The sequence below is a fragment of the Bombus terrestris genome, chromosome 11, assembly GCF_910591885.1.
Source record: "Bombus terrestris chromosome 11, iyBomTerr1.2, whole genome shotgun sequence".
Taxonomy (NCBI): domain Eukaryota; kingdom Metazoa; phylum Arthropoda; class Insecta; order Hymenoptera; family Apidae; genus Bombus; species Bombus terrestris.
The window spans coordinates 8,943,902-10,000,000 of NC_063279.1; the positions used below are offsets into that span (position 1 = coordinate 8,943,902).

The 1,056,099-nt window shown below is 36.4% G+C and overlaps 34 protein-coding genes, 8 long non-coding RNA genes and 1 other non-coding gene across 101 annotated transcripts in view; 20 read left to right on the top strand and 23 right to left on the bottom strand.

The window, feature by feature from the left end:
* Positions 1 to 51,690: 51,690 nt before the first annotated feature.
* On the bottom strand, positions 51,691 to 55,237 carry LOC125385939. The gene is made up of 2 exons (XR_007225699.1): positions 52,406 to 55,237; positions 51,691 to 52,305 (listed from the first exon to the last, which is right to left on the bottom strand). It is a non-coding gene; the product is annotated as an uncharacterized LOC125385939 (long non-coding RNA).
* Positions 55,238 to 63,140: 7,903 nt separating this feature from the next.
* Positions 63,141 to 188,241, bottom strand: LOC105666247. Of its 4 annotated transcripts, XR_007225693.1 has the most exons (7): positions 186,198 to 188,241; positions 185,824 to 185,921; positions 184,744 to 185,050; positions 180,328 to 180,585; positions 66,813 to 67,047; positions 63,569 to 63,926; positions 63,141 to 63,330 (listed from the first exon to the last, which is right to left on the bottom strand). It is a non-coding gene; the product is annotated as an uncharacterized LOC105666247 (long non-coding RNA). The 4 variants fall into 4 exon arrangements; XR_007225694.1 differs by lacking the exon at positions 63,569 to 63,926; XR_007225691.1 differs by lacking the exons at positions 63,141 to 63,330; positions 63,569 to 63,926 and having other exon boundaries at positions 66,072 to 67,047.
* On the top strand, positions 69,306 to 121,559 carry LOC110119692. Of its 2 annotated transcripts, XR_007225697.1 has the most exons (4): positions 69,306 to 70,084; positions 76,536 to 76,689; positions 115,193 to 115,586; positions 116,122 to 121,559. It is a non-coding gene; the product is annotated as an uncharacterized LOC110119692 (long non-coding RNA). The 2 variants fall into 2 exon arrangements; XR_007225698.1 differs by lacking the exons at positions 115,193 to 115,586; positions 116,122 to 121,559 and having other exon boundaries at positions 76,536 to 77,142.
* LOC125385940 lies at positions 79,065 to 82,886 on the top strand. Of its 3 annotated transcripts, none has more exons than XR_007225701.1 (3): positions 79,070 to 82,308; positions 82,527 to 82,623; positions 82,688 to 82,886. It is a non-coding gene; the product is annotated as an uncharacterized LOC125385940 (long non-coding RNA). The 3 variants fall into 3 exon arrangements; XR_007225702.1 differs by having other exon boundaries at positions 79,072 to 81,558; positions 81,624 to 82,623; XR_007225700.1 differs by having other exon boundaries at positions 79,065 to 82,623.
* TRNAV-CAC lies at positions 112,452 to 112,524 on the top strand. The gene has a single exon. It is a non-coding gene; the product is annotated as a tRNA-Val (tRNA).
* A 596-nt stretch (positions 188,242 to 188,837) lies between the features above and the next one.
* On the top strand, positions 188,838 to 200,304 carry LOC100643496. Of its 2 annotated transcripts, XM_048410023.1 has the most exons (7): positions 188,838 to 188,996; positions 189,118 to 189,416; positions 197,356 to 197,473; positions 197,763 to 198,119; positions 198,202 to 198,480; positions 198,570 to 198,868; positions 198,944 to 200,304. In XM_048410023.1, the coding sequence occupies exons 2-7, from the start codon at positions 189,130 to 189,132 to the stop codon at positions 199,761 to 199,763; spliced, it is 2,160 nt and encodes a 719-aa protein (XP_048265980.1). In that variant the 5' UTR covers positions 188,838 to 188,996; positions 189,118 to 189,129; the 3' UTR covers positions 199,764 to 200,304. The 2 variants fall into 2 exon arrangements, with proteins under 2 accessions (XP_048265980.1, XP_003398984.1); XM_003398936.4 differs by lacking the exons at positions 188,838 to 188,996; positions 189,118 to 189,416 and adding an exon at positions 196,823 to 197,294.
* On the bottom strand, positions 189,567 to 193,016 carry LOC100643619 (pre-rRNA 2'-O-ribose RNA methyltransferase FTSJ3). The gene is made up of 6 exons (XM_012313755.3): positions 192,838 to 193,016; positions 192,198 to 192,661; positions 191,190 to 192,126; positions 190,669 to 191,118; positions 190,203 to 190,587; positions 189,567 to 190,125 (listed from the first exon to the last, which is right to left on the bottom strand). Exons 1-6 carry the CDS (start codon positions 192,905 to 192,907, stop codon positions 189,873 to 189,875), a joined length of 2,559 nt encoding a protein of 852 aa, XP_012169145.2. The 5' UTR covers positions 192,908 to 193,016; the 3' UTR covers positions 189,567 to 189,872.
* On the bottom strand, positions 193,888 to 196,384 carry LOC100643819 (26S proteasome regulatory subunit 8). The gene is made up of 6 exons (XM_003398939.4): positions 196,178 to 196,384; positions 195,962 to 196,106; positions 195,462 to 195,872; positions 195,143 to 195,369; positions 194,331 to 194,606; positions 193,888 to 194,252 (listed from the first exon to the last, which is right to left on the bottom strand). Exons 1-6 carry the CDS (start codon positions 196,193 to 196,195, stop codon positions 194,112 to 194,114), a joined length of 1,218 nt encoding a protein of 405 aa, XP_003398987.1. The 5' UTR covers positions 196,196 to 196,384; the 3' UTR covers positions 193,888 to 194,111.
* A 205-nt stretch (positions 200,305 to 200,509) lies between the features above and the next one.
* LOC100646120 lies at positions 200,510 to 201,122 on the bottom strand. The gene is made up of 2 exons (XM_020865434.2): positions 200,738 to 201,122; positions 200,510 to 200,667 (listed from the first exon to the last, which is right to left on the bottom strand). Exons 1-2 carry the CDS (start codon positions 200,971 to 200,973, stop codon positions 200,544 to 200,546), a joined length of 360 nt encoding a protein of 119 aa, XP_020721093.1. The 5' UTR covers positions 200,974 to 201,122; the 3' UTR covers positions 200,510 to 200,543.
* Positions 201,123 to 202,094: 972 nt separating this feature from the next.
* Positions 202,095 to 212,642, bottom strand: LOC100643251 (kinesin heavy chain). 3 transcript variants are annotated; one of them, XR_002308168.2, is made up of 15 exons: positions 212,016 to 212,642; positions 208,958 to 209,099; positions 208,672 to 208,845; positions 208,318 to 208,586; positions 207,982 to 208,228; positions 207,668 to 207,904; positions 207,248 to 207,594; positions 206,959 to 207,162; positions 206,734 to 206,877; positions 206,368 to 206,652; positions 206,056 to 206,241; positions 205,777 to 205,980; positions 205,375 to 205,669; positions 205,107 to 205,277; positions 202,095 to 205,006 (listed from the first exon to the last, which is right to left on the bottom strand). XR_002308168.2 is itself a non-coding variant. In XM_003398934.4 (14 exons), exons 1-14 carry the CDS (start codon positions 212,172 to 212,174, stop codon positions 204,984 to 204,986), a joined length of 2,916 nt encoding a protein of 971 aa, XP_003398982.1. In that variant the 5' UTR covers positions 212,175 to 212,642; the 3' UTR covers positions 202,095 to 204,983. The 3 variants fall into 3 exon arrangements, 2 of the variants coding, with proteins under 2 accessions (XP_003398982.1, XP_012169143.1); XM_003398934.4 differs by lacking the exon at positions 205,107 to 205,277; XM_012313753.3 differs by lacking the exon at positions 205,107 to 205,277 and having other exon boundaries at positions 202,095 to 204,948; positions 212,016 to 212,641.
* Positions 212,643 to 213,867: 1,225 nt separating this feature from the next.
* On the top strand, positions 213,868 to 214,219 carry LOC125385941. Its single transcript, XR_007225703.1, has 2 exons — positions 213,868 to 214,072; positions 214,158 to 214,219. It is a non-coding gene; the product is annotated as an uncharacterized LOC125385941 (long non-coding RNA).
* A 299-nt stretch (positions 214,220 to 214,518) lies between these two features.
* Positions 214,519 to 221,983, bottom strand: LOC100642855 (E3 ubiquitin-protein ligase HECW2). Of its 4 annotated transcripts, none has more exons than XM_048410019.1 (10): positions 221,813 to 221,982; positions 221,549 to 221,639; positions 219,978 to 221,270; positions 219,349 to 219,639; positions 218,976 to 219,174; positions 218,359 to 218,894; positions 217,947 to 218,284; positions 217,674 to 217,874; positions 216,641 to 217,600; positions 214,519 to 216,495 (listed from the first exon to the last, which is right to left on the bottom strand). In XM_048410019.1, exons 3-10 carry the CDS (start codon positions 221,226 to 221,228, stop codon positions 216,384 to 216,386), a joined length of 3,888 nt encoding a protein of 1,295 aa, XP_048265976.1. In that variant the 5' UTR covers positions 221,229 to 221,270; positions 221,549 to 221,639; positions 221,813 to 221,982; the 3' UTR covers positions 214,519 to 216,383. The 4 variants fall into 4 exon arrangements, with proteins under 4 accessions (XP_048265976.1, XP_048265975.1, XP_048265977.1 ...); XM_048410018.1 differs by having other exon boundaries at positions 221,549 to 221,721; XM_048410020.1 differs by lacking the exon at positions 219,349 to 219,639 and having other exon boundaries at positions 221,549 to 221,721; positions 221,813 to 221,983.
* Positions 221,984 to 222,189: 206 nt separating this feature from the next.
* LOC100642733 (60S ribosomal protein L32) lies at positions 222,190 to 223,293 on the top strand. Its single transcript, XM_003398930.4, has 4 exons — positions 222,190 to 222,342; positions 222,575 to 222,676; positions 222,760 to 222,912; positions 223,093 to 223,293. Exons 2-4 carry the CDS (start codon positions 222,584 to 222,586, stop codon positions 223,249 to 223,251), a joined length of 405 nt encoding a protein of 134 aa, XP_003398978.1. The 5' UTR covers positions 222,190 to 222,342; positions 222,575 to 222,583; the 3' UTR covers positions 223,252 to 223,293.
* A 649-nt stretch (positions 223,294 to 223,942) lies between these two features.
* On the bottom strand, positions 223,943 to 236,947 carry LOC100642530 (sodium-independent sulfate anion transporter). 3 transcript variants are annotated; one of them, XM_003398928.3, is made up of 11 exons: positions 236,032 to 236,947; positions 228,317 to 228,495; positions 227,256 to 227,509; positions 226,633 to 226,834; positions 226,279 to 226,499; positions 225,717 to 225,888; positions 225,463 to 225,630; positions 225,194 to 225,355; positions 224,896 to 225,036; positions 224,672 to 224,817; positions 223,943 to 224,496 (listed from the first exon to the last, which is right to left on the bottom strand). In XM_003398928.3, exons 2-11 carry the CDS (start codon positions 228,492 to 228,494, stop codon positions 224,140 to 224,142), a joined length of 2,001 nt encoding a protein of 666 aa, XP_003398976.1. In that variant the 5' UTR covers position 228,495; positions 236,032 to 236,947; the 3' UTR covers positions 223,943 to 224,139. The 3 variants fall into 3 exon arrangements, with proteins under 3 accessions (XP_003398976.1, XP_012169136.1, XP_012169135.1); XM_012313746.3 differs by lacking the exon at positions 236,032 to 236,947 and adding an exon at positions 230,734 to 230,762 and having other exon boundaries at positions 228,335 to 228,495; XM_012313745.3 differs by lacking the exon at positions 236,032 to 236,947 and adding an exon at positions 230,734 to 230,762.
* Positions 228,872 to 230,614, top strand: LOC110119672. Its single transcript, XR_002308166.2, has 2 exons — positions 228,872 to 229,301; positions 229,380 to 230,614. It is a non-coding gene; the product is annotated as an uncharacterized LOC110119672 (long non-coding RNA).
* Positions 236,948 to 239,729: 2,782 nt separating the features above from the next.
* Positions 239,730 to 271,920, bottom strand: LOC100642412 (axin). Of its 7 annotated transcripts, none has more exons than XM_012313743.3 (8): positions 271,492 to 271,920; positions 245,375 to 245,530; positions 244,400 to 245,195; positions 243,869 to 244,033; positions 242,786 to 243,465; positions 242,360 to 242,670; positions 241,917 to 242,215; positions 239,730 to 241,828 (listed from the first exon to the last, which is right to left on the bottom strand). In XM_012313743.3, exons 2-8 carry the CDS (start codon positions 245,460 to 245,462, stop codon positions 241,702 to 241,704), a joined length of 2,466 nt encoding a protein of 821 aa, XP_012169133.1. In that variant the 5' UTR covers positions 245,463 to 245,530; positions 271,492 to 271,920; the 3' UTR covers positions 239,730 to 241,701. The 7 variants fall into 7 exon arrangements, with proteins under 7 accessions (XP_012169133.1, XP_003398975.2, XP_012169131.1 ...); XM_003398927.4 differs by having other exon boundaries at positions 244,391 to 245,195; XM_012313741.3 differs by lacking the exon at positions 271,492 to 271,920 and adding an exon at positions 255,943 to 257,246 and having other exon boundaries at positions 244,391 to 245,195.
* Positions 271,921 to 273,219: 1,299 nt separating this feature from the next.
* On the top strand, positions 273,220 to 278,033 carry LOC100642292 (heparan sulfate glucosamine 3-O-sulfotransferase 6). Of its 2 annotated transcripts, none has more exons than XM_003398926.4 (4): positions 273,220 to 273,630; positions 274,622 to 275,236; positions 275,589 to 276,079; positions 276,428 to 278,033. In XM_003398926.4, the coding sequence occupies exons 2-4, from the start codon at positions 274,740 to 274,742 to the stop codon at positions 276,550 to 276,552; spliced, it is 1,113 nt and encodes a 370-aa protein (XP_003398974.1). In that variant the 5' UTR covers positions 273,220 to 273,630; positions 274,622 to 274,739; the 3' UTR covers positions 276,553 to 278,033. The 2 variants fall into 2 exon arrangements, with proteins under 2 accessions (XP_003398974.1, XP_020721102.1); XM_020865443.2 differs by having other exon boundaries at positions 273,220 to 273,394.
* A 275-nt stretch (positions 278,034 to 278,308) lies between these two features.
* Positions 278,309 to 333,645, bottom strand: LOC100652202 (UNC93-like protein). 3 transcript variants are annotated; one of them, XM_003398924.4, is made up of 6 exons: positions 332,881 to 333,645; positions 318,304 to 319,034; positions 312,312 to 312,528; positions 290,643 to 290,805; positions 284,547 to 284,814; positions 278,309 to 282,021 (listed from the first exon to the last, which is right to left on the bottom strand). In XM_003398924.4, the coding sequence occupies exons 2-6, from the start codon at positions 319,016 to 319,018 to the stop codon at positions 281,702 to 281,704; spliced, it is 1,683 nt and encodes a 560-aa protein (XP_003398972.1). In that variant the 5' UTR covers positions 319,019 to 319,034; positions 332,881 to 333,645; the 3' UTR covers positions 278,309 to 281,701. The 3 variants fall into 3 exon arrangements, with proteins under 3 accessions (XP_003398972.1, XP_048266309.1, XP_012169129.1); XM_048410352.1 differs by lacking the exon at positions 332,881 to 333,645 and adding an exon at positions 332,189 to 332,344; XM_012313739.3 differs by lacking the exon at positions 332,881 to 333,645 and adding an exon at positions 331,825 to 332,147.
* A 2,592-nt stretch (positions 333,646 to 336,237) lies between these two features.
* On the bottom strand, positions 336,238 to 340,529 carry LOC100652319 (lipase 3). 6 transcript variants are annotated; one of them, XM_048410356.1, is made up of 9 exons: positions 340,427 to 340,529; positions 339,040 to 339,281; positions 338,823 to 338,946; positions 337,803 to 337,983; positions 337,606 to 337,720; positions 337,119 to 337,359; positions 336,861 to 337,019; positions 336,557 to 336,784; positions 336,238 to 336,474 (listed from the first exon to the last, which is right to left on the bottom strand). In XM_048410356.1, exons 3-9 carry the CDS (start codon positions 338,943 to 338,945, stop codon positions 336,331 to 336,333), a joined length of 1,191 nt encoding a protein of 396 aa, XP_048266313.1. In that variant the 5' UTR covers position 338,946; positions 339,040 to 339,281; positions 340,427 to 340,529; the 3' UTR covers positions 336,238 to 336,330. The 6 variants fall into 6 exon arrangements, with proteins under 6 accessions (XP_048266313.1, XP_048266315.1, XP_048266312.1 ...); XM_048410358.1 differs by lacking the exon at positions 340,427 to 340,529 and adding an exon at positions 340,184 to 340,292; XM_048410355.1 differs by lacking the exon at positions 340,427 to 340,529 and adding an exon at positions 339,869 to 339,994.
* LOC100646000 (gem-associated protein 5) lies at positions 339,559 to 346,518 on the top strand. 4 transcript variants are annotated; one of them, XM_012313738.3, is made up of 16 exons: positions 339,559 to 339,582; positions 341,266 to 341,583; positions 341,667 to 342,025; positions 342,099 to 342,422; positions 342,487 to 342,748; positions 342,840 to 343,068; positions 343,154 to 343,238; positions 343,297 to 343,669; positions 343,794 to 344,079; positions 344,180 to 344,416; positions 344,496 to 344,643; positions 344,722 to 344,979; positions 345,071 to 345,281; positions 345,369 to 345,575; positions 345,649 to 346,084; positions 346,201 to 346,518. In XM_012313738.3, exons 2-16 carry the CDS (start codon positions 341,275 to 341,277, stop codon positions 346,428 to 346,430), a joined length of 3,954 nt encoding a protein of 1,317 aa, XP_012169128.2. In that variant the 5' UTR covers positions 339,559 to 339,582; positions 341,266 to 341,274; the 3' UTR covers positions 346,431 to 346,518. The 4 variants fall into 4 exon arrangements, with proteins under 4 accessions (XP_012169128.2, XP_048266307.1, XP_048266308.1 ...); XM_048410350.1 differs by lacking the exon at positions 339,559 to 339,582 and adding an exon at positions 339,616 to 339,744; XM_048410351.1 differs by lacking the exon at positions 339,559 to 339,582 and adding an exon at positions 339,992 to 340,116.
* Positions 346,519 to 347,009: 491 nt separating this feature from the next.
* Positions 347,010 to 349,745, bottom strand: LOC100652084 (nucleoporin Nup37). Its single transcript, XM_003398923.4, has 4 exons — positions 349,223 to 349,745; positions 348,664 to 348,861; positions 348,225 to 348,589; positions 347,010 to 348,136 (listed from the first exon to the last, which is right to left on the bottom strand). Exons 1-4 carry the CDS (start codon positions 349,370 to 349,372, stop codon positions 347,884 to 347,886), a joined length of 966 nt encoding a protein of 321 aa, XP_003398971.1. The 5' UTR covers positions 349,373 to 349,745; the 3' UTR covers positions 347,010 to 347,883.
* Positions 349,746 to 349,770: 25 nt separating this feature from the next.
* On the top strand, positions 349,771 to 356,841 carry LOC100651377 (exportin-5). 2 transcript variants are annotated; one of them, XM_003398917.4, is made up of 9 exons: positions 349,771 to 349,908; positions 350,584 to 351,284; positions 351,366 to 351,674; positions 351,750 to 353,153; positions 353,252 to 353,512; positions 353,604 to 353,727; positions 353,814 to 354,150; positions 354,225 to 354,594; positions 355,220 to 356,841. In XM_003398917.4, the coding sequence occupies exons 2-9, from the start codon at positions 350,598 to 350,600 to the stop codon at positions 355,379 to 355,381; spliced, it is 3,654 nt and encodes a 1,217-aa protein (XP_003398965.1). In that variant the 5' UTR covers positions 349,771 to 349,908; positions 350,584 to 350,597; the 3' UTR covers positions 355,382 to 356,841. The 2 variants fall into 2 exon arrangements, with proteins under 2 accessions (XP_003398965.1, XP_012169115.1); XM_012313725.2 differs by lacking the exon at positions 349,771 to 349,908 and adding an exon at positions 349,969 to 349,992.
* LOC100651494 (adenylate cyclase type 9) lies at positions 355,982 to 364,267 on the bottom strand. 5 transcript variants are annotated; one of them, XM_048410347.1, is made up of 9 exons: positions 363,941 to 364,266; positions 363,137 to 363,436; positions 362,942 to 363,068; positions 361,648 to 362,497; positions 361,316 to 361,570; positions 360,757 to 361,208; positions 360,519 to 360,674; positions 360,207 to 360,406; positions 355,982 to 360,134 (listed from the first exon to the last, which is right to left on the bottom strand). In XM_048410347.1, exons 2-9 carry the CDS (start codon positions 363,424 to 363,426, stop codon positions 358,454 to 358,456), a joined length of 4,011 nt encoding a protein of 1,336 aa, XP_048266304.1. In that variant the 5' UTR covers positions 363,427 to 363,436; positions 363,941 to 364,266; the 3' UTR covers positions 355,982 to 358,453. The 5 variants fall into 5 exon arrangements, with proteins under 5 accessions (XP_048266304.1, XP_048266305.1, XP_048266303.1 ...); XM_048410348.1 differs by having other exon boundaries at positions 361,648 to 362,095; positions 363,941 to 364,265; XM_048410346.1 differs by having other exon boundaries at positions 360,207 to 360,335; positions 360,761 to 361,208; positions 361,648 to 363,068; positions 363,941 to 364,267.
* Positions 364,268 to 364,992: 725 nt separating this feature from the next.
* On the top strand, positions 364,993 to 366,116 carry LOC100651724 (transcription initiation factor TFIID subunit 12). The gene is made up of 3 exons (XM_012313719.3): positions 364,993 to 365,331; positions 365,401 to 365,593; positions 365,683 to 366,116. Exons 1-3 carry the CDS (start codon positions 365,095 to 365,097, stop codon positions 365,808 to 365,810), a joined length of 558 nt encoding a protein of 185 aa, XP_012169109.1. The 5' UTR covers positions 364,993 to 365,094; the 3' UTR covers positions 365,811 to 366,116.
* Positions 366,117 to 366,478: 362 nt separating this feature from the next.
* Positions 366,479 to 370,691, top strand: LOC100651609 (E3 ubiquitin-protein ligase ZNF598). 2 transcript variants are annotated; one of them, XM_012313718.3, is made up of 4 exons: positions 366,479 to 366,638; positions 366,708 to 366,722; positions 367,031 to 367,570; positions 367,693 to 370,691. In XM_012313718.3, the coding sequence occupies exons 3-4, from the start codon at positions 367,157 to 367,159 to the stop codon at positions 370,009 to 370,011; spliced, it is 2,733 nt and encodes a 910-aa protein (XP_012169108.2). In that variant the 5' UTR covers positions 366,479 to 366,638; positions 366,708 to 366,722; positions 367,031 to 367,156; the 3' UTR covers positions 370,012 to 370,691. The 2 variants fall into 2 exon arrangements, with proteins under 2 accessions (XP_012169108.2, XP_012169107.2); XM_012313717.3 differs by lacking the exon at positions 366,708 to 366,722.
* Positions 370,692 to 371,179: 488 nt separating this feature from the next.
* On the bottom strand, positions 371,180 to 372,502 carry LOC100651961 (ADP-ribosylation factor 2). The gene has a single exon (XM_003398922.4). It carries the CDS (start codon positions 372,134 to 372,136, stop codon positions 371,594 to 371,596), a length of 543 nt encoding a protein of 180 aa, XP_003398970.1. The 5' UTR covers positions 372,137 to 372,502; the 3' UTR covers positions 371,180 to 371,593.
* Positions 372,503 to 375,555: 3,053 nt separating this feature from the next.
* Positions 375,556 to 380,045, top strand: LOC100651255 (cytochrome P450 4C1). The gene is made up of 12 exons (XM_003398916.4): positions 375,556 to 375,855; positions 376,000 to 376,109; positions 376,359 to 376,449; positions 376,664 to 376,849; positions 377,137 to 377,230; positions 377,306 to 377,408; positions 377,986 to 378,097; positions 378,178 to 378,284; positions 378,412 to 378,480; positions 378,798 to 378,966; positions 379,060 to 379,239; positions 379,708 to 380,045. The coding sequence occupies exons 1-12, from the start codon at positions 375,702 to 375,704 to the stop codon at positions 379,875 to 379,877; spliced, it is 1,545 nt and encodes a 514-aa protein (XP_003398964.2). The 5' UTR covers positions 375,556 to 375,701; the 3' UTR covers positions 379,878 to 380,045.
* Positions 380,046 to 380,456: 411 nt separating this feature from the next.
* On the bottom strand, positions 380,457 to 865,348 carry LOC100650970 (nephrin). Of its 4 annotated transcripts, XR_002308146.2 has the most exons (19): positions 863,896 to 865,347; positions 483,598 to 483,741; positions 477,720 to 477,893; positions 409,393 to 409,581; positions 398,711 to 398,890; positions 397,724 to 398,014; positions 396,896 to 397,195; positions 396,313 to 396,449; positions 395,633 to 395,786; positions 394,857 to 395,159; positions 393,781 to 394,056; positions 393,274 to 393,564; positions 393,013 to 393,191; positions 392,087 to 392,507; positions 390,501 to 390,659; positions 390,081 to 390,208; positions 389,090 to 389,276; positions 384,272 to 388,859; positions 380,457 to 384,186 (listed from the first exon to the last, which is right to left on the bottom strand). XR_002308146.2 is itself a non-coding variant. In XM_003398914.4 (18 exons), the coding sequence occupies exons 1-18, from the start codon at positions 863,975 to 863,977 to the stop codon at positions 388,432 to 388,434; spliced, it is 4,017 nt and encodes a 1,338-aa protein (XP_003398962.1). In that variant the 5' UTR covers positions 863,978 to 865,348; the 3' UTR covers positions 380,457 to 388,431. The 4 variants fall into 4 exon arrangements, 3 of the variants coding, with proteins under 3 accessions (XP_003398962.1, XP_012169104.1, XP_012169106.1); XM_003398914.4 differs by lacking the exon at positions 390,501 to 390,659 and adding an exon at positions 390,714 to 390,866 and having other exon boundaries at positions 380,457 to 388,859; positions 863,896 to 865,348; XM_012313714.3 differs by having other exon boundaries at positions 380,457 to 388,859.
* LOC125386007 lies at positions 388,748 to 389,889 on the top strand. The gene is made up of 2 exons (XR_007225819.1): positions 388,748 to 388,884; positions 388,989 to 389,889. It is a non-coding gene; the product is annotated as an uncharacterized LOC125386007 (long non-coding RNA).
* A 3,003-nt stretch (positions 865,349 to 868,351) lies between the features above and the next one.
* Positions 868,352 to 877,696, bottom strand: LOC100650452 (angiomotin-like protein 1). 4 transcript variants are annotated; one of them, XM_012313705.3, is made up of 14 exons: positions 877,559 to 877,696; positions 876,565 to 876,679; positions 876,258 to 876,439; positions 875,702 to 875,964; positions 875,423 to 875,618; positions 874,999 to 875,288; positions 874,517 to 874,917; positions 874,295 to 874,440; positions 873,892 to 874,226; positions 873,685 to 873,819; positions 873,414 to 873,595; positions 873,179 to 873,333; positions 871,349 to 872,125; positions 868,352 to 870,980 (listed from the first exon to the last, which is right to left on the bottom strand). In XM_012313705.3, the coding sequence occupies exons 2-14, from the start codon at positions 876,641 to 876,643 to the stop codon at positions 870,942 to 870,944; spliced, it is 3,180 nt and encodes a 1,059-aa protein (XP_012169095.2). In that variant the 5' UTR covers positions 876,644 to 876,679; positions 877,559 to 877,696; the 3' UTR covers positions 868,352 to 870,941. The 4 variants fall into 4 exon arrangements, with proteins under 4 accessions (XP_012169095.2, XP_048266410.1, XP_003398957.2 ...); XM_048410453.1 differs by adding an exon at positions 876,951 to 877,443 and having other exon boundaries at positions 868,352 to 872,125; positions 877,559 to 877,677; XM_003398909.4 differs by having other exon boundaries at positions 868,352 to 872,125.
* LOC100650694 (thiosulfate sulfurtransferase/rhodanese-like domain-containing protein 3) lies at positions 877,666 to 879,372 on the top strand. 8 transcript variants are annotated; one of them, XM_048410458.1, is made up of 4 exons: positions 877,666 to 877,820; positions 878,698 to 878,901; positions 878,972 to 879,134; positions 879,210 to 879,372. In XM_048410458.1, the coding sequence occupies exons 1-4, from the start codon at positions 877,802 to 877,804 to the stop codon at positions 879,262 to 879,264; spliced, it is 441 nt and encodes a 146-aa protein (XP_048266415.1). In that variant the 5' UTR covers positions 877,666 to 877,801; the 3' UTR covers positions 879,265 to 879,372. The 8 variants fall into 8 exon arrangements, with proteins under 8 accessions (XP_048266415.1, XP_003398961.1, XP_012169096.1 ...); XM_003398913.4 differs by having other exon boundaries at positions 877,683 to 877,820; positions 878,715 to 878,901; XM_012313706.3 differs by lacking the exon at positions 877,666 to 877,820 and adding an exon at positions 878,140 to 878,356.
* LOC100650570 (NKAP family protein CG6066) lies at positions 878,726 to 881,894 on the bottom strand. 3 transcript variants are annotated; one of them, XM_048410456.1, is made up of 5 exons: positions 881,103 to 881,894; positions 880,578 to 880,792; positions 880,392 to 880,476; positions 879,841 to 880,220; positions 878,726 to 879,765 (listed from the first exon to the last, which is right to left on the bottom strand). In XM_048410456.1, the coding sequence occupies exons 2-5, from the start codon at positions 880,661 to 880,663 to the stop codon at positions 879,588 to 879,590; spliced, it is 729 nt and encodes a 242-aa protein (XP_048266413.1). In that variant the 5' UTR covers positions 880,664 to 880,792; positions 881,103 to 881,894; the 3' UTR covers positions 878,726 to 879,587. The 3 variants fall into 3 exon arrangements, with proteins under 3 accessions (XP_048266413.1, XP_048266411.1, XP_048266412.1); XM_048410454.1 differs by having other exon boundaries at positions 881,028 to 881,894; XM_048410455.1 differs by having other exon boundaries at positions 880,964 to 881,894.
* Positions 881,895 to 883,458: 1,564 nt separating this feature from the next.
* Positions 883,459 to 897,014, bottom strand: LOC100650213. The gene is made up of 5 exons (XM_003398907.4): positions 895,663 to 897,014; positions 889,510 to 889,715; positions 888,559 to 888,966; positions 887,696 to 887,997; positions 883,459 to 887,267 (listed from the first exon to the last, which is right to left on the bottom strand). The coding sequence occupies exons 1-5, from the start codon at positions 895,739 to 895,741 to the stop codon at positions 886,616 to 886,618; spliced, it is 1,647 nt and encodes a 548-aa protein (XP_003398955.1). The 5' UTR covers positions 895,742 to 897,014; the 3' UTR covers positions 883,459 to 886,615.
* Positions 897,015 to 903,265: 6,251 nt separating this feature from the next.
* On the bottom strand, positions 903,266 to 911,131 carry LOC100650091. Of its 2 annotated transcripts, none has more exons than XM_012313700.3 (7): positions 910,833 to 911,131; positions 909,806 to 910,283; positions 909,094 to 909,556; positions 908,747 to 908,904; positions 908,469 to 908,636; positions 907,757 to 908,221; positions 903,266 to 907,659 (listed from the first exon to the last, which is right to left on the bottom strand). In XM_012313700.3, exons 2-7 carry the CDS (start codon positions 910,257 to 910,259, stop codon positions 907,535 to 907,537), a joined length of 1,833 nt encoding a protein of 610 aa, XP_012169090.2. In that variant the 5' UTR covers positions 910,260 to 910,283; positions 910,833 to 911,131; the 3' UTR covers positions 903,266 to 907,534. The 2 variants fall into 2 exon arrangements, with proteins under 2 accessions (XP_012169090.2, XP_003398954.2); XM_003398906.4 differs by having other exon boundaries at positions 909,806 to 910,290; positions 910,833 to 911,130.
* A 1,123-nt stretch (positions 911,132 to 912,254) lies between these two features.
* On the top strand, positions 912,255 to 913,905 carry LOC100649969 (electron transfer flavoprotein subunit beta). The gene is made up of 3 exons (XM_003398905.4): positions 912,255 to 912,590; positions 912,843 to 913,241; positions 913,319 to 913,905. Exons 1-3 carry the CDS (start codon positions 912,540 to 912,542, stop codon positions 913,628 to 913,630), a joined length of 762 nt encoding a protein of 253 aa, XP_003398953.2. The 5' UTR covers positions 912,255 to 912,539; the 3' UTR covers positions 913,631 to 913,905.
* On the bottom strand, positions 913,845 to 917,081 carry LOC100649853 (protein UBASH3A homolog). Its single transcript, XM_003398904.3, has 4 exons — positions 916,940 to 917,081; positions 916,354 to 916,591; positions 915,585 to 916,286; positions 913,845 to 915,503 (listed from the first exon to the last, which is right to left on the bottom strand). Exons 1-4 carry the CDS (start codon positions 917,044 to 917,046, stop codon positions 914,712 to 914,714), a joined length of 1,839 nt encoding a protein of 612 aa, XP_003398952.1. The 5' UTR covers positions 917,047 to 917,081; the 3' UTR covers positions 913,845 to 914,711.
* An 828-nt stretch (positions 917,082 to 917,909) lies between these two features.
* On the bottom strand, positions 917,910 to 939,461 carry LOC100649663 (serum response factor homolog). Of its 2 annotated transcripts, XM_003398903.4 has the most exons (5): positions 938,711 to 939,461; positions 935,731 to 935,982; positions 925,639 to 925,744; positions 923,247 to 923,351; positions 917,910 to 923,032 (listed from the first exon to the last, which is right to left on the bottom strand). In XM_003398903.4, the coding sequence occupies exons 1-5, from the start codon at positions 939,185 to 939,187 to the stop codon at positions 922,836 to 922,838; spliced, it is 1,137 nt and encodes a 378-aa protein (XP_003398951.1). In that variant the 5' UTR covers positions 939,188 to 939,461; the 3' UTR covers positions 917,910 to 922,835. The 2 variants fall into 2 exon arrangements, with proteins under 2 accessions (XP_003398951.1, XP_048266520.1); XM_048410563.1 differs by lacking the exons at positions 917,910 to 923,032; positions 923,247 to 923,351 and adding an exon at positions 924,416 to 925,547.
* A 201-nt stretch (positions 939,462 to 939,662) lies between these two features.
* LOC100645884 (structural maintenance of chromosomes protein 2) lies at positions 939,663 to 946,328 on the top strand. 2 transcript variants are annotated; one of them, XM_048410562.1, is made up of 8 exons: positions 939,663 to 939,794; positions 942,409 to 942,831; positions 942,905 to 943,183; positions 943,254 to 944,027; positions 944,143 to 944,730; positions 944,790 to 945,411; positions 945,498 to 945,751; positions 945,834 to 946,328. In XM_048410562.1, the coding sequence occupies exons 1-8, from the start codon at positions 939,678 to 939,680 to the stop codon at positions 946,257 to 946,259; spliced, it is 3,483 nt and encodes a 1,160-aa protein (XP_048266519.1). In that variant the 5' UTR covers positions 939,663 to 939,677; the 3' UTR covers positions 946,260 to 946,328. The 2 variants fall into 2 exon arrangements, with proteins under 2 accessions (XP_048266519.1, XP_003399244.3); XM_003399196.4 differs by lacking the exon at positions 939,663 to 939,794 and adding an exon at positions 941,841 to 942,192.
* LOC105665634 (mediator of RNA polymerase II transcription subunit 29) lies at positions 940,538 to 941,650 on the bottom strand. The gene is made up of 2 exons (XM_012313699.3): positions 941,479 to 941,650; positions 940,538 to 941,288 (listed from the first exon to the last, which is right to left on the bottom strand). Exon 2 carries the CDS (start codon positions 941,279 to 941,281, stop codon positions 940,700 to 940,702), a length of 582 nt encoding a protein of 193 aa, XP_012169089.1. The 5' UTR covers positions 941,282 to 941,288; positions 941,479 to 941,650; the 3' UTR covers positions 940,538 to 940,699.
* Positions 946,329 to 946,630: 302 nt separating the features above from the next.
* Positions 946,631 to 950,862, bottom strand: LOC100649545 (ribosomal protein S6 kinase delta-1). Its single transcript, XM_012313696.2, has 6 exons — positions 949,931 to 950,862; positions 948,547 to 949,680; positions 948,316 to 948,449; positions 947,139 to 948,255; positions 946,964 to 947,059; positions 946,631 to 946,889 (listed from the first exon to the last, which is right to left on the bottom strand). Exons 1-6 carry the CDS (start codon positions 950,024 to 950,026, stop codon positions 946,788 to 946,790), a joined length of 2,679 nt encoding a protein of 892 aa, XP_012169086.2. The 5' UTR covers positions 950,027 to 950,862; the 3' UTR covers positions 946,631 to 946,787.
* Positions 950,863 to 952,785: 1,923 nt separating this feature from the next.
* Positions 952,786 to 956,084, top strand: LOC105666245. Of its 2 annotated transcripts, none has more exons than XR_007225876.1 (5): positions 952,786 to 953,058; positions 953,254 to 953,433; positions 954,204 to 954,270; positions 954,534 to 954,601; positions 954,844 to 956,084. It is a non-coding gene; the product is annotated as an uncharacterized LOC105666245 (long non-coding RNA). The 2 variants fall into 2 exon arrangements; XR_001099136.3 differs by having other exon boundaries at positions 952,788 to 953,058; positions 953,254 to 953,348.
* A 40,003-nt stretch (positions 956,085 to 996,087) lies between these two features.
* LOC100645768 lies at positions 996,088 to 1,009,722 on the top strand. The gene is made up of 17 exons (XM_003399195.4): positions 996,088 to 996,338; positions 999,384 to 999,447; positions 999,687 to 999,792; positions 999,928 to 1,000,026; positions 1,000,111 to 1,000,294; positions 1,000,675 to 1,000,861; positions 1,001,443 to 1,001,531; positions 1,001,807 to 1,002,080; positions 1,002,689 to 1,002,770; positions 1,002,858 to 1,003,010; positions 1,003,095 to 1,003,290; positions 1,003,783 to 1,003,961; positions 1,005,461 to 1,005,827; positions 1,006,276 to 1,006,619; positions 1,007,137 to 1,007,454; positions 1,008,265 to 1,008,378; positions 1,008,450 to 1,009,722. Exons 1-17 carry the CDS (start codon positions 996,305 to 996,307, stop codon positions 1,008,588 to 1,008,590), a joined length of 2,931 nt encoding a protein of 976 aa, XP_003399243.2. The 5' UTR covers positions 996,088 to 996,304; the 3' UTR covers positions 1,008,591 to 1,009,722.
* Positions 1,009,723 to 1,052,094: 42,372 nt separating this feature from the next.
* Positions 1,052,095 to 1,056,099, top strand: part of LOC100649304 (carbonic anhydrase-related protein 10) — a 230,806-nt gene continuing 226,801 nt past the window's right edge. For 2 of the 3 annotated variants that reach the window (XM_012313694.3, XM_012313693.3), the window contains exon 1: positions 1,052,095 to 1,053,379. In XM_012313694.3, coding sequence (XP_012169084.1) covers positions 1,053,325 to 1,053,379 — 55 coding nt within the window. In that variant the 5' untranslated portion in view covers positions 1,052,095 to 1,053,324. The remainder of the gene's footprint in view (positions 1,053,380 to 1,056,099) is intronic. The other variant, XM_012313695.3, reaches the window with a different exon arrangement.

Below are 1,056,099 nucleotides of genomic sequence, written 5' to 3' on the forward strand. Positions count from 1 at the left end.
TCGATGAAAGTTATTTGACAGCTTAATACATTAAAAAGAAGAACGATACTTAAGAGAATGTTGTGCAAATTTCTAGGAAAATTTACGATCGCTAAATTCTCGTAGTGTAAACGCATTAACTAAATTTCTATATTTTATAAATATTTTGTATAAGTAATAAAAATTACTTCTACTTTAATTTCTCTGTCATAAAGCATCGATCTTTTATTTTTCTTTCTCTAAATCGTATTTGTCAAGTTAAAATCATGGTACATGGCATTAAAATTATTTATTTATTCTCAAACCGGGAAAAACAAAGAGGATTATTGGGAACGATTTGCTGAGAAATGATAATAAAATCGATTTCATAAGACGCAGAAAGTACACCAGTTAAAAGGAGAATTTTCTTCTTCTCGATCTTCGTCGTCCAGGAAAACAAAGTATCGTCTATTAATTGTTCCATTATCTTTTTCTCTTTCTGGAACAGGATTTAAAATTGAAGTCATGCTCTTAAAATGATTTAAGCGTCGTTTTAAAAATGTCCTCGTATCACGTAGCTCGTTTCTCGCCTCGAAGTTACAAGACACATTTGTGAATTCCAAATTCAGAAATATTTTACGCAAGCGACGTTACTCCTTAAGTGCCCGTTTTCTTACAACTTAGTTTTTAGTGCCGTGCAATATCACCCCTGAATATTTCAATACATTTCAGAAACAGGCTCTGCTTACCAGAAAAAAAAAATAAAAAAATAGAAACGTTGGATACATGTAAGTTGTATTCTAACCATATTTACAATATTTAAGAAATAAAACAATTATTATCCACCGATGTTCCACCTTTTGAATTCTACTAATAAAAATACGAATTTACATAAATAATAAATATTCGCAGTCTATCGCTGTATTAAATATTTTTAGCAGTATCAGCTTATTTTATTCATTTCGACTTATTAGCCCAGCAATTGAACTCGGTGACATGGATTACAATATCCGCATTATTTTTGTCCCACGTCTCTATGAAATATTGTAATTACATCTACGCTGTTTAATAAGCAAAACAATTACCATTTACTTTTAGCTGCTCCACTTTTTAATCCTTCGTATCTCTATCATTCGTTCAGTCATAAAATTATGAATTTGCATAAATAGCCGCAGTGTGCTGCAGCCAAAAATAAAAGGCAAGAAGGAGAAACCGAATAAAATGGAAAAAGGAAGAAGAAAGCAATAAACCTGTTTAACAGTTGAAAGCCGGTAGTAAACACGGGGTGAATCAGGAGGATTAATCGTTGCGCGAGCTGTGTTGCATAATTGGCCGGGGTTTCGAAGCATGGTAAAGGAATAGGGTTGGTGTAGGATTCTTCGAGGAATCGAACGGGGCAATGATACGAAGTAGCAGCGAATTCCCATAGCGGGTCACGGCGCGTGGCACTTCGTGGGCGTCGGTTGCCACGCAACCTATCTCACCTCTTCGCGTCCTATCGCTAACTTTCCCCTTTGCTTCCTGCACTTTCCACTTACCCTCTTTTTCCCCCTTTGGTCGTTTTCCTAACTCCGCCTACCTAACGTTGCATTATACGAGCACGGAGTGCATCTACTGGTATTAAAGCACGCGCACCCCCGCTTTCAAACCGCTCTGATTGCCACGGGACGAGAAAGCCGTGGGTGGAACGAACGTCAGAACTCGTAACGACGGAATTATCCGGGTGCGTCGCCTCGTTTTCACCTTTGTTCCGCTTGATCTCTTCTCTTAGCTTTTTATTTGTTTTACTCTATCACCTGGTTCATTCCTTTCCTTGATTCGTGCTGTTGTTTGTGTAATTATATTTTGCATAATAGCTGCAAGAATGGTATCAGTACTTACAGTGAGCGGAAGACAATTTATGAAATCAGATGCGTACAAAGACACCATAATATAATTACAAGATGGGTTTGTATTTTGTTGAGGTTGAGGTTGACCGATTGAAGAACGAGTGGATGAATTTGTAATAGAAAAGTATATTGAAATAATTAAAGGTAGAAGTATCATGTGTAAGTATATGCTGATTCATATCCTTACTCTCTTAGTGTTACTAGACAATGGAATGATAAGGAGCACGTTCATATATTTATAGCAAAAGGACATTACCAAAAAAGTTAACTTTATAGCTTGGGCTAGAGGCTACAGGGAACATAAATAGAAATCTGTTTATTAGTTCTTTTGTTCCTAGACCTTGCAATCCAAAACATAATGTATATTCAAGGATACAATAATATGCACCGCTCCTTATTTAGAGTATTTCTGCGTAATAGTCTCCAGGTCATGGATATACGTAAATAAAGATGTAGAATTGTTCTTAAAGTAGTTATTTCAACATATTTAATAAGAGCAACGAATAAATATGACGTATGTACACGGGATATTATATGTAATATATGGAATACGACTGTTACCAATAATATAAAAAGCTTTTAGTATTAAAATTATAACAGACGAAGAATGTGGAAAATTCATAGTGTACCACTACAGCTTCCTTTTATCTTCTATTGTAAACACATGAAGGTATGTAAAGACACCGTAATTCTATGATACGAATTTATATTTAACAAGAGTAATCGATAAACACACCACATGCCACAGAATACACGATTTTATGCAACTTTTAGTACAAACTTTTAGCATAAAAGTTGCCAAAATTCATCGAGTTTCAACTTTGAACCTTTTCCTATTCGCTGTATATCAGCTTCGTTTTCCATTGAAGTATATCCTTTTATCAGATTTTCTCATTTCACTTTTATGGCACTGCTATGAAAGTGCCACTAAGTGATACGAAATTTAACACGCTTAGATCTAATTGATCAGCGTGTGAATGTCGTAGTAAATACATACATCGTATCAACATCTTTCGTAGTCCTCGCAGATGAGGTAATATCGTATAGAAATGACTAATTTAGATTTTGGAGTATCATACGAGACGGTGGAATAGGTGGGTTGAAATTGGATGGGAGTAGAAATGAGTAGAATGGCAAACTAAGTTGCGAATGACATTTATTTAATTGTAGGTTTAGATGAAACGTTGCTGCTTGTTGCGCAGTACGACTTTAATTTTGGTTGTTACGTATATTACTTTCAAACTAGGATTCGTTTTTGTCCGACGAATAGTCACTCAGAAGCCGTGTGAAATGAAAATGGGTTTTAACAAATCTACAAAGTTCAATTCACCACTCTTCGTTACACGCAACAAATTCTCCGTAGGACTGATTTTTGATAATATTTATACACCTTGCACTATCAGCACTAATTTTCCTATACAACGTAAGCTTCTCGCAACATTTACGAAGCTGCAAAAATTCTAATCAAAAAAGAGATCCTATAACGTACAAAGCATTAGGTTGTCCGACAAGTTTCCTTCGTTTTATGAGGAAATAATAGACGCACAAGGTTTTTTGTTTTATATTATTTTGTCGAATTACGTACGATCCATTTTGTTCCGTTGAGATAAACACCGCAACATTTCACAGACTTGATTTCACCTTTGCATGAAGCTGCACTGTTGCAAAGAACACGTTTGCGAAAGAAAGACACTTTTCGGGCAACCTAATATAGTTGTAGACGTATCCTTTCAACAGGATACTTGTAAATTATCCTGAAATGTTTTATTTTTCAATTTCTTTTCTTTCTTTGTCCGTCGTTAACTAGTTTCCTTTTACGAATGTAATTAATACATCGGATTCAGATTCTGAACAGAGATAGGATACTATTTCAGGACACTTAAAAAGAAAACAGAAAATTCAGCCTTACATACGATCGAAGATTTTCTCATTTCTGTTGCTCGTCTTTCGAGTTCTTCGAAAACACGTAATTCGTATCATCGCGTTTGAATCGATCGAACGCGGACGAACGAAATTGTCCATTCGATCGTGTCTCGATCCACAGCGTGGAAAGGGGAGATCGAGAGCCGCGAGAAACGGCATAAAGCTGCACATGAAGCTCGTTCATACTCGGAATTCAATTATCGGCCGGACCGATGTCGGGCATTGTCTTCTCAAAGGAGTCGTTCCAGCGGACGTAGCCGACTCGAGGCCACCCTTGACTGCCACTCTTGGCCGTGTGTGCTGTCCCTGGGCAAACGCACTACATTCCCAGACTGGGATTTAGCCTCCAGGACGTCCTCATGGACGCACACACCACGATTCGTCCGGTATCCAGCCCTCCTCCTCCCTATTTTAACCGCTGACTGAGCGTTTTAAGCTCGATTCATGCGTCTCTTAATCGTGGACAAACCACTTTATTCGTTTACTATTGTGAAACGAGAAAAAGTGCTCTTTATGCAGATTATATTTTTCTGTTTTTTAAGTACAGTGTACTGTTTAGCTTCTTTACATCCGAAGTATAGTTAACGATATTTAGCGAGCGAAGAAACCTTTGTTTCTTTCATTTCTTTAGTTTGGTGCTCTTAAAAATTTGAATTTGCATAAACATCCACGGATTAATAATTATTACACCCACCGTCAAAGTTCTTTCAAAACATAAGTCAAAGTTCATTATGCAGTCTATATTCTTCTCACGTCCTTCGACTCTAGAAATTATTTATATTAATAATTAAGTTGAAATACATATGTATTCGGAGTGAGTCGCTTGATATTAAAAGCTTGGCCTACATCAACGCTATTGCTCTCGTTAAAAAATCTTCCAAATAAAAGCAGAGTGAGTAGCCTCGTGGATACATTTTATTAACGACGTTATTAACGTCGATCAGTCCGGTGAAGATCGAATTCGTCTGTTCAGATGGCCTCGTATGTTTTCCAACGCGCTTATCGGAGCAGCCCGACGTTCCTTATCAAGAAGCATTAACGCAGCGGTTTTCACCCTTTTTCATCTCCCTCATAAACTAATTACTAAAATTCTGCGACACGCCAAAAAATATGTTGTAATTTAATTCAAAACGGGGTGTTCACAGCGGATGGCTATTGTTACTTTTATCAGAAAATCTACGAGAAAAATCAATGTCGCAGACTAAATATGCTTGAAAAAATCTTGCCTCATACCGGTCGAAAATCGCGGGGTTAACCCAGTACAAACTCGTTCCTGTAGCGTCCAGACTGTTCAAACAGTAGGGTCGACGTGTGAATCTGGCTTAATAAAAGCGGCCGGCTCTGCTCGGCTTAAGGAGCGCGTTCAAGGTCCGAGCGAGGTCGCAGACACATTCGAGAACGGTCAGAGCATCCCCCCTTGCGCGAGAGAAACCCTCCCCCCTTATCAATGCGCGAGACAACGAGGCGGCGGATGTGGATCTCAATGAGACTTTGCATCGTCCGCTCTTTCCGCTTCGAGCGCAAACCGCGCCTCCTACGGGATGCAAGTGCGAGACACTTTGTCCTCCCCCTTGCTTTTTCTATCTTCCCTCCCGCCTTCCCTCTCCAACCCCCTTTTTGTCGCTGTCTCGCTATCTTTCCCTTGTTTCTTGCTTTTCTTTTTGTTCGTTTCTTTTGCCTCGCTAACTCGCGGTGGAACGACAAGCGACGAGAAACGTGGATGCACGTGATTTTTCACCGCAATATTCATTTTTTACTTTTAATTCTTTGCTTTTTTATGCCTCTTGCTTCCGTTGTTTATTTTTGTTTTCGCCTTGTTCGTTCGTTCGTTTTTCTTTGCCTTTTAACGCGATCGCGAAAGAACAGATTTCTCTTTCTCTTCAGATAACTTGTCTGGGTGTTTTGTAATAATTTTTATTCTTCCTCCACTTTCGCCTTTATTTCGGATCTTTTCTTTTTTTGCTCTTCGTTCGTTGATTTCTGTAGGCGGATGATTTTAATCGAAAAGGTTTCTCGTGTAATCCGAAAAGCGCGAACGAATGGATTTTTCTTTCTTTATCGACAACGTGTCCGAATGTTTTATAATAATTTTTATCCTTCTAGTTTCGTCTTTCTTTCTGTTCTTTTCTCTTCCGCGCTTTGTTCGTTGTCCTTTATAGACGGATGATTTTTTATTGTTTTTAGTTAAGTCTTTCGGCTGGCTTGTCTGGGCATCTCGTGATAATTTCTTTTCTTTTTCTATCTTGGTTTTTCCGTTCCTGTTTTCTTCTGCTTCTTTATCGTTTTCGCGTGGATGGCAATTGCGGATATTTTTCATCTCTTATCACCCGTGTTTCATTCGTATAATTTCGTTAATATGATTTTATTCTTATCCCGAGAGGGTGAACAGGTATTTTTAAACAGAAAGATCAAGTTGTTATTTGTTAAGTAAGTTCGATAAAGATGAGAAAGGAAAAACGAAGTAAACCACGTTTTCTGCTCTTTTAAAAGGGAGCAATTTAAAGATTCATTATGCTGTCAGCAAATTCTATTTCGTGGGGCCTATATTTTTATTCTGATTTCCAATTAAATATGTATATTTGCCACTCTCAAATATTTCATAAACATTGCTGTAACTTCAGTCGCTAACGTTTGGCTTTCAAAAAAACCTCGCGGATTTATCACGTGTTTTTAAAAGCCTTGTATTTTGAATTTGACAGGTTATTCTGGTTTTTAGCTGTTCGATGGTGAAGTATCTCTGTTAGCTACTAGATGACATAAAAGTCAGAAAATCGACAGAAATTGACGATATCGTGCTTTTCTCTCGTTCAAATGTTTCAGCGGGCGTTCTTTAAAAATCCAACAATCAAAAAATCGAATAGATGTCGATCGATGATAACGTGATGCTACTTTGTTAATGCGTGATAATTCTCGGATTACGAGGAATCACCTCCCGATGATTTCAAAATCGTCTTCTATATCTTTTGCTACATTTTTTAATAGAGAAATACTACCACTCTGTAATAAATTCCGACGTCAAATTTTGCTGTTGTTGTATTTTATTATTTATCGAAGGAAAAAAAAGAAATTTCCCATTTCTATTCAACTTTTGGAAATTTCTGTTTTAGATTCGTTTCCAGTCGTCCTTCTTCGAAGATGTATCTTTAAACGTTTATTTCCAATCGATCTCTTACGAATTCTTTTGGAATTTATTATCTACTTTTGGAACAAAAATTTGTAAAAGTTACAACGAGCTAGGGAAAAAATATCCTTAGAAGAATCGGACACGAAACCAAAACGAGTTTATTAGATGGGGTGTAGAAAGGAGAGGAGAGAAAAGGGTTTGACAAAAAGGACTCTCGAGCAGACATCAACGTAGGCAGTTGCCGAGCAAAGAAATCGCTACCAACGACACTCATTTACATGACTATAGCTGAGATCAAAGAATTACGTATTAGAATATAATCACAGTAATGTATCTGGTCCCTTTTTCGTTTGAAAATTTTTACCTATTCCTATTCGCTGATCTAATTATTACCTTATTTCTAATTTACATCTTTATGTAATATAATCTCACCAAAGTATTCTCCTCTTATTACCTTTCATATCAAATATCGACTCGTAAATAAATTACCAATTAGTCTAACGAACTACGTAAATAAATTAATTACCTTACCTTATATTAATTATACCGTAAATAAATTGCCAGTTAGTCTAAGTGACCTTTTCACAGAGGCTTAAATTGGCTTAGTAAAAACAAAAAAATAAATGTCCATAGTTAAATGTACAAATACAAATGTAATAGTATAGTGCAATAATGTTCGTTCTACGAAAAAAATTTTTTGCTTAAGGTCCATATTCTTTTTTTTTTAACTTATATCCACTAAGATATGAATTGCCATATACATTCACAGTTTAGAAATAAGGAATGCTATATGTATAACACTTAATCTTCTTTCGAACTAAACCTACTTTTAGTCACAGTCAAACATAGTACAGTGTAATAATACGCGTGTACACAGTTCAGTGTAAATTCAACAGTGTAACTGTTCGAATCGCGACAAGTCATAACGAAACGAGTGCTAAGTGTACGACTTACGAAAGTTAAGAACGATAATTAGCGCAACTTAAATAGCTGTAAAGAAAGTCACTGAGAAGGGATTTAATAGTGCTATAGTGAAATAACAGTAATATATCGGTGCGACGTTTAGCTGGATAAATTGGATCAAAAGAGAATTTCTTATCGTCATTCACGAACCCAACTCGTGTGTGCAATAGTACGCGAAGGCTGATAGAAAATCGAGATTATACGCGGCATTGATACTATTTGTGAAAGCAAATAGGCGTAGTACGGTCTACGAGCTCGAAGCGAGGGATTTTATATAAAAATTTATATTAAATTACCTTTCTATCGTCGTACGTTCGTGATACTTGTTCAAGCTTCTGCGTAAAACCGTACGATAGTTTAATATTTTAACTCACAAACAGTTAATAGAATTTATCGAGACAAATTATGCTACCGTGTTATTTGTAAAATAAATTTGTAAAACTTTGGAATGTTTTCACGTGAAATTTATATTAAATCATATTTCTGTTGTTGCATGTTTTTGGAACCATTGTCGAGCTTTTGCGTATCAATCGCAATTTAATAATTTAAATTACAGTTAGGTATTTAATAGGATTTATTGAGATAAATCATGCTATTATGCCGTTTGTAAAACAAATTTCATAATTTTGAAATGTTTTCATATAAACTACCCTCCAACAGAAATCTGAAATTTATGAACCTAACTTGTTCGAAGTTTTCATCTCCTCTAGCGCTCGAACGATCCTTTTTCTCCACTGGAAACGATTTTCTTGGTTGTTGATTTAATACGACTCGACCAACAGGAATCAGAGGATTCGTCCGTGGAGGAACGTTATCGAAGCGTCACATCGATTTTCCTTGTAATTTTCCCTTAAAAGAAGTCCTTGCACAACATACGTTAAAGTGAATACGTTTTTTAATATAGTAACATAGTCAATCGTATCTGATCATACTGTCCCTTGTCCTTCGTTCTTATATTTTAATAAACATCCTAATCTTATTATAAACAATTTGCGACAGTAAAAATCACAGTGGTCTTCTTAACTGCCATTAATAATTACAATCTCCATTCTACAAGAGTTTGAAAATAATCTTATTCGCAAATAAATCTGGCAAGTGAAAATTTCAAGCATCGAACCGACATGACCGGACGAATTTATTTCATTTCGTGAAGCAACGAATCTCGTTTTTCTTATGTGAGTAGTCAAGTGACCATTTTATGAGTGTAATTTAATTCAAACTATATTTACATGCTTTATGCGGTAAATTTCTTTCCCCCTCTAAAAATTATATATTTCAAAATTTATTTCCGATGTATAATGCATTAGGATACAGCATATGGGAAATAGATTTAGGAAAATTTGCAGTCCGATTTGGTACGTTGAAAACAGAAACAGCGAGGAATTTCCTCGAGACGAAGCTCATAAAACTTTCAACGTTTCACGTACTTCGCTTGTTCGTTCTTGCATCGTTCTTGTACATTTTAATTTCCCGTAAACATCGTTCACAGCTTAGCAATACTTAACGGATCGTAAAACCTGTAATTAAGAACGTGCGAAGGAAAATCTCAACTCCCTTCGGGCAATACAATTTCAATCAGCGAAATCAAATTTACAAACTCTCGACTCTCGGACCATTCTGTTTGTTATGTTTCCTTGCCGTGCTTCCTCTTAACAGCTTACCTACGCACCACAACTGCTTTTTTTCGAGGACGTACAGTTTCGACGAGATTATCCAGGATTTACCACTGCTCCCAGCTCTCGTTCTCTCTCTTTTCTTTCTTCCTTTTTTTTTTTTTCTTTTCTTTACATTCGCGAGCCCGTGGATGGATGGTCATGATCGAAGGGTGTCGGAGAGATCGACGCTCCCCTTTATTAGGCTCGTGACGTTCTTCCGGGTGAACGTTCCCTCGTCCTTCGAGGCCTCCCACTGTGGCTCGTGCGCGAGCCTCCACGTGGCAAGGTCACGACCCGCGCGAGAAAGCAACCTTGCCCGGATCTTTCTACCCCTCGTCGAAGGGAGGATTTACGAGCGTACGCCTACCCGGCGAGGCACGCGCGCACCCCGACACTCCGATACGACCGATACGACCGTTCACGCGTTGTTGCTCCTGTGCCTGCCCTCGTCACGGCGAATAAAGGGACGATTGAGTTGCTTATCGATAACTTCGCTTCCTTTGCATCTTCTTACATTTCTCTTTTTCTGTTCTATCTTTTAATATCTCAGACCGTTGTAATTACGAAATTCGGTAGAAACGTACAGTGCGAGAGCGCAGTCTATTTTTGTTGTTTCTAACGAAGGGAAATGTTCGTGCAAAATTGGATTTATGTAACAAAAGTTTTATATTAATCTATGAATTACTAGTGCTGCTCCGTTTCAATTATTTTCTTCGAATAGAAAAAGAGATCCCTGTTTCAAGTGGAAAACGAGAAAATCTAATAGCTACCTTAGGGAAACGTGTTTTCAATATTTCAATATGCAATATGATCGTATTATAATGAAGAGAATTCGTTGGTGTTACGCAAGTAATTAATCGACGCTGATACCTGGTAGTTTGTGGCTTGTTGAATTTTATTGTTAATATTAATAATTCAATGGCGTGCAAAAAGTTGCAGATCCTTGTAATTTATATCTGCGATTAAAGAGCAATTCGTGACACCATTTTGGATATTTATTGGACGCAACAGCGACCAGAATATACTCTGCCACCCTAGAACACTTATTCCACCCTCCCTATTCGGTTTCAATAGTATCGTTCCTGGCCATCCGCTTCCCCATATTTTTTCATCGTAGCCACTTCTTGGAAAGGGGATGAAATCTCAAAGAGGAACTTCCGTGTCTATTTTCGCTTGATATCGTCCCGTTCTCGTTGGATTTTATGGCCATAAGAATAAATTCTCCACGCACCTCGTCCTTTCAGTTCCTAAGATTATAACTCGCCAGCGGATGTTTATGTATTTATGGAAATTTTATATGTACAAAGAATAAAAAGGATGCTGAAATAAAAGCGGTTGATATAACATTTACTGTAACAAATTTCTATTTAGTTTTTACCTTCTTCGTTGCGTTCACGTGAAATAAATAAAAATATGAATTCGATGGCTGAGAAAATCTGCATACCATTGCAAGCGATTAGGAATCTCTTAACAAAAATTCGATCCTTAATTCCGCCGATCCTCGATCTAATATTACCTGATATAAAAATATTGGTAGCCGAGAAGGTTGAGAAAATCTCTTAATTGTGTTCACGTGAAATAAATAAAAATATGAATTCGATGGCTGAGAAAATCTGTATACCAATGCAAGCAATCAGGAATCTCTTAACAAAAATTCGATCCTTAATTCCGCCGATCCTCGATCTAATATTGCGCAACATAAAAATATTGGTAGTTGAGAAAGTTGGGAAAATCACTACAACATCCGAAAGAAGGTCGACCGTACCGAAGATCCACAAGGGACGAACAAAAGTCAGCAAACATCGGCCCCTTTGTCATTTATTTCCTCTACGTTCGATACGTGGCGCGATAAGACGATTGTACGCGTCTTCCGCGTTCTCTCGCCGATTAATGACACCTGCCTACCGTCATTTTCTCGGAAAAGTAGAAGGGAGACGCTATACTTTTTTCCCCTCCCTATTTTTCTCTCTCTCTTTCTCTTTCTCTGATCCGAGATAATAAATTCAGGCTGTCCAAGTTACCGGTGACACGGGTCGTTTATCATCTGCTACTACGCAGGATCAGTTGGCTGAAATAAATCTCCTTACCGAGTTACGGATTTTATTCTCCACCCTATACTTGCCTGATGCAATTGCCGAAGAACGGAGGCCGCAAATGGGCGGGATTCAAAGTCAATGGGGACGAAAACGAGATCAATGCTGCGTATATTTTTTCATGTTTCTCGTATTACGACCTTCTGCTGAATATCTTATAAGATGAAGAATTTTTAAGGATATTATTTAACGATATTATTGTCATGGAATTATTGTGTCGTTATTAAATATTAATAGTAATTGTTACGTGTACATTGATGTTGATTATTTCAACGAATTAAACCGTGCTACTTATCGTACAGTGAATTATTTATTATACAGAAATTAATATTTATAAATAATTCGTAAATTAGCCAAATTTACGATAACCGGTATCGTGTCGTTCCAGCATAGTGTTGAAATTTACATTATTATTTAATTGCTTAGCTATGTACCTTGTTTTTTACAAATTGTCAAAATCAGTTTTAACGATCAATTGTTTGAATTTCGATTAAAAAATACAGATCAATAAAAGTGGAACATAGAAGAAGCGAAAAGGGGTATCTTCAGAACTAGCTTCTTATCAGCGCGATATCTTTTATGTAACTTTAAATCCGAGAAAATAAATCAACCGTGTTTACTAAAAACACATATCGATTCTCGTTTACACTCGAGGACGTTGTAGCTTTCGACGGCGGAACAGCTCTGTTCGTTTCTTCCGCTTTGCCGTCGCGTTCGCCTCATTAGAAAGATTTCACTCGACTTTAAAAAAACCAGACGGTTCTTTATTTTTGTCGTTCAAGAGAAAGAGAAGCTCGTTTGGTAAAATTACTTCGCGCAAAAATCATCTACGTTTCAGTGTTATATTTGAACGTTCCTCGAGCCATAAGTCTGCGCGTTTGGAAAGTATGTCTGATCAAAGACGATCCGTTTCCACTTAATCGTTTGTAGTTTCACCGTATCGAGTTTCGTGTTACTTACTTGTAATATTTTGCTTGTGTCTTGCCAAATTAATCATATTTCTAACAATTTGTGATAATTATAATTACAAATAACATTAGTGTCTTTGGAATAAGGAAAATTTTCGTATTTCCACAAATATGCGAAAATTTATAAAATATTCGTTTATGGTTGACTACGTGCGACGAACACGTAGAAATTTAATATATTTTTTGGGGGGGGCTAGTTTTATAAAGAACGAAAATAAATTACAGCCAGTCCACGAAACAGAATATTATTAATTAAATTAAAGTTAAATCGCTAATAATCAAATCTCTGATCAGAATATTAACGTTAAAGACTGTTTGGAAGTTTTGGAATTTGATTCAGGGATTTTTTAAGGAATTTCCAGAGTTCTTTCCTGAAAGGATTTGTGTCTTTCCTTTGTTGCTGAAAGACTTTCTGTTGTTAAATGATTTTTTGTCTCCTCTTGAAATTTCCGACTCTTTCTTCTTAGAAATTCTCGAGTTCGTAAAAATTTAGACAAAATCACTCTAATACTAACAATGTTATTTTCCCATATAATAATGAAAGTATTACCAACACTTTCAATGAAACAAAGATTATTCAATACATTTACAACGTATCACGAAGAGACATACATATATACATGCGTACATGTATTCGCCATAAAATATAGTGAATATTCTATGAACTCTCGAGATGATCGATCTACTAGACACAATGAAGCCATACGATAAAAAGAGGTGACAGAACAGAGCGAAAGAGTCTCGAGACTCTGTCCCTTATCGTCAAGCCTGGAGTTCTCGAGTTCTCGAAATCTAGATGTAAAAATAAACGACGACGTGACCTTGACACCCGATCGAACCTGATCCGAGAGTGTCGTTGAGCAATCTGCGCAGAAAACGCCAGCGTCCCGACGCTCCTTCGTCGCCGCTGTTTTCAACATCACGTATACCGATTTAGAAGACATAAATATATTGTATATACACATGTATGTATAAACGACGATGTCATACTCCTCTTTCTTTTTTTCTTTTCTCTTCTTTTTCTCGTCGTTTTTTCTAGGTTCAAAGAAGAAGATGTTTCATTGACAGCAAGATAATTTGTTTTCCCGATATGAACGTAAAGAGATAAATACGTATAACTATAACGTATACGTATAAGAAACAGAAGGAGAATAAATATAAGAAAATCTTTCGTTTCGATGTTTTCTGTCAATTTCTATGAAACCTGCGATATCTAAGAAACCTAACGCCAATGCACACACCTGAGAAATTTTGTCAATAATTGGAATAAAGTTTTAAATTTCGTTGACTGGAAGGTAATTTGTTTTTCCAATATGAACGTAAAGAGATAAATACGTATATCTATGGTATAGAAGCAGAAAGAGAATAAATATAAGAAAATCTTTCGTTTCGACGTTTTCTGTGAATTTCTATGAAACCTGCGATATCTAAGAAACCTAACGCCAATGCACACACCTGAGAAATTTTGTCAATAATTGGAATAAAGTTTTAAATTTCGTTGACTGGAAGGTAATTTGTTTTTCCAATATGAACGTAAAGAGATAAATACGTATATCTATGGTATAGAAGCAGAAAGAGAATAAATATAAGAAAATCTTTCGTTTCGATGTTTTCTGTTAGTTTCAATGGAACTTGCGATATCTAAGAAACCTAACGCCAATGCACACACCTAAGAAATTTTGTCAATAATTGGAATAAAGCTTTAAATTCATATTTCAATATTTGAACTACGTTCTAATGTCTGGCAAACTAAAATTGGTCCCATTTCGTGAATTATCGCGTTATTGAGCTGTCAATTTATTTCCTTCGTGGTCTATTTATTCCCCCTGAAATCAGTTCTCTTATTCTCCACGCCAATATACCAGTTCATCACAAATCAAATTAGTATAATTACAGAAATATTTTATTCCATAATAACCGGATATCTTGACGAGACCAAATCCTACCTCTACTCGTCTTTTGCTCTTCGAAATAGAAACCAGACTTTTTGATCTATATTTATGTACGAGCCATTTATCATATATCATCTATAAAATCATAAATCAATAGATTCATCGACGAATGGAAACGAAATGGACGAAAAGGACAAAGGAAAAAAATGAGGGAGAGAAAATTAATGAAATATTGGATTACACCGTTAAACGTGAATATGGCGTACAGTTTCGTGACAATTTATCGGGGATACAACACGATCGACAAGGACAATAAAGGGGCAAGACGTTCGAATCGTTTCAATCCAGCTGACTGATCTAGACCGAGCAGATAGAGTGTTGAGGTAAGCCGGAATGGAATATCGCGATCAGGGTTACGGTAAAAGTATGCCGGGAGAGCCTAGAAGTTGAGGTCGTGTTGAGGCCCAAGGGTGCGAAGCTCGAACGAGACCTTCGCGAATCGACAACGATCGCGTTTCATTGGACGAATCGGCGTGACGTAGAACCTGCTTCGATCACCACGTTGGTTGCCAACGTTGGTGGTCATCGGTGACCCGTGTTTCAGTGAATCGTTTAGGATAATTAAATAAAGTAAGACGAGTTTCGTGGACTAAAAAGATGTTCAACGATGACCCGGACAACTTTGTTGTAGGAAAAGTACGCAAATTCGATGTAATATTTCGCAAGACTTAAGCGTTATGATGTGGTATATTTCGTTCTGCTGTGAGGTGGAACAAAGTGTATAAAATTATCGATAAGGACGAACGACTGCCATTTCTTTGGTAATTTGTAATTCGTTAAGTATGAATCTAAGTAAACGCGCACGGTCAATTGATTTATTTATCGTCGGTATTTATCGTCGATCACCAAGCGTTGATTTTATAATGTTATATTCCTAGAAACGATATTATTCGTTATTATTTGCCGAAGTTAATTGAGTAATTTTTAGTATACGTAGAAAAGTGAAACAGAAGCTACACAGGCCCATCAAAGTATTCGAACGTTTGTAGATACGTATTATGAACGTACTATGCGTATTTAAATAAATTGGTAAATTTAATACTTTCGTCATTTTTAAGATATATATGTAATTGTACAAAATATACGTGTAATATATATTGTTGTTTGTTTTATTAATTTTTGTTGAGAATTTTGGATCTTAATAGCGGAAATAATGGTATAGGAACATTAAATTTACACTTAGGATTTATATTAGAATAATTATTTATTTATTTGATAAACGATTTCAAAGATATTCATCGATACACATTTGCACGCGTCTCAGCATTTTCTTCCATACCAGACTCTGTTAACACTTTAACCTACAACTACGGGCATAGCCCGTAGTACGTACTACACAAGTCGTGCGAATGGCTCGAAGACTGCGCGAGCTTGCTTACGTTTTCAGCCCAAAATTCTCGAACGTAAATCGTAGGTTAAGGGGTTAACCGACTGAACAGGTTATATTCCTTTGTTTCTGAGACGCCACGCACACACATACTTCCACACATTGATATTCGCAGTCACGTGCATGTCTAGCACATAAAATTATACATATCTCAATAATTTTCATATATTAGGTTGTCCGAAAAGTTTCTTTCGTTCTATGAGGAAATAATAGACACATTTTGTTCTGTCGAGGTAAACACCGCGACATTTCACAGACTTGCTTCCACTTTTGCGAAAGAAAGACATTTTTCGGACAACCCAATACCTCCTTGCTGACCACGTCGATTTTGATCACTTTTGCGTCTCCGATATTATCTCTCGTTGAACCTGGAATACACCACATTCGCTCATCATTTCGTTATTATACTAAACAACTTCGATCATTCCATGCGAAGATGGCCATTGAATTTCAAGAAACTTATATTGTTTAAATAAGCCTATTTTATTACGAATAACGAATAGCTATATCAAGATACAATTGTTTCGATAGTTAGTTACATTTATTATTTATTCGATAGATATATCAGATAGAATAGAATTCACAAGAAACACGGATACACGTTACTGAATTGACTGGAAAACAGACTCCCGAAATATTCGTGGATTTCGAGCGCAAAAAGCTGGCCATCCGGTTTCCGGCCAGGTTTCAATTCGCCCTCGTTCTCCGCCTGTCGACCGTCGATGAAAGAGAAAAATAAGTGTCATATGTTCACGATATCGCGGCGAAATAGCACACGTGTAACGCAGCCGAACGAAAAGGACGAATTTTTGTTGTGTCCGTGTTGTGTAAAGGGAAAAGTTTCGCGCGTGCCACTTCAATTTCACCGGTTTCGAGCACGACTCGGTTTTACACACGAAATTCGCCTTAGTTTCTCGAACAAATCTCCCAGGGGATGGGATTCTCGGTAAACGTTCTCGATGTTGGAACCGAACCGCTCAAGGGTGGAAATTGCATCGGGTAGTTCGGATCGTTTCACCGCTGACTTTTAAGGTTACAGTACAAACCAATATACAGGGTGATAAGTAAATAGGGTTCAACATTTTCAGTCTGATTCCAATCTCATCGTAGTTTCAATAAGCGAAAAGTGTAATATTAGCTTGTAATATTTGAACGAAATTATTAATAAATATGTACATGGATTATCGTGTGTATATAGCGATTATTTGATTTGTTTAATTTAACACTGCACAAAGTGTATATTCTATGATAAGACTTCAAACTTGCTTTGAATACCATGGAAAAATTCATCAAAAATTCATTCCTTTGTCCAATCATTACAATGCCCATTTTGACGACAAAAATTCGGAATGTCCATCGAAACGATGAATTTAATTTAATTTTTCTATTTACTTCGAACACTTTCATTTAAACGGCATACCGTACCGTCTCCCACGCGGCACTTTGTGTGTTGACCGGGAATCTCCCGATCTACATAAAGATAAAGATGCTCGGAGAGACCTACGAGAGGAACAAGAACCATGGGACCAGGATTGGCACGGATGACGGCTCCAAGCTGAAGGAGGAACTGGAGGCGATTCGCAAGAAGGCCCAAGAGGATTGGCAGAAGGAGTGGAACAACTACAAAAAAGAAAATATCACAAAGAAGCTAATACCGAGTGCGTTGCTATTTACCAAAAAGAAGATGGACATCGATCACCACACCATGCAGCTGCTAACCGGGCATGGGAGCTTCGGTGTCTATAGGAAAAGGATTGGCAGGGACAGCGACAGCAACTGCCTCGACTGCGGAGACCCGAACGACGATGCAGAGCACGCCCTATTCGCGTGCCCGAAGTGGACGGACAGAAGGATCGAGCTGGAGAACGCTTTGGGCGGGAAGATAGACGTGGGCAATCTGATCGCCACGGTGACCGCCAAGGACGAGAGCTGGAATAAATTCAGGCAATTCTGCAAGACCGTCATGTGTCACAGGAGGGTGACAGTGAGGGCCTGGGAAGAGGCAAGGAGGAGAACGAGCGAAACAACAACTACGCGGAGCAATGAGGGCAAGATCATGAAACAACGGCAAACCGTAGAAGGAGACCAGCCCAGTATTCTGAACTGGCTGAGAGGACGACATGAGCAGTAACTGCCCGAAGAAGTAGACACAACGGGGCACGAAAGGACAACTCTGATGACTGCCGACAGGTTTTACCGGGGTTGTCTGCCCCCTAAGCGGAGGAAGAAGGAGGAGGGGTTTTTAGTGGGTATGGCAACGACATCCGACCGACTCCCACATAACCCAGTGATGCGGGTCACTGGGCATGCGTAATAGCATTTTCCCCTCCCCACGCAAAAAAAAAAAAAAAAAAAAAAACTTTCATTTAAAAATGCTCCGACTTGGCCGGTTCCATTTACTTTAGACTTCCCTGTATTAATTGCAAATATTTCAACATTAAACGTTTCACATTTCTATTTGAACATTTAGGGTCTAAGCTTTGGAACTTGAAGAATAGTCAAAAATCCTAATTCTCTTGTCTCATACTCCTCTACACTAATCTCTAATAAAACGTTTGGACGTTTATTGTCTGAGCTTTGGAACTTGAAGAATAGTCAAAAATCCTAATCCTCTTGCCTCGTACTCCTCTACACTAATCTCTAATAAAACGTTTGGACGTTTATTGTCTGAGCTTTGGAACTTGAAGAATAGTCAAAAATCCTAATCCTCTTGCCTCGTACTCCTCTACACTAATTTCTAATTGAATGTTTGGACGTTTAGGATCTGAGTTATGGAACTTGAAGAATAGTCAAAAATCCTAATTCTCTCGTCTCGTACTCATTTACGCTAATCTCTAATGAAATGTTTGGACGTTTATTGTCTGAGTTTTGGAACTTGAAGAATAGTCAAAAATCCTAATTCTCTTGTCTCGTACTCATTTATGCTAATCTCTAATTAAACGTTTGGACGTTTATTGTCTGAGCTTTGGAACTTGAAGAATAGTCAAAAATCTTAATTCTCTTGCCTCGTACTCCTCTGCACTGATTTCTAATTGAACGTTTGGACGTTTAGGGTCTGAGCTATGGAACTTCGGCAATAGTTAAGGATGCTAATTCTCGTTTTGTCTCATCGTCTTTCGATCGCAAAGAAGGGAAAACAGTTTGAAAACAGGGATAGTCGACGACGACCAAGGACGAAACGGGGCGATAAGGCGATCGGCTTTATCGCGAAACGCTATCGGCTCTTACTTCGATCGATTTCACGGCTGCTGAATGTTTGTTTCGCGATTCGAAACGACACATGGCGAAACGTCGTTTTCCATTCGCATGCGTCCAATACAGCTTTATCGTACGTCGAATCTGTTATCTGAGTTCAACAGCGTACGAATCTATTCTCGTAGAACGTTTCTGCGGAATGTAATCGATGATTCGTTAAGTTTCAATAATTCGAAATATTACTCACGCTACGATCGCTGCTCATCGTTCGGAACTCGTTCGCGCATCAATCACGACATTGTTCGCGACTGCGGAAAGATTCGCGGAATTTTCGATTGCCAATTGCGTTTCCATGGATTAGATTTGGGATTTTCCACTCCCGGGTGGATTGTTCACAGCCGCGTTTGAAATTTTCGACTGGAAAGCGCGTTTTCATGGACCTGGCATGAAACTTTCGAATCCCAAGTGCGTTTACTCGGGTTATGGCCAGGATTTTTGACTCGTAAGCGCATTTTCAACGCTTCGAATGTTCGACCTCCAAGTTTCCACGCGTTAGGTTTCGCGATATCATAAAAATATTTCCGATAAAAATTTCATTTAAAGTTTATTATGCAAACATCGCAAGAGCCTAAGGTGAAAGACGACTGCCTTCTCTCTCTTTTCTCTTTGTACAATTATAGGAGAGTTTTTATAGCTAAGACAACAGCTACTAGCTTCATCGAACGAAAAGTGAGAGGAGAGGAATTCGCTTGACATTGCTGCTGATAATGAGTGTTTGCTGTTTGTCGACTCAAGGTCTACCCCCTCTCCTCTCATCATCATCTCTTTATTATTCTCTTAACTAGCTAGTAAACGTTTGTTACTTCTTCCTTTGTTACGGAATATTTGTGAATATTCGAGATTCTCAAGTTCATTTAACGAATGCCTTGCACGCTCGTAGAAACCACTTTAATATCCTATAATATCGAATACAAAAGAACGTTCCGTTTGTAAAATAGGTTGCAGTACGTTTATTCGAAAATTTACGCTGCTGTTCGATACGAACGTCTGATAAGAATTGTACCTAATATGAAATATGCAAAAATACAGGAAAAATTGAATTATACGAATAGCGCGTGTAATGGCTAATTTAAACGTATAGATAGATAGTCAAGGTTCAACTCTATTATATTACTAAATGGAATATTCGAAAAATTGTAACGTGTATTCGAAGAATATGTAAAGCGTTTTAGATGAAAATACATTTGGAATCTTTTTTTCATTTTTTATATCCTCTTTATTTATCCTCACCGCTGTGTATCTAATTTATTTGCCACGGGTTTGATATACATTTTTTTTTTCTTTTTTGTTTTTTTAATTGTATCCAGGGGTGTGGAGTTTGCGGAGAGATAAGCCTCTCTGATATGGAAAATGCCATTTTACCTGATGAGGTCAAGAGAAATGGTTCGATCCGACGAGAGGAAAATAATACGATGTATGCAGTAAAAATATACGGATAGGATAAATATTGAAATGTTAAATGACCAGCGACCGCTTCTTTATGAATCATTATGCTCATAGAGATAAAGCAACTTTATCAATTGCATTTCCGAGGTCGTTATTCATCGGTCTATTTTCCGTCTCAAAGTCTAGCTCGCAATTACGTTCGATGGTGAACACTATTCTAATCGTAAAACTGATACTTACAATTTACTATTTTTCAACTATTTGCGTCGCTATAGAAGCTCAACGTTAAAAACATCAAAGGAATTCAAAATATTCCTTCTCAACTTTTAACCAGCTTAAACAATTTCCTGGTTCATGCAAACTATTCGATTTCGTTAGACAAGTTTCTTTCCATCCGTTGGCTCTTAAGGGTTCGAATTTTCGAGGGTAGTTTCGTCCCACAAACTCGTGTTACCGCGGCTAACAACGAAATGCGTATCTAATATTTCTTGTTCTTCGTTTTAGCGATTTTTTCTTTTCACCATGCTACAATGTTTCTCCTCTATGGAGAAACAAATGTATCGAAATTAACACGCTGACTGTGACAACAGTCGTCAAACATCTACTTTGCTGGATCCTTCTTACGTCACGTTGTATTTCTCACGGCGAGCAACGTGCAAATATTCCTACAAACTTAACGAAGAATTCACTGATTTCCATTCTGTAAGAATCGTAGATTCGATCGAACGTAGTGGAAGAAACAGGGGAAAAGCCTTAAGACCACGAAACGAAACTTTCCACAGGCGGACTCGGTCTATTCCGTGTTTATCCTGCGAAGCTACATGCCCGCCTGCCGTGTGAATCGCGATAAGGGTTATCGTTTCGCCTGGCAGATCAAATATTTAGCCATACAGAACGCACGGCGACGAGAGTGGTCCGCATTAACTGAAGGATCAGCTAGAAACGAGGCCGCCATTCTATCGACGGATTATCGGTCGATCGATTTTCAACGCACTCGTATATCGTCCGCGTTCCTCTTTCTCTCTGCTCGCGTCTCGATTTCGTGTCAGTATGTCACGAGGGTATTTTTCTCGTTCTACGAGTTCTCGAGTTTTACTTTTCGCGATGAAACGCCACACAAGCGAGAGAATGTCTCGGGTTCTAGAATCGATCGCAACTGAAACTTCTTTCTTTGTTATTTAAACGATTTTATCTTGTCGTTGGACGATTGTCTATAACTATATCAGCCGCTATAGTTGTAAATATAACGTAACGCGTGTAAAATCAGCGGCTTGATTAAAATCGTGGTTGAATCATCGGCTCGGTTTTATAGGGTTGATTCGTTTGAAAAATCTTGCCGATTATAGAGAGGAAATATTAATTTCGTTGTTATTGATAAAGAGTTTCTAAAGTTCAAAGTATGCCATACAAGTGTAACACGCGCAGCATCCTGTAGAACAGAAAGTCATGAGAATTCTTGGAAGAATTTTATTTAGATTTAATTTAGATTAAAATAGAACTCCACTTTGACCAAAGGCTTTTGAAATCCATGATACATTGTGTTGTCAGTGCAGTAGGCAAGATTAGTCTTTGATATTATAATAACATAAAATATATATGGAAAAGATAGAATTACCAAAATAGAATATTCTGAAGAAAAGCTTGACGAAGATAAAATAAAGAAAAAAATAGAGAATAATCTAACAACATTTATAATACTTACTGTGCCAACTTTTAAGGAAATCTGGAATCGGGAACTTGGAAAACATCTGGTCAAAAGCTGTTATCCGCTATTCACTTTGCACTACCATACGCGCGTATATGTCTCTCGTACAAAGGACGGCGCTAGACGAAAGGGTTAGGCGAAAAAAATTAATGGAAAAGCGCGAGAGTGAAATGGTAGCGCGGCACGAAAGAAAGCGGCATTAATGCGCGTGCAACCAGGTTAAAAAGGTCGTCGACCGCGACGCCGTGCCGCCAGGAACACAGATAGAAAGGAAAATCGCTACTTTCCACGATTAACGATCTACTCCCCGGGCTGCTTTTCCACGATTCTCTGCAGTTACGTAACAGACAATTACAAAGCAGTTGCTCTTTAATTTCAACTATAAAGCAAATTGAAATTTTCTACTTCCTCCATTGAAATTGGCATTGGTAATGTACAGGGTGTTTCAGAACGTGTGATATTAGGTCGTCTGAAAAGTTTCTTTCGTCTTATAAGGAAGTAATAGACGATAATAATGTTTCTTGTTTTATATTAATTTATTGAATTATGCACGGACATAATAATAGAAATATAACGAAATGGATCGTGCCTAATTCAATGAAATAATATAAAATAGAAATTGTTCTTCATCTATTATCACCTTATGAAACGAAAGAAACATTTCGGACAACCTAATAACGTGGAGCAAGGGACAAAATTTCGTGGTATTCACGGAAACAAGAAGCGAACGCGTTCGAGCAGCAGTTAGGCGAGTACACGTGCGAGTATCAGACAACCAAATTTCAAACTCGATTTTCTCGAAAACGAAACGTCAATGGAAAAATGTTGTTCGTTTTTTTTCTTTCTTTTTTTACTTATTTTTGCATATAGAATCGTTTTATGCCCGACTACACCAGCCTGACTGTCCTGAGAAGTCCTGTACACAGTGGTATAGTTAGGCTGGTATTGGTAGCAAATAATATCAGTAATTATTGAGATTGTTAGATGTATAAAGAATAAAGTGTAGGGTACAAAATATATATATATGTTTAATAGAGAAGTGTAATAATAAATAGGAATACAATTTGAGCTGGTCCAGATCCACACGCTAGCAGTGTTACCTTATAATTGAAAAAACCCCGAAGCCAACGTCGCCTGTCTATCGTTTATGGTCTGCCTTCATGCTAGTCTTTTGTCTATATGCTGTCGATGGCTTCAGCGCTTGAGAAAACTAAAAAGACCAGATGTAGAGTTTTCGTAGAAGTGGTGACCCCTTCAACAGTAATAATCTTTAATGGGTGAGAATTTTTAAACTACAACCAATTATAAAGATCTATATATATATTATACCTCTTGGAAATTGGAATATCATATAACAAACGCATTAACTTTAAAAGAAATCGAGAAATTACATTTGTACTTGAATACTATATTCACATTCCAGAAAGGTCTAGTCTCATGTAACTAGTAATTAGTCTAAAAGAAACACATAAAAGTCACTTGCTTTCACTATTGTTACACGAGGATACTGCAACTTGGAATATCATATAACAAACGCATTAACTCTTAAAAGAAATAGAGAAATTACATTTGTACTTGAATACTATATTCACATTCCAGAAAGGTCTAGTTTCATGTAACTAGTAATTAGTCTAAAAGAAACACATAAAAGTCACTTGCTTTCATTGTTGTTACACGAGGATACTGCAACTCGAACGTTGGATAAGAAGTCAGCATCATCGAAAGCATTACCAAAGTACGACATTGGCCGCCTGTTTTCCTGATAGAATGTCATCGACCGAGCTGCTCGTTATCGTCGAGCGACGCGTCCACGAGAGTGAAAGCAATAAAAAGAAAAAAGAAAAAAAAGGAAAAAGAAGAGTGAAACCGCTCAGCATGCTCGTTTATTCCGTTGAACGCGTGCTGCGATCATGCGAACAGTACGTTTTCGAAAGTTTTTGGCACACTGATCGCGAGTACACCGATTCACCGAGTCCTGTGGCGAATATGTTTAATTCGCGTCGACGATACCTCCTCGCGTTTTTACGACCTCGTTTCCCCGTCCCGTTATCGTTTTCAACCTGCTCGATTCATCCTCCGACGAATTGGAGCATTTTATTTGTTTCGATAAACCAATACTATTTTCTTCCATGTTTATTTTTTGATTTAACATTCTTTTTTATTATGTGTGTTTCTAGATTTAGATGTTTGAGTTTATAGATTAGCCAAGCTAGATTTATTAGGCGTATTTACACGTGTGTGACTCGCTTAATCTGGTAGAACGTTGTGAACGCATTGATATAGTTGAATTCGAACGTTCTTGCTGAATGAAGATGAACGTCGTCTATAAATCACTGGATACTTGTTGTAACAACGATGTACACTGACGACCAGACTATTCACCGATACAGGTAAACCTTGCAATTCCCTCGTAATTTTATGATAATTCTTTCATTCGTCCACGTGTACTTTGTCTATGACGTGTTCTCGAGAATAGAACGATTTGAATGAGATTATAAGCTTAAAAGAATTTTTTAATTACAACTATAATCATTAAGAATTTTCTCAAGTTTCATTATTCATTTGCGTAATTTCTCCTTCGAATTTTATGCTAAATATTATTTACAAATATTACAGGTTTTCCTATTTACCTCGACGAGATGATTCGAACGATAATGTCCGAACAATTATAATTGGAAAATGAAATATTTGTCGATTATTCTTGTCAGCCTTAAAAATGTTTCTCAAGAGGTGAACAATTTATCGTTAGAACGCGTTCCAGGAAATGTATCGTATACATTTCCTGAGTTTCAAGAAACGAATCACGTAATCGGAAGAACGAATCGAATAAGCGACGGTCTTCCTGTCGCGACATCCGAGATACGCGATCACAAAGCCGATTACACCTTTCGATTTTATGTTAAATATCGTCTGAAAAGATTAAAAGTTTATCGAAACGAGAATCAGGCGGGGACAACCTTTAACTCAGATTACCACATCTTTCGAAATGAATAAAATAAGATAAATTGCATGGACCAAGTAACTCGAATCTGGATAACAATTTCAGAAAAAAAAAACGCAAATGCAATGTAATGCATTTTGAAAAAATTAAACGTTACGATGTGGTGCATTGGAATTTATTGCAACTTGCAAAGCAAAATTCACTTGCCAATCGACGCGTCAAACAATTACGTTTGCTAGATAAAACACTTTTGCCACTTGTCTTTTGCCACTGTTGAAAAATTTGTTTCTCCAGAGGTTAACGATCTATCGTGGCCATTTCCTGGATTTCAGAATATGAATCACGCGATCGGAAGAGGTTGGCGAAGTGGAGGAAGAGCGACAGTCTTCCCGTCCCGATATCTGGATTCAGATACGTAGCTGCACCTTGGCGGCAAGAGTCGATTACTCACGATCCCGTTAAAACCCGTTGATATCAGCTCGGAGTGGCCCCGACTAGTCTGAATCAGCGACCCACTTACCTCGAACCACCTCTTTGCGTAAGAATTTCTCACGTTTCCCGTGTACCGCTGAAGTTTCGCGTGTCATTACGGGTAAACGCCTTCTTCCTCTCCGCCTGGCTCTCTTGCCTTTCCGCCATCCACCACGATCAACGTCCGTCCCCGCTGACCACAGACAGGTCGCCGACCTTTCCGGCTCTTGCCGTTCGTTTACCGCACCGAGGAATCCTCTTTTCCATATCGCCTTTTCTTTACCTATTTTCTTTCCTCAAACGTTTCATGGCCATTAGCGTCTGTATCTTTTCAGGGAGATTTATTTATCAGGGCACTCGTACGCGTTTCGTAAGGATTACATAAGCGGAGTAATTAACGAAAGTCGGCCATTCGCAGTGGAGCAACGTTCGTCGCGTGTGATTCGAATTTCGAGACAAAATTGAATTGCGCGTCATCCATTGGTGACGAAACACAATTTTGAAAGTTCGCCTCGAATAGACATCGACGGTATCATCGATTTTCTCGACTTTTCCCACTTGTTTTTAGCGTCCTATTCATAACTTTCACTCTGTTCATTCGGTTTAGTGGAATTTCCATTTGTATAAAATAAATAACAATCGTTGGAATTTATTTTAATATCTCGTACTTTAATATTTGTATCGTTTCTATGCAACGTTATTGATCAAATTTAAGGCAAATTCGACAGGCAATTCCAAGAAGAAAAGAGTCCAAATCCAACTAGCGCAGGCGTCTATATCATGCATAGGAATAGACGTTGAAATTAATAATACAGCGGTATATTTTTCTTCAAATTCAACGTTTCACCGTTATTCCGGATTTTCGGTATAAACTCATATTTCTGAGAATATAAATTAAGAGAATATGATACCTTAAATTTTATTTCGCGTGTCGCGTATTATATGCATTCCGTGGAATTTCGCGTTTTCAAATTTCCCACGAACGCATAGAAACGCGCGATCTAAACGCAAGAAATGTTATTCAAACGGGAAGCTAAAAGAGAAAAAGAAAAGCAGAGCCGCAGGAGTGGCATCGATCGATGCAACGAGAGTTGCCCGGCCGCGTGAGCCGCCGCTTTCCAGACAATCGGAGTCACCTTTGCCAGGTCGTCGAACCGCAGGGATTTCCTCCGCGCCTCGGTGACGAGGTGACCATACGGTATTTCCTTCTGCTCGGACGGCAGCGCGGGAGTGCGGTCGAGGCACGAGCTCATTGTCAGAAACGAGAGGAGAGGAAGAAGAAGAAGAAGAAGAAAAAGAGGAGGAGGAGCAGGAGGTTGGAGAGAATCAATCGTGTGAAGAGGAGTGAGAGAAAGAGGTTGGAAAGGTCGAAAGTGGAAGGAAGACAGCGGACGAACGAAAGAGGGAGGAGAAGAACGAAGAAGGAGAAGGAGGTTGAAAAGAGGAAAGAGGCAGGTGGAGGAAGAGAGCATAACTGTACTGTCTATCCCTGGGGCCTGGCAGAGCTCTTTTCAGGGTTCACGAACCCCGTTGACCGGGCCGAATTCGAAGGTCGTTGCTCCAGTTTCGTACGAACGGCGACCTCGACGATTCCACAAATGACATAATTATCGCGCCGTCATCGCTGACGTTACGTCGGTATTTATCGTGCCGCGGCACCGACCACGCTTTTAGCAACGATCGATAGCATTTATTCTCCGTCTTCCTATTTCGGTGATTCGAAGCAGAAACGTATCTGATAGGCGACCGTGTTTCGTTGAACTTTTCGTCAAATCTTTTCGAATCTTTTTACGGATATTAACGGAGATACGAAGCTCGAAGAGATCGTTGTTTTCTGAATCGAAGTTCAGTGGTTGGTGTGGTGCGGCTTAAATTGTTGATATAACGTGCTCTTATTTCACTTATTTTCCCCACAAGAGTGTTGCACTTGTATTACTACACAGTCTTTTTTTTTTTTTTTTTTTAAATTGACGTAGGTAAGTGGTATGATGCGTGGTGCACGTTAATACGTTCTTTGTTTCTCCCACAAGAGTGTTGCGTTTATTGTTACACGGTTTTTTGAATTAAGATAGGCAATTGGTGCCAAATATATTTTCTTTCGTGCGTTTTCTTGTTTGTCCTACAAGAACGAAGTACTTTTTATTACATGATCGTCTTTCGTATAATCAGCTATTGGCTTAGTATTTTTCTTATGTCGCTGTTTATTAGCGATCAGTCGTACGCAACAACACAGCTCCGGTTAACTATTAATCGGTAGTGTAATTAACTGGTCATTTGGATTGTCGATCATCGAGATATAATATCGTTCTATACCTCTTACGATATATAGGTTGGAGAAATTCATAGTAGCGTGTTAATAGTTTCATTAGAATATAATTTCAAGCCGAATAGTTTCATTTCATGACACAAATACATTTATGTAATTCTTAGAACACTATCGTATATATTTCATCAACGAACGATACACACGCGTACTTAACAATTTCGTTAACTGTAAAATACTGCAGTTACGAATAATCACAATGTAAAGGAACGAAATATCGGAAGTGTTGGATAATATCGAGTCGTTATCATCGTAGTTACGTGACAATAGAGATTATAAGTTCGCGTGGAGTTCAGTGAACCGCATCTGGGTCAGATTTTATCGCGGCTAACGAAACTAGGGAAAACGATACCGTGAATTTCCGACCACGATTTTTGACCGCTGGTTTGCTCGCAGCCTCGCGTGTACCAGGCGTCCGTGAGCTTACTGTTAAATCAAGGACGATGACTGCTGGCGGTCATCGAGAGAGAAAAATGTGTCGTCTTCGAGAGCGGCGCTCTCTGTGCGCCGCGCTTTGTTCGCGAATCGTTCGTGACTCGCATCGTGATGATAGTAATTGACGAGTTGGAATGATATCCATAAACGTCAAAAAGATGGAAAACGAATTTTTCTAGAACGCAATGATATATATTACGCATGGTAATAAAATTCTCAGAATTCTGTGATTTTGCTGGAACATCGAAACCCTGTGATGTTCCATTCATCTCGATTATCGCAATCGCACAAAGCAACGTATCATAGCCACGACGCTAAATACGCTGTAACAATGAAATTCCATATGTAACTAAAAAATACGATTAAAGGATCAAAGGGAAAAAAGGAATACGATAATACCATAATCGTATGCATTATGAACACAGCATTTCAAATATAATTAAAAGATAGGGTTAAAAAATAGGACGAGAGGAAAATAAGGAAAGTCCACAATTTAGGGAAATCTTTGCACGAATTGTTCACGATGCTTCGTGAACACAAAATTCCACGTGTAATTGAAGTTAGGATTAAAAGATATCACGAAAAGGAAATAAGGAAACGAATTTACCATTACTTTACACGTACGCGATTTAGAGAGATCTTTGTACGAGTTGTTTACGAAGCATTAGAACGTCGAACGAACGTTTCACCTTGGTTTCGTCACGTTGATACGCGAGAACCGACCATCGTGGTAATTAGCAGCGGAGAGATAATGTTGGGGGCGTAATTCTATCGGGCGTTTCGCTAAAACGATAAGAGGCCAGCCACGGTTGGAGTGGCCGAGGGCACCGAGAAGGCGAGTTAAGCGACCCTGAAAGTTCAAGAACGCCGGGTGAACGTCCGCTCGCCAGCGATTTCGCCCTTCGCGGTTTACCGCTGCTCCTTCGGATATATCGCCATTCCGTGCCGTGGATCGCAACGCCAATCAGCTGTCTGATCGAAGTTTAGGAAATTATTCGTACAATTACTATAGGAAACTTTTATACATTGCGTTATGTGTTATATAAAATATTTTGAAACTTCAGTAACGTTGAAGTGGGATACGATTGTCACTGCTATATTGGTAAAATTTGAAACCAGTCTAAAAATGCGCATGAAAGATATAAGAAAACTTTTATCTACATGTTGTCCGTGTTATATAAAATACATTGAAATTTCATTGGCACTACGACGAGACACGACAGTCTTAATTATGTTAATAAATTCGGAAGCAATATGGAAGCTATATATTTAGAAACTACAAGATATTTATTAAAAAATATATGTAATACATAATCAATAAATAATATGAATCAAACAGCAATAATGATGCAATAATAATAATAATAATAACAATAATAATGATATGAAATTTCAAGCATAGGTGTTAGAAATATATTGTATGAAAAATGACAAATTAAAATTAAATTCGGATCAATACGTACAAGCAAACAGTACGTAATAAACGTGCTATAGGAGTCAACGAAAAAGGTTAATAAATGAAACAAATTTTTATTTAGATTTTACTCCTTTCAACTTTTCATACATAAAAATTGTATAAGCGTAAATTAATCGGAACAACTTGAGTTAAGTTACTTAATTTTATATTATCTAATCACAATCTTTATTCTACATATATAATACGAGATATAAAATACGAATTAAAATGAAGTTTCTTAAAATTAAGTAACTTCGATTGTCGTAAAGGCAATTATACGGAATTATCCATTCTCTGTATGGGGATCAGAGAATTGCAGTTATGTATTTCGTCACAACTGGAATTCAAGGTGTGCGGTAGCTGTCTAACGAAGTCCGTTGTATTCGAAATGCAAATGGGCCACAGCTTGGCTACTTTTCTGACACTCCGTGAGCCGGGTTCAACGCTCGCCTTTATTTATGCTCGTGAATGAAGAGTGACGCGGCCAGCTCGCTGGCAAACGCGCGTGTCGAAGGTGAAGCAGGTTACTTTTCACTCTTCCCTTAAAACGTCTCCTTGTAACCGAAATACACTGGACTTTCATGTAAATCCATATTTTCATGGATACAATCAAGAGAGAGACCTAGTCAGAGATCTGTTTTGACAATGAAATGTTAAAAATATTTTACGTTTATACGCATATCATACGCGTTTTTGCATTTTTCAATTTCTCATAATTGTAGAAAGATCCGCTGTCTATGTACCACGAATAAAATAACTCTTATTTATGACCAACGTTTGCTAACGACGAGATTCTGCATATTTCTGCAAATATTACTTTATTTATATTCTAAATATTTTCAAGATATTTTACATGCAGCGATAAAGACGCGAGGGTTGGACGAAAGTATGTATTTTTGCATTTGCAGTTACCTTTGTACAATTCTGTAAGTTTATACTTGTTGAAAATGCACAAATCTTCACGATTTAGTAACGAAATATTAACTTTGTCTTTATTCTTATCTATTAACTTTGACAAGAACAAACCATTTCTTTTTTATTCTAATTTTTCCATCACATTGATAATAATAATAAAGTAGTAAAGATAATTATTTTGTAAGATAAACTGGAGCGAAAGGAAATGAAAAATATTTCAGAATGTATTATAGCCATTAGTGGAAATGTAAATTGAGATTTTGCGGATTAAATTTTGCAGACATAATAGATAGGTGTTTTAAACGAAATAACTTTTCCATATTATAAGATTCCTTTTTATACAGAAATAGGAATATAATTCTATGCTGCTATACGTTCTTTTATTTTATATTCGTCAAGCATTTGGTCGCTTATAGCCAACCGGTCATTAAGCTTGTCGATCACATAAAATTACAGATTCTCCGGTAATTATATCAGTCTTTCGTTTCTGATATCATTGAAATAGACTGACAGATAGAAGGACCGTGAATGTTTTACGAAAGTTTATAATCGAGTTTAATTAAGTAAGTCCGATCGAATTTAGACAGGAAGCGAATATATTTTCGGTGGGGATCGAAACAGACTTATCGAAAATTCGACGAAATTTTGAAACAAGTTTCTCTCTTATCGGGATTCGTTCGTGAAGCAATTTACGTTCTTTTTTTTTTTTGTCACTGTGGCCAACAAATTTACTCAGGTTGTTCGACTTCTCAGAATAATTAATATAAGATGTATGATCATGAACCAAAAACATTTTTAATAATACGAATGATTTTGATAACACTAGTACAGTTTATCATGGCTCTCAAAATATATAAAATTCGTCTGCCAGTCAACGTGTGAAACTAAAACTAAAATCATACATTTCTCGTTACCCTAACTCAACTTTCCAGCTTCTATCCTCTTAAACTGTTTCTCAACATTTTGGAACACCTTTAACTACAACCTGATACATTATTAAATGATCGTAATTGGCGTACTCGACATTGTTTCCTGAAGAGGTAAGTAGATTCATACTCGTTTTATCCGGAAAGTTTATGTCGCTTGGAATGACGTAATGATGATGAAGTGGTATTTTACAAGGAAGATGCGATCGAGGCGGAATTGGGTTTATTCGGAGGAGGAAACAGCATGTTGTGAGAATATTAATGAGTGTTTGATTGGATCCTCCTCATTTCCACGACTGCAGTATTCTTGATGTACGTTTTGTATTACGATGATTTCTTAGGATTTATGGAGATGATAAATATAAGAGCAACGTGTCCTGTACTAAACATAAAAATATACATAGAATATCACAAGTACAGTACTCTCTATAATATTTAATTTAATATTAATAAATAAAATAATTCGCTACATAAATTCCATTTTTTAAATAATTTTAATTTATTGATAAAAGTGTGAATTTGTATAAATATCCGCAGTCTGTGTATGAGTATCTAACGGGCGAGACATATGAAAACATAGTAAATGAGTATATTGTACAATGACCAAGCCATAAGAAGATAAAAAGAAATGGAGTAGGATATTCAATGCGATCGATATCTGGACACTGAAAGAGAAGCGAAACGTATGTCCGTTTTATTCCAACGGAATTTCGTAGAAATTGAACAATGGTAAGCAACAATGGTGATCGTTTCACCGTGGAATATCCAAGGTCGAGCGTAACCCATGACCTCGAAGTGGAAAAGGTAAGAAAAGGGTTAACGGCCAGGCGGAGGAAGCGTAACTCGATAACCATCGACATAATGCCTAATTTTCGAGGGTCACTCGCATTGAAATCGATGATTCGGCCGACAACTGAACGTAATCGGGGTTGTCGATTAAAAATCGTGAAGGCGAAAGGCACGAGGTCATGAAACGATCGCGTATGGCGATCGTCCTGAACGATCGAACTCCTAAATAAATTAGTTACGTAAAAAGTAAAAAAATAAAAAGTAAAAAGTTAATGTAAAAGGCAGATTTCAGTGAATCTTAATATGAGAGGTCGGTGTCGGGAACCAGGGTCGGGTGAATATTAATTAAAACGTTTCAGTGCGACGACGTTCGTTTTTTAATTGCTCCTTCTAACGAAAGTGACAAAGTTGAGAAAGTGGGTCGTTCTTTAGGTTTTCTTTGCGATCGTAAATTAAAAATGACGAGATTTTTATTTCCATTCGGATAAACGCACTCCGAAAATTGAAAGTGCGAAATTGCACAGAATGCACGTAATATGGAAAAATATATAAAATATCCAAAGTATAGATAACGTTTTGTATAATGCTTGGTAGGCAATTCTCTACCAGGATACCAGTTGTTTTTTTATTATATTCTGAAAAATATTAGTTTGTACAAAAATCCGTAGTTTATCGATGATTATTATCAACATAAAAAATGGCCAGCACAATGTTACTAATATTAATGTAGCGTAGTTATCAGACACAAGTATGAATTTTAAACTTTTCTTCATCGACCATCGTATCCGCTCTTAACTCTCACATTTTACAGAACTGTATTTAGAATTTTGGTCGAATCATTTTGAAAGAATAACAGATTAATGTAATATATTTAAAAATTCTATAGTAAATATATTATATATTTATATTCGTTGAGATCCTCGTTTTTCAATTTTATAAAATAAAAGACGTACGACAAAATAGATTGAATAAGGACAACAAGTATTTATTAGTCGTAATGCATTAAAAACGATTCTTTCTCAAATCTCCAAAAATGAAAATGTAAAATCTATCAAATTTCCATCGATAATTATTAATTGATCATTTTGTCTGTTGCGCATAAAATGAAGATTAATTAGATACGCTATTAAAAGCAAGGTTCGACAAACAATATCGATTGTGTGCACGATTCGCAGCAGCTTTAATTTAGGTCGAATAAACAAAAAAGAGAAGAAAAGAAGGAAGTAAAAAGATGGAATCATAGCGAAAAAATATGAGCAAGCATAACGCAAGAACGGGTTATCCAGAGGAGATAATCGAGGGCGTTAGTCTTTCTATTTCGCGGACGGTTTTAAATGACGTGGCACGCGACGCGATTTACGAGACGAAGGAAGAGAATTATCGAGAGTAAGGTGGCCTAATTTATGGAGTAATCTGCCGTCTAATTAATCGGCCTCGGGGTTCCCGGAAACACATCAGCAAGGCGTTACGTCGAGTAGCATAGGAAGAAGCCAGTAGGGTCGTTGACCGTGCTCCTTAACTGGTATATTTTCGTCATCCCGAAACGCGTAGTCTCGATGGGACTTTGAGTCGCTTTCGTACTCCGTTTCGAATTACGATCACCAGGATGGGTCATATTCTTTAAAATTTTTCACACAGATGCTAATATTGTATAGAAATGGTAAAATAAATTTATCGATCTATTATTCAACTAAATAATAAGATGCATAAAATGCACGCAGTATATAAAAATATATAAGATACAGAAAACATAGTACTTCAATCATTTGTTTCATTTATTTTAATCATTTCTTAAAATGATCTCCATACAAATTCGAATTTTTACAAATCTACATATCTTTTCAAAAAATTTACATTATTGATCTCCGCTCGATCCACATTGCCGTGACGAAGAGGAATTTCAAGAATTTGCTCGATATCCTTTTCGCTATTATTTCTTCTCTCAATGAAATCCTACGATTTTATGGATCCTAAAGAAATTCAAGTATCTTATATCACTATGAGAAACTATTTTCTTTTTCAAATGATAGAAATCCTGTTTCTAACTCTTCCTAATGTATCTTTCGTTACTCAACAAAGGAACAATCAATGAACTAATTAAAGTGTCAATTGCAAGATCCTGGAAAGGGATAGGATACGTCAAACTTGGGCGTTAAAATCTTTCGACGATATCTCGAACGTGAAACAAATTCGAGCACGAAGAGTGCAGCTCGCTCTCTAGCGGTAACAAACAAACAGACGTATAAAAGGAAAAAAGCAGACGAGGTAAAAACGAGTGAAAAAAACGAAGTGAAGAGTCGCACAGCATGAACTAGATTCGCGCGACATTTCTTTTTTTTTTTTTTCCATAAACATCGCGAGGGGCGGGTTTCACGCGTGGAACGCGTTGGATAAAATTCATAGGAGAGAAAGAGGAATGGAAAAAAGAGGAGAAAGAGGAGAGAGAAAGAGAGGGAGTACTCTCACCATGAAGCGTCGATGGATACCGAAGCGTAGTTTACATCGCGTCGGTGCGGACCGGTTCAACGACCGACACGGTTTCGCTTGCGTTCGAATACGAGCTACGTAGCGTCATGCGCCTCGCGATTACGCTCGCGATACTACGCGAGAAATTCCGTGTCGTTACCGTGGTTCAATTTCCGGCCGACCGACCACGAGTGAAAAGACGTTTCCTCCGGAGTCGAATGATATTTGGATCACTGCATCGGGTTAATGATGGATGAATTTATGGATTTATGGATCGTATGGATTTTGATCGTAAGGATAATGTGCGTGTGGGTGTATCATGGTAAATGTGCGATTTTAGAGATTTTCTGTACATTTTATATTATTAATACTATGTTGTTATATTCTACGGTATCAGGCTGGTTTAACGATAAACTAAACTTATTACATGAAAATGATTTTATAATAAAGTAATTGGTAGTAAACAGTAATATCAGATATCACAGAAATTTTGTAATTAACCGACTGATCGTAATGTTGATTGTATTTAATTATGGTAAAACGTGAAATTGAGGATCGTATAGATTTAATATATTGATTGTAAGTTTTGTTTACTGACAAATATGTGTATTTACTTTATTACAGTACGTGAGAATCGTTTCATGATAAATTACGTGTGATTATAATGTCGGATATTCTAATTATTTGTGGTTGATTGCGATACATCGTGAAATTGCTATGACGTTCCAACGTTAACAGAAATTGAACGATATACCGGGTGAGTGTCTTTCTATATACTCGTTTTCTATACAACTCTTTTTGTGTTAACGTTATTATACTTTTTCCATATTTTTTATGTCTGACAAGTACTTGATTCGCATGGATCTGCCGCGATTGATACATGTGCCTGAAAACGCGATATAGAAACTTCGTATTAATTAAGCGTAACATTGAAAAAATACGTTCAAGTAATTATATATGTTCGCGCGATTTTTCATTTGTGGTATCCCTCGGACAGGAAATAGAATATGGTTTAATATGATTTCACTTTTCCTGCAACTTTCTCGAATTAGTTTATATAAGTATCTCAGGTGTATGTAAATATCCTTGGCGTTTTAAACTTTACCATTCAAATTTCATTCTATTTATCGTCGCCGCATCGTAAGTTATCGCTGTACTATCCAGACAATATCAATGGATATAGGTCTCAATCGTATAAAAAAGAGCTATAATAAATCACAATTCATTTTCTCATACTTAAACAATACTTCCCATAACACAATAACAACTCTTCCCATAAAATTCGACAATTTACTGTATCGATCATCCATCCATTCTCCTATCATCGTTAATCCTTAAATTGTTCAACTTCTCAACATCTCGAAAGATGATACTATACAATTTGATCAGAAAATCGCCGGACCTCTTCGACTATCGCATCATAGTTTTCCTATCAGTGGTTAATACTGTACATATTTACAGAACATTATTATTAATTTCAACTCTTCTACTATGAAATATAATTGTCAAAAAAATCTGCTCATCTAACAAATTCCCAAAAACCTACCTTTTGCCCCTTTTTAATACACTGTACGTACGTATCGCGTACGGTAAGTGGACGCGCGAAACTCGCAGAGTTCCTTGCTCGGAATCTGCGGACTGGCGCGGTCGTTGCTCCCTTGTACACGCTTCTACACACGTTCTCGCTGTCGGCTCACTCTCTTTTTCTCTCTCTTCTTTTCTCTCGTGACATTATTCCTTCTCCGTGCAGCAGCCGCGATTTTATTTATCCCCCGTCTCGGTCGTGCTTTTAATCCGTCTAATTGCGCCACCCTGTATCTCGTAAATTCACGGCAGGAACGTAAATTCGCGATGATGGCGCCCTCGTTATCGTTCGCCTTTCTCGCTGCTCTCCGGAAACCACGCGCTCGAGGTATTTTGACACGTGCGAGCCGAGTTCAGGGTTTGTTAGGCTATACGCTCCTTTTCTTTTTCCTTCTTCTCTTTTTTTTTATTTTGTTTTGTCTATACTTCCTTTCAATCCAGATGAATCGGTTCATAGGATTTGATGGCTCTTTTGAAGAATTTTTTAAGAAAGCTCTTTTTCTCTGTTTGAGTACTGTTTGGGCGTTTCGCTTCTTCAAAGTCACTTTCGTTTTTTTCGGAGGGAGGGGGGTGGTGGTAATGGAAGTGGAACAGGCCTCTGGGCATATTTGTATTAGATAACGCTCGTAAATCACGCAACTGCGTAGATTTCAAAACAGAAAGACAATGTTAGAAGAATGTATTTACATATTCATTTTAGAATTTATAATTATTTACCTCGTCTGATTATTACGACACTAGCGAACTGTAGCTTTGCGATAAATAGAATATAAAGAGAATATGATAAATATTCTAGCAGAATAAAATACCCTGCTATTCATAGTTAGCTAGCGTGAAAATACTTAAACGATATAAACAACGCAGTACGTTAATCTCGTTCTTTCTCGTTATGATATCAACATAAGAGAGAGATTGCAAATTATATCTCACATTCGTTCGTAAATCATTTTCCACTCTCCGAAGATGTATGATCTTCTAAAACCTAGATATACCGTAAATAACACATCACCAAGTTCAAACAGCTACATATCGTACGGTCGAATTGCAAAACACAAATATCAAGGAAAGTGACACTCGAAATGGATCATTCCTTGCTTTCGCGGTTTCCAAGCAATTTCTTCAACCTGACTTCGATGGGGCGCGCGATTCGCAAAAAGCCGATCACTTTCGATCGCCGAATACCATTTCCTTCGCTGGTACCAATGATCGATAGTTCGTTGAGGAGAGCGAAGATAAAAGAAATTCGCAGCGAACGAAGGATCGAAAAACGCGTGTGGCTGGCGCATGCTACGTGTCCGCCCCTTCATGCTCGTTCGTTCGTCGTAAAATACGTTTGAGAGCACGCCTAAAAATGTATCGGGAGCAGTATGTTAAGTACTCCAGCGTGGCCAGGGTGGGACAAGGAAGAAGGAAGAGGAGAAAGAGAGAGAGAGAGAGAGAGTTCCTGTGAGAGGAAATAGAGGGCCATAGAACGTACGGTGAACGAACTGGCAACTCGTTTTCGAACGGTAGACCGTATAATTGCGAGTGTTCGTCGCGGTTCAATCGACAAATGGGTCTCGACAAAAATCACGTGATATCTGTAATCGTGTCACGAACGACTTCCACGATAGCCTCTTTGCCTATCCACGTTAATTGAAACCACAAGTGTATCGAATGCCGGAGCTGATCGCCTGAAAATCGACGTCACATCGCCAACTCCACGCACACGCGTTCTACGTTCTACTTACGACAGACGACCATATTCTTTCTACTGCATCTATCAAGCTGGTCCATTTTATATGATACGTACGAACAGTATTTGTACATACCGTACTTATTTTCCAACGGAGCGTTTCATTTTTCTTTTTTTGTTTTTCTTTTTTCTAGCGGGTCCTACATTTCGTTTTCACAGTATCAATTTTTCGTAGTTATACGAACGTACTAATGGCACGGAATTTATTATACTTGTCTGATCAGATAGTACGTAAATAGTGGTTATAACGAATAAGACGTATAAATAATTTTTGTAGCTAGTGAACATTTTTTGGTTCAGGTCATTGAAATATCGTCGATGTTTGAATATAAAGGAAATATTGGCTTGGTCATGTTATTGTTTGTTTGTTCGTTTCGCATTTAGAAGAACTTTATATTGTATTGTACTGGTTATGGGAATTGGAATTAACGAAATAAATAATGATGTTCGATCTGAAACGATTCTTTAGACAAGCAATTATTACAGGCAAAATTGCCTGAGAAAGAAGAAATGAAACTGCCTTCCCTACGAAACATGTGACACGTGTTAATTTGATTTGCAATAGTCGTTGCTCGTCAATTATTAAACTTGACCCTTTTCAAGTACCGGAATACCACTAATAAGTTACATATCGATATGAATCTAATTAAATCTGATTTAATTCCTCTTATTATGTTCGAACAGTTTTATCACGCAGTAGTATGTTAGAAAAATAGAATTGACAGAATGAGACGAAATAACGAACAACGAAAGTTTCAGGCAGACACGAAATACGTTGGAAACGATAGTCCGAATAGATAGAATACCGTCTTATTCGCATGAGTGCCGATTCGCGACTGACAGAATTCGTGCTGCCCCCTCCTAAGATGATTCCCTCACCCCAAACAGGCATCTCTACAGATATAATGAATAATCCTAAATATTAAATTTCCTTTTTTTTTTTCTAATAAATAATAATTCTTCGAAGCAACGCGTTTCTCGCCAGTCGCATAAAAATACACTTTTCTATGTCGTCGTATTGTTATATTCGGACTGCGAATGTTTACCGCATTATGAGAATAAGAAAAGGTATGAAAATATGGAAAATTCCACGTATTGTATTTAAAGCTCATTTTTCCATTTATGTTTGTAAAAATATGAATCGCACTCGCAGTTCAATTATGTGAATATAAGATATTTCATTTTAATTTCAAATCGAAATATAAGAATTTTACATTTAAATGAAACGTACTAAATGACGATTAAGCAAAGGAGCTTAAAATAAATGTATTTTTTCGCAATCACCGCGAGATACGTCAAATGTTAATTGTTCGATTTACACAGAATGCGTGAAGAGCTTCTATTAATAAGAAAAAAGAAAAAAAAAGAAATCCAATGACAGAAGATCGAAGTTCATGATAAATGGTTCTGCGATGTCGTCGAAACGGCTGTTCGGAAGTAACGAGATACAAATAGAACCCTCTCGCAAACGTGCCACTATGGAGCAAGCAGAGGTGACTGCCCCCGTATTAGGTCACATTTGCGCCTGCTCGAACACCGCCGCCCGCTTGCCGGCAGACGATTATGCCGCGTTCACAGGACCGTCGAACCTTTGACCCGTGACCAGCGATCGGTGATCCGTATTAACTGGCCCGCCTGTCGGCCTCGATGATACATCGATCGAGTATATCGATATCGGTATGCTCTTCGTGTAAAGTACAACCGATAGAAAAACGTAGTAGTTAATTAGTGCCTGGACTGCGGACATTTATGGAAATCAAAATTTTTACTGAATAATAATAAGCATTAACTAAACAAACAGAGTTTATGCATAGATATTTATGCATATAAATAAAGAGAGCCTATGCGGAGATTTTGTTTCACCTACTAAATATTATGTACCATATTCGATGAGCTGATTCACGCGATCCACATGGCTCGAGTCTCCCATGGGAGACAAAAGTGTTAAAGACTGCGTCTACGATTGTACTGATAGTTGAATTGATAGAAAATATTACGTTATTATAAAAAGCAGTAAATCATTCGAGATAAGATCAAAAAATAATGAATAATACATTCTATTTCTTTTTCAATTCTGTACCACTGCTTATATTGTTGTTCGTAGTTAATTTATTTCAACAGGAATGTAATTAATATTAACAAATTACGTGTGATTCGTGAACACGAGATTATATATGTATCTTTTCTACTACTTGAATTAGCAATGATCGATAATAATATATGGAAAATAATTTAATATTTCATTATATCGTTCATGGAGAAATGCTTAATGTATCGAGCAATGTCACAAGATCTTGGCATTATTTTTTTATCCGATCTTACTTTTAGAACACACTACGGAAACATTATTCCTCGTGGCTATAAATCTATAGATCTAATTCGTAGGATATCTAAATTTCTAAAAGATAAAAACACCTTTGAAATTCTTTATTCTTCTCTTATTGTCAACTGACCGGATATCTTAGAATATGATAGTATACCTGATTCCCTTATTGTAAATCTCGCACGAGAGACATAGAGGGTGTTCGATACAAATTTTCAAGATTGCCTGGCAGATGTTGTGGGCACCCTATACCATTTACTTTCCGCAATAACGATGATTTTACTAGGAGCTTGGATCTTCAACCCTTGCTCTATAGACGAATCATACGCGATATTACGTTCGTATATAAAATTCTTAGAGGTTCTGTAACATGTCCTTCAATCGCATATTTAGCTTCCATAAATGTAGCTACCAGAAAAATGTGAAATTACTTGCTCTTGTTCGAGCAACATCGAACCGCGTACGGATACTGTAGCTGTGTTAATAACACGACGAATTTCGTTGACTCCATCCATCGCAAAATCGATATACGATATTTAGCGAACCTATGGGATCTCCAAGATCCTCCTTAAGCCAGATTTTATACCTTTTCTATTTTAATTCTTAGTGTATATCCTTCTTCCTGCTTCTTACTTATTATCTTTTATTCTCTTGTCTTATGTTTTATTATCTTACCTATCCTCTCAGCTTCATATATTTTCTCGCTCGCTAAACGAGTTAACAAACTAATAATAAATAAATAGATGAAGAAATAAATATCATAAACCGATCATTAATTTCGTCGTCGATCTAAAGCATCACACGAGCGGACACACGCGTGGACTTACCTATAAATACATTTGGTTTCCGAGTCGAACGCGATAGTCGGTGACGCAATTCTCACGTTCGCGTTATTAACGGTGAGCAGCGGCCGTGGAGAAAAATCTCGCGTCCCCGTAACTCGTTCGCGGTGAAAAAGCGCGAGAGTTGCCGGAGGTCGTTGCCACGCGGCGCCCAGAGCCCGTTTCGTCCCTCTTCCACTCTCTTCAGCCCCTTTCGCCGTTTCTCGCTCGCTCCAGCTGCAACCAGCCATCGCTTTTTCCTCCACCCGTAGCCTTTTTCACGAATTGATTAAACGTTTTCTTTATCCCGGGTTGTGTTTCAATTTCGCCACTTTCTAAACAGAAACGCGACTATTCGCCGCGCTCCAAGAAAGAAACCGAATAATCCCGGGAGAAAGTAAATGCAGATCGGGCAAATGAAACTCTAACTTTGGTTTTCGCGATTGGAAAATCCCGTGTATATAGTTTCTCGAGGATTAGACGTTTGTAGGCTTGCTTTAAGGGTAATCGAATGGAAATTATAGGCTGTACGTGTATCGTATGTGATTTCTACACGTTTTCGTAGAAGAATGATATTCTTGGAATTTTAGCTACTTTTCAGGAATTTAGCACATCGAAGACCGAAGATGTAAAGCATCATCATCGTTTGAACGATTTTAAAGCATGATGCGTTTCTTGAGAATTTCGTTTTCTGAAACCGAAGAATTATTCCAAATGCGAAACAATTTCTACATTAATCTACCACGTCGATGTATTTACTCCTTTTAAGTTAGTTCCTCTATAGCGTAAAGCAGTTTTCGATTTAGTTTTTAGATCGATCGAATAGCAGCTGTAATTATCCCATGGTTGAGTTATCGATAAAATGATTTCTATATCATCTTCAAAATTAGACAGAAAATAGGGCGCAGAATAAAAACTTCAAGAAACGACGTTTATCGCGTACCTCGTACGATAACCAAAATGTATGCTCCTAATATATTAACAATTTCATTAAGATCCGCATTCAAATTTGCAACTTACGATCCACACGAAATACCAAACTCTCTGCAATGTGTTCAAGTAACGTTCACGCGATATACTCGTATATTCTCAAGACTTTACACACAAGTACATCCTTCGTACAATTCACTAAAATTATAAATGATCAAAAAATCAGAAATTCCATATACTACGATCTACTGTTTGTAAATCAGCCACCTAACACCGAGGCTCAAACACTTAGTATCATCGATCAACGATCACTGAATCGATTACTCGGTACTACCATTTACGGATGGCGATGATCGAAGAAACGATGTCATCGATGTTGGTGCAAGGACCAAGACCGCGAGTTCACCGCGTCAAGTTCAAGCGACGAACGACAAGGGGTTAGAGGAACGCTTGGCGAACGCTCGAAAGAACGCGAAACAATACGTTATCAAGTCGGGTGTGAGGCTCGGACGAGAGGGGGACGAGCTCGGAAGAAGAGGCTCGGGCGCCGTGGCAACGACCTCTGCCACTCTCTCGTCGCGACGCCCGCGCCAGCGGCTGACCAACGGCCCGCACTTGCGCTGAATAGTGGCCAGGCCGTTGACACAGGCCGTGCTCTCGTGCTGGCTGCTGAAACGGCGACGAGAGAAAGAGAAAGAGGGAGAGAACAGCGTGCACCCGCCACTGAAAAAAAGTTCGTTCTCGGTTCGCCAAAGGAGACGACCGTGATTACTCAGGGACCGGCCATCGAGGTCAATCCTTTCTTACGCCGAACGAGGGCCGAAGATTCTGCACGAACGATTCATCGCGTACACGTGTTCGCTGATCGTGTTTGCTTCGCGAGTAATCAAATGTCTCGTAATCGTGGAAACGGGAAGGAAATTGTACGTTGGAGGTTGTCGAAGGAAGATGCATCGTAGAGAGAGAGAGAGAGATTCGTGGATGTTGAATTTTTGCTGAACGAGTAATTCTATAACGATTAGAAAATAAGAATGATTTTTGAAGTATAGATCTTTTCAGGCCTGCACATTTTTTGGCGAATCGAGATTTCGTTGAACTTTGATATAGCAGAATGGGATATTATTTCACGGTCGAATTATTTGATCATTTAATGACGATATTATATAAAATTTGTATTATATAGTTATCTGTGTCTCTATTGAATTATACAGCTGTTTCATTGTAAGTCTGATTTGCGAGCTGTAAGTCAGCTATAAGACAGAAAGAAGTTGGAAGGTGAGATTTTGGTTAGATTATCGATCTGATCCGATTTGCTGAAAGAGGTTTAAAACTCAGTCGTCAGTCCGAAGGAAAATTTTCACTCGAGAGTTTGTGCACGCCGATGGTTCGCAGGTGATCGAAAAACATCGACGGTGTCATACCGCAAACAACGGATGTGTAAAGACACCTGATATTCGTAATCACCTGTCGACGGCGTTATCGTCCGGCTGGTGTCGCAATTACTAAACTGAAGCTTGGTAACATCGACGCCGTGTTCGTCAGTGTCTGATTTCCTGTTATTCCGACAGCCACCGTTTCGCCTGACGATGTATGACACCGGCGACGATATCCAACGGCGAGCATAAGTCCACGAGTACACGAGCCCATCGATGTTGTTTAGTTATATCGATCGAATGAATCGATTGCACGCGTTGTTATAGCGTCATGCGATGAACATCTAGTTGATCGACCAACAATACCAGAACGTGCCACGTGTTTCGTGTACGAACAGACCGTTAACTCTTCGTAGGCAACCTGAATCATTAGTGTCGAGCAAAATCTCGCTCATAAATTTCTCTGAATCGAATTTTGATCTTCCTTGAAAATTTTTTCGAACGTTTAACTTAAAAACTGACTGTATATCGTAGCGAAGATATCGTTAGATATTCCGGAATTTCATTGAGTTTTTTGCAAGTTTAGAACAGCCAAAAAATTAAACGTGGATATGAATGATTGAGAAAATATACTTGGCCACGGGTGATTGAAAAAGATAAACGATATTTATATGGCGTAATTCTAGACGCCATTATCTAATGAAGGCAATTGATGTAGAAAGATGTCGTTTGAAGATTACTTCTTCAAGTTCTAAACAATTTAACTTAACGATTTCCGACATTTTTCGATCTGTACAGAAGCTAGCGAAGTTTGATGACAATGCTCGATAACTCGTTTCTAGTTGGTTGTCCTTGTATTTTTTATGCTAATTTGGAATAATTTAAAGGATTGATTGTATAATGTTCCAGTCAAGGATTTCAAAGAACGCGTGTATCGCATGCTTATGCTTGATAAGTTCAACTAATTGTAAGTGCTTTTACATTATCATTGTATAATGAGGAACAACCATGAATGATTCAAATATACATATTACTGAAATCGGAGTTAAGCGAATTGAGTGTCATTGAATAATTAAACGAGTATCAAATTGATTACTTTAGACATTGTTCTTTACTATTATCATCAGTGATCTAAGGCTACATAGGTTTCATACTAACTTAAAAGCAGTAGCTCATATTGTCTATTACCTAACAGTTACCTAACGACTATTACCTTATCTATAATCGATTATTTTTTATTGTCAGCTGTAATGATTACGCACGATTGTAAAACGTAACCATATCCGAATGATTGTAAATATATAATCACTGGTAATTACTAACTAACGTAATTATTCCAATCTGAACTTTATTACTATTCCATTATACCATATCGCTATATATAAGTTTCAGAAGAGAATTACATGCTTACCTAACGACTATTATCAATTACTATTTATTACCATCGATAATGACTAGTTCGTGTGACTACAAACGTGAAAATTACCGAAATTGCTGCCTAACCGTGACTGTTCGAATCTAAATCCAAATATTACCTAAGTTTTATTTCACATTTTCGTTACATACGATAAACATTATCATAGATATTCTCGCGACAACTTATCCATGATTTATGAAAGTTTGAGAATACAAAAAACGTGATTACGCTCGAATGACCACAAGCAAAATTGATAATTATTGAAAATTGCTAGGTAACCGGGATTGTTTGAATCTAAATCAAAATATTACCATCTTACTCTATATTTTCGTCACTTACCATAGACATTAAGATAAGTCGTAAATATTCTCACGAATACTTATTCACGATTTATGAAAGTTCAAAAATGCTAAAGACGCACACGTGATAATTACATTTTCATGAGAACCATGTCTATGCAGATCTCAATCTGAATATTCTTAATATTACCATTTTATCACTTTGTTATACACTAAATTTTGGAAGATAAGATAAAAAAGAAAAACGTCACTCATCGTTTCCAGAAATGTTGAGAGCAGAAACAAGAATATCTCATTTTTATATTGCCATGAAAATGGTTGTTTCGATCTAAACGAACAAATACCATTAACAGTACGATCGTATCACACCCCTTTATTGTTCACAAAATTTTACAGGACAGTTTCACCGTTTGCGTTGCTAGTAGAAAGCTTCGAAACAAACCAAAAAAAAAAAAAAAAAAAAAAAAAAGGAAGAAAGCAAAATATCATCCACTTTTCATTTTCAAATATCATCCAAAATCAATCAACTTTTAAATCGCCCACGAAAACGTACAGCGTCCATTAACCGCACTCGCCTGAAAATAACCTGAGGTCAAGAACTTCTCGTAATAATATCGTAAACTAGCGTAAACAAGAATTTTAATCAAACGCAAAGAAACTGTTAGACGGACGTATAAATGATGTCGATTTCATAACGGAATCTAAAAAATCCAAGGTCCACCCTATGGACCGACGAAATCAGCAAAATATTCTTTTACTTCCACGTGTCCGCGCAAGCCGCGCAAAGATGACGAACACGAGACTGGAGAAGAAGAGCAGAAGCTTCAAACGTTCGGAGTAACCTGGCCTAGGTTTTCCAATTTAGGATGAATTAACACTAAAATTACCGAAGGTTAAAGTATGATTTAGAAACTTAACAAAATGGAAATTGTATGATTAAAAAATGATGCAAATTGTGGCCTTTTCCTGATCAAACAACGAAGACATCTAATTATAATTTACATCAATAAGGTGGTAGTTCCACTTGCCAGTAATTTGTGTAAATGAACAGTAACCAAATATTTTTTCAAAATTGCTAGGAATTCGCAGTCAACCAACAGTTTCTACCAATGAACTGCTGTACCTTGTTTCTTTTCCGATAAATATTAGAGCTTTCGTAAGAGCTTCGACGTAAATATTAGAGCTTTCCAAAATGTTTCTCATGGCTACAGATTGCTCGATTAAACGCTGTATCAAATGAAAATTCAGCAAACCGTGACCGTTCAGCAAACGCGTGAACATTTTCGAGGAGAAGGAAACGAGAGCAGGACAAAGAAAACGCGAGAATAAGCCAAAGGAAGTCACGTTGACAGGGCCCGGTTCAAGGCCAAGTCGTCCGGTCACAGTTTCACGTGGGAGCCACGCAATACGTGATTCGATTAATTATTTTTCAGGTTCGTCTGGCCGAGCATCGCGTCTCTTTCCGTCTTTTCTGACTTCCTCTTTCTTTTATCGTCTCCTATCTTTTTCTATCCGAGGCCACCACCACGTAATCGTCTTACAGCTCGAGCCTCGAACGCGGAACGCGGCAAAAATAACGTAATTTATATGCCGTGCGGATAAGACCGGCTTTGCAGTGTCCGAGCTGAAGCTGACCGGGTCGCCCATACGAAGTTCAAGGTCGCTGGATATCGGAGATACCGGGATTTTTACGAGCGGGAAACCTATCGTGATGGATGAGCATTAGTAGAGAGAAGAGCTTCGTTGGTGGATAATTTTCGTGGGATGGCCTTCGATGGCGCCTGGTCGGGCCGAGAATTTACAGTCCAACCTCCGAATTAATCTTAGAATATAAACGATATTCGATATTCCTCTAGAACAAACGTTCGTAAAATTTATGATTTATGACTTCTCTCGGATTTTTATTTTTACGACACGATATTCAATATTTTATCTAGGTTAATAGAATAATACGTGCTATTCGATATTGCCCTAATCGTAGATGCTGAAATTTATGGTTCTCTTCTCAGTTTTTCTTTTATCGTGTAATTAACGAAATAATTTACAGTGGGATCTCCGTTATTCAAATTAATTCTGCAACACACATTGATGTTCTTCTAAAACTATAACTAAGCTTACGAGTGTATTGTAACGAAGTAATCTATAAGACGGTAATAGAACGAACAGTATTAAAGTTTACGATTTCTCTTCGGATATTTGTTTCTACGATACGATCTTGCATATTTCATGGTTAATATGGTAATTTTTCTACGCGTCGAATCTTGCAATTAATATTTCTAATTATTACAGCTATAACGCGATTACAATTTTTAAGAGGCGAGTTTCAAGTATCGTTTTCGTTTGTTTCGACCCACCTTTGAGGAAGTTTCATCGGATGTTGTAAGGTGCGAGATGAACACAGGCAATCAGATATTACTCGAATGGAAAGAACCACGTTGTGTTTTCAAAACATCAGATATCAAACTACGCTACTACGCATATCAATGGTCGTAACGGCATAGATAATCGCGTAGCATCGCTGTTTTGCAACATAACGCCTTATCAAAAGCTAATTACAGCTGACGACACGTCGAGTTTGTCCCTGACTGATAGAAAGGTTGAAGGAGTAAAACACGGAAGAACGAGAGATACAGTTACGACAATCAGATACAACGTGACTCGCAAATTCGTTTCGAGCCTGTTACTTTCAGACGACAGATTCTAATTAATCGAAAATTACAATTAATCGCCGCATTTATCCGTTCGAACGTTAGAACCTCGGATCTAAGATCGATCTGATTATTTTAATTCTGCTACTCTTACAAGTAATTCTAGGATTACATAATTCGTAAAATTCACGTTATACTTACGTCTACAATACTGCTATACTATCTCTACACTATGCTATATTCTAAACTCCCGAAAAATCTGAGAATATTTTTCAGAACGAATTTTCAAGCTGTTCTTTCAGTAAAAATAAAGATTCAGAAGAAAGATACTCCATTCTTGAATTTCTTGTGCAAGATTAATTATCCGCCTCTGATATACATACAATAGCGATTATGCATAAAATACGGTGATAAATAAAGAAAAGCAGCAAGATATTATTAAATTTAAAAAACCGATAATAAAGCAACAACAAATAATAACACAGTTCCAATGGATAACAAAGAGAAATAATCGAATTAATCAAAATCCAATAAGCGACAAAGGCAAGTAATAAATATAGCAAAAGGAGGCACGTGATACGGTGCAAGGACAAAGGAATTTTTGCTCGACGAAATTAAAACAGCGGCGGGAAACGAAACTCTGAGAATCGCGTGTCCGGGATGTTCGTTTTTATTGTGTTGGCAAATAGATGTTTGTATTAAAACGAGTTGTTGGCAGGAAGCTGAGCGTAATGGATTTACAGGTGATCGTTTTTTATCTGCCGAACGAGATAACCTATGGCTAGATGCTCGCGCCTTTACACCAGTGGGAAGAGAACGCGATTACGAGCCAATTAAGAAATGAGATTTACGTGGGAAAAGCTTAGGCGAGCGATCGCGCCCTCATGAATATGCAGATGACCCGTAGAAATTAATCGGTCGAGTGCACATGACACCGCGTACTTGCAGTAGTAAAATTGCAACAAGTACGAAATTTTTACAATTTCCAGTGATCCCGTTATCTTGTCCTCTGAAACTTATATGCACAAAGGTGATACATTTCTATGTTTACTATGTGGTTTCATGAATAAATGTATCGTGTTATATAGAGTATAATATGTGACCATGATACAGTTATGGTTACGATTATGAAGATTAAAATTCTTGACAAAAGTGTTAGGAAGATATAGTGGAAGCAGTGGTGGTTTCATTTCTTTCCTTTTAGTCACATTCATTTCACTCGGCTTTCAGATACAGATAAATGTTGGTGTTTTAAAAGAGGTTTCAGACGTTGATAAATCCGCGTGGTTTTTATAGTTCAGCAACATTATTAAATCGTCGTAGCAACTCGATGTGGAATATTACGTTATGTAATAATTTTGTTCAACTTGTACACAAGGAGAGTGGGAATTCCAACGAATCTAAAATATTTTTTACTATTTTTTCTACTATTCGCATTTACTATATATAATATTTATTGTATTTTATTATTGTTTTGTACTATTGAAAAACTTTGCTCAAAATCCTCATTCAGAATATTCTTCATGGTCAAACCTCTTCAAACACGTTCAAACAATGGGCATTCCAAATCTCAATTCTGTTTTAAATATATTCAGACAATAATTCGATTGAGAAATTTTTCCCCTTGACATTGTACACGAGAAATTTACGTGATCTGACAAATTTGATAAAACGTCACGCAATATCATTCTTCCGGTTGTAGTACGTTTTCAATCCGTGTGTCTACTGTTACAATCTCTGAATCTTTCTAAACGCGATTCAGCGGCCATTCTCCGGAGAGACGTTATTAATAAACGTCATTACGACCGTGACGTAACGTGTTGGCCGCTGCAACAGGTTAGCACAGCCGAGTCCTTTACAGTTACTCGGCGCAGTTCGTTGCATCCTAACGGAACCGCCGCTGTTCCGGAAACGTCGCGAAGGATCCACATCCGATCGCCTCGATTGCGTCACTCGCCTCTGTTGCGGTACTCGATCAAATTTTATCCCACGTTTCTGATTTTTCAATGTTATATTTCTAGCTTTATATTGGAAAACCATTTTATCGTTGATTCGCAGGTTCGTGATTGAAGAAACACGTTTTAAATTCATTTTTTATATTAAAGCTTGATGATACGCGTCGTATCAAATTTCTGTATAACAATATAATACTAATTTTAGAATAGAAATATGCAACGAAACATACGTGCAATTAATTAACGTCCAAAAGTTAAACATCGACAATTACATATTTCATAACGATGAAAACATGTAGCAAAAGAGCATGTTTTTCTTTCAATTGAATCAAATGCATCGAAATAAAAGAAATTACACGTTGATGATGTGTAACGTTAATTGGAAGAAATAAACGAATAATAAAATTCGATATAATTCCTACAATTTGAAAAGTGGTGCGAAATTTTGGCTTCTGGTGTATAATAAATCATATTCAGGCCCGAAATGTTTGGATCATTGCGAACGTAACACGGTTTCTATCGTGGTTTTTAAACAAAGTTTACGATTACGAGCGTAAAAATAGAGAGACTGACCGGTTGATTGCTGGCATTCGGCAAAGCAACGCAGAATCCTTTTCCGATGGTTGTCGGCAGAACGTTGATTCTACGAAGAAAATCGATAAAACCGGTCACCTCGGGACGAGCTGTGATCTCGAAGCAAACTGCGCCCGTTATCAGCGATACCCCCCGTGTTCTAGGAAGCGAAATCGCTATCACCGTCCTTGGACGGCAAAATGGTCGACGCAACCGACACGTGCGTCGTAAAATCAACATTCCGACTGTAACCATTGTAACCGTTTTCGAACCTTAGCAAGGTGTATAACAAGGTTTACGATTTCCATGATTTAGTTTTGATGAATGTTCTTCGCCCAAAGAAACTTTACTATTCCTATGACTATTTTATTTTACTGTGTTTATACGATCAAGATTTATCTTATATATCGTAATCCTCGTTTTCAGTTTCACAAGTCATAATTTCTGTTTATTTTTCTATTATTGTTTTCATTCGTCGCGGTAATAGTTTTCCAAAAGCAAAGTTCGCGAGGAAGATGTAATTTCGACAACGCAAGAATGTTTCCTTTCGGCCAAAAGAATACTATCGCCTCTATTATTGTTATTTTATCCTCTTTATTAGCTTAAAGACTATTTTGTAAATTACTAATCGTTGTTCTAGTAAACTTAATAAATTCCGTTCATTCTCTTTGAAACGTAACAACCTTTACGGTCCCAACTTGCCTGCGAGCAAAAATGATCAGTTGGAATATCACAAACCACTTACGAACATATAATATGAAATCTTTATATCGCAATTTAATTCGATTATTCATCACGCTCGTATGTAAATTACTAGAAAACTTTTGCCAAAGTATAATATTATATTCTCAAGTTATAATTGTACGCAAAATTAATTTCGCGATGACTGTTTCTACATCTGTAATTAACAATAAAAATTCTTAAAGAGTGAACAAAAAGTAATAAATGGAAATTCGATATTAAAAGATGTTTTCCCTTTGGAACGATTAAACGATCGAAACTCTAAAACTATAATTCTTCGGTAAATACAAAGAAAAAGAAGAGAAGACAGGCACCGACACTCGAAGTGAAAAAGGAAAGATATGCACAGACTGTGGAGCAACGTGAGCCGCGAAATAAGCGAATAGACGTGAAAATGGATTCTGGCGTTAAGTGGAAACGGCCGGGAATGTACAGACGGAAAAAAGAATGGAACGCGCTAGCAAAGTGCACGAACGGTGGCTATCGTCGAAGCAGCACACCACCTTCGACCTCGTAATTGCTTCCTGTTACAAAATCTTGGCTTTGAATCAAACCTTTCGAAAATGTGAGCAATGCAACGAGAACACACAAGATATCATCGAGTTTACGACAAGAGCAATAATCCTTTTGATTGGATCTTCAAGGATAAGTAAAATATCTGGTTGGCTATTCAATTTATTAATGAAACAGATTCAACACCATCAGAATTTTGGAAAACTTGTACATAATATGCTTGGAAAAATGTTCTTATCGATGTACATGTTACAGCCTATCTCATTCCTCAGCCTGTAAATTATATGATTCTCAAAACTTCCAAAGAATATAAAATAATTATCACAGGCCTAATTGTCCAATTAATATCGTCATTTTCCTCTCCGTCTGAAATTCTTGCTAATGTAAAATATTCAAGTTTCTTCTAATCCTGCCTAAACGCAAAGAAGTTACAAAATTAATCGTTCGATTAAATAATACGCTATTTGCCGATAACAGAATTGCCATTTGATATTTTTACCCCATTCGACTCACAGCAAATATTTCCAAGACCACGTAGTAACTATCAAACCATATCGTCGTCCATAATAATACGGTCCTTGTGTTACATCGAATGTCTGGACACTTAATCTGTCGCGATAATCCCAATGGGAATTTGGTAGGTGGCCTTGGTAGAACGCGAGGGAGCTTCGCGTCGTGTATTCTTATCTTCTGTCGTTTCGATCCGCGACACGTTTCGATCCGTGATCGATCTAATCGCACGTGGTCGATGTTCGCGCGACACGAGGAGGTCGATCTACACGCGCCGAATTTTCAATCTCGGGCGTTCGTCATCGCCTTTTTAGCGCCGACCCGGTGAAAAGGACGTTCCACGTTCGCTTCCACGGGCCTGCGTTTACGATCGTGACTACGACGATACAAGGGAAGGAGGCACAGAGAAAGAGAGAGAGAGAGAGAGAGAGAGAAAGAAAGAGAGCCGCGAAGGGGCAGGAGACGAGGTGACGCGACCTTGCGCGATTCCAACGATTCGACTAATAATAATACCAAATCGTTTCGCAAATGCCGCAACACGCGCCACGGAGTTCCATCGTTTTCTTCGCATTTTGCTCCTCCTTCCGCTTCTCTTCCGCGTGGCTTCCTTTTGCACGTCTACCTTCTCGCGCTCTTATCTGCTGTAATATATTTCGTGGATTTCTGAAATTGCTTGAAATTTTATTAACACGTTGTCTGGCAACTTCAAATATTTCATCCTGCAAATAATTTTATCATTGGTAGCTGATAAAATGAAATTTCTCCTATAGTCCAGAGAAGTTCGATCTGAAACGAATTAAATTAACGACGATCGATAAATAAAATTATATCATACTATAGCACCGTTATACAGTCTATCTCCACTGTTCGTCGAATATCTTTCTACAAACTTTGTCAACAATGAGAACGCGAACAATGATCACGAAACCAGCGCTGGATTTCCATTTACGGACGAGATACGAGAGAATCTCATGGTCGTTCGTTGAAAAATCGTAAACAAAAGTCGGTGGACTCCCATGTGGCGATAAAAATCGCCAGAAACCACGGTCACATGATAATAGAGGCTTATTACGCAGCACCAGAAGCTTGTGACTAAGGCGATAAGCTAGAGAGTATTTTTAGGACAGATAGATGAGACGTTTATACGATACACATCGTTTCGACTCACCAAGTGGGCAAAGAAAGAGCAACCGCAGTCAGTGTTAGAGACAAAATGGATGGAGCTATGCCTTTGTTGACGTTTCTATTGGATTTTTTTAATGAATTATGTAGTATATATATTATTGAATCACGCTGTAAGATTATCGTTGGAAAAGTAGGCTGTTGTAAAGCAAGTGCTGTAAAACTGAATAAAACATACTACATAGTACATATACATAGTAATGAATTATTCTAATGAAAAATAAAGAACGTGACAGGAGATTATTCCGCAAGTGGGCAGCGTAGAATAAAATCTGTTCGTTCGAAGCATCTTCTTCTTCGACGAAGAAAATATAAATGAAAAGTTTACTTTACGATGTAGCTTTTTTAAATAGAAGATGCATCGATAAGAGAACGAATAAAAAATCGACAAATTCGAGGCTGTTTCATCGTATGAACGGAACAAACGATGAAAAGCTATTGAAAGCCAGAGGACGCTCGCTTGCTAGACGATAATTGGTGACCGTTTAGGGCTCGTACTCATGGAAGGCCTTGGCGTGCCCGAGTGGATTACGTGGCTGACTTCCGGCGTTTTTTCGTGGGTCAATCCTCGCGAGATCACTCCATAGGGTCACCTCCAGGCTTGACCGATGGAACGAATGGAGAACGATGACTCACCTGGCAGACGATGATGGGCTATTAGCAGTCGACGATTAAAAAGGCTTCGAGGATATCCAGTCCGCGGAATTCGCTTGTTTCCAACCAAAACGATTTCTTTTTCTCTTCTTTTTTAACGTTCGCTCGGTTTACGAAAAGGAGAAAGGACGCTGTTGCGACACACGATATTTCTTTCTTTCTATGCTCTCCGATTTTTTACACCTTCTTCGTTTCCTCTCTGGTTTCTATGCTTTCCTCTTTTTGTCAAGACTTTTGAATGCCTCGAGTTCTCGGAATATTTGCTTTAATATCGAACGTTTAACTCGAAGGTTACGCGGTTGTCTGTGTCATCAATAATCCAGAAACCGATAAATATGCTTATGACAGGGAACGAGGAAAGGGAAACTCATGGAAGGAGTGATGTAAACGATAAAGTTCAGTTTGAGAAAATTGTGACTGGAGTTTAACTTCGACAAAGAAAAGTGTCATATAATAAAGCTCATTAAATAAATATGGGTGATACGAATTTTACTGTAAACTTTCTTTCCTTCTTCCATGGAAAGAATGCGCGTGTATTACTTTTTCATTGAATTTCTCCACTAATAATTTCATTAAAAACCATACCATCGTTATCGATAAATAATCGTTAGTAAGTTTTTCCGCAGAATCATTCCGCAATTCGATATCTCATAAAAATAAAACAACTCTTACAGAATCTTTTTCTTTCCCTTTCCATTGCAAAGATTGTTGCTTATTGGAAGACTATTATTAATTTTCCACGTCAACTACACGATATCAACAAGCACCAAATCTCTCAAGTACTTAAGGTTTTTTATTTCTCGAATTCATAAGAAAGGGAGATCTCGAAGATAACGTTCGTGAAAGATAATGTCAATACTTTACACTCATTTTATGTTCGTTTGGTATCCCCAGTCGATCTGAGCGTCAGTTGATAACGGAGATCCTCGCCATTTCGATTGCATAATCTACGTGGCATTATTTTTTGCTGGATACGCGCAATAATGTCTGCAACGTAATAGCCAATAAATACGTTGACGTCAGGAAAGTGTTGCGTATTTTGATCCTCGCCGATATACCATCGATATATCGAGTGGTTATCTGTCGCGATATTTCCTGTCTATGTGTATATAGATCACAAGGTGAGGCTGAAGTTTGGACCGTCATATTAATTCCAAGATCGAAATGATGCAATGACATGCAATTCAGCGCATATTCTTTCAACGTTAGACAGTCGAACAGACTGTGTGCGGGATGTTACACGTAAAATATCCGCGAAATTTAATCGTTTCGTTAACGTAATGATTTAATAAACAGATGCAGAGAATTCGGACCCTATAAAGCGTTTCAGCGTCAGACGAATAAGAAGGATGGCATTACGTCAGAAATAATTAAGAGTATTACGGTTCTCGCGAGTGTTCGTTCTTTTTGAAAAAAATATATGTAATACCTGTCGATCGATATCATCTTGAACATTTATGGCATAAGTAATATAGTTTACGACGTGTACATTTATTTTTCAATCGTCAGAATTATGTCGTGAAAGTACGATAATAGAAAGGATGTTTTTACGAGAAAATAGAAATTATCTACAGCAATGGGCTTAATGAATAACGACGAATCGAGGATTAATTAATAAGAATTTTAAATTGATTAAAAAGTCGATTAAAATTAATTAATACAAGCTTTTAGTCGAAAAGTTTGGGGAAAAAAACGAATGCCTTTTTAATAAAAAGATCTAATAATTGTAATATGCCTAATGTTAATTTGCTAACTGTTAAGTTAATTAATAAATTGAATTTAACATCGACTTAAGTTTCATTTAAGAGTCTCTCAATCGAAGAAGCTGGTAGGATAATAGTTAGAGCAAATGTTATAAAAAACGATCTACGATACAAACTGGTTATCCAATGTAAGTATTAATTAGTAAGGCATACAATCGCGTCAAACGAATCCAAGAAAATCAGAGGAAACCGTGTTATTACCAACGATTACTCCATCACTTAGAGCTTCTCGTCGGTTATGTCAATTCTGGCCAGTTTTTGTCGAACACGTTCGTCAAACGAGATGAATATGAAATTCGAAACAAGGACGATCACGAGAAATAGCTGCTCTTTATATCAAAGAGTATCAATTTTACATTTTTTTCAACATACATGTGCACACTATATATCCATATATTTTACATGAAAATTGGCATAAATTACTCGTTTCGCGATTAAAATTTTTATCCTTATTTAGTTTATCGTTTACCATATAAAAAAAGAAAGCTTTGCATGAAATAAAATTTATATTTCTATTATATAAGAAGAATAAGTATCATAAAGTATATTAAAAAGCAATTACTTTCAAAACATTAATAAGAATTAGCTTATATCAAAATATTTGTAAAAGTAGTTCGATGCGATATTTTGTAATATAAACCTCCTACGTAATGATTTCGTCATTATACAATTTGTTAAGAAAAATGGTGTGCAACATACGCAATGGCGAGACATGTTATTCGACAAACAACCAAACAACCGATGTGCTCCCTTTAATTTTCCTTCGAATATTCAATACTTAAACATCCGGAGCGTTGATTGCAAAATGGAAGGAAAACAACCTCGAAGTCGTTCGTAGAATCAGTCCTTGATTCAATAACCTCTGTTTTTTCTCTGCTTCTCTTTGGCGTCCGAGGGAAACGAAATTCGATTAAATGCATAACGAAACGTCAGCCGATGTGATTACATTAAAAACAAAAGCAGACGAAAACAACGTGAAAATAATTTGTGGTATATCGAAATAACATTGATCTCGATTCAACAGGTTTCATCATCTTCTTCATTTTTTTGCCAATTTTACATGAAACGAAGCAAAGAGATTAGAATTATTTAAATGCGATAAATGAAATAGTGCCTACAATTTTGTAGAAAATAATCAAATTTGTTGTACATCATAAGACACTATTAGCCTTTAATGCAGTAACTGAAAATTTAGAAAAGCGGAAATAATATGAAAAAGGAGAAAATGATCCAAATAAATAGTTTCAGGTTTGAATGAAAGAAAACTGTCGTAGAAATGGAAAAATAAAAAATATAACTCTACTGGAACAATAGAAATAATAAAATAACGTACTCTGTACATGTACGTACTCTGAAATTATTGACAAGGTGAAAGCAAATATTAATAAATAATTCTCGTATCGCACTTTTTATGAGAAAATAATAATCTCTGAGATTAGCCTTTTTTTCATTCTTTGATATCTCTTTTTTCTTTTTCTTTTTACCGATAGTGGGATAATAGATACAATTAACCAAAAAACAACATTTGACGAACGTGTTTTGCTTCATTCATGTTTGCGTCATGGTTTCTTGTTATTTTAATATTTTTCTTGTTATCGATAAAATGAAAAAATTGGCTAATACATGGACAATTTCCACTTGTTTGAGCGACCAAACGTCACCTAAAACAAAGTCAACTTCGCTATTCTTTCTTCGCATTTCGATCTTGCTTTTTAATCTTTGCCAAATGTTCACACAGCTTTAGAAATCGCGAACAATTTTCTTGAAAACTGCACATTCAACGAATAAATAAAAAATAACGTCATTGAAAATATGTGTATATATATATATTTAAAAAAAAAGAAATGTCTCTAAATCGAATCTAACGCCGCAACTTAAAAAAAAAAAAAGTAAATCCTTCAAACAATATGTCTTCTTCTATCCACAGTACAAAAGGTCGTCGTTTCCGATCTACAAAATGATCTTTGTCGGAAGTATAACGATTTATCGGCAGAATAACAATTTATGGAACCGAAGGGGCCGAGGAGTGGAACACTCGCATGGCCATGTCGAAAGAAACAAACGGTCGAGCGTATCATTATTCACGAATGTAAAAGGAAGGCTGACGCACGCGAAGCGGGAGTCGCGCTAATCGCTGGTAGCCCGACGCGACCGCAGCCTCGACGTCGTCCGATAACGAGGAAAGATTATGCCCAAGGACAAGGCCACGCCGACTCCGCGCTACGAACGCGCGGACGTTCGCTACGAAGAGACATTGCAACGAATCCGCGAGAAACATCGCCAGATATGCGCTTCGCAATTGTACGTTTGCTGCAACAGACACACAGTGACTGCGGAAAATATTTCTATATACCATTCGTATACTAATTAAAGGAAGTTTCAAATTGACACACTATAAGTTTTAGTAATTTTTTTGATTTTCATATCAGTACCAAATCATCTATTCCTTGATAAACGTATCATATTTATTGGTTACTCTTGTTAAATATAGATCGATTTTCTAGAATTCTGCCGTCGTTTTATACTTTTCAGTTTACAAACCTTCTTTTCTTCGCCATTGCAATTAGGTTCGGGTATATAAAATTTCGTATCATTCGAGCGATCTAAAGGACAAAGTGGTTATAAAATTCCAATTTTTGAAATTTTCGAAAATTTTATTACCCAAGCGCTTGATCGGTGGTTGTCTTGGAAAAATAAAATTTGTTGTTTCATCGAGTTAACCGATTCGGCAAATGTACACGCATATAAATTTTAACATCTAAACAATTATTGAGATAACGAGATAACATCAACAATACGATCACCGTGATTCTAACACGCGTACCTACTGTCCTTGCCACGCTACCATGTCAGCTGTCAACAAGAACAAAGTGTTAGCTGCTCCGGTGAGTCCGCCTGCTTTATCGATCATCTCGATTCTACATGGAAGATCGACGAATTGATAGATCCTTTCCTTTTAGCGTTATGAATCTTTACGACCTCGATAGGTATCGCAAAAGTGGTATGTTTAATTGGCGATTGGCGTGGTTTGAGTAGGTTTGTTGTGTTGTTCGATGTTATTGATCAGGAGATCAGTGAACCTTGATGATTTTAACAAGTGTCGAAAATTTTCTGTAATTGGAAAGTGACGTGGTTTGAGTAAGTTTGCCCTGTTGTTTGAAGATGTTGATCAAGAGACCATCGATGTCTTAACTTAAATTATGTAGTGTAGCGTCTATAGACGCTGTATATTAAGTTTGTACATGTGTAGAACAACATCCTGTCGATTATCTAATCCTATCGGCGATTGTCCGAGTTCAAGTATGTTTGACAAATTTTCAAATTCGATTTTCTCAAGAACGAAGCGTCGTATGATAAAGTTTTCTTCGGTATCTTCTTATCTCTTAGCGGAGTAACATAACGGTTCAGTTATTACGTGTCAAAAGAATAGAATAATTCATTCGCATAACGTTTTCAAATTTTCTACAAACAATGGACGCACTTGCGTATGCTCTGTAAAAGCCTGGCTTGTCCTCTTGCGAGCTTATTTTATGCGAAAATAAATTGTTATTCAAACGCGTATAATCCGCAGAACGGAACGGGTGGTTGGCTGTTCGTCCCTTTCGCGGCCGAAACGCGGTCGAAACGCGGCGTAACGCGGTCGCCGGTTACAAAAGCGTCCGTTCTGCTTGTTTTCACGTCCTTTATATTTGGGAAATACGGAAACGTAACAGACGTCCGTTTCCTTCTGCTTCCACGTCTCGTCCCGTTACGTCACGACACGCTCTCAGTTTCCGCCAATTTGCGTCATATGTACGTGTAATATAAACCATGATGCACACATACATAAGTACCACGACTACGAAAAGTATCTGCTCGCCGTCGTATCTATCGTAGCATTTACATACTAATCAATCAGATCCAAGTATATTAAATTTCGTACGAGTCGGTGGTGCTTTCGAACGACTAGAAAAAATTTGATACGCTCCATGGGAATGAAACGTATAGAATCTGATAGAAAAATATTTGATTGGAAAATAACGGTACATGCGAATATTTTCTGTAGTCATTGCATAGAGTGGCTACGTACGATACAATATAGAAGAGTATTGCATCGTATCAAGTAAATTAATTTGACGATCGAATCGATCGTTTGTACCGATGGACAGTTCGTGACACGCGTTTCGTCGATGATATCGTAAGTGGAATGGGCCATCCATGGTCAGACATGGTTTCGATATCGATACGTTGATGAATGATCGCGATGAGATAGTGTTGAATGTGGAAACGATGTTAGGACATTCGAACCACTTTTTACTTTAAATATTATATAAATATCAAACAGATGATAAAATGTGATGTTAATAAATAACATCATTTACTGTACTTCTATATATATATATATATATATATATATTAAAAATTGCTACACACGAAGTTTTATTTTAGAAAATGTTATTTTATATGCGGTAACCTAATTCAGTAGCTTTGTCTCATATGTAACATTTCATATGCAACGATCTAATTTGGTAGTTCTGAGTAATAGATATCTTTAGAACCGATCTTTTTGGACATTGATGAAATTAAAATAACAGGGAATTACTAAACTTAGTAGAGATAATTATTATTAAATATTACTAAATACATAAAATATAGAGATAGATAAATATAGAGGTAAATAATAATAAAACTTACTAGAGTTTATATTATTCGAACCTATTATTATTATTTATCTTGTCATTAGTATTTATTATCTATTTTAATCGTTTACCATCGACGTCTTTGTTGTATTAATATGTAACCTACATAGGATATATTATTGCAAGGTTTTGTTCGAACGTACTTGGCAAAGTATTGCAGATGATTTAGATTTGGTACAATGGATACGATATACGTGATCTTAAAAATGATTCAAAAGGACAAAGAATTAACACCGGCGACAACAGAGGCAAGTTATTTCGTAAGTGTAAGCAAATCGTCGACAGAATACGATACGAATGACGACGCGAATGATTTACAACAAAGCAAACAAGGGATAACGAGCTTTCCGAGCTTTTGAAACGCTTCCAATCCTATGTTTCTGTTTACGATAAAACATCAGATTCTTTTCGAGAAAGGGACCTTGAGAAATCTTTCTTACGATATATTTCATTTTGAACCATCTTCTTCCTTCAATTCCTTTCGGATGGTTGCAAAAGTCCTGCGATATAAAGATCGAAAGTCGTTGAAAAATTGAAAGAGAAAGAAGATTGGTTCGAAGAACGCTACCTACAGAAATTCGTACCAGTTGGTACATCTCGATTATCCAGTTGAAATCCCCAAAACAATTCCGCCAAGTTCGAAGGATCTCCTGTAACTAACAAAGAAAATACCGAGAAAAGAGCGAAAGTGAATCAGAAGTGTGGATTTTAAATTTATCGGCTATCACGCAACGCTTGCTCTCACGTGACAAGGTGATCGACGCCAAAGATGGTTCAAGGATCGTCGACGAGGGCGATGAATTTCAAAGATGCCTGGAGGAATATAGAATATCAACGCGGAAGACGAAGATTTCAGAGAAGTTGCTTCGCGAATATTCTATCTTGTTTTCGAAAACGTCGGGCACGTAGAGTGCCACGGTTTCTTTGTAGTTCGAGGAAACGTGAGTCAAAAGAACAACGCGTGGACATCGAAGTCCACCATTCGCATCTTCCTGGAAAGACATTAGACGCGATCTATTCTATCAAACGTCGGCCTTGGCGTAACACGACCCCTTCCACGAACAGATATATCGTTTCATCGTGGAATTCGAAGGAGTTCTGACTGTGGTCTAACCTCGTCATTGATTTATCGCCGCTTCGAGGTGTTGTCGTGCAATTTCGAAGGAATTTCGTTGTTGACATTTGGAATTAATTTCGGCCATGTTCGATGGACATCGAAGCTCAGCATTCGCGTTACTATCTTAACCCTCGACTGGTATCGTTGAAACAAGATAGATCGTTGGAATAATTTCAATTGCGACGTATAATGTTTAAGCGTACAATTTTATTTATTTCCCTGTGTCTTTATCAAATCGCGTAGAATATGAAGTATTAAATAAAATTAAACGCATCGAAACCGACGGTCCTAAACCGCATTCTAAACCAACGGTATCAGTGGATGATCAAACTGCGAAATTCGTAGAAATTTGTTGACTCGTTGGTAAAATTAACTGTATTAATAATACTCTCAAGTAGTAAGATAATTATCTTTCCAAAAACTGAATTATTTTTCAACACTATCTCAAGAAATCTTTTTTCCTATTGATTATGAATAACGCATTTATATAGAAACCATAAAGTAATTAAAATTTGAGATTAGTCCCGCCGAAAATAAATATATTTATGATTGAATTAATTAGTAACTTATTAAGATACAGTGTACCTTATACGTAAAAGGATTATAAAAAATTCATTCGATTTTCTTCTCCATTGGAAATAATGTCCCCTTTATTCGATTTATTATTACGTAGTTTCAAGTTGAAATATTGATTTTATCCAACGAATCAATTTCACGCGACCAGCTATGTATTCGGATCGAAAAACCTTCGGCTGTATAAGAAGTAGCGATAAGTACTATATATACGAAGAGCGGCGTGTTTCTACCGATCCTCTGTTTACTGCGCCATTTAAACACACCGAACGTTATATCCAGATCTCTGATAAGCACACGTTGCCGTGTTATCGCGATAAACGCCGGAGTTCAAGTACGGATCCGGCTGGTCGTACGATCATAACCTCGAACAACGCCATCGTCTACACGCGTGTGCTTCCCTCGCGAGTAGGTACATACATATCTGAATGAACCAGAGGAAACGAAAGGAACAGAGAGAAAAGAAGAAAATTGAAGGACAAAAGCGGAATTGTGGAACTGCTAGCTCGAATATCTCTGTTATTTCGTGTAATAAGCGAAAATGTTACTTATAATCGTTGCATGATCGCAAGAAAAACGTAACATGGCAATAATAGTTTCTCTGAGTCTAAAGGTTAATTTTTTTTTCATTCTTTTAGCCGTTAACTAAGTTTAACTTATGCGTATAATTGGATTAATATGACTCGAGAAACTGTACGAGTTACGAATTACAAGTTACATTTCTTTATTGATTAGTAACGATAAAAGGTTTAGTAACAAAACAAATGAAATTCTACGAGGAAATTTTATTTCGACGACTTAAAGTATTTTATGCAAATTATAATTAATTAATTTCTCCATTTAGCATAATCCAGCTGGCATCCAATCATCCATAGTCCAACGATACGAGTAGAAAATTACCAATCTTTATCCTTCCAAGTATAATATACAAATCAAAATGAAATACGTATTACCTTCGTCCTGTAAAATACAGAATGTGCGAGTTAAACTCGAGTACCTTAAAATCAAGTACCCTAAGACAAATACGCGTATCACTTGCGAGCCAACGATGCTATTTAACGATAGATTTGAACATCGAATTTATTACGATAAATTATCAGAAAAACTATGGCTCTGAGTAATCGTATAAAATAAATAAGGAGGACAAAAGGTGTTCGAGCGATCTCGATCGTTCTAAACGATTCTACATTGACGCTACCTGTCGAAGATACTAATCTCTTCTCGATATCTGTGTCTGATTATCTACGGCCACTGATACGTCTGTTCCTAAATCCGCACGGCCAGCCGTTCCAGCAGGATTCTTTGTACTCGCGAAGGCCACCGAGGCCATGGAATTTTATTTTTTACCGTGGCCAGCCGGAATATTATGTCAGCATTATGTATAGACGCGATACCGCGGACGATGCTTCGATCTTTTCGGGCAGAAGTCAAACTGAAGGCCAGCCACGCACGAGAAACGCCTCGTAGCGAACCCGAACGAACCGTTCGACGTCCTTGCGACAGTTTTAGTCTACGTTTTAGCGAGTTTTATACTCGCGTCGGCGAGCAAGTCTCACCTACAACATATGAAATTTGATTTACATTAACTGTTCGGAGATAGAACGGGTACTGCACTCGTTTGGTCTGAATGAAGACACTTGGTGTTTATACTAGCGGTTTGTGTCTGATACGCCAAGATATAAAAATCATGTTTATTCGTATTACGGAATGGCTCTCGTTTGACGTCTTCTCGTGAATTTTTTTAAAGATTCTGTATCGTTATGGAAAGAAGATGATGATAAAAATTCAATTTAGTCGCTGTATCATCGGTGTATAATATGTAATATAGCAAACTGCGGATTTTTATTCATTTATTAAAAATTTCAATGTGCAAAAATGCGCACAATATAATAAAAATATCCCAAATATCCAAAATATAGTATCTCTTATAATATTCATTAAATAAGACAATTGTCTATCTAGGTTCCATTTATTTCTTAACTACTATTTGGAAAAATATGAATATCTATAAATATCTGTGATCCAATTATTACAAATAATCTGTAAATCGATTTTAAAAGAATCGCCAGTGAGATGTAGTCTATTTTGAAAATTCAACGTGCCTAAACGTCACAACAGCAAATTTGTCCAAGTGGTAGATACAACTTACGTCACTATATTCAATAAAATCGCGCACTATGAAAATGATCGTACACCTATTTGCACGAGACTAAGGCAGAAGGTTTTGATACATCAGAATCGATTGTTTAATGTCTATGCAGAATCCATGTTTGGTTTCTCTACGAGAAATTCAGGGCTATATCATTTTTCTAACTGGGGCAAGTAGTGCTTTTAGGAAATCGTGTTTGTATATATTGTTGTTGATTTATTTGGCCGTGTAATTCGGAGATGAATCTTTATGAGAGTGGGAATTGGAACGTGAAGCTCGTTAATGGGAGAATATCGGCCAGTATTGGATAGCCAGCCTTCTGGCATCAGGTTGATAAGTTTTATACGCATTTGCTACATCACGAGTCGTTTGAAGCATCTGCCAAATAAGTTAAAAAGCAATTACTAAAAATACAAATAAAAATTGTTTTTCTTAACTCCAATAAATTAATAGGAACTAACAAATTAATGGAAACATCGTGATCTAATTCCTTTACATCGGTCCATTTTCTCCTTAAAAGCACACGAATAAATAAAAATACGTAATTGATAATGTTCTCGAAAGAAATATTACCGCTTATAGATATTGTATTTGATTCACCTCACTATTTTAATAGAAATTGTATCACGAAGTATTATCAAGACATAAACTGTTGAAGGTTAAAAAGCAGAAGCTCGACCACCTAGAGAGACCGAAGAATCCACGAGCGAGAGCTATAGAAACTTAACGATCGGTGTCAATAAGAAACGAAACGTCTGTACGATAACCATGCGAAAATCAGCAATCAAAGCGTTCACGAGTTGAAATAGCGGCGAAGCTCAAGGCCAGGAAGTCCGCAGATAAAGTTTCCGCGAAGCGGTCGAACAATCAAATCGATCGTGACGTTACTCGAGGTTAAGATCTGTCGACGCTCTGGATCCGTACTTGAACTCGTCCCCGCTGAATCATGCTGATATCGCGCTCGATAACAAAATCACACGCGCGCGTACAACACACGTTGCTACCATATACATTATCGTTCAAAAGTATTTGAGTATCTGCTTATTTCTAACAAGACGTGTAGTAGCTGTGTCGCGATTCTCGAATTTTTATGTTTCAATCTAATTTTAGCAATCAGCAAGGATCTGTAGCGGTTTAGAGGAAGAGACGTTTAACACGATATTAAAAGGAGAAATCACGCGTACGAATAATAATCTTTGTATATTTCGTCCAAGCTTGAGATATTTTTTAACGTGAGAAAGAGGTATAGTTGGATCGAAAATGAGTGGGAAAAATCGGCCGGATTAATTAGAAGATTATCAATAGGATTTTGTTCCCTAGGATCGTCATTGGTACGTAACGGAATATTTCGACAGGATTAAGCTGATTTTGAGAAGCATCGCGCATTAACGAAATTAATGTTTGTAATTGATAAAACTGGTCGAGTTATTTCGTCGTTTGCAGATAAACTCTTCGCGTCTGGATTCCGCAATTTCTCAATTAAATTTCAGTCGCGTTAATACACGAATTACGATGGTGATTTCGTAAGAAGGTAAAAAATGCAAATTCATCGTTAATTTGTAACACTTTAATGAAATTCGAATACCGTTGCTAGAAATTGAGTAAACTGTACAGTGCTTACGAACGATAGTGTACGTGTACATAAAGACACTCGGCCAGATAACCTTCCACGCTGGCCGCCAAAGAATCCGTTTAGAGGCGTGCGGTCGCGGTAATCCGCGGCCAGAAAACGCGAGACCAATCGATCATTCCAGAGGGGACAAGGGCAGAACCGTTTTATGTAATCACCGGACACGTCAGAGATCGTACGTGAAAACGTTAAAGCGAGCGTGGCGCAGCTCGATTAGCGATGCGAGCCGGCCGTTCTGAAACCTCGGTGTTGTCGCGTTTGCTACATGTTGTTATTGGAACTGGCAACTATTTTATTTTTATCTTGCATTTATTTCACTTTCTATATTTTATTTTATTTTAAGGAGGAGTTAGGAAACTTTAGGCGTAATTTATACAGAGATATTATGCAAATTGGGATTAATTAAATAATCAAGTAATCGATGATTCAAAGAGGCTGAAATTCCTCAAAATATTATTTCATCGCGATCTAAGCATAACTTTCTCACATTTAATTGCGATTAATTTATCGTCGATGAAAGAGAAAAATATTTCAAAGGATACACTTCCTCAAAAATAAATATCAAGAGGAGCATCTCGTATATGGAATGCTATTTGTGAAATCGACTGTACACCAGTACACTCTCGCCTCGCTATGTCATAAAATCGACGAAACTCCACGTACTATCCATTTTTCATCTTCGTTCACGATTTGGCCAATAAATCGTCGAAACTGATAAGAAACACCAACTTAACGTGTCTTCTTGTTTTTCCTTTCTCAAAACCATGATTTCTGCCGTTTCGCCGTCTCGAATACATCTTTGATCCACGAGGATACGTGGAAGATGACGCAATCAGCGTCTCATAGCAAAGACTCGAGTCAGTGAAAAGTGCATTGTTATCGGCCGCTCCAGCAGCTCCTGTAAGCAAAGATTATCTCTGTATGAACGTAGACGCTGGTAACCGCGCGGCAAGGGGCCACCACGAAACTTGTCGATCCGTACAAATTTCAAGGCCGATGCGAGACGTCGCGCGGGTACACGTGCGTCGTCTCTCAAGGCCGTGACAATAGTATGATCTTCGTCGTGTTCCTTGCCCGGGTCCTTGAGCGGTATAGGTGCGAGAAACGCGACTTTTGCGCGCTGATACGGTCTGTCGACGTCTCGCAGTTGTCAGGAAGTTGCATTCAGTTTACTCGAGAAAGGAAGAAATGTAAAAGCACGGATGCATGGAAAATGGAACAATCTCCATGTGGAGATCATTTTCCAACACATTTTACGTTACACGTTGCCGAATAAAATTATTTCTATGAGACAACTTTTAAGAAACAAATAAGTAGAATTACATATATACCGTCGCGATACGTTGAAAGGGAGAGTATTCTGATTTGATTTCATTGAATTTTATATTTCAATGAACTTAATCGATAGAAATATTGTTTGAAAACTGGAATTAAGTACCGATAAAAATATGATTTATTTCGTTGTTATTGCGTGTTTTCGGAAATACTGGCGAGGAAATTATTGGAATTATTAAAAATCGGCAATTGATTCTATTAAAATGGTAAAATGATAAAGAAAATTCCATTAAAATGATCCTGTTGTACCGAGTAATGTATCAGAGGCGAACATGTTTTGTGCGCGTGATAAATTGATAACGTTAACACGAAGTCAACATTCGTACGATATTACAGGGAAGATCGACTTTAAGACAATCGTTAAATAAAAAGTACACGAACGATACAATTAACCAATAAAAATTTCGCTTGGAACGAGCTCGTTTGACCAACCGAGATACATTCAACTTTGAAACACGACTATTCGTAATACAATTAATAAAAGCGTAAGAATCATCGAGAACTTTAAACAGTACGGACGTTTGTCTCTCGATTAAAGGTGAAGTTACAAAAGGATAGAGCAGCATAGACTCGTAAGAAACTTCCATTACGCCTGATAAAACAAATCTCAAATGATGAAACATTTAAATTTAAAGCATGAAATGCAAGAAGATGACTCTGTGTTTCCTATTGTTTGGCACATAATTAAATCGTATTGTACGTATCACTGTGGCACTATACGTGAAACTGTGTTGCAGTGGGATAGTATCGATTACCTGGGCGCAGGATATTTATGGATGTTCTATTATAGCACCGAACGTTAGAATTACGTATGGAACGTTCACGTGTAGTATATAGTTCACGTGTAGTATATAGTTTACGTGTAGTATACACCATTCTACGTTGGTGAAAAAAAGAGTGTTCTCTACTAGTGTCATATTTATTTTTATCGTCCTTTTCTGCGATAACACGTGACAGATATTTGAAGCGCGTCGGTGACCGTGTAATTCAGCCGTAAGTGAAATAGGTTCGTAAAGATCAGACACGACGGCAACTGTACGTAATTCGGTAACCAAGTCGTAGTATCTTTATTATACAATGATTGTGTACACAGCCGTTGCGATTACTAATTTTGTGAAATTCACAGACAGTTGCGCTACGACCTTTCATAATATAAACAAACTGCTAAGCTAAAAAATAGAATATATAACAGTGTGTCTATCGAAAACACCAGTCATTTTCCTAAATATAATTCTCCTTTCGTCTTCTAACTTGCAATATATCTATTACCATGTAACGAAATCTCGGTCCGTTTCTCGCTAACGCTTATAAACTAATATAGGGGAGACAATTATTTAACGGGAGATACTAAACGAGTTAATTGACACCAATTAAGACTTCGCCGAAATAAGTGGGATTCTACAACAGTTCGCTCTTCTTCTACGTGTCAAATTGTCTCAAGTAAGTAACACAAATAACTTTCAAACAGCTGCTCCAATTTCCAGTAAAAAAAAAAATAACAAAGCTCGACGATATTCAGTAGCTTCGTCGATAAAATTCTTCTGTAATATGAAACACAGGTAATTCTCGAAAACTTGAAAGAAATTCAGTTTCCATCGAAAATAACGAAACTCCTTATGGTTAGAGTTTCTTCTTAAGTATCACGAAACTCAGGCGATTTGTCGAAAAAAGTTCTTTCGTAATATACAACGCGCGATGCTCAAAAACTTCCTAATAAGAATTACGTAATTCAAAAGATTCATCGATAAAATTCTTTGCGAATATAAAACGGATATGACCGTCAGGAAATTTCATCCACAAAAACAACAAAGTTCATCGTTCTTAGAAGCCGTAGCAACATGTTTTCCTTTTGTACATACAACACGAATAACTCTAGCAAATTGATACAATTTCGTCTAAGAACACTAAAGATCGACTACGAATAACCAAGTTCGAACGATTTGTCAACAAAACTTCTTTCTTCGCGTAAAACACGAATAATCCTGGGAAAATTGATCCAGTCTCTGAAAATAACAAGGCTTATCCCTGTGATTTCGATTGCTTTGGATCGACACGATGGGTAGCGTCCGCGGAGAGGTCAGCGATGGTAAACGGTGTCGATTATAGGCGAGCCTGTTGTGGTGGTGGCAGTGTAGCATGACTGGTAGCCGATATATCTGTATACGTGTCCGTCCCAGCCGCCCGTGACCACGTGGCCTTGTCCTTGTACGACGTCGACGTCGAGCGTTCCGTGCCACCGACACCCGTCGTCGGTCGCCGTGGAACCTTCCTACGACGAGCCGCGGCGGAGAGAAGAGAGATGTCCCAGCTCAGCTCGCGTGTGCGCCCGAGCTTCTCGCTCTCTACATATAAATGCACACGGCCAATACATGTAGAGACAGGAATGTGTGCTCGTGAACGCGTTTACGTGGAGCAAAGGCGCCGTTTAACGCGGAATTACGAGGTAATTCGTCTCTTGCCAACCGGCAACTGCGTCACCCGTAACTGTAAATCTTCTACCTATCGATTCGATGCAACCTTGGACAGCGGCTAATTGAGAGGTTTAGAGGAAACGTGGTGCGAGTGATCGAATCTTTAACTCGAGCATGACGTGAGTAAAGGTGCGTTTTTATGGAAGAATCTGTATGTTTCTGGACGGTAAGCAATTAGGCGTAGAAACTTGTTACGTGTAGATTAGGTGTAATTTTGAACAGTAGATATTCGAGAAGCTTAATGGAAACGTAAAACGAGCGATAAAACACCTTCATTCGAGAAGATCGCGGGTAAAGTTGCGTTTTAATAGGGAAACCCGGGAACACGTTTTTGGAGAGTAAAGTAATCCGATGCTTTGCGCTGTATCAGTTACAACATTAGATATTTTCTGACTATTTTGGAATTTTACAAAGCACGACTTACACGTACAACGTCATCCGTAAAGCGAAGCATGGAAACTCGCACGAAACACAGATCCCCGTAAATTGAGCAGGAAATCTCTATATCAAATAACGCGTCACGTTTTTCTTAACGGCAGCTTGCAGTTGGAATCACCTTTTGCTCGCATTAATCACACAGTGCAAAGGAACTGTTAACTTTAACCTCGGTAGAAGATTAAATTGTAACTGACGTTTTCCTTAAAAGAAAGAGCACCAGTCTTATAGCTGCTAAAATACAAGCTTCAAAATTACCAAGGATTTTATACTTACACGTGTGTTTTATCAGAAGATACCCAGAACAGGTAAAACACGCGTTCTGCAATACATACAAATTTACAATTGCGATTCAACCGCATATGTGAAGCTTGTGTGCAACTGTAATTAGTAGCCTGGTAACTTCGCGAGTTTCGTATAGCGATTTAATCAACCACAAGAAATATATTGCTGAAAATAATTGACACGCGTAATCGTGTTTATCATTATCGATCGCGTTCTCGATTGGCTAGCCCTCGCCTTTCGATTGCATTTCAAAATCTAACATTATTCTTATTTTTATACGATGAACATGTTAAAACGAGATTATGAAATTTTTAATTCAAAGCTGACACGGAATAAATGGTTCAGGGTTACTCTTCTCTGATAGATTCTCTCTTAAACAATAAACGAAGGAGAATAACGTGACTTAATACAAGTTATATTCTCTGTTTTTCACGAAGAGACAATTTTTTAATCGCGGACGCTAACGTCAATCGATTCTGTATTATGGAAATTTTTATTCCAATCTTATTTGATTTTTCGAATTGGATGATTCGATAGATTCAATATAAATTTCCGTGGATTTATTAATTACTTCTGAAAGATTTATATCTTCCTATCTCTACCATCGGAGGACTCGTATATGAATTATAATAATTATATGAAATTGAATATACGTAATACTTTATTGGCACTTTACTTCCTTAGAATACAATTAATCCGAAACATATGCATCTAGAAATAACTCGATGATTCTAAAGCAAATTTTATCTGAAACAGTCGACGCGTTATGAATTTATTCTTTTACGAGCTTTGCTTCCACGTGTACGTACGTACATATGAGAGGAACATGTATATATTCTGATAGAAAAAAAAATGTTGTAAAAACTATATAAGAATAAAAATAAAAAAACAGAGTCGATCCTGAGAGTTTTATATTTCACGTAAATTAAAATCATATATCTCCCGTAACATCCCTTATATCAGATTTCCCTCGGTATAGGTTAACTTTCGTTTGAAATACTCTTTTCATTGGCCATCAATCTTGAAGATATCGTGGAAAGATTGAAATAAAAGCCCCTGTATACCGTTTCTATTCATGAATCTGGAATGTAAACGTCGGTATTGCGTTGGCATTTTGTGCAAAATTATCCGGAAGAACTGATACCGCGTGTCGCGAATAGGAGAAGATTGCTATCGCGTCATCGCATCTCGCATAACATTATGCAATTTGATTAAAGACTCTTCGAAAACGAGGACGGGACGATTCTCGACGAGAAGTAGAGTAGTAGAGATCTTCTGCTGATCCGTGGATTTTCGCTGACGGTTTACGATGATCCAGCAGTCGTGTGTTGCGACGCTGATCAGGCAAAATACTACGAGGCAGATTAGTTTCATAACTGTAATTTCTGGTCGAAGAGAGGGGAAATAGGAATTATCAGAATTACTGGTTATTACTACTGTTTATTCCTTGCTGTTTTTCATAATTATTCTACGATACTTGTTACTTTTTATATTTATTAAAATACTCGCTACTTGTTTATTGTTACTTACTAATATATTATAATGTAGCTTTTTATACTTTGACTCTTTTATTCTTCGTGTCATTACATTGAAAGATCAACAACGAAATTGTAAAATTGTATATAATTGTATAAGTATTTAATTTTTTTAATGAAACAAAAACTAACTAAAATATGCAATTTCCTTTGATTCCAAGATTATGTAATACCAAACAGTTTTGTATTATTTAAATACAGGTATGATTAAATAAAATTTTCTAATCTCCTAGAGAATTACTTCTTTCGCGGTTATGTCACTATTCTTCCGGGACAACAGTTTGTGAATAATATAATCACGTTACATAAAACTAAGCTAAAACGGGAATAGAATATTTTCGATTCGTTGTTTCCACTTCGTCGCAGGATCACTGAAAATACTACGCTACTCGCAAGCCAAATCTGAAGAAATCAACGCCAAATTATTCTTGACCTACGCCACGGCACACCTATACAATAAATCCAAATATAGAATAGGAGCAAGATACAGTGATCGATCCAATGAACAACAATCGATCGTGACTCGATCCATGAAACTCCTAAGAAGAGTTTAACCTTTATCCTGTGTGTCAATTTCATGGTTCGATCAATTTCATGTACGATAGCTTCATCATTTGTAACGCGATACGAACAATTTAACACCGAATGTACAGAAATGTCATTCCTTCTGTTTCTGATTGAATAATTCGTAACTATCTGTCGTTCTATCGCATTAACTTTCATCAGGAAAGTAAATTATTGTTTTATCGAGTTACAGAACACGCGTAAGGATAATAGACACATCACGGAACCCCATTACATAAACCGGAGGCACAAGAATAATTTTTATAATTTGAAAAAGATCATTTGTCACGGTATCGTCGAATACTGCAGTTCTTCTTTCTTTTCATGGAATTGCAAGATCCGCACGGAGGAAACTAAACCGTAACAGATATTGACCAAATTTCTGAAATTCCTCTTCGCAATTACGATGCAAACCCAATGGCAAACTGTAAATTGTCCGAACGAAACGAGGAATCGAAGATTTGCGTTAGCGCGACGGAAATCTACCATCTAATTAAATCTAACAGCTAATTAAGAAACGTACCTACAACTATTCCCACGATAAAAGGAGCTCCCTTAATCTTCTAAACCTGACCCAACCATCCAGCAAAAAAGCTACCGACGCAATTGTCCCGATCGGAAATAATAAATTCCCCATGTCTTGGCGTCTGTCTTGGTATCGTTGAGTCACCGCACTTGCACAAAGCTTCGAAACCGACGCTACGTTTCATCTTCTCTCGATATAAGAAACTATCTCTAAAGAAAGAACCTAAGAAGCAGACGGAAACAACAAGAAGCCTTGAGAGGGGGCAAAGAAAACGGAACTGGTCTCCGCCACCGTGTTGGACACGTGACACGGATTTCGAGATCGGAGGATGGCCGGTCGACGTGGCATATACGACGAAAGCACGCGATGCATCTAAACCGGGAACACGTGAGAACCAGTTCGGATCCAGTTCCCCCGGCTGCAGTTGCACCGGCTGGCGGTGGCGGTCGCATCGATCGCCCGGTCGCCAAGGCTGCGTCTTATTCGGGCAAGGCCAAGGTCGTTGGCTGGCATTGCCGTCGAGCGAAGGTGAGATCGCAATTTCCCGCACGGGGGTTGCACGCGGAAAGTGCAGCCGGGGTCACGGGCGATCCGCGAGATCGAACCAGCCGTTCTTGGCATTCGTCGGGATCGATGCGAAAACAGGGAGCAAAGGATACAGAAGTCGCGGCAAGGAGAAGGGGACAGGCATTGGTCCGACGTGCCAACAAATTTTGTGTAGGTGCGTTTCAAGCAGGTTAAAGTTAAAAGTAGTGGTACGAGACAGATGGAAGAGGTTCCGATTGCTCTTGATGTCTTTTAAAGGGGATCGAGCGAGGTTTAGAGGAATATTTTTGGTTAGTTTTGTGCACGACTTTGGAACAGATTGGAATTGTTGGGAAGTGTTTCGTAAGAAGTACATTATATATTTTTAAAGTAGAACAACGAGTCGACGTGCCAATAGATGCGCTTTCTACACAAGTTAAATATGAGACGAGTAGCGAAATTAATGTTGACATAAGCTTCTAAGGGCGACTAAAAGGATTGTAGCAAATTTTCTCATGAAATTTATGAACATTGTAATTTGTTGATGTAGATTAGTTCGCTAGTATTAGTAGGTAGTTGGCAGATGGTTGACGTGAGCTTCCTAAAGGAGGAAATTAAAATCTACCGAAGTTATCGTAGAGTTTAGTCATTGATTGTTCATGTTTAAATTATTATAATCCGAGGGTTTATGAGTACAACACTCGTAGATTGATTTCCTTGTTGAACGTCTCTGTGTTGAATATATTTTCTGAACAAGAAATTTCCTAGTATTTCGGTAGTATCTCGTATCTATGGTATAAATAATTTATTTTAGAGGAAAAGTCTGGCAGGAAAGTGGACTGAATTCTCTCATTCTTACTCGGAAGCTCGCATACCTCATCGATGATCCACATTCTTCTCGAAAACGAACCTTCGTTTATTTTAATTCCTGTCTATGTGACTATTCATTTCGCTTTTATTTCTAAGAAACTAAATGGATCATAAATCTATTCGAAATTAAAATGATAATCCAAAGTCACACAACTAGAAATGAAGTAACTAAAAAGTGAAAAGGATAACTTTTATTTTAATTTTCTCTCCCTCCTCTCTCTCTCTCTTTCTCTCTCTTGTGAGCAATATTATATATTTGCAAAAGTGAGCGATAAAAACAAATAGAACGACGTTAAACGAGCAATAAAACTCTGATAAAGATTGTGGTATATCGTTCAGGTATCAGCAACAGCAAAGTTGCGCAATAATGACCACCTCAGCGATGATATAATAATGGTATTGCAAACAATATTAGTCAATAGGACGTTTCCTGGTTAGATAATGGCAGCAAGGTTACGTGAAAAGAAGCAACGTGTGCGCGAAGGTGTTGTTAAAGCTGTTCGAAGCTGACTTCTACCTAATCGGCCTATAATACGAGACAAGACTGGTTGCGGTCGGTTCATCTCGTGGCTAGGCGGCTTATTTAATTGACTCGAGTTTCGTGCGTTGCTCAATTTTCCACCGAGACACGTATTTTTATCCGTGATATCGCTTTCAATCTCGATGTTGCTACCTGACAAACAAACTACAAATTAAAATAAACAAACGAAAATTCCAGCGTGAGCTGGAAAGATTGCCTCCTGTATCATTTACTTTGCCACAGGGAAATTTCATTCTAATTCTCATAATTAGTAAAAAAAAAAACAAACAAATGATTCTATTATCATTCACTCGCCGAAACATCCTACAACATTTATTACCACGAAATGGCATTCCATTTTAACTGCCCGATGTTCCTACAAATTTATATTTTCTTTATATTCAATTATTAGACGTCTGGTATTATTTACGCCAACGAATCGAAATTCCATTACGATTCTCTAATTAGCAAAAAGCTGATGCCCCGTGTACCACGTATTTCGACAAAAGCAGACCACCTCGTTCTCCTTCCACCCCGTAGACTATTCTTCCGTTCAATGTTTCGAAATCTGTTTCTCCTTCGACGTTCTATAAATTCTTGTGTGTGTCGTAAAAATCGAAGGTCTTGACATTGTTCCTCTATTCAGCCATCGCATCGATATCACGACTTTAAATACGCCGATGCTCGTTTAAGCGGTACATCACCCTTTAAAGGAGGTAGAGCCAGCGTGGAATAGAAGACCTGTGGCGATATTCTACGTACGGTAGTGGCTCACGGAAGTATTTCAACGTCACAGAAAACTTTGATGCGTGCGTGTTACGTAAAACATATCGAGACTTTATTAGCGCTTTAACGAAACGCTTTGCACAATTTGGATGCGACCTGGAAATGTACACGAAAGTTACGAGGTATTTACCGCAACGATACATTTAGTAGTAAATTAGTATGTCTATAGTATAGATAGCCGTAAACATGTCATTGGTACCAAAGATAAACATACACCGTGGCTTATTATTAGCGAGTAACTGAGTGCGTTCAGACACTGTGTTGATCTTTCCAAAGTATACGCGATAATCATCGTGAAACTTACATCTTGAGATTTCTTTCAAATTTTGCCAGTCTGGCCGCGATAGACGAGCCTCGTTGCGGCGCTATTCAAATTCCACATTATGGAAGTATAATAACGCGTGTTGAAATACTTTCGGCAGCGAGCGTATATCGAGGCTCGTCTGGCACACAGTCAATAATGCACCCAGTCGATTGTATACGAATCGTGTACGGCTCAAGCATACTGAAATATTTTAGTCTTATGTTTCGTAGTTTCTGTTGGCACTCCGGTATCAAGGACAGCCTTCATTCTTGACTCGAGGCGGAAACGCGCGATCTTTCGCCGTTTCGATCGTTCCAACGTCCTAACCAAACAACATCGGAGCAGGACGGAGAAGAGAAGCGAAGTAGGAAGGGAGTTGTTTTGGTGAGTCAAACTTAATTGTTTCTTCATCTGTACGATGATTACGAAGGATTGCAGTTGGAAATGAATCGCAATTATTGTTATCGTTTGCTAATTATTGACGTAGAATCCGATTCTATTTGCATTGAAATATATTGATGCATTGTTAACCGGGCACGTGTATAAAAGCGATTGCATATGCATCAAGTTATGTAATTATTAATATATGAAATTGTTTATGTCGTTGTCAGAGCGTCGTTTACTGTATCGAGCGATGACTGTTTTCTCTTGATAAATATTTCATAGAATTTCTAAGATATTTCCGATGAACGTTGATATGATTAAGTTTTTATAAAATAACACGTCGCAAATTTTGTTAATCGCCTATACACAAGGTGGTCACTTCAAATAGTTTTAAGAAGATTTCCTATTAATATATTTAAAGATAGTATGTTTTATAAATAAAAGATACGAAAAGATCAATATCTATTTTCTTTAATTCACCTGCAACATGAAGCTACTTTTATTAGAAAAAGTCTATAGAACGTTGCTATTTATAACGTTATTTACTAAATATATTGATCGCATATACTGTTAACACATATAGTCTACAATAGAACCTAGCGAAATTCGAGGAGAGACCGAGATATGCTAATTATCCGTGTCGAAAGGAATGGACAAGTTCTTTCAAGGGAAACTTGAATCCAAGACCACTCAACTGGCGATTATTTTACAATTTTTACCAAGTTCATCCGCTATCTTTTCGTTAAAATTTCGTTACCACACATCCTAATATTATTCCTACTGTTTCTCCATCAAAACAAAATTGATTCTATCGTGTTGATTACGCGGGTTATGTAAAAAATGTTTTTCAATATCGATGTAAACTTAGAATCGCTTGTGGATAATCTAAAGAAAAAGTCGACTAATATCGGCAGATATCGATGCCAGATGATATAAGTTCGCTGATCTACATCAGAATCACATAAAAAGTTTATTAGCTCAACGTAGAAATTCTCTAGCGTTTACCTTGCTTGATATTTCTTCGTACACGCGCGTAAAAGAGCGTGTGTATCATTAAGAAGCAGATTTAATTACTTCCGGCTTGAAAATTCCGGATCGTTCGATCACGAGAAACATTAAACGGCCACCTTCCAGCAAAACGCGTTTATATTCCAAGGCCTTGAGAATCATTTCAAAAATGAAATTTTGCAGTCAAACACACAGCTCGCGTATCTCTTCGTCGTTAATAATCTTTTCACAATGTGTATCCATTTCGAAATGAAATCCATCAGAAGATATACTTCACTGTAAACAATTAGGTCATATTCGTCATTCAACATGAACGAGCAATTTTCTAATCGAATAGAATGTACGAAATAATATACAAGGAGATTGTTAATAGCGAAACATTGAATTAATTTCAATTATTTATAGTAATTTTAATATCTAAATTTTGAAACTTTGTCAGAGAATCAACGCTGCTCTACCAGATGTATATCGTGAACGCTAAGTTACTGCTAGACACGATATCAAACACACACATAATCGAGTTCGACATAGTTTAATGTCATATTACGTTCCACGAACATGACTCCTCAGATCGATATTAATTCCTTGACAGTCTTTTATCACTGAAATCATCAACCTAGATTATTAAAAACCTGTATCAAGCTGATTCTAATCTCGTGCGAATAACCTGTGTATACAATTTAAGGAAATAAGAATTTGAAATTGAGGAATAATTTCTAGCTCTTACTTGTCATGTTTGACGACATCCAACAATTGCAATATATATATATATATATTCGACATAGTTTGATTCTATATCACATCCCACGAATATATCTTTTCAAATCTCAACTATTGCTTATTATCCAAACCATCATTTTGTATCAGTGGAAGTTTTCGTTAATTTTTTAAAACAGAAAAAGAAAGAAATAAGAATTTGTAATCTAGAAAGAATATTCAGCCATTATCTGCTACGATATTAAAAACTCGAAAAACTGTGCTCGATACAACGCCGAATAAACTTCTTATATTCCAAATCTTCACAATTTTTTCCCCTGAAACCATCGATTAATATAGCAATATGTAAATAATATCAAACTAATAAAATCTCATACAAATCTTATTAGCAACCAACGCGAAATAAAAAATCGCAAGAAATAGTAAGAAAATAAATATTAGACACCAAAAAAGAACTTTCAGCTTTCCCTATTTTGCCTTTGCTGTGGATAATTTTGGACAAGCTACGTAGTTGTTAAGCTCGAATATCGAGTTTGATTAAATTTGTCATTGTCGGAATTTCGATGTGGGAGGCTCGGAGGATAAGCGAATTTTTTCGTCGAGCTACGTCGCCGAATATTCGCGGTCAATTGACGTCATGTAATTCGAGCAAACAACGATCGATGGCTAGTCGCGCGGCAGCCGGCAGAGCAACGATTTATCGATTCCATTTCACGTCATCGCACCACGTGTCACTAGATAATGCAATTTGCCGCAAATAGAATCCATCGCGGTAGTCCATTACACTATCGAGAATCACTTTGTCCGAGTGTATTAATTCGAGAGCTTTGCACGGTGCAAGCTCGTTCGCGGAATTTTCACCGATATCTTGGAATTATATGTGACGAGCTTGCGTATGATCACCGGACAAAACGAGTGATGTAGGAGGATGTCAAATAAGTTAAACGTTTGTCGTGACATTTCGAGTAAATGAAAACATTGCTTGGTGAGCATTTGTAGCTTCAAATGGAATTCTAATATTTCTGGAATATGTTAATACTTTTTAATATTTACTTCTTAACAAATATAGACACGCGCAAAGGATTACGAAATAACGAATTACAAATAATTTCGATCTTTTCGATCCTTCGTCAAATTAACGGGCTGCTTCGTTTTCCAGTGATTCGTGTAAACCGACGGAAATCAACCGAAAATCGATCAGATTCGATCGATAATTTGTTAAGGTTTGTCTGCTTTTTGATGATTCGTAAATGAAAGAAAATTCGATCTTTCGAATGGAATGGAATTAAACTTCGAACGTATAAAGCTTCTTCGATTTATCGTTCAGAAAATTAGTCGAAACGGGTGAAAATTCGGTTCTCAAGTCACGTACTTGCGTACGTGTGTATGTGTAACAGAAGCAAAGTTTTGCAAGCGCCTCCAATTGAACTTGCGCACGTCCTCGACTGTCGTTTATCTGTCCAACTATCTACATTTAATATTTTTGACGGAATTTTTTCAAGCACCGTATTTTATCCGTGCACGAGGTTTCTTTTTTACTCTCATTGGAGATAAATTAGTATTGAGAAATGGGTTATCACTTACGGTCACAACGTCAGCAAGGACTGTGCGGCCTGACGAGTCAAGGAGCAGAAACCTTGCAAAGTTCACGTTAAACGTTACCTTCTATAGTAAGTAGCATGCAGACCGCGAAATCAAGCTATCATTGCGTCGCTGGCGAATCGTATGAACGGCTTCTTCGCTGACGAGAACGCTTCCAATCGAAAGATTACCACAAATACGACACTTACGTTTCTTCTTCTGCATCTTTCATCCCTTTCAGCGTTTCGCTCTTCTTTACTGATAAAATTTATCGATAATTATTAGCCGAACTTTGACATTCGCGTTTATTCATTTGCACCTTTCAAACCTTCGACAATTTCATTCTTGTTTATTAATAAAATTTCATAACAATCAATTCAATAATAAAACGACGGAGAATTCAGGACGAACGATTTGGGAAACAATTATCATTTTATCGTTAGAAGTTTCCAACATTTCTCATACGAAACTTTCAATTCTTTCTACAATTCCTAACGTTATATTTGATAACGTGTTCTAAAGATCAATACTTGCCGATCGCTCGATTTCGAATTGAATTTTTACCGCCACCGTGAAGAATGTAGAATCGACATTTCAAAAGTTTCGTCTGCTTTTACCCGAATCTATTCAGCTTTATCTGACCACGGACACGCATGGCAAACTTCCTTCACCTTGCAACTTCTCTTTAGCCTTTTCACGACGTCAAATGAAACGGAGCCTATTCCGATAAGATGGAACTCTATAGATAGAAAACAACACGACGTCCTCTGCGACGGTTAATAAGCGAGGGTATTTAGATGCAGTCATCGAAGATGAACCGGCTTTTCGTACCCTGACCGAAAGTTCGTATCCTTGACACAGAAAACGGCAGTAGTCTAAACCGAGGAAAGCGGCCGTTCCATTTGCGATTCAAATACCAGAAGCAGCGAGGACGAGAATGCCAGAGCAGCGAGGCGAACTAGGGGGTTCAAGATCGCGACGCGACATTTCCTCTTCGACAATCGACCATCCACTGTCTCTTCCTTCGGTTTTTCGCAGCCACTTTTTCATTCTTTCTTCATTTGCTTCGTTCTCCTTTCGATATTCGCTCGTCATTGACCTAATTTCCTCGTTACGCTTCTATCTACGATTACACGCGATTTTTTTACCTACACGTTTCACACAGCGTGTGCTTGTCCTTCCGTGGAAGGATTTAGAGTTTATTTATGTTGAAGGTATGTCTAATACATCGTCCATTTGGTTTCATTAAGCGTAGCTTTTCTCAGAATAATGAAACAGAGTTGTTATAACCTTCGATATTGTACTACATCTGCATGATAATGGCCCAGTTATTTTTTATGTGCATGTATATACAATATGTGTATATATATATATATTGACATCGAATACATTATTATTATTATTATCATTGTTATTGTTATTATGTACTGTTACGTGTGGATAAACAAGACACTTTATTTATAAAAGAATGTTTCAAAAGTGTGGCAACTCAGGATATTTGTAAACTCAGTCCAGTGTTAGAAGAACGTGGAAACTGTCAAGAGAAAATTTTAAGGACCCAATGTAAGAACGAAGAATTATAAAAATTAAAAATTGTTTCCTAGAATCTATTCGTTGTGTGTTTACAGCGAACGTCTATTTCTTCTGTACGAAATAGCTTTTCGTTAATCGTCAAATTAAGATAATTCTTCGAACCTGTAAAACAAGTTTGCGAAACGACGAACATTCTGAATCCTTCCTTATTCCATCGCACCATCAAAGGATTACAAATATTGAAGTTATCGTAGTTTCGCTCGTAGAAACCTATTCAACCAGCGATCAAAGAATTACTGTCAGCTTATCACTTACCTCCTTTTCTCTATGGATGTTCGCAACTGAACTGGGCGAAATTCTCGCGTAAACGTTCGTTCAGGGAATAATTTTCTCTCTCGGCCCCTACCGCACGATCCTCGTGAACAAACACTAGCAATGATTTATCATAAAAGGAAAAAGGGGTTCGTGCGGTGGCGTAAGCGGTCGAAATCGAAATGTTAATTCGCTGCTATGGCAGAACGCGGCTCGATAAACTGAGATTTCCACAGTACCTAACCGATAACTGTAAACACGCGGCTGAAAGTCGTCGCGAGCCGCGAACACGCGCATGTATGCGGATCAACCTTGATCCTTACAGACGTACAACCTCGGCCGCACGCGCTCAGACATCGTATTTGCATTCGGTAAAAACTGTGGATGATCGTCGATCAGCGAGAAAAAGAGACAGGAAAAAGAGAGGAACGGAAAAGTCAGCAAAAACACGGAGAGAAGAAAAAAGAGGTGGGACATGTTTTCATTCGTTTTTTCTCGATCGACGATGATTGTGTTCTTTCGGAATAATCTCAATTTAACTCTCGCGCGCGCGCGTGTGTGTGTGTGTTAAAGCACAAATTCAAACTTTATAAATGAGTTGTGAATTTTTTAAAAATCAACTCTACTGTTCTATGTGACCCGAATTGTTATTCAAATGTAGACAGCGTTTAATGATTTTGTTTCAGTACACGATATGTGTGTTGAAATTGGATTATTTTCGTGTAACTAGAAAATCTGAACAAAAGATATCTTTGATGAGGCGAAAACTCGAAGGGGAAAAAGGTAACAACAGGATTAACGAAGATGTTTTAAATCGAAATATTTGAAATGGTTTTTGATCTTTTAGCGATCGTGAAGGATGATCGAGGATTGGAAATTCTTGTGGGACGTTAAAAAAGAAGGTGCTAGAGAATTTTGAAAGAATTTGGAAGGGACGTTTTCTCTAGCGATTTTTCGATTAGGAACGAAAAATTTAGAAAGTTAAGGGCCACGACATTTTTGTCGAATGTCATAGAATCAAATATATTTTTCTACGTAAATTGTAATTCGTATGCATCTTCTTCCTGACTCCTTTCCTATAGATTCTTCATATTCCTTTACGTACAATAGTAGCATTTCTTTGTTTCAAGAATTTCTTTACCGAAATAGAGGAAAATCATCTCCTTTTCATTAACATTGTCAGTTGTTCTATTTTTGTTATAAAAGTCATAACGCAGTATCAATGTTCTTGATCTTCAGCTATCATTTTTTCATTGCCCTTTATATTAATCCTCTTCAAATTTTGATTAGGTCGTCCGAAAAGTTTCTTTCGTTTTATAAGGAAATGATGGATGCACAACATTTTCCATTTTATATTATTTTATCGAATTACGTATAATCCATTCTGTTCTATCGAAATAAAGATCACAACGTTCGACAGATTACGTTTCATGTTTGTATAAAGATTCATCGTTGTAAAAGACGTGTCTGTAAAAGAAAGACACTTTTCTGACAACTTAATACATACTTAATAAAGATGAATAATTAATTTAAAAAATAGACGAATAAAATGCTATACGATTAATTTAAAACATAGACAAATGAAATGCTATACGATTAATTTAAAAAATAGACAAATAAAATGCCATACGATTTCGACAAGTGAAGAAGAATGTTTCATTAAAAATCACAAGAGAACCTACGTAACTCAATACATTGTAGACTTAATATATATCGTAGAAGGTTAAAGGAACGCTAGACGAATTCATTTATACAGACGAACGTATAATTTGATTAAGCAGCATTTATTCGCATGTATCGCATACTTGATAGACGAACTTTCAGCTAGGGCCAACGACATGGACCAGTCACGTTCCCGTGTCTAATCTATTGTTAAAAACAATTATGCGAATTAGTCCGGAGGAGTCGAGACACGATCCGGGGCAAGGTTGGCTATAACGGGAATTAGGCGAATCAACGAATTGCTCTCGTCAGCGTCAGCAGTGTCGTTAAATTCTCGTTGTGAATTTTTGTTTAGACTTACTCTCTGGGATTTTTCGACGAGAAAAAGCCGTACACGTGTCTGGACTTAATTTTATTCTCCTTGAGAATACATTCGACGATGGACATTTTGAACGTTAAACAGTTTAAGCTAGGCTACCTAACCTCATTATCGTGTTTAAACGTTTTCATTTTATCTAAACCTTTTGTGCTCTATCATTCCCACGACACGAGAAGCCTGGCTTTTCAAATGTCATTTCATATCACCAGCGTGGCTTTTTATTAACCGCTGTCTCGCCAAGTACGAATTTTGTCTCCTTTTCAACGAGCAAGAGCATAACATTGAAATTGGATATCGCATACGAAAAGCTGGAAAAATCATAGTGATGTTTGTCGGATTACTTCTACTATTCTTGTAAAACAGAGAACGCGCTGTGTTTATTACGATATATTTCCCAGTCGTGTAAACGTATCGCGGCGTAAGATAGAGTCGTAACTATACATTGATTATGAAATTAAAAGTGATATATGGAGACGCTCATGTACAACCGAATTCAAAGTCTTAGAAGCTCAAAGTCTTCACGTACACCAGCGTGGTTTTCAATGGATCTAAAAAACAACGATTACTTCGTATTTTCTTTAAATACATCTTTATGGCCTTTATCGTGCAAGATATATTACACAAAATAAGATCAGATACCTAAAATTATCATTAATCAAATATCTAAAATTAAGCGATTAATCTAATCTAAACGTAATTCATACTGTTGAGAATCACGTATGACCCAAAAATATCAATTGAAGGTTAACATGCTACCGCCATTGCGTTGCATTTTCGATAGAATCAGCATTCCTAGAAAGCATTCTTTTTTCTCCTTTCGCCGCGTAATTTCCCTCGACGTTGGAATTTCATGTTTATTATAACACTTGCCGTTCCTTAAGATCAGGAAAATTTTTATAAAATCTTTCTAAATATCCAGGACTACGGGAAGGACCCACAAAAAAGAAATAGGGAAAAAATGGACAAAGTATCATGTCGAAAAGATCGAATGAAAATTCGACACGGCTTCGCTTATGATTCAAACTATATTCGATCGTAAACGTTCGACCGATTATTTCTTTCGCTGTGTGTCCCAATGAGACCGGGAAACGACCAGGAACTATTGGATCAGCGATCGAAGAGAGTGAAGGGGACGCGAATACAAGACGGCCCTGAGAATGACGAATTCCAGAATGTTTAAACCGTCCGCCCTTGCTCTATCCGCGTCAGTATCCCGAAATTCGACGTTCTTTAAAATCATCGAATCGCTCGCCTCAACTTCTTTCTCCCATCTTGTCCTTCGAATAGACCAGACGTAAAGGCGATTTTACGGGCCAGTATTGTCCGAAGATCGTTTAACTCCTGAAGGGAGCCATAATTCAGCTCTGTTTTGATGTTCTTGCCGATTAGTCAATCAAGGACGCTGTTACATTATATTTTACTATATTTTCTTACGCGAAGATTATAGATCTTCTGCATAAAAGAAATAACGAAAAAGTAATAGTAAAGCGAGAGAGAGGATGAAAATAATTTTACAAGGAAACTATCGAATAAGAAGAATAAATTGCGTAATTTAATTATCGTGATTCGATAGAATAATTTGTATTTTAAAGAAAATTTGAATTTTTATTCTGACTTCGGATCTCGTGCCATTCGATCGTTATCTTCAAGTTTCTTGACTCGAGTTGAAAACAAGAAAACAACGGTGAAACGACGGATAGAATGGAAAGATTAGAATTACAGAGAGTATTAAATGATCGTCGACCTCGGTCGAGGAAATTCAACGAGGCTACCGTCAGCGTTAGGCGCTCGTTCAATCGCGTTATCTGACCAATTAAAATCAACCGTTTGACGTTTGTTGCCCTAATAATTCAGAGAACGAAGGCGGATCCAAGGTCTCGCGGACTGCTTACTCGAACGAACAATGCGACTCGCATTGATTTCAAGCCTCCAAGGTTAGCTGAAGTGAATACATCGTGCGTCCACCTTCTGCCAGAACGATTGTGCAGCTAATAGAATGGCATTCTTGTGAAAAATCAGTGAATTTATTGCCAATAAAATGAACACACGTAATGGATACGTTCAGACGAACGCGTTAAAAAGAACACGCTAGGCGAACATGTTAATAAGAACGCATGATATAAACACGTTGGAACGAACATGATAGAATAGTGAAATTCAAACTTGCTTAATCACGAACTAAACTTAATTAACAACCTGCAAGTTAGTACGTGTATTTCGTACATTATTCAATTTGTTAAGGTATACCAATGTAATTTTCTGTATCGTGGCTATCAATTTCCAAAACTTGGCGTAATATTATTAACTTTCTATAGCAATATTTAATTGATAATTAATAGAAAATTTCTCACGGTTTACGATGTATTAGAAACTTAGTTTCAAGAGTAACAAATAGCGTTGGAACAGCTAATTGTAAGTGTAGAAATGATATTTCTCATACGCGAGGAAAAATGTGTAATAATTAAATCAGTGTAAATACAAAACTGACAAAGATATCGTACCTGTACTATCAAAACTAGTCAAAAACACGACATTCGTAGAATTGTAAAAAATCGCTGTATCGGAAGTACAATTTGGATGTATGACGAGACAGCGGAAACGGAAGGGAAAACAGGAAAGTAAGTGAATACACGATCCATGACGAACGACGAAAACCTGCGGCAAGTGTTTCGATCGATTAGTATAAATTCTATTCTGCTTTGATCGTCGATCGATTCGTCAGACTGGAATTCCTATAGACGAGAAAGGGAGGTAGATAGACAACTGCAAACGCTGACTCACTCGATTATCCGCGGCAAGAGTTGAATCTCAATTAAAGAGCAGTCTTGTCGTCGGTCAAAAGCCCCATTGCAGTGCACTGTACTCTTTGTTTTCCTGATGAGGGCGTCGTTTGCCGTTTTCCATCCAAAACTATAATAACGCTATACGTTTAATTCACAGTAACTTTGAAGGAAATTTACCGTGAAATCTGTAATTAATTATAATATTAGAAATTAAATATTCTACAATTAACATCTATTTATCCCACGTTTTTCGTAATTTACGTAACTCGTCTTTTAGTATAAAATCGACATAATGCTAAAAAAAACGAACAATCAAATTAAATAGGTTCTCTTATCGAAAACAAGAAAGAAGTCGATCGATCTTGCTGGAATCTGATAAACACGAAACAAGTAAAATCTAATTTAAACTATTATGGTCAGCTGTGACTCGAACGTAGCGAGGATTAAAACCACAAAATCCCAACGAAACAAAAATGTAAGGAATTTATTGTTCCATGAAAGAAATTCGATATACATGAATACATAGAAAATTTCACTCGATAAACGAGAAGGTATAAACTGTAGTTCTCAGTTTAGTGTTCTATCGTTCTGGTTGAAGTGGGAGGATCGTTAGGACGGCAATTAAACACATGTTTCGAGGTAAATTCGGTGATGACTAAATGAACCGACGATAGCACGTACGACGAAACAAGAGGCAGAAATAGCGTCGTTACGATCAGAGACACGTGCGCTGAAGCGAACTCGATTGTCGGTAATGAAGCTAGGTTCAACGAACCCTGTGATACTTTAACACGTGGTTATATTAGGACTTTGTTTATAGTCGTTGCACCGCGTGCACTTTACGCCGCCTGTTCAACAAGTGATTCAGTCTCGTGACGACCAACGCGATGAAAACAATTTCACCGTTGCATCTTTTTCAATGGCAATCCAGAAATATCCACAGGAAAACGGCCGCCGCGAAAAAATGCCGATTTTAACCCCCTGACGATGGATTCATCGGATACGCGAATGTTTGTCCTGAATTGAGCTTCTCGGAAGCCAAACCGATCGATTATCTTTACAATTAATTTCTTCGTTTCATTACGTCAATTTATTTAAGTAGATGACATATACAATGTTCAATTTTAAGGTAACATTTAAAGAACAGTATTTGTAATATCATTCTGCTACTCTGCTCGGGTATAAACGATCCTAAATAGATGTCTTATATCGATAGATATTAATGAAACATAAATATTTCTGAGATATTTGTTTTCAGCATTCTATATAATTTTACTATCTCGTATATTCCATTGCCTTTTACGAATAAAATATTCCAGGGAAGGAAAAGATACAAACACGAAGAACATATTCGAAGAGCTAAACACTCTTCTACTCTTTCATGCCACTCTCACTATGACGTTTATGCTGTACCTTTCTCTATAAAATAAATATTTGCATTTATATATGAGCGTGTGTGTTAAATACAGGAATTGATAAAACCTTGTATCTCGAAATGACGTTCGCTTATTGACATAAATCCTATCGATAATGATATTGCATTTAGCCTTGTCATTTTTTCTTCCCCTACGCCCTCCTCCCACCCGTTTGAAGGGAACATTTTTGCTTTTGGATTTATGAAAACGTACTCGTATTCGATGGATTAAACACTGTTCCATTTTTCTCTGGCTCGTTGTAACGCATCGTCCGCGAACCGTGCAACCGTCTGTCCATCAATAATTTCGCGATACGTCGACGAATCGTTCGGCCACATTCGTCTTCGCGCAACCGTGCGTTCGAACAGACAGGTCAAGGTTGCCTCGTTGTCTCGCCACAGGTGGGTCAAGGTTTCTTCTTTGCTTCGTAATCAGCATTTTTTCTTCAAGAGTCGCGACATCGCCCTTTACACGAACGCCTGACGAATCGAGGAAGGTTGTATTTGCCAACAGTTCGAGCTTATGAAGCAATCACGCGGACCCTTTACAGAGGAATGAAAAGGCGATCTGATATTAAGGCGACGACGCTTCAACAGCGACTAATAACTCTGTCGCCAGCAAGTTTTCAGCAAGGTCTTCTCACCCATAACCTTACCTACAGCCAAGTATGACAAGGTCATCGACACGGTTCCAAAATTACGCAAAATCTTGCCCATTGCGGAATACTGGCGTAAAGTGGGCACGTTGTTTACACACCGTCTTGCATTGCGCAATAATATTTGATCGATCGAGTTGTTTAATTTCGAGATTAAAAGCGCGCGTGTAAGGCAAATTTTGCTAAAATAGAAATCGGATTTCTTCGATCGTCCGATCGGAAATTTTCTATATTCTCGTTATTTGGATAATTTGAGATCGGTGAATTTACATTGCGTGAATAACGCGAGATCGTGATTTATAGATCACTGAAACGGTACTTTACATTGGATCTAATCTTTATGATGTAGCCTCTACTAAACTTAATTCGTGTACTTGAATAGTTGAAATTTTGCCTAAACGATCGAGAGCATGGAAATATTATCTGACTTAAACGCAACGTTTGACCATGTAACTGTACAGACTCTGGTATTTTACGTACGAAGGTTTTCATGATTTAAATTTGGCACTGTTAAATCTGTTTGTATCAGAATTTATGAAATGAGAAAAAAGGATTGTAAAAAATGTCGAGAATGTTGAGAGGGCATGGTTCTGTATGCACGAGATTTTCTTACGAGTATTTTCTTTTTCATCGTGCGCCTGTTCTTCTTCTCATAACTATAATGTTACGATGATTTTGAGATAAGCTTCACCACACTCGTTATGTAAAATCGAATGTTTTAACGATAGAAACTAATGTTTTCGAAGAAAGATCTCTTGTAGGCGTGGACCAAGTGATGACACGGTTCAGAAGGATATTACGCAATATTCCAGGCTACTGTATCTTCCCTTGGACTTTTTATATCCGCTACAGATCGTTCAGTCAGACTGTTGCCGACTGAAACGATTCAATGACACGCGTTCTAGAAGATCGTATAGACAGACTTCAGGAGAGGATCGTATAATTTAACAGTTTAATAGTCCGTGTACCCTTGTAGCCAGTTATTTTTACGATACACGATGCCATTCACGTCGATTTCAGCTATCAGAAGGTGGCTGTAACGAGTCTGTAAAATGTTACTCGTGTCGTATGATCTGGAAATCGAAATAAAATTTTATAATATCTTAACGATTTACATTGTATCGGTTAGGAGAAAAGATTTTACTGTCTGAGCCTGATTTTTTCCAATAGATGCCCCGAATTTCTTCCAAGTCTTTCACGATCTCGTTATTATTATCTTATTATTTTTTATTGAATCTATCTACGATGAACTTGAAATATTTTATAATATTCCATAGAAAAACTACCTAATGCCAAGTGCTAATTTTCTAACTAACCAAAAACTAATACCATCCATCCTATAATTTTTCGCACCAAAGTCAAACGCTTAAAATATCACCATTATCTACTACCATATTATTTTTCTTTTTTCTTTCGAAAAATTATTTCCCTATATCCGAGCAGCACTATCCAGTTAAACTTCAAATCAATTACGTTCCAGTTTTCCAAGCAAGTCTGCAATACCGGTATTCCAATGCCGGTATTACTCTCGTCTCGTTGTATCTGGTTATGACAGATATCAAAATATCGTCACGACACCTTCCGATTAATATCGTTTACGCTCCAATTTTCCAAACAACCAATTACATTCCGCTATTTCCAACCGATGCTGTAAGCACAGTACCACGTAACTAACAGTGCAATACTATTTTTACGATAATACCGAACCTGTTATATCCACGTTCTAAGTGACTCTCTTCCGAATACCACGCAGTATCATCAGGTCGTATGAAAGAAAGATGAGAAGCAAAAGGAAGAACACGAAAAAAAGTATCTACGAAACAAAGGCCATAAAACGCTCCGTCATCGTATATCATCGAGGTACATCATCCTACATAACTGAATCTCGCGTCAGTCACACGGTGTCAAGGTCATTGGTACAAATGGATCCTTGATCGTAGAACCATTCTCGCTAGCGTTTCGGTATATCCGGAGTGAGGAACGAGACTCGTACACTCTCTCGCCGGCCTATTTTTAGACGTCATTGACATTTGCACGTAGACAGACCGAGTCGCGTGTACACTCCACGCACTCACGCACTCCGCGTGCACGCCCACGCGTGCCCTTCAACGCGTACGGTCCTCCTCCTCCTACGGGACGATAATAACAAAGCGGGGCGAGGAATGGAACACGGTGTGTTCATTGTTCGCTGGTCGGGTGCGCGGACGTGATTTCTTTTTTTTTTTTTTTTTTTTGCGGTATTTTTAGTGTCGCCACACGGAGAGAACCACGAGATACGTGGAAAGGGAAATGAAATGATCTGCTGAGCGAAGAAGTTAGAGCAGCGATCGGATGTTCTGGACTATGCAGACGCAAAAGGAAGGGACGTGTGCTGATTCGATGAACGAGTGCTGTTTCCCTGATTCACCATGATCATCCTACAGCCACCTTTTTTGGTAGCTGTTGATGCTACGGCTACGAAATGATCTCATGGAACAGTCATAGGTGAGGATGGTGATAATTTAATTGCAGGATTGTATATTAGCGAGCATTAATCGTACGTCGTTTGAGGGTATTCGATAATCGAGTATCGAGTATGTCGATAGTGGTATAGTAACAGCAAGGATTACTGTACTATAATTACTGTTATACATATACGGCGTCATGTACGTAACTACACTGATCCCTAGACTGCGGATAATTGCGCGTTTATGGGAAATTTGAAGGTGCGAGAATACAGAACGCACGATAATGTAGAAGGATATATAGATAATGTAGTATCGTAAACTATTATGATTAGTTTATTAATAATAAATGGATTAAACAGATGTTAATTAAACAGGAAACGATAGTTATTTAACATGAACTACGCACAACAACGTATTATAATTAAGACAACTAGATAATTAATTAGCAACTCTCGTCACCACGGATTCAACTCTCTCCCGACAACGCTAACAACACTATCTCAACAACGCAATTCGCACTCTTTGGCTTCTCAACTTATACTGCTGTTAATTCGTTTATGTCCGATAGCAACCCCTTGTCTTCTGTCTTAGCGCCACCGAGTACATGCTAAGCAACCGCTTGTTTATAATTCACACGATACCCCCCAGGCCTCTCGTCCACGATACTACAATATAAAATATGTAAAGCACTGTCCATATTCGTATAAAACAGTAATACAGAGACTACGTACGAAACACAGAAAAATTCACCGTATTGATCTTAATTAACATATTAATACAGTAATTACTACTTCTGTCTAAGAACGAAATTCACTTAAAACACAAAACTGTATGTATATAATTTTAATAAAATGAGATAGTTTAATAAAAATTCGTCGATCAGAACCGTCGGTAATGAACCTTGAAAAAGAACGCGTATGCCTATGTAACGCGAAATTTCGCTGGAAATACGAAATTCCTCGCGTCTATATTGACCGGATAATAACGTGCGAATAACGTAGCTTAAAAAGCAATAAACGAGAAATATCTGCGTGCGTCATACTTGACTCGAGGTCCGAGGGTTAACGCAAAAAATCCCAGGGAACAGATGGACGAACCACGTCCTGTGGAAACAATCGAAAACAACACGCTCCTCGAATGGAACGTTGGAAACGATAAAAGAGCTCCGAGAATCGGCCAAGTCGTCATCGATGGACGTCGGTGGAGAACAAAACGACACGAACCCCGGCCCCTCAGCCCGCCACGGACGTCGCGTTGTAAACCCGCGAACTTGATTGTCCTGTTTGGCCGAACGGTGGCCGCGTAATTTCGCCGAAAGTATGGCTCTTTTGTGGGTGGTTTACGATGGCTGATCGAACGCCAGCGAAGAATACGCCTGGCAAGATGCTAACGTAAAAAAAAAAAGGCTGAAAAAAAGCGCGTAATCGCGAACGATCGTCGTCCGCGCGGTGAAAGTTCAGAAAATATCGAGCAGCCTAATTTCGGCTTCTCGAGAGCCGCCCCCGCCTTCGATTCGATATTCGTGATCCGGTTTTATCGTCGCCGAGCTTTTCGACTAACTGTAAACACGCGGCGAGCCTCTCGACGTTTCTGATAACTTTATCGAAGCTTAAGAGGAAGAGACAATGGTCCCTCCTCGGTTCTCTGATTCTTCTGTATCATATGTATATATATAAAGAGAGAGAGAGAGAGAAAGAGAGAGAGTAGAGAGGAAGTCAGAGGGGAAGAATATAGCTTTCTTTCTTTGGTTTTTGTCGGTTTGCCTCGTCTCTTGGTTTTTTGGAGAATTGATGACGAGGCACGACAAAGACTTGGCTGCTTGAAGAGGCGGTTGTGTGTTGGGATGATTCCGCTGTTAAAAGAGATTGGTGGAGGGCTTATTAATGGAGAAGATAAAGGAGTGGATGATTTTGCTGAAGTTGATGTTATGGTAGGATGTGGTTTAATATGAGTTCAAAATAAATTTTTGCACAAGAAGCGTATACGTTTGGTTGAGAAGCTTTGTATTTGCTTAGTCATTGTAGGAAATTTCGTAGGGGATTATTATATTGTAACGAAGTTTTCGTGAATTTCTCTGCGACATCGTTGAAGGGAATTTTTGTTTAAAGATCGAGAACGATGGGTTTGATCGAGGCGAAAAATAGGAAAAATAAATAGATAGCTTATGGATGGTTCGTGAGAATATCACGGTTAATAATTTCTTTGGAAGTTAATCGGATGAATGATTAAAACAAACATCAGTTTAACAATTGCTTACTTCGCTTGGTTAAAAATAGGAAAATTATAAAATGTATTACAAATAGTTTCTTGCGTTAAATTAGCCGTGGTAGACTTCCAATAAAAAATCCTAAAACCTTCAGTATCTTCTTACGAAGACAAATACAAAAATAGCTAGTCGAGTCTAAATCTCGTCAGATATACTAACCTGACGAACTTCAATATACAATGTGCAATTTAAGCTACAATGACGAATTTTCTTGGCTCGCGTGCTGTCTCAAGAAACGTCGTTGCTCTTGATCCACTTACACGTCCACGAAAAATAGATTTATCGGTCAAGTTAAATACGCGAGTGGTGAAAAGACACCTGTGCACGTTCGATGCGATTAATTGATTAAAGAAAAAAAAAAATCCAAAGAAGAGGTAATTTAACATTTACCATTTAAATATTATATTTCATATATATATATATAATAATTATAATATAACAATTTTTATATTAATTACAAAAAGACACATAATTATTCTTATAACAACTATCAATTAATATTAAATTCTAAATAATAGAAATCTTACGTCGAACGATATTAATTTAAATAATACATTTTAATTAATCCTTATTGGCGTTCGATGCTGTGAAAATATCAAAGTTCATTCGCATTTCTTCGTAAAACGACGCGTGTCAAGATTGTACGTCGCAGCAGATCATTATTTGCCAGTGCAACGTAATTATCGTTAATTTTTATACGATTAGAAAGTCTGTTGCATGACTGATATACCTATGGTATATACTTTGTACCTATTGTTAATGACAACGACTATTCCGTCTGTTTTCAATCATCGCCTCTCAATTTGATCGACGACAGTAAAGGATTTCAGGCGCGAATAGGCGAGAAATCGACTCGTCGTTCCTCTACACGTCTTCCCTATTTTCTACCCTCTTCAGCTTAGTGACAATAAGACAGCATCCACTGCCTCGAACCATTCATCTCTCTTCCCTTATTCTATCCGTTTATTTCTTCGGCAATCGCTCGAGTCCTGACAATGAACTTCCGCTCCCTCTTTCAGGATTACCATCATTCGCTTTCTACCAATTTTCTATGAACGTCTTTGTCAGACTTAGATCGCCATTGCGAGACGATGATACGAAATATTGTAGAATAAGCGCGATTATTACGTATACGTATGTTATAGTTAGATAAGCGTGTAATACTTGAGATCAGAACTGCGTGAAATTTATTTAAAATAATTTCTAAATATTTCAACAACGTCGATCACCACGTGTTGTGTTCTTCATTCGGTCGATTTAGATTTAAAGGTAGAAAGTGGTTGTAAGATTTCAGCGCGTCGAAATCAATCAATCTCGCATTAACGAAATGATACATTTGCTTTCGCAGCTAAATTACGTTTCCTGGCCCAAAATTTTGGAAATATGGGAATATTACGAATATTACGACTAGGAAGCGTTAATAATTCTATAGTCAATTTCCACGAAACTTCGTCGACTTATCACGTGTTCTTACAAAACTTGCGTCTTTCCACCTAACAAGTTCATTTTCAATTCTGTCGTATCGAAATTCTCCTGTATAGAATCATAAACCGAAATGAAAGAAATTAAGCAATTAAAGAAATTTAGAGGACAGAACTTTCAACTATATTCCCATTGTATTGGAATTAAATGACAACGTGGAAATTTGAATTACGTTTGCGTTATAAGGCAGAATTTGTTTAGAATCAAGATAAAATCGGAACATCGACAAAAATGTAACTCTCACATTTCTCTCCTGTGATCTTCTCTATTATTTTACTGCCTCTTTCTAAACAAGTTTCAACGTTTTCAGTCGAGCTAGTATCGTCCACGATTCTAAATCCTTAACGACGATCGAAAGCAAGATAAAAGGAGCATGTTAAAGACCTGTAAAAGCGTGGGCGCTTGTGAATGGTTTTCTATCTCGGTTTCGCTCTATAGAAATCGGGCCAGTAAACTCGGATAAAGGTATCGGTTCCCGCATTTTCCCCACGAGGTACTTTACTCGCGTACCTACGCGAACAGGTCTCCGCCAGTTAACCTTCTCTATACCCAAGAGAGATTCATCGTTCTCGTCGGACAGAAGGAAAGTTCTTCCGGCGCATTGTCGACATCGTCCAACCGATATCGTGAAGTCTCTCGGGCAAGAAGCTGGCTTCGCGGAGGCGGTTTAAGTGGCGGCGGCAAAAATAATCTCTTTACTTTCACCGAGTGCAGACAGTGAGAGTGGACTGTCTCCTCTGGAACGTGCTGATCTTCCTTCGAGGATAATCACAGTTCTTTCCTTTCCCGCTGTGAATCGTGTACAGTCTGTATCGCAAGATTACGAACGTAAATACGAATTACTATGGAGAAAATTAGTTGTTTGCATGAAATGAATTTACCTGAATTTCCTTGAATCTTAGAGTAAGGTATAAAATTTATCGAACTTCCTTCATGTATTTTGTTTAAAGAATAGACGTACACGTATGTAAAGTTAACGTTAAATCGTATTATTATTATCTGATATCATTTCGCTGTATGTAATTGAAAATACGCTAAACATTGAATTGCGATATAGAAATTTAAATGACAGAATTTTCAACTATACTCCCGTTGTATTAGAATTAAATCGCAACATGGAAATTTAAATTACGTTTGCATTCTAAGGCGGAATTTGTTTAGAATCAAGATAAAATTAAACTATACTTGAAATTCACCGAATTAAGATTAATTATACTTTCGAGTCGATTTTACACGAAGTTAGAATTACAAAAGAAATTCATTTCTCGTGTTGCAGACTATACATTGTACATTGTACATACATATAGTGGCTATAGGTAGCACGGTCGAGCGACCTCGTTTGTATCCGCTGGAAAAGAGCGGCTTAAGACGATGTTAAGATTAGGATCGTTGGATCATGATCGATAAGATGCTAGGTGCCTTGGGATGTTGGCTATATCGTTGGCTATAGGTTGACTGAGTTAGATCGACGCGTGACTCTTGATTTTTCCTCGTTCGAAAGTTGAACAACACGCTGTTGCTCTATTTTGCGATACTCGAACGGCGGCCTGTGAAAACGGAGCGAGAAAGTTTTCGATTTCTCGTCCTCGAGTGTCTTGGTACTTGATACATATCTTTCGACGAACAGGGAAGAATATTAGAGAAAGTCAAGTGTATGAATATTTGTTTAAACTGCGGAAGACTACGAATATTGCGTAGATTATAAAACCAAGTTATTAAAATATATTTTGTTTAAATGGACACTGCAGAATGGGAAGAATATTTCTGACAAATTGGATAGGTTGGTAGGTCTATTTGAACATTGCAAAAATTGAGAGAGATCTAATAGAATAGAAAGAACGTTCGAAAAGGGTTTCATAGAATGGGATTAACATTCGAAAATTTAGATATCTACCTAAAATGGATAGTAAAATGGAATAGTTTCGATACTCGAAAAGGATTCGATAAACTAGAAACAAATATTCGGAAAGCGAGTTTAAACCTATTCAAGTGGCTTAAAACTAATATTCGTACAAATTCTCAAACAACGTAATAACTTCGAGTCTACTATACCAATTAGAAATGCTGAAGAATCGAAACGATTCAAACGATATTCAGCAATAATTTTCGATCTTTCGGGGGCCATTGATCGCTCAGGATGCGAAATCTTATGCATTTCAATATGAAAAATCCTATGAGTCACAATAAAATTCACAAAGGAAGAAAAGCAGACGTCGAGAGGCAACGTTTCAAAGGAAATGTGTCAGAAAATACTAGTCAGTTTGAAGCAAAGGGTCAACTGGTTCACCTCATTAATTGGAGCAAGGCCCATGAAGCTAATTAAAGTCAATTCCACGTCCAACGTGCTCGGCTGCTTCTATTTTTCATCTCGCTTCGCAGCGTCGTCCACGCGTTTATTTCGAACTCGATTATGGAACGTGAAAAAAGCACGTAAGGAGCCTAAAAGCGGCGCATGTAACCGTAATTAATGCGTGTCCTTGGCATGTCCGATTATTCGTAGTTAGCCAATGCCAGAAAAATTACAGGCAGGAAGCTACGTGAACGTAAACGACTTCGCGTGTAACGATTTCACTGAACCGCTCCTTCTGTCCAACTGCGAAAAATGGTAGCAGAGAGTTACAGGTGTGACGTTTGAATCGCTACTCACTTTACAATTTGCATTTTAGTATCTCTATCGAGATAAAGGTAACGTAGAAGCAACTTGAATTCCATATGGCAACAGTAACATTTTATTTACTCTGAAACATTTTTATTTTTGTATTTTTCTATTTTATTGAAATAAATAAAGATAACCTAGATTAAAATTCCATTCGTGAATATGCATATAATAATATTTTATTTATTCCATGATTTGTACTTTTGTATTTTGTTGGAGTAAAGACGTTTGTAAAAAATTAGAACGAGAAATAGGATGAGCAGAATTTTCGAAAAAGATTTATCAGAATGGGAAAAAGGATCGAATAGAACGATATAAATTTCTTCTTTTACTTTTTGTTTAAAAGCGATAAATGTATTATTTGCTTCGTTTTATTTTACGTTCGATTGTTATCAGCGTGCAAAAGATATCAACAATGAATATTCGACAAAGAAAGTCGTTTTATACTTTTGTTTGTTGTTACCCTTTTATTTAATGATCAATGTTGTCTGTATCTCCTTTGACCGACAAACGAGAAAATAATCGAAGTGATGGAAAGTTCGTCGCACCGAGAGCAAAAGTGCTGTTCACTGGCGACTGAAAGCAATTTAATCGATTGCAGAATTTCACTAACTGCGGAAAGAAACTTTCGATTTCGTTTCATGAAGCAGAACAGTTCGGTACGGTATTTAAATAACGTTTATCACGAGCAAATTGAGCTATGTCGATGAAAGACGGAAATGAAATCGACTTCGATGCACCGTAATAGGAGAGACAATCGTTTCGTCGTTACTTGGCGAAATTATTTTAGAAATCGTCCAGTGTTTCGTCGATCATCGAAAATTCCAGTTGTCTTATTTAACTCTCAGAGGACGAAATCTGCGAACACCGAATTTTTACGTTTCAATCTTCTCCTCGCTTTAGCGGACAAAAAGAGATCTCCGATTTAGTTGAAATATCGAACATAAGATTGAAAGAAAAAATTATACGTACGAGCGAGAGAGATACTTTTGAACGTTTTCAGAAAAATACAATTGATTCTTCAAATTTCTTTTTGTTACGATCGTCTGTTAATCACGTCTCTACCGTCGAATAAAAGCTTAGTATAAATCATAGCTAATCTCTTCTTCCACTGCTGTCTGCGTTCCAATTACGTTCCAAAGGGAACGTAAAAAGCTCTCATGATGAAATATGGAATATGAAGTCCTCGAATATCCGAGAAAAGGTTCCTCGAGCGGCGATAAATCTTCTCATTAATTTTTATCAAGGATTCCGATGCTGGATCAAACTTTCGAGGAAAATAATACTCCGTTCCTTTCGCATGGTCAATTGCAACACTAAAGAGCGAACGAAGTGATGATTCTTAGTATGTGGGTGGTTTGGTCGTGCCAAGTTACTGTCAGAATAATTACTATGATTTGAGAGTAACTAGAATGCAATACGTTTCTCTTGTACATCTCTTGTCCACAAACGAACGATACGTTCAGTACAAATGTTGTCTTATTTGAAGTATGAATATTTATATACCTGTATCGTTCATTATATGTTAATGACTTACAGCATCTTTAAATAACAATTTTTAAGTTTCTTTCTTTTTTTTTCAATGAGTTTATTCGAATTATTTAGATGATTTATATATTTAAATAAGATTTTTAAAAGAACAATGTATACGAACTGTTGCGATAGATAAACATCAGAAACGTAATTAGCAAACGATAAAAGTGTACGAAGAAGTCTATAAATTTCTTTAGATTGTCATGATACTCTGTACTTCTTCCTTGTCAGTTTCCGCATTTTTCATTTTTATTACGTGATTATCCTCGATCGATGGCTATTTTTTCACCTACATCACGCTTTATTTCTGCGTAATTAATCTCGTTAGAATATTTCAATGCAATGCTACAGCAAGTCCGTGAGATTATTTATTAGATAAATGTTACGTATGAAAGAAGCAAAGACCAGGAAAACAAAGATTTGTTATAGATCCATGAGAATTTTACTAGAATCTACTATAATATTTTACAACTTCGTAATAAAAACACATTAATTAACTTACGATTCCTAAAGGAAAATAGCCACAGTGAAAAACTTATATTTATATAAGTTAATAGCTTAATAGTCAAAAGAATGTTCAACGTCTATTTTCTCTATCTGGAATTACAGATTCCATGAGATATCTAGAAATAATATGAAACGTATAAAATAAAATACTCCCGTTAATTGTTCATGAATAATAACTAAACCTATATTCAAATTCAAAACATTAATCTATTAATTTATTAATAAATTGTATGTACCTGGACGATGAAATTATAAAGCGCATAGAAAATAGAGTTGATCGGTTTGTCGTGTGTTCCGATTTGAACCAAATACATACAATAAACCAACCAAATATAACAATAAAACCAAAACCAAACCAAATATATAATTTACCAAAAAGGAACGAGGTCTACGAAAAGAATATTGAAAAGTCAGAAGCACAGTTACATACGGACGACTAAAACCCGATTACGTAACGAAGGCGAATTCCCTCGGAGCTTCGCGGTATATAAATCGGTTTATCGGACGTCGGCCGGCGATTGAACGACCTCGAAACAGTGACAGTGGATACTCCCTGTCAGACAATTTGAGAGACGCTGGTGTGAACGACGCTTCACGTGGTCCACGTGGTCTCGGCACACGCTTTCACAACATGGCGACGAAAGCGGGCGTTGAACCTTCCGCAGGTTGTGTAACATGGTCGAAACAATATGTAGGTCGCGTCTAGTTATCCCGGTTTGTCGACGCGAGACTGATTACGTCAACAGTCGTCTGACGCCGGCTAATGCCCGAAAGAAAAAAAAGAAGAAAAACAGCGTTTAACGGTACACTTAGGTGAATTAAGTCATACACCGTGTTACGCCAGCGGCCAAATTCTTCGACCTTTTCAACTCTAAACTTCTTTCCCTTTTCTTTCGATGCTTCTGCTTTTCGTCGTATTTCGAGTTTTGGTATCTTTCAGTAAAATTCGCTTGTTTGTCGAATTGAATCTTTCGAAAGATTCGAACCACTTTACAGAATCGAGTGTTTCGTCGATTTTGGAAAAGAAAGAGAAAGTTGTTGGTACATAACGTTCCGAAAGGACTTTAATTCTGTCGTTGTCCTGCTTTACCTTCACGTTCGTGTCGCTTCGTATATTTTCTTTCCAAATTTTGAAACACTTTACAAACCTGGAGTGATCAATTGTAAAACGTGCTACACGTAATTTATTAAATACGATGATAATTTATAATTGTACTACTAATCTGTTGTTTTGCTCATCAATCCATGGAATGCTAATTTGCTTGCCAAAGTTCTTCCATTTGTTATTGTAATATATCTCTCTTGTACAGTTAGTATGTTCTCGAAGCTATTTATATTACTATCGAAGGTTTCCCCGACCCTTCCTCAAGTTTTCTGCTTTTCTTCGTTTTCTAACAACCCAACTATTTTAAGTGAAACGTTGTTTAAATACTTGAACATATGCAATACTATACTTTAGCCAAGCTGTCGAACACCCGTCAATTACGTCTAATTGTAATGCATGATATATACTTTTAAAAATATATCAAACTCTTTATGAATAAACAAACACCTGTATTAAAAATTGGAAAATGTTTTCCACGAACTCTCATCGTCTGTAAAATTCGATCTTGATAAACACGAACGAATTTCCATCTTAACTATTTAGATTATCTTTCCCCTTTACGCTTTTGTGATTATTTTCTGCCGTTATGAATTACCAGCGGCAATTTTACTGCCGCAATAAATACCGATCTTGGTAGAACCAATATACTTAGGGTACACAAAATTCGCGTTACTTATCAGACGACAAATGTATTTTCGTTTTCCGAACGTAAAAGCATTTCCAGGTGGAGGGGCCAGGGAATATATAGTCGTTGATAATAAATGGACGACCTTGCCGTGCGTAGAATTGATAAGAATTGTAACTCGCGTATCATGGCCTTGTGCATATTTACAGCTGCCAGGGACCTTGACGCGATTAACCGACCAGCAATTATTCCTCAAAATTGCCTCGTGATTCATTTCGAATCGATTATTCAGCAAGCGTATTCGCCGATTTGCTCGTGTTTTCTCGTGGCCCTCGAATCTATCGTAACAGCCGTTTTTCTTCCTCCGTTTTGATAAACATCTGCCACGTTAATAAAACGGAAATGATAACGTTCGATCTACATAGAACGCTACGTTGATTAAAAGGTAGGATAGGCTGACATTGGAAATTTTGCAAAAAGGGAAATTGATTAGATAGGCGTATCAATTTTCATTATTCTCTTATTTCTATGTATGAGATTTCTTATGTAAAGTCGTAGTAAACGAAAGGAGAAATTTTATATAACTAAATGTTGCAACGTTTCTATATTTTCGAAGCAAATAAAATTCAATAATCTCATAATCGAGTAACTAAAGCCAACTTCCGATATCCAGTTCGGCCCGATATACTAAGAAAGAAAGGCTTGAAATCAATCAGCAACTGTCGATTAGTTTCTCGCCAATCTGAAAAACAATCCCGCTATTTCAAACCTTGAAACTTTCAAATTCTAAAAACATCGATTATTCTCATTAAAACCGACGATCACGACGATCTATCGTTAGAGACCCGTAAACTTTCAAACTGTAAAAAAAGCTATCTACCAGTTGCCCTCATTAAAATCAATAATAGCAAGCCGATAATCGTTGGATCGTCCGTAAACCGAGATCGTTTCACTTTATAAAAAAGAAATTTCACTATCTGGAAAGACACTGCCTGGTCGAGATCCAGGAAGATGAGGATCGTCTAGAGAGCTTAGGCAGTTTCACAGGCCACTCTCTCTCGGTTAGCTCGGGTCAATAGGTCACCCACGCCTCGATTACTCGACTTCAATCGAGGCAAAGCGAACCACGTTGGAATTGCGACACCTTCCCTTTTGCCTTTGTAAATGCATCGCAGATGCCACTGGATCGAGACATGGTGGTTGTCGTCGACGACGTCTTCGTCGTGACTCGTGCGCTTTCTTCCATGTATATACTCTTACTTTTCTTCGGTCGAACAACGCCAGCGAGTCGTGGATCAACGACACCAAGTGCTCGATCCAGGAAGATGAGGCGGCCACCGGTTAACTTTCTCCGCTCGAACGAGGCTTGTAACGAGTTCTACTTTATTGTAACCAGTCTCTTTTGAGCAGGGTGAAATCAAACCGTTGTTTATAGGCCTCTGTCCCGGCAATCTAAATAATAGACGTGATTTGTATCGCGCCTCGGAGAGAGTTTATTTATCTCTTTAACGCTTTAGTTCGATCAGTCGCTTTTTTCCAGGTTTTGCGGTTTCATGGGTCTGTGGAAAGTGTTCTTCTATATTTCTGTTTTCAAGTTTATGCATACGTCAAGTGGATATTACACGTTTCAAATAAATGATGTCTATAAATTTGGTCTAGGAATTCCTCGAGGCTTTATAGCACGTGTGCTAGGTCTTCTTATTTCTTCTCTGTTTTTAAAAATATAAATGTTAATCGGATGTTACGTGTAATTTAAATTAAAAAATTTAATTTCATAATTCCCTTTTCCCAGGTTTTATAATTTGTTGGATGTTGTGCTCTCTGATCTCTGCTCTCAAATTTACATATATATATATTACACGTATATTTCAATGTTGTGTATTTTAACGTATATTTTTAGATAAAATCGAAGAATCCGAAATAAACAAAAAGCGATCGTATCCGTATTCTTAACCAGTACGTCCTTAGAGAAGCGAAGAAGAAGCTTCGATAAGGTGTTCTTGTCGATGGAACAGAAGAAAGTTATCGCGACGGACGCCGGTAACGAGTCGTTGTTTTACGAGCGCGACGAAATCAGGCGAACGGCAAACGATATCACACGCGAATCGATTTCTCGGGATTCGTGTGACACGGTGTAATGTTCGACGTGTGTATTAACCCGTGTAATTTAACGCGAAATTTTATGATCACGTTTGCGCGAGGAATTCATGCCCAAGGTAAGGTTCGCGGTTAAAATTCTTTGTCACGTGTTTATTTCCCCGCGAATCGAAACGGTATTTACAGCTGTCCACGTGTTATAATTGCCATTTGTATCGCTGTATTTGACTAGCACCGTGTTCTTTCGATCAACTAATTTCGTCTTTGCTTGCTGTTATCACGAGAAGGTTGCAATTTGCATCTGGAGAATTTTTATCTTTAGGAGAAAAATAGATATTTTACGAGGAATTTTATAAAGGAGAATACACGCCAAGTTTCCACTTAACAGTTTATCTAATTTGACTTACAATCGTTTTTAGTTTAATTAGCTTAATTAGTTTAGTCTAGATTCATCGATTACTCGAATTTTAAGTTTACCCATCGATTTCCCTTAAAAACAATTTTTACAAGCTTCCGCTGTATTTATTATGATCTTTATCTTAATTAATTGTATCTTTGATAATCTGAGTCAATTATCACACTTTGTGTGGCACCCATTACTCATCGACACCGATAAACGTGCCAATATCTCTGAAGAAATTAAAACATAAAACTATTTCATAAAAATTGTACATAAAATATAAAAACCGAAAGTTGTATATAATAGAGAAATTCTTGAAGTGTTCTCTTACAAGAAATATCATAATTGGATGTAGGCAAAATAGAAATATCTCGAGCTACGTAGTAGCTGGAATATTTCCTTTTAAAGAAAGTTCAACTTACACCCGGAAGGCCTCAATTTTGACGAACGTGCGATACCGATATCAGGCTGTGAAAGTGTTGAATCTCAGGGAAACAATATCTAATAATCGACTGTGTCGAGACGAAAGTTTCCTTCCTCGATGCTTTTGTTCTCTCGTTCTGATTCGTCGGTTCGATGAGATTCCAGGTGAAAATCGCAACAATGCCAACGAAAGTTTCGATGTCCGCGTTAGATCTGTCAGAAAGGAACGCACGAAACCGACCATGTTCGAATGGAGGTTACCGAGTGAAAGACAACACCAGCGAAACCGAAAGTTCTGCCATTCGTTCTACTTTCCAGCGTGAGCGTGCGAGCAATTGGGTCATTCCATTTTTTTTACGAGTCACGCTCGCAATTTTGTGAATGTACCGATCTTCTTCTGATCTCGTCTCCTCTATGAAAATTTCAATTCTCTTGCGAACAACAGAATTATGATTTTTGAATTATGATTTTCGCTATGCAGAGTCAATTCGATCAAAAGAAATATAGAACAATATCTTTTCGTATGATCGTTCGTTTTCGTGAAAATTGAACATTTCTAAAGTATATACTCGACTTTGGCCGATTTCCAAATGTGACGGAGAAGTAGGCTGAGACTTTGAGGTCTCGTTTTGGAGAAAGTGAAATTTAAAAATCCAGATTTCGACAAATTTGCAAATTCGTTTCTTTCGAGAAACCAAGCGTAGTTAAAAAATCTTGCGTTTCCGTATTTTCGACTCGTCTTTTACGTGGACCGGTTGGTGTCTTTCACGATCGTATCGCAATTTCAAAATCGCTCTGCGTAATTAGTTCGATGAAAATATGAAAGTTGCAGCTATTCAATGGCCGAGAGTCTGCTTCTTATTAGAATTTCCGTGTTTTCCTACACTTCTTCTATTATTATATAGTAAATAGCTGTGGCGTACGAAATGACCAGCCGCGAATAATTCCATACTGTTACATATGCTACTTTCGATTCCGATCCCACGGATCAAGCAGACGCGAGTGAAAGTTTTTCCTGTCTTTTGAGAACGAACTTTTTATGGAAATATCTCGTAGTGCTGTACATTGTGCTAGCTTATAATAAGGTATAAAATGTTCGTGACAGCAGAAAATTTATTAATATTTTACTGCTGCATATAAGAGTGTGTTGCGATGCTACTTTTTCTCTACTGGCAGAAAAATAACCGGTGTTGAGTAACAGGAAGATTCTTGCCGTTCTTGATTACAGCATTACGATAGCACAACTTCGAGATTACCTCGAATCGTATTGTACTCGTTGTGCTTCCTAGGTTTGATGTCATAAATTATTTTCCTCTATGTTCTGATAATTTTATGGAAAACGTAAACACCGATATTCTATGTTCCATTCTAAATTTATATACAGTTAGTTTTGAAAATATAATGAACACACACCCAATTAACACCTTCTTCTTGAAGCGTTTCATAAATTTTCATAAATTTTAAGAAGTTAGAAACAATAACATTTGAATTTCATAAATGTTCAGTTTTGCTTCCTCCTTTCCAGACTTTCGATAGAAAAATCTTATACGCTTTCCTTTTGATTATATTCGAAGGCAAACTATACGAAAATTATTTCCGCGTGATTTTCTTCGCGATTCTTTATTACCATTGTACCATGACTTTTGAATCTCCTTGTATTTTTCATGATTAGAGAACAACCGTCTCGATCTAAATTCAATAATTTCGCAGAATATTTCTCTATCTACGCACAAGAAGTAACCACTCGAGATTATTTCCATTTCATTCTCCTTCAAAGCCTCTATCTCTGCTCTCGATCTCTCGTCCGTATTTTAAAGCTTCTCACATTTTTCAAACCGCCCATAAATCATTGCCAACCAAATTTCAACCCCAAAAATTCCACATGAATAATATTTGACACGTCTGAAGCTTTTCTAAAAAAAAAAAAGAAAACTTAGGGTTGCGGAGTCGATAATCGAAATTTCCCACTTCGACGCCAGCTCCGATTTCTCTTTCTCTTTATCACCGTCACCCAGTCCAATTCCATTTACGACAGATTGTTAACGTACTCCTTATATGTATTTTTACGTACTAATACTAATTTAAGCAGCATAAAAGGTAAAATTTATCATCGTGATGATGACATCGACGTACAAAGAATGAAAAGAGTATTCCCCGAATGTGATACAGTGAACTCTTTATTATAATTTTGTGTGTTAGACTAGATTGGCCGCGTAGTAGTGACACACGTGTGTCAATATGAGTGTGTGGAAGTATATGTGTGCGCAGCGTCTGGAAAAACAGATGGATGTAACTGTTCCGTTGGCTGTGTGGTATGCAAGATGATGAGACAAAGAGAGTGCTGAGACGCGTGCAAATGTATATCGACAAAGATCCTGGAAATCTATTTTAAAACTATTTTAATATGAATTCTAAGTGTAACCTTAGTGTTCATTTATTTTTATTTCGGCAATTGAGATCCACAATTCTCAACACTCTTTATTCGTTAACCCCTTAACCTACGATTTGCGCTCGAGAATTTTGGACCGAAAACGTAAACGAGCTCGCGTAGCCATTCTCACGACTTGTGTAGTACGTACTACGAGCTATGCCCGTAATATTTACGTATGGCCCGATCATCGTACTACGAGCTATGCCCGTAGTTGTAGGTTAAGGGGTTAAGGATGTATCGCTACAATTGTAACACTTGCGCGCCTGCTTCAAAATTCATCAGTTTCTCTCTGTAACACGAAAAACGATGAAGTTCGATATTTAAAATACGGTTTCGTGCCACGCGAGATATCATGGAAATGTAACTGCCGTTTCGTACGAGAGTTGGCCGTATTTTGTGCTTTTGCAATTTGATAAAAGCGTAGTATTTTTAATATACAAATAGTCTCGTTGCAACAAAAGCTGTAGAATTCGCTTTTATCGGACAGAAGATTTACGTTATGTTTCTTTACGTATCTTTAACATGCAGAAGGTTGTGCAATTTATAATTCCATCGGCTTGACGTCAGAGGGCAAAATTATTACTCGTGCCGCTATCAAATTGCCCTTAGTTTTGCAACGACTCTGGCTCAGCTTCTGTGGTCTTGTAACGCTACAGATGCAAGTTTGTACTATCTTCGCGAGTCGTGGCATGTCTCGCCTTACGATGTCGTCGAAACGAGTCGCGAAGATTTCTCCGCAGATTTTAGAAAAATCTCCCCCGCGAAATTTATATTTTTCCAGTTGCGCAACTATCGATACCAAGCTGCGCTATTTGCTCCCGATTCCAGCCCCGACTGCAATGATCTGAAATTCCCTCCGATCTCCTATTCCAACTACGACTTCGCTGTGCCGAGAAAAATCGTCGACTGAAAGAGCAAACACACCGAGCCATAAATCGAGCCAGTTTATGCCACGATAGAAGACATTTCACGTGTTACGACAACCTGTTACTCGAACGGCGTGTTCGAGACAAGGAAATGTTCACGGGGTCCCCCTTTCTACGTAAAAATTGGTTTGGTTACGAGACGAACGACTGTCTCGGCTCGCGGCTTTCCTACGTTTCGGCGTGATCGCTGGGCCAGACAATCGGACGATGCAATGTGCAATAGCGTGTACGGCACGGTGCAACGTGCCGCGGCTAACGACCGGCCAGATCGTTGCTCCAACCAGGAAATGAAATGAACCGGCGTGGAATTGCACGGTTTCTCGCGATCGTGGCTCGCGGAAAGTGTGTCAGCCCTTAAATGGGAAAAGCACAATGCGCCGAGCAACGAGTACGGGGCTCATTAACGTCGGCCCGACAACTGACTCGAGAACGATGAACGTCGATTAACAGGCCACTCGAACGAGAATTTTATCGGCAGCGATCTACGTATGGAACGTCGATCTAGCGTACTGTTCTCTGTGACAGGTGAATTTTACATTAATTACGGAAATATTAATCATTAACCGTGGACGAAAGCGAAATTGCGGTCTACTTAATTAATTACTCAGGTTAATTTCGACCGACCATGCTATCGTCAGGATGCGGTTTTTGTATCGCATTTCTTACGATAAAACAAGATATAGAACAAATTATAGAAGAAGATACAAACAAGACATAGAATCGCCCGTGGCTAGAAAGTTGAAGGCGAGCATAAGTGGATGTATCTGATGAGGATTTCAAGCTAATTATACTGTTTAGCGACTTTTCCCAATTATGATTACTCGACTGCAGTCTCCATTTACGAAGGTACAACTTTTTCAATTTAATGTCTTTCTTTGAAACTCGATAGATGCATGTGTCCTTACAGTGGAGTAAGAGCATAAGAATTCTTTAGAGTTGTACAAATTTTGCACGCCGGTGAAACTTGTAAATTTATTACAAATATATTTATACTTTCTACGAAACGAAGTTGCACGCTTCGGCTTGTACCGTAAGAACGGGTGGACGTTGTACTTTTAGGAAACTTCAACGAATCGTGCCAAATATTTTCCATCTATAGTCTTAAATCCATCATCGATCAAATCGACACCGGTTTCTTCGAAATGCCGACAAACAAAATTAAACTTTACATTTATCTTGCGAGTATGTCGATATTACTCATCCAAAAAAAAACAAAAAAAGTACTGGTGATTAAGGAATCACGCGCGTGGATATTTTGTCGATCGAAACAGCCTCGGCATCGCGAGGATGAAAGGAACGAAAGAAAATACATTTTCGTTTTGCGATCTCGAGACAAGAGCGAATTACGCGTTCTAGGCGGAATCGCGAGAGTTGCAGCAGCGGTGCACTTTCTCCGTAGTAAAAGTAAAAGTTTCGCCGAGCGACCATGTTGAGACACGGTGCACAAGCAGCGCATTTAACCAACCAACGGAATCGTAGCTTTCTATTATTGCAAGATCGTCAACCTTACTCGCGCAGCTTTTCATTTCACGCAGATCTCTCTCGATTATGCTAAAATCGACATCGTTTTGCAAGGCTGACATTATCCGTACCAGTCTGAAACCAGCTCGTCTTATTCTACTTGGTCGTTTCTCGTTGTAGCGAGTTTAGGGTATTCTACAGAAGAATTATAACTCGGAGATCGTTCAGTGATCAATCGTGGGTAGACTGTATTTGAAACAAAATAATGGGATTATTTAAAAACAACACATCTTTCCAATAAAACGAGAGATAACTTGAGTTTGACCAGTTTTATCGTAGAAATGAGATATGTATGTAAAATTAATCGAAATTAAGATTCTGTTATTGTATTGGTGTATTAATTGGAATATTATTCGTGGCATCGACTTGATTCCACAAATGTATTACGGTTATTTCAATTACATATTTTCAGCGCGGATTTCAAACAGTCAATTGAAACGAATGTTTCTCCTCGTTATATATGCAACGAAATATTTGCATATATTATTTTCATGAAATTTTGCCGTAGATTCGTGTATCATTGCATACATTTCTTCCCTATCGTAGCTTTGTTCATTATCGTACACGAATGGAATCCTCATCGTCGGACAAGTACCGTTACGAATTAAAATGAATTAATGTGAAGATAAGGGTATCATTTTGAATGATCCTCAAGTGCGAAAATTATTTTTTGCATTTAATACACTAATACACGTAATTCCTTTATCGATTCTAGGAAAGACTGTTTGCAGAGCTCGTTGCGAAACGTGCACATGATTGAAAACAAATAGCCGAAGCAAACCTCCCGAAATAATTTCTCAAATAATCTCTGATGCTATTATGTCAATCGTATTAATAATAGAAATGTATATAATAAGGCAAATGTGTGGAAGACGCGTTATTTAGAAATCAAAATTACCAGTTGTTCCATATAACAATTTAATCGTTCATCGAGAACATCGATCTTAATGTATAATATCAGAAAATTTCCGCAATTCGTAACTACGAACTTCTGTCTGTGTAGCAAAATTCTCGAAAGATCGGATCTGTTGTTTCGTTTAAGAGAACTGAACTAAAATAAAAAAGAAATCATTTAAAACACGTTCCTGCAATAAAGCTGTCGAGAGTATTTAAACACGAACCAACGTTGTTCTATTTCTATAAGAAAGTCAGTAAAACAATTTAGCTGTTTCAAATCGTTACTTTGCATCTTCGTTCCAAAATAAAATTTCCCTAAATCCAGCCTGTATCAACAATTCAAGCTACTAGCATGATTCGTACTGGCATATTCACGGGTCGACAATCGCCTCCACATTTTCGCGTTTCGCTCGACAAAGACGACGCGACGCGTACAGTAGCTTACAAAAGTGTTGAAACGCCTGTAGAAACCTTTTGCGCGCCATACGGAACACTCATAGACGCGGTAAGTGGGAAAATACTTTCGCGAGCTGCTGTAGCTTTTATTCAATCAGTGAGAGAAATTCCACTGTAAAGTGGGTTCCTTGTTGAATGGAACAAAAGCGTGGAAAGGTGAGAAAGAAAGGACGCGAGAAGAGGTCGATCCATTACCTGAAATCGCGTAGTTTCAGGCGCAACGTTCGGAAAATGCAAAGAGCGTTCGAGGGGAAATCGGTTTCACGTGGTTGAAACGTAAAAGGATCTGTGACGTATATTATAATGCCACGAGAATGCGATTTTCGCGTACATTCTAAACGTCGAGGAGGACGATCGATCAATATTCCAAAGAGAAACAGCGACCAAGAGTTCTCAGAAATGAGCTCGGTACGGACAAAGGAGCACGCGTTGGACCTGGTAGCGCAGGTCAGTTCTATTTATGTATACGAATTCTTGCGTTTTCCGTGAAACTGCGTCCGCAGGATCTACCAGGTCCCTCCCTCTCGCGAAACCATCGCACAAAGTTTTACGATCGATATGCGCAGGTATAATCACAACGTTTCATGCTCTTCGATCAATTTCTAATTTTATCGAATTCTCGTTCTTTAGCCTGTTTCTTGAGATTATGAAAAAGGATTTCAAAGATTCGCTCGATATTAGTTCCGCCGTTGTTTCTTCGTTCGCCAAGATCCTACAATTTCTATAATACCATCAATTTCTACGATTGTACAATATTCGAAGTTTATGATCGTGCTCTTCTATTTCATTGTTTGCAAATCTGTATTATTGACCGTTTGACATTCGTTATTATAATCATTGACGTAACGTTACTACTATTAATACGACTGTAAAGCCATATTAATTAAAGAATTAAACGTTAAAACGGTACTAAAAATATTTGCGGGGATCAGCGAGTGCAAGAGAATTTCGAATATTTTAGTACGTTTATGCATTTGCACAAAATTATCGGACGTGAAATATCAAGATTGATGAAAGTTATAAATATTGAAAATAATCGAAGGACGACTGAGAACGAGTGGAATATTTGACATCGGAAAAATTCCACGTGTTGTATAAGAAATTTGGAGGTCAGTACGCAGAAACAATAAAAAAAATGTTTATATACACGTTTGCCCTAGCTGACCTTGTTTACACGGTACGGCTGATTTTGTGTTTTACCAGTTGTTCGTCTGTCTTCTTCACAGAATACTACCAAAAAATGTTCCATACAAACTGACTCTCGTAAAGAGGATATTTCGATACGACGCATAGGATATAATTAACGATATAATTAAATAATTTGTAACGAAAAATGAAAGAGTGCTTGTAAATATAATAATATTGCGTAGACATTATTCGAACGATTCAAGAATGAAATCAAATTGTTTGCATCATGTCCTCTTCTTTTATTAGTATTATTTTTATTTATAGCGAAAAATGAAAAAGTGCTTGTAAATATAATAATATTGCATAGAAATTATTCGAACGATTCAAGAATGAAATCAAATTGTTTGCATCTACGTCCTCTTCTTTTATTAGTATTATTTTTATTTATAACGAAAAATGTGCTTATAAATAAAAAATATTTTTATAAATATAAAAAAGTGCTTATAAATATAATAATATTGCATAGAAATTATTGAAACGATTCAAGATTAAAATCAAATTATCTGCATCTATGTCCTCTTCTTTTTTGCTTCATAGCAGTACGATATACTGTATTTTACGTAAAGTATTTTAAACTGTGTATTAAAAAACATTTGAGAAGGAATATTTCACTCTGCTAAACGAGCAACGTTCATATCAAAATTCTCCCTGTCTCTTTTATCCCTTAAGCTGCGACAAATATAATGTTTTAATTATCTTTAACATATCGAGGTAAGAATTGGGGTTGTTAATCAAACAGAAGGGGGTTGCTATCAACGTTTCCGTGGTGTAGTGGTTATCACATGTGTTTCACACGCACAAGGTCCCCGGTTCGATCCCGGGCGGAAACATAATTGCACCCTTTTTTTTTTCATTCATTAACAATCGAAAAGTCAAGACAGTCGACGATTGTGCAACTACCAAGAGGACAAAGATTTTCAAAGTAAAAGTTCGACATATGTGTCCTAGATTATTTTGCTACACCATCGAATCTTAAATTTATTTTACGAGAACATCAATAACTAAAAAAATGAACGATCAGGCATCGAGCTTCTTTCAATCTCCGATCGTTGTCTTCAATTGCAATCTAAGAATTCTCAGACGAATGTAACTTGAAAATATGTCAATTCTAAGAAACTAACGAATCCACTGTACGTACGATACCTTCGAGTTTCTTCAACTTCTGGCCAATATAGTCGACTCCGATGTAACAACCGTTGAATGAACGAAACTTCGAAATATGTAAAAGTTAAAAAATCGACCGACACACGCCCTAACATCGCGTCGTTTGTCTGAACGAGTAACATCGAGCGAAACATTGAGAAGAGAGAAAAAAGAAGAAGGAGAATCCGGTGGACGCTGAACACCTGTTTGAAAGATTCTTGTGGACGATGTTCCCAAAACGGCGAGATTCCATTTGCAAAATTCCACGTACGGCATGGAGGTGATTCCCAGCGATGAGGACAGTTCTTTGTGTTACGAGCGGAGGATGCGTTCGTGGTATGGGGCCGGTGGAGTCAGACTATGGCAAAACGGGCTGTCTCAAGGTCGGTTAGGCACAAGGGCAGCTTCAGTCTAGCCTGAACTCGACCGCGCCCTTCGAGGTCGTGCCATCTCGTTCTCACACGGCCAGTTTGCTCTTTTTTCCTCTGTCCTTTCTTTTTTTAATCTTTATCCTTCTCGCTCTCTTCGTTCTATTAATTGCCAGTTAAATGTCGTTGCGTTCTTATGTATGGACCACAGCCTCAATTTCAATCGACGAATACATATCTCGAGACGTGAATCTCCAACCCTTTGTTTCGTGACTGGATTTTAGCAACAGCAAGACTGACGCAGGAAACAGTAATACGAATCATTATGATTGTCATCATACACGGCAACGATATTTACACGTGATAAATTTATATTTAAAAGTTTGTGAACTACCTGTTATAATCTTTCACGTTTCAAACAAACAAGTTTCGTATAACGTGTATTCGATACAGAGAAAATAGGTTAATTTTGTTAAACTCTCTTTATGCAATGCGTTTTTGTATACTACTGCAAAAATTGGCAAATATGTTGCTACCTACCAGTCATCCTACCTACCTACCTTTGGACAGAATGATAGACGTATCTGGGTTAAGTTTAGAGAAAATACGAATTACGTGGAAATATCAAAAGTTGATACAAACGAAGGCTGTGCGCTATAAATTTAAATTAACACTAGAACTACCGGCATTTGAGACGTAGCTATCTCTATCAAAGCCGATCAAAATGACTGGTCTTTAAAAAATACGTAATAGTAGAATATTTTTATATTTATTGATCTATTATTATCTTACAAAAGAAACTCCATGTTCTGAGATCATAAAAACTATATAATAACAATAAGTACAACAATGAAGAATATTCAGTACCAAAATCCTTGCTAACAAGAATATTAAAAAGAGATTAAAAAATATTTCATTCGAGTTCTACGATTACTTAGGCGTACAGGATATTCGCTATTCTGAAAAATATAACATAATATTGAACTGGTCTGTTTCTTTCCGAATTTTTATTTTTACTATGTAGTAGAACTTTGATTAACGAAAATTTCAACGACAAAGAAGAACAGCGATCCGATGGATCGAGCCCATTGCGTGAACGTTATTCGCAAACTGAAAATAGCCAGCTCTCGAAGCAATCTCGTTTTTCTTAATCGACAGAACCTTGATCCGTTCGTCGTTCCCTATCGCGTGCCGGACGATTATGAAGCGATTCGAAGCTCTTGGGGGGTATATACCCGTGGGCTTATCTGACCTGGCCGACGCGACGGGCAATTAATTGAACGACAATGGTCGCCGAGCTTCTCGCACTAATTAAGTTCAACCTCTAGAATCGGTGGCGCACGATCTTCAACAAGGTCACTAGGTCATCCCTTTCACTCAGGATTTTCAAGATAAATGTTCTCCGTCTCGATCAACAATGGTGTACGATGAACGCAATGAATGTTCCTTTTTGATACAGGATATATCTTCCAAATTGGTTTCAATATATCGGTGAAATATTGGAGAAATATTGTATTAAATTCGATCGTTATGATTGAATATGCGAGAATTGTCTAAATTCGATCACGCAGAAAATCGTACGTCAATTTTCTAGAGATCATTATAAACGCAGACTTCGCTTTTGTCAAGCGTAAAAAGGAGAAAAAGCAACTTCGACGAAAGATTGAGCGATCCCTTAATTCTATGGAACTTTATGGAATTTCATGGAGTTCAGTGTGCGATATAACATCGCCTGCTTGATACCAAGTAATTTATAAACTTTTTAGAGTCCCCAACCGTTCCCAACCGTATAAACGCTTTAAAAGTTTCTGACAATCATATCTCAACTCCAAAAACTCCAACTACGAAAAAGGAGACAGATTTACGGAATCAGATTATTTGGCAAATAAAAAGGCAAAATCTTACGCGAAAGACATCGAGTCCTGCGCGTTTCTCTCTCGGGTTTCGGAAGACGCGCTCGCGTACAGAATTATTATTGTCGTTTCAGGCAACAACGGAAACTTCCTACGTAGAAGACGGTAACTGACGAGAAACAGAATGTATCGTTGCGTTTCACGAGACACAGAAGGAGAAAGAGGGACAGAGGTTGATACGGGGACTACGTGGAAAGCATCCTTAATTAAACGCAGCGGCGTTTATCGAGTTTCCCTATCTCTTGTCTCGTGACCGCGTAAATCGGCTGGTCTCAAGTACCGATCCTTTCATGGCTACCACCAAGGTCACGACCTCCACTACGTGCAGAGAGCGATGCACGCACTATTAGGCACACGCCACGCGCGTGCATGTTGCGTACGTGCAGCCTAATCTGTGGGATGCATCGACTCGCCAGGGCTGGCTCGTGGTCACCACGTGCCACCTCTGACTCTAACGGAATTACGAAGGTACGTTGACAGGGAAATTTTGATCGAATAAAAATAGTTTGATACGCTAGAAATATATTAGAGTTATTTCTGAATTAGAAAATCGGTGCAATTAGCGAGGGGTTTAATTGGGTTTACATACAGTGGCTAATGAAAGGAACATTTACCATAAAAAACTTGTATAACATACATGTATAATAGTATGTGAAAGATATAAAAGATCTCGGAATTTCATTAGCACTGTATCGGGACACTGATCGATTAGATCGATAAAATTTTTAACGAATCTAGAGACTTGTATAGAAATTACGAGACACTTAACGCAAACTTTAACGGAGATAAAATTTAGAGTGGGAATTTCAATGGAATTATATAGAATACCTTCAACTGGTGATATTTATCGATTTCGTACAGAAGAATTTATGGAACAGGTGAGCTTTATTTTCCACCAAATAATATACGCTCTATCAGCATAATATTCTCAGAAGTCTATTTACTGCAAATTTCAAGGTAAGTCCACTTCCTACTTTCCAACTTACCGAATTAATCAATACAGATTCCGAGCGACTCGCGTATCCTACACAAAAGAGAACAATGTGGAACCTATCCGAACAACTTCATACAGCCTCCTATCAATACAAAATCATCTCTGAAAAACAGCTATACGCTCCAAGCGCAAGAACCTGCAAAGAAGAACCAGCAGAAGATTTCGGAAACTTGTTCCAAAACGAATCTCACGGAACTCTTTCAACCGGAGGAGCAAGCATCGGTCTATTGTCTGTGCTGTCGCAGACGGCGGCGCAAAAATTCCGCCCCTGGAGCGTCGCTTGGAGAGGGCTTCGAGGGTGAGGCGGCCGATTCCCGGCGAGTTTCAGCCTCGAGTAAGCCTGGAACGAAGACTGTAGAAAAAAAGGGCCTGGTACAGAAGTAGGGAGAGGGGCGGAAGGGCCGGGGAAGCGAAGGGGGAGACAAAGAGGCCGAGAAAGAGGGAGTCGCGTTTCTGAACGCGCGCGAGTACGTTCGCTCCGCTGCTGACGGGGTGAACGTACGACGGTAGACGCAAAAATCCCTCCAAGGTCGGTGCATCCCTATCGGTACCCCGTACGTTCGTCTGTTCGTGCCACGGTTCACCGTCTCCCGTCCCCGCCCTGTTTCTACCACCACTCCTGGCCAAACAACCGACAGTTATCCCCACCAACTGCCCCAAATCACCCACGCGACCGGGCTGACTCGATTCAGGGACGCGCGAGCTATACCTGCGTCTCCTGCAGGATCAACCGAGTGGGAAAACAATCGGACCGCAAAAGCGCGGCACTCTTTGCCAACTCCTATGTCGTTGTAAGAGTTAAGCTGCGTTCTCGCTCAAGCAACAACCAGCAACTTTCTGTCGGTGTTTGTGGTCGATGTACGCATATTCTTCCGTGTACGTCGTCTTCGCGTTTTTATCGCCAGTAACAGAAATTGCTACTTGTAGCATGCTTTAGCTCGGAGCGGTGAAATAAAGAGAAGTAAGAGGTGCGTAAGAACACATCGCGACGGAACAAATGTTTGTTCGGCGTGTAGTCGTCGCTAGGAACAGACGTTTTAAAATAGAGACAAAGCAAAAAAATATTCCTCCGATTACGTTGCTTCAGCGTGGACGAAACGTTGGTACAAGTCGGTGTTCGTTGAAAATGCCTTGGAATACGCTTCAACAATAGACGATAAAAGTTGTTACTTCGATAGATGCAGAGTTTTAGGTATTCGTTGAAACATGCAGCAACGACAGACAACAAAAGAATAGTTCTTAACGTAGATTCGTATTTAACTCAAAAAACAAATGAAAGGAGTTTTGGTGTAAGTTTGATTGACAAAGTGACTAAAATTTAAAAATTGCTGTCCTAAAAAGTATGGTCGTCTTGAAATAGAAAAGTACAACGTGAACTACGTAAACCCGATATCGAGGCCTTCTCGAGTAACCTCGAAAAACAAGAAAACTAGCCCTTTTTGTATCGAAGGGGTACCATATATTTCCTGGCCTTTTTTCCGCTCAGATGGCTCGTGAAACGGCAGGTTTAACTCGCACGTCCCTACTTTCGTTGATCAGGGTCGCGTGGGTGATTTTACCTGATCTGGTGGGGCTGCGTCCTTTATTCGGATGCATCGACCGTTCATTTCGATATTATGCTAATAACGTTTTAAACAACGAGCCGGCAGAACTCTTGGTGGTTCGGATAAGATTCTTGGACGCATCGGGTTCAAGAAAGCCATTTACGTGAAAATAGAATATAAATATATCGTTCAATTACTGGTTTGCACGCAAGTGGCTGGCAAATGTACAGGGTGCGTTTGTAGAACGCATATAATTTCGATCGTTTCAATAACGAACTGATATTTTTATTATGTCGTAGTCCAATCTTCTCGTTCTTTTTCCGAGGCGACTTTTCTTACTTGTCTTTTGTACCAAATGGTGCAAACTATAATATAGTTTCGAATTATTTCAATAACGAGGTCATATTTTTATTATTTTTCTTTTTTCATTTTTCTTCTTTAACGTTCTTCCACTTTTTGGAACTTTTTTGAATTTGTTTAACAAATCGTAAAAGGCAGTGTGAAAAAAGTTATGGGGGTTAAAGAAAAACAAGATAAATAATGAAAGTTTATGACAAACGGCTCACAATGTATCAAAATGATAGTCGGAATAGATAGAGTGCTGATTTGCGGCAGCTGGAATCCGCTGTGCCCCCATATTTACCCCCACCTCCAACATGACTATGCTACAAACGATCGTAATAACAGTATTCGAATCTTAAAATAGCTAAATAAAAGGTGTCCGCCAAGAATCCTTGTAACCCTCTTTTGTAACACTCTGTATAATCTATAGACCATCGTCAAAACCAAAATACCCAAATTTCATTTCATTTTGCTCGCCGCTCGCAACCATTAACAAATCTATCAATACCGTTATTAGCTACCATTAACCACTACTAAACCATTATTACGCCAATGACGGCTACAAATTATACTGTGCGATCATGAAGACCTGCTGCCATTACACATTCAAGCAATGCAATTACGAAGGATAAAGAAATATAACGCGTGACAAAATAGTAATTGGTTGTGTACCGAACGTAGCGTTTGCAAAGGTAGATGATTTTACCTCTTTAAAAGTCAAAAGACTTCACACTTGTATTCTACGTTTGTCTATAGAAAACGAAAAGTTCTCCAGTAGAAGAATTTCGATTTGTTTAAAAAGTTCCACAGAACGAAAAAAGAAGGAGAAGAAAATATTCCGAATGTTAAAAATTTAAGACGTGTTTTAGTATAGCTCGTGTACCTGAGGTTAGAGAGTTAAGCGTCAACCTGTGTTCGTAAATCTCGCGCGAAGGCGTGATGTGACAGCGGGACACGAAATTACTTGGCTCGAGAATTCGAAATCACCGGGAGAAATTGTCAGCCGCCTTGTGCGCGTATCTCGGCCTCCGGGGGCTGTTGGGAAACCGGCCGTTGGAAGAAGAAAACGCGTGTCGGATTTATTCCGGCGCAGTAATTTGCGGTTTCACGAACAGCACGTGGACGCGAGCTGTCGGCGGTAAATTAAAATTTCACGTGCCTCTTCGAATCTGACGGCACCCCGAGACGGAATTTTTCGAATGGAAAACGACCTATAACTCTTCCAGCGATTGCAATTAACTCGTAATTCTCACTTGCTACGTCTGTGTTGTGTAAGGGGTGTGACAATTCAATGGCACAAGTGCTTAAATATTTACTTAACGTCCACGATGATGGATGTTTTCTTTGGTTTTATCGCGTGAAAGATATATGATCGAAATAATGAGAAAAGAAATAAAGAGAAAAACAACGTGCGTTTAAAATTAACTTTAAAGTATACGTTTAAAATACACTATCACGATCTTATTATTATTGTTATTATTAATCTTTTGTAATCAAATTTGATTATGAAACGGTGAATAAATTAGCAGGGTGTGTTTAAAACAGTAGAAAGCTTTCGGCCTTCATAAAAATTAAATCATTAATTGTTCATCGTCGATTGATCATCTTCGTCACTTATCAACCCCATCGATTCTTACGCTTCTACGCGGCTAAGTACGAGAACCAACTTTTACCATTGAATTGTCAAATTTTCTAATTTCGAAGATTAGGATACAATTACAAACATATTTAACATATAAAAGCTACTTTTGCTCAAGAAGTGTAAGAATAAAACTCAACTTCGACTATTGAACTTTGTCTACGTACGTTCGTACACGTACCAACGAAATATGTCAAAGTACCAGCAGATATCGCAGATCCAAACTCATCGAATTACAAGATAGCTCGTTCAATTTCTCAATCGAGAAGAACTCGAGGAAAGATTCAACTAGAAGAAGAAAATAACGGAATGAAAGGAGCGCGGAGCTCATTAAACGCACACTAGAATTCATGAACTACTACTGCAGTGGTTCGTAAACTCCTGCAACGCACACTACAACGTACATAGTCGAAGAGAATGGATTTTGTCGTTCATAGGGTCGAAAGGGTTAATAAGAGCTTAAGGCGGTGCAGCGAAGATGCTTTTCGGTAAGTGACCGTCCGTCAATTCGCGAAGAATGCGTCGCTGGCTAACGAGCAACGCTCCCAACGGTTATCCAACAATAAAAATAATTTGGCGATGAATGAGGGTAGACGGTGTTTAGGAGAGTGAGGCCGACGTAAGATATTTTTATTGGACGTCTGCAGTCTGGATGCACGGCCGGCCGTTAACCCGATGCACTCATTGCTCCGTGCCAATCCATATGGAATCCTTGCTCTCGATTCCTCTTCAAGCGTCTTCCATCTTCTTCGGCTACTCTGCACGCCCTCGCGCTTTTCAACGTTTACGTCCGATCTGTGTGCCTCGTTCAACTTAGATCGAGCGCTGTTTGCTAATCGTCTTATGGGTTCCTTTTAAGTTATGGTAAATTTAAAAGCCCAGATATACTGTATAATATATAAAAGTATATCGAATATCCAGAAAGGAATATTTGTTATAATTTTTTAACAGGCGAAACAAATTATCATGTCGGTTTAATTTTTTTAATTCTCTTCACAAAGATATTGGAATTGTACAAGGATACACAGTCTATCGATAATTTTACAGGAAGTGAGCTTTTTAAAATTGCAAAAGTGGAAGAACTCGTAGCGTGCAAAGATATACGGTGTATCGAAGATATAGTATTCGTTATAGTATCCAGTGGAATAAGTTTCTACTCACATTCCATTTGTTTAATTAGGTTTATAAAAAATACGAATTTCTATAAAAATCCACAGTCCAATTGTCGATAACATTCTTCGCTATTATTATATATCATTGTTGCATACTACATGTATATTATATACATACGTATTTGCCAATAAAACTGTCGTTACGAAAATCGTTCGTATTCACGAGGACTGTCATCGAGCGCGTTAATCTTCAAGCTCGACGATCTTGAAACGCACTCATCGAGATTCCGTGACGAAGATGGAGGCACGCCAGCTGTTGAGAATTGGTCGTAGAGCAAAGTTCCTTGCTCTCATCGACTTTCAATGCCAAAGCAACGAATGCGGTTCGGGAAAGGGTAGCATACGCGAAGAAGAGGAAGAAGATGAAGAAAAGATGCGGTTTTACGCGAGCGTTCAATGGTACTTCGCTATATGGCTGCATAACGTTTATGGTACTCGTTCGCCACTATTTCTGGAGGATCAACATCTAGATGAATCACATACGTGGCGCTTTCCTGTATTTCCATCTTCAGTACGTGTTATTTCAAAATGCTTCGACGATGGTTCGCTTTAAACGCTTCGAGAATGGGAATTTATACTTTTTTCGCCCTTCTTGTTACCCTTCCTTTAAGAAATACAAACAGACTTGCCATTTCTTTGGGCTTCTATTTTTCGTAGCCCATTTAAAACGCGCGAATAAAAAATAATCGCGATTTATATATTGTTTTATTACAAAAAAAAAGTATTAAAATAACAGAATATTTGTAAAATCTCGAGACACAAAATTTCATATTAGGTTGTCCGAAAAGTGTCTTTCTTTGCACCTTCGTACAAACGTGAAACCAGGTCTGTGAAATGTCGAGGTGCTTATCTCAACAAAACAAAATGGACCGTACGTAATTCGACAAAATAATATTTATAAAACAAAAAAAGGTTGTGCGTCTATTATTTCCTCATAAAAACTTTTCGGAAAACCTAATACAACAGCACATATAGCGCCACAAGTAGATTTGCCATACATTAATTCTATCCACGAAATTATAGGACTTAAATGGAAGAAGAAATGGTATGAATTACGATAAAGTATAAAGAGATCTTAAATTCAATACCCTTTGCGAACTCGTATTAAAGTCAAATTATTACTTTCGACCACGGTCTACTCTACACTTGTTATATAGTGTAGGTTGCTATACGCTTCTTTAATTAAAGAAGCTTCTACAGGGAAGTCTCTTTGTCAGTGTTCCCGGAACAGCACGATTTCTTCGATCCTGTGGGCGTTATCGTTTGTCAAGTTGATTTCACAAAGAGCAAAGTTTGATTCTTCTTTATACCAAAATTATCTTGATTTGTTCATGGAAATGGTTTACAACTTTTGCCTAACTCTGTTTTATGATGAAAAAATATTAATGAATTGAGATAATGATATGCACAGTTAATAAATATATTAGAGGATATATTAGAGGATGTAATAATTATTTAAATATCATTGAAATAGAAATTTATCTTTCCATTATACCTCTTACGTTCTATAGAAAAATTACCATTTTTAATATCTTCATTATTTACTCATTCATTTATTTGTTTATTTGTTTATTTATATACTGTTTTAATTCGTAGAAGCTAGTAAATAAGAAATAAATAATTTTCTACTTGGACACGCCCAAATTCTTTCGTTTTATGTATTATGAAGAGGATCGAAGAGCTCGATCAAAAAATGAGTCGATCAGCATGGCGACCTCTAAAAATATCAGAAGGCTCGAGGAGCACGTGTGAATCATCTCGATCGAATGCGAGCAGTTTGTTGTATCGAGCAAGGCCAAGGTCGTGAGAGGTTATCAATAGCTAAATTAATGTTCCCCTACGCCACGACGCCTACGTACATTGTTATAAAAAACACACTCATATCTGGAACTGTGCGTAGGACATCTAAAATAACAGCGTCGTTATACTTTTTTCCCGATCGACATCAATCCCATGCTAAATCTCTTCGTTACGAAAAAAAAAATCTCATTTAGTCGTTACGAAAAAAAAAATCTCATTTAGTCGTTACGAAAAAGCTCTTTGTCATTTAGAAAGTTTTTAATTTATCAAACTTCTCGATCGAATATCTCGCGATGTTCCTTTTTCTTTCAATTTAACATCACGATTTCGTCAGCGTTTTTATTTTTATTCTCGAGCCAATGGAACGTAAGCTTGCGCAATATTTCCGATCGTTTGTCGTAGAATTTTATACGAAACGACGCGCTTCGTCGCTTTGTTATCGAACATTTGCATCAAACATCTTCGACAGCACGCGACGAAGGAGTAGAGAGCGGAGAAAAGGGGTGAATTTTTTGCTTGTCGACGGGAATGTTCTATTATCTGTTCGGAACGTTTCGTCTACACGGTTTCACGAGTTTCTTTCTAGCATCCTTGAAAAGGAGACTCTCCCCTGACCTTAAACAACGATAGGTTAACCTTGGCACGTGTTCGCGCGATTGCCATGCAGCATGTTGCATCCCCTCGAAACCACTTCTGTATCCCCGTAACGTAGCCTTCCATCCATTAAAATGATAAATACGAAAGCGTAAGTGAATCTTCGATAAAGGCGTCACCGGACCAGAGAAATTGCTGGATCATCGAATCTCACGAGTTTCCATTTTCAAAACGATCTCGTATTCTCGTATGATGAAACTTCTACGGTCAATACCATTAACCACTAAGAACTATCCGATGATAGCGGTAAATATACTACATTCAGTGACAATAATAATAATAGCAAACAATTCTTATGAATAAACACGATGTGAATTTGTAAGGAAATATTGTAACGATCAACGAAAGTAATGAGAATATTCACAAAATCATACGTTTTGATATTTTAAAATTCTTATAGAATTAGAATATAGAATCCTTTATCTGTCTATCCCTTATCATATATACAATATTGTTAGTATCGTTGTACATTAATATTGCTATGTAAGAACGATGTGAATTATTTGTAAGGAAATATTGTAACTATCAACGAAAGTAATAAAAATATTAATGTATTAGCAAAATCATACGCTTTGATATTTCAAAATTCTCACAGATAAAGGATTCTATATTTTAATTCTATAAGAATTTTGAAATATCAAAGCGATGATTTTATTGATTGATTATTGATACATTAATACATTAATATTGTTATGTAAAAATGCTGTGAATTTGTGAGGAAATATTGTAACGCCCAACGAAATTAATAAGAATATTAATGTATTAACAAAATCATGCGCTTTGATATTTCAGAATCCTTACAGAGAAGGGATTCTATATTTTAATTCTATAAGAATTTTGAAATATCAAACCGTATGATTTTGTTAATACATTAATATTCTTATTACTTTCGTTGATAGTTACAATATTTCCTTACAGATTCACATTGTGTTTATTCACAAGAATTGTTTGCTATTATTATTATTGTCACTGAATGTACATTAAGAAAATGCATATACAGAGAAAGGATTCTATATTCTAATTCCATAAGAATTTTGAAATATCAAACCGTATGATTTTGTTAATACATTAATATCCTTATTACTTTCGTTGATAGTTACAATATTTTCTTACAAATTCACATTGTGTTTATTCACAAGAATTATTTGCTATTATTATTATTGTCACTGAATGTATATTAAGAGAATGCATATACAGAGAAATGATTCTATATTCTAATTCTATATCTTTCCTTTCTAGTTATTTTCCCCAATATCTACGTTAAATTCAGAATAATAACGGACGCTATAATAGGCTTATGGTCCGATTATAATTACCAGCGTTATTCATTAGTAGCTCCCGTTTCGAAGATTTCGTAGTAAAATCTAGGCTATTTAATAATAGCACAAGCGTGTTTCCGTGCGGCGAGTAATATGCATCACTCATGTTAGCGACCTTATAAATACAACATGGAAATACCCTGACTATAAAATATCTAGCCATGTATATCCATCCGCATATTTATATTGTTCGAGTATGAATGACCAAACGATGGGTTTAATTATTTAACGTATCGTAAAAGAAACATTTCGATAGACCTCGAATTAAATCGTAAATAAAGAAGATTCTACTTTTACTCGACGATGACAAATATATATTAAGAAAAGCTATGGAAAAATCCATTAACGTAATTAGATGCACATAAAATTAACGTTGCTTTACGCATTAATAAAATCAACATGCGGCGTGGCAAAGAGAGCCTTGAACTCGATGCTGATTCCTTCAAAAGGGGAGAGAGAGAGAGAGAATCATTGGAACCAAAATAAAACAGTCGGTCAGACACGAAATAATTAGCAATATTCTAAGGTTGAAGGGGTTTGAAAAACCGGCTAATGAATTTTTTATGCGGAATCGTATATTTGCCAAGGGTAGCATCAGCAGGTATTATAAGCTCGGTATTAACGAGTTAGGGGCGCAAATTAGACGTGCCTCGTTTCGTTCGAGCTATTTACCCTCGACATTAACGGTGTGGACCTTCTAAATACAATCGGCCGTTTTATATTCTCGTTACTGGCGTCAACGAATCGATCGGTGTTCCTATAATAGAATCAAGAAGGTAAATCATTCTAGAAGTTACTAACAATACGCAAGGAATTTTCACGCTTCTTCGCTCTCAACAGTCACAGAGGAAATAACTCTTTCAGATGAATTTCTCGTATCGATCTTCGAAAATCTAATCGTAAATATTAACAGACGTAAGGTGGATTATTCTCCTTCAAGATATATCTAACATTCATATTAACCCAAATTACATGTTAACGTATGCATCTACTTCAAGTAAAATTTGTCAAAATTCTCTCGCAATAAAATCCTTTTTTCCCAGGAACCGATATCGCTAATAAAATTTATTCTCTTCTAAAGTATACCCTTTAACGCTAAAAGTCTGTCTTTCATAGACCCATGGATCAATACCCACGAATCACCTGCAAGCTGCACACCAACTCGTCACGCTCTGAATCAACAAACTGTCCGCTCGTGACTTCGCGAGAATCTGCTTCCAATTCCATCCGGTTCTTGACCATTGCCAGTCCATCGATTCCATATAAACGTCGATCTAGCCTTATCAATCGTGTTGATTTGACGCTCTCTCGCGGAACCATCGTCGAATCGATAGCGTTCCGCTTAATAGGACCGAGGAGGTAAATCACTTCGATGACCTCCGATGGAACAACGCCGGTGAAACGGTCGCGGTGACCCTCGCCAGCCTCGGCTCTCACCTCGTTCGAGGACAGATCGATGCTCGAGCAGTGTCAATGTCAGTCGTAGGGCGGAGATGCGCGACGAGGCGAGAGGGGTTGCACCGGCATTGCGTCATCCTGACGTCAGGGCAACCCCTTTCGCTTTACGCCACCCTCCAACCTGTATGTTTGCCCTTGTACGAGGCGGCTTACAACCCTCCCTCCTTTTCGCGCCGCCTCTGCACACGGCTGACACGAGGTATAGGCCACGTTGGCCTTTTCCAACTACGCGATCTAGCCGCCGCCGCCGCCACCGCCAACGTCTGTCTCTCTGCGTCTCACAAGCGGCCCAACCTGTTGATCGACCACGAGAATAAACTGCAACCCTCATTATGGAAAATACCGGGGATCCCTTGCCACCAGTATAGCAGATAGTGCATCAGGATCGATCAATATCGAGTGATTTGGAACATTCGGATGACAGCTTTAAACTAAAGGGGCGAGAGGACGATCACTAGATTGCGGATTTTTATGCAAATTCGTGTTTTTATGTTCTTATTTGAAAAGATTGAAATTACCCGAGGATTTAATTTGTTTGGTAAATGTTAAAGACGAGTAGTATAGGAATGAGCGAATGAGTTAGCAGTATGTAAATATATATATATATATGTATGTGTATATACATATATGCATATATAATGTTGCGACGAGTATTATACTTTAGATATTTTGTATATTTCGTTGGCGTACATTCTACTGATTTCTGTATCTTTAAGTCTGACTTGAGTCCATAAAAATTATTCTTACTTTGATAACGTTTATATCCAGGATCAGTTACCAGGTTTTTCTCAACTAATTAATTCTTCATTTATCGATAAATTATCACCACGCCTGTTGAAGAGTTACTATCAAATGTACTCGATAAAAGTACGTAAGTAACGAAAAATCAGTTGTAGCGCTATAATGCGAGTGTTTGGCTTGCGGAGAGCAAAAGTTAAAAAAGTGTAACTGAAATGTTTTTCCATTATTACGTAAACATTAAATACGTAGATATATTTCTCAGTTAACGGTAATACACGTGTCGCTGTTTTATGTTAGCGCAGAAACGTTAGAAACAAATTAATAATTGCGTAAATACTTATTTCTCAACGGCGTCAGTGACGTACGAAAGATTCAAAGTTATAAAACGTAGAACTCTTGGGTTAATAGCTGAGTTGAAGAAATGAATTATGTTTAAAAAGAAATTGCTTTTATTCAAACGGTTGTATAAAAAGAATTCGAATATATAATAAAAAAAAAAATAAAATTATACAGGCAAATTGATGTTTACGATTAAATTGTTCTTCGTTTCGAAGCGATACGACTCACTTTGTTTGTTTTACAGTAAATCGGATAATTATCCGATTCGCTTGTTTTCCTGTGAAACTTTGTATCGTTATAGTAGAGAAACAAAGAAAAAAAAATACATTTGCACTCGGTGCATTCATTTTAATGTTTGTTATATAATAACAAGAGATCACGAAGTTCTGCCAGTCTGTACGACACGTGGCAGAATACGTATGTAGGTTAAATCTCGCTCGTGATCATTTAGATGATCAACAGGATATCGTCGGTATTTGGCTATCAGCAACAAATACGTGAAATGTTTTCGTTAAATGGTATTCAAAATAGAGAATCCAATTATCAATTGAAGCTTTCATCCACCGATTAATCAGTACGTTGTATCAGTACGTCCATACGCTAGTTATAATATCAATTAATATTAAATATTAAGAGAAAAATTAGGATTTCTATAAAATTCCTGGTACTTCGAGTTGTTTACTTTTAAAGAAAAATATAGACATGCCAAAAATGAATATTTTCTTTTAAAATAGAGATAAGTATGTTTCGTTATTGGAATATATGTAAACATAGATACAAGATGCATACGACAAATAAATAAATAAATAATCCGCAAGCGGAGACAGAAATAGTTAAGGCAATTGAGGCGACGAGATCACTGATCGAAGTTCAAAACGACGACATTATTTTTCTCGGAACACGAGGGAAGCAACGCCATTGAAAACGTTCTAATCGTATCTGGCCAAGGGACGTTCCGATCGACTATGTATTCATGCAGCCAAGGTCAGAGCCGAAGGAGCACCGTGGAAACTCTTCCGATAATTGGCTCCGTGCACCGAATACAGAACAGAGACTCATCAGTCGGCGTCGCCTTTGAATCGTCCTCGAATCGTCGAGCAACTCGTTTATGGAAATTCAACGACACGAAAAAGAAAGTGGACGCGTCGAATAATTGGCCGTGGAACACGCGCAACCGCGGTAATTTTACTCGACCGCTTTGACACTCGCAGTTGCTCTTCCGAGAGAATCTTCGAAGACTTCGAAAGGTCGAGCGGACATAAACAACGAAACCAGGCTAAATAACAAAAGGCGAAACTTTCATCGAGGATAAAAGAAAAATATAACGAGAAAACGATAAAAGAAATTTGTTGGATATCGTGGGATGAAATATAAAAGATATTAGCTCGGAGAAATCATAGATGTTGAAGTAACTACTTCAAGAAAAGCTCTACATCTTTATTTATGTATATCCGTGATCTAGGCACTGGTATTACGCAGAAAATAAAATTTAGTGAAACAAAAATATTCTTAATAAGGAGAGGTCCGTATTATTGCACCCTTGAATATACATTATGTCTTGGGTTATAAGGTCTAGGAACAAAGGAACTAATAAACAGATTTCTATTTATGTTCCTTGTAGCCTTTAGCTAAGGCTATAAGGTTAACTTTTTTGATAATGTCCTTTTGCTATAAATATATGAACGTGCTCCCTATCGATCTCATCGTATTGTAACACTAAGAGAGTAAGGATCTGGATCAGCATAAGCTTATACATTATACTTATACCTTTATTTATTTCAATATATTTTTCTAGTACAAATTCATTCACTCGTTCTTCTATCAGTCGATCTCAACAATAGTTTCGAAAGATACAACTTGAAGATACAACTAATTTTTATACGAAATAATTTTAGCTTCGTATGTGATCCTTTTCATCATTGGCAGGTTAACAAACACAGATAATATATTATAATAATGTATTTGCTAATATAAATATTCATAATAATAATAACATTCATAATATTCTGCTCCTTTTTTGGCTAAAGTATGATTACGAATTCTTTGAATATCAATAACACGCTAATTAATAATATTAATGAAGTATTCCATATACCTTGAATATTCTAAAGAAATCTGTCTGATCGAAGGTTCATCTGAGAAACAAAGAGGAACGAAAGACCCCTGACATTGAGTACCAGCATGAACACCTCAGGATCTCGAGTTACCCTTGCCTACCCGGATGGATGCACCTCTTTCGGGTGGTCCTATGGCGAAAAAAAAAAACAAGAATTCAAAATGGTGGAGTGCCATAAGGGTGCAACGAACGGCTAATCGAACAAGGTCACGATCGATGATCGAGTCTCCTTATGAGATCTATTCCATATTTGTGGAGGATGAAATATCGTTGATATTTCTCCATTAACCCAACAATGGGCAAGCTGGTTCATTTATATCTGCGTGAAATTTCATTTTTTAATGTGTTCAAAGGAAAAGGAAGGGAGAAGAAATGCCGACTCTGTTCCCTAAAGAAAAGTAAGCACTGATGAATCCTTGGAACTGATTTTTGTTGAGAAGCTTTCTGAGATTCGCCTTGCTCTACTGCTGTAATGCAAATGAAATGCTATAGCAGAGCGTGAGTGCATATTAATATAACGTAAGGCAACCAACACTGACGCATACGCTGCCACGGACGTGTGATTATGTTCAGAACTCACGGAATCAGTAGCGACAGTTTTTCGCAAATATCTGGGAAACCAAGATTAATCTCTGGTAACTCGTATAGGAAAAAATAATCGAAATCGGCGAGATTGCTCTCGTTTCTTTTCTCCTTCGATTCTCGTCCTTTTTAAACTTTCTTCCGAATTCGTATTTTTCCTAATTAATCCTTAAAACATTCGACTGAAAAATATATCATACACTGAAATAGAGACTTTGATAAATATCTCGGAATTTTGTCAGATCTTTCGAAAGCCAAGGGCGATACAAAAATTAGTCGTGAACGTAAACAACTCCGATTGCGAAAAGTGGAAAATATGTGACTGGCCACGGAAGGTTAAATTTATCGTCAATTTAAAGGTAATTGACATAATTATCCTTTAAACAAATTACCCTTGATTAAAGAATAATTGGTATTTTTATTCCAATCCAAACGAAGGATATATTCTTCACATTTCAAGAGAGCAATTAAAATCTAAAAAAGATCCTTTATCAGGACTGAAAAAAATAAAAAAATAAAAAAAAAGCAATAGCAAAGTTTACAGAAGTGTAACAATTGCTATTTCGAAAAGTATAATATAAATTTCTTCTCCTTAATGAAAATCTTTATTATTGCCAGTTATATCGTTTGACATTGTAACTTCTCAATTTGCTGCAACTTTCATCGACTCTGTTACGTGTACCTAAAAGAACCTGGTGGATGGCGATCGGGATTTTCGATTTCGACCCAGAATCCCGATTCGATGTTTTCGCAATCACGATGGCGACTGTTGGAGAGTCGAAAGCGAGAGTCTCGACCAGGTCGAACCCAATACCACCGCCCAAGGTAGTGATTGGACATCTTCGTTTTTCGGAACACCACAGGTCGGCCACCTGCCTGATCATCCTGTTCGTTCGAGGTCGTTGCTCGATTTCCAAGATACTCGTGGAATTTCAGGAGAAATTCATCAAGTATTTTTATATGTAGACAGCGGAATTTTATGCACTCGAGGGAAACTCACAGATGGAGAAAAAATCATAGAATGCAAAACCGTATAAAATATGCAGAGTAAATTACTCATTATAATATTCAATAGATGAAACGTGTCTCTGTTTATGATTCATTTCTTTAGTTACGTTGAGAAAAACATGAATCGATAAGAATTTTCAAAGCGACAATTTTCCGGTAAGAAACTCTCAGCGTGACGAAAGTGAAGGTGCAAAACGTTGAAGGGTTGATGTTCTTCGTCAGAAAACGAATAAATAATTTTCAAAATAAAACGAGATATAGAACTGTTAGACGTAATTGACTGGATTGAGACAAAGTTCGCGTCTATCTTCGTAAACATCAAACACATGTTAAATTCTAATACCAAGTGACTCATAGAGAGTACAAGGTGAAGGTTGTAAATCTCAATCTGTCTGTGACATTAATATCTCAACGTCGATTGGCCATTCATAAACCTAAACTTTGAAAACATTAAAGTTCATTCGATAACATTATCGAGAAATTCAATGGGAAATGCGAGTACAATATTTCCCCATTACTTGTATCAATGTTCCTGCGAATATTCTCACGAATTTCCACTTGGATATCTGAGACTCACAGTGATATAATTCGGGAAAACGAATAAGGTTATAACGTGACTAAATCGAAATTCTCAGTATCCTGACTTACGCCAGTATGATTTTTAGCCTGCCATTTATCTAGCTCGAATCGCTCGTGTCAAAGCAATTTCCCCGCTCAAAAAAAAAGGAAGGTCCTCGTATTATACGGAAATAAATCCATCCAATCGTACCTGCCGTCTTTAATGATAAAAATAAACGTCCTCTAAAAAGAGAAGGAAAGTCAACGAAGGAAAAGTGGAGCCCCACGTCGGAAACGGATAATTGGATCGGCAGCTAAGGGAAAGACAATTTCCGAAACGGATATGCCAGGCCGTTATTATCAGCCAGGCAGATTAAATGTTTCATTTTTAATAATTCGTATATTTGGTCAAGGCCTAGTCGACTGTCGAGGGTCATCGTAAAACGCACGCAGCGTCAGGAAGGCGGCCAGGTGTTTCATGAGCGACGCAACAACGAGTCGATTTTCTGGGTCGTCACGCCAGACGGACACCCCGAATCCTGCGTTTGGCACATGACTGTCGGGAACACATTTTACTGCCGTCTATGTAGGTCACACGCGCCATGCGTGAACCTATGATATATTGTTTGATTGATGCCTCATGCTGATTTCTGCTCTACCTAAAACCAACGAATGTTATTCTTCAATCGTGGCATTAAAAACGAGCTGCGAGGTATTTAGAGACGTAGTATTAGCTTGTCCGAAATGTTTCTTTCGCTTTATAAGGAAATAATAGACGCACAATGTTTTTTGTTTTATATTAGTTTATTGAATTATGCACGAACGTAATAATAGAAATAGAACGAAATGGATCGTACCTAATTCAATAAAATGATATAAAAGAGAAATTGTTGTTCATCTGTTATCACCTTATGAAACGAAAGGAGCTTTTCGAACAACCTGATAGGTTCTATGGATTATTGGTAAAAGCATAATAAATAGAGGGCGGATATTGAGACATTTTTGAGAAACTCAAGATTCGAAAAATCTTCTATAATATAGGAAAATGTATATGATTACCACGTTTAGCAGACAAATCTCTGGTTAGATTGCGTTTCTTTAATTTTGTTCGTAGAAATATAAGAGCGCGCGAACGTCCACAGTTTAGTAACAAAAATAGTTAGCGAAGCTTTGTTAAATTTTCTTTGGTTTCTAATCTTTCGAATTTTTGAAATTTTCAAAATTTCCGATTTTCCAACATTCGAATTTTAGAACTTTTGAGTTTCTAGATATAGAGATGTTCAAATACTTTAGTATTCAAATATTCAAGTTTCCAAATCTTTGAATCCGTTAATATCAAAATTTCTTAATTCTCAAGTTCGATATGTTGAAATTTTGAACTTTGCGAATCTTTTCGAATGAAAGATAAAGTAAATAATTATTTGTAAGTAACTTGCAATTTTGATAAATCTCGCTCGTTTAATCCAAGCCAAGAACTATCCTATAAATCGTTTGCACAATTAAAAAATCATTTATGAATAATGGATAGATTATTCGAGTTCAATATCGTTTGATATTCAAGTTTCTGAATTTCCAACTGTTTGAAAATTAAATGGATCATTATCGACAAGTAACTTTGCAATTTTAATGAAGGTCGCTTGATTCAAATAAAGATTATTTTCCAAACCGTTTGGGCAAAATATTCTGTGATTGCAAATAAATCGTGAACAATGGATAAATGAAAAATGTGACGATAAAGAGAGCGGACAACCTGCGTGACTTCCAGGACGATGCAACAGCATCACGCTCGAGTTATCGAGTCAAGCATTTAACTCGAAATTCTGTGTTTGGCGCATGACTGGCACGTAATTAAATTTCTTGTTAATTGCTCGACCAAAATCGACACTTTTCGGATTGGAATTTTGCCTGAAACAAGGCACTGACGATTGAAACGATCGACTATGGCAAACTAAAGAAGAAAAGTGAAATATCAAAAAATAAAACGCAATAATTCGAACGGTACGCGAGTACATTTCACCTCGGCAAATATTAAAAATTTTTCAAACGAAAAGTTTATCCTCTTCCGATCTCGCGAGCTTATTGCAATTTTCATATATTTCCAACAGAATTTCTCCCGAATAGAAATATGAAATCTCTGAAAAAGCATATATAAACTTAAATTTCTTTCTTCTTTGCTTCGTCATAGAATCAAGGTCTGTTTCACCGTTTAATTCCGTTTCTCGTAATCGTATCGTTTCTCCGAATGTTCCGTACACGTTATTTCATTGAATCAATTGAAGTATCTAATCTAATCTGGTACATCTTCTATATTTGCAATAAATTTTTTGTTACTTCTATATACATTTTGTCCTCAAATCACATCGATATAATCACGATAGTCGTGTCTCATCGCAGTGTTAATGAAAGTTCGAAACGTTTTACGTAACACGCATAACACATATATACAATACATGTATATATTATATAAATATAAATTTGTCGAGATAAACGTTCGAAGTATTTAATATACTTCGTGAGCCACTGTATAAACTAGAAACTTAGAAAAGTCCATTTCCTCAAGTGTATTTGCTATTATATACTTGATATAATATTAATTATATATTTGAAAGAAATAAAATAAAAAACAGTGTAGGTGGCTGTTGGATACGGTTGAGAATAAAATATCTTATTCGGAATGGGTTAACGGGCACGAAGCATTGACAACGATGGTATCTTTCTTGAAAAATATATTTCACTTAATTGGCCTACTTTGAGTTACGTTTTCGTCGCAAAACAGGGATAAGGTGGATCGATCCTGACCGAGATCCCGCAAAAGGCAAGATGTCAGGCACGAGTTTGATATCTCGTAAAAAGCATTTCGCTGTGGCAGGTGTTACGAGACTGGGCAACCGCTGTTGTCCGTGTCCGAACCACCTGCTCGTTTTTTATTCGATGTATACCACGCGTTGTATTCACACTTCGCCGTCCCGTTCGCCCTGTTCGACGCCAAACGAGGCGGCCAGCCCTCCACGCACCCAAAAAACAGCCACGAGCCACCTTATTTCATCTGATGTTGAAACGCGTAGTCCTCTGGACCAAAAGGATCAAAGAAAAATAACTTTTCGACCAAGAGAAATCTAACGTAATACCATGAGATTGCAAAGTAACCTGTAACCTCTGACTTTCTTTTAATCTTATTGGAAGATGCAAACTAACATGCAAATTGTGGACATACAGGAGAAAAACGAGAAAAGTTACTGTTGAGATATGTGTAATTTTTGTGTGCTACGCTAAATTAGCCGCGAAGTAGTGATACACATATATGAGTATGAGTGTGTTGGAGTATGTGCGTGCACAAAGTCTCGTAAAACAGATAAATTCAACTGTTTCGTTGGTAGTGTGGTATAGAAGATGACGAGACAAAGAGAATGCTGAGACGCGTGCAAACGTATATCGATGAAGATCTTGTAAATCGCATTTATATACATAACGCATAAATACGTTTATTTCGACGATTAAGATCCACAATTTTTAAGTTACATTTTCTTACTTTTATTTCTTTACATGCAAACAGTTTCAAGATTCAGTGTGTTGTTGTCGATCAATCCCATATTATTAAAACTGTCTTTTATTTTATTTCATTTTATCTGTGGTTATCGACTATTGATGGTTCATATCGCAGAAAATATAGAATACTAAGCAAAATTGAATATCCTGAAATTAAATGATCCGATTGAAAATCTAGCAGGAACCTTCAAGCATCACCTACGACCATACAATTGAGATTTATTCAGATTGGAAACCATGCACATTAATTTAACTAGTTACTGAAGAAAGCATAGCGCAAGTGAGAATGCTGCGATCTCACGGATTCGTCAAATTCTCGCGAGTTATGCCACATCGAAGAAATTTTATTTTACGAATTCACGAGACTCGAGAAGCATCAACCATCGTTTTAAAATTTACTGTCTCTTGAACGCACAGGATCGTGTTTCCTATACCCGTACCCATATTTCGTGTCTTAACGCAGACACCATTACCCTTCGTTTGCGAGCATTATTTCTGGCTGAACAGCGATTGAAAAAATATGACAGTAAAGAAGACGATGTGAAACTTATCGTACACCTTGAGCGTTTAAAAAGCATGTCTCTAACAAATCATTCTTAACACGAAGCGAACCTGTTTCTCGGAGCAGGTGGAACATCGTCAAGCAGAATACCCAAAATCCTAATATTAATAAATCTTTACGAGTTCTTTTTCTCTATCACTATGTAAGTATTCGACAAAGGAAACATTTTTGGATAAGAATCAGCTTCTTACGCTTATCGAGTTACACGACTTTCCAGGTCTGTCTATTTGAAGTGGAAAGCATCGAAATACCCCGAGGAACGGTGGGATGCAGGTGCGACCCCCTTTTCAAGGTCCTGATACTTCCCGCGCCCAGACTCTTTTACAAGGTGACGAAAAGAAGAGAAATCGTCCTTCGTCGATTTGAAGCGAACCACATTGTATCTGTCGCATACCAGATGATCGTCATCCAACAAAACAAACAGGTGATCTCCCGTTTGATGGAATACAGATCGGTTATCTTGCAGCTTGCGGGAAACATGGAACAACTTTGTTCGTTACGCGTTAGCCCTTTCACTCGTTAACATTCCTCTGACCCATTAAGCTGCGTTCCATTGAAGAATATTATAACATATTTTTCTCACACGTCGATGCACGATAAAACGGAGAAAATTCTTTCGATGGTATTCAGGGCTATTAACGAAGCTGAGTAAAATTTTTGTGAAATTTTCAATTAATTTTTTCATTAATTTCTGCGAATAATAATTTTTGCGGTCATAAAAATATATCGCAGCTAGACTATTCTTGTAAAATAAATTCTAACGTAACTAACATGAAGCGAATTGAACAAATCAATTTAACTTAATAAATTTAGATTTTTTTATAAGGAAAAAGGGCTTTGGCATAAACTAAAGGGTTGTAAGGTCTTTCCAATGTTATCTTACAGTTTGGAAAAAAATTGTTGTCACGTAGAAACCATATGTTGATGGAAAAAAAATATTACGATGAAAATACAGTCTTTAAGAGAAAATTGGAAGATTTAACAGATTTTATTAGGAATGATCATTGGATCAAATTTTTCCTCCCAGTTGTTTCTTCGTACCAGGCGTCATTTAGTCGAGCAAGACGGAAGTGCCGTGGTTAATTGACTTAGAGGGGGCGAAAGCAGCGCAAAATTAATTAAACCATTAACCCTTCCAGCTAGCCAGCCAGCCAGCGAATATTCCTAAAAGCTGTACCGCATTGAACGGTAATTCCCAGTCAAGGGTGCACTTTATGGGGGATAGAATACCCTCTAAAACCATTTGCAATGAATTACGACACGGATGGCAATCGATAATCGTCTCTCTGTTTACGATCCATCCTTGTCAAGGCTTGTCCAGTGATCGAAACTTCTGTACATGGCATGCGCCAACGTCGATTATATCAGTTCCGACAATAACGAAATTATGAAAAATAAAAGAATCTGTCTGTTGGCTAACATTAATCCTAAAATATTAATCGAAATATCTTCAAATATTTTTATTGTATAAATTTCAAAACATCACTGAAGATACAGCAATAGTCAATAACCAGACGTCAGCGTCATTCATTTTTAAAAACCACTAAAAATCATTGCACAAAATGTATTAAGTTGTCCGAAAAGTGTCTTTCTTTTACAAACACGAAACCTAATCTATCGAACGTTATGGTCTTTATTCTGATAGAACAAAATGCATCATACGTAATTTGATAAAATAATATAAAACGGAAGAAACTTCTCGGACGACCTAATACGTTGTATTGTATATATAAAATGTATATTGTATTGTACGTCAAATTTATATCGTGTAACAGTAGGAAATTTTAGTAAGAGAAATTCAATTCTATTTACTGTGAATTACTAGCCGATTGATCGCTCCGTTCGATATGGATTTATAAAATTGTAAACATTTTAACGTTTACTAACGTTGACACTAGGAAAAGAGTTACGACTTGAAACAATTGCACAGATCGTTGTGTATATTTGTCAGAGCGAAAACGTCCTCTGAAAAGATTAACAGCGCTCTCTGGGCACGGAAAGTCCATCGAACCAATGCTGAATACCGAGAGCAAAGGTAACAAGAGCGAAGAGACGGAGTAACGACCAGGACAAAAGAATCGAATAGACAATACAATCGGCAATCGTAAATACATATTTCCATTTGGACGACGGCAATTGACGCGAGCTCGTTGCATTTTGATGCTTGTAGTTAGAAATGGAACGCACGTAACAAGAGAGCCGTCTTTTTGTTTCGATCCGGTCCATTTAATTAGCCGCCGTGGCATGTTCGTGTTAACGCGAAATTAAGGACGACCGGGAATTATTAAATAATTGTTAAGGTCTTACGCGACATTCTTGTCGGCCGCTGCTTCACCTAGCCACCCTGACCAACCGAAGAACGGTGCCAAGGTCTGCTTGCTGGACTAAACTTCGATATTATATACACAAAGCATACACTGGCACACGGACGATCTAGAACGAAGCGTGGGCTAATGGACGAGACAAAGGTGACGAAGGGTGATCATCGGCGCGGAAAGATCAATTTTTCATGACGAATTTGATGACATACTTGTACGCTTATTTTTCTTTTTCTTTCTTCTCTTAGTATGGTGGAAGAGAGGACAAGAAGCCTTAAAAACCTGAAACTGGCAATTCGATAGTTCTCTTTGGAATATCAAGGGAAGAGAATATCATTAACAGATGATAATAATAGCACAAAGGTTTATTATTAATAGCACAGATAAATTAGAGTATAACACAATGAATTCGTGCTGCAAACGTAGATGTTTTATTCGACATTCTATAAATAGTATTAAACATGTGATAAGTTATTAAAATCGCTAATTAGAAAGCCTGGAAAGTCACTTGAAAATGTGACAAGCTAGCAAAATGACGATAAGAATAAACGAGCAATAAGCCAATGGCAAAGTCACAGTAATTTCACTAAGATGAAAGGGAATATTCTAAGTTTTGTGTATCCAAGTACTTAACTAGAAGAGGTTTGGTCGCCTGTAGCTAGTTCATGCTCAATTATGAGAAGTAGAAGAATCGTGTCAAGGTTCAACCGCGCTAGTATTAAACTAGCATTAAGTTCGCGTAGGATGCAGTCTTGTAAAGACACAGGTGCCGCACGCTCAACGCTGCTTCATCATAAATAAGAGAGGCAGCGTGATCATCGGCGGAATTAGTTGGATCGTCCCAGTTTTGTGAACAAATGACATCTATACGATATAGCATAAAACGTCCAATTTGGACTTTCGAATATTCGATCTATATTTTGTATGGACAACCTGAAGTATTTTTATGAGATATTTTTCATATATTAGAATGAACCACTGAAATCAGATTAATCCACTCCATTGTGATTAATTGTTTGGTTTTCAAGCAATTGAATATATCAATCTACGATAAAATTAAAAAATGTCGAGAAAGTGAATAAAAAAGTAACTTTGATAATACGAAATTGATCGACGTATTCTTATTTATTCTCATATTATTTAGAAGCAGTTTACTGTTTATATCATTAAGAAACAAATTATTTATTAGAATAATAAGATATTGTGAAATTTGATAATATTTACATTTCTTTCATTTTGCACGGTTGACGGATATTTTGATCGACTCGATATGTTAGTCTCACCGGAAGTTGAATATTAACCTCGATTAACACCGATATTCCTATACCGTGGCTCCTTGGTATGAATAATGTGCGGGTGACTAAGATTTCTTCCTCTTCTTTCTACTACTAATTCCCGGGTGATTTCATCGTGACGACCTCGCAAGACCTCGAACTCATTCCTCGCATCATGTCGTCCTATTTACTCGACTAATCCAGCTACGCTAATTTCAACTTTGAATCGAAATCGTTGCAGCCTCTTTTTCTTCAAATTCGAAGGCTAATTTTTAAGCAGAAATAATTGCTATCTTTTATTACAACTTGGAACATTATAATGTCGTTTAAAAATCGATACTAGAACTATTAGAATAGCCAAAGTAACTGGTAACTTGATTTACAAAACATTTTTAAGGATTCGTGTAATTTTTGGCAAACTACATCAACAAAAGTTTGCGACAGTTTGTATTCTCCTTTGAATTACGCTTCTGTTCACATATTTCTCATTTTGTCTTCTTTCGTATACCTTTCGTATTCTTTTTCATTTTTCCTAAATCGATACATAGTTTTAACGTTAGATACAATAGATAGCTATTTGAATTTATCGTAACCTTGAGTATTTGATATAAAATTCCTCTTTGATGTATCTCAGCACGTGCTAGCAACTCGGAATACCCTCTCGTTATCAAAGGAATTCCTAGACAAGTTACATAAAGGCTTTGAATGAACATCACTACCACAGGATCCTTCGAGATACCAAATTCTTTAGAAAGGACCCTTCTGCGCTATACTGTACTATATTAAACGGTCAAACATTCCAAGTTAAGAGATACAATTTTCTCGGAACAAAATTCTTCTATATAGTAAAACGTATCCTTAAAAGTGTATTAAAAAAGATCTTGCTTTTATCAGGTTTTACGTTTCATTTTCATTATTTTACACATGTATAGTTGTACGAAAGTACTATTAAACGTAATATACTCGAAGCCAATTTAAGTATAGTACGTAAACGCGGTAATATTAGATACGTTGATAAATGAAATAGCATTTTAATTGATTGTATATAATTTACTTTAGACATGTTGCCTCTCATCTTTCGTTTACATGATCAATTTCAATATATTTACATATTTCGATCGAAGTTCAATTTTTAAAACAAGTTATTGACTAGACTTTTGCATATCATCGGATCATTTTCCATATCCTTCGCATTTAATATAATATAACTTTTCACATATTCGAGAGTTTATTATACAAGTGTCACATACTCGATAACAGCAGGTCAAATTTGATCAAAATAAGCTTTAGCTCGCCAGAATGACGAAAGCAGCTGTTCTCTCGCTGTCAATGTTCCTTAATTGCACATTCGTTATCGATCGTTTAGATCGAATGTATTTATAATCGCGTCTAGTTGAAGCTGTTAGTTTCTCCCGAGGGGGCTACATTCTCTTCGTGAGAAGTTCGTCTTTTGTATTTTCTTATCGCAAAGGATAACTAACCCGTGAAACAATTACAAATTTCATTCGCTTTTAAAAATATTTTCTATGGTTGGTTTCGTGAGCTCCAAGAATGAAATATGTATTTATACTCATTAGCGTTATATAGTTCGCGTATCGGTGCTCGAATGGTAAGCGTTTCTACTAAGAACGCGAATCGATAGTTGTCGAACAATCGGAACGATAACTGTTATCGTGAGCTTGCGAGCATAAAACTCGAAGTTCGTAGGAATCAATCGGGAAAAAATGTATATTAAATACAGTAGTATAAAAGATGGTAAACAAATAAAATCCAATTTATTAAAAACACGATCACAAATAGATATTAAACATAAATTAGTAGATATTAAAGAAGGCTTCAAGAAATATACACAAATTATCAAAATATTTCATTTAATACAGAAGACAAAAAATTTGTTAATCAAACAAAGAAAATTTTTTCGATGTAAGGGCAAGAAAAATATCAGGTCGTCGTTTACCCAATAAATTGTCACCCTAAGGACTTTTATTGCGGTAGATATCCGGCTGTGGTACCGGTATCAGCGATAATCGAGCTCCGACGAAGCGAGAAAATGTCGAGGTTCAAAAACACCATATCCTAGCGATCCTTCCGCGAACTACAAGGACGTATGGGGTCAGTATGCGTGGGTTGTTGCACCGGCTAGAGCGACGGATCGATGCAGCTTGCAGAGCAGGGTGCACAACCCGGCTAGCAACGACCTACCACGTTTCCATTCTCTCGAACACAGCAACAGGCAGCTATTTACGCGGCTCTCGTTAACGGATTATTATCAACATTGTTTTTTCCAAATCGAATTATGTCGTGTAATCGTATTTTGAGGGGATCGTGCAATAAGTTTGATCCTCCTAGAGATCAGAGAACAAGAAATAAAAATCTGCGAAACGTGTAATTTTTATCAGAATATGAAGGTGGACGAAGAGAAGTTTAATAAGGAGAAGGATAATATAAAAAATCGATGAAGTTCCTTGCGAAAAATGCATAAATGTACGTACTTATATTTCGAAATTATTCAGATAACGGTTAATTATTGCGAAAAAATTAAGATGGATTACATAGAAAATTCTGTGAACTCGTAATATCATTTACGATAGATACGAATGATAACAGATACAATGAAAGACAATATAGCGAAAAAAATGTTTGATTGAGAAAAGAAAGAAGAAACTATCTAATTACTGAATTAACGTTATCATAATGCTACTTAATTGTCCGTATCATCTACTAGACAAAAGATTTATTATAGTTATAGAATGTAAAATTTGAACGATAGCGACAATAATTTTTATTATACCATAATGTGTTTTTTTTTCTATAGCGTAGAATTTCAAATAAAATAATAATTTTCTAATCATTTTCCAAATGTATTCGTTTCGTTATTCTAATACTTATGAACGAGAATGCGTGTTATTAATTTACATTCTCTGTCAAAACATCTAAATACAGCGGCTTTGAAACATTGATTCTCTAGTTGCACATAGCACGAACGGCTTCAAGGGTGTCGCAGCGAAAGTAATTAATGTGTCGCATAAACTTGCGTCGTTGTTAATAATTTCAAATTGCATTGCTCAAAACGAGGGCAATGTGTATAGTGTATCACTCTATACGAGGACACGTGTTTCCCTTTGTTTCAGAATATGGAAAATTAATGCTCGATGCTTAATGTAAAACAGCCGAGTTATGAAAGCAAACTAATTTGCCAGGTTCTTTTCCAACTCGTAACGCTTTCATCCTCGAGAAGTTAATTACGTTTTTACTTCAATCTTAAATTCGCCTTCTTCCATTCCTTCTCGTTGAGTAATTGAGTTTAAGTGTAACTGAGGGAAAATGCGTGCTTAATATAATCCCTAAATCGATGAGTCTCTGCCAGAGGTTGAGTTCAGACGTCGACCAAGGGTAATTAAAAGATTGAAATGAGAAAGAAAAGGATGTTCGAACGTTCGATGCCAGTCGAGGCTTTCCCCTTTAACGAGAGACGCTTTTCTTTTTAATTTCTCGTTTCGTCGGCAAGTGGCGTCAGTCGCCAGCCAGACACTCCACTTGTCTTTTCGTTAAATGAATCGCACCTGAGCACAGACCTCGTCAGGTTTAATCCTCTGAACGTAACATTTGTTAACGTAAATTGAAGAACGCTTACACGAATTTTAAAGCTAAGTGTGGCATTTTAAATTTTCAAAAATCTGTATACACATTGTCTTGTATTTTAAGAGTTTTATTTATTTATTATTTTGCAAAGACACATATTATTTGCGAGAGTTTGATCAATCGAGTAATTATGATTCAATTATTTAGTATTTTAATTTCACGATTTGCGTGTCTTTGATCTTTTGAGAGAAAATCCTCTGAATTTTTAGATTTTTAATTTACGAATGTCCGATTTTTGGACGCACAAATATTCTGATTGCCATGTTCTCTGAGCTTAGAGTATTTAAATAATCGAATTTCCAATCTTTGAAACTTCTAACTTCCTAAATTCTCAAATTACCAAAGGCAAAGAATGTTCAGGAAATTGGTGGTATCCTGGAGGAAGGGCAATTGGAAATAAATGTCGCTGTTTAAATTCCTCGGGATCCTCTGATACACAATCTTTGACGTTCGTGTTGACCTTTGCGGGTTTTCACGTGTGGAACGCTAGCGCAGCCGAAATGAATGCAAGTTTCCAACAAGAATAGATTAGTGAAGAATAAATCAAAGGTTAAAAGTGGAAAGTCACGGGAGACGTTTCTATTCGATGCTATTTCTTCGTTACGAATACACTTCGATTTCAACAAAAGACTAGAAATGTGTTGCACGATCCTTTCATTAGAAACGTTAATATTTACCTAAACATAACGGTAGGTACTTCTTTCTAAAAATTATTCGTGTTTCACTTTTATAAAAAAACTCTATTCGCACGTAACATGTATAAATCCAAAATTTATTTATTTATAATAAAGTGAACCACAGAAAGTTTTTTTACCGTTCATAACGTTGTTTATAAAATTGCATAATATTCTGCATAATTAATCGATTTTAATGTAATATAACAACAAAGGCAGACGAACGTTATATTCAATAGACAGAATGATAGGGTCGTCATTTAGAAGTTCATGACCGTGAAAATGGTGGTCTACGATGACATCGAGAACACCCCTTCATTGAACAGAAACTACGCGATGACCTAACAGGGGCGCTTCCATTGAAATAGAAGACTGGTGTCTTAAAAATTTTCAAGGTCTGGGTGGACAAAAATATCTCAACAGGTTCGTACGTCACTCGTAGATCTGACCTTTCGATTGTACCCTTCACGAGAAAGACTTATCTCTTACGCTATAGATATGCGTACAAGTAATTGTTATTTTTAAATGATACACTAAAAGCTTAATTATCCTCAATGCGATTTTACTGGCAGCTAAGATCAAACGGCAACGAATAAATAACCAAGTTGAAGAATCTTTTTTAAATTTTCACAGTTCATTTTATTTCTTTTAGCTTGATCGTATAAGATTATTAATTAATCCATGCAATTTATAGTAACTACTCTAGAGATGAATTGATTACGCCAAACAGGATGATAATTACGTATCTTTCTCCACTGAAAATTTTTTTTAAAATGTGTCTACGTATATCGAACCAAACAAAAATTTTCTAAGATTCCTGAAACAATCGAAGACGTGAAGTAAGTATATTATACTAAAAAATTGGTCAATTTAATAACGAAAAAAAAGGACGTTGTATCTGAAAAATCACAAGGCACGCGAACGGACTGCAAGATCAGCCCTACGAAGAGAAAGTGGAGAAGTCAAGGTCGTCCCTTGGTTTAAAGAGGAAACTTTCCTTCTACAAACGAGGAGACGATGCCCCCGAGAAATTTCTAAAAATACAGTCGCGATGTATCTTCATCAGCCTTCATCCCGAAACATCCTCGGTTGAACCACCCTCGCAATACATTATTAAACGAGCCTGTTCCCTTACTCTTTTCTTCTGCTTCTTCTCCACTCTCCATCGCTTAACGTGACGAGAAAATCAACCGTCCCAGCAATTTACTTTCGCGATAAAAATTAAAGGGCTCTTTCTCTCGAGCTAACTTTCCTACGTGAACAGAATGATTCGTCGCAATTGTGCAAAATAAAGGGAGAGAGAGAGAGAGAGAGAGAGAGAGAAGAGACGAGATCCTAAGCAAAGTCTACTTTAACTCTTTCAATATTAAGTATACGTAATATATGTATGTATGTATATATAATGAGCTATGTAATTAGTTAATACGAACATTTATGCAAATTCACGTTATTGCGAATATAATTAAAGATGTGGAATCCAGCAGAGATTTGCTTAAGTTACCAAATATAATGAATACTATACTTTTAATATTCACTATATTGGAAGAGTCATAGCGATTAATAAATACTAGTTTTTGTAAAATAGAATTCCCTAATTGTTACAAAAACAAAAAATCGTTATTCTTTCGTCGTTTCAAGTTAATTGAATTGACAAATTTGAGCAATTATGAAAATTAAAGGTACGATACTTCTAAGAATTGAGGTGCGTGAAGAAATCCCAATTCTCAAAATCTTCATTCACACCGCCTACGATCCGTGACCTGTCGTTTATCGACAAAAGGAATATTTTTCCAGAGAACTCGCAGCTCCAGAAAGATAGGAATGCCGAATGGCTTGACACTGATAAAATTCGTTTTCGAAACATCTACTACGCTTAATCAGCTCTCAGCCTCGATTTAAATCGTTCAGGCGAAACCAAGGGGTTGCTTTGCATGCGAAAATTCTCTCTGGGGGAAAATGGACGACAAATGGGGAGGAAGCCAAGGCCCCGAAAATTCACGGACCAAAGTTTTCCAAGCTGTGGAACAGAGAGGTGGCAGCCGAAGCGAATATATAGGAAAGGGATGAAGATACGAGGGAAAGAAAGACCCGGAGTAGGGTAGCGGTATCATTCTCGCTACACGGCCGACCTCCAAATTCCCCAAGAACACGCACGTGGCCCTTGTACGCTCGTGCTTCTTCCTTTCCAAGGACGAAACATTTTCACCAGGCTGAAATGGTAGCGTGGCCGTTCGAGGAGGGTTAGAGAGATAGAAATCTGAAGTCTCTGCCGTGTGGTAGGGTAAGAAGGTTCATTAATCACGGTCGGCTTGAAAACAAAATCCAGCAATTCGATCGACTGGCAATCGTCGAAACGATGTTCAAGGAAAGTTTAATTATGTTTGTTAGGGAAATTAATCGCGCGATTTACAAGATACGACGTTTCAGCTTTTATCGTTTCATATGACGCAATGTATTATTGGTATTATTGATCTGTTATATGGTCTATTGTATACAAAATGACTCAGTGTAATCAGTAGATATTTTAATTAAATTAATTATTAATTACTAGCGGCTCTTTGGTATATAAATAAATTGATACCTTTTGCGGTGATTGCTCAGCTGCATCGACTAATGTTATAAAAAATGTACGGTGTCACTTAGAAAACTCTAAGACGCCTTGATATCTCACAAAATATAACATGTTAAAAAGTTAAACTATATTTGCCTGATCAGATCTCCCTAATCGATCCTAATACGATCAATTTAATTTCGAACATTTTTTCGATAAAGTCGATAGGTAACGAGTTGTTTCAGCTGGTCGTTCTTACCTGCTCAGCCTGTACGAAATAATTTCGAATTCTATGATTTTATATCCTATGATCCTGTAATTCGTTTCAAAATAAAGAAAATCCAATAAAAATCTGCAAATGAACTTACTGCATAAGCGGATTCACGACCTTACGTTTTAATTGAAATTCTATCGTAACGAGCCTGCAAGAAGATAAAATCTCGTCAGCTAATTATTTCGTTTTTCTTCTACCCCGTTAACAGAACTTCTTGTTGCGAGGGAAACACGGACATTCCTTTTGAATTTAATTACCAAATATTCAAAGGAGAGGAAGAAGTAAAATGCTTCAACTTTCAACGAACGTCGGTGTTTCCTAACTTTTTCATCGCAGAGAAGTTTTTGTCCATTCGGAAAATCGTATTTGCCATTGAACAGAGGAAGAAAGAAACGAGAAAAGACAGCCGCGAATTAGAAGCAAAGAAAACGTGCCTCTGATAAGCTAAGGGCCAAGGCCAAACGAACTCGACGACAAAGTGGAATTTACCCGTTCAAAATCATTCTTCCGCTGTTTTTCCTCGATTTCTTAATACGTCTGTTGTCACTTGGAAATCCTGCATAATCCGCTTTTAACTCGCCTTTTAAATACAAAACATCCATTCTTCGCGCATTTGCATTACGAAAATAAGCCACTTGCAAAAATTTGAAAAACGAACCCTCACATGGTATAGTTAACTTGAGACGCTTGATTTTAAGGTCTTCTTGTAACGTTACTCCGCTAAAACTCCTCGACGCCATACATTTTTATAAACATATTATATGTACTGTACGCAGTCGCTATAGTGATTATCACAGTCAAATTTTAATCCAATTTGAAAATATACTTATTGAACAAATTTTTTTTTTTTTTACTAAATTTACTTCTTACTTACTTTTTTTTTACTTTTACTTTTATTAAATACTTTTTTTTACTAAAACTTGGAAAAACAGTATGAATAGTTTTGCTCTAAACATACAATTAAAAGGTTCTCGTAAATGTTGAAATACTTTGGTGAGTCATCGTATGTTTTATAATTTCTTGGAATACGTTTATACAGGTTGAATTTTGATATCGTTGGAAGAAGTTTATCGCAGTGAAAATTCTTGTCTGATAATAATGCGATTTAAGAGCGAGAAACTTAGCCACTCTGCTTATTCTTCCCCGAGGGTAGCCTCTTTTTTTTGTTACATCGTTGTAGAGCCCATCAAGGGGCTAGAAATTGCCTCGAGACCCACCGAGGGAATTTTTGTAGAAATTGGATAAAATCGTTTCTCGCGACGTCTTGGACCCTTTCGTTTCCATTGTAATCTGACTTGATTTTTACAAACCTTTTTTTATCTGCATACAACCGCGTAAAAAGCAATCTTCAGGCTTTTATTATATCGTATTTCGTGCAATTCTATTTTCAATTAACCCTTTTCTCGCAACCTATCGCTTACGTTCATCAAGATAAAAAAGCTGAAACGTCATGTACGAATGTTCGTGCTACTTCCAAACATTATTAATGACTGTAATTGGTGTCGCCGGATCGTCGATGATTCACAATGGTTCCACTTAAATTACCTAATGATTGCGTAATTTGCTTTAACATGTAGCCTGTATTTTGCAAAATACTCGAACACTTATCAAACCTTGGATGGTAGGATTTTTCTAGGGACTGAATTTGGAGCAATGGGTAATTAATGAAAGAAGAATAAAATATTTAATAAAAACGATGGCAAACTGTAATAAAAACAACGGAAAATAAGTAACTAAGTAACTACTAACAGATAATTATTTATTTTCATGTAGCATATGTTCTGAGTAACCGAAGCTGATCTAAATGATCGTCTAATGATACCGGTTAAAAATTAAATTTATTAAATATAAATACCATTAAGAAAAATTACGTTAATATAATTACTCGTTGTATTACAAATTATTCATAAAATAACACAGAGGAGAATGAGCAATCTGCTTATGCGTTTTATAGAAAGAAAACCTGAATAATTTTTTCGCTACTCCCGTATCAAACAGTGCGCAATTTGTCCACCTCTAAACACGTCGATTGCTCGTCCAAAACGAAACCCACTAAGCATGTAAATATTGTATCCATATCGTGGCCACTAATAACCATAAGATGGATTGATGGATGGGAGATAAATCGATAAAACAAGTAAATAAGGAAGGACGAAAGCCAAAGCGAAGAACAGAAACGCGAACAGTTGGTAAAAGCTTCGAGCTGAGCTTTTCTATTCTGCCTTTTCTTGATGTGTCTCTCCACGTGGCTCGATAAAGTCAAGCCGTGCACGCGTGCGGTTTGTTTCCAATTCTTCGACGACAATGCGCGTTTATCTTTTATTGATTTTCATTTCCCCTTGCCGACCTTTCGTCAAACTGCGAAACAATCGGTCTGTTTTCCACGAGAACGCGTAACCTGCTTCGTTATCGCGGATGACGAACGTCCTTGCCACTGTCAGATATCTGCTCTATACGCACCTTCGTTTAATTCATGTAATCAACAGAACTGTCTCGTTCCTCGTCGACCGACTCGCTTAATTGTTGCAAATTATCACGAATTCGCCAAGCGTAAGGAACTCACACCCCTCGATCGCGAATCGTACGATCTAATTAATTTCTATCGCCCCACTGCACACCCTCCTATTTGAAATCGTGTCTCAAACAAGTCAGCGTTGTATTACGCTCGTAAATCATTTCGATGATATTCGTTTCGACCTATTATTTAGGCGTGCAGATGATGTATTTTAATGAGAACCAGAGAAGGCATTAATTTTCACCATTTGACATTTTTCTCCTTTTTTCTTTTTTTTTTTTTTTTGGCGGTGCGAATTCATTGGTACAATTGTTTGTAACGTAATTATTCATAATGTAATTATTCATGGAATAGATAAAATACAGATACAGATACTGGTAAAACAGAATTTAGAGGAAGATAATAAGGCAATGAGGTGATAACGTTTCGATTTTAAAGGACTTTTCAGGATCGATGGAATCAAAAAAATGTTCAGAATGCAAACAGTTAATTCATTAAACGCGTTAAACGGCCACGAGATATAAATCCAAGCGCGCCACCCTCTTGTATCTTAAATTATGCCAGGACCAGTGGTAGCAATGCGATAAAACCTTGAGAAAGATTGCATATCAGTCTCCAAAGAATTGTTTTAAAGGAAAAGATTTTTAATTTATAAATTCATAGTGATTTCTATCGCTAAGAAGAATTTATTGCACTTTCTAGAGTTATCTGATTCTGTAAAATGTTGAAGAAAAAAGAAACAATCTCAACTTTCTCTCGCTTTGCTCCCTGATATAAAAGTATCTCGAAGGGAAAAATCAACTTATGCAAGGAAAGATAAAGTTCATTGTTCACGAATGGTAATTATCACAATAACGGTTATTAATAATAATTTACAAGAGTTGAAAAATCGATCCTCAGTTTCAATGCCAAGCCGTATTTTACACTCGTTCGTCCATGTATACGCCGGAAAAATCCGCTTCCGCTTAATAGGTAGATATACAAATTAGTTAGAATTCCGATGATTGTTCACACGCTCGTGGCTTCGCTTATGTTCCCGCCACCGTCTTCCACGTGCAACATTTACGCTGTGCAAACGTTTAACGTAGAATAGAAAAAGTAATGATATAGATTCACGGGTGAAGGCCAAAGGAAAACGGCACGTGAATGACAATCGTGCGTTATCAGCCGCGTGGCGCAAATAGTCGTATTAGCGTTAGGAAACGGTGCGTCAGCGCCACCAAGTTCAAGGACAACTCTCCACGTGATCATGTATCTTGCCTCTTGAATTATTCAGACAGCCGAAAATTTTACGGGAAACAAATTCGTAAATAGAAATTCCACTCACCTGATTATATAGACGTTTAAGAACGATCTTTCGTCAATTTTCTTGTACGTTTCAAAGTCAGACGTAAAATTTATAACGCACCATCGCCGTTGTATCATTCGCGTACAAATTATTTATAACGATCGTGGAAATCCAACTAATTTGTTCGTGAAAATGCAATCATTCGTTTGGTTCGTGCGATCCTTTGGCAGTTGCGTTAAGATATGCAGAGTTAAAATGCCAGGACAAATTGTTAGAAGCTTAATAGTTCATAATTTCAAAACGAGGTACTTAGTCGATGCAACGTAGTTTGTAGATTATGATAACGAAACGCGGACTGCGCGGCGCCTTATGCTTGAAATCGAGCTGCGAAGCAAAGTAATCTTATTTATTGTTTACTTCAAGGGCATTGTCAGTGGAAAATCGACGCAAGTGGAATTCTCCCGAGAAATTCAAAATCGTATCACCCGTACCATTAGAAAGGGACGCGTTGATTCGTTAATTTCATCAGTTATACATTGCGCAACAATTTTTAATCGGTCACAAGATTAAAATTTCAACAAAAGTAGGATGGATCGCGTTAAATTATATTTATGCGTTCCTCGCGCGTTATTTATATAACTTATCGATTCTAATTCTATCGGCTTCTAATCATTCGCGGCAGCAAAGATTACAAGAAAAATCGCAATGAACAAAGAATCGAACATTGATACATCGATACATTGAGTCATATTACGTTTACGCAAAAATAATAGCGCCTATATATATATATATGGAGCACGCATTACTCAGCGATTGATATCATCCTTTCCGTGAAATCGTAAACGCGGCCGTATATCTAAGACGATTGAAAGAAAATCGAGATGAAAAACCGGCGCGGCGCCTAGATGAGTATCACGTTTAATCTGACAGAAAAGCCGACGATAACGATAAGAGGATTCCGTAGTGTTCGAGTTAAGATCGATACTACGATCGGTTTCTCTGTGCCGAGAAAAAAGGAAAATATTAAAAGGGAAGTAGAATGAAGAACGATAAGATCGATATAAAGAAACGTGACTTTTTTAACCTACTACTTGTGTAGTTTCATCATTGAACGATATTTCAATGGCGTCAAGAAAAATAATTGAACGAATCGATTTTAATGATTTAATCTTGTTTTGCGACGTTTTTAATTACTGCCGATCCCATTATTCTAATATGATATAACATACACGCATGCTTCGAACGAAACACGACATAATTGTAAAATACAAATGCAACGATGCATGAACTAATAGAAAATTTGTGGTAAAATTAGTAGAACACTCCTATCTACCGAACTATCGAAAATTATTCTTCAAGATAATGTTGAATAATTGATGAAAATAAATATAACATTTTATTTGGAATTTCGCGAAGAAAAGATACAAATATAATTACATGCATGACGTGAAAATAAATTTTCTGTAATATAAAAATGATTCGCTAGAATCAGTCGTATGACTACGTCTTTAGAATTACGAAGTAGAATATTACAGTCGACAAAAAGCTAATCGTAAAGTTCACGATAAGTTTTATTCCATTAGTAAACAATGCTTGCGCGTTTCTAAATTTCAAAATCGCTTATGCGTGATACGCTAAACAGAAAAATGCCGAACCATTGATAAAAATTTAACGAGTTCTATCGATAAAGAGCTAACGAGAGTATCGAATAACACAAAAAACGAGTAAGGGTTCGAACGTAGTAACGTGGCTGGTAAATTGTGAACTTGTTTAAAACGTGCAGACTAGTCGAGAGAATCAGCAACGTTTCGTCCTCTTTCCTATCGTCGTGCAACAGATCAACGCGAAATTTTTCAAGTTCCATCGGCAAGGCCGTGAATATTTTCTAGCCAATCGGAAACTCTGTCGTATTTCCATCGCGATGTTTCGCTTACGACACACAGATGAAGCTACTCCGGTCACATGTTGGTCGTGCACGTGAATCTTATTGAACACTCAACTTGTCGGCGACGTGTATACACGGACGTATTATTCACGTAACGCGAGTACCAAAGTTCTTGGTAACGTAAGGTCAATCGTTTCTGGTAGCAAACACATAAGCCGTGTAACGCAAGCCTATTCAAATGCAACGAAACAGACTACCTTGGCAGTGAGAAAATGCATTATGCAAGCTGGCGCGTAGCAAAGAAGCGTCGTTCGATTGGCCTATAATGACATGCAATTAAAGTACGTTGTTACCGTCGTCCACGGTAAGGGTATGGCTTTGCATCCTAACGTTCCACGTTCAATTGTCCTACGTTCATGGAAATGATGTTATTTTAAGGTTCAACCTGAAGCCTCCTTCGGATTAGTTGAATTCTCCACACGATGAAAATCGTCAATTAAGATGATGAAAGGAGACAGTCGACGACGATTCACATCTCTACGATCGTATATTTTACAAGGATCGACGGAAACGTTAAAAATATTGGCAACTTTTGTTTAGAAGAACTTGGTTTAGATTAGTTGGATTATACTGCTGAAAATAATTGAAGGATTATAATATGAATGCTTCTTGCCTATTAGATCAGTTGAAAAAACGAAAGTGAAGAATTACGTCAGATGGAACGAAAAAATGAGCAAGTCCTGTAGGCCTAACAGATTGACATGTTAGACGATAAAAATCTCAGGCGTAAGTAGAATAGGACGTCACATTACAGCGTCTCATTTAATTACTTCCGTTTAGAATCATCTGGCCAAACTTTTCGTGTTATTACGAAACGTGATTGGCAATGGTTCACTGAAGATCTTGTAACAATTTCTCCGTTAAATTCGATTTCATTCGAAGTCAAATAACAAATTGTTAAATAAAATCCGTTTGAAACGTGTACGTTTCTAAAATTATCGCTTGTTAATACAGAACAAATAGTATATAGATATAGCTAAAAGATTTTCAGATTTATGATACCGATAGAATATTCATAACACAATCTGGATGGTGAGGGAAAAATGTTTGCATGATATAGCTCGATTATGGAAATAATCACTATGAGAAACTGCCGGTAAATTTCCATCTGATAATTAACAGTTTTAAAAACCTTTATGTTATGAACTACGAAAAAAATGTATAACACCAAGAAAATACTAACAACGCAATATTTATCAAAAAATTCTTGAATAAATCGTTAACAATTTATGAAACTGAACTCTTCGTTAATACCCTGTTTAACATTGCCCCGTAATTTATACGTGTATTATAACGACTTCTATCAACTACAACAACATCGAAAGCAAGCACGAAAGATTGTGAAATGATCGTATTATAAAATAAAACGAAGGTTAATGACAAAGCATACATAGAACGACAATCGACTAACGATAGGACGATGGAAAAATAAGTATTTTTATAGAGGAATATTCATGGAATTGGTTATCAGGAGGAGACGGCAATATAGTGGCATCGACCGTGCGATATGATAAGAGACGGGCATTGTCTTCTCTTTAACCCTGAACTCGAGTACAGCAATGGAGAAGTAAGAATGCGAATAACGAACGACGGCAAATTACATTCTCACGCGTTCGCAACGCACATAACGATCCCAGGATATCCTGTCATCGAGCCTGACCCTCTTCGATTTCCAGTAGACACAGACGCGAAAGTAGGTCGAGGGGATTGCCATGGGCACACCCTATAGGACGAAGCTCATGAATGGTGTACTCACTGTCGCTTTTCAACGGATAACGACCCATATAAATAGAGGAAAGTTTCGTTGTCACAAAGGAACAAGTCTCCCCTTATTGACCCACAAGATCGCGTTTTTTTGATACTTCGCTCGATATAATTGGATTACACCGTGCCATGAAAGTGAATCATGCTTGGACAAACTTGGGAAATATCGGTGGAACTTTTCTGTCTATGGTTCTTGATCATTTCGATACATTTTGGCTTAAACTTTTGTATCTATGTTTCCCTCTTAATAATTTTCGCAACATTTAGATACCTAGACAATTTATCGATATTTAAATCCACGTATATGTTGTAAAAGTGTCGTTGTAATTGAAAGGCTTTTCTCAATGTTGATATATTTAACTGTTTCCAATAGCATACTCCATCGTGTTTAAAATCCTTCGCATCTGCGGATGCAATATCTCGAAACGCAATCTTAGTCGTACATTCTTGTTTACAAATTTTTCTTGCAAGAGGCTGTTCCGAATTAATCAACGTTCCAATAATGATCGATTGTTCCCTTAATCAAGCTTCCACTCGTACGTATCAATTGGCATACCAAAAGGTTTACGAAACGATCAGAAACATGTGTTTACGAGCTCGTCCTTGCCACGACGTCGGGAAAGGCGTTTTCTATCGAGAGGATGAAAGTTAACCGTAGGAAACGTAATCAGCAGATGACGATACGTGGTAGTCTACGACAAACATCAAACTAGAAGTTAGTCGAAGGTCGAAAAATTCGGCCTTCGCCAATACTAGTCAATTGCTACTTAAAAATGATCGTTCTAGAGACTCGCGGCATACACTCTAATATATGTACCACAAATATGTCCTTCGACCGTGTTCTTCCAACGTTCTATACACACACGTATTTACAATAGTTAGTTCAGGGAAGAATTCGAATACTTGCAGAAACCTACTGTAAATATTTTACCTAGTATGTGTGTTGTACGAAACATTTTCAAATTTAATCAGCACTGTAACGAGTTTCATAATCATATTGTCACGACTATACTAGTAAAATTTGAAGCAAACGTAAGAATGTTTATACATCCGTAGCTGTTCACTGCAAACTTACGATATATTTATAATAATGGTTAAGCATTTTATATTTATATAAAATATAGTATAAAGTATAGTAGTAAAATATAGTAACAGTAGCGGCATAATTCACTTTCAGTCTTTCGGCTACGCACTTATTTTACCCTTATTTTACCTTTATTTTACTATTACATAAGTATTGTCTATCATCTACATAGCTAATTGCATATTAAATATTACATATGTCAAATGTACAAAATACTATTAAATAATACTTATTAAATAAATAGTAATAATATTATTGAACAATATTTGAAACTTTATCAATATCGTGATAGTTGGCCCTCATTACAATGTTAATGCAATTTCAAAATCTTTTATATAACATGCTATGTACATAATAGCTGTTTGTGATAATTGTTCAAATACTTTCGCAAGCCATTGTACATCACGTTCGTGCTGGTTCAATCACACGCATGGACACGAGTCCGTGTCTGCATGCAAGATGTTCTTCGTTCATATAATATGTATATGCACGTGACCGTGATTGCATATTTGACTCTCGCGACTACGAACACGCGATCGACGTTTAATCGCGAGCTTTGTTCGATTAGCTGGGTCACTAAGCACTGATTCTTCCATACAATTGTTCTCTCGTTATAATTTACAGAGAGTAAAGATTATGATCCTCCTCTCTTATTGGTTTTTCTGTTAAATCGGATTATATCGATCGATGGATTATATTTAAATGCCGGGTTCAACGTTGAAACATATTAATTTTTATCTCTGAATTTTTTTCTTATTAGTATCACCAGTATCGGTACAGGTTATATTTAAATGTCAGGTTTATTTGTCTGTCGTGTGTGCAAATAGGAAGCATCTCTGATAACCTTCGTTATCGAGTTTTATACAGAATGCTCGTTCGTCAGATCAGTTCGCTTAATCTATCGCTAAGATAGTTGAGAAATTGCGGATGTTTATGGAGTAGGAGTGCCTGACTTAATCGAAAATAGATATTTTCCAGCGGTAATTAATATTGCGACGCTCGTGTTTTGACAGAAAGTGTGTAAGTAGCATGATTTTTTCAAATCATAAGGAAAAGTCGAGTGATCTGCTGCTGGTGACAAGCGATAACGGTGAATCCGTTTTCCGCTGCGTTTAACTAAAATGTATAAGTTAAAGTATCTAAATAAAGCTAACTAAACTTAAAATAACGATTTCTTGATTGGGGTAAATACCGCATTTAAATTCATTTCTTTAGCTTTATTCATAGAAATTTGCACAAAAATTTATAATCTATTGATAACAGCATTTCAATTTCGAATTTAAATAGACTTTAAAGCATCGCTGGGTATTTTACAGCAATAAAAGTAAAAATAAAAAGCACATCAATTTGCAACCTATCTGTAATGTTGACTATCTCGTTACAAATAAACGATCAAAGTCCATGACTGACCTTTCTCAGGGGGCGATATCATCCTGATAGGTGCAAAATAAAAGCTAATAGCCTGACAGGGGTGACCTCTCGGTGTCTTATCGAAACGAGTCGAGAAACCAATAATAGCTGACACGATAATTACTAAAGTCGTTGTTAACAACGGTAACTAATTAAACATTGTTCTTGATGACTTGAGCAAGGCCAAATTTCGATATCGCCATTATCATTGTCTATCGTGTTTGCACAGCGTAAATCTATTTCGTCTAGCGAATAAACATAGTCTATTTTCGATACAACCGAAAGATAAAAGAACTATAGAATTTTGATTTTGAGAACTGAAGATCGTAAACGTTGAATTAATAAAATTTTTAAATAATTACGGAATTATAAACATTTCATTAATCGACATCTCCAATGTAAATTACTACTTTTTCAAAGTTATTCTTCTCGTTAGAATATAATTTACCAGGTTTCACATACTCTTTAAGGAAGAAGAAAAAAATAAGAGGAAGAGTCTGTCTTATACTTCGATTCAAAAATCTTTAATCTTCTTCCCTGCTTCTCTTCTTATTCAGCGGTACATAAAATATATCGCTCCAGTATAATACGTTTCATTTTCACCACTAAGACCTCTAGAACCTCTTTCTTTCGACTAGATCGTAAATCTCTAATCGAACGTCGAATATCGATATTTAAATTTTAAAGACGTATCGAAAGGAATTTTTGAAGGACTCGAGATTAAACATCTCAAGGAATTTATCAAGATTTTCGCGAGTTCCTTCGAATCACGTTCGAATGAATTCCAATCCTCATAGTCTTGGAAAGCTTTGAATTGCTTCGAAGTTAAGATTCGTCGAAAGCCCATCACGGCGAACAAAATATTCCTCCACTGTCGTGTTCGTAGCCGCCGACAGGGGTCATTCCACGCTATTATCAGTAGCTTTTTTTAATTTCGCCTGAACGTCGTCAGGACGTTGGCCTCTAAGGAAGGTCAGGCTGCGGCAACGCTGTTTGCCCTTCCAGCGGGGAAAACAAGCTAAGAGACAGCGATTTATCGGAAATTCCGAGTGCATGCTTCGAATCGTTCTGCTGGGATTCCTCGTTGCACCACCATCTTCGTGTTTGCTTCTAATTGCTTGCTCGAAGCTTGCAGATAGTATCTTTCGTCTGATATTGAGAATTAGAATGACGTGAGCTGCAACTTCGTTTGTCTCCAGAAATTAACAGACGAGATGTAGCAACGGATACTTTGCGAAGATGAAGCGGCGGTGTCTTCGGTGCTGATAGGAAAGTACGATCGTTTGATTAAGAGGAATGTTTGGTACAGGAATAGCGGAAGATAAGGCTATTTGAGTCAGAAGGATATCGCAGCCAAGGTAAATGATATGTAACGATTTTTCACAGTGCGATCTACATTTGAAAACAGATTATTTGGTTCGTGTTGCCTCGTGCTATATTAGTAGAGCGATAAACAGTGACATATAGTATATCATGTACCTACAATGACAGCTCGACTGTCATAGTTTTTTACCGACATATAATTCTCAGTGGGAAAATAGTTTATTGAACTAACGTTAATATTTTTAATTTGTAATTGTCATAATTAAGCTTCTTCGCGCTTAACGTAAAGCGCATGATACATTCTCGTTCTTTCGTTCTTACATCACAGACTAATGGCATCCTATGATCTACAACAAACTGGATTATTCTATGGAAAGTGGAAGACCGAGTTTTAAGATGTCGAAGCTTAGACGACTCGGAATAACACGAGCTTACTGTACGTCGAGCATCTTCGACTCCTCCCGGTGAATACCCTGTAGCGTATAGATTGGAAGCGATTTGAAATGTTTCAGATCCCATGGCTACAGAGTTGATCGTCAGAATTTGTCGCCGTCTTACGCAAACAGTTATCAATTTCGTTGGCGCGCGAGATGAACAGTCAAGGACGTGGACCTTGTTTGAATATGAATTGCGCCAATTAGGCTCACCTTTATTCCCGGCGCGTCTGTTTGTTAGCTGATTGGCCAGGATTGCACAGCAGTGTTCGCGCCCGCTTTAAGTCCCGACGTTCAATTCCAATCCGAGGTCAGGTCAGATCTTGAAGGGTGACCGAGATCGCTCGAATCACTTCACTCGCTGATAATTCAACACCGAGATAAAGCTTCTCTGATTCTCTGCTTCTTTTCATCTTCCTGCCGCCTGTTTGCTCCGCTATACTCGGTCTCGGGTTTCTTGAACCCTCCTTCGCGATCAATAAGAGCAAATTCAATTGAGACCAACTCGAGACCATAGCACGTAACCAATGAGCAAAAATATCTTGCAATTTTGAGTTACGACTTTGAAGAATAGAGCTAAATGGTTACGAGATATATCACGAAGCTCGTAGCGTAACGTTCGTATGAGAAAGTGGGAAGGTACGGTTTCGATTCTGCTTTCTCTTCGCTCCCAATGTTTCCACCTAGCGTTTCGAAATTGAAGAAAATTATAAATCTGATCGGTTTCTTTCTTTCTTTTCGATTTCAGATATTTAATAATCGCTTCGTAACAGCTTGTAAGATATAACTTTACTCGAAAGATGAAAGAAGAAAAAAACGGTGAAAACGTCAACCAATTCAGCGTATTCTGAAAAATGGAAAAATACTAGACAAGACGATTTTAACTAAAACTTTGAACCTCTCTTAGACTTGTCGACCACCTTTATACTATTTCACGACATTCCACGAGTTTCAACAAATTATTTATTTCTAGTTCCAAGTATAAACTAACAAAATAATCCGCTGTCTTATTTTCTTCGTTCCTCATCGCGATAACGGCGACGGGAAGATAATCACGTGACTTCCGGAGCGGTTGTATTTACTCAGGGAACAAATGTTGTCGACGAATGTTTCATGGTGGCCGCAATGTCCTGTGTCACATTTCAACAACGACCGTGCCGCACTAAGATGTATCCGCGATGGGAACGACAATCGCGTTTTCAAAAAACCGCAACTTCCTTCGAGAGTAGTCAAATCAAGGATACGATATGATACGACTCGTGAAAGAAAAATTACAGTAGATGCGAAGAGTATTCGCGCGTGTCTCTTATTTTGCGACGATACGTTTTTTTAGAAAATTCTTTATATCTCATTTTCAAACTAAACTATTGTAATATCGTATGAAAGGCGAAGAAGAAACATCGATGAGAAAAAGAGAACGGATGTCTCGAAACGAGCAAACATTTAACCATTCCATAAAGCCGGTTACGTAACGAAATTGAAGCTTCGACACTTTTCGCGTGTAAATATTAAACATGTTTCCAGCAAACGTATCTCCATTATCTCACACGATCGAAGCTGATCTTTCGTGTTTGTGTTGCCGCGTGAGGATCAAGCTTCATTCAAGGATTTTAAATAGAGTCTTCGTAGTTACTTCTGTACTGGTGTTCTCGTCGCATTTTTTTTTCTTTTCTATGTAAATAAAAAACAAGCTCGTAATTTGCATAGACTCGTCAAAGTATCGAGGTCTTTCCGCGAAGGTCTTCGAATAGCAAGCGGATCGCGAATATTTATATAAGATTCGGATTTCGATAAATGCTAATTTAAGAACAAATTAGAAATAAATAAGAAATACACGGAATATGAATGAAAATGTTACATCGAATACGCTGTATACGTTCGCATGTTTTACGTACAGTAGTGAACACACTCTTAATTATTAAACAGTTGATAATAGAAAATAAACAGTTTCAGAGATGCATTTTTAAATTGTATATTTTAGAACAAGATAGAGATCAAACTTTCCATAATCAATTGAATTTACAAATAGTCGTTTGCTTATTGCATTCTCTACAAGCTTTAATGATAATAAACAATAATGATCGTTTGACATATATATGTATAAATTGTAAAAAATGTTGTCTTTTAGCACCTATGTCGAAATCGGGTTAATTCGATATTACGTATGGTTACCTTACACGCGTATTGCATATTTGCGTTTCAATAAATTCACTAATGGCATCTCGACCTCCAAACGATTAATATAGCTGAACCAACTTGAATGACAATTCTATTTGCAAACACTAAATGTATCATTGTATTCATACTATAGTTAACCCCATTTATCTGCAGATATATGGTAATTAATAAATCGTATGGCTAAAAATAGTGTTTAACGATCCTTGATCGCTGGTACCAAGTATAATGGCTTTCTTTCACGTTCACATCGACCCTGAAAGTTTGTAATGCGACACAGGACGTTGCGGCTGATAGATACCTTCCTTTTACCAGCATTTCCGTCTAGACGAATCACTTAAGACTTCCTTAAAGCTCGTGATTCTAACGTCATAAACAATCAATCATTAATATATCCTTGACACTTTGGTGTCATAAAACTATTCTATGCTATGCTTGTATCGATCGTCCTTGTTTTTATCAAACTGTTGCGTTCCTCTATCTTTTCTCTCTCTTGTCTTTTTGTTCTAGCTTCTTTGTAGGAGAAACGCGACAAGTCGCATCTTTTGCCGTTTATCATTTTTTTAACAATTTTTATTTTCTTAACAATTTCAAGTTTCACAGGCTATCAAATTCGTTTATCCAATACCTTCTTTTTCTCTTCTTTTTCTTTTTTTAGGGCAATGTATAACATCTCGCGTTACGTTTGACGAGTTCTAGGAATATTGGATAAAATATCGAACAACGAAGAACACCATCATCTTTCCAATCCTGTGACTTCGAATGGTAAATGTCACAAGGGAAATCCATCATGAAGCAAACTATCGAGCAAATATTTTTCGATTGAGATAAAAAGAATGTGACGTGACAAAGGTCAGCTTGATTGTCAGCTGGAGGTCCGTTATAGCAAACTGCATACAATGCGAAGTACAATTCCAAGATATCGATCGTGTCATTCTCTATGCTGTGTCCTTCGAGATGTAGATGGAGATAAACATTACTGAAATATCCTCGACACAGCTATTTTATCGTACTCCTACCTTTTCAACGGTCCTAGGTAGCACATACGCGTGCTTGTTCTTTTCTTCTTTTCGTTACATTGTATAACAAATTCCGTTTTCAAGACGAAGGGCCATTATTAATAAATATAAGCTGTTCCTTCTTCGCCGTGATTAACATTTGGCAATTTCAGTTACGTTAATATCGATTCTTGGCTCGGAGACCAAGTTTATGTTTATAATGAGAAATAATCAAAGGAGAATTGCATTTCTCGAAAAAACCAGGATGTTGATATTTGAAGAAAATTTGGCATTTCTAAGCTAACAAAATGCTGTCTAGAAGATCTCTGAAAAATCGAAATCCACTGTATGAAATTTGAAATAACGCGAAGATAATTCCAGCATATTAGAATACGAGAATTAGTTTGTGAATAAAAGGAATCGTTTTGTAGAGAAAGGCTTTTATTCGAACGGATAAAGGAATTATAATAAGTTTCTCGAATGACAAGGCGCCAAACTATGACAATGAGATGAGGCGAAATGGAATAGGAAACGAAAGCAATGTGGTACAATCGCGGATGAATAATTAACTTGTACTGTCATTGAGGAAAACGGACAGAACTCCAAGGACGATGAAGGACACCTCTCACGCAGGTGAGAGGATAGCGGTACTCTTGATACGTCATAACGACCTCCTGATTCCTCAATCTATATTTTTTTCTCTTGCAAAGAACTAGAACTAACACACCTTTTGAATGCCACTTTTGTTCCTGCTTACGAAGATTGAACGAAAGGATCATAGTCGATAGAAGGCTCGTAGTTTACGACTATAGTGATTTGAAACGGTGCTTTTTGTAAAAGTATGCGAACAGTTCTCGTATACTTTTTTACGGTGCTTACAATACCTGACTCTGTGTAGGGTCCTTGAAAGAAATTGAAAAATGATCGCTCGTGTCTGTTAATTGATTCGCGTAATCGAGCTGAACGTTTACTCATACGATAATAATTAATCAAATTAAATGATTCACGGAATTATGTTCGATGATAAAACGTGTAGTAAAATTAGTAACAGTCTGTTACATCTGCTTTCGAAAAAACATCTAATAATTCTTGTCCAACGAAATACAGAATATGTTAGGGTAAGTCAAGGTTCGATGGCGCTTACTAAGACGTTTAAATTCATACTGCACGTCAATCTCTATCTATACCTTTATTTCTCTAACGACAATTTCGATATACATTTTCAAATCGTTTCCAAATTTCTCTTATATAATCGCGACAGTCATGTTTGCACATTACGGTGCTAATGAAATTTCAAAATGTTTCATGCAGAGTTTTCTATGATAAACGTTCGATTACTTTCATGAGTCACTGTATGTTCCAGACGAAAAACAAGAGGAATTGATTGGGTGAAATGTAACGAAATGAGCGTTTCGTCTGAAAAGCGAGCAATCGCTTCGGAAGAATGCAGCCGTGAACGCACCGGCTTCGAATCGCTGGAAGGTCGTTGCACAAAGGCTGCATTGGCTCATTCACGCGTGCAACAGCATAACGGATCCCGCGAGAATATTTATGCGATCCGACAATCGGGATTACGTAACGAATGAGTAGAGAACTGGAATAGCGGGAACTGGTCCCCGTGCGATAATTGCGCGCCGCTTTAATCGGTCGACGCACGCGTCCTTCGGGCAAAAGCCGACTCAAACAGAAACCGGGAACGATCCTTGCCGATGGCGTGCTTCTGCACACATACCGAAGGTATAACGATAAAGACGTTTGATGGCCGTCCGCCTTTTCGAGTATTAGATTGATAATGATTTCTTCGAGGAGTCAGATAGTGTTAATAGATACCAATTACAGGTATACACACTAACATACAGTATGAAAGTATCTGAACGTATCATGTATTTCACAAGTGTTACAACTCGAAATACTCCAGTCCTGTGTCAGAAGAATATCAAAACCGTGAAACGGTGATTTAAGGGAATTTGTTTAATGCTACTATCGAACCCAATCTTGCGAAAGTGCTTACTTTTCTCTCTGTGATCGCAGCTATATATATAGTATGCATGTGTTACCAACAAACTTCCAATGTCGTCGTACACATTTGGGTTGTCGTCTAAAAGTTAGTTCGTATGAAATAAGAGAAATTATCAAATGAAAATATTCCCTTTATCCATCTAACAGTACCTACATAATTTCAAAATGCAAAAGACTCTACGACGTATCTGCGTAATAAAAATGAATTTCGATTGTCGCTCATTATCGGAGGAAGATTGAGAAGGCCATTGAATAATACTTAATCTTTTCTATTATTAATTTACAAAAATCACTAACGCACCAGTATCTGATTTTTCAGGCCAATTGACGCACCTGCAGATACTGTTATCTATCGGTGGATGATGCACGAAAATCGATAACAAACACCTGGTTGAGGAACACCGAAGTACGTATCTACCGACGAACAAGCTCGTAAATAATCCTTCTAATTAAGATATCCATCGAATCGAAGGATTGGCTTTTGCTTCGCGTAAATGAATATTTATCGTGCATAATCAATAAAGCAAATGTAAACGATTCGCGATCGGTTTCCACGTTGAGATTTGGCTCGTTCTTGCACGTACTTACCACACCTGTCTGTCTACCTGTAACAATCACCTTAATAACATCGCCATGGCCGGATCGTCGTGCGTAAAGTCGGGGATTCATCGGAAAGCTAAACTAAGCTATGCTATGCTAAGCTTAAGTGTTCGCTTCAATGCACACAATATGAAACTGTTTCCGTAGGAAACGGCGCTGAGCGTGGCTAATATCGTGCGTATCCATCCTCATCATCGTCTAAACCGTGCAAAACGTGCGGCATTGTACGTGACAAAAGGCCTCATAGGACCTTCGGCCTATACAAACGAGCAGATGTCCTCCGACAACGCAAATTGTCTTCGTCCTAGTTCACCGTGCGACACGCTGAGAACTTAGCTAACTCGTTCATTAGACCGCGTCAATTCCAATTCGAATTGTCGAGATAGATTTAATTGCGGTAGCGATAGGTCAGGAAATTTGCTAGGGATTTTATGAGATTTTCGCAAGACAGAGTGGACCAATTTGTTTCAAATATTTCGACAATTTTTTCGCAACTTTAAATTGCCAAAAGATTGTCATCGACGAAAGACGACGACGATGTACCTATTCCACCACAAGATAATAAAACAGGTCTATTATTTCTATGGGATAAAACAACGTCAGAAACGTTGGAAATACTGAAACAGTGAAATTGTCAGACAGTGAAAGTTTCCTGGAGTCTGATGTTCTGCGAACAACCATCATTTACCGGGCGATACAGCCCCAGAGAGTACGCCATGGAGGAACGATGACGTGTGGTCACTCGACCCTGACTTTATTTATGTTTCCCCATAGCATTAAAGGCAGTTACACACGTGCTACGAAGGCCTCGCTCGCGACTCCTTTGTCTACGCATTTCGTTCAACGGCTCGAGTCGTAGCCTTGTCGCCATTATACATACATCCGTATAGCATTGCTACTCTGTTTCGTTCCAATATGAGATGCGAATGTGCTTTGTTCCTTCAGCTCGACTACTCAAACGCTGCTTCTCCTCATGAATGTTTTCTTTCTCGATTAAATATGTACTTGGATAAATACAACGAAACATTTACCAATCTAATCCTCTTGTGTTCGAAATTGCACTTTATCTTTCCATGTACATTGTACTTCAATAAATTATTGATTCAATAAACGATGAACGTATTTGTTCTCGATAAAATTGCTCTGAAATTTGTGTTATATTTTCTTTGGAATATCATCTCACAAAATGTGTTTCTGCTATCAGTAATTAATAAAAAAAAAATAAATAAATAATTTTTCTCGCACACTAAAAGACAGTATATAACATTTTGAATCGTTTGGAGGAAAATTCCTTGAATTAAAGACTTGCTTTGGGGATTTTGTACTTCCTGCTTCGTTTAAAGCAAATTCAACAATTTATGTATGTGACACGAATAACGATCTATAAATCGATCTATAAATATCGGTTGCTACCGACATATAGCAACGATCCTATAATTAGTTTGAACAACGTGTATATATTTTGGTTTCAACAGAAATAAAACGACATACAAAGAAGGATACGATATAACCAAATGAAAAAATTGTTATATCCAGACGATTGGCGATCCGAGTGACAAAGTTAGCTCGTCTGGCTTGCTTAACAGGTTAAAGAGTGGTTTGCGAACCGCGATATGCCAAGTACATGGATCTGTCCTCATTGACGAGCGAATTGAAGCGCATGAGGACAGCCAGCTATCGGTTGACATCCAGTCGAACGCACATGCATAATGTGTTCCATTGAACGTAATCAACTAGGAAACGCTTCGGTAAGCCTTGAAAACTGACCTTGACTCGCGTAGGAAAGACGTTTAATGTATGGATGATCTCACGCGTACACGCCTCGTGCAAACGTACCATGAGCGTTTCCAGAAGCTCGTGTCACTGTGGGAACCGTATGAATATGGATAGTCTCGAGTCACCAGACGAAAGTGCATTCGTCACATAAGAAGTGTTCATTGGTTTGCTTGTTACATAGAGAATATTCTAATAAGAGTGATACCATCGGGAAGGGGATGATTTCTTATGCAATCGTAGGTTAAAATTGCAGAATAAAGCTTTTGCGTTTCAAGACTTCGTTCTTGAGAAAGAAGGTTCTGGGAATTCATTAAATAGTTACTCGTGTACATACTAATTGTACGTTTCGAGCAAATAAGATAATGTTAATGACAAGAAGCGACTCGTGTCGTTACATTTACCAGTACAAAATTATGCGATCAACAAAGGTATTTGCACAGACATGGTACACGATAACATTTCTTCTAGCATTTTGTGCAAATTTATCATTTTTTAAACACGGGTTTTTACTTAATTTTTGTTTGCGCGATATTATTCCCTCGATAGGAAGATTTTATAAGAAAATCTGATTCCTATCGACGTTTGTATTCATCATACGGATGGATCCGTTAAATTGAAACTTATTAATAAACGCGTGCTTATAGATTTTCAATGTTCCCTGTGTACAAAGTAAAGTTGATAAATTCTTTATTTATTTCTTCATAAAGAATCATCTTGTTGTGGATTGTACCACCGTCCTGGCACATCCTGCATATTTCAGTCACGATAACCGATGGATATTAAAGCGGCGTTCAATTATAGCTATGACTCGATGTATTGGATACGCATTGTTTAAACGAGTTCCCTAATAAACTACTTCCTCTATGACTTTCGTGCTTTCCTCTTACGACACGAACGAACCACGGTCGACCTCCGCGACAATGGAATGTCGCTTGTGATCCCTGACGTCACGGTATCTTTGCGTTTGTCATCCCGCTGAAAATACCAGCTTACGCGACACACTCTTATTCTCCGATGGGATCGGTATGTGTATTTCTGCTGTGTCCGTGCTTCGAATTCGAATCTCCTTTAAATACATCTCCTCGTTAATTGTGAACACCAGTAGGATACCTGGAAAAATAAATCGCTACTTCGACATGTTTTTTTTTTTACACAAAGAAATTACGCATAATCGAGGAATGCATGGGAAAAGCGTGGTAAGTCTATCTTTGTCGACTCTTCGATCTTTATATTATTCGGTAATTAAAGCCTAGTGCTCTCGATACGTTGATTATGAAGTAATCCTATTCTTCTGTATCTTTCTCTGTTGTTTGAACGTTTCGACACTTCTTTACGAGAATCGTTATTTCTGGGAAATTCAACCAACGTAAGCTTCAATCAGGAAAAAATGTAGTCGACGTGTTCGATTTAGTGCTCGATTAAGGGAAAATTAACATTTTATGAAGTATCGCGAAAAATGTATTTTTAACTGCTGTTCCGCGTTCAAAATAGTAAACTCTTTAGCGATTGATTGCAAATCTACAAAGTTTCATGAAAAATCAAGACTATATTCGATTTGATAAAAATATTTATATATACAAATAGAAAGATAGTTTAGATAGATAATGAAAAATTATAAAGTTGACGACGTATCGAGTTTTAAAGAACGGGAAACGTGACCTGTTATGCTGTTCAGCTGTGATCTACAATTACGAAATTATTAACTGAAATAGTTTCCTCAATTTGATCAAACTAATTTCATCATTAACGATAACTCTTTTGATCTGCGCTAAAAACAAAACTGCATCTTCTTATTAAACGCGAAATAATATGCAAACGGTCTATCAAAACAGAAAGCGGCGTGACAGAAGCTGATTTCGAATAACGAGGACAAAGCTTTCTCTGTTCTCTATCGTTCTACTAGGAAGTCGTTGGGACAGATTTATCTCCGTCGTTTCTCGAAAGTAATAATAAGTCGCTGGGACACTGATTACCGCGTTACAGCGACTCGACAAAAGCTTTCTTCCCGCCTCGCCTACGCACGGGGGATTTCACCGGTTAAAAGAAGAGAAGGTGAGGAGGAAAGATGATGAGGCGAAGAAGAGGGAGGAGAGCAGGTCTACGCGTTCACTTTCTCGTTTGATGGGGCGAACTGTGTCGCCTGAAAACCGGGTCGTCGGAAATATCGCAGAGAAAGTGAGAGTACGATCGACGAACCTCCCGTGATCGTGATGCAGCTGTTACTTAAACGATCCTGCGGATCGCGATCTACCGCGACTTTTCACTCGGGCAATATCGGCCAGAGGGCAGCACCTGTTGAACCAATTTTATCGGAACAAGAATCCAACTGCGGTCCTCTCTTTTCTCAATGAACAATTTAAATCTTCACGAAGAGATTATCGAACGTTGTACAAAAGAAAGATGAATTATTTTCTTAATCGTTGGATTAGAATTTTTTTACAAATTAATAATATAGGTTTGGTAAATAAAATAGCAAATGATAATGGAAGATAGAGATTCAAATTCAGTAATTTAGCCGAACAAGGTATCGTTTGATCAATAAAATATATAAATAATAATATAAATCCTGTAATATGACACAACTGCAGTAACTGCTGTCTGGTTTCGCGCATACCAAATTTACTTGAACAAACGAATACGTAGACTAAAGTATAAGATCAGAGTGGCTGTTTAGCATGTTTGAATTGTCGCTATAATTGTCGTCCGCTACAAATCTCGTTTCCCGATTGTAGAAACGTTTGAAACAGTCAACGTGAATCTGGTTAAGCTTTCTTTCTCTCTGTTATTAATAGTAATACTCATCTGTAAAGAGAAATATTAGTTAATATCATACTTTGAGACATTTATTACTTAATAGTAGTAATAATACTTGGCAATAACGGTAGTTTCAGGAATTGGAAAAAATGTAAGCAAAGAACTGGGAGGAAAGTGTGAAGAAGTAAATGCTGCGCAACGCTACGTAAATTGCAGTTACGGAACCTAGTTTCAAAGTTTAAACTGCTTAGAATGAATTTATAGGAAGTAGTTAAGGATAATGGGTCGACCAGTACGTTCGAAAGAGAAATAATCAAATAAAATTAGAGTAGCAACTTCTAAACGAAATCTACTGACTCGAAGCAACAGCAACGAAATCTTACGACAGGAAACTTTCCCATATGATTATCCAACTCTGTCCAAACACTGATATCAACAATTTCCAATCCCCACGCACATCATTTTTTGGCAATTATCTAATCATTACTACGCGCGTCTATACATTTATGAGAAATTTAAATGTACAAAGATGTAAAGAATCTTTGCCATAAACGTAGGATAAACAATACATAGATTTCGCGTCGAACTTAAAAAAATATTCCCATCATCGCGTTTACTCTATTTTCCAATTTACAAACTTGATCGATACTACTCTTCTCAGTGATTCATATATTAATCCGAAATCTAGTTCACAGGAGCATAATTTCAAAAACAAACACAGTCCGCTGTTTCGAAACATCGGCGAATCAGAAAGTTCCACATTCGCCAGAGTGCACATACACGCGTATGTATATCATCGGCGAAAGCGAACAACCGAGCAATCAGCGAGGAATTTCAATAACGTATCATTCCATGAGCTTTCACACGGACGAATACGAAGCTGTACATGTCGCCTTCGACTTTCGATTTAACCGGTCGCGTCCCCGCGTGGTCCATTTTGCCCGTAGAAAGACGACCAACTGCCTGCGCTTGTACCGCGTAACTCATGACCTATTCACCCACTTTGAGCTTCGCTTATTCCCCATTGTCCACGGGCAGACAATGAATCCGTAGGAATTCTTCTCGTACGTCTCCCTCGACATTCTACTTTCGTCGAATAGAAACAAGGTCGGCTGTTTTCCCGCCTTTGGCGAGCATCAAATCCCATTCGCGTGCAACGAACGCTCGCGTGTTCAACTAGCTGCGATGCTGCTCCACATTAGAAAGTGAATTGAACTTGCTCTGGCAGAATGACAAATGTGCTCATCCACATTTTACCGCGGCTTCTGTTTGAGGATTTATAAATATTTAACAGTTAACAAGTAATGTTAATGTTAACAGTAGTACTTGTGCGGAGCAAAAAGGTCGAAGAATGAATATTAATCTCTTTATTTACGAATTCCCAATCTTTTAGCGTTACGTTTCATTTCCATTATAAATAGATGGTATTTGCGTTTACAATGATTAGAATTGACCTGAATGAAATTGATTTATCTTTGTTGACTATTAATTCGGTGATTGTAGGAGTTTGTGATTAAGAGATCTCCTTTTCGCTTCTATCAAATAAATATTTTTTTCTATTTATAAAACATACTGATAGAATTTATCTAGGGCGCCTCGTTATCTATTTCGACGCAAAGATAAAGAAACATTGATTTTCAAATCTTAACAGATTATTAGCTCTATTCATAGGAACTGTATATGTATGTAATTCTGTTCTGTATAAGTAAACCTTGAAAATGAAGATATCGGAGAGAGGCAATAATCTCGATACAAGATTTTGATTGAAAGACGTTAATCGAAAAGGCGAAAGTTTGTTCGATAAACGGTAGATAGAATCGCATAGGACGAGTAACAAGTCTCCTGCTATAAATACGTTTCGTGTGAGACGTAGAAGCCGGCTGACCTTTAACCTCGAAAGGCAGACGGCCTGAAAGTTGAGTTCTATAGAACCCGTGCGAGCAGACAGTTCGGTAGCATATATTTTGGAGTCATGACCCACTTAATCGTCCAAAGTGTGTTGCCACGTCCCTATTCGATCCCTTTTCGAAGGCCATGAACCGCCAGAATAATGCAAACATACGATACCGATCCGAATATCACATGATACGCGTGCCACATTCGTCGCTTCCTGACGCCATCGGCTTAGCATAATGTCGCTCTGCCTTTGTGTTTCCATTTGGAATCTAATCGCACAACACGATAGCGATTCGGCGAATAACAGACAAAGCTGAGTGAACCTACTTTGAGAGGATTTGGATATTAGAAAGTTAAGAAGGAAGTAGTTGCTGGATGAAAGAAATTCGAATTCGAAGAGAAATTTTGAAACTTCTCTTTAATTGTAATGTGAAATTTGTTGAAATTAATTTGAATTTTCAAATATCTATTTGATCTTTTCGTATATAAATTATTACAAACTTCGTATTCGTATTTCATTAAAAAAATAGTTTTTATATAATTTCTCACTGTGCTAAGATCTTCTGCTTTCTTTCTTGCTCAACGATATTCATCGATAATCTCTCGCGTACATTATATTAAGATCCCTTACATTATTTTCTACACTATCATTTATTTACGAACCTAGTAGTATTTAGTATTCAATTTAGTTAATTTTTTCCAGTCCTTTAACAAATAAAATTCGTAAAAATAAAAGAAAGAAAAAGGAGAAATACGTAGGTTCTTCTCACGGATGATCGCTTCCTTCCTCATATGCTGAATTCTAGAGCCACGCGCAACAATTTCTCGGTCTGTGACCGTAACGATGGTAGAGAACGTTAAAACTATATCTAAAAGCGGGAACATCTGTCGCAGCCAGGTCGCCAGAACAGAATTTTACGATCGAGCCTTCGCCATCGGTAAAACTGTCAGTTTTGAGAAAGAAAAGAAGTAAGATAGTGTCGACACACGACAGAGAGGTACGCAGAGGCGTCTTCCGGTTTTACGAGGTCGTCTTCGAACGTGGCCCTCGCGTGCCTCCTCGAGCTCGTCGTTTACAGGTTTATGTATTTACAAGTATCGACGCAAACCTGTATTGCCTGCCATAATTGCGACTGTCTGTTAAGTATATTTGACTTTGTTATTGTTCCTAGAGTTAACAGGCTCGAACGGTCCGAAAAATATGTCAACAGACGTTCAGACGATTCTACCATTTTATTCCTAGCGTCATTGAGAATCTTTATGGCTAGTTAAGTAAGTTACTCGAAGGCAGATGTTCAATAATAGGGCCAGGATTATTTTAATCTCCGAATGCCAATGTTAGTTACTTGACGAACGATCGTAGTTTGCATTAAAATTCTTAATGTGAAGTTGCGTAACAAACGAAATTTCGCTCCGTTCGCTTAAAACCTTATTTTTGTTGAGGAATATTACAAAGATGTTACTTGATGAAATGTTAAGTGTTTGTTAAGAAATATTTCAAAATTTATTCACACCTTTTTAACATTAACTTTATCTTCGATATTATAACTTCTTCTCTCCAAAATTGTTCAGACAAAGAACAGCGAGTACATCCTATACGTACATTACAAACTCTTTGTCTCAACGATACAATAAGATTACCCTTTGGTCAGAGGCTGCTAACAAACCGCTGAATCCATTAAAAAGAAATCACTAGAGAATAGGTTAAACTGTGACATGAAAGAAACTTGTAGAATCCAATAACATAAATCACAAGCACCGTTAATATTCGTCCGATAAAATACGTTTGAAAAAACTCGTAAAGGCAACTTAAAAGCGTCCTTGAATGGAAGATGACGATGTCAAAGCTCAAACAACGAGAGGACAAAGGAAATTTCTTCATCGTGGCTCTTCGTGTCCCTTACTATTTAGCAGTTCACGCAACCTGTTCAAACATCCCGTATACATACAAAACGAACATTCTTCACGACATCGTACACTAATCGTTTTCAATGTCATACATCGGAGTGGAAGGGAAATTTCGATCGTCGAAAGGCTGGCATCCTTCCGTCCAACGAATTCACGAGGTCGTCGAGCGAGGACGAAGGGACAACGGGGCTTCGCTTTGTTTCCTGACCGACCCAGAAACCCGATTCTTCCTTCCTCTCAGTTCCCTTTTTTTCTCTTTCTCTCTCTCTCTCTCTCTCTCCTCTCTACCGATCTACTATCGTAGGTGCGCGCACGAGTCGTTTCGCGGAGGCCTCGTTAGTGAAAGTTACCCGCGTTAGTGGGGGAGAAAGTGAAAGCCGTTTCCGGGATAAGTAGTCGCGGTCGCCGTTGAAATTATATCAACGAGGCGGACTGATATTAATGGCTACCCGATTACACGCGATTCGCCGTCATCTGTATCGCGTATTTACGACGAACTGATAATAACGCGGCCATTAATGTACCATACCATCGCATCGTATCGCTATTTAACGATGTTGTTACGACCTAATAAAGTAAAATGATATTACATAGCGCGGTGTATATTTACATGGAGTAATTGACGGAAGTGCTGGAATATTTATAGAAACCTTTTACGAATATGTTATGGGTGTTGTACGAAACATTTTAAGCACGAGGGGAATTTTCTTTTTTCTTTTTTCTATTGGTTAAAAGAAAGATCAACCTGCAGGAAACGTACGTAGAAATTAGAAGACATTTATTGCAGACATATATTTAATAAAAGAATAGAATATGTATAGAACGAATAAATGTTAAATATGGCCCCGCCGAATACTGTGATTTATTATGTATTTAAGTAATCCGATTATCGAAATACTTTTGTCATCTATGCGAAATATATACTTGCGCTGAATAGATCGGAATTCCTATATGTATATTTTCAGACCCGTTTGAAACTTTTCTGACATAGTCATAACAGTCGAGTATCATTATAATGCTAATGAAACTTCAAGATGTTTTATATAACACATAGAACATATGCATCATACATATATAGAAGTTTTTTATCGTACGTGTTTAAATCTTTCATGAGCCAGAATAGTGATATTTAGAACTATGTTTTGAAGTGCTGACTATTGCTATAATAACTCTCTGAATATGGATAGAAATATTACTATTAATGTTGCCATTTATATGATCGACACGTGGAATCGCAATTGCTGATTATCAATTTAATGAACGACATAGCTAATTAACAGAAGATAAATTATCGCCTAAAGTGATTCGTCCGCGCGAAAATTACGGTTACAATCATTAATACCTGTCTGCCCTTTCGATGTCTAATGCCTTTTTCACTCGTGTGATTACGTAAATTCATTTCAACGATGCAACAGTCATTAAACAAGTTTACAGCCACCACTGTCACACTTTCTATCGTAATTGCTTCATCGAGTACCAGAAAGATTTATTGTCCCGCGATGCGGATATATTGTTTCCGAAATAGAACAAATCACGATAATCGAGAATCCCCTTACAATGCTAATAAATTCTCAAAATGTTTCGTATAACATTGATAATATATTTATAAAAGATATTTAAAAGTGAACGAATACTTGCGTGAGCCTGTGTATGTATTATATTATCATTATGTTAATATTATATTAATCAATTAAGGTACTGGCATTAGACGTGTTAATCAAAATTTTACAAATGTCAGAACCGTTGAACTTCATCGTAACTCTTTCATGGTGCGTTATATCTTTTAAATTACTTCGGATAGTACAGAGAAACACGCAGAGGAAACACGGGCTGACATTAATCAACATTTTTTAAATATCAACGCCACCGGATGTTTTCACAAACATCCCACGATAAATTTTCGAGATTACCTCGACCCGTACATGGAAAGAAAGAGCACGACGAAAGTAGGAAGAAGCATTAACTTTATCCTGTTAATAACGTTAATAATGTAATTAATAGATAAATAAGTTATAGAGTTAGAATGTTTTCTTTGATGATCAATTCATACTCACTAAATTTCCTAAATAATTTGGGAAAATAAAATAATCAAATAATCTAGATGATTGAAAGAAGTCTCAATGTTTTTAATAAATCATTTCATGGCCGAATGTCATTAGATTACAACGCACGAAATGAAATTACGGGATTCTCTTATCTACCTGATATCTAGCGAAACATTAAGATATAATTCTGTTAAATGTAACACACCAAAAAGAAAGAATAAAAAAAAACTCAAATAGTAGCAACTGTATAAATCGGGGCCGTGAAAGCTTAAAATCGTCGAATGCAAACAGACCAAAAAGGGAAGTAACGCGATGGAAGAGTGGCCGGTTGCGAAATCTGGCAAACGAAACACAGCGTGTAAAAGTAAGAAGGAAAAAGACGTTCCGTTTTTTCCTTTCTGTATCGATTCCCCCCTTTCACGAAACGCAAACACACGAAGAGAGCGCGGCGTGGTCCTCGATCTCGAAAAGGGAAAAGGAACTCGGAAAGTGGAACACGGCCAATAGCCCGATGACCTCCTGACACACATTTCATCGTTCAACGAAAGTGAAAAGAATCGACCGTTTTACGATCCGTTGGTCGGATTTATGGCTGCGGATACCTGACGAACTGTATTTCTTTCAATTACGTCGATGCCTTCCTCCGGCCATCATAAAACGGCCAATTTTTCTGCCCGCAGCAAACACACCTTCCAAATACGACTATTGCATGAACAAATCATAGACCCTTCGAATTTCGTTTCACTTCTTCGCTGGTGATGATCAATATATTTTCACGTTGGCGTTTATGACCCCCTCGTGGGTGATATACGTTATTGGATATGTATAGTGATTCATAAATCTGTTTAAACGAGGCTAATGTGTTCATTCAGACAGACACGGTACAGCTGTCGCGAAAATTTGTATATATGGTAATTATATGACTGGAGTAAGTGACATGTGTGTTACATTATGTGTACGAATATGTTTGGGTAGATGAAAATGAATTATATTTATATTCATAGATGTTTAAATTGTATTTAAGCTGTGCTGCAGGTTGTTCACTCCTCGATACCGTTGAGTTATAAACGATTTCCGACGATGAATTTTTGGACATTTAATTATATTCTTCATCGATGCTTGATAAAGTTCGTGTTTTCCTAAGTAACTCTTATAATCGTGGTAAATTACATATTGAGACTTTTGATCATTTAGAGATATTTTGATCCTATCGTAGAAAGTTGATAATGATAAAACTAAATGTAAAGACAATTATGTTAAAAAGGTATATAGATCCTATATAGATCCTATGTTACGCTCTATACGCTCTATAAATGTAATAAGATGCTTGTGGTAGTATAAAAATATCACAGAATCCCTCTTCGAATTTACACGCAATGACTTCCAAGAATGATTCGAGTTACATAATCTAAAGAATTCAGTGATAAGTGTTTATACAATAGATCTTATAAGAATACTTCTTTTTTATTTGGAAGAATTTTACAATCAATTCTCATTGAGAATTATAAGTAAATTCTGACGTGGTACTATAACGTGAATAATAAGTATTTATCGTATGTTTGATTCTAGCTGAATCTAATGTATCTTATAAGAATACGAACGAACTTTGACTTGTACAATACTTTAAATTGCCGTAGTACCAAGGTAGGAACATCCTTAGGGGCTAACAATGTAGGAAAGAGTTGTGGCATTCGTAAATACATGCCGATACAGTTATGTCGATAGAACAAAATAAATAATAGAACGAAAGCAAGAGAACGGTTCTGAAGATTTTGAATCGTTTGTACCGAAAAAAGTTCCCTAAGAACATGAGCCGTAATGTAAATTGTTCACAGCATGCATCGATCCGAGATTTAGGCATGAAACCGTAAAGGTTCATCAAGCGTTCCATGCCTACCTTATAACCAAGTACCTTATAACTTTCGTAAACATCTGTAGAAAGTCTCGCTTTCTCTAAGATAAAGATGATCCTTGACGAATTAAGAAGATTGCCTTGGTTAACCTTCGCCTCGACCAAGGATGCACAAATAGTAAAGCAGTCGTTATAAAGCTGGTTGAAGGTAAACGAAGAGAACGAAATAAGAAAATCTCCTTATGCCGACCTTTAGAGGCAATTACTTGGTTTTTCGGAGTTTCTTGCAAAAACGAAGAAGCAATTCGTGCTTCTAATTGACCTCTTTTCTAAATGGCACATTTTATCTTAGCTAAATTACAATTTAATCCTGATACAGACAATTGGATATCTGGATACTCATTTCTACATTTCTTTTACCCATTTCTACATTTGTTTTCTATTTCCTATTGAAAATATCATGAAACTGCTTTACATTCTTATCGTTTGAGTATTTCAAAATTTATGTAAAATATTTACACACTAGTACTGTGACCACGTGTATGTATATCTATTACTCCTATACTTTTAGTTATCAAAAATCAAAGTTACTGAATTTTCCTCTAAACGTACCCCAAACCATCATATTATAACTTCAAACTGACTTATGTACTTGTTGAATAAGGGTTGAATGCTTTATATGGCGATCGAGCGGAATCGTAGAACAAACTGGAAGAACAATTTTAGAATTGATGACAGTCCTTGGTCAACAAAGAACAGCCACGGTATTGGGCTTGGATTACCCTAGCCCTGCTTATCGTCCCGATATCCTTGGCTCCGTTTTTAGCCTGAAATCGCGGGCATAGGTGCACTTTGGCCTCTGTTTTACACACACGTGCTCACATGTTAAAGCCAGTATATCAACCACTTGAGTAAACGAGCACGTAACTTCGTTGCTCTAACAATAACCGCAGTGGCGCGCACACGGAAATCGAACCTGCTTTGGTAACTGGAATGGCACAACACGCTTCTTCGCCCACTCTACGCATCACGATCCTATTTTAAACAGCGCGAGAATGATAAATTTGCCATAAGCAAAATTATACCAACAACAAGTCGCATTATTTTTACTATACTTTTAATAGATATTCTTTGTAAATGATATTCCTTTAATTTTGATACTTTGACGAATTCCCTGTTTTCCTTTCCATAAAATCTACGAGTATACCGAATGGTACAAGAAGTGGTCAGATTTCAAAGCAACGATCGAATTTCTTGGAATCATTCTTAATAATAGACATCTTGAATAGCCTTATATACTTTTGATGTATTTAGACCGAATGGCGACTGTTCATTCAGAATGCCGACTATTTCCGAGGCAGAAGCTTGTATATGTCCTGACACAACACGGACACGAAATTTGCTCGTGACGTGGTGGTAGTCACGGTTATTAATAACAACTAAATAACAGGTTGACCTTCGTCGATACGTCTCGATGTATTTTAACATCAGAACGGGAAACGCGTTCGTGAAACAAGCGCCATCGTGAACTCCAGGATTCGCGTACCATTGAACGTGGTCCAAAATCCTTCGTTACCAGCGAACGATCGCGTGTGTCTCATCAGTCACTTTGTCATTGTCAACGTTGCGAAGTGACGGCAGTAAAGCGATCATGCGACACGAGCCTGAGGCCATCGAGTATTTTACGAGGCATTGTTCGACAGAAAAATCACGCCATACGTATAGCAGTGCACATTAGAACTCCCAGACGGTTTAAGAGCACTTTAGGGCCATGGTTTTTATTCATAGGTAAATTCGAAGGCCTCCAATGCTTTTTACGACGATCCTGTCTCCGTAAATCTCGTATACGATTTCAAAGGGCAGAATAAAAGAATCGCCGTTCTGAAGGATGTTGGAGAATATATCTGAAATGATATTAGACGGTAGAAATGACGACGATATGATTTCAAAGAGATGTAGAGCTATTTTTGTATTTGCTTGTATATTATAAGCTTGTGTAAGTTATGTATAGGATACACCAAATAATTATACAAGTCACAGATTGTAATTTGTCTCTTGTCAATCAGTAATAAAATTGATGATTTTATTAACATCAGTTCTAGTAATACAACTAATATTACGTGCTGAGTGGTATCTCTGGTATCTGTTACGAGTGATATCATTGATCACTAATGTCGAAATTAGTAACTAGTTAAAAGTTTATAATTATAGTTACGTGTACGAGTGGCTTGAAATTTGTAAAATTAACTTGTGCAACTTTATTATGTTGATTCTATCTTGTCAATAAAATGTATTAGTATTTATAACTTGTAATACTTTACTAAATACTAATTCGATTGTGTGCAAGAGTACCTGATCATCTTTTTTTCAAATGATTTAAAGAGTCTAAAGAAAGAATCGAACGATCCCGAAACTTTGTAATACATTCGATGTAACAAAGAGACGGTTCAAGGTTTCCCTTTGGCGTGTCTAAAGAAAAAATGTATATTTTTGCGACGATGTGTTTCTTTGCGAAAACAGATGAAAAGAATACGGAGTAACAAAGGTCGCAAATCATACCAACTTACTCTTCGACTCTTGAAAATCCATTACGATATTTCAGGGCCGAATACTTAAGAGTATTCAAAGCGTAAGGCGTAACGGTCCACAAGGAGCCGTAAATTTCGAACAGTCAAAAGGACAGAATGCGATGTTTCCTCAATTTCAGGTGTAGTCGATTATGAGAGAACAGTTGAGGTTGTAAATATTTGACAGAAGACTCCCCGTTGCTTTACGATGCTTTGAAAAGCTGTATACTTCAACAAGGCGTTAATAACCAAACGAAATTACAAATTATCTTCTAATAATAGCCTGTTTAACCATCCTAACTAAATCGTAGTAGATTTTACAAACGTATCATGTTACTTAAATCTCAACGAAGTCACGTTTATTAAAGAGACGTAAGTACATACGTTTAACGAAGACGCGGTTGCCATATTATAATTACAAATGAAGAAACGAATTCTATTTTTATAAGACTTCAACTACCAATGTACTCCTCGACGATCTATTTTTTGTATTCTGTTTCGCAATTTGCCTCTTTATAGGCATCATGCGATGTATAAAGTGACAAAATTTTATAAGCGCCGGTTCTGCCGCGTGCTTCTCAATTTAAACAATCCTGAAAATCGATCGACAAGTAGTATCTTTGAAATTCAAGTGATTGACAAATGATTTCCTTGCCATCACGAGCTAATACAAATGAACGATATACAATGGTTGATGATCGTTTTTTAGATACTTATCATAGAAAATTTTAATGAACGTGTTATATACATTGCATGTAACTTTCTCATATTCGAACTACCTGATATATTCAGAAAACTGAATTCTATAGGTGTTCAAATACTTTTGCGACGCACTGTATAGTTCCTCTACGTGTTACCCGGTTGTCTGCTTTATCTTTTACCATGTAGGTAGTTCCCAACGAAGGTCGAGTGCCGTCCACCATTCAACAACCGATCTTTCCGTCTTCTTCTACTTTCCGGATTCCGTTTCTCTATCCTGTTTCTCCCTCCTCTCCATTTGCAGTTCGCGGAGCATGCTTGGAACAACAATCGAATGCGGAAAAATTCTTGACAAGGACGCGGATGTCAAGGACACTGAACACACACATCGCTATATCACCTGACTTACACTTTACAATGGGCCATTACCGCAGGCTGATCATTAAAGATAGGCTTTTCAGTTGACCTAACCCCAGTCTACCTCTTACCAACGAGATCATTCTTAGTGTACGATTGAACTTTCCACATTCTTACGATCGTCGTCTAAAACGCGTGACCGCTATTATTCGTTATCTTTCCTTTGTTATCCGACCACACAAGCTAAGCTTGCACGCTCAAAGTACATCTTATGTTAATGTCGAAAACGGAATTTCCAGCGGTGGAAAAGAGGAAAAACCAATGGGTTTAATGCGATTGCTGCATTACTAGAATTATCCTCCATTATCCTCGATATCCTGATTCTTTCTAATCACGCTGTTATTTAATGTTGAGATTCGTCAGATTCGTAATCGATACATTCGTAATTGGTAATAATCATAAGCATAAAATCTCCAGTTGCGCTGTCCGTTTAAGAGGCAGAATTTAATTTCTAAATGAGCCCAACGATTTATAAAATTAATTGTACATATGATCTTTTGATTAATTCATACATCGTAAAATACAATACATGATAAATATACACGCATACTACTACATAGGACGTATATTAATGAAACGTTAGGTCAAACATGAATGTTAATGATGATCGCGAAGAGCAATTATTATACTTACCTGAATTTTGCAAGAAGCTCCATTTTTTCCGTCGTCGTGATCGTGATTTTCCATCGTGAATCCTCGCTTCTACAGTCCTGGCCTTGACGTGTCTCGATACGACGTGCATGAGCTTACACTGACGTACACTATGGGCACACAGCTGCATACAGGTCACGAGGACGTGACGTCTAGTTGGAGCACGTACGCGCGTCGACAAAAATTAATCATAACGCAATGTAGAAACTGCTCCAAATTTCGGCTACCTCGATGAATCACCTGTAATTAAACATAGTTAAGTATATGAGAGAAAATCATACACTTTAAACATTTTACATCGAGAACACATAAATATTGATAAAATATATAAATAAACGAGAACCTGACGGCTAGAAGAAATATTTATCGTGATCTCATATTATCGTACATTAATAAATTTTAATTATTTGTTTACGAACGATATATTAAAATCGAGTACGTGATTCATATTCATAGATATCGTTGTTTGAATTAATAATGATAGTCTTGTTACCAGATTAGAAAAATCTTTATTATCTCGTATGTATCTTAGAAACAAAATAGTCCAGAGATAAAGAACTTTTCCAGAAGATTTTGCTGTAAATTTTGTTGAAAGATTGTACCATAATATGAATAAGTACATGTATACAAGAAGAAGGTAATAAAGAGTTAAACTATAGCCGATGTAATTTTAGAGATTGTATCGCGGCGTTCAATCGTTCAGATTGCTCGAGAATTTTGTAGGCAAAGAAAGAAGTTTTAGCTTGCAATCTCAGAAATTACTTCGACTTTTGAAACATCGTTTTACCACTCTCCATTGATGCATATTCTCGAGGTCATCACGATCTATTAATTTTTATTAGTATATTAGTATTACATCATATGTATTAATTGATATTATATCATTCTAATTGATGTATGTAATTGATAGCGTAATAGGATGTAATCTCCACTTTCTTGCAAAACAAAAGTGGACAAAATTTTATTACAGAATTTAACTTCTTTGGATTTCTGAAATTTCTATTGATAGAAGTTATATTTTGTAACACAGAGAACCAAATTTTCTTGTAGTATCTAATTTCATAAGACTTTTGAAACAATGTCAAAGCGTAATTCTTCAGTATCATGACAATTACAATCAACGACATAGTCGTAAACAGCTATCATCCATCGTTCTATGTATTCCAGTTGAGCGACAGAATAATTAATTCTTACGAAATGAAATTGTAAATTCCATGTAAACCCTGTTAATGACAAACCGGTTTGATATCGTCCCATGGCATCGAGGATGTACTCCCCAGCAACATAACGAAAATGTGCGTGTGATTCACGCGAATCATGAGTTCGTATGCGACGAGATGCATTAAATGGTAGAGCGTATCAGAAGAAACGTACACGTGCGAATACTCCACGTGTATGCAAGTATAAACACACAGACCCAGTCTTGGGATTTCGGGTCGATAGCCGTGACGTCAGTGAATCAAACGAAAGAGAGTAGGAGAGAGGAAAACGGCGCACGTTGATAGAGAGATAAGAGAGTGGAGAAAAATAGAAAAGTTGTTTATAGAAAACCAGAGAGAAGGAGAAAGAGAGAAAGAGAGATATAGCGAAAAAGAACAGGACAGGGTAGTTAAAGAGGAGAGGGAGAGAGAGAGAGAGAGAGAGAGAGAAACGAAGAGGCGAATGAAGTTCAAGGTTGACGCGCTTGAATGCACGTCCCACGCGGAAAATAGGAAAAGAGAGCGAATGTATTTCCCAACTCTGAGGAAAAACGTGAATCGGATGGTAGACAAGCGGTACGATTGTCGGTAGGGAAATCTGCGAACAAACTTTGCCTCCTGTGAAACCAACCATGATTGATCAACCACTGTGGCTATTTTAATGGAAAGCCACTCGCGGAGCTTCCATTCACTTGTGGAATCGTAATCTGTTGAAAATGAAACGTGTCGGTTTTGTTAGATAGAAAACTGCTTGAAATCACTTTGATAAAAATCAAGAAAAAACGAAACGATAGGCAAATTAAGAAATGAAATTTCATTGACTCCCATTAGCAATAAGAGAGCCATTATCAATGACCTAAGATTGTATTAACATAATAGTATTATGAAGTTATGAATGTTACAACATTTCCTATGTAGCTACGGGAAATAACGAAAATTTTGCAATTTTAATTCAACGTTCGGATGATTCCATAGAATCGTTAATTGTTATTACGTGTCGATGGTGACATCAGCAACAATGTCGCACTGTATGAACATCTATAACGAAGCACGTGTTAGATGATAAAATTCGAGGAAGTTATAAACAAGAATATTTTCTCATTTGGTTCGCTTCTTTCCAGAAAATCGCGTGTTTGGTGGGTGTTTCATAATGAGACGTCCTAGTGACATTATTACGAGGCGATAATCCTCGTGACTAAACGCAATAACAACGTGGATAACTTGCGGCGCATTGCATCCTTTTGTATACATCACAGATGGATAGGTGCAAAATATACAAATTTTATATTATGGCATATAGTCATACAAAAAAATAGAAATTGATAAAACGGTCCAAACTACAAAAATCAGAAGATCAAATGTCACAAGAAATTGGATTTACACAATAAAAGATTCTATTTGTTTATAAGTAAAATTTAACTCGAGTCTAAACAGTTAATGAATATACGTTCAATGCTTCTCATCGATCGCGATGATTAATAATAACAACGTGTCACAATAGATGATTTTATTAATTTAGCGAGCTAAAAGACTGAAATTATATCCATAATATACAGGGACTCTATTCGTTCAAGGTAATCGACATGAAACAGTCTACAGCTACTACGTATTATTGTTCTTTCACAGGTATGATGCAACTGCATGAATCGCAATCAACCGCGAGAGCGCGTTTAAAAAGCGGTGCCAGAATTTTAATCGGCTAGTAATTTCGCTGTTAATTTCGTAATCGGGAAGATATCTGAAATGCGCGCGATAAATTGACACAGGCGCTCAAGAACGTCGGATTACATGCGAAAAACAACGCGAGCGAAAAACAAACAGGCCTTTAAAAAAAATGGATAAAATGAAGAAAAAAGAAGAGAGGAGCTATCTTTTAATAAAATATCTGAAAATAAGAAGAAGCAACGTCGAAGTTAAGAAGGTCAGGTCACAACGTACGAACGTTTCATCGGATTACGAAAACAGTCCAGTTTTCCCCACGCGATTAAAGGTTTTCGCAAAACTAATAGCATCGACGGCGACACGATACGCGATATCTTTCAAACATTCCGGAAGAACGAGGAAGCCACAGGCCCGCTGAGGAGTGTAATCCTGAAAGGGGAATTGGACTAGATCCTTGTTCCATTGGCCTAGCAAACTCCAACTGGATCTCAAGTTTGTTGTCTCGACTCTCCACTGTACTCAGACCGTAATCGTATTTGGGTTAGCATGCCCGGACGTGACCTGGACGTGGTAGCCTTGAACTTGCCGCCCCCGGACGAGCCAACATCAACTCCCAAACCCTGTTCCATCACAAGAAAAGGATGGATACCGGTAATACATTCCAAGAAGAGAAGAAAATAACCAGAAATCTAAGGACATGAAAGAGAATTTACTTTTAGTTCGCTCCACTAGGCCTTCTCTCGTCTTGCTTCTTATAGCTCGTAAAACTGAATCTTCAAAAGAGAACTTCCTGATACGACTAAATATTTATTTGCTTTAATATTTTGTATCCTGCAATATATATATATGAATTTCATCTTTAACTCTAAACATAGAGAAAATATTGATAGATTTCTGATTTTACTAACATATGTGGAAGAATATTTATCATTTAATAAGAACACGTTTGAAGTTACTCAAAGTTAAATTAAAAATTGATCATGCTCTAATTAGCTGGTAATAGAGTAGAAATATCACCTATTGAAATTGTGTCAAGAATGTAAACTTCTTTTAGTACTGAAAAAGTTTATGTGGCATTTCTTGTTCTGAAGTTAGATGCAGAATTTATTTCACTAATTAGAGTTGTTCATACACAACTTGTACTCTTGAACATAGAAGTTCGCTTATTCTTGTTAATGTATAAGACAAATTAATTATCTATTGAGGATAATGGGTCAAATAAAGCCACCTTTTATTAGGGAATCTTTCATCCTTAAACAGTAATCCGTCCTCGATTCAACTTTCAACGAGCACAACGTGTAAGATCCCATTAATAATGCTAATCAACACTAATCGAGTTGGAACCTAATGATTTGGTACAAAGAACTATTTAAGCGGCTAAAATGATTCGATATAAGAGCGCTACATTCTAAATTATTCGTTCTGGCTAAACATTTACAAAACTATTTTTCATATTCAACCAAATTTAGATGATTTACACAACCTATAAACAAATTAAATATTGTATTCACTCAATCATAATCGAACTCTCGTTTACCTTTAACGTACAAAGTTCTTCTTTTGAATGTTTTAATTCAAGGTAAAATCATTTGTATGCATGAAAATAATGTTCATCTCTGCGTTGTATATTTTCATAGCGTATTAGGTGGATCTTCCTGAAATCAACTTTTTCCAAGCCTTGGGGCGAATAAGATAGTCATGGACGACCTCGGGCAAGTGTTGGCTCCCAGCTACGTATAACGGGTTGCCCGTGACCGGGGAGAACCTTGGCCATGGATGTACGCCGGGTGTAGTGACGCAGGCGTCGCGACGCGCGCGTTTATTTCTTTCGTAATTGCTTTTCCCTACAATTTAAAAAAAAAAGAAAAACATAGACAATTCAAACTACTAAATTTTGCAAAGCAACGCATTTCCTTATAAATTTTTTGATCTTCTGATTTTTATAATTTCAATTTGGGAATTTTATTCTATTGAAATATCCTGCAAATAATGCATTTAGAAAAATATATATTAAATATGCTTCTTTCAAAAAATATATATTCCAATATATATTCCAATATATTTTCTATAAGATAAAAGAACTAAAGCAATACTCCGTTTCTTATCGATAAGAGATTTACGCAAGTTCACATTCGAGCACCATATACACTGCAGAATGTATTCTATAACGTAGATATAAGTAGGTTACATCAGAAAACAGATGGTAGCATGCTCAAGACTAATATTACCCAGAGGTGGAAGTAGTTCCCACTTCACGAGAAAACTCGTAAAAGCTTGATATGTACTTTGTCACCCTACATTATAGGTAGAAACCTACCACAAACATTTAGATCCCTTTCCTTATGTTCTTTTCTGTGACAAAAAGTTGATACAATATTTAGCTTTTCATATTCTGGGATCACCACAAGGAGTACTATTTAATTAAATACAAAAAAAGATGGATACAATAAAACATTAGTTTATTCATTATTCATTTATTTCCGTGTCCTAATGAATTGCGACATTTTTTGCGTTAATCAGTAATCAATAATTCTTAGCGATTCTAATTAGAACTTTAATCTCATGTCACAATGTAAAAAATGTTCTAGGCGTAATAGGCGTTAATAATACAGCTTACCCTGGAAAAATCATCGGCGGCTTTGCATCAGTTTCAACTGGCTACATACGACTAGCGATGGGATCGAAATCCTCGTGATCTTGTACCAAATTCAAATTCTGTAAAGTTAATTAGTGCAAATACAATACAAATTTCAAAATAACTTTACTCAGCGTGCGCAAACTTAATATTAACTTTTTATATATTTGTTTTATTATGAATTCGATTTATCGTTAGAAATATATACATTTTATTACGCTATCATACTATACATAGATGCATTAGTGATAATCAATCGATATCTGAATATCTTAATTAACAAATTCATTCATAACCTATATAACAACTCAATAGCGTCATTCGTAAAAAATCCCAAAATCATGAAATATACATACATGTACAATACAGATTCATAATTTGTCCAATCATCGAATTCAAACCAATATTCTAAAAGTATTTAATAATATATATATATTAATTATATAGTCTAAGAATTGCATTTCGGTTCGTGTCCATCGCTACTTATAACGGTTTGCCCGTGACCAGCAAAGACCTTGGCAATGACTTGCGCGACACGCTGCGACGCACGACAAGCCGGCTGGCGGCGCGCATGCGCTAATTGCGCGCGCATCTCGCTCGATGCATATCCCGGAGGTCGCATATCCCGTGCACACCGACGACAGCAACCTTGACCTTATACCTCGGCCCGCTGGCCAACGAGGTCCATCCACTCTTGATCGGTTGAAGGTCACCAACACCGTGGCTAGGAAGCCGGGACGAGAAGAGGCAGGCAAGCTGATGGTAACGGCGGCGGAGAGTAAGAGAGGACCTAGCAAAATCCAGCCGCTCGATCTCCCTCGAGGACGCGTTAACGATTCTCAATTATGTACCGCGCGTCAGCTCTTGTCTCACTGCATCTACCCTTACCATCGTAACTTTTCTCTTTTTTCCCCTATATCTCTGTCTCACTATGCGCGTCTGTCCAATTCGTTCCGGTTCATATACATATGCTCGCAATTTTTACTTTTACTATCAATCACCCCATTTCCATTTTCAGCATTTTACTCATTCGAGTTTTGGTTTTGTGATCCAGGATTACATGTGGAAATAACAAGAAAAATTGAAACAGGAATTCCAATATATCATTTATCTTTTTAAAAGGACGAATATGTGGACGATATTACTGCAATATGGGAAGTTTTAGATTCCTGACATTTGAAACCACAATCAAGCCATCTGATTGTATTTTATTGTAACAGATTTATACTATAAATAGCTAAAGCATCTGTAGTTTGATTTTTAATATTTCTTTATACTTAGCTAGATAATCTTTGCATTAAAATATTAGGCAATTTTAGGTTTTAAAGATCGAGACGATGTATATGGTAGTAAAAAGTAAAAACTTTTATATTAACAAAAATAATCATAACGATCTATCAGCTTTAATGTAAGCATAATCTGCAGAATATTTACTTTATTTTCAAAATTAGAACAGGTAAACAAATAAAACTTAATCATTAATCAAGCTTATCCCATTAAGTGCCAAAATAAATAAGAATAGAGCAATAAACTGAATGAGATTCCTATCTGATACATTTAGTGAATTCACTTCTTGTGTGAATTGACAATATAGTCGATGAGAGAGAAAATGAAGTGTTCGATGTGTTCATAAAGAGATTACAAAGTCTTAAGGTTTATATTTAGTGTTACACAGTGAAAATGAAATGCTTGTCTCGCAAACGATCCTCATACAGATTAGAGACGGTGGAAAGTCGAGGTCGCCCTTGACGTAAGCGCCAACCGCGTAAAGATACACAGACACACCGACAATCTTTCATAAAAGAGCCTAAGCCAAGAAACTTGACCTGACCGAGTAACATACGTCAATTGGTTATTGTTTATACTACTGAAAAAAAAGTAAATACCAATACCAAAAACAATATTTTATCAACACTTGATATTTCTAAAAATCGAACACGTTCCTTGTCATAATTATCATGATAAGCGATGAAACATTATTCGCCGATAGTGTTGTTGAAAAATACGTTTCAGCAAATATGTTTCTCATTCGTTACGCTATAGCCTATTTTTTAATTATAGATATTTCTGGTACAATTTCTAGTCATAATTTTAACTCGAATTAAAAGCCATAGGTTTAGTTCAAGATTTCGAAATTTACTAAGTTCAACTTATACATTCAATGTTATTAGATGATTCAATTAAAAAAGTCGATAGCCTAACCGTAATTGGAATATTGTTTTATAATATATGTACGTGAACAATTCTTCTTATACATAAATGAATTTTTACTTAACCTCTATTAACATGAAGATGCAACGAAGAGTTATAACAATTTAGCAATTGAAATAAGACTTTTGATAATATACATTTGATAATATACGAAGTGAAACATATACATATATTCCATGATAAAGACATACTTACTGATCACTTAAAAATCGAAAGTTAGAAACAGCTCTTCTAAAAGTCATCAACGTTGGCGCCAGTACATCTTTAAGATTTACGAGCATCGTTACAATGCCTACAAGTGTTTGGCGCCGAATACAAACTTGGCTCGCGCTAGGCAAGTTAGAACAAGTGGATATCACCACGCCCGAGATATATCGGTGCGTCCTTTAAAATTAAACTGATTACGATTTTCTAAAATTGTCTTCGAGGAAGTAACGAATATGAGCAGAAATTAACAAATGCAAAAGCAGTTATCACAATTGTAATTCATATTAAACGTACCTCTGCTCTAATATCGTAGATCATAAACGTGTTTTAATAAAATCCCAACGTCACAATTTCTTCGAAAAGGAAAATACGTTTTCATGATAAACGTTTTAATATAAATGATTAACCTTTATAAGTACATAATATTTAATGTTTTTTCTATCTCTTAAAATATTCATAGAAATGGAAATCGGATTTTGATACCAATAATATTTTGAAATGCTTTAAAGATTATATCTTTCAACAGGTGTAATAAGATCATATATGGAAAACCTTTTACAGAAATCTACAAACATGTAATTACAATCTATTTACTTCCAATATATTCACTATGTACCAAAGATACATTTCATCGTATTATGAAATTTATGTGTTACTAAGCTCAGCCTTGACATCGACCGCTGCAAGGGGTCGCCTCTGCGTAGTTACATCATCGTTAATATTTCCTCAATTTTCTGGTAATTAAGACAAATTCTTAAATAATAAAAACACTTTCTAACAATATCAACAACACAGAAAATAGAGAAAATTGTAGTAGCAAATCATACTGCATGTGTGTACATGTATGTATATTTCTAGAAACTAACACCAATGATGAAGCCGGAAGACGATGATGCGATTTTTGGCGGCGAGCCAAAAAAAGCCTCATCAACGCCACTTTCATTGCAACAACGTCGACGTAAAACGATCTTTCTAAATGCCATCGGCCTTGTCCTTGACATCGACCGCAGCGTCCCGACGCTACGCAGCCACGATTGCATCAGAATGTTCGATGCACGGAATACACCCAGGAAGGGTGCCGTTAGCAGTGGAAGTATAGAGAAGGGGAAATGTAATACCATGTTGATCATAGTGGGAGGCTTTACGCAGCTGGACAGGTGAGTAGTGGAATTTATCTATATCATTTAGCCTCACGCTACATCACTTTACGAATCATATTTGGCATCATTTTTCTTTCATCTCAGAATAAACGTCTGCATTTATATTATCTTCTTTTTCTTTTATTCTTTTTTAAAGAATTCTTAATATATTTCCTAAATATTGATAAATTTATTTATAAAATTTTTTCGCAATTTACGAACCTTAATTATTTACCTAACTTTGCAGGTGTGTCAATAAATGTAAATATACAATATATGTACAAAAATGGTTGTGTAAACTATATACACAATATGTATTTATGTATAAAATGCACTATTTACACTGTTACAAAAATATTGCAAAGTAATATCTGTTTTTCGGTGTTTTGTCATACTGTTGTTAAAAATTTAGAATTACAAGAAAATTAGAGATTACAAATTTATACAATCATTTTGTATTCTACATAAAATAAATTATTTTGTCTTTTTTTTCTTCTGAGCATTAAACTTCCCTCGAAATGGTTTACCACCACTATTCTTCTTTCCACGTCCCTTAGTTTTTTCTTTTGCTTTTGCTGCACGTAAATCTTTCTTCATTCTCGGATCAACCAATTTATAACGTCCTTTAACACCAGGTGGTCTTGCCGCTTTCTTTTGTGCCATATGTTTTTTCATCACTACGTAAGTAACATTCTTCTTCGGCTCTTTATGGGCTTTCTTGTATAATCTACAAGAAGAATCATAACCATATATAATACAGAAATACAAATTGAATTGGTATTATCATCAAAAACTTGCACTTACGCTTGAACTTGTTTCGCTTTCTCTCTATCACTAATATCAGTGTTATCCATTATTGTTTCCACTTTTTTCTTTGCTTTTTCTAATTTACGTAACGCTCTCCGCTTCTTTCTTGACTTTGCTTCTATTACTTTTTTGATTGGTCTAACATTTAAGTCCTCAACACGTTTTTTATACTCATCAACAAGTTCCTTAGGTACCGGCATCACATTCTTCATGTGTTTTTCTTCATCTTGTACAAACCAATCTGGTAATTTTTCATCATTAAATGCATATCTATTCCAAGCTGAATCTACTAAATCCCTTCGAGTTTTTTTACTTTGAACTAATAGTGATCCTAATGCTAAATCTTCTTCTGATAAACGTTTCCTTTTCTTTGATTTTGCACCTATATATTATACATATAATTACATCATGTTCTATATTTACTACATAAAACTATTCTTCTATGTTCATGTAATATACTTACTAGTCGCCTGAGGATTATCTTTGCCGCTAATTTTATCTTTTTTAGATTTTGTAGTTGAAACCATTTTGTCAACATCATAATCAGAGTCTGTATCATCACTATTATAGTCATTATCGTCCTCGTTATCTCCTTGTTTATTTTTTTGTATATTCTTAGATTTTTTTACTTTATTTTCTTTATCGCTATCTATGGAATCGTCTTGTCCTATTATACGACCCCCTTTCTTTTTATATTCCTCGACCATTTTATCCAATTCAAAATCTTCATCCTTTTCAACTTCTAAGTTTTTAAATATATCCTTCTCAAACCATAATTCTGCTTTGTGAATTCTTTTAGTTCTCTTGTCCCTATGATCTAAATCAGTTAATAAAGGATTCTCTGGATCTTCATCAATATTTTTTCTCTTTTTTGAAACTTTCTTTGTATCGTCGTCGTCAGATTCATTTAAACCTAAAATTCATTTGTGTAAAAATATTACGATATTTATAAATATAAAAAGAAATTATATAAACAATAAATACCTAAGCCTGACTTATTGCTGTCTGAATCATCATCTGAAGCATCACTTGAATTCTCTGGTTCAGTATCTTCTATTTTATAGTATAAATCTGAGCTATCTAAATGTCCCTCATCCTTATTATACCTAACCTTTTTTGGTTTTCTTTGTTCTACATCTGAATCTACATCACTTTCTGCTACTAGATCAGGATCCTGATCCATTATATTTTCTAACTGTCGATGTGTCTTAATGTCTTTTAAACTAAACATATCATCTCCTTCTAATACAGGACCTTCATTTCCTTTATGAATCATTTTTAGTTTCAATCGTTCATTTAATTTTTGCCTTTCTTTGTTAGCTTTCTTCTTTTTCCGTTTAAGCTCTCTAGCTTCTTCTTCTCTAAGCTCTTCTATTTGTTTTCTAATTTGTTCGTCTTCCAAATCTTCCAGTTCTTCTTGACTCATAGGTGGTGCTTCCGTTACCTCATCAGGCAAATTTTGTACATTTTCATCTGGTTCTTCCTCTTTTAATGATTCCTTTACTACCTTCCACCAATTAATTAAATTTCGTAAATCCTTTTTTCCTAATACTTTAATATCCTTACAACATTCTTTAATTTCCTTGGTCGTTTTCTCGTGATTTGCTATTGTTTCATCATCAAAAACAATTTCAGAAGCATTCTGCAATGCTTCCACAGCATTTTCATGTGCTATAAAATCTTTAACAGATAGCTTATGATATAAAGTATAATCATTTTCTGGGTAACCCTCCACTTTATCTTTCTTTTTCGCAGGATTACATACATTTAATTTATTTGTGGGCTCAATTTCTAATTCTGAGAAAACATATTTTGGATCTAAAAATTTAGGATCTAACTTATCTGGTGCAATATAATACTGACAAACAACGAAAATTTCAGCAGATTCTGCACGTGATGCTTGTGGTTTAGTTGCGTGTACCTTAAATAAAACAGAAATTCAATGTTAATATATTGAAAATTATATTTCTATGATAAAAATGTTATATATACCTTCCTAAATAATTGCTTTAACACCCAAACTAGTGCATTATAATCTTTTGAACGAAAAACTTTAGTTATAAACCAACCACCGGGTCGTAAGAAATGTGTTGCCATTTTAAGAGCAGCTAGAGTTAAGACGATTTGTTGATATGCATCATGGAGCCAGTTTTTACCAACATTCGGTGCTCCATCATGAAGTACAACATCAGCTTTCCAAGTTTTCAATTCACGTGATATTGATACACGGCATTTGTCTGTTGTTATATCTTCAACTAAACTAATACATCCTGGAATGGGCTTTATGGGAAACAAGTCTACACCTATTACTACAGAAGACACTGGCATATTTTGTCGAGCGATTTGCATCCACCCTCCAGGAGCTGCACACAAATCTATGCATACTCGGGATTTTTGTAAAAACTCAAATTTTCGATTTATTTGAATTAATTTAAAAGCAGCACGTGACCTATAACCTATAAAACATAACCTATTAAAAGAGCTACTTATAAATAATATATAATGAAATAAAACTTTAAAAGTAAATCATTCAACATTAAATATTTCACGTTAAATCATTTATTGAATAAAGAAACAGCTTAATTTTTTAAACCTTTATTTCATTTATAAAACAATATTTTTAAATTCTTACCAGTTTCTTTTGCTAATTGGTAAAATTTATCTTTCCTCTGCTTTCCAATTTTTCTTTTTTTACCACCCATTTTGAATTGCAATAAACTATACTTTTTATAGGAAAATTATTTTAATTCAAAGCTCGTAACTTATTTACGTACGAACGGATTGAAATGGACATGTAACGCAACACGTCGTTCTACAGTGCTACATGCCACCACATGCGAAAAATTTAAGAGATACACAAAAAAAAATAAGTCTCTAGTCTGTTCAACGAGATTTTTTTTTTATTTACAAATACTTTACAATCAATTCTCGCATTGAGAATTTTGAGTAAGTCTCTCTGGAGTGACGCAGTGACATTTATTTATAATAAGTGTCTAATTATTTATAATAAGTTTATTTCTAGCTGAATCTAGTGCTTAGGTCTAACGGATAGTGTTTTCTGAGCCTGCAAATCTGGTCCGACGTATTAAGTAATTTAGTAATTAGGGGGTTTCGATGTTTGTTAACTCTCATAATATATCTATTACTACATTTTGTTATTTCTTCTTTGTCTGTGGGTATCTTGAGGTTGCGACATATTGCTTTGTTGGTAACACACCAGGGTGCATCTATTAGGGATCTTAGAGTTTTCGATTGGAAGGGTTGAAGTATTTCAATGTTGGAATTACTTGCTGTCCCCCATAGTTGGATTCCGTAGGTCCAGACAGGTTTTATTATGGTCTTATAGAGCGTAATTTTGTTCTGCATGCTTAAATTGGAACGTCGGCCAATGAGCTAGTAGAATTTTTTAAGTTTAGCCTTGAGTTGCTTCGATTTGTCTATAATGTGTTGTTTCCATGTCAATCTCTTGTCCAGAGTTCAACGAGATGAGGGCGGAAATGGCGTAGATTTGGGTATGGTCGTTGTCACACAATAAACGTAAACGAAGATTGTAATACGTTTATGTTTATTTCCCCACCTCGTTGGATAGACTATAGAAAATAGTATATTTTCAAGAAAAACACCAAGTTGTTTAAAATTAAGAAAGAGAATTATCTGTATATTAATACAAACACCACTAATCTATATAATATTAATATAATATATTTAGTAATTTCATTTAATTACAATGATGCACTATGATATACTGAATTTTCTTCCATATTAATAACTCTTTTTAATGTATTTTTTCTTACAACTATAATCTTTGTTTTGTATACATTTTAATCAAAGTTATATAGAATTTACAGATGGTTTTACAAAAAGTGCGAAATGGTATAGAAAGAATGAATTGCAGGATAAAACTAATTACTTCCATAATTTCTTGATGGACATATTTTTTTCTGAATCTTTCTGCATAACTTTTGCTACAGCCATTTCAAAATCTTCTTGAGTAACATGAACACGACGTTCTCTGAGAGCATACATACCGGCTTCTGTGCATACACCCTGAAAACAAATAAATAAATAGATAATTTTAACAATAAAAATATATTTTAACATACCGCAAAACGTTATATTAATTACCTTCACTTCTGCACCTGATGCACCAGGCATGAGTTCGGCAATTTTCCTTAAATTTATACCACGTGTTAAATTCATTTTTCTCGAATGAATTTTTAAAATATCAAGTCGTGCTTCTTCATTTGGAGGTGGAAATTCAATTTTACGATCTATACGTCCTGGTCTTAATAACGCTGGATCCAATATATCAATTCTGTTTGTAGCCATAATGACTTTTATATTTTTTGTTGCTTCAAAACCATCTAATTGATTGAGTAATTCAAGCATGGTTCGTTGAACCTAAGTATCAAAAGTTGATAAAAAACATTCATTATTAAGCTAAAATTTTCAGATCTAATGCTGTTACATCGCGTGAGATTATCCGTACGCCATCCTTTGTTGTCTGGCTGCCAAAGGCCCACGTACCGTTATTCAGACTCTCAATAAATCTAAGGACTCACCATAAACTTAAGCTTTTTAACTTATTCGTTTTAATCGTAATCCTATTAACTTGAAGAAATCTCTAATCCTGTAAGTGTTTTCGGTTTATGGATGGTCCTTAGAACAATCCTTAGGTTTATTGTGTGCTCTTACAAATTACGGAGAAAGCGGGTATTTACCTTACAGTAAAAACGGGTTTTCGTCATGAACAATGTCAACCACCAACCACGTTGGTAGGAGGCTTCCTCCACCTATTCTCATTCATTAACATTGGTTATAACCAATGGGCATCGCGAATCCGCTTTCTTCGTACAAAAAACACACCCACACAAAGTTTTCCTTAGTGACAACATCGTCACCACGACTGGTCGATAAAACAAATGTGTAAAACTTACTTCACTATCTCCTCCAGAACCAGATTCAATACGAGAACTTCCAATTGAATCTATTTCATCCATGAATATTATAGATGGTGCATGTTCTCTTGCCATTACAAACAATTCACGAACCATTCGTGAACCTTCACCAATAAACTTTTGTACCAATTCAGAACCCGATACACGAATAAAAGTACATTCAGTATGATGGGCAACTGCTCTCGCTAATAATGTTTTGCCTGTACCTAAAAATAAATTGCAAATTTATCAACAATATAATTAAGTTTAATTAAAAGGAAAAAGATAGATTTTAAAAATTAGCGTCTTTATTATTTACCTGGTGGTCCATACAAGAGTACACCTTTAGGTTGAGCAATTCCAAGAGCATCAAATAATTCAGGATGTTTAACAGGCAATTCAATAACTTCTTTGATTTCTTTAATTTGTTTATCTAATCCTCCTACCATCTCATATGTAGAGTCTGGTACTTTTTCCACCATCATAAGAGAAACAAGTGGGTCAACTTTGTTTGGTAAAATTTTATGCAATGTATAACTTTCATTGCGTAACGCAACTCTTGAATTTGGAGTTACATCATTAATATCAATATTCTTATCTATATCTACTACAAACTTCCCTTCAGGATGTACTTTAACCAAAACTTTCTTCTTGTCCATTGGTTTAACAACTTCTCCAACATATGATCCTTGTTCTTGGAGAAGCTGCAATTCTTCGCGTAACATACGTACTACAAAAAAACACCAATTTTTATCGCAAAATGCATCAAACACAAATAAAAGTTAGTTAAAAAGATGAAAATATAATCGAATAATATACCTTTGGCATTGAGCTCGTTACGTTGTGCTTGTAACCTCCTTAAATTTTGACTTTTTTCAGCTACGATTAATTGAAGTTCTTCAATTTTAGTAATGTAATACGGTTTAAAACCTTCCCCCTTAATAAGTTTCTCATCTATTTCCATCTAAAATATAAGGATAAAAACTAGCTATAATAGTTCTAAATTATGCATGTTGCTTAGATTCGATCAATTACCTTATTTGTGAGCGTCATTGTTGCACTCACTATTTATAATCAATTACTAATTATAATTGTTCTTATATGGCCATTTACTTATAAAAATAAGCAAGAAAGAAAGTTTAGAACTTGACACTTCTTTGTAATATTACAAGAATTGCTTGTCATCGATACCCACTGTACGGATCACGTAGTACCGCGTACGGATACTCAATATCAACTTACGAATCGATTACTTGCTGTAGCTGTAACATTATCGAGAATCAGCTTCATATCGATTGATACATTTCCTGTACATTGTTTATAAACCATCTTTAGTAAACAAAATTATACTGTTTAAACAGATTTTTAAATTAAATTAATAAATTAAATTCCTTATATATCATTTATTAAAACAAATTATTAAACATTTAGCAAAATAAATCGATTACATTCGCTCATTGTAAATTATCCTTTACGATTATAATTTCATAAAATTTTATAATTATTATTATTATTTTGATATATACATTTTCCTTCTTTTTAGTTTTAGTTAATGTAAAATAACTATTTTTTATATTTTATTGTAATGTTAATTTAGTTTCTTATTTATTTATCAAACTTACAAATAATTTTCTAGAGTAATATTACTGAAGTAATCGAGAAATAATTAAATATTGCTTTAAATTTATTATTTAATGCCTTGTAATTTATTTTTTCAAAATTATAGTTATTTTATGTTTTTCCACATTGGTAAGACTGAATGGTAATGGTGTATAGTTGATACTTTGATACACGCTTAAAAATTTATGGAGTAAAATAGGCGGCGACGCGGAAAATGTATATACTACTATGCTACAACTTACTTAATTTATAATTTTATAAAAAATTTAGCGCGCATGACGGAAAGTGTTTTTTATGACAAGGACAAAATATACAACGTATAAGGTAGAACGTGAAAATTTAGTACGCCACGTGACTGCATAGGTTAAGGTGAAGATACTCTAACCGGTCGGCGGGAGATGAACTTTGCTCTCAGTTTTTATATGTTCTTCACATAAAACATGGAATTTGACTTATTATTCAATTTTATGTCAATATTTACCATCACTTTATTAATAGTTGTCACAATTATCACCGTCTTCCAAAAACTTAAGTAAGTATTCTGTTTCCCTCTAATTACAGTCATGATTATATCATATTTTTTTATATGTTAGATTAAGATGGCCCATAAAAGTAAACTGCTGGTTTTGCAACAAGGATACAAAGATTTGGCGACAGCAACTAGATTGGTGGATGTGTCCATATTGTGAACAATATAATGGCTTTTCTAAGGTAAGTCAATTTATTCAATTAATATTCAGTGGACCATATTATTCAAAATATATAAATTTATGATGTTGAAGATCATACATATGATATATCCAAAAATTTTAAATCAATGAAATTTTATATATAATCTATTTTGATTATTTCACCAGGTTGAATTAATTGATTTATTAAATATTTTTAAAGCTATTGGAATATCTTAACATAAGAAACAGCCTACCTATGTGATATCTTTTATAATTCCATATATGTTTTGGAATATTATTCCTATATTTTCTTCCATGTCAAATTCTAGAATGGTGATTATGCATATACTATACCAGAACAATACAAGACATCTTCACATGAAATGAAAAGATACTGTACAATCAACCAGGGTACAACAACTAATCAAGATGCAAATAATGGTCTCTGCAAACAATGTAACATGAATGAAAGTTTAAAAATATCAAAATTATCTGATTATGTACCAAAAAATGAAAGAAATTATGAATATGAAATGAAAAAGTTTAAAGATAGCTTAGAACAACAATACCCATTGTGTGCAAAATGTAAAAGTACAGTAAATAACGTATTATATAAGCAAGCATTATGGCTTGCACAATATAAAATGTTGTTATTTAAACAAAAACCATTTTGTATAATTGCTAATGTAAGTATTGTAATAAAGTATATTACAACAAATAATAAGGTTTGTATGGCATTTCTCATTGTAATTGTTTCATTCTTTGCAGAATTCAAAATATTCTGAACTAATATGTAGAATAATTTCAACTATATTAGGATCTATGGTAGTGTATAACATGGAATTCATATTCTTCCCAATTGGAGGGTTATTTTTTCAATTTTGTGCCTGTTGGATACCTACTACAAAAAAACAAAGTTCTGATATATTAGTTATGTTTTTATGGATTTGTATGATTATACTTTTACCCTTTAAAGACATAAAATTAATTACAACAGATTTTCAGAATTCGTGGTTTGTTCTGGAATATATAACTCAGTATCATATGGTAAGCTAATAAATTAAAATGAAATATACTGCATTAATAATTAAATTTTGGTACATTAAATTAATCGACATTAATTATTTTTGTTTTAGATGATATTATTTATCTCGATCATAGGCTTTATAAATGTCATGCCTAAGTCATATAAAAGTACAGTAAATAAAAATATGTCATTTAAAAAAATTGAATCTTCTCCAAAAAATACAGTATTATTTGACTCGTGTACAGCAACTTCAAATAATAAGCACAATCTTAATGTCAATGTTAAAACTGCTAATAATATAAACAAAACTGCCAGTAATTGGTTAGCACCAAATACAATGAAAGATTATATGTCTCCTTATGTGGAAAATTCAATAAATTATAAATCTACAATTTCCCAAAGTTTATTGTAAGCAATTTTAATGTTTTAATTTTTTACTAATTTTATATATAACAAAAAATAAAATAATTTTTTATGTTATAGCACAAATGCGACATCACAGTGTTCACCAATGTCTATTAACAATAATAATACAGTATTCAATTCTCCACCTGTATATAAGAAGAGTACGATAGAGAGTAATTACTCATTGAATGACAGTTTGAGGACATTAAGCATATTATCATTGGGCGAAGATAAACCAAAATATTCAACTAAAATGCCTAAGATTTTTGAAACGAAAGTGTATAGCACAAAAAGTTCCGAGCTTTTTAAAAAGGCTGGTAAAAAAAATATTCTATCACCACCAAAACTAAAATCAGTTATGCAAACATCCTGGATAGCTGGTGGTTATTGGCAGGAAGGTATAGATGCACCATCCTTGTCCAGATCATCCAGTCAAAGTTCTGGTTTTGGTTCTGTGGGTTCTAATTTTGGCCCATCTAGAGAACCATCCATACATGAGTTTGATCAATGTTCAGTTATGTCAGATGTGACGCAATCCTGTTATACACCAAGGCAAACTAATAGTCCTGTTGGGTCTTTTTCTCAATATAGTCTTCAATTTCCATTGTCGGAATCAAGAAATCAATCAATTAATAACCAAACAATGAAACTTGCATCAACCAATCTTTCTACACCACAAACATTATTATCTCAAAATAACAAAAGAAATAATTCAACTTTTATAGATCAATGTTCACAAAGACAAAACATGGATATGAATGATATTAAAAGTCCCTCTGAAATGCAGCCGTTTCCTAGTCACGCCACTATTGTAACAAATCCCGTTTGGTTACCAGTTCTTTTATGTGGTTCACTTGTATTAAATATAATAGTATTATGTACTACTTTGTTACGTTAGATAGGGTATATCATACATTTTTTACGATCTTCCTAAATTTATATTTGCCACATACATTTATACGTATTTTAGTTACAAAATAAGTTCATCACTATTTTTCAAGCAGTTGATTACTATTTTAAAAAATAGTATTTTAAATATTTCTATTTTAATGGATAGTAATCAATAATATTCTACCTATTTATAAATAAGCGATGTACTGCCAGTATAAAGTTTTCTATTGTTATCACTCACTTTTTTATTTCACATAAATAATTGTAAATAAATATTATTTTTTTTATACGCCGTTTATAAAGTATCAAATTTGAACAATAATGTTAAGTTGAACGCATAATAGTGGAAAATAGAATACTGGTTTGACGGAAAATTAATTATTGCCGTTCTAAACTGTCAACCTTGTGATAAAAAAATGTTCTCCGTGTGTGTTCACTAGTAAGATATATATGTCACTCAATAAATTTAAGAATTAATGAAATAATGTGAAATTGCGTTCACTTTGTATTGATAATATTTGATTTTTTTTTAACTTTATTATTATATTTGTGAATACGAAAAAGAATTGTTTTGAACACACAAAAAGTTATGTATATATATAAGTAATGAAATTTAAAGTGTTCTGTGTATTTGTAAAAATATATATGATGTTTATTGTGTTAAGATGTGATGTTAAAATAACTTAATAAAATAAATATTGTAATATCTTCAACCGAGATATTACATTTTTGTTAAAATTTGTAACAAATTAATTAATGGACAAATATATTTTATATTATCATATTCTCAATTTGCATGTGACACTGAATTTTTAACTTTCAATGGGTGTAAACACTGTTCAGAATCTGATAATGTACGCTCGAAATGTCTAAGATCTGGCACATTAAAATTCGCTTTTCGTCTGTGAAATCTTCAATGAAAATAAATATAAATCAAGATATATATTTGATAGGTTTAATTTAAATTAAATAATAACTTACTGAGTATTTTGTTCGATATTTAATAGCTTTAACTCCCCAATTTCTTCCCTATAAGTAGACCACCATTGACATTTAGCTATTCCTTCTTGTGAATTCTTGTACAATTCGTCTTTTAATGCTTCTCTTAAGCCAAATTGAGTTAATGTACCAAAACTTTTCATCAGATCCTGTTCAGGGACCCATTTCCTCTGTCTCCAAGTACAAAACATAAATTTTATAGAACATGAATATAACATTAAAGCACTGAGATAATTTACTTATAACTAACACAAAATGATACATACCTTGCATTATAAAATCTAATTTTTGGTCCTTTAAAACTTCTTGGTAAAATATTATAACACAAATCATAAGTTGTTGTCATATTACTACAATATTCCTTTTTATGATCAAAAAATTGTTCTTGAGGTAAACCCTTACAATGAAATTGTATTTCAAAATATTATTGTAAAAATTAAAAGTCACTTAAAAATTATATCATGTATCATTTGTTTTTTTTAATTTACTTTAGATTATATTATATATATATATTCATGTACCTCCTGAATAAGTTTATTTTCCCACTTTGCAATTTGGTTTATTTCCCAAGTTTTATTAACATGAGGCTTGTAATCTATCTCATATAAAGTTCTCCAATCATCGGGTTGGCTTATGTCACTTGCTCTGCGCTCAAACCAATTACCTACCAATGTTTTTGGTGTATATTTATTTTCACTTAATACTGGTGCACGATCAAGTTTATTCTTTGTAGGAAATAATTTTTTTCGTACATCTGTCAATGACAATGTGTTGTCTAAACATTGTTGTTCCACATTCCAGTCCATAACATTCAGACCATTCATGATATTTATCTTTGAAGAAATACCATAAGAAAACAAATAAAATAATGAAGTCTAGTTGAATGAAGCAGTTCATTATTGTTTGAACTAAAGAGTAAATTAATATATATTCATATGAGTTTTATAAAATCAATAAGGAAATTTGGATATTTATAATTTTGATATTGAATAAATGCAAATATACATGTAATATAAATTACTTTATTAAATAACTATGCTATTCAAGAACCAATATTTAAGTAGTATCTTATTAAAAAGTTAATGCAGCTATCGTCAATTATTAATCAAGTAATAATAATAAACTTCTTATTAATTTTAATTAAATATGGGTGTAAATTAAATGTAATATAATTTATGATACCTTGAAGCTACGGCCTCTCTCTAACTCTGCATACAAATCATCTAATTCTAGGAGGATTTTTCAAATTTCTATTTCATTTTATTTTCAGTTTCGAATGAGGTAGACCTGAATTTGATTGAGGGCTTTTGAAGAATGTTTATAACATGTACACAAGACATGCAATGAAAAAAGAATTTATTATTCTTTTTTATTATTCTATTTTATATAGTAAACCTACTTCGATACTTATAGGTTTCGCTATGCACCATCGAGTATCAATTATAGATCTTTTTTTTATTTTAAAACGCCGGTAATTTTGTTATGATGTAGAGGTTAATTAAATAAGCGCACGTATGGAACATATAATAATTTTTCGAATAAAGCATAGTGTAGCAAAGCAGGTGATACAACTACATGAGTTTGTCGCACTTTTTCTGTACATTTTTCGGTATGTTTCTAAAACAATGAAACGAATATCTACATCTGTCAACTTATTTATTTCCTTCACATTCGCATACTTCGTACAGTTTACAAAAAAACGGTAGCGGTTATAGACCTCCTCATTAACAGTGATCCTTGTTTTCCAGCGTGAATGTATCATTATAAGTTTAACTACTTCTCTTCTTTTTTTTTACTATAATTTTAAACATGTTTGATGTATTATGAAAATAATAATAACTCTGATTTTTTCTATTTTCTCCCATACATACATCGGAGATTTCCGATTAAAAGGATTTTTTCCGACAAGCATATGGATTTTGGAGGAGTTCTTTTTTGTACAATAAAATTCATCAAATTTTTTCAAGCTCCATTGCCCGTTTTAATTATACGAACGAATCATACGAATTACAATGTAAAAAAAGAACATAAACACGTATGTCAATTCGAAAATTACGTGGATAATTTACATTATGCTATTATGTAACAGTACTCGATTAGTCATCATCGTGTTTCATCACTTTTTGATCATAACGAAGATTTATTCGATAAGTACCGTCCAATTTCTTCCTTCATGTCGAAAAATCAATAATGCCTTTACAATACTCTATAAAAATAAATGTTATTTAATAAGGAAAAAGTGGTCGATGCCCGAAACTCACAATCAAAGAGTTGGCAAAGCTGATATTTTATTTCACGATTCACTAGCTTAAGAAAGAAATTGAATCATGATCAAAAATTCAGCGAACACATTAATACCTTAGTTGAACAGTAGAATGAAAATTATCGTATGACAATATTTCGATAATCGTTAAGGCTTTGAAACAGTAATATTAAGTGTATTTTGCATTAAATATATATACTTGTAGCCTTTTATGCGTAGGGCAATTTGCAAAAATTGTTTTATTAATTTGCCAAATAAATGTAATAGTGTAAGATTATATTTACATACATTTGACAAAAATATTTCAATAATAATTGCACTCATTATGCACCACGCACTTGTCTTTGCATATTAGCAAACACAATTTCTCCCTCGATATCACAAAAGTTAAAAAACGGAAGATGACAAAAATGATCTCATATGGAAACATGATTTCTTTCGTTGTTGTCTACAACAACGAGAGACAATGATTCATAAAGAAAATGTTAATCTTTTTTGCCTACATACCATAAGGAATCTATGCGTAATAAGATTCCAACGTATCACAAACAAATATTTAATCGCGCACAGTTTACAGAAACCTATCTTAAATTAATATTGTTTAGAATTCTCCTGCTCCGGACAATACATCAAGTACGTGTGGCTCGTACATTTTTATCAGAACCATAAATAAAACAATTACAAAAAAAAAATACATAAAAAGTACACATTGAAAAGCATTAATTATCGACAAATATGATTAAAGAATAGAGTTTTCTAAAAAATGCATGTGTATAATGTTACGTTCAATTGTTACACTGAAAAATAAAGAGATACATGTGTGAGCGAATTTTCGGCGGCCTGCAACAGGTTTTAGGAACTTAAGCAGACCTGTGCAAAAGCTCACTATTAGACGTACAGTATACATACATCTAGGTAACTTCCGAGCATAAGCTCAACATGAAGAAACGTAAACTAACACGTATATCTAAGACAAAAGATTTACCCTATAGGCCAAATTTCATTGGTCTACAGAACTTTAAATGTAGTATAAAAGCCTCTGATATAAACAAGAATAAGCGATAATAAATTAATTTAAATTAGATGAGTATATAAAGATTCATGCAATGAAAACTGTACTATAATAAAATAAATGTGAACGAGGATAGCGATGAAATTCTTCTGTCGAAAATGTTCATAAAGCCATTGGTTCTTGGACCTCAATAATATTTAGAATAGCCAACAAACTTAACACTCTCGGTTAAGCGAGCTTTCTGGTCCGAAAAATCTGTTGTCACGAGTGTATTAATAGCAATGGAGAGAATTCTTACAATTATAAATACTTATAAGCCACGATCATTCCTACAGTTTTTTTCAAAGCCGCATGTCCAATCGCATTTCATGTCAGCGATACCTACCAAATCTTAAATAGTACTGCCTCATTTGTCGGGAAATTTCAATGTCGATAGCAGATTAATTAAAACTACTGTAGACAAGTCGATCAAATTGCATTAATGTCACTTTCAGGAATTTATTTTCTATTCTATGATAATGGAATTCATTTGTCTTTTTAAAGACATAGGATATAGTATACAAAATTTTGATAGAAATAAATATTGAAACATTCTTCATAAGAGGCCTTTGCATGATTATTTGATAGACATTCACCTTTATTTATCGTGCATGATATTAAGTTAAATAATTTATAAAAATTAACTATTTACAAATCGATAGGACATGCAGCACTAATTTTATAACTTAATGCACTTATTTGCATTAATAAGCACATGCTTGTTTCGAGACAAATAAAAAGAACTGGCGGTGCTCCTTGCGGATATATTACGTCTATTACCCTTACTATATAGTTGTAACATTTATGGGTATCCACTACAAATTAGAGTCTCTGGAACTCTATTGCTTTCATTGATGAAAGCATTCTTGCATTCGTTTTCTGTAAAAGTGAAGGGTTTGGCATTATGCTCACGATCACTGTACGCTGTTACCCATATCTGAATAAAAACATGAAAAAATAAACAAACATCAAAACTAATATCACCAAAAATATTAACGCAAAATTAACGTTTTATAAATAAAATCACCCATACTCACTTATTAAAAAAGAATTGAAAATTAAAATCAAAATTCTCGTAAGGTTTGTTCTTTTAAATAATCTTTCATTCTGTATATGAAATTATATGATTTATATTTAAGTATATTAGATAATATATTCCAAAATGAATAATATTTTTATCGATTCCTTTTATGCAAAATTGAACAAACCTACGATTTGTGTGTAAAAGTAAGAATATAGATACTTAGTTATATGCATTGGAAAAAATGATATATAACAAAGATAACTGTACAAATTATTACTCACCACGATTTCCTGTTCTAATAGCATTAACATTGGTTAAATGGTGTTGACCAGCTCTAATTGGCTTAGCAATTTGCGCGCTAGGTCCACGACGAGCCAGATTCTTCTGTCTAACCGCTTCCTTGATTCTATCTACCTCATATTGATAACGTTTACGATCTCGCATTGCACCTTCTTTGGCATCTCGCAATGCTGTTTCCAGAGCTTTCACACGCTCCATCGTAGCTCGTAATCTCTTTTCAAGTTTGGGTAATTCACATCGAAGATCAGCGTTATCCCTCACAAGTTGTTTATGAACCTATTAAAAATATATAGATAATGTTTTGACGGAGAGTATAATTACGCATTAAAAATATTAAGCGATCAGATTTGGAATTTTAATTACTGAATTTTTCAATCACGTACCTTCGTAAGCTGATCTAAGTTATTCTCAAGGAAGGAAATCTTCTGTTTTTGTGTAAGTGATCCACCATCGTCTTCGTTATCTTCTGCGATCATAGTTTTCTTTATTCTAGTCTGAAGGTCCTGAACAAATAATTTGCGTAGATTGTGCAGTGTTTGAAGTTCTTTGGCTACTGTTTCCTCCAGACCTTTAAGATCTTTTCGAGCCTATAAAAATTAATTAGTAATTACAGAAATTTGGACTTTTAATTGCTCTATATCTTTTGTCAAATTTATACGTACTTGTTCACGGCGTTCATTAAGTAAAATTAATTCTTGCAATTTAACAGATTTATTTGCTTCTTCTTGTTTCAATCGTTCATAATCGGCTTGCATTTGCTGATGAGCTAATGTGAATTTCTGGTTCAAATCTTTAAGTTCACTGATCAATTCTTGCTTCTCAGACAGTTCATCCCTAAGCGCTGCGACCTACATTCAATTAATAATAATAATATTTAGTATTGATAGTATTATTTAGTAATTTAGTATTATATAGTAATATTTAGTATTCATAATAATAACAATAATATATAGTAGTGTAAAATGTATATTTACTTGTTTCTGATGAGCATCTCGCAATTGATCCATTTGTTCTTCTAATGCTACTCTCATCTTTGTTGCTGCTTCCTTTTCTTCTGCTTTTTCTTTATTTGTAACTGCTTGTACTTGTTCTGCAGCCTTCAACTTGGCACATTCTTCGCGTAAAGCATCAACATCTTCCTCCAAAGCACGTTTACGTGCTTCCGCCACTTTCATTGATTCGGTTAATGTTTGCATACGAGCTTCATGTTGAGAAATTAATAAACGACATTCAGCTAGATCTTTTTCATATTCAGCAACCTAAAATAAAATTAACCAATGAGCGTTATATTGTAAAAATCAAATATAATGAATTCAAAGAATACGAAATCGAACGCTTACTTTCTTGTTACAGTCTACTTGGGAACTTTCTAATCCTTGGCATCGTTGTACTAAATTCTTCACCTCTGATTTCATTTTGCTAATGAATAGCCTTGCCACTGTGAATTCCTCTTCAAGTTTACCATTGCTTTCTGTAGGTACAACCTATAAAATATGAGATTTGTAATACTTTATGTAATTGCATTATAAGGAATTCTTTAAACGATGTAGTAAATCAGTTTTTACCTTTAGATTTTCATCGCCACCAATAGCAACTCCAATTTCACCTAAATCTTTCAAGAAGTTTGCTAACATTTCTGCAATACGTTTCCTTTGATGTGCAGACATATCTCTCAACTGTTGTAATTCTGAAGCAGTACTGTTCAGCGTTGTTTGTTTTGCTAAAAGTTCTTCTGTCAAAGTTTCTGTTTCTTTCTTTTTAATATCACACTGTAAGAATGTATATATAATATAATAATATCCTTATATCTTTCAGTACAGATGATATAAGAAATTAGCTATTGACATAAGATACCTCTTGACATTTTTGATCATAATTAACTGCTAACTCTTCCAATGCTTGTAAAACTTCTTTTACTTCTTCCTTAGCCCGTTCATGTTCTTGCTGTGTTCGGTTCACCTCCTGTTGAAGTTTCTCGTATTCACGCCTTGCAGTCGCAATTAATTCTGCTTGTTCATGAATTTGTTCTTTTAAATTCTCGACATATTGCGATTGTTGGTTAATCTCTTCATCCTTATCATCCAATTGCTGGTAAAGTCTTTCACGTTCTTCTTCTAGTTTCTGCCGTTCTTCATTAGATAAAGATCCAGCCATCAAATTGCCGCCAGGAGTGGCCGGCATTGGACCATCGTCAAGTTTACCTGTGAAAAGCATTATAAATTATATAATATATGTCACAACGTTCTCATTCTTATAGAGTAAATTGTATAGTACCCTCAATGGACATATTAATTGGAGTTGTAACATCTGATGCTTCAACCAAATTAAATTGTTCTTCGAGTTTAACGGTTTCACCCTGTCGCCAACGAGATAATTCAGCCTCCAATTTTTCAACTTTTCCTTTCAATCTAGCTGCCTTCTCTTTCTCCCTTTCATAACGACGCTTCCATTCTTCAGCCGTTAATTCCTCATTAACGCATACAACATTCTTTATAGTCTTAGCTCGTTTACCTAAGAAAATAATTAAATATATAATCGAGAAACTTCATATATTTAATCAAGACAAAAATAAAGATCTCTTTTATTACCAAAATCTAAAGTCGATTTTGTTTCTGATTCATTGAAACTAGCTGGTGAACAACAAATAATAATCGTAGTTCTAGCATTGCCACCAAGAGATTCTTGCAAAATTCTAGTCAACTTTGAGTCACGGTAAGGAATGTGAGTTTTATTTCCATCAGCTAAAGCTGAAATTACGTTTCCAAGGGCTGATAAGGATTTATTAATATTTTTTGCTTCATCCAGTACAGTGCCTTCTGCTCCAGTTTTTGAAACCTAAAATATAATATAAATATAAAACAGGTATATTCTGAGGAGAAGGGAGTAGATGTAATGATAGATTTAATAGAGTAGATGTAAATCACCTTTTCTGAACCAGCTAAATCAACAAGATATAATTTTCCTGATAGCTTCTTCTGGTTTTCTAAGTTTTCTTGTTTTACATTTATTAAGAATACAGAATGAGAACGTGAGCTGTGCTCATTCATGTTAGTTACAGCAATGTGCCTATTTGATTTTCCTTCTTCTATTACTTCAAACACTTCTTCAGGACTAGATACAAAGCGTTCTGTTGCACCTTTTACAAATGGTACTCGATTTTTATCTTCATGCACGCTTAGATTTACCTTGGATACTGAGAATGAAAAACAATAAAATTATAAGTAACAATTTTAAGATTTTTCATGTTAAATAAGTAAAATGAATAATAAAGTTCTTACCATCAAGAAGATCTCTGATCTTATCCATATAGATTTCAAAGTACGATACTTTGATATGAAATTCCAAATTCTCTTCCATGCCATAAATATGATTGAAAATGTCATTAACGATTCTGGGAATAATACCCTGTTTATTTGGGTCTCCAATAACACCTTCCATGGTATGCGTTTTTCCTAATTTACACATAAATATTTCATTAGCAGAATCATATTAGAACTTAACTTTGATATCAATAACTAATAACACATATTTATGTATTTTACTTAATAAAATATTTCAATTTACCTGAAGATGTTTGTCCATATGCAAAAATAGTGCCATTGTAGCCTGCCAACACATCTGTGACAATTGATCTAGCTGCTTCATTGTAAACTTTGTCTTGAGTAGCATTTGGCTTAAATACTTTGTCAAAAAGATATACTTTTCCCTAAAATAATATTGCAATATTAAATTAAAGAATATACGCTATTACGCAAAAGTTTTAGAACACGAAGCCATATTTTGATAAACTTTCATATGATATTTGTACAATTTAAATCGTTCAAATTACATAGTTTTATTAATACAATTTACGGATGTATTTGTACGTATTAGTTGATTATATGACAATAAAATATTTCATTGTCCGAATAATGAAAATTTACAAAAATGAAAAATATATGTGAATTATTAGAGATACGCTCTGTTATGGTAGCCGTGAGCAGAACATTCTTTTCCGTTCCTTTAATTCACGATGGCTATGTTCGCATATTTTTTCGATTTATACAAATATTTAGAACATATTATAGAATTACAGAAACCTAAATTAGAGTTTCTAGCTAATTCAAAGCTTCAGTTGAAATCACTTCGTTTTGAATACTTTTCGTGTGCACGTCGCATATTAATAATAAGAGAAAAGACTTGAATATAGCGAAGTGTTCTGAGAGAGTCTTTTTATCAGGAGAAGAGGCTATTCTGCAAGAGAAATTTTGAAGAAAGTGAGAACTTCTTCCGTTGTCTATAGCCTGCGATACATAATTTCGCAACTACAGGTAATTTGAAATGAGAAAGGTAATAATTGAGAATCGATTTTTGTAAACGTAATAAAAGAAAAACTACTCCAAAAGCAAAAGTTGATAAATAAGAAATGAAACTAATTTCGCGATTTGTGGAAAGTAGATTTTGAAGATACGCAACTCTAAAAAACACTTTAGTACGCTAAAAATCATCAACATTAATCACTAGAAGACTATATTATGAATAAATCTAAATTTGAAATTTTTAAATCCGACCGACGGACTTTTCTTTGATTTAAGAATTAAACAATAATTAATGTATAAAAATAAAAAATGCTTCCTATATAAAAACGAATTGGAAATTGAACCGAAAACAACACAACGAGCAATTTGTTAATAATAAATAATTTTAGGAAAAAAATATTTGTGTATATTGCACAAACAAACGTAATCTCCGCTACATTAATCGAAACTATTCCATTCATGATAATGATCTTATGTATCTAGCGAAGATATGTAAAAAATGTCTAGAAGAAATAAATACTAAATAATATTAAATAATACTAAATACAACAGAAATAAATGTAATGGTAAAGTAGCTATTGCTTGATATTAACCTTATCGGAATACTATAGGGTGTGTTAGGACGAAAAGTACGAAATAAAAATGTCCACAATTGCGGACAGAAGTAAAATATTACATAAAGGGAATGAAAGATAAGAAAGAAAAATAACAATAGAGAATTTATTAAACAAATAATAATTGCTAAAATACCAAAATTAGTAAATATGATACTTAATATACACAGGGTATATATAGACGAAAAAATGACTAATTGTTATTGATTTTGGTAAAGGATAGAGTTATTATGTTTTTAAACATGTTTGTTATTATACATATAAGTAATTCTGTAAAATATAGCATTACTTGAAATATTTTATTGATTTCAATAATACTTTTAGGTTTTTATCAAATTTGATTAGGTATCCTGAGACTTTTAAACAAAATGTACTTAAATAATATTCATTTAAAAAATTAATGACACAAGACGAATGTTTGCCAATTTTAAATATGTAACAATACCTTAATTTTATTAAAATTCTATTTTTATCATACATATTTCACGAATCAGTGTGAAACACAAATAAAATATTGTAGGGATAATTATATATTACATATGTATTTGTAAGTCCCTTTGAAATATAGAAGAATATAGGAAAAAAGGGGAACAATTGCACTCAATGAAGCTTTGTATCAGGAACCTTTTAAAACAATAGCGATATCTTTACTGAGCTCCAAGATCAAAAGACTTCTATATGAAATGGTACATTCATGAACATGTATCTACTTAAAAATACATATCGGATCATTTCAAATTGCATACTACAAAAGTAAAAATATCATTAGGAATAGTTGTAATTTCTATATACAATAATAAATTTAACAAATATTCATAATATATAATTATATATCTGTCTAATATTCTTAATACAAAATTATATACAACTACAAAAATTAAATTATTTGTTTATATAGAAGCAATAAGATCATAATGCAAGAAAGAGATAGATAGCAAGACAGATATTTAAAAATACTGATGCTATCAATTAAAAAAGTCCTAATCACTTAAATGATTTGATAATCTATATATTTATCTATTTTATTATAAAGTGGTGATTTATTTATTAGTACAGCTGATAAAATCGTAATATATAAAAGATCATGAAGTGTACATATATTTCCTGCAAGGATATAATGAGGATAAGGAGGAATTAAGGCTATAGGTAGTGGAAATATTTTACAAAAATTTAATTATTATAAAATACACAGGATCGTTCATTAAATGAAGTTGTAGCGAACGCGATCTCAAACATTTCACAAAGTTGAACTTGTATTTGACGAATCTGAGGCCAACAACAATTTTTAACGCCACAAAATATATATATGTAGTTAAATTGACAATTGGCTACCATCGATGAACGAAAAAGAAGTTCGATCGTTGACAATTCGGTACTGTATCTACTTCGAAATTACGGTTTAATCATTCGCTGAAATAGATGCGTCAACGTGAGGAAATCGTTCAGCTCGACGAAGCACCGATGGAGGCGGAATGAAATCTCCATTTCGCCGAAAATAACAAAAATGAATCATCCTGTGCGTCGATCGAAGGATTCTTTTAATCGGCGTTAAATGCATAGCATGACGATTTACAGATAGAATATACTGAATATAGAGAAGGACCGAGAGAGCAGCTGTCAGCTGTGCACGATGACATCACACGTAAGCTGAACACGGTTAACTAAATGTGATAACTAAAAACGAGAATGACGCGTGTAAAATCTACGTACCCCTATAGAGATGCAGTTATCCTCGCCGCCGGATGGGAATTTTACGATGAATTTCGAGCCAGCCTTCTCCTCGGAGTCGTTCAAAGGTCGAAATCTACAGACTACCTTGATACTGTCCTCCGCGGCAATCTCACGCTCCCTCGGCGTCTCCATTGCCATATTTCGGTAGCTCGAATTCGTGACACGAGTTCCTTAGTTATTCTGATTAGTCACACTTAAAAATGATTTCCGATCTCTCGTAGGGTGCATAGGCGACGAGATGGTCGCGTGAACCGCATCAAGAACCACTACCGTCTTCTCTGTCACAAACCACAGCCCGTTTTGGAGCCAGCAAAGATGGCTGCCGTTGTTCGACGATTTTGCGGGTGGGTTGATTTGCGTGTGCAAAGGTGAGAATCAACGATCGTACTTATGTTAGACTGGTGAAGAAACATGGACGATATAAGGTGTGACACGCGGCCAGTCCTCTTCTACTAATACATTACTACTACTCTATATTGAAACACGGAAGTGATTTTTTTGAATATACTTCGGGTACTCTAAAAACCAATCGATGAGAAGTCTAGACAAAGTTTAACGCAAACGCGTCGAACTAAACGTGCGCGCGCGCCGTACGACTTGCCTGTTTGCGCACACGAAACAGCATTGTCGGCGGATATCATACATACGTTGTCAGGGCTGTAACCTGCGTGGGCGTCGGATCCTTATTCCATTTTCTAGTCAAATACTTTTTTGGTCATTTTGTAGGATGCTAATATTCCTCCTTGAAAATCAATTATAGTTTACTTATAACGTTTATAAATCATTTTGTATATCCGAAATTTGGACATAATGTCTGTAATTATTTTATATAACCTCTTTTTTTGCATAATACATTTTTCATTTAATTTAGTTTACAAATATTGCTTTTTTGTTGACTAATGCTTTAAGTTGTTCAATTTGAATCTAAATTTGTAATTATACTTTTGTAGGTTATATGACTATATTTTTTAAACAGATTTCTTAGTTTACCTAATAAAATAGTGTGAATAATCATAATCATATTATATAGCTTCCATCAAATTATTTTTAACGAAGGAAGGACAATTGGATTAAATATTTTGATTTTTAATATCGTTAAAAATTTATTTTTTATCTTTCTACTAGGTGATTCGTACTTCAATTGCATTTAATAGTCCTCGATATATAAAATTTAAATTTTGCTATTTCTACAATTTACGAATGTATATTAAATTGGTCAATTTCAAGTTTTATGCTTCCTAATATCAGGATTCACAAACACAACTTGTAAAAAAATAATGGAATATTTTGATAATGATATTGCATCATCTATTTAGATATCAATGTTTATTAAAACACAATCACAAAATAATATTATTATATTACAGTATTATATTAAAATGATATATATGTATAATAAACATTATATCTCTAGCGCACAAAAATTTTTATTTATCATTAACATATTTGTAATAACTGAAAATATAAGTATATCACCTATCAATATTCACACAATGAATTATGAATTTGTCGTAATAAAAAAATACACAAAAATTTAGTATTATAAAAAATTGTAAAAAGTAAATTAAAAAGTATATATTTTTTGGAAGTTTTTATTAGCATATCATCACTAAATTTCAAAATTTCTTTCTCTTTTGATTTTAAGAAAAGAAAATAAATATCATTTTGATACTGGTATACAAGTATATAATCTGAAATATAAAATTTATTGTATGAGAATGTATTAAAAATATATTTAAAAACCTTGGTTCTAATCCGTAATTGATTTTTTTTTTTGCACTTTACTACGGTGCTGCCTTTCTTTACCCTCATTATTTTTGTTCTTACATCCTGTCGTGACCTTCATAACCTGACATTTATTGATTCAAACATTTCAAACAGATTTTGCACTATGTTTATGCATAGACTGCAACATTATCTTCATAGAATTTTTCTACGAAGACAAATATCTTATATTTTCGCGAAACAAAGAATATTGGTATTTTATAAAATAAAACATCAAATTGATAATAAGTCGACCATAGAAAAATGCATTGGTATTGTCTTGTGTATAACCATTACATAATAATGAACATACGTGTGAAACTATTGAAAACTTTATCGACAAATTTTCTTTGTTAGGACTATGAATCACCAACTCGATTTTGCGTTATTTAAGAAATAAAATTGTCAAGCACCGCAAATTTTTTTTAATTAAAAATATTTCACATTTAATCTGATGGATAATCTTTAACTTTAGATCTCGGAACGTAAGAATGTAATTGTACATACTTTCGGGATATATTTTTAGAAAATTGTATGACATGTCACGACTAAATTAGATTTTTTAGAAGATACCATCCGTTAAGTTTAAAATTTTCACTTCCTCTGAATACCTAATTTTTCGTAAGACTGTAATTATTCTATAAATTAGAAAAGTTTGCTTATTATCATTTTCTTTATATGAAAGTAGATTGGATATTATAAGAAAGGAAGAACAATGTTTAATGTAACATAACAAAAGAGGCACATTTTATTTTCTTTAACAATAAAGTAAAGAATGCTCTCACACAGTCATGGTTCATTGTAAATGTTATGTGTTATCTAATATTACAATGCCTGTAACTTGTACAGTATGTCTAAATAGTCTATAATTTGCCATGCTATATGACTAGTTTACAGATAATATAAGGTGCAACTTATCTTCAACAATCACATAATATTAGTATTTCTATTTAATAAATATTGTTTCTATTATTACTACATTAATGTTATTATTGTTATTTATCGACGTTGTTACTACTAACATCACATAAAACCAAACAATCACTTAAACGAAATTTTAAGAGTAAATAACATATAAAAATGTTTTCAATATTTTATATCGTTACTTTTAGTTGTCATTTCTTTGCCGATTTTTATAGATATTTAATACTTCATTTTGAATTCTACTAGATAATAAATAATTTCATTAAATTTACTCTGTAATATAATTTTGCGCCAGGAGAAATATAAATAAAGTTGTGTTGTATTATCTCTTGCACATTACAGAACCCGTATATGTTTTTGTATATTATACATATTTTTTTTTCTTTTAAGATGAGGAACGATTAAATGATCAACAGATAAAAATTTTTTACATTAATGCCGCAAAAGCGAGATTAAAGTTCAAGAGGTAGACTAAATCTTGAAGTATAGGGCCATCTACATGCTCACCAATTCTTCAAGTCATATTATAACGTTTGTTTAGTATAGTTTTTTCTAAAATTAGTTTTAGAGAATTAAATAAACGAATTATAAACAATGTCCTACATATTAAATAAAATTCTATAAAACGTCTATGTTAATATTAAATGTGAAATTAATAACTGAATGATGATTGATTATTCTTATTACTTTCATTGACTGTGTATTCTTCATATACTATTCATATTTTCATTGTTTATTCATTAACTGCTTTTCTGGACATTTTAAACATTCTTGATTAATACCAAATACTTGAAATTTTTACTTAGTTTGAAGATAAATTATATAAAACACGTTGGAAGAATGTTTATATGTGAGAAGATATCACTAAATATGCAATAAAAAATTTTTGTTTTATAAACATTTTTTTTGCTTCATTGTAGAACTTCGTAAATTAATTATGAAAATATTAAATAAATTGACATGGAATGTCTGAAAATATTAGAAAAATAGCTGTAAAATTGAATATTTAAAATTACAGACTAGAAATCAGTATTATACCTACAAACTAAGTAGACAACAGAATAAATTAGCTACACAGCTGCATTATATATTTTTGTAAAATGCGATATTAAATGCTCCTCAATTTTCATAAAAAATTTATAAGAGTATTTTTACAAAATATAAAGAAAAGAAGCTTTTATAGAAATTATGCTAAATAAGTCGCTTATTTTTGTATCAATTTCAAAATCAGTTTTTTCTATACCACATATATCTACAATGTTTTCCGAACAATTTCTAGAACTATAGAAGTTTGAACAGAAATAATTGTATATATTCATACCTAAACATTTTTTCTTAATGTATTAAATCTATAATTTTTACACAAGAAATGTACTACGCGAATCGTTATTTAGTTTTAATATAAATAGATTACAGCAATATGTATACAATATTTAAAATTTTCAAAATATGCGCAACTGTTTTTGTTAGATATTTACATTTTGATACAGTTTTGATTGTAGTAATCTAAAAATCCGATCATGAATTTTTGGATAGTAGAATACATTACCAATCTTACTAATCTATTTTTAAATCTGCAATGATGCTTTATTCAAATAACACGAACCTTGATGTTTTTCTTATATCGTTACGCATTTGCTGTAATCATAGCAAATTCTCTTACTCTATTCCAAAAGTATTTGTTTCTTCTACAGCCAATAAAAGCTTTTCGTATAAAATTTCAGGCGTAGGATACGGTGGAAGATCCAAGCGATTAAAGCATGTATGAGCCCTAAAAAGTTATCTATTTTGAAGAATAGCATTATTGAATAAATAAAATGATACTATTAACAAATTTGAGAAACATTCATACCATAAATATTATAAGAATTTTAATTGTTTTGTTCATTATATTACTTTTAAGACAACTTTTATACCTGGGTAAACTATTTGGCCTTCCCCATTTTTCAATGCAAAATTTCCGTGGTCCTGTAGATCCACGTAAAGCTGCAAATCCTTCATATGGAATGCTTGATGTACCAGTAACGAATTGTAGCAGTCTCAATCGTTGTTCATTAGTAAATCGGCTTATACTGCTCCAAAACCATTCTACTACTGGATGTGCATCGTGATAACCACTTCTGTATTCTGTATGCGTTCTCCAATCGTTAAGATCAATTTCTGCCGCTCCAGCTATTACTAATTCTAACTCTCGTGCATCAAAAACTGATACTAATCGTGGATCTACGACTTCATAAAATCCACGAACTAGGGATTCCGTTTGTTCGGCAATGCCGCGCTCAAGTCTCCAACGTACAACTCTTTCAAGGTATTCCTTTTTATTTTTCTCCGTAACTGCAATGTTTCTTCCTCCTGGTTTTAGTTCACGTTCAGCTACTCGGCCCAGAAGTTCTTCCGTGACCGAAAAAGTTAATTCCAATGGTTCAATACTTATATCTCTTTCTTTAATCCACATTAAACTTTGATGGAATTCTTGATCTAAACTCTCTAAATCACTTAGACTCGCTGGTATTCTCAGAAGAGCTTTATAAAATGGTCTTGTAAAAAAGGCATCAAGCAGATATTGGTGAACTAAAGCTAAACCCAATACTCTGCCTGAAAACCTGAACCAATCATGGTAATTATCTACAAAAGCTGACATTGGCGACACTTGTACGGTATAAGTGTCGTTAGCAGAATATTCAAATAAACCGTAATAAGGATTAAAAAGTTCGCGCGACAGATGAAAGAAAAATTCACGAGATGGGCCACCATAATCTACACCTTCTTCCTCATCAAACATTATAACTAACTTGCTTTTCTGCAAGTCTTTTTTTGAAGCAGCCATAATACGAGTGAAAGCATCTTCCAGGAAATGTTCTCTTCTAATATGTAATCTAAATAAAATATATAAAAAGTATATAATATAATAAATATATTTATACATTTTTTATATTGGGATATACTTACTTTAATTTTCCTGGACCTTGTCCATATCCTTTACTTTCTAGCTTCCTATAAAATGTTCTAAGTTTAGCTTCAAAATCTCTTCTATATGGAGCTGGAGCTCTAGCAGAAGCTCTTGTTAAGCCAGGCGAAGCATGCGGACTACCTAATGGAGATCTGCCTACGTTTCCAGGTACATATGACATAATTTCTTGTTCAAATAAACTGCAACAATAAATTCAATATTTTAATATTATTTCATCCTTTACGGCCTTCAGAAATTACATTATTTTTTACCTTAATAATAATGCTAGAGGTACGTCATGTCCCAATCGTTGTAAAGCAGTCGTCCCTTCAATTCGTATCGTATTTACTTTCTCTCGAAGCGCAATATTTTGTCCTAATGCTGAATGTCTTTCTTTTAAGATATCCATTATATTTGGTTGGCGCAAAAAGGCAACAACTTTGTCGTTATAAGCTACAGGTATATCGGGTGTAGTTGTAATAGCTGACTGTTGTGGTCTAGGTGGAGGTACAGGTGCTTCATCCAATAATGTTCGTGTGTAAGTCGGTTCAGTAGGTAATCTTGGATCAATGAAAGATGTTGCTTTTCTTGCATGACAAATGAAAAATTTCTGAAAATATTAACAATTGACTATCAGAAAGATTTCTCAAATAACGGAAATAATTTAAATCGTGGCATATTTACTTTGCCTGTTCTATCAAGTTTTGATTCATAGCCTCTTGGAAGTTCTTTAGCTGGATCGGAAAAGAAATTTATTAATGCAACCAAATCTCTATTATGTTCGTATCTCGGAAAAACTGCTGTATCTCTTCTGACTTTGCTAATCATGTGTTTCAAACTGGGATTACGATTATACAATTCCACTGCTTCTGCATGACTATGTAATACTGTGAAAAAATCGGGTCTCGTTAAAAATAATACTGGAGGACTCGTATTAATATCGAATGGTTCGTTTTCAATTCTTTCGACTCGTTCATTCGGTCGTTCCATATTCTCAAAATTATTTTCATTTGCATGTTGAGAACTAGACGGCTCGCGATCAATATTGTCGGGTCGAGAAATAGTTCGACGAACGCTCTGATAACGTCTGTCTAATTGCTGCCTCCGAAGATCACAGCCAGTGTTCCGTGTTGTTAAATTGGGCCTTTGCCAAGTTGTCGTTCGATTAATATGATCTATGTAGAACACCCGACCATGACTATCGATTCTTGCTTCCCATGCTGCGATAATAATATATTCAATAAAATTTTCTTGTTTAATTACACTATAACATTATTAAAGTTATGTTAAATTTATCTTACATGGTGGCAAAGGTTCCTCAGATGGTAATGGTACATTAGATGTTTGACACATCGGTAACGGACGCAATGGCTTTGGACGATGTGTAGGTGTTGGTGGACACTCTAATGGATTTGTTAAACCAGATATTGGTCTTTCTAATGGTCTAGGGGGCCTTGGTGAACTTAACAGCGCTATACTTTTTGTGACAGCTCTCCGCGACTAAAATATTAAGGGGATTGATTATAATAATGTAAATACGAGAATCATATAAATATAAAAAATTGTAAAAACTTTATATGAGACATCAATATTCACAAAAAAACGTTAAATACAAGCTAAAATTACATTATATGCTTACCAATTAACTGCAGTGCATATATTTCATTAAATTACCTTTGAATTAGAAGCTTCATCAACATCTACAATTTCAAATCCAAAACAATCTTCAGGGTGCAAGGGTGCAGAATATTTTTGAGGATGTCTTTTGGGTAATTCTGGTGGGCCAGTTGGTAAAGCATTACTTCTATGTAAAAGTTTGTGCGTTACCCGTGGTGGTAGTGGTGGAGGATTTGGATACAATGTTTCATATAAACCTTCAGGAAATGAAAAGCCTTCTGTACTTCGCCACAATTGATAATATTCCACGCCTTCTTTTGTCACAATACCATTTGTATCACATGGTTTCTGAAGTAAAATATATTTTATAAATTGTGACTTTAAAACAATTCTACTTTCAACATGTTTTATACTAAAATTTAATTTATAAATTTGAAGGAGTGTAATATTAATCTATTAACAATTTAAAAATGAAAATCAAATTGCATGTGCATATATAAAAGTGTAAAGGAAATATACATATTTGCATATATCAAATATTGAAACTTGTTTGATTTGAGGAAAAATATGAAACATTTAGTACATAAGTAAGATTAAACATTAAAAATAACAATAGAATGCTGAATTACTTGAGTGTAATAATAATAAATATTTATCAAATTTTAATACAGTTAAAGTAACTGCACCTTTTTGGTCCCATTATGACCTAGAACTGCTTGTTGTGATTCTGTATCAGAATTACTTGCATCACTACTGTTTGAAGAACGAGGTTCTATTTCAATGCCTTGGGCTTCTTTAGTTGATGATGGTTCCAATAGTGCCACAGCATTTTCTTCCAGCTCATGCTGCTGAGCACTGGCAGTTTCAGATAAATTTTCTAAAATTGGCAGTTTAAATGGTTTTTTTGTAATATCATTACAATGTACTAAATCTGTTAACATGTTTTGTGATTTTGGCACACTTTTAGATGTGTGTGAACTACCAGCTTCATTTAATCTGCTTAAATTTTCACTTATACTCTTATTATTATTTTCTGTTATACTTAATGATTTATATGTATTAACAATATCATTGCTATGTGTTTCACTTATTGAAGTGCTCAGAAATTGTAATGGTTCATTAGAACTGCATGAAGCTATACCCTGTAATGGTAAGCTACAAGCATCTTTCATAGAATCTCTGTTGTGAGTACTAAATTGAGAACTAAATTGTTGTAAAACATTGTCATCATTATTGTTATGTTTGTCCCCTGTACTCTGTTCATATTGTGATTCTGTGCTACTAGATTGCAAATCTTTGCTAAAAAATTGTTTCTTTCTGATCATGTTTCTAGAAGATAAAGGCAGCTGTTCTACAAAACTGTTTACCTTTCCATGACTACTATCTATATTTGCCAAGAAACACTTCTTTCTTGTTAAGTTTTTATGAGACAATGATAAATGTTTTTGTCTAGAACTTTGCGCAATTTCATCATCCAATCTACTTGAAACACTAGCAATATCATCAATTTCACAACCCGATGCTAATGCAGCTGCACCAGCACTCTTGGAAATTACACTTCCTTTATTACATTTTGATTCAGAACATGCACTTAATTCTTCAAGGGCATTCGATACCTGAATATTACTTGTTTTATCAATTACTTCTTCATTAGAAGATGCTTTTTGTTGCTGTAAATCATTTTCATTTGACATACAGTTTACATCTGGTGACAAAGAAGGATTCTTATCTTGTTCTATAAAATCACTTCTAACATCAGACTTAATCACTTTTTTACTACTATTTCTTATGGAATTGGTTTCCACATGATTTACCGTAGCTGAAGATTCTTCACTTGTCACGCCGACTGTTAATAACGTAACAGATTGTTCTTCAGGTTCATTTTCTCCATTATCTTCTTCAGAACCTATATTTTTAACATTAATCTCAGATGGCATTTTTTAAAACATAGTACCAATCAATTATATTTCTTTATATTGCTGTAAATAAAAATGAAATAAAAATGTTAATAAAATAAATAATAATTAAATTATATGAATAATTTTATCATATAATAAAAGCATTGGTGCAATATTGAAGGTAGTATATTGAATAAAATTGGGACTATATATTTGACACAATTCTTTGTGAACAGTACACTAATTTTCATTGTAATAATTTTATTCTAATACTTTTATCAGGAATTCACAGATCATAGCGATATTAAAAAAAATTTGTTTAGTCCGATACAGACAAAAATATTGAAATATGTACATACCAATGTACACTATAATTGTCACAAAGCATGTAACGTATCCAGTATTTAAAGTTCGGCACTCATATTATTCAAAATCGTTATGAAAAACTAACTAAAAAAATTTATTACAATTTCCGTTAATCACATATAACGGAACAGTAAATAAGTTATAGTTCGTTTTTGTGATACGGTACCTTTAAAGGAGATAATTATTAATACTTCAAATTTTGCACACACTAGTAACATCAAATCGTATTGAAATATTAACACATTGGTGCATTTTACCTGCATATGTTACATCATTTCAAATATCTCAAATGAAAAGCCCCGGTAAAGACATTTTACGTCACATTTACATATTCATTTACTCTCCTTGATCATTATACGAATTCATCAAAGAACGCTTTGACAGAAAGATATAGCAGACTGTATCTGGTAATTTTTCGTAGCGTTACATACATAGCCTATGCTGTCACATACACCTGATTTTGATGCCCATTTGGGGAATTTGGAGTTAGATTGTTTCTATGAAGCGTTAAGGCGCTCCACTCGCCTTTTGTAAATTGAAAATTAAATAAAATTAAAAACAATTGAATTGTATGAAAAATAAAACAAAAGTTATAATTATTTTGTTAGATAATTATCTCTATGATGTAAATTGAAGAGAATATCTGATTAACTTTACTTGAACAGCAAGTGTTTATAGTTTCTTTTTGTGTGTCACTAAATAAGGTATCACTAGACGCAATATTTCATTAGACGACCGTGATCCAAGTTCAATATAACCTCTTTTGTTTGGTGTGTAGTAAGAGACGGTACGTAATCCCACAGAAAATCCGAAAATTTATTAAAAATCGTTCGTGTAACATAAAATATACACATATTAGTTTAATATGAATAAATAAAGATTGATTAAATACATCATATTTTTAAAAAATAATTTACTGTCACAATTATACGATTAAAAAATATGTGACAAAATGTGTTGTTATTAATTTACTCCTATAACTGTATATCAATTAATTTACATTTTATTTATGTTCTTAGTGCACAAAAATGGCTATTCGACCGGTATACAGGCCTAAAATTGTGAAGAAGAGGACGAAGAAGTTCATTCGTCATCAGAGTGATCGTTATAGTAAATTGAAGGTTTGTTTTTTATATTGCTTATTCAATTATCAATTATCAATGTCAATAACTGATTTAAAAATGTTAACAAAATAATTCTTCAGAGAAACTGGCGTAAACCCAAAGGTATTGACAACAGAGTTCGTAGGCGCTTTAAGGGACAATATTTGATGCCCAACATTGGTTATGGTAGCAACAAGAAAACTCGACACATGTTACCAACTGGTTTCAGAAAAGTTCTGGTACACAATGTTAAGGTAAAAAGAATTATTTTTCATTCATAATCAACAATTATTATAGACAAAAAATTGTACATTCTTATACATCAAAAAAAAAATGTAACTTGTATTTATATTTCAACTTATTTAATAAATTTTTATACTGAAGTGATTCTATATAATAATTGTAATAATATTTATTTTTTGGATTGTTTGTAGGAATTAGAAGTTTTAATGATGCAAAACAGAAAATTCTGTGCTGAGATCGCTCATGGAGTAAGTAGTAAGAAACGTAAATCCATTGTTGAACGTGCTCAGCAACTTTCAATAAGGGTAACTAATGGCAGTGCAAGATTACGTTCTCAAGAAAATGAATAAAAACATATTCTTACTTGATTTAATAATAAAATATTTAAAGTATGTTTGTTCTTTACATTTCTCTCCTAATATCTATCCATCCATAGTGCTATTACATATAAATCTAATTAAGACACACTTACTTTGAGGCACAGAAATTGAAAGAAATTTCAAAAGAATTGATGTTTCATTGTATAACTTAAAATGGTACAATATAAATATATCTATACACTTTTATAAAATAATTTTAATATGACAATGTATGCATTAATTAATTTATTTAATGCTTCTCTTAATGCTTTTTCTGTTATTATACTTATTATAATTTATTTTTATACCATAATCTACTTGTGTTCTTGTGTATTACCAAGTTCAGTCTTAAAGGATGCGTTTCCCAAGAGAATCTCACCATGACAAAAATTATTTCCCATCAAATATAGAAATTTGTTTAAAGTTTCAATTTTATTATAGTAATGTATAATGCCTAAAAGTGTCGGTATAAAATGCATTTATATCATTTATTTTTTATGAATAACGACAGTGACTAGCGAGCAATTAAAATATAATTTCCTTTTCATATAGTACATCATAAAAATGATTTATTAAAAACATGTTTGTGCTATAATACATATAATATAAATAATTACATTAATCACAATGCATTTTTAAATATAAAATGCGATGATATGCGTTTGACGTGTCTCATTGAACGTTAATGAAAAATATTTGTCTTATACTTTATTTTTGCGTAAAATCTATAATTGTAGATTTTAATTATGATGATACAATCGTGAAAAATGTTTAACAATTTTTCATAAGATGAAAGAGACTACCATTTATACAATCAATGTAAAATAATATGGTAATCCAGATTGCATTATGTTATTCTATATACGTAAATAATGTGCATTATTTAATTTGTTTGATGTATCCTCTGTCTTTAAGGAGATCATCTAACGCCTCCTGAGTATAATATACAACAAAATCAGTTGATGCGACAGCTTCAAACACGGCATAAACTGAAGGTTTTAGATTGTAGAAGAAGAGTGGTTGGCCCCTCGATGCGAAATCCTTTATTAAAGTTTCAATTACCATAGCTGCAGTAAAATCTGCTCCATAAATATGAGAACAATCGATTACAACCGGGGTTGCAATGTTTCCAGTTCTTTGACTATATTTTGTTACTAAATTTCGAACGTAATCAACAGATGGAAAAATTAAACACCGATCTGGAGTTAGCATGAGATATCGAATGCCATGTCGAGTCTGTAACATAAGATAAAGTCGAAATATATTCATCAACCTATGAATAAATAAATAATACTAAAGAAATAATACGTACAATAATAATAAAAATAACAAAAATATATACAATCAATTTTTTAAAGCCACATATATAAAATATTACAACTAAATAAGTTAAAAAGTGAAAGATACGTACAGTAAGTTTTTCTACGGATATTTTTGGTCGTGCCGCGTGGTACAAAATAAATAAAATATTTAATCCAATACCGCATAGAATACCTATTTCTAATTTTAATAACAGACATGCGATAAATGTACCCAGTCCGGGAATTAAATCTGATTCTGTAAAGATAAAATATTAAAAAACATTTTGAAAGTAGTTAGCAGTCTTTTTCAATTCATATTTTAAATTGTTATTACTTTTAGTTCTCCACATTGGCTTTACAACTTTAACTTCAACCATGAATATTACTGCAGCTATGATAATTGCTGCTAATGTACTTCTTGGAATGTAGCTGAAGTAAGGAGTGAGAAAAAAAAGGGCTAATATTACTAAGGTACCTGAAACAAATGATAATTGTGTGAGACCTATATATATGAAAAAAATTGGTAATTATATAAACAATTCTAGTAACTAATAATTAATAATTATATTATAATAATTCTAAATTAACAATTAATAATAAATAATTAATAATTCTGGTAATTACTATTCTACCTGTGTAAATGCCTCCCATTGGTGTTCTTACTCCAGAAGCATTGTTTACCGCGCTTCTACTAAGAGATCCTGTACCAGGAAACGCCTGAACAAAAGAATTACCAATGTTTGATATTCCAATCGCTATTAATTCTTGTGTTGCATCAACTGATTTTCCAGTTGCTGAAATAAATACGAAAACCTTTCCTTTTTGTCGCATATAATAAAACGGTACTATTATTCACGTAAAGAATACATTTATAATGTATAAAAATGATGTATCAACTTACAGAAGGCCTTACAAATGGCAATATCTTCCATTAACGAGATAAGAGGTAAAACGAGAATACCACTTCCCAAATTTGAAGCCATATCGATAAATGTCACCGTTGTATTGTCATCTTTCATGTAACTAAATGGTGGTAATCGTACGTTTGGCATACCATCTGGTATATATCCTGTTAAAAAATTAGTATATTTAATAATAATACAGTCAGTAATATATTTACATAATCAATAATCGATATCAACTTATTGTTCTTACCAACCAATTTGAAGGGCGAGTCTTTTCTAAAGCTGTATCCCAAAAGACCGGACAATATTACTAGAAGAGCATTTCGCGATGTACCAAATAACCATATGAGTTTATTTAACACGCGATATTTTGTACTTTGCAATTCTTTTTCTTTGGGGCCGACATTGTACGATGCTAAAAGCTATAAAAGAGAAATCGGAAAAATATCTGTTAAGAGAGTTAGATATTTTACATGCTATGTACAGCATTTAATACATATAATAAATAATACACCATTTAAAATGTCATCACATGTAAGTAGCGCAATTATTACTTCTTTCCTATAAAAATTTGTAAATATATGTGTGCATGTATTTTTGGTATATCTGATACTAGGAATGCAGGAAATTTTGAGAATAAAGAAATATATTATTTTTTTAAATTATTCGTTCTTACATTATCAAATAATAATTCTTTTAATGTTATAAATTCAATGTTAATAAATAATAAATTTAATGTTATAAATTATAAATAAATAATGTTGTTAATAATTCCTTTATACGATCGCATACATATAATAATGTATACGTACTCTAAGAAATAAAAGGAGCACAATGCAAGTTACTCCAAGAACAGCGTCCCAAGCTGAAGTTTCGTGTACATGTTCAGCAAGGTTTCTCCACATTTCAATGAACTGCGAACCTCTCACAGGGATGCCGAGTATATCTTTTATTTGCGAAGTAATGATTATCAAAGCTACCGCTGATGTGAAACCAGAGCTAACAGGCCCAGACACAAAGTCAATTAGAAATCCTGGAACACATATTATTGTACCAACTTATACGTATATTTACGAAAGGGAATAGTTATATATTCAGAATTTTCTTTTATTTCGAATATCATTATCGTAAATCGTAAGCGGACAATATATGTTGTAGATATTTACCGAGACCAAATATACCCATTATCAGTTCTATCAGCCCGGCTAAAAAGCAGAGGAGTATCGCGTGTTGCAATGGTGCATCGAGATGTGAAACTGTTTGGTACGTGAGCAGAGATATGATGGCACTAGGTCCCATCGGTGTGTCTTTACAAGATCCGAATATAACATAAATAAAGCAGCCTAGAAAGCTACCATACAGTCCATACTGTAAAACATAATTTCTTTCATTAATCATCTTATTTTTATCTCGTTTGATAATTTACACACGCGAACAGGACATCTCACGAACTAAGATAGAAATCAACAGGGAGCAAGTAGAAGTAGTGCAAACGACAAAATTTTCTAATTTGAGGAAATCGATAATTTATAATAAAAAATTGAAAAGATAGGCAACTGTAAACCCTACCACAAGATTTGTATGCTTTTAAAATATATTACTATAGGTACACAGGTACATACTCATGAAAGTTTGGAAATTTGTAATGAATTAATTAATATAATAAATAAAGAAAAATTACCTCGTAAATACGATTTTATATTATTTTCTGTACTTATCCGATGATTTGGAAAATTATGCGTTTGTACCACCTTTTCACTGAGCTTTGTAATTATCGAGCAGTACTAACTTGTGCTGGTAAACCTGCTACGTTAGCATATGCTAACGACTGTGGAATAACAGTAAGACCCACGGTAACGCCGGCAACAAGATCACCAAGTCCATCGTGACAACTATACCTTGGTAACCAATTTAAAATTGGAACCCTTTTATAAATGGTTTTCCTCGTACAAGCCGATCTACAACGTCGCTTCAACTGATATAACGTGGAATGTACAAAACTATCCTTCTGTTCCAATCTGTAGTCGTCAGACTCTTCTACCACTATAAGAAACAAAGATAGAATAATATCATTGACTATTCTTTGGTTGTTCAACTAAGAAATAATAAGAATAATTCAGGCGCCGATTGCAAACAAGTAAATCAATTGTTGATCTATGATCATTTAAAGACAGAACGAACGTTCAATCGTTCTAATTTTAGATTATAGGGATCGTTTAACATCGTATTGTTAAAGTAATAATTTGAGCGTGCTGTACATACGTATATGAAAATGCGATCGTACAATTTGTTATCGTATACTTATTAGGCGACAGTTTGATTTAGTCTAGTTTCACCCTTCTACCTTATTTTATAAGCTGTTGTTATACATCTGTTGTTAAATTACTATCAATTCGCTAACTCGCATGTATTTTTAGTTACATGTAATTAGATCGCGTATATCTAATCGTAAGTGGAAAAATTCGTGTCTTATTTTATGTACAATGAATATCTTACATTGAATATTTTGTACATTTTTGCCTATTAGGTGCATTTCGTGCATTCCTGAGGCTTTAAATTCCCTAGAAATGCATAAATATCCGTAGTCTAGATTCTATTTTCGTAAAGTAATTTCTATGAATCACCCATTTTTCATCATTTTTAAGGAACGCATCTAACTATGCGAATTGATATAATGTATCTGCTATAACAAATTATTCGTATACTTAGCGAATTGCATTATCAACGATTCATTGGAAATGATAAGAGGAAATGAAGGATTTCAGCTACTCGGTGGTTTTATATACAAGTGATCACATTAATAACGTCAGATGTAAATTAATTAGTCATTTTAGTGTTACATGTGCTTACAGATAAAATCCGAAGAACCTTGTGTTTCTTGGTGACTTTCGTACGAACTATGTAGAATTTCAGAACTGTTCGAATGATCGAGATTCAAACTATTTCCAGAGCCGGTCAAACCATGATTCACGTATACTCCGGTTTTACTGTCTTCATTCGCATCTGCCGTATCGTTTGGTTTGTTCATCCTGAAAATTCAATATTTCACGTGGATTAGTATAATTATATCAAACATCTTTCTTCTTTCTTCCACGAACATCGTCAGTTTCTACGCGAAGTTTACATGAAAATTGATAAAACTTAATAGCTTGGAATTTTATCCTTTCGCTACGATAATGATTTGCTACTGAAATCAAAAGAAGCGTAGTGATATGCAAGTAAAATAAAGAAAAAAGAAAGCTTTTTAAAATTGAACGCTTTACATAATAAATTACAACGTAACACGTTACACTTGAAAATATAACTGTTTCGGATAATTATGGGTACACAGCATGCATGTTTTAAAAAAATAATTACCCGACATTTAAGACTGATTCGTTCTCAATAAGCTGTTCATAATATTGACATGTTTCTGTAGAACTCAATTAGGTATATACGGATATCTAATCTAAACCGTGGATGTTATTGATGCATGGTCACAACTAAAGAAACGTAAACTAAAGAAACCTAAATAGAAATTTTCGAAATTTGTTTTACCCGCTAAATACTGTAAGCGCTGTAACAAGTATTAGGTTGTCCGGAAGGTGTCTTTCTTTCGCAAACGTGTTATTTACAACATTGCAGCTTCATACAAACGTGAAACCAAGTTTGTGAAATGTCGCGGTGTTTATCTCAACAGAACAAAATGGATCGTACGTAATTCGACAAAATAATACAAAACAAAAAACCTTGTGCGTCTATTATTTCCTCATAAAACGAAAGAAACTTTTCGGATAACCTAATATTTGAGATGTTTCTTACGTTACGCTCATTATGTACATTTATTTACACTTGCGTATGTATAAATTTCCTATAAATACATAAAAATCTTAATTATAGAATTGAATGGAATGTCATGCTCGTCTCGTTATAGGGCCATAAAGTTTTCATATCTTTGGCTAACTTCTGTCCAGCTGGACTAAGTATATTTAGTGCTATATCATGTACGCTAGCATGATGTTAAATTGGGACAGTATATTTAACAGTCATTGGTGATATTCGTTCAATTAGACTGAGACTAAGTGATTCGAACTAAAGTTAGTATACGTGCTTTTCTGCGCGATTCTCACTTGTCACGAGTTTTTATTGGCCTTTATTTAGTTCAACGTAACGAATCGGACCACATAACTCGAAAGAACGACAGAATGTAAACAAGTAAGATGAAGCAACGTATTAACAGATATTATTGACGGCGAAAACAAATTACATTGTACCACAACGAACAAGAAAACGTCAGATCGATTTAAGATGACTTCAACGATGTCTGACGAAAAGACACAGGCGACTTGCGTCTGGAAACCTTCTCCGGGCGTATTTCTTTAATTAGAAACATTACGAAAGTCGAGTCGTATGGATGCGTTGTTTAGTTAACGATAAATTACGTTCGTCAGGTGAATAATGATTTATGACAGTATGCCATAGTGTTTGTTTACTTTCCGCTTCTTGTTTGATCGTGACGAATATTTGGCTACGATAAACATTTGCTTAACAATTCTATAATGTGCATAATATTATGGTATTCCACGAGTATCGGAATAAATATAAATAAACGAATATAATACAGCTGCGATCGCCATTGTAATCTTATATTTCGTGTTTTATCGAATGTTTTAGCCAGTAATATTTCGTGACATTCTACGTTCTTCTGCAAGCAATTTCTATTTGAAATCAAGAATGAATAATAATCACTTAAATATCGTATAAAAGTGAAAATACAAAATTATAGACATGAATCGAGTTGTATTTTCTCGTTTACGTAACGAAATATTTGTCAAATGTTCCAGCGTAAAAATACAAAAAGAACTCTATCGTTTCGAACTATTTGAACTGTGGATGTTCATACATTTGTAAATATGTAATATAAAGATACAAGAATACATACATACATTCTACATATATAACGTATAGAGATATGTGTGAAAAAGAATTTGAATATGTAGATGAAATCTTTATTCCATGTTTTTAGTTGAATGTATCCATGAAAATATGAATTTGCATAACCATGTCCGTAGGCTGTTAATTAAATACAAAAATGTTAATCGATATACGTCTCGAACTTGCTAATATGTGTATATTTACAACCTATAAATACACGTAAGACATGTTTTATTTATTTTTTTATTTATCTTAGAAATGGCAGAGTCAATATAAAACTCCGCACTATTAACTGGCGTAAATTACCAACAAATATTGATTATCGAATTTAAAATAATTCAGAAGATACTTACGCGCATAATACCATTTCATTCATAATTTCTTTGACAAAGGATACTTAAATTTTGTCTCGATACAGCGCGATTACCATGCAACGTGGTAAATTCGATCAGGCAAAGATCTTCCGAAGAAAATGTTTTACCTATTTCCGTTTCGTATTATGAAATCTAACGGTTAAACTGCGTAAATGCCCATTGATCTCTTATCCTTGCATCTATTATTACTAGTATCTAATATCGAGCGTTTACCACAACCACAGAACGTGCCACCTGGCTTTCCTTCCCAGAATATGTTGTTCAATGAGCATCACATGACGATGACTGAATTGCGGATTTTTATGCACTTATGCAAATTAAAGATGCAGGAATGCACAGGATGTATATAGCGTAGATAAATACAAAAAATATTCAAAGTACGTAACTGGTAAACAAATCCATGGTCTATTACCTTAAATGTGCCCGTAAGAAATCATACGATATATCGACGCTAAAACCACCAGAATAATCGAAATAACCAATTGGAAACTTTTCATAAAAACGTAATAGATTCACAACGTGATGGATTTTTCGGAATTTAAATGATTTCTTACAAAATATAGACAAACCATCTGTAAAGGCCTATAAATTGTCCTAATCATTATGATTTAAATAATTTCTTATAAAATACGTACAATCATCATTCACGAAAGCCTTCGTACGCCCTGTTAATTTTAACTCGTATTTTTAAACAAATGTTACACCTTAGCTTCGAGAAGATCCGATCGAAATATTGGAATATCTTCTATCCTACGTATCTGCGTTTAAATCAAATTAAAATATCAAAGTATCTCGTATGCATCTAATTCCCATTCTGTGCTCAAGGATTCAACCAACCAATAGTCAAACGAGTCGATTCCACGAATGGCTCTTTTTAAAAACACTCGATTAAAATGTGCCGGAGAAGCGGAAGAAGAAAAATCGACGATAAAAGTCGTAAAATTGCGAACAAGTTTTGCAATTTGCAACGCTGGCCCGTTAATTCGCCCCGGTTGCATCTTGGAATCTTTGGTTGGCCGGGATATCGCGCTTTTATTTCCAATCAGCCAGGTAAAGTGCGGCCTGGTGGGGAATGAAAAAGGATAAGAGGTAGTAGGAAAAAAAAGGCATTACTACGAGAGAACGCGTGTCACATGATTCGCTCATGCAACCGGTCATTCTCTGCTATCATGTGCTTCTGAATCAACTCTGTCACGCGGCTTCTCCCCCCGATTCGTTAGCTCCCAACGCGGCTTGATATATGGTATGAACCGCGTGCCTGCAAATTAATTCAACTCGAACATTGTTTTTCATGCAAATCACGAATACTACCGGATCGAGGCTCACCGTCTCGTTTCAATCTCCGCCCGCAAATTATACGACGTATGTTAACCAGCCAGCCTCAGCTGCGAACTGTTACCGTTGCCTTGAAAGTGCAAAATATCCGTGCGCACTCACTTCGACGTTGATGTATGAAAAAACTATGCGATACGAATCTATCAAAGTGGCATTCGATTTCGAGGTACGCAGACGCGACTCGTTTCTCGATAAATTTGCTTTCTCGCCAATTAACTCGTTACGATCAACGAGACTAAACGTGTTACTCATTATTATCGGAAAATGCTAATAAGGTAACTTCGTTTCAAATTATACAATTTAAATTCTCTCGTCCTTGTCTTACATAGGTATAACTTTGTCAAGGTGTGCATGCGAAATGTAAATACTTATGGAAATTCGTTAAATAAATCGGTAAGTCATATGAGCAGGTTCATCGCTCGTTATTATTCTCGAGTACGAGCACGTACATAGAGAAAATTCTTATTCTTCGACTTACGCTTCATATAAATATTTTTAAATAATATAATCGAACGATTAACACGTTAAGTGTCGAGTTTCCTTTTACGATATCGTTACTCCATCGTATTATTTTCTACTCTAGATTCTACGTGTTTTCCTCTTTTATTTGCTCGCGAGCGAACACACTAAACCGTGTAACAAACAGACGGTAATAAAATCATCTTAGTCCCAATCCACGTAGATCCGCTTGGTTCTCTAAGGAAAAACCGTAAAGTCTACAACAAAGATCTAGATCTAAATCTAAAACAAACATCTATAATGTCGTGAAATCTACCTGCAATAACTAGTCTAGAAAAATTTCCTTCGCATCTCCATTCCCGCGCTTTGCCATGGCAGAACTCACGGACTAATTTCCGCATGTAAATTTTCCTCGCGATGGAACGAAGCGTCGCTACGCGAACCCACCATTTGTCATCGTGAAAAGAAACCGAACGTCTTAATTGTAAACGACCCTGTCAAGGAAAATATCATTATCGATGATCGACGCGCGTACAACAATAATAAGAACGTGTAACCGGCGGCTCTTCTTTCTTCTGCAGATGAGCCGCTATTTCAACGCGTCCTTTGATACAGGCATCCAACAGCCAGTACAATAGGAGTTAATGTGCGCTACTCAGCGGCACGTGCACCTCGACATCTTACTTAAACGCTTGGTTGCAGCCGATTAGAACCAGCTCTAAATACCGCGACAAAGATACACACGGCTAAGAAATTTGAGAAATGTTTGCTTCCTGTGTTTATGCGATTGCCGCTCCTCGACTCGCAAAGGAACCTTCTTCCCTCTGTTTCTTTTTCTCTCTTTCCTTCTTTTTCCTTTTTTTTTTCTTTCGCTTCTAATACCTTCGTACGTACATGCCGCTCGTTTCGTTAATTTATTAGCCCGTGAAAATTTCAACGACGTTAAATTTTGATGTTCCTGTAAATTTATGGAAATTCCTATTTTTACGAACAGATAGAATTTAAACGAAAAATCGTTTCGCCAGGTATTGTAACGATTGTCATACATGCAATATTTTATGTACTCCTGCGTGTTACGCGTTCTCTGCATTTTAGCATCTTTCAGTTTTTCATAGACGGATAACAATGATAAATTGTATGATAAACGCGAAACGATGGTATGAAATAATAACAACGATAAAAATGATATTAGGATTGCCATCTTTTCTTTTTCTTTTTTCGAATCTTTGTAATATTTTTTATTTCTACTATGATTTATTTTAGCAAACGAAATTCTATTAACTTTATTAATATTCTATTAGCTTGTCGTTCTTGGTAGAAAGCTGATAGTTGCCGATTAACATGTGAATATTTATCGAGAAAAGAATGTGATATATATCTGTTGAAACAAAGAAGAAGAACGATAATACGAATGTTAAAAAACGAAAGGAAAACATCGTATTTAGATTCAATTATGCGTTAGCTGTAACGGTAGGCTAGGATCAACGGTTCGATCGGTATCCATCGATATAGCATTAAATGGTATTAATTGCATTCACGTGACAGTTATTGTTAATACAAGCTGATAATTTATGATTTAAGAGCAATAAGAAACTGCATCGCGATAGCGAGACTATCGCGGAGACGCGATAGATCGTGAGGTCAGATACACTCGTGACTTTCGACAACGACTCTCAATCAATGGCCGTGTCGTTGAATTTTGAATTTGATCTTTTAATAGCGACGTTTATACTGAAAATTTTCAAGATTTATTTACAACTGTATAGTTCGATAAAACTCACGCTAAAAAAAAAAAAAAAAAAAAAAACTTTTTTAACGCAAAGACGTTAAAAATATAAGATTCGTACGTAACTATAGATTGGTTCTTAAAATTAATTTCAATATTCCAATTTCCTATCCGCTTCATATTTAAATTTCATTTAATCGGCCGCTCGCATCTACGTATTAGGTTGACAACTAAGTGATTGCGGATTTTGTCATTAGGCGGTAACGAAAATGTTGCAATACGTAGATGCGAGCGGGCGATTAAATGAAATTTAAATATGAAGCAGATAGGGAAATATATATTATGGAATATTGAAATTAATGTTAACAACCAATTTACAGTTACGCGCGAATTTGTCATTAGGTGATAATGAAAAAATTTATCATTTAATTGCCAATCCAATAGATTTATAATCAGACTGAACTTTTGAGTATGTAATTGTCTTTTACTTTTTGCTTGAAAGCCAATTTGATCCGCAGAATTAAATTAATTATAGAAGTATAGATGTAAGATCAGCTAATATCTTGTCTATTTAAATAATAATATTTCTCGGACTTTGGCGATTTTAATTAGATTCTGGCGAATGTACAAATGTTCGATGTAAATCTAATTTATCGTTAAATGTTTCACAAAGTAATTTCGATGAAATTTTTCAAGAATTCCTGCTGTTTAGCGGGTAAACATATATGTTGGTGAGGTTTCGACATTATTTACATGACACGAAGAGAACCGACACGAATTAAACTCGTTGCTACGAGAGCATGATCTAATAAAGATAATTAATTGATCTGATCGCGATACGGTAACGTTCAATATTTACCTTTTTACACGTAACCAACATACTTTGGCATTACAACATTACAGAACACTGGAATTGAAGAACTTCGTTCTATCTAATCTAACTGTGTCTAATCTTTTTCTCCTCTATTTACTGTTGTCCCTTAATTGTATTTGATTTAATGTCGATGTTGCTACATCTGCCTACGTTAGCTTACCTCTATTCTTGTTTATTTTTAGTTATAGAAATTGTTTGTTATCTTTTGTCGAAACGTTCGAGCAAAGTCACGTTTCGTTTTACTACAAACAAATCGAATACAAAAATGCTTGTTTCATTTTCCTGCCGTGACTTAAGCTTGTGCGCTAGTTTACCAACGACATCTCGTCAGCAATTTAATAAATACTTTCGATTCATCAACTTTCAACGAAAGAAGACCTGTAGCATAACACCAGATCGTATTTCGTAACGAAAAGTGTTCTTACATCTCCGAATTATTTAACATCGAAGCTGCGCGGAAAACAATTGAAATTCCCTGTCATTGAAACACGTGCCCGGTACACTATAGTAACCGCAACCGATAAGAACCAGTTTTTTTTATTATCCCAAGTAGATTTATATATCTGCACATAAAGAAGCGTGATATTTCGATATTTAATAAACCAACGTGATTTATTCGTTCCATGCAAAGAAAAGAAAAGAAAGAACACGCAACGACAAGTATATCTAAAAAGATGAAACGTGTCAATAGATGCCGATACAAACGATCAACATTTCGCAAAATCTGTCATTTACGACAAGACGTTATTTCTTAGCGACGATACTATTCTGTTTTGTCGTTTCCCACTGAAACCGAATCGAATCATTTATCGAAGGAGAGAAACGAAGAAACATGTCTGATTTGAAAGATACGAAAAACAACATGAAGCTCGATATAACTCACTTAAAGAGCTACGGGTTGTAGGCGACGAGATCGGTTGTTCGGTTGTCACTACGTCTTGGAACGTGGTTCGGGGGAATCGAAGGTGGATTTCTTGGCCTCGTGGTCGACCAGTTAGACGATCTAAGGATCGAGAGAGTTACTTGTTCTTACATCCACGACACATTCTACTCGCGAACAAGCGGAAAACGCGAGAACCAGAGACAACAACGACAGTGCAAACGGATAATCATATGTACGCGAGTCGTTTGGCGGAACGCTCGCTCACTTTCAGCTCGATTCCCGTTTTCCTCGCTGAAAATCTTCTCAGCGCGGTGCCGTGACACTTGTTGGGGATAGCCGGACGAAGGTCGGATACCGTGAGCGCGGTGCACGAGCGAAAAAATATACACGAAACGGAATCCGATTTCGAGAGGCCGGCGACAAAACTGAATCCACGGCAATACGCGACCGGCCATTTAAATGCGTCGTGCTTCTTCGACAGTTTCTGCCGTAACTTCTTCTCCCCTTCTCCATAGCCCGTCTTTAAAGCAATAACGTCACTGGAGAACAATCCAATGGGAGGCACAAAGCCTCTCGGGGCCTCTGTTTCACACCGAATTTCCCCGAATTTTCGAGGAAATTTCGAGAACACTTTGCCGCTAGACTGTCGATTCATACGCGTTTCTACGAACATTCAAAGATGCAAAGAACACGCATAATACGTAGGAAACGGATGAAATATCGCCGGTAGAACGTTATCGATACGCGTATTTAACGAATACGAATGTGTTCCTAAAAGGATGGATTTGGAAAAACATCCGCAACTATGACAGCCGATAGCGTTCGGTTCTTGTTTACGAATCCGGGGTTAGGTTCGACGTGAAGTTTCCACGAGAGAAATGTCGCTTGTATAGAAACGATTCCGTTTGTGTCTACGCCGATTCAACGACAGGTGACTTTTAGTTGGGGTACGCGGCAGAGAGAATAAACATAGACTGACTAGATTGTAAATTATGGACGTATATAATAACAAACATGGAATTATCGGCACATAGATCGATGAAAAATATGGCAATGATCCCTTGTAAGTATAATCGACAAACGAGACAAAGATCGAAGAAGAAAGTATTGGTTTTTCATTCAAAAGTTCTAGCTGCTGCTTAGCATTAATATTTATAAATTATACCGAACAGTGGATTTTTATGTATTTATGATAAATTCGAAGATACAAAAATTTACAAAATATGTGTAACATGGAGAAGTATATAAAATATTCAATGTGTAATATTCTCTGTAATATTCGATATTTAATAAAATAATTTTCTATCTAGGTTCCGTCTACTCAATCATATTTATAAAAATATGAATTTACGTAAATATCAGAATTAGCTCGGATAATCCAGATTTTCCTCTGTTCGAATAACATTCATAATTCGTCTTAAAAATCTTTCAGTAAATCGTTTCTTCTTTTACCTTTCTTCCATTATCTAAAGTACCAAAATCTTTTAATCGATATTAATTTCGAAATGTGTCATATTGTTTTATCTTTCTTGGAGAATAATCCTCCAGAAAGCGCCAGACAATACGTGTTTTATCTTTTATTATTCCGGCCGTAGGTTCGAGGGTAGACCGTGTATCGTGAGTAATCACGTGCGAAGACTTTTATTATTTTTCTGTTCTATTCTTTATGGCGTATATTAGCAGTTTCTAAACAATCGGTTACTCAACGCGAGGAATGTTATCTAGAAAAAATATTTTGAAAATTTGAGGTCGATAACGCAACACGTCTTCTTTGTCAACTATCTTCTTTAATGATCTCTAAGTATGTAGAATTTCTTTGCATAAAAATTACGATAGATGAATGTGGTATAGACAAAGGTATGTTTCGTTTTGATTCAAGGCTTGCGCAGTTTCGAAAAATCATTCTACATGACGCGCCTTGTTTCTCGTCGTTCTTCAGATTTACGATGTAGCTACCCACCGATAATTACGTTTGTCCATGGAATATTATAAAAATATAATTTATCTCTCACGTGAAAAATCATTAAGAAACGAATTGCTTTTCAATGAATAATTATTTTTAAAAAAAGGATTTATTTAAAGGTTATTTCGTTTCTCAAGTCAAAGATCAAAATTTTTAATAAGCGTAGAAAATGTACGACGGATGTTGCAGAATAATTTATTAAGTGTCTCAGAAAATGTATATTTTTACCTATTATTTGCTAGATGTTCGTAAAATGATTTGCTTAATTAAGAAAACACGAATATACACACGTGATAAAAGCGTTACATAATAACTGTCACTTTCGAAGACGCAAATATGCGTTATTATCATTATTTTATAACACTGATAAATCCACTTAAGTAAGCGCCTGACATAGAGGTCTGAAACCGGCAAGGTTACGTGTCCTACAAATCCACAATCCTATTTACATATTTACATAAAATTTGAAGAAAGATGGAAAGAGCTTGAAGCTGCTACAAGTTATGTTACTATTTCCATAGAATACCAGAATAGGGATTAAGAGGGAGTTAATGCTGTGTGCAAAGCTTCTCAGCCAATAGATAAAGAGATAATACTTGCATTCGCTCGAGTAAGAAGTATGAATAAATAAAGAAAGAAAAAACACTATTCTTCGGACATTTTTATGTGAAAAAAATATAAAAAATTGTAAATAATAGATTCTCATTATTAAATTTCAATTGTATATTATTTAAACGCAAAAAATATACATAAAAAAGATGATGGAGAAATTGTTGACATTTTTGATTGTAACAGTTCAAAAAATGTGAAAGAAGTGTTGAGAATTGAATATATAAAATAAATAAAACAATGGAAGGAAGTTTAAATAATATTATAAAGATATAAGTACATACTTCCATATAACGCTGTTTGTATTCATGATACAATTTCCATCGTGATACAACCGACGTGTAACACGTTATAATAGCTGAGCGGCGAATACTAAAACTCGGAAGTAGACTGTTGCTCAACATACACCACGATTTATCCGTCAGTGGTCAAAAAATAGTTTCATTGAATTTAAAAATAGACTTCTCAACTTAAATTTAAAAATAAAGATTTTGATTCCGTTGTCGGTCAAAGACACTTTCTGCCTTTTTATGTAAAGCATACTCTCAGTTAACTGACGCTCGATATTATCAAAATCAGTAAAGTACTTAATCCTGCTTAAAAAATAGGTGGTTTTATTTTGGATTAAAGGTTTTTTAACATCGTGTACCGTGATCTTTGCCTTAAAAATAGATAATACTTATTGATTAAAAAATTGAATTCTAAATATAAATAAGGTAAAAGTTCATAAATATATACTAAAGAAGTGCTAAACTAATCCATTAATTTAATCCATCTTTCTTATTTTCTTTGTGAAAATAAAGGAATATTTACATGTTTGAATAATTGAATTAAAAATATATAAAAAATGTAGAGAAATGGATTAAAAATATCAGTCAACCCGTGACCACTAATGGATTACATTATTGCTAAAAATAATATAACAAAAAAGGCAAAATAAGGGGATAAGATCTGGTCAATTATTACTTTTCATATAATCTATGCTTTTGTTCTTTTCTTTCCTTTAAACAGATACATGAAACCCCTGTTAATAACTTACTTACTATCTGTAATTAAATTTCACAACTTGATACAAAATTCCCTGATACAGATAAAGGAAATCTCTAAAATAATAGAATGCGATAGATCTCATATAATCCAGTGAAAATGGCATTATTATTCTCAATACTTTTGATATACAATAATAATCATTATTAATTAATTAGGTACAGGAACACTTTATCATTCGTAGTATTAATTAAAGATAATCAATTACATACAATAAATTGTTATCAGCCACGGTGCATCGCCTCCAGTCTCGGCGTCATCGATTTTTATTTTCAAAGTAGATACTACATTTTTGTTCTTTCTTTCTTTGCGTCTTCGTTTTGTCAAAAATTTTAAAATCAGTTGTTTTAGGAAGCGAGCGCCTACGACTATTGAGAAATCGAACCAATATGCGAAGGCTATCCGAGAAGATTTAATCACACGTTCGATTTTCTATTTTTTCTCTCTCTGGTTTTTTCTCTTTTTTTTTGTATTTGTTCTAATTCATTTTCTAACAGAATCATTTAAAGGCAGATAGAGAGAAACAAAAACAAAAAAGTAAGATTAATACGTAAAGTAAATACGTATTTATCGACGAAATATGTACGTTCGATGTTGAAAAGCAAACGTTCAGAAAGTAACGATGCTGATAATATTCTTTAGCGTTATAACGATTACTAATGATTAAGCTTGCAAAGACTACGATGAAGTTTGAAAAAAAATATATACAAAACGCTCGATGTATCAAATTTATCCTCTCGATATTAGACCCGCTGGTCTCCAATTTAATAAGTATCTCTTAACCTTTTTTCCTTAGGCTTACTTCGTCCTTACTGCACTAAAAAGGCACAATTTTTCGCACCTGATAAAACATCGTTACGGTCTAGATACTAATTAATCCTTTTCCACCAAAGTATTTTGTTTCCCCGATGCCAATTGCGTGTTGCGCGTCTATTTCCCAGTATGCGTGTTACGTTTATGCAGGAGCTTATTTTACAATGTCAAATGGGTGATAATGGTGGTACGACAAAACATGATCTGTATCTTTAATATTTTTTTTTTTCGCGGTATCTTCGAATGCGCGATATATTACGTATATTAAACAGAGCGTGTGTATTTATAATGCACGTAATATATCTCCTTAAAAACTAATTTGTAATAATGTTCTTTCCTATGTAAATCTAGGGTCTATACAGACCTTACTAAGGCGAAACTACGCGGGCCTTTGTACAGTCGTTCGGAAAACTATGGGAAGTCTTTAAGAGGAAGAAATTATTCAATCAATATACAGGCTGTTTCTGATGTTACTGCAGCTTGTCCAAAACGATTGGAGATAACCAAATTGCAATCACGATAGAGTAATCCGTTTCTCTGAAACCTCTGTTACTTGAAATGAGAATGTTGCCTTCGTGAAAATTTCATGTAATCGTATTTTTTTTTATTGCAATTCGTCCAATTTCATTAGACGTGGTCAAACTGCAATCACTTACTTTTTCTTTTAGTTGATTTCTTTTTGATTATTTTCAGCAAAACCTTTTCTATAAAAGGAAACGCCTTTTTATCAAAATCTTACATCGGACGAACCGAAATTATTTACAATCGGACGACATCATGTGTATAGCTTCCGTTGTCAAGTACACAACGGGAAGAAAGAAACAAGTATATATAAAATATTGCTGAACGTTAAAGAAATGATGTTTGTTAAAATTAAAAATAAAGTACCGAAAAAAATGCAAATCCTGTAAGAAATACTATAATTAAGGATAAATGTTCAATAAAATTTATGTATATTTATCTAAAGACGTTTTGTTTTTCTTTTTTTTTTTCTTTTACTTAATAAACATATAACGGTTTTGCTGGTTTAACAGGTTTTTTGTTTTATCGATTAAAAGCACTTGCTCGGTTAACTTAAGCGGAAGAAACCGCTTTAGCAACTCCAATAAACTAACACCGAATATCGCCTTATTGTGGTTTTCTTCTTATAGAATGCTGGTCCTCTTAAATAAAATTAGTTGCGGCACTTGTTCGAAGTTAGCACGTTCTTTTTTCAGAATAATCCTTGTTTCAGTCTATCACTCGAGCGCCTTGACTTGCGCCATAACTTTACCCTCCCATAACGGTAGAACTTCAGAATCGTCAGTTATTTCTTCTTGAATAACCTTCGTATCCAAGTCCTCACACTCGGTTTTAAAGAAATATCTAGAAGAAAAAAGAAAGAAGATATACACATCATGCTCAAAGATGTAAAATATTTCAGAAATTTTATAAATACTGTTACTTTACTCACCGATAGCTGCCTTTCTTAGGAAGGTATTCTTTAAATTGTTTTAAAGTGACATTATGACCAGGAATTTTAGTCCTATAAGGAAACTGTTCGTCACAGAAACTGAACACAACGGTGGTAAAATCTCCAATATCTTGCTTCGTCTTCTTTAACGTCGATTGGTTTGATTGGACATAAGATTGACTTTGCATTGTAGGCTCATACGACGATTGTTTAGAAATATTAGAATGACGTTGTTTACAACTCGAGCGTGCTCTATCTTCCTCTATTAATCTTCTTCTTGCTTCTTCTAACTGGGTTGCCTGTATAAAATGGGAGAATACACGTCTAGAGTTTCGATAAACACTATTAATTTAAAATATTTAAAATATCGTTGTATTATATATTGATTTATATGTAAGTAATCATAAAAAGCAAGTAACATAAAATTAGATGAAAGTATTTACTGTATGAGGTTGTGGTAAAGGTGGCATTCCTGGATCTGCAACAAAAGGCTGAGCAGGAACGCCCCATGTTTCCCTGTTTGTCCTTTCCAAAGAGCCACTGCGAGAACCATACTTCTTCCCATGGCGGCTATGTTTGGTATCCGCTTTCTTGTCAGTTTCTTTAAGCCACGATAAAAGACGAATATCTTTGCTAATTGTAGATGGTGGTACGTCACTTACAACACTAACACCACTGTCAGTTAATTCCGTCATAGACTTCTTTGTGGCTGATCTTCTAGTCATGTCTGACCTTCGGAATCTTTGATCATGACCTATAAAAATATGTAGTAGTAATATAATATTGTATAACAAATATATATACATAAATTTGTATATTTTGAATTAGTATATTATTAACGGTATTTTTATATCCATTCTAAAATATACCTTGAAGATATAGGTCTTGTTTATGGAGGGAATCGGCGTAATCTGATGGCACGGATTTAGATTTAGGCAAGTGAGATCCTAGTGAACTCATGGAGCCAGCTCCGACAAGATCGCTGCCTTCTTGAAAATCGTGAATATTACCACTATCTGCTGAAAACGTAGAGAACACGTCCTTTTCTTTTCTCTGTTTGTACGGCCGTGCATAATTGTGCGTAGAACGTCTTCTTTCAGGCGAATGCAGTCTTGGGGATGAGAGTCCAGGAGATCGAGAAGGCGTTAGATCCGACCAAACTCGTGAGACGTGTTGGTCCAAAATCGCTTGATCATTATCCTCTTCTATCATTAACTTTTCTCTCAATGCATCAGCTAGTGCTTTCGGTGCTCCACTTGACATCTCCAATGATGCATCCTTATTAATAGTATCGCTCTCCTGCAAATGCCTATCAAATTTTTCCTGAGATTCTCGTTCGCGTTTAACGTTCTCCAACTTTTCAATAAGCACTTGAGCAAATTTTTCCGGTTTCAGAGGACGCATTAAATCACGTGGTACTCGCTGTGTACGAGGGATGATAGTATGATGAGCCAGCGGATCACGATTTAAACTAGCTGAATCTTTAATAGCTCTATATTGTTTTATATACTGCTTTTTACTTCGTTGTTTACTCATTGACGCTCCATCACTGCAAAGGAAAAATGTTAAAATAATAACAAACTTCGATAATTATTAAAAAGTGATGAGGTATAAGTATATTTTCATATTCGTTTTCATTCTAAGGAGAAAAGGTAACAATTCAAGCAATGTTATTTTTATTCATGTATTATATAAAAATATTGTAAAACTCAATATCAACACACTGAATCATTATCTTAAAATAAAATAACAAAAATTCATATAAATCAATATAATATAGAATAAAACAAGATATGAATTGAACATAAAAAGATTATTAAGTAGGATCAAGCATTACTTCTTGAAATCTTGAAATATTTACGGAATTTATTTACACGAAAAATTGTAATTTTTATAATAAATAAAAGTTTAGGTTTTATATACGTATATTAGATAAAACAAAAAAAACGTACACTGATGAATCGGTGAGAGACATATTGTCTGATTCAGTTCGTGCATCACTGCTCAAGCTTTGAAGTTCTGAATCCTGTCTGGATACTGGGTTGTATGAGGAATATTGAGCGTGCAGTCTGAGTGCGAGCATATGATATGGACTAGTCCCATGTTGTAAATAAATGCTATGAGCGCCACGCAAACATCAAACCAAAATAAAAAAAACAAACAACAGATTGAAAATTGTTTTGGCAAAAATATCACAAATTTTAATATATATAATAAGAAAAGAATTATAATGTTCATATAGTACACTATGCTTTTTTATAATATGTGATATTTTTAGTTACTTTTTATACTTCAGAAATGCTGTGTATATAAAATATTATATACTACAAAACATCACAGAAATCCACACAAACAAGCTCAAGAAAAAAAAAAACAGCTAAATAAAGCGTTTAATGCAAATCTAACTTTCAGCATACTATTAATTAATAAATGTTCTAAATAAACAAATTTTAGTTATATATGATATAAATTACCCAACATACGCTTCTGGCTTCGGCCGAAGATCCATCGCCCTAGTTTGTTGAGTAGCCATAAGCATATCTTTGGTCAATCTCAGCTCACCCCTCAATTCCCCAGGCGTTTCACTAGCTGAATGTGAGCTATGTATGGAACTAACAAATTCACTGTCTTCATGGACAGTGGGCAATAAACTTGGCCCACAAGAAACAGACATCTCTCGACTGGATCCTGAACTAGGACATCCACCAGAATCCGGGTTTTGGCAGGATTGAACGTATTGAAGATACATATCGGATCGAAGAAAGTTTGGATATGTAGTCTCATTAATGAGACGCTCAACTTCCAACTGTACAGCATCAAATACTTTTTCGTCCACCCGCCCTTCTTTAACCCGACGATTAGCCTCCTTTCGTACATCTTCAGGTATAGCTAACTGCGACTTGAGGAAGAACTTTCTGTAGATAAGTTTAACCAATTGATTTATCCTTTCAGGATCATCTTGTTCCTTGAGGCCCTCACAGGCGAACCAGAAATTAAGAGGATTTGCATGAGGTCTGCCTTCTTGATCCAGATATTTTCTGAACAATTCCAAGCCCACTGGATCCTGCAGCAAAGAATGCAGGTTCCTGGCCCACCGCAAGCAAGCAGGTGGCGAATCACTTTCCATAGTTGTCGTACTACAGCAACCTTCCGGTTCAAATCCCAAAGGTGCCGAAGCATCGCAACCTGCAGCTGTTGGTGTTGTAAGAGAAGAACGCCTAGGGGTCAGAGTTGGACTCTGTGGACGGACCCTGCTGATGTAGTTTCCTGTTTCCTCTCCTAAAATGTACATAAGAAATTAATAACTTATAAAATATCACATAATATTTTTGAAATGTCAGGTACAACAAAACAATATAAAATATTTGTATTAACTTTTGGTAATTTCTGTTTATTTTATTGGTACAATATGAAACTTCAAATTTAACAATTGACAAACAATATGTATAACATGTTACCAGGCACTGGTGGCCGTGGAGAGTTTTCATTGAAGCAACGTGCTTCGTTCTGTCGAGATCCACTCATCCTATCTATTATGGCCTTCATGTATTATTTTATGCTCTATATTTAATTTAGGCCCACGACGCCTCTTAGTAGACATGGTTAAACCAAACCTAGAACAAAAATAATAATCTTTGATATTTTTCTCAACAAATAATAATTTTAGATATATATGTTTGTTAACATGTAAACATGTTTATAAACATGTTTCATAAAACTAACATTTTCAAATATATTTATATCTCATAAGAAAGAAGTTATTTAGAAATTATTGATTCAACAAGTGTTTCAATATAACTATTTTATATTAGTATAATTAGTATAAATTTCTGTATTTTGTCTGCTATATCAGATTTTGGTTTACATAAAATATTGTACATTTGGATACATAGTAATATACATTGAGGAAAGTATATTCTGGATTCAGAATATTTGAACAAAAGCCCCAAGCTACGGATGTTGGATGGATCGATGGAGCCCTGTGGTGAGTCATATACCAATTAAGCACCTAAGGATGGTTTTCCTATCCTGAAGAACTCTAAGGGCGGAGCCTGACAGAAAAACTGTAGGGTAGCTCTTGGCAGTCTGCGCATTGAGAGATACCTCTCTATATATCCCTATTGGTCGGCGCAGAACATTTGTGTGGTATTGATCGACAAAAATTATAACACAATCCATTGAACACTATAGTCAAACCCAAATCCAACTCACTTTTCAAAATAAAACTCACATTGGAGCAGAATTTTATTTTGACAAGGTGGATAGATATTAATAGCTCTATAGAATAAGGTATCCTATACAAAGAAAAGACTATTATATTCCTAAGGTTCTGGCTTTTGTTACGATGAGCTATAGAAATATGATTTCATACGTTTCCCATTACAACCACATCTATATTATGCTTGTATTTATATGAAGAGTAAGAAAGACATTACTAACTAATAATTCAAATTATTAAAACTGATAATTTTTAAAAATTTAAGCTAATAGCTACAATGGTATAATAAATAATACATAAAATTATCTCTCTTAAACATTTATATATAAAACTTTATGATATTCATAAAAGTAGGAGTTCCAACTTAACAACTCTGAACTTTTATATTTATATCTAAATCATGCACAATTTCTTTCTTTTTAGTTCTCAAAGTTGTGAAATATGAATAAACGTTTATCATAATTTTCTATATCAATTGACTAAAACTTAAATGAGGATATATTATACATCTAGCTAATGAAAAGTATAAAATATATAATATAGGAATACACATAGTGCACATAAATAAATCTATGATATAGAAAAACTCTACACACAACAATAAGAACTTGATCTCTACCTGGGTAAATGGGAAAATATGAAATGAAAAGCTGTCATAATGAATCATCACACTTCGGTGCACATTTACCTGTGTTAAGGGATGAAAAGAAATGTACATACCATTTTGCTCACACTTTTTTGGAAGTGACCTTAGAATCCCTATAGCCTTCTAAAATCTATTATGATCTGTAGAATTATATTGACCTAGACACAAGTGCCTTCTAACTTTTGTTATAGAACAGAATGAACATACGATACCACTGCTGACGTGTCTCTAGGCAAACTGAGCTAAGGCTGCGTCCTGACCAGGACTGACGCCACGGTCAGGAAGGGTGGAGTAGGGATACAATGTCTGATCTTGTCGGATTGGAAACTGCACAGTTCTAATATTTCTATTCTGAACAAAAATATAAGTAATTCTACTAGATAGGTAATACTAATATTACAAAATGATATCAGTTCTAACTGGGAAACTTCTGTTGTTTTAAGCAGATACAAATGTGTATACTTTTGAGCTATTATTTCCTTCAACAAGTAACTATGATTAATTATTATATGCAGAAATAATATATCAAACTTTTATGCTTTCTAAATAGTATGTTATTTCTTATATTATATTATACTGCCTCTTATATTAGATCATAAAAATTTGTGAAAAATATTAGTTTATCTATAAACTCACACTGCACATTTAAATATCCATATATTGGCTTTACAAAAATTAAAAAAAGAAAAAAAAGTAAAGAAATAGAAATTAAAATAACTAGAAATAGTATGTTATAATGTATATTTATCTTATCATTGTTCTATAGAACATTTCCAATTATGTAATAAATAATTAATAATTTTTTATATATAAAAGAAATAAAAAATCATAATATAAATTATAGGTACTGTTGTACTAATGTCTGATCTTGTCAGATTGGAAACTGCACAGTTCTAATATTTCTATTCTGAACAAAAATATAAGTAATTCTACTAGATAGGTAATACTAATATTACAAAATGATATCAGTTCTAACTGGGAAACTTCTGTTCTTTTAAGCAGATACAAATGTGTATACTTTTGAGCTATTATTTCCTTCAACAAGTAACTATGATTAATTATTATATGCAGAAATAATATATCAAACTTTTATACTTTCTAAATAGTATGTTATTTCTTATATTATATTACACTGCCTCTTATATTAGATCATAAAAATTTGTGAAAAATATTAGTTTATCTATAAACTCACACTGCACATTTAAATATCCATACGTTGGCTTTACAAAAATTAAAAAAAGAAAAAAAAGTAAAGAAATAGAAATTAAAATAACTAGAAATAGTATGTTATAATGTATATTTATCTTATCATTGTTCTATAGAACATTTCCAATTATGTAATAAATAATTAATAATTTTTTATATATAAAAGAAATAAAAAATCATAATATAAATTATAGGTACTGTTGTACTAATGTCTGATCTTGTCAGATTGGAAACTGCACAGTTTTAATATTTCTATTCTGAATAAAAATATAAGTAATTCTACTAGATAAGTAATACTAATATTACAAAATGATATCAGTTCTAACTGGGAAACTTCTGTTCTTTTAAGCAGATACAAATGTGTATACTTTTGAGCTATTATTTCCTTCAACAAGTAACTATGATTAATTATTATATGCAGAAATAATATATCAAACTTTTATGCTTTCTAAATAGTATGTTATTTCTTATATTATATTATACTGCCTCTTATATTAGATCATAAAAATTTGTGAAAAATATTAGTTTACCTATAAACTCACACTGCACATTTAAATATCCATACGTTGGCTTTACAAAAATTAAAAAAAGAAAAAAAAGGAAAGAAATAGAAATTAAAATAACTAGAAATAGTATGTTATAATGTATATTTATCTTATCATTGTTCTATAGAACATTTCCAATTATGTAATAAATAATTAATAATTTTTTATATATAAAAGAAATAAAAAATCATAATATAAATTATAGGTACTGTTGTACTAATGTCTGATCTTGTCAGATTGGAAACTGCACAGTTCTAATATTTCTATTCTGAACAAAAATATAAGTAATTCTACTAGATAAGTAATACTAATATTACAAAATGATATCAGTTCTAACTGGGAAACTTCTGTTCTTTTAAGCAGATACAAATGTGTATACTTTTGAGCTATTATTTCCTTCAACAAGTAACTATGATTAATTATTATATGCAGAAATAATATATCAAACTTTTATGCTTTCTAAATAGTACGTTATTTCTTATATTATATTATACTGCCTCTTATATTAGATCATAAAAATTTGTGAAAAATATTAGTTTACCTATAAACTCACATTGCACATTTAAATATCCATACGTTGGCTTTACAAAAATTAAAAAAAGAAAAAAAAGGAAAGAAATAGAAATTAAAATAACTAGAAATAGTATGTTGTAATGTATATTTATCTTATCATTGTTCTATAGAACATTTCCAATTATGTAATAAATAATTAATAATTTTTTATATATAAAAGAAATAAAAAATCATAATATAAATTATAGGTACTGTTGATTTTTATATGGTACTTACTGAAAACTAATTTAGTGTTTATATTAGTTTATACTAGAAAAATCCAGCACTTTGTTAAATTAATTTATAATAACAGCCCAAAAATATTACAAAAAAATTGCATTATCAAATAAATGAAAGCAATGTCTAAAACACAATAAGTTAACTCAACACTACACAAAAAAGAAAAATAGGATATTTCTTTCAACCACCTGTAACAGCAACCACAGGGTCGACTAAAAACCGTTACTTTATTAACGACCTTTTGTTTTTTTATTTTATAGTAGTAGATGTGATTAGTAGATAGATAGCACTAAGTTGATGTGATATAAATCATTTCAATTTTTAATAAAACTATGAAGTAAATTGCTTTTAATTCTATTTAGATATTTAAAATATACTTTATTCGAAATAAAACAATTGTTTACTTTCAAAATATTATGAATATTAAAAAAATAATCAATCACTAAAAATATTGATTGACTGATTTTTTAATTAAAATTCCTATTAGATCTCCGTAGATCTCTTCAAAATCACGTGTGACGGTATTTTCAAAAGAATATCGATTTAAGGCTAATACTTATGTACATATACAATTATCGACAAATCAGATTTCTACGAAACTAGTAATTTTTAACTTCAATAATTAACGATGTCTTTTACATATCTTCTACTTTGTGACATATTTATAAAATTGTAATAAAACAATTATAATGAAGTAAAAGTGAATTAAATTGTTAAAAAAAGGAAAGAATAATTTTGTTTTATAATCAAAGTAAAAACATAGAAAAGCCCTTGAAAACTTAATTTTCTCATTAAAGATATAATCATACAACTTTAAAAATGATAAAGTGATGCTTCATCATTGTCAATGTGACGAATTCTGGTAAGGTGAACTTGGAACTTTTCCGATCTTTTAAAGAGAAGTACTTCTTCGTTAATCACTACACGAACATTTGAAATATAAATTCAAGGGTGATTCACCATTCAATGTAGGATACTTCATTAAAATCTTCAATTTTAATAATGACCAAAGTGTGAGAATAATCATTCCAGCCTATGCCTTATATATACTTCCCTAATATCTTCTTCATTTTCTACTTGCTTAATGATGTCCGTCGTTATAATTATTCGAAGCGCAGCACCGTGAGATATAATTATATGTCGAAAGAAATGCGTCGCGTGTATGAAGAACTATTAGGGCTGTTGCCTATAACGTCGAAGATTTTTAGGCGCGGTGAAAAGGTTCGCTGAACTTTAATTTCAAATAGAGGCTAAATCTTTCTCCCTTCGGCTTTTCAATACCTTTCGAGTATCGAGACTATTGTTTCAATGTTTGAATAGATATGAGGATTTTAGCACTTGAAGTATTCACTTTTCTCCTCTTTCATTATCTTTTATTCATCAAAATCATACTAATGTTTAATTACACATCATTGTTTCAATTGTACAACTGAAATATCCAAAGTACTTACGTATAATTATAAAATATGTATATTTTTTATGCTTTTTTTTGAAAATACAACTTTTTAATAAAAATTTTTTTAAGATAATTCTTATTTTTTGAAAGTAGCACAATTGTTTGGAACAAATTTATTACATAAATATGTTTAATTAAAATTTGCATGTTTATTGTATATGTATAGCTGAATTAAATTCCCTATAAGTGAAAGTCGTCGACCCGGAGAATGTACAAAGCCATCTGGACACGATAGGAACAAGATTCATCTCCGAATGACACGCTATATACTCTTTTCGCTTGGTCGGTAAATGCTGGATCGGTGTTACCCCGCATACCAAACGGTTTGATATCGACGAACAAAACGCTATGGATCTATAGAAGAAAGTATTCCGAAGATATTGAAATTTTCTCGAGCGTACGAAGATGTATCAACCGTATGGAATTTAAATCCTGTTTCCCACTCGCATTGCATCTTATTCGTCCGAAAATATTTCTCGGTTTTCTTGAGAATGCTGAAATATTGAAACCCACAATACCGTGATTTTTGCAACGGTATTTCAATGATCTCATTCCACACGCTTCATACTTCTTTTACGCAACTTTCATATAAATCGTGAGTATCATTTCTCTGAATAAAATAAAATTTATTTATTATGTTAGTTATATGTTGTAAAACAATATATATGTTATTTTACAGTGACTATTCTGTTATTAATACTGATATTACATTATATTATCAAGACATATCGTACAAATTGCAATTGCAAATAACAATTGATTCTGTTTACAAAAAATTGTAGTTGAATCTACAAAATACGATGATAAATAAAGTCCAGCGAGTTTCCATATTACTATTAATTATCAATTTTTCAAGCTATCGGTGATCAAAATTAAACACGCGCATATCGAATTCGAATACATTGCATTGCACAGTCTTTTTACGCAGTTTACCGTGGCGTGTATACGCTTCAAACTTTTATCCAACTTTTATATACCGGGTGGTCAAAATTATCCTTCTTCTACTGCAGGTAAACTAACCAATCATTATACGTCATCATCTTTACACTTAAATTTTATGCTTCAAAATTATGTCAAATGACAATTTGCTACTCAACGCAATTTAAAAAGCATTGCAAAATTCCCATTGGATATATACATTGAACATATTATTAAATATGAATCGTAAAGGCGAATCAAAAATAAAAAGGAAATAAATAGTATCCCATAACATTTTTTGGAATGCGTTAATATTCTCTAAAGGCGGTAATATTTATTTCTCGCGGCGAAAAAGAGATCGAAGAAATGACAAGTATTTCGAAGTCACCGGTTAGATGACGAGGCGAGGGAAGGGCCCTAGCTCTCAAAGAGCGTGGCTCGCCGAGCGAGGCGTTCCGAAAACCTGTAATTACGGACCCGACGTACATCAAGCGGTGCCGCCAGCCGCCAGCCACCAGCCGGCGAGGTCTGTGTCTTCCGTCTCCCTTTTTGCCTTTTTCTCTCCTTCATCGCTTTCCTCGTCTTCCCTCTGCCTTTACCTGCGGCCGTCCCGTTCGTGCTTCTTTCTTTCTTCCTAACCTCTTCATCCTTGTCCGGTGCACGTTTACTCGTTCACTCTTTCGTTTTCTTTTCTCTTTTGTCTTCTCTTTCGTTCTTTCTGTCCACTTTGAGCGGCCTCCCGCTTCGACTCCGACAGCGGTCCACCTTATTTGACCCTTCCCCCCTATACGCGTCCAAAGGACTCTCCGATTCCTCTTTTATTTTACCCTCTTACTTTACTTACTTACTCACTCTCGGTTTCTTTCTGCCTCTCCACCGTTTCTTCATCGTCTCTTTCTTTTTATCCGCCTCTCTTCTCTGCCCTTCTCTTACTTCTCTTCTTTTTCACATCTTAGATTGCTATGTCGGCAATCGCGCGGCTCGCTACTTGGAATTATCCGAAAAACAGAGTACAGCAGGAAGGAAAGAACGAAGGGAGAGGGAGAAAGGGAGAAGAGACGATGAGCGACATTTCTCGTCTCTTCTTTCCTCGTTTCTCTTCTTTCTTTGTTTCATTTTCCTCCTCAGCCACGCTTCTTTTTCTTGCCTCCCATCCCGTCACCTTTGATTTCGTTGCAAGGTTCGTGCACCGAAATTCCACGAATTTTCTCTGGTCCTCCTTGGTACCTTGCAGTGCCTTCTGCGACTTTTCGTCGCTCCGTCGGTAACGTTGGTAGCAACGCAATACTAAAGATGTAGTATTCCATGCATTCGATCATTTCTTGAGAAAAAAGATCTGCCGCGTTTAAAAGGGGCAGAGCTTTTGAAAGATATTAGCGGAGTTTAATAAGATACCGGCAAATTGAAATGATTGGTTGGAAAAGCAGAAGCGCAAAGAAATCTGAGTACGGCACTGGGCAATCCGAAGCTCCTCAAACGAGAAAAGCACACACGGCGCCCATTCAGCTAACCCTTTCAGGTTCTCTCTCGTTCCTTCTCAGTACCTGTAAGTTTTCTACCAACCCACCCAGTCATCCTCCTCATGCGTCACCTTCTTCCTCCTTCTTCCACCTTCGGGTTTCTCTAGCTATGTGCTTCGACCTCGGGTAAAAATCTCTTTTACGCGCTCAACCGAGGAACTCTGTCTCAGACGACTCTATGCTTTTCTTACGACACCATTTAAATTTCCACATGGCTTTACAGAGTATAATTCGAATTTTTTATCTTTCTCGACATTTTCGTTCGTCCTTCCTCCGGTCGACCTTCCTTCTTTCCATGCAGCAGTTACAAAACTTTCGTTAACACGGTCGCGAACAGATTTCTCCCACCATTCCGGTGAAATTTTATGAAAACATTTCGGAAAAGACTGAGTTCGGAATATAGAATGAATTAAGAACGTATTGGGAAAGGTTTATATATTTTACTCGACTGTACGATATCTGATGCTCTACGAATTATGTTCTACTTTTTCTTTTTTTCCATCGTACTGGTTTATATTAGACGTTAAACGTGAGTGCAAAATGTGTACAATTAAAATTAAAATGTAATATAATTAATGCTTATATTGGCAAAATTACTAAAAGATTAATTTATTAAATTAAGGATTGACCAAAGGATTGTGTAATTAAAAAATTTTGACTTTTAATTTCTGATGTCTATAACACTAATTAGAAGAATTGTGATCAAAAGCGAAAAAAGACAAAGGAACGTGAAATGTAGCTTGTAATTTTTACTTTCAAAAATCATTAGCAAAATTTTTGTTATAGATAACAAGTGAGGTAGAGTACGTTGAGCGGAGTGCCTACGTTGCCACTCTAGACCCTCACGTTGATTCGTTAGCTTTTTGCCTCCACGAGCTAAGGGAAACCAGAAATTAATTTGGGAACTCGTCATTACGACTAAATAAAACGTCCGTTAGAAGTACTAACGCGTTTCAGAAATCATGTAACGTGTCTCGAACAAGATTAAGAATCAATCATGTTCAGGAAATACGAAAAGAGATTCGCGAGTTTTATGCTTATTTGCAAGTTTTTTGGCGGGTGACATTTTGCTTTCGTTTCTTTAAACTAAACCACTTTCGCTATTTAAATGACTCAAATTACTGCGAGACTTTCATAAAACGAGTAGAAATAAAAATTCATGTAAAATAAAGATAAATTCAATATGAGTATATAATTTCATTTCCAAATAAGCTTTCCCATCTATCAATCTATGAAATTCATGCCCCCGACACGTGGAAATCGAATGTCAATAGGATCGGTACGTCAGGGTTGCTCAGTAATCAACATCCAGTAAAGAAGCGAAATCTCTTTATCAACAGAATCTAGGGATATGTCTCGACAATAACACGGAAAGGTACATTCATTTCAGTTCCTATCTCATACCGACGCACATTGACTCCCTTTAAGACTAAGATTAGAAAAAAAATCATTCATGTAACCTAACCTTACATTATGCAAAGTTTCAAGAGCAAACCATAGGTACGACGCATTATAATGTTCAACGTGTATATGACTTCTCAGAAGTGTTAGGCACTGTATATCTTATTACTGAATATCTAGTCCAATTATGGATTGACAATTAAATAATGAAAGCACTGTTATCAATATTGGGACAGGAATGATCCCAATCAGTCAACGTTTCAAGAGCAGATCGTAGGACATATGATACTGTCCAATGTATATATGAGTTTCCAGAAGTGTTAGGCATTGTATATCTTAGTATCGAGTATGTATACGATTATGGATTATCAATTAAATAATGAAAGCAATGTTATCAATGTTGAAACGGAAATGATCCCGATCAGGCCATAAACACGGCTTCTAAAGTCTTTTGAAGTACCGACAAGGATTTGTTGGTGAAAGACCGAGCGGAAACGGTCAAAGGCGTGTCACCGTTATCGCCAGATGACTTTATGTAGTGGTATTATGCCTCGCGAGCTGCGAATCTTTCAAAGAAACTTCTAAGGGACCGCTCGGCCGGCAGCTACACCGACCGTCGGTCGTCGACCGTCACGACCGCTGCGACCGTCGACCGCCGACCCTCGACCATCGACTTAGGAGAATGTTCACTGACGTGTCAAGATTCCTCGTCGCCCCGCCTTTCTCTTCTCAATTCCGATTGACCTTCATTCACCTCCCCTCTCCCTCTCCTCACAATTAAGTATGTGCTTTAGATTATTCCGACCAGACAGATTATTTCGAGCCGGCAAATTTTTTAGTTTTAATTGAAGACAAAATGAAACATCCTTTTTCTAACCTTAAAATGTCCCGTTGTGAATGAGGAATTCTTTGTATCAAACGGATTGTGTATGAAATCGTAAATTATTTAAAATTTGAAAGTGATTTCCTGTTTTGAAGTAGAACAATGAAAATCAATGTCTTTTTAATAGTTAAGATTACACAAATACTCACGAAACTAATATTTAGTAGGAATACATTGTGAGAAAGAGAAAACTTGCGGTTGCATATTTAGAAAAATAAGCCAGTATTAAATTTTAGAGTAAATTTAATATGAAAAATCAAAAAATGTAGCTTTTTTCATTTAGATGCATATTTTTGATCTTTGTCTCTGAATAGTATAATAAAATCAGTTGAATAACTGGACTTTAGTAAACAAAGTACAAATGTAGTGCGCGCGTTTATAGCGGCTCGCTTGGCGCCATTTTATTGTTAACATTGTAAAGCTATTTTAAATAATAATACCTTGTTTTCGGAACGATACATAGATATATTTTCTTCAACGGATCCTCTTCGTATTCACTTTCTGTGAAATGTATCTTATACATTTTAATTAGTATGCATCCGAAACAACCACTTGTTTGTGTCACTCGAACAGTTCACGTGTTACGCGTAAACATCACCCGTGCCAAAATGAAACTGTTCATAATTGTACGTTGCATCCAATATCTTAATAAAGTGACCATGGAAAAATCATACTGAAATTTGTCACGCACAATTTCGGATTCGAAAGTTCGTTTTTATTGCGAACGACATCTGACAGGATGACGGGGAAAAGTCAGTTTCACACACCCGCTTGGAGCAATTGGACAGGAACTAGTTTTCAAATGATTACACTGTGCACAGGAAGTCTTAAGAACGGAATCGTCCAGACAAAAACATTCGAATGTCGAAGCACTCGTGTTTTTGATAGTTCGCTTTAATGTGTTTCCGCACTTATCTTCGCTTTGTTTATGCTTGCATATTTTACCGCGTAAGTAAAACGATACATGAAAACTGCCACAATATGCCACTGCCGTGTAACTAAGAACTAAACCAAATCTGCTTTATTTCTATGAAAGTTGATTAAGTTTTATCACACGTAACGTAAATCACAGCACTGAACACTATTCACAAACATCGATAAGAAATTGAAAACTGAGCCGCGTATGGTCGGTGAAAAATCACAAAGTTTCCGTTGGATGAATCGTTCGTAAGAATCGTGCCTGTGTTTCCAAAACATTTTCATCTGAATGAAACCCATAAAACGTGCCACGCATGGCTCTCGCAAAATATCGAGTTTATGTTTTGGAGCAGACTCGTAAATCGTGTCTGTGTTAACATCGTTGACATTACTAACTGTTTCGATTTTTTTTCAACGTATACGAGCCATTAAACGAATAAACCTTTATTTGAAGCGAACAACGCTTTTTACACAGACGTACATATTACTCCCATAATCCTCCTCGGATACGATATTTTTTATAATCCATACGATAAACTGCTTTTAAATTGTGTTCTTTGCATAACACAGAATTAAGAACTCTATTAAGATTATATAAAGCTTTACAGCTTCGAGAAATGGTAGCAAAACAAACGGTTAAGTACGCAAAGTTAGATTATAGATCGATGAAAAGCGTTCGAGCGATTGTATAGACGTGTACTCTTCGATCGCCGACTCAAAATTTTATTCCGTGAAATCTTTTCGTTCGTACCGAATCAGCGAAACGAGCACAAAAACAGGGGCTGAAGGAACGGCTCGGTTGAATGTGAATACGACAAAGGATGCCGAGGAAGACCTGTGCCCCATACAACGTACACGGTAAGACTGAAACTACACAGTGACCGTAGAGCCAAGGGAGAGCGAGCATTACATATCTCTCTCCCTTGGCTTTCTTCCTCGCTCTTACATCGTTCTTCTTCGTCTTCTTTTCTTCTTGCTCTGCCACACCTCCCTTACGGCCACAACTGCTTGCCGCCCTCTTTCTCTTTCTCTTACAAAGTCTCTCCCTTCTCCTTGTCCCCCTAGCCGGCCAGGCCATGGTGGACGTAGGACAAAAAAGTGGTAGGGTCCAGGTATAAGGGCAAATTCTGAGTTATATATACCTATCCATACTTTAAAACTCGCACGGAAACGCGAGAATTTTCATAAATTTAAACAAGTGGTTAGCTGTAATGATGGGGTCAAAGCATATCTAAATTGTTAGGTTTCTATCGGTGAAAAAAGCCCGAGCGAAATAAGGTTATGCTTGGGAGTCGCAGAAGTTGGTGTTATTGTTGAAATACCATTACTAGCACGATATTAGCAATTACGTTAAAATTGATGGTGAATTTGTAAGTTTGTTATAAAATAAAATGTTTCGAGTATTTCGTCATGTATGAATATGACATTTGTCTCTTAATACTTGTGGTTCTTATCGTCAATAGAGGTAATTTTGAAAGTTTATACACGTAAGAAGATGGTATTACTCATATGTCCGGCAAAGTTGTATTGTTATAATAAATATAATGTAACAAATTGCATCTTTAAACGATCTTAAATAAAGACAGAATTACTCTTTAATATCGTAAGTCTGTTATATCTTTACTGTAATAATTGTTTCATTAACAAAATTAGCGCTATATTAAAAATACAAATCGGTAATTAAACGCCATCTATCGTTATTGAGTTTTACTACTATTGATTTGATGTCATGATCATATAATTAGTCGAAGGTTAAGGTAATAAAAATATTTTATGTATCAAATCAGACTAATTGAATTAAAAATATAAATAAGATATATCAATACATGAATATAAGAAATATTTTATGATTCGTAAATATTTGTTGGGGAACTGAATAAATTAAATGTTCAGTTAAACACGTAAAGACCATGTTGGAGAAGCATAAGTAAAATCGTTTATCGTCAACCGTTGTCTAACCCAGACGATCTCTTTAACTTCGTGTTCAATGAAATTCGATTGAAGTCGTTGCCAAACGACTACTTCCCTCCAGGTAAATTACAAGCCGACGCACTGATTTATCTTATCCAGCCGCTTTAACCACAGATTCGTCGTGACGTTCCACGTTCAATATATAACGACAACTATTTTTCTATTTCCTCTTCGCGTAATGGAAGCTTCTCTAACATCATTGATAAAACTTTAACATTCTTAACCCCCTTATTTTTTACCTTTTCATCCTCATTTAATAATTCGAATAAAACAGAACGCCGAAGTCATAATCATAATTAAGCTGCGTCCCATCGATAAAAACGTCTTTCACGACTTTCTTATCTTCCCGCGAAATTCGACTTTGTACGGTACTCTAATTTATTTAAATTAGAAACAATCGCAAATTTCAGTTTGCCGACGATCCGAACGGTTTAATGGAAATAAAATCATCGACGATAACCGAAAAAAGGACGAAGAATCGGCAAGGCGAGGGAAGAAGAGGAAAGAAAAAAGCAAAAAGGAGGAAAGAAAAAATAGAAACAGAAGGAAAGCGGCGAGAAACGGTCTACCGAGCCGGCGAAAGAGAGAGACGGATTACGAAAAGACCATTTGCGAGCAAAAGTGAGGAACTATATAGTAACGCATCGGTACCACTTGCACAAGGCGAAGCGAGTGAGACGCAGCGATACGGCGTGGCGGAACAAGTGAGAGAGAAGAAACGAACGTACGTTAAAGAGAAAGAGAAAGATACAGAGAGAAAGAGAGAGAGGCAAAATGATAGAGAGGACGGCGCGTAGCGGTGGGGGAAGAAGAGGGAGAATTACGATGAGAGGGTATAAGAGAAGGAGAATCTCCGTTTGATCTTGCCGCCGCACGCGATCCCACACACATGTATGCATGTTTCTGGCCTCTCAATATGGATTCGCATGAATGCACCAACACATCGCGCCAGTTAAAATCTCTCTTCTCTCTCACCTTGCCACACAGTCCTGGGTGCTTTCGATCGACAGTGCACAGCCAGGGCACTCTGTTGCTCTTGGATGTGTATAATAAACACCGTGCGAGCCAACTCAGCCGAGTCGCCTATAATTTCTCGCGGAAAATTATATGTTAATGCGCCCTTAATGGCGTCGTTCGTTAACGGGATCGTTGTACAAGCCCGAGGGATAGAACCGTGCCGAGAGCGCAATTCGATTCGCTCGAGCATGCCGCGAGCAGCGCGCGAGTCGTCATTCAACAGCCTCGTGGTCATAGTTTCTTGTATTGCCTTTTCTTGTCGAATATACACGGGTATATACAACTATACGCATCACACGTGTACGTGTATATGTACAATTCTTAGAAAAGTCTGGGCGAATATCTTTAAAATTGATATTACAATTTAGCGCGCGCACGCGCATGCGCCTTCGTCCGGGATGTGTTTATAAGCGCCCTGCCATTACTCAATGACTGTATTTCCGACTTTGGATAGAAAGGCGACTTTTCCTTTCCTGTTTAATTATTAAACGGTATTTTTTCACGACCGTTGCGGATCTTAGGTGTAAGGTTCTTTGAACAACGATCGTCGTCGTTTCACGAGAATTATTTCTTTTAGAAGCTTTGCTACGCTTTTGCCTGTGGATTGGGTGTTTCGTAGTTTAAACGCTTCGTATCGGATTAACCTAAAAGATCAGTGACGGGTTCCGTTGCGACTAACTGCTAAATAGCACATTAAAAAAACGTGAAATTCTTATATATCTCAAAGTAGTAAGGAGGAAAATAGGGAATGTTCGCTTTTAGTGATTTCATATATGTATAGATTATTAGTGAGAACATTTTATCAGAAATAATAAAATTTCATACGTAACAAGCGGGTAAAGAAGAAAATATTTAAATATGAGTATAACGATTGCTTCTCTTATTTCAATAATAATAGAAGCGAATATTTTATTTCAGTGTATTACACTTTTTAATTTGAAACAAATTAAAACAGCATAAAACAGTTATTCTTCTTCACTCGTCTTTACTCGTCTTTTTGATACCTAACCTAATTTTTGCCTAAACCTAATTTCACTGAATCCACCTTTCTCTACCAGATGTAATCTACTATGCTATTCAGAGTTTTCAAATAGAGCATCAAAGCATTCAAAGCTCTTCGATAAATCTATTATCCTTCTTCTAACGATCCAATTGAACTCCAAATTTATTATCAGACATTCAATAGCTGAACGCGACGTGTTTCGAACATGGAACACATTGCTTCGTACGATATCACGCGTCGCGTCACGTCCCTTCTGACCATCATGATGAGGCATCTGTACCAGTAATTATGTACGATACACAAAAAGTCAGAAGGTTAATCGAATCCATGTGCGCAAAAAATCATTTTATTTCGGGAAACAGGGTGGTCGAAGGGAAGAGCTCGAACTATTCATTCGACCAATATGAACAGTTATGCAAAGTGTTTGCTCATCGGTATATCGCGGTAAGAGGATAAAACAACGATACCAGCCAGTCAGGGAAGCTTCTTTCTCGAAGTTAGTAACGCTCATGACTGTTTGATCGGCCTCTTCGGACGGGGAAAAGAATTTCCCGTGGGTCCACAGCAGTGGAACAAAGTCCTCAAAGAATGAAGATCGCCCAGCTAAAAACGTGGCAAGAGAAGTGGCGCCTTTGACCCTCATTGTCTGCGCTCTTTGCCCGTCGCATGCACGGACTTAAAGGACTCTGTTTATCTTTTTCGCTTTCTTCTCTTCCCCTCTGTCTCATTCGCGACAATACATACATACTCTCCTTCCCTCTTCGCGCCCTCAGCCAGCCCGTATACGCGTAACTACACTCCACGGAGCCCCGTCCCTTTCCCTTCTCCCGCGCTATCAATCATTTTACGTGTAATTCAATTTCCTGGAATAAAATCGATACTTGAATATTTGAGCCGTTCGATCGTGCCAGAGAAGAAATGGACGTTACCGCTTCAAAGTAATTTATTGCCGACTTATTTTTCACTTATATTTTATGTAATTTGATACTTGACTATAAAGAGGCAGTTTCTAAGAAGAACCGGAACTTTTCGCTTTATTATTACGATGTCGTAGAGAATTTTAGAAGCTGCAACATTTGAGTACATTTAATCGTAATAAAATTGGAATAAATGAATATACAACATTGAATATAATAGTTAGGTGTATTTTTATGACACGCATGTTACTTAAAATACTTATAGATATCTTATATTTACACATCATATAACGAATTACGTATAAACTATTTCACATTTGACGATGCAGACGATGCAAGCTGACACACTTGACTTGCGCATAAAACACCAACTAACATGTTCCATTGATGAAGTGTTGCAAGTAGTCGAATGAAGAAAGTAACGTTTCTTTACGATGATCATTACGATTTCTTTGTAATGATTCGCAACCCTATTTAAAAAAACGTATTCGTTAAACAGTCTGAACCTAACAGCGCAATAAGAATCTCGGATTTCCAGCTTGCCTTGCATCAAAGAAGTGCGCTCTAATTGTGTGTGACAGAAAAATAAAGAACGGGAGCGATCACGCGTTTTCATTGTTTCCCTTTTTCTTTTTTTCGCTGTCAGCCAGTCTGCACGTTAACCAATACTCGTGCTACCGATAGACTAACGAAAATCTCGAATAACTGAATCAGACGTTCGCTTCTTACATAAAAAGCCTTGTCTCATTCACTCGCCGCGATATATCTCGCCTATGCTTGTGCACGAGATGTACAATTGCATGTAGATATATTCTGTTTTAGAGTACTTGAGCCGTGATGGCACATCGTATGCACCGATGTATCACCGATGATACATTCAGGCCAGGTATACAGTAACCTCTTGGTCGCACGAGAGATTGACACACAAATTGAAATAAACGAACCGACGACACCGAGAAACTGAATGATAAAACGGCGATGGTGAAAGAATGAGAGCAGAAGTAGCAGAGATGGAAGGGGCCACAAACAGTGAGAACAGTGCTACAGACAATAGAGACAATTATTGCACACACAGACGGAGGAGATGATGGATCAAACGCGGTACCATTTCGGCGCCCCTTTATCTTCTTTCACTTATCTTTCCTTCTCTCCTCTTTCTCTACCATCCCCTCGCTACCACCCCTGCTGAACCGCTTTCCTTTTTTCCCCCGCCTCCCTCCCCCCTTATCGTAACACGTTTCGCGTTTATTTCGCCTTTTAGACTGTTTAACTTTGATACCAGGCACATGAGGAACGCGATTTCAACACGCTTATCGTACTACCCGTTCTACTCGAAATTAACGAACAGAAAACACGCCATTTATATATAACATTTAATACGTTTAACACGTTGATTGGTACGGTGGTCATCGGTGAGCCACGTTATTAAATCTTTTAGAACGTTTACAGCGAGATAAGTTTCTACGAGAATGTTCAACAATGTGAAAGATAATAGATTATACTGTTAGAAAAAGGTGCGTAAATACAATATAATATTTCGTAAAAATTAAACGTTACCGTGTAGTATATTTCTATCGCGGCTGCAGCAGCAAAATATATGAAATTCACGTGGCAGTCAATGTGTTAATGAAATACCGCGGATACCGGGAAGACGGTTCTCGGTACGTTTTAATATGTAAAAAGTAAAGTAAATAACGAAGCTGGAAGTTTTCAAAAGACGGCGCGCGTTTAATATAAATGCGTGTACGTTGACTCTTGGATATCATTAGATAAACTTGCATGAATTTTATGAGTGTTAGTAATTGGCAATTAAGTTATATTAGTTATACGATATTAACTTTATTTCTTGGTTCCGGTTCATTTTCATTTGTCAACAATGTTTAATAATATGTATTTCCTTTGCAAGTATTAATTAGCAGTAAACTGAATTCTTAAGAAGCTCGGAACGTAGTATGTAAGTACGAATTAAAATTACTCCGTAATATTTAAACGCTCGCTTATACGAGCGTCATTAGTTAATTATACTTTTAGAAATTATTCAGAAATATCGTATAGAAAAACAATGTTATGAGATAATTAAAACTACTCCAAAATGAGGAACTTCGATGAATTCTCTTACGTTACTCACAAATCATCCAGAAGCGCATATTCCATGAAATAGGAAAACTATGTTATGGAAGAACATCTCGAAAGAATTAAAATTACCGCGAAAGTATCCAAAGTGGATAATATGATCGTTCATTCGAACATTTATGGTTAGTTAGTAACGTTAATTAATATTACCGATTGTATTATTAATTTGCTATTATAGAATATCTAGAAATGTTTTGTAATGTATATAAAAGTAATGTACGTAATATATGTAAAAAGTAATGTTATACGAGAATCTCTTAAAAGAGTTAAAATTGCTGAGAACCGACGATGATTAAAATTTTCCTCTGTATAGATTTTCTTCCATTACCTTGCCACAATTCATTCGGAAACGTTCCATAGAAAGTAATATTATTAGACTGCGAATACGTATGCAAATTCCTCGAGGAAAAGAGAAAGATAGCCAAAGATTTGTTTCACCTATTAAATATTATAACAGGTAGCACATACTTTGAACATTCGCAGATCACATACCTAAATTTCACATAAATGTGTAAAGATCTTTTGATATCATAAAAGAAAATTGCTCTAAAAATGATCAACGTTGAACAATCGCTTTGTTGAACAAATTTTCCTATTGGATTACTTTAATACGAGCCATCGAGGGAGAGACCCCACGTGGTAGAAAAGCGATACGATGAAAGAATAGGATTACTCGGATGAATGGTTCCTCGAGATGAAGCAGTGGCAGACACCTCTGCGAGGATTACGATTCGCAAGATTTAAAGAGTTATTTCAGGTCATAGGGTTAAGTGAACTACACTGTATAAAAGGGAGCAACGCATGAGCCACCCTCTGTTGTCGTGGCGCATACACAGTTGTGGGAATCCCCTAGCGTGAACCGAAGATTGGAAAAGAGTGGGCGGAGACCAGTTCGTGATCGTGCCGTTTGATACCACGTGCTCGCCGGTGGTTAAAGCACAGGGGAAACTTTACGTTCTCTCATTTTGATATCAAAGCCGTCCCCCCTTTCCAAGGACCTTTAAATCGATGTTCTTTGACATTACAAAGCTTTTGCCTCCGGTAACATCCTCCTCGTCGCCCTGGCTCCTCCATCTTCTGTTATTCTTAACTCTTATTTTTGTATACTACTCTCCTTTGCGTGCGCTGAAAGTGACTGGTAAAAGCTTTCACTTTATTGCCGATAATTGCAGAAGAGGGTAGGGTCGTTGTTCAAAGAAGCTTGTTAGATGCAATAAACGAAAGGTCAGGGAGACACGATCTTTTTTTCGTTCAGACCCTACCAAGTCTCATGGCCTGTGTAGTACACGATCATTAACATTTATTCCTTCTGTTTCCCGGGAGATTGTAATCGTATTAAACGACAGCCGATACGATTGTTCTTCCTGTTCGGTGACAGCTCTTCCTGCTGGAGTGACTCATATATCAACCTATCTAACGTGTACGCTGTGACTCACTGATATAATGTACGAGTTAGAAAAGTTTATAACCCACTTGTTATATTGCAGGTATTAGTTGGGGACTTAACTTCCTACTCGTAAGCGGATTGAGAGACCTTCGTGCAAAATAATTTTGTTGAAACCTTGAACGCTGGTTGATTCTATTTGCAAAAATACTCTACCGCAGGGTAAGGTACTCAATAGTTTTCAAGGTACTCGTGGTTAGGACTGGTGTTAACTCTTTAAATGCCGAGAGTACAATGAAATTATACACGACACGTAAAAGTTGAAAAATAAAAATAAAAATGTATCACGTGAAAATATATTGCAAGTGAAATGTTATGTTAATGCAATGTTTGTTGTTAATCGGAATAAAAAGAAGGGAGTCAGGAGAATTTTCAGGAGACTAGCACAAAATGTTAACGAAGGCGATTGATAGATGTAAAGAATGGAAGAGGAAAGACGAGTATAGCGATGGTGTTAGTGAACGTAAAGTAGCACTGTGTAAAAGACTATACCTGGCACGATTATAAGCGCATACAAAGGTATCGGAGTCGTAGCAGACGTCACATTAGAATTTAAAGATCCATATGCACCATGAATTACAAGTAGTTGAATGCAATTCGCTATTCTAATAGAAAGATACCGTTGGAAATGAGATACGACGTAACAGTGAAACGTTATTCTTGTACTACTGATACTTTAACATGTACTACTGGTACTTTAACAGAGCAAACATACAATTGTAAACGAATGAAATAAAAATTTACTAAGTTCTAGACTGAACTACTTTCACACAACTCTTTGTAGTTCTAAGGCGTTAATAAACGCAAGGAAACACTGCCACATAGAACAGTTTTATTCTTAAAAACTAAAGGAGAAAATTGTTTCACCAACAGACTTCAAATAAAAGTTAAGACTGTAAAAGAGTGGACTGAGTTTCGTTTGCGAACAGTGAAAAACTGTTTTAAAATATATTATTCTTAGAAGTCATCGAAACAATCGCGTAAATTTTGCGCTGTTAACAAAATTCATTAAATTCCAAGAGTTCTCGTTACTTTCAAAATATCAATGAGATCAAAAGAGCAACCGTGACAAAGAATAGTTCCATTCTCAAAAACTAAAAGCATAAATTGTTGTCAGGTACCTACGTCTTCCCAACGAGAACGTCTCTTTGAGAAAGTGAAACGATGTAGACAAGAACTGTAGTTTCTTGGTAAACGTTCAAACATTTATTTCTATAAACTATTACCTTAAAAGTACCTTAGCTCTAATTACCCTACTATCATTATCTCAAACTTGCTAGGGAAACGAGATAAATTATGCTGAATTATGATTCTATTTACAAAAATACTCTACCGTAGGATAAGGTACTCAATAGTTTTCAAGGTACATTCAATATAAATTATGTTTAATGCTATGGGGGTCACAGGTGACCGGCACATCAAGATTAGTAGAAATACATAATTTGAACAATTGTCAATAATTATAAATTTTGTATTATTACCATCGTTACTACAATGGTGTGACGAAATTAATGCAGTATAAAACATACAAAAATAGTTTTATTTATACATGAAATATAGACCTATTATGTGCGCTCTCCACCAGTGGTTGTCAAACATAGGAAAAGCGAAAAATTGTCCTAAGGAACCTTTCGACTTGAAAGATATTTGATGGCAATTAAGGGCCTTGACAGTGAAGTAACAAATGTTAAATCTTGTAACGGTCCTTTAGGATTATTGCAGATCCGAATAAGTATGATAGAGGGACGTGACGACATAGAACAATTATTTAGTGAAATTGCACTGCAGCTGCATGGCGGTCACCGGTGACCTCAGTGAGATAAATTCATTAATGATGGTTATACACGGTAATATATCTCTTGTAGTTAATATTTCAACATTATATGTATCGCATAAATCCATCGTGGCACCATGGCCAAACTTTGTAAAACTGGCGTGGCATTCAACGTGTTAACCGAGGTTTAAATTAAACGATTTAAACTTGCCAAAAATCGTCTAAACTGCAAGTTTAAAAAACTCCCAAGATATCGATTAAAAACAAGAGAACAGCTGTAATGTGAAACGATTCCATTCCTGAATCTCAAAAGAGAGTAAATTGCCAGGTATCTATGTCTATCCAATGAAGCTTCAAAAAAGGAAATGCAAAAAAAAAAGAAAAAAGAAAAGAAAATATCAGAATCGTAGAAGTAAACCGTAGTTCCCTTGCGAGTAACAATGGGAACACAGGAGAAAGACCGAGTGAAAGAGGCAAGGGAAAGATGACAATATTAAGAAAGCTTACAGAAACGTTCGTCGTAAAGGTTTATTGGCGTGAAGGAGTTGTGGAGCGTGTCTACATCAAAGGCGACCGCTTCTGAACTCTCTATTCCCTTTCTACTTGAAACCTCGCCGTCATCTCGTCACCACCTCCACTTCTATCAACTACCACTGACGTCCATTCGCTCTGCCAAGGTTGTGCACGCAACCAGACACCCACCCCCAAATGTGTACCCTAGGCACATTCACCACGTGCGAGTTCCTGCACCGGTGGTTATTAACATCCATTACCATCTCAAACGAGACGCATTGCGACGCACGATCGAACTTCAACATCGATTTCAAACTGGTATCTAAGAAACGGATGTATTATTCTTCCATTTCTTCAAGCTACGTTTTAATTGTTCGTTTCCTCGTTCTTGTGTGCGAGTCCTTGGGCTTGGAGAAGTCTTTGAGAAGGCTAGAGGCTATTTTGAAATAACAGATGAATATGTAGGTAATCGGTGTAGGATGAAGACTAATTCTTCCGTAGTATAATTAGAATTATACGTTTTGGACGTCGGCATACGCGTCGAAATTATAAACGTTTATTTCCTCTAAGATAAAGATAAGGTAAGAAAAGATTCTGCTATGGAGATATTACACGTATAGGGTAGGAAATGAAAGTCTATGGCGATCCACTATGATGATATTCAAAGAATATATTTATCCTAATCCTAGTCTAGGTTATTATTATATTTTATCGTATTGTATTACACCATTGGTAACATTCATTGATAAGAACTATTAAGATTTATATAAGTGTGTAAGATCCAAGCAGTACTCATTCAGATCAACGTTATCATGATCAATATATAGCAATTATCAAGTACAATAAAGAAATGTAAAAAATGCTCGTGTTCTTAAACTTCTACGAGCAGTGTATACAATATAATTACAAGGCTCAAATAAATTGAAGGATTTTAAATGACCGGCGCATTAAGATTAGTAGAAATACATAATTTGAACAATTGTCAATAGTTATAAATTTTTTATTATTACCATCGTTATAACAATAGTGTGACGAAATTAATGCAGTATAAAACACACAAAAATAATTTTATTTATACATGAAATATAGATCTATCATGTGTTATCGAACATGGGAAAATCCGCTTTTACTTTAGTGAACAATAATCCTAAGGAATGTTTCGACTTGAAAGCTGTTTGATGGCAATTAAGGGCTTTGACAGTAAAGTAACAAAAGTTAAATCTCGTAACGATCCTTTAGGATTGTTGCAGGTCTGAATAAGTATGACCGAGGGATTGATTATGGTAGATCCCGGGACGTAACAACATAAAACAATTAAATAATTAAATTGCTAAATATTAAAATATTAAAATTGAGCAATATAGCAATGCGAAGAAATAATACGAGATAATTGAAAATCGCAAAAAATAAGTGAATCGAGCGAAATTGCACTACAGTGCTATGCTACAGTGAGGTCACCGGTGACCTCAGTGAGATAAATTCATTAACGATGATTATACACGGTAACATATCTCTTGTAGGTAATATTTCAACATTGTATGTATCGGATAATAAAAAATTTATGGTGGCGCCACGGTCAAACTTTGTAAAACTGGGGTGGCATTCAACACGTTATAGTTACGTCTTGTTTGAGAGTTAAATTATACCAATGTTTATAAATGTCTGTTATAATGTCGAGTCTGGCAAATTAACGATAATAGATCTGATAATTACAAGACTTGCGAATTATTTCTATTATTGTACTTGCGAAGGAATATTCGTTTTGGAGTATTTCTCATGACTGAGCTTATTGGAGTACCATATACTCCAATATATTATAATTGAATTATTCGTATTTGTTTGGTAAGTCTAACGGATAATTGTGCTTAATCTGTACGAACTACTCGGATTACCCTTTAATTATCGGTTAGCCTAATGTTTTGTAAACTTATTCAATTTGGAACGAAGTAATTAAATCAGATGATCAAGAGTTAAGCACCTACGCTCGATCGTTACGTAGCCATTAACCTCAAAGCTGAACGAATTTTCTGTGGAATAATATTTTAATCTGGTTGCATTTCCGTATCGTATAACAAATAAACACGATTAAGATAATTACTGCACGCTTGGTAAAAAATGTATAGATTGGTTGAAAAGTATTATACATTCTCGTTTCAGCCATTATACGATATAATACATTAATTAAGAGCGAGTTAAATCACGTATTTCTCATTAAACCTCTGCCACATATTCCATTAACACTAGCCAATGAAACTTGCCACTGTTTTCAGCAACAGTGATTCTCAACATGTTCCCATAATCATAATTTGTTCCTACATGCTGATAATCATTTATTTTATGACCAAATTTGTTAATGTTCTTAACGATAGAGTTTTAGATAAAAAAATAACATCAAATTGATGATCGATATTGTCAAGATATTGTATATCATTTTTATCATAGTACTTGTAGAGAAATATCTGTTTTGGAGTATTCTTCTTGATTAGAGTTATTGCGGTATTATATGCTCCAATAATTAAAATTAATGACAGCGACTTAAGTTAAATTTAACCATTGCTATATTATCGTATCATATAGTATATTATTTAACTTAAATCTCTCTTATTAATTATTAGAGCATATAGTACTTCCATAACTCTAATCACCAGCAACATTCCAAACTGAATGTTCCTGAATTACTAAAATATCCTACGATAATTCGCCAAATCTCCAAGCATCTAAATAAATAACGAGGTAGCCAAAATAACTTCGAAATCAATTGAAACTAATAATTGCAATCTCGAAAAAAAGACCGAAAGAAACAAAAATTAAAATCAACCTTCCCTTCTCCATCGGATCAAGTATCTTCCCAAACAATTTCCCAACGATACAGTAACAGAACCAGGAAGTAATGGTGTCTTAATTATTCGCCGCATTTATCGTGAACTGTCGTCAATTACGGAAAGAAGTCCAGGATAATGGGCGGGGGGAGGAATGGAAGGAGTGGGAGGTAGATCTGTAGAGGGGGAGGGAAGGACTCACGTCGACTTCAGCGGATTTTATCGGTTTTTACTGAATTATTTATAAAATCTCTGATTGATATTCACGATTATCAGGAGGAGCCCGCGCTCTCGCACACCCGTAAGCATATGTATTGTTTTGATAAAGAAAGCAGAGGTGGAAGGGATGGGAGGGGGGGAGATCGCGCGTGTAGCAGAATCATGTACCGCGAGAGAGAGCCCGCGGGAGACGAGAGGACTCGCGCGCGGCGAGGTTTCACAGGATGAAAAAGGAGCAGAGTAAATGAGAGAAAGAAATATAAAACGAGAGGAAGAGAGAGGGAGAACGAAACGGACGTGGAACCGGAACGATCGCGGAGGCTCGAGGGAAAAAAGGTAGGGCACGGAGCGAGGAACGAAACTGCGACTGGCAGAAAAGCTGGTGGAACGACTCGAGAAGAAAACGCACGGCTGCGTTCGGTGGTGGGTACTGTCAAGAAAGAGAGCTCGATTCGTGAATACACGCGCCCCGAGACGCGCAAAGCTCTCGTGGCTAGAAGCAGAGTGAAAGAGAGCGGGAAAGGGAGGGAATAGGAAAGAGGAAAGGAGAAGGCTATAGAAGGAAAAGAGAGGGATACAGTTGATCCCTGTGAAAGAAAAAGACGGAGGAGGGAAAAAGAGACAGAAACAGGGGGGCACAGCAGAGACGAGAGGACGGTAAGGAGAGGTAAACGAAAGAAGGAGAACAGGAAGGAAATAAAAATCCAGGAGCGGAAAAGGGATCGACAAAGCGATCGGAGGGAATAAAACCAAGGGATCCGGGGACGTAAACACCGTGGTGTATTTTGGAGCGGGTGATTCTCGGGTGTTACGCACGAGGAAATCTCCGTTCGTGTTATTTCTTACTTCGCTCTTCTTTTTTTTCTCTTTCTCTCTCGTTCCCCGACGTTCTGTGACTGTCGACGTTTGCGACGGCGACAGCCAAACATCGCGAGTTTTGATCTCGGGGTATATACAAAACACGGCCGAGTTGATACACGCGCCTATCGGTCCTGCCACAGGAACGGGTCACACTCATAGTATGCAGGAAAAAAGGCTGGGGAAGAAAGAGTAGAAGTTTAACGTGGTAAAGATTGGAAGGAAGAAAAGGAGCAGGAAAGAAGGCGAAATAATAAGGGGAAAGAGAGGAAGAAAAGCTGGGAAGAGAAGAGCAGAGAAAGCGAGCGGTGTAACGAATAAGAGAGACAAAGACAGGGAGAGGGATTTTAAGAAAGGAATCGCGGTGCTCTCGGAAAAGAAAAGACGGGGCCAGTGGACTTACTCGGTATATCCGACGGTGCTTGTATTTGCTAGTGCCGTGATGACGATGCGTCTCTCCGGCGAGACCTCTGTTTCATCCTCGAAAATGTCAACTATCGACGAAAAAATGGTACGGGCTGAAACGCAGACACATCGTACCTCTCTTTCTTCGTCCTTACTTTCTCGCTCTCTCCTAGCGACGACGATGATTCGGCGTGAACTCTCGACACTTCGACACGACGCACACACGCACCACACTCACGGCGAAATATATACACACCGCGCCGAACGAACGTAACAATAATGGCGTGTTGACACGGTGGAGGCATGCAAAGTGTTTCCCGATCGTATCGAGTAAACGGGGATCACAATGAATTCACGATGAATCAAACACTACACAGCTAGGCATTTCGCGGCTCGTCTCTCAGGCACATCTCGGTCGCCATCGAGATCTAACACGAGTGCGCGGGACGCGCACTCTTGCGGCCTCTGACTAAACTTGCCCCTTCAAAGACCGGCCAATCAACGGGCCGCATGGCCTATGCCCTTGCCGCGAGCAGTCCTGTATCTAGTTGACGCGCCGTCATTCATTCATCTCCAAGAATTTTCTCTTCACCTAATTCTGCGAGAACATGTTACTTTCGATAGAGTTTTAGATCGGTATAAATCATTCATTTTGTTATCGACGTGTTTTAAGGGTTGAACAAATCGATCGTCAATTTATTTCACTGTTTCACGGTATTGCTAATTAATGTTACTACCAAGAAACACGCACACAAATGCGTGTCTGCACGTAGTCAATGTATCACCGACAGTCACGTACCTAATTGATTTAGCGCCTCCTTGCTCCAAAAATTTCGTAGCAATTTTGGAGTATATATTTTTAATGATCGATTAATTAAAAAAGATACAATTTAATATTGCCTTGAACATACTTGTTCTGTTATAAAGTATTTAAACATTGTAGACAACTAATAACTTTGAATAATTTCTTTTACTAATTATGTATGTAAACAAAGTCATTCCCTGATAATTAGATATCATTATTATTTAATACACGTACATATTATGCTAATATTCTTGTTGAGTATTAAATGTCCGTATAATATTCTTTTTTATATGCTGAACATTTTTGTGGATACGTTATGTGATATAAATTTAATTCTTTAAGTAAGCAACTATATATATATATAAACACAAAAGTAAATTTTTAACATTCATATTAGATTATACTTGTTTAACGAAATGTTATACATATTTAATATAATAAAAACAATTATTTACAAAAAATATACATTTTCTGTCATGTTTGAAATCTGATATATTTCTTTTTTCGTATATTAATTATTTTATATAAAACATTTGCTACTCCAATAATTAAACATAAATTACAGTAAATTGCACTAATGAATATTATAAATTGTAACATTAAATTTTTGCTATTATACAATACTTATTTTTAACAGATATATATATACTTCATGGTTGATTTCAACTGTATCAGCAAAAAAAATATAATACATACTTAAATTTTTTTTAATTTAAATCGCCTAAAGTATTATAACATCAGTAATGCCTGTTATACAATTACATTTCACGAGTTATCGATAAAAGAATATTTTTTATTCTAGTACCTTAATCTTTTATTGATAAAACGATATTACATATTTCGATTTTTCAGCTGGGCTCGGTTGCTCGATATCATAAGATCTATATTGCTTTCTAACGAGCTTCCCAGTTGTTCCACGTTAAGAAGAGTGGAGCTAGTGTCGTACAGTTCACAACTATGTTGGCGAGCAACACGAGAGGGAAAGGATTTTAGCGCGCCATGCGATTAACAAACGTTGCAGCATTTTTACATCCGAAGAAAACGAGAAGAGCTCGACGAGGATGAAGTTTAATTCAACTTCTCGTTATCCGATTCGGTAGCTATGAAATCTCATCGATACGCTTTGTGTTATACTACCGTTTCTCCCTTCTACTTGTTCCGCGTTATCGATTGTTACGAACGCGCCGACTGATAATGCGTTAAATGTGTGCACTTCCTTTAAAACGAAATCACATATCCTCGCATCTATTTACCGGAAAGAATCGAATATCACGATAGAATTATGGATACCGTATAAAATTAACGTGCGCTTGGATACTCTGTGGCATGGAGGTATGTTGCAACAAATATGCAATCACTTTTTAATAATTTATGTTGTTTAGATAGGTTGCCTGTTTGATATTCAACATAGGTGAATTTCTAGTTTCCATTTTTATCTTACGAAAGGATGAAATTCATGTTAATATGAGGGTTTTCTCTTGTATGCAATTTGTTTTTAATTACAGCAAATATATTTGACTGTATGATATAAAAAATATATTGTAAAAATTTTCATTACGTGTAATGATAATAATAGAAGTAATTGCAATTGTTGGCAGACAGAATTTGTTATATATCACTACCGTAATGAATATGAACAAAAACGAAATACTTTTTGAAATGTATTAAATTGTAAATTTATTGGAAGATGTTGATGTATATAATTCAGTTTTGGATCAAGACAATACATCCATATGTATATACATACACCTATTATAAATAAAATATTATTTGTAATATTGAATATCTATTTATTTATATGTTTTATAAAATATTTTAATACTTTACAGTAGTGTTTTAAAATACTTTACAGTGTTTTATAAAATATTTCAACACTTTACAGTAGGTTGATTGAGCACCTTGCACATATGCAACCCTCTCATGCGAGATGCAGACGGTACATCAAGCATGATTGGGTAAACTGAGACACGTTAACGTTTTAAAGACCATACATTAAGGGATTCCTATTTTTAATATCTATTTAAATTGTTATACTATAGTCTTTATATATTATTTTTGTAAATATTTTATATAAGTTTTAATAACAAGAAGGCAATTGATGTTTGTGTATATGAATGTATGAATTATAATTATATATTAAAGAATTATATCAGTTTTACGTGTTCCTTTGACAAATAAATATTTCTTATAGATGTAATAGAACAGAAAATTTAAATGTTTATTTGAATTTATCTGTTAAGAAAGAATTAATATTAGAATTAAATTAAATGCATGTTATTTTTAAATACGGCTATGATAAATTTCACATTAATATCTTTTGTAGGCATGATAGACAGAAAAATACCTATCCTAACATATCAGCATGGAGGTAGAAGACTGAAAGCTTGATAATAGAATGGAATCCAGGATGCCAGTGAAATACGACGATTCTTAAGTTCAGGATGGAACTTAGAAAAGGGCCTTGGTCGAAAAAAATCCTGGTTCCAGCTTGTTTTCTGGTAATTCTCATCTGGATCTTTTTAATCGACAATTCCTTACTACTCGACAACCTGCCTGGTAAAGCAACCTTCCAAAAACCGAGAAATTTCGTTCCACTCGCACACGACCCGAATCTGGATCGTTTAACGATCAAGAAATCCTCTCTGATAAGCGATGTCGAATCGAAACACACGAAAGTATCGAAGCTACAAATGGTGTCGCTTTGGACAGGCAACAACAGCGTTAAAGGGAACGCAGGATCCTTGCGAAAGTATCAGATCTTGAGACAGCAAGGTTTAATGCCGAGTAAACAATTACCCACAGCTTTGATAATTGGAGTTAAAAAAGGCGGGACTAGAGCTCTGTTAGAATTTTTGAGATTGCATCCTGCTATTCGAGCAGCTGGATCCGAAGTTCACTTTTTCGATCATCATTACATCAAGGGGTTCCATTGGTATAGGTAGGTTTAGTACACTGCTTCGTGGTTTGTATTTATCTTAGTATACACAGTGACGTTCTAAGATTTTCGACGAAATAAATTTTTAACTTGATATTCGAAAGATGATGTCTAAAAGAATTTCAAATAATATTGGGTATATCAGTATGATAAGTAAAAGGAAATAATGGTAATATCACTTAAAATTCTTTATAAAGTGAAAAATTTGTATGGCTGGAAACTTTTGCACGTCACTGTACTTAAGTATTTTTATTTCTCCAATATTCCTATGCACATTCCTAAGAAGTTATTTTTATTTTGCAAAAATTACTGATAATGTGACTTAATAAAATATTTTTCTTACGGTATATTCTAGGCATAGGATGCCTCCGACATTGTCCACTCAAATCACGATGGAGAAAACCCCGTCGTATTTCGTGACGAGCGAAGTACCGAGAAGAGTTCAACGCATGAATCTTGCGATGAAATTGATTCTCGTAGTAAGGGATCCAGTTACTCGAGCGATATCCGATTATACCCAAGTGAAGAGTAAACGAGCCAACATGCCAAAGTTCGAGGATCTAGCGTTTCTTAATGGATCGAAAATCGTGGACACAACGTGGGTCCCATTGAAGATCGGAGTGTACGCGCGACACTTAGAGAGATGGCTTCAGTACTTTCCATTGTCACAATTTTTATTCGTCTCTGGAGAAAGATTGATCGTGGATCCAGTCGCTGAGATTACCAGAGTTCAGGACTTTTTGGGCCTAAAAAGAGTTATCTGCGAGAAACATTTTTATTTCAATGCCACGAAGGGGTTCCCCTGTCTGCTCAAATCTGAGGAACGTCCTACACCCCATTGCCTTGGTGAGTCGATTAAAAATAATTCCTGTTAATCCCTCAAAATACTATTGCCTCTTAAAAAATATTATAGACTTATGTAAAACGTATAATTTGTCAAATATGTTGGCAAAATTATAAAACATGTACACGTAAATTATGAAATACAATTATGTGGAGTTGGTTTCTTACAGTTGTATGTATAAACAAATTTTCTTATGATACTGAATCTTTTGTGCTCTAAGATCTGTATAATTTGAGATTCTATAATATGAAACATATTTGCTGCATTAAGGAGGAATCTAATTATATGTATTTCATAAAAGTATAATTATATTCCTAATTCTGTTTGTAACGATGATTTATAATTTCAAGGTAAGAACAAGGGTCGTAGTCATCCTTACATAGATCCTGTAGCCATACAACGATTGAGAGATTTTTATCGTCCATTCAATCAACGTTTCTACCAATTGACCGGAATGGATTTCGGCTGGTTGTGAGAATAAATGCGATAAGCGAATACATATCGAAGCTAGTCAAGTAAAAGAACATAGTCAATTTTTACTGAGATACGACACGCGCGCATGCGGACACCATTAGTTTGCACTAGTTAGTAAATAATTAGTAAAAGAACCAGATAATACTCTTCGGTTAGTTTATATTCGTTTTTACTCTAAACCAGAATATTTTTTTATGTACTGCATAAACGTGGAAAAAGAAGAGGGGGCATATCCATCGTTTCAATGTGTTGACAATACACAGAAAGAGAATTCCTGTTCTTGTTCGTGATATTAACTTTTAGACACGCGTATAGATTTATAGTGGCAGCAGAATGTTATCAATCGTATGTATCATTTTTCGCATACATATATTCCACTATATTTTTTACAGGACATTGCAAAAGAAAGAAAAGAATAGTATATTCGAATTTTAAACGATAAACGGCCATACCCGTTATTCTTTTATTTATCAGATCTATTATTTATTACAATAGAATCTTTAGAAATGTTTATTACATATTAAAATGTTGATTTGTTAATTCCATCTTCCATTAAGGTAGTCGTGCAGAATAGAAAATGTTCGAATCTGTATTAAAATACGTAGTTACTGTTATTGATTGTATAGAGTTCTGTTTAGAATTAAGAATTGTTTGCACATTTTGTTGAATTTTTGATCTTCCAATGTATCAAGCACGGAATCTACGTAATTCTAATGATATTTACCTAGTATATGTATCTTTATGTTTAAGCAAGAAAGCGATGAATATTTTCTGAATAATTTAGTTGAACTGCGTCAAAATATCTTTAAATTATAAGAAACGCTATAACAGTGTAGAAGTTCTCGTAGATGCGGAAACGGAAACTGAGTACAATTTAAAGTAATAAAAAATTACGTCTCGCGTTTAATATACGAGTACAGTTTTAACGAACGTATTTCGGTTAGAGGAAAAAGGAGCATAGAAATATTAATAACGTCAATTAGACATTTGTAATGACGAGGGTTATTAAAAAAAGTTTGTGTAATCATATCAAAATATATAATTAATTTCGATAGGTGCAAGTGGCAAGAGCTTGCACAAACTGCAATAAAAAATAACGTATTTATATTTTGCAAATGTGCACACACATACGCGCACAAATAACACACACACACACACACACACATACACACACAGATATCATATATTATAAAACAGTTTTTACAAATTCAATTATAAAGTTATGTGAACTTTGATTAAATAGTTAGAGATGGAAGAGTAGTCGCATAAATTATCAGAGTTCGTTTAGAAATTGTCTTCTATATTGATAAAAGTATTCCTGAATAGTTATTAATTACAAAAATTTGTTAGTATAAATTTACGGTATATCATTAAATGAAGACTTTAACTCGTAGCTCAGAGTTACGAAAATAATTCTCAACGATTGTATTGTTAAGTAGTTCATTATATATTAAGTTTACTTGCTCAAGTGGCCTAATTAATCTAAAAAAGAAAAAAAGAAAAAAACTAAGTTGTAAATAAACAGTGATTTACCAACTAAAAAAACAATGTGTAATCTATATGTATACTTACATTTTATCCAATATTATCCCCTCTTCGAAACGCTACAGCAATCGTTCAGGAAAAATAAAAAAATCCTCCTCGATAATCCTGTTGTATAAGTAAAAATTGTAAAAACCCCCATCAGTGAATGGATTATCAACTATTCAGTTACAGGAAAAGATGTTACAGGTACCGAAATAACAACAAGTCGGACAGTCTGTTACAAATTTTGTAATGAAATATTGCTTTCGACTTATCGAAAGGGAGGAAACCAACACGATGCACGTGCACGTTTCCTTTATACAACTGTATAGAGTATTGTTTTAATACTTTCCGCAAAAGATTCATCCTCCTTTTGTACAAATGTTACGATATTAAGAAATACGTCTCTCTAGTCTGTTTCCCTACTATCTATTGAACTATCGAGAAAAGTGAAAGTTAACGATAGAAATTTCAGCCGTACGATTTCAGTCAAACGGTTCGTCAAATTTTCCTCGACCAACGTTTATCCATAATATGCTTCTTCCATTAATCAGAAGTACAAGTTAAACGGAAACTATTTACTTTCCTGGAAATTATTAAGTACATTTTTGGTCCCATCGAAATGGCAAAATATATATGCATATTACGTAAGTATATATAAAAAGATGTAAGTGCGACATAGGTTTTATTGGTACTCTAATCTTATGTTAAAGATTCTTGAGCAATCTTATCGATTGGTGGACGGAATACATACTGTCGAGAGGGATGCTATTACAATACACAGTAGGTCAGTATGTTCATCATACGTGATCATCGAACGATCGTAATAACTAACGCATAATACAATTCGATTCGATTAACAAAATACTGATTCAACGTTACATCCGGGATAGAACAAACTATCCTTTTATATTTCTTTTTTTCCTTCCTTCATTTTGGGACTATTCTATATGGATAACAATATAATCATCTTGCCTTGGTCCTTCGTTACGAAAACAATCGATCATGAATTTTCGCGAAAAGAAGAATACATACGTATAATAATATTCGCCTTTGCCTACTTTCATGTTTTTCCTTTTGTCCTCTTTCTTTGGAATATCGAAAGAGAAGAGAAGGAAAAGAAAGAAAGATGATCTATAAAATAAATTTTTCTGAATACTTAACGTTAAATTAACGACTACAATGTTCCTTACGTCTACTACTAATACGTCATAATTTTTCGTTATTCTCTCTAACATACGTAATTAAGATCATGCTCAATTACGATATCGTTATCACGATTCTTATCATGATTTCGATTATTACTGACAATTGGAAGCATTTCGTGGTGCACGTACGAGAGAAATGCATCGGATAGAATTTTACAATCTACGCTCTTCCTCCTCGTCATCCTGTTGGCGATGGTGAACGTGAAATGTTCCTTGGAAATGTTTCTTCGTGAGTCGATTCTGTTCGACGGTTTCGGTTCCATCGATCGAATGCAGATGCACAATCCCGGCCTGTTTTTCACGACAGACTTAGCCTGCATCAATCAAACGAACAAAACGAAAATATCATCCGATTGAAATTCCTTTATCGTTTGGAAATTCCATAAAATGTGTCTCAGAATGGAGAACCTCGTCCTCATGATTTAAATTAATAAAATAAATTATCCCTTGTCGTCATAGTTTAGCAAATATTTTAGTCAGAGAATAGTTAAAATATAAATTACAGGCTCGATCCAGTGGATATTTGATCTAACAATAAGTGCATCTGTAGTCATGAATAAAAAAAGATAACAAAGACACGAAGTCGGCCAGTTTACAATTTGAAAAATCGTGGCTGCACTGAGCCAGAACAACGCATTCAAATGGAATATCCATTTCACCGCATATACAATTGCTATCCATAATCTATATACAAGATAAGCGGATTCACGATCGAATCGTTCGGCATGAGAAGATCCGATCTTTTTATCACAAAACTGGGACACAAATTCCGATAAAACTTAATGGCAAGTTGCTACGAAGCGCTTCCACATAGTGGCAATGAGGAGGTGTCTTACATCTTATGAATATGTACGATCTACGAATAGTCAACTCGTCACGAATTCGTTTAACGAATGGTCTCTTTTGCTTGTTCATCTATAAAGAGTACAATGAGCGACGAAATTATTTTTACAACCGAAAATATAACAAAAAATTTGTAGAATGATAAGACAGTATAAAGAATTTTGTAATATTACCTCGTGTATGTACTTTTAAATAAAAAGTATATTAAGAGGTTCTTTATTGTCTAATAATGATAAGATAGTTTGTAACACAGTGCACTTAGAAATACTTCTGTGATTTTCCTGTCTCAGAATCTAATAAATAATATATTTCTAATATTTTAAATTACTTTCAGTTGTATATATTTCTCACTGTATAATTTTCATTGTATAAGTAATTTTGTTACTTATCGTATACGTTCTTAGGAACGTATTTTATTATTTTTCTTGATCTTTTCCCCTTTGTACTATTTGAAAAAATCAAATTCGCTGATTTATATAATAGTTTATTTATGGCTGATACTTCAATGATACTTTTAATTTAGTTCCTATTATCATTTTCTTCTCTTTCTTTTTCTCTTTTCTGCTTTTTGAATAATTAAACTTACGCTTAAATGAAGATCTCGAATAGACTATGTAAACGCATAAGGACGAATATGGCATCGGAACGCGCTTCTAGCACCGTCAAGGCAAGCAATTCGTTTTAACGGTCGACAATGGAATCGCTGTGTGTTGAACCGTTGCAAGCGATACGTGTAACAACACGTGCACGAAGCGGGACTGATCGTCGTCTAGGTATACACCCTTCGTGCATTTTCCTTATCCCTCATTAATTTTGTATGAGTCGGTTTCTTTCTTTTATTCTTTCACGCTGTGTCTCGTGGCTGCTCGTTTCCCAGCAGAAACGCGTTTCAAGTACAGAGTCGCGAGCTTTGTCGCGTGCGCGATTTGCGTTTCCCTTTCTCCTTTTCTTTCGTTCCTCGATGCAAGAAAAGAAAAGAAACGTCGGCGCGCGTTATGCCAACACGCGCTACGTTACGTAGCGTAAAACGAACGAAGCTCGTCTAAAGTGAAATTTATAAAATCAACAAACAACGCGCGAACAATTTACAAAAAAAAAAGAGAAATTTTCGAGCGCTCTAATAAGAGTAAAACCTTTTCTCCATCTTATCATAATCCAGCGATATTCCTTACTGATAATTCATCTCCGAGATGGATTTACAATTTCATCGCAAATTCGTATAATATCAGTAACACGAGTAATCGATGAGAACATTCTTCCTCTTTATATATTCGTATCGTTCGTCCTATCGATTCCCGTTCTACGTTCTTTTAAACAAAACAAATAAAACAAAAACCACGCCTACTATCCCTTACGCTTCCTATAAACAAGCAACAATCGTGATACCACTTTTTCAGTCAGTTTACGATAGCTCGCTTATCTATGACGGATGTATCATCGTGCATCCTCGCTGACTGATAAAAGGTAGCTGCGTTCGTTATTACAGGAAAAAGCAATAAGGAAGAGTAAAAGAGAAGAGCTTGAGACACTGATGAGATTCCTCGTCGGTGCGCGAGTTCGCATCGTGATATTGCTTCAGAGGTGAGTGATAATGATATCGTCGTCTATATCGTCCTTTTCGTCGTCCGTTTCTTCCACTTGGTTCGCCTCCGCTTGGGCCGCTTTTGGATCCTCCGCGATCGCCTTCAGCCTTTTCTGTTTACGCCTGTGCAATAGTTCCACTATGATGTACCCAATTGTCCCGATAAGAAGCACTGTTAGCATCACGTACAGCTTCATACGGGCGCATAAATGGGTGCTGTATGCGTATGCTATCACGAAACCGGCACTCTCCCATAGTCTATAATTGGAGAACGCGGCTTCCTTGTTACGCCTGAATAGCGTTCCGTATAGACCTGCAAATTGAGAAGAAACAATTAGGTCAATTTTTGAACGTTCGTTAGTGGAGGAATTTAACCCCTTAACCTACAATTACGGGCATAGCCCGTAGTAGATGATCGGGCCAAACGTAAATATCACCACATAGCCCGCAGTAGATGATCGGACCAAACGTAAATATTACGGGCATAGCCCGTAGTACGTACTACACAAGTCGTGCGAATGGCTCGAAGGCTGCGCGAGCTTGTTCACGTTTCTGGCCCAAAATTCTCGAACGTAAATCGTAGGTTAAGGGATTAAGAATCGAATTAAACTTTTTCGCAATTACTAGAGATAGTTAAATTGACTTTCTTGAGTTATTTCGATTAGCAATTTATTCTTTTTCGAATTGACGTTGTCTCGAGTCATTGCTATATAATAACAATGATAATAATTTATTTCAAACTCGCGGCCAAGAAACACAACTCGCTTACGATTTTTCTAATCATACGCTTCCTCCTTCGATCTTCTCGTTTATCCTTCCATACTTTATGCTTATACTATCCTTAACCCAGTTGTTTAAACCCACACGCTAAGAGTCTACGTTAGAAGCTCTTTCTATTCTGAAACTACTATCTCGTTTTAGACAGTCAGATCGCTGGTAACCTGCTAACTTTTCTTTCCTCGGTCTTTCCATCTTCCTGAACCATTCCTCCAGCTGTTCCAATTCTTTTATCCATCATCGGTATCTATATCTTTTTTTCGGATTTATTTATTTTTCCTTAATATCGCGTAATTCTTTCGTACACAGTTCTCATTGTTTCCTATCTCCTCCTAGTCATTTTCGAGCTAATCGCGCTTTCCTTTTGTTAGAAAGTTTGATAAATTCGTGAAGAATATAAAAAAATCGTATTCGTTAATAAACGTATCGGTGATTTTTCGTTTGAACTTTAACGCCGAACTTTTTCTTCGAAACATTACGATTAAAATATCAACGATGTCGAGAAAATTACACAACCGTATCTTCTAAGAACGATTGACCTAATTGTACTGAATTTTTCTTCCTATAGCTACTTTGCGAATAATTGATATACAAGAAAAAGAAAAAGAAGTCCTTTAAGTAATCTCAACATTATTAAGTTTTTCCTTGGAATAATTCCAATCTTTTCTTTTCGTCTTTTTTATCAAACAGCATCTATCCGTTTCTCTAGACATAATTTAATTCCCCTTTAGCAGACGTTTGACAAATATTTCATCCTGCCAATAGAAAATGCCTCGATTACAAGATAAAGGAATCTAATAAACCATCGATGTGAATTGAATATTCAACTCAAAGTCTCATATAAGTATGCCATAATCAGCAAACATAATCGACAAACATACAATAAAGTTTTCCTTTTTCCAAGACGAGGCTAACCAGTTAGGACAGTTGATAATGGCATTCTTTAGACACGAATTAACAAAGAATTCTTGAAGAGGAAGAAAAGACTATACATCGAGAAGTTCCGGTTAATCGTCATGTCGAATGAAAACTGCTACTACTTGTCCATTTTCGTATGAAAAATCGGTCTTTGTACATACTTGTCATTCTGCTTGCAACTAGCTGTTTTCCATTCTTTTCAACGCTTATTTTACATATGACTCATACGTCGTATATTTTAAGATCATTGCATACAAATATATTTAAACGCATTGTATCTGTTTGTGAATTGTGTTGTTAGCTAACTGTATGCCAAATAGTTTCTGATTCATACTAATAACAGATAAAATAAGGAACTGTAGTAGTTTAACAATCCTTTATGAATCCATGTCAAGGTACTGTTCATACCTTACATTAGATATCTTTCCTCTTTTACATTTACTATTATCTATTACCTGTTATCTATTTGCTATTATCTATTACATATTCTGATTGATTTTCGCGATAAGAGAATCTAATTTCACTTGTAACGTACCATGAAACCGACACAAATATTCAGACTGGCTCGTTAAAAACAATCTATCGTTATCACCGTTCCCATCTCTTCTCATAGTTATTCAAATAGTCATAAATGAAATTGTTTTAATAGAAATCAGCGTATGTAAGAGATTCGTGATAATCGAACAGCTGATAATCGATTTTTTAGATAATAATGTATATTCTAGTAGTTAAAAGCAAGATTCGCACGACTACCACGTGAATTTCCTGCATTTTACCCTGGCAGCTACCGATGCACACTGACGTGTGCTATACAGTAACGTTTAATCATTGCGAAATATTACGTTATATTATATTTGCGCATTTTTAACCCACAAATTACTCTAATATTGTGTTGCCAACTAAATGATTATCAGTACCACCAATGACAAAATCCGCAATCACTTAGTTGCCAACCCAATAATATCAACCGCATTGTAACAAGCTAACGAATCATTCGCATCGTCGAAGATCTATTAATCCGTGAAATTTATCTTATCGTAGACGATAGCGCAGAAAAATGTAGCGACGAACGAGGGTTATCGACGACCATCGTGACAGGAACCATTGCTCCGCTGTATCCTCCAAAAGCAAAGTTATACGTACCATTGACTTGCGTCTGCCAAACAGCGTCACCAACACCCCACAGCCCGGAAACCGTGTAAAAAACGTAAGGGTTATCGGGGTGCGGTTTCCAGTGGAGTAGCACGACGATAAGACTAACGTGAACGATAGCGCCCAGCACCATAAGTGGCTGTCTTCCGACGAATTTCATCAAAGAGCCGAAGACCAAGGAGCAAATAGCGTTCACCACTCCGAAGCAGATCATAACGTAGCCAACCCGGTGTACACCCAACGCGCAGGAAATGTAGGCCTGAAAAAGAGAAGGATCGAGTACTGTTAATGTTGAAGTTATTGTATAAAGAGAGAAACGCGTGGATAAATTGTAAGGTAGAAAAATATATATTTAATAGAGAAGTGAAGTTACAAGTAAGAATACAGTTTGAGCTGGTCCAGATCCGCACGCTAGCAATGTTACCCTATAACTGAACACTCCGAAACCAATGTCACGGAGACCAGATCATGCACCGAAGGTATGATTGCATCCAGATGTCCACGCATCCTTACTGCGTACCCTTAATAATCTTAAGGATTGTTCCAAGGACCATCCATAAACCAATAGCACTTAGAAGGCCAATAGACCAAAAGTTTATGTTTATGGTGGGTCCTTGTTCCAGTCTTTTGTCTATACGCTGTCGATGGCTTCAGCGCTTGAGAAAACTAAAAAGACCAGATGTAGAGTTTTCTTAGAAGCGATGACCACTTTAACAGTTAAGATCCAGCGATGTTCGCGAAAACGTGACAGATGATCTCACATTGATTCGCGGAATGTCTGGTTACAGGTAGCGGATACATTGCACGTTCGTAACGGATCGATGAAATCAAGTTGATAGGAAAGGATCGTAATAAAAAGGTTACAGGTTCGATGGTTTTCAACAGCTGAGTTTTATGCGGCTGTCGTAAGGCAAGTGGTCGATTCTACTTTTTCCTTGTTTCTGAATTTCGTTACGTAAGTTACACGATTTAATGTTTCATTCTCGAGGACTGATCTTCTGTGAGTTCGACGACGTAAAGATAGCATAAATAATGGTAGGTTCTGCGATAAAATTGAAAACAATGCTGGTATCTTTATTAAATTATTTTTCGGAAATGTTCATTCCTTCTAAAAATTACGATGGAAGCTCATCTACGCGAACATCGTTTGTTCGAACGATGTTTCGTGGTTAACGCTCGATTAATTGAAGTTTCGCTGCTTCGACTCGTCAACCTGAACTCGAGATCCTATTATACGAACGAAAAGTGGCAGGTAGCGGGGATAATTGGCAAACTGCCATTATACGAACTCCAATTATATAAACTTTTTGTCCCGCCACTAATCCCGATAAGTAGAGTCCTACGGTATGGAGTTGATCAATGTGATCAATCGATCGTGAGCGATCTTATCCTGCATACTGAGTGTTCGTTAATGAGAGCATCTCGTTGTAGTTTTCTTACGAATGTATATTATGTGTTATAATTTTCTATGATCGAGAAATTATTATATATTTTCAACAAATAAAAGAACAGATAAGTGGAAATTTATTATTTTCGAGTATTTCTACTACTTTAAGATACCTGTACTAAATATTTCTTTTCCGTCTAATATCTAGTCCTTATTTTCACATATGAAATGTAAGTTTATATCTGATATCGCATAAAAGAATTATAATTATAATATATGATAGCGAAGTATGGAAGAACGAGTTAGAGGATCGAACGAGGATGTGTGTAATTAGAAAAGCTGTAAGTCCAAGTGGCGTTTCTTGACCGCGAGATGGAAATTGAATAAATTATTATTATTATTATATATTATAGAATCATAACATAATAGGAACTAACACACTTAGGAAGAATATTTAATATACCTGGAAACAACCGAAATATTAGAAAACAATAAATTCAGACGATAGAAGTAACGTGGAGACTAAACATTTCTTTCCTATATTTACTTCTATCATAAATTCATTCTTCGAGGAGCATCGTATCTCAAAAATCGTCTGTCGCATAAAAATAATACAATTTGACGAAATTCTCACGATAGGATGAACGCAACGTGCGAAACAATGCTGATAACGTAAATCCAAAGTAAGGAAACTTGATCACAGAATCAAAGAAATTTCGCTGACACTGTGCACGCTGCGAAGATGCGTTCGTCGTTCCTACGTGCTTTCATTTAGCCACTTGGTGTGCGTGATAGCTGCGCAGGGTCCAGCCACACCATCGCATCGATGCACCAGTAGAACGAGAAAAAAAGAAGAAATACTGGTTCACGAGATTCCAGGTATGGAAGTGGTATCGGGGAATTGCTGCAAGAATAAGATTCTGGGCTATTTATAACATGTCGAACCAGCTGATTCAATGGAAGTCAGCATCCCAACATCCCCGATGCTTTCCAGTAGCGTTTATTCTTCCAATTACTTTATTCCTTGCCCAATTTGCCCACATATTTCATCATCGAACTGGTTTCCAACAGGTTTACCTTCCAAACTGTATCATCTCCTTTTGCTCCTTTTCTTCCCCTTCTTTTTTCCCCTCGTATTTTGCATACGCATACGTCTATACTTATATCATTGCTCGTAGGTACGTGCATACTATGATCGATTGGTCAGTAATCCTGTCGCGCTGTTTTGCTCGTTTTCAAAACCGATATCCGTATCTCTGCAACGTTGGATGATATTTCAAGTGCATTGGAAATAATTTTCAATTCGTTTAAAGAGAAACGGGGAAATTCAGACGGAGAAATTTGAATACGAGATTTCTGTTCGAGCGCCTATCTGTTTCCATTTCGTTGTTTGTTAAATCAAACGTTTGGTTCGTTGAAACGAGAGCAAAGTGAACATAGAAAAATGAAGGCAAGAAAGGACGAACGCTGGTGAAATGCGTACGAGGGCGGATGGGAAAGTTTGAGGAATCGCCGCTGGGAATTGCATTAATTGTTATTGCTATTGTCATTCCGGGAACTTTCCAATCTGCCCTCGTATCTATACGAACGAATGGAAAATTACTTGCCACTGTTACTACGAAATTGCCACGAGTTTTTCTACTCGAATTTCGTAACTAAATTACATCCTGCCAAATTTAAAGGAATGTCCATTAGCAGTGTGAATTACCAGGAAAATGTACCTGGCAGACTCGAGCTTATCTTCAATAGGAATTAATCACTTAATTGCAAGGATCTACGACGATTTTATTCTTTACGATCATTGCACTTATACACATGACGCTATGTAAATAATTTTTACAAGATAATCGCAAAGAACTAAATTGACGTTCTAAGAACCTTGTAATTGTTAAATCTTGTGGAAACGTTGTTCGAGAGCCTCTTTGTACTCGAACGTGGCAAACTAGGAATTTACAGGAGACTTCTAACTCCGACTCCTAAATTCTAATCGCAAGATTAAAAGCCAAAATAAAGAATTATATCAAGCTAATACTAATTAATACTAATGATTCCTTATCTCTTTAACGGATAACTTTCAAACGTACGCTTTACCCAATTTCTCAAGGAAATAGACGATAATGTTCTTTTTTTCTCTCGCGTATGAAAATTCAGCGTTACCAAAGATCGACCGAATATATACGACCGTATATTTACGATCAATGCCGTATTTATACGCCATTCATTTTCATGCTGGCGATTTTTTAGTTGTACGCAGAGCCAATCGTATATTATACAACTTATAATTTAAAGTCATTCAGCGCTTTAAAAGCCAAAGGATGCGTGCTTCAGCCGATATTTCAGCATATCTGTGATCAGTAGCATGTATTTCCGGAGAACAATTGTACGACCTCGCATGGCCGTTACGCATCACGAACCTGCCGTTCTGTATCCGGTTAGTATCCGGGTGATCCTAGCCAGCTTTTTGTGTTGCATCTGATGAGGATAATGATTAACGATTTTAGTTTACTGTTCGCTTTTGTTACTGCGTTTCTTCTTTTATTTTTCTCTCCCTCTCATCCAATGGATTTTCATCGTCCAACATGATACCATTACGTTCATACGACGATACCACGTAAGATATTACGACCGAACCCCTGTTCGATTTCTTCTTTTTTCGCAAAAAGGCGTAGAGATATCGGCGACGAGACCAAGTTCATGTAGCTACTTGTAATAAAAATCGCGTAAATTACGTGTTCTTAGTGCGTTTATGGGAAATCGGGGGACGTAGAGGCAGAATGCGCGTAACGTGTAAAAATATGTAAACTATTTAACGCTAGAACTACCACACCAGCCGAATTGGCTGGTTTTACAAATTTATTTTCACATTCCTACTTCGTGTTATATTTTTTTTAATAATATAATGAATTTTATTTTGCTTTTTAAACTGAAAATAATTTTATATCAAGGCTACTTATACCAATACCAGTGAAAATGACCGGTACTTGTCAAAGAGTAAAAGGGTCCTGCAATCTGTTTATCGAACCCGAATTAACCAATTTCTTCGTTTTGTACAACTTGCCACGCGTTTTTCAAATTTTTACTGCGTATCATTCGATATGATATCAGTTATCAGGAAAATTCCGGATCGATCGCTAGATAGCTAGATACTAACACTAGAAATACCACGGCAGTCAAAACGACTGGTTCTACAATTTTATAAATGTGTTGACCCTCGTTTAGGGATAACATGGAATAATTGCTTCTGTAAGAAAGTAATAAATCAATAGATATAAAAATATTCTATCGTTACGCATTTTTTAAAGACCAGTTATTTCCACTGGTTGTGGTAGAAATAGCTTCGTGTTAACTATCTGTGGTTCTAGTGTTAACAGTATCCAGTTATAATATTTGACGAGTGAAACGAATCTCTGGCTAGCTCCTGATCTTTTAATTCGTTGCAAAATCAGTTCATTTATAAAAATATCAATTTTCATAAATATTCGTCATCCGTATAACTCGTACGCTCCTTTGCTATTTATCGTCGTTCGATCACGCGATACTAATAAGTGGATTTAATCGGCGAAAGTTCGGTTAATCGGCCATTAACTATTAAACCTGGTCGCGGTAAATGAAGTTGCAAGCAACGAGATGCAAATAAATGGAACGCAGACGAAGCAAGTTGTAGCGTATACCGATGATGGAAATTAATGATAAAAATTCTGCTAAAGAAATGTTACTGTTACAAAATTATTTATTTTGTTACGATATAAATGCGCTACGATAGGCTAGAGTGGAAACATTGAAATTGTGTTGCAAATTTCTGAAACGAGCAACGAAGAATTCTTGGATAATCGGTTGGATAATTCTGCGTAAACCATTATTCTAACCAATATTATTATACTTTCAAATGGTCGGTCACGTTTCACGAGATCGTCTCGATTCTTCGCTTCGGTTTCTTCGACGTGAAGAGATTCATTCTCGAATGCATAATAGTTGGTTCGTAATCGATGTCTTATCGAACCAAGCTTCCACCGACAACGGGCTCGTTCATTTTGTAACGAGCAGCGTGGGCGAAGTTATACGAATCTCATTGTTGTTCGATTGTTCTGCCTCGTGAGTCGTAAATAATTGCCCGAGTCGTTAAGCAACCGTCGGACAATATATCGTCGAACTCTTGGAAACTCGTTAACTTAATCCTTAAATGCGTGGTTTTTGTCCAAACGCAATAAAACGCGTTGAAATTGTTAGTTTATTCGTCGGAAGAATCGCGGACTGTATGTTATAAAAATCGAACAATAACAGTTCGTACGAAGATTATACAAATAATAGAATAACAAACGTGGGATAAATATACGGATATATAAAACACGATAAAACAATAAAAAATAAAAATCACGCTCACATCAACTAACTTAATATCTTATCGATCTTATATCTCGATTAAAACGAATATTCCTAAGTGTTATTATGTAAATCATTGTGTATACGTAAAATGAGTATTGGTGTAATCACGTACGACGATATCGTGCTTTCAAAAATTAATGAAATTCTCCATCGAGAGAATCTCGTTCATAGATTATTAAACAAAAATCAAGTTCTTACATCGAAGTCGAAAAGCTAATGTGTTCTTTTTTCCTTATTTTTGCTCGTAAGGCAACGTTTGATTACATCGATGTGAAATTAAAGTATCGTAGAAGTTGTCAACAATGCTAATTACTCACTTGTGTAAAGTCTGCACCGATGAACGCCTGCTCCATGCCGATCCATATTGTGATTGGTATAAGGAGCTGCTGATAAGGCTTCTTCAGTTGATAAGCAGTTGCCGAGAGCAATTGTATACCACTGAGCTCTTGACTGTCCACTTTTCTTTGTTTCTCGCCATACCTGCAACAGGGAAGAAGAGAATTCTCGTTATTCCGTCCGAATTAAGTCCAAGCTCTCGTCGCGCGACTAATTCGACAAGTTGCTTCGAGGTTGCAGACATAATCGACAAGTGGAAGCGACACAGAAATGGTAAACGACGCAAGTGTCGGAAGTGAAAATTGTCCGTGTCGCGGCAGAAACGGATGCCTGTTAATTTCGGCGATTTTCGTAAATTCCTGAACGAACGTCCTTCCAAGCACTTTCAGGCTTCGCCGTCTTTGAATTTGGAAGAAAAATAAATAAACGCCGGAGGAGGAAAAGAGTATGATAAATCCATTCTTATTTACTGTTCGATATTTACTGTTCGATAATTGAAAATACTACGCTCGATGTTTGACGAATATCTCAATGGTCCAAGTGAAAGATGAGCCACTGGATCGAAAGATGTCAATACTTAGAAGAGTAAGTGATGAATGTACGAGGTTTGGCAAGAAATCAAAGCTATAATTTGCAACGATAAATATTTTGAAATGTTGTGACAATCGGTATTTTGAAATCTTCAAACGTAATAGGAAAAGCTACAGAGGAGAAACACGATGATATGGCACGTTCTCTTACGAGAAAATAAATTCAAAAATATCTTCATACAATTTTATATTACATTACATTCGTATAATTTTATATTATAATTATAGTTTTATTTAGATTTAGGATTAAGTGTCTGGTTTAATCAGCTAAAAGAACGTTGCACATCATCGTGCTCCTTTAATCGTAGCTTAAATCCTGTAGTTTTCAAATAGCGTAACAACGCAATCAAACCGTAAGTGTATTGTTGTAGAGGCTTATCTGGCTTGGTATATTTATTCTAATACATTTGTGGTGCCGGTTTCCTATGCTAAGTAAGTAATCTCGAACGCCTGTGACAGTGGAGGCTGTCAATGGAGCCTTGATACTCCCATGATTCGAAATGTATGTATTGCGAAATGTTGACAGAAATCAGTGAGGTAGAACGCTCGTGGATTGATTAACAACCAGTTGGAATATATTAATCGTGATGGAAATACCACGATATGCAAAAAGAACTTGTCAAAGACAAACACAAGTATTTCCTGTTTTGAAATATGATTTCTGACACTTGAAGCATTAACTTGTAACTCTTCTTACGCACGACATTTCTCTCAAAACACCTGCGATAGATTATAATTGTTTAAACAGTTGCGGATAACGAGACGAAGGTAATTGGAATTCCCCTCTTTCTTTATTTAGAAATCTTTCTATTGGTAGTTTAATTTTTATCAAAAGTCAGTTAATTAGAACGCGAAGAAATGTAACTAGCTACTGGATCTAGCTACTGGATCGTTCAAGAAGCTGTCGATGGCAATTTTAATTGTCGATTTTATTATACGATTAAACGCACGAATTAACAATAAAAGTCTGAGGTAATCTATAGAAGGAGTGTTGTTTTCCAACAGAAAGGAAAGATCTTCTGTTTTGGGACAAAATAAATTATCTTATTGGTATTTTGATCTTTAGGAAACGTTGTTTTCATTACAAGAAGCTGGATATCCCAGAAGATTATAAAAATCGTTTCCAGGAACCTATTGCTAAGAAAAAAACAAGTTTTACGGAAAAGTAATGACAAACAATAAACAGTTGTTAAAGAAACGATGCTTATACTGTTTAGTAATATATGATATAAAGATATATTGTATAATTAAATTTCTGATTACACGACAGGATCAGTCATTTTTATAGGTTCAGAGCAAAGGAAGAGATTCGTTGTTAATCGTTTCATCTTCGTCAGAATCTTCAATCTACATGGTAATAAAGCAAACCAACACTTAATGAGCAATAAACTTTACATTTACAAGACGCGGGCTCATTAAAACGAACGTTCGTCTCTCGAAGACACGACCGGTTGATCGAAGGAATAATTTTACAAGTGGTACGATATAAAATTCTAGTCTCGGTATACTTCAACGTTCAGGTTTATCCAAATCAGACGTGGAAAGCTTAAGCGTAGCATTGTAATCTTGCGATACGTTCGCCTCGCAAAAACATAGTGCATAAAATAACTTCTCCTTGAAAATTCCCTCGAATGAACTCTGTACATTTATACGCAGAGGAACAGACTTAACGTGCATATACAGGATGTTTCAGGCAACTCAGTCAAGCGACCTAAAAGTGTCGTTTATCTGGAAGCCGAAGAAAATCGAAGCTTCTCGCTATCTTGTTATCTTCTCGTCGAATTTCAAATATTTAGTTGCTACTTCGTAGCAGTCAGTGTGTAATTTTGGCAGAGTATAACTTCGCATAGAAGATAAATATCGTTAAATTTAATTCCGTAAAATGTACGAAGTGGAAAACTGGGAAAGACGTAAGTCTTTCTGCGACGTATTCTCGTGTATATTTATTATCGTAGTTCTCGAATCTTTATGCATATGCCGATGTCACTGTCGTTTTAGTAAGCGTAAATTCTTGCACGAGGTATTTGACAAAAGCTTTAGTATAACATTGAGGCAAAAATTCAAATAAATCAACGATGATCCGTTTCGCGCTATTTTCAACTAAAGAAGACACGATCGAAACGAACAACGAAAGAAAACGATCCAAAGTGCGTAGCGGAATTAGAGATGCGTCGATTGCGATACGAAAAAATACGGATGACGAATAAAGAATCTTGAAAATAATTGCGTCCAATCGCCTATCATCCGAGACCACTGAATCTCGCCTAATGAAACTTTCTTCTCTATCTTCTATCTTTCCGTGGCTCTATGTTGACCCGTTCGCGTGGAACACCTTGTACGTACACCGTACACCGTACAAAGTGGTAGTACGTACTTGCTTCGTTTCGCGATGAAGGCTGGCTACGTTCGTTATATCTCGGCGAAAAACCGGTTCAAATTTTTGTCACGGTTTTTTCACCGAAAGAAAATTCCGAATTCAAGTCGAACGTGAAACGCGTGTACACGTTCGAACGCGTAACACAGCCGGAGAACGAAGGGAGAGGGTGGATTTTTACACGAGTTGCTGGATCCACGATCGGCTACGAAGGTCGATAATTTCGAGAGAGAAAGATCGCGGAAATCCTCATGGCGAGCATGTCAGGCAGAGAGGCAGGCGAACACTCGTAAAAGAGCCGTTCAACAGAATCCGGTAAATTATCCTGCTGCTAAATTTAGCCACGGATCACTTGAATACGATCTACCCTGAGGGGGCTGAGGGATCAGCGATTCAGCAGCCAGAAGAAAGTCGGTGGAACGAAGCAACCCGGCCGACGTGCGAGAGAAGCCGAGGTTTTTAGAGTCGCTGCAGCCTCGGGCGACGTTCGCCAATTCGCCAAATAAATTTTAAACGGCCTGGTGCTAAACGACCGTGGCCATCTTCTTGTGGTTAGCATTCAAAGGTACGTTTTACGACCCGAGGAATCTGTGTTGTTTGGATTTCTGGCGATTATTAACCCTTAAACCATTGAATGGTCAAGGATGGGTAAGATCTCGCAGCGGTATATCTTTTTGAGATTGTGGAATTAACGAAATTATACAAGCGGCGTTCTATGTTTTATTATCATTGAACAACGAACAAAGGATAGAAAAATGATCGTTCGTAATGCTTATAAATAATTACGTCGCGATGGTATTATTGCGACAGGACAGTATTAAAATAAAATTCGAACGGAGTGCGTTCGTGATAGATTTCAAGTGTTAAAATAAGAAAATCTGTATGTTCTTCTGAAAGTTTAGAAATCTATCGCCGAATTTACTAAACATACTTGTCTTATATATTTATATGATTTATAGTCTACTTGGTGTATTTATTATAATATATCTATAATATTCGCGTACTACTTTCCAATGAACTTGTAAATTAATTTTATTCTAACGTAAAAAGATTCGAACGAAACCTTGAATCTTAACACTTTTTTTTATCGCTGAAGTATACTTTTCTATTTACATTTTCATGCCAATTCTCAGAGTCATCGATGTCTGTTTGAAGATTTTGCAATGGCCAATCATCGGTTGAAACGAGTCTCGCTAGTTGTATCAGGGACAAACGTATTCTGGTCACTTGACAAATATATGTACGCTTTACACTGTACAGTGTACTCTGTTTTGAGAAAGTTTTAAGACTTGTTGTTGCCTTAAAACACGACGAATTTTGTGCTGTAAGTGACTTACATGGAAGATCAGAAGAAACACGAAATCGTAATGAAATATGTTTAACGGAAGCGAATAGCGTACAATTGGTTGCGTTCTTAACGCTAAATTTCCCGGACAAGAGGCTTGGCATAATCTTCTGAATTGAACTGGAGAACAGCAGTAAATTAATTACACGCTAGATACTGGATGTCTGGGTAATCGAAAGTTCGCCAGCAAGGATTTACGTAAACCTAGTTACGCGAAAATCGTTCTGTATTGTTTCTTTCCTCCTGAACTCGCGAGCATAATTTCCATTCTCAACGTCGAACGACAAACAGAGTTTTACGTGAAACTCGTCGGTCATTTTTTTACGACATTTTAATCATTCTTAAGAAACAGCTCTATTAAGAATGAAACAAACACGAAGCTGTTGTCGTAGAAAATATTACATTACTATGTATTTATCGAATTAGTTAGTGTGGATGTATCCTTCATATATTTCAGTACGTAATAAATTTACTAAATTTTTATTAACGTTAATTATAATATTAATTCGACAACATAAACGAGAAAACATAAAATAGACGATATACACGATTTAACGATACGACGTAACAAGAATATTTTCGTAGCTACTTTCATTTCGAAAGGAACCGAGTAACATCAAATTACGTAGAACAATTTTTAACAGCCTTATTAAAATGAAGATCTTCCAAGAATCAAACAGTTAGATATCGTCATTAAATACGATGCCAATCATGTTCATTAACATAGTTCCCAAGACGGTTGAGAGGAAGTGCCAGATAAAATCCTCCTGCCCCTGCGCAAAGTTTTCATCGACCGCCACGAGTCAATGTTCACGTTCGCGAACCTAATATTACGTACTATATTTCCGTTAAAGTAGCTCTAACTCGCACTGTTCTGCGAATCGATCTGCTAACAAACACGAAACTACTGTTCCAGATTATTTCATCGCTTAGATACATATGTTTGATTAACGTTTTTATGTAATTCAATTAGGAAATTCCGAACAAACGAATTTATAACGATTATGTCATTCGTGGTCGTTATTGGCGATGACGTTGATATTTAAACATTAACACAAAATTAAACACAAAAAATTCTATTCTTTCTGCGATTCCAACTGTGAACTCGTGTCGGAGTCAAACGCATGCCGAACGTAACACCGGCCTCGATCTGAAACTTACCTCCGACCTTAGCCTTAACACGCTAATGATATCTGAAAATGTTTCTTGTAACTACACCGCGGATATTTACGCAAGTTTGTCTCACTACGAAGACAAATAAAGAAACAGAGAACCTATAGAGAAATTTGTTTTATCTACTTAAGTACTGTGCTGGGTGCTACACTTTGCACGCTATATGTATCTTCGCACATAGTATGTATTTCGTGCATTTTTCCACTTTGCACTAATTATAATATTTATAAGCTTGCGTGTATATCGACGAGTCGCCGTACTCGTTATACGTCGCAACTATCTATATCGCACTTGTCAAATACAATTTAATTTCGTAAACTTATAACGATATCATTTACTTTTTAAACTGTCTTTTATCTACCACTGACCATTGTATACCTAATACAAATCATAGATCTTATTGACTCGAGATTGTCGAACGTTAAATATTATTCGATCCTGGTCTGCGATTGTGCAGTGCACGGTACGAGTGTCAACGTACGTGCAAGTCATGCACGTGAACATTCTAACTAGAATGTGTCAGCTTGTAAACATTAAACAAGCCATCGGCTAATCCAAATACATAATTCAAGAATGTCTGACTCATAGCCCGCTACCGATTGCATTTCTAGCTGCGTTAACTATACTTATCTACATGTATCTAATGAACGAAGGAGAAAGAAAGAAAAAAAAAGAAGAAGTTGAAGGAAAGGAGGAAAAAGGAGCGATCAGAAATATGTTCGCGGAATGGAATGAAGTATTAGCCGTGGACCGTTAATCGATCGTAAACGTGTGTGTGACAAACGCGAGGTGGAAAACATCGGTCGCGCGAAACCGTTCACCACGATAAAACAACGTCGAAGCGTTTAAGTAGCTTCTGTCGAATGCAAGGTCGCTCGGGTTTCCGGCCACCTTAGTATAGATAAATAGATATATATATACGGATTTAATATCGATACGTGTTCGAATTTTATGGAACGTCACGTACGAGAAACGTGAATCATCCTTTTTTTCTGGGAAAACCGAATCCTTATTGTTCTGGAAATATGAGAAAATATTCCTTGCGAAGGGGAATGATTGCGATAATCGTAGACTGGCCGATTTTTACGCATTTGTGGAAAATTTAACGGTGGATGGAAGCGGGAGAATGAAGAAAACGAGGGAAGAAAAGAGACAGAGGAAAGTAAGAGGAGACAGAAGGGGCTAAGAAGAGAAGGAACACAAGGAGCAGACGAAAAAGGAAAGAGTAGAATGGAAGACAAGCAAGAGAAGAGGAGGAAAAGGAATAAAAGGAGAGAATCGAGAGGAGACAAGATAGAAGAATGAAAAGCAAAGGAGACTAGTCATTAAGAGTAGTAACTATCTTTGTTCCTGTTTGTTCTCAAGTTCAAGCAGAAATAGCTCGATGCTTATCGAAGATAAGATTTCTCTGCTTCACCTTTCCTCTATATGTCTGTACAAATTTGTTTTATATACCACATTTCAATCAAGTCAATAATTTATAAACCTATACTTTATCTGACATCTTAGAAATTGCTACACGCGGATGTTTAAGCAAATTCATATCTTTACGGCCGCAACTAAAAAGATAGAAGCTAAGCAGAGAATTGGGTTTTCATCGATCAAATATCGGATGATATTATTAATAAGACAGAAATCTTATATCGTTTCGTGTTTTCACCTTTCGTGTACTCTGTGTATTTTCCTTTTTACATTTTTAAATTTGCACTTTAAATTTTCGCGACACAGATTACCAATCGCCATACAGACAAGCGTCAATACGCAGTAAAAATGTTTATCTTATTTGCAAGCGTTACGAGAAGATTCGAAAACTAGAACTATCGAAATTACAGTAAAAACAGGAAAAATTAACTTTTTTATTTTTCACATACACGAACGATGCAAACTATCATTACCTAATGGAAATTACATTTTTATTTGTCCGACGCTATGATTTATGTCACGGTCTCACAATACTCCATTCAATCGATGAAAGAGACGATATCATAATTGCATTCTATAAGGATAGGTAAAATGCGGCACAAGTATCGTTGATGTATGCAACAAGATACCTTCTTCGCGGCAAGTATTTCATTGTTCGAATCGTTTAATGATACAGGAAGCGTGGAATTAGAGAAATGCACGAAGAATGAACTAAAAATAAGCATGGACAAACGATATTCCAGCTACAACAATTTTCGATGATTGTCAGGTGATTTTCAATTGGTGTAATAATTAATAGTTTCAACGAAAGATAAGCTAAAATTATTAATTATATAATTATAAAATTATAAATTACAAGCGAAAGAACTCGAATTTTTCTTTTGATATTTATCGCGATACCGTGAACGAGGAAAGTAAATATGTCGTTCCATTCACAAGTACTATATTACAGAATGAATCTCACGAAAAGAATATCGTTATTTTGACTTCTCTCGTTTCTTTTTTTTTTTTTTTTTTTACAAAGATTTCCTCGGTATATTTCCGACAGTTTTTCCTCGAACAATGAGTTTTCACGCAATTAATACGTTGATAATAAGAGTCGGCATTGCGTTAAGGCAACATTGTATTTGCATTTTTTTTCCATTTAATTTACATTAGACATCGAATTCTGTTTTTTAGTATCGTGCCTATGAAAGAGAATTCCAAAGATTCGTCCGATATCTTTGTTCTTACTATCTTTCTTTTTCCACTTAGATCGCATAATTTTATGTAGCACGAAGAAATCAAAGTGTTTGTAGCAATATGATAAACTAGTTTTTCGTACCATGAAAATATTTATATTTAATGTATGTGCTTGTCACGATATTCGAAACATTTTTATGTTTCAATTTCGCTGCTATTTTATCGAACAATAAAATAATTCTGATTGAGATATCTAACTGGGAGAAGTATTCGCTCGAATATTTCATTACCTGACAGAAACTGCTAAACCTAAACCAATAAACGCATGTACGAGTAAAAGCGACAAAACTTTCCGATCTACGTAATATGCAGTTGCAACACTAGTCGCGACCACTATGCCAGTCGATAGTAGAACTCAGTCAGAATAGCGATTGCAGAATCATTGCAGAACACACGGTGTTACGAATCTTTCATTTATTCGACTTCCACCGTTGAGGAATACTGACACACTGCGTGAATGGCTGATTTTATTATGCACAACGAGTCTAGAAACTGGGCCGGGTTATAACTCTGTTCTTATTGCGGATAGAAGAAAAAGATCGTAGAGCAACAATTTGCATTCTTTATCAAGCTGTATCATCGTAAATCGATTTTTTTTATACAATTGCATTAATGCAGTTACAAAGTGCTATTGTACCTTCCTTTTCCTTTTTTTCTTTTTTTTAATAAAACCTTGCAGTTTATTGTAACGAACAAAGGATGCGTTAGAATACAATGTCAACAAAATTAATATTTCCTGAGAGAGTTTCATAAATCTTATACAATATCCATTAACGTTAAAATGGATGTTACAGTGATAATGGATATTTTGTATAATACAATAGAGCTCCCTAATACGGATACCCTAATATCTAAACGTTCTATTATTCGAACCGTTTATTATCAAAGCTTAATATTTCTCACCAAGAGATCACTTTCTTCCGTTTCAAATTGTATACATATTTGATTAATTTGATTGCTTTATTCGATCGAGTGAATTCTGATTGTATGAAACTAATAGCGTTTCAACTATGGGAATAAAACACGACGTAAGTTACAACGTAAGTGCAACAAGATTAGCAGAGATGTATAAGGTTGGAAAAGCCACGATCACAGATATTAGAAAACAACAGCATGATATTGAAAGTTATCTAAAGCACGTAGATTACTCGAATCAGCGGTAAGAAAACCTGAAATATACTCGTGTAATTAAACGGTTTCATTTCGATAGAGACGAATGAAAACAGTCAACGAAAGTGGTAACGAAGAGGTGTCCTCTCATGTCGAAGCATAAAGAACTCCAATGATTTCAAAGTACAGGAAGAATATAACCCTATGCAGTTACTTACGTTGAAAGAATTATATGACTCAACAGCGAAAATAGACACGGGATGCATAAATATTGAAAGAATCAGTCGATTAATCTTAATGCGTATTGGAATAAATGAAATTTAATAGGAGAAAAACGATAGCTCTATCATCCGAAATTGCATTATCCGAACAGGTTTTTCTCCCTGTTAGTCCGGATAAGTAAGGTTCTATCGTACATACGATATAGGCGCAAAGATTTTCTATGGTGAGCGCTGAAATACTTTCGTGTGTTGGTGTGTTGCTCTCGCCAGGTACGGAGATCGCTAACGCGCGCAAAAATAAAAAGGAGAGAAAATCCAGCGTCATTAAGCGCCATTATAACGTCATCCATGGTACCAGCGGTCGTAACAATGCGGCAAGGTCAGCAAGAATCGCTTTATCTCGAGAGGAAAGAATAAGAGGCGACTAGAGCTGATGGAAACGGGCTGGCGAGTGAATCGGAAACTCGAAGACCTCCTCGGCCAGCCTCTGTGTATCTACCGTGCAAAAGTTTCCCACTGATGATTTTGCTCTTGCAACATGCACACGGGAATGGCTTCTGAACCGTTATAACACAGTACGGTTGGCTGGTGAAGCAACTGCGCCGATTCAAGTATGGACTTGGAACGATAAGTCGAGAACTGTGCGATACGATACGACACGTTCGCTATTGGTAATGATATTGTAATAAAGAGCAGCAATAGCACGACGTAATGAATTACAATTATTACGTGTTGATTTTTCAATGTAAATCCTATCGAAAACGTTTCAGACGAATTAGATAAAAACGTGCAGGAAATCTTCTTAAGATCCGAATCTGTAGCGTGAAATTGTTTATAGGATTGTAGAAACCAAATGATGATGAATATAACAATAATATGAGCGTCAAAATTGATGCAAATAGTAATCTATAGTAACCTAAGGAAATTAAGTACTCTAGAAGGTCTTATTATTGAAAAGCATAAGGAAAAGGAGGAAAATCGTGCAAAAACATTGAGAAAAAGTATTTGAGAAATTTACAAGTTGCAACGTTAGATATTAAAAATATGTAAAAAGAGATACACTGACGTTAAGAATTGCTCGAAAAAATTGCAACGTAGAGAGATCAAAGAAAGAAATATTATCCGAAGAAAATAATTGGAAGAAAGATTCTCGTTTCTTGGAATTAACAATTGGAATTTTCTGGGATTCAAACAAGATTAAAATGATATGTATATATATATATATATTGATTTAAAAAATTATTTGAAAAAGTCGGAGGTCAATTTCTCGCGGCGTTACTTAATCGACGCTAAGAAAACTTACGACCTAAGTTAGAAGGCTTACGCTAGAAGACACGACTGCAAATTATTTGAGAAGATCGCAAATTGCTACGTTAAAAATTGCACCAAAAGAAATATGTTCTTAATGAGCGTGAAACTTCAAGTTACGTTTGTAACGAGTAGATACATTATCGGTGAAGAAACCAAAATCATCCATATGCGATTGGCGTAAGAACATGATTGCAGACGTAAAAAAGCGAAGCTAATAAACGCTTGTGTCTGTAGTACATTGTCAATGGAAAATGACAGCTGAGACATATACAGTTATTTCTCGCTAATTTCCGAAGCCGATCGCGCGGAATCGTTTACCTCGTTTCGGAATTACGAAGGATAGTGGTTGTGATCGATCGCAACTTAATCTTTCCAGGAATCGGAATTCCAGTGGAATCGCAGAATCATCAAACGTGCAATTTCACGCGCAGCACGTGGAATGCGCGTTGCGCTCTGTTATTGTGCAGGTGAATCGACCGAGGATGAATTGGATGTTCATCAAAGCGCAGACTGCCGGAAATCGAAAGTAGTCAAGTGTTTCTGGCACAAGAGATATTCCTTTCTCCTGGCAACTATGTATACCAATACTAAGGAGAGACAAAGGAGCTCCGGCTACAGCTACGTTAGAAAACTTATCGTGTTATGCAGCGTGTTTAATTTAAATAGAAATAATTCATTTGAAATTTTTGAGATCTGGCATTTTTTTAATCTGTGAAGAAAATTTTTCTTTTTTTTTTTTTTACTAATTATTAATAATGGAATTTCGGGTGATTTTACGATGAAAACGTATTCAGCTAAGATTTTAGGATAGTTTTAATGAAAACAAATACGCTTATCGTTCAATTAATTAACAATTTACTCCAGTATAATAACACACCTAACAGAGTGTGTAATATAAATTGCAACGTATATGTAATAAAAAACTGTGTCATAATATCAAGCGTAAAATGGTTACATAAAAGTAATTTTGTTTTAAACTTACACAGCTACCAAAAAAGTTCAAATAAAATGGTGATTTCATACTAACTTGATTCTGATGATGTGAAATGTTAAACGTGAATTATTACTAGAACATGATCACGAAACAGACTTAATGGAAATCGCATCTAAACCAAATCGATTTAAAGGATGATAGGATAAATAAAAATGTTTAACGTTACAATTTCGTTTGAATGATTATTATCTGTCTTTAAAATTCAGAAAACTCTATAAGCATTACTTTTTGCAATCATGCTCGATGATATAATAATTTCTGTAGAAATGTCCGATTTTACGTATTTACACGAATTAGTATGACGTATCGACGTGAATAACATGACAGAGGAAAAGAACAATTTTTCCAACCGCTCCGATATTGTGAGGTACGATCGTAAATCAGACTACAATCATGAACACGAGGCTCATATCTGAACGATTCTATGAATGAAGCATGAATCCACGGTAATACGGTATATAATGGTCTAGCCTTTACGTAATTCATAAAGAATCGTAAAATTCGCACTCGAACGATTCTTCTTATTCACGCGGCAAAATACAATCATAATGATTTATTTATGTCACTTAAAACGCGATACATATAATTATAACATAGTTTGTGTTTATAATTCATTTCTAATTGCTAAATAATAACCGCATAGAGGTTTCTGAAAATCTTACGAGATTATGAACATCGAACACGTTTTATACGTAACTATGATATTTTTTACTATTCTATCTTGCCTTCAAACTGCTTTTAGACAACTTTCGAATATCGATCGACTCATTAGCTTAATTTTATTATGCTATTTCAGGTCCGAACTACGAACGAAATAAATTTACAAATTGCCACGCAGCTTATTTTGCAAAGCGAGAATATATTCGTTAACAATGAAACTATTAGGTACGAGGATTATATAAAGATATCAGGTAGGGTATTTTATAAATTTTGCAAGTTCGTTATACGATGCAATTATCATCATTTCTTCGTAGTTTTATAATTCAATAATTCTCATTATACAAAATAGCCTGCATAATTTTCAAATACTCCGTAATTTTCTAATTCCTTTGTAACTTAGTTCTACGATTCTTCTTATGTAACATAGTCTATATAGTTTCATAATTTTCACGATCTTCTGGTTTCTCCATAGTCCGATACTAGAAGCTCATAAATTTGAAATGCAGTAATAGCGATAAATAGATGTATTATTTGAACAAGTCTCGCAACTATAACTTCTAATCTTCCTGTTTCTACGCGATGCCCAAGTTCCACGAGAAGATAAAATTCTCTACGTGTCAAAAATATACCTTTTCCTATTCACCTTTAAGATTTCCGATAAAAGCCTACCTTAAAATTGCTCTTCGGGGTCAACCGTGAACATTATCGTTGATTACAACAAAAAGCTGCCACCATGCGAATCTAAACCTAAACCGCGCTAATGCCCACTTTTTTCCTCCTCTTAACGAATCCTTCGTTTCATTCACGTAGATTGTGAGAACGGCCCGCAATAATTTATTTTTTGTTGACACGTTTAGATCACGCATGAGATTCTCCCAGCGACTGGTAAACTGTAGATGAAACGATAGAGGTGTCGTCACCGTTTTCACACTTACCATGGGAAGATATCGCTTCGATCTAAAGAGTTGGAAGGCCAGACGCATTAATTATCAATGAAAACGGTACAGACCCCATGCATATGTAAATGTTTGAAACGACATGCACGTTGGTGGTGTATCGATGATGAAGCGTCACCAATGCCAATAGAAAATCAGCATTCCCGCGTGCGCGGCTATTAATATTTTTAGCGTCGGTATATCATTAGAACGTTGCCAACGTCCGGATAAGAGGACAGACGTCCTTGGTGGACGAGGTAGTATGTACTGTTATGAAAAGGCACAAATAATATTACCCTGTGTTTACAGACAGCGCGTGATTGAAATGCAAATGACGACATCGGATGATCGGGAAAAATTCTGTGTAGCCTGTAAATCTCAGCTCGAGACGGTTTGCTGGTCACGAAATCACGAATCCTGAGATCACCGATGCTCGAAATGACAAATCTCCGACAGGCCGGCCGGCTCGCTTATATGACTCGATCACTTGCCGGAAGCTATTCGGTCGCTGCGCTGGGCCGAGTCGTTGGCGCCACAATGTAAGTACACGAGAAATGACGGCAGTAACGGGATTTATATTTTGGTAACAGGCGTACACAGATACAGTACGGTGCAAATGTCTCGTGGAATTTAGCATGATGATTTCATACTGGCAAGTGATCACGTTATATCTTCGCGATGTGTTACGTAGGAACGAATCTTCGGATATTTGTTTCACGATGTTAATTGTTCGTCATTTTTCTTGACTTGTAAGTCCTGTGAAGTTTCATTGATAAGTAGAATGGTAAGTTGGTTGTTACAAGACACGTATAAAATAAACTGCCGAAAAGAAGACAGGAAGAAACAAAATAAATAGCTTAAGATAACGAAAATAGAGATGGCAGATAGTACGAAGTGAGGTAATCGAGTTATTTGATAAAAATGGAACCTTTGATGTCAAGAGAATGAAGGATTATACAAAGTATTCATTAATTTAGGGAAAGTCTGATCGATGAAAAATAAATTATAAATTAATCCCTATTTTTTTAAATATATCCTTCGTGGTAAATTGCTAAAAAGGAAACTTCTTAATAATTATTGTTTATTTAATTTCATAGCTCGTGGGCTTCACTATATCACAAAACGTGTTGTCACGATTGTAATATGTATCACTGTACTTTTGTATAATAATATATACGTAATTCATACCATATGACACTAAGAGATAATATTATCGTATGTAATATTCTTGCGAATGCTAGTTATCGTATCATATTATATTATTCATTCTTTCGTGCAAGAATGTATGACGAAAACGAATATCTACATACATATGTATGGGCATATATTTGAGTTTTTGTTGTATCAATATTGTCAATATTGGCTGTAGATTAAGCAGTGCTTGTTGACGAATATACTACATCGATGATTAAAGTATATTTGAACATTTAGAGGTGTTAGGTATTACATTAGATTCTCCGGATGTTTACGAACATATTCATAGCTCCAATCGATCGTGTTTTGATCGAAGAAGACAACATTTTCGTAATCTATTTTACGGTGAAATTTATTTATGTAACCAAAAATACCGTTCACTTTCTTTTTCTTTCTGCAGCTCGTCTTATACGTTTTTTCCTCTTCGAAGAGATACGAATAAGGTATGGCAACCGAGTAAATAAATGTACAAGCGTGTCAAGAAACGTTGTATAATTACAACGTTGAGTAGAAATCGTCCTGAAGAAATTTCTTTACTTTCATGTTCTCGCGTTTCGTAGTGCCTTTTTATACCTGTATGTAATTCTTTTTTCTAACAGCGTGTTTTTAATAAACGTATACCACTTGCATTTAAAGTCGAGAATGTTCCAGAGTAATTTATACAAGCGCAGTCGTCTATCTTTTAAAATATCCAGTGTTTTCAAAACAATTCTATTTAAGTATTGCGCTTTGAAAAAGTGTAGGAAAGAAGATACGGGGACAGGCAGCATAATAAGTCTATATTTGTCGATTTTCCGATTTTTATATCATTTGATGGTTAAAAGAAACTAATTCTAACATAACAAATCAATTTAGTAGAAACGACGTGCTATATGCAAAGACTACGTAATTATATTAGAGAACTGCGTAATAAATCCAACAAGTTTCGTATAAAACCAATAATTAACATTGTGGCAATTAATCAACCATGAAATATTCAAAAATGGATAGATAGCAAGAACAGATATTTAATCAACTGAATCAAATAAAAAGCAATTTAGCTATTATGGAATCACTATACGTACCGGTGATTATGAAAGTGGCCCAAGTGAAGAATCAGAAAAAACAAGTTTATCGTTTATTTTGCGTCACATCTACGTACATTACGATAATCTGAAAAATATCATCTTAGCGAAGAAGTAGAAATAGAACCGCCGGATTGAGTTTGTTGTTGCGTCGTTGAGCAAAAATTCAGTTCGTTAATCGCAAAATTTTAAATATCATTGAACGAGAAATACGCATATGGCATGTATCACTTTCGTAATCACCGACACATACAGACGTCGTTACAATGAATTTTTAAACCGGTGTCCCATAAAGATAAAATAAAACATAGAGGTATAATTTATCGCACTTCCTCCCTACCATCTTCCTCCCCACGATTATCGCACGAAAAAAACGTTCTGTTTTTAATTTTCCTTAGATTCGAATCGTTTACATTTCCAAGTAATTTTAATTCGAGGCATTTTCTTGAATTTAGGTCTGCCAGTACACAATGCACGCACTATAGCGTGTATAGATGTACCTTCGCATGCGGAGACTTCAATGCTGGCAACAGCCAGAAATTTATCGGGTTTTAATAAGTACAAATTGCGGCGGGTGGTTGTGTAACCGCCGTGCTTCGATGCATCCTGCGTCGGATGTACGCTATTTTGTAATCATGAGCAGAGCAATGTTTATAGCGATTCTGAATGGGAGAAGGGGAGGGGATCTTGCACGGATCTCGCGCGATACACGCTTATTAAGGTGCGCGTTTCGTAATACTCCTGGAAAAAAACATTACTGTCTTTTTTCTCGCTCTTTTTTTTCTCTTCCGTTATGTGGGCGAGTTTTCAAGAAGCGTCCCGCTACCGGAAGCTTCTGGAAACTCGATTCAGCCACGAGACTCGTAATCAACATTCGTGGCCATTGATAAACATGCACTGTCGCATCCGAACGAGGATTTCGTTCTCGATCGATTCCATCGAACGTCATAAATTATCTTACGAAGGTGATTTTTGGTCGAGTCTACCGTACGAGGAAAACAATGTTACAGGGAAAAAGAATAATTCCCGATTGACTTGATCGAACAAATAATTGATCGAATAATTCTATTGAATAGGAAATTTTTCCTACGAGAGAAACATAATTTTCGAGCAATCTTATAGAATAAAACGACCCGTCCTGTAGAGAAAAAAATAATCCTGCGGTCAATTTGATTTAGGCAGAAAGATTACCGTGTAAAAAATTGTACCGGAAAAGCAATCTTAAAAGAAGGCATGACGATCGAATTAACAGATAAATCATCCCGTATAAAGGAATGTTCAATCGTTCGAACTGATCAAAAACAAGCTATCCCACAAAGAAGAAAAGAAAAAATCGAGGCGGAATTACGTTAAGATTTATATATATATATAAGGTACGTATTACGTATGTGTTTAAATTTGACAGATTAAAGACAAGGAAAGAGAAAAAAGTAAAATATGCATATAATTTTTTCCTGTATAATAAAATAAAACATCGATCGTTTTAACGAAGAGGCGTGTATCTCAAAACCATGAAGCACTTTTTCGTTGACACCTGCCTGTCGGAACGATATGTGTAATTTATTTGGCCGTAGGCAAACTTCCAGGGGAGTATCCGACCGCATCATCATGCTTCCATCATCTATTCGATCGAAACACCAAGCTCTCTTTTTTTTCTTTTCTTTCTTTTAATTTATTTCGGCGCCGAAGCTTTTTTTCTTTTGCTCTTTTCCCCATTCCGCTATGTCGATAGTGTTCTCAGCCATATGGATCCGCGCGTATTCGTTTCTTCGAAACGCCAATGCTCTTGACTTTCAATCTTCTTCTCTTATACAGATACCACTGTTATTATTGCCCGCCACGGAAGAATGATTTCATATTTAATCAGGTACCCGCCTACGTTTCTTTTTCTACGCAACTGTCACTTTTTCTCTCCCCTCTTTTTTCTTCTTTTTATCCGAGCGAATCCGTGCAAGTGAAACGGTTTTGACATTGATTTCTAGCGTAGCAACTTCGTTAACCTACATCCTGGCTAGAAACCAATTCGTGACGTTTCGTTTTCTCAGCGACTTTCTTAAACAATGACACCCTGAACGTTTACACGATTTGCTTCCAAATTATTGACGAGGCCGTGGAACGAACAAAGCTTACGTATTCTGACGATCATCGTACTAAATAAAAATATATAGCGCTCGATACTCCGCGCTTTTTATCTATCGAAATTATCATAATATTTACATTACGCCAGATAAAGTGAATTATGTTACGGCTATTTGGTTTATCGCCGTTGTTAAACAAAAGGATCATTTACAAAACTTATTAGAAAATTGAAAATAGGTAATACCGGGTAGGTAATTTTCATAAGGTAGACAAATTTCGAACGATCGAGGCTTCGACGGATGTGTTGATGTTAAATAAAATCGGAAAGATGGCAGTGAATGGATCAATAGAACGTCAACTATCTTGTTTTCCTTCTTTTTCTTCAGTCTGAAGGTTGCAATTTAAATGCAGATGCTACGATACGTGTGTAGCGAAAAAAAAGTCTAAAAAATTTCAATTCACCGCACAGACCAACGGAAACAAAGACTTCGCTTCTTTTTTTGGTTTAGTTTGGAATTTATAATTATATCACAGGTGTTATGAGGTATTAGTCACGATGCAGAAAATAAAATTAACAATCGAAATACAGTGATTTATAGGAGTTTGTTAAAACCACGAGGTTTCTGCTCTCGTCCATTCAGTTCGTAGTACGTTTCATAATTTCATTCTGGGCTCGACATAAATTAATAATTACAACTCATTGTCCTTATTGATTGACGTCGTTGTTCATATCACGTGGAGAAACATTTTCTTTGAGAGAAATATAAAAATACATGCAGTGGCTGAGGCAAAACACATACCGTAGAAAACTTTTACCAAATATTGTATGCGTTATATAACACATTTTCAAATGTTATTAGTACTATAATGATGCCCGACTATCATGCTTTTTACGCTAACTTTCCAAATAATTTCGTGAGTCAGTATGTGTATTTTTGTTTACAGTTTTCTCGAGGCATTTGCAAGGAAGGAAAGAAAAAAATGCTAAACAAACATAAAATAAAATTATTTCTAGTCGATCATTGTATCTATAGGCACTGAACGATCCTCAGCACTCAAACATTGATTTAAATTATACGAGCAAATACGAAATGTTAATTAAGGGAATATAAATTTCGTCTTGTGTCCACAACTTAGAACAACGTGCCGAACGTCTTAGATAAAGATATCTTTCTCTAAAGCAAATCGCGATAGAAATCTTTTTTCGGATAATTTAATCGATAGTTTAATGTTCTACGTACGTCATTGATCGTGCATGATCGACTTTATCGTTCCATTTGTTCCCTGTCTATTTACGTTTCGTATTGTGCTTATCCGAAAGGCAAGCAGCTATGAGTCGTGGCAATGACTCATGGACGGTGACAATTTTTTTCTTAAATAACAAGAGTTCAATAACATTTGCTGTGTATAAATTACACGAACCTTGTCTATTCTTTCAGTCGAATATTGAATGGTCTCTTGAGTTAGAGCCACTTAAAGTTGATGTACTAAATGGGATAAAAAGAAGAGAATAAATAAAAATTTGTCGAATGTAATGAAATTAAAATTCCTTTCAGCGTCGAAGCTACGTACCATTTTCACCCTGTGTATCTCATTGTCACTTTAAACCTCTAATCGCTTGATAAACGAAGATGTCAGAAACTGAGCTCTTATCTCATAATTTGCGAACGCGATACACGTGCAAGGCGTTTGTATAATCCTGATAAACGTAAAGTGCCGTTGAATTCCAACTGACTATGCCCTCGAGCATAAGAATATAAGCGTGTATGTGTGTGTGTATGCACGTGTATCGTACATTATTAAATTAATTTGACGTCCTAATTTCAGATAAATACTCGAATGCATACTTCAATTCGAATTTGTACTCTTATCGATACATTTTACGTGAACTGCTGTGAATTCTAAGAATAAGCGAAAACGTAATCTAAATTTTTTAAAGACTTATAACGTTTATTTATGAAACTAGTGCAGGCATCGTTAAAGGCTTGTCTTGTCCGATAATAATTTTTGCCCGGCGATACGTCAATAATTCTTCGAAAACTTGAAACTACGTTTTTACAAAATAAAAATAGAGATTTTCATAGTGTTAGCTATTTCATAAATTTTTCAAACCATTCTTTTTTCATTATTTTTTTTTTTTTTTTTTTACATTGAAAGAATACAAAATCGTACAGTATCGTTCGGAACTGAATTGAGGATACGAGCAACGACATCGAACGACGGAAACGGAAAAATACAGAGTTTCACCGGTTATTTCGTTAATCATCCATCTTAGAAGCGAGTCGATATTTGTTTAACTTGAAGTAATACTCAAGGTATACTAGCCTTGCAGAAGCTTCGAGTGTTTTCTCAACAATAAACCTAAGGCTAGCCCGTGTTAAATGATAAAGAGGATTTCATGAAGCCTGATTCACGGATATCAAATATTGACGTTAAGACAAAACCGATCCGGCAGCCAGTTTTCCCAAATGCGATTATGTCTTGACGTTGTTCACCGTTCAAGTTCGCCATGGATATACACATACCTAATGAAATCTTTTAAACGGAGGGTATCATCAGTATCGCGACGTATAATTTGCTTTGAGTCCCACACGTGATTTTAAGAAGCTGTTATATGCGTCTAAACTCTTATATGGTCGTTCGAAGACGACACAGCTTATAGCCCTGGAGGATTACGAGCCTTATCGAACTTCTAATTTAAATGCAAAATATATATTCCTACATCCTTAAAGAGTCGAGGATCGATTATAAATGCATAGAAAGTAATTCTTTCTGATGCCACACGTGTAAAAATCGTTGAACGCTTTGCATAATGAAAGTCTTATAATTATAACGAGTTCTAAAGCAAGAAAATCTAGCAAGGGATGGATATGTTGTTGGTTGATGTAATAACTAGAAAATAATTCTTCGATATTCTTAGAAATCATAAAACGTACGTTAAATAGTAATTTATCGACTATCGAGGCAAAAGGAATGAAACATACACGTGTTAAACTCGAGCCGAGTCGTGTGGTTACTAATTACAAATAATTAGTAAATGATTTTTCAAACTCGTGCCTGCATTTATATTTCGTCATACTGAATCGTTGATTCACACTACCCAATAAATCGTCAATCGTAACGACCGTGAAAAAAGCGTACAATGGCTCGCAAAAGTATACTTGAATACTCCGTCATAGAAAACTTTTATTGTGGCCTGTATTGTATGTGTTACGTGAAACATTTTCAAATTTCATCGGCATCGTAATAAGACAAGACTGTTAAGATTATATTGGTGAAATTTGAAACTAATCTGAAAACGTATAGAAAAATTAGAAAATATTTACTGCAAGCAATTACTGCAATTTATCGATGGTCCACCGAATATTGAAACTTAATAATATAACTGGCTGTTTAAATACTTTCCTGATCTCTGCGAGATATACACTTATACTGAATATGTACGTTTTTCTGATTCGTTGCAAAATTTACCAATATAACGACGATAGTCTTTATTTATGATCTTAATGAAGTTTGCAAATTTTTCGTACATAAACAAACAATGTACTCATATACTATCTCAATAAGTACGAATACTTTCGCGAGCTACTGTACATACCACATAATGAGCGTGGCTACCTATTGCACTTGAGTCATTCAGCTTTGAATTGTCAATGATAAATAACGCGAATGCAATATTTCAACATTATCATTATTATCCTGAAGAATTTCTTATTTTATATTTGCTTCTTGTGTATGGAACAGAATGTTCGAATAGCGACGATAAATTTATCATTACGACTTACTATGAGTGACAGCCGATATTTTTTATATAGCCGATATTAATTTCCAGTCGAAGCAATGGTAAAAAATTAAAGGTCGACACATAGAGAATGGAAAGTTGCATTATGATGCCTTTTGGATCAATGGCGCGTATACGACCACGTTGACACTTACCTCGACAGAGGATCGACGAACAGGGCGACGATGATCACGGCGATGATTACACAAGTTAGATAAATCGCAGAAATTTCGTAGATCTCAGATTCTGGAGGACGATCCAGAGTCTCGTGGGCTCCGTTCCCGAGGACGCAAAAGTCTGCTCCACAGAACTTGATTTTGTTCCAATTCGTGGTACGGTTCCCGCCACCGCCGAACTCTTCTCCGGTGAGTACTTGGAATTCAAACAAATAGAGAAGTTTTGATTAGAGAAAGAGATATAGATACAACAATATCGCTGAAAATGATGATAAAGTTTGATTGGGGAGCAATGGTTTGAGCAGATCTGGAGAACAAATGATATTTGCTTGTTAAATGTGATTTGATTATCAAAACGATTAAATAATTAATAATTATAATTAAATTATGAAATAAATGAATATCTATGTATATAATATGTATATATCACAAGGAAGATATAATTATATTTTATGTTCTTTATTTGTGCAACCATTTTCTTCTTTCGTGTTTTTTTTTAGAAACTTGAATAGTTTTATAATCATTTCGTTATTCATGCTTGCAAGTACTCGTACTTCTCTTAAACTGTTCTTGAGAATTCCATATATTATTGAGGATCATATTTCAAGTTTATTATTCACGTGCATAACTATTTCTCTCCTTTGTTTATTCATCTGTAATTTTGTCATCTTGTAAAAATCTAACACACACAGTTGGTCGACTAAATATTCGACAAATATTAAATGCCAGGTACGTCACATAGAATTCCTTCAGAAACATAAGCAAAGGAATGAGACCTTAAGCAAAATGCATCTTATCTCTTCAAACATAAATCTCCCAACAACTTATCAAGATCCTGTTCAACTTTGCAAGACAATCGAATGATATGTATGCTACTATTTATGCATTTGATTACAATCTATTAACGACCCGTGTCACATACATATATTCTCCAGGGTAGATAAAAAAATTGAACAAGATACGAGTGCTGTGATAAGAGCAAAAAGGTTAAAGAATAATCGAAAAGTTTCAACGAAGTCATCGTCAAATAGAAACAAATTGTACGAGTTCTACCATGTCGAAGTTAATGGCAGAAAAAGTCCAGCATTTTCTTCGCTAGTTCGTATCACGATCAACCTCGCTCATCGAACATGCAAATATCGTGTTAAGCGGCGGTTATACGACATCAGAGCGAAACGTATCCACATATTCTGGAATTTACATTGGCCAATCCATGTACGCGGTCATCGGACGGCGAACGACAGGAACTTTCACCGAAGCGTCGTTGATAATATCATAGTATGTTTACAATGTCTCCCACCTTCGTTTCCGATTGTCCGCAAGTCCTACTTATCAACTTGTAATATATTCAACTGTGACGTGTGTGCAGGCCCGTGTATGTATACGTTGTTGGAATGCAATTTTCTTGGCGAACAAAGTTCACGAATTTAAAGAGCGCTGCCATTTAAATGTTACACTAATTTTCTCGGTTACTTGAGCGACGAATACAGAGATCGAGAGTATTTGTACGTATTTATGGAGATTTGTAGACATGTGCCAGGTGTTTAATGTTCGAGTTGTTGAACCAGAGCCAAGTAAATTTGAAAGAATGTACGGCTACTATTTGGATGAAATACTAAATGGCGAGAAGATTCAGACAATCCTTTCCTAGATGTATGTGTAGGATTTAAATATGTACTAGTATCCATCCAGGAGAATAGAAAGTACTTAATCAACGTAGTAATCAAAATGTAACTTCATCTCTTGATTTGTGATTCAGAGGAGTTAAATTGTAACAATGAAAAATGAAAAATGGAAAATGTTTATGACATATTTATGATGAAAAAACGAATGAATAAAACAAATGGATTAATATTTATAATTATAAATACATATATAATATAGTATAAATCAAAGGCAGATATATCGAACGTATTTTAGTATAAATAAGAAAGCGAAATCTCTATGGTATCTTCTTATATTAGTGATACCCCCTAATTACGGTATAATATTATATTTTCTCTTGCGTTCCTATAATTAACCTATTTCCAAATCATCTTTTCTACATTTGCATTCAACCTAATGCCCTTTACTCCAAAAGAGATACATTTTGGATTGCACGTTGACTAAGCATATCTCACATCTTCCAGTAGAAACATTAAACGACTAAAGTGTAGTTTGTACGGGGAAATATATTAAGACATTAGGGAAATGTAGCGTCGTTGAAGTGTTTCGATTAATTTTCCGGAGAACTTGAGAAATGTACCTATGAACAACGTAACGATGAGAGGCTGTAAATATGTACTTGTATACATCTTCATCAAAGGCATTCCTTTAATGCACGACGATCAGAATACAAGTAATAGTTTCTGATTGAACGTAAACCATCAGAACACATAAATTAAACGTAATTAAGGAACGTGTGTTTATAAAGAATTATGTATTCGCAATAGAATGAGTCACTGTCTTGCTTTTTGTCCGGTTATACATTGTTTCACGGATATGTTCATCGCGTTTCGATTATCGTGCACGTGTCTATCATGCTTCGAAGTATAGGTTTTACTCTACTCTAGTGTTTATATACTATGTTGCAGAACATACCTGCTAGCAAAATCAAGCAATCGAGAGTTCCTATGTTCCTATCGCGAGACACCACGATCCACGGAGTACATTTTCAACAGCGCATACTCTCCAAACAGTCTCAAAGATATCGGAAGAAACTGGATGAAAACAGGTTTCAGCAACGAGGCGCGCCTATAGTTCGTTCGAAATCAATCGTCCACTCAAGGCCGTCAACACGTAATCCCCTCCTTATTCCATTCAATTACAATAGAACTCCATTTATCTGAATACCACTTAGTAGAAAGAGATGTTATTTAGTGTTCGTTGAACGTATTCGTTGCTACTGACGTATACGTCGTGTCGATCTAATTATCATTCAACCCATCAAGGGCCAACGTTGCATTAACATTTAATTTGCAATTTTTTTGCATCGATTAATTTACGCTATCCAATTGCTTCTTAACATTATGGCTATGAAGGTTAACAGATAGCAACAGTTAAGAATTAAATGATCTCTTGAAAACTGAATCCTCTGATCTATATATAAACTTCTATTAATTGAACGGAAAATAAAAGGACAGCATATAGAAATATCGATTAGAGATAGATGACACGTGATGGTAGATAAAACACGTTCTATTGTGTCTTATACATTAAACGGGAAAAAAGGATCGTTACAACTTTGTCAATAATAATACATATGTACATGTGAAATCTTGAGAAGGTTGAACGATCTTATGTAAACAAAAAATCAATATCAAAAGAAGAGAAAGGAAAAAATGGAGCGGGAAAAGAGAAGAAAGGTCAAGTGAACCATCGTTTGTTTACCTGAAACGTATCTGCCGTGAAGACAGGAGCGGGTCGCGCGTGCAGAGCTAAGCGGAGTAAACGGAAGTGCCGTTGCCCGCCGGAGAGGAAGAGCCGATCGCTCGATCGAACGGTTCGAATCATAGAAAACAGTTAAATCGCGCGCTACCGCCGCCCAAGTATCAGGGAATGCGTACGAGGTGGTACGGAAACCGACTATCACAGGTTTATACCGGATAAATCTTGTTTCTTCCCGCGTGCAAAGTGTTCTCCATCGCTGTTCCTCGAACGTTCCTATCTTTCTCGGCGAGTCTCTCGATGTTGTCAGTCAGAACCGCTCGAAACCCGAGTGTGTCCATGGAGAACGTTAGCAGTTAGCAGCAAGCGCGAGAGTTGTCGTGTCGTCGATCTCGCGCCAACCTATCGACCAGCCAGCCAGTAAACTAACCAACCAGCCAGGCAACTAGTCAGCCAGTAAGGGAAAGGACCGAATATTTGGCCCGACAAGTCTGACTACGCACGCGTTATTACTGCTACACACACCATGCGTGTATTGTGTACTGTACATTCCTATCGTACATTCCTGTTTCATAAATATTAGAACGCTTACGAAGAGTTGCAGTGGCTCACGAAAGTATTTGAATACTTGTCATAGAAAACTTGTACGTGCATATCGTGTGTGTTATACGAAAAATTTGGAAATTTCATTAACTCTGTAACTAGACACGAGTGTCTAGATTATATTTTATTTGTCAAATTTTGTTATTAGAATATATACAACGAACGTACAGTTTGTAAGAATATGAGTGAAAGAAATAGTGAGGAAAAGAGTAACGAACGAATCCTTGGCATTCCCTTTCACGGTCACAAGTTTAAAATATGGGATTTAGTAATGGAAACTGACTGAAAACAATTGCAAACGAAATGCCGCGTTTATACAATATCGATCATCATTGGATTCACTTTCGCTAATTTCACGAATTTTCTCAATAATCTAATATTTATGGACAGGAGTGTATGTGCGTGCGTCGCAATCGTGCGTTGTTTACGAAGCAGCGTGATCTCACGAGTGTTTCGCACTTGATGAGGCCATCTGTTCAGACATAGTAGATAATAATTAGGTATCAGCAGCGACAGGTAAGTTTCGTACGTTGGCAGATACGGGAAGATAGAGAATGAAGAGTCGAATGATTACCAAATTTATGAGGGACAAAATAATATTGACACCGATTTCGCGTGGCCTTGACAACCTTCTCTAAGAATCGTTCATCCGAAACGACTTCAACGACTTTGAAGGTCCTCTGATCAGATGGGCATCAACAATTTACATTTTAAATGCTTCTCAGAAAGGAACTTTTGGGCATGTATTACAAAAGATTAATTTATACCGTGAATGAATAGAAGTAGAACGAAGGTATCTATAATTCGAGATATTCGTTTTCTGGTTTTCTTTTTTTATCTTGGATAGGACATTCGGTAAACGTTCGAGGGAATTTTGAGCCGGATGAAGTTCGTGCATATTCGATGAGGAAGACTCTGTTTAACCTAACGGTACGGTTAATTAGAGCTGATTTATAGTATTGATGGGTAGCTCGTGGTATGTTTTCTACTGGATTTCCTTATGCTACTGCTTCGGTGAATCTATATGCTTTAACGCAGTCTAACAATTTTGCTATCCTATGAGTTACTACTCAACGATAATTCAGGTTTTAAAACACCTATTGACTACGTAATTCCGTTCTATTCGACTTATCGTCCTCATTTTGCACCATTAGCTTTGCAACAAATTTCTCTAATATGCTAATCGATGTGTGAGCCTGGCTTTCAAAGTAATTTTTATAGATTTATCTATGGCAGATATTCGTTATATCGATCGTTAATAAGAATATGATATTAACGATTATAATAAAGATCGTTCGATGTTGATCGTTAATAAGGATAGGAAATTTCATTTCAATAAGCTGCCTCTTATACGACTTCGTTTTAAATAAATTCCTAAATAACAATTATTATTTTATTGAGATTCGATCACCGACTATCGTCATTGAGTATGTGAATGTTGGTTATAGTAATGATAAACGACGTTGACATTGAGAACGATGGATTCCGCTATATTAACCTCTCACTATACCATGAGTTCATTCAATGTTATCCAGAAGAAAAAACTAAAATCCTTCAAACATCCTCCTTTCTTTCCATTTTTTACATACATGTGCCTTTACGTAATATAAGACAAATAAAAAAAATTTCTACATCTTCCATATAAGCTTGACGCAAGTCAAATAAAAAAAAATTCCTACAACAAATTTAGCGCAAGTCAAATAGTCGAAAATTCGAATTTCTACGCAGTACTCTTCCAAATACAAGTCGAATAGAAAATTTCCGAGCTTCCAAAATTTTAAAATGAGATAGAACGAAATAAACGAAATTCCCTGAGCTTTAAATTAAACAACATTATATTTAAACAAAAAAAAAAAAAAAAAGAAAAAAGCAAAACTTAACAACGAAAGAATAAAAAGTTGCTTGAGCTCTAAGGTTTCAGAATAAAACAGCACAATACATATTTAACCAAAGAGAAATGAAAACAAGAGAAAAAGTAAAAATAAATAAGGCCACCACTTACCAAGCGACGACACGAGGTTTCCCCAGAGTTCAGCAGTCTGCCAGGCAAGGAAGAAGAACCCGAAAAACCTGACGACGATGGCGTCAACCGGCTGATCGGTGAGTTTCGCGTAGACGCCACCGACCTGCGTGAGATAGGTAGCTTTGGCAGCCCACATGGGTGCGGCACCCAAACCAAGAAGCACGCCAGCCGGTACCAAGGTATAAAATTTTGGATAGAACTGCGAGCCGATGTACGGTGCGTAGCACAGCATCGATACGCATAACGTCCATTTCACGGTGAGCCTTTTGATAACGAAGGTTGGCACGAAGATACATGATAGTACCAAAGCCGCGTATATCGCTGATAGGGACACGGTGCCTAAACCATCACTGGCATTGATAGACGATTGTAGATTCGCTGTGCCTTGAAACGCGGTGAACTGCACCATAAATGCTACGGATACGGTGCTAATGTTCTTTAAGATCCGCCATTTCTCGCCGCGGGAGAGCTTGAACTTTCTGGACTGGGTATCGTCGTCCGTGGACGATAATTGCGGTGGTTTCTGCGGCTCAGGAGGTATACCATCGTTACCATCGTCCTTGTAACCCTCGTTCCTGTAACCGACACCACTCACGGTCACCGTGTACACGGTTTCATCGCCACCGCCACCTCCACCATCTCCACCGCCACCGCCACCAACACTTCTGGTACCGTCGTGTTGTGAGGCTACCATTCTACGTGTTTGCTACCTGCAACATTATTAATTAATTGATTGTTAATATACTTCGTCTGGGATAGATTCTAATTTGATAGAAAGTGATTTTTATATCGGAGAAAGAAGAGGGAAAATGTTGATTGTATAAGATTGGTGAGGGTACAACTGTTGGACGAAGATGAATTTATGTGTAATTTATTATTAAATATATTTAATTATTTAATGTTTGTATTAGTTGTATTAGACTGCATTCTTTTAATCCGTTATACTAACATACTTTGGTATATCCGATTTGATAGAGACAGATTCTTACATTTGAGAGACAAGATAAAGATGGTTGCATAACAGACTGATGAGCAAGCAGTTTTTTAGACGAAGATGAATTTACATGTATACGATTTATAGTATCGATATTTACATGTAATATTGACATTTGTATCGGTTGATTGTACGTGCAATATGGTAGTTTGGTGAGTATCGATACATCGGATTTACTCTATTATATTTTTACTATTTTGTATATATTTAGTGTACTCTATATATTTATACATTTCCAAAAATTGAATGTACGTGTGGAATTGTAAAAAAACGAAAATTGCTTCAAAGTTCGATATCACTGTGAAATAATATTGTGTTCGATTATTCAAATGTTTACCATTCCCTACCTAACATTTTCAAAGAAACAGACCCTCGCCAAAAAAAAAGGAAAGATTCCTTTCCCTTTCAACACGACCATAAGATACTCCTCCGGGACAACCGTAGGAATAAAATCTAAAATGCCAAGATTTATCGAGAGAAATATTTCAACCAATGTTATATATCTAAGAAAAGCATCTGAAGAAGACAAGATATTGGAGGCGCAGAACGAACGCCTCGTATATTACGAGCTGATAGTTATGGACGGTGGCGCGCGTACAACATCGCGTATTTCTGTAAAAGCGATTTATAACGGGCCGTTCATTGGTATGAAGGGGCGTGCGAAGACCTCGTCACGGATCGTGCAGTTTAAAGGGAATCCTTTCCTTTTTCCTCCTCTTTTCCCTTCGTCCTCTCCCTCCCTCTCTTTCTCTCTCTCTCCTCTCTCTCTCTCATTCTTTTTTCCATTTGGAAAGGCCTTATTGAAGCCGTTCGCGAATCACGTTCCAGTTGCGCTTGTAAATTCGTTTGTCGTCGATGTAATCGATGGGAATGCGTGACCGGCCGCACAATGCTGTGACACGTGTCGCACGGCGTGCATCGCAATTAACCGGCGCTCGCAATACCTTCACCTCGTTCGCTAACTCTTTCTGCGCCCTGTCTGCCCCCCACCTACGCCAAATCTTCGTTTCATTCGCAGCGTTTCTCAAACTTGCTTACTTTCTTCCGCGCCAGAAAACGTTCCACGACCCCGCTTGTTTACGACCAAGTGATACCGGTGGAAACCTCCAGAAGCTTAAAGAGCAATTTCACTCGCGGTTGGAGCGGAATATTCGATGATCGTGCGTGACCATTACAAATAATGGCACACAGCTCTGACGACTTTTTAAGCACGATATCGTTGGCTATATGATGTACATGCTTTAAATAGTTGCCGCAATGAATTTGAATTAGGCAAGCGGCAGCGGAATAGAGAGGATCGAGAGTGAGATTGATTAATCCTGCTGCGTTCTTTGGGTCATTCTCGAAGGCTCGGAAAAAGATCTTTTCTTCTCGTAGGAAATACGCGAAGTAATATGTTTCGATTTTATGGTAACATTTTTCTTAGCATATTACTCGGATTGATATGGCCATCTATGACCCAATGGATTATCCAACCAATTACAAATATTCATTCCAATTAAAAATCAAGAAAGATAAAAAGCTAATTTTAATGTTAAAAGATGAATATCATTGAGAGATTTTCTTAGAAGGATTGTGTCATATTATGTATATAGAAACATTATGTAAATATAATAAATTGCTTGGGAATGTCTTTATGCAGACGGTTAGAGAATTGGAACCCAAATGTAGTTTTGTTTCGCTTGTCAAATATTATAATTAACCTGTGGATCTTCGTAGTATTCTTTATATTTTCGTAGAAAAAATATCTCCTGCTATTTTATACTAATGAAGCGTATTTCTATTTCCAGATACTTTTAAGATTTACTCTCTTTAATCAAGGTTATCGTACATTAATGTATCTCGTTTTAAATCACTTGAATCGTAAATTATATCTAAAGTTTTCAGAAAAAAACTACTTCAATAAATCGTATACACTCGTCTTCGCCTGATATGTAAAGACGATGTTAATAATATGCAAAAGCTGAAAAATTTTAAAGCAATAGAATCGCGATAATCCACGCGCGGGAACATATAGAAGAATAAATAAACCTTGGTTTCATTGTGATCGTTCATCAAGATCAACGCAACGTTCGCAGAAGGCTATCGTACGTATTAATAAACGACGGAAAACCTGTCAACTATAGCAAAAACCTTTCCCGCCATTTCGAAAGGTCGCGTTTCCTTGTATCAGACGAGTAAAACGCGGATAAAACGCGAGGCTCGCGTTCCTTTCCAATCGGGAACGTTCTTTTCTTTTTCTTCCTCCTTTTTTTCATTCTTCAGCGAAAGACAAAGCCACGGAAAAGCAAGACGAAAAGACATAACTAATCTTTCTGTTGCATAACAAGAATACCGCCGTACCAAGCGAGCGCGCGATACGAGAATTCTTCGTTTCGTCCTTCGAGAAAACATGTTCCAAAGAGAAAACATATGAGAATTGTTTTTTGTTGAAATACACGGTTATCGTGCGACATACGCATTAGAAGATGAGAATATTTTGTGAATTAAAGCTGCAATAATTATCGTGTAAGGATCTATATTATTATCAGTAAATATGATTTAGATTAATTGAAGATATAAAATTTTTAATTAGAGTATTTATTTTATTCGATTAACGGCCGCCTCTGATCAACTTGATAAATTTCAATGAAGTATGGATTATTCCAGTAAATCTTATTACTATGATTACATAACGTAATTAAGTCAATAAAAATGATGCAAACTGAAGAGATCGAAAAATTGAAACACCTCTGTACCTCGTTTTATTAAATAAAATTTTAATAAGATTAATTTATTTTTACTAGAATATTATCGATGTTTAATTACCATACCAAATTGGGTAATTAATACCAAAGATTCTTAATAAATTTTATTAATTTCGATAATAAAATATTTAAGACAATTTCACTGCAAAAAAAATTCTATAAACGCAGCAAGCACGATTAAAAATCAATGTGAATTCCCAAAGAGAAACTACAATTCCTTCCGAAAGCAAAGGGGCGCCACGTGGCGTTTACACATCACGTCAAAGAATATACTTATACTCGTAAAAAAATCGGTAATTTGGTATGCGTAATTAAGCGTCGTGGTACGTGTAGTAAATACACATAACTGAATTCCCACTTTTATATCGGTAGCACAGAAACACGGTTTGTATGACCCTGACTTACTTGAACACGATTCGGCCACCAAAGTGTAGTACCACGAAAGCAGAATACCCACCCTAACCAGTTTCCAACGACCTTCAACTCTGCTTTAACCGCGAATCTTGTACCAATCTTGTTATACCATTTCTTCTTCTTGCAAACAAATGGACGCAGCACTAAGAATAGAACTTACTGACACTTTCGATCGTACTTCCCTATGCAATCTATAAATTTCGTATATTAACGACGAACGTACACGAACAAACATTATTGACAATGAGCATTAGGACTCTTACTGATATTTAATACAAATGAAGATTACGCCAGAAACGTACGATAATTTTGTTGGTTTTTTGGCTTTTATCAATACTTGTCATCTTCTTGTGCAATGAGCAAATAACAAACTTCAATTATTTGTTTAAAACCCGATAATATGTATTAGAATTTGGAATGTGATTTCCCGTTGTTTTCAAATAATATTATTTGGATTAATCACGATGTATAAGTTTAGGCAAACTTTTTTTCGCCTGATCTGTACAAGGAGGCTACGTAGATAGTGTGTGCAAATGGAATGTGTTTTTGCAAATCTGTTGAAAAATTGTATAATTTATTCCATAACTTACTGTATTTTTGTAGATGATAGTATTTCATTATCATAATAATAGAATATTGATATTTTCGAAACGTAATATGAAAATTAAATTATATCCTGTCAAACATAAGCAAACGTCTGGATACTTTCGAGCGAATAAACCGAATAAACTAGAGTCTGTTAAGATTGTTCCCATAAGTGTAAAGGATATACGTATCCGAATACTTACTGTCGATTATGTACGGTACTTTCTTCTTCGAAGATAACACAAGAGAACGACATTTCGTCACCGAATATACATATAAAGAGGAATACGTAGAAGGATCTTAGACCGTGGGATTTTAGAACGTCGCTTTCGATCATCGATCATACAGAAGTGAGAGGAAGAAAAAAGAAGAATAAAAAAAAAGAAAGAGTTATTTAAAGACGATTTCTATAAAACGTCGAATTAATCGGCATCCTTTTCGATGAATCCGGCTGATTGGGAAAGCAGAAGTCGTCCCGCTGCTAATCCAAGTTCTACACTGGGTTTTAATACCTCGACGGACGAGCTTCCTTTTTATTCCGTTGTATAAAAAGTTGCGTCTAAACGCATTCCCAGAAGTCGCAGTAAAATAAGCTAATTTCCCGTATCTTGATTTTTTTTATCATTAACCGGCTGGAAAACCAGCTGATGCTAATGATGATCGTAAAACGAATCTTCTGCAGACTTGGATTGCATTACGCATGTATAGGACGTAACAAAGTGTTATCAACTTCTAGCATATAAAGATAGCTTAAGAGAGAGAGAAGCGTGCGTAGACTTTGAAATTAATTGGAGTGCGAACTTGTACCACGACGAGGTCAAGGTTCGGTAAATTGCTTGGCCGGCATTCAAAATTTCCCTGCGTTTTCTTTTCTCGGCAAACATATCTCGTTTCTTAATCCTCCTCCTCCTCCTTCTTCTTCTTCTTCTTTTCGGCTGTTTATCTTTTCATCGCGTTGTTAAAAACTGGACATTTTATTGGTCTTACATCATTCCAGACATCGTCGCACGTGTTAAAAGTAGCTAAAATGTCTAATTTCTGCGATGTAAAGTCGATTGATCGTGTTCTTAATATTTCAACCATATTTATCAAGAAAGATATACTACCAGGAGAACTGTGAAATAAAACCTACTAAACTACTATTTGTAACTTGTCAATTCACTGATATTATTACTTAACCAATTACTGTGCAAGAGAGCCTTGATTTCTACTATGAAGTACGATGCAGAAGATATAAAAGTGGAAGAATGACAGAGAAGCTGATAAAAAGTTGAAAAGAACACGGCCATGGATGGATAAAAAAAGAAAAACCTATGAAGTATAATGTAATTAATTTAATCAGAGGGATAAAGAACATCAGTTGCGGAAGATCGTATGTTACAAAACGTGTTAACTGTATCTATTAAAGATTATTATACAGTTATCCTGATACTTTGTACCTAATCTTACTCGTTACCTTGTTCAAAGTGTGTAATCTCTCTCGACAAATGTTTTTGTCATGATTTTTTGCGGTCTCATAGGAATTAAGGAAAGAAACAAATCCGGGGACTTGAGTTCTCTAGCACAAAGTTCACCTTGATTTTTAAACAGTCAAACTTCTTTTCCTTTCTTATTTCCGCAACTCTTTTCACGCTATTTCTCAATGATGGCTCACAGATCGTTCGAACAAATCTAATAGTCATCAATCAATGAACACTTGCTGTCATTTACTATTGTATAAACGATGCGAGTTTAACTCGACTATAGTCGGCGATTTTTTATGGCTCAATCTTGCTCTCTTTTCAGCCGACAAAAAGACGACCGATGTTTTAAAAGAGATATTGCTAAAAGATTGGAACGAGAAACTTGCGAAATTGTTGAACAAGAACCTTTTTAAAAGAAAATCTTAATTATAGATTAAAAATGAATCGAAGAACGTAGGCAGATTAACAAGACGAATGTGTTAATATCTAAATGGAATGATTTTTTTGCGAGGAAAATACTGTTTTCGAAAATTCCCGCTTTTGTTTTGCAACAGTACGTGATCACCCGTATGCGCCATTGTAAATACGGATAAAGCTGACCCGAATGATGCAAGAACCCCGGCTGTGCGTTGTTATTGTTGCGTTTAAACAATATAATTCACGTTCGAAACCTTTCCTCGGATAAGAATGCGCGAATGGCTGACGATAAAGTCAACCTGTGGTCGTGAAAAGTCACTGGAAAAACGCATATTGTTTTATCTTGTTTGGTGTTGTAAAACTAAAAATATCGCAGATTCTTACAATCATCGTTTGTGGGTATTAGAGTAGTGAGAAATGGAACGTTGGATTTAATAATTTTAAAATCGTCGTTCAATTTATAATCTTCAGACCTAATTGAATTCATATTTCAAAAAAAAAAAAAAAAAAGGAACTAAATAAAAGATCATGATCTTTTACAAATTTACAAAGAATCTTACGTGAAAAGCCAATCTATGCTAATATTTGTATTTCATTGCACACATGTATAAATACGCTAAAAGAATTTTGAGAATTCAATTTCTTATTTCGTTATGCATACACCTTATAAACGCAGGTGTACGATTCGTGCAAAGTTAATCTAAATACGTAGTTTTATCTAATTAGATAATATATAGATATAAAGCCAGTAATTTCGATCATTAACTGAATACGTATTGTACCACCTTTTAAATAAATATAAACGAATTCTCGGGTTGCGAAAAATTTGGAGAACCGAACCCTTGCACGTTGAAAAATGTTTATCTGAATAGTATCCTGCGTGTACCGCATTCCTGAAGGCGTATGCAAATTCGTTTCTCACTGAACGCAGTTTTTATCGACGCATTCGAATAAATGAACACGCATACGATATCAACAAGATTATGTACGCGAAACGCTCGCGACAATATTCACGTATAGTCGCGCGTATTTCGAGTGTGCCTTAAATTTGCCAAATCGAAAAACGGGTTCATTTACAACTTAAAAAAAGGCTGTAACTTTGTCGCGCAACTTAAAAACTGCAGGACATTTCGCACCTTCGATACAAACAGTTATAATTCGCTATATTTTTAGGATCGATGATACTAATTGAAAGACGTTCGCATAAATTTTTGTACTTTACGATAAAAAATGCCTGAAGCTCGTATGATATTCGCGATAAGATTTCCATGTTGAGAAACAGATTTGTGCAATTGAACTAAAGTTATAAATCTTCCGAGTCAGAAATTTATAATCGACAATATTTGCGGGAAAATATGTAAATTGAAAGGTAGATTGGCTAATGATCGAAAAATTGCCTATTATTCGCGATAGCTGTATTCATCGTCAATTCAAAAGATTATTATCAGAGTACGGATTTTTAAGCACTTACTTTTATGCGTAAATTTAAAGGTGCAGAAATGCGCATAACCCGCGTCACACATTCCCCAGTGCTATATAAAGTATCGAAAGTGAAGTACCCCTTTTAATACTTATCACGTGAAACAATTTTCTACCCGAGTTGTGTTTCTCTTAATTATCTTCATAAAAATATGAATCTGCATAAATACCCGCAGTCTATTTACAAGTTGAAGACACACGCTATACGTAAGGTGAAACAAACCCCCATCGAGATTTCAAATGTTTAATAAAAAAAAAAAAAAAAGAAAAGAAAGAAAATATTCGCAGTCTAATTCTCACGTTTGAAAATAAATATTTCTGTGTGATTCCGCCTACATTGAGTGACTCGAGCAAAACATCCGATGATTACAGCGAAAATGAAAAAAGGAATAGGAAATGATGATGAAAAAGTAGTGCGAATTACCGGATCTCCATATCATAAACCTGTCACGTACCTGCGATATTTGTAAAGAAAAAAGTCCACGTATGTATTTCATATGCGTTGGATCGCCCAGTTGAAAAACAGGTTCGATCGCGGCTGAAAAGTGTGCGATCGTCGTGTCGCGAAAAGGCTACACGAGTCGTCGTGTTTTCGACTCAGGAATCTGTCACTCGCAGCGTTCGCGGCACACCTTGCGGGACACCCTGTACGTATATACGACGGATTAGAAAGTCCTCGTGGAACGATCGACTCGTAAATGCTTCAATCGTTTCACAACGAAATGCTTCGAGGCGTAAGCGTACCGTCTACTATGCAGCCTTTATGCTACACACCAATGTCCAGACTTGCTATTACGATCTCCCGTGTATTACGATAATGCAACGAACGATCGTCTTTCAATCGAAAGTCGTGTTACCAGACTCGTTGAAATTTCGACAGAAACGCATATATACAAATACACCTGCCTGGTCTACCGATATCTACTTAAATATTATGGAAACTACGACGAGAACTCTCCATTCATACTATGATCCTTGCTTTCTTCTTCTCTTCTTTTCATCTTTTCTTTCCTTTTTTTTTCTTTTTATTTTTTCTTGTTTTTGGTTTTTTAAAAGAATTGATTATGTTTAACGATTAAGTTTCAGTATGTTTAAGTATATCGTATGTGTAAATAAACCTACAACTTATCAGTATCTATGTGAATGTTCTAGAAGCTTCAAGAACTCTCCATTCATAAATTTATGCCAACTTTCGTTCATTTTCTGTTCCATTCTGCTTCTTTTCCTTTTTGATTAAGGCCAAGTATAGTAGAATCTCGATTATCTCGCGTACATAGAGTATTATAAAATTTAATGTTTTTATTTAAATTTAAATTAAAATTTAATTAATTCAATGATCTTTGGTCAAAATAATTGGAAAACAGAAATATAATTCTTATATTTTTGAGATAACAACTTAATTATTGATAATAGTGATTTCAGCGATAATATAGATTCTGATAAATATTGATTTAATATAAAGGCTATCAATGAGATCAACTAGTTTATAATTAATTATGAATTTCTTTACTTTTTAATTTGTTGATCAAGTCCCTCGGTGATTGTAGAAAAATTCAATCATTTTAATGATTCTATAAATAATTTCAGGCCAGTCTCATTCAATTTCTAATTAATTCATACACTCCTGAATGACTGTGTCAATTATAAATATTTTCTTAAAAGATATAAACCCCTGTTTAATATTAATATTTATGGAATCTTCCAAAGTAAATTATCTTCTCTCATACGAAGACAAGCTATTTGATTTATCTAAAAAATACAATTGCCCGAACACGTGTGATAATAAAAGTCCTTAAAGAATTGAAAAGGAAACTCGTGAAATCAGAGAATCGAAAGAAACGATATTAATTAAAAGTTTGATGTCTTAAATTGGTTTTGACCAAACTGAGCGTTTACAATGCAATTTTTTACCTGACTCGTAAATCCATTTAAACGAGCCACGGTGCGTTTTACTTTTACTGACTGCACGCTACTGTGAATGCTTTTACAAAGGTCTTCGTTCGAACAATGAGACACGAGGTTAAAATACTGACGTAAATACCGATTAACCAAAGTTGGTTAGACTTTGTACGGCCACGGGAAGGAAAATGAAGGCAGTGATCAATTAAAAAAATGTACAATGACATAAGGAAATGTATTCAATGCCAGATAGTTTTCGCTAATAAGTAATTAGTGAACTATGGATTTTTATGCATTTATATCCTGTTTAAAGATATAAAAAAATGCACAGAATATTCATGTGCAAAATTATACAAAAGATCTTCGCGATATTTAATAAGGAAAACAATTTTCTAACCGAGTCCCATTTTTTTTAATTACATTCATAATGCTTAGCTATTAATTTTCTGTAGTCTTGTGTAGTCTTAGCCATTTCAAATTGTTTCTATTTATTCCTTCGACAACTAGTTTCTTCGATATCAATTGTTGACATTATAAATTTAATTATTACGAACTAAGAGTGTACATGCCGAAAATGATACACAGCTGAAAGTTGCGTAGAAAACAAGAACATATTTGTCAAACGTCTATGACGAATGACGTTCCATGAGTAATCTGAATAAATACGAATCATATCAGTCAAAAATATCACGCGTTCTATTCAGAAGCACTTTGCGTGAACGCTTCAAGTATCATGCGTTACCATTATTGGTGGTTCAAAGCTGCCTTGTTTTTTCAACTGGGACCAAGCAAATAAGTTCCACGTGGAGTCCTTTGTATCTCAATGTCAGTATATCTCATTTTTGTATCCCAATGTTTATGGTTTCTAATAATATCTCAAACGTGTACGTAAATTTATTTAATATTTTCATCGACAAACGTGATGAATCACTTGATGTAAATCGAATTAAACAGAATCCCCCTATTAACCTTTTCGTGAAAATTTAAGAATTATTACAAAGAAAATTGGCTGTTGAAGTAAACTTAATGAAGATCACGCTTAAACCGAGTCGAAGGATGATGATATCATAGGGCAAAATTTGGAAATTCAAAATTTTATTCTAATCGTATCTTAAAAATAAAAATTATTTTTTGAATACAGATTTCTCTATTTAAAAAAAAGCACAAAGAGAAATTTCAACAGAAAATTTCACGATTATATAACTTTGTAATACAAAATATGTAATACTTCACCAATAAATTTACTTTAATACAATGCGACAAAGTGAAAGAGTTACGTTTGATTCTATCATACTGAAACCGCAAATGTTTATCGCTTATTCTATCCTTTGCTTTTCATTACATTAATTAAACGATAGGAAATGTTATAAAACTATTAACTTTCAGTGTATTTTCTTCATGTTTAAGTATATGTTTTAAGTTTAAAGTCTGTAATTGGAAGTCACCGCAAAGCTGAAAGGCAAGCGGAAATAAAGAATATACGATTGACTTTCAGTTCCTTGGAATCTCGATAGTATTCCGATTAGAATCACAAAGATAATTCAGCGTAGCTGTGTCTAACAGCGCCACAGCTCGTAACACTGTTCATTTGCATTCTTTTGTTCTGTGTCACAATTCGAAGCAATTAGACATTATATTAGGAACAAGAGAGTGAGATTTTTCCAAGTAAAATGATCGACCATAGCTCATAGTTCGACATTTACATATAAAGGATAAGACAGCGATGATTCCATGAATTATGGCAACAATTCCATAGGGATACCGTTTTGGAAAACAGCTGCATTACTTTTTACTGTCTGAAAAGTTAACGTGGTATACTACTCATAGAAATTCTGTGTATATTTTCTTATTCATAATCTAAAGAGTACAACCATGAGGACAACCTCTCCGCCGAGTAAATATAATACCTAGATGAAGTTACGTTTCAGAGATCGTGTATAACAAATCTGCCAACAACTGTGTTTTTTCAACGCATGTATACGACCGCTGAATACAGGATGTATCAGTGTTGATCGTGTTTTGCAACAACCTACCAAGTGAAATGAGGAAAACTTGTGCATGTATATTTTTCGTTATTTCTTTGATTGCTTTTTAACCATTTTAACAAGGATGACGAGTTGACTCGTCATTTAGATAGTTACCTTTTTGGAGCCAATAATTCTTTTAATTAGAAATTCCTTATCCTCTTAGTGGCGTTTTACTTTTAGTGAACATAAACTATTTATCGTTTATTTATATTTGCAAGGATTAACTGAAATTAATCTGTCTTTATCAAGCTTTTCAGATTCTGTGACTGTAAAAATTAAATTTGATTAAAAGATGATCCCGTTAAGAATGTTAATTGATTAATTTAGATTAAACATTTATAATGCTTATATATATACAAGATTCTTATGTTTTATATTTGATTTGTTACAGTAAATCTTGTTTAATTCTGTTGCGACATTCGGATCTTTAAATTTCTCATCTTAACCCGTTTTAGCAAAGCTATTTCATATTTTGTTCACATCTAGGATATTTTTTAACGTTAAAAAAATACAAATAGATGGAAAATTACCGGTACAACGCAAAAGTACCTATATCAAGTTTTGACTATTTTCGCAAGTCATTTAATAGTTATTTTTATTCTTGTTTATTCATAAACTAATTAACATTTCTTAAAATACATTCAAAATAACTTATCTCTAATGATATCCATTATTCAACAAAAAAGGTGATATCATTATTATCCTTGCTAATATGCCTCGTATGATTTTAAGCGACTTTGAACTTGAAATGTATATCGCAACTCGTGTTGTGTTCTCTTATTTCTTTTTAAATAAATCACACCTATAATAACGCATGCATTTACAAATATTTCTCATTTAGAATCTTAGCCATTAATTATTTCAAATGTCGTTAAACTTGGAATTTCAGATATCTATAACTCATTTCTATGCTGTTTTCGCTATATATGTATGTATCTTATATGATGATGATATTATATCATGATTCTATATTGATTTAAAAAAGTTCTCTTTATTTATCTTCTCCTTGTCACTCAGATTTATTCTCTATATAAATCTCATTATTTATCCTAACCTCTTTTCTACCCTAATAATTATAACCTCATATGACTCTTATCTCATTTAATACGTCAACTTGTACGTATATTAATTACACTTGAATAAATTGCGAGACAAATCAAATCAGGAAGTTGAACGTTCATTTAAAAGTCGCCAATACACGACGAATTCCAAATTTATAATTCTGTTTAATATCTACGCCAAGAATGAAATTATATATGAAATATCGTAGCAAATTATTCACCTATACGTACGTATTACAAAAAAAGGCTGTATAGTTTATTTCAGGATTACCATTAAGCCATTCATTATGTTAACATCGCAGAAAACAAAATAATCAACTACATAAAGTAAGTAAGTTTTACAGTTTCATTATTCCACAAATTTTAATTAGTTAAATAATTAGTGTACAACATCTCAAAGAAAAAATGACTTACTTCCAGAAATTTATTTGTCGTAAAAGTATCACACACAAACTATCGTGTACTCCAAGATAAATTTTAAAAGTAACATTTGCGACGTCATCTTCCTTCTATACTTTTGAGATTATAAAGTTTATCTCGAATGTCGACTAACAACAAATTCACACACAACTATCTAAACCACTAGTAAGATTATCTAACTTATTCACCTTATATGTGGATTAAGATGTCGCTATGGTTCCCGAAAATACGAAAAACGCGGCACGGAATTCAATTGCAAATTCGACTTAGGTATTCCACGAAACACAATTGACACGTTTAAATGTTGATGTTCTTGTAGTTCTAGAATATTCGTATCATTGGACAACGATATCGTTACCTTACATGATCTGCTATCAAGTCGCGACAAAACACAGATAGCCGATCGTAATGTTTCAATGAAAACTCGCCTCATGCTCCTTGAGTAGGTATTTACTGGCTGTACCATTCGTTTCGAATTACCGTTATCCGCGTTTGAATTCGGTGATCTACGCAACGAGGATCAAGTGATCGTGATAAATTTACTCTAAGTTATAGATCACGGACCGATCGAGTCACGAGATCTCGTGAACTGATTCGCCGGGACCTTTAAATTCGCTTTTATGAGCGTGTCACGTGGCGTTGTAGGTATATATCGGTGACGATTTCACGTTACACTTTCTGCATGTGGCAGGCCACTATTTTCGTTCGTATCCGATTTCTCGCATCAGCTTTTTCCATGGTTACTCCGATGGCGCGCACAGGCTTGGACTCAAGCGGAATACCGATACCCGATAACTTAAAATAAATGAGGTCGCCAGTGATAAATATTAAATAACTGTACATGTGCAGGCCACGGCTTGCACGCGTATACCTGTTCGCGATACCTTTGCTTTTGCTAACCCGATCGAAAAACGAGCAATGAGAGGATGATCGATAATAGCGAATGATCATAAAGAGAAAGGACTCGATCGATCTGATGGTAACTATTCGTACTTTTATACGATCTCAACAAGGATAGATAGATCGAAAAAGAATAAAAAGCTCGCTTACGTGTTAACGGTGTTGGATCGTCGGTTCGTCCAATCGACAAGATTTTCTTTCCTTTTTCTTCTCGAGTTTCTTCCGATTTCTTCGCCGCTCCAGCGCTCTTACTCCTTTCCTCGCTTCTCTAATCGGCTGCGCGCGATCAGAGGTGTCCGAACCGAACGAAAATACGGAAAACGAAAAAGAAACGATTCTCTAGATTTGAATGCTCCTTGGCCACGGGGCAACACTTCTCCCTCGTTTGTATGTTTCCTTCCGTGGAGAAAGGCGTGTTGTTCGTGTTCGAATTTTTCTTTCTCGTTTTCCTCTCTATCTTTTCCTTTTTGGTTCTTCAAGATCGAGCCTCACCGCACGACGACCGCACGAGACCGCGGAGAACCAGCACGCGAAGAGTAAAATCGGTTTTGAAGACGAGAGCGTATGTGTAGCAGCGAGCAACGGCGAAATCAACGAGCTTCGAAAGCGTGGAAAAACGTAAATGAATCTTATAAAGTAGCTACATCCGAACGGTTCGGGGGTTCGGAGACAACTGAGCCTACCGGCGGACTTTGGAATCGGTGAGCGGTGTGTGTCGGTTCGCCGGACTCGCGAAGACTTCTCGAGTTCGAGGCTCCGAGAGTCGTGCTCGTTGTTTTCTTCTGTCTTTCTCCTTCTTTCTATATCTGTATTTCTCTCTCTTTCTCTCTCTCTCTCTTTTGGTACACCAAGTGCACGGTACACGCGCGTTCTACCTTCGCGACGAGTTCGCTTCTGTTCCTCCTGTTTCTCCTTCTGCTCCTTTTGTTCCTTCGGCCCATGGCTTTTCTGTATTACCAGCCGCGCCTCACCGCACGCGGACCCACCGCAAAACGCAAGCGCACGACCAAACCACGCACGCACGTGCGTGTCCCGCGACTTTGCTCGTGTACAACCCGATCTTAATGGTACGATGAAAATCGTCTTGTTTGCTCGTTGTCTGCCGTCTTCCGCTCGTTTGTCCGCAACAGATTCAATATTGATTCTTTTTTTCTTCGTAGTTTCTTGCCTCTTTTTAATACCTTTTTACGGAATTCTAGGGTTCTAATGAAGTATCAGTGGAAGTTGTGAATCTGACAGTCATACAAGAAGACTGGTAAGAGTAAGTACATAAATACTTATACTCAAAGCTTATACTAAAAATTATGAAAATGACACACGATGAAAGATGCATTACATACAAGATGTCTTCTCAAACTTAATAAACGTAATAATATTCCGTCTGTGTTATTGCATACTTGGATATACAAGCAAAAGTGCAACATTTTACCAAATAATTAATGAGAAATATATTATCCATCTGTATACGTTTGAAAATTTCGCTAGTACGAATGTAAGAATTCAGTGATTTTTAAATATCTTTTACTAGATAAGTGTTAGGTTAACAGAGTTTCGTTACATCATTTCACTGACAATTCGAACGGACTTACTTTAAAATGAAATCGCAGAAAAAAGTTTCAGATAATCACTACGATCGATGCAAGAAATGAAACTATGAAGGAACAACGTGCATTTAATATATTCAAATAGGCAGGTCTGAATCTACTGAAAACGAATAAAAAATTAGATATGTATGAAAAATACATTCGCACGGCTTGTTGTATGACAATTTGTGGTTTGCGAATATTAATGACATAGGGAATTACTGATCGCGCTCAACTATCGAGAACTAGTTGAGTAGTTTCGTTTAATAAAAGTAGCTTCCTTTGATTAATCTGTTAACGTAAACAAATCCTTCTTCGGTTTATCAGTGCGAAATGATTCCATTTTTTCCGTAATAAACAATTAACAGTTCCTTTCTCCTTTCCTCTTATAATATACGTTCCTTTGTAATGTTGTAATGATGTTCCTTTTATAGTATATGTATGTATATGCATAGTAGTGTGTATTGAATTAAAAATTTAACATTAAAATCTTCTAAAAGAATTAACCTTAAAATAAATCTTCAGGAAGTCGGATTTCCCTCATTAGGATTAGGTTATTAACTCGAATAATGGTCATATAATTGGGATAAACATAAAGTTCATTGTTATCCGTTTATGGTTACCGAATCATTGGTATATTATAAACGGTGTATTGCGTTATAGTAAGCCACTTAGCACGTGCATCTGAATGCATTAAAGATCGCAGGCGGTAGGTCACAATACGGTTTTAATACGATTCTTTTGTCGTTTCTGAATCAGTATGGTCGGTATATACCAAGAATATAGCAAAGTCTTGAGTAACCGTAAAGGAGTTCCAAATTGTCCAACCCCAAGAAATCGTTCGAAGAATTTTATGGCTTTCGACCTGGAAAATCCTGTTGCGGGACAACTTTCTCAAGAAATGACCTTCTAGTTTCTTAACAGCCGAAAAACCTTTCTTCCTGCTCGTGATAAATAAACACCATCACAGGTAGTTCTCTCAACGATCTCCTGCTGATCTGAAAAAAGACACAATTACGAATGATCAAAGACATTCGTTTTTATCACATGATGCAATAAGGATGTTGTCCAGATACGCATAATAAAATCTCAAGCCCGTATGTAAAGTCGCATCCTTGGTATATCCCTGGGGGACCCTCGGATGCCACCAGTGTTTTTCCATTACACAATCATTAACAGAACCTATCGACACTAGAATTCTTGTCTAATGTACAGGTGTTCTGGGGACACCTTGAAGATGACCACTCCTCTATAAGATACTTTTTGTGAGAAAAAACGACGGAACGTAAAACAAACCAGCGATATTCGTCGATTTGAATTATAATGAATATCAATAGAATTCGCCTGAAATCAAGCAAACAGCTGAAATAATATTGCGAAATTAGTTTATTATTCGATACATTGATGTAATATTTTGTCGTGTGGAATAGAAATTTGTCTGAAATTTTCACCAAGTAGGCCATGGCTTTATGGGCCGATTTGTAGATTATGACATCAATACTTTTTACGTAACATCGGTGGACGCCAAATACCTTAGTTGGGTTAATATTCAGGATGCACCACTGAACCGATCGGCTGACCAGATTATTCACGTCCAAAGTCATTTACACGTTACAGCTATCTCGTAAAAGGAATAAAGAATATTAGGACAAACAGGTAGCTGATGGTTTCCATTGTTCCATTGTACGTAAGATTTTATTTATACATAAACACGTGTTTATGTGAAAAGAAAATCTTTTTTTTCGATCCTGAGGCTAGTTTATTGTTTAGAAAGATTTCTACAATAATACGTTAAAAATGAAATTTTAGTATTTTTGTAAAATTTAAGTTGTAATATGTGACATTTATTTTACATTAAATTTTTATTGTTTTGTAATAAATTACAAATAAAAATAATGAAAGGTATTAAAAATCGGAACACATGTAACAAGATATTCTTTATTCTATAAATGTATCCTTTGCATACATTAAATAGTAAATAATACCTAAGTCTGTCATGTTTTTAATATCTCACAGACTAGCTCAGCATATCAAGCAACTTTTTATATACTAGCTCAACAACGTCTGTAGCCCACAGAAAGTCTATGTGATTAAACTTCGCGAATGGCACTTTATAAATAATTGGTTTCTTTGGTAATTCGTTACTTAGTCTCATCACATCCTAAATCGGAAAATGTAAAATTATAATAAAAAATACCAGTATTTAAATATCTATATCCTATTAAAATTTATGAAATACATACAACAGGACTAGATAACCAATCGTTATCGCCGCAAAACAATATGATTGGCATTGTAATTTTTGATATATTGTATTTAGGTGGTTCGGTGCTCTTATAAATCTCCATATTTCGCTTTGCACCATAGTCATATTGTTTGAATTCTCCAGATTCTATTCCTTGGCCATAATGAACCACGGTCTTCGAAGACGTACCAGCTGGTGCATGGTTCAAAATCACAGGCAACAGCGTCTGCAACGATCCGAGATTTGCATAAATAATCAAAAACTAGTGTAGCAGATTTCTACATAAGTCATTGTATACTCACGTAATTAAATTGCGCTTTGTCGAACCCAGTAAGAACAAACAACGAATTAGCACAAATTTTTTCCTCCCAGGAGTCGAAGGTGCATAAATATTTTGATAAGAATTTTAAAACTTTATTTTGCGGTAACAACTCACCTTCTCCCAATAGAGAGAAAATTATCTAAAGATCAATATAAAAATATTACAATGAGAGTTTAGATATTACGTTGAGAATATCATTGGAGTTATTTATTTATTATTTATTTATTATCCTTTTTACCTTATCATATGCAAGCGGAGCTATATATCGTAAAGGACTTTTTACGTGTTTCATAAATACTACTGGTGCAAGACTGTACGTTGATTGCAACAGTCTTGCTATTTGCGGCCGTTCGCTAGCCATCACGTAGAAACATGTCGTACCCATCGAGAATCCAATATACGCTTTCAAAAAATTTTCCTTCAATTTTACGATGTAAGTGATCATTGCCGGTAGATCATATATACCTGACTCATGCCAACTAAAAAATTTGTTATTATTAATGTAATAATTATACATAATTAATATAATAATTATATACATATAATTATATAATTTATTTCTGTAATAAATATCCTTGTTAATTATCTTTTGTTATATGAGGCAAAGTTTTTTTATTTAAATTGTTACCACCGGCAATATGCCTTTATATAATTATTGATATATATAATATACCGTTCTCTTACATATTTTTAATCGTTATTAATCATTTCTTTTTTACGAGTACCTGAAGTCCCAAAACTTTAAATCTTTGTGAGATAAGGAGACATGCGCTCTTGAATATGTATTGCCACGAAAATTTCCGAGCCATACATCATAGTCGCGATCAGCTAATAAATAAGCTACAATAAAGGAGAAATATTATTATACGATATAAAAATCAATTACTATTTGTAAACCAAAAAACAATTTATGTTTTTATACCGAGAGATTTCCCTTTTCCAGATATAACCCAATCTGCAGAACTACCTAACAGACCATGTTGCAAGAAAATCGCGGGAGATCCAGGTTTCCCTGGAATCCGATGCATCGTCAATAGATAACCATCTTCCGTTAACGTTACATGTGCTTCGGCTGGATAACCGTCTTTTCTTATCATCTGCAGCTAAAATAAAATAATTCAAATTAATAATGAATAATCATTATTCACTAACTACAAAAACATAAAATACCACAATGGACGAAGAAAAATTATATTATGCATATTATACTATTGTCTACATCTTAAACAGTTAAAATTATCTTTAAAAAATCTATCCAGAATCGTAAAAATCTACACATAAATTGAATTATAATGCACTTGAAAATATTAATTATTACACTATAACGTGTTTAATTGTATCAATAACAACGACAACAATTTTTTTAGAAGAAGAGAGAGAATCGTATTTTGCTTAAAAAGAATAATATTCTTAATTATGTATGTATATAGATATTTATATGCTGGAATTGTGTTATATCATAAAAAAATTTTGCTACCATCGCATTTTATTTCACCATGCATTAAGCATGTTAATGTGATAAGTATATTCCAAATAGTTAGTTAACAGTAAATAAACATACAAGTTCATGTACTAATTAGAAAATATAACATGTTTTGCAATTTACAATTTAAAAAAATGAATATGTGTAATAGGTAGTACAGAAACTTTTCAATTTAAACCACTTTACTGTAAACTATTTTTCAATTATAATAATTACGAATGTTTGTAAAAAAGTATTTAAAAAGTACACAAAAAGTAAACATGCTTTTAGATAGCAGGTGTATTTTCTCGAACACTTTGCATGTAATTGGGTATTATTTACATTGGTAAATAAGTTAAGTACGTATGCTACTCTGTAATCAAACAATAAACGATGTGCGTATCTTTTATTTCTGTGACCAATTTTTCTTATATTTAATAGCGATAAAATTAATAAAATGAAGAATGTAATTCTACTTACTGTATTAAGTTCCTCATCTGGGTTGGGATTTTCATTATGATGAAATAATTTGCCATTAAAATTGGACAAAATCGCAGAAGAGAGAGCACATAGCGATAAAAATATGACGATCTGACCTTTCATTCTAATAATGTTGAAAAACAGCGAAACAAACACTTTATTTGAAATGTTTAACAGTAAAGAAACAAAAGAAAAAGCTCCATATAGTACACTTTACTTGAAATATTTAATAGTAAAAATGTGGTGATACTGCCGCTCAAGCTACTCTCCGTAAGGTGAAATATTATATGTACGTATTTGTCATCTTCTTTAGCGCCAATCTTTATCACTATGAATGAGTTTCAGGCATTATATGTTAATCACAGTCTGATTCACGGTCCATTTCAATGTCGAAAAATGAATTCATTAATTTGTTTTAAATTATACTAAAATTCCGTGTTTCTCCGTTGTTCGTAAGATCTGAAAACTTACGATGTAACTAAAATTTTCATATTTTGTCTTATATATAGTATATCTACCGTACTTCGCGAGTAGAGAGAAAAATAATTACATGCATACATCTACTTATCTGAAATATGTCATACATCGTACATTATATTTTATCACTTTAGATAATTTATTCATTTTTGAAATAAATTTTTTATGTGAAAATCAAAAGTCTCTTTAATATTTATTTACTTATTGTTTATATCTTTATTTACTATTTTTAACTTTGATAATTTATTCGCTATCTCTAATTTCTACAATACAAATATTTTATGTAAGTATATATTTGATATACATTTTTTTGATACAAAAAAATGTACAAATCAAACCATAATATTGTTTTAAATCATTCTTCCATTTTTGATATAAGGTTCAAAAATATAATTGAATCTCACATTAATGATCATAGTTCACGAATCATGGATAATATTTGCAGGTAATATTTATTTTCATTACTTATTAGAGAAACAAAATTATGATTAATAATAGATAGAAAATATATATTCTATAAACATAATTATGTTTATGTTTGAGGTTATATTTATGAAAATTTTTAATACATTGTATTATAATGTCTCTTGTTTTCTATTACACTAGTCTTTAAGTAATCAGATTAAATGTATGTCAAACACTTATTTTAACACTGTTAATTGTTTAAATAGTGAATAAATCCATATTAATAATAATATTACTATATGTACGATAGAATGAAACTGTGATATTCATATGCTTGTCGATATAGGATATTCGCTTTATTACTTTTTTATTGATATCATTTTTTTAATAGATTTTAGGAACGTCATTTAAGGTTTGTAAATGAAATATTGATTTAAAACAAAAGCATTAAAATAAATGTTTAATAGAATACTATATACTTTCAAATATATGTATGTTTTAAACGTTTTCTTAAAGCCGACAAATTATTTTGTCGTAATTTTATTTCGTTTGATCAACACATTTAATAGTTCATAGAAGACCTACAAATATAATACTTCTATAAAGATAGTCTAAATTGTATTACTCCCAATGTATTATGCATACGTTTATTTCAAACTACTCAATGTGAATGTCAAATAAGAACCGCATAACCTTAAAAAGCTATAAACATGTGATCTTACTTGTAATAAGAAAACTTCGGTAATCTAAAAATTCTAATTTTTTAAAAATTGTGTTAGCTGGTAGCGGACCTAAAAAAAAGATATCAGTTATTTTTTTGCCTATTTTCGGTGTTTTCTGATGAAAACACTCTTCGAATGGAGATAGATGATACCCTATTGCCCTGTGTATCTTTAAAACTATAGTAGATATAAACAAAATGGTTATAATAACAATTAAATGTTTTTTATATTTTATAAGACGATGCTATTAATGCAATAAAAATTGTTTGTTTATATAAATATAACAATGATATCTGACATTCAAACATAAATGATCCAATGCACAGATTTTGCAAATTTCTTGCTTTGATATAGCTTTTCATGTGTACTTATAAATACAATGATGTTTCAAAATTTTATATCATATAGAGCACTCATAGATTCATTCACATTATCTGATAAGTTTAAGATATTTAATATATTCATTTGCATTTATTCTACATAATTTTCGATGTGACAGAAGATTCTAAATTTTTCACAATAACGGTGGTGGTGAATTTTTTATTTAAACAGCAAATTTTTATTACTCTAATAGCATCATCTTATAAAGCATAAAAAACTGTTCAATTTTTGTTCTAACCATTTTTTTTATATCTATTATACCCCTGAAGATGTTCTGGGAAATAGAATAATACCTACTTTCATTCAAGGGCTGTTTTTACCCTAATTATTGCTAAAATTTATTAATATTATTAATTATTAATTGAAAATTATTAATAAAAAAGGAAGATCAAAATTTTCTGGTTACCAAAGTTCCCTTGTGGATATCGTGTTTGAAATTGTCTTTGTTTGTATTTCAGGTGATAAAAATGAATGAAATAACTTTACCACCCTCACCAAATTGGTATTTAAGTAATATTCTTGCTTGTTCTTTTAATGGTACAATAGCATGGGGTGCTAGAAATATAATTGTTATTGGTAAACTTAATGAAAATGATAAAATATTACAATACTCTATTATTAAGCATGGTCACAAATCAAAGGTGACATGTCTTGCATTTACTCCTCAGTTTGAAGAAGTAAATGCTAATTTAATAGCTTCCACAGGAGACGATAACACAATTAAAATATGGAATTCAGAAACATTATCTGTAACTTATACTTATCTCTTAGAAAATGTAATATAAAAATGTTTCTATATTGATATACATATATGATAAATTTATAATGATATTATATTTAAAATATTTTTTAATTTCAGGATAAACAAGCAATAGGCGTAGAATGGTCCTATAAAGATCCTTATGTTATATATGCAGCAACTTCTGATGGTTGTGTATTATCATGGAATGCTTATTTTAATACTGTTTCTTCAATTTCATTAGGAAAAGTGATACCTACTTATATTTCTTCTTGTCCTCACGATCCACATCTTGTAGCTGTAGGTTCAAAAAGTGGCTTAGTTTATATCGTTAATTTTCAAGATAAAGGCAAAGTAGTTTACAAACTTAGAGGACATGATACTGAAATAGTTAGCTTATCATGGTGTCCCTCAAAAAATAATGTACTAAAAGGAAATTTAAATAAAGATTTACTGTTAGCTTCAGGAGGGAAAGATAGGTAATTTAAAAAATATATATAAGTGCTTTTAACTATAATTTTAATGTATTCATTTTAAAATTGCAATGTGTAGATCAATTTTCATTTGGAAAGCTGGTGGAGATGGACGTTATGAAATGACAATTTCATTGCCTTCAGCACCTCTTGATTCTCAGCAGCATAGAAGTAAATTAAATGCTTCTGTAGGTAATTGGGTAGTAGTTAACTGGATAGAACCTAAACTATTGCTTACAAGTTCATGTTGGGGTGAATTAATCTCTTGGGATTTATCAACAATGATAAAAGGGAAACCTAATGCCAAAGTAATACATGCACATCACAGCAGGGGTTTATTTTGTATTGCGCATGTACCAAATACCCAAGACATTTCAGAAGAAAATTGGAGAATAAGACAAAGGTTTTTATAGATATATAATTTATGATTAAATATGATTATGAAGCAATTATAAATTTTTTATTAGTTGTAGACATACAATTTGGACTGTGGCGCAAGATCGAAGAATTATTTGTTGTGGAATAAAAGAAAATAATGTTGAAATAGATTATGATATATTTACACAAAGTGGGTTTGTTTATTGCATGGCTGCTTGCCCATTAGACACTTCACATATTGCATTTGGTGTTGGAGATGCAATGTTACGATTATGGAATTTATCAGCAGCACATGACACTACTTTTGATATAACCGTTTTATGGCAAAAAATTAAGGGAAAAATTCGCGCGGTAAGACCTGTATAATAGTTTCAAAAAATCCCTTTTTTATACATTTTCTAGATTATACTTTCTAGAAAATTGAAATTTACATAATTGATAGATAGCATGGCATCCTGAAAAAGAAAATTTATTGGCTTATGCAACTGATGAAGGTCGAGTTGGTGTATTTAATACAAATGGAAATAAATCGCCTACATTGTACAGACAATATCATAGAAGTGTAATATATACTATTGGTTGGGGCCCAAGTCCAAACAACAAATATGTTTTATACTCTTGTGGAGAGGGAGAGCTTGTGTATTATGATTCAGAAAAAGTTACAAATGAAGGTAGTATTTTTTATTTTTTAATTAATAAATGATTGCAACATTGTTATATCATATTTATTATAAAGCTATAATTTCTCTCAACTAGAACCAAAATCTGTATTGAAAAAAGAATGTACAGAATTTTCTTGGAAGCCAGATTTTTCTTGCTTGGCAGTAGGATTTGAAAATGGGTATGTTTTTAAATATGTTGTATGAATTCCATGAAAATAAAAATTTTTTTGTTTTTAGAACAATTTCATTTCTTAATCGAAAATTTGAAACACGTGGATGTGCTAAGTTTGCAACAGAAATGGTGCATTGCTTGGTCTGGCATCCTGAGAGTACAGCAACAGACTTGACATTTTCTCAGCTAAAAAATTATTTAGCTGTTGCTTTTGAATCATGTACTATACTTATTTTCGATTTATCTAATTTTATAGATCATTTTGAAAAAATGGAAGATTCAACAAATAATGAAAATTTAAAGGAAAAATGTGATATTTATAAAGTGCATGAAATTGTAGCTTCTTTAACTGGACATGTACAAAATGTTGTCTGTTTAGCATGGAGTCCACATGTAAGTGGACATCTAATATCTAGTAGTTATGATGGAACTGCACAGGTATTACAAATTATGTATATAACTATATAGATATCACCTTAGATACAAAGTAATAATATATTTAGGAATAACAAACATTTTTTGTAAAGATAAGTATTTACATACGAGTACTATTGGTTTTTAGATATGGAATGTTAGAACTCAAGAATTAATAGCTACATATACAGGACACAATGGCCCAGTATTGTGTTGCATGTGGAGTCCATTAGACCCTGATTTTATTATAACAGGCTCTGCAGATTCTACAGTACGAATATGGAGAGTTGCTTATAATTTGCCACAAAAAAAAGTATATAAAAAATTGCCAAAAAAAGCTAAAAAGAAACAAAATGAAACAAATAAAATTGTTGATACTATTGAAAATAGTTTACTAGAATTAACTAATGCTACATCACAATGTTCTATTTCAGGTATTTCTCAAACTGTACAAAGTATAACAATAATATTGATAAAAGTAATAAAAAATATGTTATTATAATACAAATAACAAATATTTATCACTTTTTTCAGAATCAAAGACAATGATGATAACAGAGACAAAAAATAAAAAAGTACGGTCATATTTTTCAAAATTCCCTAATACAGCATCTCAAAAAACACTTTTACTTCATTCTCTTTTAAATATCGTAAAAAATATGAAAAGTGAAAATTTTAATATGGAAGAGGTTCAGAAAGATACTTCGTATCATATAGTACCAATATTATTTTCATCGCAAGAAAATTTTATATCTTATTTAACTACTGAAAGTAAGTAATTTATTATTGAAACAAAATGCAAGCTACCTATATATATATTATATTTGCTTTATCTTTTATTACTATATAGAATCTGCTCATATTGAGAGAAATAACTATGATATAATCGCAGAAATGGATGTATGGTATGATAATCTCAAACAAAATTTAGAAGAAGCTGCTAAAGAGAAACGTCTCAATGACTTTCTTGTTTCACTTTCAGCTAGTCTGTCCATGAAGTATTTTTTCTTATTTATTTATTTTATAAAATACAATTAAAGTTGCCGTAAAAATAATCTAGCAATAATGTATTGCAGAATATGGAAAGATATGTGTGAACTATATGCATATCAGTTAGTAACTGAAGGCAATCCTTGTAAAGCAGTATCATATTTACTTTGTATACATAAAACCTACAAAGCTATAGAAGTATTTCAGGCTGCAAATTTGTATAAAGAAGCATATGTTCTTGCAAGATGTAGACTTGAATCTGATGATCCAGTACTAACAGAAATATTAAAAGAATGGGCAAAATATAGTGTAAATTCAGGCAATTTCGAGCAAGCAGCATGGATGTAAGTTGTATTAATTATATATATATTTTTTAATGTAAATCATATTTTTATTTAAAAATTTTAATTATGTTATATATAATTTTATTTTCAGTCATACTAAATTAGGAGAATTTTCTGATACAGTAAAATACCTTGCACGCCGTAAAGATGCAGCTACGTTAATAACGGCAGCTGAAATTGCTTTTTTATGTAATGATGAAATATCAAGTAAATCTTTAGCTGAGCAAGCAATAATTGCAACTTTGATAAATTCAGAGTATGATTTTGCACGAAATATAATAGAAAAGTTTCCATATCTCAAGGTATATTTACATATATGTTTTGTGTTCAGGTTTTTTCCGTATTTTAAATAATTATTATCTTATGAAAAATGTTTATTTTTATTTTAGTATCAAGAAATATATTTGTTAACTTATGAAGAACTTAAAAAAGTTATTAAGGGAAATGTAACTCTCGATTTGATTCAAACATGGATAGACGGAAAATCAAATTATGGTCTATTACAAACTTTAGAGGCAGTTTGCGGTGATTGTAATTCTTATTACACTGACTTGTGTCGAAATAGTTTTTGCAGTATTTCAGACAAGGAGAAAATGGTAAGATTCACGTGATCTAGTTTTTAACATTGTAAAGAATTGTATTATTACGTTTAATAACTCCTAATTTCAGTTATGGTTAACAATTGGTCATGAGGTTGCATTAGCAATAGCCTCTATTGAAAAAGAACAGAAATTAAAGCATATTGTTACTGCATTACATACAATCACTCAATTTGAACTACTACATCAAAAAGATTTAGAACATCTACATAGTTTTTTAATTGAAATTATCATAAAACTAGATATTAAAAGTCCAATGGATGAAACAAGTATTTATACAAAAGCTGATTATTCTGTATCAATTAGTTTACGAGCTTATTTATGTTATGCTCTTCTAAATTGGTTTGTATATAATATAAACGAGGAATCTATTAATAATAATATACAAAATTACACCAATTTGATTGAACATTTACTTGAAGATGCATTAAATAAACAAGCAATAAGACACTGGACAGTAACAAATGAAATTAACAAATTGGAAAATCAATTAGCTTCTGCAAAATGTGAGTTACTGAAATATTACTTAAATAAAAAATTGTTCATTAATTAGTAATAATAGATATAAAAGTTAAAAAGCTAACACTGATTCATTGTTAGGTAAATGCTTGTTTGTTTTTAGGTAAAATGCAAGAAGAAATTAAAACTGATCAAGATATAGAATCTTTTATGGAAAAATTAAATACATTAAAGAAACAGAAGAGTCAGATTCTCAATGATTTAGTTTATATCCCAAATCCTGTTATGGTATATGGCAAAGCAAATGAACTATGCAGCAAATTGTGCGATGAAACTATAAAAAATAAGTTTTTAGAAAGTATTTCCAAAATGTGGTTAGATGCTACTACATAAATAAATGTGTATTTGACTTTTTTGATATACTATATTACTCACTAATTTTTTTTGAGATACTACATTAAATACCAATGATAGTCAACAATCTTGAATTTTCTACTTTACTATTTTTATCATTCAATTATTTTTTTATATTTTTTATTTATTAACCCATTTGCATCATCGTCCTACACGTTGACGCCGGCGCCAATATTCGTGGTTTCCTCCATGGGGCGGCGCTGGGTCACTACCTATTTTGTGAAATACATGTGTGATCCATCGGCGCCCCTCGGGTCAGACACATGTGACCCGCAGATGGGACACGCCGCCTCACGGAACAGATACGTGCGACTCGCCGATGGGTCGCGCCGGCGTCAACATGTTAAGGGCTATTGGAAGGCATCAGCGGCGTTCAACTGACGACTGGTCCCCATTACCACGCGCGGTCGGTCGTAGGTGCAGTAAATGACATCCGAATTGTTCATAGAATTTATCGAAAGTTTACTATTCAAAACGATTGTTAGATAATGTTACCTCGTGAACATCGTATCTTACATTCTTTATAACAGAGAAAAAAAATAAAAATTATTTATTAAAAAAAAATTATTTAGATTAAAATGGAAATTGAATCATATTATTTCTCGTGGAATTCTTTAAAATGGTTACATAATGGTACATCACAAATATGACATTTAAAGACCGTTTCTCATCGAGTACATTTAGATAAGCATGCAACGCATCGCTTTGACGTACTGCTTTCCTTTGCTGGAGTTGGAGGTATCCGAATAGGAAAATGCCTGCCAGTATATCGCGTTATCGAATCATTAGATGCCTCACTTACTTTTATATTTGGTAAATATTCGCCAATAATTTCTTCGGTTAATTGTTATTTAAAAATATGAAAAGCTCGATCCTTTTATGATTTTTAAAAATTACATAACTACTTAGTAATATCATGTCTATGAGGTAAAAAATATTTTTTTATAGGCTTTTTTACATCTTCGCATAGTATGAAATTTATTTAACATTTGATCGCCAACATCAACTCCATCCATATTCTGATTATAGTCAATTACTACTGTTGTTTTACACATTTTTATCGGTTTGTTTTCTCCGCTTCAACAAATTCTAAGCTATGCATAGTTGTTAGTAAAACGACATCTTTTTTATCCTTCCATTTTATCGCCGCCATATCTCTTGCAGAATATCGCGTAATAATCCGCGCTTGGTGATAGAAGACAGTCGCAGCGCACGGATTAATCCATGCTTGGATGCAAATGGGTTAATGTATTGCACGTCTTATAGAATATTGTAATATGTTATATTAAACATAATTCTATGAAATACAATTTATTTAAGTGAATGTTGATAAATTAGATAATATGACTTTTTATTTATAAAAATTGTTTATAATTACAGAACATTTTTTTATCAATAAAAAAGTCGGTTTTTTGTAATAAAACTTTTTTTTTTAATTTGAAGTTATTTTCCAAAAACGAATTTCTCTATCACTTGTCGCGCAGACATACGGTAATTTATAATGACACGTTATTCCACCTATTAATTTAACTTGCCCACAAATTATTTCTTGTTCAGTTTTTATATTTGTAACCTTTAATAAATTATCTGGTCTGCCTATACTTGCTACAAAATTTTCATAGCCAAGGAAGAACTTTACTGTTAAACCTCCTTCAATGTGAAGAGGTTTTGATTCTAAAGGTGGACTGAAAGTAACAAAAATTATCAGAAAATATATTACAATTATTATTTTGTTCATTGGTTAATTTTTAAATTTATTTCGCAGTGCATTACCTAGGTTTGGATATATCCCATAAAATTAGTTTCCCAGCTGCTATAGCTGCAACTTTTAATGGGTTGGGTCCCCAGTCAATAGACATTAAGGGAGCAATATCTGTATCTAAAGACATAATTGCTTGCTGACTGCGTACATCATACATATGAATCAATCCATTTTTTTCACCAACAAGGAGCTTGCCAGATTTTTCAAGATGAAAACTTACACTCATTCCTGGAGATGTTAAGTAAAATGTAGATATACATTTTTCATCTTCTTTTACAGCCCAAAGTTTACAAGTATGGTCATCAGACACAGAAGCCAATAATTCACCTTCGGTTTCATAACAAATTGAATTTATATAATCCTTGTGTCCTTCCATCTTGTATTAAAAGAAATGTCAATAAATTGATTCATGAAAAATAAGTTGCATCTATTATAATTCTTTAATCTCACCTGGCATACAGTGTTTTCATTCAGATCACTGCTATATAATCTTATTTTAAAATCTGCTCCAGCAACACAGAACATTAAAACTTTAGGTACAACACTCAAGGAGGTTTCTGGACTCCAAGCAATAGCATGTGGTCTAGTATCATGACGAAATGTTCTAAAAGGTTTATAAGCAATATCTTCCACTGTTTCATCTTCATCCTTATTATACAATAATAATAATAATAGTTATTATTCATTTAAAAATAATGTTTTTCTTGCAATCTTATTATATTCCATAACTGTTATTTTTTGCAGTGATTAACGTTTTCATAAAACTAAAACATATATTCTGAACATCTATGACTGTTTTTCAGAGATAATAAGTAAAATTTCACTAAACTATTTTATTTTCTCATTCATGTATTTTTATATTCAATTAGAAGGTAAGTTGTAGATTATATCTTTTTTAATTCTTTGTCATAAAAAATAATTTTCATGAAATATCAAACAGGTATATTATGTAAATTTTGTAAATTAAAATACCCAATAATACACGTATAATGAAACTCAATGATTTTACCTGAAATTTAATAGTACCGATGACAATTTCTTCGGCTAATGCGACACAAATTAGATGTTGAGACCATTCGTAAGGAGATAACTCAACACAATATATCTGTTTAGAAAAATGCAACTGATATGTAGGTGGTGTAGTTAAAGCTTCGTCCATCGTGTATTCGTATTCGTATTATTTCCTTCAATATAAGAGATGAGCTTGTGTTATGATCAACAAGAGATCACCGGCATAACCTATAAAACTTCCTCGCTGAATTGTATTAATTCGGAGATTGCAACGAAGGAAATATCAACGAATATATATGAAAGGTAAATGATCATAACGAATTTGTTCCTTGGTTCATTAACATTTTTATACTATTATTATGCTATATAACATTCCATTGTAATCGGAATTGCAATTCATATAAACATAAAAAACATGCACGCGCGCTATAAGATGAGGTTAGGTCGAATTTAAACTATCTAGAGGGCAGTACGTATTTTACGTATGCTACATGTAATCGTTCAACGTGCCGCATATCCCTCAGCAAGCGAACTTATTTAACTAAATATAAGATCACCGCTTGTACACGCCGCGAGTTTTTGACTCAATAATTGACCATCAGATATGAATTGACAAGCCGTATTGACAGAACTTTTGCCAAACGTGTATCTTCGATCCGTCTCGATCTACGATCGCGTTACGAGGTAGGTACCTTCTGTCAAGGCATGCTTACCAGGGCATACTACACATACTTTACAAGCTGGTTCACCTCGTGCTTTTCTTGCATTGTAATTACACAATTTCACATTATCTAATTTCTTTCTAAAATTTTTATAGTACCTGTAACTTTCGTAGCACGTGTGAAGCTACGATATCTTTTACCAAACACGTTTCTGTTTGCTTCGTTTCCGAATTTAAATTTTCAGAATGTCATTTTACGAAATTTAACTGTTTTTCTCATGATCTTATTTTTTTTTTTTTTTATAATTTCAACATTTTGACAAAAATTTTTAGAACGTTTATGACTATCACATTTGCCGTCATTAAAAATTATTTTATCTTGATATATTGTATTTATAAAAGTGCTTCAGATGATAGAAAAAAGTATTAATGGTTTTTATCATTTGGAGTAGAAATAGATAATATATTTTACACATATGCTTCAAAGTTCAAGTATTTGATCATTAATTGTACTTTTTATATGTAGGTTCACATTAAATTTATATCATATAAAACTCATGTATATATATATTGTGTGTACATGTTGATATAAATTGAAATAAAAAAGTATGAAATGATAAAAACCTATATTATGCTTTTTCTATTTTTACATCCAAAATTTAATAAAAAATACAAATAACTATTACCTTCAATTACAGTGCAATAGGCAGGAATGGAGTTCGGGGTAGGTAATGTTGCCCAAATATCAGCAGAACTTGCTCAAGTAGTGGAGGTGATGATGTCACCAAATGTTCCACAACAGCAACGTTTGGAAGTGTATAATGCTTGTGAACGATTTAAGGAATCATCTCCTTTATGTGCACAATGTGGATTATACCTAGCTCAGAGAGCTCCAAATAGAAGTTCAGTAGTTAGGCATTTTGGATTACAGCTTATGGAACATTGTATCAAATATAGATGGACGCAAATATCTCAATCAGAAAAAATATTTATAAAGGAGAATGCAATGAAATTACTTCAAGAAGGTACAGAACCATTATTACAAGAGGAAGCTCATATTAAAGATGCATTATCTCGTGTTGTGGTAGAAATGATAAAGAGGGAATGGCCACAACAATGGCCTACATTGCTTGCTGAACTTAGTCAAGCTTGTACAAGGGGTGAAAGTCAAACTGAATTAGTTCTTCTAGTGTTTTTGAGACTCGTAGAGGATGTTGCACTTTTACAAACATTAGAATCTAATCAAAGAAGAAAGGATATATACCAAGCACTTAACACAAATATGGCTGAAATTTTTAGCTTTTTTCTAAGATTAATGGAACAACATTTTTCAGAATTTCAAAAAACGAATAGTTTAGGTTGTACTTCTGAAGCTGCAGCACATAGTAAAGTTGTACAGGTAAATTTGTTGTGAGGTTATTTATGTCTTTTCAATCAATGTTTGTAATTGTATATATTAAATCATTTTTCTGTGATATAGGTAGTACTGTCTACGTTAACTGGTTTTGTAGAGTGGATTTCAATTACTCATGTTATGGCAGAAGATGGCAGATTATTACAAATATTATGTCTTCTATTGGGAGATCCAATATTTCAATGCTCAGCAGCTGAATGTTTATTACAAATTGTAAACCGTAAAGGAAAAGCTGAAGACAGAAAACAATTAATGATTTTATTTTCTGAAGATGCTTTGAGATACATTTATACAGCAGCAACTGCAGCATCACCTGTCACTGGAACAAATGAATTTCATGAAAACCAATATTTATTCTTAAAAAAGCTGACACAGGTAAATTGCAATTTATCATAAAACATATTGTTATTTATATGTAGACGCAATGAAAAATGTCAATTTTTAATTTAGGTGCTAACTGGAATGGCAACTCAACTTTGTACACTTTGGGGTAAAGATGATAGTTCCAGCATTCGACCAACACATTTCAACATATTTTTAGATACTGTGTTGACATTTACTATGTATTCAAGTTTGACATTAACGCATATGGCAAACGTAATTTGGATAATGCTGTTTAAACATGAACAGATAAAACAAGATCAATTATTGTTAACTTACATACCAAAATATGTAGAAAATACAGCTCCAAAACTAATAAAAGTAGCATATCCACAAGGTAGACAAGCTAATGGAATGAGCGCATATTGTCTCGCGGATTATGATTCAGTGGAAGAGTTCAATGTCTTTCTTCATCGATTCAGAACCGATTTATTGGAAGGATTTCGACAAGCCACGATGGTAGCACCTCTGGTTACATTTACGTACGTACAACAGTGGTTAACAGCCAAAATAACGAAGGGAATGGCGGATCTTCGATATCAAAGTGACCAAAATGATCCACAATACCTTGAATGGGAAGCTCTTGCACAAGCCTTGGATTCTGTTGTATCCAGAATTCTATTAATCAACGAACGACCAAGTGTACAAACTGGTCTTCAATTGTTGGAATTATGCCTTGGTTATTCTCCACAAGATCCTTGGTTACTATCTGCATTACTTTCTTGCATCAGTGCTCTCTTTGTGTTCTTATCTATGTCAACTGGTTCAATGGCTATGCCAGGAGTTGCTATCCTACCCAGAGTCCTGGAGAAGATCTTTGCTGCTCTGATATTTGAAGCACCTGGTGAAACAAAAGGTACTCGATCTAGAGCAGCAAAGAATGTAAGGCGACATGCGGCGAGTCTCATGGTTAAAATTAGTCTGAAATATCCATTACTACTCCTCCCAGTTTTTGAACAAATACATACGATGGTTCGGGGTTTAGCGAGAGAACCTAGTCCTTTATCTAAGATGGAAACTACCTTGCTTTATGAAGCATTGTTGTTGATATCGAATCATTTCTGTGATTACGAAAGACAGACTAGATTCGTTGCAGAAATAATTGGTGATGCATCAGCCAAGTTTATCGCGCTCGGATCTGAATCCTTTAAAGGGCCACTTGAATTAATGAGATTCGTAGGTTTAGACAGACCACCGGTTGAGAATATTGCGGAAGACCCGGCAGGACAAAATCGGAGCGATTTAATGATATGTATTTGTACAATACTGTGCGTTGTAAAAAGGTGCTCCATCCCCGATGATCCAGATCGCGCTGCAAGAGGCAGTTTTGTAGCTGCACTCAGCGAAAGTGGGAATCCGGTATATAGAAATCCTGCTACACCACATGTAATTCCTATATTGCCAACACTTTTTGCATTGCTCAGAACAATGAATGCTCTATTCATACCTACTGCTTTAGCAGCTTTATCAGAGGTAATAAAGACACTAATAATAAATATTTTTCTTTTATTTTATTTTATTGAGTAATTTCATAGAGGAATATCTAATGTTTTTTTATATATTTTTATTAGGGATATAAAAATGCTCATGAATTATTAGAAGCAGAAAAAGCAAACCTGTTAGGTTTAAATGTAACAAATGATAATGAACGAGCTTCTGAACCTGATCAGTCTTCATTTACGGCTTTAGTTCGAATGCAATCGTTTCTTACTACTATTCATGATTTGTGCTATCATATGTTAGGAAGTGGATGTCATATGATTGGAAGAGATTTCTATCAATTATCTGGTTTAGCACCAGCTCTCATCAATTCAGTTTTTTCTAATATGGAGGTAACTTTTCTTATATTTTTTTCTTATATTATAACTAGCAATATAATTATTTATTCTGTATCCTAATGACAACTGTATGTGTTTCTTTCAGATGATTCCAGATTATAGATTGCGACCAATTATACGCGTCTTCATGAAACCGTTCATATATTCCTGTCCACCTGCATTTTACGAAAGCGTTCTTGTACCCGTATTGGCTCATGTTTCTACGCATAGTACGATCTTTTTATCTTCTTATTATCAGATGGATTTTATTAAGTTTTTATTTAAATAAATCTTAATTTAAATCATTTTTTTATAGTGTGCCAAAGGTTAAGCGCAAAATGGCAGTACATCGCACACCTCTACGAATCTGGTGGTTTGGATGAAGAAAATACAGATACACAAGAAGTTATTACTGATATGCTAAATCGAAATTTGACGAGAGATTTTGTAGACGTGTTGAAAGTAGCTCTTGTTGGTGGTGCTGCTAGTGATGCAACGCCTCCTGACACAATGGAACAAGATAGCGGTGGCATGGCTATAGATCCTCCTTCGTCACGTGGAAATAGTATAGTTGCCGAAGTTGTTAGTGAATTGGGAGCTGTTGTTCTTCGTCATCCATCTACGTGCCACAGTGTTGTCCTATGCGTTTTAGGGTAATCCAATGTCTTATTTGATATTTGATCTATAGTAGAATTAATTTTACGTAAAGTCCTATTGCTACATCTAGGGCTTTAGCTTGGAACGATTCAAATGCTAGTCTAAAGGCTACGATGTTAACTGGACCAGTTGTACGAGCACTAGCAGGTGATGGCAGTTTAACGCCTGCTATGGCTGCTCATATTATGGTAGCTATTCTTCAAGGTTTACAACTTCACGGACAACACGAAGCAAATCAAGGTTCTCTTATTACTTTGGGTGCACAAGTCTACGAATGTTTACGACCTAAATTCCCCACTATTATCGAAGTAATGCAGCAAATTCCGGGTGTTAATCCTACGGATTTGCAACGTTTCGACGAAAAGATGGCTGTAGTTAGTACTAAAGGAAATAAAGTTGAGAAAGGAAAGAAAGATCTTTTCAAGAAAATTACAAATCAGGTAAGATTTACATATTAAAAATAGAAATAGTGTACTGAAGGGTATACAGCATGCTGCATGTCCATAGAATTGGGCTGGGCTGTAGTTCTGATTTCGTTGAAGATAGAGAAAAATTAAATGCCATGATAAAATCTATGTTTGCTACTCACTTTCTTTTAGCATACAATAATGCACGGGGAAAGTGCAGTTGCATTTTTTTTAATAGGTCTCTATAATTTTTGGTTAACCATTATGAACCTCTACAAAAAGGTATTATACTTGGGTTGAAAAATGCTGAGTTTAAAAGATATTTTAATTTTAACTTGACCACATTTAGTGTATGGAAGGCAAGGAAAACATAAACACAAACCTTCCATCCTGCGCTTTTCCTTGTTTCTCATATGCAGTTTTTCACCCAAGGACCTGAATATTTTCTTATAGGGAATTAGAAAATGCATCGAATGGTTAATGAAAAATTATGGACTTTCATTTAAAAAAGGACTGCAATTGCACTTTCCTGATGCATCGTTGCATACTAAAAACAAGTGAGTATCTGCATAGCATAATATACCTGAGTATGTACTACATAAATCATATCATATCAGTTGGCTGCTTCACTCTGTATATCATACAATATTCGTTGCAGCTTATTGGTCGAAGTGTTGGTCAATTGTTTCGTAAGGAAGTTAAGATAGACAATTTACCACGTATAGAAGTTTTTGGAAAGCAACAAGCGGTACGCGTAGATGAGGTATCTGAGAATTCGACTGATAGCGGGTTTGCGGCTCTATTTGCAGGACCTACGTAGCAGAAACTCCATTTAGATGACCATACTGCATGCATATGGTCTGAATTAATAAATAGTAATAAACCATCGTGAAAACGATTTCCTACAAAAAAAGATTGAACTATATACATAAGGGAATCCTGTAATTAAAATAAGAGGACTTCATAGAATAAGTTTGTTTTAACTAGATCTTTGTTTTTAAATTATTCATAAAGTTGGACGCGCGCATACACAGTCTTGCGATGGAAGTACACTTAATTACTTTACTTATATACTGAATAATGAATAAAATGAAAAGAAAATACGCTTACGTGCGCGTTCAATGTCGATTGTGAATAGTTTGTAAAAAGGAGAGAAGAAGAAAAGTCAAAAAGACAGCAATCGGTTTTATTTGTGAAGTCCTCTTATTTTTAACTGGGGACTACAATATACACAGAAAACTTTGTGTTTCTCGAATATCCAGGGTGTGCGCGCGTGCGTGCATGTGTGTATGTATGTATTGTATGCGTGATGCGTATCCATAGGCACGTGTAATATAAGAAGATATTTGTCGTTAAAGAAGAACATTCAACACGTATGATAAGACAAATTACAAACAAATCTAAATAGATTATCGAATAATTGTATATTAAGTCTTACGCATTTATTACTATTTCTTTGGATTTACAAATTTTTTGTAATAATGTAAAACAGGATGGTTTTCCACAATCACGCAATGTAATACAGTTTTGTAAACAATATTTTGCTAATGTATAATACAAAAGTTGTTGATTTATATAAAACAATTTTACGATTTGGTACAAAAATTTGTATTCGAATTGATTATAATTGTTTTTAATCAGGAACAAAATGTGTATGTTTCTCAGCACATTTTAAAAGTGCTGTTTCATATGGATTTAGTTGTAAAAATTTTATTTGGACATTTCAAAAGCATGCATGAAGTAAGCTTGATATTTAATAATAGAATGATCTTTTGTTCAGGTCATGTTACCGTCATTAAATGCGACTTTTATTTATCCTTTGAAATTTAAAATAATGCAGCATTTCAGATACTTATATGTAAATTGAATGTAATATTTCCAGATTTCTTTGTTACTTTTTAATTATTTTAGTTAATTTTATTTTATTATTGTGAATAATGCAGCATTGTAGCTATCGCATAAAAATGGATTAGTACTTTACATGATTTCCATTACACGTCAAAAATAACGACGATATTTTACATAAAATTATAGATACTAATAATCATTTAATACGTGACAATCATATCACGGGTTCAGAAGTAACATCACGGAGATTGTTAACAAAAAATGAAGTACTATCGCGATAGAGACTATGCTATTTAAAAGATTTATAATGCTAGGCATAGACAAAATTTTAAACGACACCAGAGTTTTCCGCTGATTCGATGTATTTGAATGACAGTTAAAATACGAAAATTTAATATTAAATTATATCTTGTTATATATAAATACGGTCAATTTGCGTATCGTATCAACATCACATATGTTATGAAATAAAATTCATAAAGAATTATATTTTCCAACAAAATACTATTGAGATTAATATAAATAGAATACAAGTTTTTAATCGATTTCAAATTTTATTACTAGTTGAACTAATTATCGCTTTAGAGTTTAACAATTCTTCTCCAATATACGCGATAGTACGCACATTAAGATAACAATAAAATTAATATACTTTGCCTATCAATACTCCATTAATTTGCTTACACCTGTAATTATAATTTCGTGAAGATTGCAAGATCTGTTAACACGTTTCAACATAAGTACGAATAAGACAATGCCAGAGTCCAACACACATTTTGTAATTTTTATACATATGTATGTATGCGCCTACAAAAATGAGACATTGAAAGGGGTTCATGTATTAAATTTCTAAAAATTGTCTGAAGTACAACTGCAGTTAAATGCCGAAAATATTTCACTATTTTTATATCGTCTTATATACCTTTTTATCGATATTTAAATGAAAAGGAAAGAAAGAAAGAGAAAATAAAGTAAACTATTAGATTAAAGAATGACGGAATGATAATTTATAAAGTACGATTTTATTATTAATGCGGTAGTCCATGCAGCAAATCCTGAAACAATGTTACGACAAGAGATACCACTGAATTAATTTCTACTGTAAGTTCAACTAAATAGAATACAAAGCTTTGCATGGAATCATTGAGTACTAACAATAAGTTTTCGAGAACCATAGCAATCTTAAAACAGATTTCTTTTGAATGTACTATCTATCGTGCGAAAAATTAACGAGAAACAATATATGTATACCGAACGAGTGCTTGTAGCCAGAACAAGTATAGAAGCTGTGTTATAATGTTTAAAATGAAGAAATAAGTCTTGAAGAATGTTTTAAGATTCTCGAGATACTTCAATATAATATTCATACTTTGCAAATGATTTGACATATTTTTATGTTTAAATATAAATAGTTCTGATCTGTTATTCACGTTATGAAAGGAACCAAGTTCTATAATCTTATATGGATCAGAAGGATTAATGAAAGAAAATATTAGAAAGTTTTTTACGATGATAACTAATAGTTACCTAATAAGTCGCACATTTTATATTAGGAACTGTTGACAACGACCAAGCTCGGTCACTTCATATAACGTTCATCCGCTCATTCGCATAGTTCGTTCGTACATTCAGCACATAAACAATGAAGATGCGTACTATATTTGTCTCGATAGATTTTTCGCAACAATTGTTAAGACAAAATTTCATTTCTTCAAAACGATTTGATTTTGTACTTTTTTTTTATAAAGATAGGTTTTGGTAGATCTCGCATCTGATGCTCTTAAATTATGTAAAAAAATACAGTGAATATTTCGTTAAGAATAAATATCTTTAATGAGCGAGCAATTAAAGAGTAAGGTACGTTTTTAACGTGTGTAACGTCGACGGTACATTATACCGTAAAAATTCATACAATTCTTAACGAGATCGAAATATCGCTAGAAGCCTGATCTGGAAAAGATCATATGCTCGATATAAGTGTAACGTGCAAACAATTAAATTTATAAACAATCGACTCTTCCCATCATTAGGGATTCAAAAACTGTTAAGTGTTTGTCGTTGTATTAATATCGTCTTTTTCCCCTATTAATAAAAACACGTCCATATTATCTTTTCCTTTAACATAAACTTGGCCACGTGGTTCGAACTCGTATCGTTCCGAGAGTATATCTAAAGAGTTCTTGGCCACTTGTATTCTTCCAGCGACTCCAGTCGAATCCATTCTAGATGCTATATTTACAGCGTCACCCCAGATATCATAGTATAACTTTGTTGCCCCGATCACTCCAGCAGTTACATCGCCATAATTAAAGCCAATTCTCAATATTAATTTGAAACCTAGCAATTCTCGATTAAAATCGTTTATTACTTTATGCATTGCCATGGCAAAATCTATTAATTGGAACAGATGCATATATTCATGTTCACTTTGTTGCCTAACTTGTGGGTTTAAACCGCTTGCTGCCATAAATGTGCTACCGATAGTTTTAATCTTCTCTACGTTCGAGAATTCTGGCTTTTCTAACAACTCGTCAAAGTCACCAATAAGTTCGTTAAGCACACGCAAATATTCTTTTCCACCCAAATAAGATTCATCATAGAGTTCATTAAAGTTCACTATGCTTGCAAAAATAATTCCTACAGCTTTATGATTTTGTGAATATTTAGCAGTGGTTTTTAATTGATCAGCAACATATTTTGGTATAATGTTGTGTAAAAGCCAATCGGCTTGATTTTTCATAGATTGTACACGGCTTTTGTCTCGTGCGGCTACCGCGTTTCCGTGAAAGCTTAACCGATAACTAATTTCAAATTCACGATTTAAAAACCAAACTAACAAAAGTAAAAGTATCAGATCTAAAAAAATCTCGGAATTGTATAATCTTTTATGATATCTGGTCTCTGCCTCTTTTAATCTCATAAGTGTGAGGTTCGTTGTGGAATTTAACAACAAATCAGGAGTATTATCGAATCCTTTTTTAGCCATAATTTCGTTAAATTGATTGCTGATTAAGCCAATGGCACGTTTATTTATCATGGCTTGTGAGTAATTGAGCGAGTTATTAATTAATTGATTACCGAGATTTTCTTGATCATATAATAGATGATACATTACAAGATAAAGAAACAATACACCCATGAATGTTACCAAGAAATTTTTCATCCAACAATTGAGTTGCGTGAAATTACAAAAATGAACTATACCAACAACGATTAAGTAACCATAATAATATTCGAAATTGTTCAAATTATGAAAGTTACTGCACGTATAATTGAGAAGAATTGACGTAATCGGTAAGCCGACAAGAATTGCACCGCATATATGCCACGGGTACCATTGTGAAAAGAATTTGAAAATTCGTTGCGTCAACGTTGCATGGACCACATCCGGATATAAAAGTTGACGAACACAAAGCAATACCGCTATAATTTGAATGGTAGCAGCAGATACAAAAAAAATCATATAATATAACGTTGGATCGCAAATTAAAAAGAGCGATACTGTAACGGCAGTATAAACCAACGCCGATATCAGAATATCAAAGTATGTATTGAATCTCGAGGTAGCCAGAGTAGGTGGATTTCCACTGATACATTCGCTAACCTTATGAGCATTTTCTCTATACTCCTTTTCCATTTCTTTGTTCTTGAAAAAGAGTGTCATACTCGAAAGTGGAGGTTTCACGAAGTATGATCGTTGAGAACTTACATTATCTTGAACGCACCTTCGTGAAAAATAAAATCATACGAACTATAATATAATTTTTAAACCTATAAAGTGAAGTTGATTTACCTACCTGATTAATTGTAGGTCAGATTGTTTTCTTAATTTGTGAAAACATGCACCAAAGGTATCCGTGACTGCTGGAGGAAATGGATAGGGTGGTACTGAAGACGACGGCTCATGAACAGAGTTTAATGTCGAACTAGAAGTATAATAGCCACTCACTCTGTGTGCTAATAAATCTCCTTGAGCCATGCCGTTCATCAAAAATAACTAAAATATGAAAATTAACTGCAGGAGGAAAGGGAACATGCTGACTATTATTGAAACTTTATTGTATTGAAGTATCTCTAATATAATTTCTATCATTAATTATAAGTTATACCTGCTGCTGTATACTACTACGTCTGCTATTACTTCTAATTCCGGAATCTTTCCTACTGCACATAGAAGAGGCACGACTGAGTGGCTCTTGACCAGACAATAAAGGACTAGAAGGTACAGGATTTGGATCCATTTCAATCTCATTTTGAGACGTATTCTGTAAAGAAATACAACTTATATACGAATGAGATAATGCAGCTGAAAATTAAAGCAAAATCTTTTATCGACACGATTTTGACCTGCCTAAATCCATTGCGATCTTCGTATGATTGAGATTCAATTTTTGATTTATCGACAATAACTGCTTTGGGTTCTTCCATTTCTAAAGGTGTCATTTCCTCGGTAGTTCGTTGTCGTTGTAAATATTTCCACGGCTTGTTTCGCGCTTTTTTCTTTCCATAACTGGCAACAGATATCGGACTTTTATTTGCGTTCCCCTTTTCATCTGCGGTATCAGTATCTCCGTTTTCGGAATCCAGAATACTTGGCAAAGAATTTGCTTTCATTCTATAATTACTTGTATTAGTAACCATATGGAGGTAATGATATTTAGATTTAGATTGGCTATTACAAGAGGCCAGACGATGACGCGATTGCATCAAAGGCGATATACTTATCGGAGATGTAATATTCATTATGAACTGATTGGTGAAATCTGATTTTCGGCTTTTGATAAAATAAGTTTTAATACCTGCAATATGATACATATTTCTAGAAAGTTTTATATGATTAAGTACATTCAGACAACCTTTCTATTCATAGGAGTTTTCTACTCCTATATAATAATAATGTCAATACCATTTATTAAATCCCCTTCCTCTGTAATATATCGATCATCGAGGAAATTTAATGTTTTTTCACTTAGGTGAACTCTTCCTGGTTTTCCCGTGCTTTCTAGTTTGTTTGCTAGAGTTACATCATTAGACCAGACATCGAATTTAAATCTTTTAGTACCTACTATTCCACAGAGTACAGTTCCAGTATGCACTCCGACTCTCATATTAACGCCTTCTCTTCTCTCAATATCAAACTGTTTTATAGCTTCTATCATGGCTGTAAAAACACACATTAATTATTTTTCATATAAATGTTTCATTTCTATAATTCCGTAAAAAAGAAAGAAAATATACCTAATCCCATTTCAATGCAACATTTTGCATGATCAGGCCTTGGTTCTGGGCATCCACTTACACAGTAATAACAGTCTCCCAATGTAGAAATTTTCTCACATCCATGATGTTCACATAAATCATCGAATCTTTCAAAAAGATCATTTAAAATGCCTACCAACTCTTCTGCAGTCTTATTGGAACTCATTCGCGTAAACCCAACAATATCAGCGAATAGGATACTAACATTTTCCATTGAATGCATATTAAATGGTCGAAACAATGAGCGAATATCTGTATTATTGGACGGTATCGAACCTTTTTTTAAAGAATCCTCCCGTTCTCTCTCACGTTCACTTTCTGCCATTAACCAATCTGCGACTTTAGGCGGCATTACCGAGTGAATCATCTTCTCTTTAAGTTGTTTCTCCATTTCGAGCTGACGCCGGACCAACAGTGATTGCCCGACCTTCATAAAAGTACCACGCATCCTTACAAAAGTCATTATTAAAATATGTATACCTATCAGATGAATGCAGATCTGCATTAAGATTCTTATTCCAAGACTCGTAGAAAAATAATCGTCCGAAAATGATCGATTAGATATGTTGCTACTTAACAAATAGTTTGACATTTCACCATTTTTATGAGTTAGTACACTTTCTTCAAATATCGAAGTTGCGTTGTTTATACCTTTCGAGACTAAATCATTAGACGAAGCGTTTATGGTGGAATTAATACTAGCTATCGTTGATATTATAGTGGAATTTAAGTTCTTGAAAACATTGGTATCATTCAAAACTCCAGATATCCTTCCAACTATATTTTCTTGATTTGACTTTATTCCAAGAGCAGATAACAGTTTTGAATCCTGTGAATACGATACTAATTTCATACTTGCAGTTGTAGATTCGTTGTCACCGTGCATCACATTAGAAAATTGATTGATATTAAAGTTTTTCAGAGTGGCATCATTTTCTATCGAGGTATTTAATAAAATATATTTGCTAAAAAATTCTTCTCTTGCACTTTTTGTACCATATAGGTAAGCAGTCAAAAATTCAAATAGAAAAGAATAAACCATCGATATTCCCACACAAGCATATAGTGGCATTGGCAAGACAGTGTAAATCAATAACAAAATCTCAGAACAGAGTGCAAAATGTCCGACTAGAGTTAAGCCATCTATATAGGGTGGTACTATTGTGAGAAAAAGTAAAGACAGGATGCAAAGCATGGATGCAACTCCTAATGAAATTGGTAACACATAACTTTTATAATAATCACTATGTGTTAGATACAAGACTGCTGATACCATTGCTCCAATAGCAGTGAATACTGCTGCTATAGCTGGCCATGTTGTAGTATTGTATTCTGCTCCAATTACAACAAAATATGCCAGCCATGTCAAAGAAACCAGTAAAATATATGTTAGAGCATACCTAAAAAATAATATATATTAATATTTGCTTCTATGAATTTAACAAGTATACAACAGTGTATTATATACCGGAATCTTAATCTAATTTGTGGAAAGGCACTCCTTTTAAATTGTTCTTCAAGTATTTCTGAATCAAATCTAGGATTCCACCAAGATCTTGGGGCTGCACGTTCAAATGGTACTGGAAGGCTAATTCCACAACATCCAAGTCCTTGTCCACTGTGTGCCAAATATGTTTGTATATATGGTGCTAAAGATATATGAATTTCATCTGTAGCATCTTCGCTATCATCCTTAGCTCTTGTAAAACTAACAGATGAGCTTCGTTTTCGATTTAAAGGAGGAGTCATACTTGACATTTAAATTGCACTAAAACCATACATATTATAAATTTATATATATTATAAATTATTATATATATTATATATTATAAATTTATATATTAAAAATAAAACTAATTTCATTACAATATATGTATTAAAAAAAAGGGAAACAAACACAATTACAACATTACAATTGTAACAATACAATTTAATAAATACATTATGATTTAATTTCATAGAAAATTATTGTTACAAAATAAAACATTATCTAAGAACATATTCTACTAATGTATTATTTTCTGTATTCTACCACAAAACAATGATTTCAAGTAACAATCAAATTTTTAAATTTTTGCGTTCTTCGCGATACAAATAAGCTTATAAAAATTATATTCCATATAGGATTTATACAATTATTAAGAAAAGGTGGTTATAGATCATTTCTTTCAAATGACAGCATGCTCTTTAACTTTATAACACTATGACATGATTCTTTAATAAAAATAAAGTACATGTATAAGTATGATAACTTTAATACCAAGAAACTTACAGCCAGTCAATTCACCTTGATCACTGGCGAAATCGCCACAAAACTAAGAAAATCATCCTCCCCGCTGACATCGGAGGTTCTTCCTGAAATCAGCTCGCTTCAAAAAATGCCATTTTCATTCTTTTTGTTTGGTATTCTCAGCGTTACCGAGAAAAATTAATATTATACGTATCAGTAACAGTTCAATCGAATTTTTCTTGTAATCAATTTATTATTGTGTATAATTAAAAATTACTGTTTGAACGTTTCGAATTTTCTTTTCCGTAATGCACCATGGCCATCTTGAATCTATCGATGACAGCGCCCACGATTAGAAAGCTCATGCGTTAAAAATTAACTCGTGCTTTACGGATAATAAGCTAAACTAGGCTGAACTGAACGATATGAGAGATTCGATATTCGATATGGGGAAATATTTACCGCGAAGTTCAAGACATTGTTATGTAAGACATTGTAATGTATGTGCAACCTTAAATGATATAAAATTTATATAATAAATAAATAAATAAATATATATATATATATATAAATATACAATAAACAATAACTACACAAAGTATTTGTACATATATTTTTGTCAAGTTTATCATTTATATCAAGTTTTTGTAGACATGTAAAAGTACTACTAAATAATACGAAATTTAATATACTTGGATTTATAATTAATTGGTATTTTTATAGATACCATATATATAGTATTATATATATAGTATACATATGTATAATCTTCATAAAATACAAGAAAAGTGTAAATATAGAGAAGTTCATTTTGTGTTTTTGTCATATTCAAAAAATATTCAAATACTTTGTTTCTTTTAGGTGTAGGTGCTTGTGGTGGATTTGAGATTTTAGAAGTTCCTGTAATCCAAACTATAAAAGACTCTGAAATAAATAACATTGTTTAGGGCTGATGTAGTGTGACTAAATAGGAAGTCATGTTAAGAAAAATGTTTAAAAATCTGGTTTAGATAGAAATTTGACAAATATTCAAATACTTTCGTGGTGAATATTAGTAAGAAAGTTATAGCTAGTTTTAGCCATCTAACGGCAGTAGACTGAACTAGTTATAATAAGTTTTCTCGATTTGCAATATACATCTGAAAGACGTGACGAAGTAAACAGTTTTTGTACAAATTGCGAACAAAAACTCTGATATGACACCAGTACTTGGTAGTCTACAATCTATTGGACCTAATACTCAGGCATCGACTACTGTGCCTGATGTACAAAGTGGCAATACAGTAGTACAAATATTACAGCCTCAGACACAATCTCAACAGACGCAATTTGTATCACAACCTCCAAAACAGCAGGTGGTACAGCAACCCTCTACTCAACAACAAACACAACAATCACAACAGCAACAAAGTTCCTTCAATGATTTTCCACAGGTATGTTTATCATTGAACAAAAATGATAAAATTGTTTTTATTTAATTTTTTATATTGTGTTGATCCCAGTTTCTGACTAAAACAAGATTACAAGATCTAGTGAAAGAGGTAGATCCCACCGAACAGTTAGATGATGATGTAGAAGAAATGTTATTACAATTGGCAGATGATTTTGTTGAAACAACTGTAAATGCAGCATGCTTATTGGCTAAACATCGTCATGCGAATACTGTAGAAGTAAAGGATGTACAATTACATTTAGGTAAGTTATAAGAAATAATAAAATAAGTAACTATTCAATGCAATATGTCATTAAATGTGTTTATGCGAGCTATTGTTTAATTTTTTTAGAAAGAAATTGGAATATGTGGATTCCTGGTTTTGGCACAGATGAAGTACGACCATATAAACGTGCAACAGTTACAGAAGCACATAAACAAAGATTGGCACTTATACGAAAATCAATTAAAAAATATTAGTCCTTCTGTACATTTCATTCTGTATTGTTATTTTATCTTTAACTGATGATTCTTCTATATTTCTTACATGACAATATACTTTAAGGTAATATACATAACTAATATTTATAAAAAGAGAAGAAATTATTATTATACAATAAGTTATATATAGTTTTGCAATGTATATAATTTTAATGTTGAGAATGTCTTCAATTGTGCATTAAAATGTTATTTTTATGAAAAGAGTTAATAGAACGTTCTCATTATAATTTTCTATGTTCTTGATCAAATGTTAAATTAAATAAAATCTTTTATTTGTAAAATTTATTTGGCATCTTAAATTTATATGAAAGAAAATTTGTATATAGAAAGTAAGGATTCATTTATTTCATCTCCTTTCATTTCTGTAATAAAAATATTATAGCAACAAATAATACAAAAATTTAATTAATGGTAATTATTTGTATATATCTATATAAAACTAATGTATAAGATTTACAATTTTTAGTTTTAATTCCTTTTTTCAGTATATTTTTCAGAAAATTATATTTTTGATTTCTTACCTTTTGTGTAAAAAGAAAATGCAAATTAAGAAAATCATTCTGATATTTATTCAAATTACGTTTAATGCCAGATAGTACTAGATTTAAATCACTAGTTTATCTAGTTACTTTTTGATTTAGTAATGACTGAAACAGAAGAAACCGGAACTGCTTGCTCATTCAGCTGAATTCATCAAAGCAAGCGACGTACATATCATAGTCTAATATATAAATCGTGATAACCTTTTTCTTTCAGGGACATATTGTGAGATATTACCATCTTGCTTATTGGAACAATTTTCGGACGGTACTGTTCATTCTTTTTTACCTACTTCTTAAAATATATTTTATAATTTACTAGGTAATATTTTTATAGGTACTAGGTAATATTGTTAGTATCCGAAAAATAAACAGCCTCTTTTTTGCAAAATACTTGTTTTATCATGAATCCAATGATCTGAACGCATATATGTTTTCATTTTCTCTCTGCTAGTTAAATATAAAAATTATACTAGCCAAATTTTGTACATTCGTATATTGTATTTTATCAGTTCAAATAGGGTATTCTTTTGATAACTAATCAAAGCTTTTAAGAAAGCAATATTTGATTACAGTAGTTCTTCATACAATTCTGTATTTAGTATCTCTACTATTTATTCTCATAAATATATCGAAACAGAAATGTCAACTGTGTTGCAGATTGCGCAGAACATTATAGGAGATAATTTATTTCATTGAAATCGAATAAAATTAACACATTCTGAGTGTATAGAGCATATATAATAACAGTGTTTAATATTTCTAAAGAAGATCTAGTGAAAAAGAATGTCTGCCAATAATGAAAGTATGAATAACAACACATGCGTTGTATGTTACAAAAATGTTGATATTTATAGCATTGGTATGTGTGAACACCCTGTATGTTATGAATGTAGTACTCGGATGAGAGTGCTCTGTTGTCAAAATGAATGTCCCATTTGTCGTCAAGATTTGCCAAAAGTTGTATTCACAAAGGAGATAAAACCTTTTAGCCAATTACATAAAGGCAATTTGTTAGATACACGATATAACATCTATTTCGATACACCAGATATTCAAAGTAAATTTTATGATTTACTAGCTAATGTTTGCTATATTTGCAAGGAAAGACCTGTGTTTAGTACTTTTAATAGTTTGAAAGATCATATGAGACATCAACATGAGTTACATTACTGTGATCTTTGTGTAGAAAATTTAAAGGTAACTAAACATTATTTAATTTCAAGCTTATTTTAAAATATACATTAAGAATATTTTAAAGATTATTATGATTAATTAAATTGTTTAATTTTATTAAGTAATGCTTACTTTACTTATAATAGATATTTTCCCATGAAAGACGTTGTTATACAAGATCTGATCTTGCCCAGCATAGAAGAAAAGGAGATATTGATGACAAAAGCCATAAAGGACATCCATTATGTGAATTTTGCGATCAACGATATATGGATAATGATGAATTATTCCGACACTTACGAAGAGATCACTTATATTGCCATTTTTGTGATGCAGATGGTTTACATCAATATTACAGCTCATACGATTATCTTCGAGATCATTTTAGACAAGAACATTTCTTATGTGAAGAAGGAATGTGTGCAGAGGAAAAATTTACAAGTGTCTTCAGAACTGATATAGATCTTAAAGCACATAAGGCAAGTGTTCATAGTAAACAATTGAGCAAAGCTGCTGCAAAACAAGCAAGAATGTTAGAACTAGAATTTACATTAGCTCCACGTGGAGAAAATCGAATGAATAGGAGAGGATTGTTAGGTCCATCAACCTCTAGAAATTCAAGAGATTACAGTGGGAGAGATTATAATGTCAGGGAATATCAGCCAACAGTTACACCAAATACTTCAAATGTATTTATGTCAAACAACGAACCTACTTTTGTACAGCAACCATCTGTTGATGTACAGAGTACAGAAGAATTCCCAACGCTAGGTAACACTGCACCTATTGTACCTACCTTAAATCAAAGTAAAGGGAGAGGTAATGTGACAATTCGTAGTACCATAAGACCTCAGCCTCTTGCTGTTACAGACGAAAATTTTCCTGCGTTGGGACCGGAATCAGGAAGTACAAGTATTTCTAAAACTGTTAATTTCAGTGTATCCAGTAGTAATGCTTCAGGATTAAGCACACAGAGTCAAAAGAGTACAACTTCTAATGTATCTATTCAAGTAAATCATGAACTAAATGGAACTGTTACTACAAAAGTTTCAGGTCCTAATATCAGAATTCGTCCTGCTCAGTTTTCGATGGAATCCTTCCCGGCATTGGGTTCTGCAGAACCATCGACTAGTAATAATACAAATTTGGCTCATTGGAAGGAAGTTTTACAATGGACTTGTTCTAAATCAGCATCTACATCGGCACCAAAACCTAAAAAGGTGGCCTCACCACCATTGATACCTTCTCCACCACCTATTCAATCTGGAGAAGATTTCCCTACATTATCAAAGTCATCTAAATCAAAGAAACAATCAACTATTACAGTAGTTCCTTCCTGGAGTCAAGCACAAAGTTCTAATAATAGTAATAATGCAAAAACGACTACTGATATAACAAAAGGAAAAACGAAAAAGAAAAAAGTTAAACAAAATTGTAGTAACAATACTGCTAATGGGAATGATGGTAGTAGTTCGAAAACGAATGTAAGTACTGCTGTAGTAAAGAAAGAATGTGAGACACCTACAAGTTCACCCATTACGAATAAAACGCATGCTGTGCAATCAAGTTCTCAGTCTATATTGAAATATGCAGATATTATTAACAGTGAAAATACATCAAAAAATATAAATGTTCAGCCTCTAAAGGAAATAGAACAAATTAATAAAAAGGAAAAGAAAAAACATAAAAATGCAGACAATGAAGCAGTTGTAAATACGGATATCGATAATAATGCTACTAACGGAGTACAGAGAAAGCGTACCGAATTAAAAATAGATAGCTTAAATTCCACTAATAGAAATGCCCGTCATTTAGAAGATTTTCCTGCTTTAAGTGGCAGTAGTTCTAAACCACCAGGTTTTACGAATCCACCACCTGGATTTGGAACAACAACTCCTCCACCTCCTGGTTTTTGTGTAAAATATAATAGCATGGATGAAATAAACAATAGTAACGGATTGACTTTCACAAATAGTTCTGGAGAGAGTTATTCTATCTTACCAGACAACAGTAAGCACGACAGTGCATTTAATTATGTACATCCTCCCGAATTTCAGAAACGGAACAAATGTCTTGTAGCCAAAGTTAATGAGGTTCTAATGCAACATGATCAGATCGAGGAGTTTCGATATATAAGTGGACTGTTTCGTCAAGGAACATGTAACGCTCAAGATTATTATACGCATTGTCGTGTAGTTATGGGTCTCAGCGCTTTCGAAAACGTATTTTCAGAGCTTTTAGTCCTTTTGCCAGATATCGAAAAACAACAGGAACTATTTAAAGTTCATCAAAAGGAGAGTGGTAATAAGATTAAAGGTTTGGAAATTTGTGCAACCTGTGGTCAAGTTTTAAAAAATGGTTCTGATTTTCGAACACACATGACTAGTCATACATTAGAGAATCATTTTCCAGCATTGGGTAAAAATAATGACCTGCCACAAAAAAATTCTTGGGTACGCAAATGAGTGTAGTTGTGTTCCTTTAATTAACTTACAAATTTTGCCAAGGTTATGTAAGCTGTGAATAAAGGAACTGCCGAATAAATTATTTTTATGAATGGCATCAGTGTAAGATAATCATAATTAATTTGAAGTTACTGGTAAAATATATTCTAAGTATCAGCTTTTAGTATTAAAAAGATAGTTTGGACAAATTAATTACCATGTACTTGGCATTTGTACAATGACCTGCATGACTGCTGCCTAAAATGAAAATTTGTTATTAAATTGTTGTATGCACTAATAATTTTATGAAATGCATATAGCAAACAAAGTCAATAATTATGTGTATAACAAATTTTATGTAAATGAGTTTAAACAATTTAACACTTCTGACACATTCTGAACAAGATATTCATATACAAATCCTATACTAAAATATTTTAATTGGTGCCCTATTCTGTCATATGTTAAAACTACTGTGTATATATATATATATATATTACTCATAAGTAGGAAATATATTTCTGTAATTTATTCATTGTCTTTTATGAAGTAGAAATGGAGTAAAATTTTATGATGCGTAAAAGTAACACTGCATATTAACAAATTATTTGATACGTTATACATTATACAGTGCATGTATGGTAATGTACTGTTTCGTATTGTAATAAAGTTATTACATTAAGTTAAACAAGACTACAAAACATGCTTCTCAATTATATCTTCCTATTTTATAAAATATAGAATTTTAATTCCTATAACAAAAGAAGACAACGAAGGTAAAACACAATTGTAAATTTATAATTTATATATTTATTTCTAAATTTTTTCATTAATTTATAACTGTGATTCTTTACAATGTAAATCATATTACAAAAGAAGTGATAAAATTACGAATAAGAGAACAAAGCTAGATGTTTTAAATGTTTACTCTTATAATTTACTGTTAGTATTATTCATTTTGTAATTTATTATCTATTTGACAAACAGCATAGTAAAAACTGTATGTTAGGTAATATATATGATATTTAATTTTTAATTTACTGCATAGACGCAGAGTAAAGTGCATGAATATATAGGAATTTATCTCTATTTCTTTTTTTTCTCTTACAATAGAAACTGTTAGTAATAGATTAAACAAATGACATCTGTAATACATTTTTATCCAAATAAAAACAATACATGTGTCAAATTTAATGTAGAAATATTCCATATTTATTTCAATCTCAAGATACACTTTTTAAGTAAACTCATAACTCTACTGATGATAAGTAACATACAGATAATATATAACTAATAAATTTATACACTCATCTGATTCATGTTTTATTTTTCATTTGCAGCTTTGATTTTAAAGGAAAATTTCAGTTTGAAAATAAAACCTGTTTCAGCATATAGCACTGACTCAGACAGTCTTTAGTCCTGAGTCAATCAAGTTATATTCTATTATTTCAAGTAGTTTCCTTTCTTAAAAATTACAATCACAGTGGTATTAAATCGTACACATAGTGCGTAATCTGACAAAATGGAAATTGCAACCTGTCTTCTACGTCCATGCTCAATGAATAAATTGTTCATGAAAATTATGAATAACGACAGTGCTTTATCACTTTTTAGCTAGTTCATTACTCAACCAATCGAGTCCTTCATAAAGTCCATGTCCTTGAGTAGCACAAGTGCTTTGAATGTACCAATGACGTCCACGTAAAGAATTTAGCCCCAATTTGTCTGTAAGTTCTGCTGCAGACATGGCATTTGGTAAATCTTGTTTATTAGCAAAAACTAAGAGAACAGCATCTCTCAATTCATCTTCTTTTAGCATGTTTGCTAATTCACGTTCTGCCTCTCCAATACGTTCACGGTCATTACTGTCAACAACATAAATGAGACCTTGTGTGTTCTGGAAGTAGTGTCTCCATAGCGGTCTGATCTTATCCTGACCACCAACATCCCACACCGTAAAACATATATTTCTATACTCAACAGTCTCAACATTAAAGCCAATGGTAGGTATTGTTGTGACAATTTCACCAAGTTTCAATTTATACAATATGGTAGTTTTTCCAGCAGCATCCAAGCCCACCATTAATATTCTCATTTGCTTTTTGCCAAAGAGCCGGGTAAGTAGACTGCTAATTGTTAGGCCCATTTTTGGGAAGACACTAAATTAGCCTGAAGTTACTTAAACTAATACCCTTCCACTTGGGATAATATTATTGGAACTGCGTATTATTTTACGACGTTTATGATGCCGTTAACACACCTTACGGAGGTTATTCCGGAAATAGTTGGCAAAATTGGCCACGCACACCAACTCCTAAAGTACTGATCGAAAATGCGATGATAATATTGCAGGACTTAAAATAACCATTTCTTTTTGCAATATCTAATTGTAAGCCTTATAAGCGTAGATAGATATGGTCATAAAATACACTGAATTATTATTTCAACACCCAATTCATGAGTCACAATATACGTACCAAGAACAGAATGCAACACAACGCATATTCTGTCATGTAACCTATTAACTATATAACCAAGCGCGTAATTCAAAAACAATGTGTTCTTATTTATATTTAAGGAATTTGTAAGAATATTTTTATTGTACAATTATCGTAATAAATGACCGTTTTCTAATAATTCACGAATGATATTACACAGAAATTGTCAAATGATTCTTGTAGCTCTGCCAGCTTATAGCAATACACTTACACTGTTTTCGGGAAGAAAAAGCAAGGAACCAGAATATGGAGTTGCTTTTATTTTTATCAATATCAAGATTTCAATCAACAATTTGCACATCTGCATTAAAATAAATCTACACATTAAATTATATTTACGAATATGTAAACACAATATGAAGTTAATAATTTTTTCATTCACCGTTTGTATTTTTATTTTACCTCTCACTTGTTTGATAATGTAATATTATTTTTAATTAATATATAATTTAAGATATTTATTTGAAAATTACTTTTTGTTCCTTTCTTCGCAGGATCTATTAACATTGATAATACAAATAATTTATTATTAATTTTTTATAGCTATGACAAACTATTTTACAAGTTATTAAGAAGGCAAAAAGAAGAAAAAAATAGTGATAGAAGATTGACTTTTCTACCTACTAATATTTGAAAATTATAAGTTATTATAAAATAACAGTTTTTTGACTGAAGATAAATATCTCGGTCTCGGTCAACGGGAGTCGTAATTTCCCGTTACGATTAGACAATCAACGCCACGAAATTGATCGATCTCTTATTTCGATTAGGATAATAGAGGTAGTTTAATCAGTATAACACTTGGTAAACAGTTCAAAGATATTATATATTTCCAACAACTACTGGTGCGTAGATATGAATGAAGTAGGTGAATGATCGAAGAGTGGAAGCCCGGTAAAGAGATGTTGAAAAGAATCCGCTCGGTTTTAAACAAAAGATTCATTCCGTTTTGAAGAGCGAAGTGCGAAGAATCTAGCGTAACAGCGAAGCAAACATATTCGAGAGGCGTGATTGTTGTGATTGTTGATTGTTGACTGTTAATTGTTAAATGAACTTTATTGTTGAACATCGAGAATATTTCTTCGGCAGTTACAAACACGGGAAAAGCTTTCCCAACTCCACCCTCGAGTAACCGTTGGTGGAGAACGGTCAATACTCATCAATATTTTCGTATAAATATTGTCGTCACAGATCATATTCTTACTTGCTATTGTCTTTTCGATTAGAATACATCTCGGTTTGTTAGTCAATTAGTCGACATCTAAACTTGTTATCTCTAAAACTCAGACAGAAAGCATCTCAGAGCGTATTGTGTAAAGTTGTTACAAAAGGAAAAGTAAAGCATATCAAACTTGACAATAATTTTGTATTCCATACATGGTATTATTGTGTGATAAATATTTACCCTAGAAATGTCAAGATTTAAAAAAAAAATTATAACAAAAAAATAACATAGAAGTTAATAATAAGAAGAAATTAATTATAAGAAGTTAATTATAAGAAGAAAATAACATAAAAATGACATAGAAGAAGACTGTTCAGTGTACGATGAACAAGAAACTTCAGCAACTGAAAACGGCATGGAAACACATGAAAAGCTATTTACAATTAAATCAGAGTTGAATATTATAAATAAGCATTAACGTAAGGGTAAAAAGGAAAGAAATTATCGTTGACAGCAGAGAGTGAAACTGGACCCGATGGAACAGTTTGGAAAGAAATAGATACAAGTCCCAAACCTGTTAGGACATCAGTTCATAATATTTTTAGGGATATGCTAAACGACATATAATGAAAGGACAAGAAAAGACGGCATTTTATCTTATCATTGATCACCGTATAAGGGATCATATAATAAAATGTACGGAAGAAGAAGCATTTGGAGTATCGGGGACTAAACTAGGGGGAGTATCGGACTATCGGGGAGGGAGCTAGATGAAATAAAACTAGATGCATTTATTGCTTTGCTATATGCCCGCTGTGCATATCAGGCAAAAAATTTAGATGTCTCATATTTGTGGAATAAAATTTGGAGACTTGCATTTTTTTCAGAAACAATGAGCAGGAATGACTTTGCTGAAATTATGAGGTTTATACGATTTGATAAGAAGAGCGAAAAAAGCCAACGTTTACAAACAATAAATTTGCGATGACATCTACAGTACGAGGCCAATTTACAGAGAATTCACAAAATTGTTATAAACTTAGTGCATACGTATAAGTAATCGCGGGAGATAAACCATGCAATAAAACTACCAAGAAATTCAGATTCATTACTACAAAAAACTTATCAAGTAAAAAGTTGTAAAGGTTACAAAATTACGAAAATTTGCTTAAGATGCGGAAAATGTTTATGCGGAAAATGTACATCTGATGATAATATAATTTGTAAAAAATGCAGCAAAGTCGAATAAGATATATCTCTATATAAATAAAAGTGTAATTCTATTTAAGTCTATAATTAAAATTAAACAAAAGTAAATTTGGACGAAATTTTATGAAAGTTCATCATTTTATATACATCTATTTATAAATTAACCATTATCTAAGTTAAATCATAAAAATTACTTCTTTAATTACCGGCCACTTTGATCGCACACGGTAGAAATAGATATACACGAAGTGTCGGTAGTTTTAGTGTTAAAAATAAGTGATGAAACCAGAAAGGTTTGTAAAATATCAAAGGGGAACATGAGAGAGTTGCATGTGCTTAGTCCTATAAAAGAAAATAGATAGATATTAACAACGGGGACAAGATAATTGACAATGGGAATATCATTTAAATTGATTTATTCTTAAATTATTAAAAAGGCTTAATGACATAATTCTTTCTAAACTAAATACTTGTGGAAATTTGATGAATTCAAGTATACTATGTAAAAATGTGATTAGATTCTTTGTAGAGAGAAACAAGATAGCGTGATGTACTTACCAATAACTTGATTGAGTGCACCAATAATATTTTCTTTAATCAAAGAAGAAGATAAATCGTTTAATTCATTATATTTTTTATGTTACTTAAATTTAGATTAATATCAAGTGTCATGAAAAGTTATCATTGAGAATACTTCACAAACAACAACGACCTTTAATTCTGTGGTGCGTTTATTCCAATATCTTTAACAGTGCAGTCGAAGAGTGAGTGTGAAGAAAATCAGGATTCGAAGAAACTTAGAAAACCGTTGAACGTTGAAGTTTTGAAATTTTGCGAAAATGATTATCACGATATTATTCTCCTTGTTTCTTTTCGTCAGTTTGCACTACATTGTTTTGCATTATGGAAGATATGGAAGAATAATAAATTCGTTACCAGGGCCTCCGGTGTTACCTATTATCGGGAATATACATCATTTCCTAGTTTCATCAAGTAAGGAGAAAAAGCAATTATATTTCTAAATAAATTTTATTTCATTTGAAAATTTGAGCAATTTTATTTGACTTGAATAACAAACACGTTTGAAGTAATAGATCAACAATAATAGGCTTCGTTCATATTTGTTATGTATTATAGGTGATCTTTGGATCCTTATGAACAAACTGAGCGATCAGTATTATCCAATTTTTAAACTTTGGAGTTTCACAGCTGCACTTGTTCATATTCGTCATCCAAACGATTTTCAGGTAATTAAAAAGAATACCAGATATTTATAGTATTATTTATCATATCTGGACGCACAAGACATTATTTCATCATTGCGAGAAGTTTAATTAACTTTTTTTTACAATTATAATTAATTCCACGTAACTAAAATTTTAATAGCATTAAACAGACATTAAAAAGAGATTAAATATTCAATTTTTTGCAAGTAAGTTAACTACATACGTTTCTTAATAATAGAGATCTATTAGTTTTTCTTTTTCGTCATCTAGACACTTCTCGGAAATATGAAATTTACTCAAAAAGGTTATATGTACAATCTTCTGGGGCCTTGGTTTAGTACCGGACTTCTTACCAGTTCAGGTATTACTTTTATTTTTCGTTAACTGCGTTTCTTTTTCTAATAAAATACTAATTTTTATTTTCGTTGAACTTATTTAACTTTATTCCCTTGCTGAATTTTAAACGCCAAGTGCAATTAAGTAAATAAATAAATATAATCAGAGGGAAAAAATACACTTATGATAGGTAATAAAAATCTATAAAATTTTTGAAGAAGTAATTATCCTCTTTGCAGGACGCAAATGGCAAATTCGTAGGAAAATATTGACACCTGCTTTTCATTCCGACATGCTTAACAAATTTGTTGACGTATTTGTAAAGGAAGGAGAATATTTGGTTCAATCATTGAAGAGCGAAGAGGGAGTAGTCGTGAATGATTTATTGCATACCATTAGCAAGCATACTTTGAATATGATCTGCGGTAATTTAGGAAATATATGATAATCCAATAATTAGAACATTGAAAAATTCAGCGATTGAAAATGTATCGATTGACATATATATATGAAATGTATGCGGATGAGACGTCGAAATAAGTTCTCTTTTAAGTATATTGAAAAAGTTACGAAAAATTGTAAATTGTTAAACTGTGAGATCTAGATTTAAAAAATAGCGACAGAAAATTATACAGTTAGAATCTTTTTAGATCTTTAGGAGTTTTTTAAGTTTCTAGAAATTTACCGACAAGATCAATCGATAATTTTCCAGAAACTGCAATGGGAATTTCTCTGAAGGACGGAGATGAATTTCAGCACAAATATCTTAAAGCCGCGAGTGATATGGAAGGAGTCTTCGCGTACAAGTAAATAAAATTTGATAGATAATTTTTACATCCTATTATGTTACATAATACATGCCATTATGATGATTTTTATAGAACTGCAAGGCCGTGGTTATTTTATGATTTCTTCCTCAAATTTGACCCGAAAGGATGGAAACAGTGTAAACTACTTAAAACATTACACGGTTTCACTCGAAAGGTATAAATGTTGCTTTTAATCATATCTTTTCTTATAACAAATTCATCGTTCGTTTGTAAATAGGGACATTGTACCATTTTTATGCCAACAAAATTATCGATGATGAATTTAATATTTCGGCCCAATTTAATTCGTATTATTCGTACGATAATATAGGATTTTTTTTATTGATTATCCTATATGATAATTTTATTGATCGATGGATCTATTTACAATGGATTAAACAGGAAACGATGGTTATTTAACGTGAACTAAATACAGTAATGTGCTATAAATGAGACAACTAAATAGTTAATTCACAACTGTCGTCACCACGGTTCCAACGCTCTCTTTCACGCGGATCATCCTCCTCGACAACGCTGACAACACTCTGACTTCTCAACTCACTACTGCCTGTTAATTCGTCTTTCTCCCTTAAGCATCCCTTTATCTTTTCTCATAGCCTCACCACGTACGAAGTTTCCAAACCCTTTTGGCCTGTCGGTACTCAGGCTTTCTCGCAATATTGTTTATGGTTCACCCGATATTTCTTAGACCATTTGTCCACGATACTAATGAGTTCGATAATATGTTGTAGATAATCCAAGAGCGAAAAGAATATCACTATCAGAGCAACGGCCGATGTCCAACTGATTTTAACAAGAATTCAAGTGATGATAATGACAATGTTGAAAGTAATGACGTTGGAAGTATGTGAGATAAAAAGTTTAAATACTTTTAAGAACATGTATAGCTTAACATTTTTTGAAATGTTTTTGTTTACGCTTAGTACGTAAAAGGAGACTGGCTTTGCTTGATATACTCATAGAAGCTCATCGAAATAATCTGATAGATGATGAGGGGATTAGAGAAGAAGTTGATACATTTATGTTTGCGGTGCGTTATACATACATGCTTGTTTTTTATTTTTTACATTTAAACACGCTTGATATACATTTTTAATTCTTATATGGAAAAATAATATCGTAATGGGTGACTTATGGAACATAAACTTTTTTAATAGGGGCACGACACTACCGCAATAGCTGTTTGTTACATTATAATGCTTCTGGCTGAACATAAGGAGATTCAGGTGACTTTTAACTTTCTGTTTCAGTCTTATTTCTTATTATTAAACATTACTAATTATACTTAAACTTTCTCATTATTATTTTTTATATATGCGTGGCAACAAACGCATAGAACGCGCTTAATTTGTTAAGTACAGTACTAGTTATAATATTTAATAAGTAAAATAGATCTTTGCTCGGGTTCCATCATTCTAAGACGTGCTCTTAAAAATATGAATTTATATATATATATATATCTGCAATCTGTCTATTGTTATAAATATTATACTATTACGTAAACTTTGTTTTATACGATGGATATACAGCGATTATGTTATAGGATCGAGTTAGGGCTGAAGTAAAGGTTGTATGGAAAGAAAATGAAGGGAAATTAAATATGTCTACTCTGCAAGATCTTTCATATCTTGAGAGGTGCATTAAGGAATCACTTCGACTTTATCCAAGTGTGCCTCGTATAGGGCGTAAGACAGAAAAGGAGCTAAAATTAAGTAAATATCGAATTACTTTATATGAATCACAGAATAATTATGTTTCAGTGTTTACTTTCATGATAAAGTACAACGAAATTTTCATATTTTAAGGTAACTGTAGATTACCTTCGAATACTGAAGTTCTCGTGGACATATATAGCATTCACAGAGATCCACGATACTGGCCGAACCCGGATGTCTTCGATCCCGACAGATTTTTACCTGAAAATTCCGAAAATCGACATCCTTATGTTTATGTACCTTTTGGTGCCGGCTCAAGAAATTGTATCGGTAAGAATTTTAAGTTTAAATATTTGACAATATATAGATTTTACACGAATATAGACGACCTTCTTTGAGTTTGACTTCTTTGAGAACAATACATTTTTTGTATTGATAAATGAAGCGAATGTCTTTGCAGTTGGATTGCAAATAACGTATTGATTCGTAAGAAACGTAACGATTCTCTTTAAAAGATTTTTATGTCGCCTTTGGTAGGAGATTGACTACTTCTATTATTTTCTTTTTATGTAGATTTTCATTTCATCGAGTTCCTTTACTTCTTGTCTTTGTATTTTATTCAGAAAAGAAAACGGAATATTAACGTTCAATTAGCATCAATGAGTTATAAAGTAAACGACAATAGTTGTAGTTACGTAACTTGAATTTTAACGAAGTCCTCCGTGAAATGAACTTTTTAACGTAAAGTAAATCTTCTTTGAATAATTGAAAAAGATATAATTAATTTTTAATTCGTAGGAAAACGATTCGCCATGTTGGAGTTAAAAATTATAATGAGTTTTCTCTTAAATAATTACTTCTTTGAACCCGTGGACTATCTTAAGGATATATCCTTTCTAACGGGCATAATAATGAAACCAACACATCGGATTCGAACGAAATTCATTCCTATTAAGGATACATGTTGATGTTAGACATATGTTGACCTTGTAAACAGCAGTGTTGATGCTAGTAATTATAACAACAATGTTTGATTTATGTTGCAAATATACCTGATACAATCAGGACAAGGATGTGTACATATATACACTGCTGCTATTTTTAAAATGATATAACGGGTCATATGTTAATTCATACTTACTTTGATTAGTTTTATAATTATAATATAAGTTATTATAATAATATAATATAGTTATATTATTATAATTTATATTTTTATATATATAATTATACATAATTATTATTACGTTATATTTATTTAAGTTTATTATTTATTTAAGTTTATTATTGTTTAGTCCGTGCCTTTCGGCTTTGGACGAACTTTCGGTTTTACATTTCTTATATCTTTTATTTAAGTTATATAGTTACATTATTATATTAATATAAGAGTTCAATTAATAAAGGTACATTTTATTAAGCAATAATTAAAATTCCGTTCGAAATAAATGGTGTTCGAATAAACAGAGTCTTGTTGTTTATCGTTTATTTATTGATTAATAAAATGAGTATGGATATTTTGCGAAAGAATAAATAAGAACAACATAACGTTTAAGTTGACGATCACTTTTAATAGTTGAAATAGGAAAACAATGTACAGATACAGAATTTACATTCCTAGCCGACGAAGGTTGCTAGATAAAATTTTAATCGTGTAGTAAAAAATGAATTAAAATAAAACAGTACACTTAACGAGTGGCTTAACATTGTATCTTCTTCTTTATCTATTCGCTTATCGGTTAGTCATTTACCTAGTTACGATGACTGAATTATTTAGTTATAATTATGCCTTCTCTGTATAGACACACAGGTGTGAATACGTAATGGAGATTCTTAAAAGCTATACAATGTTTGTGTTTTATCTCTTTACTTTGGTTTTAAAGTAAGGACTAGTATGTTGAGCTTCGCTCTGTCTCTGTGTATAGAAATGAATAAGCAAATAAAAAAATGAATCGATACGACGAATTCTGGCGAAGTTCCTTCTTCTGTAGGGGAAAAAAGGGGCAAAGCTCGATAACCTTAAGCCACGAGAGGCGATGTTATCGTGTTAAGTTAACGATTAAAGATGCGTGCGAAGATTATTCAAGTATATTCGATGAGCGTTGCTCTTCGCTTTTATACGCCGTGACATTATATTCGGGGAGATACGATCACATTCGCTATGAGCATATAGCTTAAATAGAAGTTAAATTACGAGTATAAACATCGAATACATCGTAATACGACGTACACAATCGAGTATTCTTCTTGTCATCCTATATGATTTATGGTCGCGTGAGATGCACGTACGAAAATATTCGCGGATATGTTATGAACGAAAACAGCCTCTCAAGAGCTTTCAAAATATTATTTTAAACAAAATGAAATGAATTATACAATAGCGTGAATCATTCGATGTTAACCCATTAAGGACCAATGTTGCATTAACGTAACATTTTATTTTCAAATTTCAAGACATTCGAATTTTCAGAATTTCAAATTTGTTACTATGCAATAATATTGCGCTTACGCATTTTACACGCATTATTTCATTGCTTCGTACTGAATGGGTTAAACACGGTGTATTGTACAAGTTGATGGAATCATAAGAGAATCGTGAAATTCATTGAAGTATGTTCCAGAGAATGGCGAACGATATATCCCGCGAATAGTCACGTTTAGGAATATTACACGCGCGACCATAATATTACACATTCTAATTAATTTAAGTGCGATGAAGGCACGAGGCGTGTGTTATTGAATCTTGTGCAGAGGGTGCAGTGAAACAAGCACAAGGAGGGGAATAATATTTGTCGAGCATTGCCAGGTTCGCAGTTCGCGGCTTATCTATCAATATTTTTCCTTAAGGCGAATCAACGTCAGAAACGTTATCAATGATATCTACACAGACGACAAGCGAAGCTCACAGAGTAATGTTATACCGTTTAGAATTGGAAATGTAATTTAGAATTAGAATGTAAAAATACTATGTATATATACAAGTAATTAATGCGTACCAGTTGCTTGGTAGCTTAGTTTATATTACACGATTTCCTTTTTCCTCCCATTCTTTCTTCGCTTTTTTTTCTCTTTCATCGGAGAATTCCTTCTTCCCCTCTCCGGTAATTTTTTTTTTTTTTTTTTTTTAAATCGGTTGTACTTATGAACAGCGATGATTGCTCCAAAGAATGACATTGCATCGTAAATTCTGATCAGAAAAAATTAGCCGTATCGGCGGCCCGCGTAACAATAATATCGTTCTCATTAAGTTTCATATATTTATACATCAAGAATGTCGATTTTTGTTTATTGGCACACAAACGGAAGCAACATATATCTGATGATACGCTTAACGATATATCGTTTCTCAGTATCGCTCGATATACGCGATATATTTTTCTCTTTCTTTTGTTTGGACGCGCAAGAAACCTACTTTGAGATTTTTTAACCTTTAAATTTTGCATCGATTCTTATTATTCTGATTTGTAACAAAGCAAACGTTTAAATAAATTTTCGATCGAATACTTTACAGGTTCAAAGTTGTTGATTTCGTTAGTCGTTTGCTACTTATCACATAACTATGCAAATTTTGAAAAAGTACATTCGAAAAAGTTTCTCAAAGCGATCGCTCGTTTTTTGTTTCGAGCGCGTGATTTCTCGCCTGTCGATTCGCAATGAAACGCAACAATCGATTATCGAGATTGAAGAATATCGTAATTGAATATTTTCCGTGTTTCGTTCTAACGAATAAGAAATCCGAAATCGAATATAAAATCGAGTCGTCTGAACAGCATTAAAAAATGACAAAAAACGGCTCGTGTATTTTATAAACCAGTCTTCGCCTCTTGTGTGGAAATGGTAATTTGGAACGGATAAGTTCGTTACGGTAAAATTCGTCACGTCACTTTCGGCGATTTATTGTAAACTCGCGAGTTTCGTCGCAACTTCATGCCGTTTCTGCGCAGCGCCCTCGCATTATAAAATTCAACGACATGTAAGTATAATCGCAATAGCATCGTCGGCGAGAGAATCATTCTTCTTTCTTTTATATTCGTCTTTTTTCCGTTGTATGTTATATCTTTCTTTTAAAAGAGGAAAGAATAGAAAAAACGAATACGAAGAAAAAACATCAAAAGTCGATACGAACATTTACCTAGTTACGAAAGCTCTCGATCGTTTTTCTTAAATTTGATATTTTAATTCGTTTATGCATTTCATTTCTTTTTCAATTTTTTCCCTTTTGTTTTCTTGTCTATCTAAGTTTCATATATGTACATTATATACATGTAAAACGGTTAATTTATATATATATATATCCTCGTATCTTAATGATTGTATAATTAGGATTGACTATGTCTTAGAATAATCAACGGAATTATTAATTATTGTGTAAAATATCAAATATCGTACTGTTAGATGGTATGTCCATCTCCAAGGTACCATTTTGGACGAATATCGGTCCGTCTAACATGCCTAGCACTTTGATGAGCAAATACTTTGGAGATTACATAATCTAATAATATCAGGTAATATTAGGTATAGATGATTTTCGTTAATTACAAATATAAAACATGTATATGTAAATAGAATTCTTAATTATGCGCAAACATGATCTCTAATTGAGCATACGTGAATTTTATCATCAGTCTAAGCCGAACGGTGCGGCTCCATACACAACAGTAGCGGTTAACAATACACGTTTCTTTTTTATTTTCTTTAAGCTTTGTAGAATCTACCGTAACAAATCAGTGTCCTCCCCGATTAATGAAATAACAATAGCGCATGCTACGAAAACGTTATTATTTGTAAAACTTTCAAACAGTTCTCAAGCATAAAACACACATGACAACGGCGCAGAAAAGTATACAATATATCGATTCTGTGAACGACACCCTTCCGGTTTCTTTATCTTTCCTTCCTTGTTTGCTGCATGTGCAAATTCATTCTTTCGTTTTCCTTCCTATGTTACGTGTGCGTATTCAAGGATACCCCACACAGAGACACCACAGGAAACTCGAAATCGATCCAATTCACGAATCGATAGCTCGATCGATGATCGCGGTAGAACGGAGAGTGAAAATAGTGTAGGATGCGATTGATTGTCGACAACTATCGTTCACGCTGCATCTGATTTCGAGACTCCGACGTAAGTATGATTGCTCGGGATATACATGCCTTTCTACGCAGCGATTCTCGTGTTAATTTAATTTCGCGCAGTTTGGCACGAGTTTCAATTTAGCGCGTGCGCGCGAACGTGTTTATGCTTGGATATGCGAGTGGCGCCGCCGCGTCATTGCGTATCTGTAGAGCAACCTTACTTATTACGTATTCCTTAACTTACATCCATACGATACGCGAGCCAAATTAGAAGCGGAATGACAGTTACCAGGGACGTGCGTAGTTTTCTCAACGTAATCTTTCGATGATCATACACAACATAGCGAACATCGATTCACGTTCTTTTCTTTTCTCTTTTCTCTTTTCTTGCTCTCGTTATCTCACTGTTCGAATTCATTGGAAGAAATTCCGATTGGGCGCGTATCGATCGTAACGATCTTCCTTTCATGGAAATTGAACGAAACTTACACCTTATTGACCGACTTTTTAATACGAGCTTTTGTCACTCGTGGCGCTTCACGCGTCATCGTGTGTTCGCGAGACTCTCTCTCTCTCTCTCTCTCTCTTACAATAGGCCAAACATATGCAGTGTGTCTTTTTGTATCTCTTTTTTTTTCTTTCTTTTCAAAAATATATGTCGACTACTTAGGCTTTCGATAAACGGAAAGACGTTGTCTCGTCCGATAACTGGAATAATTCTTCCTCTTTTTTTTCTTTTCTTTCAGATATAATACGTGGCCTAGCGTGTAATAATCCTATACAATACTTCATTATAGCTTAGGTAAAGTGAGACCCTCATATGATCCATTTTCTTTAATTACTTGTTTTTTTTCTGGAGTGTGTGAAACGCTGAGACATATCGCACTATTTACAAGGATAATCAATTTTTAATGGAAACAAATGCAAAAATATATATATATAAACATTTAGTTGAACTACGTTTTTTCTGTCTTATAGTTTTGCATAAAGATCCCCACCTTTTTTTATGCAAAAATGCAACTTCTAACTTGGCTGTGCCAGGGAAATAGTTTACTCTTAACTAAACTCATACTCGTATAATTAAACTTATGTACTATTGTCTTTTTTGAAGATATCACTACTCCAAGACACTCACTTTTACTTCTTTGCTTTCTACCTGTTTGTCTGTCTTTCCTACTTCTTTTCTCTTTCTTTAAATTTCTGTTGTGTATAGATTTCGCTGATTATGTTGATTATATTTCCTCTCAGAATTTTTTTTTTTTTTTTTTTTAGTAATATCATATCGTTTCGTTGCGATATTATACCTTCGTCTGGATAGAATATATAGATGGCTTTTAAGTTATTACCGTCTTGGAAAAATATGTGTAGCAACATGTCTTTTTCCTTTGTGTCAATAATAAGTCAACCGTTTTCACGTGATATAATAATTGTCATACCAATTAAATATAAAAAAGTCATGTTTCTTCGCGGCATAGAAATAAAAATTTGGCAGTGACGTCGTATCGTAATATCGTAATTAAAAAGAAAGTTACTTACTAGCTATCTTTATAAATACCACTGCTAATCGATAACTAATAATATTTGTAAATATTTGGCATATTATTTTTGTAAATTCAGTCGCAAATATCATCGATCGTACCGCGTAATAATAAATCGTTAATAATCATTTATTTACTATAAAACGTGCCAGAATGATAAAACTACATATAACAAGATAGAAAACAAAATTAGCACTCGCTGGATGTCACGTGAAAACCGTTTACACCATAAATATTCTGCTTATTATTCGTTCGTATTTGTGCTGTAATTGTAATTGTAACATAACGAAAGATCAATTATTTCCATCGGAGAAAGGAAAAACTTTTCCATCGCACGCATGAAATAGAATTAACGCGTCAATTGTTTTGTAGTATTCGTCATTTTGTTTCGCGCCAATTCTCTTGACAATAGTGGCGTACAATATAGCGCCTACGTAAATGTGTTTCACGATACAATGCAATCAATTAAACTATTCGTATTAATATTGACTTTAGGAATTCGGCAGTGAGAAATCGCAATTTCTACGTACTTCAAAATTCACAATTCGAAGAAGTAAAACGATCGCTCGATAACGTTCGTAAAAATAGAACAAGTTACGAGTCGGAAATAAGATGAACGATCTAAAAAACTTACGATATGCAAAACACATTTCGTATCTACACATTTGTCTGTAGTATACAGAAAGCGATACTCGCGAAGAGAAAGAAACAGTTGTTCAAATTTCGGGTCGAGTCTGTTCTTGGAAAATTGAGTTTTATAGAAAGTTTCGTTCGCATCACTCTCTTAACCACGAGAGTCGAAAGAAGCGCGCGAATCGCGTCTCAAATGCGAGCCTCTCAAAAGCCAGACTGATCAACTCCGCGTTTTATAAATTTCTTAATTATATTATATAAGTATACGATTAACATTCAATTCTCAAGAAACAAACGATTTTCATAAGTTCATTCATCGCAAGAAAATCATATAAATAGGTAAATTTGACAAAGTAGCGTTTGTAACATCATCGCCTTTCAATTTACGGAGTACATCAACGTGGCTTCTGAACGATTCATGTGTCAAACAATATATCGATCTGCCAAAGTATAATAAGCTCGAGAAGGCCGAAGCGAAATCACTTGTACATTTCGTGCATTGTCTTAGAATTCCCTTACCTAAACGTCTCTTAGCATTGTAGTACTTATCGTGCAATTTGAGTTCGTTCCTCAAACTTACACGTTTCCATCCATCGACTATACGTAGCCTACTTCATTTCTCGTAACTAGCTTTCCTGCTTATCGCATGTATCACCATTTTTTCCTCTTCGAGTATGAAAGGGTTCACACCGTTAACACAGAGAACGCGTCTTGTAATGAGCAAGAGGGAAAGGGAAGAAGGAAATCAGTTGGACTGCTATACATCGATTGCAAACGTCAACTGTTTCCCTGTGTAAAACGATTGTCTCGCTTCCTCTTCAGAATTTCAAACAAGAATCTGTCCGCCAGTGCATCGATGTTTTGTTGGCTAATTTCAAAACGAAATTGTGGACGGTCGGACTTAATTATAAAAAATAAAAAAAAATAAAAAATGGAATAAAAGGAATCGAAGAGATTACGCGAATTACGTCGCTACACAATAATGAAGTAGCACTACTGTGTTCATTAATGCTGCGACTGATGCGAAATCTGATAGGGCCTCGATGGTATTATCGATTTAAATTGAGATTACTTTCAAAAGCGCTATTTTTCGAAAGATATCTTACTGACAAATAACTAGCATTCATCGTGTTTTGAATTTCTTTAACAAAAAGAAAAGAAGTATACAAGTGAAACTGATTATATCGTAAATACAACGTATTCTTCAAAGAAGAATCTAAAGGTCGTTATATATAATGTTGCGGCTCGTGAAGTTCCCTGATATTTCGTTTCATTAGTGCATTTCCTCTTCCTAATGTACGTATTTTAATTTACTGTTGGATCGCATGAGTATATCCAGTTGATGTACCAACGAGTAAAACGTAACTTAACCCGACTATACAGTCCGTAGCGTACCTCTGTATCCTATTCGGCGAAGAAACGAGCACTTCGAGTCGAGTTTCTTCCATCCATAAGTTCGTCGTTTTCCATTTAGTTCACGTTTAAAACGTTTTTACGTATCACTACGAAGTCGTCACAAAGAAGTAAAAAACTGCACGAACAAGCGCGACTAAAAGCCATAAAACTAAAAAAGGAAAAAAAGGAAATGGATATAGAAAAGAAGAAAATAAAGAAACCACTGACAGCATGCTAGAACTATGGTGTCACGGAGATATCTTCCGAGTCGATTGCAGCGTGCTTGTTCACCGGCCGTCGATCGTTCTTCTTAACACGTGATATGCGAAAAACGTAATTGTACGATCGATCCATAGTACGATCCAAGTTCGAGGTACGTATCTTCGATAATTGTGTCGGCGAAAAACCAACGAAACCAGCGCGTAAGGAATGCATTTACTGCGTCTTGCAACGGCGTTACCGCGTGCTTCTTAAAAATTACGTATAGAAACCGCAACATCTCGGTTCCTTTATCTCTCTCTCTTCCTATTTACATACTTCTGTTACTTTCTTTCGTGTTCAAGGAGGATAATATGTACGAGAAAAGGTCGTCGGAGCACCCACACGAAACTCATGATCGCACACAAACGTAGCCGAAAAAGATTCTGCGATTCAAGGTCCTCGCACGATATCGAACCGATATAATCATAGTACATGTAGCTCAGTGTGACGCCGGGAACGATGAACGGAGGTTGAAGATCCGCGAAGTAGTTCCATGGTCAACAGCCACAGGTCGAGATGTGTATTAGAGCCGGGTGGTTCTTTCTGTCACGGTGATAGTCTCGTCCCTTGGTACAGCACGGTATTTACCACGCACCGAACTAGGGCCGAATATCGGTGATCCTCAGACAAGATGGCCATCGATATCAGAATAAGCTGGTGTAGGGGTGAATGTTGATAATGGGTGGCCATGAGTGTGCGCGTTGCTGGATACCGACCGAGCGAAAGTGGTAGGTGGTGGAGGTACCGATGGTGGTATCGGTGATTTTGAGCCAGCGGTCATCACGGTTACATCCGGTGGCGGGACTGGACGTGGTAGAGTCCTGCTACGTGTCAGCGTGCTAGTCCCGCTGCCCATGTGGCTCGACATCATATGTCCGGTCGGACTCATGGATGTATAATAACTACCCGAGCCTGGTTCACCAACCACCGGAATCGGACTATGATTCGTTTCGTAGCCCATGTAGCGGCCATTGTCGATCTCCACACTGTAAAAGTTCACGTCGTTCGGCGGCGCTGGGCTGGGGTTTCCGATGTAACTCGATTTTGAAACTAAAACGAAGAGAAGTTGTGTTGAGTAAGCATTTTTTCGTGCGAAGAGAGGCGCAACTTCGGAGGTTTAATGCTTAACTTCCACGGTGAAATAGAAATATGTTAATTTTCTGATAAACTCTGTTACAGCTTTGAGTTCTGAAGAACTTCTGACAAGGCTGCTGAAGGAATTCTACGTTCGAAGGATAAGATCTTCTAAAATTTCTGGATGGGAACTTTAAGAAATTTACCAGAAAGTGTACCACTGGCCGTTGTTCTCTGCGGCGGTGAATCCATACTCATCGGTGGTTGAATGTGGTTGCTACGGCGACCAAGAGTTCCTTGATGATGTACCTGCATCTCCATGTTCCCTTTCCCAAAATCTTGTATAGTTTGATCTATCAAATACGTGCTAGCTGCGGTTTTTCGTCCCTCGTCCTGTTACGTCGGTGAAAGAGAAGAGAGAAAGTGTTTCGTTAAATTAAACGTATCCAGAGTTAAGGAAAACCTGAAATTTTTCTATGAAATTATTAACGAATAAATGCAACAAAACGAATCATTAATCGAACAATTTCCTGGAATTTTGTGTTCCTACTGTTCGTAGCGTATCAGTATGAATTGTAAATAAGTACTTTACCAGTTTCACATGCATTAAAGCGATACTTTGCGCTGCTGTATCGACATTAACTTCATCATTCTGATACATTACGAGTATTCTCGGTATGTTTTACGTGCATGGAAACTACCTCTAAACATCCACCCTGTAACCTGCCTATATTTAAGGGTACTGCAAGAAATGAAGTTAAGATTCTCTTAAAAATTGAAATATTATTGGTAGAGTTCTGATTCAAACAAATTCGCACTACATGGTGAAGCTTTAAAGAAAGATTCTCTAATCGTGAAACAAGCTAAGATGTAATATTAAAAGAAGAAAAAAAAAGTAGAACTACGTGTTGAAGCATAAAAAAAAATTGTCTAATAGTGAAACAAAGTAAAATATGATATTGAAGGAAAGAAAAAAAAAAAAAAGAAAGACTACCAATCTACATGATGAAATACCAATGCAAAAGATTGGAAGATTCTAAGCGCGATTTCTATGGAGAGAAGGAACGAAAAAAGAAAATAATAGAAGCGAAGGGGGTCCGAAACGGAAGCAAAACGGAACAGAAATGTGTTAATAGAACTCAAACCTACCCTCCGGCATTACTTGTTACTAAGAACATACTGACTGATCGCACTGACCACGTAATCGTTAGTGTCGAAGTTAACGTCGCTCTTCTCATCGGAAACCGAACTTAACTCGCCGGTCATGGTGTCTCCATTCACGGTTGATGGTGCGTACATATCCGCTGTTTGTGATTTGTTTATTCCTGCGCAAAGATAGGAACACATATTACAAAACATTCAAGATTGCTGTTTCCTTTGTCTTTTTATAATATTATAATATTAACACGCCTATCATAAGTATCATAACATCTTTAGAATTAAGCGAACGGGTTCGTCAAATTTTCATTAATTTGACAGCAACGATGTGTTAGATACACATTATAGAATAACTTAAATCTAAATAATCTTATTTCTCATAAAGTGTATATATATATGTATCTTTCAGACGACGAAGAAGACTGGAACAAAATGTTCACTGTACATAAATTAACTTACGAGATTTATTTCGCTTTCTCATAATGTACCACAACGCGATGATGAAGATATTAATGATTAAAAAGATGAGGGAGGTTGCTGCGAACGTATAGATATAATTCATTGTAAAATCCCCTTTTTCCGAGAGAACGTCCGGCAGGTTCTCCGCGTTATTCGGTCCTGCAGGATAAAAGCAGAAAAAAGACAAATATAGGGTTGAGTGATTATATTTACCGGAATGTTGGGCCTTCTTTTTCGATTTTAATGTAGCAAAGGCTATGGACGCAGCAATGAGTAGGCAAACAGAGGCAGAAACAGTGATGATAATGACGATCATGTAGGAAGAATTAATCTCGCTGGATGTCACGTCGGTAGGTGGAGCCTCCCCTGTAAGCCAAGCCAACGCCCCATCACCGAATTGTTATTCATGCAACGACACAGTCCACAATGGTTAGTTACAATTTTAGCATTCGGATCGATCGATTATTAAACGATTGCCGTCGCGTCCGCGACGTTTAATTAGCGCGCCTAAGTCCATCAGCAATGGTAATACTTTGTCCGAGACTTCATCGTTACAGATATTACGACTATTAATCAGCTTACGCTACGTAATAGCAGTTAAATACTGGTAATTATGATAATCGATATTTCTCGTTAGGTGAACTCTAACAAATGTTGCTTCACCGTCGTTGATTGTTAATCAGAGTTTCACGTCCGATGTCGTTAAGCTAGGCATTTCATTAGACGTCGTGCCGATTTCGTTTTATCTTCGATTTGCTTTTTTAGCAGAAGGAGATCGAGATGCGATGATTAAAGCACGAATAAGATATGATATGAATTTAATGCAAAATGCGGACATCTTTTGTTATATAAGCTACGATTCATTATTTTCTTGTGACAATTTTAATGTACATGCACAATCGTTTTTAATAGGGCGAAAGTTTGATTTGGAAGAGGAAGTATAACTGGTATAATGAAATACGAACGGAGGAATGTTCGTTGGATTTTCTGTAAAGCAATTATTTAACAAAGCAAGCAAAATCCATTATATTTCCTCCACCATACCAAGCGGTTGTATCTTTCGTCTCAACTTGAAGACAATTGCATGTAAACATTTAAATTAGAACTGTTCATGGAAATATTCTCACTTTCTCACGAATGAAATGATGATACTTTTACTTAAGCGAGCTACTTCATTACTATTATAAATGGATTAGATGCGTCCCAGTAATATTCTTACTATTTCCCTTGAACCAAGCAAATATTCTTTAAACAAAAATACGATTTATATCTCAAATTACTGTTACTTTACTTTACTTCTATTCTACTAAAAGACAATCTATATGTAATCTAATGTATTTAATAAGAAAACGTATATTTCTAAGAAGTACGACTACCATATAATATCATATGTCGTATCAATCTAAAAATTGTTAGTCGAACCGTTTTCAATGTCTCAACAGTTTTAAACGGTCCTTTATGTTAGCCTGGTTAGAATGTTCATAATCTAAAATGGCAATTTTGCCCTAATAAAGCAGCTACTACGGCATATAGTGTTAGGATTATGATATTCTAAATACGAAAAGTGAGAAAAGAAGATAACTTACGTAGCGTCTGAACTTTGACTAGGTCCGGTAGAAAGCCGCTGTCCCCCTTTTCGTTAATGGCTTTTACGCTGAACACATAGTAAGTTCCGAGGGACAATGCCGTTATCGTGGTTTTATATTCTCCCGGTGATACATCCAGATAGTGATATCGATCCTCATAGTCGAGAGCTTGTCGCCAACGTATCTGATAGGAGGTTGGCAAACCGCCTTCGAATCCTCTTTTCCACATTAGGGTGACGGAGTCATGGGTGACGTTATAGACCTCGAGGTCGGTCGGCTTGTCTGGCGGCGACGTCACGTCCAGGTGTATGATATCCGTCGACTGTCCCATTTTGTTCATCGCACGGCACTCGTATTTTCCGTAATCGTGCGACGTCACGCGGAAAATGGACAGCGACGACTCGGAAATTAATTCGCTTAGCTGCAAAAAGAGCAACACAAGCGTGTTCGTTTGGCGAGATTGCACGGCGGGACGATCAATTTTCGCCGGGGTAAATAACGTTTCGGGCTTTCTCGTGGTTTCCGGTGGGTAACGCTTTCCGAAATTGACAAAAAGGACGCTCGGTTACGTGGCTTATTCGAGCAATTTTCAAATTTCGGAATTATCCATTCGTAAATCGAGTACTTTAGGATATTTACAGTGACTTTTCACTACGTAAATTCTATTTTTATTTAAAAAAGCGCGTAGCTCTCTTTGCGTAACATACGATAAATTAAATAATGGGGAAATTTAAAGTTGCAGAAATATTTACGAATTAATTAAATCGATCGAAAACAAGGGAATGAAATTATGTTTTGCGAATGGTAGTTCACGTACAATCGAAAGATCAGTGTAGAAAGCACGTTTTCTAGTTTTAAAGTGATTTTTAGGGAGTAGAATGGAAATCTTCTAATTTCTAAAATTCTACAGTTGAGATCAAACTTACGTCAGTGTGGGTAATGCCATATTTATGCTCTGTAACATTAGGTAGTAAAGTTTTTCCATTAAATGTCCAGGAGAATCGTGGCAAAGGGGAACCTCGAGCTTTGCAGTACAAGTACACGTTTATCCCTTTATTTGCTGCTGCTCTTCTCGTCAACGGCGTGTTCATCATTTGTGGTTTAACTGTATCAATATATTATTTTATTAAAAAAGAAAGATAAATATTCAAATCGAAAGTTATTATCGACGATCAAGTTGTACGTACAGTTTGTAACGAAAAGTATAGGTTCAGAGGTAACGTTTCCGATTCCATTGTTAACTTTGCACTGATATTCTCCGACGTCTTCCTGATCAGGGTTTTCGATGTGGAGATAAGAAGTTTTGTTGATAAAAGAGGTAGAATATCGACCAGAGAGCTCCGAGTTGGAGCCAACTTTCTGCCATGTGACATACTCGTCTCCTATGGGGCTGCCATCCACTTCGCAGAACAATTTCGCTTCGATTCCAGGAGGATACACTATCCCTGACGTCGAGGTGCGTTTAATTTTTGCAGAGTCTGGAAAACGCACGGTGCAAACGGAAATATTAATTTCTCCAGCGACGAAATACGATCGTTTAAACGTTTAAAGACACAAATAACATGTAACTGCGGTGATCATCATATTGTTGTAAAATTTCAGAATTTTGAAATGCAAAAATTTGTAAATCTTCCAATTTTCAATTCTACAAATATTATATCTAATATCGTTTGATCATTCGAAATGAAACTTACATTGAACAGTTAAGTTCAATTGATAAAACGTCGTTCCCTCCTCGTTAGTTGCTTCACAAATATAAGTTCCAGCATCATGACGATCCAATTTAGTGATATTTAAGGTAGAAGCGCGAACAGATATCCTTCTGCTATTGCTGACCAATGGTAAACCATCCCTAGTCCACGTGTACCTTATCTCATTAGGATTTCCCATAGCAGAAACAGAAATCACGAAAGGTTCAGCCTCCATTCCAATCAATTCGTAAGGTTCGATCGAGGAGAATATCGGCTTGTCTATAACAAACGGTTAAAGCTATACTCTCCGTCTACAATTATTTAACTCGGATACGCCAAAAATATTAAAAGCAGCCGACCTTAACTCATAAAGGCTATCATAGGTGAAAGTTCACCCCGAGCAATAATTTTCTTATTTTTCGTCTATCATCGAATAATAATGAAATAAATGTACTTATCTCACTTCATTCGTTTCTAAAATAAAAGGAATTCACCAGGTGAAATTTCAGCCATGATAGAATTAATATGATATCCTTCGATGATAGCTTTTAACTCTGGCCACTTGCACTTTTCTAGCGTTCAAAAATATTTCAAGTGTGAGCAAACCCCGAACAAATTATTACTCGTACGCATGACTTCTCGTTTCAATTTCATGTCAAATATCTCGTCGAAGCATTAAAAATCTTTTCTCTTCGCTCAAACGAGAGCAACACCGAAACATAAAAGTTCGAGAATCATAGCAGCGTTAAGCGTCGACAAAACGAAAATATTCACATATTCTTGTCTCTCCAACAAACGCATCGGACAACAAAAAAATCGGACGACTTTAGAATCATCTTTCGATATTTTCATCCAAAAGTTCCCCAGAGCAAAGCATTCCGGTACTAGCGAACCTAGCAGTACTTTATGAAATATTTTCAACTTTCTTTTTGCGACTGTCATAAACTGTATACACCGCGATACATCGACCGTATAGCGTGAAGTATGAAATATTCATTCGGATATCGTTCTGGCTATCATGTCGATGTCCCGCTGATTTTCATCGTTGACGCACTCTTGGCTCGCTGTATAATACTTACACAATACGTCGAGGGTGGTGGCATCGTGAATAGACCTGTCCATTTGATTGTTTCTCGCCTGACACGTGTACACCTCTCCGTTCATTTCTTCCGTAACATCCAACGTGAGCTCAACGAACGACAGAAATCCACCGTGTAAGCCGGGCTTAGTGCCATTTTTGGTGCCCTGCACGGGGATACCGCCCTTCCACCACGACATCTCCGCTGCCGGATTACTGCTGCTCGATTCGCAAATGATACGGCCCTCTTGGCCCGCGTGCAGATTTTGCGGCTCGCGGCTGATCTTCACTTTCTCAGGCGGAACTAAAGCAAAAAACAATGGTAATTTCGGGTCAATTGCTTGGAAGGAATTGCCACGCTGCTTGTCAGCCCCAAATAAACTTATTCGAAGATCAGACACGGAGAAGAGCAGGGTAGGCTAATTTATGTGGTATTAAAGGTAGCAATGGCGAGGTTTTGGGGGAGTTGGCAAACACAAGATTTGTGAAATGCGATTGATTCGAGGGCTTTGAAACTTTAGGGAAGACTTTAGGATTTATAGTACAGGGACAGGAAGATTTTTTTAGAGTCTAGGGTGTATAGGGCGGGACAGTAGAAAGTAAAGGATTTATTTTCTGAGCTCCTCTGCACAATAATTTGTCGAATAACAATATTAGCAAAAGTTGTAAGTTATCAGATTTTTTTTTCTTTACTTCCATCATTAAGAGACGAATTTTTGTTTATTAAATAGAATATAGTAAGGTATTGTATTATACATATAGCGTAGTATATCTTACAGTTCACTTTGAGGACGAGCATTTTGAGGAGAGGAATTTCTGTTGCGGAATTCGCTGCTTCGCATCGTATGCGCGCGTTATTGTCGGATGCGTTTACGAGTATCGTTAGCTCACTGGAAACCGCGTGATCTCGCGTTCTCGTGGTTCCTTGTATCTAAAACAGAAAGTATATGGATAAATAAATACACTTGCTTGTGCCTTACGCTTTTATTTGTCTCGTCTCTTTGCAGGCAAAATTATTATAGTCCTTTTCATACGTGTTGCTTGAAATTGAGAAAGATAATCGAGCAATACCGCTATTATCGTCGGATCTGGCTTTTATCTTAAATCAAAATCGTAAAATATGACGTTTATATTTTATGTTTGAAATATTAGTAGTTTTTAATTTCATTGCAATGAAATTTCGTAAGTAAGTTATTCTATAAAATTTCCATTAAAAAGTACAATAAATCTAGCACATGAGGCAAGTATAAAACGATCGAATAAAGTGCATTAAAATCGAATAACGAATCAGATTAAAAGGTGATAACTTCGCTTACGAATATGACAGAAATTTAATTAAAATTTTCAGTTCTGTTCATTCCGATCGACCGTATTTACTCGTTCTTCTCCAACGCCATTAAGTCACTCATCAGCAGTGACTAAAAAATCTCAATTTCACGACCAAACAGTCCACTCACCTTTTTATCATTTTTGTACCAACTCAACGTGGCGAGTGGATTTCCGGAAGTGGCGGTGCACATCAATCTGAGCACTGTGCCAGCGTCGATCGTCGTCCCTTCTTCGTAACCCGTGATGACAAGCCTCGACGGCGGATCTGTTGCAAAACAAATAAACCAACGCTCGTATTTCCATTCTAGTATCGAGCAATATACAATATCGTGACATCAATCCACGAAGCTCTAAGACACTCTAATTGGCCAACAAAATGCATCACGAGACAAGATTGTTACGCTTGGGATTTAACAGAGGAACTTCATCACGAATCTGGATGTCCCTTGAACTAAGACGAAATTAATTGTGTCTGCAAGTTCGTATTACACGGATAGGTATCGGGATTCATGTCCGAACGTAACTGTTCTCGATCCACTTGCTCATAGATCCCGGATAAACTGACAAGACACGCGAAGTCTCGGCTAGCTTGCGGATTAGTTTCATATTAATCTCGCTGTCTAAGACCAGACTGCGTTTCTGGGATTATATTTACATTACAGTCATTCGTCTAATTGTCTATCGTCTACTTCATCAAATTGCGTTACTCACAAATCACGGTTATGGTGTGCGTTCTGACGACGTTTTCGGTCAGCTTGACATTGGACGCGTCGCATATCACCACGATATTGCGACTCGTGCGATTTATGTTGAAAGTTACGTTCGAGGTGGTGATCCAGCCGCCTTGAGGGGCTGGCTCGGTTCTAGAGGCGTTGCTTTCGAAATTGTGACCATCCACAGTCCATTTGATATCTGCCGGAGGATTCGAGTTCTCCGTGGTGCAGGTGATCACCACTTGTTCGTCCGCCTTTGCTTCTGTGGGCCCCGTGATCGTCACTCCGGATGGCGCGACTGAGGGAAAAACAATCGTCAGTGATTTAAAGCCCTCTCTGGATGTGAAACGAGTGCGAATCACGAGCTACCAGGGTGGAAACTGGTTAAAGTTATAGCATTTCGATTTTGTTGTTGTTCGTTGAAGTGTATATGGTTCTTCGAGTATTGGCTTTTTTTCGCACGATGATCTTACTTTAACTATTTTTATATTTCTCTCTGGTCATTCTAAGCCGAGAAGAAAATTTCTATTCTATTTGCTTAATGTAACGAATAATTAACTGCACTGTTAATCAATGCTACGTTATCAGAATTGTAGGACATATTTCTCTCGCTTATATTTTCAACTACAACTAACCGCACTTTTCCATCTCTAGCTATTTGATATTAAAATATTTCTTTTTACCCACAAGATGACATTAAAATCAAAGAATCGGTAAAAGGATATCTACCATGTCTTTTTCCTGTTATTTTCATATACAATAACTATTCTCTCAATATAAAAGAAAAATTCTGATAATCCAAAATTACGGTCCTCCGAGTACTTACAAAGCACAGTGAGATCCGCGTGCACCTTCATAGGCTCCACGCTCATAATGTTGGACACTTCGCATCTGTACCTCGCGTTATTGTCTTGAGCCTTCGCGATGAGCGACAACACGCTTTCAGAAAAGCTACCCTCGGTTCGATACACGGTCCTAACCTGTTCGTTGTTTCTGTACCAGACGATCTGCGCGGGCGGATTTCCGCCTCGGGATCGACAGGTTAGCTCCAATTGTTGTCCACGTTTCACAGTCTCTCCCTCGGTGTATCCTTCGATAACCGGCACGCCGGGTGGATCTGTAAAATGATGCGATCATGCAACTTCCGATTTGGACAGGGGCATTGAACATGAACAGGGATCTTCGTTGTTTTAGTAATGGAAAAAGTTTCTCAATAAAAGTTGGCCGGAAGCTGTGAGTAGAACCGCGCGACGCGTGAAATTAACACGCTATGACGGCTGTGATGGTCGTTCGATGGATTCGTTCGACGTAACGCGTTACGTTGGTACCTATACCGGATATAATTGTAATTATCACCGGTATAATTTCGTTGTAATTTTAGTAATTAATGGTCGGGCAAATGCTCGATAAACCGATCGGGTGACGCACGTCCCGTGATCGATGCAATTTAGATGATTGGTAATTAACTAATTCGTCGGGGCACTTGTTCAGGTGGTTTGGCCTGCATTATCGTTGTTTGGTTACCGTGTTATTTGCTACGTGATCGTACTTCGAGATTTAGAAATACTAACGATAATTGTCTTCGAAAATTGAAATATTTGACGAAACACGAGGGTCTCGAGAAACGTGATACGAGTAAAAAAATGTATAAAGTTTCGCATAAGGTGGAGTTTCAATGAAAAGCTCTGAAAATGTTAAAATACAGTGCTATATGTACGAATTTGTAAAGACTTGGTGTTGCATGCTACTTTTGAGATTTAAAAATAATAATGGTAATAATCGTAGCATGGGAATATTGGAAAATTGTACTTACAAAAGACGGAGAGTTTAATGGTTTCTCTTAAGGGCATGTCGATAGGTATGGCAGGATGATTTGCTTCGCATGTATAATCCATATCATTGTCGTCAGCGGTTGGTACAATGACGATGGAACCATGAGTGTCGTATTTCAGCAATTCCTTCTTGTTTTCACCGGGCTTCTGTACTTCTTTGTCTGAAACAGCAGATAAACCATAATTTTGTATTTAATTTGAAGATACATATAATAAATTTTATTATATACACGTAGTATCTGTTTCATCTTAGAAAGATTGATTAAAGCTGGTCTTCAGATCAATTGGAGTAAATACTCGCTAGTTGTCGATTATGGAATTTTTAAAATGCTTAGAATTTTATTTATAGAAAACGCTTGTATTTCTTAGAAACTTGATTTATTAATTATAGAATTTACCTCTTCAGATTTTATTTAACGTTCTATGATAGATAATAAAATGACGAAATAGTCTCTATATCCAGAAAACGTACGTGTAAAATGTATAGGTAAAAGAGAAGATAGAAAGATCAAGAATAAAATAAATAGAGCAAAAAGGAGAAAAAGCGATTCGCCTTTTTCGTAACTCACGTATTTCACCGTCTCGCGGCTCGATTTTCTCAGGCTTTCCCTTTTACTATGTCCAAATGCGAACTCTTATCCGTCTCTCACAAACACGCGGACACACATACACGTTTCCATAAAACTAAGTAGATCCTCTTAAAGCTTACCTTAAAGATACTATAGATTAAGAAAACTCTAAATTAAATTTATTTCTATAGGATCACACACTTTAAAGTCTTCTTGCTTCTAAGGCTGTAACATGGATCAATCCCGTAACGAATTTCACGATAATACGTGGCTGTTACTTGGTAAAACGCATAGGAAAAGAAGAACAATCGTTCGTTCATATTTTACGATAAAGTTTCCTGCGTTTTTAGCCGTGAACATTATTTTCTCTAAAGCAAATCTACTTCTACGTAATAGATCGATATTATGAATTAGATTTATTCAATAATACGTTTCATATTAATTATTACATCGTTAGTAATTATTATTATTCGACTTGAGAAAAGAGAAGTCTCGTTCGACCTCTCTTTACAACGTTTTATCGATAACAGTAGAATGCGAAGATACTCGAAGTTGAAAAATATTTCCTTCGAAGCGAAGTCTTCTCTTTTGATGAAAATATATTAATAAGGAAGACAAGAGAGAAATAAAAATAGAAAAGAACGTTCGAAGAGCAGATGGGAATATTTATAGAATTATAGTTTGTTAAAGAAATTTTACAAAACCCCAAAAGTGTATCTCATAGCTTTAATTCCCAAACTGATTGCTTTTAATTGCAGTTCTGTTTACACGAAATTCTTAGCATTTATTCGTCTCAATATGGTTACGTTACAATGTTCTACCAGCGCCTGTAACTAGATTTCCTCGTCGATAAGATTTTTCTTTATCACAAGTTGATAAAAATAAATAAATAGCGAATATCGACTAACAGAGTTCGCAATAACAGGATTACAACGATGTAAAAGCAAAACCCTCTCTTAAAGATACTCGATACTCGCGACATTGCGCTTCAACAATATTTACTCGGCTTACGCTCTTGATCGTTCTCGAGACACCTGTTAAAATCATCGTGAAATAAGACCGGACAGGCTTTTACCCGAAGTAACAACACCTGTTCGTTTCCAGAAGTCGCAACTTCCGCAACGCAGCTATTAAGCGCAACACGCGAAAATGCGGCTACGGTAAGCGATTTTTTTTCCTAATGTCTCTCGTCTAATTCCATACCTGTCAAGTATTTCGATCACCAACGAATTATACACGAGTTTCACCTTATTTCTTCCAATTTCTTCGTTCCATAACTTCGATCGATATTTATCGAATATTCGCGAGGATCCGCGTTTACAAATTACTCGAACTGGTGAAACGTGATGTATATATATGAAATTTAATCAACACGCAGCGAGAATTTCAATTACACGACGTTGAACGTGGCTACATGTAAATTTCTATAATATTCCGTTAAGTATTAATTATTTCTTATTGTTTGTTACTCGCAATGGATAAAGAAAGAGGCGTTTTGCTTGTTAGAAACAACGGTTATAGATGAAAAATATGGACGTTTCTATGTTTGCTAGTGTGAGTGTACGTAAGAAGATTATAGGGGAGACTGAAAATGTTCGGAGGATGTTATATGCCGTGCATTAAGGATCTTGGAACGTTCGCTTCGAAATGTACATTAATTATTTTACTAAGCACTTGACACCTCAAGTCGTCTATCTCGTATTAATTAAATTTAATGATATCGCTGTTTGGTTAATTGATACCTGTCGTCGGTGATGTACCTAGAGAGATATGAAAATTACTGTCGGCTATTTTCGATATTAATTAAACGATTGTCATGGAGTCTGTTTTTGATGTTAATTATACGACTGTTTCATTGGCTAATGGATATCATTCGCAGCATAAATTATTTCTTTTACAAAATTCACTGTGACGATTCATTTTGCTCGTGGAGAATGTACTCGGAACTCGGAATATCTTTCCTGAAAATAATTAATCAAGAAAATAAATAACACAGCTGACAACTAGATAATTATAAAATATTAATCAGAAGTCCATTAGAGTTCTATTACAATTATTATATATCGTTATATTAAATAGATCAGGTTCCCTTTGTTACTGAATTACTTTTCTACATTAATTTCAAATATACATACATAAATTTTACATTTCTATTTATACGTAAATTTGTTATTTTATATTTAAATAGATTTTGAATAGTAGAAGGGAACTGCGATACGAATTATTGGCTTTAACGAAATATATATAATTCTAATTTATTTCTCTAAATTGTAATTTCAGTTTCGTATAGTCAGTCACAGTTTTTACAATAGAGATCCAATAGAGTTAATTGAGGTACAGTAATTTAACAAAGGAAATAGATGCAACAAGGATGCAATTAACGAAAGACGTCTATTGACTTCGAAAACGATGAGTTTCGTAACTCACGACGAACGATGGAACGTGTGCGAACGACAGCGAGAATTTGCGTGGATACAGTTAGAAGTAGAGTAACTCACGGGACTTAGTTGTAAACTAGTCGTAAACCACTGAAATTTTAGTCCAAAGTGTGAAATTCGACTGGGTGACGAACATGCACGAGTCTACCCCAAGAGTTCTCGTCGTTCCTTTCCGGGTGCTAAAGGTGTTCGAATTTCCGGACGAAACAGAAACGACTCATTGATTATGAATCAATTTACAAGATATGCATTATTTGAACGAAAGAGATAAATATTAAAATTTATGAAATGTTAAAGATATTTATAACAAATTACTTTGATATATTTCATAGCCAGCTGGAATACTTTCTGATGGAAAAGGTGATTCCAGTGATTTATTTAAATTTAAACGTATCAAATTATACAGAAAATATGCAAATATATATAAATTATCCAAAGTAATGGGATATCCTTTTAATATTTAGCGACGGAAAGGATGTCTCTTCGGTCAAATTTATAAAAATATGAATTTTTATAATATTATATAAACTTGTTATATTTCATATAATTATAGAAATATATTAAGCTACGTTGCTCGAACTTATAAAATTATACAAATTCTAAAACATTTGATTTTGTTTTCGTTTGTAATCTTTTCTTGACCAGAAAGGATTTTATTGTATTTTTCACTGGTTTCTGTAATTCTTCGTTAATTTTAGAACTCATGAACCTTAATTTAAGGAGATGACTCTAAAATAAGTTCAGCCGTATTTTAACAGGGTTTTCCAAGGGAAGAAAATTCCAAATGAAATACATTGGTAACTCTTTCGAAAACCTAAGAATAAATTCAATTTCCACATTTTTTTTCCATCAACCAAAGGTACACGAAACGACCGTGCCGTATGATTTTTCATTTTCTATTCGTGTTGATTTTTAATTTTTCAAGGAACTCCAATCTCCCAGTCCTGACAGGATTTTCAGCCATCGGCCAATTCTTTTTTAAACGAAAATTATTTTTCTCGTTCTAACGGGACAAAATAATTTCTCTTGGTTGTAAAATATAACAAAGATTTACTTAAAATTTATCGTTTGATAAAATTTCTGATTCTTAATAAATCTTCTACGTAGTCACCCTTTTATGCTGAAACGTTGATAAAAATTGCTATCGTTAAGTTGAATCTCTAAATTATTACGTGCTGTTACAATATCCATTTTTTATACATATATCCTAGTAATTAAATGCATACAAAAAAATACCAGTTTCCTTGATATTCTTTACTTGTTTTAATAGATGATAAAATTGTTTGAGGATTCAACTACCCTTTGAATATTTTATCACAAAATGTCTATGCCTCGTATATTTGTTATAAATATCGTATGTTCGTGCCATCAAACCTGTAAATCATATAAAATATTAACTCTCAAATAGGGAGTTATTTAACGCTAATTTCATTTATATTTTATATTTGAGGTAACGCGAGTCAATAATAATTATTATCGTATCAAGCATAAAATACAAATTAAAATGAAATAATCAAACCAAACTTGATTTCCTATGAATTACCTACGACCCAACAATATCAATTAACACCTGTCAATCAACACCATCTGTAGTAATTACCTCAGATTCTTTCGCAAGACACACGCATACGCACTGTGAAATATTTTCTTTTCTTCTATATTTCTTTAAATTATATAATCCTGAATCCTGAAAATAACGTAATCAATATCCCTATTATCAATCAAGGCCAGGTGGAAGAGACAGAAGACATAACGGAAGAGCTAGAAGCAACAGAAGACGGAACGTCAGGGACGAAACATTATGCTCGCTGTAAGCTTGAAGGAAGGGAAGAAAAAAGGAGGAGTAACTCGAATTGATATTAATAAGTCTCTTTCAAGATCGCGCCAGAGCTATGTCGTATTCTGGAATCAACGTCGCTCTGCCGTTAATAAATAATCTGGAAGGTGCATTTTCTTCGTGTGCTCGAGTCAGTTTCTCCTCCACACCCCCTCTCTCCCTCGTACAATCTTATTACTGATTAAAACGATCAAAGAGGAAACACGTCCTTTCCTTTTCCCAAGGATTGATTCGTCGACGAACGAGTAACGACGCTAAACGTGGCGACGAGGGTGAACGAGGAAACGGAAGAGCAGAGAAACGATCGCAATTAATATCGTCGTCGCGGACCAGCCAGTAGAGTGGCCTTTATCGTTGCAGCCAGGCGAATTACGAACGAAAAATCTTCACGCAGCCTGTACGGCCGTAGATAAAACTTTCAAGCTGCTGGAACAAGTACTGCAAACCATAGTTACGACCCTAGGGATCATGAAACGTTAACTATGTTGGAGCAGCACGAAAAGAACGGGAATGTTCAGGGGTGCAAGAGGGGCGGATAGCCAAGGGGGTGGTGGTGGAAGAGAGGAAGAGGCAGGGGTGGAACGAGTGGAAGTGCATTGTTGGAAAGGATATAATGGAGCAACTAAGACACTCTATTAAGTTATCCTCTGGTGTGCTTTTAAAAAACACTAGGTAGAAGAATGGCGCAGCCCCGTTTAAATATTAAACCAAGCCCGGAAAAATGATTTGAACTGCGCCAAGGAACGGAAAGCAACTGCTGATATCTTTTACGCTAACGTTCCCGACGATATACGGGGTAAGTGTGCGTCTAGAACGATACCTGTAGTTCGAGCGATTACGCGTTGCAATTTGTCCGGGGCTTTTGAGGATACGTTTATGGCGTCCATTTTTAGCTATTTCTTTCACGTTGGTGGATAGTTGGATTTATGTTTGTTGAGCGCGTGGCAAGGCAGCATACGGTACTATCAAATAGACTGTCGATTTCTGTGTATCGCGATCTAACACACGTTATGATATTTAATGGGAGATACAGAAAATTGCAATTGAGAAATTTGAAATTTCGACACACGATGGTTTAAAGGAATGTTATGGACACGTTGTCTTCTATCGACCATTTTCTGTGTTCTTTACGCGGCCGTAGGGTCCAAATTCAGAATGGAGCTTAAGGCCACGGACTACTTTCCCGAATTAAGGCCAATGCGAGGAATTTAGAACGTCGGCTGAAATAAAAAAAGCACTCGCTAATCTTCTCGTATTACCAGCTTTATCACAGTCTGCCAAGAGGCATCCTTCGGAACAAGGAACCGCGAAAGTGTCTTTTCCAACTTTTGCAGGGCCACGTTTTAAACGCTCCAATTATTACATCTAACATCTTCGGTTCTAACAAACTTTAAACCTTCTTCAGATCATCTATCTATTAATTATACGCATCTATTTATTATCTACATCAGTCTACGAAGCTCTAAAAATATGAATTTGCCCATATCATACAATAAATTTGGGCAGATTGCCTGTGGATTTCTATGCTAACGAAACTTGAACCATCTCGAAACCATCATTTAAAACCATATGTTCACATTTATTTTCCAATCTTATCAATTATATCAATTTGCCCCGACAAAATCCTAAAAATACGAATTTCCTTGGATCATCGAACGAATTTATTCGGACAGCATCTACAAAAGGGAATTTCCGATTCCAATAAAATTTAAATCTTCTCTATAGCCAGACGCATCGATTTACTTCCCCGTCTTATCTGTTTCCCCTGACATGATCCTAAAAACAGAAATTTACTGGAATCATCCACGGGATTTATGCAAACTGGCTACGAAAGAGAATCTTAAATCCTGTACGGGAAAAAAAAGGAAGTGGAAAAAGTTTTCGAACGTAGTTCGGGACGAGTGAGTGCGGGGACGGCGTGGTTTTCCGTGCAGAAAACGTCTGGTTCCCGTTGAAAGGACGTAACAAGTGGAGGAGGGAAAACGGACGATGACACGGATCTTTTGGCCCGCAGGACATGTTCGTGTTCTTTGACAAATCCGGCAAAGCGAGTGGCCACTTTGACAAAAAATGTCCGAGGGGAGTGGAAGGGAAACTTTAAACGGCGTTTTCAAAGCTCGGCGTACGCGACGGTTCGCGACCTGAATTTCCTTCAGCCTTTTGTTCTGCTCGCGCGGATTCTCGTTCTACTGGTATTTGTTGCGAACGCAAAAATACGCGAAACACGGTCACTTCCTTTTTCGTCATAGACTGCTTGCGACGAAAATTTCCGTTTTTTGGCTTTGTCGTTACGTCTTTTCTATATGTGGACTATATGGTGAGGTCTTTTAGCTTTTGTTTAAGCTGCGTTTATGGTACCCTTCTAGTATTTTCTTCTCGTTCTAGCTCACTCGCGACGTAAGCAAACTGCGTTAATAATCGCGAGATGGATGATAGGTTACTATTTTTCTTTCAGTTGTGTCTTTGCTCTTCGAAGACTGCTATGTAACGTAATCGCATCGTTCTATGGCTTTTCTAATTATTTCGTAACGTAGCCAGCGTTTTGCGACGCTTCAAACGAATTGTTAAATGTCTTCTAAGAGAAAGTGTGTTTTTAATCATAGTGTCACGAACGATATAAAAGATATTTATTATAAAAAAAAAAGAAAAACAGTTGTCAACTGATTATCCCTTGGAATTCCTTTCTCAGCTTCTTCTCATTACCCTTAGAAACCATCATATTTAACCCACTTGTCTACATTGACAAAACATTACCTTTCTCAAAAATGCTCTCACATCAACCCGACTGGAAATTAAATTTACGCCATCAAACGCTTCATCGATACTTCATTACCTATTCCCCATGTCGAACCACAACTCTCACCAATTTAATTCCCAACCACCTTATCCAATATCCGATATTTATTCTATCCAATTCTGTGTTTGCACGCGGTTCTTGCTATTATTCGGCCGCGTTATAAACAGATCTTTAGGGTTGATTAAACGAAGACAAGGGTGCAGCAAGGGATGCTCGAAGGATTTAAATAAAGATAACGAGTGGCTTGGCTGTATCGGAGGGCCTGTGGCCGGTCTGTTTCATATTCATTAATTATTACATAAAATCGTCGCGGTCGAAGGAAGCGGGAAATAAAACTCGAGGTCTTTGCTCGTCGAACCATTATGGCCTCTTTTTCCCTCGTGTCCCGCCTATTGCTTCTGCTCCCGCAGCACTCATCTTTTGTAACCTTTTTCAACCCACCCCGGACGTCTGTTCGACGTTGTTTCTTCTTTTTATTCGGCAAGCTCGTGCGCTTCCTGTCCAAGGATCGATATAACGCTCGGCAGAAGCGATTTTGCCGTTTGGAAATTGCTCCTTCTTCTCTGCTACTATCTACCAACCAGCAACGAAACCTCTCTTCCATTTCTCTTCCCTCCACCTTTTCTTTTATTCCCTCTCATTGTTTTCTTCTTTCTACGAACGTTAGTTTCAAATTGTTATTGCACTTCGGTCGATGGTAGACGCCAGACCCGCGTCTGCTCTTCGTGGCCTTAATTGTCGGTAAAAATGGATTAAGGGAGAATCAGATTCCGCGAACGGTTCGGCCGAATCGACACGGGGAATCCACTTTAAGCGGCGCTTTTGTGCCTGATCGATTGACTGACGCCCTCGGCTCTGGATTAACGTCGTCGGAATTTATACTTTGGTTCTCATGACGACCAACTTGCAAGTTTCTTCGATAGAGAATGTATATAAACTCGTAGAGCAGAGTCGAATGCTTGGTGGTTTTAAGATAGCGGAAAGAATCTAGTGGGTTTTGCAAATATCCCTGTTTTTATGAATGACAAATCTAAGAATCATTAGAAACTGGATAAAAAAGTTTCGAGAATCTTATTCTATTTGGAATCTTGAGATACGAAAAATCTGAGCATTGTATATTGTAATATAAAAATTATATCAATTATTAATTATTAAATTTTTGTATTAGTTATTAAGATAACTAGATTTTTTCTTATATATATATATTTTTTGTTTCTTCACTGATGTATTTTAATATTTGTATCATTGAATTCTCCATTGTATATTTGTCATTTTTCGGTTTCAGTTAGATTCATTTTCTCGTAGACTCCTCTTAGTTAATTCATATAATTTTAACAAACTTTACGTATTCAGAATCGCTTTTTTCATATCGTACTATATACGTATTAATATTAACAATAGAACTACCGATAGTTAACACGAAGCTATTTCTACCAAAACCAGTGAAAATCACTGGTTTTTAAAAAATACGTAATAATGGAATATTTTTATATTTATTTATTTATTACTTTTTTACAGAAAGAATTCAATGTTATGTAGTACATTTTTGGTATTATTGATCCATCTGGGATCCTGATGATCCTTAAACAAGAGTTGACACATTTATAAAATTGTAGAACCAGTCATTTTGACCGCTGTGGTATTTCTAGTATTAGCATCTGGAATTTTCCTGATAACTGATATAATATCGAATGGTACGCAGTAAAAATTTGAAAAACGCGTGGGAAGTTGCACAAAACGAGGAAACTGGTTAATTGGGGTTCGATAAACAAATTGCAGGATCCTTTTACACATTGACAAATACCAGTCACTTTGACTGGTATTGGTATAAGTAGCCTCGATACGAAATTATTTTGAGTTTGATTACATAAAAAACAAAATAAAATTCATTATATTATTCTTTTAGTTATCATTGCGAAAGTCATTACATCATTGCAGAAAGAAAATATAACACGAAGTATGAATTTTAAAATAAAATTGTAAAACCAGTCAATTTAACCGGTGTGGTAGTTCTAGTGTTAATAATACACCTGGTATAGCATATAACGCATAACGTTATTTTCTCACATGAAAGTTACACTGTAACATAACTAACACATTATTTTTATTTTGTTTATTTTCACTCAAAATCGATAATGAACGTAACATTTATATTAACGAGTTGTATTTTCCGCATAAGCCGAAACAACGTTCGATATTCCACGGAATGAATTTTGTAATATATTAATACGATTGCATAAACTGTTAAATGAACCTGTTCGCGTTAATGAACAATTGACAATTACGATAATAGCTGTACTACATAAAAATACGTCAGCGTTTGATATTATAAGCGCTTGATAAATATTTATCGAAATGAGTGTGAAACGAGGCGAAGTAATAAAGGGGTGGCCCTTTTTTAAGGACGAGACTTCCAACTTCTAAATTTGACTAATGAGAAGAGCGATGAATTGCAAAGCTTCCCAAGGGAGAAAATGAAATTTAGCTGGTAATTCACGATTGAGTAAACAAAGATTAATCATAGCTCGAGGAGATTGTACAAGGGTTGGACTTAATTTCGGCAAGAAATCTCATTCGTCTCGGTCGTGTCTCGTCTGTCAGTACTCCGTCAATTATTTCTACCCGATCTATCTTGTCGTGACTCGAGTTTTCCCCTTTTTCGTACCCTCTTTCTTCCGTTTTATCGCAATCGTCGGCTAATTTACAAGCGCCTTCTATCTTCCGATTCTTTGTTATAAACATTTTTGATATTTCTTTTATTCCATGTAATTTCCATCATATTTCAAACAGGCCTTTCTTTGTAAAAAATTCTTCTCGGAGAAAGTTCGGAACACGTGTTTTCATGCAAATGCGTCCACAGAGTAACAAGCCCCCTCGATATAAATTCCCTTTTTAAGATAAGAAGATCGAGGCTCGTCGATTCTTCCATGAAAGATAAGAAAAGTTGGCGTCAGAGGAACGATACCCTCCTCGTCGACTTTAGAAGAGTTTCGAATAGCGAGGTAACAATGAATTTACTTACCACCCTCGATAGAAATCGGGGTAATCATCGTGTCACCTCCTTTGATCTGAACGTTTCCACGATACCAGACGATCGAGGCGGCTGGTTTCGCCGATCGAACAACGCATTCCAAACGACGGGACTCGCCAACTTTCACCTCGATCTTCTTCTTGTTCGGGTAGTTGCTGATCTCCACTTTTTGCGGTCGTGCTGTAACACAGACGATCAAATACGTTAGTCTATGAGAAAACTGTGTCCAATTTCTTTCTTTTAAAGTAATAATATAACAATAGAAATTACGACATACTCGAATTTGGAAAAGAGACAGGTTAAATATAATTTTCAAAATAGGATATCCATAGTATGATTTTAGTTTTATAATGGAAATCTACGTTTCAACGGGTGTCAGTAATGTTAGAAAAAATTGTAAAAAATAACCCAGCGGTTTTTCTCAAAATTATTTCAATATTCATACCTTCTTATATGTATGTTATTATTTATGTTACGTTATTTATTTCTATCTTTTATCCATGGATTGCATCGAGCGAAAGCGTATACGTACTTGTCGAAGCTGGCGAAAATAGCGATTTTAGTTCCACAGGGTATTTTTGCTACGAAGTAACGGAACGTTACATAAAAAGTTGGCGAGAAACGAAAAACTGTTCTTCGAGAGTCTAAAGTTAAAAACTAACTTCCACGCGTTTAAGTCCCCTTTTTTTACCAAGAATTCTATGTTGGAGCAAACATATCGTAAAGTACGAGCCAGACCTGTACCTTGGAAAACCACTTTTCACGTGTTTGAAACGTCGAAACTGACGCTAATCTACGACGACGCGACTTTCGTAAGTTGTAACGTAAATATCAAGCGATTTTTTTTCACAATCAATTAATCTTTTTACCAACGTTCCATTTTTTAAATTACGGTCGTGAGAATATGAATTTGCATAAACTTCGCCAGTATGGTAATATAATCAAATTTTTGAAACTTCCCAAGTTTCTTTGTTAAGATTAAACTTTCTCCACGGTTCTCTTAAATTACACATCTTTTTTATTTGTACCATTTTCCGCTCGAACTCATCGGTTAATCCCTTCGTTTGCATCACGAGAAGGAAGATTAAGATGAATACCAAACGATATATTCGACGACTTTATGTCGTCGTATCTAGGTGTTCAAATTCAAACAGAGAGAAAAACGATCGTGTAGCTTCACGATAAACACAATTTTTCTTCGTCGATACATCCGGTAATCGATATGGCGTTGGTAAACGGGTAAACGGACGACGACGTCTTTTTCATCATTTTGCATTATTAATACCCGTTCCAGATACGATCGCGGCTACCGAGCAGATAAATATAAACCGCCGCTTCCTTTGTGCGAACGAAAAATTAGTTTCACTCCATTTCATTTTTCTTAACGTCAAAGAAGCGAAGAAAAATTGTAATCTATGGCTTCGTTTAAGAAAATCTCCACATTGTATTATACATCTTAGACGAATCTTTTCTCTCTTTCATCGAATCGACAACACCCATTTATTCATTACAGAAACGTATTTCAACATCATTCAACGTTCGATGTCTTTCATTTCTCATCATTTTATCTCGATTCCTCTTTTCCCTTTATTTCCTATGTGGAAGAAGGTGGTCTACGAGTTGGTCGCCATATTCCAGTTGCTTCTGGTAATCTAACAAAAGTGTTTTGAACAGAAGCTCGTTGGTATCGAATAAAGGATTTATTCATGTGAAAACGATTTTCAAATGGTATCATTTAAAACAAAAAAAAAAAAAAAAAAAGAAGGAAAGAAAAAAAGAAGAAGACAGGATTTTGTACTTTTTAAATAACATCATATATTTTTCTTGCCATATTCTTATACTATGATAGAAGAATTTAGCGATGTAATAACACGTATGATCTTCATTATTCGAACTGTAATAAATTAATTTGTTTTTTGATTTTAATTCCTTTAAATTATCATTTAGAATTTTCTTACTAATATATAACATCAAAGCTACAAGTTAGAAGCAAATTAATTATCGTATCAAGTATCGTATATACACAGCTGAAGGTACCTCCTTTCAATTTTTCCACTTAAACAGTATCACCATAATCTATCTTGCACTGTGGTGCAAGAATACGACAACAAGTGTCTATATCAAAAGATACAAAATAACTCTTGTCCTTAAGACAAAATTGACACTTTTGAAACGTCGTTTACATCAGTAAATTCTTCGTCTCATATCCGATTTGTTCCTCAATACGTACTTTTCGTTAAACCATCGGAACCAACTGAAATATCCTGGACAACCCAGTAGATATTATTGTCTTTTTCTCTTTCTTCATACTTTCTTTCCTTTACAAACTGGGGCTTTTCCTTTTCATAAACCACGGATCGACCATGGTCGATGAACACCGGAGAGACTGGAAGAAAATCGTTCACAAAAATCAGGCAACGTTTCTGCTCGAGTTTCGCCACAGCAACGATCCACCAACGAAATGCGAAATACCGAGTGGAGGGGTGGGCGGATGGGGCAGAGATAGAAAGAGGAAAAGGAAACACAAACGCATTGACCAGGAAACTCCGACATAACGGTTATTTGCCACTTCATTTGGCTCGGATGCAACGTGCTTTCGATCCGTTCGATGGCAGTGCGCTTCGTCGAAGAGTTTCTATCTAGGAAGTTGGCTATCGACGGTTGAAAAATGCGTTTTCGACCAATAACCACCGCCAGGCTGATACAGGATGACGAGCAGCCCTTGATTCGCCGATTACCATCCATGGAATTCTTCATGCACGTATCCACGCCGTTCTGTTATCTATCGCGTCGACAGGACAGGAAATTAACTCCATCACAGTTCGATGTAACTTGCGAACTTTTTCCTCGTCTCTTCCTTCACCATCGTCCAAAACTATGATTCGTTTTGGCTAACGGAAGATCCTCGAAAGCTTGCTTTTTATGAGCTTGTTTGGTGAGCTATATTTTCTTTGGTTAGACAGTAGAATGGTTCGGTTTTCGACGAGGGTTGTAGTGAATTGTGTGTTTGATGAACTTGGAATTGCTACGAGAATTGTGTACGATTACTTGCTTTAGAGACTTTTGTGCTTTTTTCTACTGGACGTTATTTTTCTTCCTTTTTTTGTAATTAATTTTTTGCCTTCAGGTAGATTGACGTGACGGTAAAAGATATCGTTAGTTGTGTATTTGACGAGCAGAGGATAAAGTTGGTGAAAGGTCAGTATAGTTTATGACTATTTTTCTTTTACAACATAATTTGTATCTTCGGTCAAGCTGATATAATCGTTTCTTTTTTCTTTTTGTATGTAGCGAGGAAGGATGAGGTTGGTGGAAGAACAATGGCTATTTACTTTATGTATTTTTTGTCTGTTGTAAAGCTTGTCGCTGTCTGCGTCAAATTCGCGAGTCGTAACAAAATACACAATGAATTAAAAACTATATTTAACAACTGAAAGGTAGGAGAAGTTTCTTGATCATCGTATAAATTATGAATCATTTCAACATCGTATTCGCATATTTGCTCGTATATTTTGATATCATATATTTCTTATATTTGCATATTATATTTGCTAATTAACAGACTCGTTCTCCTCGTAAGATTGTTTCTCCAGAATCAAACAAATTACAAATTAAATCTACTATTAGACACGATGATTTAAAAAGAACGAGCTATACATCGACAAAAAAAGAAGAAAGAAAAAGAAAGACAAAAATAAATAAATAAATCGTAACGTTTTCCGGCTGACCAACAAACAAAACGACAAACATGCATCAATACCAGCAATTCTTTCTCGCCTGTTACCACCAACGTGACAAATCAGCCGGATAACACATTGAAATCATCGAGGCTCTGTCGTTTTCTTCGACACTCGTTTACCAGGGCTCGGCCGCGCGGAACCCTCTTCAATTACCGAATTTATTGTTGGCCGGTCCAGTCGTTCCGGCGAAACTTCCGGCCGGACAAACGAGGTTACGCTTTTTCAGTCGCGTCGGTCCGCTCGCTCGTGAAAATTTATCGCATTACAGTCCTAATTCCTGGACCAGGGACAGAGGTCGGGCTATCGATAACAGTCAGCCTCGATATACACACGCGCACAAACCGTCGGACAACGTCGCGTTGTAAAAAGCCTGCACCTTCTTCGTGCAGCAAGTCGTGAGGAAAAATGAAGCCTCCTTTTTCTCGAGTTGCTCCTCGATTTCTGTAATCTGCTGCTCGCTTCCAAAGACGGTGGACAATTCCAAAGGACAAAAACAACCGGTAGAAGGACGTTCTAAACTCTATTTGGTCTGGCGCAACCGAAAGAACGAGAAATGAAACACAGTGGCGGTCCTCACCGCCAGAGTTACGCGGCAAGGCAAAAGCTATTCAGCGAATAATAGCCACCATATTTCCCTTCGTTGTCCACCGCGATAACGGCATTAACGGAGACCGTGTTTTCCATCCTCCGTATCCTCTGTCGCCACTTAAACGGCCGCTTCTTTTCCCACCCCTTAATCTCTCCCCTCTTCCTTCTTCCTCCTTGCTGTTATATCTTTCTTAGCTTCTTCCTTCGGTATACTGTTATTTCTTGTCACGCGTCTAGTGTATGTACAACCGGTGGCTTCTTCCTTTCAGCGGATACGTATGTGTCTGCTCTTTTAAGATCTGGATTGACCAACTCGCATATGTGGCATTCCAAGTAAGTCTTGGCGATTATCTCTGGTTGGAAATTTTTAGCCGCTTTATTTATTTCTTACTGGATATCGTCTCATTAGGTCTTAGATTATTCCGATTAAAATAAATTGTGTTCGATGAAAATAAATTTTGTAATAATCTTTTATATTTGAGAAGGTGGAAGTCGATGTGTTGCAAGTTCAGTCCTCGTTAACTTTTCATTCTAAGGCTATAGATATCTTTGCTCGATAGATAATTTGATTGAAAGGTTGATGCGTAGTAATTATCGTAGCAGTGTCGTGTTCTATTGGTGACGTGAAATTTTTGATGGATATTTTTGACGAATGCAGGGCGACCAAGAACCACAGTTTAATAATAAACTTTAATATTTCTTTCTAATTCTCACTGTGGTAGACTTTGGTTCGTTCTTGAAGAATAAAATACAGTTAGATTGCATGACGTATCTGTATTATTCTACGCACAGTTTTCATGCTGATTGCTTGGATGCAAATGCAATACAATACAATACAAGATAATTTAAAATCATACTTCGAAATATTGATTTTTAATGTTCTTTTTATCTCGTGGGAAATATTTTTGTACGTATAAGAAGGAGGCACATGTCCTTGGTTATTAGGAAAAGCGATTCCAATGAGATTCCTGCATCTCTTTTTGGCGAAAAAAATGAACGATTCTTTTCTTAATAAAGCGTGGAGTAAATGGTTTAAGTGATTAAATTTCGAAAGTTCAAAGCGAAACGAGATGGAAATTCGGATATCCGATCACACAAAAATAACCGTCCAGATGAATTTCGAACATTTCAATTCACTTCTACATTTACGTTATTTGATCGGTGTATGTCGATGGTACTTTTTCATCATTTGAAATACGAGTCTTTTTGGTCAACTTCCGTGGTACTCTAATCGATTTCGTATTATGGAGAATGTGTTAATACACTTCACATCGCGTACAAAACACGTTTAACAATTAAATACATTTCGCGTTACGTAAACTATGATTACAATCGTATAGAATATTCATTTTTACAGTATCAAAGAAAAACGCTATGATGTGAAATAAAATCAAGTGAAATGTATCCTTTAGAAGCACAGCCCAAAAGACGTGTTATACATTACAATCTAAAAAACGTCGAGCATTTCTTCGGTTGTAATAACATTCTTTAAATGTAACTATTGAGATATGTATAATTTTATGTGCTAGACTAGATGACTAGAATATGAGTGTGTGGAAGTATGTGTGTGCGCGGTGTCTCGAAAATCAGACGAATGTAACCGTTCCGTTGGTTCCGCAGTTTGGTATGGAAGATGATGAGACGAAGAGAGTGCTGAGACGCGTGCAAATGTATGTAACTTAATGGGTCTTAGAGTAAAGACAAGTAATGATGTTTTGGTTTAACAAGTAATATTCAATAGAACGAACTGATTACAATACTGTCGTACGTCTTATTATTATACTCGGCTCTCAACTTCCCGATTCATACTCTCCGGCTCCTCCACTCACACTCCCCGGCTTCTGCACTCGCTCTCTCTGACTCCTCAACTAACACTGTACGATTTCCCAACAAACTAATACCCCCTGAGCTAGCATCCCTTTGTCTTTTCTTAGCTCTACCACGCATGTGTTCCGTGAAGGCCCGTGGCCAGGGTCACGTAGGCCTTTTCTACGAAACTATTCACTTGAAGGACCGACGACACATTGATGGATGGACCCGACGGCGTCTCAATTCTCGCGACATTGTTTATGGTTAACTAGACATTTTTCTTAGGCTCTTTTCCACGATACTACATGTATATCGACGAAGATCCTGGAAATCGTTTATTAAATAAATCTAAAACTATTTTAATATGAATCCTAAGTGTAACCTTAGTGTTCCTTTACTTTTATTTCGGCAATTAAGATGCACAATTCTCAACAGTAACTTTAAATCGACGTACGAATAAGTCGAAGTTAATTTTATACCAAATATTTTATACTACTATCAATCGAGGATATCGCCAGTTGTAACAGACGAACAGATATTTTTAAATAGAAGCATTGAATATCTACGAAAGACTTGTTCCAACTGGGTGTAGACGCATATAAAAGTGTTAGAAGAATATTTATATTTCAAGCACATCCTTAAACTTTACGCGATGAAACGATCCAACATGTACACGGATGCTCATTAAAATTCACAGGTCCTGTACGTAATCCACTTACCCGCGAACCAACGGTTTTACAATGCCGGCCTTTGTAAAACCAATATCTTTCTCTAACCCCTGGCAACGACGAAACGATCTCTGCATCGATTACGATGTTTAATCCAATCCTATTCCACTTTGTCAAACGAAAAACATTTACTAGAAGAGCTGCAGAATGTTGGGGCGTAACCATCGCGAATTACTAGGAAAAACAAATTTTCATATATAATAAGGGAAACACATTTTGTTTCGTTGGATTCTTTATTAAAACGATATAACCACCAAGCGTGCTCTAAAATATCGATGAAAGCTATTCTAAGCTATCAAAGATAATAGAGCGTACTTGAAAAAGCGGTATAAAAGTAGCGCGTAACGTGCAACACGATAAGCTCATAATTCTCTGATAAAAATAACAAAAACCGAAAACCAGCACGAAAATACAAGCGAGCAAGAGCATCGTAAAAAGAAGAAGAAAAAGAGAAAGGAAAGAACGTCGATAGAAAATGCATCGTGAATTGACCTCAGCCAGACGCCACGCGGATGAAGCAATTCGCATTCTTTTCCCTCGGAAACCACCCTCCGTCCATTCTCTCTTTCTCTTTCTCTCGTTACTTCTCTTCTTTTTCCTCGTGTTGCCTATCGGACGCGCAACAAAATTGAACGTGATTTTGCCACCGGAGAGCCGGCTGTTTTACATTTTCTAGAACAGTGAGCCGGAAGTCTAGTAATATCGCTGGGTCGGCGATGAACGCGGATGAAACGCAGACGCGGAAGAATCGCGGCTGAATTCGCACGCGTTGCGTTCCGTAGCCGAAGAATGGACCAGCCGAGGGGTTTCGACGGGAGCTTGGGTCGTTCTAGGGTTTAGTGATAATTGAATGAGCGTAGTATCGCCATGGGATTTCGAAACGGTATTGGTGTGTACAAAGCGAGACGCGGACTGAAAAGTTGCACGGGGGAAAGCGCGCGAATCGTTCGTTTCCCGGGAGGAAGAAAAGCCCGTCGAGGTGAACTTCCTGCCGATGCCGGCGGGAGGAAACTAATTATTTTCCGTCTGCCAAGAGTCACCATCTTTTTGCACTGCAGTAAAACGGCCAGCTTGTTTTCTTTGGTTGTTGATGGAGGTTCGAGTGCTCGGCGGTGGTTGGCCACATCGATTCGATCGAGTGATCGTCGATTGATTGGTTTCTGTAATCGGATCATGAGTTATGGTTTGGGCAATAAGTTTGTTCGTTTTTCATTGATGTGTGCGTATTTAAGAATGTTAAGAACGTTGTAAAGAGTCGATGAAGAAACAGGCTGAATAAATTATTTATCGGCTAGGTGAATTTTATACGAAATTAGCAACACTTGACGTGCTCTTTCGAGAAAATCTGAGGACATCTTACTGAATCATATGGTCGAATAGAATAGCCAAGGATTATAAAGGAGAGAATAGAACTCGATTTGAATATTTTTAACGATATATCTATGCATTAATTGTATTTCTTAAGCTCATAAGTTTTGTGGTATCCAGTCGATGGAATGATTGGTTTCTTAGAGTAGCTGATGGTTTATATCATATAATAAGCCAATGGCTGAACGTTATGAAAGACAAATTAGTTTGATCTTAAAATTGTTTACGATGTTCCGATGTACCAGTTGCATTTGCAAAGCAAATGTTAACAATTCAAAACCACTAAGTAAAGAGGAAAAATCCATGTCCGACTAACGATTTTTTTGCAAAAAGATGTTCATTCGTTGGATCAATGAACGTGATCGAACTTTCTATTCAAAAATATATGCGAGCACGTCAATTTGGTAATCAAGCATCGTCAAACAGACAGGAAACCAACGTCAAACAACAACAACAGCTTCAGTTCCTCTGGCTGGTTGAAGAGAACTCGAGCCAGTCCACATGGTAATCGACGCGAGTGGATGTCTCGCTAAGTAATGCAAAGTGTCTGTGAATAATGCATGCGGCCGCGTGCATTCAGGGACACAGGTGTAAGTAACGCATTAACAAGCAGCGTTAGGTAAGCGCAGTGCACGCGGTCAGATATTAAAAGGGCGGTGGTGCACGCGTGAAACCAAACAGCGAAAAATCTCCGCACCTGTTCTTCAGACTTTTCGATCTTCAACATCTGGTCGTGTGACACGTTTCTTTGTCAAATCGGTTAACAGCGTGAAACGTGCACACGCTATCAAAAGGACAAACGAAATCACACGTTTGACCGATCTTCGGCTTAGAATTTTCGCAGCATGCGTGCTCGCAACCTCAAGATGCTGTAACCAAAGAAAAAATCCACTTGTTCTTTCATCTTTTATTCTCGTTTCCCAGGCGACGTCCCTCTTTTCAATTCGTAACGACACTGAAAACAATCCATGACGTCGTTCATTGTCCGCTGGCTAAATGTTCTTGTATACACATTTAATAAAGAATAATCGTCCGAGGCTTTTTAAATAAGAAACTTGTGCGCCTCACTGAAAAATATCCGAAGGAAGGAAGTAAAAAGACGAACGCAGCATGGCCGGAGGATTTGCTCTAGAAATTCGCGGTATTATCTTCATTGTCGAGCAGAGAGTAGAGAGGAAAAAGGATTTGTCTCGGAACTCGTTTAACGTTCAGCCCATTGTCTCAGGCAATCGGGGCGGCGTTTAACGTCAATTGCTACGCGCCGGTTAATAAATATCGTTATAGTAGGATTTCTATGCAAATTCATATTTTTCAGAATGTAACTAGAAGCGAAGAAAATAGCTATATGCAGTCGTGAGAAACGTCGCTGACTGAAAATTGAAACGAGAAGAAAAACTCGGCAGAAAATTGTTTCACCTATTTACCGATTAATATGCAAAGCAGTATACTTTGAATCTCTTACATATCTTTCCATATTATGCGCGTTCTGTACAAATTTCCGCTTTCATGTCTTATATCTTTGAGAATGTAATTAAGAACGTATTACATGTTGTCTATGTGCCAATTAATATAAAAAGTAGCATATCTCCAATATTTCATATATTTCTTCGTGTTACGGACAATGTTCTTGTAAGTTTGCACTTTCAGATCTCCTAAGAAAACGCAGAAAGATTCGCAGTCTAGTTAAAAGTTAGCCGTGAGGCGTTCTCAGCGTAGAAGAGGCAACGATGATTTGCCGACATCGATATTCTTAGTCTTGTTATCATCGTGATACCGATTTGCAATTTTCCTGTCTTGTCGTTGAATCTCTTTGCCTCGAATGAGTATATTCGTGCAAGCAGGTGGAGAGCTATCCTCGGGGTAAATATTCAAAAGCAGAGTCGGCCTCAAGTCGAGTTTAATCGAGAATTCACGATACAATATGATTTATGCAACTTTACGGGGTTGATATACGTAGGTGGAATTGGATCGAACAATTTATATTACACAAATTCAGGAAACCATTTGGATTTTACAAATAAATGATACGCGTTATTTGAAACATTTTGAAATTTCACTGGCACTTAATATACAATATAATATATCATAATTATAAGAATAGAATTTAATCAATAAAAGAAGAATACAATTGTGGAAAACGATGCTCGGTTCTCAAACCCACTTGCCATATACATATTTTTATAATCATTTAAAATAACAATTTCGAACCTAGTTTGCAAATCTGTTCCATCGAATGGAAAACTTTCCATTTGTTGAGGCTGAGGTTGACTGATTGAAGAACGAGTGGATGAATTTGCAATAGAAAAGTATATTGAAATAATTAAAGATATAAGTATAAGTTTATGCTGATTCAGATCCTTACTCTCTTAGTGTTACTAGACAATGGGATGATAGCTTATGATAGTAATGGAATGAACCTTTTAGCTTGGGCTAGAGGCTACAGGCAACATAAATAGAAATCTGTTTATTAGTTCCTTTGTCCCTAAACCTTGCAACCCTAAACATAATGTATATTCAAGGGTGCAATAATATGCATCGCTCCTTCTTTAGAATATTTCTGTGTAATAGCAGTCTCTATAGTCATGGATATACATAAATAAAAATGTAGAGTTTTTCTTGAAGTAGTTACTTCAACACCATTGAAGACTTTTCTCCCGTCAGATAACTGTTCCGGCGTTAACACTATAAAAACCCGAAGAAATATCGCAGAAATAATGTATCCTTAATTTAATGTCATTTCAACTTGATTGATTGATTCAATCATTTCTATCGGTTTAGTCACTTTTATATGATACGTAGCTAATACGCAACGCCGGCAACCCTGACAAGACGAGGTTTCATGGTCGTTGAAATAAAAGTGAAGATCGATAGGGTATCGATCGATGGTGTTGTAGGGGTCAACTGAAATGCAGACGCGTCTGGCAACATCAAAAGATACAATGATCAAACACGAAGGGAAGAGTGCAGCGAACAGTTGTATAGAGTGATAGAGGCAAAGCCTGAAAAGCGAACCAAGGGGGATGAAAACGCGAGGGCCTTGCCTCTCTGCGCTAACATTCAACCATTCAACGTCGGACCTTCGGCCTCATTAACACGCTGCTCCGTCGAAAAAAACAAGATTGCACGTGCCAGAACGCAGTTTCCCTCTCTTTGCGAAAAAAGAAAAAAAAAAAAAGGAAGGAAAAGAAGAAAACGGGAGGAACACGGAGTAATAAAAATTTCTGGAATAAAGGGGGCGGTTCATTGAATCGTTGGAACTACGGGAAGAAACAACCTGCACCTTCTTTTCGCGTGGAATAATTTTTGTTGTTCTGTATATGCGTACGATACTTTGTACAGATTTTCTAGAAATCTTTCGCTTGTACAAATAAAAGTTTTGCGAATATCATAATGGAAGCCAAATTTCTAAGTCGCAACATGACTATTCCATACGTTTCTGTATTTTTAAATACACATTGTCTATACGTTTGTACTTTTTCGTTTCATAGGAACGCATCAACGTGCGCAGTTTGTTAATAAAACTGAAAATTTGTTTTATGACAGATAAATATTATCCTGATACTAAAGATTTATTCCTTCCTCTAAACATTATCACGGCTACGTAATATTACAACATTACGATGGATAATCTTCGTTTGATATTTTTCTACCCATGCATAAATTTCCTATAAATGCATAACAATCCGTGGTTTAATTACCAGCTCGCCTTTAACGTTATTCGTTATCAAATCGATAACTCGTCAGATTTTCCAGCACACAGGTTGGCACGTCTTATGAATTCTGATTAAATAGGCCTCGCGTTGCGGCTAGTAAAATTCTTCTCATCGTCGTTGAGATAGCGAACGAGTGGAGAGTCGATCGATCGAAATAGCCGCGAATTACTGGCGTTGCGGATCATGCACAGATTAAATGGTTTTTGCTGGACGTTTAATGAGCGCAGATAAATTTTTTTACAAGAGTTTCGCGATAATAAGATAAGAGGGGGGAATAATTAGATAGCTGAGATTTACGAAGACACAGCTTCCTTTTACGATGAATCGTATGGTTCGTTATAATGACCGTGGCAATTAAATTGTTTTTGCCGTCTGTATAGAACCATATAAGACGATATATTGCGTATCTTGTTTCCTTACGATGAGTAATGAGAATGGTAAAGAGCTTCGATCGGTTTCATGCAACATTAAGCTATGCTTCGTTTTTAATTCGTTTAGGGAAATCGTCTTCGATGGTTTTATCGAACAAAGCGTAACGTGGTTGGACCGATGATCGTTCAGTTAACGAGTTAAATACTTCGTTCTATTTTTAAGATCGTCGAAAACGTGGAATCTTTTGCGAAATAAAAAAGTTACGTCATTCTTTCCTTCCCTCTCTTTCTTTTTCTTCCTCTAACGAGAAATATTTTGTAAAATGCAGAGTGTAATGAAGCCAGCTTGTAATAACTTTGGTGAAATTATACCTGCTTCTCTGTAGCCTTGAAATTTTTCATCGTGCGTAGAAAAGCTTCCTGCGTTTACCTCGTTTTATGAAAAAGTTGCATTAGAGGGAAACACGTACTTAATGTTTATTTTATTTTACTATGAAGTAACGTTTGTCTGGTTGTGAAAGGAACGTTGCCCGTAGAAACGTTGACATTCAAATTGTCTCGCGTACGTGTCTTTCCATTTCCGTTGAAACATCATTTTACAACAACCAGCACATCGAACCATCAAATTTATCGATCGTGATTATGTTTCTCAATTTAAGGCGATATTAAAAATTAGCACGGTATTGTTCCGGTTTTATAATTCGGAAAGTAATTACTTTGTGCGAGGGGTACACGAAGCTGGAAATTCTCATAAAAATTGTTCACGATTATTTGTCTGGGCGCAATTAATTTCCATTAAAAATACATTAATTCATCCGCAGAATTAATTCATCCCTTTTAAAATTCTGGTAAAGACTTATATATTTTATCCACCTTTTACATCGATATATGAAATAACTTTTCTCCTTTAAGATTTTTATATAGAAATATATAGAAATATATTTTATATAGAAATATATAGAAATATATTTTGCGAAAATTATTCAGTCAAATTCGAAATTTCTCTCAGTTTGTCAATTTAATTTACCCGAAAGATCGTCTATTACACAGAATCTATCGGAGATTCTATTTTAAGTGCAAATTTAAAATTGTTCAAAGACGCGTACAATATTGCAGAGGATTAATTTCGCGCAATTTAGTATATTTTTAACGAAAGACGGACTTCACGTGAATTTTAAATATTCGGATATTAAGTTAAGGTCAGAGATGAACACTTCAAGAATTTCAATCTTCCAAACGCTTTTAAAACCAAATATAATTTTTTTAAGAGTTTTAAACTCTCGAATATTTAGAGAATCGACGAATAATAAGAGAAAAAAGAATATGTCTAGGATAATCCATCAATTATGATGCTTTCCATCTATCTATCCTTTTATTGGAAATGCCAGGGGATGCCATTATTCGAGCGTGTCGCGACGAGGACTCGTCATGACGATATCGAGAGTAATTAGTTGACATAATAACCACGGGGCGGGCCGTTTCCAAAGTTTCCCAAACGTTGGCAAACGAAATTCTTCCTTAGATTAAATGGCATCCCTTTGCTCGTTCGACTTTTCAACTACTTCCATCGCTGCTTTCGCTCCCTTCTTCGATCCTTCCACGTTAGAGTTCCGACGTTCCCCGTCAAATGGGAATTAACTGGTCACCGGTCCTATTCCCGTGAAATGGAAAATCGTAATTGAGAAAAAGAGATCGTATCGTGCGCAATCTGCATCGATAAGAGATTATTAAATGTAGCCGAGGGGATGGCGGTCAATTTAAACGGCGTCGTGAAAACGGATTATCGCGATCGCGCCTTAATTGTGGATAACTCCGTCAACAGGCATTGGAAATATTCCCCGTGAATCTTCTTTTCTTTCTTTCGTTTCATTTATTCTTCGTTTATTCCCTTTGTCCCTCTCTCCTCGTGTGTTGATCGAGTCATCGAAGAACAAGTTTTCTATTCTTCGAACAGGAGTCGAGTTGTCTCGATTCGAACGTGAAAAATGTGTATTAGAAAATATTACTCCTAGCGCACTTTCTTTTCTTTTCTCTTCTTTCGTAGTAGATAAAAATTTGTTGCGGTAGTAACAAATAAATACGAAGACTCCATAGTCTTCTAAAGAAGAACATAGTAAGTCATATTGTGTATCTTTTACAGGAAAGCAGCTTTAAAACTCAAAGTTTTTATTTGTTTCCTCTTTTTCTTCTTTTCTTTCTCCTTCTTCCTCACCTCCTCTTCTATCTTATTTTCTTCTTTCGTCGGACGTGCTTTTCCTATTTTCTCTTCTCTATATCGAAGTATATGAGGTAGGTACTGTGCGTTGCACGAAAGAAGATCAGCGGATCGACACACAGAGTCACCGTTACGCGTTGCTGTACCGTGTTCTTCGTACATGTGCCTATCTATATGATTGGTTGAGTCTGCACGAAATAAGCAACGAGACCAGCTTTCTACTCGCGAGCATTCGAACATCTTCGTTTCAAATGATACGAGGAGTATTTAAAATACGATGTTAATGGTTTTATAGGGAGATTACACGAGCCTGAATTCCTTCCCACGATCGTTCAAAAACATTCTATATGCAAAGAATATTTTAATTCTAAAAACTCATTTATCTCGCGAGATTCATAACGTGGCGGGATAGACCGGTATAAATATTACCGAACGAAATAAACATTTTCCAAATTACATACTCGTGTCCCATTACGCTTGCTATCTCATTTTTGTTTTCATCGTGCCCGATAATCTCTCGGGGAAAAAATTTCCCATGTAACGGGAGATTATTTAACGTTAAAAATCATGCAGGTGGAGGGGCGAAATAAAGTATTAAAGCTCGCTTTAGAAATTACCGAGGCCACTGAAATCGTCAAAGGATTTGTTCGTTGGGACATTCAAAGCGAAACGTCGCTTTGACAAACGAAACATTTTCCTGGCGACTCTCGCTAATTTGCATTCGATCTCCACGTGTTTCTCTCCCGTCAGTGTTGCTCGCTATACGATAAGTACGGCAGGATCAAGGGCCACTCTCGAAAAGCACGATCGATTCGCGAAAATGGACACCTTGCGAGCGAAACAAACTCTCGCGAAAGTTTCTTCGCGTCAAGTTAGAAGGAAATTAAAGCGCGTGGCTCCCGAGGTAGGGACGTGTGGAAAAACGACAACGAGACCCGCTTCGTTCAGCGTGTTTTTATTTAACCTTTCGCGTCGGCCAATTAAAATTCTGTCTGCGCTCTGTTTTCCACGAGACCACCGTGTAAACGCGAAAGTTCAACCGATCGTTGTAATTAGAGGGATGATTAACTGAAAGCATCGCGCACGCTTTGAAACGATACGCCGCGTTGTAGATGCGTTCTTGTGAGGACGATTTCGAACAGGCGTGGTTATTTAATATGTTGTCTCTTCTGTTTTGTTACTCCCGACGCGTATTTTTCCTGCATACGAATCCATGCACGCGAAATATAGCAAATATGTTTGTTAAAACGTTAGGTTGTCTGGAAGCTCGAGTTTTTAATAAAATTGTCTTGCTTCCGAAGTTTACAGTTTGGTGGAAAATAATATTTGTTAAACTGTTAATTGTGAGAGACGAGGTAAGTTCGTTATTCAGGCTGTTAGTATCTGGAATATAATAATTCTTTTGCTTAGGAATCTTCTATCTTGTTGTATGTTGCGCCAGAGTTTTTAATCTCGTTATCATAGAAGTTAATTTTAAATATATTTTATAATTATTAAACGTATTCTACATAGCCAGAATTCTTTGATTTCCTCGAATGTTCTTCCTAGTTTTTCCTAGGTTACGTTCAAGATTAAAATATATAGATTTTCTAATTCCTGGTATGCCTCGATATAGCATCTACTATTTTGTAATAAAGTAAAATATTTTCAATTTTAAGCTCGCATAAGGAAAATAGCCGAATTTCATTTTGATCAATGGCTCGCTTTGATACACAATCTGTCATTTAGCAACAGAAGAATTGACAAAACATCGATCGTACGCTGTACTCGGTTAGTTGCATGCTTTAAATTGATGTACCATAAATGTTATTCGGCGTGTACATTTAGCCAGCAGAATTCTGACGGATTTAACGCGTTTGTGCAATCGATTATTTCATATACGACAATCTATCAAATCTATGCTGTTTGAAAATAGAAAGGAAGATGAAATGGCATATAAGTTATAGATAAACGTACAAATATTTAATACACCTAATATAGAAATATTCTACATATATAATTTTACACATAGATATTACGTTCAATAGAATTATACGTCAAGAAAAATTTTATTCGTTTATATATATAATCATAATTAGAATTAATATTCCAATTACATCATTCTCAGAATTTAAACAAGAATCCATTTGTTGTTTGTAAGTTCAGAGCCACTTTTTACGGATATGCATTTTCCACGTAAACGATCGAACATCCTTTGGTTTATCAATTATTTAACATTGAACTGAAAAATCAAGATTTATCACGAATAATAATAATTATGCGTAGGCGGAATTTAACGGTTGTTGATATACCGTTTGATATTTCCACCGACAAAAATACAATCGGGCCGTTCGACTGCGCATTTTGCTTTCGTAAATATTAATTTCGATGCAATGCAGAAATTTCGTACCGACGAAATTGAGTATTCGGTGGGAACGTTCTTTGGAGATACCAATCGATATCGAAATGTCACACGACAATACAGCCTTTTGGTGGAATTAATCGTAAATTTTCGCGCGACAAATATTGGCTTGCCCTTTCCTATATTTTTCTATCAAAATCTGTATAAACCCGTATAACAATTCAGTTCAATATCTTTTATATTATCATCGCATTTTCCCGATACATAAATCGTTAACCAGGATATATCCGAAAGCCGATTATTCGAACATTTTGCAAAATTAGTTTTTAAAGTCTAAATATTTGGAAATTTCATAACTGGAAAATTTGACATTTTAGAAGCTCGAAATCTTGTTGAACAACGAAACCAGTACGTTCTATAAAATTAAAAATTCCTTTTCCCTTGAAAATTTTGCTCCTCGCAAGCTTCATTTTCATAAAACCCTGTGTGAAACATGTCTTTTTCTTTTTTTTTTTTTTTTCTTTTCAAGTTGCCTCTGCAAACCCGTTCTTTGAGACCCTTAATTAATTCTCGCTGTTATCGAGCATTTTCCACAAATTACGTTGTTTCAAGCTGTAGCTACGTATTTAAACTGACAGTGTTTTATCACAAGCGTTAATGTTTTAATTCCTCAACGTTTAGAAATTACCTCGTCTCTTTATTGGAAAAGAATTCCAATAGCTTGTTTATCTTTCAGACTGAACGAGAATATTCTAAAGGAAATTCGTTACGTCTCTTAAAATTTCTCCATAGAACGCGTGATCTTTCTACATATTAATGAATTAATTCTTCGCTTAGATGTTCACCTCTCGATCTATTTTCCATGTAATTTCGAAATAGCTTCTTTGAAGGTTAAAGAGCTTGCCCGCGGATGGAAATGTTGTTAATCGCGTCCAAGGCGCCCTTTCCTTTTGCACTCTATAATAATCGCGTATAATTATGCATAATTGCTGGTGGAACAGTGGAATGTATGCAAATGGTGCAATAATAAAACGCCTCGGCAGAGAGCAAGCCGCAAACACCGTAATCGTAATTGTGCAAACACGATCGAGCTTTTGAAAGATTAATAACAGCGCAGATGAGGCTAGATAGAGGCTAATTTTCGATTCTTCCTGTTGAGAGAATGTATATTTTCCTTCTCAGGAACTCAATTTTCATATGTAAGTAAATAATTCGCGATTCGTTTCCTTTTTTCCCCTCTAACTTTTGCTCGCGATTGTTTAAAAAAGAAAGGAGAAAATAAATGGTGAAACGCATTTGAAACGTACGAAATTTGAAAAATACACGCGGCGATATTGCGCGTTTGTATTTCTCCTTTCTATCAACTGTCGAAATTGTGTCTCGAATTATGTATGAAATAACTTTGAGTTAAAACGATTGGTCCAGAATATCGAGGAACTCCGCTGAATCAAGCCATTGCCTTGTTGAAAAGTTACAATAATAGCGTGCCGGGCCTCTCGTCACGTACGATCCATCTTCGTCAGTGACGGCAGAGAACGTACTTCCGGCGGACGACGCTGCAGGAAGCGGCGTCGTACAATCGATTTTTAATCCATTCTTATCCCGAGCTAACCAACATGTTAACGTTTCTTACACCATCAACTTGCTAACATTCTGTAGAAGCAAACATGACGTTTATCGATTAAAAGGATCCTCTTTTTACTATCTATTTACAATATTCATTTTCAAAGGTATCTAACAATACCATTTTTCTTCCATCAAATTAACATACACGTACGCAATCAATTTATTCGTGTCTTTTCGAATCGCGTTTAAACCAATCAGACGTCAAGGTATGCTCCAACAGAGTGACTCGAAAATCAAGTAAAATATCTCAACGACAAGCGATCAAATAAGAAGCTGGAATACTAAAATGAAGGGAAGCTAACGTACGCACAAGTAATTACATTTAACGTGAAAAGAGAAATGAGAATCAGAGATGTTTCACAACGCAAAATCAAAGAAGAACGAGTTTAAATTATAAAATTGCTCGGCCGAAACACGACTATTCCATGTCTCTTCCTTGCGGCTTTCATTTGTAATCACGTCAAAAAGAAGAAGAAAAATAAATAGGAAGAAAAAAAAAGCAGAAAGAGAAACGATTGCACTAGGATGTTAGCGAAAATTGAGAGGAAAATTCAAGGGTGGAAAGCATGGCGCGTACGGTTCTATGTACTATTGTTCCCCAGGACAGAGGATTAAAGATGTAACTTCCTTCTCGTGCCTTTTACAGTTCCCTCGGCAAGAAACAAAATTTCGTTTCGTGCTGCGGTTCCAACGAGAAAACGGAGAAGAAGGGAAAAAAAGGAGACGACGAATGCGAGGTTAGTAAATAATACGAAATGTCAAGTCGCTCGAAAACGACGTTATTTTTCCGGTGGCTGGTGGTGCACGCGAGCAAAGGCAAAGTGGAGAGGCAAAAGGTTGAAAGGAAAGGGGACGAAGGAGCGCACACGAAAAGGGGAGACAAAGGAAATTCATCACCGACTATATTTTCAATGTTACGTTAACGCTGCCGCGTACGGAATAATGGAGATGGTAATGACGACCTCGTGCGCTACTCCAGCTCGATTTATAGTTTCCCATTTATCTTTGCGACCACGAGGAATTATAATATTAATTGGTACGACCTAAATTTCGATTGCGAACCCTCGACTTCCGAACGTTGACACTGCATGGTTGAGTATGTTTGCTCTTAACACATCTGGAACGTTTGCGCACAGCCTTTAATGAGACCCCGGTCGAATCTTGCCTCGAGTTATTCCAGACCAAACTATCGTCCTTCTGTGACTCGTCCCTTTCTTTAAACGCGTCCTTTCGTCTTAATTTCAGATTAGAAATTTCTCGATAATTTCGCAATATCAATTATTTATACGCCAATTATGGCGTAATAAGAAAGTGGGTGAGTCTATCGTGAAAAATAACACGTGTCTTTCTTTTTGCGTGTTCTTCGATTTCAATTTGAGATTAGAAATATTTAACGAGATCGCGGTCGAATTTTCCCTCCAGCTATTCTATACGAAACCATTCTGCTTCGTCTCTCTCTTTCAACATACCCTTTGCTTTCGTTTTAAGAATAGAAAAAGCTGAAAAGCGTAAAAATATAACACGTGCCTTTCTTTTTCTGCGTCCCTTAGTTCTAATTTGAGATTGAACATATCTTGAAGGTTTAGTCATAGGCTGTACAGGTGTGCCTGTAATCGCGGTGTAATGAAACAGAGAGACTACAATGTAAAGAGATAAATCGGAAATTTCATAGGAAGCTTTGTTCTTTGGAAGATCAATTTCGAATATTCTTCGCATTTTGTACTATTGAGATATGTATAATTTTATGTGCCAGACTAGGTTAGATGCGTAGTAGAAATACTCGTATGTGAATATCAGTGTGTGGGAGTATGCGTGTGCGCGGCGTCTCGGAAACAAATGAATGTAAACTGTTCAGTCGGTGACAGTCGGGTATGGAAGAAAGTGCTGAGACGCGTGCCAGTGTGTATCGATGAATATCTTTGAAATCGTCTATCAAATAAATATATAACTATTTTAATATTAATTCCAAGTATAAATTTAGTATTCCTATACCATTATTTCGGCTATTAAGATCCAAAATTCTCAACATGTACGTAATTCCAATAAACCAAATGAAGAGGATCTTATCAGCTTATAATCAGTTTAGAATACGAATATCTTATACGAGTCTTCTTTTCGAGCAACCTGAGTGTTCCGAGTATTCTTTAATTAAATTGTTTGCCATAAAGTCTATGGAAATTTCATTTTTCCATTGTTCATTTGCAATTACTGCTTCTCGCTGAAACATGGCGATTGTAAGGAAATAATAGAGTGCGATATTTAGCGGAAGATAATTAAATGAACGAAAGAATTTCATTTGAAACGTATTGTCGTAATAAAGCAGATGAATATTAGATTATGCTTTTGGAGAATGAGAATACACGATAGAAACGAAATGTTTGAAGCCGATAGAACGAATCTTATCCTCTTTTTTATGAGTTCTCCTATCTTGTTCTCTTGTTCGTTTATGTATGTATAGCGAATGTACACGTTCGAGAGAAACTTCGTGTCTATCCGTTCGTGCGTTACCACTCGAGTATCATGAATTTTTATAAAATCCGATAAGAACAACACCGAGAACCCTGTACCATATGCGTTCTCCTTTATCCAGCTAAATTTTAATAAGATAGTCATAGAGTTCGTGAACATCTTTTTAACGAAACAAACAACAGCCAGCACGCACGTATGCACGTGCGTTGTCTTTTAAGGTAATGCACGCTTTTTGCCAAGCTAACGCCGCAGGGGAATAACGCGCAACAATCTGAATAATAAACAGCATCGGGGGCATTCCATTAGGATCGCGTGCAGCAAAGAACTTTGAATTTTTTAATGCGTTACACGCACTCAAATATCTCGGCATTGAGAAACGTCTGAAAATTCGACGATTCGAAACTTGAAACATTGAAACATCCGAGAATCTGGAAATTTGCAAGTTCATTAATTCGGGACTCATTGAATTTAAATATCTGAAGATTCGACAATTCAGAATTTTTGGAAATTCGACGCATGGCGGCGATTTCGACAATTCGAAATTCGACGATCAGAATCGAGGAAATTCGAATCTCTGAGAATTTGAAAACCCGAGCGTGCGAAATGTTGAAAATTGTAGGCGCTGGGGATTTCGAAAATTTAGAAGATCGAAGAATATTTGAAGATCGAAAAGTTTGAGAATCTGAAAATTTGCGAACGGCTAGATTTAAAACTTAGAAATATGGAAATTGAAAGGTCTGAAGGCTATAAAGTCTTGAAATTTAAAGATACGAAGTATAAATGAGAATATTTGGAGATGTGGAAACTGGTAAAGGAACGGCTGGTTAATATAATGAGATAAGTACATGGAAATTGAAAGTTTAATGAGGTAAAGCAGGAGACCATATCTTAAATACAAATTCAAATGAGGGGAGAAGAGGCAGCAGGCAGCGGCTTAATGTAGCAGAAGCAACTAAGTCCGGACAGGACTTACGTAGACAAATATGTAAGTTCCATACAACAGAAGGGGAAATCATGAAGACGTTTAATTGATTAAGAAAGAGAGAAAGAGAGTGAGAGAGTGAGAGAGAGAAGGCTAGGAAGAACGCGGAACCCCTAAGTTTAATATAAATAATAGATGGGGGATCCAAATCTCTCAAATATTAATCTTGTAAAAGTCAAGAAAAGACTTAGGTACGAAATCCTTAGCTCAACCTAACGGGAGAACTATCTGCTAAAAATGTAAATTTAATCGCGTGGAAGCTAATGAAACTACCAATGTAAATCCAAAAGCTTAATGTAGCATGATAGGATTTCGAACTGCAGATTTCACGGCCCTAATCTGAAGTTTCAACCTTTACGAACGATATATTACAAGGTAAAACCTTGCTGAAGCGATCACTATTAAAATCAAGTAGGGAAAGAAAAGGGATAGGAAACGATCATATCTTTTTGTATAGAAATAAATCTGTCAGATTATAATTTTGATGCAATTAACGCAATAATTTGATCAATTATTTTGGAAAATATTTATTCAGGTGAAATATAAGGTAAATATTTCGTGTATGTAATAGTCAAATAATTAGCTAATTTTTCTTAGAGATTTTTATTATATTGGGTTCGCAATTAAGTGATTGTTATTACCACCTAATGACAAAATTCGCAATCATTTGGTTGCCAATCTAATAGTATCTTTAAAAGAATTAAAAGGATAAACAGCAGGAAACAATTTAGCCAATATGAAATTATGGTCTGATGTATTCAAGAGAATTTCAAAAGATATTATGATAGAACGCGTGATAGAAGTCAACGATTATATGCCGCTAGATGTCTTGTCTGGCCTCGCATGGGTTATTCTACTTACAAATCGATTACTCTTCTACTCGACGCGACGTCTAGGACTGTTCATATTGAAATATGTATATGTATATCGTAATGTATATGAAAATAGGTCGATTTATGTCATCATATTGTTACTATGAAAATTATTAAAAAAAAGAAAAGAGCTTTCGCTGATTTTTACGAAAACTATCTTTTTAGAAGAATTTATATTTCTGTAAGTATTAAATCTACGAGCTCTACTCTTTTTCGTTACTATTATAATAGTAGATTGTATTTATTTTTCACAACCTAATCTGAAACATTTAATTTTTCTATAAAAGTATTTTTATCTTCGTATTTTATTTATTGAAATATCAAATGGTTTAAGATGTTATTGTTAAAATCGATTACGATAGTCTCTCAATTAATTTGGAAGATCCTTTCCTATTTTATTTGCATATAATAAATCTCTTAAATAAACAAACTACTTGGCAATGCAATTGATGCTTATAAATGTCGATTTTTTTATTATATCGTTGCTTGGCATCGATCGATTCTTAAAAAAATTTGAATTCTACGGTAGAAGTTTTTTCAAAATTTGAGTTTTTGAAAATAATAAATACAGACTTTATTAATACAATTACCCTCTGATACAATTCTAAATAAGTCGTTTCGACACGATAAAAATAAAAACCTAACGTAGACCCTGCATTCAACAAAAGCAAATTGGAAATTTGTTGACTTAGAGATCAAGCAGCGATATATTAATTTTAAAAAATCAATTTCGTCGATACGATATTCTACGATAGCTCGAACAAACAATAAAATTGTCCTGAATTCCTCCATTTGTAACTTTCTAACTAATTTATATCTTTATCGAAATAATATTATCGTGTTCTGATTATTCTACGATATCCCCAAGAATCAAATCATCCCGAGTCATCCTATTTACTAATTCTCTAACCAGTTTATATTTTATCAAAAATAATTAAGCGTCCGTATATTTTTCAGCGTTAGTGTAGACGTATTACGAATTTCAATTCTTCTCTCTACCTGCAGCACGCGTCTCAATTTCTAAATTGTCCCACCATGCGCGCTGACCTTTCAATCACAGACGGCCGGCGTCAACAGGAAGAGAATTAATTTTTCCCTGATTCTCCTTATCTTTTTCGTTTTATGCACGAGCGACGCAACGGCCGTGCCATTCAAACGTTGACCGTGTACATTCGGGGGCCATTCGAACGGCCGGTTGAAAGGCAGCCACCAAAGTCAACGCGGCATCAAAATCTGCGAATGGCATGGCCGATGGCCGGGTAAAGGGAAAACCCATGGTGGAGCGCGAACGTTTCGGTTGGTTAACGCTAACGTTCGTTAACGCCAGTCTAAAAGACAGGGAACAGATCGAACGCGTCTCATCAACGCACATCAATCGTCGGTTCGTTGCACCACGCGTCGGCTGATTGGCATAGCCGGACATTTTCTCTCATAGATCGCCAAAATGGTGTGGTTCGCCGGGTTTTACGAGCCTGTCAGACCAGCTCAACCGTCTCTGCGTTTCGTATTTTCGTTGTGTACTGAAATGTTACTTTTGGGATGCGATGTACCAAAGTTTGAGGAACAGGCCATCCTCTACAGGAAGTTAATTAAGTGCAATAATTTGTTACGGTGTTTCATGTATTTTAATCCTTTGCGGTGGCCATACTTTTCTGCTGGCACTGCTATAAATATTTATAATTCGTAGATAAATGTCGTTTTACGCCATCGTGGCAACGGCCGATCGCAAAATATTAATTTCTCCGGATTTTATAAAATCATAGAACATCGTAGTTTTTCGAGCAAAGGCGAAGTTTTCGGCAGTTAATATAGCGCGATTGCTTTCGATTGATTTACGACTGATATCAGAGAATTCTGTTTTTCTTGTGTTATGAAAGGGCGATCGTAGAATTTGCTTATTTTTCTCCTGTTCTTCTTGCAGCTGGATCCTACATTTTAAAAAGTCTGAGGAAATTTTAGCGCGATAAGTATCCTTTTTCCATATCTCTATGTTGTACAATAGCTCTCTATATCTAGTATTAGGTCATCCGAAAAGTTTCTTTCGTTTTATAAGGAAATGATGGTTACACAACATGTTCAGTTTTATATTATTTTATCGACTTACGTATGATTTATTTTGTTCTATCAAAATAAAGATCACAACATTCGACAGATTAGGTTTCATGTTTGTATAAATATGCATCGTTGTAAAAGACGTGTCTATAAAAGAAGGACACTTTTTGGACAACCTAATAGCATTCACAAGCTACTTTATCATTTTCTTTTAATAATTCCTTCAATTACGTCGCAGCTTAAATATTTTGATAACGAGCAAGCTGACCTTTTCTCCAATCCTTTCAAACGAAACATTGCAATAATTAGGAGTATCCAGGATAATACATAAAATCTATGGAACAATAATTTCAAGACTTTGCGAGAGAAGCTCAAAGAGCCTCGTGAAATGAGGGATACCAATTATATCGGCTTTAATGAAACGAATCAAGCTGTAACGAGTACTTGAAAGATTGCAAGTTACAGTAATTACGTGGAAAATAGCGTGCTTTTGCCTTGCAACTCTCTTCTTCTCGTTCGTTTGTTAATTTACAGCGGCCATTTTCTCCGAATCTTTCTTTCTCCCCGTCTCACCTACGTTTCTCTATTTTTTCCGTTGCTGCCATGTAGCTTTTTCGGCTCCTCCATACGTCTTATTGGTTGTTCCAAGCGGGCATGAACTTATCGAGGGGTTAGTTGCCAGGACGACAGTTTGAATCGTCTCCGGGGCAGGCAATTAAGCGAAATAATGTGCTTGCTCGGCTGGAGTTATCATTGAAAGCAAAGGACCGGTATATTTCTTTGAGATCGTCGTACAATCGTTCCAGACATCGATCGGTGTTGCGGAGAGATTGTTTAACTCCGGCAGTTTCATCTCTTTTGCTTTGGCAATTTTACAGTACATTTGTCAATTGGGGTCGAATAACGATCCCAAAATTTACTTCGACATTTTGCGTAATATATCCAAGTAAAATTTACTCGAGCATTTTGCGTAATAATCGAGTAAAGTAACATTAAATTGATATTAAATCGACGAGTGTCCGTGACAAAGTTGGTCGTAGACTTCTGCTGTGCGAACAAAGCTTTATAACTTTACAGTATCGTGTCGAAAAGGAAAATTAGTTGACGTGTAATTTGTAATATTTACCTGCAGAAACGTAATTGCTGTATATAAAGTTGTTACTGTTACGCGAGAAACTGTATCAGCATTGGTAAATTTAACAAACTTGAGACTCGTAAAATTCTATTGATGATATTAGTCGAACTGTGCAAGATAGGCTTGATTTTTAAATGTTATAAATGTTGCAAATATCGTGTGCAATATATTTATACTTTTTTATACAGGGTGGTTGGTAACTGGCGGTACAAGCGGAAAGGGGGTGATTCTACGCGAAAAAAGAAGTCGAAAATATAGAATAAAAATTTTTCGTTTGAGGCCTTGTTTTCGAGAAAATCGATTTTGAATTTTCGCTCGGTACGCGTGCACTTTATCACGTCTCGTTATAACGGATCTCATTGTAGATCGTTGTACCGAGCGAAAATTCAAAGTCGATTTTCTCGAAAACAAAGTCTCAAACGAAAAATTTTTATTCTACATTTTCGACTTCTTTTTTTGTGTAGAATCACCCCCTTTCCGCTTGTACAAACCACCCTGTATATCTCATATGATTCATATACTTCATAATTCCTATATACTTCATACATAAACCTACATGATTATATATACTTAATATACTGGTATATTTAATCACTGGTCACGTGACTTCAAACGAGACAAAAGTAATTTATTCTATTCTTATTATTGTTCCTTGTATTATTTAGACATCGAAAGGTAGGACAACATTACACGAAAAATATCGAGAATCCCTTCAATTTCCAATAGAGGAATCGCTCAATGCCAGGCTGTTGAGAAACTTATAAAATAGTCTCTGTATCAGGCAAGCCAGCCTAGTCGTCGAGCTATCGATTTCTCACGTGAATTCTGGTACCCTTTACTGCAGGATAAAGTAGTCCGGACGTGTTCGACACCAATAACTCAAACTCGCCAGTGCCGTCGCGATATTTTGTTGCCGCGTGCGACAAAAGGCGCAGCAGTGCGCGAAAATGAGAAAATGGAGAAGTACGAACGCGAAGAAAAGGGGAAACAGCGAATGCCACCAGGGAAATCGTCGGGGAAAAGTGCGTAAGGTAAATGATCGAAAGTTCTATACACTGTTTATCGATCGTCATTTACTCGCTGCAATATTTCCATGCGAATTTTCAAAATAATGAGCATTCTAATGAGAAAAATGGATGCAATTAAATTTGAATTAACAACGTTGCTTTATAAATTAATTTCTATGCATTTTCAGATTACAAGCTGTCTTTGTAAGGAATTTCAGGTGGCAAGAGTCCACAGAAATGCGTATAATAGATAATATCCAAAGTATAAAATGTCTAAAGTACAAAATATTCAAAGTACTTGGTGCAATATTTAGAGTAGACGAAACAAATTTTAATTCATAGAAATATGAAAATGCACATAATCCGCGATCTACTTTTAAAGCCCTGAAAATTCGTAATAAAATTTTGAAAATCTATACACTTACGTGTATCACTCTACAATTATTCGACTTCAATTAATTTCTATGTACCATGCTAAATACACTGCCTGTTTGCTAATTTCTCTATCCAAATAAGAAGTAAGATTAAAGGTAAATGACATTGAAAATAATATTACGAAGTAGAAAGCACATGAGAAAAGAATATTTCGTTCGCAATGTTGACAATAAAGAATATAAAACGGTCGTGAGGAGGTCGTTCTGTATCTTGGGATGCAGTCGCTATTAAGTCAGTTTCCACGTATTTATTTTGACTACGGTTGACTTTTGTGACGGAAGTTTGTCGAATGCGTGTGTTTGCTCGTTGCATAAAAGTATAAATGCATAAATTCCTCCATGCAGCCAAACACACTCATCCGACGTAATCTAGAATTAATTACTTGCCCGTTGCGGGAAATGTTTCTTGCAACGCTGATACTTACAATTTCTTTCGTCAAACCACGGTCTGGCATTATCAGAGCGCGAGTTAAACGTGATAATTAATGCGTAGAACAGAGAGTAAAATATTTCTTATACAATTAATGTTACATAATGAATAGTAAAAATGTGAAGGTAATAGATCCCTTTAGAAGGATATTCGCACGATTTAAACAATATTATATATTTTCTTCAATGATACTAATGCACACATAATATCAAATAGTATTAAATATAGAATAATATTAAATATTAAACGTATTGAATACATTTCGACAAACACTTTTATAAAATATAAAGAACTTCAGTTATCGGATAAAAGAATCACGGTGAATTCAAAGCATCTATTTAACATAAATATAGCAAAATTTTATTCTTTTCTATTTCTCCCATAAATTTACCATATATCGAAAAAAAAGGCATTATGGAAACTACCAGTGTGAAAACACCCTTATACCACAAAGAGTACACCATCTAACGAGTATTAAATGGAGAACCTTTATCGAAATTCATCCTTCACGAGCAACGTATCCCTATCGTATCCTCATCTGGAATCCCATCCATGCAAAACCACCCTTGTCGCATTAAAAATCAATCTAATTTCCCTATGAAATCCTCCTAAACAGGATGGATAAGGTGGAGGAGCGTGGAAGAGAGCGGCTATAACAGAACAATACCTATTTTCCAGGAAATTACGTAACAGACCATAATTAGATATTTCCAACGATCTCCATTTGGGAATCGCGTTAAAGGAGACCATTAATAACGCAGATCCGGCGGGGGGATAATCTCCAAGCGGAATTGGAGGATCGCAAGAGGGATGAAACGCGGCGACTAGTCACCCTTCAGAGATTGAACGTATGCCGGTGTTACGTGACGCAGTCTGCCCTATAGTTTCAGACAAATGGCCGTGCCAATAGACACAGAGATCTACGGATCGATTCGACAAACATACACAGCGTAACAGTCTTGATCGAGAGGCAGCCACACAGGACACAGTCGTCTTTCTTATCGTGTGTGCAACTCAGTCGCGCATATTGTACGCTACGAAACGTAAATGCAAGATCTGCATCCTTGAGACACCGACACAATAGCATTTGCGATTGGTCACAGAATTAGGGAGACTCGTTTACCTTGCAATTATACCGAAAACCTTGAGCAACCAGGCGTAATCGTAGAAATTAATCCTTCATCCCTTGTTAACGTTGGCTGTTATTTTGCGTTCTCTTCAATTTTTTAGTAGATCAACTACACTCCTTTTTGAAATTATAATCAGACTGGCTCGTCGAAGTATTCCGAACATGTCAATTACGAAACACGATCATCGATTGACCGTCAAATTTGAAACCAATGTGAAATAGTATATAGAAATTACGAGATATTTCGTGCAAACGTATATTTAATTAATATTTCGCTAAAAATGAGTATACTTTCCGGGGAGTTATTTTTCTCTCTGGCTTAATATCAGAAGAGAAGTTAGTTTGCTGTGTTGCTAGTTATCGAATGACTCCTCCCGAGGGTAGATCGGTGCCTGGTGCTAATCTAGGTTGTTTCGACCTTTTCTTTCAATAGAAATTGGTTTTATCTTGCGTGGTTGGTTTCTTTTACTTTTGATTGGTTTCTGATGCTTCGTGTATTTTGTTGATGGCTAGTTGCGGATAATTTGATTTCGTTTGGTTTGCTTTGCACCGCGATTGAATTTACTTTATTTAAAGCAATATTATAGAGTATCGTCGAACGTCTTGTGTCATGGGATTTGAATTATTATTGATCTTTGTATTATGTTTCGTTTCGTTTCGAATTATTTGTACTTTACTTTCCTAAAATTTCCATCTTGATCCTTCATGTCAGAGCGCAACGTCAAGTTTCTTGTTCGCTCATAGAAACAGTTATATCATCGTTCGTGCATTTAGCATTTCCTATTCAACCCACGAATTATCATCTCTATAATATCGGGCGATTGTTCTGACCTATCTTTGAGAACTTTAGTGTCGCGTACACAGGTATTACTTGAATTTACATACGTTTCGCATTATCTCGATGTAATACTGTATAGTTCATACCATATGGTGCATTATTGCTACAAGATACGCTTACGTCATCGTGGATCATTTGCATAGCTGCGACTATTCACTTGTTTCTTGTTATAATTACAATACGTTACATCCGTGTTTAACGTTCTTTAATCGTAATTTCATTTCTTAAAAGTAGATCCTTCTGCTCCAATACCATTTAAGACGTAACTATTTATGAAAAAAATATAAAATTGTTTTTTGTATTAATATTTTCATAATATATAATATTTCCCACCGACTAAAACACGAATGTATCTCTCTACATAGGAGAATAAATAAAATAATTTAACAGAGGTGTTTAATTTACATTACAGCGAACGTAGTCATGAAAGATCTACGACTTAATATACACGTTACATTTGCAAATAAATATAATAGTAACAAATATTCCTTTTAAGAACAAAAAGTAATTATACAATTAATAATTACGTAATAGAATTTCTCTGTGATAGCATAATTATATGTTTGCTGTGACCTCGATTTCATAATGCTATTCAAGTATTAATATCCCTATTCTTCGTCCTCTTTTGTCATATTTCATTAAACCAATCAAATTAATACTCAACCAATGTATTCCTTTTATACTTGAATTATTCATATTTCAATACAAAACGCTCCTCAAAATACCTGACCTACATGACCTACGTACACAGGTCATCAGCCAATTTTGAACGCGGGTCAACCTTTAATCACCAAGCAGCCGCTTATTCGCCGAAAGAAACTGTAAACCATCGGCCACAACTTCGCCACTCATCCATTTACACGAACAACCTTAAACCAATCACAAAAGACCGCAAGCCTCGCCAACCTCTTCGGAACAAACCGACTTTCGATCGTCCAACAACACCCTGCAAAGCCAATAATCTTCGACTGGAAATCGAGCTCTACCTGCACTTTCGACCTCTTCCATTCTTTTAGCCACAACTTTGGACCATGTTCCGGCAGCAAACAAGGAAGAAAGGAAGCAGTCGATGATTATGATTGAAATTGATCGTGTGGATCGAAAGTCGCGTCGCGTCGCACCGACTCTGAATTCCGAATTCGTCTCACGGACATCGCTCTAAGAAACTTTCCGCCGATCCTCAAACTTTCTTTGCCTCGTTGATCCCAAGCCACGCGCGATTTTCCTCAGGACGACGAGGCTTTATTAGAGGGAAACAAATATCGAGGACGTGACACCGCAGTGGCTGCGAAACGAAAAGCTCCGTCGACTTATTATTACGCTCACTAAACACTCATAGAATAGGTCAGCGCCACGTAAAGAGAACGAGATCGACAGAGAAGAATAACAAGAGGAACAACGAACATTTTAAAGATACGTTTTGTAGAAAATTATGTTAGTTGTACGCTTATAGAGTGGAGTTGTAATCATAGTAGTGTAATCATAAGCGGAGGTTGATTCTACGTGAAAATTTGAGAAAAAGGTTTGGTACAATATCTTTTCATCTGAGACTTTCAAGAAAATCGATTTTGAAGATTTGCCGAGAATATTTAAATTTGATCAATTCCGGATCGAAGAAGAGCAAGTGGTCGAAAGGGGTTTTTAAACTATTAGGTTGTCCCAAAAGTCCTTTTCGTTTTATAAGGACGTAGTAGATGTACAACATCTTTTGGTTTATATTATTTTATTGAATTATATTTCATCCATTTTATTCTATTACTACAACATGGATCATACATAAAATAATATAAAATAAAAAATGTTGTGCATCTATTATTTCATTTATGAAGCGAAAGAAACTTTTCGGACAACCTAATATACTCGAAGATAAGTAAAAAAGGCGGAAGAAAATTTTTCCATAAGACTCTTCATTTCTGAGAAACATAAATTTGAAAATGTATTATGCGCGACAGGTATCGATAGACGCGAGAATCTTTATATTTGTTACAGTTATAGACGGAAAGCTGCGATTTTCACCATTTTTAACTGCTCCTAGGTGGCAACCACGTCAATCGATTTCGATGAAATTTTCAACACGTACGTAACTGACATAAATCTGTAGAATGTATTTTCAGTGTTGCACATAACTGGCTCAGGTAAAAATGTTGTGAAAGGCGACTTTCGTTATTTTCTTCGCCATTCAAACCAATTGCCATCCGATAAACTAACAATCCATTTAACTTCCCCCAAAAAGACCTCCAGTCGTTTCATCTAACGTTAAAAATCTTATTCCATTTTGAAGCGCGTTAAATATTAATGTGATCAACTGTATACACGAAAGAATGATATACAGAGAACGAAACAACGAGAGACGAAACAGAGACAGACAGAGAGACAGAGAGAGACGAAAGGTAGGATCGTGATAATACACTTAATAAACTCGTGACACGAGAATCATACCTTGCATCAGCATACCCGCAGACACGGATTATACTCTGGTACGCGTATCCTTGGCGAATTGTGAATTATTAAAGGGCGGCAGAGGGGTGGGGCGAGAGCAACCAGAAGACTAGCACGTTCCGCCGTGTTTCGTCGAAAGGAGCGAATTAGTCGGCGAATGGGGCTGAAGGGAAAATATCGAGCTCGCGTTGCCTCGCAGCGATAGGGATGCTTCATTTGGTAGCGTGGAATTGGTAATTGTAATGGTGGTACGCGGTGAGATTTTAGGCGGCAACCGAGGGGAAAAAGGTACGTAGAGAGTTAAAATAGAGTAGATGGGAGAAGCGCGAGCAGAAAATATCGAGGTAGCAGTGACACGGACGGGGTAAAGGGGAACGTCTAATTTTACGCTGGTAATTGTGATGGTGGTTTGGTGGCGGAATAAAGTGGGTGGAGGGGATACAGAAAGACAGGGAAGTGGATTAAACAGAGACAAGGGGAAAAAGAGATATCTGTTTGAAGATGTTTCTGCAAAAATTCAGGTACATTTTCGTAAATGCCTGTACAGACTGGAAGTATATTTTGTAAAATAATGTGCTGTATATTATTTGATACGGGAGTGTCGAAGGTTTTGAGAAAAAATCAATTCCTTGTATAATAGAATTTTGTTTATATGAATTTGTCGACGGGCCAATAGCTTGCACAATAGGAATTCACTTAGTTTCTCCGGCATCTATGATTTTTCCTTCGTACAGTAGAACTTCACGTCTAGTTTCGAGGAACAGGAGTTTATTTAATCAGACAGGAACGAAAATTTCGTTCCAACAAATGGAGTTCTACTATACGGTAATGCAACATTGTCTGAACAAGTCGGAAGACAAAATAGTTCGGATAACAGAGTAGCTTTGATAATAGAACTTCGCTAGTTATCCCCTGCAGCACTTCTTATTCAAGATAACAGCAGCTGGACTCTCTTGCATAATAATATATCAGCTAATAACGGTAATAAGTTGACAAGTTATGCGTCCTGTTACGCTCAACTGCTCCTCCTTCGATACATGAAATTTATTTTGGATAAAGGCAAATCATGGCAAATAATCGTTACGGGAAACATATTCGTATAACTAAAGTTACGTTCATATATTTCGGAATAATAGACTCGGCTCTAAATTCGTAAAGGAACTTCGAATAAGCAAGATTTTATTGCATAGAAATATAGGTAAAAGAAATTTTCATTTAAGTAGAAAATAAAGGTAATCGCGTTATTTTATTCGGACGTGTGATGCATCGAGTAACAAAGTGTAGGAAAAAAGAAAAGGAATTTCATTTTTAAAAACGATCGTATACTAGTTCGTTAATTTTATTACACGTGTTATCGTTACCAGTTTATTCGTAACCTGTAACGTTTTTCTGTTTAAGTTGAACGACAGGTGAAACGCAATTTGTACGCCTCGTTAACAGGAAGCATTCACGTCACTGAATTTTCGTTACTGTTGTCTGAAGCGAATAGTTTGGTGAAATAAGAGAAACGCGAATGAATAATCGTGGTTTCAGGCATCGTGATGTAAAATTAGTTACCATAGTTCTTTGTACGTCGAGCCATCCTTTCTCTTCGTTTTGCAAATAATATGATTTTGCTGTATTTTAACAAGTATAATTTAACTTTCGTACAAACGTTACCCACATTTGACGTTACGCATCCAAATGAAATATATAGAATGATAATAACGAGAAAAATAAGGCTGAACGATAAAACGGAATTCTGTTACGAATCGAACGATCTATGATATTACGATGGATTTTCTGCGCCGCAAATTCAATAAAACGATGTTTATGAATATATCTTTCGCTAAGTAAAGCGATCAGTTATCAGACGGACAAATTAGAATGGAGAATGATAAACGAGCATCATCGTGATTACAATTTCCTATTCATCATCGTCGCCTTGCGCTCCATCAACTTCGTCAGACACGTTTCTTCGATTCGAAAAATTACCGCGTATTAAATAAAACGAGAAAATATGCAAAACAGCTGTGTACGAAAATTATTCCCGTAATAAAATTATCTTCTTAATGAAACGCGGCAAACTTATTTTCTGACGATAAACGAATGGAAATACAAACGAACGCCCCTTCGAAATTTAATGAATAATTATTAGATGGCGGATGTTGATGCATTTATAGGAAATTTTAATTTGCAAAAATGTACAGAATATGTGCAATACGTGTAGAAATTCTGCGTATAAAGTTTTATTCCATGAATGCATAAAAATCTGTTCGATAAACGCATAAAAATCTATTCAGCGAATGAAATTTATTCAGTCATCTAATTATTAAAATTTTCACGATAATTACGTGTGAGAGGAAATTACAATGAAAATACGATATTAGAACAGTGCGTGACTTATCCGATTCGACAACACAAGACAGCCTTCAAGTACCTCCCTCGCAGCGCCTTTTTGCTCACGCTGCCATGGAAAGTTTCAAGTAACATTAACAAGTCGAACAGATGCACTCGACACTCGCGTTTCGCCACTTAGAAGTTGCTCGAGCATTTATTCAATCTTTTCCAGCTTTCGCCGATCTTACGATTCTTCCATATTCTACATATGCAACATAGTTGGAAAGAATGATCACGACTTTCAACATGAGCATCTATTTTTCACATATCATTATATTTTTTCTAGCAAGAAATCTACTATTCTTCGCCTGTTCGTTTTAAATAACATCGTTTAAAATAATTCTTATTATTCCTTCTTTCACTCCATGTTTAATTAAAATCGCGAGATTCGTCGAGGTATGCATTATTTTCAAAATAATATATCAATAAATTAATAACATTTACATCACCGCAATTTTTAAAGACCACGATATAACATCTCGTTTACATTAAAGTTTCATTGAAATATTCTTTGAATTACCATCAAAGATACTGATACTTTGCGTACAATTTTCTTACGCCAGAATCAGAGGCCAATGTTAATAATTTTTAACGAAACTTGGCAACGAGCGTTCCAGTTCCAATTTCTGATCCCCGCAGTAATCGATAGAGGATAAAGTATAATATAGCCCTGAAAATAGACAGAATATCAGGGCGAAATTCCTACGCGGAAGATTTAAGATCAGCTCGTGGCTTCGTTCGAGGCGTTGGGAATTCGAGAAAGCATTTGGGAAAATGCTTTCTACGAACGTGTCGTAAGAATCGTGACAATGTATCCACACGCCTACGCCGTATATACGTATATTCGCGGACGTTGGTATTTTTTACGAGGAACATCTCTTGCAGAAAGTGTGTGCGAGAAGGAAATCAGCCAACCTAGCGTATAATATTTCCACGGTGGAAAATACGAAAATTTCGAGCCGAGCCTTGGAAAAATATTATCTTATTGCCCGGCGAGACGTAAGAATTAAGAATACTGTCGCAATAGATTCGACGAAACGCGAAAATTGGAAATTGCTGTTTCCCATGGAACTCCGACGATGAAAAAGTAATTTGCCCCGAAAACTCTGACGCGAAAAAAATGGCCATTCGAAGCGTCGCTTTGTTTCTTCCCGTATTTTTTCGTGCGCTGATTCGTCTCGTTACACGTGTAGGCTCTGAATAAGTATTGTTTAAAACAACGATACAATTGATTTTATACAATTTCGAACAGCTTTCTATTTCCACTTCTATTTTCGTCTTTATTTCCTACTTATTTTCCAGTTAAACGATCAATCCTTGTTTTATTTATTATATTCATTTTCGAATGATAATTATACGTTATGCTTATGTTATCTAAGCGAATATAATAAACTATAAAGAACTTCGAGTATAACACTACATTTCACGCGTCTTATTTTACGCTATTTACTGTATAAAATACATTTGAGCAAATTATTTACTGAAAATTTTCTTCTAATCTTAGCGTAGAATGGCCAAAGACGTTTGTTGCGAATTGTCGACTAAAGTGCAACCGGTCAGGTCAAACCGATCGGTCGATATCGCGTACCTCGAATGAACTAACGCTCAAGGTTCAATATATCGAGTGTTAAAATAATCTAGCACTGTATTTGCACTTGTTGTATTTTTTTTACTTTTGTAAAATGTGATGTTATGAACACGGCGGTGGTAGGATCTTGTTGGCAGTGAAATATTTCACCCGCACGGTACGATGTCTGATGATCAACTGTCCTCCTACGTTGCTGATTCTCCCTACCAGCCCTTGGGTTTCGTCTGTTTATCGTGCTTTTCCGGCTGGGCTTTTCCCGGGGTTTTTTACCTGAACTCGGAGTCACTAGGTTTACAGCTCGGGGAGGACATAATTCGGAATTTTCTAAAGAAGGGAATGGACCTGTTCGTGCTATAAATGGACGGCCACTCAAAATTCCGAGCAACGTTATATGGATCTTTCCCAAAATTTGTCGACGCTATTATGAACAAATACGTTTAGAGTAGGAGTTAAAAAAAGGGATACTTTTGGGATACATAGTTTACAAGGCGAGTTTTCGCGATCGCGTTTGCTCGCTGCTATTGCGCGATGCTATTGAATATTTATGTTTCATTTGTCTTTACGAACGATAAACAGGTGCAACGAGATATTGACACGAAATAACCGTTTGAAGCGCGATAATGATTGACGATGCGATTACTCAAACACCGAAAATCGGAGTACAGGGACATTCGCACACAATCGAGCCGAATTAATATATCGTTGGTGATCAAATACGTGTGTCCACGATTTTACGTGAAAAAAATCCGATACTTTATCGACTAAATTCCTTTGAAATGATTTGTTTGTTTTGTCAACGAGCCATCCCGCTTTGATACACCGTTCACCGAATGTGTTGATATTTTTCGGGAATTTCTTTGATTTAGGTTAAAAGGACTTTTTTATTTATTGTTACGCGTCGATAAAAGTTTCTTTATGTTTCGAAAATAAAATGGAACAGAAAGTGGATGGAACAGAATGGAGGATATCGCGGATTAAATCGTAGAAAAATCCGAGAATAGGGTCGAGCTTTTGTTGGTGTCCTTGGGTCATTTAAATTTCCTCCGTATCCTGTGTCTTGTACGACAAACACAGCCAATTGCATTTATTATGCGAAATATACAAAGAAGAATGAAATATTTGAAGATTCGTAGAAATAAATGTCCAATTCGAATTTGTTACGGTACCAATCGAACGTGGAATATTGTAATAACTCTGAAACTATAGTGTTCAACGTACGACGATGAATAAAGAAATTTTACCACAAAAATATAAATTTGTCCAATGCTCCATTAAAATAGAATTATCGCTCGACTCTTTAAAGCATCTTTCGCAAAAAATTCCTGCGGAGGCTAATCAATTAAAGCTACAGAAAATAACGTGTCCGTAAAACTATCGGATATCCACAAATATACAGTATAAATTAATAACTTACGAAAGTTAAACAACTTTTAGTTAAGCAACTTACAAGATAATATCTATTGTATTACTTTAAAGCGAAACGAGATCTAAATCGATTAGCGATAGCTTGAAAATTATTCGAAGCGAGGAATCGAAATTTTCGCAGGAAGATCAAGTCCTCAAAGACAGTCTTTGATAAATTCGTGGCGAAAGATTAAAGCAGAGTACGAGGTGTTCGGGGACGCGTAAACTTTCCAATGAGACTCGAGGCTTATTTGCATTGAAAAGAGAGCTGAAAATATTCCTGGCCAAACACGGTACGTAGGAACAGTGGAGATTTCACGGCGAGTATTAGTTGGATAATTCGTTCCCGATGAAGAGTCGATTCACTCTCTTAATCCACAAATAGTTATCGAAGATCACGCCGAGGAACAATTAATTCGGAATTTATTTTTCAGACCCTGTTCCCGCGTCTATTCCCCGTTAGTAAAAACGATTTTCCCTCTCCTCTCGTACGTTTGGCCCTTTCAATTAAATCTGCCAGGCCGACAAAATGAACGTGAACGTTTGCGTTGCCGGCGGTTGCTTTTATACCTTCGGATTTGCTCGAGCGGAAATGGTGAACAGGAGGAAAGCTGACATGGTAGGTTCGAAAGTAACGCGGATTTTTCTGTCAGATTGCGGTAATTAACTTGCAAAGATATATCCAATGCTTCCTCTTTCTTCCTCTTCTTTTTCTTATATTCTATGTGCATTCGTTGCAATTTCAGTTATCAATTACGATAGCAGAGATTTGTTTCAGTAGCTGAAAGATAATTCGTTACGTATCTTGCCGCGCAAATCTATGTACTGTTATTCCGAAGATTTCTCCGCACAACTTTATGTATCATCATTCTGTCAATTATTACAAGAAAATGATAAATTAATCGATGTATTATCATTGTATCGAAGATTCGTTTTAATAATTAGTTTATTATTACTTGCATCTATCATTTATGAAACTAACACAGGAACGAACAAGTTTTCTAATATTTATGTAACTTTTACTATTCAGAGAGAAGTCTAATCGAATAATAACTCTCTGCCGTACAAACGTAATCGAAAAAGGTAACTTAAAAATGCATCGTTTTATCACCACCGGAAACTCCTATTTCAAACTCGAAATACTTGCTTAGTCTGTGCAACGTCGTTTTTCCGAACTTTGAATCTGACCAATTCATTCTGAATTAGAATTGATAACCTTCAACAAACTATAGCTTTTTACAGTTTCACGTGAAAGTGACAAGAACATGTTTCACACGTACCAATCTGATATTATGCCAAATCAAGTAAAAAGTATTAAACGTAAAATCTAAATTCGATACATTGTCTCATCTGTTGTCTCATATGGTGGTTTCTTAAACCTTAAACCGACTCCGGTTTCAATCAGAAAATCGCCATTGAATAGTTCGAGCTGGTAAGAAATCTCTGGAAAATGCGTTAAAATTCTTTCAGCTGGTGTCATCAGAGGCAGTCGATCGTTCAATTGTACAGCGCATCGTGCAACGGTAATTATCAGCTGTTCTCGCGTATCATTTTAAATTTTCGCCATTTTATTCCATGTAACGATATATCTTTTTATTTTTCGCGTTTCTAACGTCATCGGATCAGACAGAACAGGAACAGAACCGGTCCGTCGAAGCAGCCGGATCACGCGTGTCTTAATACGATGAAATATCGCGTGACACTGTTTCAAAACGGCCCTGTCACGGTGTCTATAACAAATCGTTGAATATAAATCGCAAATATTTGTCCTACGTACGAAACAGTTCGAAAGGTACGCTCGTGATTAAGTTATTTACGACTGTAAGGGTATTACCGGTAGCAGGTGTGCGTGCATCAATGTTTCGTATTTGTGTCCGTGTATATTTTATATACATATAGGGTGATCCAGGGTCCGACAGTCAAATGTGTATATATTAATGTCATATTATTTATACACATGTATTTTTCTATATTTTAGAATAAAAATATAAAGTATAAAGGGGACAATAGTTTGATATGGTAATTAGATTCGAACAAAAGAGATGCAAATATAAAAGAAAATCCCATGTCATTCAGCGGTACTTTGAAACGATTACAAAAATTCGATACCATAGAAATGAAACGCCGAATTAAATTTAACGAAAACGCTGAGAAACATTTGCCGATTTGATTGAAATTTTAAATAGCGATACGCACGAACACGTTAGTCGAGTTTCGTTACGATGATAATGAAGTTTGAAAATATATCATACGGCACGCATATTACGCACGATTATACCCATTTAATATACTGAGAAAGCTGTTAAACCATTTGGAACATCCTGTATATCGTGTGTACCGATTGTATCGGTTCATATATTTCGTTACGATGCTCCTATAAAAGATAAACACTAGTGTGATTTGATAAACCCGTTACGAACAAATTTAATTGTTCCAGGGAGGAAAATCGGACGGTGGCTACATCGACGGAATTCGAATTTAATTCTCACGAACGACGCGACGGATAGAATAGAGAAGAGATGGGTACGAGTTTCGATCGCCGATCAGTCAACCTTTTTCAGTTGGAACAGAGAGATAGACGACAGAGCGCCATTCGAAATTGCACGGCCTAAAAATTCGTCGTTTTGTAAGGACCAGGGATTTACAAGGGCGTCCGCCCCATACGTAGGGAAGCTGAAATATGTGGCGCGTGAAAAACGTTTTCACGAGTCGCTGGAAGGATGATGATAAAGCTGTTGCACGACAGTGCGTGGTATTGTGTTTTGTACGAGCAATGTTCGGTTAGCGAGTGTTTGTTCTTTCGATTTAATAGTTTCGACAATTTTTGAAACGTTGTTGACGTAGCAAGTTACCTAGTTCGTTTTCGCTTCCTTTTTTTGGTTTCGTTACGAAAGTTCCGAACATCGTTTGATCGTTTTTCCCTTCATCTTTGACGTGTTATCCTTGCCTCGTTCTTAATCATTTTCTTTTAAGAAAATTGTTTTCAAATTGTTTTCTCGATCTTACCACGGCACGTGACCATTTCTCTGGATCGAAATCTACGTAAGAATTAAACAAACCGGAAGAGTCAAACATGCTAAGTTCTAATCTTTTTACATTTCTTTTAAGTTACGCTGTTTCACTCTGATTTGGAATATTCCTGTGATGGCTCTGTTACATTCGTTGCTGGGGGACGTACGATGAATCGGAATTAATCGAAAGTCTTTGCCTCGTATAAAAAAAACATCCCCTATAAGATGAAACATACTTTTCCCCTTCTTTCCTAATGGGAGGCACATTTGCTTAATCATAGCCATTCATCAGTTAGCTTCTCGCCAATGACAAATCAGTACAAAGATTAATGATGACTGAGGTACTTCTCGGCACGTCCCATTTTATCTTTTATAAATTAGATCCCCTTCTATTGTCATCGGCAAAATTGATCAAACAATTCTTCGACCGTAAATATGCAAAAATACATAGATTACATATACAGTATGCGAAATATTCAGAATTAATATTCACGATGCGAAACGTAATAATTATGTTACATTTCTTTAATTGCGTCTATCAATATGAATTTGTATAAACATGCGTCGTTAATAATTGATTAAAATTTATAAGACACGTCAGTGTGTAATTCGCGTAACAAGTTAACCGAGCCATACAGTTTAATTCGCTTTTCGTAACAGGAACTTTCAATATTCCATGAACCGGTAAAACAACTCCCTGCCGCACCCTAAACTGTCCTTCTTAATTACAACATAAATCAAAACCGGCAATCTAAAATTACCCTGTGCCCAATAATCACTTCGATGTAATTCATCCCTTGAACAAACGGCTGACTCACAAATCTCCAAACAAATCAAGCTCGAACCTCCTGGTTGGACGCACAAATAGCTTCCCTTGCGTCACGATCTCGCTTCTACCGACCGGAAGTTCCGTAACCCTTAACCAACCGAATCTGGCCATTAGCGGGAGCAACAGCGTCGACGGTGCGTCATCTATCAGCACGGTAAACAGGCCGATCGTTAAATATTCATCGGCTGGCCATCGATTGCGCCACCGGTCGTCAAAAGACATCGACGATAAAGCAACGGCGACGTCTGACCGCCACTTCATAAATAAACCCAGATGAGAATTCGTCGATCGGTAAAGTTGACCGTCGATCGAATCGTTTTCACGATTGACACGGTGTGACGTATTGGCAATTCGGTTGAGTAAAATTTCAGTTGTTCAATTTTTATGTTATATTTATCAGTTGTAATAAAGAAAATAAATGGAACGCAGTAAAAGGTATTAATAACGTAATGAAAAGTATCAATGTAATTAACAATATTCCAACATCTGTAGATACTTTTTATCCATATTGTTGGCTGTTTATTTTTCTTCAGGGAACTTTTTGGAACTTTTTTTCTAAAAAGATGAAACCGTAGAAGACGGAAGGTTCGTTCTGAATATGTTACCTGTGTTATACGAAACATTTTGAAGTTTCATTAGCATCGTTACTCGCAGATATTTATACAAATTCATATTTTTATGAAGAATAGAATGTAAGCAGAGATTTCTTTCTCTATGTACCAAATGCTATAACGAGCACTGTATTGTCGTTGTTTTATATGTTTTTACGTATTACTTAAATAGGTATGTCTGAAATGAGCAATTATTTTGAACGCGGTATAATATATAAATATTCCATTCGAACATTTTTACACAATTACGCCCTCAAGATTTCAAGATAGACATCGTTTTGTCGAATTATGCGATTATATGGAACACGCGATCTTTAAATACCACATTATTATATTTGTCAAAGGATTTCCGTTAGAAATTCTGCCTCTGAGGAAATGTTCATTAGAAACGTCCGCATGTGAGGATAATTTATGAACAAAAACACGTATACAGCAGCAGGAATCGATCTTTTCCACGCCGCTAGTTCTCGATATCCTTTCTAGCTGCTATCTATCAATATCTTCCCTCGCACGTTATAAAAGAAACGTAACGTTTGGAACTCGTGCGTGACGCATCGATCGATCGACTCGTCCATAGGAATAGAAATTCGAGAAAAAGGAATAAAGAGAGAAAAGGAGTTAATGTAGGGGTGATAGAGATAGAAAAAGAAAAAAAGGGACGATGGTCCAGGGGAAATAGGAGCAATAATCTCTCGGTCCCGATTGCCGATTCGAGACACGCCGCGGCGATCGAACGCTATTTCCAACGGTAAATCCGATTCGCCGGCTGTTCTGTCCGCAGCGGTGGTGGCGGATCATAAATAAACGCTTGCCAAGGGCCGGATACCTTCGTGTCGGTTTGTCATCCGTACGAGTCATCCACGTACGTACACGGTTTGACAAACCGTTCGTTGTCCCTTGAAATAAAAAAAAAAAAAAAAAAGAAATGGAAAAAAAGACAAACGCTCGTCACGTCGTCGACCGTCTACCCTTCTCGTGATCTGCTTAAAAAATCGTTCGACACGACGGCTTGAGACCGTGTACTTTTGTCAATTTACGCCCCTTTTGCGTAACTATTTTATGATGTTATATAATACAGGTGGCGGATCAATGAAAAATCAAACAGATTCGTGTTATTTAATACGCTGTTGGGTTCTAACAAAAATAGAAAAAACTCACGCTATGAATTTTATTGTTCGTCCAATTCAATAAATGATATTGCTTGGATGAGTATCGCGTTTTGCTCGTTCGTTATTTGTCTCTTTGCGGGTTTATGGGTTATGGATCGCGGTTGTGTATTGTGGATGATACAGGATGGGTTTAGCGGTTGTGGATTGTGGTTTAATGGCGGATACACTGACAATGAGCATTTTTTTTTAGCAAGGATTGAGAAGGTTCGAATTGGCTAAAGGATAGACTGTGGCTGTACATCGTAGATGATAAGATTGATTATTGTGGTTTAATGGCCAATTTAATGGCACAGTGTGTTCTGCATATGGTACAGTCCATATGCGATACGTACGGACATGGTTTTGAAAACAGTGGACTTGAATTAGTTTGAGAGCGATTCAATTGCACGTTTGCCAGGATCGAAAACAACGCTAATAATGTACAACTGCAACATAGCACTTATGTATAATTAGTTTATACGATTAAATTTCTTTTGCTTGTAGCGTGATCTAAATAGGCCATTATTTTGATAAACTAAAGAAAAAAACATCGAGTTAATATATAAATATTCCAGAAGCCAGACAGACTAATTCTATCTGTTGTAAAATTTGTCCAGGTATATAATTACTGTACAATTTAAAAGCAAAAAAAAAGAAAGCAAACGATATGCTTCCACAAGTTCGTCTATGTCAAAGCAATAGCATAAAACAAATAAAATAACGTTTGTATATCATTTTCCGGTATTTTCCAATTTTTTAGTCGATCGATGTGACTTTTAATTGCCTCGTACGTACGTACATGTAGTTTTGAAAAAAAGAAATATGTATTTAAATTAGTCGAATGCGAATATAATGCTGGTATAACGTTCATTCTTCGATGATCAGAAGAAAGAAGAAAAAAGAATGTCGCCTTAAGGCATTCATTTTAACAAGTAAACCGTAATTGTGCACGATGTTCCTTGCTTGTCGAACCTCGTTGGTAAATTGCACGTGTGTTATAATTAAATGCATTCAGTCGTGAGTTTCAGCCAGGGAATTTGCATTATTAACGGCAGACCAATATTCTGAACCAGCAGTTACCGCGAAACAGTTTTGTATTGTACGAAACACCGCCGACTGACTTTTCGTCGCGAGAATTATTAATAAGTGGATTAAACGTCGGTTCCAACTACTCATTACGCGGTCCATTTCTTGTTTTCCCATTATGTTTCAGCTATTTGTATTACTCCGTAATTACATCTATTGATATTGCATTTCTTCTAGCACAATTTATATGTATAATTTTCTCATATTTCCATTTTATAATATATATATGTATTATTTTCTGTTTACTATAATTATCGTTGTTTGCATTATTTCTCATTGTTTTCTGATTACTTGTTGTATTTGGTCATTATTTCAATTTCATTATTTTTTCTTAAATGTTTTCGTATCTTTGTCGATATTCCTCTCGCTTCGTTTATTATTATTTATTTCTACATCTTCCGTCAGTTTCTTTATTACTCTGTTTCTTCGATTCGCACTTACTTTAGCAGCGACAAATGAAATTTTTTGCTTTTACTGACATTCGATCCGTTTCACTTTACCCTTCCATTCATTACGCTTCTTTTCCAAGCTTTTAACTTTTTTCTCAAATTTTCACGAGACACAGTAATTTTGTTGCTCTTCGATATCACGGCAATTTATATTTAAACTACGCACTTGCCATACGTATAATTATTACATATTAACGAATTATTAATTAAACGAACCATAAACTTATCTATGGTCGATAAAGTTTGTCGCAAATTTTTGTGACTTTAAATCAATTGACCGATAAATACCCTTACAGAAAGTCGAAGAAAGTTGGAAATAGACAGTCGAGCAAGTAGTATAGTTTTGTACGTAGTCAGACATATGATTCTACGAAACGATCCTATAATTTCATAAAATTTATAAATTTATATCTGGTCTGGAAAAATTTGCTTCCATTATAAATATTCGACAAAATGGAATTCTATTCGAGCGAATTCGATTTAAACGAATTAAATCGTAACCTCCACCTTTCACGTGATATTTCCGCAATCCCCCATTTTCTTTCCAAAAGCTATTGTTCAATCAAAATCACGAAAGACAAAACAGTTAAGAAAAATACAAAATTCATAGTCGGTTCGATCTCATTAACCAAAGAGCCGAGGAAATTAACGATCGAGCGATGCTTGGAAATCTTTAAAATCCACGCTCCGCTCGAGATACCAATCGCGGTTTCGGGATCGTGTTTGTGAACCGCTGATAAAATATTCGGGGTTAATTGATCGAGAATTCGGGTCAGGCGGAAGCACGTGCTGAAGTGACTAAATATGCCAGCAACTTCTGCCTGCCTGACCTCAACGTTGTACCCTAAGACCCGGAACGAATTTCTCTGGTTTTTATTTTTCACGTGACCTCTTCTACGTGCCACGTTCGTTCGTCTCGCTGACATCCAGTTTATTGCGAGCTACGAGAACCGTTTCACGTTGATAAATAATCAGAACGATGCTCGTGCAACGAGGTTCGAGCGTAACCCTGTCTACTAGCGAAACTTTGGCTGATAGTTCGAATTAATTTTCAGCAAGTTTGACACCGTTTGCCGTTCACGCTTTAACAGAGCCCGCTTCAAAGGCCGGAGCCAACATCTCGCTACGTGTTATTTCGGTGTAATTAATTTTCAACCTGCTGCGTGATTGTTGTTATCGTTGTTGCTATTACGCGTTCTATGCATCCTGGAATGCGATCGACGTCGATAATGGTCATATACGGCAGAGACATACAATGTAAACACGTTCGTGAAATTTACATGCGGTCATTTAAATTCGACCGATTGAAATATTTTCTTCTATCGAAATATACTTGAAATCTACCTTTTTCTCTATTTATCTGAACGCAAAGGATTGAACGAATGGCTACAGTCTATATAATATCACGTGAATTGAAGATTACACAGGCTACTGTAATTTCATCTTAATTCAATAGGATCATCGTTCGATGTTTTATCGGAATTGAAATTTTTTAAACGTTTATATATTTAATATACCTTTTATAATAATAACCGCGAGTATGAGTAACCTGGAAGAGCGCAAACAATTAAATGTCTAATGGTCGATCGAAGATCGGTTTCGCAGTGCAACGTGTCTGACCATATAAGCGACTGTGCTACTTACTCGGCTGTTTCTGTCTCGTATTAACTTCCTTAAACGTTTCATGAGGATATTTATTGATTTGGTCTATTGATTTGAATTCACGTTAATTTCGTTTTCTAGATACATGTAGATGATATATTAAATGATTAAGTAAATTGAATTGGTTTGGAAATTTGATCAATAATCGATCAATTTCTAAGATATACTACTTGCTTTGTCGCTGTATTAAATTCGTCTCTTGTTCGGTATAGCATCAACGATTTAAATGCTATCAACAAATGCGTGCTCTGTTCGTGTTCTTATGAAATCGCTTCGTTCAATTCTTTTAGCCTTCGTTCTTTCTCTTCAAGATGTATTAAGCTTTTATATTCTTTTACAGTCAAGCACACTTTAGCAAATGAAACATAGTACACAAAGAAGTTTCGCAGAACAAGCTAGAGTTTCTCCATTCATAAATTTAATTTCTCAAATTCTGCGAATTCCGTCAAACAACCTTTGTTCTCGATATAAAAGGTTCTAAGTGGCTGCCTCGCCCGGAAAAGGAAACGAACTTAATATAAACCTTTTTATACGTTAACAACTATACGTCTACGCGTTAAATTCACGACAAATTTCATTTTTCATACCGAGGAAAACATAATTTCGAGTTAATTAAAGAATTTCCACCGAAGAGTGCAAGAATTACGCGTCCTTTTACCGTTAAATGCGCGTAACCATAAACTCCATCATAGATATGCTAAACACCGAACACATTAAACTTCACGACTATCATAAAACGGTATTTGCCTTTACTATAGATCTTAAATCTTGCATAGAAATTTCGCGTACAATCTTCGAAATTTCACGCAATTATCTTGAGATTTTACGGCGTTAGTAGATTTTCAAGAATATTACTATTATTATTAATATAAAAATAGAAATTTCAGAGAAGCATCGAAAGGAAAAATCTTAGGGATTTGCGATGGTATAAGAGGATATTGCATAACAAAGAAGCTAATTAATATTCAACGATATCTATGCTTTTATAACCTTTGTTGAAATCCATACGTTCAAAGAATATTTTTCAAATATACCATATATATCCTATAGGATTCTAAGACTTCCGCCATGAAAATAAAATTATTTTACAAATCCAATTTACATTAATTGAAATTATTCATTTCTATGACCGTACATCATATCCCAAAAGTGGTAAAAATCGAAAATAACGTGTATCTAAAAGATGAAACTATCGAGATATGTATAATTTTATGCGCTAGACAAGATCAGCTGCGTAATAGTGATACATTTATGTGAATATCAGTGTGTGGAAGTATGTGTGCGCGCGGCGTCTCGAAAACAAAGGAATGTAAACTGTTCAGTCGGTTAACAGTCTGGTATGGAAGAAAGTGCTGAGACGCGTGCAAGTGTGTATCGATGAATATCTTTGAAATCGTCTATCAAATAAATATATAACTATCCTAATATTAATTCCAAGAATAAATTTAGTGTTCCTATACCATTATTTCGGCTATTAAGATCCAAAATTCTCAACAGGAACCAACACCATTAACCCCTTAACCTACGATTTACTTTCGAGAATTTTGGGCCGAAAACGTGAACAACATTCGTACGACTTGTTTAGTACGTACTACGGGCTATGCCCGTAATATTTACGTTTGGTCCGATCATCTACTACGGGTTATGCTCGCAATATTTACGTTTGGCCCGATCATCGTACTGCGGGCTATGCCCGTAGTTATAGGTTAAGGGGTTAACCAGTCTAGATTAAAAAAACTCGATGTGATTTATAATCCTGATGGATAAGAATAGGCGACCAGGTTCCAAGAATATGACCGTTTCTATTCAATGGAACGGTACTGTTTTACCTTGATTTTCCCTTGTACAACGGTCAGCGCGAGGCAAAATGAAGTTTGCCGCAAGATTTCATGAGACACGAATTCCCCGTCGCGTCCCTGGCTATACTCAATATTCTGCAGGTTAACGATGGCATGGGCGAGTATTTCATCCTCTCCGTGAAATATGTGGAGCAGAATGTACCTACACGAAGGAGTTATGCCAGACACGATACGTATCGAGTATCATTAGTGTCGACGGTATTCGAAGCTACATCACGCGAATTAATTCGTTGCATTTTCTGGCACCGTGACGCGTCGGCTTTCGCGGAGACGGAAATTTTCCTCGTCGGTGACGATTATGAACGCCCTCCGTGTCTACAATATGCGTGCACGCTTTACGCGTCAAAGCAGATTCTTGATGAAATAGGCGCCGAGTTAGGGAAGAGACAGAGTTTCCAAGTCGCGTTGTATGTGCCCCTTCGAGTATAGAAATTGGATGCGTGTGACTTCGTGATTTGTTAAAGTTGTAATTCCTGAAGGGTTTCGTGATAGAACGAAGTTTTCACGTTATACAGGGTGTGCCAGAACGTGTGATAGAACTTGAAAGATGGTTGTTCTACTGGAAAAGTAGAATTTTTGTTTATGTTTCCTCTTGATTTCTAAAGGTGTAAGATCGGTTCGTTTGAAGTACTTTTGGATTCGTCGAGTTAGACAGTATATTTGTAATTTGTTTCCTTTTGTTTCACTTAATTGCAATTTCATCAATTCATGTTGTGTATTATCTTACGTAATTAATATTATAATAATAATCTTATACTCATACAATCTTCTCATATAGTCGATGCTTCATGATACCAAATGTTAAATAAAAAGAAATTGTCTGAGGCTCTGCCTCTGAAGAAATCCAGTTTTTATCCAAAATTAAATACCACTATTTATGTACTAATTGATTAACTGCAAGCATACTGAATGTCGTATTATTTCCCGGTATTTCTTTATGAATATACAAATTTAACTATGAAAATGAAATGTGCAACATTTGATAAAAAAGGACGGAAAAAATTTTCATTGGAAAATAAGTGGATGTAGAAATACTTCGAACTACTTCGTAAATATCTCACGTGTCTCGTTACAAACAATCTCTACCATAATTTTCCAACGCGAAACTGTTAATCGATTATTAAATACTTCATTTTTGCACGACTACGAACACACTTTAGCTTTAGAATCGAGCGTCTAAGATAGTGCGCCGTAACAAACCGCCTACAAATATTTACACCGAAATCACGGCTTCCGATTCCCAGACCAATTTAATCCAGCTGCCACTCAGAGAATGGAGAATGCCACAGAGACTCAAGGCTAGGATCGTCTGCGTGGAACCGCGTCGCGATATTACGAATACGCTCTTTCGGCTACCTCCATTTCATTATCACCGTCGCAATAAGAGACTTGCTGGTTGTGCAAGAACCGGAAACGGTAGATACACCGAAGACGCTTATAACTGACGTAGCCTGAGTTAAACTTTCTCTCTAATGCTCAAATTATCGTCTACTCTTACTTCGTTCCATCTGCCCCTTCTTCCTATCATTTTTATTTTGGTTTATATCCCATCCATTTTTTCTTATCAGTCTTAGCTAATTTATTCGTTGTATCGCGCAAAGTAGGTTGCTTTAACCTGTTCGTTTGCCAGTTAACTTTGACGGGTATTACGATGCTTTGCTTCGTTATGGCGCGTTTGGATTATTTAAAACGTTGCTTTGTTACGTTTCGTTTTCCAACCAGTTCGCTTTGCTACATCCCTCTTTGCCATATTCCGCTCTGCTGCGTTGCATTTTGATACGTTTCGCAGTTTAATCTTGCGACTTGCCCTGCACTGGTTTATGATATTTTGCGCTTTTGTTCACCAGTTCGCTGCATTAAATTGTTACGCTTTGTATCGCTACTGTCCGCATTCCAATGCTTTGTATCGTTAACTTCTGTTTTTTCTACGCTCTTCACATTCCTACGTATTGAATTGTTACGCTTTGTATTCTCACGCTCCGCATTCCTATATTTCGCATTGCCACGCATCGCATTTCTACTCTTTGTATCGTCGCATTTCGCCTTACTAACCTTACCCTGCTTTGTATTCCAATGCTTCGTATTCCTATATCTTAAATTGCCACGCATCGTACAGTCGTTCTTTTGTATTTCTACATTCCGCATTCTGCATTCTTTTATTTCTATATTTTGTATCGACATGCTGCGCATTCCTACATTCTCTACTGTTACATTTCGCGTTCCTGTATTTCTTATTGCTACACTTTTTATCGCTACGTTACGCTTTATATTATTCTTTTTTACATTGCTGTGCTTTATCACGCTCTGCTTAGCTTTGTTATGCTTTGTACCGAATTTTATCTTTTGCTCCGCCTTCTAACGTTTATCATCGCTACTCGCCTATTTCTTTCTAGTTCTTTCATACGAAGCAGAAGAAAAGAGCATTCTTTCCCCGTTATATAGCCTCGGTCATCAGTCAGTTTTCAATTACTTGCGGCACTTGCGCACGAAATTTCGTTTTCGTCGTGAAATAGGAGGCATGCACGTCAACGCCGGGAACCGCGTGCCCGCCTCCTGTCAGCCGTCATCGACGTGAACGACAACTTCGTCGTCGTGTATTCCTATAATGCAATCGAGTCGAATCAGCGGCGCGTGAAATCGCGAGCGTATGTGCGTTGCTCGGCTTTGGCCAGCAATAAAACACGCCACGTAGACAGACGTCCGTGTCTCGATTACCCTCCACGTAATTCGCGTATCATCCTGCCTTGTAATTGTGTTCGAATGCTTGGTGGCCAAGTGCGAGTAACGTTCGATGTCGAGGCAAGCTGCTTCGAATTATTCATTTCTCATTTTATTATTCAATTTTCATTTCGCGAATTATCAAACCACCAGCTTAATCAGCGACAACGTAATATATTATTAATCTCGATGTGTTAAGCCGAATGAAAAAGTTTGGAAAATATTCTCGCGTGAGTATTGTTTGATTTTGTTGGTGCGAGTGACAATTTTCTGAGACTATGCGAGATGACGAGGCTCTTCTGTTTGAGTGTGAATCTTTTCAGTACGTGGTGTTGAATTACTACTTATTAACACTAATACTATCGATAATTAATACGAAGTTATTTTTATCAAAATCGGTCAAAATGACTGGTCTTTGAAAAATACATAATAATAGAATATTTGTATATTTATTAATTTATTATTTTCTTACGGAAGGAATTCAATGTTATGTGGTACATTTTTAGTATTATTGATCCATCTGGGACTATGATCCCTAAACGAGGGTTGACACGTTTATAAAATTGTACAACTGGTCATGTTGATCGGTGTGCTATTTCTAGTGTCAGAATCTGGAATTTTCCTGATAACTGATATCATAATATCGAATAATACGCAGTAAAAATTTGAAAAACGTGTGGCAACTTGTACAAAACGAGGAAACTGGTTAATTGGGATTCGATAAACAGATTGCAGGAGCCTTTTACACTTTGACAAATACCAGTCAGTTCGACCGGTATTGGTATAAGTAGCCTCGATACAAAATTATTTTGATTTTGAAGACATAAAAAAGAAACTAAAATTCAATATATTATTCTTTTATTCATTACATGATTGCGGAACAAAAATATAACATGAAGTAGGAATTTTAAAATAAAATTGTAAAACCAGTCAATTTCACTGGTGCGGTAGTTCTAGTGTTAATCAGTGAAGTGTTATCCGGATACTTAATCGAGCACAGAATTATTTTTCGAATAAAACATGCTATCTTTTTTTGATATAATATTCTCGTAACTGCGAATGTTAGTATACCGAGGAAAATTGGTAAACGATCTACATTGATATCTTCGCAGTTGTATTTACATTTAGATGAAAAAGATTTTCAAAAGGACTCAAAATCTAGTAAGTTATCAGAGAAATTAAGAGTTGTATAAGTTCTATTTGAATTTGAAATATTAGAAACTTATAATTGAACGACTATAATGTATCACATTGAAATAAGCATTTTGTTCGATTTTTTAACTCAAGAACGTTGACAAAAGGCTGTTTATATTTTGCATTGCTACTCTTGTCACGATAAAAATATTGCACGAAAGAAAGCTCGAGAGATTTTTCAACATTTTACGGCAACGAAAGTAATCATTTTTTTGAAACTGTAAGTTCGTTCGATATTTTCAGTTTGCCACCTTAACAGTGTGCCAGGTGTGCGTTTTCTCTTGGTCACGTTTCGAAAATTCTCGAGGTATTTCCTTATTCAATCAACGATGTAGGTTTCTGAACTGTATACCCTGGAGAAGCTTTTTCTTCGGCAAACCGAAAGCCTTCAAAGCCCTGCATTTACCGAATTTTTCTTTCCAAACGACAAATTTAGAGTTCAGTTTTTCAACTCTATTTTATGTATTATTTCTGTTTCCCCTTCCTTCGTATTCTCTTTTGAGTTATAAATTAAAAAAAAAAAAGAAATGAAAACACCATTTAGCCAAAAATGTCTCAAAAGAACGTAGTAGCACAATTAAGTGTTCAATTTTCACATTTTTCCTTTCCTTTTTTAATATGCCGAATATGTGGTTTCGAAAATTTCTACATTCACAAATTTCCAATTTCATGACAACAAAGAACAATCGAAAACAAAAATGTTTCCCTATTTTATTTTACGCAGCTCTACCTTGTTTTGCTTCGCTCGAGTCGATTCAGCTTTGCTCGGCTTGGCTCAGATCGGTTCAACTCGGCTTAACTTGGTTCTGCTTTGCTTTGCTTTGTTTTGCTTTGCTTTGCTTCGCTCTGTTCTATCCTACTTTGCTTTGTTTCGCTCTACTTTGTCCTTTTTCCTAGTTTGTTTTATCCTGTCCTGCTTCTTCTATCCGCTTCGCACCGCTCTGCTTGGCTCTGCTTCCATCCGCTTTGCTCCGTAGCATTCCGCTCCGAAATATTTTGCTTTGCTTCCACGTGTTTCCCGTTTCTTTACTTCCTTCTACTTTGTCTCCCTTTGTTTCACCTTGTTCCCCTCCATCACGATTCGAACTCCAGTTCTCTCGAGACAAACACTTTTTCAAAAGCAAAATCTACAAAAATCAATTCGAAACGCTATCCAAATCTATTTTACATATTTGTTTAATTATAGCCTTGTTATTTGCTGAAGAATTTTCTTAAAAGTTAGTATACACATTACGTAAGTCAAACGCCTACATCCTTGTTTGATCAAACGCTGTTTCTTTACTCAAAAGAAATGCAAAGGTATTGCCTAATATTTGTGCAGATATTATCATAATGAAAGGGTAAGCAAAGAAATTAATTGTTACCTAAAATAATTCAGGTGCATGTATGAAACTGTATTTCTTTTTTAAATCCCCAGGAATACTAAAAATTTGAGGAACGTAATTTAAGATTGGAATGTGTTAACTCACATCGAGTACTGTTTAATTCACATAGGTACGCTTCGGATATACATGATATAACATAAATATCCATATTTGTAGCATTACAATGTGGAGATAAATGCAATTATTGCGCTGTTAATTAACATCGGAGATTAATAATAATGAGCGTATCATAGTCGTGAGATTTTCACGTGCTATGTCAAATATTAGACCGATTATGGCAGCCGAGTAAATATAATCGAACAACGCGATTCTATAAGAAAAACGATAAAGCGAAGAAAAACCTCTGTTCGATCAAACGCTGGCTTATACTACTGAAGTTCTCTATCGCCAAGGAAATGTTTCAGCGAAATCATCAACGCTTCTTTGTACCTGCCATTGAATATTATATTAAAAAACACGTTTATCTGAAATTATGAACATAAAAAGTTCGATTATATCGAAGTTGTAACTTTAGGGTTAAAAAAGATAAAAAGCAAAAACAATTAAACTTTTCCTTACAAAATATTATCTGACCTAAATATCCATCTCAACTCATCTGAATCATTTATTAATGATCATTCTAAAGACAGCCATTTCTGTACAATAAAAACATATAGATAACATCACAGAACTTTCTATTTCATCGAGATAATTCGCGATTTATGGGGCATGCTTTTAATATTCTACTACAGGGCCGTAGAAAAATATTTGTCTTTCATAAAAATGCTGTACACGAATCGTCGCTGCGCTAACAAATTACGCGAGTTTCCGATAAAAATTAGTCGTCGAGGTCCGTCAATATTTGCGGCTGGCCGTTTCGGGATTTAAATCAACCTGACACTCAATATCGTTGCAAGCTGTGTAACTCGGTAATAAAACGACGATAAAACGACGATAAAACAACGATCAAGATGCTGTGATATTGCGAAATTTTCTCGCCGTGACGCGCCATTCTGAAGCGAACTTGTCAAATGCAGACCAAAAAAGGTTACTTCTGCTATTTCTCTTCCTCGAGGTGCCTGTTACATCGTTGAAGCGTTATGCGAATTTCTTCACAGTAATATCGATCCACGTGCTGTCGTCTTCGCGTTGAAAATGTACATTTCTTTTTTACTTTATTTCCTCTTTGCTATGTTTTACTTTTATGCGTTTTCGACATTCTTTTAATAATATAATTAGCGATACGATGAAATGATCGGTAATACTCAACGACTGAACAGACATAATTAATTCTACAGTGTGATGAATGCAACTCATGAACGATAAATGGCCCATAAATATTTTTAAAATGGTCTAAGTACGATATATTATGCGAGAAACACCAAAGAATCCTCAGTATTAAGCTGATTATACAAATCGAGCAAATAATGAGACGGTGCGCTGCTGTAACAATGATAAACTGAAGTAAAATCTTTGCCCGATTAATTATCCGTCCATACTACTGAAATTTGATCAACGTTGGAATTATCGTTACCAGCACCACTGCACCACTATAAAATTCACATTATACTTAGAAGATAAGAAATTTCCATTCCGTACCAACCTCCTGTTAACGCTTCTATTAAAATTTCTCCACTTTGTCCATCAAATTCGCGCAAGCAATTAGTTCAAGTATATTAATCACTGCTTAACCGATACTATGAATCCGACCTCCTTTCGCCAATTACACAAATTCCGAATACCAAAGGTTAGAGATTGGCAAACACAACCACAAACAATTCACCATCGAATCGTTTTAATTTATCGTAATTTCAATGTGAACAAAGTTAATAAGCTTTGCAGCTTTTACGTTTGTAGTACATAGAGTAGTGTACGTACACGTAAGAGCAGATTCTATCGCGAGAGAAATTCCAAGGTAATGAGTTGGCGGTGAAAACGAAGCTGGAAAACGGAAATTCTCCGGCGAGTTAAACACCCTCAAAGAAATTTCCCCTTGGCAAATAACTTGTCTTGCCGGACTTAACAGTGTCGCGGTCGCGAATCGCTACTTTTAGCGGCTTCGCGAATTGTTGGTCGTCCATGAAAGCCTAGCTTGAGAGCAATTTCCATTGTTTTTGAGATTACTACAGTTTTTAAGAGTATTACGCGCGATCTTCGACCTTCGTAAATAGTTTCGCTCTTTCTAATAGTTACCTGATTTTTCGCGTGGTAACGCTACCTAAAAACGATAACACGATCGTGCAATCAAGAGTGAGTCATGGTTTTCACGTCTCGGAGACGAAGAGTCGCGTGAGTCGAGACATTCTCCAAAAATCTTCGGACAGTTAGTTGCTTATATTTGATAAGATTTTTTATAAATAATTAAAACAATCTTTTTGAACGTATCCCAGAAAGAAAATTGTTTTGTCTATGAAATATTCAAATTTTAAAATGTGCGATGCGATACTTTGAATATTTTACATAGTTTGGCGTATTATCGGCATTGTGCGAATATTTGCATCTTCTAATTAATTCGAGTTGGAGGTAGCTAATTTACAGGTAACTTCGCAGCCTAAAATTTAAATTGCTTCTATAGAAGGGAATGTAGAATTTTAGGTGTCACTTCTTGAAGCTTTAATTTATGAACATTCCACATAGTTTGCATCCGCTATAATGCTGTTCGAGTCTCGAGTACGAAATGGGTATTCTATGACATCGATTCTCCCTGTAATCTTCGAATTCGGCTAAATTATTCGATCGACGGTACAATTGGCTATACTAATTTCATTTGGTGAATGCGCAAGCTGTACAGGCTATTCTATAGATTCACGTTTCAATTTTGTCAATGTGTTCTACTAGAAATAAAATGAAAATGTTATTCAAAGCAATAAAATAAATCTGTAAATGCTTTACTAAACTATATATATATCTACACAATAAATAAAAATTGTGCCATAGATACCTAAACAAATCTGATCAATAAAATGTATTGCATAGATGAAAATAAATTGACAATGTCGTACAAAATATAAATAGGTCGAATCACGTGAGTGAAATGATAAGTTCTACCAATATTGCTACCGATATTAAACCATATATATCGTTCACAGCAAAATTCATAGAAACCACAATGGATATTGAACCCGTTCTGACGGAAATTGCACAAAACCGCTTTATTCTACCCAGTATTCCAGCAATTAAGCTCTGAGCTAATCGATTACTAATCTTCATTCGTTCGAAACCAAAATTTCAACTATTCTACGACGAAGACACCTTCGAGATTTTCAAAGAATACATCGACGTGTACCAAACGCATAGAATCATTTTCATTCGTTTCAAACTATTTCTCGATCAACTTCGATCATACTGCCAGCGAGGACTATGAAACTTTTCAAGGAACGCTTCGAAGTGTATTACTTGCAAGTGCAGTAAATCGTCCTGTACCACTCACTTACTGGTAAACCAGCGGATATCCGTGGATTCATGGGAAATTTGAAATTTTGTAAAATTGCGCAGAATACACGCATTACGAAGAAATAAATGGTACGGTAAGTACACAGTAGTTTTACGTAGAATACTTGACAGATAAAGCAATGTTCTATCTAGTTGCACTATTTTCTTAATTATATTCTCGAAAATGTGAATCTGAGCAGAAGAATTTGCAATTTATTTATTAACAAGTGTTGGCACCTGTTAGAGAGAAATCGCGTTTGACAGACACAGTATACAGTTGAATTAGAGCGAACAAATGTTGCAAAAGAAAAAAAAGAAGGAGAAATTAGAAGAAGAGAAAAAGATCTTGTAAAGAAGAAATTACGCATTTCATGGACGAATCGAGGCCGAAGATATACGGTTCCTAAATAACTGCTGATCGTATTTTTTCCCCTTTAACGTGGTCCATCCGAAATTTCCTTGGGAAGCTGTCGAAGCGGAAAAAGCCTCGGGATAACGGGTCGAGCCGGTGAGAACGAATCGATTCAGCCAGTGCACGCCGTGTCTCTATTTCCCGTTCCGAAAAGTCGTTCCCGTAGCCCGAAAATTGGATCAATTTCAATATTTCGAAACATGCCCCTGAACCATCCGTACCCGACGTGAATCCGACTAGAACGTAGCAACTTTTCTCCGCGCGTCGCGCCAAACCGATGAAAACGGTGGACGTTACTGTTTCCCTTTAATTCGCCAACTTCTCGGTTCGTTTCGAGTTTTTCTGCCGGAAGATTCGCAGGACGTCGCGGGCAAATACGATCCAAGCGTCTGATATCACGTCTGATATCTACGAATGATTGAACGTAACGAGTAACAAGAAGCAATTTGTCAATTATTAAAATAGGAAACATCGACGAAATAAGAAATGGTCAATACTCGCTTTCTATAAGTTTAGATTGTTGTTTTATCGCGTAAACTAATCAAATAAATCAAGCAATTTGAAATGATTTTTATACTGCGTTCCTGTAATCGAATATTGCGCTTTAATTTATTTATTTTTTACACTCAAAACTATGACACTACAAATTTTGTGTTTCCTTCGATGGAAAAATGGAGAGAAGACCGGTCGGTTTTCGTATTAAGAATTAAGATTTCAATTTTCCCGCGGTAGACGGTTTTTCGCCACTAGCAATGACTGCCGTCCACGTTTCCCGTGGAGCCATAAAATTCGATATCCTTGAGCTTAACAAACTGTCAGTGAAGTTCGCTCGTGATATCCCGTCGCCCACGAGATCCACTCGGCCGTGCTGAATTTTTTATATGCATACTATACGCGCGGCCTTTTGATCTTGTTCTTTGGATACCGTTCGATCAGATATTCGTTGGATATTGTGCAAGTTTATTTGACGATAGAATGTTTTAAGAAGTGAGTGAAAACTATGAAATCAATTGAGTATGTAAAATAAAAAAAAGAGAATCCCGTTTCTTAATATAATTCGAAGATACTTTGAAAATTTTGGAAAGTTTTTCCAGCATTGTCAGCAACGAACGAAGATTACTAAATCGATCGGTTGAGCGTTTAATTCTTTGAATATAAATAATCGATCATGACTATAAGAATCATCACTTCTTCGGTTATTTCTTTCTTTCTAATATCGATATGCATATCGTTAATTAAGTTGACATTAATGTTGCATTTATAAATTACAAGATTGTTATTAAAACTAGGGTACGTTAATCTAGTAAGCTCAATATATGTAGTTGCAATTTATTTTCACGAGAATTTTACAAGACTCTCATTACGCTCAAAGAATGAAAAACAGTTTGCAAGCTGAATAATCTCATCCTGATACATACTTTCTCTCCACAATTTTTCTCCTTTTCCTCCTCATCATACACGTACACGTATTTATATATTGTTTTAATAATTCACACAAATGACAGATTTTAAAATTATGCGAAAGTTACGTAACAAAGTATTTCCACGTATATAGTAAAAAATTGCCGCAGTTCTTAAGGAATTAAAGGCCTCCGGAATGGAATAACTTAATCCTAACAGGTAATTTTCCCTTTACACTTTCCTCTGTTCTTTCAGCTTTTTGCTTCCTTTCGTTTTTTTAAATTCAGATATACGCGCCGCCAGTCATAGAATAAAGCCTTAATATGACGCAAGCTTAGTCGGCCCATTTCTTCCTTCTTCTTTCTCCCTCTCTTTCTTCCTCTCGCCAACCATGGTTCTTGCGCTTTTCATTCATGGAATTCGAGCGTCGTTGGGCGAAGGCGGAAGTAATTGGTTTTGTCGCCTTTGCCGCCTTCATTTTCGCTCGGCCGCTCTTGTTTCCGGCGAAGTAACGCGAAACTGAAACAACCAAAGTCGAGAAACCGCCGCGATTGTAAATGGAGCGGTGTTCTTTAAGGAACTCCAAGCCTCGCCAATTACAACAGTTATCCTCAACTTTGCGTAGACCAACTTTTTGCAACCTCTCCTTTTTCTCTTTTCTTTTTTCTTCAAACATTAGTCGGTGTTCATGGTCTGTAAAGTTACTCCTTGATTCTGTTCGCACTCGGTATCTTGCCTCTTCTTTGTACAAAAGATATCTCAGATGCGAAGAGAGAGAAAGAGAGAGATTTATTTACGTAGTGGAATTTTTACACTAGTTTTCAGATTATATGTAGAGATGATGGTAGAGACAGGGGGATTTAAATTTTGGAACGTTGTGTCTATAAATTGCTTATCGAGAAACCGAAGGATAATTGGTAAACGAAAAATTATCGAAGCATCGAGAAGAATTTTTCCTTGTGTCTCGTAGAAGATGAAATGTCCCTCCCACGATAATAATTACATCATTGCTTTTAAATTTATTATCACAAAAGCGAAATCGAAAATTTTTGCACAATATGTAGGTAGTTTGAATGGGAAGAAACATCGTAAAGGATAATTAGTAAACGAAGAATTATCGAAGCATCGAGAAGGATTTTTCCTTGGTCTCGTAGAAGACGAAATGTCCCTCCCATGATAATAATTACATCATTGCTTTTAAATTTATTATCACAAAAATGAAGACGAAACTTTTTGTACGATATATAGGTAGTTTGAATGGGAAGAAACATCGAAAAGGATAATTAGTAAACGAAGAATTATTGAAACATCGAGAAGGATTTTTCCTTGTGTCTCGTAGAAGACGAAATGTCCCTCCCATGATAATAATTACATCATTGCTTTTAAATTTATTATCACAAAAATGAAGACGAAACTTTTTGTACGATATATAGGTAGTTTGAATGGGAAGAAACATCGAAAAGGATAATTAGTAAACGAAGAATTATCGAAACATCGAGAAGGATTTTTCCTTGTGTCTCGTAGAAGACGAAATGTCCCTCCCATGATAATAATTACATCATTGCTTTTAAATTTATTATCACAAAAGTGAAGACTAAACTTTTTGTACGATATATAGGTAGTTTGAATGGGAAGAAACATCGAAAAGGATAATTAGTAAACGAAGAATTATCGAAGCATCGAGGAGGATCTTGCCTATATCGTGACAAGGATAGATAAGTCTTTCACGATACAATTTACATTATTTTTTCATACTTGATTAGCACAAAATTGTAGGAGGGAACTTCCTTACGATGTATGGGACTAAATTATAAGACAAACAATAGGATAATTGGTAAACGAAGAATTATCGAAGAATTATCGAGAAGGATTTTCCCTTTGGGTTTCGCGGAGGATCAAATGATCCATAAGTTATTAAACTAGTGTAATTGAGGTTGAAAAGCAGACCGCCTCTGGTCGATCCTTTTTCGTTTCTCTTGTCCATTATCGTCGCCGTGGGAATACAAAAGAAATGAGAAAGTGCGAGACGTGCAACAGTGAATCTTTTTCCGAGGCTGGGCAAGTATCCCGAAAAGAGTAATAAATGCCCGGCGTGCAGGCGTTCGCTGTTCCTTTGCTGCTAGAAAATTAGACCTGAAAGAACATTGGCTGCGTAATTACATGTTTCTGAACGATGGTGAGAGGAAAAAAGGACTTGGAAAATAACAATCCAGCCGGGAACATCATTGCCTTTTCTGTCTCTCTTCTTCTGCCTCGTGGGTTGCAAGGAAAAAGAAAGAGAGAAATTTCTCGAGTGAATAAAATTTACTTTCTTCGCGTGATGCTTACCGTTCCCAATTTCTCTTGCTTACCGTGATAAATCTCATAACACTTTACTTTATCGTCGAGTTCTGAGAGTCGCGCAAATCGTTTGAGTTATTTACTGTTACTAGGGTTGCCGTACTATAGTGGTATACTTCGCCTATTTACCGTCACCCGTCATTATAATTACGTAAGTCATCATTATAATTTGTTGTAAGCTGTCAATGCAAGTAAACGATATTTCGCACATTTATCAGGCGGCTAATAACCAGCCAACTAGCCTTAAAAATTGTCCATAACCGAGTTTGGAGGAAATTATTTACTCGAATAATCTTCAAATCCAAATAGCTCTATTATTGTTAGTATTAGATTATACTACTAGGTTGCTATTAGACTCTGGTTATTATCAGAAAATTATTAATAGGTCGCGGATTTTTATGCATTTGTGTAAAAATTGAAAAACGCACAGAGTGGACATAATGTGCAAAAATATACAAAATATCAGTGACAGAAGGACTTCGCTGTCAATTGGCTGATTTTCTAGGTTGGTGGGTGAGAAAGGTAGGTGCTAACCACCCCCGAGAGAGAGTTGCTAGTGGGAAGCATCACACGTGAGAAAACTAACTTTCCCGTAGTAAACAATAAACTTTTAGAAAACGATTTAATAAACAGATGTTTGTTTGGTTTGAAGAACCTTAGCTAAAAAATTTCTGAGATTTTGTGGTAGGTCCGTAAGACTATCGAGGGTACGCAGTGAGGATGTGGGGATATCTGATTGCCATCTTGCACGCGGTTCTAATAAGTAATATTCACTTATTTATAATAATTATTTATAAATTATGCTTATCTATAAATAATTTAACTTCTTATAAATAATTAGCCATGTCACTGCGCCACGCCAGAGAAACTTACTCAAAATTCTCAAATTTTAGAGAATTGATTGCAAAATACTAGTAAATAATAATAATAATAAAAAAAAGAAATCTTTCCTGTGGTGTGTGACCTGGTCTAGGTAGAGTGTCGCCAGACCTAACAGCTAGCAACACTCTCTCGACAACGCAATTCATACTCTCTTCTCTGACTTCTCAACCCACAATGACTGTTAATTCGTTTTTGTCTCTTAGCAACCCTTTGTCTTTTGTTTTAACCTCACGTCTTAGCCCCACCACGCACATGTTCCGCAACCGCTTGTTTATAATTCGCCAGACATGCCCCAGGCCCCTCGTCCACGACACTACAATATGAATTTGTATAAATATGAACCGTCTATCGATAATAAAAGATATCCTCTAGGATACTTTAAGATGTATGGCGACCATAGGATACGTGGTTTGCTAAAGAAAAACAACGAGAAACACACACTGCGGGAGCAGAGAGAACGACGCCGGATTGAATGTCATAAAATATTTATCCGTGGAAAGGTGATATAGTTTCCCGGCCAACTTTCCATCGATCGAACTCTCTTCGTATCAGTTTTCTCGTGTCCTTACCCCTTTCACCCCCTTTGTTCACCGGTTCTACGTCGTTCACTACGTTCTTTTTCCGGACACGTACGACCCGTGGGGTCGGATACGTGGAAACCCCGTGTCGTTTACAAAGGCGCTATACAGGATCGCCGTGTGTTCATCGCGCGTGATTTCAACTGGCTCACGTAGGACAGCCACCATCGTAGATCGAACGTTCTACGTTCTACGTTCACGTAGTAAAACGTCGGCAAAGTGCACACAGGTATTCACGCTGTGAGACGGATTCGTATCACAGTTTATGACGTAGCGAACGACGTATCGGTTTTTCATGGATACCTCGAAGATAGCACGATTGTTTCCTTAGCGATGATCCGTGTAACTTCACCGCCTTTTTCCACGGTGATTCGTCTTATTGAAAGTCTCGTGGAAGAAAATTTGGCGATATTTGCTGGCTGCGATGCTACACACAAGCAAAATTGGTGGATTTTGTAAGTTCGATCTTTTTTATCGGTTACTTCTATGTCTCGTGGTAGAACAGTCTTATATCAAAGAATTGAAGGATATTCGTTGGTGGTAATGGTAGAATGGAGTAGATCGATAAGCTTTGTGATTTTCGTAGTTTATCCTTTGTTGGATATTCGTAAGTTTGGTAGTGGAAAAATTTCTTTCCCCTGCAATCTTCTGTTAAAGAATATAAGAACGTTTTTTGGTTGTAACGATCCAAGTTTCCTTTAGAGTTTTATATTAAAGAATTTTTAGGAAGAACATTTATTGGCGATTATGGCAGACCGAGGTAAGCTCGTCGATACAGAAAGTTGAAGTTTATGTTGGATATTTTCAGGTTTGGTGGTATGAGGAAAGAATGTTAATTGTTGGGTATGTTGTTCTTCTTCCGGATGATTTGCTTTCTTTGAAATTTTACCTTAGAAAAGATGACAACATTTATTGCTTATTGATCGACAATAACAAACAAGCGATAAGCTCGTTGATTTCTTAATCGTTCTTTTAATTTCTACTTTGGTTATTGTAAAAGCTTGGCAATATGAAGGAAGAAGGTTGATTGGACACGTTATTTTTCTTCGGAGCGATTTATTTTTAGAAAATTATCCATAGTATACTTAAGTTTAGTATCACAGAAAAGGAGCATCGCGTACAATATTCAACAGAATATCTTAAGCTACGTTAAGAGAGCTTCGTTTAGGAGAATTTAAAAAATTCCCGAAAGTATTCGATGATACTTATGTCTGCTATGGGAAAGTTGTTGAACGCAACGGTTGCAGCGAAGAAGGTGATAAAAAGAAATTAGAATCTCTTTTGTGAAAGTTTTTACCGTTAACGTTTGTACATTAAACTGCCGTTAGTTTTATAACGATGACAAAACAGTGTCATTATCCACACCTACGGACTCTTATCGCAGTTCCTTCTTTAAGATTTAGGTTTGCTTTACAAAGGATAACTTGGCAAGAAAGGGTGAAACGTTCATTAACCTCACGAGGGAACAAAGGACTCTCAACTTTCTCGTTAACAATTTCTTAACTCGGCCAACACGCTTCTTATTATTTCTAATCGGTTCGATCAACAAACGCTTCATGAACGTGACTTAATAAATCGTAATTCTACGCCTTTAAATTTAGAAAATCTATTTTCAGATTGCACGTTAGAAACGAACGAGAAGGAAAGATAATTTGTCTTGACTATTGCGATGTCAGAGTATGAAACGATATTTTTAATACGTATAAATATAACAATATATGATTCTTAATTAGCAAGTTATAACGTAAATTAGATTTGGACAAATTAAGAATTGTTATATTTGCGTCAAATAAATTCAACGAAAAGATACATCTGATGGCTTAAAAAATCCAGTCTCTTTGATCCAAACCGATTCAAACCGTCACATTCTAACGTTCGAATCGAATCACTCGATCCACCTTCGTTCGCATAGAAATTTGTAATAAAATATCCCATCGATCCGATGAACTCGGTTTCACCAGAAGCGGAGGATCCGATCGAAACGGCCAGGAATATTGCGTCCGTCGTTCCAACGACGTTTCTCTTTTTTGACGAGCCTTTAATATTTCACGATGAAACACGAAGACGCTGATCGTCGTCGACCAGGAGTTGCTTGCCTTCCGGTGAACCGGTCCGCGGTTTCCGCGAAGCGTGGAAACGTGTTGACCGGCGAGTGTCGTCGTTGCTTGAGCTTAGTACACGTGGCCGTAGGCATTGGAGAAGAAAAGAAGAAAAAGAAGAATAAACAGAAAATAAAAGAAAGAGGGACGAGAGGGAAAGCAGACGACGACTCGGAGAGAGAACCGTGACCACGGAAAGGCACGATTCAGGAAGATGTTTCCTTGTCGCCTTGGGACACTTCTTACGTCTTCCTCTCTCTCTCTCTCTTTCTCCTCGTTTCTTTAGCCAAAGGAAGTTTCGAACTCTACGTCCACGACTTTGTAAGCGTGCGGTTTACTGGCGTAGAATTTGTCGCGAAATAAAATTTTCCAATTTCTATGCAATTTCCTCAAAGAATCGTTCGTTACATTACAGATAAAGTTCGCCTGTTTAAAGAGCTTGAAAAATTTGGAACAAAATTATATCTGTGGAATTTATAAATGATTTTTCCCATGCAATATCTAATTCTCTTTATGCAAATAAAAAGTAATTTTATCTTTCGGAAGCGGTGAATATTTATACGGTAAAAGAGACTGAATATTTTTATGCGATTTCTGGGCTAAACTGTCTCTTAATCGGGTCTGTCGATAATCCTTTACTCGTTTAAAAAATATTTAAACTTATACGATTTTCCTCAGCAAAATAACGAAATTCGACTTCTTAGAAACGTATTGAATACTTTTTACCCCGAACTCCATTTTTCGCTGTGGTTTCTGTGTTTGGAAAATATCGAAACTCACCCGATTCTCGTTATTAAAATAAAACGATTCGAAAGATAAAGAAAATATTCACTGTTTACAATATTTTTCTGTCGGGGGGTTTCCAACCGCTTAGCTTATAACCTACGCGAAATATCAAACTTTTGCCTTCAATTTCGATACTTGGTAACATCACAAACACCTTTAACAAGAATCTGCCTTTCGAAATATCCTGCCTTGGCGAAACGACTGCACCGTGTTTTCAATCTCCTTTTCGAAACACCGTTTCGAGAAAAAGGGGAAGAAGAAGAAGAGCGAAGATAGTGCGAGGGGTGAAACAAATTCGCGAAACTTTACGTTCGATCCTCACTGAGAGGTTTCGTGTATCGGATCGGGAAAGACGTCGTTTTCTAAACTCTAACCAACTCTGGTTCCTCGACTAGGAGGCGGCCACCCGAAGATTTACGCCACGTCGTCGCTAATCACGGTTTACCACCTTCGACGTCGACTTTCCAATAAGTTGCCGGGGAATGTCTTTGTTAACGCGCCAAGTTGACCGCATCAACGAGCGCGATTGTATCGGACTTTCGTCGAGTTTCGCGCCGACTATTCGGACCGGATTCGTCGAAGCGTTCTTAATAACGCGGGAAGAGCCATTGTTCGACGAACCGGCGCGGCCGATTCGCACGGTGTCACGAAATTCGAGAATGCAACCTCCAACGACTGAGCTATAAACACGTCTTTGCTTCAGCCACTGTTTCATCAACTCTAACCTCTGTTAATTTCAGATTGGCCGAGTAGCTTCCAACTTGCGGTTCTTCTTCTTTTGTCCGTTTTTATGGCAAGGTTTGAAGGTTGCGTTTATCTATTTTATTAAGCTTGTAACTCTTTGTTTCTTCATCCTTGTTAGGGAATTGTATAATATTGTTGAATTTCTTTTTTGTTTCGGTTTTGGATCGGAAGGATGTACTAGGTTGTCCGAAAAGTTTCTTTCGTTTTATAAGGAAATAATAGAAGCACAATGTTTTATTGAATTATTCACGAACATAATAATAGAAATATAACGAGATGGATCATAACTAATTCAATAAAATAATATAGAAGAGAAATTGTTGTTCATCTATTATCACCTTATGAAACGAAAGAAACTTTTCGGACAACCCGATGCTTTAACATAACATGGTTGAAAGGAGTGGCGACCTACTCGGTCCAAAAGTATGTCTTCTAGCGATAAACCGAAGCAAGTTTTGTGAAAAAAATCTCTGCTTAATTGAGAAATTAATATTAAAGATACGTATGTACAAATTGATAAAAATCTGTTGATACAAATGTTTGATAAATTTAACCGAATAAATTAGCCAATTTGTGATAGTACGGGATACTAATATATATCATACTATACTATGTATCTGTACATACTATGTATCATACTATATAAATGAAATTTGCTATATAAATGAAACAGATTATTTCTCTTAATTTGCAAGATCTTTTTACACGTAGAAAATTTTCGTTCGGAATTTAAAAGATATTTAAATTTCGCTTCAATGGCTGAAAGCTTCCAAAATCGCGTTTCTGGACGCTAATGGACTTAATGAATAATGCTTGTATGGGCCGCATGAATTACCGCGTTTTTTTGCTTAGAGAATAACCTGGCCTTTTGTTCCTGTTGCTGGCAACCAGGGCGTCGCAAAATATCTTGTATAATTTTATAGCTATTCACGTAAAGGCGATCAACGTGTCGCTTCATTTTTCACGCGGGACAATGGCGAGGAAAATAACAGAACAAGGGTGTACTATACATTCTCGATTATTCGCTAGAAATAGCGAAAAATATCTCGCATTTAATCGAAATTTACACGTTACTTTTAAAAAGGAACAAAGTGAAGGAAAATGGAAGCTGTAAACTTCCAATGTAATTGGAAAAAGATTAATAAGTTAGATATATCTGGCTTCTAACTGCAAATAGCTTCTGCGAAATGTATAATATTTTTAATTAAACTTTATAATATTAATCTCTGTACGATAGCTTGTCAACGATTAACTTTGTTCTTTTGACGTAATTTATGTACTAAAAATGCAATTCATATAAAAAGATCGCGCGAATATTCATAATCGCGAATAATGGGATTTTGATTCTTGTTAACATTGCATGCATGTAATTCAGGATAAACTTTTTCTTCGATGCGGTGGACAAATGACGAGTAAAATAAAGTTTAGTTGTATGTTATAAGTTATACATAAAATTCGAAAAGACAACATCTCGTAAGCATCAATCTAACACAATGATTAACTCGATAACATATAAAAGCTATGAATTAGAAATGTAGTAAAATCAGAGTTAAGGTGCTTCCAGAATGTTGAATCTTCGAAGCGAAAGTCAAAAATAGAAAAGGTTCTTCTTTCGTTAAACAAAATATTATTTAAACGATGGATTATTCTCAGAAAAATGATTGTCCGGTAAGAAAGTGAGTTTTCAAAGAAGTCGGGGAAACTCTTAATCGCCTCAGAATGCTCTTCAATTTAACGCTTCTTCTCCAAGATTCAAACTTTTTTCCGGAATCATCAAAATTATATTATAGCATAAATCTCCAAACTCTAACCAACTTTTCAAGCTAAATCTTTCCAACCGTCCGCTCTCCTCCGCTTTTTTTCTTCGCTCTCTCTCTCAGCGGAATTTCATTTCTATATCGAAATCAGCGAACAGACGACTCTCTTAACGTAGACGCGAGGAAAAACACATTGAATGGTTTGTAAACGGGAGGAATTGTAACGGCCGTTAAATCGAGAATCCACCAGTGACATTTGAAACATTTAAAATCGAAAGGAAAGATGATCGTGTACTCACAGATGACGACGAGATGAGCGTTGGCACGGATCGATTTAATGCGCAAATATGGTCCAACTTGGCACTGATATTCTCCATCGTCCGTCAAAGAAGCGTCTGTGATCTTCAGATTGTAGATTCCGTTGTTTTGATCACCTATCAGTCTCAGTCGCGAGTGCCCGACGATTTCTCCACCTGTATAACAAAAAAGCCTCTTGAACTCCTCTTGAATTTACTTTTCTTCGCGTTTAATTTCATGCTTTAACGTTTTGTTATTTTTATCCGCAATTTTAAAGCGAACATAACGATTTAATTTAATTCGTAATCTTAGTAATCATCGCTCTAACAGCTTTAAGAATCTTCTCGTCTGTCATCGAGAATATTTTCATAATTTTGTTTTTCTATTTTTCAGTATCCGAATAGTTATCGTTTATAGAAGTGCCATCTATTTCTTGGCGATTGGACGCTTCACGAGTCAAATTAAAAACTATATATCTTAATCGAATTAATATTTAACATAGAGCAGGAGAATTAACTCTACCCTCGAAGGCTACATTTAAGATATTTTACAATAGAACTCGCGGAATAATTCACGAGTAAAATTAAAAACTATATGTCTTAATCGAATTAATATTTAACATAGAGCAAGAGAATTAACTCTACCGTCGAAGGCTACGTTTCAAATATTTTACAATAGAATGATACTAAATTCGCTAAAGAACTCTTGTACATTTTTAAATATTTCTTTTAGCCAGAACAGCTCACGAGTTTGAGAATGTTCTATTTATGTACATGTTTTAGGTAAAACACAAGTTACTTGAATAGAAGGGGAAATGTCAAAGGTCTCGATCAAGGAAACAAACGACGAGGAAGAATAATCGCTAGCTTTATGTTCAACCTTCCTCCCTCTTTATAGGAAAATGGGGATTGTTACAGTCCTAAAGAGCGAAATTGAAAAAGGGTATTACTGCGGCTTAAACGTTTTCACGAGGGTGTTTCATTAAAATCTTCCTGCATTACGATGGGGTGATTTTTATTTTAACTTCGTAGACCAATTATCTTCATCATCGATCGTCTCGAGATAAACGTACTTCGATTGAAAAATAGATTGATAATTTCGAAAAAGATTCTCATTAAATTAACTCTTTTCTTTTATATTGCCAAAGATACTTTAATCCAATTTCTCCCGATTAAAAAGACGAACGTTTAATAACTTTCTATCTCTTTGTCTATTATTTTGAAAATGAAGCTCTACGTACCTTATCCGTAATTTCATACTTATTATTGCAATTTTATCATTCATCTTCATATTATCTTTCTATATTCGTTATCTAAATATTATTCGTCCAATTTTATACTTTTACTCATGCTACAACCACCATATAATATTATATTACACTATTGGACGTATATTATTTTATTCGAATCCCAAGCAAAGAGACAGAAATCTCAAAATAAATAGTTCACGGTTTAACGTTCCGAGTAAAATAAGCCAATGAAAATTTTCTCTACATCCATTCCGATATATACCAGGAATATCGCCATTTTCCAATAATTATTACGCAAACGTCCACGATCGTAAGAAAAGAAAAAAAAAAAAGGATCTCAACTGCAACGCGTTAAGGCCGTATCATAACTCAACGATACGTCGTAAACTAAACGAGCAGCGTTTCTATATACAGAGTAAAGACACACGTTCGCTGGGAAATACTGGAACGTACTGCCACTTGCGTTTCGATAAAAGCGGTGATGTATGCAAAATCGATGGAACGGTACGGCTTTATGGCAGCCATTACCTTCTGTCAACCTTGCCTTTGTCGTCAAAAGTTTTGCCACGGCTAGATATTCGAAAGTCGGACAGCTCAATGTTTCTAATGCGACCTCGTACAAAAGAAACATTCTCTGCTACGATCGTCAAATTCGAAATTGGTATTTTAACTGGTAAGATCGAAACCTCGAAATTTCTTTAACCGAAACCTGCTGCCCGAGTGTTTCGTTCGATTTTTCATTTGTCACCCGAGGTACTTTGACTCGGAGATCGCTGATGAATTTGCGTGTCAGAAATTTCGTTCGTTCGCGAACAGATTTCGGAACGTGGTTATCGTTTTCGAAATAAACAACAATGAGCGTCTTGTGCTGTTGAAGAGCAAAAGAGAAAAAGAAGGACGAGCTACGTAACAGTGAAAATGAACGGTCTCCTGTCAGACACATTTTATAAGTAATACGACAGACGCTGCATCTTCTTGTAACTTGCCGCGCGTTCAACGTGTTAAAAATTATTTCCAGCAAAAATTGCTTTGAACGATAATGAATTTTTTTTTTATAAAAGAACAACAACAATTTCCTTTGAAACTGTTAAGTTACGTTTTCGTTTCATTCTCTCGTGTGACTTTTTTTCTTGATCATTTTAAATGGTTGTCTCCTATTTCAAATAATAATAATAATAATATTAAGGAAATGATACAAATGATACATAAATGTATGTTTCTGATAAATAACCTCGTAACAAAGTTGGCAATATATCCCGCTTGCGCATTTTTCCTACAATTTATTTGTGTTTTTAAATAATATTGTATCGTTGGCCTGCAGAATTTATTTTCTCTTCTTTTATTCAGATATAGAATTAATCTTGCAATATTTCAAATATCAGGATAGCAAATTTAATCCCTAGAAATCGAACGATGTCGCTGTGATTTATTTATTAGAGCTATAGTCTGTGATAACATAGTCTCGGATAATATTCTGCATCACATTAAATTACATCATTATAGCATAATCTACTAATCAGTGTTCGTTTATAGTTCAATTACATCGTATTGATAAATTTATTATTACAACGTATTGGGATATGAAACGTACCAAACGTTGTTTCCAATTTTTTAATATTTCCAATACCATAATCGTACTAGTTTAGTTACAATGCTGTGTATAATATCAAAATTATCGACGATTAAACAGCTCAATCTCAATATTTGTCAAAAATCTGTTCGATCGTTAATTTATCCACAGGTGATGCATTTACAATTTCGAAAACTACCAACGCGACACTTTCGTTTCCCTATCATTCCCAAATGATGTTTGTCGAATTTCTGTACTTTTCACCGCAATTCTAATTCCGCAATTCACCTGCTATTTTCGACCAAGCAATTCTCCTAATGACAGTTTCGTGCTTTGTCCTCTTTTTCTTTTTCCAAGCTACGCGCACATTCAAATTCGGTTGAATAATTTAGACCATCCAGCGACGAACGTGGAGAGAAAAGGGCGGCTAATAAAGGGTTTCGATAGTCGAGGCTCTAATTACTCTTTTCCCTCGCTATGCTACCGGTTCCCTACGAGATCATATCCAGCCTGAGAATCAAATAATACCAGCAGAGAGACCTGGAAACCGTGACACTGACGAGTATGTAGCTTTTGTGGCGTTCGCGACACTTTCGAAATATCACGTCGAAAATTGACGTTGCTACGCACACCAGGCGAAGATTACGTCGTTTCTGAAGATTTATTTTGCAAAAATGATGGAACGCGTAAAGACATTAAGATAGTTCTGCTCCATTTACGTCGCGGTTACTAATGGACCGTTTTAATGAACGGGCAAGATGAAGTTACCGAAACGAAGTTCCCAAAGATTTCGTAATGTAGACGATGGCGAAGAAAATTCGAGGGGTTTTCTTACTATCCGCAGAAACGCGCGCTCTACTTTTACTTTATCGCCGACCGTGCCAGCGAAAGTTAATAATTGTTGGAAATCGAGACGAACGTTCGTTCCTAAGATTCTTGCGATCGAGCAGCTTCACGTGCTAATTAAAATCGGTGACATTTCGGTCACAGTGACGCAGTGTCCTATTTCGGTCGTTATTCCAAAGAAGTTTAATCGCCCTCCAGTTATTTAGTTCTCTTTCCTACCCTAATATCTCGTTACTTTCCTTAATAACTTTATTGTTTAGTTGCGATGGAATTTCTCGACTTCCAAACCGCTTTTAAATATAATGCGCGATGCCGCCTTCTTTACTTTGCTATTTCGCTATTTAGACGTTAGGAAAGTCGATCGCTAGTATTGTAGATCCTTGAAAATTAGTAGAGACAAGAGTTTATATTTAATCTTATATTTAACCCTTTCGTTTCGAGCGCCGCATATAGACGGCGAGGACGCGACGACTCCTGACTATGGCACGCCATATATTTAGCACCCAAATGATGTATATACAAGTGCTACCTGTAGTCGATAATATATTGTAGTATCGTGGACAAAAAGGCCTAAGAGATATCGGGTAAACCATAAACAATGTTGCAAGAGCCGAGGTGTCGTCGGGTCCATCAAAGTGTGATGGACTTCAATTGAATAGTTTCGTAGAAAAGGTCTACGTGACCCTGGCCACGAGTGTTTGCGTGGTGGGCCTAAGAAAAGACAAAGGGTTGCTAGAACAGTCAGTGTCAGTGGAGAAGCCAGAGGGTGTGAATCGAGAAGTCAGAGAGAGCGTTGGATCCGTTGTGACGAGAGTTGCAAATTAACTATCTAGTTGTTTTAATTATAATACGTTATTGTATATAGTTCACGTTAAACAACCATCGTTCTTCTGTTTAATCAACATCTGTACAATCAATTTATTGTAAATAAATCATCAATATTATATTTTTTCGTTATCTGCAGAACATTTTCTGTTGATTTTATTGACATATTGGATTAATCACTTCTTAAAGTTACTCATTGTTGAAACAACATCAGAACGTTTCACGCAATATATTTCAAACATCCAAACGATCGTATACTGTTTCATGGTAAAAAATCTGTTAAATCCATTGACAGTGAAACGATATTTCATATACGGTTCATACGGTTCATATTCATAATATTAGAATAGTTATACAGGGTGGTTGGTAACTGGTGGTACAAGCGGAAAGAGGGCGATTCTACGCGAAAAAAGAAGTCAAAAATATAGAATAAAAATTTTTCGTTTGAGGCTTTGTTTTCGAGAAAATCGACTTTGAATTTTCGCTCGGTACGCGTGCACTTTATCACGTTTCGTTATAACGGATCTCACTGTAGATCGTTGTCTCGATTGACGTTATTTTGATAAACACTTCCAATGTGTTAGAATGTGTTCATAGAAATTTAATTAGAGGAGCAAAAGTATGTGCTCGGCAGAATGGGCAACATTTTCAGCAATTTTTGTAATAATAAACTTTATGATTACTTCATATTTTCATCATGTATTCCTAATTTTCCGTTACGGCAAAAACAAACTTAAACTGCGATAATATCCATCGAGATAACGATCTATAGTAAGATCCGTTATAACGAGACGTGATAGAGTGCACGCGTACCGAGCGAAAATTCAAAGTCGATTTTCTCGAAAACAAAGCCTCAAACGAAAAATTTGTATTCTATATTTTCGACTTCTTTTTTCGCGTAGAATCACCCGCTTTCCGCTTGTACCACCAGTTACCGACCACCCTGTATAACTATTCTAATATTAATTCCATGTGTAAATTTAGTGTTCCTATACTATTATTTCGGCTATTAAGATCCAAAATTCTCAACAATTTAAGACTTAGGAAAACATATATACAGCAACCACGCATACTGTGCGTATTTATGGCGCACGTTTCCGTTCAGTGACAGTACGTCGGCGGATTGGACTGCCGAAACAAAAGGGTTAAATCTCATTGATGTTGATATTTTCGACCGAAATGGAATTACGTGCTTGGTATAAATTATGAAACGTTATATTTTGTAAATGTTTAGCTTTAATATCGTATTGGCGATTTTCCATTAAGGTAGAATTACATACTTCGTAGACATTTGAACAGGATAGTAACTTTTTATGCTTGAGAGTTCAGATTCGTTTCAGAGATCGTAAAAGAAGCGTAGATAAACAGAGGGTGAGGTCGATTTACTTACTCGGTTGTATGACGTAAGCGAAGCCATCCTTTACCCACTGTACAATGCCAACTCTGTTCCCAACCTCACAGGGTATCATCACTTCACCACCTTCCAGGACAGAACTATTTCTTGGCCTCACTCGGAAATATTGTCCTCCTTCGCCTGTAACATTATTGGTAACAGCACGAACATAAGTATTGTATATCGCAAATGCAATACACATATATAACAAATATAAACGAAATAACACATGCAGGGTATCTGATACACATTTTTCATATGGTAAAAATAAAAAAGAATAATTTTATCAATAATGTACGTGTATAATAAACGAGTTTTATATTGGATCGTGTAAATAACATTTTCGAAGAAACAGAATCTTTCAATTTTCTAAATATATATTCGTCGATAATTAAAATGAATTCTAAATTCGATAACGTTATCATTATGGTCCCGCGTGTAAAACTTATCAGTGTGTATGTATACGATTCTGATAGTTTCAATAGTTTCTATATTTTGAGGCTAATTTAGTTTAGTTTAGTTGGTCCTTTGTGTATCGTATATACGTTATCTTTTATTTTATCTGGTCGATGGTAAAGTTCTCGTGTCAAAGAGATACAAATAAAAAGAAAGTCAATTTTTTAGTTGATTTATGTAAATATCTGAAAAACAAAGTCAAAATATCTTAGCTTTCTTGCTCTCGAAATGAAACTCCCTCTGAACATTAGTTTAGGAAATAATATGAAATGATTAAACGGTAAATGTAGCCTAATAAATCTAACTCCATGTTCGGTTTACGGGACAGATACAGACGCGCGCACATTTACAATTCCGAAGTCACACTGACTTTATTCCAACAACGTCGCGGCTGAGCTTAATTATCTTAGTTGACCTCGGTCGACTCCTTGTCAGTTATACACAAATTATAGTTTGCAGTTTATATATCCTGTAGCTTACATTACACACGTACCCTACACTTTCCTTCACTAATCTTCGTTTCTATCTCTTCCCATAATATTAAATAAATATTTTAAGCTCAATACGTGTGTGTGTGTGTGTGTGTGTGTGTCCATCATTTACACATAAATAATGAAAAGAATATGTATTAAATAAATATGAAAAGAAATTAGATATTAATAATGTTGAAACATGAAAATTATATGCATCAAATTTTCACAAAAGACGCGAATTATTTTATGCAGTTCCTTCTCTTCTTGCTTGTTACGTATACATCTAATGACTATTTTAAATATAGAAAATCTGTGAGCGAGTACGAGCTGTAGCTTTGGTTAATTTATAATATCACACAACTGTCGTAAAAGTGCGCATTTACGAGAGATTTGAAACAGGATCGGGGGAAGGAATCTTCTATTCTATGGCGGAAATTATTCGCGGGCGTAGCGTTACCACTTCCGTGAAAAGAGTGGAAGCCAGAAAAGCTCCGGTAAACATCGCGTTGTTGAATCCGGAGAAATACTCGCTGTGCTTCTTTTAGCTTGAACGTTTGAGTGAGACCACATTTTATAAAAAAATGAAAACGAGAAACAGAAATAGAACGTTACGAGTGATTCTTTCCTGCCGAATATTTTATGAATAACCTTCTATTTGATGAAATATTTACTTAACACATTGTGCCTGACGAAAATGGAAAGAAAGAACAGCATCTTTACTCACAAAACAAAATTAAACAACACAGTCAACCTTTAATTATAAACATCCCCGTATGGTTATCGTTATTACAGTCGATCTTGACAATTCTATTTTTTAAATTACCATCAGATTACTCGTCTATTTGACTTATCAAATCACTGCATTGTACAGATTAAACGCTGCTTTGTAGTCAGAAAATAATTATCAGATGATAGTTATAAAATAAAAATTCACAGACGATCCAACTAAAGATGGATAATCCAAAGGATTAAAAATTGCACAGAAATTTCTAACTAATGAATTTCTATCGAATTCTCTTCTCTTAGAAAGATGAATAAATAGAGAAACAGACTGGAAAAATTGATAATTTCTTTCTTCCTATATCACAATCGATCGCCCTGTCGACAAAACCAGTCCTTTCCAGTTCCCAAAACTCCACTCACGTAAATCACTACCTGTTCAACGAATGTTTCGCGATATCACTGCAAAAACGATTCCTATTTTTACCAATCAGAAACCAACAATAATCCACCATACGCTGGACAAATTCTATGATTTTTATAAAATCCAACAGTCACGGAATTAACGATAGTCGATTAGAGGAACGAAGAAGAAAGACAGAACAATATCTCGATAGAAGATCGACGTAATCCGCCAGTCCGTAATCTGTCCAGTGTCCACTCGCCATTGCGATCGATGCTCAGTTGGCTTTCCTCGACAAGGCTGCATCATCGGTTCCTGTGTACCTGCGGCTTGGTTACACGTTGCCTTTGTACACGCCGGTCACCTGCTGTTCGAATTTGCGTGCACCCGCGTCGATGAAATATACAGCCGTTACACCTCCAAACTCGGCCTCCCTTTTGCGTCCGACCTGTGCCTTTAACCAGATAAATTTCACGCGCGTCTACACGCAAAGCGATACGTCGATGAAGAATCCAGTCGACTCTTTTCGGGTTGCTCGTTCGCGATCGATCCGGACTATGCGTTTTTCCATTCTATTTCGCTGACATGTGAAGACGTTTGAGACGTTGTTCAAGATGACTTTTTAAGAAGATGAATAATGGCTTTCTTTTTGTAATCTGCGGTTTAGTTTTTACGAGAATCAAGTTTGAAGATTCGTTGCGAGTACGTTCTATTAGAGATTCAAATATTGGAAACATCATGAAATGGTTTTGTAAAACGTAAGAATTTAAAGCTGTAGAGACTAAATATTTTGGATTTATGGAATTTATGGACTCGTGCTCTACGGAATCCGAAAATTTCGAATTCCAGAGACTAAAAATTCGGGATTTATAGAATTTAAGGATTTCCGTTCTATGGAATCCAAGAATTTGAAACAATAGCTAATTAACAATAAAATGTTGGAAACATAGTGCAATTTAGTTTTCCTTGCAACACACCTTTTCTAATGAACATTCGTTTTATTTTCTAATTTGAAACGTCAAACCTACTGGGTGTCCCGTGATAAATGGTAATGCAGTACATCGAATTTGGATTGATCGCTGTAATCAGAATATTAAGGTACAACTGGATTTTAAATATCGTCTATAGGTCGGATAAAAATTGTACAGATACATAATGTCGACATTTTGTCAAAGGGAATTACGCTGAAATCCCCTAAACTCCGATTTCGGTGGGTATAACTCGGTCTATTTTAGTTGAATTGCTAAATCAAACTTTACTGCTTCTAGCCGTGAGCAATTCGATCGCAGCCACGAGCTTTTCACGTTTATAGGAGAATTTTCATCCATGCGAAAAAGCACTCGACTGTAGTCGCCAGAGAAGCTGACGATACTGGCAACATTCGTCATTTTTTAGGACAAATGAAAATTTTGTTCCGCCATTTGAGTGTTCCATCGATTGTAGTAAAACGAAGTTATTTCATCGGTAGCTACCGTTAACACGTGCATTTATCAACAAATTTGCAGAAACATTAGCGAATTGTGAATAAACAGTGACGATTATTCACCCTTTGACATGGTTTTCGCCACTGCAAAATGCTTTCACGTTACGAAATCATCGTTCAGACACCCATCTCTCTTTTATCGTACGTAATTCGCTGAAAAAACATTTTCATTGAATACGAATGATTCATCGCAAAAAGATTTTTCTGCACGTAAATGGAATTTAAATCGGAAAATTCTTTCGACATGAAGTTTCCAACTTTTCAATGTTTTACAAGTACAAAACAGCCTTTTAGATTAAACTACGTTCATTTATTTCTCTTTTCCCTTTTTTTTTTTTTATACGACATATAAATTCCTCCATTGAAAGCTATCTCGTTGGAACATTTTTTGAGATTTGTTTAAAAAAAAATTGATCTCCGTCGTTATGGAATATTTCCAAAAAAAGGAGATCATAGTCGAACGAACGGATAAAAATTTCATCGCGTGTAAAAGCAAGATCCGGAGTTTTCACCTCTTCGACATTATTTCATTTTATTACGCTTTCGCGCAACTTGTTAAAAACGAATTATCACGTCTTTCCTTTGCTTATGAATTTTAATCGATCAGTGCATTTATATCTGTAGATATTTCACAATTACCACCATCTCATCTCTTCCATAATCCTAATCTCCAATTAACAGTAAAAATTCAACAAAACTTCTTTTCCAATTTAACGTGCCATCATTTTTCACTTCTTCTTCTAACAAATTTTCAGATACGTACTTCGTATTAATTTGTATCTTTTCCTAACTTTTCCAAGTTCCTTAAATGCCATTACGATTATTTATCCAAACGTATCAAACGTTACACAACTAAAACTAAAACTTCGTACAGGTCTGTTTCCAGAAAATTCCACAATTATGAAGCTACCCAATAAATAGCAAAAAATTATCGGTGTAGGCGTATGATATTCAACGATATATCGATAATATATCAATGATATCGATAACATATTAATTCTATAACGATACACACACGGATATAATACAAGTTATATAGAAAATTACATATTTGAATTTTTGTATAGTTCCGTTATAAATTTTCCAAATAATTATATTACACAAGGACCTATAAAACTCCAGCTATAACGTACTCAGAATAATAGACACCGGATTAATGCTGCTCGTCAAAGGGCGACGAGGTGCAGGTGTAAACGGCGCGATAATTAAAACGCGTTCCGTGAAAGCTTCGCGCCGTCACAGGCTACGTATGTGATAAACAGGAAAGGGAAGAAAATAAAAATGTGAGAAAGGGGAAGGGTCGATGGAAGAAGAAATAAAAAGAAGAGAGCCAATAATCGCATAATTCATTGGAGGGATTCCCGCATCGACGGCCAGCCGTCCACGTAGGATATTTATTTCCTTCAGCTTCGTCCTCGATTAAACCTCTGACAGACCTATTGGCGCGTATCACGAAATTTCCCTACGCGTTGTTGACTTCTTCCTTTGTCGTACGATAAAACGAGAACGCAAACCAGTTGGGCTTTTCACCTTCCTTTTCGTTTCCACCTGTTTTCGTTGTCCGCTGAATGGTTACGTGATGGGAATAGGATTTTTTTCTCTTCTATGGTCTTCTGTTTGCCTTTCTCCTTCCTTCTTCTCGCGTTTTCCTTTTTTCCCCCCTTTCGTTTAATTCACCGGTGGAATTAACTTGAAATAGCGCGAGTTAATCGATTCTTTGCCACGGAAACAGGTTATGGAATGAAAGATCGATCGACTTGCGGTTTCCACGGAAATTTTTAACGAGTAATCGAGAACTTCTAACATTTTCAACAGCTATCGACATATTTCTACGATAAGAAAACCGAAATTCGAATACCTGCGCGCACTAGTTCCGAGCAACAGTCGGCAAATTTCGGCAAAAGGTATTTTCGTCGGCGCATCGCGTTCCATTGATTCGATCAATTTTAATATTTACAACAGCTCGAACAAGCTGAAACGAATTCACCGATAATAAAACCGAAATTCCGAAACTTTCCCTACGCTATTCGGCGGTGAAAATGGAACAACTTTGAGAACAGGGACGGATGTGTATCGCATTTATTGTCCCAGATGGAACAAAGTCCCGTTCGAAACTCCATTCGAATTCAACGACACCGTTCGTTGTTTCGCGGCAAACGTTAGCGGGGAAAATCGTTCGGTAACGTTCGCTGGATCGACTCATTTTTCATGTACAATGTACGGGGCTCGGGGCTTGGCCGCTTTGCATACCGGTCGAAGGTAAACGCGCACTTTATGCCACTGTTTGTCGGCCTTTTTCCTGTTAAGCGAACCCTGAAACGAGCACCGATACGGGAACCGATTGTCCTTTTCCGGCTGGAAGAGTAAAGAGAAAATTCCACTGAGTCGGGTGAAATTTGCGTTGGTACGTACGTACGTACGTACGTTCGTTTGTTCGTTCGTGTTGTGTACACTGGCTCGAGCACCGAGAGTTCCTTGAATTCCATTGATTCCGTATTCGGTGGACGACGTCGCAAAGTCTCATGAAACCAGCCATTTTCCTCTTGCTTGCGAGCTATCCGCGACGAAACATTTTACCTTGCGGCGGTCGCATCAAACTTTCTATCGATTTTATTATTGTTATTATCTTTTCTTTTATTATTCTCAGCTACCATGTTTCCTGTTTCCTTTCGTTTGTTTCTCTCTTTCTGGGCCGATGGTATCTTTGCAGCAAGGTATGCTTATAGTTGGAGATTTGTTTATGATAATACAAGCGAACCTCGGTGACTGGAACCTCCAGAGAAAAAGATCGAGTCAACTTTTCGAACCTGTAGATTCCTGGCCTGCCCTGAAGAAGTGAGCTGCATTGTTCACGAAACGTCGGGACCAAGAGCAACGTACTATTAAAAGTACGATGGAAACACGAGGAACCATAAACACGTTGTTTCGCGTTTATTTTTTTAAATTTAAAGAACGAAGGAATTTATACTTGACGCTTAACCCGATGAACGAGGCATCGTGTTCAAGTGTTTCTTGAACGATTTCAGAACGATGATATCTGACTTGTTACAAACAATCGAGATAACGATTTCTATCACGAACTACGAAGTACGTAATTAATAACGTAGAAGATCGTACGGATGAAACGAATCGATCGTGAATAGCTTTTAATAATTCTGGTAATTCCGCCAATTATGCAGCGTAATTTGCGAATGATCGCAGAGTCGTCGTGTCATTTCGTGTGATTATCCGAATACACGATGAAAACGGGCCATTGAAACGCGGCGACAATCCGTCATTGATTCCCAAAGAGTCAGATTGAAATGAACCGTGAAGTATAATTTCTACATTGTTCATTACGAGTAACGTTACCGACCTACTAGTTGCTGCAAACACAGCGTCCAATTAGCATCGTTTAATATCCCTTGTCCTATTTTTCATTTTCATTCTAATTGTCAGTTTTCTGAACCAGAAGAGGCCACGACAAAGGAGGGATAAAAAAATAAAAAGGAAACAAGAAGAACAAAAAAGAAAAAAGATAAGAGAAAGAGGATCTTGTCCGGATTATTAAAGTTAACCCGCGCAACGAGGGACCTAATAATACAACGAAAAAGAAGAAAAACGACGGAGAAGCGAAGAAAAGATAGCGAGGACGCGGACAAATTCAGCGAACCGTGCATTTTTGGTAAAAATATCGGTGGAGTGTCTTCTTCGAAATCGATCTTGAGCATCGTGTATCCTTCGAGCGGCACGCGAATGAATTTTCGAGAGCACTTCAGCTCCTCTTATGTATTCTTGCCTTTCGAGAATATGGAAGACCAGTCGACTATTCGCATTCCGTGGAGACCACGACAGAGAAACTTCGCTTTTCATTTTTTCATCTTTTCATCTTCAAGTTTGCAGCAGGTACAGACATATAGGAAAGAATTTGCTTCATCTTTTAAAGACGACAGAGGACAAGATAGTTGATAAAAGAGAATGTTCGTTTCAAAGGTAAAAGGTTACTTTTGCCTTCTATAGATTTCTGTCGATTAATTAAATCCACTGATACTATCGAGTAAGCTTTCGGTAATTAATTTTGTTTAAGCGTCTCGAAATTGGTGGAGCTTCGTTAATCGTGTAACGCCACTGACGTATACACCGGTAATTGTTACCGTTTGTGGGTAAAAATCGCGTTAATTAAATAATTTCATTACGAGGTAGAATCCTGTTTCTGTGGTCCTTTGAGATTAGCAGGCAATTTTATTGTAACAAGAACAAACCACGTACGTGTAATCGTCGAGTTTAACTACTGTGAATTTATCAAATTATCAACTTGTCTCTTATAACCCGATTTCCGTTTATGAAAATGATCGTTCGTTATAATCTTGTTCATAATAATTATACATATTATTATACATATACATAAACATTGGAAAATAATAATTACGAATAAGCAATTTAGTGGAACAAATATCCAATTAGGTTCATTCTTTTAGTTCTTTTCGTTCATAAAATCCGATATAAGATCAAATTTATCTATACATAGTCTTTTCCTTTCGGAAGCAAACAAAGCTTCCGGTTATGATTTACCTGTTCCTGAGTTATAAAAGTGGCCAGTCAATATTATGATTTTTTATTGACACGGTATAAACAGCGCTAATTTACGAAGGAAGGTAAAAATTCTCCCATCATTATTCCTTATAACGCAGAGCAGGTGTATAAAAAAACAACACTTCGGCAACGTATAAACTAAAAGACAACCATTACAGATATTTCACGCAACATTCCCCCTAGCTTTACTCGCGGAAAATAAAATCCGCACCATGGGACATCCTAAACGTCATAAAACGACGTTCGTTTTACGAACGTACTTTCCTTCAATTTCCCAGCAGCTGGCAAATAACCACGCCACGGGTTTGCCCGATTATACCTGAAAGAACGACACGTCGCGTCGCGTCACGTCGCATTCCCGTTATTTCCTTCTTGTAAATACATACGTTGTATCAATACGTGTGCATATACACGTAATATTCTGAATGACTTTCCAATATAACATTTTTTGGCTGATTTTAATGGTACGACAACACGAGTGAAAGAGAAAATAGAATAATATGTTCTAACGTAATATAATAGAAATATTATATTGTAAGTAAATAAAGGGGATCTTTTCCTTGAGCTTATTTAATTTTCTCCTTTCATCAAATCAGGCGATGTATTCTATGACAGCATAGTATATTGTAGTATCGGGGAAATTTAGCTATAAATTCTTCCTCATACTATTTATAATTTGTAATTTATTTACAATGAATTAGTTATACAGATATTAATTAGACAGGAAACGATGATTGTTTAATTTGAAATGTAACAATCTTACTCTAATTCGACCACTTTCGCAACTGGACTCTAACAACTCAATCTCTCAGCTACGCTAGTAACTCAGGCAACTCCACAACGCTAACCATTCAATCTCTCAACAACGCTAACACCTTTGGCAACACGACAACGCTAAAAACTCTACTCTTCGACTCTTCGATTAACTCTGACCTCTCGACTCACTCTCACTTCTCGATTCACACACTTTGACCTCATCAAATCTCTCGATCAACACTCAAACCCTCGATTAGCCTTATTTTTTCCTGTCTCTAATCCCATCCTGTTAACGCTCCGCAAGAACTAGGTGACTTTAGTCACATAGGCTTTTTTCTTTATGTAAATTAGCAATCGAAGGACAGACGACATTGTTTTGATCGATCTCTAATCAGGCTTTTTTTACGATATTACAATATATATATATATATCGATTTTTTTTAAGATTCTTTTTATTGAAGCAATTGCAACTCCTACATCCATTATTTTGCAGTACATTGTATATTATATGTTGTCAATGAAGCTTACATTCTTCTTTTTTTAAAATAGACATTTCATATGTGGAGATATTCTATAATAATTTTATATTCTATAAAATATATAATAAATTCATATTCTATAAAAATATATTAACAATGATGTGCTCTAATGTGGATTTACTGTGTACGAGATAATATTTCCACTTTTATAGCATCGTGGTCAATGGAACAAGTAATTGGTTATAATATAGTTACAGAGAAGGATTATAATATATGCATAATACTGTTGCACATAGTAGATTCTCTTGACAATTTGGATTTATTCGAAGAAAGTAGGACAGTATCGTGCACAATGCGTAAAATTGAAATTCTACAATTTTCTCGTGAATCAAAAAGTCTTCTCTGCTACTAAGAATTCAATAGAACTGACATCTTTGAATTATTTTATGCAATAAAATTTGTATAAATTCTGCTGTTTTCTGGGATTGAAAATTTCGTCAAAAAATTTATCATGCTGGAGGAAAAAAATGTCGACTCTGATATTGGCTGACTCATTCTGTATACATCGTTATATACATGTTATATACAGAGGAGAATTTTATTCGTGTGCTCGTCAGAACGAAAACTTATTTCGTCTCTCCAATGGTAATATAATATATGCGCGTTCAGAGGCCAACGTTACCGCACGAAACATTCGAGAGGTTGTCTAGATGCGAATTTCATAAATTCCTGATCGATGGAAAATTTTATGTGTTGCTGTTGCTCGTGTAGTCCGAAGGCGGCAGCCATGCGACGCTCGTAAAGCGATGGTTGTTTCGTTATGAAAAATTCGTTTGTAACTGTATTGAACTGGTCTGCACCGAGCAGTAACTTTACTTTTTATAAAAGTAGCTTTATGTGTCAGCCTTTTTGAACCTTTTATTCTCATTTCGAGAGATCTTTATTTTCTTTTTTTTTTTTTTTTTATTAGTATATAAATAATAATCGTTTGGAAGATTGGAAAGTTTGTTGTTGCGCGAAGATGAAGAGGAACAAGTTCATGAAGTAATTTAAATTGTCGTTTTTCTTGCATATTTCTCATCTCTGTCAGATTGTTTGACATCATTTCTTAATGAAATTTACGCAAAGCAAGTACTTTCATAAAATTCACATTTTGTCCGATAAAATACATATTGCTTCTTCTAAATAGAAGGAGGTTTTCTCCCAATTTAGGGAAAGTGCATTATTTCATAAAATCCATAAGAAATTAATTCTCTTTAAATCCTTTCAAAATCTATTCCGAAAAATATCATGTTTGTTTCGTGGAAGATTTTGAATGCTTTCTAATCCAAAAATAACAGGGAAGCATAAATCTGAAAGTTGAAATTTGGAAAAATATTTTGGTACCTTTTATTCGCTCGAGTAACGCGAAACGACACGACGCAACTTTCGATCTCTTCAATCGCGTTACGTAATTTTGATAACATAGTTTATGGTAGCGTAGGCTCTGGCCCTTTTATCGATGATTATTTCACGCTCATAAAAAATGCATGAACTCGAAGTTGACGCGATGTCAAACAAAAAGTGGACGTGCGTAAAATACAGTCGTACAGAATACGTAATGCTGTTTTCTCGCCACGCGTCGATGTAGTATCTTGTTCCTCGATGCGAATAATTCGTTGCATTTTTCACGTAACAGCCCGCGGCATATTTAGAAAATTTATATTCTACCGCATATTCCTATTTCACAGTTTGTCATGACGCGTATTCTTGTTTCATGCAACGAATGCAATCAGATTGTGTTTAAGATGTTCGTGAAAGAGCCGCGAGACGTAGAAATTTTCATCGTATCAACGATATCTAATGATAATGTTATCACCGAAATTGCGACGCGTTATCGTAGCGAAATAATAATTGCGCTTTATCGACGTGAAGTTGAACGTCTCGTCGAAACTGTTGTCACGAAAAGTTTATCGACGAACGTCGCGATAAATTACAGTTTTTTTACTGCTTATAAATTAGGCAGTCCATTCAATGAACGTCGGAACGAGAACATTTCGATCGAAAGTAATTCGAATAATTACCACGATAGTATAACGTGGAATCGATTCTTTTAATTGTATATAAAAAGATTGTATGAAAAGTAAAATATACATTTGGAGCAAAATTTAAACTTGATTATGAATTAATATGGGAACAAATTGGCAAGAGGGAGAAAAAGATCCAGTGAAAATTTAATAGGAAAAAAGTAAAGAAACAACAGATCTATTCGGATGAAACGAATGTTAAAAAAAAAAAAAAAAAAAAAAATACACGGAACGAGTTCTCTGTAAATTTGCAAAATTCTACCTACCGTAATTGAATGCAGAGATTAATCGAATAAAGTTACTCGTAAAAAAACAGGAACAAAAATAAAAAAAGGTCAAAAAGTTTAGAGTAAAAAAATAACGAATAACCGGGAAGCTTCCAACTCCAAATAATGGATTATACTAGTCAATTAATCAATCGGTATTCAGATTCGAAATACATCTGCCAATAGTTAAAAAAAAAAGGGGGGAGGTTCTAAAAATCCAACATGACAATTTATTGCAGTCATATCCGCCGCTATTAATCTATTCTGGAAATTCTGCAAATTTTTTTGATTTCGTTAGAACTACCCTAAATCTTGCCGCGTTAAGCTGGACGATAATCACGCCGCGAAGTTCCAGTAACGATCACGGTATGCTGGCTGTGGAAAGATAATCGCATTAAATCTGGAGTTCGGTAGCGCTTCCATCGTTCGAGCATTTACTTCACTTGCGGTCTACACTGAAATTAAATGAGAAATTCCATGAAAAAAAAAAAAAAAAAAAAAAAGAAGGAAACATATCATTTCAGAAACTCAGCCATCGTTTCGAATCTAAGATCGAACTCTCAACTACAAAAATTGGACGATAATCGCCTGAAGCGAGAATAGAACGATGTAATAATTCAAATGATAATGCTGCTTATTCTCCGAGCTACGATCGAAACCAAAAATCGCTCAAAATATCACGCTGTTGTAGTTAGATTACGGATTCTTTTATGTAAATTTGTATCTCTAAAGATATCGATAAAGAACGAGACTCGAATGGAAATATATTTCATTTTCAAAAATATTGACACGTGTACCTTTTCTATAAAAATCTTACGAAAGAAATCCCTCTATTAACATCTCCTAGATACGACGGTCTCACAACCAGATTAAATTCTCACTTTGAATTGCACCTAAAAACTGCCATGTAACCACCTCATTAAGCTACAAGTACAATTATCCAAAAAAGCTGGCAACCTCAAACCGCCGTCTCTTTTCGTGTAAGAGAAACTACCACTCCGATCCTTCGTCTCCATTTCCTTTGGCAGAAACTGTTCTCTACACTCTGTCGACTAAAAACAACAAGAACAGTAAATTCTGGCGCATGATAAACATATCACGCCCCCCGCTCAAACCTGTGACACCGGGCAACCCTTTCGTACCGTGGAGTGCGCGCAATTTCGAGCATTACGACGGCATCTAATACAATCCGCGCCGGCTTTTGTGCCCGCATTTATATTGCTCCTTTTGTCGACCCAAGAAACGACGAGAAGACGCTCCTTCCTTTGGAGAGGGAAAGGCATAAAGAAAGAGAGAGTGCGAGAGAGAGAGAGAGAGAGAGAGGAGAAAGAGAGGCTTTGGTCTCTCGTTCTTCGCGTCAATACCTCCCTCGTTGCCGATCCCATTCAAGACTGGTCCGCTCGTAGATAGCATATCGAGTGAGAACGCTCGTTTATACGGCGTACAAAGGGACGAACGCGACCCCCATTAGCATGCACGTACCCCGCCCCGCTTATTTGCACCGACGAGCTGGCGCACTCAACCTCTCCATACTTCTATCTCCTTCTGATAGCTTGCTTTCCCATTTTTCCATCCCCTACAGTCGTTCGATCTATCGTCGTGTAACTATCGTATCGTTCCTTTACTACGTTAACCAATCAACTTGGCTGCTACGATGGTCACCGGTGACTCACGTTGTTACGTTTTGTCTCGAGTGATCGAAATAAGATAAATTTCATGAACTGAGAAAATCGTCGACAGCAACAACAAATCGTCGGAGAAGAAGTGCGCAAAGGTAGTGTAATACTTTGCAAGAATTAAACGTCCTGGTGTATTGTAATACATTTCGATCTATCGGCCACGCGGTTGTTATTTTCTTGTTAATTTACAAATTCTATCCAGGCGATATAATTTCTCACATTGACGTAGGTATCGTAATTTCTTTAAAGTTTCGTGAAATTGTAGAATCTGTACTATCGTGCGCGAGTTCGGAAGCGCTACGAATTCCGTGACATTCAAAAATTCGACGAAAATTGCATAAAGCTTTTACGGAAAATTCGAAGAAAGGAAATTGGAAACGCTGGATGTTGCGTTAACGCGACGTTAAACTTAATGAGGTTAAACTTCCAGCCTGTTTCTCTTTCTTCCTCTTGCTTTTTACTTCCATTTTCTTGAATTGTTATTCTGATGTTCTTTTTATTTGTTCGTAAACTGTACGCTTGACTGCCGGTTATGTAAGGCTAGGTTAAAGAGATTGAAAGGAGTTCTAGGCAAGGGTAGTTAAGACATGAGCTCGGGGGATGTCGTTTGTTGGGGATTCTTGGGATCTTTTGGATAGTCGAAATGTTCGGATTGGATGATGCAGTGTACGGTGAGTCGGTTAGGATGGAGTTCCGAGTGTTTTTCGTGGCTTTCGAGGGTTGATTCAGGGACCTGGTTTAGCTTGGCAAAATTGGAAAGGGTGAGTGGAACTTTCATATGCAGATTATGCGCTCTCTTCTGTTTTCTTCTGTTTTTTACTTTTCTTTTTTGAATCTGTAAAGATCTTATTTTAATTATATTCTGTCGTTGAAGAAATTAATTCTTTATTGGAATAAATATGTATTTAAATAATTGAAATGTAAAGGGTTCATCTTTAATTTAAATCTTTCAGGATAGAATTTTTTAGGTTGTACGATAAAAATTCTTGTTCATCCTTTAATAATGATAATTCCTTTTCCCATGAAAAAAACACGATACGATAGAATTGGGACAGATTTTAAACAAAGTACGTTTGCCATTTAATTAAATATCTTGTTAGAATTATCGTAATCAAGTATTTGGATTCTATCGTGGAAGAATTAATTATAATAGTAATATTTTGTGGAGCCGACTAAAAATAGCTACTTTTCAAACACTGAGGCAATTTCCATTAAAATTAGTTGTTTATCGAAAATGGTATTGAAATTGATATTACGGCTAAACACTCGTTATGTTAATGTCACGCCAATATCATGTACGTAAATTTAATTAAACTATGAGATAGAAAAGGTCCAAATAGACTAATAAGGTTATAATAGTAGTGGGTTTCGCAATGTAATTAGTATAGATGCAAATATTGTTCCATAGAATAACCATAACCATCTTTGAATCAAATAAAATCTGTTATACAGGAAAACGGTTAGAAAAAGCCGATTAAACGGATCGTAGAATAAATAGTACGTAAAATGAAAATTTTTCGATCGGTGACGATTGGGAACAGGCTAACGAATTCGCTATGATCTATTCGAATGAATAATAACCAGATGTTGCATCGTGCACACGTGCAACCATGGCAATTTTTCTCGTGTCCGATGAGCATTTGCATTTTCCGCGCGTGTATTTGTTTTTCCATTTTTGTTTAATAACGCCTACGATTATTCATCGTGTTGCTCGCAAATATGCTAATACCACGTAACGAAAGAGAAATTATAACGCCGCTTTTTTTATACATTTCCTTGCGTATTTACAAAGGAGAGATCGAAACGAGCAGCTACATACTGAAAGTAAAATTACGAAGAATAAGTTAGCATAAGTTAGCATAGAATATCGCTCATCTTAATAATTATATTTCTGTTTTCTACAGAATTTCATCAACTTCTCAACTATTTCTAAAAGACTCACACCTTTGCACTTAAAATGTTATCTTCGTACTCGATCGTCTCATAATAAAATTCTCCTGTTTAATCGAATTTAACATTGAAGACAAACGTAACACTGAAATAACGTTACATAACGTTAAAATCAGAGAATCGACGAAATCTACTCGTTGTGCTTCTCTCTTATGATCTTCGTATTACAGTTGCCGGTAAATGTTTATAAAACAGGAAGAATAAAAGATATAAAAAAGCATCATCATTTTACAAGATGGATTTATATCTAATAAGAACGACGAATAAATATAATGTATATAGAATAGACGATTGTTACTAATATGGTAAAAAGCGTTTAATATGTTTAATACAAAAATTGATAAAATTGATAGCCTGTCGACTTTAAACTTTCTTTTATCCGCAACTGTAGTACAACAGTATACCTTAATGGTACACACTATACTAATAATACTATATATTAATACATCTTAGTGTACACCGGACATTATACCACTCACACCCGGAAATTATCCTAATTATTTATAGTCGTTAGCACAACGGTGCAACGGGCTGTCAATTAATCGCATTTTGCCAAAAATAGCTATACACTCACGCACGTTCATCGTGTTTCACTATCGCACAAACGAGCGACGAACAATTAAATTCTTCGCCACGTTTCCCCTAAATGGCGTGGACGTTTAATTTTTCGCTTCACGTCGAACACATGGCGTTTTAAGCTCGCGCTCGCGAGCGCCTGCTTATGGTAATTGCAAAAGGGAAGGTATTCATGTAACAGTGTAACAGAGCAACGTTACGTTATGCAAATGAACGAACCGTCGAACGCACATGTAAACGCACGAAACGCGTTTTTGCCAGGCCCATCACAAACTCGCGTGCGATTTTAAATCGGCCGTTGATTCGAATTTCAGATGAAAACTGCGACATAATCGCTGATCCTGTCTGCGTGAACCAGTTTTGTAACGCATCATCGTGCTGAAACTGCTTTTACCAGTTACACTTTAAACGAATTCGCCATCTCCAGTGACAGATTCTTTATCGTTCTCAAATGAATCCTTTCGTGACATTCGCGTCCGTGTTATTTTAGTCTGGTGTTTTTAATTTGTTTCTGTTTTTAATTTCTTGATGTCTGACGTCTTGCGTCTGGCTTGTGACGGATCACGGACAGTAAAGTGATTCCTTTGGAAAATATCTAGCGAGTTTTCAGTATTCAGAGAGTGATAGAATTTGTAAAAATATCCACAACATATTACATAGTATATTAATCTATCGCATAAAGTAATTTTCAATATTTACGTTTAATATTTTCCACGTAAATTCCGATTACTTTTGCTACAGAAAAGATTGGAACAATTTCATCGAATAGAAATGAGGAAAAATTCTTCAAATTGCGCACAATACGATCTTCTCGTCAAAATGATCATCTCGAGTTTCGTACTTTCCTGCTCGATTCATTGAACCGAAACAGCATCCTCGTTACGCCAAACAAAATCATTACAAAATCATCAAACCCTCACGCCAACACTTAACTCTGCTCACGGTACAACATAAATAATTAAATCCTCCCAAACGACAGCTTCCGGACATCGTTACAACACGTTAAAATTACGTTTGAACCATCCTTTCCCCCGCAGAACCATACAACGATGCTTAGACCTCGATGAAATCGCAAGAACCGACAAATTAACGTTAACGAGTCCCAATGGTAGTCTGTGATCATCGTGTTCGTGTTAATACGGCCAACTATGCAAACAAATTGAGGTACGATCACGGCTACTCCCTACTTCGAGTCACGCACTAGATTCTTGTCCACCGACTACCAACAGGATACGAGGATGGTCGTTTTGCTGTGGCTCGTTTCCTTTCTCGAGATTCTGCCCGACAGGTCGCTACTTAAACATGTTTCACCGCCTTTAATTGCGACTCTTCTCACACGCAGTCACGCCACGTCGTCATTGCTTCGTGTGAACCACGTTTGATTGTTCCCTGAACCAAAGGAACGAACCTGTACTTACACAGTACTCCATCTTCTTCAGGTTAGCTTAGTTCTTTCTTCGACCGTTGGCATGCACCAGTGGCGAACTACTAGTGGAATATATTAGATACTTATAAGGAATCTAGTGGCGCTTCTTCTGGTTCACGTTCCGAGTCCGTGTTTATCCGTAGTTTTACTTGGTTGATACGTTGCTATGCGAATTTCACGTTCTTCGCTACAGGAGCAGCGACAGATACTACACCATCATATTTGAATCTTCTGAACGTAATAATTACACAGTAATTTTTGTATATTTAACAATTTAACACGTTGGCTGCCACGACACCCGTATTCGGGTGTCAGCAAAGTTTCTGGCCGCGTAACCCATATACGGGTGTCGCTTATTTGACTACTTGCGAAGGATCGTCGTAGGTATTTGAAAAGATATTCCATAATAATAAAACTGTTGAATTGTTATAAAAGTAATACGAAAATGGTTTATTAAAAAATTATTTAGAATGTAAAACTTTAAAGCATTCTATATATAGCTGAGGTTGGTCGGGACAGTTCGGACAATAAGTTGTTGTTTTCTTCAAATTCTTTTGTGCCTTTGTTCGGTCCATTCGACGTCTTTTATTTGCATAACATAGTTTGCATGCGCGTCTAATGCTTCTTCCGGAATCATTTTTCCGAACGGCGATATTACACTGATTCCATCGAAGACAGGGATTTTTTGTATTTTCAGACAACACTAATAATTTTGCAACTAATAATTGCCTAAATATTCTAATATTTATATTCTTCCTTGTTGCAATTTTGTAAACCGTCAAGGCGTTTACAACAGAAATTCCCAGAAGGAGTTGAATGCCAAGTTTTCTGTACCATTTGATTCCTTTTCTAATTGTAGTGGCATAAGAAACCATTTGGTCGGAATAATCTATACCACACTTTGCTTCATTATATTCAACAACAGCTAGTGGTTTTAATGTTGCGAACAAACGAAACGAAAGATCATTCTTGCGACCACCACATGAGCAACTCGCATTACTAAAATATCGATGGGAACACCTAGCAGAGAACGCTTGGTACTGTTGCACGCGTGGCCTGACGGAGTATTTTTTGAAAACACGCGTGTCAATATTAAAATTTTGTATTATATTTGTACGCTTCCTTTTTGCCAATGTTTCCTAAAATATTCGAAATTATTCACATTGTTGAAGATTTTTCATTTCATGAAATTTATCTTATTTTAAACGTTCGAAAAAATTCAGTAAAACGCGAGTCATCGATGACCAGAGTTATGGAGATACCGCTATCTCAGATGTTTGTATCTATATGTGTGCGGCTTTAAAAAGGGATTACTTTAGTCGTTAGTTCTTTTGCGCTTTTTAGTCGCCTTGACGTTATTGTGTTCTGCTTCTCGGTTTGCCGGTTCAGCTCTTTGAACTTTCTATAATTATCATATTTTCTAATTTACCATGGATATTAGCATCAATGTACGTGGCTTTAAAGGAGGATTTCTTTAGTTCTCGTGTTTCCTTCATTTTCTCCTTTAGTTTTTTACATTTCTTAGAACCATTGTTTCTCCGAAATTGTTATAAGCCGATATTTGTGTTTCTTATTGGAAGACAGTGTTTTAAAAATTCTCGAGGAATTCTTTTAGTTAATAATTATTGATACAAAGAATTGAATTAAAACGAACCTACAAATGTATATGTGGTATATCGTGGAAACGAGCGAGAATCGTCGTCAAACAGATGACAGAACAGATGAGGATGATCGTAGAGAATAAAAGGTTTTCAACTCAAACGAGTTTCGTTTGTCACACTGATAAATCCTCCTACAAACACACACTTCACGAACGATACGATCGAGGGAAAAGGGACTGGCGATGCATTGAATTTTAAATTATAGCGAAGTTTATGCCTGTTCGATGTGCGAATCTCAGTGACAGCTGCATTGATAATGGTTAAAAGAAACGATTGATTTGCCGATTTTCACGTACGAGGCTCATTCGATTTCATGGAATATCGGCTGAACCGGAGACACCGAGGCAGAGAATTCATCGTCGATTCCGCGTGTCGAATATCTGAAACATTTGACGCGCTAGATAGTCAATCGCGCGTGATTAATCGAATCGATTTTTCTTAAATAAAAAGATCGAACACACGCTTATGTTCCATGCGGTAAATGCTTCTCGTCGAATGCATTGGTTGTGTTTCGATAAAACATCACAGAGCCAAGCGTGATGAGTTCATTTCTGCGAATTTTCTTCTTTTTTCGTGTCTTTTGGCGACTATCAGCAAATATCGGATACTTTGAAAAATGTCTAATATTAATTTAATATTTATTCCATTGCAAATATATATACAGTGGAATCTCGCTAACTCGATTCTCAAAAGAAGAGCTACGACCTTCGAGTTATAGAGGTTTCGACTTATCGAAACTTCCGAGTAAAAGAGCTTTAACGAAGGAAAACTCGACGTGCACGAGCTTTGTGCAACAGTTCAATTACATTCACCTTTTCAGCAAATGTCAGTATCTTGAGCTTCCTCTTGCAACTCATCTTATTCAACGTAAATGCAAAAGATTAAAGACGCCACAGATGATGGCAATTATACGTTCGACTGACGAAAAACTTCCATGATAATACACGTAGCCGATGGATGAGAAAGTAGGGTTTCTGCTTGTGTCGTTTGACGTTGTTCCAGACAATTCTAACGGCCGGAAGAAAGGGAACAATGCCGAACGATTGGCTTCTTACATCTTGCGACACATAGCATAGCTATAGATACGCTTCGAGTAACAGAGGCAGCGGCTGCGACAGCGGCAACGGTTATAGAAGTTCGATTTATAGAGGTAAAGTTCGAGTTGCAGAGGTTTGGCTATTCTAAACTCGAGTTACAGAGGTAAAATAGTGCATCTGGACAGGTGGCAAATAATTCGAGTTAAAGTAAGTTGTATTTCGACTGCTAGCGTGGGTCCTCGCAGCTGAACGGAACGAACAAAATTGTAGCCTTACAGAGATTTTCGAGTTATAGAGGTTCGAGTTACGAGAAGTTAGACTGTGTTATATATTCGATATTATTCAGGAGAATTATTTACAAAATACTACTTCCAGCGAGACATTAAATTCTGTTGGACATTAGTTAAGAACAATTTGGCTTTGGTCGATAGAAAAAGTGTCTTCCAACAAGAAAGAAAGATCGTATTTTAATAGAAAGAATTAATGAAAAGTATTAATGGAACAGGAATAAGGAATGTTAACGATAATCTTTTTTTAAATTCTATGACAAAGTCATTATAGCATAGCTTAATAGAACTAATGAAAGGGTTAACGAGAAATTATAATAGCGTCACATTAGTCCATCCACGTTCGATTACCGTGTAATTACACATAAATCTAATTTCAACTTTCAACGTTCAAGTTCATACCGTAAAGTAAGTTCGCAGTAATTTTCACGAAGGTTCAAACGTCCCAGTGGGAGATCCTCGGGTAAGGAATGGCTCGTCACGGTCCCTCCTTTTCCATGGCCAAGTTGTCGCTGTTGTCCCTTAATTTTTTATAATTAAGTCGAAACTTTAGCGGCTTTCGTTAAGAATCCTCGTCTCGTTCTTGCGGAAGGAGGGTTAAAAACCATCCAGTCTTAGAACAGTTTCTAATTGAAACACAAATAATCAGCCTGGCCAACCGGGGCTTCGAAGATTCCGTTCCGTTAGGTAAAAAAGTTTCGTTGCTTTTTAATCGCCGCGAAATCTAAATTCTCGCGGTACATCGTCCTCGACGTGGACAAAAGTGGCGAGCGGCCGAAGAAGAGGAGGCGAGAGACGGTGAATTCAGAATATAAGCGGAACACTTTAGAAAGAAGTGGCCCAGACTATAGCTTTCAACCGTTTCAATGGCGTTCTCGCAACTCTTGCCTCGGTTTCAGAAAGGAACCGAACTAATTCTAAAGACGTGCAGAGAATGAAACATCCGCGTGGTGGTGACTATTAAAAACGTCGAACGTGGAGAAGAGGGATGGCGGACTGGCAATTGCTTCGTCTCGCTAATAAAAGTAGAAAAATATCGCGTGAGTGAAAAATTAATTTAACAAGGATCTTTTCAGTCGCGTCTATTGTTCGGTCTGGAGGGAATGAAGAATATGATTGTGTTCGGTGCATTGTGTTTTCAAGACTTTAATTCGTTTCTTGTGTATTTCGGCTTCTTCGTTGGAACTCGCAGTTCGAAGAATTTTTTGGCCGAATATGTTGCACGTTTGTGGTCTGTTTTAAATCGATTCGTCCGTGTGATTTTACTTTTGCAAGATATTGTAGCTTCTTCTTTGTTAGCAATGAAAGTTGTTTTCGTATGGTATTTGTTAACGGTTGGTGGTTATTTTTTGTTCTTTTATTTCTGTTCGATGTTGTATAAATTTATTATATCATCTCGAGGAATATACTTATAACGATTTAAAGATTCTCCTTGTTTGTTTTTGCCTCTCTTCATTTTCTTCCTTCTTCTGTTGATTTTTCTCATATTACTTTTACGACTTGATATCCTGTTCGGTATACAATCTATTTCATTTATTTTCTTATCAAACATTTGTCGCGCGGATGTAATATTCTTTAGTTAAACAGATACAGAGAAATATAGTCTGCGTCGAAGGTGTTCTGAGCCGAGTCTGACCATAAAGCGTCCCATTTCACTTATTCTCTTACATGCTGCTTCATTTTACAGTTCTTAATTTTTAATTATCTACATTATTTCAGAAGCTGTTTCAATTAAACAACTAGTATTATTACTTTTATTTCATTTTCTAATAGGATTTATCTTTTCTTCCATGATCAATAACAAATACGCGGAATTAGCTAGAACTTAACTTATTATTCATTTATTTGATAAAATCAATTACTATTATCTGAATCTCTAATCTAATCCAGCGTTTAGAATAGAATCAACTATACCTATCTCAAAATCAATGACAAATATATAGAATTCCTTATAGAATTTCATTTATTATGAACGTCAGTATTAATATTCGATCAAATTACCGCACGAATCGATCAATAGCGCATATTATCTCGTAACAGGCAAACAAACAAAACAAAGATATTGATCAATTAGCAAAGTGTCGATACATCCTAGCGTCCACAAAACGGACACGCTAATCGAGTCTGAAATTCCGTTGGCAATTTACGTTCGAGAAAATTTTATCAATATCGGCGACCCAATTGCCTTGTCTTTCGATACGTTCAATAGCATCAAAAATCAGCCCGCGGGATTTCAATCCAGAGAATCAAAGTCCACAGCCCCTTTAAAAAACTAAAACAATGTCTCGCCGTTCTAATCCGATCGCGGACAGTAGGGAAAAAGAAAAAAGAAAATGCGCGGCAGGGAGAGAGGGGTAGAGGGAAAAAGAGACTCTGTTCTATGGTTGGTCGGCTGCGAGTCCCGATCGTTCGTTTTTCAGACGACTAACCAATCGAATTATTCAGTTCGTCGACGGATTTTTTCTCTGTCGAGCGTAATATCCTAATGACCGTGGTTTGCGTCATTTATCCAATAACTTCAGTAGTCCAAACGATACACAGAGTTCGCCTGGTTCGATTATATTTCGTATTTATAGATGCAATTTGCTGGCGAAATGTTCGACGACTGAAAATTCGTCGCGTATTTTTCTCGTAAACGAGGACATCTCTGTACGTTTCTTTCTTGGTAGAAGGAGGTAGTCATCGATTTCTCTTTCGACTTAATTCGACATTTGAACTTCCCACGTGCCTATTCTTCTCGTTTGAAAGATTTTCGTAAGAAACTTGCAACATTTTGCTGGAATATTTGGATGAATTCCAAACGAATGATTCGAAACAGTAGCATCCTGATTTAGTAACTGAAACGACCGATCCGCATGATTCTCCGTAAAACCAACCTATATCGGTGTATGGGATTATACCGATTAAACAAACTATTCACGAGTCATCGACCAACAAATCGTACACTCTATCCAAGCGCTCGAAAACTAGCCATTACCGATCGAACAACGTAAACTATCAAAACGATCACTTTCTATGCACGCATATACCAGTACACAACGAACCTCATTGGAGTGCACACCAGAAATAAGCAATAATTTTCGAGAATAATGGTACAACGTCTGTATCATTACTTTTACGCGTATTTCGCAATTCTTAGAAGAAAACCGATCAGCTGAGACATTAAAAAATTTCACAATTTCGTTATACGAATATGTAATTGGTAATCGATATCTTACGCTTGTAAAATTCTCAATACTAACATCGACGAAATCGTGCAAGAGTGTCGGTGGCATAAAAAGAAAAATTCAAGTTTAAATTCAAGTCCTACGTGAAAATTAACCAATGCCGATGATATTATTCGTAAAATTACAGGCCAAACCAAACTCCAGTTTAATTACATTCACCGTCCAAACTATTCCTACACCCAAAATAGTCGAACAATCATAAACATTCAAAAGCCGCTCCTACCCATCGTGGAAAAACATCTGCTCCCTTTACCCGCCAAGTAAACTCCCATAAACTCGACAATCTCCATCCACCAAACTGGCACATTGTTACGGAAAAAGTTTCCTGCTGGCGTTTAAATACGTGGTTATGCGTCGCGAAGACAAAGCACGCGACGAGGGTTGTCACAGACTATCTCGAAGGGTGGAAGGAGGTATGGAAGAGAAGTGAAACCAGGATGGACGTGCGACGGGCCAACGTATGCGTCGAATTATGTGCATCGATTCACCCGAAAATGGGAAAACTTTCGCGGCGGGCGATCGTCTGGGGCGTATCTTGTTGGCCGGCCAAGTTCGGCCGGAGGCGGTCGAGGATCAGACGAAAAGAAGGGGTGATTTGGAAAGGGAGAAAGGGGTGGCTGGTTCGAGTTGCGTTCGTCGTTACGCTCGTCTGGCCGGGCACTGGCTCCGAAGCTTTACTGCTTGGTTAACGATCTGTCCTCCTCGGACAGCTTTTGGCACCGAACTACCGCACCAACCCTCTGCGCTACCCTTCAGCCTGGTAGCCGGCTGCAGACGCGACGTTTATTATTTAAATTAAACGCGGCAACCAGCCGAGGGGGTATTCTTTGCTAGGCCCTTGGATGGAAAACTGGTCTCTCCGAGAGGGTCGTAGAGGGTGGCTCGACTGTTAGATAGGTAGCTTTCATGCGGGACTACGGCAGACTTCCCAGAGATTTTTTAGGGGTGGACGAATGCTGAGTCCGGACGACGGGTTTCTGTAGTTGATTATCGTGATATTGAGTTTTCGTACGCTGCTTTCGCATCTGTGGAGAGGAAAGAACGACGCAAGGTTGGCAAGTGTTGTTTGGATTAAGAGAAGTTAGGGTTTATATTATAATTCGAGTATAATTTTGAGGTTTGAAAGTAATTTGATAGTTGTACATTTTTGATAAGATTTTAAGGGAAATTAGGAACGCGTCGAACTATGATGATTTTATTCGTTTTAATTGGTGTAGATGAAAAAATTGTCACGTCTGACTAATGCAAAGCTGTTTCTACTGCAATGGTTCGTACCATGTTCACTGTGGTTAAACGAAACAAAGTAATTGGCTTATCTGTCCTACGCGATCTTTTCAAGTTTGTAACAATATTTTTATAGCGTTCTATAACGAAGGAAAGAATAGAGAGGAAGACGAAGATGGTTGAAAATATTATGACGCGGTTAAGATAAATCGTAGAAGTCAATGTGCGGTAATCAGATTATCGTTTCTAATTGTCGAATTCTGGATAGTTATCTTGTTACTGGTGTAACTAATTGTGTTAGTAATGAATATCTTTTAATCGTAAAATGATACATCAGAAGTTAGAAAATCGATAAAACTTTAAAGTTCTTTGTAGACCCGTGAAATTATTTTGCTATTTCTCTTGAACCTGATAGATTACTCATCTTTTAAATTATTTCGTACGAAAGTATTCTTTCTCGTTAGGTACTTAATTCTCTCTAGCAGGTAACACGAAGATAAACGAACAGAACATCGATAAACATTGACTTATGAAAATTTTCATCTCAACATGAAACGTTCGAAAAAGATTCAGTAGAAGAAAACTGTACTACTCAGACGTAGGAACTTTACGAGGATTAGGTTACGTTTCATCTCATTCCTGGAAGTTTAAATTAAAAAATTAAGCCCGAGAGAATGATGAAGGCAAAACGGCGACGCTCCAGGCTGGTAAAATCAACTGGAATTCTTGAAAAGCACGATGGGGTAGAACTCTTTATTTGCTCCAGTTCGCTAGATCGTTTCCTAGAAGGAGGTCCGTCCGGAATTAAAGGAGAAAAAGATATATTGACCGAGCACTGTGAAAGGGAGCTGTTCTTTGTGTTGTTTTGATCGACGATAGAGTATCTTTGTTGTCATTGGTAAAATGAACCTTTGGAATGCTCGAGAACATTTTCTGTGTCATGCTTGATCATTTGATGGTCAGTTACAAAGTATCGGGAACATTTCGTTTGCGATCAGTGAGATTGTAGATTGAAAATAAATAGGTTATATTTAAACGAAATATTTTCTATAATTTTTAACGTCTTGCAATTGTAATGTTCCAGTATTCTTTTTATTTCAATAAAAAAAGAAAGACTTCTACGAAATAATAAGTACATTAACATTTTTCGAGATGTTCAAGACACTAAGAAGAACGCATACTAAGCTACAAAATTAAAATTGTTTCTCTGTAAAAATGATAAAATGTATCTTATCACGTTCTTTTTCTATAACTTTGAAACGGAATAAATCAATTAAATCTTCATTTTATTCACCGTTGCACTTTCATCATATGTAAAAGCCAGATTTTGATAGAATATCAAACGTACTATAAAATTTTAAAGAAAATCGCTTCGTTATGTCTGACTAATGCAGCCTGTTTCTACTGGTAATGTTCGTATCAAGACTCGCGCTAGTATCGATTCTTACGTTTAGAAATAAATCAATTGATTTACTTGTTCTGTACGAAATTTTCAACTTTGTAACAATATTTTTCATTGTAAAGAAAGAAAAGAAGAAGAAGAAGAAGAAGAAGGAAGAAAGAAGAGAAAGAAAGATGAAAAAGAATGTCCAAGATACATTTCGTTCTGTTAATGGATTTGTAGCAACTACGACGCTAACGCCATTTTCTCGTCGTTTATAGTTTTCTACACGTTTCTTCGTGTTTTCTTCCCTATTCTTCATCTACGTTACTCACAATTTCACGCCAGCTTGGTCCAATTCTTGTAGACGTTTCACGACTTCTTCATACACTTCCTTCATATTTTTTCCATTTTGTTTCTACATGCTCGTGACTTTTCTTAACTTTGTCCATATTTCCTCTTTCTACGTCCAATGCTTCGTTTGGGACTGGCTACCCTCCGCTTACATTTGGCGATCCCCACGAACCTTTGCTTTTCCACTTTCTATCCTCCTGTATTTTCATGCTTTCTTATACTACTTCAACTGCAAGTCTCATCAACAACTATATTCTTTGTAGCCAAGCAAATGTCATTGGTCTCAAAAATCAGAGGACACCTTTTTAGTCCTAGTAAACTATCTCAATGTATTTATAAATTTTGAATAAATTATTCTTTAAATAAATGAATTATTTCATAAAGATTACGAACTTCAAGTTCCACTAATTTTTAAATAAAACCTTTTAGTCTTAGTAAACTATCTCAATGTATTTATAAATTTTGAATAAATTATTCTTTAAATAAATGAATTATTTCATAAAGATTACGAACTTCAAATTCCACTAATTTTTAAATAAAACCTTTTAGTCTTAGTAAACTATCTCAATGTATTTATAAATTTTGAATAAATTATTCTTTAAATAAATGAATTATTTCATAAAGATTACGAACTTCAAGTTCCACTAATTTTTAAATAAAACCTTTTAGTCTTAGTAAACTATCTCAATGTATTTATAAATTTTGAATAAATTATTCTTCAAATAAATGAATTATTTCATAAAGATTACGAACTTCAAGTTCCACTAATTTTTAAATAAAATTATTTGCATATTAGTATTCTATACATGCTTCGTCGTATAAAGTGATCTTATTGATCTAAAATGATCCTTTAGTGGTTATTTGTCTCCTTTCCAGTTTTTAAACAAATATAGTAAATGTTTAAGACTTCTGAATGAAAATATACATTCTTATCGAATAATTACTCAAATATTTGTGACAACGTACAAACATCCTTCACACAGAGAGGCTTAAACATTTTAGAAACAAACAACCCGAAGGAAGAACAGGACACCGAAGAACTTCGACAGAAAACGACGATACTGGCGAATACCCTTCAAAGTTTTAGTGCTATTTGTTCGTAAGTAAACACGATTTGTCATGGACAATATCCGGTGTCTTTTAATCTTCACTTCACGCGGAATAAAAATCCGGAACGATGACGGCCGTTTAAAATCGATCGATCGAAGCACGACGAAATACACAGGAGGCGATGCTCCTGAAAACGGGAGTGAAGATATTCGAAAGAGAGAAAGAAAGGAGAACTGGAGAGAGTAGAAGGAAAGAAGATGGCGGTCAATAAAATTAAGGTGGAAGTTCGAGCCGCCGTCGTCGTCGATCGGTTTGAAAAGCTTTAATTGGGTCGTATTCGAATATCGTTGCAATTAAAAAATCCCTCTCCCCTCTGGATGAGCTCGAACGGAGTTTATTATGCAGCGCCTGTTCGCAAATACTCAGATGGAAAAGCATTCAGCGAAGATTATTTGTTCCAATTGCCGGGGAATATCATTTTGTTACGCGTTGCCAAGGAAAAGAGGATCGAGACTTTTTTCACTTTACAGACCCCGTTTGTTCGAGATGTACAGTATTAAATGAGAAAGTGATACTTTTTTAAAGATGGTATAAGAGTTACGAAGTCAAGAAGGAAAGTTATTTTTACCGTTTTTCTTTATCCCTTTTCCATGCCGGTACTATTATAATTATTGATAATGACGTTCATATGTCAATGAATGTTGGAAAAGGAAATAATAGGCTGGAGGGAGTTACGGTAATGGAAAGCTTGTTATCAGAATCACGTAACTCGTCTTCGATAAAATTCGAAGTTCAGTTTAAAAGGAAACCGCAGCATCGTTTAAAAGTTTGGAAAATTTCGATTATGGAAATTAATGCAGTCCCTGACGCTAACCGAGAGAATGGAACTTTACCACTTACGAACCTCGACCAATTACCAATTCCAACTTCGATTCTAAAGAAATTTCGAAGATTTCGAAGAATTCGAAAGCACGAGAACTCGAAAACTCTAGAATCCAAAGATTAGAAAATAAAGGGGTTTGGGAGTTCGAAGGTTTGAAAATTCGGGAATTCGCAATTCTGGAAATTTGAAACTTTAGAATTGAAAGCGCCGATAATCCGAACATGCGAAAATTAACAGAATCCGAAATCCGTTTGTTTCGATTTTGTCGTTAATCGTGCACTTCGCCAGTCATTTATGCTTGGACGGTTCTCTAGTTAATCGGCCAGACGTTAAACACGGGGGTGGATCTTTTTTGCCAAAGAGACTAATTGCTGTCACTGGCTGACGTGGCCCGAAGAAACCGGAGTGCACGTGATTTGCATTAATCGTTCGAACCTTCTCGTTGTGCCAGCGATCGGAATGGAAATACGTCTTGTTAACTTTAGCTTCATCGAACCTGTACCTGCAGATTCGTTTCGTCGTTCGATATCTCGATGTTCACGCGTACCTTAATGGACGTTGAGGTTTCGAAACCGCCGAGTAAAAACTCGTCTGGTTTTAACGAGAGGAAAAGATCGCGTCAACGAGCTTTGTCGCTCGACCAACTTGATCCGTAATTCTGATTCACATTTTTTCTGGCGAGCTGGCCGACTAACGAGATTTCCTCTACTTTTAAACACGGCTACCAACTACTTCTGCAAAGTTATCGTCAGAGTGAGGTAAGGTGCAACGAATATGGCAGCAAGACACTTTCTTTTATTCTTTCCTGTAGTTCGTCGCAGGTAATGCGTCTCGTTCCCGGTTTCAGCGAACAATTCGTTGGAAAGGTGAATTTAATTGTAGACATCTGTTTCATTAAAGGAAATGAACGAAGCCGAGGTTGATCCAGCGGGAAAATTTGTATAATTGGCGCGTTGGATGGCCACTTCGCGCGAGGATGAACGAGCTTGAAATCGGACGTGCAAACCTTTGTATAATTTACCTACCGGTTTAATGTTCTAAAGTTTCCTTGCTCGAGAGGAAATGAAAATCGTATTAGATGACTTTTTCTGTTGTCTAAGCAATTATATAGAGCAACTATATAAATATGTCTGTCGGAGATGAGGGGACATCGGGGCCTCTCTTTTGGAATTTTTGGGAAGATCCCCGATACTTTAGTCTAGATTATTTATTATAGCTATACTTAAATGATAAAACTTAGAAACAGTTGTTATGATTCAATCCTATTATGTTTGCCCGAGATTTGTGACGGTGGGCTTGGGCTCGAGGTGACAAATCTGGTCGCCACTGTCAGAGAAGTGCCAATATTGTGGGACACACGTTGTATTAACAATCAAACCCGGGCAGGAGCAATGTCAGCTCTACGCGGGTCTGCCTAGCAACGGCGACTGGAATTTTGTTAATATCCCAGGGCAATATGCAACGAACAAACGCTATCGTAAGGCGAGGAAAATTCCCATCAGTCTATTATTCTCAGTCAAGGCGACATCGTCTTTTCGTGCATTATTATACCGAGCGTCACAGCAAACGTTACTTTGGGCTTCAAAATATATTCTGCGTTTAACAAAGAGTAAGCCCGTTGACCGTGAATTCGTTATTGAACCTAAGAACATTATCACTAACATCTCGAGTGTTTAATCACCACGGTTATTTGTCAAACTTTGTAAAAATCAATATTAATACCAGTAAATATAACGTCTATTGTACAACAACGATGGCTAGTCCGAATGAAGATTCGTTGCACGGCCATGAATCTAACGCTAACCCGACATATATGTACATCATTGTTTTTACGATAAAGAATGCAATCTTTTCGTACCATATGCACAGTCGCCGCATTTTATTCAAGTGAACATAATCGATGCAATTTTTGTATACATTTGTCACAACATTTCTCACTACGCGTATTCCAAACAAAATAAACGGAAAAGAAAGGAAAGTGACATCGGACGAACAGCATTGCCAACGCTATCCCAGCGTGTCGACGGTACAGCGGGGGAAGAGAATGATGCTCGCATAGAAATCTGTCCGATGAAATTGATCGATCGATCAGAATGATCAGTGGCCAGGAAACAATTAATCCACGTGGCAATCGAGGCGACGTCAAAATTTCCATTCCTTTGTCGGTGACTCGATTCGTAATGTCGCGATATCTCGCGGATACGCGCCGCTGGTTCGAAGATCAAATTTAATCGACGCCGTATGTCGATGTATAATACTACGCTGGTATACGTGAAAACGAATCGAGGAACGAATCAAGAACACATAGAAAAAAGTGGAGGGAAAAATAGGAGAGACGAACGAAAGAGAGAAGAGGGTGAAAAATCGAAGCGAAACACAACGGACGTCGGTCTTTCGTCGCTGAGCCGTGCAAACGAAATCGGCTGGCGCGGACCGATTACGCGTGAAACGCCGCTTCAATATTTTTGTCGACAGGACGAATCAATCGGCCGACGCGAATTCGTCGTCGTTCTTCTGCGAAACACGCGGTGGCTTGGATAGCCTGCCAGGTCTCCGCGATTTCCCACCGAATTCCTCTGTCATCCGTGAAAATGATAACGTCAATCGAGATAACGACGCATTGCCAAACAGAGATGAACGAATGCTTCTGCTCCGTACGCCAAGAGTTATTGTTGACGCGATTAGAAAATATTTCCCCAGGATGGATCCAGTGGCTTTGTGGCTGATCGCTTTTGTTTCAATTCGAGTATCAAAAGAACACGTAGGTTTCAACTGCCAGTTGATACGATGGAATCTGCGATTGATCCAAGATTTGAAAGTCTGGCCATTTCTGTCGGGTCGATTGCTGACTGGTTATTTACTTTATTCTTTTTTTTTTGGCAGCTGTCTATTTCTATTTCGAATTAATCGATGTTTGAACTTTGTAGTACATATAAGCTGGTAATTGTTCTTTGGAATTTTTTATATACAATTGGAATTAAAAAAAAAAAAAAAACTAAACTACCATCGAGAACGAGTAAAGCAATGCTGCGGAGTCGAGATTTATCGATATATTTAAAACGTCAGAATTGCAATCAATTCCCATTGAATTTATCAATATGGCCACGTAATTACTTAAAAAAAAAAACAAATAAAATAAACGAGAAACAAATTGGCTCACAAAAGATTTATCTCCACGATATTCCCTATAACCGCAAAATTTCCTCTATAACCACGACGATTCTTTCCTCAGAAACTCAATAACATCTCGCGCCTCGAATTTACTTGTCTGCCCCGGAACATCCTTTCTGCTCCTGTTCCGTCGCTTCCAAAAAGGATTTCCGCGCGCACCTACGTTCAACAATTCGAATCCCTCGAAGCCAGGAAGGGTCAAGGGCGTGCGTCTACCGTGAGGTTAAAGGACCGTGCCTCTCAGAGCACGGAACAGGAAACTTGCTCTAAAATGGAGGCTTGCCGCGTCGAGGAGGACACGAGGCGGAGCATCCTCGGCGTTAATATCTTTACCTTAAGTATGGGAACAGAGAGACACGGGAGGCAAGTAAAATGCCTGTCTTCCGGAAGCGTGTACGGGACGCTTTCATGGTAATTAGTGTATTCTCTGAGTGGCCTGAGTCATTAGGTTCGCTGCCGGTGCTATGTCAAAAGCACTATCTTGCCTCCCTGCCGCGCACATACATACTTCTTCCACTATATCTCCTTCCCTCTCTTTGCGTATCTCGTACCTCTGCTAACCCTTTTGCCTCGTATTCACCCAGATCTTCCACCGAGGATCCTTTGTTTGTTAATTTATAGCAATTTAACGATAAACGTCACTGATATCTTAACGCGTTAGGGACGTGACGCATGAATAAATCGTGGATTTCTTATTGGCGCTAAGGAGATTAGGACGTTCGACTTGACTGGAAGGGAAAATTTGTATTTTCAAGATCTTAGACGTTCTTCGAGAAGTACAAAAAGATAATAGAGAGATAACGTCGAGGTGATACAAATATTAACACAACTTCCACTTTTACAGTTTTATGCGTACGCGTAGCTAAACCTTCGTTGAAATAATTTTTACACAGTCGCGACATCTCCACGAAGCGAAAAACCTGCCATTGACTTCGAAAGTATGAAAACCGACGAAAATTGCCACCTGATACCTTTGAACGTGTTTCGAGCGAAATAAATATGAATCTTCGATTGCGACGAATAAAGACGATCTCGAAAGATCTTCCGCTTATCACAGAGAAATTATTGCCGACAAAATCTCGCTAAAGTAGCAAAACGTAATCCGAAGAAGCTTCCTACCGACTATAGAAAAATAACAAACAATAAAAATCGCAATATTATACAATGTAAATAAAATACTTCACCGATCACACCATAAATTTCAACGGCCAAAAATAACGGTATAGGGTTTCATAGTTATTGATACATTCGCATATCTTGTTAAGTAGCCGTAACGATGATACCAGGACAGCGTAACGCTAATTAATTGCACACAGGATAACCAATGCCGTGTGGAGCGGTTCGAATTCCACCGATTTCGCTGGCTTTGATTTACCTCGACGGGTATCGTGAAACACGGTGTAGCATCAAAGACGATTAAGGTGTCCAACTATCCGGGCGTTCGCCGCACGCGTTCGTCACGACTTTCTCCCTAGCATTCTCGTGTAAGTTTGTCCACGGGCCGGTCGGGTTCGGAACAATTTGCTTTGTACCGCGGAACGCGTGCAAACGGTCAACTATTCGAAAACACGAACAAATATGCAGACCCACAGATCCACTGTGCAAATAGAGAATCGCGTGCTTCGTTTTGGTAGACTCTTTGGCTGGTGGCTTGTTCGATGGGTGACGTAGTCTATTGGAAGGATTGATGTTTGGTGGAGTCGAGTAGGACAATGTTGGCTTGCAATGGAAACTTTGGCAGGAGAAATTGGAAGGTGGAAACTAGGAGAAAATATCGAGCAGTGAGTAGAGTAAATAGCGCACGTAAGTGCTACGAGTGGAAATTTCCAAGAGAGGGAAAGAATCCTTTTTCTTAATTTTGATAATTATACTATTTGGCACATTATAACTGTTATAAGAGAAGTTTTAAAAGTCACGGTAGAACAGTTGATAATTCAATTTAAAGATGTTGGTTACGAATAACCGTTATAAATGATTAAAATATGTTTGATTATCGGTAATAATGATCAACGACGGGTATTTTAGTTTGGTTACGAATAACCATTATCGATGATGGAAATTTAATTTTGGTTACCAGTAACCATTATCGACGACCCGAATTTTATTTTGGTTACCGATAACCAGCGGCAAACATGTTTTCTGCTTACATTCGGCTATTGTCAAATTTTATTAATTGTTATCATTGATAATTAGTACATATACATTGATAACATAGACAAAATGAATCACAAAAATCATACATATTTTGTTAAGGAAAATAAGGAGAATAGGATAAAAGATATTATAATACAATATTTTTATTAACACATGTATACTAATTATTAATCATGTTAATGACGAGAATTTTGTTATCGCCGATATTGGTTATCGGTAATGAAAATAAGATTTTGGCCATCGGCGATGATTGTTGGTAACCAAAAAAATTCATATTGGCAACTGCTAACTACAATTAAATTTTCATCATCGATAAAGGTTATTAGTAGCCAGAGAAAATTTTAATCATTCAAAGTAATATTCAATAAACAAAAATTAATTTTTCCGCAATTGTATCCTTCCAAAAAATGATGAAAATAATTGTTATTTTGGATCTCTACATTATAAATATATCACTTGAATATGTCATAGACTTGTAGCATTTATCATCACTGAAAAAAAATAAATAGATTAAATCGAAGAATTAATAGATTAGGTGAAAGATAATTAAATGCCACGAGCAAATAATTTCCAATAGGAACGAAACCTCATCTTTGCTAATTTTAATAATTACAGTATTATCGCATTATATTATTATATCATATCTTATTTATCATTTGAATTTTACGTATTTGTTTACCATTCTTAAGCTCGATTCACACCATCAGTTCGTTTAGTCAACTTATTATTCCATGATTTCGATTGTAGGTATTCACACTGTGAGTCAACGGTCTGATCTCATTGTTAGTCCGATCGCGTGCCTGCAACGATCCTTGGGAAGAATATTTTACTCAAGCGAGATCGAATTGGTCCACAACTGAACCGATGTAGTGTGAACGCGTTTATCGATTTACTGTCAATCAACGCGTGATTCAAAAACAGCGGTTCTAGCCGATAAAAGATCATTTTCTCGTCGTTTCTTATTGCTTAATTTTCAGTTTATTCAAATCCCTAAATCCCCGTAAATCTTTAAATGGAATATCATTTTTCTATGAAAAGGATATCATGTAATAATGCTAACATTAATTGTAAATTATTCTGCCTTTTATGGACTTTTGCAGTTTATGGATTTCAGAAAAGTGCCTTTTGAAAGTGCGTTGCTGGTAAGTTTGCAGTCGGCGCGACAAAGTGCAAGGGAGGTGTGTGCTGCTCTCTATCGTTCACCGTCACGTCTTTATATTTGCATATGTGACATTTCCAGCCAATACGCGTGTTTATGTGTATGATCGTGTTGAGTCTATCAGAAATAACCGACTGTAGCGGTCACACGTGTCTCCGCGAGTGTTCGCTCACGGCCCAATAAGCACGCAAATTGGCTAAATTCCATAAAGGAGTTAATTGCGAAGGGGATGTTTCTAACAAGATAGATCGAAGGATCGAAGGAAGATAGATTGAAGAATTTAACTTGCTGCGAAGTGAAGTCTGGCGAAGTTTCTCAGTTCTTGGTCTTTTATACCCGTTTTTCGCACTCTTGCTAACAAACAGGATTTTCTAGAAGTTGTTTATTACCACGTCGTAGGTCGCACTCTTTTAATGAATTTACTACAACACAGTAGAACGAACTAACGAGGTATTTTATAGTTTCACGACGTTTGACTCACCACGATATAATATCAGAATAAGGAAACTGTGTTCTTCTTTTTTCTTCAAATTAACATCGAGGTCGAAAATGTACAAATAACAAGTAGAACCAAATGCACGACAGTATCAAATGAAAATAAAAATTCTTTCATATATTTTGATGTAAAACGTATCAATTTCCTATTTAATCTAATAATAATAAAAAACATCAAAAATTGCTGCAACAACCGAATCATTCGTGGAGCATCTTTCTCCTGGCTACAGTCTTCAAATTAACTAGGCAGAGGCCACGAAATTATCGCGGAATGGCGTGTGGAGCGCGAAAGACAGAGAGGTCACGAATTCGCTGGAAATAATTTCCTCGCCGTTGCTCTGAAAGCTGAAATAACGACGTTCAGTACGTCGTTGTACTTGCGTGGTTGTGTGTTTAGCGGGAACCAGGCCGAGTTTCAAGCTAGAAAACTGGATGAGAAGCTGCTGCCTGGAGATACTACCCTCCCACTCTTCGCCATTCTTTTTCGCCGGTTTTTCTCTTCATCCCCCCATTTATCCATCGAATCGGAGTCGAATTATTTTTGTCTTATCGTTTCTGAACGCGCCTCTTCGTAGGAGCTCGTGCCTCGCGAAATAATCGAGCGAACGTACCTTTCTAAATGGATCTCTTCCAAGGTTTACGAAGTTTTGCTTTTTCTCACACTCGACTCATGATTTTTCGCGGTAAGGATTATGGTAGGTTTTATGCGTGGGTATAGCGGTGACAGGATTAAAGAGGCAAATGAGGTCTCGTTTCTTGTTATACACCGAGACAGGTCAGCTTTCAACGTGTTTCTCTTTTTTATAGTTTCTTTCAACGATGGTAGGGGGATTACCAATTAAATAAGATGGATTGGATTTTCAAAAATTCGTTTCGGGCATGTTTTCTGGGATAGAGAAAAATATAATATAAAAGAGAGATTGTTATTCGTATTTTAGTTTGTTATTTCTATTTATTGGTCGAATTAATAAAATTCAAAATTGCAGGATACTTACACAGACAGAAGAGTGTAAACGGTTTCCATCACCGTACGAATCGTTCGATTATTTCTGAAAATTTGTGATTGTTTAAACTGTTTTCTTGTGGCAAATAAAATCATGACAATAAGAAGTCTCTCGCTTTTCGAAATGTTCGATACTAATTATACAAATTGAGGTTTCATGGAAAGCGGATCAGCTTGAGCTTTAAGAGGCTCATACAACTCTTTATAAAATATTCTACGAAACACCTTACAAAATATTTTATGAAAAATACAAGCGATCGTGTGCGTGTGCAGAAAACTTGCTTTTTTTTATCAATGTTCGATCAACATAATAATAGTTAAATACCCTTTTATCTACTTTACGTTTAATAAATTCATTCCTGGAGAGGTCGAACATTGCTGGTCGTGTTAGCAAACCAGGAACTCGATATTTTCAAGACTTTCGTGACCAGCGTTTTTAAAGCAGTTAACGTTATGTCAGATTTCTTACTGACCTAAGTTATTACGACTAGCCTCGTCAGCATTCTAATCACGCATCGATGCGCAACATCGTTCGTCAAAGAACGTCGATTTATCCTCGGATGTTCTAGCCACGATTGATTACTACGCAGTAATTTCTAGAATCGATGATCCACGCGCAAGACAAGTTTAAAACGATCCATCGACCTAACCGTTCTCACTATACTATTCGTCAGTGGTATTAAAAATATTCGAAGGCTTGTCGTTCTTAAGATTCCATTCAAGTAAATTTGTTCGATTGTCAGCAGCGTCGAGGAACGAAAAGTCGATTCATCAGGAGAAAGAAACGCGACGATGATCTCCATCGACCGGATGGAATGCAAATTTCACGTTTCAACCGGCTGCTAAGTAACGAGCTTCGTGTACAAAGAATAATTGTTATCGTTAGCGACTGCGAATATTAGCGTTACGCGTGGACGTGTTAAAATCAGAAAATGAAGAGAAATATCCTTATTTCTTCTATGATCCTCGTATATTCTCGTATATTACATGTACTCGTCGTTTTTGCACCTTTAAATTATCCACTACAGCCCATCGAATTTCGTTTTATAACCAGATGCAAGTGGCAAATTTCAGAAGATAAATAGATAAATCGGACGGGGGTATCAGATGTAAATCTCGAGCCAGAAATCCAATTGGCCGGGCCTCCTGTTTGTTGCTTCAACAAATCAGCTTCAGGCTGCCACACAAAACAATCGCATAGATTGTAGCCGCGTCGAAGGCAGCAATTATCAGGATGAAACACGCCTCGTTCGGAGTCACCGTTCTCGCGTATCGCCAACAATGTACTCGGCATGCAGAGTCGCATACTAGACGACAAGCCATGTTTCATGGCACTTAATCGTTCGCTGACCAGGTCGAGATCGCGCGCGATCTTGGCATGATCCCCTGCATACCGTTTAATGAACGTTCCTGGTGAAAAACCGAGGCTCCTGCCGGCCTTGTTCAACGTGTTTCTACTTGTACGCTCCTCGTGTTTATCTTTTACGAGTATTAGGTTGTCCGAAAAGTTTCTTTCTTTTTATGAGGAAATAATAGACGCACAATGTTTTTTCTTTCATATTACTTTGTCGAATTACGTACGATCCATTTTGTTCTGTTGAGATAAACACCGTGACATTTCACGGACTTGCTTTCACGTTTGTATGAAGCTGCACTGTTTTAAAAAAACACGATTACGAAAGAAAGACAACCTAATAGTCTGTATCGAACTACGTATCGATGTGTACTTTCGAGATAGAATACAGCGACGCATAGTTAGACTGTGAATATTTTTGCAAAATCATATTACATATATATATTCATATTGTACGTTTATACTTGTGAAAAATAAGCGATTTGTGATTAATAACAGTTAGATAGATTACAAGTCTCTATCAAATCTTTTACGAGGCTTTAATAATTCTTAGGTGTTTAATCATTTTTGACGTTTTTTAGCGACAACAATATTTTCTTTCATATCCAGGGAAACCTTTTCTTTGCCATTTTCACTCCCATCATTATTTCTTGTTTTTTTATCAACTGTCCACGCACCCCATTACTTATCTCCACCTAAATATGGTAGAGCCAACGGTGGATATCCTACGTCACCAAGGGTTTTCCCAGAAGACCCGTCGAACCGTACTTTCGCTTTTATCACCTATCTTAAAAGTAATAGACACTAGGAGGGTAACAAAAGTAACGAAAGGCTATGGATTTTGTAAATAATGGAATTATTTATTTTTGCTGTATCTTCAATTTTGATTTCTTTGATACGTGTCTTGTAGTTATTAGCAGCGTCAATCTGTCTGTTTATGTATTTAAAAAGTTTGCAAATTACGCTTACTTTACAAAAGTTTCTATAAAAATTATATTCTTCCCAGAATGTTGAAATTCATGTCTCGAATTTAAATTCATTTCAGATCCATCAATTCAGATATTTTCCAAATAATTTACAAATAATCGACGTACGCTGTAGTTTACACGAGTTATTGTTCTCATAATACATATTTCGTGAATCGGTTAGGCGAAAATTTGTCGCGTGAAATGTAGCGTGTATATCGCGCGTGATTCTATGGAAAAATTCAATCGCGCCCTGAAAATGAACTTCGATTATAGTTCGTTCAACGAGGAAGAATGGAACGAAAAATAAATCTGGCGCGCAAGAACGATTAATCATTTGCCTCCGATGGAATTTTCAATTTTTCTTTTATCTTCCTTTTTTTCCACTCAATGTTGATGGCGTTGCCAATTAAAACGTTATACCGTAAGTAAACGAATACGGTTCCGATCATTAAGTTCAATTAACTCGATCGAAGAAGGTAAATCCGAGGATCTATCATTCGTCATTTTAACAAATTTACAAAAAGCGAAACGCGTTATTGTTGATTTAGTAGTTACGCGCAAAATCCTTTTAATTAAAGTGAGCCACGCAGAAAAGTTCGGAATTTCCATACCCCATCTATTCTCAGTTTCCTATATGCACAACTCGCAAACACGAATTTAATTTACAGGATTCACGATTCGAGTAACTGCTGTCAAACTTTGGATTCATAGCGCGGTATTACCAGCAACAATATACTTTTAATTAATTACGTGTAACACTCGAATCTAGCGTGTACTTTTTAGGATAACGCCGTTCCTCCAGAGATTAATTTCTATCAAAAGATATGCCAACGTTGAACGTGTATTTTTCTGTAATGACAGATCCTGAATTAATCACGTTGCAAGGATACGAGATTTAGGACATTTGTCAATAGAATTTATCGAGTACATTAGAGAATTGAAGTAAATGGAAATGAAAATATTTCGAAAAGCTGTTAGTTTCAAAGATTTAACTTGCAAATTGATACGCATCTATGTGTCCATAGATAATTTTAAGACTGTAAAAATAAACGATAAATTTGATGTTTGAATTACTATAAAAGATTAAAGCGAACAAGAGTAATAATTTTAAAGAACGCAAGATCAAAAGGTATGCATTTCGTTCGAGCTTGCAGATTAATTATTCGTTCATATATATAAATACTTTCCAAAGTATAGGAATAAAAGAAAAAAATCGAAATTCTGATACTTCATATTCTAATTAATTTCAACAGAAAGCTTAATACTCCAGAGAACGTACACATAACGGAAAATTTGATACAGCGAGTGTTCCCTTTGAAAAAAATTGTCCTTTGTTTCGTTAGTTATTTCATTGGTTGTCGTCTATTGTTCCACGTTTGAGAAACAGTAAATCCTTTTGCTAGGCGATTACATTCTCTATTTCCAGTATAAATGACAGAGCAAATAGGAAACAATGAGACAAGAATACGACAATAGAATAACTAAACCAATTCACAGTGACTATCATATTCACTGACATACATCAGTTTGCCGTCTTATACTGCGACTATTCTACTAGTATCTTCTTAAGCTTTGAGGCTTAGCTCGAACGTGAGCAGCGAGCTGAACTGCTGCGTTCATTGTCTAACCTAACATAACCTAACCTAACCTAACACGTTCGGTGGTTATGTTGGATGGATAACAAGAGACTAAAGTTTCAACGCTAAACGATTATTTTTTCATCTACTGTTCCAGTACAATAAACTGTGTACAATTTCTAAAATAAATAATAAATCGTAAAAATATCGACAAACGCGTGCCTCTTAAATTTTTTATTACACGTCTTCCATTCTTTCTATCTTTGTTAACAATAAATATAGCGGAATATTTTTGATCGTGATATACGCATACGTTGATACAAAAAATGTTTTATTTATATTCTGTACGATAAGAATGAATATTTTAACGGAGTATAGCGAAACTAATAGCTCATGAATACCTTGGTATACTTTATAGGAATGAAAGTAGAATCGAATTATAGAACAATTCGTTATACGTAAATATTGTTCTTTCGTGTTTTCCAAAAGCAGACTTTTCACTGTTAGAGTCGATTTCATATCGCGTTAGTGTCAGTGATTCGGTGCCTGAAAATCTACATTTTACCACCATACCTGCTCCATTATCGAAGTCGTAGTTATATTTCTTTATAGAATTCCCGTTTGATGCATCGTTTCTCTGTAAAATCTCTCTAAAATTCTCCGTCTCTTCGTCTCGCTAGAGAAGATATAACAATTTGTAACAAGTTATAAGCGAAACTTGCGCTAAACGTAAAAAGTCGATAGAGAAAGTTATCAAAGGTAACCCGTCTAACCGAAAACTTCACATATACACGCAGGATACACGTACGTAATGCAATCCATCACGAACAGACGTTCGCAAACTATCATGGAAGATAATAAAACTCAAGCTGATCGATAAAAAGTATTCGGATCAACTTTGCCGGCGGGAAAAAAGGTAAGAACTCTTTCATAGGACGCGATACCAACATCCTGGAGGCGCGTTAGATCCTCTCACGGCGAATTACAAGAAGCTAAAGGGCGTAAAGAGCGAAGAAAAGGGTGGGGTAAAAAGGATGTAAGCTGGAAATCATCTTTGCGAGCGAAGATGGGGTAGAAGAAGAAGAAGAAAAAATAGGGGAAAGAAAGGAGAAAAAGAAAAGAAGGGGACGACGCGACGTCGATTGGATTCCTCGAACGAAGGAGGTAGACGCGAACTATCAATAATAATGTAACAAGCTCGAAGATGTTATTGATTTCGACGTTATATGCCTCGCACTTCATCCGTCGACACCCTTTTTTCGCCTTTGCTTTATTACGATAAAAGCTTTGTTAAATTTTATCACCTCGATGGTCGTCGTCGATTTCGTTTCTTTTAATAAAAAAAAAAAAAAAAAAAGCGAAAAAGATATGTCTCGTCAACGTGGAATCCATATCGATAACTCTGTTGTCTCCAAACGGGTTTCATGGAGCTTTTTACCGCGACTAATGTCCATTCGACGTTTCCCCAGCGGATTTATTGGATCGGTTCTTCATTAGACACTTTGTCCTCGATATCGTTAAGCCAACCGTGATTCTCGCTTGTTTCACGTTTTGTGTTTAGGTTTTAACACAACGAATACGAATGTGTTCGTGTGTTTGTTAATTTTATTCTACTTACGCATCGCTACTTTATCGTTGTTCGCAATTATTCTAATCAGATTTCAAGTTAAAGCAAAACGTCGTAACGAATATTAGTAAGAGTATATCATGTGGAGTTTGCCTTGTAAAAATTCGCTGAAATAGACGATATTTTAATCTCCTCTTATATGCGGTGGTTTTAGTACTTTCAGGAAGAAACTATTGAATAACTTTTCAATAAGATGTACAGCGGACAGGAGACGTTTTATGAGTCCAAGAGGGACGAACGAAAGCCACGGGTGCTATTAAAGGAATGAACGAAGTTATGTTAATGTGTTAAACTTTGGAACATGTCAGTGTTGGTTTAAGAAGTTCACGGAAGCCAGTGTTAACTTGCCAGATGAAGATCGAAGTCGGCGGACCGTTAAATTTAACGTACGGAATGTTAGAAAATTGATATGAAATTATATACAAGACCCTGCGACTATAAAATACCAAGAACACTTCAACGAATGAATATTACAAATAATTCTCCTACGCTTAATTATATTTTTACCCTTTTTGAATCTGCAAATTATCTCATTTGAAGAGCCAATATTTAACATTAAGAGAACCAACAAATTTCCAAAATTTTCCAGTACCTAGTTTATCACAATTACAACGTACCTATATTATTAATATCTCTGAAATATCTAATAAACTAATGCAACTAATAATTAACAGAATCAATGGTACTAATCCATTGTTAATAATCATTAAATTTCTATCTATTATTACTTAATTATTATTAGTAACGATTAGGTAAAGAAATCCAACAACCTGTTATTACCTAGACATATCGCGTTCATGCCGGCAAAGTCACCGGTTGTTACGCAATATTTGTTTCACAATACTCACTTTAACTATTATTCGTGTATTTTCTCGAGGCCAGATTTACGCGAGCGCAATAAAGCGGGTGGCACGTAACGAGCGCGTTGAAAGCGCAAAATAATAGGTGTTCCGATAATCGAGATTCCGTGGCGTGCTTTCTCACTTATTGTGCTCCTTTAATTTACCGCGAATAATACGCGAACACGTGAGAAAATAATTAAACCGGTGATCCCGGAATCTTTAAATTGGTTTCATTACGTGCCCCGTGCTAGAAAAGGAGGAAAGAAGAACGGACAATGGTAACCGAGTTGTGTTTGCGTTGCAAATACCGATAATTTCGCAGAAATACCATTGAAATAAATAATGTGTGCGGGCCATAGCCCGAAATCCCTTTTGGCGAGTGAAAATCGAGCCACGTGCATCCGCGAATAGGATTAACCAACAAAAACGCGCGTCGAGATACTAATAAAATGATTAAAAAACGTGATAAATATCGATGCAATAATGAAAATATAGTCTAGTATAGATAATTAAAAAGATGAACTGGAAAATTCTTTTCTCTAGGAAATTTCCACTTGTGATTTTTTAAACAGATAGGAGAAGAAGATTTTGAAGATAAACATCTACTTTTATGGTGCCTTCGTAATTTCAAAAATATCGTTATTGAAAGACATTAAAGTTTTGTTCATTTCAACAGTTATGCTCGCTCGACCTCGCACAAAATTTAGCCGCTGCACGTAGAAACGTGAAATTTGAGCAATATATTTCTCTTATGGCATAAGCAAAAGACGAGCAACGATTTTTTTAAAGTATATGGACCCAACCGTTCTGTATGTCCACTAAAGCTAAGGATATAAAATTCGGCTTATGAATTCGTTAAAAATGAACGAACACACGTTAGAGCGTCTTTGGAAATTCAACTCCTAAAGGATACACAAATAGATGGTAATACGAATAAATTGTCATAAAAGCAAATACTGTGCGAGCGAAGCCGTGGACGGTGAACTATAATATTCCTGGATCTATGAATAATGTCATTTTGCTATATATTATATAGTATACCATGTGATAATTAATATAATAAAATTTTCAATTAAGATTAGGAAAATAGGTATCGTTATTATTGAACAGTTAAAACGTAAATCGTCCGTGAACAATGAAAGAGTGTGCAGCGTAAAGCACGAAAGCATCTATGAAAAGCGTGGCAATTGCGAAATACGCGCGCTTATAATGAAAGCTCGCGAGCATAATCTTTCTTGGTGCGACGATGTTGTGCCATGCTTGCTCGTAAATCTTGCGCAAACTGGCCTAATCCGAACGCTTATCTACCCGCGAGTTGTATAATCGCTAAAACATACTTTATGTCTAAATCCTTTGATTACAAATAGTCTAGAAATTATCTTAACCTCCGCATCTGCTTATCTCGAGTATTCGGCACAGCGATTACCCAGTTTCTTTTCCCTTTAACGTTTTTCCCCTATTTCCTTTTCTTTTAACATCGTTCGGTCGAGAGAAAATGGCGTAATAAGTAAGAAACACGCACTGGACATTTCCTTTAATTTTCCCCAGAGCCCTCGTTAAAGACCTTCAGGCCGAGATTGTAACGTTACCCTTATCACTGCATTATGCACGCGTGCATACTGTATATTAGCAACGCGTATCACGTCATACTACTTACGTAGCGATGAAATATTGAACAATCTGCTTAATATCTTACTTCGTGCTGTTAGAGAGTCGCAGTGTACACTTACGGTTGAAAGTTCGGAATAGCAAGTGCACACGAAATGAAACTCGTTGTGAATTCTCTGCGATGGAAGTTGGAAATTTGATGTAGGTACGTTCGAGGATATTTTTGCCACGAAGACTTATTGCTTCGATGGTTTGTATGTATTACGTTTGGATATTGCTTTCAAGAGTTATTTATTTTCCAGTGTTATTTATATTTTAAAAGACACGACCCATTGATTTAGAAGATACAATTTCAACGAAATCATTCGTCAATTTTGTCCATCGAGTTCAATTGCGTCTTCGAATTGTAATACCTGAATCGCAGCTACAACAGTTTCATGAAAATAATTTATCGATTCCTCGGTGAATAAAAAATCAAACTGAAATATTTAGCCTAAATAAATTAAAACCATAAAGTCAATATTTGCATCATGAACTGCAAGCTGATCGGAAAATTCGATATTCCAACAAATATGTGAGAGATTCGAAACTTTCAGTCCACGGTATACGGTATAGTACGTTCCTACGCGGAAATGTAGTGGTGTTGGCCTGTGTGGTGGGGTCGTGCGCGAATTTCATAATAATAATTTAATATTCCTACCAGTTGCGGCCATATAAATCAATGCTACGAACGATTGTATTCGCAGTTACCGGGATCCATTCGCTGTTCGAATTATCGAGCAACAAAGCGACTCCCTCGGGCTCGCGGATACTTTTCAAGAACGATACTCGCAAAATAGTATTTAAAGGAACGAAGGAATTCGCTTCAACATCGATTCGATCGATCGTAGTCGTGATAACGTAGATTCCTTGTCCGATGCAGTTATTTAGACAATTTGTAGCGGAAATTTTTTATCGATTCCAACATCACTGTATTTATTATCGCATTTATACAGCAATTAATCATATTCTAGCATATAATATCCTACCCGTGTCATTTGGTAGCAGTTTCGTACGGTTACAAATATTTGAAAAGAACCCAGTAAAAAACCTTCATCGTAAAACAAAGTAGATAACGTCTAAAACTCCCGTGGCAAAGACAGCACAGACAGTATAAACAATTTTAAACAGTACACAGTATCTGCCGTAAGCTGGGTGTTCCGAGTACAAAATTCAATTTCGCCGTGCAAACGGTGCGTTTCTTCGCGCGATCATGCCTTGTCTTTATCTCGGCCTGGCGCAGCTCCTTCACAAGCTATTAATGAGACACACGAGACGAGCCTAATCTTTTAGGTGTGTTACCCCTGGCAAGCACCGTAAGCTTCCCCTCGCCCTAAGAAAACCTCGCTCAACTGGCTTATCTCGTCGCGGGGACCACTTTCAACCCTTGGCATACCTGACTCTCCCCCTCTCTCCCTCTTTCTCACTCTCTCTCTCTCCCTTTATCGGTTCGTTCATCGTCCTGGTGGCTCGCGGCACGGGAGCGAAGAAGTTTGCTTTCCGGATAACGAAGGAACCGTCTAAGCTACGGGACGCCCGCAGCGATTCGGCCAACTATGAAAACGCTCGAATTCAGCTCGCCTCTCCCGTACCTTCCATCACCATGGAACCTCTTCTTCTTTCGTTCGAACGAAACGATGGGAAGGAGGGAGAGGGGTTGGTTCGATTGTCCGCCGGAAGAAAAGCAGGCTCGTGTGGCCCCGAGGAGGTGACTCGACTATACCAAGGAAGGAACCGAGGAAATTGTGGGGGAAGTTCGCGTATAAGAGGGTAAACGAGGACGATGTACTGGCAGTGACGTCTGGGAGAGGGCCTCTTTTCGGAGTTTGATAATTTTATACCGAAGCATTTTGTAATCGGAGCAAAGTTCGTAGTTTAATACTTGTACTTGGATCGCGTGGTTCTCGTTGGTCGTCTTATGATTCAACGTGGCGGGCATCGTTTGTGAATATTCATGGTTTTAAAGAGTTTGTGGGAAATTCTTTTTGGTTCGATTATTGGAATTTGGAAGTTGTACAGGATCGCATATCGTTATTGATTTCGGATTGTTTGAAGCGCATCGGAGATTTTATTCCAACTGATCTTTGGTCGTGTCACGTTTAATAATGAACGTAATAAGATTTGTACATTTAGAAGATTTCAAGGAATTAGTGGAAACTGATTTTGATGTTGCATAATTACTCGCTGCTTTCGATATTCTGCGAATGAAATATCACATTGCAAGGTTAAATGTTATTCTTAATACGCTCACCTTTTCATACTGTCATAATCCATTTGTATTAATACACCTTGTCAAACTAACCTTTCACACAAAAGAAATGTTTAAAGGATATCTTATGTGATAAAACGACGAATTATATGAAACAAAAGAGCACAAAAGGTTCACGTATTGTTCTTTATTGAATATAGAATGCATATCGTTAAGTTGACAAAGTTACGAATACCCTTAACGTAAATATTTATTCACTTTATCCTACATTTACATGCATTAATTCGAGAACTATTGGAAATGCTCTTTGCATCGCTGCATACAAAGTTTCGTTCAGTTGATCGGAAATGCTAATACAATATAACTCGATTGTTGGATGACTTGCAAAAGCTTCGTGTTTTTTACTTTCAACGTAAGTTTGAGCAAGAATTATGTTATAAATCTCCGATGAAAGAAATTTAGGAGACTCGAATTAAATACGTTGCATATTCAAGTAAATGTATTCATAAACGAAATTTACTAGTTCAAATAATTTTCTTCTGCTTTTGACGTTCTGTACGAGATCGATGTTCGATGATATATCCGTTATAATATTTAATACGTAATATATACAAGAACCATTATAAAAATTCAATTCTATCTAAAATCCAATGGAGGCCAAGAATTGTTTTAAAAAATAATATTTTCTGTTTCTATTTATTCTATGTGTATTATACTCCATCTTATATTAATATATGGAGAAAATATCTGAACGTAAAAATTTCCCCAGGACGTCTAATTCCAAATACGTAATCCTTATTTAACCAAATTATAAAATATACTAATCATACCACAACTTAACTGTAAACAATTTAGCGCGAACAACGTATCCTATTGTTCAGAAATATTCAACATTTACAATATCATACATCTGATATAAAAACATATCCACCAACGAAAGTTTACATAAAGTTTCATCGATGCTTACGCTTCCTCCAAATTACTCGTAAAACGAAATATTCTTCTTGTGTTTCAGTGAAAAGAGAAGTTCACTGAAAGACACGAGGGACGTCAAACTATTTAGAAACGAACGCACAACGGGGCTGGTAAAACCCGAGGGCCCGTCGAATTCCAAGCGAAATTAGGTTATCGAAAGGGGTGGAACCGAAAGAAAAACCAGAGCAGGCCGAACGGTTGGGAATTAAGAGGGATTAGCTATTCTCTTTTTCAATCTCGTACAGAAGATCGAAGAGTTTTCTCTTCGATAATTAGGTCAACTGTGAGTCGATGATAACGACGAAGGCTGGATAGTTAAGAATATTATTATAAGAGGAGAGAAAATTTCTTAAGAAATATACATTTGGGGAAATCTAATAGAATAACGTTTCATTAAGAAGCAAAGATTAATCGACTAGTTATAATACATTAATGAGCATTAACGTGTGTTACTTATCTTGCAGAAGACCATTACAAATGTTTGTTCGTATTATCCTATTTTTTAATGTTCGGGATCATACAGATTTCTCTCTTAACACGTTGACTGCCACGACACCCGTATTCAGGTGTCAGCAAAGTTTCTGGTCGGGCCGCGTAACCCATATACGGGTGTCGCTTATTTGACTACTTGCGAAGGATTGTCGTAGGTATTTGAAAAGATATTCCATAATAATAAAACTGTTGAATTGTTATAAAAGTAATACGAAAATGATTTATTAAAAAATTATTTAGAATGTAAAACTTTAAGGCATTCTATACATGACTGAGGTTGGTTGGGACAATTTGGACAATAAGTTGTTGTTTCCTTCAAATTCTTTTGTGCCTTTGTTCGGTCCATTCGACGTCTTTTATTTGCATAACATAATTTGCATGCGCGTCTAATGCTTCTTCCGGAATTATTTTTCCGAACGGCAATATTATACTGACTCCATCGAAGACAGGGATTTTTTTGTATTTTCAGACAGCCCTAATAATTTTGCAACTAATAATTGTCTAAATATTCTAATATTTATATTCTTCCTTGTTGCAATTTTGTAAGCCGTCAAAGTGTTTACAACAGAAATTCCCAGAAGGAGTTGAATGCCAAGTTTTCTGTACCACTTGATTCCTTTTCTAATTGTGGTGGCATAAAAAACCATTTGGTCGGAATAATCTATACCACGCTTTCCTTCATTATATTCAACAACAGCTAGTGGTTTTAATGTTGCGAACAAACGAAACGAAAGATCATTCTTGCGACCACCACATGAGCGACTCGCATTACTAAAATATCGATGGGAGCACGTAGCAGAGAACGCTTGGTACTGCTGCACGCGTGGCCTGACGGAGATTTCTTTGAAAACAAGCGTGGCAGTCAATGTGTTAAAGTTCAGTTGTATTCCCAAATATCTTATAAAAACTATTAATTTATTTTAGTATCTCTACACTATTAGTTACACAGTAACTGTTCGGAATTTTGAGTGGGTGTCTGTTTATGGCACGGACAGGTCCATTCCCTTCTTTAGGAAATTCCGAATTACATATCCTCCCCGAGCTGTAAACCTAATGACTCCGAGGTCAGGTAAAAAAACCCAGCCGGGAAGGCACGATGGACAGATGAAACCCAACAGCTGGTAGGGTGAATCAGCAACGTAGGAGGACAGTTCATTAACAGACTTCGTACCGTGCGGGTGAAATACTTCATTCCCAACAAGATCCTACCACCGCCGTGTTCATAACATCACACTTTACTTTTATACAACAAGATTACCCTAAAACTTGATCTATTAAACTTCCTCCACCTTGAGCGTTAAGTCATTCGAGGTACGTGATATCGACCGATCGGTTTGACCTGACCGGTTGCTCTTTAGTCAAGAATTCGCAACAGTAACGTGTTTCAAGCTTTAAATATTCCTGTCTATTTTCAATAAAGGTTCTATTTCATATGTACGTCTGTATGATAAAATAGCAACATTTACTTGTACGAAGATAAATATGTTCATCTATGGTGAACAACGTGGTAATATGAGTCACGAAAGATCTATATGTATCACTGTACGTGTTCACTTGAACTTTACTTAATAATATCTAATATACGGTACATCATGATATTCGACAATGAAAGCATTATATTCTTGTCTTTGTCTCGATTAATTGCAGAATCTTGACAAATTTCATACTTTAAAATTCTACTTTAAAATTCCAATGAAACTATTTCTATTATACTCTTACAGCTTAACGCGAACAGCAGAATTTTCGATACGTCTTCTGAATTCTAAAGGAATATAAAATGATGGATCGTGTCCTGTTACGTGCAAGATCTTAAAAAAAGATAGTGGAATATTTTAAACTCGTAGAACGTCGTACGAATTATTTCACACGATCCATCGAGTATCCACGAGCAGCAAATAGGAAGGTACCGTGAAACTTTACAATCGACGAATCGCATTACCGCGGCTGGAATGATTAATTCGGGCCAGTGTCATTTTTTTCGATGAATGTGCGGGCAGAAAATTATTCGGGCGAAAGCGGAATTTAAATTCGATGATAAATATGAAATGCAAATCTTCATGTGGAAATTTCGCTACGGCAATGACGGAATCCAAGTCCCGTGGATATAAATTGAAATATAATTCCATTCCGCGAGTGTCGTATTTAATTCGCGGAATCGCCTTCCCTGATTTATTAACGCCCGCCATTTCTTTTATTTCGACGCGTTCACCATTTTTACGATGTTCCGCGGCAAGAATATAGTACATCGAACTACTGCAACGGTTCCATGGTTATTTATCTTCTTTCTTTTTCATTCGGCAACGACAGAAAGACCCCTGGAGTGACGATTTTCATTTAGATACCGGCAAAATTTGCGTTATCTCTGTGTTCGTCGCTTTTGATCGTCTCCACGGGTCTGAGTGTAAAGGCGAAATAAATCTAATCCATTTCGTGCGAATCGTTTAACTTAGATTACGAGACCGAACTTTCCATTCTCTAGTCGAATCAAATTCATTTTCCACCTCGCATCACTCGTTTTCATTGTACTCTCGTTCAAACGAAAACGACCAACCAAATAATATCGTTCTACGGGAAAGCCTGTTTCAATCTTTAGTCATGAAATCATATTTCTCAGCAGGGAAGATTGAAACACTATGTATTTAAATGAAGCAGTCGTGATGTTAAAAACGATGATACAATTGATTTCCTCTTCGACAGATCCGTTTCCTCTTTTCACATTTTTAAACTAAATACAAATGACTATCTCTTTTCTTCATTTCTTAGTGGTCTCACTGCGAAACTATTTATTTATTTTAATTTCTCTAATAGTCATGTGTTTCAAGTTTTAAATATTTAAAATTTTCAATAAAGATTCTATTTCATATGTACGTCTGTATGATAAAATAGCAACATTTACTTGTACAAAGATAAATATGTTCATCTATGGTGAACAACGTGGTAATATGGGTCACTAAGGGTCAACTGGAATCGTTAAACTTACTTAAGAAACGCAACCGAGAGAGATAATTAGAAAAAGATCAAACACACTTGCCTACGTAAAAAACCATCAAACTGTATATAATCTAAACTTCCTTGGAAGAAGAGCAGAGGTCGAGTTGTCCTCAAACTCTTCACATCAAACGATTAAAAATTTTCTGCAGCAATTCCAGCAAACAGACACCGCTCTTCCCCGTTCTATTAATCTTTCCCGTTCTAGCTTTCGACGATCGCCCCTGTGCAACTTGGTCGAAACTTCCTCCAACGAGCGTAAGATTTTTAATTACGGCAACCGTGGAATAAAATTTAATCGATGACCCGTTCTTTCCTCTTTTCGTGAAACTTTCACGGAATCGAGGAATTTATTAATCGGGCCCCGGCACCAACAGAGACGAGACGTTCGAAGAGAAACAAAGGATTGAAACAAGGAAGACGAGAAAAATCGAATTAAATCCTTATTATGTCGTATCCTGTTATTATCTTGTCTCGTAATTATCTTCCATTTAGTATCTTCTTGTCGGTTCGTTTCGTTTCAACGTTTCTCGCAACGTTGCTTAACCGGGAGAAACGTAAGAAACGAGTTGAGCATTCTCGTATTTTCGCGATTATCGATAATAATTCCCCGAACGGTCGCCTTTCCCTCGTCATTAGTACGGTCCGCGACCGGAATGCTCCCATTTCCGGCTAGTTATCGACGATATTCCTTCAGAATTCTGCCGCTGTTTCCGTATTACGTCGTATTAGTACGAAATTGCAACCCTGTCGACGCGAGTTCGCCGTAATTCTGATTCTGATTTCGTTCAACGTGCGCCGAATGCCTGATCGTCCCCCAATCCTTTCGAATAACCATCTTTCTTACGTATCATGATTCAATGAAAGGCCATATCAGACGAGTAAACGTACCGTTGCACGTTTACTCTTCGATTGATTTTTCCTTAAAAATCGTTAGATGCTCCTTTTTCCCCCATTCACATTTTACTACGTGAAACTTATCTTCTTTCCTATAATTATTTCCACCCTATAGAAATATTTTCTTCCTGCGTAATCCATCTCCTCTCGTCATTTATATTTGTATCAATTGATCGTATGAGTTATTAGCGACGCGAAACAACGAAAACTTATAAATTATCATATCAATGTGATTCCAAGTGATGTATTAATTGTACAATGAAATTTTCCTATTCTATGAAAAATCAGCGACGTTTTATATTTGCCCCAGTTGATTGTATGGGTGTATTAGCGGTGACCTTTGATCAGTTTAACCGCGTTAAACGCATAGTAATAAACGCCAATCAATTTTGCGATTCGATAGAGTTTCTCTGTTCATAATTCTTCTCCAGATACGATGGTAGAACATTTTCAACCACGAACAGCTTGTAACCGAATTGTATGCTGAAGGTGTGCTGGTCGATATACCCATGAATAATAATAATAATAATAATAACAATAATAATAATAATAATAATAAAATGGAAACTTATAAATTATTATGCAATTTAGAGGATCATCGGCATACGTTAATTCCGCGATGAAATTTTCGCATTCTCTGAAAATTCCACAACGACGCCACGTTCTTGGAAATAGTTCGATCGGGTGATTATCGTAATTATTCGCAAAATCGAGCAACCGACAAAAGCCTGCATAATGTCAAGCTAATGGTAGACAACGATTTCCATTGTGCCAAATCAATTTTCCAGCTGGTTCGAAAAGCACCCAGCTTTTTCGTTCCTGCCCCTCTCTCTCTCTCTCTCTCTCTCTCTCTGTTTCTGTCTCTCTCCAGCGATGATAAACAGTTCCGAAGACGAGGTCGGTACATTGTAAATCGCGGATTTCGCGGGTTTCGTCGCGAATAAATTCGCACGCTGTCACATTTGTATCTGTCCGCGCGCATGCATGGATGTCGTGTGCACCCTGCATCATGTATTTTAATTCTTGATTCACTGTATCGACCGTTGTCACCGATTTGTCTCAATCGTCGCGAGCTAGTGGATTTGAACACTCCATACTCGATTGGAAAATATCATGCGTTTTGTTTGACCCTTGCTTCATTTTCGTTGGCTTTTAATACAATTTTGTTTCGATAAAAAATTAGAAACAATTGCTATGTAAGCGTCGTTTTGTATTGGAGAAAAGGATATGTTCTAAATATTATTCGGACGATTTAACACGAAATCTGTTATTGCCGAATTAATTCGTTTCAATTAGGTGAAAAATGTTGAAAACGATAGAACACACGATACAAGTAAACCGTGCAATTTCCATGTGTAAAATTTCGAATAAAGATATTTATTTATTTGCCGGGAAATTAGTTTACATTCGCTATGCGTTTTTTTCAGTTACATTTAGGTGGAAACGTTTCTAATTGAGAAACGTTCCAGTTAACGGGCGAATAAACAACTGCGGCAGCTAATGAAATTTATTGCTCCAATTTTCAATCAACAATACGCGCATCGAATTGTTTCACACTTTCCGATTCGAGAATTTTAAACGTGTCGCATTTTTTCATATAGCGGTCGGCTACTGTGCTATTTTCTTTGCATAAACAGGCGAACGATACAATGTCGCGCGACGCTCTGGCCGAAAGCCAAATTGTTTTCAAGCAGATTTTATCAGTCAAATAACAATCAAATAAAATCTCATTATCGATGCTTACTCACGGAGCTTGTTTTGGTTAAACGTATATTTGTGTTTCCAAACCAATTCTATTTAACATATGGCATGATTCTTTCACCTAAATCCTCTACAATTTCCACAATTTTATTCTTCAATCCTTTTAAAAAATCCTTTCAACAAGATTTGTATGCATCTTAAAAAACAAAATCGTATTCCCTCAGTTTTTCAATCCGAGTTCGATTTCTCCACTTAAATTTCACACAAACGTATCAACTGACAACTACCACAAATACGAATCTATTAAGCTTCGCAGAAATGAAAATTCGCCCGACAGTCATTGTCACGAAACTTATCGATCGCTTGGTTCTTCCGCTTCGAAATTAAGAAAGCGTTAAAAAGAAAAAAGGGGAAAAAAGCAGACGAAGACGAGGATATTTCGCGTCACCACATTTACTCTTGGGTCCTTGAAAGCGGCTGTGCTGGAACGACAAGCGTTGCCTGTCGATTTACGAGGCACGATGAAATCCAGAACTCTCACGAGCACGCAAAACTCTCTCTCTGTCCGAGGGTAAATTAGTTTCACCGTATACGGCGAGACCTTCGAGGAAAACGACGACCTTTTTTCTCCTTGTGTACAACCACTTACGCGTACGCAAATCCGCGCTCGTGTGTCTGTACGAGTGCCTCCGTACGAGAGCGGAGAGGAAAATTCTGGGAAAGTTTGCACGGACTGGATTGCATGGAATGTGATAGCGCGAATGGATGGCTTGGCGAACGATCATCGAATCGATGCAGTGAGTCGCGGGGAAAAGGCAAGTTGTTCTATTTTTGCAGCCACGCGGAGTCGAAAATTCGCTGGGAACACCTGGCGACCGGGAAAATTGGATTTTAATTTTTACCAAGCAAGGGAACGACAACTCGCGGAAACGTAAATTCCTGCTTCCGATGCGTTCCTGCGTTTTAATATCGATGGAGTAGGAAGTTCGTAGTTCGTGGAACGGGGTTGGATGGAAAAGTAGAGGCAGATCGCTGTTTGGATTCGTGGTCGAGGCAGCTAGTTATGGTTTCCGAATTTAGTAGTGGAATATTTTATATTTGCAACCGCTGTGCAGTTATTGCTTTAATAAATTTAGAAGATTTATTGAAACGATTTTTTTTTTTTATTTTTACATTTTAGGATTCAGAGATTGGGACTTTGGCTTTCTTTTTGTTTTTATTATCGTTTTGAAGGATTTTGTGGGAAATTTAATTCTTCCAGTGCTTTCTCGTTCGAGCTTTGTGAAAATCAAGAAATTAATAAAGACGGAGTTATCGCGTTATTCTGGCGTGTCCTTCGATCGCGTCTAATTACCTATTCCACTTAACATGATTTTACGTCCATCACTTTCGTAATACAGTTTCCACAGTTCTGCTATTTAATTTTTATAAAAGTCTTCTATAATAACATATGCCTACACGAATATCGGAATGCATTTATTGTTAAATACGAAAGATTGTAATTTTTTAGCGAAAGAATTATTTACATGGCGGAAGGGCAGGAGATATTTTTTGAACTCGATTACTCGACACTTTGAAGAAGATCGATTCGAGGACAGATAACGAGTGCATGAAATAAATTTCTAATTTTCCATGTATGTGATTTTTGTTACGCGTATACATTGGTGTACTACAACGAAAAGAGGTAGGTGTAACTGGCGAAGTGCAGCCACTGAAATTGACATAAAAGCGGATTCGATCGAGCGAAAAATGCCGGAAAAATGGGTCTCTGGAAAAACCAAATTTTCATCCGGTCACTCGATGTTCGATGGGAAAACCAATCATCGTTCAAAGCTTGTATCGCGGTTATTCGACCGTACCTTGCTATCCTGCTGTCCAATTACATTCTCTGATGGCAAACTTTCTCGTTCTTCCTTTAATTAAACAATCATGCTTTCTGCATACCTTGTTAAACAGCTTTTCTAACAACATTTTTAATAACGCGTCTTTACGCGCTGAAATTACATTTGGAGCGATGGCGAACGTTAGAAAAGGAATTTTCTTGACTTCTTTCTATTTTTGGAGAAATTTTTTTCACCCATAGGAAAGCGAGTTTCCACGTATTTCAAAGGTTTCCACGTCGCCTTTGGAACGCAACTTCCAGTTCTCTACGTAATTGCGAAACGTGTTTCGAAACTTCGTGATTGAAAAGAAGGATCCCGTCAAGGGAAAGAGTGCGAAAGATTTTTAAACGGTTCTAAGAAATTTTATATTCCTTTAGCGCAACGCATTTCATGTAAATATAACTCAAAATCGGAAAGAAATATTAATGCAATAGGAATTTTCCATTTAGATTTAAACAATTCGAATTTTAACTGCTCAAAATGCGACTTGTTTAAATGTCGTATTCCATGTACGTTATTTTAAAAAATCATTTATTAAATACGCATAGAACATTTCCAGTAAACGACTATACGTAACGACTATTCACTATACGTAATCACAAATGAAAACTCTCTTGAAAAATCTTTCGTAAGAAACGTCTAGAAATATTAACACCTTAACCTACAACTACGAGCATAGCCCGTAGTACGATGATCGGGCCAAACGTAAATATTACGGGCATAGTACGGGTCATCGTATTACACAAGTCGTGCGAATGGCTCGAAGGCTGCGCGAGCTTGTTTACGTTTTCGGTCCAAAATTCTCGAACGTAAATCGTAAATTAAGGGGTTAACATCTAACAGAAATCATTTACAGCATGTTAATTCACTGAGCATACACTCGAAAAGCTAATACCAAAATTTAGTTATGTCATTACGTAACAAACAAGGTAAAACATTCAATTAAAAAAAAATTTCAATCAAAACGCAAGGACCCTTCAAAATTCTAATCCCGTCATCCTTTCCAATCCCCCAATTTGCCAGCGCAAAGTAAAATATTTGGTTCTCCGTACAACGCGGTATATCGATCTAGAAACACAGGGTACACCCATGAAATAAATATTCGTGAACGTAAAAGCTAGACCAGCCGCGTAAGAAGCGGCCGGTTTCAACGATTCTTCGGAAACGAATCGGTATTAAAATAAACGAGCGATGAAACGCAATAAAATCGGAGCGGATGCGGCTCGGGTTCAACCGGGGTGAGAATGAATGGAGCAATGAGAAACAAACGCAGGGGCGTGCGCGTGCCGGGGACATAAATCGCAATCACGGGGGCGAGCGCGAAATAAAACGGAGGAGGTGGAGCAGAAAGGGTGTGGTGGAGGCCGCAACTGACCTCGGCAACGTAACTTTTTGGTGGCGCGCCTGGGCGTGTATACATTCGATATGTGGCGTACGTTCTCGTTCTATGAGAATCAGAACGTACCAAGGGTACCGTTAGAAAATGACCGAGGCGTCTCCATAGAACCTTCGATAACGATTATTTGTTGGTTGATCTGGTAGATTCGAGAAATTTGTTGGATTTGTAGATCGTAGCGGATGTTTGTAATACGAAGCATAGTGTGTGATATACGCAGGCTTACAGACACATAGGACCACGTATACACATCTTTTGTAAATATATTCTGTGCTTTATTGCTTTCGTATTTTCGAATTTTATTAACACTATCGTGAGATTCGATAATCGTGGTTATATTGATCAAATTTTTAACGAATCTGAGTATAGGTATACAGCGTATCTTTACAGTTTGCTCAGTTGGAATTGATATATGTATTGTATGTATATACATGTATTTTCTCATTAGGTGGTATTGACAAAATGCGCAATCACGTAGTTGCCAACCCAATAATTCAAGGTGTTTGTGTAGCGTGTGAACGCCAAGAAATTGTAGGTAAGCAAGAAAAAAAAAAAGGGATGATCGTAATAAGGAAGTTATATATATATAGCGAATAAATGACGTAATTTCCTAAACGCATTCCAGCGGGCGTACATTTCTTAAATTTGTGATGCAATTTCCTAAATCCGTGATAGGAAGCGTACACTTGCTAATTTTGTAGTAAAATCTGCGACTTGTACTTTAATTTCGAAATTTGTACATGCTGGGAATATCTGTGTACAGATACAGAAAACTATTAGATATGCAAGATAAAAGATATTAAACAAGAAATCTGCGTATTATGTAAATATATTTCCTATATTTCAAGTATAATCTGGCATTTGTAGTACGAAAAATTACACTACATGTACAGTATGTACATATGGAAGAGTATTGGGCAATGGAGAAGAGAAAAATGGATACACTCGTAACACGAGAGAATAGGTGGATATCGTGACGTATTTTCTGTAAAGGAGGACAGTTTGTAATTTCTGGTTTGATGCTTGCAAGCATATACGTAGCGTGTAAATGTAGAAAAATGCAGACTATGCAAATAATAAAAAGAGGCGCTGTAACATGAAGGGCATAAGGAGGGATGTGTAGATAGCTATAGATACGTACGTGACGTATATCTCGTAAAAGAGCAAAGTCTACAATTTCTAGTTGGATTTAGAGATCTATGTATGTATCTATAGGAGAACGTTAAGTATACGATAAATAAAGATGGATATTCATAATGTACAAGATACTGGCAAAGAAACGTCAACTATATAACATAAATTTTGCAGTATACCATCGATATTTACAACGTGAAATCTGGAATTTTCTATCGTGATTCAAAAATATATGTAGCTGCGCGTACATAAATTGTAAATATCGAAATATTGGTTATGCAAGAAATAAGTATATATGGTTGTGAAATGAACGATACCGCTGAGAAAGTATGAGTAGAGTGACATAAATCTTGCAGCTTTTTGCAAATGTAAAGTACAGTGTATATTTTCGAATATCCTGCAATCCGTAATTTGTAGCTTAATCTGAAAATTTTAACACCGCCCGTTGCTCTATAAAAATTGTCAATTTTCGCACGCGGATTATCACGGAACATTTAGTTCCATTCAAAACTCTGTTAATACGTGCAAATCTTGCGCATTTTATTGTGACAAAAATGACGGATGTTTTCAGGATATGATAGAAGAAAATAAATATTTATACCGCAGACATAATTAGCAAAGAATTACACTCGGCATAATGTCGTAAGTAGCTGTCATAAATTTACATCATAATTTCAATCAGAATTTATGATATAAACACGGAACTCGAAATTTATAGTTCAGCTTTCGTATTTCAGCCAATGTTTGAACTAGATGCATATCGTCGATTTGTTAAAAGAATTACACGTCGCATTTTCTATTCTGAAATATATGCAAAAATTAACATCATCGTCATTTTCCTATATAACGTTGTATCTACTGTTTAATAAAAAGCTATCACAATTCGAAAACTGTTTAACCTGATTTGAATTGGAAAAGCGTAATATTATTCGAAGGTTTAAAATTCGTTTAAATTTCTCTCTATTCGGTTTGCACTGGAACTATAGAAAACCTAGCTAACCGGATGGTAGCTGGAAATAATTAAGAGCGAATGTTTCGAGCAGTTAAGAACGGCAGGGCATTCCGCAAACTTTTTTACTTTCATAAAACGCCAAGCATTTTTCAACTATGTTGTAATAACGAAGATGGTTGAAGATCTTCGGAAAAGTAGAATTTCATTCGAACGGTATGTACGTAATGAAATCAAAAAATTGCGAAAGAACAGGGGAAAAGCGATATCTCTGAAAATCCTTCATTTCTCCAGTCTATGATTAAGTTTTAGTGATCAGGAAGTGTCAATCACGAGCATGATCTTATCTCGCGGGATGATCTAATGTTTCCTGACATGAGACAATTTTTCAAAATGTTAATATAACATTTCTCTGTACCATCGCGCCTGATATTAAATCCTTTACACATGTTCCGAAGTATCATAAATTAACGTGATAACCGAGAAAGACAATTTCAATCGTCACTTGTTGTCAACAGACATCCTGCATCCTAAAACTTACAAGTCCCTTAATCGTAATAATCTTTTTATTTAAAAATTCCTTTGGCTTTTTTACGTGTTCTTTTTTTATCTCTAATAACAATATTTAGATCTGGAAAGACTGAAATCAATTTAATCAACAGCTGATTTGTCTTTGTTAATACGTAATACTAAGATTATCAAACTTGTCATTTTTATAAATTTCATACCACTGTTTTAATATTTCATGTTTTAACGTTATATACGTATACTTAAATTAATTTTAATGGACTATAATTTAAGCGATCTAGCTACGACGTATTTCAGTAAATATCACGGATCGGTAGTTTTAGCGAACACAGTGGTCAAAAGAAACTGTTTTCACGAAGAAAAGTTGTACTTATCTCTGATTTCCAGCAAAAGTAATTTTTCTCCTTACTTTTACGGTCACCATATTTTTCCAATATAATTCAAGGACTTGGATCATCTCCCTTTATCGGTCGATACAAGCCCCACAGAATGTAAACGGCACGTAAAATTAGGCGATCGTGCGTGTAACGTGTTTCAATTTTGCGGAAACATCCCTCGATCGTCTGAACAAAATCCCCAAACAGACCTACGACTTGGTCCAAGAGAAGGGAATTCTGGCTGAAAATTCTCTCTGACATTAATTCCGACCGTTTCATCTCGTTTCACGGCAACCTAAACGTTTGCAAAACATCTCTCTTATAAGACACGGAACAAGATAACGGAAGAAGATAGAATTCTACGCTTCGAACGATCGCGCTATCGATTCGACGTTTGAAAGATCAAATCATTCAAATTAACTACGCATCTTTGAGTATAGTACATCGAATATTGAATCAAAGATACTCTTACGAAGTAAAGAAAGTTCTACAAAATTGTATCAGTGGTATTTAAACGCGTTTCCACGTTTTTACGGCTCTACCGATAAATTCAGTGCGATCAACGCTAGAGCTAGTAGCGCTAATATGCTAATCTGTGACACGCAGCTAAATATTTAATATACAAATCGCTATAACTCACGAGATATTAATTAAAATAAATAGATCTATTCAAGTGAAAACCAATAATAATTTTAACAAAAATACCTGTATATTTACAGTAATCGTAAAGAAGGAAATTTGAAATTCGATAATTTTGATAAATCTGGCATTAATTGGAAACATAAATGCTCTTAAAAAATCGCCGCTTACTGCACGACCCTCAAAATATCCAAGACAAATACCTTCATCCGTCACGTATCGAAAGCGACTTGAAGGAATTACGAAAATTCCCTAGAAACTACCTACACGTATTCTACCAATCAGACATAGCCAATTTCTCGATAGCACGACGCTACCTGGCAGACAAACAGCTGGAAAAGCGAGCCATCCTATAACAAAGAAAGAAGACGGAGGATCGTCCCGATGGAAACGATAACGATGACGAGTAGCGGAAATATTTCGGCCGGAGGGGAAAGTTGCAGGGGGATGGAGATAATAGAAGCGGAGAAAAGACCAGAGAGGACAATAAGAAGGAAACACGGAGGAGAAGATAATGTTGAAAGAGAAACAGGCCCGGTGGGTAATTGTGAAAGCGGCGCGACGAAAGAAAAACGAAAAAGAAACGAGACGAAAGGGGTTGAGAGAGACGGAATGAAGAGAGACGAAAAACGACGAACAAACGGAACGAAGGAGCGGAAGCATCTGACGAAAGGGAGAAACCAGCGAAGGAACCAAAACGCTAGAAAAGAGGAGAGAGAATCGAAATGCAAAAGGGGCGCTGATGGTCTGATTGAGAGGGTGAAACGCATCTTTACGAAGTCGTGATTAACCCCAGCCGTGTTTCAACCCCTTCTCTAGGGGGCGAGAAGCAATGAGTCGACCTCGGGTTTTCAGCAACTCGTTCGTTCCGGGAAACTTGCTGCGGTTCTCGCTTACAAAAAGGGAAATGAAGGGGAGCTGAGAGGGCGAGAGTAAGAAATGGAAAGGGTCGGGAAGAACGAAAGATACACCGTGCGCGGCGGAAAGCGATAATGCGCGGAATTAAAAGTTCTACCGGTCCAGGAGCCGTTCTTCGCGATTTCCGCCTGCTTTCCTTCTTCCTATCCCGTCCTTAGCTTTTTCCAGCTCGTTGCCCGAAACCGTTCATAGGACTTGGCTGTGTTTTACGCGTTCCATAGGTTTCGATCGTACCGACTGATTTGAATTCTCGCTAGCAAAAAAGCTGGGCCGAATTTTACGCGATACGATGCTCCGTTACGTATTCGCGTTTCAGTACGAGTTCAGCGGAGTAAGCTGAATCGTGAGTTGAGAAAGAGACGCGAGTCATGTTGCGGGATTTTTGGGGGATGAAGCAAGAGGGTGATTTTTCGTTTAAGATAACGACGAATGGGACTCTCGAGGGTGAAACAGGAAGGTTGGTGATTTCTACAGATAAAACGTCGACGAATACTTTGTAAGTGGTTAGAAAATTAGAACACATTGTTTGAAGAAGGCCGAGCGATTGATGGTTTTCGTTTAGGACGAATAAACACCTTTGGAAATGGAGTATCACTTGAGAATTCAGAAAAACTCACCTTTTTCAAATTTTTAAACGAATGTTTGACTAGTATAAGTAATGCAAATAGTAAGATGAAAGTGTCTTGCTAATATGAATTCTTTTACAAATTGAACGGTTAATAGAATTTCACTTTAGACGCTTTATATTCTCGCAAGATTCGACATGGAATTTTTAAAGCTCCATTCGAACAGTTATTATTTTGCCAATTTCATTGCGAGTGACATTTCACCAAGCATCCAACTTCCTCTTTTCACCGGATTCCTTGACATAATTTCCACGCTGTCACGACAATTTCGCGGATTGCTCAGCGATTTTCTATTTCAAGAATCAGATCAAAGAAGACAAAGAAACGTTCAGCGTGTATCTCAGGGAAAACGTCGTGCATCGACGATGAATATTTACCCGCTGGCAATTTTGTTCCGATGCTCGGAGCTAAGAATTGACATCGCAAGCTTCTACACAACGGAAGGCGGAAGAAGTATCGAGAGAAGTTTCAATGTTTTTCTTAAGCTTCTCTGAACGGTTCCAGTTGAATCCCCGAGCATCTCGAGAGCTTCGATCGTGGTAAACCCTAATACACGAAATATCCGTTCCTTTTCGATCGAAACGAGTCTTCTTAATGGAACAACTTCTTTCTTTTCAGAGTAATTGCTGCTTGAATCGAGACGCTCGTAGTTTATTATAAGCTGTTGCACCTCTTCCTCGATTTCATTTGCATTTCATGGTACACTGAAAGCTTGCAATCCTCAATCCTATCAGTTGCCTAGATTTTGAAACAGAGAATAGCAATTTCCCTTTCTTATAGCATTTAAGAAGAAACAGTGGAATGAATTATATTAGAATTATTGAATAGTAGCACTTGCGAGGCTTATTTATATGTATGATGGTACTTTATACTCTTGGTTTATTTTTTCTTAAGACATTCAATTGATTTGCGAAAAGTGGAAAGTTCAATTATATAAATCTATTAATTGCAGGTTATTTGTTAATGGGAGATTGCAAGCTATAAATTAAGTTTCTATGAAACTGAACCTATTGAAGAGCGAGTAACGAAACACTGCATAAAAGTTGTATAAAAGCAACACTGTTGATAGAGATATTGTCAAGGTACGATAGATACGCTAAGTACACGAAACAATTTCCATAATTCAAAAAGCGATAGTTTTCGTCATTACGCTATAAATATTTCAATCAACTTCTTCCAACTTCGTCAAACTATACGATCTTATAGGAGAACGACTTCTTCTTGTAAGGGAAGACGTAACGACCAAATTCTTGTAATTCTTCTTCGCAAGTAAAATATTAAAACACAAAATTCGCTAACGTGTAAAAATATCAAGGCTATACAAGAATTATCTCGAAAGATATCTCGTACATGCAATGTCGCATTAACCTAAATCTTAATTTTTCCATTTGGTAAACAACTAATGACGAAACAGTTCCTTTGATTTGCTAAAAAACCTGCTTATTCGAGATGCATCGCGAGTTACAGTTAACTCACCAAGCATGTCAAACACCGAAATCTTGGTGAATCTGGGTCATTTTCCTATACGGTGGGAAGCTTCTTATTGAAATTCGGCGAACGAAACTGACATTCACGATGTCGCGTCCTGACGAAGCCTCGCCGCTCGTAAAATATCCCTTTTCTTGACGGACCAGCAGTTTTCTTCGAGCCCGGCAGATGGGCTATTATTTGCGGAAAGTGTTATTCTAGTCCCAAGGCGTGATTCGAATATCGAATGTGGAACGTGCGTCATGAACAGGAGAAAAAGAAAAGAAAAGTAACAGAAGAAGAAGTAGAAGAGGAAGAAGAAGAGGACGGTCCACGTTGAGTTCGCGATGAAACAACGAATTGAACGAGTTCCCTATGCCAGAAAACTTTGCCCGTTCCACTGCCAACCATCGTCATACCCTTTTCCATCCCACGATCGTATCCTTTTACGTAGGATGATTCACGGCACCTCCATAATTCCGTTACTGCCGCTCAAGTGGACCAACGTATCCAAAAGCTGTTCGCACAAGCTTCCCATCCACGTAAAAAACATTTTTTCCGCTCCGATTTTACAGATTTTGCCGAGCGATTTATTCAACTCAGCAATAACTTACGATATGGATAACGTGGTTTTATTCCTGAGCTCTGAAGCCACGAAAAGAACATGAAATAGAAGTTCTCAACTTCTTTATCAGCGTACATCATCAAACAGAAATTTACACAGCTTAGTAGCGTGAACAGAGTAATACGTTTTGCACATAGCAGCTTAAAACTATACAGTTAATTAGATTCATTTGTCAGGATATTTCGACAAATTTTATTTTATTTAATACCTATTCGATACTATCGATCGGGTTGGAATCAATTTTTCATCTATATTCAGTTTGTTAATTTTATTATTAATCCGCACCTGTACTCTAAATATTAACGATAATATCCTTTTCTTCGATAAAATTTTATTATCAAATAATACGTAGAATTTACATATTCGATCGGTCCCTAACAAGTTTATTGAAAATTGGCACACGTGCACATTGGAAATGAACTTTTTCCTCTTCTGAAATTTTTATAACGTATCTTACACGAATCATCTAAGTATCATCCAATAATCTTTAAGCATCGAGCGAAGAAACGATCGCTTAGGTTGAAAATCACTGGTATAAGGGATGAGAAGGTTTGAAATGAAAAGTTTCGGTTTTAGACATGATTCGAATCGATGGTTTTCATGGCGTTAAGAAGCGTGAAACTCGAGGGGATAAAAGACGCAGAATTTCTTTAAGGAAAGGGCAGAAGTTACAAAAGGAGCTGTTAACTTTTTAAAGCATTAGGAACTGGCGGAAAGTCTGAACGCAATTTCGTCTGGAAGTTTCCGGATTGCCGTTCTGAATTTCATTTCGGGGGATGATTTATTCATTCGGGGCAAGATACAATCTACAACCTACGATCCTCATCCTGCGTTTAATAACTTAGATTCGTAAAATTTTAGCGAAGTCTGTTAAGAACACCGTCGTAAATATTGTTCTTAAAAATACAAAGACAATCACCAGTTCACCGGACCATCCTATTCTATTCAAAAACTAATGGACAGATGATACGTGCGATGATTATCAAAATATTAAAATATGTTTAAAATATAGTTAGATATGTACAACATTAAAATTCGCAACAATTATCGGATTACAATTCTCAACGTTTAATAATTAAAGCTTCAAATTTATCCGCAGACCTGAGAGATTTCCCTCGATATTTTTCGTATTTTCTTTCCAAACAGAATCGAGGAATTATCTCTTTTAATTATCCGTTTTATTTAAATCTAATTAACTATAAAGATATTGATGTTATCGTATTGCAACTGTAATATGGTTTATCTGGTGTCTTCCTCCTTCATTAACATTGAATCGGTCTCGGTGCAAAGAACGGTATATCGATTTAGCATTTAATAATTCCTATTCACTGTTTCGCTTAACGTGTAAAAGATTACTCTCTTACCGGCAAAAATTACTTACTGTCGCTTAATTAATTGACAGTAATAAAAACCGCGTAACGTATACACCGCGTAACTGCATTACGTATAATGCGTTACATTAATTACCAATATCGGTAACTCTTGTTATCAGTTAGCGTTATCAATGCTGTATATTATTTCTTCATTAACGCGAAAATACGATACTTTTCATGGAATCTTTTCCTTTTTAAATGCGTATTTAAGGTCACGCTCACCATTTATAGTCATCAAAAACCTTGGTGAAAACGATCAGTGGAACAGAGAGCGTATCTGAAATAGGCTGTATGCCAATATCTTTCAGAAAATCTAGAGCATTTTTGCCGCAGTCTTTTTTTCTTGTTACACGTTGAACGAATTAGATGGGTCATGCTGTACCCTGGTAGTATCGCATTTAGTATTGCATTTTGGTGATTAAGATTTGGTGATTAAGATTTACGTTCAATATAGTTTAGCACGCCGCAAGTGTGACAGATATTTGACTCAGTTTCTAGCGATAAGGTAGGTTCCCTTTTTGGTTATCTTTCTCGTTTTATTAAAAAAAGAAAAAAGATTGACGAATGCAGGGATAGTGAGTTTAAAAAATATCTCACGATATTATAAAAATACAAGATAGGATTAATGCGTTGCGCACGGAAGCATAAAATATTTTTTATCAGTTTTATCCTCGTGCAGCATGCATTTTTTGTTTCCAATTTCGTCCCTATAGCTGTTTTTCCCCCTTTTTTTTTTTTTTTTTTTTGAGAAATGAATGTCACGCGTATAACTGATACCAGGTTACGTACGCGTTTAATATTTGAAAAATACGACTCGCGAAACTGTGCCTCGATTTCCATCCAAGAAACGCGTTATACGTGAATATCTCTGCTGGTCAAATACGAAGTGACATTTATCGTTTCTCATAAAAATCTTCGAAGTACTCGCACGTTTAATCATATTCGTACATATATGAACGTTCAACTTCACTAATCTCGAAAAGTTGTTCAACCAGTTTTACGCGTAATCGTGTTTAACATCATGTTCATTTAATGTATTGCTTGTAAGAATAGAGCTTCTTCTACGAAGCGTCCCATTAATCTAAAAATTTGCATAACACTCAACAAATTTGAATTCCAATACGTTAATCTAATCATCATTGTCAAATTAAGATCAACGAATGAAATCAATATACTAATAATATTTTAATTTACCTACAAAATTACCTACAAGAATTCTATTAATATTAATTTCTTACGAAATTTCAAGTATTCGAACATTTTAATAGCGCTGTATAATTACAGCAAGACTATACAACATTTGAAAAAATGTTGAAGTTTCGTGCTTGAAAATGCTTGTTCATCTCCCTATTTTTGCCATGCTCGAGATTAGTTTTCCTTTCGACGGTGGATGGCCACGATGTTACCGGTGGAAACTGGCGATTATCCGAGAATCCACGGACCAGTCGGTAAAATGTGTTATTTACGTCTGGGATTGTAATATATCTGGCTTCGTCGCGGCGTTTTCGAGTCGCGAAATTGACACGGGGAAAAATATTCGTATCGTTGGTTGCCAGTCACTTGACGAGCAAGTAAATCTGTCGGTAAATTTTCACGGCACTCGTAAATCATTCGACCGTGATTGTTCGCGATTCCTCTGCTCTTCCCCACTTTTCCATTACAATACCCTCGACAACTTAATTCTCCTCTGAAAAGATTTATACGAAATACCTTTGCAAAGCACAAAATTAACAAAAGTGCTCATATCCTACGTATAAAACGTCTGAAAAGCAACTCGGTAATCTTTATATCATCGTTATTTATTTAATTCTCTTCTAGAAACAATTATACGAAATATGTTTGCAAGGCATAAAATTAGCAAATTTTCTACGTCAAAAGCGTCTCGAAAGTAACTTCTTTAATTTAACTTTTTAGTCGAAGATCGCTTATTTACTCCGTAATATCCTTAATAACATTATGCTCTTCTTAAAGAAGGTTTGAAGAAAATAACTCGATGAGACACGAGGCTAACAAAAACTTCACCCTTCCAAATGTCCCATTTACCACACCCAAAATGTCTGGAAAGCAACCCTTCGTTCCTATCGTATCTGCCAAATCGACGTAAAAACGTGTGGTCGATGGTCGCGAGAGAGCTCAAGGACGACCTCGCAGGTGGTTGTTCGGTTGAGACGTAAGAAACGAGCCACTTTAGTCTCGATGCTCCACCCCGATGACCCTAGGGGTGGCAAACGGAAAGGGTAAAGGTCAGGGATCTCGACTGGTCTCGACTAAGGGCCCCAGGGGCTAGCTTAGACAGAGTGAAGGAGCGTCGGTGGTAAGACAACCCTTAAGGCTGCTATCTGAGAGGATCGTACGTTACACATCGTGTGGACGAACACTCGAAACCGAGCGTATAAGCCAGCCGCCGAGCGTCGTCTAAACAACGGATGACTGGAAAACATATGAACGACGAAACGATAAATATGAAGAGAGAGGGATGGAGACTCAGCGAGATTTACTGTTGACATACTTCAGCACGTGACCTTGAAACAAGTACATGTTTCAGGATACTTTTCAGATTTAACTTCATGGTCGGAGTATGTTTGGGAATGGAGAGCGTTTCTTGATGATGAGAACTGTAGTGGACTTGTCTGATCGATGGATGGGGATTTTGGGACTTTCTGATGCAAATGCAAATGGAAATTAAATGACGCTTGAAATTAATTGGTGCTCGTGTATTGAAAGTCTGTGATTATTGAAAATTCGTCGGCGTGTAGTTTTTGATAATTAAATCGTATCTGGGCCGTTTTAATATTGGAATATGATCAGTACCATTATGATTAAGGACAGAACAGGTGTGACGTTAAACGAGACTTTGTGCCCCAGGTTCTGAGATTCCCATCTGGAACAAAATCGACAAAATTGCTACGAATTTGCCGCTAAAAAACATTATAGGCGAGTCCTGTCCGTCGCTGTGCCCGATCTGAGCCCAACCCGAGTTATTTACGCAGTCAGGAAATATTAAAATTGAAAAACATTAAGATTGTGCATGAAATCACAGCTCCAATCAATTGCATCATAATACGATCGAAGAAGTACGTATTGTTGAGGTATAGAATTCTATATTTCATTTGCAAAATGTCCTGTTCTGTATCTTATTTGTAATGTCATAGGGAAATTTAGTTTCAATTCAAACCACTACAATATTGAATCGATAATGTCGCATGCAACACGAGAGTGGTATGCGTGGACAGGTGATCCCCAAAACGTGAGACACGAGACATTGGATGTCAGGTCTGTTCTGTACCTCGTCGGTGTTAATACTCCACGATGAAACAATAATGGAATATTACTTACATTATATAAATTTATAAATTATGAGTTTCTAACTATTTACCAAGAAAATAGTTTGAAATGATACATCGTAACCTGTAGAGCGACCTACTGATTCATGCGAGGGACGCTGTCCACCTGTTTCATGCTTAGTTCAAGCACGATCCTAAAAGATGCCAGGATACCTGCAATGCCTGTTCAATATCTATAAATATTTTAAATAATTATCTTAAACAATATAAAAAAAATATTAATATTTGAAATAAATACACCTGAAATATAAAATACAACTATTCTTCCCGAGGTCTGAAACGTTAAATAATATAACAAACATTTACTTCATCCTCCTATATTCCTAATCGCAAATAGATCTTACACATTGCAAACGATACAGACAATGAAAAACTCCTCGCCAATTTCCCCTAAATCCATCAAACACGTAAAACACATTTTCATCCGCCATCTCCAGAATCAAAGGACGGTAACATGATCGTTTCAACCAGACGTTGAACCGTCCCCAAAAAGAAGCAGGCACAGTTCACTAAAAGAAACGAAACAAAGGGCGAAAGAAACCGAAGACACCTCGCACGAACGAGTATAAGGTGCATGCAAGTTTCGCAGGTGGGACGAGGGTCTCCGGTGGTTCCCCGGAAATGCTTGCAGCGAGCCTGTAAATATTTATACCGACGGAGCGTGAGAAAAGTCTGAAGTACTCGCGCGCTGCTAGAGATACCCCTTCTCTTCTCTAACCCCATACACGTCCCTGCCATACATACGTATGCAACGGGTGTAGGAAAGAAACGACCGAAAGAAGAAGAAGAAAAAAAAGAAAATACGTAAAAGAAGCAGACGTCTACCTAGCACGGATGAAGATATATCACGTGCACAGAAGTTTTCGATCCACCTAACATCCCTCCACCTAACCACCAGCCGAGTGGAACGAACCTCTTAACGCCGGACCTCGACCTCCGACACCCACAAGCACATGAATGAAATTCATCCAGCCTATTCCCGACGCGTTTATCGCGCGATCCTTTCACGTGCGACCGGAATTCATTAATTCGCCTTCTCATTCCTCCCTCTTCTTCAACATATCCACTGCATTTTTTGTTCTGTCCGGAAGACACAAAAGAACGCGCCAGGTCGTTGTTGTTGGTAAAAGCTTATAGCACGATCTAAAGATTTTTAAATCTTCAGCTTCCACGATGGGCTATGACTGGGGAAAAATGTCGATTCCGATGTGGATCTAAAGATTATATCAAAGTTTCGTTTAATTTTCAGTTGGAATCTTAGGGGAAGGTCTGTATTAATATATTCTTTGAAATTTCTCCCACACACGATAGTCGAAAACAACTACTGACTTTCATTCTGAGGCACAACGAATTCGTAACTATTTTAATAGTACATGATAGTTTTTGACGTAGACAATCCATAAATATTAGTTTTGAGTCACGCAAATGATTATTTTAGCCTGTTTGATTTTATTTTATTCGGTCATTATTTTAGTCAGTTTGATCTTCGTGTTACTTCGAAGCATAGAACTTCCCTGATTGTACCTGTAGCGAGATCACGCTGTACATTTTCAAATTTGCTTCGAGTTTTGCCAATATAACCTGATAGTGGAATCTGGCAACAGTACTAATGAAATTTCCGAATGTTCCCTACAGCACACATAATTCATATCCATATTCATAAACGTCCCTAATAGTGCTTGAATACATTCATGCCCCTGTGTATGATACATCAGTATACATCAATAATATACAAATGTCTCAAAGTACACGTCTCCTATTTCTCATTCTTCTTCTGCACTACGATCGGTGCAAATGGCGTTCTCAGCGTCCAGGCTTTGTTTTGTGGACTCGGTTTGGGATGGACGACGACCACTGTCTGACTGTGTGGTCTCGACCGATTGTTTAGTGGGACCAAGCCGTCGCGCCGCTTTCATTCTTTCCTTCTGTCTGTTTCTGGCCGCGCGTGGTCTTGCCATCCATGGAGGGTGGCAGTTTGCACGGCCAGGGAGGATTCATCGAAGGGATGAAGCGTTCGTGTGAATACCGAGAGGCGTGTGCGGTGCGTGTGGCATTGTTCCGTGGAATTGCGACATCGGACAACGTGGTGGACTGCACGGAATTTCGACGATAAGTATACCGCTCAAGAGATTGAGGTTTTCAAGGTTTTTCTTGGTACACGACTGTACTGTTTCAGGATGGATGAAATGTGTTTGTTAGCGTCGATGTTTAGGTTTGTTTATCGCCTGCGGCTGAATTTTCGGCTCTTTCGTTGATAAGCTTTTTTAAGGATTTTCAGAACGTAGAACGTTGGGATTCTAAGCGAATGAAATATCGGAGGAAGTATCCCACCTGTAATTAATTATCTTTATAAACGAAGGTTATATTTCTTGGGAAAATGAACGAGAATGTTTGCTTTGTCCGTAATGCTAAGGATGCTGCGAACTTTTCAACGAGAACAAAAATTGATCCTTTCAGCAGCTTTATTTTGCTGCTAAATCTTTCTCTTAAATGTAGGAAAATATTTTTTTATGAATTATTAGCGACAGAAGCATATCCTTGGTGTATTTGTAATAAGGATACCGTGCATTTTAAGGATAGTTTTAACGGGGACAAATACATTTAACTTTTAATTAATTAATAATTGTTTAACGTACCACGTTGCGTTAGAGCTATGAAAATATTAAAGAAATTAGGTATGTAAAGTGCAAAGCATTGTAAGCAGTAATTGTTGAACAGTAATTGTTAAATATTTCTCAATCTTTCCGTGTGGGTAATATCAAAACATACTCTCCATCTCCGATGTCTGAAATTAATTACATTTATCCCCCGAGCTCCTGTTTTTCTTAATTTTCCTAATTATAACTTCGCCTCACAGGGGATGTTCCGCATCTTCCCATGCTTCAGAAATTTCCTCGCCGTTGAAACATTTAATCGCTCTTACATATACAAAAATTAGACCAAGCAAAAAAGGAAGAAACTCCTAACCTACTACGAAACTTTCAAACACCTTTTAAATAGCGAAAAAGTAATATTCAAGTATTCTCCTTTCAACAAAATAATAAGTGTACTTTTTATATAAAAAAATGATAATGAAATTTTTAACTGTTTCATACAGTATAATACAGTGATAAAAGATATCTGCAACTGTTCGAGTAGTTTCGCTGGATACGACGTTAAAAGTTACTTAAAAGAATAATATCGTACCACATACAGTCTATTGTATTTCATAAAATGAAAAGCAGGAAAGAAAGGAACGAAAGCAAGAGAGATGAGAGAAAAATTCCGTAACCAAAGTTCTCGTGTAACATTACACAACTCGATAGGTTTGAACGCACGAATCGACGCGATCAGAAAAGAGGAAGCGGTTTCGAGGTCTCGTAATTCCTTAAAGAAGGGCGCCCCACCAAACTTGACCGAAATTTCATTCCTTCGCCTGTCGTGAATCCTTGGCGATGCGTCACTTCCGGCCACAAATCTACTTAAGGTTCCAATGGGTCGAAGAGTAGGGAACATGAAGGGAAAAATGGAAGGGGGAAGACACCGAAAGATGGTTCCGGTGCGGTGCCCCGTGTGGGACTCTCCCACGCCGCGAATCCTCACCTTTCTTTCACCTGAACGCGACGCCTTTATCTGGCCGCGAAAATCTAGCAGAGCGAGCTATCGACGCCAGGCCACGACGATAATTAGAAGCCAGACGTTGTTATTTCGCGGCGACAGGAAACGATCCGAGTTTTATGTACCTTCGTTGGTGTGTCGCCTCTTAAGCGATCCCGTAATTGCCAAGTTTCTTTTTGTGGTAAATTAATTTGCACCGTTAGCTTTTATTCCGTGTGATTTATGAGGTTACTGTGAAGCTTTTGTATATATTAGATTGCTTAAAATATTTGTAGAAAAAATCAACATCAGTAGAAGAAGGAAATTGAATCAATGAGAAGAAGCAACGTTCGTTTACAAGAAGAAATGTGACTGTGTATTTTCCACATGCACTAGCGAATGAAAACGTACAAAGTTAATTTCAGAATGTGTTTGATTCCGTAATATCTTATTTTATAGTAGAATACTGTATTGCCCCTGTTTTGCTGATTTACAAGGGAAAAAATTCTTTTAGGATTCGAGTACGACAGATATTAGAAGTTTCCTGTATAAGTTACGAGGTTTAGGAACGTGTTTTAATCTGAATATTGCCCGTGAATGTAGATATTCCACGAGGTGTTACGAAATGTTTAATATGATCATTTGATGAATGAGGGATGAAGTTATACTGCATCGAATCGATTCACGGCGTAATACATGCATTATGGATGACGTGATATTGCGTCAAATTGAAATCATGTAATCCATCATAAATTGCGTGTGCGAGGATACTTGGAAAAATTTGAAAATTCTTCCAACCTTGAGATATTAATATAAGATATTCAAATATCAATCATAAAATACCGTAGAACTTTATCAATCCAAAAGAAAGAAAAAAGAATACTTTGTAACTTTATAAGATCATAATTAAACCCTTTCAAAGAGAATCTTCCAAACGAACAGCAAATACTTCACAAATTAATTTCACTTTATTAAAAACTTGTTAACTTCTCATTCCAACGATCGTATTATTAAAAAGAATATTTAAATCTTCTCAAACTGCTGCTTGGAAAAGCTACCATTCAGCTACCTGATTTCTGTATCGAAACTCCGCATCGACCAAGAAATAAAAATATTCTCTGATATTTGCTGATAGTTTGCGTACCGTGCTTTCGTATTTGCGATACACACCAGCCATCGAGTTAGTTCTACTCTTCACCGACGTATACTACAGAAGGACGTGACTCGAAGGGACACAGACATTTATGATTCATGGTGTGCACCATATCCCCTATCGTAAGTGCTTCAAGTTCCATTCAACGTTACCTAACTATGTTTGCCTAACCCCTTGCAATACAAACACTCGTTACACTTAAACGACACATGGCAAGGGGATGTCCCTACGAAACACGTGACCCTTCGACACACATCCCTCTCCATCATTCTCTACCTTCGATTCTATCGCCGTTGTTTAACTACTCCTTTGTTTCAGCCTGGCTAAAGTGCCTAGCAAATCACAAGTATCGTTCAATCTCGATGATATTCAAACTGTGGTCGATTGTAATAATTTTCTCTTTCCAGTTTAACGATACTCGAACAATTTTATTTTTTATATAAATACAATGCATTTAAGGGGAAAACGATTGGATGGTGTATACTATCACGGAGAATATAAAAATTGGACTTAAAAACTTATTTGTTTGCATCAATCATGACGAAACATTTCTAAGCTTTTCGAGTAAATTCTTCGGTTTTTTAAACCTCGTAATTTTTAATTCACATCTCGCATTCGAGTTGATATCACACGGATCTCGTAAAAATAAGAAATCCATTAAATTTTACCTCACATTTGCCGCTTGCAGACATAAACTATAAATTACAGTTTTCATGTTAGAATCAATTTCCCAAGAACCAACATACCCACTACGATATTTATTTATAAGAATTGCATATAATTTTCCGTGACAACATCCGTGTACCCTTCTTCTTTGCTATTCGAATTATTAGCATAATCTCTGGTACAACATCGAAGTAATTCTCGAAATTGCAACCTTCTCCGCTTTCTCTATCCCTAATCATAGGCGTGTATCCATGAGCGACGCGTCGACTCGTTTTACGGTGTACCATTTAATATCCACTCGTGTTACACGTGATACATTATACAGATTATAGTATTTAAATAGACCGATCGTATTAATTTGCACAATGGTCGGTAGTCACACACGTACACGCCATACGTACAACAAACCGCTGTATAAGCGAAATATCATAATAATCCATGTTTATGATCGTTCATGTATTGATTGAGGTGAAACACACGATTCTTAAATCTATAAATCCACGTTAATAATTTCGTCGATCAAACATTTGCACGGCTCTCGTGGAATTGCCGTGAAATGTTCATACACGCAAACTGTTTAGTAGTGTTAGGATATTTAGAAAAATCTGACCGAAGCAAAGAATCATTAGATAGGAATTTATTTGAACTATTAGGAAAATTATTCGGAAATTATCACATTTGGAATGTTAAACCGTAAAGAATATTAGTATTCTTATTAATCGTTTCTCTTGTCTATATGCGGTAGATCTATGATCTACGTATACAGTAATATATTAAATCCTTTCACTTTTCTTTCAATTTTTAAACTCTGCAAGTAGTATTTTACAGTGTGCTATGTATATTTAATATTTCTGTGGTAAGTGAATAGTAGTTAGCCAAAGTAAACACATATTTGTGTAAACTTAAAATAATAAATTTATACATAGTATAATGTTTATTAACCGTTTCAGAAAAATTCTTTGGGAACTTGATAAATGTTCTAATGTTACACTAATGAAAGATTAACTGTTACAATCGATGAACGATGCACTCGACGAATAACGAGCACTGTTTCACGCCAAATATATGGCCCCTTCCTTTTAAACCCCCAAAAGGGATTGACTATTCAAACAGGCTGCTTCCAATTAACTCAATTAACCAACACCCTTTACAAAAAGCACTCAAACCACCGGTCTGCTTATCCTTTTAGAATCGTTCGATCGAAACGAGTCGAGCTTCAAAGAGGTTCGCGTATTCACCCATGAGTAGGTTCCTTTCAAATTTTACACTTTGCTGAACAGAGCTTCTGGTGGACATTGATTTTTGGTCTCATTTTTGTTTAGAAAATAATCTGCACCGAAAATCATTAAATCACATTATTGCTATTTCGTCTTTTCTTTTATTCCAATAAGAATACATAAACTTGCACGATATTAGATTATTCGATAATTCTACGTTTCCATGAGTTTCTATAATTTTCGATTATCAGAAGGCAGATTAAACATCGATTACTAGAAAGAAAGGGATGGTTTCTTGTAAAACAGATTCGGGAACAGAAATAGAAACCGAAGGAAAGTCTCCAACAAAGTAATTTGATCACCTTGGAAAGGAAATTGTAATTTTGAAAATCAGCCACGTTTCGTATATTTACCGTAGCCAAAGGCAAAATTTATGATCGTCTGAATTTGTAATAAAAAACTTCTGGATTGATAAAACATTTAAAATCTCACATATCCTGAAACGAATCGTTCAATAATATTTAAATAAAATAGAAATGGTTCCGGACTATAGAAGCTTCTCGATACCGGAGAAACAGACGAATTTAATAAAGTTACAATACAGGCAGAATATTGGTACTTCGACAAGAAGTATATTTATCCGACGAAACGCGTATCTCTGAAAATAAAAATCATTCCAAAACTTTCAAAGTATCGCATACGACTATCTCTCGCGAAAATATCGATATTATTCGCAAAATGATACTTTCAAATATCAATATACTGTCTCCCATAAGTCTCGATCGAGTGAACAAGCCCTTTCTATCCTTCCATGGCGAACAAATTCCTTGGATTCGACATGCGTATCAACGTTAATCCCGGGGATACGACCGCCTCTTACGTATTTGAAAATGCGAACTTAATGCCACCCTTTTTACTCGTGGCCATGCAAACAAACACGCGGGTCGAATGAACGAGCAAATACGCAATATAAATTTCGCATCGCCTTCGGACAGATAGGAGAGTCGAACGCGAAGGAATAATTCATTGGCGTCTGCGCGTTTCGTTCTTTTTTTCTCTTTTCCGCCTGTTGGTCTGCTACCTATTTGAAAATTCGACGTGGAAGCAATAGCAAAGTGGAGGAAGGATGAAGGGAAAAAAGCATGGCTGGAGGAGAAGGGGCGAGGATAAGGTGGAGGAAAAAGGTAGACGACGTTGAACCGGGACAAGTCGGTGAGTCACGTAAAGAACAGGATGAAAAACGTCTGGCCTCGGGGTTTCAGAGGAAGTGACGTGGCTTCTGCCGTGTCGTTTAAACTGTTTCTCCTGTTGTCTTCGTTCGTTCGTCTGGCTTCGAGCTCATTGTATCTCGTATTTGTATCCTCGTATTCATGCCTTCTCTCTGACCACGCAAACACGAAGACAATAAAAGAGACGAAGAGCCGTGACCTCTGACCCAGGCCTGTCCACGCTTCTCCCTCCGACCAGGTTATCATGTCTATGTTTAATTTCCAGTCGTTTATCTTCTTCCCTTGCGTGGCCGAGTCTTCTTACAGGGGGACCAGTCAACGTTTTTCCCTCCGTAGATCCCCTAATAAGGAGACAATGCGTTCTTTTCTTCGTGGCGGTCGCTTCCCGAGCCGCGTAATGAGCCGGCGAATGAATGGCGCGTGAATTCTCCGACAGAGTAGCTACATGAACGAATCGAGACGAGAAAGAAAAGACGACTCTGAGCGGAGCTCGCCAATGCGCGCCATTCTTTCGTTCGATGAGTTCGGTGCGAAGGATGAGTTTTTGTCACAGTGTACAGCAGATGCAGTCGGGGAACATTGTCGTGTTTGCCGTTGTTATCTGGCGAAAATAGAGGGTGTTTTAAGAATTGGATATTTTTCGCCGTCTTGGAATAAGGCTTTCTCTCGACATTGTTCCATGGTGTCTCCTTTTGAGAATCATATGTGCTACAGTTAGTCGACAGACGATGCATTCTGGCTTTTAGAATTTCACGAGATCTAAAAAGAATTGCTTGGTCCGAGCTTTTGCCAAATAATTTTTACTTTATAAGAATTGTTTTAAAAAGGTGTTTTTAAAAAGTTGCCTAATAATCGTCAAGGATTCCGCGGTACGAGTGTCGCGTGTATTATTCAACAAAATATTAGCTGCATAGAAACACGAATTATCTATAGAAATTCGTTGTCATATACGTTGCGAGATATTTCTTGAAAGTAACTCGGATATGTTTTTCAAGACCGTATTTATTTTAAAAACTTTGGGAACCTTGTTTTTGGAACAACCTGTAAAACCACTACAGGCATCAAATATTTTATTTTCTATGTTTTGTTTCACCCTCGAACGCTATATCGCTCTTTGCACTACATTCGACGTTTCCTCTCAACTGCCATTCTCAATTTGTTACCAACCCACTTCCTTTCTCCTCTCTATCACGCTTCATTTCGTTTCACGCTTTCTAAGCTGACATCTGAAGTATCCTCCACACGCGAGCCCTGCCAACTATACAGAACTATTATTTCCTATATCACACGTCCAAGCTTCGAAAACCGCTTTCTTTTGTATTTTTCGAAATCTTCAAACCGTTCTCTTTCTACGAAAAATAGCTCGAATAAACCGTTCAAACAACTCGTATATGAAAGGCAGCAGCAATTACACAGTTTCTGTTATCTCTGATAAATTGGTTAACTACAGACAGTGATCACATAATTTGAACAGTGTATTTTGCGCAGCTTTCTGCTACGGCCTTAATCTTGTATTTCCTTCTCCTATTCTACTTGTCTACTCAAGAAACAACCTAATCCCCTAACTAGGCTAAACTTCCGTAATTCCTGTTCCTCCTAAGAACCAACCGACTTGGACAAACTCGCTACCTACTATAGTTTACGAAATCCAGATTTCTTTCGAAATTGAGAAGCTGAGATGGTAAACAGATACAAATGGCAAGAAAAAACAAAAAAAAAAAGGAAAAGGAACGACCTTTTTTTAGTGAAAAAAGACTTAAATTCAAGACAACTGTTGTAACTGTTAGAATAATTTATTGTAGTTTTTAAGGGCATCGTAATTAAACAAGATGGATAATAATAACAGTCGAGAAAAGTAATTCTCGAAGAAGGAATTTTCTTAAAACCATAGAAGGTTTGAACTATAAGAAAAATAAAATATTCGCAAGGTTCTCTCGCAAATCCTGAAGATCTCCATTTTGTGGCATTTCAAATCAAACTGTTGCGTTTCCCCTTAGTAACCTGTAACTGATCTTCTTGTGTTTCTTACATACACCATCCACAATCCTACGCGAACATTGCCCGCGCAAGATATTAATATCTTCGTTAAATATTTCCTTCATCCGTATTTATCGTCCATTTGCCTAATTACAATTCCTATGTGCTGCTATATTGTTGCAAGTTTATAAATTTACAAAGTGTAGCTTGTTAGCCGCTTGCCAGAGCGAACCTTAATACGTTACAGAGTATAATGTACAACATAAAATTGTAAGTAGCGGTAGCTTCATTCTATTAATCAAAAATTAATTAACTCGCTGCCACGTAATAGGAAGAAACAATATGACGCAGTTTATGAACGAACCGTGACACATCGTGAGCACCCGTCAACACTTGCACGATAGTTATTATTAATCAACATAATAGCAATTTAAAACGTACCTCACATATCCTGACTACGGATCGTTCGACTGAACAGCCAATCCTGACAGTCACGATCTCTACCAAAAACACCCTAAAACCAAATCCTCGAGGTACCCCACAAAACACCACCTTATTAACTCTCTCATACCAACTCCCACCCTCGTGCTTGTTACCTCCCTCCGTGGTATTGCCACGACCCCGACTAATACTGCGCTTAAAACACCTCGACCCAACTACACCCTCGTCAAATCCTCCACAAACAGCAACCAACCTCGCGCCATTCACTTGTTCCATCCTATCGACGGTTGCCATTTATCTCTTTTACCTTTCCCTTGCTTAAATTACACTTATTCGTGTCTACATTCATGCATAATTTACTTTGTGTTACCACCGACTAAACGAGAGACAGATAGTCACACATACCCCCATTTACAAGTACAAGGGTTACAAAAAAGTATTTCGTACAACTTGGTAAAATGTTCACAAGTCTATAAGCATTTGGTATTACGAAAATAAAATGTAGAATCTCAGACGCTTTTTATTATCTATCCACGAAGAAGAAGACAGATGAGATCTACTCTTTCTCTCTCTACTGCAATTAGAAATGAATGTACGGCTGACATTAACGTTCTTGAAAATTTCATCGAATTTCCTAAGCAATTCATTGAAACGAATGTTTCTCCTCGATGAAATTTGGATCGAAAGATTATGAGCAAAAGATCGTGATTAGATATATGTACTCGAGTCGAAGATACATCCAGCAATTCTGCAACATACACAGAATTTATCGAGGAACGCGTAAACGTTCTAAAGGAATCATCATCAGACAAGTTTGAAAGGTTTCAGTGATTTACAATAACTGGAACAACGCGAATGGAAAATGGAAAGTGTGTGATAAATAGCCGAACATTCGCAAGGGGATCTATTCACTCGATGAACGTGAATTTACCAACATGATGCTGGTCTGTGTTTTCTCAGAATCCGAAATTCAAACACGACGATGGTAGAGGGTGGAGTGATAAAGGATCGACGAAAACACGATAAGGCTAATTAACGCCGTCGTTATCCAGGAAGGAAAATTATAGCTACAATAGATATCGCCCAATATTGCACGGTTCTTACGGGGTGATATCGCCCTCGTTCATATCCATTGCCAAGCTTTAACGAACGTCCCGATGGACGTTCTCTCGTTTCCATGTTTGGCCTTGCTAGACATTCTCTCATCCCTGAAACGATGCATGATGTTTGGTTATTCCGTGTTTAATTGAAGAGGCTTGTTGCAAGGATTGTTTGCCTTCGAAACCGAATGGTTCTAGCGAATCAAAGGAAGACGATGCGCACCATGCTGGTTTGTATTGTGCATGTCGAAGGAACTCGGTGTGTTCACCAGCTACTGCTACGTATATGGAATACTGTTCGTTGATTAACGGAGCATGTCGATGCGGTGGATGATTCGGTTTCGGGTGATTGATGAAGCTTATGATATGAAATAAATCTGTTGGCAGAAGTATCTGCCGAAATATCAAGCGAAATCAATTGGAATGTTAATCAGGCCGACGATCATTTAAATTAATAGATGTCGCTGGAAATTTAACCGAAATGTGGCCTGGTTTATCCAGTGAAATGATAATCGAGAAATATGATCTATATATTAACCAAGATATTAACCGAGACATCAATCCAAATATTAATCGAAGTTAAGTCATTAAGATATTAATTAAGATGAATCGGAAGTGTCAAAATTTTTTAACAATTATAAGATTCTTTTTCCCTTCGTTATCGACGTGCTCTTGAAATTCCGGGCAACAATTTTGGATGTAAGATTTTTTTATTGAAATTTATATAAATTGCCAATATTGATAATAAGAGAAAATGTACTAATACTAAACTAAATTACATCTCAATAAAAATTCATTTTATACATATGCATTTTTATTCACACGTTTTTCCTGTTTCGAAGCCAAGTGTAGAATATACGTACAAATTTTTTTCGCCCATTTCAAAACCATTCTATGGAATAAAAATACAAAGAAACACGGCCATGTCGGCCGATAGTATTCCAATTAGCGTGGGTAATCTGGTTTAGACAAAACGATGATTTTAAGCGACTTCCGGTGCGCGTGAATTGATCGTCAGCTATCCCAGCTTTTTTATCGTGACACAAGCATAAGTCGTCATTGACACTGGGCTTAACGAGCCGTGCAATTAAAAAGTCATCTATCTAGAAACCTCCGACGTTGATTTAGTATCATTTCTGCGCGTTTCCCAAGCCACGTTACCGTTATTCTACTCTTTTTTTCCTCATTTTTTTCACTTTTTTCTTCCTTTTTGTTTTGGTTCTCTCGCTGCTGCACAAAAACGCCCACATGGTTTGCTACGATCCGTTGATAATAAAACGTCCACAAATGGAAAAAAGAGAGACAGAGGGAGAGAAAGGGAGAGCAGCAATGATCTCGTGTTAACGTAATCCCAGGATAGCACTGGAGAACGTGGTAATTGACGCGGAAAACGAGTATTTTGAGACGATTAAAAAAAAGACTCCCCTCCAAAAAAAAAAAAGAAAAATAGAAAGAACGCGCGCGAATTTACTGGACGTTAATGGATAACGTTTCGAGCTATGAAATTGCAAACAATTTAGGTTTCCGTCCATTACGTCGATCACTTTGCGTGCAGAAAAACGACAATTCCTCGCACTGATGCATCATGCGTAATATCGGTTGAAAAATATCTGTTTTTCCTTTTGCATCGCCTCTTTATCAGTTTGCAAAAACAACTCTACTTCAGACCGGACGCGAACAGATGTTGTTGTTAACTTTGTCGGAATGTTATCACAATAATGGTAATGACACGTGACATTTGTTTATAGTTAACTGAAAAACATAGAATATCCGGTAAAGAGCGCTGCTCTTTCACCGTCGGAAATAAACATGAATCGTTCAATGATGATTTTCAATTTTGATCAAACGTTCGTTCGTAAGAATTTTATCTGTGCTACTGTAAATACGTTGAACTACGTATCGAAGAGAAAAAAATATTAAACAAGTCTAGTTCAAATTTTCCAATTTCTTCAACATTTTTTGAAGTTTGCAGTTCAAACTTTAAATTTTTAACAGTACTATTGGATCATCCCTATTTTCTGATCGGAAATTCTTTCTTTTCTCCAATTTCTACGCTTAGCTACTGATCTCTCGATCTATTTCTATAAATTTGAACCTCCATCCAACTGTCAACTTACAGAAACTATTAATTACAGAACTCAAAAAGCATGCAGGAAGATTCGTGGAAATTCGTAGAATTACTGTATAAAATTACGTATCCAAGGAACTATTCTGGAATCGTAAATTCGAGAAAGTGGGTTACCATGAATAAATTCGAAACAACTTTAGAACACGTAATGGCGTGAGAAAACGGCGAACGATCAGATTTCATTCGCAAAGAAACGTTTCCTATCCGATCCGGCGTGTCCCATTATCGAGAAAAAATTCGAAATTTACTCGAAATCGATTTGTCGTGGCTTATCACGATCGTTCGCGACTGCGTACATCGTCGCTTGAACCTCCTTTTACGTTTCTGGATTGCACGATTATCGGCGAATATAATTTACGTTGGATTACTTTCGTCTAGCGAGCAAATAAAACGAAAAATCACGACGTATAGATGGCTGTCGTGAATCGATTCAATCGGAAAGCAAAGGTTTGTTAATGTGTAAGCAAAAGGATAGAGGAAAGTCGGACAAAAGTGGCCAATAAAAGTCGTTCGCGAGCAGAGAATTGCTCTTGATGCTGGAAATAAAGCAACGATTGATAACGTCGATTATCCGCGGTTCGGTTTGTGCCTCATTTTATAGGACGTTGTTAAATTTTTGCTGATGTTTCGGGTTATTTCTTCGCTTACCTATGATTCTTCGTTTGTAATGGTTCGTTTCATTGTTTCAAGTTCGATCTCTTTGACCAATTTTTACTTCGATATTAATTCCTTGATGATAATAATGTAACTTCTATGTAAATATATTTCCGGATTTCTTTGAAACTTTACCAACATAATCATGATACTCGTGTCTCGTTATTGTATTAATTTAAATGTTTTGTGTAACATCTAAGTATAATATATTCAGAAAAAATGTTTATAGTAAATGTTCAGATATTTTCATGAATCCATTGTATTAAAAGTAATTAAAAGATCATTTATGTAAATATTTCAAGTATAACAAAGTTTTGATTAATTACTTCTCTTTTCTATTTACATAATCGGCTGTATTTAACGAACTTTATCAGTTGTAAATATCATTCTAAACATATATATCTAATAGCAGAAATAGCAACACGATCTCATAAACACATATTATTATCTCTATATAGTTATTAAAGATTCAACTTCATTAAATGTAGCATAAAACAGTGAAAAACCACTAAATAAATTATGTTCTGTGCACGTGCAACCTGTCGTATACTTTAAAAATGGTTGCCATGTATAGCGAGAAAGACTGGTTACTAGCTACACGCGTTATTAAATACGTTGGAATCTGCGCGTGTAAAAAAACACAACACACGCAAGCTTTACGGGCCAAAAAAGGGAATTTTCTTTGACGCAAAACGGCCATGCAATTTCCTTGAAAATTTCTCCATAGAATTGGCCATTCACGCGCAGAGAGCAGAGTGTGTTCAACGTACGAGGCTTTGCCGTCTGACGCAAAAATGCCGTTCAAGGACGACGTAAAACAAGAATTATGGAATCATTTATTTCCAGACATCCTGTTCGAGGCCGCTGCTACATTTCCTACGGCGAGAAGATACCATTCCACAGGGGGGATATTAAAACGAGCGATCAATTCTGTATGAGACGTGCCAAGGCGGTGCAATGGATGCCGCGGAAAAACTTGCAATACCGTCTCGCCATCTGAATTTCCGATTCCAGTCTATACGAAACTAGTCGTTTCTCTGGCAGATTTTTTATTTTCACGGCTACGAACTCGACTGTGGAATAGTTTTCCTTTTTCGAAAATCTTCCAGATGTCGCGAGACGATTGAGGTATAAAAGAAACAAACCAGACGATGATGTATCTGGCCTGAAACTACGAGTGAAACTCGTAAACTGCCAAGGTTTCTAAGAAATACGCAATGACGTAAAACGTAAAAGTATTAATTTCTACTTTTATTCGCTAGCCTGGATGGAATGAAACTAAAGAGGACTGCAAGAAAAATTGAAATTCTACATGGAGCAATGAGCTAACATCACTTGCAAGTAAATTACAGGAAAGAAGATACATATATTTTGTGTTAAACGTTTGAAGCTGCACATTTTACTTATTAACACGAGTATGAGAAGCTTTTCTTGCAGATTATTTTTATAGTTGCACAATCCTTATTTTGCGGAAAGTATCTTAATTGTAGCGAATATACAGGAGGAAATAAATATCCTTCTTTATATGAACTTTGCTAACGTTTCAACACGAGAGGATTCTGACTCAGAAACTTGTTCTCAATTACCGCTCTCATTACACAATCTTTATTACACCAGAAGAGAGAAAAACGCTAAAGTGCGAACAACGCACGGAGGAATACATATTACGGTTCTCTCGTGTGACTTTCGTGAATGAAACATACACGTTACTATACCGCCACCTGACTTTCTGAGTCATCCACAGGTTCCTGCTTGTTCTTTATTTGTACTGTACAATCTTTTACGACGTCAGGCGAGGGAAAAGAAATTAACACTGGACGATAGAATTTTTAGAATACAATAGCGTATAAAGTTTCAGAATGAATGATGAATTAATACAAAGTTAAATTATCAAGGAAATCATTTTATCCTTTCTTAGTATTATGTATAATCAGTATAATCTTCTCTTAAATCAATCCACTAAATAGAATAGTCATAGTTCTAAGTTATCGAAATATCAAGTTGTCCATTTTGCAGTAATAAAACAAAATTCATGGATAATACACAATTCGATAAAATGGTATAAAAGAAAAATGTTGTGTATCTATCATTTCCTTGTAAAACGAAAGAAACTTTTGGGACAACCTAATATTATTCAGTTTAGGCATTGCCAGCATAAAATCATAATGATGCCTGTTTAAATAAGATTTCAATCTGGGAAAGTTACATATATGTATAGTTATATATTAATAGTTATTAAAAATTTGATTAAATTTATTGACTGCTTGCACTTTAAAAATGTTTATGACGCGATAGATATAATATACATATACATATATAATTCCAGTATACATTTCCAGCGGTTTTCTGAAATTTAGTATTACCATGTCATCTTCTTGCAATTAATAAAATGACCGAAGTAAGACATTGTTTAAAAACTTTGGGTTTTATTGATTTCTAGGCCACACGGTCTTACCATAGCTTATCATAGCTAACGTGCTTTTATTTTCATGCCACTGCTGTTCCTTGAAAATCAAACGTAAATCATGTAGAAAAAAAATTGCAAAATTTACAAAAGAAGTTGATATAATATAACTTCTGATAAACTTAAACAAGTTTTCGTCGAATAAAAGTCAGTCGAAAAATATGGTAGACGCATCATATATCTTATGTAACGTGAAAACAGTGTATTATTTAAAATAAGAAGGGCGGAAGGGTGGCAAACAGGATTAAATGAAAGCATCTTCGTCAGCATGAGCTTATTTGTACCTCAACGAAAATTCCATTCTCAGCTGGGAGAAATAAGAAATCCCTTTATTCCTCTTTGTTACGGCAGTCGTCGTCATGGAAAAAAAGCAAAAAATATTAAAACATCGCGCAGAAATTTTACGCAGAGCCCCGCGACCGCTGGCAAGTGCGTTTCTCGCCTCTTCACGGTTTCATTTTCCGCCTGACGAATATCCGTTCGACCCTACTTCTGCCTCTCGACAACCGCTAAGGAGAAATGATATTTCAAATATTAAAATAGACGATGGATTTTATGAGCCGCCGTGAACACGACACGAGAAACCCTCTTCGTGTCTGAAAATGTCGCGAGAATTTTAAAATTTCTTCGCATGCTATTCTCTCTCTCTCTCTCTTTCTCTCTTTTTCTTTTCTCTCGCTTAATAAGACGATTTGAAAAAACGTTAAACACGGTAGTTTAGGTAAACCGGCCTCTTTGTTCGAATTTTAAAAACGTGCCGCAAAACCACCACGTCTCCCCCTGCAAGTTTTTCATCTCTTCAGAGCTGTTTCGAGTAGATCAAAAATATCAGGAAACAAGGAATTAAATTCTCTATTTTAAACGGTGGTTTTTAGCGCGGTTGGGTCAGCTATCGTGTAATTAACAAGCAACCACCACGGCGATATCCTTGAAAACCTTTCAAGCTGCGGCTACCGCGAAGAAAGCAAATACGAAATTTTGTTTGATGCTATTTTACGTGTAATTTATTTTGCGAGATGACTTTCTGTGATTTTATATCGCAGAATTCTTTTTTATTTTTATTTTTGTTTAGCATTAGCGGAAATTTCGTTACATTTACGCTCCCAAAAGGAAACACATTTTCCATATAACGTAATACTCTTCGCCTAATTATCCTTCATTAGTAAATGCACGGCATTATCTGCTAGATATCCGAAGCAGTTAATCGGTAATAATTTCGTAAAATAATTGATTTCGTTAACGATCACTTCGGTAAAACACTCGACGAAATGGAGATGCAGTTTCTACGCGTTTCGAGCGGATAAATCAAATAAATAAATCAAACACCGGAGGAAAACAAAATAGCGAAGAAACAAATACGTTTCGTATAGCCGTGCTTTTATCGATCGGCCAATTTATATGCACGATTTATATATACAGTACGAGGCAGCTTTAGAGTACTTTGTATCGTGCGAAACGATTCGATCATTCCAGAACTCTACTTCATATATCATTATTTTCCCTGATTACTTGCTCGGCGTACGCGTTTTATAAATTGCGACAAAATTATCTCAAAAACTTAGTTGGCAAAATAATGATTTTTATTTTCAACTACATAGATATACGCAAAAAAAAAGTTTGAAAAGACCTTGTTTCGTCGTTTGAAATCTCAGAAGGAATTACTAATTTACGTTCTATCGTTTATTTCTGAAGAGCACATTGAGAAAATAATTGATAACCTGTACGTAAATACTCACATCCCTGTACGAAATGACAAATTTTCACACTCAACCCCATAATTGCTACCAGAAAGCAACTACGTATGATACACATCCATCGGTACTTGTGTCCGCCCTTTCACACCCCTGGAGAGAAAAAAGAATTGCCGTTTTCACGCAGGAGGAACAAGACAGCGGCAAGCTCGAGGCATCCCCTCGAATGGCGCTTATCAGCCGGAAATCCGGATCCAATTTTTCCATGCCGCCGGGCGCCGTTTAAGGCCGACAGCCATGCACTCGTACCCTTCTAACGCTTCATCCCCGGATACAGGATGTTCTGTTTGTCGTCCGATTGCCGGTCCGCGAATCGGCTTCACTAAAATTGTCGGGGACACCGAGTTTCGACAGTTGTTATTTTTCAACGACGAATTCTCTCTTCTATCTGCAACGTATCTCTTGGATTATCGTGTTACATATTCCAACTATTTACGTACATAGGATGTTAGAAAGCGCGTAAAAAATGTGTGAGATCAACGTAAACATCAAAACGATGGAAAACGTTCATGTATAAAAGTGTCGTTTCGGGTTTATTTTTCATTCATTCGCGTTTCATGTGTCTCAGAATCTTCAACCATATCTTGTATAATTTTTATCACAATCTACAAATAGCTTTGTCTAGTTCCATAGCATCAGATACATCACAGGACACGTATTCTTGGCGTTCCTCGTTCGTACGGTGCCAAGTCGGTGACATCTTGGGTAATCCTTTGGGTATAATACAAGGATATAGTCACTTCGGATAGGTGTTCTGACGAATGAAACACCTGAAGAGAGTAATGGCTACGCTCGTAGGAATTTATATACGTATTTGATTGTTTTGACGTATCTTTCAAAACGTTAGTTGTTGATTGATTGTCCTAGCGAATGCAAAATTTAAAGAAAGATGTAGCTACTCTCCTAAGAAGCTATATATATATATATATATAGCTACATTTGGTTATTCCGGACGGAACGTTAGTTGCTAGTTATTCTCGTCAAATGAAACATTTGAAGTTCGAGAACCTACCTATATTTAATTATTCTGACGTATTTAATTACTGGAACATTTAATGCACAATGTAGCTTTGCTATCGTAAGAATCCACATATTTAATTGTTCCGACATATTCGTAACGTTACTCCCTCCCCTCCCCCTCAAAAAAAACATAACCACTGCAACGACGACTTTATTCAGCACAAATGTAAATTTTTATCAATTTGTGCAATCTTTCAAGATTAATCGCGAATTGCGCCAAAACTTTTAGCGCAGCTATAATAAGTTACGTAGATACTCGTTCGGACTAACGACGAAAGGGTGAACAGCAGAACGAAGAAGGAAGACGCGAAGAGACGGTTGAGAAAGAAGAGGGAAGTTTAAATCCATGTAAGAAGGAAGAAAGAGCTTGGTCGTTTCTCGCCGCTTATCCCGGAGATAAATGATTTCATGCTCAGCTTACGACATGTCATCGTCGAGGTCCTCGTTTCTCTTCCCTCTCTTCCTTCTTCTCCTCTTGTACTCTCGTCATCCCTTGTTCTCGTCCCCTTTTCGACGCTCGTCGAACCGAGGAACGTCGATGATTCTTGTTTACGGTGACAGGTATAAATTTACGTGGAGGTACACCGTAGGAGGTCCTCCTGCGAGTCTTTACACGTTTCCGATGTTTGATTGATACTTTGGTTTCTAGAGCAGTAATGCTTTCGTCGCTCATGTGTGAAAGGTTTCGACAGTGATTGTAGTTTAGCCAGGTAATGTGATTAATGTTGATCGACGTCCGGATGCCTGTGATTTAGGGCCGTTGTTTACGTTCGTCTCGTGTTCCCAACAACTAATTTCTTTCCTATTGATTAAAGAGAATTTTGAATGAAATAGAAATTCTATATGCGAAAGAAAAACACGTGAAATGCGAAAATTATGATGATAGTTGCAGAAAGAGCATTCATAGATATAAAAGTTCTATATTCAGCTCATTGCAGCTGTATTAATTAAAGGGAATGTTTAATGAAATAAAAGTTCTATGTTAGAAAGAAAAACACTCCGAATATGAAGATTATGATGGATATAACATTTGTTTCATTTTTATTCCGTCCATTTCTGTTGTTTTAATTAAAAGGATTTAATGAAAGAATGTTTAACGAAATGAAAGTTTTATCTTTGAAAGAAAAGTGCTTGTAAGTGTAAAAATTATGTTGGTACGCAATTGAAAATATAATGCTCGTAGACGTAAAATTCGTTTGATCCTTAATCTTTATCTCTTGATTAGCTACTAAATCACAAACCATGTTCCCAATACGATTCACTATATTTTTGGGAAGAACATATATTGCAATGGAAATATATGCCGCTTAGATAATTGAATCTTTAGATATTTTAAGACAACCTCTGCATTTTTAACGATCTCGAACGATGTTAAATAAGCTCGCAAGATCGATACGTCCAAGGTGAATGAACTCGTCTCGGAGAGAACAGAGCGTCTAGCTAACGAAGAATATGTAATTAAGTAAGTCATTAAGAAAAACAAAAGTCATGGTGAAATTTCTATTGAAACAAGATCCGTGTCAATCACAGATAAGTTCCATCTCAAGTATTTATACAAGACCTATTAATCTAAAAAAAAAAGAACAAAAGCGGAATTTAATTTCATATCTTAACAAATTACGATATACTTGAAACATCTTGGAGAATGCACAAAATAATCAAATACTCCGATCCAATATCGAATTTATCATATTTTCCTGCGACTCTGTCGTTTCTGCTTCGATTACCGTTATCTTCGACGAAATCCAAGAACTCGTTATAGCAATCCGAAGCTTCTAAAAGCTACTAAAATCGAGATTTATAGAAACTTGTCACTCACGATCCGCCTCGAAATAACAATAGAGATAAACAGAAGAGACAAAACTGACAATTTCGACGGATAGTCTAATTCGTTGGGACAATAGCGAGAAATAGGTAGAATTGGAAGGGCTTGAAAGATCGCCTTCTCTTTCGTCGTGGTATCATCTAACGAAATGGAACTCCATGGTCCTGGTATCGTTCGGAAGAAAAACAACGTCGCAAAAGCAATTACAAGTTTGAGGAATTTAATTTAGTCGACAGTGTTGTCCATGGTCTCTCTCTCTATCTCCCTCTCTCACTTGTATTTTACAAAGCTTCCTCAAAGTGTACGACACTTGCAATGACGACGTCGTTTCGAAACGAACATGCCGATAGTCGAGGAATCCTTGCCCCTCTTTTCTCACCACCGAGTTTGTTGCTCTTTATCACGAGTTCACCAGCAGCAGTTCGACTCCTCTATATATTATTTTTCTATCGACTTTCGAGACCGAAATACGGAGGTTTGGAGAGAAAGGTGCGAGCAAAAATTGTCAGCAGAGTTCGTACGGGGATGAAACGAGCTGAAAATTCGAGCAACGCCTCGTATTTCACTCGAGCAAGTATAAATAACGTTTGAACACTTTAAGGTTCGGTAGAAAGTATTGTTCGTAGGTTTATGAAAAAGATTGTGGCGTTTCTCAAACGAGGAGAAAATTGCTTTCCTTAAGAGATAAAAATTTAATGATCTTTTCGAAGGTTTATTTGCTAAATTGCTTGAGCTGTCGATGTCAAAGGAGAAATTTGCATAGAAGCGAGTGGTGGCTTCTTTGAAAGTACGTAGCAAGTCTTCTAATTGATTAGAAGTTAATTTGCTTTATGGGCACTCTTGCTACGTATATCTACTCTTGAATATTTAAAAATTAATCATACTAATATGGTTTTATACAAAACTTCTTGAATATATTACTTTTCCTTAAAGGAGATACGTCTTTACACATAAAAGTTCGTTCTTTGTACGAAGTCACGTTAGAAAATCGACTATTTATCATGTTTTTCCTATGTGGTTTTCACACTAAATTTAAGTAAAATATCGCAATATATTGCACTTTAAATAAAAGAAGGGATCGATGTTACTCAATTTTTGCAAATACCGACTCCTACACTTTATTGACAATCTCGTAATTGGCACATCACTTCCAAAACTCGGTGCTCGTATTGCATCGAGGAATCTATGAGAAAGAAAGAGCAGAGTCGACTAACTAACACAGACAGAAGCCGGACGAAACTGGGTGCTCGATTAGTTCGAAAATCCGAGGTTTTACCAGCTACAAGTTCGCCAACGAATAGAAAAGAGGCAGAGGGAGAAAGCAGAATACACGAAACGTAGCCTTAAATCTTCCTTGACGTCACGACGAGCGAATTCGTTGGTATAGCCATGGCCCGGAATTTTATCGGATGGAACGATAACTAAATCAGCGGGGAAAAACGTATTAAGGAGAACAGTAACGCGTGCAGTGAAATCGTGCAATTACCAGGATCGATCTCGCGACCGCGTTGCACACTCCGTAAATCCGTAGAAATAAAGTTGCAGTTCTGCGCGCGACGCTGGAAATGAAATCGAGCTTAATCGGCCAGGATTTTTATTTCGTTCGAAGGTGTCGCGAAACTTTGGCGTGCAGTTTCGCCTCAAATAAATAGTCGAATCAGGGATGTTAATGGAAATTACGAAACAATTGTAAACGAGAACGAGATAAAGGAATTTAAGAGCTTTGCGAATAGATGCGCAATGATTTGGAATTTTGTTATCTCACGAGAAGTTATTTTCATTTAGTCTGATTACATTTGCAGCAATCAAGGATTTGCGATTGAAAATCAGATTTTTATGAATTTAAAGCTCCATAAGTGAGAAGATTTAGGTAATGTTATTTACTGTAAGGAGAAAGTATCGAATAATACGGATCAGAGAGGAATTGAACGAACCTCTGAGGATTTGATGGATTTAAATGGATGTAGGTACATTAAGTGCCTTAAAATCACGTTACTGCAATGAGAATTTAGCTTGAAAACGAACTAAAATTAAGAATGAATTAAAGCTCTGACAATTGTACAAATTTCGAGATACAAGAAGCTTTAAAAGACGAATAATTGGATTTTTAAACACTCTAATCTAGAATATGGCGATGAAGAATAGGGGAAACTTAAGAAAAGCGAACCAGGAAATAGGATTTAGAATTGAGCGGTAATTTCTATAAAGCTTACATTTTCATTTTACCGAAGAGATAATCGAAACTGCCATATCACGGAGAACGTTTAGTATAATATTATAAATGCTTCGTATTTCCTATCTACACAGGGATAGTCGTCTAAAATTTGATCTGTTCGTTAATGGTTCTGGGTTAAGTCACGTCGGGATTTACTGCGCAATTAACTAAAATTTACTGCATAATTATTAATACATATTACACGGTGCAGGACGACGGTTAAAGGAGAACAAATGTCTTTGCACGTTTCGACGATATGGAAATTTCGAGAACGAGCTGCAAGTTTAATGGAACAAACACGATAACGTTGACGTTATTTCTCCTCTATAGATTACATTTCTTGCGAACTATCGCGTGATAAAATTTATATAAGGAATAACTTTAAACAAAATATGCTACATGTTGATACATTAATCTTCAAGAAGTAGTTATATTTTTCTGCCATAAATAAACCAGTTTTCATAGCATAATGAAATACGATGAAAGATTATTCGATTACGCGACGATAGATTATTTATTTATGTCCCTGTATTTATGTACTTTCCAAACATAGCTTTCATCCTAACATCTAAATAAGTGTTTCTTCTCGTTGTATTATATTTGCATTAATAAACACTGTTTTTACTGTAACATCGGTTACACGCTACATAAATCTTAAATCTGAATTAATCGAATCATTATAAATTAATATAAACCCTAAAAAATCTAAAGACTGAACTATAAATTGTAAGAGACACAAAAATGTACAGCTGAGATCTCGCATAAGATCTCAAACGTTTCATAAAGAAGGATGTGAAATTTCATTTCTAAAAAATATTCAAATAATTAACAATTCCATACTCTCTACGAGAACCAATTTCCTGAAAAAATGTATACTTTCCTTAATCCTGTCACTCATTTAACAACCGAATAATGTATCGCAGAATCTTATCAACGCATCCATCATCATCGTACCAACCCGGATCTCGTTCACGCCTACGATCAAATTAGCCATTTTCATAGCCGACCATTCGCCAATTAATCACTAGATCGTTCCGTGTGCCATTCCAAACCGACTGACGTCAAACGATCGCGACTTGTCGCGTTCACCTGGTAGGACAAGGAACGGCGGACGCATTGTTTTGGTTCACCGCCGCCACGGAGTATCCGGCACACGACCCGATTCTCCGGCTCTCCTCGATCTGTCGGCCTTTTGCGTCATCGTGCACACACGGCCGGTCCCGTGTTACAGAGCTAGTGCCCACCGTTTTAAAGGTCAGAGCCTAAGAACACGCCGATGCACGATTTTCAAACGATGAATCAGCTCCGCTTCCGTTCACCGACGATTCAACGATCCGCGTTCCCCCCGGGCCGCACCATTGTTCTCATTCGACACGGAAATACGCGTGGATTTGCTGTCGAGCGAGCCCGCGGGCGTACACCACGAGAACGGCAATTAATATCGTCGAAACTGAAGACGTCAACGGCAAAGCCTATGCCAGCCTGCTGTGCCTGATCATTTTTCTAACTGGCCCGTTTTTCAAGGAATTTTTGACGGTTCTTGCATGGACGTCCTAGATTTTTGTTTCGCTGAATTGGTTTTACTTAACGGTGCTCCCTTGGACAACGCGGAAGTTGAGACACCAACTGTTCGCGAAAATAAAAACATCCCCTTCTTATCATAAATTACTAAATTACATACATATACATGATACATACACGTTTGTATTCTACAAGTGCACGTGCGTATGTTTATACGTATACATATGTACGTACTATTATATAGGTATTAGGCAATTACATTATACAGTGAAATTGTAGCTATATACCTGGTAGACACCCACTGGTCGTATGATTTTCCCCCAAATTAGGCTGTTTGTTATGTATTTGAATTTGCGAGGAATTAGTTGGCACGAACGAATTCGCATTAGCTCGTCTCTCTTATTCGTCGCGATGAAAGAAATTGTAAAAGTATGTTGAATAAATGAAAGCCGAAATTTTTTAAGAATCCGCGTATAATCCGAAACCACGTTATTTGAGAACACGTATACCGTTTTCAGATATGGTTACAATGGATGTGTATTCGGATGGACTGGTGTTCTGACGAATGCAACTGAAGACTGGAATGCATGCCCTCGTAAAATGTATATACCTGTTTGATTACATTGACGTATTGAGTTCGTCAGAAGGTATCCATTGTAACCATAACCTAACGCGTTGCCTGTCGTGAAAAATATCAGACATATTGTGAAAATAGAAGATATTGTGAAAAAAATGACACGTAGACAAATTGTGAAAAAATAGGTTTTTCGAGAAAAGTACATTCAGTGTTATTTAAACAATCTTATCGTTATACTGTTCAAGGATAAAATAATTCAGAGGGAGCCACGCATTTGTAATTATTGTAATTACGTGTAATTATATTTGACTAGAGACTAAAGTCACTAGGTAGGTCCATGTATCGTTGAAATTCATTTATTCTCAAACCACGAAACGGAAAGAATAAATCGAGAGAATGGAGAACAGAAAACAACGAATCGGAAGATATAAGACTTTCGTAAAACGCTAACGTTCGTGCTTTTTCCAAAATTGCGACTATCGAATATACGCGATGTTTCGGAATAACGCATTAAATCGCGAATTTCACGGTGGTCAAATAATTTTTGCAATTGAAATTGGTGTTACGTACATGAATCGTTATGGGTTTGAATTGAAACATCGCGATTCTCTCGCGTTTCTCCTTCCTCGAATCCACAATCTATTTTCCAGTTAAACTTGAAAAATCGTACGTACCTGAAACAAAATGAAGAAGCTTATTAGTAACAACGGAAATATTCGCATAAATAAAACGGATAAAAAAGAAATTGAATAATTATGATTGCAATGTTAACATCTAATTCCTACATAGAATTAGACTCTTATAAGTTTTATGACATACTACAAAGTTAACATTTTTCACGAACTTTTCTACCACGATACTTTGTATTTCCACTCATATTCTAAAAATTGTTCTCAATCTTTAAACGATAATAGCACATTTAATGTCTGTTTGAAACTGAAGAACTGCAAAAGTAGGTACGAAGTGGTAGTAACGATAAGGTCGTAAAACAAGTTCTAAATGGTCACTCCCGACAGGGACGTGCACTGATTGTCACGTGCTTAATGCCATTATACTCCGGCTTCCTGTTCTGTCGTATATAGCGCTATTCGCAGGAACACTAGGAGGTTGTAAATCTCATTGGACTTGCGACGATATTCGGTGCAATGTTACGTGTCAAATTAACATCCCATGGCTGCTTCAATTGGCACGATTCACTAAGACGTATTTTATGAATAACAGAATAATGTTAAGTGTGTTTTACGACTAGACTTTCACAGAAATAGAATTCACAAACGATGTTAACCAACCTGTACTTGTTCAAGATTTTAATAAGACACATGTGTATGTAATAAATTTTCAAGCAGGTAATCGTTAAATGAAGGACGTATAATCTTCTGTAACATGTATTGAATTTTATAGAATCAATACATTTTATAGAATAAATAAAAATTGAATTCTATACAAACTTAGACTTGTGTATGACTTTCTTGATTGATTAGTGGTCAAACGATATTTTGAAATGTTTCGATGGAATTTGTAAATTTGTATTATGGCAAAACATAATTTTTCTCCTGTTAATTTTATTCTCGAGAAAATTTCAGATCTAGTTTTATTATTATATTATATAATTATTTATCATATTTACTTTATTTAATCCCTAAATTATATTCTACTAAACTCACGTCTGAGTAATTAAAGTAACAGACAAATTCGTTCAAGACTGACACACTTTAGTCTCGAAACTGGTTGGAATAAGACAGATCAGTTTTTAGAAACACCGCAAGACCGATTGTTCCGTGCTCGACGTTTTTCAAACGAAACAATCTTATACCGTTACGTTTTTCTTTAAATTTTGATCGATCTAACGGATGCATCAAGATTCAGGAAGCACGAGTCTGCTCGCGGATGACGTCTTCCTCTGCTAAAAGATAAAAATCAACAAACTCCCTCGAGGAAGCAATCATTCTCCCCGTGTAATATACTCCTCGTAAACGGCATTAGCTTGGCTAATTGCAAAGAAAACGAAGGAAAGTTTCCACGTAATTGTATGACCACCAATGTTACTAATATTACTATATATATTTCTTACAATTTTTCTTTCCAATTAAATCATTAATATTATCGATACATCCGCCATCATCTCGATATACATGTATCCTAACATCCTGTAATAAAATAAACCTGTACAACGCTAATTGTTAATATGACTCGCTTAACAATTTTTTGAATCCTATGAACTTCCATAAGACCGAAGAACATAACGGAGGCTTGTCATCGTAACGCTACGATAATCACCCCGAGTTACACCTTTAGACGATTCACAATCAGCCAATCTGAACAGAAATTTAATGTTTCATCGCATCGATCGGACTCTTTCCTTTAGCAATCTTTTTGCATCTTGATAAACATTTGTAGGATAAACCGCAGGAATTCTCATCTCCGTGCTCGCGATACACATTTTCCAGCTGGGGAAACCGAGCGCATTTCACCTTGGCCGAACAATTTCCGCACGCCGATATCGCCGATCTTGAGCGGTTCGATCGTTGCGCGGAAGCTCACGCGTCACAAATCTCCGTTCTCTCTTTGCTTATTTTTACTCCTTTTCTTCCGTCATAATCTCACAAGAACGGAAACATGGACAGGCTAAGGTAGGATTATTTAGGTCAGAATGATAGATACTGGAAGCGAGCTAAGTAATTTGTCTTGAAATTGATCGAATCCGGTTATGAACAACTTTTGATTTAGAAATATCCATTAACATCATTAAGCATGTAATAAGTATTAGATATGATACTACTGAATATTGCAATTTCTCTATTTAATAGATAATCGATTGTTCAGATATATAACAATTATATTTTATAATTATATAGTTATATCAAATATAACAATTTCTATATGTACCCATTTTCGGATTTGAAACATTACCAGTATAATCACGCAACTATAATCCAATCTCCTTACAGCGTTTAATGAAATTTCAAAATTCTTCGTATAACATATGCAATATATTTATAAAAGGTATCTACGAGTATACTACTTCCTTGAGCCTGTATACGTCCCCTAAAGCAGGAAGGTTTCAAACGTAAAAAGAAATTTAAAATTAGAAATTTTTCTGCTTCTATCTAAACGAAACTAATACGGAATATGATATAAATGCGTGTAGGAAAGCCAATATTTGAATTAAAACTGATCATACAAGTAATATGTCTACGTATATAATTATGTATTGTTCACGCCTCGACAGAAAGAGGGAGATAGATAGATGATAGATAGATAAATAGATAGATAGAGAGAGAAAGAGAGAGGAAAAGAAGCTTCGTCCTTCTGTTTGGTCGCGAGCAATTACGAGCAGCGAAACCGTCTCGAAAAAGCAATTCTGCCCGTGCATGGGGACAGCCCCCAGAGTCGGTGTAAACAGCGAACGGAGTTATTAGAGCCCCGTCATTTCCGCGACCGAACAATCGCGGTCCCACGCTCCTTACGCGCTGATTTGCGCTCTACGGGGCTCGCCCGTTCACATCCTGCGATTCAAGGCGTTCATTTCCTTCCCCTTTTTATTCCTTCTCCGGTCTCTTGCTCCTTGATCAGCGTTAAGTCCAATCACCTGTCGTCTCTTAACTGGTCCCAATCTGTAGAGCTCTAACGCGAGACAGAGAGCTTCGTTATCGTGATATGCGGTGACTGTGGTGACGATAATGATATCAAAGGGGAAGATTGAATGGAATAAGTTCCGTGGACCATGATAGGGGGTGGTTGTGATCTTTATATGCAGACGAATTATCCTGCCGTGGAATATATGTCATGGAAGGAAGGTATACATATCTGAAAAAAATTTAGTTGTACGTAAAGATCATGAAATTTACATATCGTTAGAAACATAAAAATCTGTACGACGAAAACATTCAACGTAGAATGAGGAATTAATTTCTGTAGAAATTTGTAGATTGTCAATGAGATGGTTATCGCGATTATCGAAGAAAATTGTTGCAGCTGTTACATTTAAGAAGATTAATGAGAAACCAGATATTATTTGACGTTTCGAAAGGTGTATTTTAAAAAGTAGTGTTGAAAGCACGCGCGCGAACGAGGAATCATGATAAAACAAACGAAACACACGAAACGTCAAAGTTAATAACGTTTTTGTGCGAAAGCAACGGCTATAGCTCGTTTCGAATTTTTTGCATTATATGCAAAACGACGAATTGCACCTGTCAAGGAGATTACCATTCGCGGAACGAATTTTAACTAGAATAAATTTATAACAGAAAAAAGTGTCGCGATTTTTCCACATCTGTCTCTGTGAAAAGTTGATAGTTCAACTTTTAGCCCGCAGTAAGATTTGAACGACAGTATCTGACATTTACGTGGTCCAAAAATCACCTAGTCAGAATAAGAAACTAGAAACCAGATTTTATAAATTACACAAGGCGCTCAATATAAAACTAGTATTACGCGTATGTATGAGAGCATTATATAAACGAAAATTCCTTTTACCACTATTTCCATGAAATTATTAGCGTTAATATAAGTTGCAAGTAAAATCCGCAAATTAGGTTTGTCAAAAGCTATTCCACACAAACACTACGAATCAAAATCGTGACGCTTCGAAATCCAAATCCTTCTTAAATGTTAGCCGATGCCTTTTATCAGTATTCTCATAAAATCGTTACTGTTCGTTAACTCTATTCTATCTCGAAGCGGCGCTTTCCGCTATTTCCGATACGTGTAACTTCCTCCCCCGTTCGACTGACTCTCCCACCTTCTCGCCAGTTTCCGCTCCGTCACGTGTTTCGTCGCAATTTCCGTTCCCATCTATCTCAGGTATTCCCAATTTTTCTCCGACTTGTCTCGTATTTCCTTCTGTCTGAAAATCCAATTTGATACGTCCAGTATCTAGAAATCCGATTTCACGCATTCGCCGGCTGGAACTAAACGTGTATGTCCCTTATTACGTGTCATTCGCAGCTCGGCCAGCGAACAAACGTGAGCCACCCCCATTTTCTAAGACCCGTTTCGTCCGATCGCATCTTTCTCGTCATCGTGATCCTAGACAACCTTTCCGCGATCGCCGACTCTTTCTTTCCCTATTCGAATTTATCGTCATCCGTTCCCAACACGTTCCTCCGTTCTCATTCGCGTTCCATCGATCGTCTCGTTTCCTCGAATCGGCTCCAACGATGACGATTCGATTCCTCTTCGGCGACATGGGATCGGTGTAACGTTGGTTTGGAAGGAAATGGATGGAAAGATTTGACGGTGAGTTACTAGTACGAGAAAATCATCGATGCTGTTTTAAATAACGAGACAGTTCTGCAAAATGTTAGATTCGATCATTTTGTTTAGAGCAAGCGAACGTATGAAATTGGACGAAATAAATGAAATAATAGAATTTTCAAAATGATATCCAAGTATCATGAGTATTTTACTCTATAATTATAAGATTCTTCTAAAGTTCAATTCTATTTTCGTTAGCGTGAGGTCAATAAACGGAACAATTTTTACGAACACCTTCATTTTTCCAACAATTCTCAAACAATAACTTTAAAAGTGCAGACAATCTTCGATCTAATGATATTCCTTTCGATAAAAACTTAAGCAAAACCAACGCGTCTCCGAGAAAAAACGCAAATCTGGAAACCTCTCCGGACATCTCCTCCCGTGTCAATCTTCTCGGCACGCAATCAGAAAAATCTTCAATCTTGGAAGTCGTCTGTTCGAATTCCGGCTTTCGCCTCGTCGAAACGAGTAAACCTCCAATAACTTGGAGGAAAGAGAAGTTCTAAGAAGGAACGTGCGCAGAAAGGAAGGTCGCATAGAGAAAAGAAAGAGGAGCAGATTCACGTTGTTCTTATCGTAAATCCCGGTTCATACAGCTGTCCCTAACAACTTTCCTCTCTCACCTATTCGCCGAGTCGCGTCGTCGGTCCATCAAGCGAGATCGTCCTGTTTGCCGTCTCGGTCGTTTCCCCTGTGGAAGAGTTCTCCCGTCCCGTAGAGACTCCATGAATCCTCCGAGGCGTCGCAGAGCCCAGCTGCCGTTTATCATATTGCCGCGATCGCTTCGAATCGCGTTTTCACGCGGCGTTGCCCAGGATTATTCAATCTGGCCGGGAATGGCCGCGCCAGAGAACGGCTTTCGAGGATTGAAAGCTTTCAGAAAGGCGAAACGAGACATCCAGCCCCGCCAGATCCGCTATCGAGGATTCACTGTCAGAATGAAATTCGAATTTGGAAGAGGGAACGCCAACTGGATTCCTCTTTTTTCGCCCTTCGTTGCTGAGCTCTTTTGTTCCCCTACGTTCCTTCGAACTAACTTTTCGTGTCACGGCTACACAGTTATCGCAAAGACAGGCCGGTTTGTTTGACTCGTTTTCTGGCACGAAAAGCGAAAACAGCGATAATTCACGAGATTTTTTCTACCTCTGCTGTTTGGGTAATATTTTTTCGCCGAGATCTCGCCATTTATCTGTTGCCCTGTGAAGGATTTTTCTTGCTTTGGTAGGGCCTGTGAAAAGCGATGTGTCTGTAAGGTTGAATTTTTACCGATGAATGAATACGATGGCCTTTTTCCCTGCCGTCGAGTGACATTTTGCGTGGGTGGTACGGGTTTATAATTATAGGCGTCCTGGCTTATCTGCTTCGTCATGGACGTTGAAAAGAATGATTTATTACTTCATTCGTGTATAAGAAACGTTTTGATCCTTTGGCGATAATGTTCTACCTGTTTTAACGCGTTACTATACATACCACACGTGTTAATTTTCAGATAATTCCCATGCAACGATCGAGTGAAATTTGCTATCTTGGATAAGAAATTCGAATTATAAAAATTTAATTCGCCTCTTCTTTTTTTCTTTTGAATAAGCGAAAATGTTTTACTAAAAATTCCGCTGATCTCCTAAAACGATCTATCGACCACCAAAGAGAAAATATGGAACGCGTTGAAAAATTGCCAACATTTTAGAAAACCGGAATTACCGTGTCTCGGCTAGAATCAGGGCTGGAGCAGACCGGAGCCGGTTATTTTATCATTTTCCTTCGCAACGCTCCGCCGATTCGCATTTCGTGCCGGCATCTGGAGAGAAATCCGCGATTCCGACATAAAAATTCCGGGTTCGCGCGTTCTGTCCAAGATAATCGGATTTTTCACACGTTCCTTTCGGGTGCTTGCGCGAACGGACCTTGATAAGGCGGCGGAAACAAAATAAAATTAGCTATTAATCACATTCCACGAGAATCTGTCGTGCGGATTGCTCGTCTACGTGCACCAACAAGAATAGTAGAAACGGAACAGAGAAAAGGGAGAGAGAAAAACGGAGAAGGGAGGAAGACGAGTATGGCCACGGCACGTTTCACAATTTATCCCCGCAATTTCGGCGCTACGGCAATTATGGACGGGCATTTATAAATATTAGCGGTGGAACTGCGTGTTCCCGCATGCTGGCGTTTTCCGTGACACATTTTTTTCCCGCTACGAAAAATCAACATTCGAGAAATACGCTCGTTTTAAGCGTCGAATACACCTCTCCCTCGCCCCTCCCTCGCGGCAAGATTTTTGGTATCCGATACAAATCCGATGTTCGGTTTCCTTCGCGTTTCAAAGAATCAGGGACTTCTTGATTCTCACAATTTTTATTCCTGATCCATGACCATTTTTTTGTTCTCAAAATAAACGAATTCCCTTTTTACCAGTTTTACTATTATCATCTTTTTTTATTTGAGTTTTTGATAAGGGATATTGGTGCGGTATTGGTTACAAGATGAATTTCTGTATGTACGTATGAATACCAGTTAATTCTGGAACGTTGGTTTCATTTGACGATGCTCGATTAGTATTTGTAAGATCATTGCGAAGGTACATTCAACTATGTGGAAATTACTTCGATTAAAAGTGCAATGGTTTGAAGAAGTTAGGCGTGTATAACTTAAAATTGTATTTAAAGAAAACGACACCCTATGTACAAAATGTTCTATAAAGTACAGCACTAGCGAGTAGGATATGATCCTACATGATAAAGTACGTCAAAAATAGATGGATATTTCTAAATAAGGCTTTATTTGCGAGAAAATTGGTTCGAAAGAAGAGAAAATGCTCGCGCACTTAATTCTTTACTACCTGTAATCCTATTGGTTGTTATCAATATAAGCTCTTTTATAATATTTCAGTAATTGTCGATTCACTTGGATCGTTTATATTCATTCCAGTTAATTATATAAGCTGAAACGATCCGTCTGAATATTATCGAATAGTTTCTTTTTGTATAGTACTTGTATATTTGTGCAGTATCGATATAAAATGTCGATATTTATCAGCTTATCTATTTTGAAGTTATATGCGTACTTGGTATATTGTCAAGTCGTCTTAAAAGTATTGTTTCTCTTTTTGGAATAACTTAGGAATTCGAAATTTTTCAATTGGATTTGAACCTATTTGTAATACACATAATTATACCGAGGATATTTATGCAAATTCGTCATCATATCTTTAATAGTAAAATGATATCTATTATAGCGAGTACCTACCTAGATAGGCTTAGGATATTTTACATAATTTTGCATATTGTATGCATTCCGTGGATTTTTTCAATTTTAAATTTCTCACAAGTTTATAAATATCCCTGATCTATGCATAATTTTATCTTTGAACTTTAACTTCAACGCATCTTTCATATCTAACCAGTAATTCCTAGTTCCACTTAACGTCGATGATTATAATTTTAATAGATAAGCACTTTATTTGTACTATTTTATCATTTCTTATTCTAAGTTATATATCTATTATTACTTCTATCATTCTAAATATTACTACTTTTTTATTCTAAATATTTTCTTCAATATGAAGCTTTGATTGTCGATATTATTATTTTCGTATAATACGAGTATTAAAATAAACGAAGAGGTTCTTTTTTAAAGATCTAATGATACTAAGTCCATGTGAAACGATAAAACGGTAATAAAAAACATATCGATAATAATATCATACAAACAGTAGTATGAGAATGTCTGTATAAATTTATAGCAGTACGAACATTGTTAATTTAATCCTTTGTAACTTAATCCTTATTTTATGGATGTAATTTACTTTTGAAATATCTCTGTATTAAACGGGCCGTGTTAAATAAAAACAACTTAGTACATGTCAGGATGCAGTTGCTTTCAATGATTTATACTCCAAAACAGCTGACACCAGTTTTATATCATCAAAATATTGTATAAACGCGAGTGGCGGATAGTTAAGATAAAATAAAAGTAATTGAACGACTGTTTGAGATATATAGATTTGACTGCAGTAAAATATGTGTCTAAATAAACCTTTTGGAGGTGATGTATAGAGCATAGAAAGGTATGCATATAATATAAGTGCATGATGCATGTGCAATGTGCATGAAAGAGATTAAAAGATCCAGTAAAAGCAGGTCAACATTTCAGTTTTAGCTTAGATTTTATTGCTAAAAGCATTAAGACAAAACAAACAGGGGAAAGCTAAAAGTAACAGAGGAGAAAATTACAGGATAAAAATTAATAGTAAAATTATAAAAATGTAATAATACAAAGATAGAATATACTTCAGTCGTACCTCATAAATTAGTGGACTTTCAGTTGGTTTAAATAACATTTTATGTATTCAACTTGTGTATATATTCAACCTATCTGTTCCGTATTCCTTCATTTATACCTTTGAAAGATTTCTTTGCTGAAGCAAGAAGTTTTACCTAGTTTTAAGTGTATCATTTTAATTACGTTAAATTATTATTAATTTATCTTTTCATATCTTACAAAAATCATTGTGATCATATAGGTACAATACACACGCACACACACAGCAGATATATATATATATATCATTCTCAACATTTTAATAGCCCAAGTGCTCTCTTAGATTTTCTTTCAGATTCTAGTTTATTCTTGCGAACATTTAAATGATCAATATTAGTCCTAACCTAAATAATGCTATAACATCAAGCCTAAAATTATGTTTAGAACTTACAAAGGATACGTGTTCTATCATCTTGACGAACACGAATTGAATATATATATATATATATATATATATATAGATTCTTATGAGAGTATGTATTTTATGTCTCATTCGGAAAAGATATTTCGTCAGAATACGCATTCACTGTACCTTAATCTAAAGTTAATGAATTTGCAATTGCAACATTCTATTTCTCGCGACATACAAAACATTCAATGTTTATATGAAACTCATCTTATGACGTTCTCGTTGTTCATACGTATGTGTTACTTCGGCGTCGTTCGTCTAATTTCACTCCCTATGAACCCCACGCCAGTCTTTTATACAATATCCACAGTTTTTCCTCACTTCCATCACGACACATCATTCGACACGCGATTCACGTTCCACGATTCGCGACACACATTCCAAATTGTCACCATCGACTTCAATCGCTCCTAATTAACTGCCGCTATAAGTCAATATAAATCAAAGATGGCGGCGTATCAGTTTTCAACAGAAAAACGCGGGAGCGGACGATCGACAATTCTCGAGTAACATCGTGCGTATTCACGATTGCGCAGAAAACCAGCGCGCATCTCACTTAGATTGGCTATTATAAGCAAATAATATATTATTATTATTATTATTATTATACTATTATACAAATTATTATAAATATGATATTATTAAGCATATAGTGGCTTACGAAAGTATCATATTTGAAATCCTTTATGTATATACTGTACGTGCTATGGAAAATATTTCGTTAACACTGTAACGAGATACGACTGTCATGAATATATTGGTCAAATATGAAACTAATCTGAAAATGTGTGTAAAGGTTAGAGACATTTATCTTAAACGTACATTTCACGAAAAATGAATCAATAGTCAACAGCATAAATAGTCATCTTAAACACGTAACGAGTACTAAACATGATCCCATTGAATATATCGAGGCTTGGTAATATAACGAATAATTGACTATTTAAATATTTCTCTGACTTCTAGGAAATATGCACTTGCACTAAATATCTTGTAATTTTTGTATATATTTCCAGTTTTGTTTCAAATCTAACCAATGCAGCCATGATAGTCGAATCTGATAACAGTACGAAGGAAACTTCAAAATGTTTCGTATAACGTATAATACATAGTGTATTCGTTAAATATTCGAATACTTACATGCGAAACACTGTATCGAGGAGAAAGACACGAGAACGCGAGTTCGATGGTTCTCGGGTGACATTGTGGGTATTTGCGATTGCTCGGAAAAACTGCGCGCGGATCGTTAAGATCCGAGATTAATTGCGTACGTATGCACGGGAACGCGATGGTGAATAATTTCTAGCGCGTCTATACGGCTATGCAAATCGCGGTTCGTGCACAAGCCAGGGCAAACTGTTCGAAAGTAATTCGCCAATAAGAATAACAGCTCGGAATGGCGGATATCGAAAACACGCCATCGGCGAACGTCCCGCAATTTGCATTTCTGATACGCTCGCGATACACCGCGCGATGTAGCGCGGCAAAAAAAGAGATGAGAAATTGGAAACGGTTACACCCCCGATGTCCCCCCCTGCCCCGGTGTAATATTTTACAATGCCTCGCCGGGGACAAGGTGTTCGAAGTCTATGCACGTTCGCAACGCGGAGAAGAGAAGAAAAAAAAAGCGCTTTGGTTTTAAATGAGAACAGTGCCTCTTTTCGATCGTGTTGCCCCTCTGCTCGTCTTCGCCGGTAATAGACCGTATGTATTTTAAAAAATGATTTCCATTTATCTGTTGACGCACTGGGTGCACGGAAAATGGATATCAAGTATGAAATATGAAAATTGATTTTTCGTCCGGCGTATAAGGAAGTGGAGGTTATAACATTTCGAGTAATAATTCGCCCTCTTCCTAAAAAGGAGTCGTACTTCATCGGTTCAACAACGGAATATAAAGGAAAAAGCCCGTTCTCGAATGTTGCTCGTGTTTCTTGCTGGAAACTTTTTAAAAGCTCATTTTTTACGGAGATCTCGTTCTTTATTTATTCTCCCCTCCAGTCCAGTACATTATTACTCGGTCCCAATATAGCCGTTTCGAGGCATAATAAACGGAATTTTCATACTTTCCTGTCTCTTCTGTTCCGTTCTTAGTTAAGTGCGCACGTGTGTGTTCAATTTTTACAGGATGCACCGCGGCCTCGTTCAGGCGAAATTTTTCGCGCATACATCGCCGAATATGAGGCGCGTTAACGGAGGAAGAAGTAGCTGGCAAGCTATATCATTTTGCAGTCCCAAGAAGGAAATGAAATGTGTAACGACTCCTTCTGAAACGCCGCGCCCTTAATAAGTTCGTCCCCCAACATTCTTATTTTGTTTGTTCACGAACTTTTTTACCCTGAAGGCTGTATAATAAGGTGAACTCGCATTTATATTAGTAAAATGTCGCGGTGTAACACAAAATTACGGTATACAGGATTGTATGAAGAAGCTCAATTTCACTTGAGATTTAAAATATATTTCAGATCGAATAAGATAATTCACTTGCATTGATAATTATCATCGATGTATAAAGTATCGAGAAGCTAAATAATGAAAACGAAAGAGTAAGGCAAATTCTGACGTTGCAATATTTTTCTTGAAATTATACACAAAAATAAACTAAATTATTTTTAAACATATAAACAGAAATTCGAAATAATATCGCAACAAAATTGTTAAAGCATCCATCGAAAAAGTATTATTAAAGCATCTTATAAGGTACATGTACAGCTACTAGGAATAATTTTGGCCAACGATGCCTACGATTTTTAAAGCGTCTTAAATTTCGTACGCGGCGTTTCACGGAAAAGAGCCATCGTTTCACTAAATCGTCGGCGACAAAAATTGGAAAGGTCTACGGTGTGCTTATGCTAAAGTACCCCCATTGGCACGCGGCCAAACAGTGGTGGCGACGATTGTTTTTGCATCGAAGGAATCGATTCTCGCCCTCGAACATCGTAAAACCAGAACGGCTGCGCCCGTGCCACCACGTGTCATCGTTCCAATCACCGTTTGCCCTTTGAATTTTGGAGCATTCGAAGAACAAAGGCATGGAATCGTTTAGTGTCATCAGCGAAATTGGAATGAGAGGGGCGAGCGAGCAAAAGTTTCCAAACGAAACGATATCACTCGACGTCAATAGGCTGGATATTTATCGAACGACAATTTCGAGTAGGCGTTAAAACAAAATCATTTAATACGAATAATACGATATTCGGTTATTGCGCGTATGCAACTTAATCTCTCACATTATGATTTATGATTGTTTTAATTGAAAATTTCAAGGAACGAACGTGTCGAAAATGTTAAGAATATAACAGAGGGAAAGGACAAAAGAAATGTTTGCTCTTGAGTGGAATAATTGGGCCATACGCGATCACAACAGTTTATGAATTAGATTTTATAATTTTCAGTTAATTTTAATTACATATATAATTTTAACTTAATTATAGTTTGGATTCTACGTTTTATACATCGATTGTCTTCATCGTATTTAACATAGAATATTTATTACAATGCATTATCATAAAATTGAGTAATTCAGTTTAAGTTATGGGTCATTTACGACTCGAGGATATCAGTTGTAAATGGAATATTGGCGATATTTAATTCAAACGATAATCACAATTACTAAAATATTTCCTCCTCTATATTAAACACTTCACAGAGTCAAATACTTCATTCTATTTAAAAAAAAAATATTACGTATACGTTAATTAATTGAGAAATTCCTGAATGTAAACATCTAACGCGAATTGCGATAAGGAAGAAATGTTACTCGATTTAAAATGCAGACTTCGAAGAATCTGCAAACAAATCTCGAAAACAACTTATCAGAAGCACGCCATACTTTATCTCATTTATTGCGAATACTTGCGTGCTTCTCATTGGAATCTCTAAATCTCGATATGTACTTCGCCGTTACCGGATTCCTCATGAACCAGTTACCGTGGGTATTCAACTTGACAACCAGTCGTTACAAGATAGAAACGCGTGACCAGCTTGAGAGTCATGACCAACAAAATACAGCAAGAGAATGATGAGTACAATCGTCGTTATGTCTGTCAGAATTGAATATTTCTAGAAACGCATTATGTCTCCATTTTTGCACGTCAACTGTTAGTGGTTTCTAACTTGAAAATTACGCATAATCGCTGCTTTCTGATCATCATCGACGTTCGTATAATCATTTTCTTGCAGCTGTACAATATCCGAGGATAGAAATTTTCTAAAATTACATCAACTAAATATACAGATAGCTGCATCATTCTTAGAGTAATAAGCTGAGAATTGCTTTCTGGGTAATTCGAATCATAAAGGAAACACGTTAAATAAACGAATGATAATACAACTGTTTGAGTCAATTTCATTTTAAGAAACTCATAAAACTTCGAAATTTTATACATAAAGAAATATTCAATTCACTTATTCGTCATGAATCTTCTTTCATTTCCGACCATCCCATTATAGCGCAGCGTAAATAATCATGGCATCATACCTTTAATCTTTCACGATGAATTAAGCAATACATGAATGAAACCTGGGAACAAAAACACACAGGAAAAATTGTGAAGCAGGGAAAATAACGTAAAATGAACCCTTTGTGTAGGTATTCATTTCGCAAAAATGTGTATATGTAATTCAAAGTTACAACCGACGTATAATCCAAGTTATATAAACGAACAACCATACAATTTTTCAAGCTACATTAATTTTAAAAAGCTGGAAACTGAAAAAAATTCAAAATGCAATATACAAAGAATCCTTTGATCCAGACGGGCAGAAATCCTTTTCCATGTCAAGTCACCCTTCGTAGTACACCATGAACATCCATAGAACGATGCCTTTAATCTCTCACGATGAATTTAAGCCATGAACGAAGGCGCGGAATAAAAACACGTAGGAAAAAATTGCAAAGCAGAATGAAAATAGCATCGAACGAACCCTTGCCGCGTGTCATTCATTCCACAGAAATCAGCGTGCAGGAGAACGCGCAGAATAATGCGGCAACATGTAAATAGAAAGCGTAGCCGCAGAGGCTGGGAACATTTTTAATCGCGTTAATTAAATACCCTGAGCGAGGATCGAACTCGTATTTTGGTTTTAATGCAACTGCGCCGGCCTAATGGAACGAGAGAGGCGAGGCTGACAGCAAACATTACCAGGCATTTACATTTCAATGGGAACCGACGTGGCCCGTTCCTTTAATTTTCCACCCTCGTCCGCCTGTGTGTTACCCGTGGAAGTTTGCAAGCGATACATTACACACACGTACTCTCTCTCTCTCTCTCTCTCTCACTCTCTAACCCTTTCATCCATACCCATATTCTCTTCAACAAATAACGTGTCGATACACCTTACGCGAAATTAGCAGCAACGCGGTCGTACAGTACCACAAACGATCGAAGTTTGCAAACGACACTCTGGCCGTGGATCTATGCAAACAATGCAAAGCGCACGACGATACTGGTGAACACCTTCGATATCGATGAGGCCACGTGTGCTGAGCTGGCCTCGATAAACACCAAAGGTGCTTGTTATAATGCGCTCGAACAATACTGTAAACACTGTGCTACCAAATGAGATCACCGATTCGAGTGACTGTTGCCACAGGGTGTTTTCCGAATTGTTATCAGGATTTAATGATGTAGATTTACGTGTCGATAACGGCGTGTGAATTTTGGTTCATCCGGAAAGTGAAATATTTTGTTAATACACGGTTCACTGCTCAGAAATGTGCTTAGGGAGGTTTGTTTATATCATATATATATATATAACAATTTACGTAACTAATAAAAGCTAAGATATAGAAAATTCCGCGAGAAAGACCAACTTTCTGATTTAGGGCTATGTAGGAATATTTTAATACAAAATATTTATTAAAACGAGAATATGGTAGGATTAAGTTAGAAAGTAAGAAATTTTGTGATTTTAGAATTGTATCAATAAAAATCCTTTCGAATCGAAGATTTATTTTTTTCCTTTTACGGTTCAGATTGGAAGGATTTGCTTATTTATGAAAAGATTTCCGCATTAAGTACACGTATTCCGTAACATCTCGCGTTCCGTTAAATCTCGCAATGGTAAGCATTCGTCGAAGCTTGTCCCAAAACTCGCCAAGAACTGCAGATTTCAACGGATTACGGTACACCTTCATATTCCGTTCCATTAAAGAACGAAATCCGAACGAAGTTGAATCGATTCTGTGCTGCGCCAAAATCCAACCCCCGAATTAGCCCAGATTAACGAAATTTCCAACTTACCCACTTTCTTCGACTTTTCAAATCCTCCTTTTCCATCGTTCCACTATTGGATGCCGCCTTTGTCTCGGAATAAAATCATTCCGCCAAAAAAAAAAGAAAAACAAAGAAAAAGGAAAAAACAGTTCAACAAAGAACAACTTCAACTTTTTAAATTTGTTCTCTCGGAGAGAAGTTCTGGTACATCAGCTGCTTTTAACGAAAGCCCAGTATTTGCTTTTTCAGATTACCTACTTTAAGCTACACCTGTTCATTTTCGTAGTAAAATTGCTAATATATCAGAATATTATATACGTGATCAATTAATATCGATCTTTTTATTTAATTCCTTACTCGAACTCTGTTTCGACTTCTCGACAAATACGAGTACATCTTCAACAAATTCAACTTACCACAATTTAAAGACGATAACTACAATTCTCTCAAATACTTCGTTCTTGTCGTTATTAAAATCTAACTTTTTGGACACCCCGTAGAATCGAGTAAGATTTCGCCGGAACAATGCGCACCTACGGCTAGTTAATGCATATGTAAAAGTATGCACACCCCTCGACCCCTTTTACTCGTATTAATACGCGTGGATGAGGACCCGTGCCAGTGAAGAAGCCTCTCGAATTTGAACTTTTATTTCGCGCCCCTCTAAATTAGCACGATGTCGTTTACCATAACGACAGATGGTGGCCGAGGGATCCCGTAACTCTCAATGACGCTCATTGTGGACGTCGAAATGAGAGAGGGCAGATTCAAAATTCGTCGCTTCTCGAGAAGGGTAAGGGACGTACAATTAGCTAGCCGTTAGTTGGGTCGTTTCTCACACTGGCAAACGACTTGACGATCGAACGACACGTCGTCACTGCGCTGATAAATTAATAGGAAGTCTGTCCCTACGGAACACGAAGTACAGAAATTGATAAAACAATCTCTTTCTAATTGATCGTTTACAGAGTCGCATCAATTACTGATATAAGTTAAACGATGCTTATTAGTAGTTGAAATCATAAATTACCTTTTAGAGAAGAGCAATTGATATTGAAGTATAATCTGGCAACAGAAAATTCATCACAAAATGAAATGGTCCACGGTATATAATTCGTGTACCGTATGTATCACGTGTTACCTTCCTGTTCTGTTTTGCTCTCATGAAATGTTTCACGGATGAGGTATATTTGATATTGAATTATTAAAAAAATATACTGGGTACTTAAAATATACCAAAAAATTAGCTCCTTTTCAAAAGCAAGTCGAACTAAACTAAAACATAGTCTGCACATTCGAACATCTTGGAAACGACAGCAAGAAAGAGGAAAATCACTGCATATTCGCCTCCATCCATCCACGCAACACGTTTTAACTCCATTTTCCACTCGCCGTGTTCTAAATCTAAAATCATGTACCATATGCCGGCAACCTGGTAGAAAATGGAAGAGAAAGGAAAGAAGACGAGGAAATTTAGCAGATGGAGATTCCTGTGTCCTCAGGCTGGTTGAGCGTATGGGTGCAGGTTGCATCTGGCGACACTGAGCCTCATAGAAGCACCCCTGAAGCAAGAATTCAAGGTTTCCGGCGGGCCTCAGGCACGCTAAGGCATCTTTCGCGTTCCCTACAACGCTGCAACGTCTTCTTTCCGGCTGGTTAACTGTCGCTCGGAAATACGACCAAGTCTCTTGGCACGGACGAACTTCGTCGGCATCTCTACCGGAAAACCGCTGAACTCAACTGCTTCTTCCCTTCCGTCCAGGATTTATCGTCCTTCTTTATTAATGATTTATCTTCTTCTCGTCTCCCCGAATATTATTATTTCTTATAACTTTGGCATCGAAGAAACTTATAACAAAATAGAATATTCTATACGTGTGTACTGGAGAACTCGTGAATCAGTTTGATTTCTAAAATAGAAATGGGGAGATACACTGTCGTAAGTATTGAGACGTTTATTTTATTCTGTCTTTTATATCATAAGGCTCATATACCTAGAAGGGAGGATGAAGTGGAAGGACAGAAGAATACTGGCAAGATTCAGATGTGGAAACGAGACCAAAGGAAGGAAGGGAGAGGGAGAAAAAAGATACAGATTATGTAAAAGGAAAGAAGAAGACCTGAGACATGTAATAGAAGAATGTGAAATAACGGGTGGACCAAAGGACATAGGAAATACACTAAATGAGAGGGGAGAAGGTTTAACAGAACTAAAGGCAATAATAGAGAATAGAAGGGCAAACGACAGGAAGGATGCATAGCAAGGAGACTAAAGTCCAAAGTTGCAATAGTTTTTAGTCATTAGTGGTTAATTTGTAGTTCCTAGTTTTATTTTTTAGAGATAGAATAGAGTGGAAAAGAGGGGAGGTAGACATATAAGAAGAGAAATAGACATAAGAGATGTAAAACCAAAAGTTCGTCCAAAGCCGAAAGGCACGGGCTAAGCGATAATAAATAAAATAAATAAATAATAAATAAATCATAAGGCTCATATGATACGAGTGAATTAAAAGATTTAGAATTGTTTGGAAAAAGATTTTAGAATAAAACAATTAAAAACTAAAAGCACTCGAAAGCTTCCATCTTTTCCAAATGTCACGAAATGTTCAAATGCTTATAATCGTTAGAGTATGACGAGGATACAGAAAAAGAACAAATATTATATTTTAATCTTCTACCCAGTGAAATTACTTTTTCATATAGTTGAAACGAAAGTATGTTTTAGTATAGTAGCTAGTCTCCAATTTGTGCAACATAAAAAGATCTTGAATATTATGTTACACAAGTATACGTATACCAGCGAACTAATTGCAACTTTAAGATGTACCCGGCGACTAATGTTTTGCATTTAATACCAGTTTAACATGGATCGCGTGAGTCAGAGAAACTTATTCAGGCTGATTTGTGTACTGGCATGAAGTAGTTGAATTAGTCGGACCATGTGAATTCATTTGGCTAGAGCAGTCAAACTGCGGGCAAGTTTATTTGCCTGAAGCAACCAGAAGGTTAACCTGCAGAATCCCTCGTGCACTCGTTGACCCAGCTTTTATAACTATCTTTTGTATGAATGATGTATTTTGCACAATTTTTATGAACGTCATATTGTAAATGTTGCTCGAAACATGTTTATTTACAAAAAAAAACATCGGGAAGTATTCCAATTTTTAGGCAAGTTATTTTAAGAATATTTTTATAATTACGTAATCTTTGATTCGAATATTTTCATAATATAGAGTAACAGATATAATAAAAATTAATTTGTTACTTTTATAACACACTGAATATAATTATAGATCCATTCTAAAGTTAGATATCTTCTTACTATTTTGGAGCTTCAAAGCACGGGATTAAAAAAGATTGTAATAATTTTAATAAAATACAAATTTAGAATATAATATTGGAACGCAAAAAGCTTTTTCTTTTTTATTCGGAAAACAATTGAAAACGAAGATTGTCATATTCAGTGATCCGTAATTACGGTAATGTAGTACTTTTCAAATGACGAAAATAGCAGGCAAATTATGTTTCTTTCAAAAGCGTTTGCAAAATCTTTAATTTCTCTATATTTTAACATACTGAAATTACAACGCCTACTAAAGCATAGCGCTTCATCGGTTTCGGTATTTATATTGGAGAAAATTCCAGCGCATTTTAATCATAACTATATTCCTCAACAAAAATGAGCTGTTTAACGGTCGTTTAATGCGAACGACACGCAATCACGGGTCGTTCAATTTTCCAAAAACGTGTCGATAGAATCTCACTGGCTGCCGCGAGCAAATTAATGTCTCCTCCACGCTGTGCTGCAGGTAATTAACTACCAATCAACTAATACGACCTCGAAAGTGTGACCCGTTTTCAGATAGGCCCAATGCCGCGTTGACATGTAGGTATGGCATTTAATAATGAACATTCATGATTTCGCAAAATGCGACACGTAAAACTCATTTCTGCTGTAATTTCATTATTAATAAGATCACACGATGACCTTTTATGAATAATACATTCTTTTAATAAAATTACTTCTCAATGAATATTAAACTAAATTCAACTTTATTACTTGTAAATCATCTTTCATAAGTGATAAGTTGCAAGATTGCTAAATTATATCAGGTGTTAAATTCGTTTCACGTTGAATTTAATTCTGTGGTTAAATGTATCGTGATTATTTTATTTGATCGATCATTGTTTAGTTAATTTTTTTATTTACTTTTCATATTTCTTTCACAGGAAATCATTAGGAATGGTATCTATCTTTACTTCTGCTGATTCTATCACTATTCACGACCCCTCATTTGTAGATATATTTTTCCATAATTTGATCGCAATCCTCGATTGGAAATTTTCCAATATCTCGCCTGACTTTTTTTTAAATACATTTCCTGTTATTAAAACATTTTCAATTTTGATCAATTAATAAAACGTATAATCTATGCTCAAGAGAGAATATTCAGCGAACAATTTCGTTAAGTAACAATTGCTAGAATCGTTACGCAATTTCTTTTAAGTGATTTTAATTGACTAATAGCGAGCAAAAGTGGCTATTTGTATGAAACGTCTACGAAATAACATTTAATATCTTCTAATGTTCATAATTCCAATAACGATCATGATCAGATTGTCTCATCAAACGACCTCGAACGAACCTCGATTTGAGAATTAGAGGGGCTGAGATAAGTTCGATCGTATGTTTTAATAGAACGCCTTTGGCGAGAAACGCGAATGGTGAGATAACACCGTCAGTATTAACCTCGACGTGACATTCAATTACCTTCACACGATCTTAAACGACTGCTGCACGACCTCCAATGACCTTAAATAACCTCCAACGATCGACGATCCAATTATTTCCAATAATCTCCACCGGTACAATTATCCTTGTATTTTTTATCTCGCTTTTTCAACGCTCTGATATTTCTACTACATTCTACGCTATTAGCTAAATTCTATTTTAAAAAATGTCCAAATTTAAGTACGATACTATTTCCAACTTCGCAATGTTCTACGATCTCTAGAATAACACTTTATCCTGAAAATAATCCACGAGCCAATTATTTTTGTTGAATTCCAAATTCTTCAACAGAATGTTTAGTATCGCTGAACGACTGTTTGAATTAATTGTATGGTTACTTCCAATTTTACACAACATCCGACGATTCCTAATGCAACTGCACGCTCTGAAAAACATCACATATATTAAGTAATGGATCACCAAGATCAGGCATTAGTCTCCATCCCCCGGAATTGCCATGGAATTTCTGTTTCTCGCTGGATTAATTAACCGCTATGCCAGACCGTGTTTCCACCTTTTGTTTACAATCGAAGATCGTCGCGTGGAACGATGCTGGGAACGACACCGAACCGAATAACAACACTCTTCTTTGCTAATCGATCGATGATCCACTTGCTCTCAGTGACGCTTAGTAGTACAATTACGTTTCAAGCATCTGAAAAATCAATATCAAAATTTTGATATTTCATGGCCACACAGATTTTATTAAAACATTTTTGAGATCGAGCACAGCGTGGTTCCCAATTTCGCGTTGTTCCACGATCCCTAAAACGAGTCAAACTTTATGCTAAGTCGGTTGATTTCACAAAACCAAAAGACAGAGAGAATCGATGAAATTTGATACTGATTTGAGAGTGTGAAACTTCACAGAAAGCACATAATATGTAAAAGTAATATTTGATACCTGAAACAATTTTCTACCGAGGGTCTACTTTTTCCATCGTATCATCGAAAGTACGAGCTTGCAGGAAAATCTACGGTCAATTTGTCGCGAGACAATTTCGTCGCCCTCGCTCGCATCGATCAAAACTTCATTTTCGTTTCCTTCTAATAACAAAGAAAGTCCTGCAGGCGCGTCGTCAAATGCGCGAACGTTCATATAAACGAACGTCCTTTTTGTAAGCGACGAAACTATCGCGCGTCAAATTGTCGCAAAGAAATGGCCTAGAGACGAGCATCAGTCGAGTGTTTCGGCATTAAAAATGTTTAAATGTCAAAAAATGAAATCGTCTTTGACCTGTAAACGGATCAAATGGCACTTTATTTTGAAAATAATCCACGAGGTCTCCGTGCATCTTATCCCGATGACACGGTATTATCGCCATCCCTTTCCAACCCCTACAAATACGTAGCGGTGTGTGAAAACGTGTTGTATTCTACTCGGGAAACTCGACAACTCTGATCGTCGTCGCACCCTCTCGCGAAAAAGGGGGCGCGCGATTTCGGGGCGAAGCTCCATCAGCGCCGTTTCGTTGGGACTGTTTGCACCTTGCGTCGAAAGGAGAGTCAGGGCTGATTGCGTTACGAGGAGGTAAAGTGGAAGGGACCTCTTTTTGACTTGACCTTTATTCCAGGCGAAATCGACACCCGGGAAATCCGTGACACGGTTAGCTGCTCGCGTCAGCCGGGATACGTTAAACGAGAGACCTGCTGACAATTTTCGTCGGGTTTCGTGAACAGATTTGAGAGTAGAATGCTTAGGGGAGGGGGATGAAAAAGATCTTCATCCATTCTTCTAAATTTCTTGAATGTGATCGTTTATGCGTTTATGGAAAATCTTAATGCGTACATTGTATAATATAAAAAATATTCAAAGTAGAATTGCATCGTAATATTTAAAGGGAAAAATATTTATTTAGCATCTATTTCTTTGTTCATAAAAATATGAATTTGCATAGATATCGATTGACTTTCTTGGGACTTGTATTAGAGAATATTACGTGGCTCTTGTTGATTTGTATGCTGAAGATCTAACGTGAGGATCATTTTTGTTGTATTTCTGCTTTGTGCTTTTTTCTAATCGTTATAAGAATTCCATACCTATTTGTTACGATTTGTTTACATTTCTATCAAATTTGTTTGATTATCGTAAAACACTTAACAATGAAATATTTTAAATCCTATAATAGAAAGTAATGGAACTGTTTCCCCTTTGCCGATCATGTGTTAGACTTCATAAATCTTTAAATTAACCCAGCATTTTCCAGTCATCATTAACGTTTAGTTATTGTAAAACATTTAGAAGTAAAACATTGTAAATGCAAAAATTACAACCGAATATTCTGAACTTTTATAGGAATTTAATAAAGGAATTTTAATTACCCAGATTAAAAAGAAAAGAATAAACTGTGAAACAGTTTTTTTGTACCTTCATTGCTGTTATCCGATATCCAATAAATGTTAGATCGTAAGATAGATCGGTGTTATTTTTCTAAGCTTTACAAAACGATTTGGATCGAGGATTTTGAATTAATAGAGAGAAAGACACACGTCAGTTCAGCCTCGAACTATTCGAAATTCCTATTTCGTTACGTTCTCCGGAGGACACGCTTTTATTGAGTTTTATTTAATATTTCCTATTTTCCTGGGATTCCCCGTAGAGTTTACAGCGAACGGGTTTAAACGAAAGATGAGTGGAAAACGAGCTGAAGTTTGAAAATGTTTAAATTACCGTAAAAACACGCCGTCGTCGAAATTCTTTTTTCCTCCCTTTTTTCTCTTCCTTAGAATCGTATTTGCGGAAGTTTTTCCGGTTTCTTATTTAATATATGCTACTTATTGCGCACCTAACAAGACGTTGTCGCTATTTTCCAGGGCTTTCGGAAGGGGATTTGGCGAAGAGATTTAAATTGAAGGATAGGGGAATAAAACTCGAAAATCAGATTACGAAAGAAAGACGAGATTGCAATTTTTTCTTCTCATCCTCTTAAAAAAAGCTTTTCTTTATACGTTGTAACTTTCTCTAACAACGTTTCGCAATTCTTGACTATTTTTTTTTTCAGCCAATTTTACTGATATACGATACTTAAAGTTTTATTTTTGCTACACATTTTCTGCGCCTACTATGTACGATAACAAATTAAAATCTATAGGAATAAGCTGGATTTATTGTTTCATTGTTATTTCATGTTTGCATGGAAAATCCAAATATTATTGGAAAGCGTAGGAAGGACCAGCTGGATCGTTCTACGGGAAGAAAATCAGCTTAAAGGTTTTCCATCCATAAATTGAGTAGATCCACTTTACTACACAATTTTATTAACAGAAGGGAAATCAAATCTGAGAATATAAGCGATTTTCATAATTATCCAAATTGCAATTTTAAACCTTTGTAGAATATGTTACGTAGAGGAAAAATTCACAGAAATATTTTTCTCACGATATATATATATATGTGTGTGTATGTATATATTTGCCTATTAATATTTATATATTATATATATTCTCTGAATTCTATCGACTTTCAATGGATGATAAAATAAATATTTCTTTTGCTAATAATTCTATTCGAAGAATAGTTAAACACGCAAAACGATTTTGTTCTACGAAGCTCCCGACCTTGTTTCACGAAGGTGACTACGTGACTACAACACGAGGATGAGGCTTAAAGCTTCAGGACATGGATTAGGGATAGTGGAAAGACTTCCTCGTCTGTACGAGTAATCTAGGAGAAAAAGGACAATTTGTACGAATACACGTACCCGAACAATGGAACACATTCCTCTTACAAGAGCTTATAAATTACTAATTGCGAAGAAATGTGAGATACAATTCTCCCAGCGATGCTGAACCAACGAAAAGTATCAATTTCACGTTTTAATTAACATTCTTTTCTCCGGTGGAAAAATTGTCCGATTTAAACGTCATGGGATTGGATTTCTCGTTGGAAATTTTACTTTCTGACATCGCCATTCGCGATGGTATTCGTTTACAATTTGTATATAAACAAAGAAATTCGATTTCCAATAAATAATCACGAATAAAATAGTATTCGATGATTAAAAATAAGAATCCCAATAAAATTCTAAGAGATCTCTGCGCGACCATAATTTGTGAATATTGGCTGCTGAATTTTTTCAAATGAGATCATCCGATAACGAATAAAATGATCCAATGATTAAACAAAAGAGCTTCAAACGAATTCCCAGAAATTTCAACATAATTACAAATAAAAATGATTAATTTCGAAACAAATGATCAGAGAAAAAGCTAGTATTCACAGAAGTCGTTCAACAATAATAATTTATATTTATAAATTCGATCACTGAATTAAATTAAGATACGAGCATAATTATAAAAGGTATCCTTCAGCTACCGCAATGATTTCACTTCTTTTTACAAATAACATTTGTATCATTTCGTACAAAGAATACAGCCAATATCTATGTACTATATTTCGGTGGAAAATCTGCAGCGACTATCGTGCCTCTTCCTTTTCCACTCTCCATTCGAATTTAACTTACCATGTAACTTTCGACGTTTAAAGCGCGTGAACAATGCAGTCACGTTCAGTTTAATCGTGTATCGAGAAACAACGGCTAATGGCGGATTTTTTTAGCACAAAACGCGTTCTCTTGTTCGTGCGAACAGATAAGGTAAAAATATCCTCGTGGTGGCTCGCGTCGTCGGTCAAAGGCCTGTCAGGAACAAAGCTGACAAAAGAATATTTGATCCTCCTCGTTTGTTTTCTCCCGGCGATCTTTTTGTTGAAATTCATCTAGGTTGAATAGACGATGCATACTCGACAGGGATGTTGAAAATGTTGGCATATCGGTGGCATAACGATTTTGATCGCCTATTCTATTTAGAGCATCGAGGCTCGACTGACATGGGATTTGTCTAAACGTTCACAGCGATTGTCCCTGGAACTGTATTTTAATGTAATAAATTCTTAGCACATAGTTTCAAATGTTAAGGTTGACTGATAGAATAACGAGTGGATGAATTTGTAATAGAAAAATATATTGAAATAAATGAAGGTAAAAGTATAGGTATAAGTATAGTGTATGCTGATCCATGTCCTCACTCTTATAGTGTTACAATACAATAGAAGAAGCTATGATAGGAAGTACGTTCATATTTATAGCAAAGGACATTACTAAAAAGTTAATCCTGTAGCTCTAGCTGAAGGCTACGATAGAAACGGCAATAGAAATCTACCTATAGCTCTTTCGTTTCTAAACCTTGTAAACCAAAACATAATTTATATTCAAGGGTACAATAATATGGACCTCCCCTTATTTCGAATCTTTTTCTTTTATTAAATTCTATTCTCTTCATAATAGCGGTCTCCAGGTCACAGATATAAAAAAGTAAAGATGTAAAGTTTTTCCTGAAGTAATTTCATTAACATGATATTTGTAATCCAAGGAGGATAGCGTTTTAGAGTTTTTTTTTGTTCAGATTGAGAGCTTTCTTTTTATCTCTGAGCATCTTTTATTTACAAGAGAATTTTACGTGTCTATCACAAAGGATAAATATAGGAAGGTTCTTACTTATCTATTTGTAAAAGATCAGAAATTATTGAACATACTTGACACGAAGATGATAGAAAAAATCTGCACACCAAGGTACTCTCCCTTATTATTCTTACATACAAAAATGTATCTTTCAAGACTACTCCTATCTCGGAATGTTGCTTCGAATTTCTCTAAATATTCTCCAAATAGAAAACACTAATTTCTCAACAAATAACACTCGCCAATGAAACAAACTATTTTCCACGAAATCACGAACGAGGAAAGGGTGGAATTGTTTTTTCCGGAAGAGTCGAGCAAGGTAAATGGAACGAGACGACCGCGTGAAGATTGATTAACAACGCAAAGCAAGCCTCGTTTAACTTCTTCCATTGGCCTTTTGTCACGCGTTTGCTCTGTCAAATGGAAAGTCCTCGTCTGGCCTCTCGAGCGTTCTCAGGTGTATTGCCGGCCGCGTGGATCCGTCCATTGAATCAGCTCGTCATTGCAACCGTCGCGTCGGTGACGAGCCTCGAGAGCTGTAAAGGTACGTTTCATCCCCTTCGTGTATAGGCATCCCACCAACCCTCTTGGTCATCACCTGTGACGATGTCGTTTAACACGTATGAGCCCTGTTCTATACATTACTATCCAACTGCGAGTACAGTTGCAGATTATGTATTGATAGTAGATGCCGTTTGCTGTGAGCTGTAGTGCAAATTGAAAGGAATTCTTTGGAGGGAGATGCACAGAATAGACATTTGGTAGAAATTTCACTGAATTAATCTGAAACTTGCTATATTCCATTTGAGCCATTCCATAATTAACGAGGCCATTCTTCGTATGTTGAATGAAAATAAAAGATTACTTGTTAGTACTAGATCAGTGACGAAATTTCTCCCATATTTGGAAGAGTTTCGTATCTTCTTTCGTTAAGCGTTTTATTCTAATTTTATAAAACTCTGACAGGGACAACTTTTAATGTTTTGAACTCAGCTGTCAGAGAAACTGCATTATTACACTGTAAGAGATGATTAGACTATTGTTTGTCTACAATTCTAAACGAATTTTTAGATAGTTTCGATTTCTCTGATTCCCAATGACACGATCTTAATGATGCGATATTTTTCACGCGACCTTGATCCTAAACGAGACAATTTAGATGATCAATTTTGATCTTCAAATGACTGGGGTTAGGTTCTTTGTGACCTTCGAATCGTTTGGAGCGCTATTGACACAATTTCGTCACGCGTGTCTTTTAAATGATTTTAAGTGTCGTTAACACGATTTGCGCGACTACTCGCGATCTTCATATGATCTTAACCCTTACTAACACAGATTCGATTGACCTTGCAACCTACAGGTCATCTTGGCTTCCATTGACATATCATATGTAATCTTATGACTTGCAAATGTACTTGATTCCCAATATCTCCAATGGCTTCGGTATCCTCCATCTTAGCATAATCCAATGTGTATTTTAACTTATAACTTGTCATAAGTTAAACATGATACTGTCTAAGAACTGAAAGATTACATTTGCAAAAGGGCCACTAAATTTTTCTTTGACCATCAAACTAAAATAACACTTAATTAATTTTATCAAGGTATAACACTATCAATTTGAAAATTAATCATAATCTATGCACGTTGCATCCTGATCGATAAATATTAACGACTTCGACCATAAGACTACGATTCCATACTATGGTACATTTTTCAACTTATCGTCGATGTTGATTCGTTCCACGTTCGCAATTCATCTTAATTTCCCTGATTTCGTATTCGGTTTCAATTCCAACGCCACGGTTCCCACTATCGGCATACGGTTTACAGAAAACATCAATTATGGAAACGTCTAATATGTGAGATATCGATTATTCGAAACGCTGCCTGTCTGTTACCTGCATGATTGTAGAAATTAATTCACGTGCCTCGATAAGGTTTATTCACGCGCCAAACCGGGAATAATTGCCTTCCGATATTTCGGTTTTAATATTATAAATCGGAAGGAACATAACGGTTAATTAAGGGAAGACGAAAAAGCTGGCCATATATCACTTTAAATGGCCATAAAGTCGTATCTTAATAATTTCACCAAAGCATACACACTACCACGTATACACGTACACACATACCTATTACACGCATTACATTTTCTCATCGTCGATATTTAATCGTACATTTTTATAACCAGAGTTAATTAATGCACGAGATGCAATAACTTATCCGAAATATATATATATATTTTTAATAAATAATATAATTAATAAATATAAATATAAATTAATAAATATAATAATAATATAAATATATATATATTTTTTAATAGTATTTAATACATCTTTTTCGAGATCGTTTGGGTGAAATCGAATCGAACGGAGTACAATTAACGAGAAAGAAAAAGAAATATTCGCATTTCATAAAAATGTATGAAATTAATAGTACACAGTCGAATTAATGTAGTATGTACACGAATCTGGATCGTTCTGCACGTGTGAGCGATTATGCAAAACAATATGTTCGTTGCTTGTTCCAGGAGATCCGCTACTCGACGGTGTTTAATTTACGAATAAATTTTCGACAAACGAATCCACTGCCATTTCATATCCTCATCTTCGTTAGTTCCAGCCAGCCAATATTTGCATATTTTTTGCGTTGAGAAATTGCATGAAACAAAAGTTTTAGAACAGAAACTCAGCGTTTTAGATATTTTACAATAGAGATATTGGATATGCTAATCGATTACAAAATAGGTTTCAATAGGTTTCAGAATAATCTAGAAATCGAAAAAATCTATTTAACAACTTTCTTTTTTTCCCATGAGAAAATCTAAACGCAACAGCGTGCAATTCGCATATTTCATAGAAATTTCAGAAATTACGATATCTAGTTAATTGGCAATTCTAAATTTTTTTTCATTTATTTGTAAATCTGACGCGAGCATGATTAAGAATATAGTATTTCGTGATATTTTCCTGTACGAACTATTTTTCTCCTTTTTTTTTTTCTGTAATGTCTATCAACTGTGGAGTAAAAATTTACTTTTTACAGTAAATTGAACGGAAATAAATGCAAGATCGCGCGATTTCTATAAATACGATATTTAAGTACGTCGGTATGCATCGTAGTGAATTTTCAATATTTTTCATCTGCTCTCTTTTTCTCCTCTTTTCTTCTTTTTTACCTTTTTCCGCCTCTTTTTTTAAACGTTGCAACGGTTTACCTTCACAGATCTGCTTTCAGTAAAATATTCGAAAAAATATTCGATTTTATTGCCACGCTATTTCCACAAGGTAAAATCAAATCAGCTTTGACAAGATCCTTTGATTTATTATAATATTTGCCTAATAACGAAACTGTATCCGCTTTGGCTGCCTAGTTAACGCATTCAACGCCATCATGTACACCGGTAACCGACACGGAAATTTCCGTTTACGCCTCGTCAACCATCGGCGATCATCATCCTGATAACTGTGATATATTTCTATGATATATTATTATTTACAATTGCAATTTCATGTCTATTTGAGTAACAATGGAAACGTTTAATAACGAAGGACGGGTATAATACGTCATGTATTGTATCTTGTCGAATTCAATAGCCATAAATTTTGAAATTTGTTTCATTGTTTAATATAATGTCAAACGTGCAGCGTGACGGAAAAATCCTGTGAATTATAATATTTTGTGAAACGGTTTATTCGATTCCTTTGATTTTACCGATTCTTGTAGTAATTCCATTTTCATTAGATTAAATTACTCGTTGAGTCATTAAATTCCAAACATAGTAATTCATAAAAATCTGACAGGATAAAACACATAGATTCTAACCTAAGCCCAAACAGTGGTAGCGGATAATTTACAAAATTATTTGCCATGACGGGATCTGTTTTATAGATTAAGAATTAACATATACACGCGTATTAACGATAGACACTATTTATACTATCTAATAATCAGTTAAAATGAACATGTTTTTGATGAAAACGAGATAAGTGAAAGATATGTTTTAGTAGGAAGAAACGTGTTAATCATTAGCCTCATACTCATTTTGCTAAGTATAAAATACCACAAAATATAATATCACAGGAAACAATTGCATGTTTTCCATCACGCGGGAAAATGTAGAAGACTCGCGTTTAAATTTTCGAAAGCAGCAAAAGGAAAGAATAGCGTGCAGCGTTACCCGTACACATCGAGGGTGAGCCAGCGTTGAAAAACGTGATTCGACAAGCGACACGAAATTAACCATCGAGAAGAAAGATACGAAGAAAGTTATTGCTGTTACATTGCTTCTTTGTGACTTTCCTGTCGGTGTCACACGATAACGCGTGACTTTGCGTAAAAGTTGTCTGACGCTCGAAATGCGGACGAATATGAGATAATTAGGCGAAAGAAGTTCAACTCGCGAGCTCGCAACTTTCGCATCTATCAGAAACGGCCAGGGCAGAAATGAAATTTGTAACGGTATAGACCGGCTGCTGAAACAGGATTAACAAACAAACGCACTACGGCGGAGTAAAACCACGCGAATAAACAACGAACTTTTTCTCTTTCTCCATTTCTCACCCTTTGTTCTTCCGGTTTTGTGCATTTCCTTTTGTCTCGGCCCCTTTTTCTTCTTCTTCTTTCATCCGTTTTTTCGGCGGTCAAGCTGGGTTGGAATTTTCAATTTCGAGATGTTTTATGATTCATCTTTCTCCTGTGGCTTGAATTTTGTTTAACAAAGTTGTTGTAGAGGTTGTTTAGTTGTTCGAAGTTGTTTTGGAACTTCTTTGTTTTGCACGGAGTTCCTCTAACTTCACTTCCTGCGTGAGCTTTCCTTTCAATTTTATAGCGCACTTTTATCGTTTTTATTAACATCTTTTCTCGCTTTAATCTACTTTCGCGATAAATAACAGCAATTTAATGATTTATTATTTCATTGTTTTCTAATAATTTCTATTTGTTTGATAAATTAAACTGAAGGGTATAATTTAGTTTACGACGAAGTAATGTAGCGCATATGGTGTCCTTTGTTTTAGAAACAGACATTATACTACAATTTAATCTTTTTATGCATCCCTGCTAGCTCTAAAAAGAAAAGAAAACACCGCACTCGATATTTTTCATTGGTTTTTTGTTTTCAGTGAACTTATTTACCAGTGGCCTGTGCAACCACGTTACCAATGGATTTTATATGGTAGAATTGTTATTTGTTTGTGTTCTTTTGCCATCCGTATCAGAAACCCAGTTCTTTCAACAAGATCAATAATTCATTGGCTTCTTTATCGAATAGTAGGTCTATTTCTGACTCGATGCTCATACTTTATCTATTATATCCTTAAAAGAGTTTCTTCTGCAATACTCTTCTCTTCTACTGATATCACGTCGCAAATAATGCCTACATTATCTCCATAAATCTTCTTAAAAGAAATTTATACCTATTTACGTTCGCCTTATTAAATAATCTATAACGAGTAAAAATAAATAACAAACAAGTTGGATATGAAACAGCGAAGTGACTCTTCGTTTTAATATCGAAGAATTAAATGTCATCGTGGAAGTAACCAAGTTTAAAACAGAATTATTCTATTTCATTCTAATTTTCCAATTCTATCGCCTTAACCCCTTAACCTACGACTTACGTTCGAGAATTTTGGACCAAAAACGTAAACAAGCTCGCGCAGCCTTCGAGGCATTCGCACGATTTGTGTAGTACTATACCCGTAATATTTACGTTTGGTCCGATCATCTACTACGAGCTATGCCCGTAACATTTACCTTTTGCCCGATCATCGTACTACGGGCTATGCCCGGAGTTGTGGGTCAAGGGTTTAACTAATATAAAATATATTGCTATTCCTTTGTCAAATTTCTACGAATTGTAACCATTTCTTCCGTGCCTATACCTTTGCTAAGCTTCTGTCAATTGGAATTATCATATTTTTTTAACGTTATTTTCTACTACCATATTTCCTATCATATCTATCGTATTTTCCATGAAATTATCCAGAACGCGTGAAAAGCAAATTCGAAGACCGACAAAGTAAGCAAAACATTATTAACCACCAAAGCACCACTTAAGTGACTCGCGAGTTCATCCAAGCGACTAATTCGATTACTTATACAGGGTGAATAAAAAGCGGCACGGCCCTCGAAGAAAGGCAAATTGTAGACTTTACCACCTAGTTAACTCGACTGTCGTCCTCCGACGTTCAACGAAACCGACATCACCGTTTGCTCTCCACCTGTTCTCTAATTTCAACCGAAACAAAATGCACCACGGTGTCCCGCCGCCGTCACACCGAATTGGAATCGTGAAACCAGCTCCTCCATTCCGGAAATCAAATTCTCGGACGGCGCGCCACAGCCTTTAACAATTTTCTTAGAGCTTGCGTCATTCGTGTTTCTGCGTATTTTGACGTTCGAAGAATCTCTTCCCAAAGAGAAACTCGGAAAAGGAAAAGGTAAGCAGAAAATCTCGGAAATATCACAGCTGTGTTTTTGCTAATATCAGTCGAATTCCTTTCCTTTAATTACGTATCGACACGTATAAAATACCATCGTATAATTTTGTCCCCTATTTAAAAAAATCTCGTTGCATCGCGTTAATTTAATTGTTAGGTTGTCCGAAATGTTTCTTTCGTTTCGTAAAATGATAATAGATGAACGATAATTTCTGTTTTATATTATTTTATTGAATTGGGTATGATCCATTTCCTTCTATTTCTGTTATTATGTTCGTGCATGATTCAATAAACTAATATTGTGCGTCTATTGTTTCCGTATAAAACGAAAGGAACTTTCCGGACAACCTAATATTTTATGCATCCATAGGAATTGTATTAGGACAAAATAAAATCGCACCATTTCTTTAAATATTTTCTCTGAATTAACTCGAACAAGAAGAGCGTCACCCATACTTTGGTGACGGGGCCCTCACGGAAGTATACCCGTCACACAGATATGTGTGACGTGACGACGAACATGTTGATAATGATAGTAACAACAAATCCTGGAAAGTCACTCTTATCAAGCAAGACCGTGATTATTCTTACACATCCGATACAACACGTAACTCGCGTAATTAACTTGATGATTCACACAATGCTAACTACACCAAACATTCGACATTTTCAAACTACAGCGAAGAAGTTATTCTCCTCGAGTGATGTATCAAAATTCGCTCGATTAATAATAATAATAATAACAATAATAAATCGAGAAAAGGAGCAACGAAGACAAGAGCAAACTTTCACGCTAAGAAGTTAATACGAACGGGATTGTAGCGTGACGAGCGACCGAGGGTGTCGTAAATCGCGAGCAAAGTGTGCAAGTCAAGTTGTACGAGCGGTCGTAAACCGAAGAAGGCACGAGGTTCATGTGGAATCGCGAATGAACTGACTCTTCTTCGAGCAAGTGCAAAGACGTGCCGATCGTAACGAACATGTCGAGGAAACGGTTGTTTTCGATGCGTCGCCTTTTACGCTCGCGCTTTCCACTTCCTTTTGTTCGACTTGACCCCGTGGAATAGATTAACTCTTCGAGAGGATACGTCTTCCCCAGGGAACCGTCGACGTTTCCTTACGTTACTGGCAACTTTAAAACAAAAATCTGCATCATCCTTGCCACGATTTATGACTGTTTTATCGGGCTTCGACGGATGGACCCTGTCTATGATGTATGGAAGTTTGATTTGCTGTTGGAAATGCGGTGGAGTTTCACGGTTTCACTGTGGCTAAGATTGGATGATTTATTGGCATGGAATTGGAAGAGAGAAAATTTTGAAAGCTCGCAGAGCCTTCACGGAGAGAAAGATTAACGTATTATTCGTTTACAGCTTACTAATCGTATAATATAATTATGCTTAATTTACGTTTGTTTTATTGGTTTTCGACGAGTGGACTGCGTGCGTGATGTATGGAAGTTTGGTTTATTGCTGGAAACGCGATACAGTTTCGCAGTATCAATGTAGACGAGATTAGTTAATTCACTGGAACGAAATTGCACGGAGGGATATTTTGAAAGCTTAAAAGTTTCTGCGAATTTACCACGATGCACGATATTTTTATGAAATCGTAAGAGAGAAAATTTCGGTTTCTATTTGTGCAGCTTTATTGCTTGAAATATAATATTGGATGAACTTCTAGCTTTTTTTTTTAATTACTGCGAATAAATTTAATCCTATCGTCGTTTTTCCTTTGGAATTATTTTAATTCTATCATTTACACCGCATGAAAGCTCGTTCTTCGAAAGTTGAATGTTATAATTTGAAAAGGGTTTCGTGCTACAATATAAGTTCTTAATTTTTAGCTTTATGGTGACATGAAAGTATGTTATAAAGTTTGATAGAATTTATAATTAATGCAATAAAATTTTATATAGATGCCCCATCTCATTAAATGTAATTTGTATAGTAGATCATTTTTACAGCGAGCTACGATATTCATCAATTTTTATCTTCAGAGTAAAGTACAGTTCTGTTATAAAGTTTAATAAAATATATATTTAACATATTATTCGAAACTTTCGATCTATTTCTACTAATATATTTTCCTGCTGTATATAAGTATTAAAAAATGATAAATATAACGCGACATCGATTAAAAATCTATTAAGTCCGCCAGAAGGATTTCTCTTTATATTGCTACGTTGTAATGAAAAGGTAACAGAAATCATATCGTACAGTTTCTAAAGTAAACGTAAGAGATCTCCATAGATTTGTAATGATTTCTATTTTTATTCCTTTTCCGTCCTACAAGCGGTTCAGGTGGATCGATGAACGACAGGGATTAAAAGCGAAATAATCGCGTAGAATTCCATTCGGCCAAGAACAAAGATTATAATTTACGTCCGGGGTTAAGAAGAGAAATGGATTTCAAACTCCTCCTCCTCCTCTCTTTCTCTCTCTCTGTCTTTTTCGCTCGCTGAAAATGCGGTGTGTTTGCAATTATTGAAATTTCAGTGGCGCTTATTAATCGTCGACATCTCCGCGACAGCAGCTCGCAGCTCTATGAAACGAAGAATTATATCGTCGTATCGTGTGATAAATGAATATCGTAAGTATCGAGAACGGAGTTATTTGCAACGATGTCGATCGAGAAATAAAATCGGAACAAAATGATACAAACGTAGTACTCGAGCTAAATGCTGTTATCTGTTTCCATTTATTATACTTATTTCTAGCTGTATTTATTTGTGTGTCGTGTAGAAAAAATATCTTGCAATGGCCTAATTTATACAGATAATAAATATATATATATATATATATCCACAGCGTAGCATTGAAAAATAAAATAATCAAAGTATACATCATCTTTTTACGATTCACAATCCATTTAATTCAATATTTTTTCATATCCTATACGAAGACTACGGGGAAAGAACGCGATAAGTTACGTTTCCTATTTTTTTAAAGGGAAGCAGATTTTAAATTCTCTATGTCCCCTTGTTACTAAAATTGTCTTTTTATCTAATTTGTTGCTAAACAAGTGTTCCCTCTTTTTCATTTGCTTCCAAATTTCCACAATATTGTTCGTAATATTAAAATATTGTTTGCTTGTTGGTTTCCGCAACATTCGAACTTGTCAGCTATTTTTAAAAGAATTGCCTTCTCTCAGACTGTTTCCATTTTCAATTGCGTTATATTACGATGCTTGTGTTTAATCGCGTAAAGCGAGACTAAAGCGAGACAATCGAAAATATATTTATTATATTTTTGTCTATGTGATCTTCATATTACAAGTCGTCACCTGTCAAAGTATTTAAGTCATTTTCTCGAATCGAAAAATCCGTCGAAAGTACCTAATCACAGCGTTTACACCTGTCCATTTGCTATTCATACGAGGATCAGAGTCAAACACAGTAGTTGATGATCAATAGCACGAGACACACGGATGACTTAAATAGACAACAGCCGCGAACAGATGTATTGATGTTGGTGCAGTGTGCCAGGGCCCTAATGAAGCTAGCCGCAATTGAAAGCGCCAAAATGCTCCCTCAGGAGGAAGAGAAAGAAGCAAACGGGTGACTTGCAGCCGGATGTCTGAGACAGTGTCAGCAAGAAGCGGAGGCGTGAAAGACTCGAAAATCTTAGAGCTTCCTTCGTTACGCTCGCTGAATCCATCTCGAGACTGGCGGAAAGATAAATGGAAAAGAAGACGCGAGGTTTCATTAAAAAAAAAAAGAAAAAAAAATAGAAAAGGCAAACTATATAGTGACCCGACAAGTACTTTATAAGTGTTACACAAGCAGAGCTCGCGTGTTTTGAATTATTTGGACGAAGAAACACGGTAGAATTTATCGGTGAGGGAAGATGTACATATACACGTAACCACGAAATTACACTATCAATCGTTCGACTCATACTGTACCATTATATGATAAAATCATGTTTCCTGCACGAAAATTAACGTATTATCAGAAACATCGGAACAACGTCGATTAATTTAATTACGCGATATATGATGCAACATCAAGTTATATATCATATAGAATATCATATATATAGAATAGAATATAGAATATCATATAGAATATCATATATATAGAATATCATAAAGTTGAAGATTGATACAGACAGATCAATTTCGATTATGTCTCTTCTAGTCTTTGCGAACGCGAATAAGAACAAAAATGAGACGACACGTAGAAACGGAAATAGAGGATCTTCAAGTAAAGAAATAGTTTATGAGACGAGCAGTTTAAATGGATTGTCGTTTAATATCTAAAAATTAATGTTGAAAATTTCCAGCCAATAATCACCTTCACGTGCAATCTAAAACAGTTAGAGAACAAAATGGAAAATCAGAAGAAAAGAGAAATAGGCTAGTAATCGAAACGATCGCGTGTCTACGAGTTGAATTAGCGTGTACACGGTGTGTTACAGGGAAATTCTATTGAAGAACGGAAACCGACTATTCCGGCTCATCGAAATATACATGGCCTCGATCCTGTAATCGAGAGATTAAAACACGCTATTAAGTTAATTAAGCAAGTATATTATTAATACAGTAACAACGGGACGATCATAAAGGGGATGGGTTGGGGTGGGGGAGTTGGATAGGAGGGTTGTAAATAGGAAAGGAAAAAAGGAAACACGTATAGAAGCAGAGAGCCCGAAGCACGTACATATCGGCACATGGTCGCGAAGCTTCATTAAAATTATTTCGCCGGCAAATTTCTGCTGGTCGTCGAGCCTCGAGCTACTCGCATTTCTCGTTCGATGCTTCTCCACTCGTTCGTATTATCTGCGGCGAATATAAGCTGAAAATGAAAATTAATTAAAACTTGCCGTTTTTTCATTCCCCCTTCCTTACCTACCCCTCCAGTCTCGATAGGTTATTTCGATATATCGAGCTACTGTAACCTCCGTATAAACGGCATTATGCGGCGTACACATTGATCAAAACTACTTGTTTCCCATGAAACACAAGCAAGCAATGATATATATCAATGTATTAGGTTGTTCAAAATGTGTCTGTCTTTCACAGACAAGTCTTTATACAAACATGAAACCTAATCTATCGAACGTTGTAATCTTTAACTTGATAGAACAAAATGGATCATACGTAATTCGATAAAATAATATAAAACGAAAAATGTTATGCATCCAATGTTTTCTTATAAAACGAAAGAAACTTTTCGGACGACCTAATACATGTATATTTGTAATTTTTGTACTTTTTGATATTTTTATAAAGATATTTCACAAACTAATGGTTTTTTCGGTATCATTGGTTCAATGAATTTCTTTATATGAAATAACGAGTTCGGTTAGCCAGTACGTTAAAAGACATGGATCTAATCTTTGTGTTTCGTCGTGACGAAATTACGTTGCTCTTGAAATTGCTTCATTTCTGTCTGAGATATTTCCTGGTATAATTAATAGTTTCGACGATGTTTTAGATTCTAGTCAATTAGGTTCTGGTACAATTTACACCATTCACCATGCACACGCATTAAAGTTATTGACCTTTAAGATAAATACCTTACCTTATCGGTTGTTTTCTATCAGAATGGGCTGATAGCGGCACCAGTGTGAACGCAGCATAACAGACACAGCAGAGAAGGGGCTGATTGGAGATTTTACGCGGTTAGGTCGGGCGTTTAAGGATCGCGAAGCGGAAATCGATGGCGTGTCGATTGTAACCAGTGGACTAACGCGTATTTATTGTAATTGAACGCGATTTGACCCACTCACGGAGAACGCTTACACGCACGGCACAATGCGACCAGATAATTAAAGACTGATAAATGCGAACGGCGATAATATCGTTGCGCTGGTGAAATGCCTCGGTGAATCGTGGAACCAGTGCGGTTTTTACGGATTAATGATGAATTTAACACGCTAACCCTTCTCTCTGCTCATGTTGTTTCACGCCTCTCGTTTGTGGTGGCTTGTGTACGGATGATGGCTTGTGATAGGGGAGAGTGAAAATGAACTCTTGAAAGCCGGAGTTTGGGAAAGATTCCGTAGAAGGGTGGTCGCTCGTAATCGAAATAGGATCAGTTAGCGATGCGAATGATTGGCTAGGGATTTAGTTTGGAACAGGGATGCGATAGTCTTGAAATTAGGCAAGTTTTAGGCAACTGCTTTTTCCTTTGGAACAAAGAGTAAGTTTAGAACAAAGTTACGTTTGTGGATGTTGAGGTTATTAGATGTATGAACAGAGAAACGCATGGATAAATTGTAAAGTAGAAAATATGTTTTAATACAGAAGTGTAAGTACAAGTAGGAATGTAATTTGAGCTGATCCAGATCCGCACGCTACCAGTGTTACCCTATAACTGAAAACTCTGAAGCCTGTCAATTGTCTATGGTCTGCCTTTGACACAGTCCATTGTCTATACACTGTCGATGGCTTCGGTGCTTGAGAAAACTAAAAAAACCAGATGTACAGTTTTCTTAGAAGTGGTGACAACTTCAACAGTGGAATTAGCTGCAATTAATGCGAAATATCCTTGGAATTAATTTACGTTTGTGGAATTGTGTCTGATTTATTTCTGGTAATACCACTGTATGGTTCTAAATGTTCCTTACGACTGATCAAATTGTTTAAATTTGATAACTTGTTTTCTGCTAACATTCAGGGGCGACAACCAGGATTGAGATCTCAGAATCGCTGATCTAGTATCGCATAAATGTAAAAACATGCTAAAAGCGTGCCGAATACGACAAATTACCACTAACATCGCACGAGAATAAACTACTACAAAACATTAAGCTATTTAATCAGCTCTGGAATGTAGCGAGGAAGCTGGGATATTGAGAATGCAAACGAAACGTGGCTTTTAAAAACAAGCCAGGAATTACATAAAAACCACAAAACGCCTATTCAGCCATAACCCGAGGCGTATTACCGTTAATACCACATTTAAACCAACCATCGGCCGCCCAACGTACATGCAGTGCACAAACGATACTAATAATTCAACAACAGCTCATTAAAGAGAGAGACTGCGGCTGAAATATCGAGGAAAAAATCGATCGACCACGTCTGGACGTATCATTACGCATGATAACGTTCTCTCCTTTTCCTCGCTTTTTATTCTTCTCTCTTCAACCCCCTCTCCTTTTTTTCTTGTTTTTTATTCAACTGGCCTTCAGGAACGGTCAAAGAGTCTCGAGGGTTGTGCAACACTGACGAAAGAAGATAAAATTTAAGGGGTGCGCAGCGAGCCGAAGAGCTTGACGGATAAAGGGGTTAATCGAAGGTCGTTAACTTTCCACCAGAGGAAATATTCATTAATCCTGGAACACGAAGCTTTCACGAGGTTTACGAGTGTACGAACAAATTACCGACAAACTACCGGGATGCGCATTGTGTTATTTAAAACGCCATTCGCTATCGCTAATTCCGCAGCCAGGCTCGCTCGCAATTGAATAAGGGAGATATCCACCGATCCTGGTTTTAAATAAATGATTGAAAAATCAGTTTATCGGTAGCGGTTCTTCAAGCAATACAGATAAAATTATTGAATTATACGGCCGCTATTAACAAATGGAAAAATTGGTAAGTTTTACGTTATCGATTAATTCAGAGAGAAATACATTTGGTTTTGGTAAAACAACATCTAACTTTGATGCATTACGCATACTTGGCGAAATATTTTAACGACACGTATTAAGTTGCCTGCCGTGACAGAAACCTATTGAAACTCGTAGCAGAGTTTGTTTAAAGTATATATCGCAAAGACTTTTGCAAATACGTAATATTAATAATAAGCCAACGTAGGATTAGCTCCTTTACATTATTAGCTGGAAACCTTTAAAACAAGAAAATTCTTAGAGACGATTAACGTTTTATCGCGCCGATGTAACAAACTTCCTTTCCTATTCTCCTTTTCATTAATTTATGATCGTTTAAATAGCCTGACTAAAGGACCGTTTAACTAGAATCTTGATTAAACACGAACCTTGAAGCGTTCGAGGCTAAACCCTGGCTTCGTTCAATTATCAGCCATTAAACTGGATCGAAAAAAACAGTCGTCGACCTATTTAATCCTTTGGAATATGTATACCTTTGAAACCAACGAAGCTTTTCCAGAAACCGATTAATTTTTTTATCAGAATAATAGGGAAAACGAAGAGGGGCGGGAAAAAACGAGAAGACTTTTTAAACGCGAAGATTTCGAAGAGTTCAAGGCTATGACACGTTGACGGTAATTTCCGGGGGCTGTCGCGGGGTGAGGGACGCTTTCCTCTGGAAATCTCGTTTAAACACTTTCATCAATTCACCGGCAGACTGGAAAAAGTTACACCGGTTCCCTTTCATGGTCGTAACAGCCCTCGAGAAATATTACGCCTCGATTTGGTTAACGCGATGTCTCGGTCGCTCCCGACTTTCAATTAACCAGCCTGTTTTCCCACTCTTTTCCTTTCTCGTTCGACGCTGTCTAGACTTCTCGACCGCCGATTCTCTCGTTTCTATTCGTGGTCGGTATTGATTCAATTTTGCACTTCAATTTTTGGAAAGTTCCATAGTACGATGATATTCAAACGAAATCACGAAATCATAATACGAAATCGACGTGTCTCATCTGTCGCAGAAGAACAACATTGAGATTTAATATACTGTCAATTAGTTGCACGTGAAAACTATTTCTCCATTTGACTTCCCAATTAAATATATGATTTTTGTTATCCTCTCAAACGTTCAACAGATGTTTGTAACGCTAATTATACAGACTGATACTTCTTTTTCACCACATAGTGTAGCGGCACATGTTGTTTTGGTTTGTTACGTTCAAAGGTAAACGAACTCCGGACAAAACATTATCGCCGTTATTTGTAATCGTCAACCGGAGTTACGTTTGAGCTTTTTGTAATACCACTGGTCGATACAAATAGAAGAACATGCTCTTTAGGGCAGTGATTATAGCGAGTGATACAGTCGAATAGCAAACACTATCTCTGTACCTGTATTTAAGGTGATTTTAATATACACAGACTATAGCAATTGTATCACTCGTGTATAAGAAACCACTTCAATAGAAAATAGAAAATTAACAACAATGAATTTCTCATATTTCTCTCACGTCAGATCTTCGTATGTATTTGACGGAGGAATTTTCTTAGTTACTTAGTCATTTTAAATATATTGTGATAGTGATAACTGTAAATAACGATACACTGATAAATGGTATTTAATTATGGAATTTACAGACGAATTATTTGTTATTCCTTCACCTCAGAGAATGCTTCAAATTTCAGTATATAATTGAACGTATACCTATCACTTTGCTCCACTGGCTTGCTCGAATAGCGAAACAGACATAATTCAAGTAAACCAACGTATCAGAAACAACAGTTCGTCACACAAAAAGATCCAACGATCAATTGCTGTTTCCTTCAAAACGACGCAGGAAAAACGAAGAAAACAAACGGGAAGACCACCACAGTCGAACGCATCCCTAGCCGGAAACAATCCTTCCGGCGGGCCAACAACAGCAACAGGAATCAAACAACTTCCAACCGAAAGCACTCCAGCCACTCAAACTTCGTTACTAGCCGAAACTCCTCGAGCAGTCAGTCGTTCACGAAAAACCACGTCCGTGATAAACAAGATCGCGTAAAGTGCTCTGCGAAATTTCGCGACGCGCTACCAAATTGAATACACCGTCTGCGAATTAATTACACCATGATAATTAGACAGAGACAATCAACGATGTACGCGAAACCGAGGCAAGAAAGATGAAGAAGAAAAATGAGCGAGGCCACGAGTAGATGATACGATATTCGAGGCAATTACAATACGTTTCAATCGATGCTATAGTAATCGCGAATTTCATACATTTTACAATAGATCGAAGTATAGTGTACCATGATATTTCATTTTTCCAAAATGTTATATCCTAATTGCGCCGATATTATATGTCACTCGTTTATTAAAAATTTGTTAGTTCACGAAACGTGTCTTATTCCGATCGTAATTTTAAAAGCAAATCGCGGGTCATCGATGACCAGGATGGCAATAGTGAAACCTGCTGCGTTCCTCGATTTTCCATTCTTGCTCTCATTTCTACAAATAAGAAATTACGGTAACAATTCTCGCGTTACGTGACATACTTCTCGATATTGAAAAAGGAACAATGGTTTCAGAGTTGACCGAAAGAACGCAGCGAAATTGACCGAAAGAACGGGATAAGAGCGAAGTGGAGAATCGACATGCGAACAAAAAGAGATGAAAATAAGAGAAGAATGAAAAAGCCAGCCGATAATTCAGCGTCGAAGAGTTGCACGCGCCTCGTCCATCCTTTCCAACCTCCTCTCTCATCCCCTTTGTGTCGTGTTTTTGCCAAGCTTTTATCACCACGCGTGTCCACGCGTGTTGTTCCCTTAATCGAGGCAACGAGCACGAGCTGAACAAAATTCGAAAGCCGGATAACTATGAATTACTCGGGCAAGAGTGCGCGGTGAGTTGATGTAACGGGACGTGACGCTATAATAACGCCATGAAAATAAATATAAAGCGCGAGAGAGAAGAAACAATTGAGAAAAAGCAGGAGACACGGGGACGTACAGGAGATAGAATTTGAAGAAGCGTGGACAGATTGTTGGATTCTCGTGCACGGGGGATTAAAACTGTCGAAAAAAGGGGACGAAAAAGGGTTGGATGGTTGTGTGTTAAAGGGGGGCTCGGAGATACCAACGTCCGGGAAACACAGAGAAAAATGATAACCAGGAAGGGAATGCAGATTTTTCGCTGATGTCTATGCAACGTGGAAAATGATACGCGCGGGGAAAGGGGACAGGGGGAATTTAAACGACGCTATCCAGTTGCGTTTTCGTTACTGCGGATGCGATGCGACGTATCGAGCGAACTCGCAGTTCTCTTTTCCTTTTTTCTTTTTTTTTTTTTGCGTTTCCGGTGGCAGCGGAGGCGAACTTTCTGCGTGCGATAACGCAAGCCACGCTTTTAACGAATTCCGTGTTTCCGCGGCGAAATTCGCCTTGATGGAGCGTGCTGCTAGCTCCATTATTGCTTCTGCTAATGTCAGATTGTTGCGCGTGGCTCTGAAATGGTTTGTCTCGGATGGAAGAAATTAAACGTGGTTTACGGAGAAAGATCGTCGAGTTGTAAATGCGAGTCGATGAGAGAACGGTTCTTTCGTAGATCTCTCTGTTTTATGAATTTAATAATTACGAAAGAGTTGATTTGTTCGATAAGGAGCAGTGTAAACAGAGGATAGCCTAGAGGAAAAACAATTTGTTTTACAATTATCACTTCGCCTACACATTTCGCTGCGTGTAGAATGTATAAAACAATTCGCGTAATAATTTGTCTTTAACAAGCAGATTGGAAGATTTTCTGTTATTCAAGATGTGCTGACTATTTCAAATTATTATCGATTATATTATAATCAATAATAACTACATTAAAAAACGAAGGTACAGTGTATTATATTCTGAAATTTGTACGGTTGTATTCTCAACTTGTATCCTTCCCTTTCCTCGTTCTATTGCCTTACAATCTTTCATATTGTTATTAACGGTAGAGACCAAAGTCCGGGTTGAGCGCAAATTAAATTAACATACCGAGGAAGTAGGAAAAGAAAGAGCGGCAGAGGCAGGTGGAAAGCAATTGGCTGAACGTTATAAAACAAATCATACAACCGCATACCATACGAAATTAACGAACAGAATTAATTAACGAACTTTAATGTAGCTGCTTCAATTCGCTTCCCAGCAGGTTTTCGAGAACGTTTCACGCAAAAATTATACTTTCCTCTAATTAACCTTTTCAGATCTAAACTTTTGGTGGAAAAAAAATTAAACGCCTTTTGTCTGCACCAACTCGAAGATCTGCGCGCCACTTAAAACGAGAAAATGAACAAAAGAAAGGAATAGAACAAATCTACAGAGACATTCTTTGCAGCGAAATGAACAGCGGAGCGATCACACCTGTGCCCCGCGTTTACGCGTTCTTCGTGCACGTTCAGAACGGATTCAAGCGTTTTGCAACGTCGGCCGAAATTATTTAATTGCAATTGCAGCTACGCACGTACACTCGCGTTACACACGTACCTGCCATTAATTAGGATTTAATTTCTATGTCAAACAGAGCAGGTCGATGGAACACGTCAAGCAAATTAACTCTGAATCAGCATTAGGAGACCTTTAGGGTGGTCAGCTTCGCTTGCATGCGTTTCACCTAGTTTTTGGTTAATAAAATACTCGATTTTGCTGTTAGCAGCTTGTTACGGTCATGTAATAACTTATTAACAGCGATTTTTCTTGGAAATATTTGTATCCTGTATATTATTATATTGTAACTTTGCATTTTTTGTATATATTAATTCGTTGTGGTGAATGTGTATATTCGCTTGCACGTGTTTCGCCTTGCTTTTAATAAATTACTTGATTTTTAATTTATTTTAATTAATAAACCACTCGATTTTATTGCTACAAGTTCATAAATAGTAATTTAATATCTGACGAGAGAAGACATTTCTTGGAAACATTAGGCTAAACAATTTTCTCACGGCGAACGTGCTTCTCGTTCGTTGTGGTTTTGCCAAGTCTGCTTTTTGTGCCGAATGGAGAATGGTATTGGACGTAATACACAGAATAATTTAACTTGATGTGTAATAAATAATAGAAAGGCGAGTAACGAGATATCGGATTTTTAAAACGTCGTAAAAGGCTTTTTTAACTTGTGACGTTTTGCCGGATCGGCGTGGGATATTTGCAGGAGAAAAAGTATGGGACAACCATGATTTCGACATGATATTATGCGAAGTTTAATTAAAACTTTCATAAAAATATTTGTATTGCAGCAACGTCAAACACAGACAACATATTGAACTTCAAAAGCGTGTCAAATTACAGGATAGAAATAAATTGATATTGAAAAGTGGAATAAGAACTTTGGAATAAGAACTTTGCATCTTTTGTAAGAAGTTTGGCCCAATGGTCGGCAAAACAAACTTATTTCCGACTCAAGCAAGGATTACGCAACCATAATGGGTTAACGTAGTTTACGTGTCGAGTGGTTGGCGAAAGTTACGTCATTTCTACGGATCGGAAACTTCCCCAACTACCTCTTCAACCCACGCCGGACTTCGCAATATCGATCTTATCTACGGAACCATACCGGTAGTCATTAGCATCTTGGATCATTAAGCTTGCACATATTTAATCTTCCTCCCGACGTTAGCCTCGCCATAACGTTAATCTCCCGACAACGTTAACTCCCCCTCCCTCCAAAGTTTATCTCCTTTTTTATATTTTAATCCTGCTCCTGCTTCTTCACACCGCCAGGTCCGCGTGTTCAAGCACTGCTACAGGACCGGTTGCTTCCTTCCGGAAGAGAAGCTACAAGGTTTGCGCGGATTAAGCTAAAATGCAACATGTAACAACGATAAATAAGCAAGAAACAAAATAAAATACCAACGAAACGGATAACAAATATAACAAAACGCTGGTTCAAATTATCCCACCCCGACGTTTACTTCGCACCGCTGCTCCATCATCTTCTGAACAGTTTCGCAAATTCGAAAACAACATCAGCCTCGTAACGACATTTCCGAGTGTTCGTGCAAAAGTCAATTTTCACAAAGCGTCTCGCGAAAATAATAGCTTGGCCCCGGCTCCCTTCTCCGCCTATTGAAATAGTAGAGAGGCTGAACGTACACGAACTCTTGGTGAAAGAGGGAGAAAGCAAGGGAGAAAGCTGCGACGCGTTCTCGCGATACGATTATCATCGCCTATCGTAGTTCGATCGGTGGTAGTTGCTGGGAGGATTCTCGGATTCCAGCAGGATCGCAGCCGCTTTTGAGAGGGAAAGGCGCATTGGATCGCGGAATAACAAAAGGATCGGATCGCACAGGGTTCTGTCTCGTCTGGAAAAATGGGAGAATAGGAAGAGAAAGGGTGAAGCGAGAACTGACAACGAGAACGAGGGAGAGGAGAAGAGCGTGGAGGGTCGAATCCAATATCGGTTGCCTCGAATTTGCCCGATTCTCTTTTCGCGCGCTGCGTGATCCACTTAAAGGTTCGACCTCTTATTTATTTACGAGGCGCGCGAAATCGTCGAATCGATCCGCCAATCTGTCGCCCCTTTATTATTTATCTTTCTCCTTTTGCTCGCGATCCTTCCTGGCTACTTTCCTCCTCCTTCTCTTTTTTCCCTGCCTCTTGCCGCGAAATTTAATACTCGGATACGGAAGCAGCAAAAGGAGAAGGGGGCTGTGTTTGGTCTCCGGGAACGTTTCAGCCGGAAAAACGAGCGGAATTTCGTTTAAGAAATAAAGGAAGTACCGAAGATAGAAAGGCAAATACCGGCAGAAGGTATTATGCGGCATGATATTTTCTCTTGTTCTATGGATTCGTTTTGTCGCCAGCCGAGCGCCATTCGTCGTCGATATTAAAGAGAAGGATAAAAGTTCGTAAATGCTGCTAACGTTATCATTTGCTACAGATAAGGCCAAAAATGGTCACTAGTTACCAGATAGGGTGTTTGGAAATACCATTGGTCAGATGGTATTTTATTTGTTCGGCTATATCGAGTCGAGTAATAACGATAGAAGTTTCTCTAACGAGTGCCGAGTCTGTGAGATAAAGTCTCTTAAATTAGAAGGAGAATTTTCAGAGAAGAAATTGCGTGAACGTATAACGGCCCTGTAATGTGTGAAATTAAAATGTCAGACGAATATTTGTGACAAATGATGGATAATTGATCTTACTGATTCGCGTTATACTTTAGGGGTGGTTCTGTGCGATAAGGCACAGAAACTGTTTTACGAATGATTGCGTATAATTGAGGAGCTCGAAGGAAAAGTGGATCAAGTGACAAGATTTTTAATTCGAGGAAACTGTGGGTAAAGTTGCAGTTTAATAGAAAAGCCTGTGTGCTTTCAAAGATTACAACGCATTAATATGCGTGCTCATGCGTCCTCGTCAACCCTTGCAAATTCCTAGCAATATTCTCTAAACGTGCAAATACAGATTCTTATCGATTGCATTTATTTCGTTCTTTCTTCTTCTTTTTTAAATTGCGCTGGTATTATTTCTTCAGCCGCGATGTCAGCTATGTTTATTAATTTTATAGTTCAAAATATCTATAATTTGAATGAAAATTACGTGAAAATACGCGTGACATTTACAATATCGTAATTTATAATTAATTCGTAATATTAGAAAATTTCATATTTTTCCATTAAGCTTCGAAATAATTGCTTGCAGCGACGTTCAACGCGATCCAAGACGATGTGCAGGTTATTTGCTTTTCTTCTAATTAATCAAGCCTTTCGAAACATACCTGGGCTTGCAAAACAACACTTTGTCTAATTAAAACCTGATTCTACTTACGTCAGTCCATGAGTAACTAGCGACGAAGTTATAACTCGCAAGCTCGACTTGTTGTTTTCGCTTTTCGCGCTTCGTCCGTTTCGTAACGAGAGATTACAGTTTTCCCCATAAAATTTCAATTATAAGCGATTAAACGAAAAGAACGAGAAAGATTGCCCTATAGTTTGATCACTTTAATTACATTAAGCATATTATATATCAAATGTAATTTTACGTATAATATAAATCACAATACTAATTTATTCTAAGTGTAAGCGGAAAATTTATTCCAAGATTATCAAAAAATTCCTACAGAAAATTTCAAATTTATTTTCAAATAGCCTAAATTATTTCTTCGTCAAATTGTTCAACTCTCAACTTTCGCTTTTAACAATCCACAATTTTATTAATTTAAGCTTGTGTATCTCGAATATGATTCTAATTTATATCAAAAGTGAAATTTCTACTCCCAAATTATTGAATCATTCACAAATAAAAATTTCATGTTAATTAATTACTTAAATTATGTATTTTTTTTATTCTACTGTTCCATTCATACTATATCGATCTGTCATCAGTTTCTATCTGCGGATATCCGATTTCACTTAATTGTGATGATCGAGGAAATTCATGTACAAGATGCGGGAACAAACGACACGGACGATATTCGAATCAATAACACGTCTCACCACAAAGCTGGTTCACCCTCTCAACTCATGATAGATAGGGGGCGGGCGGATCCTATGTGCAGCAGTTAACCCAACTTCCCTAATCTTCAAACTAATTTTGAGCTTAATCCGTGACCACGAATATTCAGTTTACCTAGAATGGGTAATGTTCCGCATTTTCCAACAATATATTAAAATTGCGCCAACTCGTTCGAGATCAACGAGAAGTTTTATTTCCCTAGAAATTTGCACAAAAGAAACACCACAGTCGTGTTGCTAATCCAAGAAGAATTACTGTTTACTTTGCAATTTGTTAATTTTAGTATTTAACTTTTAGTAAATTTTTAATAAAATCTTTCCGAATGTTCTAAATTATTGGAACAGAATATGTTCAAAACGAGTTTCAAGAATTGAAAAAATATAATAAATGGCACATTTAATTAATATTCTATGTTCCCTCGAATAAATCTGTCTTCGAAAATGAAATATAATGTTTTCCATTTTTGTGCGCTACCATTCTCTCATTATTTTTAACGCACACGAGTTTTAAAACGTTTTACAATATTTTATGTCTGAAAGTAATTTGTCCGAAAGAACATAGAATATTAATTAAGCATTTCATTTTTAAATTTATATTCCTTTGACCAATTTTCGTTCATTTTTCTCTTGAAAGCGTCAGTTAAACATGTAAAACGGTTTCGCTAAACAACAAATTATGTGCTTTCCTTTAGTTTTAATCTAAGCTGTTTACTAACTCTTCCTTCGTCTGCAAAGAGTGCATGATTCGAGTGTTTATTGCTTCAACCATTGATGTATCAAAGCTCTTTGAGCTCGTTAATTTTATAACTGTATCACGAAAAGTAATTACACAACATTCACGCTGAATGTCGGGGAACCTGTATTTAATAGCGAAGACTGCTTAATTAACTACTATTTATCGTGATATGAGTTATAAAAACCTGGCTGAACTTTTCTAGTGCAGGAAAGCGTGTACCCGTTGATGTTATTAAAAAAACATTCATTTATTATTCAGAAGTGAACGTTGCACGATTTAATTACGCTTTTGTAAAATTCTTAAATGGTTACGTATCTCCTGTTCAAAACCTCTTTAATGAAAATTGTTCGTGACATTTGGAATTAGACGAGGAAGTATATACAAGAGATACATATTCAGTTAAAATAATCTAAAACTGGCAAACAAGTTTCGTTGCTCCTTAGATCAATTTCAGTAACCTAATTGTCCATTACACGATTATTCATTTCGTAGGAAACAGTGAAAACCTAAATCAAACCTACGATCTAATCTCACTTTTGACAAATTTTGAGTAACTTGTTGTTAAACATAAACTTTAAACAATCGCAAGCAAAACCTTTGCTAACTTTAATTCGAATATTAAACAAAGTCGTAACAAGCTTTCTCATAAATGTTGATTTAAACGATTGAAGAAATTAAGGAACGAAAGACACAAGTTTTATGTTACAAGCATCTTCGAAAGATCCAATCTTGCCAAACAACATAAAAAACGACCGAAGTATCAGACGATCGACAAGAAGCAATTAGACCGGACCATTTGACAAACATCGGGGTAGAAGCATCGAGCAGAAGCCAGAAAGATATTTCGATCGACGTGTCGAGGATCGAAGATCAGCGCAAACCCGAGCCACGCTATAATCAGCGTGGCGGCGGTATGAAAAGGGTCGGAAGGAAAGTTAGAGAACGGCCATTTAAATTTCGCAATTCGATTTTCCAGCGTAGTTCCGATCTTTTCGATCCGCTTTATTTTTTATCTCCTCGGACAGAGAGTCGCGCTGCGCTCATCTCCCATATCGCTTTATTCTATTTTATTTCCTTTTCTTTTCGCTGTCTGTTTTCCTGATATTTCTCGCGCGTTCGCGAATTCTCCATTTCGAATTCGGCGGGCAACAAGCCGATTTCAGGGACGCAACCAGCTACGGAAGGTGCAGTAACACGCGTCGAACCTGTCTCGAGTTTAAACGAGGACAATGCGGCTGCGTCGTGCGGAAATTGTCGTGGAAACTTTTCAGATCTTCTAGAGAGAACGGACGAGACAGATAAGCGCGCGTCAGCGTATCGGTGGCCCTTTTCGAGCGGAATGCAGGCGTTTCGGAGCGCAGTTTCACGCCTTGACGAGCCGGGCTTTCGAGGATTCTGCGAAATGCATTTTGTCCCCGGCATCTTCAACGTCTCTCGTGGTTCTTTACCCTGCGATATCTTTTTTACAAGCCCATCCGAATGCTTCTCGTCCTTTTCCTCTTCCCTTCGCCCTTTCTTCTTCTTTTTAAATAAGCCACTGCATTCGAGCGTGGAAAAATTCGTCGAATATAACGTCGAGTATATTCACTGCAGACTTGTGAAAAAATATTAGAAATTATTGCGCGAATTTTTACGTTGAATTCTAAATTATTTCGCTGAAACGAAGGGATCGAATCAGACGGAAGTTTCCATTTTGTATTCTATTACGAAGCTTTCTATAAAATATCGAGTTGCTTGACAAGTTGGTTGAGTTTCAGAAAAATGTTAACACAACCAGCAGGATTGTTTACGCAAAACCTAAGTTTAAAGAATCGTGTACATGTAAAACAACATGGTCAATCGTTGTAATGCTTGTAACGATGAAATGTTATATTGCTTTGAATCCTATTTCTTGTAAATTAGTATGTCGGACTACATTAAGAAAATGTACATAATGTATATATATGTATAAGAATAAAATGGAACGAAAAAAAAATGTTCAATAAAGCTGTTTCATAAAAATAATTATTAATCGGAGACGATCTTTCTTAAATGCACTGTAGTAATCTTTTTTCCGACTTTTCTATCTTTCATCCTTTTCGACGTCTTAAAGCATACAGTTTGAAATACACAGAGGAGGTTGTGCAAATTATATCGATAAGAATGTTTTACTGACTTCATATCTTTTCCTGAGAATCATAGTGCATCTTGAAACATCTCGTGGGAGTAGGATTGGAGGGTAGCGAGCCTTTACTGCTTGAAATGTTCGCTTCGGAAGAAAAATTTATGTCCCGACAAATAGAGATCGACAAATTCTACAAAAGCCTCACTTTCCAGCAGAACATTGTTCCCTAATTTTCCACCGTTCAGCCGTTCATCCTCTTTTTCCTAAGGAATGATTTCTTATTCGAAAAGAAACGTGTTCATAAAATTCTACATTCTTTAACATTTTACGATAAAAATCACGTAACGGGAATTGCGTGAGTTACATATGCAAATAAAATATAGCAATCTTTATTCAATTCGTTTGATTGTTAAAAGTTCCTTGTTCCAGCGAAATAATTTGAAATTTTGTAGAAGAATTATTGCGAGAATTTCAAATATTTTTCAAAATTTCCTCGATAAACATTTCGGAGTTTTTGTTGAATTCAGAGACAACTTCGAAGCTAGAACAAACTATTTTATTCGTTTTGTCTAAGAGATAATCTTTACTTCGCTTCATAGCTCGCCGCTATTTTCGTACGAAGATGCACTTGCCGCGTGAAAGGAGACAGAACTGAAAAGCTTGAGTATGCATGCACATGTAGAAATTTTGTATTCAAGGAAGCAGACGGTGTTCTGAATTTTGTAAAAATTGTACAAACGGTGAAAGTATGAAGAAAATTTTGTGTCGAGAAATTTACAAGTTTATTAAGATTCTACGATATTTTCTTCGCCGCGTAATTTCTTTGCCGCTCAGTGTTCCGATTATTCTCTGTTCTAAGCCATTGAATTTCAAGCCATTCTAAGTATTTTGACTTTCAAATCGCTATATTTCTAAAACATCCGAAATTCAAGCCACCGAATGTTCAGATTATTTCTATTCCAACTCATATAATTTTTAAACAATCAAACTCTAAGACCCAACAAATGGAACTCTACAAATTTCAAAGCGTTTCATTTCTCATATATCGAGTACCTAATCCATCGAAATTCTAAGGTATCTAATTTCCAACCTATCAAATTCTAATTCCTCGAATCTTTAACCATTCAATTTGAAAGCTTCGCGAATCCTGCTCCGGCAAAATCTCATTAAAACTACTTAAACCCACGTAAAACGATCGAACATCCAAATGTCGTTCGTCAAATCCATTCACTTCCGAGTCATCCGTCTTTTTTTCTCAGAACTCTCGAACCATTCGCGGACTTAACGTATTCGCTGTTTCTCTTCAATCTCTCAATTCACTTGTTTGCCAAGCAACATGAATATTCCAGCCTCGTTCGTTTAATTCCAACGGAACGTTTCCTTGGCACAATGCAAGCGATCAGTTTCATTTCTCATTGCGCGGGAAACTGTTCGTCCAGCTCTACAACATTAACTTTCCTCTCATTTTCTTTCTGTCATTTTTTCCCTTCTTCTGCTTCTTCTTCTTCTTCTTCTTCTTCGTTTTCCTCCATCGTTATAACTTGTTCCCTATTTAGCGAAGCCAGGTTGCCGTGGAATTTTTCGCTGGTTCACGAACGAGCCAGGCTTTAATACAAATTTTATTACGCGGACAGAAGTTCGTTCAACGGACACGCGTAACTTCGAATAATCGTATCGTAAATAAACTTATTTGCAAGCGAATTCCTTTCTTCTTTCGCCGGCCAGCTTTTTTATCTTGGCCAGTATCGCGTTGTTTACCGGCCCGGCCACGCAGCCCCCTGGTAAACAACTTCATTTATCGCCCATAAAAACAGATATTAACCCCGGCTGAGAGAATCTGCTTCGTGGAATTTCACTCGGAGACTGAGACCGCGAATATTAAGGCAATGTTTTCACCTGGGTTATTTCTAATTCATTCTTTCAAGACAATAGGGCAATTTCTGTATACAGTAACGAACAGCAGAAAGTTTAAATACACACACAGAGCAGCGAACAAATCCACTATGTACTTGAGTATCGGTGACCAGCAACATGGTGAAAGATATTTAATAGAAAATTTACTGATACGTAATATACGAATCGATGAATTATTTTTGCAGATTACGTAGCTAGCTTAAACTTTCTTTTGTCCGCTGCTAATAATCAGAATAGAAATAAAAGTAGAAATACAAATATTAGGCTAGAAGATTGTAGGGAAGAACAGGGTAAGTTGTACCTTCCATTCTTTATACAGCAATTAAGAAATTTAGTATACGTTGCCAATTAATATTATGTTATTATAATAATATATTAACAAAAATGTCTCTTTCTATATTCTCCATAATATCAAAAATGTTGGAGTAAGAATAGGAATGAGAACATCTTCCACTATCCTCACTTTCTATAATAGGAATTGGAATATTTTCTATTCTATTTTTCTAATTTTCTAATTTTCTATATCGCTGGAATACGAATAAAGATAGATACAGAGATAGTTTCTAACATAAATTAAAATATATGTGGAAACAGGTGTGGAAACAGAGATAGAAATGGAAATAGAAAAAGGAATGCGGATGGGAACAGGGATATTCTCCAAAATTGAAAAGATCTGAGAGAACACAGTATAAAAATATTAATCACGTACAAAGAGCATCGATACGCTGAAGGAAAGAATGAAAAAAAAATCTACAATTGCGTTAATACTTCTGTATATCAATAAAAAGATTGGAAATTGTTCTCACGAAAATGAAAAAATTATTCTCGATGAAACTGATGCGTCAAAGGGGACAATGAAATCGATCGTCATGGGATCAAAGGTATTCTCCGCTATAGTTAAAAATGATGAAAGGAATAACGCATTGCGGGTTGTCGTTTTGGAAACACGATTTCAACGCAAACCGAACCCACCGCCACTGATAACTCGATTTTGACCCGAAACGACCTGTGTGCACCTTTGTCAAACGTTCTCTGCCACCGGATTCCAGAACTCGATTTTGACTCGAACTGTTTCACGTGTCTTCGTCAAGCGTTCTATGGTCGGCTATATTCTACTGACTACTGCAAACTAGCTGCAACGTTGGCCAAGTGCCGAAATAGCCCTTTCAGGGGAACTGAACTTGCACACGAAATCATTTCATAATAGTTTCGCGGAAGCGCTCTCGAATATTTTATTATTTATTGCTATGGGAGAAAAATAGTAGGAAATTCTTTTAGAATTGAATAACGTACGACTAAGGTATCTTTAAAAAAAAAAGTGTGGAATTTACTGTTAAAGTCAAAATTAAAGTTAAAATTAAAAGACAAGTATTTTTCTGTTAATTTATGTATTAAACACATTTGAGAATTATTGTGTCTCGATTTTATTCTCGTTTCAAAGGACGAAAAGATTTTGAAGGTTTCCAGAAAATCGAGACATCGCGTTCGTCAATCGCAATTCCTCCGTTCTATTTGCAAAACTTAAGAAATTCCTTAACGAAGAAGAAAAGAAAACAAAAGAACGATTTGATCAAGTACAAACGTGCAATATGAAATTTTAGGGTAAGATGTTGAAATTAGTTCAGCAAATTAACAGTATTAAAATGGGAAGCTTCTCATAATATGCTTTCCGCGGATAACAGAAAGAACTAAGTTAATTAAAATTTAATGTAATTCCTGCTGCGGAAATTTTAATTAGATTTTAGCTAATGAAAGTGTATGTATACGTAGGTATCGTTGCGTTAAAAATTCTGAAAAAGAAAAAGAAAACGATTGCAATCTAAAATTCAACGGTTAATGCGCTGTAAACTGTTCAACTAACATTCGAATCAATTAAAATAAGACCGAGATAGAACTTTATTACGTAATTAGCGACTGTTTAATCAGACTTCAACAAATTAAGCTATATTGCAATCATTAGATTCCGAATTACAGACAATTAGATTAGATTCTGAATTATAGACAATTACATTAGATCCTGAATTATACTTGGAACAAAGTGCACGGCACTTTCATCGGCGGATCGAGCTGGAAATATTCGGCAAGCGTGACGTTGTCGATAAACCAGGATTCAACATGGTGGCGCGGTTCACGCGTCCCGAGACGTTTGCTAAAAAGATTAATCCTTGGATTGCCTTCGGGCCAGTCCCCTTTCATTTCTCTGTTAATAACGACGGTTCGTGCTGCTGATCATCAAATGGCACGCCATCGAATGTATCCCTCGGGAACGGGTATGTACGTGCACGTACATTGATATGTGTTAGGTTGGCTAATAGATTCATGAACAACTTTGAGCTTTAATAACGTTTCGGGACGCTGGACACATCTTTTAATGAAATTTTGACGCGATTAACCGTCCTTCCGCGAACCGACAGTTGGTGATCATGTTGTAATTCAATATACAAAGTAACGATTTTCCATTTTCAAGAAAGAAATGGCGCAGTGGAATATTAAAAAAAAAAAAAAAAATTGCGAACATTTTCTTTCACGGAAATATGACGCGAAAAGTGTGAATATTTTTTGGAATATTTTTGCAACGTAGTTGAAATATCTAAATAATTATTTCAGAGATCAACGAATTAATAACATTAGGAAGAGCAATTTCGATGCAGAATTATATTGCCTGATGAGTTTCTGATATTTTACATATTAATGATTTTTACGTCGTATTAGTGGCTCTAAGGGAAATTAAACGCTTTATAACATCGTATCAAATGTGAAAAGAATAAAATTTATTAGGATTATTTATACGTATCTTGAGATATTATTTTTCACATGGGAAGAATACGGTGGCGAGTTCTTGTTTCCATCTGAACTTGACAAAAGTAGGAATCCGTGTCTTCTTTATTTTTTATTATATTTCTAGCGCCACTTTTCACCACCTATATTTCACGCACTCGATTGTACTTAAAGTTTCGATAACTTTTTACGAAGTTACTTCGGTTGTACATTCGAGGCGAAAGGTCACTTGTAGCAACTTCGAAAACTGTTTTTCAAGCGGTAGAGATTTTTAGGGATTCCGTCCACTTCGCTTTTTTCCTATTCTCTTTCTTCTTCACAACGCTATCTCTGGTTCTTACGATCTGTTTTCTATCTCCGCTAGGAATTCCATCCAATTTATTCGATGCATTTCACCTATCGTTTAGAATAACTTCGTGCAAGTATATAGATATATACTCAACGTAATTATATCTTCTATATATAGGTATTATCTATATACATTGTGTTTATTACATACGTTGCAAAAATATTCCCAAAAAAATCACACTCTTCTTCGCAATTTTTTTTTTCTTTTTAATAATCTGCTGCGCCATTTCTTTCTTAAAAATGGAAAATCGTTACTTTGTATATTAAACTACAACATGATCACCAACTGTCGGTTCGCGGAAGGACGGTTAATCGCGTAAAAATTTCATTAAAAGATGTGTCCAGCGTATTTCGACTTTAGCAAGCAACCTGTTTTTAATTATTATTTGTTCCTTTCATTAATTCCACTTACTAGAATGAAAAGTAATAATCAGCCATCCACTATCTGCTCGCTAGCAAAGAAAAATTCGACTACAAGATGTAATTACTATATCCGTACTATAGCGAAAATAAGCTGCAAATATAATTAGAGTCTGTTAAATGTTCGCCAACCAAATTCCCATATTCTTTCCAATCTTCTCTGTCTCTTTTTGAAATATTCCATCCATGTTAAAATATAAACGTGCAAATAAACAATTTTGAATTTCCAACACTCGAGTAATTTCCACAGGCTCGCACTGTTTCACTAACGAAATAAAAGGAATTTGCCCGACAATTTCGAGTATCGCATTCGCGATAACTTCGCTACCCACTTTCAATTTCTTTCGCGAAATAGAAAAAGTGGCATTTCGCTCGGTCCTCTCGCACTTCCAGAATGTCGACATGCAATTTCCAGGACGTGCGTAATCCACTCGTCAATCGTGGCTCACGAGCAGGACGGAAGCGTTAAATTTGACTCGGGTTTACCCTGTTCAATTATTCGGTGGAATGCCACCGACAGAAGTTCGCAATTCGCCGGCCAAAAATGAAATATTGATAGATCGGGCTCGATAATCCACGGTGCACCAAGTGAATATCGATCAGGTCGGTCGGTTTCCTTATTAACCCAATTAATAACGGGCTGGCCACGGTCGAAATGCAAATTTTGTCACCGTTCCAAGTGAAACGGGTCGATGATAACTCAGACCGGCTGGACGAGTTCCGATTCGTCGGTAAAAGAAATCGCCTTCTTGCGCAGATTCCTCGACTTACCTGAAACAGAAATGAAAGAGTATGATTAGGTGCATTAATCGGGACGAAGGAAGTTTCACAAGGGTGTTTTAATGAAACACGAGGGTAAATTGTTTTAATGATTTCTAATCTGAATTTTTGCTATCAAAGGAAGAAGACTATTCTCTCGCATCTCAAGGTAGTTTTAAAAAATATATTATAACACAATCCCACTTTAAATCTTTCATAGTTAGTTCATAATATGTTAACGATTTTCATACGTTTACCATTTCCCTTTTTTTCATTTTTTGACATTCTTTAAGTATTTATTGGCGGCAATTTAAAGAAGATCCCTAAGGTTCGTGAGTTTAAACAAATTCTGAGCAGGATCAAAGGCGAAAGACAAATGAAAAATTGTAACAATTTTTAAGCAAACACAGATGTAGAACGAATTCATGTATTTTATTTCTTTAATAGATCAATCTTATCAATTATCCTGAATTATTGAATTATTCCACAAGAATTTCACCTTTTTGTTAATATCTTTACGTACTTTCGACATTTTTGCATAAACTATACGTGTATGTATATTCTTTTTTATAATACAGACTTCACGTGATAATACTGAACATCAAAGTGCAAAATAAGCGGCAGCAAACACGAAGAACACTATTTTCAGAGTAAAAAGAGTAAATTGGATGGAAACGACGATTTTAGAAATCTCAACCAAGCAGCAACGTTTTCAAAGCAACACAGCAACGCCGCACCGCCTCTCTCGAACTTTTCTCGAGTGTACACAGGCAAAAAATAAGTCGACTCTCTCTCTCTCTCTCTCTCATTCTCTGTATTTTGCATGTACATCGGCTGCCAGCTCTTTACGCCATCGACGATCAAAGTTAGATGCACGCTAACGACTCGAAGCCACTCTCTGCTTGTCGTGTCCGCAAACTTTTCAAAGCTGCCTTCTGTCGCGAGCTTATCCGCCTCTTCTGTTTCTACGTGCCGTTGTGTAAGCTAACTAAACGATATTATGATAATAGACGGCCATTTCAAATTACTAAAATATTTCAATAATCATAGTCTTCGCGCGTCTAATAACAATTTCTGGATATCGAAACAAAATTATAGATGCAATTTTATAAGTTAACGCTCTATAAGTGAAATCTTTCGTATTCGTCAAAAAATCGATTAAAAGTTTTTATTCCATTTTGAAAAATAGGAATCAACTATCGATACAAATAGACTTCCTAGCGCTATTACGATGATAACGTATTCGTACGCATGACGAATAGATTAAATAAGATTTGCAGAATATAGAATGTCAATCAATGTATTTAAATAATTCTAACAAATTGTAATAACAAGCAAATGTTTAACAACGCTCCATTCGCTTAATGAAGTTTATTAGCAGGAAAAGTAAGGCAAACAAAATAGGACTAAGCAGATTGTGGTCATCTTCAATTGATAGTTCTAAAGAGCCATAAAAATCTTCCATACAGTAACAACGATGCGTGTAGAAGACTGTTGTGCATATAATTTCAGAAACCCAAAGATTCAAAGTTTGCGAAGGAAGGAAGCCCAAGAATTACATCTGCGAATAAACACACGAAGCAATTTTTTAACGACACCATCGTCTATCGCGCCAAACAATCTCACGGCCCATCCTTATTATTTTCGATTTATAATTCTGAAAAGAAAACACCAAAACGCACATTTTTCGAATTATACGAAGTTCACATTCGTACTACGGCTAAGGATACAAAGCGGAAGAACAATTCGCGAATGGAAACAAAGTGCGTGGAAATCCAACGACGAATAGACATAGGTGACAAATTTTTGAAGAAATTTTTTAACATCCCTATATTTACCTCCAACTATGGAAGCCTTCGTACTCCAAATATACTTAACGTGTTCCTGGCAGCAACGAGACTAACTAATTTCCTGCCGGAAGCGAGCTACGTCCGAGGGGAGCAAGACTCTCTTCGTTTTCACGTTAACTTCTCAAAAATTCTAGTCTTTCTATCGCCTGGCTTATCGCGGTTTAACTAACGTGGCTACGCTTTTCTCTTTTGGCCGCGTTTCGTTTTTGACTGCACGCTCCGCTTACAGATCGATACGCGGGGCCAGAGATACGCGAAGGAAAATGTCTGTTCGCAAAGCCGCGCCCACGTTTTGGCATCGCGTCCTCCTCTCGGTCTCTTGCTGAATCGTTTCACTTTCTCTCTTTTTCTCTGCTCCCCTTTCCCTCTCCTCTTCACTCTTCCGATTCTTTATTAACCCTTTGAGAAGAGATACGAACGTACAGTCACGTTCGTAAGTTTTGCAACAGCTCTCGGGTCCGTACACGTCCTGACGATGGGTTTAAATCATCGAGAAAGCGATTTTGTAATTGTCAATGGTTTTTAAAGCCTGCCAATCTTTCGACAAAATTGCGAAACTCAGCTTACGAGTCCGATCGACTAGCTATAGTATCATAATGATCGGTGGCATTGTAAAGAATTAACGAAAAAAGTAATTGATCGAACCAATCGAATCAGTGCTTTTAAAAAGATGCGAAAATTTGCAAGGATTGTTAGTAAGGTTTAGAAGAACATGAAGAATCAAGTATCGTACACGCTAGTCCTCACAACCCTTTAAACTTTGAACTTATCGAGAAGGTTTTGTTATAAATTGGTCGAAAATTTCCGAGAAGTTTACTTAAAAGCTGAAGTTTTTGAAATTGTAATTAAATAAGAAACCTTAAGAAAGGAATTGCGAGAATTAATTAAAACAATGATCTACGAACAATAGATAGAAATGAGAAAAAATGTAACTACAAAGAGATTATATATTATAACATGGAACACGTTTTGTTTTTACATAACTTTCAAACGACATAATAATTTTGAACAGTTTCAGCAAATTTCTATTTCGAAAGTTTTCCTCGCTTTCCGTAAGTATCGCGATACTTGTGAACGGAGCTGTACAATCGATTCAGTCGCCCGTTTTCAGCTGTCGCTCTAGGCTCCTCTATCGCATTCTCAAAGCTCTGTGAACCCATCTGAACCTTTTTTAACCGCCAACCTTAGTAGCTTTCTTCGCTGTACTTGCGACCCAACCATTTGCTGGTAAATACTTGGATGTGACAGATGAGAGAGCGTGCAAAGTTACTTTGGACTTTTTGGCTTGTGGTTCGATGAGGGTTGATTGGAGATGGAAAGTGATAGATTGAAAGGATCTGGTACTTGGTGCTGTTTAAAATCTTTTGTAAGAGGGAAAATTCCAAGCTTTAAACTTTTAACATATATATAGTCAGGATGGTGACATAGAACCTCAAACAAAGCGAAACCCATGGATGGCTGATATCGTAGAAAGTAGAATTCCGAGAAAGTAGATTTCCAATTGAAACAAGATCGACGTACGTGTAAAGTCTTCTTACGGCAGACCGATCACGTTCCAATTAGAACGTGCAATTAGATTGTTTCTCAAATGAGAACATATATAGGCGAACATTTGGTTTCTTTAGATATTTACTGGTGGATCAGTAAACAGAGGATGAGTGTTGAGTTTTTAGAATACTATACAACTGACGTTTCATTTATTCAATTCCTTTCTTTTTAATGGAAATGGAAACGCGAATCGTCAAGATATTTGTACGTTCTTAACGATTTTAACACTTTGACTGCCACGCTGAAATCACGTGTTTCGCTCAGGACGCCAGAGGAGTATTTTTATTATTCAAAGCATATAATGGCAAAATAATAATAAATTGATGATGTAAGACAACACTCTTCCCTAATGGGTCGTTTATCTTATTGGTGATCACGGGTGACCACAGTGACGCCTTGGTAACAGTTAATAGCGACATATTATAACAAGACTTCGTTTATTTCAACAAACCATATTTCGTTATTTTGTTGTAAGCAAAACGTGCAGAATATATTGTTGAAACGTGTAGAAGATATTAGTAAACAGTATTACGATTATTTTTATGATTTCGACGAAACATTCGCCTGAAATGGTAGAGGTAAAAAAAATGATGTTTGTGATAAAGCAATGGTAATGGTAGATTACAAGGGACGAAAATGTGCTGTAGATTTATCAGATAAAATGATAGCATATTCTACAGCACATAGAAGAACCCTCAAGTGGTACATAAAATTAGCTTTAGAGTTATTCTTAAATACATCAATTTCAAACGGGATGATACTCTATAAACAAGCAACAAAAACAAAAATCAAGGTATCAAGTTTTAGAATGGCACTGGCAATGCACCTTACACAGTGCCATTCACCAGAGCCGTGAAATATACTTATTCGATAAAGATTGCGACACGAAATGCAGAAGAAAGAAGGGCAAGCGTACCTGGGAGGAAAATTTTGCAGAGAATGCTATAAAAAAATGTTAAACAGTTAGGATCAAAAATTGCTAAGAATCGGACCAAAAAGGTGGCCACCTATTGTCCAGATTGTATCGATGAGCCACATTTATATTTAAAGCGTTTTAACACAGTGCACCGTTAGATGCAAGATTTGTTCTCATTTTTTTTTTTATTCGTGTTCTAATAAAAATGTTTAATCGTTCAATGGGGCACTTTTTGTTTCAAAGTATCTTCTATTTATCGGTTATATTGAAAATGCCCTAACTGTCAATTTTCATACAATTTTTACAATCGTAACAAGTTCAAGCGCTCCGGTCAACAATAACCACCGTGGCAGTCAAAGCGTTAAAAGAAGAATTCTGAAATCATTTTACCACGCTGTAGCGTTCTTTGCTTCGCTAATACGTGTTTCAAGATAAGAGCACAAACAAGGAGATGGAAAATGTTTGACGCGAGTCTCGTCACAGATCCATTTCCCTTATTACAAGGCTGTCGACCTGTACAGGTGGAAAACAATTCCCATCAAATACACCATAACGGGTAAGTTCACAAAGCTGCGACTATCCAGAGAACATGAACACGGGCGCGCAGACGTACGAGACACTTGGCGCAAACGTTTACGAGCGGAAATGCTGTCGGACACGTGCACGACTATTTGATGTTTAAGCAGTTGCTTGTAATTGCCCTGTGCAGCTAACGAAACGTTTGATCCTGTTCGTCTTGTTAATTCAAAAAGGCGCGCGCTCCTGCGTGCCCCGAAAGCGTATTTCACGTCCAACAAAGTTCGTTTTCTCTATCTCGCTTCACTTTGTTATTCTGTTTCCTATTTTCATTAAAGAAACGATATTAAACTACAATATACATATATATCGTTAAAATTGTAAAAGATGCTTTCAGACACAGTAACTTTAAGTGCTGCTACATTCGGACTTTTTCTACGATGAACATAAAATTTTCTGTAAAAAAAAATAGCTAGAAATAGAATGTCAAATCGCAGAATCGTTGGTATGCAGGTTGAAGATCGACACTTTTCAGAAAGAATGATTTTTCGTTAGGTTGGAGCTTATGAAATATTCTTTCTTCTCAAGGAAAACTTCGATCGTACTTTCTTCGTTTTCCATATTTTCCCAACCACTTCGTATCTATGCCAACACAAATGTTATAATATATGTAAGCTAATCTTTAACAATAACAAGTCACCAGCGCATGGTTGGATTTAAGGTGTGAGCTTAACTTTATGAGATTTGGTTAAATTTAATCTTCCCAAGTAGACGAATGAAATATCCATTGAAAAGTAAGTTTTACCCGTAAAAGAAATTTTATCTGTAAAAGTGTTTTCGCGAAACACGCGAGTCCTTAATACCAGGATCCAAGGTGCATTCGATAGGTGTAGCTGCTTGTGAAAGGTAATCTCGAAGAGACAATCACTTTCCGTGAAACAGGGGGTAAGTATAGCGTTGTGTAGTATAATAAGAGAGGACGGCAGTGGAGAACATTCAAACGATCCTGTGATCCCGTGAAGCGAAGCACGAACACGAACACGACGCTTTACAGACGATTCCTCGGGATCTATGAATCTTCGTTGACGTTCTTCGTCGGATGAGACACAGGGCGTGAAGCAAGGATTACAGTGGAAGGTTTCGCGTCCTAGTTTATCGTGATATAGATTAGAGATTTCGTAGAAACGTATGGCGAGACGTTTATTGTTTCGTTCGATTTTGTTATTGTTGCTTTACTTTTCGTGTCACATCATAGAGAAGTTTTTATTCGGAAAATCCAGTAAACGATGAAAACGTATGGGAGAAGGTATGAATTGAATGCAGAGATGAACGAAGGAAAGGATAGAGCGTGAAAAATTTGATAGAAAACTAGAGATTGATCGTTGTAGCAGATTGTGTACGTTATTTGTTGAGTGCACGTATGTTTAGAAAAACGCGTGAGTATATCGCACGTTATAATCAACGACATCGACACTCTACTTATAGTATATGAGTAAATAAATTCAAATTACGCTTCTATAATATATGTATATACATTCTTATCAATTATGTGTTTGTATATCTGGAAAAAATTCATATTAATGTATTATTATACATTATTACATATAAAATTCATATATTCTCGTATTTGATATTAGAAACGCGAGTGATATAAACGGCAAAGAAGATGATATATTTTAGAATCTTTACTACAATTAATTTATTTACTGTTGAGGTTGTTAGATGTATAAACAGAGAAACGCGTGGATAAATTGTGAAGTAGAAAATATATTTTAATACAGAAGTGTAAGTACAAGTAGGAATATAATTTGAGCTGATTCAGATCCGCACGCTACCAGTGTTACCCTATAACTGAAAACCCTGAAGCCTGTCAACTGTCTATGGTCTGCCTTCGTCCCAGTCTTTTGTCTATACGCTGTCGATGGCTTCAGTGCTTGAGAAAGCTAAAAAGACCAGATGTAGAGTTTTCTTAGAAGTGGTGACCACTTCCTCATTTACAATAAATGGATTAAACAGGTGTTGATTAAACAGGAAACGATGGTTGTTTAACGTGAACTATATACAATAACGTATTATAATTAAGACAACTAGATAGTTAATTTGCAACTGTCGTCACCACGGATCCAACGTTCTCTCTCACGCGGACCACACTCTCCCGACAACGCCAGCAACACTATTTCTCTGACTTCTCGATTCACACTCTTTGGCTTCTCAACTCACAATGAATATTAATTCGTTTATGTTCCTTAGCAACTCCTTGACTTTCGTCTTAGCCTCACGTCTCTTGTCTTAGCCTCACTACGCACACGCTCAGCAACAGCTTGTTTATAATTCGCCCGACACCCCCCAGGCACCTCGTCCACGATACTACAATATGATACTATGCAAAACTTTTCCAATGGCTGGATAGATGAATATTAGATTTATTTGAATATTCAGATAGAAAAATACATACAAGCGTCGTTGTAATCCTCAATTTTATAAGCTAAGGTTAATTTCGAAAAATTCAAGATATTTCTGAAAGTGAGAAACTTGGAGCTAATTACAGCTAGAGAAACAACGCATTACAACCACGGATACATGTGTGTTTGGAGGATTAAAAAGCAAACTGGTCGTTGTATGCTATCGGTTGCAATCTCTGCTCGTATCACGATCCACGTAAATAATTGAAGAGAACCCGGGGCACACGTCGCGTAGCCCGATGGAAATGAATTCATTGCGTTTCAGCCGCGTTTTCCTTCTGTCACGGTTTGCTTCGCTGAAACGCGGCTCCATTTTTCCTCGAGCGTCGATTCAGCGTCGGTATAAATGGTAAATTAATTCCGAGGTTGCGCGAAATTTATCGAGCTATAGTTAGCCAGGCAAATTGATTCCTCTGCGTGACTGGTCAATTAAAGACGCGTTCGCGATCAGCGAAAATTTTCCGACGTGAGATGCAAGTTTCGTTCGTTTTCGAGAATTAGTCAGGGGCGAGCGGTTTCATGGGGAAGCCATATAAACAATGATAATTAGAATGTAGCGCTTAGACCGCGAATTTTTACGCATTCGTACTTTTGAAAATATAATTACCGAAGAAAAAAAAAATAAAACCCCGGTAGATAATTGGTGGATGTTAATTAACAATTATCAAAGTGAGCAAAATATTTATAACTTCCCGGAGAAATTTTATAGATTTAAAATGGTGTATATTTTCTGATGCGTGAATGATTTTTCGTAAAATATATCGATAATTGTTTGTTCCTCCCCTGCATCGTATATTTTTGCACATACTTGAAAATACGATGGATCGAAAATATTTTTACACCAATAGGTTGCGACAACAATGTTTTATTGTTATTCGTTAAACAATATTTTCGAAACAAATATATCGTACACACTTCCCAAAGTTTTCAAAATAAATATCCTATGAACAGCAGAAGAATACTCGCCGTTGTTTATACAAATATGCACAGCAGTGCACCAAATAGCAGAAATATGAGCAACCGCAATTGAGAAATGAAGGCACGTTGTTTATGAAAATTTCCTGAATAGCGGCAAGCTAAATAACTATGCAGCGTTTGAGGACTCTGCTAAAGTAAATTGCTTGTAACAGAAATGCAAATAACTACTGAGCGATTGAAAACACAATTTGTTAAACAATAAATTTTACGCATCTTCTCTCGGTAGAGTCGAAGATATTAAGCAAGCAGCATAGAAATAACAGGTTATTAATTATTATTAATCGATTCTTATCAGACTTGTATTAGCAATTGTACTGCCAATACAAAACGAGTAATTCCCTATAATTAACAAGTTTATAGGAATCACCAATTTCAATGTAAAATGGCGTTTCGAACTGTAATTAAGTTTATATCTTCTTCGAAGCATCGATATAGGCGTTATAGACAACGATTAATGCCGTATCGACTGTTGTAGAAAGATCGAGTATCGAAATTAAACAATTCATTATGAACACCGGCTATCGATTATCGATTAACGTCACGAGTACAATGTGTACTTGTATCCAGAATTGATCGACCGCGCACACTGCTGTGGAATTGAACAAACAAGCGGAGCTAAAGGTGTTTGATTGAATTAGGTACAGGGACCTAAATAAACTTGCGTAGCTTGTAAGTCAAAATTTTACTCTCGTCAATTTCTGTCAAGCGGAGAAACACGTTTAATTGGACGTTAAACTTTTCCAACGTTCCTCTCAATCTCCCCTCCTCTCCGTCTATTAATTTCTCCCTCCATTGTTCGTATCGCCTTTGATCTTTTGTTTAGCATATTTTTTATTATAATGTATTTTTTTGTTTCGTAGTAGGTTTGTTGTTTCTACAGGGTTATATAACGTTTATAATGAACACAAACTTGTTAATTAACTAATGGAAGAGATATACATATCGTGTAACTTTCAATGACTATTTTGCACGAAGTTCTTGCGGGACTTGACGTGAATGTTCCCAATGAATGACTGAACTTCGAGTGTTAGGTAAACGAAGAACGTGTATAGTCCCTCCATCATCTCGTGTTGTGAAGTCCTACGCGAAGTCCTTCTAATAGCCAAGTATTAATAACTACATTCCATTGACAAATGAAACTAACTTTGACTTTTTCACCAAAAGCAAATGTGGTTGGCAAACAAAATTCTAGCGATATTGAAAAACCAAGACATCTTATACATCAATATCTTCAACGAGGGCACTTTCAAAAGAGCGCAACCATCTCACAGGAACCATAAGAAACTAAGAATTCAGAGATCAAAGTAAAAATTCAATATCACCACCGTCCGACTAATCCTTCCAAATTCGATGACCCCAAAACTAAAAATCATTTACAGGATGCAATAACCACCGTGGCGACGCTAAGCAACTCGAAGGAAACAGGACGACCGAGGCTCGGTGATAGCCGATAGCGTTGCGGGGAGGGCAATTTTTAATAACCCCGGGTGGAAGCGCGTTCAAAGGGACGTTCGAAACGAGGCAGGATATCGCTGGACCGATTTTTCCCCGTCCATCGAAGGGTTCGGTTCGACGCGAGCCAGGCAGCTGAAACAAACGGAGCCAAAAGCGAGCACCGATCCCTTTTTGCCGCAGGCTACCCCCTAGCCGGATCGATAACGACTGTTTTATATCGACGACGACGATGCGGCCGTCCAGGAATCGTTTGTCAACGTCCAATCAACGTCGCGTGGAGATAAGCGAGCGAAAAACCTGGAGGAAAAACGGCTGGCCCGGTTCCGTTCTACTCTCCTCTCCCGTTTTTTTTCTCTCTCTGCCTTTCCCTCTCTCACTTACGCGGTCCACTACTTTAAAAGGAACTCGCCCTCTCGTCCTTCATCCCCATTTATCGTCGCTTCTCTTTCTGTTTGTTCGTTCCCAGTCAGATTACCCTCTCTTGATCTTCCAACATCGGTGTACGCGGCTAATCTCCGCGTCGTTCCGCTTCGACGGGCCGGCTGTCACTCTTACCGAACCCTTTGCACCCCCTTTTCCAACACTTTTATCGGCCGATCTTTCTGCCCGACTTATCAACCAGCTCGATTTCTGGCGTGACTCGATCGACTTGTTACGTGTCCGCGGTCGCAAGATAAGTGGCCGCGCTTTTTTCCTCCCATTCAACCCGCTCGTGCTTTTCGCGATCGTTCACGTGGACGTTCTTCGAGTACTTTGGGCGCGCGGAACTGGCTGTCAGAGGGAAGTTTGGGTATCGGAAAGGTGTTGGATGGCGGTGATGCGAGATAGGGGTTGAAAGTAGCGACGATGAGACGGTAAGAGTGTTTCGCTGGTGTTTCCTGGGGGAGGATATAAAGTAGGGAGGAAGGAATGGGTAATGACAGAGAGGAAGCTTAGGTAATCGGTGTTAGGTATTAGGTAATTGGCGAGTGCAGGATCGAGTATCAAGTAATTGAGTCTTCTAGGGGAGTTTATTGCAATTTACTTTAGTTGTATATCTCGTGGAAGACGATGGTTGAAAGAAATGACGTTATCTAAAGAACGTTTCGACTAAGTTCTTCGAGAAGAATGTAAAGTGGAAAAGGAAGCAAATTTAGGTAATGTCCGGTGCAATTTAGTCGAAATTTAACTGCAAAAAGTGATGTAAACGAGATCCTTTTTCGTCCAATATATTTTTAAACGCGTCAATTTTGATCCTTCACGAGAAAAATTTAATTGGAATAATCTTACACCAGCGATAACTACCTCGAAACTGTTTTATTTGTACAAGTAAAAGAAAGGATTCAGAAAATAGTCTTCTCGGGTGTAAAAATTCATAGAAAAGAAATGGCATGTTCGCAACCTGATTTCAACGTTAGACATCCAGTTGAGCTTTTAGTTTAGCATAATACAATTTTCTTGGAATTTTATTTCCATTTTAACGTCGATTTAGAACGAAACTTCAACTATGTATAAAGCGTATATATTTACTTTCGTGTTTTTCTTCGGTTCTCTTTCAAAAACGAGCAGAAATTGCAAATATAAGTACATCCATCAAAATCAAGGGCCTAATGTCCTTCTCCTATCTTACTACCCCCTAAAACTTCCACCCCTCGTCTTGACAATGTCGTTAACGTAGCACGTCCTATCTTCGTTCATGTGTTATAAATTTATCGTGTATTCAGGACATTAGGACGAAAGGGGAACTTTTTCCCCGATAAATATCGATTTCCAATTAGATCGAAGGCGCCTATCAAAAATTCTCTACCAATCAAGGTCATCACAGATAATTTTTGAACACGCTTTTTACTTCAACAATAAATATCGCTTTGTATAATATATAAAAGATAACTCGAAAGATTGAATCGAGTATTACGACTGGTGAATTTTTTTTAAGGGAGACCAATTTTTTCCAAAAATTAGGGAACTCGTATAGATCGTACGATTTATTTATTTATTGTTTCAATTATTATTATTAGTTATTTATGGTTGAAATTATACACTCAGTTTTATAGTTTTTAAAGATGATAATCGATCATTTCAATCGAAGCAGTAGTGTGTTATTACAATGATGAATGCGATTGTAAAAATCAATAAATAAATAAATAAGCCACACGAGTTCTATGATTTTTTTTAATAGATCGGATTGTCCTGAATATTTTAATATTCCTTTTCCAAAATTATCAAGTTCAACCTATAATTTCCACTCAAATTGCTAGTAATCTATTATAGTAACTAATGTAGCTATCTGCAATTTATAAAAAAGAATAAAAATAAACCCTATGACCCATAAAAAGAATGTGACGAGAGAAATATCATACGCAGATATTGTAACAGCATAACCGCGTTAAAAACTTGCGGAAAAAATTTTTTCGATCATAAAATGGACTTGTTAAATATTTTTTTTCAATTCTCCTATCCCTTCGCGTTGAAATTTTATAATTTCAGCTCTCCGCGTTCAAAACGAGATCGTCAAATCTCGGCGAGTGAACACGTCACCTGCACTTGTCGCATTGTAGCAAATATTATTCGAACATCATACGTATTTTCAGTATTATAACCGTGAAACATTATTTATTGTTGCAAAAATATATTTATATTCGACCATATTTAGGGGAACGAGCATGCGTTTCGCATTTAACGTTTTTAAAGCTTCTCTTTCTGCTCGATACAAAAAAAAAAAAATATATTTGTTCGTCGTCTTTTGTGCTCGTTGTAAAATACTAAAATTGAATCATGAAAAACATCGCACTATGACGTATGCGTTAACAACGATTATGCTATAATTAACAGAATATGGTGTAAGAAAACTTAGAAGCAAATCTGTAATAGAATTATTTTACTATATCGTATGGCAAATTAATTTTGTTAAAGTTATTAAACATTGATCAATTAATAGTAAAATAATTCTATTACAAGTTACGTTATGTCGATATGATTATTATATCAAAATGAATATACTTGTCTAAAATAATCGAACAATAACGTACGTAATTATTGAAGTCTTTTAACTTGGACGTTGCAATATGTAAGCGCTCATTATCGTTAATAAACCATTCTGCCAACGTACACGCTCGTGACATATCTTTATGTTCATCATCAATTCGTCATTAATTCACGTCATTGGCTAATTGACGCATAAAAAAATTAATTATCGTAATATATTGACAGAAGTTGTCGACCGAAAGAGAATTGTAAACAGAATGTCAAAAGGTATGACTGCATATGTTAAATATGTATGACGAATTATTACCAAACATAAACATAATTAATCCAAGGCAATAAATTCTGCTTGAATTATTTGACAGCTTGTAAAACTATCTCGGCAAAGAATAATAGAATTCGAATAATTACTTTCGCAAATATAAAAAGAATTCCAATTCGTATTCAAGCTTCTTATACTCAGGATTCAAATTCAACTTCAAATTTTTGATATATCAAAATTTAAGTTCAAGTCTCAGTTAAATCCCGGTTAAAATTCTAGCAAGAAAAATCACAATGTCAACGTCACGATAAATACGATCCTCTCTAAAGGCAAATTGTTCGTCACTCGCTGATATCATCCCTAATTTCTTCCGAAAATCTACTCCTTAAATCCCATGACTAAAAGCTGGAGTGCTGCTACGAGCAACCCTAACGGATGCACGTAATCGCAGTTCCTCTTCCGTGAATTTATATAGCCGCAGTTCAGAAGACAAACCTGCTCCATTTGAATAACGGACTCCGCGGGGAGCAGAAAAAAATTTATTAGAAAAATATGTACATGAGTGGCAGTGAGCGGAATAGGAAGAGGAGGAACACAGGAAGATAACAACAGACGGTGAAATGGTTGTGCTCTTTGCGAGGAAACCGCGAGCAAAGTAGTCTGGTATCCGTGAAGCTAAAACGGAAACAGGATTCTTAGGGCTCGCGCGAGAAAATATGGCGCGATGTACTTAAATCGAGTCGAGGAACGAAAAGTCCAGGTTTTCCTTCCTGCCACGTGTCCCACGAGGTATGCTTCTCCAGCTTTGTATCCCCACTCCTTACCTATCCGTTTCTGCATCGTCGAATTTCTATTTGCTAGACCGCCTGTTATTTCACGCACGCGGAACACGGCATCACTTTCGTTTCTACTCGAATTCTACGCTTCTTGCTTTCCCGTTTCCATATTTTTATGGCGATACGAGATCAAGGTTTTCTTGAATACTAATGAGCGATATTAGTAAACTAATACTAGGTGCAATTCGTAGGTTATGGGTTTCTTTCTTGCAATTTTATCATTTCTCATCAAATTCCCTCTGTCTTTTCGTCACAATTCCATTCAAAATATTTATAATTGTATTATGAAACAGCTTTCTATAAACTTTTCTATAAATATTCAAATCGTGAGAAAAAGGATATATTGTTTTGGATATCTGTGATATTTTATGGATTCCCATGGCTTTTATCGAGGAAAAATTAAATGCACTGGATATTATAGTTGTTGAATAATTTGTACATGGTTGTGTAAATACATAAAATATGTGATAGAAATGATTCGATATCACTGCACTACTGCTACATTTATGTATTTATGGCAAGCATAAATACATATATTAAAATGTATCAGAATGAACAGAAACGTAAAAGTATAGAAAATATTAAATAATAAATATCAATACATAAAATATAAAAAATAAAAGTTATCGTTGCCCATAAAAATACAAATTTAAATAAACATCCATAGTCTGCGGATAAGATACATCAATAATTTTTTCATAATCTCAAAATATGAAACAATAATATTTCCGTACTTCCCAACGTTGTAATAAATATAATACAAATACGAGATCTATATAAAGTATATTGTAAAATACACGGTAACTGTTAATTGCTAAAGATTATTTGAAGGTCTTACCACCTCTATACAAACACGGCGAAATGTATTTACACGAATAAATCAACGAGGAAGTAGAATAGATCCTTGCTTGTTTAAATGGTTGTACAAGTAGAACAGAACCGCGCTTGGTCAGACACGCGGTCAGTTCAGGAGAATGGACCTATGTTTTCTCTAGCAGTGTTCCGAGTTTAAATGCTCTCGGATAAATTACTCACAAATTACTCTGCAATTACTAATGATCTTTACAATTACCTTATATTATGACAAACTTTTAATCTCTGCATTTTACGGTTAATTTCGCAAATTTACTCAGCGCACCTGTAACCCATGGAAATTTCTGCTGGTTATCACGAGAGAGAGAGAGAGAGAGAGAATTGTATTTTCAAGGGTGCAATCTTTTTTCGTCAGGAGTGCCCAGTAAAGATAGGAGGCAGTGGAAGAAAGAAAAATAGACAGTTACAACTACCCGCGAGAAATTGTTGGGTTAATACAGTTGAAATTAAAATACTCATTAAAAGTTGAAATTAAAACCGATGGTTCTCCAGTTTCTGATATTAAATTCTTCGAAGGTTCTTCAGTTTCTAATATTGCACCCTCCGAAATTTGGGGAAAATTCGAACTCGGCTTGTATAGTGTGTTAGTTGCAAATCTTTGAAAGTTTGCAAAATCCTTTTATGCAATTGCCGCAACTTCCGGACAGTTATTTCCTTCGAATCGTTAATAATTGTTAACTTTAATAAAATAAAGTAAACGCGTAAATAATGGACCCATAATGCCTGTAGATCTACATTTTACCAAACAAGTAAATATACACTAATAGAGGCTAATTGTAGATTTCGTTACATTCTTTACCCCTTTAAGAATATTATAAAACTCTTCAGAATTAATTTGCTTAAGGATTATCGACGAATGGTTAAATTTTATAACAAGAAACACAGATTAAAAATCTAGAAACATCACAGTAAATCAGGTTTCGATTTCAGCAGGGAAATTTTTTCAGCACCACCTTCGAAACGTCAGAAACATTCAGCAGAAATTTTAAAACATTCGAGAAAACAGAACTAATGAAAACAGAATAGGAAAGCAAAGAGAGGGAGACAGGAACATGGAAGGAGAGGAACGAAAATCAAAACGTCTGTGTCGAGAATCGAAAGAACAATTGGGGAAATCGGTAACACGATACGGATGAATGGACGCTGGTCCCAATGCTCGTTTGCCGATGCAATGCCGCTGAATTCGTTATTATTTCCTTTCAAAGCAAACCGTAAAAACACTGGCCGTCTGGGAGATAGCAGAGGAGTCAGAGATAAAGGGAGGAAGACAGAAATGCAGAGGTTACGGCGTTTTATTGTCGCCCATAAAAATTTGCGAGCGAATCGTCCGCTCGACGATGAAATCGGTCCTCCGATAAATTCGTCCTCAAATAATGTTAAATTCATATTCCTGGGATTTTAAATATGTCAATTACTGATAGTTAAATTCCGAGTGAAGACTACATCTAGCGCTAGTCCAATCTTTCCAATTCATATTCCTGGGATTTTAAATATGTCAATTACTGATAGTTAAATTCCGAGTGAAGACTACATCTAGCGCTAGTCCAATCTTTACTATAAGCGAATTACTATGTCTTAGTTGCTCGAACTTTAAGAATCCCTACCAATAGATTCTCTAAAAATTTGGCGATGTCCTGACGAAGATAAAAGTCGATAAGTATGATAATACAAGACTTGTATTAACAGGATCAATGGAAATTAGGAGAATTACGAAACTGAATAAAAGTAAATGAAATAAATAAAGACACGTATTGCAATTACTAAGAATATTATAGCGAAGAAATCACGTGCTCGTCGTGGACCGAACCCAATCTCGAATATTCCCAGCAGACAATTCCATACGATTTGCATGGCCGAGGTCGAGGTCCAATCATCTCTCAAAGAATGACGTTTCTCACGACTGGATTACGTAAACTGGCGATCGTGAATCGCGCGAGAAACCGCGGATCGATCGGATTGCATCGTAGGGATCGTCATTACCGCGCAGAAGCGAAGGCGAGAAGGAAAAATTGAACGAAGAACGAGAGAGAAAAAAAACTGATGCCTGATCGCGTTTTCTCCTCTTATTTTTTATTTCCCCCACCCTCTCTCTCTCTCTCTCTCTCTCTTTCTCTCTAGAGAATACGGTACCATGTACAAGCTGATAATGAACGACCCTATTGAAAACGTTCTTGCGCCACTTGAACCGGGTCGTATCGTATCGACCACGTTGCGAAAGAAACGTCCTTGATTTCGTTGCGTCCTATCTACTCCATCCCGGACGTTGATTTCTACTTCTAGCTTTTTCTTTCAATCTTTTTTATGTCTGCGCCGTTGTTAAGGGATTCGTGATTAAGTAATGTTCACTTATGCGAAAGGAACTGAGGACGAGACCCGTAGAAAGATACGGTTGCTATTGGGTAAACCTTTGAATGGAGGTTTAAGGGTAGTTTCACGGTGATATTTTGCGAGACAGGTTTAGAGAAGACAAGTTTGTTCAGGGTGGATGTGGTTTGATGATGCCGATGGTGTAAGGTGCTCTGTTTGTTGCGTTGAAAGTTGCTCGTGAAGTTTGCCAGAGTAGTTTCATGGGTATAGAATGTTTGCCAACTATAAGCAGAATTATAAGTATACGCTAACTGGTTGATAGCAAGTTTTCTAATTACAATCTACTAATTTCATTTTCAAGAGTAGAATACGTCTAAAGTAGATTATAGCTGTTCGTTGAATCTTTTCCAAGGTTTTTTTAATAGCATCAACAACTTTTGCCTCGGATTAGGTTCCCTCTGCGGTGAAGATTTCTGAAGGTAAAAGTTTTTTAACAAGAGAGAGATCACGTCTATCAAGTTTTATTTGGATTTTATTTCACATATATGTTGTGTACTATCAATGTGACTAAATAAACACCAGTATAAAGACTTGAGACGATAACACGATGTTCCAATACAAATGTGTGTAGTAACTAAGTGGGTCTTAGAGTAAGGACAAGTAATGATGTTTTGGTTTAACAAGTAATATTCAATACAATGAACTGATTACTATATTGTCGTACGTCTTATTATCATACTCGGTTCTCAACCTCGCGATTCATACTCTCCGGCTCCTCCACTCACACTCTCCGGCTTCTGCACTCGCTCCTCAACTCACACTGTACGATTTCCCAACTAACTAATACCCCCTGGGCTAGCATCCCTTTGTCTTTTCTTAGCCCTACCACGCATGTGTTCCATGAAGGCCCGTGACCAGGGTCACGTAGGCCTTTTCTACGAAACTATTCACTTGAAGGATCGACGACACATTGATGGACCCGACGGCGTCTCGGCTCTCGCGACATTGTTTATGGTTAACTAGACTTTTCTTTTAGGCCCTTTTCCACGATACATGTGTGATAGCTGTTAGGTTGTCCTAAAAGTTCCTTTCGTTTTATAAGGAAGTAATAGATGCACAACATCTTTTGGTTTATATTATTTTATTGAATTACGTTTGACACATTTTATTCTATTACTACAAAATGGATCATACATAAATCCATGAAATAATATAAAACACAAAATGTTGTGCACCTATTATTTCATTTATGAAACGAAAGGAACCTTTGGGACAACCTAATGTGTGAATCTTATAACATATCTTCGCGAGTGCAACATTTTTCTTCATATAAATAGAACAAATTTGAATTTACGAAGAAGAATCTACCAAACACAGAAAGTTAGAAGCGAACTGGTTAAAAAAAATGTGAAAGAATTCGGTTGTTGACTCTTCCACGTTCCACGTTACGTACACGTAATATTTGAAATTAAATAAGCTATTAATTAACTAAGAACTAATTTGTATTGTGAAAAATCGACTGCAAATAGTCCGCTGTATTTTCCTTAGACAACTAGCCGAAAAAACGAGTAAAAAGATGATTTTTCTCACAGACTAAAAGAGAATTCGGTTTTGAAAGAATTAAGTGACCAAAGGAACGTATAGTACTGAGGTTGCATGTACATAACTTCGTCAGAGAACAGAACTTTTCAAACATTGAATCACTTTGTACGACTCGATATTTGCTTCAAAAAAAAAAAAAAAAAAATCCGTTCTTTACATTTGTCGGAGTCTCGACTACGGAAGACTAGAATTTGAAACAACGAAGTGTTGCATGTCGTTTCGAGAGTACGTGCCAATCGAACGGACAGTTTATCGAGTGATTCCACCGGTGACAAGATCGACATTGAAAATAGTGACGGACAACCGCGTGAACGAATGCATTCGCGTTTTTATCATCTACTGGAAAACTAGCCGACGAATAATAATAATAGCGCGATTTGATGAAATACATGGCGGCCACCGTTGAAAATCCGTTGCCTGCAAGAAATATTGTAAAAATTGGCAATTGGACATTTTATCTCGAGAATATTTCGCGGTAAAAAAAAAAAAAAAAGAAACATGCATAGATTGCTCGAGGCGTCGTTAATCCGACGCTGGATTATATTCCGCGTTGAATTAAAAGGAAGAAGATAATACTTATATTTAGCGTTCTGCATGGAACGTTTCGCTGCAAATTAAAGGAAAGTAATGTCAAATCATCGTTCATTAAAACCGAGTGAGAAAAGATTATGATAAGCGGATTACGAATAAATAGTTTATGCGTTTATAGGAAATTTAAAGGTGGAAAAAATATAGGAAATATCCGAAATAATGTATTTGTTATAGTATTTATTGGGCGAGAGAAATCTTAATAAATATTTGCCTAATTTTCATACGTATCACAGTTATTTTTTTATTTTTATGCTGTTTCTGGCTAACGAGTATTTTATAAACATCGATAACAAGTTTACAAAGCTTTTTTTTGTAAAATACAAACGGCAGAGAATTTTATGAGAACCGATATTTTTCAAATGTTCAAACTAACAAAAACATACATATTTATATTAATCCAAAAATCCAAAGTAACTATACTTCGCTCAACGAATCGAATAGCCACAGGTAAACAGAAGATCCGTGTACCAAGCTACTGATAGATACAAAGAAGTCCAGCTATTGGCTGGCAGATGTTGACTTCAGAAGCGGATTTAGGTGGGATCATTGTTAGACCCTTCCTCGACCTCTCGGGCTTATCAGACGCACGATATACACAGTGCAGCGTTTGCACCGAAAAGCCGAACACAACTGGTTTCCAGAAATTTTATGTAAATCAAAAATCTTTTGCTACATCCGATATTTTTTTAATCTATCTAATATATATTTAATCAACACTTTTCTGTGTAGTAAGGTTGTGAATACGTTTCTATCCTAGTCACGTGCGTTCGCTTATCTCTACTGAGTCGACTCGTCAAACAAAGTATACAGTTTTGATGATGTGAGATCAACGACATACTGCGTTGTGAAATTGCTTCTCTAAACAAACAAAATATTAGATTGTCCGAAAAGTTTCTTTTATTTTACGAGGAAATAACAGACGCACAACGTTTTTTTCTTTTATTAGATCATCCCATAAGTTCGTGCCGACCTTCGTGTATACATTTCATATTTTAAAGAAAAACAAGAGAACTTCTATCGAGACGGAATAATGAAAAATGGGAAGAAGTTGTACAACGAGAGGGGGATGACATTTTTTCATGAAACTGAAACATGTATGTAAACAATCTTAACATATATAACCGCTCGAAAAACGGCACGAACTTATGGGATGACCTAATATATTATTTCGTCGAATTACGTATGATCTATTTTGTGCTGTTGAGATAAACACCGCGACAATTCACAGATTTGGTTTCTCGTTTGTATGAAGATGCACCGTTGTAAAAAACACGTTTGTGAAAGAAAGACACTTTCCGGACAACCTAACACATATGTAATTCGTCGTAACTTTTCATCTGTATTTACCGTTCGTTTATCGAGTGAGAATATTTACCGTTCATTTATCGAGTAATAATTATCGTCTGTCTATCGAGCGTATTAATTAATTACCGTTCGTTAACCGAATAATTACGATTGTCTATCGAAGAGTTAGTTATTATTTTGTTTATCGAAGAGTTGGTTATCATTTTGTCAACTGAAGAATCATCATTTTGTCAACCGAAGAATTTTATATCCGTCAGTCTGCCAGTCAATTATCAATATCGAAATCAAGTAAGATTTAAATAAATCATTACATATTGTTCATTTACTTTTGAACAACTTTAACCCCCTCCCGTGCCAGTATCCCCGCACATAGCAAGTTAGCCGAAAGTGGAGCTTATTGCCAGTTGCATTAAACGTCAGCTAACGCTACCTTCTCGTCGGTAACTAAATAAAACGTAACAATATACATAGATAAAAATTGTTGTCATTATTAACGTCATACATTTGATCACTCAAGTATTAATTAAATTCAGGTAGTTTATTTTCCTATTTAAGATCTTCGTCATTTTCGAAATGGGCATGCACGAGTCAAAAGCCATTTGCAATGTACAAATAAACACAGTTAATGTTATTATGCATCGACAAATTCACTTATTCGTATATTCAAACGAGGTCATATTCGTTTCGTATAATTCGACTAAAAATTAGGTACGAACCGGTGCCCTTTGTTTCTACGGTTAATTGTCCCTTGTTAAAAGACGCACCTATGTCATCACTCTCGAGAGCGTGAATAATTTCGTATACGATATCCCTGTGGAGAATTCCACGGACAATAGCCGCTATTTTTAAGCCGTTAATCCCACTTTCGGATTCTTACTTCTCCTGCAACCCCAACTTACTACACCACGAAGCCTCTTTTATGCTTCCCCCGATTCCACATTTATCTAATAAAAGAATCACGAACGCCTTTCTACAAATTTTTATTCCCCGCGATAAATTACTTTCGCGAGTGGCTTGAATTCCTGAAAAAACATCTGCTGAAATCGTAATATCAGTGAAAAGAAAATATGATTACGACACAATGACAGAATGAAATAAAACTATAATTGTATTATTAATTTCTTCGGAATCGAATTCGTTAAGCTGATTAGTTTTCGTACATCGGGTGTACTTCGAACGATGTAGATGACGTTAGAAAATATTTGGCAATTTTCCATACAGATAATGTGTATGATCATTATATGTTTGTATCCTTTCAATTAGAGTTATTCTTAAATGAAAGAAAGGCTAAATACTAAAAAGTTAAAGGGTTAAAAAGTATTTCATGAAGCGCGAAAAATAATGCTAATGTATAGGGTAAAATTTCACACGATGTAGATTTGGTACAACACAGCACACGTTCAGTCGCAACAAATCAAAATCTTAAGTCGAGTGTTCACCAAACGCGAGTTTCCGATAAACGTTTTCGAACACTTGCAAATATTTATTACAAATGCCCGTTTCGTCGATACTAAGCTGTTGATGTACGCTGACGTTGATCCAAGTGTTGGTCATCATTTACGATCATTTGCTGTTCATGCGCGTTTCGTGTCTCCATCAAACCTATTAGCAAACATTCAGTACGATTAGTAAATATCTGGCACTAAATAACTGCAAACTGTCCTTTTGCGACCTAATCGCATCACTAACATTCTCAACTCGATCATTTCCCGATAAACAATTACACCAAATTCTCATTGTCACACGGTGGACAAAGGATGACGAGAATCGTCAACTTTCGTGGGTGGAAAAATTGTAGTTTTTTTTTCACGGTACGTTCCATGGCAGAGAAGTTCCTTTGCGTTTTGGAAAACGAGTCGAAAATCGAACATGGCAGCGTGGGTATTTTTTTACTCTGCTCATCTTTCAAAGGCTTGTTTGGCACTCAGTCAGCCCGAATTTCGAAAAGCCGCGTCTTCGGAGGTTTAATTTTATTATACGAGCCACCTCGAACCACTTGAAAAACTAATCTCGACGCTGCCGGCAGATTCGAATCAAAGGAGGAAAGCGCGTTAGCGTCGATTTCACATCGAGAGGGAAAGAGGGGGAAAAACGCGTGGTTGGATTATTAACGCGTATTTGTAGTTAGATTAATATAGGAAAAGAGGCTTGCTGGCGTACGAACCGGTTTACCGTGCTTCTTCGTATCGAATTGCAACGATGTCAAAGGAAAACAAGCTGCGAGGTGTATCGAGTGTACCGAAACCTGTTAACAAATTTGCCTCGGTTGTTGCTTTGTGCATGGCTGGTTTCACTGTTTTCCAAGGAAGTGGGCGAAGTGTTGCCCGAGAATTTATCGTTTGTTTGTTCTTTGCAGTTTATTTCGCGAGGATACCCTTCGAGGGGGGAAATTTCGAACGATTTTTGATGAATCTGATAATTATATTTCTAATATAAATTTTAGATTGCCGAGGAGGAACGTGATAATTCAAATTTCTCCACAGAAAATTCAATTTTCTACAGCAATTTAAAAGTTCAATATACCGTCGATCAGCTCTGTACTATCAAAACTATCCTTTTATTTAATTTCAGGATAATACATGTACCTTTACTATTCTTTGGAATATTTAACAAAATTTAATTATCATAACGTTAGGTATTCTCTTAATTTGTTTTATATTTAAAAGAGTTATTTACGTTTGGACCTGAAATTTTATTTTCTTTTCAACTATGTAAATTCTCCAAGTAGCGTGAAAATCGAAGATTGAAGGAAAATAATGATGATGTTCGATTAATATAGTAAAGTTTTGTTTAAATATAACTAGGTTTTCTGGCTGTAAAATTTGTTGAATTACGCAAACGGTGCATAATAATTGCATGATTATTATAAACGCATTATTGGAAATAACGTATTTATATGTGTACATATAATTAACATATTGATTACGTGACCGTTATGTATGTTTTGTAATGAATTGTACAAAATTCTACCTGAAGTTATAAAATGTTAACTGCGCTACACTGCTAATGACCTCCGCAGTTGAAGCAACATTAAACATATGTTCGTATGTGTATGTACATGTACAACAGAAAATTATTAAATGAAACAGAAAGTTCGTGCTGACAGGTGAAACAACTGCACTATTTTTCCTTCCTTGTGATACTCGAAAATAATAGTATTCTGGACGTTCTGGAGAAGTTCTAAGACGGCGTCGCCACTTGCAGCACTTAGTAAGGGTGGCTTTTAATGATGCAACGGCAAAGAGGTCAGTGGACTATGCTCATTGAATGGAGTACGTGGTCACGTGCGGTGACAACACGGTTGTTTTCTCAAAAGAACTAGAGCATCTTTATCGGGTAAAAACTCGTCCACATAATGTCACTTAATTAACGTAATTTTCCTTCATCCGGCGCTATAATTTATTATTACGTATCTAGAAGTTCATGAATAAACTAGGACGAAACATCATTAACTTGAAATTAGAATATTATTCTCAATTAATTTCATTATTTGAAGTTTATTTGACCGAGTTTCCAGTAATTTTGAAAATTCAACAAGTTCTTAATTAAATATTTTACACCGTAACACTTCATCTCGATAACAGTTCAATTTCTACGAAGTATAATAATAGTTCGAAATTTAAGGCAGTGTTTCTGATTCAGGCTACATATGAATACAGACAGTTAGAGATATTCCCTTCAGAACCAGAATTTCATATGATCACGAACAGACAAGCTTTACTCTCTTAATCTGAAATCATAGTCGTCAAGAGATCATTTTCTGCCAATATAATACAAAAATAGGATACATAGATACGTTTCTAAATCGCATAACATTTTACAGAAGGCAAATAATTCACGGTTATAGATTCCCACGAATTGCCACAAATCGATCCCGAAATTTAATTCGATGAACATTCATCGCTTTAATCGTATCCTTTACCCATATACACCTTCGTTAACGATGAAAACGTATTTCAGTGCATCCCATTACAAATTGCCGATATCAAATCACCAGCTAAACATTTTTTCTATCGTCGCGAACAATTGCCACCGACGCAACGTTCAATTACAAATTCCCTTGCACAACGCGTGACAGCGAAGATTCAGGAATACGTGAGGAACAGGAGAGGTGAATCGTTGGCGAACAAAGAGAGGGTGATATGGCGAAAATAAGACGGTTGCCTTCCCCGGAGGCGCATCTGAATTCAGGCTCGAAGGCTTGAAATTCAGACGGGCATGACATGTGTCACACGCGTTAGCCCCGTAGCCCGCGGAAAATTCTTGATGCTCGACGAGGCGAGAATAAAGTAGACGGTTCTGTCTTTGAATTTCTTCCGGGTCGCTTGTAACGCGTCCTGCGGGAAAGGCTTGGCTTCATGTCGAATAAATTAGAACTTTCGTTCAGAACGAAAAAGGCAAGTTGTTCGCCATCCTGTTTTTTTTTCTCTTCTTTTCTTTTTTATTTTTAGAGCAATTTCTTAGGCTTACGCCGTCGACGTAGACCTCTCTGTTTTAAAAGCAACGCCCACTGGAAAAAATGAGAATTGATAGTTTCTTTTATTCTCTCGTTTCTTATCTTTTCTTCTATTTTCTTCATTCTTTCATTTTTTTGTTTGTTTGTTTGTTTGTTTTATTTTGGTTTATCTCGTTCATCTTCTGCTTCTTCTTTTTTCTTCTTTTTACGTTACGTTCGTTTTTACGTCCGCGAGGTCTGCTAGCATAGAAACTACGCTTTTCTGTAATTACTCTGTCAATCTTTCCCCTCGTAGCTTACGTTTCTCTATATTTTTCTTTCTTTTATTTATGATACTCCGCTTCTGGGAAATCGGCCGCCGAGTCGTTGCTCTTTGCGTAAGTCTCGACTCCTGTCTCTTATCCTGTTTATGTAACTGTGGAAAATCGGGAAAGGAAATATCGGCCCCGAGGAGGTGAGAATTTTTATTCAATCGTTTCCCTGATGGAAATGTTTATTGGTATAAATCGAGGTACATTATGCGGTTGGATAATGTCTGAATGTAGAGAGACGTGTGCAGAATGAAATTCTTTTGACAAAATATATTTATTTCGTTTGCCTTGTTCGTTCTTTTATAAAAATTGTTTTGGAAACTGTTTTATTTTACCCTTCCATAAAAATTGTTAAAATTCTTCTTGTGGGGAGACTAGAAAATTTGCTTCACTTAAGCGCTTCGATCAATCTTCCACTTCTACTAATTGCACTGGAAAAATAAAATGAAAAGTCATTGATATGAATAAATATTTCTAACGATCGAAAGAATCACAATACCTGAAAATAAACGTACGTTTTATTGATAAAAAAAAAGTATTCTCATCGAACTGAGATATCTTCCTTCTTTTCCGAAATCGGCACAGAAAGCGCAGAATCTTCTTCCCACAGATGAATTAAAATTATCAAAGCAAATTATCTAAGTTCTGTTATTAAATTTCCTCCGGCGATGCTTGACAAAATAACTGGAAAATATCATTTGAAACACAACTCTGTCGCAATAAAATTCTGCTTACAGGATGTCCATCAACAGCATCATAAATCTTCCAAGCACGTTTCGGAAACATCGTGACTGTTCGTCAAACGGTAGAAACGGTTCGCGTTAAAACACCAGAAAGCAAAAACAGCGGTCCTATTCATTCGCGAACACGATTTTTCAGAAGCGAAAATGGGAGGCGATGCAGGGGCCAGCGAGAGACCAGCAGATATAAATGTGATGCGACAGCCAGCTTCTAAATATCACGGCGGAAGAGGTTGCAACGGGTGCATAGTAGCGAATGAAAGCAGAGTGAAAGAAACGAATGAGTTGGCCTTTTCTATCGCGTTCGAATCCGTGTAATTTTCTTGCGCGACCCTGGTCCAAGCGGTTGCTTGCGTCCGCGTTTTCCGATTGAAAACAGTCGCGAAACGCGCCCTTCTTGTGTGTGATCCTTTGCGTTGTCCAATCCCTTTACGTTGCATGGATGGAATGAATGGCGGAAGAAATGCTATAAATTGGAAATGTGCGGGATTGGATTTAACAATTTGTCGAAGAAATTCGAGGAAATGTTGCAAGATTTGATGGTTTTTGGATCGATTTGTGAATGGTTCCGGGGTTGGATGTTGTCGAAAGGAAACGATCGGAATGACCGATTTTTATAGAAAAATTATATGTGTGTTTTATAGCGGAAGTTCCTCTGTATCGTATACGGCTGTGTGTTTGGAAAATAGCGAAAGACATTCGAGTTTTTATGCTTGAGTGACTAACAAGAATATCGAATGAAAAATTTGTCCGTGAGATATCTTATGAAATAAAATAATCAGTTTGAAGAGTTATAGACTAGTTGCGTATTCTTGCGCTAAGATCCTGAAACTTTTGTAAAATAGAGTTCGTCATTCCTGGTTTTGAGTCTGATAAATATATCGTAAGAAAATTGTGAAACGAGTTACGTAGAAAATGAATTAATCGATGCAATGAAATAGTCGATTGATTTCTAACGAGTTAAATATTAATCGTATAGCCTTGCATTGAAATTAAGGAAGCTTTAGAAAATAGAATCTTTGAGTGGAAACACGATAGAAGAATTATTATACTCATTCTTTAAGTGCACGATATCATTCTTAGAATATTAATACGGAAAATATGCGTTGCCATGTTTGTTTCCTTGAACGAAGCGTGCCCATGGGTGCAGGAAAGTCGACGTATTCTCATGAAAAGTAATTGTGTTTACCGAAATGCGTTTCTCATGTAAAACGTGGCGTCAGTCTGGTGATTGTCAGTCAACGCTAGAATCGCATGATAACTAAGACACGGTGAGAGCGGCTGTTTAATCTCTGGAGCTTAGCTTGGACAGCGTGGCATGAAATACATGGAAAATTCCGTGGAAAGGCGCAGTTAAATTATTTACGCTTTACGTAGGATAGAGCATCTTTATTTTTTGTATCAATTCAAAGAAATCTAGGGAAACGCGTTAATGACGAGTAGTCGTTCTTAATTATGAACGAATCATAATTAAATACTAAGAAGTGTATTAATTGAAAAATAAGTCAGAAGTGAAATTTCTTCTTCGATTGTCATTTAGAAGTTTATTTTCCAAAACTATCACAACGACGTTCTTAAAAATAATCTCGACACCCGAATTTATTTCTTTACAAGATGAATAATCGAAAAAGATTCAGAGAGGAAGGAAACTTTAAAAAATATAATGTTCGTAGGGATTCGTTTCTCGCAATAAAAGAATCGTAATTAAAAAGGTAAAAAGTCTGGCCAATTGAAAAATTCCAGAAGTTAAATCTCTTTCTCGATTTATCATTAAATATTTAAAGTGATATGTAATTTAGTTTGAGAAAAAAGATGCATAATGCATGTAAGAAAATAATATATCGCAACTGTGATTGTGTTGCGCTGATAATCACAATTTCTTCGATAATGTCCAACTTCCGACAAAAAATAATTTCTTCGTATCGACGATTTTAATCGTTGAAATAAAAAAGCAGTAGCCCTAATCGAAAATAAATATAATCAAAGAAAGAAACAGAAAGCCCATCTTATCGTGCGAAGCACGTCTGAAGCCTCATTAATCCTCGAAATTACACGTTGCTTAATTCACAAATGTCCTTACTTCCCGCCAATTATATCCAACTCGAAGCAACATGCTATTCCAACTCCTTACGCTTTTGGCGGGTGCCAGCATCTTCAGCAGAAATTCAACCGCGATCTATGAAAAATAAGCGCTTTGAAAGGAAAAGAAGCGAAAGAAAAGAAGAGAGATGATTTTAAATTCACGCACAGTTAAGAAGCCGGACGAGGAGTGATAAAGCGAGATTTTCTCAGGCAATTTTTAAGAACGGTTAACGATCCAAGAGTAATCGCACGGGATTGAAGCCGCGACGACATTAATCACGCTGATGATACATTTTATATTCAAGCGGATTTCAGACTCATTCTACTTGTCTCTTTCTCTCTCTCCCTTCCACACACATATACATACTCTTCTTCTAGATGCTCTCTTACGCCAGAGTTATTTTAATCATTAAGTTGCCGACCAGTAAGAAAACGTTCCGGAGGCGAAACTCGGTTCTTGCTTATTTAAAGCAAATTTTTCTCCCCCCTCTCTCCCTTTTTATTTAATCTCCCCTCAAACGGGGGAAACACTGAATGCTGGCGAGTTCGTGATACTTTTTTGCCATTCACCCGAGAGAAAGATATATTAGGGCAAAGAGCTCTGAAGACGCGAAGAGCCGGATTAAATTGAAAAAAGAAAATAAAAAATTAAAATAAAACAAAGATCGAGTGTGTTTTACTGCGATACAACGTTGTCGGATAAGTACGACAACGTTAATGAGATTTAATGCACCTCAAACGGTGAATGAAGGCTTTAGCTTGTTCGAGTACTGCGAAGGTTCGGATGCATACAGATCGCGAGGTTATCGATGGTCCTATATTTCGTATCTTAGCGACCTGAAAATTTTTGCTTTTTAACACGTTGACTGCCACGATACCCGTATTCGGGTGTCAGCAAAATTTCTGGTCAAGCCGCGTAACCCATATTCGGGTGTCGCTTATTTGACTAGTTGCGAAGGATCGTCGTAGGTATTTGAAAAGATATTCCATAATAATAAAACTGTTGAATTGTTATAAGAGTAATACAAAAATGGTTTATTAAAAAATTATTTAGAATGTAAAACTTTAAGGCATTCTATACATAACTGAGGTTGGTCGGGACAATTTGGACAATAAGTTGTTGTTTTCTTCAAATTCTTTTGTGCCTTTGTTCGGTCCATTCGACGTCTTTTATTTGCACAACATAGTTTGCATGCGCGTCTAATGCTTCTTCCGGAATCATTTTTCCGAACGGCGATATTACACTGACTCCGCCGAAGACAGGGATTTTTTGTATTTTCAGACAACCCTAATAATTTTGCAACTAATAATTGTCTAAATATTCTAATATTTATATTCTTCCTTATTGCAATTTTGTAAACCGTCAAAGCGTTTACAACAGAAATTCCCAGAAGGAGTTGAATGCCAAGTTTTCTGTACCATTTGATTCCTTTTCTGATTGTGGTGGCATAAAAAACCATTTGGTCGGAATAATTTATATCACACTTTGCTTCATTATATTCAACAACAGCTAGTGGTTTTAATGTTGCGAACAAACGAAACGAAAGATCATTCTTGAGACCACCACATGAGCGACTCGCGTTACTAAAATATCGATGGGAGCACGTAGCAGAGAAAGCTTGGTACTGCTGCACGCGTGGCCCGACGGAGATTTCTTTGAAAACACGCGTGGCAGTCAACGTGTAAAAAGGTGAACCTGGATCATAGTCTTATTTTGATATGCGTTTATGCGTGGAATGCAGATTAAAAATATCAAGAGCGTTCAAAATATTTTTGTTGATATTTCTGTATTTAAAGGAAGGATCGCAATAGCTATTATTTTATTCTTTGGATAAATCTATCACACCGTTTTGAGCCGAAAAACCTTCGTTGCACTTTCTTACATGGACTAAGGATAAAGCAGAAGGATATCTTAAACCTATCGATTATATCTACAACTATCTTCTAGTTACTATTTATTGCATCTAGCGCATCTGCATATCACGGTTGGCGAGCGCGAACTCGCGTTGTCATTTTCAACAATTTTATACAATTCAATCGAAGGATATCATAGAAGAACCATTCTTGAACAATTATAATCTTCAGTTCTGACAAATACGTCGTATAAAGAAATTAATTCAATGAAATGCTTCGAATATTTCCAAAGATATATTCCACCATCCGAGAAGATCCAAAACATTTTATACTCTTCGACGAAACGTATAATCGTTCGATAACACGAAAGAACCATGGTTGAACAATTATTGTAATATGCCATCTTTAGCTATAGAAGAGAATACCGGACGTAACACGATACAGAACGCGGAGCAGCCGCAAGACGTAGTCATCAAAAAACACAAGACCGCAAGTGGACACCATTGATCGGTGTGTCTTCTATTCGTGCAATTTCAGTGCGGTTATACTTTCTTGATGCGAAAACGCCGGAAACCCAAACCGATCCCTCGTATCCAGCCATCGATAGTGTTGGTACCGGTAGAGGTGTATTGATCGGTGGCTGGTAGAGCGGCACGCTTCTTCTCCCACCGCTGTGGTCCATTCCACCCCCGTGTAATCCTTCTTTTTACTTTGTCTCTGTCCGCGACTTTGCACTGCTTCTCACAGCCGCGTCATCTCGATGATGGCCGATGTCGTTTGGAATTAATCTTAAGCGACAATCAGGATGGTGAATACAAATAGACATTACAGTGTCACGCGAATATAGAAGATGATTTCAATAATTTTGCGTATTAAAAAGTCATTTGGATGGAACATGCGTTTAGATATTGGACTTGTTATCGTTAGACTGTGAATTTTTATGCATTTTTATTTTATATGAATATGATTAACGAAATAGAATTTAGATAGAAATTTGTTTCGTCTAGAAGATATAATAAATACTCGGTTTTCGTTATTTTATATATTTTTGCGTATTGTATGCATTGCGTGCACCTTCGCACCATCAAATTTCCCATAAATGCATAAAAATTCATAGGCTGGTTATGGAACCTTTCTTATGGAATTCCAATCTTACTATTATTATTTTTATGAAATTTTGATAAATTTTAGATTCTTTAAGAATATTATAGTGAGATTCGATGAAATTAGAGGGAAGGTGGTTTGGGTAGAAAAAATTTTTAGATATTAGCTATGATAATTGTTATCAAAATTCATGTACGATTCATGCAACTATTACTAAAATTCATAAAACAGCGATGATTTTGTTCTATATTATCGTTTACAGAATGGTGAATTTAAGTATGATTTCTATACATGTTTTCTATGCATTCGATGCAATTTTTAATATTCTTTTTATATCCTTTCGATTTTAATATTCTACCAAGGGAAATAACGATTAAGATTCTGCTAAAGATTTAATAACGATATTTTATTCTTCTGCGTAATCAAACATTCTCAAATAACTTCCTTAGAAGGATTCTTAATTCTCAGTTGCACTAAAGACGCCAAGAAACAACAAAGGAAAATAATCAATTTTTGTCGTTCGATAAAAAATTTACAATAAATAACAATCTCCATTTTCCTAGAACACAAAGGTTCGTCTATCATCAACCTGAGTAGCGAAAGAGTTGGGAACGAGTCTTTCTCAGTTGCACTAAAGACGCTAAGAAACAACAAAGGAAAATAATCAATTTTTGTCGTTCGATAAAAAATTTACAATAAATAACAATCTCCATTTTCCTAGAACGCAAAGGTTCGTCTATCATCAACCTCAGTAGCGAAAGAGTTGGGAACGAGTCTCTCTCAACAAAGCAGGAGGACGTGGAACGAGCTGATATTTCTCTCTCGAATTTTTGCTTCTCTTCTTTGGCGAGCTATCGGCAAACGTTCGTTCGATGCGTTCGGGACGCGTAGATACGGGAAACGGAAGAGGTGTTTGGCAGACGAGCTGTGAAATGGATTGGTCGGGCCGCCTACTCGTTCGCTTTCAGACGGACCTCGGTTTTTCAACTTCCAACTCGATGACGCAATGTAGAACGGGATGCCGAGAATTGGTTAACCTGGTAACCGGGAAAGCCTTAACTTAGCTTAGTTTGACGTATCGACGTTCGATACTCGCGACTCAATAATTTATTTAGGAGCTTCAGCTTTCTAAAAGGAATGATGAACTTTGGAACGTTGGGTTTGCCAAATTTTGTAATTTTCTCATTGTACATCTTTCAACTCTTAAACCTTCGAATGCTCAAATTTACGAACTTTTCCAATATTCGAATACCTTGTTACGCGTTTTGACAAATTTGTCAAACGCTCCAATGCTCAAATGCAAGAATTCTCAAATACCAAAATTTCTTCATTTCTGAACGCCGAAATCTTCGAACTGCCGAGTTTTTACACGTTCGAACGTTGAAATTCTCGAACGCAGAAATGTCCAAGCCTTTAAGACGTTGAATGCGCAAATTCTCGAACATTAAAATTCTCAAATGTCGAGATCTTCGTACGCTCGAATTCTCGAATCTTCGAATGACTTTGAAACATTCACGTTGCCGAGTTAGAACTCTATTATTTTCGTAATAATCGTCCGGTCGAGGCGCAGACCTAATGACTGGACACAAGACAACTTTACCTCGCCGTCCATGAATCAACATACATGACATGCTCTTGTGGGATTGTTCCTGGTGTGGAATCACGGCACCTACGTGTTTTACGTGTCCAAGAAATGGTGGCGAAGAATTCGTTTTCATTAAAATCTGAAAATTGTCGTCGACGTTATCGAGGGTTCCTAGGATGGTAGAACGTGTTCGTAAGTAGTGGAATCGCGGATGGCGAACGACGCTGGGAAATTATAGAGAGAAATCGCGCGACTACCGAGAGATATGTGAATGCGCAATAAAAGTCAGCATCGCCGTAAATTCACCTGTTACGTCGGCTCTGTGCCTCTGTAACACTTTAATCCGCACTCTTGCCTATCGCACGAAATTCCCTCGAATTAACACGCGAACAACCTCGTGACATATCGATATTAACGCAACATGTCCGCTCCCCTTTACAATACTCGGTGACATGTGATATGGCAGACATTTACTTAGCTATGAATTTGTGGCGCTGATATGCGAATTTATGTGTTGTTTGGCTCGTATCTTGCGATTAGATATACTTGGAAGATGGTGCAAGGGTTGCAAGGGTTGAAGAAAATATAATAATACAGGATATTAAATTAAGATATAGCGTAATTTATAGAGATTTGAAAATGTTTTACGATAGTAAAATAATGAAAATTAAACGAACGACGATGAGCGGAATTTGCTTCTCTTTTTCGTCAATACGATTTTTTTATGGCAGAGGGAAATCTTCTGGGAATTTGCTATGTTCAGAAGAAAAATGGTAATATCTTCAAGTCGATTTATAATAGAAATATTTGCGTAATTTTAAGTAATAAAATACATTGATATACGTGATAACGAAGATTCGAAAATTCATAAAGAAAATCTATAGATAAACACGTTTGTATCGTTTCCTTTTCGAAACTTAAATAACTTATATCTACAAAGATAAAAAGAGTAAATTTATTTTCAGAGACGTGGTTACACGATCAACGGTATTACTTCTATCAAAACTAATAAACGGCTCTTGAATTTTTCATTTTCTTTGTAAAATCAATAAACGGTTTATTTGTAAAAGTGGAAAATTGATTTAACTTTGACGCAGGAACAAGATTCCTCAAATATTTAGTTAGTCTTTATTGGAAATCGAACTACACAACCTCTAACGCAAAATGTTAATAAAAAAAAAAAAAAGCGAGAGTTAACCACGATCCGTCATGTTAAAATTTGTTCAAACGGAAAACTAAATTTCTCAGAATACTTTGCGTGTATTTCATTTCGATCGAATAATTTCAAAGGAATCAAATTAAAAATGCCACTTTACACTGGTTTGACTGCAATTGAAATGTATAAAATTTCCATTCTAAAGTCAATATTTTCAGATCAATAATAGAACAATTTACACTGGCACCGCTCACTGTTTATCCATTTAATACACATATTTAGATACGTACAATAAAAATCATAGACTTATAGGTATAATAAATGGTTCAAATATCGAATATTAATTTGTTCAAAAACTCACGATTCACAGAACCGTGGTAGAAACATTTTTATTTAACCTACCTCTACTTCGCACCACGACACTGTGAAAAAGAACCACAGAGCGTAAACCCAACTTCCTTTCAATTCATCTACAAATTATTTTTAACACCTAGATTGCACTGGCTGTTGATTTCTCGTTGACTTCACGAAGTTACGACGATTTAAACATCGACAGCATTTCATTGGAAATTTAATGAACCTTTAATTTTGCACGCCAGTGTGCTTCACCCTACGAGCGCAATATTGAAACATACTACGCCGTAATGATTGAATAATAATAATAACAGTCATAATTTAATTTTTGCAAAATATTATGTATTATCTGCGCACCCTTTTCCGACGATATTTCCCAAATCATTACATATTACATATTACATATTAATCGTTCTAAAGATTTATTAAAATGTGATTCTCATTAACTATAGTGACAATCAACGTGTTAACCACCAATCAATTATTCCGAAAATAGTCGAACTCCTTTCCACCCTCTTATTCTTTGTATGCGCACATGAACCACTTTAACCATTGGTGGTCAGGAAACGATACGAAACACAATGGCTCGACCCAGGCCACGTCTGTTTGCTCGTGGTCGTGTTATTTTTCCAGCTCGGCGTTGAACAAAAGGCGCGGAAAATGGGGGCGACGAATCAGCTTCGTCGCGTTCTCTGCTTCGCGAAATCGGGCCAGAGCAATAAAAACCGGCAAACCCGTGTGTCTTCGGGCTATCTTTCATCCATCGTGCGGTTCGCGCGTGGTGCGCCACGCCACGCCACGCCATGCCACGCCACCCCCTTGGTAACAGGGGTGAATCGTCTAATCCGTTTTCACCGCGAAATTGTTTCGCATAACCGGCTGCTGCTGATGCGGCAGCTCCATCGGGCAGACTGCCACTTTGTTACCCGGAAAAATATCGCTATGAGACCATCCTCACCCTCGCAGCTCCTCTTCTTCTTTTACGATTCGCTACACTCCTCTGTCGACCCTCGCTCCACAAATATTAAAGGTTCGTGAAAGAGATGTCTATCCGTAGGTTTTTTTTTCTAGAGGGTGGATATTTTTTTAGGATGCTTTGTATGCTTATTTGATGAAGCTGGAAGGGCACTATATATATTACAATTGGATGGCGAATGTTTATGCAGTGTTACATTTTTGGAAACGTACCTAACCGAAGAAATGGAAACTGATGAGATATTTGTGTCGTTTAGCAAATATTGTAGCAAACACTAATTCATTTGCTTTGTATATTCTTGCGTGTTATATGCATTTCTGAACCTTTAAGTTTCCTAGAAATGCATAATACTCTGTATTCTGATAGTAATATATTAACTAACAGCAATTCCATTTATGTCTCAGCTATTTCATAGACGTTCACGTAAAAAGTATGTTTGAATCAAATGTGTCTGTTTGATCTGTACGTTTTAGATACTTTTGGTGGAAAACTGAAATTCGCAGATTTTCCGTTTATTAAAATGAACATTTATTAAAATCCAGAAAGGCATAAAGGATACCCCAACGAGCACGGCTAAGGGTATTAAAATAATTAATAATAATAATTAAAGGAACGTAACGTGACGTATATATGCCATAAATTCTGTAATTTTTCAATTCCGCATGAGGATTCACGACCTAGTGATCATTACTCGATCATTACCAAGAGAAACTGATTTCCAAACGAAATGAAACAACAGGCGAAAAAATAAGGTGTAAAGCGTGCGAGACAACACGAAAGGACAGCGCTACACGCAAGCTTTAAGCAACAATATAATGGACAACGAAATTAATTTGTCGGCGCAATCAGGTTAACGTAATAACGCAGGACAAAGTAGACGTTAGCCCGTTAATTCAGAAGCTGGCTCAGAAGCGGGAAAATTGGGTTAGCCTTTCGCTGATATTTTTATCAAATTAACGCTTGCCCCGGTGTTCGCTACACGCCGAAACGAGCGGCTTAAATTAACGTCGCTACATGTTTTTGAAATTTTTTTTTCTCCCCCTCTCTTCTCTCAGCTGGATACGTCTGACATATTTAACTGAATTTAATAACAAGGAAAGAGATAAAATAGATCGGATTATTGACTTGTAATACCAATCCGAAACCTGACTTTCTCACTACCACGTTCCAAATTAATTAGTCGCACGTACGTGAATATTTGATTTTATTTCTTCATTTTGGCGAATTTTTTTTCCAAATAATTTCCAGTAAGAGCCGCAGTAAAGGCAGATACGTTTCGACGTGAAATGGTTTGACACCGATACAGCATCAGCGTGACTGCCCCATCATACGCTCCTAAAAGGATACGACTTGCACGTTTTACCTTAGGTCTTATCTATAATAACCTCACACAGTCTGGAAACCTTCGCTTCCATATTGGTTTGATAGGGAACTTCTAACAGGGAAGTATTTAAATATCCAGAAACATTTTCACAAAGCAGCTACCATTTGATGATCTTTCAAATTTCATCGTTACTTTTACTCGTGTTTTGCGAGTGAAAAAGTTGCCGATATTTCGGTCTGTTTTCTTAGAAAAATATCTCTGTCTCTGTGTATTTCGATGTCTTTTTACTTCAAAACTGAGGATTTTTCTTTCGCACGCCATTGGAATTTTTCCAACTTTTACGTACACAAACGAAATAAAAATGTTACAACTTAACGTAACAAACTATCATTGTAACCCTGAAATAGGTAAATGGATCCCTTGGAATTTCAAATTCCGTCGAAACAACGTTACAAACGAGACACGACATATCGAAAAATGTATTATTCTATCAAAGTCGGCAGACATTCTTTCTCGACCCTCTATTTCCCAGTTTACCTAAATTTCACTTTCGGTAAGACGAAACGAAATTGCAATGGATGATGGGTCAAATTTTATGTTGGTCAACGTTGTTATCGTCGTTGTATTGCCTATCAGCCGCCATTCCATAACTCGAAATATCGATTGTACGACAAGTGGTACCGCGTCGTCCGTATCGGTGGCACGAATCGTGTCCGATAAACATAATGTCAATTAATCAGAGACATCGAAGCACGTGAAAACGCTCGTTTGTCTCCCGAGGCTACGAAAAAACACCCTTCTGAAACGCGTCCCACTGGAACCACCGATAACGATTTCGAAGGCTGCTAGGGCTAATTAAATTGTACGCTTCTTGTTTCGCGTCTCTGTCACCGCCATAGTTTCTGCATAGCGAACGAATCAGTTAACGATATGACGAATTATCTAGTGTCTACCTGTACAATTTCATTTATCTGTATACAAAGCTGGAACATAGTTGGAGTTAGTTAGAACTGCAGTATTGCTCGCGTCTGATACATATAAATGATGATGTATTTCAGAGTGATTTTAGGGCACGTTACAGGTGTTTGTCTGCATCAGTAGAGAAGCATAAAGGGCGCATTTAGGTTTAAATGAACCGATACCAATAATAAGACCCATAAATGGATGTTGGGATTATATTAATAAATACAGGCTTTTGCTAATATCTTGAATATTATTGATTTTAGTATAAAATTTCGTTATCTTATCGTTCAATCTTGTAAAATTTATACGTTTGTTCGGTTATGAGTTTCTCATTTAATAAAAATTTGATTATCATCGCGCGAGTTATGCATCGCATTGATTTGTTGCAAACTACCATGTTTTCTGTTCATCTGTGCATTTCAATCGCTTTTGTTTCAATTGATATTGATTTCCGCGTTAAATGAAGAATTCAATTGCGTACAGAGATAAAACGAGGACAACTTGATATTCTAAGAGACTGTTTAATGTGTCTCCCTACATCTTAACTTAATTACATTAAAAATATCCTGAACGATATTCGTGCGAAATATGAGATTTCCATTTTACATGGAAGAAAGTTTTGATTACGTTCTGTAAAGAGAAATATCGAATCAATTGGTCGTACAGTTGTAAATTGAACATCGCAAAAGCGTTCGTGTCTGACTTTTATTCTCAACTTTGATCCCCAGGTTGATTTTTGTCGGTTGTATGCGCGGTATTCAACTATATCTGTTGCGAATAAAAGATAGAGAAACATCTGCCAAAAAATTACATGTTCGTCTCGGATTTTGAAAGGATACCGTTTCATAGAGAGATATTATACGTGAAATAGGCAAGTAATTCAAAAATGTGTAACGAGCGTCGAAAAACGAGAGGATCGACGAGATATCTCCGAAAAAAAAAGAAAAAAAGAAAGAGCGGATTAATCCACCATTGGGATCCCATCTGGCTATTTGCTCGACCGGAAGTAGGAATAATGCGAGTTATGGCAAGCGGAAACATGTCGAAGCGAACAATTTTCAATCGTTCGCTACGTGACCCATTAAAAACCAAAAACTAAAAATAAAAAACAAAATACACACACACACAGACACACAGACACATATATATGTACAGAAAAAAGACAAAAAAGGAAAGAAAGGACGCGTAATCCCTGAGGCTAAAAAAATACGAATTTCGTTTCATGTTCGTTGCAAAACGTACACTATGATAAATATGGTAAACGAGAGAAGAAGAGTGAGTTCTCTTTTTAGTGACCTTTTCGATGTTTTTTTTTTTCAATGATTTCGTCGATCCTATGAGCTTCAAACGTTACGTATAAAAAGAATTCGATGAATGAAAAATATGGAAAACCGTTTCTATACAGTGTGAAATTTCAGATAATTAAGTGTTTTCTATGAGGTTAATCTGACGATTCAAGACTGGTTTTCATGAAAGCCAATGAGATTAGCCAATGATAATCGAGAATTCTCGTATGATATTCGGTAAAGAAGTCTCATAAATCGACCGATACTTATAATTAATTTCATTGTGATTAATTTTTGACAAGCGTCCGAGAATGTGTAAATTATTTTCAACCAAAGGATCACATTTTATCCGGCTGATGGGAAATATTTCCTCTGCAACACTTCGATATTGTGCTGTATCAATTAATTTAAGAGCAATTGCAAGGTATCAAAGCGCTTGTTTTAATAAAGTACATTGTTCAGCTCGTAAGAGTTATCGCTCGTGGTTATTGGATATTTTTCTTGTTTACCATTCTTACAGTTTATTAACCGTTTACCTCTCGAAAATTCTTTTTGATGTTTCTCTCTATTTACCGAAATTATGGAACGGCCATACTTGCTCGTTGTTTGCCGGATCGAATAGGCGATGCAGGCCATAAAAATAAATTTCTCGCGATATTTTAAGTACACAGGGAAAAGCAATTTTAAACCATTATTAACGGAGTAACAGGGTGAACGTTAATTTTAGCGTGAAAAAGTGAAAGCATGCACCGATGAAATCGATTACCGTTAATAATCGTGTACCAAGAGCATTTTGACATCCGTTCGGCCGGATAATTGTGCAATTAAAACGGAGAAATCTCGAATTTCAGCGGATCGTAATAAATTTCGCTACAGCTCCGTCCTTCCAAATCCGACGAATTTTATCATTAAAAAACATATTATTTACGCCTCTCGATACACATTACCGTTGCCAATGATAAAATCTCCGATGACCGCTAATGGATAATACCTTAAATACATTAAACGCATTATCCCGTAAAACGCTGATCTATTTAAAAGTGTCTTCGTTTAAAAATATATAAATACAAAAACAAGAAAGTCGTTAATCTATTTAAAAATTCTTTCCAAGCTTGTATGTTCCGGTGAAAAAAAATGTTAATCCATTTAAAAGTTTCTTGGATTAAAAACACGAAGGGGGAACGGATATCGGTTACAGAAACACGTTCTGTAACGTCCGTCATTAGCAGAATATCCGATACTTTGTTCGATTGTTATTACATAATCTTTTCGCCAATTGTGGCAGAAAATTGTTTCAAACGTCCACGTAATGTTCTCTTCATTTTCTCTGTGAAATGGCTAATTGTGATAATCTTAACAATCACTGAAAAATAGGCCAACGCAATTCAGCTATTATAAAAATTGAGAAAATTTAATGATCTGTAGAAATAATAGCTGTAGATAATTTTTTAATTTAGGAAAATTAACTAATAACAAAGGTTGCTGGTATCGGTTTTAGGAACGTATACTGTTGCCGCTTCTGCGAGACTGCAAGGTTCCAATATCCACTCAGGCGTGCGTTATTCGATCTTTCGTTTATAATGGAAGATTTACAAGCTTGTTGAAACAATTGGGTAATACCTAGGGATCAACAACGCCAGGCTTTCAAACTTTGCCGAGGATTCTGTAACACAAACTGTATGTACAGCAGATATTTAAAAAATCCTGGTACACGTAGCTTAACGAGCAAATTACACATAGTTTCATAAACTAATGGATAGCAGAGTAAATAAGTTCCATGGCTCGTAAATATGTTCATTTATTCTTCGATTTATCCATTCCCTTTAAAAGAAAACTTTCGATGCACCGTATCACGAATAACAGATTCAGGAATGAAAACTGGAGAAAAGCAGAGAAAATTTGTATTCAAATCAATTTACATTTGTGATAAGACACATCATCGAAGTTGATTAGAAATTCCAATAAAATACTCTTTGCAGAATCGAAAACAAATCTGTATTTGTTTGCAGTCGTTCTACGAATTTCATAGAATCCAATGAATTCATTTGTTTGTTCTTTCATTTACTCATTCCATTTCAAAGGGAATTATCGATCGAACGGATTAGACATAATAAATGTTTGAATTTTAAATATTAAGTTTCGTAGATGAAATTATGTTAACAATTTATAAATCAATACGAATAAGGTAAACTTCTCATTTCTGTTAAGATAAATTTGCGTCGCTAAGCTAGATTTATATTTACGTGGAAAAACAATATTAAAGTTAATTAAAAATTCTAATGAACTTTGAACGATCTTTGCAAAATTCACAAATGATATTTCTTACAGTGTTCTCTATGTTCTCTAGAGGATCTTCTCAAAAACACGATGTCATTTAAATACGATCTCGACAGTCTAGAAGACCATTTTCATCTAAACAATCATCTTCCAACGAACAATACGAACCTCGGTTCCATTCAGCCGCTAACTCGACAAACATGCGAACAAGCGTTCATCCACGAACACCGAATTATAATCTTTCGAGGAAGCAGCGCACGACCCCCGGGCAACAACCTCCAGCTTGACAAACAAGCTCTTTCTTGATGTCACGATCGGCAAAAACAGCGATCCGAGCCACGGTTGTCCACGGCTTTGTGCTACACAATTCCCGTCGATAATTAATTTACCATCCGATTAAAACTTTCTTGTCGTCTCAAGCGAGAAAGTGCTATTCGGATACCTATGGAAGGAGTAAGCTTTGTAGGTGAAAGAACCACAACGAGATCATAAAGCAAACCTTCTGCTTAATAATCAACGAAATATTACTTATGTATGTAACAAATTGGAGATACACGTGATACCTTTTTGCGATATCCTGCGATACGTAAATACTCATTTCTCTTAGATAGGAATCGAGCATTTCATACCACGAGAGAAAAATATATTATTAAACCTATTCTTGTCTCTCCTCTTTATTTTCGTGCTTACGTTTGTCAAAAAATCAGCATTTTCTTGTTATCGTCTTGTTATTTATAAATAGATAGATAAAACGAACATGTTTCGATTCGACAGACGATTCAAAATATAGAACGTCGAGTATCCTAAGAATTCCCAATGGTGACATTCGTCTAATTATATCTATTAAACAACAAGTGTCCATACACCGATGTATCACAGCTTCCTCAAATGAAAAGTATCAACGTTAGCATCCTACCACTTGTTCGAAACTGTTCGCATAAAACAGATAAAAACAGTTGTCACCATCGAGGCTTGAACTTCCATCTAAATCCACCTCAGCCACGTTCCATCTAACAAGACCATACGCCGGCAACTAGCTAAAGACGCATCATCCTTCGCAAGAGCCACTTTCACCCATCAGATAGCAACCTAATCCAGGCCTAGCAGCTTAAAGTTTCACTTTAATCCGAAATTCTCGCAGTATTTGCCGATGCCCCGAGGGAAACGATGCACGAACGAAGGGATAGGCAACCGTATGGACCGGGAGAAGGGATCCTCGATTAAACGAAGGGGTGCGAAAAAGAGGCTCGTAAGCTCGCTCCGGTGAAATAGATGGAGCTGGCGTCGTGACGCGAGAAATGACGACGGTCAAGTGGAAAAGCAATCGCATCAGCCCGATAAAAGCGCACTGAAACCGGTGAAAGCTCCCCTAATTAATCGTCGCTAATACCTCGACACGGCAATGTCGAGCGTTATGACGTATCGTAGGCTGGCTTTGAAACCTTTCGCCTCTTTCGCAAGGATCAATCCCTCCTGGTTTGCTCTTTTGTCAGCCGAATCCAACCGATAGCTTTGTCTCTTCGACTCGGTTCACTGTGCTGTCGAACGACGGATGGTGACACGAAGCCATTTCGACGTTCGTACGAATTGTCGTTTTTCTGCCTTGGGACTTTGACGAGTGGTCTTACGTCGTTTCTGCGAGATGGCAAAGTGGCTTGGTACTGAGAGGATAGATGAAGTTGTTGCGGTATTCGAGGAACCGGGATTCGTACAAACGGCCGGATTACGGCTTATCAAACGAAGCTGAAGGTCTGATTAAGGTTGTTGATTAAATCCTAAGGCCCCGAGGTTGGATGTTTGTCGTCAAGAGCCGAAATTAGGAAACTTTACTTTTTTTATTTTTATTTTGCAAAGCTAAAGACGCTTTGTGTCTATGCGATAAGTAATTTGTGGATTTCTACGTGGTTTTACAGGAAGTTGAAAAACGCAAAGATTAAAGTCAAGCTCTAAAGGTGCGCGTTTAAAACTACACACGTGTAACGTGGGAAAATAAGTAAAATGTCCAAAGTAGTTTTAACATTTAGTAGGTGGAATAAATGTCTTTCAGTTGTGTTCATAAAAATGTGAAAAATATGTAAAAAGTATAATACTTAAATATCCATAGTCTAATGATAATTAGATTCATCTAAAAAATAAAATCGTTCATATACTTTGACAGGGTGTTTAGTGAATGTAAAGTATCTATTAACAGGAGTCAGAATTGATCGAAACTTTGTCGTTCGAAGAATCGAGAAATATTGTAGGAAAACGTTACGTTAGGTAATCATTAAATTATGTTTTGTATCACTCGAGATTAATTTTGTAGGGAAAACAGTTTCATCATGGGATAATCTGATATTAATTTAACGCGACTACAGTGGCGCGTTTCGAATTAACCCCACCTGCTGTAGTTATGTAACGATTCATTGTGCATGTTCTACTCTGTTAGATCAGTGAATTGTCTATATGTATACATTGTTGGCTATCACGAAGTTTGATCTTTCTTGATAATGATGCGATAACATAGCATCGCTGTTAATACATCTCAAAAACGTTATTGAAGACAAAAATATTTTACGCGATATTTAATTAATTAAGGCAGTTCTAATTAAAATAATTGTAAACCTAAGTATATGTAACAAACACTTCGTACATTTACGATACGAAGAAATTAAAATTGATAATAACTAAACGTTTTTATTACAAATGAATTCATATTATTTATTTAACAAACAATGTTTTATTATTAAACCACATCGGTACACATATTACTGAAAATTAACAAATATCAAATGTCCAATTAAATTAGCAAATATCCAATGTCTTATAATGACAAGTGAATACACTTTTCCACATGCTGTTACATGGAAACGAATGCAATTATGTTTGCAACTAACTTCTCGAAAATGTTAAAGCGAACAAATCTTGATCTAAGTTTTATAAAACATGTATGGGACCGTGTGGATCAAAGGAGATTCCAAAACGTCATTCAGTTTTGTAAAAATTTATTATATATATATATATATATATATATATATATAGACCAGAGTAGAATTATCGTAAAAACAAATATGTTGCAGGATTCTTAAAAAATAAATGTTGAAGATTGGATTAATTTATTGTGCAATAATAGTAACAGAATGGAAATGTTGGAAGATTTAGTAGGTATCCAACACGGTCTTGTTTCCAGCAGTCTTTATTCGCTATCACCTTATCGATTTCTTTCTTGGCAAGTTATAGAATTCAAAGAACGTGTGGCAAAGCGAATTATGCGACAACAATACCCAACGCACCCTCTTCTGACTCTCGACGCGTGAAGTGCAACGATCATCCGATTCCGGTTCCCTCCTTTCTACGAGAATTCCTTTGAAACGTGTCGTTCCATTTTGTTGCTCGAACAAAAACTGTTTGGCTTGAAAATCGCATGCCTCGACTATAATCGTAGAGGCGGAAATCAAAACCTCCTCCGTGGAATTTAATTTTCTTAATTGCGTTGAACAAACCTATCGAGCATTCCTTGACGCGATAACAAAGAAATAGAATTTCCAATTCAGTAAAAACGTTTTGGTAATATGGTGATAACATCATCTAGTAGTATTTTAGTAATATTTTCATAAATATATTTTTTCAAATATTTAATGGCATATTATTTTACGTTTATGTTTTCTAAATAATTGTAAGATTATTTTTTAAATAAAATATGTCGAGTGTCTGGGGGTTATACGTCTTACGGAAGAAATGATAATATAAGTAATAGGTGTTTTATTTTTGAAGGATAGAAATCTTCAGTTTTAAAGTTATCCACTCAAAGATTATCCGTCGGGGAAATTACTACGCGCGTCACTCTCTATAATTAAATGCACAATGAGAATAGTTTCATCCCCAATTCACAGGAGACTGTAATTGCGTTTCGACATAATTATTTAACGATTGCATTAGACCCGCATCAAACTTGCGCCGGGAACGTACGCCATCGCTTCAAGCTGCTCTCCTGCCTACCGCAGTATCGATCTATCGCTATTTTGCTTGATTCTTTGAACGTGCGCAAACACCTCGCTACCAAAAGTCAAAATCGTCGGCATGAGAAAGATATTTCGGCGATTATTTATCAAAAAATCGCTATCCGAACAATCACTTTTCCAAAATTTCCGACGCTTCCTAACAATTTCTATCCCGTACTGTAATTGGATTTTCATTTGTACAAGTAATCAGAATAACAAATATCGTTCCTTGTTCCAGAGTAAAAGATGAGAACTAACGATTCTGCAATTAGAATTCTCCGATTAGAATACAGAAACTTGCATATTCTCAAATGCTAAGAAGAAATATGAAAACTTGTAACAGGGTGCTCTGCATGGTAAAACGATAAGACACTCCTAGATTTCTAACATTTTTCGAAAGTAATACAATATATATAGAGGTTCTGGCTACTTCTACATAGAAGCTTAAAAGATACAACCGAATGTCCGCGTTCCTTAGAAATGAGAACCCTTTCCACAAAAATCACGTATGATAAAATAAAAAGTTGCTTGAAAGCAAGACATTCCTCTTTCGACCTCGGTATTACGCATATTGTCAGACGGAATGCTCTAATACCTTTTAGTACGTAATTTAATGTTATCGCCGAGACTACAATTTTTCTTTCGTCACAGACATTCCAGCAGCGAGAATGCATCGTACCATTCCACGATATAAAGATACGCAAACGAAGCATGCTGAAAAGCAAAGAGAAAAACTCTGCAAATATACTTCGCGACGTAACTCCCAAATTCCAGGGCGTTAGAGAAAGTTAAACGCGCGATCCTACCTAACGCCGCGCCCAAAAAATTCCTCGGGGGAAAAAGAAAGAAAACTCATCTGCGCCGTAAAACACAGCCTCGTTGACCCCGCTTCGAGTCCGCATAAAACACAGTATAATCGTCGCGAGAATCACTCGTGTGGTTCGTTCAGCGACGCTCGCCCTCTAATTCAGCGAATTACGCGGCGAACAAAGAGCAGAGCGGAAACGGGCAGAAGGGATGGAAGAGACCATGGCGCACAGCAGAATTATTAAAGATCGTTTGCGTCCCGATACCGTGAAAAGGTGGGCCACCGGTCGCCCTTTTCTTTCTCCCAGTTACAATCACACCACGGAGAGAAAGATGAAATGAGAGAGGATATACACACACACACACACACACACATGCGCGCACGCACAAAGGGTGCAGCATCCGAGAAAGGATCCACTGGCGGTGGTTGCACGACAGCCACGCCTAGTTGCCACCTATGGCGGCGTGGGGGCCGCAGTCGCACGTAAATCGCGACCTCCTCGCCGTCGTCTAATTCCAAATAATTCTCACACCCTGTGCACGATGCGCTCGCCTACGTCGTTCTACCTCGAAACCCTCCGACTCTCTAAATGCTCTTACTTCGCCGCACACCGAAATGGCTGTGACTGGCTGGCTGGTTGGGCTGCTCCGCTCGATGTGTTCTGTGCAGATGCTGCAAATCACCGGGACAAAACAGTCGTCGCTCTATAAAGTTTGCCGCGCCAAAAACGCCGCTCTCTTCCAGGACCAATGACAGTGCGTCTCTTTTGATTCTGCCTGACCGTTGCACGTTTCGCTCTTTGGGGCATTGTGTCGCAGCATACGGGCAATCTTCTTTCTCGAGTTTTTTATTTGTGTATTGGATCGTCCGAAAAGTTTCTTTCTTTTTATAAGGAAATAACGGATGCACAACATTTTTCGTTTTATATTATTTTATCGAATTAAGTATGATTTTGTTCTATCAAGATAAAGATCACAACGTTTGACAGATTAGGTTTTATGTTGTAAAAGACGTGTCTGTAAGAGAAAGACACTTTTCGGACAACCTAATATATCGCGCTTAGTAGCGGAAAAATAGATCAATTCTATGAAGGTAATTTTTCTGATTTTTAATTTTTGTAGTTTTATGTTAAAATTAAGAAATTCTCGAGAAACGAGCACGTTGATTAATTCGACTTTCGAGTGGTTCGTATGTATCGCGTGTTGGGTGATTGTAAAAGAATGGAGATAAAGCTATAACTTGCAATTAATAAAGATAAGAAGATAGTAGGAATTATGTTATGTTATTCGAAATGACTAGCCTTCGATTTGAAACTAGAAGAAATTCGACTAGTTGCTTTTGTTAAAGCTGAAATATTTACGAGAAGTTCCGTAGAAGTTTTATTACATTCTCCATAACTCAGTGTTCTATTTTACTGCAAAATTCTAGTATACCTTGTACATATTCTAGTAAAATCTTTTTACTCAGTTTTTATATTTTTGAATTTTATTAGGATATTTTATAACACCATAGACGACACCTTTTATACATCTAACACTTTTCACGGTATCTTCAAACGCCTCCACATTTATGCAGAATAATTACCGTAACCCAGTTTCCTTTTATATTCAATTCTGTATATACTTTGTGAAAGACAGAATCAGATAGTCATTCGCATAATTATCCACGCAAAGATATAAATGTTTTAAAACAATTATCATTTATTAATCTTCTGTTAAATCAACGCGTGCATAACAAAATAAATATTTATACATACATTCCTTGAATGAATATATTTATAACCAAATCAACATCTTTTTCTTGATTCGATATATCTTGAAATTGATCTGATGGTAGAACGAATTAGTTTGAAAGTAATTAATTCTAGCGTAATCAATTCGAAATATTTATTAACGAATTATTAAATGGGAAGAATGAGAAGCCATAAAAAAGCAGAGGAGACGAAAGAAGCGTTAATTTATTCACGTAAATTCACGTTAATTATCTGCGAACCAGACACCGTGTAACGTTACGATGGAGAATTTCGTGGCAGAGGATAGACGTTGATGTGTCCCAGCTAACTTCGTGTTCGAATTCGTCTGGCACGCTTCGAAGCTCCAGCTTCCGCGGGGAACACCCTTGACGACCTCTCGGCCGCAGTCGGGGGTGTTTGTTCGTGAAACGCGATAATTAACCGTTGAAAACGCGGTTAACTCCCAGCTTCGCGCCACCGTATCGCTTGGTGTGGATTTCATGTAACAGAGGCGATTGGTGATGCCTCGGTGAATGATGTTTATAACGAAACAATCCGAGCGATATTGCGATAGAAATGTCTTTCATACGCTGTAATAATCAGATATCAAATATTTTTTTCTACTCGAGGAAAAATAATTGCTACTGGTTATTACTATTAAAAATGCCACTAAATAATATTACTAAAAATGATAATTACTATCGATCACTTTTAAACAGAATGAAAAATTAAATTTCTCTTTCTAATTTTTACTTCTCTTCCATTTAATTGCTATTGCTAATTAAATTCCAACTTTGTATGCTAGTGAAAGAAATAGGAGGCAGTAGTTGTTATACAGGGTGTACCCAATATTTTCCTTTTTAACCTCAAGAGAGTAATTTTAGAAGCGAATGGAAGACAAAGACGTTCCACCTGTATGATGTTTATGTAAATAGTAGATTCAGCATTGCAAAGCACGAAATATTACCTCCAGAATCATTTATATAGCTGATCTTTCGGAAGTAGAAGTTTATTACATGTTTGTCGACGAAGGTTGGTTCGGTACTTGAAGCAACAAATTATTTCTTGCCGACTACAAAGTGATCCACTTCATTCATATTTCACATGCTATATTTCCAACCACTAGACCGAGCGTACAATGAAATTGAGGATACACTCAAGCAAATTTATTTTCAACTTGTCTGTATACGTTATACAATCTGGACACCGGATGTTGCGACAACGTTCAGGCATCGAATAACGATATTTCACACACGCGTACAGTTGTTTTATTCTTTATTTTTTTTTTCTTTTTTACTGTCATCCAAATCTCATTTTCGTTACAATCAATCATTTTGCCAATCCATTTCTACAATCGATCAAGTATTTTTTATTCGTTGTATCAAAAATTTCGAAGTTTCAAATTTTTAAATACTCGAATCGTGAAATCCCGCAATCTTCGATTCCTCGAATATTCGAGTTTTCAAGTTTTTAAATTTACGAACTAGAAATCAATAAAACTCGCTAGAACGAAATGGAATACACGTTTCCCGTGATATGTAGCTTCGCGGGATAATAATTTAGCGCTGGATGATTTAACGTAACTGCGATGAGCAATGATATACTTCTGAGAAATACTTTATATCCGAGTAACAATTTCACTATTAATTAATCCTGTCTCTGCAAATTGAAATTATGTATCTTGACAAAGTGCTACGATTAATTCAGCACTGATAGCAACTGTACAGGCGTGGTAGAGTGGTAATTTCAATTATTAATTACGCTTTACCTCGAAGAAGCGCGCTGACAATCAGATAAAATAACCAACTTAAAATTTAACAGGCCATTAATCTACGAACTACGAATAAAACTCTGGTTACTACGTGGTCTTTTCAAAATATACTTAAGTTACGGCTAGAAAATTTCATCCAATATGGGATGATACATCTTCCATTGTAGAAAATAGTTTTGCAATTCGAATCAATTTTTCATACGAAAACAAACGTACGAGTTCGGTTCAATTTGGCGTAACAGCATGAAATGGCTTTTATCAGGGAACAGGAACGCGCAGCATGCAGAAAAATTCCTTCAAATCACCTTCAAACCTAATTCCTTTCTTCGTTTCCGTTCGTGACCTAAATTTCCAAAAAGTCCAACCAACTTTCACGAACTTCTTATTCATAACGGAACGAGACCAATACGCGTAGCCACTGCGAAACTGGCGGATTGTAGCTCGCAATCTCTTTTAGGGGAGTAACGTTTCTGCGGTTAATAAAGCCCGTTACATGTAACAAATGTTCTCTGCAACAACCTTCTACCGTTATCGAACAAACTTTCGCGATATTTTCCTGTCAACGTTAATCTCCAATTAATTATTTCCAGTATCTTTTCGGTGGTCTAAACTGTGACAATTTATTATCAAACTTTAAATGCTACGGAGCCTTAAAAATCTTAGCAATAATCAATGTTGGACTTGACCATAATATTACTTGGCAACTGTATTTTTATCTCTTCTCGTGTCAGCAATAAATACACAACTTTCCACGATTCAATTTGAATAATTTTTACACTTCACGCACAATGTGCATTCTTCTTTAAAAAATGATTACGCACTTTTACCGCTAAATATCTCTGGTTAACATTAATCAGAACTCAAAACATTTCGATATTTCCAGAACTCGTAAATAATTAAATCCTCTCTGGATATTAAGCTGGCCATAGCCATTGTTTAATTGCCACGAAAAGGCTTTCTATTCGGCTCTATAGATTTCATTTTCATAGTATCCAATTTTTGCAGCCATACAAAAACACTATACAACAGACACGGGATTTAACGTAATTAATTAGTAGGCGAATGCTACGACAAACATAATAGTAACAAAATGCATTTTGTAGCTACTCGTATCAGTTACGGACACGTTTTCCCACTATCCAATTAGAAAAATTTTATCGCCGCTCCTTCAGCCCTCTCTGTTCTACCAAAAGATCATTGAACATTCCTACAATCAAACATCCAAAGCTACTTTACGCGTTAAAGTAGGAAGTAGGATCGAGCCTAGGATCGAATTAAAATTCCCCATAGCCACAAGAATCCCTACTTTCCAGCCTCCCCTTCTTTTTTTTTTTGTGGAACAGGGTCGAATGCGTCGTTGACACAGGGGCGAGCGCGTCGAGCACAGGGTGGTGGAGGGTGTAAAGCGCGCAGACAGAGGAAAAGTGACGGTCTGATGGTTCGACACGCACGAACTCATACAAATACACACACACACATAGTCATATATATTCAGAAGAGATCAGTGGAAAACAGAGAAAGATAGGAGGAGGGACGGAACGTTGGAAAGGGGTAAAGGAGAGAAACGCAAGTGGAATGCATCGACCTGGAAAAGAAATGTGCTTTTTATATCGCAGGTGGAGACAGGAACAGGTGGGCAAAGTGCGGTGAAAGGAAGCTCGCTGTTTGTATCTCCTTTGCAGCAACCCTGCCAGCTAAAGCGGCGCATACCTCCGGGGAGAATTCTGTCGTTTGATCTTCCATGTCCGACAATGGCTGCCGTCTCGACTATGGGAATGGATTCTACGCGTTATAACGCGACCAAACGACCGCCAATGCCACGTTTCGACGACGTCGGGGATAGTCTGGCGCTACTTCTGTGTTTCCTCTATGTTTCGTGATTTTTCTATCTTTCTCCCTCTTTCTCTCTTTTCATCGGTTTTTTACGAACCAAGCTGTACACACACACCTGTCTGGACGCACAGGATGCCGTATATACGGAGGATACGGTGGCCAAGCCGACAGTTTGTGTGGATTTGTACCGCGTCTGAGTTGCAATCGACGCGTCAACGAGGTACAAAACGACTGGGAGAAGGCCATCACGGAAAATGCTGCTTATCGAAACGCTGGCAAACTGGCGGATGAAGTTCGTCGGGAGAATGGACCGTTTGAAGTCTCGAAAAGTGTCGCGTTGCTATACGCCGTGTCTCGCTGGTTAAGGTGTCTAGAGAGGTTTGAAAATAATGATTTTTATTATAGCGCGCATAGCTAGTCGAGGGTGTTTGGATAAGTGAATTTTCTATTGAATGGGATTCAATGTACCATGCGTATCGTATACTAGGTGGAATAGTAGCATTATCCATTGCATTCTGGAAGTGTTGAAGTATACACTGACAAAGTTCGTGGATTATCGTTTATGAGAATTTATCTTTGTTCGCGATCGACGCTGGTCTCGCTGATAAAATAAATTTTAGAAATGTTGATTTTTAATTAACGTGCAGATCATCGATAATGCTATGTAATTAATTGCTAAGTACGTCTTAGCAGTTTCGATCTGTCGAGACATTTGTAAGTGAAGATCGGACAAAAAATCGATAAGATTATTATTAATCTCTATAGTCGTTCCAAATGAGATAATCATTCGTAGACGTTTGAATAATTTCATAAGATTGTTTGCGTTTACTCAAACCTTCGTAGGTGTCTTGCTATTTTGTGAACGAGCATGTACATAGTTTGAATGCGTTTGAAAGTTACGAAGAATCGAGAAGCAGAAAATCTGGGCTGCTGGTAGCAGCATGCTGTAAGAGTGGTATCATGCTATAAATCGGTAGAAAAACGCGGTTGGCACTGGCGAAATGAGTTTAAGGGAGATCAGTAATGGTCACATAGATTTTGGATGCCTGGGACCTTAGAATCGTCCGAGGATGGACTTGGCACACGAACTCCTCGTATGTTAATAACTGAAGGAAGGTATGAGAGCTTTTATGGCCAGAGAGCTTTCTCGTGGAGCGGTTTTCGATGCTTAAGAGGAACAGCCTGCCATCGTCAAGATTTTTACCGATAAATTAGGATCATCCAGAAGAAGGTACGCGATTAAACTTATTTACCTATGATAAATGACGATGAATCGCCACTTGTGTACGCTGTAAACCGTGCATGTAAATTCATATTTCCATGGATTATAAAATAAGAATTTACAATAACTACAAAAAGTATTTGCATGGTATTGCATTTATTGAAATATTTACATAGCAATGAATTAAGTTGAAGTAGTGAAATTTCGTGTCATTTAGATACTATGAAACGTAGATGACTTGATGAAACACTTCATTGAGAACAAAGCACTTCGTTCAGAATTATGCGAAAATAGTTTTCGTAATCGTTATAAGCAAAGACTTGTTTCATCCACTAAACATTCTTGACGCTTAAAAGGTTGAGACTTAAGCATTTTTTGAGTCTGCTACTAGAAATGCTTAAAAAACTTGAACAGAATAACTTTCTTCCAAATAATTTATTCTGCATCCTTAGTTATTTTATCACCGTTAAGGATATCGAATATGGAGATATCAGCATGAACTTAGGAAAGTAGATCAATTTTATTTCGAACGTTGTCCATAAGAGATACGCATACGATGCTTTCGTGCAGTCAAATAGAAATACTTACAAGGAATTCATTAAGAACAAAAAGAAAGCTAATCGAGAATTGGCAGACCTTGCAACGCCAACATCTGCTGGCCAGGTGACTAACTTAAAGATACGAATCTCTGAAAGCCAAGGCTCGACGATTAACCGTCTGTTATGCCTACTGTAATAGAATATTCTTTCTCGCATACTTCTTTCCGATGGCTATTTTCTAACGCACTATTCGAATACAAAGCATAATTTAATACAATACTCTCCCCTAGTAACTAGAAACTCCGCTAGCGAACCCTTAGTTCGTAAAACGTTTGATCGTCTATTCGAGATAGCACTTCAAACTTTATAAATCACGAAAATAGCGAGTAATAATTTTTCGAGTAATCATAGAATCATGATAGGGACACCGTTTCTCGATTCTTTTATATCGAACATTCATGTTCTAGTTTCAAAATCGTAACCATAAAGCACTATTCGAGTTCGAAAATTTCACACGCTGCCGAAAAGTCATTGGAACAGCATCGAAATGGCAACGTTCGCACGTCGAAGTGGATGTGAAATTAAATTCCCGACTGCGTTCGAAACGAACCGAGCGAAAAATGCGATGTCGAAGAGGCGACCGGTAATAGGAGGCGGCTCCCATAATGTCCACTCGTAAAAACGTTATAAAAAAAAAAAAAAAGAAGAAAAGAATGATTGGAAACCATTGAGTACCTTCAAAACAATGCCATCGTAGAAATATATATGTATCTCTTTCCAACTGATCTGAAAGAACATCGCGTTTCGTTCGAACGAGCAAATCTTTTTACAACCGATCGAAGGAGTATTATTTTCGAACGATCGGAGGAATATTTTTGGTTCAGATCGTAAAAGAATTCCTTTAAATCGATCGTAGAAATGTTTCGCGTAAATAAACCGTAAAAATATTCTTCCTGATATATATTTTATTTAAATCAATCAAAATGAGATATTTCTTTTCAGCAGACAAAGGAGTATTAAAGAAAGGTAATATTTTTTTGATCGAAGCAATATTCTTCTTTTCGAAAATATATTTATTATATTAATTATTACTTAGATCGATCGTAGAAAGTATTTTCTTTCGACCAAACGAAGGGATATCTGTGAAATTCGACTGAGAAGTATTTTCTTTATTTAAACAGCGAGGGCAATAAATCTTATAAATCGATCTTAAAAATATCTTCATCGTCCGATAAAACGAGTGTTCTACTTATACTGACCACAGAAGCATTGTTTTCAATCGATCGAAGACATATCCCGCCTAAATTAAAAAAATATTCCACAAAACGAAGGAATATTCCGCTTAAATCAGCCATAGAAACACAACTTCTCCACTGACTCGAAGAGTATTCTAGATTCAAGAAATATCCTTCTTTAGAAATCAGGGGAATTGAAATCGGCCACAGAAATATGTTTTTCAACCGGTCGAAGGAATATTCCACTTAGCACGATCGAAGAAACGTCCCTTTACCACCACCCAGGGGAAGATATCAAATCGATCGAATCAATATCTGTTTCGATCGATCGAACAAGTATCTCCTTTCAAGCGAAAGAATGTTCACTGTGTACCACCACGTCATTTCGTATGGCAGATATATTCCTATTCGCATCTGGCGTTCACGAACAGAAGGCACTGCTTCGAAATCAGCCTGGAGCAATTCGGTGCCATTTTGACGTGAGAAACGTACCATTGAAATCATTCGAGATCATAGGCTTGGTCATCGAGTGTGATTGAATACAAGATGTAACAAGAGCTGCGTTATTATCGGTTATTGACATAATTGAAATGTACAACAGGATAAAATAACAGGGGGAATCTTCTTGCAAGTGTCTTTTTGGAAATATAGGAACATCGTTGCTAATAAAATGGGATAATTGAAAGGAGCAATGGAAGGAAAGTAAAGAAGCAGTAGTGGTTTATTTTTAAATTGAAGATGGTAGGATCGATTGTTTGGTCATGTAATTCGATCGAGAAGATATATGAATTACTTATGTCCAATTAAAATCTATGTATCCACAGAGGACGATATTTTAAACTCTCGACAATTTATCATGCAAATACCAATATACGTATGATATAGATACGTTTGAAAATTTGTTTCCTTCCTCTGATAGTTCGTCGATAAAACAATTTTCAATAAACGTTTGAAAAAGTGTCAATACAAAACAATTTGTTGGCACAGAAATATTCAACGCTGTTCCTTTTGTCACCGACAGTTGACAACGTTTTATCTTCTACGAAGAGTAGTCATACCGATTACAAAATCAGTTTACAGTGGCGTTTGGTTTGAAGTTTGGATTCTCCGTGTTATAAAAGACAATATACTTGCGGTCGCGTCAATTTCATTGCTATAAATTTAATCCGGCAATTAAATCTATGACGGCACTATGGAAAGGACTCAATCTTTAAAAATCACAAAAATTGTATTCAAAACTATCTTAAATCACATTATACAAATGAATAGATTTGTCTTTCCAAAATTACACTGAGAAATATTCCAACTCCACTTCGAGGTAACATAAATCCAGTCGATAGAAAATTGCCACAAAAATATCTCCATTGTCCTCCAAAATATAAATTCGCTCGATCGAGCACGTTTGAAAGCGTCCCGAATTTTCATTTCGAAACAGCGAAACCGCGTCATGAAAAGTATTCCAATGTTCTTTCGAAAAATTACTATTTATTCGGATATGTATAATTTTGTGTGCTAGACTAGATCAGCCGCATGGTAGTGGCATACATATGTGAGTATGAGTGTATGGAAGTATGTGTGTGTACAGCGTCTCAAAAAACAGATGAACGCAACTGTTCGGTTGGTAGTGTGGTACAGAAGATGCTGAGACAAAGAGAGTGCTGAGATGCGTGCAAATGTATATCGACGAAGATCCTGTAAATCGTTTATTAAATAAATCTGAAACTATGTTAACATATATTCTATGTGTAACCTAAGTGTTCCTTTACTTTTATTTCGATGATTAAGATCCACAATTCTCAACAGTATTATCATATCCAAAGTCAAGTTCAGAAATATCCCAAATTTTCTTCAAAATATCGCTACAACAGGTAATCAATTTTGCAAAAAATCCTCAATTTACAGAATCAACAACTATCTTATTCGTAAACACAAATTCACTGGTGCAAAATAGACGAAGCAACAGCCGACAAAGCCTGGGGATTAGTTGGCCTTACTGATGACTCTGGTCAGCAGATCTACGTCTTAGACGCGGGAACATATGGTATTAGAACAGCTGATCTACTTAAATGGAATCGGATCGATGGTCAAGCAGGTACATTCGCGCAGACCAGGAATTTCACCACGGAAATCCCTTGTGGATAATACGCGCGATCGAGTCAGCGAGCATTGACAAAGCTGGAGCGCGCGCGCCAATTTAGTTATACGCGTTCAATTATACTCGCGCGGGTTTGAAAACTGATCTTATGCGTATTTCACGGTCCGTTGGAGGGCAAAAGCGAGCCTATGTGTTCTCGATGCAAAGAACCAACGCGCAATGACGAACAAGCATCGTTGACCGAAGGGAGAATGATCGAAGTTGGAAATTAATCGAGGTTGATAAAGACTCGATTCCATGTAGTTAATAGAGAATGGATCGGTGATATACATATTTTAATTAAAATTGCTTAATCTATTGTGGAAATATTTATGGATGATGAATAATAATTTATCGTGAATGATTATGACGAGTGACGGGGAATATAGCAATTTGATTATGATTAATTGATGCACGAATGTATAAATAGGAATGAAAAATTTAGCCGATTCCGACGATTCTCGTTTGGCTAACGATATGTTAAAATGATACGTAGGATTATTAGAAATATTAAACTACAAATACGTATGCGGCAATCCGATTTCTTTTAGAAATACTACAAAATCTCCATTTATTAACCGAATCATTTTTTAAAGAAAAATTTCAGTAGCTGCCAAGTTGAAAATTAATAGACACCATTTCATTTCAAACAGGTCGATTTACACAGAGGATTCATAAATAAAGAAATGGGAAACTAAGAAGTTTGAGAAACAAAGAAATAAATAAAGAAACCTGACTGACAAATTGACTCGCGTATTTCTGGTTAACGGATTAAAGCCAATGCATTAACTTTCTACATCAAAGGACCAAAATTAAACGGACAATTAAACCCTCGATTAAACGACCCACAGAACCACCCTGTAACAATTCCCTTTCAGAAGAATTCGTTCGAGGATCGTTCCCACCTCTACGTGACTCATAAAACGAGATCACGCCCGCACCATAGCGCGCTACTCATCTACTCAAAGTACGACGTATTTAGAAATGTTCTCTCTAGAAAGAAGTTTATGGAGCAAAGTGACCAGGCGAGTACATCGTTCGGCAAGCAAGTGGACGTTCTCGTTCTCGATTCAGCGTGATGGAATTCGCAACTTGTGCACGTAGAGAAGCATCGTCTCGAGCAATCGGGGTATTATCCCCGTATCGTGGTTTCACCTTTCCCCTCTTCAGCCTTCGCTGGAGAAACAATTTGAATGATGGAAGCGGCACTCGGGGGAAAAGTTAAACCTACAGACACACCGGATAAGGACTTGGGGTCGCTGCTAAGCTGTGGCAAGTTCTAGGGACCTGTGCTGACGTCTTCTATTAGTTGGCGAGTCCGTTGAAAAACGTTTCAGGGAGAACACACGATAAATGGCACGGTTGACGACAGACTGTTAAGCTTCCCACGTTGTTTGTGAAGACGGGTGTTCAGCGAATAAACGAACAACCTGTTTGCCAACGCTAAATATATTTAAATAATAATATCGGTTTAGGACAAAGTTTCGAGTAGACAGTTCCAGTTGTATCCGAGTAAAATTCGAATAATTTAGGGAATTGTAAAATTCTCAAGGTTGTTCATCGTATTACGTTCCTTCGGCCAATTTCATCCAATTGTATTTTTATAGGGTCAAAAGTTATCTCAAATTTTAACAAAATATCTAAACTTCCTTATTGATACGCGTGATTTGTCGATTTAATATCACGTTACATGTCCCCTATATCATAAATCGAAATATAACAATACGAGGATCGCAGAAGAATTTAATTCTTGAAATTCCAGAATCCGAGGTTAGAAATATATAAATATATAATTATTTAAAAGAAAATCCCTGACACGCATAAGAAAAAGCCGTCGGACAGCAATAGGATGAACTTTAAATATTCAAGCCTTAAAAAATAGCGAATATTTTCGTCGATGTCATAAATTTTAGAATGTCCCATACCAGAGAGAGCTTACACACGCATAGCCCCTAGCCCTAGATTTCCCGTGTTGCCTGAAGGATTATGTTCGCAACTAGTACCTTCACGACGTTAGAATTGTGCTTGTGTGGACACAAGGGGGTTCCTCTCTTTGAGCAGTGAATCTCTCGCGAGAATATGCGTCCCAAATGCGACCACAAACCCTATTTCCAGTATCTGTGCAACGATTTAGACGCACGTTTCTGGGATTATGGCGATCTGATGCGATGCCATGGTTGGAGGGTGGTTAAGCCTGTTTCGTGTGTGACAGGAATATTCGTGGAACGCCAATTTTTTTTGTATTTCTTTTTCTCTAGCTTTGGAACCTGGAATTGGATGTAATGATACAGTGGGGAATGCCTTTATTATGGCCTAAATTGTTACAAGTGTGAGAAAGAGGGAGTAAATATGGGAGGCATAAACGATTTATATTCAAAGGAGAATTGGGTTTTAAGGGCCAGAAATTGAACCTAATGCTGATAGGTGTTTACGAGCATTACTTAATGTTGATAAGTTAGGTGCAATGCCTTTATAGTTCCGAGAAAATGAGGTGAGTATGTGGATCGTTTTAAAAACAAAGATCGTATCGTGTATAAAAATATGTTAGGTGGGTTGGGTGATTAAATTTTTATGAAATTTCTATATTCAATCATAACGTAAGTTTAAATTATATCATCTATTCTGCGGGACTTTCTTAGTCTTTCAGCTTCTCAGGTTTTGATTTTGCTGTATTTTTGAAATACACTGCGATATTTATGCCGTGCGTTCCTTTATGCTAAAGTCATCCCTCCATACCTGGAATCCATTCAAATGCACATCTCACTCGCAACCTAATCTCGTATTCCAGTCAGCTGCCTGATCTCTTCCGTATTATCCTAAGCTTGACATTCACATCTAACCCTAGAAAAGTTCATTCGTCTCTATATTGTTAATACTATCTGCTGTATATTTCTATCTCCTGGTCGAGCTTCCAGTATATTCTGTATTTTCGTAAGGCATCGTTCAAATGAACATTCAAATTTGTAGATATATTATTAACGATAGACGAAGACTTCGATGGAATATTGACGGTAATTGAATCATTTTTCTGGATAAATATTCCTTTATAAATATGGTATGAGCAGGATTGAAATTTGCCTGTAATCCTTAGTTGATACTCTGATATTCATGAAAATCTGATTATAAAACGGAGAATCGAGGCAGACACGAAGAAATTGTTTATATAATAAAACTAATTTCCGTAAAATAACTGTAACATGTATATGACTTTCGGAAAGTATAAACAGGCATTAAAGTAGAGGAAACTCTGCTTCGTAAAAAGCAAATAGGTAATGAATAACTTGCCGCTTTATCGCTTTCTGCTATATTAAACCGTGTTTCTAAAAAAGAGGTAGCGTGACTGGAAACTTTTCGCCTGTAGTGTCGAATGTCGGTTTAAGCTAGGATCTGAACTACTTGAGTTTACGACCAGGTGCAAAACTCTCGATTCCGGAATTTACGATGTTGAGTCGTCGTATATAATATATTAAGTGTAATATGATATATTATATATAGAGAGAGAAATAGAGATTCGTGCGATATTCAAAGGATGTAAATGTTAAATGTTAAACATTCTAGAAAACATCCTGTCCGTTTTTGTTCCCTTTACTTTCCTTATTATTTCGAAGATACGAAACTTTCTCTATTATCTTGGTATTTTAAACTAAACAACTTGCCATTACTCTCAACAACTTCAAATATATACGCAGTGGCTGCCAAAAGTTTCCGGCCAAATTGTAATTCTATATCGGTTGAAAATATGCGCTAATAAAATTCTCCTTGGAAAAATTTAACATTTTAGAAACAGGGATATAGTTGGGCGATAGCTTTTTATTTTCAGGAACTCTTTATCTCAACAATATAATAGGATTGCACTTTTTGCCTGAAAGTTCTGCCAACTACTATAAAATACATAGGATACGCTTTTTCAAAGTTCACCGAGGAAAATTTTTCAACTACTTATTTCCCCCGTAGTTTTCCCTTTACTGTCAATATCACAAAACCACGGGGAAAACGCATGACAAGTCACATTCGGTGTTTTCCATACGAGAGCAAGTTTGAGAACCGGTGTAACTTTTCGATCAATCGTGTTACTAAAATTATCCTTCTATTAAATTTAAAAATACCATAAATGAATAAGTTATTATTGTTTAGTATCAAGAGTATCATAAATTTAATTATGCGCTTCTGATACACGCCTCACGTTTCTCACTTTGATCCACCAACTGGAACAAACGACACACAGAATAATGAATATGGATAGGATTTCGACCGTTATATTAGAATGAAAAACACCAAGTGCGAATGATATAGAGAGAAAACCTCTTCAGCTGATCTACCGAGACCAGTATATTTTTAGCGTGATATACTATTGTTTATAACTTGAAAAATAAAGCTCGAATCGCACGAACGTTTCTCGTCATTATGATATCTAAAATGGATCCTAATAAAAAAATATTTTGCAATACTCTGTAGATCTTTCAAGTCTGTTTCAAACATCGAAGTTAATCTTACCGATCCTGCGAAAGTTTCGCCAACGTATCTCTTAATCGCGATAAGCGAGCATCAAAAACAGATATACCGGGTTATAGGAAGCAAGAAGAAGAAGAAGAAGAACTTCTAAACTGGTGTCCGTAGCGCACCGTGTAAAACACCGGACGTTTTAATAAATCATAATCAGCCGGACTTGCTAGCTTGTTCGTAATTAACCGATGCAAAATTAACTGACACCAATCGTTTCACGGTGGAAGCTTAAATTCTCTGCGTCGAAAGGAAAACGAATGCAAAGGTTCGTAAACTGTTTTCTGGAGAACGAATGTCGCTCGTTCGGATAGAGTTCCTTACGATGGCCCTTGTTTTTCTTTCGACACTGCTACAAACAAAGGAAGTAAAATATATTTCCTGATGGAGGGAATATTTTCTGTTACTGCCAAATGATCTGCAGCCGGTTCCGCGGATCAGTTAATTGCATATTTCTTTCAAATTACATGGCGTATTTGGCCTGCGTGTAAAGATATGTCTGATATTTCGGGTATAGAATATTATGAATTTATTTTCTGTTGTTTAAAAGAATACAAGGGAAAATACCTCTATCTTACTGCATTAGTTACTATAAATAAACCAGTATCGAAGATGGGTGTTAGATTCATGAAATTTTATAAGACACCGAAAATAAAAAGGAGAAGATAGAGAAATTATCAATTTCTAATTTACAATTGCTTAATAATGTATTAAATTTTAAAACTCCCTTCTAAAAAGACGGTCTGACTACTCTTATGACTTCTCCAATGATCTTCATAAGATGCGAATAAAACATCCAATTTCCTTTTCAAAATGCCATTATACGCTTCGGTAATGAGAAAGCGGGAAAAAATAATTGGACAATAGTATGGCAATCAATTTGAAATTACAACCAACGAATCATATCTAATATTTAAAACTGATTATTGCCCAGTTGTGTCAGTTCGGACAGCATCTACCGCAACTTATTAAAAGGCCATGTCGTTGTTATTACCGTTCGCTTTTGTAGTTACGGAAAGGATCGCGATAAAAACCGTCCGAAATTTATGACGCTCGTTCCATGGTCGGAAAACACAATTTCGTCGTACGGGACATTTGCCCCGTCGCGTTCCACCGCGTGTTTCTGCTAAATGACACGAAATAATAACGACGACGGGATGGTGAGCCACGTACGTATGAATTTTTATCGCTTCGCGTTCTATTGTCTCGTATTTACAGACGGCATTTCTGACTGAAACAAACGTATGCCACGCGTTGCATTTATTTACGGTCTCGTTGTTCCTTTTCCGTTCCCTTTAGTACGCGTACATTGTTTCCGCGATAGAAGAAGAAGTTGAAGGTAGCGACGTTTCAGAGATACGTCACGGTATTTTGTTAAGACGAGTCTCTACAAATTACGGAATATATTTTTAGAAACTAGCGAAATTATGGAGAAAATATTGATTTGTCCGCGTTTATCGCAATAATATCGATAGTGTCGGTGAGAGTGAACCTATTAAGGAAAAATTAAGACGTCTTTTCGATCGGTTTACATCGTCGAATGTTGTTTTGTGATACTGGAGCTGCAAAAAAGAGATGTCAACGACTCGCTTATATTTCTCGTTGCTATTTCTTCCACTTGTATTCTACAATTTTTTCTCTCGCGGAAGACTGCGATATTTCCACGCTACTGTAAAACCGTGTAAACCAAATAAACAACTTTTAATCGCTAAAACCAATAAAACCTGGTTTTCTTTGCACCTCGGCCAAATATACAAATTCACGCACGCGAAAGAATTTCAGACGAGGCACGGTAAAAACTGTTTCAAACACGAGTTGACCGTCAGCCTATATACCGCGGTGCGAAAAAGAAGTGCACACGTCCGCGCGAAGAAGCACACGAAGAATAAAATAACATCCGAGTCCAGGTAGCCAGACGTAATCTATTTAAAAAATATTTTAAAAGACAGACAGCGGTGCAGACTGTTGCCCGACGAAGATTCAGTTTCGAAACCACGGGATTTCCATTTTCCAAGGGACGTTGCAGTCCCTTGGCATGGCATTACACCGCGGCAACGCTCGAGCACCTTTAATTCTAGGGATCAGAATTAAACGGAATAAACAGAAACCCGCGGCGGAAGTCGACGAAAGCAGCATAAAGTCTGTATAAAACGCGCGTGGGCCGGGCCAACGACGAAAGAGGAAGAGATAGAGGGGTAGCTTTGCACGCGTCAAATTAAACTAAACGAGTCGCAGGCTACACAAGTCTTTTCCATCTCCTTCTCTTCTCTAGCTCGCACCCTTTCCTCTCTGTCTCGTCTCGTTTCTCTTGTTTCTTTTTCTATTTCTCTCCTATCTCTCCCTTCATTTTCCCTCTCTCTCTCTCTCTCTCTCGCCGTAGTATTTCTTTTTATCCGTGCCACTCTTTTTTATTTTCTTTCTCTTCATATCCTCGCTGTCATATGGACGCGCGAGCACCACCAACATATACATGGAAAGAAGAGGCACAGACACAAGGATAACTCTGCACAGACTCCGCCAAGCCTCTCTCTATGTCGCGTTTAACGAGATTGCTTTTAATATGCAGTATACTATAATGCTGACTGCACATCCCCCCGGCGGGTTTATACGCTCCTCTTGTAGCCAAAAAGCAATTCTTTCAGCAAGCCTCTGCTATCGCTGGTACACGCGACCACGCGCGCGCGCGTAAGTGTGCTACGATCGAGCGCCGTGGCAAAAATCCTCCTGCATCGTCCCTCGGCTTGCAAATGAACCGCGCGTCATGGAAAATCCGGCAAGAAAGGTCGAGCCCCGTTCGATAGACTTCGCGGAGCGGATACACGATATTAATTCTTTTTTGTGCGCAACGTGATTTAAATATAAATTACGTTTTCCTTCGATGTAAAAGAGTACCTTCTTTGTCAACTATCTTGGAGTTATTTTTGGATTTACGTTGTTGGGTATTGTGCGCGTAGAGCGTATGGTCTTCCGATTGATGGTGAGGAAAAATTGGAAATGTAAAAACAGAGAGATGCGAAGGTTGTCATTGGTTATTTTACTTCGTAGTAAGCGACTTTAGAGTTTATTCGATAGTGATAAAATAAATGAGAGAAATGGAAGGATAAGAAAATAGCGAGGTAGTAAAGTAATAACAGCTAAATAAATAATAGATCATTTTCTTAGTGGATGTATATATAGATTCTAGAATTTTGGAATAATTTTAATTTAGCTGTTAGCGTTATCGCGAAGAAAAAAGACACTAAAACACGTTTTATCATAATTGAAAAAAATGATGATGCCAACAGTTTTTAATTACAATTAAACTGATAGACGATTTTCTATTTATTTTTCCTTGAAATTTACGAAATGGTAAATACTTCATTGGAAGTCGATTAACGCTGAAAACCTATACCGTTTAACGATATACATTAACAAACACGCGTTTTTCGTATCTATTGAAAATCATTGCATCTGTTATTTGCACTATTTACGTTTCAATTCCACGATTTATTTCCGAGTTTAATTATTTGCTACCGAAAGCAACTAAATATCGAACGGATGCAGGTTGCAGTATCAATGTAATCGGAAAGCATAAAATTAATTAGAATTTCAATAACGTCGGTGCAACTAAATATATAAATTCAGAACGATATTTTAATTCTTTTCTTTCTAAATATTTCTACGACAAATGAAGAGTAAACGGAAGAGTAAAAGATAGAAGAAACGGATAATGTAATTAGAAAAAAGTACAATTTTAAATCAGAGTTACGCGTTTCTTTTATAAATTGACCATTTCTCACTGCAAATAACCGTGTTATTAAAATTTGTTAGAGCAGGATTGGACGTCGTACAGATTAACTTCATGACGCCATTACATTTTATACGTATGATAGTATTATGGTATAGCACAATAAGGAAAACGTCTACCTCTGACCTTTCACGAGATACTAAGTTTTATCGGATTTAGTCAGTCACAGAACGAATCTCATGACTTTGCAGCTTCGGATGTTGGACGTTTTCCAAGAAGAATTGCCAGCCTGTAAGTTTCTTACCTGCAACAAAAAAAAAAAAAAAAAATGAAACATCGTTATGTATATTTGCATAAGAAGCTTCAAAAACTATTTACTGGAATTTGTATTTCTCGACAAATCGTATTACCGCGCATTTAATTATTTAAGATGCAATTAAAGGTCAAAATCAAAGATTAAACTGATAAGTTTCGTCGTGTTATTTCGAAGAATAATTCTATCAAACACAATTGTGATATGCACGTATTATACATATCAGAAATTTGAAACGAGAATACGAAAAAATATAGAAAATACCGAAGTGAGGTAAAAATAAAGTAATCGTTGTATTTATTTTTTTTTAATTTACTAAAACAATCTCTATTTCAATTCCATTCTGACAGCTGAGTTCATCAAATTGCATAAACATCGGCAATCTGATAATAAATCTCTAACGAAACTTTCGTAATTTCAACGATTCGATATCTTGCTTCTCTAAAATGATCTGTTCCAAGCAAGGGCTGAGCGGAATAAATCAAACCGGACAATTAAACTTTCATTAGCCGTGCAACTTTCATATATTTAATCTTCAAACGTTCGTACGAAAGTAACATCGAAGAACGAAAGAATACAGATGTACAGAGTAAGAAAAAAAATGGAAGAAAAGAGATTCCCTTCCTTTTTCTTTTTTTTTTTTTTTTTTCATATCTCGACCGATTTCTCAGTTCCGAGGAGTTCACCAGGAGGATCTTCCGAAGATCGTGAAATGGAACAGCGGAAGAAAGTTTCGCGCAACATTCGGCCGAAAGAAGAAGAAAGTTCGTTTCAACTGTTGCACTTAACTTGCGCGCTGCTTATGAGATTTTCATCATCTTGAATATGGAACTTTGCCCCGGTAATAGCAGCCTTTCTATCCGAAGCGCGGACCAAGTCTGCCTAAATGATGATCCAAAGTCTCTATCTAAATTTCTTGAGGAATCTCGCAAACTCGAAACTAACGTAAATGCAAAATTCAAGAAGGAAACCAACGATCTTCGCATCACGACAATCTTCTATTTCCTAGGAACAGGGGACCATTTTATTCCGAGGGATGTAAGATAGAGCGATCGGTACCGCGAAACACTGCGAAATATAATTCTTTCGGAAAGATGATTAGGCGTATGCTGTTTAAAGCTAACATAACTATATAATACAAAGAGCAGAAGCAGCGGAGAACCAACAGTTTTCGCATCGCGATAATTTCCAGTCTCCTAAGAAATTTTATCGCTCCACTGTGAAAACCCATAATCCCGCCGATTAATTTCAAATCGCGCCGATTCCCCACACGTGCCACGAGCATCATACGAAAATCAATAGCCACCACGTCGACATCGACGTTTAACTTCAGTCGATTCGACTACCCTTTTAAAAAGCCAGATTTTTCAAAAGGACGATGGTCATGAAACTTATTATAACGAGCAATCGTGGCTGCAGGAAACTGTTTTATTATTATGACATGGCGGTAATTCGTGGCTGGTATTGATCAAGCACGGAAGTCGAATAATCGCACGCGTATGTTCTTGTCTCGGAAGATAGCGAAAAGACGGGCAAAACAGCTGTATCGCCGGCGCATCGATTACGAGGCAAGAGATTAAGGAATGCACGGGACAGGGACATAGAAAAAAGGAGAGAAAGAGAAAGCGAAGGAAAGGCAGAGAGGGCTGTAATTTAGTCGAGATTGTCTCTCGTTGCATTCTCGGATCTCCGCCCTCTGGCTTTGGTCGGGGATCGTTTCACGGATACGGAACACTGTGCAAGAAATATTTATGAAAATTTACATAAGTAGATCGTCCACTCGATCGACGGTGCAAAAAAAATAGGATAGAAGGCTGAGGGTGAAGAGCAGAGGAGAAGAAAGAGAATTGCTCGAAGACGACGAAGGAAATCTTCGAGGAGAGATAGAGAGAGAGAGAGAGAGAGAGAGAGCCGTGAATAAAGGACTGTAATTTAGAAGTTGTTCGCCGTGCAGATGTATATTTTGCGAATAGTTACCGCGATCAAACGTCACGTATATGCGAGTTACGGTGCATTAAAACTGCAATCGCAGCATGGTGACGCGGCGTAAAAGTAAAAAAATACGACGAGGAAACAGTTCGATGTAATCTTGCTCTTTGTGACTTTAAAGAGAACTCGCGTACGCGTTTCCCAACATTGTTATGCATAATGCAGGATAACGCGTGGCCTTGCAGTACGAAAATTGTTTAGAATCGGTCGATCGACGGTGAAACGTTATTTTACATAGATCCGACTGATTCGACCTACTTCCGATGTACAATACCAGTTTTATGGGAAACTGAATTGTATCTCGAATAACGTCCATACTTTGACTGGTGCGCAAGTTTCCAAACAACTGAATCGTTGTTTTGCTCAGCCAGCAACGTTACGTCGAGTACACAGAGTATACTTTTGATCTTACACGTGTACAAACGTTAGGATTGGATGGATGAAGTTGGTGATAAGATTGAAGTTGAGGAGAATTAAATCGATGGAACAGCGTGTGTTTTATTTATAGATAAATACGATACGAAGACCAGGAAACAAAATTGTTTTCAAACTTTTAACTCGAATAAGATTAGTCGCGGATTAAAGATCTTAAATTGTACTAGAGCTCCAAAAATATTTTTACGACACGGCTGCTGGATTGTATCCGAACTAAAGTAAATGTTCGAAAGTATATCGAATCACGTTCGTATAATTTAGCTGCACGGCGATTCTGCGCTTTTCTATTTGATCGTGCAAGCATAAAAACGAAACGATATGAGTTAAAAATAGGAAAAATGAAACATTTGTCGGATGCAATCGGAAAGGCGACAGCATGTTAGTAACGTACAATAACGGGGCATCTGGTCCTCAGATGGATCAGTCATGGCACGTTCGCGACATAAATTCTCCATCGCTGCATGCTCTCCAAACTTTACACTCCAACCAAGCTGTAACCCACCTCCCACGATTCTTCATACGGTTAAAACTATGTATCAAATATCATCAATTCAAACCATTAAACACCTAAATCCTTCCAAACTCCCTAAATCACTTAGCTCCTACTTCAAACTTCCTTCGCTCTAAACATAAAATATATTAAAATATTCTCGAAAACTTGAACCAGCTATTGTTCGAGCAACTTCATCCCGGTAATTTTACCGCGTATTATTCTAAACCATGGCAAACGTGACTTTCTTCGCGAACTTTCTGCAAGTCTACAAAAGTTCGTACGATTTTTCATTTGGCTAAAAGTACGCATCAGGCGTCAGCGATCGAAACTATTAAACACGGGAATTCCTTAAAATTTCCTAAATCACTCGTTTCTTATTCTAACACGTTGCGAAACTCTGACCACCTATTTTTCAAGCTGCATCGTCCCCGTAATTCCATCGCAATTTATTCTAAACTATTTCTACCGTTGGAAATCTCTTTTCACAGGCTTTTTCTGGAAACCTCTGGAAACCCGACGAGATCCCGAATCCTAGTTCTCGTCCATTCCCCCGGTGCGATTCAAGAAAATCCCAAGGCTCTGTGAATGGAGACATCAAGAGGGAAAAAGAAAGGAGAACGGCAGGAGAATCAGCCAGGCAGCATCTCAGTCGAGTACCAAACAGGCATTCCGGTTGCGTGGCCACGTGGCTGGCTGGTGGGAGAAGCGAGCCCGCCACGCTTCCACATCCTTCAGGGGGGACGAGCAAAAAGCGTGGCGAGGACGCGAGCGAGAGGAACCCGGTGGCTCGCGAAGAGGGGAGAAAAGCGTGGTCGAGGAATAAAAGGAACAAGTCGAGCCGCTAACCGGAGGTAGAAAGCGAGATAAAAGAGCTGGATAAAGGAGGAAGAGCCACGCGGCGCAAGAGAGGCGATGCCAGGCTTGTTTTGGCCTACCGGACACTGTGGGAAAGTATCTGAATGTGGTTCGTCGTCTACTCTCTTCTCCTCTCGTCCTTCTCTTTCGTCTTCACCATGGATTCAACATGGACCCGGCGACCGGCACAAGTTTGCCTCCGTCCGGTATAATAATCGATCGAGTCCGGCCTAATTGGAAAACGCTGATGGCCTCCGACGTCTACCTGCTTCTCCGAGCTGATTCCTGCGTTCGTTTCAACTGCTTTTGCCTCTGCTTCGTTTATCATGCGGGCACTCTGCCAGCGGAGTTTTTACCGGATTTCGAAGGAATGTTTCGATTGTAAATAGGAAGATTTTTGGGGGAGATTGTTGTGATGGAAATGATGTTAACCGTTGGATGGTTGAACGTTTCATAAATTTTCTCTGAATCCTAAAATTTACGTTTTGACTTTTGACGGTTTTAGTAAATCTCTCGAATTTTTCTAGCAACGTTGCCGCGTAAATGATTGTTCGTAATTAAACTAGCTTCATTTCCAACGTGAAACCAACATATTGTTCTAATGAAAAAGAGACAATTTTCATGTATAGCTGATGTGTTTGGGCAACAAACGCTTATGTTTGCCGTGTACCGAACTCGTAACGAACAAAATGCGTTTATTAATAACTCGTTAACGAAATACAGCGGCCATTGTTATTAGTTTAAACGAGTTTCGTTATGAAACAGTCGACGCATGAGCGAGAGCAAGCTCCTTCTCTGTCGAGCGTCACACCCGAAGCGATAAAACTTCAAAATTGCGTGCGTAACGTTTGACACGAATTAAACGATACGCACACGGTTTTATGCGTTGCCGTACTTCGTGATTAAAAAGTAGTTCGTTCAAGGGTCTGCCCGCTCTTCGAATATTCCATATTTCTAATTTTATCATCCAAATTTTCTCTATTTCGTTATAAAGTAATTCTACCTTACGTTTCACGTATAAATACGATTAACTTCTACTTACATAAAATTATTTCATTTTTTTTTTTTTTTTTTTGCTGCAATAACTTCTCCAAAAATTTGGGAAAATTTGTATTTATGAAAATATCGAAATACACCGTTGCCGTTGAAATTTCAAACACTTCGATTTAAAAAGAAAATTGCGGCTAAGCTTCGATCTTATTTCGTCTTGCTTTTCTTTGTGGTCCAAACTTAATTTTGCAATTAGCATAGCGTCTTCTTCGAAGATTTAGATTAGACTCGATTAGATGATTCTACGATTTTACACGCGCGCGATTAACTCAAGCTGTGTATTTCACTTCCACATTCGGACTTAGCATTCGCATAAGCTTTCGAACGAGTTAGTGAAATCAAGATTTCGCAGAAAAAACGGTGCAACGAATTTTATGCGATTCTCCGACTGTTTTTGCTAGATAAATTTCGAGTAAACGTATACATTTAGAGATAATATCTTATTCCCACGATCTGTGCTACTTTCTACCTGCCACGTGATCGTTGATAGAGCAATCCACGGAATTTCTTACCTTAAACGAGTTGTTAGCCTGTAAACGATTTTTGTACTAGACTTTTAGAAAGAAGTCCTAAGTTTACCCTGTTCTGCAAGATTCTTGTCTATCATTTTCTTCTTTTCTCGGTTTTTTTTACATCGAGAATATTGATAGATCTTCTTCGCTCGGAATTTGCATGAGCTATTAAACGAAAATCATTTACTTAAGCGTAATTATCGTAAGTGATTATAATACAGCCGATACTTTATCCGATTTCTATATTCTCTATCAAAATATCTCAGGAAAATCATTATCTAACTTCCCCAATTATTTCCCTTATTTCGAATATTTCAACATTTTTGGGTATCCCGTTTAATATACCTTTTTTATGTATCTTTGCATTTTTCGATCTTCTTCTACGTTCAGACGTTTCATTTTGTATAGTTTCGCGTTTTCACACGTTTTATATACTTTCGCATACTTTATGTGTGTTCCCTACAACATTATGTTCTTAAATTTCCCACAAATGCATAAACATGCACGGTCGATGGACCTGCAGCCAGTACAAAAACTTTCGAAACCAATCTCACGAAGTGAAAAAGAAAAAAAGACACGAAAAATAAAGAAATAAGAAAGAAGAAGAAGCCAAGGGAACATTTCTTAATTTTTACGCTCCGATGCTACTTTCTCCCCTTTGGATTAATTCAACGGTTTCATTCAGTCAATTCGGCCACGATCCAAGTTCCCAAATGAATCTTATATCATCAGATCCGTGACACGTGTTACGCAATATCAAGCTGGTTCTCGAATAAGAACTTGGAGCCGGAGGTATTAATGAGACTATCGTGATGTAAATCATAAGCCAAGATTGAGTCAGGTGAACTGGATTATAAAACATAATTAGTATCCATGACCTGTTAATACGTCGCCAGTCATCGATATACAGCCAAGGACGAAAATAAGAGACAGGTGAAATGGACATCAATGAAGTTTCGTTATATTTAGCTTCATTGTTTATTATTAAAGTCCTTGTTAAGTTTGCACAAAAATGTAAATGTCAAATTCGATTATTTAATAAATAATCTGTGTACTATAGGTATATATAATGAACAGACTGTATTGATTTGTATGCATTTGTGGGAAATATGAAGATGCAAAAATGCATAAAGTGTGATATTAATCGGATGAAACAAATCATTGTTCAAAGTGAACATTTTCATTTGTCCTTATAAAAATACGAGTTTGAAGTAGAAATCTGCTGTCTGACGAATAACACGATTATACAGGGTGGTTGGTAACTGGTGGTACAAGCGGAAAGGGGGTGATTCTACGCGAAAAAAGAAGTCGAAAATATAGAATAAAAATTTTTCGTTTGAGGCTTTGTTTTCGAGAAAATCGACTTTGAATTTTCGCTCGGTACGCGTGCACTTTATCACGTCTCGTTATCGCAGTTTAAGATTGTTTTTGCCGTAACGGAAAATTAGGAATACATAATGAAATAATATGAAGTAATCATAAAGTTTATTATTACAAAAATTGCTGAAAATGTTGCCCATCCTGCCGAACACATACTTCTGCTCTTCTAATTAAATTTCTATGAACACTTTCAACGATCTATAGTGAGGTCCGTTATAACGAGACGTGATAAAGTGCACGCGTACCGAGCGAAAATTCAAAGTCGATTTTCTCGAAAACAAAGCCTCAAACGAAAAAGTTTTATTCTATATTTTCGACTTCTTTTTTCGCGTAGAATCACCCCCTTTCCGCTTGTACCACCAGTTACCAACCACCCTGTATATGTATTAGTATATATAACACTAATACTAGTTCGATTAAACTTCATTCATATCTACTTCCATTACTTGTCCATTTATTTTTATATCTGTCTACAAATACATCGCTGTAAGCACGTAACACGCTATCAAACCAGTTTCGAGTTTCCACTAAACGAGTTCCAGCGAGCATAGGAAGGAGAGTTTTTAATTGGCCAACGTCGCGACGTGCAATTTCGCCTACTTTGAATATTTAATGCTAATTGATGTAACGCGGGCTCAGAGAACGATAACTGGTGGGAAAGTTGTCGCTGACTTTGTTGATAAGTCGAGAAACCTTGAAACCTTCAAACAGGAGTCGAAGCTCGCCCGATGCATATAATTTGCAGTTCTTAAGCGCGTTTAATACGCTTCATGGAACTGAACATCGAAGAATGACCGTCTGAAGTCTAAGTGCTGCAGTAAAAAGGATTCTCTTCGTGGATTACAGATAAAAGATTCCACCTGTTTCTGCCAATCATCCGACCGCTACTTTTATCGAACACGATTAAACGCTGTTATAAAGTTGATGTGCGAATGCTGAGGATTTTGTGTCGATTACTTAAGTTCGATGTGATTTGCATTTCCTGTCGAACGACGCTATACGTATAGGGTGTTCCAAACTTTATTATATTCATCGTTACTTTAAAAATTTTGATAAAATTCACACGATATGTATTTATACTTTTTCGCAACATACGTAATTTTCAAATATTAATATCGGAGAATATTATAACGACTATAACTGTAAGGTATGTGTAACTTTAAGGTATGTGTAAAATTAATGGGAATGTGTTTTTAAGAAATTCTATCCCAAAGCCTGTATATCTGATGTCAAAGGTACAAAATGTCTCGAGAATAGGGAAATAATCATGGTTTAAATCGTTCGTTCTGGTCTTTCTCGGTTGATTATATTACCAAAGGTTTAATCGAATGACTGGACCGGATAGAATATATATGAAATGACTATAGATATAACGTTAGAGATATGGAGGGACAAGGTTGAGGTATCCAGAGTTTGGTAGTGTTAGAATTCCCTTTGGACAAGGAGTTTAATGCGTAATAAGAACTTTATCAATAGAGAGGTAATTTCCAGTAGCGCCTTAATATCTCCCGGTAACTTGTTTACTCGTGTAATATAATAAATGTGCGCTAGGAGGAATTCGTAAGAAAGTCAACAATTAAGAATGATTTATAAGGCACTCTGCGTCGGTAGGTACTTTATCATATTTGTGAAGTCCGTAAAATTGCTCATTACTATAGGAATGTTGCAGACAACTTTAATAAGCGAAGTCGCAAATAATAACGCAATAATGACTATATTTAACGCTATATACTTACATTATTTATAAATTATATATATATATATATATAACACAAGATATAAACTAAACAAGATAGTGTTAATTTTTAAGTCTTTACAGTAACTTCAAAAATGTATCTAACTCTTACGTTATTATTTGTAACTAACAGACTGTGAATTTATTTATGCAAATTTCTGTTTTCACGAATATAATTAAAAAACTAACCGTTGGATAATAAAAGTTATCGCATCTATCAAGTATCATAAACGGATACCATACTCAATGTTTTATATATTCCTGCCTATTATTCGCATTCTGTGTATTTTTCTGCGGCTCTAAACTTCCCATCTGAGTAAAAATCTGCTTGCTAATTCGATGCATCACGCGATAAGACATGAAACTTGATTCCAACAATGATGTTCACGCTTCTGGTGGACAGGACACGATGGAATTTCCATGACAGCCGGTATCACGTACTATTAGCTGTAAATGCTAGCGAGCATTGATGAAACGTTTCCCCGAGGAAGAGGCTCGAGTAGGTGGAGGCTAGCTGGCTTCCATTTTCAGAACAAAGGAAGGGAAAGGTATAGCCGGTCCGCGAGAGAAAGGATCGATTAAGTCGAGTGGATTCTGCCGGCAGTTAACGAACGGGAACCGTGGCCCTCTATCCCGGCGTTCCTGTACGTAGGAAAGGATGGAAAAGAGGGAACGAGAGCCAATCGAAGACTCCTTCAGCGCGAGCTTCTTGCTCGAATGCCTCCGCGAGTCTCTCGGCTTCGTTTTTTGCTCGCCAACTGTGCAATCCTCTTTTTCTCTTTCTCTTTCCTAACGCCGCACCATCGAGATATCGCCTATCGATAAAAATTCATTAAACGCCCGGTGATCGGAAACCAGCTCGGAGGAGCGAGATCTTTCGCCAGGAGAGTAGATGTTGAGACGACGACGGTCTGCCGGCTGTGAAAGTATGACAAACTTGAAAGGGATTCGAGATCCTTCCGTTGAGTAGATTTGGGAACAGATGTCGAGACAAGGATGTTGCTAGGGTACAATAAGTTTGATGCAGAGATAGGTAAACTGAAAGTTTAGAAGCGAAATTTAGATATCAGATTGATAGACATTTTAGAAGCGTAGGAACGTTGCATTGCAAGCATTGCATTTTACTCAAAAATATAAACGACGGAGACTGGATTCAAGATTAATATGAAAATTTTCACAATACTTGCGAATTCTCTGAAAATTCTGTCATACTAGACTCTAGAATAAATTTTAAGTCTTCGACGATTCACTTGAAAATTTATACCGCTCGTCGATCGTACAGCAGTTTCTTAAACATCTTACACGTACAATATATATTCTTGCCACGTGCAATCAATTCTCCAAGTGGAATTATGCCTGCCAAAGCACCACGTGTATTCTGTAGCATAAGCATTCATTCAGTTCTCGATATTGACACGAACTTTTACTCCGAATCTTCGTAAGTGGATCTAATAACGTAGGATTAACATTTATAGAAATCTTGATCTCATAAAATATTTGATTCTTGATTACAATCTAACGTATACACTGTTATATGATAATTTTCCATTGAGCACTTAAAGTCATTTAATTTACTCGCAATTCTCCCTGCAATCATCCAGCCTTTCAACAAGAAAGTGATTACCGCGTGAAAATGATTTCTAATCAACCCATCCATTTTTCCTCCACCCTCTCTCTCTCTCTCTCTCTCTTGATCGATTCAACGAACTAGTTCCATAGAAGGAAAGAAACGAACGATTCGTACTCGACTCGACCAATCGAAAACGTAATTGTTTCTCAGAGATTTACCAATTAAAGGATAGAACACCTTTTGAAGAGCAAATCGGTCTTCCTTTCAAATGGACATCAATTAAGGATAGAAAAGGCTCGAGAGGACTACGTCCTTACAGACAGATCCTCTTCGCAATGCGGACAAAAGCCGCGGCGAATACAGGTGTTTAGTATCCAGCCATGTTGAAAAATACCACCTGTCGAACTTCACGGCCCGTACCGCACGTACTCAGATTTCATTCGCGCGAAACGCAATATTCGATACTTCCGATATAATGAAACGTCCGAGCATAATCGCCCAGGAAATTTGTCCACGCGTGTTTTATCCTGTCTATGAACTGTTTAAGAAAAATTCCAACTAAAGATCGCGTAATAGTAGCCGTTAAAATAAGCAAAAAGGTCTTAAGACATTGAGGTTGGAATTTTTTTAATTAAAATATATTAACAGCTTTTTCGACGCTTCGATACCTTAGAACAACGAAACAATTAATCGATGAAGAGCCAAACGTTACATCGCGTTTCACGACGGAGTTGCGTTAATATCTTCAAGGATCCAAATATGATTGGTTTCAAAGTTACAAGACGTTTTCATCAATGAAACATTGCACTATCGTCTACGAGTATTTGGATAGTTTCAAACACATAAAATATACTTGTAAGTATGTGAAACATACTTGAAATGAAATTCTTTAAGCTAATTTTCCGGAATCTAATCTTGGCTCTGATCCTATCTCAAGTAACCAAATGCAGTTACATAAATATGACTGAAATCAGTAGACAATATCAATGAATGAGATTTAATGATCGAAAGTGGATAAAAATGGACCCTACACGAATACCCAAGTTAACTGACCTAAAAAGTTCAATGGTCTTACACCATGCTAGATCTTATGGTGATTGAAATATATGTTGCTGGTCATATTGTAAAGAAGGTTTACAGAGATAGCGATACCAAGATATTCCTTGTTTTAGATGAAATTTAACAAAATATTTTGTGCCAGTTATGACAAAAAGTTAGAGAAACTAGTGATATTTGAACGCATCATCGTAGGAATTCTCCGATTGTTTTAATAGGAGCTACATGCTCCTGAAGTTTAACCGCAACTTTTTGAAACACTGTATACATGTACGTCTCATGGTGCACGGCGACGATGATAATGAAAAACTCTAGATGGATTTATAAAACTCGACGTAAAATTTGTAAGATTCGTATCGCAGCACGTATTTTGTATTAGCAGCGTGCTATCTGGATTTTTCAAATTGGAAAGAGAAATAAAAGGAGGTCTGACTGGAATTCTGGTTATATTGGGGGAGTTGGTGGAGTTTAAGACGATGGCGCAAGGACTGGATTTGCAAGGGAACGTGACTTTCCTGATACTATCCAGACTTGCAGTTCCTGCAGCTATGATGGTCTTGCAAATTTTCCTTCAAGGAATTCTGACTTCTTAGACTTTCAATCGAATTACTTTTACCATCGTTTTAAAGTATCCTGTGATCTCATCGATGGCAAACTACGGTAGATTAATATGATTTAATCATTGAAATAGCACATTCGTTGAAGCAAACAAATTTTTCCAAAATCTATTTAACCACTTAACCTACAACTACGTACAAACGTAAATATTACGGACATAGCCCGTAGTACGATGATCGGACAAAACGTAAATTCTCGAACGTAAATCGTAGGTTAAGGGGTTAATGTTCGATCATTCACTTTCCACGCAGAAATTCTCTCAGAAAGATATCAATGAAAAGAATAACAAACAAATGAAAACGTTTTCTAAGATAAAAGAAACTTGCAGCTATAGCATCTGGAATATTAGAAAAAGTACTTTATCGATGAGTCTCGGATGTTTATGGAAATTCACATTTTTACGAACACAATGGAAAAGCTGGAATCCAAACAAGAATTTCAATCATCTATTAAACGTTATAACGAATACTTTCGATAAATTTTTCATAAATGTCTATTCATCAGCTTTTCTCCGTCGAAGAATCTACGTTCCGACAGTTCCCCCTGCAAATTGAAGTAATTTCATGACCCCACGATTTTCTTTAATTCCATCGACGATTCTGCGCAACATCCGCGGGTAATTCGTTTCGATTCCCTCGAACGCACGGGATCATGCGGCTTCGTGAAAACTTTATCTCGTTCTTCGTATGGTAACGCGTGACTCGGCGAATTCGCGATAAATTGTAGGTTACTTAGGACGGAAAAGGGAATTTTGAGATTGCTACCCACGACCAAACGATTATTCCTTCAGACTGCTTACCGTCTACGACTCCAAGACACGCACCATCTTCGATTACAAGTTACGAGTTCTCGCTTTAGTAATCTGAATGGACGTACAGACCAATCGAAGGTAGTAAACCGTCAGAAAAATGCGATATCGAAGGTAAGAAACTCGAGAACAGCAGCCTTTCCACTGTTAAGGGGAAGGATTCATTGGCATTCGTGCTTCCTTAGCGTATTAAATCGATTACTTAACAATCGCTTATGCAAATCCAATTGTTATTACACGATTTGTTCGACCCTGTTTCTTCGAGCAGAAAAAGAAACGAAATTACCGACGCGAATAATTTCTAAAGTATACAGCTTCGGTATATTATTACCGTTTTAATAAGCAGATTAATTCACTTAACGTCGTAGATGTGTGTTTTAAATATCCTTTATACGCATTTATATTATCATCGTTTCTATGGTTCGTTCGGTAAACGCCAAGTTCGATGAAATGAATTCACCGAAATAAATGGTTAATTCGTGAAAAAGCAAGCGAAATATTGTGATTACAGTAGCAACCGGATCACCGTCCCTTCCTCGTTATAATTTCATTCTTTCGTCATCATCATAACAATTATACCTGAACCGTTATTTAAAGCTCGGGAAAGAGGAAAAAGTGAATATTGAAATATGTGACTCGCTTAACCGATAATCAGGCATCGGAGAATATATATATTAAATCGATTTTCTGACCATCGCTATAGGCGTGTTTCGTAATGGCAAAGGAATATTCGTTTCAGGCGCTTGGTATTCAATTTACAAACATATAATTAACCTTTCAATTTATTTTACGATTTATTCCGAAAAATAATTAAACACGTGTATATGACTTCGACGCTTTCGTAGAACGCGACAACTAAAAAGACGCCAGTTTTAGTTTTCTATTAAAATTCAACGAGCGAAGAGCTCAACCTTAACTTTAACCTTTGCCTTGAGTTCAGGAAACAGCCTATTCGACAACTACTATACTTTGTATTTAAAACACAAAGACTAAGGAATTCAGCTCTTTCTTTTTAAACTATGATTAAGGTAAAAGCGAGAAACTTTAACTCTCACTTTGACTTTGATTAGAACCCAACGCTTAAAGAATTCAATTTCTATTTCTTTCTTCAATGTTCGACACGTGAAAAATTCACTTCAATCTTCGATCCTTGCGTAGGCAACAAATAATAAGAAATGTCACTTCGATCATTAACCAGTGCCTAGAAGAGAATACAGGATTCTTTGCCTAAGATCCAAAACACAAACAGTTCAATTTTCATTTTAACTAAAATTCAAGAGTAACAAATCCAAGCCTTTCTCAAAGTACAGATTTGACGAAACAAATTATACCAAATTACGCAAATGCCGAACGACAGGTGTTTCAACTATTAGGTTGTCCGAAAAGTTTCTTTCGTTTCATAAGGTGATAATAGATGAACAACAATTTCTGTTTTATATTATTTTATTCAATTATTTCGTTCTATTTCTATTATTACGTTCATGCATAATTCAATAAACTGATATAAAACAAAAAACATTGTGTGTCTCTTATTTCCTTATAAAACGAAAGGAACATTTCGGACGACCTAATATTAATCGAAATAGAAAAACTGACAAATCCAATTTCGAATTTAGTTCTTATGCAACATTCAGGAGACGAAAAATTCAGCATCGAAAAATACGAGTCTTTCGGGTTCTCGTTACAACGTTATGATGGAACGATGTATCCAGATGTACCTCGTCGCCGCGAGACGAAGCTTTCGCAGAGGTTTTCGCGACATCAATCCTAACGGGACTAGAGTGAACGTGAATGCATTCTCGGATCGATAAATATACTCGTTAAACTGGTATGCGTGCTAGCATCTCGCATAATAATTTCCGGCCGCGGCATGCCAGAACGAGCTGAACAATATTTAAAGTTTCGAGCGATCCGCTGGCGAAATTTACGGCGCTCCGCCGCCGAACCTATTCGATGTTGCACGCTTTAAACGCGAAACATTAGTGTTTCTCGAGCGCAACGGGAACATAAATACGACTGAGAAAAAAGCCGTATCGTGCTTGGATATTAAAACGTCCTGCGCGATTCGCCGTCTTTCGGAGAAAACGTCACTGTTTCTCTATCCTCAAATTCTCCGTACGTTTTTGAATTCAGAGGAAAAATATTGAAGAATGGCATATTGTTGCGTGTATGAGTGGAAGAGAAATGCGTGTGTTTTAATGTACGTAGGAAGCTATGTTACGTGTTATATGCAAGGGAAAATTCATCATGAACTACCTTATTCTATGGTGTACAAAATTTTACGTATATATTGATTTTTAATATTGGTTTCTCCTTCGTAAAAGATAACGTGAAACGTTTGACTGAAACGTTAGAATCGCTACTTAGATTTTCGTACTAAAGCAATCTTTCCTAAAAATTCTTCGATTTAATTCGATTTAATCTTAGCTGAATGTTTAATAATGCATTAAAATGGTCGATGCGAGTGCGGAAAATAAAGAGACAAAATGATATTTCGAATGTTTATTTTCAATGCTACATACATATTTACAAGGATCGTGAATCTTCAATTTAATTCTAGCAAATTATTCAGACCACGTAGGAAATATTTTTCCTCTTCTATTAATATTAACGTCAATATTATTCAAAAGAAACAGGATTGGCTTTATTTAATAATGATACGTGTTTAATGAGCGTCTATTAAATTCTGATCAAATGGGACATTTCAACTAATACGTCTGTCTAACTGTTTTCAAATCTGTTGAATATGTAAAGTCTCTTCTTAAGCGGTAAAACATAATCCGTCGCACAAGTTTCAACGCCAAAACCACTCATTAAGCCAAGTTTATTTTTAATGATAACGGAACCCTTTGAGCTTGACATCGTAACTTTTAAAAGAAACGATATCGTATAAATCTGGAAACCGAGGTTTTTTTTTAGACAGGAAAAAAGGAAGGGAAACAAACGTACAGTCTGCAAAATATTGCAAATTGTTCTCAAATCGCGTTCGTTTATTCCGTTTCTCTTGTTCCTTTCATTTTTAGATGGCAACATACACAGCAGGTTCGCGGTTGAAATGAATTCAATCGAAATGAAAGAGGCGGGAAGCGCGTCGGGGAGGAAAAAGAGAAGAAGTGGAAGGTGCAGAAGAAGATAAAGCGGCGAAATTTTAACGATAGCGACGATGCGTGGCCCGGTAAGTTGGAAATTCTCTTGTTTCGATAAATAAAATCTTTTATCCCGGTTATTCAGGATTCGCCGGTCGCCGTAAACGATTTTATTTTCCCAAACGTTTTTTACGCGCGCACATGTCTATACCTGCGTATGTGCGTGTCTTTTTTTCTACTCCTCGTTGCGCATTGTTTTTTTCTTTTTTCTTTTTTCTTTTTTTTTTTCATTCGACGTGCAGTTTTAATTTCGAGTAACTGGGAACTACGGTCAAAATGAAATTGCGTTACGATGAATATGCAGGCGATGCTCGTGATGTCATCGAACTACGAACGAAAAAAAGTCATGGGGGAAAAATCAGAGGAAAATAGGATAGGTTTTTGGGGATTGTAGGCGAGAGATTACGGCGACATTTATTTAAACCTGCGGAATACAGTCGTTCCTCTCGTTCGTTCACATTTTTTTCCGCGTTATATCTCTGCGACGATATGTGACTTGCAAGTCAGATATACATCGTCAGATATATATATTTTTCAAATCTTTCTTTTGCTGTAATTGCTTGCTGCAAGCTTCGCTTGTTGCTCCACTACTCTATCTTATTGATCTAATGTACTTAGTAGGCTATTGATATCTGTGAGAAATTAAAAAAAAAAAAAAATTGATCGAAGAGATACAGTACATAGCTTCTTTCTTTCATAGGCAAACAAAATTTTACTTATAGATGGTTAAAAGTTCAAATATCGCCTGCTCTATGGATAACATTTGGCGAATTATAATTCAACAGAGTAAAAAAAATTATCCTGAAATACAAGATAGATTTGTTGAAGAATTGAATAAAACAAGAAGTAATGATTCTCCGTGGTTTCATATCGCACGAAGCGCGACAAAGATCGATAATACTCGGGAGAACTATTCGCAACACAACCATGTCGCCGTAAATCTTCCATTAACCCTTTGCCTTATAACATCGAGTTACACTCGTGGCACAGATTACAGTTCTGATTCAATAAAGACTAGTTGTACTCGTAACAAAGTTTTGCTGCAGCTCTAACTTCATCTTCAATTCTTCAAACTGAAAATTATTAAATACAAATGATGTTACATCATTGTCTACGTCATTGTGTGTACAAGGCGCGGTTGAATAACACGTACAACCGGGAACGAGGCGATTCGCTATGAAAAAATAAGAGCAAAGTATGAAATAAAATGGTTTCATTCGAGGTCTTGGTTTGCGAGAAAATCGACTTTGAAAATTTATCAAATATACTTGAACATGGCTAATTCGGGACTAAACAAGATTAAAGAACCCATAATAAGTCATTCTACGTGTGAAAAATAAAACATTTTCTCAAGACGCTTTGTTTGTGGAAAAACAAATTCGAAAATTTATCACACGCATGTAAGTACTAGATCGGACAAATCTAAACACTTTAATTTCTCTTTACGATAAAACGAATAAAATATTGCCCATAGTACAAGCTAGAGGCTATCAATTATACTAATCTAAAAACCTAACGTTCATTTACTTATATACAAAATGTATTGGCACACACCCTTACTTTCCGATGAAGCGCCTTTTGGCCACACTCTATACCTTTCATTTCACGGTGTCAAATTTATTTAGTCATATAATACGTTGACTGCCACGACACCCGTATTCGAGTGACAGCAAAGTTAGGGTCCCGTCACCCGTATTCGGGTGACCCTTATTTGACTACTTGCGAAGGATCGTCGTAGGTATTTGAAAAGATATTCCAGAGGAAATAATAAAACAATTGAATTGTTGTAAAAGGAATACGAAAATTGTTTATTAAAAAAATTATTTACTCGCATTACTAAAATATCGATGGAAGTGCCTAGGAAACACGCGAGGCAGTCAACGTGATAAAAGTAACAAATGACGCCAAGTTTCATACACTTGAACCTGATTAATTGGTATGTAAAGGTTATAATAGATATAATGGCATGGCAATACTTTTTCAAGCCACTGTAAACAAAGAAATCAGGCGACGAGAGTCAATCACGAAAGCTCGATAACACAGTGAAACATAGCAAAAGATCGCGTGAAAGAACACAATGAGATCCGCAACGATTCGCGACCACGATACAGGGATTTTTCTCTGCGTGTTATAAAGGGAGGGAAACCGTTTAAAGACGTCTGTCATCATCGTCATCCACGACGTGGCTTGGCTATTATCATTACGGATGGCGTCCTACGCTTCGAGCGTACTCCCTGCAAAAGCTCGTGTCCTCGCACGCACGACACCCCGACCTTCTCTCTTTCTCCGCTACATCCCTCTCTCTCTCTCTCTTCTTTCTTTCTTCTCAGCCTCGCGGAAATTTTTCGCGGAAAGGAAGAAACTCCGGCAATTTGTACGTCGCGGTCATCAAAAAGGAAACCGCGTCCGGCCCCGCGTGAAAAAACAGCCGAGCGTCGTACCCGCGTCGCGTTTCACCGGAACAAAGAGGACAAGAGCGTTTCCGTTGCTCGCAATATGCGAATGGGTTAAGTTAGCCGTTTCGTGGCGCGCGAGATTGGGTTGATAGCCTCGGGGCCATCCAGATACTTCTCTTCCCCCCTGCTACTCTTTATAGATATCTGTATGTGTACGTATGTCTCCTTCTCTCTCTCACACTGTAGAAATATGTATGCGTGTGTATATATATACGCCTATATTCACCTCTCTCTTATTTATACCTGTTCCGTGTAGACGTATATATATATATTTCTCTCCTACTCGTTTGCTCCGAATACAGGTATATATGTATCTCTCTTACTCGTTCATTCAGAATCTCACATATATCTCACCTTCTCTCTCTCTCTCTCTCTCTCTCTCTCTCTCTTTCTCTCTTGTTGGTTCGTTCTGTATATCCGAACGAGCAATAGCACTAGCGATGGGCATGAATCGGTGGCTCGATTGCGATCCTCGTCGGTAGATCGATGGTGTATAATCGTCCCTGACGCATTTCGGCGTGAACGTTAATACCAGCCGCTTCGACTCGCCGGATTAATTATGCCGAATAAGGAAGAGTAGACACTCGATAGACAGAAAGATCGATAAACGGAACTTTTACGCATCTTGCGAGTGTTTGAAATTGGTTACCGCGGATCGAACAAAAATTCGAGGGTATTTAGGGCGACGAAGTGGATGAAAGTCAATTTACTAATTTATTGATGAACACGCGTTATCGATTTGTACGAAGTGTTGTTTTAGCCAGCTGTGCAGCAGGATTACGGTGTAACGAGCTGTGAATGTTTGAATCGAGCGATGTTAATCGTTTGGTCGGCTGATTAACCAGTATGACGTGTGAAGTGGCGAAGTTTTTGGCTAATACATTCATGGACACGGGCTTCATGTTTATGTATAGGAATATAGAGCGCGGGTAGACGCGCGTTAAGATGGAACAATTATTAATTTCGATAAAGAACCTTTCGATAATTAACCCTTTAACCTACGATTTACGTTCGAGAATTTTGGGCCGAAAACGTAAACAAGCTCGCGCGGCCTTCGAGCCATTCGCACGACTTGCGTACGTACTACGGGCTATGTCCGTGATATTTACGTTTGTCCCGATCATCGTACTATGGGCTATGCCCCGCTATGTAGGTTAAGGGGTTAAGAAAAGATGAAAAGCCGTTTGTGAAGAAATGTGTGTTAACACATTGCACGATGCAATTATTTCCAGCTAATTTACGATATATTATAGAATACTGTCTTTCAGTGTTGGAATCACGAAGGATTCCTTAATACTACATTTCGCTGCTTGTGCCCACAAATCTATCAAATTTGAAGATTAAAGCATCTACCTATTACAAAAATATATTTTTCTAATTCCAATACTTTCCCGATCTTCATTAAGATAGAGATCAACAAATGGGCGAACAATCTTATCCATGCCTGAAACACGCCCCTAATCACCAACCTCTATCCTCCCCAATCCCATCTCCCAGTCAATCGAATCCCCTCAAAAGAACAAGCTACTTCAGCTAGCATACACTCAAGCAGCGAGCATCCTCCAGAAAAATCCATCGTCACTCGTCATCTGGCTTAATCACCTCTAAACCCGGCCTCTTTTCGCCAATCATCCAGTGTATCCTCGGCAAAAATCCATCGAAAATCACGATCCCCTCGACTATCCTCGCACCCTCGTTCTCTCCAGCCTCATATAAATCCCTCTATATCCCATCAAATCGCTTAATTCCGTCAAACATTCGGCAAACAAGCACGAAAATTCGACGCAGGCTTACTCACATCGCTACGCGCGATCCGATCGGTTGTATCGGAGAAGACTCGTGGATGACAGGCGAGGTAGGAACGAGCGGCGCGAGTAGGCACACAAGGTACGAGGAGGCGTAGAGGGGAAGAGAGAGACGAGCTGACGAGCAACGATGAAGCACACGGGTGCAGGTGCATCGAGCTGGTCGCTCGACGTTCGCGTGGCGAGCGACAGAGACAGGTTGGGCCAGTGTTCTTCTGGTTGGACAGGGATACAGGAGTTCTGGGTTGAAGAGAGAACGAGTGAAAGCCGGTTTTATCTGGCAGCAGCCTCCTCTCCCCTACTTATCCGTGGCTGTTTTCTGCTCCTTTCTACATGCTGCCAGCCTCGGAAACCGCGACATCCTCCGCGCGTCTCCGCGCTCTTTCTGCCCGCCGCGGCTCCACGCTTTTCCCGCCGGCTGCGAGTTCCTTTTCGCTCGTGCACGCTGCACACGCTGCTCTCTCGTCCTTTATGTCTGGCCTCTCTCTGCCGGTGTATCTTGATCGTTGGGCCCTCGCCCTCTCTTTTGTGCTCGCGTTGGCAGACGCGGAGAGCGTGGTCAGCCCCGGAGCCGCGTTTACGCGATCCCTTTCAAAGCCGTGCTCCAACGACCGTGGTAGTTTTCACGGACGCGGTGTTTTTCAGCAGAACGAATCAGCTCCATAGCCCCGTCCGCTCGAGTTACACGGACGAATCTTGATGGCTGCACAGTGTATACGGTTGGGATGGGTTTAGGGTACTTTTCACGCGATTCTAGAATTTGCACAGAAATTTGTCGTATCGAGTGGTTTCAACGAATCCTAGAAACGACCATTACGATGACAATGTTACGTCGTTTTGTGTTAGTTCTGCTCGTTAGGAAAATGTAATCTATGCATTCGAGAGCATGTTGCAAATGTAAGAAAATTATGTGCGCAATTGGTAATGGACGTTTGTTTTTGTATTCTTATTTTTATTAGAGTGAGAATAATCCTGTGAGATTTAAAATGGCTGGAAAAATAGAATTTGCTGAAGTAGAATAAGTCTTCTCACATTTCTCAGAATGATTTCTATTAGGAAAGATAAAAAGACAGTGAAGTAGATATTAATATCGTGATGTCGACGTTGGTCTGTGTATGCATACGTATACGCGTTCTTGGTTCCAATGATATCTTCTATGTACGATCTTGTTATTTTAAAACGTAAAACTTTACAGGGAAAATTTATCCTGCAACCGCATGTCGAAGATCCCAACCCCTTGGTTTTCTTTTACTTTTAAAAAAGCCGTGTTAGCTTTTGTCTTTAACGAGGAGGAGGTTTAGCGCAGGATATGCAAATAGTCGATTGTTACATTTATAAAAGAATTCTAAACGTTGCATCTCGATATCAGTTGGAAACGTTTGAAGATGTCATATCCGCGAGTCGATCGAGTTTGTCGAACTCGTTCCGGATTATACATTCGACTGGAACGGCGATTAAAATGTAACTTGAGCTGCACGTGGGAGTGAACATTAAAAGTTGTCTGTGATCGACGTAAAGTGAATTGAAGATTAAGCGAAACGAGTTGAAAACACACGGCATTTTACGTAAATGCTGAATAAGCGAAAACTGATGAAATAACCGGAGCAGGATCTAAAATTGAAATAGAAAAAAAAGAAAGAAACTCAAAGTACCAGCGTTGCATTCAAGTATTTTAAAACGTTTTAAGTTCCACGAATCCACTTTCCAGAACACGTTTGGAACCTCGGCGAGAAATCTCTCGTTCACTTTCCGCGAGCTTGTAGAGAAAACAGGTGAAGTGTCCAGGATCAAGTGTCTCTCTTGCTAAGAACAGATTTTCAAGACAGAAACGGAAGAGACGACGAGATTTTCTCGATCCTCTGGATCTTCATGACACTCTTCTAGTTGTCGACTCGTCTTTTCCCTACTCTTTCGTTCGTTAGTAAAATACAAGGTATGACGGACAGAGGTAATAGAAATTTGAAAAGCTCGCTGAACAATCGAGAAGTTCTTCTCTCCTTGGCCAAAATTTTATATCCAGCGTTTTTTTAATTTTCCAAGATACGAGTCCTTCCGCAACCATATTGGTCGACTTTATAATGTTAAAAAGGTACACAAAGTGTTACAAACGTTGAGAATTGAATATTAGTCAGTTGATTAAGAAATTAACGAAAAGCAAAGTCGACCAATTTGTCTCCAAATATAGTAAGATTATATTGTAAGCACTGTTACGAAATATTTAATTGAATATTTTTAATTGTACGTGACAGACAAATATGGCACAACAAAGAAGATAATGGAACTTCGGTTTTAGATAAGGCAGCCTCTATTTTCAAATAGTAACTTTCATACAATTTATCATTGAGTTCGATTACCTTCGCTTGTTACGACGATATTCCACATTATATTTTAGTATGGTTTGCCCGAAGGAAGCAACGATATAATTCCACTTGCACCACGTAGAGATAACTACGTGCTCTTAATGCCAACGTTAATTTCTTTTTATTGGCAAGAGTCTATAAAGTGAAGGTGATTGTGCTTCAACTTAACGAGTATAATACGTACTTACACCGTCCGCAGCGTATTCTTATTTTACACGAATAAGTGAGAGTTTTAATTCTTCCATTTAAGATTCATCTAATATTTCTTGGAACCCGATTAAATAATTAAATGGCACTTAGTCTGGTCGAAATAAATATGGTTCGTGTGAAACGTTGTCCAGCAATCTTAATTTCACACGATTTCCTCTAATAAACTGATTTTTAACGCTAATGATGCATTACTTAATAACTAATATAGGAATTAAACATTTCGCATGAAACATGGAAGTTTCCTTTACAATCTCATAACTGGTATAAGAATATTAATTATTCTCCGGCTATTACTGTTCTTAACCTGTTCGAGTCATCCAATTAAAAGACAATCATATCATGAAATATAACAATTTACCTTAGAATTTCGTAATTAATATTCATATTTTTCAGTTATTATAGTTTTTAACCTATTCGAGGCTCGTAATTAAAAGACAATTACATCCTGGTGGTCCTATGGATTATTCCTTGTTTTTCTTTGTCTTGAAACCAACACCAACTTTTTACTTTCACTGGATATTCTCTACAATGCTCCTTCTATGCAATCCTATTTCTTCTACTGCTTTCGCAACAGTGACAGTTAACAGGAACATGAATTCCTTCACGTGACGCAAATAGTGCGTCATTTGTTTCGAATGGATTAAATTATTTCATTCGTCAATTATCTTCTTAATTCTTTCAATTCTATTTTTATTCAATTCTCAATCCTGCTGCATTTTTTGTTCGTTCGCAATTTTATCTTTCGAATGAGAAAAATATCTCACAAACCTGGTCAAAATATGAGAGGATTGTATTGGGTTGGCAACTAAGTGATTGCGGATTTTGTCAATACCACCTAATGACAAAATCCGCAATCACTCAGTTGCCACGGGATAGATGCTGTTCCAGCTTTGGGGTCTCGAATACAATTGTACACGTTGCGTACCTTCGAACTGTACGGGGACAATTTAAGACGCAAACTTCAGACGAGTACTTGACAAAATCCGCAATCATTTAACTGCCAATAATTAGTATACGTAACTTTTTCATTTTCGTTCCAGGTTTATGACAAAAAGATTTCTTAAAACGTCGAAATATTAACATTCTTTTTCAAAAATGTATACATCTCGTTTCATCCGATTGGATTTTCCACGTTCATGAAAATCAATTTTCAATATTCTGACCTAGCCATCGCCGCTTATATCTTTGGGATAAAAGACTCGGCGAACGAAATGATAATTTTCGTCTGAAGTTTGCGTTTTAAATTGTCCCTGTACAGTTCGAAGGTATGCAACGTGTACAATTGTATTCCAGGCCCCAAAGCTGGAACAGCGTCTATCTCGTGGCAACCGAGATCCTAAATTCGCGTCCTCTTGTAAACAATCGGATGGCTGGCCTAGATCTCGAGTTTCCAAGTTGCCGAGCAATCGTCGAGACGCTCGTGTACCTTGAAACTGACGATGATACCCAGGATGCTCGCGACTTTCCTCGCTTTCCAGTTACTCGTCGACGACGCCAACTTCAGAAATTTGGTGCTTGTTACGTTTATACAGTCGGTTCTGATCTTGTGTTTACCTCGCTGCAATATTGCAACGGTGAACGAACGCTCGATATCTTAATATGAAACTCGCTTACCAATTGTCACCAGAAATATTATTACACTTTCTCCAACAAATATTTCCTCATGAAGTTGTACATAGCGTATCGTTCTACTTGCTTATATATTATAGTAACGAATTAATTCCTTTATTATCTTTGCAAATATTTTTCTACAATTTTTTCCTCAACTTTAGGAAACTAATAATTTATTGTATTTAAGATATTTCGTAACAGCGTTGCATCGAGTTTTACTTATACCGAGACGAATCAATCGGGATCAATAAGTTTGTAGAAAAATAATTTCAAAGATTTTTTATTTAATTAGATACCAATCTATTTATTTATATTTTCGTAAAAGAGTATTACGCCTAAATTTTTCTATAGGAAATCTTCTAATTGAAAATATACATACGTTGTACTTTTGTCGTCAAAATATTGGAGGGTACATTGTTGGTTTTTATCAACAATTGCGCTTTTCCCTTTTTAAGTTATCGAAATTAAAAACAAACAAAACGTACTGATTTCTTCTAACAATAAAACTATACATCGACGTTACTTATTAAATAACACGTTAGTTTTTCTGCTAAAATATTTTCGCAACGTGCAAAAACGAAAGCGAACGTACAAACGGGCCAGAAGATTGATAAAACTCGATACGTATAGCTGTCAAAATCGGAAGTTCGATTATTTTTTGTTACAGGACGCGTTTCCTGGACGTAACAAATCAAACGTGAAAATCTTACCAACATTCGAACTAAAACGTCGGCGGTACACTATATACAAGACTTTTTCTGCTCTCAAACTGCAAGTTACACCTGATATTTTTTTCAGAATATCGGCGGAATGGTAAATAAAAATTCCTAGAAAGCGTCGATAACGGGATTTATTTCCGCGTGATAACAGGAAGCAGTGGGGTATTTCGCGATTTTTTCCAACGACCTGTACACTCGAAAAACGCGTGTTAACTTTTTTTTTGGAATCGTTCTTCTGTAGCTACAAAAACGCGCTCACACACAGAACAAACCGAATAAAACTTTATACGGTGGCACATATATCGCGAAAAATCCTCGAGCCGGGTAAAAATGACAAATTTTTTCGAACAAAAATCCTAATGGACTTCCGCAATCAAATCCTAATGCATTTTTCCAATAAACCGGAACGGCAAAGGAGTTGAACACTTACGGAAACATCCATTAACGTGGTGGCAAGAAGGAACGTCGGGGAGAGACTGATCGAACGAGAGCACAACTTTTAGAAACTATGATTCGAGTAGGTTGTTTTCGCTGTCTTCTTTCCGGCATTAGAGAAACGAGGTAAATGCCCGAGTAAGTCTTGAATTTTCCTGTCGATGGAAAACGCTCGGTTGTTGAGAAGCATGCGCCTGTGAGATCAAAGCAATTCCACAAGTATGGGAATTATCGGGACAAATGTTAAGCACCGTAGAGAAAATCTAATTAGAATGGACAATTCGTATTTTAAAGGATGTTTCAAATGATTTCTTTTTAAATGAAATTTCTAATAATTTCACCTTATCATTTTTTATTACTTAAACTTAAATTTGTAGTGTCTATAAACTGAAGAAATACTTATAAATACAAATGGCTAAATATTTTTGTTATTTATGATTGTACGAAGGAATTTCTTTAGACAAAGTTACGTTACTATATAGATCATTTCTTTATGATGTTCCAAAATCATCGATTTTTCGTGGAACCGAACAATCTTTTTCTCAGATTATTACGGAAGACGGAATAGAAAATTGAAATTACACAGAACAATAATATGAATCCGCGAGTACGAATGGAAAAAGGCTTGGCAAACTATTGTAGAAAGCACATAAATTGATCGAAGTACCTATCTATATTCAAATACGAAATTTTAATGTAGGAACTTCAACAAATTTTGCATTTCCCTCCATATATGGTAATTTGTACGATTGTTTGAAATGGTAGTCAGTGGGGCATAAATTTGTTAACTTGAATCGATTTTAATGCCTGAATTACGAAACTGTGAACGAGATTGAAAATCAGCGATGAAGAGGAAATTTTGCCAATCGATACTGAAAGGTATGTATCTTTCTAAAGTTAAAATTATTATTTTTATACAGATTAAATTTAAATCTTCCAAAACGTGCACACGCATATATATATTTATTTTAAAGCAAATTGAAGCTCCAACTTACAATTTAAATTCGATTCACATCGCGTAATGTGAGTTATATCTTGCAATCATCCTTAAGAGGAAAGATTGAAAAACAAAATTGTCATTTCAACGTAATAATCGTTCATGAAACTAAAATTAACGAAACTGGACGAAACGTGAAACAGAACATCGAAACGGCGATATTTTAATCACGACGACGTATAATGCAATAATTACAGCCAATAACTAGAATTTAACGGTTATAGTATATCCGACATTAAATATGCATCGATAATGCCAGGCAACGACTCCTGGAAACAAGCATCGCCGCGTCGACGGCACATTATAATTAAAAGCAGCACTGATTGTACACGGAAGTGAGAGAATTCGATTTTCAACGAAAATATCCCAGTTCTTGTCAGTTATCGACCAATTCGTATGACGTGTTCTATTTAAATTTCAAATGATAATCAACAAATTCGATATGGATTCGACTCTGGCCATCAAATTAGACGCCACGAGATGAAAAGTTACGTGTTTCAAGATATATGTATGTAATGTTAAGGTGTATAGATTTTCTCTATCTTTCATTTATTATATTTATTTACGGTTAATATGAAATTACTTGAATTCTTAGCATAGACAACTTTTATATTATATATATAATTATATTAAATATTATATCTTTATTATTATTAAATATAGCTTTATATATATTGTACGTGTTATATAAAACATTTTGAAATTTCATTAGCGCTATAATGAGATACGATTCGTATTCTCATGATGACGTAAAATTACAAATCAGTTTGAGAACGTACGTATGATTAACAAGCTTGATAATAAAGCAAATGAAATTTTGCGCGAATAAATTTTATAAATTACAAGTTATCCGATTATCCTATTTAACGAAAAATGATAATTACCTTAGAAGGAGATCTATGTGCCTATAATCTGTAACTCGTCAGTTTACTAATATTGTTGGTTGGTCAATTATTCCGTAAGAGGATCCTGGTTGTTACCTTTGAAATCGGTAGAGTGATCGGCGAGGAACGACCAGATTAAAATAAAAAGCATCGATCGACTGCGAAATGTTGAATAAATATTCATTTGTAGTGGAAACGCGGTATTATGAAATTCTATCCAGTACAACGATCCAACAATGAACAGATTAATCCTCCGATATCGATTATTTCGAGTTTCTTTCAGCTCTTGGAAAAGTGTATCAGTTTTCTTCTCTTTTTTTCTTTTTTTTTTTTTTGTTTCACAGCCGTTCCTTTGTGAGGATTCAATAGCATGAAAGTTTAACAAAAGGCATTTTTCTCACAAACTGATCGGAGTAACGGCACTGCTCGGTTGCTTAAAACACTGCTACAGAATGATACTTTAGCTCTTTTGTGTTTTCACTTATATCATATATTATTAGTTAATAAATAAGTAAGATTATTCGTGAAAAATAAAACGGAACTGAAACGTGTCTATCGAAGAAATGTATAAAACGGAATGGTGACAGGAAAAGAAATATCACCGACGTATATATCATTTTAAACATCTCTGCGCAACTGCAATCCAATCAATCTCCTCTCAAAAGAATTTCATCGCCGTCCCTAACCATTTTCCCCCGTTTTCATTTCAACCTGTCACTCTATACACCCTCCTACTGTTCACTCTCGTATCATTCATTTAACCGCGTCTAAAGAAATTGCACGGGACATCCGATGAATTCCCAGTATACCCGGCAACGACTAACTCTTTCCCAGAATCAGTGAAAGGATCTACGTTATACGAATCGTGGGCGAGTAAGTTTGCAGTCTGTAAACCGCAGACGACAGTTGCCAGCTAAACGATCATCTATACCTTTCAATTCGTATTTCCCGATAAAAATGACGATCGTATTAAGTTCACGTTTAGCAACAATACTGTGAACATCGCTCTACATTTATCATCGGAGAGATACGTGAATATTATAATAATCGTCGGAAGTAATATATTCGTGTGGATGGCATTTCATGTACATAAATATCTATAGAAATGTTCTATTAAAAATCAATTCTATTGGACGAAGAAATTTTAGGAGCTTGATAGATCGACGTGCCATTCGTGTAACACTGTGACGACAAAACTAATCGTTGAAAAAAGAATACGTAAAGCACGTGTGACATAACTACATAATTAATCGCTGGTATTTTAGCGTTATAGTCGTCGAAGCTTTGCCATGAAGAAAGCCACAAATTCGATACGCCTCGGCAAGAAGCTTGCGATATTCAACAGCCACAGTGTGGCACGTGAAATTCCGTATAAGATACAAGAGAGGCGAGAGACACTTCCGGAACACGTACCGAACACCTGTATTTCTGATACTATACGTTGAAAAGTACACTGTTATTATCTTAAGTAAACGTTAATTATGGACGTAGACCACCAACGATATCGTTCCATCGTTCCCTGCTCCTAACCAGCCGAACGATAAAATCTAACGTAAAACAACCTTTAGGCTAGAAATGGAAAGCCTAATGATGGAGAATCCAGTGGGCAGAGAGCTGCTTGTTAAGGATGAAATCGCGCGGGGTTGAAATGGTAGATGCGCGACGCGACTAATCGCGGTAACCTGGTCACGTCGTGGAGTCGCGAGATACGTGCACTACCTTCGAGAAGCAGATGCTTGTACATAGAAACGTGGTCTTCCTTATCCAGCGAGAACCTTGAAACACGTGCGAACCACATACCGTAACCAGCCGAATTCCCCTGTCGTAAACGGCCGAAAGCTTCGACGACGTACTTCTCTGTGTAGTTGTTCCTGCGGCTGATGCGAGAGTTGCGAATTCGATTGAGGGTTACGGGGTTGCAGGCGATGGCCGTCCACTGTAACGGAGATGCAAGTGGGTCGAGGTATCGCGTTATTACCACGGGGCATTGGGTATTTGGGATTAGAGGTTTAGTTCCCGTGGGATTACGGAAGCACGGTTCAGGTTATGAGCGAGTGGCCGGTTCCGAAGAAGTGAAAGGTATTTAGGTAATTAGCGCGTGTGTGCATGTTACGAAGGAATTTGTTGATCGATAATAGAATAAAATTTCATTCGTTAATTCGGCGAATTCGATTATTTAAACGCGAACTTGTAGTAAATGTATGAACGAGGAACTATGGACAGCGCTGAGAATCATCAAACTCTAGTTATACGAGCTGTGTGATCCCAGATGAATTCAGACAAATGGAATTGCATTACACACTGCTAATTTATAGAGATTCTCAAATGAAATTCTAAATATACATTACCCGTGTACTCTGAGTCGTAACTCGGGAAAATATGATATGCGACTAATGCGATTCAATTAATAGAATCGAATAACGAAAAACTACGTACGTGTGTGAAATTTTCTCAATATCCAGCAAGTTGAAAACAGTTTCTTTTACCAATATCACGATTCGGAATTTTTGAATCTACAAATCAGATTGAAATTTAGGTTCTGTCATTTAATCCACTGAGCCATTCAGTCCTATGAAAACTGCCTATAGGAAGAGCTCATAACGCTGCTAATTTCTCTTCCTTTCAAAAATAAACTTAAACGATAAATCTTGTTTGTTGCTACAGTAGAAATTAGATTAATCTAACAGTTTCTGTTGCAACACTTCTCTTGCAAACACGCTACCGAACAATTTGTCTCGTAGTAGGGGCACGTTCGATCGATTTTCTTCTAACAGTAAAAGATATGAAACATTAGCCGAGTTCACCTCTTCGACTGTTCGTACTCATCAAGCTGTTACAGTTAGATTATCCGTGCTCGATCTTCAACGAACCGATCCATAACGCTATATCGTGAGGCGGTTCACGGTATCAACTGGCCTCGATCGCGTGAATCACTGATACATCTACTGCTTTGCATTACAGTATCTGATCAACCTGAAATTTCGACGTTACTTGACGTCACGTTATTTACGTGTGTGAACATGATTGAAAATTTCAAAAATTTCTAAACACTGACGAATCCAACGTGTTTATTGGAAACGTGACTATTAAGCATTGCAAAACAGAAAATAATGCAAGAAACAGTAATACTTGATCGAGTATATTTTACTTGCATCAGCAATGCTCGATGTTCTCGATATTAAATTTTTACGTAAGTTAATAATGTTTGATATACTTTTGCGCGTTATTTCATTCTTAGATCGATCAAAGGAATTTGAACGAATTTATTAAATTCCTAATTTAGATACGGCTGAAGCACATACTTGCGAGTTATGGCGTTCTTTAAACATTCGACGTAATATTTTCGGTGGACATAACTCTGATACTCGTTCTTTGATACTTTGATTGTTCTTACGGTGTTCTTTTCGCATATATCGCGCTGAATTATGCAAGAAGAGTGAAAAGTCACGGTTCCATTCGGAAAAAGTACAAGCGCCTCTCGTTTCTGTAAAAAATGGAAAACTTGTAAAAAAGTTTGGACACCGGTAAACTGCGAGAGGCGAAGAACAATCAAACTTCTGTTTAAAACAGTTCCGCGAATGCAAAGGAAAGCTTTGAAATTTTCGTGACAACGCTCGCTCGAGGAGCTTTTCTGTACTACCGCATGATTATTTCGTTTTAGTTTGCATTTACAATCAGTTGTACACAGGCAACAAGGAAATATGATCGTTATTCGACATTGAATTTCGTTTGGATCATAGCATGACAATTATTATCAGCGTAATATGAAATTAAGATAATTACTTTATATCGATTAAAATATAAATAACAGAGTTGATTTTGGAAAATTTTCACGCGGGCTAAATTCTACACCGATCGATACGCTAGGTATTTAATAACAGATGAAAATGTAGAAATTTGAAGCCATTTTCAAAATTCCAACGGTAATTAACGGATAACGATTCGAGTGTGATTTCCTTTATTAAATTTCGCAACTTTAACTTATCAACGAAAACTCGTTATATTCGCGATATGTAACTCTTGAAACATGTAACAAAAATTTATGCTCGCCAAAAGATAAAGTTAGATATAACAAAACCTATTAACAGGATAAGTACATATCCCGGAGCCAACGAAATATCATCCACGCGATCAAGCACAAAGGATCAAAAAGATCGTCTCCTCTTAACTGGAACGATCGTATCGAAACGAAATCGATTCCCAGTAGCATCCCGTTTCGCTCACGGCTAAGCACCACTAAGCACTTAGGTGTGTTAATTTTTACAAGATGCCAATCGACCACGAGACAATAATTGCAAATGCACGAGAACCAGGAAGCGGGAATGCGGTTCGACCGGATTCCAACTTCTCCGGCAGTTCGGCAGCTTCGTTCTTATCGAATACACGTGACAATGGCGTTACGAGCGCGCGTCACGCTTCGGCGATCGATTCGATCCGCAATCGGCGCTTGTCGATTAAAAAATTAAAAGAAAAAAGAAGAGGGAATAAAAGAAGGGAAAAAGCGAAGAGAAAAGAAAGGAAAGGGAGAACAGCGGTGGAAAAAATTCGCCAGTTACGTATCTCGATACGCGTACATTGTGTTTCCTTTTGCGATCGATATCGATGTACAAATGGTCCGAAAGCAGTAACGCATCGAACCGCCACCAGATTCCTGCTCTGTGAAAAAAAAAAAAGAGGGAGAGAGAAATTATTGCCAACAGGGAGAGATATGAATTCGCGCGGACTTCCTTTTAGAGACGAACGTAGAAAGCTCCGGCAGACCACATAAATTTCGCAAAGGTCTTTTCGGCCAGAAATTTATAAAAGCCATGGCAATATGTTACCCCGCCATATCATAGTTTATTGAGAAAAAGGACAGGCCCGAGATATTCGGCAGGACTGAATGATAATTTACGCAAACGAGGATCGAAGCAACGGATGTAATAACACAAACGCATTATGCAAATGTTGAACATGGGTGATTCTTGTACCATGACTGATCGTGCCGGTCGCGTGCCCTTTCTTATAACGAGGAAAATTCTTTGAATGACATTCTTCCACGATTTATATTCTAACGGGTTATATAAATTGAAAGCGATCAATCATTTTTTACGTTTAACCGAAGGGTGTTTGGAATATCTTGGATAATAAAAATACAATATCCTTAACCTTTTATAGCCAGAATTATGAAGAAAGGAAAATCGTAACAGATCGCATTTTCCTTAATTTAGTATGCATAACTTAGTATATTCATATGTTATTCCAACGATGTTCCATACTGCAGTGCTTAACAAGCAAACTTAAAGTTGAAATACAAAGATGTACATGGACTTGTGACTACGAGGATTAGAAAAAGGAAATCGTAAAGAGATGCGAAGAAGAATTTTACAAAAGTCGAAATTAATAAGATGCTCTATATCTCGCAGATCTTCTACCGCGCGCGAAACGAATAAGAAATAAACAAAATGAAAGTAATTTTGCAACTTTACTGCTTTACTCTGCACCAACTACCCCTATATCGCAACTACCTCATTGATTCATACGACTTTATCCTCTACGATCATCATAGCTATGTATAATAGCGCGTTAAGATCGGATTAAATCGATTTTAATTTGATTCTCATTAATCTTATAAAAGTACTTCTTTGCTGTACAAACTCTGTACCTGCAGTTTCCATAAAAAAGCAGCGAGCATTACTAATTCTAATTACTGATTCTTCAATGGTTCGTTCACCTTGATAAAATTTGTATGTTGTGTTACAATTCGACATGTCAGCATACTTACGAACAATAGCGTATATGTGAAAGAAAATAGCGAATCACGGAGCAGAGGAGAGTGGAAAAAGATATTAAACAGCAGGGGGGTACAAAGCGATCGACTATGATGAATCCTATTCACGTCCCTTCGCTCGCTCTCTCGTAGCCGCGAATTCGAATGCTTTTACTTTCGCGCAGTGTGCGGTATATCACGTGGGCTGTCGATCGATTAAAATGAAACTCGGAGAAACCGAATCCGACGTGTGGAGATAATAAATTCCAGGCAATACAGGCTCGAAATCCGGCGATTTTCATGTAACTCACCGCTTGATACCGCCGATTTCGATGAATAACCGGAATGGCACGCGAGTTGCGCGGGTAAATGCAAAATGCAAAGGACCATTTATTTATTTATATTACAGGTGGAGCGTGAGCGTACCGTGCGATGCACAATATGGAGAAACGAGCGAAAACAAAAGTAAACGGACGAATAAAATATCTGCCAATGGCATGGAGGTGCGAATTTAAAGCAGGTCTCTGCGGCTTCTGCCTGCAGTTTTGAAACATTGCCAAACAGCCTGCTGAAATATTAATTAAACGAAGGAGCGGCGAGCTACAGAACGTCGTTCGCAGTTCTAAAGATTAGTCGAATAAATGGCGCAACGAAATTAGTTTCATTTTGAACGATTTTGAAATTTTATTACCTTCGATGCACGTTACTTTCGGGGATAGTCTTGAAATAATTTTTCTTATCTTTCTAACTGTCTGTTGTATCTCTTATTTTGTTTCGTTGAGGAGTAGCGTAATTTCATTAAAAAGAAAATCGTGTCAAGAGGTTGTGTACAGACTAAACATGAACACAATTGAGTGTAACTGGTGTATTTTTAAGTACATATGCAAAATCATATTTTTATTTACCTCTGCTTGTGACAAGTAAACGATTAAAGATTATTCTTCTTCTCTAGAATCTTCACTAAATTGCATTCTGTTATACACACACGCACGACACAACGATTTGATATGACGTGCTCGTTGAATATCACGTGCGTCTAACAATTTTTTAACTGAAAGGAATTTTAATCGAACTCCTTAATTCATCGATTAAATCAAGCTCCCCGGAATACTACTTAATCTTAAGCGAAACGAACACGTAGTCAGATGGTAAAAAAACGGCTAAAGATCAGACAGAAGCAGGCACGAATACGCTTGACTTAAAATTACAGTTATGAAACTAATCCTGGGATTTTCACGCTCTTTCTTCGCTACTTCCACCGAGAGTCTTACAGCTTAAAGATGGTCTTCGAACTCTCGAATTTTGATACCCTTTCTCAACCACGTCATCGTCTGAATCTGCAACAAATTCTTACGTAGATACAAGCATTTTGTAATTCACGCTTTGACAATGATTTCCATCAACGATATCTTCTAGGAAATCTGACACAACGTAATGATTTGCGTCTCGTAATATCCAATATTACTTGAAATATTCCCTGAAATATACAATATGTTAAGGGAGAATATTTTAAGACCATAGAAGATCTTTCTCCTATACTTGTATAGTACTTGCGCTAAACTTACCATTCAAATAAGTAGCAGAAATTTGTGATAAATAATTCTCTTCCAATCTTGCAATGGAAATCAATTTTGCAGAACGGTACTCGCAATCAAAAATTCTGCCAACTGTTTCTCTCGAGAAGTGTGCACCGCAAATCGCTAAACTCCGAAACCCTTATTTCTTACTATCGCGAATGAATCCCGGAACTGTAAGTTCGACAATAAAAAAAAAACATCGACGGAGAAAGATATTCTTTTGAAAAGTATCGACAAAGGAAGTTCCGGGACACGGAAAGTCCTCATACATGCCACATGTTGCGCTCAGAAAACCGCGACCTAAGAATATCATCCATTCAGCGTTACACAGAATCCAGCGAATCTCTCCAACTTTCACATGCTTCGCTCGATTCGCGCAACTCAAGGCCGAACCACGTGGAAAGTAATTCAATAAGAGAGGGAGAGAGAAAGAAAGAGAGAAAGAGAAAGACAACTTATCAGGAAACCGATATCATTCCGCAAACTGAACGACGATCTCGCGAGACCAGTGAATGGACGACAACACGTTCGACGATCATAGTATACACCTAACATTCCCAGGAATTCGAGACATCTAGATATTATGATCCAATGGCAGCCTCCACGAGGATCATCGATCCACGTGATCTACGGTCATACTACCGGTACGACAGTTGCCTGAACAGAAATAATATCAATAACAAACCGGTGAAGAAGGATTGTGTAACGAGGAATGGAAGACTCGCACCAGTTCGATTCTCATAACGATCGATCGGTCCAGGATCCAGTTTTCACAGGGGGGTTCCCTTTCTCACGGGTAATTCGAAACGTAACCGCGGGATCCGCGTGTACGTACGTTCATGCGTGTGCACGGGGAATACGACCGTGAAATCAATCGAATTCTACTACGTCTGACCAGCGACGTGTTTCGAGCGTTTCGCGGCCTGCAGATATTCGTGGAGTTTAATGGAATGTACATAGGCTTGAACAGAGAAACGGGTGTTCCGGGGCGAAACGCGATTAGCGTGGAACGGAAGGTGTTGGTATCTAATGTTCGTTTCCAAGCTGCATTTCGCGATGGTGTTTACGATGACACTGCTTTCGGTTTGTTTAACAAATAATTAATTCTTCTTTAGCATCGGTTACGATGGGAATCGTTTAAGGTTAATCTTGCATTTTTCTGCTTACTTCGCGCGCTTGAATATGGAAGCTCGTGAAAGTATTTCGTAGACGAATATATTTTGCGTAATGTACGAAAATTTGTTTATATCCGATTTCAAAATTTGTTCATATCTAAGATCGAATCGATGGGGTATTTCGAAAGCTACGTAAAAACGAATCACGACAGAAATATTAGGTCGTCCGGAAAGTTTCTTTCGTTTTATAAGGAAATAATGGATACACGACATTTTCCCTTTTATATTATTTTATCGAATTACGTATAATTCATTTTGTTCTATCAATATAAAGTTCTACAGATTAGGTTTCATGTTTGTATAAAAGAAAGACACTTTTCGGACAAACTGATATAAATCGAGAGAACCGACTATCTCAGCTATATTTATTGAAATTATCGAATTGCTAAAGTTATCTAAATTTTCCTTGGTAAATAATTCCCTGTATTAACTGATATCTGTGTATTTCGAGAAAATTTGGGTATTTAATAGCGAGTTATAATTACAGTCGTCGACCAATCGTCTCAAGGGCTATGGAAGGAACACTTCAATCAACAGCAGCTCAATTTAACTGCTCGCTGCTGTGCTCACAAACTGTGCTCGTTTGACAAAAGTTACCCGGAGTACTGATGCAGACCAAACCAAAGGGACACGGTCTCGCGCGAAATTCAACTTGCTCCTAAACTTCGCGTTACACGAACGAATTACGCTTAAACAGACTAACTGTGAAACGCTTGTGAATTCTTGCCTCGTTCGTCCACGGGAATTTCAACGACACGCCAGAATTTTATTTCTCTCTGCCCCTTTATCCTTCTATTCACGGATAATCCGCAAACTTTTAATTCGATATCGGAATATTCGCAGTACGCCTGATTGCCCGTCCATTTGACCGTTTCATTCGGAAAGTTTAACATCGTTGAAAGGCGCCGTTCTCTCATCTCACCGATCATTCGAAACACCTGAATCGATCTAATTCACAAATTAACTATAAATCGGCAGGTTCTTCGTTCCGGAAGGAGATAAAAAAAGCAAAGATCGAACACTACGTGTAAGTTCACGAAACTAGTCGCAATCTTTTCCGCGCTTTCTTTTCTATCCTAAAAATTACCGATCCTCGACCAAATACTCTCTCAATACATCCATAGCTTTGCTTTTAAAATCAGAATGATCTAAGAAGCAGCGCCTAAGAAACTAAAGCTCTCCACTTTTCACTTTTTCCCCTCTACTTCCCAGCCATTCATAATTGACCTATTCACAGGTCAAAGTGGTTAACTGCGTTTCTTGAAATTTTCGAAGCTGTACTGCCAAGGAACTTCATCGATGCTTATCTTATATCGTTTCATCGATTTTCTCTACTTTTTGCTTCGTCCAGTTAACCGATTTGACGAACGAACGGCTCGATCAAGGTAGAAACGTTTACAGCAAAGATCGACCGTGGCGACCATCGGCCAAGCTTTCTCTGTTACTTTTTAATCATCGTCGACGACTGTCGACCACCAAGTGGAAAAATCGGTCGCGTTACCAATACGAAAAGCCAGGATGTTTCGGACGATGGGAGAAAGTTTCTGACGGGGTTTCGTTAACGTAAATCAAAGTTTGCGAAGCTGTGGGTGGTAACAGAGTCCCTGAAGCGTCTAAACGCCTTTCCACGTTGCTCTAGTTTATTTATCAAGCGACCGGCCATCGATTCTGCCTCCTCCTCTTCTTTTTCTTCGTCGAGCAGCCGAATTCAGGCGAAAAAAACGAGGCACCGCCGTGGCATCGATCGATGAATATCGATTTCCATCGTGTTCTCTCGTCGAAGCTCGTAAGAGCGTTTCGACTCGAACGAACCCAGTGAAATTAAATCATTCCTTTAAAAAAGACAGGAGACACGATTGCACGTCGATTAAGCGAATTCGATCTTCGTACGCTCTCTACGTAATGAAACGGCAGAGGATTCGATTAATCTGATTCGAATGACTATCGGCATTAAGCGTCGACTATAGCACGACTTGGAAATAACGTCGTTCAAGATGGAGCTGCGTCGTTTACAGCAGTTGATCGTTTGGCATTCTGTCGTTGTGTTACCCGGATGGCTAATTGTCGTCGCTGAGCTTTTAATTAATTAAGGGATGGTTAATTAGGGGAAGGTTAATCAAGGGATACTACGTAAGTAAACTAAAATTCTTTAACCAATGGTATATTAGTTTTTAAATATTTCAGCGTTTCTTAAATTTATTTAGAAAAAAAAAATTGACAATTTTTATTTTCTTCAATTTTCTGTTTTTTTTTTTTTTTAGTATAAGTTCGTTTTGTTCGTGTTGTGTTTTTTGTTGTGTGTTTTGTAAAGGGAACTGCTCGTGCAAGCTGAATAATTAGTTACAATTATTTACAATTATTTAGTCACAACTATGGCCAACTTTGAGTGTACAATCGAAATTAATTATGATTCACTGCGTAATTCCATTCGATGAAATTAAAACAAATAACTTCATTCAGCGACAAACTGTTAATTAATCTTATCGATAGTATTGAGTCATCCTGAGGCAAAAATAAATTATACTCAGTAATCAATTATCATAATTGCTGTTTCTCAAGAAGACAAATAAATTCTCGCATCAAACAGCTGAAATTTTTAACTAGGAATTTTTACTAAATTTTATCGATTCCGAGACTCCAACGTGAATACTAAAATTATATAGACAAACCTCCCTTCGCAAGAGACATCGTTACAGATTGACAAAACCTTGACACTTTCTTGATTTATCCATTCTATCAAAATGAAGGAATTTTCTAATTTATTTACATTGCCAGAGCATCGTCTGGAATTTATCACTGTTACTGTTACACTTAGCTTATTCAACTTTAAATAATTAATCTTAAATATACCTTTCAAACGTATCATAAATAATCCACAGAATCACTGTTCGCTCTTTCAGTGGCGAAATCTTCCTCAACTTCTGGCAATTACATTTTCTTAATTATCAGCGATAAAAACACATCTTCCCAGATGATTTTATAAAAAAAAGACGCAGTGTACTAAATTTTCCCAGCGTTTTCACCACAAATGAATTTATCGTTCATTCGGTTAGTAACATGAAAAAGTACGTACAGAGGAAATAACAGAGACAGTTGTTCTTCTACCTAACAATAAACCTAACACGAGATAACTAAATCCATACACAAAGAACAGGATTTCGGAGAATTTCCATATAGAACGATCCCGTTCGGCGAAATCCCGTAATCAACCCTAAAGTTCATAATCTCGATTAGCTCTAATTCAATCGACAAAGCGTATCCCAGAAGCCGGCAATCGCCTCTCGTTACCTCTTTCAATTCCGAGACCACGGAAAACATTCGACATGGATGGTCTCTAGCCAGCTTACAAGCTCTCCAAGCCCATCCAGATAATCCAGTTCCAAGTTCAAAAACACCACGGACCATTCGGTTCCGTTTCTCCGTTGGACAAACCTGACCATACGGCTGTTATCTCCGTTCCATCTCTCATTGCCGATTCCGTACGGTTCTCGTATACGTGGCGGAAGAATCCTTCGAGTAATTTTATGTGGCGCTTGAACGTGACGGAAGTATCATCACGCCGCCATTTACGGATGTTGGGAAGGAAGATTGTTTACCGTCAAAAGAATCCTTAACGCGTGCACGGGGCAAAATATGTGTATACCTTTGCAATTAGGGATGGGTTTTTAGAGATCATTTCGAAGAGAATATGAAGAAAGACGTCTCAATTTATAGCGGAGTCCTCGTTGTGGGTAATTTTAATGTAAATTAGATTCAATCTAGGTAGTTTAATACATTGGCGCGAAATAAATAAATAGCAAACGCGCGTGATTGGATAGGAGTCTTTCATTTGGCGCTTGCTTTTTCCAAGAAATTTGAAAATTTATACAAAATTTTATATGTACACACCGTACGTGGAAATAAATCGAAAGTACGCGAGTAAGATCTCATTAAAAATTTGTCAGATTCCCTTAATCGAGGGTGAAATTTGTTTAACAGAGCAAAACTTGCCAGTTCCAGGCTTTTGAACTTTCGACGAAGCACACCGTTTCGCGTTTGTACGAATGAGAAAGAATGTTATCAACACGACTTCGAGTAGCAAAAATTGTACAGCTTGTGCAAAAGTTTTAAAAACGATATTTGCTAAGCTTCTCGATACTACGTGTCACTGGGATAATCGAGAACGTGAAACATGAATGAAAAGAGGCGACGAGGTAAATCCGGTTGGACCAAGAGGGACGTTATTATCGGATTTTCATAAAGTCGCTTAAAAAGAGCGAGCATACGCCCATACTTTGGAGTCCTCCAGCTCTTCCTTTATTGCATTTTTACTTATTTCTTCCTCCCCTTTCTCCTGTCTCCGTTTTTCGTCCTATTTCCTTCTTCCTTCCTTCCATTACACGATACAATCTTCGTTACCACCCATTACCCTTCCGCTCGTTCGCGAGATGTTTTAAGGTTAATAATTGAATGAACCTCACCACGATGAAACAATATAATTTCGCACACCCTTTGTATCGCTCTTCCTTCGCCGGCTTCGAGAATTTTCCGTCTCATCGTAACTGGCAATGCTTGTCGATAGTGAGTTAAACGTCTTTGCATATTTTATCCAATGTTGATATTCCCGAAATAATTTTTCATCCAACGATAGACGTGACGATATAACAGCATGAGTTTTAATACGTTGAAGCTTGAAAAGAAAGTACAAGGGCGAGCATGGACGAGTGTTTCAATGAGGATTAAATTTGAAATATTTCCCCTTTGCAGTATTTCGAGGAATTATTGACAAGTATAACGTTTAAGTAAAATTGTTGCGTTTCGTTTGCAACGAATTAACTGATAATAATTTATCCAGTTGACAGAAATATCTAACACACTTGTACAGCAGATCATTAATCTACGTGGATCTGAAAAGCCAAGAAGCATGGATCTAGCAGATAAAAAGAAATAAAAAGATTTAGGACATCGCTATCGATAAATCGATGATGAAGCACTTGGCGCACGACACGAATTTAAAGGGAAGATAGTTAAGATGTTCGAGATCCGATCTCCTAGAAGCTCAAAACGCAACTAATTGGGCCACTTGACATCTATACCGATCATTTATCTCCGCATTATCTCCACCGATGCGCACATCCGACGCGTCAAGCTCCCTTTAAACACCAAAGACATATATACGCGAGTATGAGAAAAGACGAGATGCTTCAGAAAGTAACGCTTTTCTCAGTAAGATATTTTCAGAAGAGAAAACTACGATTATTAAACAGTTAGCTGTTTTCGACGAGTATATTTTATGTTAGCCCTGTTAATAATAAAATTAAAATATAAACATTCGTTTCACTATAACTTTCATTATATTACAACAGCCACAAATACTCTGTATTTGACGAATATACTCGTCATCGGTTACCTTTTGCGACACATTTTCGCTACACATTTTTCTAAGTTTTCAAGGAGATCGCAACAGCTAACTGGTTAATTAACATTCTCAACGTTCTTACACGTTCTTTTTAACAATTTCCGACGTTCCAAGATATTTTCCTTTCGACGATCGAATTTCTTACACCGAGTTTCGGAGATATCAACGAAATGCTCGAGATAGTTTGCTTCGAATTTCGAACAAATATAAATCGAAATACGTTAGCGAGTTACTCTGATTTAAAACAACGAAGTCTTCTCGACCACTCTAACCTCGTCATATTCTACTACCTGTCTAAATCAAAAAATTGAAACACGGGTGAGCACCTTTCTCTCGAAAGTTAAATTACGTTCTTTAAATAACGTTTTTAATTAATTTCAACGTTATTTCCGCGACTGGACAAACACCGGGAGAGGGAGCAGGTTCTTTGCATACTCGCGGTCATTGAATAGAGAAAGCACAGAGGTTGGCGCGCGAGGACGCGTTCGTTCCCTTTCGCATTTTGCTCACACAAAAGACCGTGTTTTTGCGGCACGCGAATTTCGGCTCTCTCCTTCGCCGACACACCTCCGTCGTCGGCAAATTTACGAGTCGAAATTTATCTCTCTACCTGGTCAGAGAGCCGCGTTCCTCCTTTTTTCGCCGCTCCATATAGCCCACACCCTTCTTTGCTCCTTTTACCATTCTACTTTTGTTTCCCTCTCGCGTCACCCAAACACAAAGATATTTTACATCTCTGTTGAACTCGCGTCGCGTTTCAACACGATCCGTACAATTTGTCCTAATCGCGAACGTACGAATACGAAGAGGTTTCACGAAGCTGATATTTCTGCGATTAGGAAATTTTTAAGACGCAGCATAATTCGGGTAGAGATGGACCAGCATCCTCTTCCGCCATTAAATCGGCATTGTCAGAGAAATTTATGGAGTTACGAGGCAAGTACAAGTTAGCAGATCGATGCTTATGAAATATTATTTATCCAAAGTTCGAATTTGTCGAACTAATACTACCGATTAAACTTTGTTCTACTTTCACTTGGCAACTGAATTAAGTAAGAAGCTTACTGTAAATTATGCATTGTCTTGGATGATCACGAACGATGAGAATATTCGTCTTATGCATGTTCGTGTGTAATAGCGGGGAAACGACGAAACTAAAATTTCATTTATTTATTTTAGTAGTAAATTTCGATTTATGAAAATATTGTACCGCGAAACTCAAATACTGGATGACGTTCAGCATTCTCAAAATTTATATATATTTAACGCGAACGCGTTTTTACAAATGGTGTACACGTCTCTCAGAATGAACCTGTTGCGGAGTAGGAAGATTGATAAAACGCTTGTTAAAATACATCAGAGCGGAGAATTCGCGATCAGCACGGAGTTCGTCTCGACGTCGTTCGCAACTTCGAATAACAGCCATCATTTTATGAAGTACAATTGAGAAATTATCGTGGCGCCAATTAAAACCTTGGAGTACGGGGAATAAAAATAGAAGCAATCTTGCGTTCCGATATGAAAATACGAATCGTTGATTAAATTTCTAAATTTCACGGTGAAATTGATATTACGAAGGTTTCGGGATACGATGAGCTTGCGGAAAAACGTTCTCTGTAATAATGGAAACTTTTATAGGCGGATGGTTACGGCGCGGTTTGAAAGAACAGAATTTCGAGAGATCGGAATTGAACAAGCTTTGTAGAACTGCTCGAAGAACGGCGTGAAAACACGGTTGATTGAAAACGATTCCTCCGTCGATATGGAATACCTTCGATTCGTCCTGGCAAGCATTCCAGCCGCGTCGTAATTGTTTTAACGAATTCCGATATTTTTTGTATCGCGTGATATTTACAACGCACGTTTTGTCTGCCTCGTATCAGCAACAAAAACCGGCCAAGTGAATTCCATTAGCGCGAAAAATACGGAACGGTTCGATTTAACGGAGTTTACTCGATACGCTTTCAAAAATATTGCGTCTCTCCCCTTTTTTTTTTCTTCTCTCTTTCCCCTCCTACGTCTTCTGACAATTATTCAGTCGGAAGTATTTTACTTCGTTTGCATAGGTTTGTTGGAGGAATCGCGCGCGTATAAATTTCCTCGGCGAGTGGCTAGCATACTTCAAACACGCTCATAAAAACAATACAAATCTTTTCTACCTTAATTCCTGATTCTATGAATACTCAAACGTGATACGTATTCATTTTTCAAAGTCTTGTTGTTCGAGGAGGAACGTTCTCTTCCTCTTCTTTCCTAAAGAAAACAATTTTTAACCAGGAAATTTGCTTTGCAAGAAAATAAGCGCACAGGTTTCTACATTTTCAGTGATCAATTATGGTATGTTATATAATGGAGAACGCGTTTCTTCGTGATTTCTCGATATTTAACACTAGAACCACCGGCATTTGAGACGTAGCTATCTCTACCAAAGTCAGCAAAAATGACTGATCTTTAAAAAATACGTAATGGTAGAATATTTTTATATTGATTGATATTATTAAAACTATACAACAACAACTTTAATAATAACAATAAGTATAATAATGAGGAATATTCAATACCAAAATCTTCGGTAACAAGAATATTAAAATAAATTTCCATTGATATATATAAGAAGTATAATATAATAATATAATAATAAGCGTAATAGAATAAATAAAATACAAATATAACTTAAATTATTAGATACAAAATTTATCATCCGTGACCATTAACAATATAACAATTCCTAACAAGGATTCAGTCAGATATGTGGGCATGACTCTGGACAGGAGATCGACATGGAAACAACACATCATAGACAAATCGAAGCAACTCAAAGTTAAACTTAAAAAATTCTACTGGCTCATTGGCCGACGTTCCAACTTAAGCACGCAGAGCAAAATTACGCTCTATAAGACCATAATAAAACCTGTCTACGGAATCCAACTATGGGGAACAGCAAGTAATTCCAACATTGAAATACTTCAACGTTTCCACACGAAAACTCTAAGATCCTTAATAGATGCACCCTGGTATGTTACCAACGAAGCAATACATCGCGACTTTAAGATACCCACAGTCAAAGAAGAAATAACAAAATGTAGTAATAGATATATCATAAAAGTTAACAATCATCGAAACCCCCTAATTACTAAATTACTTAATACGTCGGACCAGATCCGCAGGCTAAGAAAACACTATCCTTTAGACCTAAGCACTAAATTCGGCTAGAAATAAACTTATTATAAATAATTAGACATGTCACTGCGCCACGCCAGAGAAACTTACTCAAAATTCTCAATGAGAAAATTGATTGTAAAATACTTGTAAATAAGTAAAAAAAAAAAATATTTTTTACAAAGATTGCAAATGGTGCTGGTCATAATAATAATTATTAGTACCCTAATTAGTACCCATAATTATCAGTACCCTAACTGATACCATTTGCGTGAATAAGGTGAGTTCTTTGACGTACTTTGGATCTCAGATGCTCTTTGCTCCATTCGTGATTCTTCATTGTCAGCGGCGAGTTCATCTGCTAATTGAAACATAAAATCTTTTCTGGATATCTTCTCATCTGTGGTTTCCTCATATAAAATCCAGGCATTTATGCCGGCTAAATCTAAAATATTAAAAAATACTTGAAGTCACTATCTTCTTGATCCAGACTTCACGCTGTACGTGGAATAGAAATACACGCGAAGATGCATCGTCGTCGTAATGTACGTAGATACTCAAAATGATATCATTGTACAACCATTTAGCGAAACTTGCGGAATTTGTTGCCGGACTTCAATGAACAATTTGCTTTCCTAACATAGGCGAACCTCGTTATATACAATTTTGCAATATTCTCCGGTAAAATTGGACAGACCCCGTTAAAATCACTTAGATAGATCTCTCGATTATAATTGTTCAGATACGCAATATCTCAAGTTTTCACCTAGTTTCCTCCGGTTTAACTAGCTTAATGCTGGGTAACCGGTACGGAGCCCTCGTTGATAAATCGAGGGATCATCTAATTACCTACTGCATAACGTACAGTTATACGATCACCCGACAGACGATATATGCACGTTATGCCGGAATAAACGAGATCCTCCCCTTTCCATAACTATACGTTCCTTGTCCATCGATGACGGCGGCTATTACCATCGTCGTTACAATATGAAACGACATTCGACGCGATTTCCGTCATGCGATCGATCATCGAATAAAAACTAATCGATAGCGCGCTCGTGATTGAAAAATTAACTTTTAATCGTAATTAATTTTTTCTTGTTACGTTTCACAGGTTGGTGTTGGTTAGGAAAAAGGAAATTGTCATCGAATCACGGTTAGATGTCAACGATTATTAGAAAATGAAAATTTAATCATTCTCCGATGGTGTAATAACAGAACGATTGGAAATTAAAGAAGCATCTGTAAAATGGTATATGTGAGAACGTTTCATTAGTTATACAATTATAATGAACGGAAAGTGCAGTAGGAATATTTTTGATTTTATAATTAAGTTAAAATTGTTAAGTTTGTAACGTTGAAAACAGCTTGAAATATAAATCGCGCGATGCTTTTTATGTAATAAGTAACAGAGTAAAAATTGAAATTGAACGTAAATATTGTATCCTATTGTTATCCAATAGAAGTTATAAAAATAAAATTTTCCTGCTAACTTTTCTGTATTAATTGAAATCGTATTTATTTGACGGATATTGAAACAAAAAATATATTGAAAACACGGGATGGAGCAAAAACAAAAATGAAATGTTATCTAACAATGAGGAATCGTTGTTAATGCTACATGCGTAAAAGATTGATTGTATTTCCAAAAAATATTAAAAAGATTTAAAAGTCGGTGATTTCATACGTCCCGAAGAGAAACATTTTAAATTACTGAAAAAAAAACAAGCATCGACGAATCAGATTTCGGTTTTCTTCTATTGGCAGTATGATAATTATTAGGCAAACAGCAAATCCATTAACGCGTCGGTAAAATCGTTTTTCGACGAGAAAATTTTATTCCGTCCATTTGCAGCGTCTAACGCCTCTGTTTCCCGATTATTACAACGGACATTTTTCCTCTACCCTACGAACTTTCCCGAGACCCAACCAAAATTAGAACACGCGAGAAACGTTTTGATCTTCCCGAATTGAGACGAAAATGGATTCTACTTTTTACTGAAATAGAATACGAATTATCCACTATAGCCAACAAATCATTGAAGCATAGAAATGTGAAATTTTTCCCCATCGTAGGTTAATCAAATATTAAAAAATCAATTCCAAAGAGAAAATTCTAAATATACTCAAAGAACCTTGAATATTCAAAATATCTGAATATACTTATATTCATTATAAATTATAATATTAAATTGAAAATATCCATATGCGCTAAAAATTTTGAATATTTCATTCTGAAATTTCTCTTTTTCTTTCGAACACTTCTCACTGTATTTTCGAAGACGACGTTTGTATTTTTTATTTCACAGGGCGCAACCGTTGAATTTCATTATTTTTTCGATTTTCCGTAACTCGGTCCTTGCAATTCCGTCTTACATAAAAGAAGCACAACAGAGAACGAAGTAATATTTTTTATTGTACATCATTTATGACGTATCGTTTTATTTTTATGCCATATACACTCGTCACCTGACCCGACAAAAAGCTATATTTTTATACGACCAACAGGATGCGTATTAAACGTTCAATCACAGAACACCGGGCCGGATGAACGCGTAAAAATTCAGTTATTTTCAACAAAATCCGCCTCTCGACAGAAACAAACCGACCCTATCGTTGTATTTATGCAACCGTTGCAACTTAACCGCGAAATTTACACGAAAGCATAGAAAACCATCTATATTTCACCGATCGAAAACGAATTATTATCTTTCAAATCTACCTATTGCTTTTGGCCACTGCTCTTCTGTAAAATTTCATCCAAATCAGAGCCAAACTCCGCCTAATATTTCTACTACTCTGAACTTTTATAAAATCTGGACAAACTCCGGGATACTTATCGATATCTTCGCAGCATTGTACAATCTATTCTTAAACGGAATGTTTAAAAGGTATTTCAATAGAAACAAAATTTCACTTTTAGAAGAAAGTCAGGAGTGAAGCATTGCGAACTTAACGCGTTGACTGCCACGGTGATCGTCGCTAAATTCTTTAAAATGATTAATTTTAAAACTGTCTAAGGATGTGGATGCCTTAGAAAACATTATCAGGAAATTAAGAATTAAATTGTACCGTACAATGAGAAGTATATTTCAATCTATTGCTGCTACCAGGGCACAAAATAGTGAACGTTCTGAATGAGCTCAGATCTATCAATAGATCCATCCTACTGAGGGTTAGATCTTTCCAGTAATAGTACAAAAAATTGAACAGACAAAGATTCAGAATCGAAGCTTCATCTGGATCGTGAGTAATCCTAATCCTATTTTTCTATTCGTTTTTTTTTTTTTCGTGACTTCATTTTAAACGAGTTAAATGCTCGTCTCGACATCAACTCGTAGGTACGTAACGCACTGTATTGATCGGTATCATTTTCGCGCAGCCACGGAATCGGATAAATGAATTATCGATTGTCAAGAAGCCGACCAGCGGTGTTCAGATCGTTCAACTTTGGGAGGGAAATTCGGGGAGAGACCGGGACAAATCCGAGTGGCAATTGACACGAGAAGTTAACCCCGATTGTACCGTTGGCTCGTGTCATTCACCATTTAACTCCGGTACCAATGGACGGAGCCCAGAAGAGAACTTCGAGGAGTTTGATGAGTCACGGTAACACGCCGATAGAACGGCTCTACGTGCCGTTAACACACTACTGTAACCTTTTACACGGATTTCATTCGTTCATATAATAGATAATCGTCTCGTTCATGTCTTTGTTACGACCACAAATTTTCTATGTACGAGTCTTTTGTGCAATGTAATAGAAACGTTCATAAGTACTTTTGGAAAGATTTTTTTAGAAAGTTAGAACAATAAAAATAACGAATTTGAAGGTGAACGATTGAATTTACGTATCGAATGGTAAAATACAGTGATTATAGAAAGTATTATATTTGCATAACATTGTATTCGTTATGGCATTTAATTCAAATAAGGTACCTTTACATGATTACTGATTATTTAGAAGAAAAATAAGGGTATATGCAAATATTTTTTGTACTGTAGTATATTGAGGATTAAGATAGAAGATTTGACTTTACCTTGGACTTAAATAAAATTGAAGAAAATTGTGCAATTCCAATGAAAATTTATATTATATGAAATATTGTATATATATACACATACATGTCAGCTTGTATAATTATATTAATACTGATTAGCATAAATGGTTTTAATGTAGGATTAACTGGAGGATTTCATTTATGCCATAAAATATTCAAATGATTTATCGTATCTTATTAAATCTGTTAAATCCTCTTTTCCTTGAACGATGCATTTCTTTTGAATAAATTAATAGTGATATCTAAAACTACCAATTTAATTTATAAGTATATATCGTTTGTAAAGAAAAATGTTTCGATCTAAATAAATAAGAAAAAATAGAAGACTGACTCCTTTATAACAGAGATTTTTGGCTATTCAATTTTCCATTTCCGAGGAAATTATATCTCTTAAATACTACATTAAATAGCGAAAAGAATCTCCGGAATAATATGAAATTTCATTGGAAAAATCGTGGAAGTTCTTCTCTCATTTTCTCTGGCTTTCTCTTTGTCTTTTATAAGCAACTGTACTTCCACGTTAGTCAGTGAAACGGAGTTTACGAACGAGAAATTATTTAACAGGAGCATCGTTAAGTGTTAAACACGTGTCACGATAACGTAGAAACGTAACGTGAAAAAAAATTCTGGTTTGTACCATTTGTCGTTAAATTAATTCTCATCATACATTCCGAAACGTGAAACATGCCAGTTGCTTGATATATTACCTTTGGCCGTATTTTTCTCCTTTTAATATCCACGGTAACAACATAACGAAACGAAATATACCTACTTCCAGTTGTGTTCATTCGCTCCATTCGGATTGAATATACTACATATTTCAAAAGCCAGTCAAACTATAAACGACTAAAACATGAAACCATATATTTCGATAGCTATATCTGCTGAGATTATTTTCCTTAAAAAGAATTATTTCTTTCAATGAAGTACAATTTTGGAGAAATTATTTTGCCAACAAGAATAATTCAGGGAAGCTAACCAATTCGATCTAAACATCGAAGATCTCGTATGAAAATTAAGCTTCCGATTGTACGAATCTAATAAAAATAGAAATATTCCGACAGAAATAATTCCATAAATATCCCAACAACGAAACGATACCAAGAAGTTTTATATTTTTAAGAAATAATACGATAAATGTCTGTCCTCTATTCTATCTAGAATAATAACAAATTATTCCTCGTTTCCTAGTTGTTTCCGAAGATACGATAAAAAGAATATTCAAAAAGAAAATTAGAAAAATGCCTCTCATATTTCCAATATTAATTCGAATCAATTTTACCTATTCAAGCATCCTTCAAAATTCATCAATCTCGTCGATATCTCTGCCCAGAGTAAAGAAAGAGAAATTCGCCTGTAAATCTCTCAATCTGGCGGCTGCGAAAAGGAGCCCACTGCAAGATTATCGAGTCTCCCACGTCGAATCGTATGCAAATGTTCGCGGAGGAGCTAAAAGCGGAGCAGCGATACGGAATTGGCGCGATCGTCGATTCCAGGAACTCGAGAACTCGAGTAATTTTTCTCTCGGCGATAGACGGCCTGGAGGGAAAGGGGAGTAGCCGAGGAGAAATTAGCATCCTTCTCGGGAATGACCGCGTGTGGTGGAAGATTAAACGCTCGGTCCCCATATTGGATCGTACTGATTCGATTCTACCTCGTTGAACCAGCCTCGCAATTGACCCCGATGACGTCTGCGAACGAATCTTTGTTCATACGCGTTGACTGATGTCTCTTTAAAGTGATTGACAGGTCGCACAGCCTGGAATCGTCCTCCATCCCTCGGTTGAGTTTCGCGATCTCCCATGATCCGTCCTCCTTTCCAATCTCCTCGAAAGCTTCATCGCAAACGTCATCGAGCTGGCTAGACGAACCGAATGCGATTTCTTCCTGAGACGATCGCGCGACAACGATCCGAGGAAACAAATCGAGTTTCTACTCATCGCGTCGTGGATGAACGACGCTTAATTGCCGATCGATCGAGATGATCAGAGTTTCATGCGACAGAGGATAACGTCTAACGTTTCATTAAATGAAATTTACAGTATATTTTATGGCTATAACAGTAGGAAAAATGTTATGTAAATATAGATGACTCGAAGTTTCCTTAAAACATTGAGAAATATGTTTTTATAACTAATATATGTATACCGATATGTACTAACTACTATATACATGAATTGTATAATTTAATAGCATAATCTACGTCGATAGTTACCGATTGAATCAATATAGCTTTCTCCGTATTTAAAAACGAAATACCAAAAATTGATTTCGTGGTTTGACGAACTTAGTAATTGATTAAAACTAAAAATTAAATCTTTGGGGACTGTATTTTGATAGATTCGCTGATTATGTATGTAAAAATACAGAATGCATTGAAATAAATACACAGCCATAGAAAAAATAAGATATGGGTAGGTAGGTGGAGAAATATTACGATGCTGTCTGCAGTGTCAAACAGATCGAATTACAAACTAGCGATAAACTTCCGAACGTGTAGCTAGAGTCAAGTGTCCACCCCACTGATAGACATCACGAGTTGTTTCTACGAAACTCTTCAAACTAAAGCTGCAGACGTGGGATCTTTTTTCTATAATTTCTCGTCACTCCGTATCCCTTTACACGTGTAAACGAGTGTTTACAAACTTCAAGTTTTTAGAGTTTTAAGAATTTCTACATGTTGTTTATTACTTTCCTTCCTCTTTTTCTTTCCTTTATTGCTATTGATTTCTTCCATTTCTATTTTTTTTTCATAGACTGAATATATAACTTACGATTAGTAAAGAATTACCGTTTACCACACGTGGAGATAAAACGAAATCTCGGATGAAATTGAAAAATGAAATAGTACGCGTAATTACTTATGTAATCCGCAAAGAGATGTTGCAATTTCATTCGGATAAAATTTTTACTGCCACTACATCGATCGACTTTCAAACATTTCAAATATTATTTTACGAGTTCACATTTTATAACCTTCCACTGATATTTTATCGCCGCTACTTCCCTTTTATTTTATTATATTTTTATTTTACATAGTTCCATTTTAACAGATATCAACACAGTAATCTTCCGAATGTTTCCTAAGTATGTAAAGTTGTAACGTTCCAACTTCCAGATGACACTATTGATCAAAACGCGTATCTCTTTATGATATATGAAACTACCACAAATATCTATCTATATTTTATCACTTTACATGGATATCTCTTTATATAACTGTTTATAAACGTCATCATATCACGAAATATTTAAACATATACTCACATGAAAACCACGTCCAGTCGAAGTTTAACCAAAACAGAGTTACACGTATTTCTCACTCACCTGAAACAGACAAAGAATCACGCAATGAGTACAAAATATTTCAGTTTCTACGTTAAAGCATCTCTTTCGGAACTAAATCCCACGAGAAATATTTGACATTTTCAAGGAACTATATTTACGTTAAAATTGTTTATTTAGCCAATGTCTCTCGAGTGTAAAACAAGATCCACTTGAGGAGCACTTTAATTCCCAGGAGTCCGAAGATCCAAATAAAAGGCTACTTTCTAAATGCTCTTGTGCCTTACTATGATATCCATCTTTAACCATAGTAGAAATCATCCAAACGCCTACCATTTGAAAAATACGATGTAAAAATCATATCCATTATACGAACTAACAGCTTTACGTATTTACAAACTACAATAAATTCATACGTCCATACCATAAACAGCACGATATTTGAATAGTCGTGTCATAAGCGAATATTAATGTAAGCAACAGCACATACATAGAACCAAAAACTAATCTACTACGAAAAACCCACGCGTTACAGGCCCACGTTCAAACAGACTTAGCCCACCAAGCATCTCGAATTCCACCAAAAAGACCTCCCCGGCTCGTCCTACACCGTCATAAAAATTCAGCATCGTAGCTTCGTCCTAAAAAAAGCCGAACGAGGAAAATTTCCAGTACCCGATAGCTTGGTGCACAACAGAAATACATTTGAAATTTCCTCTCTTCTGAGGAAGCTATCAACGGCGTAAAGAAGCGTTCTTCGACGACCTTCGATAAATTCCCTCGTGTAAACAAGAAAATCTGTCGGTGAATGGCAGCAATCTCGACGCGGATCGTTCGATTTTACGATCTGTGAGCCGCGTGCGGCGTTTCGCGCGCCTGATGCAGCATCTTTGACGAAAAGAACCGCAACGAAAAGGGGAGACGGCAACCGGCGGATCGTCGTCGTCATCGTTCGTCTCTTCAGGGGACGTCGAGACACGGAGATAAAAGTACTGGCTGCAGATGTTGCAACTTTGCGGGAGGGGGCGAAGCCTCCAGCGGTGGCGGACACACGCTGCGACCACATGTTCTACGCCGCGGAGGACGAATCGCCATATGTGAGCGGCGTTTTCGAAAATCACACGGTGGCCGTGTGATTTGCTGACTGGCCCGGTTCGAATGGCGTAACGACGGACACGGGAACCGGTCCAACCTCGTCGATTTTATAGGGAGAAGGATAGATGCCACTGATGGAAAAAGACAGTCACTGCGGAGAATATGTGAAACGTGATTTCTTGCAGATTTAAATGCTTCTGAACTTCTTGTGCATCGATTCGATGTCGAACAGCGACTCCATAGTTTTTCCATAGACTGTCAATGGCTGCAAACTATTTGTTGCGTATCGATTTTATGCAAAATGTAATAATTTAATACGTGAGTTAGTAATAGATGTATTTATTGCATTTATTCAAGACGTTGTGAACGAAAGTTTAGCTACGAAAGTTTATGTCAATTGTCCACTTCTCCATACTCGAACGGATAGACGTACCTACGTACTCGAGAATTGTGTTTGGTTTTTATTATGGATTTTAGCGCGAACAAACGAGTATCTTTATACCTTTGGATGGTTGTGAAGCTTTAGCGTTTTAGAGGAACGGTATAATACTCCGCTGAAAGAACCAGCGACATACAATAATTATCGCTTTTGGAGACAGGACGGAAATTACTTTTTCAGCTGCACGTTCTAAATTGTCCGTTATTTTATCACGCCGTAGAGAAGCTAATAAGTTTCAGTTATCTTGCTTACAAGTCTTCCATTATATTATGTATTTTTTATTAATCTCGTTGTTCTCTCGCATGTTGCACCCATTATTTATCAAAAATCCCATCAGCGGAACTTCTTTCATACGTAATAAACTCGAAAACCGACGAAAACTTCGCCATGAAAAATGCAGCGCGAGAAACTACGTATCTAGAAAAATGAAGCAGCGATACAGTGTATTTCGACACCGGCAAGATAAATCATACGACCGAACAAAGCAGCAAAGTATCTATCACTACGTAACTATTCCTCGCGTTACTCGATTACACGTTCAATCTGCTTTCGATGTTTTACTTTTTTTCAATTACCGTTAGCAGGTCGCGCGTGTTCGTCCGTATACCCCGTTCTCCGAAATTAATCAAACGAATCATTTGTTTATCGATAACGAAATCAAACAAAAATAGTGTGCAACAAATACGCAGCGTAGAGAGGTAAAAAACAAAACAAAAAAGGCAGGAAAGGAACCAAAAATGAACGAACCATCGCGAATGGAACGCGGCGAACGTTTTTATTGTTTTTTTCCCTTCCTTTTCCATCGTTGGAACGCAATCTCGCGATCGAGCGAAAAATCAATGACCGTTCGAAAGCAATGACGCGAACACGCGTATATCGGTTGGAATATCTGCCCTGTAAATGCAATTCAATTGTACAGTAGCGTTGTTCGCCGATTGCACGCTATTTATCCTGCCTAATGACACGCAACTCCGAAGGAATGGCGTGTACCATCCGTGTTCTCGTTCGCGATACACATATGTAGAAAAAAAAGTGCTGCTTTCGACGAGTCGAGTGGGCGTGCATCGTCGAAATATATACCACAGGACAAAAATTTAAAGTCGCTTCTCGCTTGTATCTCTACTGATTCCTCTGTTAATCCTCTTTCGTGTTTCTATTATTGACAATCGACGAAAACAACATTTTTCTCAAGGTGTAAAAGAGTTGGGGCCTGGTCAATTAAAAGATGAGGAATTTTTCATTTCTAGACAAATATTTAGAAAAGATAACGCAAGCCTAAACGTACTTTTCATTTGAAATGCATTGAAAAGTTGCGCAAAAGTTTGACCGCATAGTTTTTTTTATTATAAATACATATTTTATTTTTGTACGCCGCTATATATTTGACCAAAAAGGGAAATTAAACTTGGAGAATGTTCGGATCGATTTGATTCGTGGTACCGTTACTGTTCTCGATAAAATATACACGAACGTCGATGATTGTCACCGCAATTTGCATTTCCTTATCGCGATCCAGGCACAGGTGTAGCCACCGTTTCGAACTTGAGTCTGTTGACTAATCTTCTGCGGTTGAGTGGAACGTTAAGTGGCATTTAAAGCATTCCGATTTGTCGTCCTGCAGCTGTGAATTTATGATGTTGACAGCCAGCAAGATTTATTTCTGGCGATGCAAAGTAGGCGTTAGAAAGGTAAAACCTTATTCCAAATTCGATTTTTCAAGATTATGTGTGATATATGAATTCATCTATAGCATATACATTTAATATAATCAAATACTTCGTAACTTTCGTCTAAAACAATTTTATTTTTCTCTTATATTTCTTCAGATGTGTCATCGTATAGATTTAAACCAGATTATCTGGCATTTTTATACAAATTTCTATTTCCTTTATTAATAGCGATAAATTGGAAAAATAAATTTAAAGAATTTAGAAAAAAAGATATCAAATATTGGTTAAATATTTTATAAATCTTAAGAAAGTTAGAAATTTGATAAATCAAAGAAAACTACAATCATCTACTTTAATTACAACCAACGAAACTAATTAAATATTTAGACACGATATATTAAAACATGATAATGTTTGCTAGTTCAATGTATCATGACTCAGGATATATCGAATTTCTAATCTGATTAGCCTGCCGCTTTTTTCCGCTTCATGTATAATTTAACAGATCCTGAAGTACTTAACCCTTTGGGAACCGGCTTCCCTTTAAATTTCGTCGTGGACTATTCGCAAATCCCTTACCTCCCTGAAACCTTCTCTGCTGCACGGTTATAAGCTTCTTCGGTGTGGTTTACCGAGGATCGTTAGTATTCAACTAAGTGATATTATCGTTAAATATTCAATGATATTATTATTTTAGATCGAGTTTCTGGATAATTTTGGATAATTTCGACGAACCGTATCAAACGGAGCATGCTAAAAGGAAGCCTTTCATTTCTACTTACTGAAATTTCAATTTCATGGCTTATTTTCATCAAAGAGTTTATCAACTTTCAATGACAAGCATTTCTCACACCGAGTGCCGTTCGAAATTCTAAAGGAAACCTATTTCCTGCGAAATAAAATCGAACGAATGGATTATTTATTACTATTATTATTATTATTAAACATCAGATACTATAAATTCATTTCGATATTACTTTCGTGTAAAAATGCGTACGCCGATGATAGAACATAATCAGTGCCTAATTAGTCGACTAATATCCTTCATCATCCTATAATCACCATAAGGGGACTAATTATACGTCCAACGCTAATTGAATTACATACAAGTACAGCGTTTAGCCGACCCAATATCGACGAAGATTTCAATCTCCAATTCGATCTTGACTTTGACCTCTAACGTTAAGAACAGCAGCAGTGCAGCATTAATCTCCAACAGTTCTGCATCTCCATCATTTTTAAAGTAGACCGACCAATTTTTATCGGAATTTCTGCATTCTGCGCAATTTTCGATTTACTAAATCGACTGATTGGCCGTTACTTAGACTCGTTATTCCTGTGATTTTTCCATAAATCGCTAGACGATCCAACGTCTACTATAATTTCCACGCGACGAGCACCACTCACGCGACAATGGTCAAAGGGCAGGTTCACTGAACTCTGCTTTTCCACGTTTACTTTGCCAGACGTTTTTCCCTTGCAACGTTGTTTACCTTACGCGTTGGTCCTGCTTCGGTATTATAGCAAGGGATAAAGAAAATACTCTGAGGTGGTTCCCCTTCCTGCATCGATACGCGGGACACGTGCACCTCGAGCATCACAGCGCTAATTGCTAAACACGAGCCCCTCGCCTTATTCTGTTTATTCAACGTCGATACTAATTAAGTGAAATCAGCGTACTTGAGCGTGGCTGAACCGTCAGTTTATAACCTGTTCTCGTCAGCCCAACAACTTTCTTACGACCTCGAGCATCGCCGTGCCGGCTAGTTGAAGATTTTCCAAGCCAGCTCCTACGACGCGACAGTTCCTTCGATCTTCCGACTTATTTCTTGACGTGTAATTTATCCACGACGAATAGACTGCGGATTTTCATCCAAATGCATATCTTTACGAGCATAATTAAAAAGAAAAAATAGGACCTCGATAGAAAATTGTTTTACCTAGCAAGTACCTATTATGAGAAGAACTATACTTTGCGCGTTTTATACATTTTTTCTACACCATGTACGTTCTGTAGAATTTTGTGTTTTCAGGCTTTTTTTAATAAATGTATACAAATATTCTCACAATCAAGAAGTCGTTTTTATTTTTTCGTTTATATTATCGTTTCTTCGATTCTATGCAATTGTAAGCAGTTAGGTTGATGTATATGAAGTTTGAATTGTATAGGTCGACACACGTATCAAGCGTCACATATTCAATGCGCTTGTATTCTATTTCAACTCTGCTCTTCGTTAACTTCTTAATTGCATCAGATACACGGTGAACGTTTAATTTTCCAGAAACAAATGGCTTGTCATAAGTTCGTTCCTCGCACGAAGACGGTATCAATGATAATAAATTCTAAGGTAAATCCCAAAACCATCGTGTACGATACAACATCGCGTTCCTGTATTTTGCAACCGATGCGATTGATCGATTGTCTTCTCGTCATTTGCGGATTAAATTGTGAATAAATTGTGGATCAAGAGAGAAGATGTTTGACTTTGAGACCGATGGTATCGCGACTTCCAGATGCAAGAAATTTCTTTCGATAGAAATTTCGCAAAATCTCGATAAATGAAGCGATAAAAATGAAGAAACGAAAGGTGACTGCCTTTAAAAAGCGTGTTTACGAATCATCGTGTAATTGACGAGGTATCGTCGATACGCTTAATATTGCAGTAAATATCATTGAGATTTAACAAACAGACGAAATTACGGTTAATATCGTTCACGATTCTTCGCGCTTTGTCCTTCGATTATCGCCTATTGTGACGTTTCCTTTGGCAGCTAGATAGAAGCTAAATGGTAATCCCAGTGGCTGCCTCGTGCCGTGATGTTCACTATGATCCGCTTCAAACAGAATCTTAATGTCTTAATCCATTTCGAGTTCTGACTCTAGATTATGTAAACTTCGTTATCCATACGCTGCGAGGATACGAAGGGATGGATCTTAATAAAAGCGCGTACGCGTAGAAATTTTGCAAGGTACGAACGTACATACAGAGGTAACATGGTGTTTTACTGGAAAATTCAACGTAAACACGAGCCCCCAGGGCAGAAACTAACGAATGACTTTGGAATTAATTTATCATTCGATCATATATAACGCTATGTGATTTAGAAGCGACGTAATCTATAAATAATAATGTAGTAAATATTCTTGGCTTCCTGAGTCACGGTTTAAACATTTTTCATCTTGGCAAATTGTTAACTCTCGGTAAGCAGACATATGTTTAGTATTTTGTACACGTACAAGCCTAACCATTAGCATTTGTAAAGCATTAAAGTACTTAGTGTATCGCGTAATCATTTATCAATTGAAATGTTCGAAACTTTTCTCGATGAAGATGGAAGTCCTTTCAAGAGAAATTCAAGAACAAAATTTTACTTGAATTATCGATAATTTGGCTTTCTGTGAAGAATTGAATATGATAACTGTTAAATCGAAAAATATTTCTTCTTATTCTCAATCTACCTATATCGATGATATAAAAACGACGGTATTATAACGCATACACTGGAACAAAAGTAGCCAAAAAGTTACGTTGGAAGAATTTGATTTCTATGCCGAAGAACAAGAAAGAGATTCTTAATTTAAAAACAACAATGGAAACGAAGATAAAATAACATCATGCATGATATTTATTCGGAAAATCATTCTACATTTTCCACGAAGAAAAATCCCGAGAATTTGAACGGTTCTCTCGATATCGTACGGTAGCCAGGGTATCGTTCCGTCAAGAATATTCCGCAAAGTGCACAACCACTAACGCGGGAGTAAATTTTGCTATTCGATTACCGTGTAATTGAGTCTTCTGACGCTTAACGAGCATTAACAGACATTTCCATCGTTGCGAATCAGCTTCGCTGATCTAGAAGCAATTCTCCTTAACTCTCAGGCAATGTCTTCCTTCTGTTCAAAAACTTGTCTCGATCGGAGGATGTTGAAGAAACTTGGTCGTAGAGAACCGTAACACGAATAAATGTAAATGCTGCATGGTTTTTATCGTTACGGCGAGAAATAAAGTACTTAACGCTTAATACTTAATACTTAAATATAGTAACGCATAACGCGAGATAGAGCGCGAGATACAAAAATAAACGGGCAGGTAACGAGATTATTGGGATGGCAATTAAGCGACTGCGGATTTTGTCATTAGATTTGTCGCAAAAATTTGAAATATTGGCAAAAAATTTTGTCAATATCACCTAATGACAAAATCACTTAGTTGCCAACTCAATAGATACGAGAGAAGTTGAGTTAAATACGGCTTGTTCGCGCAAAGATGTACATATTAATTTCAATTATCTATTAAATAACTTATTACAAGGATATATAATAAATAAGACTGAAATTCGACGAAACCTCATCGATATGTGACTACTTATTTCTACCCTCTATCGTATCTGTATTTTACGATTGGAAAAACCTACTATTGGCGTTGCCACTTCTGGTCACAGACTGATATAAGTGTCGTAAAGATCGTGAAGCTCGACAGATCCGAAGAAACGTGTACAACAGCTCGATATTTTTCCAGGCTGTTTTTATCTACGGCTCGTGTCATTATCACTGTGTATAGATACTCTGACAAAAGGAAGTAAATGAAAGCGACGGGAAAAAGAAAGGGAGAAAAACTGGGGAGAAAACGGTGAACCGTAAAATCCAAAGGAAAGCTGTTTGTTGTCACGTTTTCCATTTCGTGAGTAGCCGTTTTCCCAAGGAAACCAACCGTTCACCGCGTATAATTCCGTCGTGCAAGTTAAAATGCATAAAATTACGACCGAAACTTCCAGGCATAATTTACGCGGCAGTTTTGTGGTTCAGACGTTGGTAGCGAACTTCCTCGGCGATCAGGTGTCAGGATAAGGGTTTCTTCCCCGGGGCTTCTCCGCGAGATCTATCCAACAACGAGAAAGGCTCTGATTTTCGTTCGGATAATGTAACGCAATATTGTCTTGTCCAAGAAGAATTGCAAGAGAAAGAATGGACGTCTTACCGGTTCTCTAGCTGCCAATCAAGACAGTCCTCCTTTTTCTTTCTCCAACATTTCAGGTTTTAATGAACGTCTATTTTAGTTACACATTTAGATACACGTAAACGGCTGGGAACGTTTGTTCATTTTCACATAAATAATTCGCCTATTTTACTGGTAATAAAATATTCATAGCTATGTAAATTATAGTCTTTTAGGAGAAAAGACAAAAGCACGTCGCGTTCTATAGCTTTACGATTATGAATCATTTATTAAAATGTAGTTGAAATTTTACTCGTTGAATATTCTCTATTTTTAATCTTTTATACCGCCACATTATGGTATTTATACTTTCACTTTTCAAATTGCATATTCATGGATATTTCAAATTATTAAAGTCGATAGTTCTCCAGGTGTTTTTCATTGCCGATTATGACCTGCTATACCAAATTTTTATAATTCGTGAATCTTTGATAGATACGAGTGGTTTGACGACGCAATTACCTGACAACATTTAAATGAAAATGGATACAACTCGCGGATTGATTCTGACTTTGTCCCTGTGACGTAATCGCAGTACAGTAATGACACCATACGCAATTATGGATTCTCCATATAGCAAATGAAAAGAAACGAAAAGCAGAAAAGGGGAAAAGAAAAAAGAGTATCTCTAATTATTACAAGCAACACTGTACGCGTATAAAAGTAAATTCCATTTACAGGGAACGCTAAGGAAAAAGAATTCCTGCTCTTTATTTCTCTACTTTGTTTGATTCGATTCGCTTCGAACAGGAAGCACGAGTTGCTACTTATTGTTAGAAGGAAGTTGGAAGGCAATAATCTGTCGTTACTTTGACGAAGACCGTGTAAGTCCCTCAGACATCGGGTATCGATCGTGTTAACCGTCTTTCTGATTGAATTGTGCAATTTGTGCATCGGGAATCCTCTTTACAATGCATCGAGCAAAATGGCCACGTATATATCTCGACGCGATTCACCATCGATCCGTCCCGGGTTTTTATTGTCAGCGCGATACTCGGCTCTCTCTGGATAAGTAAGTTTCTTTCTCAACTTCGAAACTTGCTCCTTTGAAAAATTATACCATCGCATTGTACGGATTCAATGAACAGCAACCGAAGGCTCGCGTGTATCTTACTGCGTACGAATGTTCGGAAAGTCCCAATTCGAGAACACGCGCTCTTCTAAAACTGTATCCTTTCGATGACTCGATTGTAAATTTAGTTGGATCCTCGAATAACGAAATCTCTCCACTGAACTATAATTAAAATAAGAAAATAGATTATACGACAAAAATTGTATTTTTTCATTATCAAAATTAGACGCGATCTTTTTCTCTTTCGCGTGATTACGTTAGACAACGATTTCCAGCTTCGATAGGAAAATCAGTAAGGCATAAAGATGGCTGTAATTCAGAAATAAAATGGATAGAACGGGTATTTGTGTAATCATCTTTCGTACATACGTTTGCGAGTGAATTGCATCCACTGATGATAAGATTAACCGTAAAGAAACTTGTACTGAAGCTACTAATTACACGGTTATTATTTCTAACAAACAAACGTCGAAGAAAATGTTCGATTATTAATTTCAGTTAATTTCAATCACTCGATTTCAGGAAGCAAAAGACACATAGTAAAGATCTGTAAGAGCTTGCGACCAAACATTTGAAAAGTTAGAGACAGAGAGTTGAGTTAACATCTTCTATGTTCGTTATGGCTCCATCGTATAACGTCCACGTAAGTATCACGCGACCTGTCTCTTTGTCTCGATACAAACAGTACAAACAGAAACGTTCGCGTGGACCAGTTTTACGATCGCTATAATAGTCGTTGCAGTACAAATACGACATAGGGTAAAAGTGGTAGCGGTCGGACTGCAAGCTAACGATCGTGCGAAAAGACAAAGCTGAAGAACCTAAAGCGACCATGATAAATATAGGTAAAATAGCTTTGAAAGTCGAGGGAACTGGAGTACCAGGAGAAACAGATAGCGCCGGGCCTGGGTCAAAAAGACGCTATATTATGCTCGGAATAATATTTAAACAGCGCGTGAAACGAAACGGACGCTGATCCAACAGGAAATGCAAATCGTTTTATCGGGAATTCCTCCACGTCGCTCGTTTCTTTGTATCTCTCCAGCCAACGGAGATTAAATGCTAACTCCTCCGACTAATCGTTATTTAAAGTCTAACATCCCCTTCTCGATCTTCCGCTTTCTTTCTCCGTTCCTACCCTCCCTTTATATGTATTTATCCTCCTGTATATCTGCCCGTCTATCTATCCGTTTTATCTACTTTCGGCGAATTCGTACATTTCCTGCGAATCCAAAGAAACATCTCAAAGATAAAACAGTATCTATGCCTTTTTATTGGTAGCTTGGACTATCTGTTAGTTTTCCAAAGTTGTAACTGTTTACAAGAAGTCTAACAAGTCAACAACAATGTCTACAAGTGCTCCGTGAGCAACTGGAATTTCGAAACGGGAATCGTCGCTTTCCTTTCGAGAAACATCGATTTCTCGACTTACTTCGCCAGACGTGACTGGTCCAATACCAATCACGGCTCGAGTCTTTGAAGTTTTTTAGTCGACGCTTCCTTTGGCTTATGTGGATTATGTGGAGAAGATGGTTAAGCCCGGTGTTTTCAGCGGATTCAATATTGGAGCTTCCTATTAGAGAACATTTTTCTCTTTGCTTGTTTATATATATATATATGAATTCGAGAAACGTAGATCGTAAGTCAATCGGTGCTGGAATCACACTCGAGGGGAATCAAATTTATTTTCGAATCGATTCGTCGATCGAATCACGTAAACGTTTACGCAGAGGTTTATTCGTTCTATGAATTATCGATCGAATCGAGTTCACGATTAAAGACGATAGCAGGATACTCGAGATCCTGTGAGGCAACAATTTGACACCGGGAAAATTATGATCGGCGAACGATTTGCATCCGGCCGGCATGGGACGGTTGGGTTACAGTAAAAGTAATTGAAAACTGGAACCAGTCGGCTGCAGCGGCGAAAAAACGTACAAGGTCCCACGGCAAAACTGGTTCTCTTTAAAGCCACGGCTACTCGATCCTCCTCTTCTTCTGCTTCAACATCGATACGCGTGTTTCTTCTTGTTCACCTATATTCTTGCCTTTTCAATGGAACTATAGCGACCGTGCCACTTATTTCAGTGGCTCGTGTGTAAGTTGGATTTGAAAAAATGATAATTACCCGAAAAAATGAAAATTACATACTTTAAAGAAATAATAATCACTTTACGCGTACTTTAATCTTCTAGACGTTAGTAGTAGTATTTAGTCTTATCGAATTGTATTTAGCGTATACTATTTTTCTAAATACTAGCTGTATCTAGTTTTATCGATGAATTATGATGACGACGACGAAAACATGCGATTAATTGTTTTTAATTTTAATATATTTCATTCTTAGTAGAATTCTCTATCACTTAGTTCAGTGTAAAAAGTTTGCACAACTGTGTAATAACTTAAGATATTCGTACGAGGGGAAACTTTGATGGAAAATTTGTAGGAAACTAAGTCACGAATCAAGTAATTCGTATAAATTGATACGACCTTCGAAATAGAAAGTTTACAGGAAAGAAGCCAAAGAACGGTCTTACGGTCTCTTTATCCACCGCTTTGCGCGTAAATCTCATCTCAGTTCATCTTTTATTTTAATCTAAACACATTATCTACTACAATTTTCATCTTACTTATTTACAATAGATTGTTGCGGCCTGTATTTTACTTCCTGAAATCGAGTAATTGAAATTAACTGAAATTAATAATCAAACATTTTCTTCGACTTTCGTTTATTAGAACTAATAACCGTGTAATTAGTTAGAGTAGTTTCAGTAAAAGTACTTATCTACAATACTAATCTTAAAACAGCAATATTGACATCTCCTAACATACGACTGTCAACTACGATCCCACTGAACATCAAGATTAATTCACCTAACGGATGATTTAAACACTTTGCTGAATTATCTGCAAGATATATACTCGCGCTAAATATTTTATAATTTTTGTACATAAATTCTCAAATTGATCTGAAACTCTACCAATATAATCATACGATGCTCGGATCTCATAACATTACCAATAAAATTACAAAATGTTTCGTACAACACACATAATATATATATAGAACATTTTGAAATTTTATTGATAATGTTATGAGATCTGAGCATCGTATGATTATATTGGTAGAGTTTCAGATCAATTTGAGAATTATATATATCCCTAAAATGTTTCTACAAGTATTCGAATATTTTCTTGAGCCGGTGTTGCTGCTTTCCTCTGAAATACAACGTGAAATAGCGGTATCGCATCACGTAGCATGGAGAAACCAAACGATGTGTCCGTCATCGTCTCCGATTTTCCGAAATGCAAGGCTGCCTCGTCTGAGAACGCGCAAATTATTCCTGTTCATCCTCCGCCGTGGCTCGTGTACTTATCCTGCCGGTTGATGGTACTAGGTCCGAGACAGCGTGCGTGATTGCTGAACGGTAGATCGGATTGCTCCTCGCTGGCGGAGCACACTCTAAGACCTGCTTGCAGCGTAGAAGCCTGCAATCCAGATCGTTCTCTTCGCTTGCTCTCGTTTCACCGTTCTACAGCTGCCTCGACTCCTGCCGTTACCCACGTTCTACGTCGATCCAGAACATTCACTCTCCCCCCTGCCGCTCCTCTCCTTCTATCATCTCTCTCTCTCTCTCGCTCTTCCTTTTCATCTTGTTCCATCGAATGCCTGGAAACGAGAACTGAATCGAAAATCGAGCGAAAACGATAGAATTGCCAAAGACAAACGGCTCTTGACGAGCATCGCTACGTGGATTAACCACCGTTCTTGAGGGCTGTTTAATGTTTTATGCGGTCCACTCGGTTAAGACGTTGGTAAATTGAAAGTAAAAGGGGGTTGAAAGGTGATTGTTAAGCGAGATAATCGATTGATTCATTCGCAGCATGATCTTCGTGTATTTGCTGTCTGTTAATATATCTTTTGCATTGCGGATTTTCGAAACGGCGAACGTCAAATGGGTTTGACGAGTACGTGTGAGGATGTTAACCGCTTTGATTATTTCAACGAGTTCTATAATCCATATACCGGGTTAACTACTTTTGAAAGATACTTGGAAGGTTTTATGCGATTCAGTTGGCTAAGATATCGATAAATCGAAGGGTGGAGAGATTGAGGAGCGATGGGAAGGAAATAATCGGCTGTTTGGCTCGTCAAACGATCGTCGAGTATTTGTTGGAAGTTACATTCTGGAAAGCTTGCAAAACGGTGGAGATTCGCAAAAAGGAATACGTAGGGAAGACAACAGAAATAATGATATAAATTATTGAATATAAATTCACCCGAGAAGCGCACGATTCTTGGCCTTTTCATGTGTTCAACGAGTTCTACAATCCATATATAGTGGTTTAAACATTCTTCAAAGATGTTTAACGTTTCATCCAGTTAATTCGGGTAAGATGGTAAATTAAAAGTAAAAGGGCTGAAAGTTGAATGGTAATGGAAGAGAAGTAATCGGCTGTTTCGTTCGCCAGACGATCTTCAGAGAAACGTATATACGTGATTATTAACTCTCTTGATTCTTTTATCGAGTTCTGCAACCTATATACAATGCATTAACTATTTTTAAAAGACGTTTTATACGATCGATTCGGGTAGGATGTTGGTAAATCGAAAGTAGAGGAGTTGAAAGGTAATGAAAATAAAATAAGCTATTGTTTCGCTCGTAATACGATCTTGTATTTGTTGGATGCTACAGGTATAAAGTAATTTTTGTAACAACGGATTATAAAAAAACATAGATATTTGTGGAAGGAAATATATAGCGAGGATACATGCAATAATAATATGAATTACTGGATAAATTCATACGAAAGGAATATGTACGTGATTGTTAACCTTCTTGATTCTTCCAACGAGTTCACCAACCTGTATACTATGCTCGCTGATATCTATAATCTTTCAACGCTGTATACCTGTGATAACGCAAAATCACCAGTTCTTCCGTTCTTCCGTATGTACGATTACAGCTGCCCCACGACAAAGTTGTAAGTATAGCTGAAACTAACTTCAACCCGACGATCCTTTATCTTAACCTCTTAAGGCACAAACTTATCGAGGCTAGCGAGAGGTAATTATATTTTATTTTATTATATTCTTCTTTGAGAAAATAATACACGTGTGCATCCATTGCAGGACAGCAAGGTTAACTATTCGCGAGAGGATTTCATATACATATTCAAGAATATTTATACGCGTTAATGTTTCCTGTTTATTTCTCGATTATTATACATGAAGAAAAGTTTACTAAAGAATAGAAGGAACCTGTTTACTAAAGAATATTTTTACACTTTCTTACTCATCAGCTTGAAGTACCTTGGACGTGTAACTCGATTAAAAATAAATATAGATTCCATATTTGCTCTAATTATGTGTATTTAAATATTTATAATGGGCTGCGTGTACACGAGAAATATCATTAAGATTAAAAGAGTCCTGGGAAAAGACCTATCATTACCCTGGAAGACTGTAATCAAGTACGTGGCGTGACAAACGCCGCGGTTTACATATCAGCTAGAACACATTAGCAGCGTGAATGATCTTCAAAGTACACGCCATTAGAGCTGGAATGTTACAACATCTGCGAACAAATTTGTCGGCGGGCAAATATTCCAGATTCTCCGTTCATCACAGCGACTTTTCATTAAGTAGTTTAATATACGCGTAATTCGTATCGAAATTAGAAAAGTAGAAGATGCAGCTGTTCCAGCGGAAAGTTCATAAAAAATCCGCCCGAGTAAAGGAAATTACTGTTAATACTTGCAGCACTAACTGCGAATTAATAAAGAAATTACCAGGATATTCGATCTGATTACAATGGAAAAAGTAATTTCAAACTTCCACCCTTATTCGATCCTTCTTTATCTTGTCTCGATGCAAAACACGAGTTGAGGGAAATTGTTTTTCCTTATATCTCTTGGAAAAGTTTGTCGCGTGCGAAAACTCCGAAACGTTATCTACGAGATGCTCCGAGCGTGGCTAAAAAAAAAAAAAAAAAGAAAAAGTACCTATACGAAAATGAAAGGCAGGCGTACTCGGTGTGAAGATACCGAAAACAGGTGCACCGCGACGGTCAAATACCAGAGTTCTTTGTTACAATAGGAAAACGTCTGAAAAGAAGATGACGAGATCCGACGAAACAAGCGTCGCGACGAACAAGAAATTTTACTCAGCGTGGCTCGCTCGGCAGCTCGCTTCTTGCCTGGCTCTTTCGCCAAATGAAACTGTATATCCGAAATAATGCAAGATCGTGTCTAAGTTCAGCACGTCGAACTCTCTCTCGAGTTTCCTCGAATACGTCTGTCTTATTAAATTTCTTTTCTTACTTTATTAAACGATCCTAAAATAAGATTTCTATCTGAATAATCCCGTGAGATCTGTCGTAACAAAATAACGAACAAACGTTTCGTTAATGGAATTTCGTACGAGTTTTCCGAATATAACGAACAAGGCGGAACGAAAATTCATGCCGATTGCTGTCTGAATTGAAGGAGAAGCCTGTCTTAATTCCAGAGCTCACGAAGAAGCGATTACATCGTTCTGGGAACACCCATCCGCGTTAATAACTTTCGAAACGCGCGCGAATTTCAAGCCTGTGCCATTCAAACTTTGACAATGTTCCATGTCGTCGGTCGACCGTTTGTCTAAAAATCGCCTAGCGGAAAGTTAGGATACCATCGCGGGGAACGACTATATTGGTAGGTGGTGTCACGTTCACCGAACTTGTGCCATTTTTGAAAAACTTTCAAACGAACGGGGCTGTTTACACCGAGCGAAAATTTTATCTTACGGCCGACTTTGGATGTTTGGATGTTTAAGGAGTCTTCGATAAAAATTTGTTCCTCCTTGGAAACCACTTTCTGAAATCTAAGGAAGCAACATTTTAAGATATTACGTGGATCGGGAAAAAATGGAAACGCGAGAAAAGGAATTTATTTTTCTCCAACTATTCGCTAATGGAAGATACAGTTCTTTCAATTTTTCTCCCAAACGCACGATTGTAAATTACAGGAAATAATATCTGTAACGATCACCTTCTATATTGCTCAATTTATAATTCATGAAGACGATCTCTCTGACTCGTATATAGTGTATAAATCTTTAATTCGATTCGATAGTGATTAAACTGCAAATATTTATAATATTATATATATATATATATGTAATATCATAATATAATACCATAATATCGTAATGAGTACCACACTTTGAATATTTTATATATTTTCGCATATTCCATTCGTTCGAGCAGTTTTCAATTTCCCACAAATACCATCTATAAAATGTTTAGTAACGACACGATAAAACAATTCCCCAACGAACCATCTTCACGTGTAGAACATTTCATCCCATAAGACTCATGCTGCTACATTACTCATCCAGCTACCCTACCATATCCATAACTCACCCACACGCATCATCCAACGCATCTCGAGATACATCGAAAGAAATAATAACCGAGGTGTCAACAATTTTCGCCGAATATTAATGTCTTCATAAACGTAGGCTCGACGATCATCAGGCGTGGGTTTACGAGTGGATTCAATAAAAAATCTTTTACAGCCAGCCTCCACAGGATCAGAGACCCTTATTTGTCTTGGTGCTGGTTTATTGGCTGGCAGCTCGATATAAGCACGTGTCGGCCGTACATAAACGAACGAAACGGGTATAACGGAACTCTCGAAATCTCGAAAACCGATTTCTTTCTCTCGAGTGTTTTCTTCTCAATTTCTCTGTAGAAGCGAAACGAACGATTTCGTAAGTGTCGAAACTGACCAATGGTCGATCCTATTTCGGCCAGGTTCGACGAAACAGTGAAATGGCGAAAGAGCAGTAGAAGAGGGAAAAGAAGAAGGGAATGAAGAAACGGTGGCAGAAAATGACGGCATTCGTCTTCTTACGGCATCCTCCACGCCCAAAGTGACGTATTCTCCACGGAGAAAAACGCAACCTGCTCATGGACAACCGGAGACGGATGATGGTCTGCTCGGATAGGCAATGAACGGAGCAATTGCCTGCAAAACCGCGGTACTATCGAGTCGAAGCAACTCTGTGCAACTAGCTTTTTCTTCGCCCGCGAAAACACATCGAAAAAGTCGCTTTCTTCGATCGCGAATAGATCGTCTGTTTTGTACATGATACTGGGGATTTTTAATCGCCGACTCTATTTGGAATCGAATCTCTCTTGTTCAGAAGGTGGATAGATAAGTTTCCTTTCTAAGTGCATTAATATCGCTTTGGTACGTCCAGATTCGGATAATTTATGTGGCGTACTTTTTATATTTAGCGGATAGCAATTCGTTACCATGTTGTAGTTAACAATTGGTGTGCACTGTGTTTGGTATGTTAAATGTTTTGGTAAATGCGTATTAAACGCGAGATAAATTTGTTTGACGTTTTAATAAGATGAAAAAGTATTGTTTTATTACTGTGGTATTTCGTTATCCAGAATATTTCTAAGTGTCGAGTTACAAAAAACGATCATGTATATAAAAAATTTAGTTTAATTAATATAATACATAAAAATGCTTCATAAAATTTATGTACTAAAAAATTAGACCAATAAGAAAACACGATATTCGTAGTACAGAAATACAATTTCAATGTTTGTTTTAATGAAAATTCGAAATAAATTCAATCTACTTTATCGAGTACAGGAATATCTCATGCCAGTAGTCGACAGTAAAGCTTCCACTCGATATTCCTTATGCGCATGAAGATTAGCGCAAAGTACTCGACTGAATGTTATTCGCGAAATATCTTCATCGATTTTAGGTAGCCATCGCCACACCGACGTTCAGCAAACTACCTTTGACAAGGTACGAACAATTAATGTACCTTCTCCAAGTACTTTATAAAGCAAGTGGCGCATTGTCCTGCTTTCGAAAGCCATGGAATGTGTAAGTAGTGTCTTAAATGCACCTTGTCTATCGTGTTACTCGCTTGACATGTCATGCAAGAACAGCTCTACTCTCTGAATAACAGCATCTTCTTTTGTGCCACGCTCAAAAGACAGGTTTTTAACACGTGGAAGGACTCGCGTGTTTCTTACACGACACATTCCTTTCTCAAACGTTGGATTAATATTGAACCTGCAGTTTTTGCATCAACAATTTTAATCGATTAATCGTGATTCAGAGAAATTGATTTGAAATTAAAACTATTTCTTGCGCCGTACATCTTTGGAATTGGAATTATTATGCTTCACACTTATTGGAAACTAAAGAATTTTCGAATTGTTATTAAATAATCAAGAAAAATAATTGGTAATTTAAAAAAAAGAAATGCAAATTTTATTCTTTACTCCGTTAAATTTTATTTTCCGTTTCTAATAAATTTCAACGTTTTTCCTGTTTTTATTCCTGTTCTTTTGTTTTTTAGATTATTCGATTTTTGTGAAACGCGAAACTATTAAAAGCAAGCATCAGGCATCGAAAATTTTCATTACAACTTCACTTTCCGCGTAACTGCAGCTTGATTATAAAGCGCAAACGTCGGCTCAAAGAGATAAATTATTTAGGTAAATCGAGTATCAAGCTTTCGGTTGCTGAATTGTTTTCCAGCTGACCACCCCTGATTTCCAAATTATGTTCAGCAAATAACAATTCTCTTGTAAACGAAATACACGCGACGCGTAGCGCGTTTAACGCGTTTAACGCGTTTTACGCTTCAACTTCAGAACAGTTCGTTGTACCCGGTGCAAGAATTGTAAACACTTTTGTGTCGTTCAATTAAGATGTCGAGAAATACTGTTCCACTAATCGTTTCTCTTTGCTGGCCGAGTTCGAACGAATGAAACACAATCAGAAGCGATATGCTGTTCCATTAGCTGGCTAATTCAAAATTTCACAATGTGCATTACAAAGTTAAATATAAAAAATATGAATGTAAACGACGCTGTTTATTACATAATATAACAGCTGTTACATTTTACATCTTTCAATACGGATATTTCAGAGAAGAAAAAAATAACAATGCTTGATATGTTATAAATGTTGATATCGAATAAACGTTGTTATTTATAACGAACGTTCGATGGATATATTCTTGTTTATCTTTGCTTGTTTAACGATGAAACGAATCCAAGTGTTGCAGGAACATCAAATGATAAACGCGTTAAAAAGTGCAACGTTAAAATCCAACAGATCCCGAGTCTTGTTCGTAAATCAGGTTATTAGAAAACGAACGTTCAAATAAAATCATAAAATCGGCCCTTAACATAATCTCAACTATTACTTAATGCAAAGTTTGCCACGGAGTGCACGGCGAACAGGTTCGAAAAGGAGAAATGAAAACGTAACCGAGACCAAACCTCAATCACAGTGATCGCCGAACAACGGCGTCCATTCACTCGATGTTGAGCAGTTCGAAACTGCTTTCCACCTGGCTACGTCACGAAATAACCCCATTATCGACGAAAGGACTATTTAAGTCTCGGCATTCAAGGGCCGAGCCCTCGATAACGATTTCCGTTGCGTGTGTACCACGGCCGGCATGAGAATCCTTCGCCTCGAATCTCGAAGACTGGCCGTGTTCAAGGCCACGGGCGTTACTACTTATTCTTCGACTTTCTATTTTTGCGCTCGCAGGTTCCCCACCCGGTTACCAGATTGTGCGAGCGCGTCTTCGTACGAGATCTTCTCGAGAAGCCGTGTATCACCATCGGATCGCATACTACATCGCCTTTGTCGACCATAAATTTTAATTTACGAGATAACAAGAGACTGTAAAAAGCAGCAAACTTCTCTCTCGTTTCGTCGCGCATTGATACGCGTTTATGGTTAATTACAATTTAACCGAGAGACGTTTTCATTGACAAAAAAGAACCGTGTTAAAACACGCGATCGAGTTCTGGCGAATGTGTTTCGAACGTGTTTACGACGGTGCCGTGGATCAGGCTCGAAGGAAATGGCTACGGTTATCGAGTTCGTTGCGACGATTTAGCTTCGACGACGATTGATTTGGGTCGACGAGTCTTGGATCAAAGGGTTTAATGAGAGAACGATGGTAGTAAGATTATAGAAAGTCGTCTGGCAGTTCGTAAGCTAGTAAATGAAGTCGACGATGCATAAAAATCGCCACGCATTTTGCCGCTCGTAAAATCCCGGGCGCTCAATCAGAGGAATTACCAGGAGTTAGAGGATGGCTATAAGAAATGTCATTTTGTCAGGACGGTATGGAGTTAATGATTGTATCCTCTGATGGTAGCAATCAGTGCCTTCCGTGTCTCGATTGTAAAATTTAACGAGCGCTTCGTTTTAATTGAACTCGACATTTTCCAATAATCAATGAGATACCATATCCTACCCTTGTACTTTCGACATATCGTCTATCGGTTGAAAAAGTTGGCATGGTATTCCGGCACGTTTCATTCCTGTCGATAAGAACTGACGAGTTGAAATGATAAATAAACATGATAAAAGTGAGCGCCGAAGCTGAAGATTTTTCATAGAAATAAAAAGCACGTGTATTTTGTTGAGGTTATTAGATGTATAAACGGAGAAACGCGTGGAGAAATTGTAAGGTAGAAAATATAGTTTAATACAAAAGTATAAGTACAAGTAGGAATATAATTTGACATGGTCCAGATCCGCACGCTAGCAGTGTTACCCTATAACTGAAAAACCCGAAGCCCTCGTCGCCTGTTTACTGTTTATGGTCTGCCTTCGTCCCAGTCTTTTGTTTATACGCTGTCGATGGCTTCAGTGCTTGAGAAAATTAAAAAGACCAGATGTAGAGTTTTCTTAGAAGTGGTGATCACTTCAACGAAATTGTATCGGGTTGTCCCAAAAGTTTCTTTCGTTTCATAAGAAAATGATAGATGCAGAAGATTTTTTGTTTTATATTATTTCATCGAATTGTGTGATCCATTTTGCTCAATTACGTTTTTGTTCTCTTTACACTTGTTTGTCGATTAGGTTTCGTATAAACATTGCCACATGAAGCAGACAGCGAAAGACACTTTCGGAGCAACCTAATACTTGAAACCTTGAAACTGTTAAAAAAGTAGCTACGATATTTATGTATCTCCTATAAAAATATTGGCATCTATATACGTAGCCTGAAATTATTCTCTCCCTTGTAACGTTTCTCAACATATTTCACACAGAATGTACACACTCCATCCTGGTGAAAAAAGATATCCTTTTTATTTTTCCCAAGTACATCTTTTACCATTTCAACTGCTCAATTCAAGAAGAAAGGTCGCTTCCAGCGAATCTTGTACAGAATCTCGAATACTCGCTATTCCCTCCGCTTCTTATACCCTTCAAAACGTGTATCCTATAAATTGACAAACGCTCGATCACACAGAAAACCAGCTGGACGACCAAACCGCAGTTCTGGCTTGAAAAGCGACTCCCTCGGCGGAGGTGGAGTAGCGACCATCAATCTGACCGGCCTGATATCGTTACTCTTCCCTCGGACGAAATCCAGGGAAATGTTATTCCGTAGATGCCGGCCGGGTCCTTTTTGCCACACGTAACCACAGGGATAACAAAGACGGTAGCGGGACGGGAGCGAGCGAAAGCAGCCAGTAGCAGCATCAGCGGCAGCAGCACCGGCAGCAGCTTCACTTTGCCGCGGCCAAGAAAAACGAAGGAAACGAAAGGCCCCGCAGGAAAGAGGTTGTGTGTGCGCGCGGTCGGTTCAACCGGAGGAGAACCAGAAGAGAGAACCAGAGGAGGATCAGAGAAGAACAAGAGGGGAAAGATTCGAGAGCACGGTCTGCGCGTGGCCTCGACGTCGTTTCCTGCCCTGATTGGACGTTGGCTCGTGGCCGGCGCTCGCCATTCACCGGAAACCCAGCAGCGCTGTTCCAACGTTCGCGTGCACCCTCGCCTCTCCATTTCTCTCCTGCTCTTTCTCACCTGCTTCCAACGATCCTCTCCTTTCTTCTCTTCCTCCTTCTCTATCTATCTACTTGTCCTCTTCGTCTCTTTCTTCTCTGCCCCATACCTGAACGCCTGGCCAGGCATCATCACCGGTTAGATCGCTCTTTTTCTTCGTTTCGATCCTCTCGTAAACTCTCCTCGCTCGTTTCACCGGTTACGAACACGAAGAGCAGTGGAGAACCTGTTCGACCGGTTCCCTAGGTGCTACCTGCGTCCCGAGCCATCCACCAGAACAGACCGGTGAACCGTGGCCTCTCTTTAGCTTCGCTGTAATTGTAACGACGTGTTTCGAGGACCCGAACCTCCGAGATTCAACCCAGTTTCAACTTCGGGGTCGAGGCACAACATTCTACCGTCCGTTTAGGCTGATCGATAATAATCGCTGAAGGGGGAAACAGGAAGCCGGCGTTTCACCTTGCTCAGAGAGTTGAACACCCGATTCCTAACTTCCAGCAAAACATTCGGATATCGTGAGAGACTAACGGGCAGGAAGCTATCCAAAATCGATTTTTCCTGTGCTCGTTCGGGTGGAAGTGGTAAATTCGGGTAATTAGAGATGGACGATGTTAGGGCGATGAAGAGGATTCGAGTCACGATTAGAGCAAACGTAATTGATTCCTGCAGCGACTGATCCTGATTGATCGCTGACTGACAGTATACTGCTGTAATAGCTACTAAGTACGGACTGCGATCTGACTACCGACTAAGTTCTTCGACGTTAACCAACTCGCGTGTTCTCGAACGTTATCCAGTTATGGGCTGAACTACTTCTAACTCTGGATGATTTGTCTGTATCGTCCATCCTGCGGATGTCGCGAGCAATTTTTTAACCCTCTCTCTTTCACTTTGTTTGTTATCTCTCTTGTTATCAGGAATGAGCGAACCCAAATTTTAAGAATTTTTATTATATTTCCCTATGGGAAATGACTCTACATATCTGCCACGTATTTTCGTGGAATCGTGTTCTCTCAGTCTTTGAAAATTTTTGAAATTTGGGAAAAATACAAAAGAATTCTTATTGATACGCGTGATTTCTCGTTCCTCAATTTTACGACCTTCCTTTGAATAAGAAAAAAAGAAGCTTTCCGCGGTCGAAATGAGAGCGAGATTGGGACATAGAAAATTCCGAGATCACAGCAAGATTACGGCTAGCCATGACATTTATCACCAATCCTGTGGAGTATTTCTTCGCCGTTTTAATAATATTCCAGATGACTTCGCGCAGACCAGTTAGAAATCAAAGATTCCATCGAGTTCTGTCTTCTAAATGAAAAAACGATCGGAACATTTTTTTTGAATCTCGTTATTTCTCCATTCTCCCCGGTTATTCCCCTGCTCTTCCGTTTTAGACGGTCGAGTAGATGGCGCACTTTATTAATGTCCTCGCCTTTAAAAAGATAATGGATTATACGGGGAGGAAATGGAGCGAGCGACGAAGAAATACGCCTTTGACTCACGGACAGGATTTAGATAAAGAGGCATGATAAATTCGGCTTGAACATAGACAACAGGGGACAACAATGTCTCCTCGGACGAGATGTAAAATTCGATTTCTCCTCTCTTTCTTTCTCTTCTCTCTCCCTCCTTGTACACAGTGTCGTTAAAGGGTACTGAAACGAAATCGCTCGCTCAAGTGAGTACGTTTTAATCGAAGCATTTACTTTCAACGGCCTCTTTATTTAACCGCTTCTGTTACATTCTCTGCCATCTCCTTTTTATCCGACCAATCGTCTTATTCACGCCCCGGAACGAGTTGCCACCGTTTTACAGGGATTTGCCGGGAAAAAATTCCCGCTTCCAACAATCCACGAGAATATTTGCGAGAGAGGAATTAGTTTTGTTAACACATTCACAGTCTCTGAGATGAAGATATACTCAGTTCTCAGTTTCTTGCCCGAGCAATCGACTAATGTTACTAGCGAAATTTTAGAAATCGCGAGTTCTATGTTAATGGTATTGATAAATTATTTTACAATATAACAATCGCAGGTAAAGTTCTAGCTAAAAATTACAAACAGTGCACCCGTTCGATATAAAGTATCATAGTGCGAGGTGGTAACAGTCCGATCGTGCAAGATGATCCATAAACTGTGCAAAATATTTTATAATTACGTATATTAAATAATATTTACAGAAAAACATATTGCGTTAGATCGAAAGATACCGAGTGTCCAATTTTGTTCTGTCTACGTTCTCAGCTTTCTTTTGTAATAAATATTTTCTATCCTGATAACTGCATCTGAGAATTTCCTATTCCATACACGATTGAAGTTTTTAATACCTCGATACGTAAACTTATGCTTCCTATAATTCAGTGAGATATGAACCGTTAAAAATCGAACGTTTTGTGTTACAATGCATATTCTCTGAAACTTACTAAAAAAAGAAAAAAATAGAAAAGAGAAAAACACGTATTACTGTTGTTTGTGTAAAAAGACACTTACGTAATTTCCGGTTTCGAACGCATCTGACCAACAGTTGGCTGAGTAAACGTCTGTGCGAAGACTACACTGATACACGAGTCAAAGGACGGTAAACGCGTTTAAAGTTTAAAGCCATCCACGCAACTTCATCGGATACAACGTGCGATTGGCCGGGTTTTAAATATCGGTATCGGCGATCGAATCGCAATAACACATGGCAGGCTGTCGCCAGGAATTTATCCAGTCGCGAAATTCCGCGACTGGATCCAAACTCGTTTCAGAATCGTAACAGGGCAGGATCATATTGCAGTAACAAGCGATATTAACGACGGTGAAACGTTTATGACCATACGTTTTTACGCAGTCTGCCGGGAAATTCCGTGAAACTCTCCACTGGCCGAACAAAAATGCCATTCTGACCAACGCAGCCGAAAAGATACGATCCTATTCGGAGATGGGGCCGAAAACTTTCGTCGTTCGCTTCGCAACCGTGAAAACCGTGTATAACTCTCGTCGGCCTGACTCACCTATTGCCTCTGTAACTTTTGAAACTTCCAAGATATACGATTATTATCTCTCTCTCTCTCTCTCCTTTCCTGACATTTCCTTAACACGCAAATTATAACGTCGCCTTTACGCTCGGCCAGTTGATATTCAATTACTGTAATCTAGGTTATTCGATCGAGCAATTCGACGAAAAGTAGCTTGCAATGTCAGTTTTGACGTCGCATCCATCGCCTCGATTATTACGCTTAACATCGTTACACCGTGCAACGTTATACCGAGTTTCAATGTATTCTTTGACACTCTGATGCAATGGTGCAATGTTCACAAAACGTTATATTATATTTTCCTGTTGGGCGCGATTCTTACTCGAAAGCCTGGAACAGTACTAGATTCGACGCTATAGAGTCAATTTCATTAACGCTCCGATACGAATCTCTCGTTTTTCGTTCGAGTCTCGTCGATGTTCCGGAATAGCGGTGCAACTCTTTTGCTTCGTCGATTACTGCTCCCATTTGCAAGCAGCCCGTGACTGCGAGCGAGCAACCGATCGTAGAATTAATCGGGTACAAATGAAATTAGTAAGTCAAGTGGTAGTCGGAGTCAGCGAGGTAAATTCGTAGCACTTCATCCTCTTAGAAGTTCGGCCTGCCTTGTTTTCGCCTGTTACACCCGGGTCTAGTAGACTTGACAAATTGCGAAACGAGACAATTACATCTTCGCGTTCCCAGGGCTAGCGGAGGAATCCTACCGAATTTCGTTTATAAAGTCTGGAAATCGGCTAAACAGATATGACTCGATTCGTTGTACGAGTACAGTGTTCTGAAGAGAACGCCTTTGCGAATAGATAGTCTGCCGTTATTGCTTTCGCAAGTGGTAGAAATTTCACGTTCGCCCTCAAATTCTCTAAAGAAGATACTTACTTTGAGTACAAATTTTCTTTCTCTGCATCTGCGTTTCACTTATCGAACCTCCCTGAACATTTAAAAATCAAGCGTCCCTCTGGAAGGATGATACCTTTTTATTTTTAACAGCACTGCTCGCATTTAGAGTTACTCGTCTATTTGGATAATTGGTATAATTAACGATAAAAATGAACCAATCTAAATATGTGCGTGCGATATGAAGATGAATATACTCGAATTAGACCAGAAGCGTAAAACGACATTATCCTGAGAAACGTGGTGGAGATAGAAAACAGGTACAGAAGGTGTAAAACAGTGTATTGGGCATAAACAATGTGATCTCGTTAAACTGTGAGAAACACCATTGCTTCTCGATTTTATCAATTTCACGTCATCGTTTTCCATTTATCATCTTCCGGTTGCTTGGTATACTACAACAAAACACCGTTTACTCCCTGTTATAATATATTGTTTTACGATATTGACTCATTATTGGCCGTAAATATTATTCCGCTGCCGACGTTGTCGATATTGGATCAATAATGGTTGCCACGTTGTGCTACGGCCTGGTGTTCCAAAGATCACGATGTAATATTGCGTGATCGATATTAATCTAACTCCTGAGATTGAATTAGTGCGCCTGGCGAGCCAGAGGCAATTTGTTTCGTGAAAATTTGACGCCATCTAATCTCGATAGTGTAAAAATTTCTAATAAATATTTTATTACGATTTCTAATCGTCCCTATTGTATCATAATATATATTTTTCCATCTATTTTTCTGTTTTCCGCGAGATTCCTTTAAGATGTTTAATTCGCATTTTGTCGGCGTTGTAATGTAAAAATTTCTAATAAATATTTTATTACGATTTCTAATCGTCCCTATCGTATCATAATTTATATTTTTCCATCTATTCTTCTGTTTTCCGCGAGATTCCTTTAAGATATTTAATTCGCATTTTGTCGGCGTTGTAATGTAAAAATTTCTAATAAATATTTTATTACGATTTCTAATCCTCCCTATCGTATCATAATTTATATTTTTTCATCTATTCTTCTGTTTTCCGCGAGATTCCTTTAAGATATTTAATTCGTGTTCTGTCGACGTTATTAAAAGATCTTAAAAATCACGTTACTTTGTTATTAACATTTCAATATGTATTTCTTTTCTTTTTTTCTTGTAATATTGGTAGGATAATTATCACGTTTCCAACGGTGTTAGAAACTTTAAAACATTTGTCTCGTTGTTTTGGAATAACCCCTTTCTTGTTAGTACTGTGCAATTCAGGTGAAACTCGGAGTCGAAGTAAGTACTAGATATTGATCGCGAGACGGGTGTTATATTAGGCAGCCTGAATAGCAATTACTTATGAGCAAACACAGGTAACTGGTAATTACAGATGGTTGTTCATTGTTGTTTCATCTGGAATTACGCCCGTTAAATGACAATTGTAATATGTAGAGTCTAAATCAGCTTTCAAGAAGGACTTCACTAGGGTAGAACAACGTAGAATAGAATGTTCTCAATATGTGAAGGGTCAAATAGTGATATGGTAATATTCTAATCTACGTGCGTAGTCGGTACACAATTTTCTCATTTTCCATCTAATCCGTTTAACCTACCCTAACTTAAATTCTACACAGAATTATTTTTTAGAATGTCGTTTGAAAAAAAATGGAATCTAACTGTGCAACTTTTAATATTTGACTTGGATCTATTTCAAGAGTTTTCTCGAATTTCTATTTAAAGTGTCGCATTTAATATCTGTTCCATTTATTTGAAGAAATTAATATTCAATCTTGCTAGAGTCTACAGATCTTTCTGAGAACTTTTCAAAATTTCAAAGAAATATTTTTGTAATATACAGTATGCAATAATATAATATATACAATATTTACTACTAATATTTATTTATTAAATAATAATATATCATGTTTTTCTATCGTAAGAATGTTTTTAACAGCAATCACAGCAAGATTCGGATTAAAACCACGCGTTCGAATTTATTAAACGAATTGAGGGAGATAAAATTCACAATTATCGTAAAACAACGAAACTCATCCCCGTATGAGTAGGATAATTTAAAAAACGCAAACTGATCGTGCGCCGCGCCTCGACTGAATGAAATTCTCGAAATTTCGTGGCAGCAGCAGCGGCATCGAAATTTTTAAATCGTTTGCCGCACGCGAACGCCACGAGGGAAATAGGGTTAGTATGGTTTCGGGGTAAAATTTACACGCACACACGCGAGCCAACGAAGCGTAGCTTCGATTATCAAAGAGGGTTAACGGTTATTTCATCGAATCATGGCAGTTCGAGGCGAGTAGAAATTGGCAACAGGTGGAACTGGATTGCCGCAGAAGCCACCGCCCTGATCAATACTTAATTACGTGATTCTGCACGACACATTTGTTCTCCGTTCTTCTATCATCGGCCAACCTCCTCTTACACCTCTGTCGGTCTCAACTTTTGTCATACCTAAACATTCAAGCGTTTCTCCATGACAATACTGTGACAGTCGTAACTTGCGGAAGTTGGATTCAAAATATCGCAGATAAAACGACGCTGGAAGTGATACCATCGACGTGGACCTTTAACCTGCCGACACGATAAACGGTCCGGTTCTTACCGAACTTCCTCTGAAACGCGAGTATCGAGCTCCGAAACGAGTTTCTTTCACTATTGCTTCTCGCGATTCGTTTAATCTTCTTGCTGTCGCGTCACCGGTATGTCGTATAAGATCGCGCTTAACGATTGCGTTATTCGAAGAATTTAAACGATTTGTTTTATATCGTCTATTCATAGCGCAGAATTTTGTGCAATTTTTAAGAGCAAAGTTAACCTAGACAGGATAGACGTCCGCATTTTTAGGTTTCTTTCATTTTTAATTGGTTTCTTCGTTCGATTTGACACGAATGAACGTTTAAAGGATACGACGCTTGTATGTGTTTATACACTGTTCTTAGACTCGTGTTCTTGAACACGAATTGGTCAACTTCAATTTTGATTAATTTCTTCAATTCTGCTGATATTCAATCTTAGCATCTCGACATGGAAAATGTTTTTAATGGAAATGTACCGCAATATTTAGACACTGTCTTGTTCTCGAAAACATCGGGAACTCTTTTACGTAATCTCATAAATCTTTGAACTTCGAAATTTCAAATTACAGGTCGCCGGGAACTTGACGCATTCTCACGATACTTGTCTCAATTCCTCGCTACACCTGCAATTGCCCTACAATTACCGTAGATAGCAATCAAGAACCAAAATGCTATATTCCGCAAAACCGAACCGCCTCTGTTGCCATAATTTCGATAAGGATATCCGGCGGGCTAATTAAGGACTGTTTGCGCGATAACCAATGGACGATCTGGAATGAAACATCCGGTTCGAAGCACATTCACAACAAAGTATCGAGCTCGTATGCACAAAGACTGATCGATTGTAACAAACAGTAACCGTCGTTTTCAGTCGAACCACCTACATAAATATAGCAAACGATCATCGTCTTTACACGCGGACCTCCCCGTGCATTTTACTCTCCATTCATTCATTATTTATGACTTGAATATTTTATACGCGATACGAATGAAAGAGAAAAAATGTTGAATTACAATAGCTTGGCAATAAATCAGTCTTTCAAATTCAACATTTCACTTTCGGATTAGTAAAATCAATATTTTTATTCAAGTTAATTCTATGCAACAATTCAAAAAGAAGATTAGCTATTTCTGTTGTTTCTAGGAAACAACAGAAGGTATATTGAAATCACAATATATATAAAAATAAACGTAGATATACAGAAAGTTATCGAATCACCCAACAGTTTAGAAACGTTGTTGAAAACTTTCAAGACGAGCAGAAGCTGTACAATAGTCCAATTGCTACGTAGCCACGGACGAAACTATTGTCGGTGTAACGTCGTTCGTGCCTCTCTTTATCTATTCCACCCTCTAAAGCAGCGTTTCTCTAATCGACTGATTCTAAAAATGAAAACCCTACGGCGCTAAAATTCTGCGCCAAACAATCTATTACGTTCGGTTCCACACAGGCCATTCACACCGGACGACTATTTTTGCCCGATCTAAAGAAAAATAGGTCAGTGACAAAATAAACAGGTATCGCAACTGGTCTAAAAATCATCGCTCGAAACATCTTCGAATCTGATTTCTATTTGCACGAAGGTAAAGCTGCTCGTTTAACCAATGGTCCAACGAAGCATTGTTCTAAACAAACGGAGAAAGAAAGGGCTAAACCGGAAGTAGAAGGAAAAAAAGAAGGTTGAAAGGGGTGGGATGAGAACCGAAAGAAAAATTGTATTCCGAATGGGCAACACAAAGGCCATTGTCCCGCGGCTATGTGTCACCGACAGGAGATTCCGACGAGCTGCAGTGAAATTAGTCGCGAGCAATTAACGTCCGCTCGTAGCACAGATATAAATCCGGCGCGTGTTGCAGCCACGCGAGCGCGCAGACGCTCATTCGCGCTCGCCACCCTCTGTTGTACCCGCGTACACCATCCATGGCACTCCGATCTGCACTCGGTCAGGTACGCATCAAAGCGAAGTAATGCAGTTGCCAGTCGAACGCACGCACAATGCCAGCTAATGAGTCAGCTCTTGATGAACCTGCCGACGATGACGCGCGCCCATAGACAGTGGATTGTCCGATCGTTTCCCAGCCAGACCGACCAGTCCATCCCGCGGGAGCGTTGTTACTCGTTTAATTCGACGATAGATGTTCATTCGGATTACCGCGGTTTCGTTTAGCGGCAATGTGCATTCTCTCGCTCTCGTTCCTCTTTCCTATGTTTCCATCTTTCTTCCATCGTTCCGCGTCCCCTAGCTCTCCGCCTATTTGTGAAACAGGGTACGGATATGCACGAAGGTTCATCGAGGAATTGCGAGACAAGCGTCGATTATGAGAGTATTTTTGAATTATTGTTCAATTTGGGATCTAAGGGCGAGATAATTTACAACGCTTGTTGCGAAAGAGATCTTTGGCGCGTCTTTTCGTTAGAACGTGGAATTCGGGTAGAAACCAGTTTGCTAGTGAGTTTTGCTTATAAAAATATAGATCCTCGTGTACGTTCGCACTTTTCTAATCGCGTGCCTTTCTGCTTTGGTATTAAAATGAAGAATTTTTCAGGAAATCTAGTTGGATATATAGCTTGGCTCCTGAACGACTCGATTAATGGCAGAATCTCGCCTTATATAAAATTTTGTATCGCTAAAAATACACGGATAAGTTGTTAATTTTACGCTTCGTAGATCTTAGCATCGGCACGAAGCTTAGTAGCTAGAATCATACAATAGCCATTTCGTTACGGCAACTTTGGTCGCTCTGTTATCAAAAGATTACGATTATGCAGTTTGTTAAGCATTCGATCGAGATAGGCGACATAAAAAAAATAAAATGAAATAAAATTGACGCTCGGGTTGGTAAAATAATGGGCAGACTATGTTCATTAAACGCACGACGACTTAATTTAGATGATGATATGGCGAAAGATACTATTTAGAGGCCGTTCTCGGTTGATGCGATGGCTAAAGTCGACGTTAGTACTTGCACGTCGTTTCGTGAATATATAAAGTCTATATTAGGAACGAGGATAATACGTAACAGAGTATGACATAATTTTTAGTCCTTATCCAATCTTTGTGTCAGTTCATTACGTCGCGATAAATCGTCCGAAAGATTAGTTCATTATATTTAAAAACGCGTTGTTTTATTATCTCGGAGAGGATCAGGTGGAAAGTGATAAAATCTTTAAGCAAAATTATTTTCTATTATAAAGACCCGTATGTTCTCAAACGTTAAGATATTTTACTACGCGTAACCATAAAGATTTGCAAATTCGTAACAAAATTTCTTCCAGACAATGTACCGAAGTTATCTCGTCCTTGAAAAAAGCGCACCCCTATCATTTCCCCGCCGAGTTTCTCCTTTCTACAAATGATAGAAGAAATCTTACGCATCTCTTCTTCGAAAGATAATTATTTTTCTAATCGCCCGTTTTGCACTGTGCATCATTTTATTACATTGACAAAGAGTTAGGCGAAACATATGGCGAAACTCTTCATTAATTGAAATCTATCAGAAGTAGATTCCAACTCCAACAAATCGCAAGCGACTAATTTCTTCGAACATGGCACATTACACGTCCCAAAAACAAGGGAACGTGCTGTGGATATCACGAGAGCTCGGTTCAATTCAACATTTCTAACACGCCACACACGGAAATCGAAATCTCCGCACTTAACGCCATTGGGAACCAGTGAATCGCTGGACCCGGGAATACACACAGTCTCTCTCTATCTCTCTCTCTTTCCATGTGTGCACCAGAAACCGATTCAACCATGCATGCACGAAACAAGTTTCGCGGGAAACGTTGCGTTAGAAGCTTCTCTACCGGTGCACGATCGTGTACACGCTGCTGAACGAAAACGCGAGCTTCGAGTTCCGCGTGGACGAGATGCGAAACCGCTCGCTGGCCTAGTTGAATTATCGGAAAAAATGATCGTCTACGATAGAAGAATTAGAGCCATGATAAACGAAGGGAACTTTGCCGATGGTTACGCGGACGTTGGTTTCGAACAGGGCAAAGTTTGCTCCACCTAGCCGATTCGTGCTTTCAGTACTTTGGTTCCGATAGTTTGATGCGGTCTGATAATTGGTAAAAGTATGCCAAATTTGAAATAAAATTATAAATAATAAAATTTTCTCAAAGCGAGAGTAAATCAATAAATGCGTGGCGAATAGTCACGGTCGACTTATGGTATGCGGAAACCTTTTCCAAGAAACAGAATCTCAGAAGTGAATTTTCTATCATTTGCGGGATATTACAATTATCATAATAACGAGATGGAAATACCTTAAAAATTACAGGCAACGTCTAACGATGGCTAATTAAACTATTTGAACTTGAGAAGATTCCATGGTTGTTGTAAAAATGAAATTATGCGTTCTAACCTCTGGACATTTAGAATTCCTATCTCGTTTCTTATCCTTATTATCGCTGTTTTAAAAATCCAGCGAATAATATCAACTAATTGTAAGTAGAACTAACAACCATTTCCCAGTATCTATTGTATTTTCTCCCTGCTCGTTGTTCGTAATTTATACCAAATTCAACGTAGCAGCAAGAGAAACAGGTCTCGTTCAGATCGCAATCTTCTGCTTACAAAGCCGACATTATGCTTCACGTTGTTCTTAATTCGCTTGCGTGACACACAGAGGCGATCGTGACCAACCGAACGAAGGGACAAGCCGATCTCTTTTAAAGTTTCCTGCGATTCGTTCGACGCGATCTGATACGACAGATACGTTTATGAGAACCACGGTCGCTGAAAACTGCCTGGTAATTGAAAATCGCTCATCACGCAAGTAGAACACGTGAAGTTTCCATCGCATTCGCGCTTTAATGACAAAAAGAACAGCGTATTAACGCAGGCTGAAACGAAAGCGAGCGCGAATGCGGCCACCAAATTACCGAGATACGTGTTCGTGGTGGATGATAGATAAAGGGAGCGAGAATGGGAAGAGGCGAGAATTCTCAGCGCTGAATTATCCTGGATCGAAGGATTTCCTGAGGAAATCATGACCGCGAGCTACGCTACCATAAATTTGTTGGGTCTGCCGCTTCCTTCGGCCATGCCAAAGTGATGCTAATTTTCTCATAAGCGAGAGTAACGAGACGACGACAAATTGAAGCTGGAAAGCTTTTAGAGACGAATAAAGCGAATCCTTTCGGCGATATTCAACGAATATTTTCTTACTTTCTCATATTTTCATGGAAAAGCATTAACAATCAAGTATCGACGTTTCTGTTCCAAGGAATTAGAGCGATCTCTCTGAATCCTGTAATTCCAATTACCTAAAAATTTGCTCCGATTTCTCTTCGCAATCCCTGGTAATCCTATCAATCGCATTAAATCGATTTCTTATACCTAATCAATTTCAGGATGGCTAATACGCTGATTGGCGAATGCAACCAGTTCCTGCTGTCGCTATCATATTCAGCGACGGTAACACCGAGACGAATTAACCAGCTATAAAAAGCGCAAGCTTCAAACTAAAAGGAAAATTCGAGGGAGGAAAAGAGAGAGGAAAAAGATAGAGGAAGCCATAATTCCGACCACTTCGATTCGAACGAAAGCGAGGAAAAAAACATCGAACCGGCTCGGCAGCTGGCTTCATTCACGAGTTGCGCTGCTCCATCAGTTTTCAAGCGACCCGTCGTAAAAATCCGTTTCGCGTTCGTCGCGGCACGGCGGACGTCGGGGAATTGCAAATCTTCTGATTATTACATCGACGACACCGACTCGACTGAAACTGGAATAAGAGGAAGACATAGAAATAGAACAGACAAAGAAAGAGAGAGAAAGAGAGAAAGGCGTTGAAGAAGAAGGGAGCAATACGGTACTACACGTTGCGCACCCGGTACCCTGCATTGGGACGATTTTTCCAGCGGAGCCTGTGAAACAGGTTGTTCCGGCGGTGCGAGCGAAAAAGAATAAAAGAAGAAGAACGGAGGAAAGATTATAGCGAGGAATGAACGGAAGGAGGAGAAGCACAGCCGGTGAATCAGCCTTTTTTATTCAAGCTTGCTCGGTTGCTTGGTTCAACGTACGGCAAACGTACGTACTCTTACAGGGCTGCTGTAATTCCCCATCTCTCTCTGTTCCATTCTCTATCTCTTTCTCTCTTTTCATCCCGTTTCCTAACTCCCTCCTCTTCCCCCTCTCTTTTTCTCTTGCACTTGATGGTTTTAGTAGCCTGTCTTCCTCTGCCGGTTAAATTTCTCGCTGATAAGTGGTCGAATTAATCCCGTCAAGTAGATTTTCAGGCATCGTTGGCTCGCTTTCACCGTACGATCGGTATTGTTTCGGAACGATACTTTTGCCGTCAACCGGGACACCTCGACAAATTGGCCGTGGTATCGACGCGCCTCGTACAACGTTCCTGGACGTCGCTGGAAAATTTCTAATTGAGAATCCGCCGCCACCCGGAAGAATCGACAAAGCGATCGAGGTCCTTTCCCAGCGGATCCGGTATCTAGCCTCGAACAGCCCTCGATGAATTGTCTCGGAAGGGGGGATGGAGATAGTAATAATTCCGATCGCTTTGTTATATGTTTAATCACTTACCTTCTGGTTTTTTGGGATGACGAATTAATAGGATCAATAATGGGAGAAGCTTCGTGATAAGGCGAATTATTATCTATTGCTTCTTGATTGACCGTATTAATATGATTTTAATTTAAGAAACGAATTTAAAGTAGCAAACGAAACTTACTTTTCCTTGACGATATTTTTGCATGAGTAAATATTTCGTATCGTATTATATAGTCAACTGTAGAAAGATTTCAATATTATAGAAACTGTATTTCAGAGGATAATCAAAGAACATTAAAACATTAAAACTTTTAAAACTATTGGCTTTATTTTATACGGATCTAACTATGTTGTATATAAATGATTATAATTAAAGTATTATGACGGGAAGAAATATAAATATATACACGCAAACACACGCACATAAAGGAAATAATATTTTTATCTGGCTAAAAATCGACGTTAATTTTGCCAAAGATACAGACTTTCGTGTTTCGAGATAACACCGGACTGTACTTCTAATTAAATCTATTTCTAATTCAAATTCTAAATTACATTCTAATGTTCCGTTTAATTAAAGATAGGTAATCTCCAAAGAGCAATTACATTACCAACATGTAATCACCTAAGCCGTCTACCTGAAATTACGCTCGAATTACAATTATTACAGCAAATAATAATCATAATACCCCGCAGTATAACGCTATTGACAATTACAAACATTCCTTTCCCATAATTCCCGTTTCTCGTGCTGGTTACCCAGCGACACGTGCGTTAACACAAATCTCTCGCGTTTCCATTGGAATTAACACGGCAATACAAAAGATAAATCTCGACTTGACAAATATGAAGCTACGTACATGATTGTACACGTATCCGACTGACAGAACTCTCTAATTGGTATGTAATCGTAACATAGACTGGCTCTGAATATCGAGGTAAATCAATCGCTAAAAACACTTTGCCCAAACCCGTGGAAAAACCACAGAAACAGGACTACCGTTGAAAAGATGCGTCGAGGAGAAAGATTCGCTAGCACTGAAACTGCTTTGCCAACATTGAAAATTATTTTATATTTTATATAAATTTCATACTATGCAAAGAATGGATCTTAAGATGTGAAAAACGATGAAGAAAAAAAAACAGCGTAGTTTGACGCACCTGACGATTTTCTAAGAGAATCGCAAATCTAAGAGAATATCAAAGAGACAGAAATTCTCACGCGACTTTGGAAAGCAATGTGAAGTGAATAATGAACTTGGAAAACAGTGACTCGATAATACGCGAATATTCTCGAGGAACGATAACGCCACGTGTAACAAGCGCTAAAAAGCCTCGTAAACGGCTGGCTCGAAGGGGGCGTGAAAAGGGCGTTTCTGATAGCCTTGGATCCAAACGTTCCTATTACTGGCGATGGAATCACGCTAATCTCGCGATGAACCTAGCGCACGCTTCTCCACCCACAAGCACTTCATTCTTGCTTCGATGCGTTTGACGAGTATGGATGATATTATCGCCATAGTTTGGGACGATCTTTGCGATTCACGCTTTCGCGAATGAATCTGCCTTTTTCTGTTTCAGTAGATTGCAGCAGATTCGTCCATTTGATAGGTTTAATATCGTTGCGAGAAAACTGTAGTCTCGGCTGTACAGTGTGAGACTACGTCTTAGTTTCAACCGAAGATGCGTAAATTTCTTTCAGCAAACTGGCACGTGGGTTAAGTTTTTTTGATTAGAAGAGCGACTGGAAGATTGACATTTTACGAGAAAACTGAATTTTTATAAATAAAACGTAATAATACGACCTTTCGAATCTCTTTCTTCCTGCAGAATTAAAGCTGTTGATTTATAAAACGAGTAACGCTGTGTAACTTGAAAATTCAGGAAGACGATTCAGAGATAATTTCACGCGAGGACTAACCAAAATTTGAGACGGTGCAAGATACTCTGCTATAGAAGATTCGCCTTTCGTAAGCTTCCAATTCGACGGAACGTTCGTAAGGGAAAAGGAAAGGAGGCAAGATGATTGATTAGAAAAAGTGGAACTGCCCGTGGCACAGAAATGAAGAAAAAACGTGGTAGATAAAACGCGACTCTTCCTAAACACACGTACGCGCTAACGTATTTTAACCGATCCATCGGTTTCCTCTCTCCACGACCGCCAATAATCGGTTGCGGTTATAATTTCATCCGATAAACAACGACTACCAGTTCGACATAGAACACCGAAGTCGTAAAGCGAACGCTGCAGCTAAAGACGCTGCTGATAAAAGTTCTTTGGCAGCAATATTACAGCCCTCGACCGCAAATGGTTAATACCGTGCGGTTAGTTAGGGCGATACTTTACTAAGCGAGACCTTCCACGTAGTCGTACCTCTTATTTGCAAGTTTACCGAGAGCGATTAACAACCATCTCGGGTAGAAGTTAGCTGAATCGATCGATTGCTCGAAGCTACAGTGAAAGAAAGAGGAAAAAAAACGAAGACTTTCGATGAAAGGTAGAACCATTGAAAAATTAGAGGCACCGGTTGATTTATTGCTCGTCTGTGTATCGTGTTTGATTAATCGAGTAGCTTGTTGTAAGCTTAAGAGATGCTGAAAAACCGACGATGCTAATTCGTGGGACACGATTGAAAGAATTTTTTCGACAATGGGGAGCTTGATTGATTGAGACGCGAGTTCAGCGAGATCATTCCCTTCTTTTTATAGGAAAACGAGGATGAGACTGAACAGATTCTTACTTGGCAAAAGGTTTAAGGAGAAACGCGATTAACTTCGCATTTTGTAACTTGTTTAAATAATTGAAATCCTGTTTAAGGAATGAAAAGTCAACGCTTTAACATCGCACATTGTATCTACCTTCACGAGACATTTACATTTTATTGGTACATAGAACAAAACTGTACTTCGTACTGTTTGAAAAGGCGTAAGTAGCTTTCTTCCTCTCGAATTTTATTTTCATTGCAATTGTTATTGGCATTCTTCTCTATGTACGATAAGTATCTTTCGAAATAGTTGCCTTAATAGATTCAACTGAGAAATTCTGTATACGTAGAATTTGTGCCTGCAACAGGTTTCTTCCTAAACTTAATCGATTTTCACCATACCTTTTTCCATAGATCTCTTAATTTATTATACAGATGCGATTTTAACAAATTTATTTCATTCGGTAAACAGAAAAAATCGTACTAGATGAAAGATGGAAGAGCAGCAACCTCGCAGTTAAAAATATCCTTACGCGTTCTTCCCACATGGAGATCTAATTCTCCGCTCGATTATTGTTACCGTATATTGTGTATTTTGTATGTATCGTTAATTATAATTATCTTCCAACTATCGAATAATTTATTCATTCCCTTGCCCTCGTATTCTTCGTCTTTATTATTCCAATACCTGCACCGCTTTTCTATCATTTATATCGCGACAGTCGAAGCTGTATATACATAATATACCCTTCAACTACACTGCAATTTATATAATAGACGCCTCCAGACGCACAAAATTGTGAATACACAAGCTGAAAAGATAACACTTCCTAGCCAATCTAAGGCAAATTAAAGTAAGGCGCAGATTTCATCGTTCGATCTACTTGCCCCGTCTGGCAGTCCGTTATCGCCATTCTCCATCGTCTTTAAACATTCTTCAGCGGCGGAAATAAGTACGCGTCAATCGATCGATTTCCATTACTGTCTCGCCGTCAGAAACGGAATGTTCCCTTAAATAATACTCCACCGTGAAGCAAATTACGGGGGCTGCTTATGTATTATTGATGCTCCCGGACAGAAGGTCGCTAATACGAAGGAAAAGACAGGCGGAGGAAAAAGGAAAAGACGGTTGATTCTCGCGAGGACTCTCGATGCTCGCGGGCTAACGAGAAACGTTCCTTCTGGTTCTTCCATATTCCGGAGAAGAATTATTGGCGCACGTTCGTTATGCCCGTTTCACAACTTCTCGATACGCGGTCGCGTCTCTCTCGTCAAATGCTCGCTGGTCCAGAGAGCTTGTACAACCCGAGAAAAGTAAGTAATAGAAACGAAAATGGGACAGGGTCGTGAAGGATGTGTAAAATGAAACAGCCAGGCTACAGCTGCGATACTTTTGTTTACGCGCTTTTAATTACATTCGTTAGGTGAACTTTGAGAAATTAGGATCTAACGACAGAGGTGGTAACAAGGAACACGAGCCTTCAGAAAATTAAAGTTTCGATAGCTTTGTTAATGTGCTGATGTTATTACGATAGAAACGTGAAGATAGAATGAATGGAATGGAGTATAGTGAGTAGAAACTACTTAGTTTGTGGTTAAACTGCAGCATATGAACTCTTCACGTTGTTGTGGAAATACCGTATCCAAGTGTTTACGAATTTGTAGAGACCTTTGTTCTTTCAATTTCTTGACTGTATACAGTGTACAGGTATAGTTGTTAATTTTTGTGTGCAACTTGAATTTGTAATTAAACGATATAAAATAGTGTATCAAGATATTAATGATTAGCATTAAACATTTCTTAAAATTCTTCGTTATACCTGTTTAAAAGTAGCCGCAACTACTTTCCATCACATCATAACTTCTTATTTACATACTCGATTAAGCGATGAAATCTTGTAAAGATCTGCCTCGCGTAAAAAAATCGATAGGAGATAAAATGCAGCGATATTGACATACTGCGATATTGAACAACGTCTTAATTATAAATCTGATGACACCGATGCTAAGAAAGGCTACCATTATTCCTTGAAAAAGAAAAAGAAAAATCAAAATTACATGTTTAACATCGACATTACCATTCTCTGTACCTACGTACACGTTTACATCCTAGTGAAGTCAACGCAGTGTAAACTAAATAATAGGTGTCCATTATTAAATACCACGAAATTACAACGTTAAGCTCGTTGAACAACCTTTCAACGTGTTCTATGCCTCTCCTCCGAAGCATAACGAGTATCACGGGAATGCCACGGTGGAGACGCGACACGATCCGCGATCTGATTTCGCGATAGGCGAAAAGAACGGCCACTAAGCTTGACGGTCACGCGCCGATTCGTTATTCATCGCGCATCGTGTAATTGCGGATCGGCGTTTAAGCGCAATTTGCCGGCACGTTGGCCGCTCGTTTCATCTTTGGACGCTCTGGCGGCGTTTCTCTTTTCTTCCCTCTCGTTCATCCTTGGAAATTAAGCGAAGAGAAACGGTGCGCGCGGCGTGTCGCAGCGACCAATATTCCCCGATAAACGACTGGACGAAATTACAGGTCTTTGCCATTCCCACGCTATGCTCCTGTGCAACGCGCGACTCTCTGTGCAGCTTATTTTTTCGAGAAAATAATAACCGCTCTGCGAGCGCTATCACAGCGAGCTGACGGGGTATTCAACGGTTGGTAAAAACACGAAACGAGCTGGCGACGTTTAAGAATTGGTCGTGTTTTCGCGGTGGAAATGCGGGGAAAAATTTTTAATCGTTCTGTTAGCAAGCAAATAAATATTTAAGTGATTCCTGGTTCCTATAAATTCACGGACCGAAATTTCGACTCGCGATGTAGTTTCTACGCGAAGTTTATTTATTACTTGTTATTATTTATTTATGGTTGAGTGTGCGGTAAAAAGGACGCATTATGTGTTTTAAGAGCAATACATTTTTTAATTTACGATGGTTTTTTAATGTATATATAACGTATGACGACTATGTTCTTGCAAGATGAAAAATTTCGAAATCTCGCTATAGCTGCTGTAATGAGACGCGGCTGTCGTGATTATATATTATTGGTAACATTTCAAAATATATAGAGGTACGCAGGATATTCGTTAGAACGACATATTTTTAGCGAAAAATTAGCATACACCATGAATAACTACGTCAAACATATCTCTACGAAATGTACTCAACTATATGTCCTGTAATTCCTATATACATTTTCAGGTTCGTTTCAAATTTTACCAACATAATCATGATACTCATAACAGTGCAGAAATTTCAAAATGTTTCGTATAACGCGCGTAATACATTCATAAAATGTGTCTACAGGCGTGTGTATCTTCGCAGGCACGCGTAATCGTGATTCTGCATAAGTTAGAGAACACAGGGACAATTATATTTTCTTTTCATCGGAATGCTTTAAAATAAAATGATTCTAGTTATACGTCTTGTTGGTCAATAATCTTGTTTTCTTGTTTCCGTATAATACGTTGCATCGTTGATAAAGGAAAACGGAGCTCGGTAAACTAATTTTTGTCGGTTCAAGTCGGACGTGGAATTTCACGGAACGACTGGGAACTTGCCCCGAAGTGGTGTATTGTGCCGAAGAGTTTTGTTTCAGAAGCGGAAACAAGGCTGGATTAAGAGTTTGACCGCTGTTATTCGTTCCCTTGAATCGAGGATCTCGAGCACTCTCTTTGTTATCGTTCCTTCGCGTTTCTTCCCTCGTTTTAAGCGTTTCTCTAATTTAGGAAAATTTTCACTTTGACGACAACCGATACTCCAATGCTCAAGACAATGCTGGCAATTTTTACTTTTACACCACCCTCTTGTTCCTCTTCCTTGTTAATATAATTTCGCTCCGCTTGCTATCTCTTGTCATTGCTTCTTGTTACTTCGCGTGTAAAACTTTATTGAAATAATCTTAGATAAAAAATTATAACGATTGCAAGAAGAAGACTCCTCGCTTTCAATTTTACGCTCTATAATTATATTACTTTCGTGAAACATTATTCTTGAAAATTGAAATGTCTCTAGTTTGCACGGATGGATGCAAGAAATAGTTGCACATACTCTTCTTTCTGAACGAAGCGTTTTCTTTTATATCAAATCCTATACCATTTTCGTGATATTAAATCTTTTTAGTCATACGAAAGCACTAGCGAATGATACTGAAATTTATGATACCTGGTGCTAATTAATTAGTACGTAACATGGTAAATTGGCAGAGAATTCTACGTATGATTTCAAACTTTGCATTGTACGTCTGAATCGCCCGACGGTCGAGGCAAGAAAGACGAGCGACGGAGTTGTGACAACGACCCGCGGCGATTATGCCACGAAACGTAACGTTTTTCTTATCATCACATGCAGCAGGTGTAGTGATTACGTCAACTTTGCGTCTCTCCTAACACGTAAAGGCTATAACAAACACAACATTGCGCAAATACTATTTATTTTCACTGTAGATATTTTTCCATACAATAAATTGGATCGTTTGTATCCAAAGCTAATATCTTAATCTCTCGAAGCTTTCGAGAAATCTGCCGGTTTCTCAGCGGTAAAATCTGCTTTTCGCAGCTACTGCACGCAGCTATTAAAAGGTGTTCGGAACCGTAATTATCCCGTAAATTTAAGTGAAACGACCTTCGGCATCGAGATATCATCGTTTCCAATTCTTCTCACGTGTTCCAATACTTAGATCGTGTAGTAGCATCGACGTGACCCAATGGACATTGGGAACGAGCTTTTACGATTTAACGTAATACCAGCCGCGAGAGCTCGTGCTCGTTGCAGTGCGCGCATCCTCGTACCCGAGCGAAACTTTCGATTCGAGCGGCAGCAGTCTCACGTCAGGTGTGGATAGTCGAGTTACCAACAAATAAAATTCAATTTTACCACCGTGCCCGACGACGCCGTCCGCAACGTGGTCGGGCGTCGTAACCGGAAAGTTATCGCGGTGAAACGCTTTAAAAAGAAGATCGGCGGCTGGCTACGGGTCTGGAAAATCGGCGTCATGCGTTCTACGTGAACGAAATGCAACGCACGGACTATACTAAGAAGGTAACTCGATTTCTTTCCTACAAACTTGGTAATTTTCGTCCGATTTAACGTTTTCAGAGCAACGTTCAATTTAGTGGCTGTCGAAAGTTCCTCGCCGCGATCATAATTTTATTATTATCGTTGAACTAAACGATCTTTGAAGAGGGCATATCGTGGAATACGTGCTGTAGGTTATAAAATACAAAATGTATTGTGGCAGCGGTGTTCCGTAACTGGTGGTGTAACTATATGAAAACTATAGGAAAGGAAACGTAGCAAGCATTTTTATTTTCTACGGGAAATTTTAAAATTCAATATCCTGTTACTAAAAATATCATTATATCTGATTTTCGAGACGAACGTGCTCTTTCATTCTCTCTGAAACTTTCGAAATCTTACTGAACATCTGATAATCTTTATCATTCTGAGTTTAATAGGTCGTCTTTACAACTTTAGATCCAGCAGAAGAGTATTTTCATTCGGAATTATATCGCGTTAAAATTCTCCTGTCCGACCATAGGATGTTATTAAAATCAGAAAATCAACAAAAATATACTTATCATCCTCTCCTGTAATCTTCGTGTACAGTTCGTAGTAAATCGCTGGAGAAATGTTATTTTTTTTAAATATTAGCGAAAATCATTTATGATAATAAATTGCATCGCAATTGCAGTTGAAGGGAGAGCTTATAGTAACTACAGGATTTCTGATCTTTGTAACAACGTTTATCGATTAAATGCCAGAAGCAGCATAAAAACCTCGAAACGCTTGAGGTTACGTAACATGCGTACATACGTGTAATGCTATGATAATAATACAGAAGTAATAATTGCAGATAGATCGTAACGGATATTAAATTCTCGTTAATTCCTGCGGCGTTAAAAACAGAAGAAAAAGTACCGTGGAATAATTTAGAGGAGAATACACTGTGGACTCAAACCTGGTTAAATTTTCAATCTCACGGAGCAACATCACATTCTCGTCGCAGAACACGAACACATGGACAAGAGGAAAAGTTGGAGAATAGTTGAGTCGTGTACCGTTAATGAGGCGAGAAAATTGCCGCACTGTTTCGATGATAGTAAATGGATTTATTTCCGCTGTTTCTATTGGTCGTCGTTCCACCTTTTTAACCCACGCTTATGACTGATATTTCAAATAGAAAGGAAGCGTTTGTAATGGAATTCGATTTCTTAAAATTTCGTTACCCGATATAGTCTCGTTTCCGGAATAAGCTTCCTTTTACGGTAGGATTTTCATGAGCTTTTCAGTTTTATAACCATGATTTTATAATTTTTATAGTTTCACGATCTATACGAATGTACGTTTTGAATAAAATTCGTAGCTACGTAGAACTGAGATTACCTTAAGATTCTATCATCATCATCCAGAAATTAAATCCTCGTCACGTAATATGAAGATTAAAATAAAACAAAGTCAGATCATACCTCTTTCGAACGTAAGGCAAATTTTCACTCCAACTTTATTTCCAACTACGCGATCTCTATGAATCTCATAAATATTTACAAGATTACTGAATCTGAATTACTGAATACAAATTGCGTGTAATATTCGAACGTATAATACATATTATTAACCCACTAAATATCCCCAGAAAGAATCATAAAACAAAGAGGTCGAGAACTTGCTGTATGAGCACGCGAGGAAAACCAGTGTACGATGCAAACGAGCCGAACAAACGACCGCTATAAAACGCATCGATCATCCGTGAAAGGAGAGTGACCGGTCGTTTCAATGAAAACGACCAAGGATCATGTAAGACACCTGTTGACAGCTAATAAACGCGATAAAAAGCCTTCTCGTTTCACGGAGATGCGGAAATCATATTGAAACTGAAGGTTCGTCGTGTCTCGTCGACCGGTCTACGGTTTCATAGCCGATTGATTAGATCGCGGAACCATTGAAAAAAACGAAATCGTCGACAACGACCGAAAGGGACAGATTAATGTCGATCTTCATCAGCGGCGCGTGAACATGCCATTCGTACGCAAATTTTATCGGTCCGCGAAGCTATGCGCCGGTTTTTGTCAGCCGACTGAGCGAACCGAATTTATTTGCCGGACAACTCCATTTTCCTGGCCGTCGAATCGGTCGACGACCACCGTTAAGCTACGTCCCCACCGAAAGAACAACGAGCAACTTTTTGCTGCCTGTTGTTACCGCTTCGCAGACAGTAGCCGACGAATATTAACTTGTTGAAACATTTCGCTGGCAATAAAACAACGTAATGGGAGGATTTGTATCTTCTTCGCTTTCAAAGCTACATTTGTCCAAGCAACAAGTTGTCAACACGCAAGTGTAGCCATCAGTCTATTCCAAGCTACGGATGTGGAATGACTGAAGAAAACTTGCTCCTTGTAGTTGCGACAGTTATCCCCATTAGTGGTACGAAAAAACGAACGAAAGACGTGAGTTCGACCAAGTTTTAAAAGATGTCAGAAATTTATCAGCGTGCAACCTTTAAACGCATCTGAGGAATTACGGCATGTGGATCTAAAGTAGGATTTATTTCTCATCGCTCGTTGTCACGTGTTTCTTTATTTTCCTTGCACACTTATCCTTCCGTGACAGAGAACAGGTATTTCTGATAGACGCAACACTATTATAAATAGAAGCAGACATATTAGCAGAAAGTGTTACGTATACAAGATAGATATAGGAACGCGGAGACGATGTACGATGGAAAGCAGTACTTCCGTTGCCACTGTAGCGGCTTATGTCACCAGCAACGCAAACAAGAGAAAGAAACACGATGAAACATTGGACAACGACCAGCAAACTTTTCAACTTCGCAAGATGAAAAAAAATATTGCTCTGTTGGAACCTTGTTGATTCAGTGAGGACGTAGCTTTATGTTGGGCGCGTCGATCACTGCCGGAAGCTCACCCTGTCATCCACCACGACGGTCTCACCGGCGAGATATCGGTGTCACGAATATAATTCCTCCGCGGAGGCTCTCCCAGTGGGAAACCAGTGGTGGAATCGCATCTCCATGTAAATAGGTCGGGGCAAGGTATGGAGAGATATAAAAGTTAAAATTTGATAAGTCTAACGAGAGATGGGTGAATGGGGAGGATAGCGCAGCTCGGTCGATCTTTCTGGAAAATAGTCGACCAGGCAAGATTGAAACGTAACGAGAAGGAACGAGCGTTGTCTTCCACTGGGTTGGGAATACGGAATGGGATGAAAACCATCGAACTGTCGAACGATATCGAGAAGATCGAGCTAAGAGTTTCCAACGGGATAATAGATAGCAGATGAAAATGGATAATTCAAGATTCCACGATTGGAGATGGGACAGGTAATAATTTTCCGTTATTCAGATGTTTTGCGACGATTGCTATTGTTTTATGTTAGATATTTCAAGGATACTTGGGTCGTTTGGGATATTTTGAGATATCGAGAATTGATTAGTTTTCGAGTAGCTTGCGAAAGGTATCGAATAAATCTGCGTCCAAAGGGGTTAGAACAATGGATACCTATACACAAGGAACATTAACATTGCATTAATTGGATTAATTAATATTGGATACAGAAATTGCACAAGATAATAGCTTAATGAACGAACGAAGAACCTAATAAATCGCAACTTATAGGCAAGTAACTTTAAGATTCAATATCTCGATTCTTTCGATAATTCGATATTTCGAGAACGCCAATTGCTGTTATATTAGCTACGCATTTGGGATTTTACAAAGTTTCAAGAATCTATCATCCATGTCCAAAAGATTTATATTTTTCAGCCTGTTCGTTCCTCTGCTTCTGTTCAAACTGACACGAAGATCAAAAGATACATCACAGATACTGCTTATCATTTTCCCCTTTCAGTTTTCCACTGCTATTTGTTATTACACATACATTTATTCATGAAACTAGCTTCTCTTTTACAACAATTCGTACTATATCCGAACTACTATATTCGTACTATGCCCGAAAAATAAGAAGACAAATTCGCACGCGTACTTTCTCATCGAGATTAATCATTCGTACTCTATTAATAAGGAATCACGGTATCGATGTAAATGGCGAACGCCACGATACAAAATAACCGGTGAAACTAAAGAGAACGAGCGAATAACACGCGCCACGGTAAATGGATTTCATCGTAAGCTAGTGAAGCTAAGCCAATGCGGCTTGGCCGTGCCAGTTCCGACATTAATAAAACAAAATGAATCTGGAACAAGTCAGTGCCCTGCGCTTGTATCAACGTACAAGATCAAATACGCCATAAATGAAAATTAGCCCTAAACTCGTACTTTACGAGCGGCTCACAGTTTCCAGGCTAACCAGATCTGCATCGTATACGATACACGGTATACACAGGGTACCGGCGTGAAAATCACCAGTCCACTCGTTCGCGGCAGCCATGATCGTGCACGCAACCGTGTACCGTGCACTTAGCGGATAACCATGATGATCAACCAGATTTTGAGGAACATGGCATGTGTCGCATCGTACCGGTGCGGCGTCTATCAGCTCGGTTTACAGGATTAAAGGGTAAAGCAAGAATCAAAGCGAGGGGTAGTCGCGGAAGAAGCGCACCACGGCCTATCGAGTCGGTCGTTAAGCAGCGTTAATTAATTTCGACTAATTGCTAATACTGCACTCCAACTTCCCGTAATTAGAGACGATTAATTCGAAAGCTATCCCTGGCCCAACCCTTGGCTGCGCCTCGATCGATATCAATCGTTTAACGTTAGAGCTCGTAGGAGGGATGCTTCGATCCTCCTAACGGCCTTATCTCCCCACTGCTCTGCGCCTCTTTCATTAAGCGCTAGACGCGTCGACTTCGATTAAAGGGACGATTCGCGCGAAACGCTCGTTAGAAGCGTACACACTTTGCCTCCGCCTGACTTTCCACGCAAGAATTTCAGAATCAACAGCGGAAGATGTTATCGAGCCGCACCACGGCTGAAAAGGTTCCGACCGCGTTTCACTAGTTCCGCTGACGGGAAACTTTCCGGACAGTTACCTCCTTAGCCTCTCTTTGGAAGGCAAATGCCCGGATAGAATTTTCGGTAACGCGGACGAGACGCAGCATGGCAATTCCGTAAATTGTAGGAAGAAAACGGTCGGTTAGGGGCTAGTCCATCTTTCGAAGTTGAATCGCTAACAATTATGTATGAAAAATGCTCGTCTTGAGATTGTAGTCAGAAACTCGGAAACGTAAATGCGTTAGACAAACTGACGATAAATCCTTAAATGTTAGTTGGAGAGTTTCATCCAACGTCTCTTTCTAAAAGATCAGATATCGCGCAGGAGTTCAAGAGGAAATTACATTAAATATAGAATAATTAATAATATAATGGTTGAATAATAATTAATAGTAGAGACAAAACTTTTAATTAGGAATAAATAAGTTAAAAAGTAATCGGGAGGAATGTTACAAGAAATTATTTAATGTTACGGAAAATAAATATAGCACGGTTGTTACGCGTATAAATATATTTTGCTAAAACTTTGTTCTTAAAGCAGGTAAAGAAGGTTGACTGTTTTTCGAACGAAATAGTAATTTAGAGTATTAAAGGTGTGTCTATCGGTAGAGTACCAAATATACGAAGCAGCATCAAGTGTATTAAAAAATTTTTAAGTAATTGAAGTTTGCGCGTCACTGTGCGTCACGTGTGTCATTTGTTACAGGCTGAAACATCGATTATCGGGAGCACACGGTGATGAAGTGTTACACAATCTACTATCACTCATTCGATGTCACCAGTGGGCGTTCGATTAGAGTAACGAGCTTCTGTTGATCATCAAACTTTAATATCGATCTAATTAAGCTTTCTAATCGTCGCAACTTTTCTACTAACTTTAAATAAATTACCCATCGTCAACTATTCGTCGCTGTTAATATTTATTACAAATCTAAACAGAACACTGAATTTTTGATAATTATTTAGAAATTTATTCGACAGTTTCAACTATTTCATCGTGGTAATTTTAATCAAACGTGACTGAGAATTTCATATCACATTACCATAAAATTTTGACGAAAATCCTCGGTCTTAATTTTTGCCCAGACGAATAAATTTTTATGCGCTCATAAAATTCAATATCAATATGTTCCTCGATGAAATATTTACGCCATTCTCATAAAATAAACCTCAATAACGTGTAGCCATCTTGCTAATCTGGAATAATGATTGTCAAGCGTAATAGCGCAATCGCTATCAACACCGTGGGATTCAAGATGAATGGACCATATGTAGTGCGATATTGATGGACGACGACACGTGATCTTTGAAGTTCAATATCTCGAGACTAGCTTGTGCAAAAGATAGATAGATAGATAGATAGTGCTTTGAAGATGTTTCAAAGGTTACGAGAATATGCGATAAAAAGTACAGGTTTTCATTAAAAAATCTAATCTTCCCATAGCTTTCACTTTTACTGCAATACTCTTTAATCCTTTCGAGATTAATCAAATTTTAAACAGAGTATGCATAGAGTTACTACTTTTCTGACATCGCTGAAATTTATTAGAGACTTACTATATTTTCTACATTATGCCAAACTCATTTTGCTTTTCAATTTCCACGTGTTATATGCCGTTACATTATCGGCTTTATCCTTAAAAGGAAAAATCTGTGTTGAAGGAACTGAGGTCAGGCAATTTTCGTTTGGAACATTTTCTCAAATCTTTATATTCTTCGAATAAAGGTAATCCGAATAAACAAAACAAACTTACCAATGCCGAACAAAGAATGACTGCGTGATTTAAACAGCAAGATCTATGCATATGTGTTCACGGATCTCGCATGAAAGAATAGCGAGATCACGAGCGTATCTCGAAACTTGGCCCGATAGCCGGAATGAATTTATCGCTTACCTGAAACAGAAAGAGGATCCTGATTAGCATTCGTGTTATTGCGCAGATGCAAATTTCGCGAAGGCAGATTACGCGGAATTCTCGTGAAATATGGTAACTTTCGAAAACTGCGAGCAGCTTGCACACCGGAACGACGTAGTCCGATTCTAAAGCTGATTTATTGAAGCGGAAGATAAAGACGACGGTTCTGACGGTAAAAAGCACGAGACGAGAAGAGAACAGCGAATATGAGAGCTTTAAAGTTTTTTATTGTTACCGCGGTAAAGTCACGGTCCTTGCGAGACTAATTTGAAAATGGATATTGATCGCGATCTCTCGTTATCGTTGATTTTAATTAAATAATGCTTGTCTCGATGAAATATTGAGTCGTAATTGTAGCGAGCAATTAAGCGTAAATATATAATGAATTAAAACATAGAAGACTTCTGTGACTAAAGTTCGTCGATAAACTGAAGATGAAACCGATGTCGAAGTTATTTATTGCTGCAGGTATAATCAAACCGAAAGAACGTATTCAAGTATCTTCTGTATATATTTACATTGTATAAATTTCACATTAATAAACTAAATTTCGTCTGCCAAAAGTGATTAAACAAGAAATTACTACCGTTAAATGTAAAAACCATTTGAATAATTATAATACGTATATTACTATATAACACTTATCAAACATTTAAACCTTCTAAATTCTGAATTTCTACAATTTTTGTGACCTAAATTTATTTTAACAATTCTAAATTTATTTCGACGAGAAGAAAACGTACAACTGTTTTGTAAAATTATTTATACAATAATTCTTTTTCCCTTTCCATTCTTCACGGACGAAGATTAATACAAGAAACAATCTGCGCATTATGAATGGTATGAATGGCAGTCAGCACAGAGATACAAAGGACTAAGGCAACGATACCAATAGCTGAAGAGCTGAAAGAAGAATACACCGGGAACCTGTTATAATTTTCCTTATCTATCCATCTATCAATTAAGCGCAACTTTTAACGTTATTAACCGCGTAATTTCGGTTAAACTATTCGCATACAGGGGAAACGGATTATGTGTCCTTTTACGCTTAACAGCCCGGATAATACCAGTTATGAACAGAAACTGGCTCTACGTACGTTGTACCGTGAATATCGCCGAGAATAAATCATCATCCTTAAACGAGGAGAGTTACGATTCCCGATCGAATGCAATGCCTTTATTTTCCCTCGGACAACCTATCGAAAATATAATTGATAATAAAAGTCCGAAAGTTAACGCATAACTACGTGCTAACTTTACAATTTATGAGCGTAACGCAATATGTGTTCCGGCAAACGGATGCGCAACAAAGAGAGAGAGAGAAAAGGATATACCCAGGATAATCCTTGCGTATTAAAAGCAGCTGTACTTTTTAAACTCGATTTAGAACTTTCAACGTCGTAAATACGAAATTTTTTCGTTTAAACGAAAAAAATTAAGGAAAAGTGTGGATGCGGCGGGTGGAGGGGGGGGGGGAGAGGAACGAACGAACTGATTTTACGGCAAACTTTCTTTCTTACCCCTCGACCTAGAAACTTTAATTTATTCTCTCGTTCGTACGTGCAACGACCGACGCAAAGCTTATTTATTCCCCCATTGTGATAGAAGAACACGCGTCTGTCCTGTTTTATGCGGTACGAGCTGGGTGGAATGTGGTTCGGTGAAGCTCCATTGAAAAACCGTGGCTCGTGCCACGGCTCCTCAACAGGTACGAAAAAGTGGTTGCCAGCTGCGTGGCAGGTGAAAGATTCACCTGCCCGCAAGCTGCCGCACAAGTCGAATATCCTTACCGATTTTCTACGAGGACCATTTGCCACCTGGATATCATCGTTTGCTTCCACAGCAACTTCTATCATTAGGGAAGTGAAATGGCATATCTAGAGACAAAGGAAGTCTCTTCCTACAGGGTTGCTCGCTCCTTTTCGAATCTATGTGTATCCTCGAGCTACTCTTAATTACAAGTGTGCGCTACCTGTCCTACCGCGTTCGATGTAATTTCGTTTTACGGCTATGGCTACGTATTGGGTTAATATTCAGACTATTGGATAATGTCACGAGCAATGTACGGTTTTTGTGACGCAGTGTCCCAAATCGAGTGCGGATTATCACGATGCTTCGTGGTAGCGGTTTTATTAAACGTGCTAACCAAGAAAGACGAGTAAACTCGTGATTAGATTGCCAGTCTGCGCGACGTAATTTAATGCTGCGTTCCATTTTCGTTACGAACCAGCTATATTATACTTACATTTGAATAGAAGATTAAAGTGTCTTTCCTCGATGAAGGAACGCGCTTTGTATCGTTACAAATTTATTCGCGTAAGTATCAACGACTATTAACGAGTTAATTAATAATGAGGAAATATTTATTTTCGGTTAATACAGAGGCATGTATCATCGAATAAATCCGTGTTATTTATATAACGCTGTGGAATTTTCTCATCTTCCATAGAAATTTATTTCCCCATTAAGCTTCCTTAATATTTTCGAACGTACTGTCCTAAGTTTTAGTGATCGTAAAAATTGGACGTTTTAGATATTCCTCGCACTACCTGCGTTTAATTCTGTCTGCCAATGTTTTACCGTATGGCGAAGAATTCAATCGGTCGATTCGAAACGTAGCATAAAAGAGCTAGGCCATAAAGGAAACGGTAAACAAGCATTCGAGGTCGGGAATTACACGCTCGTAAATCCAGAAACTCAATTTGTCCAGTGACGGGATAAATCTCATTATACATTTAAGAAACTCAATTAATCTGCATTGGACTCCGATCACGCGGCTTCGATATTATTCAAAAAAAATGGAACGACGGTGGGGAGGTGTACGGGAATCGGTTGTTTAACGCGTCGAATCTACACCCGTTTAGCAACGACGGCGTAATTAGCGCCGTTGATCGATCACGTGGCGGCCAATAAAACACAATAACCGTCCCGCGCCATTAATTATACCGACGCACCCTTTACAGCTCGAAACTGGGTCCAAGCAGAAAACCAATTCCAATTGTTTGCTTCACTCTTTAATCACGGCATCCTTTACAACCGAATAAACCAGCCGCTTCATGGACCTGCACTCGCTTCAGCCAGTGCAGCGCGGAGTATCCGAGGAGAAAAACCATGAAATGGCAACGAGATCACCGTCAACGATAATTTGTAGAGCGAAAAAAGGGTCTGCCTGCTAGAATTTTGCTGAGCCTGGATTCAAACGCGGATCTTTTAATTGCTGCTGGATCTGGTCGCCTCTGCCAATCGAGCTATCCAAGCATTTTTACCCTCTGCAGCTCGTAATCAAAGAGAGCTCGCCACCTTTCGTTAAACCAACTTGACGAATACACCTGGAATTCGGCGTTCAAAATAACGACGGAAATTTAGTGTAAAAATAGGAGAGAGGGAACTTGGAACATTTTAATCGCCGTGTAGTTCCTTTATTAATTAGACCAGTACTGTGTGGTAGGATTTAATCCTTAAATAGGTGTTACTGTTACGAGTATATTTTACCTACGATCATGTTACAAATATTTAAATGACGATATTTCAAAATGTTTTTGTATCCATTACGAAACGCAAATCTAATCTTTGTATCGTGTCGCTGTACGCTCTTCGCTGTATCGACATACTACACAAACAACTTGGCAATGCTAAAGACTTCTTTTCTAAATTAATATATTTATATACTCAGGAAACATGTAATTTATGATCCGTTCTTGAAACTTATGATCAAAAAGTAAAGCAGCTGGAGCTGCGCAAACCTGTGTGCTCGAATTAACCCAAGAACCAAAGCCGGCGCAAACGTAGCGCAGATACACGTCTTCAAGCTCACCGCCGTAGAGTATCTCGTGCGCTTTTGTAACGGCGATCTTCTCAAATAATACGAAGAAGAGAATCCACAAAGAACTAAGCAGATCTATGACTACATCCCTCTACCTCACTGTGATCTTAAAGAAGAAAGATGACACGGTGAACGACACGGTGAATCCTACACCCTTCCAACAAAGAATCCAGCCATCTTCTAAATTATCCTTCAGCATCCGTCGTTACTCGCGGAGTGACGAGACGCAACTCACCGTTGCCTCGTGGAGTCGCAAAAGTAACGAACGAGTCAGGGGTGCGTGAAATGCACTTGTGCCGCCCTCGAGAATCCGTGTGTGCACGGAATCCAGCGACCCTCGTTCCGGAGGCGGCTCACGGCGTCGGAAACAAAACGCGATACAGGGTGGCTGCGTCGCGGAGTGTAAACAGTCTCGAAGACTGCGGCGTCCGCATTGTACGGCATTCGAGCGGAACGATACGAACGAGAGACGGAACGAAGCGGAACACACACCACCGGCGCCGCGTCTGTCTCTCACGGAAGCGAGTAAGCGCTGGGGAGAGAAAGAGAAAGGAAAAGGAGAAGAGAGGAAGGTAAAAGGAGGCAGGTGGCGTGTTGCAGGTGCGCTTCGAACTCCCCGACCCTTTCAGACTTCGAATTACCGAAAGTAAACTTTCCGCGTTTAATGCGGTTAAGCCATAATCGGATCTTCCTGCCCGATACGGAGCGTTGGCTGCGCCGTCGAGCTCTTTAGGGGCTCGTGCCGAGCGCTGCAACGAGCCACGGAACGAGCCCCTATCCGCCGAGCCGTGTTCCGTTGCGTGACACCCAATGCTAAATCTAATAAAAATGTGAAAACGTCTCTTCGATTATTCTTGTGCTCTCGTTGTCGCGTTTCTGTTTGCCAGGCTGTTGTTCTTCAATGGTTTTGTTGCGCCCGCAGGAAAACGTGAGATGGTAATCGTTGGAGAGAAAAGGTGTAAACGTGTTAAACGTCGCTTCTGGTATTGTTTAATTTTCAGGGTTCGTCTTCAAGATTTATATTGAAGATATATTTTTCATAGATGCAGAGAATGTTCGTTTATTCGTTATACAGCCACCAAAGTCTCTTCTCTACGTCCTGTTAGAAGAACATTTTTATTTCAAAATCGATGAAAAATTTCACCGCGAGTTTATAATACCATAACTTTCATAGGGTTAGATAAAAATTAAATTCTTTAGAGAATTTTTTAATTGCAACATCTTGTGAAAACGTTATCGGTGACCGGTCATCTGCAACGTCAAGAGAATTCACGGTAGGACCTCGCGAAGAGCAATTAGAATTGACAGGATTCTCTTTGAAGTTGAAAGAAGTTTATATGAGCTCTGATAGAAACGATCTTCCCGTTACCAAGCAAAGGATATACCTACTGAATGCTGACTGAAAGCAGATTATGTTACTCGGTGGGTAGATTAAGAGAAATTCAAGAAGGAGATTTTGCCTCTTGAAAAAGTGGATCCTCCTTGTAATAAGTTATGGACGAGTGAAGTGCATGCTACTCTTTCGATCTACCCTCTGAATCACTGTATTTTATTAATCGCGTCTGTATATTACACCTGTAATTAATGAAAAAAAAATACAACGAAAGATTAACTTGAAGAACTTGTTGCGCACAAACGATATTACACAGATCGACGCCTCCCAATTAATCTTCCTTCCTTTGCTAAATAATTGCTAACATTTGTAAATCGACGCGAAACAAACTGAAATCTCTCGGGAAAATCTGACAAGACAACGCGATTCCCTTTATCGTTAAATGACATATCCACCGTTGTAATCGACGCCAGCGCACACTAATGAGCGCAACGACGGAGATAAAGGTGGCATTTATAAAATAACGCGGCCATAATTACACAGGCTGGCCGTGATAGCGTAATATCAATTTCATCGCATTATTAACATTTTAAACGATGATACGAGCCAACCGCTTCCGTGTAAGCAAAATTAAATATGTAATTGATATTCGTCAAGCATGTATTTGTTAACGGTCGATATCTTCCGTCCTTTAAAGCCGCATTGATCGAATATCAGCGACGCGACGGTGCTCGGCATTTTCGAGTGCAAGTTTCTCCTTTCTTCGGTAACAACGTTCGATCAACAAGCACGAGCACACAGGGAAACGCGTTTCCTAGTCTATAATAATCGCTGGAGACGGGAGGAGAAGACAAAAACGTACTGTGAAATAGAATCGCGACGACTGTTCGCCCCTCGAGGGCAATTTCCCATCGCATCTTTTTACCGTTGCAACGCGAAACGTCTTCCCGTGATGCTTCACCTCTTTGTAAAAGGAATCTTCGTGCCTCCTTATGTATCGCAATTCCGATGTACGTAGCCATTCAATTAATTCCATGTCGAGGCGTATTTGCGTAACGCGCGTATGGCGTGTAATTGCAACCACGGAATCCCTTCCAGCGACGATGATAATTCTTTAAGGGGTTTTTCTCTGGGATCACGACCATTGTCCTTTCCCCCTTTATGTTTATTTCTGTTTGCCATTGTGTGCAGATAACGCCTGGGAATAAAGCGATATCATTCTGTCTCGATATATCTAATTTCGGAAATGAACACGGTGTAATGGTACGAGAGGTGAACATCGTGGAAATGATCGTGGAAATAGAGAAAATGTCGCAGATTGCGAGATGTTCCTTTATTGAAACTTTAGATGTTTATAAGTGAAATTTCGTTTGCTCGTAAACGGGCGGGATATTCCAGCGGAAATATAGAAACAGATAAAAAGAAATTAAACACATATTGCCAAATTTAAAGGACGGAATACAATACTTTTACTACAACTTGCAAACATATAAATTTACGTAAGCAACAGTGGTTTGCTTATAACAGTAACAGACATGATAGATGAAATGACATAACAGACAGGTAAAAGTTTCCCCGTGATAATTTAGTAATTAGATCATTAATTTAAGAGATACGAGGGAAAGTGGTTAGTTAAGAAACAAAAATATTCCCAGGTCCGATATGATGGGAAAGTAGGGCAGGAAGTGATAAGCGGCGGTAAAGTTAATGTGATTCCTAATTTTCTATAATTGAACACCACGTTGGAACTTTTCGGCCTAGTTTTAAGCTCCCACCGGAAGTCTTAAACTTGGTATGACGTGGGAACTAGCCCTTCCATCGAACCTATCAAGATTGTTAACGGCTCTTCATCGTGGAATTACACGGCCTCTTTTCAATGATGGTAGCGAAACGGAACGACCTCGAGCATATGCTTGTTTATTTGTTTATGTACCCTGGGATATTGCGATTCAAGTCGTCCACGCGAACTTCATCGATATTTGTAACGAACGCATCCGTGCAAATACGATGGAAATCATTCGCTGAGAAAAATATATTTTTCTCTTGAAAACGTCTGTTTTTTTCTTTTCCCTCGATACACCGTGGCATCGGGCATATAGAAGAAAGGACGAGACGCTTGAAAAAATAAAAGTTATCCAATAATCACGTATATGAATTGTTTTGTTGAACGCGAAACATCATTTTCAATAAATGAACAAAGAGCAGCGATACTGGCATATGTGCGGCGCGACTAAAATTCAATATTCCTTGGCACATGAAACAAAACAAAAGGCGGGTATTATTCACTAGCTGCTTGGAAAATTTACGATATTTACAGTCGATGCAAGACAAAAGAGGCAAATATTATTAACAAAATTTACATTTCACTATGGCGAAAGATCGTTGAAATGTTTGAATACTAATCGCAAGCAACAAATACCGAGTAAATATTGATGCACGTGTCGCGTGGCCACGGTGCTAATGAATTTTTTAGCATTCCAAGGAAATGAATTATTCGCTGAGCTGTTGTTAACTTCAAAAATTTCATAACGCAACGCAGGGGAACAGAAGTAAAGGGATCGAGGAACGGCACGCAGGAAACTGATCTTATTCCCAGATATTCCTAACAAAAAGGAGATATTTTTCAGTGGCGCGGATACAAGTCGTGAGACTTCCAACTTTAATTACCTGAACTCCTACTAAAGAAGTCACCCTCACGGTCTCTCGTTTGACGAGGGAAGTTTTATTCCTGGTACCCAGTATCTTCGTTCTTATTCCATCCACAATTGCCCGATAAACTTATCGCTTTAATTACGACAGGTCTTCCAGGGAAGAACTACTTTCAACCGTGCGTACGTATCACCTAAAAGTTGTAATTTAAGATATCCACGTAATTTCGCTAGGAATCTGTATAGTTAACTATCTTTACTGGCTCGAACGAACATCAAACGAACCACGTAGCTTATCTTTGTTCGGTCTTAATTGTTTCAAATGGAATTGGTAATGTTTCTGAATCGAAGAGACTACGATAATATGGACTGTTCCATTTTACGCAGATATATCTTTAATTACGAATTCTACTCGATAGTTATAATCCGAATTTTAAATAATTCTTTCTGATATATCCAAGCCGCCGGACGATGGATTTGGCCCGCCGTAATTGCAATTCTTTTAATTATGCCAATTATACGCGGTGCAACATCGGTGAAAATATCGAAATTCGCGGTGTTTTTCAATTAAAAAAATCGCGACGAATATATTCTACCGTCCTAATTAGCATTTACACAGAGAGGAGTTCTTCAGATCTCACAAAAGAACCAGAAACCTTCTATATCGCCGGGAACCGCATGCTCGTCAATTAAACACGAAACTACTCTAACGCGAATTACAAATGCAAAAACGTTCTTCTATCTTAAATACCGTGAAATTCGGCCCTTGAACGCGACACAAGTGCGCGACCTCGTCCTGAACAAGCGTAATACGCGTTTAATATTCAGCTGAATTTTAGGTAAACTTAATTCCCGCTTAATATTCCACAGGATTTCCTGTCCGCCTCGAGAAACGTAAAAAAAAAAAATTTCCGCGCGAATTACATACGACCGCTTCATTTAGATTACGAAACTACGGGGAAAAAAGAGAAGTTTCGATTAATTTCACCTTTCGAAGAATTCGATCAGCCGAAGAAAGCTTCTCGATTAACTATCCATTTGCTGATGACACGGGTCGCGGTTAGCGACAGCCCGTCGATCATCTCGCTTTTTTCGCCGGCGAAACCGATCTTCTTTCTGTCTTACACGAAATTGCGACGTTAACATGTTTTGACTGCCACGTGGAAAAAGAAATTACTCGAGGATCTATTTTTCTGAACGCGTTTAAAATAAAAACCATGGCTACCGATGGCAAGCATCGCGTAACTTGCAAGAGAATAGGTAAGAAGATTGTATTGTCGCAAGGAAGGAATCAAAGATCACGATACAGTGTCAAATATACGCAAAACTTGGAAATTTCCATCCACGTGCTCACATTGTCCATACACATTTAGATGGCGTGTCTACGTGTGTACATGAGCGTTCATCAAATCGAAATCAATCGATCAAATACTTTCACGAGTAACTCGCTGACAACAACAGCAACAGTCGCATCGAGTTGCACGACTTTTATAAAAAAGAACATTCGTATCCGAAATATTCTCAAAAGATTAATAATCGAGTGATTGGAAATACTTGGAAGAAACATATCTTTTCACCGACTGTAGCCAAGTGAAATCGACAAACGTAAGCGGATGTCTAAGGTAGCACCTGAAATCCAGCGAAATCCTCGACGAACGATTCAATTTTTTCGCCGGTATCCTAAAATAAATTGAAGGGGAACGTGGAGGCTGACGAAGCTTCACCCACAAGCTCGTTCCTAAGTTAAGGCATTTGTAGTTGGCGCAACTCAATCCCCGGCATCCACGAAGTTCTCTGTTCGCGTGGCATCTACGGGCTACGAAATCCGCGGCAACTTGCCGAATTTATTTACACCGTTAAAATGTTCGCTATATGTATTTCTATGTAAATGGTTGGCGCATTAAGCGAACGTGCCACTTTTAATAATATATTAATATTAATGCAGCCACGTTTACGGTAACGCTGTTCGCTAGTCGGTACCCGGCTGAGACGCCAACTACTTCATCCGCGTTTCTGTTCGGGATGCGAATGTAATTGCGACGTTATTAATATTCATTTTGAGATTACCGTTACAGACATGACTTTCACGCGTGAATTCGAACTTCCACGGACGTTTCTGCGAGGGAAGTCGTTTCTCATCGTCGAGCTTCTTGCGACGCGACATTTCTTACGACAATCGAGCACGGAGGAGAATTAACACATCTCGTGCTGCTTACAAATAGCTACGTCTTTTTCGTTAGTTTCTTTTCGCTTAACCACCGATCACACGATAATATATCGGTCACTTTTTCGATTGTTGCAATTTCTTTAAGAAGAGAAAATGAGTTTTAAAACGGAACGTGAAAATGTATGAGTACGTGTGTGTGTATATCACTTACGTAATTATAATACGATAGAAGGTAAAAGTGGATAAACGACGTCTATCACGATAACAAGCCAGCTTTACCTAATTGATATTTTATTTATCGAATTAACTCAGTAAAGCGTTGAGTTTTTAGGCTTATACAGAGAAAAGTGGGTAATTTTCGAAATACGAAGATCTATAGATACGGATTAACATCGGGGCTGTTGAATTTATTCGACAAATGAGATCGTAACCCGGTAAATCAATTTGTATCAATACGAAATACAAATATCATTTATCTGTTTCTGCCGTGTATCGCGTTAAAAGCAAATTCATTATCGTCTCCTTTGCATTTCGCTTTTTTATTACAATATTTTAACGAGATAATTATTAACAAGGAAACTACTTAACATCGAATAATATACACAATATTCATCATACGTAGGTGTTTATTTCCATTCGTGGCAGCGCAGATTAATAAAATTTATACGGAAACCTTTTAATACACCCTGTATAAAGCCACGCTTCTCTTCAGCCATTCCAACTTTCTCACATAAATTAACAAGCTTCTGCAGCCCCCTTTTTTCCAGTTCCAACCGAGCGAACTCGTTTCAGTTGGCGAGCGTCTTCGACCATCTTTGACCCTTGTCGTTAACACTGTACTTCCTTTTCGTGGTCGATAACGTTGACAAAAGTTTCGGCCACTTTCTTTACCATGCCGCCTGCTACCCACGCTGGCGCGATTTCGGCTTGTTAACCGTAATGACAAAAATGATCCTTGACGAAATCAAGAATTTTAATTGGAACATAGACTTGCCGCGCGAGAATTTTACTGTAACGCGATGCGAACAAAAGTTTCCGCGAAACAAAAACCATTGTGCTCGTTCGTTTGGTGCATAGACGACTGATGGAAATGTAATTAACATCGATTAATAAATTGAAATTTAATTTGTGCCAGGCATCATTGAAAACGCTGGTTTCATGTACTTCCTGCTTAATTACTAACCAAACAAATGCGAATTAAAATTGATATTATAATTAATACGGAATTACCGCGTCGTACCGAGTTATTCAAGAATCGAGAAAAAGGAGATGTTTTGTAGTCTCGTGAAGACTCTACGATACTAAACGAATACGATGTAGCTATTCGTCAAAAGCAAAAGCTAATTATTCTCGATATGTCGGAATTTAACTCAGCATTATAACGAGAAACGTTGTATACCTTTTACAGAGCGTGTGTCATACACAGTGACAACTACACGAGTTTTAGATAAAAAGAGCCTGACAAATATTTAGAGCCAGTTTTATGACTTCCACACATTTCAGGATCTAACCATCCTCACGATTTTCGCAATGTTCAACTAGAAATATATTTCGTGTTATACATTACAATATTCCAACATTAACCCCTTAACCTACGATTTACGTTCGAAAATTTACGTCTAGTCGGATCATCGTACCACGAGCTATGCCCGTGATATTTACGTTTGTCCCGGTCATCGTACTACGGGCTACGCCCATAGTTGTAGGTTAAGGGGTTAGGTATCTTCATTTGCCGCAACGATAAAATTACCGTAACATTTCTAAAATACTGTAAACATTTGTTGGCGTCATCGTGGCCTGCAAGTAAGCTTCTCCGACGAATCTTAACTCATACCACTGACTCTCGACTCGCCATTTAATCCCTCGCTCGAATAAAACCGAACCGTAAAAGAAATTACAAGCTTCTGCTCCTCTACGCACAAGGACTTGGATCGTGCGAACTTTCCCCGGCATAAAAAAAAGGAAAAACCTTATTCGCGACGCCGTGTCGGCTCGAACTCGATACGGGCAAACATTAAAGAGTCTGTAGAAGGTAGCTACTAGCTGGGAAAAAGTCGAAGCGGAATAACCGCGAAAGGGTATCCGCGGCGGCGGCTAATCCTCGCGATGTAATGATTTAATGACGCCTACACGAGGCCGTTTCATAATGCGTTTCCGGTATTTATTTATGCGCGAAACGCGGCGATAATGCACACACCAGAGCGTTCTTTCTCACGGCTCGCGCGTAATTTCGTCCTTAACGCGTCTTCTCGTCCTCGTGTAACCCGCCTCGAGGATACGGCTGAAAACCGAATCGACCTTACCACCTTCCTCCAAGCTTGTCTCGCGTCGCTCCTCGTTCCACGCTCTGTAGAGTTCTATCCTACGGCAAGCTTATCGTGTCCCACGAAGAACAGGCGGCGAACTTTACCACGGAAGAAACGCGATAATTGCGCGCGGCCAATTTCGCCCGCGAGAACACGCTCCCGCTCCACGGTCGGCAACGACAGCTTTGCGACGCGTTAATTAAATTAATTCCAGTAATACGAACGCTACGACTTCCTTCGCCAGCGTTCAACACTGCCGAGTACGACGGTCGGGACGTGGGTCACGCTTTTCGTGGAAAACCTAGCGTTTTTCATTTCTACGTGCGATTTTTCCATAACCACGAGGAACGATTGTTGGATGCGATGACGATGGAACAGCGTAGCATGTCGTTGAACTTCGGTGGCTCGTTGGGTGGATAGGTTTTTGAAGCGTGCGAAGGTTCACCGATTGTTGCGAATGCCACGTGAAACTATTATTTTGCGATTTAATTGCGGCATCGTGCGCTGCGGTTGCTGACCACCTTTCTCGTGTCTGCACTGCCATAAAAATGCTTTAGACATACGTCGGATTTATAAGCGAATCGTCACTTTCATTCGAGTTTTATTAACTTTGCTCGGTGACACGATGTGTATTCGAAATGACATGTTACAGATCAATGAATCAGTCACGAAACAGACCATGCGTTCACCTAACGACACTGAAGATAATTCCATTAAAAAATACAGAGATCGTCTTAAAATTTCGTTCGTTTAAAGAGAGAAAATTTTAGATCGTAAAGAAAATTGGAAAAATTATTTCAGTTAGATCTCGAGAATTATTTTAGACAATGGAGGGGTGGAATATTCTAAGAAATATATCGTTTAATTAATATTAAGTGATTGAAGAATTTCAAACGATATAAGGCAAAGTGTTGCAGGGTAACAGGGTAACATAAGCGAAAAAAGTGTAAACGTTTCGGCGTTTTGGTACGAAAGAGAAAATTAGGTTTGAATATTTGGCCGGAGAAAAAGAGAAAGCAGGGAGTAACATGTGCGATGAGCTGTTGAAACTTTGATTTTTTTCCAGTCTACATCGCCCGAGTCTGCTACAGTCTTCCAAGTTTCTTGGACGCAATTACGCTCTTGTTTATTTCAAGAAACTTTTCGAGTAAAAGGAAATTTTAGCATTGAATTGAAACGAGAACGCATAGACGTTAATAATAAACTTCTTTGTGTTTTCTTGAAGGGAAATTTTTTAATGAAAAGGGATCACCATTGGGTTGAGAACGACCTGTAACCCGTAGCAGAGTTAATCTTTTGTCTTGTAATATCGAGGTAGATTGCTGGCTGCGGATGATGGGCGAGGTCCAACAAATACCAACTATGTTCGTAGAGAACCTATTCCATTCTTGATTAAAAGATAAGAAGAAAATAAGAAGAAGCACATGCTGTAGCTAACATTTCAATTTTCTTCTATAATAATTTCCCGATAACCAATTTTAACATCTCGAATAAGTGTCACAAATTTGCCAAAAACTAATTCTGCTAGCCATTGTATCATATCTTAAACTATCGTTGAACGTTTCATCGAGTTATAGAAAAATTATATAAGAAAATGGCTAGTGACAAGGCGAGTAACTAACCCGTAAATATTCGTTCGAAAGTATAATGTTTTTCCGAAGTTATGATCACCTGTCTCTCAAAGACTCGTCGTACCAGTACCGTCTGCTGATCGTTAGTCAGCTAATTTCACTATAGCTCGTAAGAAATTAATTAAAGCTATGAATCCATAATAAGAAGTTGCGAATATCACTACGGATAATTAGAGGCTTAAAAAGGGCGTGCCATTTTAAAAACGCGAAATGACATTCTCCGCCACTCTCTGCAACGTAACTCATCCTATCGCGATTCAAGAAGATCATTCTCCTCGCAGACTTAATTGCTGACATCCGGCCAACGCTTCGAACGTCTATCCTCCGTAACCGCAAAAAGGACGCACTTTTTATCATCGTAAAACGGCGCCTGTTATATTCTGTTTTTATCCACTGTGAGAGTCGATGCGTCTAAAATGCATGCGCTATTTAACGAGAGTTCGAGTAAATAGCGTGTTTTAATAGAAGAATAAAATCGCACGGAAATTTCTTTCCCAAAGTGTTAAACGTTCCGATTGTTTCGTCGAACTCGGCGCACAGCCTCGGCTGTAGTTCTCAGACGAGCGTGTACAGGGAAACGGCTTTGTTACAAGAGCTGAAAACATTCACGGTTCATTCCGCTTGCAGGACGATTTGATTATTGTTCGTACTCGGTGGTAGTCGAACGCGGACGAGAATCGAACGTATCTAAACAACAGAGGACACAGTCACTCACGACGAAAGCAGACAAAGACAACGCTAACCCGTTTCCAACTGTCTATCGGGGATAACTTTTTCGGCAACTTTTTCAACAAATACACCGTTAGTCGTTGGGGGGGAAAAAAAGGAACGTACACCCGAACTATGGTAACTGTTTCCAACTTCCAAATGGATCCTACGAACGGTACGATTGCAAAAATTGAATATTTTCCCGGAACACTCTCCGGTGAAACCAGACCGGTCTCCTTTCTCCATCGGAAAAGTGTTGAATATATTTAATAAAAATCGCAGAGAAATAAAATCCACCACGGTGAAACGCGATTCCGTTCTATGACTAGTACCAACATGGTATCCATCTAACTCCATCGGACAAGTGTAACGAGTCGGATCGAGAGCAGTTCGGTTCGATAAAGGAAAATGCAAATTGACGAGATACAGCGAATTATTATAAATTATATCGAACTGTCTCTGCTGGCAAAAGATTTTTATTTCGTCTTCCTTACTATCGCAAGCTACTAGACGTAGAGAGAGCTTCAGCTCTTTCAGTTTTATACTTTATGTATCTTCGCGGATAAGCTGTACCTTTGTAACATATACAAAGAGAGTGCAATATTAACGTGTACTTTATTAACGTGTACTTTATTATATCTATACGATATATCATTTAAAAGATTAAACGCATTACAGAATTTCAGTTAACGATATAGAATATGAGATCAACGTCCCAGAATCTCTGTCAACGTCTAACGTAATACGCTCGGAGATGGATTTGCAGAGTATGTTGTCGATAATGAACGGAAAATAATCGCGACGATTGATTGGCAGCGTTGTCTGTCTTTGTCGCGGGTGCACGGATAAGCCAGATAAAATTTGAAATAGCGCGAAAAGAGCAAGACGGAAGCATCGCGAACAAAAGGTGAAAGAGAGAAGACAAAAAAGAAAGAAGAAAAAAAGAAGCGAGGGAGAAAGAGAGTCGAACTCTCGGTGGATCTGTCAGAGCAGAGAGCACGAGCAGGAGATGGGTAGAATCCCTTGTTTAAACAGAGGCACTTCGTATCCGGTCCGACGAGCGGCGCTTCGGTCCATGAACAAATGCGACTGTTCTTTGGATACTTTAATCCCAGGGATTGGCTGTAATTTATATCATTTGCTTCCCCCTCAAGTTTTTCCCTCTCCGCTACATCCTTTTGCTCGGCTACCTGTCTCTGTCCGTTTGTAAACCTAACCGGAATCAACGAACGCTTCCTTCTGCTTCCATCGCTCTTCCCCTCCCTTTTTCCCTTCTTCGTTTCACTTTTTTTCCCCCCTTTCTATCATTATTTCGTCCAGTCTGTTTCCACCCGACGCGATCAGAGAAAGGGTCGTAGATCCAAAGGAAACATTAAACGTTCATGCCTTTGAGATAATCGAGAGGAAGAATTCGAATATATTTTCTCTTCTTAGATTAGACGCCTGATTTCAAGGGTTGCGTAGTTTGGAGTGTAAATAATTGCAGGCCTGAGATTAACGAGTTAAGAAAGCTGGAAGAAAAGAAGGGAGGAGGTTAAATGGGTCTGAGGTAATTACTTCTTACTTACGTAAATCTTATGAATTTAGGGCAAAAAGAGATCGTGGTTATTACGGTGTTTGTACTGTAAACTATGATATTATGTGATATAAATATCATGACGTTGATATTACATAGACAGACTTATGTTTCTAATGAGATTAAGAGATACGGCTTAATCATTTAGACGATGACGTGTAATATAGGAAGCGCAGTTTCTTCGTCGAAGAAATTAATGATATTAGAAAGACTTATTGAAAGGAAGCACAGTGTATAAGAAAGTACACGGCTGTTAACATTTCCTATTAACCTTTGTAATAATACTGATGAATTACTGTAGTTAAGAATTTTTTAATCAGAAGATTGTAAATAGTACACTAAAGTTTAATAAATTTGCTAAAATGTAACCGATTACATTTCTTCTTTCTTTTTTCCTTTTTTATTTTCTTTTTATTCTTTTTTTCTACGCTCGTGATTTTATTAAGATTGGTTTAGGCTTGGAAACATACGACAAGAATACGATATGGAAGATTAAAAACCGTTGTAGTCGTGAGAGATGGTCTCAAACAATTTCCTGCTTCGAAGGAAACGAGTTTTCGTCTATAAAAATCTGCAGTAACGTATTTCAATCGCGACACATACCCTCATCTGATATTACAGCTGAAAATATTAGATTACTCAGTGAAATGTCTTCGCCGTTCATTGAGGTACCTCGGTGCTTTAAAGGCTTCGATGTGTCATACAATGTAGAAAGCACTCTTAGTTCTAGAGTGAACGTACCTATAGGAGAGGAATATTCAATGAGAAGAACTCGCAATTTTAAGACAAAAGCCTTCCAAGTTAAGCTACGTAGAAGAAGCAACTCGTAACATCATTATACATTCTAGCCATTCTACCCACCGTTTACTATTCCTCTGTGCTATATTTTAATCTCTAACGAAATGTGAATAACTTCATTCTAGGTACATTATCGAAAATTCCCATTCTACAATTAATAATTCTCATAAATTGTCCATATCAATTAACCATTGAAAACGTTCGAATAAATCGTTAAACAAATCGCGTGAAAATTACTCTGATCAAATGTAGGATGTTCTGAGGAACCTACGACTTCAATCGAATAACATCGGCAAAGATTCGGAAATAAAATCCCTAACAGATAGCCCTCGAATGTGATATATTTACAAACAGAATGACAAAATCCATCAGTGTTTAGAGTTTCACCCCAGCCGAACGATCTTGCACACCATGCTAGTAAAACACGCGAGACACCCACGACCATACAGGTTTCCAGAGTGGTGCAGCAGAGTCAGCGAGAAGCCGCAAAAAATTCAACCCTGGAGAGCTGAGCCGCAGCTAAAAACGCTCTATAGCAAATAACGGAGTTTATTTTATGGAAATTCGTGGCATCGACTGGCCGTAAGTGCCGCTTCCTAGAATATTACCGCCTCGCAGAGAAGTACTGGTAACAGAGGAGTCGTTCGAGCCTCTTGTGAAACGAGAGACGCAGATGAGGTCGGAGCTGAATTGCGAGAACAGAGGAGGTAACCCGCGTGACATTCGAGCCTCTGTACTTGCTTGAAAGCGAAGCTTGGAAATTCGGCCTGCGCTGTCGTGTTCAACACAAACTCCTCGGCTATTAACGTGTCATATAATGAACTGGCATTAGCTCTACCCTCTCTCGCTTCATCCCCCTGGCATTTCTGGATTACATTTGAATCGAGAGAAAATAAAATGGGGCACGTACAGCCGTACGTTGTACACGGGTATGTGGGCGAGTTGTATGTTGTCTTAAGGTCCAGCAACCAGTTCCATGAAAGAGAACAGCTCACCGGACCACTCATTAGTATGCTAATAGCCGCGGTGAGAGCAGGTGTTAAATTTCAGGTTTCCAGCTTTCCCGCAAACTGTTCTACTCGCTAATGTCCGAACTCGCGGCTGTTAACTTTCCACCTTTCCGTGACCTGCTACTCGCCACCATGATCTTTCGCTACTTTTTCGGCGAGAATTCGCAGTTGCTGTGAAAAACACCGGGTAAAACCTACCCTGTCTAGCTATTCTCGTTCGAAGCAGCAGAATTTTCTGCTCTCGGTGGCTTACAAATAGTTATATCGCAGTAGTATTGCATTTGATGCAATATGTAGTATGTAGAGGTTTTAGATTGTCGTAGACATGCTTCTGAGGAAAACTGGTTCCATGGTTTTGCAATGAAATTGGTCGTTTTTAAAAATTACTACTGATTAAATTCTCTTATGAACGAACGTAAATTCTTATTATACGAACGAAGGATCATAAATAATGTTTGAAGCATGGGAGCAAAAGAAGAAGAATAGAATAGAAGAAGAGCCTCATTATATAAACAACATGACACCCGACAAATTTCATATATAGACGAAATTCTACTGTACCGTAAAAATATACCGGTGCCATTGATGTGTCAGAAAAGTTTTCTAAATATAATGGATCCAAAATTGAATCGAATATCACCGGTGCTCTATAAAAGCACTGACAGAAGCCAAAATAAAATATCGAGACCACTCTTCTGATCAACTACTCCGAGTGACAGACAAAAGTGATTTTCACTTGGAGAAGAGGCTTGCGAGCAAAGTGAAGCGGCTCGTACAGCATCTATAGGTCAGCCCCATCGGTATCTGTCAGGAAAGCAAGACACGTCTTCTGATCTTAGAGACAGGAACACAGTCGTTCTCATCGGTAAACAAACCGAAGAGCCAAAGTTTGCTGGCCGTGGATCGTGATGCTATTAAGGGATATGTCTGCGGTAAGATCTCTCACTCGAATCCACTATCGCCATCGATAACTCGCTTCTCCACCCCCTGTTCCTGAATCCTTGCATGATTCGTCTCCATCGTGGCAAAGTTATCGTTTAATGGCAATCGCTTCGAATTCCAGGCGTGACGATTCGTCGAACAGTTGCGACCTCGTATCGCTTGCTCGAAATCCAAACGACGATCTACTCAATAAAAAACAAGTATAATTGATTACACTTGCTTACGATCGATTACAACTATCCTTGTTCCAAAGGAAACACTGCCATTTAAAATCTTTCGATTTGATCAGAATATTCTAAGCATTAGATCAGGACCATCTGTTTATTTATTGATAAAAGGGAATGATGTTTATCGAGGAAGGAGTTAGAACAATGTTGAAAGAAGGAGAAGATGCTAACAGAAAGGAATTTAAGTAATTCTAGCTACGATATTTTTATTTCATTTATTTAGAAACGAGTTTAGGATCTGAAAGAAGAATTTATGTCACGAGAAATGACTGATACGTCGATAAAAATTATCCAACAGCCATAAACAAACAAAACTGACTCTTCCAGAATCCAATTGCAAAACTATGCCTACAATTTTCTATTTACCTTTCTTTCCTAATTATTTATTCGTACACTTCGATCCTAATCACGTCCAATCCTTTCAATTGCAATCTTCAACCTGCAGAACAATCTTTAGCAAATGAAAACACAAAGAAGCGTTGTGTATTTCATCATTTTAGAATTAAATTTCAGCGAAGTTTGGATGCGCCAAAACCACCGTTAGAAACCACGTACATTTCAAGTAAATTATCTTACAGCATCCTCGAATGCCGAGACCATCTCCGCCAAGGAACCGCGAACTGATTAATCCTCCCAAAGCACGGGTTCAAAACACGCGAGCAGATTAATCAGACAATAATTAACGAAGAACCGGCGTAACCCCCATCAGGCACGTAATAAGCCACTATTAACCTCCTATTTCCACGAGTATTGTGTTTCTACGCGGAGGGTAGTTCACTTATCGTATAGAGAAGATGAAGGCAGGGGGGAAATAGTTTCGTTTCAAGAAATAGGAAGTTAGCCGCAACCAGACGACTGTACCAGCCACGTCTAACGAGCCGTCGACTAAACCGGCGAGTCAAGTTGACATTATCTCGAAAGAGGATAGGAAAAGGGAACGAAGTCGTGAGGAAAGTCGAGAATCGTCTTTACAGCGACGTTCGCAACGTCCGATTCAAGAATTTTCCGTTCTGTTTCGCTCGCTAGGTGCAACGTTGTTCCCGATATCGAATTCCACGCGTGGTGCTAGGGTTTTAACAGTTCGTTTCGTATCACGTTGGTTAATTCGCCAATCTCGATCGAACCGTATTGACCTTCGCTACCGCCAACTGTAATCTAACGTGTCCTAATCACTCATTCTATTTATCGAATTCGTTGCTGTCGAACTCGTCGGCTTCTTTGATGTAATATCTTTGATTGGTTCGCTGGTCGTCGCGCGAAAAGTGATTTTCCAACGAAACCGCGAATAACGTCCCTTTCTACTTATCTTTTTCTTCTTTCTCTCTCTCTCTCTCTCTCTCTCTCTTTCTCTTTTCGCTTTTTTTTCTTTGTTCGCGCTTGCGTTTTCCGTGAAAACATCGATTTGCGGGGAAATCTTGTTGGTTTAAGTAATTAGAGAGGATTGCGTGCGCGAACGTTTTTAACTCGGTCTGCGTGCGACATTTCCCCGACACAGACAACTACTTTGTGGCAGACTTTAAACAATCGCCAGAGGATTTGTTTGAGTAAAAAGTTTAACGCTTGTTTCGCGGGCTCCCGTGTAATTAAAGCAAGTTCTTTTTCCTCTTCAAGGTGTTCTTTTTTCTTCCTCTTCTGAATTGTCGATGTTCATAGCGAGATGATTGCTTGTTTATACTATTAGATAGGATAGTTTTATTTGTGTCGTTATAGAAAGTATGTGGATTAACTTGTTTAGCTGTTTCTATTTCTTTTATTGCATTCATTCATTAATACCATTCTCTTTGTCTTGAACTTCATTGAAATCGTTTTTCTTAATTGTATTTCTTGTTGTTTTTCTTATACAGTATCGAGTATTGTGTGCGATATGTGTATGAAAGCGGGACACTGTAATCTTGTTAATAAATACAATAAAGATATGTACAAACATAATTTTATTTCTTCAAATGATCAATTTCCGTAAATATCTAAAAACATGTATAAACGAATCATCGTAAATTCTTTTGAGAGAATCAAAATAGCAATATCAATGTTTCAAACTTGACCAACACCATACATATTAATCAATCACCGAAATTCTTGTAATATTAACACCTCGTTATTATAATTCTATGAGAATGTACACACTAATGTTACATGTTTACACTTCATTAATACATTGCTTGTATTTTATTCCTATATCGCTTTTTAATCCGAAAATTAAGCCGGTTAACGATAATCAGTTAGACGATTTAACCGTAAATATACATTGGAAATATTTCTAACTCGGAACTTCCAAACAATTTCCTTTCAATTATTTCGAAGCAACTGGAAACACTTGGTAAGGTTCCATAAATCACTGGAAACAACATTGATTTTACCCGCGTAGCAGCATCGCCTGTACCCTATGAAAGATAACCCGAGCGTAAGCTTGAAAAACGAAGAAAATGAGGCGGAATAGGAGGAAAAATATGTATCAATACGTTTAAAATGTTCGAGCAGTTTCATGCGAGGGCTGGTAGTTTTTACAATTAACTGACGTTCGAGGTGGTCCACGCTAATAGAATTTCTTCGCCGATCGGGGGACAGAATAAAACAACTTTAATCCAGGGACAGAAACTTTTAAATCTTCGGTAATCTCACCTCCGACCGATTCCAGCAATATTACCGCCAGAATGAATTGTTTCTGGCGGACGTCGAGCAACGCCATGGACAACGTGGGGGAGGATATATATCCGGTGTCTCGTTCCGTGGAGTTTGCATTCTTAAGCGGAGCTTGCGCGTATATTTTCGTGTCGCTTAAACACGCGAGCATTTTCCAAGATCAATATTTACGGACGGTCAACTACGATGGCAAAGTAGTACCAACAGGGAATCGTAAATATATTACTTCTGAAAAGCTGGCTCAGGCAAGGGGATTGAACTTTTCATCTAGTTAAATGTGTATGTAAGTCGGTTTATATTTTGGGTAAACTTCTGCATTTCGTTTCGACGAATTAAAGTTATTAGTGCAATATTGCTTCAAAAGATTATTCGGTGTTTAATATCAGTCACTTGGATCAAACACGAAACGTGATCAATTTTGTAAAATAAATTTAATTAAGTTTGTTTTAATCGCGATGAATTCAAATTTGTAAATAATCAAGCTGGCTCAATCCATATCGAAATTAACTCTTTCACGGTGTATCACGAAGGAAACTCGGCCAAGCAACGAAATACAGTACAGTACTGTTTCTATATCTTCAATAAATCGAACGTAATGTAAATTGTGCGGATTTTAAAAATTTGAATTTTATATATCCAATATCAGAATGAGGAAATATACATATATAATTATTTTCCAAGTCGTTCATTCTCAATTCATTGTTACTTTATAATGTTACCCTGTCAAACTGGATGAAACGTTCTTCTAATTAACAGTCGCTATTCTTAAATATCTACAGTCGAAAATGAACATTGGACTAAATTACTTTAAATATTCACTGCAATCTAGAGAGTAACAGATATACACTTAGATTTCAGCTATATATTTCCAGCTAACGTAGATGCTGTTTCTAACGAGAGTTTAAACGATCGCTGTGCTTGAATATTGTAGAACAAACTTACCTTTAATTTTGTTTTAACCGCGTTGGATTAAAGTTTCTAAATTACCAACGTTCATAGGTATATTTATGTGGAAATCGACGTTCGTTTAAATAAGAATTTTTATCTTAATTTCTCTTTAAACGCATAAATATCTACAATTTCAGTAAATATCCGTTGCAATTTAGAGAGTAACAGATACGTAAACTTAGATTCCAGGTATATTCTCCATCGGCCAGCGTAAATGTTCAGTCTAATGAGGGTCTGTACGATCGGTGGCGCACTATACGTTTATCCTAATCCCTTGCACAACTGTCTATAGTCCGCGTATGTAGACATAGATCGTTTGCCCATGTACGAACGGAATATTTATCGGAATACAATTAAGTAACGCTGTACAAGAAGGATAAAATGGACGTGAGAAATAGTGAACAAATTGCAAGCTTATTACACTAAGATACAAAACATACCGATTACTAATTCATCTCTTGAAAAATTGTTCTTCAAGTAAATGCTCTTTTATTTCCTTTTTTTTCTCTTCTAATTATCGAATGATAAATGATAGAATAATGTAAAATTCAAACCAAATATTCGATGAAATCGCTACTGTGTCGAATAAATGATTCAATGTCGCGATCCGCTTAATTTTTCTTCGAATTTTCTTTTGGGCTGAAAAATCTCGATCGATAAACCGAATGGATTTTACAGAAGAAGAATCGTTTTTCGAAACCTTAATGCAGAGCTTGTTATTTCGAGTGAATTCGATCCCCGATAATTTTCGAACGCGGCAATCCTCGGAATTGGGTCAACGGTGTCCCGACACCCAGAATTTTCGCCGCGACTTTATCAAACTGCCCTACTCGAGCTCGTCATCCTGACAATCGAAACACTCCACCGGAGCAAAACGTCAAACGACCACGCTGATAATATCCCATACGATGGACAACAAAAAAATCCAATCGAGTGGACGTGACGCGATACATCGGCGTTGACCTTCGTAAACACGCACGACTCTATCAGAGCTTCAACCCCCAGAAGAAATATCCTACAACTTCATCAACTTCTCCACTCTCGATCTCGAAAACCTAGATAACTTACAGAATACAAACGATAGTAGATTTATCATAAATGAGCTGCAAATAAGAATCATAACAGGCATAAACACATTCGTTCAAACATACAAAAACTTGTTAAAAAAGAAAGAAAAACTTGTTAAATTGTAACCTCAGATATGAACCATAAATTGGACTTCATAAATTGGAAATCAGAGAAAATATAACAATGTCACAGATATCATTTTCTCAAACCTACTTTGGAATTTACCATTATTTATGGCACCGCCTCGCGATGATCGAATTTATAAAATGTATGTTTTGAAAATTAACTAATGAAATCTAAAATATATAAAAAGGGAAGTCCGATTAATTTAACTCCTGACTCTTTGTCTCGATGACAATATCAATGATACCGAAGAAAGGTACCAGTCCTTCAACCCTCTCGGCTATTAAATCGTAGAAATTCAGCTTACGTTCACCTACGTCCATTTATCCCTCGAATTAAGCGCCCTAATGATAGAAATTGCATCCTTTCATAACAGGTAATCAGATTGCCGATGTTTATACATTCGTGGAAGGTTGAAAGTTGCAAAATGTACAAGCTGCAAGTAATACGAGAAAATAGGATATACTGAACGCGTTACAATATTTAGCAGTTCAAACAAATCTCTCAATTTCTTGAACAGCGTTCGTAAAAATTCGATTTTGCATAAACATAACCAAGAAGGATCGAGTGGCGAAGCTCGCGTCTGTTTCGTCCTCGATCCACCCCACGACACTTGGAGCGGTTGCCTCGGTCGGTTTTGCCGCGGGAAAAGTCAGCAGAGGTTCTCGAGGCCCGCGGCGTGCTCGCAGAGCGTCAGAGAGAGGCAGTAACTGCTGGGAATCGCGTGTCCTAGGGTGGAGTCAGCCTCAAGAGCGACGTAGGAGAGCAGCGTTCTAGGTGCGGATGGCAGCGGGGGTGTAGGTGCTGCTGCGCCCTCGGGCAGACCGCGAATCCCGGATCGATCTCCCCCATAGCTATGACGTCATGGCCGACCCACTCTCGCGACGCCACCCTCGTTCACCGACAACCGCCCCCGCCGCCCCGCAATCCCGCAGTTCCGCAGCACCGCAACTCCAGCGACCTAGCCATCCAACCTTTCCCTTCTCCACTTCCGGCTGCCTCTCCCTCTCGCTCTCTCAACCCTCTCTTTTACCCTCTCTGTCTCTCTTACTGACGGCTGGACCGCCGACCCTGGAGCTACTGACGTGCACGCCAATATCGTCTACCGGCTGCACCAGCGTCCCTCATCTCCGCCGGGAAACGCTGCTTGGATTTATTCTAAACGCCTTTTTTCCCAGGGAGCCAAGCTGAAAGCTTCTTTCAACCGCGTCCAACTAGACAGGCGACACCTTCCACGATGTTGATCGAGGTGAATGTCTGTTTCCACAGAATACGATCTTGCAACGTGTATGGGCTATTGAGAGGGTCGTTGTTACACGCGGCAAATTCGATCGCGATCTTCCGCTGGGTGACTGTTGCAGAGAATCGTATTCAGTAGGAAGATGATGACAAGGTAGGACAGGGATTTTTGGGGAAGGGGGAAATCGTTAGGTAGATCGGAAGTTAACTGGTTTTGGAATGGGAGATATGAGGGATAGGAGGTGAGGATAGACTAATTGTACTTTGGTGGTTCGAAGATTTTGGACTATACGTTGAGGTACATGATTTTGGTAGAAATATGAATGTACGAATAGAGTTTTGTTGTGCGTGTGCTTAAAAGTCTTGAGGTAATTATTGTAGGTATATTATGTTATTATTATAAAATTTAAAAATCAGATATAAGTTCGTAGTTTACACTAGATAATCTATACCAAATATGAAAATCTTATTAAAAATAGGAAATATCCTGGGATTTTCAAACGAGCGTACGTATATGTATACTACGTAGACTATGTAGTCTACATAAAAGTATATGTATACATAATCTACTGTTCACGTAATATGCGCGTACATATTAGCGACTTTTCATCTAATTACCATGTGTGATTACTTTATTAAAAAATCTTTGGATATCAAACGAAATTTGATCTTCCAACGCTACGATCACATTTTCCATAAAAGTGAAAAGCTCCTTAAAGATTCGAATATCACCGTAATAACGAGTCTCATTTTTCTTTCTAAAGATTTATCAAAGGAAAGATTTAACGACATTCTCTTGTATCAGTAAAACGAATTTTGAAAAATATTTTGCCTTCATACACAAAGCTCTTGGACAATAGAGTGAATGAACGTATCGCATATGATATACGTACTTGCATAGAAGACACGTAACGTAATTACGTTACTAATTAGTCAAACTATGTATGTAACAGAAACTCCGACGTGCTGCTTTATCATTAATAAATATCACTCTCGCTCTTTATCGAATCTATTATCAAATCATCCAATATTCAGAGGAGGATCGAGACGAGTCGTCGAGAGTCTTGATTTATGGATTCACCTGGAATTTCAAACTTCAACATCCAGCGAGGGGGCGAGAACAAGGGCCGGAGAATATGGGGGTGTTTCACCTTGACCCTTTCGAACGTTGTTGCCACACAGGTCGTATTTTAACCCTTCGCGAGATAGCGGCGGTTTGAAAAGATGAAATATACTCGATGCTGTAACTTTTTCGCAGGTTATTCAGGTGTACAAAGTAGACGGACTTTCCTCGTTTCTTTCCCCCTTGTCTCTCATACTTTTCCCCTTTTCTCAAAAACGAAAGCTAGCGAAAACGTGTCATCGCTTTTCTGCCAGTGGAACGAGCGTACGAGGAAACGACGCAAGTTATCTAGTCTAACAAAGCACTCTCGTTTCGCGGTTATACGTTTCAGTTACTTGTTCATCCTTTAAATAGTGGCGCGAAGTTGCGGCTCGGTCGTTTCAAAGTGTGTCGTGTTTTCTTTTTCTTCCTTCTCCACCTTTCTTTTTCCTTGCTTTTTGTACAGCGTACAATGAAAAAAAAAATGACCCGGATGAAAATGGAGAGGATAAAAAATATAATAACGCATTCTATTACCGTTCCCTTCGTAACACTCGCTGCGGTCGCTGTAGCTCGCCGTAAAAGGAACTCATAATGAACTAGCGTGATTACTTTTTCAAACTGAACGTTTCTTTGACTTCGCGTTACGCGACTCTCGAAGACAGAATCGCATTAGAACAGCGCGTACAATCCACGTGTTGATCAAGAACGACGATACTGCTCGTATCGAAACGTCAGACGTATAAATTGGGAACGATATCGATCTATGTATTAATAATTTTTTAAATTAACCCGAGCCTCTGAAAGTTTTCCCAATAACAGAAAGAAAAATGAGAGAGAGATTCCATTTTCTCGGCGAGACCGAAAGGAAACCCATCTCGTTGGCTGGGAGGAGGTGTACGTACAAGGATATCATTCGGCCTGCTCGAAATTATTCTGAACTTCTACATAAATTATTCAAGCAACCGGGACACGGTTCGATGTTAGTCGCAAAAATAGCAGCTAATATCAACGCAAACTCCTCGTTGGTTAACTTTTTATCGAACAAGACGCTCATCTACAAATTATACTTGCATACGTTCTGGGTCTATTCGCGGATCCGATGCTCTGCCATTTATTCCACATTATTCTAGAACGACTACGAAAATTTTCAGACATCGTTGCTATGCGCTATTAACAAATATATGTTACTGTTGCATAGAAAAATGTGTGATTTCATACATAGTTGATGTGAAGTTAGTAAATGATTGACCATTTTACGTTTTCATCTTCAACTGTATATTATAATATTTATAGTTTTATAGTTTATGTGCAATTCTACAAAGTATAGTTCTTAAGCACGAAACTCAATTTCTTCTAATTTTATAATAATAATAATAATATAGTAACTTTTAATTCCTATGATGTTAAGTCATAGTATGGAAACGATTATGTAACAGAAAAGAAACACGAATTTCTATTTTAATACAGTCAAAAGCTAATGATAGAAAGTCAAAGCTGCAAATAAAGAGATAATTATTAATTAATGACTATCATAAATTATCTGAATGCCCGTAATACGCAACATGATCCTAAAGGAATGCATCTAATTTTGTAACCAAACGCTGTTGTAAGCTGCAATAATTTAACAACGCGTATTAATTCGACTTAATTGCTTCTAATAATTTGGTTTCGTTTATTCGTGACAATTTAATTTACCAAATTAAGCGACCTTTCTACTTGACGCCTGATACGGGCACCTCTCCACCTCGCACCCCTTTTACCGAATTGTAAGCCACCATTTGCTTACATTCGGGCTATTAGCGTATTCATGCTGTTACATTACTCTTCCATTAAACGAGGTGCCGCAAAAAAAAAACACGCTAAATTCGGATATTTATCTTAAATTTAGAACGAAATCGAATGTTTCAGGGGAAAGGATTAATTCGTGTTTTGCCCCCATTTTTGCGTATTGAAAATGTTGCGAGTATTTATCTGATCGTAAAGATATTTCCTTTGATGGATTATCGGGCTAGTTTTATACACGGTTTTAGTATTTGCTATTAGTTAAACCGGTTGCTTTTGTATAAATATTAGAAATATCCCAGAAAACCAATAATTTTCCTCTGAAAAGAATCTATTTGGTTTTGCTTGCATATTCTTTGCTGAGAATGTTTGCAAAAAGAATTCGTTTTATTGGGTATTGACTAGTTCGCGAAGAAAGATTTGTAATTAAAAAGTAAATACGTGTCCGGTAGCACGTTCGTACAAAAGGAATAATTGTTCTTCCAAGCGTGAAAAAAGAAATCTTATTAAATTCACATGAGTGAACGCTTCAAAGAATCTGAAAATTTTACACGAGAAAATTCGCGTAACTTTTAACGCGCATTACTTTTCATTTGACTTACTGAAAGTTTCCACTTTCACGCGCATAAAACACAAAAATTAATGATAATGCCAGCGAAATATTATATTAAACAAAGATACGGCTGGCGAATAAAATTAGCCAAATTAGTTCATTATGCAGGCTGCATTATTAAATTATGACAGGAATTCGTGCAACGAAACGAAGAAACTGTTCAGCCGTAAAAAGAACTTCATTGTCTACAATAAATGAACGTTTAACTCTCCGAATATCTTGATAAATATTAATTAATAATTCTGCGATAATCTACTTGAAAACCCATCTTCATTACCCTCATTTTCCTATAATCATAAAAACGGTGAAAAATATCTTAACCATGTGCGTAAATTATCCTCAACTATGTTGCAAACTTTTTGTATAATCCTCCATTTCGAAATCACTGCAAGATAAAAGCTATCCTATTGATATAAAAATATTACAATAACAATTTCGTATTTTCCAATTTGTTACGCAATATATCTTTTTTCACGCTGTTCCACGCTGCGTGTAATTTCTCGTTATACGTATGCACAATGTAACAAAAAAGCATGGACATCGCCGGAAATTACACAGAACTTTTTAATTATGTTTCCCGTAGCAAAACGCAATGGCTAAATTTCTTTACAATAACTCTCGGCTGAAATATATTTCCCGAAAAATTCGCCAGCCAGAAACAGAAAGAAATACGAACTTCGTGACAATATTCAATGCCTAGTTTTTCATATTTATTATTTATCTACGCGAGCGTATTTAAACCACGATTGCATCGTTCGCTGGGAATTCATTCCAATTTTCTTTCGCATAAAACTCGAGTATCGAGTATGGATTAATACCATTTTGAATGCCGAATCACAAATATCACGTTACTTCGTCGTATAATCGGTTACACGTACTAATCGATTTCATTTCAATTAATTCTCGTTCCTTTCCGACCGGTGAATCTGGTCGAGCCTTTCATCAATGCAAAATTCATCGGTGAACGTGACCTTTTTTAAGCGACATTCCGCGAAATTAAAGCGGTATATTTGAAAAAGAGAAAAAAGTATAAAATAAGGGAGAGAGAGAGAGAGAGACGTAGAGAATCAAACGAAACGTTCCGAACGAACTGTTCTCGCGTATACGCATAAACATATTTTTCACCAGCATTATACGACATTCGAGCAATTTGACCGGCGTAATGGTGGAAAAAGAATCGCGCGCCGAAAGATCGTGATTTCAACAAATAACGATATAATCCGAAAAAATGTAGTTTGCTTTTAAGCCAGGAATTTTCATCCTCGGAATCCGCGAAATATCGCGAGCTTTGTTTCCATCAAATATTTCGATTTTTTTTCATTTCCTTCTCTCTACGTGTAGAGGTGCGTGTGCGTGGACGTACGCCAGGAAAAATCTTTTTTTTAACAAAACCTTCGAATCAACGAACGTGCAATAAAGCAAGATGAAAGAAAGTACATTTTCGATGTAGATGAAATTAAGTATAATTTATAGAAATATTCCTTCCACGTTGCTTCATACCGAAATACTTCAGACGAATTTGATTGTTCCAACAGATCGATATGTTCGGCTGGAAATAATTACAAGAGAAAACGTGAGTTCTATTCGTCGATCTGTATGGTCAATCACATCTTTCGTTTCATTCGTCTTGTATATTCAACTGCACCTAACCATCATAATTATTATGCACGTGTACACCGAATCATCTTTTCACTTCTGTTCTTAAGTATCTGTAAATCTACACTCTGATAGTCATTGTAATTATAGGCATATAATTTTTGCGATTGTGAATTACAACTAATAAACTATAATCACGCACGCACATACACACACATATATACATATATACATTTCCAGTCCGATTAATAGAGAAATGTAATTATAGTATAGGCATAAAATACACATACCTAATGTTATACAACAAGAATCTATTATTTACTTCTTTATATTTAATCCTGAGATGACTCGCTCGTCAATGATTGCGACAATGACTACCATTTTGCGTTTTCAATGCGCGATATCTTCTCGCGCGATCGAAGAACGGTGCAGACGAGTCGGAACGGCTCGCTTTAATTTCGATTCAATCGACAATGCATTAAACGGCGGCTTAATACGCGGCAACGATAACGATCTGTCCATTACCTATTCGTAAATTGTGTCAATATTTATTAACAACTGCCAGAAAAGGTAATAGCTTGGTTGAACGGTGATTTAAATACAATTTACATAACTATTTCGATCGTGGCTGTTTACCTTCCTGTTCGCACAACTCCGCGGGGATGCACACGGTCTATTACACGCGCTCGTTTTAATTTCCATCTCCGCCAGCGAGAGACGAAAATATAAATCTACGTTTGGAACGCTCTACGGCGTTAATTAAAACGCGCTCAAAATTTTTATTTGCCCCGAGACAAGAATGCTCACAACAATACACCGCGGTCTCGTAGCTGTAAGTCTACCCTGAAATTCCCATTTCTTGTACACGCACATGTACCAGATACGAGATACGAAATTTGATTAATAGTATGGAAAATCGAACCTACAAGAATTATCTTTACAGTTCCATTTTATTGTATCCTGAGAATAATCAAATACCGATGTTACAGCTATGAGACAGAAATAAACTGGTTTTTCTATCGTGTTTCTTGCGCAGGGAAATGATAAACCGTTTTTCAATAACACGACATACTATGTTTCTTATTTTTTGGCTTATTTTACACGTTGAAGAGCATACGAGAAGGAACATGACAAACGTGATTTTACTAATTTCTTCACTTCGATGTTACTACTGACTATCACATACATAAGCGTGCTAAAAAAATAGCGATAAATCTATAAAATTTGACGAACAATCGAGCAAAGAATCCTTTCCGAAGAAATACATATTTAACCTCGCAAGCTAATAAAAGAACAGTTTTAGTAACGTGGAATTGATTATTGAATTTTAAAAATCGTTTATCGTGTTGCTCGCCTGTAGTTATAAGAAAGATGGAAATAAAAGGAAAGAAAAAGAGGAATAGAAAGGAGATGATTCTTGTGGAACGTTTCAACGATGGATACTGGTCAGGCTAGGCGAGACTTTATCATCGACGAGACGACGGCTTTCAAGTTCCGGGAAATCCGTCGCGGGAAACTCTGTCCACGATCGATAGCAGTTCTTCAATTACGGCGAATGATTTATACACGAGTGATAAAACAAAACGGAAGCGCGCACCATTCAATCCGATATTTATGAAGCGCATCGGAGCGGAGCCAGTTTTTTCGTACAAGTTGAGAAACCACGATACAAGTGCCAGGAACGCATATTGCCTTCCTGACGTTGACAGAAACGAAATCAGCCTTCGAACTTCTTCCACCGACGTATTCGAATAAAACTCGCTTACGAGACGTACATACGTATACGGTCCGAATCCTTGGCAATGAGCGTGTCGCGCGTTGAACTCCTCTTTCCGCGTGAAATCATCGTCGTCCGACCGTTTCCCCCTTTTATTACGTTCCCATAAAATATAATTATCGAACGTTTCAATGAGTGAAAATGTTATAGCAACTTGAAAATCGAGTTAAGTGTTTAAAAGTTTGCGCGTTCAGTTACGATTCGGTTTCAGTTTCAGTTGTGTTATGTTTCAGCGGTGAAGGGCTATCAGATCGAAAAACTCGTGGTTGCTTTTCGACTACTTCGGTTTCGGATCATTAAACACTGATACACTTATCAGAATTCACTTTGCGATAGAGGAACTAACGTAGTAATAGGTTTGGACCATTTCCACCACTTTGGCAATTTTAGCTAAAAACCTAACTCTCGATCGTGTATCAGGTTTCGATTCGCTCGTTGCAACGCAAAAAAAGACGCTGGGAACTTCCAAAAACTTCTCCAAAGCAAGACACAATCGATTTATAGTCATTGGATCGTTTAACGAATTGTACGGATAGTCCAACTTTTACAAACATACCATTTTTTAACGATCGTATCTCGGTTCGTATGAGATTTTACAAATCATTAAAGATACTCGACAGAATGAATTTTAGGCATCAGTTTAATCCTTCGGTCGCGACAGGATGTTCTTGTTACGTAATTGATAGGGCGTAGAATTTTACGTAACCGAACGCGGTGGATCGAAAACTACGTCGCCCAGGTATGAATTCTTGAAAATATCGTAAAATATAAAGCGAGCTGAGATTTCGAACACTAAATGAATGAACTTACGTGCCATAAATGAACAGGAATAACATCACTTATTTAATTTACACAAGACTCGAACGCCTCTCCGAATGTAGGTTAATTATTCTGGAGCAAGGTGCATTATTTGTAAATTTTAATCAATGTTACGCAACTGATATCTGACATTGCTGCCTTTAGAAGCAAACGTGTACAATCTCAAAGCACCTAGGACACCAGCTCGAAATATTAAATTTCAAATAACGTTTCATCGTGAAACGATATTTCCTACGCGCATGCACGATGTCGCCAACGCGAAAATTCCACTTAATGACCCTTTCTTCTTGCCTTGTATAGAAGGAAAGCGACGTTAATGATTGCCAGTCGTCGTTTCGTCACAGCCACTGTCTAATGCACTTGCGCGCATCCCACGCGACGATATATTACGGTGTTTGTAGTACACGCGAAAATGATAATGAATACACGTGTCGCCAGGGTTGTGTAACACAAAGCTATATTGGCCGACTGTATGTTGGGCTGCATACTTGCAAGCTCATGACGTTTAATATGTTAAGCAAATTGATGGATTCGCTGGAAGAAGAACGGTTCCGGGGGGCAAGAACAACAAGAGCTCAAATTTTCAGGGAATTTCGAGCGACGTAACGTGGAATTATTGAGAAGAAACGGCTGCATCGATTCGCACAAAAAGGCCCCGGTAAAGTGGACCCAGAACAGACAACACGACGCCAACGAGCAACGAAAAAACCCACGGTGAATTTATGGATAATCGTGGTGGATCGACGTGAACGGGCGCTTGTCGCTTTTTCTACGGTTTCTGATGGTTTAAAATCCGTGGAAGGTTGATCTTGTGATAGCGCAAAAATCGTTACGTCGAAACGTTAATTTCCTCGTGTAGTATACGATATTTCAATCGTATTTATTTAAACGTTTATTTAATCTCGTATTATATTTAACAGAACGAAAAGATTTTATGAAACAAGAATCATAGCGACGTGGACGTGGCAGACCACTGATATTCGTCGTAAAATGATTCTTTCTGTTCGATATATTTCTGTATATTTTGAAACCGATACGAATAATATGAAAAACACGCTTAACACAAATTCTCACGATTTCTACCTGTGCTACCTCGCGATCAGTCCATTTATTGAATCAAAAATTCAGATCTCATTATCGATACATTAGTTTATACGAATGTACAAATATTCATATACTCTGCCAATCGATGTACTAGAGTTAAGGCGAAAAGTTCGAAAGATAAAACGATAGCCCGTCCCCATCTACGATCGGCGTTTGTTAAATTCGGTAGCACGCCTCGGGCCAATAGGTCGAACCCGGCCAGCGAATCTCTTCCCTATAAAACAAAGTCATTCTTTAAAACTCGAACGTTGCATCAGCTTCCGTGATCCATCCGAAACACAAAGCTACATACACACATATATACAGTAGAAGCATACTCCAACCCTGTAGCCTGGACGATCGTCGAGAGAAACCGGCCGCTCGACATTCGTGCAAACAGACATTCCAATTCCGCTCTTCGGAACGGTTTTTTCCCTGTTTACCGGATTTCGTAACGAACTCTGTCTCCGAGAGACAGACCAGTACCTAGCCGGTAACCCGTCATCAGGCCGCGAAGCATCAAAAACCTGTTTGCTCTCGATTTCCTCTCTGTCTGGGCGAAGAAACGCACTCTCAGCGAAGAGAGTCAGAACGAGCGCGCGCTTGTTCGACCGTTGATTCTCGATGCCTGTTAGCCGACGTTTTCCAAGCGGAAACATTAAGACGACAAGCGAACCGACGAGCTGGAACACGAGAATGTTCTTTTACAGGCTACTGACTGATTCCAACAATCGAATATGTATATATATATATATGTCGAATTGTCGTTTGGATTTCGAGCGCGAGACGATTCTTCGTTAGCATTTGCCATCATGATGTTCAATAAAGGTTGTATTTACATAAAATTATATTTCTTTACAAAGTTAGTTTATCGGTTAACTAAGATATCAAATAATAAGTAAACGAATGCTTTAAATAATATTCTTGGGTTCTGTAACGAATCCACGGTCAACGGGAAACTTTCTGTACGTTTTAATATATTTTTGATAGCACACTGACACGTTCACTCTGGCACAGGGTTTCTCTAAGACTCACTCCAAGACGATGACAGTAAACTCTCCAAGGAGATTGCAAAATAAAAGACAGATACAGTTACATATATCAAATACATATCGATCGGGAATATCAACAAATTCCCAAGCGCCGTAACTAGGCAGTTCCACATAAACCAGCATTGCTCCTGATCAAGACTTGATTGTTTATACAGCGTATCCCTTAACACTGGAACCTCCTTTGTAAAACATTTCGTTCATCCCGTGACCGTGGCTACGTTCGGCGACCAGTTATGTCACCCCGAGCCCAAGTATTGAGAAATCTTCCAAAAGAAAGGCTCGATGTCTCTGCATCTCCGACACGGCCATCCTGACAATCACCCGTCCTCGGGTGCATCTAAAATATTCGGTTTTCTTAACATTAGACTCAATTTAACATCTTTTACAATTTAACAAAACATTCTAATAAGCCAAGGGTCCACCACAACAACAAAGATTCTTACTAAATATTTGTTAACAAACATAAACAACAATCTGTCATATTACAATGTCTTTCTCCAAAACTGTTATTTAGTTGCATCCTCTGATCCTCCAGTCATTAGACTTCTGAACCTCTCACCAGAACACATCACAGTACTACTCTTATACATGAATATACCAAATTATATCACAACACCACACTGGGCGTGTGTGAAACACCAAATTACTTCACAACACCACATTGGGCGTGTGTGAAACATCAAATTACTTCACAACACCACATTGGGCGTGTGTGAAACACCAAATTACTTCACAACACCACATTGGGCGTGTGTGAAACACCAAATTACTTCACAACACCACATTGGGCGTGTGTGAAACACCAAATTACTTCACAACACCACATTGGGCGTGTGTGAAACACCAAATTACTTCACAACACCACATTGGGCGTGTGTGAAACACCAAATTACTTCACAACACCACATTGGGCGTGTGTGAAATGTTATGATCAAAACATTCCTTCTCAATCACTGTACCTCAATCGTCACTGTCGTTGCCAATATCATCATTACACACATCCAATTCAGCAGGAATACAACCATCTGGCATTTTCCTTAACTTATCATGACTGTACTTATACGACCGTTTGCCATCCATCGTTTTTAAAATATATCTATCTCCTTCCAAAATCTCTGCTATTATAAATGGACCCCTGTACTTAGGATCTAATTTTGTTTGATTACTCTCTTTTACCGGAAAATTTCAAAGCCACAGATTCTTTAATCAGCGAACACTCTGCTCCAGAATCAAAATAAAATGGAAACGACTCACCCAGATGAGTTAATCTACCCATTGAAGTTTCCGTAACACAGAAGTCGACCCGACGCTCATTATTATAATCATTGCTACCCTTTGGTGTACTACTGTTATTTTTCCCCTTCCGCAATAGCGGACAATAAGGCGCAATATGTCCCTCCTCGCGACACTTAAAGCATGCCACTTTTGATGATGTAGCTGATCGCCTTTCCTCCGAGTTCTGTATGTTTTTCTGCTTTCCAAATTTTGTTCTTCTCTGACAATCCACTACTTTATGACCGTAGTTACCACAGTAATGACATTTGTTTCGGAAGAAATCAGAAATCTTATATCGTTTTGCTTCAGCACGTATCCCACTTCTGATGTCGAATTGTCGTTTGGATTTCGAGCGCGAGACGATTCTTCGTTAGCATTTGCCATCATGATGTTCAATAAAGGTTGTATTTACATAAAATTATATTTCTTTACAAAGTTAGTTTATCGGTTAACTAAGATATCAAATAATAAGTAAACGAATGCTTTAAATAATATTCTTGGGTTCTGTAACGAATCCACGGTCAACGGGAAACTTTCTGTACGTTTTAATATATTTTTGATAGCACACTGACACGTTCACTCTGGCACAGGGTTTCTCTAAGACTCACTCCAAGACGATGACAGTAAACTCTCCAAGGAGATTGCAAAATAAAAGACAGATACAGTTACATATATCAAATACATATCGATCGGGAATATCAACAAATTCCCAAGCGCCGTAACTAGGCAGTTCCACATAAACCAGCATTGCTCCTGATCAAGACTTGATTGTTTATACAGCGTATCCCTTAACACTGGAACCTCCTTTGTAAAACATTTCGTTCATCCCGTGACCGTGGCTACGTTCGGCGACCAGTTATGTCACCCCGAGCCCAAGTATTGAGAAATCTTCCAAAAGAAAGGCTCGATGTCTCTGCATCTCCGACATATACATATACATATGTACATTGCTCTCTGTCTCTTTTGCATATTCATACTAAATCCGGACGATGTAGGCGAGACCGGCAAGTTCTCGCAGATTAAGTACGCTATCAGGCCTCGTATTCCTCGCGCACCGTTTTCAGATGATCTCACACCACCGGACCAAAACTTCTTACTAGAGAGACACTTTCGGCTCCCACGGCTCGCGCGCGCTGTCTTCACAATACCGCACGTACTACCAAAGTTATCTCAACTGCTTTATCCAACCTCCCTCCTGCTCGTTGCACTACTCATTCCCTGTCTTTACCCCTTTCTCTCTTGGTCCTTCTCTCCGTACTCGCCATTTCCCAACCCACTATCCGCCCCCTTGTATTCTTCCACGGTTAGCGAGTAAAATTAGGTAAATTCGCGTTCAATAAAAGCTGCGAGGACGGAAACGATTTTCCGCGTTTCACGACGGAATGTTAAGTCGGGTTACCGTGTTTAACACAGTTATCAGCATCTTTTTATGATGAGTTTATTGTTACCCGATGATGGTAATATCGATGAAGTCTGCAGTTAATTGTAAGCTTAAGGTTTTCTGTATTTTTTCTGTGTTTCCGACGTTTTATAGTACTATTGAGATATGTGTAATTTTGTGTGCTACACTAGATTAGCCGCGTAGTAGCGAAGCACATATATGAGTATGAGTGTGTTGGAATATGTGTGTGCATAGAGTCACGTAAAACAAAAGAATACAACTGTTCCGTGGGTAGTGTGATGAGGAAGATGGTGAGACAAAGAGAGTGCTGATACGTGTGCAAATATGTATCGACGAATATCTTGTAAATCACGTATTAATTAAATCTGAAATTATTTTGATATCAATTCTAAGTGTAATCTAAATGTTCCTATACATTTATTTCGGCGATTAAGATCCACAATTCTCAACAAGTACATTAAAATGTTACAGATTTCTCCGATACTCGGAGCCTTTGCTACTGTGCACCGTTTTGAAGGTTTCTATAGTATATGTGGATATTGTAGTTTTCTTGATTTCTTACATTATTTTTTCTCAATTTGCTCCAATTTTCTAATATTTAAATAATGTTCGTGGTAATAACGTTTCTCAAATTTCTCAAATCGAAAGATGTAAGTCAGTTCGCTACTATATTTTTTCTTCCAATTGCTATAAGCAATACGCCAGCATAAATTACCATTCCTTGACACAAAACGAAATTTATAACCAAAAAAGATTAATGCGTCGTCGAATTTCCTAATTTAGGCGATCACGATTGCGTACCAATCGACTTATTGCTCTCACCCGGCTATCGGACAACTGTGGATACCGATAGCTTAATAGAATCCCCATTAAAGTGTCTCTCTTGCTATCCCATCGCGCGTAATGCAGGCAAATTGCGACAAATTGTTCCTGCTGACTTTTCCGCGCTTCGAGTGCTAATCGATTTCACAGCGTAACAGCTCATTCTATAAGATCGTGACTCATAAGAATCCAATTATTTCGAAGAATTTACAGCAACAAAAACAGTAAACACCGAAAAAGGCATAAATTTCGAACTCAAGTATGGGAAAATTTATTGCTACGAATTTACAGCACATTTCAAAAAGTGATCCGATTTCGAGTTAGTTTTTCTTGATTTACTCAAATTAATGGAATTTCAGTTCCATCGATCTCTACTTTGATTTTATTAGACCGCGAATACTTATGCAAATTCATATTTTTACCAATAATACTAAAAAGAAAAATAAGAAATGGAATTTCAGCAAATATTTGTTTTACCAACTAAATATCGTGTTCTTTCAATATTCCATATATTTTTCTAAATTACGTGCGTTCTGTGCATTTCAGTATTTTCTTAATTCCTCATAAATGCACAAAAATCTACGGTCTGCTGATTATAACGATCGCTATCGCCACCGTTATATGGTAGCTCGCTGAGAATCTTTCATTAGTCGAAACATTTCTATTCGTTGTTTAGTGAGAACGCAAATTTTCGTAGGTAGGAAAGTCGATTGGATTCCCGAACGAGCTCGATCCTACCACCCGAAACTTGTCGTGCACCGATTGCTTTTTCGATACTTGCTTCGAGCAACTGGGTTAGTGTGCTGATAGATTCCTTCTTTTGTGAAGTCGTTGCTTTAGAAACGAGAATCATTTATGTATAGAGTTTCGCGGCGGTTATATGAGACGGGTATGTGGAATCTCAGAGGTTCTACCGCTTTGGGAATTAGTTTATCGATAATATCGGCTACCGATCGTTGATCCATTGACTTCCGACATTTCGTTAGTTTCTTTGCTACCCTATACGATGGCTTTGGGGGAAGAACACGATAAATCAAACTTCCTGTTTCTTACGGGGAGTCAGCTTTAAAATTCAGTACGCTATCAATCAAGCCCATGCTAAGGGAATCTGAAAATTATCTTTTTATTCGATGTTGAAGCTCAAACACGTGTTTTCTCATATTATCCAAAGAATTGTAAGTATCGTAATAATTGTACGAATTTTGCCAATTTATCAACTACTTTTAACGCATGTACATCTTAGGACCAAAGATTAAGATCCTTCTGTTTGATCATAAAGTGATCATAAAGGGAATCTGAAAATTATCTTCTTATTTGATGTTGAAGCTCAAACACGTGTTTTCTCATATTATCCAAAGAATTGTAAGTATCGTAATAATTGTACGAATTTTGCCAATTTATCAGCTATTTTTAACGCATGTACATCTTAGGACCAAAGATTAAGATCCTTCTGTTTGATCATAAAGTGATATTAAAATAAGAAGATGGACAAAAATGTACTCTCATGTGAATCTTCGTGCGGAATGACATTTTTAGAATTTCCCTGCAATTGGAATTTCCAATTTCTGACAGCATCGTCAATGTCGAAAGGACGTTTCGTCTACTAAATATCATAACGATTTTGGGAATTTTAACATTTCCATATTTCCCACAAATGCGCCAAGAACCACGATCTAACTATAAAATATCGACGTTCGTCGAGTTAGTCACTTCTGAAGAGCAGAGATTGCGTGGAACTTAAATAATGCATCATGCTGCAACGAGAAACATCGGTTTCCCTCTTCAATTTCTTGCTGAAAAACGTGTACACTCCCCGAGAGCAATATGACGTTAGAAGCAACGTTAAAGAATATGCAAGTCTGGAAACAAGCCGCACGGTAAGATTCGTCAGTTTTATTCATTCCTTTTAGATATTCCATTAAAAAATAAGAAGAAAAAAAGCAACGAAACTGGACGTTCCCTCCATTTAAGGCTCTGTCACGAGGCTCTAAGCTTTAACAATCGTTCTCAGAAGATTTCTTCAAAGACGGACAGTTCTTATGAATAAAGAGAAAAAATAAAGCGCGAGTAAGAAGAGTAAAATAGAGAGAGGTGGATAACGGAAGAAAGGAATGGTAGGAAAAAAAAAGAAAATCTTTAATTGTCCAAAGTCTCTCGAGTCGCGTAGTCTAGACAACGTTATTCCGACGAAACTTGGATTCACCGAATGACGAGACCAGAGAAATTCCGGAGAGCGTTGTTCGCTTGTGCAGAACGAAAAGTTCTGCTTCGCCTTGGGGGGGGGGGGGGGAGAGCAAAATGGAGAAAGCATCTTTCGCGACACTCGCCCAGGATCATGTATACTTTCAAGAATGTTCCCCTGTCATTCGCCCCCGCTGATGCTTTCCCGCTGTTCCGTTGTTCATACTCACCCCCTCTTGCTGTTTTGCAATCGAGTTCCAGATTCATCCGAGTTTTTCCCTCCGAGCTCTCGTTTCGATGATCTCGTTTCACGGCACGACACTCCGAAGAAGCTCTCAAACTGCTTTTTAAATTTCGTTCGTGGTGAAAAGTCGCTGGAAAGTTCGTCTAATATATTCAACTATTGTACAATAGTTCTTCCTAATTTGCTGATTGATTGAAAGAAGTTGAAAGTGATCCTAAATGCTATTTCCAAAAGAAGTTGTAGATGTTCTTTTAACTGGGGCTCTTGTCTCAACACTGTTGGGAAGCATCACGATTAGTTAGATGAAAACGATTATTCAAATGCTTGAAACCGTGGCGTTGTTAACGTATAAAAATTGTATGGAAAATTATCAAATTAATCATTCTGGTGGTACTGGCGTTAAATTATCCCGGATGCGCTAAAAATTCGTCGTTTAAATCAAATTGAAATTTTAATTCAACGAAATCATCCATCGTGAGGGAACAGTCTACCTATCACATAGACGACTCTATACCTTTTCATACATTTTTACGACTGGATAAAAGTAACGTAGAAAAACACCAGTAAATAATGTAATACAGTTCTCCTTGTTTTCTGAGTCGATTTTAAAAGAAGAAGCAGTGCTTAATCATAGAAGAAGCCTAATTTTATCAGAATTGAACAGCATCAAATTAGGCCACGTTACGAGGTAACTATCTGACGGTAGAAAAAAGAACGTGGGACCGGTTTGACGACCGGAATCAAGCGGCTATTTACAAACTTTATCGATTACTATATTCCACCAGTGCGTCTACTAATTAGCGGAGATGTTCTCACGAGTACCTTTTCATGTCATTTAATGGTCAACCCAAGACCAAATCAAATTTGCTTTCTTTGTCAACACCATCAATTCCATTTGGATATTTGACGAGTTAGAAATAACAAATTAATGAAAAAAAAAATTCATGGGCATTAGGGAATTGTATACACAACTAGATCGCTGATTTTTATGCATTTATACGAAATTTAATAGACGAAAAATTCATAAAATTTCCAAAGTAAGGTATTTGTCATAATTTGTTCACAGATGAAACAAATCCTCGTCTAGCTTCTATTTCTTTACTTGTGCATATTCGTAAAACATAAATTTGCATGCGCTATCTATAGGTACATGACGTCGGAGGTTCCTTGGGCAGAGAATTTGATTTCGTCGAATCGATGACCACCGACGTCATCTGGCCAGTTAATTTCCAGAACGTTCACCCTCTGACCATGCTTTTAATCGAATGCTCAACCCTCTTTGCCTCCGGGCGACCTTCCCAACCCCTGTTCCTTCACCTTCGATTTCTATTCTTGGCGCAAAGGATCTGACTACACCTGAGGGACGATACTTCTCCGAAACGATCGATCGAGCGCGGTTAAATCGCGCGTAATTTCAAATTCGATCACCTACGTTGAATGGATTCTCCACGCGGACGTGGGTCGCTTTGAACGAGAGGCAAGAGAAGTTAATAAAGAACCTCGACGAAAAGGTCGATCCATGGAAATAAGCCAAGGGATGAATGACAAGTGGGAATAACAAGGATAAGAGGAACTGTAGAATGCACGAGGTACTATGAGGAATCTTAAAGGGCAAGAGAACAGAGTAACGAGGGGAAGGTAGACCAAACGAGGTTTTTAAAGGTAATCGAAACGTGGGAAGCAAATTTTGTAGGGGTGGGAGAAAGGGTGTAATAAACTATAGAAAGAGAGAGAGAAAGAGAGGGTTATATTAAAGTAGAGAAGAGCGGAACGGAAATATTAGATCGATGTGTTTGAAATGGTTGATTTTACGACCGTGTAAAATCATTCAGAATTTAACGGCTAAGAATATAAAAATATTTTATTAGACGTCGATTTAAAGCTGGCCGAACCGAATATAATTGGTATTTCGTCAATTACTTTATTTTAAGAAGACAAACTACGTATTAAAGCGATCGATGGACATAAACGTCGAATTTGAATTTTATAAAAGCGAGCAGCCTTTCAAAAGCTACATTGAAGAAACCCAAAAGCTGTCGTTGATGTGTGGTAAAAATTTAATAATTACACGAACGTCGAAAATGGGCTAAGGGAATATCAATAATAATCAACCGTAAATAATCTAATAATCGTAGCTTTCTTTTACAATAGTCAGCATGTAATGTATCTATCAAATCACGTTTTAATTAACATTATCTTCGGCGTTGAACGTTTCTAGCTATCTCGATAGATAAACTTTGAACGTTCTCTATTGCAAATTTGGCTATTTCATTTTCAATGACCTAATAATTATAAAAAAGAACCGTGCGACAAACTATGAAGGTATAAATTTGTAAAGATGTCCATGAGAATTCATGTTACTCGAACATCGTGTGCATCTGCGTGCGTATTAGAAAAAAAGCATGAAAAGAGGAAGTTTTGCGTAATCAAGTTTATTGTATCGTACGCGTTTATTGTGTGTATACGCGTGACGATCAATGCACGGCCGCATAATGTCGTATCTAATTATATACCGACAATTTCAGCGACGATTATTAGTAGCTAATGAATTGCCGGAAACGGACAATATTCGTATGCATGCGAATAATAATGGTAGCATTGTACAGGTCTCATTGAACGAAGAGTAAAAACGAAAGAAGAAAGAGAAACAATAATAACCGTGTATAGGTTATTGTACGCAATAATTAATCGTCACGAAGGTTACCGTGGGTCACATTTTAAATTGCGATCCGTGCGTTTCCACGGCTCAGGAAATGTTCTTGGTACTCTATTGAAAAATACCTTATACATCGTGGCTTTGAGAAACCTTTCTCCTCAGATTCCTAGAAAATTGCAGGAATAAAAAGATAATTTTACTCTGTATATATTTTTAGTTATATACTCTATCTTGTACAAGAAAAAAAAGAAAATATGACCTTCCATTTAGGCCAAGAAGGAAAGATAATGACGGTGTTCGTACAGCAATTGTGTAGTTACAAGACTATATAAATTATAAAATTCCAAGTCGGTCGTAAAACCATAAAAACAATATGGTTTTATAATGGGCCGAAACCAAATAATCTGACGATATACGAACCAGGCAAAGTTAGATTCGGTATAATTGTAAAACGTTGCTCATATTTTCATTGATCCCGTTAATTACCACAAACTTTTCCATACTTTGTCGATTATCATTTTCATTGCAAGCCTTTAGCATTCAATGAAGAAGTTCATTATTACCAGTTGACTACAAATTTACCACAGGTTTGCAAAGAACAACTTGATTCTTAAATGACTCCTTTTGACTTACGGAACTTGTCAAAAGAAAGACTTAACTCCTTACAACTGCAATCCTTTCGATGTACAAACAAAACCAAAAGTGTAAAAATCTTTTTTAAAGATAACGGTTAGAGAGCAAATTATATAAAACATAGTATATCTCGATAATGTTATAAATGATAAAATAGCGAAACCAAACACTTGCGATACAATTTCGATACCTTTATCGAAACAGGAACGATCCGTCATTCGAGCAGTCGCGAACGATACCCTGTACCCCGTTAAAAAGATCGCGCGCGCGCAAAAAAAAAGAACATAATTACCAGTATCGCGAGTCTCTCACTATTTTTCACCCCGCCAGGGACAGATCGATGTACATATATGTAGAACGCCACTCTCGTTCAGAATGTTGAAAAGCGAAGAGTCGCTATTGACCATAAACGATAGTCATCCGATGAAGAGATACTCGATCTCGAGCACAGCGGCGTACCGTGCACGATCTCGTCAACTTCCACTGAAATATTTCGCAATCCCGTAAAAACGTAAACCGTGTTGCACAGCGGTGCCGCCATTTCGATCGAGCATCGTTTCACGATGTGTGGAACGGGTTATGTTCCCTGGATCCGGCATGTAACAGTTCTTTACACGGTAAACGTATCTTTATGGTAATGAAAGTGGCTTCGATTAGACGATGCTTCCATTTATCTGCTTTCATCCGTGAATAAAACAAAAGCAAAATATCGAGCGAGAAACGGTTAGTTATTTAATAAAAGTTGCTTTGCGTTTGATGTTTCCGTCGCATTGCTAATGAAATTTTCTAACACACAAGTTACTATTATTACTAAAGAGCCCGGCGTAACAACATTAGCAAGTTTGACAACGGTACGAGTAGTATGTTTAAAGTGAATGTTACTAACTGTTGCGTTATTTGGTTATCCTATTTGATGTAAGAATTGTAAAATCGTAATACAATTTGCAACTTGTCGATTTACTGATATTATTAGACGGGGAATCGTCGTGCGAGAGGACCTTATCGTAGATGATGATTTGAGTAGTTGTTTTATATGTTTCCGGATCTTATAGAGGGAAGTTGGTGGTTCAGGGTGACGTTATTTTTATACTACTTTAGTTCATGGACTAGTATAGTGCAGAAGATAGAACCGACGATTGGTCGAGCTTTCATTACAATTCTTTGAATCTTCCTTAGTACTAACTTTCTTGCAATCTTCTTTACAATTAAATTTTGAAATTCGCGAGCAATTCATGAGCAACGCGCACACTACTATTTCGTACGATATGAACTGTCGGTTCTCTGAATTTCCTAAAAATCAAACACTTTTTTTTCTTTGTATAGATTAATTTTCAATTTTTAGGCCAATCCACGGGCAGCGTACAGACCAACATCGTGCGTCACTCGATCGGATCGCGACGTTCCGGATTACGAGAAATACTCGAATCGGGATGATAGCGTGGCGGGATCGCGTGTCAACGGAATAAAAATGAAACGAGGTAAACGAGCGGGCTGCCGTTACACCGCAGCCTCACTTATCCCGTGACGGTGAATGCGGTTTTTCAGTCGCGAACTGGTAATTGCCGACGAGACGTAAGAGCATCGAATTACTACCGAATGACTCGAATCTCTCTCTCTCTTTCTCTCTCTATCTACTTATCTATCTATCTTTCTATTTATCTCCTTCTCTCTCTTTCTACTTCTATCTTTTCGTTTTTATCATTAATTGAAAAATACAACTGCCGTGATTTCCGGTGAAATCAACTACCGTTAAGGGGCTCTGTATCACGACAGAAGGGAGAAAAAAAGCGTGGAGAAGAAATTCATGGAAACGAGTTATATTTATCGATGAATCGCTATGTACCCTAAGCCATTCATTGAGCCGTTCTTTCATCGGAAGCTTGGTTGTAAAGATAAAATTAATAGATACGAAGCAGGTTTTAGATTCAGTCTTGGTATTGGTATATGCAGGTAGGATATAGCAAGTTATTTTTACTTCGTGTAGAAAATGACGTATTAAGATGTAGCAGTGATATCCAGTGAATTAATTGTTACGTTTCTATGATAGTTTAATTGACGAGCGAATTTATTTCTTTCTGCAGATAATAATTAATATGTCGTGGATGGAAATAGAATATCTTGCTGATACGTTCTAAATTTGTTAAGAGGGTATTCTAGCCTAGAGACAACCAAAAGAGCCGAACGGATTCTTAATTAGTATAGACGTCACTATAGCATGAACCTTGGAAAAGTAAAAAAAAAATTTTTTTTCTATACTAATTATATCTATACTAATCTATACTAATCAGCAATTCGTTCCGCTTTTTTGTTTCAGATGATCAGAAGGGTTGAAATCATGCACGCCAGGGCACTTTTTTTTAGACCCCCCCACTTTGCCAGCTCATAACTTTGTGAATTCTGAGTTTCTTTTTTTCGGTTAATTCTTTATGTAATCATAAAATATCAATAAACAAATGATACAAAAATGGATAGTAAAAATATTTTTTGTTTCGTTTGTACAGAGTAGACTAGAATACTCTAGACTAGAATACCCCCTTAAATTATCAAAAAATGGCAAGAAAGGAACTGACTACTTTTCTAAGTTTTCTGTAGATCAATTCCTTTTATTCTTGAATTGACAAATTCGTCAAAATGAAGACAATTTAACCGAGTCAATCTTAATCGTGACAAATATTAGTAGAACGTTCCTTATTCTCTGTAGAGATCGGAAACGATGGGTTTGAAAATAAAAATCCTTAAGCACTTGCACAAATTGCTACAAGTAGAAGGTAATTCGAGTGACGATTTAGCTCATTCCATTAATTATTAACATATTCCGCGTTAAAAGAGACGCATTTTGAAACCTTCAGATTACCAAAACACGCATAAAGAACGAGATCAACCTTTTTTTAAATTCTACCTAGAATTCTTTTCTTTTCGCAGAACTTTAAATCCAAGTGAAAGAGTTACATTAAAATACATATTTAGTTGAAAGAGAACTTTCCTCGCATTGATTTCCTTTTACGTTTGTCTTGCTCGATCAACATCTATAACAAAGAATATCTTTGTTCGACTAATAAAAACTTTGACATACTTTTGCCAAACTATCGCGATACCGTGGTAGGTAGAAGTATTGACGGAAGTAATATTCAGGAAACTTAACTATTCAGGAAAATCAAGGAAGATGTTCTTCATTCGTGATGCGCGACATTTAGAAGGAATGACGATTAACGAAACATAAATTAGTAAGGAAACGTTTAACGCACGCTTGAATTAACAAGAAGACACTTAGACACTTGGGACTACCTCAGACTCTCTGAAAATCCTCTAAATCCAAATCTCTCAGAGTCGAGGAATAAAAAAGATTGTTTCAGTTTCATCGATTGACAAGGTCGATCAGTGATAAATTAAAGACTAGGCCGACTAGCGCGGTATAAATGAGACACACGTAATGTGTCATTAATCGTAGGGACGATATCGTTAATCGCTCGTTAACGAGAATTCAGAGATTGGATCGCTCGTATTCGAGATAAACATTACAACTCAGAAACATCGACATATGCAGGTAAATAAAGAGCCGATTGTCGATCGTTACATAGTAATTTGGATGCTGCAATCGTTGTAATTTTACGTAAATAATATAAATCAAACGACGTACACGTCAGCCGTAAAGGCATAATGACCTATAAAATTAATTGCAACTCGCCGTTGTTTGAAATATTAAAATATTTTCTTCGTTTTAATCTTTCGTGCTGTACGTTCCGCGTAAATCCAACAGAGGAAGTTTCATACGTTTTATCAATTAAAATGTAAATTACGTAAATGGATAATTCCTCCGAATAGAACGTAATTATACATATTTATTCCTTGAAGGGTCTACGATGCATATTGACGTCAGTATGGTACTGGTAAAGTGCAAAATTGGACGCAATTTCGAGTTGTATTATTTTCGTTACAACGGAATGGTGCGTGATTTGATCGCAAAATAAACGCAAAATCAGCCCTTCTACTGTTCGCTCGCAGTTCGAATAACATTTGAAAGGAAAGAAAAATACGCGCGGGCGCGGTAAATTACCTTTTAATTACTTCGCGCTGAAGTAATTAAATTCAACGTTCGACTACATCGGCAATCACCAAAAAAGAAATCGATACATCGCCGCATACAAATTTTTTCCTGAATAAAAAAGAAAATTTATTTACCCATTAAACGTAAAGGGGCAAATGGCAAACCGGGATATCCCAATTTCGTCGCCATCGGTGCAGTTGCAAATCCGGGAAAAGAATTATCAAGATAGAACATTAGCCTCCAACCAATGCCAAAAACGAATAGCAAGCGAAACAAGCAAAAAGCAAAAGCTTTCACGCGAAAACCTATTCAAATTTTCATCGCTCTAAGCACATATTTCTTCGTTAAAAGCTGCCTCTATCGAGCCAATATTGTCATCGATAACACGCAACAACCGAGCGCGGTCGAAGGATCCAAAAATTTCCGTCTCTGATCGCAAGTTGCGCGAAAAGAGCCATAAACTGACCGGCCTACGCTGTACATCGAACGAGCATCCAAAAATTTCCGCGCTCGACGCGACACAGCCGACAACAAGCGACGACAAACCCTCTCGAGCCAATCTACCAGGTGTTTCAAAAGAGGACATGTAGTATCATCGTAGGAGTTAAGAAACGATCGAGTTCGATTCGACCATTCGAGAACGTGTTGGATAACCGACTCACCGATTCATCGAGTGATAAGATTTTCGTCCCAAGTGGTATACAGGTATCATGAATATTTTAAATTACCGGGAAGCTAGAAAGCGGATTACGAACGAGGAAATGCCATACCACGTCGAGATTTTGTGTCATCACTGCAAGGTTTAACTGGCAATCGGCAGTCAATGCACGTGTTACGACTGAATAGCTAGGAATGTACAGTTTTCCACATAGTACCATGGCTAACAGTCCTTTCTCGGAATGCTATTCTTCGATAGTTTGTCCTGGAATTCTTGTCGATTCTTTGCAAAACTCATTTGAGGTAAAACATGCTGATTTCGATTGTCCGTGAGGCAATTACAATGAGGCGTTTACGACACGGAAAAACTTCATGCTTCGCGTAGCCTCTTATGCTGTCGCAGGCTCACAGTCGCAAACATTCATGTTATAACTTATAAATATGTTATACTACGTACTAGACTACGAATGTTCATGCGATTTTATGTTTCTACGGACATAATTAAAGAAATGGAATTTAAATAGAAATTTGTCCCGTCTAGTAAATATCATAGCAAGTGCTCTGCTGTAAATATCGTATATATTTTCGCATATTACATGCGCTCTGCAAATTTTTGGAACCTTAAATTTCCCAAAAACCCATGAATAGCCGCAGTCTACGTATAATGTTATAAAACTTTGAAACTAATGACGTTCAGGCCGACGTTTATTCAAATTTTATTACCCGTTCTGATGAGCTCGACGGGCTTCTGCTGCATTTTCTGCTGCCTCAATTTAGCAGCAACATTCTGAAGCAGCCTGTATACGTTTCGAAAGCGACGAGACCGCCAGGGAGAGATCGAGAGGCTTCTAACGGGCGTCCGTTTCCTCGTGTCCGCCTGCAATCTGTCCACTAGCCGCAACCCCCGTTTTCGTCCATCCCCCTTTTACTTCGCGCGCCGCCAGAGACAGAAGCATTTGGCGCTCGTGTACTTCTGCCATTCCATTTAGCTGCTGCTTCGCGTGGACCGAAGAGAAAGCCCCGTATACCAACGATGCACTCGGGAGAGTGTACGATGATAACGTGCAGGGAAACACGACAGAGAAATTCGTGGGACGAAAAGGGGCGAAAAAAGAAGGGGCGAGAGATGAGAGAAGAACATGGTGAAAGAGATACTCGGAGCCAAAGCGTCGCGCCAACGCAACGCAACGGTTAGCTTGCACACACCGGAACTTCCTGAGAGAAAGAGGGCCAGTCAACGCATAGGTGAGGAAGGGATGATTCAACGTATGCGTGCGGGGGTAGAATGTCTATGTAATCCAAGCCGGTTGCATTATCTCGTGTCTCTGCATGTCCCTTTCCACTGGCTGTCACGCGACCATGGTTTATGTTCTTTCGCCGCGACTTCTCATTCGTTTGCTGGCCGAACAACCAAGATTCCGTGTATCGATCTCTCCTCTAGCAAACGCGAAGCTATCCGATTTCGCGAGTACCCTGTTAGCTTTGCGTTATAGGGATGAGAGATGTCAAAGTAGAATAAAGGGGTAGGTTCTTTTATCTTTCTTTCTTCCTTGCTGTTTGGTTTTATTTTAGAGCGCGTCTAGACCAAGCTCGCTCGCTCTTCTTCCATTTTAGTAATATCTTGCAAGATAAAAGTATAAACGAGCATTTGTACGACGTTTAGCGATTGTTCGCCGAATTAAAAATACCTAGACGAGAAATTTATTATTAGAATTTCTTCGTCAAACATCGGTGTGACAAGGCCGAGCGAACATTGAAATGGGAATGAGCATTCTAGATACTCGGGCTAATCTCTACGAACATTCGCTTCGCGTTCGTCCTGATGTTCCTTCGGTGTAGGTGAATTTATGGACAAATCGCTCGATGACTATACTGTCGTTCTATATTTGCCGGCTTTTCCGAAACGCACGTTTACGTGGATGATAGCAGGATGAGTTTTGAGGAACGGTGACTATCATCGAGAAACGAAATTGAACCAATCCGTTGGATCGAATGTTTGCGCCGAGTATCGTTTTACGATGGGAATCGACGGCATATGATGGGAAACTCGCGAATGTTTGGTATACTAAGTAGCTCGTTTCCTTCCTGACCATCGTTAACCTTTCTCGTTGGGAGTGAAACTATGTCTGGTAAAAAAAGTACCTTTTAAATAGCTCTGTGATTAATTGCGAAACGAGCAAGTTAATCGTAGGGTGATTATTAATCACTGCTTTAAGCGCAGCTTTGAATAAATCTGTAGTTTGCAAAAATAATTTAGGAATAGTCGCGTAGGTATTTCTAAAAGATATTTTTCAAAATATTTGTCCATAAAATTTTAATGAAAATTGATACCTCAACCTGTGATAAGAGAATTTAATTAGAATTAACATCACTTTGTTCATAGGATATCTACACCATCGTTATAAAATAAGGTTTAGTAACGTACAATGTAATAGAACAACATAACTTCTGTCGACTTGCTGTTCATCTTACTTGTAATAATAACGAATACTAAAAATGATAGCGGTTGTTCTAGAAAATGAAAAGGTATGATATTCAGTACTTTTTAAATATTTAAATTCGGGGCCCTCTTTCCCGGAATACCTTAAACGGGAATATTTTAGGACGAATACTTTATCTACCAAAAATATAACTTGCACAAAATCCTCGATATTTCTCAATTTCCTTAAATCATCGAAAATCAAGACTTTATAAATTAAAAATTTGAGAGGAAGATAAATGGTATACTGTTCATGATTAATTGTCAGTCGCATTGAAAATAATTCGGCAAGACGAAAAGAAAAGAAGGATGGAGTTTCATTTATTTGAAGTCAGAACGAGTCTCGTAAATTGATACCGACGAAAATTCGGAGGAAATATTAAAATTTCATTGTATTCTCCGTTGAAGTTTGCGCCTCCGCTCTGATCTCGTTGCACTTTTACTTCCTTTCGGAGTCGCTCTAATATTTTATAGGGTTTCCTCCTTGCACTCTTCGAAATAAATATCTAGCCGCCAGCGCGATATTAAATTTGCGGTTTCATACTGTCTCGTTTTTATTTAACTAGACATAGCACGTCAAATCCGTTGACTCAACTGAATATTTTACTAACAAAATTTCCCTGTTTTCCCATCGAATCTTACGTTACAAAAAGCCAGCGACATTTCAAAGTAAAAGCAGACGTGTTCACATTTATTTTAACGTAAATATATTTAAATTCGAGCGGAACTAAAACCGAGGAGAATAACAAATTTAACGATGTCAAATTGAAAAATACGATATTAAATTAAAATAATTAAAAATCACACGCTTTCCCGTGTTTCACGGACATTTCAAACTAAGCGAAAACCAAAGAAAATTAAATTCAATAATGAAATTATTGAAATTTATCGTTTATAAATGTCTCGCTGACAAACGCAAACTTTTAAATCTCAAATTTAAAAGCTAATTCTTGACAAACTTGGCGGTTATAAATCAGACAGATGTTAACGAGGCAAACTGTGAAGCCAATAAAAATTGGAATATCCCGTCTGCAGATGAACGTTCGTTCTCGCACACCGATGAAACAACGTTCCGGTTGGCATGTTGCTATCACCGCGGAATTAATACGAATTTCCATAACTATTGGATGAGGTTATAGCAACTATACGCGTATCCGCATGTAATAGACGAGCGGTTAAACTATAGAAACTCGTTCGAACGGCCAGTAGTAGAACGCGTCTTTAGTTTTACCTACGAATCATTGGGAAACAGAATGCCCTGTGATTTCGATCGTGCATTGTGCAAATTCTCTTCATCAAAACAATTCTTATTTGATATTTTTTATCGCTTCTGAAATCTGAATTTTTTACAATAACTTGCCTAATACAAAATTTGTAAAATTTGTATTTTCAGAAAAGATCGATTTGTTCGAGGAATTTTAGCGACTACGATATTTTAATCGAATTGAATCTTATTTTATAGATGATAATCGATAAGATTTATTTTTAGAATTTAAAATGTTGGAAACGTAGTATTTTATTCTTGATATTTGATTCTTCTCGTTTTTAAAACAGCTTTTCTCGATATACCGCGAGTATTTTGAACGATTCTCCATATACCAACTATATTTCAACCGGTCAATGTCTTTGGGAAATTTATGGGAGTTGGAATAACTAGGAACGTGTGCAACGTTGTTATGACTTGGAGGAAGTAAAAGACAGCGAGAGAATGGAAAGAAAGACAGGAAGAAATTCGAAGCGAAGTTCAATCTCGAAGAAGAATCAAGCAGATTACGGTCGAAACTTAAAGGAAGAGGAACTTTCAGTGATAAATCACGATCAGAATTTCTCATACAGATCGCGTAACACTTCAGGGATCGTAATTTTTCTTGCACTATCGCGACGCCAAAATTTTATGGACAATTGAGTTTGATATTCTAAATTTTCGCGATCCAGCGTTTTTCAAACGTATGTATCTCGATCATAATTTTATACGCCGTATTCTGGGATACGATCGTCGAGTTGAACATCTTTTTGTCTATAAAATTTGTACGCGGCGCTTCAGCATTCTTCGAACATTTACATGCATTGCCATCACGATCGGCAACATGCGTTAATAAATTTTTTAACGTTCTCCATCTTTGATTTTTAACAATTACCATCTATACGATAATGTTGACAAAAATTTGAATTCCAAGTTATTATTCTATCTTGGTTGAGAATGAGAAACAAGCTTTGAAATGAAGAAGTCTTCGTAAATTCATAATCAAAGAAACTAAAATTTATTCCACGCAAGAGATGACTGGGAATTAACATAATCGTTTGAAACTTTCCTTTTAGTCACGAGGAACCTATTTCTTTGATTATAAAATTCTTCGAAGTTATTTCTGGAACAGTTCGATTCTTAATGATCCTCGTTCTTAGAATTACTAAAAATTCAATAATTTCGAAATTCAATAACCTTCGACTGAGATCCAAGTTAATATTTTCATGTTCAATGTTAAAATAGCTTCGAAGCAAAGCAATGACCGCATAAATCGGCATAATCAATTCAAATTGCAACTTCCTCAGTTACGTGGTCTAATTTTACAATAGCAAAGCTGCTATTCCAATTATAGAATTATCACATATTATTTCTACCAGACTCCAAGAGAAGAAGATTCCGATCGTTTAATAACCTACATTCGAGCTTCGATTTCCATCTAAAGCTTCCAATAACGAAACAAACTCGAAAACGAGTCAATCTCCGCGAATCCTCCGCCAAAGAGACGAAATTGATTTCCAACAAGAAATAAAAAGAAGCTAGACAAAAGAATGAAAAAAAAAAGGAAATCTAATGGAACGGCTTTGTTCACAATTTTTCAATTTATCAACAAAGCTTCACTGCCCCGTCGAAATTTCAATTCGCCAAAGAGCCGAACATTGGGTCAAAGTTTGATCGGGATCGAGCCGGAAACAAGGACGCATGGCGCGAAATTCGCGACTCAAGCAACAAATTTTTCAACGTGCCAACGATAAATCACGAGATCGCGACGCGACGCCGGATCCACGAATTTCGGATTGTCGTCGACGAATATTCGCGTTCGTCGAAATAATAGATGAAAATGGACGATGACGGACGGGAGAGACTATCAAAAAGTAAGAATAAGAACAAAGAGACTATAAACTTTTGTCGTCGTATTTGAATATTAAGTCACAGTTAAGGAAACTGTAGATTCGAGGATGCACTTTCAAGAAGATCGTCTGGATGATAGTATATATACTTTAATTAACGGCTATCGCTTACTTTGACCTTAAATTTCGAAGGCTCGCCGTGTCATTTCCGACGTAGACGAAAAAGAAAGTGTCCTTTTGAGGGAAGAGGAAAAAACGAGGAAACGTAACACACAGACGTAACTTTCTTAAGTCTGTTCTCTGTTCTTTGAAAGTGGAATTTCAAATCAACGGTGTTTCGATCTTTTAAATAAATTCTTGTTATCTGCGAAATGTTGTTACTTCTATTTCATTCGTCTCAAAGCGAATAGCAGTCTTAATTACTATTACATTAGTTATTATTTGCGAATATAATTGGTGAATTTTCGTGGAAAGGAAAAAGAAGAGAAATACGCTTCGGCGAATGAGAAATAAACACTCGCAGTTTGCTGCACTTTTCTAGTAATTTAGCCACGCTCTCAACGATTCTGGCCGAAAAAAAGGAGACGTTGAAACTCGATACGCTTTCGTTAATTAACCGGGAATTTTTAAAAACCTTCGCGATAAATAGAAGAGAAATGGTAACAAGAAATAACAATGATCCTGCAATTACATTTCTTTCGAAACGGTCACGCGAAAGAGAAAGTCCGTATCGAAATTAATTTTCAGATAAATTCCTCGCCTCTGTGGAGATAACGAGAGCTGGCAAATAAAACTTTCATTCCGCGACTAAACAGCGAACGAACTTCAGACAAACAAACAAACACCTTCGCCGTTCTTTCTCTACGCGCATCTCGATACACAGCCGCTATTTTTCACCGGTAGAAAACATCGGCTAAATCTACAAAAGATAAGAGCGAACACGAGATACGATTTACACCGCAATCGAAACTCGGCGGCGGCGCCATATTTTAACAAGAAAATCGATCGCTGGCAACGAAAAACCATGAAAAAGGAAGAGAAACGAACCACGTGGAAGCAACAAACGATCGACAAAGATACCTTTGATAACAACTTTTTAAAGGCTATGGACCAGATTTCTCCCTGTGGCAATCTTTTTCTGTTGATATTATTCACCTGTGATTATATGATCGTAGTTATTGTTATTTATAATTACTGCAAACGGTGACTTCCCTATTTTGCGTATAATACTGAATAACATTAAGACAATTAATTTGCATTTGTTCCACCTTTTTGTTTTATTTTTCAAATAAAGAAATCCACCGATATACAGGGTGGTTAGTAACTGGTAGTACAAGCGGAAAAGGGGTGATTCTACGCGAAAAAAGAAGTCGAAAATATGGAATAAAAATTTTTCGTCTGAGGCTTTGTTTTCGAGAAAATCGACTTTGAATTTTCGCTCGGTACGCGTGCACTTTATCACGTTTCGTTATAACGGATCTCACTGTAGATCGTTGTTTCGATGGATATTATCGCAGTTTAAGTTTGTTTTTACCGTAACAAAAAACTAGGAATACATAATGAAATAATATGAAGTAATCATAAAGTTTATTATTACAAAAATTGCTGAAAATGTTGCCCATTCTGCCGAATACATACTTCTGCTCTTCTAATTAAGTTTCTATGAACACTTTCTAACACATTGGAAATGTTTATCAACATAACGTCAATCGAGACAACGACCTACAGTGAGATCCGTTATAACGAGACATGATAAAGTGCACGCATACCGAGCGAAAATCCAAAGTCGATTTTCTCGAAAACAAAGCCTCAAACGAAAAATTTTTATTCCATATTTTCGACTTCTTTTTTCGCGTAGAATCACCCCCTTTCCGCTTGTACCGCCATTTATCAACCACCCTGTATAATAAATAGTACAGTGAGAGTGTATTTTGAGCAGTAGACTTTGAACGATTTTACACTCGTCTGTGCGATCAATTTCATACGCAACAACGTACTATAATAACAAAGCTGAAACATCGAAAACTGTAAGAGATCTCGATATTTCAATATATTTTATTCTGTTTGCCGGTTCTTTCGCAAACATTCAATTCGCATAAACTGGGGCGCTTTTTCCATTTGCCGGGACCAAGGACTTGGCTCAGTAAGAGAATCGTACAAATAACAACCGCAACCCTTTTGTGAATACGCCGTAATGATGTATAAATAGGGACCGCTTTGTAATTAATATTCTTTCCTACGAACAACTCGACTCGACCTGGCGACCATTGCGCCAGTATCTGTACGTGTAATATGCAACCAACAATGACGTCGACCTTTTTAATATTTTCTCGTACAGGCCGACCGGCTAAAGGCTGATTCTCGTTTTTCGAGCGCGGTGAAAGGAAAACGCGTGCATCGTGTCTACACGGCCAACTTCTTTTTTAATTCCGCTTGGAACGACATGGAACACGCCGGAGAGGAGTATCAACCTGTCTCGTCCGGAGCACCAACGACAAGGAACGGTTCGATCTCTTCGGCTCTCGTTCCACTCCCAACGTTTGCTTCGAATTACCAGGGGAATTATTAAACGAGACTGCCTGGTATTATCATCGGCAGTGCGCCTGTTATCGTTCTATTTTCTTGTATTTCGTCTTTATCGTTCTGTCATTCGTTACCATTTCATGTACGTTGCGTTCGCTATGTACGTTTTCGTTCCGAAGGTTTATTTGATGAGAGAAAGAAGATTTTGGGATTTGTAAGTTACGAGTTGTAACGGATACTTAAATAAGTTAGCTAACTGTTTGCTGTTCGTTGATCGTTTATTATTCTAAGAGTTTGACGTTCTTTGCCATTTAGGATTCGTGTCTATCAGTCATCGGTTTTATAGATTATAAGCTAACGATGAAAGAGCAGCGTTTATCGTTACTATATATCAACAATAAATGTATTACCTAAACGACAACTTGAAGAGTTTTGCGACAGTTTTATCGTTATACGACGAACGTAGATTTTAAACCATTGACTATACCATACTGACGTCATACTATCAATTAAAAGAAATATAAATCGATGAACGATCGTACAGGTATGGCATATGAATGAGGTAAAGTAATAATTGAGAAAATAACGGAAAGAACAAAAAGCAACGTTTTTTTTTAGGCAGGGAACAATATTTCGTGAAAATAGCATAACCGAAAAAACGACACAAAGTATAGGTAAAAGAATGTAATAAAGTGCGACCTAATATAATATCGTTAGCGAAAAATTTGACAAAGACCATTCTTGTTACGAACCATTCGATTATAAACGAAAAATGACGGTCCTGCGGTAAACTATATCCTAAATTTAAAGGTCCTCGTATCCTCTCTCGGCTCGAACTATTCGTGTAAAATATCGCGTTCGGGAATACTTAGTCAGCAATTTATCCTGAAAGGTATTTAAGTTCGATGTAATTCCCGAAACGATTTAATATACATCGAGCAAACCTATTTCAATTTTAAATCTCGTAACGCTTACATCCCTTTCCGTGGCGTTTGCTCCGTGAGTTTTAATATTTCCGGATATTCTCAGCCTCGGTGCATCCTTTCGAAATTCCCAACCGTGAAGAGGAAAATCCGCAAGGAGAAGCATCCTTCTTTTCTTCGTTTTTATTTCCACGAAACGTGGTGATCTCTTTAATTCTGCGCGACCCATCGGGTTTTCCTGCTCCGTGCCATCCGCCAAATTAGGTAATTACAACCGGCTACCCAGTAAAAATCAGATGGTAACGAAATTCAGAATCGGAATACGCTAATCCCGACCTCCAGAGAAATCGAGGGAAATATGAAAATCGTCGGACGCGGCGGCAAAAAGGGAAATGAGAAAAAATGGAGAAGGTGAGAAAGTAGAGATAGAAGACGAACCGGCTTCGAAAATCTCATCTCTAAATTACATCGTCTCCGTTGGCACGTTCGTCCTCGGTCAGGGAACCTCGCGCTGCAATTGTAATTCGTTCTGGTCGAAGATACGAGTACACTCTCTCTCAAGAGAAAGAAAAGGAGAAGGATAGGAAAAAGGAAAAATAATGGAGGAAAAAGACCGGAAAAAAATCGTGAAATTTTGTCGAGTACGTTATAGAAAATGTGAAACTGGAAAAACTTCGTGCGCCAGACACGAGGTGAAAATTCGCGATACGAACATAACTTTCCGCGTACGCCTCGTTTGTTTCCATGCAACTCCGTATATAATTGGAACGACAGCTTTCCAATGTTTAACATCATTGGGAGAACCGATCGAATGACAAACCGAGCAATTTAATGTGGATTCATGGCGATCAATTAACGAATCGATCCCCTGATTAAATGCACGTCGCGTCTTCCGGTTAATTAGCCGCTATGACGCGTTTACAGAATTATGAGGAAATAGTTCTACGGTAGATTACCTCATACCCGATCCTTGCTTAACCAATCTCCGCCTTAACTGACCACATTTTCGTTCAGAGATCGTTCCGTGTTAGTTATATCATTCGTATGGTAAAATACCATTTCTATGGTAAAAAATATTAATGGTGTATATATATTATTTTGTTGCATTTATTCAGCTGAGGTTTTACAGAAACCATTTCACTAGATATATTTTATCGTCTCTAACGAATATTGAAATATTTAAGATAATGAAGCAACAGAGTAGAGGAAGCGGTTTGTCCTAAGAAATTTGTTAAGGTGTAATTTATCATATTATTGAAGTTCACGTATGTCGGAACTATAGAGCGTACATACCTCTCGTTCACAACGGTAATAAAATATCTTTTGACGCGCGAGATTCAGGACGTGTGATAAATCATCTCTCGAATTGTCAAATCAACCTTACCCTCTGCTCGTATACAAAACGTCGTCCATCGATAGTAAAACACGCATATTTTCAGGATCAATCACAGAATCACATCCAAATCTCGCTTCCGGAAAGAAATAATATGAAATACTTCGCTCGAAAAATTTGGAGAATACAAATTGGACAGATGTATACATAGGGTACCAAGGGAAATATAATATGCAGATTTTTTACTAGAAATTATTCAAATTCCTGTGAACGATCCAATCTATAAAATCTCTACGAAAAATTACACTTTGGTAGTTCTAGCATCAAACCTTTTCTACCAATTCTCGAATTCTTAAACATCAATCATGTGTAAACGTGAGCCAAAGTACAAAGAAATATCGACACTCCTCGAGATTAGAGAAGATTAGATGGAGAAACGCGTAAGAAAAACGAACCCCTTTCGCGTTTTCCATCTTCTCTATACTCCACGTATTGCGACTGGCAAAAACAAATCGCGTTGTTCGTTTACAAGCTAACAAGTCCCGAAAGGGAGACACAGGTACGCGATAAACGAGGAAAATCCGTATAAGCTATATGCAAATAATAACGAAACGATAACGGCAACGCCAACGAGAGGAGAAGGGGCGAGAGAGAAGGGGAAAAAAGTGGGGAGAAAAACAAAAATTCGATCCACATTCGTCGTGGACACGAGGTCGTGGTTCCATTTATCGAGTGATTGGTCAGCTGAATGATTGGATGGCCGCCTTTTGGCGCAATTTTGCCAGATCCAATTCCCGCCGTGTATTTTCTTTATCGCACCCGAGCTTCAATCGGTTGAGTTTCCGTGCGCGAGAACCGTTTGCCCTGGACTTCGTCTATGCATGCTAGTTGGAAATCAGGTTCAACACCTAATTGCTGCTCAAAAAGGTTCTCATCGAAATAATTAAGCCAAAGTGGGAGCTTAATAACTTAACGAGCGCGTGGACGTTTCTTCTCTTCTCTTCCCTTTATTTCTTCCTTTCTTTCCCGTTCGACCTTTTTTTTCCCGACAGAATTTAGCGTAATTTCGAGGCAAGTATAATACAAGATTTCCACGAAGGTTCATCCCGCATCGTGATACCACCGTCGCGTGCTACAAAATAGTTTCCATTGATTCTGAAGTAGTTGCTAGTTTTCTGGTTTTTGTTCTTTTTTGTAGTCCTTATTTATATCCTTTGGAAGATAACGTTTCCACAACCTTCGACAGCGTGTCGACTTTTATGCTACGTTCTAAGTCTTCCTAGAATAGCGATGGACGCGTTCCTTTTCAAATTGATTTGAAAAATTGCCAACTTTCAATAAACGTTTAAAATGTAACTATGTGTTCCCTGGATCCTTTTGCGCGAATTAATATCCCTAGTGAAACTTTACACGTCGCAAATCGCAAGTTACCGAAGTTAATAAATTCTCTTGTATAACATTCATAAGGTTGGTAATAAAAGAGACCAAATTATGCATATAGTTTTTTACAAGTTATAAGACAGCTGATTATTTTATTCGGTGTAAAATTGTAGAATTGGAAAAATGAAGTTTGTAACTTGTAACCTCTAACTAGCTGATATTATTCACTGGTGAATTATTGTGCAATAGGATCCTGCTAAAGTATATACTCATAATTTATATTCGTAATATAAGAGAACATAAGGGAGAATTCAAGGGAGAAAAGACATAACCTATTGTAAAGAAATTCATATTTGCTTCGTAATGGTAGATATTTACGCTGATGATCGGATAATAAAGGTAAGAATATTATTTAATATGAATCTGTGGCGAAGATGATACATGTGTCAAGGCACGTGTTCAAATTGTTGAAATGTTTGTCGCAAAGTAGACTCAGCATTCGATTCAATGATAATTCGCTCAGCAGTTAACGTATTAAAAGATTCTTACTGAAGAATCGTGAAATTCATTTTCTTGGCGTATGAACGCGGATATATGATTGTAAAGAATTCGATTACTATGGACTATGAACACTTATGTTCGTTCTACAAAATTTCTGATCATTTTACTTTGTGTCTGTATCTTGTTTGCAATTGGGAAACGGAATATTTTATATTTGTATCATAATTAATACCTAAAAATAGAAGAAAAGGAGAAAGAAGCGCAGGTTTCAGTTACTTTTTTTAGACACTGCTAATTATTCCCTAGACACGACGCTTAATATACCGCCATTTTTAATTATACACGATCCGCGCCGAAAGTATTAAAAATAGTAAAAAAATGAAGAATTAAAGGAGGTAGCTTATTTTACTAAAATATCGCTAATTTCTTCTATATAGATACAACACTTAATATAACGCCATTTTCAATTTCGAAAGATTCATATCGAATGTATTAAAAGTAGTAAAAGAAGAATAAAAAAATGTAGTTTTCAGTTAATCTGTTAAAATATTGCAGATTTTTTTAATATACTATCCTACACCTTTTCAAATTTCGAAATATCTGGCAATGCGAACTTTTAGCTTTTTTCCTATCCGCGAATTTCACCGTACGTACACCGACAACGATTTCACGATTTATCGAAAATCGTTTGAGAACTGTCTACAATTGGACACTTACCTTTCACGATGGTCGCAGTGGAAAAAATGGTGAAAATCAGGATCAGCCTCATCGGTGACAGTTTCATTCCGTACTCCTTCATGGTTAGAACGAATCCGCTACAGGAACATAGATGAACACACCGAACACGATAGAACGTATGTAAACACAGAATGGTCTATCCACTCGCACACCGAACGCGTATATTTACCTCGTTCTAGAAAATAAGTCACTTCACAGTTTACACGCACAGTACACCTTCGTTATTTATCGTGAAATCGACATTCGAAAATGTTCGCTGTGGAACAACGAATATCAACATAAATCGATCGCACGCTCGATACTCGCATTTAACCTTGCATTTAAGAAGTACGTATTTCCAATGAGCACGTAACTTCTTCGACGATATCCTTGTTTCGCACAGATATCACCTGACCAGTTGTTTACCACCAAACCGAAGTGCTATCACGTATACAAAACACAAATATCGCGACAAATCGTCATCTGTTAGTATTTCTCCTTGCGTTTAGCCTTTCGTCTTTTTCACATAACACTTTTCTCGATCCGTCACTTTCTTTCAATTCGAATTCAATTCGAAATGAACGTTGAGACGTAACGCGTCACTATGTTCGAGAATCGGTAGCACTATCGCGATCGAAAAGTTTGATAATCGTGATGAAGCGTGTCTGATTGGCTGAGAGATAATCGAAAGGAAAAGATCACATCCAGAACGATCTCTCGAAAGAATCGTCTACCGTGGGATGTCAAGAAACAATGTTTCTGTAGCAACCGACGGGTACGCGCACTCTGCCGGCTTATAAATTACAAACGCCTTTGTCGCTGCTTTCTCGGTGCACTTTTTCCTTTCGACACGCTCGAGACGTAATCATATCCGACAGCAGGACGTCATACGAATAGTATGGAAGCTCGCGATCGACGCGTTCGAGAGATCGATCAATCAGGGTGGTGGGGGAGGCAGAGGAGAGTTAAACTGCACCGCGAGTCCACTTGTAACAGGTGAATTGTCAAAGGACGCGGAATCACTACGTTCAAATTCGTCGACCGTCGACAGCTCCGAAACCAGTATCGCTCGATGGAGTATCCACGCGAGAATCAGCTTTATTTCTCGGTCTCTGTCGTTCGTTTCTGAACACGAACATCGATGACACCGATCGCACCCTTATTTTTGCCGGTTTCCATTCACGCTCGTTGTTTTTCCTTCCTAATCTCGTGCTCCGTCGTTGTCAATCTTTCAACGATCTTCTATTATTTCGTTTCCCGTGCGCGTCACTTATTACACGTCGAGAAACAACGTGGCAATTCGCGTTATCACTTGTAATCTAAGGGCGGCCGCTACGAACACGTACTCATCACTGGATCGCGCGACGATGAAATAAAACTCGGCATGTACCACCGCACACCTACGCGGGAGTGTGAACACTGTGGAATTGCTCGAAAGGGAAGGAGGCCTCTGCCCCCGCAGAGATCCACGGAGATTGCCGAGCGAAGCCGAGCAGCCACGAACGAACCGACGATCAGCATCCAACTGCACCTCCCAACCCCTACTGCCTGTGAGCGCAGTGCGCACGCAAAGCACTTGACACGATGAGGATGAGAAGAACAACGCAGATGCGGAAAATCGACGGAAAACGTCGTCAAGATACCGTGGATCCTACGGGCAGAGGGTGAACCGATTGTTTAGATCCTCCGTTCGCCTTCGCTGCTCCTGCAATCTTTTCGAACTGTCTATCTGTACACAGAGAAAAGTATCGCTTTTTAAGTGAAACGTATATGCGCGCCATATAAATAACTCGACGAGTTACACGAAGAATGAAAAATTTTAATTTAACGCAGAGAATGACTACGAGTTTATCGATAATAGAAAAAACAGAGGAATAGAAATGATTAGATAGAAAATGTAATGAAGATGAATTTAAAGATCACTATCAAAAAATTACAATAGCAAGAGAAGTAATTTTAGAAAATTTTGATATAGATTTCAGTTAACGCAAAAACTATATAGACTTTCTTTCTTCTTTTTCCTTTGAAAATATTACATATTTCTGAAGTATTAATACATATAAATTTGAATATTCTCTACTATCAAGTATTTTATAACTAATATATTACGCTCTTTTTCCTTTGTACAATTAGTTGTTTATATCTAATGATTATTTACATAAAGGTACAAATTCTTTATAATAAAGATCCTCTTACACTCATGATTTTTTATTTAAATAAAATTAATTATTAATCTTTTTGAAATACAGTTTCAAGTATATTACACGCAGGACTGTTTAACAAATTCTGTAGTACAATGTAGCTTTCCAGATGAACACTGCCCAGTTGTGTCACCCGGTATAAAGTCTAATTCAACATCTGGTGTGCATACGTGCACACAAGCAGTGCAGAATTTAATAAACAAACTTCTGGTTTCAATCTATGTATATCCTAAACTTTCACAGAAAAATTATTCATTTTTTAATCAAATTATAACCAGCTACTTTTCTTTCTTCAATTTACATTCAACAACGTAATATAGGAATCGTAGAGAACTAAATTACAAAAACGTAATTGAAATTCCAACAACTTGTATCTTTTAAGGAACGTAAATTAAACTGTAACCCCAGAAGCCACAGTATAAAATAAATCCTTTATTCAACAAGATATTCGATCTTGCAATGAAAGTGTTTTCCATTTTGCAGATACAGTGATGGCATTTTAAAATACCAAAAATTTATTTTATTTAAGAACTTGGGAAAAAAAGGAAACAGAATATAATTGCATTACATTTTATATAAACGTTCTATATTTCGGAAAACAACGAATATATTCATATAATAACAATATTTCCATATTATTTTAAGCAATGCAATTTATTAATAAATGGATGCAATGCAAATAAGCATCAAATATTCGAAACAGAAATTTAATAAAGTAACATCTTCTATTAATTGCTTGATATCAATGATGTGATTAATTCGGAAAATATTAATTATCTTAAATACGCAAATACATAATCCTTTATATGCAATATATTCAATCGAGAAATAAATATTTCAGCCAGGAAGATTAAAGTTTATTTCTCCCTTTTTCTTTCTTTCTCGACAAGGATTTATCTATCTTAACTACAAATCATTCGCTGCTAGTAACTTTTCAAAAAGAACAAGATGAGAGTTTTCAAGCCACCTGCTGCAAGGTAATAATTATCAGATGCACACAAAGTGCATTGTTTCTAGAAATGAAAATGTAACAAGCCGTCCCCAGAGATTCTAATATTATATTACAAAATACTACTGTAATACTGTAAGTGATCTATGATTTTAAAAGTCTTCGTCATTTTATCACTCGATACATTTTATTATCAATCATTCCAATTTTTATTCCATGTTTTTAGAGTTATAAATAAAAATTATAGCTCTAAATAATTCATAACTTTTATCTAAAGATTTTAAATTAATTCAATTATCTTTAAGTTTAGTATTTGGTTATTAGTTAAAAGCAAAAGGTTTCCTTTTTATTTATTTTGGAGACTTTACTGCGACTCTGAAAACCTCTATTTTTATTTATAAATCGATTTTATTCGTTGTTTTAACTAAAATAATTTAGCTTAGCCTGACAATAATTGAATCTCATATTTTGTTATAAAGGAGAGACAAGTTGAAACAAACAATGGTATCTCCACTCGTCTTTAAAAGTTTATATTTTAAATAAATAAATCAATAAGAATATATTAGCGACAAAATTCAAAATGTTTCCCTTTATTGTTATCTTTATTTACAATATTCATAGAGCAATCTTTTTATGGCAAAGATCAATAAAAAGTTACAACCTACGAGAAATCATCGATAATCCAAATCGTCGATTTTTTTGTAAAATTTACATTTCACGTATTTCAACACAGATCTTTGAATATTCGTGTATAAAAGAGCAAATCTTCATTTCGAGAACAAAAAAAGACGTACGCCAGTGGCAGTTCGCATATCCTCTATGTTCTACATCACAATCAACGTGTGTTATAACTTGAACAATACAAAATCCACGCGTGATAATTATCTCCTGTGACTGGTACATCGTTATTTGGAAAGGAGGGTGATAGAACAATACGATAAGCGTATTATATAGAATATATATTACGTTTACAAATACAGGATGTTTCACAAGATCTGAAATATTCAAAAAATGAGAACATTCGATTAAAAAGATTTTCTCTACGATGACATTTTAATAGGAATAAATATTTAGATAATAAATACCATTTACAATGTCGTGGTTGCGATAAGAGTGATACAAAAAGATATTCATTATCTGAGATTACAAACTTTGTTTATAAAAAATTTTAGGAGAAAATCAATATATCCATATCGTAGAAGATAATTATTTTTGTAGGTATATATACGTAAAGATAATATTTATATACATAATCTACATAAATAAAGAAAATGTTTGTGAAAGTAACATGAAATGAAAACAATGCTTGTCGAGAGTCAATTTTTATTTCAAATTGCTACAAATTGCTATGTCCTACGTGTTTATCTTCCGTTTCGATAGAGATCTTTACAGACAGAGAAAATTTCAGGCTTGTTGAAAACCTTCGTTTTTTTAAATATTTAATATATATCGCTGCTAAAATCTCGAATTCGAAAAATATTGAATCGTATAACTCTTATTACAAACGTGCGAATTAGGTCAGAGATCTCTCATTTTCTAAACATATCCTATCTTAATGAACACCCTACGTATACAGGGTGAGTCTTTTATCAGTCGTCACTCGGTTTTAAATTCTCCTACCATTTACGTAGGGCGGCGTGCTTCAAAACGGAAGCTGCACGATAAACCTTCCCCTCTAAAACGTTCACGGGAAATAATAATTGATAGAAAATTCACCCTATACGTAAAATAGATAATTAACACAAAAACGAAAACAAATAAATACGCTAAAATTATATTAGAACATATTTGTCATTATAAATCGTAGTGTGCGGCATCCTAACTTGCTTTGGCATTCTACGCATTTTTCTTCTTTTTTCCTTTTTATCATCTTTTTTTTCTCTTTGTTTCGCGCGAGACAAAAATGAACGATTCGTCCTAAAAATTTTCGACGTCTCTGCGAAAACAACAACGTTACACACGTCCAGAGATTTTGTTCCCCTCTATTTTTTCCTTCTTTCATTCCTTTCCGTTCTTTCTGCTCTCTTTTTTTCTTTCAACAGGCTACATACCATTCGTCGAAGGGATTACAGAGAATGCTAATGAAATTTCCGCTATATTTACCACGAATATCCCTGTAGTCTTCAAGGAACTCGTATCGTGAACAATAGACGTTTTAATGCACATGAATATTCGTGAACATGCATCAACTTCAGCTATGTCTGTATACATATATTCCTGGCTGTATGTAAATGTAAATTCGTGCACACGCGCGAAGGGGAGAAAATAGGGCGAAACGGGATGAGAGAGAAAACATGTGGTAGCAAATAGCGAAGAAGAAAATTTGTTTCGTCGGTATTCACTTTTTTCAGTCTTATAAGTACCTATACTAATCACAAAGATTATGATAACTTTCCATCAGGCTGCAATTCACAATGTGACGCGTTCAACTTGCTAGTAACATAAATTATTACTGGTTTATCACTTTCATAATTCCTTTTGTGATATTTTCTTTTCTACGATTAATACACGAGAGATAAAAACACAAAACATGTACGCTATACCGGAACTTCACAATATTTTGACTATGATTTGTAATCAAACGGTTCAATTTAAATGTAGCCTGATCTTACACTGTTTAAATAACACTGTTTCTATAAAAGGAATATGCTGAAAACAAGAAATACGACGTAAAAATAATCTGCCTAAAAGGTTGAATATCATCGACCGAGATTACTATCGTCAAGAGTTTCATTGATATTAAAATCGAAATGCATTTGAAACCATGAAGCGGGACAAGGGCGAAAGTACCTTTCGACCGGCTGAACGATACTTGGGGGGCGAAATGTAAATGCTTCTGAAACTGCTCCATCGTGAAATATATTATTTCTAAATATTACGTATGATTCATCACCGTCGCTACGTTTACTATGTCACCTTAAATTAAGCGAATCACCGTTAACGATTTACGTAATTTCTCTCGGTGTAAAAGAACACTCAAAATCATCGAATCGAGACACGTACACACGAAAATGTGATTATATAAAATATATAATATGTATATATATATATTTATTTATATATATATATATACTAATCGAATTGCTTGCTGTGCATCGGGACAAATCGAATTTTCGTTCGGCTTACCATAGTTTCACTTTTCCATCGAAAAGCGAAACTGACTGGATATCTCGCGTTTTGTATCTTTATATCGTTTCCAGCAGGAAACGATCTTAAAGATACATAAAAAGAAAAGAGAAGGAAAAGAAATATGTTTTCATAAGGCACGCGCAGAAATGCGATACTCCTGGCGAAAGGGTAAAATTATAAAATACACGTTCAAAAAATAACGCGTTCACTAAAGGGTCACGCGATTGACTTTATCCAAAGGTTCCGTGTCCTTCAGAATTCCGAAAGTTATTCCGAACGTATACTCTTATTGCTAGTTGTACCGATCGTGTATTTCTTTTTCACGCAGTCTTTAACAAGGCACTTTTTCGCGTTTATTATACGAATATTATTATTGAACAAAAGGCCGCAATGTTCCTAGATGTAGTTGCGTACGAAACGAGAGGAAATCAATTCCGTTTTCATTACAGAAATTACTTTGGTAATGACTAGGTCATGCATTATCGCTACGCAACGATATATCGTGATTCTTCGCTATGTCGTTGCGATCGGCTTCGCTTCTTCGTTATTAAATGGTAATAAAGAGAACTAACGCATCGTTTAATATTATGGCTGTGTAGACGCATCGCTCGCGCATACGTATATTAGGACTTCTAAATAGGATCTGAACTGCTGAAGGGCGAAGTAAGGACGCTCTCGAAACCAGTCAACGCTTTTGATTTTTGCCTTCGTTCATTAATCCACCTCCCATTTTATTCGTCGTTCACCGCTCTTTTCCATTCGATCATCTAACCATTCGACCCTGCTGTGCTCCTCTCTGACATCCACTAGAAAGAAATTTTCCGTCGTTCGTTGAAAATGCAATAGAAAACTTAAGACAGTAGAATAAGCATCTGTATCAATGTTTGGTAAGGAAGATTCTCATAAATGGAAGATAAAGTATGGAAAATTATATCCCACGAGTTACTCTTTATACGCTACAAGGAGTTATACGCTCCTTTGAGAGAACATCTCTTTGAAAGCCAATATTTGTAACAAGGAAGACTAACTCGATTCCAAACATTATAAATTAAAACTGAATGCGGTAATTGCTCGGACGAGGTATGGATCTCGCTTTAGAAGGAGGCAACGATGACGTGGACGCCTCGCTGCTAGCAGTGCCTCCGGAGTCGCGCCCTCCGCTCTTGCTGCTCACCGTGCTTCCGGTGCTTTGTCCTCGTGAACCAGTTTGCTTTCTCAAGGTGCCATCGCTGAGACGACCGTACTCTCCAATACGACGAGACGGCGGAGGTATCAACGAACGACTCTGCATTTCCCTGTGCTTCGTTTCTGAATTGGAAGGCTGTTTCTTGCGAATATTTTCACCTTGAAGGCGCTCGTACTCGTGACTTGTCGTGGAGGATGGCTTTTTCAGCGAATTATTGACGACCAACTGTTCCGTTCCGGATGATTTCTTTCGACGCTGAGCCTTCGTGTCGAATCTGCCATACTCGATGGTGCAGTTGCTCGTATCGCGCACCTTCATGCTCACAGAGGTGTCCAAAGCTGGACCTGGATCTGATTTCTTGCGAGTCTCCGTATCGCTTAGTCTGCAGTAACGCGAGTTCGTCGACTTCAGATTCTTCGGTGGCCGCGGTAACGAGCTAGGAGGAAGACTACCCGCGCGGCGTGGTTCGCCCTCTTGCATCCTCTGCCTCTGAGAGCTTCTGCCCTGCTTCTCCAGCAACATCATATCTTCGGGCTTACCGTCTGACAATCTCGATACAGTGCCTTTCAGTCTCGAGGCTGCACTCGCAAATTCCATGATACCCGGCGAAACCTCGCCACCGGAGTCGTCTAATAGGCGACTCTTGCTCGAGGCGGTGCTCGAGGTACCTGTGCTATCTACACCCGCCAATAATGGCTTGGGTATTTTTCCTTTTCGCGACGCAGTGCCTGGATTAGAGAATCCTGGAAAACAGCAAAGTGCCCGCTGAAACAAGAGAAAAGCAGAGCCGCGTTGGAAAGGAGGCCTGGGACCTGGAAAGTGGGGGTTAGTGCTCGCTACAACAGCGCATGCACACTCCAGGATCACACGGGATGAGGATTGGGTTGGGTTAGTTTGAATTAAGAAGGATGGAGGAAATGTCTTTTCTTTTTTCTTTTTTATCGTCTAATCGAAAATATACGATTAATATATAGTTAATTATAAAACGAAAAATCAATGGCACACAAAAATTTGTATTAGTGAAAATACAGTTTACTGAGTTTTTAGATAAAAAAAATGAGCAGCAAATGCATTCTTTACACATCACCTATATAGATATTGTCTTATTTATGCGGAGTTTGCCTTTTACGAAATAGTAAATTAGTTTTCCTTCCCATTATCAATTTTTATCTTTACATCTCAAAAATCTGATAACATACGAATCTTTTGAAGGCTTGTTGTAGGTAAAAAGCTTACTCTGTATAAATTTGGCTAACAAAGCGAAATAAAAAAATATAAGAAATTCGTAAAAAAAAAAAAATGAATTAATACAACACATAGCCGAAAAATAACACAACTACAATGTACTATGCAATACTAAACACAAGAGAATAGTTGACGCATTTAATATATTTATTTAATTTATCGAATGCATCTGACAATTATTCATATGTCAAGCAGAAGATATTATAGATTCTTGATGATACATCAACTATTCTTGTCCATATTACTAACCCAAATAAAACATTAAAATACCTTTGATTGTATAATCTGTAATATTTTCATAGTCTCCTGTAGCTATAAAGCTAAAGTAAACACTAAAGAGTTTAACATTACAAAATCAAAACATTATGTTGAACGCAAAGAGTACATAGAAAAAAATAAAAATAAAATTTCATAAAATGTAATTTTGGAATGATTAAAATTAAATGATAAAACCCTACTTTTATCCTGCCCTTTACATAGTTACAGAACTATGCTGCCTACAGAAAATTAATTTTACTATCACGAAATTATTTCTACGTTTAGTAACTATACGTTTACTGGGAGCTTGCATACCTTACTAAGTAGCTGGGAGTCTAGTTCTTTTAATTGATCATCGAGACTTTTATTCGTTTGTTCGAAGCTCCCCTGCTTCCGATACTTGTAACTGTCCGTAACACCGTACGAACCAGTACTTCCATAACCACTACCACCACCCAATACACTGCTTACTGTTAAACATAAAAGTGAATAATTAAAAAGACATTATAATTACTAGTTTTCGAAAAAAGAACTGTATCAGAAATCTTACCGAGTTCTGGCGTGCTTGTTAGTGCAGTATGGTGATCCGCTGATGTGCTTGAATGAGACGAATGTGCAGCAGGGTAACTACCAACACCACTACTGCTACTACTATCCTTGTCGTACGTATGTTTTTGAAGGACTCTAATCATTGCATCCCTTTCAGCTAATTTCGATTCTAGATCCTTCATTCTATGAAACAGACGAAGGTTTGTATTACTGTAATTCTATTTAAGTGACAAAAAATATAAAAAGATTATATGAAATAAAAATAAAATTACCTAGATTCAAAATCAGCCAATTTTTTCTGTGCCGCGTGTACTTCATCCATGTGTCTCATTTTCTCAGAACGTGCCTCTGCAATTAATTTCTCAGCATCTTGACTCGTCTTCTCTAACGCAGCTATCTTGGCGTCCCTGATTGGTCAGATAAATAAATTGTAATTAATGTGCATATGACAAAAAAATTTATTAAGCGAGCAAACTTACTTTGGTAGACTGGCTGCATCAATTGCCGCTTGCCTTAGTGCACTTTCTTCGAGATAACGTTGCTCCCATTTTGCAACGTCACCCTCGAGTGACATAATTTTTTCATCTCTTTCGCGTATTCGTCGTTTTAATTCTGCGATCGTTTCTCCATTGGAGGATTGTTCATTACCATTAGCACCACCACCACCGCCACCACCGCCTTCTCTTAATTCTCGTTCTAATTGACCTCTCAACTGTCTTTCTGTTTCTTCTCTTCTGTCACTGGACGCTTGAAGAGAAGACAAAGCTCGTTGAAGTTGGCCTACCCTTTCTACGTATACTTGTTTCTTCCGACACTGTAAGAAACGAATGTAACAAACAACTTACAAACAAACAATTTACTGGAACATAACAAAAATATTACCTCTTCTTCAAGACGTACGACATTGCCTTGTGCGTTAGTGAGAGCAGTATCTAAAATATCTATGTGTGTACGTTGTTCTTGTAACGTTGCTCGCTGTGCCGCTAATTCGATTTCCTGCCTTTCTTTCGCCGCGGCTAATTCTTTATCTAGTATAAATATCAATAGGGTTAAAATAATATTTTTATCGAATTATCGAATTAACGAATAATAAAATTTACATACTTTGTGTAATCAATTGACCAATTAATAATTCTCGTTGCGTTAATTCCTTTCTCATAGATTCTACGATCGGAGGACTATCGGTACGTGCCGATAATAAATCTATTTGATCTCTCAATGCACGATTTAATTCAGTTAATCGTCTGCAGTCATTTTGTAACCTCAGTCTAGCAGCTCGTTCCAGTTTCTCTCTTCGTTCACTCGACGCAGCCAATTCCTCATGAGCCCTGTGTACCTTCGCAATCTCTTGTTCCAACTTTTGAGATTTAGCAACTTTGTTATAGCATCGTTCTAATTCTAATTTTAAGGCACTGTTTTCCTGGATTACAATTTGTATCATCTCTGATGGTGGCCAAATTTCACCCGTTGCAGATTCTGTCTCCTCTCTTCCTTTCGTTTGAGGTCTATGAAAAATAAGATATTATTTACAAAAAGCGATCATTAGAAATGAAATAACTTGAAGAAAATCGGTTTAATTAAATCACCGTGGAGAAGTTGCCCGCAAATTGTAATTATCCATATCTGGTTTGCCTATTCTAGATAAATCAGGTTGTGATCTTGATAATGTCAATTTTTCCATTGGCCCAAGAAGTCGGGATTTATTTTTTAGTGGTAGCAAAACAGACATATATGAAGGTGGTGGTCTATCTTCTGATTCGCTATCATTCTGTTTTCCTCTATCACCATCTCTCATTCTCATATCAATATTTCCTCCATTATTAGTTAGCTTGCTATAAGATGGTACTTTAACTTCTTTTGCAAGATGTTTTAATACCTGCTTAATTTAAACGAAATAAAATAACGAACATGAAGAATTAATCTCATTTAAAAAACTGTATCATAATAATATAAAAGCATTAACAATATTTATTTGTTAAATATGTACTCCAATACTACTAAAATAATCACCTGTGACTGACTAAGATAATCATCTGGTATATCTGTAATTTCTTGACATCCTCCATTATTAGGTTGCTCATAAACATGATCTTCATGAGATAAATTCGATAAAGACTGCATAGTAGGGCTATTCGAATGTCCTTTACCACCACCATCGCAATATAAGTAACCCATATCTCCATGTTCTCTTACTACACCTGACAACCTAAAATTAAGCATTGATATATGATTCATAAATATTTACCAAAGATTATAAAAATAAGAATTTTTCTTCAAAGTATATATTACCTTCCAGATGGTACCCATGAATTATCATCATTAGCATTGTGTATAATAAGTGTGTTGTAAGAGCTTGTAGACACATCTAAGCTACTTCTATTTGACCCTACACTGGTACGATTACTTAAATTATCCTTCAAACTATTTCTATTAGAACCATTAATGCTGTCTTTAAGGCTATTTCTATTAGAACCATTCAAATTCTCCTTCAAACTGTTTCTGTTTGAACCATTTAAACTATCCTTCAAACTGTTTCTGTTGAGCAGGTTACCCTAGATTGCAATAAAGTAATTTACACTTATGTGACTTAATGGTAGTGATAGCAATTTAAGATATATAAGAATAATATAGTTAGATAACAGACATTTAAAAATGGTCACATGTATCTCAAAGATAATGACAAAGAATGAAAATATGTGATATATAAAAGTAACTAATATTCTTCAAAAACTAAAATATTATAATAAACAACATAGATGTATATTATTTTAATGTGAGTTACTGTTAGAAAAATTATTAGAAACATATATTGTTTAGTAAATAATTACTAACAAACCATACTTACTTGTATATTTGGTATATTTTCTTTATGACTGGAAGATCTCGATGGACTTTGCTGCTGATTTTCTTGGCCTTGAGGTTCTTGACGAGCTGTATGTCTTATAACATATCGATCTTCATTAGTTAAGTTCTCATTTGATGTTGATACATCAGTTTCACTACCACTCAAACTTTGTGGAAGACCACCTATTAAATATATATCATATATTTTGAAAAATACAACTTTTCATAGATTAAAATTTTGTTCATTTAAAAAATCTTAGAAACAATAAAAAATATCAAGCACAAATATTATAAAACTTGTCTTGTACCTTGCATTGATAGTTGCTTCCTTTGTATATTATTATTTGAAAAAGGTAAGAATCTGCTACCTTGCTGCAGAGAACTCATTTTTCTATTTTTTCATTTACACCTGTTCTATTTAATCTGCAAATATATAGAATTAATTTTTTACAATCATTCAGAAAATATCAAAGAACAGTTTGTTTATATGTAATCTCTACATGAATGTGTTATTCTAATATGCATATCACATGGATTAATAATTCATTGCACGACTAAATAAATAGATTTTGCAAAGATTAATTTATTTTCCTTTCAACATGCTTTTTGCACACTCGTACATACAATGTTAAAAAAATTAACAATGAAAGATCTATATTCACAAGCTTTTAGGAAACATGGATTTATAACATGCCTTACTTATAATATTCTTTGATAAAACGTGTTTTTATAATGTATTTTAACCAATATTTAAAAGCACATCACATCGAAACACGTCGAAAAGGTGAATAGAGATAGATACGAACAATGCCCACAGATTAATCACTCTCACATCTCTAAAAGTTGAAAACCAGTGGGAACGTAAACCTATTCATGCATTCTTCTATTTGACACTACGCGGCACTCGAAAACGAGGAACGAAGACAGAATTATCAGAAGTCAACGTATAAGAAAGAGACAACGATGTTATAGTAATGGTAAAGCAGAGCGCTCTGACAGAGGTGTCAACACTCTGGAATGTTGATAATCCGGAGATATTGAATTTTTCGTTGATGCGTAACATCGTAGTGGGATAGTATTCGAGGTCTCACGAACGCGACTCATCGGTATATGCGTGTTTGCAACACCAAAAACGATCCTGTTGCACACGGTTTTTAATATTTTTACAAGTTGCTGAACTTGAAGGGCTGTATAAATAAACAAAAGAATATACTCGAACTAGAATCCAGCGAGGATTTTTCACATGCCGCACTACAAGAATGCAAGCAGATGGTCCTAACGAATGGACGTCCGATTACTCACATTATGCGAAAGTGCAAAAACAGGACGAGTGTCGTAATTATTTCAATAAATTAATACACTTTACTGCTCCACGCACGAGAAATAAAAATTGTTAGTTCCCGCATTCCTCATCAGGGTGCGACGTATACGAAAGCGGGATACGCTCTTCCTGACTCCTCTAAACTTTCCCAACTTTTTTCTTCATCTGCAGATGAATCACTGAAAAGCAATGTACGCAGAATATCATCTTGGTGTCTGTTTTTTATGTCATTGTATGATAAAGGTAATTTATTTTTCTTTTTTTACAGATCGAACAAAGTTTTATACTTTATTCTTAAGTAAGATATTTAAGTCAGGTTCATTGCGTTCTGACGATATAAGCAATTTAAATGCACACGACAGATTTTTGCGATAGGCTTTTATTTCATTTTCGAATAATTCTTATTTCAAATTAAACACGCTGTTGTGTACATGAAAATATATTTGATGTAAAATTCAATTAAATGAAAAGAATTTGTATCGTTTTAGTTATTTAATATATAATCTCTGATATAAGTACTTAATTAAGTCGCGTCCATTGGTATATGATAGCACGCAATAAAAATTTACATTAAGCGATATTGTTATCTTTAAGTCTTTTGAAAAATATGATTATATTACGGCCATGAATCATTTGGAAGATTTGAAGAGAATATTGTGATATTTATACAAATAATAATCTTTTTCTAGAACACAATTTGACTTACAGTATCTTTAGATGTATGTATTGTTTGATACTATGTTGCAACATAAGTTGTATAAAATTCATACTGTGTGATTGTGAGTGGATCAGGAAGTAATTATGAATTTTAATAAATTAGGACAATGCTATAAATTTATTTCTTTCAAATCATTACATCAAAGTTCATATGTTATACCAAAACCATTTATTTATGATAAATTCTTGAAAATTGCTTCATATAGCATATTTTTTCATGGTAATCTACAAAAAACATTAAAAAAGGAGCCTGTAAGCTTATTGACAATTCCGTAAAGAATATAATGCGTGATTTAACTTTTTTGTTTTCGTGATTTTTAAAGAAGTTTGTAATTAAAAATAAAGACGTTTTACTATAAATATACGATTTTATTTACGATATATGAAACATATTGTTTTTTAGTAAAACCAATTTTACAGTTTTCAACCTCAATACTTCACAATACAGATGTTAAAACCATGTCTGGAGGTGATAAAATTTGCCTTAACGTTGATTATAATGAGATTCTAAAAGCTCAAAATGATAGTAGTGTTTTAATCATCGATGTCAGGGAAAAGGAAGAAATTGATGAAACTGGAAAGCTACCTGGAAGTATTCATATACCAAGTATGTTCTAATATCGTCAAAATCATGCTTTAAAATATTAGGTAGTTATCATTGAATTTTATTATTATAGTGGGAGATGTTGCAAATACATTGTTGAGCTTTTCTGAGAAAGATTTTAAAGAAAGATTTAAGAAAGAAAAACCTACCAAAAATACGAAGATCATATTAAGTTGTAGATCTGGGAAAAGAAGTGGCATGGTTCAAGAAGAAATTCAAAAGCTTGGATATGAAAAGTATATTATATTATAAAAATATATCTACACATGTTTTACAGATGTATTAATTAAACCTATTTATTTATATTTTAGTGCATACAATTATGTTGGAGGATGGCTAGATTGGGAAAGCAAACAGAAAGTATAAGCTATTGTTATAATTATTTTTACATGAGTAGATATATTTATTTATAAATATTAGTAAACACCTATATATAATTTCCTAACTTACATAAATAAACTTATTAAATGTTTAGAATGGAAATTTATTAAGCTAATTCTCATTGATAAATAATATCTTATGATATATAGTCAATTAAGATAATATATTTACATCTATTTCCATATATGCATGTATCTACATACATATAAATAATATTTTACAATGTATTCAATTCTTATATACACTTCTTTCATACATAACTTCTTCTTATGTTAAATAAGACGAAGATTATATATCAAATAATTACATTACTTTTTTTTTTGTTCTTGAGCTAATTTCTGATTAACCATTTCTCTGAATTGCCCCAAAATAAGATTTTCTCTTTTCTGTCGTTCTTCTTTACTGAACATAGCCAATGCTCGTTTCTCATCAGCAGAATAAATTTGGTTTTCCTTACGGATACGAACAGCTTCCATCCGCCGATGTCTGAGAAAAAAATAACATCAGTGTTAGAATAAATTTATTTTCCTATACTTTGGTAATTTTCAAAGGATATCTTACCTGCTACCACTCATAACATAACCAACAGATTCATATGCGGCTATCTCTTCTGAAGTCAAACCAATTTCACCTCTTCTAGGTATACGTTTTCCTTCTGCAACGTATGCAGCCATAGCAGCACCTTCACCAGGTAAAAGAGCCTTGCCAAAATCTTTAGCAGATAATGTAACATGTGGCTTTTGAACTGGTCCCACTACTTCATCACCACTCTCATCTGAACTTGATCCCTTTTTAACCTTCGCTTTATCATTAATTCCATTCTTTTCCACCCATTCTAATTCTTCAGGTTCGCTGTCAGAGCTACTATCTGACCTTTTCTTTTTCCGTTTCTTCTTTTTGTCTTTCTTAGCTTTTTTTTCTTTCTTTAGTTTTTTACTTTTCTAAAACAATGATAAGAAACATTTATTATAACTTGCAAGAAAAGCCTGTAACAAAAAATGTTATAAAGTAATTAATTTTTACATATACAAAATATAATAAGGAAGGTATATGGAACTATGAAAATAAATTTACTTATTAAATTAATGAGAAGTTAAATTAAGTTTTCATACCTTCTTTTTCATCTCATGTTTCCTTTTTCTATCTTTTGGTATAATACTGTCTTTGTACTTGTTAGTCTCTTCATCTTCGTCAGAACTATATTAAACAAAAAACATTTAACAATTTATAAGAATAAACATATGTGTATAATATAATTGATGTATAATTTGATTACAAAATAAAATATAAATACTTACTCTTCGATTCGTGTTGGTGATTTTCCCCAAATTCTATCGACTCCACATAACCCAATTTGCTCTCTATCCCTTCTCCGTGCGTCCATTTTTTGTATCTGCTTTTATTTCTTGTTTACAAGCTATGATAGATAGGGAATGAGAGTGCTAACGGTGTGGTTTTGGTTGTTTCAGGATTAATGCTGCACCATACGGCCAAGTGCTGAACCATGAAACACCTAACATATACAAGAACGTATAAAATTAGAGATCTGCTTTGTTTGGTTGCACGCTAGCATAGACAAGAACCTATTTAATTGCACGGTTCTACGAATAACAAAATCGTGCAATAATTTATGTTGAAAAACTATTAGTATCGGACAAATTTTTGGAAGAATTGAAAAATATACATTTTTATGTAACTATATTGAAAATCTGCTATCGATATACACAGATAGTGGCAGGCAATATTACTCGATTCGATGAAATAACAATGCAACAATAAAACTTTTATTTTCGGTTGATATCACGTATCTTGAATGACTTAACGTTCAACGTAGAGGAGATTTAATAGATCGAGCGTCAGTGTAATTTGGCACTTTATTTGCACTTGTTGAATACGATCAAATCTGAACACGACGCTTGTAAGATCTCGTTGAGACTAAAATATCACACACGCACAATACGGCGGTCTGTTGGTGACTGCCTTAGTATGTCGCTAATGCTCCCCACCAGCCGTTGGGTCCATCCGCCCCTCATCCCCACCAGCCGTTGGGTCTCGTCCGTCCATCGTCCCTACCTGACTGGGCATTTCTGCCGACCTTTAAATTCTCAGATTTACAACTCGGGGAGGATAGTTATAATTCGCAATTTCAAATTCCAAAGAAGAGATAATTACTGTCATATACGGACGGTCACTCAAAATCCTGGACAGACAGATTTATTTAGAATGAATTAAACTGGAAATGATGGTTCTTTAACGTGAAGTAAATATAGTAATGTGCTATAACTAAGGCAACTAAATAAATAATTTACAACTCACAACTAATAGTTTACAACTCCTCATAACTTGACTCACCACTCACGACTCTCACAACTCGACTCCTCATCACTCGACTGTCAACTCACAACTTGACTCTTCACTCACGACTATCTCAACTCGACTTTTCATCACTCGACTCTGAACTCACAACTCCTCCGCACGAACTGTCCTGTTTTTGCGATCAGGTTTTCAGGACATAAATAGGAAGAAAAAACAATACCCTATGTAAGCACCGCTCTACAGCGACTTAAATCTAATTTATAAATTGTAATGCTAAAAAATGTAATTCCGACACACAAAATATTGTATGGCTATGTCGTACCGTCACGTATCTGTACTTTTGCCTAAACCACCCCACAACCAAAGTTCATTGTTTATTGTGAACAACAAACCAATGTAATACTTAAGTACTGGCAATAAACATTATAAAAAAAAAAAAAAAAATCACAACTCCTCCACTTGACTCTACAGGTAACGAACACCCGGTAACGACTTCGAGGTAACGGTCAGGTAAAAACTTCCGGACCTTTTTGGCTTAATGGCATTTTAACGTTTTATTGTTTATTGTTTACGCGATATTTCTTAAGTCATCTGTCCACGATATTACACTCGGCCATTCTGACAAATACATCGGACCCCAGATGTGCTTAACGTCGCTAATTTCACTATTAACTTCAACAATGTCCCACCATTTCATGTGATCAGCCGCCGTGAAGATCGTTTGGGGCCTCTATCGCTCCACCTGGCGCCTACCTAGCTCTTCATCTAAAACAAAAGTCGGTTTTCTGGCTATCCACAATTATACAGGTTCCGAATATGTTCTAACGCATTCCTAGCTTCGACGATAGACATATCACGCAGTCTACGTCAACAAACTTAAATGATCTCATCACCGATTCGAAACTGCTTCGATTTGGCTGCTACTGTATTTGCGAAATCACGCTCGAAGATACTAAGAAAACTTTCGACGTTTCACCGTCGTATCTTTCTGACGTACTCGTGCTAGCTTTTATTTTTTCGACTGTACAGTTCGCACGATATTCTGTAAATCCTACGAAATCCTTATCGCAACCGTTCGTGTTGTCTCTATCCGACGCTAGCGCGGTTATGTCCGTTGTAACCGATTCGTCTAATGAATTTTTTTCATGACGACGGTATCCTCGAGACAAGAAGGACTCGTGCCGTACATTCTTTACTACTTTCCCCGATAGGAACATTAAGAGATCCGTTTCTTTTTCCGACTATGATCGGGTTTGCAAAGTCAAATTGAGACTGATCGGTAGAGTTTATTGATCGGTAGATCTATTTACGATGGATTAAACAGAACATGATGGTTATTTAACGCGAACTAAATACTAAATGGTTAATTCACAACTCACAACTAACAGTTTACAACAATATAGTTCACCCTATATTTCTTAGACCATTTGTGCACGATACTACACTAGTGTGCAACCAAACAGGGCAGATTCCTATCTTTATTAAATACATAGGTTCTTGTCTATGCTAACGTGCAATCAAACATGGCAGATCCCTAATTTTATAGGTTCTTGTATATGCTAGCATTTGCCACCTTTATCACTTGACCGTATGGTGCAGCACCTGTACTGTGAAACAACTGAAACTACGAGCATGAGCATTCTCATTTCTCCTCTGTTATAACAATTTAAAGGGAATATTAAACCTCCCTCTGGTTTTAGTCGCAGACACTAAAGGAAAATTGGCAGCATTTACAAAGTTTATTCGCGATGCAATTAAAAGATACATTTTTATCATTCTATCATTCCATGATTTCAACCGACTTTCAAAAACCTTTCTACAAATATGAGAATAAAATATGGAGGTAGAAAAGAAGCGCACATAGAGAAGTGAAAATAATGTCGAAATTTTATTGGTTTCCTTTATGAAACACTCTGGAGTGAAAGAATTCCATAATGAATTCCGATGATGTAGTATCAAAATGTGTTTTTAATAAATATCAATAAAAAATACATTACACAAAATATCTACAATGATTACAAAGATCGATATAAAATTACATGTCGCTGGACAGCACCACCATCCAAGACTTATAAATGTACAAAGTAGCAATCGTCGTCATAGTTTAATCGTATTGTTAGTAATATCTATTGTAATTAATAAATATTATAATTATGATCCTTTTTTCCTCGAGTACTCCGATAGAAAAATATCCGTAACAATTTCAGTTGTTAGATTCTAAGCATCATGCATTTCCAAATTAGTATAAAGAAATACGTAGCTTAATAACATACTGCTAGTGAAAATTAATAATAAATGGGTCCATCGAAATTCAAGGAAACGTTTTCGTACATTGAGATTCGATAATTAATACTTGCGTAGTAACAGAGATATGACAAGGCACTCTTAACAAGTCCATTCTTTTCAGATTTAGTTTTTCTTTTTTTTTCTTTTTTTTTTGTGAAAATCTTTTGCATGTTCAATGTTACGCCTCAAAAGATACGTATAATAATTGTTGACATTAATTTTTGACATTATAATATTTTTATCACTCATACGCTTGGGTTAAATTTATTACATCAGTCGTAATCATTTCAAAAACTTTATGCGTTTTAATCAAATCCTCAATAACGAACTATTCGATAATAAAAAAAATATAAAAACTTTTGGAATACATTATTTCTTTCTCAATGAATTCACTTTATGTAATTTTTATTGTTATGTCGTACCTCAAATAATTATCAGCGATAGTCTATATAACAGAAAGATTATACAAACATAAAGATTTTGCTTGAACAAAAATTCTGTGCCACCGTATATTTTCCTACCAAGTCTTCGGTCATTTCTGAATTACAGAATTGAAACAATAATTGGAAATATAGCGTACAGAGAATTGTAAATTTCATAATTGTTTTCTTACAGTTACATTACCTTAATACTTTCTTGTATTGTCGAGAAATATTGTATAAATACAATGAAGTAATGATTAACGCCATTACGGGGCATACTATTGTATTCGTTGGAATATAGAAGCACCATCGATTTGCGATGTAATCGTTACGAGAAAAAAAACTTTTCGTAAAAATTACAACGCTGAATATCAGATCAAGGAAGATATTGAATGACTGCAAACGCTCTAATATATTCTGTAAAAGTTATTTTCTTATATATGTTTTTGGATCAATAAATTTTACTTCCTTTGTAGACATATACTTCTCTCTTCTTTTCTTTTTTTTTTTTTAATTAATTTTCTGCGTAAAATCGAATTATTAACAAAATTTAGCTGATTGATTTCAATTGATTTATAAAATGAGTCATTCATTATTTTCGATAAATATTTATCTGCTAAGTAACAAAAATTGTTACTTGCTCAAAGTTTTGCAATCAGCCAATATTCCTGACACTTTGACTAAATATTTATCTACAATTTTCTTATTTCATAGCTCAGTTAAATAAATACATTTCGTCGAATTACAGATTGTTCCAAGGAAAGTGTCCGAGAAAAGTTATTTTAAAACGCTTAACGTTCAAGATAAGATCTTGGGCATTCTCCTTGAGGCTTCGCTCATACCTTCAGCAAGAAAGCTCTAGTCAGAAAAGCACTTCGTCTCTTAAATGGGCATACCGACCCCTAGTGTTATTTTCGTATTTATTCAACGCCACGAACTTTAAAATATTTTCTAGTTCTCGTGATTTTCTACTTTGCATACGTATGGAATTTTTACAAATTCAATTCATACTCTCGCTAGGCAACTTTATTCTGTATAGTGGTTACGTTATTGTTACGCACTAATACTGTTCCGTCTAAAATGACATTATTCGTTATAAATTAATTGAGTAAATTGTTTTAAAATCATTGTTATAGTAAACAAAACAGTATGTATGTTCGTCGGATTAAAATACAATTTCTGTGTAGAACAAATCTTTACACTTTGTACTAAAATATGTAAAAGCCACGTAAATTAGAATGGAGGATGATTTTGTACGATTTTGTACGTGATTCGAGTTCGAAGGAAAACTAAAAGTATTTCCTCTTAATAAATTAAAAGTCGGTTTAAAGAATTGTATAAAATCGTCGGACTTCGTTCATATTTTACACACGATTATGTACAAAAACGAATCACTATCGTGTATGCGTATGACTATAAATATCGAGCATTACAGTAGCGAGACGTTGTAAAAATTTCAGAAATAACAACCTTCGTAATAAGCACTTCGGTATAGTAATAGATCATTGGTATCGTCTAGATTTTCATCATCTTAGATTTTCTTCGTTCACTTGTAATACTATTACAAATTGAGGAAGATACATATCCGTTGTTTTGCAAATTGAAAATGTAAACGAGGAAAGATCGTCTTATATCATACGATAAATAATTAAAATATAAACACGATTACATGTCTCAAGAATAAAACTTCTCGATACATTGCTTAGTCGATACTTGCAATGATCCAAAGCTATTCGAGTATCCATTTTTAAAAATCCGCTTTGGTTCGTTATTGATCGACTATGTTAAAATCGGGTTCGATAATACCTTCTTTCTAAAAAGAACGAAACATGGCAGTGATCTTCGTAATTTCCATTAGAATATCTCGATATTTCGGAATTAAAATTTACGCAGGAACTCAGTACATTCGAACGAATAGAAATGTACAAACCGCAATGATTGTGTAGGAATAGATCAACAAAAGTTTGGCTGTAGGTGTGTTTTTAGTTCACTGATCCTCGGAAATCATAGGATGAACGACTGAATTCGATTTCTATTCTAACTGTGAAATATTCATTTCAATCGCTACAATCATTATTGTAGGAATGTGTAAAAACAGAAGAAAACAGAATATAGTTTTAAATTTCCAACGGTCCACTCTACAGCTAAATAATAATGGATCGATCGACAGACTTTTGACAGCCGGCAATCAGAAAAAGATCTTTTAAGGAACAGCACAGATCACTCAGTCTCCACCCTATCGCTCGAGGACTAATGCAATCACCAAAGAATCTCGTTGCATTCGCGCAAAAGCTCCTCGAACGAAGAACGAATCAAACAAGCGCCTCCGTGTGGTAATGATGGTAATGATGATGAATATGTTCGTGAACGTGCTTCCTACCGGAGCTCGCAGCGGCGTTCTGCGAAAATTCTCGTTCCAACCAACGAACGACTTGGACCATAGCTCTGGCCTGATCCTGTTCCCTGGTCGCATGCTTCAGTTGATGTTTCTTGCTCGACTTACCACACTGTTGAGGCGTTTGACCAAACTGCGTCTCGTTACGCTGAACGTTATGATTGTTGGTCGGAGTTTGATTAATAGGGTGCTGATTGTTCGATATCAGATTGCCGCCATTACGATTCGCGTTAGCTGGCGCAGTGGTTTGTTGATCCGTATAGACGTTCGGGCTGATCACATTTCTCGGTAAAACTTGAGGTTGAACGTATGCTCGTGGCGGTTGCGCCGTCGTGTTATTCCTCTGAAGTCCGTAGTGTGCTCGCGTCTTCCTCAGATTCCCCCTATGCTTCGCAGGTACCTTGGAGAACGACGTGAAACCCTGAGGCTTTTCCCGAGTAGGCTTATGGTAAGCTGTCGCCGTGGGCCGAGATTCCGATGGTGAACGACAATCTTGATTGTAGTAAGGTGAAGCCTCGACATGTGGGGCTTGGGATGGAATGCGCAGTTGCTCGTTCTGATGTCGTTTCCTGGTGTGTCAGAAGAGTTATCATATTTTTATTATTTTCTTCGAGCGAACAGAAAATAACAATTTTAAATTTAGTTATTGTTATAGCATATATTCGGTTGATGATATTAATATAAAGAAATCTTACCGATGGAAAAGGAAATATTATATTTTACGTGAATATATCAAATTTTTGCGAATACTACCAAAAAAATAGATTCTAAGAAAAGATCGATTTAACTCATTAAAAATTATCTGTATTATGTATCCTATACATAACATATGCGACATATATTTACGCGAGATATCAGAAAATGTAGATAAGACTATTGAAATGGAATAATCTTGTTAGGAATTTCTATTTGAAATATGTATCTATTTGCGCTATAGTTCCTTTTCTTCAAGAGCACGCCATACGATTTTCTATGCGATTGAACGCGAAAGACGTACCTTGATGTATGAAAACTGAGATTATTCTTTTCCATGTTCGCCTGAATAATTTCCAAGAGCTGTTGCCTTTGTAGGGCACCACTGCGTTTTCGTTGATTAGTCGTGAGAAGTGGCGTCAAGGGGGAAACTGCGGGAGAAACATCACTGTCATCGCTAATATCACCCTCGGAGCTATTGGAATAGGGTGATGGTAAATGAGGCACGGGCCCCACCCTTTTGCGTAATTCCTCCTGCTTTATTCGATTTGTTCGTGCGTTTTCACCGTCATCCTCGCTGTGGGTATCCACCTCCTTCTCTTCGTTCTAAAACAGCATATAAAAATAACATATTTTTATTTATCGGATGTGTAATATTACTTATAAATAACATCATTTAAAAAATATACAAACACTCTTTGATATTTGTCGTATGCTACGTAAAACATACTTTTATCGATATGTACTTATTGTCCTGCGCATTAATCTGGCGTCGTTTAACATTAAAATATAAAAATTCCTATCACAAACTTATCTTCTTTACATTTCAAGATTCAAATAACTACCAAACAACAACGCGCAGCTGTTTCATTCAGAATTCCGAGAGTTCGAACACCCCAACAATAAAAAGGCAATCCGCGAGGACCCCTGTTACATCTGTCCAACATCAATAATAAAAATAAAAAAAAGGAGGATAGGGGAGAAAAACGGATAAAGAAAGAATCAGAAAGAACAGACCCCCTCCCATCCCGCGAACGATAAATCTCGAAAGGCAGAAATGATAAATCCGCCACTAGCTTCTAGAATTGTCGGGTTACGAAAGAAGAGACGCGGCTCCATAAAAACCCAAAGCCTCGAATCCTCGCCTCGTAGGGGCATCAATCTTACCTGGCAACGGTGTCGTGGCACCCTTCTCCTTCTAGGAACTCTACGTAAACCATGCGCGCCAGTATGGGTCCCGGCATTGTTGCAGGACGCGTGCTTTAAATGGCAGCAGGACGAATTTCCGGAAAAGCTCGTAGCAGCAGCCGGCTGCGTGGACGCGTTCAAACAACCGCCAGTCGATCGTGTCTGGCTGGTTCTCTGATCTGGCGACACAGTCAATTTCACCTTAATCGTCTTACTGCCGCACGGTGGTACCTGGATAGAAGCGCCCAGAGTATCGTAAATGGTAGTAACCAGGCCAGCTATATCGTCCTTTGTTATCTTCCCGTGGCCGTCGAAATCGTACAGGGTGAAAGAGAATTCTTGCCGTCTTCGGTCACCCTCCGCTACCGAAACGTCGCATTCGAATTCCTGCAACCGGACCAACTTGAGTAATAAAGGTTTCAAGTCAATAATAAATAGAGATAGGATGAGATATGTTATTACTTGGAATATGTAAATCGTGCAGAGTCTGCGATCTGAGCAGTATTTTATTATTGATTCTATATATTACACGTATTGTATACATTAAATTATTATTATCTTCCATTCGTATCTTATCGCGATAAGTTAGTAAGTTCGATAAGATACTTAGATACATATATTAGGTTAAATTATAGCTCAAGAGAATATATTTTATACCGAGTTTGAATCGCAAAGAATCTAATGATACGGATTTGCTGTAAAGATCGATTACGTTGTATAAGAAGAAGAGTTCAATCTCTTAGAAGATCAAAATTTGTTCTAAAAGATCTACTATCTTTATGTTTGCAATAAAAGATTAAATATGGTGTTAGAGGGTTAATCGAGGATTAATTTCGAAAAAGAGTTCTTTAAATTTAAAAACTAGTCGTTACACAACAAAAACATATGTTCTATTGTTTCCTCTTTAACAAGCAAGGCAGTTAATAATACCTCGAAACTGAGTTGCTTCGTTGTACTAGCGCTCGGCTGCTCGTCATTTCCGGTGGCCGGTGTAGGACTGGTGGAAGCGTCAACCGCGACCTGTGGTGCCTCTGTTTCTAATAGAATTGGCTGGGATTCCGGTGGCGAACCGCTACGAGGTGCCGAGACACCGCCAAGAAGTTCCTCCGAGTCGCTGCCTTCCGTATTACCAACCACTGTAACCAAACGATCGTTAACTTCTCAGTAATAAATGGATGGACCAAAGATTTAACCAATATTTAACCACCCTCTAACTATCTTAAGATAAACTACGACAAAAGCTATGGAAACCCTATGCAAATGATACTGTATGTTATATAATAATCGTCGATATTCGCACAAGTGGATTACACTGATATTTTAACGAATGAAATTTTATTTGAAAAGAGATGCTGGTTTTATGAAAACGAAGCTTAATATAATTATAAGATCAGAGTGGTTCTACTCGTTTTACGCTAGCTCGTTAAACATATTCCTCTTCATAGCTTTGTTTTACGCTGCATGAAGTTCTCATCAAAGGGAATGAAACTGTTATCTACGGTCGAGCGGCGGCATCGCTCGTAAACAAAAGTCAGAATCTCAAAGGTATCAAAGTAACATCCTCCACGGTAAAGCCTATATTTATAGTCAGTTTCTGAGTGCCACTCGGTACTTAAGTTACGGAGTGTAGGAAGTATTTTCGGACTATTTTGAAGGGGATGTAACTTTGAATCACCAGAAATAAATACAACAGATCGCCAAACCTATCTCACGGTCACGTTTTTTTCACATTAAATCGAATCCAACGAGATTGTTTTTTACGTGTCCCAATCTACTGCGACTTTTAAAAGAAGAAAAGAGGGAAGAGCCAATAAAGACCAGAAACAAAATAAATAGAAGATAGGCATGAGAATAAGATGAAAACAGAAAGAGTCGACGGCGTTAAAAAGATTTGAAAAATCGAGCAAAAAATGATAGAGGAAAAATTTTAATCGGCGGAAGCGTGTCTAGAAATTGATGGATGCGAACGCGTTTAAACGCGTAAATTACAGATCAAAGGGTTGCTGTTTCATAATTACAGAGAGACCGGATTCCCTGCATAAAAGTGCAATTATCTTTAATGCATTCGGTCTATTGCTCGGCCGAAATTATTCGCGCGGTGCGAGCGAACAAGCGAGCGAACGAATTAACGAAAGTTCCACTGAAAGGGATGGCGAGAACACATCCATTTCCAGCGTTTATTTCAGAAACGTTTTGCACACTCGCCGAAGGAAGTGTAATGTATCTTTAATGTGTCTGCATTACACTGCCGTTTACCGTTACCTAGACGCCTGTGTAAAAGCGTTCTACGAAATGAAATACTGAAAAGATATCTTTGCGCAACTACCATACATAAATGAGCATCTACGAAACACGACACGTCCGCCATGATGCGGTACATGGAGCGCCGCTTTTTACAAAATTTCTAAAGTTTTCACCGACGATAGAAGAGGAAATGAATCGTTTAAAGCAGCCGCGGCATTATATTTCCTGGACGGTTGCATCGAATAAACTATATAATTAAACATAAAATATTTTATACGCTGTGTATTCGATGGAATATTATTATAGAGTGTTTCCATATCTAATACCTGTTCTTGTAAGATATGCAAATTCTAGATCTAGAAGAATATTCGAAAATTGGCAAAATAAAATTTGGAATTTTTATAATATAATTTTTCGTACAAAGAATTTCGCCAAGTTCGCTAATAAAAATAGTTATTTATTACGTATTTAGTAAGAAGGTGTTAATTCGTATACTCGTTGGTGGTAAATGTAGAACGATAAGATTTGAATGGCAAGATCAATGTAAAGGAGTGATAGGGAGCAATAAATTTGGAACGACCTCTTTCCCACCCACAACGTAAAAGGAAAAGAGAATCTTAAGTAAAGATTTTATCTAATGGACCTCGCCACACACGTAGGGACAACTGTTCAAAGGATTTTCTATATCTAAGAATTTCGTATACACGTATCGAAAGTTGGGAAATTGAACGCCGATATAAAAAGATTTCATCTTCCTTTTTTTCTTATGAAACACATGAAAACCTATCTGTGAAAAAGATGCTTAGCTTATTATTTTTGTCAATTTAATTGTTTTATATCTTATCAAACAATGTCAATCATAATACTAATTTGTCAGTATCAATGATGATTAACAAGATCTAATGATAAAGATATAAATAAATAAGGAAACAACAGAGGTGTAATTTAACGCAGCGTTACACACATTGGTGCACACTTTTCTTATTTCGTAATGATCAGTATAACGCAATAAGCAATTCAATTAAGAGGGAAAGCTTTTAATTTCTTTTGGAATTCATGGATTGTAATAGGCGGTCGTCCTACATGCGTCCAACATCCAGCCATAGTAAAAAGAACAAGCTGTAACAACTGTCAGCAATTACTGCTCGGACTATTGATCAATGAATATTGAAGATGCATGTTAGAATTTTACGGGGGTTTTGCAATAGGTGCAAAAGTTTAGAAAATTCAGTAAATTCAGTTCAGAACATTCAGAATAAAAATTTCTTTCGGAAAAGGTAAACGTTTACAAATTTTGTACAGTTCCTGTTAGTTCTAAATTTTTATTATTTTAGTAATTAAAAATTTTTTAGTATTTCATCGTATTATAGTACTAAATTCCTTGTTATTGCTATAATATTTTTTCTCCACTCGATAAAACAATGCAAAAGGAGAAAAACATATTGCAGTTCCAATTAAAATACAACTACGCGAATGTAACATAGCTAAACGTTAGAATCATTTAAGTTGCTTGGATCGGATTCTGTTGCAAGTTGGCCGAGCAATCAACCAAAATATTAAGGGAATGCTCAATACATAATCGGGGTTCGATAAAACGAGTTCCGCGGCGATTCGAGTTCCGAGTAGCCGGAGAATGTTTCGAGTGCTTTGGCCACCGTTTACACGTTTCCCTTCTACGATGGTAGGCCGTCTCTTCGGTCTCGAGGAGGCTCCGCTTTTATCTTAATTCACGCGATACATCATTAAGCCGGTGCAGCGTGATTCCAGTAAAATATATACTTAAAAACGTCGGCATCAAAGGGACCGCGAAGCAACGATAATTAGCGATACGAAACTCGTAATAAACGAAGCCGGCCGCTAATTTCAATTACTCGAGACCAACGGGGGGAAAAAGAATGAAAAAGGAGGGAAAAAACGACGAGAAAACGCTTGCACACGCGCGCAGAAAAGAGAACGAGGAAGGAAAAAGAAATAACGAAAGTGAGACAAGGAAAACCGAAAGTAGGGCAGAGATAAAAGAAAACACGAGAGAAAAAGGAAAAAACAAAACCAAAAAATTAGAAAAAAAGAGAGAGAAAGAGAAGAAAAAGCGGGATAATCGTATCTGCATAAAGAAACGGACGCATATACGCGTATAATGATACCTGCCGTGTGGTAATTACGCCCGTAACTCTTTCGTGGGGCGAGCGTTAAAGACCCAAGACACTGAACGCACCGGGGGAGAAAAAAGGGAGACAAAGAATGGTAGAGAGCGAAAGAGAGAAACAGCGGGAAGAGCGTGACAGAGGGAAGAGGAAGAAACATAGGAAGAACAAGGGGAAACTGAGATAGAGAGCGAAGACCACGGTGGAACGGGTAGAAAGAGGGAACAGAGAGAGAGAGAGAGAGAGAGAGAGAGAATCTTTGCTTTGATATCAAAGGAATAGAGAATAGCCATGGACGCCTTTTATCTAACCACCGGACTAATGTATGTAACGAACTTGCAAGGTCTCGATAATTAAACTCCACCCTTGACGCGCGACCCTCCTCCTCGTGCAGCTACGTGTATAATCTATAGTACGTGTATATGTAGTCTGTAGTACTATATATACGCTGTGTACGAAAGAGCGCGCGAGCGCGCGCGTGTGTTTATACCGTGTGTGCCGTACCGCTTTTGCGCCCTCTTGAATGAAAAGCAGCGGGGGAGCGGGACACAAGCGGCTTCTGCTTTCTTCTTTGTATATCACCCCTTTCTGTTTGCTCGGCTCGTAACTTTTATCATTTGCCGACGCAACAGCTTTCCCTATTCCTACTCATTCGCCTCTCGACTCGTATGAAAATTTTGCCCCGCGACGCAAGAGAAAATACCCATAAAGAGGAACGCCGTAAGAGAGCCCGAGATCGGCCGATCTTCAAAAGCGGGATTCGCTGAGCCGCGCGCCTCACCCATAGACGGGTCCCAGCAATTGTTCCACGATTTTCGATCAGTTTCTCTTCCCAACGACGCGACTGTAGGACAGAGAATAGAGATAGACGACATGGAAAAATATTGCGTTAGTTCATTCTTGCTTTTACTTCTCTTTTTTGTCCCTTTCTGACTTTTGTTTTCTCTTAATACGATAATTTTTAATCAGTGAGTCTGCATGGCTTTGATTTGCAGTATGACAAACGTAAGAGACCATTCGTAGATTACGTAATACTAATATTCGGAATGAAATGAAATTTGATTTTGTCTGTAGTGAATATAAAATATGAAAGTGAAACATTACGGAAATATAATAAGTAATATTTATTATACTGACGAATAAAATGATTAATTTGAACAAATTTTCTATCGAATATCATGGAATATCTGACTTTTATTGAAATATTTACTGTTTTTAAATTGTTATTTAAACTAGCGACTCTTTATTTCTGAACGATCCACTTGCAAGATGCGAACGAAGATCTGTATCAATTAAAATTTTTCGAATTCTGGAACGCGGCTAACTAGAAGCGCGTTTTATTTTTACCCTCCATCTTACGAGTAGATGTTAGTCTTCTGGTGGAACATACATAGCTATGTTTGTTTCATTAAAGTAGGTTTACAAGTGTTAAAAATTATGGACTAATGACATGTTAAGTGTTATTTATACAACTGAGAAACTGTTATCCCTTTTGCACTGAAATTTTTTTCGAATAACTAAAAGTAAAATTAAATAAGTAAGATAGTAAATATTAAAATTTGCCACCTTTTTCTTTAGAATATCATAGTTAAAAAGTATAAAAATAATTCACCAGTGGTTTTTGATAGAATACATGGCGCATTCTTTTCATAGCATATCTTTATTTGCATTTATAAAATGACTATGTTATTTCTTATAGTATCTATACATATTATGTAAATGTTTTTTTAGTTTATTGAAAGATCGTTACCATGTAACGATAAAGTAGTTATTTGCTGATAGAGTGCCGCCTTCGATATCAATATCAATCATTCAAATATTTATCTTCACGCTTACAATATTTTACACATACGAAACTAAAAATGATAAGTGTCAATGCGTATTTCAAGCGCTATTCAACTTATTTCTATCTACTCTTTTTGAAACTAACAATAAAACAAAACATATATTTGTATTATTATTACAGTTTACAAATAAGTAACTGCACGTTCAACTATATTTCAACTAATATTTAACATTCATAAACGATTATATATACTGTTACATAAATATTATACAACTAGTATAATGACGTACTGTCTAAATAGAATCTATAACATCATCGATGAATTTATAAAATATGTACCAAATAATATCAAGTAATACCAAACTGTATAACAAACTGTAAATTTCGTCTCTGAGTCGGTAATAACCCATAAAAGTGGTTGATGCGACGTTCAATAATTAATTGAAACAGAAAAAAGGAAAATAATAAAAATATTTATCATTCAATTGCGTCAGAAAATATTCGAAAGCTCTACAAATTGTTCGAAAAATAAGAAACCAATGACAGTTAACAGACAAATTTTTAGCAGAACAAGGTTATAGATCAACGGGTAAGAAAAATGCAAGTATGACGTAACACCACGTGGGATCCACTTCTGTCATACTGCAGTAGCATCATCGAGAAACACGCACCACGCGGCTCGCAACTCGGGCAAAATATCACGCCTATAACCGGACCCTGACCGAACAAATCCGTATACGGTATATCTCGATCTATCCATGCATCGGCGATTTCGACGCACATCGATATTTTGACGTGTATATATGACAAAAAAGGAACATAAAGGGAGAAAAAGCGGGGGTCGAATGGATAAAAGTAGACGAATAGAGTTGATAGCGAGAAGGACAGAGAGGCGTCATAGTAGCTTACCAGAAAAGGGTCTATAGCCAGCGAGGAACCTTGCCCGCCACCACTTTACGAATCCAGTAGCCATGAGACCCTCATGCATCCACAAACGTTGCGCACACTTTCCTTCCAGGCTTCTTGTTCCGCCACTTTGTTTTTATTTTTCTTCCCAAACTCGTCACCGTATTAAATTCTTCCTGTTCCTTCGCGTCGCAACAGCCAGCCGTATGTCACTATGACGATCGACGAATATCGCCGTATCCGATGTTAAAAAGCACGGCTGTGTTTTCACCTGACAATCATTCGTCGTTCTCTCGTCGTGCCCGATTTCCCCCGTGCACGGTTCACCGTAGCCACTGCTAGAAATTGGAAAACAAATACACTTCCGCGAACTTCATACTCTCCTGATAACAGTCGGTCGACATCGGTTGATCACACAACGATCGACGTGCGCGACAACGCACCGAACGAACGACACGTGTTTTCGAGGGTTGGTTGCAGCGTTTGAAGTTACGACTTACGACCCAGTCGGCGCCCAGTCAACTTTCTCGTCTTTTTCTTTCTATCTTTTGTTTATCGTGCTTTCGACGCAAAGGCGAAACGTTCGTGCTCGCATGCTCGTTCCCCTGTCACTGACTTTCAGTTACACGCACGTAGGCAGCCGTGTGGCTGCGAAACGAACAACACTCGGTGTCGAATTTAATCCAGGTAAAAGCGACGAAAGAGAAAGAAACGCGGTCGCGACGAGAGAGGTCGGTCACACGACATCGCTCGACTCGTGGCCCGACTACGACTACGGACGATCGTTCTTGCCTAAACCACGTTCCCCGTAATTCCCTTTCCCCTTCCATAGGGCGCTGCGTCGTCAACAGTGCCGAGCCGTGGATACATGGGCCCTGAAGGTAGGAGGCGCGGCTCGGAACCTCCGATTCACGCTCTTTCTGTCCGTCTCTCTTTCACCTCCCTCCCTTTGCCACTTTTTCGTCAGCTTTTCTCTGTTACTCCATCGAATCCGTCTCCTTTCCTTTCTCTTCTCCTTCTAACTACACCGGCCGTCTCTCTTATTCTATTCCCTTCTTCTTCTCGTAATTCCATCTTCCTCTATTTCCCTTTCTTTCTGTTTCTCGCGTTCTTCCTTTTCTACGTTTCCTATCCTATTTTCTGTGTTCTCTCCGTCTTCCTCCTATATAACCTTCTTGCTCTACCTCCATCTCTTTCCCTCCCGTCTTCCTTTTACCTTCGTACTCGTTTTCTCGTACTAACCACGCGTATACTTTCCTTTTCTCCTGATCTTCTCTCTTTCCTTTTTGTCCAGCGAAGGTCTATGAGAGAGGCAAAGAAGGATAGCTTCGTACGGCTGGTGGGGTTTTGAAAGAAGCCGATGATGGTTCAACGTGGTCTACGACGACACTAAATGTCGACGCCGCGACGTCGAACGGCATGCGTAAAAAGGGAACCGGGGGCCTCCTAAGTATTTCGATTATCGCGGTCGCAAACAAACCTTCGCCGGATTTTTGCGTCGGTGATCGCGCGCGGACGTTGCTCCGATTCGCTCGCGGAGAAAGTTGCTTTTAAAGGATTCGGAAAAACAGGGCTCTTGTCTGAAAGGACCCGACGTCGAATCGTTCCTGCGGGCGAGATTGTCGCGTCGTCCAAGTCGTAGCTAGAATCCCGTAATTCGTTAGAATGACGCACAACCAGACTACTGTACCTTCCGTCGCGGCAAACTTCAACCGATGAGTAATGGTTTAGGGTCATCTTTGGTTTTTACTTGGTCCGCGCTTTAATCTTCCGTCCACCAGAGATAATGATAATTATTCTTAATATTTCGACGCTACGTTATAGCAGAATATTTATCGTACAACATCTTCTGTTGCTTCTGTTAACGATCTACGTAACAAAAACATTCGTTTAATTGTCGTTTTAAGGATGAATGATAATTAGGCCAAAAATTAAGATGGTTTTAATAGAATTAAAATTTGAATAACTGTTAATAACTTTCTAAATTTTAATAGGCAATACCCACTATACTTAAGGAAACTCGCAGCGTTTCCGGAGTTGAGCATAATTTGAGAAAGCCGAGATAAATGCCATGCTTCCTAAGCATTTTACTATTTGTTTTTCAATTATTCAAGGTTAAAGTGCATAAATGTAGTAGCGTAGTGGGATAAATGGGAAATACTCTTTTTGGAGACTGTACCCGCACGCTATTATCTCCTAGCGGTGTTTCAGAAGAAACATAGGCGTCACCTTTGACAATGTAATGAATGAACTTTACCGAAAAGCACTTTGTCATGTATACACGAGATCCAGTAGCGGTCTTTCGCGTCTCTTGTTAACATAATTCTGTGTCAAAATCATTATTCAATTTTCTACTTATCTATTAATATTCATTTTCCACGTTTCCATCAACTTGTATCTAATTTACACTAATCGATATATATGCACAACGATTATAACTCCCTTCTTGGAACAAAACAAATCAATAACAAACAACGTGAAACATTGAAATTTCTGTTGTATCATTCATATCGTATCGTCGATAAAGCTATTGTATTTCGTCAAGGAAGACGATAACGCCTACGTACAGAAGATATAATGAAAATTTGTTCGTACGATAACGTTCCAAAGAATCGGAATCGTTGAAATAACAATAAATCAGGAAAACGAAAAACACGGTCCCTGAGTAGCTGCGCCATTGGCTTGACAAGTACCCCCTTGCTCTCCCTGTACGGAAAGTCTCTACCCACCATGCCACGCTATGCCGTGCTGTGCTACGGTTTGCCGTGCCATCCTCAACCGCGTAGCGTGGCTAGTTGTTTCTTTTCTTTATTCCTTTGTCGGAAAGTCGGTGGCGAGTCTCGTTTTTAAGAGAAGAGTAGAGGGGAGGAGGCAAAAGGAAAACGACAACCGCTCAGCAGGGGCTGAGGAAGGAATGGTCGGGCCGGGGCTAGGGGGAGGGGCACGGGGAGGGAGGGAGGGCCACGCAGCAAGGAGAATAAAACGTACGGTTCAAAAACTCAGTACAGACTAACCTCGAAATAAAGCCGGCAACTCGCTCGGGAAAGCAAGGCATATCTATTAATAATAAACTGTTTTCAGTGAACTGTCTTCCTATCGTCTGGAGAGAAAGGAGAGCCTACGATTGCTCCTTTGCGAACGCGACACGCCGCGCCGGCTTTTGCATGGTCTCTCTCCCATTCGAAACCGACGTCGTCTGGCCTGGGCGTCCGTTTCGTTTGCGTTATTATGTAATGTTACGTGCGAATAGCCACGTGTATATGCCACGCCGGCTAAGATGCTGTTGCCACTATTAAAGAAAATTGCCGACACGCGGTGGTAAATAGGAAACGTCGTGCATTCTTCGATACGGTCATCGACGTATCGAACTGCTCGTACGATCCGTGAATGTGAACATAAATTCTGCTACATAGTATCGTTCCGTCGGGACTTACCGGTAATAAAAGAATAGGGTGAGATCGAGGGAAGTGGGATATATATTTATCGAAGCGCTTTCCCGTAGGGTGCGATATAATAGAGAAATCGCAATACTAGACAGCTTCAGATATTTTTCATGGTAATTGTCACGTTTGCCAAATGTCTAAATTACAAAATTTCATGTGGTCTTGAAATTTTTAGTATGTATGATTGATCGAACGTTTTTCGTCATTTTTTCGATTGTTTTGAATGGTTCGTTAAAAAGCAATCTTAAATGAACAGTGTAAATACCACTTATCCTAGCTACCAAGCTACTAGGCTGTGTTATCTCGATACTCGTTATCAAACGACACTTCAGCTTGGCTGCAGGCTTTATTTCTCGAACGTCAAAGATGATGATTTCGATATGATCGTCTTCTAGCGATTGCGATATCTTTCACCTTATTTGTTCCTCTCACATAATTGCACTCGTTTCGAATACAAACATATCAATTTGTATTTTTCCCGATTGTTCTGGCAGGATGACGTTAGATTGTTGATTCGAATTTTCCAGCGGGGATCTCTGCCGTTACAAAAATATCGCAAAATGCATCACGGCAAGGTCATTATCATCGCATCACTTGACACTCAACGTGCGAGGGGAAGTAGTACGCGTGAATTATAATGTTAGGCGACACTGAAATACACGCGGGAATTTTTCTTTTAAGCGACGCGATAATTAAACATCGACGAAAGAAATTATTTATCGTTGATTCAAATTTCTATAATTACCAAATTATTAAAATAATACAATCTAACGTGTTTTTAATTAAATTTCAATTTTTGTTCGAATACAACAATTTTGTACGTGTTACATAAAATCGTAATAGGCGAACAGAGAAATCTGAACAATATGATTCATCTGTTCTGAAATTGTACCGGTTCGTTTCACTATTTGTCGGAATTCCAAAGTGCAGCCTTATGCTACTTATGAGTAATCAGAAAGATTAAATTGTAGAAATCTAATGAATTTAATTTGTCATAATTTAAAGAATTTACTTTGAAATCGCGTCTTTCCATCCATATTAAAAAGAAAAAAGCGAAATATTCTTCTACTATGAATTATTAAAGATAAACAATTTTATTTTCTCAGCAAAGTCCATTAAAATTATCGTCTAAACTTTATGTTCCTTGGATTGCGTTTCAGAAGCGATCGATCTGTCTCTCTTTCTCCTCCCGACTGGACTATCGGGAGAAAAACAGGAAGGGAAAGATGAGGAGGAGAAAGGAAGAAATAAAAGAGGGAAGAAGGTCCACGACCGGATCTTATAATTACGCTAATTAGGCAGTAACGTGTAAAAAGAGCGGCGCGAGTATTTATCGCAAGGTATCGTGGAAGGTATACGGAGGTCGGCGAAGGAGGACGTCGTACGACAGAATACGACAGGAAAGGCTATAATACAGTTTTGCCGCGAGCATCAGAAGCAACAGCAGCAGTCACGGCGGTAAGCAAGCGAGCAGCAACGCCGGTGCCGAGAAACAGGCAAGTCTGACGTCGGTTTCGTTGTACGCTCTTCGCATCTGACAGATGTCTAATTTGAAGAAAATCCAAACGTAGGAATGCCTTCTTACAAGCCGACAGAGAAGCTTAAGAACAGACTTTGTAATAATAAATATATATCGAGATAGGTAGGAATAACTCAAGATTGGAACGACACTGTTTAATAATAAATATATCAACAATACAGAGAAGTCATTTATGATTATTCATAAATATGCAACTATTCGTTTAATTGTAATAAAAGATTGATGAGTTGAAACGAAATGCTTGTGTAACTGTAAATGCAACTATGCAAATATGTAATTATTTCTACGTTAGAAAACGGATATCTAGCCGGGTAAAGATGACTAGTGTTCGGTTCCTAAGTAAGCAGGTCAGACTGTGCAAATTTAGACTTTGAAATAGAAAGTAAGCGCAGCGATGAATAAAACTGAGAGATAGAAGAAGCAAGTTATCAATTAAACGCAACAGCGATTTTAAATTACGAGATTGGTCATAGCGTTAAAAATCTACGTCAACGTTAATCATATGCCTTAACGTCTCAACACAGGCCTGGACCGAGCATCCTCCAACATTTACGAATAACGAGGGATGCTCAGAACTCAGGAGAAACTTCCATCCTCCTTCATGAAAATTAGCCCGTCCCAACGTACATAAGTACATGAGACTCGTTTCCTTTGCGCGTGTTTCCCCTAGCCAGAGCGAGGGGTGGTGGTGGTGGTGGTTCATTCAAGCGGAATTATCGTTATCGCTGGTTTCCCGTTCTATTTTTCCGTGGGTGTGTAATCAGCGACCGACAAACCCGGACTGAACGTGTGTGGTTGCTACCCGTCAGAGATTTTTCTCTCATCAGGCCAGAACAGGCCGGGACTGAGCGTTTATGGGTACCTTTGCTGGATGGATTCGTCGGAAGGGGAGGGTCGTGGGATAGGGAGGTTGGGTAGCGGTGGTGGCGGCGACGTGAAGGGGAGAGAGAGAGGAAAGAGAGAGCCTCGGCTGGATTACGGGCTGGTCGAGCCGGGGCGGGGGTGGGGGGAAGGAGGAAGCGGTCGGCGCGTTTGATCTCGGCCGCGGGCGCCGACAAAGCGTTCATCCACTCTCCTACAACGGCGTGCTGTCTCGCGAGCAGGAGCGCGACAATGCTCGCCGAGCAAAGCACGCGAGAGAGACAATGGATAAAGCGAGTCAGCTGGTAAGGTAGCGTAATACAGAGCAAGAAGGAAGAGAAGCGGAAAGAGAAAGCTTGAGCAACGCCGGACGAATGGTGCGCCGCGGCACGATGGGAGAAGGGACAAAAACACAGTGAGACCGAAGAACACATGGAGGGACCGAGAGAAAGAGCTCCCTTCGGTCGGACGAAGAGGTTGCGAGTGGAAAAAGAGGGGCCTACCAGCCAAGAGAAAAGACGGAGAACGAGAGAGTGTGTAACTGTGAACGAGAGAAAAAGAGACAGATAGGAAACAGAGATGGCTCGTAGGAGAAAGAGAAAGAGCTAGAGGAAGGGAGGGAGGTTGGAAGGAAGAGAGGAACGGGGAAAAGATCCGAAGATCCGTTCCACGATCTGGTGCTGTCGCGCTCGCTTTAGCATGGCACTGCCACTCCCTTGCGCTGGCTACACCAGCTTTGCTATTAATAAATAATGCTCCGTGATCCGCATTACAACTAAAGCGATTCGTTCCGCTCTTGCCTCTTTATTCCCGATATCTTCGAACGCTTGGATATCCGCGAAATCCCCTGTCCCTTCCGTATCGTGTCGGATCGACGGTCTTTTTTAGCGGGTCTGAACTGAATGAACCCGCCTGCCCCCGGTTCGACGAAGCTCGTATACGACTTTGAGGAACCTTATGCCTCCTTCTCGGTCGAGTTGCGAGAGACGCGCCAGAGAGGTTCTAATTTAGAGTATTAGAGAAGCAACGACGTGTGAGCCGGCGAACATGGTTCACGGAAACACGGACGCGTCCATTTGATGGGTCACGAAACTGCTGTTTGTAATATTTCACGTTTATGACCCATACGCGATAATGACGACGGTCATCAAAGGATGATGATACGTTAAATTTAATGCGAATAAAACAACTTTCGGATGATTGAACGACAATTAGAATATCATTTGTGTTAACGCTATTTGTTTTAAGCGAGTCATTTAAAATTGTAGAACTTTCTTCGTATCGTTATTTTCCATTTAGAATTCGAAGAATGATTTCTTTCGATATAATTTTTCGGTCGTGGTAATTTTCCAGTTTTTAACTTCCAAAGCGATAGCGCTTGGATATCTTGGTAAACAACAATTTTAAGTACATACTTCTCAGACGCTATATACGTGAACATAATTTCAAATACGTAATTTCCTGCGTTATTTCATTTTAAAGATCCTTTGGTAACTTTCAACCGCAATCTAGTTCTGTATGGTGGTCATTCGAGCAGTACATCGACCGTAACTTACAGAAATTTTTATTCGTGAAAATGTACATACAAAGCTCCGTGTTTTCATCCTAATATCGATTTAAAAAAAAACCGCATATGCCATATATGATTTTTTAGCCTCTTTTCGAGTCGTTGCACTCGTTGTACACGCTTCGATCGCATCTAGGCGAATCTCAAGCCCTGGAAATTGTACGGGAATTTAACGCGAATAAAAACTGACTCCGATCACCAAACTCACAATATCTTTTATTATTTGTAAAACGCTGATTTCTCAAATTCTTCATGAACTTAAATCACAGGGGACATATAGATTGCACCAACCATCATCAGCTTATGATTTAATTAATCTGACAAAAATACGGAATAACGTACACAAAAGGAAACAATACACGGTACGGCAGGTAGAGGTTCCTCATTGTGATTTATAATTAATCATTTTACAATTAGATATTAGAAACTCCTTGCAAATGGTTTCCAAATGGTAGAATCGCATGTAAATTGTATAGAATAACTTCTAGAAAAATGAATCTCAAAAGGATCGAGCCAGTTTTACTTGAAACGCGCTCCTCTATACATGTACAACTTTTATTTTCTGCCATTGTGCTCCTGGTCAAATAATTCTTCGTGTTTTAGGTACTGAGTAGGCCATATGAAATATTATTAAATATGTGTCGTCGATCAATAAGAAGTATGAATCGAATTTAACTTTCCATTTAATTTCCTACTAAAAGTCATCGTAGTTACTTTATTATAATATTTAAACAAAGATCAGTTATATGCGATCTACAAAAATAAACAATCTCGAGTAGAATAAAAAAAATTATAATACAATGATACCTTGAAAAAATGAATATCTTTATGCTAAAAGATTGTCTTTATCACACTTTTCACAGTAATATATGACTTTTGAAAATTCGATTCAATTCTCGAATTGAAAACGACAACTAAATTTATACGAAATATGAAATATCGTACATTTACTATTTGCGAATATTTCCTAATGTAAATGCTAATTCACGCGACCTCGAAGCAAAAAGGCAGTCTTTAGTAACGCGTTTCGAGCATGGCTCGATATTTTCGCATGTGGGCTGTACTTTTCGACTATGTAAATATCTATTCTTACAAGAATCATAATTAGAGGTAATCGCACGATCGCTTTTATTTAATCATTTAAATGTCTATCTAAATGCGACACGCGTAATACGGTTTGTGTACTTATTACATAATTAGAATGCAATCGTGACATTCAGATTAATAAGGGACATACGCTGTAAATTGATTGAAGCAGTGCTTAGAAGTCAAGTGAGAGCCAATAATAAATTTTGTATGTTTCAGGACAAATCTTGTCGGAGGAATACTATTCAAAAAATAAAAATAATTGGCACCGCAAACTGGCCAATATTATTATTTTGAATTGTATATAATACAACATTTGATATCGTTGGACTAAAACATCCTTTTCATTTAATACAAAAATTAGAAAAATATTAAAAATTAATAAAAATATTGAACTAATCAAGATTCATTTATAAAGATAGCACAGAAATAGATAAATATAAATTTTATTTTCATATCTCTCATCTCGATGTAATATCACTTTTATATATTTAAGTATTGCACGAAAAGGACATTTTAAGTACTGACAATATCAAGTGTCATATGTTTGCATATCGTATACAAATCATAATGCAAATAAAATGAGGTCCCTCTAAATTATATGTATCTAAAATCAGAAATACAATCTTTACATTATTGTAGAAATAAGTCATATATCGAGGTAGTTGAGATCTTATTTAACGTAACACTTTAAACCGATGTTTCCTAAATTTTGGGCTAAAGATTTGATACTTTCATGACAAACTATTTGTACTTTGAATTTTACATATACTTTTTTGTAGCAAATGTATCTTTAGCTTTTAAATTTTGAACAACGATTTCTAGTCTTACTTTAAAAAACGTAATCGCGAGAAAAAACGAAATTAAGTATATGAATTATTTTTCCAATAGTAATGACAATACAAAATTTGGGATTTACTGGCTCGAATAAACAACTTTTCACATATGTATAATAAATTAATACAGATGAATACAAGTTTACAGCTCATCGTGTATAAAGTGAAAGATGATTTTCTTTACTGGTCAATTACCTAGTGTCTACATGTTTAAACTTCGGTCTTTGAAATTTAATATATTAGTTTTAGATATCCTCAACAAATATCAGCCCGCACGCAAATGTATAATTGCTTTTCGATTCAATTTCCTTCGTACTATTCTCCCGTCTTAAATTTGCAAGTGGCTCACGAGAAGAATATCGAGAGCTGTATTTATTCGAGTTATATGTTGTAATCGATTTTGCTTCACGAAATGATAAAGTGCAGCTTATCTTGAAAATTTATTATATATTACACATCATCCATCGACGCTAATGATAATATTTAGTCATAATTATTTGCACCGTCATATGAATCATCTCGATATTATACAACTAATTTTCAGAGTTGCTTTCAAAGCAAAATCGAATAACAATATAAGCAAATTCCTCGGTTTTCGTTCATTAGAATCTTTTTTCCTTCACTAAATTTATACATTACGTTTGCGTATATTTTAAATTTATACATTATGTGTGTGTATACTTTAAATACAATATGCAATGGACCAATGACAGGATTGGTATCTTATTCATCTCCTATCTCAAGAATTAAATTCAGCTTAATCATTTATTATAATAATTATATACTATTTTCAATAGAAGTCGATATGCCTATTCGTTTAAACGGCATTCTTGAGTTGTCTTTAACGTTATAAGCTTATGAATTATATGTACATCGTACATGTGTTCAATGTTTCCTGAAATAAGAGACAAAGGATTTTGCACTGTTCATTCATATTGCAACATAATAAATTGGAACACACTGTCAAATGAATAAGATACATTAGCCTTCAAAATTCCAAACGCTCGTATAGATTTTTATTCATTTTCACAATTTTGTTTACCTAATTATTATATGTACATACAGATAAAATCATGTAAATGAGAAATTATTTTCTCATTTAAATTTGTGCAATATTCAACGGCCGATGCATTAAATAAGTTCATACAATTTTGACAACCGAATTTTTAACCAAAAGAACGATACAATTTTAATTAATAAAATTCGTTTTACATTTTCCTAAAACCCAAAGACTTTTCTCGTATAAAACAATTATGTACTATATGTCCTTGTACCACTGTAATGTAAAAAACAAATACATGCCTCGATACCTTCGTTTAATGTACATACATTGTAATAAATTGATTTTCATAATTTCCCTTTTTCAATATTGATACAAAATTTGTATCCCCAATAATGTATTTTGACACAAAATATAAACTATAAACTACATTAAAATATACGAATTTAGATTTGGTGAAGAGTGTGTATAAATCATAATCATCTATCTCTTAGTAAATATACACTTTGTCCATAATCTTTGAAAAAATAAAATAATACATAGATAAAGCAAGTTTTTACACATTTAAATCCAGACTTATCAGAGTAAATAAGTGCTATTTTGTTTGTTTTTTTTTTTTCTTAAGAAAGGAATATAATGTTTAAGTGTCTAAATTATAGTTTGACACCACCATAATTAATATGATCTTCTTCATTTTTTATAACAATGAATTATACTAGAAATTCATTGACGTAAATGATTCAAAAATAAACTACAGTTAAAACGTTACATCTCCAGGCATAAGACTCTTTCTTTTATGAATCCATAGATTCAACAACAGGACAAGGATTTACAGTTGAGGGCACTTTTTTTCTCTGCCTGTCTTTAACATAGGCGCTGGACCATTTTATATGCTATTTTTTAAACAGCAAGGATTCAGCATAATGTACAGATATTGTACTTCTAAATCTACCGATCCATAACTTAGAGATCGATAATTCACGGATTGTTCTCATTCTCTCGTACTCTATTTTCTTTCGTTTCCATCTTTTTATAGAGTACGTTATAAGCCCCAGATATATATATTTGTACATAGCTATCATATCCAATGGAAAGTGTACATTAAACTCAACTGAATCACGTACAGTTCACTCACAACATCAAAAATAGACTATTGCAAGAGTGCATTAGCTTGTGACACCCTGTAGATAGTTATTACTCAACCAAGGTACCGTTCTTCATACACATTCCATGATTTTCTTCTCCTGTAGGAATCTGAAACGTAGACGATATGTACAAATTTTGTATGATATCACAATATCACTCTTATAAGTCTTTGAGTCTTTTCTTCGTTTAAATGCGACTTGCCGCGTCGTAATATAAATTGTTGATCCCACATTGTTGGACTATAATATAATGCAGCATCTGATAGATAATAAGATCATATATATTACATTATAAATCGATCGCAATTTTTAAAGAGTGTACTACGTGTACATATTGCCTACGATACAGATTCTGTTCTAGATGCAGTACAGGAAATACAAGTAAATTACGTTAATCTTATGCTCGCCCACGTGGCTTTTTTCGAGAAGCAGCTTCCTCGGTTGACGCAACACCTGTGGTTGCAGCCATGCGCTTTGGACGACCTGCTGTTTTGTTACTTTGTTGTGTGTTTTGTACAGATGCTAAAAAGTAAATTATGATAGTTTTAGAAAAAAATTATACCACTATATTGATAGATATGGAGACCACATTAATATCATATTAATGAGAACTTCTTACCACGTAATTTCGTCCTTGAAACCCCACTTGCGTTATTATTATTCTGTTGCTTTGTGCTCTTTTTATTTTCACTTTTTTTAACATCAGTATTATTTTTAATTGCATCTATTGATGTTGTGGATGTAGTTACAGTTGCAGTAGTAGTAGTGGTAGTAGTAGTTGCAGTACTATTAGTAGCGGCTGCAGTAGTTTCACTTCCAGACTTTGTATTTCTGTTCAATGCTCTTTCTGCTCTACTAGATCCCTTTGCAACGGATTTTGCAATTGCCAGAGCTTTGTTAACCGTTCGCTTTTTAGAACGATTTGATTTAGGTGATTTCTTTCCTGATTCTTCTTCGGTAGCATCATCTTCAGAGAAGCTTTCAGTTCGTTTTGATTTCTTACGTAAACTTTGTTTTTGTTTATGCAAGTTGTGACTTTTTCTTCTCTTTAATTGTGACTCATCTTTATAAAGTGAAAGGTCAACTGTGGATAAGATATTAACATTTCAATTTTATGAAATATTTTTACAAAATTCCAAAAATATAAATAAGAAACAAGTAATATCAAAGCTGAATCTCATTGACTTTGAAACAAAAAATAATAGAATAAACTAAACACTATCAATAAAATCTATTAAAACTGAACAGACACAAGATTTTAGTAACATTAATAAACGACATTTAAACATTTTTTGTAAAAGTTAATATAAATAATATATAAAAATACTAACGTCCATCTGGGTGTTCTTCTGTTACTCGAGGTTTTTCTGATATACCTGCTTCAACATCAATTGCTCTTTTCAAAATATTTTCTGTACGTAATAATTCAATCTTGGTTAACTGGAATTTATTTTTGTCAATTTTGTTTAAATTTAAATTCGTTAATATACAGTCGAAATCTGAAATTTAAAAAAAGAAAAAAATAAACATAGTCTGCATCGTATAACATAACAAATATTACAAAATATAAGCCAAGTGTACATGACATTTAATAACTATTATATATTACCTATATAATCATAAAAATCTGGTGAATATATTTCACCATTGTTTTTATCTTGAGAAAGCCAACGTATACGAATTCTCCTGCTAGATTTATATATATTTTGCATTGCTTGACATACGTAGAAGCTTCCTTCCGCATTTCTCACAGCCAAAAATTCATTTCTAATAATGAATATCAATAAAAGTTAATACATGTGAGGACATTATTAATTTTGCTTATATTTATATTCAAAATCAACGTAAATTATCATATTTGTGAACGAAAATTTGTATAGAGATTAAACTTTTTATTATTATTCATCATTGCATCATATTTTATATTTTTGGAAATGTCATATGACTCATACTTACTTATAGAATACTATAAGTTTGTCGTCAGAAGCTTTCGATGGTGGAGGCTTATTTAAATTTTTTACAAGCAATGCAATTTCCGGTAATGGACTTTGATAAGGCTGTGTTTGAATTCGATTTCTTTTTGGTTTGCTTGCTCCATCTGAATTTGCTGAAGTTCCTCTTAAATCTTTCAGTTCCCTAGACTTTCTCTTATTTGTTTTTGGTGAACCACTGACCTTTGTTTCAACCTTTGGTGGATTATTTGTTTGTGGTAATGTAGAATTATCTGCTACAAGTTTCGTACTTTGAGTTGTGGTTTTTGACTTCTGGCTATCAGATTTTACTGACCCATCTTCTGATTTGTGTGATGACAATTTTGTTTGTAAATTTGTATTAATTGGAATTCCATCAGATTCTTTTGAACCATTATTTACAGGAGTTTTCTTTTCTTCAACTTTGTTTTGTAATTGTGGACATAATGCTAAAGTAACATATATATATATGCATAGATATAGGTAAGTATATTATATTCGTACATTTTTACATGCATTATAATGTTAATAAATTTAATGTGCAATACATGTAAATAACTTGTTGAATTATTATACCTAATGATATACATATAAGTAAAAATATCTGTGATGTAACATTGAAGTACATTCAATGAACAAAATATAATATAAGATTAACTACATACTTAAATTAATAAGGAATTTATATTTTTACTAACCAGGAAAATCTAAATTGATAGGTGTCGTCTCTTGTTCTGTTTGAACTTCTCTTTGTGAATCTTGTGTAGGATTATCTGGACTTAAATTATTATTTCTGTTAGATTCACTCTGCTTTATAGAAACAGACATATTCTGTTCTGTTTCAGTTTTCATAATCTCTACTCCATTAGGGATTAATTTATCCAGGTCTGGTTCTTTTTCAGAATTGCTGCTTACATAAGGTGGCGTTTGATATACAGAAGGTCTATGATCTTGTACTAAACTCAAAGGTTGACTGGGTGGTTGTAATGTAACATAGCTTAATCCAGTTCCTGGTAAAGGCTTCATAGATCCTGGTTCTGATCCTGATACAACTTTCTGTGCCATTGCATTCATGGGAAGAATAGAATGACTGGTAGAAGTTGGGGATGTACCTACTCCAGGTATCGTTGACTTTATGGCCGATGTGCTCATTTTTCACTGATTAAATACGTCTTTCTAAATACTTATAAAAAGCCAATGTCAATTAGTTGAAATTAGCTATGCATAAATATACATTTACAAAATAGAAATATTAAGAAATGAATATATATATATATATGAATAACGTTTGTAAAACTATTAATATATAATTATTTTATATTTGGTAGTATGCTAGCATTCTTCATCAAAATATCAAAAGAATATCAAGAATAATTCAACAAAGTGGAGCTAACATTTCATCAATACAAATAGTGATTTGTATCCTAGCCACAGTTTGGTTATTGTAATCAATGTAATAACAAACATGTGATAGATACTAAATCCATATGATGATTAAGAAAAAGACAAAGAAGCAAGGCTATAAAAAAGAAAACACTTGTATAAAGCATGAAGAAAACGAGGGAGAATCTCAATAAGAATTCAGGCACAGAAGGTGGCTGAAGAGGGAGGGGGTAATTAGAGGAGTAAACATAAACACGAAGGAAACCTTCAATGGATTTAGATTTTATATATATTTGGAGAATCAACGCATATTTTCGATCTCAAAAATTAACATTTAATTACCTCGACGTTATCACGTCCTGAATATGGATATATATTCCTTTGCTAAACTCGCACGAATAGTTGACCACTGCGCGTTAACACACGGTTAACTCATTTTCCCACACACTTTCTTTAACGCGTGAACGCTTTTTTTCAGCTAACATTTCATTTGGCATACGCGTAGCATAGTCGATTTATCAAAGATATCCACTTAACTTACCGTATTCTACAAAACAAAACGATAAAGGCTTGCGCGCTATAGAAAGCCGTGATTTTACCCGCACGAAAAAAACAGGAATGCCAGACGTTAGATGGCGTCGGTTCTTGGACGCCATGTGTGGCGCAAACTTGATTTCATATTCATTCTGATTGGTGCAACAGCGATCGCTCAAAATCTCTTTTATTCTAATTCCATTGGAATATGAAAATTGTATGTAACTATTTTCATGCACTTTGAAAGTTTCATTTGTTGAAACGGATATGTGCTAAAATTTTCATTGATTCAAAAGCAGCATGTTTGTTAGTAATATTCTGTAAATGGAAAAATTGCGAAAATTTCTTTCTTTTGTTAAAAATATCATGCTTTAAAAAAAGGGTTTATCATATATTTAAAATGCTATTATACATAAAGTAGTAATAGTTAATGATTCATGACTTATTCTACAGGCACATATATGTAATTTATTGAGTCATATGAATATTCAAATCATTCAACGAAAATTTCGTTATTTTACATGATTCATGTATTAGATCAAAAGAATCGAACTGCATCGATCATTTTTTTAGCTAATACCTTAAATTATAATATTAAAGTATCTCTTAATCTGGGAATAAATTAATTTCGTAGCAGTAGTTAATATGTATATTTTATGTATTGAATGATTTATATAAAATCCTTATTATTTAATATTAGGAATAATCGATATTGTGATTTATAATTATAATGCCCATTGAAATAGTTCAAACTAATCGTTCTAAAAAAATATGTAATCATCTACATTATGTTTTTTTTGAACGATAAAACAACAGTAATTGAACTAAAATGCATGATTCATCTCCTTACTGTTTTATTTAAGAGATGCATGTAACATACATTTTATATATATATATATATGTACATTGAAAAATGGAAAATGGCCTTAACGTGTAATATACTATACGGAATAAAGCCATAAAACGAAAAGTACTGCTGTATATATTGTTTATGAATTTTATTTAGATAAAAATGTCATCACTAATTGTATATATATATATACGATTACAAATCTGGCTGTTTCATCCATCATAAATAAGTTAGGATCTATGAAAAAAGTTATCTCGAAAGCAAGCTATTTTTAAAATTAGTTTTACATTCTGGCTTACAAATTCGAGACATTATTTTTATATTTTTATTTTTTAACCAATCTTTTGATTATTTAATCTAAAATCTGAAATGATCATGTTATGACGTTCGCAGTTACATCAGCGCGAACTATATGAAAATATGTTCATGAAATCAACACAAGCATTTATAACACATCAAAGCAACAATGAACTTTAGACCGTTTACCAAGTAACGGAGTGAAGAGTGAAGAGTGTTAAGCAAGTCAATAAAATAGTCAGACTACATACACCGTATGTAGTACATGAGAGGTTAAAGTAGTTCTGTAAACACCTCGATAAATATCGTGAAAAAAAAAAATTATAACTTGTAATTGTATAATTTATTGACCTCTTTATTAATTAACAATGACACGAGCACTTGTAGGTGTAAAGAGAGTTATCGATTATGCAGTTAAGGTAATTATCAGTAATATAATAATAAATGAAAAATAGTATATCGTATAGATTACAGTAATTGTAGATCAATAGAAAGTATTATGGTTATGTACTTGTAATTCGTAGATTCATTTAAAATTTATACTACAATAAAAAATGAATATTATAAATTTAAATAATTAAAAATTATATTTCTTAAGAAATATGTACATATATTGTTTCAAATATTATCAACTATAGATAGCATTTTTATATTTTGTTATTTATTTTTAGATTCGTGTCAAATCAGATAAAACAGGTGTTGTAACAGATGGAGTGAAACATTCAATGAACCCATTTGATGAAATTGCAATTGAAGAAGCTGTACGAATGAAAGAAAAGAAATTAGTAGAGGAGGTCATTGCAGTTTCATGTGGTCCTCCACTATGTCAAGATGTGATAAGGACTGCACTTGCAATGGGTGCTGATAAAGGCATTCATGTTGAAATATCTGGATCTGAATATGAAACTTTACAACCTGTTCATGTTTCCAAAATATTAGCCAAGTTAGCTCAGGATGAGAAAGCAGATTTAATCATTGTTGGAAAACAAGCTATAGATGATGATAGTAACCAAACTGCACAAATGATTGGAGGTATTTTGGATTGGCCAACTGGGACATTTTGTAGTAAGGTAAGTTAATTGAGTAAGACCTTAAACAACATATTTTACAAGTATCTCCTAATATAGATTATGTTTTTTTGTAACAGATTGAAAAAAATGATAGTGAACTAACCGTAACACGCGAAGTTGATGGAGGTTTAGAGGTTATTAAAATGAAAATGCCAGCAGTCTTAAGTGCTGATCTTCGGCTTAATGAGCCACGATATGCCACATTACCAAATATTATGAAAGCAAAAAAAAAGCCAATTAAAAAAATTACAGCAAAAGATCTTGGTATAGATACTTCAGCAAGGATTGAAATCTTGTCAGTCGAAGAACCACCAGTCAGACAAGCTGGAGCTATTGTACCAGATGTTGATACATTAATTGCAAAATTAAAGGAAAGTGGACATGTGTAATTATATATATTGTTATTGAAATTTTTTTTAAAATTATTTCATATTGTTTTACATTAATGTTATTTATACATATATAAATATATAATTACATTTTTACTAAAATCTATCTTTATATAGAAAACTTTTTATACATTATGGTATGTTATATATTATACTTGAATAAACTTTTTCTGCAGTAAATAAAATAATAGGTCCCTTCATGATATAACTGGTATTTGTAATGAAATAACATCTTATATATTTCTTTGGTAAATAACATTATTTTTCTACATTAATTTTGTACTTCTATTTCTTCACACATTATTCATACCAACTATTGTTTCATAGACCTGTACAGTGTGTGGAAAAATTTTATTATTTACTGATTTTTGTTATTTTCGTACACATAGATTTTTTGTCAGAATAAAGTAAACCTTCACTAAACATAGTAGTAATAGATCCTAAATCTGTTTATATATTCTGCATGTATAATAATACGTTCAAAATACATGCAGATTTAAACATTTGAATAAATAATAGATTGATTCAATAACCATATGAACTTTACAAATTGTGATTAACGTTACAGCAAATCATCATATAACCAATTTTTTAATTTCATAATCTTTTAAATATATTCTTAAAAACTCTGAATAAACTCTCAATATTTGCCTGTTAAAGGTTATAAATACTATACTTCGTCTTTACTAAACATTTTCTAAACGACCAGTACGAAATCTATGAGAATATATCTTTTTCAAAATATTAATTCATACATTCATTTTAAACGTATATGCTACTTAGTATATCTCTATAGAAAAGGTAGAATTAAAAAAAATCAATACCCGTATTTATTGCCCTACAAATATTAATTGTTTTAAATATTGAATAGACGACTGGCATATTTTTTATTACGTTATAAATAACCCAACCCAGAAAATAATCTTTTTAATACTTTTTCTCTCTTTCTAATGTAGTTTATATAAATTAAAATACATATATTACAAAAAATTCATTGTATCTGCATAGTTCTTAATGATTTAAGCTTTAATATTTTAAAAGATAAAAAGAGAAAAACTGTATTTAAAATATTAATTACTTTTTATAATAATACTTTCCAATCAAATCTAGTATTACTGGTATGGGTTATAGGAGGAAAAGGAGGTGGATGAAGTTGCCAACCATCCAACCCTTCACGTGCTGTTAAACACGCTAAATATGGTACTCTCTGTGCTAATCTAGTAACTTCAGAAGCTGGTGGTACTTTCCCACCTGTTAATTGTCTGGTACAAGCGGCCAAAGAAGCAGCATGAGCTACTATTAGAATATTTCCTACTGTATTTTCAATAATTCGTTTGATTAATTCATAACTTCGTTCATAATACTGGGCTGCATTTTCTTTCAATGGAAGATCTTTTGCTTTAACAATTGGGTTATAACTTTTATCTACGTTAAAACCTGCTTTTATTAATTCTTCAGATGTCATCCAAACAGGAACACCATTTGGATACCATGCTAACCACTCTATGAGACCTGGCTCTATTTTCATTGGAATGTTTAAATCTAATCCTTTTAAAATGTGGGCCAATGTTTGTATACATCTTAATGAGGGAGATGTAAAAGCCACGTCTATTTTAATACTAGATGATTTCATAGCTTCTCCTACCAAACTTGCTTGTACTTCACCTACAGTTGTTAAAGGACTATCATTTCGAAAGTCCTGTATATTTCTCGATGGTATTTCCTTTGGCATATTCAAGTCTCTACGAACATAGGATCCATTTGATTCAAAACAATAACGAATCCATGCTCCAAATGTAAAATCTACTCTTTCTCCATGACGGCATATAAAAATTTGTCTTGAGGAACTTGAAGGTACTTCAGAAGCTTCAATCTGTGTATGTAGAAGTAAAATGAAAGATTAGAATTCGAATTTTTATATGTAAATAAATAATAGATAATTGATGTCATTTACTGATTCAGTAGTTGTTGCTACTCCATCAGGGCTGTCTATGGAATCAGTCGATAAAGATATTGGTGGTTTCCGAGTTAGGGATATTTCTTCTTTTTCTAAAATTCCGCTTCTATTGTCAGTAATTTGTATGGTCGTATGTAAAGTCCATGAATCTGATTCAGCTGTACGTTTTGTATGATTCAAAGGTAAATGCCCTGAAATACCAGTTAGCCAAGAGATACCTTCAACCCAACCATCTGTAGATACGCTACACGCCCCTTCTGGAATGTAAATGTAATCTCCCACTCTCAATTCTAATTCATCGTGTTCCCTAGGCATGTGAGGATGTGTCACTTTATGTACATGTGCATTTTGTAGCCTAGAATCTCTGGAATATAATCTGAGTTCCCAATTAGTTGGACAAATGAGTGTCAGTTTCTCCACCATCAGGCGCAATTGTTGATATAAGTTGCCGGGAAATTGATAAGCCAATGTCAAATGTAAAGATTTTATTTGGGGTTCTGCAGAAATTCCCAAACTTGAAAGTTTGTTTGCATAACAAATGGCAATGTTTTTTAGCCATTCTGTATTTACTTCTTTAACAAATAGACCCATAAAATTAGGAGAAACATAAGTTTCTAATTCAATATTCTTTGATAATTCACCTTGGTTAACTATACTTTCAAGCGCATTTACCAATTCCTCAGTAGATTCATCTGGTGCCTGCAAAAAAATGTTTTTGTACTACTTGTGACTTTTATTTACATGTATTGTTAAGATGATGTTATACCTTGAAAAATGATACAAGCGTAATATGTGGCACATAATTATGTGCTCCATTCCATATGAGTTCTTTACTCTCTGACCAAAATCTCCTAAGTTGCTCAGCTAATTCACCCGTAGGACAAGCATACAAAACATATTGTCTATGGGTATCAGAATCCAAAGTAGGATCTCTAACATGAGCTACTAGCCAATCCGATGCAAGTCGAACACCTCGATGTCCTGTAGCAGCTAATGCTTTCTCTCTAGAAGCGATAGAATATTTATTTAAATTGTTACAGATTATACAATTAGTCAAATAATTCCAGTCGCGTTATGGTTATATAATAAAAGTATAGAATTTTTTTGAAATCACGTACTTTGTACATCGATTTATTAAAATAAAAAGAAGATAACGATAAAGAAGTATATATGTTATATTTTTATGATAAGCATAGGCAATGACGAATCAACAAAAACAAGAAGAAAACAACAATGATACTTAATGTTTGACAGCTGTTTGTTTACATTGAATGTATTATAACCGCACGCAATTGTTCGTAGAATAGCAAAGAGATATCGATAGTGTTTTACAATCTTATTCTAATACTCACGCTCGATGTTTCGGGAAACCTAATTGTAATAACGTTTGCAACGGGGTTAAATGCTGTTTTAAAATCTTCGTCGGAGTTGGATTTTTCCGCGGCGGTAACGTCGCCATGACGGTCCATTACACCTTGATACTTGCTACTTGCTACCAACATTGTTCAAAGGAATGACTTACACGTTTTTATATCGAATCGAATCTTCGATTCGATTTCCTGATTTAAATTTTTGAATTTTTACTTGTTACAAATATAATTAACGTCGCCTTAAAACATCTGTTTTTAAAATCGCTTAATGTGTTCCAAAATTTTCCATTTATGTATATACATATATGAGAAAATCACATGAAGCGTTAAAGACAATCGTTAATTAACGATTCTTTCTTAAGAGAAATAAAATTTGCTGTTATAACAGTTAGACTCCGCATTTTTAGTTTGAAAATTACATTTAACGTTAATGTATTTTGATCATGGTTGCCACATAATGAGATACGATGCAGATATTGAATATAAATTAGAATTTCTTGTATTTTTAACTAATATTCAATAATTAGCGAAAAATAGAATTACGTACCTTGGTTTTATTTAAATTTTATTCATATGTTGCACTTCGAAATAAGGTGCAATACGTTTATACAGCTATAGTATATTTATTACGAATAGGGATATATACACCGTGAGTTGATTTACCATTTGTGTATGAGTTTATCGATATTGGTATACAACCATCTTATGGTCGAATTAATTGAAGTGTTATTTTAAGTAACAAGGAGGATTCAATTTCTCAGTCAATTTTTTGAATTAAAATAATTTGTCTTCAATTTTTAAATACTTTTTTAAGTATAGGTTCGAGTAACAAATTCGTGTTGATTAATTAAGTAAAGATAAGGATGTAAAAACAAATAAAATAAATAAAAGGATCGGAAATAATAATCTCTGGTTCGTACAATTGATATAAAACTCACAGTATCCACAAAAATTGTAATTCGAATAATTATATTTCATTTCTTCATATCCGACGTATTCGTCACAACAATTCTAACAATGTTATATGATCGGTACATTACGTAAAGTTAGTGTAAAAAAACAACGATATGTCTACATATGTTCATTCGTTACAAACATTCTTCATGCTGTAATATATATTACAGTAGAGAAGTAATAAAAAAACATTGCAATTCATGTATAGCCGAGGGTTGTTGGAATTTTATCTACAGCATGATTTCCATTGTTATGAATATAATTATTTGTTACATAATCGATGATTTGGTTCGATTTTTTACCATAGATATATTTTTCTGACATTTCAGGAGTTTTTTCTCTTCTTTCATGTATAACAGATTGGTTGAGTCATTGATGAATGATCTTTGTAATATTACCATTTTATGTAAATCATACACATACATGGAAATATTAAAGTTTACTATATAATATTTTCTCAACATTCTTCTATCCACTAGTAAAATTATTATGATAAGTGTACAAGTGTGACTTTTGTTATATAAGAAATCTTTAAGTTTAACGTTTATTTATCACGAATTCACGATTATGTTACGGTGAATAGAGAATAGGCAAAATATCTTTAAATTATTGACAGAGATATAAGGATTGGAAAAACTGGAATAAGTTGTAATTTACTTTAAATATTGAATAATCTCTGGCATAAATACTTGAGAAACTCAAAATTTTTTACTGATATTTGTCTTGATAAAATTATATAAAATACCTGTAATATTCTTCAAATGTCTTTATTCATAAGAAAATTATAAAATCCCAGAAAAATTTAAACAACCCTCGCAGCGTATATTACATAGATATGTATATATAAATTGTATATAAAATAGAACGCATTTAAATTTGTCATTCGTCGACGATGGTCGAGAATTTGGATTCCCAACGGACATGCTGAACATACGAATTTCTCTATTATTATACAAACATTAAGCTCGAGCCATGGCCATCGAATTTTTCGAGGTACTGCACTTTATGAGGTTCATAAGACATCATTCGCGTGTTACTCTTCATTTTATAGAAATTAATCGCTCGTCTTTACACTCGAAACATAAAGTTTCATGAAAACCAATGATTCTTATGCTATCGTAAAATTTTCTAATTTCACTGCATCGAATGTAAAGAAATACAAACGACGAAGAAAGTAAAGAACACTCGTTAAGCGTAGATAACAATAACGCAGAAAAACGAAGTAAAATTTTCGAAAGTAAAATAAATAGTTCACAGACGCATTTCTCGTGTTCCTTCATTCGAACATTATTCCATCTTCCTTTAGCACTTCGATGAAGTTCCGTCATAATTACACGTGTACACACAAGTTATGACGCTCGAATTGTTTCGTCCCATTATTATTTTACCATATTTGCCTCGTGAACGATTTATAAATACCTTAGTTGTTGTAAATATTATTTTCATATGTGATCATAAAATCACTCTCGAGTAGAATGCGTTTTACGAACTATAATTATCTTGTAATATTGCATGGTGCGGCATTAAAAAGTATGTGTGCATTTGTGCGATAACAGAGTGCAGAAATTATTATTCGAATTTTCTTGTTTTCGCTGTTTCATTTCGATTCTAATTTACATAAAGCGAGATTAAGGTGAATTCCATCCGCGTTTGAATAGGTTGATGTGCATCATGTGTATGTAGGTTTCATTTTCAGAGAGCTGTGTACCTTATCTTTTTGGATATTTCTTATTATAGGAGAAAATTGTTTACGGCAGTTATCGATGTAATTATTGCACGTGGAAGCACGAAGGTTGTAAGTAATTTCTATCATTCTCTTGGAATAACAGCAGTCGTTTTTCAATATCAGAAACTGTCCAACGAAGTTAAAATAGAACTTTTGGTTGCTGTCTTCGATTCGCAGGGTGACAAAAGATCAGTTTGGTATTGGTAAAACGGCGGGTATTTGTTTCGTGAACTTTTACTATACAAGTTTCGCGTTTATTTATTTACAACAAAACCAAAGTATTTAAGAACGAAGTTTAGCGAAACATTTTTAAAAACGAGTTACCTACTACTGTATATGAAATGTATTTATGATCAAGAATGATATAAAATGAAATGAAATCGAACTTCCACTATTTTACGTAAGATTATTTTAATCAATAACAAGATGAAATAATAAAAGAAATGCCTGAATTCTGTCATGTAATTCGTTTGAACAGGCCAGTGTCGAAAATTTGGGAAGATATAAAGTGAAATTTGATGTTTTCAAGATACTTATGATAAATGCATGATACAACGGTATTCCTTTTTGGACGAGAGTGTATGGATTTTGGCATAAGAATCTTCCACATTATCCCACGGATCGTACTATCGTTCATATTATAAATCTGTTATTCTTATGGCAATCCATACAACGTATTCACTGCTCAAAACGATGTTACGATAATTTTATACAATGTACAAAGGTGATAGAATATTTCATTTTTTATGATAGAAATTTCTATCGAAACAAGATTGTTAAAAGTTCCGCGATTGGTTCCTTCGATTTAGAGTTTCATTAAAATTTTTATCAGATTTTAGTTTCTTAATTTTCATTAAGCAATTTTATTACATTCTGCAGCTGCTTCGAGCAATGTTACGATAGAAAAATTAAATGCTTGTTTATGTTTCATTGCACGTTTCAATGACTAGGTATAATACGATCTTTTGACTAGCATTACCTAATGAGAAAAGTTAATAAAATTCCTAATACATTTGCATTAAGTTTAAAAAATTCATTCTAAGGAGCACATAGTACTTATAAGTGTAATATTTCCCAACATCTTTTAATTCTCTAAGAAGGCACTATCAAATAATATCGATTACACATAAATATATAAAATACATAAAAAATTCGATAATTTTTAAAAAAAAGTACATCATCATTTTGCTTCTTTTCTAAACTACGCTCTTCCTAATTTTTTTTTTTTTTTTTTTTTTTTCAATAAGCAGGTACCATTCCAGAATTCCAGAATAAATCTTTAAAATTGTTTAATAAAGCAAAGGAAAAAAAAGAAAGTAATTCATTTGGTAGGTTTGACAATGTTCCTCGCGCGTGTCGATAGTACTATCCGTGTAAAAATCATAGGTGCATTGTAAAAAAATACAAGCTTTTCGCGTGTTATCTATCACAAGCTGATCATTTATTTCCATATCGTGTAAAATAGAGATTACTGTGTGAGTAAAAATACTGTTGAAACAATTTGGCTGATAGTGATGCGCGCTTATCACTATTTTACGGTTAATAATTAAACATTATAATCGTATAAACGAACGGTTACGATTGCCGACATTATCACTGACCAATTGAACGGTTCGGTTAATTAACCCGATTAGCCGATCATCGATCTCGAGACACTATTATCGCCTTTTACATTCTGTGACTGATTCACGAGGAATTTGTGTAATTTCTATGTTTCAGTAACACCGCGAACACGTCGTTGTTTCTCGAGGAATCATTATCCGGGTAAGCTAATAAATAATACAATTCGAATAAACCAAAAAGGTCTTTGGTTAATCGCACTTCCGTGTTAGAAAATATATCGAATATTTTCTTCTCTATAGCTCAAAAAAACGATAACGCTAGCTTATAGATTATTTTTAGAAGCACCCTGTATGATTGAGAAGTCATCATCGCCACACGATTCATCGATCTTCGATATCTCTCTTTAGTTATCTCCCTTTTCTTTCAAATAATTCGCGAACAACCATATGAACTTGCGTTTCCTAGCATGAGAATTGCGAACAAATCGCCGCAGTCGAATGGTGGTGTACCGCTTCGAGCTATAAACCTGTAAGTTCTGTAATCGTTTCGTGATGATTTACGTTGCAAAAGAAGAGAACGTTAAAAATTACAAGCTTCAAATTGTTGATATATATACAATCATAGTATATAAGACACGTGATACATAAAATGTATCGCTAAAATTTCGATATTTTATTATTACTTGCTCATTTTTCTATTATTATCGAATTACTGTACTCGAATGCGTCTCATTCGACTCACCAATCCCACGAATCTCCAAATATCCCTATATAACGTTTAACGTTGAAAAAATATCGAATTCCTTTCCTCTCTAACAAGTAATTTACGAAACGTTAAATAATAAATCGAAAGGCAGTGAATTCTACGAAGACAGGATAAACAATTAATTCGTGGAACGGTTATTGGGTAAAACCATCGACTAGTATTGCACGAATATCGATTAAACGTCGGCTAACAAAGTCCAGTATCAATAAAAACTATACCAATGCGCATTGATAATTTCATAGCACAACCAATCATCGGTCAATGTTAATTTACGCGCATAATATCGCACGCAAAGATCCATCCAAATTTGCCACCCTTACTCTCCACGTATTCGTCGCTGCAATTTGATTCGTTCTCTGGTTTTATACAATCCTCTATAAAATACAACACAGTACCGATAATTTCGTCAAATTTCATCAAACGAATATCCTCGACCAATGACAAGCACCTGCGCGTTGCAACGCGTTACCGTCGCGACCAGCTAGATCGCGAGCGCAAAGGAGATCTCGACAAAATCCACCGTCTTGCAAAATACAAATCAGTCGATCGTACGCGATAAGCAGCAAATTCTATCCGTATGTATCGATAGCATTGCAGAGAACGCGTCCATTTCGATCGTCGGATCAATTTGGCACGGACGTACGATCGAAACAGGTCATCCCGTCGCGTCGCTGAAGAGAAAATGTTCCGCGCGAGATTTCCGAGTTTCTGTATGCGTCACGGTTCGCTCCGACCTTCTTTGGTGAACCGAAACGATCGTTGGAAAAAAGATGGCCCGTCCAATCTCGTCGGGTCAAGCCTTTTGTTGCATCGTCGAGCGACAAGCTTCGGGGAGGGTTTTTTCTTAATCGAGGCTCGATCCGCGATATATCACTCACGATCTTTGCTCAGGTCCGATGGTAGCTCGCAGCTGGACGTGGCCGATGTCGTTGGTGATCGCGGCGACGGCGACAGATTCATCCTCGATGTAACCGGAAGCGACAAGCCGGCGGCACTCATCGCGACGTTCAGCGGTATCGTGATGAACGGCTGATTACTCTGCGTCGAGTTAACCGGGGCTACCGTGCCTGCGAAACAATGCCAAAAAACCTCTACTTGGGGAAACAGGAAGAAGGACGGGCACGCGTTTCGCGTCGGGTAAACGTCTGTCGCAAGAGCAAGGTGCCAGTATCCATCTGGGTTTTCGTTTCATTTCATAACGCTCGGCTATCGGAAGGATGGCTGGATGTGTGTGTTTTTTTTAGGGGAGATCGATTCCAGGGGATGATCATGGTTTCTCACCTCCTTCTTGAGAGATTTGCACTGGCTGGCCGTTTTGTCCGATACCGAGCAGAACCCCCGGAGTCGGCGAGTAAATTACTGTCTGTGGCATCTGGTACATTATACCTGCGCAGAATCACGGTCGTTTTCATGAGAAATGACATGACGATCGATTAATCATTTTGTGGTGAATAAATGTCTATCGATAACGATAACGGTGTGATTCAACCCTTATTGCAGGCAATCCAGATTCCACGGTTATTCAACGCGCGTACAAGTAAGCTTGAAGCTTCAATATTTGAAACTTTCCTGTAAATTTCGACGTGAAGATGTTTAAAGAACGAACAATGAAAACTCTGTTAAGAGAAATATAGAAACAGGCATCCGATTGGCCGCAATAGGGTTGATATTGGACTTAATGGGTGGACGAGTGGTTAGAATTAGTAAATGTAAATAGTTTTTAAATGTACAGTTAACGATTTTTGGCATCACATACATTTTTGTTAGAGTTTATGAAGAGGAAGAGAACGGAGCGAGGCGGTGTAACGGATTCACTCATAACCGTCTGCTTTTTGGGTTTCTTTCACTACTTAAATCGATCGGTCGTAGGTCGAAAACACCGCTAAAAATATATATTTACGTAATCGACGTGATACGAAGGATGATATAAAGCAATGACATAATCATTAATGTGACATAAAATAGAGATGCACACGAAACGTTATTAGATTTTTAGAAATATAGATTAATAAACATTTATATTCAACATCTGTCTCTTCCGTATTTTACAATTACTCGTTCGAAAATCTTCAGATATCTTGTAAAAACGACACTTGTATTAAAATAAACTATAAGGTTGACGTACTGTGTACCAAGAAAACTAATACAAGAACTGTTTCAGAGGAAATTCGATAAAGCACTAACAGAGAGTAATGTTTACTCTGAAACAGTAAAATTCTGTAATTGGACCTGGTTCTTCTTATCTATTCAAATATCTACACTTTATTATACAGTAATCATTATTATTTCATACATCGATAGATAAATATATTATAGTTTTTATCTACTTTAACGAAAGTTATCTTCTCATAAGGTCTTGTAAAACGAAAACCGATCATCGTAAGTAACCTTACATCTAACAGATTCTATATCAAAGTGAATATTTTTACAGATGTACGAAAGAATCACCAATAGATGTTCCATCGAAATCTATCTTCTATCCTTCATTTCGGATCAACTAATCGGCCGATAATCTTACGCAAAGTAAATGAAAGCGAAGAATTTAGCAAAATCGTCAGAACGATGAAGAGGCAAATGAAAATTATAAAAGAGAAAGAAGTTTGAAGGAACGATCGAGTTTCGATCGGAGGGTAAAAGATCGGCGGGACGCGGATCGTGTTGGTCGGAGATATGAACGCGTGGCGAGTTATCAAAATTCCGGCGGGGAGACTGTTTGTGCCGCGGGGAACAATGGAAAGGCGAAAAAAAACGTACGTCATGCGATCGGTAAGTCGGATGGCATCCACTCCATATATTAGCATCGATATTTATGTGTACACCTGCATCGGAGCGCGGCTTTCGACCGGATCTTACTTCCCAGTTAGGCAGCGCGTCGTTGTCTTAGTTTGGTCATCGCGGCCCGTACAACTCCTTATGTACTCCCCTACACGGATAACCTCGTCATCGCTCGCACACTTTTCGCATTTTAAGTGTCCTCTTTCCTTTATCTTCTCCCTCTCTTTTCCCCTCTTTTCTCGCTCGCTCACACGCGATCGCGCGCGCGTACGCATCATATACGTTTTACCTCTTCTGTGATACCATTCTCTCGTTCTCCGACGTTTCTCTCCTCTCCTCTCCTGCTCTCTCTCTCTCTTCGTTCTATCCGTATCTATCCCTTTCTCTGTCTACCGACCTACCTGACTGATTGGATTGTACACGTTTGCCTTTGCTCGACTACCTACGGCCTGGCTCTAACGATTTTCCACGCCACGGCTTTTACCGCTTGCTACTTAGTCCGCGACTCGCGACTCCTGCTACGCCCACGGGGAAATTCGTTAATTACTCGCCACGTATGCGCAGCTGTACGATTGTCTTTCGTACTCGGCGTGGCACGGGCCGAGAATCGCGGAACGGACAGGTGAAATTGTTCTAGCAGGACGGAAGGGAGGAAACCACGCTTGGGAAGCATCCACGTTCGACTAGATAGCCATTACTTGGATGGAAAAGTTGGCGAGGATACTCCACGTACGGAACTTTTGTCGTTAATAAATCCTTTATTCGAGAGCATACATGGTGTTCTGTGTAAATTGTCTTTAGTTCCTTCTGAAAATGTACGACGAGAAAAGTTTCATTCGCTTGGGATGGAAACACGCAGGATGTTTCTAGGTAGATAGTTTTTGGTATGTACGTTTACCTGAGTGATTCTTTGAGAGATCCTTTGACACAGGAGAATCGCCATCGCTGGTGTCTCCGTCGCTTTCGTTCGCGCAAACGTCCGATCTAGGTGAAGTGCCGTCTTCCTGGAACAATGAAACGAAATTTGTTGGTACGAACGGTGCACGTACATTGATCGTATTTGAAATAAAAACGTTGTTTACGAGTCCTGAAGATAATTCTGGTTAATTCGTACGAAGATAAAATCGATGAGAGAATAACAAATAGGAAGAGAAAAAAAGACAGAAGCCAGCGTGAATCAGATTTTAATTTTGTTTGCATACATTAAAGTTCTCAAGAACGTGTCGCCCTGCTACAAAATTTATGAATCATCGTTACAAGGTTCTTGCCTCGTTCTATAAACCACTACTCCTAGAATTCTGCCTACAATTCATATACCTAACATAGGATGTACCTGCAATTTTAACCAACGCAAATTAATTAAAAAACCCGACATTCTTCTCTCTGCCCAACGTTCGAAACTTCTATTACAGTAAACGAACGAAAATCAAAGTTGAACTATCGTCAGAATCGATCGTTTCATCGACCGGTACCGGGCAAAGCTTCACGACAACGTCGTGAAAACGATATCACGATGACGTACGATCTGTATCAGGTCCGTAAATTCCGGATGCCTAACGAGCGATGCGGCGACAAGCAGAAAACAAGCCAGAAGAGAGGAGAAGCATCGCGGCTCGATTCGTAGCCTGTAAATCGTAGATAACGCCTCTGTAATAATATCGGCGAGCCAATCAAACGGGCAACTAACCAATCAATCAAGTGGAGCCTACCAAGCAACTAAGCAACCAACGAAACAACCAACGAACCAACTTACCTACCTACCTACCTAGCAGGGAGAGATGCGCGAGCTTGTTCGCGCGCCTTATATGGCCATCCGCGCGGCCTCAACTCGTACCGCGCTTCCACGGCAGATTCTCACAAATTTACGCAGGACTACGGTTTCCCCGGGTGACTTTCTCTCCCCCGGTCATACCGCCACCACCGACGGATAGCTTTTTTTCCCTAGGCTTAACCGTTTGTGCGCTGAACCTGTGCGTTTTATACATGCATTTCGACTCGTTCGTTAGGACGCATGTGTGTATACACGTGTCGACCGACGGTCGCCTTCGAGAGAAAGCAAATCGACCAGTCGAGAGTAAGGAACCGATGCTCTTCGAGAGAATTAGGAAGTGCCCGTCTTTCGACTGCCAAGGAAGCACCGATTTGGCGAACTATTCCGTTCGTGGTTGTTTGTTTCGTTCCGGAAGATAGTTTCGACGATTTCGTATTATAGTAGAATTCTATTCGGAATCTTGGTTCCTGGACTATCGAATTCTCGTTCATACGAATCTCCATACTTTAGTTTGCGAATTACCGTCCTCCTGAATCCGATGGAATCTGCTTAGTTTGGTTCATGAACTTTTGCGAGTTACGTGCATTTATTTGAGAACGTGAATTCTTATTATTATTAATGTCGGAAGTTAGAAGAAATCTCAGGCAATGGGAAGCATCGATGAATTCCATGTTTTTCGCCTGAGCTCGGACAAATCGGGTTTTACCGTAGCGATAGGAATTGAAGTTTTTATTAACGGTTTCGTCACGATGTCGTTGATCAGCTGTATTTCTTTTTGGTTAATCGTAAGTCAGTAGTAAATTTGTATTACGGTAGAATGTACTACATGAAACGATTTAGTGATACTGATTTTAAGTAATCCGGCATGGATGTCCGTGTAGTTGGGAAGATTGAAAATGTCGAAAATAATTCGAGTTAATTGAAGTACTGTACTTTCGAATCGGTAACTGATCGAGCAACTCGATCACGTCCGTTGTTTTCTAGAAGAAAACTGATATACCAAAGAAATAGATGTTTCGCAGAAACGTATACGGTCAAAAAAATGAAACGTCCTTTAGCCTCGGAAAAATAAGGAGCAAGGAAAGGGATCTCGAGTGCGCTGTAAGGGTTCAACATTCCAAAAATAGTTGAAACCGAGTCAATTAATTAGACTGCTCCACTTTCCAACCAGTCATTCACCAAAGACTTCAATTATGTCTGCGGTGAAATATATCATTTATCACTTACGAGTAGCAAAATCGAAGCTCAAAAAGCGTCTTTAAAAAATAACAAACTTTATCTTCAAAAATCACTTATTAATAAAAAAAAAAAAAAAAAAAAAAAAAAACAAAGCATATTTACAATTTGATACGAACGTACGGTATAAAATTGGAAAAGTAGTCTAAATTACTCGAATCATCGATCGAACAGCCCGCAATTGTCCTTTCGATCCACGTCGAAGCTAAAACACTCTCACGCAAAAATTCGAGAGTCAAATCACATTCCATGCATGAAACACGGAAGCTAAGAGAGTGTCTCAACTTCCGTGAAGCGTCAAATCGTTCTTAAGTCGTAAGCTCGGAAGGCTGGTGGCCGTGGCATCGTGACGGTTCGTGGAGGATTTCCAAAAGTGCCGGGAGGGCTGGTTTCGCGACCCTCGTCCGCGTGCAGCAGGCGTTGTGTCGACGATCACTTCCGAGTCGTATTTGTACCCCCCATTACCACGGGTGTGTATAGAAGGCGCGACAAAAACCGGCATTCCTGATTCTTAAGTTGGACTCTATATAAGTATCTGCCATCGCGAACATTGCCTGTATATGGCGACAACCAGGCTTTGACAAAGGTGACCGTATATGGTATTCTGCTTCCACCTTCCATACCTTCTCTCTCTTTTTCTCCCTCTTTCTTGCTCTCTCCCTCTCTTCCCCCGCCTTCTTTCTCTTTTCCCTTCCATCCGATTACTCCCCACCTGTTTCTGCCCTTCTCTTTTTCGCCCTGCCAGCCACCAGGAGAGCCGGCTGTTGTCTTCGTCGTTTCCTCGTGGCCGCGATCCACCAGGGTGCCCTCTTAGCGAAATGCATCATAATCGTTAAGTCGTTAGATCGTAAATCGTGGCTTGAAACCCCCGCCGTAAACGTGCCCCGTATCAAACCACCGTCAAGGGAGAGAGCTTTTCAACGTTCCTTTTTCTTTTCTTTTTTTCTTTTTCATTGTCATTACGGTGGACAAAGTTTCGATCCGATTTCTTTTACGTACTAATGGGGTGTTTAGCGCATCCTAGGTTTTTGCGTCTCTTTTTATTTATTAGCTTAGCGTTTTTTTCGCGCAGGCTTGCAGAAATATCGTCTTCAACTCTTTCAGACTTGTCACACTCAAGATCCAAAATGTTTCTTTTTTTTTTCTTAATCCTTGTATGGGAATTTTTGAGTGGAAGATTGTTTCAAGTCCGAGAAAGGGATGTGAAAGATGAAAGAGAATTTCATCTTTCACTTTAAGAGAATTAATTTGCTTTTTCTTTTGAAATTACGTTGGGACATTTGTGTCTGAAAGAGTGAAACATTAAAGCAATGTATAGGAAAGTTCAGGAGAAACGATTTTTAAAAAGAATCGTTAAATTTGAATAATCCGTGCGTATCGAGAAGCAGACCTACCTTGTGAGTTATGTTGAAAGGATGATTGGCAAAATGGAATACTGTTGATCGGTGTCTTATTCTCAAGCGGATCGGAATATTCTTTCTTTACAATAATGATCGCAACGTAGATAGAATTATTATTTAATCTTGTATAATTTAACGCATCTCGTTGGTTCTAATTCTTAACATAACTGTTTTTCCTCTGCATTATCTATCGCATCAAGGGCTGATTATTGTTCTTCGATAATTACATATACGAAATTTTACGTTAATTCTTTAAAACAGAGAAAATAAAAATCGTCTTAAAGTGTAACAGGAGTCTTATCGCGTTAATAATTATTCTTCATCCGTTTACGAATGATACCGCTGTTCTCTACGTTATTTACAAAACAAAAGTGATTTTTCAAACTACATAAGACAACAAGTACCATTAAGTTAAATGTAGCAACTCGTTTAGGCTAATCGCGAGAATTATATTCACGCACAGACGAAAAGTAAAAAAGCGTCGATACGATCTCGTCGATAAAGCAACAACAAAATCCAACATAAAATTAATATAAAGAAACACAATTCTAAAATATCTTACTTTTTCATTCTTCGTTTAAATAACAATGCCGCTAATCGCAAGAAACCAAGTTAAAAGTGGCTCGATCGTGTTAATACCCCTCTTTGATTGAGGCTAGTTTCTTTAATCATCTCGACGCAACTAGTTTAACGTTTCACGCGAAACTATTACCTAATCGTACAGAAATTCCTTTCTTTCGTTTTATACGTTTCTTCATCGTCTTCGTGATCGTTATCAACGTGGTGATCCGCGCGGCAAACAGGATGTAGAATTAAAGGTACGAATTATGTATCAAATGGTCGATCGAACGGTATCTTCGCTAAAACAGGCGGCTTTTTTTATACCTACCTGTTCGCAAACGACTGGCACCTTGTGCCAATAATTGTTGGCATTCGTGTGTATATCGGTTAACTGTATCGTTTGACGAAACGACGACCAACACTGTCATGGGACCGTATTATTAAGCGAAACAATATAATACGTACGTGTAATATAAATATTATCACAGTATTTTACAGTACACTATTTACACATGTGATACATAAAAACTAAGGCACGCCAGCCGTACATTTCGTGATTACCGTGTTGCGTTCAGGATTATCGTATAATCGTAAAGTTAATTATATTATTTGTACTTTGTGCGTCGACGGGAGAGACCACGGATAAATTACATTTCTATTCGGATTTGCGATTTTTCTTTCTTTTTTTCTTCTTTTTTTTTTCTTTTCTTTTCTCTCATCCATATTTTTTTCTTCTCACGTTTAATCTCCCTTACTTTTGCGCCTGCACGTAATGCTCTCGTGTGCTTATTCGTTTTGTTTCGCGTTTTCACCTTCCTTTCTTCCGACGTATAAACGTTTATCTATTTTACCTATCTACCCTCTATATTTATATATTTATATATATTTATATGTATCTGTTCTTCTTTTTTTTTTTCCAAAAATATTTTAAGCGATACAAAAAAAAAAAAAAAAAAAAGGAGAGAAGAAGAGAAAACAACACACCACACGTACACACACACGTAGACATGCATATTGTGTGAAGAGGGAGGAGAATCGAGGTTTTCTCTACTTGTGGAAGAAACTTAAGGGAAAGGGAAACGGAAGAGGGGGGAAATGGAGAACAGGCGGGGCTCGCCTGGGAATTTAAATTAACAAGGTATTTTAAATACTAGCTACTTAATCTACGAAAGAGAAAAAAAACAAACAAATACTACACATGCCACTTTCAGTACAAACACATTACGGAACAATGTACGATGCACACAACAATATCTATATATGTATATATATATAGATAGATATATATATATATATATATACATGTATGTATGATGTATATATATATATTCAATGCGCAACAATGCCAAGCGTGCACCGCCGGGTCTACTGGCTCGGACTCGCACCCACGTACTACGATTTCTCGTTTCTTCGTTGGCTTTTTTTGCGTTTCGTCCCGGGGAACGAAAGGCGAAACGTCTCGACCCGAACGACATGAGTATTTGAAAAAAATAACGGATGCCTCGATAAGGATATTTGATGGGAGGGAAAAAAGGGGGAACGCTCGGACGATTCGATTTTTCCTCTGATTCCGACCTCGCCAAATCCCATCAACTACTAGGTACGATGTTTGTTACAATATAAAAGTACGATCGAGCGATTTGGAACTGAAGGGAGCCAGCGAAACGCTAATTGGGAATCGTACTTTCTACGATGGTTTTTCTACGCCGGTAAAATGGATACCACTGCTCGAAACAATTAAGAGAATACGGCCATTCTCGGTTATGCGTTCGAATAAATCGAATGTCGAGGATGAAATAACGATACTCGCGATCATTGTTAAACTCACTCTCCGAGTTTCGTAACGTTTGGCTCCCTTTGCGAGAGGATTGTCATTCCGATGGACGATTCTTTAATTACCTTTGAGCAGATCGTGGAATACTATCGACATCGTTAAATACTATCACGGAATTAAATTACGAATGATCGAAATTTATTTTTCGATTGTCAAATCACGGTTCGCCTCAGTTCCATCTGATTCTCGTTGCTCGGCAACGATCGATCAACTTACAACGTATATACAGATCTTTAAATAAATAAGAGAGATTCTATCGTTGTAAAAGATATAAATACGATCAAAATAGAAAGAAGAGAAGATGATATATATATATATATACACGTATATATATATATATATATATATAATACACGGCTCCTCGAGTAATTCATCACATGAGTTACTATCCTAAGTGCACGATTAAGAACTGCCTCTCCATTCTCGTTTTGATAAACGAAAATTTCCATCGATACGTGTCTTTCTATGAGCTTCGTTCGTTTCGCAAAGAAGTACGACTCGAACGAACCACGTATCGTAGAAAAAAGTCTTTGGACTTTGATTAACGTATAGATCCAGCCATTAAAAATCTCTATTTTCTGAATTCTCTAATGCCTTAATTAATCTTTAATCTCGTTTTCTTATCACGAGCGTCATAAAAAAGAGAAAAAAAAAAAGAGAAAAAGGAAAATGATTGTAGCTAAAGTTTCCAGCATTTCGAATATCTCTATCGAGATCGTTGTCTTTTTATGAATCGGTCTTTTACGGTGTTTAAATTGTGAAACAAGCGAAATTATCAAACTCACGCAAATTACAAAATATCTTACTCGATACTTAATTATTAAAATTATGGAGCAAACCTTTGCTCTATGGATATTATAACGGATATTTCTATAAAACTATGTGTCAATTAACGTATTTATGAAAATCGTAAATTCCATGATTTCAATTGTTTCTTTAAACTCGAACTGTCGAGAGCAAGAGGACGGTCGATTTCGTTGACGATCGTTCGGAGAAAATTCATCGATCATCTTCGTCGTTGTTCACTCGGGTAGATTAAAACAACGTGGACGTAAATCTCGTATACATTTACAGTACGCGTCGACTGGACTAGATTTATACGTTGGAAACGGAACACCGTACGTTTTCTTGCGCTCCGATCGGTTTTCATTGAAAACACCATCACACGCCTCGGTTAACGACAAGCGTCGCTCGATCACGATTGATTTCCAAGAATATGTCGCGTCGATCAATCGCGGGACTCATAACAAAACCGACTCTTGTAAGATCTTTCAATCTTTTAGACAACAATGTATTTCTAGTAACCAGCTACGTTCACATTATGATGGAATCGATGTTATAAAAAATGATCTAAAAAGCAATCGTGACTTGTCATCGAATGAAAATTAACCGGTTCTATAAAAACTTTTATCGCACAGTCCACAACGTTATAATTTTATTGAATATCATCAGCGAGTATTACCGGTAGGCTCATAGAATACTTTATATAGCAAAAATGAAATGTATCGACCAGAAATTACAAACGTTAAACCATTCTTTCGTTTTCCTGGAGAGAGATAAACGCGTGGACAAGGGTTGCTTTTATTACGAGCCCTTAAATTTGTTAAACTTGAAGAAAGCACTGCTCCCTGAGCCTATCAATATAACATATTTATTATACCTTGAAACAACGAATAATAATCGAACGGTAATAGTTCTTAATGTATTAAGTACCGAAATGCTGCTATTTTAAGTACTGTTCGACCCTATCCTGAGGATAACAGGTGTCCTTAGAAGCCTTCTACTTGCGATACCGAGTCGAAAGAAGAGTTAATTGCCTGAAACTCTTCCCAGCGAGCCAGCCGTGGCAAAACATCGTTCTGATTGTCGTTAACAACTGTACTAGGATCTCGAAGCGCGCGCGCGAGCGCACGTTACCATAAGTAGTCTCGATTTTACCTCGTCGACTGATTTGGTTAAATCTTTTTAGTGCACCTGGCACGCAATTATGCGAGCTATTTTCTCGCTGTTAGCGTTCTACTCGGTCGTTTCATAAGCCTTAGCATTGACGTATCGCGAGAAGCGGATTTGTCGAGAGATTTATCGATAAATTAATTCAGAAACGACAGGAAATTATGCAAATATATATATAATAAACGGGCATATCGAATGCACGGAAAATCGATGATTTCATTGAAATAAAGATTTATTTGAATTGGAAAAAAGAAAGATTTATGAAACGATCCGGTAGAGACGTTTAATTTCGTTTCAAGTTTTTGCCAAGAAAATAATTAATAACTTGTAATCGATATTAAATTATATAGAAAACTATTTCTTATAGAGGATTGAACACGTTAAACACGTTCGTATCATTGAGTCAACTTTTCTAATTATTAGTCCGGCTACGATCTTCGAAGTTTTATCTTTCGAATTTCAATAAACTTTTATAAATAAAAACCTTCTTAAAGAGAATCTTCGTACAAAATTAAAACAAGAGTCAGCGCGTAAATATCAATAAACGTTATTTCATATTTTTCTCAAACAAACAATTTTTAAAGATAGAAAGATACTATCGATGATCCAAATGACGTAGCAGGGTTTTAATCAAACGAAACTTCACTTCCTTGAGATTTACGTCAAATTAATCGTGAACGTGCCGGGTGTTCGGCATATTAATCTCTAGGATCGTAACTAACGTCATTCGCGCTTCGTACGAGATGCTACTCTCCTCCCTACACGCACATACACACGAAAAGAAAATAACCGTACTTTCATTGACACCGGATGTGATGCGCCTCATCGAGAATTTCGATATTCATCGTCCGGAAAAGAAAGTCGGATGTCGTCCGGAACTTCCTTCGTCACGCTGATTCGTTATTCAGCTTGCAAACGACGTACGATTTTACGTCCATCGAACGACGCGTTCTCGATATAACGAAGCATAACACAACATAATAAATCCATCGTAACGATAATACGTCTATTCTTTAAAACGCCTCGAAAACGATCAAAGCACCGTGGAAAGAAAAGTTTAACGCGTTCCCGCGCACCTAACTTGTACGCGATGCACTCGCACCATGGACGGAATTGCAGCGACGCCGAGGCGTCTGTTCGAGGAGCCCTTTGCCGCCGTGAAAAGTAACTAGGAAACAGAAGAGAAGCTTCAGGAAACCTAGCAAGCATTTCTACAGGCTCGAAGCACGGATCGTTGAAAGAAAGACCACAACTTGGTTTTATTCTTCACCGATCCTGCTTCTTGCTAATGAAATCGCTAGAACGATTAAGTTCCCCCATGGAATCCAGTTGAGCTGTATAACGAAACCATTCGAGCCTATATACGGAAAACACAATAATCTTCGTGTTCTTCAAACCTACTGTCGTTCAACCAATTTATATCCATCCGCAGAATCTACGTATCTACTCCAACATCGAGTAAATCTCGTAGCGCGTATCGCGCGAACACGAAACGGCCGTTCGAAGTCGACAATTGTCACAGTCAATCGACGACAGACGTCGTGCGCGATAAGCGTACGCGGATAATTGCGGTTACGCCGGTGGTTCGTGACGGCGACGGTAGTCTTCTAACTGCGCGGATACCGACTCTTATCGAGCATCTCCTCTCTATATCCACGGACACGTTCAACCTTACGTTCTTTTCTCCCTGTACCTCTTCCCTGTCTCGATATTCCGTAGTCATTGATCATGGAAGATCATACGCGAATCGAACACGGTAGCCAGCGATGGATACAACGGATGCAACTGACGACGTGACGAATGCAACTGGCGATGTAACAGATGCGAGTGTGCGATGCATCGGACACGGACAGCTGGTAAGAGTCGGAGGACAAGCGATAGTTTCAAGTACTAACTAGGGTAGTACTACCGTTGGGGATGCGAATGCGACATGTGAGGATGGTAGGCGGCGTGATGGGGTGGCAGAGGCGAGGGACAGGACTGTTGATAGGGACCACCGGCTAACATGGGCCCAGGACTGGAACAGGGTACCAGGTGCGAGCTCGGCGAGGCCGCGTGCGCATGCGCAATCAAGTGCGCGTGCTGCGCGTGCGAGGGTGGCGCGTGCTGCGAACCCGGCGGCGGTGGCGGCGGCGGGGGTGGCGGATGGCCAGGAGGCCCTCCGGTCGGTCCGCCACCAGGATAACCGCCGTGCAGCGAGCCACCGTGCGGCGAGCCATACACCAGTTGCCTTACTTTCTGCTCGTCGTCGGCTATGTTGTAGGTCAGTTCGGTCTCCTCGAACCCGGTCGCGGACATCCTCTGGTCGCCGGAGGAACCGGAGGCGGGAGGGTCCGGGCTGTTCAGACAGGTCTGGATCAACGCCTTCCCGGCCTCGCTCGTTATCATCGGCTGCAGCTTTCGTGTCGCGAACGTGTACACATGCCCGGTCTCGCTGGCTACCAGCAACATCACCTGTGTACCTGTCAGTGTCGACAGCTCGTACGCCTGCAACCAGAGATAACGATTAATTAGGGATGTCCCGGGCTCCTTCTTCGGATCGTATTAACGACGCTTCGCTCCAGATTTTTTCTTCTCTTTGCACTTTTACCCTCCGTCTTTTCGGACTTTGGTTTTTCTCTCTTTTCATTGATCGAATACTGGTTTTAGCCGTTTTTAAGCGAGATGGCTTTTAATCGAAGAAAAGTTTTTTCGGGAAATTGAAGAACGATAGAAGAGTATAACAATGAGACGCTTGTGTTTCCCGTTCGATGAAACTACAAGTTTGAAGATCGAACGTATCGTAAATTTAACTCGCTGCATTGCAAATTCATATCTAATTAATTAAGATAGTATCTGCCTAAAGAATCAAAGTACGCATGTAAATAAAGTAGCAAACTTAGATTCTCGAAAGCAATGTTTTCCATTCGACTCTTGAACGATCAACGTATATTACAAATACTCGCTACTCAGCGATCTTTATAGAGCGGTGTTATGCAAATTATCACCGCCTGCACAATCATTAATATACAATTCTTTTAAATAATTAAACGAACACACACGAATAAAAAACGATACGCGCACTCAGCGCTTTATGTTCGAGAGATTATACCTTGTAATGACATAATAATTATCAAGGTTTACCGAAGCGTTTACTAGCGTGGTGCGGATGGAATTCTTTCTTTTTGTAGTGAAAACTGACGGCCCGCCATTGTATATTTAAGTTGAATCTAAATTATAAAAATTCAGCCTACTAACAAGAAACCTACCGGTCGAGGGGAAACAACGCAACCATAACATGAATAAACATAGTGGAACGTTATGAAAGCGTTGTCTTTAACTTAGATCAGAATGTTGCTACGTGTTTACGCTCAAAGAAAGTATTTTGTTTACTTAACGTTTGTAATTTATATATTTTTTAAAATCGAACCAATCTATCGATTTTCATATGTGTAACGCAAAATTCTATATTTTTTTATCTAGAACACTATGATATTGGGTGATTAATTTTCAGCTTACAAGATCCAGAAATCTACAATTTTTGTACTAAGAAAATTTTCTTATTTGTACCGTGTTTTGCGATTCATTTTCTGATTACTTTCTGTACATTATTGATTGATAAATCATTTTAAATAATGTAAACATTATCATTATAATGTAAATATCGTACAGATAAAAACTTTAGAAAAATATTTGATTCGGTGCGTTAGAATTGTACATTTTATCGTTTTAAGAACTGTTAGAAATTGGGAACTTTTTTTTTTTAGCAATACGTAATTCTTTTAACACTACCTACGAATTCAGCCTAATATTTAAATTCGTACTTTCTCTTACATAATACCCCTGTTTATTTTAAGTTTAACGTAAGTTTCCAGTTTTCCAATAATGTTATAAAGCAGTTATGTCAGTTTCGTGTCAAAACATAGCTAATTATAGAGATCCGTCTTTAGAAAAGGGGAACAATCTATCTTTGGTTTTCTATATTTGTATGAAAGATGCAATTTGCCTTAGGTTCTTCTACGGATTTAGCTACTCCGCCGTTTGGATCAGATAAACAACTGTAACATGATTAAATTAATGTTAAATTCAAAAAGTCTGACTTAAAACAACTTTAGATTATTTTCAGATTATTTACTCGAGGGATACGTTGTTAATAAAAAGTTTATAATTATAGTGAGCGATAAAAGGTAAACAAAAATAGATACGTCATTTTCGGGAAATTAAAATAATACGCTTTTTAGATGAAAGATTAAGTTTGACGTGACAAGACGTAAAAGCAATTTTTACGATATTTTGTAGTGGCTACAACGCGTTCGTTACCTGAAATATAAAATACAACGTTAATGTCAATATAGAGGTGCAACCGTTTACAGAATAGATTCTGTTGTGTACGAGGCTTTAACAAAAAGAAAAAAAGCACACATAAATTTTCTAACTTAATCGTGTAATTTATAACTTTAAACGTATATTTATTTACTGATTATCGTTAAACGACCTCGCTAACTATTTTTATGTAAATTATATATAATTAAGATTAGAGAACCAAGAAATATGTACGGTCGATTCGTAAAATGAGTCATATAACAAGTGCTTATCACAAGATCATATCATAAAATCACGACCTATGTACTATAGCTTTCTTGGGCGTATTTTGATACTAAAATTACCAAAGCTGTCAAGATGACCAATTAGTAATCTTTCGTAGTAATTTCATAGATTACAACGCTGCATTTCTAGGGATTTTTTAATGATTTTTTGTAATGCATTATGTATTCTTTCATGTACCATATGACTTTCTTATTTTACCATTTTCATCTTTCTGATACAAATTATATACTTTTGTAGTCAGCAGTTCTAACGGTAATCCAAAATACACGATTAAGTTACTGGCGTACAAATATATACGACAGCGAAAGCACAGTTGTCACTCATAAATCGCGCGCTCGCTAAACTCATCGGCTTACGTTTGATTTGCGCAATACGCGCAGCCACACAACCATAATACACTATTTACATTTGCTATTTGTGTCATGTACTTTCTTATCTCTAATCTCTCGTCAATTTTGAACGCACTTAAACACCATGTTCGATATAGGACCGATTCAATGATCACACGAAAAGAAACGATCGATCGTGACGATCGATCATCGATACCCGACGGTTCAACACACTGTTTTTGCGACAACCGTTTTAATTAACGGGAGAAATAAGGTCGACAGGTTTGTCGGATACGAACCTTCTTCATGATTCCGGTTTTCCTCTTCGAGAAGGTAGTATACCTCCGTAGTTTATTGTCGATGTACTCCATTTTAATCTTGACCCGTCCTTTGGTCTTCTTACCGTTCGAGGGGGGTGACTTTTTCGGCTGGCCCAAACTCGTAAATGACTCCTCGAGATTATCGGGGACACAGTCTGTGGACATTGACATGGCCTGCTGTTGCGAAAGTGCCTGCCGTGCGTTACTGTCATCGTAACAGACGTCCGAAGTGGTCCTCTTGATACCCCTCTGTACAGATCCCACGCCGGCATTCGGTGCGCCTGCAGCGGCCGCCGCTGCCATCATGGTGGCGCCACCGCGGCTTATTTGAGAAGTTGTAAGTTGGGAGGTGGACGGTCGGCCGTACATTTCCGAGCCAGCGTCGCTGCCTATCATCCCCATGCTGTAGCCAAGACTTGCGTACCGACTATCTCTTCCGCCGCTAGGGTTGTCCATTACGGACTCGCGCACATTTATTCCCTTTCCCTCGGCCCTTCTCCGCCACGGAATCGCGAAAACTCGGCGCAATGTTTCCCACGTGATCAACCATCTAGAGGAACACGGGACAACAACGCGCACTGTACGAGCGCTCCCCGCGAACTGAATGCGCGCAGAGTATCGTAACTTGACCTACGTGCTAGCGCGGTGCCTTCGTGCGTTCCTGCGCAGCTGCTACCCCCACCACGCGCCACGCACGCGATAAAAAACTAGTCCACTCGATCGAGATAGACTCACCTGGACGAAGATCTTTAAAAATTTCTTCGTAGAAAAATTAACGGATCAACTGTGGTCCTTGATCTGGCGTTAAATCGGTTTTGCGCGAATTTGATATCCCAAAATTTGCGGCTGAAAGATCGCGCGGAGTGGTACAGGAATCAGCGAGAGGGCGTCCCCGGCTGCCATATTTAGAAGTAGACGTTACCATATTAGGGAAAGTTTGCCAAATATGGTGAACAGAGGTGGTCCTTCCTTTTCAAATGATCACTCGGCGCGCCGCGACAAAACACCAATCCAACTGACAGTAGCGCTTCCTGCACGCCTCTCCTCCCCTCCTCTTTTACCGGTATGTCCTTCCTATTTCTACGTGCTTACTAAAACATACGGCTGATAAGCGGCTTTCTGTGTTGATCCGCTATTTCTTACTATCTTCCAGCTTTCATACTTTTTTATCTGCTTCTGTTTATGTTCAGATCGATGTATCTCATTTCTCAGTCAGTTGTGGTTTGATTGAAATAAACAGTTTGGATAAAAATAATAGGACGAGTTAACATCTTATAATATATAAAATTCTTGCAAAAGTTTCTTTGTATTGATATATTGTTTCTGCTTTATCTTAACATTAACATTAATTTGAATATCATACTTTTAATTCCAATGAATATCTAATCAATATTGTTGTACACAAGGATACATTAGGGACCACATACTGATATTTGTTTGTTTTTTATGTTTAAATATACATATGTAGAAAGCATTGCAAATTGTGCAAGAATTCTATGTCTCATACAGTTGAACTTAGTAATGAATAGAACAATTAAAATTTCATGATATTCATATTAGTACTCTTTTTTTTCATGCAAATGTCTTGACATTACTTCTTATAATTGTAAACATGTTCATCCATTGTATGTTCATCTAATAAGAGTTCATACAAATCGAATGACTACTGATTTGTTTTATTGTTCGTACATAATGTACTTGTTATGATTCACAGAACTGATATCTTATTATAGATGGAGGTATGAAGAATCTTACATATATTAATAAAGAAAAATATATAGTATAAAAAGATAAAATAAAAATCTCTTTTACATAAAATAAATTAGAATTTTATTAAAGTAGTATAACTATACATTATTGCATTATGATGTACAAGACAAGGCACAAAAAAAGACACATAAAAAATTGGACTTACAGTATTATAAATTATTATTTTTATCATAATAAATTTCCTATTAACAGAATCATTCATTCACCTGATGTTATTGATTGTACAGCAGAAAGTAAAGTATCATGAACTTCACGAAGAAATGAAACTTGAGCTCTTACAGTCATCAAAAACTGAGGATATGTTAAAGCAGGTCCTTCTTGAGCTCCAATAGTATCAGTACGTGTTGGTATAACAGATACTGGTAGGTATCTTACAGAGCTAGAATTTTGTGATAGACATTCTATAGAAGTCTTTAAGTGTAATTCTATCTGATCGCAAATTGAATAAAATTCTTCCATATTTTTATTGAATCGATGATCAGACTGATCCACACCACCCTTTAGAGATCCAACATCTACCAAACTGTTTTGATGTAATGTATGTGCTGCAGTTTTAAGAGCTATGGCTAATGATTCCCTTAATGGACCAATTAATGATTTAACTTTGGAAATATTGTCAAGCTTTTCTTGAGTTTGCTGTTGTTGTTGTTGTTGTTGCTGTTGCTGCTGAACCTGTGGCTGTTGCGTTTGTTGTGGATTTTGAGGAAGCTGAGGATTTACAGGCTGTGTCATTTGGCCTACTCCAATTGTTCCTGGTTGTTGAATTGGTGGGATATTCATAGCGGTCCTAATAATACAATAATTTAAAAAGGTCTATATATAATGTATAAACACAAATAGAATTCAAATTTGCAATTATTATTAAAAATCATTATACTGCAAATAATATAAACTTTGATTTATTGAGTTGTATTGTAATCTTATATCCGATTCTATACCTTTTACACTATTTTTAATTTCAATAATTTTCAAGATACCTTTTATTTTAGTGGTAAAGAAATTATTTTTCTTGTAGTCTCACGCCTTTCCTCTAATAAAGTATTTAAAAAATAAAATGATACTCTTTTAATATTCTAAAATGTTTCGTTGTGGTTTGAAACCGAAACTTAATTAGATCGAGATGCTAGCTCGTCATTAACATTTTATACCATAGGTTGGGTGCGTGTTAGGAAAGTCATTCTAAAATACCCTAGATCGTAAAATGACTTTTCACTTTATATTTTATAATAAATTATATTCGCTATATTTTGGAACAGAATATTAATCGAAATTATTGATAATTGTAATAACAGCCACAAAATTAAATGAGAGATTTATACATGAATTTTTGAGTGAATTTTGGAACTCAAATATGGAAGAGATGTCGGTGGCTGCAGATGGCTATTTGTTCCCAAGTTCCCACTCTATATTATCCTAAATGATGTGTTATACCGGTCAGTGTCCACAATTTGAATTTATAGTTTTCTTTAGTGCGATAAGTGCAATTGAAGTGATATTTTCAAGTACATTTACTTGACTATACAATGTATATTAAGTCTATGGTATTGGAAGGATTTAAATCATATGGAAAAAGAATCGAAATAAATGGGTTCGATAAAGAATTTAACGCGATCACAGGATTTAATGGTAGCGGGAAATCAAACATTCTCGATGCAATATGCTTTGTTCTGGGAATTTCGAATCTTGGACAGGTGACACATTATTTTTTACATTTCTTATTAATGAAATATTTTAACTGTAACCTCAGCGTACTCTTGCTTTTCAATACAATTATGGCTTTGTTGTAAGTAATGTGATGCGAATTGCGTGTAGTTACATTATAAATATGCTTTAAACAATTTTACTCAGACATTAATATTTGTATTAAATTAATAGGAAGAAACATATTTTTTATCCTTTTATGATAGGTGCGTGCAACGTCATTACAAGACTTAGTTTATAAATCTGGCCAAGCAGGTATAAAGAAAGCTAGCGTCACTATAACATTTGACAACAGAGATAGAAATTCGTCACCTATGGGATATGAACATCATGAAGAGATAACAGTTACAAGACAAGTTGTAATTGGTGGCAAAAATAAATACTTAATCAATGGATCTAATGTACAAAATAAACGTGTCCAAGATATGTTTTGTTCTGTCCAATTGAATGTAAATAATCCACATTTTTTAATAATGCAAGGAAGAATTACGAAAGTTTTGAATATGAATCCTATAGAAATTTTGTCTATGATAGAAGAAGCTGCAGGTACTCGAATGTATGAAAATAAGAAAGAAGCTGCTTTAAAAACCATAGAAAAGAAAGATAGTAAACTAAAGGAAATAAATGATGTATGAATTAATTCTAATAATTAAGTCTGTCTAATTTAATAGTACGTAATTGAATGAAAGCACTTTATTTCAGATTTTAAAAGAAGAGATAGGACCAAAACTAGCAAAACTTAAAGAAGAAAAAACACAATATGTTGAGTTTCAACGTATAGAAAGAGAATTAGATCACTGTAAGAGAATTTACTTGGCATGGAGATATGTGACAGCCTTAAGTGAATGTCAGAATGCAGAAGAGAATGTACAAAATGTCAAAAATAAAATAGAAGATAAAAAAAAAAACATTAGTGCTGGTGATGAAGAACTTAAGAATATAGAGAAAGAATTAGATGAAATGGCTAAAAAAAGGGATGCAGTATGTATTTTAAATAAAAATGTATTGTTACATTTTTTACATTTTTTATTCATCTATCTTATTTTTATAGGAAGCAGGAGGTCAATTAGAATCTTTGGAGAATGAATTAAAAGAAGCAGAAAAGAAACAATTTAAATTGACAGCTGAAGTTAATAGTAATAAAGAAGATATTAAAACTGGCAAAAAAGAAATAGAACAATTAAAAGCTAACGTAGTTGATGATGAAAATGCTTTTACATTAAAGCAGAAAGAATATGCCAAAGTTGAAGATCTTTTTAGGACATTAAAAGAGACAGATGAACAGGATTGTAAGGCAGTATTACTAGCACAAGAAAAGTACCAAAAAATTAGTTCTGGTTTGTTAGAAAGTCAAGATGGCGAAAACGCAACACTGGAACAGCAATTAATAAGTGCCAAGCAAAATGTAGCAGAAGCACAAACGCAACATAAGCAATGTGAAATGACATTAAATCATAATAGAGAACAACTAAAGAAAAAGAAAGTAGATTTAAAAAATACTGGAGATGAATACAAAAAATATACTAAAGATCTTGAAAACAAAGAAAAAGAAATAAAATATTTAGAATACGAATTAAAGAAATTAAATTACGAAGATGGATCTGTAGAACGACTTAGAGAAGAAAAACGTACATTAAGGAATGAAGTATTAACATTGGAAGAAGAAGTGGATCATTTTGAATCAAGATATCCTCAAATTAAATTTGAATATCAAAAACCAGATCCTAATTTTAAACATGATTCTGTGAAAGGAGTCGTATGTAAATTAATCACAGTAAAAGATAAAAAAGCAGCATATGCTTTAGATATAGCTGCAGGAGGGAAGGTATTTAATGATTTTTATATAAAATTTATTTTCTAAGTAATACTATTATGCTCATAAATACTTGTAATACTCGTATATTCAAATTTAATATCTTAATGAGTTTTAAAAATTTCAGTTATATAATGTAATAGTAGATACAGAAACTACTAGCAAGAAAATACTTCAACATGGTCAGTTACAAAGACGTGTAACTATTATTCCTTTGAATAAAGTAAATGGAAGACCTATGGATAATCAATTAATTAATTTAGCACAGAAGATAGGTGGTGTGGAAAATGTTCAACCAGCATTGTCTCTCATAGATTTTCCAGCAGAAACTACACCCGCTATGACATGGATTTTTGGACAAATCTTTATTTGTAAAGACATTGAAACTGCTAAAAAGATAGCATTTCATGATAATATAATGAAAAAGTGTGTTACTTTAGAAGGAGATGTTGTTGATCCTGCTGGTACGTTATCTGGCGGTGCACCGTTAAAAACTGGATCAGTTCTTTTGAAATTAAACGAATTAAAAACTATACAAAATAAATTAAACTTAAAAAAACAAGCGCTTCAAAATGTCGAGTCTACATTAATGAATATAAACAGTGTTGCTGAAAAATACACTTCATTAAAACAAACGTTCGATTTACGGAACTATGAAATCGGTATGGTGAAACAAAGATTAGAACAAACAGAATATTATAAAATAAAAGAAGAGGTATGTAGAAGAAATATAATTTACAAGAATGAATTAGCTACTTAATAAGTTCTTTACAGATTGAATCCTTGGAGAAAAGTATTGAACAACTTTTGCAAACAATGGCAGTGGCAGAAAAAAATGAGAAGGAAAGTACTACACATGCTCAAAATCTGGAGCATCAATTGAAAGATGCTGGTAATATCCGTGAAAGACAATTAAAGGAAGCCAAATCTGAATTAGAGAAATTAAAGAAAAAAGCTGAAAATAGCCGTAAAGAGTGGCAAAAACGAGAACAAGAAGCAGAAGTGCTTAAGTTGGAAATAAAAGAATTACAGAAAAGTATTGAAGCTGGGAAAGAACAGTTAGTAGCATCTGAAGAAAAATTGAATGTAGTAAAAGAAAAAGTAACTGTGTTGGAACAAGAATTAAATGAAGTGAAAGCTAATGTAAAACGTATACAATCTGGTATAAAAGAACAAAAAGACATTATTAATAAACAAAATGTTTATATGCAGAAGCTTACGACACGGAAAGAAGATATCATAAAACAAAGTAAAGAAGCAGAATTAGATATTAAAAAGCTAAACCATGAAATTAATTCAATTAAAAATATTGCTACAAGCTGTAAAGAAAAAGTTTCAGAACTTACACGGAAGTATGAATGGATTGAAGAGAATAAAATTTATTTTGGGAAAGCTGGTAATCTTCTTTTTACATTTCAAATACATATTGCATTTGTTTTTAATTTTTAAGTAGTGTATTTATAGAATATTTATGTTTTATAGGCGGTATTTATGATTTTAATGTCAATAAACCGAATGAAATGGAACAAAAAATACAACAGCTGCAATCGATCCGTGAAAATTTAAGTCGAAATATCAATACACGTGCTATTAGTCTACTTGATAAAGAGGAAGAACAATATAATGAAATGGTGAAGAAAAAGAAAATAGTTGAAAATGACAAACGAAAAATATTAGAGACAATTAACCATTTGGATGAGAAAAAGAAAGAAACATTATTGGAAGCTTGGAAACAAGTATAGTTATTTAATTTTAGTTAAGTTGAATTAACTTATATATCAAATTTATATTATATAATTATTGTATGTTAATTTTTAGGTAAACAAAGATTTTGGATCAATTTTCAGTAGTTTACTGCCAGGAGCTGATGCAAAATTGCAACCCCCTGAGAATCAAACAGTTACTGAAGGATTAGAAGTGAAAATTGCATTTTCTGGAATTTGGAAAGAATCGTTAGGAGAATTATCTGGGGGACAAAGATCTTTGGTTGCTTTGTCCCTAATCTTGGCTATGCTTTTATTCAAACCTGCTCCACTTTATATTTTGGATGAAGTTGATGCTGCATTAGATCTTTCTCATACGGAGAATATTGGTATAATGTTAAAAAAACACTTTAAACATTCACAATTTATTGTTGTGTCATTAAAGGATGGAATGTTTAACAATGCTAATGTAATATTTACAACTAGATTTATTGATGGAATGTCAACAGTGTCTAGAAGTGAAAGAATAAGAGTTAAGTAAATATATCATACATTTTGCAATCTACATAAATCTATTTGTATAAATATACATATATATAAATTAATTTTATATCTAATAAGTATTTTTTTAAAATGATGCTCCTGTACAATAGTATGTTGAGTAATTTTTATAAATTATGTCTGAAGTGCGTATATCATATTTTCATTATTAAAAAAATTCCAAATATTGGATTCCATATCGAGATATAGAAATATAATTTATATTTCTAGAATTATATCGATTATATTATATATACATATATTTACATATGAGTATAATAATAAATGATAATGATAAAAAATTAACTTTGTCTTCATAAACTACATCTTTATAAAATATACATATAATTAGTAAATTTTAATATTTTGCGAATATATAAATGCTTTTGTAAAATACTGTTCAAATATGTATATCTTACTCAAAAGAAGAATTATAAATCTCTGTTTTAAAAGGAATCCATCATTGATGGGAATTTTTTTAATATCGATATATTCTCCAAAACACAGTAAGAGTAAATTTCTTATAGCTTTAGAGTGTATTTACCAAATTTGACCAATTAATATCTTTGAAGAACGGATGTTGTTTTATCTCAGGTATTGTCATCCTTTCGTTTGGTTCATATCTTAGAATCTGCAAATTTTGCAAAAAATTTATATTTTATGTTTATAGATCATTTAAATATAAAATGTGATGTAAAAACATACATTAAGAAGCAAAGACTTTGCATTTTCAGAAAGCTTGCTAGGAATGTTAAGTATGGAATGTGACTGAAATAGACCGGGGTGCTTTGCTTGAAATTTCTGCAATAAAAAGTAATTATATAATATCTGTCTTATATCATATTTCTGTAAGGAAATTTTTATTTTTATTTTTACATACATTGCCTACTATTAATTCATATAATATAACACCAAAACTCCAAATATCTGTAGCAGATGTAAGAGGAATCATAGGTGAAAACGTGCATAATTCAGGAGATGAGTATGGATATTTGTATTTTAATAAATCTATATCGTGACGAGGTACAACATATGTTAACTGTACGTGCTCATTATCATCAAGCAATATATTATCAGGTTTTAAGTCAAACACAAGAACTTCTTGCTGATGTAATGCTTCTAGCGCTAAAAGTATTTCAGCAGACCAAAGACAAACTACATTTTCTGGTATTGTCCAAAGTACTTGTTCAGTGTCAACATTACTGTTTTTTGTTGATTCCGTTAGAAATACATTTCTTTGAATTTGCTGATTATTTGATATGCAATAGGTATTCGTTTCTAGTTGATAATTAATTTCTTTTAATTTATTTAATTCGTATTTTTTTGGAATATTATCATTTTTATTCTCTACTGCAAAATATGTACTATCTAAAGAACTTGTTGACTTTTTTCTTTCAAAATGAAGATTTTTGTAACTATTTTTTAACGATGAACTAGCACTGCTATTATTTTGTGACAAGTAATTAGAAGTTATCACATTTCTCTCAGGTATTTTTTCGTTTATAATGGATTCATTCATGCCATCAATTTTTAATGATATATCATTAATATCTACTGATACTTCGTTGCAACTTTTTGATTGGTATATACTGTTTTTAAAATTTAATAACGAAGTACTATTCTCATGATTTATGAAGCAGTCTGATTCACATAAACGATTTACAACCGAATTACTTTCCTTTAAAGTTGCATTAACCGATTGTAACAGTATTTGTGCCTTCTCTAATAATTGCGTAGTAGATACATCGGTATATTTTTCGTAATGTTCTTCTACTGTAATCGGATGTATCTCCATTTGTACTTTGGTATTTGTACTTATAAGGTTTACATTTTCCTTGAGTATAGTGCTTTCAGTTTCATTTATATCATTTTTCCTTAAAGTAATATCACTAACATCGATTGTTTTTTCAGTATCATCTTTTGCATTTTTCTTATCACAATTTTTATTATTATTGGGATTGTAATGTGATGTTATAAAATCCCACAATCTTCCATGGCTATAATGTAATTCAGTTAGTTTTTAATGAATATCAGATAATGTTATTCTTAATACATACCTCAGATGTTGTAGGATCAGGAATACACTTGTTTCTGTTTCAACACATGCATGTAAACGGACCATGTATGGTATTTCACCACGTAATATATAATTACTTATACTTTCTTTATTTGAAGATAACTTTTCTATGGCCTGAAATTATTAAGAGAAATGTTAAATGAATTTACTTTGATGTTCCATATTTTTGTTGCAATCAAATTACATCTTTAAATTATCTATATAATGTTACTTTTACAATGTTGAAGCAGTTTTGACGAATATCTTTTACAAGCATTACTGACTCTATTATTTTCAATACTTTGTAATATTGAAGTTCTGATATAGGTTTATTTAACACTGAAATATTACAATTTAGATATCTATTATAAAGCTTCTCAGCATGGTCTAAATATTTTGATATCTTTTCTTTAATTTTTTCTGCCCTTTTTTTATTTGTATCAGATTCAACACCAGATCGAAGACTAGAGATTCCCATTTTATACTGAGTAAATGCCTCTTCATACTCTGCAAGATCTTCGTGTTTGACAGCTGCACTCATATGCGCAGATGCAACTAAAATATATTGTGGTGAATCTGTCCATGATTGTGGTAGATCAGAATCTTCATGAGTATTTATTGATGTGTTTAAATCGTTACTAGTAGTATCAGTATTTATATTAGTGTCTGATGTTTGTACAATTGCGGAATTACTCCTAACATTATAATTTTTATCTTTATAGCAATTGTTATTTTTGTTACAAATTAATTGATTATCCCCTAATTCAGAGACAATTTTACTGTGATCATTATCTTCTATTAGCAATTTATTATACTTGCTTTTTGTCATAGATACTTTTTTATTTTCAGTCTCATGACTTAAATCATTTTGTGATAAAATTTGTTCTTTGGATTCGGATGCTTCCTGAGACTGCTTTACTTCATTTTTAGTAGCAGATAAATTTGTCAATGAAGTTTGAATACTTTTAGGTTGAAGAATACTTTGGGAAACATTATTTGGCAGAGAATTTATATAAGTATGACGATCCTCCTCTGCAGATGTATCAGAACTAAGAGATTGGGAGCAATCATTTAAATAATAATCTGCATGACTAGATTCAAAGAACTTTATGAAAATATCACTAGAGTATAAATACGAATGCCTTCCTATAAATTCTAGAAACTTTAATGCACATTCCCTTCTCTCTTCAATAACTTCAGCTTCAAATCTGCCAAAAAATTTTGGCTTTGGAAATGATGGAAAGCTTTCCTTAATTCGCGATTGCAAGTATAATACATTTAATTCTGAGTGGAGTTTCTTAAAGTCATTATAACGTTTCCATACAGATACTTTAGAAATTTCTTCATGAGAGCTTTTCAAAAATACCTAAAAAGATATAAATATATATAGTTATAAATTATGGCTCACAACATTTCTATAATTAAATCATAGAATATGTTAATTTATCACAACATGTATTAAAAATAAATTTTTAAAATTAATATAATATTAAAAAACCACGAGAAAAAGCAAATAAATGAATTTAAAGATATTTTCTTTGATATTTTATTGTTAATTTATCTGATTATCGAACTATTTCGCTCTATATACATCATATTGATATTTTATATCATACCACAGACGTGACTTTGTAAATAGTAAAGCCTTTCTTATGCCGTGTCGTTTCTGGAATAATAAAACGCCTCACCCATTTGTCTTTAGTGGGTGCCATTGTTTATACACTTTAACTATAAAACCAGAAGCTCAATAAATTGATCGTTTTATCGCTTTAATTTGTGTATTTCTGTCATCATACTTTCATGCATCTAGCTTTTTTCTTCGTTTACGTGGCATGTATGTCACGAATGATTGATTCTCAATTAATGTCACTCACATATATTTGCATTTATTGGTGCGATAAACTAGTTAATTATTGTAGATGATTATTTATAACATATGTGGCTTTATGTTTCTTATGAAATTCGTATATTTCCTACGCATTACAAATGAACAAGTGTGGAATTACGAGTTTTTTTTTTACTATTTTCAACAATTGTCACAATGAATTAGATTGCAATTCTCAATGCAATCTCGTCTCACTATTTACTATTTATGTATTGCAACTGAACGAAAAAGAACGATTATTTCCACTCAACCCTTTCTTTTTCGCCACCTGAGTGGTACTGCGCTTGCGATGCGATGTTATAGACTTAAGAATAGAACAACATACATAGAGTAGGAATCGGAATAGAAATTGACGTGTAGGACAATGTAAAGTGATTATCATTGACGTTTTTTAAAAGCTACCCTCTTATGAACATACATATCTGCATACTTATCTCCATTGCTAATTTTAGAACTTGTCAGATTTGTTTACATTTGAACAATCATTAATATTAAACTGGATTTACAATATGCTGTACAGAATGCTTTAATGATACAATCTTTTAAAATACAATTCTATGAAATCATGTACTTTACATTATATTATTCTTTGGTTTATGTAATTCGCAGAAGAAATAAAGGATGGACTTTATATCACGTCGTACCTTCGATGCATTTTGTGTCACGTGTTTCTACCATCCACTACTATGTGGTGTATATATGACACTTCATACCATTTTCGTGTCGCATGCGACGTTATCGATCCAATATAGTAGCGGTTTAAATTATAATTAAAGTCCTCTATGAAATTATAAATAAAATACATATAGGAAGGATATTCTATAATTGCAAATGAAATATAGAATTTTATACTTATACATACTCATATTCATGGATAACTTAATTATGTCCAATGAATAGGACGAAAAGAACAATGAAAGAATAAAAAAATCAACAGCAACTTGCTTCTATGGATAAATACATATATATACTGATCAAGTACATCATCCTTTATAAGCATACTAAAATTGAGGCTTAAGATTTGTGTAATGTCTTCCGTGATATCTTGAGTGATATCTTTTTACACAATGTTTTGCGATATCTTGAAATATTTCATGGCGTCTCATGATGTTTGTTATTATTTTATTTCTTGTCTAATGGAAGAGAAAAGAATTTTGGAAACATATCTAATAAAAGATTATATATATAGAAATATATATACATGTATGTATATGGAATATACATTACACACATAAATGCGATAGACTCTGGGCTGCAGATTGAATATTCTTAGGTTGGTATCATTCTTCGAATAGTAATATTAGGAAATATTAATGCTTGTATTCTTTTTCAAATAGTAATATTACGGAATATTAATATTTGGAAAACACGACATAAATTAATACTATTTATCGATAAGATATCTACGTTATTACAAAATCTTATGTTTTATCATTATATAATACATAATTTATATGTATATTAGAAAGAATTATGTAATTAACTTGCGTAAAAATTTCAAATTTTTTCATTTTTTGTAGAATTTCTTATGAAAATAAGTTTCGAGAAAATGCAGTATCTGGGTAATAGAATATAATACTAGAATAATACGTACCTGAGTCATCTGTGTTCTTGATGGCAGAAATAGGAACTAAATTTTAAATTACATTATTTCGCGCGGTGATCTCATATTGAAAAGTGGAAGCAACTGCAAAAAGTTTGTCATAAATATGGAAAATTTAATATACTTCGACATGTTAGATGCTTTAAAATAGTGAGAATCTTAATTTGAATCGTTCTGTATTCACAGTTATTAATATATTGCAAACGGATTTAGTGCTTGAGGTCGATCATGAAAATTCTCATATTTTTATTGTTGTCATTTAGAGAGAAACAATTTAACTAAATGCTGGGCGTAATTGGCAATAACTATTAGTCTGCTATATGTTAACACAATTTATAGTAATTTGTCATATTTCCATGTAAACATACGAATATGGAAATTTGCAGGAAAATCCGATTAGTATCTGGGTACTGATAGAACGTGATACGTTCCTGAATCAATCGTACTCTGGCGGTGAATTTTGAAATTAAAATTTGAAATTATTCCATTTCGCGCGCTGTCATATTGAAAAGAAGAAGTAACTGTCGAGAATTCGTCGTAAACGTGGAAAATTTAATATACGATACGTAGATATTGGTTTAAAATGGTGAGAATATTCATTTGGTTCGTTTTATAATAAAATTTATAGTGATTTGTCGTTTTTCGATGTGAATAGAGGATTATTAGTTTTCAATCAAAATCACCTACATCGAAAGGCGCAAATCACGTATTATTAGAATGAAATTCTATTCCTTTTTATTTCCTTTGACTTTCTTCTTTCCCTTTATTTTCCTTGATAGTCTATCCCTTATTTTTTTTACTTTCTTTTTCTTTTCTTTTATACATCAAATTATGGTAATTAACAAAATATAATTCGATAGTCATTCAATTTTATGGTAATAATAATTTTACGATATTTTATTTCAATTTTGTTCGTTTACGTTATATCAATTCGTGCGTGTTTACTTTATATGCGTATCTCCGTGTTTCAGTCTGACGTATTGTTTTTTTCTTGAAACATAATATCGGCCTGTTGGAAATATATCCTTTCCAAGAATTCGACGACTCTTGTTCGTACACGCTCGACTTATCGACGACATCCACCCCACCCCTCGCTAACCGAATTCTGTTTGGTAAATCGGCACACGGGAGTCATTCTATCGACGAAAATCGGATTGATTAGATGTATACTCTGCAACAAGTGTTCTCTTTCTACTACGTAGTATTTTTGTAGTGATTCTTCTATCAAATTCACGCTACTGCTATGTCTAATTAATGTACGTTTTATTCATTAATTTATTATAATCTATTCTTTGATCTTTTTTTTGTTATCATATTTACCGGTAGCTTGTACAATGAGCTTTCAGAAGCAACTTTAACCTTAATCGCCAAAACCCAATTAATTGCTTCACTTTGGTATAATTTGTTACTTTTATATACTTATTTTAATGTTTCGGTCTCTTTTTGTGCAGATTATTGCTCGATTGCGAGGAAAATTTGGAGGCCACGAAATTCGAAAAAACGCCACCGGTGCCTGATTAATTCGATAATTTTCTATGCAGATAGGGTAACACTTGACTTATTCTAATGAAGGCAAACGTATTTATACGTTTGCTTGTTCTTTCTATTGGACACTTGGTAATATTAATTTAGTATGTAATCGATTCTTTACAAATAATTCGCAATGTTAACACCATTAATACTTAATATAACAAAATTATAAATTACTTTATGTTTTATTAAGAATATGAAGGTGAAGTTTTTTATTTCGGATATGATACATATTAAATTATTTTTTTATTTCAATCATATTAAATGAAATACTTTATTATTTAACATTAACGTAGAATTTCCAAAGTTCTATTTAAATACGAAATTAAAATAACTTATATTTCGCTGCATTCCCGCGAATTTTCTGCAATAATATTGTCATTTCACAATTTTTTCAGTAATTCCTATTATTTTCAAGAAGAAATGCTATTCCAGGCAGGTTTGAAGACATATTTCGTTAATATAAAATGTATTTGAAACTCTAATAATGGACATTCAGAGATATAATTTGTTCAAATTGGGTGCATTATGGAATATTAATAGAGATTTGAATAATATTTTAACTAATAACTGCATATTTAATATTTCATATTCTAAAATGATATCTATTTTTCTGTGGTAAATGAATAATAATTATTTCATAGTTTTGAAAAAGCAGTATTTTCATAAATGAACACTGGATAAGAAGAAGAAGAAAAGTAGTATTTTAATAAGAATTTTTTTTTCCAGAAAATTTTTGTGACTTTCAATTCTTTTTGTTATAAAAATTTCAAGTTTGAATAGAGTTTTGTTTTTCGTTATCTTAAATTTTTTAAGAATCAAAAGTCCGTTTTCAAAGATAAATTATAGCATTTCACATGTTTTGTTATAGGTTTTTCATAATTTCCATTTTTTCCTCTTCTCTGGGAAGGATGTAGCGGTACTTCAAATTTGAGCATGTAAGAATCTTTGCACATTGTATTTTATTAATTTTATTCTTTGTATTTCGCTGTAATTATTATTGATTAGAAATTGAAGTTTGACTTTTAATTTTTTTATTCGCATTCCAATTCCTATAGTAATTAGAGTTTATTAGCAGTTTTACATTTTTGTTATTAAAGTTCTGTCTTTATAGAATTTCATATTTTATTATGTCAGATTTTTTTATTAATCATCACTGTGCTTCTCAAAATAAATTATAACAATTCGTATCTTGTTAAAGGTATGTCACTTCTTCCCGTTCTTCCTGTCCCCTGGAAAAGACTTACTGGTGCTTCAAAACCAAAGAACGTAAGTAACTATATATTTTGTACTTCATTTAATTCAATTCTTTATATTCTACGATAATTATTATTTATTAAAAAATAAAATCTGATTGAAAATTTGACAAGTTGAACATTTTTCATTCTTGAATTGAATATTATTACTAAAAATTTTTATTTAATAGAAACTGGTCTTTTACTATTTCAAACATTTAAAGTAATTAACACCATCATTACGAGTAAATTAAAATATTCTATGTTTTGTTACAGTTTTCTCCCATTGAATTCGATGATTCCAGTTTGACGAACTTCCTTGGATCAGAACAATATCGAAGACAACATTCTTCACATCTAATCGTGAGTCGCATGTATTTTTGTTCCTCCGGTCTCTCAATCATGTCGAAAGATGAAAGGTCCGAATCGACACGAGTGATTGGTTGTATGCGTAGAATTTTTGACGAGCATAATGACCGCGGGTATTTATTGTACCCGTGAATAGTAACATTTTCTTGTCTATCATACAAGATACATATTACAGAAGTGTACGATTCTGTATGTAGGTGCTTCATTTGTAAGATGTGTTCTATTCGATTTCTTATTTGTAATTTCATAGGAAACTTTTGTTTCGGTTCAGGCCACTACTATGTTGAATCGATAACGTCGCATGCGACATAAAAATGGTATAAGAGTAAAATTACCTCAAAAATGTGGGGTGTGAAAAAGCATTGCATATCAGGTCTATTCTATACCTCGTCGGTGATTAGAACCACAGTTAAAAACGACAGACGATCTCGTTCTCAGATAATAATGTGGATTTACGTACACAGGGTACGACAGTTGCATGGTGCAATCGATTGCTTTCAATGAGATACAATTTCGCTTCTAGATGGCGCAACAATGTTCTGTCTATGAGATTCGCATCTTTAATTATTCTTATATCTAACAATAAATTTATATGTTAAACAAGGGGGGGGTGCATTTGCTCTATGAAGCATATATAACTTGCAATTAATATTTTCTTAATGCAGCGATTGAATAAGATAAATACATACTTCGTATATCATTTTTTGGCTATGATCGAATTCAAAAACAGAGTAAATAATTTAACTTAAATTCTTAAAATAATTATTAAATGACAAGTTGCATAAAAGTAACGTCATATTCTGTATAAATTGTATTTAAGATTTTCATTGTTTAATGTTATTCAAGTCATCATATCTATCGAACGATAATAGTATAAAATTAAAGACTACTTAAGAAAGAAAAGGATTACTTTAGTATATAGTGATTATGCTTATACGTATACAACGTTTCATAATCTATTAATACAAGTTCGTTATATCATTATGCATTTTAGGATTTTATTAGAACTTTGGTATTCAATAAACCTTGTCTTCCACCGTGAAATTATGTATGGTATATAACCATATCTGTTCTTCAAATTGCAGTTGGTAGTCGATGCACTTTGTAGACATTATGCAAAAAAATGTACGCCTGTTAGATGAATAAATATGTATATTCCGTAACGGCCATCCCTTTGTCCTTCGTCGTACTCCCTTCGTTGTACTCGCCACCTCACTCCAGATCTTATAAATTATTTATTCTCGACGAAACCTGTGCGCTCCCACCGCTAAGACGATTACTTTAATTAATGTCGATCGTTATCGGTGACTTGAAAGCCAGAAGGGTAGGAGTCACGTCAACGAGATGCTTTTAAATTCTAATACGGCGAAGCGACGCCACGATCGCATCCCCCGTCCCATTTGCGGCATTCCTTCAGGACACGGTGTTTCCTGTCTATTTCTGTACCGTAAACGAATCGATTTTAAGGTGTCACTATTCACCTGCCTTCAAATACTCTCTTACTTTCTTTCACTTCCCTTTCTTCTACTTCACTCAAATATTTCTACGTAAAACCAATAGCTTATGTTATTTTTTCTTATTTTTCTCATTTTAATTTTACACCATCACGAAGCATTTTACTTGTGGCTTTCATAGTTTACAGAGCTACTTTCAGTCTGTTGATTACTTTCAATTTCTTGTTTAATTCTATAGGAATAAACTTTGTTGGTCGAACGAGAATTTATGTTTGATCTTCTGTTTACTATTTAAATTAATATTCCCTTTATGATGATCAAGGTAGTCGCGTACATTGAACTTTTTTTTAAGTTTATAAATTTTATCGATGAATTTTCAAAATTTTCTTCCTCATATCAAAGAGAATTCTAGCACATGAATGTAAAATAAAATAACATAAATCTTTATATTTCGTATGAATAAATGTGTACTGATAATTATAAAATCGGTTGACAAAAGTTGACAGAAGTTTCTCATTGAAAGATGGTTGTTCGTATATGAAGGCCGTGGGACACGATTTAACAGAATACCGCTTTTAATTTGATGGGGATTGAAGGATGTGTAGATGTAAGCTGCAATTTCACGTGGAGCTTTCTGCTCGAGGCTGGTCCGTCTGGAAATCTGCACTTACAATCGACCACATTTACGGTATTACGGCTTACTGCAAACGGAGAACCGTGAATGCCATTTGGAAATCATTGCCGATCGGACAGCCAGAGAACTGGTTGTAATACTCTTACGAGAACGACACAAAGTGAAAGGATCCCCTGGTTTGGTCTGTTTGAAAAGGTCCGGTTCGTCCTTTTTTCCTTCGTTTATACCGAAATATGTATTTCTGATATCATATTGAATTTGTCTCATAAAACGTACCTACAGAAACCATATTGATTTCTGTTCAACCTATTGTCCTATATGTTTGTCCAGATGAGGTTGAAACAATATTTAATAATAAAATTCATCTTTTGTAGTATCATCTTATATTTGATAAAGTGTTTTTCAATTTGTTTAACTAACTCTTTATAATATTAAATGTATGGTTGGGATTATGTCTCCAATTAAATACAGACAGATCCTATTTTTAGGGAAGTTTATTTTGATCTGCAATTTTAATTTCAATTTTTTAAACTGAGAATTATTAAATTCAAATTACAATTACGATGTATGTAGTTGTAGTAGTATTTATTTGTTTCAGTTTTTACATACTTTATAATCGTACTATACTTTAACATTCTTACATCTTAATATTGTAATTCTTCTCCCATTCATATGTATATTACTTTTGTACATATTTTTGGTTTCGTACGTTAAGTGTTTATTTACATTTCCTTCTACATTCTTATTTATTTATTTATTTCATTTTTCTTATTTGCATTCCTTACTTGTTTGCCCATGTTCCATCTCATACTTGTCCTTCTCGCTTTCTTGCACCTTCCTCCTCGCCATTTTCAAACTCCTATACCAGTCTATAACTTTTATGCGATATGTCTCTGACAATAGCTCCTGCCTCTTCCGAGCTTTGTGCATTCCTTTAATAAGTGTTTCAGTGTTCCTTGACTTTTTTTTTACCAAGTATACACCTTCTTCTCTCTTCACTCAACCAATATTTATTATATTTCTCCATATCTCTACATCTCAATCTCGCTTATCATACAATTTGTGCATTTATTCTTTTCCTATCGTATGTGGATAATCTAGCAATAAAACTGTTACGCGTCTATATATATGTATATTGCGTACGATACCTGTATATTCTTTAATTAATATGCTGAATATTTAACGTTCACTTAACACTTCATGCGAAATTTCATCCATTAAATTCATCTGCTCCGAACTTCCACTTTTATTGAAAAAAGTTTCGAACATTTAACTTAACGAATGATTATACAATTGATAAGAATCTTGGCGCTTTCTCAAAGTTTTTGAAAGCTTAGACTAGTAAAAAGGTTAGGCTTGGACATAGTTGAATCCTACTGCGTATACGTTTATTGAGGAACACGATTTAAGAATTCGAATGCACTATTAAAAATAACGATTAATACTCGTCATGAGCGTTTAAAATCTAAAAGCGTGAAAAATTAAGCCGGTAACTTATTTACATTGTGTGTTCTTCAGTCATTTTGACGGGCCTCGTATGACATCGCGTTTTCTTACGATCATCAACTTTCGCAACCGAATATTCAGCGGCGTGATAAAAAGATGATGGGGTGGAGCGACGAGGATATCGGGCGAGGAGGGTAAAAGCGTTTCCATTTAATTACAATCGATCGAAGTAGGCGAATCGCCTTCAGTGGCATTAACGTAGTCGAGACGGTGGTTTTATAGACGGTCAGCCAGGGGTAGTTCGTAGACCAACGTTAAAACCACCACTCAAATTTGCAGAACTTTTTATTTCCACCCTCCTCGAACCTTCTTACCGACTGCTACCTCAGTTCTCTCTTCGAAAGGGTTTAAAATCGCAGACGTTTCCTATCTTCTTTATTTTTTTCTTTCTGCTCTCTATACCCTTTGTACCTTTTTTCCCCTCTTCTCTTCTTCACGTCATTTGGTTAAAAGAATTTCTCCTCTTCATTCCTTTCACATGCTCTTTTGCCGGAAACCAACACAAATGTTTGATCTACTTGATGCACTGGGCGTCTTTAACCATCTCTTCTCATCGTTCTCGGTTTGGAATATTTCTTCATCTATCTCTACCACATCAGGCTGAAATCTCGTGTCCTTTTGTGCCTCTCTTTTTCTCTTCTCTTTACCAGAGGGTTAAAACGCGTATAGTTCAATATTTCGAGAATTTCTTACTCCTTCTCGAGCAAGGTTGCTCGTACTCTTTTCGCTCTGAAGCATAAGATGGTGATATTCGAAGTGATATTAATCAGTTCAAGAGAAGATCTCTATGGAATTAATGCGATTTTGTTTTGAATCTTCCGAAATATAGAAAGCTCGTACATTGTGACACATTTTTAACTCCGTAGAACAGAAAGTATAGATGGAAGAAAAGTTTAATTCTATTTGTAATTACACATTCGTTTCTTATCAGCGTTTAAAGGTATGATAGATGTCTCTCCTTTTATACAAAAATAGATGCTTAATATTTAATTTTTAAAAGACATTCATTTTTACCACACCATCTACAATAACAAAGCGTTCTCACGCCATTAAGTCATCGCAATAGTCAAGCACAATAGAAATACGTGATATCATACAAAGCGAAGCAACGCAATCGAGTGTGACAAAGCTAAAAAAGGATGTTTTTGATATCGTGAAAAGTTGTACCTCGTGGAATAATTCTTCAAATATTTCCTAACATTATTAATATCTAAAATAATATGTCACCGAGTCATTTTAGTCTATTACGATGTCGTTTCTTAATTACAAAATGTATTTGGTAAAGAAACAAATCAATTATAACGAACAAAAATTTATTCGATAATCGAAACGATCTACGAGTTGGGAGCAGGTAAATTATTAAACGGTTAGTCGACGAGCGATTCCAAAAATCTGCAAATGTAACTAGAATACAATATATTCCCACGAGAAGCGAAAGAGCACGTAAAAAGATAATGGCACGTAGAAGAAAGGTCGAAGGGATTATTCCCAAGAGTTTGGCATAAACGACGAGTTAACTCTCCCTTCTTTCTCTAACCAACGAATGATTGCAGAAATCTTAGGATATCCATGCACGATTAAAATTCAACGACTATCCACCGGATATCCCTATTATTTCTTTTTTGAAGTTTGCGATCTTACTCTGGATTCTCTCATATTTCGTAGCTCGTTCGCAATGGCCATTTGTCACTTCTCGAGTAAAGTTCAATGCTTTTCGGGCCATTTGACGTGCGCTACAAAAAATGTAAAAAAAGGAAGAGCAGAAAGGAAGGAGGAGGAAAAAGCAGGAGGATGGTGGAGGGACGAGGGAAGAGGAGGGCAGGAGAAACACTTCGAGGCAGAGCGAAAGTTTCGAGTTGGCGTTATTGATGTCTTCGGTGGATGTGTGCCGGGGTTGGAGGTGGTCGCGGGAGGTAATCCTGAGAGCAGCCTCAAAGGCCAAATGAGAAATACTTTCCGATCGGGCAGCGAGGCTTAAAGGACTTCATATAACGTCTCTGAGCCGTGAGATCTTAGACTCGCGTCGAGATTTCGACGCTTTTATTATGTAACGAATGTGCGTTCGTGTTGGTTCTCCTCGATTTTTCTTCACTTCTCGTTCCGTTACCCTCGAATTGCTGTTCTTCGTTTCTAAGCCGGCCAACTTTTGTAATTACGAGTCGCTGTCTTTAAAATGACGGTCCGAAATTAATCCCAAAGAGACGATTTCTCCTTCAAGCTACTTTCACTCGCGTTTTCCTTTTCTCTCTTCTTCGTTGTGATTTTTATCTTCATATTTATACTTTTATGTTTTGCCGTGAAAGAAAGAAAGACAATGTACGAGTATAAGTACGTATATAGAGTGTTCATGAATATGTGTTTTAAATACTTCGACTATCAAACAATGAAGGAAGTATTTATTTTACATTATTTAATTCACATTATGCTAAAAACTTTCTTACAATATTATGTTACAAACTCAAAAATAGAAGTATTGAAAAATATAAGTTTTTTTTTTATTAAATTTTCATATCTTAAATCAATTAAATAACAGTTTCTCGAAAAGACACATCGTAGAGTATACGATCTTAATTTCATTTCACCGTTTTAATCGGTTTCGTATAATCCGTAGAATCTTGCACCGGTAATGATATAATCTTCAAGGCAAAGATTCATTAAGTTTTACACAGAAGGTAGACGTGAAATGACGGAAAAAGAAAAAACGAAGGATACACGTAGCCGGTTAAACGAATTTCCTGATGAAGAAGCTAAATTGCACGTATAACGGTTGAGAATAATTGCGTTGCTCGAATAAATATGATTCACTGTTCCCTGTTTATAGTTTATACTACCGAAAAAGCTTGGCCGATCCTTATGCCTCTCGCGCGATAAACCCGACGTAACGAGAAACCACGGGGCAAAAACCGGGGAAAAGGAGTTGAAATTAATTGAAAGTACAGCCAACGAGGTGCAACGTCGTTTAACAGCGAGCCGGTGTCCTGAACACGAAGGCACACGAAAATCTCGTAGGCGGTAATAATAAAGTAGGCGATAAATAACCGCGTTTAAGTGGTAACGTAATTTCAGTTTGTACCCTTACAGGACCATTAAGGCCATTATTGCGAATCTCTTAATTTGCGAAAAACACTGTTTCCTCAAGAAGGTTGCAGGAACGCCGTTTTCACAGGCGTTAAGTGGCAACTAGAGCTCGAAATTGCGTTCTTGCACTCGTTGGAATATTATTCATTTTGGGGGTGAAAAGGTCGTTGATGCTCTCTCTCATGGACCCCCCTCCCTCCCTCCCTCCAACCTTCGTTCTTTAATTTCATTTTGCTCTGTTTGGAACGGTAAATAGAATGTCGGAGGTGCTCGAATTATGGTGCTCAGTCGCTTTAAAATATATTTCTGATGATATTTTCATAGAGAGTAAATGTACTCCAGTCCTATTAGAAGTATGAACGACGAACAGGGTTCCTTTTTTCGTGGCAAGTGTTTCGGATTGTGCGATAATTAAGTTACGCTTATTAGATATAGTTTAATGCAACAAAGTGTCGATTATTAATTAAAGTGGTGACGTGGATCGATATGTTTAGAACTCTGTATGCACTAAATTTTTAATTCGGGGTTGATGTTTAGCTAATATAGTTTGCCATGATTGGATTTCCGTCAATGATTGTATAAAAATTAACTTAAAAATAAAAAAAGAAAGAACAGCCATTCCGGTATATAAATAAAGGTTGCATTAACTCATTAAGGACAAAAATTGAGAAACATAAAAGTTATAAATAATATATTATTATTGTATTAAAAAAGTTTGTTCACTATATCGCACGATGATAAATACTTCAATTTTTTGAAATTTCACGCAAGAAGAAGTAGCGGCGAACGAAATACGAAACAGGTCCTCTCATAAGCATATTATCAAAAAAGAAACAGAACTTAATAACATAAATTGACTGGAAAAAAATTGGAAATGAAATATTGCGTTAACGCAACGTTGGTCCTTAATGGATTGATGAAATTAACTTTGAACAGAGCAATATTAATATAGGGGTGAAAAGAAAACTCTCCACGTTCAGTACTGTAATTTAAAACAGCGTAATTTACATAGCCACGTTTAATCCAGCAGCCGATGGAAATATCCATAGAAGTTCGCACGCATCTCGATCCAAAGCGGCCAAGTTATTACATTTATCTTCTGATCGTCTATTTTCCTGCTCGTAACAACTTGTTAATACCCGTGCTCGGTTCGCATGAATTTTTCATGCCCGGTTCCATTTTTTTTCGCTCCTTCGCTTAAATGATTCCGCGCGACGCGAACGCGAAACTCTCCCCTATTTTTCCCTTTACTCTTTTTTCCCATTATCCCCACCTTTTTCTATCCTCTCCGTTTCCTCTTCTATCGTTCTAGCAAGCCAACCCTGTTAATTATGATTAATCATGTCTCGGAAATTAAAGCGATTAATCTTCCACGTTGTGACGACCGCGAGCATGTTGGTTAGCCTTACGCTCGTGTAACAACAGCCACGTGTAACAGTGTGTGCTCGAACCTTATGTTTTCCACGGCGAAGTGGTTTTCTCAATTAGTTCGCCCGCTAATCGTTCCCGGTGACTTATGTGCGTTTTCATACTGGCTGCCGTGAAATCGCCGGAATTTGAAAACGCGACGATTTTAAGCTGGCGACGTTTGTTATCAAGTATCTCACGCTCCCATCTCATCTAATAAAGAAGTTGAACTCGGGCAAGTTCGTATAATCGAATATACACCGTACGATGCTGTACGAAAGCTTCAAGCGTTATTCAGATTAATAAAGTTTCTTGAAACCAAGCAGCCTGACTGATCTTAAAGTATAGAGAATATTCCGTGAAAGCGAAAACGCCAATCGATTATCTCTCGACCATCGATAAGTCAATTTTCATTAAATCTCTAATCAACCTTCACTTCTCTCACATTATTCTTCGCTCCACAATTCTTCATACTCGCATTTCACTTAGCAAGTTCAATCAAATTCACCTTTCCGTATCCGTGTACTTCCTTGTTTATCAAGAATTATCGCAACGATCACTGCTTTGGGCCGTTCGTTCGAAAGGATTTTCCAGTCAGGCGAGCTTTCTCGTCGTCGAAGGGCGAGGAATTTCTGTTTCGACACGCCAGTCGAGTAGTGTCGGGGGAGGGGGAGGCGTCGGGGGCTCGTGTTTCTTATCGGCAGATGGGAAACGAGGAGCTGGCTGGAGGGACGGCCACGAACAAAGGCCGTCGATATAGCCTCGTAAACCGTAAAAAGTAGGAACTATCGCGAATAAATAACCGATGGAAAGAGTGGCCGGGAGAGGTCTTGTGCGATGGGGTGGGTGGATGGTTGAAGAGGGGCGAAATGAATGCGTGCTACGTAGAAAACGGGGCTGGCCGTCGTTGAATAGAAGTGTCAGAATAGAAGTAGAGAAACAGAGCGTGAGTGAAAAGAAAAAGATAGAGAGAGATTGGTGGGGAGAAAGGGGTGGTTTGGTTGGAGAGCGTGAAAATGCGGGGGTTGCACCTCTTGTAAAAGAGAAATAAATAAACTCGAAAGGCCGATAAAGTCAGTACCCGCTGTTACGACAAACTCGCTTCCTTTTACCCGGATTCACCTTTTCTCTTTGTTTCTCTTGTCCCTGTTCACCTCTCGCGTCTCGGTCCAGAATTCGAAAGGAGAAGAAAAATAATGCCCGTACCGTGACCTCTGTCACGCGCAGAACTCCGTTACTAGGTCGCTCTTGGATGCACGATCAAACTCTTCTGTCTTCTACCCTCTCCCTTCTGTTTGCGTGTGGATTTTGCACGCTTCGTACTCCCTGACCCACGCAAAATTGAACGCCGCGGATTATTCCCGTGGCAGATTTTTCTTGATAAATTGATTGATAGTTTTCAATATTTACTTTCTTCTATGAAGAATGGGAAGTGCTTTATATTTGTCTCACACATCTATTACTTGTCGTTGTGTTAGATTAGTCAAAAAGTCCTGCTGTTGGGTTTTGTCTGTACGTTTGTGATTTTATTTGAAGATTTTTAAATAAAGAATATTTGAAATGCATACATGACTTATAACAAAGCAGTGTAATATTGCTGAAAAGGAATTAATTCCTTCTCCGAAAAAGTGCAATTTAGGCATTGTATTATATACGTACAATCATGTCTCTGTTTTAAATGAATTGGTAATTTGTTTAGATTTCTATGATAGTTTTTTATCGATCTAATATTAGTCAATTAGATATCAATTTACCACCTTGCATTTATATTACATTACAGAAATACTTTAAATACCAAAATGGTAATTATATTCACACTAATAGTAATTATTTAGATACATATATTTCACGTGCTATTCGATTAAACTCTCTGTCAAATTCTCTGACAAACTCCTTCTCAACTATCCAACAAACTCTCTCTCAAAAACTCTCGTTCTCAACTACCATTCTCCACAACCATTTATCCTTGCACCCGCACATTCTTTTACTCTCTATTTCTCTATCTCTGTCACTCAATTCAGGTCTTCCTACGATTCCTAAAAATCTTGGAGTCGTCTCATTTGAAAAACGTTACAACATCATTATAGTCTCTGTTCACCGAATTAAAACCGTTTGTAAAAGTTTTCTTTTCTGTGCAATAATATATATTTTTCTCGATTATTCAAATTATTACTAAATATGCAAGCAGACAATTATTTAATAAGAGCTAAGTTTTATTTTCCTGTGTATGTACTTGTAGAGATAAAACATTTGCTTTCTGAGAAGTTGTACACTAACAATGATGACCTAAGTAATAAAATTAAGAAATTTACAGAAACAAAATTGATGATTAGTAATTAATAAATTTTGCTATTCCAGTTCGTTGATGAACCTCTCAAGTGTATCAAAAAGATAAACGTTATTGAAAATTTTAAATTGAATTTGATCCTGGTTCAATGACCAGAATCTACACATACGTTCCCAAAAAATTATCTTCGTTGTTAGATTCTACCATTTTCCCAGAACATACGATAGATTGAAAGTAACTTGTGTTCATCGCGAATGGGAATATTTCGAAAGGATGTTGACGTGACTGCGAGTTTCTGCACGCAGAAACGCAGAATTCATACATCGACACCGTCGAATTCCTTTCTCGAACAGTCATAAACTACTCGCGAAATATCTTTTTTCCATTTTCCATTGCATCGTTTCGTGATACCTAGAACGGCGGAAGGGAAAGGGTAGAGAGACGGTGAACAGTTGCAAGAGGGAAGCGGAAGGCAAAGGAGAGAAGAAACACAAAAGAAAAAGCGGTGAAAAGGCGGACAAACGAGCGAAAGGCGTAAAATCGCGGGAACCGGTGCACGCTGCGAGTACATAAACTCGAAAGCGCGATAAACTTCGCAGCTACGCCTTGCAACTGCTACGTTTCCTTCTCTTTTTTCTCTTCCGCCAATTTTCTACCACCATTCGCCCCCTTTCTTTCTTTCTTTCCTCTATTTTATCCTTCTCTTTGGTAAAATTGGTCGACGGCCGCTCGTTCGTGACGCGAATCACGCGCAAATCGCTAAGTAGTAAAGTCAGACGATGGCCAGACATTGTTGCCACTCGCAGAAACGCGCGTAATGTGAAGGTTGGATTTTTTTGTGGACCTTCGTTCGTTGGGCAAAAGAATGATATGCCAGAGGAGGAGGGACGTTAGTGATCCCTTTTTGTGGAAGATTTAGATACATTTTGGATTATCGTATGTAATCTAATATGAAAGTTATATTAAAAGAAAAATATTCTGTTCTCTAAAATCCAGTACGTTAGCAACCAATTGTGAATTGCCAAGATTATCTGCTTTGGTTCTGAAATTTAACACGTGTTTTCTCATACTCTTTGAAATCTTAGAAACATTGCTCGTCATAATATTAAAATATTATTCGTCTTAATAATTATACCTTTGGCGGCCATAATATCTTGTGCATAAAATCTCTTTTGCCTTATGTTCCATTCGAGAAAGGGGAGATAAGATTGTAAGAAGAATAGTGAAACGAAATAAAATTTCTTGAATCAAAATTCGATGAAAATTCCGAAGATTTCATTGAGATTGAAATTTTAAGGAAGTTCGAACGTTGTCGATCCGATTGTTCGTGAAATCAACGACGAACGCAGCGTGAGCCATTAATTTCTAGGAAACAATGTAGCAACAACAATGGAAGGCCCTGCAGTCTGGAGATTTTGGTTAAAGTATATCTTCAATTATAGAACCAGAGCACGAGGTTGCTTTCCTCACTCATCTCTGTGTTCCAACAGACTCCGTGCTTCAAAGAAAACTTCCACGCAACGGAAACAATTAATTATTCAATCTGTTCATAGGCGTTATGAACAAAAACCGAACCGAGGTAGAAAGTTGCAAAATCGAAGTGCTTTTAACAGTACTGAATCTTTTAAAACACTTTTTTTCAACTCGTTCTTCGTGTCATTGATATCGTTAGTAAAATATATAGAATTTTTGAAGATTAATTAATATTAATTAATTTCGAAAATGAAAATAAGTAAGTAATCGTTCATAGTTAGAAGAATTATACGAAAACTGCTCTCTTGGAATTGAAACGTCATTTTATTCCGTTATTCGAGCTTCGACTGACTAATTTCCTTAATCGTGCTGTAATTTAATAAGAGTCAAAGAAAGTTCAAAATTTAAATAATAGTTCATTTTCTAAAAACATAATTTCAGTTTTAATTCACTTTTAATCGTGACTAATTTTTATTTCAACAATGATCTAAGTTTAGGAGCAGACACATCTGATTCTTAATATTAATCAGAGTACCTTCGAAATTTTTAAAAATATAAAAAAGAAAAGGAAGTGTTATAGATAGTACGAAAAGGGTATCTTTGAAGGTAAATAACAGAATCACCCTATAGATCGATTGGTCATAAGCGTGAAACATAGTGTCTAAGTAGTACGGTCTGGAATTTGATCGGGACCATAACTTTCACTATCAAATATTCATTCAATATTGACTAATAGATGTCGGTCTGTTGGAGAACCAATACGTACAGAAAAAATATATATATATGTACATGACGGACACGTTCACCGGATGGACCACTACCGTTTAAAAATGGTAAATCGATCGCGGAGTGAAATTTCAGTTACGAGACATCATTCTTGATATTCCAAATATTCTCGTAATTTTCGTAACAAGATTAACTTTCGCGGTAATTTATATTAATCAAACTATTTGGAGGCTCTTAAACTTCTTACGGAAACAAAAATAATAACAACGAAGAGATCATCTTCGCGAAGCTTCATTTTTAATTACTTTAAATAAATCATCCAAATAATAATCTACTATCAGAAGGGATAAATTTTCCATTCGTTTATTTCAACTCGGAGTTACTCTTAAAATATAATAATACATAAAAAAAGGAATCAAGATAAAATAGAGTACTGTTATAATAACACGTCAAACATTTATCTCAAATAATTGCGTTTGCCAAAAATATGGTAGCAAGAATTTAAACCGCGAGCCCTATATTTTTTATATTTTCGTAACATGACATTATCATTGTCTCGATATGTTTTAAGCCTGTAGCGCGATTCGATCGTACACGTAATGTAAACCAGAATTCAACCTCCGACGATTGTCGTCCGAACAGAAAATCGAATCGACAAGGGACCCTTGTCAAATTTTCCGTTGAAGATATTACCGTGGCTTATATTGAAGAATAAAACGAAAGCAAAGAGGGGAAAAAAAGATTAAAAGGTAGAGAGATAAAAAAAAGGATCGATCCCTTTATTTCTTTATCGTTGCCTGGGGAATTCTACGCGCATTGAACCGGTTAATACCGAATATCCGAAGGTAATTATTCAAATTGATTATCCAGTGGGCATTTGCACGTACAATTGGTTGACGACGATACGATCTTTTTTCGGCCCAGTAAGCTCCCTCTCGATTTTTCCCTCTCTCTTTTTTTTTCTGTTGCAACAATTGTAAACGATTCTACCTGTATAATATATTCAAACGTGATCGGTCGATCGACGACCTCACGCAAATGGTCTAATTGATTTTTTGAAACGGTCACGGAATTTAAATTGCCTCGAAAATGAACTTTGCACCGTGAACACGAAGAAGCTGGAATTACTAGAAATACCTCGAGTTTTAGTTTTAATTCCCATCCAAATTCTTCTTCTATTTCGTTCTTAGTTCACGATGATTTATCTGTCGATCTAATAATTCAACGTTTAGTTTTGCTTTATCACTGGACAGGATGTTCCATTTCGATTGGTGAAAAAATATGGCAAAAATGATACTTGCAGTGATAATCAAAGTGGAAACATACCGTCAAACAAATTGCGGTTTTTAGTATCAATTATCTTCAAAATTGATTAAGATATAAAAAATGGAATTGTATATAGAGTTTCTGAACAATAGGAACACCTTGCAGATTTATAATAATTTTTTCAACAAAAGAATATTCTAAGGGTGACTATATTGCTTAATCAAATTCTCTTATATGTGTATTATGTAATATTAATATAGAATCTCCCTTTGTAAGTTTCAATATTTCGAAGATATTTCGAGTTACATATATAAAAAATAATCCATCAATTCTTTGACAAAATGTTTCCATCCTTAACAAAGGAAATTTGTTTTTGCATTGCAAGCATATCTTCTGTAATATTTTCAAGTTGATTTAAAAAAATTCGTCGTCCCGCGCTCCAGTTTAACGTCATTCTTCTTGGAAATTTTTTCTAACAATGCACTTCGCGAAGGAAATCTTATTTTACGACTCGCCACTTTCCTAACGCTTTACGACATTCCAACGCGTCGTGCCTTGGCTAGCGTATTGTCACTAAGGAGAAAGAAGCGTAAGGACGAGGGGCCGATAATCGAATGGAATTTCGAGCCATCGTTCGCCGTTGGAAATAATGCCACCGAGGAGGATAAGAATGTTTAGAAGATAGAAAGAAACGTTCCCCTCATGGCACGGGGTAACTACCATGATGTAGGAGTTACTTGGGGGACAACAACGTTAAGGAAACTGATAACCAAACGATTATCGTGGAAATTCATGATTGATAAAAAAGGAATCGAACTGTGTATTCCTTGGGGAATCGTACGAGTGTCCCCTAGAAAATTATGAATGAAAATCATCTCGATCAACAATCTGTCCATACAAACGATACAATTATGGATACAATTGGCAGAAAATACTTGAAAATTCTCTTGAGATATATACGTAACATTTCTAGAGAATTTCTTTTTCTCTGAAAAAATTGATAATTAACAATAGAATAAAATTGAATTATTTGATCACGAGAGATCAATCCTACATACGAAACACACACTTCTCTCCAAACGAAAATAAAAAAGTAAAAAAAAAAAACAGAATCACTCGAAGAGAGTTCTACTGTCGCAGAGAGTAAAGAAATATCTCGAGAAGAGGTTGGTGAAAAAAGATCCAAAATTCTATCTCGCCTGTTGTCGCCAAATAACTTCTTCCTCCACCCAACTGCCACCTTCTCCTCGTAAATTTTTCCAAGTATATTAATCGTGTCCGTCCAAAGAACAGACAAGAAGAACTGCACATATACGTTCTAGGACTAGAGAGAAAGCGAGGATAGAGTTATTCCAAATGGTAACGAATTTCATCGGCACGGAACGCGCGCTGTACAAAAACGAATTCAGGGCTTTATCTCTGGCTGGCTAACGTCGAACAACTTCTCCCGCGATTCCCTATGAACCGTCAAACAATTTATTGAACGTCGCACCGGTGTATCAGTGACGTTTATTTCGAGCCAGAACGTTTTCGCTTTGCAGCCAGCAGCTCGTCCTTTTTCGTCAGTCGGTCCGATGTAGTATAACTACCCTTCCTCTTCTCGTGCGTATGTCCGCCCTTTCGTCCCGTCTCTTTCGCACTGTTTGCCTTTCCCATTTTTTCTTCCTCTTCTTTTTTCTTTTTTTTTTTTTAATTTTCGGTAACCAGTCCGGTCGCTGCGGTCTGTCGGCAGTGAAATTGTCGAAATCGATCGAGTATTTTCAACGACCAGGTCCCACGAGTGTGTCCGCGCGAAATCCACTTAAATACACTGGCCCATTTTTACTCACACCGTACACGCGAATTGAAACGCGATTCTTTGCCCGGCTGTGGTAGAGAGAGGGAGGAGGAGGAGGAGGAAAAAAAGGACATCGTCAAATGAAAAACCATTCACGGCGACTGTGAAATATTAATAAAGTTAGGTCGGTTCTTTTTTCTGCTGTGAATCCGAGTCCTGTTTGTATGGGGGTTCGCGAAGAGTTCCTCCTTATTTGGCGTCCCCTATCCGAAATGTTATGTATTCTGCGTTCAAATTACCGTTCCATATCGATTCGATGTAATTTCGTTTGCGTAGAATTCGATATTTCGTAAAAAACGGGTTCGTTCTCCTATCTTCTCTTTTAAATAAAAAGAAGAATTGATAGAAAGTCGTTCTATATTTTAATATCTGAAATATACTAATTAATCGTCTGTAACACAATCATAGAAAATAAATCAAATTAGATATACAGTAGTGACCAAACATTTGCAATCACATAATGAGAGAGAGAGAGAGAGAGAGATTCTACCTACTTTTCTGTTATTCCAAGTTAATAATGCAAATATTTACTAGTTGCAATTTTTTAACGTGTTTTCGATGTTAATGCAATTGTAAATTTTATTTCTATGAAAATTATAAAATTATGGAAAATGTTTTGCCATTCTTTCCGTCTGGGTAGATTTCTAGCTCTAAAACGCTATGTATATTACGAATATTAAATCACAGGCGTATACTTTCGAATGAGTTTCATCCTTCATTAAATGGAGAATCGTCATCAAACTGTGATCGTTTGCTTCCATCTGGGAGGCATGTGATTACACCATCGGTCCAGCAGAACGTAACATGAATTGATATTACAAGCGAATTTTCGGGACACGGCCGAAGCGATCAAGTCACAGAGAAAATGGAAAGCATCGTCGCGTGATGCCAGTGAAATAAACAGGATCGTTGTGCGTAATTATGCCAAACGCCGCCGGTCAACGCAAAATCATTCATCTCTTACTCCCTCTCTCGTTTCGCATGTTCATCGTTCTCCCTCGTGTAATGGAATTTTCTCGTCCCTTCAATGTACTGTAACGTTTTATTTCGACAAATAGCGTCCACGTCTGGCCGCGATAACAATATGAAACCAAATATATATTAGCGATTAAAAGATCCATATGGTGAATAAAATGAAAATTGAAAACTGGGACTAAATTATTACCGAATGCTTTTTAAACAGGGGGAAAAAGAACATAATCTGATATTATCCTTTATTTTCCAAATATAAATCGTATGGTATTATGTAAAATGTGGCACGAATCCATCGTCATGATATTTAAGTTGATAGTTTAACGAAAAAATATTTCAAGTAAAGGTTTATGATAGGAAGGAAATATGATAAAATAAATAATTATATATCAAATATAAAATATGATCAAGTATCTTTTTGAAAGTATCTTTTTAAGTGCGTTTAAAAATTCTGGAAATATATTTTTGCTAAACTATGAGAACCAGTTTAAATATCATAATGTAAAAAAAAGAAAATTCATGCTGCATCTCCTGTATAGGTATGTATACCTATATTCTTTTTTTTTTAAATAAAATACCAGTAAACAAGCGAACAATATTCTTTAGAAGATGTGACAGGATTTTGGCTCGAAATATTTTTTACGCATATTACGTGAAAAATTACACTCGTGGGTAATATGCATACAGCGTGTAAAACGGCTTGTCAAGGATTCGCATGTGTGAGCTTCATTTATGACAAGCCCTATTATGAAAATTTGACGTACTGGTACGTGACGCACATATATTTTAGCCTGCTTTATCGGTCACATATAAATTTGATGCTCTAACCCGTCATTCATTGCACATAAGCGACTATTTAAACGTCACGTTGGACATCAACAGGCACTGATTTATCGATGGTACTTAAATTTGACACGAAATCGGCCTGAACAGATCAAGATTAATCAGTTTTCATGCGAAACATCCTCCCGTTACCCTTTAAAACATTAATATTCCAATAAAGAAATTAAGCTTCACATAAATTTTCACGATAGTCGATTTTGTGATATTAGGTTGATTAGAAAATTCTGTCATTTTTGTCCATTGGAAGGACAGAAAAAATTGTGTAACTTGCACGATATGCAACAAATAAAATACTCTTTGTGATAGATAAATTTTAAACAACAGAAAATTTCATCAGCAATGTTACACTACTTTTTATGAGTTACGTTTGCAGTGTTAAAACATAATGGACATTTCATTTATCTACACGTGCTAGACACTTTAAAATGAAGTTGTAAATATAAAAGCAACATCTGATGGCAGAAATTTCTAAAATTTCTAGTGTAATTAGTCGATAATACGTAAAAGAGTATCATTCTTTATTATTGGGTTATTTTTCAGAACGTTGCAAGTATGAGAAAATAGTACAATAAAAAAGTAGCAAAGTTTAAAACGAAGGTAATTCTGTCAGTAATCTCACGCACCGTCTGCAACGACGCTTTTTAGTTTTTTACCCTGCACATCCGGTCGTTGTAAATAAAATTCCCTACGCGACGGCAAGTCAGAGCTGAAAAACACCCAATGCCTCTTGAAAGAACCTATTCCAAGGGCCGTAAAGCAAAGGAAGATGTTTGCGATCCGGAGGAACGAAGACGTCTTACACGAGTAACGGTTCAAAGAAACAATAAGACTATCCAACAAATGTAACCTGTCTCAAAACAGTGGGAGAGAGGCTATCCAAGCTACTTGGAAGCACCGAAGTTTCCAATTCTAACTGCATCTACATAGATCCTTGGCTAATTTTTAGGGCTTTCGGTATTTAAATGACAAAATCTGTTCGATTCGACAATTTGCATCAATTTTCTTGTTCACGTAAAGAATTAAAAATCGAGGTGGTCGATTGACCACTTTTTCCAGCTTACAAAAATACCTAATCTCACAACTTCGCGCCCTTCGATTTAATCGCATATTCACATAGACTTCGCTTAATAAAGTATTGAATTATTTCAAACTGGAACCGATAAAATCCGGAAGTTCGATAATCCTTCGCAGACGACCTAAAACTCGATCCTTCTCTTCTTGAGTTCGTCGCCGGGAATAAACCGCGAATTACCATTCCGGTGAAAAACGTCGCGAGATAGAATATTGTATTCTTTCGACGAGCCCGTTACCTCTGTTGAAAAAGAGTCGGGTGGGGGAGAGGGGTGTGATGGTGCAGGGAGAAGTAAGGTGCATGGGGGTGGTTAGAGCAGAAGTCGACAACAGTACGTAACAGCTGACGCCATCAACTTCGAGTAGAGGCACCTTCTACCGGGCCCGTATTTCTCTCCCCTGAAACGAGCGCCATCGTCCTTCGCGGTGCTTGGATGGTACTTGAATACAGAGCTTCCGCACTTCAATCCATCTGTCTACTCCTGTTAAGAGTCGGCCGTCCTATTGGTCGACGTTCCGAACACACACGAGAATGGCGTCGCTGGTCGGGGAGATTAAAACCGACGGAAAATGAAGTCGTCTTTGAATCGGTTGGCTACGGTTGCCTTTGAGATTGGGTAGCTTCTCGATCAGAAGTTCGGGATGTTCCGGAGACGTTACTGGGATTAAATACCTGATTTTCTCTGTATCATTTTTGTAGAAAAGGAGGAACGGGATGACATCGGTTTGAAGAGTGGTTTTGACGAATGGTGTAGGTATTAGTTTTATTACGAAAATCTATCGAGTTTTAATCGTTGAATTCTATCAAGGTCTACCAAAATAACGTATTTCAGAACTTTTGCTTTTGGGACTAATGGAACCGTGCAAGTACTTTTAATAAAGATATGGTTATCGACTTTTATCGAAATAGGAACTTTATTACATATAAGGGGTGTTTGGTAACAAAGTAGAACTTTCAGGAACGTTTGTATGAGCTACAATAAGAGAAACATAAAGAATATAAAAGTTAAAGGCTTTGTAGGCTTTGTTTATTAATTATTAATATTTGGAAATTGACCAAACTATTTCTGAAATTTGGCAACCTTCTTTATATGAACTAGTGTAGAACGGTTATTTTCTTAGCACAATCATCTGCATATGGATAACGTGTCTAGATATAAGTCACAAGTCAGTAGTTCTAGTATCAAACAACTGGATATTGGTTTCATTTTATTTAAGGGACTGTTTTAATTACCTGGTGGGAATTGAATTTAACTAACTGTAACTTTCTAATTGATTAAATTCTATTACGTCTCCGTTAATAAATATTTGACAGGCATTTTTACAGAAGACTGACAAATATAATTAAAAGAGACGTAAACAGAATTGCTGAGATTAACACGTTAGTTAAAATATTGGAATTCAATGAACAGTCATATTGATAGTACTGTCAATCCTAATATCAAAGTGATGATGTGAAATATTGAAATTCACGTCATAAAGCGCTGAGACAGTTTTATTTTTAATGTATATATGATTTAATCGATATTTTACAGATAACAGATATTATGTATGTCTTTTGAAGATCCCCCGGTCCTTTTGTACTTTATAAGGTTTTTCAAGATCTTTAGTGAGATATGTAACATATGAAATACAAACAATATTTTTTCCCTCAAGCGTAACTTCAGTTTCGTTAGGCGATTTTATAATATACCGCACCGAGATAAAAATAATAAAATTCACCCAACGGTCAGCACGTTAAGCTACTTTTCGATGTGAACGATAGAAATATCAAGATCAAAAAACATTCATCAATATTCCATATAATTTTTCACGCGGACCAAATGTAATATATTAGAAATTTAATGAAATCCGTAAAACGGATAAAAAGCATCAATAATTTCACGACAAATCGAGGATTTACGTGTACGTCGATTTACTTTTTTTCCCCTCGCCGTGCACTGGTCAAGAAAATCGATGAAACAAAATAACAACGAGATCGTGAATCCACCTCCACGCTGTGACGTTTTTGTCGTCGGTTTTTTCGAATCGGTCGTACAATAATTTTGCCACACAAAAACTATAACTAATTCCCAATGCAAACAGTTCCTCCTTGTTGTTATTTACCGGAGATTTTGCGACTGGGAATAACTGCATTTCGCCTGTTTGCGCAACGAGAATATTGCGGCGTTTCTCGTTGATCGGTCATTCATTCGTGATACACATCCACGTGTTATTGTAAAACAGCGGTCTTTTTAAGCGTGAACATTCAATTTCTGTTTTCCCGGGTATTTCACGTCGGGGGATTCCATCCTCCTAGTTCGCCGTATCCTCTCTTTCCTCCGCCTCTCTCCTCTCTGCACCTGTCCCCTCCCCCCTGAATTATTAAATATCGATTATGGGAAATCGTGGTCTGTTAATGGAAAAATGCAATATTCAACCACGACAAAGCGACGCGACGTAGTCGCGAGTGAATAAATTAATTACGAATCCCGATGACTTCACGCTACGCTGGGTAATCCGTCCAGAATGGGAACAAGTTTTTGTACTTCTGTCGTCGTTGTTCTTCATTGTTTTATTTTTTCGCTGATGCTTTAATATCTTTTTATTTTTGTAATGTTTATTGTAACGTTCTTCCGTAATTAGAGACACGGATAATAATTGCTGGACTGCGGATATTTATATAAATAATTAAAGAAATATCTAAAAGAAAGATATATTAAAACAGCCAGAGTATAATATTATAGTATGTATAACGTTATTGAGTTATAATATGTTATCTGAATAGTCTTCAAGCATTTATATAGGAAACAAATTACTATGTAAAAATATCGGGGACCTAAAAAGTTAAATTACACGAAAGTTTCCTCCGTACAACACTGTCGTGTCGCTTTGTCCAGTTATAATTAAACAACGTTGTTCACGAAGTGTAAAAATAGCCGACAGAAAATTAACAAAATTCAATGTGTCCTAGTGTACCATCGCGTGATTTACATTTCGCTGGATGCTCGACGTGTGAATAATTAATTATTAAATCGAGGGGGTGTTGCGTCAATTTTCATCGGTTCCACATATCGTTAAACATTGTTCCGTCAATATGGAAATGCGATGCGTCCTGAATTGTTGAAGTTGCCATAACGTTGACGAGGTACGCGTTTCGTCGTGCGATCATACTGTGGAAATTATTTATTTCACCCTTCCCGATTCCAGAGTTTCTATTAACTGGCTACATTTAATTAACGATCTCGCATCTCGTACCTTGTTTCAACGTTTCGATAGTAGAGATTTTCCCAATCAATGCGCGTGTACATTATTTAATCGAAATACGAAGATCGAACAGAAGGGATCGAGAAGTAATAGAGTTCATATGGGGAGTAACCCTTCGTTGACCCTTTGACCCTCGATAGAGTAACGAAGTTCTTGCTTTGATTTAGATATCACGTAGGAATTGTACCGATAGAATATTATTCTGTCGTTTCTACGAATCTGATCGTGTTATAGGTACCTTTGTTATCGCTAAGTATTAGTATAAATATTTCAATGTTTAGAAATTTAGGGTTGCTCTTTATCGTAATCTCTATTTTTTATCGCGATTCCATAGTATTTCGAATAACTAGAGAATTCATAAGACCTTCGTCAGTGTTTTCTTTTTTCAGAAGAGCGAAAAACTACTCCAGTGCCTTTTAATTTTTCTAAACATCTTTTTTATCTAATCGTCTTTTTTTTTAATTATTCATCAGCTTACACAACCGCTGCGAAATCATTGCATCGTAATTTAAAGTATAAAAATTGGGAGGGTTGACATGTGTTCTAGAGATCGCTGAGAAAGCTTCAAATCTTTTTGTTGACGCAAGGGATGATTTTTGGTATAGTCAGGGAATATTGATTTTAGGGAAGTTACAACGAGAGTTTTACTTTGATTTATGACGTTAATGCGTTTGTTACTCGGCGAAGCGTTTATACGAGGGTGTTACAAGAAGGTGTAAAAACGCAGTATCATCCATCCAGGTTTTGGAGTTGTGCGCCATTTACCATCTTAATTTAAAAGTTTAGGAATACACGTAATATTTAACCAAAAATATCAGAATATCTGTTATTCTTGATAAAATTTCAATAGTAGATATAAATCACAAACTTATTAACTATCATATCAGATTAATTGATCCTCTAACGATTGCTAAACATATTTCCAGTTTTTAACCGAATATAATAATCGTCGGGAAACTTTTGACCAAGAATATAAATATACTAAACCAGTCGTTACAATGTATGAGAATCCACGAACCATCAATTTGCTCATATTATAGGATAAATAAAATACACCTGTGAGATACAGCTATTATATATGCCTATATGGGTTTGCGGCTTAAGATTTTTTGGGGTGAAACGAAGAAAATTTTCGTGGATAGTAGAGGATGGACGAGTGGGCCGACGTAATAAATAAATAGAGGTCGATGGCGTTGTAAACGTCCGCCGTAAAGTGATTTAGCCACTTCATTGGCTCATAGAGAGTTAAGTGCAGACGCTGGCTACATAAACGCCGGCCAAGAGATTCACTCCGTTGCCCTCTTTTTCACTGTTAGTTTCTTTGCCCACGTCTTTACACTCTCCGCCTCTTCTCGCAGGGTGTCCATCGTCAGCCGCGTAAATCCCGGGACTACACACGAGCTTCGCGGTTTACTCTCCCACTCAAGATCCCTACGAACGTAAAATGTGCCTTTATTTTTACGCCGGATTTAACCGCGGCCAACCACTGGACTTTTCGATCCTCCTCGTGAATTCCGCTGTGTCAATAACCAACCAGCCACTTCCGAGGCCACTGGATCCTCTGCTTACCTTTGGCTCTCGTCGACGTGGCCGGATTGTTAATTTTAGAGAACGAACCGTGTGAATGAGTATGGCCTTTTTGAGGAAGATCTAGGGGATGATCAGAGGAGGAGTTCGTGGACAGGTTTTTGAAGTCAGGTTTATCCGTGTTTTCTTGTTCAACATTTGGAATTCGTTTGGTTTAATGTTCTGTCCCGGACGAGATAAAACATGGAATTTTTTTGTTTTGTGGAAACTGGGATTAAAAGCCAGCTTTGAAGTTATACTTTGGGGTACTAAATCGTTTGAAAATTGAAACATACCAAGTGTGTCGTCTGAAGAAATCTGTGTTATTCTTGTTAGTGAAATAATATCGCGTAAAAGGAGTGTTACACAGGACACTCTGTAAAATTAAAAACAGTGGTATTAGTTTTAATATGAAGCAAAGAAATCAAACCCATCAAAACTTTGAAATATTGTTAGAATTTTTCAAACATGAGGACTTAGTGTTTGGAGATTAATCGAAGAACGATGGATTTTATTTAAATATGGATTTAATCCGTATTGTGTTTAATCTAAAGTGCGATGTATATCCATATTAAGTTTGCGTTAGAAATACAGGATATCAAATATTCTGCAAGTTTTTGCATCTTAATATTTTTGTTTCGAGCGATAAAACGGTGAAATGGTCAGATGTATCTCAAGCGAAATGGTCGTCGCGACCAATAAAATTTAGGAACATATATCATAATGTATGTTCACATAATTGTTTATGTTCTAGATTTATTACGGTTGTGTCGTAAATATATCTTGTACAGCATTGGTATGAGATGAATTGGTCGTGATAGGTGTTGAAGAAAGGTTCGAGTATAATTAACAAAATATTTATTAACAATACTCTCGATGTACACTTTACGTAGAGCTCGCTATTACACTTAGCGGTTCGCACATCGCGATTACAACTCGACTTCTAGACGATGCGTTACTATAGAAATCCTAAGATGTTGAAAGTATGCTATGAAAATGTTTGGACATCTGGCAATCATCTTGTCCGAAGGATAGGGTTTTTGTGTAGCAAGCCACGGGACAGAAACCGTTGGAAGGGTGCTGTCGAGTGCTACAGGTGTACTGATATCCAACAACTTTCTTCAGAATGGCTTCTACAAATACTACTCAAAATCAATAGTTCATAAATGCTATTGATAAATTTTCTTTATTTACTTAATTGTAAACTTCTTTGATCACAGAAGATTCTATATATATTCTCGAAAAGTTTCAATTTAATCTATTCATATTTCTTTCACTCCCTCTCTCTGTCTCTTTCGTCTCCCTTCGTTGCTCCAAATTCAAAAGATCTTCCAACTTCTGAAGCTTCAAATTCTCTAACTTAACTGGCTCTGAAATTAACGTTTGTAGCTACCAAATCATCTGACAATAAAAAATACCGAGTATTTTACTCTATTATTTTTTACTCTTTTCTTAAATGTTTCCATTCCACATTAAAAAAATTGAATGTCCCTTTGCTTAGCATTTATCGAAGTAATGGTAGGTCGAAACGACCAAAGTTTATCGTAACATGACACAATCAGAATTAGAGAATCTCTTGCGACGCGATACCAAGATCACCATCCTTCGTAAAATCGAGGACCCTTTGCCTTTTAATTCCCAGGCCTGGCAACTTCCGGTCGATTTGAGAGCTCACCATGGAGAAAAATCGCCAGATAAGCGGTCAGATTACCGGTGAACGGGCGTTATCGTTCGATCGAAGTGGGTGGAACAACTTCAACGAGCCCTGCTCTCCGAAACGCGACGTCCCGGCTCTGATTGAGTCTGTTTCACGAAAAGGACCGGGCAAAAAGCGTTTCCTGATTATGCTCCTATCAGGATGGGTCTAATTGCTACTAACTTTCTCTTCTATACGACTGGTAAAAATCGACGGACAATCTCTCTCGTGCGGATTAACGAAATCGTATTAAACTGATCCTCATCTTGACGATTTCGTTGGCCAAGTCTTGTATGATAGATACTCGATCACTCTTGATGAAACGAAGCTCAACATTTAGGGTAAATAGATTTCTTTTTTATTCTGTTGGTGTTTGAGAAATAGGGACTCGTAGATTGTTACACGATTTTTGAAGACTGGAAGTGTTTGTAAATGTTGCAAGTCGAACAGTTCAAATTAATTATGAAATCATAAAATCTAGGTAAAACTTATAATTTTTATTGATTATTTGATTAAGTTAGTTTTGTAATAACAAAAACGATAATTTTATGCTACATTTTCCTCTTAAATTCCCATTGCAACTTTTGTGTCTCTATTAAAATTTGTATATTGCTCGAACGATCTCCTGTAGGAAGATATAAATTTCAATATTCACTTTACGCTACAACCTCCACGGTTGTTAAGATTTTCATCCAAGTCACAGTTATCGATCATCAACCGAGGGGAATAAGAAGAAATCTAGGATAACGAACAAGCTTTGATTATAAATTTTTCCTAAAAACTTTCTCTATCGAAGCAAAATGGCGAAAAATTCACGCGAAACGAGCAGCACAATCAAACACGGAAATAAGCACGGCAGAGTAGCTGGCATCGTCGAGAGCAACAGGAAAAACAGAAATCGTTCAGTTTATTCACGAGAGAGCTTGTTTCAGAGGGGGATGACGTGAAGGACGTCGGTACGGAGTCTCATCCGTGGAAAGAGAGAGGTTCTTAACGGTAAGAGGGCATGGAAATCGTACAAAGACGATGAAGACGTCAGACCGCATTTCCAACGAGCACGGATGCTTAATCGAGCAGATAAATCGCGCTGAGGTACACGTCGCGAAACGACTCTCTTGGAATAAGGGTCCTCCTCCGTCGAACTCGTCGAATACGAGGAGAACTAAGGAATAAATAGGAAGAAAGAAAGGGAGGGAAGTTAAGATGAAAAAGATAAAAGTAAAAGAGAAAACCTTATGTCGCTGCAAAAATATTTATTTACTCGAATCTGTGAAATTTCGTTTACGCAGAGGAGAAAATGACGAAACGACGGTATCGTAAAAATAAGAGCGATGTTCGTTTCTTTGATATCGAAAGTTGAATCGTGAGGTATCGTTCGTTCCGCAGATTTTGCAGCGTTGCTTTTTCTTGCGCGAATGTAAATAGGTTGTAAGTGCCCCTATGTATCTTTATTAATATCTTTGTTAAATGCTACGAGAGATAAATATAATTTATATACATATGTAGACGCTGAAGAAGTATGTACGTAAAACTGATGATGGATAAGGGTTACTTCTGTTGGTTGGAACAGGATTTCGATAGTAGACTGATGATTTTTAGGGTAGCTTCAAGGTGAACTTGGTTTGGAGACTTGAAAGAATTTGACTTGAGGACTTTGGGGTTAGGATGTTCTTCCAGAAGCTCAGCTTCAACTAATCTTTTGTATTTAGTATGCATGGTAGTTTCTATAATAGTAACGTTCATGTTAAGTATTGATATAATATTTTATTTGTATATTATAATGTTATATTTATATAATATTCAGTCCTAAATCATGTTTAGTGGAAAAGATTAACGCAAATACCTAGAATTGACTGAAGCTTCTCCTTTATTCCTTAAGAAATCGTCGTCGAGTCAAAAATATACCGTGTGAAATTTTCATTCCCTCTTACGTTCGTGATTTTAATTTCACCGCAAACACCGGCTAGAAAATTTATGTAGAAATATTCATCGTCGGTGTACGGCGCCTCGTCTTTAGTCTTCTCTTTTTCTCCTTCTATCTTTCTCTTCCCCTTACGAAGAAAGTTCGGTATAGTTGCTCGCGACGGTGTAATTGGAGTTCGAAAGTTTTGGATTCATTAGTGCCGAAGCGGTCTTATCTCGAAGATCTAATTCGTGATACTTCGGGGATAGGCCGAGAGGCCGCCTGTTACTTTCAAGGACTTTCAAAGAATCTCTCGTTCGCCTTCGGTCCGCGTACGTGGTTCGGTTCTTCGAACGGTTCTCGATTAATGCCACCTTTTCCGACCGCCAAAGACTGAAAAATTCCACGGGTTATATTAAGTACTGTGCTAGGAGACCGGTGGTACTTGGTGAAGGCTTCTTATGTTATTGAGGTAAAATGCGTGCACTTCGTGAATATTCATGCGCTAGAACGAGGCTAATGAGAATTAGAATGCGTTATAGAGTACGTGATGCTGAAGAACCGGGTCTAATGTTGCGAGTCTCAACCCCTTGATGTTTGCTGATTTGAACTAAACATAGATTCAGAAAAAATTATCGTATAATAGAACTGCATTTATCAGAACCTGTTGGGGGACAAACAGTCTACGTAATTGGAGTTCATGTTAGGAGAAACCTATTTTCCTCACTACCTGTCATCTTTCGTTCACATAAAACAGGTGTTCAGAGATAAGTGGATACAATCGACAAAAGTTTAGTTAATTTATTGAAACACTAATTAAAATTTTGTTCCAATAAATGGAGTTCAGACTGATGAAGTTTTACTATATTTTTATACTGATATTTACAAACTTATCTTGAACTTAGTTGTTGAAGGGTTTCGGTTTTTCGTTTCCTCTTTATTTTGATATTCTTCTTTATGATAAAGGAAGGAGGGGAGAAGACTTGTTAGTGAACTCGTAAGGGGAACTCGTAAGGTGAACCCGTAAGGTGAATTCATAAGGTGAACTTTGTAATAAAACTACTTAGCAGGCCAGTGTTTTAAACGTTGGGATGATAAAAGTTAAATCAGGGGTTGTGTGTACAGAAAAATGTATATGTATGTTTTATATGCGTATCCTTACGCCATGTACTCCTCCTATGACGTCCACAGTGTCTATAAAAATGGAAAGGATTTAATGTTTTCTTTAAATAACACAATTCGTACAATTAAAAGGAATAAGATAAAAGACATATTGTTTTCATACATTTCATCATTCCCAATTCGATGATCGATGATCGTTGTTAAAAAAGAGTGTTGTTTCGTTTACGCGTCCAACTACTTCAATAAGATAATTTGCCAATTACAAAGTAAACAAAGGACATTTACGTGAATAATCGTGTTGCCGTTCAACGGGCCGGACTAATTACCTGTTCCTCACGAGGCAAGGAACGGCATAATTCTCCGGTGAAACGACAGCCGGTAGATTGGAAACTCCTTGAATTCACCGAAACGATTCCGGTTGGCACGCATTCGCTGTGCGACCACGCGAAATGGATTAGTTTCGCAAATACACAAATACTGAGGGGAGCGTGTTTCGCGGCCGTTACGACTAATTTAGCCGGCGTGTATCCGCGTTAAGGGTTGCCGATACCGGCTCGAACTTGTGCGGATCACGTCGATTTCCCTCGGCCCCGAGATCGACAATATAGGAACGATGAAAACCAGGCGGTCATTCCGGTTATCGTTGATAGAAATTTGAACTTTGTATAATGAAGTAATTACAGTATTTGAGAACCGAAATATGATATTGATATGTAAACGTTGAGAGATATCCATTATCCATTAAAAATTTCTTCGGTAAACTGTCATATCTCCTTCTTATAATATATAATAATAACTTCTTATAATATAAAATAATATAATAATAACTGTGTTATACGTCGAAAAGAAGATCATTAGGTTGAGATATTCATGTAATTCACTAGTTTAAAATTAATTTTAAACTTATATTATATTTTATGATCTTATATCTATTTATTGTATTTATCGACAAATTATATAAATATCTATTTACATATGGAAAAATTGTTATTAGAGTTTCTTTACCTTTAGCGTGTTGTGGACGTTCACCATTTGGTCAATAGTGAACGTAGGTTGTCAAGTGTTTAAGAGCGAAGTGCTTTTGCGTTAAGTCGATATTCCATTATAATCCACATTCAATCACTTCAAGTAGATTATCGATGGCAGGAAGAGATTCGCGCCTTGTTTCCTGATACCCTTCTGCTTCTCGGCTTGCTATCAATCTTCGATAAATAAATGGCAATCAATTTCTTCGGTATTCGTGATGGATAAAACAGACTGCATAACACTAACTTTAGGCTATTTATTTCCATTAGCCATTCAAACCATTTAATTTCATTTAATTCTTATTCATTAGACGAAAAGAATATCTTTAAATGATTAGGAAAAGAAATCTATAAGAAAGACGTTCGAAGCTCATCGTTGGAACGAGCACGGAACGACGTTGATTTTTCAGAAAATTTCTTGAGAAAAGGTTCAAGAATGTTCCGTGGATTCTAAGGTTCTTCGCCAGAAATCGGATAGAAGGTTCTTTTTGCGACGGATGGAATCACGATCACTGCAAGCAGGGCTAGTCCCACTCTCGGCTGACCCTAATCGGGCCAACCCACTGCTAAGTCTGACTACAACTGGGCGTAACCACTGCGAGTAATCCAGTTATTCTCAGCGTTCGTCGGGCTATCTCTCCTCTTTTTACTGCTAACGCGTTGGATGTGTCGCGACAAGGGTTACGGTTCTTGAGATTGTTGACACACTTGCCTCGGTTCTCTGGAAAATGGCCGATCGGTCGAATTGTTAAAAATCCTTTCGAGGGATGGACATTGTAATCTCTCGAAGTTAGATGGAGCCAGAAACGTTTTGATCGAACAGTAATTTATCAGTTCCATTTTTATCGAACATTTGCGATACGATGTTAGATTAGGATTAGGGTTAGATACGAGATTAAAATGTTATGCATATAATTATATGGAAATGTATATAATCTGAAAAAAAGGAGATTTGCAGAAATTCAAAAGAAAAGAAAACGTAATTTTAACAAAAGAAATGAAAAAGTGATAACGAAAAAACTCCAGAATTTCAGAAAAGGAATTCTGATGGAAATGAACATTAACCAATATATAACGTTCCTATATCGCGAAGGCTATTGTATATGATAAAACAGCGATGGAATATTCTCGTGTCTAGAAGGAAAACATTTGCCGACAGTTTCGCCTCTCTGTCTAGTCGCGGTTCGTTTTACAGCGGGAAATTCGAACTACGCCTTTATATATCGGATTGACTTCTGAGGTGGAACAGGGAGGCTTCCGGTTACACATCAGACAAGTGATGGATAGGGAATAAATGGGGAATATCGGCTGGAAATATTAGAGATATTAAAAAGGAGCCACCCCTACTCGTCATCCGCGCCGGCATCCTTTTAGAGGCGGCCCCTCCGCCATATCCGTCATCTCGACAGATTGAAATCCGACGCCATCAAATTATTCTTATCGAGCGAAGCCTGTCGGTGAGCTTTGTCGAAGCCTAGGATTTTTCTTTCATTCGCCTCTGTTGAGATTTTTCCGTGATATCGTCAATGGAATCCACGAATGTATTTATTTCTCATTTTTTCTTTCTCAATTGTCGTTTTTTCGTAAATGAATAATGGATTTTTGACGAAGACAATAAAATTTGGGAGATTAAATCGTTATATTACATTAATTCGTGGAAGACGTTTTCGACAGACCGCTAATACGATTTCCAATTGGGTTTAAATATAAAGGCGATAAAAGAATAAATCTTCGATGATTAAATTGTGAAAATTCATTGTTAAATCGTTTTCTATTATCTTTGAGGTTTTATGCATCGCTGAGTACTGTTATCTTCATTCTCTGACTCTCAGGAATTTTCTGATTTCAACTGAGCAGAAAATGTTATTACTTTTCCCTCCATCGTTGATTCGTATATCGTATCTATGTTTTATTCATAACAATCTTTGTACGTACAGTCAATAGTGGAGACAGAATTCCGCGAACTTGAGTCTATTTCGAAAATTTCTAAATTAATGATTTCGCTTAGGAAACTAATTTTGATTCGTCAATTTTTCACCCTCGTAGTCCATCCACTTCTATGATTAAAAAACTTTTTAACAGTTTGGTCAATTAACCATAGATATTGAATCTTTTCCAAATATTTTTACAAAATTTCTATAAATACTTATCCAATTAGAGATTAATTTAATTTAATCATAATTAACATTAAAATTTTCATAGAAAAATATCGCGATAGTAAAGTCTTAAAGAGGCAAACTTTCTCTCAGCAAACGCCTTCTGAAAGTTCCTATCTCTTCGTTCTATTTTTCCCTTTAAACGCGAGAAACGCTTTCCAAGTTACAGGCAAATATTGTTTGTTCGTTTGGTTAAAATTAATCCACTGTCGCGGTCACTTATTCGGGGGTGGCAGCGGATAGGGCTGAGAAGAAGTTCCGAGGGAAAACGAGCAGAAGTTTCTTCGCGGCGCGGCGTTAGATAATTCGGAAACGTGTTTGACTTTTAAAATTTATGAAACTCGACTGACTAGATTAGACTCCTAAGCAAGTTTGCGGTTTTCATATCTAACTTTCGTTGCTGTTTACGCACGGTGACTGTTCAAACTTACCCTCTCTCAACCCTCTCTTCCCCGCGTTTCTCCCTTCTCGTCTCGTCCTTCTCCTCTGCCTCATGGTAAGTGCGCAAAGGTCTCTATTAACAAAGTTTTAATCGAATTCATCACAATGCGCCGTTTCGTTTAATACAAATTCGCCCAGTCAGAAAGCTGCCGTCCTTCCGTTACCCTGATGACGGGCGACGAGTAAATCGTGCGAATTCTCGCGAAATTCCTGATATTTTCTGCGACCATAAGCTTACTATTATATAGTTAGTAAATATAACAAACACGTAGAAATTGGTAAAATATTTCATAATCTGACGATTACAATTAGAGGAGATCGGAATAAGTTGATACAAAAGTGGATCGGTTCTAATATAACTAATAGTTTTTTTTCAAAATTTCCATACAATTGTCAGCCACGAATAAATTAACATATTAGTAACCAAATAATTTCGAACGAAAATTCTATAAATCGACAATTATAAAATACACATAAATTTTCTTCTACCTTATCTCCTCTGTTATTTCTCTTTTGGAAACAAAATAAACCAATGAATGGTAATTAAATAATTATCATAAAGGCGTTATCAGAGTTTCCAAAAGGGAGCACCGAGGACGATTCTTGAATGGTCTACGATAGAAAAGAAGATTACATGATTTCACGGCGGAGCCAATATCTGGTGGCGGCGGTGGCGTTGGGGAATCGAGGGCGACAACTATAATCAGAATCAATCGTCCCGTTAACGAGGTAGTAATTCTTCCCCTTGAACGAGAGACGACGAGAAAAACAGGAAAGTACGGGGTGAAAGTATTCTCTCGTTGCAGTACGAGCGTCACGACGCCAGCTACGTCTTCCTGACGATCGGAATCTAGACTGGAGTTCCAAGGGCTGGGGGTTGAACAAGGGGTGGTAGTGAATGCGACCATGTAAGAAACAACGTAAATTGTTAAGGCCAGGCCCTGCCTAGTTGTAAATTAGAAAACAGGCAATCTTGCACCGGTTGGCTCTTTCCCTGGTTCGTTCTTCGTCCTTCTTTCCTACACTTCCTCTCGTACCTTTTGCTTTTCTCAGCTCCGTGACTCAACTGTATCTCACTCTTCTAACACATGGTTTCCCCTTCTCGTTTCATCGTGTACGCGGAGGGTTTAGTAGGGGCCATAAAAAAAGGAGAAGCGAGGGTCTTAGAAATCCGGCCGAAATTAAGCCGAAACTTACGGGGCCAACCCTCGCGTAAGCGACAGTATCGTTCGAGCATCTGTTCCCTTGTTCGCCATTAATTAGCTCGTTTTTTGGCCCTTTACGAGCCGTTTGATCTCCGCTTTCGCGTAATAAAATTCGTCACTGTGGACCTTGTCGGAAGAGAGATTAAGACTGGACAGGATGGACGGTAATGCGCGCAAAATGGCAAAACATTGCTTTCCAATACTGTCTTATTATTTCTTTTCCTATTTAACGAAGTTATATGTCTATTCATATTTCTTTGATTGGGAAAATCCTCTTTTTCTTCATTCAAAAAAAAAAAGAAGGAAAAGGAAGAGAAATAAAAGATTAACTTGCAAACATAAAATTTCTCTCCACTAGGAAAAAATTAATTTTCAATTTTCATTAATCAGCCCTTACTCTACTTATCGACTATTACAAATTCATAAAATTTTCAATTTTGATCTTTTAATACCTTGTACGTCGATTCAGTAAAGTAAATATGACAATGAAAACAAAAATATTCTTCTTTAATCGAATATTTCACAATAATTAATCTTTCCATCTAAACTTTAAATTTCCATAGAACGCTTATTTTATTCTTGAACATGATATGTGTTGTAGAATATTAAAAACACAATTATTTGTTATTACGAATGAAGGAACAATTACTGCGATTTATCAACTTCTATCCTCGACTTATTCAGACGATACATCAACCGTATTAACAATTCGAGTTAAGAAGATTATGCTAGTATGATTTTACAAAGTTTTGTTTACGAGAATTCACCAAAAAACTGTCTTAACGCGCACATTGTGCCGGTTCCGACGAAATTTTACGCTTCTTTTCATACAAAGAACGCATCCTACGGATTCATTTGGCTAATGGAGTAACGTGTATGATTTCATTTTCATTTATTAATTTCGTTAATGGCATAATCTCCAGTTTATATCGGATTGCTGGCGGTCGGCTGGTGCGCAGCATCTCGAATTAATTTTCCAAGAACCGCGGAGCGAAAAGGGGGCGGGAACACGAGCGCGTGTTACCCCTCCAGGAGCGTCGGTAAAAAATTAATTTTCTTAATGCAACACTACCTGCAAAATGAGGTGAGTGTTGAGATTGCGAAATAATTAGTGTTTCCCAAGCTTGTCCACAGCTTAAGGAGAATATTTTCCGCGGATCGAGATATGACGTTTGCCAATCTCGGACCTCGATCATTTTTAACATATCCCCGTCCTTTCTTAGGAATTTCACAAACTCTTATCTTACGCGAAACATTAGTTTCTTTTACTAACAACTTTGTATAAGATATTTAAATCTTTGTAGTTTATATTTAAGTCATTTTATTATTATTTTAATTGATTGTCCTCAGCTGTTTGTATGAATAGAAGATTAATAAAGATCGTAAAACTGTCATAATAGGTTATTAGCGATTCGGTTGAATTTATAGATTGAGTTTGACAATATTTTGGAAAATATTCGTTTGTTTTAAAATTTTTAACAATTACAGTGACTGATTAGAAACCTTGCGCAGTTTGATCGATATTCGATTCCTCATTTTCCAGAATCCTTCTGTTAAATTAAGATTTTTAAGTCTGTAAGAGGTTTTGTGGCTTGGTAGTATTTCAAGTATATAAATTAGTTCAAGTAAAGAAACACGCAAACAATTTATTCCATATAACGATTATTAGATACGACGAAGTGCTGTAATAGAGTCTGCGTAATAAATTTTACGTAATTACTTCGTGTGCGGGTTCTCTATCTTTTTTTCTCTGCTTCCATTGAGTCCGTAGAAGCGGAACTGTAGATAGTCGATACTCGATTCGCTTGTACGATGGCTGCGAGGCAAATTTATAAGGATGAAAGCTTAGGAATTTTCCTTGGAAGTTAATGATCGGTCCTGGAAAATCATTAACGATATATCTTCTTTTCTTAAAAAATTTTTCTCCTGCAATTGCATTAAATTAGATTACATTGTTTTAAGTAGATATATCACTATATTAAATTAATTCTGATGAAAAGCGAAGGTAAAAAGATGTAATTATTTATTTGTTATCTCAATGTTTTTGAACTTATTTCGCTAGATTTACCGGGGTGAGTGTCTCGTAGACGTCTGAACACTGAACTCCGCGTTTCAATCCACGGTGCTATTAAGAAGATGAAATTTGCAATTCAGATAGGTAAGAAATGCTACTATTTCTCGCGCTCGGATTGACGTTTGCCACTTTCCCGATGAAGAAATCGAGATACACCGCGGAGAACCGATAAGCTTGCAACAAAATGCACATTCCACTTTGCTCCATTTTTCCTTAACTTTTCCATGTTTAAACAAAGTATCGAAACTCAAAGGAAATCGTAGAGACTCATAGTCGTAATTTTGCGGCCATGAATCCATTAGGCTATTGAAGTTTCTAATTATTGGAAATTTCTATCGCAAAATGCGTTTCATTTCTGTTAAAAACCATAAAAGCTCGCGAACCATTGCGAAATTTGTTAAATCCTACTTTTTATAAAAGAAGAAATTATAAAGACACACAAAGTAGAATTATAGAACTCATAATCGAAATTTTACAATCAGAATTTTGCTGAACTACATTTAATTATCGAAGTTTTTAATTATTGAAAATTTCGATAAAATATTATCCCTTTTCTCTTCACATTCATATTCGCCTATTCTTCGTACAATTTCAATAAAAGATAAAAAGACTCCAGGAAGCATTTAAAAATTTAGCGAGCCCATGTTTCAGCATTATTTAAATAAAGTATCGTATACGTGGTTATTTAAATAATATATTATCTTGTTTAAGTTAAATTAAATTTTATCTTGGCTTAAACCACGAAAGTTAAATGATCGAATAAAATGATTCGCTTAATCCTAATACAAGGAAGAAATAAACTTCCCTTATACTACTTGCGAAATAAAATAATAAACAAATTAAAATAATTCATTGGTCTACACGAATACTATGTTTTAGCATAACTTCAACTAAAATAACCTAGCCTACATTCTACGCATAAAACAACCGCCAATACCCATCTCCATCTACGCATATCTAATCACCATTCCTTCCTCCTGCTCGCAATAATTCTCACCCATACCTCAGTCTCCCTATTCCTTCCTCGCGTCATTCTACCGACGAAACCGTCAAAGTCCTAGCCGTCATCGAATTCGATGGTCTAACGAAATCATCGGTATGCGGCTATCGGTGGTCGAATAATTTTCTATCATCCTCGTGGCGGGTGGAGGGAGGGGGTAGGGAATGTATTGCCAGCGAACCGGAGCCACCCGTTTCGCAGCGACGATTCCCTTCCGCGTTCCGATCGAAATATGTACGGCACGTTCCTGCAAGGTAAACTCGAAAGGTACGGGGGCGCGGTGGTATTTGTCAGGACTCGGCAGACGTGCCCGTCGGTATCCGTCGGAGATATTATTCAAGATAGGAAGCAGAGACGGAGCCAGCCAAGACGAAAATGGCCAGTTGGACAGTTGGACAGTTGGCGGTCGAGCAACGTCCTTGTCAAATTCTCTTCCTTGTTGCACCATCGTCGTCGTTGTGTTCCATTGGCTTTGTGTGTGTGTATGTGTTCTAGTATGGTTAGCTCGAACGAGGAGGGTGACGAGCGGAAACGAAGGAGGATCGTAGCTGTTTCCGGTTGCGTTCGCTGTCACGTCGAGTTTCCACGGTGTCGCGAGGATGTCTCTATCGAGTTACGGCTTTGTTTTTGGGTCGATAGACTACTCCATCGGCACTTCGCCCGTCCCCCTAGACTTTCTTTGACCCCCTTTGACTTTGTTTCCGGCCTCTGACCGATAAGCACGATAGCCAGGCAAAATTGATTTCCCAAACATTTCGTGCACTGTGTGTACTATGATGCCCGTGGATCGAGGGGAACGGAAGTTTCCGACTTCCATAGGCCGGCGTCCGCCACCGCCTCGTAATAATACTTTGTCCGTGTAGAAATCGATTTCCGTCCCGGCTTTACATGGCAAAGCGACCTATGCCGAGTTTATTCCGTGCCTCGGCGATCATTTAGAAGACCGGAGATTTGCAATATGTATGTTTTTTCCTTCCATCGGTCCTCGGCTCGATAAGCTGATGGAAGGTTATGGTTAATTAATCGATTTCTAATTACAAAGAAGTTAGGACGAACAGCTTTGAACAATCGCGGAGATACACGCGATTAAATATCGATATATCGTGTCGATAATCTATGTCAGTGGAAAATCTTTTCGGATTTTCTATGGAACTCTGTGAACGCGTACGTATTAGGGAATTTAGAGCGATTAATTGGTTTAGTGTTTAGCGAGACGCGAATGGAGTATTTGATGATGTAGATTTAGAAAAAGGCATGTAGCTGGAATATTTAAATTGTATTTATCGAAAGAAAAAGAAAGGTCTACCATGATGGAAACATTATTTTTTATTGTGAATTTTACTTTGAAGAATCATCAATTTTGTTTTCCTTTATGATGGTATTTATAACGATTGAAATGCTCAAGAAGTCGTTAATAAAATAAAAAAGAATGATAGGGGAAGAAAACGGTGGAAAAACTGCAACGATATACTGGTGGACGTGATAGCAGTTAGTATTGGCTGAAAATCGTTCGTGATTGGAATCATGGCCAATTCTATCAAAGCACTCCTGCAGCGCTGCACGTTTCGTGTTTCCACTAAAAACAAGCATCGTTACAAAAACGCAACGCAAGGAATATCAATGCACCGAAATCATTTCACCTGGACGAAGTGATCCTGGGATCAGCTTAGGGGATCGTTTTTAAATATCACTTTCCAATCGACCAAGCAGAATAAATCGCGAATTAATCGAACTTTTATTTATGAAATTCCTGGCAATTTATTAATGAAAATATATCTGACTCTTCAACGAAGTGACAAGATCATTATACTTGTAAAATATTAATTTTATTATAAAGTTCAGGTATACACATACGAAATTGTAGCCAAGAATTTGTTCCGCTATAATTATTGATAAGGTTTCTCGTTCTAATTTCGTACCTAGAAACTAAAACTTATTGCAGATGTATAAAAATAATATAATAAAATGTTATTAAAATTTTTTTATTTATTCTATTACAAAAGATAGCCAATTTTCTATCATGTTTTGTATTTTGTAAAATCATCAATATTTGCATCCACTCGAACTTTTCGTTCGTTTAACACTTCCTTCTCACTTCAACAATGTCCTGCTTTCCTCTTGGACGTCACAAATTCTCACGGTAAAGCTGGAAGGGAGGAAATAGACGATTTTTTTCCATCGCAGAATTCGATTAGGCGTCGTTCATTGTGTAAAGGTTACTGCAGCGAGAGCATCGCCGCGTGCACCGGCTCGTTTCAGCGAAATTCCACTCCTTCTATTCTAACGTCTCTTTCTCCCTTTCCCCACCGGTTTTAGGGGAACGAACCCCTCTGGTAGCCTATAACGAGGAAGAAAGCTTTCTTTATCTGGGTTGCAAAATCGAATTGTCGTCCTTTCGTCTCGCGGGCTCTTCCTCGCAGATTCTCGCACCTTCCTTTTCTCCGTGAGTTCGTGAAAACATTTCATCCGAACGTCCGACCGTCTCTTTCTCTCTCGATCGTCCTATTCAACTACCCGCAGAAGTTAAGGACTCGTTGATGAAGCGAATCAGATATTCCTTAGAGAAAATAATCCGTCAGGAATTCAAAGGGGGAACTCTCACTGAAAACTCCCGCTTAATATTGTTAATTCATGATATGAGAAAATCCATTCGAGCTTGCTGACAAACTTCCTGTATTTAATTTACATCGCGTTTCTGTCAATTATCGGAAGCGGAGAAAGTTGGAAGGATAATTTGCTTATTCAAACTGAGCTTTGGATACGAGGTTTATTTGAGAATAGAGTTTCAGAAAAGAATGGAAAGATTTCGGGATTCGCGAACTCGTTTGTCCTTTTGCATTTATTTTATTATATTTGCAATTATATTCGGATTGTAGCAGATTTTTTTTCTGACAAAGGTACTTTAATATTATACGCATGCGTAATTTTTCACAAGTTCGTATTTCGTACTTTTCGATTGGATTGATATAATTACCATAAATTGACAAATTGCAAAGTAGAAATTGCCAATACTAAAATAGTTTTCCCGCACGATAACAGAGTTTTATTCGATACAAAATTGTAGAAACTTCTCCTGCAATACAATTCTGTAACCCATAATTTGTCATTTGTCGGTTTTCTCTAACATTGTTGATAGTTAAATCATTATATGAAAGAAGCGTCTGGTAGACAATTTTGTGCCTTCTTTGTCTTATCGACAAAAGAACATTTCCTTTCATACTGCCTTCCTCGCAACACCTCCATCCCTTAGCCGTTTCAATTTCCCATTCTTCGCGTTTTTACAAAACTCGCCATACTGTGAACGCATGTTTCTCTAGTTCAGAAAGCCAAAATTCACTTTTCTCCGTCTTTTACCTTCGCGGAAAGAAATTTCAGGCAGGCGAAAAATGTTCCACTGTTTGCACGCGGATGGAAGTGCGAATTCGCAAGGCTCGCAAAACGGAAAGTCCTCGTTTGTTTTTCTCGCCGTTTTAAGCGCCTCTTGCAGTAAACGATATCTTCCTCGACTATGGAGAACAAGCTCTATCGGTAGTAGTTAGCGCACAAAGATAGAGAGAGAGGGAGAGAGAGAGAGAGAGAGAGAGAGACAGAAGGTTGAACCTGAGGGCTGACTCGACTGACTGGAATAGCGAGAAGGGAAGGGTCGAGGCAACTTAAACAGCGGGTAACAAGAAGTAGCAAGTAATAATTGAGTCAGGCAAGTATGCCGCGGACCATGCCGGCAAGCTGGAGAACGCCGATGTGGATGTACCTGACCGGAATTCGGAAACAGTAGGAGAAGAGAAAGGGGAAGGAGAACCGGGTAATTCCGGCGACTTCGACGATAGAAGATGGTTCCTCTTCTGGCTCGTCGATCGGATAGAATTTAGGTGTTTCTTGGAATATTAATGCGACCTCACGCGCAATCGGGCCAACTGGGATTCGACTGTTCTAGAAGAAATTGAAGTGTTATCGCCTGAACACTTTCACTACCACGGTCGAGATGTGTATGAGACATCGAGTAATGGATGAACGTTGTTCATGCGACGCTATGCACCAGATATTTTGCGTGTCTTTCCATTAACTCTTAAACAATATAAACCGAGAGAAACTGGAGCAAACCGAGCATAGTACCTGCTATAAATCGAAAATAGGCGCTGAATATTATCGTACGTAATGAAATTGTTAATTTTCATTTTCTATAGAAAGTTTAAATTGTATGTTTTTCTTTTTACTTGATGTCAGAGACGTAGGAAATCTCGAGGATAAATTCATAATTGTTTTCTGACTCGTCCATTTTCAATTCTTCATCGTTTTATTGCACTGATAAACAATTAAGGATACCACGTGCATGGATTCAAGCGCAGTTTGATTCTTGAGATATCTAGCGCTCTTGTGCAGAGTGTAAATTAAAATGATCGTTGAAAGTGTAATCAAAGAGATGTAACAGCATTGGGTAAAAATATTGGGGACCTCACGATCGACTCATCCTTCTATTATGTTCCGAGTGTAGTTTTCCTGTAGAAGACAAGGCCCATTGCTAGATTTGGAGTGGGGACACGTGGCGACTATCCAGGCTCCTAAATATTTTCTTCACACCAACAGCCACTTGACTCGAGTAATGTAGAGCTGCGATCGGCTTATTTTTAAAAGGCGGATCGAGGGACCCAGTCGTGTCCTCTTGGCGAAGCTGTAAATTATCGCAAGATGCACATGTAACCCGACACACAATTCGTAAGAACTCTAAGTGTATGGTATTGTAAAATATTTAGCAGTTTTAGCATGGAGGATTGACAAGAGACATTTTCCAGTTAATTTTTTTATTAGTTTAGTTCCTTATATTAATCATGCTTATTCGTTGTCAAATCAAACAAGAGGAATATAGATGAACGATATTATTGATAAAAATGAGCTAATAAATAAATTGTTAAGAATTAAGAATCTTTTATTTGTCTTCTTGTTCGAATTAGAAGTCTTGCAATTTTAAATGTAATAATAGTATAATAATAGGTGTCAATAAAAGATGAGAAATAATTCACGATTCATTTTTCCCCATCATTAGTAACAACAGATCCAATCCTTGTGCCTTATTATTCCAAATTAGCTCAACAATAGCCAAAACTCTTAAAAAATATATAAAAGATTCTAATCCTTTTCGTCTGAGCCGAAGGAAAATTCAACGACTCGCGTGTCAAAGATTAAAAGGACCAGAAGACAGGAAGATTACGCCATTGGTTGGAAACGTTTCCGAAGTTGCCCGTTTGGTGGCGATATGCGCGAACCGATTCGGGATCGTGGCCAACGATTCCTCGTTAGCGATCGATGCGAATCAGGCTGCGAGACGACGTCCACGTGTGGAAAGTGGCTCGGTTTCGAAGGTGACACGCTCGGATGCTGAGAAATGTCTCAGAATAACCTGCTGCAAGGATACAACTGTGAGTAACACTCGAGAAAATATCAAATTGACCAATCTGGTTCCTTCACCCTTATTTTCTTCGCTGCTTCGTCTTTCTCCTTTCTAATTCCCTCTCAGACGAATTCCATCCCGTTGTAAAACTCTAAATAACGGTGGATTAACTCGTCGCGATCCGTCGTTTGTCGGCTCGTGAAAAGTGAGCTGTGATAATGGCGGCTTTCGTTTATTTGCCACCAGCCGGAAAAAAAGGCGAGGACCGACGATGTCGGACTTCTGCCGATCGCGACGCGAACCTTCAAAATTCCGTCGTTTATTGACAGTCTTTTCTCTTCTCCTCGATGCAACGGGAGAAAGTCTCGGGCTTTTAACGATGGAGGCTTCCGGCTCTCTTTCCTTTCGTCCGCGAATCGGTAAATTTTTAATGGTGGCGAAAGAAAGCGCGACCTGTGACATTACGCGGCTTTTTAACGGGATATCGGTCAAGATCGTTGGAATGATTTGGTGTCAGTGCGATGGAATCGTTAACAGAAGGATTTATGGATTATACGCTGCTTTGAATATGTACGTATAATTGTAACATATCGCGAAATGATGGAAGATGGTATAGGAGTTCATAAAGTTAATCTCTCAGTGGTAACTGTGGAAGATACGTTTGTTAATAGTTAATCGTTTTATTTAATAGTTAATAGTTTTCTATGCGAGTATAATTCTTATGCACTATGCAGTAATTCACAAAAGTCTTTGATAACATTTTGATTAAAATATAATCCTGTAAAATTTCAGTGAAACGTTAGTGTGTTCTGTGACAAAGACAGCAAATGATTTTATTATTTTCTGATGTGTTAAAAAATGAACAAGTTAGTATAACACTTGAATAAGTTGTTACTCATTTTATTTAAATAAAAGTGACCTCTTTACGAGGTGTCACAAGACTAATGTGAGCGACTGTTCGCGTTCCCCTCATATTACATATAACTCTAAAAGTATAAAATTAATTTTTTAGCTGCGTCTATTTTTATAAAAATGTCCAACTTGAAGTATTTGTTAAATAGAGATTTTGTAAGTTTTTAAGGAAATACGAAGCAGTTCATTTGTATAAAGCTATAAAGAAAATTCGCATGATTGTTTCATCGCAAAGTATTTTAATAATTAAAAGATACTCCGATAATTGTTTTAAGATAAACTCGTTCAACTATTTCTATTCTAAACTTGAAATTCGACCATAGTTTATTGATAATTCTGTTCTTTTCTTCAAAGTCTAAAAGCATGCATAAATTCGATAATACATAGTTAGAAATTAAACGAATCAGTTGTACGAGTGATACATCGTCGAATATTCCTGCGGTCGAATGCAACATTGTCTCAAACTTGTGGATGAAACGCTCGGCGAATGCGTTACATTGTTTCAAGAGGCACCTGTGTCGCTCCATTTAAATCAGTCATCAGTCACTCAACTGACGCATCATTTAGAATATCGTTTCACGATATCTTCTGATGAAAATGGGTTTCGATTTCGGTCAGCGTCAACAGTTTTATTATTCAGGCTTGCGATACAAAATATCTAAATTGAAATTATTTCATTAGTATAATTTTTAGCCTAAATAACAGCGTGATAGAAAAGTTAGATAAAATCAACGAATGATTGGTAGGTAATAGAAAAGATCTCGTTATTTTTTTACAAGATCGTTTGTTTTAATAAAGCTTAAGAGTCTTATAGCCTCTAAGACTCTTCGTAAATTATTAAAAAATGCTAAAAAATGTTAGAGAAAAGAAACCTTAGTAATAATCAGCTTCGCTGGAACTGCTGAAAACATAACCATCGTAATTTTATCGAAATAAGAAGAAGAAAGGAGTCTCGAAGCTCGAGCTTCTAGCCAATACGACATACAGTCACGAAACTATACATACACCGAGTTTTGTGTATCTGACTTACCAAAGAAAGTAAAAACGTCCTGTGTTATAAAGTTATTCATACCTACATATCAATACGGTTATTATTAATGAATTCCTAAAAAGAATTTAAGAAATTTAAACATTCGACTCACAAAGATATTGGGATAAAATTGCATAAAAAGTTACAGTATATTTTCTTCAAACGTTGCTGTGGAGATAGCTGGATATCATTGATATTTTAACATACAAGATATTAATGCAGTACTAAACCTATTATTTTTATGATTTCATATAGATACGATAGGTCTATATAATTATTATGATATTGTGTTTCGTGTTTTTTTATTTCCTTTTTCGTAATAAAGGCAAACACGAATAAATAAAAGTATAACAATATTTTAGCAATGTATGTTTTGACATGTCAGAACAAAAAGTCGCGGAGGTAATATTTTTATTATAATAATTAATTTATTATAATAATAAATTATATTTAGGGAGTGTCGGATAGATTTTTGTAACTGTCTGTAAGTAACACGATTTATTCATTGGTAGTCATTATAAATTCTTTTAGTTGGACACGATCTAATTTCACAAAGAGCATACAGAAAACGGTAAAGTAACAGCAGTTGCAGTAGGCAATGGATTATTAAATAAGAGGGAAAAAAGACAGGAAGAGAGAGGAAAAAAGGAAAGACGGAAAGAGGGGGGAAAGGATTATTTTGTCACGAGAAGTATTAGAGTACAAGAATATTGTGCTCTCCTTTTTCAGAAAGAATCTTAAAAGCTTTCTACTAAAAACATATGCACTATTCTTCTTCCTAATCCCCAACTCTCAAGAGCTTCAACGGAGAAATAGTAGCATCTCGAAAATAGCTGTTTAATAATGTTCTTTATTGTAAATCTTCCATCCCCAGTTTTGCGTAAATTTGTTCGAAACAAATATATAATGAAGAACGCTGTCTTCATTACTGGCATTTTTGGAACTTGTATCTAATATTCTACTTAACTATGAAATTAATTAAAGATTTAATATCGAATCTTATTTTTTGACATGGAGAAAACAACAACGAAGTTCTTTTTAAGTAGGCTAACTAGGCAGATTTTGAGGTAGGTTAACGCAGGTTATTATATAGCTCAAGATGTCCCTTTACAACGCTATTCAATTTTTTAGGGGATACCCAGTACGAGGATCCGCAGGTGCAGTTTACTCGTCCTATCCCGGATGAAGTCATCAGGTGAGCTTAAACAATTGTATAGTGAACATCAGCGTTGTATTGTAGGTTTATTATGTAATTTGCAAAATTAAATTACAAGCGAAGTTATTAAAAGATAATTTTATTGAAAATTTTGGAATTTATAAAATTGTATCTTTTGTATTAAAAATACTGTATAATAGAATTTAAGATAAAATTGGACGTAAAGTTGTTCGAAGATATTAAAAAGATGTATTTCATTGGTGACTTTGGGTTTACAGTGTTTATGAAGTTTATGTGAAAGAGGAAACCGCAGGTTCTGAAGGGAGGAACGATGTCACCGTTGTGCCGAGTTTGCCATCCACAAATGATCATCAATTAATTCAGGTAATTATGAGTGGTAAATTAACAATTAACTTTCCTTTATTAACTATAATTATTAATAACATTACGCGATATATGTACTGTAATTTTCTGCACCGTAAACACTTCCTACAGAGGTTCAATCTAATTTGTTTCCAGGGTGATTGCATGAACCTAAATGTAGCTATAGATTCTGAAGTAATTAACATTGATGGTGCTGTGACGAAGTTTCTCGGAAAGGATGCTTTCAAATATAAGGTAAAAATGTGAAAATTATTTTTGTTGCTTTGATTTCTAATTAAATTACGAGATAGTTGATTTCCAAACTTTTACTTTTTATAGATTCTCGATCAAAATATTAATTCATCCGAAGATAACGTTATGGTGTATTCACATCCGGTTGTCGAAGGACCTTCCTCGTCCTCCACTCGACTGATCGATAAGGATGATCCACGGTCGAAGCTTCATTTTGTGAAATATTTGAAGCGAGATGGGAAAACGTTGAAAATTTGGGAATGCGGAATTTGTTAGTAATTTATTTATCGAATTCTATACGGATTGTTGTCATACATTACACGAGGAAACTTTTGTTCTTCATCGCATTGTTTAAATATTTAAAAATTCGAAAATTTGCAAATTTGAAAATTCCAACATTTGAAGATTTGAAAATCTCAACATTTGAAGATTTGAAAATTTCAACATTTGAAGATTGGAAAGATATTCAGCGTTTGAAGATTGAAAATCCAACGATTTTTATGTCATAATATTGTATTATTATACATAATATTCTTCTTAACCGCACACAAGAATCTTACACAAAAAAAATCAATACCATTTCTTTCGCATAACGCTCGCCATTTGCGACAACATGGCTAGAATAGCCTTAAAGCTTGATATTCGATCCAGGTTCGAAGGAGTTTCGGCATCAATACACGTTGATGAGGCATTTGCCAACACACACCGACGAGAGAAACTTTAAATGCGAGGCTTGCGGCAAAGCTTTCCGCCAGTTGTCGACATTGAGCCAGCACAAGGCGATACATAGTGATGCTAGGCCATACGTTTGCGAATTTTGTAAGAAAACTTTCAACAGGTCAGTGTACTATCAAAATCATTCAACGATTTTCATCTAATTATTTCTTGATTATACCTATTTACTAATCTGGGCATTTTTCATTCGCTATATAATAATTTAAATCTCGTTTGAAATATTTTTAACGAACAGTATATTCATATAGAAATTGAAACTACAATTTACCTAGAGGAAAAAATGATGACAAGCGCCGCTTGTGAGCGCGCACGGATCATTAGCGTTTTGAATCGCTGCAAAATTGCGCGATTGTGCGCGAAAGCGGAAAGGAAATTTTAACGAGCACGGATATGCTGGTCTTTTTATAAATTAATCTCCATAGAGTATGCTTTTTAAATAAGTAAGGCTGTTCGAATGTGATATAATGCATTAATTGAGACGATTTCGATCTCGAAGCTTATAAAACTCATTGTGAATGGGCAATTGAGTCGATTACGATAATCATGATCCTACATTTTTTTTGTAGGATCATGTATTACTCTCCTCCGATTTATCCGCGTTGAAAGATGGCCTTATTTTGTGAAAAATTGGAATTTTTATACTTTTAACAATACTGTCATGTATAATTAACTATGACTTTCTAGAGTATCTACGCTGATTTCTCACCGAAAGACACATTCGGAGCACAAACCGCACAAATGTCAGGTTTGTGGAAAGGGATTTCATCAGAAGGGTAATTATCATTTATTAAGCTATTCGAAGTATGCAAGCTTTTTCAGAATCACGTTTAAGAAAATTTTGCGTTCAAAGTTAAAACGTCTAAACCTAGAATGCTAACAAATTCTTTTGCAAACAAACTCACACGGATACGCATTATGCAAATATCTGATCCGCGTTTTGTGGTGTCGATCAATTAAACGGTGCTGTAACAATTCTGAAACAGCCTGTGCAAAGTAAGTAAGCCGGAGCCAGGGAACCGGCAACAGTTAAATACCGTTCCGTTGTCAGGCAATTTGAGGAACCACGTGTTTACCCATACCAACGAGAGGCCGTACAAATGCGAGCTTTGTGGCAAAGGCTTCAATCAAATGTCGAATTTGGTCTGCCACAAGGTCAAAGCGCATGCACACGCGGAGAAAATGCAGCACGTGTGCGGAATCTGCGGCAAAGAGTTTCCGCGTCGATTCTCTTTGAGATCGCACGAGGAGTACAAGCACGGGATAAAGTATCGACATCCGGCTGGTGTGCAGCCGGGCATCGTCGATCCCAACGTCATAAGAAAGTAGGTAGACGTCACCGAATAGAACTGAACGACGCTTAATTTGCCCCTTGATAGACGGCTTCTTCTTTCGCTGAATGATGAACGCAACTTGAATGTTGATCTCTTAGTCGGTTAGAACGTAGTAGAAAGCTGACGCTCTTCTCTTCTCTTTTTCTTTCTTTCTTTCTTCCCTCCTTTCTTTCACTTCTGTAAATTGATCTTCTTTTCTAGAGTCTTCTTTCTTTAACACACATTGATGTGCTGATTAATGTTTCTAATATGCAGAAGAGTAGAGTTCTTAACACGATTTTAAATTTCAATAAAGATTATACTAGAATATTTGACGCTTTTAAGTAAGCCAACGAAATTTCAGGTTTAGATTCTCTTCAGAAGAGAATTTTTATATTTTTTAGAGATGTAGCAGAGGCGTTTGGTATACATACTAGAACATTTTTAACCTTCTTAACAGTTTGAAATAATACGTTAATAGAAATTTACGTTATAAAATAAAATATGTTAATGAAATGGTACTAAAATATTAGTGTTGAATAATAAATGATAAACGATGTAGATTGCCTACGGGCGGTTAAAAACTAATTCTGTATATAGTGATAGATATTTTGTTTCAGTAAAAACGTTAGGATCGTGCAGCTGCCAAATGGTGATCGAGATCAAACTATAGAAGTAAGAGACAAGGATCCTTTAATAGCGGTTAGTAATTCATTTAAGCAACAAGAATCATATTATAACATTTGTAGTCTTTGGAAATTAATAAATTTGTCACATATTTTTTAACAGTCCGATGTAATGGAATCTGTAGTAATAGATAAGATTGATACGAAAGCGATGGAGATGGCACTGATCGAAGGACAAACACCATTCGCGTTATTTAAACCAGCCAAAGGAATTCCTGTCCTCGTGAAAGTTTCTCCAACAGGAACTCATAAAAATGTAATAATTTTATCAACCAATTTACATTATTAATTCCTTTTGTTCTAAGCTTTATTAAAAAGTGGGCTTCATCTCTGAATTTAGATCTTGACTCCAGCTACAGCTGAAGATTTACGTATGGCAGGGAAGATGAGTCTAAGTCCAACGATTTCTGCTGACGCTGACAGGATCAAAGCAGTTCAGGTAAAAGTACCCGTGGTAGCCACAGTTATTCAGAATATAGATTCTGATGGTAAAATGAATTTCATCGTTGAACCACCGGGACCTGAGGACGAACACGGTAAGTAAATAATAGTTTTTCTTATGATCTGAACATTCTATTAGAGTAAAGAGAAGAAGGGATAAAATTTATGCAGGAAGAATGAAAATGAAAAGTATAGGAATCCAAGAGAAAAATCTTTATTCGTATATTTAATCAAAAATCGCTTCAGTTTTCAAAATGCAAATTATTTAAATTAGCGTTTTAAATTTATAAAATCGCTCTGAAAATTATCTGGTTCTAGTGCTGAGAAAAAGACAAATTTTATAATACGTTCTAAATCTATGAAGCTCCAAGTGTTAGTAAAAATGAAAATTCAACTAACAACAAATTTCATAAGTACACGTTAATTGTTTCAGTAATGGCATTGTTTTTAACCGAACGATTCCATTTCGCAATATGTTTCCAAAAGAGCTTTTTAACGCGTCGTTGTCCGTCTATAATTGGCTCGTTAAAATAGCGATGTTTTTCAAAGTGTCGCCGCAATATGGCGTTTATTTGCACTGTCGACAGAGAGCTTGGTCACGGCATTGGATTCTCAGTTCACGTACAGCGACCCGGCTAGAAACGAGCCCGATCGCCAGAATGCTCCTGTTGTGTCCTCGGCGATGGAGGATTGCAACGAACTGCTGGAACTGGCTGCCCAGGGTGGAATACAGTTCGTGCGCGCTACCGAGGATGGTCGTTACGAGGTGATGAATCATTCATCATCGATAGCAAGATTTTTCAGATTTGAGAACAGAGCTTTTGAAATTGTAAAATGAAATTCCTTTGAACGAAATATTATTTATTCGGAATGATATAGCAAAAAATTATTAGATTTAAATAGATTTATGATTGGCAGGGTTGTGATTATTACATTCGCTGAAATTATTTTCGTTTAAATTGAAAGAACGAAAAAGATGTTAATCTATTGATTTTTGGGAATAAATATGGAGAACGTAGCACGTTCATTAACACGTCCAATAATTAAAAATTGGAATATTGCCAGTCACAAAATTATTCCTTGTTGAGTTCTTTTGCATTCGTCGATCGTTTTGATGTAGTAATCCATATTATTCCTGGATGTCGAATTTCTTGTATTCAGTGGTACGTGATTTCCGAGTATTTTAATTGGGATCAAAAATCTCGTTCTGAACATCTTTGATATCGCTTTATAAAGCGTTTTATTGAGCTAGCGTGCGAAGAATATTTATCGTATCAATCTCTATTATTTTGCGACGAAATCATACATTATATGAAAAATTAAATGTTAGCGGTATAGAGGCACCAAGATACGATAAGGCACCTAAATTTGAAACAACGAAATAAACTATAAAATTAAAAGTACAGACGTTCATACCTAGTAAATGTTGGAAACGATTACAGAGTTACTATTGTGAACGGTTTTATTGTACCAATCAAGCGAACAGAAACGAAGAAGCTCTGTAAGCTTGATACATTGATATACAGCGCGATCCTCTCGCTAGTTAACTCAAAGGATATGCCGTAAATCACACATACTCGTCTTCATTTTATACGCACACATACATATAGCCGTCTCGGCCCTGATATAGCGATATCGGTCTCTGATGACAGATCACACATGATACGGCATCATCGCCACGATGGCAATGGGCGGCACTGTCTTTCAGTTAATTATATACATACCGAGAGGATCACTCTGTATTCCGATACTGTTAGAAAGATTAAATTTGCAGCTATTAACATTAACACTGCTGAGGACAAAAGCATAAAACTTGTAATAAACTTGTAAATTAAATTCTAAAAAGTCGTCATCGATTGATGTTGCGGCACGCAGAGGTGAAAGACATTCTTTTGCAGAAAATCATTTAAATCTTTTTAATTGTTTTGGACAATTTAATTACGCGCAACGATTCAATTAGAGCCCATAACAATTAAAGAATCGTTATTGTGAATAGTTTCATTGCTCCAATCATATAAATAATTAAAATATAAAGATTGGATTTACGTGGTATTCGTAAAATAAAAATTAACTTTAATATGATGATTAAACAATATATAGCTATAGACAAGTGGGTATGAAAATTAAAGTGACGTAGAAAAAGATTCTCTAAGTGTTCTGACAGTATGAAAATATTCTCTTCGATTTCCTGCTTTCCTTCATTAATTATAATTTTATTTGATGATACGTATTTCATTCTGACATTAATTATTCTTTATAATCTAGGTAATGACAAACAGCGAAGCTCGGGATCTGATGGCACAGAATTCACACGACGTGACCATTCTTGAGGGCGAGGATGCAGACGCGATCAATGTTGTGAATATGCGCGGTAACGGGGAAGTTATTATCGGAGATTCTGATAATCAGATCATGGTACTTGATTCCGCCTCCACGCAGAAATCTATGCCGATAGACGGCATTGAGATCCTAGAAGACAAAGACATTCGAATTCTCGATAGTAAAAGCCTCGACGATCGTTTTGTGGATGGCATTAGTTTCCTGTCGCAATCGAAGATCGATGATCTGATCTTAGGCCCAAAATCTTTGTCCATCGATGGTGGAGTCTCTGTTGGCGAACATGAAGATGAAGGTGAGTTTCACTACGTTATTCTTTATTTCATTCTTTATTTTATACTAAGTCCTTTATCATAAAATTGTTTTATTTTATTAGTTTCTTACACATTAAATATCGCTATCCCACGAGGTTTTGTTTCAATCATTTTAATATCATGAAACATTTAACAATTGTTTACGTTTGTTATGTATTAATTTGTTCCATAGTTTATTAATATTACTAGTTTAATAATATTGTGAAGTAATTATATTTTACTCCTATTTTTTTGTAATTTTTTTTAATGAGCATAAGATTGGCCCAACTACCTCGAAACAATAACATCGAATTTTTCGAATTTGACAAACTTTAATTTTCGTTGTAAAACAAGTTATAAGCTAAACCAATATTTATTACGTAACAACCTGATATTATTCGAAAATTTTCTTGAATTTTTATACAAATCTTGTATTGATATAATTCACAGCCATAGGAGTGCCTTCAAGCCAACAAGAATTAACAAATATTCTTAGTCATAGAAGCGACATTTCGACTCTGTCGACTGCTTCTCAGCCTTCGATATCGTCTCTGTTAATGAAAAATCATCCATCATTGTCTATTTTAAACGACACACTTCCATATCTGAAGAGCAATACCAGTTTAGCCGAAGATCTTAATATTCTGGGTAGTTCGACTATGGACGATCATCATTCCGTGTACGAGTCCAAGATAAAATTGCCCTGTGTTTTCGATAACAGTGAGTCTGATACTGGTTTGATACCCATTAGTCAATCGGACATGAAGATCCTCGGGTCGGGAAGTTCAAATAAGGTAAAAGATTTAGACTTTCATTGTTTCATCGTTTATTTTAATCTTTTAGTTAACTTTACGATCGTATTTTGATTATACTATTTGTGCAAGCTAGATACAACAAAATTTCTTACTAGTATTATTTTTGTCTAATTAAATACTTCTTCATTAGTGTTTAATTTCTTTAGAGAAGAATTTTCTAAGGAAAGAGGAATTTTTCATTTTTTATTTTTTCGTCGTATATATTTAAAATATTAAAGTAGATAAAGTGTTATAAAATATTAAAGAAGATAAGTAATACATATTTTGAAAAGTATTTTTAAATACTTAAAAAAAATAGTGTACACATTTGGAGTTATATTATTTTCCTATCTGTTGGGATTGTACTTAAATTAAATCTCCACAGATTAAAATATATCCAAAATGATTTATTGTTAGTATCTTCTTAATATGAAACGTGCTATAATTTTAAGTAATTTTTAGATTTCCCAAATAATTATTCTGTTCCTACATTCGAATTTCACGCTTGGAATTAAAGGTTCTCGGTAGTAAATCAAATTGTCTGCCGTCATCGAAATTGTTCTCCGGGTTGAACGAAGTGAAGATTCTGGGCCCGAAAAATCATAATCAAGAGATCATGACGCCACAGTACCAGGATCTAAAGTTACTTAGTCCGTATGAGCAATTTTTGAAGAACACCGCTTCGAACACTAATGGCTGCGACAGCGGCGTAGTCACCACTTCCGGTGGATGCAGGAAGGAAGTAAAGATTCTAGGCAAGAAGTTGGGAACTGGCATTATTACCAGCACGGAGGAAGGCAACGTCGTGGAAGTCATCGAGGAGAAAACTAAGCTGGTAAGAGATTCCATGATTACCTTCAATTTGTTCGCTCGCTAATCGTATCGCTCTTTCGTACATCTTCCTGATCTTTAACGTTGTGTTCATTTAATATTCAAAATCTAGTATCAGCCGAGATCAAACTGGAGTTCTAAGAGTTAATTTTCCAGATAAATAAATGTCGATAAAAATGAAATATAAATATTTACAGATTTTTTGATTTTAAAAGGAGATATTTTAGGATTCGATCATTTTATTTATTTATAAATTATGTTCATTTTCTTTCAAAAAACTAAGTTCACATACATTCCTCGTAACGTGATAAACTGATAAGAAAATAATGTGACTTAAGAAAATAATAACTCTACTGATCCATGTCTAATCAAGGAATCAAGCGCTAGAAATTTTGCCTTTAATTTTTTTATGTGGTCTTATTCATCTCTTCGACATCAATCTACTTTATTACATAAAACTATATATGCATAAAACGTTGTAAATTACCAAGACAAATGAGAACGCAAGAAGAACACAAAGAGCAAGATTCACCATTCTAACTATAAGAAATTCAACATCAAGAATCTTCATGAATTGCATTCACAAACATTCAGTTTTCATCACATTTTTAAAAATAATCTTCAACATTTATCTACTCGATAATGTGTACAAAATGAAAACAAAAAACTCAACAGCAGGAATCTTCACCAGCTGCACTCATCAACTTCAACCTCATCATACTTTCAAAATAATTCACGATCTTCTTTCACTCAACAAAATCATAAAAAATATATTAATTATCAATCAACCAAGAAAAATATTAATTTTTTGAAGATGATGGACTGCGCAGGAGGGCTTTGCAACAGCTCCGACAACACGGTGATCTCGTCGCCCCGGTTGGACAGGCAGATCAGGGAAAATGGTGGTCCAGACAACTTCTTGCTCCAAGTAAAGAAATCCGATTACGTTTACGATTCATAGACAGTTGAAACAAAGAATATTTCCTTCGATCTATACAGGCTTGTAGCCCATGCGACACGGACTTTTTGAATTTCGAGAATCGTTTGAAAGACACGTCGCCGGCTGACCATTTTGAGCGAACCCAAAAGGATTCGAGGGACAGTTTCAGCTCCACTGGCGGTCTTCCCGATCTCGATTGATCAAGAATTCTATTCGGCCCTCCGCTTCACTCTCTCTGTTTTCTCATTGAAAGTTTCAGGCGCTGTACGAGAGGAAATGTCGCCACGAGATCTCTCAATGGCTGTGAAGAATGGATGTGATTATAATCATGCATAAAATTAAAATTTCATCGGTTCTTCGTCGGTTTTTCGTCAGTTCTTCGAACGATTTCGAAGGACTCGTACAAATGGCAGCAATAGGATTCACTCTTTTTTTTCTCATTTTTATAATTTTTAACATTTTTTTTTTTTACATTAGAATTTCCGTATTTTAGGATCGTGAGGTCTTAAAGAGTTTCGAATTCTTGTGATTTTATTCCGAACGTCTTACAGTTAGTTGAGGCGAGGGTTATTCTCGATAGCTCGTACTGATTTTTCTTCGCTTCTTTTCAAGGTGTTTTTTGTTGACTCGCGAAACGAGTAAATTTTAACACTAGGGAAAATTGCGGGGAAGACACTGGAACGCTTTTAATCGATCGGATTCTAAGAAAAATATAGGTAACCTCGAACGTTCGCGAGGAATTTATAAATTTAAAAGGAACGCTAGCGTTAGACGACTAATTTATTTTTTTAATTTTAGAATATTTCTAAGCGACGGACAACAATTTCATTGAGATTCGGGAATTGCTAGGTTTTTCGTGGCCTCCTGAAGTGAAATGAAAGAAAATAAGATAAAAGGAGGGAAAAGAGGGAGAGAAAGGGGAAAAGAGAGAATGTTAATGAAAAAATATTAGTAAAGGATTTTTAGGAGAATGTTATAGCACATGCGTGGGAATTTAAATGAGGTTCGTAATTTTATGGGAAATGCTAATGATTTTACTTACGGATGAGAAAGTTGTATTTTTGCGCGGCATCCAGGCCGACAGCTTGTAAATTTTAATTCGCGTGCACGTGCTCGCGCCCCTTATGTTCAAGTACGCATTGTTCATTTTCCGGGTTTCTATTTTAACTTGGCCGATTACATTGTATAAATTCGAATAGTATTTTATATTTGAATTTCGAGGTTGGAGAATAAAATTATATGCAGAAAATTATCTACTGTTGTAAAATTTATTCGTATCGCTGTATTCATGACAAACAGCAAGATTTATTTAATTTACGAACATGTACTGTACGTTTCCCGTTTAAAATACCATGCCTGAATCAGAGATTATGTTTCTTGTTATTCTATTATAGAGATAACAAATAATATTGAAAATATCGTTGTTATATTTTTATTGATCTTTTAGCATAAATACAACAATTCGAGATTGTAATGTTAATATTAAGATTGACCTTTTTTCCTGAAGATTTGTATAAATGGATGATTTATTATATATTTAAAACGACATAGAGATTGAAAATTAGAAGTACACTTCGTACATAATTTGGACAAGAATTTGTGGCTTATACATTATACATTAGACCAAAAAATTTATCTAACGGAAACCATAAAACAAAATGATCGAGTCTACTTAATAAAACCAGCGAAATATCCAAACCACCGTATGTTTCACTTTGAAAGCTAAGCTCGCTCCAAAGGGACGCACGCATACATATATCTTCCTTTTCTCAAGATTTTTCCCTGGTGTGGTCGTTGATCCGGCACAACACGTGTCACTGTCGCTTTCCACTTTTCACGTGTACGGTTTCGTGATATATGTAGTTTTTTTTCCTTCCGACACCCTTTTTTCCGGGAAACCCGAGGGATCGGTGGATTCGATAAAATTTACTCGACAGAAGGTGACGTTCACCACGCGAACTTCTAGCCACCTTCATTTCCGGCTGTGTTCTCGTTCTTCGTCGCACTGGTGTCACCTACGAGGCGGACTCAAATCAAGTTGGGTTAGGTCCGGGATCCAGACAAAGGGAAGCGTCACGGGAAAATTTCTGGCGGTCTGAACAGCTTTCCCTATTCCTGTCTTTCTCATTCTCCTTTATATCGTTCCTCTAGCGCTGGTGCTGATAACGTCGAAACGTACGGCGATTTCGTTTCCTTGTTCCGGATGGATTTAATAGCATCCGGAAACGAAATTAGCTGTGTTGTTCGTGACGTAATTGGAGCGAAAAGTTAGGTATTCCATGTTATTTTAATTTTCTTGTTTTTGTTCTTTCTATTCTTTTCTCTTTGGTAAAAAGTGTAGGGTAAAGTTTACGCTAGACGAATTATCGCTATAATTTAGCAGCATTGGTTATTCTATATGTTTTTTATATTTATAGTGATATCATGTAGGTACATGAATATGTAACAAAGCATACCTAGGTATATAAACCTATCGAATTGTAAATCATCGCTAAAAAATTGTAATGATGGCGCATCCCTTATCCGCATAGGGCTTGAAGAAATGAAAATATGTACATATTAATATTCGAGATGCCAAGGTTTCTATCTTTTTCTTCTCTTACCTTAAACGAAGCGTAGAGGAACTGCTAGCTTCCTTCAAAAATGAAAAATTGGCGAATGATTAGTTTCTTCTGAACGAAAATAACGATAGCTGGATTATAAATTGCAATTAATGCTTCTCGCACTAAAATTGTGTAGAATGATCTATTACTCATACGGAACTCAATCGCCTGGAAGTTAAACGAGTCAAAACTCTGTTATTATATTCATCTGTAATTATTATATTGTCTAATCTACTATTGTTTTACACTCCCATTATATATCATCGAACTATACCAAAAGAGGAGAATTTAATACCATTACAGTTACCATAGATAAACTTCAATTCTCCTGAACGAACTTCCATCTTGGGCGTGCACGTGTTTGACGAATCGAGGGGAATCGACCGTGAGCCGATTCGAAAAACTTTTATCCGCCAAAATTGTGTGAACGAATCGACGTAACGCCATTGACTTCTTCGTTTCGTCTCGCTTTTCGCCTTTACAAGGTGTTCTTGACTTGCGCGCGGGCGTTCCCTCCTTGCTCGCGTGTTCACGAAGAGACGTTACCCGTGGAGCGTTCACGGAGGGAGATCGAATTTGCGAAATGGCTGTGTACGAGGGTTGAATTTCTGACGAGGTAATTCGCGGGGGAAGCGTAGCAGACCGACGTCCCCGCGTAGAACGGAAAAAGTTGTAAGGGTGAGAAATTCAAAGTGAATTCCACTGAAATAGGCGTCCCGACGATTCACTTCGTTACGGGTGACAAGTTATCAGACCTTTCTTGCGAGAGCATCGTTCAATGGACGGAATGATTTTCGTCGTTCTTCCCTGTCGATGCTTTTTGACTATACAGGGTGAGACATTTTCACTCGTAAGTGGATATTCCAATCATAATATTTTTCGTACGATATCATTTTTCGAAGCGTTAAATATATCATTATTTGTCATCATAAAGAACCTGTATAACGAGATGAATTATTAAGAGATGAAAAATTAAGACCGAAAATAAACCATTTGTCAAATTTAATATTACTCACATGCTCATACTCGTGATTACATGGGTTGTACATTATTTCTCGTAGAAAATTAAGAAATATATTGTTTTCTTTGGCTTTAATAAATTCGCGAATTTCTATCTAATGGAAAATATATTATCATGTAACAGTTGAATTATATATATATATATATATATATATTTATCAGCGAATATAGCTCAGTATGTATCCACTTATATACATATGTTATGTGCACGCATTATCTATGTGACCTTATCGTTTGATTCTGTATCGAAAAAGATTAAATATAACTTTGCTCGTTAACGAGGATCGACGTTGATGTGGTGTAGCCAGAATTTTGCCAAATAGGAATTAAATAGAGTCGTTTGGGAAATGTAATTGGCGAAACTTAATTACGAGGCCCTGACTTCGATGCAAATTGCTTTTGCACGACATTTGTGCCCATTCCAAAATGGTCCACTTTCGAAAGTCGATCTCGTCACGATACTAAAATTATTTCCCCTTTATTACACGCTCGTTATTCGATTATTATTTTGCAGCAATCCAATCAGTCATTTGTTACGTATTTTTCGAACCAGTTAACGAATATTTTATTTATCGTCCGATTCAATTATTGTTGTACAATTGCTTCAATTATTCCTGAACTATTTATCGTTTGTGTATCATGATAAAAAAAAAGAATTAATTATGTCACACGATCGAATAGAGTCATCCGTTCTACGTCGAGCCAACGATATTTGCATGCAATCTGATTCCCGCGATGCGTGTCGCGTTAATCAGGTTACATGAATTAAGTTGCCCCCTGTTATTTAACATTCATTGGTTGATCGATCGACCTTGTTTCTGGCCGGTCGTTCTGTCACTGGATAGCGTCACTAACATATTTACCAACAATATTCATAAACAAATAACTCTGTATTCTCTTTCGTCGGTGGCTCAATCAGTCGAGGGGACGTTGTTAGATACTCGACCCATAATCCTTTTTCTAACGATGCAAATGAGGCTTTGTAATAGTAAACCACGTAGGCAAACAAAATAGAAGTATAAAGAGGAATAGAAGAATTTACAAGAACGATTTAGCTCCAATCTTTAAATTTGCGTTTTAGAAACGTACGAATTATATAAAATTAAGAAAAAGTAATGAAAAAAAAGGAAGGAAAGGAAATTAAGGGAATAATAAGAAAATAGAAGAGATAAGAAGAAGGTGATTAAGTATAGGAGAGTAGAAAAAAAAGAGCGAGAAGAACAGCAGCATCGTGGTTTTCCACGGGGCAAAAAAAGTAAGGTAAATTCGTCGGTAAGAAACTGTGCGCTAATTAAGGCTGTTTCATCAGAGATTCCCTTTTTCGAGGGGGCTGGGGCTCGGCTTTTAAATAAATTATACCACGTTAAAAGCCTCTTCGCACTTCCTCGGATAATCCATGGGTTCGTTTCGCCTTGGAACTTGCACTCTAGGAAGGATTCCCGCGGATAGGAAACGAGCTAAGCCTTCTGGTTATAGGTGTATCATAATGCAAGTAATAACGCGAGTTGTCTCGGTGAATTACTTTCTGCCTCGGTTAAATGGTAAGATGGATGAATTGGGCATTTGTATGGTTCACTAGACGTATTTTTGTTAGGATGTGTAACGTTTGTTGTTTAGAGAATCTTTAGAGAATTTAATAATATGGCTAATGGATTGATCGAGTTAAACGTCAATGAAAACGTGTGGTAGATAATTTGTACTGTTTGCTATATCCTTCAAGTGTTATATTTTTCTTGTAAAAAAATTCGTGATTTTGTCTTTTGTAAGATTTTGATGTTGCGGTTTCTGAGTGATATAAAGTTTCCTATTAAGTTTCGAAACATAAAGATTACTAAATATTTGTTAACTAAAAATTATACTTCGCCTATTATTCTGAAATAAATTTTGTCAAATGTACTTTAGAATAAATGCGTAGAATAGAAGTTCTTAAGTTCAATTTTCAACAATTATAAGAAATTTTTAAATATATAACCATATAGATGTCTTATCAACACAGACGCAGCACACACCTCTTATCATGTTAATTTCGATCAAATTATGTAAAATGGATGTTTCTTGGGCCATCGGATGCATTTCTAAACAATTCGATGCAAAAGCAGTCGGGGAAAGGTACGAATTCTTTGCGATTACAGTCGGGAAAAGGATCGAGCGGAATTTCTTTTCCCTAGTTTCCCTCGAAATACCGAGTCGAAAAGATGATATCTTCAACGCTAAAATTATTTCGACCGACAAAAATTTCAGATAAATCTGTTTTTTATAGAAGTTGCCTGTGAAATTCGGAAAATCGTGCCACAGAAATTTTTGCTATTTCCGATTCAATAATTTTTCCATTATTTTTTTCAATATATATGAAATTCTAAAATATTATGAATTTTATCTCTGTAAACCATAGATTTTGATGCTTTACTATTTTAGCCTTTTAAATAAAATTTGTCTTTCATTTGTTAAGATTTGGATAAATTTAACTGTTTGGATTTAAAAATTATTGCAATTTCCTATTTAATCTCTAAGCGTCGATAAAGATAAGGATTAAGCAATGCAAATTTAAAAAGTCTCAAAAACAACAGTATTGGACGTTATAAGTTATAACTAAATCTAGCAACAACTAAAACACCTAACAAAACCTATACAAAATTTCATGATTGACTAAAATGTAAGAAAATTTCTAAAAAGAATATTTTACGAAATGTTGAGAATAACGAACGTGAGACAGGCTGGTGTATAACAAGAGCAGAAATCAGACATGGGAAGAGGTAAAATAAAATCGTCGTTTGCTCTGTGTAAAATGCAACATACGGGGGGATACGGGTTGACGAGATGGATGAAAAGCACACGGAACGACGGTATTGTTGCTCGTAGAATTGTAGATTACTTTTACGATTCACGATCTGCGTGGTTAAAGTAACAGAAACAGTCCGGGTTACCGTTAACCGTTATGTTGGTACATAAATATAAAACGAGTCCTCCGTAGCCGAGTCGACTATCAAGTAGTAAGGATGGATGCCAAGTCGATCGTCGAAATATTGCGGCCTGTACCGGATTCGATGTTGCGAATAAATTTAGGCGCGGCTGTTTTATTATTTCAAACCATCCATAAATACGCTTTTTTCCGTTCTTTGTTGCCTCTTGGAAAAAATAATTATCTTTCCGAACCACGAACTGGTCAAATAAATCTCTATCGAGGTTCCAGATTTATCAGTTTGATAAGAGGAAGAAGAAGGATAAGAAGAAGGAAAGATTTGTGATAATAGTATGCAGATCAAGTCATAAAAGAAATAATCGTTGATTTTGGAAAAGGTACACTTCCCAGATTACAGATTCGATATTAAAATACGTACGAGTATCTTTCCCCAGTTACTCCTTTAATATCTCATTCTTTTTTTTTTACATATACATCTCTACGTTCAAATTATTTCCCGATTGGTTTATCCGCACAGAAAAGAGAAAATACACATGAATTGAGTTGAATGAAAAGTGATTCTTCAAACGACCTGCACAAATTTCGATCTAAACGAAACCAGATTCGGAGTGATTTCACCGTCAATTATGGAAAAACTCAACGAGCGTAACGAATCGTAGTTTACGAGCACTTTTGCTCAACGATTGTCAATTATCGCGTTTGTTCCCCACCGTTTCGCTCAAAATCACACTATCGATAATTTGACGAATAATTTACGCATCAGTTACAAGTTTCGTATCGGCAAAGGAATAATATTCAGCGTATTAGTAGTAAAAGTCAGCACTAGGTGCTGACTCAAGTCTTTCTTCCCTATTCTTTTTTTGTCTTTTTCATTCTTTTAATAAATTCGAAGAAAAGAGATACGAAGGACTGCGGCATCCCTGTGGGAAGGTTATTTAGATTTATTCGCGAATCCTCGAGCCGACGATATTTTCCCCGAGTGCACGTGCCAATACCAATAGGCGGAGTGGTTAATACCGTCTGCCCTGGCATCTATCCTTGCTACTTGATAGTCAGCTTCCATTCGAAAGCTTCGTCTTATACCGCGGCCTATACAGTAATCCTAACTCTCATCCGCTTTTTTCTCGATCCCTGCTTCGCGGTCGGGGCTTCCTCCTGCCATCGAACTCGATGGTATAAATGTCGTTGGTGTTTCAAGAATTTCATCTCGATTAAGTTCTCCGTTCATTTAATAGAAATATTTCTATCCAAATCGTTCGTACACTACGTTATTTGTAATTAGGAAAGCAACGAAAATAAAAATGATTGTAAGAGAAGAGTCACGATTTCAAAGCTCGAGGGATTCTCTCGTTGTTTAAAATATTTTTTATTCATAAAAATAATTTCTTTCCATTTTGTTGAGAATATTAATTCAATAATTATTAACGTTTTTAAATTTAGAAGCTTCAAAGTTACTGGTCCAGACGAGAGAAACGCGTAATACTGTAATAATGTAATTTTCATTTAATTTACATCATCATTTAAATTACATTTTTGACTATAATATATTGTTCTCTTCGTCAACTATGAACTATTACTATCCATTAAGTGATATTTGTTTTCGGCTTAAAGTTTCGTTACCTTAATATTATTCACTTTCGAATATCACGAAATAGAATTGGAAAATACTTCCACGATCGGATAAGAGACGATGGCGTCATTTCGACGTCAGTAAAATGAACAGTTTTTTTGACGCGCTTAACGTTTAATATTCATATTTCAATTCCGATAGAGCGTCTATTCCAGGGGGTAAAGTTTCTTCGTTGATCCCCGGTTCGGCTGACCGCAGGAATTTCTTGTTACACCGGCGAAATCACAGAGAGCTGGTTCCTCCTGACGATAGCAGGCTCGATTTTGTGGAATATCCGGATATTCCAGCGTTTTATCGATGTCTCCTCCGCGGTAGGTCACGCGTCACCCGAGTAATGTCTGAAACTACCGTAGTCACCTGTGGGAGTTGGATAATTTTCAATAATAGAAATTGATTCCTGAATAAAAGCATTAAGATTCATTTTCATTAATCTTTTTTTGGAACCATTAATAAAGAAGCTTTTACTACTAATTGAGGTCTGCTCTGTCCTTTCGTACAATGTTCGAGATAAGTTTGGCGATATTAGTGCTTTTTACATGTTTTTATGTCTCTTCGTTGCAATATAAATTATTTGATGAAACAAACTACAAATTATAATTTATCATTATCACCGCGTATTTTAAAAATAATTCTGTACTTTCAATAGTATAGCTACAAAATTAACGAATCTTTAAAATTCAATGAAAATTCAATTAAAACTGAGAAAGCACTCATGCGGTAGAAAACTGATTTTAATTGCAGTTGATAAAAATAGAAAGCAAAAGAATAGCAAACTTTTCAAGATAAAAGTTTCGTGTATGAAATATTCATTACAAGGATGCACTTTCAAATGAATATTCTTTTTCCAGTACTGGAAATTTCTTTTTCAAGAGAACCCTTAGAGGGCGCAGCTAAGTTACGAAGGCTCCCGCGTCCCTCGCATCTCGACTGACGCGCGCCCTTTTGTGCAGGACACCCGATATATCACGATGATTCTCCGCGAGCACGCCTTTACGAGCGGTGCAAAAAATTTATAACCCCAAGATGGAATTGAATTTCCGGTCGGCGCTGGCCGAATACTGATTACGCCGCACTTTATACACCTTCCCCTTCCCTGTAACCCTCCTACACCTTCCTTTTTGCGGCCTTAATCGTTTGGCACGATTGTGCAACGCTGACTTCCGTCTACGTTGGTTTTGCGACGTTTCGTTCCTCCAGGCCGTTGCTCATTTCTGCTTAACGAACGAGAGCTCGATGACGGTTGTTAGCCGTCTCTGATTTCATTGCGTCAAAAGAGCTGTGTACTTACATAGTGCTTGATCGTAAAAGTTTTACCAGTTTAGAATCTCGTAAACATTTTATTCGACAACGTAAATGTATGCGACTGACAATTTTATTGAAATTCTTCGTAAAGTAAAGAGATTCTAAATAAAGGTAAAAAATTATAAGTAAATTTAATAAGGTAACAGTAAGATCCTGCAATTAATACATACAAGTACCAGAATTTGGAAAGTTTGCTTTCCAATAATTATCCATGTTGTTATTGTTCATATCATTTGTTGTTATTTATTAAAATTAATTCACGATTTTTGTTTTATTTGCTAAACTATGATACTATGAAAGAACTGTCAGTAACGAAATTGTACAAGTTAATAGAAGTTATGTCCAGGTTAAAAATTAAACGACCGATTCTATTATCCTTTATTATCTTCCTTTGATACTATTCTAATCACTTAAACGCCCAATTCGGTTAATACAGACTCTCTCCAACAGTGATTCATCAATAATAGAAAAGTGACACGATATTCCTACTTATCACGCGAGTCACTTAAATCTCGGAAACGTCCCTTGCTCGTTCTATTAAAAGCCTGTCCGTGATAATTTCAACTGGCGACAGGAATGATTGCCGGCGAGTACTTGACTAGGGGTTGGTTGGGTGATTCGAGGAAAAATGAATTTTCATTATTAAGTATCGAGTTTAATCCGAAAAACGGCTGCTTAATGGGTCGCTGATGAAAAATTTTAAATTATTCCAGGACTATTATAACAGGGGTCGGTCGTAAAATTTCCATCCCCACAGTGTTATCGCGATTACAAGAAACCAGCTTGTTCCACCCCAGAAGCGAGCAGCCCTTACATTGAGCCGGTTAAATCGGAGCATTAACGGCCATGTAACATGACACATCAAGAATTGAAATTCCTCCCTTTCTCGTTCAATTATAAATTAGTTAATGAACGAAGTGCTTTATTGATTAATTTCCAAGCCTATCGAGGTTTGGGTGTACTAATAACGGAAAGTATTACATTAAATTTCGAATTAATCCATCCCGTTATTGTTTTCACCGAGCGAATTTATTACTTAACTCTCAACGACTCATCTTTGAAAGCATTTGGAATTTTTATTTCATTATCACAATCTGCTGAAGAATTTTAGAAGCTTCTGCAATTGACTAGGTACTTTCAATTATAAAAAAATTTTTCATACAAGTATGCAATATATAATTCAGAAATTTGTACAAGACAGTAATTTGATATAAATATGTATAATTACCAAATATATACCATAGTATAAAATTCCCAAATAATATACAAATAATATACTCTAAAAGATTACACGTCAGTGATAATGCCGAAAGTGTGGATATCTATAGCTAAAGGATTAATATTGATATTATGGGAAGTGATAGGATTTTTGTTGAGTAAGCTGGGTGTGCCGGTCGTATGGAAGGATCAAAAATACTCATAGTATACACGACTTGCTGACTCATATACAAATTTTCAGAGTGCAGACAGCTAAGATTTGATGTCTAATAAATTCTTTCTATTTGTTTAAATCTAAATAAACTCTATGTCGACTATTCTTTGTACACAAACTGTGTATCGAATTCGTAAAATTTTAATGCTTGATAATATGACCTCGATGAACCACGGCAGCGTCGAACGTACTTTGCCAGCTATTATTCGGTGAAATGACCAATATCGGGTAGGTCATATCATCGATTCGCGGAATCGTTGTTATTTTCATTGCGGATCATCGGATGACGAAAATTGCGACCCTCGATGATGAATTATGGAGGCTTGAAAAGGCCGGGGAGCTGGCTCTTAAAAGGCAGCTATTAATCGTACGATAGTAACGGTGACGTTGAAAAAGACGTGTAATACTGGTGGTCCGTGAACAGATGTAGAAAACATTGGCGTAAATTATGTAACCGCGGTCGGGATTTTGCCAGGTTTCGCAATCGACCGACTGCCGTCTGGAATAATTTGCAGCTGTTTTCAGGACTTTCGGAAGAAGAATAAGTGTTGATGATTAATTCAAGGAATTTTCCTGACATTTTTATCACGAAGAATTATTTGTTCTTAATTCCTACTATTATACATCCTTTAATTAGGGTTGAGAATTCAGAATTCTCCAAATAGCTGAATAAGAATTTTTCGAAATTTTCAATGCATTTAGTTTATTCTACACATCCATATTTTATTTAATTTTATTTAAGAAAAGTGTCATTTGGTGCAAAAATAAAAGGTTTTCTAGATTTTAACGATTCCTATTAACACCTAGTGCACTTATACTATGTGTGTATCGCGTTTATACGAACTGTGAAAATAATTAATAGCGATAATCTGGAAGGTGCATGTAGACCGCCAGATGGTGAGTTTAATAAGTCAAATTAAATTGGATTAAGAGGAATGGTACCATTTGTGCAATGCCCGAGAATTTTGAATATTATATTAAGAATTTTCTGTGAGTCTGTGTCGAAACAGCTGCGAACTGGTTTAGGTACATCACTGATATAAAACCGGAAGTGAAGCGGCCGGCTTTTCGCAGCTTCAATACGCTTGGCACACTTTTAATTAATCTTAATCCTTTTGACAGTAGTTCTCAGCAACGCATATACTAAATTAAACTGCATCAAACAGAAAAATTGATTAATCATTTTCTTTTTTCGCACTTTACGTGTGTTTTTATACTTCTTATACTTTCTTAATATCCAAAGTCTCTTTCAGTGTTGGCGCAAAAGCTTTTTTTTCTAATACCTCTAAGATCTCTAATAGTTCGAACTTCTTCATTCAACAGCTTCATAGACTTTTGACATCTTCTTCCTTGTGTCTGGCTCCTTGACTTTTCCACTCTTCTATCCTGTTGCCTGTTCCTGAAGCGTATCAAAGTTTCGTGCGTTCTTTCGGCTTGGTCGCTCCTTGTCGCCTTGATTTCTCATCCTCATAACATTAACTTTCGTCGTTCTTGTTTGCTGTTGCTGACTTCTTACTTGTCGTTGGCTTCTTACGTTCCTCTTTCTTGAGCTACATACACCGCTGCGTTGATTGGAGTTGACTCAGCAAGAACGTTCGGCATTACACTCGTTTTATTAGAAACACACGAAAGTTTGTTAAAGCTGACGATTAAATTCTCCAAAAGACCTTGTTTTTATATCTTAAGTTCATTGGGATATTTGGGAGCTTTTATCAAATTTGGAGAACATTTTGCAAAAAAAAAGAAATAAATTTAGTTAGGAAAAGTTCATGAGTCATCAATAATAACTTTTAGTAATTTGTCAGTATCATTAAATCCAGCGAAATAGATTCTATTATGAAGTAGACTTTTAAGTAAATACCATAATTTAATAATATTTAATATTTCAGTCACACAATTACAAATGTCAAATTGTAGGATACACGATGGTACAGTCACTGCGATAAATGTTAAATTACACGATATACAATCGTCAACGTGCGATCTCCAATCTTTAATCGATATTCATTGTCGACGCCGTGGTGTTGCAGAAATATTATTCAGTAATGCGTCCGACAGAGTCGGCTAATTTAAAAGTAGATCGTTTGACATCGGTGGCCTCGATCGTACAAGCGGTACAACACCACTGTCTGATCGTATCAATCACATCAGAAACAAGCCAGTCGATACTACGCGTTACCGTAATAGTGTGTCCACGGGTTTATTGCCTCGTAGCCGGCCCTGCGGATAATGCCAGTTACATTTTGACGACGCGCTTTATCGCCAACCATTTCGATTTAACCGCAGTCATCTTTAACCCGCAAACACTCTCTTTTTCTTCACTCCGCAAAATAGATAGTATGGTATTGCACAGTATGGTATTAGGGTAGCATGATATTGGATAGTATGAACAGGCGGAAAATATTATTTTCCTAACATTTCACTTTACATGCCTTAAACGTCTCTGAAAACTTCCCCCTTTCACTTTTTAGGTATTTCTGCTGCAAGTGGAGGCGTAGTTGAAACATAATAGAGTTTAAAGGACAGTAAAATTATTGGGTTTCACAACAGAAAAGCACTAGAGAAGAGGGACAAAAATCGAACGTTATCATATTGAAGACTCTTTTCAAGTTTTTAGACGTAATAAAACTTTCTAATAGATCTAATAACAACGAGCATAATGATTGCGAAGTTAGATGATTCACGCGCTTGATTAGTACGAATTTCATTCTTACGACTGTAACATTGTAACATTGTTCGTATGGATGTAACGAGCAAGTTTAGTTCGAATAAATTCAGTTTCGATTCTTCAAATTGAAAATCAGTAAATACAAATAATATAACATCTCTTGTTAATTCTTTCCAGGGTGTCGAGCAGAAAAATAAATAAATGTATCTAGTACTTGAGGAGTTTCTAGAGACAATCAGCACGATTGACAAGACGTCAAAAAGTAGCATCCAAAATGAGAAACTTGCAGACGGGACTTTTCAAGCTACGTGCAAATGACTAACGCTTCATTCTCGAAAACAGTGACCACATAATCATTCATGGTAATTGTGTGGTACTTCGTAAAGCAGAGAAATAATTTCCTGGCTTATCGTTGAACCAGAGGATGGATTACTTATCGGATATCGTAGTGACTATCTGAGCAAAAGAGTTATGGATCTGATCAGATTTCGGTCCATTTCACCGGCTTGCACACGCGGTATTCTGTCTCGGAACGTCGGCGTATGGTAATGTTATTCGTAATGCGTATGCGGCCAGCCGGATCTTGTTATGGGTCGCATTTCGCTCCCGACCTTCCGGCTGGCAAGATTTGTAGAAGTCGTCGAATCCGATCGGTACGCTTTTTGTCAAGCCGTTTATTTATCGACACTTGCCCCAGCGTTTGCGGCCCCGTTTAATCCTCATTTGCAATTTCGATTCGGCCCGAGTAAATTGAAGTGCTTGCACTCGCGGATATCCAGCTTCGTTTCCGCCTCTGTATCTTCATTTCTCTTTAAGTAACTTTATACTTAAGCTTATACAGAGAACGTCCCTCGTAAATGTTACGAATTTTGAAATTTTCTGGTAAAATTCTACCGGCGTTAGAGGAGTTGTAGAGCAAATTACGAGAGTAAAAGAGAAAAAAAGAAAGAAAGGAAGAAATGGGAAGTTATTTCTTTCAGTGAGAAAGCATTTGGAATGTCAGACGAGATGCGGATCGTTTATAATTAATATTCCATTTAATAAGATTTTCGAGATTTATACGAGCATGTTTTCAGTTATCTGGATGGTAGTTCGTAAAGGCTTATTTCTTCCCTCGCTTATATATTTTTTCATACATCTTTCATTCTGAAACCTTTGGTACAAGTATCATATTTTAGTCCGCGCGACGGTAGTTCTAGTGTTAAAAGTCTTGAATGAGTTGTGTAGCAAAATATATAGATTCTACTTTGCTCTTTCTTATCATTACATTTTCTTTTCCTTTTCCTCTCTTCTTTTCTTTCCTTCTTGTCCTTCCTTCTCTTGGTCTCTTCCTTTCTTCCGTACACTACCATTTCTCACTTTCCTTCTTTTTCTTTCTTACTATATTCGATTTGTCTAAATGTTGGTTTCTTTTTAACATTGATATTCAAATATTTGATATGAAAATTTATCCTATTTCTTTTTGCATTACTTGAATAATTTACTTACCGTTATGCCATTATAGCGAGATTATGCGAGGAAGGAGTGACGAAACCGCGTTACCAGCGACTTGTTCCGCTAATGTATACTCCCATACATTCTGTATAGTCCCGCGAGTGGAAATTACATCATTCGTAATTCATCCTACCTGACTTTCTTCTTACACCCATTAGAGATTCTGCGCTTGATCCTGTAGTTTCTCTCTATCTCTGAACGAAAACTTTCCTACGAATTTCAAAAGTTGCGGCGGGGTATGCCGTCGATGCTGAATTTTTCAGAATCCTCGAAACCAGTTACAACAAACCTGATAATAAAATATTTCGACTCGTGTGATCGTGAAATAATCGACGAGCGTTGTCGACGTTGAAAAGGAGAAAAAAAGAAGGACAAGAGGAACGGGAAGGAAAGGGAGGAAGTGACGAAGAAGAAAATTGAAAATAAAGGAAAGAGACGAGGGGAAAAGGTGGATAAAGCAAATTCACGTGGGAAAAGGTAGGGCGAAAGCGAGGCTGGGGGTGAAATGGAGGGACAGGAGCTGCTTGGTACACCACGCGCATCGGATAAATTTTCAATCGGACAAATTCTGAAAGAGCGGTCTCCCTCTCCTCCTCTGCACGCGAGCGAACAAGTTTAAAAATCGATGGAGTCTCGAGTAACTCCTCCTTCCACCACCTATTCCTCTTCTTTCGCGTTTCTCTGAATAGAAGAGAACCTACGTACAGTACGGGGGTGACAGGATGCGTACAACTTGCGACATAAGGTATACGTTATGTTACTTCTTTGTTTTTATTCTAATAAATATTTATGTCGTTAGCCCTTTAATCAACGATACTAATCCTGAAATGGTATCGTTGACTCGTAAATCAGCACCACGATCTGAATTATATTATATTTAATTTTAGAGTACACGTATAGCTTTATTCGTTATTTTTGTACTTTTCGCGGTATCCTATCATATACATTTTATTTTGATTTCTTCTATGCAAGTTTTATACTTTACTCGTCGGTAGCTGTAGTATCAAACTGAACATTCCGCACATACAGGCTGTTGCTGCTTTATCGAACTAGTCTCGTTGGAAATCAACGATCCATATAAAAACCACGCGAAGCATCGTTCCTCTAGAAATTTCATCGTAATATGTTTTCAGCAAAGAGCTCGCTTTAGACCATGAAAATTTGTATTAATAAGAGTGAAAAATATTATTATTTGAGGAAGTAAATCGAATAAACGTTGTTTCTCGGTGAAAACAGCGTTAAATTAAAAGGTTTCCCGAAATTTTTCGGCGTAAATCTTATTTCCGTGGAGTGTATCAGGTAGATCTCGAGTATTGGATGGTTCGACGGTTCAAAATTTCGGATGCAGCCCACGTAAACGCTAAAACGCCCCCATGATTCAATTCGCATCAGCCATCCCTCCGTATTCTCCCCTTTGCAACCCCTTTTCGTGCGCATCTTCGAACGCGAGCTTTTCAGTCGCGCGCTAAGACATCTTCTAGCATGTCAAGCTGCACACTATTCGCGCCGATTGTCTCCCTTTCATGTATCCTGCTCGTGATCTTTCTCCGTGCAACCCGATAGAGTGGCCATTTTCCAGCTGTCATCGGTAATTTTACTTGGCTTGTTACTACGAGTAAGCGAGTTTATGAAGAAGATTCGCTGAAATTCGTGAGTTGAACGTCTTCATTCGAAATGGAAGTCTTTATCTTAAATAAAATTTCAACTAAGAATGCGAATTTAAGCGTCGAGAAGTGCTTGGAAATGATCTTTAACAACGAATGCGTATTAATTGTTATTCATCTGAATATGTGCAGCGGCACTTGATTCGAATGTTTTTGTTGAACGTCAATTGATGGAATATTGCAGCGAAGATAGCTTGTACAAATTTAATTAAATCGATAGGGAGTGAACGAAGTTGATTCGTATATTTTTTGGTATGCAGAAAATTAAATTAATTTAAAATTTATGTTCATTACTTCTGATATAATTGAATTTAATTAATTTAACGTCTTTCGATACGTGGGTAATTTAATGAATTTCTCTAAACAACTTGAAAGTCTTATTTCCTTCCAACTTCTACGTTAGCACCTTTCATCCCTTCCGTAGTAGAGAGATATGCAACGAAATATAACAAGGGAAGGATATTAAACATTCATCATTCACTGCGTTCCCACGCTCTTTCATCAATTTCTAGAACTTAGTCTTCAAAACCTCTCATTCAGAAGGCGAACGTTTTCTGTTTCGTGTATTTTATTCTATAGGAAAAATGGCGACAACAAACCAACAAAATGCGGAGAGCGGTGCAAGGGGATACAAACGGATGGAAAGTTATTAATACGAAATGCGATAAAAAGGGCCAGTTAGAGACACGGGGTTGCTTTTTCAGCGGCTTTCCGCGGCGTTTCATGCTTTTGCCAGTGTCGGTACGGCGAGAGAACCGTGGTTGCGCTTGCGAGCTGATTCGAATTGATTCACGGAACGAATGAAAGGGCTGTGCCACCGTTGAAAAGGATGAAACGCAAACTTTTCAGCCGCCGCCACCGCCGCTCGTGCACGATTTCTTCTTTGCGTCTCTTTTCTCGCTTCTTTCTCGTTTCTCACCTCCGTCCCTCTTTTACCATCGACGCTTTTCGAGTTCCTTTCCCCGTGAATCGTGGTTTTCGACCACTTGAAAAGCCTGGCTATATTTTGTCTTTCGTTTTCTACGCGAGAAGAATTAAACGCCGTTGACACCCGACATATTCAGAATTATCGTGTGAGAGCTGGTTCTGCTCCGTTGGCTGAACACCACTTCTGATGAAATGCTTTCTAAAATTCTTTCTGAATGTCTCCGGGATGTAAAGTAGAATGTGCTGCATGATTCCGGCCGAGAATTTTTATTATTGAATGAATGGTACGTGGTAGATTTTTTACTGGACGAGAAAAATTTGTATTGCGTCGGGTGAATGACATATTTAGGTTGTGTTTTGAACCAGCTCTACGTATGTCGTTCGGTATGAGATTGTAGACTTTGCTCGGAGTAGATTTTAATGTTTCTTTCGTGTTAATTTCGTTCATACAGTTTTATTAGGATTTATGGAAGTGTACGAATTACTGGTAAAATGTCTCTGTTATGATAGACAGATAATAGACAGAATGGAACTGACATGGTTCTTATCTAACTCGAATCAAAGCCTGTTATGGTCTTCCAATTTTTATATCTCGATCATTCTCTTATATCAACAAATAGGAAGATTCTTAAAACTTCGAGGAGAACCTCAATATAATATTGACACAGGAGAGTAGTCACGTGTCCTGTAAATAACAATTCTTTTTTTTCAAAATTAAGATGTGTTTCAGTTACAGAAAAATTCAAGTGTCTCAAAAGCTTTTGCAAAACGTGTAGCAAAGTTAAATATCTAAAAAGAGACCTATCTTCTCTATTCCAAATCTCGTAATGTCAGTAAATTAGATACTACGTCTTCTCTAACAATGCTCGACACCTAGTCAACAGTTTGTAGAACTGTATAGTCCTGGAGTTCGTTGCTTAACTGATCGACGTTTACTTGGGTTCGCGATTTCCTGCGAAAACATTAGCGTTTGCGTGTCGCGATGAACAACACTGGTAGCTGCTCATCAGCCTGCTGGATTTAGCTTTGCATGGCACAGGTTATTCGCCATGTTGTCGAGGAATCTCGGTTTCAAGCCTGTGATCATTAGAGTGCCACGGTGCATACAAGTGTACACACATATGTGTGTATATCTGTGTGTACTGTGTGTACTGTGTGTACTGTGTGTATCTGTGTGTGTATCTCTCTCTCTCTCTCGTTGTGTGTGTGGTGTGTGTGGTGTGTGGTAGACAGTCTTTGACGATGTTCCGCAGAATTCCTGTAAGTCTGCACAAACGATCGTCCTAATCTTGCATGGAACTTCGACGGTCTAGTTGCACAAAGGTAACCCTTCTGAACTTTCTCTCTGATCGAGTTTTTCAAGGCAAGTTTGCTACGATCTCTCGGATCTGTGTTAAGTGTTGATTTTGGCTAAGCGTAATATTAATGCAAGATGTTGCGAAACATCTTTAGTGGGATGGTTCTATTTGAGATAATTTAATTTTAATAAGATTATTGTAAGATAATTTCGTATTTAAAATAGTCGATTGTAGTAGAGAATAAGTGCGAGTCTTTTTCGAAACTAAACTGATCAACTTAGTTTTCTTTAGATTTTTCCATTTCTATATCCACGTATCAAATTAATGTACAGTTCAGAAATTCATTTGTCGCAAGAAAATGGCAAACAATACTCAATGCCAGATAAGATGCAAAGAAAATTCTTTTTACGACGTCTAATTCCGGTTTCAGTATTTCTCATTAAAGAACAATTTGTTCTTATCTTAAATGAAACTCAAGAAAAGACTCAATTTCGTTTGAAGTTACAAATTCGTGGATGATAGTACTTTTGAGTGAATAATTTTGATCGATTCACGGACTTCAGAATAATTCGTATAACACGAGATAATTCTCTTTTTAGTTGTAACATTTCGTTTAGGTAACGATGATATTTTGAGTAATATTTCAAAGTGAATTTTGAAACAGTAAGGGGAACGATGAAAAAGGACATTTTCATCTCTGTTGAAATTCTGCTAGTTTCGTATCGTTGTTGGCAAATATTTATTCAATAATAAAAACGTAATATTATTAAATTATTATTTGTAATAATTTTAATTGCGAGTAAATAGGAGTGGTTGACGTTTGGATTAGTATTTCTTTCAGAAGCGTTATGAATCGGAGAATTTAATTGTGTAGGATGGATTTCAGGATAACAAAACGTGAGCGACGCGGAGAAAGTGGGTGACGGGGCAGGAACGGAAGGGGTAGAAGTAAACTTCGAGATTTTGAAAGCAAATATTGATTTTCCAACCCAATTTGCGGCGGTTTTAGCGAGATACGGAATTTTATTAGTTTACCGGTAGATCTATGAAAAACCGTACCGCAAAATACACATGGAATTTCAATTCCCACGGGTACTGAAGCTTCTGTGAATTTCGATACTACGGATAAAAGGATGTCCTTCGAAAAATACATAGTTTAATAATTATACGACAACTATGTATATATTGATGTCCTAAAATAAGACGGGCACTTAAACATGTCTTCTTAATTTTAATTATATGATATATATCTTTAATACATTGACGTTATAAGACGAAAATCATATATTATATTATACGCGTATTAAAACCTATAGAAATATGCTTGAATTAGATCTTGAAATGATCTGGAACAACGAAAAGCTACTATCAAAATTCGAAAACAATACTAGTACAATAAAAGAAAATCGCATCATTCCCTGAGTAAATGGACAGCAATTAATTAAAATAGTGTTCAGCATTAGCATCTATAGGTTAGTAACATTATCCATTCTTGCGGTACAATTAAGTAATTGGATCGTGGAGTACATAGAAACGATGGGAAGAAATGAAATCACGGGTAACGGTATTCCGTGGAATCGCTTGAATTTATCGTAGTCGGTCCACCATGAGATCTTGATTGACTATAGCTGGAGCTAGTTCAGATTACTAGTTACACCGGGTTACGGTATACGCTTGGTAATGCTGTTTCGAAATCGTGACCCATCGCATGCTGGAACAACTTCGACACTCGTGTTCCATTCTGTTTCGTGGTAACATCTCTGTGCCTGGCCAACCAGCAGGTTGGTCGATCGCTCTCACGATATTTGCAAATATGAGTATACGATTTAATCAGACGCAAATTCTCTTTGAATTTCGAATTTTTAATAATATATTAAATGTAGTATATATAAGCCGGATAATTAGGTTTCATTAGTTTCGGTTTTGTTGCAACTATCTTATCGAAGTTGCGAGCTAATAATCGATTTGTGTTCTGAAATAAAGGAAAATATCTGGTTCATTTTAATTACAAAATCTCTGAAATCTATACAAATATGTTTGCTCGAAAATTCCAGGATTTAAAAAAATCTATTTAAATTCCTCTCGATCTCATTGTATTATACTACGAACGTGTGCGATGAAATATTTTGTGATTCAAATACTTGAAAATATCTCGTAAAATGTTATTATAAATATCTTACGGAATCATATAATTTTTGAGTTATCACTTTGTCATATAAAATTATGTTATCATTATCATTAGATTCAATAGAAAACGAAGCCGACAGAAATCCACGAAGCAAATTCCCAGAAAGAATTATACGTATTTAACGACGATTGCGCGATGCATCAAAAATGAAATTCTTCGAAGATCCGTCACGATACGTTGGTAATTATTTCGAAACAATTTACAAACAGTTGCAAATATCGCAAGCGGTACGACGTAATGGTGGAACGCATTTAAACGCGACGATAATTCACTGTACGTCCTCGATATCCCTGATTTCGCGGAAACAGTGAAAGGGCAACCAGCAATGGCGTCCCAAACGAGGTTAATCGCGGTAAGTTTCCGTAGTAACTTTATGCCGTTCTGTTAGCCGGCCGGTTCACTGTTTCGCTGTACCGTATCGTCGCAAATAGGCTGATTTATTGGCAATTATGGATCGACGACAAATGCCAGCCGTTTGCGGACCGGTTGCGGTAACCCTATGGAATAATAATTACTCGGAAGATCTATGAATGTGAATGTACTGCTCCTTTTTCTTTCTGCTGCGGTTCAACGTTTATTTCGTGGCAATTTTGAGATTTTACGTTTAATATACGATTCTAATCCCCACATACAAGAGAAAAATACAATTTGCGGTGTATTCTTTATTTTCTATGGATTATCTGTGGATCTGGTATTACGAACGTGATAAATTAAAAATTCTTATTTCGTATATTTTTCTTCTTTAATTTACGATGTTAATTTTGGTGTAAACGGGAGACATATAATTCGCGATGTATTCTTTATATTCGACGGAATATTCTTGATTTTGGATATCTTTGCTTTTTATAGAATTTTCCAATCTTCTATTCCTTTATAGCCAATTATACTTAATCCTTAATTGTTTCTTTAATTCGTGAGAAATAAAATCGATTTAATCCGGAAAGCTTCCTATTTTTCTATAAACCCGAGGACCGTATCATTAGAAAATACAAATATAACTCGACAACCTGAGAAAGATAAGCTAATAATGTTGAAATGATAAAATGTAAGCCGGTCGAGTTAGGAGTGTTTGTACTAAAACGCAGAGTATACTCAGCCCAGAGTGTCGGAGATATGAGACGAGAGTGTTTGAAGTATTTCAGATTATGGTTTGAGTGTGTGTATATAAATGACAGTTCGGTGTTGGAAATTAAGAGAAATCCGTAAAATTTTCGCGAAACGAAATCAGTTGTTCACTTCTCTATATTGCTCTCGAGTATAAAAACGTTTTCGAGAAAATTCAATTCAGGAATGAAAAAGAAGAGGCTCTACCCCTTAAAACGAACTCAGATAAACTATCGTACGATTCTGTTCCACGAAGTTCCAGCAATTTGAAGATGGACATGGAAAAATCAATGATTCTGCAAAATATATCAAGTTAACTCATCGATAATTTTTCCGAGAATCGAGTTTTAAATAACAGAAGTTGTTACCATCGGAATTTTATCAAACCTTGTATATATAGATATATAAAATCGAAAAGGAGAATTTAACAGAAAAAGATGAAGGATTGTAAACAACAAAATCATTAATCAGTTGCCAACAAATAATTTTTTATCTTCATCTATTTTGCGAAAATCAATAACTATTATTTTCATCCACTTGAATTCCTCGTACAAGGAATAAATACGCCAAAATTCCCAACCTCAAGCACCTAGTACAAACGATGAGATTCTTCTAACTATCATAAATAACAAATACCTTTACTACATTTATCGCTGCTTTGCACAAATTATTCCTATTTGTCCACCCTATTGTTATAGGCACGTTCGTCGAGATGCCTTCAGAGATCGTTGCACGACTCATGACTCGTGTCGTGAAAGGCAGCTTGAATAGGCTGGTAATTGCAAGTGGAAAGGCGGAGGGAAGCGAGGGCGCTACACGAGGTACGTGTGGAAAATTGAGTTTCGGATATGAAATAATTAATGCGGCCTCGCGAACGAGACGCACGTTACGAGTTACCACATTAGCCGTCTCTTTCGCCACCCTCGTCTCATCCTGTTAACCCTGGCGCGGCACCGCCACCTTTCCATTTCACCTTCGCCACCGGTTGGGTCTCGTACCGCCGTTTCCGTCCATAACTCAAAATCCCTCAGGTGTGCTAACCGCGTATACCGGCGGTCACGTTGGAATGTTAGGCCATGAGCTTCCACCGTTATTAAGCCCCTACCATGCTCGAGCGACCGCCATCATTTCGCCCTATCCCTTCCATCCAAATGATCGCGAGCTTCTATTGAAATTTCACGTGTTCTCGAATTTTATACTTATACTACCTGTCCAAGTTAACGGACAGGGTTGCACTACTACTAGGCCATTCCGCGAACAGGATCGTGAAGGGAGATACGCGAAGGATAACAGTGAAGCTATCGGGTTTCTCTGCTTGTTCTCGTTTAAAACGTTAGTCTCAGTTGGTTTAATGAGCTTAATCTGTCAGATCGCAAGGCAGGTTTGTGATAATAGTTGTCCGACTACGTATTCATCTATGCCACTATGAAATAATCTTGTCATAACGTGCAATCCGAATTTTTTTGGAGATTATTATAACGAAGCGAGAGAGATGAATTAGTAACATTGGGTGATATTGGAGGTGCATAATTTGTATTCAAAAGAAATCTTTCATAAATTTAGGTATTTCGTACGCTGCAAGGAGAAGCTTTTAAAAATAATGTTTATATTCCCTTCATGTATATTAGATTATTAATATACATATACATCTTCAATCTACTGTACTTCTTTCACTTTAGTCTTATCACACACTGACTGATACTACTTGTTTGAATGTGTTCGTTCCACATGTGAGGTATCCACGGCTCACCTGCCTCCGTTTCTCTTTGGAAACGCTAGGTGCACCTTCTATCGTCGTTTCTGATTATAATTCAAAATCCCTCAGGTGTGCTAACCGCGTGTGCTGGTGGTCACGTTGGAATGTTAGACCGCGAGCTTCCACTGTTATTAAGCCTTGTCCACATTCGCAGGCAGTGCACGTGCACCGTGACACGGACGTCAGGACGCCCTCCGACTCGATGGTCACCTATTGAAATTTCGACGACTGGTTCTCGAGTTTCCTCGCAACTGTGTCGCTTTTAAGATCGCTGCAATGCATGTTATTTTGTTAGACAGTTTATTAAAGTCTTTTTCTATTAGCATTTCCTTATATTGTACCTTGTTTTAAGAATTTTTGTTGTTTAATTTATGATAATGGAACTTTTTCTCTTCGGTTCTTTCTCTGCATCAATGACTCTACAATTTAATTTAACTTACTCGGTAGACTCTAGAACGTAGGTTTTCCAATTAGTCACGTCGTTTGTTACAACATTGTAGTTTGGATGTTTCGAAGTCTTTGGATCTCGAAGAGGGGATGATTATAGACTTTGGTTGTTGAAGGTTGTTGGTAATACCTACATAGGGTGGAAAACCAAGGGACGAAATGAAACATTAAAAGTATATAATTATGCAAATAGGTTCCTGCATGAGAGTTGCTGCTTTGTCTCAACGCTCATAATTAAAACATTTGCCTTGCCAATAATAATAAGTTCTATATATATATATACAAGGTCAGGTAGGAAGCATATACGTGCAAAGTACGTTTAATAAATTAACATTCTCTTCAAATAGCTGGTCAAATGAAGTACGTATAAAAGCACAAATGCCCACTTGTGATTAAAATACTTAGAACGTAGCCTTATCGTTTCTGTGTTATGAGTAAAGTTTTATATTAAACGGTATTAATTTTCTCTTTTCATTGCGCATTATAATAAATTAATCATTTAGTCTACTACTGGTTCACTTCACTCGATCTATTAAGTTTTGTGGAATATTGTCTCTTAATCCTCACTGTCTTTAAATATTGGACCAAATACTACTTACAATTATCGTAGACAAATTTATATCACTTACCTGAAAATATTTTTGTTCGTTTGACAACACACTGATTTATACCATTCGACCAACTATTCTACTGTAATGTGTATCTAATAATATCGTATTTTGCCTGACAATTTCGTTAAATATCGAATCAAGTACTACTCAAAATTACTTTAAATAAATTTATATCATTTATCCCGATAGAATACTTTATAGTCTGACTATCTAACTCAGTTACTTATTTCACTTTCCCAACAAGTAACAAGCAACAAAGTTGAAAACAACGTCGTCTTATCTTGCCACTGAAATTTTCTAGAATCGCGAGATAAACTCTATCGCTTGTTTAGTGCTGAGCGTGATTCGTGATTCGCAGCGTTTCATTAGGAGTAATAGAGAAATCTTGCGTGAGAAGCCGCGGAAGTTCGAGAACAAAAACAGACCTAGAGGGAGAACGTAGCGTCTCTGGTAACAGCGTGGAGATGGACATAGAGGAACGTCGAAAGCTCGACGAAGGTTTTTGTCGGTCCAGCCAATTTGTCCGACCCGATTCCGACAAGTCGTCGCAAGAAAACATTTGACAAACGTCCGGATGTCCTTACGAAAGGGCCAGGCTGACCAGGCTTGGTTTTCCAGGCGAATCCCGCTCGTCGTTGTCTGGTTCCTCTGGAAAGACGAATGTGCTTGAAAGTTTCATGGGCGTTAGAGGAAATCAATATGTAACCCGTGATCGGTGATAGTTTATGTTTGTCGATATACAGAGTAAAATGTAGTATCATATTCGAAAATATTCCCTTTTTTCTGGTTAAATTTAGCAATAAAAATAGGATTTGGTGTATAGGAATATGGGAAATGATAGAATGATGTTTCTATATTGTTTCTAAGATGGATTTCATTCGTTATTAAAATATCGATAACGCTATAATAAAATTATCACGATGAAAATATCATTAAAGTTTCAAAGAATTATATGAAATGTTTAAAAATTCTAAAGAAATGAAAAGTATTCTAAAATTATGTAACCTAAACCAAACTTAACTTACAATCAATAACATGTTATTATAGTCATCTATGTTCCCACAGACATCAGTTTAGGATTAACATTTGATAATAAATCTTATGAAAGTAGAAGTAAAAATTCGTTCGTTGTTACAAAAAACTACATAAATTATGTAGAATAAAACAAGGTCTTTTTGTTCAAACTTTCAAGAATAATGGCATCTACGTATACATTTGGCGTTAACGAAGATTGAAGTTCGGTTAAACAAAACGGTTGAATATATACGGAGGCTACATGGTCGACAGATAAATTCATTAAGAGGACTAAAAAAAAAATATATATATATATATATAAAAAAAAAGAAGAGATGGAGAAAGACAGGAGAACAAACGTCGACGTACACGAGAGGCAGTTTTTTCTGATTCCTCGTTAAATTTATTGTTCTTTAAATCCCAAAAGCGCCAATCGCATTAAGCGGGCAACGCGACGGTTTAATCGAAAGTTAAATTTTACGAGACGACGAATGAATCAAATTTAACGGCACAGTAAAAAGGATTAGTCTGTGTGTAACAACGCTGTTCAATATTTAATTGATGTCTGATGTAACGTTTTCAATGCGGCTAATAGTCGATAACGTGATCGTACTTTTTACTCGTGATATTGTATATTATTATGCCATTGTTCTCTCGTTACAAGGTCTAGCAAGTGTCATTCTTCGTTACTACAATTATTCCACAAAATTTCGTTATTTCTTTGCAATTATTGGAAAATTATAGATTACGTTATTTTACCTTTATTCCATACTTCACATTCGGAACCTTATTCAACGCTTTATGGAAGTTAATTGACATATTATTCAGTATTTTTCAATTGTTTTTAGAACCGGGTGTCATTTATTTTTTGAAGCTCTTTAAAAATACAAAGCAATGTTGTAAACGTACTTTCTTTACACACGCCTAACAGATTAATCGTTAATTTCATAAAACTATTATTTTATCGACTACATGGTACGTAAAGAACGGTGTGATAAATGTTGCATAAAATTATTTCTTTTTCTTAGGAACCTTCATCCTTATTTAAGAGATATTTATTTTTCAAGTAACGAAGATAATTCGCTGATTTACAAATCATCTTTCCATATTTCTCCATGAGATAAACCACGTAGAGAAAAACGAGACAAGAAAGATTGGAAAAGTTATGTTTCCTAAACTTTCGAAAACAGTAGCACGTTTCGATGGTGAAACAACGAGAAAACGGTTAACGTTAGTTGGAATTAAGAGTTATATGGCCGACGTATTTCGGCACGTTGTCGAAAAAGAGAGATCGTTCGAGCAAGCAGAACGATTTCGTTAATTGATCGAGTCCGGCGGGAGCTTTCGATTAACACGACGATACATTATGCCACGGAACGATAGGAAGCGTCGTGTACCCGGTAATTCGGCGTGCCTCCCGACGAAATTGAAATCTAGAAGCGTCGTCGATCTAATTACATCTGGTGTCGATGTATCGGGCGCCGACGAATATTGCCGGCCGAAGCCATCTACGAAGACCGCAACAATTACCGGATCGAGCGCGACCAGCCCTGACTTCCTCGGTAATTTAATCGCCCCGCCGATATTGGTATTGACTAACGATCAAGAAAAACTGGTATCGTCGGTGTTCACTTGTTGGCTTGTTTGTAACGCCTTTACTCGTCGCTATCCTGCTTTTTATTTCGTACTCTTTGGAATTCTATCCTTCTGGATCTTTTTGGATCGGACGTTGATCCTGATTTAGCGAACTGAGAGAATTTTTGTTATGATAAGTATTATTTTATTTATTCATTTATCTATTTGTCGTGGTTCTGGCTTGGATTTTGATGTATAGGATGACTCGTGTGACGTGGTTTGCTTAAATTATATTGTTCTTAGCGAAACTTTTCTGTATGACGTAATATGATTGATAGGTTCAATTGTGTAAATGTATAACTGATATATTTATATAAAGAAAAACAATATATGAGACATGGGAATAAATTATTTCTGAACGACAGTGAAGATCGTTTGGATTACATTATTGCAATATGTGGCTTACTTTACATTGAATCTAAATCAATACAATGAATATGTATGCACTCATATTGAGTTGCAAAAATTCTATTATTCGAAACGTAAACCATTAAGGAAATGAAATAAGTAGAATACATCATTCATGATCGAACGAAACAAAAGTCAGGGATATGGATGGTAGAGCAAAGAAAGGAAAGATACTAAACAAAATTAGAAACATTCCTGACATACGAAGTAAAATACAGCTATTCTCCATCAGACACAATGAAATAGTATCAGTTTCGCAAGAATTATAGGATCTTGTTCGGAGAAGCGGAATAGGACGGTGTATGGTCTGGCACGTGGTCGAACAACCAGGTCTGTATCTCGCTGGGGCAAGCGGAATTGGTGGAATAGATAAATAGTTAGAAGAGATGTCACAGCGGTTGGCCAGTTTGGACCGCTGTATTGGCTGATGGAGGTGTTAGATTGGCTGGTTGGTCGTATGGCCGAATCGAAGGTTTCTCAGGAGTTGGACTTCTCAGAGTAGAGTCGTCAGATTGGTCGGCTCAAGGTAGTCGTAGTTCGACCGAAACGTTCAAGTGTCAGGCGAATGCGTCGGGTTAACGTCATTGAGCGCAACGACAGTGAAATTGAGCGCACTGGAAACTTTCGAAACGCGATTTCCTGTAATTTTGAGACGCTTAGATCCGTCTAATATAGTTCTTCTAAGTGAATTCTTTGGTAAAACGAACGTCCTTTCTGAATCTCCTAGAATTAGAATTAAATTGCTTTTACGTTTCTTCCGTTACGTTACGTTATTAACCGAGTATTCTAATGGACATTAGTAGCGCAATTCCAGAATTTTCCATTAAAATAAATTGTTAATCATTCATTGAAGAAGGTGGATTTATTCGACAAAGATTAATTCTAAAAAAGGATATGTATTTACGATTGTCTTCAGTAACTTTTAACTATAAAATAATATCATAAAACGACTCAATTGGAAGATTAAGTTATGCCATTTCAAAAAATCAAGCATTTCTTCCGAAAATATTTCCACATATTTCAGTGTCCATACTAAACAAACATTCCATAAAAAACCTTTAGAAAGGTTTCTACTTAACCAAGCATAAATACTCGAACGCCTCGAAGAATTCTCATAAGAGAAGAGGACAAATCTTGGAGAGTGGCCGGTGTTTTCTTGGCCGTCGAATCAGGAAGTCTGACCAGCAGGTCCTCTCTAAATAAAGCATGAACTTGGGGAAAGTTCGGTTCCAATTTAATGGCAAACCGCCGGACTCTCCGGTATGTGGCACCGGCCACTTGGCAATCCGCTTGAATACGCCGCATCCTCATCCACCAACCGATCGGCCTGCCTATCTTCTGTTCCATCTCACAATCTCGACCTCCAACCCTCTCCCCATACTCCCGGTATCCTCCCACGATGGTCGTGGGAAACCACGTCCTGGCGTGACTCCAAATTGCGTGCAAAACCATCAGTGGTAAATGTGAACGACGAATAGCCCATTCGAGCTACTGTTTGGGATGAGTGTACGTACCGATCGCGATCGATCGGCAACACCGTTGTCGCAACTCGACGAAAGGTGGATAGCCGTTAACGAGTCTCTTTCGTTCGAAGCGTGTTTCACGATACCTCGATATTATTCTAGATATAGTACAGAGTACTTGAGTCACCCAAGCTTCGATACGTGAAAATTATAAAACGCAGTAACATAAAATCTTGAAGACATTTAAATTCATCTTACAATGAATCGTTCCTTTTTGTCTTTAATAGAAAAAGAAAAGTAATTCACACGTTTAACTTATAAACGAAAATCTCTATAGAAAGAAAAGTTTCTGATATACGCACTTCAACCCAAAGCATACAACCCTAACAGCAATAATATCATACCACCATAAATACTTCGAAAAAATACCTGTACACTCGCCACATACCCTCAGAACGACCCGAAAATCTCGAACAATCGGAAAAACCGAGCAAGAACGATGAAAATCTCTCAAAATGGAAACAATTTCAACTGGAAAACAGTGGAACCACTCGGTTTATAATCATTTCCTATTGGTCGCCGATGGTAGAAAATTCGAAGCTACCTGGAGAACGGCTGGAAAACTCTTTCGGGGTTGGTATTAACGGCATTTCGCCCTGCGTTTCTGGTTGAAAAGCACGGGCAGTTTATCAGGCGAGAAAAGGGTGTAAACCCGATTGACAGTGCGATTGAATATCCCGTAGGCTCTTGCGAGTGCAAGAGTGCATCGCGGTCACGTTTCTCTGTCTCTGGTTCCATAGTGCCTTTTTGTAGGCGTGTTTAGCGTTGTTCGCCTCCTAGCGAGCGTAACGGACTATTCGCCGCCGACAATTTATTGAATAGCACACTCACGTAGCGTTTCGCGATGTCTACATATACGCGTTTCGCGGTAGCGCGTGCATGGAAAATGATCAGGAAAAATGTGGGAACTGCGCTGAATCCTTTATCTCCCCTTTCTTTTTTGCTTTTCCATCTTCCTCTCTATTTTCCGCCCCTTTTTTTATGGTTCTTCTTTTTGCGCACCGCTATACCATCGAGGTGGCGCGTCGTGATTTCTAGTTAATCCGATCGAAACTGTATTTCGCATTGTGTAACTAGCGTGAAGAAAAAAACGGCAGAATGGAGATCGAGGGATTTTTGTCTGTCGGGTCTTTACTGTAAGCCGCTAGAGTACACATTATTATTTTTGAGAACTTTAGAGAATTTATTGCTTGATCTTTTCAATTTTACTTTCTGAGGCAACCTTCTAGATTCTACGAAGTATTTTCCACGTGTCTTCGCAACAAGGTTGATCATTGAAAGGTTTTCACGCTACGTGTAAATTTCGTTGTACGTCCTTAATGTACGCCCTCAATGATCAATCATGGATGTTAATCATGGTTGTTTCCTAAATATCGAGTTTTCTGTAATTGGCGATACAAACAGGAAGAGATAGGGGCAAAACATTTTATATAATATACGCAACATAGACATACAAATTTTTAATGGTATTAGTGCAAATATTTGCGGCAGTTACTGTAGAGTAGCATTTAAAGTATAATACAATACTTAAATTTCTGTAGATTTCATTCTTCTAATAATCTTCACGAAACTGCGAACTTTCTTAAAGCTTCACTTCCAGTCGTCATTTTTCGATCTCTTACGCGGTGATTAAATTTCTCAAAGTTCCATCTGCTCGATATTTGGCGAAGGATACGCCTGAATCCGAGAACCGAACGTTCGAAACAATTCAACGCAAACAGCGTCGTTGTGAAACTCATTCGCGTCTCTTTCCTTCTCTTGCCTTCCCTTAATTTCATATCCCATGTGTCGCTGGTCGCAAAAACGAAACCAAAAAAAAAGGGCGCACAGAGGTGGAAAAGGGAGAAAAGAGACGCGAGAGTAGAAACGCAAAGGAAAAAGGATGGAAAAAATATCGCGTAACGGACGTTATTCCCTGGTGCCATCGAAACGTGTAAAATGGAGCTTTTATGAGTGCGGATTCACGGTGCAAGGTTGCCAGCCTTTTTTTTTCTCTTGCTTCTTTCCCTCGCGTTTCAACCACCCCCGTGTGCTTCTCTGTGCATTCTCGCGTTCCTTCTGTCGCATCGGGGTGACGAGGGCCAATAGAAAGTAATATAATACGGATGGAAACGAGGCGTGTGCCATCTGCAAGCTCGTGTTCATACGCACGAGACATCTGCGTGTCTATACGCGCGTCTCCTCTACGGTCCATTTTAAATTGAATCACTACCGCAAGCCAGTTTGCAAGCTTCCTCCCATCCTTTCCCTCCTCTCATTCGAATTTCTCTCTTTTTCCACATTTTCCATTGCTGTTCTCTTCGCGGCTGTTTTGCGAAACGGACGCTGTTGATATCGAAACTCGTCGATTTTTCGATTGCCACTGGTGAATGGTTTTCACGCTGTCACGTTGCTTTGAATAATTTTTGCCAGTTGTTGGAATTTGATGGTTACTGAAACAATCGTCAGGCAAATAACAGGGTGGACATCGATTATCAGGTAAAAGTGGAAGGATAAAGCAAGGAAATTGAGTACAAGTATTTGGAGTAGTAACTGGGTTACTTGTATTTTATACAAATTGTAGTTAAGCTGCATCCATAGTGCATAGAAATGTATAAAATTAATTTTAAAGTATATACTTCAGTTTATCTTCTCGCGCCTAACCATTTAAAAAATACAGCTTGTCTCGCTTGCTCAAAGCACCCTTTATATATTTTATTCATAACAAGAATTTATTTTCTCAAACTCACCGCCTCTCCATCCCCCAAGCTCTCAATTGCAACCATCCATAGAAATCATCAGAATTTCCGCTCGTGCTTTCCCTCGCTTCTATTTATCCTCTCATAGAAGTGTGAATACATACCGGGACCAAAGTATAAACCGACGACGGAGACAGAGAAAGGAGAAGAAGAAGAAGGAGGAGGAGGAGGAGGGGGAGTAAAAAAGGAACCCCCTGGCTGCAGTGGCGAAGTGGTGAAGTTTTGGGTCACCGGACCTCCATTGGCATTAATTAAATTGAAAGTTCGCCGCGCGATAATTTAATATTTCAGCTGGCGCGAGCCTCCGAATTTAGAAAGGCCGCGGAGAACTTCCCTTTACCGTTTCGCCACTCTAATTTGCACGCTTTGCGTGCCGCGAAGAAAAATCCTTCGCCATCCTCTCCCCCGCTCTCTTCATCCACCTTCATCCGGGTCTTTTTAGCTGCGCACGAGGACGTTCCCTCGGGATTTCGCCGGTCTACGCGTCGATAAAACGCGTTGCCGGATATGCCTGGCCTTTTCGCGGCAAGTTTCAGCCACTTGTTCGCCTACCACGAATTTTCTGCCTCCCGTTTCTTCGATACCACCGCTGATTCCATTGTCCTCGATTATACGAACAAGCCAGCAACTTCCGTCATGGTGCCTCTGTTTTCGTGGTGTTCAGTTTTCAATGTATACATTATACGTTTTCTTCTTTATTCTATTATACGATCATTCGTAAAATTTTTCTCACCTCGTGCAACGATATATTTTTTGTATAGTCTGCTTTTGGCTACGTTCTCGTTTTTAGCGATGTTACTGAAGTTTTTTTTTCTACACATTATGCATTCTTCTTTTTATTATACGTGTAATTACAAAAATGATTTATCTTTATATAATTTGGGTTTTGCCTATCATTTTTGTATTAGTACCTACTCGTTTTTTTATATAATAAATAATTGCGTTTGTTTAGGTATATCTTTATTCGACATTTGCTACAAATATATTATTATAAGTATTAATTTTATCCTTATTTCTCTTTCGAATAATGTAGATGTAAATATACTTCATTGTCTGTCATAATAGCTATGTTTCTCCTTCGTTTTTCTTATGGAAAGTTTAGCCATACTTGCGACCGCACATTGTTATTTACCGCAGAATGAATGCGACTAAAATTTAATTAACTTCCCGAAGCACACATAGACGGAAGATTATACGTGAATTACAAGCTAGCATGAAACAAATATTTGTCATATATTCGTAAATATCGTTGTGATAATTAGCGAGGCCATCGTTAAATTGATTCAATTTTAAATTTGATTAACTTGGTTGGTTTCTTCCTATGTTAATTATTTATGAATGTTTTATATTCATTCTGAATGATTTGCATATAACATATAAATAACGACTTTAACATTGTAATGTATCAAATTAACGTTTCTCTTGCAAAATACTATGAAAATCTTGTAGACAGTACTATATAAGATAATGTGAATTAAATGTATTCGTGTCGTTATCTCGTAGATTTCCTTTTCATAGAATTTGTCCTTTATAAATTTATTTGCATCTTTCCTTTTTTCTATACATGGCAAATTTCGCAGTGAAAAAAATACGCTGCAGTTAGGTAATTTCATAAAATTAATATTTATTGGATAACATTTGCACTATAATATCAATGTACTATATGTCTGTTCCCTTTGAATTTTCCACAGAGACCAATAAATTTGATGCTGTACCAATGAAGTATAATTTTACTAATCTCTTTGCAAGAAACAGATATTTAGAAAATTCAAAACAGTACGAGTAATTGTGCAGATAAAATATCAGAGACGCATAAAGTCTTAGAATATCTACATTTCCATTTTAAACTTATCGATAATTATTATAAAATACTAGTAATACTTATAAGAGTTTTAATATTAATTCGTACTCCTTTTTATTCATTTCTGTGAGCTTTAAATTTTAAAAATTTCTCTCACTCCCTGCGGAATGTCGACTATCTATTGAGCAGAATGACGGAAATTTTACGACTTCTCCCCGTCAAAATTTCATCGGGACAGGCGTGCATTTGAATACGAATCCCTCGGCAAACAACAAATATTCGAATTATTCATTCGAATTGTCCCTTCCGCGCCGGTATCAATAAACGAAACCTGAAAAACCTACACCCACGCCACTTGGCCAGTAACATCGAAAATGGTAAAAGCAGACTTACTTTTGCGCTTAAAACGCTATTACTTTATCGAACGAATATAACTAGAGATAAAAAAGTAGGAAATGCTTTTAGTTTCAGAATTGAGAATTAATGCTACGTTTCATTTGTATGATTTTCATCTTTTATGATTTTCTTCTGTAAAAACATTTTTACAACTTATCTCTATTGAAATTAATATCTACATCAATGATCTAATACTATGAAGAATCTCAACATGCCAACGTTAGAAAGAATTTCTGTAAATAAATAAAAATCCCATTTTTCGTAATGCTGAACACACGAAACACTGTAGCATAAAAGGCCGATGGGTACGAACGAAGTGAAGACAATATCCGAAAGTCACGGAGCGCAGATTATCCACGTTTAATACCTTTGGAACGCGCAAGGCCCCGTTTCAATCGACGGAGTCCCGTAAGTACCGTCATTTCGGTGGCCGAATAAATTCCCACGGGGTGGGTGCGAGGCGTTAAGGGTGCGACCGTGGCAGTTCATATAACGACGCGACTGGGCTGGTAAGGGCGACGATAAAGGTAAACGACGGTCTCGTCACATCTTTCAACGCGTTCTCGGGCCCGCTCCTTTATTTTTTTTTCTTTTTTTCCTTCCGCCCTTTCAACCCCCTCAACCCTCTTGTTCGCTAGGCTCGGTGATCTGTGCAGCGTCGCCATGGTCGCTCGATTCCGCCCGACGAAATGGAATATCGATACGCGGGAACATCCCGAGGGAAGTGTAGCGAATATTGAAAAATTCTTGGCTGAAAGATGAAAAAAATGGACCAGTCGATCGGGGAAACTGTTCCAGGGAAAAGGGTTGGTGTTGGCCGGGGATGTTTGCACTTTCTTTTTTGCACCTTTTTTCTACCGAGGATATAATCGGGACCGAATCGATCATCGAAGGGAACAATCGTACACGGAGCAGTTTGCTTATTCGTGAAATCTTGCCGCGTAACGAGCGTTGAAAAATCGGCCGATTGACGATTTCCACGCTTCGCGAATTTATTCTCATAACAGTCCACCTGTTATCGCGGCCCGCCGCTGATAGGCAATCAACTTTTTCCAACGATCGACGAATAGTCTGTATACGTAGGTGTGTATGTGTATCTATACACGTTGAACGTGCATGCTGTATTTTTCTTCCTCATTTTCTATCGAATCACTGATCGTCCATGTGACTACGGATATGCGGATTTTTGTTCTGAAAAGATTTTAGGTTGTTATTATCTGACTGTTCATGACAATTGGAGGCTTGAGAATATATAGCGGTATAAGTCAGTTCGTTGTTAACTCTTATAAAATGATGTTTTACATTTATTGTTTTAAAACATTGGTGATATTTGTTCGAGTCCTTAAAACGTCAATCACAACACGGGATAACAGATACATTTATTTGTTATCCAATTAAAAGCACGATGCTTTCAAAAATTGGAATACTATACTCGAGTTCTCAAAGTCCTGATATTACTACCACGATTTTCAGTCTATCGATCGTATACTCATATATTATAAAAAAAGTGTTTGATTGAATTATAAATATGTTAAACAGGGTTAAATTTTGTTTTTGAACATTCTCCTTGTTATTTAATTTTTATTTTAATTTTTGTTTAAGTTTCACTCATGGATCACTTCTCGTCACACCCATTCCACCATGTGAATTTTACTTCATTTTGTTTGCTAGAAAGCATTATTGCGTGAGAGTTGGGAAGCTTTGACAAGAGTCGTTTCTAATATGTGGCCCACAATTTTATGTTTATGCTCGTAAGGATAGATTTGTTTATAATTGCAAGCGCGTAGTTGCAAGTGCATAGAAGGTATTTTGCCGGGGAAGTTAGAGGATGATTTATGGTAACTGATATTCACTTGTGTACGAAGAACACTCTGTATATGTTAGATACTTATTTTGAATACCGTAGATAACGCGAAATTGGAGGTTGAAAGATGAGAAGTTAGATGTTTGTGCTTCCTCGTTGAAATGATAAAAGCTACGAAAATATTTAGCGGTCTGAGAGCTGTTACGTCAAACATTTGTAACGCATTTAATTACTCTTTCAAGATGGTTTGTAATATATTTAACTTTTTGACGTACCATTAAATTTCAAGGAATTTCTTGGTTAAATACCGTTTCATTTTGTTCGAATCTCTATATACACAGTGGCCCAGAAGGAAACAGTTTATATTATTTTCAAGATGAAGTAATTTTGTAAAACAAAGAGATAATTTCAACACATAAAATAATTTTGTACAGTACGTTAACTCTTTAGCAGCAAACGATGATTCTGATTTTCATTATCACTGTATTGCACAACAAGTGGATAGCATGTCGTAGTTATGATTTGACGCTAAGATGCAAAGGCTAAAAGGTTGATCATTTTTATTAATTTCTCAAAATATTTTCATACGTAACATTTTCTCGATACTGGTACATATTTACGTGATAACACTAATTATGCAATAATAACGCAAAATCGTAATGCATAGTATTATGTGCTAATATTACAATATTAGCGCAACATTTCAAACAATGACATTCATAAGCAGATATTACTATAAATAATTTTTCATTCCGCCGTTATTTTTCATGGTGGTGCATTTTATTTACTAGATCACCGGGGTCAAAGGATCGGGACCGGAAAATTTCCACGAAATAACAAAAGGAACACGCGAAATAAACGTGTCTACCAGGTAATTATTTTGTTTCGACGAACGGTTTTATTCGAGCTCACTTATTCAATCCGATATTTCTGGCTCCAATTAGTTCTCTCAGTTAGAATTTCGAAAGCTGACACGGTCAGACCGTAGAGACCTGCCAGTCTGACTGATACCTTAGCCTGACGTTCGCCTTTAAACGGTGTATTGTTAATTGCACGAGAAGCGGTGCTACAAATTCATCCGTGTGCGTCAACCGGAATCTAATTTCTTTGTTGGATAGCTACGCTCGGTCTGTATTTTAATGATCGCGCAGCAACGATCGGTTTGCTCGCGGAATGTCAATTAACCGTTGATCGAAATATCGAATTAAACGTACATAAACATGTATCGACGGTAGCTGTATGTCTACATCTGTTGTTTGTTGCACTAATTTTCCATACTATGCCGTTGGTTTTATTATAAAAGTGATAGAATCAGGAAAAGTAGATATTTCTTAAGAAATTGGTTTGGAATAGAAAATTGTTCAATGTTAATTACCATATTATGAATGTTTATGTTCTTTTGGAAAATTTAAAGGTACAAAGTACAGGCGAATTATATGCGAAAATACAGGATGTTCCATAGGACTGGGATAAAACTGGTAAGATACGAGGCAGTACTCTTGTGTTTCTCTTGCTTTTTAAACACTAAACAGTTAAAATATCTTTTAAGAGACGCATTTTCAGAAATAAGTACCTCAATACCTGTTTATGGATAACAGAGAAAGGGTATCAATTAGAGTATGAAAAGTATATACGTAGTTGAAAAAATGGAAATGATCTTGAGCTTTTTGCGAAGAGTCACGAAAGAAAGAAAGAAAGAAGGTAGTCAAAATCAAGAGAAAAGAGTTTCAAGACTATCGATAATCCTTCTGAATAAGAATCCTCATACCGTCAAATTATTTTATTTCATTATCATTAATTCATCATGAAAGATACTTTTTCTGTAGTATTTAATTCTCACTAGCAGAGACCAGCCCACAACCCAACATCCTTACATTTACCATTAAAACCGCCAAATCCGGTCGCTGCGTACAATCCAGACAGACTCGCCATTCCCCGCTTTCTCTTCGAATAAATTCCCAATTCACTTCCCACCCGCTTTTCTCCTTTTTTTTTCTTTTATTCTCGCTTCTTGCAAATGCAAGGACGCGACCCGGGGGTGTGCGCGAGGGGTGTCTGTAATCGGGCAGGGTATGGGGAGACGAGGGATAGGGGACGGTGAACGCGGCTCATTCGAAATTTCGATTAAATGGGATTTCGATATGCGCGAAACATGTCCCGAAGGGAAATTTAGCGAACGCTGTAGCCGGGGCCGGCCAGTAGCTGCTTCGTCGGGGAACTGAACGCAACGCAACACGGTTTCGAAGGGGGTTGGGGGTTGGGGGTTAGAGCAAAGGGGATGGAGGGTGAACGAGGTAGTTTTCGCCGATAGAGTCATTGGCCGTTCGACTGGATAATGCGAAATGAAATTGTCACAATAATCGTTGGCGAACGGTATACGCCGCGGCTGGATAAACTTGGACAGCTATACGCGGTGGTCAGTTTATCCCGGTATAGTCCAGCGTTGTAATTCGCGCGAGCAGGAGTTTCGCATCTGGGGGAGAGGGCCGGAATAATGTCGATGGAGAACGCGCGCGATGTTTGCTTAAACCGGGTTGAATCGACGAATAATTAAAATTAAATAATAAATTAGGCGGCCTAACGGGGCTCGATCGATTGGATAACGAGATAAAAAACGAATAATAAATTAATGGATCGTGGAGTTTGATTCTTGTGTTTTATCGGATTTTCCTTTTCTTCGGTAGGACAAGGAAATGTTTAGGAATTATTCCAAGGTAGAAGTAATTTGTCATTTCCTTGAGGATTCTAAAATCGGATTCTTGGCGTATCGATCTTTTCTGAATCAGTGACATGGTGTCGATTTAATTCTTTCGTCATGGTTGAAATATATTTACATTTAATTATACATTTGATATTTTCCGATTGTCAGATTATAAAGTCTACCCCTAGTTGAGATATCAGCAGGTTATATTGGTCATGTGATTTATATTGGACAATCGACACTTTGTTCATTAGTAGCTTGCGTAAACCATACGTACGTGTATATGTAGGTGCCGTTAATAGCGAAAGGATTGACGCAGAAAATTGGCGCCGATCAAAATCGAATAACAAATCGAATAGCCCAATTGATATATCGATTAACGCATTAAGGAACAAAGTAACGAATCAAATAACCGAGCAAGCGGGTACACGCGGAAATTATTCGAACGAATTCACGTTGCGTGGAAATTATTCCAACAGCACGATATTCATTTGGAACACGTTAATTAATCATTAAACTTAATTTAAAAATTTGACTTCGGTTCTTCCATAGGAAAAACCATGTCCCTTTGTAATTTTTAACAATCGCGTTTCACGTGTCTCCCAAGTACTCGACGTTTCTCGGAGTTTTAAAATTTCCTCGTGGTTCCCCACAAACTCTCCCGCGTTTCATTCATTTTCTTCTTGTATACAATACCTTTTATTTCTACTTTTCAATGTATTTTCTCCTGAACTTTCTTTATCTCGCAATATCGCAATTTTTGTTTCATCCTCAACTTCGTTCGAATCTGCGTATCGTTGGAATTTCGGTTTCACGTCGACCATTTGCATATTTATCGGTCGGTTCGGTTATCCGACACGTACGTGTATATTTTTTAATTATGTCGGTGGTCCCCGTCGAAAAACGCACTCGTTGGCACGAAAGTCGTGGACAACGGCGACGTTCGGCCCCGTTAAAACATTAATTTCGTCCGCGAGACTCGAAACACCGACAACGCGCCGCGTTCATTATTAACGGCCGCGCTTTCGAACAACCTCTTTCACCCCCCGGGGCGAATTCCACGCGGGATTCAATAATTCACGGCCGCGTTTTCTTCTTTATTACAACCATTAAACGGACGGTTCTTGGTTTATTCGGCAAGTTATTACATCATACGTGTTGGCACGAATGTTCCCTTTACTCGTCAATCATGCGATCGTTTAAATAAAATTCGTGCGATTAAAGATGCATCGGCCGAATAAAATCACGATGAGTTAAAATTAAGTACTTTCATCGGTAGATTTTAATAGATGATTCCGTTTCGCAGACGGGTTTTTAGTGGATTTTATTTTGGCTCGGGGAATATCATTTGTGACGGACGGGGGATCGGTTTTGTACTGTAATTTTGTAATTTATTCCGTCAATATGCATGCAAATGAACGTCACGCGATAAATACGTGCACTTTATGGATGTGAAAATACGTTTCCCGTCCAGGTTTTACAAATATCAGCCAATACCGATACGATACATATTTTATTCGATTTTAAATATTTCTTACGGGGCGACGAATTCATTTCACTGTATATTATTCGGAGAAGTATCTAATCTAGACTTGCGATGTATTTTAAACGAAGGAGTACAGAGTAAAATACGAACGAAGTAGTATTTTGTGTTATATGGTCAGACGGATGATCAATCAATTCATTCGTTACTGCTTAATCGTAAAATTACATAAATCATGTATAGAAACTTTCTAATATAACTGAGAATAAAAATAACATATTCCAATAAGATGTATATTACGATATGAATCAAGTAGTATTACCTGGCACATGGCCAGCCGTGCGATCATTCGGTATTTCTTCACAGAATTCTACGAATCTTTTATGGTACATTTTTAATATAATTAACAAACTACAACGAAGTATTGTCAGCTTGAATTGTTCAAAATAAAAAGTGGAAAATAATATACCAATAGGGCCTAGGTTATAATAGTCTTCATCAGTACTTTTCTATAAAATTATACAAATTTTTTATAAGTAAAACAAAGTTTTAAAGATCGTTATCACTACGAAATCTTGAAGAGGAAAGAAGGAAAAGTACACCAATAACTTGCACGTTCATTATAATAGGAATAAAGTTGTATCAGTTTGCGTGTAGTCGGATAATTCGATTCATTTGCCATTTCCTCATCTTAAAATCGTACGAATCTTTTACGATGTCCTTTTCATATAATCAGCAAACGAAACAAAGGATCGTTATCATCTCCTAAATGAAAGAAAAAGGAAAAAATGTACCAATGATAGGAGATTTAACGATAATAACATTTAAAAGGTAAAATTTTCAATCGGATCGTCCACGGAATAGATTTATTGTGCGCAGTGAAATCCGTTTCAGCTTGGACAGGGAAATTTTATTCTCTTTTAGGCATTAAGCTCCTCCCCATAGAGGTACCAGCAGCGGTTAATGAGGGACAGCTATTCTCTTTTTTCTCCTCTCTACCTTCACGGAAGCCGTTCTACGCGAAGCCGAAAATTGGTCGACAAAAGACGCGAATAAAGCGAAAGACGGGTGGACAAAAAAAAAAAAGACGACGGTGAGAATATCGATATGCGGGTAAAGTAAAACAGAATCGAAATGAGACAGGGGGCTTGATGGTTCTTTGAAGAACCGCCGATCAAAGCACGACCTGGCAGCCAAAAACTTCTTTTTTATCACTCGACGAATTCATTTCCGCCTGTTTCTGCTCGGTTATTATTGGAATTTGCTAAATCGCCGAGCGAAAATTTGTCCATCTCTTGAAAGGATCGACTAAGAATAGCCTATTCCATGAACGTTTTTTCGATTCTCCTGAACGAGTCCTTTTTCCTTGATTGACCGCGAACAAGCTGAACTAATCGAAGTCTCCAGGTGTAAATCGCGATTTTAGTTGTTATTTATCTAATGTATAAAGGGTTCTGTAATCCTTCAAAATGATTCATTTCGTAAAAAAGAAGAGATATTTTAATGTTTTTAATTTTTAAACATTCTCCTCAAACAATATTAATTTTTAAAGATCCTGCTGAAACAATAAATGATGCTTACAAAATTTCTCTTGAGAAAGATGTTTATAAGAAGAAAAGAGTCAGAACTGAATACGAAATGATAGTCTGCTTCCCTTCGATACGGATGCATCGATCGATATTTAAAGTTGTCCTGTGTTAAACGAGCTATAGATCAACGCGTTGTTTATTACAGATTACGCTGTCACCGCTATTGGATAATTATTTACGTCTCTGTAGAGACAGCAGAGTTCACGGCACTGCTTTGATACGGAGAAACTAATTAATAATTACATCGATCGTGTATGACGCGTAGCTCGTTAGTGCACCGGTAGCTTGCATTACTTCCGATATACGCGATCGTGTTATAGAGATTAATTAACGATCGCCGATGAGTATCGATGCCAGTGGAATTTTCTCGCAAAAACTTTCCGAGGTGTCGAGTATTCTCGTGTTCGATATAACGTATTGAAAACCAACGGGATACGGTGTTAATGATGTTCGAGTGTGTTGTATTGTCTCTTGTATTATTGTGACCAACCAATAGTAGAATTATGACATTCTAAAGATGAAATCCTAAAGTTATTACGAGGAAAAACTGTTAAGTACATTAGAAATTGTAGGTTTATCTTGGAATTTTGTTTGGATACGTTTCCTTTCCTTTTTAGTATTCGATGTAACATGATTTTAATTTCATCTACGAATGATGCATAAATCGAAAGCGTACGAGTGCGTCAAGGGAACACTGTGCAAATTTTCATGCAGATTTCAGTTTGCAGAGACTCTTTGTGCTTCGTATCGTGCCACAAGTATCGCATATCAATCTTACCGTTAATATTAATGTCGAATGCACAGATGAAAGCTCTCACTCACTTTAACAGTTGTTTTTAATCAAAATCATAAAAACATGTACTTAAAACTCTGATATTACCAGCGATAAAGAAATAAAATTTCGTGAATGCCAAATTACTATGATCTACTTAATCTACTCAAATTAATTAAATTAATATTAAATTGATTATTGGTATTAAAATGATCGATATTGATTGAATAGATATTAAATGAATATCAGACAATTTTCCACAGTCTAAGAGAAAACAAAAATATGTACTTAAAATTCTAGTATCTTTAGTGTTAACGAAACAAAATTTCTTTTACTTTTAACAAGCCTTCAGCCTTCCAAAGAGGAAAGAATCTCCCATGTTCAGAATAACAGAATCATTTTTCAAAAATCTGCGAGAAAATAACCGAACGATATTACCACCGACAGTATCCCAATTCGAAGAAACACAAGAAGAAGTCAAAAGAGACCGGTGATGTTTCTGAAAAGCGTAGGGTGAGACGAGTGGCCGTTATACTAATTTGGCGGGTGCTCGTTAACGATCCCTTTGAGGTCATAACTTGTGCCGCAAGTTGGATTCCCGCGCGCTCACGCTGACACGCTCACGTTGACACGCTCACGTTACGCGATCTTGTTACGTGCGCGCGTGCATACGTGTGTCTGCGCTTTACGTGCGCGACTTTCTCTCTGTTGCACCCCACCAGACGGCCGCCTTAGCCGCTGCTCACAGTCAGTTCGCTCCTTGAAAAGCGCCGCGACGCTCGCGAGTCGAACGGCGAGTCACGCGTAACCACCGTGGGCTGGTAGTGCGTTTGCGCGACCGATCGCCGCGCGGCCTGTTGTGTGGCGGCCTAGCTGCCGATGGTGGGGGTGAGAAACGTGCTCGTCACCCTCGAAGAGCGCCTCGAGAGACTCAGTAAGCGCCGCGAGTTCGCCGTGGCCGGAAATCTATCGTGGCGTTCTTGTTCGTGTTTCATGGCTTTCGGCCTCTGACGCGCCACTTCTCGACTCTGTCACCCCTGCGAGTGCGTACGTCGATCTTAGAAATATCGTTATTTATCATTCGAATATCTTCGATACATGTAACATGCTGGAAATTGCTAACAGATCGAACTGCGATATATCAAAGTTTAGTGCAAGAGTCGAGTCGCGTTTCGTGTAAGAAAGTTGAACGAGGTCTGGTTCCTTGGTGATACAAAAGGATTTTGTTTCGGATGGTGCGCAAAGGAAGAAACAGTCGTGGCCAGACTGGCTGCTTTGTCTGTTAAGATCCGTTGAAATTCGACACACGGTAAAAGCAATTACGTTAAGAGGTCCCTGAGTCCGGAGTAGTGTGTCTCGAGAGACGATTCGGTCTCTCATCCCTCGCTCCTTGCGGCAAGCTTGCAAAGGATCGCGGGACAGTTTGTGGTTAGCTGACGTCATCAAGAACAAACAAGCAGATCGAAGATCCGCAGGAAGAGAGATATTATATATCTGTGTTGAGAGACAAAGAGCCGCCTAGGAGTCGTTGTCCCAACAGAGGGAAAATCAGAAAAGAGAATATCAGTTGCTAGAAACATACGGCGAAGACAGAAAAGGAGAGAAAATTCATCCAAAGAAGTCCGAATTCCTGTCGGAGCTTCGTTCTATTCGATGACGATTTAAAGTCTTTTTTCTAATTAACTGTAATTGTTCGTTTTCACTCTCCTCTCGATCATCAAGTTGAAATCAATCCGAGTTGATTGCTGATATTTTCCATTTGGATAGTACCGGCGTGAACATCTAGAACTCCCACGGAGTTCTCCTGCAAGATGATAACAAGTGTCAGGATCGCGATGAACGCCCGCCTGTCCCTGGTCGACTGATCGCCAGAGACAGTTCGAGAAAGAGGGAGACGAGGCTTTTTCCATCAACTAGATTGAAAAACGATGTCCGACAGAAGCAAGTGAGGATCCCTTTTTTGCGTGTCCCCCTTTTTTTCGGTAATCTCTACTCGACGGAAGAAGATGTGCCTGCGACACTTGCTGCTCTGCCTGTTGGGCGTCATCGTCATCGTCAACGGTGAGCTTTTGTCTCGTTTCTTTGTAAGGAGAGCTTCCCTGACTTTCAACGAAAGGGATTGATAACGCTGGATGTTATTGAAATCTGGTGATATAATAGAAAAAGGCGATGATTCGTGTAACAGTGTATTGGAAATTTAGTATGAAACGTTTTCGTGTAAAGATCTCTTTTCAACGAAGATTAATTGGAATATTTATCAAAGACACGTGTATTTCAGTTGCATCGAAAAGATCATGTATTTTGAAAATAACGTCGTATTCGGATATGCACACAGATGTTTGAGTTAATGAAAATGATGATGTGGTGATATTCTTCATTAGCTCGATTATTTCTGTCTTATTTGTTGATTGAAGACAATTTTGAGTATTCTCAGAATAAAGTGTGACATTTCTTTAGGCTTGTTCAATTTATCTTTTCATCTTTTTCATGCAAACCAAATTTTCCAAGACTTTTTATCGGTACAATATTACAACGTTGAATCTTTTCGTGTTAATTTAAATTGTAAACCAAACTCTGATTCTGACAGTATAATTTACGTTTGCTGGAATAGCTACCTAGATTGGTTAACCAAGCAGATTATGGCTAATTAAGTGCACGTGTATTTAACGAATATTTCAATATGATTTTTTTGAAAAATATATCCGAGTACGTACGCGTCCCGCTGTTAGACGAGGAACGAAGCTTTCTTTGATTGTACCATGGTTTCAAAAACATTCCATATAAATAATGATTATTATTCTCAATCCTTTGCGCTCTATTGATCCTGAACAATAATGTGAATATTATTGTTTCTGATATTATTTTAACCGATAAAAATTGGAGAAAAACGTTTTTACACAGTTACATACGAAAACTTTTGGTTTCAACAAATTCGTGTGAAAAATATTTTCGGAGTGCAGAGAATTCATACTAATAATAGTATCAAATGAATGCGTTTGGCCATTACATGTATAATGCACAATCGATGTAGTATAATATCGTATACATAGTATTACAGAGTATTGTATGGTAATATTATATGATATGTGCACTACTATTCATAAATCCTTACAGAGACCGTTAGCAGATTTAGGACAGTGATAAATTAATATTTTACATACCAATTAAAATTGACAGTTATGAACTGTCTGTATTGCAAAGAACAAAACTAGATTATACAATATTTCTACAATCCTATTAGGAACTTATTTGGATAGGTATTTCTTTTAAAAGTTAAATCTTGTTATCAAGTGTCCAGTAAATTATGAATGGGTGTGAAAACGAGAAATCATATTCATATTATTATACCACGGATGTTTATGCAATTGACAAAACTTCAAAGATACAAATGTATAATTCATAAAGATGTATAAAATATCCAAATCAAATTACTCTTCACAATAGATAGTACATGAAGATAGTTGATGATTATATATTCATAAAAATATGAATGTGCATAAACATCCGGAGACGATAATATATAAAATCAATGTAAATAATACACGAAAGAAACTGAATGAGAACCAAAATAATAGTCGAAGCAAATAGTATACAGTGTGCAAACATTTTCGGCCAAATAGATTTTTCACGCCATAATCTAAAAGGAATATCTAATACCACTTTATTTAATAAAAAAATAATACACTGAAATGAACACTGTGGTATACTTATTATATAATAATAGTATAAATTCTTTGTATAAAATACCGTTTTTAGCGGAACATGTATCTGACCAGAAACTTTCGCATCATCGCTGTAAATATAATCAATTTACATATCTACCGCTCGCTGATAAATTGTGCTGCAAAATTTTTTGAAAAACAGCTAAATAGCTGCTCTATTTTGTTAGTTTCATGCATCGTGATTTATCGAGAAAATCTCTATATAAACATTCTATGACCAGTCTTGATTTGGTTTAAAACGGTCAGAAAACTGTGCTGTTGAATTGAACTGTCTGAATGTAGCAATTGTAGAAGTTGTTTTTATCCTCCCAAAAGGAGTTGGGTTCGTTGACGCGTACATTGTAGGTTGATAGGATTGTTCACGTGGATTTCCTCGAAGGAGGTCGTACAGGAGCCGTTTTTGTCCCGTATGACGAAGGAACGCGAACTCGGAAGTGTCGTAAAGCGCCAGACAAGTTTGCAGCTAACCACCACCTGACCGAAACTTTTTGCCAACTATTCTTTTTTTTTCTTCCTGCCTCCGCGCTTCGCTCTAAATTAGTTAATAAAGTCGGAGAAAAAAGAAAGGAAGCTCGTTTAATCTGGTTTTAAACGAGTGGAATACGGTTAATCCTCGAGCTGTTGACGCTCGAGGACATTCGAACTTTGTACCATTTATGTAGCGACGACTTAACAAACTTTCGAAAAGAAAGGAAGAATTTTAATTTCCAATATGAATACTGATAGTGTTTTACTTTGTTACTCTAAATTAATTGTCAACTTGTTAAAGAGCAAAACCTAGCTTTAACTGTATCATGGTTGGTTTTAGACGTAACTTTTACCACTAAATTAAATTGCCGTGTTGTAATAATTGCTCTTATTTTGAAAGGGTATTATTTTACTGATTCTATTATTTATATCTTTCAAATTTCCAACTTTGTCGTGTATAACATTTTCATTTCGCTGATACTATTATTCTTCCTTACGATAAATTAGTTTCTAATCTTTCGAAAAATATTGTTTAACGTGAATATATAATTTGATTGAATATAAATCCTAAGGTGATACCAATCGATTAAT

What these genes read in the sequence shown, in the direction of transcription:
- LOC100651255 (XM_003398916.4), top strand. Translation starts at nt 375,702, where the DNA reads ATGATTATCACGATATTATTCTCCTTGTTTCTTTTCGTCAGTTTGCAC. An exon ending in TACACGGTTTCACTCGAAAG is followed by an intron (nt 377,409 to 377,985) that starts GTATAAATGTTG and finishes AATATGTTGTAG; the next exon opens with ATAATCCAAGAGCGAAAAGA. An exon ending in CGGCTCAAGAAATTGTATCG is followed by an intron (nt 379,240 to 379,707) that starts GTAAGAATTTTA and finishes TTTAATTCGTAG; the next exon opens with GAAAACGATTCGCCATGTTG.
- LOC100642855 (XM_020865348.2), bottom strand. Translation starts at nt 221,228, where the DNA reads ATGCCATCTGAGATTAATGTTAAAAATATAGGTTCTGAAGAAGATAAT. An exon ending in TGAGGAACCTTTGCCACCAT is followed by an intron (nt 218,895 to 218,975) that starts GTAAGATAAATT and finishes TTATTATCGCAG; the next exon opens with CATGGGAAGCAAGAATCGAT. An exon ending in AACTTGATAGAACAGGCAAA is followed by an intron (nt 218,285 to 218,358) that starts GTAAATATGCCA and finishes TAATATTTTCAG; the next exon opens with AAATTTTTCATTTGTCATGC.
- LOC100651609 (XM_012313718.3), top strand. Translation starts at nt 367,157, where the DNA reads ATGTCTGCCAATAATGAAAGTATGAATAACAACACATGCGTTGTATGT. An exon ending in TTTGTGTAGAAAATTTAAAG is followed by an intron (nt 367,571 to 367,692) that starts GTAACTAAACAT and finishes TACTTATAATAG; the next exon opens with ATATTTTCCCATGAAAGACG.
- LOC100649853 (XM_003398904.3), bottom strand. Translation starts at nt 917,046, where the DNA reads ATGGCGACGTTACCGCCGCGGAAAAATCCAACTCCGACGAAGATTTTA. An exon ending in GGTTTCCCGAAACATCGAGC is followed by an intron (nt 916,592 to 916,939) that starts GTGAGTATTAGA and finishes TATCGCTTCTAG; the next exon opens with AGAGAAAGCATTAGCTGCTA. An exon ending in TAGCAACAACTACTGAATCA is followed by an intron (nt 915,504 to 915,584) that starts GTAAATGACATC and finishes CTACATACACAG; the next exon opens with ATTGAAGCTTCTGAAGTACC.
- LOC100645884 (XM_003399196.4), top strand. Translation starts at nt 942,025, where the DNA reads ATGTATATTAAGTCTATGGTATTGGAAGGATTTAAATCATATGGAAAA. An exon ending in AACTAAAGGAAATAAATGAT is followed by an intron (nt 942,832 to 942,904) that starts GTATGAATTAAT and finishes ACTTTATTTCAG; the next exon opens with ATTTTAAAAGAAGAGATAGG. An exon ending in TATTGGAAGCTTGGAAACAA is followed by an intron (nt 945,752 to 945,833) that starts GTATAGTTATTT and finishes GTTAATTTTTAG; the next exon opens with GTAAACAAAGATTTTGGATC.
- LOC100643619 (XM_012313755.3), bottom strand. Translation starts at nt 192,907, where the DNA reads ATGGGTGGTAAAAAAAGAAAAATTGGAAAGCAGAGGAAAGATAAATTT. An exon ending in CCAATTAGCAAAAGAAACTG is followed by an intron (nt 192,662 to 192,837) that starts GTAAGAATTTAA and finishes TATGTTTTATAG; the next exon opens with GTTATAGGTCACGTGCTGCT. An exon ending in AAAGCGAAACAAGTTCAAGC is followed by an intron (nt 190,126 to 190,202) that starts GTAAGTGCAAGT and finishes TTCTTCTTGTAG; the next exon opens with ATTATACAAGAAAGCCCATA.
- LOC100650694 (XM_003398911.3), top strand. Translation starts at nt 878,379, where the DNA reads ATGAATTTTAATAAATTAGGACAATGCTATAAATTTATTTCTTTCAAA. An exon ending in TGGAAGTATTCATATACCAA is followed by an intron (nt 878,902 to 878,971) that starts GTATGTTCTAAT and finishes TTATTATTATAG; the next exon opens with TGGGAGATGTTGCAAATACA. An exon ending in CAAAAGCTTGGATATGAAAA is followed by an intron (nt 879,135 to 879,209) that starts GTATATTATATT and finishes TTTATATTTTAG; the next exon opens with TGCATACAATTATGTTGGAG.
- LOC100652319 (XM_048410356.1), bottom strand. Translation starts at nt 338,945, where the DNA reads ATGAAAGGTCAGATCGTCATATTTTTATCGCTATGTGCTCTCTCTTCT. An exon ending in TTAAAGTTTTGGGACTTCAG is followed by an intron (nt 337,360 to 337,605) that starts GTACTCGTAAAA and finishes CAAATTTTTTAG; the next exon opens with TTGGCATGAGTCAGGTATAT. An exon ending in ACAAAGCGCAATTTAATTAC is followed by an intron (nt 336,785 to 336,860) that starts GTGAGTATACAA and finishes GGATCGTTGCAG; the next exon opens with ACGCTGTTGCCTGTGATTTT.
- LOC100643819 (XM_003398939.4), bottom strand. An exon ending in TAACGAGCTCAATGCCAAAG is followed by an intron (nt 195,873 to 195,961) that starts GTATATTATTCG and finishes GTTTTTTTGTAG; the next exon opens with TACGTATGTTACGCGAAGAA. An exon ending in CATCAGGTGCAGAAGTGAAG is followed by an intron (nt 194,253 to 194,330) that starts GTAATTAATATA and finishes ATTTGTTTTCAG; the next exon opens with GGTGTATGCACAGAAGCCGG.
- LOC100652202 (XM_003398924.4), bottom strand. Translation starts at nt 319,018, where the DNA reads ATGGTAGCCTCACAACACGACGGTACCAGAAGTGTTGGTGGCGGTGGC. An exon ending in AAACCTCGTGTCGTCGCTTG is followed by an intron (nt 312,529 to 318,303) that starts GTAAGTGGTGGC and finishes TTGAATTCCAAG; the next exon opens with TACTCACCGGAGAAGAGTTC. An exon ending in TTCGTCGATCCTCTGTCGAG is followed by an intron (nt 290,806 to 312,311) that starts GTAAGTGTCAAC and finishes TCCCTGTTGCAG; the next exon opens with GTATGGCGAGAAACAAAGAA.
- LOC100651724 (XM_012313719.3), top strand. Translation starts at nt 365,095, where the DNA reads ATGACACCAGTACTTGGTAGTCTACAATCTATTGGACCTAATACTCAG. An exon ending in CCTTCAATGATTTTCCACAG is followed by an intron (nt 365,332 to 365,400) that starts GTATGTTTATCA and finishes TGTTGATCCCAG; the next exon opens with TTTCTGACTAAAACAAGATT. An exon ending in GGATGTACAATTACATTTAG is followed by an intron (nt 365,594 to 365,682) that starts GTAAGTTATAAG and finishes TAATTTTTTTAG; the next exon opens with AAAGAAATTGGAATATGTGG.
- LOC100642292 (XM_003398926.4), top strand. Translation starts at nt 274,740, where the DNA reads ATGGAACTTAGAAAAGGGCCTTGGTCGAAAAAAATCCTGGTTCCAGCT. An exon ending in AAGGGGTTCCATTGGTATAG is followed by an intron (nt 275,237 to 275,588) that starts GTAGGTTTAGTA and finishes GGTATATTCTAG; the next exon opens with GCATAGGATGCCTCCGACAT. An exon ending in TCCTACACCCCATTGCCTTG is followed by an intron (nt 276,080 to 276,427) that starts GTGAGTCGATTA and finishes TATAATTTCAAG; the next exon opens with GTAAGAACAAGGGTCGTAGT.
- LOC100642412 (XM_003398927.4), bottom strand. Translation starts at nt 245,462, where the DNA reads ATGAAGGCCATAATAGATAGGATGAGTGGATCTCGACAGAACGAAGCA. An exon ending in ACAAGACCTATATCTTCAAG is followed by an intron (nt 242,671 to 242,785) that starts GTATATTTTAGA and finishes ATATTTTTATAG; the next exon opens with GTCATGATCAAAGATTCCGA. An exon ending in CTTTACCACAACCTCATACA is followed by an intron (nt 242,216 to 242,359) that starts GTAAATACTTTC and finishes CATTTTATACAG; the next exon opens with GCAACCCAGTTAGAAGAAGC.
- LOC100642530 (XM_012313745.3), bottom strand. Translation starts at nt 230,756, where the DNA reads ATGAATGAAATGGTATTATGCGC. An exon ending in TGCTCCTTTTATTTCTTAGA is followed by an intron (nt 225,889 to 226,278) that starts GTACGTATACAT and finishes TCTCTTTTATAG; the next exon opens with CTTTTAGCATCGTACAATGT. An exon ending in TGCCATTTGTAAGGCCTTCT is followed by an intron (nt 225,356 to 225,462) that starts GTAAGTTGATAC and finishes TATTTATTTCAG; the next exon opens with CAACTGGAAAATCAGTTGAT.
- LOC100646000 (XM_012313738.3), top strand. Translation starts at nt 341,275, where the DNA reads ATGAATGAAATAACTTTACCACCCTCACCAAATTGGTATTTAAGTAAT. An exon ending in AGAAAAAGTTACAAATGAAG is followed by an intron (nt 343,069 to 343,153) that starts GTAGTATTTTTT and finishes TCTCTCAACTAG; the next exon opens with AACCAAAATCTGTATTGAAA. An exon ending in ATCACAATGTTCTATTTCAG is followed by an intron (nt 344,080 to 344,179) that starts GTATTTCTCAAA and finishes CACTTTTTTCAG; the next exon opens with AATCAAAGACAATGATGATA.
- LOC100650970 (XM_012313714.3), bottom strand. Translation starts at nt 863,977, where the DNA reads ATGAAGGAGTACGGAATGAAACTGTCACCGATGAGGCTGATCCTGATT. An exon ending in CGCTTACGTCATACAACCGA is followed by an intron (nt 477,894 to 483,597) that starts GTAAGTAAATCG and finishes TTTGTTATACAG; the next exon opens with GTGGAGAAATCGTCGGGCAC. An exon ending in GGCCAGTGGTACACTTTCTG is followed by an intron (nt 388,860 to 389,089) that starts GTAAATTTCTTA and finishes TCTTCGTTTTAG; the next exon opens with TTTCAAAATCGAGTTACATC.
- LOC100645768 (XM_003399195.4), top strand. Translation starts at nt 996,305, where the DNA reads ATGTCTCAGAATAACCTGCTGCAAGGATACAACT. An exon ending in ATCCCGGATGAAGTCATCAG is followed by an intron (nt 999,448 to 999,686) that starts GTGAGCTTAAAC and finishes TTGGGTTTACAG; the next exon opens with TGTTTATGAAGTTTATGTGA. An exon ending in GGGACCTGAGGACGAACACG is followed by an intron (nt 1,003,291 to 1,003,782) that starts GTAAGTAAATAA and finishes CACTGTCGACAG; the next exon opens with AGAGCTTGGTCACGGCATTG.
- LOC105665634 (XM_012313699.3), bottom strand. Translation starts at nt 941,281, where the DNA reads ATGAATATCCCACCAATTCAACAACCAGGAACAATTGGAGTAGGCCAA.
- LOC100650091 (XM_012313700.3), bottom strand. Translation starts at nt 910,259, where the DNA reads ATGAGCACATCGGCCATAAAGTCAACGATACCTGGAGTAGGTACATCC. An exon ending in AGAAGAACACCCAGATGGAC is followed by an intron (nt 908,222 to 908,468) that starts GTTAGTATTTTT and finishes TCTTATCCACAG; the next exon opens with TTGACCTTTCACTTTATAAA. An exon ending in TTCAAGGACGAAATTACGTG is followed by an intron (nt 907,660 to 907,756) that starts GTAAGAAGTTCT and finishes TTTACTTTTTAG; the next exon opens with CATCTGTACAAAACACACAA.
- LOC100651961 (XM_003398922.4), bottom strand. Translation starts at nt 372,136, where the DNA reads ATGGGCCTAACAATTAGCAGTCTACTTACCCGGCTCTTTGGCAAAAAG.
- LOC100649545 (XM_012313696.2), bottom strand. Translation starts at nt 950,026, where the DNA reads ATGGCACCCACTAAAGACAAATGGGTGAGGCGTTTTATTATTCCAGAA. An exon ending in TTTACAAAGTCACGTCTGTG is followed by an intron (nt 949,681 to 949,930) that starts GTATGATATAAA and finishes ATATCTTTTTAG; the next exon opens with GTATTTTTGAAAAGCTCTCA. An exon ending in CTGATCCTACAACATCTGAG is followed by an intron (nt 948,256 to 948,315) that starts GTATGTATTAAG and finishes ATTACATTATAG; the next exon opens with CCATGGAAGATTGTGGGATT.
- LOC100650570 (XM_048410456.1), bottom strand. Translation starts at nt 880,663, where the DNA reads ATGGACGCACGGAGAAGGGATAGAGAGCAAATTGGGTTATGTGGAGTC. An exon ending in AACATGAGATGAAAAAGAAG is followed by an intron (nt 880,221 to 880,391) that starts GTATGAAAACTT and finishes TCATTGTTTTAG; the next exon opens with AAAAGTAAAAAACTAAAGAA. An exon ending in TATGTTATGAGTGGTAGCAG is followed by an intron (nt 879,766 to 879,840) that starts GTAAGATATCCT and finishes TTTTTTTCTCAG; the next exon opens with ACATCGGCGGATGGAAGCTG.
- LOC100649969 (XM_003398905.4), top strand. Translation starts at nt 912,540, where the DNA reads ATGACACGAGCACTTGTAGGTGTAAAGAGAGTTATCGATTATGCAGTT. An exon ending in TTATCGATTATGCAGTTAAG is followed by an intron (nt 912,591 to 912,842) that starts GTAATTATCAGT and finishes ATTTATTTTTAG; the next exon opens with ATTCGTGTCAAATCAGATAA. An exon ending in CTGGGACATTTTGTAGTAAG is followed by an intron (nt 913,242 to 913,318) that starts GTAAGTTAATTG and finishes TTTTTGTAACAG; the next exon opens with ATTGAAAAAAATGATAGTGA.
- LOC100650452 (XM_003398909.4), bottom strand. Translation starts at nt 876,643, where the DNA reads ATGAGTTCTCTGCAGCAAGGTAGCAGATTCTTACCTTTTTCAAATAAT. An exon ending in ATTATCTTAGTCAGTCACAG is followed by an intron (nt 875,289 to 875,422) that starts GTGATTATTTTA and finishes TAAATTAAGCAG; the next exon opens with GTATTAAAACATCTTGCAAA. An exon ending in GATGCAGCCAGTCTACCAAA is followed by an intron (nt 873,820 to 873,891) that starts GTAAGTTTGCTC and finishes CTGACCAATCAG; the next exon opens with GGACGCCAAGATAGCTGCGT.
- LOC100646120 (XM_020865434.2), bottom strand. Translation starts at nt 200,973, where the DNA reads ATGTTATATTCATGTTCTATAAAATTTATGTTTTGTACTTGGAGACAG. An exon ending in AATATCGAACAAAATACTCA is followed by an intron (nt 200,668 to 200,737) that starts GTAAGTTATTAT and finishes TTTTCATTGAAG; the next exon opens with ATTTCACAGACGAAAAGCGA.
- LOC100649663 (XM_003398903.4), bottom strand. Translation starts at nt 939,187, where the DNA reads ATGGACAACCCTAGCGGCGGAAGAGATAGTCGGTACGCAAGTCTTGGC. An exon ending in TAGCCGACGACGAGCAGAAA is followed by an intron (nt 925,745 to 935,730) that starts GTAAGGCAACTG and finishes TCATTGTTCCAG; the next exon opens with GAAGACGGCACTTCACCTAG. An exon ending in TCTCTCAAAGAATCACTCAG is followed by an intron (nt 923,352 to 925,638) that starts GTAAACGTACAT and finishes GATTCTGCGCAG; the next exon opens with GTATAATGTACCAGATGCCA.
- LOC100643496 (XM_048410023.1), top strand. Translation starts at nt 189,130, where the DNA reads ATGATGAAGCCGGAAGACGATGATGCGATTTTTGGCGGCGAGCCAAAA. An exon ending in AATATAATGGCTTTTCTAAG is followed by an intron (nt 197,474 to 197,762) that starts GTAAGTCAATTT and finishes GTCAAATTCTAG; the next exon opens with AATGGTGATTATGCATATAC. An exon ending in ACAATTTCCCAAAGTTTATT is followed by an intron (nt 198,869 to 198,943) that starts GTAAGCAATTTT and finishes TTTATGTTATAG; the next exon opens with CACAAATGCGACATCACAGT.
- LOC100642733 (XM_003398930.4), top strand. Translation starts at nt 222,584, where the DNA reads ATGGCTATTCGACCGGTATACAGGCCTAAAATTGTGAAGAAGAGGACG. An exon ending in ATCGTTATAGTAAATTGAAG is followed by an intron (nt 222,677 to 222,759) that starts GTTTGTTTTTTA and finishes ATAATTCTTCAG; the next exon opens with AGAAACTGGCGTAAACCCAA. An exon ending in TTCTGGTACACAATGTTAAG is followed by an intron (nt 222,913 to 223,092) that starts GTAAAAAGAATT and finishes GATTGTTTGTAG; the next exon opens with GAATTAGAAGTTTTAATGAT.
- LOC100650213 (XM_003398907.4), bottom strand. Translation starts at nt 895,741, where the DNA reads ATGCATGAGGGTCTCATGGCTACTGGATTCGTAAAGTGGTGGCGGGCA. An exon ending in TGCCACGACACCGTTGCCAG is followed by an intron (nt 887,998 to 888,558) that starts GTAAGATTGATG and finishes ATGCTGTTTTAG; the next exon opens with AACGAAGAGAAGGAGGTGGA. An exon ending in CTCAGTTTTCATACATCAAG is followed by an intron (nt 887,268 to 887,695) that starts GTACGTCTTTCG and finishes CTGACACACCAG; the next exon opens with GAAACGACATCAGAACGAGC.
- LOC100652084 (XM_003398923.4), bottom strand. Translation starts at nt 349,372, where the DNA reads ATGGACGAAGCTTTAACTACACCACCTACATATCAGTTGCATTTTTCT. An exon ending in ATGAAAACACTGTATGCCAG is followed by an intron (nt 348,590 to 348,663) that starts GTGAGATTAAAG and finishes TTTTAATACAAG; the next exon opens with ATGGAAGGACACAAGGATTA. An exon ending in TGGGATATATCCAAACCTAG is followed by an intron (nt 348,137 to 348,224) that starts GTAATGCACTGC and finishes TGTTACTTTCAG; the next exon opens with TCCACCTTTAGAATCAAAAC.
- LOC100651377 (XM_003398917.4), top strand. Translation starts at nt 350,598, where the DNA reads ATGGAGTTCGGGGTAGGTAATGTTGCCCAAATATCAGCAGAACTTGCT. An exon ending in CACATAGTAAAGTTGTACAG is followed by an intron (nt 351,285 to 351,365) that starts GTAAATTTGTTG and finishes TCTGTGATATAG; the next exon opens with GTAGTACTGTCTACGTTAAC. An exon ending in TCAAGAAAATTACAAATCAG is followed by an intron (nt 354,595 to 355,219) that starts GTAAGATTTACA and finishes TATTCGTTGCAG; the next exon opens with CTTATTGGTCGAAGTGTTGG.
- LOC100643251 (XM_012313753.3), bottom strand. Translation starts at nt 212,174, where the DNA reads ATGGCAATGGAGACGCCGAGGGAGCGTGAGATTGCCGCGGAGGACAGT. An exon ending in GATCAGAGATCTTCTTGATG is followed by an intron (nt 208,587 to 208,671) that starts GTAAGAACTTTA and finishes TTTCATTCTCAG; the next exon opens with TATCCAAGGTAAATCTAAGC. An exon ending in AATTAATATGTCCATTGAGG is followed by an intron (nt 207,595 to 207,667) that starts GTACTATACAAT and finishes TGCTTTTCACAG; the next exon opens with GTAAACTTGACGATGGTCCA.
- LOC100651494 (XM_012313721.3), bottom strand. Translation starts at nt 363,426, where the DNA reads ATGTCAAGTATGACTCCTCCTTTAAATCGAAAACGAAGCTCATCTGTT. An exon ending in CAAATTAGATTAAGATTCCG is followed by an intron (nt 363,069 to 363,136) that starts GTATATAATACA and finishes ATTATTTTTTAG; the next exon opens with GTATGCTCTAACATATATTT. An exon ending in GGAAGGGGATTTAATAAATG is followed by an intron (nt 361,209 to 361,315) that starts GTATTGACATTA and finishes ATCATATTGCAG; the next exon opens with GTATTAAAACTTATTTTATC.